At 37.1% G+C, this 1153433-nt stretch overlaps 7 protein-coding genes, 4 long non-coding RNA genes and 1 pseudogene across 17 annotated transcripts; 7 read left to right on the top strand and 5 right to left on the bottom strand.

The window, feature by feature from the left end:
- The first annotated feature begins 43930 nt into the window (after positions 1–43930).
- On the top strand, positions 43931–166594 carry LOC144614901 (uncharacterized). Its single transcript, XR_013553198.2, has 5 exons — positions 43931–44315; positions 50304–50386; positions 156809–156924; positions 160055–160206; positions 164150–166594. It is a non-coding gene; the product is annotated as an uncharacterized LOC144614901 (long non-coding RNA).
- Positions 166595–189245: 22651 nt separating this feature from the next.
- LOC144614830 (uncharacterized) lies at positions 189246–196941 on the top strand. The gene is made up of 3 exons (XR_013553056.2): positions 189246–193511; positions 193897–194049; positions 194867–196941. It is a non-coding gene; the product is annotated as an uncharacterized LOC144614830 (long non-coding RNA).
- A 1829-nt stretch (positions 196942–198770) lies between these two features.
- Positions 198771–669646, top strand: HMCN1 (hemicentin 1). Of its 3 annotated transcripts, XM_060643679.3 has the most exons (107): positions 198771–199504; positions 299583–299653; positions 316669–316827; positions 318554–318676; positions 366626–366797; positions 368594–368700; positions 380532–380652; positions 381555–381818; positions 383508–383652; positions 387083–387204; positions 392783–393058; positions 419841–419982; positions 421087–421214; positions 423434–423547; positions 429162–429320; positions 436329–436523; positions 439117–439212; positions 440736–440863; positions 442172–442316; positions 445379–445491; positions 447198–447357; positions 447961–448129; positions 451683–451810; positions 453980–454252; positions 456796–456891; positions 459118–459312; positions 460572–460702; positions 460868–461015; positions 463465–463591; positions 467117–467271; positions 474825–475103; positions 475612–475893; positions 476614–476722; positions 477946–478115; positions 479329–479483; positions 491951–492074; positions 506839–506940; positions 507729–507905; positions 510261–510412; positions 512455–512578; positions 517184–517359; positions 521872–521968; positions 525864–525986; positions 527064–527225; positions 528617–528898; positions 532225–532392; positions 536827–536940; positions 537518–537604; positions 549264–549455; positions 552562–552735; positions 554039–554152; positions 555320–555465; positions 559304–559454; positions 561272–561466; positions 562975–563088; positions 567261–567448; positions 568638–568734; positions 574865–575026; positions 576169–576282; positions 576405–576607; positions 577156–577237; positions 577345–577476; positions 577815–577964; positions 580359–580518; positions 582815–582939; positions 583168–583351; positions 583946–584043; positions 584941–585219; positions 590798–590994; positions 594482–594563; positions 596132–596268; positions 600251–600392; positions 601406–601550; positions 601942–602069; positions 602383–602539; positions 604600–604721; positions 604920–605084; positions 606684–606791; positions 607448–607585; positions 607720–607854; positions 611153–611422; positions 614085–614275; positions 618302–618515; positions 620413–620547; positions 620939–621129; positions 622820–622901; positions 627118–627387; positions 627956–628126; positions 628231–628401; positions 631668–631838; positions 632608–632778; positions 633659–633829; positions 634001–634171; positions 637374–637523; positions 637798–637935; positions 638973–639094; positions 639774–640011; positions 644812–644874; positions 645909–646028; positions 647195–647329; positions 649796–649909; positions 650416–650541; positions 653613–653741; positions 655607–655957; positions 659794–659913; positions 666337–666463; positions 668208–669646. In XM_060643679.3, exons 1-107 carry the CDS (start codon positions 199237–199239, stop codon positions 668572–668574), a joined length of 16908 nt encoding a protein of 5635 aa, XP_060499662.1. In that variant the 5' UTR covers positions 198771–199236; the 3' UTR covers positions 668575–669646. The 3 variants fall into 3 exon arrangements, with proteins under 3 accessions (XP_060499662.1, XP_060499668.1, XP_060499670.1); XM_060643685.3 differs by lacking the exon at positions 655607–655957 and having other exon boundaries at positions 198772–199504; XM_060643687.2 differs by lacking the exons at positions 198771–199504; positions 299583–299653; positions 316669–316827; ... (6 more) ...; positions 387083–387204; positions 392783–393058 and having other exon boundaries at positions 419850–419989.
- On the bottom strand, positions 258738–258868 carry LOC132686998 (U4 spliceosomal RNA; annotated as a pseudogene).
- Positions 669647–783213: 113567 nt separating the features above from the next.
- PRG4 (proteoglycan 4) lies at positions 783214–800715 on the top strand. Its single transcript, XM_081791865.1, has 14 exons — positions 783214–783330; positions 783907–784005; positions 786575–786697; positions 787949–788068; positions 790629–790775; positions 791296–791418; positions 792903–793611; positions 794275–796445; positions 797122–797199; positions 798027–798163; positions 798442–798598; positions 799067–799264; positions 799726–799851; positions 800604–800715. Exons 2-14 carry the CDS (start codon positions 783933–783935, stop codon positions 800699–800701), a joined length of 4260 nt encoding a protein of 1419 aa, XP_081647991.1. The 5' UTR covers positions 783214–783330; positions 783907–783932; the 3' UTR covers positions 800702–800715.
- A 39-nt stretch (positions 800716–800754) lies between these two features.
- Positions 800755–870422, bottom strand: TPR (translocated promoter region, nuclear basket protein). 2 transcript variants are annotated; one of them, XM_060643688.3, is made up of 52 exons: positions 870327–870422; positions 869634–869942; positions 867807–867911; positions 865588–865661; positions 863981–864077; positions 862326–862429; positions 861799–861963; positions 861226–861318; positions 860500–860580; positions 860333–860420; positions 859468–859608; positions 858943–859034; positions 858473–858670; positions 856273–856380; positions 854902–855128; positions 854055–854218; positions 853270–853403; positions 853035–853183; positions 851860–852022; positions 850089–850223; positions 849472–849612; positions 848389–848554; positions 847232–847398; positions 846315–846467; positions 845742–845858; positions 840280–840483; positions 839776–839960; positions 838949–839096; positions 829298–829435; positions 829072–829203; positions 827901–828031; positions 826755–826965; positions 825490–825633; positions 824961–825159; positions 823853–824058; positions 823585–823646; positions 820723–820931; positions 819662–819934; positions 818657–818805; positions 817940–818023; positions 815326–815526; positions 814108–814239; positions 813822–813912; positions 811300–811484; positions 810034–810102; positions 809826–809920; positions 807805–807911; positions 806535–806630; positions 806252–806408; positions 804207–804325; positions 801567–801662; positions 800755–800956 (listed from the first exon to the last, which is right to left on the bottom strand). In XM_060643688.3, exons 1-52 carry the CDS (start codon positions 870394–870396, stop codon positions 800901–800903), a joined length of 7320 nt encoding a protein of 2439 aa, XP_060499671.2. In that variant the 5' UTR covers positions 870397–870422; the 3' UTR covers positions 800755–800900. The 2 variants fall into 2 exon arrangements, with proteins under 2 accessions (XP_060499671.2, XP_060499672.2); XM_060643689.3 differs by lacking the exon at positions 870327–870422 and having other exon boundaries at positions 809826–809917; positions 869634–870120.
- ODR4 (odr-4 GPCR localization factor homolog) lies at positions 870341–904956 on the top strand. The gene is made up of 14 exons (XM_081791864.1): positions 870341–870744; positions 873196–873316; positions 876154–876291; positions 879937–880032; positions 882113–882219; positions 883285–883321; positions 884128–884268; positions 885257–885352; positions 886449–886517; positions 889105–889233; positions 890134–890224; positions 893477–893662; positions 900065–900175; positions 902945–904956. Exons 2-14 carry the CDS (start codon positions 873218–873220, stop codon positions 903010–903012), a joined length of 1368 nt encoding a protein of 455 aa, XP_081647990.1. The 5' UTR covers positions 870341–870744; positions 873196–873217; the 3' UTR covers positions 903013–904956.
- A 14913-nt stretch (positions 904957–919869) lies between these two features.
- On the bottom strand, positions 919870–937085 carry PDC (phosducin). 2 transcript variants are annotated; one of them, XM_060643675.3, is made up of 4 exons: positions 936979–937085; positions 926495–926579; positions 922228–922379; positions 919870–920782 (listed from the first exon to the last, which is right to left on the bottom strand). In XM_060643675.3, exons 2-4 carry the CDS (start codon positions 926553–926555, stop codon positions 920258–920260), a joined length of 738 nt encoding a protein of 245 aa, XP_060499658.2. In that variant the 5' UTR covers positions 926556–926579; positions 936979–937085; the 3' UTR covers positions 919870–920257. The 2 variants fall into 2 exon arrangements, with proteins under 2 accessions (XP_060499658.2, XP_060499661.2); XM_060643678.3 differs by having other exon boundaries at positions 936991–937070.
- Positions 937086–997398: 60313 nt separating this feature from the next.
- LOC144614942 (uncharacterized) lies at positions 997399–1036106 on the bottom strand. Of its 2 annotated transcripts, XR_013553264.1 has the most exons (4): positions 1036037–1036106; positions 1035829–1035947; positions 1033219–1033313; positions 997399–997474 (listed from the first exon to the last, which is right to left on the bottom strand). It is a non-coding gene; the product is annotated as an uncharacterized LOC144614942 (long non-coding RNA). The 2 variants fall into 2 exon arrangements; XR_013553263.1 differs by having other exon boundaries at positions 1035829–1036071.
- A 6676-nt stretch (positions 1036107–1042782) lies between these two features.
- LOC132686118 (uncharacterized) lies at positions 1042783–1060185 on the top strand. Its single transcript, XR_009613452.3, has 3 exons — positions 1042783–1042930; positions 1045427–1045577; positions 1054621–1060185. It is a non-coding gene; the product is annotated as an uncharacterized LOC132686118 (long non-coding RNA).
- A 55485-nt stretch (positions 1060186–1115670) lies between these two features.
- Positions 1115671–1121742, bottom strand: PTGS2 (prostaglandin-endoperoxide synthase 2). Its single transcript, XM_060643674.3, has 10 exons — positions 1121484–1121742; positions 1120652–1120768; positions 1120386–1120529; positions 1119347–1119490; positions 1118687–1118868; positions 1117928–1118011; positions 1117574–1117820; positions 1117003–1117289; positions 1116284–1116431; positions 1115671–1116139 (listed from the first exon to the last, which is right to left on the bottom strand). Exons 1-10 carry the CDS (start codon positions 1121533–1121535, stop codon positions 1115730–1115732), a joined length of 1815 nt encoding a protein of 604 aa, XP_060499657.1. The 5' UTR covers positions 1121536–1121742; the 3' UTR covers positions 1115671–1115729.
- Positions 1120153–1150170, top strand: LOC132686119 (uncharacterized). Of its 2 annotated transcripts, none has more exons than XR_014136420.1 (3): positions 1120153–1120462; positions 1147176–1147238; positions 1149466–1150170. XR_014136420.1 is itself a non-coding variant. In XM_078441103.1 (3 exons), exon 1 carries the CDS (start codon positions 1127448–1127450, stop codon positions 1128102–1128104), a length of 657 nt encoding a protein of 218 aa, XP_078297229.1. In that variant the 5' UTR covers positions 1127311–1127447; the 3' UTR covers positions 1128105–1128509; positions 1147176–1147238; positions 1149466–1150170. The 2 variants fall into 2 exon arrangements, 1 of the variants encoding a protein (XP_078297229.1); XM_078441103.1 differs by lacking the exon at positions 1120153–1120462 and adding an exon at positions 1127311–1128509.
- The last annotated feature ends 3263 nt before the right edge of the window (positions 1150171–1153433 follow it).

The following is a 1153433-nucleotide window of genomic DNA, read 5'->3' as shown; positions in this document are numbered from 1 at the left end:
CTCTCTCCCTCTCTCCCTCTGTCCCTTTGAGGTTTCTAGAGAAGCAAAGTCCATTTAGGTGTGGACTTGGACTTCTCTCTTCAGCTGCAGGCTGGGGTGGTTTCTCTTGAAGCCACATGAACCCTCCAGGCAGTTAGCTGTCTCTGGATTTTGCCCTTGGACCTTGCCAGGCTCACTTTTTCTTTGCTATTCTTGGTTGAGCCTCCTTTGTCTGCAAAGCCTTGGCTTTCTCCTGTACCTGTCTCTGTTGAACCTCATTTCTCTTTACAAGACTTTACTACCTAGCCTTCCAGATACAGCTTGGCATGGCCCTTCCTGTCATCTTTTACATCTCAAGCCCTGGGACCTGATACATGTGAAATGAGCTTGCTCTTGTGTTAAATCCCAGGGCCTTGATGCAGTACATTTTATAACTTTAGTAGATTCTGAAAATGCAACTCAGTCATTTTGTAAAGGTCATATCTGTGGAGTTTTATTAATCAGATTTCTTTTTAAAGTTTTCTAAAAGTTACTATTTTTAATCTCAAATTTTTTACACTCCACATACAATTTTCTAAGTATCTGAATCCCCAAAATTATTTGTATCTCTCTTTATTTTTTTAATGTTTATTCATTTTTTGAGAGAGATGTAGACGGAGTGTGAATGGGGGAGGGGCAGGGAGAGAGGGAGACACAGAATCCGAAGCAGGTTCCAGGCTCTGAGCTGTCACCACAGAGCCCAACACGGGGATTGAACCCACAAACTGCGAGATCATGACCTGAGATAAAGTCGGATGCTTAACAGACTGAGCCACCCAGGTGCCCCTTAGTATCTCTCCTTAAATTTTTTTTTTTTTTTACGTTTTTATTCATTTTTGAGAGACACAGAGCACGAGTTGGGGAGGGGCAGAGACAGAATAAGACACAGAATCCGAAGCAGGCGCCAGGCTCCGAGCTGTCAGCACAGAGCCCAATGCTGGCTCGAACTCACAAACTGCGAGATCATGACCTGAGCCGAAGTCGGACACTTAACCGACTGAGCCCCTTTAGTATCTCTCTTTAAATGTCTACTGTTTTTTTTTCAAGAATATTGTGTGCTCTCTCTCTTTCTCTCTCCCTCTCTCTCTATATATATCTAAAGTTAAATGGTTTTTATAAAAAGCACTCAGAATAATTTTAAATGTACATTATGAACTTTAAATTGAGATGTGTCAGGCCTTTTTACTTCAGTAATTACAGTTAAAAGTAGTTTTAGCTCAATTTTTAAAAGAAGTAAATCCTAATAATGATGTCTCTGAGTGCATTAGGAAAGATGGATATCGCTGTTATTGTAAAACAAAGGTTCGTTGGAGTTGCACTTGAGCCTGGTATTCTGGCTTGGTTATAAGTGCACAGAGGACCAAGGTGGTAGGGGAGAGCTGGTTTGGTAAGTGTTTCACAGATCCAGGCTTAATGGGCTGGGTAGGGGAAGAAACAGTTTGCCTTGAATCTTGCCTGAGTCAAGCTTTGGGAACTACACCGACTTTTTAGAACTTAGAGAGGACAACCCACTGACCATTCTTGGATCTATTTTTCCTAGTTATAAATTCTCTCGAGGCTTAATTATGTATGAAAATGTAAACATAGAAGGGTCATTAAGCAGCCTATCTAACAAGGCCAAAGTGCCTGTAGATTTTGCACCTGCCTTTTGTTGGATTACATATTAGTGTTTCCTGGTAATGCACAGTGAACTAATCATTCAGAACCTTTCAGGACTCAAACAGAAAAGTGTTTACAAAGAATACAGTATGATTGGCTTTGAAGTGGGCCCATATGGACATTTCCCTCCTTTTCTTCCCTAACTCGTGACTCAGAAAAACAGGTGACTTTACAGCGATCTTTGAGTCCTGGCAGAATTCCATGTCTGCGCTCTTTGCTTCACCTTGATCTGTGGCTTTTAATAATTTATGCATCAGTGGAGCTTATTATGGGTGTCTTTCCTTTTTAAAAAATTGAGAACAAAGGGAATACAGTTTAGATAATTTTTTCCTTCTTTCTATTCATATGCCTCCCACTTGTCACTGTTTCCATCAAGATGATTTTTTTTTTTAATTTATACAAGCACTCCATGTGCATTTTGGAAAAATTAGAAAAATACAGAATAGGTGAGGAAAAAAAAGGTTACCCCGAATTTCATCACACGGAGGTGACTGGTTTATAGCAATTTTGTCTTTGGGATCCACTGGTACTTCAGTTTCTGTGACCTCTTCATGGGATTGCTGACTACTGTGGGTCTATGTATAAAATTTACTGTTACTAGAACCACAGAGAGACAAACTGTTCCTGAAACTAAGTATAGCAGGATAATGAGAAAGCAGTAACACCACAGCGTAATGTGCAATTAGTGCCCAGGGAAGATGGCACCGGCTGTGTGTTCACCATCCTGTGGAACCACTTGGCTTTGTGAGAACAGAGAAGGCTCTTGTCAGAGCAGTGAACACTTTGGCTCAAACAGACTGAAATGCATGGCACACCAAATACTGTGGGACTCCTGTGGGCTTGCTTAGTGCTTTTTTTTTTTTTTCTTGAAAAAGTCTTTGAATTCTTTAAGTGGCCAGCCTGACTGATAATTCAGGAAATATTAACGGGAACAACTCTGAGTTCTACCACTGCTTCTTAATTAACAAGAAGTGAGTTGCAATGGCAAAATGCAATGCTAATGGAGGTGTGGGAGAACAGATCTATTCAAAGGGTGCTAGTGACTTTGAAATTGTTTCAGTGATTCTGGAGTGCATTTTGTCCAATTATAATAAGAGCAATAAAGCTGATTTTCTGCCCTTTTCCTCAGTTATCACTCACATTATGGGATATAGCTTGAGGAAATCATCTAAAAAAAAAGAAAGCATTTTACATAAAGATGGTTATAGTTTAAGTTATGGGTAATCAGGAAAACCATCGTCAAGAGATTCCCCTTGTATTTTACCATCCTCAGAAATGTGTTTTATCTACTTAGGAGAGCTTTTCTAAGTAATGAAGCTTTTGAATGCTGACTGAGACTGCAGAGGGGCAAAGCCTCCCTTGTTTAAGTGGAAGTATGTAGTTGGTGACTTTCTGCCCAGAATAAGCAGCTTGTGGATTTTCTTTAGTCCTACCAGATTTTCCCAATATATACATGACTGTTGATTTGGCAGATACAAGGATACAGAATTAACATAGAGGACATCTTATTTAACTCACTAGCTGAGATAGGTATGTTCTGTAATTATATAGGCAGATGTCTGGTCATTGCTTGATCAGCTTATTACTTCTTGGGGCAATTTGTTGCAAGCTCTATTATTTAGAAAGCTCTTCCTTATGTTAAAACAAAATTGACCTACTTGCAACTTCCACCTGTTAATTTCATTTCAGCCTTCTGGGGACATGTAGAATAAATCTGGCTTTTCCTAAGTCTTTTCTTTTTTTCTCCTCGGGCTGAAAAGACTTAGCTCTTCTAGACTGTCCTCAGATGTTCAACATATGTTCAACATATGGTTATTTCTTTTCTGGAGGCATACCAATTTGTTGATGTTCTCCTCAAAGAATTCAGAGGAAAATGACCGCAATACCCTGGGTGTAGTCTAAACATTGCAGAGAAGACCTGGTAGGATAGCTCATTCTTGACACCACAATTTTAAGAGTATTAAGACCTCATTAGCTTTTATCCATGCCATTTACCCCTATTGTGTGTGTATACAACTAAAACCTGCCAGTATTTTCATCTGTGTGGCTTGGGCTCTTCTCTACTCTGTAGAATTGCTTATTTGAATCTAATTGCAGTTCTTCACTTACTTATACACATGATCTTTTTGATGAGGAAAAATCCAGATACAGTAACAAGCACTAATCTGAATTTTTGGGTATATAAATACCCTTCTAACCACCACCCAGATCAACATATAGAATTTTTTCAGATTGCAGGAGGTTCTCTCATTTTCTTTCACAGCCAGCAGCTCCCCAAATGTAACCATTATTGTGACCTCTATTACTCTGAAGTAATTTTGCCTGGTTGAACTTCATGTAAATGGAATTGTGTGATTCCAATTCTCACATTGGTGTTTGTGAGTAAGGCAGAAGCTTACTCTTTTTATTGCTATGTAGCATTTCATAGTATAAATTATACCACACTTTAGTTATCTATTCGACTCAGGTTTTGTTTTTGTTTTTGTTTTAAATTGTTTTTTAATGTTTATTTATTTTTGAGAGACAGAGCGTGAGTGGGGGAGGGGCAGAGAGAGAGACACACACACACAGAATCTGAAGCAGGCTCCAGGCTCTGAGCTGTCAGCACAGAGCCCTATGTGGGGCTTGAACTCACAAACTGTGAGATCATGACCTGAGCTATAGTCGGATGCTTAACTGACTGAGCCACCCAGGTGCCCGTTTTTTGTTTTTAAATGTTTTTTTAATATTTATTTATTTTTGAGAGAGAGAGAGTGCAAGCAGGGGAGGAGCAGAGAGAAAGGGAGACATAGAATCCAAAGCAGGCTCCAGGCTCTGAGCTATCAGCACAGAGCCCAATGCTGGGCTCCAACTCACAAACTGTGAGATCTTGACCTGAGCCAAAGTCAGACCCCCAACAGACTGAGCCACCCAGGTGCCTCTCAGCTCAGGTTTTTTTTTTAATAAAGCTACCGTGACAATTCTAGTACATGTCTTTTGGAAGAGATAAGTAATCCTATCTGTTGGTTATACACTTAGGAGTAAAACTGACAGGTCATAGAGTATATACATGTATTGCCTAGTACATACTGCAAAACAATTTTCCAAAGTGATTGTACCAATTTATGCTCTCACTAGTAATGTACAGAGCTCCAGTTTTCCATATCTTCTCCAGGACTAGTTACTGTGAATCTTTTCATTTTTATCCATTTTAAAGAGGTATAAGTTGTTATCTCACTAATGCTTTGATTTGCATTTTTCTGATGACTGGTTATCCACATAATTTTCATATAAAATTGATAGTATTATTATTTAGCTCTATTGAATTCATTTTGGATTGCTGCTTGATTATCACATGAATTCACTATTCTATCTAGCTTCTTTCTACCTCACTTTGTGTATGTCATTTCTCTTCCAAGTCTCCGTGATACAGGGATATGGAAGAATGTGGTATCAAGCCCTTCTAAGTTGATATCAATGCTTAGATTGGTATCCTTGGGTAGGCCATTCAGCCAGTTCTGAAATCAAACCAACTGTATGATTATCAGCCCCCATTTCACCATGCTTTCAATAAAGTTATGTAGATGTACTGAAATTCACATCTTTGCATGCCTATAAGGTTCTTCTGACCTAGCAGTCTAGTTGGTGCTCCTGTCAAAAAATGCTTAAGTTGGTGTTCTTTGTAAATCCAAAATGGCCCCCATTAATCATTTACTCCCTCTCTATGAGCTCACAAATTGTCCTCTTGATTTCCTAATGGTATATATAAATGTAGGGCAGCATTTGCAACTTCCGTGTTTTTTTTTTTTGTAGTTTTATGGTTTTATTAACACAAATACAACATGCACATAAGCTGTCTGTCTATTCATTTTCTTCGCTGCACAGCCTGGCATTGGGATGGCCAGCTGGGCTGCTCTTTCCATAATGGCTTTGTGGTTCTTAGTGGAGACACTGTGAGGAATCTCCACACAGTAAGATATGTTACCCATCAGCAGCACTTCATGCTCCTTGACCCTGTGGACTAGGAACTTCCAGAAGCCACTGGGCAATTGTGCTTTGTTTTCTTGTTACTCCCATATGTAACCAATATTGGGCATCAAGATCTGGCCCTTGAATCTTCTGTGCACCCTATTTTCAATGCCTTTGGGCTTCCACCAGTTGCACTTAATTTTGACCTGTTGGTTGGACTGGTACCAAGTGAACTTCTTGGTCCTCTTTTTAAAAATGTTGGACTTTAAGGGCACTGAATGGCTCAGTTGGTTAAGCCTCATGGTTCGTGAGTTGGAGCCCCACATCGAGCTCTGTGCTGACAGCTCAGAGCCTGGAGCCTGCTTCAGATTCTGTGTCTCCCTCTCTCTCTGGTCCTCCCCCACTCACACTTTCTCCTTCTCTCTCTCTCAAAAATAAACATTAAAATAATTATAGAAAGAAATATTAAAAATCTTGGACTTTACCAGAGTTCTGAGAGCAGCCATGATGATGAGTAGGACATGGCTGCCACCTCCCCAGGCAGCATGGAGGAAGAGAGAGCATTTGCAACTTCTCACTTGAAACAGAAGTTTACAGTCTCCTTGTTTCATCTGACTGCTGTGTTTTAAATTGATTTTCTTTTTTATGAGCTGAATACTTCCTTAAAGATTTTAAGAGCTCATGAGTTGACAACTATATAATAAGTACTTTTTTGGGGAGGATGAGCATTAAGAAGTATTTTATAATGCAAATAGTCATTCATTGATTTATCTCTAAACTTGGATTTCTAATTATCTGACTTTCCTAATCACATGGACACTCATGTTTTATTTCCGCAAATGGGCAGAATTATGAAAGTGATGGACAGTGGTAAAGATTTATTTATTTTTTTACATTTATGTATTTTTGAGAAACAGAGTGAGACAAAGCATGAGTGGGGGAGGGGCAGAGAGAGAAGGAGACACGGAATCTGAAGCAGGCTCCAGGCTCTGAGCAAGCGGTCAGCATGGAGCCTGATGCAGGGTTCGAACTCACAAACTGTGAGATCATGACTTGAGCCGAAGTCGGACGCTCAACTGACTAAGCCACCCAGGTGCCCTGATAAAGATTTTTTTTTTTAAAAGAAGATAATTCAAAACTATGAACTGCTGGAGATCATTTAATTAAATTATCTTGGTATATTAAATAGGATATCAGTGGGCTTAAAGAGATAGTCAACTTTTAAAGTGTTGTAGGCATTAAGCAAATCTGGTTTAGCCTTGAGAGATCTAAAAGCAATGACAGAAATAACCAGTCTACATGATAGGACTAGGTGCTGGTTATATTTCTTTGTGATTTAAGCAGGAAAAGTAAAGTTTCGTGGAATGTATCCAAATTGGCTAGAATAGCTTCCCTAATCAACTGGAGATTTTTTGGCCACCCGTAAGCCCTAACTGGCCTTATCTTTCATGCTTCTCATTATATTATGTAAATAATAAAATATTTGAATTAAAGAGAAACTAAAGGTTACCTAGTTTAGTCTTTAAAATTTATCTATGAAGAAACTAAGACCCAAGGAAGTTAAATGATTTACTTAAGTTTTATCATCTGAGGACTGGTTGAAGAAGCAGATAGATAATGTTTCTGCTCTAATGAAGATCACATTTTAGTTGGAAGGGGACACAGAAGAAGCAAAGCACACATACTTGAAGAACAAAGTAGATGGTGGTAAGTGTTACAGAGACTGGGATACATTATACCAAGTGGCCAGATCTTTCCCAATTTAGTTCTCTTTCTGCTTTACCAAAATGCTTTCTGAATGACTGTTTGGAAGAAATAGAGGAGGTAAATGACACAGTACTTTGTGGGTATACTGAATGTCAAAAATAAAATTTCTTTTTTTTTCAGTCAACTTATCCCCATTTGTTCTTTAGGAAATCATAATTTAGACAGTATTTTAAGAATGAAGATCCTATATGTAAATGAAAAATATACTCAAGAACATCAGAAAGTCCAGCAGTGTAGCCTAGGACAAGTGAATCATATATTTTCATCTTCAAGATTATTTGTTCAGATATATTGATTAAAGAGAATCTTCTCTTCTCAACAGGTTTCGATGAAATGATACTAGAGTATATGACTAATCTAGAGAATATTTGTTTAATTTTTCTAAGATTGAAAAGATGTTCTTGGAGGCCTACTTCAATCCTTGTTTTTTTTATTATATTCTTTTTTTTTTTTTTTTTTTTTAATATATGAAATTTACTGTCAAATTGGTTTCCATACAACACCCAGTGCTCATCCCAAAAGGTGCCCTCCTCAATACCCATCACCCACCCTGCCCTCCCTCCCACCCCCCATCCACCCTCAGTTTGTTCTCAGTTTTTAACAGTCTCTAATGCTTTGGCTCTCTCCCACTCTAACCTCTTTTTTTTTTTTTTTTTTTTTTTCCTTCCCCTCCCCCATGGGTTTCTGTTATGTTTCTCAGGATCCACATAAGAGTGAAACCATATGGTATCTGTCTTTCTCTGTATGGCTTATTTCACTTAGCATCACACTCTCCAGTTCCATCCATGTTGCTACAAAAGGCCATATTTCATTTTTTCTCATTGCCACGTAGTATTCCATTGTGTATATAAACCACAATTTCTTTATCCATTCATCAGTTGATGGACATTTAGGCTCTTTCCATAATTTGGCTATTGTTGAGAGTGCCGCTATAAACATTGGGGTACAGGGGCCCCTATGCATCAGTACTCCTGTATCCCTTGGATAAATTCCTAGCAGTGCTATTGCTGGGTCATAGGGTAGGTCTATTTTTAATTTTCTGAGGAACCTCCACACTGCTTTCCAGAGCGGCTGCACCAATTTGCATTCCCACCAACAGTGCAAGAGGGTTCCTGTTTCTCCACATCCTCTCCAGCATCTATAGTCTCCTGATTTCTTCATTTTGGCCACTCTGACTGGCGTGAGGTGGTATCTGAGTGTGGTTTTGATTTGTATTTCCCTGATGAGGAGCGACGTTGAACATCTTTTCATGTGCCTGTTGGCCATCCGGATGTCTTCTTTAGAGAAGTGTCTATTCATGTTTTCTGCCCATTTCTTCACTGGGTTATTTGTTTTTCGGGTGTGGAGTTTGATGAGCTCTTTATAGATTTTGGATACTAGCCCTTTGTCCGATGTGTCATTTGCAAATATCTTTTCCCATTCCGTTGGTTGCCTTTTAGTTTTGTTGGTTGTTTCCTTTGCTGTGCAGAAGCTTTTTATCTTCATAAGGTCCCAGTAATTCACTTTTGCTTTTAATTCCCTTGCCTTTGGGGATGTGCCGAGTAAGAGATTGCTACGGCTGAGGTCAGAGAGGTCTTTTCCTGCTTTCTCCTCTAAGGTTTTGATGGTTTCCTGTCTCACATTCAGGTCCTTTATCCATTTTGAGTTTATTTTTGTGAATGGTGTGAGAAAGTGGTCTAGTTTCAACCTTCTGCCTGTTGCTGTCCAGTTCTCCCAGCACCATTTGTTAAAGAGACTGTCTTTTTTCCATTGGATGTTCTTTCCTGCTTTGTCAAAGATGAGTTGGCCATACGTTTGTGGGTCTAGTTCTGGGGTTTCTATTCTATTCCATTGGTCTATGTGTCTGTTTTTATGCCAATACCATGCTGTCTTGATGATGACAGCTTTGTAGTAGAGGCTAAAGTCTGGGATTGTGATGCCTCCTGCTTTGGTCTTCTTCTTCAAAATTACTTTGGCTATTCGGGGCCTTTTGTGGTTCCATATGAATTTTAGGATTGCTTGTCCTAGTTTCGAGAAGAATGCTGGTGCAATTTTGATTGGGATTGCATTGAATGTGTAGATAGCTTTGGGTAGTATTGACATTTTGACAATATTTATTCTTCCAATCCATGAGCAGGGAATGTCTTTCCATTTCTTTATATCTTCTTCAATTACCTGCATAAGCTTTCTATAGTTTTCAGCATACAGATCTTTTACATCTTTGGTTAGATTTATTCCTAGGTATTTTATGCTACTTGGTGCAATTGTGAATGGGATCAGTTTCTTCATTTGTCTTTCTGTTGCTTCATTGTTAGTGTATAAGAATGCAACTGATTTCTGCACATTGATTTTGTATCCTGCAACTTTGCTGAATTCATGTATCAGTTCTAGCAGACTTTTGGTGGAGTCTATCGGATTTTCCATGTATAATATCATGTCATCTGCAAAAAGCGAAAGCTTGACTTCATCTTTGCCAATTTTGATGCCTTTGATTTCCTTTTGTTGTCTGATTGCTGATGCTAGAACTTCCAGCACTATATTAAACAGCAGCGGTGACAGTGGGCATCCCTGTCGTGTTCCTGATCTCAGGGAAAAAGCTCTCAGTTTTTCCCCGTTGAGGATGATGTTAGCTGTGGGCTTTTCATAAATGGCCTTTATGATCTTTAAGTATGTTCCTTCTATCCCGACTTTCTCAAGAGTTTTTATTAAGAAAGGGTGCTGGATTTTGTCAAAGGCCTTTTCTGCATCGATTGACAGGATCATATGGTTCTTCTCTTTTTTTTTGTTAATGTGATGTATCACGTTGATCGATTTGCGAATGTTGAACCAGCCCTGCATCCCAGGAATGAATCCCACTTGATCATGGTGAATAATTCTTTTTATATGCCGTTGAATTCGATTTGCTAGTATCTTATTGAGAATTTTTGCATCCATATTCATCAGGGATATTGGCCTGTAGTTCTCTTTTTTTACTGGGTCTCTGGTTTAGGAATCAAAGTAATACTGGCTTCATAGAATGAGTCTGGAAGTTTTCCTTCCCTTTCTATTTCTTGGAATAGCTTGAGAAGGATAGGTATTATCTCTGCTTTAAATGTCTGGTAGAACTCCCCTGGGAAGCCATCTGGTCCTGGACTCTTATTTGTTGGGAGATTTTTGATAACCGATTCAATTTCTTCGCTGGTTATGGGTCTGTTCAAGCTTTCTATTTCCTCCTGATTGAGTTTTGGAAGAGTGTGGGTGTTTAGAAATTTGTCCATTTCTTCCAGGTTGTCCAATTTGCTGGCATATAATTTTTCATAGTATTCCCTGATAATTGTTTGTATCTCTGAGGGATTGGTTGTAATCATTCCATTTTCATTCATGATTTTATCTATTTGGGTCATCTCCCTTTTCTTTTTGAGAAGCCTGGCTAGAGGTTTGTCAATTTTGTTTATTTTTTCAAAAAACCAACTCTTGGTTTCGTTGATCTGCTCTACAGTTTTTTTAGATTCTATATTGTTTATTTCTGCTCTGATCTTTATTATTTCTCTTCTTCTGCTGGGTTTAGGCTGCCTTTGCTGTTCTGCTTCTATTTCCTTTAGGTGTGCTGTTAGATTTTGTATTTGGGATTTTTCTTGTTTCTTAAGATAGCCTGGATTGCAATGTATTTTCCTCTCAGGACTGCCTTCGCTGCATCCCAGAGCGTTTGGATTGTTGTATTTTCATTTTCGTTTGTTTCCATATATGTTTTAATTTCTTCTCTAATTGCCTGGTTGACCCACTCATTCGTTAGTAGGGTGTTCTTTAACCTCCATGCTTTTGGAGGTTTTCCAGACTTTTTCCTGTGGTTGATTTCAAGCTTCATAGCATTGTGGTCTGAAAGTATGCATGGTATAATTTCAATTCTTGTAAACTTATGAAGGGCTGTTTTGTGACCCAGTATATGATCTATCTTGGAGAATGTTCCATGTGCACTCGAGAAGAAAGTATATTCTGTTGCTTTGGGATGCAGAGTTCTAAATATATCTGTCAAGTCCATCTGATCCAATGTATCATTCAGGGCCCTTGTTTCTTTATTGACCGTGTGTCTAGATGATCTATCCATTTCTGTAAGTGGGGTGTTAAAGTCCCCTGCAATGACCACATTCTTATCAATAAGGTTGCTTATGTTTATGAGTAATTGTTTTATATATCTGGGGGCTCGGGTATTTGGCGCATAGACATTTATAATAGTTAGCTCTTCCTGGTGGATAGACCCTGTGATTATTATATAATGCCCTTCTTCATCTCTTGTTACAGCCTTTAATTTAAAGTCTAGTTTGTCTGATATAAGTATGGCTACTCCAGCTTTCTTTTGGCTTCCAGGAGCATGATAAATAGTTCTCCATCCCCTCACTCTCAATCTAAAGGTGTCCTCAGATCTAAAATGAGTCTCTTGTAGACAGCAAATAGATGGGTCTTGTTTTTTTATCCATTCTGATACCCTATGTCTTTTAGTTGGCGCATTTAATCCATTTCCATTCAGTGTTATTATAGAAAGATATGGGTTTAGAGTCATTGTGATGTCTGTATGTTTTATGCTTGTAGTGATGTCTCTGGTACTTTGTCTCACAGGATCCCCCTTAGGATCTCTTGTAGGGCTGGTTTCGTGGTGACAAATTCCTTCAGTTTTTGTTTGTTTGGGAAGACCTTTGTCTCTCCTTCTATTCTAAATAACAGACTTGCTGGAAAAAGGATTCTCGGCTGCATATTTTTTCTGTTTAGCACACTGTAGATATCGTGCCAAGCCTTTCTGGCCTGCCAAGTTTCAAAGGAGAGATCAGTCACGAGTCTTATAGGTCTCCCTTTATATGTGAGGGCACGTTTATCCCTTGCTGCTTTCAGAATTTTCTCTTTATCCTTGTATTTTGCCAGTTTCACTATGATATGTCGTGCAGAAGATCGATTCAAGTTACGTCTGAAGGGAGTTCTCTGTGCCTCTTGGATTTCAATGCCTTTTTCCTTCCCCAGTTCAGGGAAGTTCTCAGCTATAATTTGTTCAAGTACCCCTTCAGCACCCTTCCCTCTCTCTTCCTCCTCTGGGATACCAATTATGCGTATATTATTTTTTTTTAGTGTATCACTTAGTTCTCTAATTTTCCCCTCATACTCCTGGATTTTTTTATCTCTCTCTTTCAGCTTCCTCTTTCTCCATAACTTTATCTTCTAGTTCACCTATTCTCTCCTCTGCCTCTTCAAGCCGAGCCATCGTGGATTCCATTTTGTTTTGCAATTCTTTTAAAGCGTTTTTCAACTCCTCGTGACTGTTCCTTAGTCCCTCGATCTTTGTGGCAAGAGATTCTCTGCTGTCCTGTATACTGTTTTCAAGCCCAGCGATTAATTTTATGACTATTATTCTAAATTCACTTTCTGTTATATTATTTAAATCCTTTTTGATCAGTTCATTAGCTGTTGTTATTTCCTGGAGATTCTTCTGAGGGGAATTCTTCCGTTTGGTCATTTTGGAGAGTCCCTGGCGTGGTGAGGACCTGCAGTGCACTTCCCCTGTGCTGTGGTGTATAACTGGAGTTAGTGGGCGGGGCCGCAGTCCGACCCGATGTCTGCCCCCAGCCCACTGCTGGGGCCACAGTCAGACTGGTGTGTGCCTTCTCTTCCCCTCTCCTAGGGGCGGGATTCACTGTGGGGTGGCGTGTCCCGTCTGGGCTACTTGCACACTGCCAGGCTTGTGTTGCTGGGGATCTGGCGTATTAGCTGGGGTGGGTAGGCAAGGTGCACGGGGGCTGGAGGGGCAGGCTTAGCTCGCTTCTCCTTAGGTGATCCACTTCAGGAGGAGCCCTGTGGCAGCGGGAGGGAGTCAGATCCGCTGCCGGAGGTTTGGCTCCGCAGAAGCACAGAGTTGGGTGTTTGCGCGGAGCGAGCAAGTTCCCTGGCAGGAACTGGTTCCCTTTGGGATTTTGGCTGGGGGATGGGCGGGGGAGATGGCGCTGGCGCCTTTGTTCCCCGCCAAGCTGAGCTCTGCCGTCTGGGGGCTCAGCAGCTCTCCCTCCCTTTGTCCTCCAGCCTTCCCGCTTTCCGAGCAGAGCTGTTAATTTATGACCTCCCAGACGCTAAGTCGCACTTGCTGTCGGAACTCAGTCTGTCCGGTCCCTCCGCTTTTGCCAGCCAGACTCGGGGGCTCTGCTTGGCCGGCGAGCCGCCCCTCCGCCCCGGCTCCCTCCCGCCAGTCCGTGGAGCGCGCACCGCCTCGCCGCCCTTCCTACCCTCTTCCGTGGGCCTCTAGTCTGCGCTTGACTCCGGAGACTCCCTTCTGCTAATCCTCTGGCGATTTTCTGGGTTCTTTAGGCAGGTGTAGGTGGAATCTAAGTGATCGGCAGGACGCGCTGTGAGCCCCGCGTCCTCCTACGCCTCCATCTTCCGGAACGACCTATATTATTATAATCCTTGTTTTTTTAATTGAAGTTGTCTCAGTGTATACTTCATCTAATTTGGCTGTCCTTCAACTTTCTTGCCAACAAATAGGGAAAACATTTAGCACCAAGAAATGTATAAGACTTGAGGGAGATTAAAAAAAAATGTTGAAATAGGACCCTGGCCCTCAGGAATGCCATACTCTAATTAAAGAGAAAAGATAACAGTACCAGGCAGTAAGAGTGTTGAGCAATTGTTAGAGATAAGAGGCTTGATAGAGAAAGAAATGTCTTTCTGTGGGTGGAAGGTTTCTTTGGAGGAGTTATAAGTTGGTCTGGACTCTGCAGAATGTATGCTCTGAAAAAGAAAGCTGTAATTATAGCAGTACTTGAGGAAGATTTTCCAAATTAAGCTTTTGCAGGGAGCAGGAGACCAGGTTATTACAGTTCCCCAATGACATAGATATAAAGTCTATTGATGACTGACAAAGCTGGTGGCTAGATGAGGTGAATGGGGTGAGGCAGAGCAAATCAGGAGGTGGAAGATGACCTTGCAGTCCGAGTCTGGGTAATAGATACCTTCATTCATAGGATTAAGGATGTCTGAAGGGAGAGCTGGTTTGGGGTAAGGCGGTATTTGATAGTGGCATACCAAGATGTTGGCAGCAAATCTGATTGAAAATCTCTATCAGAGAGTAGCAGTGAAGGACCAGGGGCTAAGACTGAGTAATGGTAGAGTTAAAGACTCACATGTGTGAGCCCTGGTAAGGGGGAGGGGAGGATGTGGGAACTCTAAAGGGAAATACTGACCAAAAGCCACTGATTCTTTTCATGGGGGGGGGGGGGGGGGGATTTCTAATTGATCTCTGAGAGTTAAATGATTCCTTGGCAGCTGAAGGGAGCTGACAGTTATTGAACCAATACAGATCTCACTCAATGTTTGATGTTAATGACAATAAGTAGGATAATCTATATTCCCATTCCTGCTTATTGATTGGATAAAATATATATACTATATGCTATCTCTACCTTTATCTATATTATACAGATATTTATACAGACATATGTCTATACACCTATCTGTGTATCTATCTGTGTCATGTAGTTTGTCATCCAAAGCAGGATATATTTGTGGGTGAAAGGAGGGCACAATTAAATCATGCTAGGGCAACATGTGTAAACCAGGACTGCCCCAGGCAAAGCACTAAGTAAGGGCATCCTATATATATATCAAGAAAGTATAACATAATGGCAAAGAATATAAGGGAAAAACAGAATAGCCTCTAATGTTTTATTAGCTACATGATCCTGAACAAACAACTCAACCTGTCTAAGCCTTGGTTTTCTCAACTGTAAAATTTAACATAATATCTTTTTTCCTCTGCAGTTCTTTTTAACATAGCAGCCAGAGTGATCCCTCCAGCATCACATGAGTTCTGATCACATGGGTGAAAGCAGGGGGACCAGTCAGGAAAGTGTTGCAATAATCCAGACCGGAGGTGATTTTAGTTTGCACCAAAATGGTAGTAATAAACATTATGAGGAAAGGTTAGATTCTGGATATAATTTAAAGGTAGAGCCTATAAGATTTTTTGGTGAGACAATGAGATGTTAAGGATGACTTTAAGGGTTTTTGGGGCTGAAAGAATGAAACTGCTGTTGCTCAGGTTGGGAAAACTATGAGTGGAACAGAATTTGGAGGAAGATCAGGGGTTCCACTTTGGAAATGTTAAGTTTGAGGTGTCTATTAAACATTCAAAAAGAGGTATTGAGTAAGATGTTGAAGTCTGTAGTTTAGGAGAGAGTTTTAACTGGAGATGGGCACTTGGAAGTCATCAGATGAAAGACATGGGACCATATAATATCACCAAGAGAGTGGTAGTAAATGAGAAGAGGAGAGAGATCCAAGGGCTGAGCCCTGCCCATTACAGCTAAAAGAGAAGGTAAAGAGAAGGAAGGAAGCAGCAAAGGACATTGAGAAGGAGCACCTGGAGTGGTAAAAGGAAAACAGAAGTACCTTGGGAGAAAACAGATTGATATTTATTAATATGAAGAGGATGATCAACTATCTCATATACTGCTGATCAAGTCAGATGAGGACTTGGAATTGATCATTGGGTTTAGCAACATGGAGGTCATTCGGGAGTAGTGGGTGCACAAGTCTGAAGTAGAAGGGTTTAAAAGAAGATGGGAGGAGAGAAATAGTGACAGCAAGCCTAGATAACTCTTTGAAGAAGATTTTCTCCAACAGGGAGAAAAGAAATGAAGTGATAGCTGGAAAGGAAAATGGATCTAAGAGCATTTTTTCCCCCAAGGTGGACGATGATCAAGTAGAAAAGGAAAAAAAAAATGGAAAATATAACAGTGAGAAATGAGATTTGTGGAGTAATGTCAAAAAGGAATAGAACTAGCACACAAATTGCTTATAACTCAGGTAGTTCATCTATGATAACAAAAGCACATGTCAGTAAGTAGGTGGGGGGGGGGGCGGTTAATGTGAAGAGAAGTGACAGTCCCTAGTTTGTTCTGAGTGAGCCTGAGTGAGCTAATGTCTGCCCAGTGGTATTGTGGCAGAGAGCTGTCCACTATGGACCTTTTAACAAGGCTTGCTAAAGTCTGATATATTACTGTGAGTTTCATGCTTTCAGTGTGCTTTCATTTGGTGCTTTCATTGAACATCTGGGATTTTCTCTCACTTCCATGTAAACTTCCCAAAGTCAAGACATTTCTTGAAACTTTAGTTACTTCATCTGCTGAGGAAAGAAAGAGAAAGACAGGGAGAGCGAGAGAAAATACTTACCTCAGTCTCACTGCTCTCCCTAGGAGTGACTATTGTTATCAGCTTGGTATGTGTCTCTCCCTTTTAAAAAGTGGCCTCTGGTGTTGTTTTTATCAGGGTAAAAAAAATAATATGTTGTCATTGTGAAAGGAAAAAGAAAAAAGAAAAATCAACCATTTATTATCTTACTACAAAGGCATAGATATTTTAGTGTATCTTCTACTAGTCCTTTATGCATATGTTATAATAAACATATTTTACATAATTGTAATTTTAGTGCATATACAGTTTCTTGTCTTCAAAAAATTTTGACATTATATCATAGACAATTTCCCATGATACTAACATTTTTTTTAGAAACATTTTTAATGGCAGCATATTTCTGTAGTGAGACATGGTCCCATAATTTAGTTAACCATTTACTATAATATTGGAAATTTCCAATGTTTCTGCAATTATAATGTTGGGGTAAATTGCCTACTTTATAAGATGAGAATATTCCTTTCTCTCTTGAATAGTATGTATCTTCCTTTGTTGACCCCACTGAGTGTTTTTGTAGGAAGAGAGACTAGGTACCATGTTAATTATTGAATCTCATTATCTGGGTAAGTGCCTCACCTCTACTGAGCCATTTATATCAAAGGAATAATGGTGGGGACAATAATAATGAGCATGTATCTTTGGTTACTTATTTAATGCCATCTGCTCAGTAAAACATTAATGAGATTTTGACCCTTTAAAAGTGCTTTTAATTATAGTTCTTTTCTTTGACTTTTTGCTGTTTGATTCTGCCAGACTGCTGGATCCTTTGAACATATTGTCCATTGTTTGGAGTGCCAAATGAGCTCTTTGGTTTTGGACTGACTTAAACATGACGATAGAAAAACAATGATTAAAAGTGAATATCTCTCTAACCTTTGGACATTGCACTGAATACAGGATGATTGTTATAGGGGTTAAGAATTCCCACAGTCTATTTTGTTAATTAAAAAAATCATGGGGCATCTGGGTAGTTCAGTCGGTTAAGTGGCTGACTTTGGCTCAGGTCATGATCTCGTGGTTTGTGGATTCCAGCCCCACGTCGGGGTCCGTGCTGACAGCTTGGAGTCTGGAGTCTGCTTTTGTTTCTGTCTCCCTCTCCCTCTGCCCCTCGCCCACTCATGTGCCCCCCTCTTAAAAATGAATAAACATTAAAAAAAAATTTTTTAAATCAAAACTTTTTTTAAGTTTATTTATTTGTTTTGGGGGAGAGAGAGAGCGCGGGAGCGAGCAGGAGCATGGGAGGGGCAGAGAGATAGGAAGAGAGAAAGAATCCCAAGCAGGCTCACCACTGTCAGTGAGGAGCTAGAACTCACAAACCACGAGATCATTATGTGAGCCAAAAACAAGAGTCAGAAACTTAACCCACTGAACCACCCAGGCACCCCTCCCCACCAAAAATCACAGAACTTTTGAGTAGTAGACAATCACTCAGGATTACAAATGAAAACAAATCGTAAAAATGATCACCTAAATAGTAATCAAATAAATAAAAATAACTACTAAAATTAACCTCTCAAACCTATGAAATTAAGATTGTTAAAAATGAAATATTCAGTTTTATCAAGGATATAGAGAAATAAGTATTCATAAAAAGTTTATTGGCCAGTGAGGATGTAAATTGATTCCATTTGGTCAATTTGGAAGTAAACATTAATGCCTTAAAATCTGCCTTTTCTTTGAGCCAGTATTTATACTTAGAAAAATATATCCTAAATAAATAATTATTATGGTAGGACTCCGGTAGAGGTTAGCAACAAAAATGTTCATTCAGCACTTTTTATACTAAGAAATAAAGAGACATAGTCTCAATATTAATTTATTCAGTAAATACATGTTTATCCAGTCCTGTTATATGCCAAATTCCATCATTCCTCAGAATCTTTGGGTACAGTGGTGAACAAGGTATGGTTTTCCTATCAAATACCTGTAGCCCAGATCATACATCCATTCAGTGGAATTCTAAGGCCCTCATTAAGAATGATGCTGTAGACTTCTGCTTCAGCCAGGATGGAGTTACAGAGTTTGGATTACCAACTACATCAACTGGAAAGTACCCAAGAAATTCTACAAAATAATGTTTTTCAGGCATTGGACAACAAACAGTGTAGGTCTGAAAGAAAGGAAATTAACAAGATGAGTACTATCTACAGTCACTATCTAGAGGAAATGTGACTGGGGCCGGGGGATGTCTCTGCTAGTCTTGCTGAATTGAAGAGATGAAGATCAGACATTGGGGAATGTCAAGGCTGCTGGATTTTTCAGAGTGGAGTACTGAGGAGACAGAACTCCATAAAGAGAGAACTCCAGAGATCTCTAGGGGGATCCCCTTGAGTCTTTGGCTAAAAAGTGATCTGCGCACATGTGAGAAACTGTCTGAGGCCAGGGAAGTGACTGCTAGAAGGATGGGCAGAACAATATTTGGAGCACACAGGACTGGCAAATATTCATGTTGTTACCAGCTAGGGCACAAAGATTTCATAGAGCAGAATACTTGGAAAGTTACCACTTTAATTATGGAGATAAATTGGACTTGAGTAAAGGCTTCTCTCTGGAGCTGCCCTAGTAAAGCTTGAAGGCAAGACTCAAAAGGATGTGACTGATGAAAATAACTGTACATCAGAAAAAAAAAAAAATCTAACAACCAGTGATGTAAAGTTCACTCTCCCTGGCAATTAATCAATAGTCAGTTATTCACAGGCCACTCTCCAGAATCCTGAGTATGAGCTGAAGAGGGCCAGCATTAGGTCAGACGTAGGCATGCTGCATGAACCACTTGCTTATGCAATTTATGCTTTTAGAATGTATTTGTGCTTTGAAACCTATAGAAAAACACTTCAACTTGATGATAATATGCTCCAGGGTGTACTCAATTTGTGGTGAGGCAGATGAGATAACCCAGTCACAGTGGTCATCTGGTGTCCCGTGATTTGACAATTAGTCTCTGTCAGAGTTCAGCAGCAAGGTGTTTCTCTCAAGGGAAATAATGACTTGCTGAAAAGGGCATAGCCTTCAGCCAAACCCCTAAGGGCTGCCACATGACTCTTGCATCAGGATTTGCCATGGACTCTATTCAGCATCTGTATTCGCCTCATTTGATATTTTAAACACTTTGGATCTGATGACTCATAAAAGCCATGTAGTGGAGCTGCTTGAACAATGGTTCATACCAGATAGAAAACTCTCTATTGATTTGTGCCACTGCTCAAAGTGAGCAGCTTTTTAGGTCCGATCAGTGGGTCAAAAAAATATGCTTATGGGAATGTTGCCTTCCAATTCCAGAAGAGAGCCATGAAAATCTTTTGCTTTTTTTTTTTTTTTTTTAGGTGAGGAGGGATACAAGGCTAGTAACTTTACCTGCACTTTGGGCATACTATTTCAACTTGTCCAAATCAGTGAACTCCCAGAAACTTTATTGAAGTTTCAGATCCTGACATCATCTTGGATTTTCTTCTTTCTTTTTATATACACTGTCTTAGCAAGGTATCTGTTAAAACATACTTCTTTTTGTCATATGGAGGTGACATGGTGTTATTAAGGGATCCAATGACTAGATTTTAGCACAGATCCAGGAAATTGACATGAGTAAAGAAACATGAAGATAGGGATTTTGGTGTCTGCATAACAAAGAAAAGAAGAAAAAGAAAAGAAAAAGAAAAGAAGAAAAGAAGAAAAAACATTTTCTTGATTAATAGCTATATACTAGGTTCTAAGGACCATGTTGATTTGCTTAAGCAACATACTACCTCTAGAAGAGAGGTACAGTAAGAGATGCTATTTGGTTAAGTTTATAATAATCCACTGTTATTCTGTAAGATCTGTCTTTCTGCTACAGTGATGAAAAGGTAAGGTAAATGGGGGCACCTGGGTGGCTCAGTTGGTTGAGCTTCCGACTCTTAATTTTGGGTCAGGCCATGATGCCAGGATGGTGGGATTAAGCCCTGTGTTGGGCTCCATGCTGAGTGTGGAGCCTGCTTAAGATTCTTTCTCTCTCTCCCTCTTCCATGTGCATGCGCGCTCTCTCTCTCTCAAATAACATTTAAAAATTTTTTTCAGGGGCACCTGGGTGGCTCAGTCGGTTAAGCGTCCGACTTCAGCTCAGGTCATGATCTCATGGTCCGTGAGTTCAAGCCCTGCGTTGGGCTCTGTGCTGACAGCTCAGAGCCTGGAGCCTGTTTCAGATTCTGTGTCTCCCTCTCTCTCTCTGCCCCTCCCCTGTTTATGCTCTGTCTCTCTGTCTCAAAAATAAATAAACGTTAAAAAAAATTTTTTTTTTTAAATTTTTTTTTCAAAAAGATAAGGTAAATGGAAATGTGGTAAGAATCACCACCCCTCCATCTTTCATCTTTGCTGGTGGAACTAGTCTTTGTATTATTAGCAGTTGGGTGGTCAAAGAGCTTTTACTTATCCATTTCTATCACTCCACAGTTCAGGGAACGAATGGTAAATTCTGCCTACTTTTGGGTCTACATATTCCAACTATACACTCGACTTGGAATATAATCACATGATGGGTTTATGGTTACATTGGGCCTATGAGTAGGTGGGCGTCTCTGATATTATAATCCCTAACCATGAATGGTATACCACAGGATGGGTCTCTAGGAATTAGCATATTTTAGAGCCAATGTCAATCAAAGTACTGGATATTTTCCTTTCTCCAGTGCATGGTTAATCTTGTCAAATGGCCATACTTCCTGTATTTTCCATAAGAAAAGCTAGAAGGAGGATAAGCAATACTTTTATGTGGTTGCAAGTTTTTCCCTCAAAGGTGCCTTTCTGTACTTTCCAGGTCTGTGATTTCAGATCAGAGAATTGGATTAGGAGAGTACCTTTCTTATAGTGCCTCAAATCAGCCTTTTATTTGCCACACCATTAATACCAAGTGGCTTTTTATTGTATTCAGCCACAAGCAGGCAAGGAAATGGATTATTCTCTAGAGCCTCCAGAAAGGAATGCAACCCTATTGATACCCTGATGTTAAGGCTTTTGACTTCCAGAACTATAACAGAATAATTCTGAGTTGTCTTAAGCCACAATATTTGTGTTAGCCTATTATAGCAGCTAAACACTAAAGCTGATTCCTAGTTTTTTTTTTTTTTTTTTTTTTAAATTTTTTTTAATGTTTATTTATTTTTGAGACAGAGAGAGACAGAGCATGAACGGGGGAGGGGCAGAGAGAGAGGGAGACACAGAATCGGAAACAGGCTCCAGGCTCTGAGCCATCAGCCCAGAGCCTGATGCGGGGCTCGAACTCACGGACCGCGAGATCGTGACCTGGCTGAAGTCGGACGCTTAACCGACTGCGCCACCCAGGCGCCCCCCTAGTTTTTTTTTTTTAAGTTTATTTATTTTGAGAGAGAGAGAGAGAGAGGAAGGGAGGGAGAGAGAGACAGAGGGAGAATGAACAGGGGGGAGGGCAGAGAGAAAGGGGGACAGAGGATCTGAAGCTCACTCTGTGCGGACAGCAGACAGCTCGATGTGGAGCTCGAACCCACCGAACTGTGAGATCATGACCTGAGAGGAAGTCAGACACTTAACCGACTGAGCCACCCAGGTGCCCCTGATTCCTAGTTTTAAGCACAAGAAACTAAATGGTTATTTTAAGTAGTAAAGGCTTATTAAAAGAGATTTATCAAGTAGCTCACAGAACCTCCAGGAGGACTGCAAGGCAAGCCCCAGAGGCTCCCTATCAGAAGCTATAACCCAGTCTTCCTGCAGACAAGCTTCACTGACCTGCGGTGGGCCCCTTGGGGACATTATATTGTTGACAGCAACACTGGACCCTAGGCCTCAAACACTGTTGCTACAATTGCAACCTCTTAGGAAATTGGATGTAGATGCTGTCATGTATTATCCTCTCTAGAAATAGATTGTGTCCAGTCTCCACTTCTTTAGGTCATTAACTTCTAATCAAAAGCTGGAGTCTAGGGGCATCTGGGTGGCTCAGTCAGTTGATCATCCAAATCTTGGTTTGGGCTCAGGTCATGATCTCACAGTTATGAGATCGAGCCCCATGTCAGGCTCCATGAAGCCTGCTTAAGATTCTCTCTCCCTCCCTCTCTCCCTATGCCCTTATCCCTCCCTCTAAAAAAAATAAATAAATAAACAAACAAAACAAAACAAAAAATCTGGAGACTATATTTCTGATTACCCTGGCTTGGCATTTATGCTGACACCATAGTTGCAAGGGAGGTTAAAAAAGTGAGTATCTGGTATATTTGGCTTCTCTGATCTGCTTTCAAGATGGTGGAGTCCTCATGTAAGAAAGCGATGCATATGTTGGTTACTAAAAAGAATGAGTAACATCTACCATGGCACCTATAATCCCAGAAGAGGAGAGATTGTTTCTGTCTCCCAGGGTCTGTTTCAGTTTCTGAGAAGGATTTTAATTGGCCTGGCTTGGGCCCTTTGCTGTACTCTTTATGGTGAGTAGAGAGGTTCACTGATCAGCTGGTTTGGGTGAGGATCCTTGACAGACACAGCCTCTTGTGGAAAGGTGCAGGTACCCAAAGGAAAAGTGGTTCTGTTATCAGAAGAAGGGGAAAAGGAAAAAAAGCAGTAGTGTGGTGAACAGAGCTTATGATTGTAGCTAGGTCATCTTGAATCCCAGCTGTACTGCTTGCTAATTTGCAAAGTCGAATTTGCTCAGAAGTACTGCAGTTTACCAAAGGAGTGAAGAGTCCTGATTCTGGTGCCAGTTGCCTGGTGTGAGTTCAGGTCCTGTCACTTAATAGCTGTGTGATTTTGTGTTCCAATTTTCTCATTTGTAGAATGGGTATAAGAATAGTACCTACTTCATAGAATAGTTGTCATTAACACATGAGTTAACAGTTGTAGTGAGCTTAGTGCCTGGTATATAATAATAGCCATCATTATTATTATTTTAATGTAACTCAGGCATACAAAGAAAGGAACTTAAAATTATTTTTTATATAACTGATCTAGTTTTTAAACTCTTATTTCTGCTGATGGTGGTAGGGGTGTGGGTTGTGGGAGGGCAACTAAAAATTACTAGTAAGAGGGAATTTAAATAGTGTCTTTTAAATATAAAAGCAATCGGTTTAAAATTGAAACTCCTTGGGGCGCCTGGGTGGCTCAGTCGGTTAAGCGGCCGACTTTGGCTCAGGTCATGATCTCACAGTCTGTGAGTTTGAGCCCCGCATCGGGCTCTGTGCTGACAGCTCAGAGACTGGAGCCTGCTTCAGATTCTGTGTCTCCCTCTCTCTCTGACCCTCCCTCATTCATGCTCTGTCTCTCTCTGTCTCAAAAATAAATAAACATTAAAAAAAATTTTTTTAAATTGAAACTCCTTATGAAGCTGTCTCCTCTCTGTCATGGGGTCTCACTGCCCCCCCCCCCTTTTCCTTCCCCAATATGACTGGTTACAAGGACAATTAGATTATCATGGTGGCAGGATGGCACTTGGGCTGTCTCCTTGTCTTCTCTGATGCCTAACGGGTGTGACTGGTCACATCTTGTGCCTAGGTGTCACTGAGGTATGGCTGATCCTGCCTGCTTTGGGACATCAACTGTTATCTTCCCCTGAAGAATGGGAGTCCTATCACAGCCTCTAGACATGGAGTCCCTGCTCACTGTGGCCCTTCATCCTAACCCCAGGCTGCTTGGCTTCAGTTTTCCTGGGATGCCCAGGAATTCCATCTTTTTGCTTTCTATATATTATGGTGTGAGATGCCATCCTACACTGTTCCTACACTATTAACCCAGCATCATGTTGAATTGGCATGTAAAATGCTAGTCTTCTTTAAGGAGTTGGCATTTTAAAAAAGTTATTCTATTTTTTAAAAAAAATTTTTAATGTTCATTTATTCTGAGAGAGAGAGACAGAACATGAGCAGGGGATGGGGCAGAGAGAGAAAGGGAGACAGAATCCGAAGCAGGCTCCAGGCTCCAAGCTGTCAGCACAGAGCCTGACACGGGGTTCGAACCCATGAGTGAGGTTATGACCTGAGCTGAAGCTGGACATTCACCTGAGTGAGCCACCGAGGCTCCCCTAAAAAGTTTTTATTTTGAGAAATGAGGAATGAGTCCCCCCATACTTGGATTCCTCTAGGTCTATTTGGGTGTTTCTATTCCCATTTGCATCCCCACCCAGGGTTTTGACCCTTGGAGGACAGTCCGGATACCTGAGTCTGAACTCCTTCATTTTTTCCTCACTGTCTCCTGTCATCTCTAGCTCCCTCAGTGACTAAAAGGTATTTTTTTCTCCTTCCTTTGAGTTGAGAGTTTTATCATGTCCTGAGTTCTTTCTAGCTTCATTTCTCTGCATTCTTTCAGGCTCTGGTTCTTAGTATTTTAAGAAAAGCCTTTTGAGTTTCCTTTCTTTTCTTTTCTTTCCTTTCTTTCTTTCTCTTTCCAGAAGTTTATTGAGTGCAACAAACATGTGTCTAGCACCTATATGCTGTGCTGGCTGCTTATCATATGATTTTTAGTTAGTTAGTTAGTTAGTTTTATTCTTTTTCTTTTCTTTTTTAAATTTATATCGAAGTTAGTTAGCATATAGTGCAACAATGATTTCAGGAGTAGATTCCTTAATGCTCCTTACCCATTTAGCCCATCCCCCTTCCCACACTCCCTCCAGTAACCCTCTGTTCTCCATACTTGAGTCACTTATGCTTTGTCCCCTTCCCTGTTTTTATATTATTTTTGCTTCCCTTCCCTTGTGTTCATCTATTCTGTGTATTAAAGTCCTCATATGAGTGAAGTCATATGATATTTGTCTTTCTCTAATTTTGGTTAGCATAATACCTTCTAGTTCCATCCACGTAGTTGCAAATGGCAAGATTTCATTCTTTTTGATTGCCGAGTAATACTCCATTGTGTGTGTGTGTGTATACACACACACACACACACACACACACACACACACAACATCTTCTTTATCCATTCATCCATTGATGGACATTTGAGCTTTTTCCATACTTTGGGTATTGTTGATAGTGCTGCTATAAACATGGGGGTGCATGTACCTGAACGGCATACCTGTATCCCTTGGCATACCTGTATCCCTTGAATACAGGCATACCTGTATCCCTTGAAATGGCATACCTGTATCCCTTGGATAAATACCTAGTAGTGCAATTGCTGGGTCACAGGATAGTTCTATTTTTAATTTTTTGAGGAACCTTAATATTGTTTTCCAGAGTGGCTGCAGCAGTTTGCATTCCCACCAGCAGTGCAAAAGAGATCCTCTTTCTCCACATCCTCGCCAACATCTGTTGTTGCCTCAGTTGTTAATGTTAGCCATTCTGACAGGTGTGAGGTGGTATCTCACTGTGGTTTTGATTTGTATTTCCCTGATGATGAGTAATGTCGAGCATTTTTCATGTGTCGGTTGACCATCTGGATGTGTTCTTTGGAGAAGTGTCTATTCATGTATTTTGCCCATTTCTTCACTGGATTATTTGTTTTTTGGGGTGTTGAGTTTGATAAGTTCTTTATAGGTATTGGATATCTTTATCTGATATGTCGTTTGCAAATATCTTCTCCCATTCTGTTGGTTGCCTTTTAGTTTTGCTGATTGTTTCCTTCACTGTGCAGAAGCTTTTTATTTTGATGAGGTCCCAGTAGTTCATTTTTGCTTTTGTTTCCCTTGCCTCCAGAGACGTGTTGAGTAAGAAGTTGCTGCAGCCAAGGTCAAAGAGGTTTTTGCCTGCTTTCTCCTCAAGAATTTTGATGGCTTCCTGTCTTATATTTAGGTCTTTCATCCATTTTGAGTTTATTTTTGTGTCTGGTGTAAGAAAGTGGTCCAAGTTCACTTTCCTGCATGTTGCTGTCCAGTTTTCCCAGCACCACTTGCTGAAGAGACTGTCTTTTTTTCCATTGGATATTCTTTCCTGCTTCGTCAAAGATTAGTTGGCCATACGTTTGTGGGTCCATTTCTGGGTTCTCTATTCTGTTCCATTGATCTGAGTGTCTGTTTTTGTGCCACAATTTCCATTATTTCTTAACAAAACCTGCAGATCAAAACTAAAAATGGAACTAACAAATACAATTTGCAAGTTAAAGTTGAACAATAACTTCTTTGTTCTTTATCCCTTCTCTGAAAGTGTTAAAGTCTCTTGGTTTTACTGGGTGAGGAGCCACAAGTCCAGTATACCAGTATAGTATTTTCAAAATAGTATCCCTGCTCTACCAGCTCTGCAGTGGATACTTGATTACAAGCTATTCTTATTATTTTATATAACTATACCTATTCAAATGAAGCCAATAAGTAATGCTTAACTTTATGCATAAATATTAGAGTTGCTCAATAGTATACTAGAGCCCCATACCATTCATTCATTCATTCAACAAATACATTTTAAGCCCACTATATTCTAGGATGTTCTAAAGAAATTCTATAACTTTTTTTTAGAGTTTAAGCAAAATAGGCAAGATTGCTTTTAATAGTGACATTTTCTACAAAGCATCTCCAAGTTCTTTAATAACTAAGTTGGATATGGCCCCAAATGGACCAAGAATATACCAAATGTATCCATTAACAAATAGTATAATTTTTCAATGTAGTGTCCCGGTTCAATGAGATTAAACTACTACCTCTGTCACCCAGTTAGTATTAGCTAAGTATGGAGCGAAAGATCAAGTTGTTGCTGAGAGAAGCAGCACGAATCTTTCTGCTTGACCAAACCCGGCCCATTGAGACCAGCACATTCTTGGATCTGTTGGGTTTTTTTTTCCTTTTTGCCCAACCCTGGCCACAAGGTCTGACATCAGCCATGGCAGTGATAAGTTATACTGATTCTAAGAAAGAGATCCTTTTAGTTCACTGATTTGTGGAATGGAAAGCCACTGGTAGGATCGAACTGGTGTCTGTTACCAAGGAGAAAAGGCATTATCCCAAGTAGCACAGTCCTGACTACGTTTTTGACCCTCTGTTTTCTATTTTCATGTAAATTATGATATGATTAGACTTTACATGGTGAGGCCATTGAGAAAGCAAGTGATTGGAAACATCTTGGTTATACTATTTATCATGTGTAGGTCATATTACCAATAGCTAGTTAATAAGATAGTATGTAAGGCTTGTATAAACTATGTAACTTAATTTTAACCAGTTCTCAGTAATGATAAAAATATAACCAGTTTTTCAGAGACATATGACTTTTTTGTACGTGTGAGGGAGATTTTAAGTGTTTTGCTATATGTGAAATGGCAATTTTTCATGTGCAAAATCAGCTTTTAAGAAGATAGCAGTAGATATGTCAAGATGAAACTGAAGATGCTTGCCCATGCAGGAAAATGTCATACGTAGCTAGATTGACTTGTGAATGCAAAAGCTTCTTACAGCTTTTTTAATTCTCTGAAACCTGTGTTTTCCTTGTGCGCTAAGAGCACTCACATAGGTGGCTCACCTATAATAAGGACTATTTCCTTGGAAAATGATCTCAAGTTACCTATGCTTCTGAGACTATTGGGTCCAATGCCTGTGAGATTCTTTGGAACCAAGATGGCTACGACATTTTCTAATTTTTGAGCTGAGTTCTATGCAGCATCTATGTTCCTAAAAATCTATTTTAAACTATATATTTGTACACCTCATCATTTTCAGTGTAATAAAGGATCTTATTATCTAGAGGACCTCTCAAACAAGTGTCCAGAGTGAAAATCATTTTGCACTCTGACTAATCACAACACAATTTAGCTGTTTTTTTTTTCTTAAAAACAGGACATACCCACCTTACAGTTAACATAGATTCAGGTATTTGAAAATGCTGGATTTTTATTTGTTAATGTATAAAGTGCACAGATCTTAATGATACATTTTGATAGGTTTGACAAATGGTTGTACCTATGTGACCAACATCCTAATAAATATGGAGAACATTTCCACAATTTGTGAGATTGCTTTATGTACCTTTGGACTGAGCCCCCTTCCTCTGATCCTCCCCAGACCAACTGTTGTTCTGATCTCTGTTACCATAGTTCAGTCTATTCTTGAGCCTTCTACAAATAGAATAAATGTCCTCTTGCATCTAGATTCTTTTACTCAGCAAAATGTTTTTGAAATTTGAGATTCATGTTGATATGGGTATCAGTAGCTCTTTTTTTTTTAATATTACTGTGCAGCTTTCCATTTTACGATTATATCACAATTTGACCATTCTTTCATTGATAGACATTTTAGTTTCCAGTTTTGGGCTATTATGAATAAAACTGCTATGAATGTTCTTGTAAAAGTCTTCGTGTAGACATGTTTTCACTTTTCCTGGGTAAGTGCCTTGGAGCAGGTAATTTGAGTCATAGAGTAGGGATATGTATAACTTATAAAGAAACAAAAAAGTGATTGTCTGAAATGGTTGCTGCATTTTTTCTCTCCCACCAGAAATAGGAGAGTTCCAATTTGTTTCCTATCTGTCCCAATATTTATATTGTAAGTTTTTAAACTTTAGCAATTTGAGTCGTATGTGGTAGTATCTTGTGGTTCTAATTTGAATTTCCCTGATGATTAATGCTGTCGAGCACTTTTCATGTGCTTCTTTTTTAAAATATATTTTCAAGTTTTGCCTATTTAAAAAATTGGGTTGTCTTTATTATTAATTTATAATAGTAGTTTATATAGTCTGGATACCAGTCCTTTATCAGGTGTAACAAATATTTCTCAGTTTCTGGATTGTTTATTCATTATCGTAATGTGTTTTTGATGAACAAAAGTTTTTAATTTTGATGAAGTCAGCTTGATTATTTTTCATTTATGATTAACACTTTTTATCAAACTTGTCTAAAAAATCTTTGCCTATCCCAAGGTCATAAAGATAGTCTCTGAGATTTTCTTTTAGCAGCTTTATAGTTTTAAGTTTTATGGTAAATTTCTAAATTTTTGTATGGTGTAAGAAGTTCAGACTGTTCTTTTTCTTTTTTTTTTTAATGTTTTTATTTTTGAGACAGAGCAAGACAGAGTGTGAGCAGGGGAGGGACAGAGGGAGAGGGAGACACAGAATCTGAAGCAGGCTCCAGACTCTGAGCTGTCAGCACAGAGCTGGACGCAGGGCTCGAACTCACAAACTGTGAGATCATGACCTGAGCTGAAGTTGGACACTTGACTGAGCCACCCAAGTGCCCCAGACTGCTCTTTTTCATATGGATACACATGTTTTTGTTGACACCATATGTTGAAAAGACATTTTTTCCCCATTCACTTGCATTGACACCTTTGTCAACTATCAATTTTCCATCTAGCATGGAAATTTTGAGGTCTATTTTATTCCTCTGATCTATTTGAATATCTATACACTAATATTAAACCATCTTAGTTACTGTGGCTTATACTAAACCTTGAAATCAGATAGTATAAGTACTTTAATTTTGCTATATGAATCTTATAACCTGAAACCTTGCAAAATCATCTATTCTATTTGTTTCTTTATAGATTTCTTAGGATTTTCTATGTACAAAATGAAGCCATCTACAAATAAAGACAAATATTTTCTAACATTTATGTGTGTGTGTGTGTTTTTGTTTTTGTTTTTGTTTGTTTGTTTGTTTGTTTGTTTTTGCTTCATTGCACTGGCCAAGATTTCCAGTTTAAACTTAAATAGAAGAGCCATTCTTAGCAGAAATTGTTTCTAATCTTAGGAGAAATAGGTTAGTCTTTCACCGCTAAGTATATTGTTAGCTGTGTTTTATATAGACGCTCTGGTAAGTAATAAGATATATTATTATTATATAATCTGCTACCAAATCCTCTCATAGAGCTTTTAAAATCGTTGTAATCTCCTGAGTGATAGGGATGCTAAGAGCTTCTTGTGTTCTATATTTTGTCTTTGACCCCAGTTCCTAATGCTGAGTTCCTAAATCCCTTGGAATTTCCTGGGTGATAGTCTTTTGTTCTAAAGAAGTGATGCTTGGTGGGATAATTATCCAGATAACTTTAGGATGGGGTCTGTTTACCAGAAAGACCAACCCATGATTAGTAGCTCGGAAGTTTTAAGCCTCCTCTCCCATCCTCCAAGGAAAGGACAGTGGTTAGGGATTCAATTAATACTCCATCGTGCCTATATGATGAAGCCTCTGCAAAAATCTCTAGAATACAATGTTTGGAGGCTCTCTGGATTAGTGAGCACATCCATGTGCTGAGAGGATGGTATATCTTAACTCCACAGGGAAAGAAGCTCCTTAAACTGAGGACACTTCTAGACCTCACCTTGTGTACCTCATCATCTGGCTGTTCATCTGTATCCTTTATCATATCCTTTATTATATGAACTGGTAAATGTAAATGTTTCTCTGAGTTCTGTGAGCCATTCCAGAAAATTATTGATTGTGAGGAGAGGGTCATGGGAACTTCTAACTTATAGCTGCTCAGTTACAGATACAGGAGGTCCAGAGTTGCATCTGGCATCTGAACTTGGTAAAATCTGTGAGTCTGAACCCTTAACTTGTGTGATTTAACACTAAGTCCAGGTAGATAGTGTCAGAATTGAATTGTAGGACACCTGGCTGGTAGCAGATCATTGGTGGTGTGGGGAAAAAACCTACACAATTGGTGTTAAAAGTGTTGGTGAGAGCAAAGGGAAGAAAACCATAGTTTACTTTTATGATTTTTATCAGATTTAAGATGTTCCCTTTCTATTCCCAGTTTTCCCAATTTATGGGTTTGAATTTTGTCATACTTTATGCTTTAAATGAGATACTGTTATAATAAATTGCACTGAATGACTAATCTTGCATTAACAGGAAAGAGCCTATTATTGGTCATGATGCATTATACTTTTTATATATTACTAGATTTAATTTACTAATATTTTATTAAGAGTTTTTACATTTATATTCTTTTCTTGAAATGTTCTTGTCAGGTTTTGGTATCAGGCTTATCCTGGTCTCATATAACACTTTAGGAAGTTTCTTCCTCCTTTATTTTCTGAGTTTGCATAGAACTGTTATTAGTTCTTCCTTAAATGTTTGAGAGAAATCACTAATGAAATTATCTAAGCCTTGAGGTTTCTTGATGGAAAAGTTTAAATGTTCCCATAAAGTTAAATATCTTTAGCAGTTATAGGAATGTCCAGATTTTTAAATTATTTCTACTGTCACTTTTCATAATTTGTGTTTTTAATGGACTTTTCCCATTTCATCTAAGTTGGAAAATTTATTGACATAAAGTTTTTTATGATATTCCCTTATCCTCTTAAGGTCTATAAGGTCTATAGTGATGTCTTTATTCCATTCTGATATTGGTAACTTGTAGCTTTTCTTTCTTCCCTTTTTTTTTTTTTTTATCTTGATCAGTCTTGACAGAGTTAATCACTTAAAAAAATCTTTTTAAAGATCTAGGTTTTGGCTTTTCAATTTTATCTATTTCCTATTTATCATTTCATTGTTTTCCATTCTTTTATGTTTTCTTTAATTAATTTAAGTTTAATTAGCTCATCTTTTTCCATCTTCTTTATATGGAAGTTTAGGTCATTATTTTAAAATTTGTTTCTTCTTTTTTAACATAAACACTCAAGGCTAGAAATTGCCCTCCAAACACAATTTTAGCTACATCCCACAAATTTTGACTTCATTAGCATTTTGTTTGAGGTATTTTCTAATTTAAATTTAAATTGTTGCTTTGACTTATGGATTATTTAGAAGTAGGTTTAATTACCAATATCTATTGGTAACTGATTTCTAACTTAATTCTGTTGTAGTCAAAGAAGTACTGTGTATAATTAAGTTCTCTGAAAAAATTTTGAAATTTGATTTATGCCCTATCATATGGCCCATCTAGATGTTTATTCCATGCACATTTGAAGAAAGAGTATTTTATGCAGTTGTTGGTTGTGTTTTATAAAAATCAAGTGTATCAAGTTGGTTTTTAGTATTGTTAAATCTTCACTATCCTTATTGATTTTTCTCTGTTTGATACATTAATATCATGACTGAAAGGAAAATATATATTCTGTCTCTGCCTATGGATTTGTCTCTTTTCCCCTTCAGTCATGTCAGTTTTTGCTTCATGTATCTTGAAGCTCTGTTATTAGGTGCTTATGCATTTATGGTTATCATATGTTGTTAATGAATTGAACTTTTTAACAATATGGAATATCCCTCTTTATCTCTAGTAATATTCCTTATCTTGAAGTCTACTTTGTCTGATGTTAACATAATCAATAAGAGAATAAGAGACTTTAAAATGCTTAATGTTTATTTTTCTTATCTGCCAACCTCCTATTCCTCCTGCTGTCCTTTGCTGGGCAGTGTTAGCATGCTGGTGGAGTACAGATGGGGTCACTATAGTTTTCTTAAAATTGGGCTGTGTGGAGATCAGTGCAGGGAGACAGCGCAAGTAGTTTGTTGGTCTCAGGCTATATAAATAGGATGACTTGGCTTTCTCTACTTTTGGAAATATTTTTGATTTGTGCTACCATTAAGCTACTAGAGGCATTATTTTGCCTGAGAGATCAAAACTGAAAAGTATCTTCAGGTGGTGTCAGCTTGCTAAGAATTGTAGAGTTTCTTTTCTTTAATTGTCTTCATTTTCAATATTTTTAGATAATAAAAGAATTCTATGGCATTTTTATTTGAAAAGTTTGAGATTCATGCACTGAAAGTTCCAGTCTGGGAGCCAAGAGAATGGTATTTTTGCTTGTTTAAAATTCCAAACATATGACTTAAGGCAAGTCGTTTAAAAGTTATCCCAAGAAAACGCAAAGATAGTGATGTTTATCCTAACCTACCACTTACGGAATTTTATAATTGGATATGACCTTAGAGATTATCTGCTTCTACCTGGTAATTTTATGTGTACAGAGACTGAGGTTTTGAGAAGCTCAATGATTTGCCTAAAGACATTCAGTGTGTTCATAGCAGACTGGAATTTTACATATATATATGTAAAATTTACTGTCAAATTGGTTTTCATACAACACCCAGTGCTCATCCCAACAGGTGCCCTCCTCAATGCCCATCACCCACTTTTCCCTCTCCTCCACCCCCATCAACCCTCAGTTTGTTCTCAGTATTTAAGAGTCTCTTATGGTTTGCCTCCTTCCCTCTCTGTAACTTTTTCCCCCCTCCCCTCCCCCATGGTCTTCTGTTAAGTTTCTCAGGATCCGCATATGAGTGAAAACATATGGTATCTGTCTTTCTCTGCCTGACTTATTTCACTTAGCATAATACTCTCCAGTTCCATCCACATTGCTACAAATGGCCAGATTTCATTCTTTCTCATTGCCAAGTAGTATTCCATTGTATATATAAATCACAGCTTCTTTATCCATTTGTCAGTTGATGGACATTTAGGCTCTTTCCATAATTTGGCTATTGTTGAAAGTGCTGCTATAAATATTGGGGTACAAGTGCCTCTATGCATCAGTACTCCTGTATCCCTTGGGTAAATAAATTCCTAGCAGGGCTAATGCTGGGTCATAGGGTAGATTCTATTTTTAATTTTTTGAGGAACCTCCACACTGTTTTCCAGAACAGCTGCACCAGTTTGCATTCCCACCAACAGTGCAAGAGGGTTCCCGTTTCTCCACATCCTCTCCAGCATTTAGTCTCCTGATTTGCTCATTTTAGCCACTCTGACCAGTGTGAGATGGTATCTCAGTGTGGTTTTGATTTGTATTTCCCTGACGAGGAGTGACATTGAGCATCTTTTCGTGTGCCTGTTGGCCATCTGTATGTCTTCTTTAGAAAGGTGTCTATTTATGTCTTCTGCCCATTTCTTCACAGGATTATTTGTTCTTAGGGTATGGAGTTTGGTGAGTTCTTTATAGATTTGGATACTAGCCCTTTGTCCGATATGTCATTTGCAAATATCTTTTCCCATTCCGTCGGTTGCCTTTTAGTTTTGTTGATTGTTTCCTTTGCAGTGCAGAAGCTTTTTATCTTCATGAGGTCCCAATAGTTCATTTTTGCTTTTAATTCCCTTGCCTTTGGAGATATGTCGAGTAAGAAATTGCTGCAGCTGAGGTCAGAGAGGTTTTTTTCTTGCTTTCTCCTCTAGGGTTTTGATCGAACCCTGGGTTCTTGTTACTAATCTAATGTGATTTGTTTTTTAACTCAAATATGATGAATTTAGAGAGCATTTAGAAAGATTTCAAGATTCCAAAATAATGAGTCTATACAAACCATGACTAATATAATGTGTTATGTGATATAAAACATTAAAAAATGCTGTTACATGAATTTCAAAAAGCAGTATTTATTTTTATAGCTGAGTTTAAACTCAAATATCTTAGAAGAGCCCCATAATTTCTTGTCAAGTATCAAATAATCTGATTTAAAGAAGATATTATTTTCTTCTTTATTATCGACATAAAATATCAATTTATATAGCTTTCAAAGATTAAAAATGTTTCATTTGATCCTCACAAACAGCACTGTAAAAGTAATTGCTAATTATTATTGAATGTTTACTATGAACCAGGAACTCTTCTAAGTGCTTTCTACCTATTAACTGCACCCTCAAAACAACCCTAGTTAACTATTATTGTCCTCATTTTATAGATGAGGAAACCCAGGCACAGAGAAGTAACTTGTTCTGCCTTGAGGCTGAGTGAGGACTGGCTCTAGAAAGGATGCCTTTAGCTACTTTGCCACAGAGCTTATGTGGGCAGGACAAAGGTACAGATTGTTCTTTATCTTTTTCCCATGGCTTTTTGTTTTGTTGTATTCTTCCAACACTGCTATTTACACAGAACACTTTACCTAAGTACCCCTTCCAAAGCCATATGATGCATTATACAATTTGGCACTGGCCATGTCTAGGGCATTAGGGAGAATGTTTCTCAAGGTATTAAAAAAATTATGATAATTTTTCTTATAACTAAAATGAAATAAAATCTTTAGTTTTTTTACTTTTCTATAGTTGAGGCTTCAAATTACAGCAGTTAAACCCTTAGACAATATATCTTGTTTTATACTTCAACTTTTATTACAAATAGGTCTTTCCTCTGTTACACTGTTCAATTTGCAAACTTTATTTCAGGAAAAAATTGTAATTTCATATAATTATTTTTCTATATTATACAAAAAGAAGAAAATCAAGAGAATGACAAGACAAGTCACAGACAGGGAGAAAATATTTGCAAAAGACACATTTGATAAAGAACTGTTACCCCAAATGTACAAAGAACTCTTAAGACTGAACATTGAGAAAACAAACAACCCATTAAAAAATGGGCCATAGACCTTAAATGACACCTCAAAGAAGATATACAGATAGGAAATAAGCATATGAAAAGATGTTCCATGTCACTTGTCATCAGGGAAATGCAAATTAAGGCAGCAAAGAGATACCAGTACACATCTATCAGAATGGCCAAAATTTGAAACACTGACAATCCCCATTGCTAAGGAGGATATGGAGAAGCAGGAACTCTCCTTCGTTGCTGGTAGGGATACAAAATGGTGTAGACACTTTGGAAGACAATTTGGCAGTTTCTTATAAATATAAACATACTCTTCCCATATGATCTACCAGTCACATTCATTGGTATTTACCCAAAGGAGATGAAAACATGTCCACACAGAAACCTGCACATGGATGTTTATAGCACCATTCATTAATTGCTAAAACTTGAAAGTAACCAAGATGTCCTTCAGTGAGTGAATGGATAAATAAACTGTGGTACATCCAGACAGTGGAATATTATTTAGTGTGAAAAAGAAATGAGCTATTAATCCATGAAAAAACATGAAGGAAGTTTAAATGTATATTGCTAAGTGAAAGTAGACAATCTGAAAAGGCTACATACTGTATGGTTCCAACTTACGGCATTCTGGAAAAGACAAAACTGAGACAGTAAAAAGATCAATGGTTCCTAGGGGCAGGGATGAATAGGTGAAGCACAGAGCACTTTTAGGGCAGTGAAAATATTCTATACTGTAATGATAGATACATGTCTTTATTCATTTGCCCAAACACATAGAATGTACAGAAACAAGAGTGAACCCTGGTGTAAACTATGGACTTGAGTGATTATGTCATGTCAGTATAGGTTCACCAGTGGTAACAAATGTACCATTTTGGGGATGTTGATAATGGGGCATGCTGTGCATGTGTAAGGTCAGGGAGTATATGGGAAATCTCTGTACCTGCCTCTCAATTTTGCTGTGAATCTAAATTGATATAGACAAAGTATTTAAAAGAGAAGATAGAAGAACAGAAATGAATGGAACTAAGTGACCCATAGGAATAATAGAGATGGAGAGAATGAATTTAGGAGGATGAGACTGAGTGAAAGACACAGATTTATAGGTGGAGATGATGAGTTCAGTTTTATATTTTATGATGTTTATTTGTGGAGCACTTACCGTGAACCAGGTACTGTGTGAATATTTTGTAAATTAATCCTCAGAACCACCTAATGAAGTAGATACTCCCTATACATGTGGGAATAGAAGCTTAGAGAGGAGTTAGCAACTGAAGTTTCATTACAAGCAATAGACAGAGCTGGGACCCAAATCCCAACGGATCTGGCTGTCTAGGGGATGTGCCCCCAATCACCCTGCTATATTCTTCTGAGATGCTTGTGGAACTGCCGTGTAGAGATGTGCACCTAGACAGTTTTAAATAAAAGTCTGAGATCCAAGATTAGCCATGAATGCATAGGTGACTAGAATGGGAGTGGCCACTTAGGTGGAGATTAACTGAAAAGAAGACAAAGGATGACTTGCCCCTTTGCACGGGTTTAGGTGAGAAATAACTTCATGACAGCGAAGGCAGGGAAATGCTGGTCATGTCATTGGTGCACTGGCCTAGGGACATGCTTGTCATCTGTTATGGGTGAGTTTATTGCAGTCAGGTCTACAGTCGGGATTGATTAGATTGATGAGATTCACAATTTAGGACTTTTAGGAAAATCAGTATTAGGCAAATTATCAGCATCAATCATCAGTTAGGATTTATGACAGGAAGTAATAATAATCAGAATACCCTTAACAAACAACCCCATTGAAGGAAGCCAACTTTGAAAAAGACTTCTCTTACGTTCTAATCAGGTATTTATGACAACTGTCACAGCAGAAGAAATGGCTTTATTTAGGGTGATTTCATCATACCCAGTAAACTTGGACTGTACCTACACAGCTATTCGTCTCCAATCAGATGGCCCACTTTAAAACAAGTATAACAGATGGGATTGTTTTTCTTTTCTATTTACGGTTGTCCATACTTTGCAGAATGAACCTTTAGTGATCCTCTAAGCCATCTTCTGTCCTTTGGGAATAATGCTGTGGCAAAATACTGTGGACCCTGTAGTTTGAAATGGACAGACACTCATGTGTGCCAATGCTGTGTAGAAGATGTAACATCACGGTCAATCCGGCTGAAAGCTCCAACCCTGTTTTCAGCTGGGATCAGGACTCTGTAGCCTTGATTTTAAGATGGATAAAAGTGAAATGTGAAAATAAAAAATGCATCACTTACCTGGTTATGCTACTTTAAAACTGTTTAGTCTTGAAATTCTGTGAAGCCCCATATGGTTTTTCAGATTCCTACCCCCCCAGTAAACTAATCTATCTAGTTTTCTTCATTTTTCTTTTCTGTTGGCTGCTTATACAGAGATTCGAGACGCTAATCAAAAGCAGTATCCACATCACATTTTTTCATCTATTCTGTTTTTTACTCTCAAGAAATGTTTACATACAAAAGTATGTAAATTTTCTGTTTCCAAGAAACAACCTTAAATGAAGACTTTGACCTTCTTCCTTTCCACTTTTCTTCTTGGAAACAGCTGCCTTGGATCAGAGATTTCTAGATTTCATCGTAGTTCCATCAGGGATGAGCCCTGAGGCAATGGGCAAATTATTCAGACACATTGGTCCTCAGTTTCCTTATCTGTGAAATGAGAATAACACCTAATGCTTTAGAATGTGAAGATGCAATGAGACGTATTTTCTGTATCTAGCAAGTTTCTTGGTCTACGGTAGGCATCCAATACATACTTGGGTCTCTCTTGTCCTCTCCCCCTCTCTTTCTAACTTACACTCCTTTCTTATCCTCCTGCTGGAAGGGAGAGGACTGAAGACAATAATTTTGTGTCTAGATAGGTCTTCAGTAACACATGGGAAAGATTTCCCTCTGATTCTACCTTTATACACTTTCTTTGCCCCCCTTTGCAGCCAGCCCTGGCTAAGCCTCCTGGCTTGAGGTTGTACTCTGCCATTTGCGTATTTCTCTCAAAATCTCCTTTCTCTTGCTTTCCCCATTTCTCTACTTTTTGCAGCAGGCTCAGGGATTGCTACCTGGAAGAGACGAAATATAATATATACAGACCACTCAAAGGGTGGGGTAAAATTGCCCTTAAAACCCTCTGCTGCAATTCTGTGTGTGCCTAGAAACTGGGAAGTGCACAAGTGTATCACACAATCTTTACCTGGCGAAGTAGCTCCATAGGATGGAGGTCTTTAACCTTCTTTGTACTGGGCTACACATCTGAATGACATTCTCATGCTCCACATACTTCCTTGGAGGCAGAGATTTGATGGGTTATGGGTTGTGGACGACTACAGCCTCTAGCTATAGCCATACCTTCTCCCTCCACCTTCTCTCCTAGGAAGGAAGTGCAAGCGAATTTGGGTGAGATTATTATGGGCACAGCCTTTAATCTATCCTTGTATATAAGAAAAGTGAATAATGTTTACTGCTTAGTGCTTTTTATTAATAACAGTTTACTGCCTCAAACTTCACAACTGGATTGTACCCTGGGTCTGAAAATTACAGTTGGTTGTAAATTGCTGCTTTAGAAAGATGTTAATCATCTGGGGTGCCTGGGTGGTTCAGTCAGTTAAGCATCCGACTTTGGCTCAGGTCATGATCTTACGGTCTGTGGGTTCAAGCCCTGTGTCGGGCTCTGTGCTGACAACTCAGAGCCTGGAGCCTGCTTCAGATTCTGTGTCTCCCTCTCTCTCTGCCCCTCCCTCACTTGTGCTCTGTCTCTCTCTCTCTCTCTCTCTCAAAAATAAAAACGTTTAAAAAAAAAGGAAGATGTTAATCATCTATAAAGTAAGATAGTTGGGTTTGGTGATTTTGAAGGTTGCTTTGAGCTTTTAAACATACTAATTCTTTACATTGTGCCACAAGGTCCCAGACCATATTGGTAATAGATGGCCAGGTTGCTTCTGAAAGACCTGGTGACGTGGGCTGAGTTGTGTCTCTTAAAAACGTATGTTCAAGTCCTTACCCCCAGTATCTGTGAATGTAATATTTAGAAAGGGTTTTTTCAGATGTAATCAAGTTAAGATGAGGTCATACTTTATTAGAATGGAACCTAATTCAGTGATTGGTGTCCTTCTAAGAAGAGGGAAATTTGGACGCAGATGGGGAGAGAACACCATGTGACAGTAGGGGCAGAGATTGGAGTGATACATCTCCAGTCCTAGGAACACCAAAGACTATTGAAACCTCTAGGGGCTAAGAGGGAAACAGAACAGATTCTCCCTCAGAACGTCTAGAAGAAACCAACCCTGATGACATTTTAATTTCAGACTTATGTCTTTCAGAGCTGTTATGTAATGCATTTATCCTATTTTAAACCTGTTTGTGGTAATTTGTTATGTCAGTTCTAGGAAACTAATACACCTGGCAAACTTGGGCTTTAGTTAATCCTGACCTATGTTTAAAGTTTTGTGTTCAGTCATTCCTTTCACGTGCTCTGCAACAGGATGTGTCTCTTCAGCAGGCATGTGCATGAGAACCTGTTCTGTGGGGCTTCTTCATCTGGCCTCTTCCCATGAAAACCCTGCTATCTGGTCTTTCTAAGGTACTTACTTTTTAGTTTCCTGGGAAGTTGATTCCTATGAATTCTCTTGACCAGTTTCTACTGGGATCCTTCTGTGGGAGTGACTTCAAACCTAGATTGGAACTGAGAAGAGGTTTTAGAAAACCATTCTTGACCTCCTTTTACTGGTGTGATTTTAATGTATAATTTTCATGTCAAGGTGACCACCAGGAATTTAAAAAATTTTTTAAATGTTTATCTATTAAAACAATTTTTAATGTTTATTTATTTTTGAGACAGAGACAGAGTGTGAGTGGGGGAGGGGCAGAGAAAGAGGGAGACACAGAATCCGAAGCAGGCTCCAGGCTCTGAGCTGTCAGCACAGAGCCTGATGTGGAGCTCGAACTCACGAGCCATGAGATCATGACCTGAGCTGAAGTTGGGCACTTAACCAACTGAACCACCCAGGTGCCCCAGAATTTTTTTTTTTAAAGACATTATCCAACAGTCTCACAAGAGTGTCATTTTATGCTGATGGGGTAATTTGTCCCCTTAGAAAGAGCTATTTCTTGAGTAATTACTTTGGGTACTAAGTGACAGGCTCAGACTATTTTAGGTCTCCAGGGCCTTGTCTCATGACATGCATTTACCTTGAGGATAATGCATGTGGCAGGTATTGCCTGTGACTCATTGCTCTTCCAGGAGCTCACCTCACTGTTCAGGTCTTTAGCAGACAGCAGCATATGATGGGTTGGAAGATTTGCTGCCAGTTGGCTTCTCATGTAAGATTGGCATAGAAGGTTGTCCTTGTTCCTGACTAAGCATCTTTACACTCAGAGTAGATGTGTGACAGCCCAAGAAATTCACTAGACGTGAGAGAATTTGTCATAGCCAAATATTACATTTGATAGTTTTATGTAAGTCTTCCAATTTGAAGCAGCCTCACTTAAACTAATATGGGTTTACATAAAGTTATTTTTCTTTGTGCTCCCTAAAATACAGACTTAATAAGCTATATGTTGATTTGTACTAAAAGGTGTAAAGAGACATGAACTATTTAAATTAATTTAAAAATATTTAGAAAAACCCTTCCAAAATTTATAAAACACAAAGTATTTTCAGAGTGATAATATGTATTAAAATAACATTCACATCTTTCAACTTCCATTTTGTCCCCATTTTCCTTAATGTGATTAACATTGAGTCTGTTGTAAGTCCCGTCTTATCTTTTCATGGCCTGGGTTGTAATTAGATTTTACACAGATTCTCTGTTTCAAATCCATAGCTAAAGTCTGAGTGCCAAAGTTGTTCAGTGCTATCCTAGTAATACTGCCTTTTGAATTTCCCAAACTCCATGCAGACGGGGATAAAATGTTCATTGCCTACTGTGTCCAACAAGGGTGTGAATGTTCAGATTTCTAAGATAATTCTTATTATTTCCATTTTATATATGAGGAAATATAGGTTCAATTACTTGCTCTCAAATATATAAAACAGCAGCAAAATAGGAAGATTGTTCTGTTCCAAAGGCCCACTGATTTCATATCAAGGGTTTGAGAATCCGCTCTCACAAAAATATTCAGACAAAATCATACAGTGTAATGTAATCTCATTACTGGATTTTATTTATTTTTTCCCACACACAGTTTAATTACTAGCCTTTAGTAACAAACTTTTTGGCTCCTTAGTGGTTTTAAAATAGGAGGCAGACCTCAAGTCAAAGACCCAAAGCAAAACATACAATTTTTTTTCTGATGATGACATTTTTCAGACATGGTTTTTCCTGCTGTCAGATATGATAAAAGGCTTGGTTTATAACTTGACCTAAGCCTTACCTGGGTCTTGCCTGGCAGAAATATGTGTTTCACTAAATTAACAACAGATCCCAAAGTAGAAAGAAAACTCAAGCTAATCCCCAGAGTCAGTATTTTGTCCCTATAACCTGCAGGTGTATGAGAACCACAGAAATCAGTTTAACATAGTTTTCCATTTTTTTCCTTTCAACTTCTAAGATGGCAACTGTTGGTTTCAATTTGTCTGGAGATTTCACGTTACAGAGCTGTCAAGAATTCTAGGAGCTACAAGGAGAGAGCCCTGAAGATAAAGTTCATTGATTCATGACTACACTCATATAAAACATGAATGGAATTTTCAATGGCCAGAAACATAAGGATGTGTCTTACATTTAAAAAAATCAGAATTTGTGTATAATGAAAAAAATAACACCTAATATTACTATGGTACTTTTCAGTTCATAACATGCTTTCATTTAATTCCTGTAATGATCCTATTAAGTAGTGGAGTTGTTGAGTTACAGTAGTACCCAGAACACACACACACACACACACACACACACACACACACACACACACACATACACATACAGGCATACATATATGTTCAGTTTTCTCTCATATAAAAAAATACCCCAAACACCACCATCTCCTCAAACATTATTAATCTCACACTTTATTAATTTCTAAAATTCTTGAAAGGTAAAAGTGTTCCTACAGCTGCCTTCAAGTCTTTACTACTACTCCATGAAATCACATTTAATCTTTACCATTATAGAAAAGCTCTCTGCTATTAGTGAGTTTCTTGTTGCCAAATCTAGTGGATTTTCTTTTTTTAAAAATGATTATTTATTTTGAGAGAGAGAGAGAGAGAAGCAGACAGAGAGGGAGAGAGAGAATCCCAAGCAGGCCCCATGCTGTCAGCACAGAGCCCAACTCAGGGCTCAATATCACTAACTGTGGGATCATGACCTGAGCCAAAACCAAGAGTCAGATGCTTAACCATCCAGTTGGACTGAGCCAGCCAGGCGCCCCATAGCTCTTTTTTTTATTTATCATCCAAAGCTGTTTGTAGTTTTGGATTCCATTGATCAACTTCATCTTTTCCTGTTTGGTCTTTCTTTTAAGGGCTCCTTACCATGGCTTCTACAGCAATGTAGTTTTCCTCCCACTACTCTGTCCATTATGTCTCAGATGTCTTTGCTGGGGCCTCCTCCCTTTCTTCTGGAAAATGTGTACATTCCCTAGGATTGTGCTTGTGATTCTTTTTTCTTTCTGGTTCTCTCCTGTCAATCAGGGGACTCAGGAGCCCACCCCTTCCTCCCCAGCAGTAATTTTACCTGTTTCTGTTCATCCCCCTCATCTACTTTCTACTACTGCTATCCAGGTTCCACCCTGGCCCCTTCCCTCTCTCCCGATGACTGTGTCCTTCCTGTACTGAGAAAGCAGATCTGGAGGCTGTGAGCCTTAGCTTTTTTGTTTCACAAAAAGTTGACCTCTAAATGAACTCACTGTGACCTCCTGACTTTCAGTTTATGAGGGAAAAGTGTGCCTTTGTCTGTTCAAGACCAGTCCTTGTTCATGATCCTATCTCATTCTGTCCTTTCTGGGAATAGAACCTTGTTCTAGTAATCATTTCCTCTCTACATGATATTTTCAACTTATCCCTGTTTATTGTTTGGAGCCTACACACATGCTCAGGTCTCTCCAATCCTTAAAAACGTCTGCCTCTGTTCAGTGTTCTCTCTAGCTACCATCATCCTATCTTGCTCTTTCCCTGCAAGGCCAGGCTTCAGTAAGGAAGAGTCTATAGATGCTCTTTCTATTTCCTCTCTTTTAACTCTTCAGTTCAGGTTCTAATGTCAGCTTTCTGCCCCTACTCACGTCTCCAGGGACATTGAATGGCCTCACATCACCCGTGTTACTTAATTTCTCAGCAGCAATTGACACTGCCCACCACACCCCCTTTTTGAGACTTTGCTCCCTTGGTTTCCTGATCATTCTTCCTTTGTCCTGGGGGCCCTCCTCCTTTCTCATTCCTCAAGTTGTTGTTTTTCTTCCCATCCTTCCCACTGCCCTCAATCCCCCTCTATATTCTCCTCCTCCTTTTTTCTCTTTCCCCATTGATTCTCTCCCTTTGTCTACAAGTTTAAAACCCATTTTTACAGCATGGTACAGATAAATGGCAGATGTTGTTCACAAGCCGAACACCTCCTATGGGAGTGTCCACGTTGCTGGCCTTAATGTCTTCTTTCTTCAACATATTAAAAGGCAGGTGAGTGGGATGGTTATTATAGAGATAACCTTCAATCAGTTTTAATTTCTGAAAAAAGTAAATAATTTGCAAGCTTTAGTACTTTAACCTTTATTAGTGACAGATTACTGGAGACACACCTCATGATGGATTGGAACGCAATAATGCTATGATAACACGATTGGGAAAGGCTGATGTTAGGTGTTTACATGACTATTGAATTGAATTTAATGTTAGTAACTATAGAGTTACTTCTTGGAAAATTTTGAACAGAAAATTTCATTTTGAATCTTCTAAGAGACTCATTAAGTTACCTGTTTATCCTACAAATAGGTAAAGGTCTTATTCAGTAAATATATGGGATTGGGGGGCCCCTAGTCTCCAATACTTGGAATTGAGCAGTGTGCAGATCGTTTGCCTGGGTCTGGTTGTAGGTACCCAAGAGTCCTATATTATGATAAACAGCCTCTGAGGGAACTATAATGTTAACATTCAGGTTTTAGAAAGAACTTTCAAGGATAAGGTCCTTGGAGAAGGAAGTTCCTGGGAGCTGGAAAGGATGAACTGAATGGAATACCACATATTCACTTGAATTGCTCTGTTAAATTACAATATCTTGAAACCTGGATAGGAATAGTTTAGAGATTTATGTGAATCACGGCAGCTTAAGTCCTGAAATATTGTATATATTCTCACGGTGGCTTTTAGAATAACTTTAAATTTTACGACCTCAGTGAGTATAAAGTTTGCATGGAAAGATAATGTTTATAGCAAGCACATTTCCTCCTTTATTCTTACAACCGTTTGAAGTAAATACTTCCGTCATGATGAACTATTAAATACGCTTTTCCCTTAATATTTAAGTCTTCAAAGGCCAAAATTTAACCTAAAATTTACATTGACCCAGTTCATGTTTACTAATAATACCTTTTTCCCCTCTAGCTGTCCCTGTCTACTTCTGTTTTTAGCCTATTTCAGTAACTATATACAACAGCCCTCTGACAGCAGACACAACCGATTTACCTCAGCAACGTTAGGTTAGAAGCTTTTTAAAAGGCAGGAACCATGTCTTATTTTTTCATTCCTGAAGTGCTTTGTACACAATCTATGTGTAATAAATAATTTTTAGAAGTTTTTGTTCCATCAGCAAGTAAAACCTTTCTAGGAAATATAGATTATTTTTTAAAGAAAAAATAGTTCATTTTCCTGTTAACCAGAGATAATTACTATAAGCAGCTTAGCATAAACCAGAGGTGGCCAACTTTTTCTGTAAACAGACAAATAGTAAATATTTGAGGCCCTTCTGGCCTTACAGTCTGTGTCGTAACCACTGGATTCTGCATTTGTGGAGTGAAAGTAGTCATAGTCAAAGAAGACAAGACAATCTGTAAATGATGCATGTGGCTGTGTTCCAATAAAACTTATAAAAATAGGCAGGTTAGATTTGGCCTATAGGCTATAGTTTGCTGACCCCTGTACAAACTATCGTTTAAGCTCATATATATATAATATGTATGATAATGTATGTGTATAATAATATATACGTGTAGCAGCTGTGTTTCATATAGTGGTTTTACAAAATGGCATCCCAAAGAGATTGCTTGATATCCTTTCAGGAATACTGGACCTCTGGGGATTGTCTGTCCTATAAGGCAAGGGCTCTCAATTGCCCCAACAAGGCAAAAATTGGTTCTTTATGGATGGAAAAAATTCCTAGTTATTAGAATGGTTTGTGGCTTTCAAAAGTTCGGTTTTCCTCAACAAAATCTTATTCTTTGATATTTAGTTTGGTAGTAGGGAGAGGATGAGGTAAAAATGTCTGAAAAGTCTGCTTTGGAAAGTAATAACAAAAAACTGAGAAATACTACTTTAGGGAAATGAGCTTTTGTCTTTGATTAGGGCTGTTTTTCCACTCTACTTTGTGGATAATGGACAAATTAATTATGCAAATAATCCTTGTCTATAGACTTGCAAATGACCTGTGCACGCTGGAAAGATACCCACCCCAGACGCCCATCACCAGGAAAAAGCCAGTCTTGTGTCCATTTGTAATTTATTTCAGTATTCATTTATTCCATGTAAATTTGTGGCTCCTTAATGTCTTCTTTGAATTGGTTGAGACATTTGCCTGCTTCCCTCATTTAATGATTGATAACAAATTGAATAAAAATCTTTAACAAGTGTTTATTTCATAGTCATTTTACCTTTTGAAAAATACGTAATTTAATATTTTTCATCAGTTTGTACAGTTTTTGACATTATATTAAAAACTTTCTATGTCATTATGTCTTTTAAATATTGTAAATATTCTGTAAAATGAATATACCAGGTTTTTTTTTTAATATTGTTAAGAACCAATTTTTCATGAATAAGCATAGATTTCTTTCTTAAAAATATGTCAAATGTGTAAAGTCATGAAGTGTGTCAAAAGTCTGTTACTTAATTTTTTTTGGCACAGTGCTTGTTTGCTTTTAGTTCTCGTTGATTTTTTTTGAGGACATGGCCAGTGGACATGAAGGCCAATGCTATTTTCATGGCTCTGTTGACGGAAGGTTGCATGTGTTGCTGCTATGAATCTAAGATCATTTTGGGGAGAGCCCTGTGCTCTGGCCTCATCAGAGGTACACAGAAAGTATAGGACACTGAGTATGCTTTGATGCTTGCCTTGGCTCAATGTGCCTGGTCAAGACTCTGGGTTGGCTTGTGTTTTATTTATTTCAGGAACATGGAAGGGCCGCTGTTTGTTTAAGCTTTACATTTTCTTTGCCAACTTCTCTTGCCTTTCTCTTTACCCTCTTAACGCACTGAATCTAACTTCTAGCTCCTGCATAAGTGTTTTATAGTCTTTAAAACTGCAAAACTAGGGGTGCCTGGGTGGCTCAGTCAGTTAAGCCTCTGACTTCAGCTTGGTCTTGATCTCCTTGGTTCATGGGTTTGAGCCCTGTGTTGAGGTCTGTGTTGACAGCTCAGAGCCTAGAGCCTGCTTCAGATTCTGTGTTTCCCTCTCTCTCTACCCATCCCCTGCTCACACTGTCTCTGTCTCCATCTCTGTCTGTCTCTCTCTCAAAAATAAACATTAAAATTTTTTAAAAAACCCTGCAGAACCAAAGCCAGAAGTTTAGAAATGGATTTTCTCAGTTTATTTTGAAAATTGTGTTTAACTCTTTTGTTAAGCCTTCCTTCCTTTGTTTCTTCCTCTTGCCTTCTTCCTGAGCTTCTCTCTTTGCAGTTGGTAAATGAATGACTTTGGGCAGCAAGTGCCAATTCTCAGAATAATGTTCTTAACTTTCAGGAAACCAAATAAATAAATGTTTCATGCACAGAGGGGAAGACAAAAGATAAAGTGGATTTTTCAAAGTGGATACTCGTTTTAGGATCAGAGTAATGAGATGGAAGTCACCTCACCTGATGTCCTATAAGGCAAGCCCATTGTTATAAATCTATGTATATCTGATCTGTTAGTATTTTTCTCATTCTGCTACAAGAAATATAAAAAGTAACACTTTTGAGGTCAGCCAGTATGTTATAAAGCATGCCAAATTAAATCCAGAGGCAAGAAGATAATCTAGATCTTTGATTTTTAAACTGAAGAACATTGTAAGTTTGAACTTGTGGTAAAATCTATTTAACATTTGGGGAAGCAATCTTTGGTAAGTGTCTGCAATTCTTAAGTAATCTTTCTGCCTACATCAGTGTCTAAATTAAGCAATTGCTTTTTTAAAAAAATATGATAATGGATTTTATCTTTGTTACATACATACATTTGAAAATTAATACCCAAATGACGATCCAATGTTAAAAATGAGCAAAGAAACTAACCTGGCATTCAAAATGCAACCCAGTAGTCAGTATTACAAGCATAACCATTCTCACTAATAAAACAATTGCCGTCTGAAGTATGTGTGTATTTTAACATCTTAACCATTTTTTAGGTTACAGATCAGTGACAAAAAATACTTACACTTTGTTGTACAAAGTCACCACCATCCATCTCCAGATCTCTTTTCAGCTTCTCTCCATTCCCTGGCAACGAATGTTCTGTCTCCATGAATTTGACTACTCGAGATACCTCATATAAGTGAACTCACACAGTATTTGTGTTTTTGTGATTGGCTTATTTCACTTAGCATAATTTCCTCAAGGTCCATCCATGAAGTAGCATGTGTCAGAATTTCCCTACTTTTTAAAGCTGAAAATATTCCATTGTATGCATATGTCATATTTTGCTTATCTATTCATTTGTTGATGGTTAGGAGTTGCTTCCACCTTTTAGCTCTTTCGAATAATGCTGCCATATGGGTATACAAATACCAATTTCCTGACTTTAATTATTTTGGGTAACCTGTAAGTGGAATTGCTGGATTATATGGTAATTCTGTTTTTAATTTTTTGAGAAACCGCTACACTGTTTTCTATAGTGGCTGCACTAGTTTGTATTCCCATTAAGGGCACACACAGATTCCAGTTTCTCTATGTCCTTGTCAATCTAGTTATTTCCTGTTTGTTGCTGTTTTTTCTCTGGTTTTGGTTTTGTTTTGTTTTGTTTTTGACATCCAAAGCATTTCCCTAATGATTAATGATGTTGAACATCTTTCCACCTGCTTAGTGGCCATTTGTATCTCTTTTTTTAATTTAGCTTTTTAAAATTTTAACTTGTTTTATTTTTTATTTTTTAAAATTTACATCCAAATTAGTTAGTATATAGTGCAACAATGATTTCAGGAGTAGATTCCTTAGTGCCCCTTACCCATTTAGCCCATCCCCCCTCCCACAACCCCTCCTGTAACTCTCAGTTTGTTCTCCATATTTATGAGTCTCTTCTGTTTTGTCCCCCTCCCTGGTTTTATATTATTTTTGTTTCCCTTCCCTTATGTTCATCTGTTTTGTCTCATAAAGTCCTTATATGAGTGAAATATGATTTTTGTCTTTCTCTGACTAATTTCACTTAGCGTAATACCCTCCAGTTACATCGACGTAGTTGCACATGGCAAGATTTCATTCTTTTTGATTGCCGAGTAATACTCCATTGTATATATATATACCACATCTTCTTTATCCATTCATCCATCGATGGACATTTGGGCTCTTTCCATACTTTGGCTGTTGTTGATAGTGCTGCTATAAACATGGGGGTGCATGTGTCCCTTTGAAACAGCACACCTATATCCCTTGGATAAATGCCTAGTAGTGCAGTTGCTGGGTCGTAGGGTAGTTTTATTTTTAGTTTTTTGAGGAACCTCCATACTGTTTTCCAGAGTGGCTGCACCAGCTTGCATTCCCAATTTGTATCTTTTTTGGAAGAATGTCTATTCAGGACCTTTGCCCCTTTTTAAATCAGATTGATTTTTTTTTTAAGGTAAGTACTGGCATTTGTATGTAGATTTTGGAAAATTAAGTTTAACAAACTAACGACCATAGGAATTTTTTTCAGACGATATTCAGATAAATCTTTGGGTTTACCCAAACCCAGCTAATGATATTGGGAGAACTCCCTTGAAGATATAAAAACAATGCATGTTTTGTTTGAAGATGAGACTCATTTATTTCCAACCAATAAGATCACCAATACTTAAAATTCATCTGACATCAACCAAAAGAACATCAGCCACTTAAAAATATAGAGGCTAATTTATAACTAACTTTTGTGACTATGGATAGGTAATAGTTGACTAAAATAATTCTATAACACATCAGGTAAGTATTACCAGGTGTTAAATGAAGGGCAAGTTCTTGGATGGTAAAGAGATGAAACCTCTCAGTTTACATTTCAGCAAAGGGTCAAGGATTTGTTAGTGTCCTAGTGAAGTATGCTAAAAGTGCTAGCTTGTCCTTAAGTTGTGGAAAGAAAGGTTGAGAAATGGGTACTAGAAATCTGGGCAGGCTTCAGGGTGATCCTACAGGCCAGATAGCTTTGGCTTTAAGCACAGGAGCTTAAAACCTAAGCATCAAAGTCTGTCATATTCTGGTCTCATCTTGTTTACCCGCCCTAATTTCTCATTCTCTTCTCAGATTATTCTTCCCAGCCAGGCCAGCCTCCTCTTCATTCCAAGAGCACATTATATTCCTGTAGCAGGTGCATCTCAGATCATGAGGTATGCAATTCATGTGACTATTTTTCTAATAGTTCCACTTCCGTTTCAAGCCATGATTCTGAGGGGTTATGGAAACTCAATCTCAGTAAAAACAGCATTTCCCTGTATCCAGGCCCTAGAGGTGTAAGGTGAGCCAAGGCATTAAGTGAAAAGCCCATAATGCCTTGGAATCTTCTCTCCACTCTGTCCTCACCTGTCTCTTTCCCCCAAGTCTGGAGGATAATTCTCTAGCTCCAGAATGGAGACAGTTTGCTTTCACTCACCCTAGTCCTTTTCTCCATGGCATGACTCCTTCCCCTTCTATTAAGAGCCTAAACTTGTGAAAGTCAAAAAACAAGAGACTTTTTTCTTTCTCTTGCTACATACCTTTCCCAAGTCAAGGCATGCATACCAGAGGGCTGACTGCCTGAAGGAAATGGTGAAGCAGGGGTGGGGGTGGGGTGTGGAGGATGGGGATGCAACATTTCTGGAAAAACAATCAGTTAATATTAAAAAATGTAACTTCAACCCTGTTACATTTGATCAGTTTGTGCTTCCTCCTCTTTTTCACCTATTTTGCTCTACTTTCCCTTCAAGCTTTGGTTTAATTCCTTCCCTCCTCAATGTACTTGCTCATATTCCTTTACTATAGGCCTTATAATTCATACCACACAGTCTTCTGTTGAACGTGTTATAACTGCTGCAGGACTGAAGGAAAAGTCACCTCGCCCAAACTCTTCTGCCAGGTTAGAATTGCTAAGGCATCCCTCCCAAGTGTTTTGTTTAATCCAGTGGTTCTCAAAGTGGTTCTCTGGACCAGTAGCATCAAGTGGGAACTTGTTACAAAATGCAAATTCTCAAGTCTCTCTCTAGATCTCCTGAGTCAGAAACTGTGAGGGCGGGTCTAGAATCTGTGCTTCCAGATTCAGAAGCCACCCAGGGGATACTGATGCACACTGTTTGAGAACCACTGGTTTTAACCAGCATTAGCCACTTGAAGGAGAAGTTAGCTTAATAGTAGTGATCTTAGTGTTTAAATGCCTGTTGTCTGTGCTTGAATACTTCTACATGATAGGGCACTCATAACCTTAGACAGCAGCCCTGTCAACTTTGGAAAACTTTGGCCTATATTGGTCTGATCTCGTAACCATTGGTTCATATTTAGCTTCCTAGAGCCATAGGGAAGAAGTCAAATCTCCTATCCACATGACGGGCTAAAATATCTCAAAATTACCATCGTTTGCCTCTCCCAGCTCTTCTTATCCAGGCTCCAAGTGGCATGAGTTTTGAGTCCCTCAAACTGTCTTTTTTGCACACTGCTGAACGCAATCCCATTTGTTTATAATTCTCTTTAATGAGCTCTGCACAGAATTGAAAGCTGTAGTTTAGGGTCTGACAAGCTACAGTGAAGTGATTATCAATTCCTGGCTTGTGATACTGTACTCCTAGGAACATAGACTAATGTGGTCTTATTTGGGTTTTGGGTGTTTTTTTGTTTGTTCGTTTTGTTGTTGTTGTTTTTTTTTGGTGGCCACATCGTTAATTCATACAAAGCATATTGTCAGCTGAAATTCTTTGCTATTTTCTTGGTCTTTTTTTTTTTTTTTACCTTTATCTTGGTCTTTTTTACAGATACTAATGCTATATCATATAGCCTCTATTTTATACCTGTAGGGGAAGTTCTTTGATATAAGTGTGTAGTTATGCCTATTATATGTTTTGTGATTAGTTCTTTGATGATTAACTGATACAATTAGCTTTTGGGGGAAATATGTATCTCTTATCCCTTTAAGTATATCCCAGATGGTATAAGAAGTACTAATAGATACTTTAGAAATTTGTAATTGATGTACTGATAGAAATCTCCAATGCAAAAGAAGGTCATCTTTTTCTTGAGTTTTATAAAAGGTATTCATTTGACACTAGGTTTATTGCTTTACGACCTACAAGTTGTGACTGAATATAAAGTAAAAACACCACTTGCTTTTCATAGCGAACATCTAGAATTTATATATAGTGCTTTTCAAAGTTGTCCTATTGGATGATTATATTATCAGCCTGTAATCTATCAAAATAATTTTATAGTTTCATCTTGTATTTAGAATTCCTTCCAGGAGCTGTTTTATGAATCACATAAGAAAAGTTTTCTCATTTTATAATGAATTTTTTTTAAATCAAGTTGGATTTCTTCATATTGACACCCATCTGAGCCTCTAGTATTATATTCCAAAAGCCATGTGTGTGTGTCTATATAAAGGTAGTACTTGGCAGAAATTCTGTTAAAAACTTTTCAAAAAGATTTCCAACAATGGCAATATCCTTGTGAGGTGCAACTAATGTATAATTAGATACATACCTTTATGTGTTTTCCTCTTATGGTGACTTTGCCTCACACATTTGTTGCATCAAATGTCTCCACCCTAACAGAAGAAACAACAGAAAATATATATTTGACCTCATAAAACAGAATTCAAACATTTGTGGATCAAAGTAACCACACCCCCTAAAATAGTAGAAAATAAAAATATATTCAGTAAATATTGTAAAATGTACCCAACTTGATAAGACTAAGAACTCAATCATCAAATGAGAAGAGGCATGAGCTTGCTTATGCTACAAAAGGAATTGTGCTCCTTATATATAACGTGTGGGAAAAGAGCTAATATTTACTAGGTTCTTGAGATATGCCAGTCATTTTTTTTTTTTTAATTTTTTTTTTTTCAACGTTTTTATTTATTTTTGGGACAGAGAGAGACAGAGCATGAACGGGGGAGGGGCAGAGAGAGAGGGAGACACAGAATCGGAAACAGGCCCCAGGCTCCGAGCCATCAGCCCAGAGCCCGACGCGGGGCTCGAACTCACGGACCGCGAGATCGTGACCTGGCTGAAGTCGGACGCTTAACCGACTGCGCCACCCAGGCGCCCCTATGCCAGTCATTTTACATTGAGTCCACATGAAGTAGATCTGATTATTCTGTTTCACAGTAGAGAAAACTGAGGCTCTGAGAGGATAAGTTGCCCAAGGTCACGTATCAAATAAGTAGCCAAATAGGTACTTGGACCCAGGCCTGTAAGGCTCCAAATTCTGTTCCCTTTCTGCTATTTTCTATGAGGAATACTAAGAACTGAAAGATACAGTTTCTGTGCCCATGGAGCTCAGAGAACTTTGTAGAAAAATATATAAAGATATGGATTTTTTTTCATTCTCTGTGCAAGTCAAAGAAAGCCAAGTTAAAATTAAAAATGAACTGATTGAATAAAAATAATTTTAAAATGACAAAGTTTAATTTTTATAAGAATTGATTAAAATCAAGACTTTTTCTAAAAAATGGCTATTTTGAAAGATATTTAGCATATAGATCAATATTTATACCCTTTTGTATATTCTTTATCATTAATTGATTTTTGTAACCTCAGCCTATGACAACATTCTAAATTCATAAAAATGGAGTGAAAGTATTACCGGCTGAATTGGTAAAAACCCTCCTGTGTTTCTCCTTTATGCCCACACTATTATTGCTGCACTCACAACACTTCGATTCTGATACCAGATCTGTGGGTTTTCCACACATCAAGCAATTCTGTGTTAGACCAGCTGGATGTCCTATGACTCAATTCAATTCTGACACTGTTTACCTGGAGTTAGTGTCAAATTCGACAAGGGCTCAGTGCCACAAGACTGCCTCCACTTCAGATGTGAATCACAAGCTCCAGGTTGTCCCCTGTGTTCCTGAGCAAGCATTTACAAATCACTGTTCTTAACAACCCTGGGTATGGATAGAGAACCAGATGAAAACATATATAGGACAAGGTTTCAATGGGTCCCAAGATGAAGAGCTCTGTCCCCATGGAGTTGACTTACATTACCCTCCTGGCATGTACATGTGTTCACCAACCTAGAAGTTCTCCAAACCCATACTTTTGGGATTTTTATGGAAGCTTCATCATGCAGGTGTGATGATCATTAACTCAATCTCCAGCCCCTCTCCTATTATTTGGAGAGGGTGTGGGACTAAAAGTTCCAAGCTTCTAATCATGGCTTGGTCTTTCTAGTGACCAGCCTCCATCTTGAAGCTCTCCAGGAGACTACCAAAAGTCATCTCATTAGAACAGAAGATACTCTTATCACCAGGAAATTCCAAGGGATTTAGGAGCTCTGTGTCAAGAAGGGTCAAAAACCAACTATTAAAATACCAAGATTCTTCTAGTGCTCTTATCACTTGGACCTTTACAAGGGTTTTAAGAGTTCTGTGCCAGGAACTGGGGGCAGAGACCAATACATAAGTATTTTCTATTATTTTATGCTAATGCTAGCAGTATTAATTAAAAAACAGGAAAGAATTAGGAACAGCTCGTATATCCAATTTATTACCTGAATGGTAGGTAAACCAGTTTGGTCGGTCTGTGGGATATTATGCAACCATTAAAATAATAATTATAAGACTGTAACATTATAAAAATGTTTTCATTATAATAGAAAGTCACATTTGAATATATAACAAATCAATTACTTATGATTTATGTTGTAAGAAACAGAACTATTGCATAAAATTGATGTAAATATATGAAATACTGATGTATTATGGTGATGGGATACTTTTAGAAATAGCATTCTTTTTTCAAATTTTTATGAATCTCTATTAATTTCATAATAAAGGGAAAAATCTGCAAACTTTCCTGGTATTCTTTGCTATTGCAAGACAAACCACACTCTGTTTTCTAAACTTATGCCTTAGCTCCAATAAAACTAGGTTTTTGTAAACCAGTTTTGATTATGGGATAAATTTAATCAAATATTGGTAGCTCAGTCTTCAATACTTGTCAGTAAGGGAAAAACAACATATTTGACAGTTAAATATAACTGTCACAGCCTCTCTATTCATTGTGAATGTGTACAATTAAAATTTTGAAGTCACTATGACTTCTAGGATTAGTGGTTGAGATTGGGATGCATGTTCAGTGTCTAGGTTTCCAAAGAAAGTACTTCCTTTCATTGGGCCCTGGGTGTGTGTACATTGTGGGATAGAGAATAGGCGTTTAGAGAGCTTGCTATTGAGATGCAAATTCTCTTTGGCTCTGGTCAAGGCTGTTGGGACTTCCTTACGTATTTTTGAAAGAAGTATTTTGAAAGAGGAATGGTTTCTTAGTTCTACTGGGACCTCAGCTCGGGAGTTGGTGACTCTCTGGTGTCACATAATGAGGTGGGTTGCTGAGCCTGCATGGATGACTGGACAGGAACAAGGACCTCACGTTAGATGTGGGCAGGCATGAACTCAAGGCCTGGGGAAGGAATAAGTGGGATGTGGGTTTGGTGAGAGGTGGGTGGGCTGGGGAGGGTTGGGTGCTGGGGGGGGGGACAGGGTAGAGCTCCATCAGGGATGGAGCTGGCTCAAAATAAAAGACATGCTCATGGAACCAAAGGGTGGGCACAGACTTAAGCATTAAGCCTCATCAAAGAAAGCAAAGGCAAGAAACAGGAGCCAGGGATGATGCTGGGCTGCAGCCCAGGGGAAGTATGGTGCTGCACATAGGAGCAAGGGAAGAGCAGTGCCCAGGTAGAATCTGGGGGGGAATTCTTTCCACATCCAGCTGTCTGTTATTACTACTCATACTCTCCAGGTGCAGAGGATTCTGAGCCCAGAGTTCCCCAAAGGAACTCAATAGCTTCTGACTAAATGCCAGATGGGGTTTTTTTCTAGTGTGGATAGAATCTAGTCTCTTAGCAAGTTTGATGATTATAATACAATAATGTCTATATTCCGTATACTGTATATTAGATCTCTAGAACTCATTTATCTACTAATTGCAAGTTTGTACACTTACACGTCTCTTCTCCCACCCCCCACCCCCAGCATCTGGCAACTACCATTCTACTCTGATTTTTATGAGTTCAGCTTGTTTAAATTCCATATATAAGTGATATATCATAGAGTATTTGTCTTTCTCTGATTTATCTCACTAAGCATAACATCCTCTGGATCCGTCCATGTTGTTGCAAATGGTAGGATTTCCTTCTTTCTCATGGCTGAATAATATTCCATTACGTATAGATAGATATTAGATGGAGGTATATAGAGAAGTATATCCCCATTGCACCTCAATTATCTTATTTGAAAAATGGACATAACAATACTGACCTATTAAGATTATGAGGAATAAGTAAAGAAACTTGCAAAAATGCTCAGGATGTTACAGTAACATAAGAAATAATATTATCATTTTGATGGAGTTACCCAATGAGAAGAAATGTTGGAATATTTTACAAGATTAACTGCTATTTAAAAGTATGTTTCTAGTGTTAGAGATATATGGTCAGCATGGACCAGATCTTTTTCTGAGAAGAACCACTTGTTGACTCTTCTCAGAGATATGAATATTTGTATGGTAAAACCATACCTGTTTATGTAGCAAGATGGAAATGCTTACATTGCAATCAACAAAAAGAAAAACAGATGAATAGACAATAGAGTCAAGTATTTATGATTCATGTTATAAGATACAGTATAAAGATGAAGAAAATACATGAAATACAGATATATTATGGCAGTGGAATAGGATTTTATTTGGCTGAACAATACCAATACTATTCTTGGTATACAATGGTTGCTGGTTGGAGAGTGAAAGCATATTTCCACAAGATGCCATGAAACTTTTAAGAATAAAAAGATGAAATCTTCATTCTTCCCTTTTGGGGTTCAATAATGTTAGAACATCTCTGACCTCTGGGCTGAGGTAGTTCCATCTGAAGTCATCAGTCAGGGGAGACCAGATTTCTCCCACCCAGGAAGGACATCCCTATGAGAAGGGGAAGGGTCTAGGCTTTTACGCATGTTACATACAAGGGCCTAAATCGTGATAGGGGAAGACTGGTTCATAGTTGCTCATTGAACCCTCACAAAAACTGTATAAAGTAGGACCTAGTGTCACCCTATTTTTCTCACTACAAAATTTAGGCTTAGAGAGGTTAAGAAATTTGCCCCAAGTGAGAGTTCTAGTTGGGGCTTGAGCTTCATCTGTCTCTAGGGTCCTTGGATCTCACTGCTGTACTCTCCCTGCTATTAAGATCTTTTCATGGCTTTTCTCCTCCATAGCTGACAAAATAAAGAAATGCAAGTCGGGGTTAAGGATTAGGACAAATACTGCAGTGAGGAAGGTACTGGTAATTACAGGAAGAGAACCTAAAAGGGCTTTGAGGTTTCCTGGCCGCCTGCAGGAGGGTGATAATTATGTGATGTAATCCACATTCTTCCCTGACTTTTGGAAAGAAAACCCAAGAATTTTCAAGATGATTGCCGAAGATTAAAGGTCATTCTGTGGCCATGTAGAGATTTTTCTTTTTTTCTATGCAAACTTGATCTTTTGGAACCTTAATGATCTCATCTGTAAAATAAGAGGGTTGTACTAAGTCATTGTTAAGGTTCTTTTCCTGCTCTGATGTTTGTGAGTCCAGGAATTTATAAGCTTTTTCTGGTGTTTAACTTTTGCCCTTAGCCTCTTTAGCACTATGATCAAAACTAGTGGACTCAGTTTAAAGTTTATGTGGCAGGTAAGGAAGCCAGGACAAAGGATTTAAGGAAGGTTCTGAAGCAGGGAATATGGCAGCAAAAGGTTTTACAGCTATGTATTAAATGGAATTGCAAGGATAGAATTCAGGATCTCAGAAATCATTAGGTAAAGCATAAAAAGGCTGAAGCTCAGACAAGTCTTTCAGAGGATTGATTACATGGAGAAATGGGTAAGATTTGGTCTTGCCCTGATGGTAGCAGGTTGTAATTCGATTGGTCAATTTGGGTTAGAGAAAAGGATGAACCATCACAGGGGCACACTGGCTGTCTGGCTCCCCATCTCATGGCCCAACTCCATCTCTCTGGAGCCGCTGTTCTGACACCATCACCAATAATTCTACTCCCAACTGTGCAAAGCTTTCTTAGTTTTCATTCAGGTGAACCAAAGAATGGATATTAATTAAGTAAAAGAAGAAACACAAAAACTTAGAAAGGAGCAAATTTTACAGAATATAAATTTCTGATTCTTTTTTGAGAGTAACCATTTTCTTGTCCTCTCCTTCCTCCTTTCTTCTCATTTTCCTTCTCTCTGGTTCCTTTTCTTCACCTCTTCATTCTTTTCTTCCCCTCCCCTGGCACTTATTGAACTCCATGTTTAAACGTCTGTGCCGGGCACTGTGACCAAGATAAGACAAACACAGTTCCAGAGTTGCTCCCAAGCAACAAGGAAGACAGACAGAGACAAGACAGGTGATAAACCACATTTATAAGAATCTACTCCCAGGTTTCTTTTCCTCACCTCCACCCTGTTCATGCAGCCCTGTCCCCACATCAGCTGGTGTTGTCTCCTCCTCACCTCTCCTATTGTCTGCTCTAAGGATTAGCTGCCTATTAGCTAAAGGTTTTCCCTCAACTGGGGAGAACAATCTCTAAAATTTCACTGTGGCTTATCAAGCACATTCCGGATGTATGTTCACTCAGCTGCTGGGGCATCCTCCTCTTTTTATTAAGATAGTTTCACAGAGTGTTTTCAAAAATAAGTTTTAGCATTTATTCTTTTTAATTGGTATTTTCAGGACTTTTATGGAGTGCTCTCATGTGTTCAGTACTTGTATGTTATTTCTAATTCTTATATTATTACTCCTATCAATTCATAGATGAGATAACTCAGGAAGGTTGAGTGACTAGTCGAAGGTGAAACAACTGGAGATGGAAGTTGAACAAGTCTAACTAAAAAACCCAAGCTCTTCTCACTACCTCTGTGCTTCAGTTACAAAGGGCAGGTTCCATACCATTCTTTTTATTTCTCTCCAGAGGAGTTCTACTTCCAGGGTTTTTTTGTTTGTTTCGGCTGTTGTTTGGTTTCTTAAACCTACTCACAAGGTAGAGTGTATGTTTAAAGCTAGGCTATTAGCTTTGAGATACAAATTGGACCCCTTTGTAGGTTATACAATGAGTATAGGACCTGTTTTTGCCATCAGTTGTAATCTCTACTATGATATCTCAGTAAAAATTTAACAATTAGGAAAATTCCCTGAGTGGGATAGTTTTTTAAAGTTAAGACCTTTTCCTCTTCAAAATGAATTCATGCTTAATTTCTAAAAACACATGTAGTCTTATTTGTGTAAAACACACATGGACTTATAGGCATTAACAAAAGCAAAAGGCAATTAGAAGTGCTTTTACTGGTTGGTGTTATATACAAGTTCAGTGTACATTTACTAGATTTATAGAAGCTTCCAGGAAAAAAAATCTCACTTTAATATTGTAAAGCTTAAAAGTAACATTGTGAATTTTATAGCCAATTTGGTTCAAAAGACTATAAGAGAAACCTAATGGATTATTAATGTTTTGTATCTCGGCATTGATCGCATTCTTGCTGCATTAATATTAATTTGCCATAAGCATATTATGCCAATATATTTCTGTTGTTACGAAATAATGATCAATAGGGGAAAATTTAGCATTGAATTGAGATGAATTTTAATAGACTGTGACATAAATTTGTGCTCATTCTGTCATAATGAAATTTTTATTGAACTGGTGAGCCAATGCCTGTTGTGTCCTTATTACAGTAGCCTCTTCATCATGTCTACATGGTGCATGGATATTAGCAGCAGTGTTCAAACATAAGGGGTTCCTGTAACCTCCCTGGGTGTCAACTTTTTCATCTGTCCAAATCATATTACATCCAAAGAGAGCCTGGCACATAACTAACATTTAGTGTGGGTTTACTATTATAATTTATGAATCCTATTTTAAGAGCAGGTAAATTATTAATAGTGTTGCCTGTAGCACCTGTGATTGAAGCTAAACCCACCAGGGTCAGAGATATTAAACCTGCTTAAATGCGGACCTCTGGTTTCTTACCTAATATAGCTTCCAATCCATGAGGGAGATTTGGAGAGGACCTTAACAACATTTGAGGGGAGAGGTTGGAACAACATTTCAGATATTGGTCATCAATTAAACTCTTAATTTTCAAGTTTTTCTATACGGTGATTCCAGTGCAGGCTCATGGAGAAGCATCATTCCTTCATCCAAACGAGCTTTTCAATCACTGTATAATATAACTTTCATCTTGGAAAGTCACATTTACACATTTATACTTTGTAAAGGCCTAGAGATACCATACACAAAAAAAGAAGCCTGTTTTAACTTCAATTCACCCACCTGTTCTCAAACTAACTTAACAATGGAACCCTTTTAAAATATACCACCCCCAAATAACCTGTATGATTAGTGTTCCATGGAATACATGTAGAGAAATGCTGATTTAGAGAATACTTAAAACTCAGCTACTTTTCCCTTTTTAAAACTCATGGCTTTGAAACCAATTGTGTTGATAAGTGGCCTCCCACATTTACTTTTTCATACATATTTAGGTGTAACAAAAGCTTATCAAACATGTGGTAGGTAGTGAATTCATAACACCCAGGTAAGGAGCTCAAAAGGCATGTATATGCCAGATATGTCTCTATTTAATCGATTTCTAAAACACATTTTAAGACTATATAATTGTGTTAATATTCCCATCCCAATCTTCTGTGGACAACAAAGATAATTTGGGGGGAAATTACCATAGGGAAAAAATCACATGTTATATCAGGATAAATTTGCATCGAATGATCCAGGCTTTGATGTTACTAAGTCTTAATCAAATACTATTTAGTGCTTTGTGCAAACAGTGCTTCGTTTGCTCTAGAAATACTTGATAGTCATGTACTTTATAATTTATGCTTTAAAGCTAATTCATTTTCTGTATTTTATTAGGTGTCTAGTTCTACATAACAAATTACTCCTAAATTTAGCCTCTTAAATAACAAATATTTATTATCCAACATTTTTGGAGCCAGGCTGCCACAAGGTGTTGACCAGGGCAGCACTTATCTAGTTACCTGGAGGCTGGATGAGGGGACAGTCTGCTTCCAAGCTCAGCAATGTGATTGTTGGCAAGATTTAGCTCCTCGTGAGCTGTTGGACTGAGGACCTCAATTGTTCACTGATGTTGGCTGGAGATCTCCCTCAGTTCCTTGCCATGTGCACCTTCACAGGGTGGTGTTTGGCACGGCCGCTGGCTTTCATCAGAGTAAGCAAGTGAGAGAACAAGGTGGAAGCCAGAGTCTTTTTGTAACTCCATCTCAGAAGTGGCATCCCATCATATTTGTCACATTCTGTTCCTCCCTGGGCCCAGCCCACACTCAGAGGGAGGGGATTATACAAGGGCATGAATACCAGATTGTGGGGATCACTGGGGGCCACTTTAGAAGCTGCCTATCACATACAATAAAAATTGGTGGCATGGGGATATTGTTCCATTAAATGGGTCTGGTACTTTGGGATATGTTGATATTAATCTGATTCACAGGTTATGAATCTATGCATTAAAATCCAACACAATATTGAATGATGAGATGGAGAAAGTTATATTTACCTTCAATGCCTACTAAAGAGAACACTGTATTTATTTGAAAGGATGCCTTGATAATCCCCGGTTAGGGGGAAGCAGAGGTCTAGAAGGCAAGGGTCAGTTCTTTGTGTCCAGGGTGATACTGTGGAAGTGACAGGGCTCTGAGTAGAGTCCAGTATATCTAGATGTTAGAAAGATAGGGCCTGCCACTGATACGTGAGTACAATTGTTTGCCATACAGAAAATTAAAAATAACCTTGGAACTTTAGATTTTTATTTAGACCCCAGTGATGAAAGTACACACTGGTATTGGTTACCTATTGCCAAGAAACAGATTACCCCCAAACTTAGCAGCTTAAAACAACAAAAGAAGTTTTTAGCTTATTGTTTTCTATGGGTCTGAATTTGGGAATGGCTTAGCTAGATGGTTCTGGCTTAGGGCGTCTCTCAAGGTTTGACTCAGATATTAGCAAGGGCTCCCGTCATCTGAAGGTACGACTGGACTTCAGGATCTGCTTCCAAGATGGAAGCACATGGTTGTTGACAGATGTTCCTCACTCCTGGTGAGGACTAGGACCTCTCTGTAGGATTGCTTGGGTATCCTCATGATGTCATCTGGCTTCTCCCAGAGTGAATGATCCAAGATAAAGAAGCAAGGAGGAGGAAGCCACAAGGTCTTTCATGATTCAATCTGGGAAGATATACATGATCACTTTTGCCAAGTGCTTTTCATTAGAAGGTAGTCACTAAGTTCAGCCCACACTCAACAGTAGGGGAATTAAGCTTCACTTTTTTGTTTGTTTACTTATTTATTTTGAGAGAGAGCACATGAGCAGGGGAGGGGCAGAGAGAGAGGGAAAGAGAACCCCAGCTGGCTCTATGCTTCAGCGCAGAGCCTGGCACGGGGCTAGAACCCATGAACCATAGGATCATGACCTGAGCCAATACCAAGAGTTAGACACTCAGCCGACTGAGCCACCCAGGCACCCCTAAGTTTCACTTCTTTTTTTGTCAAAAAAAATCTGTGGACATATTTTAAAACCATTACAACACTTTAGATGCTTTTCTTAGGAAAATAAACCATCAAAAACAAAACAAAACAAACAAGCAAAAAAGCAAATGAACTTCCTAAATGTAAATAGTCTTTGTCATTCATTAGAATACATTTAAGAGCAAATTTATCTATATCTCCTCTCATTGACAAACAAATTATTCACAAATATTCAAAATAAATACATGCCTGAGAGTTTGAGTTTCAGGATATTGTATTTGAAAGTTAAGTATCAAAAAGCAAACTTAGCTTACTGACTCTGGAAAAATTGAGAGGACACAGCAGTATTTATAATAAATAGTTCTTAATAATTAAACGAATCAATGTGACTTACTATATAGTATTTTAAAGGTCTAGGTCCTAAAACTTTTACTTCATTTCCAAAGCACCATTCTGTTACACTGTTTTGCCATGGAGCACATAAGAATCACTGTAAAATAAACAGAGGTAGCAAACAGGCAAATACCAATACCAAACAGAATTTGAACTAATCTGCCATTTCACTACCTTTCAGGAGTTCCTAGCCTGGAAGTTAGTCTTTTTGCCCTTTCCTCTCAATTCTTGGGATGAAACACAAAGGCAGAATGAATAAGAAATGATAATAAATGCTGGATAACTTTGTTTTTAAAATCCTTCCTTTCTTTTAGGGTCAACCTCTATTAGGACTGCTTCTGAAGTCTTAGGTAGTCTTGAATTTGGAACACCCTCCCAGATGGGGGAATTCATATCTTGCACAGAAAGCTTCTTTTCTTCATCTAAGCACTTTGAAGACATATCCTATCCACAAAGAGGTTTGGAGATGTAGGGAGATGTTTTTGGTTGCCATCGTTGACTAGGAGTTGTCCTTGGCTTTTAGTGGTAGTGTGCAGGATGGTCTCACCCCATAAATAATTGGTTCAAATGTCAATAGTGCCTCCTGTTAAGAAATCTTCCCCCTCCTCTCTTAGGTCCTGCCTCTGGTTTAGGTTGTAAACTCTGGGAGAGAAGGAATATGGTGGACCCTATTTTGTACCCTAATCTCAGTGCCTAGAAGAACATCTTGTAAATAGTGATTGCTCAGTAAATATTTGTTGAATGTAGTGCCACTTGTAAAGACAATGACTGTTTGGTGGACAATTAGATATAATAAAAGCCTGCTGACCAAATTGCAATTTCCTCAGGCCTTAAATAGAATTTTCTGATGTTGGCATCCTAGATACAAGTGCTCTTCAAATAAAGTCTCTGTTAGATTTTGTATATGTCAACTTTGAGTTTATCATTTTGAGGGGTACTTGCTCTGTGTGCCATAGTTCACCGTGAATATGGAATGTGAATGTAATCTCAGAGAGCTGTGAAGAATCATGGGCTTAATTTTATTTTGCATATTTGTATTTAGGGGAACTTAAAGTATAATATATTCTATTTGAGTAACAGTTTAACACTAAATTTATAAAGATATTAATTTGAAAATATGGTTCCCTCGATTCCTGGAAAAGTTTCAAAATCTTATAATTAAGCTCTTGAAGTCATGGAGTCTGTTTTTTAAGTTTGTAAAGTACAATATTCAAGGTTAAAAGGGGGTAAAAACAGGTTGTAAGGCTTTGGGTAGATGTGATTCTTCTTTCTGTAAGACTTTCCGAAAAGCAAATAAATATGTGACTGTGTTTCCTAACCCAGAAGCTACATTAAAAGACTTTTTCCTCAGTATTTCTAAGAAAAATTTTCATGTTTACCTCATTTGTCCTTTCTCTTCTTTCTTCTCAATGTTAATTTTATTATCATTAAGCATATTCTATGAAAATCACTCTCTTGATTAGCATTTTAAAAGTCTGTTCTCTGGGGATGTCTTTGTTTTGCATTTCTACTTATTTATACTGTCCAAGAACAACTTTGAAAAACATTAGTTTTATCACAAAACAAATATTTACAAATTATTTTTCTTTTGGCATCAAGTACGCATTTCACCTTCTCACCTCCTTCTGCATTTATAGTATATTCACACATCGATCATTTAACACTTTCTTTGATTCCACAACTGAGCATCTCCCCATCCCCCCAGACATCTAATTAGTGTTTTTGTCACAACAACAATTTTTTTGTGACATAAAATTGCACGCTTTTTTTTTTTTTTTTTTTTTTTTTTTTTTTTTGTACTGGAAGGGGGTGTTTTAACCAAGGGAATGGACTGACTCTGTGGACCTGTCTTCTAGGCTGGGTTCAGAGCAACTATTTCCATCATGGCCCCTGATTATTTCTAGCCTTCAATTTCTTTTTTAAATGTAGTACCAAGTCTCTTGAAAAATAATGGTAACCAAATAAAGAAAACCAATTCTCCTACGGAAGTACCACTTTCCTGGGAGTAATTGCCATTACTTATAGGCTCTTATTTGTCTGGTTAAGTTGCTTTTACGAGTGTAAGCAACAGAAAATCTCATCAGAATCTGTTCTTCTAGGCATTTCTTCTCCCCCTCAACCTGCAGAATCATTTCCTTTTAGTAAATATTTGGATGTTCTGAAGCAAGCTCAGTCAACCGTGCTTTATTTTTGAATTGGAAATGGTTGAGCAGTGTTGTGTATCTGTGTATGGTTAGGGTGTTCTGCCCTTTTCTTTCCTCTGAAACCACCTTTTTGAAAAAATGGTGAAAAAAACCCTTAAACAGGGAGATTATTTGGAGGAGGAAAGTATATTCAGAGTGTCATTTCGGTTTTAACAGGGAAACATATTTCAAGGCAGAGCCTGTAGTGGGAAAATAGAAAATGATTCCAAGAAATGGCCATGGAAAGACCTTGAGTTGGAAGATGTTTTTGCTGAGATGGCCATGGATGTATCTATACAACACTCGATACAGGATTTTTCTGATTTTATAGGAAAGAAATAGCACTGACCAAAATTAAACATCTAGATTCTTGTCCTTTTGTATCACAAAGGCCTGAGAAATGGGAAATATGAGATTAGTTCTACTTTTCTTTTTTTCTTAGCTAGAGTTATCTCAGAAACAAAAGATTAAAATGGAAACATCTCTACTGCTCTGAGTCTCTAGGTGTGGGAGGAGGCAATCCTCTGTCTAAATGGCTTCCTTAAGCCCCTCTGCCCCCATCTGTTTCTTTGCCTCTGGTCCTATTGCTTTAGGATCAGAGTGCTGCTTTATCAGGGGTTGAGGAGTGCTCATGGCCAGAGAATCAGGAGCCTCTAGTCCTCAGGGATTGGTCTAAGGGGCAAACCTTCTTTATTAGAAAGATCAAAATAAGTGCTTCTTGGCTTAAATCAACCAGCCTAAGGGTGAAGGAAACAAGTTGAGGGGCTAGGAATAAACTGATAAAACAGAAGAACAGTAAGTCATTAAAGGTCTTTTATCTGATTTCCGCTCATAAGTTCATTTCAGTTTCTTGACATTCCAGCAGCACTGAGACGTGAAGTTCCTGCAACCATCGTGCTGCCTTTCATCTCTTTGGGTAGGAAGGAACAGAGCCTTAAATCTCCCATAGTATTGCATAAAAATGGAAGTTACCTCGATCATATTAGTGTGCCTACCAGTTACTAAAAGCCCTACTGACTTTTGGGTGTCTTTGAATGAGGGTTCTCTTTGCCCTGCACTGAGGAAGACATGCTTCTGTGTAGAAGTTTGGATCAAAGCTCTGTTTTTCAAACCATGGCTTCCAGACAGGTGTTTCAGGAGTTCTGTAAACACTTGATTCAAATATTATTTCCATGGGGCACCTGGGTGGCTTAGTTGGTTAAGCATCTGGCTCTTGATTTCGGCTCAGGTCACGATCCCAGGGTCATGGGATCAAGTCCTGCATTAGGCTCCGTGTGTGCTTGATCTCTCTCTCTCTCTCTCTCTCTCTCTCTCTCTCGCTGTCTCAAAATAAATAAACATTTAAAAATATTATTTCCATATTTACTTTAACCATTCTATTAATAAGAGGAAATAATGTTAGCTGTAATGGCAGATTCCCAACCTATGTTGCTACACACAGTAAACATTTTCTTCTTGCCATTCCAAATCTATGAAGGATATTCCTGGTCTACAAGTGGCCTTCTACATGGACCTTTGGGAATACAGGCCTCTTCCATCTCGTGGCCCTGTCTTGTCTGGATCCTCAGAGCACTTTCCACAGACAGCGAGCTGTTGAGGAAAGGGTTGATGCAGTGCCTATGAGGGGTTTCCAGGTGCCAGGTCTGTTCCCATTTCATTGGCTAGATCTCAGATAGATGGCTGCAAAGAAAGCTGGTAAATGTGGTTGAGCTGTATACTAAGGTGGAAAAGGAAAAAGAGCTAATTTTTGCTGAGAACACAGCTGTCTTTACCAGAATTAAAAAAAAAAAAAAGATCTTTTAATTCTTTGGAAATCACAGCTTCTTAATATGTTGCCAGTGTTGACTTGCTTTAGTGCAGATTTTGGAATTAAACTTATTTTGCTATATTTAATTAAAGAATATCCTAAAGTCGCAAGAAAAGCTGTTAAAAAAAACCTCTTTGATGATGTGCAGGGATTTATCTGTGGGAATCACTGTCATCACCCTCAAAAGTAGTTGCAAAGAAAATACTAAAATAAATTAGATCCTAAGACTGATGTAAGTCCGCAAATCATCTATAAATTCTGATCTCATTCATCCAAAAAGGCTTCCTTGTTCTCAGTGACTGACTTTATAGCCTTTAGCAGAAATGTGAACTTCTAAAAAAAATTTATATCGAGAAGATGTTTCTTTCATCTGTTTTCGATCTATTGAAGTTGCATAAGATTTATCTCTTTAAAAAGATTTTTATTGCTTAACAAATTAAAGAACAGTGATGTCTACAGTCTCTTCCAGCTCTAACATGTATAATGCTTTCTATTTTTATGTATTAGTGAAAGAAAGAGTAACTCTTGATTGCATATAAATCGTGTAGTGCAAATTACTCAAGTTGTTTTCCTTAGTTGAAAAGTTAAGTTGCACTTTGCAAACTATTGCACAATGTGCTTCCCCAAATTGTCTTTAATCAATTATTTAAAAAATTCCTAGAGGCTTGAAATCTCCAGAGGTTTTTACTAGCTGATAATTGATGCTAATAGTTTCCAGTTTATTTGATGTTTTGCAATTGAAACATGCTTTTCCTTGTCCATAATCAAGCTCATCTTTCTTGTAGTAACTATAATGTCAAGTCAGGGGTCTGTTTAATTAAAAAACCACAGGCCTGCATTGATTCTCTTCTCCCTTGGATTTCTTCTTGATTAGGTTTGGACATTTGCTTTGGGACTTATGGGCTCCCCTGCTGTCCCTTTAATGGAGTAGCCCGTTGCCCACCTCACTCCAGGGCTGCCTCAAGCCTGAAATATATAGCCAAGCAACTCAGCCATAAATTAGATGTTGCTGAGGCTGGAGGTGCTGTGGCTTTTGTTTTCAAGGCTTGCAGTTTGAGGGGAAGGTCATAATTCCTGTTCCCATGACTGCTGGCAGCGGCTGCAGGGTTGCTAAGGGAGCAGCCACAGAACTGAGCGGATGTGAGAAATGAACTCAGGTGACCCTGCCTGCCTTGCATAGATGAAGCCATTTTGAGCTGTGCCTCCAATGGGGAGTCCTTGCCTAGGGCCAGGCTCCTAGATCTATCACTGCCCTCTGCTGGATCAGTGTAGGTGTCCTAGTGGGGACTTGTGATGAACAATGTTAGCCTTACAGAACTGAGCTCTGAGGAAGTGGAGACCACAAAACTTAGTCCTAATTCTGCCTGCATGCAATCAGCCAGTGACTATGGCTTGCTTGGTTTTGACATCTGCTGGTACTGAAACTAGTCATATCTGTAAGATCTGCTCAATGTAGATTCTACTTGATCTGGTACACTTGCAAAAAAGTTCTGCATTGGGGTTTGAAAACAGATATATTTAGATGAGACACAAGAAAAGACAAAATGGCTTCAGAATGCTGAAGAGGGCCCTGGCAACCCTGAAATAGTGTTTTAATTCAGGGCTGATTGTGTATGCCACAGCAGACCCGAGGAAGTCCCTTAAAAAATTCCCTTATGAATTACTATTATTTCTATTACTCTTAATCTTTAATACCCAGAGCAGTATGGAGCCTATTTTCTTCAGCCCCCACGTGTGTCCTATATATGGGAATATATGAGGGGCCAATCAGTCTTCATGATAGTCTTTCTGTAATGTCTCATTTTCTCATTTTTCTGTTTCTTTCAATCTTTTTTTTTTTTTTTTTTTTTTTGACTCACACCCTGTTTTACTTTTTATCCAACCCACTGCAGAGACTGAAAAAAATGGAACACCACAGGGGGAGAAATTAAAGCTATGAAATGCATGTTTGTTCAATGTGCTTCTTTTTGAAAAAACAAAAAAAAAAAACCCAAATTCAGATAAGAAAAAAAAGGAAAGTGAAATAATGCTGTTTGTTCCTCTAGATACCATCCTCCTCTAGCCTGTTGAGGGCCTGGGAGGCTGACCTGTACCCAAACGCTGCTTTGCCTTCTGACTTCCCCCTGAGTGTTGCCAACGTGCATGAAGTCAGGCTGTTTATTTCCCCAGGTTCCTCCCTGTGAGGCTGCCAACCAGTAGTGGGTTTGGATACAGGACACAGCTCTTGTCTAGCAGCACTTCAACCCAGTTTTCCCTCTACAGCTTCAGGAAACCACCCCCCCACCGCCTTGGCAGATAATGGGGTTTACCCAGGCAACCTGTAACATCCTTCTCCCCCATCTTACAAATAGTCGCTTGATATACTCTCCTCAAATTACTTGGTGCAAGAGTTCATCTCTTGCTGAAAACCCAGGTAGTACAGTTATCTTCACTACACAGAGATAAGCACTGATGAGCATTTGGGTGTATTTTGTATTTCTTCACCTGCCTTTGTTTATGATCTTATGTAGAGGCAACAGATTTAGCATATTTGGTGTATACATCTTTATATATTTTCCCCACTTATAATTACTTATGAAAGTGATACCCCATTCTTAAAATCTTCCATACCCCAAATCATGATTTTTATTGGGTACACTTTGTTCCACTGCATGGCTATAACTTAAATTTATTTTAGGATTCATGAGCAGTCTTGTCATCTACCTTCTCTTCATTTCCTCAAATGTAGTTGCTCCCTATTTCTCACGTGTATTTATTTCACAGTTCTGCTTCTCAAGATAGAAGATTGGACCGGTCAGTGTGTCACTACTCATTTGGGAAGGCCCGTAGTGGGCACAGTCTTAAGCCATGTTTCCTTATGGACGATCACCTTTTTTAATGTTCAGTCTTTCCTCATGTCAGTGGTTGGTTGGTTTCTCCAAGGTTCATCCTAGTAACTTGGAGAGGTGAAACTTGAACCTAAGCTTACCTGCTCCAATAGGTTGTACTTACAGATTTGTAAAACTCAAACTCTACCTCTAATCATGGAAACCACTGTTTTAAGTTAAGGAAAAATGTTAATTAAAAAAAATGTATGGTTCCGGGGCACCTGGGTGACTCAGTCAGTTAAGCATCTGACTTAGGCTCAGGTCATGATCTCATGGTTCAGTTAATGAGTTCACCCCTTGTTGGGCTCTTTGCTGTCAATGCAGAGCCCATCCACTTCAGATCCTCTGTTCCCCTCCCTCTATTGCTCATGTGCTCTCTCTTTTTTTCTCTCTCTGTGTCTCAAAAATAAACGTTTTAAAAAATAAAATAACTTTAGATATCTTATATAAAATGAGTAGATGTTCATTGTACAACATATAAATAAAATTTAAATATGTATGGTTCTAGGTGTGCTTGGGTGCCTCAGTCTGTTACGTGCCGGACTTTGGCTCAGGTCATGATCTCACAGTCAGTGAGTTCAAGGCCCACATCGGGCTCTGCACTGATAGCTCAGAGCCTGGAGCTGCTCTGGAATCTGTATCTCCCTCTTTCTCTGCCCCTCGCCTGCTCATGCTCTGTCTCTCTCTCTCTCTCAAAAATAAATAAACATAAAAAATTTTTTTAAAAATAAACAAAAAAATGTATGGTTCTAAATAAATGAGCTATCAAGCCATGAAAAGACATGGAGGAAACTTAAATGCATATTATAAAATGAAAGAAGCCAGTCTAAAAAGTCTACTATATGAAATTTCAACTATGTGACATTGTGGGAAAAGACAAAACTGCAGAAACACTAAGAGAATCAGTGGTTGCCAGGGGTTGGGAGGGACAAATAGGCAGAGGATGGGGAACTTTTCCTGATGCTATTTCAATGGTTGGATACATGTCATTGTACATTTGTCCAATCTATAGAATGTACAACAGCAAGAATGAACCACAATGTAAACTCTGAACTTTGGGTGATATTGATATGTCAATGTAGGTTCATCAGTGGTAACCAGTGTATCATTCTGGTGTGAGATGGTAGGAGAGATTAAACCTGTGTGGAGGCAGAAGGTATATGGGAACTTCCTCTTGTCTTGTTCTTTGAAAACTTAAATCTACTCTAAAAAATCAAGTCTATTTTAGAAAATACAAGGTTCCTTTTAAATAGGTATAGTATCAGGGTGCCTGGGTGGCTCAGTCAGTTAAGCGTCTGACTTTGGCTCAGGTCATGATCTCACAGCTTGTGGGTTTGAGCCCCACGTCGGGCTCTGTGCTGACAGCTCAGAGCCTGGAGCCTGCTTCAGATTCTGTGTCTCCCTCGCTCTCTGCCCCTCCCCTGCTCACACTCTGTCTCTGTCTCTCTCTCTCTCAAAAAATAAATAAACATTAAAAAAATTAAAAAAAAATAGGTATAGTATCAGTTTTCAGTGCCAACAGATTTGCTGTGTCTGGCTGATTTTCCTTTAACAAAAATGACCAATTTTCCTCTTGTTTCACAAATACCTGCAATAAATTGACATTCCCATCCCTGGGGATTTCTCCGTGGAAATCGGTTTCCCTATTGTTATTTTAAAGCAGCATCAGCCTTTGTCTCCCATATTCAGATAGTGTAGGCACATAATCAATTATAAGATATATCTAGCTCTGAGGATGTTTTCCTGCTGGAGAGTTTTATACCCAAGTCTTACAGAGAAGATATAAGAAATCATTTTTATTTAAAGTCATGGAGATTTAGAGGAATAAACTAGAAGCTTAATTTGAGACTTTCGAAATTCTAAAATCTATCCACGCATCCATCATATAGGACAGAATGATTATACTACCTCCAGAATTAGATGCACAACTGTATGTATGCTCCGTTGAGTTAATCTGACTCTCAATTCTAATGGACACTCTATATATCTTTTCTTCAATACACCAACGAGTACAGAAACTTAAAGGTCAGCGCTTTGAAATGCTGATGCATTCATTTCTTTTTATTTAAACAGTATAAGGAAATATTCTTTATTAGAAAGGACCATAATGAACATATGTGGAGAAGTTGCTCCGTTGGTTGCTCAAAAACTAACAACTGAGCCCAGAATGTAAACAAGAGTCTGCGTACACACATTTTCTGAGATTGGGGGATTTGAGAAATGCGTGAAGGATCAGTGACTAATTAGTGTTGTGTGAGTCATTTTATGTGTACTGACCATTCATGCTTCTAGAGTCTCCTTCCCGTTGAGCAGGAGTTATGGCAGTGATGTCTTGGAAATTTGGTCACCTCCTGGTTTGTAAAATCGGGATGCCCTGAACAGAGAGTTTTGTTTTTCCCTTTGTCTTCCGAGATAGATTCATAGGCAGCTTTTGTTATTTACGCTGAACAGGGAGGAGAGAGCTGTAGATGTGATCAAATTGGATCATCCTAAAATTACTTTTATTTGGGTTTAGAATTCATTGTTTGTTTTTAGACAGCAGATATACTTTCTCAATCTCATTTTCTTTGGGCCAATCTTAAAAATTCTATCTGAGCATACAGTGATAAAAGACAGCAGAGGCATTTCTGAGACATGAAAGGTGCCAGGGGAAGGGAATGAGATTTAAATTTTGCTATGGGTATTGCCATATGGCTCATACACACTTAGATAAAGTAGTTCTGTGATATTTGCTCACAATGCTGTCTCTTTAAAAAGTCATATAGTAATTAAGGAATAAAATTAAGATTGTGATTCTGCCTTCACTTTGCTGTGAGTGGAGTGACCACCCATCCCTGTTTGCCTGGGGCTGAGGCGTTTCTAGGGATGTGAGATTTTCAGTTTTAAAATGAGGATGAGTTGTTCACTTTAGCTCAGGGGAGTAGCTGTGGCCAGGGGAAGGGTGGGTTCTCCTGGCAACTTGGTTGCCAAGTATACAGCCCTGGGGACAGTGAACACAAATAGTGGATCAAGGAAAGGGCCAGAGCGGAGTTAGGTAGAGAGGCTGAAGGTAATGGCCAAGTCAGAGTGTTAGACAGTGAGCGTGGGTCCTTGTGTGGAGCCATAGGAAATTAGAACAATCTGGGTCCATTCTAGGTGGATAATAAGGAGTGGTTCCTCCAAGAATTCCAGAAGAATTCTTGCTGTACGGTTTCTAATAGGGTCTTCCATTTAGTTTCTTCTGCTACAAGGACAGGCCTGTCTAGGCACTTACAAAGCTCATAGAGGAAGCCGGTACTGTCCTTCAGGGGAGTAGGCTGTTTCTATCTTATACAAGAGATAAGTAAACTTTTCTTTCTAGTAATGAACTCTAGTTTCTTATTTACATTGAAAAAAAGTACTGAGTATTTTATTTTATGAATGTATAGGAGAATTGGGTGATATTATATGATACTCCAGAATGCACTCCCTAAAAGTTACATGCCCCAACCTTCACTCCATGGATAAGGTGGTCTGACAGGTGGTGGTGGTCTGATTTTAGTGTACTTTTTCTCTACAAGGAGAAATTTCTTCCTGGATCTAAATGGGTAGGATTTTTGTCCAGCCTTAGTTTGATATACTTGCTTCTCTCCAGCTATGAGCAGGAGAGGTGCTGCCCTGAACTCATCGTACTTTTACTCAGGGAACAATATACTAACTATTCCAAAAATTTTTTTTTAAATGGGAATATTTGAATGCACAGAAAAATAGAGGTAGGGAAATAAAGAATCCAGGATTATTTTCACAAAATGCATACTGAGAAGTTCTTTGATGGATGGACGGACAAAGGCCATAAATTGGCTCTGTGCTCAGAGAGAAACATGTTTGGTTACATGAGTCAGTGTCCATAAAATAAGAAGCCAGTGACAGAAGAGAAGCACAATGCTTTTTTGTAACAAGGTAAGAGGGCAGTTTTTCAGCGGGTCTACATAAGGATTCTTTGAAATATAATGAGCAACATTCTCAATAGTACCTTGATAGTTTCAGAGAAGTGTTTCCTATGTTTCTCAAAGCCTAACATTGTAGCTTCATAGCTCAATTCAACAAAAAGTTCTATCTTAAAATTTTTTATGTTTATTTATTTATTTGGGGGGGGGAGAGAGAGAGAGAGAGGGAGACCATGAGTAGGGGAGGGTCAGAGAGAGAGAGGGAGAGAGAGAGAATCCCAAGCAGGCTCCATGCCCAGCATAGAGCCCAAGGCAGGGCTCCATCTCACGACTGTGAGATCATGACCTGAGCTGAAATCAAGAGTCAGACGCTTAACCAACTGAGCCACCCAGGCACCCATCTATCTTAAATTTTTTACAAAACAAAATGAAGTGTAGATGTATATATTTTAAAAGAAAAATAAATAAAAGTTATCAGAAGATGGGAAGAACTAAATGAGGCATGCTAGATATGAAGATCTCTCCTGGCTTGGATCATTCCAACAATAGATTATAAAGTATGCAAAGGAATGTCTGGATTTTCTATCCTTCAGACAATTCTGCATAATGATGGTTCCCAATAAGCATCTGAAGTATTGAAAGCAAGCAGTTTGATGAGATTCGGCCTGACAAATACCTCCTGGAATTCACTCTGCTATGTGGCCTATTATGTCTAGAACTCATGGGATAGAATTCTTCAGGAATATGTCGAGAATTCAAACATGGATGCCACCTGCATAGAGGCCCTTTATTTGCGGGTGAGCCAAGGAGTGTTAGTGGCCATGCCAAAGCCCTCCTTACAATTCTGATTCTGTTCCAACACATGGATAAATGGAAGAACCCCAACATTCTCTACCTTTCGAACAGTATAAGAATCCAAGTATGCAAAAAAAGTTAAGCTCTTCTTGAATTCTCTGGGTCCATGGGGAATTGCGGTCCTTTTATGACTAGGCTTCAGGTACCTCTCTTTGGCTTCATTTTGACACTGTTCTGAAATTCACCTCGGAATGGTAACTGGGATCTCTGCTTAACTTACTTTTTGACTTTTGCTTTGGTTCTTAGAATACTGTTGAATGTTCCCAATACTGAGCAGCTTGGCCTATGTTTTGACCAGATCTCTCTATTGTCTGTCTCTCTTTCTTCTCTCCCTCCACCTTTCTGTCCATCCATCCTTTTCTTCCTTCCTACCTACCTTCCTGCCACCACCACCCCCCACCTTAGTTCTAAATTCACAGACTCTTAGAGCTTTTAAGTAAAACTCTGTCTTCACCTGCTGCTCAATCAGTCTGGGTGACCTAGAACTCCAATTCCTTATAGAGTTTCTGTTACTTTCCTTAATGAAATATCTAGGCCCATATTTTTGCACAATTGTTTCTTAATAAACACACATGAACACAAATGTGATTGTTTACGTCATTTATTTCAGTCCAATTACTCTGTTATCAGCCAGTCTGAATACATCCCCAAATTAGTAATGTTTTTCTTTGGGGGGGTGATAAAACTCATTTTTATTATACTATGTTCTAAAATTGTATAATCCCATTAGTAATTTTATCTTGGGTTGCTAATCACATTGTGCACAATGTCCTCTTGAGATTTCTAGTGTTCTTTTTTTAATATGAAATTTATTGTCAAATTGGTTCCCATACAACACCCAGTGCTCATCCCAACAGGTGCCCTCCTCAATGCCCATTACCCACTCCCTCCCCCCCCATCAATCTAGTGTTTTTATAATCCATGCAAGCTGTATATTGCCATGTTATTCGTGAAAAATTGATACTTGGGAAAATATTTTTATTTGACAGGTTTTCAGAGATAGAGATCCTTTGAGTCCTATCAGCCATGAGACATTTCCTTTACCGTTGCAATTTTTCAGGAACCATTTTATTGATACTCCACACTTTGTGTCTAATTTTGTCCACAGCCATATTCTTAGGAGCACTTTCGACCAAATTTCTGTTGTTCTATTGATAACCATGAAACGGACCTCTTTCCTATTCTGGAATTAGCGTTTGGCACCTATTAAAACCAAAATGCCACTTTCTATGTTAAGCAATATTTTTCACTTCTTTGGCATTTCTAGCTACTCTTTTTTTTTTTTTTTAATTCTGTCCTTGGGGTAGTCATTTATTTTGGATCTTAAATATCAAGCCTTCAACATTTGTCCTTTTAAAGACTATGTCACGAGGCTGAACTCTAATATTTGAAAATGATTAGTGTTTAACTCTTTACACCTGTTTGCACCATTTATCACCTGCTCTGCTTCCTGCTTCTAGCTTGTTCTACAAATTCAGGTGTTTAGTACCTGAATGCATCAACATGTTTTCAAGTATTTTAGCAACTAAACAATCCAGGCAATGAGGAAGAAGTTCAAACAACTTGCTTGTGGTTATGGTTGTCAAGGAAACCATTTCCTTATATAATGTTTGACAGTAGCTCTTTTGGTTTTTTTAATACCATAAAAACAAAGCTTGTCTGGTACCATGGAGAAGAAAGTACACAATAAAATGAACCACAACCCAGCTGAAAGTTATAAGCCTGCACTGGATGAAAAATGCTATGTATTAATTGATGTATTATTGTATAATATAGAGGGATAATATGTTGAGAGGTACGGCAGAAGTAGGAGTAAAATTTCCTTTTTGAAGCAAATCCAGGCTAACACTGTATTCTCAAAATATGCTATATGCATTGGGGAGGGGGAGTGTTTCATTAAACAGACAGACAATCTCATCTTTGCTATATACAAACTCATGGATGGAATTTTAAACAGATTTGAAAACATAATCAGTCAGAGGTTTGCATATATTGCCCAGTGATCGACACCACTGCTACAGACTACGGGGGCTGCAGGAAATGAAAACCCTGTCTTTTGGGTTTGTCCAATTTACGCTAGGTTTTGCTTTAGGAGAGAAGGAATGAGTTGTGGTGCATGGTAATGCTAAAGCTCCCTATTAGAAAAAAAGATCCTAAAATGTTAATGAATGAAGTCTTTTAAAATTCTTTTTAGCTCTTTCCCAATGTGTATACATATAGAAGAGGACTTCAAGGCAGGAAAGATGATGTTGGTTTGGACACTATTGCTTTTGATTCTGAAATTCGGGGTTTCCATTTATAAAATGTGAACATAAAGTTTCTACTTATGAATGTGAGAAGATGCAGTGAAAGTTGCATTGCAAGGTGAATGATATTACAGAGAAAAGGGGGGAAATTGAACCTCGTTCAAAGCTATCCAACCTATGAAAAAGGAATATGTTATTTAAGAGATATGTGACTTGAAATGTTGGAAGTCAGATGAAAGTCCAGTTGGAAGACATAATTTCTAAATAGATCCTAATGTTTAGAAGAAATTGTTTCTTCCTTGATTGAGCAGTTTCTTTCCTTATTTTGTAAACCATGAGACTAACTACTTATGTAACAAAAAAATAAGTTTTACCTCTTCCTTCCTTTACCTTCAGTGTATACCAATAACTGTAGTCATATGACATAGTATAATGTTCACATTTTTTTTCTTTACAATTTGCTACAAAGGAAATGTTTGGATGGCTTAAGATGTCCAAAGATAGAGCCAGCTCATCATTGCCTGTGGCCTCACATTTAAGTATATTTTATTTCTAAAAGACTATGAAACACTTATCTCATCCCATTGCCATTACACATTATTTTAATAAATATTTTAGTACAAAAGAAAAGGAAAAGCAAAAGAGAATTAATGTATTTTAATGACAAGATGACTGACCTCACAAAAGGGAATGCTATAAGAAAGTAAACGCGAAATGAACTGGAAGAGGAGAATAAGGCACCATAGAATTAAGTGCAGATCCCTGTGGCATTTAAGTTTATATAAAAAGGGCCTGATTTAGTTCTTAACATGTAGGTGATTAATTTTTCCTTTTCCATTACCCATGCCCCCCCCCACCCATTCCTGCCAACCGTATTTTTTAGATTTCTTATATTTTAGGTTCTCTTAGAGTTTCCATTTTTCAGTCAGTCAATCTAAAAGCATGACAATGACAAAAGTAGTGAAAAGTCTGGAAATCATATATGAACCTTGGTTAAAAGAAAAGGAGGGCATGCATTGGAAGGGCTGTCATATGGAAGAGGAATTAACCTGTTCGGCATGGTTTTCATAGATGGAACTAGGGTCAGTGGTAAGCAGGTATATCAAAGTAGATAAGTCAGTTTCTCAGAGTTGCCAAGAATGGAGTAGGCTGCTTTAAGATGCAGAAAACTCACCATTATTGGGGGTGCACTTAGCTTATTACCTACCCTGTCTTGTACCTTAGGTCTCATTTTGGAGGGAAAGGGGCCTTCTAGGGTTTTCACTGTATCAGCTATCCCCTTTCTTTCAAATGACTTTTGCTCTTAGACTAGATTTTCTCAGATCTCTCCTAATCTGAGTTCTTCTCCTCCTAATTTCCTTATAATCCATTTAGTCCATCTAAGTGATGAACGGCACCAAGATCTATGGATTTGATCTCCCCACTGTCTTTCGAGCCTGCCCTCTTCTTTCCACCCATCATTCCATCATAGTTCTTGTCTCCCCCTTGAGAGGTAAGGTTTTGAGGACCTGGGTTGCTTTTTATTTATTTATGTAATCCCTAGTTAGTTAGCACAAGAGGTGAGCACTCAGAAAATTTATTTAAGAATGAATACGTGACCATCAATAATTTACTGTAAGGCACCTTCTTCTTTAAGTTGCAGGTTGATCTATTCATTCAGTATATATTTTTTGAGTATCTACTATGTGCATTTGGGATATATGAATGAGTAAGACCGCAGTAGTTTTTCCCCAAAAGATCATAACCTAGTTCAGAGGAAAATATAATATGTAAACAGAATTTGACTTTGCTCAGGCAATGTTATAAAAAGAAATATATACTTGACCAACTTAACTGGACTTCTGGAATATCACATTCCCACCACTTTGCAGGAGCCCTGCAACCAACTCAGGCAAGTGTTCTTTGAGAAGCCACTGGCAGGGTTTGCATTTCACAGAGCCAAAGGCAGGTCCTCTCAGAGGTAACAAAGGACACCAGTATCTGACTGGGTGAACTAGCAAGTTCAGGAGGACAAGCCATAGGTCTGGCTCTGACTACCGGTCTCTCCTTGCTAGAAGCTATCCTCCCCAAGTCTAGAGATTCTAACATTTTCATTTTTCTACTTGGGCCTCATCTGTTTCCATAGCACATTCTGTTCCATGCTGGTTCACTGACAAACTGGTCACTGCATAGAATGAGAGTGTTCATAGTGCCCCAGAGCTTTAGATTTTTCCGTCTGCAAGTGTTTAAAGCTCAGACTTTCTGCTTGGCTTCACAAACATAGTTAGCTATTTTATGATCACCCTAGTTATTTATTCTCCTGTTTTCACTTTTATGGATCCAAGAAAATGCATAAAAATGTTAGACATGCAAAGCCCCTCCAATTTTATATATTCGGTTAACCAGTTCATTGGAAGTGCTTGTAATTCTCTGTTCCTTCCCTCTTTAGTTAAAGTGTCTTCTGCAGCTTCAGTGAGAGTGGTTTTATAGACCATGTGGAGTAGGAAGGAAAGAAAAAATTCTTGGCTGAGTGTGGCCTGGGAGACTTTCCCTCATTACTCAGAGAAATGCATCTGAGTCTGGTCTCCAACTAATAAATGTCCCCAGGCTATATTCTTCCTGCAACAAAATGTGATTTTGTTACTTTATCTGTTTCATGCTCTTCCTACATAAGCAAAAATAGTTTTATAAATTCAATAAAAGAAGAAAATAAGTACAAGAATGTGTATGGATATGTATAGATATAAATAAGTATACATATGTGGGCTTATGTATACAAGAAGCAGAAGAGTCAAGGGAGAAAGATCAAAAGAGGCAAGAAAGCAAATAAGTTTTGTACAATAAATAAAATTTGGTGTTCTGTATTTGTGACCTCAAACTTTCCTTTCCTTTTTTTCAAATTCAAATTTCCTTCCATCTAATCTCTAAGTGTTCTGACATTCAGAATGCCAGACATTTGAAATGAGCTTTGTCTCAGGAACTCTGATTCCAAGCTCTGTAGTCTGAGTGGCCAACCCCATTTTGCAACCTGTGACATATCTAAGCCTCGTGATGCCATCACATCACAGTCAAGTGAGGAACAGGTGAAGTGTAAAGCATGCAAGTGGAATCAGGAAAGATACCCTCAGGTTACTTTCCAAAAGCATTTGGCTTTTTAAAATGCCTGCATTCTGATTTTATTATCTAGCCAGTTACTCACTAACCAAAAATGCATTGTATGCCAGTGATGTAAAACTTATTTACTTAATCAAGTTATTTCATTGCTGCCTTGTAATGATTGGGGCAGGGTGGGGTGGTATAAGAAAACCAAAAATGACATGTTCAATTCTTTCCAACTCATTTAAGTTCCAATTAGTTTGACAGGAATTTTTTTTGGTTATTACTTTCTAACTCTTGAAATCTTCTATCCAAGTGCCTATACTATTTTGTGTTTCTCTTTCATCTTTTTTCCTTTCAATCAGAATTAAAGAATTAAATTCTGCTGTTATTTATTGCTCATTCTCTGCATATCAAACTCAGTATCTCTGGTGGTTTCTGGATTCACAGGAACAGAAGTCCCCTTGAAAAAAAAATCACCTTGAAACATTTTGTTCATGGAAGTCTTAAATCCACAACTTACTTAGACCTCTTGGGCTCAAGATAACATAGACTTTTCCTCAGTAGTTCATTCCAGAATCAGATAATAAAGAATTACATGTGTTAGACAATAATGTAGCCAATTCCAGATTAAGAAAGAAAAAGATTTTGGCATGAATAATCTCAACCTTAAAATATGTCAACTCTATAATGAAAATTAGGCAGAACATTTAAGTCAAGCACGAACTAATCATCTTTCTAAAGTTATCCAATGCTCTCTGCCAACTCCTGATTATGTGGGAGTTGCTGATCTGTTTTTCAGATTCTCTAGGGTCTTCTGAGGTCATATTCTGTCCTAGGATTCAGGTTTCTATGCTTAGAGTCCCACATTCTAGGCTGCTACTTCTACAAAGGGGAGGGAAGAAATCCCCCAGTCCTCTGAATATTGAGAGCCTGGTGTAGGGCCAGCTGTACTTGGGATCATGTTAAGTGGCAGCTAAACTGCCTTGACTTTGGACGTCTTCCCGAAAGTACCACCATACCTTGGTCTGAAAATCTCCTTTAGTGTATTCCAGGTGGAGACCATTGTTTCCAGAAAACCATTGTTAAAACAGTTGAGGCAGGACCAGAGCTGGTCATCCCTCTGTAGTATATATTGAGAAATTGACTCCTGGCTTGTATCATTTGTCCAATGAATGGACATTTTTTGTGGGCAAAGAGAAGTCCTGATTTAGTTGATTGGATCAGCTAAATTGATTAATATGAATAGACAAAGGTTGTGACCAGAGAGAATATGGCTGGAGGAAAACACTCATGAGAGGCAGATGGTAATGGGAGCTATGCTGCACACCTGAGTACAGATGCTGAGAACCCCTCTAGAAATACTGAATCAGATCTTTGGAGAGTTGGGCCCAGGAATTTGTATTCCCCTCCACCCACCCAAAAAACAAAAACTGCAGGAAATTTAGACAGAGCCATGGTTGGGAATTATTCCAACAAAAGAAAGTTTCCTAGAATGGGTTTGAATGTAGTGTTTTCTGGATACATGGAGAAACAATAGATGCTTATGAAATGCCTGATTGATTGAATGAATAAATCAGGGATTGTGTGGAAGCTGAGTCCTTAATGACACGTATAGCCTTGCTACCCTTATTGCATCCAAGCTCCACCTTTTTCCTGGCACTTCCAGTTCCTCAGCTGTAATCAGAGCATACAAAGAATACAGGAAGAGCAATGAGGAGACAAGCAAAAGATGTTTTGGGGTACATTTGGCCTCCCTTGCTCCCCCAAAAAGAGGAAGATTGACATCCCATCTCCTCCAGCCAGCTTACGGCATGTGCATGATTGAAAGTAATTTATGACTCCTTTTCAGGCTCAGCCTCCAAGCAGGAAAGCTGACATTAAAATGGTGCATGTGACAGAAATGTGGCCTTGTGGGAGCCCCAGAGGAGCTCCAAATCAGATCAGCTGTCCTTCATCAATCAAAAGTTGGCTGTAACTCACTCCTCTATTTGGAACAAGTCTAGTCTTCCATCATTATGGCAGAATGGCGGGCTCATGAATAACGTTTTAGCATGAAACTTGGTACACACTTGTTATCATAATCTCAGCTTGTAAAATGAAATGTCTCAAGGGTGAATCAGCCTCATCATCTGCAGTACCACATTTAGGATGTCTTTGTACATTCTTTCTTATTCTTGGATTTCTCCCTCCTTCTTCCAATGCAGTTGTGTGGCCAGTGCTCAGTGAATGTGTCTTTATGCACTCAGCTGGACTTGCCCACCATAGGTCAGGACTGGGGGCAGTCTGCAAGGAAGAAGCACTGGATTAGGGGAAAATTTGATCCATGTGCCATTTGACTAAGCACTGTAATAATTACTCTGCAGCACAAATTCATTGAGACATGATATTAGTATCTCCACTCTGTGGATGAGGAAACAGAGATTCCACGATGTTGAGAAATTTGCCTAAACATACACTTGCAATAATGTAGGCTGATAGTCAGGAATAGAGGGTGGGGCTAGAGAAATGGAGGGGAAGGCACAAAAAGACAGGGCATGAAAATCTCAGTCATAAAGCAAGAGGGAGAGACCAGGTGGAAAGGAATGAGAAGAGGGGTTAAATGGGTGCACTGGTTTTTGCCGTACCCTACTTACCTGGAGTTCAGTTATAAATAATTTGAAATATAAGCAGTTATCTGTATACTCACTATTGGTTTAGTCTCTTCTCTAATAGCATAGACACAGAAGCCCAGTAGGGGAAATGCTTTGGGCAGAGCTGACTTAAAGGTCAAGCACACTGGGAATTAGATCTGACCAGTGGGCCAGACATTCTCTTCTGCTGGTATCAAGTAAATGTGACCCAGTCAGAGCTCTTACCTGTTCCAGCTGTCCTCTCACATGGCCAACAGGCACGAAGCATGCATGCTCCAGGAAACAAGTGGTCTGTGTCCTCAGCTGGTCATTGCTCTGTGCTTCTCACTTCTCAATGGCAGCAGGTTGTACCCTGAGTCCTGTCACATCACATGATGCAGTCAGGAAAATAAGCTCTCTGATAAATGTTCATGTAACACTCAGCATTCTCACCTACAGATAAATAAATGTGGCAAAAAAAGTAGTTGAATATTAATGATATTTTTCTTCTTGGTGTTTTCTTGTACTCTTTGGACATTAAAGGCAACTTTAAAATAGCTGTGTTTCTTATACTCCTGGACTGAGAGTCACTGCCTGTTAAATAATGCTTAGCCCTTGAGCAGAACTTGGTGCTACATGCTGTGAAACTTTTAAAATGAACAAGTCTAATAATTCCAGAAGCCTGATAGTTATGCAAAGATTAGAGGGGATTGTAGTTTTTTTGTGGTACCTTTACAACTCCCTGGAAAGTAAATATTAAATGCATGTTTTCCATTAAGGGCCTTGCTTAAAGAGATCATCAGGGAGCTCACTGTACACTTAATACAAGTTTGGGAATTGCCACCGCTTGTACTTCTACAGAAATTTTTGTCGTTTGGGAGCACAATCGTGACAAGAGACTAATATATGTTCTTAAGAACAAGACACTTAAATCTAACTGCATTATGATTATTTATTTATTTATTTATTTATTTATTTATTTTTGGTGTCAGGGAAGAAAGACTCAGAAATAGCTCTTCTTAAATTTTTTTAATGTTTATTTATTTTTGCGAGAGAGACAGAGACAGAGAGCAAGGGAGGGGCAGAGAGAGAGGGAGACACAGAATCCGAAGCAGGCTCCAGGCTCTGAGCTGTCAGCACAGAGCCTGACACGGGACTCGAACTCACAAACTGTGAGATTATGACTTGAGCTGAAGTCAGCCACTTAATCAATTGAGCCCCCCAGGCTCCCCAGAAATAGCTCTTCTAAGAATGGGAGTTTGTATTGTACTTTTCTTTCTTTTCTCTTTTTTAAGTGATTACACTGTTGATCACAACAATGCTCTCTGCAGATCTCTTCCATCAATCCTGGTAACTCTCTGCTTTGATGAGAGCCAGTTTAGGGACAAACTGAGTCAGACTTCTGGGGACTATGAAAAGCACAGCAAAAGCTGTGTAATTTAATACACCCTAAATAAAATCAATCTTCTATAAATAATAGCATGCTGGTATGCCTGGTACTGAATTAGTATAGCTACTCTATGGGAGCATTTGAAATACATTTTATGTTTCTGGTCCCTAGACTTTTATCTTTCTGAATTTTTCATGTCACTTGAAACATCACTAGAATATCTATACATGCTTGCTTCAAGGATCAGTTCTCCAAAATAATCCAATAAACTCTCTTAACTAAAACAAGCTGGCTAACCATTCTATGGATAGAACACTGTAGCCAAAAGACAGAATGCCCCTCTGTCCCCCAATGCCTGGCACTAATAGGTTTCTGCCTTTTGACTATGGTTTCCTGTCTATAAATGGAATAATCCAGCTTATTTTATTTAAGAGAGTTTGTATGGTTATTTTGGGGAAGCTCTTCCAAGTACTATGATCTACCCATCTGTCCATCCATCCAATAAATATTTACTAAGCATTTAGTGTATACAAGCTATTGGACATATAATGGTGAAAACCAGATAGATAGGTGCTTGACCCCAGAGAGCTTACAATAGATCAGCAAAGAACCATGGGATACACAGTAAAACACATGATGTGGTAGTGAGGTGGGGGGAAGGTGTCGGAGAAGCTCTCATAGAAGAAGTGATGTGTGAGCTGGAACCTGAAGGCAGAGTGAGAAGAAGTCAGCCAAAGAGCAGGTGGAGTAGTTTCCTGGGCAGGAGAAATAGCCAAGAAGGAAAGAGGGCAATGGGGTCTCAGGTGAACTGAAATATTGGTCAGGGAAAAGAGTAACAGGAAGATGGGCTTGGAGAGGTAGAGAGGTGTCTTACCAACCTCTTCTGAGGAGCTTTGAAGGAAATGTTAGTGAGACTGGACTTGTTCCTGTTGTGGGGTTTGGAGTGGGGAAGCCACATGATTAGATTTCTCCTTCACAGGATTATCTTGGCTGCAGCCTAGAGAATGGAGGCAAGGCTGGAGGACCACTTTGCCATAGTAGTCTTGACAAAGGACAGAGGTAGCCTGGGCTGGTGTAGCGGTAGTGAGAATGAAGATACACAGGAGACAAAATAACATGGAATTTAGTGGCAGACTCCATGTAGTAGATAAGGTGACATGATGAATCCTTATTGATGATGAGCATGGATTCTCAAGGGAAAATATGTGAGGAGAATGAAGTGGGGAATTTTTCTGGATCTTGGAACCAACTGTTACTCTGTGCATTTGATCTTTTCCTTCCTAGATGAGAAACTCCATGAGGATAGAATCATGCAGTCTAGTTTCTCTCTACCTATTTGGTATCATGAAAGAACTCACAGAACAACTGGGGTTTAACCCTTGCCCTGCAACTTAGTAACTTTGAGGTATTAGGCAAAATACTTAATGTCTAATCAGAGCCCGCTTCAGGCCCCAGGAAGCTACAGTGAACAAGAGTGGAAAATCTCTACCTTTATCAAGCTCTAGCTGAGGATACAAACAATAAGCAAATAAATAAAAAACTAGATAACAAAATTGTGCTGAGTGTTATGAAGGAAATAAAAGTTGATGAGATGGACCTAAAGAATAAGAATTGATCAACCACTTGAGAGTTGGGGGAAGAACATTACAGGCAGAAGGGACAGCAGTGCAAACAAAGCCTGCCCATGGGAAAGGGTTTGGTAGGTCAGGTAACAGGTGCTCCATGGAATTAGACCTTGAAGGCTCTAAGGAGACTTAATTTTATTCTAAGAGCAACAGAAGCCATAAATGAATTTTAAGAAAGGAAATCAACATGCCCAGATTTACATTTTTACAATGTCATTCTAGCTACCGAATGAAGAAAGAATTGGAGACGGAGAAAGTGAAGACAGATTAGCTAAGAGACTATGACAGTTGTCCGGGAAGGATAAAAGTGGCTCAAATAATAATGCATCTATAGCACTTATACTCTTCTAAGCATTTTTAAATTATATATTTTGGGTAAGTTTTAGACAAAAAAAACCCACTGAAAATATATTACTCAATTTATAATTTTATATCATTTTGTTATAAAAATACAGAAAGCTTTAAAAAGTTTTACACCAAATTCCCACCACCAAGATTCTAGACTTAACCTTTTACTATTCTTGCTTTGTTGTATATACATCCCTCTAATCATTCCCCTATCAGGCCATCTTATTTTTTTTATGCATTTCAAAGTAAGGACAGGCATCAGCATGCTTCACTCCTAAACATTGCAGCATGAATATAATTAACTAGGAATCTGTATTTTTTTAATGCCTTTTTTCTTTTGTCATAAAAACATACATATTTGAAATGCATAAACTTAAATGACTAATTGATAGGTTTTCAGTCTTTTTCTCCTCTCCTTTTGAGACACTTTATGAGACTTATTGATATTATCCCACAAGTCTCTAAGTCTCTGTAAACTTTTTTCAACTTTTTTCTGTTATTCGGGTTGGATAACCTATTGATCTCTCTTCAAATTCATTTTCTGCTGTCATCTCCAGTCTGTTAATCCCATCTAGTGAATTTTTAAAATTTTTGGTTTGTATTTTTTTAGTTCTATAATTTCTTTTGGTTGTTTGTTATAGTTTATGTTTCTCTGCCAAATTTTCTTTCTGTTTTTCATTATGTATATATTTTTATTTATAATATTGTGCATAGCTATATCTGCTCTGTTGAAGTCTTTGTCTGCTAATTTGAACATCTGAATCATTTTTAGGGTTAGTCTCCACTGATTGTCTTTTCTTTTGAATTTGGTTCATATTTTTGCTGTTTCTTTGTGTATAAAGTAATTATGGGGGGGGGGGTTGTATCCTGGACATGTGGACAATATTCTTTGTAGACTCTGCATTCTGTCAGGTTCTTTAGAAGAGTGTTGATTTTTTTCAACTTAAACTAAAATAGGAGTTCCGATCATAACCTAAAAACTCCAGTTTCTGTTGTTAGCCATTTACATATGTTGACTGATTACTTTTCACAACCATATCAATCTTATAAGATAGACCATTTTATAGATGAGGAAACTGAAGCACAGAGAAGTAACTTGCCCAAGGTCATGCAGCTAGTAAGGGGAGAATCTTCATAGTCTGACCTTCAAACACACTTCTTGAAGTGGAGTGCTAGCAGTAAATACAGAATAGGTGGACAAATCTAGAAAGTACTAAGGAGTTATTAAGGAGTTAGAATTTCTCCAAGACTTGGAGAGACTAGGTATGAGAGGGTGATGGAAAGAGAAGAATCCAGTAGCATTCTGGGGGTTTGGCTTGAGCAATGGGATGAGCAATGGGATAAAATTTACTGGTGTAAGAAAAACTAGAGGAATACTTAGATTTTGCTGTTGTTGTTGTTGTTAGTATTATTTTAGATATGTTGAATTTGAAATTCTATTATGCATTCCAATGGAGTTGTCCAGGAGGCAGTTGAAAATGAGTCTGGATCTCAAGGGGTGGTTTGGCTAGGGCTGGAGACACAACTTTGGTAGTCATCAGAGTGTGGGTATCTTTTAAAACCATAGGATTAGATGAGGTAACTAAGGCAAAAGTATAGGGAGGAGCTGATGGTCAGAAAAAAATCCCAATGCACATAAATACTAAGAAAAATGGGTAGAATTTAGCAAAAGAAAGTAAGAAAAAGCAGTTAGCAATGGTAAAGGAAATCTAGGAGAAATAGTGCCATGGAAGCCAAGAGAAGTCAAAGGTTTCAGGAGGTAGTAGCATGTATGAAATGCTGTTGGAAGGTTTAGAAAGATGGGGACAGAAGAGTCTCTACTGGATAGAGCAAAGTGGAGGCCAATAGAATAAGGTTGGAATATATACTGGAACGAAGAGTCAATCAGTGTTTGGATGAAGAAGTGGAGACAGCAGTTCTGAATCACTGGTTAATAAGTTTTGTTGTGACTGAAGAGCAGAGGAATGAAGCAAAAATTTTTATGTAGGTAGAGGTGATACAGTAGAATGGGAGACATTTGTCAACATTAATCAGTATTCAAGTAGCTGATTTAGCTAATTGGATTGTTTTGAAAAATCACATGGTTTCTGCAGAACTGCTCTGTACACTATTAAATCACTTTAAGAATATTTTCAAGACTTTATTATTTCTGGACTTTGTAATTTCTGTTGGTTTTTCTGTTTACAGTAAGTTCCTATTGATCTAGGCCCACATTGGTTTTAAGTTCTTTTGTGTTGTGTTACATAAAAAATGATGTTTAGTGAATGCTTTTTTTAAATCCTCTCTTTTGGAGTTTTGACTAGTTGTTTTACTCCCCTGGACCTCAATACTCCTATTTTGAAAATGTATGATAAATGATGAAGAACTACATTTATTGTTAGGGAAGTCCAAACATATTGCTCAGTGGAAAAAGGGTTTTAAAAACAACAATTATATAGTGTATAATTTCATTTTTACAAAAATATATACATATGTCAATTCCATCCAATTATTTTCAATATATTTATTCCATTCATTTATTTCATATATTGACGTCTAAAGTATTTTTAACAGAATATCAAAATGAAACTCTTTATAAAAATTTAACAACATTGAATAATAAAACTAAATAAGATAAAGAAAACAAAACCAAACAAAAATAGATATTTTCTTTCCCAAGGTATGCCAATTTTATCATTTGCAAAGGGATAGGTATCAAAACCCTGGTGGGTTACAAGGAGAGAAATCCAGCTCGATCTATTTGAGCATGAGCCCATAAAAGGATCATGTTAATGTTGAACTTCCTACTATGCCTAAGTGAAGTAAAAAAATCAGCCTGAATCCAGGTGTCTTTTGCTCCTTCCAGTTTCCCATTTTTCTATAAGCCATTCCTTCAACATAACTTGCCTCTGTCTATGCTTTGCTAATAGTACCAGCTCCACTTCCTGACCCATTTCTGTAAGTGACTTCTTTGGGTTCTGGCTTTGAAGATTTTATTAGTTGAATCCTGCATCCTTCCTTTTATTCTTGGCTTTATCCAGAGAATACTGGGTTCCAGCTCAGTGTCAGTTTTGGAACCCAGATTTCCTGCCTGGCTCTGTAGCACCAATGCTACTCTGCCAGTGTGTGTGTGTGTGTGTGTGTGTGTGTGTGTGTGTGTGTGTGTGTGGCTTTGTTCCAGTATATCTGCAGTGGCCAATAGTAGGCATCATGTTCTGGTGCCCTCTGACGCAGTCTGCCACTTGCCCAACTACACCTTGGCTTACATCCCTGTGTTCCAGTGTTCTTTCTGATTGCCCTTTTTGAATTAGATGTGTTTTATAAGAAATTGGTAACTCTGCTTAGTTTTGACTGCTGGGAAATGAGTCTTAAAAGCCTTGATCCTAAAAAAAAATACATCTTATAATTTTTCCAATAGTTTTTTTTTTTTTTTTTTTTGCTTTGAAAGATTATCTGAAGGTGAAGGAGTTGAAGGACATTTTCTTGGGCTGTTTACTCTGCCTTAGAGGCCCTTCTTTCTACTTATCTAGTACAGCCTTACCTTCAAGGTCCTGCTGAAATCCCAGGCACTCTGTGAAACATTCATCATCTCCGCTTTGGGGATCTGCCCTTTGTGTTCTGGTATCCCAGAATATCTGCGCTGTTTTGTTTTGTGTTGCTTTTCCAACTCAACTTGTGCTGCCTCTCTGTTAATTATAAGCTTTGTCTTTCCAATTAAGCAATCAGCTTTGTACTTTTGCTCACTCATTTATTCCAGGTACAGGCTCTGGAATAAGAGTGCCTGGAGTTCTGGCTCTGTCATTGGTTGGCTATATTACTTTGTTCGAGCCACTTGCCATTTCTAGACCTTGGGTGGCTTCTCTGTTTGGTATGATAATAGTATCCATATTTTGAGGCTGTTGGGATGGCTAAATGAAATAGTACATGAAATGTGTTTAATACGGTGTCTGTAGCTGGTGTCCAATAATTTGTATCTTTTGTATTCTTATTGTTATTTAACTCCTCTGCAATTAGAAGAACTGGAGAAATAGTTACAAAAACAGGCAATATTCTACAGAAATGGTTTCTGCCTTAATAGAATTTACATTCTAGTCCTTAATAACTCATTACTCAATTATTTATTTAAATTCTACTCTTTTAAGAAGTGCAGGGTCCTGTGAGCATGTCTGACTTCCTCTGGAGGGTTTGGGAAGGTCCTCCTGAGGAAGTGATAATTTAAATTAGAAAAAGGGATAGATATGAATCAGGTTAATGTCACAAGGAGATTCAGGAATGAGAGAGTCAGGAAGGCAAAGGGAGCAGCGTGTGTGGGGACTCTTAGCTGGAGAACAACCTGAAGCATCTGAGAAACTGAAAGAAGGCCAGTGTAGCTGGAGCTCAGTGGTCGAATGAGGAGATAGTTCCCAGACAGCCACACCTGGATTATAGGTCTCATCATTTTCCTAATATTTTGTGCCTACATATTAAGGGACCCAATTAATATTTGCTAATGATTAAATCTATGTGGATAAAGCTAGTTCAACTGATTCTTTTAGACACCCAAAGAAAATTTCTCTGGGTAACTGGTGTATAAGTAAGGGTCCAGCCAGGAAAACAGAAACTGTGTTGGGCATTTCAACACTGAGAATTTAACATGAGGAATTGGTTACATTGGCATCCACCCTTACTCTCTGAAAAACCAAAGGGTGACATTGAAGTAACAAAGAAGGAGTAATTACAAGAAGCCACTACCTCACCAGACTAGAATCTTAAGCTTGTCTTGATTGTATCCTACCCCTACATCCAGTCTCTCATGAAGTCCTATCTTTATAGCCCAGAGGAGCTGGAGCTCAGGACTGGAGAGAGTTTGGCGGAGGTAACAGAGGGAAGGGGAAGGGGTCTGTCTGGCTGCTTCCCAGCAGGTGCCGGGAGGACTTTCCAGTTAGTGCTGGTATCTGCATCTCTAAGAGTGAACCATTCAGGTTAGTTCTAAGAATACTGAAATGAAACAGGAGACCAAGCCCAATTGTCCATCCCAGCCTGGAGGGTCATTGCTAAGACAACAGTGATAGGAAGAGAAAGAAAGCAGGAAGAAGCCTGACTCCTAGTCTTTTCTCTATAGCCATGATTGGTGGAAACCGATAGAGAATCAGAAGGTAAAGCAGACACATGATTTGCAGCCCCAGCCTTAGTGTCACATAGCAGATTATAGAAGGATACATGGAAGTTTTTATTTTTATAATGGGTTTATAGAAAAAGTACAGGGGATAGAAAGATAAGAACAAAGGAGAAGATAAGCATTGTTCATTGGATATCAAGGGTGATATAGTCTTGCTTTGGATAGCATCTGATTTTCTGATTTCTGACTTTCAACATATAATAAGTTACTTTAAAAGACTTTGCAGAAAAAATATTTCATTAACTCTTTCTTTGGTAGCATTAAGATGAATTCTACTAATGCAGAGCCATAGTGAAAACCTCTTTGTAAGTTTATGCCACTCTCGTCTGAGTTGGAAATGTATGTGCGTATGTATATATGTATATATGCACATATATGTAAAATATACAATACATATATATACATACATATGTATACATCCATATTTAAGTATACAGTATTTATTTACGTATACATTTTAAATTACCGAAAAAGAACAAACTTTGCAAACTCTCATTCTTGGGCTTAAAGCTGTTGAAAACTAGCATACATATTCATTCAAAGGAGACTACAGGTGGTTACCTAGGTCACTTTTACCTCCTAAAGGTCTTGCACATACCAGATCTCTTGCCTGGTCAGATCAGGTCTTAAGTTCCTTTATTTCAACTCTCATGTTTCCCCAGAGAATTAGCGAAATAAGTACTTTGGTGTGGAAGGAACTGACGCTACAAAAATTTTCATATAAGAGGAGGATTGAAATGTTATTAATCATTCAAATTGACTCATCTGTCTGAAACATTCATTTCCTAGAAATAATCTTTTGTTATTGTCTGTAATAATTGAGACCTTCTTATTGTATTTCACATGTTTTTCTTGTTCTGATTTTCAGCATTAGAAAGCAATAGTAACCTTGGTAAAGATAATTCCTGTGGATCATTATACCCTGGCTAGTCCTTGCTGGCCATTAATCCCTCAGTAGTGCCACATTGATTCTGTTAAGTCTACACAACCCAGAATTACTGATAGTCACAAACCAAGGTCTGGTAATTCAGTGTTCAAATGTAAAACAAAATGAAGTTTTTATCAGAAATACAATAAACAGATAAATGTATTTTTCAAAAATATTGGTTTGTTACAGAGACCTAAGTAATTACCCAGATATCAATTTTTTAAAATAAACTATGCATTATTTATGTGTTTGTTTTCCTGCTGGTAACAATATTTATGTGAGAAACAGGGAAAAATTCACAGCGCAGGCATAACATAAATCTTTGATGGGGTTTAGAATTCTTACCACTTTTAATCTGCATGACATTTGCTGCCTCTTCACAGGATCCATTATGGGTTTGAAAGACCAGTCATCAAAACTTAGCTCATTTATTCTGGATGCTTTGCTTTTCATTAGAATATGTTAGCACAAAGTGCTGGGTAGTGCCTGGATTACATTGTAGAGTTGCATACTTTAACATTAATGCATAAAAATGTAATCTCACTAACATAGTAAAGCATAAGCATTGGACAGAATTATGAAACACTATTATTATTTTAAAAGTAAGTGACAAATTAAAAACAAGATTAAACCTAAAGACCTAGGTCCATTTCTATACCTTTGTTAATGATCCTTAGCTGTTGTCAATCAAACCTCAGCTCTAGTCTCTTTATAATTCTGAAAGAAACTGCTCATCCTCAAGTTGGCCAAAGACCTTTTGGGGGCTTTTCCACTGTACTGAGATTTTTTGTAACTTCACCAGGTAGTCATTTACTAGTACTATGAAGTTAACTTCCTCATTGATGCAGTCTTCTGATTGTCTTCAGCTGCTTCACTTACTACTACTTAGTTCTCTCACCATCCAAGTTCCGTGTACCCAGTCCCTTCCTTTCTCCTAAATAGGGCAGAAAATTGTCCTTCTGATTCACAAGGCTGCTCTTGATGGAGAGAAATTACAGATATGATGTGCTTCTCCCAGGCAACAGCACACCTAATTTAACAATCACATTTTCCCCTCAACTGTACAAAGACTTATTAGCTTCATTTGTCCTTTTTTTAAGGAAAACTGCTCTGAGCTTCTTTTCTCCTTTCTTGGCAAATTGCTTGGTTGAGTCCCTTTAAAATATCCCTAAATTGCTTAGTTAAGTCCCTAAAAAATATCACATCAATTCCATAGCAACCCTCATATGCAATATCTAATATGTTTTCTTTCTGGTCTTAAGGAAACCATATACTCTAAGTTAAGAATGTAGGTAATATCAGAGTGTAGCTTTGCAAACCACATTGAAGTTCTTCCAGAGAGCAAACAAAAGGTACAAAGTAATTTTAGGACAAGTTCAAATATTGGGGAAAATAGCAACTATGTGTAATGATAGCTTTTGTGGCTAGATTAAAGCAGCTCCCCCACAATAGCCGTGGTAGGCAGAGCCCATCTTTGGGGAGGAGGTAGGAAATTTCGCTTAGGAGCCAAGGAGATTTCTGAGACTGAAGAATCAAGAACCTGACCCCATCCCTTTTGTTTCAGTGTTATTAGAGTATCGTCAATAGAGGGAGTTGATGCTAACTGAAATATGCTGGCAGGAAGAACTCCAAACACTCCTAAGAAATGTGCAAAACTTTGGGGCACCTGGGTGGCTCAGCTGGTTAAGTGCCCGACTTTGACTCAGGTCATGAGCTTGCAGTTGGTGAGTTTGAGCCCCGCATTGGGCTCTGTGCTGATAGCTCATAGCCTGGAGCCTCCTTTGGATTCTGTGTCTCCCTCCCTCTCTGTTCCTCCCCGGCTTGCAGTCTGTCTCTCTGTCTCTGTCTCTGTGTCTCTCTCTCACTTTGTCAAAAATAAGTAAAGATTAAAAAAATTAAAAAAAAAAAGAAATGTGCAAAACTGGTATCTCAGTTTTGATACCAAGGTTTGCATGTTAGGGGCATATATCCATAAAATACAGATATGATAGAAACTACTCTTGGCCAAGCCAGAAGTCTGCTTGGGCATGTTTTGGATACAGCGACTGAATATTCGATCATCACTTAAAAGAAGTGCAGCAAGCACCAGCAAAGAAATCACTATAAGTGGACAAACATCCATTGGGCATCTAATGCACAGTAGCTATGTGATGTGGCTACTATAGAGCAGTTACACTAATGGTCTCGTTAGACTTCCTGGTTCTCTTTACGTGGAATCAGAAAGTAGGACTGACCACTTTGGGCTGAGTAAACCTAAAGAAACTTGTATAGTTCAAAGCAAGTAGTGTTTCCTAAAGGCAAATATAGGACTTCTGGCTAATGAAGTAATTAGTTGGTATTATAAAGGAGGTGTAATCATCTTTGTGTTCTAAGCTGGATTTAAAAAGGTAGTATCCGTAAAGTATGTTTGAAAATGTTAAGAGAGTCAAAATTTATTCTGAGCTTTCAAAGAATTTGTCTTACACCATGTTTGTTATGTTAAAAATATTTTTGCAAAGGCGTTATCTCTCTCTCCAAATTTTATTGAAGGCCATGACTTTAATTTAACTCTGGCTTTACCTCCCATGGAGTACAGCAAAGTGCTTTATGGAAAATAGGTGTTAAATTGCCTAAATCACTATTAAATTATGGAATGAAAGCATAGATTTGGAACACCCAGACTATTTCAAATACAGAGAGATTACACACATTTTTAATGGGTAATATTTATTTTATTTGAGAAAATGATTTTTTTTTCAACTAATGTTTGAAATAATGGCTATGGCGTTATTCACAGAGAAGTGGTTTGCAAAGATGAGTTTAGGTGAAAAGAAGAATTAGCTCTCTGCTAATTCTGATTTCTATTTGGAGTTTGCTGTTGGATATTTTTGGAAAGTCCTTTGGTCTCAATTTTCTAATTTCTTTGTCAATTTGATTTGTCATTAAATATTTTATATACTGTATTAAAGTGTGTTCCAGTGGATTTATTCTCAGTATTTTATTTTTAAAAGTTTACATCCTACTCTCTTAAAAAGTCTGTTTCTTGTTTGTAATGGTGGTTTATGTGTCAGCTTGGCTGGTCCACGGTACATAGATATGTGCTCAGACATTATCCTAGATATTCCTGTGAGGGTGTTTTTGGATAAGATTGATATGTAAATTGGTGGACTTTGAGTAAAGTAGACTGCCCTCCATAATATGTCTGGGCCTCATCCAATCAGTTGAAGGCCTGAATAGAACAAAAGACTGACCTCCCACAAGGAAGAGGAAATTCTGCCAGCAGATGGCTTTCAGACTTGAATTGCCACGTCAGCTCTTCCTGGGTCTCTAGCTTGCTGGCCTACCCTTGCCAGTTTCCATAATCATGTGAACCAATTTCTTAAAATCTATCTCTATCTATCTATCTATCTATCACCTATCTATCTATTTATCTACCTATCTGCCTTCTATTGATTCTGTTTCTTTGGAGAACCTTAACTAATACAAAGTTAATGAAAGAAACAAACACATAAACCCTAGTAGAGCAGGATCATCATATACAACAGTTTCATTGCAGAAATGGATTGTCTGGTATTCTTTTTAATTTTGATGAAATATAGAAAAAAGAATGTGTTCAGTGACAGATATGGGGAACAGAATAAGACATTAGGGTGTGATACTGTCACTAATCATACTTTCATATCAATTCTTCTTTTAGTAACAGGATCCCATTTCACATCTTCATTTACAGCTGTGTGTGGTCTTATGTCTAAGCTCTGTCTGATGGTGTATGCAATAGACTGAATGTTGGCTGCCCACCAAAATTCATATGTTGAAATTCCTAGCCCCAGTGTGATGGTATTTGAAGATAGGACCTTTTGGAGATGACTAGGAATTAGTGCTCTTATAAAAGACCCTGGACATCTCCCTTGATCCTTCTGTCCTGTGAGTGTTCAGAGAGATGACCATCTATAAACCATGAAGCAGACTCTCATCAGACACTGAATTTGCTGGTGCTTTGATCTTGGACTTCCCAGTGAGAAATAAATATCTGTTGTTGATAAACAACCCAGTCAATGGTAGTTTGCTATAGAAGCCTGAATGGACTATGATAGAATGTAAATGAAAATTTGCAACTTTCTGCAAGTATACCTAAAAAGAGGGGTCAGGTCCTTCTTCCATTCTTTTTGTAACAACAGTTGGAACCATCTTGGACAAAGAACTAAATTTAGGAATAGAAGCCTAGTTTTGGCACTGCAGGGTTCCAAACCAGCCCTAGACTATCTACTTCTAGATCTTTACATGAAGAAGAAATAAACTCTTAATTTGTTTTAGGTACTATTATATCAGGTAGTCTTATTTCTTCTAGCAGAATGTACTCTCAATTAGTATATATAGTTATTAGAGATTTGGAGGTTGATGCTCATGTTTTCTCAAAATGATACTCTTAATTTTGTAATTTGGGATTCTCTTTTGAAGATCTCAACCTCCAGATTGGGATATGGTGTTCTAGTTGATGGAACTGAAACCTAATGCATAGTTTGGGTAAATTTCTAATCTTGTTACTTAAGATTCTTCATCCACACTATAAGAAAAAAAGTAACAAATATAAAAGTGATAATTATTTGACTTCTCATTTCTGAACAGAAGTATCTTTTCAAATTATATCTGTACCCCATTCCATTTCAAATTGAAGAATTTCTCAAGTTAATTTAGATTTTGTATTTTCTGTACCTTAAAAAGATACTGGTTTTGCTTGGATTTACTTAGAATTAAATTTAAATTTACTCTACCTAACATATTGCTTTGGGACCATTCCTTTTTTTTTTTTTTTTTTTTTAATAATTTCTACCTCAAACATCCATGAGCCTAGTAAGCAACCAATAAAGACTAGCTGTGCTGATGAATGGATAAGGAAGATGTGGTTTATATATACAATGGAATACTACTTGGCAATGAGAAAAAATGAAATCCTGCCATTTGCAACAATGTGGATGGGACTGGAGGGTATTATGCAAAGTGAAATAAGTCAGTCAGGGAAAGACAGATATCTTATATTTCCACTCATATGTGGAATATGAAAAACTTAACAGAGGACCATGGGGGAAGGGGAGGGGCAAAATAGTTTGAAACAGAAAGGGAGGCAAACCCATAAGAGACTCTTAAATACAGAGAACAAACTGAGGGAGGGGGAGAGGGGAAAATGGGTGATGGGCATTGAGGAGGGCACTTGTTGGGATGAACACTGGGTGCTGTATGTAAGCAATGAATCACGGGACTCTACCCCTGAAACCAAGTGCACACTGTATACATTGTATGTTACTCAACTTGACAATAAATTATATTTTTTAAAAAGCAGCCATTAAACCTTTAAAAAGAAAAAAAAAAAGACTAGCTGTGGATGTCCCAAAGTTTCTTGAGCTAATTGCTTCAGACTTTTTACTTGTTAACAGCATGCTGTGTTATTGATTGAACTCAAGTGTTGTTTTATGGCTTCAACTTTAGCATTGCTATTGGCCCTTTGGAGTGGGTATTCATAATTGGTTTTCATGGCATCTTATCATTGATTTACTCTAAATGATATTTAGCTTGTTTCTACTTTCTATCATTTACATCCTGAGTGGCTTAACCAAAGTTTTCCCTCTGTATCCTGGTTGTTGACGAGGCAGGAATAGTCATTCTGGGAAGTGGGGAAGGAGTTGGAAATATGGGGAAACTTGGCCATTTTGTCACAAGACTCACTTTTTCTTTTGAGAGAAGATTCATAGCTTTCATCAGATGGGGACAGTAATAGATTTTAGGTAAGGAGTGGTTTGATCAGATATATATCTTAAAATATGATTTTGGTGGCCATACGGAGGCTGGTGTCAGGGAGGTGGTATCTGGAGAGTGATAATGGTTAGTGGTGATTATAACAGTCTGGATAAGAGATAGTAAAGCCTAAATTTAAGAACTTAGCAATGATTATGAATAAAAGAGAAATTTAAAGAACTATTTAGGGCATAGAGATTAAAGGACATAAAAATCAGATGTGTTATGAAGGGGAAGTCAAAAAATCTAGAATAATCCTTGTTTACTCACTTGAGAAACGACTGAGATTGATCTGTTCCCAGAAATGGCAAAAAAAAGGTAAAAATATAATTTAGGAGGAAGATAAGAAATTCGGCTTGGGTTATTCTCAGCTTGAGAGCCTCTGAACTATTCATATGGGGCTAGTAGGCATTTGAAAATACAAATAAGCAAGTCAGAAGAGAAGTGTGGAGTGGAAATCCCCAGCAATTGAAGTCAGGGAAATGAACCAGATTACTAAGGGAGAACACAAGCTAAGAAGAGATGAGTTCTTGATTAAGGATAGAGTCACAGAGAATACCAAATCATGAGGTAAAAGAAGAGAACCCTCAAAACAGTGAGAGAGTAGTAAGAAAAATTATGAAGGAAAAAAGAACTATGTTGAAAAATACCTTCATTTCAGGAAAATAGTTTAAGCAGCTGTGGCAGACATACTGCTCTGTGTTCAGTCCTCTCTGTTTTTCTCTGGGACCAGGAAGACTGCATTTTTCAGTTCCTCAGTGCACGTCAGTGGGACTATGGGACTGACCACTGGCCAATGGAAAGGAGGCCAGAGGTGGAAGTAACATAGTCTGCCTCCAAGCATTGTCCCTAAAACATTGCAGGTGACCATGTGCATGCTCTGTTTTTCCCATCCATGGGACTGGATGGAGACCCATACAAGAGAGCCTCCTGATCAGAAATATCTATATCAGACTTTGCCTGACTGAGAAATAGACCTTTACTGTGTTAACCTACTAAAATGTTGAGGTTACTTATTATAGCAGTTAACACACCTTGATGGATACAAGAATTAAAAAAAATATTTTTAAATGGAGATAGGCAAAATAAGTGAAAGGAGATTAAGAGGTACAAAGTTCCAGTTTTAAAATAAATAACTCATGGGAGTGAAAAGTACAGCATAGGGAATGTAGTCAATAATACTGGAAAAAAATGGGGATATGTCATTTTAAGTTGTAATTTTGGTATTGCTGACACACTTTAAAAGCACAGCCCTCTTAACAATATGCATCTTTCAAGATACCTTATTTGCTATCTTTGGAAGCAAGGATGTAAGTTTCAGGGTCATTGGAATGGCATCAAACCTTAAATTTATGTTTAAAACAGACTAATAATAGATAGAAGAACAAAAGGTTAGCACACACATATACACTTAATGATCGTGTCCTGATTATGTTGTAGCCTGTCAAGGGCACAAGTAAGACTTTTCTCAACTGCTTTCCTTGGGGTCATCAAACCCTTACAGGGCAAGGTCTAACAACTAAAATTCCTAGTGTCAAAGGGCCATGACATTTGCATGTAATTTCCTTGAGTAGAATGTCTAAGCAATGGTTTACTACCACTTTGGAAACATCCTGGTCCCTGAATTATGAATCAAATATAACATGTACCTGAGTGTAGAAAGCAACAAGGACACAGGAGGAAACCCTTCCAAGTTAGTCTTTAAGGCTAATAGAAAAGGTTTCAAAGACAGCTTGAGGAGTTTTGAGTTCCTCAGAGGGGTATGTTCAAGAAAATAAATTCAACCACACAAAGGAATTTAGGCAACAAAATTTATAACCTTGGGACTATAACCCAAAATATAAAATGGGTCCAATACCAATTTAAATGACTAAAATGGGAGAGAAAAGCCAAATCTCCCATAAAAAAAAATCCAAGTAATTTATGTAGAGACTACCCCTTCCAAGAGGTGGAATAGAATTTTTCACCCCTTATGTGTGGACTACTACACTTAGTAGCTTGCTTCCAAAGAGTACAGAAAAAAAAGGGGGGGAGGGATAACTGTATAGTGGAGAAACCTGGTAAGCACTGCCTCAGCCAGACCATCAAAGATAACACCATCAGCAGTAAGTCATATTGATAGCGTGTACCCTTGACATGATAAGAACAACACTTCACCTCTATGGTCTTCCTCCCCAAACCCATAATCCCAGTGAAATCATGAGAACAACAACGGACAAAACCCAAAAAACCGAAGTGGGGGACATTCTACAAAACACCTGGCCAATACTCCTCAAAGCTGTCAAGGTCATCAAAAACAAGGGAGGTCTGAGAAACTATCACAGCCAAAAGGAGTTTAAAGAGACGTGACAACAAAGTGCAACGTGTCCTGCATGGGATCCTGGAACAGGTGAAAACTCTTTGGAAAAACTAGTGAAATTTTAATAAAGCATTACTTAATTATAATGTATCAATATTGGTCATTCATTGTAACAAATATCATAGCAATCTAAGATGTTAACAGGGGAAACTGGGTGTGGGGTACGTGCCAACTTTCTGTACAATTTTTGTAACTGTTCTAAAAATCTAAAGCTATTCTAACATGAAAAAAGTTTGTTTTTAAGAAAAAAGAATTTAGAAATAAAGCATTTGCTTTTTTATTTTTTTAATGTTTATATTTATTTTTGAGACAGAAAGAAACAGAGCATGAGCGGGGGAGGAGCAGACAGAGGGAGACACAGAATCCGAAGCAGGCTCCAGGCTCTGACTGTCAGCACAGAGCCCGATGCAGGGCTCGAACCACGAACCATGAGATCATGACCTGAGCTGAAGTCGGATGCTCAACTGACTGAGCCACCCAGGTTCCCCAGCATTTGCTTTTTTCTTAAAGAAGAAATCTAAGCATCTAGTTCACAGCAAATCCTCCTTCTTTCTTCTCTAATTCTCCAGCTCTCTGAAACTCTCTGGTGGACTCTCCCTCTCCCCAAATCCACATTGATTCCTCATCTTAGTCTGTCTCCGTGGTTGCCTTCTTGTTTATACTCTTCCCTAAACCTATCAGATATAGCCCAGTAGAAGTTTAGTTGGTCCTCTGTTTTTACTGTTTTTCTTAGTGACCAGGCTCTTGTCCTCTGCACCCTTTCTTTTCTTTGTTTCAGTTCTGGCACAGGACTGGAGTAAAATGGACATGTTGATCATTCTCAGTCCCATTACATGCACAGATGACAATAAATTAGCAAATTAAGGGGAAAAAAGCAAACCTCTTTGTTTTAGAAAAGCTACTGCTAAATTAGCATAAGAGGAAGTAAAGGTAGGCCTTAAGTACACGCTTTTATATTTATCCCCAAATATCACACATTTAATTAAAATCACTGACTACAAAATTTGAAGGGATTTCAATGAATATCTAATTCTGCATTCCCAAGTTACATATTAGGAAAATAAGGGCCAGATGGCTTTTATGACCAGCCTGACATAATGCAGTTAGTGACCCGAAGATCCATGACTATTCTCCCCCTCCTCTTCATTTTTCTTGTTCTTCAAACACTGAGTTCAAATTTTTGTCACAATTCAGGAGAGTTACAGGTGTTGATGTGGTAATTCTTTCCTGTCAAGCAGGAAACATGGAAGGAAATAAAATAGCAAAGGAATACAGTAAAAGGATGAGACTGACCAAATACTATGTTACATTTCCTTTGACTTAAAGACCTATCTAGAGATTTGTGTTCAATGAGAAGGCTTGAATAAGCAGCTTGACAACCTGCTTGGTGATCTAGCCTCTACTGCCTTACCAGTGCTTGGTCTCCAGAACTATTTCCAGTAGATTCCTCATTAAATAACCTGCAACAATTGTTTTTATTTAAGCCTTCGATAGCTTAGAAAGTGCACATTTTGTTTAATTACTCCTGTCTTTGTCACTTCATTCAGGTAGTCATTCACTCGTTCATTCAGGCATCCATTCCGCATCCATCTAATGTGCCAGACTCTGAGTTTGGTGCTGGAAACACACACCTGTGTAGGCATCATCCTTAATGTCAGGTGCATGCTCTCTAGTTGGTGAAGAAAGCCTAACAATGTTTCATGTAAAATCTCTATGGAATTTCTGACTTACTATACTCATTAAATATTTGTGAGAAATAAGCCCACCGACCCCATCAAAGGAGGGACATGGAGACTCAGAGCAGAGTGAACCAAGGCTTAAATCAACAATCTTGCAAGAGTGGATGTCTCATGGGCAGTCTCACTTGGGGCAGTTACCGCAGGCAACTTATCTCCTAGCATGCAAGTCCCTGCCCTGATTCCTCATTGCCTGAGTACTCCAGAGATTATAGCCTTACCTGGATGTCGCCTATGCCCATGTAAGGCAAAAAATAGTCTGATTTAAATAAGTGTACGTTCCTTGAGGTGACGCAGAGACTTCAATTTTTTGGCGCATGCTCATTGCAAAACCCACGAAAATAAGCCTGTGAAATGAAGAGGGGAAGCAGGAAATGAAGTGTCTAAGGGCTTGGGATGCCATTGTGTATGTGTTGGGGGTGGGGTGGGGTTCGTGCATTTTCCAATAGGTTGTAAACCTATTGTTAATTAGACAGCATAGCTTTTATTTATTTGGTACTTCTGAAAATGAATCATCTCCCTTACTTCTCACAATATTGAACACTATTTCATGACCTATTAAAGACTTAGATGGTGTCTGAGTGAAACAAGTGAAGAATTCTTAAAAACTAAAGAATTCAAGAAAAGAAATTTAAATTGCACATTGTTTCTTTTCTCTCTTTAAGTGTATTTTTCACAAATACATACACGAAACAATTTCAATATGTTAATCAAAAATTCAATATTGGAAACATGTTGACACATTATCCTACCAATAAGTATTTTATAAAATTGTATAAATTTATCAAGTCTTCTGTTTCCCTAGTTCTTGGTGACTTCTGGGTTATCCAGTGATGATTTCAGTGTTTGAATGTCCTTTGTGCAACCATGGGATACCAGGGCTATCTCAAGGGTGAAATCAAGCCCAAACACTTTAGCTTCCATTTATAACAGAAATCAAGAAGTATTTTCTCACTCAGTTACACACAAAGTAAGGGATTGAATACACAGCCCAGGTTGAAGAAGGAGTTATTAAAGAATGAAGTTATTTTATTAACTTTATAACAAAGTATAACTAACTATAATGTTTGGCACATTCTTGCAACACTTATTTCTTTCGTTCACCACATACTGATGTTTATCTATAAAGCTCAGTGTTATAAAGAATTTTATTGTCCCACCAAAGAAGAAATATTTCAAAATTATATAATGCCCACACTAATCAGTCTGTTCCCATACCATGCTCTGGTCACAGTTGCTTTAGAAAATTGCAATTTCTTGCATAGTCTTCGGTGTTAGCCATGTTATTCAGTCAAGGTGTAATGAAAACAAATTCGTTTATTGTCAGTTACTGTTCAGAGTCAGAGACAGAAAAAAAAATTGCTGCAGAAATGTTCCAAACCAGCTAACTGCCTAAGTTCTAGGAGACATTCTATGAGAAACTCTTCATGAGAATAAAAATAGCAATAGTAAAAGTAGCTAGCATTGTGACATTTACTTTGCATGCATCATCTTATTTAAACCTCAAAAAAAAAAAAAAACCCTATGAAGCAAGTGTAATTACTACCCTCATTTTATAGATGAGGCTATTGAAGGTTTGAGAGATAACTTGAAGATCACACACCCTGTAAATGGTGGAGTTGAAATTAAAATTCAGAGTCTGTTGCCCTTGTAATCATTCGTTTTTAAGGAATTTATATTTCAAAGAGAATTATTTAAACTTTTTAAAAAGCTACTGTTTAGTTTTAGAGCAAGCTCTAGATCGGTCATAGGAGAGTTACAAATAAGAGCGACTCATTGGACTATGCCCTGAGTTTTGTTTTCATTGCTGCTGTTGATCATGATGTAAGTCACTTATATTTGTCTACACACATACATATACATATCATTTACCAGGCTCCTATCTTATCATTTTAAATTTCAGGCTTGAGTACGCTAAGCTTTCTTGTTTTCCTGGTTTTGTTCATGATCTTCTCTTTATTTGGAATATTCTTTCTCCCTTCTTTACCTAGTTAATGCCTTCTAAAACCTCCAGGTTTGATCAGTTACGTATAATCCTCATAAGCAGTATTTTAAACTTTCACCACCTTCTACTGAACCCTCGTCTTATATTAGTTTTCTATTTCTGCTCTAACAAATTGCCACAAACTCAGTGACTCAAAACAATATGAATGCAGGGAACCTGAGTGGTTCAGTTGGTTAAGCACCTGACTCTTGATTTTGGCTCAAGTCATGATCTCGTGGTTCATGGGTTCGAGCCTGCTTGGGGCTCTGCTGACAATGCTTGGGATTCTCTCTCTCCCTCTCTTTCTGTTCGCTTGTGCTCTCTCTCTCCCGCAAAATAAACAAATAAACTTCAAAAAAACCCCACAAATACATTATCTTGCGATTGTGGATGTCAGGAGTCTGCAACACTGGGCTAAACACTGTGGATGTCCGGAGTCTGTCTCACTGGGCTAAAATCAAGGTGTCAACAGGGATATATTCTTTCTAGAAGCTCTAGGGGAGAATATGCTTTGTCACATTTTCCAACTTTTAGAGACCTGCTACATTCCTTGGCTTGTAGGCCCTTCCTTCATCTTCAAAGCTAAGAGTAGAGCATCTTCAGATCTCTCTGTGATTCTGACCCTCCTGCCTCCCTCTTTTACTTACAAGGACCCTTATGACTTCATTGAGCCTACCTAGGTCATCCAGGATAATCCTTTCTATCTCAAGGTCAGCTAATTAGCAACCTTAATTCTATATGCTACCTTAATTCCTCTTTGCCATGTATAATAACATATTCACAGGTTTGGGGGATTAGGGCATACACATAGAGATATCTATATTCCCATGTTCATAGCAGCATTATTCACAATAGCCAAAGTATGGAAATAACCTAAGTGTCCATAATGCATACATACACACACATACACAAACTGGAATATTATCCAACCTTAACAAAGAAGGAAATCCTGTCATTTGTGACAACATGGATAAACCTGGAGGACATTAGTTAAGTGAAATAAGCCAGAAAGTGAAAGATAAAGATAGATATAGATACTTTTTGAATACTTATAGATACAGAGAGGAGAAAAGAGTGTTTGCCAGGATCTGGGGAGTGGAGAAATAGAAGTTGGTAAAAGTATGTAAACCTTCAGTTATAAAATGAGTAAGATAAAGTCTGAAAATCTAATGTATAACATGATGACTGTAGTTTATAACACTGTTTTGTGTAATTGAAATTTGCTAAGAGAGTAGAATTTAAATGTTTGAAACAAACAAACAAGTAAGGCAGATATCTTGAGGTGATGGATGTGTCAGTTAACTCAGTGGAAGTAATCCTTTCACAATGTATGCATATATCAGATCATCACATTGTATACTTTAAACATCTTGCAATTGTATTAGTCATTTGTGCCTCAGTAAAGCTGGAGGGAAAAAAGAAAGAAAAGAAACCTTCCTTGATTCTATGGCCTTCTCCAGTCACTATTCTGTCAATCCCTTCTTTTTTTTTCTTCAAGTTTTTATTTAAATTCCATTCCGTTAACATATATGGTAAAATTGGTTTCAGGTGTAGAATTTAATGATTCATCACTTGCATACAACACCCAGTGCTCATCCCAACAAGTGCCCTCCTTAATAACCATCGCCCATTTAGTCCATTCCCGCCCTCTTCCCTCCATCAATCCTCAGTTTTTCTCTATTGTTAAGAGTCTCTTATGGTTTGCTTCCCTCTCTCTTTTTTTCCTTCCCCTATGTACATCTGTTTTGTTTCTTAAATTCCACAGATGAGTGAAATCATATGGTATTTATCTTTCTCTGACTGACTTACTTCATTTAGCATAAATACACTCTAGCTCCATCCACATCATTGCAAATGGCAAGATCTTGTTCTTTTTGTTCACTAAATAATATTCAATTGCATAGATATACCACATCTTTATCCATTCATCAGTCAATGTTGATGGACATCTTTCCATAGTTTCAGTATTGTTGATAGTGCTGCTATAAACTGTCATTCCCTTTTTGAAATACAGTTAATATATAGGCTTTGTTTAGTTCTATATAGTCTATTTTATGAGTCTCAATTCTGTTCCAACAATGTCTATGTATATTCTTAACACCAGTGTCATACTATCTTTATTATTATAGCTTTAGAGTAAGTCCTGAAGATAGGTAGTATAAATCTCCTAATTTTTTTTTTTTCTGTGCAAAATTGCTTTGGCTAGAAAAAGAATACAGTAAACCTGAGAATGTAGAATATAGAAATAATAAAAATAAGAGCAGATAATAACTAAGAGAAAACTAGATCCATAAGTGAAAAATAACAAATCAGAAGTTGGTTCTTTAAAAAGGCTAATAAAATTAATAAGCCTTTGAAGGTCCTGATCAAGAAAAGAAGAGAAAAGAAAAATAAGCACTATTAGGAACAAAAATAGGGACCTACATACAATGTAAGTTATAAGAATAATAGAGAATATTATTAATAACCATATGGAAAAAATTAAATTGAAAAGTTATTTGAAATAGACTGTTTCTTGGATAAAAATAAAACTTACCAAAACTAATTTAAGAAGAAATTAAAAACTTGAATGGTTCAATAAATATCAAAGAAATGAAATTACACAGATGAATAAGTTTAGATCATTTAAAAAATGAATTCTTCCAAACATTCAAAGAATTTCATAGTAAATTTTGAGTAAAAACATCCTAAAGGGCAAAAAGGTATATTTTGGTAAGGGGAACAATAGACTAAGAAAATATTGAACCAATAGGGATACAGACCAAACTACATGAACTTAAAACAAGGAAAACATATCAGCAACAGTGGCTTGAAGTAAGTAAATTACCAACAGTAATGAGAGATTTTATTATACTTACCTCAGAAATTGAAAATAAAGCACATAGAAGTAAGCAAAATGCAGAAAATATGACTGATGTGACCAAACATTTCAAACCAGTTGATAATATGAACCGTCTGTTGTGGTCCTGGATAGTGTATTAAGACAAAATAAAAGAAATGAATGTATAAGGATTAAATGGAAGAGTTGAAACTGCCATTGATTGTAGATGATACACTCATCAATAGAGAATACTTAATACAATCAGTAGGTAAACTATTAAGACAATTATAAGAGTTCTGCAAGTTTGTACAAGGTCAAATTTAAAATTAAAATGTTCCTCTACAATAGAAATAATCAACTAAGTAATTTAATAGCAAATAAGATATATCAGCAAAATATTTATGAAGTATCTAGCAATTGATAAATAGAGAATGCACAAAGTCTTAATGGAGAATATTTTAAAACTATTTAAACATACAAAAGAAGACATTGCTAAATAGTAGAATACATCATACTCATGTATGGGGAGATGTAAGATTTTAAAGATGCCTTTAAATTAGGTATGTACTCAATGCATTTTTAATAAATTGAGGATTTTTAAAGAGCTTTTGACAAATTGATTAAAAAACTATATGGAAAAATAAAGGTACATGAAAATATAAATTTATTAAAAAAGAGAAAAGGGGGATATTTTATCATCTATAAGTAATCTATAATAAAAAATAAGGTCTGAAAAAAAAAAAGGTCTGTCACAGAAATATACACTATGCCAATAAAAGAGAAAGAGAACTCAGAACATCTCATCTGTGAATGGGAAATTGGTATGATAGAGGTGATATCTCAGAAACATGGAGAAGAGAAAGGATTATTAGTAGATGGTATTAGGAAAAACAGTCTCATTAAGTGGAGAAAAATAAATTTGTATTCCTAACTCATACTATATATAAAAATAAAGTTTGAATGGACTGAAGACCCAAAAAGTGAAAGGTAATGCTCTAAAGCTTATAAAGAAAAGATGGAAAGATATATTTGGGTTTGAATATCTTATTTCAACAAGATAAAAAGAGAAAAACACAAATTTGCCTGTAGCACAATTAGGATTTCTGTTCCATAAAATTGGGATAGATGGCTGGGGACAATGGCAGCATCTAACAATGATGAGGGATCACTATCTAGATTATATAAAAAAATTTTGAAAACCAATGAGAAAAAGAACACATGATAGAAAAATGGGAGCAGGCTCTGAATTAGTCACAGGAGAGGAAACTCCAATGGTTAACATGTATAAGAAGTGATGTCAATGTCAGTAGTAATTAGATAAATGAGAATTACTGTTAAAAACCTCCTAATTATACATCAGATTGGCAAAAAGTATGGTACCAAATGCTGGCAAGAATAGAGACTCTTAATACTCTCCAAGGAAGTGCATACTACACAGCCATTTGAAAAAGCAATCTAACAGCATGAAGGGAAATTTGATCTGTGTGTACTATTTGAGCCAAAATGTATATGTCTTTGTGTTTATATAAACCTATTAGGGGTCATGTATTAGAATATTGAACCCATCCTGTTTGTGGTAGCAGCAACCAAAAGTCTGTTACTAGAAAATAGATAAAGGATACATTGGAAGCATATATTGGACTCCACTTTAGTCAGAAGTAGTGACTTAGATATACATACAGCCACATGGATACATCTATAAACTCAGTGTTGAGTGAAAAACGAAAGAAACAATTTAAGCAGTGGTATAGTGCCATTTATATAAATTAAAATGTGTAGGGACACAAAATAATATTATGTCTGTATTTGTCAACTCAGACTGCCATAACAAAAAACCACAACCTGGATGGCTTAAACAACCAGAATGTATTTTCGCACAGTTCTGGAGACTGGAAGTCCAAGATCAGGGTGGCAGCATGGTAGGGTTCTGGTGAGAGCCCTCTTCCTGGCTCCAGATGGCTGCCTCCTTGCATGGGACAGACAGAGATAGAGATTCTTCTTCTTATAAGACAATGGTCCTATTGGATTAGGGCCCTACCCTTATGACCTCATTTAATGTTCATTACCTCTTAAAGACCCTATCTCTAGGTACAATCTGGGGATTAAGGCTTTAACATATGAATTTGGGAGGGACAAAATTCAGTTCATAGCATTCTACCCCAAGATCCCCAACCCAAATTCATGTCCTTATTATGTAAAAAATACATTTATTCCATCCCAATAGCTCCTCAAATCTAATTCATCTCAGCATCATCTCTAAAGTCCAAAGTCTTATCTAAATATCATCTAAATAAGATATGGTTGAGACTTGAAGTATGATTCATCCTGAGGAAAAATTGCTCTCCAACTGTGAACTGTGAAACCAGACATGATATGTGCTTCCAAAATTTAGTGGTAGACAGGCATAGGATAAACATTTCCATTCCAAAAAGGAGAAATCAAAAGGGAGGAAGGAATGACAGATTCTAAGCAAGTCTAAAACCTAGCAAGGGAAATGCCATTCGATCTTAAGGCTCAAACATAATCCTCTTTGATTCAATACTTGGTAAGACCCCCCACACCCAAGGCACTGGGCAGAGTCATGTTGGCCCCCTGAAATTGGAGAGATGACTCCACTCTTTAAAATGGAGGAGAAAACATCTTTGCCCCTGGACCTGTGGTGGGTGTGAACGTGACACAATTTGGTATTGGCAGTGATCTTGTAGAGATATATACATATCTGAGACATACTAAACAAAATAGAGTGAGTACCTCCAGGAATGAGGAAAATGGGAATGTGAATAAAGGATGAAGAGAGGAAAAATATTAAACAAGGATGAGACCTTTCGCGAAGCTGTGATCACGGTGTGCAATAAACAGAAATGTAGGATTAATTCACTAACTGCACTGAAGAAAAAGAAAAATGAAGAAAAGAAGAAAAAAATGAATCTAGCTTCCCTCTCTTTAACCTTGTACCTGAATAATTAGTTACAGCTCATAACAATTCTGTTTGGATGACGTTTTGCCATGGAGATTGAGAAAACAACTCCTATGTTATGTTGAACCCTTGGCTAGATTTTTACTTTTCCAGATGAGCCTTAAGAAATAAGTAAATTTATTTATGGTAAAACAAATTTGTTTTGTGTGTGTTGTAAATACACACACACACACACACACACACACACACACACACACACAAATGTTAATTAGCCCAAAAGGAAAAAGAGGTTAAGAGAAGATTCTGTCTACAGCTGAACTCATTTGGTTATCTGGCAGGAACTGGGAACGGCAGTGGGGAAAGGAGAGTAGGATTTCCATTTGGTGACTGGTTCCTCAGGGTTCACCTTGCTCTGCATTGTCTTATGGGAGGCGTGTTTAAGTTCTAGTTTGACACCCACGCCAGAGATGTCTATCCTGCGTTACAGTCCTGATCTGCGGGATGTCCTTGAGTACCTTACTGAGCACTTGGCTAGGACTGAGCAGTTTTCCAGGAAGCCTTGGCTGTACCTGAAATTACTATAGGAGCAGCATCTGAGTGAGTGTGGGTGGCCTCTAGAACGTCAAAGATGAGTTAAATGCTCTATATTCATAAAAAAGTACCATCTTAGTTGAATTCCAGCCTAGTATCTAGAGCGTATACATTTTTCTAAAAACAAAGAAGGATGTCTGTGTCTCTATTGGCTCCTAACACACTAGCAAAAACTTTTCATATAAGGTTCTAATCTTTTATTAATGTTTAGACTCTTTAATTTCATTTTTGTAGTGTAAGCTCACCATATTTGGGGAGTCAGTTTTTTTCATGGCTCTCTTTCAACTTGAAATCCCTGCTTTGTTTGGTCTGAGGAAGAAGTATCTTTGTTTCTTATTCTGAGATTAAGACATACTGATTTATTTCTGTGGCTCATGAGGGAATTGGGATTTATTTCTTTCTTAATTGCATACACTGTTCATTAACTTCTAACAAGAAACATAAGGAAGGGGCATTAAACAAGAAATTTAATGGCATAATATTATTTAGCAACCGTGCTTATTTGTGTTTAGAGGCATATAAACGAATGTAAACATTATTTGCTAAGAAATAAAGAGTGGTACAGAAAAAAAATAATGAAATTTCTGCAATAGGTTCAGGACAAGCCACCTTTTTTTCTCCAGACATTCAGTTATAAGTTTTCCATGCAGTTTTATTTGCAGAGAATTATGTGCCAGGATTTTATATCTGTGATCTAACTCTCTAATCTTCTTACTTCTGAATGGGAACTAGAAAATTATGTGGCAATAAACAAAAGTTGGGGCTACAGGTTGAAATTCTAATTTTCTTGGATTTTAGAATTATAGCATATTCAGAAAGTAAAGAAATGGACACAAGAGAATCTGTTTTCGGTAAGAATATCAGAAGTTTGATTTGAGGGCATATGGAGCTTAAGGTGTCTCTGGAATCTTTGAGTGTCCCTATGGTTAAGCTATAGCAATTGGCTCAACAGGACAGAAATCTGGAATAGAATTTCTATTTTGGGAGTCATTGGTATGGTTTATTGAGCTATTATTATATGCCAAACAGTATTAACACATATATTAATTCATTTTACAGATGAGGAGACTAAGGCACAGAAAGGTTGAATAATTAGCCTGAGATTCAGAGCTAGTAAAAGGCAAGCTGGGAATCAAACCCAAATAGTTACTGAGAAGCTGTGTAGTTATCCATGAACTTGCTGGAACAAAAGAAATCCTAGAGGGACAAAACACAGAGGATTGAATTGGATGTTCTTTATTTTATTTTATTTATTATTATTATTTTTTTAAATATATGAAATTTATTGTCAAATTGGTTTCCATACAACACCCAGTGCTCATCCCAAAAGATGCCCTCTTCAATACCCATCACCCACCCTCCCCTCCCTCCCACCCCCCATCAGCCCTCAGTTTGTTCTCAGTTTTTAAGAGTCTCTTATGCTTTGGCTTTCTCCTACTCTAACCTCTCTCTCTTTTTTTTAGAGTCTACCAACCTGTGCTTTGAATTTTGTTCAATATTTAAAATGGGAGCAGTTTCAGCACCTGGGTGGCTCAGTTGGTTGAGCATCTGACTTCAGCTCAGGTCATGATCTCACGGTTCGTGGGTTCCAGCCCCGCACTGGGCTCTGTGCTGACAGCTCAGAGCCTGGAGCCTGCTTTGGATTCTGTGTCTCCCTGTCTCTCTTTCCCTCTCTTGCTCTCACTCTGTCTCTCTCTCTCTCTCTCTCTCTCTCTCTCTTTTTCTCTCTCTCACATACACACACTCTCAAAAATAAACATTAAAAAAAATTAAAATGGGTGCAGTTTCTTAAGCTCTGTGCCATGTGGTGACAGTTTGAATGAGAATGTATTTTATTGAGCTACTGAAAGGACAAGTGAAATTTAGTTAGGAAGTAAAAGGGCTCCAATATGAACTCCATACAGTAGTATGTAATCTTGACATACATCATCAGAGAAATTTCCTAAATCAGATTGCTGAAATAAATAAGGTAATTCTGCAACTTGAACAATAATGCTTTCTCCATGCTGTTGATGTTTGTAAGGTGGTATTGGTGAAAAATTCACCTTTGACGGTTGCATGAGTTCATCAAGTTTGTAAGATTTAGGTGAATCGGCTTTGGGGCCATATCAGCCCTTTGAATGTACCTTGGATCATTCTGTGTCAGATCAACAAATGTAACTTTTCCCTTTTCTAAACTTTTGGAAGAAATATTCTAAATACCTTGGAGCCTCGTATCTCACTTCTACCTCTGTCTTAAAGACCTCCTTTAGCCTACACTAGGGATAGGAAGCAAGCCTCTTTGCTCCTCAGACTTTTGTTATTGTGGTTGTTTTATTTGTCTCTTTTTTGGCATGCACACCAATGCATTACCAGGAAGGGCTGTACAATGTCATTGAGAAACTGATAAGGGCCTGTAGTGAACCAATAGATTCTCAAGAGCACTACAGTCACTATTCAGGATTCTGCATTCTACTTGTTTTAAGATGAGGTATCTCTCAACATATCAATGCTAGGCCGCAGGCTGGGGAATACTGGGCATTTCTGTTCTGGGCTAAACAGATGAAAGATCTATTTGGATACTAAATCTGTTTCAATTTTAGGAGGAGTTGCTACCAATTGCTCTTCAGTGGATTTTTATAGTTCTATTGCTGGCAATTATTACTTTCTGTTTATGAAAATCTTAATCACTTTTGCCAAGAATTTGAGAATGAATAGGTCTTCTAGATAATATTTTTTAATAACACTTATAAGTAAAAGCCCAGTTTAAATCACTGACATGTATAGTAAAAGAAACTAAGAGCATCAAGATAATAACAGAAATCAAAAGGCACAAAAGCCTCTGGCCTACATAATGGTACTAAAATAAATCCAGCTTAGTGATTTTTACCAGATTCACAGTTGTTCAGCTTTATGATTTCCAATATTTCATTTTTTAGAGAATCTAATAATAAATATCTTAACAGAAGAAAATATAATTTTTCTCTTTTTTTAAAAATTGTTTTAATGTTTATTTAGTTTTGAGAGAGACAGAGACAGAGCATGAGCAGGGGAGGGGTAGGGAGAGAGAGGGAGACACAGAATCTGAAGCAGGCTCCAGGCTCTGAGCTGTCAGCACAGAGCCCCATGTGGGGCTCGAATTCATAAACTGCACGATCATGACTTGAGCTGAAGTTGGTCACTCAACCGACTGAGCCACCCAGGCGCCCCAATATAATATTTCTCTTAAAGGATCTTTAGGCTTTACAGAAAACTTTGTACTTCTGGAATCTCCATTAGTAGTTTTGGATAGTGCAGGAATATGATTTAAATAACAGTAGCAATATGGAACACCTGGGTGGCTCAGTCGGTTGAGCATCCGACTTAGGCTCAGGTCATGATCTCACAGTCAGTGGGTTCGAGCCCGGCGTAGGGCTCTGTGTTGACAGCTCAGAGCCTGGAGCCTGCTTCAGATTCTGTGTCTCCCTCTCTGTCTTCCCCTCCCCCACTTGTGCTCTGTCTCTCTCTGTCTCTGAAAAATAAATAAATGTGAAAAAAAATTTTAAATAACAGTAGCAATAGCATTTTTAATATCTCCTAGATTCTATCTTTCCAGAGAAGTATACCTTTCCCCCACATTCTCTTCTTTGTTAGTAATTCTATTCTCCATTCCAGATTTGTAGCTGTGATGTTTTCCCTCTGCACCATTTAATTTAATTTTAACTTCAGAAGTTAATAAAAGAAGAGAAAAATAAAATGTTTATTATTGCTAAAATGGACTTAGTGCTGGGGTGGGTGACATGGTTAAGACATGTAATCTAATTGGAGAGAAGAGATGAACCTGTCCATATTAGTTAAGGTGGCTTGTCACAAATAGATCAGAGTGTTATGTCTCAAAAACGACAGAAGTTTCTTTCTTCCTCAAGTAACTGCTCACTGTTGGTTGCTCTGTGAGGGTGGAAGACCAGTTTGCTCCATGCAGTCATTCAGAAAGCTAAGCTGATAGACGCTCTGCCATCTTCAACATATTGTTCTGGTCATCTTTGCCACCATTCAGCCTTTGGGAAGGGGGGATAGCATTGAAAAGCTAAGGAGGTTTTCCCAGTCTAGCCCATCATTTCCACCCTTTTTCCATTGGAAAGAACATAATCCTTTAGCTACCTATCTGCAAAGGAGTATAGGAATCATGGAGGAAAGGGAGAATGGATTTTGAGGGGCAATCAGTTTCTGACATGAAATCTGGGAAAGGCAAAATAATGATAAAATAGCAGATGAGTACATACCATGTGGAGGGTGGAAATAATTTTTGTTAAATGTATTTAGGAGTTCAGAGAAGGTAGACATCAGTATGGGACAAAGTCATTGGGAAGAGTTTGATTCAAAAGATGGAACAGAAGATAAATTGGTTAAATGAAGATGAAAGGTGACAAGAGGGGAAGGGATGTCTTTTCCTTTGTTTTCCCAATCTTCCTCCTTTTTAAGGAGAATCTTTTCCTTTACAGTGTCTTTAATGACAATATCATAAATCCTGTGACTATCAGGATTAGTCACTCATCCCACTCAGACTTTCCTAATTTCCTCCTCTTTGTTTTTCTTCTCCACAAATTATTACACACACACACACACACACACACACACACACACACACACATTTACCTTGCAAACCTTGTCTTTTGTTTTGTGCACTCTTGTGATCTCTTCTTGAGTATCTATTGCCTAATGATTAAAACAACTTCCATTAACTTTTACATGCCAAGTGGGCACTGTATTAGGAACTTTGGGTACAAAGATGAGTAAAACAGAGTTCTTGCCCTTGAGAAACATGCAGCAAGGAAGCTAATTACCTAATTCTTAAACATCATCTAATTTGGATCCTTAACTGTAATTTGTGTGTCTAATAAGGTACATATTATTATTCTCATTTTATTAATAAGGAATTTGGATACCATAGTTTAACTGATTTCCCCAAAGTTAGGCAACTATACAGATGATGATAGAACCTGTTTCCCCTACTGGATCCTACCCTGCTACTGTTCCAAGTGGGTTGGAACTTCCTCTTTACGTTGTCTGTGTTAGTTCCTTACTTATTTCTACCTATAATATATAAAGTAATTAAAAACTATGTATTTCTTAAAGTCAGTCCTTATTTCTATAAATTCACTCTATCCTTACATTTTCTTATATTCTCAGGTAAAGTATTTCTACTTTAGTTTTTAATTAAAGCAGAAGAATACATGTAAAATAATCATATTTAAAAAGTAAAATATGAAAAGATGACTTCTGAAATAGAAACAATATTTATCAATTGAGAGCTTTGTGAAAAATTTACGAGTTGGGAATTCAGTAGAGAAATGTATTCTTGCCAAAATTATGAAGTAGTGAAATTGACTCACTTATGTTCCCTCTCTGTTCTTAAAGACAGGCATCTATCCATTTTTTCAACAACACAGTTCTTGTGGGCCCTACTATATGCAGTTACTATTTGAGTGTTGAGAATACAAAAACAAAGATTCTGCCCTGGAAGGGGAAGGCAACTGAACCAAAAATTACAGAACAGTATCCTTCTGCTGTTCAGAGTCTCTTGTTTCAAGGTCAGATCTAAGTCTGATACCCCAGGACGGTCAGTAAGCCAGGCCCCAGATCTTTCCTTTCCCTGCTTATTTATCTGTTAAAGAGAAATGATTTTTCTCTTATATGAAACATAGAACTCATTATCTCAAAAGGTGTCATAAGTTAAAACTAGAAACAGCCTACCAAAAAAGGGTTAAGATAAATTCATGTATGACATCTACAGTTGGCTCCAAATGGAGACTAAGACACCTCTAACTTCTAAAGTGATGCCAAGAACAACCATGTCCTTCCATGTTCCTGTGGAATCACTGCCACCAGGAAAATATTGTGTGGTATGGAGAGGGACAAGAGAAAGAAATACATGAAGAGTTTTGACTACAGTTCAGCCTGTTGGGCTTCCATATTGGGAAACTTAGCTGACTTTTTTTCCCCCTGGTTGTGATCTGGGGACACTTTGAAATGACCATGGAGAGAAAATTATGAAAAAAAGAAAAGAATCCTTTTGAAAAAAATGGCAAGATTGCTTAATTATCTGAAGTATGCATAGACTTGAATAGTCTCTATTATTGTCTTTGAGAAGGGAAATAAAATCTAAACCAAAGGATGAAAAAAGGGATGTAACTGGACAGATAAATCTTGAATGCGAAATGATGACACAACATAGCCTTAAAAAGATTGCTTCCTCGTAAAGCCGTAAGTTTTTATAGTTAGTTGAATATCCTGTTAGTGTACTCTCAGCTCTTCTTTTCCAGACACCTGGACCTCCCAGTGCCTGTGTGTACATTCCACTTGACTAGATTTAAAATGCTAATGGATAAAGCTTTTGGATTCTGGACTGGGCAGGCTATTTTTCATCTTTCCTGATAAAACATTGAAAAACACCTCCAAGGTCTTCCAAAATAGGACACACGTAGATGCATTCCATTATCTGCCACATTGCAACAGCAATGAATGACTAACCATAGCATAGATCAGTTTTACCATCCTGGACTCTATCCAATGTTGTTGTTGTTGTTGTTGTTGTTGTTAAAACAACTTTATGTCCAAAGAACTGTAAAACTCATGTCATGAGACCTGTGGCTATGATAGTGAGGTCCTAGTGAATCAGAAGTCACCGTGTAAGTTCTAGGATTTGAAGAGGTAGCTCTTCATAGTTAGCTAGGGAATATAACAGTATACTACACTATTTAGGGATATGGACAAACTAATGGGTTTGGCAGTTCTCATTTTCCCCCTTGGTCAAGTTCTAAATGCAAATAAGAGGCCTTGAAGCAGTCTTGAGACCTGAAACACTGCATGTGGAAGCTTCCTAGCCAGCATAATGGCATATGTGTAGCATAATAGTGGAACAAACCATCCTGTTTCCAAATTCTATCTGGGTTGCTCAGAATTTGACCCCAAATGCTGTTTGTTTGGTTTTGATTCTCTCTGTACCAGGTATATCAGGGAGAATGGGAGATTCAGAATGAAACAAACTTGCATTTCTGCCAAATAATGAATCAATAACTTTTTTGGAAGCAAATTTTGAAGGCCATTGATTATAAGAGGAGAAGAATGATATGCCAGTCGTTATGCAGATATTTTACCAAACTCCTAACGGGGCTTTCTCAGCCCTGGTTGGTTTTTTTTTTTTTTTTTTTTTTTCCTTTCATGCAAAGCCACCATTTGAGCTTCATTACCCAGTGTTTAATCTCTGTCCTTGAAGTTCACAAATTAACTTGCTCTGTGATTTCCTCCTTGTGACAGCCTCTGGCTGTGTTTTTACTGCCTTAACGGCTACCGGCAGGCAGCTTGTCTCCCACATTCACAACAAAGTAAACAGGAATTTGGTCCCAGGGTAATTGGCTGCTCTCCAGCATAAGAATGCAAGTTATTCATGAGCATTGTGGACTGGCTTCTGCTTCCACCCAGACTGTTTTCACTAGAGAGCACAAGGACAAAAAGAGTTGTGGAGGTTTTGAATCTTGAGGATTATTCCTTTCAAATACATGATAACCTGTGATTCTTCTCCCCAACTATTTGCTAATTTTCCCCCACCTCCTCTACCATCTTTCATTTCATGATGACTACCGGAAATTTACCAAGGAAGCTGCCATGAAGTTCTGTACTTTTTTCAGAAATGTAACTGATTTAATAAACACATATGGGTACACTGTATTTTGGAGAAAGAATGTGTTTGCAAAGCTTTCAAAATTAAATCTTCATGGGAATATGGGGATAAATGCCAAATGAATTTGTGAGCACCTAGTTTAATGATAATCCAAAACAAACTTTAAGAAAACAATGAAGAAAAAGACTTGTGGTTTCAAGGATAAGAGTAAATATACTTTAAAATTTGAGTTGGTGAATACTAGATTCAGAGTTCATAAAAAATTAAGAGATTTAAGCAAAATCAGAAAAGGCAAAAAGAGTCCCCCCATTCATCATGGTTGGGAGAAAGTAAAAGTAAGAATTGTAGGCCCCTCTAAGGTAGGATACATAAAACACTTTTGTGTTTTATCTTACCTGAAAGTTGATATTTTACACTGAATACCGTGCTTTCTAAATTCTGCCATGAAAGACACGAACTACAAGACTCCAATATTTGATATTATATTTGTAAATTCTGTTCAGCAGAGACACTAGCAAGTGTTTGAGATTTGAGAAAAAGAAAAATTTGCTAATTCCTTTAGTTCACCCAAAGCCATACAATGAATAGCAAAGGACAAAATATTTAATACATTATGCACCTTGAATTATTCAAATATTCATTATTATTTGCTGGAAACTTGAATAGAAAAGTTTTGCTTTTTTTGAAATATAATTTGTAAGTGGATCAATTCTTTAATTTTTTCAGTTCCCAATCAGTGTACGGTATAATATCTCTTTCCTTGATTATGTGTCAACCTTTGGATTGGCACCTGCTAGTTGTGTTGTGTGTTGAACTTTCTGAAATAGACACATGGAGATCTGGAAAGGTCTGTATTTATTAGATATGTGGAGTATTATATTAGTTAACTTCAGTTTGCCACCTGCAGCTTTGAAACCCAGTATATTTCATAGATCAAATACTTGCATTACAGATATTGGAGCTCTAAAGTTGAATGCCATATGATTTTTGCCCTCAAGGAGTCCTCAGTCCAGTGGAGAATGTAGACACACAAACAAGCATTGAAGATAAGAGTGATAAAGAGGAATGTGGTAAACTGCCATTGAAATACCAATGAAAAAGCAATTTATTCTGAAAGGGAGATTGGTGAAGGCCAGTCCTGGAGAGAAGGTGATACCTGAGCAAGATCTCGAAGCATGTGTTGGAAGAAGGTTGGAGGAAGAAGGTGCAGGGGCAGTGTGGATTAGTATAAACCAATTATTCCTTAGAGATTGAGAAAGTTCTTAGTAACTGATAACCTTTTGCCATGCAGTATTTGAAGAGCAGGATTAAACTAACCAGGTTTAGGAGTACCTGGGTGGTTCAGTTGGTTAAGCGTCTGACTTCAGCTCACTCATGATCTTGCAGTTCATGGGTTTGAGCCCCACGTCGGGCTCCGTGCTGACAGCTCAGAGCTTAGAGTCTGCTTCCTATTCTGTATCTTCCTCTCTCTCTGCCCTTCCCTCCCTGTCTCTCTCTCAAAGATAAATGAACATGAAAATTTTTTTTTTTTGAATTGCTGGGCAACTGACAAGAGCTCATCAATACATGGTAATCGCAGAATTACTAAGCTAAAGTTTATCAGTGTTGCTTTTCACTGTCAGAACTAGGAATCTAGAGATGGAAATAGAAAATGTGATCCTTTGCCCTTTATTCCATCTAAGAAGAGCTATTATTGTTGACTACAAATATAAAATGCTATGGGTTTTTGTTTTCAAAATATGACTCAAGGAAGAATTTAATATAGAAGTCATTTTTTCAGGGAGGCGAAATCATACAATCTTTCAAATTATGTTTTCTGTATTTTGTCCTTTAAAGATAACATTGCTCAGGGATAAGGGAACACAGAAAACCTGGAATGCTTGTTCCTAGTTCCCTTCTCCAATATCTAAAGCTTAATCTTCCTTTCAAGAGTGAGTAAAGAGAGGATCGTTTGTCTCCTTCAGATCCATGAGATACTGAAGAAACTAAAAAAGTACACCTGTTTGTCCACCATGTTGCTGAGCATTCAAAGACATTATTTAGATTGAGTTGAGTTATTGCTTTAGTAGTGTTGAAGCTTTAAAAAGGGGTGGAATACAATTAGTTACATATTAGATATAGATATATTAAAAACCCTGTCTTGGTTTATTCACTGGGTTAAATTGAATCCAGTATCTGTTATTTGTTGATGCAAGTCTTGTTACATCTCCTAGGGATTATCTCAATGGCTTCTATCTCATCTTTCTCTAAATGGCTGTTGATGCTCTAGCAGTGACCCAAGGGGGCCGGAACAGATGTAGGTCTCAACCAGCCATGGTTTCTTGCTTGCTAAGCAGTAGATGGCAGAATTGAGCTTGACTTTTGTGATTCTTCTCACCTGTCTTCATTGGTGACGTTCAAGTATTCTCAAGCAACTCCATAAAATAGCTTTGTTTTTTAATCAAAAGTAATTTGATTTTTTCTTTATTCTACTGGAATCTCATATACTGCTTACTGTATAATGCTTTAAAAAAAACTTGTAGTAACCCTAGTGCATTTCCGCCTTTCACTTTGAAGTTTTCTACTCTAAAAAGGGCACCATCCCCACTTCTGTATTTTTTCTCCAATTTCATTAAACTTTTGTTTACATTCTCCTTCATGTAGTAAATCCAAAGATCAAACCAGATTATTTTATTTCTGTCCTTCAAATCACTCAAAGAGGTCTACAAGTCATAATAATGAAAACTGCTTCCACAATATGTGAATATTCCACAATATTTGAGAACTAAAGTATACTATGTTGAAGGAGGAAGGACCCTTTTGATATAAATGTGGTTTTGAGAAAGCTAGTGTTTGAAAGGACCTACAACATAAAGCCAAGGAGAGACCCTCAGGACAAGCTACAGGAGTTGAGTGAGGAAGAATAAATAGAACCTTGCTGAAACAGGAATCTGAAAGCTGGATATTTTGGTCAAGGGTAAGAGTACCATGAAAAAGCCAGAAGCCAATTGATTCCATTTTGTTAGAAAAGGCTAAAAAGCAGAAAATTGATCATTTAGAAAATCTTCCACTGGAGTGTAAAGGGCAATGACTGGGGGTTGTGTGTCCCCAAAAAGCAAGAGCCAACCGAACCAGTTCGCCAAGAGAACTTCTTGAGATCACAAAGGCTTAAAAATCAATGTATATTCTAGAGAGACTGTTTAACTGAACACTTTATTACTTTAGCAATTAGTAGAACTAACTGAAACTTTTAAATTGGTTTAGGGGTAGAATAATGGATAGAAATAAATTGCAAAAGATCAACCCTGAGTTAAACTGAAAAAAATTGTCAGTTGGTTTACTTGTCTATGTAATACATACCCTGTATTTCTTCATGCCAGTAGAAAATATGTGCTTTGCAACTTATCTGACTGATGAAATATTTTATGAAAAACCCCAGGTAGGAAGGGTATTTGAGGAAACAAAAAGGTGGAAGGCACAGTTATCAAGGTGGGGAAAGCCAAAGGACTAGAGAGCCTTTGCTATGAGACTGCCCAAGATACATATTTCTTCAAAAGAATTTACATGAAAAATCCAAAATTAACAAATTATTCCACTGCTTTCCTTCCTTCCTTCCTACCTTGCTTCCTTCCTTGCTTTTTTCCCCTTCCTTCCTTCCTTCCTTCCTTCCTTCCTTCCTTCCTTCCTTCCTCTCTCTGTCTCTCCTTCCCTTCATAAATGTGTGTATATTTGCCAATAGAGACACATGGAATATTAAAACTTAGTATATACTCTTCACATTTCCCTTTCCAACATGAAAAGTTATTGTTCATCAATCAAGCACGCTGCATGTCTATACTAAATTATAGTTGAGAGAGACCCTTCATAGATGCTGCCTCATCTATCTTTCCCTCCATCCTGTTGAGGCAGGCAGTTGTTGGTTCTAGTTTTTCACATAAGGAAACTGAGGCTCAGAATTACAAGATGACTCATCCAAAGTTTCACAACTGATAAATGACTTGACTTCTGCTTGAGCTTTAGGCTCACATACCTAATGGCCGGCTGGTATTTCTATTTGAATGCCTGTTCACATCACAATGTGATGTGCAAAACAGAAGCTTTCATCTTTCTTTGTCTCCTTCTGCAGTTTCTTCCTGCTCCAGTTTTTATCACTCAGTAAATCCCACTTCATTATCCAGTTGCCCAAGCCATAAACCTGGGAGCATTCCCTGACTCTGCCTTTCTTTTCTCTGACCTCCCATACCTAACCTATCACCAAGTCCTCTGGATTCTACTTTAATATATATCGCTAATCCATTTCTACTGCATCCACTCTAGTTTGACACTAGGTCCTCCTGCAGTTTTGTTTTGTTTTTTTTTTTTTTTTTAGCCATATATCTTTCATCCTATTTCTGTATTCCCACCAGAGTAAGCATTCATAAAAATAAATTTTATCATTGTACTTAGAATCCTTTACTGCCTCAGTAATTTACTTTCTAACATGCCCACAAGTGTCTGTTCTATCTGAACCTGTTTATATCTCTAACCTCCACCCTCCTTTTTGTCTACCATGTTCTAGCCCCATGAACCTCTCTGTTGTTCAGTCATGCCAAGCTTGTTCCTGCTTTAAAGCCTTCACCATATTGTTTCCTTGATCAAAATATTCTCCACACCCCACCCCCAGCTCTTTGTTACTCAGGTGCCTGGCTAACTCATGCATAACCTTCAGTTTAAATGTCACTTCCTCAAGAAAGCTTTCCCTAAACCCTCCAATTTGGTGTACATCCCTCCTGCATTTTTATTTATTTATATATATTTTAGGCTTTATTTTTGAGAGAGAGAGAGAGAGAGAGAGAGAGCAAACACAAGTGGGGGAGGGGCAACGAGAGGAAGACAGAGGATCTGAAGCAGGTTCTGTGCTGACAGCAGCGACCCTGATGTGGGGTTCAAACTCATGAATGTGAGATCATGACCTGAGCCAAAGTGCACACTCAACTGACTGAGCCACCCAGGTGCCCCTCCTGCATTTTAAAATTATACCTTGTTCTTTTCCCTATGGTACTTATTATAATTGCAATTAAATATGTGATTTTTTTAATGTCTTACTAGCTCCAAGAAAGCAATTAGTCTGTTTTGCCCACAACTATATCCATCCAACTGTAGAGATGGAAAAGAGTTTGGCATAAGAAAGCATTCAATACGTGTTTTTTGAAAGAAAGAAAGAAAATAAACCAAATCCCAGAACCAAAGCTTCTAATTCTGAGTTCAGGGACTTTTCCCTGATGTTACCCTGTCCTGGGGAGCCATCTTCACATTTTTACTGTTTCTGAGTTTCACTTTTATAAATTTAATTTTTTATTACCCAGATAAAACATGATTAACTCTTTTATCATTAATATTCTCAAGTGTTGCATAAAAGATTTGAAAATGACTTTACCCTAAAGGGTGGTTAAGTCAGTGAAGGCAATTTGAGGCTCTTATTCATTTAAAAAAATATTTTTAAATGTTTATTAATTTTTTTGAGAGACAGAGACAGAGCATGAGCAGAGGAAAGGCAGAGAGAGAGGAGACACAGAATCTGAAGCAGCCCCCAGGCTCTGTGCTGATGGCTCAGAACCTACTCAGATGTGGGGCTTGGACCCATGAACTGTGAGATCATGACCTGAGCCAAAGTTGGGCACTTAACTGACTGAAGCACCCAGACGCCCAGAAGCTCTTATTCTTAAGGCAATAAAACCTAGTCCATATTAGACATTTTCATTCTAATATCACAAATTGGTGCCATAAAATAGAACCAGGTATTTTTCATACTCATAGACTGCACTACTAAACTTGGCCATTCATTTAACAATGGCCTACATTTGTTCTGAAGAAATGCCTGATTAGATCATTAATATAGTAGAAAATCATTAGCAAAAATTCAGGGAGCACAACCTAAGAGTAGGGGCTATGACATGTATGAAAGACATCTAATTATTACTGCAGAATCATAGGAAGGTTGATGCAGCTTCTTCTACCCAGATAAATGCTGTTGCAGAGGAGAAAAATTTTCTCTGCTGTTTAGATTCTTAGGCTGGGAAATTGAAATAAGACAGAATAGCAGGAGAAAAACAAATTTAATTCTGTACATATGGGAGTCTCATAAGAATGTGATATCCATAGGCAGCCAAGCAATTGAGGTGTATATGCCATCCTGAGCTAAGGAGAAGGTGGTAGAGGTCTGAAACTTCAAAGTGGAGGAAGCCAATCTATAGGAAGATGGGAAGAACAAAAGTTTGGGACACAAGTGTTTGTCATGTCTCACAGAGACAATGGGAAACTGAGGGGAATTTGATCTCTAGGCCCTGCCAAGCTTTCCTTCAGCTTACCACACTTAGCCCACACTCTGGTGATAGCTCTCTTCCTCGACCAGACCCTCTTCTAAAGTCTTTTAAGCAGTTCAGGGGAAAGTAAAAGGCCCTTCCCGAGTCTTTTGGATCTTGATTGACTTTGGCTGAAAGTAATCCCCATGCCAATGTGGCACATTTTGGGGAGGCTCAGTCTGACCCCTTCAATGGCAAATTTAGTTTGCCATTTAGTCAGTGTTATTTACCCAAGTATTCAAGTATATTTCACAGATTCCTGTTTGGTTGAGAAATAAGTCTCCTAGGCCTAAGATTATTTCTTTTATTTCTACTTTCTTCTGTTCAATCTTTGAGTACGGTCCATTGTGCGTATTCTGTACCCCAGTTTTTGGGAAAGCTAACAAAGGAAAGTCACTCTCAGTTAATTCATTCTTGCCTTTTAAAAAATCTTTGTTAGATTTGCTCAGGTAGACAAAAAGTTGATTTAAAAACTTTTTGGTACTGAGGTACAGGAAATGGCAGGAAGCCTAATCTCCACCCCTTTTCTGCCCCTAATTTCTGTCCTTTTGCCACTACTCCCAGAGGTTCTGGAAGGGGTGAGCTGCCAAGCTCTTCTTCCCGGAAGTATTTATGGCTTGAACTTCAAATATTAAAATACTTTAGATCCAAATGGTAAAGGTTATTCTTCATAAAGCTAGTCCATAGCTGCAGATTTATGCCTGGCTATAGAAGGACTTGCTGGAATAAAATAGACATGGCATTGTTTGATGTCAACTAGATGGTCACTGATTCTCATGTACATCTGGGCATCTTGTTGTTCTTCGGATTCTGGGGATGAGAATCCCAATAGGTCAGCATTTTTATTTCACACAATTTCTCCTAACTCTTTTTTAGAACAAAAATGACAAAAAAAGGAAGATTCCATTTTTAGGATGAATAATATTCTTCTCTACAAACAAAAATGTTTGAAAAAATATGCTATTTGGAATGTGTGGATTCTGAAGCTTCTTTGAATTTATTACAGGTCTCAGAATATAACTCATTCCCCATGAAACTTGGAGAACAGCTTGGCCCTCATAATAACCCTTCAAAGGTACCCTCTCAATGTCAAACTGCAAAGAAACTGCTCTTATCAGATACACTGAATGGTTTCTAGATTATAGAAATAGAAGAAAGGGCAAGAATTTCATGCTAATCTTCTATTTAAATCTCATCTGGAAGAGATAGCTTATGTGTAAGTGAAAAGAAAATTAGTGCCTTTTTCCGATAAGTGCCAAGGTACACGAGCCCTTTGTTAGCAGTAAAGACCAGAGAAACAAGAGAACCACAGCCAGCTTGATGGCAGGTAACAAGCCCTGTGTAATTTGGCTTTCTTTGAATTTTCCTTTCACATAACTGCTTTTAAAAACCACCCCAGCAACTGTGCAACTAAATTGCCACTGCCTTTCTTTCTTGGACAAGAATGACTTCTGGTTCGTGTGACAGTCATGAATAATAAGGGAACACATTAGGCATACTTAACTCCCATGAGGACAGTTTATCACATAGCTTTACAGATCATGATCAAGTTGGGCCAAAGAACATCTTTCCTTTCTTTGCTCAGTGACACATTCAGCGGTGTATGAGATATAGTTAGCTGATGGGCAGTGGAGTTTGTGTAATTCTCAGTGTTGGCCCTAATATAATTGATATCACCAAAAGTCCAGAACTACTCTAGTGACCAGAGTTCTTAAAAGCCATAAGTCACACGGGAAAAACTGCAATGTCTGATCTATCCATCTAGAAGGTATTACTATATGTCTGTGAGATATGAGAAATACAAGTATTGCATTAACATAATATTTATATCCCTCACTGAAATTACCCTAATGGAATTAAAGAATTTTAAAACAGGAAGGGACTTTGGATATACAGCCAAACATGGTCATGTTTATGAATAGATAATCTGATTAATACCAGAGTATTTAGGTGAGACTGTCAGTCTGCTAATTAGTTGTGGAGCCCAGTTGAGACTCCACAGGATTTTTAGTTATGGGTACAGAAGTGAACTTTGGATGATTTAGGCAGAAAAGAGATTTATTTAGAAGATACTGGTTAGCTCACAACATCTCCAGGAAGGCTGGAGAACCAGGATCAGAAAGGGGTGAGTGGCTGGTGACACTGGGCATTAGACATCATCACGCTTCCCAACTAGTTCTGTGAGGTGGCTGCTGCAGCATTGCTAATGCCTGGACTCTGTGGGGTATGCGAGGCTAGTGGCACCACTTGCCTTGGAAACTGGGTTTCAATCTGGCCTCCCTCTGTTACCAACATGGTAGAACCTCCAGGTTCTCTGCTTGTCAGTGTCATAGTGTCCTAATTTGAAATGTGATTGGAGAAACTGAGGCTACCAGGGGGTTGGGGAAATATCTAGCTTTATACAAAGGGACATTCTTTTGAGGTGCCTGGGTGGCTCAGTTGGTTAAGCATCTGACTCTTGATCTCAGCTCAGGTCATGATCTCACAATGGTGAGATCGAGCCCCATGTTGGGCTCGGCACTGGGCATGGAGCCTGCTTGGGATTCTCTCTCTCTTTCCCTCTGCCCCTCTCCCCTGCTCATGCTCTCTCTGTCTCTCTCTCTCTAAAACAAAAAAATTAAAAAAATTAAAAAATATATACAAAGGAACATTCTTTAATTACACAAAGGGTTTAGATGATTGGAGACCAAAACATTGACCAATGTCCACCGTATCAGGTGTCTTGTGTTATAGTTTGCCAGAGCATACTAAAGTCAACTTCATACTTTTATGAGTTTATTCAACAAAATTTAGTGAGCCACTAGAGGGTCTTGAGCATAAAACCATGACTTTGGTAATCTGTATTCTGCAGGATTTCACAGGTTATCAATTCTGTATAGATGTAAATTATAATAAAATAGGAAGAACATAGTAACTTAGTCCATTTGGGCTGATATAAAAGAATATCACAGACACTTTTAACACTTATTTCCCACAGTTCTGAAGGCTGGGATGTCTAAGATCAAGGTGACTGCAGATTTAGTGTCTGGTGAGAGCCCACTTTCAGGTTCATAGATGGCATCTTTTCTTCATCTTTTGTCCTCACAAGGCAGAAGAGGCCCAGGAGCTCTCTGGGGGTCTCTTTTTTAAGGGCATTAATCCCATTCATGAATGGTCCATCCTCATGACCATTGGGTCATCTCTCAAAGACCCCATTCTCTAATGTCATCAAATTGGGGGTTAGGATTTAACATATGATTTGGGGGTGGGAGCACAACATTTGGTCTATAGCACACTGGTATGAGCAAATGTCTCAAGAAATTTGCCCCTAGTCTAGTCAATAGACTATATTCTTCCTCCTACCCAGGAAATTAAATAATTCTAGAATAATTTAATGGGTTAAAGTATATTATGTAGTTATTTGTCTGCTTGATGGTGGTTTAGAAGTTTTTCTAACAAAAAGAAAATAAAACTAGAGGGACAGATTATGTTGTATCCTTATTGGAAATAAACTCATTTTTGTCTCCAGTAGAATGAACTTCACTACATTTTTTCTTCTTCTTCTTGCCTAGTGAACATTTAAAAAGCCAACCTACTGTTGTACTGAATTTAACTCGGTTTAGAAATAGTACAAATTTGGACTTAGTTAATTCTCATTATGAAGTTCAATAATAAAAGTTGAAAGCCACTTTTATTTTTTTTTTCTGTACAAAAGATATATGCATAATAAAGTTTTCACCAGTTGTGGTCTTTGCCCAGACATACTTATCAGGAACAATTTAGAAATAAGATCAGGTATGTTTTTAATACAGTGAAATAAAAAACATTTTATTTACTCAAGACTGACCCATGGGAAAATTGTGAAGAGAAGTTTGCTTTTAGTGCCACTGCCCACCCACCTACCCCCACTTTTAGAAGCTTTCTTTCCCACCAGGCTCCATTCCCTGGTGCTCTGTGTGCTAGGCCTGACCACAGTAGCTCCAGGGGTCTCTCTCTTAGGCAGTGTTTGCTACTCTTACTACCACTATTTTTATTTAACCAATTCCATACTTTCTCCCCTGAGTTGGGCTTAAGGTGGCATTTAGCTGAACTGATAAACATATTAATTTTGTAATAAATAAAAAGGGAGGGGCCACAGGGGAGCTTCTTAAAGTAATTATGCTCAGTGCTCTTTCTTCTGTCTTCTGATAATAATACAATTTCCTAAATGTTTCGACAACTTGCAAAACCCTTTATGATTCTTACCAACCTCTATGGAAAAGAATTATAGTCAGTGTTCCCACTGTACAGATTCATGAACATTACATGGCTTTTTAAAAATCATACAGATGGTTCTGAGTTTTAAATCTAGATCAGTAGGAGTGGAGGAGTTAAGATCGCAGAGAAGTAGGAGGACTGGAATTTCCCTTGTCCCTCAAACACAGCTGTATTGAGGTCAGAACACTTGGAATACCCAGGAATACATGCTGCAGAGTGACAGAAAAATCTCCACAGGTGAAAAGAGACAGCTTGGTGGGAAGTAGATACATGTACGTGAATTGGGAGAGATAAAATGGGTGGCATAGCCGGGGGGCGGGGGGGGGGTATGGGGAGCCCCTTCAGTGAAGAGACAAAAGGAAGAGAAAGGGAGGCTGTTAGATTGTATTTGAACAAGAGAAAAACCTCTCTGGGCCACAGACTGGGGAATGAGAAATAGAGAGAGAGCCAGTTTCTACTTTGCAGTCTTAGGAGCTAAAGATTGGAATTTTCAGGGGTGCGTGACTTTCTCTGGACCAGAGCCTCTGCTGTGTGTACTGGGGACAGGGAGCTGGGCCCAGTGCAAGGTAGCAATCTTAAGGGTGCACTGGAAGAGAACAGTCCCTTCCCTTGAGTACTGTGGGAAAAGGGTGTATTGCCCTCCCCTCCAAGGACAAAAGACCCCGCAGGTGCCAGCCAGAGGCCCTTTGTCAACTGGGCAGAGTGGTGCTACCCCATAACCAGGTCCATGCAGAGCGGAATCCTTTAAGATAGTGGATTTTGAGCACACCTAAAGGAACTAGAAGCAGAACAGCAAACACACCCCAAACCCTGAAGAAGAAGAGAAATAATAAAGATCAGAGCAGAAATAAACAATATAGAATCCAAAAAACAGTAGAACAAATCAAACCAACAGTTGGTTTTTTGAAAAAATAAACCAAATTGATAAACCTCTAGCCAGGCTTCTCAAAAAGAAAAGAGAGATGACCCAAATAGATAAAATCATGAATGAAAATGGAATTATTACAACAAATCCCTCAGAAATACAAGCAATTATCAGGGAATGCTATGAAAAATTATATGCCAACAAACTGGACAACCTGGAAGAAATGGACAAATTCCTAAACATCCATACACTACCAAAACTCAAATGGAAAGAAATAGAAAATTTGAACAGACCCATAACTAGTGAAGAAATTGAATCAGTTATCCAAAATACCCCAACAAATAAGAGTCCTGGACCAGATGGCTTCCCTGGGGAATTCTACCAGACATTTAAAGCAGAGTTAATACCTATCCTTCTCAAGCTGTTCCAAAAAATAGAAAGGGAAGGAAATCTTCTGGGCTCATTCTATGAAGCCAGCATTACTTTGATTCCCAAAGCAGACAGAGACCCAGCAAAAAAAAGAGAACTACAGGCCAATATTCCTGATGAATATGGATGCAAAAATTCTCAACAAGATACTAGCAAATCGAATTCAACAGCATATAAAAAGAATTATTCACCATGATCAAGTGGGATTCATTCCTGGGCTGCAGGGCTGGTTCAATGTTTGCAAATCAATCAGTGTGATACAACACATTAATAAAAGATAAGAATCATATGATCCTGTCAATACATGCAGAAAAAGCACTTGACAAAATACAGCATCCTTTCTTAATAAAAACCCTCCAGAAAGTCAGGATAGAAGGAATATACCTTAACATCATAAAAGCCATATATGAAAGGCCCACCTCAGGTGGGGGAGAGGGAAAATGGGTGATGGGCATTGAGGAGGGCACTTGTTGGGATGAGCGCTGGGTGTTGTATGTAAGCCAATTTGACAACAAATTATATTTTTAAAAAAAGGCCCACCATTAATATCAGAAAAAATGAGAGCTTTCCCTCTGAGATCAGGAACCCGACAGGGATGTCCACTCTCACCACTGTTGTTTAATATAGGGTTGGAAGTCCTAGCCTCAGCAATAAGACAACAAAATGAAATAAAAGACACCCAAATTAGCAAAGGAGAAGTCAGACTTTCACTTTTTGCAGATGACATGATACTTTGCATGGATAACCTGAAAGACTCCACCAAAAACCTGCTAGAACTGACACATGAGTTCAGCAAAGTCACAGGATATAAAATCAATGTACAGAAACTGGTTGCATTTTATACACCAATAATGAAGCAACAGAAAGAGATATCAAGGAATCAGTCCCATTTACAATTACACCAAGAACCGTAAAATACCTAGCAATAAACCTGACCAAAGAGGTAAAAGAGTATGCTGAAAACTATAGAAAGCTTATGAAAGAAATTGAAGAAGACACAAAGAAATGGAAAAACATTCCATGCTCATAGATCAGAAAAACAAATATTATTAAAATGATATACTACCCAAAGAAATCTACACATTCAATGCAATCTCAATCAAAATAACACAAGCATTCTTCACAGGGCTAGAACAAAGAATCCTAAAATTTGTATGGAACCACAGAAGACCCTGAATAGCCAAGGTAATGTTGAAAAAGAAAACCAAAGCTGGAGGCATCACAATTCTGAACTTTAGTCTCTACTACAAAGTTGTAATCATGAAGACAGTATGGTATTGGCACAAAAACAGACACATAGACCAATGGAATAGAATAGAGAACCCAGAAATGGGCCCAAGAATGTATGGCTAACTAAACTTCGACAAAGCAGGAAAGAGTATTCAATGGAAAAAAGTCTCTTTAGCAAACGGTGCTGAGAGAACTGGAAAACAACATGCAGAAGAATGAAACTGGACCACTTTCTTATATCATACACAAAAATAAATTCAAAATGGATGAAAGACCTAAATGTGAGACAGGAAACCATCAAAATCCTACAGGGGAAAACAGGCAACAACCTCTTTGACCTTGGCTGCAGCAACTTCTTACTTGATACATCTCTGAAGGCAAGGGAAATAAAAGCAAAAAACGAACTGTTGGGACCTCATCAAGGTAAAAAGCTTCTGCACTGCAAAGGAAACAATCAACAAAACAATGAACAAAACTAAAATACAACCAACAGACTAGGAGAAGATATTTGCAAATGACATATCGGATAAAGGGTTAGTATCCAAAATCTATAAAGAATTTACCAAATTCAACACCCAAAAAACAAATAAATAATCCAGTGAAGAAATGGGCAGAAGACATGAATAGACACTTTTCCAAAGAATACATCCAGATGGCTAACAGACTCATGAAAAGATACTTAACATTGTTCATCATCAGGGAAATACAAATCAATACCACATTCAGGGGCACCTGGGTGGCTCAGTCCCTTAAGCATCCAACTTTGGCTCAGGTCATGATCTCATGGTTTGTGGGTTCAAGCCCTGTGTTGAGCTCTGTGCTAACATCTCAGAGCCTGGAATCTGCTTTGGATTCTGTCTCCCTCTCTTTCTGTACCTCCCTTGCTTGAGCTCTGTCTCTCTGTCAAAAATAAATAAACATTAAAAAAAATTTTTAAAACCACATTGAGATACCACCTCACACTGGTCAGAGTAGCTAAAATTAACAACTCAGGAAACAACAGACGTTGGTGAGGATGTAAAGGGGAACCCTCTTGAACTGTTGGTGGGAATGCAAACTGGTACAGCCACTCTGGAAAACACTGTGGAGATTCCTCAAAAAATTAAAAATAGATTACCCTCTGACCCAACAATAGCACTACTAGGAATTTATCCAAAGGATACAGGAGTGCTGATTCACAGGGAAACGTGTACCCCAACGTTGATAGCTGCACTATCAACAATAGCCAAATTATGGAAAGAATCCAAATGTCCATCAACTGATGAATGGATAAAGAAGAGTGGTGTATATATATATACAATGTAATACTACATGATGAAAAAGTAGTGATGAAAAAGAATGAAATCTTGCCATTTGCAACAACGTGGATGGAACTGGAGGGTATTATGCTAAGTAAAATAAGTCAGAAAGACAGATAGATGTTTTCACTCCTGTGTGGAATTTGAGATACTTAATAGAAGACCATAGTGGAAGGGAAGGAAAAATAAGTTACGAACAAAGAGGGAGGCAAACCATAGGAGACTCTTAAATACAGAGAACAAACTGAGGGTTGATGGGGGTAGGGGTTTGAGGGGGCAGGAAAAATGGAGCACTGGGTGTTGTGTGTAAGCAATGAATCATGGGAATCTACTACTGCAACCAAGACTACCCTGTATCCACTGTATATTAGCTAACTTGACAATAAATTATTTTTAAAAATCTAGATCAATAGGATCACAGAGTGGTGTATTTCTGCTAAGGGATAATTTCATTTCTGAGAACTTGAGAACTTTGGTGCTTTTCCTCAAATGTAAGATTATTCATAATAAACTATGAGTGTATATTCTTTTTTCTTTCCTTGATTTTTAAGTCTCCTTCATTTCTTGCTCAGTAGATCTCTTTCCATTCACTTGTGTCTTCTCTTATTTTATAATTCCTTTTCTTGGCATATATAATAGTAAATGATAAACCAAATTTGAAGTAGCCACTGGCAAATCAATTTAGGTTTTATAAAGAAGCAGTGCCTGTATGTTCTGGATGCAAATCAATCAAACAAACAAACAAACAAAAAACCGACAGACAATAAATAAATAAATAAATAAATTAATTAATTAAAATAAAACTACCCACAAAAAACCAAACAAAACAACAAAACAACAACACACAACAAAAACTCCTGGCCTATGCAATAAGTACTGAGGAATGTTTATCAGTTTCCTAGGGCTGCTTCAACCCATTACTACAAACCGGGAGGCTTAAAAACAACAGAAATTGATTCTCAAAGTTTTGGAAGCTAGAGGTTTGAAATCAAGGTGACCGCAGGGCCATGCTCCTCTTGAAGGCTCTAGAGAGGAGTCTTTCCTTGCCTCTTCCCAGCATCTGGTGGTGGCTGGCCGTCCTGGCCATTCCTTGACTTGTAGATGCATCACTGCAGTCAGTCTCTGCCTCCATTGCCAGGTGGCCCTGTGTGCGTGTCAGTTCTGTGTCTCTTCTGTTCTTGTGAGGACACCACTCGTTTTGGATTAAGGGCTCACCCTACTCCAGGAGAACCTCGTTTTAACATAATTAATTATATCTGCAATTACATCCCGTTTCAAATAAGTTCTGGGGTTCTACAGGTTAGGACTTATACCATGTCTTTTGGGGGGGACACAATTTAACCCATAACAGGCTGCTAACGTGTAAGTTAACATTAATTTTCTTTCTTATTCTTTAGGGGTTTGAGTTTGTGCTGCCATTACTTTTTTAAAAAAAATACACATGAAAAATAGCCATAAAATACAATTATCTTTATAGTGGAAAAAAATAAGTGGGTTCTTGAAAATTTATTTAATTAGTATCTACTAATGCCTGGAGCTAGGTATTGTGGAGGAAAATACAAAAGGAATAAAATTGCATCAACATCACCAGGCAACTCATTAGAAATGCAGATTCTCAGGACCCACCTAAAGAATCAGAATCTGCATTTTGGCAAGCACTCCAGGCTGCAACAAAGATGAAAATCCCCAGGGCAGGATTCTTAACTGTTACATATTAGAATCACCTGGAGATCTTTGAGAAAATCTCAATGCTCAGGATGTACCCATGAAAATTAAATAGAAATTTCTGGAACTAGGATCTGGGCAACAGCATTAAAAACCAAAACAAACCCATGTGATTCCGATGTACAGCCATAACATTGCTTCTTGAAATTTAAAGCACATACATATTGCCTGGGGCTCTTGCTAAACTGCAGATTCTGATTCATTAGGTCTGGGGTAGAGCCTGAGAATCTGCATTTCCCCAGTTCCTAGATGTTATAGATGCAATTTTACATCTTGTTTCCTCAGCAGTGCTTAGCTCCAGGTACAAGTATATGCTAATTAAATAAGTTAAATAATTTTTAAAGGCAAAATTGTCTAATTACAGAATTAGTAAATATTTCAGACATGAAGGAAGAAATAGTCTCTAGCAATGTTTAATTTGTAAGTACTTCAAAGAGATTTTTTTCCCCCTTCAAACTTGAAGAAGGCAAAAACACTTCAAACAAGATGTCTTTTGTTTTCTCAGGATTCTCTATGAGAAAATAGACTCAATAAGAGATAACAGCCTGGCTGTTTTCCTGTTCCTCTCACACAGTTGCTTCAAGTTTCTTTATTAGGTTCCCTGGGTACAACACTCGGGGATTGTTCCCAGAGTGTATTAAGTTCCTGTGGAGTGATTATTTCATTATGACCCATGTACACAGACCGATGTTTTGAAAAACAATAGATCACCCCAAATTCTTGATTAAGGTTCATGGCACTAAAGCATTGTTTTCTGTTTCACTGGTAACACATTCCAGATTTGTGTGAGAGATGCTATTTGGGATAAGTGCTATATATGATTTCTCAGTTCCTGATCAAACTTTAAAGCATTTGTTGATTAAAAACAATACGTCTTAGAAACAGAATCCGTTGCAGGCAATCACAGACTTTGGTGTGGTGTATTTGATTTTAGACATTCTAGAAGTGAGAGTGTAAAACTATAAAACTCTCTATGGCTGTGATTCATTCTTCCCTCACCCTCACTGCTCCAAAACTTCATGTCTCTTCTTGTTTCTTTTTTCCTTCTCATTTTAAAGGCACTTCTGCCTAAAATCTGCCTTAAATCAAGGATTGTGTGATTCATATAGTTTTATAAGAGATTGAAACTAGATCTAATAATAATCTACGCAGCTCTATGTATTCAAATAAAGTTCATGCTTTGCACTGAAGGATTCTTCATCCTTCCCTCTCTCCTCTGATTCTCCTTCCATCCCTCAAGGCATTTCTCCAAATTATTCTGTTTGTCTAGGTACCAACATCTGGTATTCTGTCTGTTCTAGGTACTGAGTACAGAGCTTAAGTACACTGTGATGAATAAAACACACCGTTCCCTGAAACCTTTCTGAGTTTTCCTTTTTGCTGAACTCCACATGTACTTTTAGTGAGTACAATGTCACGTAGGATTAAATTGCTGTCTAATTTTTCCCTGTGAGTTATTTTTGAATTGCTAAGTAGATCAAAGGCTTGTTGAAGATTTTGCATTGATGTTCACAAAGAAAATGCATACCTGGACTGCTGAAGAGGCTCTGGAAAATGACAGGGGGTGCCTGTCCTAACTTTCAGGGTCATGGAAGGCTCATTGGAGAAGACATTTAAACTGAGTAGGGTGAGTGGGAGTAGTCAGGTGAAGAGTGGAAGTGGGGAAAGTGTGGCAGAATGTCAAGCCCTGTTTCATATTCAAGAAGTGGTATCTACAAAGGGAAGAGAAGGTATGGCATATCCAAAAAGTTGCACGGATGATTCAGAATCACCAAATATTAACTGCAAGAGGGTAGAAGTGAAAAGGAAGTATACCGTAAAAACATACAGGGGACAATACAAACATAGCTTAGGTGTCAAATTGTGCTATAGACACAAACTTCCATAACAAGTAAGAGTTTAAGAGTTGCTGGTTTTCCACCGACTTTACACAGCTAACAAAATGCCATGAGAGAGACCAGAAACCAGTGAGAGTCAGGGTGGTGTTCATAACAGACAGAAAATTTGGGGCTGATTTAGATAGCCAGAGAGGAGGGGGACAGCACTTCTGGCCAGAAGACAGCCCAAACAAAGGCCCAGTGGTTTGTAGTTATGTTTTAGGGGCCTGCCTAGTACAGGGATTTCTGCTTAATGGTAAATGACATACAAATTTTCCTAATGATACATTGTCATGGCTGAAACAGGAACACAAAACCAGTGACTGCCCATTTAATTACCCATTTCCTAGAACACAAAGTTATTTATTATGCCTGGAGGTCCATTTTCTTGAGTCACCGAATACATACATTTTCTTCACCTTTTTATTATTTTTCACGAATAATCATGTAGCACTGACATCATATATATCCAAGTTTGTACCTATGTAGACCGAGGACATTATACAAAGAACAGTGAGTTATTATTGAAATAACAATGATCTTATCTTCCTTTATGTCATCATATCTATTTGAGTCTCAGAAATATTATCATCATGATCATTATTATTACTCTTAGGACTTCTTTTAGATACTATTTTTAAAGTTCTTTTTATGCTCACAACACTCTGGTAAGTGCTTTCCAAGTTGTAAGAGATGCAAAGCATTTCTATATGTCTAGCATCCCTTCCTTCTTCAGAAATGATTTCACTACTTGAGTGTGTGTGTGTGTGTGTGTGTGTGACAGAGAGAGAGAGAGAGAGTTTGGGGGATCAGCCACTATTCATTTTGACTTTATACAGTCCACTCTGTGCATCCACACCACTGCCCCTTTCTCCCTGTAGGCTTTGTGGTGGTGGTAGCCATGGCCTGGATGAGTCCACAGTGACTGGTGGGCACACATCCCAAGATGGACTGAGCCATGCCAGGGCCGAGACTCTCTCTGGAGTGTTTGGAAAAGAAGTGATCTCCTTTTGGTGGGGTCCTTGTGTGTAAGAACCATTGAAATCTGAAGCTGGGGGCGCCTGGGTGGCTCAGTCAGTTGAGCGTCCGACTTCGGCTCAGGTCATGATCTCACCGTCAGTGGGTTCGAGCCCCGCGTCGCGCTCTGTGCTGACAGCTCGGAGGCTGGAGCCTGTTTCGGATTCTGTGTCTCCTTCTCTCTGTGACCCTCCCCCATTCATGCTCTGTCTCAAAAATAAATAAACGTTAAAAAAAAAATTAAAAAAAAAAAAAAAAAGAAATCTGAAGCTGACCAGACCAACTGGCTACCATGAGATAAAGACCTACCTAACAGTGAAGTCAACACACAGGGAAGCAGAACCAAGAGGAGTGGGAGCAACAGCATCCTCAAGACATTAAATTCTGAAGCCAGCCATTTCTATAGGGAACATTCTTCTGGGCCTTTTGGTTATGTGGCCCAAGAAATTCCTGCTTGTCCTTGTTAAGCTAGTTTGATTTAGGCTTTTGTTCCTGGTCACTGAAGCAGGCACAGAATTAAAAATACCAAACAAACAAACTAAAAAGCTCCTGTTTTTAACCACCAATATTTCCAAGGATGTGTGCTGGTGAAATGCTGTGAATAAATTTAAAATAGAACCACTCTCCCCCTGCCCCCTCCTCCCTTCTGCCAGAATTCTTCCAGGCCTGGCAGGCGGGATCAAGGGTTTGAGGCACTCTCTGAACCCAAACTTCAACCAATACAGGGTCCAGCCTCTTTTTGTTTGAAACTGGTGAGCAAACGTTTCCAACACCAGGTGAGAAGCCTGCTGGTACCAAAAATAGTTTCGCCTATTTCTATTCAGGGCTGAAATTGACGAAATGGCCCCCTCCGGTGGTTAGAGCAGCTGCTATGTTCTCCTTGAAGAAGCTTCCTTATGTAGGAGACCTAAAATGAACCTAGCAGACTCAGAGTCTACGGTCTCCTAACACTTACCGTGTTCTTAAAAACTGTACAGACTAGGGACGCCTGGGTGGCGCAGTCGGTTAAGCGTCCGACTTCAGCCAGGTCACGATCTCGCGGTCCGTGAGTTCGAGCCCCGCGTCAGGCTCTGGGCTGATGGCTCAGAGCCTGGAGCCTGTTTCCGATTCTGTGTCTCCCTCTCTCTCTGCCCCTCCCCCGTTCATGCTCTGTCTCTCTCTGTCCCAAAAATAAATTTAAAAATGTTAAAAAAAAAAAAAAAAAAAACTGTACAGACTAGAATGCAATGACAATGGTATGGCTAAGGTGGCATCACTCAAGAAACCCCGAGTTTGAATGATTTCTAAATACTAGGGTGGAGTTCCTTATATCCTGAGTGTTAATTTCACACTCCTTCACAAGGCAAAGCTCATCAAGCAAGTTTTTGGCAGCATACATGAAATAAAACAACCGTAACCCAGTAACTAGCTAACCTATGGTCAGTCCCTGTCCTGAAGAAGGGCGAGATTAAAATGAAGGTACTATATCAGAAAATCAAAAAATGTAGGCTCCTTCAAAGCCCTGCACATTTGGCCTAAATGCTTCTTGGCTTGTTGTTCGATCAGCTGATGGCGAATGACAAGTTATAAATAATCAGACAACCAACATGCTTTGCACTAGAGAGAGATGACCTTTATGTTCAGTACTTCTATTCTAGTGTTCTCCAGGGAAGCTACCTGGAATTAGAAGAGAATTTACCATGGATGTTAAAAATAACTCTCTTTCTTTTCTGTCTTAAATTTAATGACACTTAGTGATCCTACAGTTGTTGAAATAATTTTTTAAAACTATTTTCAAAAATATTTTAACTTTCCATTTTGTTGCCAGATTGGCAGGGCCCAACTCCTATAAAATTATTTACTTAGTTTGAAAAGGCGAGTTTGTAGCTGTCACTGCAGTGCTGAGTTCTTGATCTTTTAATCCTGTTCTGGTTCTAAAATTTTGATAGACATGTATTGTTAATGGGAGAGATACAACTCACACCAAATAGGTAGCTTTAATCTCTCTCTTTTGGAAATGGTCCTCTGGCTTTGAGACACTGGATTCTCCTGGTATTTCTGTCTGCCCTCTGCTGGCCCTTTATCTTCAGCAAGCAGCTTCAACATTGCTCACCCCAGTGCCCTGTCCTTGGCTCTCTCCTCAATACACACCCTCCCCCTGGGCGATTCCATCCAACCTCATGGCTCTAGTGAACCATTTGTGTACTGTGATTTCCTAAATTAGCATTGCTATCAAAAATTTTGAGCTGAGTTCTGACCTCCAGACCTATCCATAAAACTGACTTCCAGACATCTACCTCAATGTCCCATAGAGACTCTAATAGAGTAAAACTGAACTTAGTATGTTTTCTCCTACAACCTAGCTCCAGTTTATTTCATGTTATCAAAACCTGGGAAACATACCAGAATCTTTCCTTTCCCCCTCTTTTTTCAACCAGCCCGTCTCTGTATGCTACATTAGCCACTCCTCTGATGTCTCTGGTATTTGTCTTCTTACTGTCCTCCATGATGTTGCCTTCATTAAGGTATTTGCCATCTCTTACCTGAGCTACTTCGAGAAATTCCACTTTGAACTCAACCTACATGTTACAGCCAGAGTGACTTCTCCAAAATGCAAATCAAATCAAATCATGTTCCTCTCCTCTTGACACCCTTCAAGGGTTTCCATTTCATACATATACATTTAAATTCCTTGGCGTATCATAAAAGACCCTTCACGTCTGGCTAATGAGTCTGTATTAGTTGTCTATTGCCACAATAATGCTGGGTAACAACCACAAAATCGCAGACATACTTAAGAAACATTTATTGCTCTCATTTATAGCAGTGGTCTGCTGGGTCACTTTCTTTGTCTTGGCTGGCCTTGGCCGGTCTAGGGTGTACTTAGCTGGAATAACTGGGGTAGCCTGGCTGTGGTCCCTGTGTCCCTCGTCCTCCAAGCAGGCTAGCCTGGGCATGATTTATGGGGATGACAGAGGTGCAAGAGACAGCACAAGCAGAAACATGCAAGGTTTCTTGAGGCCTAAACCCAGATTTGGCACACTATCATGTCTGCTGAATTTTATTTGGCAAAGAATGCAATAAGACTGGCCCAGATTCAGAGTTCAGAAAACAGATTCTGCATATTTAATGAGAGGAACTGAAGGTGGGGGTGGGGAACTGGAGCCTTCACTCTTCATCTGAACTCTTCATCTGAACTCTGAACTGAACTCTTCATCTTTGTCTTCACTATTCTACACCTCTATTCTGGCTGTACACATGGATGGCAGTCTCCTGACAATGTCCAGCTCTTTGTACTTCTGTTTTATTTAGCTCTGCTATACCATCTACCCAGGATCCCCCTCTTCCGGCTCCCAGGACTGGCCCCAGTACACACCAGCTTGTCTTTCATGATCTGGCTCTTTCCTGACCTCACTCTGCCTCTTTTGTGAACTCTGTGTAGCCCTTACTAAGACCTTAACTGTTTTTTTGTCCTTAATTTTTTGCATGCTGTTTTTCCCCTAGAGATGACAAATCTATACAAAGCAGAGACCTTTCTTAATTACTTTTTTACCCTTACAGACTAGCATAGTCCTTATTAAATATTAAGCACTTCATAACTCTTGGGTTGTCTAGAAGTTTGGAAATGTGGCAAGTATTGGAAATGTGAGTTATAAAATCTATTCACTTGTGTTTGGATTCACTGAATTGCTTTAAAAAAAAGTAGCTTATAAAGATGATTGGTTTGGGAAATAGTTTGGAGGTAAACATTTAAGAGAAAACTTTTTTGAGGGGACTAGTATATTTTTAACATGGAGAGGTGAACCTGAGAGGGCAGAGACGTTTCCAGCCCCTTTTCTCTTAAAAATCACCCCAAATAGGGAAAATAAGAAATAAAAACACTCATACCATTGTGATGAAATGAGATGACATTTATGACCCAGGGATAGATAGTGGTTGGAGCAATGACAAATAACTCATTATAGAGGAGGAAGGTGAACCTAAGTATCCAGAGTACATGTGTGTGTGTAAGCACATGAAAGTTATTACAGGAATTATGGGCTACAAGAGAGCATGGAAGGTAAAGGCTGGAAGATGAAGGGGAGATTGTTGAAAAGTCTGGACAAAGAGTATTAAGGAATCCTGGCTTCCTGTACTCACCCATCACTGTCAGATGATCACGTATCCCTCACTCCCTCAGGAGAGGTTTGTTGTCTGGAGAAACTGAGCCCGAGAGGTTTAGGGCTTGGGGCCCAGCAGAAGAAGGGTGGAATACTAAGCTGAAAACAAGAGAGTGTTGATCTGCCTGAGGAATGGTGAGCCTCAGCCCCTTTCCCCCAGGACAGCTCCAGAGTGGCAGTCAGGCTCATTTTTCCTTAGACAGGCTGAGGATCCTTCCCTAGAGAACCTAAACTTCTCCAGATACGGACATTTGGTGCCCATGAAGCACAACTGATTGAGTCCCCTACAACTCCCCCACACTCTACACCCCTCCAAGCCCCACTCATGCATATGGAGCTTCCAGTAAGTTGAACCTCCGGAAAGCCCAGAGTGGGACACCTAAGGAAGCACTGACTCTCCTCGTAATGTGCACATATCGCACTTGTGCAACTTGGAGTGTATGTGCGCTGCCTTAAATTTTGTGTCCCAGGCATTTTGCTTGCTTACTCCAAGCTCTGGCTTCCAGCCAGCTTTATAATGCCCCAATATTAAATATGCATAGACAATCAAGGATCGCCAGATATTTAAAGGAAGCTTCTAATATCCAAGAGAGACCCCACGATAAAGAAAAAAAAAAAAACCCTCAGGAAATGGAGATAATGCAAGGAGAATGAAAAAACTTCAAGGGAACTATAATTTGAACATCCTTGCAACTATAATTTGAACATCCTTGCAGACAGAGAAAAGAAATGTTGCATTTTTTAAAGGAAAAGGAAGTGGCACAATGAATAAAGGAAAATGAAGAGAATATAAACTTGATCTTGGATATTAAAAATATGATGGCAAAATGAAAATTACAGGAAAAGTTGGGCGTGCCTGGGTGGCTCAGTCAGTTAAGCATCTGACTCTTGATTTTGGCTCAGGTGATGATCTCACAGTTTGTGAGTTTGAGCCCTGCACTGGGCTCTGCATTGATGCACAGCTTGGAGCCTGCCTGTGATTCTCTTTTTCTCCATCTCTCTCTGCCCCTTTCCCGCTCATTCTCTCTCTTTCTCTGTCTCTCAAATAAATAAACTTAAAAAAAATTACCGGGAAAAGTTGGTAGATAAAATTGAAACATATCCTGAAAAGGAGAACAAAAAGAAAGAAAGAAAAAAGGGATGATAGGAAAGAAATGATAAGAAAACCAGAGTCAATCTGGAATATTCAATATCTGATTAATAAGGGTTCCAAATAAGGAAAGGAAATTATCAAAAGTATAAGAAAATGTAAATGCTCAGGGTTTATCACTGAAGAGTTCTGATTCAGGAGGTCAGTAGGGTTGAATTAATGGATTAATTTTATACCTTTCCAGCTTCTTTGGAGCACACAGTATGAAGTATAGACAAGGCAGAATTCCAGAACTGATGAACCATTATTGGAAGCTGTTTGATTTGAAATGTAGAGGTTGCTTGTGGGAAGAGGGTGTGAGGATGGGGATAACTATGCTTTAAACTTATTCTGAAAGTGGAAAACGGCTACACGTTAGTGTTCAGTGATTACAGGAAGTGGAGACAATGCAGCCGCTAAATGAGTCCCTTAAATATTGACATGACTGATGCTAAACAAGTGTGACTTGTGTAGTAGGAAGTGGGAGAGAAAGCAAAAATAGACCAAAGCAAACATTTGCTCAAGATAAATGAAGAGAAATACATCCGCTCTGTGTTCCTCTTCCCCCTGTGAGAACATGGCCATGAGCTCCTGACAAGTTGTTTTTTTTTTCCTCCTCACGTTTCTATTGTTATGTCCATGGTTGTGATTTAGCACATTCTAACGACTTTTATTTGTGCCTGTCTGTCTGACTAAATGCTGGATAAATATTTGATGTTTACATTGTCACAACCCTTCAGGGATGACGCTTAGTGCTCTCCTTCATCAGAGACTAGAAAGATGTACTCAGCGGTAGAGTCTCCTTAAGATTACCTTTGAAATGCAGTCTCAAGTGAGGGGTTCCATTCTAAAGGTTATGGAACTAGGTATAGATTACTACAGAGCTCATGGGAGAAATAGAGGCTACCACTTAGATAATTGAAAAAGATAATTTTTCTGAAGTTTCCGATAATTGAGGCAAAAGTCAGTAAAGTCTGAAGTAGCTAGGTGATTGCTTAGTTCTCTACTGTGCCTTTTATGTGGGCAGCTGGGGAGTTTAAAAATTGCTGCAGAGAATTCTCAAAGGAATGGAGAGCACATAAAAGAAGTTTCTTTTGTCTCTTTTAATAAGTGAGGAAAATGTGCCATAACAATGAATTCACCCAAGCTATATGGAATGTTAGGTAAAAGATTTTTCTCTCTAAAGTAACATAATTTGTGATATCCCATCTCTACTGATTGAGGAAATATTTCTAGAGACATGTTAGGTAGAATTGGTGGAAACACATTGAGAAAGGTCCATTCTTATTGTTTTTGTCTATCTTCACCGTGCTAAATAGATGTATTTAGAATTAGATTGAATTTTTATTTTGTTTTATTTTTATTTTTTAATTTTTTAAATGTTTATTTTTGAGAGAGAGAGAGAGACAGAGAGTGAGTCAGGAGGGGCAGAGAGATGGAGACACAGAATTCGAAGTAGGCTCCAGGCTCTGAACTGTCAACGTAAAGCCCAACGGGGGGCTTGAACTCATGACCCGTGCCATCATGACCTGAACCGAAGTCGGACACATAACTGGCGGAGCCACCCAGGAGCCCCTAGATTGAATTTTTAAGAAAAAATTTTTTTAAATTTTTTTTTCAACGTTTTTTATTTATTTTTGGGACAGAGAGACAGAGCATGAACTGGGGAGGGGCAGAGAGAGAGGGAGACACAGAATCGGAAACAGGCTCCAGGCTCCAAGCCATCAGCCCAGAGCCTGACGCGGGGCTCAAACTCACGGACCGCGAGATCGTGACCTGGCTGAAGTCGGACGCTTAACCGACTGCGCCACCCAGGCGCCCCAAGAAAATTAAAACTATAGGCGCTCACTCAATGAAATGATAAAAATTCATATTCTCTATTTGACTTTCTACTAATTTTTATTTAGACTACACTCTCCTTTAAGATTGTGTACCTAAAAATGAACAATGTATTGGTGGTGTTGTTAATACTTCTTTGGAAATACACAGTGGTAAGCAGAAATATTCTGTAATAAATACTATCAGTAATAAATACATTCAGTAATAAATATATTGGAAATACTGTCCTAATATGAAATCATGAAACTTAAGCAAATTTTCAAGCCAGCAATTGCTGTAGTAAAGCAAAATATTACAGTTGGCCCTTGAACAACAGGGGGTTAAGGACGTGTAGTTGACCCCATGCAGTCAGAAATCCATGTATAACTTGTGTATAAATCCCTGAAACTTAACTACTAACAGAGGCAGTTGGTCAACACGTATTTTGTATGTTGTATGTATTATATACTACCTTCTTACAATAAAGTAAGCTAGAAAATAGAAAATGTTATTAAGAAAATCTTAAGGAAGAGAAAATACATTTACAGTACTGTACTATATTTATCAAAATAAATCCACATGTAAATAGACGTGCACAGTTCAAACAGGTGTTGTTCAAGGGTTAACTGTAATTGCCTATGGCATAAAGTCAGGAACCCTCGGTCATCTGAAAACTTCTTCAGGTAGGATTATTCAGCAGCCTCCTACATAGAGCTTGCACCAGAATGTAAATCTGCAAGATACTTTCTCAAGAAGTTCTTGCTTTGAAAACAAATGCCAGCTGAACCCATAATAGCATGCTAGTGAGATAATTGATTTGCTTTCTGGAACAAGCCCCTTTTCACAGACTCATTACAAATAGTTCGGGGAATGGCAGGGGTCCTCGGACCACACTTTGAGTAGCACTAGACTCAAGGAAGAGGTAGTAATGACGGTGAACTAGTGGGGTCACCATTAGCCAATGCAGAGTTCTGAGCCTCCATGGAACTAGAATGAGTTCGGTTGCATCCTGTGTTTATCTGCTTAACTTACGGCATCATTATCTATCTATTACATAAATCAAAGTGCCTCCTCTAAAGAAGCTCAATATTTCCCACATAAGGTGAGAGAAATGGTTCTGAAATAGAGAATCCTGGCTTACATCCTGGCACTTTCTGGAACTCTGGTATGAAAAGAAAAAGCAGGCTTATGTTTGAATTATGGGAGCTTTGGTAATTAGGATGGACTGGGGAAGGAGTGCCATAGTGAGGTGAGTAGCATAGGCCTGAAAATTAGACCATTTTGATTTGAGTGATAAAAGGGCTGTACTTAGAGGGCTGTTGTGAACAATGGAAGTACTTAGCACAGCCTGGCACACAGTGCTCAGTAGATGGCACCTCTATTATTAGGATCAGCTTTACAAGGAAGCAGATACATATGTGAAGTCATTGGATGTTAACTGGAAGAGTATCTATTCACAATACATGAAATGCCATCTTAAAGTATAGTTTCTTCACGTCTTAAATCCTGTATAGTCTTCCAAAAGCCAATTTTAAAATGCAGATACTCTGATATCTTCTTACCTTTGGCTAGCATAAATAGAGGTCAGTCTAATTTTCTATTATGTCATTTGCAAATTTTCAAAATAATCATTTCATTCATAACTGTCAAAGAAGTATCTATATTTCTGAAAAAGACACATCTGAGCGAAGCTCATTAGGAATTAGCTTATGTCACGGTGTTTCCCATATTATGTTTCATTTTGTCATAGTGTCTTTGACATATGCTGTTTCAAAAACGAAGAAAAAAATCATACCAAATAAAGTTGGGATACACACATCCAAAGGTTCATGAAGCACATCGATGTTTTAAAGGCCTGAAACAGTTTTACACAGGAGAAACCTTTGTCTATCCTAGCGTTACCCAAACCAGTTTGATCAGAGACAACTTTTGTTAGGGAGCATCTATTCATATGCCATGGATGACGGCATAATTGAAAGACCACATGTTGCTTAAGGGATTAGTTCCCAAACTTAATAGTTAACTGAGAAATTCAGACTCTTTCGGAATAACACATAGATTAGGTACTTGGAACAAGAGGATAGGAAGAGAGGATCTTACAAGTGGAGGCACAGGAATGATTGTGAACTCTGTCCTGCATGGAAAGAACAGAGCAGAGAGACCTTCCACCTAGTTCCAGTGTATTTACATATGAGCCACTGAGCCACTGAGGCCATATGAGCCTCTATACGCTTCACCTAGTTAGACCTCAGTTTTCCCTCTATCATTTGGGGGGGTAAGGCAAGAAACTTTTTAGGGTGTCATCTAGATCAGTTCTCCTAGACTTCAGTTTAATTTTGTTTTGGAAAAAATGCATGCAGGATGTTTCTTCATTGATTGAAATACTGGTGGTATGAATTTGTTTTACCTGCTTAGAGGTTTTAATTTTCTTTCAAGGATTCTAGACTGCTCCAGAGGTCAATAAAAATGTTTGACAGAAAGCATGTCAGTAAGTTTTTGTACTTTGAAAATCGTTACTTGTTACAGCTCAAAGTCTCCATCCAGATATGACATATTAAATAAAAAATTGAGTTAATATTAAGTTTTTAAAAAAATGATGGGGGTTATTTTAGTGGCTAGATCAACTCATGATTTCATTGCCTCATCTTTTATGTCCACTCAGCTTAATGACAAATTGAATGAATCTTTAAACAATGGAAGAACTAGGAGATGCCTCATGCTCAGTGGCTAACTGGAATAATTCCATAAACCAGCAATTGTATTTCACTAATGTGTTCACTGTTGACTCAGGTTATCATTGTCTTAGGGTGGGATTAATGTATTTTCACAAAACCAGGCCTGCATGTCAGGTGGTCAACTTTTGTTATGAGATGAGCTGGAGAGGATTCAGAAGCTTTGTGGACTTAATAGCCATAAAGTGAGTTGGCTGACAAAGGTAGAGAATAAAAAGAGAGATCTAGATCTCTAAAAAGAGATTACTAGCCTCTGTATAATAGCGATGCATATCACTGGGGTTTTAGAAGTAGCAGGTGGTCATGAGTCACTGTTTTTAAACTTGCTCAATTTTCTGTTGCATAAGGAAGGTATTTTGGTAAAATACATGGTTATATTGCAAAATAATTATTCATCCATTATAGCAATTCCAATGATACTGCCTTCTTTGGACATAAAACATGTATCAATATTGCTTATAGCCAAATTGAACACTGATTACTACAGCAATTATTTTTGCACTCAACAACTTGGGTTTTCCCCTCCTTTTAATTCCTGTAGAAGAAAAATACTTTCTGTCAACTCAAAGATTTTTTTTATTATTCTTATGACAGCATGATTATACAGAACATGAAGTGTCTTCTTTTACCAAGTAGGAAGTACTTTGAACTTGTTGGATAAATGACATGTCAGTAGTTATTTTTGATGGACTCCTCAAGAACACTAAATAGATTTGAATTAAAATTCTTTACTAATTTTCATTTAATATTCATTCTTTAGAACTGCAGTCAGCCTGGAGAAATAAAATCTTCACTCTAATAATCTTTCATCTTTCTAATTTAATTGATATATGTCTGTTATCTTCAAATCTCCAAGGGGATAACCATACCTGACCTTAGACAAAGGACACTGGGATTTGATACCTTGATGGTAGCACTTAGAGGAGGTGGTGCTTTTATTTTTAATTTTTTTTAATGTTTATTTATTTTTGACAGAGAGAGAGACAGAGCGTGAGCGGGGGAAGGGCAGAGAGAGAGGGAGACACAGAATCCGAAGCAGGCTCCAGGCTCCGAGCTGTCAGCACAGAGCCCGATGTGGGGCTCAAACTCACAGACTGCGAGATCATGACCTGAGCCGAAATCAGACGCTCAACCAACTGAGCCACCCAGGTGCCCCAAGAAGGTGGTGCTTATTATTCAGTGCTAACATGTGTACAGCTCACAGAGAATTCATTTCTCTATGATCTTCTAAGAAATACTGCTTAATTTAGCAAAACTGTCATTTTTCCAATTGTACCTCTTTTTTTGCTACATGTTAAATTGTATTTGGACTTTTGTGACTAAATAAGACAAGGATTTCAAATAATGACTAAATAAGACAAGTGGCAAGGAGGTAAGTGATAAGCACACTTTTTTAGAAAATGAAGCGCACATTTTTCATTAAACGAAAATAAAGGAGTTTAAAAAAGGAAAATCAAACTAGCTAAGATGAAGAAATAAGGTCTGAGGAAGCTCTAAGGTCTAAGACACAAAGGAAATCTCCATCTTTAAAAAAAAATGCCAAAGACTTGCTTTTATGTAAGCTTTTGAATTAAGAATAGAGTCCAAATGCAATGCAAAAACAAAAAAAAATCCGTTTGGAAATGTTTGAGGAAATACGTGGAGACATAGCCTTCAATTTTCATAGTAGTTTGGAATTTTAATACAAAACATGTATTCTTAAATGTGCAGTTCGGAGCAGGAGAATGTGCAGAGGATTAAAATTTTCTATAGCACAGCCTTGGACCACGGGGAATAGAAGACCTGTATTTTGCCATTTCTCCACCCCTGAGTTTTGTCACCATGTACAAATCGTGTCATCTGAGTGGCCTTAGCTTCCCCTCAGCTGCAAAGTGACAGGAGTGTAATGACTATTTCATTGATCTTTAAGGCCATTTTCACCCTATTATTTCAAAACTTTATGATTTCTATGGCTAGTTTTTTCTTTTAGACACCATTTTTCTGATCATAGCTCATTTGAGATCTAGTATTTTGGCACTTAACATATGGTATCCTTTCAATTGTCTGAAGAAATATAGAAAGGCTTACTACAACTTTAGGAAGGCTCATTTTTAATATCCTCAACATTTGAGGAATTGAATATTACCAGACACAGGCTAGATCTTGCACTAAGCCTTTGTAACATTTTGCCATTTGGAAAGTTTTATCATTGAAGCCTTTTTGTGTGGGTTTCAGGAAATGGGGTTAAAATCCTTGGAGAATAGCAGAACCACAAAGGGGCAAAATAACTTCAAACCACCACCATCAATCCTGATAAACACCTTATACTTCCAGAAATTTCTCACAAACTGCTTCACAGACACAGGCCTTGATCTCATCATCATTCCAGGAAAAAACAAATGCAACGTGCATGTTTGAAATAAGTTTGCGACTTAATCACGACTCCTTAGATAGTGCTTACGTTAGGGAAGCTCAAGTGTGAAAGACAAAGAGGATTTCCTTTGATTTGGCAGGACAAATCAGTTTATAGAGTAAATCCATTGATGAGGAAGAGAAAACAAGCCTCCTTGACCCTGGCTGAACTTCCTCATGCCATTCCCCCCAGCAGTGAGGAGAATCTAGCTGACAGATTCCCAGCAACACAGCCAATGACAGTGGCAGCCGTTCCAGGAGCCCAGTGGAAGTGGCTCCGGGAAGGACCACGTGCACACACCCACGTTGGCAAGGCAATGAGTGGGAAGACAATACGTGCTGCAAAGCATCAAGTGGCCTTGCTGTCCCTGTAGGCTTCTTCCTCTATTACATAATATCCTATCAAGGCTTCAACAGGAACGCAAATAGCATTTATTCAGTTGTGAACTGTAAGCCACTTGGGTACTTTCTGCACTGGCAACATGGAAGGAGGGCTAGTGAATTTTAGCTATGACCATGATACAGATGGCAGGATTACATAGCCAAATGAAAATCACAAACAATGAGTGTTTCTGCATCAAGTCTTTTGCTGTGACTTCCTCCAAAGTATCCGACTTGATTGCTCAGCTTCACCCCCTTTCTCTTCATTGGTTTATAAGATTCAAAACTCTCTTTATGTTCAGGGAGAGTCAGAAAAGACAGGAGGCAGAAAAAGGTCCTAGAAAGAAGAAAAGGAGCTAGATTATCTCTAAACTGGACAGCCGGGACAGAAGTTTACAAGAATTATTTGTTTAAAAAAGTACTCTTTATGAGTCAGACTAATTTAAATCAATTTTAAAAGCAGGACAGTCATGTTCATTAAGTTACTCAACAAATATTTATTAACTGCTCCAGTGCTTGCTACAGCCTGAAGAGGAACTTGCATCTAAGACCCCTTCTCTCTCATTTCTGAACAAGTTCAACACCTCACTGGCCTTCCCTTTGGGTTCAGCGACCACAAGGAACCCTACCCTTCAAACCTCCCCACCCCATATGCTGTTACCTCTGCACATCTTCCCAGGCTGCTGTCCTCAACTTCCCTGGCTCTTATTGTTTCACAGACTCTTTGCTTCTGACCCTGGTTTGGGTCTCATTCTTATCTCCTACCATTTCCTTAAAGTTGATGACTAGGTTAGCAACCCATGAAATACATTCTCCTTAAAACTTTGGTAATCAGGTGATGAGGCTAGGAGAAAGGGAGAGTCCAAAAGAAAGTTCAAGCCAGGTTTCTGGTGCCAGCTGGAAGGGTCTGGTGTCAGACAGTATGGGTGTGTCTGCCATACTGGAGAACATTGAAACTCAGGAATAGGTAGGCATTTCACTTGGTTGAATAAAATCTTTCTTTGTAGATAATGAACTCACTACTGTAAATACGTTCTCCTCAAAAACCTCTGAATTAGAGGGCACCTGGGTGACTTAGTCGGTTGAACGTCTGACTTTGGCTCAGGTCATGATCTCATGGTTCATGGGTTTGAGCCCTGTGTCGGGCTCTGTGCTGACAGCTCAGAGCCTGGAGCCTGTTTTGGATTCTGTGTATCCCTCTTGCTCTGCCCCTCCCCTATTCATGCTCTGTCTGTCTCTCAAAAATAAATAAACATTAAAAATAAATAAAAACAACCTCTGAGTTTTTCCTCTCTGCAACATTCTGCTGCTTGCACTTGTAAAGGATCTGCTCCACCGTAAACATCAAAGCACTCAGGCTGCCATGGACTGAATTGTGTTTCCACAACTCACATGTTGAAGCCCCAACTCCCAACGTGATGGTAGTTGGAGATGGGAGCTTTGGGAGATAAATGGGTTTAGATGAGGTCAAAGGATGGGGCCCTCATGATGGAATTAGTGCCCGTATGAAAAGCCAGCATAGAGAGCTTGCTTTCACTCTCTCCACCTGCACACACTGGGGAGAGGCCCTGTGAAGATACAGTAAGAAGGTGGACATTTGCCATCCAGGGAGAAAGCTCTCACCAGACATCAACCCTGCTGTACTTTGATCTTGGACTTCTGGTCTCCAGAACTGGGAGAAATAAATTCCTGTTGCTTAAGCTACCCCATCTATCGTATTTTGTTGTGGCAGCTCGAGTTGACTAAGACACTGACACAGAACTTGGCACACAATAGGCACTGAATGTATATTTACTGAATAAACGGATGAGTGCTTGGTAGTCTCCTTGACTTTTTCTACCCTTTTCTTGGGTCCTGAGCCATAGATTCAGTTGCCTTCTACTCTCACCCTATAACAACCAGCTCACCCCCAGACTCTTTCACATCCTCCAGCTTTGGAATCTCAGCTGAACCGAAGCCCTGGTTTCCACTTAACCTGGGAGAGGAATTTAGACCACTGCACTCTCAATAGCTTACCATTCATCTGGCACATAAATGGAACATTCCTGATGATTGCTTTGACTTGGTTCTGTTAGACAGCTTAGTATTCCCCATATACCAAAACTCTCTCAGGTAAATGACATCCTCTGACCCACCAATGTATGTGGCAATCTTTCTGGACCCTCTTCCTTTTACTAACCTGTTCTTAATTCTGTCCTCTCCTTCCTACATCTTAGCTTTGTCTTCCAGGTACTATTTTAACCTGATCCCTTGATTCTAGGGCTAATTTCTGATCTCTGAGTCCTGATTTATGGCTCCCTCTTGTGGATATTGGTTTGCCCCATCTGTCTTACCTAGCCTGAATTGGCTGTGATCCATCCCATTGGGAAGGGAGGTTGGGTTCCAATAATAAGATTAAGAATATACTGTAATAGAAATATGACTGAGGATTATAAGAGATGTTAGGAATATCTAAATCTGCCTGAGGAAGTCAGGTTAGACTCTACAGAATTGTGAATTGTGAGGGAAAGTGGGACTTTCTCAGGCAGACAAGAGGAAAAACTAGATCATAGGCACAGTGCACTTTGGTAATCAGGTGGATGAGACTAGCAGAAAGGGAGAGTCCAAAAGAGAGTTCAAACCAGGTTTCTGGAGTCAGCAACTGGGTGCTATCTCCCATACTAGAGAACATTGAAAGTGAGGAATAGGTAGGAATTTCACTTGGTTTAATAAAATTGTTCTTTACAGATAATGAAACTTACTACTATAAGTTACTATGCTTAAATATTTTAAACACATACTTGAATATTTTCAAATATTATTTATATTCAGATGCTTGGTCAAAATAATATTTTGGTTATTAGTAAAGGAGTTTCTCCAAAATCTTTTGTCAAGATATAATTTTTAGCTTTAGTATATTCTTAGAATAATAAATATATATGTATATTCCTCTATAACATAGACTTTTAATATATGACACTGCCTCATTACTCCAAACCAATGAGATTCATTCACTTGTTCATTCAAATAAAATGTGGTCAGTTTCTTTAGGTGCATGCCCTGTGTGATCCTATGATGGTGAAGATCATGATAGTTGGCCCTACTTAGTACTGGTGTATTAGAGAATTTGCAGTAGTGACTGGTTTCTGTTTTGTAACATTTTGTTTGTTACAAGAGCATTGTTAATAGTTCTTTCAAGTATATTTCATCTTGGAATTGATGGAATTAATTGTATTAAGGATATCTTTGGCTGTCAGACTGTGCCATCATTGAGCAAGATTATCACAGATTTTGAAATATTTTTTAATGTTTATTCATTTTGAGAGAGACAGAGAGCATGAGCAGGGGAGGGGCAGAGAGTGAGAAAGAGAGAATCCCAAGCCAGCTCCATGCTGTCAGCACTGATGCCTAACCGACTGGGCCACCTAGGTGCCCCAGGTTTTGAAATGTTGACACATGTCAAGCACTTAACAAAGTTAAGTACAAAGATATAGTAAAAGAGTAAAGTGAGTTAGTTAAATGTATACTCTTTGAAAGTACTCTATTGCATGTGAATTTTTCTTGGCAGATGATGTAGTTTTACTCCAAATGAGGCAAGTAATCTCTCTAGAAGAGAGGAATATCTTAAAACTAGTGTATTATCCATCTTACCTTATCGTGACATTGATTTTATTATTTGTACTTAATTTGGAGTTGGGAGAGGTTGGGTATCAGAGATTCGTATCACTCACTACTTACTGAAACCTGTAGGACTTAGCAAATTTCATATTATTAGTAGGATAAATAATTTGCATATGTATTTTGTCTTTTAATTATTTTAGGAAGAAAATAAACCTCAGAGGAAAAGCCAAAGTTGTTTTTATTTTCAGCTAACTTAATTTTTATTAAGGAGAGCTAGCTATCATTTCATTTTATTTTTAACTTTTATTTATTTTTTAGAGAGGGAGACAGAGAGACAGAGCACAATGGGGGAGAGGCAGAGAGAGAGGGAGACACAGAATCCGAAGCAGGCTCCAGGCTCTGAGCTATCAGCACAGAGCACGATGTGGAGCTTGAACCCACAAACTGTGATATGATGACCTAAGCCAAAATCTGATGCTTAACTGAGCCACCCAGGCGCACCATCTTTTTTTTTTTTTTTGACAATTAAAAAAAAAAACTACCATTAAAAAATATTTTTTAATGCTTATTTATTTTTGAGAGAGAGAGAGACAGAGTGCAAGTGAGGGAGGGACAGAGAGAGAAGGAGACACAGAATCTGAAGCAGGCTCCAGGCTCTGAGCCATCAGCACAGAGCTTGATGCGGGGCTTGAGCCCATGAACCACGAGATGATGACCTGAACTAAAGTCGGACACTTAACCGACTGAGCCACCCAGGTGCCCCTAATGGCTACCATTTTAAATGACAAGGAATTTTATTTGCTCATCAAAACAGTACATAAAGCAAATGAACAGAGATGCTAGGTGCTGCTACAGAGATACTAACTTTGTTTGTTAGCCTCAACTAGATACTGAAGGGACCAACAATGAGAAAATAACTGTGTGTGTGTGTGTGTGTGTGTGTGTGTGCACGCACATGTGCACGGGCACCCCTGCATCTTCCCCCAGTCTTTCATGGATACTCCAAGGAAGGAAGACAATTGTTAATAGGGAGTTTATGGTCCCCAGCACAGGATCTTTTACACATAGGAGGACTCAGTAAATACGTGTTGAGTGAATAAGATTGCATTTGCCAGATCATTTTCTATAGTACAGAAAACAAGTTTCTGTTCCCTTAAAACCAATGCCACCTTCATTAAAATCTGATTATTATAGTCTTGGCTTTTCATTTGCAGAGATGATGCCTAGTGTCTATTTTTCTGCCAGGCATTATAGCTGGAGCTGATGAAAGAATGGTTAAAAAGACATAGACGATCCCTGCCTTCAAGTGGCTAACAGTCTCATGGGAATGATACATGAAGTGACAGTCATGAAATGCTGTGAAGATAAGGGGAGCCAAATGGCTATGAGAGCAAGAGCAGCCCTTGGCTTTCAGGCAGTAGAGTTGGGATTGGAGCCCCTGGGAAGACTTGTAGGGGGCAGGAAGCCGAATACATCTTTACTTTGGTTTCTTCCTTTTTTAAAACTTCGTATGATAGAAATTTTCAAGCATATACAAACGTAGAGGGATGATTTAACAATTATTTACAAAAGACAGTTTTGTTTCATCTGCACTCTCCTCACTACCCCCAACCCCTCAATGGACTATTTTGAATCTAATTCCAGACCTTATATTATTGTGTCTGTAAATATTTTAGTGTGTTATCTCTAAAAGATAAAGACTCTTGTTTTATTTAAAAACCATGACTATAATAGTATTATCTCACCTAAAAGTCAATAATAATTTCTTAATATTTTCAAATATCCAGTCAGATTCAAATTTCAGGTGTCTTGTGATTTTTTTTAAAGATTCAAACAAAGTCCACACACTGCATTTTGTCGATATCGGAGGATGTTTTGAATGGCATGAGATCACCCAAGGGAATATGCAACCCATGTAGGTAGCAGCTTTTTGTGTGGTTTGTTCATTGCTTTGTTGTTGTTGTTGTTGTTGTTGTTGTTGTTCACTGTTTTGGTCACTCAGTACCTAGAATGGTACTTAACACATAATAGGTGCTCAACAAATACTTGGTGGATAGGTGGATGACTGGGACATGAATGTGTTTCAAGCTGAGGGAGCAAAAGTGAGTGTGAAGGTCTGAAGACCTATGAGATCACAATGTGTGTGTGTGTGTTTTCACCAAGTGATCCTCTGACACCAGCTGGGTGTCCTACAATTCAACTCAGTTCTGCCACTATCTACCCGGAGATAGCATCAGATCCCATAGGCTAAGGACTTAGTCCCAAAGACTGCCTCATCACTTTAGACACCAGTGACAAAGTCAGGTTGTTACCTGTGCTTCTAACCAACTGGCTAAAGATCGGAGGCTCCTATAAGCCCTCTTAGGGTTTGATTAATATACTAAAGTGGCTCCCGGAACTCAGAGAAACATTCTACTTACTAGACCACTGATTTATAATAAAAGGATACACATGAGGAACAGCCAAATGGAAGAGATGCCTCACATGGGGCAAGGTAGGTGGGAAAGCATGCAGAGCTTCTGTAATCTCTAAGCAAGCAACTCTCCCCACATCTCCAAGTGATCACCAACCCAGAAGCTTCTGACATCCATCCTTTTGGATTTTTATGGAGGCATCATTACATAGGCACGACTGATTAAATCATTGGCTGTTGGTGATTGGCTCAACCTTTAGCTCCTCTTCTCTCCTCAAAGGAGGAACTGAAAATTCCAGCCTTCTGTTCACAGGGTTGGTTCCCCTGGGAACCAGCCCCAATCCTTAGGGTAATAAAAGTCATCTCATTAACATAATATGAGACATCTTTTTCTCTCTCAACATTTAAGAAACTTTAATGGCTTTAGGAGCTTTGTGCTAGGAATGCAAGACCAAATATATATTTCTTATTATAAGGCACAGTATTACAGCAGTACATTTTGGGATTGATCCATTTCATATGTGGCTGGAGTATAGATTTTGGTTGATGGCAGGAGATGTGACTGAACCAAGGTAGGGGCCAGATCATGCAGTGCTAAGCACAGTGATTAGGAACTTTTAGAGGACTTTCAGGAGTCATGTTGACATGATCAGATCCTCATCTTGGAAAGGGTGACTTCCAATTATGCCTGAGGGACTAATAGATCCCTGGCAGATGGTGCCACATTCAAAAAAATATCAATCATGCAATGAAAGTTAATTAAAGAGAAACTAAATGCTTATTGCAGTGTTATCCCCATAGCTTCTCGACCTTTTGGCTAAGATCAAGTGTATTGCAATGTCCCCCAAAAAGTTCTGGAAGAGATCTCATCCTTAGCATAGTGAAAGTCTTCAGATTTTTCCCCTAAATCTCTCTCCTGCTAAAATCTGTCCCATGAACTCGGTTCACTCAGGCTGTCTTGAATCCTTCCTTTTATCTGTTCCTCATCTGTTTTGCTTTCCTGTCCTCTACTATAAATCCAGATAGGCTTCCCAGTTTTCTTGAGCCTAGCAGGCCAGCTAGAAGTCCCCTTAGCAATATGGGAGACAGTTCTATAGGGACATCTATTCTCCATCACTCTTATAGGACACAGACTTCTCTAGGTCCTGCAGTATGTGAGTGACAGTGACGTTCTGACTAATGCTTTTTCCCCAAAAGAGTGAAAATCCTAATTATTACACTTGAAATCAGTCTCTTTCTTTTTCCATCAGAACACAACTCTGCCACATACTTGAAAATTCCATCATCACTGCCTTGACAATGTGAACAGTTAATTGGAATGTCACTGCTCAAGTCTCAGAATCTTGCCTGGGTGCCTCCGCATGTGGTAAGCAGCGCCCTGGGGCTCCTTTGTGAACACAGGAGGATGATGCTAGGTGGGAGGGGAGCCAGGCTGGGGAGATGTCAGGCAGAAAGCCACAAGGAGAGTCCCAAGACGCCGGTTTCTGGCAGAATTCAGATGTTAGAAATGCATAAAAATGTATCTTCTTGGGATTAAACTTGATTTCTGGGACTGGATTGTTTGGGATGAAATTTACAGAAGTTTGTGGTAAAATAGTGATTACATATCTTGGGCCAGTCACTTTATATTTGTGTATTTTATAGTCTACTAATTTGTATTATTGTATTAAAACCTTAATACTTATTTAAAAATATTATTTAAGCAGTGTGGGCTTCTTAAAAGAAATCTTTATAGACCAATTATGAGGGGTTTTTTTTTCTTTTTCTTTTCTAAGCAGCTGCCACCATACTATCTTTGCTTTTATTGGATTCTTTGAAAAGCCTATTTAGAAACTATTTATTTTGAAAAACCTCTGGGAGAACTCTCATACTAAAAAATTCTTAATATCGCTATGAAAGACACCAAAAATGTGAAAATATCCCCTGATGAATGGCTACCAGGAGGGTTTCATTAGATTTAGAATTAGTGCGAACTTGAATTGCTTCAGTATGATATATTACCAAAACAATCTTTTTGCAACTCATTGAAATTTAAAGGATCATTCTCAAAGGAGTGTTAAAGGAAACAGATGGGCCAAGTACTAAATTTGGAGTTTAAAAAAACGTGTACATTTCAATAAAATAAATAAAAGCATGAGTTTCATGCTTGCCTTTCACTACCAGAAGGTCCTTTTAACACTTTAAAAGGATATCAGTGTTCAAACGATTAGCAATTGCTTCTTAAGTTTATGTTAATCCATGACACAGTTCATAAAGAAAGAATAAGATGTGAAACAGACCAGTCATAGGCCTCGTGGCATGCTTCGCAATGCTGATGGTAAAGTAGAAATTCTAAGCGAATTGATAAACTGTTAGACCACTGCTCATTTCAGCTGTCACCTGGCCTCTCCCACAGTTTCACAGATGACAAAAAGGAACTTGAACACAGTTGGCGGCAAAGTGGACACTAGAGCATCACCTCTGCCCTCTCTCGAAGCGGTGTTTTTCTTTTTTATATTGTGCCTCCACACGCTTTTCTTTGCTTTGGAAATGACTACTCAAAATAGATACTGATTTGTTAGTTTTCAAAGAGTAACATCAGGAAGGGACTTGCAGGACATGTAAAGAAACTTCTGTTTTATCCTAAAGGTGATGAGGAGTTACGGATGACATTGGTATTGTAGAATTTTCTCTCTTCCAAACCTCACTATTCTTTACTTAGGTAACTTATGTCATCTCTCAATCTCTACATCTCCTCATTTCGATATTATCTCATAGTATAAATTATAGAATTGCTAATAATATCATGTGGAAGTTGGTTCAGAGGTCCCTACATTTAGATTTTAGACATACTTGTAGCATATGTGTATACTTATGGCTTTGAAGTCCTTTCTTCCACTAAAAAGGAAATAAATTTCAGAATGGTATATGGCTTCTGGCAAGAATACCATTTCAACCGTGTTTTTTCTGCAAGGATCTTTTTTTCTGGGTCTGGTATGAATTATGATTCCTAACACTGGATTTATTTTTATAGAAAGCTCAATTTATCTTAGAAACTACCATTAACAGCAGTGAAAGCTAAGGCCAAATATTGGTACACTCTATTTTCCCAACTTTCAGAACAATTCTGTATAAGCCATTGAATACTCTAATGTTGTTACTGAAGGCAACAAGATGATGAATTGTGGTCTAACAGATACTGGACTTTGGACTTTTTTAAAAAAAGATATTATTTTTAAATAATCTCTACACCCAAGATGGGGCTCAAACTCATGACCCTGAGATCAAGAGTCATGTGTTCCTCCAACTGAGCCAGCCAGGTGCCCCGATACTGGATTTTCTTGGGGTAACCAAAAGATTTGACACAGACCTTGTAAGTTAACAATAGATTATATCAGCCTCCTTCCTTTTTTTTTTAAACTCTGAATTGTGTTCAAGTCAGCAAGCCCAAAGGAAAGTCAATCTGATTAATTAATCCTCAACCACTCATTTTCATTGATCAAATAATAAAAGTCTGAAACTCCTAGAACTACCTATAATAAAACAAGCACGGTGCTGAGAATTTTATATATACTGTTCAACAACATAGAAATATATACACTCTATTCAATGTATAGCATGAAGGGAGGCTTCTATGGCAAGTATCAAACACATGCATTCAGCATCATAGGGGAGTCAAAGCTGAAGGATTCTCAACCTGGGGTATTGTTGGCTCAATTCTTTGCTGTGTGGGAGGGCTACTAAAGGCAAGGTGTGTAGCATCTTTGGCCCTTGAACACCAAGTGCCTGTAGCACCCACCAGTCAACAATGTGCCCTCCCCACCTACATTTTCAAATGCCTACTAGAAGGATGTTCCATCTATGTGGAGATGAGATGATAACCATCCTCCCTTTACTCCAACCTCTCTCTAAAAATAATTTCAGAGGAAAATCTCAACCTTTTTGAGGCAAAATTCCTGACCAATCTACTTGATTGACCTAATAAATAAAGCTGTTTAGGCCACTGCATGGGTGTGAAAAGCTGAGGTTCCTTCCCGCTAACTTGGGACACAGTAGAGCATCCATATAGGGCTGTAATGCAGCTGCCATAGAATAGTAGTTCCTAAACCCCAGTGTACTGGGAATCACTTGGAGTGTTTTTGACAAGGTAGATTTTGATTTAGTAGGTTTGAGCCAGGGTTCAGGACCTGCATTTTGCAGAACCACTCCAGATAAATGTGATTTGTGTTGCTACCTATGCAACCTTTCAATATACATTCCCTTAGAAGATTTAAACTCCAGGAAAATTCTTTCAGACCAATTGGTAACAGAACTTCCTTTAATAACAGTGTGCAGGATATGGAAAAGGTTCTAGTATAAGTTGAGAGCAATATTAGAGGAAGAGAAAAGCAGTGGTCTTGTCTTAGGAATGTCTTTGCTCAGAGGGTCAGGGCTTGGACCTATTTGAAAGAAGAGGAAATAAATAGCCTGGCCCTTAGGAATGGCCACAGTTTATGAGATTTCTGTACCTTCCCCAGAGAGGAGCCATGTAGAAAAATATGGGAATGACTTCAGCACAAAAATGGATGGGAATGGAGAAGTGGTGGCTTCCTGAGCTGCGATGGATAGGAAGTCCATGTTCACAGACACATCTCTCTGCCTTTACTGGGATCACTTCCAAAAATGAAGGGTATGGTTAAGAAAATGTGGGCTGGAATTTATCAAATTTATCCTCATTCTTGGTTGATACTCTGTGCAGGTAGGGTATTGTGTAAAACCAATTTGAAATGGTAGCCCACTTTCTGTAATGACCTGCCATAGCTCCTCATTTATAGGGTTGGCCCCAGCAAACTCGAGGAAGGAGGTGAAGTTTCTCTTTAGTGTCCTATCCCCTCTTTGTCCACTCTGCTTCAACACTCTTTCCTCTTCTGTCATCTCCTAAAGCCTACTAAGGAAGCCCTTCAGCCCTATTTTTCCAAAAGCTCATTCTCAACTAATTTGTATCTACTCCTTACTGGGGGCTTAACCAGAACACAAATTAAATTTTTCCTCTTGGAGGCCTTTATTGCAAGGAGTCCCTGAAAAATTATAAGCCTTTGCCACACTGAAGATGAAATGCAAATGGTGAGTTCAAGCACCTAGGTGAAGAGTTTGGGGAAGTCTACATTCAAGAACTCTGAAACAAAACAAAATGTCACTCATAAAGCTGGTCATGTAAAAGTATGAGTTAGAACTTCATCTAAGACATGTCACAGTATCAGAGGGGACTTAGAATGATCATGTGGTCTGTCTGTAGGCTTTCAGCCCATCTCTACTTGGACTTCGTGGAGAAATGGCATTCTTTTTTCTCCTTTGAACAAATTTCCACTAAAGACAGTTGCAGTGAATAACTAAACTATTTTATTACCACAAAGCCCAATCTGCCATCTTTTCTTTCTTACTTGGACTGTAACAGTAGTGCCCCAAACTGCACTGACTCTTGCCACTACTCCTCCTTTTCCACTGAGTCCCCCTCCTCAGCCCCATCACTGCACACTTGGTAACCTGTTTGGCACACTGAAGTCCAAGTGACATTCTACAAATGCTAATTAGATTTTGGTAATTCCTGGGGCACCTGGGTGGCTCAGTCGGTTAAGCATCCAACTCTTGATTTCGGCTTAGGCCATGACCTCATGGTCCATGAGTTTGAGCCCTGCATCAGGTCCTGTGCTGACAATGGGATTCTCTCTCTCTCTCTCTCTCTCTCTCTCTCTCTCTCTCTCCTTTCTGCCTTTCCCCTGCTCTCTCTCTCTCTCTCAAAATAAACAAATACACTTAAAAAAAAAGATTATGCCAATTCCTCGATTAAAACTATTTTGTGGCTTCCCACTCTTCGTAGGATGAAGAACTACTTGCCTGGCCAGAAAGCCCTTCACGATTCTCCTCCTTACTCTCACCTCCAGCCTCCCCAGTCTCCTTTCATACCTCCAGATGTGCCATCATGCTCCTGTTACTTTGTGACTTTGCACAGACTGTGATAGCTCCTGCAGGCTTTCTTCTGTGCTGCCCCAAACCCATCATCACCATATTGTTTAGACCCTATTTTTGGTCCATTGCACCAGTCATATCACTGCTTCTCTTTTTTATGTATTTGTGTGCTTATTTGATTAATGTTTGTTTTCCCAACTAGTCTACAACTTCTGTGAGGTGAGGACTTGGGTGTCTTTTACTCATAAGTATATTCCAAGTGTCATAGAGAGAGGCCAGACCATAGTAAGTTCGCTATGAATATATGCCTAAAAAATGCATGAACCGTTCCTTTTATTTAACTTTGGTTTGAGCTCATTTTTAGTCATTGAAAGCAGGGAACTTCCGGCCACTTCCCTATAGCTCTTCCTTTGCTTTTGGATGTGATACCCTATCACCTTGATGGAAGGGCACAGATGCCTCATTAACATGGAAACTGGGCAGTATAAATTAATTTTAATGTCACTAGATTAGTTTATTAACATATGTTGTTAATTTTCTTCAATTTTTAAACTTTCCCCTTGTGCTCAGACTCTGATTTGGTAACTGGAGAGGGTTAACTTCATTACATAGGAGTTTACATCCCCTAGAATTTTTCCATATTAGAAAAAAAATTTTTTCTTTCTTTCTTTCTCTTTCTTTCTTCCTTCCTTCCTTTCTTTCTTTCTTTCTTTCTTTCTTTCTTTCTTTCTTTCTTTCTTTCTTTCTCTTCCCTCTCCTCCTTCCCTCCCCTTTCCTTCTTCCTTCTTCCCTCCCTCCCTTCTTCCCTCTTCCCCTTCTTCTCTTCTCTTCTCTTCTCTTCTCTTCTCTTCTCTTCTCTTCTCTTTCTATATTAACAGCAAAGTAGAGAAATATAGCAAAAATATAGTAAGAGATAGAAAAAGAAGGAATTGTTAGAATGAGCTATTTGAGGGGCACCTGGGTGGCTCAGTCAGTTAAGTGTCTTACTTTGGCTCAGATCAAGATTTCACGGCTTTTGAGCTTGAGCCCCACATCTAGCTCAAAACCTGAAGCCTGCTTCAGATTCTGTCTCCCTCTCTCTCTGCCCCTTCCCCACTGGCTCTCTCTCTCTCTCTTTCTAAAAAACAAATAAATGTTACAAAAAAAATTTTTTTAAAAGAATGAGCTGTAAGATGGCAATAAAGAAATGGGAATTAATGATAGTTTACAAAAAAAGAACCAGGGACCTTATGAGAAATTTTTATTAAAAAATTTTTTAATGTTTATCTATTTTTGAGACAGAGAGAGACAGAGCATGAGTGGGGGAGAGGCAGAGAGAGAGGGAGACACAGAATCAGAAGCAGGCTCCAGGCTCCAAGCTGGCAGCACAGAGCCCAAGGCGGGGCTCGAACCCATCAACTGCCAGATCATGACCTGAGCTGAAGTTGGACGCTCAACAGACTGAGCCACCCAGGCACCCCATGAGAGAGGTTTTTATTTCAAAGGAACAAGATTGTTCTTTAAACTGTACTGGTTTCTTTTTATTGAATCTGAATCCAATATCTGAATCCAGGATCCAAGTGCATCCTGACCAAAGTTTCTCCTGTGTCTGGATCTCAGGGATTATTGCCTACATATGAATGCATTTGCTTGTTTGTTTATTAATAGTGCCTGTGATTTTTATTGTTTTTAATTTTTTTAATGTTTATTTATTTTTGAGAGAGAAAGAAAGAGACAGAGTGTGAGTGGGGGAGGGGAAGAGAGCGAAGGAGACACAGAATCTGAAACAGGCTCCAGGCTCTGAACGGTCAGTACAGAGCCCAACGTGGGGCCCGAACTCACAAACCATGAGATCATGACCTGAGCCAAAGTCAGATGCTTAACTGACTGAGCCACCCAGGCGCCTCAGTAGTGCCTGTGATTTTTAAAATAAAAATTACCACTTACAGGATACCATGTGCCAGACACCTGACATACAGTATCTCATTTGGTTCTCAGAGACAGGTTATGATTATTTCCCTCCCATTTTACCAATAAGGAAAGTATGGTTCAGAGTTAAGCAATTTTCCAGGACTCACAACTTTGAACAGATCCGGATTCAAATCCCAAGTATGGCTAATTCTAAGCCCTGTGCTCCTGTCGCACTTCCTCTTTAAAATGCACTCCTCCCCCAAAATAAATAAAATGAAACCCTAATATTTGATAGGGTTTAAAAATTTCCCCATTTTCACAGATAAAATCACTTAAAGCAGTGGTTTTCTAAGTGTGATGCTCAGATCAACAGAATCAGCATCACCTGGTAACTTGTTAGTAATGCAAATTCTCTGACTATACCCCAGACTTAGTGAATCAGAAATCGTGGTCTGGGTGGGATGGACCCAGTAATTTGTGTTTTAACCAGACCTCCATGCCATTTGCGCACATCCTATTGACTTTCCAGATGCCACTCCTGGAGAATGTTTCTCCCTCTTTTTCAGGATCCCAGAAAAGCAACCAGTGCATGGTGACCTGAAAACCTTCTGGGGGCTTTGCTTTGCTTGGTTTGAAATGGTGACACATAAGCTTACACTGGTTAAGTAAACAGGCAAGATTGAACAACATTTAACCTGGATGTTGTGGTGGATTGCAAAAGGTCACTGTATTTTTTAGTTAACATTTGTAGTGTCTCCACGTCTGCTTTCTTCCAGAACAGGAAGCGGAAGTTCTAAACTACCGCCAGCTCTTGGTATTTCCGGCCTTGCTGAGACCAGAAAGCAGCGGAAGAGACAAATCTTTCTTGTGAGAGTTCCCATTTGATTTTCAAATCAAGGTGCACAGGATCAAAGGTCTCTTGAGTACAGATCAGCATCCCAAACTTTGATGCTTATCTAAATAAACAGCTGGGAACTCTGCTCTACTAGTTGTAACACAGGCAGGTGACTGAGATAAAGAGGTAAATCAGCTGCTAAGGAATGAGGGGAAATTCCCACCTAATAGCCAAAAGCAACAATATTTGAGCATGTGATTGCCTCTTTTTTTAATTTTCTAACGAATGGTGATCAACACCTTTAATTAATTGAAGATGGAGGGTCTTAGACCTCGAGTAAATTGGAGGAAAAATCGTTTCCACAAATGGATTCTTTCATTATGATAAAAAATTGCTGAAGATCTTTAGGGAGTTACCCTGCCAAGAATTTTGGCTGCAGTTGAACTAGTTAATATACTTTTGTTATATGATCTCTAAAATAACTTAAAGCATATGGACATAGAAGAAACAGAAAAGATCATACCATGTTTTCTGTGTATTATTTAGCTTAGATTTTCTCTTGCAATGATATGTGATTTTTTTCTACAGGGAAAAATAATTATTCACACTACAAGAAATCAACAGAAATTTAGATTATTTTTAAAATAGTGAAACTTCTAGATGGAAACCTTGGAAGATAATTTGTGAATAAAAAAAGTGCATTTGGTGTGTCATTGGGCAAACTGATAAAACACATTCATCTTAAAAGGAGGTGAGGAATTTCCACTGTCCCCAGAGCTTCCCTTGGTAAGTTAGTCCTACCACTGTGAACAAATGAAATGAAACTAGAGGAGTATTTTAGTTATACTCATGGTTTAGCATCTTCAGAAACACTAGTCTGATACTTCTGTCTGTTGAGTTTTTAAGGGAATTAGTTTTCAATACCAGCCTTAAAATATCTGGACTAAAACAATCACATTAGCCCTTGTTAAATGTACTCATAATCAAGTAACAAAACAATAGTGTTCTCCCTACTTTATACCTAAAGCTTGAAATTTCTAATCAGTGTTTCCACTTTGTTGTGTGACATTGCATTGCTTAGAGCTTCCTGAAATACTTGCATGCCATATGCATTTCTAATCTGTATAAAAGAACACTGATACATAAGCGATGTCTTTTCTTTTAGCTTAAAATAATAAGTCCGTTTCTGCACAATCTGAGAACACAGACAACTTGAATCTCGAATAAGAAGCTCTGGATTCTAAGTTGAGTCCTGCTGTGAAATTAATCTTTGCTTTAGATCTCCACCTTGTGGTTAAACGTTTAAAATGTAAATTCCTTTGGATTTTATGCTCCTGGTTTATAGATTCTTTTAAGAAGGAAGTCAGGATGGACATTGTCTGAAAATACCTTAGTTGACATGATGTGTGAAAATAACTGAGGCTTAGAATTGGGTACTTAAAAATTTATAATTCAGATTTAGCTTATTTCAGGATGATTTTTCCCACTGAGGCACTTGTTTGCCACTTTTTGTTCAGCTACCTTAAGAAGTTAGTTTTGGGTTTCTTAAGGATTGAAGAGGCTTTCAGGGGCCATCTTTTAAATTAGTTCTGGAATAGAAGGAGCCAATAAGGGGAACCGCATTAGTAGTATCTTCCCACACCTTCAGTAGCCTCCAATGAGTGGATTAGATTAGAGATTACAACCTCAGAACGTTGGGGAGAAACATAAGTACTCTAACGTGTGGTTTAACTTGGTCCAAGAAAGCAGACAGGTGACAACTTGAACATCCTGTGATTTCATTTTCTAAGTTTCCTCATCACAGCATAGAAAAACTGTAAGGCATCCGCTGGGTGTATGGCAGCTCTCTATGCAGCTTGTAGACCACATCGGTCCAGCACAAAGTCCCACCAGGGGGAAGCCTGATGTACTCCGACTAGAGCTCTTTGGGTTTACATAAGGTTTGGTTTACAGAATTGGGCTAACAAAGTACAATTTTTATTATACTGACTTGTTTACATGTTATGCTTGACTCCTGTCTTTTTGTTTCACACTCCAAAGCAAATGGTGACTCTACCTCAAAATCACACCCAGGATCTGACAACTCCCCTTCACGTGCATTGTTCATAGGATTCAGACTGAACCTGTTAGGATGTAAGTCAGATTGCCACTGCTCCTCTGGATAAAAACCTTCCATGACTCCCCTTTCATGCAGATTATTGAAGTGCCTTCCTGAGAACTCTCAACTTATAGAGCATGTAAACATGGAGTGATTGGGGTGCCTGAGTGGCTCAGTGCATTAAGCATCTGATTCTTGATTTCAGCTCAGGTCATGATCTCATGGTTTGTGGGATCAAGCTCCGTGTCAGGCTCTGCACTGACAGTGTGGAGCCTGCTTGGGATTCTTTCTCTCCCTCTTTCTCTCTCTCTGCCCCTCCCCTGCTTATGCACTCTCTCTCTCTCTCTCTCAAAATAAATAAACTTAAAGAAAACATGCAAAAATTCCATTTTTTTCTTATTTCTGATTTCCAAACTTCCCTATTGAACTGCCCTTAAAAACATCTTGGGCCACATTTTGGTGCACCTGGGTGGTTCAGTCAGTTAAGCCTCTGACTCTTGATTTCAGCTCAGGTCATGATCTCATGGTTTGTGGGATCAAGCTCCATGTCAGGCTCTGCACTGAGAGTCTGGAGCCTGCTTGGGATTCTCTCTCTCCCTCTCTCTCCCTGCCCTTCCGCTGCTTGCTCGCATGCATGCATATGTGTTCTTTCTCTCTCTCAAATATAAGTAAATAAAACTTTATAAAAAAATCTTGGCCACATTTCCTATTATTTGTGTGCATTTGATTATCGGGACACTCTTATCTGAATATTTAAGACAGTTCATTCTAAAACTTCAAAAGCTTTTCTCCTTTTTCTCTGACACTGTCTACCTGGTGACCTGAAAATTGAGTGTCTGTGGACTTTCTTATCACATTCTTTCTTTTTTTTTTTCCTTTTGTAACCTGATTCTCACCTCTCCTTGGTCTCCAGCCTCCCACAGGTTCTCTAAGTGCTCACTGCAGATATGTCAGTGGGATGGGAGAGGAAGCTCTTCTCCCCTGACTGGTGACAGAGTCATGGTTTACGGCACTGTTTCTCAGACTCTTATGCACATGTGAATCTCCTACTGGGCTTGATAAAAAGCAGATTGTGATTCAGGAGGTTGAGGGTGGGGCCTGAGACTCTGCATTGCTAATAACTCCCAGGTGATGCTGACACTGCCTGTCAGAAGGTCACAGCTGAGTAGCAAGTGATAGAGGAGTCCTCTGCTCATTCTTTAGCCTATTTCTGTCTGATGCTGGCGGCCTCTGTTGATATGGTGGTCTCTGCGTAGGGATTATTGGTAGCTTGTAAGGGTCATAATTTAGCTTCATTTTGGGTCCTTTGTTGCTGCCAGGAGTAAAAGTTTGAAACATTTCTCCAGGTTGGGCTGCCTGGGCAGCTCCCGGGGCTCCTGTCCCTTGGCTAATCTCTGTGTGACCCTCGTGTGGAGCCAAGTTATAAGAGGGATGATAGTACATATCCTCTAAGGACCATGGAGAACTGGGATTGGGAAGGGGTTGCCCCCATCCTTCTACACACATTACAGAACAGTCTCATCAAACCTTGCAGATGTGGAGGCACCTGGGTGGCTCAGTCGGTTGAGCGACCGACTTCGGTTCAGGTCATGATCTCATGGTTTGTGAGTTCGAGCCCCGCGTCGGGCTCTGTGCTGACAGCTCAGAGCCTGGAGCCTGCTTCGGATTGTGTGTCTCCCTCTCTCTCTGCCCCTCTGCCACTCATGCTCTGTCTCTCTCTGTCTCAGAAATAAATAAACATTAAAAAAAAATTAAAACCTTGCAGATGTGGAATCTCCTATCATGGAAACAGATGTTAGGCAACACTTTATTCTTCCCCAGATTAGGGAAGAGACTATAAAGGCAAATATGCCACAGGCCTCTTCTCTGGTAATGGCCTGTCTCACCAAGCTTGTCCTCTGTATTGGGATGAATGTAGGCCTGTGGGCTCTGCAGCCCAGTGTGGATATATCCAGGAAATAATGCCTGCTCTCCTATAGGGATTTTCTTATAGCTTTCCTTTTGGAAGGAAAACCTCCCTGACCTCCTTCCCAAGAAGGTGGGGGACTGTCCCCCTTCTCACTAGACCCTCAAACCATGAATGATGACCTCTTCTGTCATCTTCTTATAGAATCTGGTAGTGCCTCCATCCTGCGGACTTTGCCTCCATTTTTGGATCTTCCTTTTCTCCTTGTTTCTCCCTGGCTTCAGCATAGACTCAAAATTTAAAACTTTGATGGAGGGTGGAAGTCTCTTCCTAAGCATGGAGCCAGGGATGGGTAGGGAATGATGGTCCATCTTCCTTGGTCCCTGCCCCAAAGACAAAACAACAGCTCTCTCATATACTGGTCTTTTCCTCCTCTTTCTCCATATCTGAGAGTTGAGCTCTGCCCTTCTTTCACTAACTCAGTCTCCACTGACATAGTGCCAACACCTGCCTTGGCTCAAACTCAAATATCTCTATCACCACTTCCACCACATATCCATCACTTCTGCATCACCTCCTGCCCGACTCTCCATCTGCAGTCTTACCCTCAAGATTTTGCACAGGTTACGGCCAGTTACATTCTGCCCTGAAACCTTTAATAGCTTCTCCCCTTACCCAAATCTAAAACAAAGCCTAGACTTTAAACCTATTCCTAAAGCTCTGCACATCCTTGTCCTACCCTGCCCTCTCTCCCTTCAGGGCTTTCATGCCATTCTATCAGGAGAAAGTGCTACACTTGAGAAAGTTGAAGACATGGGATTTAAAAATGATGACCACAGGGGCACCCGGGTGGCTCAGTCAGTTAAGCGTCTGACTTTGGCTCAGGTCATGATCTCACTGCTCATGAGTTCGAGCCCCGCGCTGGGCTCTGTGCTGACAGCTGAGCCTGGAACCTGCTTCACATACTGTGTCTCCCTCTCTCTCTACCCCTCTTCTGCTCACACTCTCTTTCCTTCAAAAGTAAATAAACGTTAAAAATTTTTTTTTGTAAATGATGACAACAGCCTTGTCTGAGGTTTGGTGGTAGCACGGCTGACCTCAAATGCTGGTACTTCTGGGAACTTGCAATGTGCAAAGTGCCTTTTACTCTCAGCTCTGGACTTAAGACTTAAGCAGTTTTGTGGGATGGGAGAGGCAGCTCTGCCAGGATATGGAATGTGAGCCCACATTCCATATCCTGGCACACTTGAATGAGTGAACTGAAACAACCCAGTTCTCTGCCTTTTCATTTCCTCCTCCTTTCCCAGGAGTGAGCCAGTAGAGATGGTTTGTGGTAGATAAGAAGGTAGGGTGGATATGAAAATGAGAGGCTCCAGAGCGTTATGTAATCTGTTAATGACACTGCAAAGAGCACAGACTCTAGGTAAAAATACTCACAGCCCTGTTATTTCAAAGCTCTGTAACTCTGGGCAAGTTCATGAACTTCCTTGGCCTTTTTTCCTTATCTGATAAATGGGACAAGTGGTGTTTATCTTTTATGGTTGTTAAACCACATATGTAAATATTAAATTAAATGCTCATGTACTAATTATGGAAGTATCCCAAGTGTGCATTGATAGAAGGATGGATAAAGAAGATGTGGTACACATATATACAGTGGAATATTACTCAGCCATAAAAAGGAATGAAATCTCTCCATTTGCAATGACATGGATGGAGCTAGAGGGTATTATGCTAAGTGAAATGGGTAAGTCAGAAAAAGACAAATATTATATGATTTCACACATATGTGGAATTTAAGAAACAAAACAAATGAACAAAGACAAAGACAAACCAAAAAATAGATCCTTAACTATGGAGAAAAAACTGATGGTTACCAGAGAGTAAGTGGTGGGGAGTGGAATGGGTGAAATAGGTGAAGGTGATTAAGAGTACACGTACCACGATAAGCACTGAGTAATGTATAGAATTGTTGAATCTCTATATTGTACACCTGAAACTAACATAACGCTGCGTGTTAATCATACTGGAATTAACTTTTAAAAAATGTTCATGTACTTAATACTGTCAGACCCATAGTGAGTACTCCATGAAAGGTAGACATTTAATAAAGTATAGTAGTATTATTCTTACTGCCATTTTTATGACTTTGAAGGTTATGTTTTATCCTTAAAATCTAAGTGTCCATTAGACAGAATGCATTGAAGAGAGATCCCCTCTCCAAACAAAACAAAACAAAACAAAACAAAACAAAACAGTGATAAGTTCTATAATAGCTAGAGTTAAGCATTAGAGTGATAAATTAGAGAGGGTATGCTGTTGTATGGAAATAACCATATAGTAGCTAAAGCTGAAATGTTACTAATGTTAAGCTTAGACTTATTTACCACTTTGGATGATAGTCACAACAAACTTATAAATAAACGTGTAAAATTAGCAATAAAATAAAATGAATTTCATGTCTTTTTTCTAGATCTTGGGTATGATGCTTAACTTTTAAAAACTGGAACAAAAGTTGACTTCTGAGAGTCCATATGACCCATAGTTTTCAGCACCAATAAGCATTTGAATTAATACTAATACTGCCATTATAAAAACATTTTAGAGGCTATTTCAGATGAAGAGACTTTACAATTTGCTCAGGAAATGTTTTTAACAACTATAAAAAGTTCCATCTTGATTTTCTCTAATTGGCATCCTTTCTTATTGTTAATGCAAATATTTTAACTTTTATAAAATATAATAAAAAGCCTCAAACAGGTGTGTAGTGTTTTCCATTTAGAGGGTAATAAAGGATTGCAAATATTAGACTGTTAATCTTCATATGCTCATGAGAGAATTATTGTGAAATCCGAAACTTAATTTCAGTTCTAGGCAGGATATCTTGAAGTTACAAGTGAATTGCACTGGGTCAAAATGAGCATACACAGCCTTGAAGTAGGTTAAAAAAAACTATTGAGGCTCCTGGGTGGTTCAGTCAGTTGAGCATCCAACTCTTGATTTGGGCTCAGGTCATGATCTCACAGTTCGTGGGTTTGAGCCCTGCACTGGGCTCCTTGCTGTCAGCAGATTGGGATTATCTCTGTCCCCTCTCTTTGCCTCTCCCTCTCTCCCTCTCTCTCACTCTCTCAAAATAAATAAATAAACTTAAAAAAATATATTATGCAAAATTTTTCCTTGAACTCCTACGTCTTACCAAAGCATGGCTATAACAATAAAAACAACTGCTACTTATTGAGTAAAACGACATACTAGTTACTATATCAGGCATTTCAAATATACTTATCCATTTTACCTTCAAAATATATGCCATAAAGTAGCATCTCTGTCCCCATTTTATAGATAAGGACACTAAGGCTTTATAAGTTTCAGTAACTTGCCCAAAGTCACACAGCTTGTGAGTATCAACCTAAGATTCACACTACTGTTTGCAGTCTCAGTAAATGGAAAATATGGGCTTGATCTAGCTATGCCTGCAACTAGCTAAATATCTGTAAGTTAGGCAGATAATGATAATTAGTGCTGGAAGAAAGATCTGGTCTGAGTCCTCACCTTATACAGGGAAAGTGATAAACTCAAGGCCAGACAACTAATTTTTGGTAAAGCTTTTGATTGGAACACTGAAGACTTGCTTCATTTGGTGCTCTTTTCCACTGTTTCCTTAGACAAAACAAGTCAGCAGCATGAGTAGGTCCATCACAGGACATGGCCTTTTCTTAAGTCAAGTGAGCCAAAACTATGGATGTTCCCTGGCAATTACTTTCCCCCAGGACTTTAGGAATGTCTTATGTAATGTGTCCTCCTGAAAGTGGTCTGTAAGTCATGGAATGGAGTTGGATGGAATATTAGAATTCTACCGGATTCACTCATTCATTCTTGGGTAAGGAAATTCTATCCAATTCTATCCAAATAGTTTTCTCTAAGGTCACACACCACTTGGCAGTAACAAGGCCTTGCCCATTCTACCACATTGCTTAAACGTTTGTATTGAGAGAGAGGGGGGAGAAAAGGAAGAAAAAGGATGGTTTATAGTTCCAGGGAATTTTTTCTTCTAAAGATATTATTATGAATTATTTTTTACAGTGGAAAATCCTTCTCTGAAGGGAATAATCCACCCCATTTGTATCTTTTTTGTTTTCCCTATTTTGAACCTAATGGATTCATCCTATACCTCAATATTTGTTCATGGAGACATGGATCATTATCCTGTAAATAATCCATGAAATTTTACATTCAAATCTTAATTGTCCAAACCTTTCTTTCTTCAAAAACTTGAGTATGTAAACCTGTGATAATAATAATTCACATGAATTAAGCAGAAATTTGCCAAATGGTTTCTGAGTCAATGAGCATTACATATTAACAAGGTGCAAATGAGGTTAAACCAACAAGTCCACTTCTCCAGAGTCCAGCTTTGTTTACGCTTCCCTGTTGGCAAGAAAAGTGGAACAAAGCTGTGTTTCATATGTGTGAAGTAGCCAGACATTGTGAGTATGTGGTAACATGAGCCTTATCTCTCAGACCATTAGAGATTGGAATAAGCAAAGAAAAGGAAGCTGATAGAAATTGTTACAGTGATTTTGAATTCATTGTGAATACAGTTGTATAAGAGATCTTAGAACTTCTGCCAACTTATCTTGAGGCCACAAGTGGCAGCTGTAATTGATCATGCCAGTGGCCTGAACACATGAATGCCCAGCTATAAGAAAACACAGGAAAACTCTGATTTAACAGAAGTAGAAAGTGATAATTCACATTGCCAAATAATTTTTCATTTTGTAAAAGATTATGATAATTGATTCCTAATAAGCTTTCTCAGGGTGGCTACTATATAATTTTTAGAAAATTAAAATTGTGCCTCACATGCAAGTATAAAATGAACACCTTTTGAAGATTTCATTCACTCATTTATTAGCGAGGGAATTGGGAAGATGTTAAGACTGGGTCAAAGACGGGCGCCTGGGTGGCTCAGTCGATTGAAGGTCCAACTCTTGATTTCAGTCCAGGTCATTATCTCACAGTTTTAAAAGTATGAGTCCTGCCTGGGCTGTGCACTGACAGTACAGAGCCTTCTTGAGATTCTCCCCTTTTCTGTGCCCCTCCCTCGCTCACACTTTCTGTCTCTCTCAAAACAAACAAACAAACAAACAAACCTAAAAGAAAAAAGAAAAGACTGGTCAAAGAGCATTTGAAGACTTAAGATACTTATAGGCAATTTAATAAATACATGTTAGGAAAGCATTACTGAACTAGATACAAAAAACTGGCTAATATCCTACAGGGAAATAACCATCACCTTTGGGATTATCAGTTTTGCAAAACACATTATTTGCATCTTTACTGGACAAAAGCCTATGCATTTTATGATAACATCACAGGTCTGGGACCTGTAATCAGCAGTAAACAGTAAATTAAACAATGACATCTCCTACATAATCCTCGGATGAGCTTTCAACTGTATGATACTGACAGAACTTGCCATCTACATTTTTTTTTCCTTTTTCCAGTTTTGGATACTTTTCGTTAAGAAGGCATTTAATTTTTAAAAATTAATTGTATGATATTTTTAGTAATCTAGACATGACATAAACATGTATATAATGATATGGGGAACTGAAATTATTAGATAAAATAAGAATGTGTACAGAAGAATGGAAAGTATTTAGAGGAACCCTTTGAGATGAGACAACGTGGACTGAAGACCCCCTTGGATTTACTACTACTATTTATCAAATGCTCGCTGTGTGTCAGTCATAACTTTAGATGTTTTATAAGTACTGTACCTAATACTCCTATAATGACCCTGAAAATAACTCGTATGGTAAGACAACTGATGATAAGAGAGCTGGACAACTTATCTGAGGTCATATGGCTAACTGGGTAGAAGAGCCCTGGTCTAAACCATCCATTTTTGTGTTCCAAGCTTCTGCTTTATAGAGGTTACTCTGTACTCTGCCACTTGTCAGCATTTCATTATGGGGGTAAAGATCTTAGCATTTTCCACATTTAATTTTAAGCACAAATATTGACTCTCAATACTTGTCTTGGTATGATACCTGGAGCTGATATTTAATGGAGATTTACTGATGGCCACTGGGCAAGTGCCTTGTTCTTGCTTATTTAATCAACACAACAACTCCATGAGGGAGATTAAAAAGCACCTGTAGGGGGCATCTGGGTGGCTCAGTCGGTTGAGCATCCAACTTTGGCCCAGGTCATGATCTCATGGTTTATGAGTTTAAGCCTTGCATCGGGCTCACTACTTACTATCAGTGAAAAGCCTGCTTCTGATTCTCTTTCTCCCCCTCTGTCTTTGGCCCTCCCCTGCTTGCTATCTTGCTGTCTCTCTCTCTCTCAAAAATAAATAAACATTAAAAAAAAAAGAGCGTAGGGTCTCCTGGGTGGCTTAGTCGGTAAAGCATCTGACTTCAGCTCAGGTTATGATCTCACAGTTCAGGGGTTAGAGCCCCAGGTAGGGCTCTGTGCTGACAGCTCAGAGCCTGGAGCTTGCTTCAGATTCCATGTCTCCCACTCTCTCTGCCCCTCCCCCACTTGTGTGTGCGCGCGCGCGCTCTCTCTCAAAAATAAACATTTAAAAAAAGATTTAAAAAAAAGAGCTCAGTCTTTTGAGCTAACTTATTAAACAAAAAAAGCACCCTTAGTTTACAGACAAAACACTATGATAACGAAATCACTATTTGTTCTAATTTAGGAATGTCCAAATGTCTGGTGGCATAGTGTATCTGCAAAATAGAGTGTCTTCCCCTTTCAGAGTTTATAATCCATGAGAAACTATGTAAATGTAAGAACATATTGACATTTATAAAACTACGCAAATATTGAACAGAAACTTAGATTAAACAGAGATGTGAATCATGTACCATTAATAGCTTTCCTAAAGCACTGTGAACATATCATTGAGATAAATGTATCATTGGCAACTTCTAATTTTTTGAAAATCATTTTCTTGCTTTATTATTATGATAGTGCAGAGATTAGTTCAATAATTGGGACTTTCTGACTCCTGGCCCTCAATTCAGGAAGTGGTGTTATATATCCTAAAGTCCTTCCTTCCTTCTTTCTCCTTCTCCTTCTCCTTCTCCTCCTCCTCCTCCTCCTCCTTAATCCCTTAGGCAAGAAATTTCTTGGCAGGACAAAATACTTGAGAAACACAAATTTTTCAAATTCATATTTTGTTTTCTACTTTTTCTGTAGCTAATTATCCCTAATAGTTACCACAGAGTTAATCTATTACTGTCCCCTTCCTGCATCTTGCCAGAAGAGAATGTTGGAACTCATGGATACAGATACATAGACACCTATGTTATCGTGGGAAGCTGAGCACATCTGACTGAAGATTTGTGGGGTTTAAATGAATGCATGCATGAGTCACCTTGTCTGGCCTTTCTAACCCATTAACTGCAATCTACCTATCTATTCTACGTGTCTATTGGTGTGAGAATCTTACTGGATCAGTGCATTGGAGAATCACAGAATCAGGAAGGACCTTTAGGGATCATCATGTCCAAATTCTCTTTCAGTGAAGTTATCTCTTTTACAGCATCCCTGCCTTACAACTGTATAACCATAGGGAATTGTCTATGCCTCCTTAGATGCTTAATAACTAAGTGTGTTATTTTCTTGGGCTGCCACGACAAATTATCACAAACTGGGTGGCTTAAAACAACAGAAATTTCTTCTCCCATAGTTCTGGAGACTAGAATACTGAAATGAAGGTGTTGGCAAAGCCACACTTCCTGTGAAGTCTCTAGAGGAGGATCCCTCCTTGTTAACTTCAGTTTTTGGTCACTCCAGATATTCTTTAATTTGTGCAGCCTAACTCCAATCTCTGCTTCTGTTGGGGTCTCTCTTCTCATGGCTGTCTTCCCCTCTTATAAGGATACCAGTTATATTGGATTAAAGGCCAAACCTAAGGCCTCATCTTAATTTGGTTATATCTGCAAAGAGTCTGTTTCCAGATAGGGTCACACTATAGGTACCAGGGGTTAGGACTTTAGCGTATCTTTTTTTTTTTTTTTTGAGGGGAGTGGGGTCATGATTCAATCCATAACACAGTATAACTGAAAGAGGTAAATGATTTGCCTGGGTATGTCTCCTTACTCATGCTTCTGTTCTTGGCTTTTTGGCTAAGAATCCTTCACATCTATTCAGTCCTGAAGCCTAGCCCGTCATTCTTTCATTGTGACCCTCTCCACACACCTGCCTGACCTGGTATTGTAGGGAGATCCCAAACCCAGTCTTAACTCAACCATTCCAAGAAGCTTGTTCTATTGTTGGGTAGGTTAAATTGCTAAAAGTTCTTTTTTATCTTTGGTACAAAATCTGAGTTAGTGTAGCTTCCAGCCTTTGGTTTTAATTTTTTTCCTGCAGTAACACACGAAACCAATACATCTATTCTTACAAATAATGCCATATTTTTATCACTGCAATTTATAAAGAGATTTCATATTGCCAAATGAAATCTCAGTAGAAATTCTTGTAGATTAACAAAATGAATTGTCTATGGTCATGTGACCTTTGAGCTGCAAAACTTGGATTCCTCGAAAGTCATCTGGCTCTAGGGCTGGCTCTTTATATTATGCCTTAATTGTAATTGTCTTCCTTACCACACTTTTAAAAATATTTGACCAAACATTTACATATCTTGCTTTCTAGTAGTGTCCTTCTTACTTTTATTCCCAAGATAAACTTTTGTATAAATACTCCAGGAGGTATATATGAGAATGTTCCTGGCAGCACTATTCACGCTAGCAAAAACCTAGGAAAACCTAACATCCCATTGACAGGAGAGTGGACACTAGAGTATATTTATTCAATGGAATATTATTTAGCAGTCAAAATTATTGAACAATTGCAATAAGGATGGATAATATGAATGTAATATTAAATGAAAAAATAAGTTCTAAAAGCATACATTAAATATGATACCCTTTTATAAAGTAAAAAATAAAATTAAAACTATACTTTTAAGCTTACTTGAAGATGAGATCTAATTATAAAGGATGAAATGAAAGAATAGATAAACACAACATACAAGATGGTGGTTTAAGTTGAGTGCAACAGGGAAATGCTTGGTGATGACCACATACTGGTACCCAGTTACTACTTCTGTGTAACCAACCACCCAAAACTTAGTGTCATAAAACAACCATTTAATGATGTTCACAGAGTCTATGCATCAGAGATTGGGACAAGAAATGATGTGGATATTTTGGGTTTGCTCTGTGATGTCTGAGCCTCAATTGAGAAGACTGGAAAAATGGGCTGAGATTTTGGCAGTTGGGAACTGAAATAATCTGGGGATGTCTAGCTGTTGATGTTGGCTAATGGCTGGAACACCTAAATGTAGCCTCTCCACATGGATTCTCAGTGTGGGCTAATGTGCACTTCTTCACAGCATGATGGCTGCATCCCAAGAGCAAGCATCCTAAGGGAGAAAAGCAGACGTGTGTTATCACCTTTATGATCTAGTGTAGCTGCATAGTCCCTTTGGCCAAACATTATTGGTCAAGGCAGTTACATTGCTCTAGTTTCAAGAGGAGGATACCACTTTCACTGGCAGAATTTCAATACCATACTGTAAGAATGGGAGCTATCTTTGTGGCCGCCTGCCAGAGCCACCTTGTGGCCACTGACAGAAGTGGAAGTAAATTGTTGCCAAGTTCTTATTTTCTTTTAGGCTGGTGTGTTCATGGGATTTTGCTACATCATTAAAAACAGACAAGCAAATAATCAAACATAAAAATAAACAATTAAGAACATTTGTGGATCAATAAGAGAATGTGTCTTAAACCAAGTATTATGATCACTATATTTTTGTGCCTTTAAGTCAAATAAATACATAAAAACAAACCTGATGGTTAATATTCATCTCCCTCATCTTGAATGCCCCAGATTTCTCACCATCTTGGTCATGCTCTTCTCAATCGTCTCCATTCAGTCAGCATTTCTGTTAAAGTGTCACATCAGAGGGCAAAGATGGATTCTATCTACAGCAAAATACAGTGGACTGTTTGCTCTTATGATCTGTATAGAATATTTCTATTAATACTATAATTTACCTTAACTTTTTTAGGAGCCATCTCACATCATTGGCTCATACTGACCTGAAGTCATTGAAACCTTTGCATTGAAACCTTGCATTTTTTTCATGTCATGCCATACTGTACCATACCCTACCATACCATATTTTCACATCATTGAATCCAGATTCTCTCATCTTGAATTTTAAATTATTTTCATGAATGTGAAGACATTTACATTTCTCTTTGTTAAAGTTTAAATATAGTGCTGCCAATCTGTTTGTTATACTTTTGAAATAAAGTAGAAACCCCATTGTATCATCTAGTGTCCTCACCAATTTTGTAACATTTACAAATTTGATGAGTATGCTGATTGTGTTTTGATCCAAGTTGATCAGAGCAGAGCAGAGAGTACAATCGTGATGGGTTTAGCATGACATGATTTGTTTTCAGTGAATCCAGGCTCTCTTTCTTTTTAAAGGGTAAATAACTCATTGACATATTTCTCATTTCAAGAAAAGATAGATGTTATATTTGCCAGTCTATGGTTTTCAGAATCTGTTTGAATGGATTTCTTCATTCATTTGTTTACTCATTCATTCATGTTACAGACACTATACTATGTACTGGCAATAAAAAAAGTAAGATGTAGCCTTTGGTTTAAAGACCTCATATTTTGTTTCTCCTGCTCCCCACTCCTTTGAAAATCAGGGCTTCACATATCGTTTGGTCTTCTGGCATAACTCCATCGTTTCCCTTAAAGTACTTAAAATGGGTTCAGATTTATGAATGTTATATTGAGAAGACAAGGATAGGGTAAGAGGGCAGGAAATTGCTACCTTACTGAGGCAAGTCTTTGTGGAGGAGATGGAATTTCAGGAAGTCTTAAAACATTTGATGAATGTTGTTTAAGTCTTGACTGAATTTTGTTAGATTTGACATAATACAGAAATATCGTAGAACTTTGAACTAATTATTAAATTTTCCTGAACCACATAGTAAGTGTAAACATTTTTACCATTGTTGGGATAAATCATAGATCTTGAGGACTGGCATGCATCTCACACTAAAACCAGTTTTCTTTTAAAAAGAATGAACCTTATTAAATTTCCCACTTAAAGTTTTATTTTGATATTCTGTATGTGCACATAATACTAGGCTAAAAAAGCTTCTGGAAACAATGCCTCAGGCATTGAAGAAACAAAGTTTATACATTTTATTGTAGAACCCACTTTTTTCTTCAAGGCAGTAACTTTTTACTGCCTGGTTGTGCTCCATTCTTGTGCTAATAAACCTATAGGGATAAGAAATTGAGATTTTTACTAGAAGTGAGCCAAGTATAACTCTTTCCCCAAACTTAGGTGTTAGCATTGTCATTTCACTACTAACATGGAATTCATTTTACCATTCAATTATTCTTTCAACCCTAAATTTGCCTATCGTGCAAGGTGTGTACATGTGTACATTTTGCTTCCATTTTCTTGCTTATCTGGCCCTTTCCCATTATCTGTCTAACAGTTTCTTCTTTCAGAGAGGACCAGGGAAGAAAAAAAGGTGGTCATGGTTCCCTTTCCTTATTTTTGTTGTTTCTCTTCTCAAAGGTAGTATTGGCCAAATTGAAGGTAGTAAGAAGCATTAGGTTTGTGACAAAGTGGTTTTTCTTAGGGCTTCTTAAAAGCAGTTAGTCATTGAGGGATTCTTAAAGAGAAAGGAAATGGGGTAGGATAAAGAAAGTGGAAATGGTGAGGCTCTAGAAATTGTTGCCACAAATCCGAGAACATTTCTTCAATTACTATGCTATTGAATAAAGTCCTGGACTAACTTCTCTACCTCTGAAGAGAGTCTGCTCTTCATGTTATTTTTTTTCTGTTGTTGTGGGGAAAGAGGGTGAGGGGACGTGGGGAGCAGAGGCAAGGCCAGGAGGAATGTTGGAGAAGGAAAGGATAAAATGGAGGTAGGGATAGGAAGAGGTGGAGGTAGGATGCTGTGTATATCTGTGGGAATTAAAATGAGATTTCTCATTAAATTCCAAACTTGAAGGCAATTTGGGGGAATATATTGATGAATCTGGCCAATACCATGCCACATTTTGGTGTTGAGTATTATAAGGCAACTTTAGAACTTCTGAAATTCTTTACTATGATCGAGAAGGAAGATGGACAATGACTTTGAAATGGCTAGTTTATTTGGTCAGTGGAAAGATGAGCAGAGAAAAGTAGGTCATACTGGCAAATTATGATCCATTGATTAATACATTATCATTTACTAAAATTAAATATGTATTTTCTTTTTGGACATAGCATGAGCTTAAAAACTTGAAAGACGACATTTGCCTTTTAGAAAGCCTCTTCTAGAAGTCGATACATACATTGACTGTTAATATACTAACTAAGGTAAAATTATGGTGGTGAAGTTTCTTTTTTATAACTTATTCTTTTCAAGAGATTCCTCATCTGTTGCCTTTTAGCATATGCATTATTTGTGGTTAACTTTCCTATCCCATGTTTTTATCCTTACTTTATTTAGTCTCTAACTTACCCTCAGAAGCCTCCCATTGTTGACTGAGGTTTTTAAGACAAGAAACAATTATTTTGTTTCCAAAGAAAATTAATATAAAGGGGTCTCCTATCTTACCAATCTACTTTAGCCCTTTTCCAGATAATGAATCATTTGAGAATCTGTTCAAAGTACCAGCCTTCCCCTCTGTATATATATATATATATATATATATATATATATATATATACACACACACACACACACATACATACATACACTCAATTTTGCATACAATTCCCGGGTGATAAAATTTCCTTAAAGGTACAGCGATCCCAGCTTAATACACTTTATTTGGGATGCGGGGCAGCAAGGGTAAGAGTGAATTATATTGTTTGGGACTAGACATGGAGATAGGTCTGGTACAGGAACAGCAGCAGACAGGTGTTGTACATCTTTGCACAGAATATCTCTTGATAGTGTGGGAGCTTCTTTAATTAAAATATCATGAGAACAGCTGGCCACCAGCTAGCACTGGCAACACAACAAGAATGTCAATAAATGCATCACAGAAGAAAACTTACAGGCACAGCTGTTTCTAATGGAGACTTTGAGTCTGTAGCCCTACAGACAAGAACTTCAACTTTTCCATTCTGCTCACACTTGCTGTAGCATCTTTAATGTTGAAAATAAACTGAGAACTTCCCCAGAATTGTTAAAAATACCACCGAGGGCATTCAGGCTTTGTAAGACGCTGGAAAAGTAGTTAATTCCAGACAACTCTTCACATGTCTCATTGTGAGTCACTGAGAAAACAAAAAAATGAGCCCCAGGACTCATGACTTGGTTGTCTCCTTTAACTAGTAGACCGCAATCCCATTGGCAACATGAGAGGGCTTGGTTCCAGGATGCAATGCCCAAAGTGGAGGGCAGGGAGCACTGGTGAGCATGTAATGGTAGCTCCTGAGGCGAACACACAATACAATGCATCCAGATGGGTCAGGAATGAGCTCTGGACAAGTCAGAACACGGGACTTCTGGTTTTATTTCCCACATTTGGCTGTCCCCTTTCTCTCCTCTCAATCTCCTTCGCTTTAAAATGGGACTAATGTCAGAGTGAAGGAAGAGAGTACAGATTAAAGCATTTTGAAACCTGCAAATCCTTAATCTCATGGAAGGCGTTATAAGAAAGTTATAACTCCACTTTCACATAAGTGGAAAATGCTGGTAAGTAACATAAATCCTGCTAGTACCTTTTCTACCATTGGTAGCCTACTTTAAAGTCAGAAGAAGCTCTAAAGCAGGCAAAATATGGGAGCTTATATACAGCAGTCCCTCCATATCCTTGGTTTTGAAACTGCTTTCTGCAGTTTCAGTTACGAATAGTCACCTGTGGTTTGGAATCAGGTAATCTTCCTTCTGAGGAATCCTTAGGTCAATAGCAGCCTTGTGCTAGGTGACAATGCCTGCTGTCATTTCTCTCACTTCATCTTATCACGTAGACATTTTATCATCGTACATCTTCAAAAGAAGGGTGAGTACAGTACGGTAACAGATTTTGAGAGAGAGACCACATTCACATAACTTTTACTGCAACAAATTATTATGCTTGTTCTGTTTTGTTATTACTTATTATTGTTAATCTCTTACTGTGCCTCATTTATAAATTCAACTTTATCATAGGTAGCTAGGTATAGGAAAAAACATAGTATATATTGGGCTTGATACTGTCGATGATTTCAGGCATTCACTGGGGGTCTTGGAGCACATTCCAAGGAGGGACCACTGTATACATATTCGTATTCCTGGTGGGAAAACAAAGGTTTGGAAATTTAAATGAATAGTGTAATTACAACACATTTCCTTGATTTTCTTCTCAAAATGGATGTTCTACATATGTAGAACATAATTTGTTCTACAGTCCCGATTAAAAAGATGGGGCAACTGGGTGGCTCAGTAGGTTAAGCTTCTGACTTCAGCTCAGGTCATGGTCTTGCAGTTCATGGGTTTTGAGTCTGGGACAGGCTGTGTGCCGACATCTTGGAGCCTGTAGACTGCTTTGGATTTCGTATCTCCCTCGCTCTCTGTCCCTCCTCTGCTCTTGCTCTGTCTCTCACTCTAGCAAAAAAAAAAAAAAAAAAAAAAAAAAAAAAAAAAAGTAAGCATTAAAAAAGAAGTTAGCAATTTACCTAAACAGAAAAGGAAAAAAGGAAGAGAATGAAATTTTTGAAAGCTCTTTATGTGCCAGACACTTCAGATATTTTATCTCATATAATCCCTTACAACAACACAGGAAGAAAGTAGAGTGTTTCTTATTTTACAGATGAGAAAACTGCAGCTTGGTGACATCAGGTGGCTTTCTTACCACTCAGCTGGGTATCAAATCTAGGATTTAAGTCCAAGTCTGTCCAACTCCAAAGCATATGTTCTCCTACATACTGTACATTCCACCTTGAGCATTTTATTGTGAAATAAGGATTTATTTCATTAAACATAGTAAAGGAAATAGGCCAATTCGTTTACCCATTCAACAAGCCTTTCTTAAATATGTATTATATATACAACACTGAGCTAAGTGCTAGAGATACAAAGATGCAATAAGAGAGCACTTGTTCACAACAAAACCTTCTTTTTTAAAGATGTTTATTTATTTTTGCAAGAGACAGAAAGAGAGAGAGAGAGAGAGAGAGAGAGAGAGAGAGAGGGCACAAGCAGGGGAGGGGCGGAGAGAGAGGGAGACACAGAATCTGAAGAAGGCTCCAGGCCCCGAAGTGTTAGCCCAGAGCCCAAAGTGGAGCTTGTACTCGTGAGCCAAAGTCAGATGCTTAACCAACTGAGCTACCCAGGCGCCCAACAAAATCTTCTTGAATTCATCTACATTTATCAAAAAAGAGAAACTCATTTAAAAAAATGGAAGCAAATCCCAAGCAGATTCAAATCTAACAAAGAGCTTTATTTTATTAAGCCTCTCAGTATATTAACATAGGATCATCTAAAACTAAGAGTGTCTACAAAGATCTTGAGATCCCCATCTCCAAACCTCATGCCACATCTGAAGTTTTAACTGGAACAAGTTCATACACCTCAATGGTCAAAAGAGAGGCATAGTTGTCTATTCTGTGAGCTACTCAACTTTCAGAGCTACCTAGTTAGCAGAAGCCAAGAGAGTCTTGGATGATTAGATTCAGGGTCAATAAAGTAAGATTAAGATGTCCCTGAATTTTGAACCACTAGGCTGTGAGACAATGTCTTATCATGTCGGTAGAGTTATAGTTTAAAAAGTATTTATTTTGGTGTTGATAGTGATTACCATCACTGCCTAGACACTTTGGACTTTGTTTCAGAAGGAATTCCAAATATTACTTATAAGAAGCAAGCCCCAATCTCTTAATGACAAAATGTATCCCCAGCGACTGTGAATAGGGTAAAATGGCAAAACAAATACAATGCTTTTTACTTGAGGGATCTGCCAGCAGAGGGCAATATTAGTTCTCACACTTTTCCTAATACCTCTTCTGATCCTAAACTATTAAGAATAAAATACCTATTTAGTAGAAATCTCGGGTTGTAATTTGTTGTTGTTGTTCCACGCAAATAAGACTAGTCACATAGTAGAAGCAAAGATAAGACATAATGTTGATTATTAAAACTCCAACATCTCTGATAAGAATTAATGAAAACTCTAGAACACTCACAAAAGCTCTACATTTTTGTTGCTTATAATGTGAATGGGAGGTTACCATCTCTTCATGGTATTTTCCTAGTGTCTAACATAGAGAAGGTTCTCTGCGACTGTCCATTGAATGACTTACAAGTAATAAATGCTGATCAAATATACACACACAGGTTGGGGCGGAAGCTGAGGGTAGGGATGAAAACTTCTCATGCTTCCCTCCCATTTAGAATGCAATCATTTTTTGCACATGGTTTCTCTGAATGCTTCTGTTACCACCTTGGAAACTAGTTTCTGGCCTTTCTGCAAGTTTTAGGGCAGCCTTAAATCGATGAGCTTAGTCTTCATAGCTTTGCATTAGTGGAAGACAAACGCTATTCCTGAATTTTCCGTAGGAGAGTTCTGAGGCTTACTTAAGTTGGTAAAGATACTGGATTTGTGAAAAGTAAGATTAGGAAAATTAAAGTATTATTGATTAATTGCTGGTTGGGTGAAATGAGCCACTTGAGAGAACTAAAGTCACAAACACCGAGACTATGATTTTCTTTAGGCTGTACTCAGTTGAAAGATATAACACAAATTGTGACTCAGTGTGCATGTGTTACACACTGGATATCTCCGAATTTTATTTTGTCAATGTTGGTGTGTAGTTATTTCATCACTGATTATTTGGTGCTTACGTAGGATGATAGCAGCAATGTTAGGAGTTTGAATTAGTTGGCACAATGCCATTTTTTTCAACATCTGTTAAATATGGTTCTAATTTTATACTGTTTCAGCATATAGCTAAATATTTAGCATTAAAAAATACCCTTTGGGGATGACTGAATGAGTTTTCATGTTTCCAATAATTCATTGTGCATTTGTGTTTAGAAAAATCAACTTTAAGGCATAAACTACAAGTCCAGTGGGAAGAAACCTTTTTCTGTGCACTCTTGATGTTTAGCTTTTGGCCAGCCTATAAGTCACAGCAAAAGAAATTTACAGAGATGCTTTCAATGCAGTACAGAAAATCCTCTACTGAGGGACTTGGGATTAGCCGCAGTGTGAGTGGAAGAATTTGGCTAAGATTTTGTCCATCAAGTCTCAGCAAAGTTTGCCCACCAGGGTCATTTACAGGCTAATGCAGCTCAAGTTCTGTAAGAAAATAACACACCTGATCTGTCATCAATAAGGTGTTCTGTTTAAGCAGTTTTTCCAGGGAAGGTTTAGGTTTATGCTCTCTTGGCACACTCTCGTACCACATTGACTAGTGGCTACAAGTCCACAAGCTGGTATTGGGCTGGATTTGGTCACCAACACCATAGTCAAACTAAGTGGTACACATGCTAATTACTCTGGTTTCATTAGCATGCTGTTCTGATGGAGGTAGTAGTTACAATTTATTATAGAATTTTTCTTTTTTCAATAATCATGGATCTCTTCCATCCTCAGTGTTTCAGTAGTAACACCGTACTTTCTAAGCTTTGCTTAAGCAGCAATGCCTCATTTGCCATATGGCAGTGAGCGACAGTAGCGTTATTGCTTTAGGGTACATTTTCAATGTTTATTTATGCTATATAATGCCTTTAGTCTGATTTCCAATAGGCCCAATAGAATTTCTTTCAGATGTTCAGTCTTTTAAGTTTAAGACATGACTCTGCTGGTAAAATACACTCACGAATTACCATGAATTATTTAATTCATTTTATTTTGTGAATGCAAATGACTAATAAAAATTAGTTGGATTTCTTGATGCTATCATAGTCATGCCTCATTAAAAATGGTTTGGGGGCTACTTTTGCTATTTGTTTTATAAATAGCCTTTTTATTTTACAATGGTTTTAGATTTATGGAAAAATTGTGCAGATAGTACAGAAAGTTCCCTTATGCTCTTTAGCCATTTTCCCCTAGTATTAACATCTTTCATTGTTCTGATAGATTCGTTACAACTAGTGAACCAATATTAACTAAATATTAACTGAATTCCACCACACTTGGTTCATGTTTGCTCAGCTTTTGCCGAATACTCCTTTCCTGTTCCAGAATCCCATCCAGGATAGCATATCGCACATTAGGATTCTCTAGACCATGACAAGAAGTCTTGAGGCTATTCTTGGAAGGAAGACGACAGATGCTTTTCTCATCACATCATATCCAGAGTATGTGCTATCAACTAACTTCTCATTGTTGATGTTAACCTTGATCACGTGGTGGAGTTAGCACTGGCCGGGTTTCTCCCCTGTAAAGTTATTACCCCCCTTTCTTTACTGTATTCTTGAGGGGTAGTCACTATGTGCAGCCCACGTTTGAGGGGTAGGTTTTTATCTTCCATCTTTTTGACATGGGGTTATGTACCTATATTATTTAGAACTCTTCTGCATAGAAGAGTCATTTACTTGTTTATTTGTTCAGTATTTGTATCCTAATGGGCTCTGCGATATTTATTTCACACTGTGGATTATAATCAATGTTTTTTTTTTTTTAACGTTTATTCATTTTTGAGAGACAGAGACACAGCATGAGTGCGGAAGAGGCAGAGAGAGGGAGACACAGAATCCGAAACAGGCTCCAGGCTCTGAGCTGTCAGCACAGAGCCTGACTCGAGGCTCGAACTCACAAACTGTGAGATCCTGACCTGAGCCGAAATCAGACGCTCAACCGACTAAGCCACCCAGGCGCCCCTTGATGTTTTGTTATTTTGTTGCTCATAAATTGTTCCAGATTTGACCACTGGGAGTTCTTTCAGTTGGCTTCTACTGGATCTCACAAACTGTGGGATCATGACCTGAGCTGTGATCAAGGGTCGGATGCTTAACCAACTAAGCCACCCAGGTGCCCCAACATTGGCTTCCTTTTTACTTACATTAAAAAAAACCCCACAAAACTGGATTTTTAACTGAGTGTAGGCTGAAAATAAATAGGAAACAAAGAAAGAAAATTGGTTTTCATGATATATTCCCTTACATCCTTAGAGGAACCTGGAATTAGTTATTTTATTTTGATTAATGTTTTTTTGAATAAGACTAAGATATTTAAATTAAAAAGTGAAGGCAAAAAGTTGAATCCAGTTTATTGTTATTGAAATCAACACTTTTCCTCTTTCTTTAATTGGTGTAAAAAAAAAAATATGTGGAAGGTTGTGACCAGCTGTAGTTCTTCTGAAAACGGAAAAAGAAGAGAGTCTTAAATTATATTAGAAGAAATATAAGGGGGAAATATTCTGATAAAGAGAGTTGGTCAATGTTGGAATGTAAGATAAGAAGTTAGAATTCTTCCTCTGTTTTTAAAAATTAGGACAGATTCCCAGCTGTCTGGAATAGTAGGTGTTTTCTGATTTTCAAAGCTCTTTCCCCTCCCTGAATTCGGACACTCTTTACATCTGTAATCAAAGCCTTAGCCTAGGAAAGCCCGTACTTTGAAGATATGGGAGGAAGGTGTATAAAAAGAGAAGAAAGATTTCACCCTTAAAAAAAAAAATCAGACTTAGAATAAAGGTGAAAATAGAAAATGGGTTATATCTACCACCCGAACTACACTTTCATACTTTTCATATTTTTCACTATCAAGTAAATCCATATTGGAACATCAATCTTCCCCTTCTTCATAGCCCCTGATGGTTAATAGGGACTGATCACAGGCACTAATGGATGTTTCCTTTTAATCAACAGGTGAGTGACTAGATAAGTCACAGCTTTATGCCATTCCCTTTTTGGAAAACGTTTTTTAAAGCTACTTACTGCTAAATTGTCCTTACTTCTACAACTTTTTAATTATCTCTCTGGAGGTAAGTAAAGATAATTTTTGCATAAATAAGATGGTTTAAAATAAGATGGTTTGGGGGCACCTGGGTGTCTCAGTCGGTTAAGCGGCTGACTTCGGCTCAGGTCATGATCTCGCGGTCCGTGAGTTCGAGCCCGATGTCGGGCTCCGTGCTGACAGCTCAGAGCCTGGAGCCTGTTTCAGATTCTGTGTCTCCCTCTCTCTGACCCTCCCCCATTCATGCTCTGTCTCTCTCTGTCTCAAAGATAAATAAACGTTAAAAAAATTAAAAAAAAAAATAAGATGGTTTAGGGGTGCCTGGGTGGCTCAGTCATTTAAGCGTCTGACTTTGGCTCAGGTCATGATCTCACGGTTTGTGAGTTTGAGCTCCACATTAGGCTCTTTGCTGTCAGCACAGAGCCTGCTTTGGATCCTCTGTCCCCCTTTCTCTTGGCCCCTTCCCCACTGGTGCGTTTGCATGTGTGTGTGTGTGTGTGTGTGTGTGTGTGTGTGTGCGTGCACGCACTTTTTCAAAAATAAACATGTAAAAGATAAAATAAGATTCTAACCAATTATTTTAGCCTTATAAATATGATTAATTTTCCCTGCAGAATATTTTCATAAGAATGTCATATTCAGGCTAGTAATAAAATTATTTTGCATGGTGGCAATGGAGTGTATTGAAAAGAGGGCTCAAAGACCTAGGGTTTACTCCTGGCTGTACCATATACTACTGATGTGATCTGGGGCAAGTTACTTGATGTTCTGAGTTATTTTGCTTGTCTCTTAAATAGTTAAGTAATATTATCTTACAAGGTTATTGTGACTATTCATGCATATGAGTTCATATATTCAGGTATATGTTAAAGTACTCATTAGATGGCTGTTACTATTATTATCATTATTATTAATCATTATACATTCAGCAGTCCATTATGTATTATTGAATTCCTACAGTATGTTGGGCACTATGGGCTTATAAAAGTGAATCAACAGCCCTTATTCTCAAGGAATTCATAGCATTGTGGGGAAAATATAAAATTAGTTTGAACTGATAAATAATGAGGGAGAGAGCTCAGAAATAGGCTTACATGCAGGGAAAACTCATTCAAGGCCGAAGAATGCTTCATGGACAATTCACAAAGCAAAATAAGTCAAGACTATAGTATCATTTCTTTTTTCCTGGAAAGGCCTATATGGTGTGGGTATTATTATATTAATGACAAGACTCTGAAGTACACTATAAAGCAGTGATATATTTCAAAGCCTCATTATTCGAATTTTCACTTTTATTGTAAAATAATAGGGACAATGTGGATAGGAGACAAAGGGAGGAGAATAAAAGTGAAGAGGTCAAGAAGATGTGAGGATCATGACAGATGATCTAACTTCTTTGTGTGAACTTCATCTTCAATCTCCTCTTCCGTGAAACAGGGATCATTCTATTAGCAACCTCATGGTTTTTAGAGTAAGAATTAAAGGTAATTAAATGTGTTCGTACATGGACAGCACTTAACAGTGCCTCGGACGTGGTAAGTACTCAATGATCACTAGCTAGTTCATCTGGTGACGTGCAAGAGTAATGGTTTCAGTCTGAAGCCGACTGCCAGCACTACTGCAAAAGTTTATGAGATCTTGGACAAGTCATTCTCTGGGCCTCAGTTTCTCTCTGTAAAATGAAGGCCCTAGGGTGGAAAAATGATGTCTAAAATCCTTTCTAGCTTTTGAATTGGGATGAGGTGGCAGAAGAGACTGGATGTATGGATATGCCAAGGCCCTGACTTTGTGGGGACAGAAGCTACCTGTAAGAGAGGATGGACATGTGGGAGGACATCTGGAGAGGGGTCATTAAGGATACATTTTAATTTCTTCAACATTTTTTTTCAGGAAGTGAGGAAAAGGGATTCTTGGTTCAGGCTCTTTCAATTAAGTGTTCACTTAGACTTTTAACGATCTTTCTCAAGCAGCATGAGGACAGCTTGTAGGTCTCTTGGTCTTTATTTTGGGAAAGGGTGGATAGCTGAGGTCCTTATAGAGAAGATCACAACTGAAACACAAACCAGAATCACAAGTCCTAGAGAACTAGGACACTGGCTGAGCCAAAAGGGAGGCTCCCTTTGGACAAGCTACCAGACACATGTTGCCTGTGTCTTCTCCCCCTCTGGGAGCCAGTTTTCTTTTCCTTAGACAGCTTACTCCCCATTCCATTACAGACTATGGGAATTTTGACTGTGTAAGGAGTCAGAGACTAGGCCCTTGGTGCTTTTCCTCCTTCTGGGGCTGTCCCCCTTGCTGACCACAGGCTTTGTGGCTTTATTACAAAAAGTAAAAGCAGAGCATTACATTCCCCAAAGCAAGCCATGACATAGTTATTCTGTGCTTTCTTCTCTTGACATTAGTACCAAAAGAGAATAAGCATGTAAACATCTGTTTTATATAAGCTAATTCTAGACTTTTAACTTGATTAGTATAAGAGAATATTTGATGTGATTAATTTTCCAGTTACAACACAATGGCTTTCCATTCTTTTATTGCCTTCTTAAGGGAGACAAGAGAAGAAAAAATAACCTAACTTTAATTTTTTTTTTTTAGTTTCATAGCAGTACCAAATATAACCATTAGAGTTGGTACAAAAGTATTCTGCTTTTAATTCAGTTGTAGTAACAAGTTACCTATCCTGTAGAAATGTGCTAAAATAAACATAAAATAATCCTGAGCCTCATTACATACAGAACCAGATATTCTGGGAAAGATCATTCATTGAGGACAACATCACACCATCTAGTGATTTGCAGGAGACAGTTTATTAGAAAGCGGTGTATGTACCCACTGCTTTATGGCAATCTTCTGCAGCACTCATTCTTTTAAGCCAATGTTTTTCTGAGCTACGCTTTATTAGGCCTAGTGTGACAAATGCTTCCAACTAGGTGATCACTTGAAATACTTAGCCAGCAAGCAGGATCTTATCCTGTCTAGGGCAGGAAGAAGAATTTCAAGAGAGAAAACTGAATCAGAGAGAGGATTTTAAAACTTTTTTCTTTTTTTATGTTTATTTATTTTTGAGAAAGAGACAGAGAGAGGGTGAGTGGGGGAGGGGAAGAGAGAGAGGGAGACACAGAATCCAAAGCAGGCTCCAGGCTCTGAGCTGTCAGCACATACCTTGATGCAGGGCTCAAACTCATGAACCTTGACATCACGACCTGAGCTGAAGTCTGGTGCTTAACCGACTGAGCCACCCAGGTGCCCCCAGAGAGAAGATTTTAGTATTGACTTCGCTATAAATGAGCCACATTACTTTTTAAAAAAATGTCACCTTTTCTTGGGCGCCTGGGTGGCTCAGTAGGTTAAGTGTCCAACTGTGGCTCAGGTCGTGATCTCATGGTTCGTGGGTTCGAGCCACGTTGGGCTCTGTGCTGACATTTCAGAGCCTGGAGCCTGTTTTGGATTCTGTGTCTCCCTCTCTGTCTCTCTCTCTCTGCCCCTCCCTGGCTCTCAAAAATAAATAAACACTAAAAAAAAAAGATGTCACCTTTTTGTATTTCCCCCTTCCTCCAAGGTTAACAGTGATGAGAACCGGTGAGGTAAAGAGATTTTTGATCGTTAGCATGACACTGGAGATGTTCTACAATCTGCTATATGGTACCACAAAGTCTGCCATCGTATATGAATCTGCAGGAGGAGCTAATCTCTTCTCCACTGCCAAGTCCTATCTCCTGGATCTTCTAGGGCTTCCTGGAGGAATTTGGGAGTGGGAGGATGGTCTAGGATAGATCTATGATAGGATAGATAAACCAAACCAGCTCCCAGTAAATAAAAAAAATTATTTCACTTTTTCCTCTTGTCCCTGTCTCTGTCCCCAGAGCCTTTAAAGAGCATTTTTTTGACTTGTGCCTCTTTGGTGCTACTATGCAGATCTCTTCATAAAAAGCAACTGAATGATAATAATAATTTTGATATTGTTCTCCCAGTCTCTCCTCGTCTTATCTGTGGCTATTATTTTTAGTTCATGAGCCCTCAAAATTTACAGGCTGAGGGCAGCATTGGGAAGCAGTGGAGAGCACTGGCGTGGCAATCAGTTTGCCAGGGTTCAAGTTCTGGTTCTACTGTTCATTAACATCGGCCTTAGGCAAATTGCTTCAACTCTCCACGTTTCAGTTTCCTTAGGTGAAGAATGTTGTTAATAATATTATTACTGCAGCCTACTCCTATTTTTGTCCTTTCCCCCAATTTGCCTCTTTTATTCCATTTCTCACTCATTGTCTGAGTGACTTTGCTGAAATATAACTATTTTTTTTTTTCTCTTTAGCTTCAATTCCTCTAGTATCTTTATATGACCTCAGGATATGATCCAAACTCCCACCAGTTTCAGGCAGGTACAACCTGATAGCGTCTTCCCTCAGGCATCTCCTACACGTTTCCTGTCTCTTGTCCAGGGCTTTTGTACTGATGTTTTGGGGCACGATGCCAAGGAAATCAGATTAGCATCCATGTATGTGGGACCCAAAAATGTGGGGTTGTTTGGGCCCCATGAGGTAAGTCATCGACCAATGAGAAGGGGAGCTAATGAGCAAGTACTTCCCCCTTTTATCATACCCGCTCCCTTTTCTCCTTCACAACAGTCTTGAGACAACTAACATCAGGGCTTTCAACTTCCATGGGACCCAGTAACCAGTGGCTTATAGCAGAGGCCATCTTCGTAATGTACTCTTACACTGGCTCTCCTTTCTTCCCTCATTCCTCTTATCCTTCATGCCTGCAGCCTGAGAATCATGCCCTTACCTTCATCTCAGGCTCTGCATTCCGGGGAACTTCCGCCAAGACTGTCACAGAATTTTAGAGCTGAAGTTAATTTTCCAAATTGTTTAGTATGATGTGTTTGTGATAATTAGTGGCTAAAGCAAGACTGGATTCACAGACTAGTGCTCCTTCCAACCTCATAGAGACTGTTTTTAATAACAAAAGCAAGAAATGAGCTCGGATATATTGTTATTTCTGGGCAATACTCTGACTTAAGCAGGACTGTCTTTTTTGCCCAACCCTTCCTACCCCCACCCTGGGCCATGCCCTCTTCCTAGCCTAACCACTTTCTCCCAATGTGTATTCTTGGTATTCTCTGCTGACTGCCTGCCAAAATCTGCTTTCAGGGACTTGTTTATTTTAAAGTGTAAATAAGATTTCTGCCCACAGGCTACCTTGTCTCCAGAGGCCTGCATTTCAACAGAGATCAAACTTTATTGAGAAGGAGTAGAAGAGCCCAGGTGTGTTTCTCCAGTGTCACAAATCATGTTGTCATCAATTACATGAGACTAAAGTGGAGACATGCATCTGGGATTATGGAAGATAAATGTATGTATTCTACATATATACATATCAAAGCACAAATGCTTTTTGAGACACTGAATATTCCTTTTCTTTCTTAACCCTCTTTCCCTACCACCATGCCCAGTGGACCTAAGTAAGTCCCTCAGTGCTACCACTCACTTAGATATCAGGGTGTTAGTGAAGCTATAAAAGACCTTCTATAAACAAACAAATAAAAAAAAGCTCTCTACTTATCTGTTTCTTTCAAAGCATTGTGTCCCCGGTGCATATGTACCTAGGTTCAAACTTCCAAACAGTATCCTCAAATACATGCAAGGGTAGTAATAATACTTCACTTTTACTGAGAGCTTGCTGCATTGCTAGGCACTGGGCTAAATGAAGAATAATCATTCTTTCATTTTATTCTCAGGCTAAGAAAGACCATGATTCCAGAGAGATGGGAAACAAATGAGGCATGTTTTATAATTGGTCCAGTTTCCCACTTTCAGAGAGTTTCCAGGTCATGATGTACAGAGGCAGAAGCAAGGTGGAACCCAGCAGGCTGAGAGTTGAGGAGATACAGGTGAGAGTCCAAGGACACTAAGAAGCTAGAGTTTGCAGGAGAGAGAACCTGAAGGAGCTATGTACATAGAAAACTCCAGAGATCTGAATGGAGTCCCTCTTAAATATTCAGCTGAGTACTGACCAGCATATGCATGTGAGAAAATTGGCTAAGGCCCAGGAAAGAACCACTTGAAAGGAATAAAGGTAACTAACTGTGCCCACACTCACAAGGGGATGGGAACAGGTCTGTCCCCACCAGCCGGACTGGAAAACCTCATGATTCACAGAGTACTGGTACAGTGACAGATGGGCCTTTGTCAGTAACGGGGAATAACTAGTTCTAAAATGAATACTGCTTTGGTCTGACCTAACAAATTTTAAAAGTAAGTCCCAAAAGGATCAAACTATTTCCAAATAATTTAGGAAAGAGCTCAAGAATATTTATAGGAATACAAAAATACCTGTACCCCAAAGGTGAAATTCACAGTGTCTGACATCCAGTCAAAGAATATGAGGCCCGAAAGGCAGCAAAAAAAAAAAAAAAAAAAAAAAAAAAAAAAAAGCAACCTGTAACAAGCAGACAAAAATCAGTTGAAAGTGATGCAGAACTGATACAGATGTTAAAATTACCAATTAAGGACCTTCAAGCAGTTACTCTAAGTGTATTCCGTATATTCATACACTAAAAATGAGATATGGAGGATATAAATAAATCCAAATCCAATCTAGAGATGAAAACTACAACGTCTGAGATGGAAAACACACTGAATGGGGGGTGGGGGGTGGTGCCTGGGTGGCTCATTTGGTTAAGCATCCGACTGTTGGTTTCTGCCCAGGTCATGATGTTGCAGTTTGTGGGTTTGAGCCCCATATCAGGTTCTGCGAGGACCATGTGGAGCCTGCTTGGGATTTCTCTTTCCCTCTCTCTCTGCCCCTCCCTGGTTTGCTGTCTCTCCCTCTATGTCAAAAAGAAAATAAATAAATAAACATTAAAAAATTACACTGAACATGACAGTATAGAATAGACAGTGGAGAAGAAAAGACCTTGAAGAAATAGCTATGGAAACTGTCAAAAAATGAAACCCAATGAGAAAAGAAAATAGCAATTAAAAAGAATGAACTTTTTTTTTGTGAGCTGTGCAACAACTTCAGATGGCCTCATATATGTGAATTGATATTTGAAGAAATGAAGACCAAAATTTCCAGTTTTGATGAAAAACATATACTTACAGGTACGAGAAGCTTGATAATCCCTAGGTGCACGAGGGGAGAAACCAAGAAACATGAGGGGAGCCACACCAAGGCACATCATATTCAAACTGATTAAACACAGTGGTAATAACAAAACTCTTGAATGCATTAAAGAAAAAAAGATACAGATCATATAAAGTAACAAATGTAAATACGATAGAGATTTCTTACTGGGAACAAGGCAAGCAAGAAGATAGTGAAGTAATATCTTTAAAGTACTGAAAGAAAAATAAAAACCTATCCATGTAGAATATACTACCCGGCAAAAAAATGTATATATATACATAGCTTTCAAAAACAAAGGTGAAATAAAGACTTTCAAATGCACAAAAGTGAAAGATTTTTTCCACCAGTAGAACTTCACTACAGGAACCATAAAAGCAGGTCCTTCAGGCAGAAGAAAAATGGTATCACATGTAAATCTGGATCTATACAGAGAAGTATATATATACTTCAGGAATGGTGAGCACCAGGAATGGTGAGTACATCGGTAAATATACTTTTTTCTTATTGTTTAGATCACTTTAAAAGGTAATTGACTATTTAAATAACAAAACAACATCAGTGTAGTGTGAGGTTTAAAATACAGTGATGTAGGGGCCCCTGGGTGGCTTAGTCGGCTGAGCATCTGACTTCAGCTCAGGTCATGATCTCATGGTTCATGGATTTGAGCCTTGTGTCAGGCTGTGTGCTGACAGCAAGGAGCCTGGAGCCTCCTTCAGATTCTGTGTCTCCCTCTCTCTCTGCCCCTCTCCCGCTCACACTCTGCCTCTTTCTCTCTCACTCTCTCTCTCTCTCAAAAATAAACATTTAAAATAAAAGAAAATAAAATATAGTAATGTAAAATAAAATGGATGACAACAACAAAAAGGTCATGAGAGGAGTAATGGAAATATACAATTCTAAGGTTATTTTATTATACGTGAAGTAGTGCTATTCCTAGAAGGAAGATTGTGATTAAGTAAAGATATATACTGTAAACCCTGAATAAGCTAGCAATGAAGATATAATGTAATCATAAAAAGTATTCAATACATCCAATAGAAAGCATAAAAAAAGGAAGAAAAGAGCAAAGAATCAAGAGAATAGGAAAGAAATACCAAGATGATCGATTTAAATCCTACCACATCCATAATCACATTGAATGTAAACGGTCTAAACAGCCCAATTAAAAGGCAGAGATTATTCGATTACATAAAAAAAAGCACAACTGAATTGTATGGTGACTACAGGAAACACACTTTTAATGTAAAGACACAAATAGGGTAAAAGTGACAGGATAGAAAATGATAAATCATGCTAATACAAATTGAAAAAGCTAGAGTGGCTACATTATTATCGCCAGATATATTTCAGAGCAAATAATATTACCAGGGATAATGAAGATAACTGCATAATGATAAAGGTGTCAATTAGTTAAGAGGATATGACTCTAAATGTTTATGCATCTAATTATAGGGCTTCAAAATGCATAAAGCAAAAACTCACAGAACTGCACTAAGAAATAGACAAGTCCACAATTATAGTCAGCAATTTCAATACCACTGTCCAAAACTGACAGAATAGGCAGAAACCAGTAAAGTTATGAAAGACTGGGATAATGCTATTGAACAACTTGACCTAATTGACATTTATAGAACATTCTACCCAATAACAAACATTCTTTTCAAGTGTTCCTGGAACATTTACCAAGATAGATCATTTAATCCTGATTAGGTAGGTACTATCATTCTTTTCTTTTTTTTTTAAGTTTATTTTTGAGAGAGAGAGAGAGAGACTGAGCATGAGTGGGGAAGGAGCAGAGAGAGAGGGAGACAAAGAATCCAAAGCAGGTTCCAGGTTCCTTGCTGTCAGCACAGAGCCTGACATGGGGCTCGAACCCACGAACTGCGAGATCATGACCTGAGCCAAAGTCAGATGCTCAACCAAGGTGCCCCATCATTTTTAGTCTTTATGGTGGAATAAATGAAGGTATGGAGTTAGGTAATTTACTATAGATACAGTTATTGTCACAGCTGGGCTTTTAACCCAGGGTATCTGACCCAGAACTCTTAATCACAGGCTCTATGACCTTCCTTGAACACCTGGAACAGCTCAGCTCTCAGTGAAAACTCTAGGACTTATAATGCAATCCTTTTTAAATAAACAAAGGAGGAGGCTACTCAAATAGCATTCTGTAAATACTACTTGGAAAGGAAGTACTTTCCCCATCTCCTCTCATATTCCCACTCAGCCCAAATGGCCTGTCTGCTTCCTTGAAGTGACATGACTTATAGGTATCATAAACTCACGTCCCACTGCTGTTGGGTCTAAAAAAGAAGACAGTTGCAGACTGCAAAATACTGGTGAGAGCTGGCTCTTCCTCAGGCGGCCTCTGGGTGAGATGGGTGGTCTAATGCACAAACCAACGACGATCAAGATGCACGTTTGCCCCTCTTTAGAATGTCAGGATCCAAACAACTCCTTTTCCACAAGGGAAGCACGTTTTCATTAAAATGAAGAAAGGAATCCCTAGCTTATGGTTGATTTTCTTTGTCTACCTTCTTATCTCTGTTATTAGTTCTAAAATGTATATAACAATTACAACACGGAAAGCCTTTGTAATGTTTTCCAGGGCGAGGTTTCCTTACTTATCAGCAAGAAAATGCCATGGAGGGGGAACACCTTTGTAATTCATCTTTGGCTAAGACTTGGCACCTGGTTGTTCTATGGGAGGAAATGTGAAATGGGGATATTATTCGGCCTCACCGTGCGAAGGAGAGGATTCAGACTGCTCAGGAGCATGACCCTTGCTGATGAAACTTTAAAAATCAGTTTTCTCTTCAGTATGCAGCCTTTCTCTCTCCTCATCCACTCCCCTGAACTTCCATCCCGTCTTCACATCCAGCTTTCTTCCCTTCTCCTGCCTTTCCTAACTACAGTCGGTGGCTCCCCAGTTCCTGCTGTGTCTCTCATTTCCCTCAACAAGCCCCTTTCCTTTTCCTCCCGCGTCTGGCCCATCCAGCTCTCCCCTCCCTCCCTCCGCAGTCCCTGAGGAGATCAAAGAGTGACAGTGAGGCTGCTGCCGGGAGAGACGTTTCCAGCTCCCCCTCCTGGCTGGGCTGAGCCGTGGGGCTGAGAGACTGGAGGCTGGGCCGGGGCGTCTTGGCTTCTGTGGAGGGGGAGATTAGGAAAGAAGACTCTGCAGCCGCGTTGCACACAGTAGAAAAGTAAAATTCCCTTTGTGCTAGTTAGTGCGGCGTCCCCTCAGTTTGGGATTTTGCCACACATTCTTGAAAGCCATTGTTTGCACTGGGGTCCCGTAGGTTAGGAGCAGCGCGGGCGGGAGCGGAGCCGACCCTGGGAGAGCTTCCCCCGTCCCGCACTGACCCTACAGTCGGCGGAGAGAGCAGTCGCTCTCCGGGAGTGGGGCGGTGGGGGGCTCCAGCGCCGAGGGGGGGGGGGGGCCGCCGCCGGCCAATCAGGAGGCGAGGCCGCTCCGGGCTTGCCCTCCTTGCTCCCGAGCGAGCGGCGCACAGTGGAAAGTTGGGAGCCCGAGTGGCTGGCCCCGGCGGAGTGCGGCGCGGCGGCGGCGGCGGCGGCGGCGGCGGCGAGGGCGGCCGGACTGGGCGCGGCGCCGTAGGGCTCGGGCGGCCCCCGGGGCATGGGCCGGGCGCGCTGCCCTCTCTCCGCTACACGCCGCGCGCGGCCCGCGGGCACCTAGCCGTCCCGGAGGAAGCTGCGTCCAGACAAAAGCTGCGGCATCTCCGCCCGCTCAGCCCCTGCAGGGCTTCGGGGTTGGTGCCGGTCCGTATCGGACTGTCGCCTCCACACTGTTTTGCTAGGTCAGAGAGCTTTCGAGAGCCTAATGAGTTACTCTGAGAGGAACCCCTCTGCGTGTTGTTGAGGAAGGCTAAGCACAGTGCTTAGGCGCCCAGGAAAAAAGGAAAAAAAAAAAAAAAAAAAGGAACAGACAATGATTTTCTGGGACATCGTCCACACCGTATTCCTGTTGGCTCTTCTTTATTCTTCCCTAGCTCAAGATGCAAGCCCCCAGGCAGACACCAGGGCTGAGGAAATTCCCGAGGGGGCCTCTACCTTGGCTTTTGTGTTTGATGTGACTGGTTCCATGTATGATGATCTAGTTCAGGTTATCGAAGGGGCTTCCAAAATTTTGGAGACGTCTTTGAAAAGACCTAAGAGACCACTTTTCAACTTTGCTTTGGTGCCTTTCCATGATCCAGGTAAGGGGAATATTTATTCTTTGTGTTTGTTGTTTCTCATGATTACATGTCTTATGCTATGAAATCGTTAAAGTGTTAGGAAGTTTCAAAACTTTTTTTTTTTTTTTAATGTGTAGCTGAAAACCATTGTAACAAAGAATTACTCTCTGGCATCTGGGTTTGCTCCCTGACCCCTACTCAGGTCTTGTAGGTGCTGGTACCCTGGTCCCCAAACCTGGAAGTGTGGAATTACAGTCAATACCAGAACCCAGGGTCTTGAGCAAGGACATCGAAATCGGAGTTCAGTGACTTTTTAATTTTAGAGCTAAGGAATGCTTAATTAGGAAGGCAGATTTGGACATGGGTATCCAGCAGCATTACCCTAAGAGCTAACATCCTGGTTGAGAGCACGCTCAGGATAGCTCTCACACAAGAGGGGGAAAACCTGTTGTGTGAGACAGAAGGAAGCTTGTGAGTAATTTGCTAGTGGAACTGAAGAGATGAAAACAGGAGAGAAGCCATTCATTTCTTAACTGAATCTATTCATCTTTGCACCAAGTCCTCATTACTTAGGTTCACAGATGGGCATAAACATCATGTCCCTGCCTCATCCAGTAGAAATGTATGTGATTTGGTTGTCGGTGCTCTTTTAAAGGTAGCTGAAGCAAAATAACTGTATTTTTCCCCCGAAAGCCATGGGCTTCAGCTGCTCCACGGTAATATGATCCGATATACTTTTTTTTTTTTTCAGTTTCTATTTAAAGTGGCACCTTTCTGTGAGGCTCAGAGGAGCCCTCATTGTCATTGCTGAGGGTAGCATTGCAGGGGGAACCCTGGGGCTTGCTGTCTGACATCCACCTGAGTTTCATTAGCGCAAGTCCTTGCCCAGTTTCTTAAAAGTCCTCTCCCACTGTTCTCCCACATTTTCCCTGCTTTGAAAGTCTCTTCACTCAGAAGACCTTGACACAACCTCTTCACAATGGGAGGTTCATATTGGGAATCTCAGATTCTTTCTTTGTGCATTTTGACAAGCACATGAGTTCAAACTATGTCTAGGTGTTAAAGAGGGCAGGTTTTAGCTGTCTAAAAGAAAATGGCACCGGGAGAAGTTTAGAGGGAAATAGAACTTTCTGGTTTTTTTTTTTTTTTTTTTTTTTTCCTTCAAATGATGAAAATGAGAACCTATCCTACTTTCCTGGGACATGTGGAGGAGTAGGGTAGGTTTTTCTACATTTCTACCTTGATGAAACACAAAATGTTCTTTATATTTGAATAAAAAATTAAGTGGTCATTTACTGCTTTTACTGTCTTAGTAAGGCACCTCATGTGTTATGTTTCAATTTATTAAATGTCAAGATGCCAATTATGATGCAGCACAAGACTTGTTGTTTTGGAATAGCCTAAATATGTTTCTTCTATGGGGATATAGCTGAAGTTGGCTGAAAAACAAAGTCAAAATTGTTTTCTCCAATTAACATCACAATTTCCTCTTCCCCAAAAGACTCTTATGAGATGATGTTGCTGCAAACAATACACAAATTGCCTCAAGACATAAATGGAAACTGGATCGTCATGATATTTTGATGTGATATGAAAAATTATTGGAATAAATTGTATTCTGGTGTGCCTCTTTCCAATTGTTACCAAATGGGAAAGGGTGCTGTGGTTGACTTTCCTATAGTTTAGCAATCTCGTTGCAAAGTGGGGGAAACTTGGCATGCTAATAACAAATGACTAGTAAAGTAGAGCTTTTTTGAAATAATATGAGAAAATGATTCCATTGGTTCATAAAATTAATTGCATGTGTAATTCAGCAAAATTATTAATTTTATTGTAATTCAAAGTAGAAGTGGCCAAGTATTTATGTTATCTAAGACTATTGAAAGTATTTCTGAAGATAAAGAGGGAGATAGAAGTTAAAACATACTAATAACCTTTAATTTAGTTTGCTAATTCACTTTACTGAATTATAATATTATCTTTGTGTGACATTTGTGTAGTGTGTGTGTGTGTGTGTGTGTATGTTGTGTATAGTTATTAAGAGTTTTTGATTCTCTTATACTTTTGATTGATCAGTGTGGGATGACAGAAGGGGCCTTGAATGGGGATTGGCTGTTTCAGTCTGTGACATTAGAAAAGTCAGTTTACCTATTTCCTCATCTATAAAATGAGAGAATTGAGTTTGAACATCTCTTTTTTTTTTTTTTTAGGGTTTCTTCTCCTTTTTTCTTTTAGATTTGAGCATCTCTAAGTTCGCTTCTGACTATGACATTTTATGGCTGTCTGTTTTACATGTGGTTGTTTTCATAGCTCCTAACACATATTCCTATGATTGGGTGCTACAACTGACAGGGAGAGAAATAATGTGTGGAATTTAATACAAATAATTATAACTTTGACCACCGACAGCTTTTCAAAACCCTTTGACATCTGCTGTCTCATGTAGCCAGATGAAATAATGGACAGGATCTGAGATACACTCTGAGGCATTTGACAAAAACCCTTAGGCCTTTTCACATGATTGCTTTGGACTTCTGCATTAGGGGGCACCTGGGTGGCTCAGTTGGTTAAGTGTCTGACTTCGGCTCAGGTCATGATCTCATGGTTCGTGAGTTCAAGCCCTGCGTTGGGCTCTGTGCTGACAGCTCAGAACCTGGAGTCTGTTTTGGATTCTGTGAATCCCTCTCTCTCTGCCCCTTCCCCACTCGTACTCTGTCTCTCTCTCTCTCTCTCTCAAAAACAAAAAACATTTTAAAAAATTTAAAAAAAATTAAAATATGTAGAATACACAGACATACATGAGGTGGAAGTCTAACAAGTTAACAAGGAGGTGATAAAATCCTTCAGAAAATGTGTGCATAGGGAAGCTGGTGTTGAAGGACCAAAAATCCACCCATGGTTGGAGGAAGTACCAGAGAGGACGAGGACCATGAAAAGTCAAGCCAATCTTGTGAGGCTAACTGTGCCTAAGATGGGCTTTTCACTTCTGTGATTACATTTAATGTATTAATTTCTAACAGCTTTATTGAGATATAATTCCCTTGCCATATAATTATTCATTTAAAATGTATAATTCAGTGGGGTGCCTGGGTGGCTCAGTCGGTTGATCGTCTGACTTCAGCTCAGGTCATGATCTCCCAGTCTGTGAGTTTGAGCCCTGCGTCGGGCTCTGGGCTGACAGCTCAGAGCCTGGAGCCTGTTTCTGATTCTGTGTCTCCCTCTCTCTCTGCCCCTCCCCCGCTCATGCTCTGTCTCTCTCACTCTCAAAAATGAGTAAATGCTAAAAAAAAAAAAAAAAAAAAATTTAAATGTATAATTCACTGAGTGGTTTTTAGTGTATTCACAGGTACATGCAACCATCACCACAGTCAGTTTTGGAACATCTTCATCACCTCCAAGAGAAACCCTGTGCCTTTTACTTATCAGTCCCTTAGCTCCCTTACCATCCTCCTCCCAGGGCGAAGCAAGCACTAATTTCCTTTCTGTCCATTGATTTTCTTGCTCTGGCCTTTCATCTGAATGCAGTCATATAATATGTGGTCTTTTTTGACTGGCTTCTTTCACTTTAGCATGTTTACAAGGTTCATCCATGTTATAGCATGTGTCAGTACTTTATTCCTTTTAATGGCTAAGTAATATTCAATGTGTGGATATACCACATTTTGTTTAACTGTTAATCCCTAATGGATATTTAGGGTTTCGGCTATTATGAATAATGGTTCTGTAAACATTTATGTACAAGTTTCTGTGTGGATGTATGCGATGTTATAATTTATATGAGAAATATATGTTGGGGCTTCATTCCCATTTCTTACTTAGAGCTCCTGAAACCCTTATAGTATCCTAAGTGATGAGAACTATAAAATTGTGTTTTGTTATGTTAATGGAGTGACTTTTGGATCCCACCTAAGGATGGAGGCTGGTTTCCAGGAGATTCAACCATATGATTAAAGGGTTGGAACTTTCAGTCCCACTCCTGACTTCTTTCTGGGAAGGGGAGGGGGTTGGGGGTTGGATCAACTGCCGGTGGCCAGTGGCCAAAGATTTAATCAGTTAGGCCTATGTAATGAAGCCTCTGAAAACACATATGAGGACAGGGTTTGTATTGCTTTCGGGCTGGAAATTTTGGGAAAATGGCATGCTCAAAGGGGGCATGGGGGCTTTGCAACCCTTTCTGCATACCCTATGCATCTGGCCGTCCCTAAGTTATAGGCTTTTATAAAAAATAGTAATCTAGTGAGTAAGTGGGTTTCCTGAGTTTTTTGAGTCACTCTGGCAAATGAATCGAACTTAAGGAGGGGGTCGTGGGGACCTCTGATTTATAGCCAGTTGGTTGGAAGTACAGGTAACAACTGGATGTGCAGCTGGTCTCTGCAGAGGGTGGCAGTGGGGGTGGGCAGTCTTGTAGAACTGAACCCTTCACCTGTGGAATCTGGTGGTATCTGAGAATAGCTTGTTGTGATATGAGGAAACCCCTCATTCCCACATCGAAATTGGGTGCTCACAACACCAAAGAATGTATATTTTCATTTCTTTTGGGTAGGTACCTAGGAGTGGAATTGCTGGGTCACAATAACTCTATGTTTAATTGTTTGAGGAACTGCCAGACTGTTTTCCAAAGCATTTGTACCATTTTACATTCCCACCAGCAGTGTTGAGGGTTCTAATGCCTTCACATCCTCACCAACACCGGTTCATTATTGAACTTGTTGATTCTTACATATTAGTTTTTACTGTGCTTTTTACAATACTCAAAATGCATTTCTGTCTTCTCAGAACACAACTTTGAGGAGAGCTGATGGTCTTCCCTTAACTACAGCTCCTTTTATCACTCAGTCTTCCAATTCCCCTGTCTGTAAGACAGGTACCAGAGACAGAGGAAAGAGAATAGGGCAGTGTATTTTAATGAGTCACTTTATATAAAGAAGAATTCTCTTCACCATGTCTCTGGTTTTTTTCCCCAGGATATATTTTACCTGTCTACATTCATTCATTCATTCATTCACTCACCTATTCTGTTTCAAGCGTTGCTTCAGACACTGGGCCTACAACAGGGAACAAAACTGACAAAAGCTTCTGCACTAATAGAGCTTACATTCTACCAGGGAGGCAGGGGCAATAAAGAAAATCATTAAAATACATATGGTGTGTTTGTTGGCGCTGATTGGTCTGGAGAAAATAAAAAGCAGAAAAAGAGCATGAGGAGTCTGAAGTGTGTTGAGTGTGTTGACATTTAAAATATGGTGGTCAGGGAAGCTCCCAATTGAAGAGGTCACAGTTGAACAAAGACCTGAAGGAGATGAGGGAGGGAGTAATGAGAATGTCTGAGGAAAGGCTTTTACAGGCAGAGGAACAATACATGAAATGTTCTTGAACATGCAAGAGCATCCTGACATGTCCAAGGAAACTTGAAAAGACCAAAACACACTGGGGGAGAGGGAGCAGTTATGAGGTGAGATTAGAAAGTCGATAGGCTACATCATGAAAGGGCTCATAGGCCACCGTGACTTTGGCTTTTCTCTAAATGAGACGTGGAGCCATTTTAGGGTTTTGAGCGGAGTAGTGACATGATCTGACTTACGCATCCACATAATCATTCTGACTATTGTTTGAAAATACTCTAAAGTAAAGCAAGGGCAGAAACAGGAGGACAGGAGACCATTGTATCATTTGGGCACAAAAGGGTGGTATATCTTGGGTGAAGTTGGTAGCCGTGGATGTTTGGAAAGAGAGTTGGATTCTATTTTGAAGATGAGATCAAAAGGATTTAATGATATGTGAGGAAAGAAGAGAAAGCAGATGCTGAGGATTTGTCTTGAGTGAATGGAAGCATAAGATAGCCATTTATGGAGAAGAATGAGCAAGACGCAGGTTTGGGAGTTTGGAAGAATGAGGCTTTTATTTTTTGATATGGTTAAGTTTGAGACGTTTTTTGGTACCCAAGTGGGGATATTAAGAAGGCAGTTGGATGTATGAAATTAAGGTTCAAGGCAGGAGGCCTTGGTCAGAGATAAAAATTTGGGATCCAAAGGTATACATAGAGACGGTAGTTAGGGTTGTGAGTCTCAATGAGTCCCTAAGGGACCAGTTACTTGAAGAATAGCAAGGGTCTGAGGACACAGGCCTGGGCCATCAGTCGTTAGCAGTCAGAGAGGTGAGGATAATCTAGCAAAGTAGCCTGAGAAATTGAAGTCAGAGAGGGAAGAGAAGAGTATATTCAACTAGAAGTCAAGAGAGGAAAGTGTTTTCAGGAAGAAGCACTAATTGGTTAATTAAGAGGAGGACCGAGAATTGGCTAGTCAATTTAGGGATGTGAGTGTCATTGGTGACTCAACAACCATAGTGGAGTGTAGCGATGGGAGTGAAAGCCTGTTTGGAGAGAATTCAAAAGAGAATGGGAGAAACATAATTGGAAACCTTTGGAATTATATTGTCGTTTCCAACTACTGGAATGGTTGCTTTGTTCATGAAGCTAAAATTCAAATTAGTTTTGATAAATGATTCAACCAGTATTTTACAAAGTGCAAATTCAATGTATTAGGAAGAACATCCAACTTGGAACAGAAGATTTGTGTTCTTTTCCTTATTCTGTCATTCGAGCAAATTATTTAACTTTGCCAGACTTCTTTTTCTCTACCTATAAAATTAGTGCCTTGCGATGTGATTACCAGTTTGTGATTTTAATGACTATAATATAGTGAAAGATAAGTGACTGGAAAGAGATTCAAAGTAGCAAGGACTTGATCCATTGGTAGACATATCAGCATTACACATCTCTGCACTTGAAGAATTTCATTGTAATAAAACCTGGGAGCCCTCAGTGACTTTGTATGATTCTTTCTGCAGGACTTACACGGTGTTAAGAAAGCACTCTAGGACTTTTATGAAAAGATTCTCTTAGAAAATTTTTCTCAGCAATAGTAAAATCACCTGAAGTCATCATGAATGGAAAGATTTTTACAAGGAAAATATTGCACATTTAGACTTCGAAAACCTTTACAAATTTATATGAACCAGACTTCAAATTGAAATGTTTGGGTTTCAATATGTGTCAGAAAAAGAGTTACAAAGCTATCAGTCTCTTTTTGCTTCTAGCATATTCAACAGGAAGAAGGGTTTTCATGAGGAAAAGGATTGGTCTTCAAAGTCCCGAGAGAAATCCAACCAAAGGCAATGAACTAACATTAAAGAATGAGAGAATTTGGGTGGACAATGATAACTTTGTTTCCTAGGATAATAGAATATTTTAACCTGGGAGAGTGGATACTATGTCACTGGATGTTTTCTGAGAATATGTAGAGGTTTTTTTTTTATGGACAATGAAAACTTTCTCTCAAAGTGTAAGGACCAAATTTTGATAAATATGTTAAATATGTTAGGGATATTTCTTTTTTAAAAAATCAGTTTATTTTAAGAGAGAGCACAAGGGGAGGGGCAGAGAGAGAGAGAATCCCAGCAGTCTCCATGCTCTGTACTGAGCCCTGATGAAGGGCTTGACTTGGGGCTCGATCTCATGCCCATGAGATCATGACCTGAGCGGAAATCAAGAGTCTGATGCTTAACTGACTGAGCCAGACTGATGCCCCAGGGATGTTTCTATTTAACCATATCTTCTCTGACTTCCACAGAATGGTGAGCTTTTTTTGTTTTTGTTGTTGCTGTTGAGGAGCAGCCTTCTAATTGATTGTTGGAAAATCAGAATTTGGTTTTGCTTATGGTTTGTCTCTGGTCAAACAAATAATAACCATTCTCAGCGGTCTTTTTTTTTAAAAAAATATTTATTTATTTTGAGAGAGAGAGAGAGAGGGAGCGGGGGAGGGGCAGAGAAGAGAGAGAGACTTCTGAGCAGCTCTGCGCTATTAGTGCAGAGCCTGACACAGGGCTTGAACCCATGAACCATGAGATCATGAGATCTCATGAGATCTTACGACCGTGAGATCATGACCTGATCTGAAATCGAGAGTCGGATGCTTAACCAACTTAATCATCCAGGCAGCCCTCCCAGTGGTCTTTATAATTCTGCTCACCTATCTTTCTCTCTGACTAGACATTAACAGGGACTGCTCTGTTAATCTCACAGGCCTGGAACACAGTAGACAGGAAGTGTTTCATGGAATGAATGCTGGGAACAAGAACCAGTGATTTCTCTGGGTATTTTAATCTTGCCTTTCATGTCTGTGACTTTGCTTTTTAAATCCTACCAATCAGGAGAACAAAGCTAAACAACATAATAAGTTATTAATTAAGCCTTTTTGGTGATGCATATGTCCCGTCTAAGATTGAGTATGATTTGGAAATATCATTATGATCCAGGTAATGTCTGAGTCTTAGATAGTCATTGAATGTTTGTATAGCAGGTGAATTTCAGAAAGGGTGGATTTCTACGCAGTCTGGAATGTCACAGCTGAACTACCTTTAATTTTTATCTAAACTGGCCAAAAGAGTGTGACAACAAATAAATTAATTTTTAAGTAGCACTGTAAACAAAAGATCCACATTATAGTTGGCTTTCACAAGTCTACAGGGATTCTCAACCCTGGTTTTATCTTTTTTTCTGGTAAATTTCTGTGAGGATTCCCATATCTATGGAGAATAGGAAAAATTTAAAAATAGACTTATGCCAAGTGTAAGGTGTAATGAAAAATCAGCTTTCCCTACTTGAGTCATGTTATGGTTAAGTAAGACAATATACATGAAAGTCCTTTACAAGCGGTGTAGAATCAATGGGGTTGCTCTTGATTATTGAATAGCTCATATTTGTCGATAAAGATTGAATAGGTGCTAGAGTGAAGCTGGTGATGAAAAAAATAGTAGAACATTTATACAATAAGACTAAAAAATAAAATAGAAAAAAAATGTACTTGATAGTGTGGCTCTTACCGTATGGGCAAAGGACAATTCAAATAAGCTCAAATCTAGTCCTATTCTAATAACAATGTTTGAGAAACATGTATTTTTCGCTTCATTGGCCCCTTGAGCCCTTAACCACTGCTTCATAATTGGGAAACCAGCAAGAGAATTAAAAAATCCAAAGATAAGCCATCATATTCATTGATTCATTTATTCACTCATTCATCAGTCAATAATAGGCTTCTTACTATTTGTCAAGGATTGTGGTAGGTGCTTTTGATTAAAAAATAACGAGGCATAGCTTACAAGAAGTTAACAGTCTATGGGGAGAAGAGCAAGAGAAACAGCAACATTATATACCAATATCTAATACCAACATTAGCTACATTTTATAGTAGAAAGAAGCACAGGGAGCTGTGTGAGCCCAGAGCAGTGACCCTGATACACAATTCAAAAGGTGATGGTCCCCGAAGAGTTTCTGGAAGTGTAGTCTGGGCTGAAACTTGAACAAAGTGAGGAGTAAAAGCAGTTTAATCAAAATATTAAGGAGTTTGGATTTCATCCTGGAAGCTATCAGGAGCCTAGAAGGATTATATGTGAGGAGTGACATAATTGGGTTTTCATTTTAGATCTCAATCTCTTGGATGGATTGGAGCAAGGCAGTCCTGAGAGCTGGGATGATCCATCACAGTAATTCAGGGGGGAGATATTGAGGTAACTTGGGTATAGGAAGAAGGTTATAGATTTGTGAGCTATTAAGAAAGTCCAGTGGACTGGACTTGGCCCTAAGAACATGGAGAGAAAGGAAATAGGGATTCCCTGCTTAGGTTAAAACATGAAATTGGCATTCAGTGGAAGAGAAAATATATGTAAAGTTAGCTTTAAGAGATACCATTACTCTCAGGCCTCTCAGGCTGATAGCCTTGAATATAATAAGCTCCTTAATACCTTAACCTGCCTAAAATAAAATACCAACCAAAAGTATGGGGGGGTCAACGATGAAAATGAGAGCCACAGAAACAGCTTAGGCATGGTGCAACCCAGTTCTTTTTTTAATTGAGGTATAATTGACATATAACATTATGTTAACTTCAGATGCACCGCATAATGATTCATTATTCGTATCTTGTGAAATTATCACCATAATAAGACTAGTTAACATCTGTCACCATACATAGTTATAAACATTTTTGTCTTGTGATGCGAACTTTTAAGATTTACTCTCTTAGCAACTTTTAAATATGCAATAGTGTTTACTGCAGTCACCATTCTGTACACTATATCCTCATGACTGACTTATTTTATTATTGGAAGTTTGTTACTTTTTGACCCCTTCACCTATTTGACACCCTCCCCAACCTCTGTTTGGCAACCACCAGTCTGTCTTCTGTATCTGTGAACTTCGTTTTGTTTTTAGATTCCACAGATAAGAGAGATCTTATGGTATTTGTCTTTATACGTCTGACTGGTTTCACTCAGCATTATACCCTCTGGGTTTATCCATGTTGTCACAACTGTCAAGATTTCCTTCTTTCTTATGGCTGAATAATATTTCATTATAGATACACCACGTTTTCTTTATCTACTCATCCACTGATGGATACTTTGGTTGTTTACATATCTTTAAAAAAATTTTTTTTGAATCCTTATTTATTTTTGAGAGAGAGAGAGAGAGAGAGAGAGAGCATGAGAAGGGGAGGGACAGAGAGAGAGGGAGATACAGAATCTGAAGCAGGCTCCAGGCTCTGAGCTGTCAACACAGAGCCGGACGCGGGGCTCGAACTCATGGACCGCAAGATCATGACCTGAGCCAAAGTTGGACACTTAACCCACTGAGCCACCCAGGCACCCTAGGTTGTTTACATATCTTGACTATTACAAATAATGCTGCAGTGAACATGGGGTCCATATATCTTTTTGAGGTAGTGTTTTTGTTTTCATCATACAGATTTCCTAATAGAATTACTGGATATTATGGTTGCTGAATTTTTAATTTTTAAAATTAAAAAATTTTTATTTTAAAAATTTTATTTTTAAAATTTAAAAATTTTAAATTTTTAAAAAATTTTTAACTTTTCCATACTATTGTCCACAGGGGCTGCACCAATTTACATTCCCATCAACAGTGCACAAGGGTTCCCTTTTCTCCACATTTTTGCCAACACTTGTTATTTTTTGTCTTTTTGATAATAGCCATTTTAACAGGTGTGAGATGATATCTCATGTTGGTTTTGAGTTGCATTTCCTTGATGACTAGTGATGTTGAGCATATGTTCATGTACCTGTTGGTCATCTGTATGTCTTCTTTGGAAAGATATCTATTCAGATTCTCTTCCCGGCTTTTAATTGGATTGTTTGGGTGTGTTTGTTTTTTTTTTTTTTTTTTTTTTTTTTTGCCAAGTTGTATCTAGGGTTCAGAATGTTAGTTCATCCTACACTTAAATAGCCAGTCCACCCATCAGTCACATTCTAACCATGGCGATAGACTGTTTATAAATATGTAATGACGTCATTATATATTTGGATCGTACTATTAACTCTCCTTGTTTTGGTTGCATGCTCACCGAACAGCCTCCTGGTAGTTTAACCTCATGTGCTTTCCTTATGGGGAGAATACTGCTCTGGTCAGACTGGCACATACATCAGGTTCACTAGACAGTTATATTCCTCATTGGTAACTCGTATTTTGGCATACCAGTTTTATGCGTCAGTCTCTATTGTTTAAAATGTTCTGAAAGTGTCACATTCAGGTTTTTGAGTTTGCAAGTCTGAGAGCCAGACCTTGGTTGCTGGTGAATTTAACAAAGTAAACATCTCCCTGTGTGGGTCTGTTTGGGTGGCCTGTCTCCAGGTATCATTCCTCAGCATCTCCTACTGTCAGCGTTAGTATGAATAGTGCCAAGTAGCTGTTCTGTCCACTTGAAACTTACATAGATGACAGTTGAAGCCATTGGAATAAATGAGATCATCCAAGCAGAGTATGTACCCTGAGAAAAGAAGGAAGACAGGGTAGAACTATGGAGAACAATGGAGAACACAAGCATTTAAAAGACAGGAGAAGAAGGGAAGTACATAAAGGATTCTGGAAAGGAGAGTCCAGGAAAATATGAAGAGAAACTTGAATAAGCAGCATTTGGAAATCTAAAAAGTTAATAGTTTTAAGCAGGAGAAGTTGTTAGTCTGTCCATTTATAAGGTTACTGAAAATAAAGGCTAAACTCACAGGCTAAAGTGGACAGTTCATTGGGGGTAGGGAGCCAGGAGGTTAAAATGGTGGGTAAGAAAATAGAGCTAGCAAATGCAGTCTGTTTATTTCGTGAAATGTAACACTGTGGTTAATAGCATGAGCTCTGGAGTCAGATGCTTAGGTGGGAAGCCTGGCTCCATCAATTACTTGTTGTATGATCTAATTTCTTTGTGTTTCAGGTTTAGTAACTGGGAATAATATTATCTACTCTATAAGGCTAATGTGAGGATTGATGTCCGAAACTTAGTACAACCCTTTGCACGTAGTAAACTCTCAATAAACATTAGTTATTGGGACTTAGATTTGAGAAAGAACATTTTTTTAAGATGGGAGAGAGGGGCAAGAGGAGAGATTGTTTAAGTGCTGCTGGAAAAGAGTCAATCGAATAGAAGACATAGAATAGAAGAGATAGAAAATGCCAGAGAGAACAGATAATTTATGAAACTAGGACTCTGAGGAAGCAAGAGGAGATGGGATTTGAAGTAGAAGTATTGGTTGATGGAAGGAGAAGACCTTCAGTTTTTTAGTGTGATAGAAGAGAAACAGATCACAGACAGGCATGGTCATGGATGAGCTGGTAGGTGGGGATATACGATGCTGGGTGACTTCCTGTCTGATGGATTCTTTTTTCTCAAAGAGACAGAACAGAGAGTCATTTGATGAGAGGAGGGAAGTGGTAGAGGATAAATAAGGGACTTTAGAAGAATAATGGAATTTTGGAAGTAGAAGGTGACTAGAGACACACAGATTGTTTCTCAGGATGAGTTGTGGTTTAGAAGATGAATTTATAATGCTTGAACACTGCCTAGGTCTGTGATTTCTTTATCAGCTCTCAGCAGCTTGGGCATAACTTCTGAGATTGACCATTGGTTTGATCCATGACTGGGATTTTGTTGAACAGATGTGACTAAAGAAATAGGCTATGGTTGAGAGGGATACTGATAAGAGAGAGGCTGAAGTGACAGGTCGTAGAGTCAGAACTGGATATATCAGATTGACAGGAGTTGAGATTATGCTGGTGAAGGACAATATGGCAAGGAAGCTGAGGTCATTGGTAAGAATAGCTAGAGTGATTGACCATGGACGTTAGCTTTCATAGAAAAGGAAGTTTAACCAGAGTGAAGATCATGGAATAGAGATCAGAGAACTTGAGTCTGCAGAGTTGAACATGGTTGTTAAAGTAACACAGATAATAACAGCTTAAAATGGTGAGGAAGATAGTGAGTCAGGCATTGAGTCTTTATTCAGTAAGAATTATTGAGCTGTCTCCAGGTGGCAGCTAACAATGAAGAGGGTTAGAGGGCGTCATGAACCTCAAAATGGCAGGTGTTTTCTCTGAAAGTAAACACATATGGACTGGGAATGGGTAAAATGCTGACCCGCCTTCTGCCCCTGGTGTATCTGGAGTGTTGGAGAATGAGCTGACCCCACAAGGGAGGACTATGGGGGCGGTGGTCCCATCCATGGACAAACCTGTTTCAGCTAAAGTGGGAGGTAGATGGACAGTTCTGTGGCAAAATGGGTTGGAAGTTCATGGGATTTGCAAGGACATAGGATGGGGAATGAATGGGTCAAGAGAGGAAACAGAGTAAGTGAGAGGAGGAATGATTTGCATTGGGAGCAGTGACCAAAGACGATGGTAACATAAAGCAGGGTGGATTGCTAGTTGCAAAGTCTAACTTGGATAGGGTTGGATATAAATTCAGATACCACGTCAGGCCCTGGGAGAGTCAGAGCCCAATGAAGTTAGCTGTTGGCAACTCTGAGGACAGCGTGGCAGGTAGGGACTCCTGAGGAAACATCTCATCTCACATGTCATACTGACACAGGTGAGGTAGCATAATTTTTATTTCTAATAAGACCAGTCACCATTTTATTTATTTATTTGTCATTACTATGGACCAGACACTGAACTAGATATATTCCATGCTTTATCTCATTTAAGCCTCACAAAAACTCTTAAGTGGTAGATGTTATCTTTATTTAATATATGAGACACCTGAGGCTTATATTATCTGAACTCCCACAAAATGGAAAGCATCTCCTGAAAAAGAATAGCTTTCTGTAAGTTATTTTTTTTGCCACCTTTTGTTTTGAGAAATGTGTAAGATTGAGAGAATGTACACAAGAAGTCATGGCAGAGAGACCACTGTGTTGTTTTGCTAAGGCTGCCCTAACAATGTACTACAGACTGGGGGGTTTAAACAGCAGAAATGTATTGTCTCACTGTTCTGGAGGCTAGAAGTCTGAAATCAAGGTGTTGGCAGGGTTGTTTCCTTCCAAGGACTGCGAGAGAGAATCTGTTCCCTGCCTCCCTCCTAGTGTCTGGTGCTTTGCTGGCAATCTTTGGTGTTCCTTGGCCTGTAGATGCACTGATCTCTGCCTTCATGTTCACAGGGTGGTCTCCCTGTGTGTTATGTCAAATTTCCCTTTTTTATAAGGATACCAGTCATATTGGATTATTGGCCCACTCTACTCCTGTATGACCTCATCTTAACTAACTACATCTTCTACAACCCTATTTCCAAATAAGGCCGAATTCTGAGGTACTAGGGGATAGGACTTTAATATGAATTTTGCTGGAACACAATTCACCCCATACTGAGACCACTCAGTAATTAACATTAAGAAAACAAAAGTATTTATTTACTCTTTTACTAGAGAGTCAGTTTGTTCTAGAAGTTTCTGATAAAAATGTTTGTGTCAGGCAGGGAGTATCATGGACTCTAAGCTCTGACCTCTTTTTAGATAGGAATGGGGTTCTTGATGGGAATTATTGAGAGGGGCATTAATATTTTGGGTTGCTGTTTAAGTCCTCAAAATAATTTGAAATTTTAAAAAAAAGTCTGTGAATTTTACTCTTAAATCATTCGATACTTTAGATCCTTTACTCTTAAAACATCGACTTATGCTTTATTGATTTTTTTTGGAGTTGACACATTTACTTGTTTGAAATGGGGAAAATTATATAGGAGCTAGGAATTCTGAGAATTGCGTGTGGGTTCCAAAGTATTTTGAGTTTGTATACCTCTAGGTTTCTTTTCTTGGAAGCTTCTAACACACTAATTGGAGAAATTTTTCCACAGCACGAAATCTCTATGAGCTTACCTTTAAGCACTGTTTTATAGCAGGTGGGAGGAATTCCTTGAAGTTCCCTGGCTGGAAGGAACTCTGATTACCACTGAAAATGCCTCAGGGCAGTGGTAGCTGGTTTGTGCCAACATCTGACTGAGAGAGGCTGGTTAAAGGAGACCAGTGGGTGATGGAAAGAGATAAATGCATGAGATGGCTCTTGTTCTTAAATCCTTTTTTTTTTTTTTTTTTAAAGCGGGTAGAAGATCAAGACAATAGGTTATTTCATGGAGTAGAGAACAAAATTCTAAAAGATACTATAGTATCTGGAATATCAATTATTGAGATTCAAAGTGAAATCTGTTTTGTTTTTAGTTTAGTTCATTGTTTTCACTTCAAAGCCCTTTGCCAGAGCACACAGAAACCTCATTTCTATTGTTTCCTATTCCCCAGAGGGTTTTCCCTGCTCTTCTTAGGTGAACTTGTTCACCACCCCCTGGATCAGATGATCACACTTTAGCCTTTAAGTTTTCTCCTAAGCCACACCCTGTGTTGGAATGTCTCTCTGTGTGCCAGATATTTTTGCTTCTGTAATTAAGAGTTTCTTTAAAATTTCACCTCTTCCAAGGAATTTTCCTGGGTTATTGGAAAAGTGGCATTCAGTATTGATATTGCCCTTTACATTTAATGTACCTTTTATGGACTTAATTTGTGCCTTTGATAACTTCACTCCTTTTTCCCCCTTCTATATTATGAAAGAAATTAACAGTTGATTTATCTTGACAAAGTAGAATTTGATTGAATTGGACAGAATTGCATAGTGAATGGATTCTACTATCAAATAGACCAACGTTTGATTATTAGTAAGCTACTAAGTTCTCAAAGCCTTAGTCTCCTTACTATTAAAGTGAGAAAAACAATCATACTGCCTTGTTGAGTTGTGAGAATTAGAGGGGAAAACGCACTAAAACGTTTGGTGTGAAGCTTGACATAAAGTCAGGACTCAAGAGGATTCTGCAAGGGAAATAACACTTGACATAGAGTCAAAACACCTGGGTCCTGGCTCTGTACCCGGACAGGTCCCTTGACCTCTTAGAACCTGTTTCCTTCTGTCTGAAATACGGATATAATCAGTGTGTACTGTTAAATGGTAAGCCACTGGCCCTGGAGCTGGGGGTGGGGAGGGGTCTTTATTTGTAGCATTTGGCGGTTTCCATGGTGTAAATACTCCACCAGTGCCAATTTCAAACTACCACTGTGATGTCACTGGATGTGGAGCTGAGAATAGATGTGCACGATTGTCTCACCCACCCTTCGACAAAGGGGGATATTTATGTTTAAATGAGACGGTATTTGGGGAACCTGGGTGGCTCAGTAGAGTAAGCATCTGACTCGATTTCAGCTCAGGTCATGATCTCATGGTTTGTGGGTTCGAGCCCCATGTCAGGCTCAGCAGTGACAGTGTGGAGCCTACTTGGGATTCTGTCTCCCTCCCTCTCTCTCTGCCCCTTCCGTGCTTGTGTGCACACACACACTCTCTCTCCCAAAATAAATAAACTTTAAAAATAAAAATAAATGAGATGGTATTTGTGAAAGGACTTAGTGTAATAGGTATTCACTAAATGTTAGCTTAACTTTGCTTGGAAAAGTCCTTCAGATGGGTAGAATTATTGAGTGTAAAATTAATTCTATGTTGGAGGAAGCAGATTGAGCATTTCTTCTCCGTAACAATTTGAGAAATTTCAACAGTAAATACCCAGAGAGGCCAGGCAGACAACACCAGCACAGAAGTGGAACAGGAGGAGCCTGCCACTTTCTTAAATACCCACCGGGGCATCTATGGAGCATCTCACGTTTATTATCACCCGCCACTGCCCACACCACATGTATCTTTTCCTGTGTTCTCGGTCTCAGTGTGGGTGCTACCATTTTCTCAGCCGTTCCATACAACACCCTTGGAGTCATCCTGGACTCATCTCTTTTATACCCCACATCCAGTCACTGCAAATTCTTTTGGCTCTATCTTCAAGATTTAGTTTGACCACTACTTACTCTCTCTGCCTCTGTGTCTGTAGCCTGAGTCACTTTAACTGGCATCCCTGTTACTCTCTCCAGAGCTGCCAGAGGAGCTTTTAAAATGAAAGGCAGCTCCCATTATTCCCAACTCCCTTTTCTGACTTCCTTATTCATTTCACTTTTAGCATACTGGCTTCTTTATTCATTCTTACAAGCCAGGCACATATCCTCTCTGGAACCATTGCTCTTATTCCTTCTTTCCCCAGAATCTTGAATGGCTCATATCATGACTTCATAAATCTCTTGGCTCAAAGTTACCTCTTCAGAGAGGCCATCCCTGACCACCAGTCTAACATAGGTCCCCACACTACTCTGTCCTGTCAACTTGCTTTATTTTTCTTTTTATAGACTTAGCCCTGCTTGACCTTAGAGATGATGTGAATCCATTTATTTTAGGTCTGTTTCTTCCACCAATAGAAACTCCATGAGGGGAGAGACTTAACTTTCATGGCTGAAGTCCCAATTCCCCAGAGCCTCACAAAGAAGGCTTCCTGACATATAGAAGGCACATCATACATAGTTATTCAATGAAAGGATGAATGTTTGTGAATGTGTTCCATGTGTACTTGAAAAAAATTCTCCAATTGTTGAGTGCCAAGTTCTATATATGTGTATAAGATTAATCTTGTTAGTTATGTTATTAACATATTCAATCTCTTTATTAGTGATTGCCCAATTGATCTATCAGTTGGAACAAATTAAAGTTTTCCATTGTGATTGTGGTTTTGTTAATTTCTCCTTGTAACTCCAGTCAATTTTTGCTTTAAGGACATGTTGTTAGGTATATACTAACTTAGGATTATTCTATATTCTTAATGAATTGTTCATTTTATCATTATATGGCCATCTTTATCTCTAATACTTTTGCCTGTAAATACATTTTGCTTGGTATTGATAATGCTGTTCCATATTTGGTTGGTATTTTTGATATGTATCTTTTAAACTTCTCTTATTTTCAAACTAAAGATTTTTTTAATGTTTATTTATTTTTGAGAGAGAGAGAGAGAGAGAGAGAGAGAGAGAAAGGAGGGGGGAGGGGCAGAGCTAGGGAAGCACAGAATCTGAAGCAGTCTCCAGGCTCTGAGCTGTCAGCACAGAGCCTGACAGGGGGCTTGAACATACGAGCCATGAGATCATGACCTGAGCTGAAGTCGGACGCTTAACGGACTGAGCCACCCAGGTACTCCCAAACTATTTTTAATAGTAAAGTTTAATCCGGTTACTTTTGTTGTGATTATTTATATACTTGGACTAATTTTTATTATCTCATTTTGTTTTCTATTTACTGTGACTTTTTTTTGTTAATCCTTCCCCCTCTTTCTGCTGTTAAATTGAATTTTTATGCTATTAGTTTGGTAATTATAGGTTGCATTAAACTTTTTTCACCCCTACTCTTAACTTACTTGGCTTAATGAAGTTAATCAGTGTCTATGCTCCTGTGTAATGCAAAAGCCTTGGAATGCTTTACTCTGATCATCTTCCTCCTACTCTCCATAGTATTAACCGGTATATTAGATCCATCTTGTTTTCAGACCCCAATGAGTCATTTTGTTTATATAGTCAATGTTTGTATAGGTTTGACTTGTTTACTAATTTCTTTATTCCTTGTTATTTCTAGCTTCCCACACCTTCATTTTGGATTCTTCCATTTTTCCCCCCCATTCTTTCTTAAATTCTTTACATTCTTTAGTAGTTTTTTCAGGAATTGTATGTCAGTAGGTGTTGGTTTGCAATCTCAGTTTTGTTTCTCCCTGGGTGAAATTCTATACTAGCCCCCCAGTACACAGAGGGTAAGACCAAAGAAAGAGGTAGGCCACTCCAGATTGGTAGGTGGCAGGTTTAATAAGGGAACTTGCGATGCTTGTGTTGGGCAGCAGCAAGATGAGTAGATCTCCACATCCACCCCCCAGAATCTTAAGAGTTTATGTAGAGGCCTTAATGGGGTTCAGTCATGTATACAGTCCAGATGGTCTCAATAACACATGATTCTCTCAAGACTTCATCCTTGAGTAGCTCCTCGTGCCAGAGCAGTGGGCCAAATGTCCATTCCAAGAATGGGGAGAGGGTGAAAAGCCTCTGCCTTGTGTTTCAACCTGCAGTTACCTCCTTTCCATGACTTCCTCCAACAGTAGGAAATCCTTTTAGTCTTTTTTGTCTGTTTGTTTTAGAATCTATGTATATAGCATCTTAATTTTCGATTAGTAGTTTAGTTAGCATAGAATTTTGTATCTACCTTAGCCCACTAAAATTATTTTATTGTTTTCTGACTTCTTTTGTTTGTTATTGAGAAGTCTACTGTCAGTTTAATTATCATTCCTTTTTATGTAAGCTGTCTTTTCTGTCTGTTTATTTTAAGATGATCTCTTTGCTTTCCTGTTTCTGCAGTCCCTCATTTAGTGTCTAAGCATGGATTTGATTTTGTTTTTCCTGCTTGAAACCTAGTTTGCCTCCCCAACTAGAGGACTTAAGTTTGTATTCAGTTTACTTCCAGAAGCTTAGTTTTCTCTTTTAAATCTGCCTATTTTGTGTTGTATCATATACTCTTCAATAGTATAGTCTCTTTAATATTGTTGTAGAATTTCTACCTCTTAGAGTGGCGCAAATTTTCCCAAGTATTTGGTGTACTGACTCTCCCTCATTGTGGTTCGTTTCCTTGTGTGACTGCTAATTGTTGACTGTGAATACATCTTTAGCAGGGAGTCTAGTGTGCCCTGGATTGTGCACTACTGGTGTTTATAGAGAGGTTTTGCATTGACTTTTGTTGTTGGTGTCCTAAAATTAGTTTGTGGGCTAATTTTTTTGGCTTTGGATTCTTGCATCATAGAGTTAGTACAACTCCTACTTACTCTTATATGTTTCTGGCTTAGGGTTTCAGTTTCTCTCAGGAGATTTATTTCCCCAATTAGAGACCTGGATAGATGGCAAGTTTTCTTGCCAATTTTCTAGGTTAGTGGGAGGAATTTTTCCTGATGCCTGTTTCACTTATAGGGCTCAGCTTTAAGCAAGGTACTCTGTTGTAGTTCTCTGATCTAAAAGAGGCTGATACCAAGAAAACTGTACCTACATGGCATTAACATTTTAGCAGCCAAACCTTATATCAGGCCCTGATACCCTCTTTTGCTGACATGGTGACAATAGAAAATTACTTCTGGTTTGAGTTTCCTTTTTATTTTAGGTAACTGGAAGATTTCCCATTATTTTTGTCATTTGAGTTTGGCTGTTTATTAAAAGGGAAACTTTATAATTTATCCAGCTTTTCTGTTTTGTAGGGGGAGTGTCTTCCACGTCAACTTAGTCTGTCACTTCTCATGTCTTCCTGCTTTCATTGCCTGTATATATTTTCCCATGTTGAGTTTACTCCCATTAAAAAGCAAAAGGTTTTCTTCATAGTAAAATATTTGCCTACAAAGAAAACTCTAGGCCCAGATGGTTTCTCAGGAGAGCTTTACTAAGTATTCAAGGAAAAAATATCACAATTTTACAGAACTACTTCCTGACAATAGAAAAAAAGAGAACACTTTTCATGAGGCTGGCATGACTCTTATACCAAATGACTAAAATAAGGATAATACAAGAAAGAAAAATGATAGGTCAACTTCCCTCTTAAGTCTAGCTGCAAAAACTCCAAATGGATATTAACAAATCAATCTAACAGTATATAAAAAGAAACTTATGTAATGACCAGGTTGTTTTTATTGCAAGATAAAAAAGATAAGTTTAACACTAGAAAGGTAAAGTATTATAATTTATTATACTAGTAGGTAAAAGGAGAAGAATCATGTGGTCATCTCTACAGATGCATTTGATGTGTTTATATATTCATTTATTATCAAACAAGGCAACAAACAGCTCTTAGAAAACAGGGATATACAGTAAATTTTTCAATCTAAAACAAAAAAAACACATTAAAAAAACCCTCTAAAATTATCATATTTGATGGTGAAACTAAAATTGTTTTCCATTGAAATTGTAATCAAGATAAAGATGAAATATAGTATATCTATACCAATGACTCAGTTTTCATTTCCAGTATTATTTACTTATGCCTTCTCTTTTCCTTATGATCAGTTTAGATCAATTTGTCTATTTCCTTTTGTTTGTTTTTTAATGTTTACTTATTTTTGAGAGAAACAGAATGTGAGTGAGGGAGGGGCAGATAGAGAGGGAGACAAAATCTGACACAGGCTGCAGGCTCTGAGCTGTGAGCATAGAGCCCGATGCAGGGCTCGAACCCGTGAACCGCGTGATGATGACCTGACCGGAAGTTGGATGTTTGACTGAGCCACCCAGGCGTCCCTCAGTTTGTCTATTTCAAGGAAACAGCCTCTGGTTTTTTGATCATCTCCAATTTTTTTCTGTTTTTTCCTTTATTAATTCATGGCCCTACTTTAATTATTTCTTAGCTACTGATTTTCTTAGTTTTGTTCTGTTGTCCCTTTTTTTTTTTTAAGTTTATTTACTTATTTTGAGAGAGACAGAGAGAGATAGAGAGCAAGTGGGAGAGGGGCAGAGAGAGAGAGAGACAGAGAATCCCAAGCAGGCTCTGCACCATTAGCACAGAACCCCTGACACTGGGCTCGATCTTGCCATCTGTGAGATTGTAAACACCTAAGCCATCCAGACACCCCTCTGATGGCCCTTTTTAATTTCTAAACTTAAATGTTTATTTTTACCTTTTTTAGTTATGATACAGATATTTAAGGCTTTTAACTTTAATTCATACATTTTCTATATTTCATGACCCACTTTAGTTACATCTCAGAGATTTTTACCTGTTGTGTTTATATTGTCCAATACTAAATACTTTTTAAGTTCCATTGTAATTTCTACTTTAGCCTTTTTTTTTTCTTAATGGGATGTTGCAAAGAAATTTTTTTCTTAATTTTATTAAGTTTTTAAGTTTAATTCCAGTATAGTTAATGTTGATTATTAGTTTCAGGTGTGCAGTATGGTGACTGAATAGTTCTATACATTACTTAATTGTGATAAGTGTACTTTTAATCTCCTTCACCTATTTCACCCATCCCTCCACCTACCTCCCCTTCAGTTTGTTCTCCATAATTAAGAATGTTCTTGGTTTATCTCTCTCTTTTGTTCGTGTTTTAAATTCCACATATGAGTGAAATCACGTGGTATTTGACTTTCTCTGACTTATTTCACTTACCATTATACTCTGTAGGTCCATCCATGTTACTGAAAATGTCAAGATTTCATTCTTTTTATGGTTGAAAAATATTTCTGTGTGTGTGTGTGTATCATCTTATTTATTTATTCATCTATCAGTGGACATTTGGGCTGCTTCCGTAATTTGGCTATTGTAAATAATGCTTCAATAAACATAGCATATATCCTTTTGAATTGGTGTTTTTGTATTCTTTGTGTAAATACCCAGTAGTATGATTACTAGATCATAGGGTAGTTCTATTTTTATTTATTTATTTATTTTATTTATTTATAACAAATATTTTTTAAATGTTTATTTTTGAGACAGAGAGAGACAGAGCATGAACAGGGGAGGGGCAGAGAGCGAGGGAGACACAGAATCTGAAGCAGGCTCCAGGCTCCGAGCTGTCAGGCCAGAGCCTGACATGGTGCTCAAACTCACGGACTGTGAGATCATGACCTGAGCTGAAGTGGATGCCTAACCGACTGAGCCACCCAGGCACCCCAGGGTAGTTCTTTTTTAAATTTTTTGAGGAACCTCCATATGTCTTCCACAGTGATTGCACCAGTTTGCATTCCCATCAACAGTGCGTGAGGGTTCTTTTTTCTTCACATCTTTGTTGACACTTGTTGTTTCTGTTTTGATTTTAGCCATTCTGACAGGTATGAGGTGATATCTCACTGTGTTTTTGTGTTTTTTTTTTCCCCTAACTGTGGTTCTGATTTGTAATTCCCTGATGATGAGTGATGTTGAACATCTTTTCATTTGTTGGCCATCTGGATGTCTTCTTTGAAGAAATGTCTGTTCATGTCTTTGGCCCATTTTTTTAATTGAGTTATTTGTTTTTTGGGTATTGAGTTGTATAAATTCTTAATATATTTTGGGTGCTATTTATTTATTTATTTTTAAATTTTTATTTAATTTTGAGAGAGAGCATGAGCAGGGTAGGAGCAGAAGGAGAGGGCGGGGGGAGAGAATCTGAAGCAGACTCCATGCTGTCAGCACAAAACCCAGTGAGGGCATCCAACCCACGAACCATGAGGTCATGACATGAGCCCAAATCAAGAGTCGCTGCTTAACTAACTGAGCCACCCAGGTGCCCCTGAACGCTAACTCTTTATCAGATATGTCATTTGCAAATACCTTCTCCCATTCAGTAGGTTGTCTTTTTGTTTTGTTGATTGTTTCCTTTGCTGTACAGAAGCTTTTTATTTTGATAGTCCCAATAGTTTATTTTTTCTTTTATTTCCCTTGGTTCAGGAGACGTATCTAGAAAAATGTGGCTGTGTCCAATGTCAGAGAAATTACTGGCTGTGCTCTAATCTAGGATTTTTATGGTTTCAGGTCTGACACTTAGGTCCCTAATCCATTTGGAGTTTATTTTTGTGTGAAGTGGTCCAGTTTCATTCTTTTGCATGTGGCTGTCGAGTTTTCCCAACACCATTTGTTAAAGAGACTGTCTTTTTCCTATTGCATATTTTTGCCTTTTTTGTTGAAGATTAATTGACCATATAATCGTGGATTTGTTTCTCGGCTTCCTGTTGTGTTCTATTCATCTATGTGTCTGTTTTTGTACCAGTACTGCACTGTTTTGATTACTACAGCTTTGTAGTATAACTTGAAATCTGGAATTGTGATATATCTAGCTTTGTTTTTTGGTCAAGATTGTTTTGGCTATTTGGGGCCTTTTGTGGTTCCATGCAAATTTTAGGATTATTTTCACTAGCTCTGTGAAAAATGCTTTTGGTAATTTGATAGGGTTTGCATTAAACATATAGATTGCTTTGGGTACAATGGACGTTTTAACAATATTTGTTCTTCCAGTTCATGAGCATGGAATGAATATTGTTCCATTTGTTTGTGTCGTCTTTAATTTCTTTCATCAGTGTTTTATACTTTTCAGAGTACAGGTCTTTCATTTCCTTGGTTAAGTTTATTCCATAGGCATTTTGTTATTTTTGGTGCATGGCCATCTGTTATTTAAAAGTGTGGGTTTTTTAATTTTCAAACATGTTTTTTTCTTTTTCTTTCTTCTTTTTCTTTTTTTTTTTACTAAAAAAAAACTGTTGGAACTTCTTTTGTGAACCTGTCTCGTCAGTTATTATGTTCTAAATATTTGAGTGTGTTTAAAGATCGAGAGTATTCTCTGATTTTTGGATGTATGTTTTTTTTACGTGTATTTTAGTTAAACGTAATGTATGGCGGGGCAGTATAACATGGTGGTTAAGAACATAGGTTCTGGAATAAACTGCCTGGATTTCAGTCCTGGCTCTGCAGCTTACTAGCTCTGTGAGCCTGGGCTTAGATAATAATAGTACATTCTTATAGAGGTTTTGGATAGGGCTAAATTATTATATAATTATTAATATATATTCTATTATGTATTATACTTAATATATATTAATATGTTATATGTATTAATATCAGTGTCTGGCATATATTAAGTACTACAGAATATAACTAAGATGCTATTGTTAACATCTATATTTCTAATTACTTTTATGTGTTTGCCCTATCCATTTGAGATAGAGGTAGGTTGAAATCACTCATGTGGTCTGTGTTTTTCTCCTTGTACTTTGATCAGTCTTTGCTCTTTGTTGTGATGCTATAATGTGTGCTTATAAAATTATTATAATATTTACTTGCTGGATTTATTAACTTTTAGTATCCCTTTTAATCTCGGGCTTCTACCTAATCCAGGTGCCTTTGTGGAGGTTAGAAAAAGGCACATCCTGTGCGTCAGGCAGCTTGACATAGGGCCAACTCGGAGGTTGTTCAGGACGCCTTGAAGAATCCCTGCCAAACAGCATCACAACTGGCCAAAACCTGTCTAAGGCTGTATTTCATTGGTTTTCCACTGGAGAGTGCTGCCAAATCTCAGGGTACAATGCTGGGTAAGAGCTCTAGAACTCATCCTTAGCCACTGTGCGACCATCGTGTACGTCCTGGATGAGGTTAGGAAACCTGGGGTGTAAAGCCTCAGGTATTGCCTCATCAGCTGGCTGAGGAAATCACAGCTGCTCTGACAACCACACCTGGAATTCAGGAACAGTCTGAGGACTGTGACAGGCCAGGGTAGCCATCCTGATGAGAACTGGAGGAGATTGGGAACTCCATGATTCTCTGGGACTGGTGGGGCTCCAGGGAGACGGGCATGGGAGTGAAGGGGCTACCCATGAGTGCAGCATCCGCAGCAACCTCAGAAAGCATGGGCACTTCTAGGATATCAGGTCTATCGGAGGGACAGAAAGTGCTGTCCAAATGAAAGTTTGTCAGTGGAAGTTAATAAGACAGTGTTAATGGGTTTGGGAGGAGGAGCCTGGAGAGATACTTTAAGCCAGGATTTTTGTAGAGCCTCCATGGTGAAAATCTGAATGAGGTAGTTGTTAAGGGCTGTAGCCATTTCAGTTTCTTGCTGTTCCCCTTTAAACATTCATTCTCTAGTCAGAGACTTCAGTTGCCTGTGCACTCCTTTTCTGCCATTGTGTCTTTACCTCTCGCCTTTCTCATAACCCAGTGGAGGTATATATCATAAAGGACACTTTTCTGTCTCAGGAAAAAAAAAAAGGAGGGTGTGATGATATCTATTTCTGCAGTTGTTGTGAGGTTTAAATTAAAAACAACAACAACAATAAAGTACCGAGATGTAGTAGAGGACCAATACATGTGAATTTCTTTCCACTTTTCTCTCTTTTTGATTGCCCCTTTTTGCTGCCAGTATTCTCAGTGGTTAGGTGGAACAGTTTTACACATAACCACCCAACATGTTTTGTTTCAGTTCCAAAATACAGTCTGGATCTGCCCACCCTAGTCGCCACCACTGGCATCCTCTCTCTTAACTTCTTCAGTAGCTTTTCCAGCTGGTCTCCATGCTGCCCATCTTGCATCTGTCCACACAATAGCCATGGTAATCTTTTTATTTTTAAATGTTTATTTATTTCAAGAGAGAGAAATTGGGGGGAGCATGCACATGCGTGGCGGGGAGGGGTAGAGAGAGAGAGAGGGAGAAAGAGAATCCTAAGTAGGTTCCATGCTGTCCGCACAGAACTCATCTCAGGGCCCCATCTCACTAACAGTAAGATCATGACCTGAGCTGAAACCAAGAGTTGGACACTTAACTGACTGAGCCACCCGGATGCCCCTGGTAATCTTTTTTAAAAATGGAAATAAATAACATTAGAAACCTTTCAACAGGGGCATCCGGGTGGCTCAGTTGATTAAGCATCAACTTCAACTTGGGCCATGATCTGGTGGTTTGACAGCTCAGAGACTGCTTCAGATTCTGTGTCTCCCTCTCTCTCTGCTCTGCCCCACCCCCTCCACTGCCCACACACTCTGTCACTCAAAAATAAAGAAGCACTAAAACAAAACAAAACAAAACAAAAAACACCTTTCAATAGTTTCCCCTAGATTTTATTTTATTTTCCTTTTGTTCCCCATAGATTTTCAACAAAATGTAAATTTCTTCCTGTCAACTGTGAGGCCCTATGTGATCTGGCCCTGGACTATTTCCTGTTGCATTCTTCTCATACCCTTCCCCTTTTGCATTTATTCCAGCTTTTTATGAACGTTCTATTATCCTCAGCTCGTTGTCATTTCAAGGCTTTTGTGCTTCCTAATCTCTATGCCAAGAATGTTTTTGGTTCTCAGCTCAAATGCTAGAACCAGAGGAATCCTTTTTGGCCACTTTCTCTTAAGTTGCCTCCTTTGGTCCCAAATTGTTCCCCATCAGATTACCCTATTTTAATTTATTTGAAACCAGTTGCCATTATCTGAAATTATTATATATGTATACATGTAAATGCTTACTTGTTGTTTTCTTCTAGAGTGTAAGTTTCATCTGTCTTGATCATGGATCTGTTTGAGTCCTTAAGTAATATGTAGTATAAGGTAAAATGCCAAAATATATTTGCTTAATGTATGAGTGAATGAACCAATATTATTTTCTTCATGAAGTCTTTTCGGAGAACTGCCACCGAAGGTAATTCTTTCCTCCATGGAGTCCCTGTTGTATTTCATTTGCACTTCTTACTCTATTTGTCACATTATTCCCTGCATTTGGTTATTTATGTGTATTATCATGTATCCTTTACTAGACTGTAGAGTGCTGGAAGGCAGAATTGGAGGGCAATGGTTTAATACATATTAGTTGAACTGATGAATTAGTTACAAACAATAAAGTCATCCTTATTTAAAACACTGATAAGAAGAGGCAGTCCTGGCCTTACCACCACTTCTCAGCACACTTTGACAGTTGTGGCATTTGGACTGTAACTAGGTTTGTTGGGATGCTCTCCACATGCCATGCCCCTTCTCAGCCCTGTTAGGTTTGTACAATTAATTCATTCTTTATTCATTTATACACAGCATTTGAAGCAAATTACCAGCTCCTAGCTTGATTTCTTTTTATTCTTTGAATGTTCATAGCTGTTCTGATTTTGCAGCCAGAGGGTTATAATTTCCATGCTTGACAACATTCATGATTTAAAAAACCTTTCTATTGCATTCCTCTTCTTCCTTCTGCTTTTTCAAAAATTAATTTTTGAGTCAGTAGAGAACAGAATTTGTTAGGCGCCTTTTTAAAAATCCTTACATGAGATCTGTGAAGTAGCTGTTATTTCTGCCATTCTATAGACGAAGATCAGAGAGGTTATTATACAGCTTGTCTAAGACCTCCACAGGTGGTGGAGGTAGGATTCAAACTCAGGTTTCCTGCTTCTAAAGCCGCAACTCCAGACTAACTCAGCAGTGTTCCTTGGCACTGTATCAATAGACAAAACAGCAGAGACATTACTGAAGGCCCTGGTTGGAGATTTAGTAGCACAAATTACATCCATTCCTGACAGGCTACATACAGCTATATTGGAAGAAAAATGTGGACGTGTAAACATAGCGTGACCAGAACCTGTTTTTTGTACTGTCTATGATTGTAAACACTTGAGAATGTTGTCCTTTCCCATGTTTCCTTCTTGCTGCATGAACACATTTTCACTGTTTTAACCATAGCTGTAATGTGAGTGCACTGTACAGAAGAGGAGAATTGCGCAGGGATCAATTCTCTGGATGTTGCACTTTGCTTCCCTTCCTGCTTTTCCTGGGATGTTTCCTGGAATGTTAAGACCAGTTATTATAATGAATTGGTTATTCTATTAGACTGTATTCTGACCTAAAAATGAAGGGTGATTAGGAGAGAAAGTTCTTTTGATTATGTTGCGTGTGTGTGTGTATATATATATATATATATATATATATAGAGAGAGAGAGAGAGAGAGAGAGGAAGATTTAATAGAAACAGTATACTTTAAAAGAGATGATTTGAGCAGCCATCTTTCATGGTCATGATAGCACCATTTTTCTGGTGAAGAGCAAAATTGGAAAACAATGCTTTTATTTCAAATGCTTAAGTATTACTTTTACTGAAATTTAAATCTACTAAATTGTGACCTTTTAAAAGCATGAAATATGATTTATTCATCTTTATATATTTATCCTTTATTTTATTTAAAATTTTTTAAAAGTTTATTTATTTATTTTGAGAGAGAATGTGCATGAGCATGAGTGGGGAGAGGCAGAGAGAGAGGGAGAGAGAGAATCCCAAGCAGGCTCCATGCTGAGCCCAACATGGGGCTCAATCTCACAACTGTGAGATCATGACTTGAGCTGAAATTAAGAGTTGGACGCCTGACTGAGCCACCCAGGCACCCCGTCATTTATTTTAATACATGGCAATATAGTAGGAATTCAGTGCATGTTTTTCAATGACCAGATGAAATAACATTGTTTTAGTACCCTTGATGGGGACTTGTATATAACCCATCAGTATAATCCCATGATTTTGTTAATATGAAAAATTTTCTGTTGTATTTCATGGGGTTATGAACATGGAAGCTTCTTAAACATTACAACTAATAAAACACAAAAGGGTAAAGTGATACAGACCGTCTCCAGTTAAAGCGTTATTAACAATACCACTTGTCACTGTACCATGATAATATGTAAGTAACAAATAATATAATTCTAGTTGATATTCAGAACAGATACTTCTTTTCTTTAGAGCTACTTTGGTGAACAGTCATATTTTGGGGTGTTGTCAATTGTCAATTTCCTCAGTTACAGGTGGGAACAGGAGGATATAGACTAAATGTGAGGAAATAGTTGTCCAGGTGGTTACCGACAGCAGGTATTTCTTATGTACAGCTAGAATACGAAGTCCGATAAATAGTCCAGGAAACAAGAAAGTCCAGACACTCATCAAATATAAGAATTAAGTAGTTTAGTCCAGGAGCCAGATCATCAAGTTAGGTGGAATATTCCAACAGCCAACTCAAGTCCAGAATCTGGAAGGTAATACACAGTGGAACTGAGTGTGAGGGAAGCCAAAGAGTAATTCCAGAGCAGGCAAACCCCTGTAGTTGTTAGCGGAGGACTTCGGCTTGTAGGGGTACAGTGACAGTCCCCTAAAATGGAAGATGGAGTTCATGGCTTGGAGGCAGATTCATTTTCTGACAACAATTCACTTATTCATTGATTCATTAAATGCTTATTGAGTGAGTATTCTATGCCTTATACAATATGTGGTGCTTAGGATGCAACAGCTAACAAGCCAGACAAGATCCTTTTCCTTACAGAGCTTGGAGAGTGTCATGTTAAGAAAATAAGAATCATAGTACAATAATAATATAATATATCATGTAGTTTGTGGGAAATCCAGATTTTGTGAAAATACTACTAATAGTTAATGCCTATTGAATAGTTACTGTGCATAAGGCATTATTCGTAGTGCTTTATGTGCATCAACAGATTTAATCCTCACAACTCTACAAAATAAGCATTAATGTTATTTATATTTGATGTATGAGGAAATGGAGCTTCTGGAAGGTAACATTTTCCTTCTCAGGAGCTCACAGCTGGTCAGTGGTAGATTTAATATTTGAAATCTGTGATTCATTTCCAGAATCCAAGGTCCTAGTCATTACATTCTCCTGCCACCCTGTTGCCTGTTAATTTCTGGGGTCTTCAGTGGAAGGTGGGTGTGGGACTGAGAAAGAGCCAGGAAACATTTCCCCAATCAGGGACATTGCAGTATGACTTGGGGGAAGGGATGGAGGTATGGTTGGGGAGAAAGGTAGGTGGCACAGGGGACCAGGGAAGGGGAAGAGAGAAGGTGTGTGCCAAGACTCAAAGGCAAAAAGGAGATAGTGAAATTGGGGAGCACTCAGTCAAGGTGGGGTGGTCAAGCTGTTTTTGTTGGCTGATATGTGAGCTTCAACATGAAGTTAGTAGGTTCATGGAGAGAGGCTTTTGACTGTAGACACATAAAAACTAAAGAACGTGATTAGGAGAATGAGGTGGGCAGGTAGTGTCTTAGGAGAGAAATGCTTGAGCGTTAATGAGATTATAAACCCTATATAATTAATCTCAAAAAAAAAGAATGCTCAATATAAATGTTTTAGCATAGGAGAAAGAGTAGCGATAAATATGAAGGCATGTGTTCAAATGGTACCCGCCCTTAAAATTATGTTCAAAGGATAATTTCCCAGCTCGTTAAGCTATATAAACAGGCATTTCAGCTTTACCAGCTGTGGGGGACCAGAATTTCCATGTAGAATACTTTGTGTGATTTGCACCCTAGGGAAAACAGAGGGGAGGGGTATCTTACAATGATTGCCTCTGTTTTTTAGGGGAAAACTTAAACTCTACCCAGAGTTTCAATTCTGTCTGGAAAGGCATAACTGTCACTATTATTATTTTTAAAAGGAGTTTCTTCCTGAGAAGTTTAGATGTCTCCAGACTTAATAAAAAACTGCAATGGTTTATTTTAATGATGTTCTAGTTTTAGCAGGAGAAGATTTACAGATGTTATGTAGGACTTGCATTTACAGACGCCTGAGTGTGCATGGCATCTTTTGAGTGCACATCATCTGGGTACTTGTAACTTGTGGCTAGGTGCTCAGGTTTTGCTTGGACATTGGTGTAATTATCATGAATGAAATTTGTGCTTGTGTTTTTTTATCCTACAACTTCAGTTGTCATAGTTATGGTTCCAAATAAACAAGAAAAGTAGGGAAACTAGAAGCTGCCATGCTATCAGTCTATCAGTAACTAATCAGAGGAAAAGGAAATTGTAGCCCTCCAAGTGATGAATTCAAACAGAGGGGCTAACAAGACAAGACAAATGGATTTCAGCAGTACTGACCTATAAGCATAAAACATGTCATTAAGTGAATCCGTCTTAACACTGGTCTGGATAATAAAAGTGTCAACAATATTCTAGAGGAAAAATACACCAGGAGCTTGAATTGAAAGCTTTTAGTGTAGAAGAGATTTAGATGTTGGCTAAGACCACAAGATCCCAGATGTTCTAATACTGAGGATGTTTACGCAAAATGCTTTAGACTTTTGAAGTAATTTTTGTTCTTTCCTCTAATATTATTGTCTACCTCTGTCTTATCTTCCTCAAATGATAGAAATTTCTCCCTTGGTTAACTTATTTATCCCTTTTTTTTGCACTCACAGCTATTATAGCCGAAAGGTTAAGAAACAGGGTTAGGGGATTGAGAAGAACAGAGGAGATCTGTCCTCTGGGGGAGGTTGTTTGGAAAAGGGCAGCATTGAGTGAGGAGTACCTAGGCCCCCAAACCCAGGGACACTGGTAAATTGATCATGCCTGGAGAGATTCCATTTTCTACAACAAAATGTGAGAGAGAGTTGATACCAGATGTGGTATCAGACACCTGAGAACTAGCACTGGGACAGCCAGAGATAGACTGACAACCACAGAGATGAATTTAGGCCTGCGGGAAAATTCCAAGGGTGAAGTGTGGGGTCAAGAGCTGGCAGGAATTACAGAGAAACAAAGGCAGATTCCAAAAATGAGGAATTAATTGCTGAGAGAGAGACAGAGGGAGAGAGAAGAAAAAATAAGTTAGTAATAGGGGCAAAACTGGACATACACAAAAAGCAAGAAGGAGAATAGATACTGAAATATGATTTATGTAAAATAGGTGAGTGACAATAATAATAGCTGATATTTCCAAGCATTTGCTAAATACTGGCACTGTTCTAAGCATTTTACATCTTTTATTTCATTTTATTTGCTCAATAAGCTCTTGGAGACAGGTACTACCAGTTTACCTATTTTACAGGTGAGGAATCTGAGTCACTGAACCAGGAAAGTGAGGTATGGAGAGGTAAGAGAGCATGTCTAAGTTCACACGTGTAGTAGATAGGGAGCCAGGATTGAGATCTCAGCAGTGAAACTCCAGAGCCTTCATTCTTCAACAATGATGCCATAGAGCAGTGGTTCTCAAAGGGTGGTCCGAGGAACAGCAGCACCAGCATCACCTGGGAATTTAGTAGAAATGCAAATTCACAGGTCCTACTATAGAAACTGCTGGTGGGACCCCGCAATCCATGTTTCAGCAGACCTCTAGGAAAATCTGATTCTGTCTGTAGTTTGAGAACCCCTTAGGTTGAGCATAGGCCCGCAGTCTCCTATGGTTTCCAGCTCTTCCTGTCTGTATATGGCCCATCATAAAAAGCTTCTTTTCTCTCTATGGTTTGGATTGTTTAATTGCTTCAGGGGTCCTATGCACCCATACCCTTATAACTTCTCTCAATTATTTGAATTAGCTCAAAACTTGTTTGTTCCTTGCAATTAAAAGGTATAATTAAAGCAGACACTTCACACACCTGGAACATGTTTGCTTTAATGAGACTTATTAAAGCTGGATTAGGTTCTCTTTCTGGAAACATAGAGGGTTAGGATATTCAGACCAATCCTGTCACTGGAACAGCTTTAAAAAAAAAGCCTAGATAAACACATATATAACCTTAAAAGCATCCGAAAGTTAAAGAAATAATAATAAGGCATCCCCTGGCCAAAATCTCAGAGGAAAATGAGAATACAGAAAGGTCACTGGAGCACTGAAGGCATTCTGCTAGAAGACATTGGCCAGGTATTATTCTGTGTTGCAGAATCTGGTCTCCTTGAGCTCAGGGTCCACCCACAGTTGGGAGTCTAAGAGGAGACATTCTCTTTGCATAAAGCTGAGACCCCCAAGGACTGTACCCTCAGGATAAGGATGAACACTCCCTATCCTCCCATCCCAGGGGGACTGCAAGACGAGTCACTTTAGTGCTGAGTAGAAGAGGGCACAAAACCCAAACCAAAATGAAATAAACAAATCATTGAGAAGTTATAGCCAAACACTGATGTTCTCAAGGAAGTGCTGCTTAAATACACCTCAGCTAGGCAGTTCAAGTGTGAGTTTGCTTTAAGGTGGTCATGAACTGGTAGTACCCCTGTGTGTTCTTCGTAAAAGTAAATGCAAATCCTAGGCCTCCAGGACTGCTCACAAATAGGTCCACAAGTAAAATGGGTTAATCATAGTCAAATTTACCAGGCATGTAAGGAAGCCAGGCACCAAGGACGAGAACCAGCAGAAACAACCAACTGCCAAAACAGACCCATAAAAAATGTAAGGTTTTAGAATTGTCAGATTATAAAGCACAATCCTTTATTTCAAGAAATAAGATGAGCTTGAAAATATTTTTTAAGGGAATAGAAAAATCTAGCAGTTTAGAGGAAAAAAAATATTTTAAAGAAAGGAAAAAAATTAAACCAAGGGACTGATAATAAAACATTAATGTACACTATTTTCTACTCTGAATAACCTTACATATTTTTATTAAGAGTAGGTTTTGTGAGATATTTTATGTAATTAACTTACAATTTAAATTTATTTGAAAATGAATACATTGCATGCTTAGGCTAATATTTAAATTCTAAATTATCAGTATATGAAGATAATATAAGGTGCATTAAACTTACATTAAACCTGTCTTTTTTTTCCACATGCAACTGAGATAGATATTGAATAGATATATGAGCAAGCTCTCCAGAAGGTTAAGCAATGGCCTAATTATTGGTTTTGATTATCTGAATATATCACAAACACTTGTGGATTTTGAGACTATTTCAGTTAAATGGTGTCAGTTCTCCATTTTATTATCAAATTTAATTAAAGTGTTTTAAGGAGTATAAATAACTTTGGAAGAAATGCAGAGATATTACCACAAGGTCAATTTTACAAACATGCAAGTGGAAAGTTTCTGGGCTCCACTACTAGTGTGCAGCTCAGTCAGCAGTAACACAATCTGTGTTCCCCAGAGAATAATTTCAATTTTCAGGACTGGTAAAACTTACAGCTTGAAGCTTACTGTGTGGAAAGGATCACTGTTTTCTAACTGTGAATAAATGTATCTGCAAATGTTGGATATGTAATATCTAATTCATCCCTAGAGATGCTAATTATTCTTTAAGAATGTGGTAATGAGATGAAACATACTGTTGCCAGCAGGCAGAAGAGATCATATTTCATATCATTCATTTAAATCAGGGCATTCATTTTCATTACAAGATAGAGTCAGTGATAGAAACAGAGGCAAACTATGGGGAAAGTAAAGTTTTAGCAAGTACGGACAATAAGACACACAATAGTTGGCTCTTGAAGTGCTGATCTCATTTACTTGCAGCCAGACTTGTTGAAAGATGGCTATCAGAAGAAAAACAAAAATCCCCTCTGTGGTGCGATATTAATGTTAATAGCTGTTAGCAAGGAGAAACCCAAAGTTGAAGTTAAATGCCATAAAAGTTAATTCTTTTGAATGCAGAATAAACCCAGGGTGAGGGGGTGCGATATGACTTCGACTTTTGTATTACTATTCTTCAACATTCATTTATTGAACACCCATCATTTCAAAATATAAAGGAAGAAGCAGACCTTTTCCAGAAAGTTTGCAATATGTGTAACCAAGAGCCGGGGATGAATCCCAGGCAAAAGGGCATTGGCATCTTACCTTTAATGGATGTTTTCATGTCTTGATTTGCATTCCATCTTTCTTCTCCTCTACTTACTTCAGTCAAATATTCAAAGGCAGGCTGGAAAAAGTAAGGACTTTTAGAGAAGATGGCTGATTTGTTCCATAGGAAAGCACACATAGAAATGAGTAGTTGAGAGGGGCTTAGCCTGTCATCACAACCTCTGAGAAGTGGGAAAAGCAGGAAGGTGCACAGGTAAACCCTGAGGTTTCGTGCTCAAGAGTCTGGTGGAGTCTGGGAGTGTGTATTTTTATGTTGCATCTGCCACTTGAATGAATGAGTAAACAAACTTAAGGATTTTGGTTTAAGTTGGTGTGTACAAATTTTAGTATATCTAAGTCTTTTAAGAAATTAGCATGTTAGTCAATACTCTCAAAGTGAAAATACCCAGTATGATTTGATGGGAGAAGCATAGGCTCTGGAATAAGAAAGACATGAAGAAATGAATCAACTTTTTTTTCTCATAGAAAAGATGAAAGGAGGGGCACCTGGCTAGCTCAGTGGGTGAAGCATGTGACTCTTGATCTCGGGGTTGTGAATTTAAACCCCCGTGTTGGGCAGGGAGCCTACCTGAAAAAAGAAAAAAAGAAAAAAAAAGATGAAAGGAGATATAATCTGGTACATAGCAGATTATAATCCTAAAAGGAATAGGAGAAGATTTGTTTCTGTATTACACGAGAATTGTATGAATTAATATAATTTAAATGCTTGAATTTATTGGTTTTACTAGTGCTTGATTAATGCTTGATATTAAATGCCTGAGAGAAATTTTACATAATACCTCCTTTGATATCACTATGGTAAGAACACCCTTGCCAGATACTTTGGGAATGAGGAGAATTTTTGCATTGAACTTTAAGAATTTATAGTATGTGCTTAGGTGAAAGAATAGTCTAACTGATTGGAAATATTTAACTTATCATATAAAAAGAAAAGTAGCAGGGTAGAGAAGAGGCTTGATTGTTAAGGAATGTGTATGAGCAGCCATATTAGTTAACTTTTGCTGTATAACAAATTATCCCAAAACTTAGTGGTATAAAATAACCATTTACTAAAGTTCACTGTTCTCTGGGTCAGCAATTTTAGTTGAGCTGGGTTGGTAGTTCTATTGGTCTCGGCTGGCCTCGCGGGTGCTTCTGTGGGCCTGGCTGTTCTCAGATCACCTCAGCTGGGATGGCTTGCAGTGCTAATTGTGGTATCCCATCATCCAGCATCTAGCTTAAGGCTTCATCCAAGAGATATGAGGGCTTCCAAGAGAGTGAAGAGAAGTGTGCAAATCGCCTTGGAAATGGTACACTTTTGCTTCTCGCATGTACTGTTGGCCAAAGCAACTAGTAGCACCAGTTCAGATTCAACATGGGGGAGATAGATTCTACTTCTTAGTGGGAGGCAAAATCATATTGCAATTTTGCTCTTTTTGCAAACTGCTGTAGCAGGGAAGTGAGTTCTAGTGGACTTTATGATGAGACAAAAGAATTTGAGAAAGAATAAGAGACTGATTCCCAAACCCAGCAATTTTCTGAACAGAGGTGGTTAGAAAGGCCTGAAAGGGTGATAGGGAGCTTGAGAGGAGCTGCATTTGCAAAGACTACTGAAGAGAGGAGCAAGCAGGGATTTCAATTTTTTTCAGAGAGATTATATGTTAGAGTTATTTCACAGAAAGAAGAAATTTAATTTTAAAAGAAAGGCCAAATTATTTAGCTTTAAACTATAAATTAGAGAAAAATAAATTATTTAGCTTTAAAGTTTAGGTTAGATAAAAATTAGTCAAGTGGACTGTATAAATCTTGAAAAGAAAAGAGAGAGAGAGAAGAACCACGTAAAGAAAAATAAATTCACATTCTGTCCAAAAACGCAAATATGACATATAGCTATCTCTCTTTTTTTATTTCCTGTAGAAATGTAACACTTTTGTTTTTGAAGGCATTAAGCCTATTTTAGCTTACCTAAATGCAAGCAGGACTTTCCGAGAAGTCTGATCTTCTTGCACTTGTAAATAGGATGGTATGTGGGGAGTAGAAGTAGTGTCTTTCAGCCCTCCAGACCACCTCCAGTTCTGCAGTGTGGGAATATGCTTTACCCTTTTACAGAATTTATACTCTTTCTGTGCCCATAACTAATATTCAGTTGCTTCCACTATAGAGCAGTCACTGAGCACCAACTCTCATTCTGTTCCAGCTGATGGAGCAGGAAATGAACATAAAAGGGACATTTAAGTGCATGACCTGATGAAGGCAATATTTGTGTTCACCAGACTGTTAGTTAAAGGCAATAGAGTCATGCCACACCCAGCTCATCTTAGGCCCTCTGGTTGCCTCTTGCCCCTTTTCTTGGTGCATGTAGCAGTTTCGTGTCATTACAGATGAGAGCTAGATCCTGGGCTGTTCCTAGCAAATGGGGCTAAATAGAAATCTAAGGGACAGGGAGGACAAGGGCCATATTATATAGCATTTTTATACAAATTTCACTGTGGATATTAGATTTAGTAATGTGTTATTGGTGCACTAATTGAATCTCTTTAAATTTTAGAGATTGATTTTATGTGTGCACAAAAAGAGGAAGCCCTTGGAACAGCAACATTCCAGAAAGGGGTCACTACCCCTTTGCACGATGGCCGATAATAGTCTAATGCTGTTAAGGTCCTTTATAAAAGACAGGAGGGGTCAGCAATGTTTGGCAGGTAAACCACAGGTGCTTCTTCACCCTGACCAGACAAGGTAAATGTCCAGACTGAGGCTTGCTGTGGGGTGCCAGAAGCAGCGAATTATAGATTTTTTCCTGAATGAGACTTCATAAACTACTCTTAGCTAATCCATATCCTTTTGGACAATGCTGATGAAGCTTATGACTGCAGTTCTGAGTTGAATTCCAAGCTCCTAGTACTTTCTAAGAAGTAAGATCAGACTGGACCCATGCCTCCCACAGCCTGTGTAGACTTTCCTCGGTGTCAATCCATCCAAACATTGGCCTTTCCTGAAGATGGGTGCTTTGTGCTGCCTGTGCCTGAAGGCACATAAATGGATGATATTGTGACTTAGCCTTTATGGTGCTCTTGCTGACATGAAGTGAAAAAGTAATATAAGCACAGTATAGAAAGTTTGGAAGATAATGAAATCATGAAGTTTACAGACTGCTTATACTCTGGCATAGCCATTATCTTTTGTGGTGTATTTAGATAGAGCATTTCCACATCTGATTTTTTTATTAATATAATTGTGACTAGAACATAGGTATCAGGTGTCATAAACATCTCCATGCTTTCAGATAGGTATCACATGGTCTTCAGAGATAGTTTCATTGAATGAACGTAAAAAGATGTAATCAGTATTTTATGATGGGTCTGTATGTCACTTCCATTTTGTTTTTCTTGTTTATAAAGAAGGGTATAGACACATCTTTGTGCTTACAGACTTCCTTCTGAGTTTTTGATTATTTGTCTGGCAAAGATTACCAAAGTAGGGCCTCTGTGACAGAGAACACACTTCTTTATGACTCAACATATATTGTCACATAGCTTTTCCAATTAACAGGTCTTTATAAATTCTATACTTCATATTTATTTTCTATTCAGGCATCCTGTCTGGTAAGGAATACAGCATACTAAAAGCAATTATGCCTGTTGGTGACTCTCCCCAGCTCGTCTTCATTTACCCTGACTTCTTTGCTTTGTACTCAGTTTCTACTTTGGTTTGACTTAAAAAACAACACCATAACACAACGCAAAACAAAACTTTCTTCTTGCCTTCTAGAAATGTGGTTTTTGCTTAATTTCTCAGACCTGGTTGCTTGTCTAGTGTGGCATCTCTTGGGATCTAAGGATACCCCACCCTAGCCCCTTTTCTCAGAGACCCCGTCCATATTCTGTTCATCATCATTGGGTGTGAGGTTGAGGAGGGGTTTGGATGGTCTCCAGGAATGCACATGTGTAATGGCCTCTCTGAATCACGCAGAGACTTGGAAACTACTATCCCTCTTAACATTGTCATGATTTTATAGGTGATGTTGCATTTTTATTTGTCACGCTGATTTTCACTTTTTTTTTTACTTATTTGACTATTAAGCAAACGTTTATTAACATTTCATATGGTATATAAATTTTTCAGATAATTTACCATTATTAAAGATAAGTAGTGTTAAATAACAAAATTTAGCCAACTAAATTTGAAGATCTAATTGCTTTATTAAAGGGTTTGTGAATAAGGAAACATCCCATCTAGCCAGTAGAGAGACACACGAGCCACCGAGGAGTTCTATGGAATGGAAAGTTTTTGTAGATGGAGGGAGGGGGCAAGAAATTTACTAGCAAAACAAAAAGATTGTTCCAGACAAGGCTGTTTGCTAGAGGAAAAAGCAACTGTCTTTATCATACAGAGGGGGAATGGAGAAAAGCCAGGTAATGGATTCATTGATGCTGATGGAAAAAAAAAAAAATCCTGATTAACTGGTTAAGGCCAAATTTCTGGGCAAGGTTGAAACTGCAATTAGATTGGGTATTAAGCCCCAGCTTAGGAACTCATTCTGAAGGACACCATTTTGAGCCTGTGGTTTTATTTTTTTTAACAATACTTTTAACTGACTGGTTAGAATTAGTCCCTGAGACTTATTATAGTTTGGGGTACATACATTCAAATCAGTTCAATTCAATTCCTTCATTTTAACAGCCCTTCATTTAGAGCTGTCCTGTTATGTTCTAAGAAATGTGCTGGAAACTGTTGATAAAGATAGAGATAATACCTCATCTTGGTATTAGCCCATGATCTAGCTGGCAGACTGAATAAAGCTGTAATATGATGCATTAAGGGCCTCAGTGAGAATTACATTTCTTTTTCTTAGTGCTTTTTTTTCCCTCTTATGCTGTGTATTCCCATAGAGATTCAGTTGTTAGAGTAATTGATTTTCTCATGAGGAGAATAGAAGTCACTAAGAAAGAAATAATACCTGAGAAGTGGAAGGACTAAAAGTGACTGGTGTATATCTGGTGTGAGGAATAGTAAATACTCTGTGGAGTAGCTAAATAATAAGATAAGTGAAGTGGCTGGAATGAGATTGCAGCAGTGTGCAAGGGATACATCACTAAGGACCTTGTATGATAGGTTGAAGCTTTTCAATTGAGTTGTGTGGGTGATGAGGTATTAAGCTGGAAATCGAATTGATCAGATTTGTTCTTTAAAAGATAACTCTCCAATTGTAGGAAAGCCAATGAGGCAGGACACAGAGTGAGGAGGTGACCACTGAGATATTTAGGTCATGGTGGAAATGAGAGAAGAGAACAGAGCCACAAGATACTTCATTATCAATATCGATAGGAACTGTCGATTGGGCATCGACAATAAGGGTGGTGTCAACATGACTCCAAGATTCTTGGTTGGGGCCACTGAGTACCTAGACCATGATATGTTAATCAATAATGGGAATTTAAGAGAGGAAATATATTTTGGAGGTAGAGAGTAGAAAACAAGTTTTGTTTTGGACATTGTTTTGGTTACTACTGATTGCCTAGTCAACATTTATTTCCTACCTTCTTTCTTAAGAGAAGATGGCCCTTATTTGTGTTTTAAGGATATATCATGGTTTGTCTAACTCAGCAGTTCTCAAACAGGGGTGATTTTCCCCCCCACGGGGGACATTTGACAATGTCTGGAGACGACATTTTTGGTTGTCACAAGTGGGGAATGCTGCTGACATGTAGTAGGTGGAGGCCAAGAATACTGCTAAACTTTTTGTAGTGCATAGAGCAGCCCTTACTATACAGAATTATCTGACCCTGAATCTGAATAGTTCCAAGGCTTAGAAAACCTTGTTAAGTTAAATATGGTAATCTCGTTCCATTTGCTAGTGTTTGGTTTAGGAATAAGCATGGACCTCATTCAGTGGGACTTCTAAATAAAATTTTCCTCTTAAGGAAGTGAAACATTTCTTTTTACGGATGATCTTATGTTTGAATATGAATTGCTGCATCTACCAGCTGCCAGCCTGAGGATGAAGCCCACACGCAGAAGAGGGCAGAGCCAAGAAAAATGCACAAAAGAAGATCCAGAGTCTTGATGCACATCTAACAGTTGTCTGTAGCCTGCTGTCTCTCGTTACATGGGGCTGTGAATTTACTTATGATTTCAGATAGGATAAGTAGAAGTTTCCCATTACTTGCAATGAAAAACGTTGTGATATGGCCATGTTGAATTGCTTATGAATGATTCCAAATGGTAGTGTTAAGTAAAGTGTTGAAAATGTGATACTGGAGCTTTGCAAAAAGGTTAGGTCTGGAGTTAGAGCTGTCGGAGAGTTCATATAGAGGGACAGGGCCAGTTGTGGAACTGATGATCTAAACCAAGTAGGGCTTAGAGAGCAAGAAGAAAGGCAATTAAAGTAGAATCTTAGAACACAGCTCTTCAGTTGTGAGTCTGAGAAGAGGAAGATTTAGTAAGTCTTGCTGAAAGGAGTCCGAAAAGCTAAGTGCTGAACCTAGTGAGAAATGATGTGTGATAGAGATGACATGCTGTCTACTGAAAAGTTGTGCTTTTTGTTCTATGCTGTGGAATCATCACTGGGATGCAGATGCTCAACTAGAAACTACATTTATTTCCCATACTTCCTCTAAATTAAATAAGTCTAATGGAAGAGAATTTGTTTGTTATTTGAACTTTGGATGAGTTTTGAGCACAGATTGCTAGCAGAAGGGGAAAAAAAGGCTCTGGAGTGGAAGAGAAACATTGATAAAAGGAAGGTGTGATTGATAGATGGTTTTGGAAGCTATGTGGAGAGCTGCATTTGAATTCATGGAAGGATGGCATCAGTTTGGAAAAGAAGCAACACTCATAGTTTGTCTGCTACAGTAGGGCAAATGGAAATAATACAAATGAAGAGGAGGGCAGTGGAAGGAGTTCTTGGCTAGAGTCTTCTATTTTTTTCTGACAACTGTCTGCTGAGAATGAGGAAGAAGCAGGGAGTATAGTGCTTGATGTGAGTGATAAAGGTTTGGAATAAGTACTTTTGGGCAATGAAAAGGGGAACAGAGGAGAAATGAATTAATGGATTGCTGAGCAGCTGGGGTTGAATCTCGTAAATTTGTGATGGAGCCATTAGCATATTTATGTGATTCCCCAGGCAATGCTCAATGACTTTTGAGAAAAAATAGTTACGCTAATCCAAGCTTGGGGATTGGAAAGAGGAATGGAATAAAAAGTAAACTGACAAAGGAATAATTGAAAATGCTGGAAGAAATGCTGCTGAAATTATTGAGCATCACATTGTCAGATAAATTCTGAAAGTTAGGGTATTGAAGAAAACATTAGGAATTATGAATGGTTAGAATGGATCATTAGCCATCAGTCTTTCAGGGATGAGGATTATGGGGCGGTGTTGGGGCTTGAACACTTTTAAGTAAGCGTGGGATGAAGAGTAATTGAAAGTGAACAGATCGCCTCTTGGACGTCCTCTGTTTCACAAATTAACAACGTTTTGAAACATTATTCCATTTCAAAATTCACTCAATTTGTAGGTGAAGAATCAAAGCCTCAGAGGTGCCAAGGGCTGATACCCAAGGCAAGGTAGCTGTTAATGACTTAACTGAGATTATAACCTGGATACCTCTTCTCAGCCTAATGCGCTCTTCTTCCTGGAGCAGCTCTGGACTATATGAAAGAAAGAGACACGGCACGACTTCATGAAAAATACAAGAAAAGGAACAAGTGAGCTTTCTTCAATTAAATATTACAGATTCCTCATTTTCCCTGGGGAATTATTTTAAAAACATTATTTTAAATCTACCATATGATGTAGAAACTCTAGCTCCAGTAGGCTACTCACATCTGTATGGGCTGGCTCTATATGGGCTGGGAGGGGCATGCTTGGCAGGGAATCTGGATGAAAGCCAGGTGAGGCATTTGTTTAGGAGTCAAATAACAGGGTGGCAAAAAGTCACTGGAGGGAAACAAAAGGGGATTTGATGTAACTAATTGATTGTGAATGTGGCCTGAAGCGTGCGAATTGGGTGGGGGGGACCTTCACAGTCCACTGGCTAAGTATGTGCTTTCTAATCAAGAGGTTAGTGTTCATGAATCCTGTTTCTCTTTTGAAAGGGGCTTATTCATTGGGGGAGTTATTGGGAACATGTGTTTATTAGGCGGGTTGGTGAAAGCTTTAACATTGTTGAAAGAGGTCAGCTGTGTTACTCAACTGCTGCTGTATACTGTAGTAATTGACAGTGCTAATAGCAGTGGGCTGTATAGAGAAGTTGTTTTTCCCTTCGGGTTTATTGACTCTTCTATATGTTGAAATGTAATGCTGTGAAGTCTGTGTTTGTTTTTCTATTTGACCCAAATCATGGCTCAAAGCATACGGTTTACTAGGTGATAAGCCGTTGGTATTTCCTGTTTGTATTTATTAGTAGGTCTAGTTTATTGTTTTCATATTTAAATCCTTTGTAAGCTCACTCTAGTTTTCTTCTTAGGGTTGTTTATGAACCTTTAAATTGTCTCTTGTGTATTTGATAGTTGGAGAGCAGAGCTGTCTTTCTGCATTCTAATTAGATTGTTTTCAGGAGCCATTCGCTTTCTTCACTCAGGGAGGAATGTCAATTGCTGTCATTGAATTTTCCTGCACATGGGCAAGTGATGAACATGCCCTTCAGGTGGGGATTAACTTTCAGTATCTATAATTGTATAGTTTTTTTTTTTCTTTTTTTAGTCTTCACTCAGTAAAAATAGCCAGACTGTCATGTGGAGTAAATACAAGAAATAAACATCTCTCTCTCTCACTCTCTCTTCTTTTTTTTTTTTTTTTTTAGCAATTACATTCTTGTGTCTTCCTTCTTCTGTAATTAAAAAAAAAAAAATCTCCGTAAGAATGCAGCTTGATGCATTAGAGCTCTGCTGGAGGTAAATTGTTTTGGAAGCTTGGTAAAATAAATAGGGTCATTATGAGAGTGGAAAAATATATATAAGCTTTTAGCATCAACAGATGCCTTACTTATTGTAGAATAACATAGCGTGAGTACATAAAAATTGCATAATATAAATGGCACATATTCTGGTTGCCTGTTTAGGATGCTTGTTTTTCTTTTATCTCCTTCCTGGCAGAATACTCACTTTTTATAAGAATACAGATTTTCTTTCAATAATTGCTGCTTTTATTTGGTGAACTCCACTTTTTTGTATTATTGTTTATTGTTAAAAATAGGGTCTGCATTGCCTTTGAAAGTATGTTTTCTCATAGCCAATTAAAAATTCATGTAAGAATGCAGTCATGCATCATGTCTTACTCTTTAGACTTACTCTTATACCACAATTTGCTTATCCATTATTCTGTTGATGGACATTTGAATTGCTTATTGTTTTTGGGTATTCTAAATATTTAAAAATTTTTTTAAGTTTATTTATTTATTTTGAGAGAGACAGAGACAGCACAATTGGAGGAGGGGTAGAGAGAGAGGGAGAGAGAGAATCCTAAGCAGGCTCTGTGTTGTCAGTACAGAGCCAGATGTGGGGCTTGAACTCATGAAACCATGAGTTCATGACCTGAGCTCAAACCAAGAGTCGGATGCTTAACTGACTGAGCCACCCAGGAGTTCCTAAATATTCTTATGCAAGTCCTTTTGTGGACGCATATTTTCATTTCTTTTGAATAAATATCTGGAATTGCTTGGTCATAGAATCAATATATATTGCACAGCCTGCTTCTTTAAAACATAATTGGAAATATTAGTGGAAAACTTGGGAATGTTGTCTACTCACCTCTCTTCCTCACTGTTCTGGTGTACACAGGATGTGTTTTGGGATGACTGAGCCACTTTCTAGAATCTTCACTTTCTCTCTCCTCTGGCCGCGTTTCTTGAAAAGAAAGTGGCATTAAGATTGTGCCTCCTACTTCATTTGATATATTTCTTGGTTAGTTTTAATGAATTCTTTTCTTTTTTTTCTTCATTTGTTAGGTTTTTAGGAAGGAAGATTCTGGGACCTGGCTTTAAATTACTAGTTTTCCTTTAAAGCCAATTTATAGTAGAGAAAATACTGAAAATTACTCAACTAATTCAGAGTCTTTCTCCCTTTCGTGTTATATATATATATATATATATATATATATATATATATATATGTATTTGTATGTATATATATGTATGTATATATTTGTAAATATGTATATATATTTCTCATTTTTTATATTTTTAAATATATATGTATATATATATATTTCACCATTGTCACCATTGTGGGAACAAAGAGTCCAGAAAATCATATATATATATATATTTCTCAAAGCAGATAAATGTTTTAAAACCAAATTTGGCTTTATTCTGCCATCTTGCCCCAGAAGTCCAATAGTTCTGTTTTGAAAGCCAAATATGGAGAATTTTTCTGCAGCATGACAAATACCATCATGTCTGTGGCTAATAGGAGACTCCCTGTCCTTAAAAATCAAATACTTTATTAACATGAACAAATCCTAGGAGAGTTCTGAAAAAGATTCATCTTCTTTAGTGGGATGTTTTAAAAACACATATATTCTCCTCACTTATGGTATTTTAACTAATTCTACTGTGAATATACTTGACTTTAAAACAGCATTGGCTGGGCACCTGGCTGGCTCAGTGGGTAGAACATGGGACTCTTAATCTCAGGGTTGTGAGTTTAAGTGTCATGTGGGGTATACAGATAAATAAAATAAAGTAAAATAAAATAAAATAAAACAAAACAGCATTGCCTACTGGATAGAAATCTGTTACATAAATTGGGTGACCTGGTGCCTAATCCTGTCTTCGCTTATCAGCTATTGTTGGCAAGTCATTACTTTTTCTGTAATTGAAATCCTCAATCAGTAAAATGCTGCATGTGCATGTCAGGGAAGCCCATGTAGATTAACACAAAGATGTCTGGAAGACATTTTGAGGTATTTTAGAAAAAGAATGCATTGTGATTTTATAACATCATGATGATGTTGTTATTTATCTGGCTCCAAAGAGGCCTCTTTTAGTTTCCAAATTGAAGGCCCAGAAATCATTTTCCCTAACATGAGGTTTTCCATGGAAATGCAGAAAATAGTATTTGGAACTTGTGTTTATGCATATTCTTCTGTGTTTTCTCTTCATGCCCATTATTTTGTATTTAGCCTTATTTTTTCCCCCGTTAACAATTACTCCTTTCTCTTGTCACTTATTTCTTTGTAGAGGGCTATTTGGCTAGTAAGAAAACAATCTTAAATTTTGTTTCAGTATGAAACGCACATGGGCAAAGGGAGGCTGGGCTTTGTATTAAAAATGGCGTCTTGGCTCTCTTTGCCTCATCTGGGGTTCTCTTGCATCTTGGCTTTCTTTGACTTCCTTGGAAATCTGTTCTATGGCTCAGTCTGGTTCCAGCAGTTGCAATGTATCATTGTGCAAACCTTTGCTAGCTGCAAATACCCTCTTAAAAATGTATTTAACCACAGATTTCAATCTGCAAATTATTAATGTTAAAACTATTTGAAGAAGGACACATTTCCAGATACCAAGCCAGCATGAAGCTTTTACATAAATCAAATATGGCAGAACCAAATTAATACTATTGAATTTTTCCCAGCATCTAGGTTTGGGCCATAGCGATGGCCTAATTACCCATTTGTGGTTAGCATCATCATATCGTATACCATGTGTCACCCTAATGCTATATTTGCCAGCATTGCATATGGAACCTTTCCCCCTTCAGGCTTGTTAAAAGTTAAATGGAATGAAGGGACATGCTTTTTTGACTTGCCTCTGGCAACATGAGATGACTTTTTGTTTTTCAATGTTTTGTTTTTCTCGTCCTCAGTTTCAGTATAATGTCACCAGCTAAAATATGTCCCTTTAAATTTGAACCTATGAGGTATATGTGTGCATGTGTGTGGTAGAGTAGGAGAGAGAAAAGGTCATGGAGCACCATGTTAAATGTAAGTTTTATGGATGAAAAATTGGCCTAAAAGACAGATGGAAAAGATGTACCTTCTGGGGTACTCCCTTTATCCCATATGAGAAGAATTAGGTTAAGATTGGGCTTGGATGGTAGTACAGAATGCCCTTCTGAGAAGGTGCTTTAAATTCTAGCTTGGCTCGGTCTCTTACTGTGGGCTGGGAGACTGGGGATCAGTAGGTGCGTGCCACACTGACTTAGAGTCCGGAGAGATTGGCAGGAGCGCACCCAGCGCCCAGGGTTGCCCACTTGACCAAAGCACGTGGTATGCTAACATTGCAAAATCAACTGCCGTGATTTTGAGAGCTCACAGGGAAGTATGTTGGGGAGAGTGTCACCATTGTGGGAACAAAGAGTACAGAAAATCATAAGAATCCTCAGCATGGCCGTTGTCATTTTTCAGTTCTCCTTGGCAAGTCCTTATTCTCTCTTTGACCAAAATCCTCCATTAGCAAAATGCTAGAATATATTTTACCTGTGTTTCTTGGGGTAGAAGGAGCAAATGTTTGGAAAGAGAGAAGGAGGGAAACTAAACTTCATTGTGCTTACATGCATTTTCTCTTTTAATCCTGTGAGGTAGTCTTTGTTTGTTTATACCATATATCATATTACAGATAATAAGGTTAAGCTCTGAGAGGTCTAGTAACTTACTGAAGGCCAAATAGCAGCAAAGTGGAAGCTGGAGTTCTGGCCCAAGCATTTGGATTTAGAATATATGTTTGGATTAGTATATACTAAACCTTTCTCTCCCACTCACCCTCAAATACTGTTATCCAGAGTAGAAGTCTGTCTATATTAAAAATCACCTTAGCTTGTTCTCTTCTGTAAGCCATTACTCAGTGAATTAAATTTAATTGATTTTAGCCTATTGGTTTCATGAGTTTGAAATGTATGATATTGCCTTCTATTTTGATTTTTGTTTTTAAAAGAGTTCGAGGATTATTGCAAAGTTTTGACATTTCTCTAATGCCAACACAGCGGACCTAAAGAGGACATAGTTTCGTCTATGCATTTATTTGAGTGACATTATAAAATACTCAATTCAGCATATCTGTACACACATATGTGAGACATTGTGCCCAGCCTTCCCTCCTCCTCACTTCTCAACCCCCCCCAGAGAGAGAGAGAGAGAGAGGTAGTGAAAATTAATATTACATTAGAATACATGATGGTTTTCTTTTATTTTTGTGGAATATGTAAAACATGTGGAACCTGAAATAGAATTTACTATTGACAGATAAACACACAAACCAGCTTTTAAGTAATAGATGCTTTAATCTATATTAGAGGTTTGGTTGGAGTTTTGCCATATTGTTTAAATTAGCCCCATAGTTTAGAGTGGGCTTTTGTAGGGAGCCATTGTAATTTTCATCCCTTAGACACTGGTATTTTCATGAGCTGAAGTTAAATGTCTCAAGGGATAGTGGAATATCATTAAAACATTTCCTGAGCTTGCTTGGGCTGTAGATTGGTATGCCCAAGTCTGCTCTTAGAAGAACAGAGCTTTTGTTTTGTTTTGTGAGGAAATGATCTTGCCCCCAAATGCAATTTTTCTTTTTAATGGAGATTTAAAAAAATATTTTTCAGAAAAAAAATCGTTCAAGTAATTCACTAAAAATGTTTCATACTTAGCTTGAAGAAATCATGGGGATTTTATTATTTTTATTTGCCTTTTAATACCTATGTAATCAACAAATTCAAAATATTTGGTTAACCCAAGATTTTCTGAAAAATTATGAAATAAAGCTTCTTAGACATGTTGAGACAGAGAAATAAAAACATTTAACACTTGTTTTCATTAGAAATTCAAAGAATTCTAAATTATTTTAATAAAATTAAAATTCACCTATAGTATTTGTTACGACTTTTCCACCACTGATATCTATAAAGCAATAAAAAGCAGTAAAGAGCAGGGTACCTTATTAATGTAACTTGACAGACATATTTTATGTTCTAGCTTTGGCAGCTGGGTGAATGGGTTTTCTGTGAGTTAAGGGAAGGAACAAGGGTGTGTGAGAACACAGTGAGCTGTTGGGGTCTTAGTAATTTGGTAGTTTTTGTAATCACACAAGCTAGTAATCACAGAGACACTGGCAAAAACTCCAGGGAGGTTTAGCATGACATGGTATTCGGACCTCAGTATGCTTAAGTAACATTTTGAAATCATCATAATCTCACTATGGTATAATAAAGAATGATTGATTACACTAATTATAAAGCATGTCATACACCTTGATTACTTTGTGATGTTGTAAAATAATACTGTAATTCTTAGACAATAGGAATATCGTCGTAGCTTTTAACTGAGTTATGCCACCAGTTGTAGCAATTGAATGACATATGACATAGATATTTTCTCTACCACGTTTCTAAGTGGTTATTTCTGTGACTGTGGCCCTGTGATTACACTAGAGGTACCTTGTGATGACCTTTTAATAATTTCAGTGACTCTGCCCTGGTTGTTGGCAGAGGCAATTTTATATGGTACCTCTTAGCTCCTGTGGGCTCAGGCAAGACACCTGTGGTCCAGAGTTAGAGACAATCTCTGAATTTACTTCTTACCAGTGTAGTCATTAACTCTATGCTTTTCTTTCTTTCTTTCTTGCTTTCTTTCTTTCTTTCTTCTTTTTTCTTTTTCCTTCTTTTTTCTGTCCTTCTCTGGGCTTTACCTGCTAAGAACTATGGGATCTGCAACATTAAACAGTCTTTCTGTTTTAAAGACCTTTGGTACTTGAGTATTTGTCAGATCCTTCCTTCTTCAAAAATATCTGTTCTGGTTCCATTCCTCTGAGACACTCTTCAGTCCTTTTCGATTGGTCCCTGCAGACAGTTCCTCCTATCATTCATGAAATACACACACACACACCCACACCCTAAGAAGTCTCCTGATCAAAACAAAAACAGTAAGAACAAAAACTTGCTGTTCCAACCTAACAACTCCTTCAAACTGCTACTTTAATATCATGCATTCCTTCGTTGTCAAATTTATTGAAAGCACATTTTAAACCTACTCGAAATTTCCACTTCCTAATCACCCCTTCCTGTATTCTTTGTAATAAAGCTACTATTCTCCAGTGGTCGCCAACAACATACTTGTTGCCAAAGCAAACAGTAATTTGGTCAGTCTCATTCTCCTTCCCTTTTTTGTAGACTGTGATGCTACTGACTCTTTCCAGAACACTGTCTTTATGCTTGATTTTCATACCACTGCTTTATCCTTCTTGTGGAGCTTTGTGATAAGACAAATTTGGTGGGAATCTCAGACTCTCAGTGTGATTCTTAATAACTGCATATGGGCACCTTATTTAACTGGTAGGCCTCCATATCCGGAGGCGTAGAAGAGAAGAGAGGAAGGGCTGTTTGATGACTTGATGAAGGCCTAGAGGAGTGCTTTTTCAATGGGGCCCCATCAGCATTTAGGGTTGGACAATTTTTCCTAGTGAAGGACTCTTCCAGGCATTGCAGGATATTTGGCATTCCTGACCTCCAGGCACTAATTGCTGGTTGCACTCCCCACTGTGCTAACCAAAAAATGCCCCACACATTCCCAAATGCCCTCTGCTGAGGTGATACTCTGCTGGGTGAGGTGAAGTCATGGTTAACTTTTTTCCTCTGAAAGTCCTTGGCATCACATAGAAGCCCTTTCTCACTTACTTCTTTTGAGAGGCTAGGGTGGTGTGTAAGGTCCAGCATCATTTATTTCTATTACCTGTATCATAAAATGTGCACCTCCCATATTATCCTATTCAGACTTTTCCAAACATACTTTTCCAGTTCCAAGTATCTATCTTTATGGATGTGGTAATGTCATGCTTGAGAAGTACCTGCTCATATTTGCTCATATTTTGGATTTCACTTAGACCTAAATGCCTTGACCCCCAGATATGGGAGCTGCTCCTGTGAGCTCCTTTACCACATGCAGAGCGTTTATCATGTTGGAATCCACAGCTCCTTTTCATATCTGTCTCTCTCGGCACGCTGCAGGACAGACTCCATCTTGTTCATGCCTGTTGTAGTGTTTGGCGCATGGTAGGCCTTCAATAAATATTTGCTATTATGTGAATACAACAAAAAGGAAGGAAAGTATGGTAAGAATCAGAAAAATGTTTAGGTAGAAAAGAAGTGGAAAGAGCTCATGTTAACTGGCCACACACATTGGGGTGATGTGCATTGTGTTAAGAAGTTCAAGTGTAAGAGGGAGGTTTCGCTGCTCTGTTATCTGGACAGAGCCAACAAGGAAAAAATGGGCGATGAAGTAGCACATGCTCCCATTTGCACTTAGAAGAGATGTCTTTGTGGTAAACTTAACTTTTTATGGAAGTAATTTTCAAAAACCCCAGAACAGGATTGAAGAAAATGTAAAGTTGAAATCAGAAACATGGGGGATTGTGATTATTTAGAAAGATTTGCAAAGATCAGGCTTGGGAAAGGAGGGAGAGTTAAGATTTCTTGTAACAAAAGTAAATTTAAAAAAAAAGCAGTGTGCTGTATGTCTTTAATGCAGAGATTTAAATGGATTTTGAGAATTTCATTTTTCATAATCTCTGAACTCCTTATCTTTATCATTGAAGATATTTTTAAAATAAACCCTTATTTTAAAATTCAGCCTTTTCTGGTTGCCAGATTACATTCGCAAAATTATTCTATATTCTCTTATGAGCATGTCTTCAATTCTCTATCCATTTACTTTTTGTAGCTATTATTAGTTGGCACAGCTGGTTTGCATAGAAGCCTTTTTCCCCTTAGCCCATAGATAGATATTAAGTGCTACTCAGTGGACACAAACACATCTGGCCTTAAATCTTAACTTTATTGATGCTGTTGCAGGATTTTTTACCTCAATACCTGGATTTGTTGTCTCGCTGCTTCGAAGAATGAAGAGGTGAACACAGAATGAGCAGCAGGCAAAAGTTTATTAGAGTGTAAGATCAGAGAAGTATGAAAGCTCTCTTTGCAGAGAAGGGGACATTGGAAAGTGAATGCCCATGGACCATAGTCAAGGATCCTTGTTTTATATGTGTTTTTCCCCACCTGGGGACCTCAGGTCCTATCCTTTCCCTCTCTATTTTATCCTATCTTTTCCTTTCATAATGCTGTGTAAGCTTTTATGTGGTTCAAGAGACAGGATACCAGTTTGCTTTCCTACTAATGTTCTAATTTTGTCAGTACAAACTGTGTTCTGTAGCTACTAAACCAAATCATTGGCCAAGGGTCTTTGCAGTTTTCTTACGCTGTAGTCAAGAAAGCTAGAAAAGAGACTTAGGACATTACAGTTAACTGTTGTTACACCTCTTGTTTGGAAACAAAAATTTAATTAATGCTTAAAACCAGATGAATTCACTTTTTTTCAAAATACTTTTTTTGCTGATTTTATTCAGTAATTTTTGAACCATTAGCTTCCTGAGTATATTTATGTCTTTGTATAAGAAAAAACAACAAAACTGGAGTACTCAGAGGGACTAAATTAGCCATGATTGGTTCATATATTCAGATTGAGTGTTGTAATTTTTAATACATCATAAATGTAGAGGACAATCCTAAATAGTTCAAGCAAACCCATGTAAATCCTGAGCTTGGAATAGGTGATTTAGTCTCTTTTGCTCTGGGATATGCTTCACCCAAGGATAAGCCCAGATGAGAGTGAAGAGTGCTGATGGGTTGATGGATTGACTAATTGAATAAACATTTATAAAATGCATTGTATAAAATGGAATGTGTGTTCCAGGCAGTGAAGGTATAAAAATGAGTAAATAGATATGAAAAAATAGCAGTAACAACAATTCAAAACATATACAATAGAAGTTATTTTATTTTTTAATGTTTATTTATTTTTGAGAGGTTGTGAGGGAAGGGGAGGAGAGAGAGGGAGACAGAAGATCCAAAGTGGGCTCCATACTGATAGCAGAGAGCCCTATTCGGGGCTCAAACTCTTGAACTCTGAGATCATGACTTGAGCTGAAGTCAGATACTCAAGCTCAACCGGCTCAGCCATCCAGGGACCCCTAGAAGTTATTTTAGAAGGACAGTTCAGAAGATAGTGATAACATTGGTTGGCTCTCTTGGTAAAGGGCCATCACCATGCTAATAACGAGCAATTATTTGTGCTTGAATGGACCGTATAGTCTAAATCTTTAAGAATTGCTTAAACTAACATTTTAAGTGCTGATTGATGTCAAAAGAATAGTGATAGCAAATATTGAAATTAGTAATTTTTTATACAGGGGAAAGGGTGGGGCACCTGGGTGGCTCAGTCAGTTAAGTGTCTGACTCGTGGTTTCAGCTCAGGTCATGATCTCACATTTTGTGAGTTCGAGTCCTGCATTGAGCTCTGCACTGCCTGCTTAGGATTCTCTCTCTCTCCCTCTCTCTTTGCCCCCCACCCCCCACACACTCACTCTCTCTCAAAAAATAAATAAATAAACTTAAAAAAATAAACAGGGGAAAGGAAAGCATTTAAAAAATCATCCAGGTTTTAGAGGGACATTTTTCAAATAATATGTACATCCAGGAAGATTCTGGTGCACTCCACCTGAGGGTTAAGCATTACGTTTTCTTTCTCTCCATCATTTGAGAATCACTGCATGTAATGTGAGATATTTACTGATTGGAGTGTCTCGTGCAGATGGTCTATGTGCAGACCTAAAAGTTGGTTCAGAACCAGTATGTTAAGTTTTTGTTGAGAACTATCAAAAGGTTGAGCCACAAAAAAAAAAAAAAAAAAAAAAAAAAAAGTTGAGCCATTAACTGTGTTTAATTAGAAAAGTAAAACCTATGCATTCCAAATGCTAATAATTTCTGACTCTAATGACATTAATTTACCACCACCAATGCCATTTCTTGATATCTGTGAGACTTCTTTATAACTCAGCAGCTCTGGGAAGTGTTATTATTTGCTTCAATGATCCAGTGTTTTGTCTTTATTTGATACATATTCTTGTCATTTTTGTTTTCTCCCTCTGAAAGGAGGGTGCTATAGCATGGACACTCTAACAAGTTTGCCATATTCCCAGACCCAGATGATGTATTTAGTCATGCTTTATTGAATGTATATGCAGGACACTGATTAAAAAAAAAAAAAAGTGTTGTAATAATATGGCCAAAATATGACTTTTGTAAGGAAAATGAAAGCAATACCACTATATTTAGAATTCTTAGATTAGAACCTTAGCAGGAATTTTTAGATTAGAACCTTAACGTTTGGAAGATTTATATTGGTCTGAAATTGTTTCCATTTCCCATTAGAATCCACTCTCTATTTCTGGGGAGCAGCTAGAAATCTTGGCTTTCTGGTGAAGGAATAATGTGTGTGTACGTTGCATTAGAAAGAAGTAAGCATACCTTAATAAGCGTGCTCCATACTGAACTTTATACAAAATGGTCCCACGACTGAATGTCAAATAAATAGACTTTGAAAGGTAGGAGTGGTCATAATTGAGATTGTGAAGTTTCTTTCCCATAGTAATTGGCCACTATCTGACAGAAGCTATAGTGCCTTTGACTTACTTATAACTTTCTGTTGCCAATCCAAATATTTCAGTTTCCTGGCTGTCCAAGAAATGTGCATTTTTATCTTGTTACTTCATATAATCACAGAATCCTAAAAAAATAAATTAAAGAATCATTTTAGAATCTTTTCCCAAGAGAAACCCTTTTTCCCCCCAAGGAGCTGCACGTTGAGTTGGTTGTATTACAAATCATCAATTTCTGACTGTTGAAATGACCTTGTAGTAACATACTGCATTTGGTGCCCTCATGCCAAGGACGCAACTCAAGAAGTCATGATGAGCATTTGGGTGCCAAATTCTACTTTACAGCTCCTCATAGGAATGTCTTGAGTGTGGGGATCCCTCCTCATTGCCTAAAGTTCTCAGAAAAAGATGTGATCTCTGTTTATATTGATAGGTCATAAAGAGGAACATGTCCAGCATATGAAAAATAAGAATTTTCTCACCTCTTCAATCCTAGAAAAAGAACTAAGAACTACTTAGGAAAAGAACTACTTAAAGAACTGAGGTTTTGGGGTTTCCCTTCTATTTTATTTATTTTATTTATTTTTTGGTGGGGGAGAGAGAGTGAGAGTGTGAGCAGAGGAGGGGCAGAGGAAGAGGGAGAGAGGAGAGGGAGAATCTCAAGTGGGCTCCACACCCAGAGTGGAGCCTAACTCAGGAGATCTCAGGACCTTCAGATCAGGACCTGAGCTGAAATCGAGAGTCAAAAGACTGAGCCACTCAGATGCCCTGGGGTGGGGGGGTTCCCTTTTAAATTGCAACACTGATTTCTTCCTCTTACAGGTTTTAAAAGATACATTACTGGAGGGGTTGTGGGAGGGGGGATGGGCTAAATGGGTAAGGGGCATTAAGGAATCCACTCCTGAAATCATTGTTGCACTATATGCTAATTTGGATGTAAATTTAAAAACATATAATAAAAAAAAAGATACATTAAGTAACTTCAATGAAGGTGAAGGACTGTGTCTGTTTTGTTCCCTATTGTATCCCAAGGTCTATCATATAATAAACATTCACTAAATATTTGTTGACTGACTAAATGAATAATAATGAATAATGTTAGTGATGCCTGCCATAGTTATGGCGCCTTATTTTTAACTATGTGTTAGATATCATCCTCATCTGTATAGACTTTAACAGTTCTAAGCTTTGATTTTTCCTTCTGTAAGTATGACTAATTTATATTATATTTGTTATAATATTAGTTGTTTTAAAGATTAGTGATAAGCACCTATTACATAGTAGGTACTTGTTAAATTGTTGGAAATCTTATGAATAATTATAAATGGAATAATGACCACTTTAGTTATTTCATGTTTCTGTTGTTTTGCAAATGAATTAGAGCTTGTAGTAAAAATTTCCGTGTGTCAAAGTATTTGAATTAACCGTATCCAATTTTATGAAATGTTCTACTCTTTATGAATGGTTTATGTTAAAGAGAAAGTAAGTGTCACCTACTGAAAATACGTTAGGCCATGAGTGAGACATGAATATTTGATAACCTCTCTTTCTATTTTATTTTTGTGGAAAATACAGCAGATTTGTATGGCTGCTAGGAGAATAAACTACATTGCACAAAGCAAAAGATGAACTGGTTTGGAAACATTTAAAAATAAAACAATCGCTGCAACAAAACAAATAGGCACAGAGGCATAGCATCTGGTGAATACTTGGTAGACAGGAGACGGTATTTGTTTTCAGTTGAATTGAGTAGGACAACTCCTTACTGAATGGAAATCATGTACCGCTACTATGAAAGGCTTGCCTGGTTAGAGTTTGGTCAGTAATTCAGAATGATTCGTGTTAGTGATGAGTGCCGAAATAGAAAAAGCCAGTTGGCTAAGATATTATCACTTGCGTGCTAAGAAAAAAGAAATGTTTTGGAAAAAAAACAGCCAAATGACTGGATACACTTTTCTTCCCATTTTTTTTTCTTGAATTTTCCAGAAACTTCAGGTTGTTCTGATAGTTCAGTGCTCTGAGTTTCTAGTTTGGTCATTTACTCTTTTATTCAACAAATATTGCTTCCATAACGTGCTAGGCCCTCACTTGGCATGGGGATGGTTGATAAGCAAAAACAGATGAAGTCCCTCTCCCTTTGGCTAACAGTCTTGTGGAGTGACCAAAATTGATTAAATAGTCAAACAGTTGAAAATGTATAATGTAACTTAGAGAGTATGATATAGTTGAGGCATTCAGGCAAGACTTTCTCAAGGTAGTGAAGGCAGAATTCAATGCCAAGGAGGAATAGGACTTAACCAGAAAAGAGGGTAGAAGGAAGAACCCTCTAGAGTAAGGACACAAAGGAAAGGTCCTATTGAATAAAGGTGTGTAAGAGAAGCTGAAAGATATGGAAATAATTAGGAATTGCTGGAGGAGTAGGTAGAAGCCGGATCATGCAGGGACATTGTATTTAGTCAGTGCTTTAAGAGCTTCAACTTTATCCTAAAAACAGTAGGAAATTGCTAGAAGGTTTAATTGGTAGATGATGTAACCAGATTTATGTTTTAGAAAAATAGCCTTGGCTCCCTGGGGGGGAGTGTAGTTGAGAAGAGCTCATAGTAATTGATGGAAGAACTGTTAGGAACTGTTGCCATAGCCTAGGTCCTCTAAGACATAAAAGATGGTAGAGATAGCTGCTAGGACTAAGGTGGTTGATGAGATAAGGAAAAGTGGAAAGATTCAAGAGTTGTTTCGTGGGCAAAATGGATAGGGTTTGGCGATGGTTTAGGTGATGGAGGAATGAGGCTGGAGGGGCTAAAAAATAACTCCTAAATTTTTGTATTGTACAGCTGGATGAATGTAGGTACTTTATGAGATGAGGGACAGTGGAAGAGAACTAGATTGAGGGGCGAGGTAAATCATAAATATTTCTTTTACATATTGAACCGTGTGTAACATAGAGACATTTTAGTAAATGTGTAGACTAGAGATGTACATTTCTGGGTCACCATTGCATAAGTTTGAACTGAACTCATTGGCAGGGATGAGATCAGCTAGGGAAACTATAAATAAGGTGGCCTAGAGATGAGTCTTTAAGAACCGCAGAATCTTTACTGGCCAAGTAAGGAAGAATGAACATGTAATGGAGACACCCAGAAACAATGATAAAAGAGGAGGGAAAAAATCAGGACAATATTTTGTCAAGGTCACTAGGGACAGAGAGAGTGCTTCGAGATAGAGGGAGTCATGCCAAATGCTGTTGAGAGATCTTTCAAGATGTGGACTGAAAAGCGCTTATTTGATTGAGTGTGTGATGAAAGTCACTGGTGACTTGACCCAGAGCTCTTTTGGTGAAGTGTTGGGAGGAAGAAGCCAAATTTGGCTAAAATTTGAGGCTTCAAGGGGAGATGAGGGAATGGTGAGCATAGACAAATATTTTGACAAGTTTGTGTATAGAGGAGAAGAGAAAATAGGTGGTGAAGGAGAATAAGGGGCACAGGGAGGTGGTTTTTCTATTTGTTTAAATTTGAGAAATTTGAAAGATTTAAGAGCTAATGGCCACTTTGGTTAATAATACTGTATTACATGTTTGAAAGTTGCTAGGAGAGTAGATCTTGCAAGTTCTCATCACAAGAAAAAAAAGTCTGTAGCTATGTACGGGGATGGCTCTTAACTAGACTTATTGTGGTGATCATTTCACAATGTATACTAATATTGAATCACTATGTTGTATCCCTGAAACTAATATAATGTTGCATGTCAATTATACCTCAATTTTTTAAAAAAAAAGCGGCAGGAAAAAAAAATCTAATGGGAAAGAGAGAGGAGATCAATCTTAAATATATATAGTAGAGAGAGTGAATAATCCAGAAAATAAGGCTCCTACTGCATGTTTGGAATTCATTTTTTCTTTTTGTTTCCTAGAATTTGATTGCGTATTTGCACCAAACTTTAGGAAGAGGAATGTCAGAATTTTCTGTGAACTTCTTAGCACCCCCAAAGTGACCTTTACACAAAAGAAATGCCCTTTTTATTAAGTGCCTTCACTAAAATTAGCAGAACCAAGGAAATGAGGAGGAAATGATTTAGGAGAGTAAAAATGATGAGATAAGAAATAAAAAGAAAGCTAAATTCCTGTACACATACTTTAACTTTCATAATCCTCTTCAAGTGTGTGTGTGTGTGTATGTGTGTGTGTGTGTAGATAGATAGAAAGACAGACATTTTTATAACTATAAAGGAATTTCATTATAAACACTTATTCTTGTAACTCAAGTCTATAGAAACAAAGATGAATATTTTATCTGTGGAATGGAGGCAACATCTGGTCATTTAAACTGAAAGATCCATTATTTTTGTTTTTGGTAACATTTTTTTCCAGTCAGTTTTACCTTCCAAAAGAATTTGGGGTGGGAAAAAGAAAAGGAGTTGAAATACAGATTTCTAGCAGCAATGTTCTTCCAACATTTAAAGAATGAGATAGACATACGGCACAGGGAATATAGTCGACGGTACTGTAATAGCGTTGTATGGCGGCATGTGGTAGCTACACTTGAGAGCACAGCAAAACGTACCGAGGTGTCGAATCACTATGTTTACACCTGAAACTAATATAACATTGTATGTCAACTCTACTCAAAAACATTGGGAAAAGTTTTCAACTAGCAATAATCGCACCTCGGATAAACCTCGTTGGCTACGATACTGCCACTGCGTAAAGCTCAAATAAAAACATTTAAAAATAAATTAAAATATATAAATAAAAAGAATGAGACGGAGAAAGGATGAGGCAGAAAAGGTACTTTTGAATAGTCCATCCATACCTACTTAGAGAGAGGAAAGTAGAATTAAGTAGAATTCCAGTTGTTTTAAAATTTTCTTATACTACAGACACTGCTTTTTATGCCCATCTTTTTCATTTATGTTAAAGCATTCTGACCCTCTCCTGTGATGCCCACTAGTTGTGAAAAGTTGGGTAAATCCACCCTTCAGCTTTGTCATCTATAAAACGGAGATGGAAGAGATGACATCCAAGTTTCCTTCTGATCCAAGGTTCTGGGAGTCAGCAAACTTTAGTCATTGCTTCTTGGCTATCACTTAGTAGTTGTCCTCAGAATAAGTCTTCTTGGATTCTTAAGTTATCTGTCAACAGAAGTAAATTCTTTCTCTTTATTTTTGAAATATCTCTGTTGGAGCCCCAGATACATGAATGGATACAGAAAAAAGACATAATTTTTATTTATCTCTTCCCACACTTCCTGAACCAGGTGGGTCACAAGAGTTTGCAAGTCAGTGTGTGTGTGTGTTTTTAATACTTAGTTATTTTTGGGAGAGGGAGAGAGAGTGCAGGGAGGGGCAGAGAGAGAGGGAGAGGGAGGATCTGTAGTGGGCTCTGTGCTGACAGCAGAGAGCCAGATGCAGGGCTTGAACTCAGGAACAGTGAGATTATGACCTGAGCCCAAGTGGGATGTTCAACCAACTGAGCCACCCAGGTGCCCCAAAGCCAATGTATTTTTTATGTTCATTTGAAAATTGAGATTGCTAAAGAATGCACACCATATACTCTATGCTTTCAAAGTAAATTTTTAGTAATGAAAGTATGATATTGTACATTATATAATTCCAAAAGTGAGTAACACTAATAATTAGCCATTGAGTATCACAAAAATCATGCTAACACACCCTCAGTTGGTCTAATATCTGCTTACTGAAACTTTGACTGCTTTTCACATTATAAGTGAAGTCACCGTGATTCTGATGTTTACTGAGTTGTTGTCTGTTTGACAGTCTTCCAGAATGCTTATTACCTAAATTAAAATATCTAGATCTTTTTCTTGTGAATATCATAAGAGTGCTTCACTGACTAAAGAAAAAGAAAGGCTGATTGATCTCACATTCATAGTACATCTTCACCTCCTGGAAGATTTCAGGAGTGGCCATGGAACCCCACAACCCAAAGTCCTTAGGAAATTTGGTTGTAAATGTTTAAAAACACTTTTATGACTTTCAACTCAAAGCTTTCATGTGCTTGAAAATGGGTTATTTTATCATCAAATACATTTCCTACTCTCATTTTCACCCATTACTTCATTATTCATCAGTTAGTCTCACCTTTAGGGCATTTCTTAAATGTGTCCTAACTTTGACCTGATTCTGCCAAAATTCTTATTTATGCCTTAATTGTTTCCTGTCCTGACTGTAGCAGTTCTTTCTTTTTTTTTTTTTTTTTAATAGTCTTCCTAAGTCCCGGCTCTCTAAACTTCAGAGGGGTCTTAGAGTGTTATGGTGAGTCTACAGATTCCTGCTTTTGGAAAGAATGTGCATCGTATTGAAGTAATGTCTATTGACCTAGTGTTTTGTTTTTTTAACTATACTATTTCCCTATTGACTTGTTATGATTGGTTAGAAATGCATGAGCCTAGCATCTGGAAGGAATAGTACATCTGATAGATTCTATTGGAAAGTGTACCCTGAATCATTTCGATTAAATTTTCAGTGGGGAAAAATTATTATGGTGGTAGATGTTCCTTAAATTTATGGTAGACTGTTGAGTTTCCCTTACCTAGCTTTAGATTAGGGTATGAGAAAAGTGTGTGAGATATAATTACATCTTTCTTATTCTAAAGACATTAAAATGCTTTTCACAGTTACAATTATAGTAGAATTTATAATATTTTGTATCATATTTTCAAAGTATTTTTTAATTAGTAATCCAATCCCCCAAATATACTTATGAAGTGAACAGCTGACAGTTTTGCACTCCCCATTCCACAATTATCAAGTGGAGAGGTTGAAGGTCAAATATTTTACCTTAGGAAATAGTAAAAATGTCATTGTTACCTAATAACATTTAGGTAGAACTGTCATTTTTTTTATGTGTGAACTGAAAGTAACTGATTATCAGATAAAATTTGGTGGACACTTCCAAACTTTATGGGATGCATTGTTGATTTTTGTCATACCTCATTATTAATAAAGAACAAAAAAGGAACGTGTATTTTGTCTCCTTCAAAAAAATCCTTAGGGAAATATCTTATTTTTGTGAAAAAAATTTAATCATTTGTTCTTTTTGAGAATTTATTCTGGGAAAACGGGATTTTGCTGTAGCATACATGTTATTTCTCTCTCCATCTCAATCTTTGTCTCTGTCTTTTACCCCCTATGTCTAAGTCTGACCCATTGTTAGAAGTACAAAAGGCATTCCTGAAGATTGTGTGGGTAGTACAGCATGTCAGGTGTGTGTTCTCCCTGAAATGCTCATGTGTTGGTAGAGCCAATAGTTGAGTTGATGCTGGTGCAGGCAAAATATGTACATTAACCATTACTATTTAGTGCCATATTCATGATTGTGGCATGGCTCATTTTCTATTAACAAAATGGGCTAATGAGAATCCTGTCGTTTTTATTCTTGGGAAAAAATTCCCCATTGTAGAAAAGTCATTCTAGCTGAAGGAAGTAAGAGGTGACTGTGGAGTGAATCCAAGCACAACAAACTTATCATCATCATCATCATCATCATCATCATCATCATCATCTTTTACTGAGAGCTTATTACATACCATTTATCACTGTTTTAACTCATTTAAATGCACAATAACTCTACAGTGTGGTTCTATTATTTTGTAGGTGAGGAAACTGGCAGTACAAGGTTAGATGCTTGGACAGAGAGATAAAGAGGATTTAAATGTGGTCTAACTCTAGAGCCCACATTCTTAGCCAGTACGCTTTCTGCTTCTGCTGTCTGGGGAGTGCTTTTCTCAGATTTACGTTATATAGCAGGTCCAACAGGAGAAGTTTCATTCAGCAGTATTTACCAAGCATCTCTCACGTACATTGTCATTGTTTCTTGCTTCATTTCTCTTCTGCGAATTGTCTTCTTAGAAAGGGTCTTTTTATGTTTCAGAGTTTGAAAATTAAATGTAACCCATTCTGAAGATTTGTATTGCCGTAATATTGTGAGTACATAAGTAAAATGTCCACTGTGTTTTGGTTATGTGTACTTTATTTGATGTGGCTTGATGCAGGCAATATATTGAGAGGGTTGACTTATTAGCCTTGTTAGGAAAGGCTTCCCATTCTCATTTCCTGTGTTACAATTTTTTTTCTTAACATTTCGTCTGTGAAACAATTGGGTTTTTTCCTCACTGGTTGAAAATACTTAAAATCATGCACTTGATTACAATAGTAACTCGTAAAAAGAGGCATGGTTTGAGCTACTTGGATGTTGAAGATTGTAAGAGAAGCTAAAACAGGTTTTCTGTTAGAAGAAAGTCTTTATCTAAATGACTTAGGAACATTCAAAAACCTTGAATGATATGGAAATTTTTCCGTGTGACTTCAGTTTGACTGTTTCCTGTTGCAGATTAAATCGTCCTTGTAAAATAAAGGATTATATTTTGGTACCAAAGAGTGAATATTCAGACTTTATCATCCTGCCACTCCTCTACCCAATAGTTGCATGTAATACTTTGACTCTATTTAGCTGTTATATATTCTACATAGTTCACAAATAAGATTGCTTCTCAGAACATGAAGAATAAATCTAATTGAGGAAAGTGAACTAGCACACTCACATGTGTACCCACATGTACACACGCACAAGCACATCATAAACATGTGTGTCCATGTACACTTACATACATATACACAGATTCACACAAGTACTCATGCACACTCACACACTAACCTACAAATACATGTGTGTACACACTGTTTATGTTTACACTTGCTCATATACATACACAGTCAAAACCAGATATACACATGTGCACACAGATACGTACACCCATATGCACACATGCTTTTACACACGCATATTTGAGAGTAAGACAAGTTTTAGCCAAAAGGCTACTCTTGGGTGACTTTATTTTGGTGTTAGGATTCAAAAAATCTCCTTTAAATAAGCTTCCAACATTATTTATAATTTGTGAGAATGAACTTTGCATTCCTGTCTTTAGTATCACTTCCTTCATGTTTATGAATTTTATATCTTTACTTTGGATCCTTTCTTCAAAAATTATTTTATAACAAGACTTTTTTTCCCCTTGAAATCTGAAAGATAAGAGATAACGAATTAAGTGGTATAACTTTACTAGTTTTCTAAAATATCTTGGAAACATTAGTATGCTCAAATGTTCAAGTGACAGATATTCTGCTTTAAAACATTTAAGGCATGGAGCTTTCTGATCCAATTTTTGGATGTTTAGAGACAGTTCTGTTTTGAAATTTCCAAATAATTATAAAAATAATTATTGAAAGATCACTTAAAAACTGACAATTTATTTCTGTTTTTGTTATTACTTGTGTAATGGAAACTTATTAAAGTTTTGAATGGGTTGTGGTGCTTCCTACAAAATTATTTTTTGTGGGAATAAACGTACATCTGTATTTCATATTATAGTTCAGTCTGACTTGACAAACAATATGAAATAAGGGAATCCTTCAACATTTGACCTTCTCTACTCTTCAGGCATCTGAATGACATGAGAGGTTAACTGTTCCATTTTTCTTGGCAGATCAATATTTCTTTCTTTGACCCTTAATAATGTGATGGCATCCAACATGGATCTTTTGGGCAACTCTTACAAAAGTCAAAAGTATTCACAAGGGAAATAGCAATAGGCAGTACGTAATGGATTAGCTCTTTGGAATGGATAGTTATTAATTTATACCAGATACTTGTTCAAGGTTACATACCCACCCTCCTTTCCTATGATCCGGAGCCAAAGGATTCAAATGGGTAATTACCTTTTCTCAAATTATATTTGACTTACCTTATGATACCACATGGTATAGAATTTTTCCCCCAAAGGACATATAAGCACTTTACTAACATCTTTTTCATTCCTAACATATGTCTAAGAATAAGAAAGAGCCAAGCATTTTCCTTCACCATAGTAAAAACCCCATTTTACAGACAGGGTTGGAGACTAAGGACATTTTCTGGGAAACAGATTTTGGCAGTTTTCCCCAAGAATTTTAATTTTGAAAGTCTCTTTTATTAAGCTTTATTAGTAAGAATCTTTAAGGTACTCATGATTAATGAAATGTGTTTTCTTCTTCTTTACTCCATTAACAATTATGTATATATGTATATATGATTATATACATACATGTATATATATATATACACACATGTGATTATATATATACATCACTGGAAATTCATAGGCATTATATATACATATATGTAATAGTTTCAGGCATTCCTGAAGTCCCTATTATGCATTTTGTATTCGGTTGGGTTATGAAGATAGGAAAATAATGTTGCTAAAAAAAGGTGATCCTTACCCTTGCACAGTTCGCATTTCTGGAAGTAATAGTAAGTAGAATTTTAACATATTTTCTGATAAATGGATGTTGGGATTAGCCAGGTATGAAGTACTCCAAAAGTATTTAGATCTTGTCTGCATTTAAAAGATTTATAGTAAATTACTTTCAGTCACTACTCACCACTCTGAAAGGTTTAAGATACTTTTTGAAGTACTTCAAACTCCTACCACTACCCAGTAGAAACTTCAAAATATTTGTTGGGGAAATTAGGTCATCCTTATGGTATTATTTTTCTCCTTGGTACCAATTCTTATTCTGTAATCTGAAATTCCTTTGGCCTTACTTATTGTAAGTCTTATCTAGTGAGGAGATTACAGGTGAGGAAATAAACTCTTGGAAAGATAAGCTCATCATTGAAGCTCTTTTCAAGGATTATTGATAATTGAGAAATAATCTTTTGATACTTTGGTTTTAGCACTGAAACACAAGAGTCTTTGTCAACCTGTTTAATGGAATGAGGAGAGAGACATAGTCTGCAGTTAAATTATTCAACCTGGGTCCTCTTTCATCTGTCAGTGTTTCCATTGATCCATGAATTCTTAGTATTTTGATAGGGCTGCTGTGTTATAACTGCATTTAGAAAGTTGTCCTACTGATTGAACAATTTTGTATTCTGCAAACAGAGTATGGGAAGAGATGGAAGTGAAACTTATCAAATATAATCAATGAACATTTTTAGTTTAAAAGGGAAAAAAATATTTAGTCCAATAAAAAGATTCGGAGGTATCACAGTAATGACTGAAAATGGAACTTAAATATACTTGCATCAGTGTTTTTCTTGTTGCATATTTTTTCTGATTTGACAGTGAATACTTACACATGGGTAGTTCTGTACATTGCATGAAGATGGGTCCAAACTGCTGTATGGAGTAAAATGAAATATTTCATCCCATAATCTGTTTATGAACAACTTTCAATATGTTCCTAAAGAGTGACAGTTGAACAAATACCAACTTAGTGTGTGTTTGTGTGTGTGTATATGTGTGTACAACATGGCAAGACCATGAATTCCTCCCATAATTATTTAAATTTATAAAGGCATGGAAAATAAGTTAAAAGTTATACAAAGAAATATTGGTCAGAAAATATTAAATGTGTAAGCTCATTAACAGTAAATTGGTAAATTCTCGTTTTCAGAGTTCAGCTGGGTGGTGGTTTAAGAAAAAAAATATTCAGACATTTCAACACTGTTTGCTTATGGAAAACATTTGCAATTTTGTTAGCAAAGAACAGTGTCAAAAAACTAAATATTTTTCCCTCAACATCTGCATTTGCTTATTAAAAAACACCCCACACCCCCAGTCTCTCAAACAAGTTAAGTTTGTCACGAAATGTTTTTCAAGTGTCATGAAATTCAATCTCAATTTTTTTGTGTGTATCCATGAGTTTTAGTCTATTTGTTGATTTCATTTCCACATGTCCTTACATTTAGGACTTAAGATAGGAATAGTTTTATAGAATTTTGAAAAAAAATGCTTTAAAAAAAGTCATTTGGGGTTCTCAATCTGAGCAGGGGTTGTTAAGGGACAGAGTAGTTTCTCTTATTCAGGCTCCTCAAAGAAATCTGTGTGTCCTGCCCTCAGTGGGTGCTTCTATTAAAATGCACGTATCTATTTAGGGCTATGATGTGTGGCATTCTCCATTTATCAGGCTACTTGAAACAGAAAAAAGTGTGAGGGTCTGTTGGTGTAACCTGTTTCTCCCATAGATCTTTCCCATGGAAAGAAAAGGCAGTGTGATCTCTCTCTCTCTCTCTCTCTCTCTCTCTCACTCTCACTCTCACTCTCACTCTTGCTCTGAAAAGGTAAATGTACGTATAAACACAGAAGCACAAGCCTTCACTGGATTGTTTAACAAAAAGATTGAAAGAAAATGCTGAACGTACTGAATTAACTACAAGACCTTCCTTCTTGGAATTATTTTTGCACATTTTTCTTCCTAACACTTGTTAGATATTTTAAGATTGTCTCAGTTAATGAGATGAACTAATTTCTAGGGCATTTCTGTACAAATGGTGATGTTACAGAAAACTGGAGACAGATTTAATAATGTTTATGAAGGTCAGTTGTTTTCTATTTAAAGCAGATCCTGTTAGAGTAAGAGTAGTCATCTTTTAGTAACCCCATCAGCTAATCTCTAAGTAGTACATAGTTGTTTCAGATGGTCAACTTTATAAAAAATTTACATCTGCTTAGTAATATATTGTTATTTTTAGGGCAATATTACAAGTGATGATAATAAGGAAGGAAAGGAATAAGTGTTTGGTGAATGGGCTCATTGCTATGTCCTGTCTAAATTATTTGGCCAATTTCCTCTCAATACATTTTTAAAAGATTTTTAAATTAAATTAAACTAAAAATTTTAATTTCCATCCAAGTTAGTTAGCATACAGTACAATAATGATTTCAAGAGTAGAATCCAATGATTCATCCCCTACATATAACACCCAGTGCTCATCCCAACAAGTGCCCTCCTCAATGCCCCTTGTCCACTTAGCCCATCTCCCCACCCAAAACCCTTCCAGTAACCCTCAGTATGTTCTCTGTATTTAGGAGTCTCTTATGGTTTGCCCCCTCCATGTTTTTATATTATTTTTGCTTCCCTTTCCTTATGTTCATCTGTTTTGTATCTTAAATTCCACATATGAGTGAAGTCATATGATATTTGTCTTTCTCTGACTAATTTCGCTTAGCATAATACACTCTAGTTTCATCCACGTTGTTGCAAATGGCAAGCCTCTTAATATATTTCTACTGAAATAATTTTACTATTATATTTGATATGTTTGAAAAGCATACCTATACTCAAACCCGTGGAAAACACATATAGAAGAGACTGGACCATTTTAAGAGCTGCCATGAAAAAATAAATATAATTTTGACTTACTGGGATTGTTTCTTAAAAAAAAAAAGATGTCTTGCCACATGCAGTTCCAAGAAAAATTAAAGTGATCTTATTTGAAATGTCTTTTAGCTTTTTCACATTCTCTTCTTATCTATTGGTTATAAAACCCATAATATTTGAGATATTAGAAGTTAGGTCTCTATATATGATCTGTTTCCCATTACTGAGCCCACTTTGTGAATTAAATTAAAAAAATTTTTTTATATTTATTTATTTTTAAGAGAGAGAGAGGCAGACTGCAAGTGTGGCAGAGGCAGAGAGAGAAGGAGATACAGAATCCAAAGCAGGCTCCAGGCTCTGAGCTGTCAGCACAGAGCCTGACTCAGGGCTCAAACTTACAAACCGCGAGATCATGACCTGAGCTGAAGTTGGACGCTTAACTGACTAAGCCACATAGGCGCCCCTAAAAATTTTTTTTAATGTTTATTTATTTTTTTGAACGAGAGAGACAGAGTGTGAGCAGAAGAGGGGCAGAGAAAGAGGGAGACACAGAATTGGAAGCAGGCTCCAGGCTCTGAGTTTTCAGTACGAAGCCCGACATGGGGCTCGAACTCACGAGCTGATCATGACCTGAGCTGAAGTCGGACGCTTAACCAACTGAGCCAATGCTTAACTGACTGAGCCCCTCACATTATGAATTTCTAAAGGTAAATGTTTAGTGCAGATATTAGGCTTTTCAAACAGTTCATATATTTGTACATGAAATAAGAATAATTGAATAAATTAAGGGAAAGTATTGAAAATGTTTTTGGCAATTTAGTTATCCGCTAGCTGTTAATTAGCCCAATATTGTCACTTGCTTGTAATATATTTACGTATATTCACAAACCCACACACACTTATTCCTTCATTGATATGCATCGTGCTCAGTGAGTTGGAAATGAGTGCTAACTCCTTTTTTATGTAAGAGAGAAAATACATAGCATAAAATTTCCAAATACACAATACTGTAGTTTCATAGAGATAACTAGTGTGAGTTTTCTCTAACCCAGTGTACATGGGCACACTTTCACATGCTTTCCTCATGAAAGCATTTCCTGATGATATCCTTACTGCATCTGATTGAAATGATAGTGATATCTGAATAAGGATTTGTTTAATTATGGTGCCTCAACTATACTGTAAGTCCATTTCTACTTTGCTCAATTGTGTTTCCTAGAACCTAACATGGGACATGGTCTGTAAAAGGTAGGTGCTTAATAATATTCGTGAATGAATGAATCACATATATGTAAATGTATATATACTTAATTATTTAAATCTTGTTCATTTATTAAAATTGAAATGGGGGTGCATAGGAACAGGGTAAATTACTGAGACTTTATTTGACTGCCTAGTTAAAATATAAATAAGCCAGAATAGAAACAGTGTACTAGAAAAATTACTTCTATTTAATTTTATTTTGGGACACATTTTAAGCAAAATCAAATTCTAATTACTCTTGTAAGGATACATAGCTTTGGGTCAGCTTTGATGAAAATAAATTTAGTTAAGTCTAGCATATAGAAGATGGATCTACAATTACCAGTAGGTGGCGCTGTATTCCAGTGCTGAATAACAAATGGTTTTCCAGAGGATTGACTCCTGTGGGAGGACCAAAATCCTGGGGAATAATTTTATAAGGAATTTTATATATTATGGTATGAAGCATAAATTTTACCAGCCTATATGTAATAAAACCATAATTTACAGTTTAATAGAAATTTTTTTTATACTTTTGCATTATTTTTGGATTTGAACCCTGAGATTGCTCTTCTGTAAATTGTTATAATTTTGCTATACTGCATTTGATTTACCTTGAATGTATACCGAGGAAATGCACACAGTGGGAAATGAAACAGAAATGGCTGCAAAACCAAGCTTAGATACATCCTGGGGAAGTAGTGAAGAATTGATGAGTAGATGTATAAGATATGGAGTTTACTCAAAGTCACAGAGAAGCCAGTAGTGGAGTTTAAGATGTTGTTAGTTCATGTGAGCATGTCTGGCTCACATATGACTTCTACATTTGTGGCACTTTTTGATTCGCTGCTGAAGATACTGCATATTATTCTGAATGATAAGCTGTAATTCCAAAAAAGCAGAAGAAGAAATTTTAGATATGAATCATCAAGTTTAACCTCTAATTTGAAGAGAGATAGATGCACAACCTGACAATTTCAAAATAGAAGAGGCTTTCAAATTTGTGTCTTGTATTCTTCCCTTAAACCAATAATTGATAGGGTACTCTTCTGAAACAATCGTTGATGACCATAGTCTCTGACTTAACTGTTGTATTCTCTTGCCTTTTAAATGGATTATGTTTCTCTGAACATGTTTCGTATACAGCTGAAAATTAGTGCTAGAGACAGGGGTGGGGGGAAACTTCCCAATGTATACTGGTTTTCACAGTACAATAAATGCTACTAATAGATAAACAATTAAAGCTGAGTTCTTTGGGGAAATCACTCCCAGTCCTACCTAGATATAGTGGAAGCTCATGCTTCTTATTTAACAATAATGTAATCTGATTAATAGAAGACAAATTTTGTGTTTGGTGAAGTCATTTAGCCACTGAGGACTCACTTGGCAACGAATGCATCTATTTTATCTTTCCTACTTATTATATCTTAGGAGGTTGTCTTTTAATTAGTGTTGCACTTAGTATTTATTAAATATTATTATAAAACTAGAATAATTTAGGGGTTGTAGAGGGTAAAAATATGAGGCTTTCTTGCTAAAAAAAAAAAAGTGAACAATCTTTTTGGTTAGACAAGAAAAAAACATGCTTGACACCAATGGCAAATTAAAGAGCTTTGTACCTCAATAATTTTGCACTTATAATCATTGATGGATCACTCAAAAACACTCACTAGATAATTTTGAAGGAGGGTATCACAAGAATGATCTAATTAGCAATTAACATATTGTTTGACATAGACCATGAGGAAATGGGGGCAAGTTATTAAGTGGGATGAGAAATGACCTGTCAAGTTCTCGAATTTAGGTTCTTTTATATAAAAAACAGGCATATCAATTGTTTGCAAATTGAACAAGTTATTATTTTTCATTATGGGATTGTAAGTGCCTATAGTTACTTTGGATTCTTGAAAGTAGATGCTATGTTTTATCATCCACACTGCCTAGAACTGTACTCACACGTACAAGGCACTCCAGGGAGTATGTAGATGAAAGAGTGAATTTATTTTGAATAGGAATTTCAAATCTCTACTTCCATTATTTAGAGTATTTGCTGTGGGGGTGATTTTGCTAGTGTTAAAAGCATTTTTAAAAGCAAGAGGTATAGATCTTACTGCCAACTTTATTATTTTAGGTATGTAACTTAGGGGAAAAACCGACCTTAGTGTGCTCCGTACAAGTTAGTGACCATATTATCTAATTATTTGTTTTCTCTAACTTTAAAAATGCACATATGCTAATCCATGAAGTGTAACTAACAGTAATGCCATTAGCTTTACCAACCTGTTTATCTGTGAAAACAACCCTTCAGTTTTGAGGCTGTTGCTATTCTTACAGATTGTCACTTCTTGCAGCTTGGCCACCTAAGACTTGCAGATGTCTGGAATTCCTGGCGAAATTATTTATTTATTTATTTATATTGCAGAATACCACTTTGATTTGTTTATTATTATTAATTTCACATACTAGTGTGTATTCCATAACTTTGTGATAATGCTGTTTTTCTTTAGCAATATTGAGCCCATGAGACTGTGTAATGAATGTATCCAGGAGTCAGAATCCAGACATGAATTAATGGACTAAGTTTGACATAAGGGAAAATTGGGACCAGTTGAGTAAGGAAGTCTTTTGCCTTGACCAGAAAAATTCCATTTTGTTTCCTGCTTAAGGAAGGGCGTCTAGCATGATCATGGAATGTGTCACTATCTGGACAGAATGGAAAGTTGAGAGACCCAAAAGAAGAACTGATTATAGGCAGTTACTAACACAGATTTGTCAATCTATATGCTAAGCTGACTTTGTAAAGTGGTCAGTGACGTCTTCTTCTACCATGTTAATGCTTGAAAAGTAGTCACCATATATTGAAGGATGCTTGTAATATTTTAAATGGGGAGGAGGTTCCCAGAATTTTATACCAGTAGCCTGATAATAGCTTTCAAATCTCTTATATAGTGCTCATCCTATTGTGACTCCCAAATATATATTCAATTTATTGTCAATAGGAAAAGAGATTAAAACAATTTCCTTATTTACACGTTGCTGTTAACAGGATACATTTTAGATAATGTTAGATGACATTTATATGCTAATGTCAGCTGTATCTGATTAGCAATAAAGGCAAATTGGAACATAATATGGAAAAACCAGTGGTCAGTATTGGGTAACATCCTAGCAGCGAGAATGACTCAATACGGATGCTGCAATGTGAGGGTCGAGGCATTAAGTATATCTTGTCTTAGGATTGTGTGAATTTGGAAACTCCCTTAGGGTAAGCCTCTGGAATTGAATACATCCATGGATCTCACTGAGCAGAAGCTAGGAGACAGAAAGAAGTGGAAAGTGACAGGGGCTTCACTGTTGACTCCCATATGGTTTGATGGCTGATTACAGGACTTTCTTGATGCTGTGGCCTGGACTTCTTTCTCATCTATGTTTAGACCTCCCTCCACTCTCCATTGGAAACTCCATGAGGGCAGAGATTGCTGGAGTTTTTTTTTTTTCCCACCTGTGTATCTTCAGTGTCTAGAACAGTTCCCAGCACATAGTAGGATCTCAGTAAATATTTATGAATAAATTGAAGGAATGAGTTTGCTGAGAGATGTTGTACGCAAGGTACTTTCCTAGGTGTGACAGAAGAAACAAAGATAAGTAAAAATTCCTTTCTTCAGCCAATCCAGAGCTGAGCAGGGAAGACAGGTTATGTACACAAAAGACAATGCAGAGCATCCTTGAGAGTGCACAGTGGCAAATGTAGGCGCTCTGCCTAGGAGACAGGGGTGGGACTAGAGAGCTCCTCATGGTAAGGGACATTCAGCTTGGTCCTCAAGGATGAGTGGGCAGCAACAGGCAGTGGTGAGACACAGGCTAATGGGACACTTGGAACAAAAATAAAAGTGGAAATTCCAAGGAGATATGTGGAGAGGTTGGGCCCCAGTTAGGGAATGCAAGGGGACAAAGTTGGCGAGAAGGCTGGCTGTGAAGGCTGGGGCCAGATTATAGAGGGCTGGCGAAACCATGATAAAGCAGTTCATGTTTTAGGCAGTGAAGACTTTACTTACAGTTAAAGGTTTGTACATGTTTGAGAGTCATGAATAACACTCAGTTCTAAAATCCCAAAGGTCATAGGCCACAGTTTGTGCTTCTTAATATATTACATAGTTTCAGAGAATTGTTGTTAGACTGTTCCAGCCTTAAATTCACTAAAGCCTATGCAATATATCTAATATATTTATCATAAGGTGACCCAGGAAAGGCCCAGCCTTCCGTTAGACTGTCTACATCCTGGTTTTGAAACATAGGAAAGGAAGACAGAGAAGCCTGAAAGTCATCATTGTATGTGGAGCACAAAAAGCTGTTTTGGCTCATGGAAGCATGGGAGTTGGAAGCCAATTGAATCAGGCTTACATACTTTTGGTCTCTTACAGCTACTGTTTTCTCTCTGATGCTCGTGGTTTACCTGTATCATTTTCCCCCCCATGCGTCTCCTGCATTTGGCTAAGTCCAACTCTTCCTCAAAACTCTGATTGTTTCTGTTTTTTCTGGGCTTCTCTAGAAAGCTTCCTTCAGCTTCCCCACCTCTGTGAGGTAGGGCGTACCCTCATCTGCACATGTGTACATCCTCTCTTCGTATTTCTTTCACTGCACAGTAGTTATCTTTAATTTCAAGAATGGATTAGTCAATCCAGCATTCCAGGCCTTGAAGTTGATCATTTAAACTGCCCTTAAAATACTTTGAGTGACAGAATATGTCTCATATTAGCTTTAATTATTAGAAAAAAATCTTCATGATGCTGTTTCTTTTAATGATCATTTTAAGTTCTTTTCTTTCCTTCTAAATGACACGAATATAAGTGTTTGAAGATGGTTATCCTGTTTCTAAATATCCCAATGAAATGTTTTCCAGATTAAGATACCTTGCAGTCTGATAGCCCTTCTCTGGATACATTAGCTGGTCACTTTCTTCTCTTAGGATGGGTAATTGTATACAGTTGTCCAGATATGAATCCAATTGAACTGAAAATACTGAATTCTTACCTTCCTTGCTATAATACAGTACTTTTTTTTAACCCTAAGATTTTTAGCTTTTTTTTGTTGTTGTTAGTGATCTCACATTATTGACTGATACTTAGGTTGCAATTGGCTAAAGTCTGAATATATTTTTCATAAGAATTGAAATGGTATGTGCTGCCCAATAACTATGGTTTGAGGTGAGTGAATGGTAGTAGTTTAACACCATTTTGTACTTCTAAAAACATACATGTAGAATGTAAAATTTACCCTAACTAAATCCCATTTTAAAAAACCTTTCCCTTGGGCTAAAATTTCCATCTCATTGAATATGAGTAATTTAAGAAATTCTGCCAAATTTTTTTTTGAAATCAAGACATGTTATGCAGTGCCTTGATCAATTTATCACCATAGAAGCCATGTTTAAAAAAGGAACTGCTGCTAGTTTGATACATTTTGATTTTTATTCATGTGTAACTACATCTTTTTCTAGATGTTCATGGCCACTTTAGACATTTCCTTGAATTTAAAATGAAGTTTACCAGTTTATATATTCTTTCTAATACTTGCCACTTCTCCCTTCTGTTTTGAAAATTATGGGTTTTTTTATTTGTCATTATCTATGACATTTTCTCACTGTGAGTTATCAGATATTACATAAATCTGTATCCTTGTGTATGTTCTTTTAGAAACTAAAACAGTTCAGTCAGAAATTGGAGAAAAATGTCTCATTTAAATTGTTGGATTGTTCTCCCTGTATTTCCAATGATTTTGCACCAGCTTCTCTGATTATAATTTTTTATAACTCCTTATAATATTTCTTCTTAAATATTTTACTTTAAAAGATAGTCTTCTTGGGGGGGCTGGGTGGCTCAGTCGGTTAAGCCTCTGACTTTTGGTTTTGGCTCAGGTCATGATCTCATGGTTCATGGGTTTGAGCCCCGCGTCGGGCACTGTGCTGTCAGCGCAGAGCCTGCTTGAGATTCTGTCTCTCTCCCTCTGTCTCTGGCCCTCTCCTGCTTATATTGTCTCTCTCTTCCAAAATAAATAAATAAACTTAAAAAAGATAGTCTTTTTTTTTGTTTGGGAAGAATTGGGAGAAAAACACAGTCATAAAAAATTGCCCCAAATATTTAAAAACAAGGGAAATCCAAAACAAATGAAAGAGTTCTGTTGAAACACTGGGTGTTTTCACAGTGGAAATAGTCAATAAGACAATTCAATGATATAAGCCCCAACCAAGACTCTGAAATGTAGTTTAATTTTATTTTTATTAACAATGTGTCAGGCCATACAGCCTGTTTAGCATGACCTCCTAAAGGTGTCACAAGACACAGTAGAAGAAAATAAAAACCCAGAGAAGGAGCAGGAAGTAGATAAAGGAAGTAGCAGAAAAGGGTTGGTGGGGGGGAGCACAATGAAGTGTGATAAAGGGGCTGAGAGGTTACTGGCACCACAGCCAATGGACTGACAAATGTGTGCATGGTGTTTGCTTTTGATTTCCCCCCGTCAGCATGGGAAGTGTTGATGTAATCTCTGAGGTTACTTTGTTTTTATACTCCAAGAAACAATTCTCTTGGGGCATGGATCCCAGGTGAGATTAGCCTTCTGTTTCATTTCACCTGGGCCACCTCACTAGACGGTAACTCCATTTTTATTACACAAGGGTGATTAAAGTTATTGAGCTATGCAAGTAAGTATTTGGGATTGAATTTTGCTCCATTCATTTTATTACCCAAGGCATTCTTCATTCACGTCCTTTGAACTGGAATTTAAATTATGAAGTTGTGGGGTGGCTAGGTGACTCAGTCGGTTGAGCATCCAACTTCGGCTCAGGTCATGATCTCACAGTTAGTGAGTTTGAGCCCCATATTGGGCTCTCTACTGTCAGCACAGAGCCCGCTTTGTATCCTCTGTCTCCCTCTCTCTCTGCCCCTCCCTTGCTCACACTGTCTCTCTCTCAAAGATAAATAAAACGTTAAAAAATTATTTTAAAAAAATTATGGAGCTGAGACAGCCTCCCAAAATAGATACACCTCATTGGTAGAATGGAGCATCAACACATCTAGATCAAACTAGTTAGAAGAAAAATCTAGATCAAATTCAAATGGAGTTGAATTTCAGAGTAATTTCTCACTCACTGAAATTGAAATTCTTTTCTTTAATCCAAATAAGGCTACAAATAGTATAATTTAAAACATAGTCTGTAAATATATATTTGATTTGTGGTGCATGTTGTTCTTTGCTGCTTTGGGATTTAGGGGATTCGTACGATTAAAATCAAGCTGAAGGCCATTAGCCAAAAGCATCTGAATGGTCAGAGAATATGGGAAATAGTATTGATAGAATATGTAATATTTTCTGGCTATGAAATGCTTATAATAAACTACATGTGAAATGGCTCATCTGCCTTCAGCTGGATAAAGTTACATGCTCGAATAGGTATCAACACACTGGATTTTAGATATACAACATTTATATAGACGTTTTTCTTTGTCAGTTCTGATCATCAGATTTCAAACTTAAAAATTTTTTTTTAATGTTTATTTTGAGAGAGAGAGAACGTGAGCAGGGGAGGGGCAGAGAGAGAGAGGGAGACACAGAATCCAAAGTAGGCTCCAGGCTCTGAGCTGTCACAGACAGACAGTCTGACGCAGCGTTCAAAGCCACGAACCACGAGAGCATGACCCGAGCTGAAGTCGGATGCGTAACTGACTGAGCCACCCAGGCACCCCTTCAACTTTTAAAATCAAACACTTATTGAGATATTAACTTACAGATCATATGCATACATTACATATTTTTGTAATAAATTGTGTTAACTATAAAACACAAAGAATTTAGAAACGATTAAGACAAATATGAACAGAAATTTCTTACATATGCATATTTTTGTGCACACTTTGGAATATATTACCTTACTATAGAGATTAACAATATAAAGGATTGTATTCTCTGACATAATTTCACTAAAGGTACATACCTTGAGAGGAATTCTGAAGAAGTTAGCTTCAAGTTTTGTTTTCTCTCTCTCTCTTTTTAAATGTTTATTTATTTTTGAGAGAGAGCACGAGTGCGGGAGGGACAGAGAGAGAGGGAGACAGAGGATCTGAACCGGGGTCTGAACTCATATTCACGAAGCACGAGATCATGACCTGAGCTGAAGTTGGAAGCTTAACTGACTGACCGACCCACCCAGGTGCCCCGGTTTTCTCTCTTTTTAAATTCATAGTAACTGTATGTCATTAGGTATTTGTCATATGTTTGGTTTAATGAATTATCTTATTAATAGGCTTAGGAAACTCATATTCTGTCATGTGTTAGGAAAAACTAACAGATTATAACCAAGCTTGAAGGGTAGCATATTGGAATCCCTGCTGAGTTGCAGACAGCAATAGACCTTGTTTCCCCAGAATTGATACATCTAACTCTTGCAACAAACCAGCTTTCTAGAATGCAGTCCATTTATAAGATGTATGGGAGTTTGCTGACAGTTATATTCTGTGTGTATGTATGTGACAACTAGGTTCCAGCCCTCATTGGCCTCAGTATTTTCAGCCTTGCTGAGAGCTGTGGGGTCAGTCTGATCGTATGTTACTTTTTGAGCTGAGGAAGATGCTTAACAGAAGAGTCTGTCTGTGTCCCCCCTCTGCTTGACCAGCTTCAGGAGGGCTCAGAAAAGCCAAGGAGAAGACCTGGCATTGGGGGAAGTGCTGGGCAGCGTTGAGTCTGTAGGGAGGAGAGTGTGTCCTGTCCTGGGATGTGAAGCTATTCCCTGTTAATTGTTTTGCTGTCTATCAAGCTTTCTGTTCTCCGTAATGCCGGGAGCCCCAAGCATATAAAAGCTGGGCGCTCTGGCTCCTGCCTGCCTGGTCAATATTCTCTTATTAACCTGAAGGATTTGATAACATGTTCAGTGTAAATTAAATCAAATCCTTCCTTGCACAGCTATGTTTAGGTACTTAATTTCCACTAGAATATCCAGGAATAGAGTTTTAAACTAAAGAGTCAAATTAAAAAAAAGAAATTTACTTTCGGCTAGCATTAGGGATTATTCTGTTGTTGAATCTGTTTCAGTGAGATTCAGCGGCCCATTGGTTGCTTGACAGGAGTTAATGTGTCCAAAATAAATAATATTTTAGCTGAAGATACGGGCTTCCTCATTTATGATTTCATAGTTTTAAAAATGGGTTGTGTTTTTCTTGATGGAAAACATCCGTGTAGTGGGCAGGAAGTATCCTGTCTGACAAAGAATACTTCAGATTCAGATTTTTTGTTTGTTTGCTTATGAAAGCAACTCATGTATCTTGTATAAAACTTGGAAAAAAGATATAAAGAACAACAAAATCAGTAGAATTCTAACAATCTCACTGGTAAAATTTGGTATATTTCATTTGTCAATTCTCTCCCCCCTCCTTCTAGGCTTCTCTTTTCATTCCAAATGGAGATTGTATGAAATATTTTATTTTATATTTTTACTTTATATTTTACTCCCCCCCAGCATTACATTATAATTTTTCCACAAGGAATATTAACATTATTATAAAACATTTTTTTAATTTTCTTTCTTTCTTTCTTTCTTTTTCTTTCTTTCTTTCTTTCTTTTTTTTTTTTTTTTTTTTTTGAGAGAGAGTGTGTGCATATGCGTGTAAGCAGGAAAGGGGCAGAGAAGGGAGGGAGAGAGACAGAATCCCAAGTAGGCTCCATGCTGACACAGGGGCTCAAACTGTGAGATCAGGACCTGAGCCAAAATCAAGAGTCTGATGTGTTAGTTAACTGAACTACCCAGGTGCTCCACTAAAACGTTATTTAAAATATTGTATACAGACCATCTTTTATTTCATTGTCACCTATTGGACGTTAGTGAGTATTTCTCCCTCCAAAAGAGAATATTTGATTAGATGTGATCATTTCTTCAGAACAGTGTGTTCTTGAAGCATATTATTTCATGGAAGAGGTTCTTCATTATTTTCCCCTTACAACACAATTTAAAATCTTAATGCTGACATTTTCACAAACTTCCTGTCATATCCAAGGCACACGGAAAATGGGCATGAAAGGATGGGCAACATATAAAACAATTGCTTTTTTGGAATTTAAAGTGCAATTGATATTTAATGTTCATTTCGTAGCTATAAATATCAATAGGTGTTTTTTGTTTTTCTTGTTGCCTCGATTGACTACAAGTTTGATGTTGCCTCAAGTAACTACAGAGTTTTGGCAAAGATGCTTATTTTTGTGATGGAAGTTAGTCATGGGCTTCCCAGGCGCCATCTCTTGCCTTTGTGGTTTCAGCGAAATCCAAGTCAGGTCCGTGGAGCAGGTCACATGACTGAATGCCAGAAAATAGGACCGAAGTAAAATACCCTATTGTGGAAAAATAAACCACCCAGAGGACCTGCTTGTCTTTCCTTATTTCCTTTTATTTCTAAATTAAGAACTAAAATTGAAACAAGAAGCATTTTCAACTTAGAATTAAAACAATCCAGACTTATAGAAACAAGAACTTAAATTTCCTAGGTTCATAGTGCAGTCAAGATATTTATATTGCTTTACTAAAATGCTATTTTTTCCATTTTTTTCTTCGAAACATATCTAAGCACTTTGGAACTAATAACAAGTAGCTGCTTGTTTGTTTGATCACCATCATAAACATTCTGTGGTAGAACTTACAGCATGTGTTTGATAGAGATGGGGGTACATGTCAAAGTATACTCACTGTGAGACTTAGGTAGTAGCAATATTATAATTAGCTCACATATCCTGGGTGCTGGGCTTTATACTTCAGTTTGTTGAATTCTCTTGACAACCCTGGGAAGATCTGTTTTAAAGATGAGGCATCTGAGGCTAAAAGAATTTTTTTTTTTTTCGACGTTTTTTTATTTATTTTTGGGACAGAGAGAGACAGAGCATGAACGGGTGAGGGGCAGAGAGAGAAGGAGACACAGAATCGGAAAGAGGCTCCAGGCTCCGAGCTGTCAGCCCAGAGCCTGACGCGGGGCTCGAACTCACGGACCGCGAGATCGTGACCTGGCTGAAGTCGGACGCTTAACCGACTGCGCCACCCAGGCGCCCCAAGGCTAAAAGAATTTTTAAGTAGGTTGCCCAAAGTCAAGTGGCAAACAGTTGAATAGGACTGGAGCCCACATGGTCACTTTCAAAATCTGTGTGTGTAACCACTGGGCGTATTGTCCCAGGTGAAAGAAATATTGTCTCTTCTTCAGTGGCTTTGTTTACACCACACTTACTTCAGACAGTCTTGTTTGCAACTTACTTGGTTCATTTTTACCTCCATACTAAATTGTATGCTTTATGGGATCAGGGATTGAAAAAATTGGGAATTCTCAAAGTTGTAACCCAATAAAATACACCTTGTCTGCAAGCTATGCAATGTCTTCTAATAGCAAAATGATAAACACTTACATATTAACACCTACAGTGGGCTGAGCTCTGACTAGATCCCAGGGATAAATGGGAACATACTTTGGGTATAAGCATAATTGAACTGTAAAGACTTCTGGAATTTTCATGAAGCTCACCTTTATTGAATGTCTATTGCTTACATTTTTTACATGCCTTGTCCCATTCATTTCTAACCAATCTGTCAGAATCTTACAGAAAGGAAACTGAGACTGGGATGTTAAATAGCTTGCTATAGCTAGTAAGCCGCAAAGCCAGAATTGGTATTCATTTTTATTTTATTCCACAGCCTACATTAAAAAAAAATTTTTTTTTAATCCATCAGAGCAATAGATCTATTTTCTAAAAAAAGCAGTACAGAAAACTTTGAGTCCATACCAAAGATAAGTCTTGCTTCTACATTGTGGCCCAAGAAAGAGGAGGAATTAAGTGGAACATTAGTATCTATTTAAAGCTAATTATTGTTGAAAAAAATTGAGAGGGAGAGAGAGAGAGAATGAGCAGGGGAGGAGCAGAGAGAGAGAGGGAGACACAGAGTCCAAAGCAGGCTCCAGGCTCTGAGCTGTCAGCACAGAGCCCGATGCGGGGCTCAAACCCACGGACCACGAGATCATGACCTGAGCCAAAGTTGGGCGCTTAACCAACTGCCATCCAGGCTCCTCAATTTAAAGCTAATTATAACAGCTGATATATCTTTGAGAAAAACTGAGTAGAATTTTATTGCTATGATTATAGTAGCTCTAAATGTCACAGGAAGGAGAAGCAAGAAATGTATCATAATGTTACTCAGATTCCATAAATGCTTACTGAGGATCTTCTGTGTGTTAGGAACCATGCTAGCTGTTTACATGGGTATTAACCACACAGAAAAACTGAGGAAAGGTTATTTCCAAGGCTATTTTATGCGCAAAGGCACTGAACCTAGAGAATTAAATAACTTGTCCAAATTCACACCATTATAACATAAGAACTAGTACAGAAATACAGGTCTTGACTTAAAATACTGTGTCTATTATTGTGTCTCTCTTTAATGCTATCTTTGGAGGATATCCATTGAAAAGTTTTAATAAAACTTTATTTTGAAAGAACAGAAGTTTTGTGTTGTGCCTTGTTTTAAATGGCAAAAAAAGTATGGTAACAATTGTTAATTTCTGTCTGTAACTCTGTATGAAATATTGGGCCACGTAGGAAGTTTAAAACATTTATGAAATAATTATGTCAGTTCTGTCCAAAGTGAAATATTTGTAATCTTACTCTCAAATTGTTTGTCACTGAAATGTTCTTCTGTTTGTTATTTATGTTGTGTTTATTCAAAGTTAATTTTTTAGGTAGGAGGTGTATCAACATTCTTGATCTTTGTCAAATATATTGGCAGGCACATTGTTAGTAGTGTTTGGTCAGTTGCTTAGGGGACAAAACCAAACAGCATATTGGTTGTGTTATGTTGGGCTTTGTGGTTTTACAGTTTAGGAAGTCCAGTTCTCAATCAACAACGCACAACCCTCCTATATGTAGCCAGTGGTTTAAAAAAAGTATTTGGAGGAGACTAAAGAAATTTAGATTCCAAAACGAGAAATAATGCCACACTCTAATCAAGCAGGGATTATTTGGTTTCCACAACAATTAAACATTTTAAAATTATCCTGGGAGAATAGGAACTAATTTTGAGTGTGGTTTGGAGTAAAGACTGTAAGCTTTCGCACCAGACAGATCCAGGTTGAAATCTGGGCTCTGCTTTTCATTTGCAAAAGGAGATAATACCTAACTTGCAGGGCTGTTTTGAGGAGTACACAAGAAAATAGATGGATGTGTATGGCCAGTGCCAGACATAAAGCAGATGGCTATTATTATTTCTGAGTACTTCCAACTCAATTCCTAAACATATAAAACATGTGGATTTTGCGAATGTTCAACTTCTAAGACTAAAAACTGAAGAATTTAGGATAGGACCTTTGATTTGAATGTGGTAGCTTAAAGTCACGTTATCTTACCCTCTTCCCAGAAATTATGCAAAACAAAGCGAATGAGAAACAAACATGTGAACAACCTTTTTTTGCTAAAACTAGGAGACTGCTAAATACCGCCCTCTCCCCCCATAAAGGAATTTCTGCCCAAAGCTGTGGACACTGTACAGTAGGAGGTAGAAATAGACAAGAGTGGAGACAGGATGCAGCTACTGCACTAAAAGAGGGCTGTCTTTGAAGATGAGAGACACATTCGGAGGTGCAATGTCAGAGCCCAGTTTGTGTTCCAGGGTGCACCGGTGCATTGAGTGCAGCAGAAGAGGGCAGGGGCTGTCTCAGACCCAGTTGGGTTCTCAGCGGTGAGGTGGCTGGGCGAAGCACATGAAAACACAGCTGTATTTCAGCAAATAGCTGGTCTCTATTGCAACAGAGAAGGGGACCCTTAAGAAAACTGCCACAGCTGCTCTGTTTATTGGCTGAGGAAATGTAAAGGGCAAATAAACATACAAACTAAATCCTTTATCATGAGAAAAAGTGCTGTTATCCTGGATCTTGTCCCTGGACCCTTCCCCACGTGAACCTCCGGTAAACAGTGGTACAGAAAAAAAACCAAAAAACAAAACAAAAACAAAAAAAAAAACCCCGAGTTTCAATACTACAGTGTAAAAATAGAACCAGCCCAAGATCTTTTTTAAAAAAAGAAATCACAAGGAAAACATGAGGAAATGAGGGGAAAACTGAAAGCCAGGTAAGAAAAGTTTATGAAAAAAATAAAACAATGTGGCCATGAAAGAGACAAAAGTTATTGAACATTGTACCATAAATTTGAAAATAAAACAAAACCTTAAAGAAATAAATGTCTCTATGAAGGATTAGTGCAAATCAAAAATAGAAGAACTTAGAAAAGAGAAATACTAATGTAACATTGGAGAGGCTTGAGAAAGAAATGGAAGAGAAAAATAAAACCATCACAGAAATAAAGGTTAGGTTGGCAGGAAAATTAAAAAAAAAAAACAACATTGCTGAAACAGCAAAGGTCCAGAGGATGGATGTGAGAAAAGTGAGCAACATGAAACACATTTTAAAAGTTTAAAAGGATTAGAGGGGCGCCTGGGTGGCTTAGTCAGTTAAGCATCTGGCTTCAGCTCAGGTCACAATCTCATGGTTTGTGGTTTCGAGCCCTGCATCGGGCTCTATGCTCACAGCTCAGAGCCTGGAGCCTGCTTCGGATTCTGTGTCTCCCTCTCTCTCTGCCCCTTCTCTGCTTGCTCTCTCTCTCAAAAATAAACAAACATTAAAACAATTTTTTTTTAAAGAATTAGAGATTGGTAGCTATAGAAGACAGGCAAAGAAAATCAAGCACACGCATTATTGGACTCACTAAAAATGAAAACAGAAGTTCTGTGATGAAGTAAGTACTTAAAAATACAAATTAAATGCATTTCAATAAATTAAAGAAGACTTTAGTTTACATGTTGAAAATCAAACATAGCAAGCCCAATGGAAACTGCCCCAAAGCTGTCAACATAAAAACATATCCAAGTTAACTTGCTTAACATCAGAGGTAGTGAAAGAATCCTTTGGGTGGTGAAAAAGAAGTTACATGTAGAAGAAAAAGATCAATGTGACCTTAAACTACCTGTAACATATTCAGTGTTAGAAGATAGTGGAACAACGTGTGTAAAATCTTGAGGAAGAGTGTGACGTAAGAATTTTACAACCAGCAAAAATGTTAAAGTACAAAAGCAATAGGAAACAATTTTGAACATGCACAACTCGGAATATTGTTCCTGGGAAATGTCTTAAAGAATTTTTTAGATGAGCCACAGTCCTTCAAGAGATGTCTGAAAAAACTACAAGAGTAGTAGCTATGAGCGCTCGATCCATGTAACTCTTTGACTAAGAGTGAACCAAATGTGGCCACTAGGGCAACAGTAGAGACTATACTGTTAGTTGTTCTCACAGTAGAAATAATAAAGCTTACAAAAATGGAACAATACAGGGAAAGAGAATGGCAGTGAAAGTAAGTACATTTATTTCAAATGCAACTTAAAAGCAAGCTAGGGGTGCCTGGGTGGCTCAGTCGGTTGGGCATCCTGACTTCGGCTCAGGTCATGATCTAGGAGTCTGTGAGTTCAAGCCCCACATCGGGCTCTGCGCTGACAGCTCAGAGCCTGGAGCCTGCCTCAGATTCTGTCTCCGTCTCTCTCTCTGCCCCTCTCCTGCTCTCACTCTCTCAAAACTAAAATAAAAGCATAATTTTTTTTTTTAAATTTATAAAAGCAAGCTAAAGTCATGATCTTGATGATACAAGGCAGGGTTCAGTATAAGTCACACTGAGTTGAAATGAGTCAAAAAGAACACTTTATAATGTTAAGTGAAACAAAATAACACTTTATAAAGGATTGAAACATTCACAATGAAAATATAACAGAGAAATATATCTCTGTACCATTGATTGAACAAAACAGTATTAATAGAAGCAACTTAATTTTCTTCCATAGTTCATAACAGATCAAATAAACAAAATTATGTAAATATGTAAGATGTAGCCAACATAATTTATAAGATGGATCTGATTGACATTTAAAACTGTTTCCTGAAAACAGAGAATACGTCTTCTCAAGTGACCATGGAATGTTGACAGAAACCGAACATTTGCAGTACCACAAGGAAAATTGCACTAATCACAATGTAATAAAACTAGAAAGCATTAAGAGGAGAAAAAATTTAAAATGACACTTGATCAGATTTACAAATCTTTCTTTTAAAGTCGTATCAAAGAGGAAATATAAACTAAAATGGTTAAAATCTAGAAAATAAATACAATAGAAACACAGCATACTAGAATCTGTAGTTCAGATAAAACAAATTTCAGAAGAAAAAGTATAGATTTACTACTTTGAGTAGTCAATTAGAAAGTTTGAAGAAAATGGCAAAGTCAGTCTATAGCAAACAAAATGAAATTAATATACATTAAAGCAGAAATAAATGAATTAGATAAGAGATGAATAGAAGTACTTACTCGGGAAAAGTAAAATGTTAGCTAGTGAAATAACAAATGTAGAGTGCACAAATATATAATGTAAGAAAGGATAATAGGAAAATAACTTCAAAATCCTGCAAATTTAAGTCACAAGAGATTTTGTTTTCCAAACTCTAGGTGAGTAATTTGAAAAAATGAAGAAAGTGTTAAATTTCTAGAGAGAGAATTATCTAAAAGTTTCTAAAACACATAGAAAATAAAAACATACAAATTACCTGGGAATGGGGAGTGGGGCAGAGAAATCTATGCCCCACACCCATTATCATCAATAGCACTAGGCCCTGATGGTTTCACAAAAGAATTCTACCAGACCCTTAAAAACCCAAAAAGTATTCCAGAGAACAGGAAAAAAAAATTAACAGTGTTTAGAATGATGCTAGCATGGAATTGACATCAAAATTTAACAAAGACTGTATTTATTTATTTATTTATTTATTTATTTATTTATTTATTTGACTTACATACTTTATTTTATTTATTTATTTATTTATTTATTTATTTATTTTATTTATTTTTAATATATGAAATTTACTGTCAAATTGGTTTCCATACAACACCCAGTGCTCATCCCAAAAGGTGCCCTCCTCAATACCCATCACCCACCCTCCCCTCCCTCCCACCCCCCATCAACCCTCAGTTTGTTCTCAGTTTTTAACAGTCTCTTATGCTTTGGCTCTCTCCCACTCTAACCTCTTTTTTTTTTTTTTCCTTCCCCTCCCCCATGGGTTTCTGTTAAGTTTCTCAGGATCCACATAAGAGTGAAACCATATGGTATCTGTCTTTCTCTGTATGGCTTATTTCACTTAGCATCACACTCTCCAGTTCCATCCACGTTGCTACAAAAGGCCATGTTTCATTTTTTCTCATTGCCACGTAGTATTCCATTGTGTATGTAAACCACAATTTCTTTATCCATTCATCAGTTGATGGACATTTAGGCTCTTTCCATAATTTGGCTATTGTTGAGAGTGCTGCTATAAACATTGGGGTACAAGTGCCCTTATGCATCAGTACTCCTGTATCCCTTGGATAAATTCCTAGCAGTGCTATTGCTGGGTCATAGGGTAGGTCTATTTTTAATTTTCTGAGGAACCTCCACACTGCTTTCCAGAGCGGCTGCACCAATTTGTATTCCCACCAACAGTGCAAGAGGTTTCCCGTTTCTCCACATCCTCGCCAGCATCTATAGTCTCCTGATTTGTTCATTTTGGCCACTCTGACTGGCGTGAGGTGATATCTGAGTGTGGTTTTGATTTGTATTTCCCTGATAAGGAGCGACATTGAACATCTTTTCATGTGCCTGTTGGCCATCCGGATGTCTTCTTTAGAGAAGTGTCTATTCATGTTTTCTGCCCATTTCTTCACTGGGTTATTTGTTTTTCGGGTGTGGAGTTTGGTGAGCTCTTTATAGATTTTGGATACTAGCCCTTTGTCTGATATGTCATTTGCAAATATCTTTTCCCATTCTGTTGGTTGCCTTTTAGTTTTGTTGGTTGTTTCCTTTGCTGTGCAGAAGCTTTTTATCTTCATAAGGTCCCAGTAATTCACTTTTGCTTTTAATTCCCTTGCCAACAAAGACTGTATTTAAAAGAAAACTTTAGATCATTCATGTTTATGTTCATGCAAGAAACTATGTAAACATCCTAAATAAAATGTTGACAAACAGAATCTAGCAGATATTAAAAGAATAAAACATCCTGATTAAAGGGGTTTATTTCAGGGAGGTAGATAATAATGGTTCAATAAATAAAAAGAAATCTATTAACATTACATTTAAGGAAGAAAGCACATGATTATATTCATACTTGTGAAAAGGCAACAAAATTTAATGTTCAGACTTAACAAAAAGAAAAACCTCTAGTACAATTGGAAATAGGTATTTTCTTTACCTGGTAAAATAGGTCTATTTCAGTCCCAAATCCAGTGCCATTCTTAGTGGGGAAACACTAGAAGCATTCTTGATAATTTTGGCAACAGAGAATGTCCATTATTGGGTCACTGGTGGATCACTAGTGGATGTATAACTAGTGGATAATAGATCACTACTATTATTTAACATTGTTCTGGAGTACTAACCAACACAATTAGACAAGGGACATAAACTAGGGATATAAAAATAGGAAAACATTTGCAGCTTAAATCATATGATTATGTACTTGAAAAACCAAAAGAATCAGCTGACAATTATTACACAGAGTAAAAAAATTCCAAACAGCAGTGAGAGAAAAAAAATTAACATACAAAATCAGTGGCTTTCATATATATAAATTTACAAGCATTAGGAGACATAATGGAAGAAAGATCCCCAATGTTCATCAAAAAAAATGTATACATATATAAAATATTAACAAGAAGTGCGCAACCTTCTATATGGAAAAAGGAAAAAAAAACTTTTTTAAAAGGCTTCTAATGTTCCTGGAAGAATACTTTGATATTTAGAATAATACACCATGGAAAGTCTCAGCATCTTGTCAGTATCTCCCGATTCATTTTGTAAGTTTATGTGACAATCACAAAAATACTTTCAGGATATTTTGGGGATTTAGATAGGCTGATCTAAAGTTGATAATGGAAAAAAATATACAAGCACAAATAGCCAATAAAATTTAACAAAAGGAGGGCAATGATGTGGAATTAGCCCCGCCATAGATTAAAATTTAGTAGACCTCAATTATTAAGACAGTTTGGTTCTGGGCATGGAGGGAAAAATTAATGGAAAAGAATATAGAATACATATGTGAATTGTAGTACATGTAATATCAATGGGGAAAAATGGATTTTTCAATAAATAATAATGAGTCAACAGGGTAGCCATCTGGAAACAAAAATGGATCCATACCTCATAGCTTATACCAGAAGAAACTTCAAATAGATCATTGATGTAAATGTAGAACATAAACCATAAAAGTAATAGAAGATATCATGGGAGAGAGAATTCTATATAACTTCAACATGAAAAAGCTTTCCCAACTATGATAAAAATCAGGAACCATAAGAAAAAGAGTAATAAATTTTACTTACTTCATAAAAGAAAACTTTCTGCATGGTCAAAATTGCTTATAAGAAACATCAAAGTAGAGAAAACTTTTTGCAATTCATATAACAGACAAAACATTATTTAGTGTATAAAGAATTCTACAAATTGACACAAAAAATACCAACAGCCCAATATAAAAATGGGTGGAGATTATGAGCATTCATTTTGGTTTTTTAATGGTAATTTATTTTTGAAAGAGAGAGAGAGAGAGAGTGAGCGCACACGAGTGGGGGAGGGCAGAGAGAAAGAGGATCCAAAGTGGGCTCTGGTGGCAGCAAAGAGCCCGACGTGGGGCTTGGACTTACCAACAGTGAGATCATGACCTGAGCTGAACTTGGACACTTGACTGAGCCCCCATGCGCCTCTGTGGACATTCATTTTATACGAAGAAAATGAAAGAGAGGTCTTCCCTTGGTAATGTAATATTAAGCAGCTACTCTCCCCATTTGGTCTGTAGTCATTTCATGGCTTGACAGGAGAAGGGTCCACTTAGTTACCAACATGGTTGTTGGCAGGATTGAGTTCCTCATGAGCTGTTGGATGGAGAAAGCTTCAGGTCCTGGATGGCTTGGCCAGAGGCTGCCCTCAGTTCCTTCCATGTGGGCCTCTCTATAGGAAAATAGGGGAGCACAAGGGGTAATTTTAATTAAAGAGCAGGAGAGGGTATGAAGACAGAAGCCATAGTCTCTTTGTAACCTAATCTTGGTAGTGATAGCCCATCACTTTTGCACTATTCTCTTCATTAGAAGTCATTAGGTTTCAGCCCATACTCAAGGAGAGGGGATTGATTACACAGGGTGTGAATATCAGCCAGTGGGGATCATTGGAGGCCATTTTAGAAAATGCCTATCACATCTGGTAAATACCAAACAAGCAGTTAAGACATGTCATTAAAATAATTCAGAAGAATGATCTCTAAGAGTTGAAACATTCGGGAAGGTATTCTAAAAAGTTGAGACCGAAGTGAAGTCTTGAAGAAAAGTTTGGTTTGATAAGGGGGAACCTGAACTCTTAACCAAAGCAGTAGACTGCCTCTTCAGTCCAACATTCAGTAAACATGGACCATGTGAATAAACAATTCCAAAACAAATGACACTTTCATCTAGTCTATGAAGATTTTCTGGTGGGATCTGGACCAGCACCAATCTAAGCACTATTAATCAGTGTGGTTGGGAACTTTACTTGGACAAATCTCCCTTGCAGTGTCTCTGCTAATTGTTATTAATGGATGGCTATAAAATATATGTTAGTTATTACATTTTGGTTTGAGTACAGACCGTACAACAAAGAAACAACCCCTGCCTTTTGGAGTTCAGGTTTTAAAGAGAAGGCTTGATGTAATCAGTTAACAGGAATGCTCTTCAAAATGAAGTAGAGAAGCATGGGAACTTGGAGCAGAGATACTGAAACCCTGTGGTGATAAGAAACTGATCACTGTGATACCAGAAAAACGCAACAGAATGTCTCTTGTTCCTTACCTATAGTGTTTGGCAAGTATTGGACATGTGCCACAACCTGTTGGTATCTGTGGGGACACACATGCCTGGCCTTGCAATTGAAGCAGTGTGTTGGTGACCTGAGAAGAGAGGAAGTGGGACGGCTGCTATGTAGATGCCTTCCCAGTACCAACTATGGGCACCAGGTGCAGATTTGTCTTGGGTTGAAAATACCTTTGGAAAATATTCACACTGAAACAAAGTAATTAACTTCATCGACCTTAATGAGACTGTGGTAACTTCCAACTCAGTGATACTTTCAGCCACCAACTAATACTAATAAGTAATACTTTAACTAATAACTAATACTAATAACTAATACTTTGAATTTCTTCGTATTTAGGAGAGGTATTTAAATTTAAAATGGATGCTCTCATTGATGATTCAGTTTCATGTTCAGTCTTTATAATTACACTGAATATTTTGTGTTTTCAGTATTTTTCCTCTGAAGAGAAAAAAACAAGACTAGAGACACATGTGTATATGAATAGGCACACATCATTGCCAGAGTGTGGAGAGAAAATAAAAATAACAATAATAGAACCAAAATATGATTGAGGTTGAATTTCAGGGTTACAAGTTTTGCAGAGTGTTTTATTTCATTCCATCAGAAGGAATTCTTTGTATATTCAATAAAGACTAACAGTAGGAAGATGACATTGCCAAGAGTTGTGGACTTAAAAGAAAGATGAAAGCTTGAAGTGAGAGGACTGAAAAAGAATACTCTGTCCAGACAATGACTGTTTTGATTAAATTCTAAGTATTTCACCTTCTTCAAATATTTCACCTCACAACAGTAATAGATAATGTCCCAGATCAGTGCTTTCCTTGTGATTTACCCAATGCTGAGAGATATTTATGTGCCTTTTTCTAGAGACCATTATAAACCAATTAAGAGCTGCAAATTCATGAATACAGCCAAAATTCATGAGTACAACCTCAAGCTTATACGTGCTCAAGTGAAATTTTTCCTTCCTTAATTTATGGGTCCACTAATTTGAAAGTTTTTTGATGAAAAAAAAAAAGTATGCATTGTTCTACCTCTTCCAAACATCAATTTTTACTCTGGTGTGACCTTTCAGAATTTGTCCTTATGCATATTTGTCTCTGTTGTTGGAATCAAAGTGTATATACAATTTATGTTTTCCCTTTTTATTTAATGTTCTACAATAAATGTTTACTTGTGTTTCAACACAGAACAATGGTTTAATTGCTGCCCAATATTATTTAGAGATTTATATTTCTAAACATTTCTCTTTTTGACATTATTTGTTGATACCTTAGTCATGTCATTGTCTTTTTTATTTCCACTGAATTACAACAAAAAGGAAAATAACTTTATCAGAAGAGACTTTTAAGACTTACCATACCAGGGTGCCTGAGTGGCTCAGTCAGTTAAGCGTCCGACTTCAGCTCAGGTCATGATCTCACGGTTCGTGAGTTTGAGCCCCGTGTCGGGCTCTGGGCTGACAGTTTGGAGCCTGGAGCCCGCTTCAGATTCTGTGTCTCCCTCTGTCTGCCCTTCCGCTGCTTGCACTCTGTCTCTTGCATTGTCTCAAAAAATAAATACTAAAAAAAAATTTTTAAAAAAGACTTACCATACCTAAAATACATATAACTATAGTAAATTTCACTGAAGTGGTAACCACTTATAATCTTACCGACAGTACACATATTCCAGGTTGTGTTACAGTTTGAGTGATACTCTTAAAAAAGATTCTTCTCTTTCTTACAAGGTACTTAAAAGTGACTGAAGTTTACATCTCTTTCACTATAACTAAATACAGACATTTGCTTCTGGTCTTATTTCTTTGGTTTCCTTCTTTTAATGAATTTTCTTTTTATGTAGTGATTGGTACTTTATTATTTTGTTTGTACAAATTTGAATGATCTCTTCAGGTAGTGTAGATTTTAATTTATTTTAATTGATGACGTAAGTGTTGCCAAATCTGGCTTTATTTTATTTTAGAATTTAATTTTCATTTGATATTTTTAAATTGAAGTATAGTTGACACACAGTGCATGTTAGTTTTGGGTGTACAGATAGTGATTCGACTACTCTGTATGTTATGCTGTACTCACCCTGAGTGTAATCAATTTTCATTTGATTTCTATATATTCATATTTGTCAGTATTTTTCCTAGTGATTTATTCTATTGCTTTGAAAAGAAGAATGTTATTCTTTTATATATCTGATTTATATTCTAATTTGGATTCAGGTAAAATTATAATAATGGTTATATTGAACCATGTAAGCCTTTTAGAGTTTATTTTGCTATATACTATAAAATATGAATTAAAGTTAAATATTTTTTAAATAATCTTATTTTATGTACCTTATCTTCAGATAGTAGTTTGTATGTAGATTAATTTTTTTCTAGTTACTATATATTCATTTGTATACCAGCAGTACTGTCCTCTTAGTTATTGATGCTTGTGATGTCCTTTATTACCTTGTCAATTTTCATTAATATAAAACGACCATGTGCTGTTTAAAATAAACACAGCACACACAAGCAAAAAAACTTTTCTGAGATTCTTAATGTATTAAATCCATAAATTGACTTGTCAGAATACATACATTTTAATATTTAGCTTTCTTTTATATAACCGTGGGTTTTTTTTTTTTCATTAAAAAATCTTTTCTATTCTTCAATAAGGAGTATTACTTAATTCAGTGTCATGATAAATTTGGAACACGTACACTGCTGCTGGGATTATAAATGAATGGTTCCTCCTTCAATCTTCCTAAGTCTGGCCTGTGTGTGTCTCTTCTAGCCAGTTGGAGGCACCATCTGGCATCAACACAAAATACAGATTGTATAATTTGGTTGAATCCATGCAGGAGTTAAATGCTCTGATATTTGCATTTAAAACTGGCATTGTACAGGGGCGCCTGGGTGGCTCAGTTGATTGGGCGTCTGACTTTGGCTTAGGTCATGATCTCACGGCTTGTGAGTTCGAGCCCCGTGTCGGGCTCTGGGCTGACAGCTGAGATCCTGGAGCCTGCTTTGGATTCTGTGTCCCTCTGTCACTCTGCCCCTCCCCTGCTCATGCTCTGTCTCTGTCTCTCTCTCTCAAATCCCTGGCATTGTACAAAATAAAGATGGATAGTAAAATCCATGCTAATGGTTGAAGACAGACTTCAGAGAGCTGCAAGGAGGAAAAGAAGAGCCTTTAGATATGGTGCCTAGAGGGAGCACCCCTGGGCACCAGAATATCTGTGAGCCAAGTACAGACCCGTGCTTGCCCTTGGGGTCCTGACTTGCACTGTGGGCTGAGCTCGGCATCGGGCCAGATGGGCTGTGGGGTTGCACCCCCCTGCCAGGCGTGGGACAAGCACTGTGCGTCAGCCTGGGGCAAGGTCTGGTCATCTGAGCCACACATCTCTTTCTGTAGCTCCAACCCTTGGCAGACAGGCGACTCCCAGGGATCTTTAAATCATGGCATTGATATGTGCTTGGTACCTGGGTGGAGAGTGTGTGGAAGGTTTGCCCTGGCTGAGACATGGCTTCTGGTGGCCGGAGCTCCCACCCCTCCCTATCCTCACATCCAGGTCCCTGCTTGGGTGGATGATAGATGGTGACAGCCTACTGAGGCAGCAACAGGGCTGCTTGGTAGAGCGTGGGGCATGTGTGAGTGGGAGAAGAGGTGGCTGAGAACTTGTCCTCAGAAGTGGTGGCAGACAGGACCCACCATGAGCTAAGGCTCCAAGCTCAGACTGTATGTTCCATTGTCCCATTGAACTTGACTTATAAAACACAAATTCAAAGATAAAATTATTTCAAGACAGTTGACTGCAAAGTATTCTCAACAGAGCAGAGGCCTCTGAGAGCAGGACCTCATACAAATGCACCGGTCTTAAGTCCCTGAAGTCAGCCCTTTAATTTGTAGGACACACCCAGACATGTCTGATTCTGCTAACTCTTTAAATGTATTTGCTTGTTTGTGCTTTTTCCTGCCAATTGGAACTAACTGTAAGGATATAGTGTCTGTTGGTTGAGTAAATGAATGCAATTTGGGGGGGAAACCATATACATACTATCACATATATAGAGACACATAAATCCATCTATCATATTTTTAGCAATGTCTGTGATTCCCATATTTTTTTGCAAATAAAGTGTTACTTCATAAATATGATTTTGGATCTCTGCATTATAGTTTCCCTGAAAACATGATCAAAGGACTCCATATATTTGTTTAGTTGTGGAAACAATCAGGGCTGAAATTAAGTCTATTCTCCTAACGTGGAAATTTTAACAACACTAACAATTCATTTCTAAGGACTTGTAAATGTACTTTTTCTTCAACAGCATTTTACTCCTTTTATAATTTTTCTTTGTCCCTCACTGATGTCTAGATTTATTTGAAAGGCCATTAATGCTAAAGAATTGTCTAAGAGAACAATTAAAACTTTGAAATGAATTTTAATACTTTTATCTTAAAATTAAAAACACATTTACTTAGAATATCCCTGTTTAAATTTTAAAATGTTCTTGTACATAGTATTCATTTTCTTGTTTGTTTTCAAAGTACCTTAATCACACTGGAAAGCTTATTAATTAAATTTTATTAAATAGCATGAGAAAATATTTTATGTTTTCCTATCTGAGTATACCTTATCAATGCATAGATATGTTTTGGTGCTAAAATGCCATTTTTTATTTAGGATTTCATGTAAAACCTTGAATTTGAATTTTGTTGCCCATTAAAAATCCCACGGCTGTTTTTGCAAGAGTGCTTTCTCCAGCTATGGCTAAGGTCCAGTGTAAGCAATAACATCCTTCCTACTCAATATACCTCAAAATCCTGTGTCAATTATTAAGACATTCTTCTTTGCTTCCTGTTCTAAACAGCTGTGTAACATTGGTAAATTCATGTTCACGATTTTTTCTATATCTTGTTTAACAGTCCAAGTGAAATGACCCTTGCATTTTACATATATTAGCTGCAATTTTGTTAAGTGCATATATTTAAGGTTATCATATAACATCATTAAATGAATAATCTCTTTGGATAGTAGAGCAGAGTGCCATTTAATCAATACTAGATAACATGCTATGCATGAATTCATCATTGGCCTGGATTTTATAAAACACACCAAATACATCACTTCATGTCAAAACAATCATTAAGGGCCTTTAAGGGTCTTGAAAATTACCTATTCTATTGTGAGTAGGAATGTACGCAAATAAGTGCTGAAATATACTTGTCCTTAGCTTAGTTCAAAGTCAGGAGACAGTTCTGTTTTTGTGGATTAGATGTAGATCATTTAAAAATGGTGCTGGACAGCAACATTATAATTGAGTGAGAATAGAGAAATCTAGAAAGAGTGCATTGTGGATTAAATCGAAAACAGTAAAAGTAAATATAGTTATTAATCTGATTTTCTGTAGCATCCCCAAACAAGGAAACAGAATTTATTAATTTTCCTTTAGACAACTTGAATGCTTTGAATATGTCTATTTACAAGTAGGTTTGCACATAGAAGACATTCTAATTGATTTGTGTTTAATTGCCCAGGAGTAGAATTTTTAGAGAGAGTAACAGTTGAGATTCAGTTCATGGAAGCAGTTTTGAACCACCCGTGTCCCAATGCCTGGAATTTCTTTGTTCTAATACCACCCTCTGTTAATGTGGTGCTTTCTCCCCTGTTGGGATAAGCACTGGGTGTTGTATGGAAACCAATTTGACAATAAATTTCGTATATTTAATAAACAAACAAACAAACAAACATTAAAATTAAAAAAAAAATCTGGTGCTTTCCTCAAGTCCCAAAGGCATTCCTCATCTCCTCCTGATGCCTTCACTGTGTTTCCCTAGACTCAGGGGTCTCTATTTTCTCTGGGCACTGAGAAAGTTTGCCATCTTTTTTGTATCACTTAGCTCTTTTCAGCTGCTAAATTAGACTTTCTAAGTTTCCATGGCTTATGTATAAATTTTCAACTATGTAGTTTTCAACTATCTTTAAATTTCCGTTATGATAGGCCTTATGATTTATAGTTATTTTTGATTTTTCTATAATGCTTTGAAAATACTGATTAGTTTATAATGTAGCTTAGGGGTCTCATTTTAACTTTTCACATATTTATGTGTCACTATAAATATAAAGCCGTGAACTATGTATTTTTGAAAACCAAAACAATTGTGCATAGTGTTATCAAATCATGCACAGGCAGTGTTTAAACCCCAGCAAGCAGCAGTAACTATTTCTCTTATTATCAAGAAGCACTTTGAGTAAAGAAAAACTGTAAGGAGCAGAAATCTGTTAGTGGAAAGGAAAAAGGAAGTGAGAAACTGGATATTGATCTTGCCAAGTGAAGCAGTGAAAGAAAATATTACATTGTGAACTTCTTTCCATTATTTTCTTAAATACAATCTAGCAACTCAGATTAAGAGAACAATGGCTGAGATGCTGGAAATAAATCCAACCTATCTGATAAGTCCCTAGGAAATGAGATACAACAAAATTAATGGAAAGGGGAGATTGCCTTGGAGTTTTGGACCCTGTTGTGTGTGTGTGTGTTTTTTTTTTTAATAAAAAGTGGTCTTCTGAAGCATGACGTATTTCTTACATTTGTAATAATGCATGTTGCTGTAATGATTCTTTTGTTTTGTAAGACAAAGTGTATATGGAAAATTGTGTCTATTGATTATGTATTAGTAACTTGATTAAAAAACAAAACATTTAGTTAATAGGGAAAACTGAAAACTTTCTTAGTTGACTTATTACTGTCATCATATCGATCATGTCTCATGGTCTTTAGCTATAGCATGGAGTCTCCATGATGTAAGGAAATGAGCAAGAAATAAAGGATCTGAAGGCCTGGGCTTGACCTTTAACCTTTATTTTTTTCTTTATTGTTCTTTGGTCTATTAAAGACAATATCCAGGCCTGCAACAATTAAGAATCCTGGATGTTGTACACATCAGTTTAGGCACTTGATCATGGCCTGTCTTGCCTGTGGTCCAGAGGAAAGGAGGAGAAAGTTAGTGGTACTTTAGTCATCAACAGAATGGAGATCTTGGAAAAGAAGAAATAGTGAGCCATACAGGTTGCTCTGTATAGAAAATATATTCAGAAATCTTAACCTTTTTTTTTTTTAAACCACCCAAGTTTTCAATTTCATCTTTGCTGGACCTCAAGTTTTCTTCTGTAGAAAAAGAGATTGAATGAAATGATCTTTGATGTCCCTTCTAGCTCAGTGCTTTTGTTTGGAGATTGATGGTTGATTGATTGAGTGATTTTTGGTGTGTTTTATTTGTAAATCGCTACATAAAGTTAACTGAATAAAGTGGAGGTGATCTCTGCATTCTCTTGAATGCTGTGCATCTTCATTATTCCCATGTGTTTACTGTACAAATATTATCAAAACAACATTAAAGCAAATTGGAGAAAAGTCAAAACATTCAAGGAGTAGGACTTAAGTCAGGCTTTTTAGAATGAGCAGTATATGGACAGATGAAAGACAGTGGGGATGGCCATGGGATGGTGAGGAAGCACAGTGGCCTCATGCTAAGGGGTGTTGACAAAGGTAGAAAATTGGATTAATAGGAGAGAGGCCTGGAATGCCTTGGAGAGTTCTCATTTAATTCTATATGCAATAGAGGGCCGTGTTCGGGCAGGAAGAGAGGACAAAGTTGTACCTACTGGATGTCATCAAAGCCTTGGCAGGGGATGAAACTAACATGAGCCAAAAGGAAGAGAAGAGGAAATTGCTCATAACACACTGGCACAGGGCTCTATTAAGTGAAGAGTAAGAGTGGAATGGAAGCAGGTCCTGAAAGGGAGGAGGGCTGATTTTGCCAAATAGTCATATCATTCTATTCAAAAGAGTTGGAAAGGATGCTTACAGCTGGAGGGATATGGCAGCTCAGCAAGCCCTCACCTCTCCTGAGTATTTCTCACAACTGATAAAAGATTTATCTCAGCTGTCCAGTATAGTTTGCAAAAATGCTTATTAATGAAATTCAGGAGGGATTTCCTATCTTCATTGGAAACAAATGGATATTTGAGTCTATGGATACAAATGAAACCTAATCAGTCCTCTTACTTCAATACCAGTCCTTGATCTCCTGTGTTGAAGAACAGGCATATATCCAGGACTATTTTTTATATTATTATTATGGGGAATGTTCTCTTTGTATTCTTATGTAATTGCCTTTTTCCAGTATTCTTTGTATTTCTTTCTAATTCTTGAGCTTTGAATTCTAGAATTATTTCAGTATTATGCCATGTAGGAACATAGAAGTTTGGCCTGACAGTGCTACTGACAATTTATGTCAGGGTGCAACTGCCTGGCATATTCTTTGCTATTATGCATTCCTTTGCAAAGTATGCCTTTGTTTAGTCTTGAGGGAATAGGCTTCTCTGATTTTCCATACACTTGGGACAAGACTTTTACATAACTAATAACTGTTCTGCTTGGTATGGAATGCACATGTTTGCATTTTCACACAATTTCTCCAATTGCCTCTCCACTCCTTTTGTATACTGCTAGGTGGCTGATCTGTGATCTGTATGATGAAGGTTGGAGGCATTTTTTTCATGTCATTTCTAAGAAAAATTACATGGGTTATGGCAGACAAATTGTGCTTCCTTTCCAATTTACCTCATTTATTTCTAAAACCCTACAGTCTATTTTTGTATTACATTTAGCACATTATAGAAGGCCTGACTAATTAATTATTATCCTTTGAAGTCATAAAGTCTTCTTCTAGCAGTGTGCCTTTGAAGCTAGAAAATGTCTTGTTAAAAATTATATGTTAAATATTTTTATAATTTGGTGTTGTAGTTGCACATTATCATTTTGAATGCAACCTGTATCTTCATTAGATAAAATGGAAAACTTTCCATCCACCCTAGGAATTTAGTGTCAGTGCACATGATACTCATGAATTTTAATACTCTATTACTAAATGTATGGGTGTTTCTTAAGGAAGTAATTGATACTCGTAAAGGCACTTTGTCTATTTTTTTAAAAATTTTTTGAGAGAGAGAGAGCAAGCAAGCGAGTGAGCCAGGGCAGAGAGAGAGGGAGAGAGAGAGAATCCTAAGCAGGCTCTGCACTCTCAGTGCAGAGCCCAATGTGGGGCTCAAACTCACAAACCCTGAGATCATGACCTGAGCCAAAACCAAGAGTAGGATGCTCAACCGAGCCATGCACGTGCCCCATCCACTTGCTCTTTTAAAGGTTGATTGTTATTTTTAAGAAAATTATCTTTGTGGATGAAAATGTTTACTATAGACATGCTGCATCCTACAAAAAAAAATATTGCCAAATTAACCACCCCTGGTGTCTGGGCCCTTTCTTTTCACCTACCTTAGGTCCTGGTTTTCCAAGGAATGCAGTGGCCCACTTGTTCCCATTTGGAATAGTGGTTTGTGCAATATATCAGGGTAGTTGTGAGGGTGGCAGTGACCACAAAGTGGTCAGAGCTGGCTCAAGCAAATGGTGATAGTGATGGACAGCAGCCCCAGCCCGGGGAAGGAAGTGATGGGGACTATTTCTTCAACTTTTAATGTTTTCATATCAATGCTTCTGCAAGTTCTTGAATACTCTGTGGCATTGAAGGTCATTTTTATTGTTGTTTAATATTAAACTTCTTATTTTTAACTAATTTGGACTTACAGAAAAGTTGCAAACAAATTTACAATTTATAGTTGAGAAAACAGAATTATAGGATGGATGGGTAATTAATTTAGAGTCCAGCAATGAAGTAGGTGTTCAATAAATATTCATTGACTGATGGGAGTAAAAAGGGACTGAACCTGGGGTATCCTGGCTCTTGGTCTTACAACATTTTTGACTGCCCCTTTGCATTTCCCAAGGCTAAAAAGTCACTCTGAATATACATAATTTCCAGCAAATTTTAAGTTATTCTTTGGTAGCTATAAACTGAGAAACAGTCTGTTGTTTTGCTGGCTATATATCTCTTACTAATAAATAACCATGTAGTGTACAATGAGAAGACATTTGCAAACATGATAAACTCTTTAATGCTATTGATTACAATTTACTTACCTCTGTCATTTTTATCCTCATAGAAATTGGCCCAGTGACAATTACCACAGATCCCAAGAAATTTCAATATGAACTCAGAGAATTGTATGTTCAGGTAAGTGCTTGCTTTCAATTTTATTTGTTTCAGGGGAAAGGAAAATCATGAACTTTTGTCTGATTTCCCTTATTTTTAAACCTGAAAGAAATAATTTTGGGTTAAAATTTTTTTTAATGTTTATTTATTTTTGAGAGAGAGGGAGTGAGCAGGGGAGGAAGTAGAGAGAGAGGGAGACAGAGGATCTGAAACGGGCTACTAACTGGAAGGGGAGAACCCGATGCGGTTCTCGAACTCATGAACCATGAGATCATGTCCTCAGCTGAAGTCCGATGCTTAACTGACTGAACCACCCACGTGTTCCAGAAATAATTATTAGTTTTTAATTCCACTTCCTTTTCTCACTTGAGTTCTGAATGAATTGAACAATAGATATGTAAATTGGGCAGATTGAGTTCACCTTCATTTATACATTATCTATGGCTGCTTTCATACAACAATAGCAGAATTAAGTAGCTTTGACAGACTGGCCCACATACCCTAAGATATTTACTCCATGACCTTCTACAACAAAGTTTACTGAAGCCTGCTCTAGGTGAGTCCCTTCACTGAGAATCATAAACAACAGTTAATTCTTCCCCCACAACAGAAATGGTATAATTAAAAATAATTTTGATGTTCTCTGGTCTAAGTCAACTGTATAAAATTTTTGACAGTAAGTATAATTAGGTGATTAGAGAAGAAGAATAACATTGCTTTAGCTGATATTCTGACAACAGGACTTGGAGATAGGGTTAGTATGTACTTTCCCCTCAGGGCTGCTTTGAGATCATTATTGCTAAATCCATTCATGAAAACAAAAAAAAACTTGCTCTTTGAGGCTGCTTCACTATACTCTTCTCCATAGATGGTCTTTGCTGTAGTCATTTCCAGACCTTTTGACCACTCCCCACCATTCATCTAAGCTACTGGTACCTAGATCATTGGCTACGTTTCCCCTTCAGGGCTGCCATCATTCCAGGGACTTCAGCATTTATGGGAAAGACCTGTCAGAGCCTTCTCTCCTCAGTTCCTTGACCTGCTAGTCATCTGCAATAACCTGTTCTTTACTCCATCTCAGTCTTCCACTCCCTCAGGACCTTATCATCAATAATCCTTTCTACCTCTCAAAGCACTGGTTCAAGCATCTTAACCTCCAGCAGCAACCATCTGTCCACCAAGCTTGTTGGCACAACTGTTTACAACTCCTCCTTCACCCTCATTAACCTCTAGCCTGTCTCCCAGGCCATCAGATCTCTCCTTTTTTTCCTTTCCTCCAGTTGAGCTCAGAGTCCTATCATTTCAAAAACACCTCTTTTTCTTCCTTGTCCATTGCTTTTTTCTTCAAAAGGCAAAACCTTATTCCTCAATAACTCCAATTATCTGCATTATTCATGCCTGTCCATCAGGGCGAAGTGCTGTTAAAGTCTTACAACAGAGCAGGTTGATTCCATTGTGGATACACAACACTGGACTTTCAGTACTCCCATGATCTTACTATGTTTTTCTGGTTGATTAAATTTCCCATTTGTCCCAATGATAATTACAGATCTTGTCTACTCTGTTTAAACCTCCATCCCCTCACCCTTTTACTACTGGTTGTTTCAGTGAGCGATCTACCCTGAGCAAGTGACCTCACTTACTGTTTCAAACATAGGCATGTACAAATGGCCCCTAAGACTTCTCCTCTGACATACAGACCCTTATGTCAGTCCCCTAGATGTCACAATGGGCCTCTACAATGAAACTCACAAATGTGCCCTTTCCATTGCTCTACACTTGGTCCTAAATTCTTGTTCTTTGTTCTCTATTTTTTGTCTTTGTGAATGTTGACCACAATATTCTGGTTATACTACCAAAAACTGTGAATTATCTTTAATATGATGATTTTCCCCCAACATCCAAACCGTCAAGTCGTGGTTTTTAACTTTCTAAATATTTTTTATGTCTATTGATTTCTCACTATTTCTATTGGTACTACCCTAATCCCAATTACTATATCTTTAGTCTAAGCAAATGCGAAAAAAGTTTCTAAGTGATTTTCCTGCATTTGCTCTTGCTTTTATTTGCCAGACTATTCTCCATTCTACAAACAAAATAATCTCAAAATACATCTCTGAACATTTCCCCTAATACCCTCTGCAGTCATCCCTTACCCCCACCTCATTAAATTCTTCCTAAGATTTTGAGTGACCTGAGACCTGTCTCTCTGTCAGCCCTGTGTAGAACCACTCTCTCCTTTGGGGTCTGTGCTCTGTCTTAGGGGCCTTGCATAGACTCTCTGCAAATCTTTATCCTCCACTCATCTCCCAGTGGCATTTTCGCACATGTTCTTTTCCTTGCACAGGAATTTCCTGTCCTTCATCCTGCCCTCACTTCCATGCTCCCTTAACCTAGTTTAAAATCTTGTATTCAGGATTCAAGTCTAATCTTGAACACCACTTGCTCAGAGATCCTCCCTGTCCTTAAGGTTTGGCCATATATTACTGCTTTTCTCCATCACAAAGTAGTGGGGATTTCACACTGAAGAATCATGTCTGATTTAGCTCATCATTACCTCAGCAAAATGTATGGCATATTGAACATGCTCACTTTTTGATGAAAGAAAGGAAGGATGAATGAATATATCATTGTGTACAAATCAACACAGTCCAAATTAGAGTTTGGAGTTTTAATACTTTGGTTTCACTGTTGGGTGAATGATTTGATTTGCAACTGTGTATTGTATGAGCATAATTGGGGCATAGGGTGAAAAAGCCAAAGTTTGGCATTCCAAATATGTATTCAATCATGATTATTTTATTGTGCCTGTCTCTATAATTTTTAATCATATACTAAAATAAATCATATTTCATAAGTACCTAAATGGATTTATATATCCCTTGGCTAGTTTTCTCTTTTACTAAATTTATTCTGATGGTCTTTCCCACTAAAAATCCCTCATTTCCTTTCTCTTACACTGTGTCATTCTTTCCCAGTCATTATCTTCATACTTACTTAGAATTTACTTTTCTGCCCTTCAATATAGCAAATTCTTTGCCACTTTGGATGTCCAGATCCTTTGAAAAAAATATTTACATAAAAATTTCTAGCCTTTATATGGACCATGGGAATTAGAAATTGTGTTCCCCTGTTTGTTAAAATTTTTATGTTGCCTTAGTCTACCATGAGCTACTAAGAGCAAGGGCCTTGTACCTCTCATTGAGCCTCTGATCCACCTGTGGGATGAACCAGTATCTGCATGAAAGTGGACTTAAATAGGGATTATATGAGGGTAGCCTCTTTTAAAAATATATATTTAGCAGTAAAACTATATCAAATATAATTTAAGCTTTGATGAGGCAAAAGATAACTTAAAAACCTAATTATCAGCTTGCATTACACAGAGATTCAGAAGGGCCAAGTAATGGAGATTTCTAGCTGATAGAACGTTAAGAAAGGATTTACTGTATTCATTTCTTTTTTCTCTGCAAAAATACAGCAGAGCTGTATTCTTGAATATCTGGCTAGAATGAAAATCCCTACATTCTCAATGAGACCTGGCACTGGCACTTCCTGATTTCCTGCCTCTCCCTTTCTTTTGTTCTGAGGAATCTTCAAGGAGTGTGCTTATCCTCTGTGCTCAATTTGTCTCCAGGGCAAAGGGTCATAATTCCTGACTCATATTCCATTGATTCCCTTCCCAGAGCCCTCCTGCATCACCTTTTGGACTTGAGACTGTTACAGGCAGTCCGTGGGGTTATATTCTTTCTTTTCTTTTCTCCTGGAATGAAAGCGGGTGTACATTTCTCTGGAGGTTTTCTCTGGACTGGCTACATCTTATGGGGTTTATTTTTGCATTGTCTTGGGATCCAAAAGGATGCTTAAGTAGAACAACCAGTTGGGGAAGAAATCAAATGTTTACTTTTTCCCTTCATTCAACATAAATATGAAAAACCTTTCATATTTATGAAAACATTTCATAAATATGAAAAAGCCCTAGGCTACATCATCACTTAACACCTAATCTAAAGAATATATTCTTTCTCCTCAGTGTTTGCTTAAAGAATATTTTATTATTTCATAAATCAGCCTAGAAACTAAATTTCACATATTTCATAAAATTTTAGTATAAAATACTAAATTTTGTTTTGTATATAATTTCCAGACTCCTCTTCTGTTCCCCTTCTACCATTTTTGGTGACTCCTTGCAAATCACTGTTATCATGAGCAACAAGAATTGCTGTCCTATTAAAGCTTACTTAGATTTAAACAAATTAAAAAAATTTTTTTTAATGTTTATTTATTTTTGAGAGAGAAAGAGACAATGCACGAGCGGGGGAGGGGCAGAGAGAAAGGGAGACAGAATCCGAAGCAGGCTCCAGACTCTGAGCTGTCAGCACAGAGGCTAATGTGGGTCTCAAACCCATAAAACATGAGATCATGACCTGAGCCGAAGTCCAGATTCTCAACTGACTGAGCCTCCCAGGAGCCCCTAAACAAATTTTTTTAAGTTAATAATTTTCTTACATTTGTAATAGTTTTGAAAACAAGAAAAGTAAATTTAGTTTGAAGTAAATTAAATAATTGCTCATTAAGATTACACTAAGCTTAGCTATTTTTTTACAGAGATATGGATAACTTGAAACATAGTTTAAAATTTTCCAAGAAAAACTTAGAAAAAAGTCAGTCACCTTAAATCATTACATTTATAACATTAATTTTATTTTCCTTTATTATCTTTCATCTGGAATACATGGAAGCAACTTGGAAAGCATCTGAGCTTTCTCTCTGGGAAAAAGAACGGAAGACAAATGATAATAAATGGTATTCAAACCACAGAGCTTTGAGACCTAGTATCTCTGTAAATATGCAGTCCAAAGTCTTGTCTCAGGTCACAGTCTTTATAAGAAACTGGAAAGCTGGGGTGCCTACGTGGCTCAGTTGGTTAAACATCTGACTTTGGCTCAGGTCATGATCTCCTGGTCATAGGTTTGAGCCCCACCTCAGGTTCTCTGCTATCAGCATGGAGCCAGTTTCAGATCCTTTGTCTCTCTCTCTCTATCTATCTATCCCTTGCTTGTGCTCTCTCTCTCTCTCTCTCTCAAAAAATAAGTAAACATTAAAAAAAAGAAACTAGAAAGCTTTTGATTTTTAGAAATCAAAAAATGGTGTTGGCAGTAATATGCTTTCAAGCCTTTTATCCAAATGTTCTAAAGAACAAAAAGCAATTAGTCAGACACTTGAAATGTAAAAAAAGAAGGAACATATTTTTACAATAATGGAATTACAATTTTTTCATATAGATAGTTGGTCCCTAAAACTGAAAATCCTCACACATAATTTAATTTTCCTTTGTGAAGTCTTTTAGCAACATTGACCCCCCAAAAAAAGCAGGAATAAGAGTAAAAATATGTAGAACAGCATTGTCACATAGGAACAGGATGGAGTTATGAAGAAGATGAGGTTAAGGTCCAATTATTATAATTCTTTAACAGGAATAGAAGGGTAAATAGACAAAATGCAGCAGGCTAAGGCTAAGGTGACAAATGTTTTGCTGTCATGTAAAAACAATTGATGTTAGAATTAACTGCCAAAGGAGAGTATGAAAAATCATCGCTAGATAGGCCAAGACTATTAAAAAGAAGAAGACAAGATAGTGCTGAGTATAGAAGAGAAATTTATGATGACAGTTTGGTATACACTTTATCTAATTTCTGGTATTGTATATATATATTTTTTAATTTTTTTTGAAAGAGAGAAAGAATGCAAATGGGGTGGGGTTGAGAGAGAGGGAGACTGAGAATCCCAAGCAGGCTCTGCGCTGTCAGTACAGAGCCCAACATGGGGCCTGAACTCATGAACTCTGAGAGCATGACCTGAGCCAAAATCAAGACACCTAACCTCCTAGGTGCCTCTAATTTCTGATATTCTAAATCATGCTACTATGTAAAAGTATGTTCTTTATTTCTCAATTTATAGGAAAGTTTTCTTAATGAATTTTAAAAATCAAACTAATATGTGACAAAGAAATTAAGAAAAGCAAAAAAAGACATGACTAGATAAAAATAACAAGAAGGGATTTTATGTCAGTGTAGATATAGACTTATTGAAAAACTATGGGAGATGTGATTTACGTTTTTGGTATTGGACATGATTCAACTGAAGACAGCAGCTTTTATTTCTATTTAAGTATTCTTTTGTACAAATTGTGTGTGTGTGTGTGTGTGTGTGTGTGTGTATTCACTTTTACAGGAAGAATGGCATGTGTTTAATTTAGGTAAGATGAGATGAGTCCAACACATGTAACTCATAATACATGCAAAAGCTTCAAGAATAATAGAACCAGTGTCTGGCCCAAAGTAAAGGCTTGATAAATGTTAGCTATCATTACTTCTATTGTGTTACTACCTCCAGTACCCTGAAGGTTTTTTTAAGGGAAATAATCACCAAACATACCGTAAACGAGCAGCAATTGTGGAATATGTGCCTTGTGATTTTGCAAGTGTCTCTCTCAATTCAGACCCACACAAATATTAATATTACCTTTTACAAAAGAGGATACTCAAGCTTTGAGATAGTAGGTAACAATCAGGTCACCAAACTGGCAAATAGCAAAGCTGGTCACATAACGGGAGGTATTTAATGCTTAAGACAGTGTCCTTTATGACTCTGTTACTTTCCTTCTAAATACTGATTTAAGTAACCTTATTAGTCCAATCAAGTTAACATTTGTTTATAGCATTTGTTTTGCATTTTACTTCAAGATAGTGCTGTAGAGAATTAAAGAAGATGGTAGGTCTAGGGCTGGTCTCGTCCTCAATGAAATGAATTCATTCCTTGAAGATTTTGACTTTCACTGCTACCTCTCATCAGTTTGCGTAGTTGGCTGACCTGAAATTACTGAGCAGCAAATGACAAAGTTAATTATAAACAAAATTGCTCTTTTTGCTCAGTATGTGTTCTCACTACTTACTGTGGTAAACTTATTTAAGTATGACCTCATAAACACGTAGGAGAGACACGAGGATAAGATGCCTTTTAAGAGATTGATAGTGTTCATACTACCATACAACCTAGTTGTATTTGTAGGTGATGTTTTGATTATTTTCATTGTTAGAGTTGAAACTTCTTGGGGCTTGAATGAAACATCTACTACAACTTTCATGTGCTGCTAGAGTTCCCTGCTAGACCATATGAATTCTCTGAGGGACAAGTAATTCTTAATCCTCAGGGAGGGAAGAGAATGGAGGGCACTGAGTGGGAATGCTTGGCTCTTTTCTAACTATCCACCTTGGTACCCTATCCAGAAGCAAATAGCTAGATGATTTCTTAATGATCTTTTATGAGCACTTCAAAGGACAGAGAGTATAGAAGAGTATTCTGACTATTGGATTACTTTTTCAAAGCAGAATATAGACATAATGACATAGGTATGGATTATGATGATAAAAGTTTTGATTTTCTTTTCAAAGGGTGCATGCATGGGAATGTTACAAAAGGTAAATACACGAGTCATTGCAGAGTAAATACTATAGTTACATGTCACAGAATGGCATCACTGACCCATGATGCCTGGATTCACCCCATACATGCTACTTATGTAACCAAAGGATTACCCTATTCCCCATAATAAGTACTGCATCTGATTTTGTCCATTTTTAGGTGATGGTAAAGATGGAGGTCAAAATGTTTTCCTGGGGAGAATGTTTCTTGACCTAAAGCCAGATTTCCTAGAGAAAACTATCAACCTCACTTTGAGCAAAATGAATGTAGAGTTTTTTTCTCAATTCAGATCAAGAGCAGTTCTCAAGAAGCTGTCTTTATTCTTAGGCCTTGAAAAAATGTCAAGAAGAATTGTGGAATCTTGGTATGAGTACTCACTTTGACTATTATTTGTCCAGTTACCCCATCAGATGTCTGAATCCCTTCCAGAAACCTATCAATACATCAGAAATGAACTAATACCAGTTAGAGATTTAATAGCACTGATCTTCATCACCAGATGATACCTGGGGTCCTCCTCTGGAGCTATGTCTGAGAAGCTCTTTCATGTTTGAAGCCAATATAAGATTTCTTTGGTGATGGTATCAGATTATTGAATTCAGGTGCAGTTACCAGCTCAGTCCCTCAGATTTTTTCATATAAACTTTAAACCAGGTCTCATACTTCTATATTCATGTTGATTTTTGAAAGTCCTCCTTTATCTGGTCTGTTTATATATATGGAATCTCCTCCTGTGAGATGATCTAGATCTTAGTTCACCAGTTTTGTTTAATGACTGTTAGCTCTAAAATAGCCCATACAATTTGTCTGTCTCAAACTTCCCTATATATTATAATGTTCATAAATTATAATGATTTTATTAGTAAAAAATGCATTGTGTTGATAATCTTTTTGCCAAGACCTAAAGTAACATAAGCAGTATAAATATATTTTTTACGCATAAAATAAAACACACATTACACAATCACATTATAATCTCCATTAACTACCCAATAACCCAGATAATACCAAATGTGCTGGGAAGCATATAAGATCCATATGTGAGTGTTGGAGTAGAAAGCAAGACAGAGATTTTAGTGGGCAGGCTGAATCTGAAGAGTGCTAAGTAAAACAGAGAAGGGTCATAACCCAGGGAAAACAGGGAGAAAGAAAGCCTGCCTGATCCTTGAATAGGCAGATAATGACTGGCTGCAAGGGCCACCTTAGACCCAGAACCCTGCCCTCTTCTGGCTCATTCTCTCTGGGCAAACAAGGCCATATAGTAGGAGAGATCAGGAATCCCAACTAGGGATCAGGATAATGTCTTAATTTTGTGGGAAAAGAAAATAAAAAGGTATGGAATCCTTGATGGGCAAGGGAAGGAATTCTCTTTTTTTATTTAAAAAAATTTTTTAATGTTTATTTATTATTTTTGAGAGAGAGAGAGAGACAGGGTACAAGCAGGGGAAGGGCAGAGAGAGAGAGGGAGACACAGAATCTGAAGCAGGCTCCAGGCTCTGAGCTGTGAGCACAGAGCCCGACTTGGGGCTGGAACTCATGAGCCATGAGATCATGACCTGAGCTGAAGTCAGAGGCTCAACTGACTGAGCCACCCAGGTGCCCCGGGAAGGAATTCTCTTAAGTAGTATGAAGGTATATCAATTTCTGATTTATTAATGAAGATATTGAATGCACGGTACATAGTGTATCCTTTATTTAAACTGAAGTGAACTGAATCTTCTCCTAGGCCAAACAGGAAGGTAGTTCCAACAAACTGAAAGATCAATTGCTGAAGAGTTACTACTGGCAGGTAATAACCTGAAAGGCAGGAAATGGTTGTAATTGTTAACTTTTAATGCATCTGAAAGAAAGGTCAACAGTTTTTTGATGCCTTGATTTGGATTCCACCTTCTCTAAACTCGTAAAGGGCAGCATGGTGGACTGCCTGGACTTTTATTTTGATTATAGAGATTTGAAGTTTGGGCTCTGAAATACTCCAATTATCTTTCAGTACATCCCCACCATAGTTTCTACAAGTGATGAAGACCAAATGTCACTGATGCATTAGGGTTCTGTAGTCATTCTAATTTATTTTATACTTGCTTGAATGAAATTTTATGTTAGGTTCAATGCAATGTAATGGTTTCCACATGTACCTTTTGTTTCTTGCTCATAGAATCACATAACTGTGTTTTAAGAAGAACTGAGGGTTGTAAACTCTCGTTTAACTTGAGACTGAGTTTCATTCCTGAATTTTATAGGTAAAGGGAAAATTACAGAAATAAGACATTTCAAGCAGTGAGTATTCCGTGGGAAGGAAAAATACAGTCTGACTTTGAAACAAGGCTTAGTAGGTTGTAGTTGTGTTAGAATAAGGGCAAGTACTATAATGCCAATAATACTTATTTTGGACTTAGGCATGAGCCTACCAAAAAAGTTTTATTTTTTCATTGCTTAGAGTTAGACATACCTGGAAAACAACTGGTATAAGCACCATTTCAGTGAAACTGGATGAAGAAAATAGAATTGAATTGGGTTGACTAGAAGAGACATAATAAGGCATGGGTGAGGGCCTGCTCTGAGATTTCCAGTACTCTGATCGCTTGTTTGACGAACATTTTCCCATTGGGGTTTGGACAGGGACCTCATTTTTCTCCAACTCTTCTCAGGGTTTAAAGGTTCAGTTTAGTTCATTGCCACTCCCACATTGTCTTATATTTAGAAAAGACAGCATGATAATCTCTATTTTATTACTCCCTTGACTGATAAGATTTCTGTTTATTCCTATTTTATCTTGCTTTCTAGGAATTTATTTTTTAACATAATTATCACTGTAACTCTGAGGTTACAGTTTTTTTCTTTAATTCCAGGAGCAACATTTACTATGAAGGGTCACATGCTTCTGTTTTTCCAGTACACATTTTTTTTTCTATCTGAAGTGTCTTTGGCAACTTAGTAAGTTGTAGCTATCAGTAGAATTCTGAAGATAAAATGAATATCAAAATACTGAGCAAGAATATGCCCACTGATACAGATAAGTTCTATCTCAGAGTTCAAATAAAAACACAGTTAACAAAAGCAGTTTGCATTGTCATGTATGTGTGCAGGTTTATGTGGTTTTAGGGGATGCATTTCCATTGCCATGTTTGTTTTCTTTTGTTAAATATTAAACCTGACACCATGCCATGATTGAGAGGGAGAGACAGAGAGACAGAGAGATACAGAGATATGAGAGCTTGAGGGAGTTAGTTTTGTATACCACTTAGAGTATGTATATATAAGCACTTGTACTTCAGGAGACCTAGCTCTGGAATTATATTACTTGAAATGAGATGGGCTAGGCTTGAGTAAAGCTCAGGTTGAACACAGAAAGCACGCCTAGATTGTGTCAAGATTGTTTTGCACAGTCTCATTCATTCATATACTCACTATTCATTCATTTATCCCTTCATTCATCCAACCACAATGGACCACTTACTAAGGTCTTCAAGGAATAAAGATGTAGTGGGAGGAAACATAAAAATTACAATCCAACTCAGCAGATGCCACAATAGAAGAACGTACAATATTCTGTGGGCATCTGGAAGAATGAGAATCTTTTCCCCTTTGCTTTTATAGTTTTCTCTTACAAGCTACTTGCTTGCAGTCACAGAGGTTGATGAAAGTAATAAAATGCCTCACTGGAGTTTGCATGAAAGCTCAGACCAGGCAGAATTGAATTCCAGTCTCTGTTCTTTCACTTAAAAGTCATGTGACCTTAGGAAGAGATTTTAAAGATTCAGTCCTCTGGCAATATATTGTGCTAAAAATGATACCTACGTCATCAATTGAGATAAAGAGTAAATACCATAGTGTATGTGACAGTACTCTCTTAGTGTTTGGCTTAGAGTAGATATCCATTGAGTCAATACAAGTAGGGTATCTTACTACCAGTAAAAGTGTCAATTAAATTAATGAGACTTTTCATAGATTCAAGTTCATCAATTCTAAATGTCTCCATTATAGATGTTTTATGGGATATTATCTTACTGTTTTTTCCCATTTGGTATTCATATCAAAACATAAAGTGTTAAGACTTTTTAAAGGACTACTTTTTTAAAGTGTGGAACTAAAATGTAAAATGGTTTGTTTTTAGTGTTTCAGTAATAATCCCATTGCCCCTGATTCTAAAATCTGTACATGAGTTTGATATAGATCAACCTGAAGTATCTGACGTTGTGAGGTTTATTTATAAACATGGACATTTTGACAATGGTTCTCTTTAGTCCTGTTCTGCCAGAACTGAGTTTAAGAATCAGAAGATCAAATAATGATTTGAGAAATATTATTAGCAAACCTGTAGATAAGCTTCATATATATCAATGTGCAAAAACTTTGTTTATAAACTTTATGTATACTTAAAGTCAATAATTTATAGATTTTTGGAGTAGATTGTCACTTGATTCCTGAGCCTTAGTAAATTAAAATTACTTAAATTTTGTTTTTAATAACTTCTGACAGAAAGCAAAGTTCATGGAAGACTTTTAGTGCAAAGCAACAACCTTATAATGAAGCCTGCATAACAAAACCAAGTATCATTCTAAAGCAGTGCTGTCCAACAAAAATAGGATGTGAGCCACATGTGTAATTTTAAAAACAGTTTAAATTAATTTTTATAATCTATTTATTTAACTCAGTATATCCAATTTTTTCATCGATATGAAAAATTAATACTTTTTTAAATTTTAATTAATTAGAAAAAAATATTTGATTCCTCAGCCTCATGAGCCATTATTTCAGATGCTCAATAGCTCCCAAGGCTTGTTAGTGGTCATTGTACTGGACAGCACATATCTAAAATATTCCTTTTCTGCATAATTTTAGTGATTATTTATGATTTAAAATGATTAGAAAATCAAACTCAGGTATCAGATAGGGAGTTTTTAATATAAATTATATGTAATCTTCTTTTGGAAAAAAACACTTATTTTTCCTTTTAAAAACCTACATCCATAATGAGATAGATAAATAGTTTCACTGAGATATAAATTATCATTTAACAATTATTTTTAATTTTCAGTTATCCACTAATCTAGTATAGACAGAAAGATAATAATTTTAAGATATTGTACTATTTTGGTAAGAGAAGAGTTTTATTCTTGAGAACAATTTCTAATCGGTATGGAATCAATATGATTATAATATAATCTGTGTCTGCAAACGTGAAATTCAGGGCAGCATAATTATTTTTATTGTAAAGAATACACTGATTTCCACAGCAGGAAAACCACTAAGCTACACAGATCACTCCTAAGGGATATTAAGTACATCTAGTATGGGTTTCTGATATACGTAGGTCAAAATGTTTCCGCTAGACTTGACATTCCTCAAATTTCTGGCTGCTTGGAGACTTTATATTAGTTTGTCCATAATAGTCAAATTCTTTGTTTTGAGAGTGTGATATATATAAAAGAGTCAAGAAATAAAAGGAATGCCTTTCATTTGCAATTATATTTGTGAAATTCTCTGTGGAGTTATAGTTGTGTGAATTCATCACACTCTTTCCTTTGGGTATTAACCAATATTAAACTTACTATATATGAAGTTCAGTGTTTCACAGAGGGGCTTTTTTTTTTTCAGGAGAATAAGGTGTTCCAATAACAGAAAATGTTATTGACCATATAGGTTTTATTAAGACGTGGTTTTAAACTGCTCTATTCAAATTTATAGGGTAAAAAACAATAATTAAAGGCTTAGAGGTTCCACCTCAACACATGTGTTTTTTTAGGGCTACATTCAAGTTTTAGTATGAATCTCATACTAGAGAGATCTCAATGAGATGAATTCATTTAGAGTAACTTCCAAGGATTCTAATGATCTCTAGAGTCTACTCCTGGGTAATGTTGTAGGATGAACTAAGGCATCCCTGGGTCCTCTTAGAATAAATTTGAATACAAGTCAAGTGGCTCAAAGATTGTCCTTTACTGACTGGACAAGATTTATCTTTTCTGTCATTCCTAGTATGCATCCCTGGAGATTTCTTAGCTGTTCTGACTTTTGGTTCATAGAAGATTTCTTCTAATCCCTTGATATTAGGTGATATTAATTAGCAAGAGACAATCTTTCCTTAGAATTATACTACCACGGAGCTAGGTGTATTGTGTACTTGGCCATTCAACAAATGCTTGTGGAATGGGTAATTTTTATATTGTGATTCACACTCAGGTGCATGATGTCAAGCACAGTTGAGGAATGTTTTTGTTTAAGCTTTTGAAAATTCAATATGAATCTAGTTTTTTGAGCAGTCCATCCAGCAGTTATGGATTTGCAAAGTTGGCTTCGAGTAAAAATTATTCCTATGCAATATATTAAAGTTATTAATGTTCCCAGAAGCTATTTCACACTTTCCTAGCAACAAATGCTCACTTAAGGACATTTATTGCAGATGATAATCCTCCCGCCTCTTATGCAGAGGAAAATATGCTATATCATTGAAATGTAAAGCATATCAAAGTACATCTGGAGAGTGAAGAAGTGTATTTGAGGAGTGTTAATAGTGGAGATGGAACAACAGAAAGATGAATGAAAGCACTGACGGCATTACAGTGTGAAGCGAGAGGCATATTTAAAGAACAGGAAGTAGTCCTAGCTTAAAGGAAGCAATTTATGAAGAGGGGCAGGAGGAGAGATAGGAAACTAGAAAGAGAATTTGATCCAACACAAGTAGTGAAGGATTTTTTTTTTAACGTTCATTTATTTTTGAGAGACAGAGAGAGAGCACTAGTGGCGGGGGGCAGAGAGCGAGGGAGACACAGAATCCGAAGCAGGCTCCAGGCTCTGAGTTGTCAGCACAGAGCCTGACATGGAACTCCAACCCACGAACTATGAGATCATGACCTGAGCTGAAGTCAGACACTCAACCGAGTGAGCCATCCAGGCGCCCCAAGTAGTGAAGGATTTTAAGTTGGAACATGATAAAGATAGCTCTTTACTGCAGGCAAAATAAAGTTTGGTGGCAGGCAGAGCAGAAGATTAGATTGGAGGCTATATGAGTAACAAAATCAATGATAAGAAGAGTGAATTGTAGGAAGTAAAGAGGAAGGGAGGGGACAAATTCATGATGGAAGTAGAAGGAAAATGGTTTGACTACTGATTAGGTGAAGGAAGAGGGAGGAGTCCAGATGACTCAGGTTTGAACCTGAATAGGGAGGCAGGTGGTTTGATTAACAAAAATAGGGAAGACGTAATTAGGGAAAATACAATGAGTTCTACTTTAGACACACGGAAATGTGAAGACCCATAGAACATCTAGGAGTAGATGTTTAATAAGTGGTTGAAGATGTAAAGTTGGAATCTGGGAGATAAGTACAGTCTGAAGATACAAGTGTACGAGTTTTTGAGAACAGTATTATCTGCTAAACTAAATGCCATGAAAATGCACATAAGTAATAATGCACAGCTGATAAGTCCTGCAAAAATAGAAAGGACATTAACTGAGTAAAATTTCTGGGAGTCTATAGCCAACTTCTTCTCAGAAGTTAAGATCAGGTTATCGCAGCTTTCAACCCCCTACCATTATGACATATTTGATGAGTGTTTTAATTTTAGAATCATTTTATAATAGTTGGGGCTCTGTTCCAACTCATTTAATATAATGGTACTCACAGTCTGTAAGTTTTGAGTGGGATTCTAAGCAAGAAAAGATTCTCTGGTTTGTCCAAGCTGCAGTGTAAATAGTTCGAAGCCTGGCTCTTTTGACCCTGATTAGAACTATGGTTCTCAGGATATTGTATCACAGTCTAAGACTGTTTGGAGCCTGGGAAAAGCCCCAATAAGAGAATCAAGTAGAATCTCCAGAGTTTAAAGAAAAAACCATATCACTTTCATCAAGTAATTAATTTCTTTTTAAGAAAGAACTCTTACTGTATTCTGGTGGACTGTAGAACCATAAGGCACCCCCCTATAACCCTAAATTGTCTTGTTTTTTATTTATGCTTTCTAGACTACGAGTTCCTTAAGGACAAGATACTTTACCTCATTATTCATCTTTTTATGTTTAAATCCTAGTGGGGTGTTAAGCAGTTTATTGGTTGCTCAAAACATATTGGTTGAAAGTCCATTCCCATGGCCCTGTAGTTATTGACATCTATGCTAAGGAAGTAATCAGACATTTTATGTATATAATAAAATAAAATAGATTTGTATTTCCAAATTTATAGTAGAGGAAAATTTGGAAGAGCATTAATGTTCAACAGTAGAGAAATGGTTGACTAAATTATGGGATGTAGACATAATGGAATATTATGCAATCATTTAAGCCTGTGATATTTTTTAAACTTTTTTTAATGTCTATTTTGGGAGACAGAAACAGATCATGGGCGGGTGAGGGGCAGAACGAGCAGGAGACACAGAATCTGAAGCAAACTCCAGGCTCTGAGCTCTCAGCACAGAGCCTGATGCAGGGCTCGATCTCACAAACTGCGAGATCATGATCTGAGCCAAAGTTAGATGCTTAATCAACTGAGCCACCCAGGTGCCCCCAAAACCTGTGATTTTGAAGAACATTGATAACATGGAACATAAGAATAATAATCATAAATGTAAAATATATAAAATTGTAAATACAGCATACTTACAGTTTTATCTATAAACCCCTATAATTTTGAATGAAATAAATGTGACAAGAATTCTTCTTAGGATGAGGACTATTTTTGTTTAGGAAAATATATGGAGCCTATGCAAGTAGAAAATAAAACAGAGATCATGTGTTCGTAGGAAAAATGAAGCAGAGTGAAAAGAGTGACAAAGGGTGTATTTTATATAAGGTGGACATGGATGGTTTCTCTGAAAGGTAACATTTGAGCAAAAACTCAAGTGGGAGTTCTATATATGGTATATATATATGGTATATATATATATATGGTATATATGGTTATATATACGGTATATGGGAGATATACCAGTATGTTTGTTTGCTGGTGGGAATGATCCAGTAAAGGAGGAATTTTTGGCAGTGGAGTAGAGAGAAGGGACAGCCAGAGAGGGGACACACAGGAGCTATGTCTTTGATTAGGCACACGTGAGTAGTTAGCCTTAGCTATGTCTAGATGATTCCTTCACCGTGAAGGCAAGGCGGGTGGCTGCTATTACAGGTAGGTTCATAGACACCATGGTGGGAGTTCATGAAAGTTCTCTTCTGATTGCTAATCTTTTCCCAGTACAGTAGAAACAAGGTCATCAAATGAGGGATAAGAAAAGAGGCATGTCATGAAATAGTCATGTAAGGGAATGAGAAAGTGAGTCAACATTTAATTAGATAAAAAGTATATAACAATTTCTATTATTTTGTGTATTTTGGGTGAGTTTTTAATTTATCCATAAATACAGGTTTGTTTTTTTTTTCTATCTCTACATAACTCTATATCTTTTCCATCTCCGGGCAACTAAAGTAATTAATACAGTGGCAAACTGATAGAAAATAAATGTGAAGAGAACTTGTTCAGTTCTGGAGCTTCTAGAGCAACTTATCGTAACTAAAATATTTTCTTTTTTGTTGTTAAATAATTGCACTTTTTTTCTCTGCTCCTCAACAGGGTGGTGGTGATTGTCCAGAAATGAGTATTGGAGCTATAAAAATTGCCTTGGAAATTTCTCTTCCGGGGTCTTTCATCTATGTTTTCACTGATGCACGGTCCAAGGATTATCGGCTCACTCATGAGGTGCTACAGCTTATCCAACAGAAACAGTCACAAGTGAGTAGGAATCAGCCCCCCAAATTTTCAGTCTGAATACAGCTGGAAGGAATTCAGGCATACCTTGGAGATATTGTGGGTTCAGTTCTGACTACCACAATAAAGCAGATATCACAATAAAGTCAAATGAATTTTTTAGCTTCCCAGTGTACATAAAAGTTTTGTTTACATTGTAGTCTACTCTCTTAAGTGTGAAATATTATCATGTCTAGAAAAACAATATATATACTTTAATTTAAAAATGCTTCATTACCAGACAGTGCTAACCATCATCTGAGCAAGTCATACTCACTGATCACAAATCACCATAGCAAACATACTAATAATGAAAAAGTTTGAAATACTGTGAGAATTACCAGAATGTGACACAGAGACATGAAGCGAGCAAATGCCATTGGAAAAGTCGTGCTGATAGATTTGCTCAATGCGGGGTTGCCACAAACCTCCAATTTGTAAAAAACAAATAAACAAACAAAAAAAAACACAGTATCTGTGAAGCACAATAAAGCAAAGCACAATAAAACAAGGTATATACCTGTATGGCACGTGAGAGGTTGCCTCTCCTCTTTGTCTATACTTTTTGTGGCAAAAATCAATAATTACAACTATTGATCTGTATATATGTTCTCCAATATACATGTGCCATTTAATTTAAACATAAGTGGATATGTAGTATTTGTGCATATTAATACCTTGTTTTTTAATATAGAGAGGAAATGATGGGGGATTAATGAACGTTCTTTCTTTTTTTTTTAATGTTTTTATTTACTTTTGAAAGACAGAGAGAGAGAGAGAGAGAGCCAGTAGGGGAGGGGCAGAGAGAGAGGGAGACACAGAATCCCAAGCAGGCTCCAGGCTCTGAGCCGTCAGCACAGAGCCTGACACAGGGCTCGAACCCACAGACTGTGAGATCATGACCTGAGCAGAAGTTGGACACTCAACCAATTGAGCCACCCAGGCACCCCGAAAGTTCTTCTTTCTGTCTTATCCCTAGAATTGACAAGAGCATAGACCTACAAAGAAGGCCTGTGTCTCAAATATTACCTCCTATGTGGAATCTTGTCTGAGTCAGACTTACTCATTGTATCAGTTAGCTATTCCTGTGTAACAAACTGTTCTACTCTCACTGGCTTAAAACATATTTGCAGGGCTCCATTGGTCTAGGAAAGGCTTGCTCACTTGTGTGTCTGGGGATAGTTTGGGTTTAACTTACCTAGGCTGATCTTTGGGGTGACTTGGCTCTGTCTCACGAGTTTCTCACTTCTTTTTTTTTTTTGAGACCAGTAGGTTTGTTTAGGCATGTTCTTTTCATAAGGCAGAAGCACCAGAGACCAAGGGGAAATATACAAGGCCTCTTGCATGTAGGCTCAGAACTGATAGAATGTCCCTTTTGTCTTGGGCTGCTGCCCAAAGCAAATCACATGTCCATGCTTTGATTTGGAGATAACAAATTAAGCTCCACCTCTTAAGTAAGAGGGACTTCAAACACTTTTTCAAAATGCATATAGAGTGGAATATATATATTATATATTATATATTAATTATACATGTATGGTATTATTATAGACATATGTATGTATATGTATATTATACATGTAAGATGTATATATAATATATATGTATTCCAGTTTAATAGTAATATGTTAACACATAATAGGTAGTCAATAAATACATATTGATTTATGAAAACCCTTTAAACTGTCTTCTTTTTTTAAAAAAATTATAGGTTGTATTTGTGCTCACTGGAGACTGTGATGACAGGGGCCATATTGGATATAAAGTCTATGAAGAAATTGCCTCTACAAGTTCTGGTCAAGTGTTTCATCTGGACAAAAAACAAGTTAATGAGGTCAGTTTAATCAAGTGGGTCTGCTTTATTATTAACTACATTACCATAATTAGTTAGGCTGACCTAATTGTGACAGATACGATTTCAAAAACAGTTTGCAAAGAGATTTTTGTTCCCCGCCCTAGTCCACAGGTCAATAAAAGTATTAAACCAATGTGGAGAAGCATAGATTTGTATAGTATTAGTTTATACATTGTATTCTATAGTGATGTATTATTTAGATTTAAGCATAAATGTATTTAAAATTTATTCAACAGGAATTGAAAATTTTTGTAGATCTTGTTTAGTAAAGTCAATTTGTATTTCTGATGCACAGCTTTTGAATAATTGGTAAAATAAGGGGTGATGGTTTACTGAAGTCGAATATGAAAAAGTTATCGAGCAAAATTCTAATGATGTTAATCTCTAAGATTAAAAGTAAAAAAAAACTATAAGTAAGTAACTTATGTAGTAACTAAAATTTTTTATGGTAATAAAATCTATAACTTACATACTAAGAAAATCTTGGTATTTTCTAAAAAAGCGTTTGAGATACGTCTGTCACAATTCTTTCTCCTTTCTGTTACCTTGTTGTGGCCTCACTATGGTAAGAATTTATTTATTTATTTATTTATTTATTTATTTATTTATTTATTTATTTATCTATCCATCCATCTATCTATCTATCTATCTTCCATTTAAGTTTCTAGGAGCATGCCAGTACTAAGATAAGGTTTTATGTAGGCACAATTCACATTTGATTGATGTGGTTACTGTTATCCAAACAAGTTCTATTAATTTCATAACAGATTCCTTTGAGTCTTGAATGAAATGGTTCAGTAATTCTTCTTATACCTAAAGAATTCTTATTACATCATGGTGGAAATAATAGGGCATTGCAAATTTCTAGAATAATATCTAGCAAAAATATTTTTATCAGCATATGGTATACAAACTTGGAAGGTTATTTTAGTGTAAAAAGTCTTTTGTTGGAAGAAACAGCCTTAAGAAGGTTATGGCTTGAGTCCATATTGTGTCCATGATAGAGATTCTGAAATGCCTGGGCAGGGTCTGACAACTACAGGGGAATCCTTTAGCAGTTATTTGTATGAACATTTGCATGAGAATTTGGGAACCTAGAAAGAAAAGAATTGGGGAAGAGTACAAGACTTTCACAGGACCTGGGTTTCTTTAATTTTTTTTTAATGTTTATTTATTTTTGAGAAAGAGACACACACAGAGTGTGAGTGGGGAAGGGTCAGAGAGAGAGGGACACACAGAATCCGAAGCAGGCTCCAGGCTCAGAGCAGTCAGCACATAGCCCACCTGACCCAGGGCTCCAACTCACAAACTGTGAGATCCTGACCTGAACCGAAGTCGGCCACTTAACCAACTGAGCCACCCAGGAACCCCCAGGACCTGGATTTCTTGTCCCATCCCATCGGCTATGTTTGACCTTAATGTGAAGGAAAGCCCTCTTGTAGTTGTTTTTAATCTGGAATTGTATAACACTCTGGGGTACAGTCAATATCATGAGCACAAAGTAGAGGGTATAAGTAAGGAGAGTATTGCTTTCTCTTGCATCAGTGAGGACACCACCTGCTTTGGGTGTTGTGAAGTTCCAGATTAAAAGTGACAGTGGTCTTCTGCAGAAAAATGGGGCAGAAGATGCCATTCCCAGTGGACATGGTGGTTCTGGCAGAAAGTGCTAGAGAAGAGAATAGGCGAGAAGAGACATGGCTGGCACTTCGGGCATTTGAAAGAATAGTTGTTCAAACCTGTGAGTAGTCAGGCACAACTTGGAGCTTCCCAAAACGAATTGGATGAACTTTTAGGGAGAACCATAGGACTTTATTAGGAGTTGGGCCCCAGAGCTAGAAAATAACATGGTGGGTCTCATAAATGTAACTCCCATTTATATCCACATACCCAGGGAAAATGGACTAACACAAAATTGAAAATATTGTTGTCTTAAATGGAAAAAATAAGCCCTACAAAGATACACACTTTAGTTATTAAATAAATGGTGTGATGCATAATTTTTGTAGTCCTAATACTTTTTAACAATTCTGACAATTACCAAGTAATTTACAAGAATAACAATTTATGAAAACTTGATATAAATTGCTGAAAATTATAGATACAGGTATATAACAGAAATTTAGCCCGCTGATATTTTGACCTTGAAATTTAGCTAGGCAGAATAGGACTAAAGAGAAGCATTGCTAAAATTGTCCATTTTTATAAATTGAAGTTTGAAGCCAACAGGGTGAGACTTAATTTAGCTGTCCATCATGGGAATCCCAACCCCCTCACCATCTGGTTCAAGAAAGATCATCTCATCTACTTTGGGCCACTTAAGACTCAAGAGGAATTTAACTGGAGTCATCTTGAAAAAATTCTCTTCTAGATATTATCCTGTATGGATGTGAATACCAGACCTGATGCAGGCATCTTCATATAATTCTGGGAATTAAACAAATGTAAGGGAGAGTAAGAAGCTAAGAAAATCCAAAGCCTGTGGGTTAAGTCAACACTCAATCCCATCCTACTGCTAAGCCTCCAGAGTTAAGGAAATGACCGTTTTGCTTAAGCCAATTGGAAGCGAGTATTCAGTTACCTAAAGATAAATGTATCCCAAATGAAAAGAATTCTATATTCCTTCATGACATGGTCTCTTTAAACTTCACTTTCCTAATTTGTAAAACAGGGAGAACAGACTTATCCATTTTGGAAAGTTATTATAAGATTAGATAAGATAATGCGTGTAAAATGTTTCAAACAAGTTCTGGTACAGGGTAAGTGCCCAATAAATGTTAACTAGTATTTTTATAATCCTCACAATGTTATTTTGCTTTCAAAGTGGAGAAATTGTGCCCCTATGTTTTTTAGAAACCAGATGGCTAGCTATTGCTAGGAAATACATTCCAAATGGGAAAAGGCTGGAGAGATGTTTTTTTTTTTTTTTTATTTCCTGTGTGAGGAAAGATACTGTGAAGGGGTTACTGGAAACTGTATATGCCAATGCTTTCCTTAAAGAAAGCCACCAAGGTAGAAGATTTTGTTAACAAAAAGCAGAGTGACAGAGTTAAAATTGGATTTGCAGAATTTTTAGCATATAATTTAGCCATTTTTCTTTTCTCATTGCTCCAAATTCTATTATATAAACATAAACAACTCTGGGAAAAATTGATGATACAGTGATAGCTGCACATTTAACATACGTGAGAACTGCAGGAGGGCCACACGTGTGCTTAGTCCTTACATTTTACTCAAAAGCGATTTTTCATCTCTTATTTCTAATGAAAATTGTGAAATATTATGCTTTATCCTCTATAGTTCATCAATTTCCTAACCTAGTGGGATATTTTTTGTATCAACTTTCTCTTGAGATAACTTGAAGTTTCTGCTTTCTTCTTCTTTTTTTTTAAATAATAATTAAGTAGAGTATCTTTCATCTTTATTTAACATAAAAGAAACCAAAGTGAAGAAATTATTTGCCAAGCATCAGTCTATAAATCATCATACGGTATTACATTTTGGAAACACAAGTTAAGACACATCTCAAGGATGTACTTAATTCACCTTTGAAGTTGAAAAAGGAACTAAATAGTCTTACTCGTCCATTTCTTTGTAAACTGGGTTATTATCAATGGATCTAATTAATGCTTCCTTAGGTATAAGAAACGTCCAAGTTTGAAATCTCAAAGTTACCCACAGATGTTATATTCTTGCGTCAAAGAAGCTAATGTGAAAGATCCATTGTTAATTGGATGATTTACTTGTTCTGAATTTCCCCATTCTTTTTCCTTACCTCTCCCAATTCACGTCTCCAAACACTCTCCTCCTCTCTCTCCCTATCCTCCTACAAAAAACCTTCCACCTGGACATCCTGGCCCTATGGATTGGTGTAACTCCCTACTTGAAAGTAATGCTGGCTGTATTATATCAGAAGGGAGTTTTATTAAATAAAGGAATCATTGTCAACTAATTTATATTTTTTGAAGGACATAAATGATGATATTTGGAAGTCTCTCAGTAAACCTTAATGACTATCTTATCATGTAACATGCAGGTCTTTGGTATAAGATGTATTAATTCCAGTGGTCCTTCCAGCACTTAATGCTTTCTTTGGGAGAGGCTCCTGTGCTGCTCTGTTTGGAACGGGCAGACTTTTCCTCATTCTCTATTAGACATGAAAGGCTCCCATGATTCTTTCCTTTTCTCAGGCTAAGAAAATAATAATAGTATCAATTTAGATGGTCGAGTGCTTGATATGGCCATTCAATAAGAGTTTAATTTTATTTCATTTAATCTTTACCATGTAAGGAAGACAGCATGATCATAAACCTCAATTCATGAGTGAGGGAACTGAAGCATAGGGAAGCAGAGCATCTTGCTCAAGGTTAAATTGAACTTAGGGGACATACTTAGTCTTTCTCCTCAGATGATACCCTTGACCACCATAAGTCCCTGCCTGTGATTTCCACTTTTGTTTTTTTATCGGAGGATGCATTTCTTTAAGTAAAATTAGCACACAATGTTATATTAGTTTCAGGTGTATAATATAGTGGTTGGAAAATTCTATGCATTATTCATTGCTCACCACGATAAGTGTGGTCATCTATAACCATACAGCATTATTACAATATTATTGACTATATTCCCTATGTTGTACTTTTAATCTCTGTGACTTATTTATTTTATAACTGGAAGCTTTTGCTTCTTAAGTCCCTTTATCTGTTTCACCTACTCCCCTACCCACCTCCCATTTGGCAACTACCAGTTTGCTGTCTGTGTTTAAGAGTCTGTTTTTGCTTGTTTGTTCATTGGTTTTGCTTTTTAGATTTTACATATAAGTGAATGCCTTCTTTCACTTAACATTATACCTGCAAGGTCCATCTATGTTGTTGCAATTGACAAGACATCATTCTTTTTTTATGGCTCAGTAGTATTCCAGTGTGTGTGTGCGTGCACATGCGTGCAAACGTGTGTATATGTGTGTCAAATCTTCTTTATTCATCTATTGATGGACACTTGGGTTGTTTCCTTATCTTGGCTATTGTAAATAATGCTTCAATAAGCATAGGGGTTTATTTGAGTTAGTGTTTTCATTTTCTTTGGGTCCAGTAGTGGGATTACTGGACTATATGGTATTTCTATTTTTAACTTTTTGAGGAACACCCATATTGCTTTCCACAGTGCCTACACCAATTTACATTCCTACAAAGAGTGCATGATGGTTCTTTTTTCTCCTCGCCAACCCTTGTTATTTCTTGTCTTTTGGGTACTAGCCATTCTGACTGCTATGGAGTGATAACTCATTGTGGTTTTGATTTGCATTTCCCTAATGATTTGTGATGTTGAGACTTTTTCATGTACCTGTTGGCCATCTATATGTCTTCTTTGGAAAAATTTCCAAATGAAGCTGTATAAACGTTCATGTACAAGTGTTTGCATGGACATATGCTTTCATTTCTTTTGTATAAATACCAAAGTGGAGAATGACTGAATCAGATGATAGTATGTGAAGTGACAGTCTTACGCTTAATCTATGAAAAATCCTAACATCCTGGCAACAAAAAAGCCTCATAGATGAGAGATTACTGGATATATTTCTCTTGCTAGTTTTATGCTTATTTTCACTGGTTCATGCTGATATTAGAAAGACTGTTAACTTTGCTGGAGTGTGAATTCAGCAAAACCCCTTCCTGCCACTTTGGCCAAAGATGCCTTGTGACTACAATTCAGACCAAGAGCTTTTTGCATAAAGCTTAATGATGAGACTCTGAAACCCAGAGTTTTTTTTTTGGTTTTTTTTTTTGAAACCCAGAGTTTTGAACAATTAATACTCTGGAGTGAGGTGTCTGCCATTTTATTTTCCCTTATTCTGAGTTTCATTCCACACGTTATTTCAGAAACATAACCTTACTGCTGACCTTGAAAATAAGTAGAAACGGGTGTTTCCTCTGAAATTTGAAAATGTATCAGAGACAATTATAACATTCTAGAAAACTACAGGAAATGTTAGAAAACAATGCGTAAATGTTTCCACTTATTCATTCTTTGACTTCACCTAATTAAATGTTGAAAATGAAGTGTAGAACTCAGAGCTCATACTTTAAAATGATATGAAGTCTTTACATCCAAAAATACACCAGAAAGGAATATTTATCCTAGTTCCAGTAGAATACTTTCTTTTTCTATTATGCTAAGATTGACATGTTATCCTCATGAATGTGTGTGGGGAACCTCTCATACTCCTGTCACATTGTTACCTTATCCCTCCAAGGTACCTAGGAGTCATTAATTAATTAAATTACTGATATGGCTATACGAAGTCATGTGTACTTTTTGTTTCTATTTGCTTAGAAAAAATAAAACATAAAATACTTAGTTTATTATTTAAAAATTATTTATTACAGACCTCTGAGCATGTGAACGGTGTTTAAAAATGACATTGATATTGTGCATAGGACATAATATTCTTTGCAAGTGGAAAAAAGAAAAAGATGACTTTTCTCAGTAGAATCTTACTTAGGCAGAAAATACCAAGAGTCAAGTGGAGCCCTCCTGTCATGTGGAACAGTGGGGAATGGGAAGTGGGGAATGCATTGTTTAAAAGGATGAGCCTGTAAAAAATGAAATTTTTTTAATATGAAATTTTTTTTAATATGAAATTTTTTTTAATATGAAATTTATTGTCAAATTGGTCTCTGTACAACACCCAGTGCTCATCCCAACAGGTGCCCTCCCCAATGCCCATCACCCACTTTCCCCTCCCTCCCACCCCCATCAACCCTCAGTTTATTCTCCGTTTTTAAGCGTCCCTTATGGTTTGCCTCCTTCCCTCTCTGTAACCTTTTTTTCCCCCTTCACCTCCCCCATGGTCTTCTGTTAAGTTTCTCAGGATCCACATAAGAGTAAAAACACATGGTATCTATCTTTCTCTCTATGATTTATTTCACTTAGCATAACACTCTCCAGTTCCATCCACATTGCTACAAAAGGCCATATTTCATTCTTTCTTATTGCCAAGTAGTATTCCATTGTATATATAAACCACAACTTCTTTATCCATTCATCAGTTGTTGACTCTATTTTGATTAGAAGCTGAAATAAAATGTCGATTTCAACCGTGAGATGTGAGCTTTAATGGTGCCAATCACTTGCATAGCTAACTCTGGGTTTGCAAGAGTCTTAACTATCAAAACATTATGGTGTCAATCTCAAAGTCATTAAAAATTTTATTCAGTCCAAACTGGCTTGAAAGAAATGATCTATTCTGCCATTTTGGGATTTATTTTTATTGGAGTTATGGTGGAGATTAAAGATTTGAATTGAAAGGAAAATGTCCCAAGTGTTTGATATTCAAAACTGAAACAACTTAATCATCACTGAAGTCACTGACTATAGTCTCTTCAAGAGTTCACCTGTTGGGATCCACAAAGGAACACAAGGGAGTGAAATACATCTGTAGTGTTAAAAGCAAATAAAATTCCATTGGGTCATTTTCACAGAGCCTCAACAATTTGGATATTTCCTTTTATATTTTATCAATTTAAATTTTAAAGGTTTCTTTTGAAACTTTTTGTGTAGAGAGGCATGTGTCTATGGTGAAAGGTATGCCTTTCTTTCTTTGTACACACACACACATACACATGTGCGCCTATGCACACACGCATGCACACACACACACACATACATACACACACCAGAGTACATATTATCTTATGGGAATTTAGAAAGAATAAGAGAACTAATACAGTTAAGAGGTTATATACCTGTTGTTTCAAAACAATATTGTATTTGTGTGTTTGTATTTGTAAAGATTTTAAATCATTAAGAAAGCAATTATGTTTCAGTCATCTAAACCAGGGATTATTAAAGACATATGTAACAAGAATTCTTTGTTATATATGTAAAAATCAAGTGAGGTCTTTTGTTGAAAGCATTTTGAAAGGGACCTAATTTTGAATCTTGGGGAAAAGGAATTTTAGAATCATAGCCTCTCCTTTACACAAAGGTGCCTGAATATCTAGGCCAGTTGGCCTAGCTGACCAAGAGATTTGTGTGCCCAGAAGACCAAAGGTCAGTCTTTATCTATCAAAGAAGGGGAAAAATAAAAAGGTCTGACTACTACATCTTTTCTCCAGATTAAGAGGTACCTACTGCTAGTATTTTCCTTTAATTATGATAATTAAATAATCTGGCTCAAGGTAATTGGTTGTTGTTAATTTCTAGACATAGAAGAGCTTATAGTTTTTTAATTTTCTTTTCTCAGTTGACTATCCAGGAGTCCTACTATTATGATTACTGTTCTCCTGAAAGAAAAAGTTATAACTTTTGTACTAAACACAGTAGATCAATATTATTTTACCATTGCAAGAAAAGTCTTGGTTAATACCTTTGACAAAGTAATTATATCAATTAAAAGTAGCTTACTACCTTTGGAGAACACATATGAATTTGTTTTTTGAAAAGCAGTTTAAGGATTTTCACATACAAAGAATGAAGAAAAGACTGTATTTTAAATACTTCTGTATACTACAAATCCATAGGCAACTTTGAAAACAGTAGGCATATCTAATAAAGTGGTAAGCAGTTCCCTGAAGGTATTAGGTTGTAAATGCTAAATACATCTCATGATTTATCCTTATTTGTACTTTGCTCAGCATAAATAAAAACATTCATCAGGGACAATCTAATTTTTATTTTATATTCTGCAGTAGCAAAGAGGAAATGGAAGAGTTAAGAGTCAAAGTAAGGCAAGTTTTATTTAAGAAATTTATGACCTACGGTAAATAAATGGAAATAGGAGTCCATGCTTCATATATTTTCCAGGTTTCCTTATGCATTCCTAGAATGAACCAACTGTAATAGGGTTATAAATGTAAAGTCTTTTGAGAGATGGTATGAGCTACTTTTGAGACCTCCCTTGTAACATTTTGGTTATGATTTGGCTTTGTGACAAAAATTATAAATGGTTTTTCTCTTCTTGCTAAAGGCCCTGAGGTTAGGGGGAAGTACGTTAAGGTCATTTACCATGTAATTTAAGCAGCTTGGTGTGAGTGAATGAGTAAATAAAATGGAAAAAAAAACCTTTCAAAATAGGTGCTAATAATTTATTTACTTTAAAAGTATCATCATTGGGTTATTTTATCAACTTTTAAATTATGAACTTAGAAAAAAGATACATGGTATGGTTAAACCATTTAAAATTTTAAAATTAGTTTCTGTGATTAAGAAGAGAGTTTCCAGGAATTAGTGAAACTGTTTATGAAAATGTGGCCATTGTTCATTCAAATAATATTTATGAAATTAATAAATTAATTCAATATGATAAAGTTTAAATAATTAATAAAAAGCAAGTAAAATTATTATTGAAAATGATGTTGTTAAAATTATATGTCTGGTAAGATATTTATTTACATATATATGCATATTTCTAGAATAAAATGGAAAAGCCATACCCAAAATGTTGATGGCAATCACTGGATAGTATAACTATAGGTAATTTTAATATTTTTTTCTTTAATGTGCCTTATTTTTAAAATAATGAATATATTATGTTTTTAAATAAAGGAAAAGAGTGAAGGCATTGTCACTTAAAAAAAACAAAATTTCATTTGTTTTGTTTCTCAAATTCCATATATGAGTGAAATCATATGGTATTTATCTTTTTTGACTGACTTATTTTACCATAATCTTATCAGTATCTTAGCATAATCCTGTCTAGCTCCATCCATGTCATCGCAAATGGCAAGATTTCATTCATTTTTTTTGGCTGAGTAATATTCCATTGTGTATATATGTGTGTGTGTGTGTGTGTGTGTGTGTGTGTGTGTGTGTGTGTGTGTGATCTAAACACAGTAGATTGGGGGCGCCTGGGTGGCTCAGTCGGTTGAGCGTCCGACTTCGGCTCAGGTCACGATCTCACGGTTCGTGAGTTCGAGCCCCGCGTCGGGCTCTGGGCTGATGGCTCAGAGCCTGGAGCCTGCTTCCGATCCTGTGTCTCCCTCTCTCTCTGCCCCTCCCCCATTCATACTCTGTCTCTCTCTGTCTCAAAAATGAATAAACATTAAAAAAAAATAAAATAAACACAGTAGATCAATATTATTTTATCATTGCAAGAAATGATAAACACATAGATCACACACACACACACACACACACACACACGCCCCACACCCCTCATCCTCTTTATCCATTCGTGAATCGATGGCCACTTGGGCTGTTTCTGTGATTTGGCTGTTGTAGCATAAGCTGTTATAAACAAATGAGCAAAAGTGAAAAAAGAGAGAGGCAAACCAAGACACAGATGCTTAACTATGGAGAACAAACTGATGGTTACCAGAGGGGACATAGGTGGGCAGATGGGTTAAATGGATGATGGGGTTTGAAGAGGGCACTTGTGATGCGCACTGGGTGTTGTGTGGAAATGCTGAATCACTGAATTGTACACCTAAAAGTAATGTTATACTGTATGTTAACTCACTGGAAGTTAAATAAAAACTTAAAAAAAAAGAAAGGAAAATTTCAAATACACTCCACATACTTCCAGAACAGATTCATAAGCAAGGCTCTGTGTTGTGTGTTCTGGGGACGCTAGGATGAATCACGCATAGGTCTGGTGTCTGCAGATGTCAGATTCTGGAATCTAGGAGGAGAGAGATCAAGTCTTTCCTAGGCAAAAGTGAAGTGAAGAGCCACACTCCTCTTTCTAAATTTTGCTTCTTCCTCAAGAGTAGACCTTTTCTTCTTTATCTTCTTGAGTGACATTTATTTCCTTTTTTCCCCTCATATTTATTTATTCTGTAGTCTTTAACTTTCACTATCTCCACCCAGTTAGAATTGTTCTCTTCGTGTCATCCAATGACTGTTGCCTCCATCCTCATTCTTTGTAAAATGTGACACTGTTGAGCATTTTGAACTTTTTTCAAACTCTTTCGCCCCAAGGACCCATGATATGATGTTGTTCCCAACAGATCTCCATTCCTTTTCTGCTTACGTTGCTGGTGCTTCTTCCTCCTCTTATTCTAAATGTTTGTGTTTCTCAACCTTGGCCAGCCTCTTTATTTTTATATCATAATTCGGTCTTTTCTTCCTTTCTCTGCATGGCTTCTTTTCTCAGTTCACTAAGACCTCTACTTCATTGTTTCTTCTTCCTGATAGCATTATTTAAAATAACACTCCTCATTTTATGTTATACTTCCCATTACCTTCATTTATGATAACATTACTGTTTACCTACTATTATGTTACCTATCAATTGTTCATGCCTAAAACAGTGTTTGACACACAGTATGTGCTCAATTAATAGTTATTATATAAATGTTTGAATGAATGAATCTCACTAATTTTCTTTTACTCTGCGCAGATAATGTCCAAACCTCCAATCCTGACTGCCTCCTCAACTTTCGTCTTGTATTCCAGCTCTCTTTGGTCCTCTTAACCTTACCACATGGCCCATTCTAAGTTAGAATCTCCCCATTAGACATGTTCATCATTAGAGTTACCCTTTGCTCTTGATGTTACCACTTTTCTTACAGTCACCTCAGCATAAGTGACCTGAGTCAGTCATCCTTGATACCTTCTCTTTTTCTGCTGTTTACATTCAGTTGGCTATTAAAATATTTTCCGTTCTATTTTCATACTAGCCTTCTCAGTCAACCCATCCTTTCCTCACCTAATGTCTCATTTATCTTTGGCCATATGACATTTTCAATTATTTCTCTACCATTCTCTCATTTATTTATATCTTCATTTGTTGCTTTACCCATTTGTGCATTCAACAAAAATTATTGAGGCGTACTTACTATGTATTAGGCTTTAAGAATTCAATATTGATCAAAAAATAGATATAATACATGTTTTCATGATGCAGAAGGGTTATAGAGGGAGCAACTTAGTAAGGACTAGAGGACTTGGAGATTATGGTAAGAAAATGAGATGTCTAGAACAGCCCTCATTGAGGACAGGTTCCATAGTGTGGCCATGGAAGTTTGTGACTGAAATGAAACAATAATCAGGGTTACAGGAGGTGAGTAGCTCAGAGTATTCAGGGTTTGGCAAACTGGATCGGTTGTCTGTGTGAATGTAGAAAGCACTGAGGTGACAGTGAGACATGGGATGGAGAAAGACAGTGGGCTCGGTGTCATAGTCTTCAGTAAATGAGGAACAGCAGCAACATAACAATAAAGATGGATGGCACAAGTCTCAGTGGAGCAGGATTTTCCTCAGGGTGGGGCAAGTTGGAGTGAGGAAAGAGAAGGCTGTTCCAGGTCCAATCTCTAAGATATATGGGGTTAGAAGAATGGGCAGCCTTCATTAAAGAGAGCTGTTGGAGAAGAGACTAGTTCAGATGAGAGACTTTTTTTTTTTGAGGATAGGAATTTGAATTTTTCATGAAGACTGGGAATAAGAGGGTCCAACAATGGAATGGAGTTTTTAGAAATCACAGCGAAGAACTTTGGGTTAGAAAGACAGTAAAGAATTAGGTTAATGGAGAGAAAACACAGAACAGAATCTGGAAGAAAGTATAAAAAAGTGACTGATAGGGGCGCCTGGGTGGCGCAGTCGGTTAAGCGTCCGACTTCAGCCAGGTCACGATCTCGCGGTCCGTGAGTTCGAGCCCCGCGTCAGGCTCTGGGCTGATGGCTCGGAGCCTGGAGCCTGTTTCCGATTCTGTGTCTCCCTCTCTCTCTGCCCCTCCCCTGTTCATGCTCTGTCTCTCTCTGTCCCAAAAATAAATAAAAAAGGTTGAAAAAAAAATTAAAAAAAAAAAAAAAAAAAGTGACTGATAGTTGTGGGTACTTTCATCCTGGAGGATCATCCTAGAGTTTAATGTAGATGTGAGTCACGGTGAGTTCAGTTTTAATGTACTTTTCTTAGTTCCCCTGGTTCATTGTGTTTTCTCCTCTGAGACTTTGGATTGGCTGTTCCTTCTTCCCAGAAAACTTTCCAGGCTGTGCACCAATAACCAACCACCAACCCCTCGTCTTCATTTATCTGGCTAATTTCCTCTCATCCTTCAAAATCATGTTGGATCTGATTTCCCTCAAGGCCCTCTCTGAATTCTCAAATCTGTGCCTCTCCTTTGTTCTTCTCTCATCTTATAATCATGTTGTATTATGGTAACAGTGGATCTACCACAATAAGCTGTAAACTTCACCTGAGCAAGAACTGCTTTTGTTTTTATATCTCTGCTGCCTATCAGAGTGCCAAGCATATAATAAATTAGTAGATACTTAATATCTGTTTACTGAATACATGAAAATTGAAAAGTAGAACAAAGTTGAGATTTGGACTAGGAGAAATCCACACTGATTTCCACATTCACATAAAATCTCAGGTCTGCTATTAATTATGATAATCATAGAAAATTGAGGAAGAAAGGAATTGTCTTGCTAATAGTTTTACTGTGCACAGGGAGGCCCTATATCAGAATTTATTGATGTCCCATGTAAGCTGGGATGCTGATTCTAAATCAGAGCATGACCAAGGATTCAGGTACCCTGACTCAGGGTTGAGGGTTCCTTCTCTTATTTCTTTCTGTCAAGAGCATGGAACTTTCTTTAATGGAATCTTGGAAGTGTGGGGAGGGAAAAAGATTTTTTTCTTCTACCCTTATAAGACTCAGCTTGCAACAGGCAGATTAATAAGAGAAAAACAAGCAGAAAAATTTTAACTTGTATACCTTATGTACACATGAGGGATACCCAGGGAAAAATTAGTAACTTTACAAGATGGTTTAAAATTCAGGCTTAAATGCCACCTTTACTTTAAGAAAAAGAAAGAAAGAGGTAGGGGAGGCCAGTTTTGGAAAGGTGACCAGGAAAAGCAAGGTTACCCAGGGTAAAGTTCGTTATGCAGATTTAAGTGGATACTTCTACATTAAAAAGAGTCTCTTGTGACTTAGAGACATCCTCTTCTTGGAACAGGGAAGGGAGATACCCTCACAAATGGAAATTTCCTTTGTAAATGTAAATTTCCCTTATTAAAAAAGGTAACTTCCACTCTGTTTTCAGAGCCTCTCTTGTGTCTGCTGTTTCACAAAATAATCAGGGCAAAATAATCCTTATGGCAAAGGGGCATATTTGAATTAGCGTGTTCATTGCCTGACATTGTCTTCTTTTTACATATATAGATTTAGTTGTTCATGTTGTTTTTGCCACAGAATATCCTTTTCCTCTGTTTTGGTATTCTTTATTTTCCTAAAGACTAGTTTTTAAAAACTAAATATGCAGATATATCATAAAACTATTAGAAACCTATTAAACAGATTTACTTTATATGTAGTTAATTGATATGTAACAAGGATGGACTTTTTGTAGTAATATCTACATTAACATAGCCTGTTGGAGTGGAGGAAGTCAGTGGATCAATTAGGAATATCTAATACTTACACTTTTCTGAAATAATGCTGTCTTACAGAATATATTTAAGTAAGCAAATCATGAATAGGACCAATTTGATTTGCTAATAAATTTAATTCACTTTCATATTTTCCTTAGGAACAAGTAACTTCCCTTGAATTTCAATTATTTTGTGGTAATATAAATGTCACATGAATAGGTATCCTAACCCTGGCTTCCTGGATTTTTGACTTTTTGTTTTTGTTTGTTTTACAATGTTCTCCATTTTTATTAGAAATGGAGAATAGGACATAATGCTCCATAAATGAATTTAGACAAGTGTCATTTGTGAATTCAACCTACAGTATCAAACAGAATGAAGTTTATTTGCAGATGAGGTTTCCAAAGTAAACACAGTAGGAATAGCCAGTTTTTATAAAATAAAAACCAATTTGTACTTTTCCCCAAAATTACCCTGAATATTTTTGCAGCTTCAAAAATATTTGGATAAGTCCCTTAGTATTTTTTCATTTCACTCACTCCTTATACTTCCTCTTTTAGCTGGGGTCTGGAAGTTAAATTCAGAATTTCACAAGAGAACTGTTCTTTTAGAAATTTCTAGCCTAAACAGATGTAGAAAAGTCTAGGATCCTAATGGAAAACCATTTATTACATATTTAAAGGTTTGTTAGACTCCATGACTTTTTTGGGGGAAGTTTAAACTTATTTTTGTTTTAGAAGATTAGTTTTTAACTGTTATTTTAAGGGTCACATAAATTTACTTGGCTAGCTGTATTGACCATAGAAGACTTTCCAAATATATGTTGATTTATGTAACTGTGGAATGAAGGAAGCAAAGTTTACTCCCATCTGGAGAGAGACCCTCTGAGCCTAGCTTCATTGAATAAACTCTAGTAACATTTACAGTTTATCATTCCCTACCTAAAAGAACAATAAGCAAACGAATGTATTGTCCTTGTGCCAATATCAAAGAAAGGAATCAGTTGTGTTTTGGTTATAATGTTATTTTTTGATTATGCAGCTAAATAGTTTTAAACGGTGCCTCATGGAGCTTGTTTGGGGTAGGTCTTGGGGACTCTGAGGTGGACTCCCCTCCTACTGCTTCCTGTTGTCTATGTTTATTTCTGCCTAAGATTTGATTTGACGAATGTGTCCAGTTAAAAAAAAGAAATTTGAAGAGCATTGATACGGGTTGTTTTCTTTTTATGGTCTTATTGAGATATAATTGACCTCTAATGTATTAGTTTATGGTATATGATGTAATTGTTGTCTATCTTGTAAAATGATCACCACAATAAGTTTATTTAACATCTGTCACTTCATGTAGTCACACATCTTTTCGTGTGATGAGAACTTTCCAGATCCCCTTTCTTAAGAGCTTTCAAATATATAATACAGTATTATTAACTATAATCAACATGCTGTACATTATATCCCTAGTACTTATTTAACGATGTAGGCTGTTGATTGCCACAAAAAAATGACATTGTTTGGTATTTATTTATGTAAAACCACCAGTCAGGAAGTCACTACTTTTCCGCTTCAGAAATTAGAACATAAAGAATGATAACAATAACATTTAGTTTTGGGGATTGAAATATTAACTAAGTTTATTTTATGAAATTTTTTTTCTGATGCCAACACTAGCATCAGCGTGAGTCTTCAGCCATAAGAAATAATTATTTATAATGTCAATTCTTAAGAGGTTATCAGGAGAAAATCTGTGCCCATATTTGGCAAAAGTCAGGGCTAAAAAAAGTATGTGCTATTTTTAACTTGTGAGAGAGAGCATTTACAAAGATGGCAAAAGGTTGTGTCCTCCTTCTGCTTAGCTGCCGCTTGAATCCTTGGGCCCACCTGAATTAATCTTTCCTTCCTTGAAACTCTCTTGCTTCTCTGATCTCTATTATAGGTGTTGCTGTGAGTTCTTGGGGGCAGGGGTTTTATCTTAAACACTTTTAGCATCTTATCCTACTGTGGTGTTCAGTTACTATTCTTTTTGAACAATGAATGAATGAATGAATCACAGTGTGTGTATATGTGTATATATATATTTTTATATATACATACATATATATGTGTGTGTATACACATGCATACATTTATATACATATATACATATATTTACAACTTTACCCATATGAACACAAAAAAGCATACTTATGACATATTTATCTTTGTATTCTTATGATACTAATCGTATTTCTATACATATTATATATTCACATAATACTTTATAACCAGTATTGCTGATGTGGAGTTTGCATGAAGTACATTTTGATGAATTTTGATGAATTTATACACCTGTGTAACCACCTCCATAATCATAATATAGAACGTTTCCATGCCCCTTGGACCTTCCCTCATGCCTTATTCCAGTCAATTCTTTTCCTTGCCGTTTAGCCTGTCAACTTTCTGTCACTTGATCAGTTTATTTTTTCCAAAATTTCACATAAATGGAAACTTTGGTGTCTAGCTTTTTTCACTCAGCTTGATATTTTTGAAATTCATCCAAATTGTTATGCGTATCATTCTTTTTTGTTTAGTACGTTTGATTTTATGGATATACCACCATTTATTTAACCATTTCCCAGTTGTCAGACAATTGAATGTTTTCCAGGGTTTGTTTTCTTTGGTTAGGGTTGTGTTGAACATTGCAATATGGTTCTTTGTGCAAACATATGTTTTTGTTTCTCTTGGATGAATGATTAAGAGTAACCAGGTCATATGCAAGTACATATTTTAGTTTATAAAAAAACTACCAGGCTGTTTTCCAAATGATTGTACCATTTGATATTTACACTAGTGATGAATGAGTGCCAGTTGATCCCCATTGTTGCTAATAGTTGGTAATATGAATCTCTTTAATTTTAGCCATTTTAGTATTTGTTACTTTTTAAATTTTTTTTGAATATTTATTTATTTTTGAGAGAGAGAGAGAGACAGAGACAGAGACAGAGCATGAGCGGGGGAGGGGCAGAGAGAGAGGGAGACACAGAATCCAAAGCAGGCTCCAGGCTCTGAGCTGTCAGCACAGAGCCCGACACGGAGTCGAACTCACGAACTGTGAAATCATGACCTGAGCCGAAGTCGGACACTCAACCGACTGAGCCACCCAGGCGCCCCTTAATAGTTGTTATTTTTAAAAATTTATTTTTTTTAGAGAGAGAGAGAGAGAGAGAGTCTAAGCAGGGGAGAGGGGCAGAGAGAGAGAGAGAATCTTGAGCAGGCTCCAAGCTCAGCACAGAGGCTGACGTGGGCCTTGATCCCCTGACCCTCACATTATGATCTGAGCCAAAATCAAGAGTTGGATGCTCAACTGACTGAACCACCTAAGTGCCCCATTAAAAAAATCTTTTTAAAATTTATTTATTTTAGAGAGAGAGAGCAGGGGAGAGGGCAGAGGGAGAGTTAATAGTTGTTTATTTTTATCTCATTGTGGTTTTAATTTACATTCCTCTTGTAATTAATGATGTTGAACATGTTTTTTTCATGAGATTATTAGCCATTTGTGTATGTTCTTTTGTGAAGTGTCTGTTCAAACTTGTTGCCTATAATTTATCAGGCTGCCTTCGTTATTGATTTTCTAAAATTTTGTTAAGGATGTTTTCTACTTCATAAGGGATATTATTCTTGTAATGTTTTTGCTGACTTTGAAATTAGAGTTTTGAAAAATGAATTAAGAAATGCTTCCACTCCTATTTTTTTTGTTGTTTTTAAAGATTTTATTTTTAAGCAATTGCTACACCCAGTGTGAGGCTTGAACTTACAACCCTGAGATCAAGAGTTTCACACTCCATTGACTGAGCCAGCCAGGTTTCCCTCCACTCCTGTTTTCTAAGATGTTTGTATAAGATTGATATATAGTTTTTTCATTACTGCCCATTTCATCTTAGTTACTAAATTTATTGACAAAGTTTTTTGTAATATTTCCATATTATCCTTTTAATGTCTGGAGAATCAGTAGGGATGCTACTTCTTTTATTTTTGATATTGGTTATGTTTGTCTTCTTTTTTGTCTGATCAGTCTGGCCAAAAGGCTATCAAATTTTAAAATTTATTTTAAGGAAACAGCTTTGAGTTTTATTGATATCTTTCTTTTTGTCTGTTTTATTGTTTTCTGTTCTTTCTTACTTTGTGTTTAGCTTACTATTCAATTTTCTGAAGGTAGGAGTGTAGATTATTATTTTGTTCTGAGACTTGTTTTTTGGTATAAGTATTTAATGCTATAAATTTTCCTGTAAGCATTGCTTTAGCTGCACTACAGGAATTAGAATCTATTGTGTATATTTTTATTCAGTTTGAAATATTTTCTAATTTTTTTGTTCTTTCTTTTTTGATCCATGAGTTAATTAATTTATTTTTAAAGTTTATTTATTTATTTTGAGAGAAAGAGAATCCCAGGCAAGCTTTGCCCTCCACATTGAGCCTGGCACAGGACTCAATCTCGCTACCATGAGATCATGACCTAAGCCGAAATCAAGAGTTGGATGTTTAACCGACTGAGCCACCCAGATGCCCCTGATCCATGGATTATTTAGTAGCATATTATTTCATTTCCAAATATTTGGAAATTTTCCAAATCCCTTTCTCTTAAAGATATCTAATATGATTCCACTGTAGTCAAAAACCATGCTTTGCATGACTTTATTTTGAAATCGCTAAGGCTTGTTTTACAGTGAGGCATAGATCCACACGCGCTTGAAAATGTGTGTTTTTCTTTTGTTGATTGAAGTGTTCTATAATGTCAATTAGATCTAATTGTCTGGTAGTATTTTCCAGATTTATATGCTTACTTATTTGGTGTCTACTTGTTCTAACCATAAGAAATGCCAAAATTTAATTGTATATGTGTTTACTATCTTTTAGTTATGTTATATCTTGCCTCATGTATTTGAGTTTCTGTTATTGCGTACATACATGTATAGAATTATTATATGTTCTTGTTGAATTGACCCTTTCTCATTTTGAACTCTCTTTTTTTGTTGCTGGTAATATTTCTTTTTCTGAAATCTAGTTTTTCTTATGTTAATAAAACAATTCCAGTTTGCTTATGTTTAATGTTTACATAATAAATCTTTTTTTCGTCATTCTTTTGCCCATAGTCCATCAGTGTCTTTATATTTAAAGTGTGTTTCTGGTAGACAGCATATGATTGGATCTTGCTTTTTGTATCCTGAATGATACTCTCTTTTTTAACATTGGAGTATTTAGACCATGATATTTAATATAATTATCAATGCATATAGGCTTAAATATATCATCTTACTGTCTGTTTTTGTTCCATGTGTTCTTTGTTACGCTTTTTTCTTTTTTTTTCTGTTCACTTTTTCATTAATTGAGCATATTTTGTGTCTTTCCACTTATTAACTATAGCTCAGTGTTTTATGTTTATAGTTCTTAATTTAAACTTTAATATCAATTTTAACTTATCACAATGTACCTTCAGTAATATAACCTTCCATATTATAAAAATAACTTTTACGACAGTATATTTTCATTTCCCTCCTTTCATCCATTTGTGCATTGTCATGATTAATTTTTTCTGCATATATTATGAAACAGTACATTGCTATTCACATATAATGTTTTAGATGGTCAGTTGTCTTTTAAATAAATTTTTAAAATAGCATTTTATAATTATCCTTACATATGCCATTTTTGACTTTATTACTTTGAGAAGATCTGAGTTTCAACTTGGTATTTTTTTTTCTTGGTGCCTGAGGTGCTTCCTTTAATATTTCTTGTGATGCAGGTTTGCTGGTGACAAAATATTTCAGCTTTTCTTTTTCATTTTTCCTTTCCTTTCCTTTCCTTCCTTCCTTCCTTCCTCCCTTCCATCCTTCCTTCCTCAAGAAGTGTTATTTTGCCTTTGCTGTACATGGAATTCTAAGTCGACTTTTCTTTTTTCTAACACTGATTGCTTAGTTTTTGTGAGAAGTCTGCAGTTATTCTTAGATTTGTTCATTTGTGGGTAATATGCCTCTTCTTTGATTGCTAAGATTTTCTCTTTGTCATCTGTTTTTCTCTGCTTTATTATGGAGTTCTTTTGGTGTTTATCTTACTTGGTTTTTGTTGACCTTTTGGATCTCTGGATTTATAGCTTTTATCAAATTTGAAAATATTTTGGCCATTATATCTTAATATATTTTTTCTGTTCTTGTTCTCCTTTGGGATATCAATTACATATATTTTATACCATTTGATATCAACCCACAGATTATTGAGGTTTTGTTCATATTATTTAATAATTTTTATCTCTGTGCATCATCTTAAATGGTTTCTATTGCTATTTCTTCAGATCATTAATCTTCACTTCTACAGTGTTTAATCTTTTGTTAATGCTATATAGTATATTTTTTATTTTAGATATTGTATTTCTGTTTTTAGAAGTTCGTTTTTAAGTTTCTCTTCCCATTATGTTCATGTTTTCCTTTATATCCCTCAGCATGTGGAGCGTATTTATGGCAGGTGTTTTAACATTGTTGTCCGCTAGTTCTATGATTTCTGTCATTTCTTTGTCTATTTCAGTTGACTAGTTATGGTTTATGTTTTCCTGCTTCTTTGTACGTCTAGTGATTTTGGATAATAGGCTAGACATTATTAACTTTATACTGTTGAGGGTTGGATTTTGTTGAATAAATTTTAAGATTATGAGACTATATATGACAGGGAGTTGAGTTACTTCTGGATTTGGTTGATCCTTGTGGCTGGTTTTTAAGCCACAAGAGTGAGTAAAAATATGCTTTTAGTCCAGTGATAATTTAGTCTTACTTATAAAGGATGGCCCTTCTGTGGTCTCCACTAATTTCCCCATCAATTCAATAAGGCCTCTCTGCTCTGGCTAGAAAGAACTCATGCAATCACTGGTCCTGTGTGATCTCTAGGAATTTTTATCTTATTTATCCCAAGTACTTTTCCTTCTGTGGGAAGTAGTTGTCTCTTGTCCTCATGGGGTTTATCTTATACGTGGTGCAGATTGTTACTCAGACAAAAACTAAAGAGATCTCCTGTGGAAATATCTGGCTCTTTTTGTCTTCATAGCTCTTTCTTCTCTATAATTCTTTTCTTAAGAATTGCTTCAGCATCTCCAAATTCAGATATCTGTCTCCTCAGCTCAATTTGATTTCCAGGCTGGAACTTGCCACCAGCTAGAAATCTTAGGCTCATCTCATTTGTTTGTAACCTCTTAAGGATCATAATCCTTTGTTATCATTGGATTACATATTTTAAGAAGCTGTTTTCTCTATTGCCAAGTGTTTTAGTTGTTTTGGGGAGGATAATTCCTATCTCAGTACTCCCTCATGAAGCAAAATTGATAAGAAAGTGTCTGAAACAGGTTACTAAGCCAATCAATTAAACATTGTGTCTGTTTTGGAAAGCAGGTAGTGCTTTGCAAAAAATGTTTTATAGAGGACCCATGGGAGACCAAATGGAGGAAACTGCCAAGAGCATGATATCTCAGAATCAGAGCTGTTTTACTTTATCATGTCATATAATGGTCATTCTGCAATGAATAAAATTTGTTATTTTAAATGACTCAATAGTACTGACTTGGGGGAGACAATGCAAATTATTAGGTATAAAGTGACAAAATAGGCCAGTTATAAATAACAGAAACCCTAAAATCTTAAAATGGTATAAAGCTGAATATTAATGGTTAAGAACTGATATTATACTAATATATTATTAGAAATGATTTATAATAATCAATGGAAAAATACTGTCCTTGGACAAGCCTTTATTTTATATTTGTCTGGTAGTCATCCTTGTTTGACACAAGAACTGAAAAACTTGAGGAATTCTAGAAGAGCAAAAGTTAATTAAGGGAATTACAAATTCAGTATATTAGAAAAGAATATTCATTCTTAAGAGTGAAGATATTTTACTAAGTGAATTTGTAAATATAAAGATAATATACAGAAAGGATACCAAACTTACACTGGGAAGAACAAGAATTACTATAGTTTGCTTACATGATGACGTGCAGACCTAAAGACCATGATTGTATAATTTTTGAAAATCATTTAACAGCATTTACCACCATCTCTGTTGAGTTATCGACATCACTGAAGCAGAGAACTGGGTGATCTGATTCCATCATTTTCTGAAATTATTATGTTCGATAGGTAAATAGTAAATCTTTCATTGTTAGCTGTGTTAAAAACCACCTTTTTACTTTTAAGTTGTGACCAAAGTTTTTCTTTTTTCTAAACTATCTGCATGATTACACCACATGTCACTACATTAAAGGACTTTGTTCTTATACTCAGTCCTCTAAATTAAGTCTCTTAAGTTATGGGTTTAACTTCTATTGCTCCATTACTAAGATTTATAAACACAAGTGTATGTCTATAACTAAATGGATCAGAACACTTTGAATGAGTATCACCTTAGCCCCTTTAATTATATCTATGCTGAGCACAGGAAGGGCAGCAGCCAGTCTCCTACCCTGCAATCCATTTTTCCAAGAAAAAAATTGACTCTAGTTTTCTCTTTTGCTATGCCAATGATACTGTGCTTTTATGGCTCAAGAGAATGATCCTATGTCATGTGTACGATACCAAATTTAATTCAAAAATAGTCTCTTTGCAGTTGTGTAGTCATCAAGAAAGGATTCACCAATTGGAAGTCTACCTTCTTGAGTTAAAAAAAAAAAAAAAAGAAGTGCCTAAATGCTTATTGCATACTTGAGATTCTGTCTAAAGACATAAGCATTTGCATAACACAGATCTTGCCCTATTTCGTTGAGCAAAACACTTTAGTAAACATTCTAGGACTTAATATTAATATAAAGATTGCAAATACTTGAGGTGCTGTATTCTGCATGTTCTTTTGGGGGAAAAAAACTAGCTAGAGGAGAAAAAGGGATATAAAAATAGACAGATAGATAGACTGACCCAGTTGTTCCATGCTCCGTACCTTATAATCATTCATGATCTAAATGAAGTAAACACCCAACATACATAGTTAAGTAGGTAAATACCCAAGAGATTTTTTAGTTGGGTGTTTAGAAACTTTTAATAGGTCTTAAAAAGGTAAAGCTTAAATGTATCTACTTTGAAAAGGTTGAGGATATTTATTTCTCATTATAACGCTTTTTTATTCATCTATATTACTTGCACAAAATATGTTTATAGATCGGTCTCATGTTCAAGTTTCCAATCTTAAGTCAAATGTTTCATAATAAAGAAAAGCATGGAGTTTCTTTTTAGGTAGTTATGCTTACTGTAATATCAAATTTAGTTTTACATATGGAATGCATCATAAAGTTATACTGTGGAAATTTTTATTTGATGCACGTTGTAATGTCAGCACTCTAGCCCAAGTCTTCATCACCTCACACCTGTATTACTGCAATGATTTCTTCTTTCTCTATTTCTGCTTTCCCCAATCTAGTCCAGTAAGATAAGCTTCCCAAAACATCACTGCAATCACATCTGGCCCATGTTCTAAAACCCAACCCTTGCTGCCAATTGAATGGTATCCAGATTGTTTTTGTTGGAATCCGAATCCCTCTATAATCTGGTCTCACCTTGCCATCCAAATATGTCTCCACATATTTCCTAATACTTCATTCCCCACTCTAATTAGACTATCTCCACCTCCACACAGTGTGGCATACTTTGCTGTCTCAGCATTTATGCTCTTAAAACTTCTTTAACTTAAAATAACCTCACCTTCTAGCTTTTAACTTCTTGTCATTTCACTTTTGAAGAGCCCTCTTCTATCCCACCTAATACATGAATCCTTCCTGGAGTGTACCTACTATGTGGATGCTTTCCTGGTCTGACCATCTGCAGTACTTACTTTCTGTTTTGGCACATTTCTTATCCATTATAATATATTTTAAATGGAATTTATTTAGCAATAAGTGGCATGTCATAGATTCATTACAAGTGGTTTTTTTCCTAACTAGCACATAAGATAATAGTGCATCTTACAATTTATGGTATCCTAAGAGTTGAAAAAAATCAGTGTATATATTATTATTTATTGATACTAGTGGTTTCCTTTGTGTCTGGTGTGTTGCCCACATTATTATAAATTTTGCTACCATGGAAGTCTTTGTTTCTTTCTTCCCATCTTATGTCTTTTGAATACCCTATAATTCTAGGTATATAGTTGGGCTTCTTGAATTTAATTAGTGAAATTTTATTTCAGTTAAATTATGCTTAAAAATACAATGAATATGCTTGGTTATAAAAGTGCTTTTATGAATAATTGTTAACTTTTCTATTTTAAACTTTCCATTGAAGCATTATTTATGTGCAGAAAAGTGCACATAAGCGTGCATTTTCACAAACTCAACATACCCTGGGTCACCAACATCCAGATTGAGAAACAAAACATTACCAGGACCCTAGAAACCCTTTTTCAGCTCACCTTCTAGTTACAAGGGTTACTCTTATCCTGTCCTCCAAAAGCATAGATTAGTTTGGCAAATTTTGTCCTTTACATAAATGCGGTCAGACGGCATGTGCACTTTAGCATGTGGCTTCTTTTGTTCAACAGTGTATACATGAGGTTCTGCCACATCGCTGCCTGTAGTTGTAGATCGTTCATTCTCATTCATTTATTGAATTCCGTTTTATGAATACACCACAATCTATTTATCCCTTCCATTGTTTATACATATTTGGATAATGTCCAGTCTTGATCTAATGTACATGGCACTGCTCTGAACATTCTAGGTGTATCATTTGTTGTACATATGTATTAATTTCTCTTGGTTAACTATCTAGAGTGAGAAGGCTGGTCACAGAATATAGGGTCACCTTCAGTAGATGACACCTGTTTTCCAAAATTGATTCAGTTTACACCAAGAGTACTAGTATATAAGAAAACACTTGGTGTTTTCTGTCTTTTTCATTTTAGCCATTCTGGTAGAAGTGTATGGCATTATTATTATTTTTTGTACAAATAAAAAAAATGCTTCCAGCAAAACTGTTGGATTTTTCTTCAGAAATATATTCAGACAGTTATTGAATATAAGCACTTTGATGTTGAAATATAAGGATTCATATGAAAATAATTACTGAAGCTATAAAGATTACTCATTTTGGATATTCACTTGACTATAGTTCAATGTCTGTAAGACTAATAAACATCATTTGGGGCTGTTCTGGTGATATATTTCTGGTGATATTTAACTATAATCCTTTTTGTCTTTGTGGAAGTTTCTTGAACATCTCATTTAGTCTCTAGAATTATTCATTTGGTTCTCCTAACTTCTGAGTCAAGAATTAGTTACTCTCATTCCTGGGTATTGGGGTCAACTTAATTAGCATTTTGTTGATTACTTCTTTGGATTAATATCATTTGTTATTTTTTTGCTTACAAATATGTCTGATTCTAATCAGACCAGGATTATTGGGGTGTCTGGGTGGCTCAGTCCGTTAAGCGTCCAACTTTGGCTCAGGTCATGATTTCACGGTTCATGGGTTCAAGCCCCATGTCGGGCTCTCTGCTAACAGCTTAGACTGTGGAATCTGCTTCGGATTCTGTGTCTCCCTCACTCTCTGCCCTCCGTGCTCACACTCTGTCTCTCTCTCGCTCAAAAATAAACATTAAAAAAATTTTAAAAACACAAAAATTAAAAAAATACCAGCATTATTAATTGCGTAAAGTTAGAAATAAAATGTTTGAGCTCCACTGATGCTATAACTATTATTTATTATGAGTATATGTTGCAAATGAAAACTGTGATTTGAAATCTATGCATTAAATTTCTAATTAATTAATATTTATCACTGATTTTTTATCTGTTCCAGTGTATTTTATGTGCTTAAAGTATTAGATAATTAGCCTGTAATTCCATTTCCCTACCCTATGATTGCTGAGAGAAACACTGTGGCCATTTTTGTTGCCAATATTCTTTCCTGTTTACGTTCAGGCCAAGACATTTGGTTTCTTACTGAATCATAAAACTATGTTTTTTTAATTGCACTAAAATCAAAGATGCTGACTTCAGTATATTTATCTCCAGAGGTTTGTACAGGTTGTGTGGCTAATTACCATAAAAATTAATTATGACTTAGGAATGAGATAGGTGAACTCCCTCTATCACAATGTTCCATTTAGAAACTAAGGCCTTAGAAAATAACCAAGGTATCAATGCAGTAGGTTTTTTTTTAATTTTTTATTTTTTAATGTTTTTATTTTTGAGAGAGAGAGAGAGAGACAGAGCATGAGCTGGGGAGGAGCAGAGAGAGATAGGGAGACACAGAATCCGAAACAGGCTCCAGGCTCTGAGCTGTCAGCACAGATCGTGACACAGGGCTCGAACGCACAAGCCGTGAGATCATGACCTGAGCCGAAGCCAGATGCTCAACCGACTGAGCCACCCAGGCGCCCCATGAATGCAGTAGTTTTATGAAACCATGATAAATTTACAAGTACTGTATTTCTTTTTTGTGATGTGGAAACTCAAAGTTCTCAGTTCAACTAGTCCATGATGGATTGCATGTTACGAGCCTTTTACTAAATGAGAACCTGTAAGGCATTTCTTGCATTGTCACTGAGTAACAAATATCTAGTCTTAGGATTTGCCTCTTTTCCTGGTAGGCTGGACACTGATTAGCTCATTACCTATAAATTGCTGCATTTAAGTTTTTGCCTCCTAACCTCAACCTTAAGTATCTTATTACAATCTCATTTAATAATAAAAAAAATTCTGCTTCAGGCATGGGGTCTAATTTCTTTTGTATTTTAATTGTCTATTAGATTCATGAGTATATAGTAAGTTCTTAGAATAATATGTATTGAAATAAGAAGTGTATAAAACTGTATGTGGAGGGTGCCTGGGTGGTTCAGTAAGTTAAGCTTCTGACTTCTGACTTTGGCTCAGGTCACAGTCTAGCACTTCATGGGTTCAAGCCCCACATCGGGCTCTGTACTGACAGCTCAGAGCCTGGAGTCTGCTTCAGATTCTGTCTCCCTCTGTCTCTGCCCTTCCCCCACTTGTGCTCTGTCTGTCTCACTGTCTCAAAAATAAATATTAAAAAAAACTATATGTGGAGTAAAATCCTAATTATGTAAATAGGTCTACAGATAAGCCCAGGTACACACACACATGCACAAATTTGGAAAGAAATACCAAAATATTGATTATTTGCAGGTAGTACAATAGTGTTATTTATTTTCTTCTTATATGATTGTCTCTTTTCCAGTTTTTTTACATAGCATATGTTACTGTTTTGATAAGAAACAGTTTCAATATAAAATTTGAAAACAAGAATGTAATATGAAGTTATTTATGTTAGATGTAGAAGCAGGATTTTTAGAACTGATCCCTCAAAACTTTTGGTCAAACTGAATCCCAGTCTTATGCAATTGATAAGAGAAACCAGATTTCTTCTAATTGTTTCAGTATATAAATCAGTTTAATAGTCATGAACAGTTTTATAGTCATTCTGTTGTAGTATAGGAATCCAAAACTAATTAGCTTACCTAGTCTTTGAAATGATAGGTACACTATAACTTAAGAGTTTTTTTTTCTCATTCTTTATTAAAGGTAGTCATTTTTAATTGGTATAACATTTTGTGTTTATAGCAAATTTTAAATATACTCTCATGTTGTTTTAGTTCTCCTTTTTCCTCTTAGTAGTTGAAGTATTCGCCTTTTAATGTGATGCCTCTTGAACCATACTTTCCTTTCACATTTCTGGTCAGAGTTAAGCAGTATCATCAATCTTATTTCTCATGCCAGAAATCTGAGTCATTCTAGACTTTCCTTCTTTTTCACGTCTCACATTAAATTGTCACCTAAGGAGGGGCGCCTGGGTGGCGCAGTCGGTTAAGCGTCCGACTTCAGCCAGGTCACGATCTCGCGGTCCGTGAGTTCGAGCCCCGTGTCAGGCTCTGGGCTGATGGCTCGGAGCCTGGAGCCTGTTTCCGATTCTGTGTCTCCCTCTCTCTCTGCCCTTCCCCCGTTCATGCTCTGTCTCTCTCTGTCCCAAAAATAAATAAAAAACGTTGAAAAAAAAATTTAAAAAAAAAAAAATTGTCACCTAAGGAGGGCATCTGGGTGGCTCATTCGGTTAAGCGTCCGACTTCGGCTCAGGTCATGATCTCACAGTTCTTGAGTTCAAGCCCCGTGTCAGGCTCTTTGCTGACAGCTCAGAGCCTGGAGCCTGCTTCGGATTCTGTGTCTCCCTCTCTCTCTTCCCCTCCCCCACTCGCACTCTGTCTCTCTCTCAAAAATAATAAATGAACATTAAAAAAAATTAAAAAAAAATTGTCACGTAGGTAATGTTGGACCTAAAGTATCTTTGTATCTATTTCGTCTTCTTCCTTCCTGCTGTCTATTGGTTTTCATTATCTTTTGCCTGGTCTATTTTAACTGCCACATTGCTGATCTCTCTACTTCCAGTCTTTCCCTGACCCTCCCAATTCATCCTGTATATTTGTCCAGTATGATCCATCTAATATATATAAACTTAATTGTGATACTGTGTTTCTAATTTCCTTCATGACTTCCACGGATCTTCAGGGTAAGGTCTGGCATCTAGCATGGCATGGAAGGACTTTTGTTTTCTTCCAAGTCGTCCCCCACTTTTATTTCTTACCACTTTGTATGCACACCACACACTTTTGAACCTCTCAGATATGCTGTGTTGTATCCTTCCTCCATGCCTTCGAACTTGCTATTCCTTCTGTCCCAAATGCTCCCCTTCTGCTTGTCCCATTTGCTTCCTGCTCGTCCTTCAAAACCCGTCTCAAGTACGGATGGCTACCTTTCCCAGATAAACCCAGAGTCAGTCTGTGCATCATACCTGATATACACTTTTATTATTGTACCTCTTAGTGTCCTGTCATTGTTTATTTACATGTTTGTTTTCTCCACTAGACTATGAATTCTCCCCACCCAAGAGTATATCTATTCTTTACCCCTTGGTGTCTCTCTGTAGCATGGGATCCTGCTGCTGTTTTCTTCCTGGCTTTTAAAAGATAAGGTCCCCATTTTGATATTTAACTCATTTCCTCTCCTCCAGAGTATATGTATTCACTTTTCCTTTTTATACATGCTGAAGATTTCAGGATAATACTCATTCACCCACCCTACCTACTCCTCAGTTAATTCTGTAAAATGGGAGAAATGCACAGTTGTTGTTCAATAAGGATTGTGATAGTATTATTTATGGGAAAACTGAATGGGAAAAGAGAGAAAGGCCTTCTGTCTCTTATCTCGTATTTACCCCACACCCAGTCATAGACCCACTATTGAGTGGTCTTTAAGAAGCAGAAAAAAGTCTGACATTGATGGTGCCATTTGACTGGTGTGATAAGTTGGCAGGGACATTGTAATAAATGGGTTCTTTGAAGAATGGGAGTGGAGGCAAGATTACAGTGAAGGTAACAGAACTTAAGTCTAAGGGACTTTGTTTTGTGTGAACCCCTTCCAAGGCTCTGGGAAATGATTTGAAATGTGTTCACAGAATTAAAAAGGTGTGAGGAACAGATATGCAAAAGTAAGACATTTAAACTGTGATTGGTTAAGACTGCTGTCTTCTTCAACTCCAACTTCCCCCCTCAACCCATGTGCCCTTGTGTCCAGTGAAATTGGGGTGGTCTTGACTATTTTTTAGTAGTATAAAACTACTAAAGTTCTAGCAATACTATAGGCACCAAATGTGTCAATATATGAAGTTGAAAGTGTTAAAGCATCCCAGATAAGAATTTAAAAGTGCTTTTTGATAAACAGTATTAGAGAAAAGACTAAATTATCTTTCTATTCTCTTTATAGAAAATATTATGCATTTTTTATTATGGGAATAAGACAAAGAATATCAGTCAAAATGCAGTGAAAAAGTATCATAGACTCTTGTTCGTTAACAATAACAAAATTGTTATTAATTTCTAGATTTGTCAGGCTTTAATAATTTGAAATGTATGTGTCTGATTTTTTATCACAGGTAACTATTTTTGTTTCAACTTTTATAGTTGTGATTTTATATATTTTTTTCCTTAAGTAGGGCTCCCAAACTGAACAAGCTTTGGCCCCAGAGGATTTGAGTCTGTCTCTAAACAGGAAGTTTGGGGAAACATCGATGTTCTGTTATCGTCTGCTGAAGCAGCTTTTCATTGCTTTTCAGAGACCCAGAACTTTCTCCCCTGCTCAAAACATGAATTTATTAGTGGTGAAACAGAATATATTACCCTAGTTTTTTTGTTTATTAAATTTTATTAATTTATTTTGAGAGAGAAAGAGCATGAGAGGGGGAGGGGCAGAGAGAGCAGGGGCCAGAGATCCCAAGCAGGCTCTGTGCTGTCAGCCCGGCGCCTGATGTGGGGCTCAAACTCATGAACCATGAGATCATGACATGAGCCAAAACCAAGAGTTCGACACTTAACTGAGCCACCCAGACATCCCAACCCTAGTTTATGGTAGCAAATGCCAAATGCAGGGGTTCTCTAGTTGCTTAAAATCTGGCCTTGTTAAACTATCATAGGCAGGGAACATACTCTTTCACCCTTGTGTATCTAGTATAGAACTGCTATTTGGTAAAATGACTGTACTTAAATGTTTATTGACTTAATATAAAATCCATTTTCAGACCATAAATCAGTTTTATTCTTCCATCAGCTGTTAAAATGCTGTGATAATTAGTTTTAACATAAATAGAGATACTATTTAGCCCAAAGACCCTAATAGGCTATGGATTGGATGGCTCTTCCCATTATTTCCTCCTCCCGTCCCCCAGGGTTGAAATATGTTCTCCTGCCTCTGTTTCACTTTTACTTTGTTATCTATTCTTTTTCGGACTAGATTACCTGTTGATACATGTTGGTGTGCTGATGGGTCTTTCTCTGACTTAATCCATTACTTTCATTAACTTCCCAAATTTGAGTCTTGCTTTACTTTCCCCTTTTACCCTTGGGACCTCCTAAGATTTGCACAGTTGTTTCCAACTACCATCTCTGGAGGGATGATTTAGTTGTAGGAGCTAATAAAGTTTTACTGTAATTTGAAAGGAAGATGTTTGGCAAGAGCTGAGTATTCACCTATTGCTAACATTATTATTATTGCTAATGTTACCAGTAAAATCCAGGCTGTTATATAAATTGAAGGGTCCTTACTAAAGATTAGAGGGAATCTGGAAAGAGTTAGTGTTACTGAGGTTTTTGTGTATGGTGCCAGGTTTTAAAAGCTGTATAATGTTGAAGTTTTACCACCTCTATAAAGCTTTTCCCAATAATTTTAGTCCATGTTGATGGCTCCTCTTCCTGACTCCCTAAAGCACATCGTTATTAGCATTTATGCCTTGTGGAACCTTTGAATGACTGGACCTTTAAAATCCTCCAGTTTCTCTCCTCATTGAATGTACTTAAAGCTGTACTGAATGACATTTGAATGTATACTTCCTAAAGCTTCGTTTTTGAGTTTGTTATTAATTCTTAGGAGGCTGTTTGGAAATATGGAAAATATGATGAAATCTTGAGTACTCTATAATCAACACTTGTTAGAGCAGATATATACAAACGGCTCCTTTTAGTGGTATATGGCCTGGGGTCAATGAAGCTTGCCTATAACTTGACTGAATGTTAAAATGTCTAAATAATGTGTAAATCAGGAATGGTGCAAATCAACATATCAGCGTGGAGACAGTTAAGTCATTAAGGGAAATGTTTGCAGTGCCCACCCAAGTTCTTACAGTGGTTCATAGCATGAGATTTATAATTTGAGGGATCCTCAACCAGCTGTGTTAGGATCTATTTGTTCCAATATGGTTATGATTAAGGAAGAAAAGAATGGTAGTGTATAGGCTATAAGATTTTCCCATCTCAATGAGAAGAGCACTTGTATTAACTTAATCAGCCAACTGCTGTTAAGTATTTAATGCATTTAAATCAACTCTCTTGTGTTTTTCCCAAACTCAACAAACACCTGACAGTGCAGTGTATTTACGTTTTAAGTGTATGTGGAGGGATGTCGTTTTAAACTAAGGCATAATTTGGAAGTTGCGTACAGTCAAAATTATGCTTAAAACCCATTGAATCATTTCTAAATTATTAGGACATAGGTCCTTAGGAGCTCAAAATCTGATTTGTTTTCCTCTCTCCCCTTCTCCCACCTTTCCTCTCCTTCTTTCCCTCCCTCCCTCCCTTCTTTCTTCTCCCACTTCTTCCTGCCCCCTCTCTTTTCTTCCTTGGGTCAGTTGGAATCTAAGATTTCTTTCAAAGGTAGGAATGTTAGGAGTGATGGGAACCTAAAGAATGTCACCCTATATTATAATCTTTACCATGATTAACAGCATGAGATTTAGGGTTCTTTGCCTTTTTTTGGAATCTTATATCTTATCCTTACTGACAATGTGTTACATACAATAAAATGTAAATATTTACAGGATATGGAAAAAATTTAATGAAGTAAAATTTGTGAAGTTCTTAGTACAAGGCTTAGCATGTAAGTGCTTCTTAAATGGCATCCATCATTAGATAGATAGATAGATAGATAGATAGATAAAATGGTAGCCATCAAAACAATTATACAGTTATAATTTGAAGCCCAGAATAAGTCTGCTTCTAGAAGCCAATAGAGAAATCACGTGGTCATTAAGTGTCCTTGTAAATATATGATTGATGTACATTTGGCAAATGTATGTCTGCCCCAAAGAAATAAGTTCCCTACCCTAATTTTATTCAATCTCAGCTGAAATTAGGTTACTGAACCAGATCTTAGACCCTAGTAAATTCTTCTTGGGAATGAATTCTGTATTTTGAGGGTCTTTTGAAAGAAATCTTGCTAATTTTCATTAGGTGTTTGTTGTAAGGAACCAATAGGATTTTTACATGTCAAGTAGAAACCAGACAATCTTGTGTTTTAGCTTCTTCCAGTAAAATGGGATTGGGGGTAGATCAGGGCACATAAGTACATACTATTCTTAATTGTTATGAATTAAGGTGTTCTCTAGAACTTGGAGGCATCTCAGCTCATAGTCTCTTCTTCTCTTAGTTATTTAATGACTATTTTAAAAAAACACTTGAAAAGAGCCTGTAGCCCATTTATGAAATGCAGAATTTCTTTGCAGTGTGAATTATTTCATTCTCTAATTTATCTTTTTTAAGTAAGATGTTCACATACTTCAAAATATTTGTTTGTTTAGTAATGCAAAAGACTGTTCTACAGAAGAGACCGTACCTCTCTGGAGTTTTTTTTTTAAGTTTATTTATTTATTTTGAGAGAGCACCAGTTGGAGAGGGGCAGAGAGAGAGAAGGAGAGAGAGAATCCCAAGTAGGCACCGCACTGCCAGTGCAGAGCCCAATGCGGGACTCAAACTCACAAACCATGAGGTCATGGCCTGAACTGAAGTCAGACATTTAACCAACTGGGCCACCCAGGCACCTCTGTAAAGTTGTTTCAAAAAACCCTTCTCTAAGCTGCCAGAACTGATACATGAATTCAGCAAAGTTTCAGGATACAAAATCATTGTACAGAAATCGGTTGCATTTGTATACACCAATAATGAAGCAACAGAAAGAGAAATGAAGACACTGATCCCATTTACAATTGCACCAAGAACCATAAAATACCTAGGAATAAATTTAACCAAAGATATAAAAGATCTGTGTGCTGAAAACTGTAGAAAACTTATGAAGGAAATTGAAGAAGATACAAAGAAATGGAAATAATTCCATGCTCATAGATTGGAAAAATAAATATTGTTAAAATGTCAGTACTATCCAAAGCAATCTATATATTCAATGCAATCCCAATCAAAATTTTACCAGCATTCTTCTCAAAGCTAGAACAAAACAATTCTAAAATTTGTATGGAACCATAAAAGACCCCAAATAGCCAAAGTAATCTTGAAAAAGAAAACCAAAGCAGGAGGCATCACAATCCCAGACTTTAGCCTCTACTACAAAGCTGTAATCATCAAGACAGTATGGTATTGGCACAAAAACAGACACACAGACCACTGGAATAGAATAGAGAACCCAGAATTGGACCCACAAATGTATGACCAACTAATCTGACAAAGCAGGAAAGAATATCCAATGGAAAAAAGACAGTCTCTTTAGCAAATGGTGCTGGGAGAACTGGACAGCACCATGCAAAAGAATGAAACTAGACCACTTTCTTACACCATACACACACACACACACACACACAAAACTCAAAATGGATAAAGGACCTAAATGTGAGACAGGAAACCATCAAAACTCCAGAGGAGAAAATGGAAAAACCTCTTTGACCTCAGCTGCAGCAATTTCTTGCTCAACATGCCTCCAAAGGCAAGGGAAATAAAAGCAAAAATGAACGATTGGAACCTCATCAAGATAAAAAGCTTCTGCACTGCAAAGGAAACAGTCCACAACTAAAAGGCAACTGGCAGAATGGGAAAAGATATTTTCAAATGACATATCGGATAAAGGGTTAGTATCCAAAATCTATAAAGAAATTACCAAACTCAACACATGAAAAACAAATAATCCAGTGAAGAAATGGGCCGAAGATATGAATAGACGCTTTTCCAAAGAAGACATCCAGATGGTGAACAGACACATGAAAAGATGCTCAACATCACTCATCATCAGGGAAATACAAATCAAAACCACATTGTGGGGTGCCTGGGTGGTTCGGTCAGTTAAGTGTCCAACTTCAGCTTAGGTCATGATCTCAGAGTTCATGGGTTCAAGCCCCATGTCAGGCTCTGTGCTGACAGCTCAGAGCCTGGAGCCTACTTCAGATTCTGTCTCCTTCTCTCTCTGCCTCTCCCTTGTTTGCGCTCTCTCTCTCAAAAATAAATATTAAAAAAAATTTTTTTAAACCACATTGAAATACCACCTCACACTGGTCAGAGTAACTAAAATTAACAATTCAGGAAGCAACAGATGTTGGTGAGGATGTAGAGAACTGTTGGTGGGAATGAAAACTGATGCAGCCACTCTGGAAAACAATATGGAGGTTCCTAAAAAAATTAAAAATAGAACTACTCTATGACTTAGCAATAGCACTATTAGGAATTTATCCAGAGGATAAATTTGGGAGTGATGATGTGTTTCATTTTTTTCCCTCCACTAAATACCTGTCTATTTTAGACTGGCAAAAATGGAAAAAATCTCAGTGAAGTCAATTCTCTCATTAAAACTCTTCCTAGTGCTGATTCATAGGGGCACATGTACCCCAATGTTTGTAGCAGCGCTTTCAACAATAGCCAAATAATGGAAAGAGTCTAAATGTCCATCAACTGATGAATGGATAAAGAAGATGTGGTTTATATACACGATGGAATACTACTTGGCAATGAGAAAGAATAAAATCCTGCCATTTGCAGCAACATAAATGGAACTGGAGGATATTATGCTAAGTGAAATAAGTCAGCCAGAGAAAGACAGATTTCGTATGTTTTCACTCATATGTGGGACTTGAGAAACTTTACAGAAAACCATGGGGGAAGGGAAGGGGAAAAAAATAGTTACCAACAGAGAAGAAGGGAGGTAAACCATAAGAGACTCTTAAATACAGAGAACAAACTGAGGGTTAATGGGGGCGGCAAGGGAGAGGGGAAAACGGGTGATGGGTTTTGAGGAGGGCACTTGTTGGGATGAGCACTGGGTGTTGTACGTAAGCGATGAATCATGGGAATGTACCCCAAACAAGAGCACATGGATACACTGTATGTTAGCTGACTTGACAATAAATTATATTAAAACAAAACAAAACAACCTTCTCTTATCTCGCTTTGAAAATCTGGCTGAACTATGAATCCTCCTTTCGTGTATTGTTTCCACATACTTATATAACTCTGCATATCTGTTCAGCTAAAAGGCTAACTTTAGGGGTGCCTCGGTGGTGCCCAGGTAATGATCTTGCAGTTTGTGAGTTCAAGCCCCAGGGTGGGCTCTGTGCTGACAGCTGGGAGCCTGGGGCCTGCTTCAGATTCTGTGTCTCCTTCTATCTCTGCCCCTCCCCCACTCACACTCCATCTCTCTCTCTCTCTCTCTCAAAAATAAAAATAAACATTAAAAAAAACTAAAAAGCTAACTTTAATAGTACTTAAGTATTTCTATAACTAGGGGTGTTTTTGTTACCCATAAAGAGCCTGCAGTAAGTTTGGACTTTTTCCTGCTTTGGTATAGCCAGGAGTGAGACCACGACTAGTTTATGTATAGGCATGCATGCAGTTATGCGTGTATGTACAGATACACGTATCATGTGTATACATGAAGACGCTTACTTATGTTCTTGTGTGTTTTTACAATTTCATTTCCTTTAATAACTAGGAAGTGTTTTAATGAGAGAATTTACTTCACTGAGATTTTTTCCATTCTAAAATAGACAGGTATTTAGTAGAGGGGAAAAAAATGAAGCACGTCAACACTCCTAAAAACCTAAGCAAGCATAAAAGGATTCAAATGGGAAACATAAATGAAAAAAATCAAGCTTTTATTTTTTTCTCAGCCTTATTGGGGTATAATTGAGAAATAAAACTGTAAGATATTTAAAGTATACGTTGTGATATGATATACTTAAACATTGTGAAAAGATTCCTCCCATTTAATTATCACATCCATCACCTCACATATTTATTGTTTTAAAAATTGTTATTTGGTGAGAACATTTAAGTCCTACTCTTTAATAAATTTCATTAATTTAATACAGTGTGATCAGCATGGTATCACTCATATGTGGAATCTAAAGAATATGTCAAACTCAGAAATAGAGAGTAGAAGAGTGGGGGAAATAAGGAGAGGTTGGTAAATGGATACAAACTTTCAGCTGTAAGATGAGTAAGGTCTGTGGATCTTATGTATGAAAGTCAGTCTTTCATATTTTTATTATTTTAAAGTGTATTTTCTGGCAAACCAAATTTCCTCAGTCATTTGTAACACATCGAAGTTGTGACACATAAGAATTTTATGAATATACATTAATGAAATATACTTGGACACTTTAAAGTAGCCAGCAGGAATGATTTTACCCTTCAAAAATGTTGAATGTGTGCTTTTATTTTTTCGGCTGTTGCACATTAGAGAATTCCCATCGTGTTAAACGTGTGGTACACATATTTTACACACATTTTAGGAGCTCACAGAATTGAAGGTTGAGGGTACTTTTGTCATCAGTCCTCCGTAGTCTCCCCATTGAACCCAAATTTCCTAGTGCTGTCCCCATTTCTAACCCTTCCCCCAGCCCATGTTCTCCGAATGACTTGGGTAAAATGTTCGTTCCACCAGAAAGCCTTTAAAAAAATAACCTATAACACAAATTATTTCTTATTTTGCATACCCTTAACACAAGCATTGCACAGACTTGTACAATGAATCACAAACCACACTTGTTTTTGAACACTCACTGTTGGAAAAGCTCCGCGTACAGTTTTCCAAATCAGGCAGGTATTAGATACACAAAACGTAATACAAATGGATACTATTAGCAGAAGACCTTCTCAAGAGATCTCAAAGTGTGACATTTCTGTGGTGGATTTGCTAAAATTTGCTAACTGTGAAGTTGGGTTTGTCAGCACTCTGTGAATGGGCCCATCCTCAGGAAGAGACTGTCATTAACCAAACTCATAGCAGTGTTGTATAAAATCAGAATGCCAACTCATTCATCTGTGGTGAGAAATCTAACTGCCATAAGTCTAGAACACTTGTATTGACATGGTTAGTGCATTCGCTCCCTGCAGGCACATATACAGGGTGGGCAGATTGTCATCTGAAGGTTTCCTGGAATGAGAACAAGGGAAAACTTGTTCCAAGACTCCATTTCAAGCCATTATGTGTGAGCATCTAAGCTTCTTGTCACAGGATGATATATTTCTTCCTTTGTGTAAGTTCTTAGAGGGGAGGAGCTGCAAGGGAAACTTCATGACTTTAAATTCCATGATATCTCCTGTCTGGATCTCTCAACTGAACTGGTCCAGTCCCATATATCTGAACATCTCCTTTGTACTTCTACTTGGATGTCTAATAAATAGATATCTTAAATTCAGAATGCCCAAGCTGAGAGCCTCCCTCTCATTCTCATGCGTCCACCCCTTTAAATCAACCCCTCCCACAGTCTTCTCAATCTCAGTTAATGGCAACAGAGGTCAGAGGTTTCATCTTCAGACCGACCCCCCCCCCCCCCCACATCCAGTCTTCGGGAAACCTTGTCAAGCCTGACTTCAGCAAACTTCCAGAACTGGTCACTTCTCTTTGCCCCACTGCCACAGGCCTTTTCTGGGTCACCCTGGGTCATCTCCCACCCAGATTATTGCAACAGCTTCATATCTGATCTCCTTGCTTCTGCCCTGGCACCCCCCTAGAGTCTAATTTCAACACAGAAGCTGGAGCGATCTTTTTACCACATGTCCTAACATGGAACTCCTGAGCTATCAAGGCTTAACTCCCATCTGTCCAAACACAGGAATACATAGGATCACAGTACTATCTACTTACTCTTGAAATGAAAATGAGCAGTGTAGTTTGCATGACTACATATCTGATGTACGTGGGAGCTCTCTGAATTAGTGTCTGTGTAGAATACAACATTTCTTAAAGGGAAAGTAATGAAAATGTGCTAACTTGAAGCTTACATGTTTTATTAATATTCCACAGTAAGAGCAATTGTTTAGATTTCAGAACAACAAAGATGTTTTTTTTTCAAGGAGGAATCTCTGACATTGTTTAGCATTACTATCACATGGAGATATTAAAAAACAGACCAACTTTTAGTAAGTTTTATTATTATTATTTTTTGTTTTCCCACAGACAGTGTACCTTTTTATTGCCTGCATCCAGGGTGGATGGCCGACATTGCCAGCACTTTAGTATTCTCTTGGCTTGGACTTTATCCTGGATATGACTGGGAATCATTAAAATTTTTTGAGTAGAAAAGTGCATCACAGTTTAGGACTATACACTGAACATTTGTATTCTTCTTTTTAGTGTTGGTTTTTATTGTTGAGACACAAAGAGGAGTGGGTTGGGGAGGGGCAGAGAGAGGGGGAGACACAGAATCTAAAGCAGGCTCTGAGCTGTCAGCACAGAGCCCGACATGGGGCTGGAACCCACAAACCATGAGATCATGACCTGAGCTGAAGTCAGAGAGGCTTAACTGACTGAGCCCCCCAGGTGCCCCTGAGCATTTGTATTCTTATCTTGCTTATTTATTACTTGAAAGTAAGAGCTAGTTAATTTGTTTTTAATGTCTACCCCATTTCTCCATCTAGATTGTCATATTATAAGGCAGGAAATATATTTGTATTTCTTTGGTATTCTTTATAATATCCTATATTATCTTTTATATTCAGTAGATGCCCAGTTACTACTTGGTGACTTCCAAGAATATTCTGTATTATGGGCTGTATGGTGGAATGCGGAGTAGAAATGAATTTGAACCTGGGGGGAAAGGCTCTCCTGGCTATCCAGAGGGTCAGAGTGAAGGCTGCCTCTGCTATTATGTAAGGTTTACCACAAAAAGATGGTCTTGGACATGTAGCAAGTCTTTCTCACATCAAATACAATCTAGATTTAAAGGCTTTAATATTTTTATACAATTTAATTCTTGATAATTTTTTGCCCAATAGTGATAAAAATATGTAGCTAATCAGATCATTGTTTTGCATGCCACTTCTCATTAAAAACCCTTGCACTGGTTTTTGTTCTTCGCTAGCTTTATTTCTGATTTATTCTTGAAAACTGCCATTTTTCTTTATGATACTTCAGAAAATGTGCAAGGTAACTGGGATCAAAAGGCCAGCCCTGCTTCTTTCTAGTTGTGTGACTTACAAACTTTGCAATCTAGGCCTCAGTTTTGTTTTTGTTTTTGTTTCTTCATCCATAAGATGGAGATAATCGTACTGTATCAAAGAATTGTTGCAGAGTGTTGTAAAGCTTCTAACGGTACCTAGCATGTAACAGCACTATAAAAGTACGTACCATTATTAGGATTAATATTACACAAATCTTTTTCAGAACAGGTTCTGATTATTAGATGGGTGCATTTAAACCTAACTCTGCCTTTTCCATTGCTCTTGCTTTATTGAGTTCATTTTCTGACATTCTTCCATTACTGAACTTGAAAATCTGCACCCAGGGCTACTGTGAGGCATACATTTTGGCATTAAAAAAAAAAAAATTACTGACTTAACTTTAGAGATTTCTCCATTGCATTTTGAAACCCTAAGCTAACTAACCAAATAAAGAAATAAAAACTAAACAGAGCCTGGTGCTCACATTTGAGACCACAAATGCAAGTTTTGGGGCACCTGAGTGGCTCAGTCAGTTAAGCGTCCAGCTTCGGCTCAGGTCATGATCTTTCAGTCTGTGAGTTCGAGCCCCGCATCATGCTCTGTGTTGACAGCTCAGAGCCTGGGGACCACTTCAGATTCTGTGTCTCCCTCTCTGTCTGTCCCTCCCCTGCTCATGCTCGCTCTCTCTCTCTCTCCCTCTCTCTCTCTCTCAAAAATAAATAAAGACTAAAAAAAAAATTTAAAGACCACATATGCAAGTTTGTACACTCTTCAGCTCCATATTGAAAATTCGGTGCTGAGAGAGGGCTTGTCACAAATGAATACAGAGCCCAAATGCTACCTTTTCACATACTCTTAACTCTAAGGCTAAGGATCTGGCATACAGTTTCTCCTTTACTCTCTACCTCCCTCTTTCCCCCTTTTCCTTTTTCTTGCAAATATTTATTGGGAATTTACTAGATCCTATGCACTATATTAGCTTCAAGAGACATAGTAGTGAATATGTCTCTGTGCTCTCTGTCATGGGACCCAGAGTTTAGTAGGGAAGACAAATGATAAACAACAACAAAAATACAACTATATGCACAATTTAATTAAAATTGTGCATAATACCATATTTCTGTTCTTCCAATGAATGGACAAAAGATGTTCTGGGGATGTTCTTTGGATGTAATTAATTGCATTAAAAATGTCCTTCAAATTGCATCAAAAAGAATAAAATACCTAGGAATAAATTTAACTGTGGAGGTGAAAGACCTGTACACTAAAAACTATAAGACTTTGATGAAATTACAAAGAAATGGAAAGCTACTCCCTGCTTGTAGATTGGAATAATTAATATTGTTAAAATGTCCATATTTCCCAAAGCAATCTGCAGATTCAAAACATGCCTGTCAGAGTTCCAATGGTATTTTTCACAGAACTAGAACAGTCCTAAGATTTGTATAGAACTACAAAAGACCCCAAATAGCCAAAGTAAACTTGAGAAAAGAAGAACAAAGCTGAAGACCTCACACTTCCTGGTTTCAAACTATTATTACAAAGCTATAATAATCAAAGCATATAGTATTGGCACAAAACAGACACTTAGATCAATGGAACAGAATAGAGAGCCCAGAAATAAACCCATATATGTATATAGTCCATTAATTTACAGCAAAGGAGCCAAGAATAGACAATACAGAAAAGACAAACTTTTCAATAATGATGTTAAGAAAACTGAACAGTCAGATGTAAAAGAATGAAACTAGACCACTATCTGAACACCATACACAAAAACTAACTCAAAATGCAGTAAAAACTTAGATATGCAACCTGAAACCATAAGACTCCTAGAAGAAAACATTGGCAGTAAGCTCCTTGACACTGACCTTGGTGATGATTTTTTGGATTTGCCACCAAAAACCAAGGCAGCAAAAGCAAAAAATAAACTGCTGGGACTACATCAAACTAAAAAGCTTCTGCACAGCAAAGGAAACCATAAGCAAAATGAAAAGGCAGTCTATGGAATGGGAGTGGATAGTTGCAAAGCATATATCTGATAAGGGGCTAATATCCAAAATACATAAATAATTCATGCAATTCAATTTCAGAAAACCAAACAACTTATCAAAAATGGGCACAGGATCTAAATAGACATTTTCCAGAGAAGACATACAGATTATCATCAGGTACATACAAAGATGCTCAACATCACTAATCATCAGGAAAATGCAAATCAAAACTACTATGAGATACTACCTCACACCTGTTACAATGGCTGTTTCCAAAATGACAAATAATAATTGTTGGCGAAGATGTGGAGAAAAAGGAATCCTTGTGCACTATTGCGGGGGGGGGGGGGGAATGTAAATTGTTGCAGCCACAATGGAAAAACAATATGGAGGTTCCTCAAAAAAGGAAAAATAGAACTATTATCCATCGATTTCATTTCTGAGTTTTTATCCAAAGAAAATGAAAACAATAACTTGAAAAGATATATGCACTCCCATGTTCATTGCAGTATTATATGCAGTAGCCAAGACATGGAAGCAACCTGAGTTTTTACTGACAGATGAATGAATAAAGAAGATGTGGTATATATGCACACAGGAATGTTATTCAGCCATAAAAAGAAGGAAATCTTGCCATTTGTGACAACATGGATGGACCTTGGGGGCTCAATTTTATTATGCTAAGTGGAATAAGTCAGACGGAAAAAGACAAATAGTGCATGATCTCACTTGTATGAGGAACCTAAAACAAAAACAAAACCCAAACCAAAACTGAGTTCATAGATAACGGAGAACAGACTGGTGGTTGTCAGATGTGGAGAGTGGTAGAGGAATTAGAGAAATGGGTGAAGGGGATCAAAAGGTACAGTCTTTTAGTTATAGAATAAGTCAGTCTTGGGGATGTGATGTACCACATGGTAGCTATAGTTAATAATACTGTAGTGTATGTTTGAGAGTTGCTAAGAGAGTAAATCTTAAAAGTTCTCATCATAAGAGAAAAAAATTGTAACTATGTATGATGATGGATATTAACCAGACTTATTGTGATTATTTTGCCATGTATACAAATAATGAATAAAACTCATATAACCTTATATGTCAATTATATCTCAGTGCAGGGGAAAAAAAAGATGTCCTTCCAAGCAGCTAAACAAAGCTCTTCTTCGTGTTTTGTTCTTGAAGGGTATAAAAAAAATGATTTTGCTTCCATTTCTGCTTAGCACTGTTATATTTCATAATGTGTAACAATGTATCCTGATTTTGTGCTTTGAAATAATACTTGCATTTCATTCCCATGTAAAATAGACATATGACCTTAATTTTATTTTGTTATGTTTTTAAATTTACATCCAAGTTAGGTAGCATATAGTGCAACAATGATTTCAGGAGTAGATTCCTTAATGTCCCGTACCCATTTAGCCCATCCCCCTCCCACAACCCCTCCAGCAACCCTCTGCTTCTCTATATTTAATAGTCTCTTATGTTTTGTCCCCCTCCATGTTTTTATATTATTTTTGCTTCTCTTCCCTTATGTTCATCTGTTTTGTGTCTTAAATTCCTCATATGAGTGAAGTCATATGATATTTGTCTCTCTTTGACTAATTTCGCTTAGCATAATACCCTCTAGTTCCATCCATGTAGTTGCAAATGGCATGGATTCTTTCTGAGTGCCGAGTAATACTCCATTGTATATATATACCACATCTTCTTTATCCACTCATCCGTGGATGGACATTTGGGCTCTTTCCATACTTTGGCTGTTGTTGATAGTGCTGCTATAAACATTGGGGTGCATGTGTCCCTTCGAAACAGCATCCCTGTACCCTTGGATAAATACCTAGTAGCGCAATTCCTGGGTTTTAGGGTAGTGCTATTTTTTAATTTTTTGAGGAACCTCCACACTGTTTTCCAGAGTGGTTGCACCAGCTTGCATTCCCACCAGCAATGCAAAAGAGATCCACTTTTTCCACATCCTTCCCAACATCTGTTGTTGCCTGAGTTGTTAATATAAGCCATTCTGACAGGTATGAGGTGGTATCTCATTGTGGTTTTGATGTGTATTTCCCTGATGATGAGTGATGTTGAGCATTTTTTCATGTGTTGGTTGGCCATCTGTATGTCTTCTTTGGAGAAGTGTCTATTCATGTCTTTTTCCCATTTCTTCACTGGATTATTTGTTTTTGGGTGTTGAGTTTGATAAGTTATTTATAGATTTTGGATTCTAACCCTTTATCTGATATGTATATGACCTTTTAAATATTGATCATTACATATGATATAAAATATATAAACTAAGAAAGTATCTTCAAGAACACAGGAGTCTTATATAAAACAATTATTGAGCTAGAATAAGTCTAGTTAGGTATTTAAGAGGTACAAGAACTCTTTGAAATATGTTTCCTATCTGTAAAATAAAGGAGCTGTATTAGATGCTCTCAAAGCCCCTTGGAGATATAAACTGATAGGAATTATTAGAGAAACATTTTTAATTAAAATTTTAATGTATAATTAATGGTTACCTAGTGGTTTGAAACAGTTTTTACATTAGTAAAAATGTACCAATCCAAAGATTCTCAGATTATTGTAATTCTATTCCATTTGTCATTAAACAGAAGATTATTTCCAATCTCATGAGAACATTTCTCATGGTTAGACAATTAAAGATTTCTTTCTTATATGTAGTAACATAGGAGGCCATAAATCTCACTAATGGTAATTCTGTAGCCTGCAGTGATCTTCATTAATGTATGCACTGGTAAAATCTATATTTTTTAACAAAATGGATTGCATCTGTTTTGATTTGATTTTTTTATAAGTGGATAAAAAAGTGACTTTTCAGAAGTCTAAACTGTATCTTTCACAAGTAATATTATGATACATAGTAATCCTTTGTGAAAGCTTCATAAATGTTGGTGATTTGCAAACAGTATTGAGTAAACTCAAAAGCTCTCATATTCCATACCATTTGAACACACTTGCCTTATGAAAATGCAACTAAAGTAGAAACTCTTCCATTTTTATAAGAATGCCTAGGACTTAGTGATTTCTCTGCATACGTAATAGACAATGAATAGATTCCCAGTGATCTATCATAACCTCTGCATTGGGTTTGAAGGAAAGATATATTTGAGGAGCCATCCAGAGATATATATTCATTTAAAGAGGGATGTATAAAAAATTTCTCTTCCATTTCTGTTGCATTTCATTGTTAAACTTGAGGTGGGATGCACTTCTTGTTTACTAATTCTTTTTCTTCTTTTCGACTAATCATTTACAGCCACATTATGTGTCTTACCATTAAAACAAATGTTCTCATTTATCTAGTTCTTTTGTCCTTTGCCTTCTTGCATCTCCTCACTGGACATTATCCTCAAAGTCGTTTGTTATCAGTCACATTTCTCATTTGCTTTCTCAGACAGTAAGCCAGTATTTCCATTTCCTTCAGTTAGACAGCCATATTCTATGTATAAGAAATAAAAATGTCAACACTCAGATTATTAAAATGTGTTTTACTTAGTCCAATAGTAGTTACAACCAGTCTGATTTCTATAGCCATATGGACAGATTTATTGAGCAGATGATACATACATTTCTATTCAAGTGTGATCACTGAGAGAACCCATTTTTCAAATATGGCATCTGCTTCTTTAGACAATTGTTTTGATATATACTTCATTTTGTATATAAAATCCAGGTGCCTTCTAAGGTTAAAACTTGAGGAAATATGTAATTTCCTTTTAGGGGTAATTAACTATAATGGATTTGGTCTTTCTGTTCAATTTGTCTATGACACCACTATAAGGTTTGTGGGTTGTTGTTTTTTTTTGTAAAATAACGTTTGTACTGTATTAGTCCTCTGCTTAAAGCCTTTCACGTAATTTTCCAGTGACATATTTAGGATAAAATCCAAATGTCACAGCCTGACTGGGTGATCATACATAGTTTGCCCCTGATGCTTCTGCCCTCATCTTCTACGTCCCCTTCTTCTGAACACTTCACCGTAGCAACATGGTTTCACTCATGTTCCCAACATATCTGGAGTACTTCTGTCTTCAACTATTTTCTCAGGTCATCTCTTCTTCCTGGAATGACGTCGCCCCCTCTTTTCTCATTGACAGAAATACTGTCTGACTTTCATGAATGAATTTTTTCACTTTGCGCATAAAGCCACTGGTGAAATATTCATTGAGGGGAAAGAAGGGGATTGAGATATAGAGGCAAGGAAACCTTTGTCTATTATGTGGCAACTATTATGATGGACACTTTACATACATTACTTCAGCAAGGGCTCTCTGTTTCATAAATCGCCATAACGTTTTTTATTTCAGAAGAAGTCATTATTATCCTCATTATGACCAACTTCATGGACATTAGTGCATATCCCACCTCTGTCTTGTGCACAGCATGCCATGTGGTTTCCGGTGTACAAAGATGAAAGAGATGTGGGCTGTTCTTGACCCTGGAGAAAAGACAGGAAGATTCATTAAAACTAAATAATGTATAAAGCTTGTGAAAAATTTAGTAAACACTAGTTCAGAGAGGAAGAGTGGTTGCTAAATATTGACTAAAATACTTAGTACCTGGAAGAGTAGCTTGAACCATAAACGTGTTTTATAGATGAACATAATTGCCTAACCATTGTTACTTATGTGATGTGTTAGCTACTTTCCTCATCCTTGTGGACAAAAATCAAGGGGTGGTTTTTATAGAGAATGAAGTTATTACACAGTACTTGTTGTCGGATTGATTTGTGACTGCCACTATTGTAATTAAAAAGAAAGTTTTATTTTGGGATGAGCACTGGGTGTTGAATGGAAACCAATTTGACAATAAATTTCATAATAATATAAAATAAAATAAAATAAAAAGAAAGTTTTATTTATTTCAAACATTTAGGCTGTAGCTTCATATTCAGCTCTGTTTAGTATTTTACGCATAATTACAAGGGAAATTATTCATGATAGGATATAATCTTGAAAGATATATGAACCAGAGGAAGATCAGAGGTAGATTAAAGATTATCATGATTTAGAATCAATTGTAGTAAGTTCAAATAAGCAGTTCCTACCCAGACATGCACTATTTGTTTAATGAGAACTTGTATTTGCTGTTGCAGAACACTTCTGAGAACTGGAAGTCTTTCTTGTTTACAGTGAAGCATTAACACCTTTTTATAACCTAATTTCTTAATATTTTCCCCAAGACAGTGTTTGCAACATACACTACTTTCATTCATTCTAACCTGAAATATTTTTCTATTTTTCAAAAAATACAGTGGTTAGTTTCTTCCATTATTTTTGGTACTTTCTTATTTTATCATAAAAAATGAATATTTTGCTGGCATTGCAATTATTTTGCAACATTTGATATACTGCAATATATATTACGATATTCTATATATAATTACCATATGCTATATTTCAACAATTCATAGACCCAACATATTGAAATTGGATTAGATAATTTGCTAGTTATCTTTTAAAAATTGTATCTTAAAAGAAATCCAGAAAGAGAGAATGGAGGGAAATGGGATCTCACAATATTGGCAATCCCATGTTTTTTATAGGTTCTTTTTTATTTCTCTTGAAAAATATAAAGCTGTCCGTAATATCTCTGCCTATTTCACTTTACTGGCTTTCAGACATCATAATCTCATTTTTAATATATTATTCCAAATAGAAAACTTGAAATCTGAGCATGGATTACACTAGTTACTTTATTCTGAAGCTACTACAATAACTGGATGTAGGAAAAAGTTTCTCTTCACCGTGATGGAACTAAACCCCATACTAGTACAGGAAGTGCCAATTCATGTGATTAACCAAAGAAAAATACTGTATCTGAAGTCATGGATGTATAATACTGTAAATGTTTCTGACATCACTCATGCTTCTTCTTTTCTTTTATAGGTGCTAAAATGGGTAGAGGAAGCAGTGCAGTCCTCTAAAGTTCACCTGTTATCAACAGATCATTTGGAACAAGCTGTAAACACTTGGAAAATTCCTTTTGATCCTAGCCTAAAAGAGGTTACTGTGTCTCTGAGTGGCCCTTCTCCAGGGATTGAAATTCGCAATCCTTTAGGTGAGATATATCATACATCATATCTTAAAATACGAAAACCACTTTCGTATTTTTTTGCACACTTATTTATGTCAAGTTAATGCTAACTTTACGAATAAATTCAGTGAATTCAAAAATGACTAGGAAGGATTTTTTTAAAAATAAAACTTTTTAGTCGTAAGTATTGTTGAATTAACATGAGATTCAAAAAACTGAAACTCCTAATAATTTATATAGATCAGATTTGGTAACTTAATTGTAGCTAAACTACTCAAAAGAAAAAAAATATTGAAATTGAGCCTGAAATTATATTTTCCTAATTTATGTATGAGGAAATATTTCATGTAACATATTCTATAAAATTTCGTATTTTGTGTTATTTTTAATGAATCACATGAAAAACCTCCTTTTAAAACTAACTGCCTATTTTTTTTTTTTAACCATATTGTCTTCTTGATAGGGTTGACTTTTACAGAAGAGAGTTAAAAACCACATTCTTATTCTTAATAGAATAATGTTTTAATTTACTTTGCTTCCTCAGTTATATGTCATAACCCTAGGAATTGACCTGCTTCCTTGGCTAATTGAATATTCTAATAAGACTTACATTGAAAAGGAATCTAGTAAAGATAGAAACCTCATTTTCCCTATTATTTGCATTTAGAATTTATTTATTTATTTGTTTGATTATTTATTTATTTACCTACCTATTGATGTTTGTAACATATTATCATTTCCATTGTGGCTTTAGTGTGCTGCTTTTTTTAAACCTATTTGTGAGTATTTGTAAATGGAAAGAGAGTAACTAGCTTATTCAATTTAAGTCTTAAGAAATAACTAATGCCTAAAAGAAAACAGCATAGGAAATTGTCCCCAAAGACCACATTCATGCTACCAATCAAAGAGGAGATTTACCAAACAAATAAGACCTATTTTTCAAGACTCCTATGGGTTTAGCTGAATACATGAATTTGTCTGTTGAGGTAGCATTCCATTCTAACCTTCCATGTTCCCCAGGAAAGATTTGTAGTTTTCACTACCTGGATAATTAAAAATATGTTATTCACTGTATTATGTTTCTACTACTTTAAAAAGCCATCGACATTGATATTTTTAAAGTTGTTTACAATAATTGTAAAACTTCTGATGCAAACATAGATTCTTATAATTGATTTGTTTATATAACTGCAGAAGGAGTCTATAGGAGAGCCACGAGTGAATAACTAAACTATGGCTTAATTCCTAATTTGCTTTTCTTCTTCTCTATGTCCCAACTATTAGATACTTTAGGTAAATCTCAGGTCATAGGAGATAGTATCATGCTACTTTATTTCACTGCCTCCTTTAAATGTGACAATAAAAGCTTTCTCCTGTGCTTCATGGAATACAGGTTAATGTTTTGGGCTTCGTGCACAAATATGCCCAAGGCTCTCATGTTAGTAATACCTTGAGTGATCTCCAAAATGACATTTATTCTGGTTTACTGTTCTTGCCATCTGTTAAATCTAAATGTCTCTAGTGACTGCACGTAACTTCTCAGTAGCCATAATAATTGTTACCTAGGCTGGCTTTGGAAATATGATTGCAGTCTGCCAGTTGTTATTTTTGTTTTAAGACCAAATCCTCATAGCAAATGGGAATCTGATACTTCAGTTTCAATGTCCAGAAACCATAAAATTAAACATATTTTAGAAATAAATAATGTTTTGAGCTATAGGCACACATGTCCATCAGGTAATTTGTACTGGAAATGTATACAGCTAGTACACATAGCTGAAGGAAAGCTTATGCTTGTTACCTTTATGTCTGTCTTTCAGGGAAGCTGATAAAAAAAGGATTTGGCCTGAATGAGCTATTAAATATCCATAACTCTGCCAAGGTGGTGAATGTTAAAGAGCCAGAGGCTGGAATGTGGACAGTGAAGGTATGGTTATTTTACAAAGTCTGTTTATTTTGTTTTGATGTTGGCATGTTTTATAAAGTATATACAATATTTATATCTTCTCTTGCAATCACGGAGAATGCTTTTACTAAAAAGCAGTATACGTAATGCATTTGTAAAGGTGTCTTGATCACGTGAATTTGGTAGTGTTAAGTTTTGATGACCATGAACGGCATTGATATCACCACAGAATACACTTAAATTCTCAGATAGTTTCCCAATAATCAAACCTGTAGATTGACTTTTTTATGCACCTCCTTTTTCCAAAACAATCAGAGATGGAGCTAGTCGAGAATAATGGTTAGGGACATAGGCTCTAGTACGGGGATGCCTGGGTGGGAATCTCCATGCTGCTACTTAAAAGCTTTATTTCCTTGGGACTGTAGAGTTCTCTGTGCCTTGCTCTCCTCCTCCTAATGTCGGAATAAAAAAATAATACTCTTTTACTTCATAAAATTGTGCTGAGAATAAAATTAATATGATACAAATGAAATACCTAGCATAGTTCCTGTTACAAAGTAAGCACTCAGGTTCTGTTGGCTCTTGTTATTTGGATAGATCTACATTCATTGTTTACTTGAACCCAATATGGTGTTTGGATCCTAGAATTACACGAAGTAGTATATATTCACTCTAAGCATTGTATTATGGTAATATGGAGGAGAGAACATACACCCCGAATTCAGAATACCATAAATTGAAATCCAGTTCTGCAGTAGATTATGTGTGTGACTCATTGTCGTGGATATTCTGAGGGACTTGCCCATGTTTCTCAGGCTTTTCAATGTGCTCTGGCCTAATTCCAACTCCAGTATCTGCATTTCTGTGCCTAAGAGGTTTTTTTTTTTCCAAAACAGAAGAAGGCTGTTCTGCCAGAGAATTAAACCCCTCAGGAGCAGCTTTCAGTCTCTGGCAGGAATAAACTCCAGTTGTCCACATGGGAGCAGGACTGAAAGCACGCCCTTCTGGGGCTACATTCCTTTTCCTGTATCACTTCCCTCTTCCTATGAGCATCCTTTGTACCTCCCAGCTTGCTCTAGAATCCTTCTGGGATAACTCAAATTGAAGATACCCCTTGCATCATTTACTCTTGCTATCTCAGCTTCCCTACATTAAAAAAAAAAAAAAAAGATTCATGGGCTCATGATTGAAATGTTGGAGCTGCTGTGAATGTGCATGGAAGTGTTCATACCCCAGGCATCTGAGGTGCCATTTCTTGCATGCCAGTTTTCTTTTTTGTTTGCTTTTTCCTTTTTAAAAGAATACCTATATTAACTTTCCCAGCTTAAAAAAACGAAAGCTTCCATTGTAACTTCATTCAAGCCCTAGAATATTCTCAGAACTCTCAGCCTTATAGGGAAAGAAGAAACGGTCGTATGGATTTTTTGGGGGGGTGGGGGGGAGTGGATAATATGGGATAAGGGTTTGGGTGAAAAGGCAGTGTGAAATGTAATGGCCCCATCTGCCTGTTTTATTCACCTCCTTCCATGCGCTTACTAGGTGCTCAATATTTACTGAGGGCATTCAGTTGTAACGATGCAATGTTTTACTGCTATATTTTAAACAAGTGTAGCCAAATTGGATGGTATAGTTAGTTATTTTAACCAACTCCCCCAATGTATGACTAGTGTTGAGTCTGACCTTCTGTGACCACAGTAAGTATAGGAGGTTTAGAGTCTTTTTTTTCCCTCAAATACTTTAAGTGTGACCTAAACCAACAATGTGTTGACTAGCAAGGTCAGTGAGGCAATTTCTTCTTGCTTTCTGAATAAGCATCAAGTTACTGATTGTGAAATATGTACAAATGATGACATTTCTTTTGTATTATTGGCAACTTATTGCAAAGTATATGAACCTCTTTTGCAGGTGATTTGGATTGCTACCTGTAGTATTTCCTCTAGTAAAACTCTTGCCCAGAAGAAGAGAAATATTGCATGGCTGTTGCTTTATCTTGTGCCTAACACATCTACCCATTCAGTCATCCATCCAATAAACATTTATGGAGTTTTGCCCTTGGCCATGTTCCCTGATACTTAATGGGCACTAAGCACATTTTAATTGATAATTAGAACAGAAAAGCACTGAGGATTACTTTGTGAGTGAGGAGGGAGACGATAAGGGGATGAGGTGAAGGGGACTCTGTTTAGACAAGTCTGTAAGTTCAGACTCTTAAGGAAACAATGAAAAGACACAGTAAATAGATAAGAGTTCTCACAAAAAAACCTCTGGTTCTGATGTCACACCATTTATAGAGTACAATTAGTGGTAGCTAAACAAAGGATATACATTACAATGCAATCTGAAGATAATAAACTTATTTTGCTCCTATATGAAATACCAAAATAATATATCAGGTTGATGCAAAGGAAATTGAGCTGAACCTAGAGACATAAATATCACTGCTGACTTTGGATCTCCCTTTTTGATGGCTAATGAGTGATAATGTTTTACATGTGCACTTTCTCAAGAAGAGAAATGTCTGAGATTAGATAGTATTATCTCTGGTGCTATCTCTCATGCACTCAGCTATCTGGAAAATGTCTGCTCTATCAGTAGAATTCATAATGGCTTGTTGAATATTTCACATAGCAGTTTTTATCCCAAGTATGGAAAACTATTATTTCACTTTAGCATGGTATTCCAGGGCCACCCAACTGAGCCTCAACCAATCCTTCTAACTCTTGTCTGTCACTTTCCTTTACACTCTAGTCAAATATAACTTTGTACTTTCTCTCATCCTATCTCCTACCACATTCTCTTGACCTGTGTTTTCTCTTAAGTTGTTCCTTCTCCTAGAATGCCCTTCCTTTCCATCTGACTTCTGATTTTTATGGCAAATGACAACACTTTTATCAAGCCTTTTCTGACTTTTTTTTCCATTTAAAGGCTCTCTTTTCCCTGTGGCCTTCTACTGCAGTTTTTCTGCACCTCCCTTTTTGATGATTTCTCTACAGATTTTATATTTATTTCTGTACAGGTTTTCTCTTCCTATTTTACTCTAGACCAGATTTTGTTGATGGTATATGCCACAGATGTCTGGGAAAGAACTACATGAATATTCATGAATAAAAATGAATGCATTTATTTTGATAATATCCAAGGAAGCAAGTTGAAGAGTTGATTTAGTTATGTGCTGGCATGGAACTCTTTAATTTGTCCATGATTTAAAATACTGTGAGAGTGGCAATTTCTTTTCTTCTGTGGTTTTCCTCTAAAACCTTGGTAATTACTTTTCTGTAACTTATTAGGACACTGTTACCAAATAGACAATGAGTTTACTCATCTGTATAGTTCACATAAATGACTCAAATGCTTTAGGTTGCCTCTGATGCAGGTAAAAACATGTTAGAAATAGATGAGTAAGAAGAATGTAAAGGTTTACTAAAAACACAAGATAATGTTGTTTTATGTCCCTAAATTTCCATTGTAGAGAAATTACAAATCCTGAATCTCGTTTCTGTGCAATACGGATTTTCCATTCAGGCAGCTATATCTATATATAGAATGTTTGAACATAATCACAAAAACTCTCAGGCCAAATTTTGTTCCTTAAGTGAAGCTTCCTACAAAGACATTAAATAATTGTCAGCACCCTTCGGGTTTAGGTGGCACAAACTGTTTCTATTAGTCTAGGATTATCAGTGTGATCAATGTAATCCAACACATCCCTTGGGGCATATTTCCATTAAGTAAATTTGGATAAACTGTCCTTAGATAATCTTCCAAGTAGAGAAAGAAGTGTACCCAACCACATGATTATATTGAGATTCTGAGACTAGTAGAAATGTTTTGGTTTTAGATAGCTATGCTGGTTGCCAGAGACTACTAATGGATTTTCTAAAGATAAGAATATTTTGGAAACCATACTCAAGTGGCATAAGCTTGTTTAGGAATCATAATTAAATAAATCTCAAGTCAACCAAGGACCACACAAGAAGATTATTACACTGGCTTCCAATTATTCTCACCTGGTGACTCTTTTTTTTTTTTTTTTTTAATTTTTTTTTTTTTAACGTTTATTTATTTTTGAGACAGAGAGAGACAGAGCATGAACGGGGGAGGAGCAGAGAGAGAGGGAGACACAGAATCGGAAGCAGGCTCCAGGCTCTGGGCCATCAGCCCAGACCCCGACGCGGGGCTCGAACTCACGGACCGTGAGATCGTGACCTGAGCTGAAGTCGGACACTCAACCGACTGAGCCACCCAGGCGCCCCACCTGGTGACTCTTTTGAAAAAGCCTGAAGATGACACCAGGTGTGTTATTTAAATGGATTAGGTGCAGCATTAATTCAGATGTTTTAGGTCAATGGAATGCTTTATACTAGAGATTTTCTGGAAAATTTCCCAGTTTTTTTACTCTGCTGATACCAGATTATCAACCAAATAGAATGTTTCCTTTAAAAAAAAAATCTGTACATTTATATGTCTATGTGTATGTGTATGTATGTGTATGTCTATGTGTATGTTATGTGTAGTGTGTTATATATGTGTGCGTATGTATGTGTGTGTGTATGTATGTATATATATGTGTGTATATATGTATATATATATATATATATAAAATTTATTCTATGCTTTGGATACATTTCTTTCCTTATATCCACATTTCTCTAAACATACAATGCCTAATAGAATGAGAGTATTTAAATCTAGCTGGCATTATTATATCTTTGTGCCTGGCACAATGCCCAGCCCATAGTAGGTTTTCAATAAATATTTGAAACTGCCATATTTCTTTAATTTCTAAAGAACAGTATGTCACTTAAGAACAAATACTTTGAGAAGAGTTTGCACCCATTTTCATCCAAGATCCACTACTTAATAGCTCTTTGACCTTGAAGAAATTCCTAATTTCCCAAGTCTGAGAAAAATGGAGGAAATAATGCCTACTTACTGACACATTAATGGTAAAATTAGTTGTACTCTTGAATATGTGTAAATTGAAGATTGTATCTATACTATTTCTATTAATGCGGATACACATGATTTTTTCTTTGGGCTTTGTTTTTTTGTGTGTGTTTTTTTTTTTTTTTTTTTTTTTAGAGAGAGAGCATACAAGCGGGGAGAAGGAGGAGGAGGAGAAGAGAGAGAGAGAGAGAGAGAGAGAGAGAGAGAGAGAGAGAGAGAGAGAGAAAGAATGTTAAGCAGGCACCATACTCAGCACAGAGCCTGACTCAGGGGCTCGATCTCACAACTGTGAGATCATGACCTGAGCTAAAATCCAGAGTCAGACGCACAACTGACTGAGCCACCCAGGTACCCTGGGCTTATATATTTTCATAAAGCATTGAAACTCTTTAGGAAAGAGAATTAAAGCCAGTTCTATCAATCACATTTTAATTCAACATATAAAAGGGCAGGCTTCACATTTAGTAGGAGGAAGAATTCTTACTGGCGTAATGTAAGAAAGGTAATTCCTTACTAATGTTACATGTTCTTTGGGTGTTGACAAGATGTTCTACTTTACACAGTCACTCACGAACCCAAGCTGATGGAGGCTCCACCATAATTTAGAACATTCGGCCTCTTCAGTTATTTCAGTGGGAGAAAAGACTGCAGAATGTGCATTGAATTTTTTTAAAAAAGGAATTTGTGTCACTCCTGGAATGACCAGATATCTCCGTGAGTGACAGACACACTTTAGTCCCTATTATCATGGCCTAGTGGTATACTGGATCTGGCTCATAATGGCTCATGGAGAGGAAATTATGCACTTTTTCTTCCCACCTCTGTGTTCAGTAACGTCATGTTGGGAGCTTGAAATCAGCCATGGTGGTAGTATTTACACCACAGAAATTGGCAAGTGCCCAGAATTAAGGCTTTTTATTCAGAAAGCAGTTTACCAACTCTCCACTAACCAACTTGACCTCTCCTAATGGAAGTGTATTTAGAAATGTAGAATGGCAAATGAATAATTAGATGGCATCATTATCTTCTATTGCCACAGTGTGCAAATCATCCCAGAGATGATGTTATCCTAAAATGCTATGCATCGACTTGGGTACTATAGAAAAAGCACTGAACTTGGAACAGTTGCCATTTAACTTGCTATCTAAACCTAGGCAAGCAATCATTTCTTTGAACATCAGTTTCTTTGTAGTGTTATAAAGTCATCTTTGGATGCAATAGGATTACATCAAATAATGTGTGAAGAAACTTAGCATAATGCTTCTGGAAAAATTCACAAATTCTTGATGAATCTGGCATTTGCTGGTTCTTAAGGAGTCTAAGGAAAAGCACCAACATTAGTTAGGCATTTGGAGGGCTTTAGTATCATTTTTTAAACCTACACTTACAAAATGCCTATGGTAAATAAGAGACCGTTATCACCCTATGGGACTTTCAATATAGAGAGGTATTTAATAGGCCTTTATGTTTAAACTAAGAAGTAGATCCATCCACAGATATCAGAGGATAACTAATTTTTCCTGGAGCTCTCCATGGTATTTTAGCCTGTCCTCCTTCACTCCTCACAGAGTCACTTCAATTCAGAAACCTAGACTTGGTCTACTCTGTTCTTTCTTTTCTGTTACTCCTTTGAGGATCAAGGTTACCTATTTACAATTTTAGGATGTCGGTAGGTATCTAGTATAACTTTATCTTTGCCTCAGCTCTGCTCACACTGCAGCAGCCTGTGTGTTCTTGACTCAGACCCTTCCACAACTTGACCAACATGACATTGTAATTCAGAGTTGTAATGAATTCAGAGTCATTTTGAGTTCATGACATTGAATTCAGAGAGTAATTCAGTGTAATTCAGAATAAAGTTCATAATAGATCGTTGTGAACTTTAAAAAATTGTATGAATAAATACACTGTGTGAAATACAATTCTCAAGAGTTCTTAGCCCATTCAAACACTGTTTAGTGCCTAGTGTCTAGAAATTTGCCTGTTATTGTTGGAGCTATCATGCTGCTGCTAGGTTTCCCTCTTCTTAACTATAGAAGCCATGAGATTAGAGTGGCTTTGTGCAGAAATGGTACTTCAAGACATTCTATGGTGGAGAGATGTTTTTTGGAGCCAAATTCAAATAATCCACGTGATAAACAGACCAAATATAAAAACATTAAGTCAGTAATGTGGTCTTACTAATATTATTATATATAAAGAAAAATGATATTAAAATTGCTAGAATAATTTGGAGGAGAAAAGAGAGGGAAGGAATATGCAGCTGGACTGCCTCTCTTTTTCTCTGACTCAATTACAGAAATAGCTGAATATTATTTGTCCCACTAGGACCTTCACATCATTAATTCTCCTCCAACACCACTATGTCCATAATATGTGAGAATCCAGAGCCTTCTCCCAACGTTTATGGAGTTTGCTGAAAGCTTACTTTCTTAGGTCTCCTTGCCTCCTGATTATTTGTGTATTGATTATCACCTTCTGTACTTTGATACAAGACAAAGCTCAGCCTCATCAAAAATATCACAGGAAATCCACTAATAACAGGACTTGTGAGTTTAGTAGATTTAACTGAAGATTTGGAGTTATGTCTTGAAGCACCTTATCCCCTTCTGCTCTCTCCTTGGCCCCATTCCTCTTTTCTTCTTATTATGCCTCTACTTCTCTCCTCTGAATAATCTCATGAGCTCCACATTACTCTCCTACTATGTAGATCAGTTCAGCATTTTCCAGTGTTTTCCTTGAAACCAGCATAATCAAATTCAGTGAGATAAGCATGAGAAACATATAGGGTGGCTATAGAGGTTGGTTTCTGGAGCTTTACTGAGTGTATACCACTGCTCTTCCACCTGATATATCTGTGAAATTAGGATAATATACTCCCACAGAGGGGCTTTTGTAAAGATCAAAAGTGATCATTTATAAAATGAAAGATTTAGTCTGTTGTACAGTTTGCATTTTGTATATGTTAATATTTCTTCTCCTTTACCATTTACTGGTTTATTTACCATCATTATACATAGAACCCTTTTGTTATTTTTCTAAAGTTCATTTATTTTTGACACAGAGAGAGTGTGAGTCAGGGAGGAACAGAAAGAGAGAGAGAGAGAGAGAGAGAGAGAGAGAGAGAGAGAGAGAGAGAACCCCAAGCAGGCTTTGTCCTGTCAGCACAGAACCCGACACGGGGCTCAGTCTCACAAACTGTGAGATCATGACCTGAGCTGAAATCAAGAGTTGGATGCTTAACTGACTGAGCCACCCAGGCCTCCCCCGCTTTTTGTTCTTATTAACACTAATATTTGAAAAAGGGAGCTGAGTTAAGAAGCAGACTAAAAAAATAATTTACCTTAAGATAACAGACAAAAATTATAAACTATTGGCAGTTTCTTAAAAAGACATTTTAATATGATGTTTTGTATTCCCCAAATATTATCCAAATATTGTTGTAATTATTTTCAGAGAATGATTAGAGAATGATAAATGCATGCATGAGTGTCAGAGGTCATTTTAAACTAAATTAGTTTAATTTTTAAATTTTTATTCTATTTTTAAACCACAATTTTGGTTTATTTGTGATGCCCTTCATTCCTATTACCCTGGTTGATACAGAGTTGGATGTAGTTTTACATGAAAACGGACTCACTTGGAAATATTTTTGCTTACAAACCCTTTCAAATTCTATACCAACTGTTTAAAATACAATATAGAAACACAAAGTTAAAAAACTTGGTTAACCTATTATCCTTCATATTTTTGGCATTGCTCAGAGAACAGGAAACCTACATCCTTATTTCCATATACTTCATTAATTAGTGTGGTATTTTAAGGATCAAAATTAATTTATTTTACAATAATTTTATAGAGGTTAAAAGGAGCTCCTTATTCATTAGCTCTGCTCTATTTTTAATATATTGGTTAGTAATAAAATGCCATATTTTCAAACACAGGTAATTTCTAATTTTGTCACTTTGATATTAAGCACTACTCTTAAAATGGATCTTTGTCAGTTGATTTGTACACAGCACATATGCAAGATAATTAACACCTGATGGCAGTCATTTGGCAAATTATGGGTCATGTGTAGCCTTGGTAACCTCAATCATAGGAGACTTTCTGAGTAGCAATTAATGATAATATATCATGTCAGTGAATAAATATAAATCAAGTCATCATAATATTGACCCTTTTGATTGTCCTTACATGAAATCAGGAGGCAATAGTGTCTTCAGTAAGGCACTGTGTGATCTAAACCAGTTGAAATAGACTTAACGAGGTTTTGTATAACCCCTAGGAAATCCCAATGTAAAATTGGATCATAGCCCATATGCACCACCACTCCCCCCTTTTCTTTGCTCTACTGTATGGAATTCATGACACATCTTCCTTTAGATATAATGGAATAAATGGTGGTACTGAGACCCCCACACTTACACAGTCCTTTGTAAACCTTAGGAAAATGAGCTGGAGTAATTAGCAGCAGCATTTACACTAAAAATACAACAAACCTGTTTTTATGGCCATGTGTTTTTTCTTTTTTTTTCACCTTCATTTTCCTTTATTTGTTGTTTTTTTTTTTTTTAGTTTTTGCAGGTTTTGCTCAATGAGAAAAAAATATGGTAGTAAAAGGGACATATCTACTTCTCTTTCCTCTCCTGGTTGCTAAATAACAAGGAATCGCAGTGATTTCAGGAAGGCTGTGTAGTTTGCGGAGCTCTGGAAGTGGCATGTTTTTTTTTTTTTCAATATATGAAGTTTATTGTCAAATTGGTTTCCATACAACACCCAGTGCTCATCCCAAAAGGTGCCCTCCTCAATACCCATCACCCACCCTGCCCTCCCTCCCACCCCTCATCAGCCCTCAGTTTGTTCTCAGTTTTTAAGAGTCTCTTATGCTTTGGCTCTCTTCCACTCTAACCTCTTTTTTTTTTTTCCTTCCCCTCCCCCATGGGTTTCTGTTAAGTGTCTCAGGATCCACATAAGAGTGAAACCATATGGTATCTGTCTTTCTCTGTATGGCTTATTTCACTTAGCATAACACTCTCCAGTTCCATCTACGTTGCTACAAAGGGCCATATTTCATTCCTTCTCATTGCCACGTAGTACTCCATTGTGTATATGAACCACAATTTCTTTATCTATTCATCAGTTGATGGACATTTAGGTTCTTTCCATAATTTGGCTATTGTTGAGAGTGCTGCTATAAACATTGGGGTACAAGTGCCCCTATGCATCAGTACTCCTGTATCCCTTGGGTAAATTCCTAGCAGGGAAGTGGCATGTTTTTAATCATGGTCTGCCTTAATATGGCTGTTTATCAGATTACAGTTTTATATATAATTATATATAATATAGGCACGCATATTTCTAGTGCATTCTATCAATGTTGCTATCATGTGGTCATTTTACTTTGAGAGAGAATCTTGGTGATCAATGTAATAAAATATGGTGAACTCTTTTTCTTTCTTTTTTTAATGTTTATTTTTTATTTTGGGGGGTGGGGAAGAGAGAGAGAACACACAGAGGATCCCAAGCGGGCTCCGTTCTGACAGCAGAGAGCCCAGTGTGGAGCTCTAACTCATGAACCATGAGATCACGACCTGAGCCGAAGTCAGAAGCTTAACTGACTGAGGCACCCAGGCACCCCTGGTGAACTCTTATTCATAAATGTTAGGTGGGTTTTTGAAATGTCGATTCCTAGACTCCACTCACCATACATTCTGATTCAGTAAATCTGGGTTGGAGTCTGCATTTTTGAGAAACAACCTGAGTGATTTTGTATAGCTGTAGATGAAGGTGCTCCTCGGCTCTTATTTTGAAAGACATTGAGATAGAGGCTAACTCTGACTTACCTTGCTCTTGGGAGACAATGTAGCACTCTGGTGAAGACCTGGGAGCCTGACCTTACCGTTAAAACCCCACCTCTGCAGTTAAGAAGCCTTGTGAACTTAGAAAGCTACTTAATGACTTAGTGCCCCATCTGTTTATCAGTGCAGTGGTGATGATGATATATATCTGATAGAATTGTAACGAGAATTAAATTAGCCAATGTATTTAAAGAGTCTGGACATAGAGGGAGCACTCAGTAAACATTAGTGTTACCATTTTATCCTGTGGCCTTCATCCAAATTATTTATTATTTATCCACATATGAGTCATTTCAGTGCAGAGCTATTCAATATTTAGTCCAGCCATCATCCCCTTTAGGAGGTTTTAGCCAAACTACAGGCTAGTCTATGTTGCTTTTATGTATTTTTGCATACCATTTATGTATTTCTAATACTGCATCATATTAAAGCTTTCTATTTCTCCATCTGTCTCCCTCATTAGCCATGAGTACTTAGAGGATGGGGACCATGTTTTATGCACATTTGTGTCTCAAGCACCCAGTGCTTTTGCTAGGATGCTGCTGAGCTGAGGATGCTGGTTGGCCAAAATCTGGATAGTGGTCAGCTCTCAGTGCTCGTCCTGGCTGTATCTTCCCAGATGCAAAGGAGGAGACCTTTTCCAGAGTCAAACTTGGATAGTGTTTAGGGGAGAAGATTTAGTCATTCATTCATTTCATCGATATTTGTTGAACGTCTACCATGTAAAACCACAATGATCCATGTCCTTATGGAGCTTTTACAGATTAACTTCAGGGGTATTCACTAGTGACTCAACATCTATATCTTATATCATTGGGCCAGTGTATTACTGAATTTTATTTTAGAACAATCCCTTGGGATATGTGTTATAAAACTTGCATTTAAGGTGTAGAGTCATAGTTAAGTTTAGAACACCCAGATCAGAGCCTCAATTATTGGACATCAGTCCTAATTAAACACTTTGTAGTTTCCCATACCAGGTAGTGTTTATTGTGACCAGCAACCTGGATCAACTCACGGGGTTTGTCGTTAAACATTTTTCAGACTTCTAGCAGTGGAAGGCACTCTGTTCGCATCACCGGCCTTAGTACGATTGATTTCAGAGCTGGTTTTTCCCGAAAGCCCACCCTGGATTTCAAAAAAACAGTCAGCAGACCAGTGCAAGGTTTGTATGTGCATATTACCAAAGTTGACATAGTAGATATCCAAGTGCAAAACATTGCTCAGATTGTCTGTGATTTTATAATTTTGTGGAATTCAACAGAATTGGGAGTTATATTCTTGGCCTCATCACTTTTTTCTCGAAGTGTAAGACCAGTGATATTAAAATTACTCAGCTTGTTAAAAATTAAGATTCCTGGGCCTCACCCCAGATCTCCTGAATTAGAACCAAATTAGGTTGGACCCAGGAATATGCACTATATCAAGCACCCCAGATGATTCCTAAACTTACTGAACTTTTAAAACTACTGACGTATATCTTGAGATTTTTACTAACATCTATAAATTACCTTGTTGTCAAGGTGAAAAAAGAGGGTTTTATGTGTGTAGATGGCTAAAAAATTAAAGACATTATGTGCCATTGTATGTTCAAAGATAAACTTATTGCTGCTTTTTAAACCTTGTTCTTATTTTATTCATGCAAGATTATAGGTTTATAGATAAAAAGATGTTTAATCATACCGTGACTCCTTAAATTTATTTTTTTCTGATCATTCTTTTATTACTACAACTACTGGAAGGATACACATAGTGAATCCTTAAAAATTAAATATTTATGTAATTAAACATTAAGTAATACAGTATTCACAATTCTGATTTTTCTATGTATGATATTATTAAAATACCATAAAAATAATTAATTAGGATTTCCTAAGTTTCTCTGGTCATGAATAACTGTCTTTAACGTAGTAGAAAAGATTCTATAATTAGGCCACAATTTGTTCGACAGTTTGTAGTACTCATATTTATGATACTTCTCTGTTATTATAGTTCAAAGATTTATCTGATAAATAACTCAATTGTACATTACTTATTAATAATAATAATAAAGTCTTTCTCCTCTAGGAATTCCTACTTATGTGCTGCTGAATACTTCTGGAATTTCCATCCCAGCCAGAGTAGATCGTCTTGAACTTCTGAGTATCTCAGGCAGTTCTCTGAAGACTATCCCTGTTAAATATTACCCTGACCGAAAACCTTATGGCTTGTGGAATATTTCTGACTTTATACCACCAAATGAAGCTTTCTTTCTCAGAGTCACAGGCTATGATAAGGATGATTATCTCTTCCAGAGGGTTTCAAGTGTTTCCTTCTCTAGTATCATCCCAGGTGAGACATCATTTTATTAGACCCTGGAGTATTGATAGTTTAAGGGAGTACTGTGGTCCTATAGTAAAGAATGGACTATAAAATAAAGAATAATATCTTCACATTATTACTGGGTTGTCAAATTGATGGACATTTACACTTAGGTAACACAATTTTTCTTAATCATAAAAAGCACATCCAGAGTTTCATGTGAAGTCTCACTGACTGCAGATCTGAAAATTCTGATTGGTGCAATCAGTGTAACAACTGGGAAATTCTGGTACTCTTACTCCCCCTAAAAAAAAAAAAAAAAAAAAAGCCTGGCACACACGCTCAGTGTTTGATCAAGCTACCCAAATTGGCCAAATGCTTATCAATGATTGTCAGAAACCTACTTTGTGAATAGTAATTCATTGTAAACATCTGGTGATGATTCTGCCTTTATGTGATAAGTTGGCAGTTAATCAGTAAGCTAGTTACTCATATATTTGCTGTTGTATAGAGATGAGAACGTAGATTAAGGATTCTTTGGAAGCATGAGGTAGCATTTCAGTTTGTCTCTACTCTTGCTATTTCTCAAGGCTAATGACAACTGTGATAAAAACTTTGGCACTGTAGCCAAAACTGTGGATATGCAAATCTGTAGAAGGATTATTTCTAATATTGTACTATTGGATGGAGGGACAACAATTTATCATTTATACATAAGGTTGTAATTTGAGAAATTCAGAAACAACTGTACAGCTATTCTTTAATGGTTGTCGAATCGCAAGATTAGAACCAACCTCAGTATTTCCTCATAGTTAGTTGTCTTACCCCTAAATTGAATACTGCAAAATCTGTTGGATTCTTAAAAATCAAGTTTTTTTCCCATTATTTTTGGGAAAACAATTACTGTATGACTTCAATTCTTTTTTTTTTAAGTTTACTTATTTTTGAGAGAGAGAGAGAGAGAGAGAGAGAGAGAGAGAGACATAGCATGAGCAAGGGAGGGGCAGAGAGAAAGGGAGACATAGAATCTGAAACAGGGTCCAGGCTCCAGGCTCCAGGCTCCAAGCTGGCAGCACAGAGCCCGATGTGGGGCTCGAACTCACGAACCGTGAGATTATGACTTGAGCTGAAGTCAGATGCTTAACCCATTGAACCACCCAAGCTCCCCAAGAGGCCTTGTCTTTTTGTAGAACCCGTGGGCAATGTAGCAAGATGGTGCCGGGGGGCACAGCAAGGAATTTACATTCAGTACCCAGACTTTTTTGGTCCAGGTGAGGTGACTTGCTAATGGCAGGGCTTCCCCCTACCATCTGCTAGCTAAGGTGTATGACTTCAATTCTAAGCCATGTAGGTCCTTTTCATATATTTACATTTTTTAAATAACAATAGATTCTACAGAGGAGGAGGTATTGTAACTTATTTGGTAGCCTTTGTTTTTTGTTTTTTGTTTTTTTTTTTCCTATATTGGTGGCACAAAAAATAGTGTCTTAAAAAATAGAGTCTCAGGTTTAATGAATACATTAGTAAGGGGTCCATGGAGAGATCCAGAAATTAATGGGGTTTGAACAAAGAAAGATAATTAAAGTGATTTTTAGTGATTTAGATTAATTGGAATGCAGAGGGTTTACTAGAATAATTAAGGTTTGAAGATTTTGAATGGATTAACAGGAAGTACCCAATATTATTGTGACCTTGTTGCCCATGTTCTATTTTTCCTAGATGCTCCCAAAGTTACAATGCCCATGAAAACCCCCGGATACTACTTGCAGCCAGGCCACATTTCCTGCTCTGTTGAGAGTCTTTTACCCTTTACCTTGAGCTTTGTCAGAAATGGAGTTACACTTGGAGTAGACCAGTATTTAAGGTGTGTACATGTTTTATTAGCAGTTATAGAAAGCATTAAACATCTAAATACAAACAGATACTTATTTTAATGTGCTTTTTCATTGGAAATTCTCATTTATTTGTTCCATAGTCTTGGAATATAGCAGTGAACAAAATAGGCGCAGGTCTGTGCCCTTATGGAGATTTTATTACAATGGAGAAAGAAAACAGATATATGTTTTATGATATGTTAATTTCTCATTTATAATATGTTAAATATGTTAATTTAATAAGTGCTAGAATTCATTCAAGGGTTGATTCAGGTTTTATAGAATCTGGATGTTATATAACTTGAGGGTCTCTTGTTAAGCCCAAGAATACAAAATTATGAATATAAAGTTAGGTACTAAACTTTGGAAGGGTCCTCGCAAAAGAGAAGAGTTTAAGCTTTGTTCCCTTTGGGGCAAAAAAATCTCTGAATATAATTGAGAGATGGGGTGCATGTGGTTTTGGCCAACTTGCAGTTTTAAAATTCAGGATAAGGGACATTTGAGCAAAGACCTAAACATGGTGAGAGATGATCATGCAGATAGATATCTAGGAAAAAGGATTTGCATGCCAGGAACAGTTAGTGCAAATGCACGAGGCTGGAGCTGACTGGGCATGGGGGAAAGAAAGACAGGAAGGAAGCCAGTGTGGCTGGAGTGCAGTGAGCCAGGAGAAGGGTAGAGGATGGGGTTAGGGAAGTGAAGTGTGCTGGGACAGCAGGTGGAGGGAGAGCATGTGTGGCTACTGCACGTAACAATCAGTGGGAGTGGGTGAGGAAGCACTGATCTTCCTTGTGAAGATGGATGGCTTTTTTAGATAAATATAAATAATCAATGAGAAAATTGAGTAGATCTTGAAATCTAGAGGATGATTTCTGGAATTTTTTTTTTAATCTTACTAATGAAACAAACTACATTTGGAGAAAAACTCTAGAAATTATTTTACAAAATTTCTATGCTGTTGATTCAATAGTAATATAAATAACTTCCATAAAATGCTAAATATTTGACAGTATTAGCCTATTTAATCTCTTTAGGGGGTCATTTTAAGCAAAAACTATGGCAGGAATATTCAGTATAACTTTAGAAAAAAATTCCACTATTTGAAGATTGAACTGTATTACTTCCTGCTACTTTTTTTATATTGTGTATCTTAATGATTCCCTAAGCTCCATGTTTAATAACCAGCAACATAACTGACCAGGATATTAAATGATGAAGCTACATAACTGCCTGATGAAATCAAATAATTCTGTTTCATGTTTAAATAGTAACATGTTTCAAAGACACTTGAGATTCTTTATAAATATTAATTCATTAATTCCACACAATTCCTGGGAGGTAAGCCACAAGAATTCTTTCATTTTTCCAGCTCTGTGGCCCAGAGATGTGACATGCCTTGCTGACATATATTAAGCTCTTTGTGTGTAAGAGGCTAAAGACAGAATTTGGCATGGGTGGTGATGGATTGATACTCTAACCCTGATTCACTCGCAAGTCCCTGCCCTAGATTTCCTAATAACTTGAGACATGTGACTTAATCTTTGTTATGTGAGTCGCTATGGTCACTAGGGGATGTAAGAGAGAATTAGTTTGCATTAGCAGCAGGACACATTTCTATTTGACATGTTCTTTCCTTATTCCAAAGGTCATACCTTCAAAACTTCTTAGAGTTTTAATGTTAACTGAGAAGACTACATGAAAAAAAGAGAATTATTTTCACGTAATATTTCATAAATGAGAGGAGCAAGTATCACTGTCAAGAATATTCTTTACGTAATCTCACCCTGTTTACGTGCCTTTGAACTAATTACTTACCCTTCTTCCTGAATCTCGACTTACTTGTTTTTAAAACGAGGGACTAGAAGAATTGTCACTATCTGTTTCTAAAATATCCATGTGTCTAAGTTTTGTTGAATCCTAATGTTGTGTGCTTGGGTCCGAACTAGGCATTGCAGAAAACATGACACACTGTATGTATTTCAAACTTCTGCCTCCCTGGAACTTACCAGTACCTCTTAGACGATGACAGTTATAAACTTGGACTTTGCTTACTGCTCTTAGGCATTAAAGATATAGCTTAGGTGATGACTGTGGCTTAGAGTACACTCATACTCCTTTTTCTTCTGAATGGGACAGAAAGGACTACTGACACCTCGTGTGTATATGGTTGAAAGGAAACATGAACTAAAGTGAATATTCTGTTACTAAAATATATGGAACAGTGACCTTGCTTATTTTGTCCCTTTTCTGATGAACAGGAACCTGTGCCTTCACTTTCTCTTACAAAGTCTAGATTAGTGATAAATACACATTAAGAGCTCAGTAAGTTCTTCATGGCTTTTTGATGACGGGTATTTTTTTTTTTTTTTTTTTTTTTTTTGGACAGCAAGAGATCTGGTGTTATAACTGAGCTATTATATCTCATACCACTTTCAGACTTCAGTGTAAGGTGTCTTTTGCCTCTGCAATGGGCTTTTCATCTCATCTATGTCTTGAATGTTAAAGAAGGTTAAAAATAGCTATGGATGAGTGTAAGAAGAAAATTAAGAAAATAGTTATGATTTTCAATTCTATTTTAAAATAAGATAATGGCTATTTTGTAGATTATTGGAATCCTTTAAAGTATCTATTAATATCTATTAACTAATTAGATATGAAATATCTATCAGAATTAAATATCTATTACTAAAACACTTCCAAAAAATAGAAAGCAATTTGAACAGTGTTAAAGGCCAAAGAATAAGTATTTGTTAAATGAATGGATACATATTATAGCAAATGGTTTTTTTTAACCTAACTGACAGGTTTGATAATAAAACTGGTAATTTTTTTCTTTTGTCAACTTATACATAGATTGAACCAGATATGTTCCATAGCCTTATATGGAACTTATATACAAGAAAATTAAAGAGAACTTTTTGGGATCAAAAAGTCAATTTTCTACCTTCAAACTCATGAATTACCTTGTTGAATTGCTTTGGTTGAGAACCTCTACTGAACAAGACCCAAAACTGGAAATAATATGGAAGGAGAGAGGATTTAAGGAGTGTTGCTCTATTAAATCTTTATCTTATATTTTCACATAGCCAGAAAATGTTTCCCTAAAGAAATTCACAAACTCTGTGTCTTATTGCCTTTGGTGTGCCTTTTGCTCAGAGAGCTTAACTTTCTTCTTCTTTTTTTAATATGAAATTTATTGTCAAATTGGTTTCCATACAACATCCAGTGCTCATCCCAATAGGTGCCTTCCTCAATGCCTTTCTAATTAAAAGGTGTATAATTTTAAGCTATGAGGAACTCTGTAGTTTCATCTGCTTATTTTTACATTGTTCTTTTGAATGAATACTTCCAAAAAATCACTGCTTTCAACTTTGTCTTGCTTTTGTCGTAACTAAAATGGTTTCTGTTTTCTTGCCCCAGGGAATCTGCCAGTGTGAACTGGGAGATTGAAAAGGTCACTTTGTCTGATGAAGGTGCCTATGAGTGCATCGCTGTCAGCAGTGCAGGGACTGGACGGGCACAGACATTTTTTGATGTGTCAGGTAAGTAATTGTCACTAATTGCTTTGCAGTTGCCTGGAAATTAGTGCAGCTATGGAAATGGGATGTTTGATAATCCTGGCTTCACTACATATTAGCTGTGTGACCTTCCTTGGGACAAGCATTTAAGGACTCAGTGCCTTGGTTTCCCCAAACTATGGTAGGAAGATAATTATCAGTAACAGTCTCTTATCTCATTGAGAAATGTGAGGTTACATGAGATAGTATAAACTCACATAGAAGAGAGCCTGGCACATGGAAACACTTAATAGACCCTAGCCATCATTGTTATTGTTCTTGTACTATTATCATTATTATTGTAGGCTCTCTTAATAAATGTTTTTTGAAAAGATCACCTAGAATTTTTATTAAAATTGAAAGAAATTTAAAGAAAGGAAGGGATAAAATTTAAGAAAAGGGAGAGATCTGTTCTGGGAATAACAAGGTTAAATTTCCCGTTTTCTTTCCCATATTCATAATAACCAGACTGCTTTTATGAATGCATTCTGACATTAAATTCAAGACAGTGAAAGTGATCATGTTCAAGAAACACAGGACCTCAGTGGCTACAGTATTGGTATTAAGAAGAGTGGAAGAAATGCTAATTATTTCACAGTAGATAGTATGTTTCCTACAAATAAATGGGAGGCAAAACTCATTGCTTTTTATTTATTTTTGAGAGAGAGAGAGAGAACCTGAGCTGGGGAGGGGCAGAGAGAGAGAGGGAGACACAGAATCCGAAGCAGGTTCCAGGCTCTGAGCTGTCAGCACAAAGCCTGACACGGGGCCCGAACTCACAACTGTGAGATCATGACCTGAGCTGAAGTCAGATGCTTAACCGACTGAGCCACCCAGGCACCCCAAAACTCATTGCTCTAAGGTACAATATATTTTAGCGAAAAAGTCATTTTTCCTTTAATCTCCCAGGATTCTTAGGACACAAAAAGATTATCATTTTTAACCAATGATCAGGATTTAAGCCACTTACTCAGAACATATCTAGAATTTATTAGAAAGTTTGTTTTGATTGAATTATTTTCTACCTGTCTTATAGACTAGTGTTGCTGTGTGTTTAATAGTAACCCTATTCTGACCTAAATGTAGCTGCTGAGTTTATAACATTGTCTATACCTACTTTTAGTGTGGATGTGCATTTTCTTTAGGCAATTTAACAGGAAAGCAACTGTATAACTGTAGGACTGTTTAGAAGTCTAGGATTTATGTTTGTTATCAATAAGTCCAAGCTGAACTTTAAAACAGAGGCATGCAAGCATGTTCTTCTTGGCGTGAATTTATTTGTATTCTCTTATTCTTAGAAAAATAAAGCTTGTCTCCTGAAACAATTCAGTTGACATGCATTATAAACTATTCATTTTTTTTTTTCATCGCCAGTAATTATGAAAAGCATTGGAATTGTGTCAACGTTCTTTAGCTTCTGGGAAAACAAACACTTGAGCACTTGACTATTTTTTCCCAACAATATTAATTGAGAGAAAGACAACAGGGAAAGAAGTTTGAGTGAGTTGATTTAGACATCTTGCATAAACAACTAGGAAGTGCCAGTAAGAATTTGTGAACTGACTCTTAAGAATTTGACTCTGTAGTGTCAGTAACTTCCATATGTGTGTTGTACACATGCCTCATTAGTTTAATTTGTGCCAGCCAAGCAGTGGTATCACTAGGAAATTATAACGTGCCCAAGCCAGTGTTCAGGAATTATGTCCCACTCAGTCAATTATGAAAGAAGGAACAGAAGCACTGATGGTAACAGCAGTGACTGTAATGGCAGAAATAACAAGCAAGTGCCCCTTTGGACTTGGAAGAATAGACATTTCTTGCCAGGCTCACTGTTGCCTCAAACCTCCACCCACTTCTGAATCCCCCGTAGCCTGGGCTGAGATCCCAGCAGTTAGATAAAGGCATGCTGGAATCAAGTGCAAATTCATAGGACAGTTAGGTCTTATATTTTGGAAAGGAGTGTTGGAAAACAAGACATTTTGAGATAGTGATGTTCTGGTGTCACTATGGACACGAATTTATTTTGTAAAGTCAAAGGACACCCAAGCACAGTTTGAAGAAAAGCTAAAGTTCTACCAATATGTTACCCTAATTTTTTATTCCAGCATTTTCTTCTAGCTGACATGTGTAAGGATTTTTAGTTCATGAAAAATGTTGATTATTGAATGTTTTAGATGCAAAATGGGTATAAAAAGCATTGTACTTCTTTTATTACATATAAACATACAGAAACAAACGAGTAGAGTTGCAGAAACATGAAAAACTCTTTTCAAGGAATAATTGCTAATTTAGTACGGTTACAAAGTTACATTAATTTTATTTACTGAATTTCTTTCTTAACACAATGCCCTCCCCTGAGGGAGTACACACACAGAGTACTAAAATTCTGGGTTTACATAAAATACCGGGAATACAGAAAACTTGTCAGGGGCATGTCAGTGACAGACAATCTTAATTTATAATTACAGGATATTGTATTAGAACAGGATAAGGGCTTGGAAATAATCTTGTGCCACCTTGTCATTCTGTAGCTAAAGAAACTTAGGCCTGGAGCAGGCAATGACCCATTATGATTATAGGGATGAGAAGAAGGTTCCTGGCCTCCTGACTCCCTGTTCAGTGATCTTTACCTAATGTCATAAGGCCTATACTTGTCATTCTTCTCTCAGTTATGAGGTTCTGAGGTTTCATCTCTGGTTCCCTAATTCTAGCCTTAGTCATTCTTTTACTTAGGAAGGGCTGTCCCTCAAACTTCTAGGACCAGGCTATTTCTGGCAGTCTATTATCTTGGCCTCCTTTGCACACTGTTGTCATTCTCCCTCATCATTTCCCCCAACCCCACAAATTTATTTATGCGTACATAAATATTTAAGTATATACACTATTTATTATCTCTAGTTATTTAGGCAGCAATGATATTGTATGTCATTCTTTCAAACCTTATCTGTTCCCATATATTATTAGAAAGTTAGCATTTTACATATTTCAATTTATGCTTGAAAAGGGATTAGACTCTGAGGTGGGGTTTGTATACAAGAAGGTTATTTCTAGGAAAATGCACTGGTAAGGGAGTAACAGAAGTGGAAGAATTTAAATTGTGATATAGTCACTGCTAGGGCCTTACTGGATCCCACAGGGAATTCTGGAGCTGTCATGGCCCTGAATCAAGGCAAGAGAGCCTCGATTTGTTTCCTCATTAAGTGGTCCTGAATGATGGGTGCCCTGGAAAGGGGGGATTTACCGTGAGCATGTTAGCTCCCTTGGCTATGAGCTGTATATAACCAAGAAGCATAGCAGCCAGGGAAATGAGTACCTATATCCTTAAGAGGACTCTGGGCATGTGCCCAGCATTCCCTAGATGCCTAATGTACAATTTTCCATTTTCTAAAAATCTCAAAAAATACCTAGTTTAGTTGAGTAAGTTTGTGTCAAAAGAACAAAAAAGAAAACCATACAAACATTATGTGGCCTTCATAAAGATCTCGATAGACATGTATTTATGATGACTTTCAGGTCTTTGATGGTCTATACCATCTTGGATATGAGAGTCATAGAACATTAGAACTAGAAAGGGTCTTTGAGATAACCTAATTTGATTATCTCATTTTTCAGACAGGGAAGCAAACCCTGTGGATAAATTGACTTATCTAAGGTCACATACCTAGAGAGAGAACTAGGCAGCCTATGGTTGACAGATTCAGTATGTAAAAACATAGAGTGCCCAATTAAATTTGAATCTCATATAAGTATGTCTGAAATATTTCATGAGACATATGTACACGAGAATATTATTTGATGTTTATCTGAAATTCACATTTAACAAAGTTTCTTGTATATTCTGTCGAGCCTAGCCAGACTCCAGAGCTTTCTAACTTTGTCGTGTCCTCTTTCCACATGATTCATCAACCATTTTCTTAAGAGATTTTAAGAACATAGCAGAATGATAAAATTTTGTTTTTTAAAAGATAATTTAAAATAGGATCTACTCTTCTAAATGTTTGGAAAGCAGGATAAATATAAAGGAAAATATGAAAAATATACACATTTCTGTCCCTCAGAGATTACCACTATGGTTTTGGCATATTATTTCCAGGTTTTTTTTTCCAGGCTTATGATTCATCTGCACTTATATATGGTTTTAAATAAATAAGAATAAAATTTGATCTTGAATATCTAATACTCTTTCATATTTAAACTAAACAGGCACATGGGTTTCCAGCTGGAATAGCTCACTGCAGTTTTATTGCTGTATTATTGCTGAATAACAGCTTGTTACAGCAGATCGTTTTAAAGCATTTGGGCAGAACATGTTTTAGGGGGGCATTTGTATTTATTCTCAAACCTAACTAGAGTAATATAATTCTCTCTAGAATGTTGGCTAAATATCTAATTAGTAAGTTATTTTTGACGGCATTTGAAATGTGCATGACTTATTCAATACCTTTTGTGTGCATGGTTTCATGTGTACAATTTTATTAAAGGCCTATGCCTACTCTTAACTTGTCCTGTAGTCAAAACATCCCTTGTTCCTTTGGGGGAACATTTGTCATACTCTGCTGTTGCACTGTCTTCTTAATGAGATTGTAGCCCTTTGAACCCAATATTATCATATTTAGTATACTATCATCTACCATACTTTGTGTCCTCTTTTCTCTAAAACACCAAATGAGCATTTTTAAATTTAAAAAAAATCCATAAATGCTACCTTCTTCAAAACTCAAAAATTTGCCTCATTCCCCAATCCCTAAATTAGTCTAGTGATATCCTTTTGCCAAGGCTTTTTGATTCTCACATCTATAATTTACAAATTTAAACTTGGGTATGCTTTGGTGTGTGAACAAGCACTACTTTTCTTTTCTTTTCTTTTCTTTTTTCTTTCTTTTCTTTCTTTTCTTTTCTTTTCTTTTCTTTTTCTTTTTTTTTTTACATTGAGGATTAAAGGCACTAAAAGCATATCCTGTGCATGGTGTCTTCAGGCTACAAGTGCCTGTGCTATTATTCACTTTTACACTACGGTGTTTTCAATTAGAGAACATTCAAATCTTCCCATTGAAGACATAACATCTAAAACCACAGTGTTTGGCAAATGTGATAAAAATCAGGTGGTCGATTTTTTTTTTTTTAGAACATGTACTACTTTTTTTTTTTTTAAATTTTTTTTTTCAACGTTTTTTATTTATTTTTGGGACAGAGAGAGACATAGCATGAACGGGGGAGGGGCAGAGAGAGAGGGAGACACAGAATCAGAAACAGGCTCCAGGCTCTGAGCCATCAGCCCAGAGCCCGACGCGGGGCTCGAACTCATGGACCGTGAGATCGTGACCTGGCTGAAGTCGGACGCTTAACCGACTGCGCCACCCAGGCGCCCCATACTACTTTTTTAAAGTATCTTTTAACTAGATAATTTTCTTGGGGTCAAAGACATATATACTAATTAATAAGCTGTCTTCTGCATCTTCCCTACCAGGTTCTCAATATACACTCATTACATTTTTAAACTACATCTATAAGGGAGCAAACTGGCTATTAGGTCTCTTGATTTGAATCTTTTCGTTTCACCCAGAGCCCCCTCCAGTCATCCAAGTGCCTGATAATGTCACAGTCACTCCTGGAGAAAGAGCAGTTTTGACATGTCTCGTCATCAGCGCGGTGGATTACAATGTAACCTGGCAGAGGAATGACAGAGATGTCAGCCTGGCAGACCCAGCAAGGATGAGGATCCTGGCCAACCTCTCATTGGAGCTAAGGAGTGTGAAGTTCAGTGATGCTGGGGAGTATCATTGTGTAGTCTCCAATGAAGGAGGATCATCAGCTGCTTCGGTTTTCCTCACGGTGCAAGGTATGTGTATATGATAACTTCAGAGTTACAGTGCCTTTCTCTCTTCTTCATTTGATCTCTATTCCCTTAAGTTTGGTTTCTCTATTCCCTTAGGTTGGCTATGACAATAACAATATCTACCCAAACAATTACTATTTTGAATGATAGAGCCCTTATGGATCTTATGTGGCCTAAAGCTGACCAAACTGGAAACTAAAACATCACTAACAAATAGGTGATGTTTTAAGACAAACACAACCAACCAGTCCTAGAGTTGGAGACCTTTATTTTAAGAAAATGTAAATAGAAATTGTCTCTGGATGATTTAATAGTTTTAAATTCCCAAGTCTATCATGTGGACTTAAAAATTCTAATTGTTGTAATGATTGGTTAAAAGTCTTGGGGCGCCTGGGTGGCTTGGTCGGTGAAGCGTCCGACTTCGGCTCAGGTCATGATCTCACGGTCTGTGAGTTCGAGCCCCGCATCAGGCTCTGTGTTGACAGCTCAGAGCCTGGAGCCTGTTTCAGATTCTGTGTCTCCCTCTCTCTCTGCTCCTCCCCTGTTCATGCTCTGTCTCTCTCTCAAAAATAAATGAACGTTAAAAAAAAATTAAAAAAAAAAAAAAAAGTCTTTCCCGAGTTGAGTATTACATTATTTCCGATGTAACTAATTTGCTTATATCTTTTTAAAGTAAGATTTAAGATGTTTCTCATCTTGGTGAAATTTTATTAAATATTAGCAGAGTTGTTTTTATCTTATTTATCTTATACACACAAGATAATAAACTAAGGGTAAGCCAATCTTTAATTATGCCTTTAGAGACGAAATGTTAGGTAGCTGAAAACAGTGTGTTAACAATGTGGTTTAATGGCTACCGACTATATATATATATATCATTCAGGACAATCAAATGAAGGTCAGAATCTGTTCCAATGAATCTGTTTCAATAGAATCATATTTAGCTTCTAAACGTCTGTACCAGCTGAGAGCCTTAATGTAATGAGCAAATTACTATTGCCAGTTTTACACTGTTAAGCTGAAAGATTTAGTTACCACCTCAACAGAATATTTCATTTCAAATCCTCGATGTGGGAGACTGATTGCATCAGGATTGTGTCTGGCTATCTGGTTATGACATCAGAAACAACTTTTTGACATGCCTGAAGTAACACTCTCAGATGATGTTTTTAACAAGATTATCTAAGAAAATGACCATTGAGACTCAAGGCTAGCGCTTAGAGTGTTATTAGAAGCAGAAAAGTAAAACTACTATGAGAATTAGCAAATTGGTCATCTGATTCTAGTTTTCTCGCTGGTATTTAAGACCTGTTCTATAGTCTGAATGTACATCTCTTTTGTTAGTGGATCTGGTGAAACCTCTAGGGAAACATTGCTTTTGTAGATGGTTCACTGCATTTCTACATGGTAGACAGCCTAGATCATTTGAGTCAATCCAAGTGGTAACCTGAGTAACCAGAATTTTGAAACTGTTCTTTACTAAACTGATTGTTTCAGATAGACCAAAACGCTAATGGACTTTGGAAAATTTGATCTTGGTTCTTCACTTGAAGTCCCTTAGAATAGGATTGTAAACTAAAATCAGAACCTTCCTAGTTTCCTCAGGTTAACTTTTCAATGTATTAGCATCCTATTTAGTTGATTACACCAGTGATTCTCAAACTTCCATGGATAAAGAATTGTCCCAGGCACAAATTTTCTGGTTTAAAATCGCATATCTGTGGCTGCAGCAATCTCTCCTCATGTAACAGTAAAATATCAATAAGGACCTCAAAAAGACAAAACTAAAGAATACCAAAACCCAGTGGCAATTAACAGTAGTAAAAATTTGGGGATGAATTTTATGTATATGTCTGTGTGTGTGTGTGTATACACAGTTTATATATATATATATATATATATATATATATATATATATATATACACACACATACCACACAGACATATATATACACACACATACATAATAAAGATTTATTTATAATAAATATATATTTATAAATATATGTAATAAAGATTTTTATTTATATACATATGTATATGTAAGTATGCATATGTAATCATTATATTTTAAGGTCAGTATAATGAAAATCTCAATCAATGGTGCATCTTTTTTATGTTCACATGAAAGCTGAGTGGATGCATCTTTGTCCTTCTGTTTCATACTTTCTGAAAAAGAGAATGTTACTCTTTAGGAAGCCATATGGTATTGCCTCACACATATTGATAGCGATAACCATCCAGTAAGGAAAACAGTAGAACTGGAAGTAGACAAGCAACCTGGACTCTCGTAGAGAACTGTAACCTAGGATATATGTTTCTCTCCAAATGAAAATATTTGGAAATGAGAAACATTGATAGGGGTGTCAACTAGCAATTTTAGAGACAGATGGTAGCAGAGGGCAGCATCCCAGTCTCAGCCAGGAAAGCATCATAGATGAGAATCGGGCAAGGAGCTGTGCACATCAGACTAACTCAGTTAGTTAGTTAGACATCAGACTAACTCAGTTAGTTAGTCTGAACTGCAAAGGCAGTTCAACTAGAACAACAGTAGCCAAATAAGCTAGGTCCATCCAAACACTTTCCAAAACTCTTTGGAACTGAAATACCTGAATGTGTACACACTATTCTGACACTTTGGTCATTATATTTCTGTCTTATTGATACAAATGGCAAATCATTACCTTAACTTTTACAAAGAATATTATTTATATATTATAGAAGATAATTAGAGTATGATCTGGCAAGAAAAATTACCTATTTTTATACTGCTACTAATATAATTTGGATACACTATTCAGAAAAATAAGAAGTTTGTAGCAGTGTGAGGCATCATCACTGGGCAATATTATTTTCAGCTTTCCTCTATGTAAAAAAGAGTTATACACTATTTTTAAGTATTTGATGTGTATCTTAGGTAGAAATAGTTGTGTGTTTTGGTAATAAAATAATCTACCAAAATTAGCACTTACATTAAATGTATGGAAACTACTTTTGGGGTATTTGGTATTGCTTATAAAATGTGATCTCAATATCTTAATGTATACCATTTTCTGCTATTTTTCTAGGATAAGTTGCAACACAGCCCTCCCTTCCTGTTTTGATGTCTTTTAAGTGATTTTTAAGTGATTTTTGTACAGGATGATATTTTTAATGCCTAAATAAACATCAATACATCCCCCCCCCCCCAAAAAAAAACACTTTGTTGACAGACACTGGGTCTGGATTTGATGTCACCTGATTTGAGTGTGAATAAACAGAAAATTATCGAAACAAAATAGGAAAAAAAATAAAGCACTGGACCTAAGGAAAAAATACTGAGGAACACAACAAGGGGGGATAGCCTTGAAAGAAATGGATGCTTTTGAAAGCAGTTCATTCTAGAGACTGGGAAAAAAATGTTTAGTGTCACCAATGTCTTTATAAAAGACCTATCCTCCTTTGAGCAGTAGTATAGAATGATAGAAGAAGAAGTAGCTGATGTGAAAGATCAACAACAAGTGTGATGGAAGAAATAAGAAAGGATTTGATGTTAAAATGCAATATTATAATGCAAATTTGAATCAGAGGCACTAAAAAACAGAATTTACACTACATAAAAATAAAATCAGGGATGTGGTGCACAAACTTGAGAAGTTCTTTCAGAATGTTGAGGAAAAAAACTATGAGTGAGTAATATGTTGTTGTTTTTCAAGTAGAAATAAAAAACAGAGACTGGAACTTGGAACTTAAAGCTATGTAGGTATATAGCATATATATTTATATAACAAAGACAAGTGACACTAAAGAAATAGAAAAAGATATAATTGAAGAAAATTATCCTAGAGAAGAAAAAAAAATTGTCCTGGGTAAGCAAATCAAGCGAGGTCAATGAGGAGAGAATTTCATCTAGACACATCCTGGCTGAAATTTGAAATTATTAGTACAAGGGAAAAAACTCCACAAGCATACATTCAGACTGACCCAATATGTTGTAAATGGAGGGATAAAATCAGACTGGTGTCAGACTTCTCAGATGTGCTAAAGGCTAGAAAATAATTGCAATGACTGTTTGTCATAGTTTGGTTCTTAGGGTCTGAATATGTTCTCTCATTTGGGAAGATATTCTTTACTCTCTAAGGGAGAAGCAGAAAAGCAGATAAAATCAGATTATTCTTTTCCCCATCCTAGAATAAGCCATTCCAATGTTCCCAGTGGGACTTTAACTCTTCCTTAGACCATGGACACTTCAAAGACCTCAGTTTTGGCAGTATCGTGGAATTTTGAGTCCAGCCTTGGCAGAAGCAAGTGTCCTAGTGGCTCTTTTCCATCATTCTCATTTCCCTTAGTGACATTAGGCTCATTATCATTCTACCAGAAGAGCCTTGAGAAGAAACACTGATCGTAGAAACTGTGGTTGTTTGAATCAGTCACATAATGAGCATGAGAGAATGTGAATAGGTTGATATGCTTCCTTCATTATGAGAATTCCTCACTGTGGGGAAAATGGTATAATTAGATACAGGAAATTCTTCCAAAAGGGGATTTCCTCAAGCAGGGCTTATAAGACTCAGAAATCCGGCTAGTCAAACATATAAACAAACAAATTGAAGCCACCCACAGTTATGACGGGAAAGGGTCGGGGGGAAACCCAGTTAGATTGATATAGACAAAAATGTGAATATGAGATTGACCATTGCTTGTTTGGGGACAGTGGAACTATAAGTGACCTTCTTATTTATACTTTTATGTACTTAAAAAAAAGTGTTTAATAGGAATGCATTATTTAAAAACTTTGTGTAAATAGGCTTTAAATTTTTTTGAAAGTGCTCATATTAATTTTATTGGGAGATTGAATTATGTATGGGTAATGTGTTTTCTTTCTTTGCTAAATATTCCATAAATTTGTGTTATCACTTTTATATTTAAAATAATTAAGGTATAATTAAGAAAGTTAATAAGAGGTAATGTAAAAATAAGGAATAAATAAGAAAATAAATTAAGAAATAGTGCCTCTCAAAAGTGTCAGATTAGAACTTTTATCAGTACAAAAATTCATACTTGAAAGCTTAAGGATCTGGAATTTTTTAGGACTATATTATAGAATAAGCATTTTAAATCCTTTCTGCAACAAAGTAAGGTCAAGCAAAAAGAATAAATGCAGAATTTCAGTTGATAAGTTAGGTTTTCTTATACTGAATAACCCAGTAACAGAGCCATGACAATCTCTTCAATTTTTCCCTTTGCAAGATTTTCACAGAAATAAATTGTGATTTATAGAATGCGATATCCATGATTGAATGATGAAAACTGCTTTTTATTTGCTTTTCTCTTTTCTTAGACATTTTGATACACTAAAGTCTTGCTAGTTAAGCCTTCTGTTGTTGGAAGTTGATCTGAGACATGTATATGTATGTTTTAAATACTAGTGCATCTTTGTGGATTTCATTTAGATAAGATGAAACCACACACTTAAAATGAAAACCTCAAATCATTACTTGCTGTCAAAAGTTAATTGTATTCATTTCCTTGGTTGTTTGATGTCCCAGTATGAATCAGCACAAACGAATAACATGCTCTGTTAAGATACTGGCTTTTGTTGCCTTCTGTACTATGGATCTAATAAGGAGTAAGTTGGAGGCCTTTAGGTTTGAAGGAAAATAATCTAGTGAAGTTTTGATTCAGATATTCACTGCACTGATATCCAAGGAAAATGCAGTTTCCCATAGAAATATTTGCTTTCCTGGTTCTTTCTATGGTGACTGTAAACTTTATGAAGAGAAAAGTTTAATGTTCACTTTCTTTATCTGATGAATGTATTCTAATGACTCCATGGTTTCAGGCAAGCTTCTGTTTATAACAAAATGCAATTCTACTCAATAAAATTATACATCTTCCTTGACTTAGGATGGGGTTATGTAATCCCTAGTGGCTTGCCCTAGGTTACAAAGCCAGCAAGTGACACAGCCCAGATCTAAACTGGGTCTTTCCATTGTTCTGCATTGAATACAGAAATGCCTACACAGGCTATTAGCAGGCCTTAAGTTCCGGCAGGTAGAGGAAAGTGTAAAAAGATAATATAAATAAATGGTTCTTGGGTATGGACAGAAAAGTGAGAGCAGTGAATTTTTTTAAAAGTAGGCTCCATGCTCAATGTGGAGCCCCACATGGGGCTTAAACTCATTACCCTGAGATCAACACCTGAGCTGAGATCAAGAGTGGGATGCTTAACCAACTAAGCTACCCATGTACCCCCCTAAATTTTTTTCAATAGGAAAGTTACAGATGTCCTCAGGTTTCTGTGGCATAGGTTAAGAATCTCTGGAAATCTCCAGCATTGTGTGTAACGATGATTTAGAGAAATCACTGCTTGATTTTAATTCCCTATCCCTCCGTTGTTCCTTCCTTCTCTGGTGCCTTATACAGTAGGCCAGGTAGATCACAACAGTTTGGTAAATCTTTTGACCCAAGTTCTGGTAGAGTAGCTAAGGAGCAGGTCAGGGGAGAGAAAAAACCATAAATATGCTCCAAAACAAGCACACAGAGAGAATGTAAGACGATTAAACCGTAAGTTCCATGATGGCAGGGTCCAATTTTCTTCAGTTTGGTGTCTTTAGTGCCTGACACAATATTTAGTGCATAGTGTTGCATCCTGGCTGTGGGAAGTCTGAATGAGAAGTAGAGTTCATATTTCCTTTTTTTAAATTTTTATTTATCTTTTAGTCCAAGAGAAATTTTTCAGGGGCCCAGAGACCGTGAAGAGAAATGTTAGGATAATGTTAGATGGTATTGGACAGTAAAGAAAATGAGCTAGAGTATATTCATTTAGTACAGTGCCTGGGATGTAGAGAGTGGTTAATAAATGTTAATTGGGGAATTAAAAAAAAAAACAGAATAGAGTGTTTAGGTAAGGCAAGTCCGAAAAATATTTCCATCATAAGATGTACTAAAAAATTATTTGAGTTATATTCTTTCTGAACATTGATTAATGTTTATTATTTTATAAATTCATTATCCAATTAAAAATAAATTCTGTTCCTACAGATTAGATATTTGTAATACAGGAAAAAACATAGTAACTTACTATTTTTATTTATGAGGAAAGGGATATGATATTTGACTATTATGAATAAAAGTTGAATTAATTCTTAGTACTTATTGCTGGATCTGCAGAAAGGTATACATTAGGAGCATTTGGTTATTGATAGTGCTAAACTGATAATCATTTTAAATGATATTTAAATGATAAATGATAGAATCTTCATTTATGCTGTTTCCTACAGCACTATCTGAATAATACTGTTATCAGTATACTTTTTCATAGTACTAAAACAAATACTGAAACACATGAAGTGTCTTGACTAAAAACACAGGTCTGCCAAAGATCAGGGCTGGTGTCTTATTTGTTTATATATTCATTATTCCTTCCTTCCTTCCTTCCTTCCTTCCTTCCTTCCTTCCTTCCTTCCTTCCTTCATGTATTCACCAAAACTTTAAGTGTCAGATATTGTGCTCTTTGCTGAGGGTATAAATGAAGATAGGACAGCATCCTTCCCCTCAATAAGTTTATAATATAAGAAAGGGAATAAGTAAATTAAATGAATATTTATAACACAGTGTGGTAAGAATTTCACCAGGGTATTATACCTAGGAGTCTTTAATTCTTAGTGATGAGTGAATGTTGAGAAAGGCTTCACACAGGAGATGGTACCTGAGGTATCCACTGGAATATAAGTCAGCATTACCCAGGTAGAAATCAGGAAAGCCTTTCTAGATGGAGAAAATTACATGCGTAAAGTCACAGAAGAATGAAGACACAGCAGTGTGGGCATGCTGAGAGTAGAGGGTCCAGCTGAAAAGGGAGATCTGTCCCTAGGATGGTGTGATTTTCTTTTTCCTGCCGTTTTCAGGATCCTTTTCATATACAAGTGGAAAAATCATTCAGGTTTGTGACTTTGTGATGTTGGCTCAGCAAACAATAAAAACAAGGTACCCGGGGGAGAAAAAGTGGTTGCAGTGATAGCTCTGTGGAGTTTAGGCTGCATAAAGAAAGAAGAGAAGGTTAAAGGCATCGTCTGATAGGTTGGAATAAATCAGAAGAGTCAGAGGAGTTTGGGTCATGATGAAGTTGGGGAAGGAGAGTGTGGGAGTCAGGAAGTGACAACTGGAAGGATGGGAGGTTCTGAACCTCAGATTGGACTGCAAGGCTAAGTGTTTTTGCAATCACATTGTGGGTCACTTCCCTGATAAGATAACGAAGGTAACAAATGAATTTGTCTAGCAACATAAAGTAACTGCCAGATTTTTAAGTCTTTCCTGCTAGAAGTGCTATGTAGATCTACTTTTATGTACTTTTGATCCTATAAGTGTTGCATACTTTATAAAATTATCCTTTTTTGAGTACCATAACCCTTTTTTTGAAAAAAAAAAAAAACCCTATTATTTTAGAGTAGTTTTAGGTTCACAGCAAAACTGAGAGGAAGTTACAGAGATGGTTCATATACTCTCTGCCCTCTGCCATTATCACCATCCCCCACCAGAGTGGTACATTTGTTAGGATTGATGAACTTGCACTGACACTTCATAATCACCCAGAGTCTGTAGTTTACATTAGGGTTTACTCTTGACATTGTACATTCCGTGGGTCTGGACCAATTTATAATGGTATTTATCCATCATTATAGTACCATGCAGAGTGTTTATTGGCACTGCTGTTAAAAACCTCTGTGCTCTATTCATCTCTCCTTTTCACCCTCCCAACCACTAGAAAACCACTTATCTTTTTATTGTCTCCATAGTTTGGCCTTTTCAAAAATGTCTTACAGTTTGACACATACAGTACGTATCCTTTTCAGATCGGCTTGTTTCACTTAGTAATATGCATTTAAGGTTCCTCCATGTCTTTTTCATAGCTTGATAGCTCATTTCTTTTTAGCACTGAATAATATTACATTGTCAACTTTTGATAGTCAAAAGATATCCTTGCCATAATTGTGTCTGGATCAGAAGATACATGTACATATATGTAAAGTTTTAATAGTATTTTTCTACTATGCTATGAAGTAATAATGCTAATTATGATTGACCCTTTTTTCCCCAAGTCAAATGAGAATGGACTTTCTTCTATTTGGAAATTCTGTGATTTTGGAAAATTGTTATAAAGAGAGCCCAGTAAAGAAAAGGTAATGCAATAGTCAATGCTGGTCATCATTTAATTGAAGATTTTCTAAGTAAGAAAGAATAGACTTTAAAAATTCTAACCTTCTTATCAATCATATTTATTGTCTTAATCTGTTTTGACTAATCACCCAAAGAAGCTCCTGAAATGTTAAGGAAAGAAAAAATATAGTATTATATGGAAACAATGTTAATGCATAAATAATTTTATACTAGGAATTAGTATAATTTTATATGAGGAATTTTATACTAGGAATTCAAATAGATACCAAAGGAGCAAACATTTGCTACATATATATATCCTTATATTTTACATTGGGAAATAAAAATTGTAAATTTTTAATAAATCTTCAAGTGTTTTGCCATTAGTATTTTTTTACTAAATAGAATTTAGCCTAAATTTATCACTGCCTATCTCTGAAATTATTGCCCTTCTCTTATTAACTGTATTTCCTAACCATATTGGTGTTTGGGTATGGGATTTTTTGCAAATCCAGCTATAACTGTCAAGATTTAGTCCTTGCCTATGTGTTTTATTGCTAATGCACCACCTACTGGTAAATCAATGAATAAATGACCTCTCAGATTTAACAGACCTTCTCTCTAGTCCAGCACTAATAGAACTTTCTACAATGATAGAAGTGTATCTGTGATGCTCTGTGTGGTAGCTACTAACTGTATGTGGCACTTGAGCATTTGAAATATGGCTAATGCTCCTTAAGGAACTTGTTCTGAAATTTGATCTAGTTTTAGATAATTTAAATGTGAATTTAAATAGACATTTGGCTAGTGGCTACCGATTTGGATAGCATAACTGTAGTATTTTCCAGAGAAAAAAGAAAAGCAGAAATAGCAAGAGCAGAAGTCTTTGGAAATTTATTGCAGCTGCTGTGTATATTAAGGACTCTCATAATTCATTGGAATTATTGCCATTCAGGAATAATTCTGCCATTTTGGAAAAGTTATAGCCAGGTCTTCATATTTACATTGATGAGATATCATTTGGAAATATGCACTTGATTCCATTATCTTTGGGATTTCAGTGGCCTTTGCCTCTTTGTTCAGGCAGTTGATTTCTGTTTTTGTTTGGCTGATTCGTTGGCTTTTAGTTTTCATCCTGTGCTCTCGCTCTTTGGAAGGAATCCCTGGCCATTTTTTTTTTTTTTTTTTTTTTTTTTTTTTAATTCTAGACAACACCATGTTTTTTATTAAAACCTAACCTTACAAGTAACACTGGACTATTCTTAGGGATGGATGGGCATTCATCACCCTCCTCTTTGATGGAAGGTGTTGATACATTTTTGGTGGTAGCTTAGCTACATCCTTCTTTAACTTCTTCAGAAGTTTTAGATGAAGACCATTTGAACTTAGTGATTTATGGCCACTTAATTTCTCATATTTTTTCAATCAGTTCTTTGTTTTGATTTCTCTGACAGTTGTTCACCTTCCTTGTCTGTACAGAGTAGCTCTGGGGTAGACACTTCTTTATCATCCTGGAGGAAAGGCCTGGCACAAAGCACCCATTCAATCCCTTTGCATTCTTTGCAGCCTCTTTGGATTGTTTCATTCCCAACAAAGGGTTCTAATAGATCAAATCAATCTCCAATGGATTTTGCATTTCTTTTTTTTTTTTTTTTTAATATATGAAATTTCCTGTCAAATTGGTTTCCATACAACACCCAGTGCTCATCCCAAAAGGTGCCCTCCTCAATACCCATCACCCACCCTGCCCTCCCTCCCACCCCCCATCAACCCTCAGTTTGTTCTCAGTTTTTAACAGTCTCTTATGCTTTGGCTCTCTCCCACTCTAGCCTCTTTTTTTTTTTTTTTTTTTTTTTTTTCTCCTTCCCCTCCCCCATGGGTTTCTGTTATGTTTCTCAGGATCCACATAAGAGTGAAACCATATGGTATCTGTCTTTCTCTGTATGGCTTATTTCACTTAGCATCACACTCTCCAGTTCCATCCATGTTGCTACAAAAGGCCATATTTCATTTTTTCTCATTGCCACGTAGTATTCCATTGTGTATATAAACCACAATTTCTTTATCCATTCATCAGTTGATGGACATTTAGGCTCTTTCCATAATTTGGCTATTGTTGAGAGTGCCGCTATAAACATTGGGGTACAGGTGCCCCTATGCATCAGTACTCCTGTATCCCTTGGGTAAATTCCTAGCAGTGCTATTGCTGGGTCATAGGGTAGGTCTATTTTTAATTTTCTGAGGAACCTCCACACTGCTTTCCAGAGCGGCTGCACCAATTTGCATTTCCACCAACAGTGCAAGAGGGTTCCCGTTTCTCCACATCCTCTCCAGCATCTATAGTCTCCTGATTTCTTCATTTTGGCCACTCTGACTGGCGTGAGGTGATATCTGAGTGTGGTTTTGATTTGTATTTCCCTGATAAGGAGCGACATTGAACATCTTTTCATGTGCCTGTTGGCCATCCGGATGTCTTCTTTAGAGAAGTGTCTATTCATGTTTTCTGCCCATTTCTTCACTGGGTTATTTGTTTTTCGGGTGTGGAGTTTGATGAGCTCTTTATAGATTTTGGATACTAGCCCTTTGTCCGTTGTGTCATTTGCAAATATCTTTTCCCATTCCGTTGGTTGCCTTTTAGTTTTGTTGGTTGTTTCCTTTGCTGTGCAGAAGCTTTTTATCTTCATAAGGTCCCAGTAATTCACTTTTGCTTTTAACTCCCTTGCCTTTGGGGATGTGCCGAGTAAGAGATTGCTACGGCTGAGGTCAGAGAGGTCTTTTCCTGCTTTCTCCTCTAAGGTTTTGATGGTTTCCTGTCTCACATTCAGGTCCTTTATCCATTTTGAGTTAATTTTTGTGAATGGTGTGAGAAAGTGGTCTAGTTTCAACCTTCTGCATGTTGCTGTCCAGTTCTCCCAGCACCATTTGTTAAAGAGACTGTCTTTTTTCCATTGGATGTTCTTTCCTGCTTTGTCAAAGATGAGTTGGCCATACGTTTGTGGGTCTAGTTCTGGGGTTTCTATTCTATTCCATTGGTCTATGTGTCTGTTTTTATGCCAATACCATGCTGACTTGATGATGACAGCTTTGTAGTAGAGGCTAAAGTCTGGGATTGTGATGCCTCCTGCTTTGGTCTTCTTCTTCAAAATTACTTTGGCTATTCGGGGCCTTTTGTGGTTCCATATGAATTTTAGGATTGCTTGTTCTAGTTTCGAGAAGAATGCTGGTGCAATTTTGATTGGGATTGCATTGAATGTGTAGATAGCTTTGGGTAGTATTGACATTTTGACAATATTTATTCTTCCGATCCATGAGCAGGGAATGTCTTTCCATTTCTTTATATCTTCTTCAATTACCTGCATAAGCTTTCTATAGTTTTCAGCATACAGATCTTTTACATCTTTGGTTAGATTTATTCCTAGGTATTTTATGCTTCTTGGTGCAATTGTGAATGGGATCAGTTTCTTCATTTGTCTTTCTGTTGCTTCATTGTTAGTGTATAAGAATGCAACTGATTTCTGCACATTGATTTTGTATCCTGCAACTTTGCTGAATTCATGGATCAGTTCTAGCAGACTTTTGGTGGAGTCTATCGGATTTTCCATGTATAATATCATGTCATCTGCAAAAAGCGAAAGCTTGACTTCATCTTTGCCAATTTTGATGCCTTTGATTTCCTTTTGTTGTCTGATTGCTGATGCTAGAACTTCCAGCACTATGTTAAACAAGAGCGGTGACAGTGGGCATCCCTGTCGTGTTCCTGATCTCAGGGAAAAAGCTCTCAGTTTTTCCCCGTTGAGGATGATGTTAGCTGTGGGCTTTTCATAAATGGCCTTTATGATCTTTAAGTATGTTCCTTCTATCCCGACTTTCTCAAGGGTTTTTATTAAGAAAGGGTGCTGGATTTTGTCAAAGGCCTTTTCTGCATCGATTGACAGGATCATATGGTTCTTCTCTTTTTTTTTGTTAATGTGATGTATCACGTTGATCGATTTGCGAATGTTGAACCAGCCCTGCATCCCAGGAATGAATCCCACTTGATCATGGTGAATAATTCTTTTTATATGCTGTTGAATTCGATTTGCTAGTATCTTATTAAGAATTTTTGCATCCATATTCATCAGGGATATTGGCCTGTAGTTCTCTTTTTTTACTGGGTCTCTGTCTGGTTTAGGAATCAAAGTAATACTGGCTTCATAGAATGAGTCTGGAAGTTTTCCTTCCCTTTCTATTTCTTGGAATAGCTTGAGAAGGATAGGTATTATCTCTGCTTTAAACGTCTGGTAGAACTCCCCTGGGAAGCCATCTGGTCCTGGACTCTTATTTGTTGGGAGATTTTTGATAACCGATTCAATTTCTTCGCTGGTTATGGGTCTGTTCAAGCTTTCTATTTCCTCCTGATTGAGTTTTGGAAGAGTGTGGGTGTTTAGGAATTTGTCCATTTCTTCCAGGTTGTCCAATTTGCTGGCATATAATTTTTCATAGTATTCCCTGATAATTGTTTGTATCTCTGAGGGATTGGTTGTAATCATTCCATTTTCATTCATGATTTTATCTATTTGGGTCATCTCCCTTTTCTTTTTGAGAAGCCTGGCTAGAGGTTTGTCAATTTTGTTTATTTTTTCAAAAAACCAACTCTTGGTTTCGTTGATCTGCTCTACAGTTTTTTTAGATTCTATATTGTTTATTTCTGCTCTGATCTTTATTATTTCTCTTCTTCTGCTGGGTTTAGGCTGCCTTTGCTGTTCTGCTTCTAGTTCCTTTAGGTGTGCTGTTAGATTTTGTATTTGGGATTTTTCTTGTTTCCTGAGATAGGCCTGGATTGCAATGTATTTTCCTCTCAGGACTGCCTTCGCTGCATCCCAAAGCGTTTGGATTGTTGTATTTTCATTTTCGTTTGTTTCCATGTATATTTTAATTTCTTCTCTAATTGCCTGGTTGACCCACTCATTCGTTAGTAGGGTGTTCTTTAACCTCCATGCTTTTGGAGGTTTTCCAGACTTTTTCCTGTGGTTGATTTCAAGCTTCATAGCATTGTGGTCTGAAAGTATGCATGGTATAATTTCAATTCTTGTAAACTTATGAAGGGCTGTTTTGTGACCCAGTATATGATCTATCTTGGAGAATGTTCCATGTGCACTCGAGAAGAAAGTATATTCTGTTGCTTTGGGATGCAGAGTTCTAAATATATCTGTCAAGTCCATCTGATCCAGTGTATCATTCAGGGCCCTTGTTTCTTTATTGACTGTGTGTCTAGATGATCTATCCATTTCTGTAAGTGGGGTGTTAAAGTCCCCTGCAATGACCACATTCTTATCAATAAGGTTGCTTATGTTTATGAGTAATTGTTTTATATATCTGGGGGCTCGGGTATTTGGCGCATAGACATTTATAATAGTTAGCTCTTCCTGGTGGATAGACCCTGTGATTATTATATAATGCCCTTCTTCATCTCTTGTTACAGCCTTTAATTTAAAGTCTAGTTTGTCTGATATAAGTATGGCTACTCCAGCTTTCTTTTGGCTTCCAGGAGCATGATAAATAGTTCTCCATCCCCTCACTCTCAATCTAAAGGTGTCCTCAGATCTAAAATGAGTCTCTTGTAGACAGCAAATAGATGGGTCTTGCTTTTTTATCCATTCTGATACCCTATGTCTTTTAGTTGGCGCATTTAATCCATTTACATTCAGTGTTATTATAGAAAGATATGGGTTTAGAGTCATTGTGATGTCTGTATGTTTTATGCTTGTAGTGATGTCTCTGGTACTTTGTCTCACAGGATCCCCCTTAGGATCTCTTGTAGGGCTGGTTTCGTGGTGACAAATTCCTTCAGTTTTTGTTTGTTTGGGAAGACCTTTATCTCTCCTTCTATTCTAAATGACAGACTTGCTGGATAAAGGATTCTCGGCTGCATATTTTTTCTGTTTAGCACACTGTAGATATCGTGCCAAGCCTTTCTGGCCTGCCAAGTTTCAAAGGAGAGATCAGTCACGAGTCTTATAGGTCTCCCTTTATATGTGAGGGCACGTTTATCCCTTGCTGCTTTCAGAATTTTCTCTTTATCCTTGTATTTTGCCAGTTTCACTATGATATGTCGTGCAGAAGATCGATTCAAGTTACGTCTGAAGGGAGTTCTCTGTGCCTCTTGGATTTCAATGCCTTTTTCCTTCCCCAGTTCAGGGAAGTTCTCAGCTATAATTTGTTCAAGTACCCCTTCAGCACCTTTCCCTCTCTCTTCCTCCTCTGGGATACCAATTATGCGTATATTATTTTTTTTTAGTGTATCACTTAGTTCTCTAATTTTCCCCTCATACTCCTGGATTTTTTTATCTCTCTTTCTTTCAGCTTCCTCTTTCTCCATAACTTTATCTTCTAGTTCACCTATTCTCTCCTCTGCCTCTTCAAGCCGAGCCATCGTGGATTCCATTTTGTTTTGCATTTCGTTTAAAGCGTTTTTCAACTCCTCGTGACTGTTCCTTAGTCCCTCGATCTTTGTGGCAAGAGATTCTCTGCTGTCCTGTATACTGTTTTCAAGCCCAGCGATTAATTTTATGACTATTATTCTAAATTCACTTTCTGTTATATTATTTAAATCCTTTTTGATCAGTTCATTAGCTGTTGTTATTTCCTGGAGATTCTTCTGAGGGGAATTCTTCCGTTTGGTCATTTTGGAGAGTCCCTTGCGTGGTGAGGACCTGCAGTGCACTTCCCCTGTGCTGTGGTGTATAACTGGAGTTATTGGGCGGGGCCGCAGTCCGACCCGCTGTCTGCCCCCAGCCCACTGCTGGGGCCACAGTCAGACTGGTGTGTGCCTTCTCTTCCCCTCTCCTAGGGGCGGGATTCACTGTGGGGTGGCGTGTCCCGTCTGGGCTACTTGCACACTGCCAGGCTTGTGTTGCTGGGGATCTGGCGTATTAGCTGGGGTGGGTAGGCAAGGTGCACGGGGGGTGGAGGGGCAGGCTTAGCTCGCTTCTCCTTAGGTGATCCACTTCAGGAGGAGCCCTGTGGCAGCGGGAGGGAGTCAGATCCGCTGCCGGAGGTTTGGCTCCGCAGAAGCACAGAGTTGGGTGTTTGCGCGGAGCGAGCAAGTTCCCTGGCAGGAACTGGTTCCCTTTGGGATTTTGGCTGGGGGATGGGCGGGGGAGATGGCGCTGGCGCCTTTGTTCCCCGCCAAGCTGAGCTCTGCCGTCCGGGGGCTCAGCAGCTCTCCCTCCCTTTGTCCTCCAGCCTTCCCGCTTTCCGAGCAGAGCTGTTAACTTCTGACCTCCCAGACGCTAAGTGGCGCTTGCTGTCGGAACACAGTCTGTCCGGCCCCTCCGCTTTTGCCAGCCAGACTCGGGGGCTCTGCTTGGCCGGCGAGCCGCCCCTCCGCCCCGGCTCCCTCCCGCCAGTCCGTGGAGCGCGCACCGCCTCGCCGCCTTTCCTACCCTCTTCCGTGGGCCTCTAGTCTGCGCTTGACTCCGGAGACTCCCTTCTGCTAATCCTCTGGCGGTTTTCTGGGTTCTTTAGGCAGGTGTAGGTGGAATCTAAGTGATCGGCAGGACGCGCTGTGAGCCCCGCGTCCTCCTACGCCGCCATCTTCGGATCTCCCTGGCCATTTTTATGGGAACTTTCTAGTAGGCATGGAAAAACTTAAAAGATGTGAAAATGTATTCCATTAACATTTCTACTCATTTGAAAATTAAGGAAAATTTAAATGAACAAGCACATCTGTCTATTGTAAATCACTCTTAGTGAAATTCTGTTACTCATTGTGCAAGCTTCATACTTAAAAGTTGGTTACCACTAGAACTAGCTGGAGTTACCTCCCTAATCAGAAGCGGAAGTAATGCATTTTCAAACAATGTCAGTATGTTTTAAATACACTGATTGAGCTAAATCACTAGGTACACATCTGTTGGGATAGGACATAACTACTAATTACAATTCTCAGCAGGCTCAATGACAGTCATTATGTAACTTTTTGAAGTTAGCTTTTTCAACAGGAAACACAGATATTTAGAAGAGTCAGAGACTCTGTAAAATACATTTTACAGTCTGTACAATTCAATAGAAATTACGTTCAGTAATTAAATACTAATTATTTTCCAATTTCTCATCTAGCATTGCTTGATGTTAGATCATTCAACGTATCATCCACAATGAAGAAAAGTATTTGGGGAGCAGTTATAAATATGTTCTATTATGTTTTCAAATATACGAATCAATTAAGTGGTTAGGCTGAATGTAGGTTTTTAACTATCTCCAAAATAAGGATATTTATTTAGATTTTATTGTGAGAACTCAAGTAAAAAACAGAAACTTAATACTGAAAACTACTTAATGGAGTATCTTCTCATCAGAGTCTTAATTCCTCATTACATGAAATTATCACTAGGAACGCTTAAAAGCTTGGAAATCTTCCATCACAGGGATTAATTGACAGCCCTGAAAATACATTTTTTTTTTTACCAAAATGTAATTCAATGCCTTTTTAAACAACAATTTACAATTGGTTGCTTCACTAGGTGACTTTTGGACACATACCCTTTGGAGGAGGCTAAGGAAAGCTTCTAGAACTTTATAACCCTGCTTCTTAAACTGAAAGTTGCCGAGATAAAAATCCTTTCTTGCCTGATTCTGTGAATCTCATTGCTTCCTGGAGTAATGAAAGCACTAGACCAGGAGTCCGGGCACTTGGGATCTATTTCAAGGAATCATGCCCTCCTCTTTCTCGCTTTCACTTTGTGTGCTCCTTCCTCAGACCACACAAACACAGTGTATCAATTTTTAAAATTGAATTTCCAATTCTCTTTTTATTTATGGATGTATTGGGACATATTTTCTGTGGGCCAATGCTGGAATCAGTGGATGCTTGGCAATGCTAATAGGGATCAGTGTGAATGAGCTAATGTGAAATTTAGAGTTCAGATGGAATTATCCCAGGTATAATGATATGTTTAGGCCCAGGTGCTTCCCACTTTCCCTACGCATAGTTAGTTCAGTTTGTCAGTGTCTCTCAAATCACTCCCTTCCTTATTTCCCTGGTAACTTTGCATGTCATCCCCTTTGGATGTCACAAACCTAAACTACTAAAATCCTCTTTTCTTGGACTTCCTTCAAATTTTGTTCCCTCACTTTAATTCATAGTATAATTAGGTGGATTTTCCCCAAGATTGCTTTAAAATTTTTTTTAATGTTTATTTTTGAGAGGGAAAGAGACAGAGCACAAACAGGGGAGGGGCAGAGAGAGAGAGGGAAACACAGAATTCAAAGCAGGCTCCAGGCTTCCAGCTGTTAGCACAGAACCTTGAACCCACGAACTGGGTTCAAGGGTTCTTGAACCCATGAACTGTGGTGCTTGAACCCACGAACTGTGAGATCATGAACTGAGTAAGGTGGGATGCTCAACAGACTGAGCCACTCAGGTGCCCCTCCCTTAAATGCCCATGCATTCAGAACCTTTTTGTGGTTTCCTAATTACCTCAGAATAAAATTGACAATCGTTAGCCCTCCACACACTGACTCTTCCATAATACTTTTAATTTTTTTATGTTTATTTATTTTTGAGAGAGAGAGACAGAGAGAGAGAGAGAGACAGAGACAGAGACAGAGAGACAGAGTGCGAGAGGGGGAGGGGCAGAGAGAGAGAGGGAGACAGAATCTGAAGCAGGCTCCAGGCTCTGAACTGTCAGCACAGAGCCCGATGGCGGGGCTCAAACATTAGCAGCTAGATCATGACCTGAGCCTAAGTGGGATGCTTAAATGACTGAGCTCCCTCAGGCATCCCATCTTCCATAATACTTTTAACATTTTATCTTCAACCTTTATTCTCCTAAAACAATGTATGGAGAAAAAAAAAGAAAAATGTTTCAATATATGGATACTATTCACTTTAAATGAATCAGATATTCTTATGTCTTTTCCTTTATGCCTGTTTCTTTAACATGGGTAACTAAATATTTGAATTTGTTCTTAAAACTTCACCTCTAATTATGAATTCAAAGTAGAGAAACTATCAGATTATTTTCTGCCATGAAATATTACTCATGCTGCTAAATGTTATCTCTTAGAGCAGTATCAGGCAGACAGTTTGTAGTGTCTGTAGGAGTTTTGAATTTTCTTGGTATCGAATTTCTCCAAAGGGTGGCTAGGTACTACGCCTGTCTTCATCTTCAGTCTCCAGAACTGATTTTCTGGTGGCCAGTGAATGTTTCCTCTACCAGGCTCCATGTCCATTATACTTTCAGTGGATTCCTGTTTTCTGCTGCTTTGGCTCTACCTCTGCTCTGTTACTTCTATCTTTCCACGATTTGCCCAATTCCACGCCCATTGCTTGAGTCACAGAAGCATCCCGACTACCTCCAGATTACATGGTTCTCACTCAGATTCTATGACCTAGCTCAAAGAGCTATTTTGACTTTAATGTTTCCTATCTAAATCCTACCTTTGATGTGAACTTCCTCTCATAAACCACCTTCTTTCTCCCATCCAAGTACTAACCAGGCATGACCCTGCTTAGCTTCTAAGATCAGAGGAGATTCAGGTGGTATGGCCATCAACTAAACCATCTTTCTGAATAGTCAGGCTTCTGTAGAACTTTTTGCTTTCTTTCTCTTTCTTTCTTTCTTTTTGTGACACACAATTTTGTACTTAATTACCATCATTTTTCCCCAATCATATTATATGTACTGAGGTACTTTTTTACTGCCCCCCCCCTCCGCCTTTTAACCACAGCTCCCTGCACAAAGAGAAAAACACAATTGCACCCAATAGGTGTGTGTTCCTTAATTGCTGAATGGACCTCAAAGTAATAGTAACAGACTATAGGGAAGATTTGGGTCACTAACTTTATCTTTCATGTTTCCATGTGAATTTCAATGGCTTATCTGGGTCACATCAACAATGTTCGATTTCATTACATAAGTACTTTCTTTTCCCCTCCCAGCACATGCCAGCAAATCACTGCTTACATTTAAAACCTATTTTGTAACAAAGTCTGATAGTTATCTTATGAAAAATTTATAAAGATTTTTTTAAGTATTGTTTAGTTTACCATAATTAAAAATTATATCATGTGAGTAAGTTTGGCAAAATTTTTTGAAAGAGGCTAAAGCAGTTTATCCATTTTAAGGTGACAGTGGCTGCTATATTTCCAAATGCTTGTACTGAACAGGCTGAGGAGTGAAAGTTAGAATAAATGGTGTGGTATGTATTACACAGTATGAATTTAAAGTTTTGTTTAAAACACACTATCATCCTGTTTCTCTGGGGACAAGAAATAAGTCTACTGATTTTATTAGTTGCTCCTTTATGAGGAGGATTTTTAAAGCTGACAATGAACAAGGGAATCCTGGTTAAATTGTTGAGTATATTCCATGGAGAGCTGACGTTTCTTCCATAATCACATGCTGCCACATGGAAGTCAAAGGGCCAGACAAGGCTTCCTTTTTTTTTGCCATGTTATGTCTGTATGAACATTAGAAGTATTAATTTTTTTTCTATGGTGTCAGGAAAGGGTGGATGTCTGTCACTAATTAGTTCACGTCACCAGAGAGAATGTTGCAGTAAAAAAAGGAAATATTTCTCAAGATGATGGATGAAGTTAAACCCTAATGACCAGAATTACTTCACTCAGTATGAAATTGATATTATCATAACCATATGCTCATTACATCATCACATCCCCTTTTTAACAAGTGCCAGGTGACGTAGGTATTAGCGTGGGTCTTTTTAAATCAGCAAAATGTGGAAAAACTAGATTTATCTATTTTTATTGAAATGTCTAACAAATTTTGAGTATCTAGAACTTGTTACATTTCAGAAGAATCAAACAAGGTATATTTCATATTATTTATTAGTGGGATTTGTGATCTAAATAGAACATGCAAGCATGAGAATTGTGATCAAGTTTCATATGTAAATGCCTAGATAATATATATAGACACACCTATTTTATTTTATTTATTTTTATTTTTATTTTTATTTTTTTTAATATATGAAATTTACTGTCAAATTGGTTTCCATGCAACACCCAGTGCTCATCCCAAAATGTGCCCTCCTCAATACCCATCACCCACCCTGCCCTCCCTCCCACCCTGCCCTCCCTCTCACCCCCCATCAACCCTCAGTTTGTTCTCAGTTTTTAACAGTCTCTTATGCTTTGGCTCTCTCCCACTCTAACCTCTTTTTTTTTTTTTTTTTCCTTCCCCTCCCCCATGGGTTTCTGTTATGTTTCTCAGGATCCACATAAGAGTGAAACCATATGGTATCTGTCTTTCTCTGTATGGCTTATTTCACTTAGCATCACACTCTCCAGTTCCATCCATGTTGCTACAAAAGGCCATATTTCATTTTTTCTCATTGCCACGTAGTATTCCATTGTAGACACACCTATTTTAAATGCTATGTCACTTATTTGATCACTCTCCGTCATACTTTACTGTATAATGGAATATTGATAATAGCAAAAATTACATAGTGCCTACTGTGCACCAGCAATTGCTTTAAGTGTTTTATGTATGTTAATTTAACTAATCTGCAATAACACTGTGCCTTATTATCCCCACTAAGGCATAGACCAGACACGTAGATTACTTAACCATGTTGAGGCTTGTTAGGTGCTTTATCTGTAGAATGGCTGTGACACTTCATAGAGTTATTGTGGAAAATAAATGATAGGCCTAGAGTTAGATACCTACCATGTAACAGGCACTCAATAATTTTGCTAACCTTCCTATTTGAAGAGCTGACTACCAGAAGGAGATTTAGTACCTCATTGTACATAATTTGGATTTGTATCCAGTATTCTGTGAGTTCTGTGTGGTTATAAAGTGTCTAAATTATAGGTACTCAATAAATGTTTGTTGTGTGGAAGGATGAAACACAAAGAAATTTGCCCAGGTAATCTACACATGCCAGTGGTGAAAATATTTTAAATTGTTGCTTAGATAATTCAAAGCATTTCCATCATCTGATTAATTTATTGGTGATAATTAAATCACCTTGAAAAGAAAGTCTTTTAGATCTTTTCTTTGAGAATGTCCTATCAGAGGCAAAACAGCAACAAGTCAGATCCAGCTGACCACCAACAGGAAATATGTCTTGAGAGTGTGAGGTTGACATTGGAGATTTGCAAGAGTTAGGCAAGATTTTATCTTCCACAGCCTTTGCAGGCAGAACAATAGCTATTTTCAATTCATTTTGCTAGCCTTACCATTTAGAGTGTGCTAAGACACCTAAGTCTTAAAACAGTATTTATTTTTTTATTTTTAGTATCATAATCTATGTGTATCTCTTTAAATCACTGGTGAGAAATTGTAAAAACTCATCTATTTTGCTTTTTTTATGACTAAAATATAAAGAATGGATTAATGCCTTAATACTAATAGAGCGCCATGTTTCCATTGTTTTGGCTAATGAAAAGCAAGTTGTTATTTATGGTGATGATGTTGATGGTTGATGGTGGTGGTGGTGATGATGATGGTGATAATGGTGATGATAATGGTGATTATTGTGGTGGTGAAATAAGATTGAAAACCAACTAAGAATGGATTACTTCCCCCCCAAAGCCTAAAATTTGACTCTAGACTTTGATAGAGTTGAACTAAGGCTTTTAAGCTTGTTCTGCTCCATTAAAACCACTTTATTAAAACAAGAGGAGCTGTTTTTCTGGAAAATTAAAAATTCTAACAGTTGAAATAATTATAGTGAGGTCTATTACAGCCTTATTTAACCTAATCAAGTGAAGGCTGAATCATTCTGACCATCTTTATTCAACTGTTATTTGGCAGAAATCTAATTTTGCTTCCATGTTTGTTCATTTCCTTTCTGATTTTCTTATTGTCAGCAGAAATATTCTTTCCAGGACAATGGCAAATTTCTCACCTTCTGTGAGATGATGTCATCCCATCTGTATGTATGCACACAGACTGATTTCATGACCCTGAGCAGCACCCTATGTCCAGGCTTTATTTGAGAAATGACCTCTTAGACCTCTGCATCCTGGTTTGAGTAACTGACATTTATTTTTACTTTGATACCTGAACTACAGAGCCTACCAGTGGAATTCTTGCTGGGAGAGATGCCAGGCCAATTCTGTTAGACTTTATCGGGAGGCACCATGTTTAGACATAAATCCCAAGAGCTGCTGAATCTTTGCAGCAATCCTAGGTCAACATGAGCTAAGCATAAGAAACATTTTATTTTCAGAAAGTGGGACTGAATAAATGTGGGTATTCAATAAATTCCAAAGAGAAAGTAGTGTTCCTTTTTCCCCTCATCCCCTAAAGATTATCTGAAACACTCCCACAGCATGTGTAGTCCTCTGGCATTTCAGAATTGATGGATTCCAGATGGAATCACAACTTGAACTTACTGGCCAAGGGCAGTCTGCCCTTGACCTCCTGTATTTCTGTAGCCATATGTTCACCAAGAAGAATCCATGGAATAATAAGACTATCAACCAATTCCACAGGCAGGAAAAACCCTTTAAACATTAACTTCAAAGACAATCATAATTTGAAGAACACAATGTAAACAGGAAAAAAAGGCGGGTGATTGTAAGCTGCTTGCAATTAGGCACTAATTAGTTTTATCCAGTTGTGTAGCCTACTGGTCTAGTGTTACCACTTGTATCTCCTTCAAATGTATCAGGATTTCTCAGACTAATTTTTCTTAGTGAAATTAAGCCACAATTTGCAGGCTAACTTATAGTAAAGATATATCATAAATATATAAAGATCTAACTAATTGAATTTCTCTATCTCATTTATATTAAAAATGCAGTTAACTGAAAAGTTGGCACCATGTCTGTTTGGCTCATCATTGTCTCCCTACAGGTTAGCACAGAGCCTGGAACATAATAATTGTGCAAAAACCACATGTTATTAAATTTATTTATTTTTGTTAATACCTATAACTTCTATTTCAAGCACTGTGGAAGTGAATTTATTTTCATTTATCTTACTGAGTGGGAAATATTTACACTAAGAAAATTATTATTTCTTTGATGGTACTTTCTTTGAAGATTAATTCGCATTCTGTAGTAATATAGATGTAAAATGTGGAATTGATTAGGCCAGATATATCAACATTCCAGTTACCCCAGGGAATTTTTGTATCCTTTTTGACAATAACTTCCTGATTCATTACTTTACTTTCAAAAGTCTGTTTTCTGCCGCAGAAGTGGAATGTATGCAATGGAAACTTTGAATAATTGCTATTTCCTGTTAAGTTGTGTCCTGTGAATCCATGGGCATGAGATAAATGATCAATATAGCAGGACCTTGAGCAGTGGCAGGCATAAAAATTCTCAGAGCCAAGTTACAATTTAGGAAGGGACTGTATTCCCTCAACAGTTTTAAATGCCTGTTATTTACAAGTCACTGTATAGCATGAAAGGGATATTAAATACTGTAGAAAGCAATGTAATATGGAATAATATGAAAGAGATGGTCTTCACCTCAACAAATTACAATCTAATAAATAAAGAGCAGCAGCCAGGACAAGTGGTGGCTCCAAACCTGTGTTCACTAAATGGAAAAAGGCAAAAGGCACTATGTAGAGACCTTTCCTGAGAATAGGTTTATACTGAAGTTCCAACTTAGCAGACAGAAGCCAGTGGTCAGCTGGTGGGAGCAAAGTAGGAAGGGACCACCTGGTAAACACTGGAGTACAGAAACATGACATTGGAACCAAAGGCATTTTACTCTCAAAGAGTATTTACTTCCTCTGCTTTAAAATTCCTTTGGTCCCTTCCCTGTACAGATTGGGATAGACCTCTGATGGGGGTCATATAAAGAGCTCTTTCTGGGTTGGAGTCCAAGGAGGGGGCTCAAGGCCAGCACAATTGGGTCCACAGGGCACTCCTGCAGGTGAGTGGTCCCAGTGATGCCCTGGTCATGGAGCTCTTGCCGTGGCTGACCACCAGCCTCCTGCTGCTGCTGCTGCTGCTGCTGCTGCTGCTGCTGCTGCTCATACAGCTGAGCCACATGGCCAAGTTCTAAACCAAGATCCCCTTGTACTGTGTGCTCTGCCTCGCGGTCTCCAGTATGGCCAGGGTCATCTGCTTATTACACCACAGCAGTCACATGGTGGAGAACATGAATATCATCAGTTGCTTTGTCCAGCTCTTCAAGTACATATAGAACCCTTCACTTTGAGATAGAGGGCCACTAGAAGGTGGAAGTGGGCCAACTCTGAGTCATCATTTTTTAACCACCAGAGTGTCCTGAACATGATAGGCCTCTTGGAGGCTCTCCACAAGTGTTGCATGTAGATCACCAAGCAGGAATTCTCTTCATGGGGCCCATAGGCCTGATCATGTGTCTTGGGGACATCTTCATCAACTGGCAATGCTCCAGGACAAGCCATGACTCTGATGTCTGACATAGGCCAGCCCATGGTCATAGAGTACCTCAGAATGTGGATCCACCCTGAGGACATGCAGAAGGACAATCTTTCAAGAAAGATGCCTTTTACCTGGCAATTCAGGTCTACGTGCCCATCATTTCTGTGGTATACTCCACCTTCTCCTCCTTCTGTGACCCCAAAAGGAAGCTCTTAATTTTTTTTTACATTTATTTATTTTTGAGAGACAGAGAGACAGAGCACAAGTTGGGGAGGGGCAGAGAGAGAAGGAGACACAGAATCCGAAGCAGGCTCCAGTCTCTGAGCTGATAGCATAGAGCCTGACACGGGGCTCAAACTCACAAACCGTGAGATCATGACCTGAGCTGAAGTCAGACACTTAACCGACTGAGCCACCCAGGCACCCTAAAAGGAAGCTCTTTATCTCAGGGACATTCAAGGTGGAGATATTAGATGCCATCCCCACCAGTGACCTCACCATGACTGATGTCCCCAGGCAATGAGGACTACTTTCTTTTACCTAAGACACCTCACGAGAATGGACCACATCTGCCCCTAGGCCATGAGGACCACCTTCTTCCACATGTTCAAGACACTCCAGGAGAATGGAGTTACTGCAAGGCCAGCCCAGTAAGCAAGGCCACGGAGCAGAGTAGGACTGGGGGGCAGGACCTGGCGAGAGAGTGGACAGAGGGACCCTTCCCAATTCCCTGGCCTGCTCCAGCTGCCAAATATCACTGTATCTTGCTCCTGCAGCTCCCATGGCTTTCATTCAGGCCCTTCCTGTCACTGGCCTCCAATCCAGGTCCCTAAAGTCCCCCAGAGGAGAGTTAGCAGGACCTTTCCCAAGTTCTGAGGGCAAGGCCTCATCTACTCTCATGCTGTGGGATCTGGAAGTAGCAGTAGGCCTGACAGGGTTGGGCTGAGGTGCAAGGTCTCAGGACAAATGGCCAGAAGTAAGGCCCTCTGCCCTGGAACTGCAGAGTAGTGGCAGGCTCCAGAGTCCCAGCCACAGCATCAGGCTTTCAGGGAGAAGAGGGGCTCTGTAGGGACCAAGAACCCCAGTCTCATGCAACCTGGGCCACAGAGAGCAAGGGTGCAGAGTCTGCAACTCCTGTCAACTTTGGGGAAGATCTCCCAAATACCTGCTGCAACTTGGTTGTTACTTTTATAAACGAATTCTCGAAAGTGCAAATAAAAATAAAGGTGTGGTAAGAAGCCTACAAATCTGCTAAGATAGGAAGCTCTTAACATCAGGATAAGTTGCCATTTCGCCATATATGTTTCTTTCTATTTGCAGAACCACCCAAAGTCACTGTGATGCCCAAGAATCAATCATTCACAGGGGGATCTGAAGTCTCCATCATGTGTTCTGCAACAGGTTTTCCCAAACCAAAGATCACCTGGACCATTAATGATATGTTTATCATGGGTTCACACAGGTACTGGGTTTGTATCACATTCTTTGTTTTTACTGAGTGAAATATTAATTAGAATGAATCAAAAGCCAGACGAAACTAATGTGACTAAGTCCCTACAGTTGAGGGAGCTTTGACCAAAATCCACAGCATTCGATTTTCTAAATAGGCCAGGAAATGTCCATAAAATAATAAATGATGACTTGACAGAGTTGGATGTTCTGCAGTCTTGAATTTAATGGCCAGGACTAAGAGCTTCATGATACTTTGCATTGGAAACATGACACCATAACCCTTGGCTTACCTTGAATAATTGAAATGGGGAAAATAAATGTTCTAGGGGGCAATATGTAGTTTCCACTGATCTATTAAAGATATGGTCATGGGATTTAATAGGAGAGAAGGAGATCTCACGGATGGAACAGTAGCTCTAATTAAAATGTGTGCAGACATTCTTTGTAATTCCTAGTCACTTTTGCCATACTGCATTGAGATATATTTTATCTGATGGATGCCTTTTAAAGACATTGACTCTTCTCACGCTCAGAGTGCAATGACCATGGGGAACAGAAACAAGGAAGCTTCCAGCTATTGAGCTTCCATTACTCTGGGTTTTGTCTGAGGAGGAGGGCTTAGGTATGAGCCAGATTCTATTTCTAGACTCATCACTGACTTGCTGTGTGACAGGAGGCATTGTATCTCTCAGGTTTTCATTGTGAGGAATCATTTAGCATAACAGTTTACAGAGTGTGATTGCCTGTTTGCAAATTCCACTTCTTCCATTTACTAACTGCCTTTGGGTGAGTTATATATTCCCTTTACTCATCTGTAAAACAGAGATAATAATCGTATCTAACTCACTGGGTAATTGTGAAGATTTAAAACATTAATAAACGTAAAACTTCTGGAGCACTTTCTGGCACATAGCAAGTACTGAATACTGGCATCTATTATGATTATTGTTATTATTATTACTACTACGTCTACTATATTTCTTATAAAATGATGACATTAATGGTTTTTGTAAACAGCATCAAAAATATAAGTCTAAAATATTTGTAAGGAGGTACTATAGTTTCTTCATACTGTTACTAGGGTATTTTCAATTTTATTTTCTTTTGTCCATAGGTATAGGATGACCTCAGAAGGTACCTTATTTATCAAAAATGCAGTTCCCAAAGATTCAGGGATTTATGGTTGCCTGGCAAGTAATGCAGCTGGAACAGACAAACAGACTTCTACCCTTAGATATATTGGCAAGTATAATCAGTTTAAAAAGCAATTAAAATAGGATGCATATCATATCAAGCAATGTAAAAGTACTTTCCTGAAAATTAATATTAGGAATCAGTTATAACCAGTCTTATAATTGATTGTTTATTTCACACATTCATTAAAGCAAATATTGTAACATTTAAGTTAAAAGTTCAGGGAGTGGATAGCTTCATCATTCAGTAGAAATCTAGGAGGCTTACATCTTGTGGTAGAGTCCCAGATTGTCTACAAAGTCTGTATTTCCATGGCTTTTCTGTTCTTTGCAATATTTTGCTTACATATTAATAAATTCTATATCCTTTCTAGCTTACCTCAACTTCCATTTTATATTTTTAACTTATATTTAAAGCTTTATAGTATTTCTATAAGAATGACATATTTATAACATTTCTGTCATTTATCCTGTCTAGCTGTTATTTCACTTTGCATCTTCAGTTTTTCCCCTCCAAACTCAAGCATTTATTGAGGATGCATTTTGTGATAATTATAATAAATATTCCATAATAAAATGTATAATAACATATAATATATAATCTAATATATTTTAATATAATCATATACTCTAATAATATATAACAGAATAGAGTATTTCTTTTAATTTGGTCTTTCTTAAACAAATAAAGGACAAGGACATGACATGTTCAGTGTTAGTTTGTAATTGTGAATAATTAATGGCTAGCAGTCTACCCTGCCATTTATGGTAAGGTAGTGAAACTGGCAGTGGAGAGTAAGAAAGCTACAATAAAAATTAAGAATTGTAATTTGGTGTGTATAGATGAGGGAGGTAGCAAAAGTATTGTAAATATCAAAGCTGAAAGCATAGAAAGAAGTGGTCTTCATTGATAGAAATGAGGAAGGCACATGGTAAGTTTGGAAGATTGGAGAAGAAAGAGACAGTGGGACTGTAGAAAGCAGGTTGAAATAGATTCTGAATCATAGACACAAATTTCAGTTCATTCACAAAGAAGCTAAAATAGTTGACCCACTTATTCACCTTATTAATTGCCCAGAGTATCTAAAATTGTGGAATGTGAAATAAAAGATGTATGTTATGAAGTCCTTACTTTTTGAGAGCCTGCATAATGGGAATGGCTATACATAGAGATATAGAAGAAAGCAGACAGACTAGTACTATAGCAGAGGACTGGTGGAGAGGAAGATTAATTCTGACTGGGAATTTGTAAAGATTTCTCAAAGGAGACAGGACTTAAGCTCAGTCTGGAGGAACAAGTGGGATTAGAAGAGTTGTGGCAAAGGGCATTTCAGGCAGAGGAAACAGCTTTGCAAAAACAGGAGGATAGGAGAGGGTAGGGGGTGCTTTGGGCTACCATTTTGCTCTGTACCTTGTGATGAGTAAGAAAGTGTTATGGAAGGTAAGTTACAAGAGAAAGCTCTGTACCAGTGTATGATTTTTGAAAGCCAAACTAGAGAATTGTGGAATGAATTCACTGAAAGCTTTCTTTCTAGGAGAGGGATAACATGATCTTTGAGAAGTTAATTCAATTTCTTTTAAACTACTTCAGTTGAAATTAGAAAGTCCTAACATGCCCAGCTAAGAGAAAAATGTATGAGTGAACTCTAAAGAATTAGGCAAAGAAACTTAGAGAATGTATGTATTTAGCATCAAAGGCAAAAAGAGAATGGAGACTCTACTTTTTATAGATGGAACATTTACCCTTAGACTACAACCCTCTCTCTGTAGTGAAACATGAATATCCTTAAAATCACATAGAAAATATTACAACAAATTCATCTACAATTATATTATCCTCATAATTTAGCCAAGTCAGCCTTATCGTAGCTCTTTTGATATTTTTATTACTATTACTCTTCTCTCTGTTCCTTCAGTATTACTTACTATTTCTATAAGATGTTCAGATTTCTAAGATTTGTCTTTCCTTATATATCTCTTTTTTTTTCATAAAGACCTTTCAATTAATTTCCTAATTTTTTGTACTCTTTTATCAGAATTATTTTTGCCTAATATATATTTTTGGCCTTAATAAATAATCTTTTCATCACACACATCTATCTATGAACACTTGCATTATAAGAGTTTCATTCTGTTTATAAACATTGAAATAACCAAGCTCATAAATACTGGTAGATTTTGCTAAATTGGTTCATTTAGTGTAATCATGAACAAGGTCCACGTGGCACTGGGCCAGATGTTGACGATTTGCATGTTTGTTTTTTTCAGAAGCCCCGAAGTTGATCGTAGTTCAGAGCGAGCTCTTGGTTGCTCTTGGGGATACAACAGTTATGGAATGTAAAACTTCTGGTATTCCTCCACCTCGAGTTAAGTGGTTCAAAGGTACATTTCTTAAATATGTTCATGTCTGGTTCACTTGGTTTTGTTTTCTCTTTTAAAAAAATGATTTGTTAAAATTTTGTTTTGGTGTGTGACTTAGCAGCCCCATAAAATGTGTTTATGATCTCACTAGAGACAATAGTTCAAAATTCTGAACTCTAAATTTCAAGATTTGACATCTGGTGTGGATTATAGGACCGTGAAAATCAAAGCAGGAAAAGTTCGCCTTTGCTAATCCAGCTGAACATTCTCTTTGTTAGTTTAGGATTGTTTCCTGTAGAAAATTGTCCAAGAATACTCTGTTAACGTTTAAAATGGCTTTCCTGATTTCAATTCACTTAGAGATAATAGCTGTCACTATTAGAAAGTTTTCTAGATTCCCAAGGACACTTTCTATAAAGTGCTCAAAAAAAGACATAACATTAAAGCTTACAGGTAGTTGAAAGACAGTGTGATGGGCATCATCATGCATAGTAGATGCTTATATCAAGCATGGAAATTATCTCCCTACATTCGTAACATAAAGATTACACCTTTGTGATTCTATAATAAAATAACAGTAATGTGTTGTTTGTCTTAGTAAGAATACTCTCGGGTCCTGGTCCAGGCTCAGATGCTGACAGTAGATATCTGTGTAAAATGTCCTGCTTCTGTTTCTGTCTCAGTTCTTCCAATATATGAGAAAGAAAAATTCCCGCGAACACTCTAACAGGGAGGTTGCTAGGATTATTGAGATGCTGTTTGCAAAATACTTTTTAATCTTCAGATGAAAAATGCTAAACAGTACAAAGAACTATTGTTGTGATTCTGTTTGTTAAATCACAGACATTCCCATAGCAACGGGTTGATGTCATAATCACAAAATTATGAATTCACCTCGGGTTCAAACTCTTGGGGAACATGAGGTGAAAAAGAAAGGCTTTATGTAGAAAACAAACACATTTAAATAATACAAATCAAAAACAGAAAAACTAGGAGGTAATGCTATTTTCATGGTTTTCTATGTTAAATGATTTTTTGTCTTCATGTTTTCTCTGATAAGAAAGTGTTTCTGGATTTGCTTCTTAATTAGGTTTATTTCAGTTACCATAAGCTGTAATTTTAGTTATTTAAAAATCTTAAGTCTTTGAATTACAGATAAAATAGATAATCAGTGTCAAAGTCACATCATAATTAAATAAATCCAGAAAAAAATGTGTTATAGAAGCAGTAGTTCTCTTTTTTAAAAGTCAATGTGACCTGCTGACTTCTCTGCCTGTAGATAGCAGAGTCACACAGAAAGTCTTTTATTTTCCCAAATTGAGGCTACTTTTCTGAGTAAACTTAGTCTTCATGTTAACCTGGGTCCTATAAATGGCTTGGAAGGTAAGGAGGAGTTAGGGAGCCATGCAGTGACCACATGGAAGATTCTAGAATTGATTGCCTTTTAACTTTCTAAATCAAAGATGTTGGAGTTCAATGGGCCCAGTTAAATCTATTCCATTTCTCTCAGTTATGAAACAACAGAGATACAATGTGGACATTAAACACTGACAGACCAAATTAGAAGACATCCTCCAGTGTTCATCAACAGTATGCACAGTAGGCATAAACCCCAGAAATAGGCCAACCTACTGTCCTATCTGTACCAGGCAAGCATTTATTGCATATGCAGAGTCTGGATCACCAAGAACAAAATTAGAGGATAAACTCTGATGCAGACTGGTTCCAGAAAGAAAGGGGGAAGAGGCAGCTGGGCTCTCCTTTTCCACCTCTGCTAGGGATGAGACAATGGGAGGTTAGGGAAATCCTACCTTATGGAAACCAAGGGGTGAAGAAGAGTCCTTACCTTAACCAGAAGAATAACTTTTTCTTCATACCCCTTTTTCTAGCAATTCTGATTGAATATAGGTAGTGATTAATTGATTGTAAGAACACATGGAATCTGTCCTCTTAACAAATTTTGAACTGTGCGATACAGCATGGTTAACTATGGGCACTTTGTTGCACAGTAGATCTCTAGAACTTACTCCTCTTGGATAATTGAAACTTCATACCTGTTGAAGAATATCTCATTTCCTTTGTCCCCAAACCCCTGGCACCTACCATTCATTAATAAATTAATAAATTAATAAATCATATTCTATTCAGGCCATCAGAGAAAAGGAATTGCATAAGTACAAATACCCATAAAAATTTTGGATTTTTCATTTTAGAAATAAGCAACATATAGTGGGTTCAAAAAAGAATAGAGACACTATTAAAATGTTTTATAGAGGATATTTCTGGTGAAACATTAAAGAAAGTAGGTTTTTCAATTTAGATTGGTGGTTCTTAAGAGTAGTTGGGGGTTCCCCGTCATTTTTTCAGAGAATCTCTGAGACTAAAATTACTTTCCTAATTATACTAACATATTATTTTTCTTTTTCATACTCATTGTCTCACAAGTGTATAGTGGAGTTTTTGGAGGGTACATGAAGTGTGATATCCAACAGAATGAATGCAGAAGCAAGTATGAGCACTCAGCTGTCTTCTATTAAGCTAGACATTCTAGAAATTTGCAAAATGTGAAACACCACTCTTCTCACTAAATTTATCTTATTTTTGGAAAAATAATTAATTTCTCATAAAATATGTTCATTATGTTAAAATGTCATGAGTTTATTATAGAATAAATACATACATTTAAATTTTTTCAATTTCTAAAGTACTAAATACAAATAAATATAATCTATACAAAAAAAACCTCATTAAAGTCCCCAATAATTTATAAGAGTGTAAAAGGGGTTTGAAGGAAACATTTTTGAGAACCACTAATTCCCATCAACTATTCGAAAGGATCTTATGCCAGGGATAATGATTTCTCTGTTGTTAGCCTTTACATCCATAGAAACCAGAATTGAATTTAAATTACAGCATAAAGAGAACCCTCTGCAGTGGTAATGATTGTTAAATCCTAGCATGGGTTGTCAGGAAAGTTTGTATATTTCACTCTGTAAAAATTCTAATCTTACCTAATATTAAAACTAAATAATCCCTATTCCATTACCATCTCAAAGTTCCATATTTCTCAATGGCTTCCCAATAATTTGATGACTAATTTAGTAGATGACTTGACTAAACTGGTGTTTCCCAATTTACATTTTCATTATTGCTATTCTTTTAGCTTTTTTTTTGAAAAAAAAACCTACTAGCTAAACGTCTTGATTTTATCCTTCGACATAAACAAAAGAAATAAGGGAGAAGTAAATTCCAAAATTCTAAATGCATTTTAGTCCAAACATTCTAATACTTGATGAACAGCTAGGTCATATTGCATTCTCCCTTAGTGGGAGGAAAGTTTATGTCAACATCATCTGCTTTTATTTATGAAAATTTCCCAGAGGCACATAGACACAGCTTTGGTTGCTTCTCTTATTCTCGTGTGGTATGTAGTAGCAAGCTTAAAAGGATGATTTGGGTTTTAAATATTGGAATGCTGAAAAATACTTTATTTTTGGCACTGATGGTCGCTATTGCAATTTTTTTGTTTTCAAATTTATGGCTCCTTTGACCCCTTCTGTTCTCAAAATTATAAAAACAAAAACAAAGATAATTGTCTGCTTGTTGCCCTGAGTCTGTTGATTGGTGATTTTTATAGTATTCTAGAGGATTACTTGTTCTGGGTTTCTCTCTCTCTCTCTCTCTTTTTTTTTTTTTTTTTTTTTTTTTTTGTTAGAAGCTAAGTGAGATACTATGGTGGTCTTCAAAGCACATAGCTAGGGTAGTACATGACCTTTTGGAGAGCAGTTTTTTAGACTTGACATCTGGGCATGCTGTGCACCCCTAAGAGCAATGGCCTTCCAACCTCCAGGAAGATTTTAGGATCCCCACAGGAAGTTTGATATTACTCTTTACAAAAAGGATGTGGACACTAAGATAGTATTAAAGATCCAGTAGTAGGTATTTTTTTTTTATGAAACTGGCCATCCAGGTAATTACATTCTTGGGAGAGGAGTCACCCTGAAGGAGGAGATACATAAGGAGAGACTAACCTAACTTACAGATTAGTTAAGGCATTGTTTTCCTTCATAGAGAAATGGTTCTCAGGGGATTGGAGGGGCTGAAGGGACACATAACATCAGAGACACACAGATAACTCAGACATAACTAATTTTTCTGCTGTCATTCTAGCCTCACACTGAGGTCAAACTCAATGCATGTGTTTCATTTTCCACACATTTATTCCCTACCTGCCTCTTCGAGAAACCTGTAACTCCAACTTCAAGAACTTGATGAAAAATACAGATTTAGTAGCGGTATTATGGGAGATTTCTATAAAACACTTCTCTCTGGCCATTGTTAGAAATTTCTCATCCAGGGGTGCCTGGGTGGCTCTGTCAGTTAAGCGGCCAACTCTTGGTTTCGGCTCAGGTCATGACCTCACGGTTTCGTGAGTTTGAGCCCCTCCTTGGGCTCTGCACTTACAGTGTGGAGGCTGCTTGGGATTCTTTCTCTCCCCCTCTCTTTCTTCGCCCCCCCCCCCCCACTCGTGCTCTCTCTCAAAAAAAAATTATCATCCCGTTTTTCCTCTTCTACCAACAAGCTCTTCCCTATGATCTCCAGATAGCTGTGGTCCCTTCTTCTCCAGAAATCCTCAGAATGCTCTCAGGCAGCCTATACCTCTCACAAGACACTAACTGTGACAGCATTCAGCAAACCAAAAACCCGGTCCATTGACCAAACAAAGAACACCTGTAGTCTCCTAAGCACTTTCTTTTCTTTTTTTTTTTAACTAACAACAAAAAAAAAAGATTTATTTGGACCTGACAATATGTATACCAAAGAAATAATTATAATCAAAATGCATTAAACATTCCTATTTTATTTTATTTTTATTTTTTAATATGAAATTTATTGTCAAATTGGTTTCCATACAACACCCAGTGCTCATCCCAACAGGTGCCCTCCTCAATACCCATCACCCACCGTCCCCACCCCCCCATCAACCCTCGGTTTGTTCTCAGTTTTTAAGACCTAAATAAGAACGAACTCTTCAAAGCTGTACTGGGGAGGACGAGGTTGGGGAGTGGGGTGTGGGAAAGGATGGCAGCTGTCACTGTGGCTGTGTTGGGTAAGAAGGGAATGGGAAGATGAAGGTTGAAAAAAGGTTTCTACCAGCTTTGTGGCAGGATGAATTTCAGTTATTTAGAAAGTGCTTAGGGGATCCTAAGCTGGTCCACAAAGCTGGTAGAAACCTTTTTTCAACCTTCATCTTCCCATTCCCTTCTTACCCAACACAGCCACAGTGACAGCTGCCGTCCTTTCCCACACCCCACTCCCCAACCTCGTCCTCCCCAGTACAGCTTTGAAGAGTTCTTTCTTATTTAGGTACATTCACAGTAGGAAATATCTGGAGCCAGATTTTTGGCTCTTGGTTAGCACACAGAATCATACAGACTAATAAATCAGCTTAGTGCCAACAAACCCTTTGTCCTTTCTTTGCGTAAACATTGTTTAAGTGTCTGTGTTGTGCCAGACAACGGTATTGTAAAAACTTGACAGTTGATTTTCTTCAGCAGTCTTGAAATCAACCCAAGAGCAGAGTAAACTATGTAAATACTTTAGGGTTTAATGTTCTCTCTTTGTTTTAACCTAGGGGATCTTGAGCTGAGGCCCTCAACATTCCTCATTATTGACCCTCTTTTGGGACTTTTGAAGATTCAAGAAACTCAAGACCTGGATGCTGGTGATTATATGTGTGTAGCTGTCAATGATGCTGGAAGAGCAGCTGGCAAGATAACTCTGGATGTTGGCTGTAAGCATCCAGCTCTGATAGACACATTTGGTTTTTTTCCATGCTAATAACTCTGAAACATTTGGGTGGAAATGTTTGTCAGAAAGGACAAATGAGAGTTAACGTCTCAGATTATTAATATAATCATGGTGGTAAACATTTACCAAGTGCTTTCTATATACCATGCATTGTGCTAAGAACTTTTATATGCATTAGCTCATTTAACTCTCATAGCAATCCTAAGACGAAGATACTATAAATATCTCCATTATATAGATAAGAAAAAGGAGTCGTAACAAAGCTAAGGAACTTGACCAGTATCACAGAACTATGGAGGGGCAGAGTCTGGATATTTGAACCCAGGTAATCTGACATCAGAGACTATAAGCTTCACTGGAATATCATGTATTGCCAGACATTTTCATAATAGGAGTCATCCGTTCCGACACAAAATTGCTAAGTATTAACATCTGGAGGCCAGAAATTAGACTTTGGCTCTAGACCATAATTTGGAGATGTTGATGATAGCAAAGGTAGCACATTGTGCTTTTATTTAAAAAATTTTTTTTACTAGCAATTACTCCTCAAGTACTAACAACAAATAAATGTCAGTCACAATGTGAAGGATACAGCATGTGTATGACCACTGTCATCAGATTACTCAAGAAGTTTAGTTCTTTCTCCTTCTTTGTCTCTCTATGTCATGTTTCTTAAAAAATAATTGATACACAGTGTAGGAACACATGAAATAAAACAGAGCTTGCTTTGTATGAAAAGGAACCTGGCAGCTTAATTCTAACAAATAATTCAAACATTGACATTAAACTTATAAAATATGACATTTTCTTAAATTGTATTTTCATTTATGTATGATGATTTTCATGCCTCAACTGTTTTTTTTTTTTAAACAAAAGTTGGGAACTATAAAGAAAATGCAGATTTTTTTTTTTTAGGATAAAGTAATACAAACCATTCCAGTTCTATCTTAATTCTCTAAATGAATATCCTGGCCCTCCAAGCTTAATATGTTGTTTCATATAAACTAATTTCTTTCCTCCTGGGATCTTTTATGATCCCCTTGCCCCTGGGCTGTCTGGTGAACACTCTGTACTCTTGGTGATTATGCTCTTGGGGTAGAATCAACAGAGCTGGAAATGGCCATAAAGACCACTGTAGAATCTAAGGCACAGCAAAATGTGTTTGACTGTGACTAAAAGCTGAGGTTATTGAGAGAAGTGCCTTGGAAATAAGAGCTGGAAATGGCCATAAAGACCACTGTAGAATCTAAGGCACAGCAAAATGTGTTTGACTGTGACTAAAAGCTGAGGTTATTGAGAGAAGTGCCTTGGAAATAAGATTGGAATCTCCGGGTGGAGGATATCTGAAGTTAAAGCACAAGGAATGCTTTTAGAAATGTGAGGCCCAAATGAAGAGGGTCACTTGGTGCAGAATTCTTGTTTCTAAGAAATATATAAAGTATCGTGTTTCAAATTCCCAACATTTTCTAGTTCTGCCTCTTCCTCTTTCCTGCTCAGGTATTTTATATTGACCCAACATCCTTCTAGAGTTGTCTGGCTTTAAGGAAGAATGAATTAGCCTGAGTAATTGTTCCCAGCAAAAGGGGAATGACACTCTCACCCCTCTCCAAGATTATGGAAAATATAAACAACATACACATTTCCTTGCTTACTTACTGCCTTCTTGATGATATTTTTAGTTTCTGAAGTTTCCAGGTTCTCGCTGTTGACTAGTGAAAATCCATGTAGCCTTAGGGCTATCTGTGCTGGAGTGATTTGCATTGGATTAGGAAACATCCTAACCAATATTTTGTATTTATCCTCATTCCTTGAACTGAATTTTGTTTTATCTTCACTCATATTCAAGATCTTCACTCTCTATGACCTTTTCTTTTTTTTTTTTTTTTTTAATTTTTCTTAACATTTATTTATTTTTGAGACAGAGACAGAGCATGAACGGGGGAGGGTCGGAGAGAGAGGGAGACACAGAATCTGAAACAGGCTCCATGCTCTGAGCAGTCAGCACAGAGCCCGATGCGGGGCTTGAACTCACGGACCGCGAGATCATGACCTGAGCCAAAGTTGGACGCTTAACTGAGCCACCCAGGCGCCCCACTATGACCTTTTCTAAAACAATGGCTTCTCAACTTTTATTCCAGTAATTGTTCTGTTGGAGCTATTAACATGAACTAAATTGTGTCCTTACTGTAACCATGATCATTAACAGTTGCCAGATAACTTCATTCTAACACCATCGCCATACATGCATCCATTATGCCTTAATAACTATCTCCTTACCCACCATTAGAATTCTGATCACTGTGGCTCACAAAGTTTGGTTAGACCTTTTCTGTCCACATAAAACTATGGTCCCATATCCTAGCAGACACAGGGTGTAACTGCTAAGGCCTGTGCAAATCACAGTTGCAGTGATGGTTGTGGTTATCACTGTTAGGTTTAGAAGCAAACAAACAAAAAACCAAACTTTTCCTCAGAATTTATATAGTGGCTAAGAGAATGGGCTTTGGAGAGAGGCTGGGTTTTCTGCCTGACTTTTAAGAGTACCTACCTGATACGTTGGTTATAAATTTGAAATGTAGCATCATCACCCATGTGCATTCAGCATGTCCATTGGTTACTGCTGTTCATCTAAAGCTGCTTAATGGCACATGTATCAAAAAAATGAACTCCACAAATTGAATTACCATTCTGATTCTCTGCGTCTTAAAAAGTAATATAGCAATGCATATATAATAGTGGCATAGTATTTAAGATTAAGCATTGGGCTTTTAATATGAAAGTCACTGTTTCCAACTGATTTTCTTTAAAGGCTTGAGACAATTCAAGCCTTTACTACTACTATTAGTAGTAGTGCATAAAATTCATTTGAGTTCCAAAACTATCGGGCATAAATTTAAGTAGCTTATGACCTAAAAAGAAAAACATACCTTTATCCCTATCATGTAGCTGTTGGACTTTCAGATTGTTTTTGTGGGCCTATTACTTTGCATCAATAGTAGATCAAAAAACCAATAGTAATAAAGCTGTTCAATATTATTGTTGAGTTATAGCTTCTTGTAGTGAGTCTCCTTTTTCCTGCTTCTCATTACCAGGGCTCTGAGTTATGGACATTTCAGGTCAAGAGGGAAAGTTACCAGTGCTTTCCATCCTTTTTTTAAAAAGAGGTAGTGAATTGTGAAGTCATTTGGAAGAGAAGAAGATTGGCTACATCAAACAAAATGTTGGCCTGGCAGCGATTTTATTTGCAACATTCCACACCACTCAGGGTTTGAGTCCTAGACTGTGGTTTTGTGTTTTGTGGTTTGCTAGAACCAAAACAGTGTGTTCAGCCATTTTAGGAAAGAAAATCTTTGACTAGTGCAATGCTAGAGTTGCCCAAGTGGGTATACATTTAATTATCACCAAAGGAACCAGAATAATTTTATGCAATAGATTTTAGAGCAACATGGTCAATCTGTTTGTGACTTTCTATTTTCAAAATGATGTATGTACACAGCCATATCTATCAGTGAGCGACAACAAAGCTGTACCATGCATTAATTTTACAGTTCTCAAGGGGTTTGCATGTAAATACTTAAGGGATCACAGTGATCAAGCATAATCCTGACAGGCTGTATGCAGAAGCTGATATTGAAATTAATAATAGTTTTATTAAGTTCTGGAGCTAATATTTAAAAAAAATTTTTTTTAATGTTTATTTATTTCTGAGACAGAGACAGAGCATGAGTGGGGGAGGGGCAGAGAGAGAGGGAGACACAGAATCCCAAGCAGGCTCCAGGCTCTGAGCTGTCAGCCCAGAGCCTGACGCGGGGCTTGAACTCAAAAACTGTGAGATCATGACCTGAGCTGAAGTCAGTGGCTCAACCGACTGAGCCACCCAGGCGCCCCTGGAGCTAAGATTTAATGCATGAATTCAACACTGTTTATAACTAGTGATAGTTAATATTTGGGTGATTACTACATGCTAAATGATTAATAAAGACCAGGTCTTTTAACAACATGAGATAGGAAACGTTATTATCTCCTATTGTTCATAGATTTAGACTGAGGGAAGTAAAAGAATTTTCCAATTTTGCAGACTAAGAAATAATGGAGCTGCCATTTAAAACCACCTAACGGACTGTAACATCTCTACGCAACACAGCCTCCTCTGAACAAACCCGTGTTTTGTACTACAGTCACCACTGCCCCTTCCGTAGCCCTGTTAATCTGTTTACCATCCACCCAATATAACTCACTTGGAGTTCGAATTGGCCACAATCAAGAGTAGGAAGTATTTAGAAGGCTTCTTGGCTTGAGTTAGGAGTTGCTTCATTTTTGAGGTTTCCTTGTCACTGATGCTCTCTTGGCTCCTTACCTAGTGCCTGGTACTCTCATTTGCCTTGTTTTCTGGTACCAGGATGTATATTCCCTAACCTTTTGCTTGTCTTGTACCTGACACTGTTCCCAAAGCTTCTTCACCACAGATGACTTCTCCTGTCTTAACCGAGTTTTATGGGCACAACTTGAGCTCTGCTTATCCTTTTCTAGTCCAGTTCGTTCTTGGCTTTTTTACTTCTGAAAATTCTGATTTGTTTCCATTTTGACTGATGGCTATGTTCTGCTGTGTCAGTAAGCTTGGTTTCCTCTCAAATGTCTGGTCAACCCCAGGCTTCTGCATATCTTTTTGTTCTTCTGAAATTGATTTTCTGCCCCATTTCCACATCTACCTGCCCATACTCTGCATCTAAAACATCCTGAGACTTTTATAACCTCTATTTCTCCAAAAAGCAACTGGCTCTGGGATAAATGACTACTGTCAATGCAGAGAAAAGTAACTAGTCCTTTACACCTAGGATAGAAAAACAATGAGCTACTTTATGAATTGTTTTTAAAATGTTTATTTTGCCTATGAATTTTATATGTCAGTTTCCCACATAGGTGGAATAAGAGAAATCTAAACACAGCTACTCTCCTTCTTGTTAAAAACATATTACATTGTGGATTTAATTTAACTTTATTTTATTTAGGCTCAATAAACCAACAGTAGGCTTCTGAAATTGCCATGTTTTTTTCAAAAGATCAAGGTTGTTAACACCACATACACTTACATATATATACAAATGCACATACTACATTATTATTGAAGCATTTTAATATTGATTCACTCATTCACAGATATTGAGCAACCATGTATAATGCACAAAGTACTAGGTTAGCTGCTATAAAAGATAAAATATGGTTGCAAACATAAACTCTCTAGGGAAAATCAAACACACAGTCTAATTAAAGGCTGGATAAGGCCATTACCATGGAAGTGGTACAGAGTGAGTTTTGTACCTCACAGAGGGAGGAAGTCATGTCCATCTGGGAGGATGAGAGATGGCCTCAAAGAGGGACCTTTTGAACTGGACTAAAGAATTGTCAATATTTCAATAGCCAGAGATCAGTTACCAACATTGCATTTGAGAGGGATGACTGTAACACAGGTACTGGTATGAAAATGGTTAATCCTTATTTAGAGAAGAGTAAAGAGTTCTGATGGTCCCTTGAATAAGATTTCTGTAGGTGAATAATGGGAGATGAGGCTGCAAAGTTAGAGGATATCCTTTAGCCTAGGTTAATAAAGCATTAATGCTGCTCAGGAGACAACTGTGCGTCCGAGTCTCAAAATTCCCAATGAGAAAGAAAGAAGTGATCTCCGCACCCATTTTTATTAGCTTGCTAAACACCTTGACTTTGAGCAGTTGTAGGAACTCATAGAAAAGGGGAGGCTGATAAAATGACAAAAAACTGTTACCAGTATCAACCTGGTTTTCAATCCTACCTCCAGTCTTCAATTCCATGTAATACTTAGCAAATCTGTGTGTCAATTTCTTCAACTATAAAATTCGAGTAATAATAATACTTACCCGACAGCGTTATTGTGAAGATCAAATGAGAAAATTAATGGAAAGCACCTATAACAGTCCTTGCTTTGTAAGTGATAGTTGAATTCCTAAGCAATATTTAACCTTGACGTTACCAAGGATCCCTCTCTTGGGCTCCTCCTCTTAGAATCCAACATGAGCAGGTTTCATGAATTACTTCATGAATGCTTTAAAGCATTCTACCTCCTTGTCTGATGCCTCATACATCATTACTTATAAGTTCTGGGGAACTTATTTGGGCTGGCTGATAGCTTTCTCCTGTATTTCCTTCCCATGTTTTTCAAGTTGTGCCAACAACACATTTCTAATTCTTCCTCCTGGCTTCTGTGTTTACCTAAATTATGTGGATAACTGTAGCCTTTTAATCTATAATTTTATAGTTTCTGAATCAGATTTTAACGCTAAGATATTAAGCTCTCATCATTCTCTTTTTATCAAATACTATATTCTGTTGTTATTATTGATTCTCAAACTTAAAATCCTTTAATTAAAAAATGTAAAAAAAAACCAAAAAACAAAAAACAAACCAAAGGTGAAAGATACTGAGAAGTAAGAATGTGATATAGAGCAAAGATTTAATTTAGGATTAAATATTTTAGCTGGAGATACAGTGATCTGTTAAAGAATGTGCTCTAGTATAAATTAAGTTCTTTAAACCAGTAGGAATTAAGTTTTGGAAAGTGTCAAAAATATTTCATTATAAGGCAAATTTATTTATAAGAAAGTTCAAAGATTTGAGCAGTATGACATTAACTAAAATTGAAAAGAAATTTCTAAAATGAAAGGTTCTCTTTATTTAAAGTAGTCTTGATTTAAATTCCCACTCTTGAATTCCACTCTCTTTGTCATTTGTCACTTTAAGGAAGTAGTTGAACTTCTTTGTGCCTCTTTTCATTTATAAAGCAAAAAAGAAATATCTGCTATTTCAATAGCATACAGGAGTAAAGGGTAAATTTATAATATTATGTGAACAATGCCTGATTCAGATTCGATCTGTTGACATTTTAATAATTAAGTTTATATTTAATGTGCCTTTACACTGTCCCAACGACCTTTTTTTGTTTGTTTTAAATATCTTCCAGCACCTCCAGTTTTCATACAAGAACCTGCTGATGTGTCTATGGAAATTGGCTCAAATGTGACACTACCTTGCTATGTCCAGGGTTATCCAGAACCAAAGATTAAATGGCGGAGGTCAGACAACATGCCAATCTTCTCAAGACCCTTTTCAGTGAGTTCCATCAGCCAACTAAGAACAGGAGCTCTCTTTATTTCAAGTAGGTTAAAGGAAATATATTTTGTACAAGTATGCACATTTATTATACATTCATGTTTTATACACAGGGATTACTATGTGTAAAATTGTGAATTAATCGTAACACATTTTGTGTTTGTTGGATTTCACTTTAAAATGGTGTTAAACTCTTATATTTTGGAATTGTCATAAATTATATTTTATTCAAATGTATGTGATATCATAAAGGCTTGTGAAGCAATGTGACTTCTTCATATCTCACTGGTTCTTATTACAAATAGAGTTACCTGGGCCTCTAGGTGAATAAGTGATCACATTTTATTGACTCTTATACCAACTGCTGTATAGAAAGGTAAAATATTAAAATAGTAGTTAGTTAACTTTAATGAATTATTTTTGACCAACAGTATATAACCATAGGGACTCTATACTCTATGGAAGCTCCTTGATTAAAAATTATATCCACCTGGAGTGTAAGATTTTTAAAAAAGTACTCTATCATCCAAGAATTTTGCCTATAAGCTATTAAGCATTCAAATATTTGTAAATACTTTGTACTTTTTCAAATAATATTCAGAATGTTTGAATAGTGGCACTAGAGGAATAAAAACATTTAGTCAAGTAACTGATTTTTAAAGGGTAATTGTATCTTTGGGGTTATTTTGTAGAAAGCCTTCAGTAAGTGATTTCCATGTTTATTAACAATATTAAATGTACATTAGCCACTTAAACTTCCAAATATGAATTAAACTAATTGGAAGTGCTTAAGTAATTAGCTCTGGGCTAGGCTCTGTGGTTAAGACAGAAGTCTTATATGGGGTCCCCCACTTAGGCATTTTACAACCCACCATCTAAGGGGATGGCCACAAAAGTACCTACTGGGTCAGATCATGCAGGACCTGGAATGTGCAGGTGAAGAAATGCTTTTGATGAGGTAGAAAACAGCCCTCCAAGCTTCACTGCAGGACAACCCCTCTGCAGGATAAAAGATATGAAAATGGGGGAGGCTTACAGGGTTATACATGTGGGGTAATAATAGTGATGAGAAAAGCCTGGGTAACAAATTAGACCTGAAACAAATCAGTTAGAGGTGATGTAAAAAAGGAAGAATGAAAGAGGGCAACATATTGACCAGTGGTTGCCTAACTGTCCACCTTAAACTATCTAGAAGGAAAGTAGAGATTAGAAACCATTTTCTGCAGTCTTATGTATTCCTATACAAATTAATCCAAGAGTTGATAATATGAAAAATATCTTGGGTAAAAACAATGTGACTTATTAACCAGATGATTTGGTGAATTTTCCTTTGCAAATGAATGTTTGCTGTTGTTGAGAGTGGATACTGCCTGAACTTACCAGATGTAATTCTGAAGTTATATGCCTATGGTTAATAAAGAAGTAGGAGCTTTGTCACTGCTCTTTATTTGAGATAAATGGAACTGTTCATAATGGAAAGCTACATTTTTCTCTGTCAAATCTTATCAGTAGATTAAACTGTGCTTATTTAGTGAAGATATTTGCAAGGATTATAATCATTTCCCTATTTAAAATCTGTTGACTCCCTTGTTGCTCACAAGACAAACCACACTCTTTACAAGGCACCACACTCTGTCTTTAGCTTGACCCCTGACTATGTCCACACAACCTAGTAGTGTTCATCCTGATCCCTTTAACACCCTCCTTAATTAAAAAATATTTTGTAATATCCTTCTTATTATCCTGAAACAAAGTCTATCTTTTTGACCTATCTACATAATAAAAACTCTTTTAATATCCAAAATGTAGTACAAAGGAAAATAAAGTAATTTTTACTGAAATAATAGACATTTCAATAGATAAATACTCCAGAAATGTCTACACAATATGCATACATGTGTATGTGCATCACCATAAATTTGACAGCTCAAATGTAGACTGATACATGTAATTATTATATAATTATAAACAAAGCCATCAAACCCATGAATTTCCAGTAGGATCTTCAGAAGTCTTGCTGGATTTGGGATAATTGTTCCTTCCATGAATCTGCCCTCTGCATGGCCTACCTACTTCTTGCCCAGTAAATGCCAGTATGCTTCCCCAATCATTGGGCCAACTAAAAAAAAAAAAAAAAAACAAAAAACAAAAAATTCCCTTTCTCCCTTGCAAACCTTCAAAATACCCCCAAGGTGGTGCTGCAGCATCCATTGGTGGTGCAGCTTTACATTATTTGCACAGACCTTGATTTTTCAAGTCATGCTTTTGTCTTTGCAGCCCATTGGGCTTAGACTGCCCTTCCTTCTACCTGCTGTTTACAGTACAGCTTGTATATTACCTACTACGTGCATCCCTCCCTAATTCCTCTGCATGCCATCAGTCTCTCATGTCTCTGTGTCTCTGTGCTCCCATAGCTCATTGTTTGAAACTTGTATATAGCATTTATCACACTGTGGTGTGATTGTTGGTTCTTATGTATGTCTCCTCCTGTAGAATGGGAAGTAACAAAAGGCAGTACACACACATTTTCCACCCACAAATTTGAGCATTGTGTCTGGCATGATTATGCTTCATAGATGGTGTTGAATGAGTAAACGATCTCTCTCTCTCTCTTTTTTTTTTTTTTTTTTTTTTTTTAGATTTATGGGCAAATGATAAAGGAACCTATATTTGTGAGGCAGAAAACCAGTTTGGAAAGATCCAGTCCCAGACAACAGTAACAGTGACAGGACTTGGTAAGATCAATTATGTGCTTAGATATCACGCTCTTCCAAGTCATCAGACTTCTTTTATTACATCATCTCTTGTCTGTGCCACTTTAAACAAAGAAACAACAGGTAAATATTTGATTACTAGATTAGCCTCCTCTCCCACCCTATTTCATATTTCATGGGATGTTAGAACTGGAAGTAACCTTACAGATCATCCTCTCCAAGTTCCTTATCTTTCATTTAAATAAATCAACTTGAATAAATTGATTTAAGCCTAAATACAAATACACACACACACACACACACACACACACACACACGCACACACACACACATGTTAGAGCCATGGCATTCCTTTCTGTTTACCACTGTTTTACACTTTTCATTTTAGTCCACATGAAATTATTTGGGGATATAATATGAAGTAAGAATGCGATATTGTTTAGTGGTAAGACATTTGTTTCATTATCTTTTTTTGTTTACATTTTTTAAATTTATTTTGAGAGCAAGAGAGCACAAAAGCAGGAGAGAGGAGCAGAGGGAGAGAGAGAGAGAGAGAGAGAGAGAGAGAGAGAGAGAAAGAGAATGAGAGAATCTCAAGCAGGGTCTACACTCAGTGCTCAGCAAGGAGCCAGATGCAGGGCTTGATCCTACCATGCTGGGATCATGACCTGAGCCGAAATCAAGAATCAGACCTTAACCGACTGAGCCACCCAGGTGCCCCATTATAGTTTAAAAACTTTTTTTTTCATTTCAGAGTCTTGTATTGAATATTCTCTTTCCACTGATTAAAATACCCATTTGGTTACATGCTAAATTTATATTCCTGTGTCTATTCCTTGGAATTCTATTTATGCACTGGTACTACATTGTCTAAATTATTATAGTATTTAATATGATTTTTAAATCTCTCAGTGCCTGTTTCTCATTAATATGCATTTATAACATTTTCTTTCTAGATCTCCCTTTATTCATCAACATATACTTGAAATTTCCAAATAGAATATCTAGGGATTTTGCTTTGATTTATGTTTAATTTATTAATTAATTTCTACAAAAGAACATCTCTCCATCTAAGAGAGTCCACCTCATTTTATTTGCTTGAGCTGTTATGATAGCCTCCTCATTGATCTTATCCATTCTGATTTTTCCCTTCTCCAATAAGTTAGTCACAGTTTTCAGATTAGTATTTCCTGAGAATGGTTCTGATGATCCCACGTTTTTTAGATGTAAATGATTTCAGTTCCTCTCCATTTGTCCATCAAACAGTGCAAATTTCTTGGCTTGACATTTCTGGCCTTGCATGCCATAGACGAATTCTCTTTTAGTGTCTACTTCTCTATTACTACCTACCCCCTTTGCCATTCCTTCTGCTTTGAAGGGTCTTTTATGTCTCTCTTCCAGTTCAGACCTATTTACATTTAAAAATCTTATTCTTGAAAATTCATTTTTTAAAATAGTGGAATTAGTAGTCATCGGCCTAGAAGAAGATTTGCCTTTCTTTTGGGTGAGATAGAGGTGATAATACCTGTTTCTCTACGACTTAGTTGCTCCACTCATTGGAATCAGCCCTTCGGTGACCAGCGTCATTGAAGGACAGCAGCTTACTTTGCCTTGTGCTCTGTTGGCTGGAAATCCCATTCCAGAACGTCGGTGGATTAAGAATTCAGCCATGGTAAGAACATTCTAAATCCATGCATTCACATTTGTAATTTTCTTGAGTAAGAGGCAATTTATTTCAAACATTGAAATATCAATTTAATAAATATACAAACATATACTTTGTAAATATAACACCAAAACTTTTTTTCCATATTGACATGGTTCAGTTCACATTTTTTGGGATTAATAAAACGGAGAAATAGTCAATGGTGTGATTTCTATTGTTTTGAATTCAATTCAGTGCAACTAATAAACTCTTCAGAGTATGTTAGAACTCGAAATACAAAATTATTTTTATAGTATTTAAATATTTTTATGTTCTTCTTCACAGGATGTAATAAATGTTAACACTCTCATAAAATTTTTCCATTTACTAACCTTTATTATTAACTCCAAATATTATATACTTTATCATGAACTTTTTAAAAATGTGAATCTATTTTGTGTCATTGTCTTTCAGGGTATAACTTTTGATTATGAAAGAATATGAAAATTTTTCACAGTTCTATGGATTTTTTTGTAAATATACTACCTATGATAAATTTTCATCTAGTTCAGAGCATTTTTCCTTCCATTTTCCAGAGTAGTTAAACTCACTTTTTGAAGTACCAATTAGAAGTGAATTGCCCCCATGGAATAAGATGTAAACTTGTTCATCTTTGCTTGAAATCCTGAGAAAAATTAGTATACCTCACTCAACAATTTAATGCCCTTATGGCATAGGATGATACTGCTTGAACACTCAGGTGTCCTGTGATTGAACAGAATGCATATATGGTATAGTTAGCGTGATCATTTTTAATAGAAAATACTGCCAGCCTTCTCTGACACAGTTCCTGTATCATACGTTGCCTCTGATATTTGCGTCTGTCACTGAAAAAGGCAAGTGTTGAGAATAGTCACATTCTCTCAGCTTGAATGAATTCCTATTTGCCAAAATAAAAAATATCAAATAGTTTACAAGTGGTAATAGTCTCCTTGAAAAAGAACAAATTAAGCCAAAAGTAAAAATGACTAGTGAAATTTGGGTCCTGAGTGATAACAAAATTCACAGAAACATGAAATAAGTGATGCTTCTGTTTCTTTCCTTTTTCCATCGTTTGCATAACTCCAACAGATGTTAGGAGGTATACTTTTTGGTGCTACATTAGGTAGACATACAATTGATTCTACATTTGGTAACATGCTCATCATTTTTCACTTAAAGGTGTTAAAATATTTTGTTATAAGATATTTAATAACCCAGTTGGAGAAAAACAAATCTGGTTTTGACTTAGGGAACATTATCTTTTAAATTAAATATGACTTCTTTTTCTTTAAGTTGGTCCAAAATCCTTACATCACTGTACGCAGTGATGGGAGTCTCCACATTGAGAGAGTTCGCCTTCAGGATGGAGGCAGATATACTTGTGTGGCCAGTAATGTTGCTGGAACCATTAATAAAACCACCACCGTGGATGTGCATGGTAAGAGACGCACCCATTGTAATTCTTTCCAAACCGTGTTCAAAGCTAGGTTTGTGTCTTTAAACCAACTAACTCTGTCTTCTGGTTGTGAGAAGCAGATTTTTTTCCTAATTGTTATTTTTAACAAAAAGCCTTATTTCTTGAACACTATGTACATTGTTAAGGGTGTTTCCAGAATTCCTTTTTCTACATACACAACAAGGCTTTATTGGGAGTCACCAGCTGAGTCTGGCCAAGGGCTTTTGTAAGTGATTTCTTAATTGATAAAAGTGAACTCAGTTCTCAAAAAGTTATGTTTAAAAATACATTTTAATTTCAGGCAAGCCGAACTTATTATTCCATCCAAATTGCATTTTCTTTTTGGATTGTGCAATAACCATGTCCTTACTAATGACCCCTTTGTGTGTTAGCTAGAAATGACCTAAACTTTTCTAAAGGCCACCTCATGTGCTCCAAACAATCTTTTTGCGTGTTAGATAACTTAAAAGTTCACAAATAAGAAAATCCAAAAGCCATCTTTTTCCATTCATAACTAACAGTCACGGACTTTTTACATGTCAATAAATAACTGACAACTTCATAGTTTAAGAAATTTTCATAAATTTTTTTGTGTATTGCAACGTTGTTTTTTTAAAGTATGGTATTAAAAAATAGTTCCATATATAGAAATGAAAGTAGCGTAGAACATTTATTTTTAGCAAATTCATCCCTTTATAAGGACATGAGTTGGAGAATCCGGTAATTTCCACATTTTGTTTGGTCTATTGAAATTGTCAGTGGATATAGACCATCTTTTTTTTTTTTTTTTTTTTTTTTTTTAATGTCTGCTTCTCATTGTAAATAGCCTCTTCTGTGGCGCCTGGATGGCTCAGTCAGTAAAGCATGCGACTCTTGGTCTCAGGATTGTGAATTCAAGCCCCATGTTGGGTGTGGAGATTACATAAAAATAAAAAAAATCTTTTAAAAAAATAGCCTCTTCTGCCTCTTATACCAGCCAGTCTTATACCAGCCTCTACCAACATCACATGAGATATTCTTGAAGAAGTATTATTTTAAAGAAATATTAAAGTAACACTAAATTATAGTCTAAAAGAGTAAACACATAATGCCAGATTGAATATATTTTTAGTTGTACTTAACGATTTTTAGAGAAAATCAGCCCACAGATTTCCTGGAGGGTGCTTATGGACTGGTTTGAGAATTTAGTATAGAGATATAATCATGTCACCTCCATTCAATACTGTATTGAGAAGGATTCTGAGGCAAATTTCTACTTGAGTAAAAGAGTAACATGATTAGCTGTGATGTCTGCCAAATCGGAGGAGTGAGGAGATAGACAAACCAATGATGTGGTTTATTGTGATGCAATAAATGTTTGACAATTAAAAGTTAAAAACATCACTTTGCAACATCGTTTCATCTATCTTAGTCCAAAATGAGTAACTGATTTAGTTACTAAGGTTAAAAGGAAAAAACAACCCAGACATCTGACAGGAACCCAGTAACCATTTATCTGACAGATTAGTTTTTGAGTTGGATGTGATGCAATATGCCAGGTTCTCCTTACGTCCGTATTTATTTATGTCCATATTCTTTCATTACTAGACCTCTCCACTTTGAAGAATAGTCGTTAGAAGCTCTCAGTGACCACTTCTTATGAGGATGAATTAATGCATGCAAATATAAATACAAATTAAAATGGCAAGCCATTTAACTGTCATCTTGATTTATATAGGTTGACAATCTGGAAAGAAATAGCTCTTCCATGGTCAAATGTCATCAGATTTGAAAATGCCTAAATTTATCACTTTCCTTTATAGCTGTCCAAGTCAATATGCATGTAAGAAAATGGCTTATTCCATGTTGCCACAAAATTACAGTATAGTTTAGATTTGACTCTTCCATGATGATTCTGGAAATTAAATGTCTTGCTTTAGAGAGTAACCTGACATAGAGAGTATCTGGTAATTTGTTGCCATTTTTTCTTAAGAAGAAATTATTTTAAGAATAAGCCCAGCCTTAGAAAATATGAGTATGTAGCAAAGCTAATCTCAGCCTTTCAGGGAAGTTTTTGTACTGAGGTCTCTGGTATCTCTTGTTCTGTCAAACTCCTCCAGGGTACCTGTGATAATTCTAGAGAAATTTGACTCAAAGGCAAGAGACACGGTGAGTGCTTGAGCTCTAGGGAGCAGTTCCAGTCACATCTTTCCAGGGGAAGGAAAGGAAATGCCTGGTGTATATAGGGAGTTTATTGTGTTCCTTACTCTATGTTAAGAACTTTCATGTGTGGGAGCTTCTTTAATCAAATTCATTATTTTGAGAACATTGAGTATTGGTCTTTTTTCATATGCTAGTTGCTTGTGATTAATTGAGATATACACAGAATGGAATAATTAACAGTCTTCCTTTTCCTTTTGCTTCTGCTCATATAATGTTAATTCTTCAGTTGCTTTCTAAAGTCAAAAGGTATGTTTTTCCTCTTAGTGAAAACTATTGACTTAGAATCCTGTATTTTAGCCTTAAATGTAAACTCCTAAGGCCTTGCAAGTTTTATTGTTGAATTTCTTTTAAGAAAACAAATCCTTTTTTTCTAGGTTAAATTTAGTAGCTCGCTAAGTAGCTCTTGTAAACAGACATTTAATGTATAGTGGCTAAAACAGTCTACTTTTCTGGCAGTGGGCTTAAGTCAGCTCACTGCAGCTTAATGGGTGATGGACAATAATGAAAGGTATGTGTTAAATATGTAAGTCTTAGGATGTAATTCAACCTTGAGTTTCCAGGAAAGCATGGATTTTATTCAGTCTTATTTTTGTTAGGAAAGTCAACTTACTAAGCATAATTTACTACTTGATTTTAAGTTTTCATTAAATTCTTCAGATTATAGCTACTATATTTACTTTATTACACTGCCTTACAAGGTACCCTACATTTCTATCAGAAAATGTTGAGTCTCAGCTAGTTTTTACAAATATGCAGTGTATCCTGAAAATGTACAACTTGAAACAAATGAGGCTACATGGAAAGACAGATGCTCACATTCTAAATATTGCTTCCTTTTTCAGTTCTGCCAACCATTCAGCATGGGCGGCAGGTACTCAGCACAATTGAAGGCATTCCAGTAACTTTGCCGTGCAAAGCAAGTGGAAATCCCAAGCCATCCATCATTTGGTCCAAGGTAAATGGCCCATCTGGTGGTGTTTGCCAATGTCATGGGTTATAACATTATTTGAATATTTTTGGTCATACGTGGGACTTGACTGTACCACAGAACTTTATAAAAAGGAAAACCCATGCACTCCTACCACTTGGAAGGGACCTCAAAATGTCCTTAGTGTAATCACCTACCTGAGGCTTGAGTAACGTTAAGAACACAACGGTGGACTGTAATATAGCACCAGGAGCTTTTCTTAGCACTTTACATGTTGTAGCAGATCCTTTCTTACCCCTTGCCACATCCCTTCAGCTCTTTTGAATTCAGCGCAGCTCTGGTGGACAGCTCCGTGCATTCTGCCAGAGTCCCACTTCATGTGTACCCCTCTCTGGTTTCTGGACTCGGGGCTTTCTCCAAAGCCCCACAAGGCCACTTAGCCTGCTATCAGGTGGCCAGGAAGCATAGGGACATTAACACCTGTGGGGGGCAGGTGTCCTATACGAATGTCCTGCTTCTCATCCATCAGAAGAATACTTCTGGCCTGCTTCTATATAGCTTCTCAGAGGATCCCTGGCACCAGAAGCTTATCAACCTAACCACAGAGGAAACCAGAGCACTGAAACCCTTTTTAGCTTTCCTTCCTTCTATGCCTCACTCTCCCACTCACCTGCTCAAGCATCTGGGGACTACTTTCCAAGTAAACTTCTTGCCCCCATATCTTTGTCTCAGACTCTCTTCTTTTAGGAAGCCAAGATAAGACCTCTACGAAGTCATTTATTCCCCTCTACATCCCTATCATGAAGTTGTCCAGCTTTTACTTGTACTCTTGCAGTGAGGAAAAAACCACTCCCTGAGGAGGTCCTTTTCATCTTTGAACAGTCATGAGGATAGCATATTTCCTGTAAATTAATTTAAATCTGGCAGATATAAGTAGTATAAAATGACTGTATAATAACAAAATGAGACCTTTGTATAATTGTTTGTGCTACAACCAAAGTATTTTACCATACTATCTAACTTTATATATCTAAAAAGCTCTGAAATATAAAGAAGTTGGTGTTGACATCTGTAAATTAATTAAAAAGGTGAAGATTTCTGCTTTCTGGACACAAAAATACAGTGGTGAAGCTTATCCCCAAACTGCACAGTGTCTAGGACTGAGTATGAGTTTAATGCATTTTAGGAAAACATAAGAATGAAACTTTCCAGGGTGGCCTTTGTGTTGTGAGAAAGCACAGAGGTTAAGAGTTGGGCTCCAGATCCTGACTGCTGGAGTTCAAGTCCCAGCTCTACCACTGAGAGACTGTGACATTGGGCAAGTTACTCCACTTCATCCCCAAGCTTTAATACTTTCAGCTGTAAAATGGGACTTGTGGTAGTTCCTACTCATATGACCCTTTTGAGCTTTAAGATAGCTAATTCATTTGAAGTACTCAGAACAGTGTGTGACTTTGCATAAGCACTGCCCCATCCGTTAGTATTACCATTATTCCCTCCAGTTTTAAGAAGCTCTGGAACAAAGGAGACATGGTTCAGTATGAAGAAATATCACCTTTGCTTTATTTGCTTAATTTTTCTTAAAATTACCTTTCTTCAAATTAGCATTTTTTTTTAATCTAGGATTTTCCCCCTTGGAGATTTTTTTCCCCTTCCTCTCTTCCTTTTCCAGACATTAAGTCACTCCTTTATTACCTTAAAGAAAACACTTTGCTCTTTGTTGTGTTTTGCAGAAAGGCGAGTTGATTTCCACCAGCAGCGCTAAGTTTTCCGCAGGGGCTGATGGAAGTTTGTATGTGGTGTCCCCCGGGGGTGAAGAGAGTGGGGAGTATATCTGCACCGCTACCAATGCAGCTGGCTATGCCAAGAGGAAAGTGCAGCTGACCGTCTATGGTGAGAGCCCCTGGGGGAATGTTTTTCTTTGACACTCTCTACCGGTGCCAAAACTCACATTTCTCTCCCAAATCATATTACCGGGGGCTGTACTCCTAAAGTGAACCGCATTGACAAAAACGCATTTTTACTGCCAATGAACATCTTCTCTATTTAGATTCTGATTTAAAGGGAGAGTAATTGTACAGCCATTCGGGATAATGTTATGGTGTTTTCCCAAGGAGTATGCTTATCGTATGTACCCAGTCTGCTTTAGAAACACCAGTTAGTTCCAACTCCTGGCAAAGCCAAACCTCAGCTGTGTCTCAGTTTGCACTTCTGCCTTGAGGGTTTACTTTCATAGATGGCAGACTCTAAAAGGGCATTTCAGCTGACCTCGTCACAATGTTCTGAAAGGAAGGGTGAAGAAGGGAAACTTTCTGGTCCTTTTCCTTTCAGCTCTCACCGTAAATGTGTTGACGGAAAGTTTTAGATAGGTACCAAAGCTTCGGCATAGACAGCATCTTCTTGTAAATTTGTAAAGAGTATTAGTAGTACACATTTGAATGTAAGTGAAATGTTTTCAACGTACTATTTCCCTTCCAAAATGTGCGTTTATTTTAGTAAGGCCCAGAGTGATTGGAGACCAACGAGGACTGTCCCAGGATGAGCCTGCTGAGATTTCCGCCCTTGCAGGAGAAGACGTGACACTTCCATGTGAAGTGAAGAGCTTACCCCCACCCATCATCACCTGGGCCAAAGAGACGCAGCTCATCTCCCCATTCTCTCCAAGGTAGGGGATCTGGGATGAACCAGACACAAGCAAACACAATCTCTTGGGACAGAAGGTTGTGCCTATTCAGGTTTTCAAATGTATCAAGAAATAACATTTAAATTTGAGATAATTTACACATACATCTGAGACTACAGAAAATATTTTTACCTTCTAAGTCTATCCTTCTTCCTTCCTCCCTCCCTCCCTCCCTCCCTCCCTCCCTTCCTTCCTTCCTTTCTCTCTTTCTTTTAATGTTTATTTTATTTTTGAGAGAGATAGAGAGCAAATGGGGGAAGGGCAGAAAGAGAGAGGGGGACAGAGGATCCAAAGCAGGCTCTGTGCTGACAGCAGAGAGCCCAATACGGGGCTTAAACTCACGAACCATGAAATCATGACCTGAGCCGAAGTCAGATGCTTAACCAACAGAGCCACCCAGGTGCCCCTAAATCATTCTTTAATATCAGGAATGCTAACACCCAGCTTTGACATAATTGCCCGTGGCTGCATATACAAGGTAGTTATTAAAACAGAACATATTTGTATATAGACCTGTTAGCACAAGTGCATAGGGCACACAGAATCTCATTAATCCCTTAGGAGCAGTAAAACACAATAAGTACTCTCATGTTTAAAATTTGACTCTCATTAGATGCTTTTGTAAAAATCTTCGTGATTAAAGCCTTGTACATATAAAGGCCTGCTGAGACAATATATCTGATATATTCCATTGACATGGAAAGCAGAATGCCAGAGCCTTTGAGAGTACTACCTTTGTCGCCATGCAGGTATGAGTTTAAATTTGCCTCCACCACTTAAAGCTTGCCTGAAACGTTTGGCGCCTTTCTCAATGGCCCTCTGAACCTTAGATTTCTTATTTATAAAATGGACATAATACTTACCTGAAAGGCATATATAAGATAATGTATATTCCACATCTCCTGTCTCTAGTTCTCAAGGAATAGTAGCAATTACTATTTTAACTCAATGTCATGCCAGAAGTTACTGGTGGAATAAGAATTATAGTTTCCAGCTATGTTGGTTGGACTTACTGGTGTATAGTTATGAAGCTGTAAATGGTGCTCTTGTCATTTCCCTATCCACTGGTGAGGAGATAAAAAATAATTTAAGAACTACTTTACATAATGTTACTATTTTTTTGAAAAATATGTGTTTGGGATATTTTTGAATGAAAGGAATACCATGTTATAGATAAACTTGAAGTTTCATTGTTTTCCTCCCCAGTCGCTTTTCTCCCTCCCCAGGGGGCAAATACTGCACAGATCTCGTGTGCATCCTATGCACCCATTCTTAAACAGTATGGAATCGTGTTTCCTGTAGTTTTCATTTCATTTTATGTGTCTGTTTTTAATTTGCCATGTAACATATTATATATTATTATTCTACTGCTTGCTTTATTAAGTCGATATTTACTCATTTTTATACATAGAGATTTGCTTTATTCATTTTTAAAATTTTCTTCTTAATGTTTATTTTTCAGAGAGAGACAGAGCGCAAGCAGGGGAGGGGCAAAGAGAGAGGGAGACCCAGAATCTGAAGCAGGCTCCAGGCTCTGAGCTGGCAGCACAGAGCCCGATGCAGGGCTTGAACTCATGAGCCATGAGATCATGACCTGAGCTGAAGTCGGACGCTCAACTGACTGAGCCACCCAGGCGCCCTGCTTTATTCATTTTTAACTACCGTATACATATTCTGCATTTTGTTTGTACATTTCCTAGTGTACAGACATTCAGGGTTTTGCTTGTTTTGGTTTGGTTTGGTTTTAGTTTTTTTATTTTATAAACAAGGCTCTTGAGTGAATATCTTTATATATGTCTCTTCATATACACATGCATGAGTTTCTTTAGGGTTGGCCCAGAACTATAGTTTCTGGTCAGAATGAATTCCTACTTTCAGCTTTGTAGACAGTGCTAAATTGCTGTCCAAAGAGGCAGTAATGATTTACCTTTCTACCATGAGCATATAGGTGCACCTATTTCCCCATTATAATCAATGCATGGTGTTTATGGACTTAAACATGTTTGTTGGTTAGATGGGTGTGAAATGGTATCTTGCAACTCTTAGTTTTCATGTGACCGACTGCCAGGGAACCAAAACTGATTTTACTTTTTTGTCGGCCATCTGTTTCATCTGTGACTTGCCTTTTCAGACCTGCTGCACAGATTTATGATGACTGGTTTATCTTTTTCTTGTTGAATGTAGAAATTTGGTCTGTATTCTTAATAACAATCCTTTGTCTGTTGTATGTGTTGAAAATATATTTTCTCAGACCACTGTGAGACTTTTAATGTATGATGTCTGCATAGAATTTTACATTTTTTATGTAACTCAGTGTATTAATCTATTGTTTTTAAGATTTGTACTTTCTGGGGTGCCTGGGTGGCTCAGTCACTTAAGCATCTGACTCGACTTCAATTTAAAATTTTTCCAACACCATGGTCTAGTGGTTCTTTGCATTAAATTAGTCTACTCCCTCTAGGGCACTTGGGTGGCTCAGTCAGGTAAGCGTCTGACTTCAGCCCCAGTCATGATCTCATGGTTCATGAGTTCGAGCCCCGCATCAAGCTCTGTGCTGACAGTGAGGAGCCTGCTTGGGGTTTTCTCTCTCTCTCCCCTCTCTGTCTGTCTCTCCCACTCTCTCTCTCTCTCTCAAAGCTAATAAATAAACTTAAAAAAAGATTTGTACTTTATGAAGAATATGTACATATCTTCCAGAGTTTTATTCTAATATTTTAAGTTTGTTTTTTCACATTTTTGACTTTAATACATCTGAATTTTTATGTTGTGTCTAGTGTTAGGTAGTGCTCTATTTTTTTTTAATTTATTTTTCCCATGTGGAGAACGAGTTGCCCGTCATTTTTGAATTATCAGTCCTTTCCTTGATCTTTGTGATATCAGCTCTATTATTATATGTTACATGTTGGATTCTCCTATGTGCTTATTTCTTTGGGGGAGAATTCTGTCCTTAACTATTTATTCATTTTTCTGTCTCTGGGCCAGTAGAACACTTTGAGTAGGTCTATCTGGCCTTCTCCCCTTAAAGCTATTTCAATACAATAAACATAATAACATTTTTATATGTAGATTTAGTTCGCCCAACTACATTATTGTTCTGTAGGAAAAATATATTCAATATATTTTTGAGAATTACATATGTACCTTCTTTTGCCTTTAACACACTAAATTTTTTAATGAAGCATTGCAGAAAAAATAATAAAATTCAAAATATAGCTGAAATTTACTAAAATATATATTGGCTTTTTATAATTGCAAGTTAATAAAGCAGAGAGATATACAGTTTGGGGATGATTTGAGACCATTAGGTTAGATCTAATGGTAAAAAAAAAATCACATTTTGTGTTTGCAAGAATATCATACAAAATCCATAATAAAATTGTGAAAATCCCTGAGTTTTAAAGTATATAGAAATATAGGTGGGAGAATGGTTTCAAAAACTGCTTGCAGAGTAATGATTTCATACTGAGGGGCAGCTGCAAGGCAGATATTTAAATTCTCATGTTCTATGGTCTACCATGTGGTTTCTTTCTTTCAGGCACACATTCCTTCCTTCTGGTTCAATGAAGATCATTGAGACCCGTGTTTCAGATAGTGGGATGTATCTTTGCGTTGCCACAAATATTGCTGGGAACGTGACTCAGTCTGTTAAATTAAATGTCCATGGTGAGTTTTGAAATGAGGGCATGTAATATCTTTGTACAGGCCACAGGGAAACTCATCATACCAGTTTCTTTGATAGTTAATCTCCAGATTGTTTATAGAGTAATTAGAGAAAATTTTTCTAAAATTGGAGACTTGTCATTTTCTTTCATTTACTCTGGAAAGTTTATCTGCCACTTGTAAACAACTTTCCCCCGTTTCCTCAAATGAACAGTATTAAAGGTTAGGTTCTCAATTTTACTGAATGTCCACAGTCACTTATGGCGACTATTAATACACAGTAAAAAAAAAAATGTGTTTAGACTTATGGCTTTTTAGAAGTGAATGTGAGTTATCAAAGAAGAATTTACTAGTATTTATATGGTCATTTTCAATATTCAAAGAACTCAGCAACTGAAAACATTCTGCTTCCTGGGACTCTAACTTTTTAAAAACTTTCTAGTTAATCTGTTTGATTACCTCAATTTACCATGGTCTGTCCAAATATTTGTTTATTCAACACATGCTTACTGCGTATATACTCTATCACGCATTTGTATAGGTAGGTCAGGTATTCAAATATCAGAAAAATATTTTCTTACATGGTATTGATCTGATTTCATTGTCAGATCAATCACTGTAATAGCATCCTGTTAACCATGGGATTTGAGATAGAATTCTGTAATTCACAAACTCTAGGTTATCTTGGGCATATTACGTAACCTCTCTTACCTTTAGTTTTCTCTATCATAAAATGATGATAACAATCCTAACAAAATTATAAGGTTATCATAAGTGACAACCTTTACAATGTATTGGTTAAATATTAAGTTAACAAAAAAAGGACAGAGGAATGGGGCTTTTGAGGGATGTAAATTCTAATTGTATAACTAGAACATTTATTGTATAATGTAAGTCAACTTGATTCTACAGTGTGTAACGCATGTACATGGAAGCCAGTTGTTACAGGGGAGTGGGAGACACGCTGGTCCTTGTCTCACGGAGTCAAAGAATGAATCTCGGGGACAACAGAGAGTGAACAAAGTGATAGAGTTTATGGAGGGCAAATATAAAGCTCTCAAGAGTGAGAGGGGTCCTGACCAGGTAGCTGCTGAAGATTTCTGTCCGTGACTTTTATTGGGACCTTATCAGAATGTTTGTGAGACTTCATGCTTGGCACCTAGCTCAGGGAGGTCTGGAACAGGTTCGTCTCATCCTCTTTTTTCCCAAACTGCTGCTGCTGTCGCTTTCTCAGCCTCCCGGCTGAAGCTATACAGCCTGTCTCCCTGAGGGTCCTTATCTCTCCCTGCTTAAAGTCAACTGTTTCCCTATTTGCATGAATATTGGCAATGTTTCTGATAAATTATCTCATTTAAATTTCTAAAGGAAGGCACTGTAAAGACAAGAAATAGAGACTCGGTTTTGATGTTCTTCTCTGAAATTAGCAAAGGCTTTTATGAGAAACTTTTTTTGTTTTTTAAATGAGAAACTTTTCTTCCTATCTGGCTAAACCTTCCACAAAGAGAACAAAAAGTAGGAGTACCTGAAGAGAAATGCTTTTTCTTTTACTTTCTTAAATTATAGAAATCATCTAGATTGCCTTTTGAGGGAGTTTTAAACTTCAAGTTATTTATAAATTAAAGGAAACCTAACATTTTTAAATACTTGCTTTTTCCTCAAGTCTGGCATGAGGGGTTTCAGATTTATTATTTCCCATAATCCTTGCAGTGTACTGGTATTGATTAGGTTATTTGGCCTGGATTATTAAGGAAACAAGCCTCAGGAAATTTACTGACTTGCTCTAGATCACACAGCTAGTAAGTGGCCTGAGCCTGGGTCCAAATCCTGAGATCGTTCCACTTTTTCATTCTGCCTCTTGGTAAAGAGTTCTCATTTAAAGTGAGAAAAGGAAAGAATTTGTTTAAAATTGGATTATAGGGGCGCCTGGGTGGCTCAGTCAGTTGAGCGTCAGACTTGGGCTCGAGTCATGATCAGGTCATGGTCTCGGGGTTCATGGGTTCGGGCCACATGTCGAGCTGTGCTGATAGCTTGGAGCCTGGAGCCTGCTTCAGGTTCTGTGTCTCCCTCTCTCTGCTCTTCCCCTTCTCTCTCTCTCTCTCTCTCTCTCTCTCTCTCAAAAAATAAACATTAAAAACATTTTTAATTGGATTATTAATCCTCATTTGTTTCTAGTTCCTCCAAAGATACAGCGTGGCCCTAAACTAATCAAAGTCCAAGTTGGTCAAAGAGTGGACATTCCGTGCAATGCTCAAGGGACACCTCTTCCTGTAATCACCTGGTTTAAAGGTGGAAGTGCCATGCTGGTTGATGGAGGGCAGCATATTAGCAGTTCAGATGGAACTTTAAGCATCAACCAAGCCATGCTCTCTGACGCCGGCATATACACATGTGTTGCTACTAACATAGCAGGCAGTGATGAATCGGAAATAACCCTACATGTCCAAGGTGATTTGGGGCATAAGAAAATATAAGTATGGTGGGGGTGGGGAGTGGGGAAAAACCCCTGGAGTCTATACAAAATATATAATCTTGGAGAGTCGTGGATCACTTTTGGAAGATTTCTATACCTTTTATGACTCGAGTTAACTTTGAAAGGAGAACCATTCTAGAAAGAAGTGAAACCATACTGTTACTAAACCTGCATCCATTTTTGTATGTTTATTTTTGAAAATGAAGTTGCCATGGATGATGTCAATAATGGAAACAATCCTAGATAAGTACCCCACCCACTATTTTTGGTTTGGGAGAAATTGTGAAGAGTGAGTTGGAGTAGGATTTCACCTCATCCTGTTAGCATGCACTCAATGTTGATCCCTAAAAATCTAGATCTGCTGTTTCCCCTAATGATGTTGGCTTTGTGTTGAGGCTTTAAAGATAAATATTTATTCCTTCAAACAACAAATATTTATCAAGCTCCTGCCAGGTGTCTGTCATATCGTAGGCAATGAGGAGAAAGTAGTGAGAAAAGCAAAGCACCAGCTGTCATAAGCTGTTCTGTGCATCGGCAGAAAGCAAGCAAATAAGCAAGACATACAGATAGTGAGAAGTGCTAAGTAGAAAATTAGAATAGGGTGATGCTCCCAGCAATTGACTACTTTAGATGCATTGTCAGGTAGAACTTCTCTGAAGAGTGAGATCTGTTGACTAGGGAGAACCAGCCATATGGAAATTAAGGGGAAGAGCATTCCTGGCAGAGAGAATGATAGTGGAAAGGCAAGAAGGAAAGATAAGGAGGTATTGTATTTAGCATAGTACTTAGTACTTCATAACTGCCCCATTGCAATTTGGGATGGATGGCTAGCACACTGGTGGAGAGCTTATCCAGTTCGCCCATTGATTCAGCAGACTTTATTGAGTGCTTATGTTTATGGTTCAATGGGAAAGATAGACATTTAAAAGATAATCTCATGCACAAAAATTGGTTAATGCTGTCATGAAATGGTAGATCTATAAGAGTTTTTAAAGAAAGACAAATCAAAGAAGGCTTTCAAGGATTGGGGCATGCAAGTTGAGATTTGAAGAAGGAGTAGAAGCTTATTAGGTGATGGGCAAAGATACAGTGGGGTGGGGTGGAGTGGTGAGAGCCTTCTAGGAGAAGGATGTCGAATGTGAAGAAGAGGAAATACGACATTTTGGATATACTGTCATAAATCAATACATCAATCAGTAAAGGCCAGATGGCCCATTTCAGACTGAGTGTTGAGTGATATGTGGTAAAGCTGGACACACAGTCATGGGCCAGATTATCCAAGATCTAGGAACCTAGATTATGGAGTTTAGACTTTATTTTGTATGCAGTGAAAAGATTCAGAGGGGTTGTTACTGGGAAATGATGTGTCGGGTGTGGATTTTATTTTTTTTTTTATTTTTTATTTTTATTTTTTAAAAAAAAATTTTTTTTAATGTTTATTTATTTTTGAGACAGAGAGAGACAGAGCATGAATGGGGGAGGGTCAGAGAGAGGGAGACACAGAATCTGAAACAGGCTCCAGGCTCTGAGCTGTCAGCACAGAGCCCGACGCGGGGCTCGAACCCACGGACTGCGAGATCATGACCTGAGCCGAAGTCGGCCGCTTAACCGACAGAGCCACCCAGGCGCCCCTCGGGTGTGGATTTTAAAAGATCACTCCTTGGGGGAGAGAATGGTTTGTCTAGAGAAGGTGACGAGAAGCAGCTGGGGGCTACAGAAGTAGCTCAGGCAAAAGATGATGGTAGCTGGACTGGGGGAAAGAAGCCAGTGGACTCAATAATTAGAAGAGGAAATCATCAGGGATGGTGACTGATTGGATATAGGGAGCGAAGGAGATAGAGGACTCAAGAAAGACTCCCAAATTTCTTCATGGATAGTGAGGGTGTTCAGGGAGATTGGATTCACTGATACGGTGTACTGAAGGAAGAACAGGTGTGAAACTTTATCCTGCAGGTAAAATGAATACAAGTAATGATTTTCATCAGGGAAGCCCCAAATGAGATTTGCGGTTCAGAGAGAGTATTCTGAGGACTCTGTAGATTATGAATCCAAAGGGGAACACATTTGAAAAAAAAGGATTCCTGTAAGAAGTCTATTGAAGTAATTTTGGCAAGAGAAGTGAGGGTTTGAAATCAGCAGTGACCTTAAGGATAGAGGAAGATACAGATATGTGATGAACATATGGCACTATATGATTGATTGGATGTGGAGGTCAAGAGTAAGGGAGGGAAACATAAGAAAAATGGATGAAGCATGACACCTTAACTGAGGGAATAAAGGAAACACCAGAGAATTGTGGGAAGCACAAAATGATACATTTGGACAGTGGGGACATTTTGAGTTTTAGATCCCTAGGTCACATTGAGGTAGAAATGTCTGGCAGCTAGAAATTTGTGTCCTATTTAAAAGAGGAATCCGGAAAGATAGCAGTTCACCAATGTAGTTGGTTGATGATGCCTCAGGAGAGTTTGATATTGCTTAAGGAAAGCCTGTGATAATGCATTTATGTTTCTAATAGAACCACCTACACTGGAAGATCTAGAACCTCCATATAACACTCCATTCCAAGAAAGAGTGGCCAACCAACGCATTGCATTTCCATGTCCTGCAAAAGGTATGTAGTACTTGGACATATGGGCACTGGCATAAAGTTATATTATATCAGATTTCTCTATTGAACCCAAAACATCATTATAAAAAGATGCATTTGTTGGCCCTTGCTATAACATTTGGGCATAATGACAATCCCTCTTTTGTTTTATTTTTTTAATCTCTCTTTTAAATAACAGCTCATTGAATAGGTATTTTTCCCCAACATACACTTTATTTGCTTCAGTGGAAGGACCTGTTATTCCAAACTTGTCTTATCTAGTATCTTTCCCATTTAGTTCATGCTACTTCCTGTTACTTCTGACAGGATTTGTCTTTAAAATGTGGGAGCCAGAGGAGTGTCTTGGTGGCTCAGTTGGTTAAGTGTCCAACTTTGGCTCAGGTCATGATCTCATGGTTCATGGGTTCAAGCCCCACATTGGACTCTGTGCTGACAGCTCAGAGCCTGAAGCCTGCTTTGGATTCTGTGTCTCACTCTTTCTCTGCCCCTCCCTTGCTTGCACTCTGTCTCTCTCTGTTTCAAAAATAAAAATAAACATTAAAAATTTTTAAAAATAATAAAGTAGCTAGATACCATATCATTATCTTTTACAACAAATTTCATCTTGGCCATGATTGTTCTACCATTTACCATTTAGAAGTTAAAGATAATACTTCTTTTGCTTGTTCATTTAGTTTTTCATTTATTAGCTTCACAAATATCCACTAAGTCTGAAACCCATAAAGGAATGAGCGGGATGTAAAGAAATGAGGAAATGATTATACTCCTTTTTTCTTTGGCAACATAGACAACTGCAGACCATCAGTTCACCTTCTCTTTCTCATCAGTCAGCCTTTTACTATCAGCACAACAAAATAGGCCAATCTTTTTGTTTTATTTTTTCTCATAAATATAACTTTCACAGTTACACAGTTACTTTTGTAAGTCCTTTAGCATTAATGGCACATTTTATAGATTCTGCCATTTTTTTGTTCTTGTCTTGGATTATATGCCATTATTTTAATATTTTTATTACCCATTAATGTAAGATTATTAATAATGTGTAATCATATTAATTTAATGTTCTTTTTTATATTTTTATAGATATTAAGTAAATTTTAAAAGTACTTAGAATAGTACCTGATACCTTGTTTGTTAAATAAATATATTCTTAATACAAAATTAATGTTTGTCTATTACCAATATGTGCTTTGGGCTCAATTATGTACTTCAGAATGGTTTTATCAGTTTTACTCATGAGCACATCACTTCCATTTACCCTTTTGTCATAAATAAATCTAGGAAATCAGTCCTCTCTGCTTTCCCAACTTTCTTTTCAATATAAGAAGTCAAGAATTGTTCTACTGTCCTATGTTTAGCAGCATGAGATCATCAGATATGTGTAGATAGTAGATTGCTCATCTCTACTATGTCAGGCCTATTTAAAATGTGAATTATAGGGGCACCTGGGTGGCTCAGTTGGTTAAGCATCCGACTTCAGTTCAGGTCATGAATTCATGTTTCATGAGTTTGAGCCCCGTGTTGGGCTCTGTGCTGACAGCTTGGAGCCTGGAGCCTGTTTTGGATTCCGTGCCTTCCTCTTTCTCTGTTCCTCCTCCACTTGAGCTCGCTCGCACTCTCTCTCTCTCTCTTTCTCTCTCTCTTTCTAAAAAAATAAAGATCAAAAAAAATTTTTAGGGGTGCCTGGGTGGCTCAGTTGGTTAAGCGTCCGACTTCAGCTCAGGTCATGATCTCATGGTTCGTGGGTTAAATTTTTTTTAATGTGAAATTATAAAGCATCGCTTCTGCATATCATCTATGCATTCTATTTGGTTGGGCAATTTTTATGTCGTATTCCTGTGATAGTCTCTTGCTTTCTGTTCTTCATTTGTTTTCATCCCTGAACTCTCCCATTTGATTAATATAGTTTTTTCCCCCACTAATGATCATGAACTTACTCAAGAAAGTGTTTTGGTTTGCTTACTGTCTTCTGAATATCTTGATATAAACAACTTGCTCAAACTCTACACTAGAGACCATAGGTCTCTTAAGACTGATCAGGAATTAGAGGCCTTAAATACCAATCTCTTTGCTATTTCATGCCAGGAGAAATATCTTGAAAGTAGCATAGTGCCTTAGTGTACAAATTATAGTCATAACAAAATTTTTATTTCTCCTAAATATATTTGATATGTTGTAATGATTCCTAATTTTATTTAAAATGTCACAAAGCTTTTTTTTCTTATTTAGGTACCCCCAAACCAACCATCAAATGGATATGGAATGGTAGAGAGCTGACAGGCAGAGAGCCTGGGATTTCTATCTTGGAAGATGGTGCATTGTTGGTCATTGCTTCTGTTACACCCTTTGACAGTGGGGAGTACATCTGTGTGGCAGTCAATGAAGCTGGAACCACAGAAAAAAAATATAACCTCAAAGTCCATGGTAAACATAGAAAAATCATACAATTGAATATGTGACATTTTCAAATTCTTATATATGTTATTCTCTTAATGTATTATTATTTAATATTAATGTGAATAGAATGTTATCAAACAGAAAACTGAAAATCTGATTGCACTGATTAATTGATTGATGGATTGATTTAAAATTTCATGAAATTTTTTTATTGTGACTTTATTCAAAATTCAAATGGTAGAATAGTCAGAAGCCTCATGGCCTAAGCTATCTACTTATCCTCCCTAGGGGCAAAGAAATTTATTAGCTTTGTATACATGTATGAGTGTTTGTGTGTGTGTGTATTTTCCCAGAGATATTTTATGCATAACAAGAAAATATGAATATATATTTTATCCTCTGGGTTTTTTTTGTATAAAAAGGTAAACATATAGGAGAATACTGTATACATGGCTCTACACTTGTCTATTTTACTAACATATCTATCTTGGGGACTTTTCAATATTCCTAACCCTTATTTATATCTACATAGCATCCCACCATATGACTGTGCCATGATTTCCTTAACCTTCATCTATTAATGATGAACATATAGGTGCAACCAATTGTTTGTTAGTATAAGTAGCACTTCACTGAAATACTTGTACATTTGTCATTTTGCAGCAGTCACAAGTTATGTTCATTTTAAAATTTCATTGACGCATCTGAGTGGCTCAGTCAGTTGAGTGTCTAACTCTTGATTTCCACTCTGATCATGATACCAGGGTCATGGGATCAAGCCTTGCATTAGGCTCCACATGGAAACTGCTTGAGATTCATTCTCTCTCTCTCTCTCTCTCCGCCCCCCCCCCCCCCCCGGCCTCTCTCCCCTGCTCACACACTGTCTCTAGAATACATACATACATAGCAATTTCATGGATATTGGCTTTCATAGACACGGGGCAGTATACACTTCCATCAGCGAAGTAGTGAGTCCCACATGACTTCATTAAGACCCTAGCAGTTTGCATTTTCAGTGGTATGTGGACTAACTAGGTTTTCCCTAAATGTATCCTAAGTTTTATCTTCACTATAAAACTCTGAACTGACAGAGTAAAAATTTAATAAGGGTTACTATATATTGGTTGAGATATTTCACTTTATGTTAAGGCATGTGCTTAAATTATGACCAGCCTTTCTTAGCTATCACGTATCTCAGAATTTGCTTTCTAAAGGCCTGTGTAAAGAAACTTTATAAGTAATATTTGTTATAAAATTGTCTAGCCATGGCTTCTCTCTTTTTGCAGTTCCTCCAGTAATTAAAGATAAAGAACAAGTAACAAATGTATCTGTGTTCGTCAATCACCTGGCCAATCTCTTTTGTGAAGTTGAAGGTACTCCTTCTCCTGTCATTATGTGGTACAAAGATGACGTCCAGGTAAATGAAGACATCAAAATATGCATAACTCATTGCATCCGTCTCTGAAATAAACCATTCAGATGTGACTTTCTCATTAATAGTGATATAAAACTTTTACATCAATTCTTAATTATGCATTTGTATTAGGATTGGAAATAACACTGACCATTTTGGCCTTTGAAGGTGACTGAAAGCAGCAGTATTCAGATCACGAACAATGGAAAGATATTAAAGCTCTTTAGAGCCACTCCAGAGGATGCAGGAAGATATTCCTGCAAAGCAGTTAATATTGCAGGCACTTCTCAGAAGTATTTTAACATCGATGTGCTAGGTAAGGGAAATGGTCTTTTTTTTTTTTTTTTTTTTTTTAATTTATTTTTGGGACAGAGAGAGACAGAACATGAACGGGGGAGGGACAGAGAAAGAGGGAGACACAGAATCGGAAACAGGCTCCAGGCTCTGAGCCATCAGCCCAGAGCCCGACGCGGGGCTCGAACTCACGGACCGTGAGATCGTGACCTGGCTGAAGTCGGACGCTCAACCGACTGCGCCACCCAGGCGCCCCAGAAATGGTCTTTTTAAAAAACTACAGTTTTCAGGAACACCTGGGTGGCTCAGTGGGTTAAGAGTCTGACTCTTGCTTTTGGCTCAGGTCATGATCTCACGGTTCATGAGTTCGAGTTGTGCACTGGGCTCTGCGCTGATAGTGCCAAGCCAGCTTAAGATTCTCTCTTTCCTTCTCTCTCTGCCCCTCCCCTGCTTGTGCTCGCTGTCTCTCGCTCAAAATAAATAAATAAACTTAAAAAAAATACTACAGTTTTCAGATGCATTTCTTATAATTGGATGGAGCTGACAGTGTGAAAGAGCAAAGAGATTAGAAAGAAATTGATAAGAGAAATGTAATTTGTTTTGGTCTGCCATTATTTTGTCTTTGATCTGGTTAACCAGAGTCATATGCTATAGAATGTTTTAAGCTATTGATTATCATACAGAGATGTCTGTGGATGTCTGGTACTGTATTACACATAAAATAGTAAATTACTGCTCTTGTCAATTTCTCCTGCTAGGCAGGCAGGAAATTCTCTGGGAAATAACTATACAGGACGATGCAGAGTAAAACTCATTAATGTCGTCGACATCCGAAGCTGCTAGGTTGTAACTGGAACTGGAGGAGATAGCAAATGCTCCTTTCCCTGCATTCTAATTAACTCATAACTAAATCACCTCTGCCCTGATTCTAATTGAGAGGGGAAAATTCTGAGTGCGGGTAGAGGAATTGGGATATAAATTGGGTTATGAGGCATTTATAAAATTTTAATGGTAATCATAAATTTAAAGTTTTGTAATTTTAGCTTGTGAAATTGTATTTTCCAATTAAAGTTTACTTTGTGATAAAATGAATTCCTCCCTTTTCAGTGTTTTGTTCATCAAAATGGGCATATGTTTGTCAGTCTGGGGTGGAAATGAAGTCTGGGAATGATGCTGCATTCAAATTGCCATTTTTAAACTGCTTTAGCATGAAAATAATCCCTCTCATTAGTCTTCTCAGAGCCTGAAGTACTTTGCATTTCCTCTACCAAATTTATCCTTATATGTAAGCACAGACTATAACAAACACACTAAGTAATCTTTCCTATCATTAGTCTCATTGCTGTTATTTCTCTCAGCACTCATTTACTTTAAATTCTATGTGCTGATGACTCCCCAAATTTTTATTTCCAGCTCAGACTTCTCTGGATCTTAGAATATATATCTTATCTTCTCCACAGTGTCTTGAATGTCTTAGTGGCATATCAAACAGAAAGGTCAATGAGTATCTGTTCTGCTCATCTTCAGCAATGCCCATCACAGCACCCCATCCACCAGCTTGCCTCTGCTAGAACCTGGCACTCATCCTTTCTCCCTCCTCCTCCCCAACTTAATAAATCTACCTACACCCTGTTAAGTCTACTTCCTAATCCAATGTTAAACTATCTACTTCCTTTCATTTTTAACTGTGAAAGTATCATCATTTATAAGCCGAATTAAAGTAGCCTCTGAACTGCTCCGCTTCCTCCACTCTTTGCCGCTGAAATCCAGTCTTCATTCCCTAGCCAATGTGATCTCCGAACACAAATCTGATCACACCCCTTCTCTATCGAGAGAGCTACTTTGGTGGCTGGTCATTGCTCTGAAGATGAAGACCAAACATCTTAACATGATATGAAGGGAGAGGATTTCAAAGTCCAGGAAGTGTACAGGAATTCTTCAATATTTTGATAATTCTGAGAATAAAAACTAGCATAGTCTTTTTCATAGTATGTCCCCTATCCAGGCGTAGCCTAGGGGCCCTTTAAAAGAAACAAGGGTAATATACATTAAATAGCACTATGTTGTAATATGTCAGTTTTGAACCTTATAAGATTAATATTCATTATGTCATTCATTTTCTAAAATGTACAGCAGTAGTAAATTGCATTTTATGAGCTTCACGGCTCACTTATATTCCAAACTCTTTTTGCATATGGGTTTACTTCTCCTCAAAATGAATTAGTTCTAATCAACCATAATTCTTGCAGGTAATTGTCCTGCTAGAAATTTTTTTATGAATGTGTTCCAATATTTAAATTTAACATTTGGGTGGGTCTACAGATGCAATATGAAGGTATTTTATGTGATATTTTATTTGTAATATTAAAATCTTACTGAAATACTATAGAAATCATTAATAATCTGCTCTCCCTCCCCCCATTCGTTTTTGCTAAATCATAGATTTTCATGATAAAATGTCTTTGTTCAAGTTCCTCCCACCATAATAGGTGCCAGCTCCCCAAATGAAGTCTCTGTTGTCCTCAACCATGACACCACTCTCGAATGCCAAGTCAAAGGCACTCCCTTCCCCGTTATTCACTGGTTCAAAGATGGCAAGTGAGTACCATGTCTCTATTTGTTGCAAGGGTCCAGTTGATAGAAAATAGATGTGGAAATCCATGTGGATTTTCTCCCTTTTAATTATTTTAACCACATAAATATTATTAAATGAACATGAAGGAAAACAATATTGTTGAACGATGTTCTCAGAGTCTTGTAATACCTTTCATTCTTGTGATTTATAAGACTATAAATGCTGGGAATTTATTTTAGAAACATAGAGGAACTCAAGTTTATTGGACACTAAATATTCTGCCCATAGGCTCAGAATAAAAAATGAAAAATGCAAGATCCAAATGCAGAGAAAACTTTGCTTTTACATGAGATTGTTTGAATTATGAGAAAAGAAAATTTATGACAATAAGATGAATACTCAAGCTAGCTCTATAAATGGACAAAAGGAAGCAATCACAAAAGAGCAATTAGATATTTCCCAGACTTCAAGTTCAAGGGCTACTGAGGTTTGCTTACACTGATATGGCAGTATTGATTCATATTGTTCGTGAGAGCTTATTTCTCACAGCCTAGTCTCAATTTGAGTATCATTATGGTTTCTGAGAGCAGGTGTCTAAGGCTTAAGTAGCAAAGAGTAAAGATTTGCATTGAATAAAATAAAGGGTTGTATGCAAACTTTTAATAAATCAGTAAAATTGGCAACATAGAAAAATGTATGGAGGATATAACCAGGCAATTTAAAAATATTCAGTTAAGCAATAGCTGTATTAAACGATACTCTAGAGAGTATGCTGAGTGAAATAAGTCGGGGAAAGACTATACCATATGATTTCATGCATATGTGGAACTTAAGAAACAAAACAAATGAGGGGTGCTTGGGTGGCTCAGGCCATTAAACGTCCGACTTCAGCTCAGGTCATGATCTCATAGCTCGTGAGTTTGAGCCCTGCGTTGGGCTCTATGCTGACAGCTCAGAGTCAGGAGCCTGCTTTGGATTTTGTGTCTTCCTCTCTCTTTGTCCCTCCCCCACTCACAGTCTGTCTCTCTCTCAAAAATTAATAAACATTAAAAAAAAAGAAACAAAACAGGTGAGCAGAGCGGGGAGAAAGAGAGGCAAACCATAAGGCAGACTCTTAACAATAGAGAACAAACTGAAGGTTGCTGGAGGGGAGATGGGCAGGAGGATGGGTTAAATGGTGATGGGTATGGAGGAGGGCACTTTTGATGAGCACTGGGTGTTGTATGTAAGTGCTGAATCCATAAATCCTACACATGAAACAAATATTACACTGTATATTAACTAACTAGAGTTTAAATTAAAACTTGGAAGAAAAAAAGATGCTCACTATCAATAATTTGGAGAATGTAAACAAGAAAACATGAATTTTGCTTTTCACAGGTCAGATTGGCAAAACAAATAAATAAAGGTTCAAACAATGCCAAATGTTGGCGAGAGTGTGGTAAATAGATTAGTACTCTGAAAGGCAATTTGTTGATATCTATTCAAGTTTGAAGGCCCATATGCTGTAATGTAGCAAATACACTTTCAGGTTCTAGGAGAGGGAAACATTCATGCACATCCACATGAGAGCAGGTACGACAATAGGTAATATTCCCTGCAACACTGTGGTGGCAGAAAAGTGGAAACTGCTTAATATTTAATATTAGGAGATGAGTAGATAACTTACAGCATAGTCATATTTTGAAACACTGTGCAGCAATTAAAAAGAGTAAGATCAAGCTATAGATATCAAAAATATCTCTACAGCTATTGTCAGGTAAAAAGAGAAAGTAGAAAGAACAAAGCAATACCATTTACATGTAAGAACTAGATTCTTTTGGGAAGACATTTAAGCGTGAAAATGTTTAGAAAAAAAAAAACGTGAAAAAATGCAAACCAAACTTACAAAGGTGAGATGTCTAGAGAGAAGACTCACATTAGGGGTAATAAATCAAGCAGACCTTTTCTTATTATAATACTTCCTTTTTTGTTTATTTAAATTTTCATATTCCTTGCATAATTAATCAATAAAAGTTTTAAAGTTACTTAAATTTGAGTAACATTATCAAGTATTCACTTTTTAAAAACAGTTAAAATGCATTAAACTAAGGTACTTTATTCTCTCAGCTTTTGAGAGCTTCCTACAAAGTGACATGCCAAGAAATCGTAAAGGATGCTACCACAGAACATTAAATGTGTTTCCATTTAATTCTGTAGTCTGATGAGGCTTCTAATCCAGCAGTGCATCTAGTTATTTATCATGGGCTAAATCACTGCAGATTTTTTAAAAACTAGCTATGGGTCTTCCTGAAAGAAGATCAGTGGATTTTAAAGGTATGAATTTTAGGGGGTGCCTGGGTGGCTCAGTTGTTTAAGCATCCGACTTTGACTCAGGTCGTGATCTCCTGGTTTGTGGGTTCAAACCCTGCATTGGGCTCTGTTCTGACAGCTCAGAGCCTGGAGCCTGCTTCAGATTCTGTCTCTACCTGTCTCTCTGCCCCTCCCCCACTCTCTCTCTCTCTTTCTCTCTCTCTCTCTCTCTTTCTGTCTCTCTCAAAAATAAATATACATTAAAAAAAAGGTATGAATCTTAGGATATTATAGACTTTACGTGATGTTTCAATTACATAAAGCTGCTGCCAGTTATGTAAAGTGAGCATTGTATAGTATTCAATAAATGACTGTATAGTAGGAAAAGACTTCCTTAACAACTATATATGAGTTGCTTTTGACATAAATATATTTAAGTACTTGTGATTATAAAAACGTTCATATTTACTACAGTATCTACTTTTTTTTTTTTTTTAATTTTTTTTTCAACGTTTATTTATTTTTGGGACAGAGAGACAGAGCATGAACGGGGGAGGGACAGAGAGAGAGGGAGACACAGAATCGGAAACAGGCTCCAGGCTCTGAGCCATCAGCCCAGAGCCTGACGCGGGGCTCGAACTCACGGACCGTGAGATCGTGACCTGGCTGAAGTCGGACGCTTAACCGACTGCGCCACCCAGGCACCCCTACAGTATCTACTTTTTAGAAAAGCTGGCAGGATCATTGCCTTTAATAAGTAATAACCATTCTATTGTGAATACTTTTCCAGGTATTATAATGATATTGGTTTAAAACTAATATTCCTTGGCCTCAAGCTCCTATACTCTTAGTTTTACTTTACTAAATGATGATAGAAATTTTGGCTATGAAAACAAATAAAAAAGGTGAAGAAGAAAAAGGAGGAGGAGAAGGAGGGGGAAGAATGGAAGAAACAATGAAACACTACCAGGTTTCTATTAATACTTAACAAATAAGTTTGAAATGAGGGAACTTTTCATCTCAAAGTAATCATTATCTAACTTTCATTAATGAAAATAATGAATAATAATGCTTTAATTCCATTTTTCTGAATAAGAGTACTAATATCATTGTTTATTTTTTTTAGATTCATAGAGAAAAAAACTTTGTTTCATATTTTTAATCTCCTAGGACTTAATGATTTTTGTTGTTATTAATAAGAGAGGAAACATAGGAAAATAAAAATGGACCCATGGAATGAAATTTATTTTTTCTAGGCCTTTATTTTTGGGAGATCCTAATATTGAACTTCTAGACAGAGGACAAGTTTTACATTTAAAGAATGCACGAAGAAGTGACAAGGGTCGCTACCAGTGTGCTGTATCTAATGCAGCTGGCAAACAAGCCAAGGACATAAAACTGACGGTCTATAGTAAGTGTGATTTTCGTATGCTTGTTTTGTTATTATCAATTCCCACTATTATTGAAAATCAGGGTTTAATGTTAACTGTTCTTTTATTCAATGCTGAATAATTTGGACTGCAACTTACATTAGAGGAAAGATCCTAGTTTCTGTGTTCTAGACTAGAACATTGCATCCAATTTTAATGTATTTTGTCATTACATCTGGATTTCTTTGAGAGGTCTAGTGATTTTCCAATGATGTCACTCAAGACATCTGTCGTTTCCTGATTGATTAATATATAATAAGTCAAATGTCTAAATCCTTAAAAGACTTTAAAAAGAAAACCCAGAAACCTCTAAAAAGAACTGAGATACATGAATGAAGCCAATGGTATGCAAACCATTCAGTTGTTCTGTTTTCAAACCATCTTGGTCTTTATTCTGACCACAGGGTAATATTTTAAATGCCTTATGTTTGTGCCACCATTTTCTTCCAGCTAAGTCCCTACCAGAGGATTCAGCCCTCATTTCACTAAAAATCTCAATATTCCCTGAGGCAAGTGAATTCCAAGGTCATTTAATATTTTTTACACACATAAACATTAGGTTGCAGGCACAGCAAATTACCCAGTAATTCAATAGGCCAGTCATGCTTATTACTGTACTGATTTCTGTCTCTCCACAGTGTATGACACTCAAAAGTGTAGATACTTCAGGAATATCACCTCTTTGCAGGATCTTCCCAAGCCAGTCAGTCATGCAGTCACTATTATATTGTCCAAGTTTATTTTCTTCATAATACATATCACTGTCTGATAGGTTATTGCTTAATTATGGATTTATTTACCTATCTGCTACACTTCGTAAGAGGAAAGCTACACTTCGTAAGAGCATGGCCTAGTTTTGCATGTTCCCTATTTTAATGTCTGATACGTGGTAGCTCTCAAGAAATGTTTGCTAATAAATGAATGAATGGTCTAGTGATATACTGTCCAATATGGTAACCATTAGCCACATGAAGCTGTTGAGCACTGGAAATATGGCTAGTTCAAAATGAGATAAGCTGTTAAGTATAAAATATAGGTCAGATAGCAAAGACTTAATTTGAAAATATAATGTAAGATATCTGATAATTTTACATTGATTATATCTAAAATGATTATATATATAATATATTATATATAATATTAAGTATATATATATAAATAGCTAAATTATATATTATATATATTATATTTAATATATAAATAATATATAAATATTTTTATATATTTTAGTATATTATTTGTGTATATTTTAATATTATCAATATTTATATATATTTAATATATAAATAATATAAATATTTATATATTATATATATAATAGTTTAATATATTATTAAAACTAATTTCCTCTGTTTTTAATTCTTTTGGTGTGGCTACTAGAAAAATTTTTATTATGTAGATGGTTAGCATTATATTTCTATTGGACAGCACTGATCTAATCATTGCTAAGAACTTGGGCTTCTGGGACAGGCGGACTTGGGTTGAGATCCAATTTCCGTCACTCACTAGCATTATGACTTTGGACAAATTGCCTACCCTCTGATCTTCAGTTTCCTCATCTGTAAAATGGGGATAATAATAGCACCTATTTAATAGTGTTATTGTGAGGATCAAAAGCTAGATACCTTACTGGGTCACCTGGCTTATACTGAGAGTTTAATAATGTTATTCATTTTTCATTATTTCCTTAGTGATTGTATTGGCTTACTAGCTTGACTTCTATATAACTTCACTGGATTGCAAATTTCCCTTTTTCAATGTTAGTGTCTTTATATAAAGTTTGAGTAGCTCTCTTGAATCAAAGAGATTTTATTTAATGCATGCTTTTAAATCATTTCTACCTATAAATAGAAGCCTTGGAAGAATCTAATCATGAAAAGACATGTCCTCCAAAAAAAAAAAAAGAGTAACATTACTGAAAGATTGCCGGTCATGAATCCAAGTTAAACATAAGTATTATTGCCACCATTGGCCTCTTACCAGAACCAGACATTCAAATAATAGGTGCAAAATTTCCCCTAAGCTTTTGAGTGGTCTTCTCTACATTGTTGTATCGTTGCCAGTGTCTATGATGCATACATTTTGGTGATTCTGTAAGACACCTATTTCCCAAGGACTTGGGTTCTTTTATTTCAGATCGTCTTGTGCAGCCTATATAATGCCTTCAGGCACCCAGAAGAGAGGGATCTATAATGATTAAAATTTCTAGGATTGTCTGAGATTAAAGGTATTATGACATTGTGAAGTTTTGATTATTATAACTCAGGAAATAATGCATCTCCTTTCTAGTATGCTTGGCTGCACCTCCAAGTGGGTAACCTTAAGCTTATTTTATTTCACTTATGAAAATGCTTTTTATTCCTAAGAATGAATGAAACAGATGCCATAGTTGGGCTAACTGTCAGGAAAATTTATGTAGATTTCAGATTGAGAATGTGTTTTGTATGACATTTGATTCATTTGTTTTCCTTATTTACATACCAACATGAGGACAAAACAGCTGATGCACTTGAAAGGCAGAAATGCACATTGTGCCCGAATAAGGAAAGAAATAGAGGCAGAATAAGAGTGAAAAATAAAAGATGGAGCGGGGGGGGGGGGGGGGGGGGGTGGCAGAGAGGGAGGGGAAAGATGTGAAAAAAGGAAGGAAATAAAAGAGCTTTTAATGTCCCAGGGGGAGATTGTGCAAATTCATAGCTATTAATTCTGAGGCAAAGATTTTTTTTTTTTTTTTTTTTAAATTTTTTCCCAACGTTTTTTATTTATTTTTGGGACAGGGAGAGACAGAGCATGAACGGGGGAGGGGCAGAGAGAGAGGGAGACACAGAATCGGAAACAGGCTCCAGGCTCCGAGCCATCAGCCCAGAGCCTGACGCGGGGCTCGAACTCACGGACCGCGAGATCGTGACCTGGCTGAAGTCGGACGCTTAACCGACTGCGCCACCCAGGCGCCCCTGAGGCAAAGATTTTTAACTTGAGGTCCATGTTTGAGTTTAAGAAGTCTAAGTGCTTCCCCAAAGTGTGTGTAAGTCTTTGAATGTATATGTGCAGTGCATTTTAATGTGCAGTGTGTTTATTACCTTTATCTGTAACAACCTTCGTCAAACAGAAATAAGGTCCCAGAAAAGTATATATAAATTAAATTGAAATAGGAAGTGACATTTATTTGGCAAATTTAAGCAGTAGATGGTGTGTTGTTCTGATGTCAATTAGAAATGTTCTTTGAGTAATTTTTCTCAACTTCAAAAATGCAGATATTTTCCCATACAAATGATATTCCTTTGTAAAACATTCATGGTGGATAGGGACTTATTTGAACATATGTTCTTTCATTAATGTGTCATCCAACTAATTAGGCTAGCCAGCTGATTTAGGCACTTTGAACCAAAAGTTTGATATATGTTTACAGATTAACATATGACATAAGTAGTCTCAAAGCAAAATTAAAATTTTAAATCTGAATAAAATGCTCTTCCTTAAGGTTTCAAAATGGTGGCTTGAATTTGTATTCATTAATTATCTATAGCAAGACTTGGCAAACCTTTTTTATAAAGGGCAAGATAGTAAATATTTTAGGTTTTGCAGACCATGAGACAAAGTCAAAGATACTATGTAGGTATTTATATATCAAGATAGAAATAAATTTCTACTAATTATCTATTGATAAAATTCTTTTTTTGAATAATTTTTAAAATTATAAAATTTTTTGTCATACAAGTCTACAGATTGGATTAATGGAATTCTTTGGAGGGAAGGGGTAATATTTTAAGTGGAGGTCAAAATTAGTGATCCCTCTCACTAAAATTGATTGCAAATGTTCATGTTAATGTCAATGTTGTTCTATAATGAGATTTTATGTATTTCCTCTTGGAAAATGTTTTTGCATGTAGACATACTGTCAAATACTGACATCAGTTCACAAACATATTATTTTAAATGACCATACTCATTGTTTGGAAAGCATTTATAGAATTCTCTTATATTCTTTTGATAATTGACTTCTAGCATGCTGTATCGCAGACTGAATAATTAAAGGTTCATTCTCAGAGATAAATGAAGTTTGAACATGGAAATTTCCTTTGTATTTTTATCAAGGTCTAACAGACATTGCTGAAACTGAAATTTGAGCTCAGAAAATATATCCAGGGCAAATTTGTAGGGCAATGGAGATCTCAGTTTTGTTTGACAGCATGGGAAATGTATAAATGTCGCTTGACATAATTGTGATTCAGACAGAATGACTACCATAGTATAAGTTTTGCACTTAAGTGCTGTTTTGATCTGGTAATTTTAGGTTGAATTCATTAAGAAACATTAGCAAATTTGTAGCAAAAACCAATTTCCAAAATCAGTCAACAGTATTCAGTAATAGTGTTCGAGGACAGTTCTTTTCATTCAGAAAAAATAGTCTCAGCACTGAGCTCAAAAAATTAAAATATAAGTTTAGCACCATTAAGGCGCTGAACTGCTCAATGGTAGACAAGTCTTTATATTCAGCTTCTACTTATAACAAAAAATTCATGGAACTGATGATGTTTAAGTCCATAAGAGCAAATAAAATATACCATTGACACTTCTGATTCCAGAACATATGAATATTTTACACAGAGTGCTTGCTGGTAAGTAACACAAGGAATACAGACTTTTAAAACCTTGTATTTTAATAAGCTTTATAAATTTGTCTAAGCCTTTTCCTGCTACCATCAGTTGTACCATATCTTAGCAGATTCCACTTCAGGTTGGAGTTAGTGGGGTTTTTTGGTTTTTTTTTTAAGACTTCTTTGAAAATATTTTTTGTCTGTAGTTGTTCCATGCAGACTATTCTTAGAGACTAATTCTTAGTTTCTTCAGACTTGGCATTGACTCCTCAAACCAAAAGCAGTATCAGTAACATCTGTAAGTTTGCCAAGAGCCAAGAATACTGTTCAGAAAAGTTGCGTTTAAAAAAGAATTAACTATCAATGTTGCTCCCAGTGGTCTCATGTCTTCCAGCAATTATTGTCATGCAAAGGCTAATAATCTCAAACAGCGATTTAAGATTTCTGTGGACACATTTCTGTGACTACTGACTGTGATCATCCCTGATTTTAATTAAATCACTGTTGGTAAATGGCTTTTCTTGCTTGGCTAACATATGAACCACTCAGAAACTTTTTTTTTTGGTTGTAGCCTCATTTTGACTTTTTATTTTTGAGAAGAAATTCTGTTATTATGAGTCAGTCCATTTTACATTTTATGATTTATCCAACTGTTGTTTTCCTTTGAATTGGAAATAACATGATGAGTCTAGTGTGTTAGTGTGTATTGTAATCTTTCAAAACAGCAATAGTATTATTACAAAATAAATGATGCTTTGCCATTCATTTATAACAAAATAATCCTGTGTTGTGCTTTAAAAAGGTGTTTTAAAATCCACTTTTCTCTTTCTTGTTTTGACATGAGAAGTATGCACTGAGAATAAAAATAAAATAAAATATCATGCCATGGTGATATGCATGGCAATTTGAAATGCTGTTGAGTTATAACTGTGTCACTTAAATTGATGGTAAGCTCAGCAGGAGTGAGAAACAATGAGAACACCGTATTTGCTATTTTTTGCAACTACCTGACTCAGTTATTAGAGGGAGAAAGTAACCATAGACAATATGTAAACAAATCAGTGGGACTATATACCAATAAAACTTTATTTACGGACACTGAAGTTTGAATTTCATATAATTTTTACATGTCACAAAGTAATATTAGTATTATTTTGATTTTTTCCCAACCATTTAAAAATCTAAAAATGTATTCTTAGCTTAGCATCTCCATGCCTCACCTATGAACCATAGTTGGCTTCCTTGAGCTGTATATTAAACTACGTTATAGGAAAATTATCCTACCACCAGGTTTACTTCACACTGTAGTAGATATTTCCTTAAATTATGTGTGACAAAAAAGAAATGTGTATATGAATGTTTGTCACTGTGAGCTAGTTCTGAGAACGGTTATCAGAAAATATTATGGTACTCTATTCACATCCAGCTCTTGTTTTCTAATATCTTTTTCCACTTAAAGGAACCAAGGCTTCTCAGAAAAATGGTTAATTCTAGGGCTGGGGCAGGGAATATACAAGATGAGCCTACAGCATGTAGTAGAGCCAGAAGGTAAAAAAGTACTAAAATAGTAGCATGGTGTGAATATGCCAAAGGAACATAGGAGCCAAATGAAATGGTTCCCAGTGGTCAAAACTGGATTGATCTGAACAACAAATTAAACCATGTAGTATTTAGATCATAACCCAAAGTATAAAATAAGTTTCCATGAATCATGTTGATATAAATAAATTGTTGAATAAGTGAATAAATTGGGGACGAGAAACAAAATTATATAGGATAACTCCAAAAAAATTACGTAGGTGTTCTCCTCTCAAGAAAATAGAACCTAACTCCCCACCCCATATGTATGGGCTGAAAAGAGTGATCCCTTTCCCCAAAAAGGGGGAAAGGAGAGTAACTTTATAAAGGAGAAACCTAGCAAAAGCTACCACAACCAGATTATTAAGGTTAACATCATCAGTGATAAGTCATGCTGATGATTTGTACCTTTGATATGATCTGATGAGGAGGGTGTTTTACCTCCATGATCTTCCTCCTGAAACCTATAACCTTAGTCCAACTGTAAGAAAAGCATTCTAGAATATACCCTATTCTAAAATAAAAGTTTCATAAAATAATATTAAGGTACTCCCAGTTCAGGCACATGCCATTTGATTTCTTTTAACTTGTTGCAGTTTGTAGCACAAGCCTGGAATGACCAGAGTCAAAAGATGTAGCAGGATTGAGCCACTTGAGTAGTTTTTCCAACTCACACAGAGTTCTCATGTGGTGTGAGGCCAGGAATGTGGTTGCTAAATTACGGAAGATGTACATGTAGCTGGTTAGATGAGTATAGTTGAGTGAATCAACTCTTGGCAGCTAAAAAAAAAAAAAAGGCAACAACAACAAAACAAAAACCTGTAAGAAGCAAAAGTTGGAAGATTCCGCAGCTCTTCCCAGTAACTGGTTCTGAAGGCACTTAGACCTTTAGTATTTTGCGGGGAGAAGGCATGCAGTTGTACAGGATGTGACATTTCCTGGTCCCTTGGCTTCATTTCAAATGTATCATATCCACTTTAAGTGGGGTTTTATTTTGTTTCCCTTTGTTTGTTCAACATAACTTTCTTAGTTATGTAATGAAGGAGACAGACATGTATATCATTTCTATGGTCAAACTAGTTATGTAACGATCTATTGGACTTAAATGAACCCCTGAAACGAACCCTGTGACTTTCTGCTCTTACTGAAATCAAAACCCAAGAGGAAGGTGATAAAGATTGAGAAGACAGGCAGTTGACTATCAGTAGATAGATAAATCATTGAGTTCCTAATTGTCTTTAATTCACATCTACTTTAAATGCATTCTTTAAACACCTACAGCATTTAAGAGTCTGGTACAGATGCTAAAGCTAAAGCTAAAGCTAAAAGACTTGTTTCTTTTCTGCAATCCTTTGTAGTACCACCTAGTATTAAAGGAGGGAATGTCACCACAGAAATATCAGCACTGATCAACAGCATAATTAAACTGGAATGTGAAACTCGGGGACTTCCAATGCCTGCTATTACTTGGTATAAGGACGGCCAGCCAGTCATATCCAGCTCACAAGCCCTTTATATTGATAAAGGACGATTTCTTCATATCCCTCGAGCACAGGTTTCTGATTCAGCAACATACACATGTCATGTCACCAATGTTGCTGGAACTGCTGAAAAATCATTCCATGTGGATGTCTATGGTAAGGAAAAAATATGTGCTGTAATCATATGCCTTTCTGTCTATACTTTCAAATATGCCAACATCGAATTCATTCACTAATAAAGTCCTGGTGGGTTTGGTCATTTTCAATATGCATGGATAGAAATGGGAAGAATTTGTCCCATGACTTGGAAAAAATATTTTAAAAAGATACAGTTAACAAGAGGCAGTCCATTCATTTGCCCAACCATTTGTCCATGGCACATGGAGCATCTAGACCATTTGGTTTTTATGGACGAGGTAAAGTTGTTTTCAGGACTAAGAACATTCTCTGCTGCTATCTACCCTTTGTAAGCGAGACGTAGTACAGAGTATCCCACAATATTGACAGTAGTTGCAGATCAGCTAACCCAAGAAATTCTTTCCTTAACAGCTTAGAAGGAGACAGACATGTATATCGTTTCTATGGTCAAACTACATGAAAACAAAATCTCCTGTATTCAACTGGGATTTCGAAGATGCCTGAAATGTTACTTTTTTCTACCTAGTTCCTCCAACGATTGAAGGTGACTTGGCTGTGCCTCTGAGTAAGCAAGTGATTATTGCTCATTCACTGACACTAGAGTGTAAAGCTACTGGCAACCCTCCTCCAGTTCTCACCTGGTTAAAAGATGGCGTACCTGTGAAAACCAGTGACAACATCCGTACAGAAGCTGGTGGGAAGAAACTAGAAATCTTGAGTACCCTAGAAGCCGACCGGGGACAGTATGTATGTGTGGCTACCAGTGTGGCAGGAGAAAAGGAAATCAAATACGAAGTTGATGTCTTAGGTAAATAAGGATGCCACAATCTGGATTCCAGATTCATAGCAAAACCTGACCATGTTATTAAATGTTTTTTGGTCATGGAATCATAAAATGATGTTACAGAAGGTTCAGTTATCTGTTCAACTCTGGACCTGCACATTATTGAGTGGTGGATTTATCACCAGACCCAAGATCTAAGAACCCACGCAAATCTTCCACTGATTTTGACAGGCACACTTTGTATTTGTAAGTGCATTGATGCATTTTACATCTATGACAATATCTGATTGCAGTGAGTGATAACGTGGTCCCCTGTCATGAGCGCTATGCTAGACAACAGGAAACTTTGTCTCTGGGCTTTGGGAAGTCACCTTGCAACCTTTTTAGTCTCTGTTTTTTTATAAATTAAAGACTTTTGAACAGAGGCCCAATATTTGAGGTTCATTTCTCTTATTATTATGAAAATAAGCAAAATAAACTATGAACTAGCTTTATATTCAGATGGCATCAGCAGCACCTACGTGGTAGATTAATTGAGAAAAATCCACAGTATGCCAAAAATACATTCCCTGATCCTGGCAAGTATGTATGGTAAAATTTATTTTATATTTCAAATCCCCTTGGTGTATCAAATCCCTATGATACTTGTCAACCTTCTAAACTGCAACTTAGTACTGCTTAAAAGGATAGTATATTTTTTCTTGTGTACGTTTCTTTGTATGCTACATCTCTGTTGTTTTCTAGTGCCACCAGCTATAGACGGAGGAGATGAGACATCTTACTTCATTGTGATGGTTAATAACTTACTGGAGCTAGATTGTCAAGTGACAGGCTCTCCCACACCAACTATCATGTAAGGGTTTTGGTATGTCTTCTAAATACCTCCCACTTCTTTACTTGCGTGTTTTAGAGCTATCTTGAAAGAAGTCCTGTGTCATTAAAAGGCGGCCATATAAAATTATATTCATTATGCTCCTCTTTTAAAAGACATACTCTGTATACAAAGGCGGCTTTTGCTTTATAATAACAGGGCCCCTAAATCTGCTCAATTAGACGAATTCCATTTATGCTCTGAGAAATTACATTTTCAGTTTATAGAGAGACTAGTAAGCAGTATCTGTCAGATCTTCCTGAGGAACTGAAATGTTTAATGAATGATTAAATAAAAAGTAATGTACTGGACATATTAGGGAAATAGAGGAAGTTACCATGCATATGTGTTTACCAATTTTTTTTCTTATTTCTTCATTCACAAAGCATTTGTGAATACCTAACCTTTCATTTCCAAGGTGCAGGATATGCAAAGGAGCAGTTAGTCAACTAAGAGAATAACATATGTTCACATATGATTATAAAGTAAAATGGAAAGTGATAACTCATAAGAAATGAAAAAATACATAATGCTATGTGGTTTCAGTCTTTTATTTTACAGATGCTTTAGGAATGTATTCACATTGCTGGTTAATATTATTTAAACATCTGAAGTGAATAATATTTAGGGGCATTTGCCTCTTTCTGTTCCTTAACATTAATAGAAAAATGAAGAAAACACATAGCTACTGGGGCTCCAACAATATGCCAACTTCTGTGTTAGGCCAGCTTTACTTTTTTCTTTTCCCCATTATAGTTCACTTTATAGAATGGGCAAATAGAGAATTCGGCAAATACAGTTGAGAATTTATATATCTATGTATGTACAGAGACATTTTAATATATAAATGGTACGGGGCACCTGGGTGGCTCAGTCGGTTAAGCGTCCGACTTCGGCTCAGGTCACGATCTCGCGGTATGTGAGTTCGAGCCCCGCGTCGGGCTCTGTGCTGACTGCTCAGAGCCTGGGGCCTGTTTCAGATTCTGTGTCTCCCTCTCTCTCTGACCCTCCCCCGTTCATGCTCTGTCTCTCTCTGTCTCAAAAATAAATAAACGTTAAAAAAAATTTTTTTAATATATAAATGGTTCTAGTTCCTCCGAGATACACACACACACACACACACACACACACACACACACACACACACCTCTAGAACTTAGTTTTTAAAATATATCTCCAGACTTCTTTTTGCCTTGTTTCTATAGGTGGCTAAAGGATGGCCAGCTAATTGATGAAAGGGATGGATTCAGGATTTTGCTAAATGGACGCAAATTGGTTATTGCCCAGGCTCAGGTGTCAGATACGGGCCTTTATCGCTGCGTGGCAACAAACATTGCTGGCGACCACAAGAAGGAATTTGAAGTTACTGTTCATGGTACGCTGAAGAAGAGACCAGAGCATTACATTTAAAATTAGCTTATGCACTGGGTCATTATTTAATTCAGATGGTAGCTCAGTAATCTGGATAAATCTTGAGTTGTGGAAAGTAATATGAAGTATGTGAATTTGAGTTAAGTTGTATGGCAGATTGGAAGGCACTTTACTAACACAGAGACTTAACCAAGAGACCTGTGTAAATGAATATACAGAATTCAAATGTTAGTGTGATTCTGCATAGAATGCCAGGGTCTGAGGAATGAGGCCAAATAAGATAGAATAGGCAGGCAGCAAGTTCTAAGTAAAGGGATTGTGTCCGCTCTCCAGAGTTTAGTCAAAACAGGAGGGAGTGTGAATAAAGTCATTTCCAAAATAGAAGGTAAGGGTGTTCTGCAGGATCCAGGGTACGTAAAATATTCACAGAACTAGCACAGAAGGATCAGAACCATTAGTGTAATGATGAGGCAACCCTCTGCCAGGGTATTATATGTCTCACTTGTCTGCAGATGTTGGGAAAGGAGAGACTGCAATGGGAGACTGGAGAGCCATTTGGAACCCTCAGTAGAGGTTTCTATGAACATCAACATTTTTCCCTCTGTCCATGCAGACGTTTTTACTGCCTTTCCAATCCTGGGATGAAATATAGCTAACTCTGTTTCTCAGTCTCAGTTCCAATTCTGGCAGCTTAAATCAAGTTACCATTCTGTATTCAATAGTCTTACTGGGGTCAGAGTCTTGCGGTAATAAATACAGGTACGGGAAACCCACCCTGATTTAATGAGGTAGTTCTAGAGAAAGGGAGGATCGTAATAGATTGGGAAAACACACCAAAAGGTGTAAGCCAAACATACATGCCGATTACAGTTGCTGTAAATATATTTTACTTATTCTTTGAAGAATAGAAATCCACAGTTAAGAAATAGGTCATCTAAAATTGCTGAAGACTAAATTAAATGCATGAGATAAAATTATTTCATTGTTTGTTAAAATAGGAATTTCCCCTTTTCTAAATTTTAAAGTTTCAGGTTCTTACATCTGGATTTTTAAGTATTTGACTCCACTGATTATGGTTTTTGTTCCCTCCCTCTCTCCCGCTGTCCTTCCTTCCATCCATCCTTCCCTCCCTCACTTCCTCCCTTCCCCTGTTCTTCCTTTCCTTTCCTTTCCTTTCCTTTCCTTTCCTTTCCTTTCCTTTCCTTCCTTGAATCTAGTACCTCCAACGATCAAATCCCCAGATCTTTCTGAGAGAGCCATAGTGAAATACAAGCCTATCACTTTGCAGTGCATTGCCAATGGCATTCCAAATCCATCTATTACGTGGTTAAAAGATGGCCAACCTGTGAACACTGCCCAGGGAAATCTCAAAGTAAGTATCAATATTGCTTAGCCCAAAATGTGAAACCTACCTAGATCTTCTCAGAGCTATCACATTCTTCTTTCCTAATTGTAGATTTTCCTGTTGGACAGACTATAGAAAATTTACTAAAACAGTATGTGTTTTCCTTATAGTTTTTAGAATTTAACTTAATATTTTGATTTGAAGAATGAAATTAATTAAAGACTAATAATCATAATGATACTGATTTTAACTTATTGGTTGGTATTTTTATTGTTTTGATGCATGCCTCTTTTAAGTATTGAAAAAATGATGTTTCATGGATGAATGAACAGTGTTCATCCATATTGACTCAGAGTATCCCCAATGTGTTTATCATATACTAAGATTGAGGTAAAATCATATTTACATAAACCTAAGTGAAATAAGTCTTGAAAAAAAATACTTTAGTTTATAAGCTTCCAGAGGACAGAGACGCTGTCTGAATAAATTCATTTCTGTATGCTTCACTCTGAATATAATCTCTGACATAAAACTTTACCTCATTACATATTTTTAAATAAATAAATATATTTCAAACTTAGATAATCTAAACAGTGCATTTAAAAATCTGAATTAATAGATTTTGCTCCTAGGACCAAGTTAATTGACTAATGTGGGCTTGAACTTTGCTTGTAGTGAGTTTGCAGTAATGAGCGATGTGCTGAGTTCTCTTCCGAATAAGAAGTGATGGGTATCTGCTCACTTATTATTCCTATTCCAAGTCCTATGGAATTAATTGTATACATTTGTGCTAGTGAGAGATTCATTATGAAGCCTTAAAGCATACTGCTAGTAAGCAACTGTTTCTCTGGGAGATAGGTGTTTATAACATACATATATAAAACTTTAATTAGAAACTATAAAGAGTAATTTTAAGAGAAAATATGGAGAAGTATGAGAACTGATATTGTGGAAAGGCTTTAGACATGAGGGTAATTCATAGAGAAAGTCTTTGAGCAGAGATCTGAAGAATACATAGGAACTGAATGGGTGACTTAATGGAAGAGAACTGAGTAGGGTGTTTCAGAGAAGATGTGTATGGGCAAGCAACTTAAAATAAAGGAGAGCATGACACCCCCTGAGGACCTGACAGCAAGCCAGGGGACTGAAGAGAGCAAGATGAGGTGGTATGAGAGGAGACCAAAGAGTGGGTAGAAGGCATTTAAGTAATATTAATGGTTTTATTTGTACTTAAATCCATGAGAGATCTTTGAAGAGTTTTAAGAGAGGAGTGACATAATCAAATCTTCACTTTAAATAGTTACCAGACCCCTATAAGATAATGAGTTGAAGGAGTTAAAAGTAGACATGTGGGCAAGGGTGGTCCAAGACAGCAGTACAGGAAGATCCTGAACTCACCTCTTCCTACAGACACCAAATCTCCTGCCACGTATGGAACGCTTGCTCTGAAAAAGATCTGAAAACTAGCTGAACAGTTCTTCTATGACAAAGGGTAAAAGGGCAACATCAAGATGGGCAGGAGAGGCAGAGGTGCAGTCTTGCCAAAAACCACACCCCTGGCATGGTGACCCTCAACGGGGAGGGATCTCACAAGTCTGGAGCTTCTCCCTGAGGAGATGGGACTCCTGCCCTATGTCAGGCATTTAAGCCCTTGGGACCTGTACTGGAGAGATGAGCCATAACACATCTGGCTTTGAAAACCATTGGACCTTACATCCGAGAGACCCCAAGGACTATAGGGATCTGAGATACCTCATGACTCACATGCACACTTACCTGCCCTGGGACCTAGTGTAAAAGTTTAAAAAGTACCTAGACTCTATGTGAAGGATATTCATTTGCTAATTTCTTTTTAAACGTTTATTTTATTTTGAGGCAAGGGGAGGGGCAGATAGAGAGATAGAGACAGAGAATCTCAAGCAGGCTCCACGCTGTCAGAGCAGAGCCTGATGCAGGGCTCTGTCTCGTGAACCATGGGATCATGACCTGAGCGGAAATGAAGAGTCAGATGCTTAACCCACTGAGCCCCCCAGGCGCCCCTTTATTTGCTAATTTTAAAGCATCTGCCAGAGGGGCAGGGACCAGTAGGGACTTTCTCCAGGGACAGAGGTCCTGGGAGGCACCAGTTTTGCATTCTTCCTCTACCTTGCTAGCAAAAGCAGATGTGCACAGACACAGCAATCTCCCACTGCCTTGCTGCAGTGGAACCTGTGCTCTGCCCCCAGCACTCTTTCCATGCCTTGCTAAAGCTGCAGGCATGCCCCACCTCAAGTACTCTCCCACTGCCTCACTAAAGTTGACAGGCAAGCACAGTCCACACAGGAGATACCCCTTGAATGCCTGGACCTAGTGGCCAGAGGAGCTTGTGTGCCAGGGCCTATGGGACTGTAACAATAATCAGAAAAACAGTTCTTGGCAGGCTACCCCACCCAAGGCATTGCACAGACAGTAAACTGGAATATACTCCTAGTCTGCTGGTGAAAAAGGCCCACCACTGGTCCTCAAGCTTCAGCCTGAGGGATGGGCTTCAGGTTTGCCATCCATATAGAGACTCTGAAGGCATTCCCAGGGAACATAGGCAGGGAGACACCACCTATGTGTCCTCCCTTGGCCTTGCTATATATAGCTCACTCCCAGAAAGAAGCATATACTCACATCTGAAGCCCCAAATTTTGCAATTTGTCACCCGGGGCCACCTCCAGATCCCCTGGTCTTAAGGCCAGCAGGGATTACAATTGCAGTGCCGTTTGTATACTTTAAAAGCTGCTGCCTGAGGATCTGGCTTCCAGTCAGCCTGAAGCCAGGTACTGACTAAGATCTCTCTCTCTCTGGAGCACTGACAGGTCTTGAAACACTCTTAACAACTGAGACCTATCAAGAGTAAATCAGGCTACTTAGTCACAAAGTGTGAGAGACAACCAAGAGCTAAGGCAAGGTTGAATGATGAGGTTAATCTAGACAAGGCCACTCTTTTAACAGTGGGAAGATAGCCATTTTGCCTAATACATAGAAATTAACACAGAGACTCAAGCAAAATGAGGAAATGGAAGAGTATGTCTCAAAAGGAAGAACAAAACAAAACCTCAGGAAAAAAAAAAAAGATCTTAATGAAATGGAGGTATGTAATCTACCTGATAAAGAGTTCAAAGTAATGGTCACAAAGATGCTTACTGACCTCAGGAGAAGAATGGATGAACACAGTGAGAACTTCAACAAAACATAGGAAATATAAGAAAGTACCAAATAGAATCACAGAGCTGAAAAATAATAATTGAACTGAAAAATACACTAGGGGGGTTCAACAGCTGCTTAGATGAAGCAGAGGGACAAAGCAGTGAGCTGGAAGACAGGGCAGTGGGATTCACCCAAACAGAAAAGCAAAAAGAAAAAAGAATTTCTAAGAAATGAAGATAGCTAAAGGGACTATGGGGCAACATCGAATGGAATAGCGTTCACATTACATGGGCTTCAGAAGGGGAAAAGAGAGAGAAAGGGGGCACATTTCAAGAAGTAATGGATGAAAACCTCTCTAAGCTGGGGAAGAATACAGACATCCAGGTCCAGGAAGCACAGAGAGTTCTAAATAAGATGAATTGAAAGAAATCCACATGAAGAGACATTATAATTAAAATGTAAAAAGTTAAAGATAAAAAGAAAACCTTAAAAATAGCAAGAAAAAAGCAATTTGTTAGGTACAATGGACCTGCCCCACCTGCCCCCCCCCCCCCTTCCCCTATAAGACTGTGATTTTTCAGCAGAAACCTTGCAGGCTATAAGGGAGTGGTGTGATATATTCAAAGTGCTGAAAGGAAAAAAACTTGCCCTCAAGAATACCCTACCCAGTATATTATTATTCAGCATTGAAGGAGAGTAAAGAGATTTTTAGACAAGCAAGAGGTAAAAGAATTTATCACACTAAAGTGGCCCTTCCAAAAAAGAAAAAAAATGTTAAAGGGACTTTAAGCTGGAAAGAAAAAGCACTAACTAGTAACAAGGAAACATGCAAAAGTAAAAATGCCACTGGTAATCTAAATATATAGTAAAGGTAGTGGGTTAATTACTTATAGGGCCAGTATTAAGATTAAAAAGCAAAAGTAAAATTAACTGTAACCACAACAAACAGTTAAGGGAGACACAAAATAAAAGAATGTAAAATGTGACATCAAAAACATAAAACACTTGGAGGGGGGGGATGTAGATACGTAAAATTTTAGAATGCATTCAAACTTAAGTTGCCATCAATTTATTTTTTTTTTAAATGTTTACTTATTTATTTTGAGAAAGATAGAAACAGCACAAACTGGGGAGGGGCAGAGAGAGAGGGAGACAAAATCCCAAGCAGCCTTTGTGCTGTCAGCACAGAGACCAACACAGGGCTCAGTCTCAAAAAGTGTGAGATCGTGACCTAAACCGAAACCAAGAGTCAGATGCTTAACTGTCTGAGCCACCCAGGTGCCCCAGCTATCAATTTAAAATAGACTATTGTATAATAGGTTGTTATACGTGAGCCTCATGGTAATTACAAAGCAAAAACTTATAGTAGGTACACAAAAGATAATGAGAAAGTAATCTAAACATAACACTAAACAAAGTCATCAAACCACAAGGGAAGAAAGCAAGAGAAGAGGAAAGAACAGAGAGGAACTACAAAAACAGCCAGGAAGCAATTAACAACTTGGCAATAAGTACATTCCTATCAACAATTTATTGGGTGGGGGTGGGGAAGGGACAGGTCGTTTCCTTGTTTTAAAAAATTAAATTAAAATTAATTTTTTGCTGAAGATATAAAATGTTACATTAGTTTCAGAGGTACAACATAGTTGAACACTGTAGTGATTAAAAAATTCTGTACATTATACTATGTTCACCACAAGTGTAGCAATCATCTGTCACCATACAATGCTATTATAATGCCATTGGCTATATTCCCTATTCAATAATTACTTTAAATGTAAATGGACTAAATTCTCCAATCAAAAATATACAGTGTCTAAATGGATTAAAAAAAAACAACAAGATTCATCTATATGCTGCCTACAAAAGACTTAGTTCAGATGTAAGGACACAAACAAACTGAAAGTGAAGAGATGGTAAAACATATTCCATGCAAATGGAAATGATAACTAGGCTTGTAAAGTTATACTTGTATCAGACAAAATAGACTTTAAAGCAAAAACTATTAAAAAAAGAGACAAAGGACATTACATAATGATAAAGGCCATTACATAATCATTTCATAATGATCCATCAAGAAGGTGTAACATTTATATATATATATATATATATATATATATATATATATATATGTACACCCAACATAGAAGCACAAAAGTATACAAAGAAAATATTAAGAGACCTACACGGAGAGATTAACAGCAATACAATAATAACAAGGGACTTTAATATCCCACTTAAATCAATGAATAGATCATCCAGAAAAAAGACAATAAAGTATAAATCAGTATAAATAAAGCAGTATTAAGCAACACATTAGATCAGGTTCACTTAATAAATATGTACAGAATATTCTATCCTAAAGCAGCAGAATACACATTCTTCTTAAATGCATATGAAACATTCTCCAGGATAGATCACCTGTTAGGCCACAAAACATGTGTCAATAAATTTAAGAAGATTGAAATCATATCAAGAATAGTTTCTGACCACAATGGTATGAAGCTAGAAAAATAATTCCGAGAAAAATACAGGAAAAATAACAAATATGTGGATATTAAGCAACATGAACAATAATTTCATCAACAAAATATCAAAGGGGAAATTAAAAAATAAAATACCTAAGACAAATGAAAATCGAAATACAATGTACCAAAATCAATAGGCTGCAGCAAAAGCCATTCTAAGAGGGGAGTTTATAGAGATACAGACTTACCTCAATAAACAAGAAAAATCTCAAATAAGAAATCTAACTTTTCACTTAAAGGAACTAGAAAAAGAACAAACAAAGCCTAACGTTAGTTGAAGGAAGGAAATAATAGAGCAGAAATAAGTGAAATGGGGACAAAAAAGAAAAAAAGAGACTAATGAAATTAAGAGTTCTTTGAGAAGACAAAGCTGACCAAATTAGCTAGATTCACCAAAAACAGTACAGAAATGGTTCAAATAAATAAAATCAGAGGTAAAAAAGGAGAGTGTACAACTGATACCACAGAAATACAAAGGATCATAACAGGCTACTATGAACAGTTACATGACCAACAAATTGGACAACCTAGAAGGAAGAATAAATTCCTAGAATACAGTCTTTGAAGACTAAATCAAGAATACGAAATCTGAATAGACCAATCACTAGTAAAGAGACTGAGTCAGTAATCAAAAAAACTATCAGGTCACCTGGGTGGCTCCGTTGGTTAAAGTCCGACTCTTGATTTCAGCTTAGGTCATGCTCTCATGGTTTGTGGGTTCGAGTCCTGCATTAGACTCTGCTCGCAGTGCAGAGCCTGCTTGGGATTCTAGGTCTCTTTCTCTCTCTGTCTCTCCCCAGCTCTCCCCCTGCTCAAAAATAAATAAATAAGCATTAAAAACAAAAAAAGAAAAACTATGAACAAACAAAATTCCAGGACCCAATTGCTTCACTGGTGAATTCTAGAAAACATTCAAAGAAGATTTTGTACTTATCCTTCTCTAACTCTTCCAAAAACTTGAAGAAAAGGGAACACTTCCAAATTTATTTTTTGAGGGCAGCTTTACCCTGATACTAAAACTAGACAAGGACACCATAAAAACAAAATAAAACAAACAACAAAAAACCCCGATCAACAACAACAAAATTATAGGCCTATGTCCCTGATGAACATAGATGCAAAAATCCTCAACAAAATATTAGCAAACTAAATTCAACAATACATTACAAGGATCATAAACCATAATTAAGTGGAATTTACTCCAGGATGCAAGGATGTTTCCAACACTCACAAATTAACCAGTGAAATGCACCACATTAACAGATGAAGGATAAAAATCATATGATCATCTCAATAGAAAAAATCATTTGACAAAAGTCAACTTCCATTTATGATGAAAACACTCAACAGAATGGGAATAGAGGAAACATACCTGAACATAATTAAGGCCATATATGATAAGCCCACAGCTTATCATGTTCAGTGGTGAAAAACTGAAAATTTTTTCTCTAAGATCAAGAGCAAGACAAGTATTCCCAGTCTCACCACTTTTATTCAATATAGCATTGGAAGTCCTAGCCAGAACAATTAGTCAAGAAAAAAAAAAAATAAAAGTCATCCAGATTGAAAAGAAAGAAGTAAAACTGTCACTATTTGCAGACAATATGATTTTATATATATAAAAAATCCTATAGACTTCACCCAAAAACTGTTAGAACTAATAAATGAAGTCAGTAAAGTTGCAGAATACAAAATCAATATACAAAAATTGGTTGCATTTCTATACACTAACATACTATCAGAAAGATAAATCAAGAAAACAATCCCATTTAAAATTGCATAAAAAAAGAAAAAAAGAAATTTTAACAAGGAGGTGACAGTCCTGTGCACTAGAAAATTATAAGACATTGATGAAAAAAATTGAAGACACAAATAAATGGAAAGGTATCCCATGCCCATGAATTGGAATAATTAATCTTGTTATAATGTTCATAATACCCAAAGCAACCTATAGATTCAATGCAATTTCTATCAAAAATTCAATAGCATTTTCCACATAAGTAGAACAAACCTAAAATTTGTATGTAACCACAAAAGATCCCAAGTAGCCAAAATGATCTTGAGAAAGAAAAACAAATCTTGAAGCCTCATACTGTTTTCAAACTATACTACAAAACTATAATAATCAAAAACAGTTTGGTATTGGCATAAAGACAGACACATAAATCAATGGAACAGAATAGAGAGCCTAGAAATAAACCTACACATATATAATTAATTAATTTATGACAAAGGAGGCATAAGAATATACAATGGGGAAAGCATGTTCTCTTCAATAAAGGGCATTGGAAGAACTGGATAGTCACATGCAAAAGAATGAAACCAAAACACTGTCTTACACCATACATAAAAATTAACTCAAAATTGATTAAAAACTTGAATGTAGGTCAAAATGGATGAAGGACCTAAATGTGAGACAGGAAACCATCAAAACCCTAGAGGAGAAAGCAGGAAAAAACCTCTTTGACCTCAGCCACAGCAATTTCTTACTTGACGCATCTCCAAAGGTAAGGGAATTAAAAAAAAAAAAGAACTGTTGGGACCTTATCAAGATAAAAAGATTCTGCACTGCAAAGGAAACAATCAACAAAACTAAAAGGCAACCTATGGAATGGGAAAAGATATTTGCAAATGACATATTGGATAAAGGGCTAGTATCCAAAATCTACAAAGAACTCACCAAACTCCACACTTGAAAAACAAATAATCCAGTGAAGAAATGGGCAGAAGACATGAATAGACACTTTTCTAAAGAAGACATCCAGATGGCCAACAGATACATGAAAAGATACTCAACATCACTCCTCATCAGGAAAATACAAATCAAAACCATACTGAGATACCACCTTACACCAGTCAGATTGGCTAAAATGAACAAATCAGAGGAGGCTATAGATGCTGGAGAGGATGTGGAGAAATGGGAACCCTCTTGCACTGTTGGTGGGAATGCAAACTGGTGCAGCTTCTTTGGAAAACAATGTGGAGGTTCCTCAAAAAATTAAAAATAGATCTACCCAATGACCCAGGAATAGCACTGCTAGGAATTTACCCAAGGGATACAGGGGTACTGATGCATAGGGGCACTTGTATCCCAATGTTTATAGCAGCACTCTTAACAATAGCTAAATTATGGAAAGAGCCTAAATGTCCATCAACTGACGAATGGATAAAGAAGCTGTAGTTTGTATATGCAATGGAATACTACTTGGCAATGAGAAAGAATGAAATCTGGCCATTTGTGGATGGAACTGGAGGGTATTATACTACGTGAAGTAAGTCAGGCAGAGAAAGACAGATATTATGTTTTCACTCATATGTGGACCCTGAGAAACTTAACAGAAGACCATGGGGGAAGGAAAGGGGAGAAAAAAGAGAGAAGGAGGCAAACCATAAGAGACTCTTAAATACTGAGAACAAACTGAGGGTTGATGGGGGGTGGGGGAGAAGGGAAAGTGGGTGATGGGCATTGTTGAGGGCACTTGTTGGGATGAGCACTGGGTGTTGTATGGAAACCAATTTGACAATAAGTTATATTTAATATAAAAAAAAAACTTGAATGTAGGACCTGAAACCACAAAACTCCTAGAAGAAAACGTAAGTAATAAGCTTCCTGACAAGAGTCTTGGCATTGAATTTTTAGATATGACTCCAAAATCAAAGACAGCAAAAGCAAAACTAAACAAGTGGGATCAATTCTAGATCAATCTAAAAAGCTTCTTCACAGGAAAGGAAACCACCAACAAAATTAAAAGGCAGCCTATTAAATGAGAGAAAAAAATGTAAATCATATATCTGGTAAGGGATTAATTTCCAATGTATATAAAGAAGTCAATATAATAGTAAAAAAAAGCAATCTGTTTTAAAAATGGGCATAAGATATAAATAGACATTTTTCCAAAGACATATAGATGTCCAACAGGCACATGACAAAATGTTTAACATCAGTGATTATCAGGGAAATTCAAATCAAAACCATGAGATATCACCTCACACCTGTTTGAAGGCTATTATCAAAACCACGAGATATCACCTCACACCTGTTTGAAGGCTATCAACAAGTGTTGGTGAGGATGTGGAGAAAAGGGAACCCTTTTGCATTGTTAGTGGGAATGTATACTAGTGCAGCCACTATGAAAACAGTAGGGAGAGTCCTCAAAAAATCAAAAATAGAGTTACCACACGATTCAGCAATTCCACTTCTGGGTATTTATCCAGAAAATACAAAAACACTAACTCAAAAAGATATATGCACCCATGTGTTCATTGCAGCAGCATCTACAATAATCAGGACATGGAAACAACTAAAGTGTTCATCAGTAGATGAATGGATAAAGAGGATGTGATAGAGATAGAGATAGAGATAGAGATAGAGATAGAGATAGAGATAGATACACAATGGAATACTACTCAATCATAAAAAAAAAAAATGAAGTCTTGCCATTTGTGTCAACCCAGATGGACCTTGAGGGCATTATATGTGGAATCTAAAAAACGAAAGAGACAAAACAAAGCTCATAGATACACATAGAACAGATTGGTGGTTGCCATAGAGGAAGGAGGTTGAGAGGTGGACAAAATAGGTAAAGGTGGTCAAGGGGAAGGTGGTACAAAGTCCCAGATATTAAGTAAATAATTCATGGGGAAGTGATTACAGCATAGTGACTATACTCAATAATATTGTATTGCATTGTGAAAAGTTAACAAGAGAGTAAATCTTAAAATTCTCATCACAAGAAAAGCAATTTGTAACTTTGTATGATGACAAGACTTGTGGTGATCACTTTACGATGTATACAGATATATGAATTATTATGTTGTACATGTGAAACTACAATTACATGCCAATTTTACTGCAAAAAATAAATTTAAAAAGATAAAGAGTAGATGTGTGGATATCAATTAGGACTTTCTCATCTAGGAGAGAGAGAAGATTGAAATTTGAACTCACATTCTGACCATGAAGAAGATGTTATTATGACTCAGTGAAAAATTGCACATGAAAGTTGAGGTAGTGGAAAATATCAAGGAAAACATGGAGAATCTAACTACACAAATACATACATAGATTATGATGCATCCAGTATGATAGACTTTGGAGGACATCCCATTTCGGGAAAAAAACTGTATTTCAGTTTTAGACTTTTGGAGGTTAAGTTGACTTTGAAATAAAGTGGAGATCAGGTAGACCACGGAATGTATGCTCCTGGAGCTCATAGGAGAGCTCTAGCTGGAGATATTGACAAATAATGATATTTGAAACCATGGACGTGAATGAGTTTATCTAAGGGGAGAGTAAAGAGTCAGAAAAAATAGAAGAGAACTGACCTAGTTCAGACTCTTAAAAAATTATGACATTTAAAGGCCATGTGCAGAAGTCTAGAAGTGACTATTAATGTATGAATGTGCTGCTTAATGTGTTTAGTACAGTATGGTTGGAGAAAGGGTCAAGTGGGAGTTTACATGGGAGTCTATGGAGAGCAGATCATTTGGGTTCAAAATGTGGGAAGCCTGGAAGGCTATGTATGCCAAGTTCGGATTTCATGCTAGGCAAAGTGGGGAGCTGTGAGTGAGCTTTGAAGGGGAACTGGTAAAAGGATCAAATTTGCATTTTAGGCAAATTATTCTGGCAGTGATATATAAGATAGATTAACAGTTTGGGAGGTTGGAGACACTGGAATATAAATTAAGAAACTATTATAATCCCACAGTGGTTGTGAGAATGGAAAATAGGGGATCTGAAAAATATAGAGTAGTATACTTAATAGGAGAGTCAAATTGGGCTCTGAAATCAAGATGACTTGGAGAATAGTGGTGCTATTAAACAAGATTGGAAACATGCAATGAAAAGTAGGTCTGGAGATACAAGGAGACAGTTATTGGATATGTTAAATTTCATGTGCTAACCCATCCAGCAGATAGCTGGAACAGGGAGTGTGGAGCTCAGGAGAGAAATTGAGGCCAGTACTATAAATTTAAGAGTCTGCACAAGATTCTTTGCTGAAGACATGAATTTGGATGAAAACTATCAGAAAGCTGAGCTTTATTTTTATGGGGCAGGAGGAGGAAGTAGACAGATTGAGAACTGAGGACATTTTGTATCTTCAACAACCAGAGAGTAGAGTGATTCAGGAGTAGGTGGTCAATAATGCCAAATGCCGTAGATGGGGGAAGAGAAAATGAGCTTACTACGTATGCTGTTGGATCTTGTGCTTAAAAGTTACTGATAACCTTTGAATAATCAGTTTCAAAGAATAACCCTTAAACTATCAGTTCCAAAATGGTGGAGGCTAGTCGCAATAGGTTTAAGAGAGAAATGAGGAAAAACAGTCAGGAAGAAATGTATCTGCATTTCCATTACTCATATTTTGTAATTTTTATTGTTTTTCTGGCCCCGGTGACCATTTAATCAAAAAAGATTGTTGTTTTAAAACTATTTATGAAGTGTTATATAAATGTGACTGTGTTTTTTTTAAGTAGCTTAAATTTTTATCACATACCTCATAGTTCAGTGCTAAAGTCTTTTGTTCAGTGAAGTTTTATGACTATACCAGCAGGCTGGTCTTAGGTTATTTTATTTTGTGTTTTCTAAAGAATAAAAAAAGTTTTCAATCGCATCAGTCTATTTTTTGTATGACGAAGCGATCTGGCTCTAATCTATCTAGAGATAATTAAGATATTGGCATAAAACTATAATTAGCTAGTATAAATTTAAATGAGTTTGTCTACCTAAGCAAATGTTTTACAGTCCAATGTAAAGTACAAAGTGCTGCCATGCTTTCTGTTCCCAATTAGATACAGTCTTCCGGTCGAGTTTTACAAATTGCCAGAGCCCTGATGGAAGATGCTGGCAGATACACATGTGTGGCCACCAATGCGGCCGGAGAAGCACAACAGCACCTTCAGCTACATGTGCATGGTAATGTCATTCCCATGTCTTAACAAAAGAATATTTCTATGACTTTTTCTTTTAACACGATGACTCATTTTTACTGAATTACAGTATAAAAGAAACAAGTGTTTACTTTAGTCTATATTAAAAAACTAGTTTTTTTTTTACATTATTGTAATTATAATTGCTCATATTAAGATACTCAGTTTGTCAGGTATCAATTAAAAAAAAATTTTAACATTTATTCATTTTGGAGAGACAGACAGAGCATGAGTGGGGCAGGGGCAGAGAAAGAGGGAGACAGAATCCGAAGCAGGCTCCAGGCTCTGAGCTGTCAGCATGGAGCCCGACACGTGGCTTGAACTCATGAACTGTGAGATCATGACCTGAGCCAAAGTCAGATGCTTAACCAACTGAGCCCCCAGGCACCCCTGTCACGGTATCGGTTAAGATATTCAGGTTGTCAAATAGGATGTGCTAGAGTTCATAAATAAATATCCTACTGTGTGCTTTTAATTATTTGAACTCTGTTAACTAATAACGTTGTACACATAACTTTTATCGTAAAGACAGAGATGCAGGATTGTGCCTTAGTATTTTCTGTGATTTTCTTTCCTGCCTATAAGAGGGATTTTGTAAGTAGAAGCTAGCCTTGACTGAGGATCTTCTCTCATGTTTTTGAAAAAGTCTGGGTGGCCATGGAATACCCTCTGAATATTATAGCTTCACAATAAACTTGAAAGAATAGTTGACCTTGAATGTGAGACTTCAGATCTCTGGAGTCTCATCAGAAAAGGTCAAGAATTGTAGTTTTGGACTTTCCTAACTCAGCTAAATATATTTGCAGAGAGCTATCCAAGATCTCCATTTATACTTTATTCACTTTCTCTAGTCTGTGTGATTGTTTGTTAAATCCTTTATTCATTCATTTCATTTATTCTTCATTCATTCATTCATATATTCACTCTGCATTTACTGAGCAATTTAACTGAGAAGGATGCCCTAGCATCTAGCTTGATTCCAGGTACATTTTTAGTAGGCAGTCAATAAATACTTAAGAAATGAAAAAGTAAATAGTAAGTGAATGAAAAAAATTTAAATTGGACACTGAATTCTTCTAATCTGCTTTACATATTTTATTTAAATCAATCAGTTAAAAGATTCAGATCATCAATTCCCTAAATGTTTCTAATAAACCCATTTATTTTCCCCCTTTCCCTAAATACGATCACCTAACTTATGGATGTCATACGCACAGACTATGTTCCTTAACAAGGCCTTTATTTCTTCATTTAACAATTAACTTACAGACCAATATCTAACTATAACAGTCTTGGAATTGGTTTGCCATGCTTAAGGGTTTGGGAACAGGCTGACCCTGCTCTCCCTTAAGTTGCCTCGCATTTACCTCATTCCCCACAAGGGCTTTGTCTCTTCCTAGTGCTCTACATCAGCTGTCTCCAGCACATGCTGAAACTTCCACCTCCATCTAAGAGTGTGGTGTGGGCGGCCTTGCTCTCCTTTCCCCATTTTCGTACCCTCAGACTCCCCCTCTCCTCTTCCTACAAGCTGTTTATCTTCTCCGTTCCAGCAGTTTCTGTCTTTGTCTCCATTGTTGCCTAAAAGGAAACAGTTAGGTGGGCTAGCATGATGTGTTGGCAATTATCTCAGGCACTGGAGTCAGGCCAATTGTGGTTTAAAGTCTATGCCAACCATGATCTATGTAACCTTGAGCAAACCATTTAATTTCTCAGGGTATCTGACTTGCAGAGTGCGTTTGAGGTTTTGAGGTATTAGATGTAAAATACCTCCCACTTTTACTCTCTCGGGTGTTATCAAAAAGAAAGATGTTTTTGTTCTCTAGACTAGATTAAAATACTTAAATGAAGAATAGAATGTATGTCTCGAGAGCTGGGAAAAACAAAACTTCAGCATTCGGGGCTCCCAAACTTTAGTGTTTGTAAAAATCATATGTATTGCGTGTTAAAAATACAGCTTCCTGGGCCCAGTTTCAGATGTCCCCAAACAACATCTCTGATGCAAGTGGTCTGTATGCCATTACCCAGAGAAACATTGGCCCAGACTCTAAAAACTTGCTTAGAGATTTACTAATGTAGTCAAGAATGATTGAAAACCAGAGTTCATGAAAGAAATCAAGGATTCCATAAAATATAAAGCAACAACAGAAGGAAAAACATCAATACCTAAGAAAACATAAGTATATAAACCTACAGTCTGAATATGTTAACAAAATATATGTTAGCAAGGATTGCAATTAGGATACATGCATGCATGGAAAATCATCAGGCAGAGCGGCAGCAAGCTGGAAGACATCTGAGTTAATGTGAGAAGAAAAAGAAACAGAAGGTTAGTCATTGTAAGTATGTATTAAAAGCTACCAAGCTGGATGGAGCATACAAAACGATCTTTTTGATACAAATCACAAATGGAATAGAGGTAAGGTACAGTTCATCAATCTGAAAAGGAGAATAAATGATGAAGTAGACTTCTAATCTAATATTGATTGTGATCCACCTGGCAGGAAGTAGTTGGTTACTGTCCAGAAATCAGGACAGAAAGCTGACATATCATCTTGGTACTCTCGACAGCGATGTCCCATTGGATGCAAAGGACTCCAAACTTGATTCTGTCCTCTTCAATACTTGTATTAATAACTTCAGTGAGGGTGGGAGATGTTAACAAAAAGTGTAGGAATTTCTAAAGGATTAGTTGGCCATAGATTTGAAAAATATCTCAGAAGTTAAAATAGCAAGTTAATCTGATGTGAAAAACTACATACAAATAGGGTGGGAGAAGAGTGGCTTACAGACTCCACACATTGAAATACTGGAGATATCAATGGCTTTCCATAATTAATGTAGACATGTGCATTCAATTTCATAATAAAGTTAATAATCTTAGAAGTCAGTACTAGAAACAGTATGAACAAGAAAGGAAATCGCCCTATTATACTCTTGCTCTCTGAATGCTTCTGAAGTATTATATCTAATCTTGGTGCTATATATTAAGAGGGACATTGAAAAATCTATAGAGAAACAACTATCATTTAATTTAGTATTTTAATTGATTGATTTAACCAGTCTTATAGTTGCTTTCTAAGTGAGCATTTGTTTTAGTCCTAATCTTTATTTATGGGGTAACACATTCAGTGAATGAGCATTTACTGTGATTGTCATCCAAAACTACTCAACCCTAAGAACCTCAGCTTTCCAACTGTTTAATATTTTCCTTTCTTATAAAAAAGATTGTAGATTCCTTCATTCTCCTCAAGCATGGGAAAACATGTTTTCAAAAGGTGAAGTAAGGGTGGATGCTCTCCTGGACTAGAAGATTATGTCATGATCATGAGGAACATTCTTGTGATCCCCTAGGTTTCTTAGGGGGAGTTATGTCTTTTATAGAAGGCAGAGACTCTCAGTAGGTGGTCCTTTTTGATCATCAAAGTTTCATAATTCTGAAAGTTCTAATTCTCTAGACCAAACTATGAAATTTTATCTAAACCTCAGATATTTGCCAAGTGAGACAGATGTTTCCACAAACAGATGATTTCTTGGGGTCTGATGGCTCAGGCATTCATTACATCTGTACTTAATTATATCCTAGGAAAGATTAACCAAGGTGAAGCACCCAGAAGTGGCATGTTATGGTTAACAGCATGGATTTTTAATTTGTGTCCCTCTACTGCCAAGTAATATCATGAGGACAGTAGGCTTAGATGTTAAGTTTTTAGATCTGTTTTCTCATCTGTAAAATGGAAAGAATAATGATAGTGTAATTGGGGAGGTTGTTACGAGGATTAAATGAAAGCCTGCATGTGCTTACAACTACAAGCTTACCCTGGTGCCTGATTTCTAATTATTATCTGTAAATAGCAACTTACCAACTGTTTTGGCCAAATGCATATTTGGCTTTTGGCCCTTCTCACAGCACCAACATTTCAACAAATATATCTGAAGTTCCACTGCCTTTACTGTTGGCCAGGAACCATCCTGGGTCTGTATTAGCTGTCTGGTGAAAACATTAGTAGAGCACCCATTAATTTAATTTTATTATTTTAAAGTATTTGCTTGGCTAACATCTGCTAACACCCACTTAAAAAAGGTTCCTCTATCATTTCTGTGTTTTGGTTAATAGCTCACTTGTGACCTAAAGGAGACTTGGGAATGTTGTGAGGAACTTTTTTTTTTCTTTTTTAATGGATAACTTGAGTTTAGCACTCTAGTATTTTCTCAGTATAAATAAATTTATTACTCACTATATCATAATTCTGGCGATTAGGTGGGATTAACTCAGTTTTTTATTAGTTATGTATTAAATTGAATTTAACCAGGATTTGAAAAAGTCAATTCATGCCTGTAATTAAAGTCATAAGTAAAATCTAGCCCATGATATATTCAGAAGAAGGTATTGTGGGTTTGGCATGATAATGCACACGCAGCTTTTGGAGGAAGGAGAATAGAGAAAAAGTCAACAAGTTGAATGGAATTCAACCTCCTGTTTAGAGTATGCAGACATCTTACCTCCTGCTTGGAGTATACAGACGTCTTACTGTTAACATAACATACTATTTATCTTATGAATTTCTTTTTATTCTTCTAATTTTTTTTAATGTTCATTTATTTTTGAGAGAAAGACCAAGACAGAATGCGAGCGGGGGAGGGGCAGAGAGAGAGGGAGACACAGAATCCCAAGCAGGCTCCAGGCTCTGAGCTGTTAGCACAGAGTCTAACATGGGGCATGAACCCACGAGCTGTGAGATCATGACCTGAGCCCAAGTCGGATCCTCTAACCCACTGAGCCACCCAGGTGCCCCATGAATGTTTCTGTCTAAAACAGTGTTCACCTAAATTCAAAATTGTAAGATGATTCCTTAAATGCTAGAAGGGAATTATGCGTATATCACATCTTCTTTATCCATTTATCTGTTGTTGGACACTTAAGATTGTTTCCGTGTCTTGCCTATTGTGAATAATGCTGTAGTGAGCATGAAAGTGCAGATATCTCTTTGAGATACTATTTCATTTCCTTCAAATATATACCCAGAAGTGGGATTGCTCAATCATATGGTAGTTCTATTTGTAATTTTTTGAGGACCATCCATGCTGGTCTCCAATTGGCTATACCAATTTCCATTCCCACCAATAGTGTACAAGGGTTTCTTTTTCTCCACATCTTCAACAACACTTATTATCTCTTGATTTTTTATAATAATCATTCTAACACACATGAGGTGATATCTCATTGTGGATTTGATTTGCATTTCCCTGATGATAAGTGATGTTGAGCACATTTTCATGTACCTATTGGTCACTTCTTAGTCTTCCTTGGAAAAAATGTCTTATTTAGGTCCTTTGCCCATTATTTAATTATTTTGGATTTTTTGCTATTGAGTTGTATAAGTTTCTTGCTTGCTGGATAGCTGGCTGGCTTGCTCCCTTCCCTTCCCTTCCCTTCCCTTCCCTTCCCTTCCCTTCCCTTCCCTTCCCTTCCCTTCCCTTTCCAGAGCTAGAGGGAAAGAGAGTGAGCAGGGAAGAGGGAGAGGGGGAAGGAGAATCCTTAGCAGACTCTATGCCCAGCATGGAGCCCAGTACATGGCTCGATTTCATGACTGCTGAGATTGTGACCTGAGCTAAAATCAAGAGACAGACGCTTAACCAACGGAGCCACCCAGGCACCCCATATCAGTTTCTTATGTATTTCAGATATTACTCCCTTTTCAGATATATGGTTTCCAAAAGTTTTCTTGCATTTAGTGCATTGCCTTTTCATTTCATATAGCCTCCCTGGTTTTTGTTTGTCTACTGTTTGCATCATTTTTCTTTGCTATGCAGAAGATTTTTAGTTGCTGTAGTCCCACTTGTTTATTTTGCTTTTGTTGTTTGTACCTTTGGTGTCATATCCAAGAAATCATTGCTAAAGCAAATGTTAAGTACACTTTACCCTATGTTTTCTTCTAGGAGTTTTGTGGTTTCAGGTCTTACATTTATGGCTTTAATCCATTTCAAGTTAATTTTTGAGTACCACACTGTCTTGATTACATTGATTGATTTTCATATGTCAAACCAACCCTGCCTTCCTAGTATTAGTCCCTCTTGGTTATGGTGCTTAATCGGTTTTATATGTTGCTGGATTCACCTTACTAGTATTTTGTTGATTATTTTTATGTCTTTATTCATAAAGGATGTTGGTCTGTAGTGTCCTTTTATTCACTTTCTCTGTCTGGTTTTGTTATCATGGTACAACTGGCCTCTTAGAGTGATTTGAGATGTGTTCCCTCTCTGCTCTATTTTGAAAGAGTTTGTGAAGTAATTTTCCTTAAATGTTTGGTTGCAGGACTTTATTACTAATGTAATTTTTAAGTTTTGCACATCTATTCAGATTTTCTACTTTTTCTTGAGCCAGTTTTAGTAATTTGTGACTTTGTATAAACTGTATATTTCATCTAGATTATCTAATTTGTTGGCACACACTGGTTTATAATATTCCCTTATAGTCCTCTTTAATTCTGTATGGTTGATCCTCTTTCATTTCTAATTGTAGTAATTTCATCTTCTCTCTTTATGTTTTGTCATGGTCAGCCTATCTAAAATTTTGTCCATATTGTTGATCTTTTCAAAATACCAGGTTTTAGTTTTGTTGATATCTCTTTCATCTTTTTATTGTCTATTTAATTTATTTGTACCCTAATCTTTATTTTTTTTTCCTTCCTTCTGCTTGTTTGGATTACTTTACTCTCTTTTTTCTGGTTTCTTAAGATGGAATATTAAGTTATTGGTTTGAGATCTGTTTGTAATGCAGTTGTTTATGGCTACACATTTTACTCCAAGCATTGCTTTATGTGTATCCCATAAGTTTTGGTATGTTATCATTTTATTTTCATGTTTTCAGAGTTTTATCAAGTACCCCATATTATTTTTTAATATAATTTATTGACAAATTGGTTTCCATACAACACTCAGTGCTCATCCCAACACGTGCCCTCCTCAATCCCATATGATTTTTTTGATCACTTAGCTACTTAAGAGTGTGTTGCTTAATTTCCACATATCTGTGAATTTCTTAAGTCTTCTCTTATCATTGATACTTAATTTTGTTCCACTGTGGTTGCAGAACATACTTTGTATGATTTTTTGTCTTCCAAGATTTTATTTAATCCAAATTAGTTAAAATATAGTGTAGTATTGGTTTCAGGGTACTTTATATGATGTTAAGCCTTTTGAATGTATTGAGACTTGTTTTAAAGTCTAACATGGTCCATCCTTGAGAATGTTACAAATGCATTTAAGAAGAATGTGTATTCTTCTGTTATTGCATGGACTGTTCCATGTGTGTTTGTGGTTTATACTGTTGTTCAGGTCTTCCATTAGTTGTTAATTTCCTGTTCAGTTGTTCTATCCGTTATTGAAACTGAAATAATGATGCCTTCAATTATTTATTATTGAATTACCTGTTTCTCCTTTTGATTCTAAAAATTTTTGTTCCATGTGTCTTGAGATTCTGTTGTTATGTAAATGTATAGTTATAATTGTTATATTTTTTTAATGTGTTAAGACTCAGTATCATTTAAAATTACCCTACTTTGTTGCTAGTAATGATTTTTGTTTTAAAGTCCATTTTGTTTGATATTGATATAGCCTCCCTGGTTTTTGTTTGTCTACTGTTTGCATCGTTTATCTTTTTATGTCCTTTCACTTTCAACCTATTTGTATCTTTGACTCAAAAGTGTGTCTCTTGTAGACAACATACAGTTGGGTCATATTTTTGTTTTTTTTTGTTTTAAATCCATTCTGCTAGTCTGTGCCTTTTGAGTAGTATTTAATCCATTTACATTTAATGTAATTACTGACATGATAGAGTGTATAGTCTACCATGCTATGTGTTTTTTATATGTATTATGTTATTTTGGTTTTTATGTTTCTCCATTACTGCCTTTTTTATTAAATAGATATTTCCTTATGTACCATTTTATTTCTCTTGTTTCTTTCACTGTATTTTTTTGAGTTTATTTTTAGTGATTACCTTGGGGATTACAATTAGCTTCTTAATTAACAATATTATACTTTGGATTAAAACCAATTTAATTTCAATAGTATAAAGAGTTTTGCTGCTTTATAACTCTCTTCCCTTTTCCCTCTTTTGTGCTATTCGTGCCACACAAATTACACCTTTATTCCTCATGACCCCATCAATACAGACTTATAATTATTGACTTATGCTGTTGTCTTTTATTTTTTATTAAAAAAAATTTTGGGGCGCCTGGGTGGCTCAGTCGGTTAAGCGTCCGACTTCGGCTCAGGTCACGATCTTGCGGTATGTGAGTTCGAGCCCCGCATCGGGCTCTGTGCTGACAGCTCAGAGCCTGGAGCCCGTTTCAGATTCTGTGTCTCCCTCTCTCTCTGACCCTCCCCCGTTCATGCTCTGTCTCTCTCTGTCTCAAAAATAAATAAATGTTAAAAAAAAAAAAAATTTTTTTTTAAATTTTTTTAATGTTTGTATATTTTTGAGAGACAGCAAGAGATAGAGTGTGAGCAAGGGAGGGGAAGAGAGAAGGAGACACAGAATTCAAAGCAGGCTCCAGGCTCTGAGCTGTCAGCACAAAACCTGACATGGGGCTCGAACTCATGAACTGTGAGATATGACCTGAGCTGAAGTCAGACACCTAACCAACTGAGCCACCCAGGCACCCCTATGCTGTTGTCTTTTAAATCAGAGAGGAGAAAAAATAGTTTTGCTCAAAATACACAGTTTTACTGTTTTTATTATTAGTTACTTCTACTAGTGCTCTTTTATTTTTTCATGTGTATTAGAGTTACTATTTATTTGTAGCCTGAAGGACTCTCTGCAGTATTTCTTGTGAGGCTGGAGACTAGCAATGAATGCTCTGGTTGTTTTTTTTTTTTTTATTTCCATGAATGTTTTAATTTCTCCTTCTGAAGGATAGTTTTGCTTAAGATAGAATTCTTTGTTGATAGTCTTTTTCTTTCCTCACTCTTAATAAGTCGCCCAGTGCTTTGTGGCCTCCATTTTTTTAAATGAAAAATCAACTATTGGATTTATTGAGAATTCCTGTATATGATAAATCACTTCTCCATTTTGCTGCTCTTAAGATTGTCTCTTTTTTTTATGATATATCCAAGTTGGAATTTGTTAAACTTCTTTAAAGTTGAAGTTTGTTGAACTTCTTAAATGTGTACATTAATGTTTTCCCTCAAATTTGGGAAGGTTTCAACCACCTTCATTTCTTCAAATGTTCTTTCTACACTTTCTCTCCTCTCCTTTGGGACTTACATTATGCATAATACTTGATGGTGGCCCATAACCCTCAGGCTCTGTTCTGTTGATTTTTCTTTGTTCTTTTTTTCTTTCTGCTTCTAAACTTGGATAATCTCAATTGATCTCTCTTTAAGTTACTGACTCTTTCTTCTTCCAGCTCAAATATTGCACTTTAAAATTTCAGACTTTCTATTTGGTTCTTTCTACAATTTCCAGTTCTTAGTTGATACTCCCGGTTTAGTGAAACATCATTCTCCTACTTTCCTTTAGATCTTTAAACGTGGTTTCTTTTAGCTCTTGGAATGTACTTAAAATAGCTGAGTTAAAGTCTTTGTCTAGGGGTGCCTGTTAAGTGTCGTACTCTTGATTTCAGCTTAGGTCATGATCTCACAATTTGTGGGATCGAGCCCTGCATCAGGCTCTGTGCTGACAGCATGAGCCTGCTTGGAAGTCTCTCTTTCCCTCTCTCTCTGCCATCCCCTGCTCATATTCCCTCTCCCTCTCTCTATCTTAAAATAAATAAATAAACATTAAAAAAAATAAAGTCTTTGTCTAAGAAGTTCAACACCTGGGCCTCCTCATGGACATTTTCTCTTGACTGCTTCTTTTCTTGTGCATGGACCATGCTGTCTTATTTCTTTGCATGTTCCATAATTTTGTGTTGAAAAGTAGACATTTTAAATAATATAATGTGGCATAAAAAGATGCAGAGCATCACTAATCATAAGGGAAAAGCAAATCAAAACTACAATGAGATGGGATGCCTGAGTGGCTTAGGTAGTTAAGTGTCTGCCTCTTGGTTTCAGCTCAGGTGATGATCTTGCAGTTTGTGAGTTTGAGCCCTGCATCAGGCTCTGCACTCTGGATGCAGATCCTGCTTTGGATCCTCTGTATCCCATTCTCTCTGCCCATCCCTCACTTGTTCTCTCTCTCTCTCTCTCTCTCTCTCTCTCTGTCTCTCTCAAAAATTAATAAACATTTTAAAAAACTTCAATGAGATATCACCTCACACCTGTCAGAATGGCTAAAGTAAAAAAGACAAGCAAGTGTTGGTAAAGATGTGGAGAGAAAGGAACACTCATGCACTGTTGGTGGGAATGCAAACTAGTGCAACCACTGTGGAAAACAGTATGGAGGTTCCTCAAAAACTTAAAAATAGAATTATCTTCTGACCCAGTAATTCTACTATTGGGTATTTACCCAAAGAATACCAAAACACTAAATCAAAAAGATATATGCACTCCTATGTTTACTGCAGCATTACTTATAATAGCCAAATTATGAAAGCAACCTAAGTGTCCACTGATAGATGAATGAATAAAGAAGAGGTTTTATACACACACACACACACACACATACGTACACATATGTGTGTATGTGTGTACCCACATATATATATAATGGAATATTAGCCATAAAAAAGAATGAAATCTGGCCATTTGCAACAATATGGGTGGATCTAGAGAGTATAACGCTAAGTGAAATAGTCAGAGAAAGACAAATACCATATGATTTCACTCATATGTGGAATTTAAGAAACAAAACAAATTAACAGAAAAAAGAGATAAGCAAAGAAAACAAACAAAAACAAAGCAGACTTAATAGAGAACAAACTGATGGTTACCAGAGGGTAGGGGGATGGGTGAAGGGGATTAAGAGAATACTTACCATGATGAGCAATGAGTAATGTATAGAAGTATTGAATTACCATATTGTACACTTGAAACTAATATAACACTAAACATTAAATATACTAGAATTAAAAAATTTAGAAAAATAATATAATGTGGCAATTTTGGAAGTCATATTCTCTTCTTTCCATAATTAGTGTTATTGTTGTCACTGTTGTTGCTGGGTTTTTTTGTTTGCATCTTCTGTTTTTTTTATTTAGTGAATAGGTAGAATACTGGTACCCCCCAAAATGTTCACATCCTACTCCTAGAACCTGTGAATATGTTAGGTAACATGCAAAGAGGAATTAAGAATACAAATGGAATTAAAGTTGTTAATCAACTGACCTCAAAATAGGGAGATTACCCTGGATTATCCAGGGTACCCAGTGTGATCAGAAGGACATTAAAAGTGGAAGAGGGAGGCAGGTCTTCACAGTGATAGGATGAGAGGGTCTTATGAGTCTGCCCCACATCTCCATTGCTGATTTTGAAGATGGAAGGCAGGAGGGTGAAAACCAAAGAATGTAAGTGTCCTCTCTAAATGGGAAAAGACAAGGAAATAGATTCTCCTCTGCAGCTTACAGAAAGGAATTGCGCCCTTTTGAGACATTTGTTTTAACCTGGTGAGACTGTGTTGTACTTCTCACCCATAGAACTGTAAGATAATAAATTTGTATTGTTAAACTATCAAGTTTGAGGCAATTTGTTGTGAAAGCAAAAGGAAACTAATATGGTAAGTTTTCTCAACAATTCCTGTGAAATCTGTTTTTACAGACTTTAACATGCCCCTGGGGAAAAGGCTGCACTGAGCAAACTGAACCTGCTGAATAAAGACAAGTCCTTTGAGTGTGGATTTCCAGGGAAGGGCCAAATAGGTCAAACAGTGCCAGTTTTCTAGGAATGGTGCCCTTAGGTAGTTCCAAACCCATTCTGCTTCTTTCAGTATCTGCTGCTTTTTTCACCGTGTTTGCTAGGTTATTTGTTTTCAAGATTACTGCTGAGCTGGGGAGAGAGTGTTGGGAATAGAGGGAGATAAAATGCCATGAAACTCACTGTTCTTAATGAGATTTAGCTTTTTTTCTTGAATAAACACTTCTTGGATTGTTGCAAGTCTTTGGTTAATTTCCAGAGTTCTGAAAAAGTTGATTTTGACAAATTTTCCAGTGTTCTTGTTTCTTTTATGGAGGAGTGGATTTTCAGAGTTCTTTGCCATTCTTGCTGACGTCTAATCTTTTTCCTTTAAGTTCTCTAGGGGAGTGAAAAATAGCCAACCCACTCCATAGCTCTTGCATTTCTTATTCTTACCATAATGTTTTATTGCAGCAGCTACATAGTCTGTCAAAGCCTTCAGTGATCACTTCAGTCCAGAAGGCTTCAAGTGAGTATTTAAATAACTGTTTTGAAGGAATATGCCATGGACTAACTATTTTTCCTTTTGTTGGAAAAGTCAGATAGCCCTATTTAAAGGTTTTTGTCCTTAAATACAGTATCATTCTTCTGAATTCAGTGCAGAGAACAGAAACATTCTAGGCTTTCAAACAGGAAGGGTTAACGCATTAAATTAAGTGGATACAGATATAAAGGAAGAGTGGGTTGTAGGCTTTCCCTTTAGGAACAACCTCCAGAAATACAGAGATCTGACCCACCAAGACATTTACCCCTTGAGGACAGATTTTATTTTAAATTTGTTGAAAATCAGCTTTTGTTGTTTTTGCTTATTTTCTTTGGTGCTCTCTTCTGCTTTCATTTTTATTGTTTCTCTCTCCCTGACTTCTTTTGGTTTATTGGATTCCCGGTTGAATGTGCTTACAACATTTATTTTTATTATTTCTTAGTTTTTAAATATATTCATTGGAGGCTTTAGGATTTCCTTTGAGTACTATACTCTACAGCTAGGTGACATCCTATATGTTTTAATTATAATCAATCTCATATTTTATTTTTTTGTAATCATATACTTTTATCTTGATTTCTTCTTTAATGAAGTTATCCTCCTGTAAAGAGCTTTATATTTTTGTTTTTGACCTCTACTTATTTTTATTATAGTTTATTAAATTGTAGTTATAAATGCCTTATTGAGATTCTGTGGCCTAATATACAGTCAGTTTTGAAAATATTCTATTGGCATTTGAGAAATGTATATTTCTTGTTAACTATAAATGCACCTACACACACATATGCACATACAATCTGGATGGGTAATATTATTTTTCAAACTCTTTAAAACTTAATTTTTATTTCACTATAGTCAATTCCTAAGAAAGTACACTAAAATATGCTCCTTTTAGATTTTTCAAAATTGTCCTGCTTTTTAACAAATTTTGCTTTGTTATTCAATGCATATAGCATTGCCATTAAAATGGACTCTTTGTTTCTTGTGACCTGTCAAGCAAAAGAAAGCAGGTGGCTTTATTATATTTGACGCTTTTTTGCTTAGGATACCAGTTTGTTAGAAACTGATATGATCCTGTTTTCCTAGTACACCTTTGCCCAACTCTTTACTGTTAGCATTTTTGTGGGTTTTTTATTTATGTTCTTTATCCACTTGGACTTTTTTTATTAAAGAAAATAGCATTAACCCACAAATGTGTTAACTCTTTGTCTATTGTACAAAGAAAATGAGTTCATTCACATTTATGCTCTTGATTCACATATTTGATTTTATTTCTTCCATCTTATTTAGTTCTAATAATTTTTCTTGTTTTCCTTTCTCCTTTTCCTCTTCTGTTTTTAATAGATTAATGAATAGATGGAGTGGGGTTGAAGGGTTCCAGTGCACTGAATAAGTTTAGCAAATCTTTAAAATGTAGTTTTTATATAAACTTCAGATACTAACTTACATTTACAGCATCTTCTCACAATAAGATAAGACCTCTAGTTTACTTGTGAGTTTTTCATCCTGGCGTCATTCCTATATTACTTGAGATCATGTAGGAAACATAGGGCATTGCTATTCTATGTTGTTATTCCTTTTATACTATGCCTCTTGGACTTTCCAAATTCCTACTTTATTATATGCACACTGAATCGTAAAGTAGCATTATCTGTGATGCTTAAAATTTAAAATAGGTGTGCCTGGGTGGCTCAGTCATTTAAACATTGGACTTTGGATTTCACCTCAGGTCTTGATCTCACGGTTTGTGAGATCGAGTCCCGTGTTCGGCTCTGTGCTGACAGTGTGGAGTCAGCTTGGGATTCTCTCTCTCTCTCTCTCTCTCTCTCTCTCTCTCTCTCTGCTTCTCCCTCACTTATGCATGCTCACTCTCTCTCAAAATAAACATTTTTTAAAAGTTAAAATTAAAAATATAGTTTTCTATTTTATTTTACTAACAATTTAATTATAACTTTTATATCAAAAGAAAAAACTGTGATACACCAAAAAAATACTCTTAATTTTTCTGAAATGCTTTAAGATTATACTCTACAAAGATAAAGTCAGATATTTTGAGAAATAGATTTCCCTTTCACTGGAAGAGTTCAAATGGGATAGCTTACTTCTTGTTAAAGGCAATTCATCATCAGACTAATCAGGTTAATTGGAATAGAAAAATAGTCCTTTAGCTTTCTTTGCTACCCTGCTAATCTATAATTCTGAGGATTTTCCTATTTGCGCACAGAGGAATGGATGATCCTAAAAACTTATTGAGATCTTTTTTTTTTTAATCCTGTTCTCCAGTTCTACTTAATAGTATACTTGACTTTTATTCCAAGTATATCAGTATATGTATGTGAAAGGAAGAAAGGAATGATAATTTCCACTGAACAAATAGTTTTTGTTTAAATAGCCTACTTATGTGAATTAATTATGTTTGGGCATCTTGCAGAACCTCCTAGCCTGGAGGATGCAGGGAAGATGCTGAATGAGACGGTGGTGCTGAACAACCCCATTCAGTTGGAGTGTAAGGCAGCTGGCAACCCCTTGCCTGGTAGGTTTACCTGTGGAGTCTCTGACATTTTAAGATTTCTGGGAAAAGCTAAACCTGTTTATGAGCACCATATAGCAATTACTAATAAAGGAAAGATTATAGGATACATTCTAAGGGTAAAGCATTGATAAGGATATCAGGAGGTGGATGATATTTTTGAATTTTCATTGCTTCTAACTCTATGAAATAATTTACCCATTTGAACAAGGTAGTAATATGGGAATAATTAATCCTCTTATTGCCCTTACTGTGGCCACAAAACTCACAATGGTATTTTTTATACATTTATGTTGGAAAATATTTGTTTTCTCTAGTTCAAATTGATTATCTTTATAATAATCAGTCATTTGATGAGACTATTATTTTGTTGATTCTCGTCACTAGTAAGTTATCAATATGAATCAAGAATAATATAATTTTTAGGTTGATGGTATATAGTCTTTGGTTTTGATAAAATGCATAGACAAAATTTTTTATTGATAAGAGAAGTATAAACAAAAAGAAATAGAACTGGTTAAAAGCTTGCTATCAAACAATACTGATATATTAGACATAATAAAAAGGGTATTTGCTTTATAATTTCATTTTCAGGACTCTTATATTAGTTTGGCTATTCATGTTTTTCTTAGGGTTACCTCCTCCTCAAAACCAATCCTAAAGAGATTCTTAAACTGTTTAAATTTGAATGACAAGCAAAAGACTAAAGCAATTATTAGTATTTTGGTTAAGCTCCAATTTAGTGGTATCAAGCTTTTAAAAGAAAGCTTTCTCTCTTTTTCCTCTTACAGCTATTACATGGTATAAAGATAATCGTCCACTCTCGGGGTCCACCAGTGTGACTTTCTTGAACAGAGGACAGATCATTGATATTGAAAGTGCCCAGATTGCTGATGCTGGTATATATAAATGTGTGGCCATCAACTCAGCTGGAGCTACAGAGTTATTTTACAGTCTACAGGTCCATGGTTAGTGCCACTTCCTCTAGATTCACTGGAGTAAAAACGCATTCAAAATGATTAAGTGCTTCTATAAAACTTTAGCATAAATATTTAACATAGTGTGTTTTGTTATCTTTCTAAAGGTGCAGTGTTCTAAAACTGATGAATGTTTTCATTTCCTGATTCCTATTAAAATTCTCTAGTTTCACATGCTGTTGAGCTTAAGATTGCTTCTATATATTCAATGTAATCCCAATCAAAATAGCACCAGCATTCTTCTCTGAGCTAAAACAAACAATCCTAAAGTTTAAATGGAACCACAGAAGACCTTGAATAGCCAAAGTCATGTTGAAAAAGGAAACCAAAGCTGGAGGCATCATAATCCCAGACTTTAGCCTGTACTACAAAGCTGTAATCATCAAGACAGTATGGTATTGGCCCAAAAACAGACACATAGACCAATGGAATAGAATAGAGAACCCAAATTGGACCCACAAATGTATAGCCAACTAATCTTTGACCAACCAGCAAAGAGTATCCAATGGAAACAGTCTCCTGAGCAAATGGTGCTGGGAGAGCTGGACAGCAACATGCAGAAGAATGAAACTGGACCACTTTCTTAACACCATACACAAAAATAAATTAAAATGGATGAAAGACCTAAATGTGAGACAGGAAACCATCAAAATCCTAGAGGAGAAAACAGGCAACAATCTCTCTGACCTCAGCCACAGCAACTTCTTAATTGACATGTCTCCGAAGGCAAGGGAAATAAGGGCAAAAAATGAACTATGGGGCCTCATCAAGATAAAAAGCTTCTGCACAGCAGGGAAACAATCAACAAAACTAAAAGGCAACCGATGGAATGGGAGAAGCTGTTTGTAAAAGACATATTGGATAAAGGGTTAGTATCAAAAATCTATAAAGAACTTACCAAACTCAACACCTGAAAAACAAATAATCCAGTGAAGAAATAGACAGAAGGCATGAATAGACACTTTTCCAAAGAAGACATCTGGATGGCTAATACACATATGAGAAAATGTTCAACATCACTCATCATTAGGGAAATACAAATCAAAACCACACTGAGATACCACCTCACACCAGTCCAAGTGGCTAAAATGAACAACTCAGGAAACAACAGGTATTGGCTAGGATGTGGAAAAAGGGGAGCCCTCTTTCACTGTTGGCGGGAATGCAAACTGGTGCAACCACTCTGGAAAACAGTGTGGAGATTCCTCAAAAAATTAAGAATAGAACTACCCTATAACCCAGGAGTAGCACTACTAGAAATTTATACAAAGGATACAGGAGTGCTGATTCATAGGGGCACATGTACCCCAATGTTAATAGCACTATCAACAATAGACAAACTATGGAAAGAGCCCAAATGTCCATCAACTAATGAATGGCTAAAGAAGATGTAGCATATAGAGACAATGGAATACTACTCAGCGATGAAAAAGAGTGGAATCTTGCCATTTGCAACAATGTGGATGGAACTGGAGGGTATTATGCTCAGTGAAATAAGTCAGTCGGAGAAAGACAGATACCATATGTTTTCACTCATATGTGGAATTTGAAAAACTCAACAGAAGACCATAATGGAAGGGAAGGAAAAATAAGTTATAAACAAAGAGGGAGGCAAACCATAAGAGACTCTTAAATACAGAGAACGAACTGAGGGCTGATGGGGGTTGGGAGTATGGGGTTGGGGAAAATGGGAGATGGGCATTTAGAAGGGCATGTGTTGGGATGAGCAATGGGTGTTGAATGTAAGGGATGAATCATGGGAATCTACTCCTGAAGCCATGACTACACTGTATACACTGTATATTTAGCTAACTTGACAATAAATTATTAAAATTAAAAAAATTAGATGAACTGTTGAAATAGTCATCAATGATCTTATCAACTTATGGCAATAACCTTATTTGTAAATATTGTCTATCAAAATCATGGGTTTTGGCCAAAGAAAGATTTCAAATTATTATCTCTAATAATGCTTTTAAGACAACGAGGTAGTCATAGATACAGTGGAGGAAGACACACACACACACACACACACACACACACACACACACGGAAATCAAGAAATAAAAACACTCTGCTGTTAAAAACTGGATTTCCTAAGCAAAGTAGCTTTCCTCAATTATAAATATTGATAATTGCACTACTTACCTCAAAGGATAGCTATAAATAGAATCTCAAAATAATGTGAAAGAACTCACCAAAACAAAACAAAACAAAACAAAGCCACCAAAAACCCACAAGTGAAAATACAACTATAGACATTATATATACTTTTAATTATTTTGAGGTGAAATATTCTGTAATGTTAACATAACTTCCTTTTATTTATTTTTTATTTCTTTTCAGTGCCCCCATCGATTTCTGGCAGCAGTAACATGGTGGCAGTGGTGGTTAATAACCTGGTGAGGTTAGAATGTGAAGCCAGAGGTATCCCTGCCCCAAGTCTGACCTGGTTGAAAGATGGCAGCCCTGTCTCTAGTTTCACTAATGGGATACAGGTACTCTTTGTTATTTCTTAAGGGCAATCTACCACCTGATTATTAAATACAGTACAAACAGGTAAAGCTATTAACCAGATTTGGAAAATACAAATTAACAATTGTTATCCAAAAACATACACATATATATACATCCATAAATACCATAGCCACACTTGGGATTTCTAAACAATTCTTTAAAACCCACTACATATAAGAATTCTTTTATTTCATATGTAGGTACTATATATTGACCATTTGTTTTAGCCTCTTTCTTTCTTTCTTTCTTTCTTTCTTTCTTTCTTTCTTTCTTCCTTTCTTTCTTTCTTAAGTTCATTTATTTATTTTGGGAGAGAGAGTGCACAAGTATGGGAGGGGCAGAGAGAGAGATGGAGAATCCCAAGCAGGCTCCATGCTGTCTGCTTGGAGCCCAGCACAGAACGCAAACTCATGAACCATGAGATCATGACCTGAGCCAAAACTAAGAGTCAGGTGCTTAACCGATTGAGCCACCCAGGCACCCCCATCTGTTTTACTTGCTTCCTACCTCCCCATCTCTATTCCCTGCCACCACCACAAAAGATACCTCGCACAAAGAAATGTTAATCAACAGGGGTGCCTGGGTGGTTTAGTCAGTTAAGCATCCAACTCTTGGTTTCAGCTCAAGTCATGATCTCACAGTTCATGGGTTTGAGCCCCGTGTCAGGCTCTGTACTGACAATGCAGAGCCTGCTTGAGACTCTCTCTCTTTCCCTCACTCTCTCTGCTCCTCCCCTTCTCTCTTTCTCTCTCAAAAAGAAAAATGTTGATCAACAGTAAAAACAGGAATTTCCTCATAAAATTTATATTTAAATGTTTGGAAATATTAATGAATTAGAGAGAGAACCATATAGACTGTATTTAATTTTACAAAAACATAAAATAATTAAGAAATACTAGAAAGGCAACATTGTAAGAAATGAAATTTGAGTCTGAGAAAGCATTTAAGTGCTTTACATTGACTCAAAATTAAAAATATAGAAGCATAAAATATAAAAATAAAAATATAAAGCCTGGGTGGCTCACTTGGTTAAGTGTCTGACTCTTGATTTCAGACCAAGTCATGATCTCACAGTCATTAGATTGAGCCCCATGTTGAGCTCTGCACTGACAGTGAGGAGCCTGCGTGGGATATTCTTTCTCTCTCTCTCTCTCTCTCTCTCTCTCTCTGCCCCTCTCCGCCCCTCTCCCACTCTTGTGGGCATTCTCTTTCTCTCTCTCAAAATAAATAAATGGACATTAAAAAATATATAGAAGCACATATATCTCATTTAAAGTATACTTTAGTTTTATTTTGCTTAGCAGGGAATTTAGTTCTCCCACCAATCTACTTCTTTAGCTTTTCTCAAAAATCCAATGCTTGCAGAATTTGGGACCATAAAAGACCCAGACTTGATGTCAATATTTTAGAAGTACCACTAGACTAATGGGTTAAAAAGCTATGAATATGACTAATTTATTTGGCTGCTATTTTGCTATTCATCGTAACTTCTTATTTATTCTACCCAAGAAAATTAGAAGGGAAATTAGCTCCTCTTGTTCTCACTTATTCTCATCTTTCTCCCCTGGTGGCTTTCTCTCTCTCTGTAGTGAGTATAGATGGGATTGGACTATCACTTGATCTTGTTTTCAGTGATTGCTAAGTTTGGTTCTAGCTTTTTTTTCACAGTCTTCTTTCAAAGATAGGATGGGAAGTAGATTTTACGATGGTTGCCCACTAAAAATAAAATAAAATAAAATAAAATAAAATAAAATAAAATAAAATAAAATAAAATAAAATAAAAAAATAAAATAAAATAAAATAAAATAAAATAAAATAAAATAAAATAAAATAAAATAAAATAAAAATAAATCTGACAGGAAATAAAATAAAATAAAATAAATAAAATAAAAAATATCCAAGTGGAACTCTTTCCGGAGGCAAATGTCAATTGATCAACCTCAGAAAATAGGAGAATAAGGCTGTTTATGCATATGTTTCTCAGAGGGGCATGTTAGTTATTTATCTTTCTTATCATTGATAGGTTCTGTCTGGAGGCCGCATCCTAGCACTGACCAGCGCACAAATCAGTGATACCGGGAGATATACCTGCGTGGCAGTGAATGCTGCTGGGGAGAAACACAGGGACATTGACCTTAGAGTATATGGTGAGATATTTTAATAATTACTCCTGCTCTGATATAGATGTGTTTACTTCCTAAGATCATTGAGGAAGTTAAGGAAAGTTGTTGATAAAGAACTATGAGCAATAGAAATGATATCACAGTATCAACTCAAATCAAATTCTACCTTTCTGCCTTGTATTTCACTTTGACTGATTTTCCTTTCTTAAAGTTCTGAGAAATTAAGATAAGCATACATCCAGCATGCCGGGTATTGGTTTCACAGAATACTCTGAAGAACAGATGGCTATGGAAAGCAGCTTTGCAATTTGAAAGATGAAATCTCACTAAAGAAAGCGTCTGTTCAAGTAGCTCTCTTGATCCATTCTACTCAGCGCCTAGATTTTATTACTTTTAAGTTACAATCAGCATATTTTGTAGTCCATGCTATGTCTATGAATTAAAGGCTATTTGAAAAGCAAAAGTTAAACTAAGCATAAATTTAGATAAAATTCAAGTTTTTTCTACTTACGATGCAGCCATAAGGTACAAAAGGAAATGTCTAATTCTATCACAGCAAAAGTCCTCCTGCACAAAGTTTGGTCCTAATTGGGCTCCATCCATAAAATGTGCTTTTCATTCCACAATTTAGTTTACCTTTCCATTTAGAGCTGTTTTAGACTTTTTTCAGCATCTTATTTGAATTATATTCCTTAGTCATGGAATAATGGAATTGTTTCTCTGTGCCCCCTCAAAGAGTATCTGGATTTTTTTTTCTATTTTAATTCCAGTATAATTCACGTAGTATTATATTAGTTTCAGGTGTACAATCCTAAGTCCTCCCTCACTTCCAAATAGTTCATTCCTATTCCAAATATATCACTTTTTTTTTTTTTTTACCTTCAAACCATGTGGGTTGACTGCTCTTTATACATTTGCCAAAAGCAAATGTAATGATCACAAATAACTTATAAGTCATAGTTTTTTGATAGAAAAAAAAAAAAGCCTTGTTACAGAATGGCTAACTTGTATGACAAATTGAGCTGGAAAGTCCCAGTTGGCCTTAGTAAACTATGTTCTCTCTTTTCTGTTGCTTCTGCAGTCGACGTGAGTCCACATTCCGCCTCCAGCTTTGCTGGTGCTGTGTGTTTGACATAACAGATGTGTCTAAAATGCCCAGGCCCAGGGAATCTACTTCTTCCTTAAATCTAACTGGGTCATTTTTATGTATTATGAAGAATTGGAATGCTGTCAATCTGAAACATCCTTAGAGAGTGATTCATTAATCAATCTAAGTATATGATCCAAAAGCTCCTGCAATCATTAGCGAGCAAGTGGAGGGATGACAAGAGTATTCTCTGAGTTTTAGTCAGCAGTGAAAATCTGGGAATGGCTCCTTCCGTTTCTACATTGGTTAATGTCAAAAGTGCTGGAGAGATGATAGAGAATTGGTATTTTCCAGGAGTCATAAAGACATGCATCACTATTTTTTACCATTTGCCAAGACATTTCCATGCCACCCTTTTGGTCTGAAAACTGGGACTTTTCCTCCGTTATAAAATTCAGATGGCTAGCTAATATGTTTGAAAATGTGGACATGTATTCAGCATTTAAAATGTAGATGCAGGGGCACCTGGGTGGCTCAGTCGGTTGAGCGTCCGACTTCGGCTCAGGTCGTGATCTCGCGGTATGTGAGTTCGAGCCCCGCGTCGGGCTCTGTGCTAACAGCTCAGAGCCTGGAGCCTGCTTCCAATTCTGTGTCTCCCTCTCTTTCTGCCCCTCCCCCACTCATGCTCTGTCTCTCTCTCTCTCTGTGTGTCAAAAATAAACATTAAAAAAAGTGTAAAAAAATAATAAAAATTTTTTTAAAATGTAGATGCCTAGCAAGCAAATAAAGAAATAAAGCCAGCAAGAAAGAATAAAACTGAAATTAGTTTCCAATCTGTCCTCCATTCTTAGCATTATCTCTATATATCGTATTCCTATAGTAGTATATATAGTAGTAACGTTGACAATCTCACGTCTCATTGGAGCCTAATGAAGGTCTATCCCCAGCAGTAAACCCCTTCAGATTTACATTGTAGATTGTGGGGGTGATAAGAAGAGTAGACAGTGGGTAAAAGAGCTTTCCCCACTCTTGTAACTACAAGAGTAGTTCATTAAAAAATTTTTCTCTAGTATAAAACCAGAATGGCGCTAAAACAAGAGAATTGGGTTTTTAAATGATTACGATTCCTGTAGTACCTTTTCTTTAAACCTAAGCTCAGAGAACTTTGATAGACATCACTTGTGCTCCAGCACCTGAACAAGTATAACCCTATAGCAGTGCTGATTTTGATAATTAAATGTAACAAGTTTAATGCATAGGATGAGAAACAGACATAATACACCCCTTCCTAAGCAGCACAACCACAAAGCTAAATAGGGATAACATCTAAGGAAGCTGAGGTCTAAAGGGCAGAAGCTTGTTCTCTTCTCAGACTAAACAAAAAGTTGGGAATGAAAAGACAGAAAATATAGATGAGTTTCAGTAATAGATACCCTCAGCTGTAATTAGATTTGCTTTATTTTATGTTCCTTAGGAAACAAATACGCTGTTGTTTTTGCATTTTTCCTCTCAATTTAAAAAAAATCTGGTTTCTTTTTGAACTTGATCCAACTCATTTAGCTATAAAGAAAAATAATTGGAAGAAAATATTTGGGAATAAATTACCATTCTGCTTTTGTGAATTATTTCTGACTTTTACTTCCACCAGCAGTCATAAAGAATTCACGTTCTTTTGTAAATTCTATAAATACTCTAAGATAAACATATTTTTATACGGTCATGGTACTTTTTTATGCACCGAGACCAGACTTTACCTGAAATGATTTCCAACCTGTTAAATTGGCTACTTTTTAAAGGGCTGTTTGTGCTAAGACTGATGAGCACATCTGTTTTCATAATACCTTAGAAAATGGCCAACTGTGCTGCTTTTGCTAATATGATAGCAGTTTTAATCTCAGACTGGTTGTATATCTTTTATCTAATGTGTCACATATTAAAAACAATCCCACTGTTTTCCATTCCCCATAGAATAAGCTTATCGAGAGCCAGATGTCTGTGTGTGCTTGAATTTAGCAAAGGTGCATCGAGAATCTCTGCACAAATGCTCTGTTACTCTACTCCAACTATTGCATGTGGCATTTCTTTGCATCATGGCATCAGTACCTTTGGGTTTAGCACAGGTCCTGCATCCAGAAATAGTACGAAAAAGTGGCCTTTAGTTTATATGCCTTTCCCTCTGTAGGAGACATGGTAGCAAAGAAACCTCCTGGTTGCAGAATCGCAGTGTTACTAGTCAAAACCTATCACGTTTGTTGTCGTTTTGCCACATGCCACAGTATCCAGCCCGAGATGATGGCACATGGACTATAGAGTAACGATCCTTACCACAAAAAACTTACTTCAATCAAAGCATTTGTTAAATCCCTCAGGATTCATTTCACTGCAGCTTAACCTTTCTTGTGAAAAAAAAAAAAAAAAAAATACTACAAATATGGTACGTTTCCTACAGTCCTGAATAATTAGGGGATTTAGTGAGAAATGGCCAAGGAAATTCCTCTGTGTGTTTTTTCAGAGTGACCCCTTTGTAACGGGCCTGATTTCATCATTAGTTTGTGTTTTTTTGAAGTATTATAAATACAGGCCTGAAAGAGCCCTCACGAGGTTTTGGAGCCCACCCTCTCCTTCTTGGCAGGGCTGTACCTAAACCATCTGAGACAAATGATTGTTTACTCTATTTTTTAATACACCCAAGGGAAGGAGGTTCCTTAGACTTCTCCAAGAGCACACTGCAGTGTCTGACAAGCTCAATAGCCAGGGGATTCTAATTTTAATCTCATTAAAATTTCAACTCATTTCCTCCTTTTATGTAATTGTATGTTGTACAGCTGGTCACTGCTTTCGTTTTGTTCTTTATTGTGTCATTTATCCCACATGGTCTTTATTTTATAGAAAGCTGACAAGGCATCGTGGAAAACCAAAAAGAGCTCTAAACTGCAAGTCAGAAGACTCCTAGCTTTGCCACAAATTAGTTACATAATTTCTTTGTTATCCAAATTTTTATTTAAATTCTAAGTCACATTATTTCAAATCGGTCATTGTCTGTCACTCACCTCACGTTTTATATACCGTGAGGTGGGACTGGATGATCTCTTTCAACTCTATTTTTTAATTTTGCCTCTGTGTCTATAAAGTTTATTTTCCTTTGCAAAAAAAGATATAAATAAATATCAAAAGTATATATATGCTTTTAATTATTGCTATTTCCAAAATGTTTCACGAGTGACTTACCACTTTGGAAATCTTAAGCAGGAACATCTAGTTCAAAAAGTTTCTGAAATAGGCAGTTGGGGAGAATTTCCAGTTCTAAAACTTCTTAAAGTGAAAGGTTAGCAAAAAGTATTTCTGTTCAATAGGAACATGTTAATCAGTGATTTATTAATACTTGACTCTGAACCAAATGAAGCAGAGGGTATGCTGGAATTATAGTGATCCTACATCTTAAAAGAACAAATAAAGCTATTCTGTGTATGTCCTGATGATTAATAAAGATAAGCAGTGTACTGGCCTGTTTTATCCTGAGGGAAACCCCATCTTTCACTTAGTTCCACCAAATATTATGGGAGAAGAACAGAACATCTCTGTCCTCATTAGTCAAGCCGTGGAGCTGCTATGTCAAAGTGATGCTATCCCCCCACCTACTTTGACTTGGTTAAAGGACGGCCGCCCCTTGCTGAAGAAACCAGGCCTCAGTATCTCTGAAAATGGAAGTGTGTTAAAGGTAAGGCTATGGGTTCATATACTTCTTATAATATTCCTAAGCTCATGGCTTTGGTATTAAAGTTGCCTGTCTAGGGGCACCTGGGTGGCTCAGTCAGTTAAGCGTCCGACTTTGGCTCAGGTCATGACCTCACAATTCATGAGTTCAAGCCCCGTGTCGAGCTCTGTACCGACACTCAGAGTCTGGAGCCTGCTTGAGATTCTGTGTCTCCCTATCTCTCTGCCCCTCCCCTGCTCGCTTTCTTGTGTCTCTCTCCCTCTCAAAAATAAATAAACATTAAAAATTTTTTTAAAAATTGCCTATCTATAAGTGTTCTACTATCTTAATCTTATAAAATTCTAGCTACCCTTTCTTTTAATGGGGTTTTGTAATATTTTTAAATTTTATGCTTAGTAGGATTTAGATATTTGTCTACCCATATTTATAGCCAGAAGCCATCCAAAAATGTTTCTAGGGAAATACTACAGAGATATTCTAATGAGCGCTTCATTTTTAGCCATTCAACCAGTCAGCAAATAAACACTCATTCTAGGTATTCTGCATAGGACCTGAAAAGGTAGACACATTTCCTACCCTCAGTGTCTTCCAATTTTGCATAAAATATGAAAATTAACCGTTCAGTTGAAAATGCAGTAAGATAAGTCTGAGTTAATCGCTATTTGGATGGCACAGACAATACATTTTAGGATGATAGCAAAAGGTGAGGCTGTGGTTGCCTGAAGGTCTTGGAAAACTTCTTGACTTTTTATAGGTAGATGGGACAAAAGGCCTGACTAAGGAAAGCAAATAAGCTAGTGTGGCTGAAACAGAATTAACAAAGTGAATATGTGGAAATAATGTTGACAGTGTTGATTTGAGTGAAGTGAGAGCTAACGTGAAAACTAGTTTAAGGAATTAGGATTCAGAAAGTCAATAAGCCATTGGAATGTTTGTTTATAAAGTCTTCATAATAACCTTATTGAGAAATTGAAAGAATGGCTAAGTAATCTGCCACCATTACTAAGTGTCAGAAATGGAATTTGAATACAGGGTGTATAGTTTCAAAACTCATTCTAGTAACCACCACACCACATAGCCTCTTGGTAAAGGAAGGTTATCACTGGCAAACAAAGGGAGTCGAGAAATGGATGATGGTGTCAGCACATAGGAAGCTGAGAAGCACACACAACGAGAGCAGAAGCATGGGAAAGAATGGGAAGGAGTGTGAAGTTGTGTCTGAGAGGCAACCCAGCAGAGACGTTAGGAATTATGATCTGTAATAATGGAGGTGGGTGAAGGAGAAGTGAGAATAACTGATGGAGGAAAGTAGGATAGTCCTTTGAGCTATATAGCGGGGAGTGGGGGGAAGGCAAAAAAACAATGGCCATCCTCAGAGGTAGACCAAAAGCTCTAGAAGGCAACTGGTAGAATTCTCAAACCCCAACTCTGGCCAAATGGGAGAGAAGAAGACAATTGTAGAAACACAAGTCCTAGCACTGGTAGGGGAGAGCTATGTGTGATTAGAAATGTCTTAGCAAATTTCAGAGTATATAAGTTGATTTCTCCAGAGCACAGATATTAATAGGGCTGGGAAGCCAGAAGAAAGGAGATGGTGAAGAAATCCTGGCATCTACTGAATTCCTACCACGGAGGCTGACCGAGGTGCCCTGAAGGGTACAGGTCCCATTGAGGGGTGTTGGGAGACAACTTCATGGAAATGAAAACTTCTACAGAACTTAAAACACTGAATTGATCAGTTAAAACTATCTCACCTGTGCATTACCCAAAACAATTCATGCACATCTTTAACCAGGTAGAGTAATAGATTCTTACTGCTTTAATTTGCCTAGAACACACTAGGCAATGAATAAATCTTTTTTATTAAGTTTTTATTTTAATTCCAGTATGGTTAACATGCAGCGTTATATTAGTTTTAGGTGTACAATATAGTGATTCAACGATTCCATACATCACCTAATGTTCATCCCGACAAACGCACCCCTCAATCCCCATCACCTATTGCACCCATCCCTCCACCCACCTCTCCTCTGGTGACCATCCGTGTATTCTGTACAGTTAAGAATCTATGTCTTGGTTTGTTTCTCTGTCTCTTTTTTTTTTTACTTTGTTCATTTATTTCTTAAACTCCACATGGAGTGAAATCATATGGTATTTGTCTTTCTCTGACTGGCTTATCTTGTTTAGTGTTATACTCTCTAGCTTCATGCATGTTGTTGAAAATGGCAAGATTCCATTTTTGTTTATGGCTGAATAATATTCTGTTGGATACGTACAGCACATCTTCTTTATCCATTCATCTATCAATGGACATGGGCTGCTTCCCTAATTTGACCATTATAAATAATGCTGCTGTAAACACAGGGGTGCCAGTATCCCTTTGAATTAGTGTTTTTGTATTTTTTGGGTGGGTACCCAGTAGTGTACCTACCTATTTTTAACTTTTTGAGGAAACTCCATACTGTTTTCTACAGTGGCTGCCCAGTTTGCATTCTCACCAAAAGTGCAAGAGCATTCCTTTTTCTCCACATCCTTGCCAACACTCGTTGGTTTTTGTTTTAGATTTTAGCCATTCTGACAGGTGTGAGATAATATCTCATTGTAGTTTGGGTTTGCATTTCCTTGATGATGAATGATGTTGAACATCTCTTCATGTGTCTATCGGCCATTTGTGTGTCTTGTTTGGGGAAATATCTGTTCATTTTTAATTTTTAATTTTTATTTTTAATTGAATTATTTGTTTTGGGCTGTTAAGTTGATAAGTTCTTTATATATTTTGGATACTAAACCTTTATCAGATATGTCATTTCCAAATATGATCTCCCATTTCGTAGGTTGCCTTTTAGTTTTGTTTATTGTTTCCTTTGCTGTGCAGAGCTTTTTATTTTTATGTAGTCCCAATAGGTTATTTTTGCTTTTACCCCTTACCTCAGGAGACATATCTAGAAAAATGTTACAATGGCCAATGTCAGAGAAATTACTGCCTGTGCTCTCTTCTAGTATTTTTATGGTTTCAGGTCTCACATTTATGTCTTTAATCCATTTTAATTTATTTTTCTGTATGGTGTAAGAAAGTGGTCCAGTTTCATTCTGCTGTCCAGTTTTCCCAGCACCATTTGGCAATCAGTAAATCTTCATCCCTCCTCTCTATGAATTCTTTATGAGATGATTTTAAGGACCTGGAACCCCAGGTTTGCATATGTTTATCAACAATTATGTGACTTTGGGCAATTTATTTTTTTAATCTTTAAATTTCTTTTCAAACATTTTTTTAAGTTTATTTTTAAGACAGAGAGAGTGGAGTGGGGCAGGGGCAGAGAGAGGGGGGGACAGAGGATCTGAAGCAGGCTCTGAACTGATAGCAGAGAGCCCAATGCGGGACTTGAATTCACAAACCATGAGATCAAGACCTGAGCTGAAGGCAGCCGCTCAACCAACTGTGCCACCCAGGCTCACCAAGGCAGTTTAAGTCTCTGAAGTGTTCCTCGTTTTTCTTAGTAAAATAAGGAGGTTAGATTTTAAGTACTCTTTCAGGTCTAATATTCTTGGGTTCTCCATCTGTGCTTTGATAAATTCCAGCTCTCTTTGTTCACATCAATCCATTAATAAGTGTTATTCAGTGCTTACTGTGCACCCCTAGTACACTAAATACCTTCAAAGATCAGTCCGGCTCTAATGATTCTCTCTTTTGAATGTTTAAGCAATTGATTGCAAACTTATTTAGCAATCAATCACCTACTGTTTGTTGTACCTCTTATGTTATCTTGTGTTATGTATTCCTTGTTTATTATTGAACACTTTTTAAAAAATATTCATGTACTTTATATTCTTAACTAGATTGTAAAATCACAAACTATATGTTACACTATACTTCTTGGTATCTTCTAGCTATAATATCTGGTACAAGGTTCTTAATAACTGCTAAATGGTCAATGAATAAATGATGAAGAGTGTTGATGCATGTTGCAGATAAATATATGGAAAATGTTTACTGATACTCAGTTATCTATCAGGCACCAAACTAGCTGCCAGGAGATTGAGACTAACTGCATATAATGCTTGGCTTAAAGAAGTTTACAGAACCAGTATGGGGAGAAGACATGTAATAAATCAAAATAAAGGTGTTATTTTACTGAATGATATCCTAGAAATATACAGATTATCTATTTTAAAGCCTTAAATAACTTACTCAGAAATTAATTGTGACTTTTGTTGCTATTTTATGTGAACTTTATTTAATTATATGTAAAAGGCCTTTCTAGACCTTCAGCCACTAATATTAATTACATTAAAATAAAGTATGATACATGTAGATAAAAATTATTGAATCTTGATTCAAGTGTTGGAAGTAGGTGATGGGCATGTAGCCATACATATTACTATTCCCTTTCCTTTTCATATGTTTGAAAATATCTAGAATACACATGAAAAATAAGTCACAAATAACATTAATAGAAAAATTCCAATTACTTATGAAATAGAAACTGAGGTTTCAAAATATGGTTTTGTTTTTAGATTGAAGATGTTCAAGTTCAAGACACTGGTCGTTACACTTGTGAGGCAACAAATGTTGCTGGAAAAACTGAGAAAAACTATAATGTAAACATTTGGGGTAAGTGTGATTATATGTAATTCCTTCAAAATCAATCATAGGTAGATTTCCTGAACCTAAGGATATTGGTTATTAGAACTTTGACATGGGACACTTCTCCTCTCCTGCCTGAACTTATACCTTTAGTTCTTGCAACCAGGATCTTCTAACGATCGAGCTTTCTCCATGAACTGATGATGGCTGGATCAATTGAAAGAGGTCAGAAGGCCAAATCATGCACATGGATTTTGTGTGTGACAGAGAGAACACCTGTGCTTGCTTGGTGGTGGGATTACTCTGCTGACCAGTGAGAAAAGCTGTCCTCACTTGAAATTCTACCATTTGTTACCAACTAAGATGATTCCTAGGAATTATCACAACTGTACTTGGCTATGACTATCTGCTAATTGTTAAAAAGTGCTCCAATTTCCAGTATATTCACCTTTATTTTAGTTACTTGTTTAAATTCACTTATAACGTATCATGCCACATTTCTTTGATTGTATTTGTTTAAACTTTTTAACTGTTGAGATCATGAGCTGAAATTTATCTTTGATTTATAAAAGTTTATTCGAAACCACATTTTTAAAATCCAAATAGGTAGAAGAAGTAATTTGATTCCAGTGGAGAGCACATATCTTTTAAAACTTCAAAACCCTGAATTTATATGTAGAAAATAATTAATTATAAATCATTATCATTGAGGAAGGTTATGAGAAGTGCTATTATTCACCCTGTGAAATGACTAATTTACCTTTAAAGAGTAAAATTTACTAAATAGTAAATTTATTTACTACATATTAGTTATATATCATTAACATCTATCCCTACCTCCTTCCATCCTTTTTCTTCCTCCATTGCTCCTTCCCTTTCTTTCTCATTTCTTTCAAATGGGAAAAATATTCTTGTAACTCCCAGTCTGGACAAGACACTGAACTAAGTGTTTTCAAGTAAAGAAAGTGTTGTCAAGTGTTGAAAAAAAAGAGAAAAATTAGAGCTGATGATCAGTTAGAAAGTGAGGTGAGAAATTCATTTTTGCAATGGTATATTGAAGATGTGTATAGAGTGTCCCTGTGAAGCTGTCCTCTGTGCAGTCGGGAATACAGGCCTATAATTTAGGAGAGAGAGAAAAAAGAGTTAAAATGTAAAGGTGGAGACATGAGTATATATGTGGCAGTCAAGATCCCATAGAGAATAAGAAGAATGTGCACAGAAGAACACTGTAGACTCTCACACATACAATATAAAAAAAAGAGACAGAAAAAGAAACACAAAGTGAGAAACTGAGAAGGAGCAGTCAAAGAGGTAGGGGAAAACTTGTGTCATGGAAACTGAGGACAATGGTGTTCCCAAAAGAAAAACATGGACAACAAACGAGTTGGACATATGGATGGGTAGGTGCATGAATGAATAATGTCACATATTGCAGAGAAATTAGACATGAACTACAAAGTGTAGTTTACAGAAGAGAACAATGCCCCTTTAAAGGAAAGCAATTTAATAGGGGAAAGCAGAATGCAGTAAATATAAGAATAAATGATTGAGGGGAGAAAGTTGAGACATCAAGGATAAATTCACTCAAAAAAATATTTATCATGTGCCTCTGTGTTCTAGGCACTATGCCTCATGTAGTCACAGAGAAGTTAATGAGAAAGACAAAGCCACTGGTCACACAGAACATGTAGCCTGCTGCTACATAAATATCTTTAAATAGACATTTAAAATTAAACCTCCTAAGAGATCATAGGAGTATTTGTGGGAAGACATATCAGGGCTCATGACATCTAATTGAGATTTTAAGGATAAGTAGGCATTAGCTCTCTGAAGAGGATGGAAGCATTACAAAGACCTGGAGAATACTGTCTGTGTTCACTGAGACAAACATCATTCACTATGGAGCCTGGTATGGAGCTGAGGAGAATGAGAAGATCTTGGGTAGAAAAGGTTAAAGAGGGAATATTGAAAAGAATGTCTAAAACCAATTTTTAAAGTAGGTATTTGATTCTTAAAGTGATAGGATACCATTTGAAAGGATTTATAGAAGGACTGGGGTATTCAGATCTGTATTTTGGGAATAAAACATATAAACTCTATTAGTATTTAAGAAATTGAATTAACAGAATTAATTTATCACGTGGAGAGGTGTGAAAACAAGAAGAGTAAAGGATGGATGTCACTGTGGGTTGGCCTTCTGGGCCATGTGGACAGTAGTGCCCTTTTCTCAGAGAAGGAAGGTGACTGAATTCAGTTGTGGGCAAGATGAGTTTGAAAGTGCCTCTGAGGCATCCAGATAGAGACGTTTAGTAGTCCGATAAAAAAGTCTAGATCTCAGAGGGGGTCTACATTATAGATACAGATTTGCAAGTATTTATGTCAGTGGAAGCCACAGGAGTAGAGAAGGGTAGCATTTAGGTTGGAGAGGGTATACTTATAGTAGTGGCAATCTGTGTAATTGTCATTTTCTTCTGTAGAACTTTCTATCTGTGGTATAGGTGATGCAGAGTAAACTATACGATTCATCCAGAGAAAGAGAGTTGTCAAATAGGAAGGGCAATAGTGCAAGGCAGTTGAGAATATTGACAAAGGAGTAGTTGAAATTATTGATCATGAAATCTAAGCTAGATAGAGAAGTCAGTAAATAAGAGTAGGCAGCTGGATTGGGAGGTTCCTGAGAGGTGAAAAGACTTGAGATTCAATTAAGTCAATGAAATGAGAATTGGGAATAATAGAGTGAAAGAGCTACAAGGATGGAGCAGTAGGAGAAACGTAGAAGAGGAACATGAGGGAGAAAGGGATCAGCAAATCAAGGAAGTGGCGTCACGGTGGTTTGACTGGATATACATGTAGATGTTGAGTTCATACAGAATAATGGCAGATCTCCATGTGAAGAAGGATAGAAACAAGTGTCAAATTCTTCAATGAATACAAAAACAATGCTTAAGGGTGCCTGGGTGCTCAGTTGGTTAAGCATCTGCCTCCTGATTTCAGCTCAGTCATGATTTCATGGTCATGAGATTGAGCCCCACCCACATTGGGCTCCATGCTGAGCGTGGAGCCTGCTTAAGATTCTCTCTCCTCCTCCCTCCCAACTTCCCTCGAAAAGAAAAGAAAAGAAAGAGAAGAGAAAAGAAAAGAAGAAGAATGGTGGGTTCACAGATGATGGTGAGGGAGAAAGAGAAGTAAATTGATGGCATGAGCCTCAAAGGAATAGGCTTTCACGTGGGGGTGGTTGAAGTTGAACGGTGACTGGAAGCTGGATTGAGGGGTGAGGAGGATTCTCCCACTCCTCAGCTCCCAGGAGCTTGGAAAGCAAGCATCTGTCACCTGATAATACTGCAGCCAGAGAAGGATCTTGAGAGCAGAGTTCAGCCAGCAAATGCGGACTCAGCCTCCTTGAGAGAACCATGGGTAGTCAGGGTTCACTTGAAAGGTTCCAAAGAGAAACTAGAGGACAGTGGGGAGGAAGGCTATGCATTCTAGACCAGGTAACATAGCCATTTCTTAGATCCAACCCCTTGTGTCTGTTCTTTACTACAACGTAAGCGTGATATTTTCCAGTTCTCTTCAGCATCTGAGACATCAGAACTGGCTTGGCACAAATGACAGTTAAGTTTAAATTTGGTAGGTGCTTTAGATTTTGATGCAAGAAGTCTACTTATCTGTAATACATTTGCTTCTTTTTAGCCGCTCTGGATATTTTGTTAATTAAGTTTCTATCAGTGAAAACGGGAAGTCTGCTAATAGGTATTTAGTCTACATCTTACAGTTGACTTTTAATGTGGTATTGATATGTCAGCATCAAGTGCTAATTACTTCCTTGTGTCATTTGAGTGAGAACCTTTTTTTTTTTTAATGTAAAGTATTACGGAAGTTTTATGTTAAGTTAATGTAAAAATTGTCTTTTTTCATCTTTCAGTACCACCAAATATTTATGGTTCTGATGAACTTGCTCAACTTACAGTCATTGAAGGGCATCTCATTAGTTTACTGTGTGAATCAAGTGGTATTCCACCCCCAAATCTCATTTGGAAGAAAAAAGGTCAGTTTTCACCCTTAACATTTATAAAATTAAATATAAATGTTAAATGAATTTATATTTTATATGACAAACATGTCACTTTATTAACAATTTCCCTGGGGTCTGCATACTAAAATACTAGATAGCAGGATTGCTTTATTTTAAATGTGTAGCATGTGATACTTTTAGTATCTAGCTGAAATCTTTAGTTTTGAATCTGTTCTCCAGAAAAAAAAATAATTTTCTGTAATAGTTGATTGCTTTTTAATCAAACGCATTATAGAGTGGTTCTAATGATCAAGAGTCCACCATTCAAAGAAGTCTTTTTTCTTCTTCAGAATAGCTTTAAAAAATATTTTCTATAACAAGCAACTTTGCTGTATTTGTGACAATTTTGCAGTGTTAGGATTGAATTCTGCAGTTGAACAAACTTTCAACTTACTCATCAACAAATATTTATATGTATCCATTACCTATCAGAGAGATCATGTATATTTTTAGTTGACTTTTAAAATCATTTTTGTGGGGCACCTGGGTGGCTCAGTGGATAAGCGTCCAACTTCAGCTCAGGTCATGAGCTCATAGTTCATGAGTTCGAGCCCCACATGGGGCTCTGTGCTGACAGCTCAGAGCCTGGAGCCTGCTTCAGATTCTGTATCTCCCTCTCTGTCTGCCCCTCCCTTTCTTGCTCTGTCTCTCTCTGTCTCTCTCTGTCTCTCTCTCAAAAATAAACATTAAAAAAATTAAATTAAAATCATTTTTACTGTTTTAATATTTTACTTTATTTTTCTGTTTTCTTTCAAATGCAATATTGATTGAAAGAAAAATTTGCAGAAGATAATCTGATAAATATCTTCTCTTCTTTCTCTTCCTCATGCTCCTTCTTGTCTTGTTTTTCTTCTCCTCGTTCTCCTTTTCCTTCTTCTGTTTTCCCTCTCCTTCCTTCTCCTCCTCCTTCTTTTTGCATAGGATTGTTTTGCAGTGTCATCTGCCTTTTAGGTACTTGAACTAGGACGTAAATAAATATACTTATCAGAGTATATACACAAAATGTTGTATGTTTTTGCTTCATATTCTGCCATTTTGTTTTCTTTTCAGGCTCCCCAGTGCTGGCTGATTCTGCAGGGCGAGTCAGAACTTTATCTGGAGGCAGACAGTTACAGATCTCAATTGCTGAAAAATCTGATGCAGGGCTATATTCATGTGTGGCATCGAATGTTGCTGGAACTGCAAAGAAAGACTACAGTCTGCAAGTTTACAGTAAGTTATTGACTAACCAGACTTTGGCACAATTTTCTTTTAACCTTTCTGTCTTTCCTATTTACTTTTTCTTTATATCTTTAAGATACATTCAAGGCAGTGTGATTATAATATACCTATCATGAGACCCACAAATTTAAATTGTGCTGACATAAACAAAAAACAGTTGCTTACTTCTGTTATTTATTTAGCAATACAGCTGTCTACTCTGCATCAGCTTGCCAATGGCAGACGTATCGATCTGGTTGTATTGTGTTGTGGGCAGGATAGTGGATGTGTGGAATGGGGAGAGATAGCATTGTATCATAGGGTATATTTGCAGTATGTAAAACTACCTTATTTTAAAGGTTAACTTATATATGATTTGAATGTTTTAAATATTTAAATTATCTCATTTAACTTTTACATGAGCTATGATAGGAAGCAAAATTAATGCCTCCATTTAAAAGTGTGGAAACCATAGAGGTTTCCATGACTGGCCAAGGTCACACAGCTCGATTGTGGTAAAAGTGGCACTAGAACACAAGGTTACTAACACTGGCCCATTTTTCTTCCCCCCCACACATATTTATTAGTAATGGTCTAATTTTTTTTCTTAGAATCAGTATCAGGTAAATTTAGCTGCAAAACTACAGAATAACTGGCGGTCAGTGGCTTAACCAATTAGAGACTTATTTTCTCATATAATGAGAAGCCCGAGGTTGGCAGTCACTGAGGTTGGTCAGAACCTTAACTCATATCAGGACAGGAGGGCGAGGATTCTCCTGGCCCTTCCTTTGTGGTATCAACATCATTGCTGCAACTGTGGTATCAAGTCCACATTGAAGGCAAAAATAAAGGTAAGGAGTGGTATTTTTTCCTTTCATCAGGAGAGCAAAAGTATTCCAGACCCATTCCCCTCACCCCCTATGCCTACCCAGCCGATCTTTATTTAGATTTTATAGGCCTGAATTGATTCATGTGACCACCTCAAGTTTTAGCAATAGTCTCAGCTTTTCCAGCTCCCATAGTGGAAGTTAGAAGGAAGAAAGGAATTCATTGTGAGCGAGGCTCCTGTATCTATTTTAATGTTAGTCCTAGGAAGACTTCTGTAAATTAGGGCTATGAATGACAGGTTCAAATATTTGTGTAACTTGTCAAAAAGCAGGGAAAGTAGCAAACACAGAATTCTTTTTTTACTGTGTTGATAGTTTATTCTAAGCATGAAACCATTTAGAAACATTGGAGAAGAATTCAACATCTCAATATAGCAGTGCTGTCTGTTAGCTTTGGGTCTCTTCTTTAGTAGTTAATATTCGACATCAAAAATGAATTTAACTTTGATAATAATTCCTATGCAAGACTTGAAGCAGACATTTCCTACTTTATTATTTTTTTTCTTTTTTCTTTAGTTCGACCAACAATATCTAATAGTGGCAGCCACCCTACTGAAATTATTGTGACTCGAGGGAAGAGTGTTTCCTTGGAGTGTGAGGTGCAGGGTATTCCTCAACCAAAAGTGACCTGGATGAAAGATGGCCGCCCCTTGACCAAGGGAAGGGGAATGGAAATATTGGATGAAGGTCGCATCCTTCAGCTGAAGAACATTCATGTATCTGATACAGGCCGTTATATGTGTGTTGCTGTGAATGTAGCAGGAATGGCCGACAGAAAATACGACTTAAGTGTACATAGTAAGTATAAAGAAGCTCAATAAGTCTATTCACTGGCTCTTATAGTCTATAGCATCCTGGATAGGAGATTTAAACCTTCTGTGTTGAGTCTTTTATTTATAGCCTATGATTTTCTACATATGTACCTCTTTTCTGGATCAGTCCCGTCATTTATCCTTCTATACCTGACCTCCCATTTCTTAGCTTGCTGAAACAGGCATATATTGGATAATCTATTAGAAAAGCACATAGTGAAGTAGATATGATTGTCTAATTATCTTCTTCAAGTACTTTTGGTCCAGTGCTATCCCAAGTAATATTCCTTAAGTCTGTTTTCCAAATTTGCTGTCTTGGTTTGAACAAGCCTAGGTTCCTTAGAGCTTACGGACTCAGTATCAGTTGTTCACGAGTTTTACCAAAGTCAGCTTTAGTATTTTAATTATTGAATCATGAATGTCAATACGAATACACCAAACATACATGTACTCAGGGACAGTTTTTTGTATGCATATAATTTGAATTGCAATTTTAATTTTTTCTTTGTTTTTTTTTAATTCAGTTTATTTAAACAAAAATAATTTGCCACCCCACCCCCACACACACACACCACACACACACCTTTGACAACCATCAGTCTATTCTCTGTGTCTATAAACTTGGTTGTATTTATTTGTTTGTTTTTAGATTCCACATCTAAGAGCTATCATACAGAATTCGTCGTTCTCTGTCTGACTTATTTCACTTAGCATAATGCCCTTGAGGTAGTTTTGTTCTTTTTTTATGGCTGAACAATAATCCATTGTATATAAATCCTTTAATTTCTTTATCTATTCATCCATCAATGGACACAGGTTGTTTCCATTGCTTGGCTATGGTAAATAATGCTGCAATGAACATGTGGGGCATATATTTTTTCAAGATAGTATTTTCATTTTCTTCATATAAATACCTAGAAGTAAATTGCTGAATCACATGGTGGTTCTATTTTTAATTTTTTAAGGAACTTCAGAAAACCTGTTTCTCATCATGGCTGCACCAGTTTACATTCCCACCAACAGTGCACAAGCATTCTCTTTTCTCTTCATCCCCCCTCATTGTTATTTTTTGTCTTTTTGATAATAACCTTTCTAACAGGTGTGAGGTGATATTGCATTGTGCTTTTGATTTGTATTCCCTATTGATTAATAATGTTGAGTACCTTTTCATGTACCTATTGGCCATCTGTATGTCTTTTTTTTTTTTTTTTTTTTTTTGATGTTTATTTTTGAAGGAGAGAGAGACAGAGCGTGAGGGGGAAGGGGCAGAGAGAGAGGGAGACACAAAATCTGAAGCAGGCTCCAGGCTCTGAACTGTCAGCACAGAGCCCAACACAGGGCTCAAACCCATAAACCACGAGATCATGACCTGAGCCAAAGTCGGAGGCTTAACCAACTGAGCCACTCAGGCGCCCCTGTATGTCTTTTTTTTGGAAAAATGTCTATTCATATACTTTTCCCATTTTTAATTGGATTGTCTGTTTTGGGCTATTGAATTGTATGAGTTCTTTATATATTTTGTATATTAACACCCTATCATATATATGATTTACAAGTAATTTTTCCTGTTTGGTAGGTTGCCTTTTCATTCTGTTGATTATTTCCTTTGCTGTGCAGAAGCTTTTTACTTTGATGTAGTCCCAATAGTTCATTTCTGCTTTTGTTGCTTTTGTTTTTGGTGTCACATTCAAAAAATCATCTTAATATCCTATGTCAAGGGGCTTACTGTCTATGTTGCCTTCTAGGAGTTTTATGTTTTCATGTCTTGCATTCAAGTCTTTAATTCATTTGAGTTAGTTTTCATGTATGGTGTCAGATAGTGGTCTAAAATCATTAGTTTGCATTTGGCTATCCAATTTTCCTAGCACCATTCATTGAAGAGACTGTCTTTTCCCCATTGGATATTCCTGGCTCCTTTGTCATGAATTAATTGACCATATATGAGTGGGTTTGTTTCTGGGGTCTCTATTCTGTACCATTGATTTTTTTGTCTGTTTTTATGCCAATACCATGCTGTTTTAATTGCTATAGCTTTGTAGAATAGTTTGAAATTAAGTAGCGTGATGCCTCCAGCTTTGTTCTTTCTCAAGATTGCTTTGGCTATTTGGGTTTTTTTGTGGTTCCATATAAATTTTCGGATTGTTGATTCTATTTCTGTGGAAAATACCATTGGAATTTTGATAGGGATTGCATTGAATCTGTAGATTAGTTAGTATGGACATTTTGATAATATTAATTCCTCAATCCTTTTATTTGTGCCTTCTTCAGTTTCTTTCATTATTGTCTTATAGTCTTCAACATACAGGTCTTTCACTTCAGTGGTTAATTTATTCCTATGTATTTTATTCTTTCTGATACAATTGTAAGTGGGATTGTTTCTTTGTTTCACTCTCTGATACTTAATTATTAATGTATAGAAATGCGATAGATTTTGTGTATTGACTTTGTATCCTGCAACTTTAATGAATTCATTTATTAGTTTTAACAGGTTTTGGATGGAATCTTTAGGAATTGCAATTTTTTTTTTTTTTAATTTTTTTTTTTTTCAACGTTTTTTTATTTATTTGTGGGACAGAGAGAGACAGAGCATGAACGGGGGAGGGACAGAGAGAGAGGGAGACACAGAATCGGAAACAGGCTCCAGGCTCTGAGCCATCAGCCCAGAGCCTGACGCGGGGCTCGAACTCACGGACCGTGAGATCGTGACCTGGCTGAAGTCGGACGCTTAACCGACTGCGCCACCCAGGCGCCCCAGGAATTGCAATTTTTAAATCTATAGAAACAACGATAAATTTAATAGACACAATCTTATAAGTTGAATCCAATTAGGACATGCACAACATCCAGTATTAATAACCTGTGGTTTGCAGCCAGTGTATGAGCCAAAGTTAACAGAATCAGAATGTAAAAGAAAAGAGGTTTCAATATAAAGCATCTTTTTCTGTTAGATTACTTTTAATTTTTAGGATTAGAATTATTTGTTAGAAAATTCTGCCCATAAGGAGGTCATAAATCCATATTAGAGATTTACCAGACAAGATGAATGACTCAGAAAATCATTCACCACCAAGAGAATAATGGCGTGAAAGTCATTTACTGCTATGAGTGGGGAAAAAGTGACATTTTTTACCTCCAGCAAAGTCACACTAAAAATACTGCTGCTACTGATAAGCTCATTGTTGTGGTTGCTTATTTTGCTTACTGTTCACCAGAAAATGGAAGTCTAATTATTAGCCATAGGCTGTTGAGGATTTGGTTTTTGATATATATTAGCTACTTTATCTTCCTTTTCTTGTTTGTTTTATCTTACAGCCCCTCCAAGCATCATAGGAAACCATGGGAAACCTGAAAATATCAGTGTCGTGGAAAAGAACTCAGTGTCCCTGACTTGTGAAGCTTCCGGAATTCCCCTGCCTTCGATTACCTGGCTTAAAGATGGGTGGCCTGTCAGCCTTAGCAGTTCTGTGAGAATTCTCTCAGGTATTAGGAATTTTCATAGCCTGATAATCTGGATGGCTTCCTATGGCTACAGTTTCTCCTTAATTTCTCTCTTTTATTTTTTCTTTTTGATCTAATTGCTTACTATATTGCTGGTCATATTAAGAAAAAATATTTAGAAGGACATCAGAAGCTCTATGAAAAGGGGGAAAAAATCTGTAAATATCTCTAGATCCTTTTAAAAAAGAAATCACGGCCCTTTCTTATTACTTAAATCATGGGGATGTCAGAACATTCATGCTACAGTAAGTACCAATCAATTTGAAAAGTGAGGAGTGAAGAGAAATACTGAAAATGAAGCCAGAGTCTAGAATGAATCATATTTTATAACAAATCTCCATAACCAAGGATTTCATTTGAGTGAGTTTTATATTTTCAGGATGGGTTAGTTTCCTATAAGCTAGGACTTTATCATTAATGTAAAAGGGATATTCAGCTTCTCCCTCATCTGATTATGTAAAAAAATCTATTAGTTTGTCCTTTATAAACCAGGGTAAGCATGCAGAGAGGTGTCTCAAGGCCATGCCACAGGAGTCTGCGCTTAGCTCTTTTAGGAATGAGTCTGTGCTTCACTCTTTAGGTCTTACACAGACCAAGAAAACAATCTTGCCAAGCTGTGGTTAATAAAGGGCTTGGATACTGAGAAGAATACATAATATGCTGAATGAAGGCATCTGAATTCAAACACACCTCACCCTGAAACTTTTGAGTTAAGCCTAACAAAATGAAGTCAAACTTCTGCACTTACATTAAAAGCATGATGATGGGGGCATCTGGATGAGTCAGTTGGTTAAACTCCCAACTCTTGGTTTTAGCTCAGGTCATGATTTCACGGTTTTGTGAGTTAGAGCCCTGAATCGGGCTCTGAGCTGCTAGCACAGAGCCTCCTTAGGATTCTCCCTCTTTCCCTCCCTCCCTCTCTCTCTCTCTCTGTCTCTCTCTGCCCCTCCCCCACTTGCGCTGTCTCTCTCTCTCTCTCTCAAAATAAATAAACTTAAAAAATTTTTTTAAATGATGAAAATTAGGGTGAAATATAGCTTCAGAATTTTTCAAGAAGAGCTCTGAATTGTGTTTGTGATTCAGTATACATTAACAGTGTAATGTGGTCATCAAGAAAATAAATCCAGTATTTTGCCACATTAATAAAAGATATTTTCATTAATTAAAAAAAAGAAAGAGACCAATTGTATTCTAGACTTAACTTACTCACTAGGAAGACTGGAAGGACCTATTGATAATATTTTTTAAAAAAGGTAACCATGATAGTACATTATTGCAAAATAATTTACATTTCTGATTGTATTTAAGGTGGAAAAATAAACCGTATGTAACGTTATGGTTACATAGTGAAAATTAAATTTAAAGACTTGAAGAACCATGGTGCAGAAAAGAATTATGTTGGTTGTGTCTAGTTCCAGAGGCTAAAAGTAATGCCAGTTTATGGAAGATTCTAGGGACAGATTTGGGTCTGAATATAAACAACTTAAAAAATAGTTATATTGTTAAAAGTTAAGATGAACTATTCTTAAGAGTAAGTGACCTCTTGCCTCTAAATTTGTTCAAAGTTTCAATTCCCACTTTTGAAGACTTTTTCAGATAAGATCCTTTCCTAGTTTTGAATTAGTTCTAAATATCCTAAGGTCCCTCTGTTTTTTTAAGGTGTTGGTCTATAAATGATAGGACCTTGATGAAGAATTTATATTGCTATAATTATTGTATTTATTGCCTATAATACTCACTAAATTTACAATTCCAAAAAAGTTACTTTGTTAACTTCTATTTCTTCACCTATAAAGTGAAGATATTAATAATATTTGCCTCTTAGGGCTTTTGTAAAGTTGAAATGAGTTCATATATGTAAATCAGTTAACACAAGCATCCAATACATGTTCAGTATTGCCATAGACAGTCAAGTAAAAGGTTTGGGTGTCCCTGTCCTGGGAAATTTTCCTATTTCCTTACTATATTACTTTCCTCTGCACAGGAGTCCTAGTCTCTATTGATCTTAGGAAATGCATACGAATGACAAAGGCTTTATTACAATTTGGCTACCAAAAACCTGAACACATTATCTTCTTGTCTTGAAATTATCCTCATAGTTTTGGCTTCTTTTTTTTTTTTAATTCTCAATTGCTGAAAAAGTAGGAACTCTTTTTAAATATAATAGCTACACCAGGGCTCCTGAAATGAAAAAGGCAAGATAGTAGTGATGTACTGCTATCACAAAGAGTGATATGCTCTGGCTTATTCTAGATTTACAGGAGTGGTGTTTTGGTTTTATTTAGTCTTGTTTTGCTTGACAAGCAGCTGGAGATCCCCGAGTGAACACATTAAAAGTATTTGACCTCGTGGTGTTGCCAAAAGAGTCATTCAGTTTTACAGTCTGAACATGTGTATTGTGCAATAGATGAATGAGAATCAGATGAATGGCATATGACTTGCTTGGTCCTTGGTCTGCTGCACACTTCTGTTTCATTAAGATTAGTTCTCCTGAGACTAAGTACAGATTTTCTGAAAGCAATATGTTTGTGAAGGTCATTGTTTTGAAGTTATCTGCCAAGAACAGATAGCTGCTATAAAAATTTAATAGGTACAAGAAACATCTCCATTTAAGTATAACTTATCATCAGATCTTTTGTTTCTCACTGGATTAAGTGAGAGGACCAGGAAACAAAAGAAAGATCATGAGATTTAGGAGGTTAAGGTTTGCAGAGCTAGAAATAACTCATAAAAGTTGTATTGTGTTAATATCTCTCAGCTGGAATCATATTATGGTCTCACTAACTTGGCGGTGAGTACCTGAATCCCTGCCGAATTAACACAAGTTTTTTTGACATGTTTACATAATTTCTGTATTTAACTTTCTTTATTTAAATTCAGTTCAGAAAAAAAAAAAAAGATTGAATTCAGGTTACCAACTTTGTCTAAATAAGTTACTACCTAGCTCGCCTTTCAACGGGTTGAAGATAGGAAGGTTGCTTACAGGAAAAGCTCAGTGACATCTTGTGTTTATAAAAACAAAGCAGATGGACTCTCCTGAGAAATCCAGAGCCAGGTGAATATTTACATGAAAATTCCATGTTTAACCATTTCCATTTTTTTAGTTCAAATTCAGAGTACTAAGCAAAAATGTACCAGGTAGAAAAGTATTACAAAATCTAAGACATGAGTTACTTTTTTTTCCTTAGAATGTACTTCTCAAATGGTTTCAAGGACTCTCCTCTCAGTGTGCCTTAGTTTTCTTCAAGCTTTGCTTCAGCCCATTTACTGGCTCCTCTTCCTTTGTCCTTCAGGGTGTGACTAGACCCTTCAGCATATCAGAGCTTCCCTCTCAGTCTACAAGCATTTCATAGATGCAGAATCTTTTGTCCCTACATAGAAGTACAAAACATAAAATGTAACAAAAGCAGAGTTGTGCTAGTCAGTCAAGTGACGCCCACAGACTTTGATCGAAATGATTCTAGGACTCCATGATACTCAGGTGAAGACCAGTAGTTGGTCTTCATGGTTTCCCCCATTCCTTATAGAGTGATGTCACCATAGTCTGGGTTACTTGTGTAGTTCTCTTTCTCACATTCCCATTTCATATGCCCAGTGGCAAACTGGGAATCTTTTCCTAAATGTCCTCTCACAGTTGTCTTTCTAAAGCACAGATCACATCATGACGTTTTTTTGTTTACACACTTCCATAGCTTTTAGTGAGCACGATAAAGTCCCAATTCCATAGCAAAGCATTCAAGGGGCCAAAGCGTCTGGCCCTACTCCAACTAGTCTTATCTCTTAATATTGGCTTCACCTGCTCTGATTCTTTTTTTTTTTTTTTTTTTAGAGAGACAAAGAGGGAGTGAGTGGGGAGGAGGGACAGAGAGAGAGAGAGAGAGAGAGAGAGAGAGAGAGAATCTCAAGCCGTCTCCACCCTCAGCTCGGAGCCCAATGCAAGACTCAGTCTCATAACCCTTGGATCATGACCTAAGCTGAAATCAAGAGTCGGACACTCAACCTACTGAGTCACCCAGGCTTCCCTCACCTTTAAGTACCACAACCCACATCTGTTTTCTCCTGTACTACCTCATTCATAGTCTACTTAACAGTGGTTTCTCTCAACTCCTCTATGTGTTAGCGTATACTTGCCTTTTAAGATTATGTTCAAACATCGCCTCTCTGAAACTCGGTTTCTTGCCTGCTGTCACCTAGCATTGTATTTATGTTTTTATCCATTCAACCAAAAAATTATTCTGAATTACCTTTTCTGTTTTATATAGACTTAAAACATGATTTAAAAAAGATACTTGACTTAAATGAATGTTTAAGGCCTTTGAAGCATATTGACTGAATTTTATCTAAATTGAGCATTAGTTGGCCAACTTGTAAAGTTATCGATTTCTTTTTGAGTCATCTGGTGGTTTGCTTCTCTAGGAGGCAGGACTCTGCGGTTGATGCAGACCAGAATAGAAGATGCGGGACAGTATACTTGTGTTGTAAGAAATGCAGCTGGTGAAGAAAGAAGAATCTTTGGGCTTTCAGTACTAGGTATTTTTATAATTTTCAGTTGTCTTAATGCATTCTGTATATACATTTAAAATTTATCTACAGCTTGATCTCACATTCATATATTCTTTGGCCCCTGGGCTGATACTTTTGGCAATAATTCAGTGTTAGAATAATTTTGGATGTAATTAGTTGGATTAAAATGCCTGAAATGCCATGTCTTTTCAGTTCACAATTGTTCAACAATATTTTAAGACTCTGATAACTTGTTTCATGTGAATATTTATCAGAGTTACAGTGGGAGAAATAAATGTCTAATAAATGTTCTTATCAACTTGTTGGCATTTTTATCCAGACTTTATAACTTATGTTACAATAAAATTCATTGTAAGTGAATTCATGGCATATAACTTTATACTATATCTAAAAATTGGAATTGATCAAAATAATGTTATGACATTATTCTAGTAAACAAATAATGAGAATTTAGGGATTTGTTTTAAAGGTTATAGCTTATAAAAATATAAACAAAGATGCTTATAAAATAATAATCCTGCTGTTAGAATAGTTGCTTACTTTCTGTTTTTTTCTGCATTTAACTTTTTTTTTTTTTTTTTAGTGCCACCTCGCATTGTGGGCGAAAATACATTGGAAGACATGAAGGTCAAAGAGAAACAGAGTGTTACACTGACTTGTGAAGTGACAGGTAAGGGACTTAGCTCTTGTATTCCTGCTGTTCCTCCACTCACTGATTATTTATTGCCTCCACTATGTATCTTAATTAGTTGAGAAAAAAGTCAAACTACTATCATAAGCATTTGAAATTGAATTCTAGTTGAGTAGAGCCAATAGAAGTATAGGAGGAAATTTCTAAGATTCTCTGGAGATGAGAATATTCCAGGGTGCCTGGGTAGCTCAGTCGGTTAAGCATCTGACTCTTGATTTCAGCTCAGGTCATGATCTCACCGTTTGTGAGATCCAGCCCTGTATCAGGCTCTGCACTGGCAGCGCGGAGCCTACTTAGGATTCTCTCTCTCCTTCTGTCTACCCCTCCCCCTCTCAAAATAAATAAATAAGCTTTAAAAAAACAAAAGAATACCCCTACACTGAGGAAAGGAAGGAAGAAGGGGTGGGTGGGGGAGAAAAGAAAGACAAATAGGTCTTTTCTTTCAATTCAATGAATTATTGTCTTTTTAAAAATTCTGCTTCTCCTTGTATATAGAGAAACAGAAAAGATGTATACAATATATGTATATACATATATACACACACATACATAGATAAAGAAAGTGTGATGTACACACACACACATTTTCTTTATCCATTCACCTGTCAATAGACACTTAAGTTGTTTTCATATTTTACCTATTGTGAATAATAGTGCAGTAAACATGGGAGTACAGATATCTTTTTAAGACAGTGGCTTTGGTTTTTTTTAAATACATCCTCAGAAGGAGAATTGCTGGATCATGTGGTATTACTATTTTTAATTTTTTGAGATCTCCACAATGTTTTCCAAAGTGGCTATGCCAATTTACATTCCCACCAACAGTGCACAATTGTTCCCTTTTCTCACATCCTCCTCAATACTTGTTATCTCTTGTCCTTTTGATAACAGTCATTCTAACAAGTGTGATGTAATATCTCACAGTGGTTTTGATTTGCATTTCCCAATGATTAGTGATGTTGAACATCTTTTCATGTACCTATTTGTCATCTGTATGTCTTCTTTGGAAAAAAATGTCTATTCTGGTCCCTTGCCGATTATTAAATTTTATTATTTGTTGTTATTTGCTATTAAGGTCTTTATATATTCTGGATATTAATCCCTCATCAGATATGTGGTATGCAAATGTTTTCCCCCATTCCATAGGTTGCCTTTTTATTTTGCCAATGATTTCTTTTGCTGGGCAGAAGCTTTTTAGTTTAGGACTCCCATGTCATAGACTCTGGGTCTGGAGTTCTCTCTTGTCCAGCAAGAGAGTGGATGCAGGATTGAAATGCCAGAGAGGGTAATGTCCAAGAGGAGACAAGAGCCCTGAATAAGGGTCCTTGCTCTGTTTTTATTAGGATCAGAAATCTTACCAGCGTGATGGGCATGCACAAAGAGACAATGAAACTGTGAACATTAATTCATGGGCGTGGGGGAAAGTGGGTTTGAAGATATGCAGTGTTAGGGGTTTGGGTCAATACAAAATAAAATTCTGGTGCTGGGTGGAAGGTTGTTTACAGCAGATGTGAGGCACCGCCTCTGTTTACCTAAACTGGCCTAGGGACAAGAAAGAGCATGCTACTTCAGGGTTAATAAAACACCGTTCTTTTGCTAATTAGCTCCACTCTAGGCAACTTGCCCTGCTGTGGTCTATAGCCTTGTTTATCTGTTTTTGTCCTTCCTTCCAGTGAAAGCAGCTTTCTGCTATTGTACTAAATTGGAGGGTGTTTCTGCTCTGAAACCTAATCTTGTTTACCTCATCTTGGATGTTTTCATCCTGAGATTTCCTGTTCCTATACCTTTGTCCTATTCTGAGGGCCTTTGCCCTGTTCACCTAATCTTGTTTACCCAAACTTGGGTGTGTTCATCTTGTGGCTTTCTAATTCTTTATGCCTTGTTAACCCATCAGTGCAAGCTCAGGGAATTCCTAAGCTTATTCCCTACAGTTCCCCCTTTTTTTGTTTTTCTTGGTTCTTCTAGTTTAGTGTTTGAGGACCGTCATAATGAGCTCCTGGTCCTTTTGCTTTTGGATGCTTTGGAGGGTGATTCTGCAAATACGTAAAAAGAGACACAGGAAAAGCATTCCACTTCCCAGAGTTATCCACAGTTTAAGATGAGTGCTGGCTGTAAGTGAGAAAGGATTTAGGTCACGCCACATTGCCCAGGAATCAGCCCACTCATTTTTAAGTTAGTCTTCTGCATATTGTAGCCTGTTGATACAAGTTATATCTAAGTTTTCTATATTGTTAGAGAGGTAGGAAGAAAAAACACTGTGAAGGTGTGTCTGGACAGCATCCCAAGCTTGGGAGTGATTATAAGGAATGCCAGTCATGCAAATATGCTGGTAGTTAGAGTCGCAGGACAGTTTAGAGTGAAGGAACAAGGCCTCCTGTCTTTTTCCAATAAATTCCACTGCAGCCTCAAGAGCTTTGAGGCAGGCCAAAACTTGTCTATCAATAGAAGTTTGACTTATAAATTCTTTGGTAGTGTTGACCATAAACTTATTAAGGACATGGGCTGTTTGGATAGTATGATGCAGGAGATTCCAATAACAGTGGCAGAGACCATAGCGCCTACTGCTGCTAGGATGCCCATGATTAACAGGGCAACAAATCTTTTTTGCCTTACCAGTGTTGAACAAACTTGGAAAGTGTGCCTAGTCCTGATGGATGCATATAGGGCTCAGAGCTATTACAGGAACCCAGGCCGAGATGTGCTAAGTACTGATAAAGAGGAGATATTTAATTGGGTAATGTTATAATTATTTATGCAGGACATAAACCAGCCCTGGGAGGTAGAGATACTGTAATTATTTTCTAGTTGTTTGATCTGTAAAGTGGAGGTAGCAAAGAGAACATAGGGAGAAGGGACACAAGTAGTGGTCCATGCAAATTAATGGTTGTTCAAGAAAGCCCAAGTTATGTTAATATGTCGATTTACATAAATTTCACCATGGCTAACAGTACAAGTGAAGAAGGGAAGGCCTAGCTTACAAAGATTAATAAGCCGGTCCTTTTAATTTCTCTTTATGTGCATTAATTAAAGGGCCTGACAAGCTCTGTCTTTCCAGAAAATATTGTCCCTACTAGACTGGTCATAGGATATGGTCTTATTTGAATATTTTGTTTCAAGGTGTCCTCTAGGACCCCTTCAATAATATAGTCCAATTGCCCCAGCGAAGATTATGCTCAATCTCTCCATAACAGGTTGTCCAAGGAATATTATTCCAGGGGTGGTCTGAATATTTGAGACTAGAGCAAGTTATAACATTAGGAGTGTGAGATATGTTTGTTTTTTGAGGTAAATCAAAGCTTGTGGCTGACAAAAAGGTAAAATTCTCTGGCCTTGTAGAGGTTTTGGGCTGTACACATAAAAGCCAGTTAATTTTTAGTTTGCGACAAACAGATAAATTGCTAAATTTAGTAACACACACAGGAGGTGCTGGAAGAAGCCACCATTGAGGCCTTGGCATATAAAGCCAATACTCTTGTTCAGTTTGGAAGGGCCGGTTAAGATTGGCTCCTTCCATGAACTCTGCCATTATTGCTAATAGAAATATCCCAGGCTACGAGTGTTAAGCTATCAAATATAGGTAGGTTAAGGAGATGAGCCCAATATGAATATTGAGCTCAGCCTGGACAAATGAGGTCAAGGAGAAGAATCAGGGTTACATATATCAAATTCTTGTTAATGATGGAGATCATGGCCATCAGATGCGAATTAGGGGCATATGCAATATCATTGTGTTGTAAGAGGATGACAGCCTGGTTAGACAGGCGTTTAAGGCTTCCCCATGTTATATCAGGGGCAAAAAACTTGTGTTTGTGGCTTCAGGATGAGGAGTCCATGAAGAGGCTTCTTCCATCTTGAAAAAGGGGGGCAGTGGTTGCTCATTCAGAGTCATTCTCTGGATGTCCTAGTTCACTGGAAGATATCCTGGGGGTCTCCACTATGGCATGGTACAGCTTCACCAACCAAGAGGGAATCCACAGAGGTCCAGAATCTGAAAGAACACAAGCATATCCTCGACCCCAGGTGAGAAGTTCAGTGGGCCCAGTCCGTGTGAGCCCCCCTTTGGGGATTTTGGATAGCACCACCATAGGGTGAGAGGGTTTATCTGATTTTGAAGAATGTCATTCAGCTGCAGTTAGTACTTGAGGATTAAGATTTTAAAAGTTAAGAGTAATCACAGCACTATCAAGAAGGAGCTGAGGTTATAATGCAGACAGCCAGGGGTATCTCCCCCCTTTTTGTTTGTTTGTTTGTTCTTTTACATATTTTTGAGCATAATACGTGTTCATTTTATAATTGCTTGGCCTTGTGGATTATAAAGAATGGGTAATTCCAACCAAGGCTTAAATAAAAAAAATTAAAAGGATGTGTTGTCCTGTTGTTTTACCCTTTTTGTTAAAATTATATTTATTTATTTACTTATTTTACTTATTACCATTAACAAAAATGTATTTTCATTTTTTAGATCTTACATATCTCTTACTTTTTTTATATATGAAGTTACTTATTTCCATTAGCCTTAATTACATACAGCAGAATTTTAACTCTTAGAAACCTTAGTCTCCAGTGAAAACTAGGTAGTAACCAATTGTGAACTGTTATATCAGAAATTTTTTAGGTGGCAGACTTATGAATCCATTAGGCATAAAGTATGTTTTTTTAATGGATTTAAATATTCTTAGTTTGGGTTTTTTTTTTTTTTGCCATAAGACATCAGAAGCATAAACCTATGTTTAGTAAGCAATGCTTCAGCAGTCCATTTGATTTGGAAGAACCCTAAATGTCTGATGAACTTAATTTGATTTAACATTTAAGCAAAATGTTCAAGTTTTAGGTTACCAAAGACCCTGAAAGCTATTTTAACAATTATTCATGAAAACTATGAGACAAAGTTAACCATTTACTCTAAGTCATCCTCTTGCTAACAAATTGGAACAGAAATAACAGGAGCTTATTTGACCTTCAGTAAACCTTAGTAGAATTAAGTTTTATTATTTAATTCCCTGAGCTTGCACCGATGGGTTAACAAGGCATAAAGAATTAGAAAGCCATAGGATGGGGCACTTGGGTGGCTCAGTCGGTTGAGTGTCCAACTTCAGCTCAGATCATGATCTCATGGTTTGTGGGTTCGAGCCCCGCGTTGGGTTTTGGGCTGACAGCTCAGATCCTGCAGCCTGCTTCAGATTCTGTCTCTGACTCTTTCTGCCCCTCCCCTACTTGTGCTCTGTCTCTCTGTCTCTAAAATAGATATTGACCTGTAGTTTTCTTTTCTTTGGTATCCTTACCTGGCTTTGGTATCAGGGTAATGCTGGCCTCCTCTTCAATTTTTGAAAGAGTTTCAGAAGAACTGTTGTTAATTCTTCTTTAAGTGTTTGGTAAAATTCACCAGTGAAACCATCTGGTCTCTGCTTTTCTTTATTGCAAGGTTTTTGATTATTGATTCAGTCTCCTTACTCATTGGTCTGTTCAGATTTTCTGTTTCTACATGATTCAGTCTTGGCAACTTATATGTTTTCAGGAATTTGTCTTATTTATTCTAGGTGGTCAAGTTTGTTGGCAATAGTATTAATAGTACTCTCTTATAATCCTTTGTATTTCTATAGTATCAGTTGTAATGTCTCCTCTTTCATTTATAATTTATTTATTTGGGTCTTCTGTCTGTCTTTCTTAGGACAGCTAAACATTTTTATTTATCTTTCCAAAGAACCAGTTCTTAGTTTTGTTAATCTTTTCTATTGTTGTCCTATTCTCCATTTATTTCTGCTTTAGTCTTTATTATTTCCTTCCTTCTGCTAACTTTGGTCTTAGTTCTTTTTTTTCCCCTAGTTCCATGATGTGTATAGTTAGGTTGTTTATTTGAGATTTTTCTATTTTTCTATGTATGAGTTTTTCAATATAAGCTTCTGTCTTAAAACTGCATTTGCTGCATACTAAAAATTTTGATATGTTGTGTTTCCATTTTCGTTTGTCCTAAGATACTTTTTCATTTCCCTTTTGATTCTCTCTTTTATCCATTGGTTATTCTAAAGTGTACTGTTTAATTTCCATGTATTTGTGAATTTTCCAGCTTTCCTTCTGTTAATGGTTTGTACTTTTATACCATTGTGATAAGAAATGATACTCTGTATGATTTTTCTTTTTTTCTTTTTTTTTTTGACTTGTTTTATTTTTATTTTTTAAAATTTACATCCAAATTAGTTACCTTATAGTGCAACAATGATTTCAGGAGTAGATTCCTTAGTGCCCTTTACCCATTTAGCCCATCTGCCCTCCCACAACCCCTCCAGTAACCCTCAGTTTGTTCTCCATATTTACGAGTCTCTCTGTTTTGTCCCCTTGCCTGTTTTTATTTTATTTTTGTTTTCCTTCCCTTACGTTCCTCTGTTTTGTCTCTTAAAGTCCTCATATGAGTGAAGTCATATGATTTTTGTCTTTCTCTGACTAATTTCACTTAGCATAATACCCTCCAGTTCCATCCACATAGTTGCAAATGGCAAGATTTCATTCTTTTTGATTGCCGAGTAATACTCCATTATGTATGTATGTGTATATATATATATATATATATATATATATATATATATATACCACATCTTCTTTATCCATTCATCCATCGATGGACATTTGGGCTCTTTCCATACTTTGGCTATTATTGATAGTGCTGCTATAAACATGGGGGTGCATGTGTCCCTTCAAAACAGCACACCTGTATCCTGTGGATAAATGCCTAGTAGTGCAAATGCTGGGTCGTAGGGTAGTTTTATTTTTAGTTTTTTGAGAAACTTCCATACTGTTCTCCAGAATGGCTGCACCAGCTTGCATTGCCACCAACAATGCAAGAGATCCTCTTTCTCCGCATCCTCGCCAACATCTGTTGTTGCCTGAGTTGTTAATATTAGCCATTCTGACAGGTGTCAGGTGGTATCTCATTGTGGTTTTGATTTGTATTTCCCTGATGATGAGTGATGTGGAGCATTTTTTCATGTGTCAGTTGGCCATCTGGATGTCTTCTTTGGAGAATAGTCTATTCATGCCTTTTGCCCATATCTTCACTGGATTATTTGTTTTTGGGTGTTGAGTTTGATAAGTTCTTTATAGATTTTGGCTACTAACCCTTTATCTGATACATCGTTTGCAAATATCTTCTCCCATTCTGTCGGTTGCCTTTCAGTTTTGCTGATTGTTTCCTTCGCTGTGCAGAAGCTTTTTATTTTGACGAGGTCCCAGTAGTTCATTTTTGCTTTTGTTTCCCTTGCCTCCAGAGACGAGTTGAGTAAGAACTTGCTGTGGCCAAGATCAAAGAGGTTTTTGCCTGCTTTCTCCTCGAGGATTTTGATGGCTTCCTGCCTTACATTGAGGTCTTTCATCCATTTTGAGTTTATTTTTGTGTCTGGTGTAAGAAAGTGGTCCAGATTCATTCTTATGCATGTCGCTGTCCAGTTTTCCCAGCACCACTTGCTGAAGAGACTGTCTTTATTCCATTGGATATTCTTTCCTGCTTTGTCAAAGATTAGTTGGCCATACATTTGTGGGTCCATTTCTGGGTTCTCTATTCTGTTCCATTGATCTGAGTGTCTGTTCTTGTGCCAGTACCATACTGTCTTGATGACTGCAGCTTTGTAATATAGCTTGAAGTCTGGTATTGTGATGCCTCCTGCTTTGGTTTTCTTTTTCAAGATTGCTTTGGCTATTCGGGGTCTTTTCTGGTTCCATACAAATTTTAGGATTATTTGTTCTAGCTCTGTGAAGAATGCTCATGTTATTTTGATAGGAATTGTATTGAACATGTAGATTGCTTTGGGTAGTATTGACATTTTAACAATATTTGTTCTTCCTATCCAGAAGCATGGAATGTTTTTCCATTTTTTGGAAATGGAAATTATCCATTGGTTAATTTTGGTGTCGTCTTCAATTTCTTTCATAAGCTTTTTATAGTTTTCAGTGTATAGATTTTCCACATCTTTGGTTAGATTTATTCCTAGGTATTTTGTGGTTTTTAGTGCAATTGTAAATGGAATTGACTCCTTGATTTCTCTTTCTGTTGCTTTATTGTTGGTGTATAGGAATGCAACCAATTTCTGTGCATTGATTTTATATCCTGCAACTTTGCTGAATTCATGAATCAGTTCTAGCAGGTTTTTCATGGAACCTTTTGGATTTTCCATATAGAGTATCATGTCATCTGCGAAGAGTGACAGTTTAACCTCCTCCTAGCTGATTTGGATGCCTTTTATTTCTTTGTGTTGTCTGATTGATACTCTGTATGATTTTAATCATCTTAAATTTGTTAAGACTTGGTCTGTGGTCTAACATATAATATATTCTAATTAATGTACTATGTGTGCTGAAAATAATGTGTATTCTGCTATTGTTGGCTAGAATGTTCTGTATAATTCTGTTTGGTCTAGAGTGTTGTCCAAATCCTATTTGTTTTTTTGTTTTTTGTTTTGTAGTTGTTCTTGTTGTTTTATCGATTCTCTGTATGTATGATCTTTTCATTGTCGACAGTGGGTATTAAGTTCCCTAAATACTATTGTATTGCTGTTTAGTTCTCTTTTTAGTTCTATTAGTATTTGTTTATATACTTAGTTGATCCAATGTTGGGTGCACAAATATTTACATTTATTATATCTTCTTGAGGATTGATCCATTTATCATTTCATAATGATCTTCTTTGTCTCCCTTGTAGGCAACATATTACTAAATCTTGTTTTTTAATTCATTCAGTCATTCTCTGTTTCTTGATTGGAGAATTTAATCCATTTATGTTAAAGTAATTATTGATAAGTAAGGACTTACTATTGCCATTTGTTTTCTTATTATTTTGTAAACCCTTTATTCCTTGCTTCTTGCTGCCTTCTTTTGTGAGTTGATGGTTTTTTTGTAGCAGTAAGCTTTGACTCCTTTATCCTAATCTTTTGTAGAACTAGTGTAGATTTTTCTTCACCATGAGACTTACATAAAATATCTTACATGTTTTTTTAGCCTGATAGCAACTTTAATTTGATAGTATACATAAACGTTACATTTTTACTTCTCTCCCCCTCACATTTTAGATTATTGATGTGGCAGTTTTTCTACTTTTTACATGTCCAAATTATTGCAGTTATGGTTATTTTAAATACATTTACTTTTTAAGTTTTAAATTTTTTTTTAACATTTATTTATTTTTTAGAGACAGAGAAAGAGCATGAGCAGGGGAGGGGCAGAGAGAGAGGGAGACACAGAATCCAAAGCAGGCTCCAGGCTCCAAAGCATCAGCACAGAGCCTGACACTGGGCTCAAACTCATGAACCGTGAAATCATGACCTGAGGTGAAGTCAGACACTTAACCGACTGAGCCACCCAGGCACCCCTACTTTTTAACTTTTAAACTAGAGTTGTAAGTGAATTACATACTACCATTACAATTGAAGAGACTATGACTTTGGCTGTATATTTTCTGTTACTGGTGAGTTTTGTGCATCCTCTTGTTTCCACTTGAGAATGTCCTTAGCATTCTTGTAAGGCAGGTCTAGTGATAATGAACTCCCTCAGCTTTTGTTTGTTCAGGAAAATCTTTATCTTTCCTTTGCCAGCTGTAGTATTCTTTGTTGACAGATTTTTTTTCTGTTAACATTTTGAATAAATTATCCTATTCTTTCCTGGCATACAAAGTAGACCTTATTTTTTTTTTTTAATTTTTAAATGTTTATTTATTTTTGAGAAAGAGGAAGACAGAGCACAAGCAGGGGAGGAGCAGAGAGTGAAGGAGACAAAGAATCCAAAGCAGGCTCTGGGTTCTGAGCTGTCAGCACAGAGCCCGATGCGGGGCTCAAACTCACAAACTGCCAGATCGTGACCTGAGCCAAAGTCAGGCACTTAACCGACTGAGCCACCCAGGCACCCCCAAAGTAGAACTTATTTTTTTTTAAACCAGCCTAAAGTCTTATGGAAGTTCCTTAGTATGTGATATGCTTTTCTCTTGCTGCTTTCAAACTCTTTAACTTTTAAAAACATAATTATAATGTGTTTCAGTGTAGCCCTTTTCATGTTCAACCCATTTGGGGTCCTTTGGGCCTCATCAATCTGGATGTCCATTTCTCTCCCCATGTCTGGGAACTTTTCAGCCATAATTGCTATAAATATACTTTTTGTCCTTTATCTCTTTCCTTCTTGGATTCCCATAAGGTATATATTGTTTCTGTTGATGGTATTCCATAAGTCCTATAGGCTTATGTTCTTTCTTTCTTTCGTTCTTTCCTTTTCTGACTGGTTACTTAATGACCTATCTTATAGTTCACTAATTCTTTCTTCTTGGTTGAGTCTGGTGTTGAAGCTCTCTATTGAATTCTTTGGGTCAGTCACTATGTTATTCAGCTCAAGGAATTCTGTTTGTTTTTGATAGTTTCTATTTCTTTGTTCATGCACTGTTTTCTTAATTTTGTTTAGGGCCTGTGTTCTTGTGGTTCCCTAAACTTCTTTGAGAGGATTATTCTGAATTCTTGGTCAGACAGTCCATAGATCTCCATTCGTTTAAAGTCATTATTAGAGTTATCTTTTTTTACCTGATTCCTTGCATTACTATCTGCACATTTGAGTAAGGGGCCTCCTCTTCCAGACTTTATAGGTTTACTTTGGCAACAGTAATCATCCATCAGTCAACTCAGCTTGGTGTTCTGCATAGGTAATCTGGTAGTGTCCTTGCAGGTGGGGCTTGCTATTAGGGTCTCTATTTGGTTAAGGCCACACTGCTTGAGCTCTGAGGTTAGTGGAGAGGGGTTACTGTTGGCTGGAAACAGTCAGATAGTACTACTCGCTTGATTTCTTGACTGAGTGCAGTAGGATAGGCTCTGTGGTTGCCTGAATGTTCTGGTTAGGCTTCCTAGTCAGGTGGGACTGGGTGCTGTAACTCAGCAGTTGGGCAGGCCTGTAAATTTGCTTCCCCGTCTGGGTGGGGCTATAGAACAGGTTCCATGGTTGGTGTGGTCAAGCCTTCCAATTTTAATATATTATTCTAGCCCTTTTCCTAAGTAAACTTGCTTTTATGGTTTTAAATTTTTTTTAATTATTTGAGAAACTTAAAAATTAATATTTAACATAAGTTTCATGTTAAAACAGTAAGATATTTCCCCATAGGCTATAAATATTACAGGACTAATTACTATATTTATATTTATATCCACCAATCTATATATTTATGCTAGAATCCTGGTATAAACTGAAAATATCTATGAAATTGTTTAATTCAAGGCTTTTCCTTTTTTATAGCTTTCTGTCAAAAATATAAAAACTTAAAAAAATTTTAATGCATGTGAAAGTATTTGTGAAAAATAATTTTAATAAAAATGCATATCCCATTTTTTTAAAAGTATGTTTTGCTATTTAAGGACAAAGACTAAGTTGGAATGATTTCACTTATAGATCAAAACAATTTTCATTTGAAAATGGTTTGTGATACACAAATTTAAAAAAATTATAGCATGATTGTTATAAATTATGTTTACAAATTTAATTTAACATGAATGGCTAATGCATTGTTTTATTAGTATAATATGATACTAATGTGATATTTAAATGTCAAATAGGTGAAAATGCTTTCAGTTATCATTTATAGGCATATAATTATTAGCCATCTCTCAGAAATGGCTTTTGGTTACAGGGAACCCAGTGCCAGAAATTACATGGCACAAAGATGGACAGCTCCTCCAGGAAGATGACACCCATCACATTATGTCTGGTGGCCGCTTTCTTAAAATTACTAAGGCTCAAGTATCACACACTGGAAGATATGCATGTTTGGCTTCTAACACGGCTGGCGACAAGAGCAAAAGTTTCAGTCTTAATGTGTTGGGTAGGTACAATCAGTGCTTCAAATCTTGAAGAATCAAACATGAAGGTCTGCTGACTTACCTTCTTTTCTTTTTCTGCTTAATGTTTCTACCATAGAATTTCATTATTTAAGGGGGACTAGTGGTTGTGTACATTTGTTGTTTTTCTTTAATTCATTCATTCATTCATAGATTTATTCATCACATTAAAAATACCACCTATGTTCCAGGCACTGTGTTTTGTGCTAGGGACACAACTGTGGAAAAGACAGATGCTAAAAACATAGTGGTAAAAGATAAAATATATGCTGGTCAAAGAGAAATAGGTCAACAGTACAAGGGGCTCAATCTGATATATTTTATCCTTTCTTTATGAGACTCTGCCATTATTGGTAATTGTCTATCTTATAGTCTTTGTGGACTAGGAATTATGAGAAACTATACATTCAAAGTTATGCTTATGTCTCAGGCATGACATTAAAATAGATTCTTAATTTCTGTTCATGTCTTGAAATTTAAAATACAGCACCTAAATGTATTATATTTGATTGCTTATATCAAAATACTTTTTATTGTACTAGAATCAACTGACCTACATTTGAGTATGGAAAGTTTTGCAATTTTTGTTTGTTTTTGTAGTTATTGCCTAGACTCTTTTGGGAAACATAGTCTCGTACATAGGAAACTCCCATACAGGATACTACCCTCTTGTAGCTTACAGCCTAATTAAGTAGAAGAGATATGTGTGCAAGAAAAATTAAATCAAAATAGTGGATAATGTATAAGTGTCAAATGAATAGTATATATAGATAATACATAAAAAATAAACTCCAAAATGTAGAACCCCTTTTACCTTGTAAAGGATTTAGCCCCAGCCCCTGACAGAGCATTGAATAACAGATACACGGATAAGTATGAATGGGAGTTCATGAGCCAGTTGCCTGTTAACGCACCTGTTCTTCCTCACACCCATAAGTGTATGAAAGGCAAATGTTCATCCCTGGATTTCCTCTCCTGCAGTACATTCACTGCTTCTCTCAGAGCTTTAAGTTCCTGGTGCCTCCCTCCTTTTACCACTGATTCATTTCCCAGGATAACTCATGTCCAAATTCTATACTGTGTCCTCTCTGGAAACCCAATTTAATATTCTCCCCAGTTCCTTGCTGTAACTGAAATCTGACTCTTCCCAAGAGACACTAGCTCCCTGGAGATTCTGTCCAATCTCCACTGTCTCCAAGTATCCCAAGTCATACTATCTGATTGTGCCCTCCAATCCTCACTTCCTAGTTACTTACCAGTTTCTTGTCATTCTCCCTCATTCATTGAGGGCTAAGGGATCTGAATCAAAGACTTCTTTTCCACCATCTTCATAAAGTTGAGGCTGTTTAGTGTGTGCATTTCAACTTCCAGTCTACTCAGCTATAATTCAGTGTCCTTATCCTTTCTTTTCCCAGAGGATGAGGTATCTTCTTGTTCACAGTTACTGCCTACACTTATGCCCTTAACTCTGTATCTTCCACCTTACTTGATAAGTTAGTCATTCCCATCACCCACCTTACCTACAGCTTCACCTCCTACTGCCTCCATCACTTCATATTGTAACTATTCCGTGTCTACTGCTTGTCCCATTTTCCCCATGCCATGCTTCATGCTGTTGTGGCAAAGATTATCCTGTTGCTAGATCCAAAAAATATTTTTCAGTCCTTTCTTAATGTCTTAGACATTAGTTACCACTTTTTCCTTGGCAGTGTTCTTCCCTAGTTATCCTTGTACACTTTCTGTTGCTCCTTTTCTTTCTCTTTTATGGACTTTTACATAATCCATCTCTCAAAAATTAGGTCCCTTAGCATTTTGTCTTTCTTCACTGCTTATTTCACTCTAATATTGTCTTCAAATAATAAGCTTAATTCCCATGAGCTTATTTATCATCTCCTATAGACTGGTGTCTTTTTTTAAAAAAAAATTAATGTTTATTTTTGAGAGACAGAGACAGAACTCAGTGGGGGAGGGATAGAGAGAGGGGGAAAACTCAGAATCTGAAGCAGGCTCCAGGCTCTGAACTGTCAGCACAGAGCTCAACTCAGAGCTTGAACTCACCACAAGATCATGACCTGAGCCGAAGTCAGATGCTTAACCTACTGAGCCACCCAGGCGCCCCAGACTGGTGTCTTTCTTAACCCATACCTGCAACCCAGATCTTTCTTCCAAGTTTGGATTTCTATATGCAATTACTTGTTGGACAAGTCTACCTGGAATCCTCATGGGCACTTAAAATTCAAGATATTCAGAACTGAACAAACTGTCTTCCCCTCCTAAATGAGCACACCTTTCCATATTTTATATTTATGTTGCTTCACTGCAGTTTACCTACATTCCCAAGCAAGAAAACTAGAAGTCATCTTTGATTCAGCTTAGTCACCAAATTCTGTCATCAAAGCACACCAGTTAACTTTCTAAATTTTTTCTTTAGTCACTCCTTCCTCTTTATGCCTTCCTTTCATTCAGTCTCTCATTATCTTTTACAGAACAAATGTACCTATCTCCATTAGCCTTGCTTCCAACATTGACCCCCTTGAATCCATCTTCTATATATTCCCTTCTTGCTCCTCACTATGCTCCCAATATCCTCCTCCTTTCTACTAGTCTCCTTCTTTCTCTTACTAACCACCACTAATCCTTGAAGACTCACTTTGAAATCTCCTTCAGGAAGGCTTCCCTGATGAGAGTCATACCACATACCTCATACCACACACTTGAGATTGGATTAAATGCAATGCTTCCAAGTATCCTGCAACAGAATTCCCATTCTTGCCTTACTACATTGCATTACGATTTCTTTTTGTGTGTCATCTCCATTATGCCATTTTGAAGTTCTCATTCTTTTCATGTAGAATAGCAAAAATAATCAATTATTTCTCTGTTAATAAATGGAATTACACAAATAAGTACAGTGAAATTTAGAAATTCACAAATAAGGGTCTACGGCCATACCACCCTGAACAAGCCCGATGTTGTCTGATCTCGATAGCTAAGCAGGGTCGGGCCTGGATAGTACTTGGATGGGAGAAAATTCACAAATAAGGACATTTCTAAACATATTTCTTTCATCACATTTTAAATCTTTTTCAGTATCCCCTACAATTGCTGGTATTGACAGTGATGGTGGCCCTGAAGATGTCACCGTTATCCTTAACAGCCCCACATCTTTGGTCTGTGAAGCTTATTCATATCCTCCAGCCACCATCACCTGGTTTAAGGATGGAACACCTTTAGAATCCAACCGAAATATTCGTATTCTTCCAGGTAATTAGTTTACTTTAGATGCCCAAGATACACTTATGCCATCTGCTATTGTAGAAAAAGAATCATTGGTTAATTTTAATAAAAGTGATTATGACTTAGTTATGCTATTCTATTGCTATTTTAATTTTTAAATTATTTGTATATATCTTGTAGCCTAAAGCAAAATTACTTTTTGAAAGGCCAGTAAAATATGTAAATAAGGGCAAATCAATAAATACCACGATGCTATTAATTGCTAAAATATAATGTGAAATACCAAAAAGAGTAGAAATTCACTTCTTGCTGAATTGAACTTTGAAAGAGAATTAATATTTAGATTGAGAGAGTTTGTTTATTTCTCTTTAATACCTGCCAAAATGTATGAAAATACAAAGAATGGAAAAGTATTATCACTGGTTTTAAGAAATTTAGTTTTATGTGGAAGGGAGATAAGATGTATAAAAGTTAATTAACAACATGAATTCATGAATAATAATGGATCATGAATAGTCATGGAGATTGATAAATGAGATAGTGACAGATTTTATAAAAATTTAAAAGATAGAATGGCCACTGTGGGCCAAAGTGGTCAGGAAATGCTTTGTTGCATTTGGAACTTGAACTAACCCTTAAGGAAAAATATAGAATTGTGTTGGTTGGAAATAAGAGATTTCAGATCCATCTGGATGACTAGTGTGGAAATGGTACAAAGTGAGAATGACACATAGATATACAAAAGGCCTATATATGCGCAAGTAATAATCTGTAGACTCCCCACCTCCCACTTGAGTGGAGGGGTGTGTGTGTGTGTGTGTGGCAGGGAGGGAGGTGGATAGGAGAAAAGGTCAGGAAGGAACATTGGGGTCATGTTTTGAATGCCTGGACTAGTGTTTTAACTTTATACTTTAGTCAATTGAGAACCAATGAAGATTTTTAAGGAGAATGGTACCATAATACAAACTGAGTTTTAGCAAGATCAGTCTCTACTGATAGGCCAAGTAGGTGAGAGGAAGATGACTAAAGCAGAAGACCTATTTATGAAGAGAGTGAAACAAAGACCTTAGCCAGAGTGTGTACAGGGCATGGGAGGGTCAGGATGAGCATGAGAGTCATTACCACAGAGGATCACCGAGGACTTACTGACTCCTCACCCACTAGGCAGTGCCCATGTATATTGTAGTTTGTCCTGGTCACATGTCTATTACAGAATTGGCATATAGAAAAAGAAATATGTTAATAGTGAGAACTAAAACCCCTGATAGTTTGTGCATATTCTGTTGCCACTGTGACTTCAGAGGTTCTTTGGTGTTCCATGCTTTTTCAGGAGGTAGGACTCTGCAGATCCTAAATGCACAGGAGGACAATGCTGGAAGATACTCTTGTATAGCCACTAATGAAGCAGGGGAAGTGATAAAGCACTATGAAGTGAAGGTCTACAGTAAGTCCTGAAAAAACACTACATTTCATATTTTCCTCAAGTTTTGTAACTTTTTCGATACTGTTTTTTATTATGGGTTCATAATTATTTATACTCCTCATTAAAGCTTGTTGTCTATTCAGTTTCCTTCATTAAGATGGAAGTTGAATTAACATTGTAACCATGACCTCAATTGCTTAAAGATGTGAAGAGCCCATTCAGTCTGCTCACTAACCTCTTGTTGGAGAACTTTTCAGTGATACTTCCTTATGTTTCTGTTTTTCCTTCTGAAAACCCTCTGGGCTGAGTTATAGTACTTTCATACATAAAATTGTCATTTAAATATATATATATATATATATATATATATATATATATATATATATATACACACACATACACACACACACACACACACACACACACACACACATTCTAATCAATAGCTTAAGATGAGTTTATCAATGACTTTGGGCTGATCCACTGTACTTAGACCTGTACATAAAAAGCAAATCAAATCCTGGGCACCTGGGTGGCTCAGTCGGTTAAGCATCTGACTTTGGCTCAGGTCATGATCTCATGGTTTGTGAGTTCAAGCCCCGCATTGGGCTCTGTGCTGACAGCTCAGAGCCTGCTTTAGGTTCTCTGTCTCCTTATCTCTCTGCTCCCTCCCCAGATTGGACTCTGTCTCTGTCTCTCTCTCAAAAACAAATAAACACTAAGGAAAAAAAAAAAAAAAAGACAGCAAATCCTACCATTAACAGGGCCTACATTTCAGGATTTTGGTTTTGTTTTTGTTTTTAAAAAGGAGGAGAATCTTTCTGATTGTCTTTTATTCTTTGAATCAGCTCCTTTAATGACTGACAAAATACATTTTATGGGTCATGCTTGGACTGTGTCTGGGGACCTGGAAAAATGAAAGTAATGGTTCTGTGAAGCAATGGTTCTAATTAGACTCATTGGCAGTATTCAAATGAAGGGAAGAAGATATTTGCCTTCACATTTCCTTCACATCTGAATGCTACCATTTCATAAGATGCACTCTTGGGTCCATGGGGGAAGAAGAGCATAGCAAATGCCTCAGTTATTTCCTTGTTTTCTTAAGTAATTGTCGGTATGATTTCCATGATAGTCCATGTATATAAAAGAACCAGTGCTTACTCTAAGAATATTCATTTTTTTATGCAGTTCCACCCATCATCAATAAAGGGGACCTACTGGGGCCAGGTCTTTCCCCTAAAGAAGTGAAGATCAAAGTAAACAATACGCTGACTTTGGAATGTGAAGCTTACGCGATTCCGTCTGCCTCTCTCAGCTGGTACAAGGATGGACAGGCCAGTCACACATTTTTTTTTCCTTTGCAAATAGTTTCTTAAAAACAAAAATGACCAATTAAATTTAAAAAAAAAAAAAAAGGAAAAAAACAGGCACCAGTAACTCAGAGAATCAATGTCACCTTATAACCAGCACAATCCCATGCTCCCAGAATATAAAACTTAAGAAATTGAACCATTTCAACAATCTTAGCACTATTCCATCACAGGAAAGTTTGAAGGATTGTTTTTGTGGACATTAGCAGTCATCTATAAAACTCTAGCCACTTTCCCACTGAGGAACAGTTTTTGTGTTCTGTGGCTTTACAGCGTAAGCAAACTTTGTAGAGAAGAAACAGAACAGTGCTAAGCCAAATTAAAGTGATATAACAAGGGTACTAAGTTTTTTCAGTTTTCTCTGAAGACCTTTAATTCTTTTACAAAACGTAACCTGTTTTACATTATAAGAGGAAGAAAAATAGCTAAGTGTGATGATTAAGTGCCCAATTCAGTTAACTAGGGGCAATGAGAAACTATAAATAACGACACTTCCTTCCATTATGTGATCTGACTTTCAGACTATACATCCTCATTTCTCATTCAACTTCTTTTCTTCCATGCATGTTTTAAAGATAAATGTGCTAGTGTTTTGACACCAAAATAGACTCTTTTTTTGGCTGCTGTTAACACTGTGCTTCATAGAGATGTGGCATAACTAAGCTGCTGTTTGTCCTGTTATACACATAATCAACCAAATGGTCAGTTAAATGCCAGCTGTAGAAGTTCAAGTCAGAGTTATGATTTAAGATGCAGACAGATATAGCTTTTTTTTTTTTCAGATCACAGAGATTTTGCAATACTGGCAGCTAGAAAAAAAAATTGTCTCTTATAAAGTAAGCAGCTTCATCTGGAAGCCGTTGGAGAGGAAAAATATGGAATTCCCACCATGTTCTGTTTATAGTGTCTTTTCTGACTGCAAGTACACTTCATGGTCCAATGTCAATTCTAGATGAGTTTGCTTGGAAACAATTCCTTTCTCCTTTGAAATCTTATTATTTTGTTTTTAATTTTATCTAGAACCTTTTTATTTGTTTTAGTTACAATGCATGCACACACATACACACACAAACACATACCCATGTAAACATTGACTAAAAACTAGAATCGTGCCAGGAATGAGGCATTTTCGTTTCTTTAAATATCATAATGAATGGTTAATTTACAGTTCCAAATCCAGACTCTGAAATTGATCCAGTTATGATCCTTTAGTTAAACTGCTAAATTTTTCAGGGTTTACCATTGGTTCTCTAAAATGTGTGCCCCCCAAAATACCAGTTTTTGTGTTCCATATCCTTTCTTCTTTCATTCTTCAGATAAGCAGCCCTACTTCAGTAAAACAGCACTTTTGAGAAAATACACCAAACACATTGGTCATGTTAGCCACAATAAGTTTTAATAGATTCTTTGAGTTATTTATTCATGCCTTAAAGGGTTTTTTAGCATAGAAAATTTAAATTATATTATTTTTATTTAAGTGATATAATGTTAATAATGATTTAGTTCCCAAATTATTTATTGAGCACATACTATTTCCTGGGCACGATTTAGATTCAGGGGATACAGCTATGAAGGAAACAGACAAAAGTCTCTCCTGGTGTGAAGTTTGGGGAGACAAACACTAAATAAACAAACCAGTGCAGCATATAATGTGCCAGAGGGGGTAAATGTTATGGAGAAAATTCAGTCAGGAAGAAGAATAGTAAATATGCTCTCTTATTTATGTAGGGAAGACCTCACTGATAAGGTGATATTTGAGCAGAAACTCAAAGAAAATGCAGGAAGCAGACATAAAATACCTGAGGGGAAGATATTCTAAAGTAGATAGAATAGCAAGGACAAACATCCTGAGGCATTTTGGCTGAAGTGCAGTGATCCATGGGAGCACAGCAGTTGTGAGCAAAAGATTAATGGGGAGACAGATCATACTGCCTTGTAGACCAGTTGGCCTTTATTCTGGTAGGAAGTTACTAGAAAATTTTAAACACAAGAGCAATATGATCTGACTTAAGGTTTTAAAAGGGTTACATTGGCTTCCATATTGAGAGAAGATAGAAAGAGTGGTCCAGAAGAGAGATGGTGATTACTTGGACAAAGGTGGTAGCAGGATGTGAGGGAAAACTGTAAGACAAAGATGAGTCCAAGATTTTGCATAAGATCAATAGGAGAGTGAGTTTAGATAGGTAAGAGGTCCGAGGATTAAGCCTCAGGGACTCCAACATTTAGAGGTTGTGGGGCAGAGTGAAGTCCCCCAAAAGATGGGGGGGGGGATGTTTTTCAAAATGAACACAAATTAAATAAAAACTGAGAGAATTGATCAGTAAATTTAGCAACACGGATGTCATTGGTGATTCTGACAATGTCATTTTGGTCAAGTGGAGATTGTAAAAGTCTTATTGGAATAGATTCAAGAAAAGATGCATAGAAATGGAGACAGCATATGTAGAAAACATTTTAAAGTCATTGGCTATAAAGGGGAGTAGAAAAATGTGGAGTTAGGCTACATTCTAAAGACATTTTTTTTTAATGGGGAAAATTCTAGTATGTTGTATGCAGATTGAAATCATCCAGTGGAAAGAAATCATTTGATGATGATTCAGGTGACAGAGGACATAGTTGTTGGAGAGGTGTCTTTGAATAGACCACAGGATGCTCAGAATGGACAGACCAGTGTTAACCAAGGTTAGACTTTTACCAGGGAAATAAAATAAAGGGAAAGAAGGCAAAAGGAGTTGAGGGCTTATGCAAGGAGCGATTGTCATAATAGACCTTCACCGGGTCAGGAAAAGAGTGAGTGGCAGTGAAAAGAGGTCTGTGGAGTGTGAGTCTTCCCTTGGGACCAAGAATTTATTGGAGTTGGGATGCTAGAGGAAGTAAGTTAGGAAGTTAGGAGGTAGTGGTCAGAGAGTGAGAACTTGAAAGTGAGATTATAAAGAGATGTGGTTACTGGTAATTACAAGGGCAAGTATGACTGGCTGAGTGGCTGAGAGAGGATTGGGGACAAAAAATTAAAGGAGAAGAGGTCAGGGAGCTGAGAGCACACAGCATTGGATAACTGTCTATGTGGGTGTTGAAATCACCAACAATTACGAGAAAAGTATCATTAGAAAGAATGACAGTGAGCCAGGAGCTAAAGCCTTGAAGGAATAAGAGGGAACTTAGTGTAAATGGAAATGTTTAGAAGGCAAGAAGTGTTCTATTAAGTGTAGGTGATGTTATTAATAAAACATTGTAATATAAATATCTGTAAGTTAGTGTGCCATGTAAGTATAGTAATACTTTGAATCAAACACTGTAACATAAATATCTCTAGGTTACAAATTTCCATTTATGAAGTAATAATGTTTCTGAATGACCAATAAGTGATATTTAGATCAAATGAGAATATTCATGCCCCCAATCTTTCATTTAAAAACTCTGAAATTTTCTACAGAATTATAGTAAAAGATATGCTTTTTTAGTACAATGTGGAATCAGCTGATAAATAATTTTTTCCAACATGGATAAATAGATATGGTATGTAAGAATGTTTTTTTATCATACAATAGATTTGATATATAAATGTACCACCCGGAAATAACCGGGCACAGATGTAAAGTATATGAGCAATATTTTCAACAAATAAAAATGTGATTACTCAAAAAGTTTGATTAAAGTAAATTAATTAAATTATTGTTATCTCGAGTATTTCAAATGTAATTTATTTTTATTTATTAAAGAATCCTAAAAAGTATCAGCTGTATGGTCTCTTAGAGGATTTATTAGAATACTTCATGGTAACATTATTATAATTGAATCACAGCCTCTTAAATCAGATGATCATGTTACTATTGCTGCAAATGGACACACACTTCGAATAAAGGAGGCTCAAATATCAGACACTGGACGCTATACTTGTGTAGCATCTAACATTGCAGGTGAAGATGAACTGGATTTTGATGTGAATATACAAGGTAATGATAAGATGCTTATTGTGTGTAATTTAACTTATATGATCTATCAAAGCAATGAAAAAGAGATTCGACTTATTTTATTTTACTTTTTTTAATATAATTTATTGTCAAATTGGCTTACAGATAACACCCAGTGCTCACTGGTTTATTTTAAATACCTATCTTTCTGTTGACAATAAAAAAAATTCGTTATTGAACACTGGAACTTGAGAAATTGAGGAAGAAATAACACATTATTCAGGGTTACTTCTATTATTTTTATGTTTCCTTCTGGTATCTTTTTGTAAGGTATACTTCATTTATAAATTAGGGTCACATGATACAGACTTTTCTATTACATGAGCTTTCCCCTAATATTTTTTTTCATGAAGGTTTTGTTTGATAGCACTTACATGGAAGGCAAGAAAGTAGTAAAGTATGGAATTTTAAATGGTCAGACTTGAAATTGAATGATGATTTAGGCTCTTACAAACTTTTTGACTTGGGCAAGTTACATAAATATTTTAAGCCTCGGTTTCCATGTTTTGAAATTAATGCCTTAATTTAAAAGGGCTCCTGGGTGGCTCAGTCATTTTAGAGTTCAACTCTTGACTTTGGCTCAGATCATGATCTCACAGTTGGTGGGTTCGAGCCCTGTGTCAGGCTCCACACAGTCCTAAATAACATAAAATATGTAAAAGTTTCAGGCACTAGGGTGGCTCAGTCAGTTAAGCAACCAACCCTTGATTTCGGCTCAGGTGATGATCCCACTGTCCTGGGATCGAGCCCCATGTTGGCTCCACACTGAGCATGGATCCTACTTGAGATTCTCTCTCTCTCTCTCTCTCTCTCTCTCTCTCTCTCTCTCTCTCTCTCTCTCTCCCCTCTTCCTCTCCCTCTCTTCCTCTGCCCCTCCCCTGCTTGCGTGCGAGCGTACACACTCTTTCTCTCTCTAAAATAAAATAATAAAATAATAAAATAAAAAAGTATGTAAAACTCTTAGAAAAACATTTAAGAAGTGGTACCTGCTATAGTTGTTGATATTGTTACTTTTGTGCTTTTATATATGCTTTTTATAACATGCTCTTTAATAATGTACCCGTTTTATCAGTTAAGTATTAAAATATGTATTTAACTACACTTCTATTGTTGAATGTCTAGGTTGTTTCCAAGTTTTCACTACTCATGTGATGCTTCACTGAACATCTTTATACATAAAACTTTTGGACATCTGTGGTTTTTCATAAGTTACTAATAGTGGAAATTTTAGGTCAAGTGTTGTACACTTTTTTAATACTTTTGATGTGCAGGAAAATTGCCTTCTAGAAAGTTCATGCTTGTCCCTCAGAAATGTTCGAGAATGTCCTATTATTTTTGCTAATGCAGTTATCAATCCTGATTGCATAACTTCTTTAGTCTTCTTAGTAAGACAAATCATTGGCAAATGATCTCTGTTGAGCTGGAATTTTTTTAATGGTTCCTCAAAATTTAGTTTTTCCCACTATGATCATATTCCTAGCCATGCATATTATGGCATATCTTCCCTGAAAATAGGCCTCTTCATCTTCTAAGACCTTTAACAGGGAGAGCAAAGCATGAGCATGGCATTTTGAGCCCCATATTTCTTGTTCTTCCACATGAAAACCAACTCTGACTCCTGTCTACTACATTTTTTGGCTCAGGACTTGAGTTGGTAGGTGTGTAAGTACTGGAAAATATTTTCTCATTGTCTAATTTATTACATTTACAAGTCATTCTTGTGAAAATACAGCCAAGATCTTTGTTTAATTAACCCGAGCATTCACATGTGTCTAACATGTCGTGTCTTTCCTCCATAGTTCCTCCAAGTTTTCAGAAACTCTGGGAAATAGGAAACATGCTGGATGCTGGCAGGAGTGGTGAAGCCAAGGATGTGATCATCAACAATCCCATTTCCCTTTACTGTGAAACAAATGCTGCTCCTCCCCCAACACTGACATGGTACAAAGATGGCCGCCCTCTGACCTCCAACAATAGAGTGTTGATTCTACCAGGTAATGATGGCTATGAACCGAGTGAAACGTGGGGTCTTTGCCAAGTGTGTTTCTCCTTATTTATTAGTTCAGTTGAGTTGATCAGCTTTCTGGCCATGTAATTTAACTGGCACAAGCTGCCAAATGCCCCTAGTATCTGTGAACCTTCAAGCTAAAAGAGTGTAGGCTGAGAATTTGACAATGGGCTGGCATACCTTAGGTTATTTTCAGATCTGCTACAGGATCATTCTATCAACTTAAGAAGTTCTTTGGCTTCCTTCACACTCCATGTCTCTAATAGTGTGATGAGATCATCAGTTTAGTTTCTACACATTATTAATGATAAATTCCAAAATCTGCTTGCAAATAGTTGCTATTCACTTTATTAAATGCATTTATCATAAATCAATAGTTATGATTATTAATTTCAAATATTTTAGTTATTGCATGGTTTATTGATGGAAAAGAAGATGTTTAAATTGTTGTGGAATTAATAACCTTTTCAAGGCTTCTCTTTTAACAAACATTCAAAGAAGCTTGTCAAAATTTACCAAATTGTACACTTAAGGTCAGTGTAGTCCATGGCCTGTAAACTTGATTTCAATGAAATAAAAGACTGTCTTGAAAAAATTTTTAAAAAGGTGACTAAATACAAGTGTTAGCTAAATGTTGTGATACATGATCTGAAATTGGATGTAGGCTTGGAGGAAAATTTTTATAAAAGATTGTAACAATAATGAAATTTGAATATGAACTGTGAGTTCAATAGTAGTTTTGTGTTGATTTTAAATCTCCTTATTTTGATCACTGTACTATGATTATATAAGGGATCATCCTTGTTCTTATGAAATACAGATTTATGAATATTTAGGGGGAAAAGAGCACCATGTTTCCAACTTACTCTCAAATGGTTCAGAAAAAAGATTGTATAAATAAATAAATAAATAAATAAATAAATAAATAAAGTATATATAGAGAGAACTAAAATAAGTGGAATGAAATATAAATGGTAAACATAGGTAAAAATTTGTTACACAATTATTGAAACTTTGAGTTTGAAAATATATCTGTGAAATGTTTTAAAAATATGCACTTATTCTTTTAAATCTGTATGTATTATAATATACTTTATAACTTTTGCATCTCTGGCTCTTACTGTCTCAAACCTGTACCTGCCTCAAACATTGTAAACTTCTTTTACATATGTTCAAAACTGTAAAATTAAGAAGTCACTACATAATAACATTTCACATGGAATATGATGAGACAGAGCAACATTACCCTCTTGGGAAGAAATAACATGAGCTATTTGTCTCTCAGGAGATGTGATTCGTATATTGGATCACTTATCAATAATGCAGTGTTTGTTATAAAAATGGTATGTCAGATTAAAACTGAACCATTAGATGAAATAAGAACCTTGAAAGAAAATGTAAGGAAGTCATTAGACCTGAAAAACCGCATCTCTGTTTATGACCAGCGTTCACTCTAGGATTTAGAGAAGTAAATATATTGGGATCTGTTTTCAGGTGGGCGAGTGTTGCAGATTCCTCGAGCTAAAGTAGAAGATGCAGGGAGATATACATGTGTGGCTGTGAATGAGGCTGGAGAAGATTCCCTTCAGTATGACGTTCGTGTACTCTGTGAGTCTTTGTTGTGCATTCTTTCACTCAAAAAAATTTTTGGAGGAACTAATGTTTGCACGATGTTGCACTGAGCACTTTAAAGACTGTAAAGATAATCAGAAAGTGATAGTGCTACTGAGGAATTAATTATCTTATACAAATTGAGAACACATTAGTTAGGACTCCTGAAGTGTCAGGTAACAAACTGGCTTCAACTAAAAAAAAGAGAATTCATTGACTCAGAAGGCGAAAGAGTCCCAGGGTAGATCTGACTTACATCATAACTGATTTCTGTGGCTCAAAAGAGGTCAAGCAGATTTAACCTTCCTCTTTCTCTTGCTTTTGTTTTTTTCTACTAGCATCACTCTCCAGGGGGGAGGGGATCCCCCAGATTGACAAGTTGGCCCCCAGGAGCTCTACTCTTACAACTTTCTAATTTCACATCCAAATGAAAGCCTTTTGTAGTATTTACAACTGAAGTCCTAGAATTGGATTTTCATGGCTTTAATTGGCCAAGCATGAATCACATTTCTACCTGTGAACCAATCATAGCAGCTAAGCGGGCTGTTTAAGGCCTAGTTTATGTGCCTATCTTTAGACTGCAGTGATCTCCATCTGAATGAATGAACTGAGAATGAAAGAAGTATTGTACCTTGAAGAGTAAAGAAAGGTGATGTCACTAGAAGCAGAAACAAGTAGTTGCTTCCATTAGAAGAGACTGATCTAGAGAGGTGGCAGTGGGAATGTACAGGACGCCATCAGCATGAAAGAGTTTAGATTTTATTCTGAGTGATTAAGAAAATGGTGGCAAGAATAACAAAAATAAAAGATGTAGGAAAACAACATTATTTGGGAAGAAGGAAGTCAATTTTGTTTTGGACATGTTGAATTTGGCATGTTACAAGATAAAGATACCTAGGTATAATATTGAAAGGGTCGTTGGAAATAAGAAACTTCAGCACAGAGAGAGACTGAACTAAGAATGTAGATTTGATAGTTATCCACAAACAGGTGACATTCAAGGGCATGAGATTTCCAACAGCAAGGCTTATAGATAGAGTAGGAGAAGATGAAAAGAAGTTTGTGGTGGGATTGTTAACAAGTAGGGAAAAGGAAAACAGAGTTAGAGAAGAAACAATCTGAGAAGTTCATGAAAAGCAGTAAACTACATACTATTCTATCACAGAATCCAAGGCATGGAAACGGTTATCAAGAAATGGATCTAGTATTGACCGCTAAAGCAAATTTAAGAAAAGTAAAACTGAAAAAGTCCATTTGGCTTTAAAACTAAGAAAGCATTGATATGATTCAAAAGATTGATTTAGATACTGTGGTATGGTACAAAGAAAGCCACAGGACAAAAGGATTAATCTTGAGCAACTAATCAGAAAGAAAACAAATATAGAGTACTGTTAAGACATTTTGCAGAGGATGGAAGAAATGGAGTAGAATTTTAGGACAAACAGCTTGTTTGAGGAAACATATTTAAGAAAGATTTGAGCTTGCTTATAGACCACAGAAGGTGATCCAACAGAACGGGACAAATTAAAATTTCAAGTGTGTGTGTGGATGGGGGAGGGTGGTGTGCAGGAATTGATGGACCAAGACCCTAGAACAGGTGAAAAATTCAATCTAGGAACCAAGACGGGTTAATTAGCCTTTCGTGGTAATGAATTGCCATTCATTGGAATGGCTAGGAGAGAAATGGGGAAATGCATATCAAATGTCTTTAGTCCTCTTCATTAACTATGAGAGCAAGAAAAACAGGGGCAGGGGTGTTTGGGTCTGCAGAAAACAGAGAAGTTTAGTGATTACCACCATAGAGGATGTGATGGACATCAACTGTTGAAATTAGAGCCATGTGGCTCAGTTATTCCTTTCTTCAGCCACCCTTCCTTCCACAGCATCCCCAGTAACCTGGAGGTAGAGGTAAAGTAATAATAATAATAATAATAATAATAATAATAATAATAATAATTAGTGTGCTCTATCTGGGTGGGGCGGGGTTGTGCCACAAGGTAAACAGGTATATATTGTGGAAGCACTGGAGGGCGGAAACTAGCGAGACAGAGCATGACCAAAATGACCCCTATGAGGTCTGGGCAGGGCAAGAGGGAAAATGATGGAATTTAGCTGATGGGTTGATTATAAGTGAGGAAAGATTAGAAAGGCTAGAGTTTTCAGTGCAAACAAAGAGCAGCTTAGGAAGGAAGCCTGAAAAGAGGTGGAAGAAAGAACACTAGAGTTCCAAATTCATATATTTGACAAGTATCTGTTGATTGCTCAATTATGTGCCAGGCACTAAGGACATAGTAGTGAATATCCTAGACATTGGTCCTTCTTCAGGGAGCTTATAACTTGCAAAGGGAAGAGGTGTTAATATTGAGTGGTCCAAGGTATGGCTGTCTAGGACTGGCTGACGTGGAGTAGAGATGAACTAATTAGGGTTGGATGGGTCATCAAGATAGGTCTTAAAGTCTATGAGATAGTGGTAAGAAAAAAAAGAAAATCAGTACTAACATCACCAAGAAGAGTGAAGGAGTATCCTAGACCACATGACTTAATTTGACCTAAGTTTGGAAAGAGTTTAGGGCACAGTGGAAGAATCTGATAAAGAAGCAAGATAATGTGGTATTGGGAAGGACTGGGAGTCAGTTAAATTGAAATGGAACCTGGGGGGTGAGTACTCAAAGGTAGATGTTCATCCCTTCAGGCTATTTTAATTAAGAGGAAGTTGCACAGCATGATGGAGATAAGTTTAGAGAGCTGGAACAAAACGAAAAATAGAAACTGTACCCAAAATTCTGTCTAAATTAGGGATGTTTCACAGTGTTTGAGGCTCACCTTCTATGTGCTACTCCAAGGTTCTCTACTGAGAATGATTCTGAATGGTGTAAGCCAGCTGATGGGTCAACACAGCTGGAGGAGCAGGTCAAAGAAAGAGCTCTGGACCTCCGGGACCTCCGGGACCTCCTGATCGTTCAGCCCCAGGCAGAAGTTGAGGAAAACATAGAATCTTTATGTCCCAACATCCCATTTGTTTAGTTTTCCTGGTATTGGGGTTAGTGACAGGCGCATTTAATCTGAAGTTCAAGTTTAGTTTTTACTAATCTGCAGTTCAAGTTATATTTTATGTTATCTAGAGTATAGTAAAAATCATAACTTTGAATGTGAAAATTTGCATTTAAAGTAACATTGAAATTCTAATATGTACCTTGTAGCCTTGGTTATTTTCTTTACAGACTTTCAGTGTAGTTTTTGAAAGACCCAAATACCACAGGACTGTATCTACATTAAATATATAGTCTTTACTGATTGCTAAAGTTATGGTACATTGTAAGAGAATGAAACAAAATAGCTAAGCTTTCCAAATAAAATAAAATGATTATTCACTTTGAAGATAAATTTTCTACATTTACAACAGCAAGCCAATACATGTGTTTCTAGTTTATGAAACATTTCCATTTTTTGAAATTTTATGGGTAATGTGATTTTTCATAATGGATTAGTCTAACATAAGATAGCTATGCACCTGGATTCTGTGGTATTTTTTTAAATGCAAATTAATATATGTAGGAAAATCTAGAATGTGACTCCTCAAACTTTAGTGTACATCAAGATCACCTGAACAAATTTCTTGGCCTCTCTAAAGATCCCCATTGAAGAGGTCTGAGTGGGCCCCCCAAATTTGTCTCTAACCACGCTCCCAGATGATGCTGATACCATGGACACTGAGGCTGCAGAAACACACTTTAAGAAGCCCAGATAATTCCCTTGCAAAATGAAACCAAATCTGTACATTCCAAATACACTTTAAAGATGTAATTGATCTGGTTTGTCTAGGTGACCAGACTTAAATATTCATTCATGCAGATTCTACTTATATGTATGCTTGAAAACCCAGAAGGCATAGTGGAAGGGGCTGAGAGAGAAACAAGGTCAGATAATTTGGAGAAGGATTGGGATTGAGCTAAATGGGAATGAAAATCGTGGAAGAGGTTAGTCCAGGATAGGTAAACCCAAATTCACACCATTTTTATCATCACCCTAAGTTATTGGTGTAAAATGTTTCTTCTTCAACTTTGCTCTTCTGTTATCATGCCATACTTTTGAAAACTGCCACAAGATTAGAATAACTGAGAAAAGACCTTATCTCCTGTCATTATCTTTTTGTTGCAATCATTTATTAGTGCCACCGATTATTAAGGGAGCAAGTAGTGACCTTCCGGAAGAGGTCACCGTGCTGGTGAATAAGAAGACATTGATGGAGTGTTTATCCAGTGGCAGCCCCACACCAAAGAATTCCTGGCAAAAAGATGGACAGCCCTTGCTAGAAAATGGGCATCATAAATTTCTATCTAATGGAAGAATTCTTCAGGTAAAAGTAAAAAAATCTTATTTTTAAAAAGCTGTTTCACTTTGTATTTTATAAGAAGTCTTTTTCACTTTTAAAAGATACTTTTGTTGGTTTGTAAATATTATGTTTATAAAAATAACTAACCATAAGAAGAATGTAAAATAAAATTCTTTATTCTATACTCCCTACCAGAGGGGACCACTATTTTCTTTAAGTTTTTATTTAAATTCCAGTTAGTTAACATACAGGGTGATATTAGTTTCAAATATATGATTTAGTGATTCAACACTTGTGTACAACACCCAGTGCTCTTCACAACAAGTTCCCTCCTTAATTTGCATCCTCTGTTTAACCCCTCCCCCTACCCCTCTCCCCTCTGGTAACTATCAGTTTGTTCTCTAGAGTTGAGTCTGTTTCTTGGTTTGCCTCTTTCTGTTTTCCCTATGATCATTTGTTTTGTTTCTTCAGTTCCACACGAGTGAAATCATATGGTATTTGTCTTTCAGAGGTGGCCACTATTACACTTTTGTGTGAATTCTTACAAAAATTGTCTGTACTTTTGACACATGCACACCCCTAAATTTACTACAACATGGACCTTGTGATAAAAACCACATTATAAGTAAATTATTATAATCCTTTCTGTAGTCTATTTCTGATGATAAAATCCCAGGTGGTGTAAGGTTCCCTGTAGATCAACACTTCCCCTGTATTAGTAAAGAATTGGTAATAAATAATGAAAACCACATAAATATCCCAAATTGCTGTTCACTAATGGCCATGTGTATATTTTTCTTGGGTGCCTTGGTGGCTCAGTTGGTTAAGCATCCAACTTAGGCTCAGGTCATGATCTCGCGGTTCATGGGCTCAAGCCCTGTGTCCGGCTCTATGCTGACAGCTTGGAACCTGGAGCCTGTTTCAGATTCTGTGTCTTCCTCTCTCTCTGCCCCTCCACACCCCCACCTCTCAAAATAAATAAACATTAATTCTTTTAATTTGCCTTTTCTGATTGGAAATCTTTGGAAATAAATATTTGATTGACCTAATAAAAGCTGGCATCAGCACTATTATGCACAAAAATTTCTTTTTCTTGTGCTCATCTGGTATTAATCAGAAAAGGTATGTGATATTTATTCTGAAACATAATGATGAATATGAAAAGTTGCTTTATTAAAAGTTTCAGTTGAAATGTCTTCATCTTTTTCCTTAGATTCTGAACACTCAAATAACAGATATCGGCAGGTATGTGTGTATTGCTGAGAACAGAGCTGGGAGTGCCAAACAATATTTTAACCTCAATGTTCACGGTAAGAGCTCAGTTCCAATAACGTTTCTTAGCATACGCTGGAAAAAGCATGAAAACTGTCTTTTGGATTATGTGGACTTCTTTTGTATTTTTCACTTGAACAATGTGTGGAGTCTGCAATTTATTCAATCTCCTATGTTCTTCCCATCACAACCAGTAGGATTATAAAGTACAAATCTTCTAGGAAGCCTGTTATTATATTTTTTCAGTCCCTTAGGATAAACTAGTTACTTTGAAAGTGAAAAAAGAATCAAAATTTGAAATTCCCCCAAATTTTATGTTTTTATGAAGTTAGACCCAAATATAGCTCTTCTACTTATAAAAATTTACCCACTAACCCTGATTGGAACCAGTTTCTGTCCTCAAAAGTAGTGGGGCGCCTGGGTGGCTCAGTCGGTTGGGCGGCCGACTTCATCTCGGGTCACGATCTCGCGGTCCGTGAGTTCGAGCCCCACATCGGGCTCTGGGTTGATGGCTCAGAGCCCGGAGCCTGCTTCCAATTCTGTGTCTCCTTCTCTCTCTGCCCCTCCCCCGTTCATGCTCTGTCTCTCTCTGTCTCAAAAATAAATTAAAATGTTAAAAAAAATTTAAAAAAAAAAAGTAGAATTCATGTTGAGTTATATCCTCTAGTACCATTAGGTATACTCCCTGGAAAAGAAAAAGTCATTTGGGTAGTTAAATAATTCTCAAAATCCATCAGTACACCTATATGCTAGACACTGCATAAATACTAATATTTTGGTAAAAAGCTATTGGGATACTATTTAGGCAAGTGTGGAAAAAAAGAAAGCAGTTGGATGTCAACTGAAAATGATTAATCCTATTTTCATGACCCACATCTGTTTGGGAATATTAAATTGGAAATGGTGAACAATCATCGTAAAAGATTTCCTTTGCATGTGGGATGCACACACACAGAATTCTAGCCCATGTTGGAAATAGCTGAAATTTGACATTTCATGAAAAATTTATTCCTCCAAAATACTTTTATTTAGCATCATGGATATTCTTCCTTGGTGTGATTTGTAGGGAATATTGGCGTCCAGCCTCGTTTGGTGTTTCTGTAACAAATATTTGAAACATTTTTATCTTTGTATTCCCAGTACCTAGCACATTGGGTAAAACACAGTAGGTGCTTAATAAATATCTTCACGATTTTTTTTAATTAGTACATCTAAGCAACACACAAAACAATGTGCTGTGAATTCTCAGGAGTAATTAAATAAATACGATCATTGTGAAAGCAGACATTCTAATCTGTAAAGGGCAGTAGAGTAAATGTTGAAAATAAAAATGTTGATTATTTTTTGATTCCCAAAGCAGAATTAATTTTTCCTCCTCTATGTGATCAAAACCCCCATTATAGCAATTACATATATTGCCTTGTGTTAGTTATCTTTATGTCTGTATCTTCACCCCCAATCCTACAACTTTATTATAGATGTTATAGGCAAATAGTCATTTCTTACAGATCTTGGTCTTCCTGAACCTATCTATAGTTGTTGTAGTTGCTAAATAAATAGTTGGTGTTTTTTCATATCCATTGCCTCTTCTTTTTTTAAGTCATTTTTTTAATGTTTATTTTTGAGAGAGAGAGAGAGAGTGCAGGCAGGAGAGGGGCAGAGAGAGAGGGAGACACAGGATCCAAAGCAGGCTCCAGGCTCTGAGCTGTCAGCACAGCTCTAACTCAGGAACTGCAAGATCATGACCTGAGCCAAAGTCTGATGGTTAACACCCCCATTGCTTCTTCCTAATGCATAGCAAAAACACCTGAAGTGGGAACCTTGCTACCTGGAGAGGCGGCAGCCACTAGAGTTTACCCTTAAGGACTGGAGTTTGGGAGGGTGTTTCCTCATTCACCAGTTAATGATACTTTGAACCCCAATTACAGTCAGGAACCCATACTTACAATTAGAAAACTCATTTTGGAGAGACATAATTTAAATTATCTTCACTTAAAACCATACCACTTGTTATATCCCACTACAGCAATGCTTGCTTCTTTTGGACTCTGTCTGCGGGCCCTTGGGTTTTCAGCTCTCTGTGTTCACTCTCCTTCATGTCCAGCTTAACTGTTAATGGAAGAGCATTTCAGCCACCTCTCTTGGTCTTTTTATTGCTCTTGTTCAGTAAAAGCTCAGCTCTGCATCTAACAACACAACATATCTTCCGCTTGATACCTACCAGGTGCTGTGCCACGTTTTTACGTATGCTGTTTCACTTATCTCAATAATCCCGGGTGGTTGGTACCATTTTATACTCTTTTACAGATGAAAAGGCTGAGGTCTAGTGAGATTAAGTTATGTGCCCAAAGTTACAGAACTGGCAAATACAGTGCCAGGATTTTAACTTAGGTAGTCTCATTCTAGAGGTTTTAAACTTAGCTATTTTGCTGTGTTACCTCTCAGTAAATTCCACAGCTGACCATACCTACACCTCTGACCATACTTGCACCTAGGTGGCTAACCATGACTGGAGGAACTCTTGGAGTCAGGAACATCAGTGCCTATAAATTGATAGGTATCATCTTGAACTGGGCTCTCCATACTGCCTGGGCTCCTCCTCTCATGTCTGCTCCCTAGTGACTCTCTCTCGCCTTCATCCCTCTCTTCAGATGACCCCTGGCTTAGCAGGCTCAGGCTGCCATAACAAAATGCCAGAAACTGTGTGACCTAAACAAGGGAAATTAATTTTCTCACTGTCTTGAGGCTGGAAAGTACAAAATCAAGGTTCCATCAGGGTTTGCTTTCTGGTAAAGGTTCTTGCTGGCTTGCTTTGGCCACTTTGTCCCCACAAGGCCTTTTCACTGAGCACACATGGCCAGAAAAGCAAGGAAACTCTCTGATGTCACTTCTTATAGGGACAACAATCCTTAATATCAGGGCCTCACCCTTACAACCCCATTAAGCTTAATTATTTCCTTACAGGTACCATTTCTAAATACAGCCACAGTGAGGGTCAGGGCTTCAGTATACGAATTGGGAGTGGAAGGGCAAGGCTGGGTATGTAAACATTCAGTCCATAAACAGCCCCCTCTCGCTTTCTGTCAGTAAATGCCCTCACCTCCTGTTTTACAGAGAAAAGAGAAGGCAGAGCCCAGAAACCACCTCAAATTCCTACCATCAAATGGAGCATACTACCACCATCTGTTATTGCCACTTCTTTCCCCATTACCACAGAAGATCGAAGCATCCCTCTACCTTCCAAAGGCCAAAGACTAACTTGACTCTAGATCCCTGTCCACTGCCTCCTCCAAAATCTCATAATCTCCTCTCTTTCTCTTGAATATTGAAATTCTCCCTCTTTTTGGCTCCTTCCCAACAGCACTTAAATTTACTTATATCTTCCTTTTTTTTTTTTTTTTGATGTTTATTTATTTTTGAGACAGAGGGAGACAGAGCATGAACAGGGGAGGAGCAGAGAGAGAGGGAGACACAGAATTTGAAACAGGCTCCAGGCTCTGAGCTGTCAGCACAGAGCCCAACGCGGGGCTCGAACTCACGGACCGCGAGATCATGACCTGAGCCAAAGTCGGATGCTTAACCGACCAAGCCACCCAGGCGCCCCTATCTTCCATTTTTAAACAACAACAAAATATTCCCCTTGGACTTAAACTTTCCCTTCAGCTGCCTCCCTCGCTTTCTCCCCAATTTCAAAACAAGCCTTTCTAATAACTGTATATATTTAATGTCTCCATTTCCTCGCTCCCACTCACTCATTCCACCACTGGATTCCAAATTTCACCTTCACATCACCAATGAAACTGCTCACTGAATTCATCAAATGACATCCTTATGTCCAAGAGGCACTTCCTGGATTTATCGTTTTTATTTCTGTGCATTTGACATTCTTGCCACTATCATTTTCAAATATACTCTTCTCTTTGGCTTTTGTGACACCTATACCCCTTATTTATATCCTGCCTTTTGGGTGTCATCCCTGACTCCTTCTCCTCTTCCTTAAATTTTATCCTCAAAACATCAAGTCCTAAAAATTCTATGAAATGTCCGTAAGTCCATTCACTTTTCTTAATCCTTTTTGACACCATCCCAGGCATAGCTACCAACATCTGTCACACATTTTACAGCACTGGTCTCCTCACTGGCCTTTCTGAATCCCTTCTAGCCTCATAATTAGTTCTCTCCACGGTGGCCAGATTGATATCTTAATTTCTGATTAAAACACTCTTCAGCTCCCGATTCTTGAGGCTGTATTTCAGCATTCTTAATGAATGGGTCCTAGAGACCTTATAAGATCTTACCTTTGGGAGCGCCTGGGTGGCTCAGTCAGTTAAGTGTCTGACTTCGGCTCAGGTCTTGATCTCACAGTCCGTGAGTTCGAGCCCCACGGCGGGCTCTGTGCTACAGCTCAGAGCCTGGAGCCTGCTTCAGATTCTGTGTCTCCCTCTCTCTCTGCCCCTCCCCTGCTCATGCTCTATCTCTGTCTCTCAAAAATAAATAAACCTTAAAAAAAATTTTTAAAAAAAAGATCTTACCTTTCCTTAGTCCTTTAATTCTCTGTGCGTCTCCCCTAACTTTGTTCTTCAAACTCTGGTCACGCTAGTCTTCTAGGTGCTGTGTTCTTTTCTCCACTTGGACCTTTGTATATGCTGTGCCTTCTTTCTGGAAGTACACCCATTTTCTGTCTTTCACTTAACTTATTCTTGTTCGTATTTCAGTATGTTCTTCAATGTCACTTCCTCCTCCTGATCCCCAGATTAGGATAGTTCCCTGTTGTTACCCACTCTTCTGATTGACTCTCATCACATTTGTAATTACGAGGCAGTATAAAACAGTGGCTAAGAATAAGGGCTCTTGAGCCAGACAACAGTCTTTAGGTCTCTTCCAGTAACTAGTTGTGAAGCCTTAGGCAAGATGCCAACTTTTCTGTCTCCACTTCCTTATCTCTAATATGAGGATAAGAACTGTATTTAACACATAAGGTTGTGTGGGGAGTCAATAGTATATGTGAAATGTATGTGTGATGGTATTTGTGCAGTGTTTAGAACAGTGCCGAGCACAGCATATCCATTCAAAAAAATGTTAGCTGTTATTTTTAGTTCAATGTCTGTCTTTAATGTCAAACTATTAACTCTATGTGGGCATTATCTATTACATTTTCACACTGCATCAGCACTTAGCACAATGTCTGCAATACAGTAAATATTTAATAAATGTCAAATAAATGAATGATGAATGAATATTAAAATTAATTGGTGAAAAATAAACAACGATGTGATAGTAAAAGAAATTTTGCCTTTTTGATGTTTTGCTTTTGTTTTGATGTTGTTTTAAGACCTTCATCTTAATATAATGAGTGTTCTGTTAATTGCATTCATGTCTCTCACCATTGGCCTGAACAAGACCCATTTTTACTTTTATTTATTAATCAGTTCATTCATTTTTATGCCCATTTCTTGCTCCTGTTTACCCTCTCCTTTCATAGAAAACCATTCGAATGTGTAAGATGTTATACCATCTATGTCTGTGTATTCTTATAAAACTCTATTCCATATACATATGTTTTAATATGCATAAATAGCATTGCATTATTAATCCTATTCTTTTTTATTCCACTTTTTCTTTGCACTGCTTTTGCTTTTGGAAATCTTTTTTTGTTTTGAACAATAAACCATAACATTGTTTATTTCTTAAATTTTCTGCTCATCTTGAAAGTCACTTATTTACATCGTCAAAATAACCTGTATGATTTGTTGATAGACACCCTAAAATTAAATTTCTACTTTACTGTTGCTATACGCACTAAGATAAAACCTTAAATAAAAATGTAATATTAAATACAAGAATATTCAAATGTACTGAATAAAAAGTGCTGTTAGGGCTTTCTTTGTACATTAACAAAACCATATTAGGAATTGCCTGCTACATTTTACACATAAAATGCACAATAATTCTGTCTTTGAAAATTCTAGTATCCTCTTTCAATTGAGAAAAACAAAACTGATGGAAATTAGTTTGATGAGGGCATTAGGGAATTAGAAGAGACAGCAAAATAACAGTATCACTAAGTCAGTGTGTTAGGAGACTATGGCGATCAGGCTTATATTAACAAATTGGAATATGTATTGCTGATAATATCAGATTTCACTTTTAATATGTTTACTTTTATAGTTCCTCCAAGTGTCATCGGTCCTAACCCTGAAAATCTCACTGTTGTGGTGAACAATTTCATCTCTTTGACCTGTGAGGTCTCTGGTTTTCCACCTCCTGATCTCAGCTGGCTCAAGAATGAACAGCCTATCAAGCTAAATACAAATGCTCTCATTGTGCCTGGTAAGGAAGTTATTACTCTTAAAAGGTGGGCAAAACCTTCTCACTTTTCTCAATACAAATGGCATCAACTTAGTCTTTTCCCAAACTTTTGTCTTGTTCCTTTTTTTTTTTTTTTTAATGTTTATTTATTTTTGACAGAGGAGGAGAGAGTGTGCAAGCAGGGCAGGGGCAAAGAGAGAGGGGGACGGAGAATCCGAAGCAGGTTCCAGGCTCCATGCTGACAGCAGAGAGCCCCACATGGGGCTTAAATTCATGAACTGTGAGATCATGACCTAAGCCGAAGTCAGATGTTTAACTGACTGAGCCACCCAGGCCCCCCTATCTTGTTCCTTTTATTTTTTCACATTAAATGCCTCTCTTTACCCATTTGGGGCCATTAGGATAACATTGTACAGATTTATGGTTTTAGTGAGAATGTATAGTAACAAGGTCTACTTTCAAGAAATTGTGACATTTAGGAACAACCTGTGGGTGATAGACTCCTTGTGGGTGATAGACTAGTAAAAGGGTGATTTCATTGGATAAAATCAGTGGTTGTTTTTAATCAATCCTAAAGCTCCTTGAGGATAGATAAATAGACCAACAGACAATCACTTCTACACTGTGGGAGATTTAACATATCTTGACTATAGTGTAATTACTGTGTGCTCGCTAGAACCTGTATCAAACAGTTCTACTCCCTATGGTTACTGGAGAGAAAAAATTTCTGAATTTCTTCCTTTATAAGGAAGTAGAATAAATACTGAAATCAAAGGGAAAAGAAGGATTGAAGACAATTCAATTTAGTTCTTTGCTTTTGAATAGGAAATCTCACTGTTAGAAAAAGGATATATTTTGCTGTTTATCTTACTGACAGAAATAGTTATTAAAACAACTGCTAGAGGCACCTGGGTGGCTCAGTGGGTTATGCGTCCAACTCTTGATTTTTGCTCAGGTCATAATCTCATGGTTCGTGGGTTCGATCTCCACATCAGGCTCTGTGCTGACAGTGTGGAGTCTGCTTAAAATTCTCTATTTCTCTCGGCCCCTCTGCATACTCTTTCTCTCTCTCAAAAATAAATAAAACATGTAAAACTAAGTAAATAAAATAAAATAAAACAGCCTCTATGCCGCTCTTCAGTTTGCATTGTATTTGCCCACAGGTGGTCGAACTCTGCAAATTATTCGGGCCAAGGTATCTGATGGTGGTGAATACACTTGTATTGCTATCAACCAAGCTGGTGAAAGCAAGAAAAAAGTTTCCTTGACTGTCTATGGTTTGTCTTTATTCTCCTCATAAAATTCTTTCATTTTTAAACTAGTATTAGAGATTTTCTATCTGAGCATCTTAATGAAACAACAAAAAAAAAATCCTTCTGCTCTTGTTTCCCTCCCTCAGTGCCCCCAAGCATTAAAGATCATGGCGGTGAATCTCTTTCTGTAGTTAACGTAAGAGAGGGGACCTCAGTGTCACTGGAGTGTGAGTCGAACGCCGTGCCCCCTCCAGTCATCACCTGGTATAAGAATGGGCAGATGATAACAGAATCCACTCGCTTGGAGATTTTAGCAGATGGACAAATGCTGCAGATCAAGGAAGCTGAGGTGCATCTTTTATTCTTGTTCGTGTGTCATGACTCCTTGGTGGGATTGTGGAAGAAAGCATTGACAGTTGCATTCCCTTTACTGCAGTGACAATTCTTATTTAAAAACAGCATCATCAATGCTATTGACCTTATTTTTCTTTCTTTCTTTACCTTTTAAATTTTATTTGTTTATTTATTTTTTAAAAGCAGGATTGTAGAAGGCAATTAATTGGGACATTGGAGGGGTGCCTGGGTGGCTCAGTCGGTTAAGCATCCAACTCTTGGTTTTGGTTCAGGTCATGATCTCATGGTCCCTGGGATGGAGCTTTGCATCAGGCTCTGCGCTGATGGTGCAGACCTCCTTGGGATTCTCTATCTCTCCCTCTCTCTCTCCCCCTCCCCCATTCATGGTGTCTCTCTCAAAATAAATAAATAAAACTAAAAAAAAGAAAAAAGAACTGGGGCATTGGAGCATAAAGATGACTTATGATTTAATCTACACGCGAACAGTGTGATTGGTCATCTGTAACTTAATGGAGCACATACAATAGTATCTTTTTCTTTTAGGTATCTGACACAGGCCAGTATGTATGTAGAGCTATAAATGTAGCAGGACGGGATGATAAAAATTTCCACCTCAATGTATATGGTGAGCATCTGCCTCTAATACAGCTCTTTTTCCCCCAGATGTGCCAATGCAAAAGTGTCCTGAATTAGCTTAATGAGGACACAACATTTTCTTCTGTCTTTTCACAGTGCCACCCAGTATCGAAGGGCCTGAAAATGAAGTGGTTGTTGAGACGATCAGCAATCCTGTGACCTTAACATGTGATGCCACTGGAATCCCGCCTCCCACGATAGCCTGGTTGAAGAACCACAAGCCCATCGGTAATATAGCTGTGCTTTTTTTGTTTTGTTTTCTTTTGCCCTTAATTTACTAATGAAGAAACTAGTACATTTTCAGTACTATGCTTATAGCTGTGTTTACTTCAGAAAGTCTAATTACTAGTAACTAATAATGATAACTAATAATAACTAATAGTATTCATTACGTAGAGATTTTTCTTTCTTGTTTTTTCAAAGAGGTATCCCATTTAAAATGAAAGTACAAAGGAAGAACACTTAAGAACTATAGTTGCCACATAAAATAAGGTATATATGGTGAATTGCAGAGACGTTAAAATAAGAGCTTTTTATGTTTTGTTTTGCTTTGTTTTCACCTCTAGAAAATTCTGACTCACTTGAAGTACATATTTTGTCTGGAGGTAGCAAACTCCAAATCGCCCGGTCTCAACATTCAGATAGTGGAAACTATACATGCATTGCATCAAATATGGAGGGAAAAGCACAGAAAAATTACATTCTTTCAATTCAAGGTATGTGGGGTATGGGTGGCTCCTGTCTGGCTAAGTCAGTAGAGCATGTGACTTTGTGAGTTCAGCCACACATTGGGCATAAAGCTTACTTAAAAAAAATTTTTAAAAGGTATGTGGGGTACACTCTGATTCACCTTCAGTTTCTTTATTATATTCTACCTATAAAACAAATAAGACTACATCTAAAGAGATCATTTATAATTGATTGAAAATACCTTTCTTTGTAATTTTTTGGATATTTTCTTTTCTCCAGTTTTGTTGAGATATAAGCACTGTCTAATGATGTGACTTACAAAATAACTTTAGATATACAAAAAATATTGTCAATTTTCTATCCTATATTTATCAGTAGAGTTGTACTTTCATGAAAATGGTCATAACTGGAAAAAAAGAATAATAGATGTGTCATAATCTCTATATTTTTTCATTTTTACTGAAATGATTTTCCAATAGTATATATTCTATTGACTTACTTATTTATTTTAATCTGGTATAACTTGTTTTGAGCCAAGCCTATAGATCTGTTTTTATTTATATAGATAAGATAAGTAAGATTAACTTATGAAGAGATTGTACTGTGTTCTAACTGCAAGTCAGGGATTGGTTAAATTTCAAGTAAGCATGGATTTTTTACTATTTTGGGGTGAGCATAGGAGCATTAATTCATTCTGCACTTAACCAACTTAATTAACACCTACTATGTTTCAACATAATGCTGACCACTAGATGGATGGAGAACTTTCATACTTTCCATTTTCAGTAAACCTCTGATTATTACCTTGGCCTAGTGTTTAAATTGGAGTAGAAGTCTAACTTGAAACTAAGTTGAATGCTGGCTTTTTCTGATTTTATTACAGTTACTATAAAAAGAATTTCTCATAAATTATAAAAGTAATTGAATATTTTCTACCTATTTTGTGCTTTGCTAAAGCTAACTTCAAAAATATTTATTTTAGTTTTATTGAGATATAATTGACATATGACATTGTATAAGTTTAAGTTGCACAGTGTAATGATTTCATAAATGTATATATTGCAAAGATTAAGAATCAACTAAAAATTAAAACTAGGAAAAATTGAAATAAATTTATGACTATCGATGGTTTCTCTGATTAGGGATGCTTTGAGATTTCAGAAGCAAGATGAGAAAAATAACTATTCAGAGATTCAGGGTCAGGGATTATGTCTAATTTAGTTTAATGCATTAACAATAATAAGTGGTAATCATGGGTAATGTGGTATGACCAAACATTTCATCAGATACTTTATGTATGTAATCATATCTCAGGACTACAAATACATGTATAGGGCCTAGTCCAGTGATTGTCATATATTAGCTACTCATTTTAGGAGTCTCATTAAAACTCCTATTGATTTGACTAATTTAGTAACTGTAAATTCTTCAAATTTACGTAGGGATGTGCTGTTAAATATTTAACAACTGACTCTGCAGACAAAAAGGTCCTGATTTGTAGCCAATCATTTGCCAGCTTCTATGGTGTAATTATTCCCATTGTGACCCATTTCAAGCTCCCAATATGACGTCACTGAACATGGAGTAGGGAAGATGTATAAAATTGGCTCTTGCGAGCTGGTGTGCACTACCTCCAGCATACCACCATAATTATTTAGAAGAGGAATTCAGATGTGTTTCTGCTTGATACCATTGTCAATATTTTTGTTAGACATTATTTCTCAATCAAATCATTAACGTGAAAAGCAAAGCTGGCTAGAAAGAGTATAGAAGAAATAATTGGATCTTGAAACCTACAAGTCTATCCATTGTTCAGAATGAATAATATTTAAATTGCATTATGAAGAGAGAAATAACCAACCTAGATACTCTTCTCAGACATTGATGCCAAGATTTCATAAAACACACTCCTGAGCTGTTCTAATTCTGAACTATATTGAGGATTTAATCTAAAAGTGATTCATTTGGCCAGGAAGGGTGCCCATGAGGTAGATTTGTCACTAGCTTGTGTGACTAAATAATTGTATCAACTTACAAATATAACAGGATTATTGAACTGTTTCCTCTAATCATTCCTCATTTAAAAGTAATTTATGGGGGCCCGTGGGTAGCTCAGCAGGGTAAGCATCCAACTCTTGATCTCAACTCAGGTCTTGATCTCAGGGTTGTGAATTCAAGCCCCATGTTGGGCCCTGTGCTGGACGTGAAGCCTACTTAAAAATAAAAAAAAAAATAAACATTAAAAATAAATAAGTGTAAAAACAAATAAAATAATTTATGAGGATAACAATAGTTGGATCTTTAACCACAACCTAGGAAAAATATGAAATAAAGATGGCATTTTGTTCTATGATTCTATTATTCATTGGAATTTATAATCTTGTGTTTTGTTAATGAGAATCTTAATCATTTTCCCAAAGTTCCTCCAAGTATTGCTGGTGCTGAAATTGCAAGTGAAGTCAGTGTTCTTCTAGGGGAAAATGTTGAGCTGACCTGCATGGCAAGTGGCATTCCCACCCCACTTATTCAATGGCTTAGAGATGGAAAGCCCATAAATAGCAGTGAAACAGAAAGAATCCGGTATGTTTTAAAAGAATCTTTACATCATTAATTGTAAGATATTCTTCAATGCCTTTATTCTTCAAATTTCACATGAATAATACCAAATTCAGTGCCATGGGAATTTGGCAATCATTGTATTTAGAAAGAGAAAAGATAACATTTTGAAGAATTGGACACAGAAACCCTCCTTAGAGAACTGCTTAAAAGTGTGTGTGTGTGTGTGTGTGTGTGTGTGTGTGTGTGTGTGCGCGCGCATTTCCCTCATCCATCAGCATCAATGAGTGCTTGGCTCATTTTGCAAAAAGAGACAATATCATCATAACCTAGTTCATTCCTTGTAGTGATTTGTCTAAATCCCATTTTCTGCTGGTACTTGTTACCCATGCAACAAACTATACAGAGATGAGATAATTACATGGTAAGGGCTTCCTGCTCCCACTTCCTTCTCCAGGGCTTCCTGCTCCTGTTACTTTCAAAAACAAATACCTTTAGAAGAACAGTCCAGAATTCTAATCTCTACTAGATTACTTCATCACAAAAGCCCCATTGTATACACATATTTGAAGAATCAGATGCATAAATAAGCATTAATTAAATGTATTATACACTTTATAATTTTAAATCAATATTTTAGATTTAGGGTTTGGACTGTTTTCTAGTCAATGAATTGAATATACATGATTTAAAAAATGATAAGTAAATGTTGGGGCGCCTCGGTGGCTCAGTCGGTTAGGCGGCCGACTTCAGCTCAGGTCATGATCTCACGGTCCGTGAGTTCGAGCCCCGCGTCGGGCTGTGTGCTGACAGCTCAGAGCCTGGAGCCTGTTTCAGATTCTGTGTCTCCCTCTCTCTGACCCTCCCCCATTCATGCTCTGTCTCTCTCTGTCTCAAAAATAAATAAACGTTAAAAAAAAATTTAAAAATAATGATAAGTAAATGTTATTTTCTTTGAAGTCATTTTATATTAAAATTTAGATATTTGTTCCCTTTAGAAGATTGAGTACATTACCAAATAATATTTTAGAGATACATTTTAAGTTTTATTTCTTTGGTGTGGACATATCTCAATAGTTAACAAGTATTTAATTATTTTTATTAAATCAACTGATATCAACCGTATTGCAAGCCAAGCACCAGAAAGGTGGTAGGACCTAAGATCTTATGTAATATTTGCACCTAAGAATTTATGATCAGTCACTCGTCTCTTACAATAAGATCCCAAATGCACTTGTTCTTATATCTAACTTACTGAATATTTGTTAACAGCTCTGCAAATAAGTATATATGGTTTGTAAGTGGAACAATTTGCCAATCAAATAAAGTAATTTTTTCAAGGTCAGCTTCCATTTCCCTTTGCTTATGGCAACTTGCTTTTTGTTTATTCATATGATTAAACTCATTTAATTTTAAAATTGATATTTTGAAAATGAAAAATACATTAGACTCAGATAATATTGTAATTTTTGGCAATCATATGACATAACATGATAGGGTAGAAGTGGAGCATTTACTTTTGACATTGGAGGATTCTAATAAAATCACTATTGTAGGAATAACTTTAGAAAGCCATTTAATCTCTTTCTAAAACACAGGAAGTTTTATATCAAAGTTTTATTTGATAATTAATGGTGTGTGAAGGGGATAAATAATGCAATAATCTTAACTTAAATATCTTTGACAATCTAACAGTATAGTTATTTACTATTATGTAATTCAAAGAAAAAGCTCTAGCAATATGTAGAAAAATTTTTGCAAAATATACCTCTACAAAATAGTTGTCACAGTTTAATAAGCTATCCTATTCTCCTTCCCATTAAAAATATTACTAAGTCATATATAGTTACTTTTTGATATTTTTTTAGTTTCTTGTAACATTCTTCAAATTTCATACCAGAATTTTAAAAAAATTTTTTGTTTAATAAATTTTGTTTAATAATTTTTGTTTAATTTTATATGGGTAAGAAAAAAGTATATTAACTTTGAGAAAAACATGTCTTTGATTGGGATAGAGAAATTCCCAATCTGATTTCACTCGTTCCCAGTTTTTCTCATAAGGAGGTGGCAGATATAGGACGTGAATTTTAGTTGGTTCTGTAGAATTTCAGTTGGTTGCCTGAAATCTCCAGTTTTACTAGCTCTGAGTTTAACAGACCTCCGTATACTTAGTGAAAAAGATATGAACCATTATATATCTAAGATGAAGGTGCATTTTATGGTGGTATTTCTTTAAAGAATACAATAACCCAGAGTGAGTTTTCAAGCTCTAAGCTTCACATGAATCATCTCAGTGCCTTTATTGTGGCATTTTCTATAGGGTGACTGCAGATGGCAGCACATTAAACATTTACGGAGCTCTCCCATCCAATGTGGGGAAATACACATGCGTCGCTACTAATCCTGCTGGAGAAGAAGACCGAATTTTTAACTTGAATGTCTACGGTAAATGTGAAATTTCACTCTCTTTTGACTATCCCACCTTAGGAATCTATCAGGAGAAATAAAAATTCTAGCAGTAGGTGTCTGGAGCATTTAGTTTTAAAATCTGATGTCACTGCTGTTTCCTTTTGGGATAAGCAGCAGTATGGACAATTGTAGTTGAAATGGTTTGAACTAGTAATGCACACCCCACCCATTCTCTCTCTCATTCTCATTTTCTGCGGAACATAGTTCCACCCGCAATTAGGGGTAATAAAGAAGAAGCAGAGAAACTAATGGCTTTGGTGGATACTTCAATAAATATTGAATGTAGAGCCACAGGGACACCCCTACCACAGATCAACTGGCTAAAGAATGGACTTCCTCTGCCTCTCTCCTCCCATATCCGGTTGCTCTCAGGAGGGCAGGTTATCAGGTAAGCTTTGATTTTGTGTGATTTGCTAGACAGATAAAGTCACTGTGACTGTAGGCTTTAACCTCATCTAAATGGTGTTTAAGAAATGTTTTTTTCATAAGGTTTCGCTGTTGTTTATTTTTCCCTTTCACTATCTTTTTAGAAGAGAGAGGATAACAACAATAAAATTGAAATGGTTTTTTATTCTTATTTAAATGCTCACATTTTAGTAAATTTGTATCAAACAGGTCTTGCATAGACAGATGTATGTATTGCATATGTATTTGCAAGAACTACTATTTTAGATAAAACTTTCTATGGAAAGGTAATACGAAGATGCCTACCACAATCATGTGATTTTCACGTTAGCATCATTCTTTATTAATGTATATTTGAAAAATATTCACTCTTAAATTATATTATATTTTTAATAGCATACTGTCAGTGCCTGATTAACTTTGTGGAACAAATTGCATTTGAGGCATCTGTATTTTGTAACCCTCATAACTAAAATTTCCCAGCATAACTCATAATCTGTGTATAAATCAGAAATATTTTCTTTGTATATGTTGAATGGGATTAAATTATGAAATATGGGGTCAAATTGTTTTTCAGGATTGTGAGAGCTCAGGTGTCTGATGTTGCTGAGTACACTTGTGTGGCCTCCAACAGAGCTGGGGTGGATAATAAACATTATAGTCTTCAAGTTTTTGGTATGTCACGAAGATGCCCCTAGTGTTTTACTATGTGTCCAATATTAAGCAAAAGGCTTATATTTAGATATTGACATATCAGAAGAACTGGTAAAATACGATTTTAGTAACTAGGAAAGAATGTGTTTTCTCCCAAAGGGTCCATATTGGAACATACTATCTGTCAAAATACTCTTCTAACCTGGAATCTTGCATTAAGTCAAATCTAAATTTTTAAAAATTGCATTTCAATCCTAACACAAGGACCAGTCTTTTCATACAAAGAGAAAGTTCAGAATGTTTTCTAATAATATTAGTGGTACATTCAGAGTATTTAAAATATAAATGAATATGCATATATATATGTCTTTGTGTGTGTATGTGTGTAGATGGAGAGACAACCTAAAACATTCCATTTCTGAAATATTAAGGTTTACTGGTCCAAATTTCTACATCCCAAAGAACATCTGAGAATAGTTAAGGAACAATTTACTACAGCCTACAAATGAATTTTGATGGGTTATATAAAACTTACTCTAGAAATTGGTATTATTTTATTTATTCCACATGCAGCAGTTGAAAGTATACTTCTGTAATTATAATATGCATTATAACAAATTAAAGAGACAAACCTAAAAAGTTCAAAAATGGCCAAAACTTAAAACAGTTTAATTTTGTATGTTCTGCAAGAAAACAGTCCTGAGGTTTCATTGCTAATATTTTGGGAGATTACTATTTAGCCTATCCAATACTTTTTTTTATAATAGGCAGTAATTATTTATATGCTATTTTAAATTCTATATTTTAGTAGATCACAGAAATACTATAGAACTAACTGAACCATAAAAATTTTTTTTAATCTAAGTTGGTCTCAATTTATAATAGATATGTAAGTTTTACCTGTTGTTTTCTATATAGTGCCACCAAATCTGGACAATGCGATGGGAACAGAGGAGATCACAGTTGTCAAGGGTAGTTCCGCCTCCATGGCGTGCTTTACAGATGGAACTCCAACTCCCAGGATGTCTTGGCTTAGAGATGGCCAGCCTCTGGGTCTTAATACCCGTCTGACAGTAAGCACTCAAGGAATGGTTCTTCAGCTTATCAAAGCAGAGACTGAAGATTCAGGAAGGTACATCTGCATTGCCTCAAATGAAGCTGGAGAAGTCAGCAAACACTTTAACCTGAAGGTCCTGGGTAGGTAAACATTCAATAATTGGGAAACAAGTGACAATAGAGATTTAGTAAATAAATGTAATTCTTAGAATCACTTACTACAGCGACAAAATTTATAAATATTCATTGCATTTCACATTTCTGTTTTGTAATTTACCTAGGTTTACTCTTTGTGTGTGTGTGTGTGTGTGTGTGTTTATTTTATTTTTGAGAAAGAGCATGAGCAAGGGAGGGGCAGAGAGAGAGGGAGACATAGAAGCCGAAGCAGGCTCCAGGCTCTGTGCTGACAGCTCAGAGCCTGACACGGGGCTCAAACCCACAAACTGTGAGACATGACCTGAGCCAAAGTTGGACGCTTAACCAACTGAGCCTCCCAGGCATCCCTACTCTTTTTTTTTTTGTAATTTTTAATGTTTATTTTTAAGAGAGAGAGAAACAGAGTGTGAGCAGGGGAGGGGCAGAGAGAGAGGAAGAGGCATACAGTCCAAAGCAGGCTCCAGGCTCTGAGCTGTCAGCACAGAGCCTGACACAGGGCTTGAACCCACAAACCATGAGTTCATGCCCTGACCCGAAGTTGGATGCTTAACCGACTGAGCCACCCAGGTGCCCCTATCTAGGTTTACTCTTACCTGAAGCATGTTAAATTTAAATTATTTTGTTTCCCCTCTGTTTAAAAGATGAAAACTTCTACTTGTAAAACATTATTCATTAACAAAGTCATACAACCAATCGCTAAGTAGATTTTTAAATTTTTTCATGAACAAAACGCTCTTGATAAATTGCAGTTTGATGGAAAAGCATAGTATGTATACTATTTTATGTTCTTTCACACAATCTTTCCAAGTGATCCAATTATAGATGATAGTTATCATAGTCATTTCAAAGAGTCTACTTCCATTTACTCTTGTGTGCATTAAAATGAATGTTTGAAATGAGTATTACAATGTTCTACACACAAACAATTACTATAAAGAGAAAACACCCCATTTACTTGAAATAAAAAATTTTGACTTTGGAAGAGAAATGAGGATGAATGAGATAAACTATTTTAATAATTAATTATTTTTGGAGTTTAGTTTGTTTTTTCACTACAATGTCCGTAAAACATCAGCCTCCTCAGCAAACAAAATGTACCTCACAAGGAACAATAAGAATAATTTTGGCAAGAGGCTAGCCTATGTTTTCAGGATGCCCTGTAATCTTTCTCTTAGTACCTATACCAATTTAATCATTTGGATAACGTTAAAAGTCTGCTACATCCTTAGTTAAGCTCTGTGATGGGCAGTACCCATCTTTCTTATTGCTGTATTCCCAAGATTTAGCTTGGCATTTGACACGTGAGGTTTATTCGTTGGATTGAATCGAATGGAATTAGATACTTGCTAGCTTCATTAAAGGGGGTTTTAACTGGGGCAGCCTGGGTGGCTCAGTTGGTTAAGCGTCCGACTTCGGCTCAGGTCATGATCTCGCGGTCCGTGAGTTCAAGCCCCACGTCGGGCTCTGTGCTGACAGCTCAGAGCCTGGAGCCTGTTTCAGATTCTGTGTCTCCCTCTTTCTCTGACCCTCCTCTGTTCATGCTGTCTCTCTCTGTCTCAAAAATAAATAAACATTAAAAAAATTTAAAAAATAAATAAAAGGGGTTTTAACTGTAGAGGGAGGCATAATACTATCTAAACAAACAAAGAGGAGACTGCGGTGTAGACAGGTGTTCCATAGAATGAAGGGTGGTAGTGGAGGTGCTACTCCAGGGTATTTAGAGACAAAAGACACAAGAAAGTGTGCATCTGTAAGGAGGGGTGGAGTAACAAATTCCGGTACACCAATTCACAGAGTATCAGGAATAACAAGAGATGACAGAAATGGGATCTTGTACATTGACTATACATTATGTGCCAGGCATGTTTCTAGTCATCATGCAACAAAGAAGTGCTGAACACCTACCATGTATGCAACATATGGCCCGGTCCAACACGTGGCAGTGTGGTAAGAGAGAAAGCATACTCCTCTAGGAATTCAAGAACCCAGCAGCAGAATCACAACCCAGAGCATTTCTCGACGTAGAAAACTAAGGAAGAAAATATCAGTGATACTGTTAGCATAGTGTACAAAGAACAACCTTTTTAGCTGCAGGTTTATAAGGATAATATTTTCTTAAAACAGATTTGAAAACTGGCTCAGCAGAAAGATGAGAAGTTTCAGCATTTCAACATCTGTTGAAAGCTAATTCCATTAAAAACCTGAAAAACTCTTTACTTGGATCAGCGCTACACTCCAAATCTGAAAGTAACCATCTTAACCTGGGGAACGGCTATTCTTAGCTTAATGCTCTCCACATGGTGGGAGGTGTCATGGTGGATTAGTGGTTCTGAAAAGTCCAGTGTAAGAAGAATAATGAAAACAAGGGAAAATGCTCATACAAAGTAAAGCTAAGGAGTTTCGACAGGGTTCAGGCTGTGAAGGGGTTTGTTGACCACATTAAGAGTTTGGTTTTTATCATAGAACAATGGGAAGCCATTAAAAGTTCTAGTAAGTGGAATGCCATGAGTAGAGTTGCAGTTTGAAAAGACCACTCTGAGTGCAAAGTGGAGAGCTACTTGGAGCAGGACAAGAGTGGATTCTGAGAGACCCATGTATTGTTAGGAATTGTGTTTGGCTGTGAATAGCAGAGGCTAAGTATGGCAGCTTGAACAAGTAACTTTTGTTTTTCTTGCTGAGTGAGATGTCTAGAGGTAGGCAGTAGCTGTGTTGGTTAACCAGTTTAGATATTTACAGTTCTCTTGACCTTTACATCATGGTTGTCAGTGATCATGCATTGTGCGCTCACCACCAGCATCAGTAGATTCAACAACAGAACAGGAAAAATAGGCAGGGTGAAGAGTTGCTCCTCTAGAGATTTTCTTAGAAGTCCCACAAAACCACTTCCATTTATATCTCATTGTTCAGAATCGTCACATATCACTCCGTCTACTATCTACTACAGAGGCTAGGAAATGTAGTTTTTACTGATAGCCCCAACAAAACTGGCTCTGATAATGTGAAAGAAACAAAGAGGTAGATAATATTGGGTGGGTGCCTAGATCCAGAAAAGAGGCGATGTTAGTCCAAGTAAATAGTATTGTAACTCAGATTAGTAATGGAGGTGAGAGGAAAAATGTATTTAGAAATGATTTCAGGTAGAAGTAGTAGGACTTACATGAGGATTTGGACACAGGAGAGTGATGAAGAAGAAGATAATCAAAAATGACTCCTAGTTTCGGGCTTATGTGACTGAATGATTGATAGATCCATCACATAAATGCAGGAAATGCTGGAAAAGGACCAGGTTTGGAGGGATAAGATAACAGGTTCAGTCTGAATACATGTTGAGAGTGAAGTAGTGTCCAAACATTTCACTGGAGATGTTTATCTGATAATTAGGTGTATGGGTCTTGAGCTCGGAAGAGAGATCTAAGCTAAAAGCATAAGTTCTGGAGTCATCAGAGTATGTGCACCTCCTATTCTGTCCAAAGTATAAGACGTATGAACAAGTCCCAGAATAAAATTGTTCACAATCACTTAACATCTGTAAGACCTGGTGACCGGGGTTTGAATCAGGTGGGAGCATGTTGTTTCTATTACGCTGCTGTTATTTTCAATCTAGTGACTGTAAGCTTTTGAGGCTAAAGGCTATGCCTGATTAGTCTTTGCATCCACAGCGATTGGCACATGGTAAATAACCAATAAGTAAAAGGAATAAAGAATTGACTGTAAGTCAAATGGAAAATCAGATAAGTGCTTTTGAGTGATACGGGATAGAAATTTTATTGTCGATGTGGAGAGAATCAAGAGAGGATTTATAGTTTCTACAGATAAATTTAATGACCTTAATGTGACCTTGATAGTATTTGAACATGCTCAATTAGGGGATGGGGCTATTGGAGAACGTTCCAGTAGAAGGAATAACATTAGTAAAGTCACAGAGCAAGAAAAGGCTGGACTTGTTGAGGGAAAAGAAGTAGTCTAATTTGAAGCCTAGGTTACATATAAGTATATTAAAAGTACATAATGTTATAAAGATAAATAAAGGCCTTATTGATGAAGCTTTGGAAGCCATGATAAGGAGTTTTTCTTTAATTCAGCAAGCAACATGGAGACACTGAAATACTTTAAATAAGAAATTTTGGATCATTCTAAAATGCACTTAATAAAATGGATTTTGACAGCAATACATAAGATGGAAGAAAGTAAAAAAGAACGGGTCAGTGGTTAAGAAACTCTGACTTCTTAATTACAATCTGAAAAGGAGTATAGATTTAATGTATTATCTTTCTCCAGAAAGGAAAATGAAAACCATGGGTGGATTTTTTTTCTTTAAGTAAGCAGGTTTTAATAATAATACCAATAGCTGGGTGGTGAGTAATGAGGAGGGCTCTTGTATTGAGCACTGGATATTGTATGTAAGTGATGAATCACTAGATTCTACTCCTGAAAACAATATTACACCATATGCTAACTAACCAGAATTTAATAAAAATTTGAAAGAAAAAAAATACCAAGAGCTGTGGTAGACATTGAAATAGTAATAACTTTTTTAAAACCTTTAATTATAAAATAAAACATATTCAGAAACACAAGAGAACTGTGTAGTTTATACATTATCTCATCGAATGCTCACCATGATCCTATTAGTTAAATAATAGTGCTGTCCTTATTTTAGAGGTTTGCCCAAATGCACTAACCTAATAATTGTTGGAGCCAGGACTCCAAACTCAGGCTCTTTGACTCCAGATGTTCTGCTGTAAACCTCTGTTTTAAACTGTGTGCCTTATTTAAAAAAAAAAAAAAAAAAAAAGTCTAATCCTTGGAGCTGTCCAACAACTATTTTGGCTGCCTTGTGAAATAGTAAGCTGGAAATGTTCATAGAAAACTTGAATGATCATTGTATGGAAAGACTGTTTTAAAGGGATTCCTAAACTTGAGAGTAGTTGGACTAAGGAACGTTAATGTTTCTTCCAAGTGTTTAGATTCTTTAACATCCTCTTGAGAAAGGTAATTTAGAAATATAAATAACAAAAAAGGAAATTATTTCTGCCCAGACATAACAAATGTGTTTTATGCAGAAATAGTCTCCAAATGTAACCGTTTTTTCTTCTGCTTAGTCATTGTTTCCTCTTACAGTTCTGCACGGAAAAGATGATAGCAAAATTCCACAACATTTGCCTGTTGCTTTAAACAATAGATATCTAGAAGGTACAAAAACACACTGCTATGTTTAAGTATGTCTCCTTAAACAATGATACAAGATGGCTTTAGTTTTTATTGTTTTCAAATCTTTGCAGTTAGGTAAGACTCCTCTAATTATCTGAATCCCAAATGCTGAGCTATAATTACCTTTCCATTTACTTCATGATCTATGATAGGCATGATCTGTCCCTCTTAAAATACTGCCAGTGACAACGGGTAATAGCGTGTAGGAATTATTTTGGTATCTTTGTTTTAACCAATTTATATTATATGAACATACATTTGAGTTGAATTTTCTTTTAAAGTTTTTCTAATCAGCAGTATTTTATCAAACAGCAAGTTTATTTTGTTGTTGTTTTTAATTCCCTTTAAATAGAACCACCTCATATCAATGGATCTGAAGAACCTGTAGAGATATCAGTGATTGTTAATAATCCACTTGAACTTAACTGCTTTGCTTCTGGAATTCCAACTCCTAAAATTACCTGGATGAAGGATGGAAGGCCCCTCCCACAGACAGAACAGATACAAACTCTTGGAGGTGGAGAGGTCCTTCAAATATCTAGTGCCCAGGTAAGTGTCAAAGTCAAAAAGTTATTTAATCCTGGGTTAAACCTCTCACTTGCTAATGGAGAAATTATGTTTTAGAATCCAAATCTCAGATACAAATCAAGTCCAAAGACACAGATCTCTCTCTGTAACCTTAAAAATGGGTAAATTGGTTCTATGGTATGCCTGATTGGGTAGACTCAAGGTAACATGACTAAAAGAGCAGTAGGAGTATCATATTAAACTCAGAAGAAAGCAAGATGCTTTAATTTCTGCAAATTTTTCTCAGTGCTATAAGTGATAATATATTTCCTGAAGCTCTTAATTTGTACCATGCAGCCCTTTACAAAAGTGGCAAAAAACAATCCAACATATATACATATGAGGTCTCAAAGAGCATTTCTGGTCTCCAAAATGAACTAGGAGACATACGAATCTGAACAGATACAATTTTTCAATCAATTCAGTAAAATTGACTGTTCTTTTAGTTTGTGTTTAAGGAAATTCATCTTAAATTAAAAGTATTAAAGAGAAGCATGTCTGGGATGTCTTATTATAACAATCTTCTGTTTTACTAACAAAGACAAACCTTATATTACAGATATTCTCCATCTGTGCCCTAATACCCTCATCTGTAACTTTGGGATAAAAATAGTAATAATACCTAACTCCTACACTTGAGAATTTCAGAGATCATCTAACATGATGTGCCTAGACTGGTGCCATAGGCATGTAGTAATGTTAAATAGAGTTAGATGGAATTGTTGTTTTTCCTGCTGCTGTTGTCATTATCATAATCATTGTTCCTTTAAACCTGGAATAACAAATTATTTAATTATATTCTGTGTGCTTTTTCACTGAGAAAAGAGGAAGGAAAGGGAGCCGGAAAAAGAGAGCTAAGGGTTATAAAGTGTCTACTGTGTCAGTCCTATGTTCAACTCTGGGCTCTATCACACCAGTGACTCTCATGACAACTCTTTGAGGCAATGTCTTTATCTCCACTCTACACAGCCAGAAACAGGCACAGAGAGATTAGTACTTGCATGACAAGTTTGGTGATAGAGCTGGGTCTTGATCCTACATTGGGTTCAAAAGCCTTACCAGTGGAACTCAGCACATTTCTGGTTTCAGTATCAAGGAGAACACGCCTTCCATTCCCCTCTTTTCTCTCCAACAAACATTGCAGTAACTCAGAGGAAACTCGAGTTAAATTGTTAAACCACTTACTGAATGAAAATCCTTGAATGTTATAATTTCAACAGATAACAGATCCAGAAGAATTTTGTAACATAAAGGGAAAGGAAACTGTGTGGAATCGAATTATAAAAACAAAGAAATGATGGTAAATAAACCCTAAATGAAGATTAAGGCCACATCACAGTAGGTCTTAAATGGAAACATTATATAGTTGGGTTGTAACAAAAGGAGACAAAGATCCCACAGAGTATTAGTTGGTGACCCACATGCACTAGCTATTGTGGAGAATACAAACATAATACATAAAACATGTCTCAGCCTTCCAGAAGTTTCCAGTTGTCTAGAGTACATAAAACTACACACATGATAAAATTAGGAAAAGAAACAGTTAAAAAAAAAAAAAACATTCGGGGCACCTGGGTGGTTCAGTTGGTTAAGCATCCGACTTCGGCTCAGGTCACGATCTCACGGTCCGCGGGTTCGAGCCCCGCGTCGGGCTCTGGGCTGATGGCTCAGAGCCTGGAGCCTGCTTCCGATTCTGTGTTTCCCTCTCTCTCTGCCCCTCCCCCGTTCATGCTGTGTCTCTCTCTGTCTGAAAAATAAATAAACGTTAAAAAAAAAAAATTTAAAAAAAAAAAATTCAAGATATTTTCAAAGTAGAAAATTAAATATTATTAACTCCCAAGACTGATCTTGGTTCCTCTGCTCCTCTGTATTTTCATAACGTTTTGTACATATCTCTATTATAGCACTTACTACATTAAATTTCACTTATCTGAACTTTGTCTTTTCGTGTATGCAACTATAGTATATAGTTATGACTGGCACATAGTGGATGCTTTGCAAATTCCAAATTGTGTGCTAGAGACAAGAGTTTCCTAAAATATCTTCCATCAAACGCTAGTTCTGTGAGTTATTCCACTGGGGGAAATTCTGTGACCAAATACAGTTGGAAAACCTTACATACTATACCTTCCTCTTCTTTGTGAACCATAGTGCATGTCAACAATTCCACAAAATACTGCTCTAGAGAAATCTGATTAACTGTACCTTTTCAAACCCTCTATAAACAGAACACAGTTTAGAAAATGTAGCTAAATATAATGACTGTAGGCATGCAGAAGGGCACAGGTTGTCAGGAAATATTTAGTGGAGGAGGTAAAGACTTAAGAGTAAACTTGAATGATAGTTCAAGTTTGGTTAAGTCAAAACAATTGGGGGGAGGGGGGAGCAATATTAACTGGGAATAAAATTAGTTGATAGAGAAAAGTTGATTTTTAAGGGTTTTAGACATTGATGGTAAATTCATAAATTATTCTCCAGGCAGTGGTCCATCATTTTGAATTCTTAATTGAAGGACTATGTGAGTGTCGTGCTTCTTAAAGTTGCATTTAAGTATTTTTGCAAACATACCAGTCTTAAATTTTTTCAAAGGAGTTTTTGCAACCTACAAAACAGTTTTTCCATAACTTATAAAGTCAATTTTGAATGCAAGAATTCAAAAACTCACAATACTCTAGTAATGTTCAAGTAGTAAAAATAAATGAAAACGGGATTTTTCTGCTTTTCCAAAATACACTTTTCACAGAAGTAAGATCATCTGTTTCCCAGAGTATATTTTATGGGTACGTAAGCATGGGCTGTGTCTACACAATGTCAAACATATGAAGGAAGGCTCATACTTTCAGTGGAAAGTATGCACAGGGTTTTTAAAGAAATGTTTCTGGTTTTAGTCAGATACGAGTAGATTATTCTGTCAGTCTGACACTGTTTACAGCCGGGTTACATAATATAGCTCTTTTGTTTCACCATGTGTACCAAAGTTAGATTCAAAATATGGTATTAATGTACTTTATTTAAATAACCTGATATTTTATTTGTTTACTTAAATTGCATTTTATTTTCTTCAGGAAGATGCCAGTTGAACTTTTAAATGGAAGATACCATTTAAATCGATAAATACTAATGGGTTCAATAAACATTGTATATCTAGTCTGTCATGTATGGTGTGGGGTCCTACATACATCTGCCTTTTCTGTGATCATTAAATATACCTAACATGCAAATGTTCTGAAATCAAATATTGAAACCCTCTTAAAACATCGTTTTATATATGATAGAGATGCCAAGCAGTGCTCACTACCAGGGTGCTAATCACAAATGTTAAAATAGTTTATTAAATTTTAATTGTTGTGCTATCCTAAATGATACCTTGCTTTGTGTGAGACTTTTACATTCATTCTAGTAAATACTTATTCTCGTCACTGAAACTGACAAGTTAACATTGTGTAATTCACCTATTTGGATTTTGCAGGTGGAGGATACAGGAAGGTACACATGTCTGGCATCCAGTACTGCAGGAGATGATGATAAAGAATATTTAGTGAGAGTGCATGGTAAATTTGGCAAAATTTCCTACCATCTATCATATACCTAATTAGAAGCCATAATTTATGGAGCATGAGCAACTCCATCATATGTTTCTACATAAGGAAATATATATTTTGCAAATCTGGTTCTTATATTTGGCTGACCAAGTCCTTCTTGAAAAACTTCCGTGGACTTTTTGACTTATTTATTTTGTTCCTGCACAAATAATTCATGGTTATTGATTTCCAATCATAGAATATAAATTACAATAAAGAAGAAAATATGTCACCCGGTCTTACCACACAAAGGCCTTTTTGCATACAGATGTCACAGAAATGTATCATACGACGCGTAGTATTTAACTTCATTTTCATCTCTCTTAATGGCATTATGAACATGTTTTCATGTCAAAAATCATATTTTTATAATAATTTTTAGTGATGGCCTAGTGCCCCATTTTATGAATATGCCATCATTTATTTAATCCATTCCCTATTTTCAGATATTTAAACTGCTCTGTTTTCACGAGTATACACAATACTGTTATAGACATCTTTGTGTAAATATATTGTCCTGTTTCCTTAATTAGTTTTTTTTGATAAATTTCTGTAAGTACACTTGCTTGATTACATACACACACATACACACACACACACACACACACACACACACACACACACACACACATTTAAGACTTTGAAATTTATTCCCAAATTACCTTCTAGAAAAGTTGGGCCAATTAAACTCTGGCCAATATTATTTCAACATAGAGATGGGAATTACTCTTTATGGAAAGGAACATTTAACAAACGAAAAGGAAATATTTATTTCATTCTTGTAGCCTAGATGACTCGGCAATGCAAATTATCTGTTATTTAGGTACCCCCCCTGTCACCAGCCCTACACACACATTAAGCCTGCCACTAATTGACAAGTCACATTAAAAGATACATTTCTGGGGTGCCTGGGTGGCTCAGTTGATTAGGAGTCTGACATCGGCTCAGGTCATGATCTCCCGGTTCGTGAGTTTGAGCCCCGCGTTGGGCTCTCTACTGTCAGTGTTTCAGATCCTCTGTCCCCCTCTGTCTCTGCCCCTCCCCTGATCGCACTCTCTCTCTCTCTCTCTCAAAAATAAATGAAAACATTTTAATAAAAAGATACATTTCTGAATATTAAGAAAGTGTATACATTTCTGTAGGTTATGATGGGCAGACCCTCATTTATTAGTTTTCAAATCTGATGTTCAGAGAAAATCATTACCAAGTGTGGAACCTGGACAAGAAATCCTTTCTTTGTGCCTTAGTTTCTTTACCTGTTAAATGGTGATAGTAATGTGATTATATTACTTATCCTGTCATTCATGTGGCTCTTGGAAGAATTTCATTACTCTATGTGTCTGAAAGTACAGAGTAAGGCTTAAAAAAAAAGTCCACTATTTGTAGTCATCCATATCATAAATTGAATGCGTAATGTTTTAAGTTTATGCCTCTTATTTTACATAACAGGAGTAACATTTGTTGAAAACCTAAGATAATACAGATCATTTTACATCTTGTTTATTGCAAGCCTCTGATATGTTTGTTCTTATACCCAGTACCCCCTAATATTGCTGGAACTGATGAGTCCCAGGATTTCACTGTGTTACGGAACAGACAAGTGACATTGGAATGCAAATCAGATGCAGTGCCCCCACCTATAATCACTTGGCTTAAAAATGGAGATCGGTTACAGGTAAATTCTCGTAAATTCCGCAAATCCATTTTGAGGAAAAAAATCAGCTGAGGAGTCTTTGCTAGGTAGACAAAACCAAACATCAGGCTACTGTTATTCAACATTTCGTGTGGGGGGGGGGGGCACAGGATCTTTTAATCAGCCTTATTTTCTCAACCTTCACTCAGGTAGTTAATACCTAACTATGGGTCAAAAGACAGGTATTTTGATTCAGACACTCCGTAAATTGGCCCAAGTATGTATCTCCTGGAGCCCATGGATTAAAGTTGGATTTGAAATACTCAGCTATTTCTTTACTTGGGAGGGAATAAACCATCTGAGTCTCAAAAGAACTGACCTGTCCTACTAAGTGTCTTGGACAAACCTTTTACTGAATTTTTCTAGAATAAACCAGGACCTCAGGAGGGACCCCCAGAATCTAGGTGATACCCTTGGATGCCAAGAATATAAGACAGGAATCCTTGAAGAACACACTTACTGGCTTTCTAAAGCTTCCCATTCTCATGTGATATCTGTCTGCTGTCACTGAGTGTCACAGCCCAGGATCCTAAATTGCCTTTTAGTGTTGGTTCAAAGCCTTGACTTTGAATGCTCTGATTGTTCCTATCCTAGTCATTACTTATGCTTTTTTCCCCTTTTGTCCCTCCTCATCCTTAGTATAACTTACTGTGCTAATTGTCTCTAATTATAAAAGAAGATTAAGTCCCCTAACCCCTAAGGCAGAAGAACTTCCCCCACCACCAAATCACGCCAAGCGACCAAAAACAGACTGGATGCTAACTGGGGGTTACTTGCATGCGAAATTATCATGGGTATCACTTAACGTTCATGTGCCTCAGTTTCTCTATTTATTGTGCCTCTACTGTAATGATAGGCACTATAATTGCTACTGAGAGTAGTCTTGACCTTCAAGGAGCTCACAGACTACTTGAAAAGATATAGAAGTAAATCAAAGATTATAGCATGGATACAACTCATATGTTAGTGCAAGGTATAGCATTTTATGAAAACAGAAGAGAAGCTAGTAACTCAGACTCCAGGGTAAGGGACAGTTCAGGGGAGCTTCTTGAAAAGGGTAAAATCGGTTTTAAATGATGAGTAGATGTTAGGTGAGAAAGAAGAGGGAAATTCTAATGATAGATAATGGCATCTACAAAGCCATTTCAGGGAAAGGAATGCTGTTCTTCCAGGAACTGCAAGTAGCTTGGTGTGGCTGAAGTAGACTGTGATTAAAATCCCTTGATTATTCCCTGTAGATTTCAGGATTCATGTTAAACTACCCCGCTTAGCTCACAAGACCTTTCACGCTCTGACATTTTTTCCATAGTTTTATCTCCCATATGTGCATTTTACTCAAAAGTATTAGGTGTTCAGACAGAGACTGAGTGAATGTTGATGATGGAGAAGTTTAGAATAATTCCAGCTATGAACAAGTGATGTTAGTCCTGGGACAGGGTAAGTTCACTGGTTATGAAAAGGAGATGAATTCAGTTTCAGATATTTTGAGTTTGAATTACTGATATATTATCCAAGTGGAGATTCTAAAAAGCACTAAGAAATATAGGTCCCTATTTCATCAAAAACGTCTTTGACTTGGTAGTCTTCAGTCGTATGACCAGTTGTTGAAGCCATAGGTTTGTATGAAGTTGACCAGAAAGCATACATAAGAATGCTTGAGATGTACATACATAAGAAATGCATAAGAAAGCATACATAAGAATGTGTGAGAAAATCTGTAAATGAGAATAAAGCATAAGGCAACACTGATAATTACAAGGCGAGCAAAGGAAGAAGAGAAGAAGAACAGAACTGAGAAAGAGGACTCAGAGAGAAAGGATTAAATACAGGAGACACTGGTGTACTTAAAGCCAAGGAAAAGAGAAGGAGTGGTAAACAGAGACCACGCTAAGATACAATTAAGTTGTGTCCATGACTTTGGCAATACACAGAAATAGTAAAAGATCCGAACAATCATTCTTCAACAGAGTAATCAAAGGAAAGGGTAGGCTACCATTGTTGGGAGAATTAAGGAAGAAGAGGGAATGGAAATAATTGTGGGCTATTCTTTAAATATGTAGAAGACTTGCATACATAAGAGACTGAAGATATAAGAAAGAGAAATAAGTTTAGAGAATAACATGTGTTAGAGAAGTAATGGGACCCTGGTCACAAGTGAGGAAATCACCCTTGGACAGAAGGGCTGACCTTTTCCACAGAGATGGAAAGATAGAAAGGAAGGTTGCATTCATTAAGTAAGGTAGGAGGAGGAGAGAACTGCAGGCACAGGGCTTTGATTTTCTCCATGGAATAGGAAGCAAGATCATCAACTGACAATAAGATTCTATCTGATGAAAGAAGTTAAATTTGGAAGAATCATTGGTGGCCAATGGAAAGAGACCAGAGAAAATTATATGAGACTTGATGAGTTAGCAGAATTTACTGATATTCATGGAACAAAAACATTATTAAGAATCAACTCTGACCTTTTTTATTAGCCTGAAACCCTGCTATACCCATATAAAAAAATTAAAAATAGATATTTTATAGAACTTGCCATATGTTTAAGAAATCACTTATTCTCATCAGAGGTAATAAAATTTTATCACTAGGAGCCCCTATAGCAATTAAAGGCCTAAAGAAAATACATGACTTTGTAAAATAAGGAGCTGAACTGCATATTTGAATATGAACAACTCTTTTCATTAGAAATATACAGTTAGCCCTTGAACAACATGGAGACAAGAGGCACTAACCCTTCCATGTAGTCAGAAATCTGCGTATGACTTTTGACTCCCCCAAAAACTTTACTAATACTCTATTGTTGACCCAAAGCCTTACCAATAATATAAATAGTTGATCAACATATATTTTTATTGTTATATATGTTATGTATTCTATTTTTACATAAATAAGCTAGAGAAAAGAAAACATTATTAATAAGATCATAAGGAAGAGACAATACATTTATAGTACTGAATTATATTTATCAAAAAAAAAAATCCACATGTAAGTGGACCCATGCAATTAGAAGGTCAGTGGTATATCTAATTGGGACAGATCCCATATGGCAAAAAAAACCTTATTTAGGCTACCCCTGAAGTAGTTCCTTCTTTGATGCAACCAGAAAATATTAGTCTTTGATGCTACCTGGAAATTTTTAGTGATTATGAACATCATGCATCGTTATACAAAATTAATTGTTTACATCTATTTTCCCAGTTGGACTTAATAGCAGAGATTAGGGTTCATTGTTGCTATATTTTCATAATTCTTGTTTCTACATCTGGGTACAAAATAAACACTTAACAATATTCATAGACTAAAATCATTTATTTACTTCTTTTTAAGTGTTAAAGGACCATTGTTTGTTATAAGTTAAGCAAAGTTAATTTAAGTCATGAAGCTTTCAGTTGTAAATGGCAGAATTAAACTCAAACCAACTTAAAAATTATTTAAAGATATTTATTACCTACAGTGATTGGTGATCTTATGTTTTAGGTCTTAGGTATTACTAGATCCAGAGATTCTTCTCACATAAGCAAGCATCTATGATATTTTTTCTCTGAATCTCAATTCTGCTTGCTTTGTTTTAGATTCAGAACAGGCTGTCCACACAAGGTGGTAAGACCACTACCAGGCTATGTCATCCTCACTACCAGATACCAATAAAAAGAACACTTCTTATTCCCCAACACTTCCAACACAGTCCTGCAGAGGGCTCTCTGGGGCCCAGCTGCCCATCCTTGAGTGGATCATTGTGGCCAGGAGAACTGGGAACATCGATTGTGCCCTTGCCTTAAGCACACTCATAGAAATAGTTCCCAAGGGGTTTGGATCCCAGGATAACAGTAGGGGGAGCAGACAAAGCATACTGGAAGACAGGCAATCCACAGTTCACTATAATTACTTTTTGCTGTTATAAAGTAATATTTTATTCTCTTTTCCTGACATTTTAATGGTAAATCTTACTTGCTGAATCCAGGCAAGCCCTCGGGTACGAATCCTCTCTGGAGGGAGATACTTGCAAATTAATAATGCAGATCTAAGTGATACAGCCAATTATACTTGTGTGGCCAGCAACGTTGCAGGAAAGACTACAAGAGAATTTATTCTCACTGTAAATGGTAAGAAAGTTAACCATTGTTTCACAATTTAAAAATTTAGCCAAGGGCATTCAAAGAAATGATAACATTTTTGTTTCTTATGGGCACGCTAAATAAATTCTTGTGGTTATCTTATTTTTTGAAGACAACATGTATTTGTATTATGGCTATATTCAAATGATATTTCAAAAAAATTAATTAAAGGTACATTATCTTAGAGGATAATATATGTCCAGTCATTATCAGCATATCCTGATACTCTGTGTCATTCAGATAAGAGGCATTGAGAAAGTTACACTAAATCTCTGGATGACAGGTGGTCCATTATTTAGTTCTTTATTCATGTTGGTGTTGGGTGTATATGTGTTACAGAGACTGCCACAGGACTGTATTTTCTCAAATATAAAATCTAAACATTAAAATGTGCCAATATTAGGGGAGATAATACAGGCTTTTCCCCATGATAGTGTCTTTGGTTACTATATGAAGCTTTACAGAATATTGAGTGACCTACACAACTAATATCTCTAATACTAAAGTTAAAATTCAAGTTTTCTATTCCCATATGAACTCAACGATTAATAAAATACATACTCTGAGACTTGCATGATTAATCACAGATGTGCTTTTCATTAGACCGGCCCACTGTCTGTTCTTTATTTAAAGTGAAGCTGTTCCAGTGCTAACATTCCCTGACCATTATTTGGCCAAAGAGAAATAAGAAATATCATCTTTAATTTGCATCAGACCAGAGCTAATTTTTATTCAAGCGTCTCTCCAGGAAAGCCAGATTTCACACACCGTATCAGGGATTTAAAACCTCCTTCCCCCAACCTGTGCTTTATTTTTCAACATGGAGTTTCTTGAGTAAGACTTTAGGAATTAAACCCCAATTCTGTTAATACTAACCTAAATTAGCCGCAGGCAAAGCTGTACCTTTGACTCAAAGCTAACCTTGTATTACCTCTTCAGAGTCTTAGTTCAGGCTGTGTTATTAATGTGAATGAAGTTTTCCACATACCTCTCTTGCGCAGTTCCTCCAAACATAAAGAGCGGCCCCCAGAGCCTTGTCGTTCACGTAAATAGGTCGACTGTATTGGAGTGCCTTGCTGGGGGTGTGCCGACCCCAAGGGTAACATGGAGAAAGGATGGAGCTGTTCTATCTGCAGGTCACGCAAGGTAACAGTTCTGGAGAAGGATGAAAAATACTGTACTAACTGAAATATAAATTCTTGAATCTTTTTTTCCAATGTATTGTTTTGGTCTTGTTATATTTAATACTAGTATCCTCATCTTTATATGAGAATCAACACATACTATTTTAAAAGCATAATCGTAAGGCTTATGTCCAAAAACATAATGATTATATTTCCTCCAAGAGCACAAGTCCATCTGCTATGCATCTTTGCAGAATATCCCCCTTTTCCACCCAGGGTATTGTGAATTTCTAAAGCAGGAAAAGACCAAAAAAAACGGATTTAACTATAAGTCTTGTAAAATACTCTCAGTCAAAATGTGAATAATCAGAAAAGGCTGATTCCGGGGACTTCACTTGTGATCTTTCTTGTAGATACTCCATCTTGGAAAATGGATTCCTTCACATCCAGTCAGCACATGTCACAGACACTGGACGATATTTGTGTATGGCTACCAATGCTGCTGGAACAGACCGCAGGCGAATAGATTTACAGGTCCATGGTAAATATACTTCTGTGAATGACATCTAATCTTTGGGTTAAATGTTCTTTGATAGCCTAAACCAGTGAGATCATAAAGACCTTGATATCCGGGGCTACGCGAGTGTACCACACTGTATTGCGAACAGTCAAGATCCATGTTTTCTCCTCACTGTGGCTAGCACCATCACAACACTATTTAAATTCACAGAGCCTGATCAAGTTCATGATTAGGGGGCAAGTTACCAGTGATTAATTTCAGTCTGGCAGAAATACTTCAGGTGGCATACTATTTGCTGAATGTGTTACCCTCCTATTTGTTGACTTTGTTTTAGTTCCTCCATCCATTGCTCTGGGTCCTACCAACATAACTGTAACAGTAAATGTTCAAACTACTCTGGCTTGTGAGGCTACTGGGATACCAAAACCATCAATCAAATGGAAGAAAAATGGGCATCTTCTTAATGTAGATCAAAATCAGAATTCATACAGGTAAGGAATAATTTTTTTTAACTTTTTAATATTTGTTTATTTTTGAGAGAGACAGGGGTGCAAGCAGGGGAGGGGCAGAAAGAGAGAGAGAGAGAGAGAGACAGAATCTGAAGCAGGCTCCAGGCTCCGAGCTGTCAGCACAGAGCCTGAAGCAGGGTTTGAACTCATGGACGGTGAGATCATGACCTGAGCCAAAATCAGACGCTTAACTGACTGAGCCACCCAGACGCCCCAGTAAGGAATAATTTATTTTTTTATTTTTTTTTTTTTTAGTAAGGAATAATTTAATTGAAAACCCCTACCTACTATTTAGAAACATTATTTTTTTTTAATTTTTTTAACGTTTATTTATTTTTGAGACAGAGAGAGACAGAGCATGAACGGGGGAGGGCCAGAGAGAGAGAGGGTGACACAGAATCCGAATCAGGCTCCAGGCTCTGAGCTGTCAGCACAGAGCCCGATGCGGGGCTGGAACTCACAGAGCGCAAGATCATGACCTGAGCCAAAGTTGGACGCTCAACCAACTGAGACACCTAGGCACCCCTAGAAACATTATTTTAAAAAGAATTAATATTTCATCTCTCTCAATGGGGACAGCATATATATACATACAATGGGGACAGCCTTTACATACATGTTTGAAGCCTATACATGTTTGAGGAATTAGCTAGTATATAGAGTATATATTTTTTCTTAATGTGAAATTAGTTTTTCAACCTAAAAGCTTTTTTTGAATTATAGGTTCAACTTCTCCATTCATAAACCTTATGAATGAAGGTCAGAGAGATCTGCAAGATTAGATTCCTATTCTGCTTTACTTTTTAGCACCTTTTAGATTTTTATAAAGACAAAAAGTTAAAGCATCATTTGGTATAAAAGAAAAACTATTCTGTAAAATTAATACTAGCTGTAGCCGTAGAATAAAAAATAAAATTCTGAACCTTGAAATACACCTTAGGTATTTGATAGCATGAGGGAATAGACCATTTTCTCCAATTTTTTGCATTCTCCCAGCTTTACTTCCAGTAGCTCATAATATGACAGTGTATGGTTTTTAAAAGCTAACCTCTAAATCACTAGGAATTTCTGATATTTAAGATGAGCATCATTTATTGTATCTCAATTAAGTTAATGGATAGATACCTCGTCAAAGGATTTGCCAAATGTTCTCATAGGTCTACTTTGACAATAATTCTGATAATCAGGAAATATGAAAACAGGAGTGTTTCACTTGGAATTCTGTTGTTTCTCTCTCTTTCTCACCCTTTTATTCTTTGGGTAGCGGGAGTCTAGTGACTTGAAGATATACACTATATGGAAAATATACAATACATTGAATAAAAAAGCATGTCAAATGTATTCCCATTAAATCAAATCATTTTTATTCCATCAGCACACACTTTGCAGTAAGAAAGTAGATATTTTATTTAGATTTACTTAGAATAATATATGTATATTTATTAAAGCTCTTAAATATTTGAAATGATCTAGATCACTTTAGTTTTTAATTGATTAGACATTAGGAAAAGGACTTATTGATGTATGTACTATGCATCTCTAAGATGTCCAGCACATGTAAGGAGACATGTGAAGGAGGGAAACATGCAAGACAGACAGAGTTGTAATTACCTGTCCATCAATGGACATAATCAAGTACCAATCTACAAAGCTATTGTGAAATTTAGAGATAGTTTATATGAAACAGTTGAGATGGTGCCAGAATGTATCCAATGCTCAATCAACAATAGCTATCATCAGTGTGCCCATTTTACTGTATTTCACTTAGAAGAGCATGGTTGATCATGATAGAAGCATTCAGAAAATGCAGGATGCCCCCTTTGAACAATCCACCCAGCTGCTTCCCATAAATCTCAAGGTTAGGGCTCTGTTAACCCATTGTCCATATAAAAAAGTCTGATATATGAAGTATCAGAGAGACTCCTCATTTTAACATGAGGAAAGAATTCCATTTCCCTCAATTCACAACATGCTACCATGTTGAACCAACATTTATGAAAAATGATATATAGTACATCATTTCTTTGAAATATTTCTTCTAGGCTCCTTTCTTCAGGTTCACTAGTAATTATTTCCCCTTCTGTGGATGACACTGCAACCTATGAGTGCACTGTGACAAATGATGCCGGAGAGGATAAAAGAACTGTGGATCTCACTGTCCAAGGTAGAACTGGCTTCCTGTATGGATTGATACTTACTATCATCACACATTTCATCATTCCACTACCTTACAACAGGGCTTCTTTTTCCACTTACCTAACATTCACTTTCAGTGTAGGAAAAGAAAGATGTATGATAAGAGTTTGGAAATCTGGAAGAGTTGCAAATGTGTACTTTCTTCTTCTTGTTATTGTTGTTTTAGTTCCACCTTCCATAGCTGATGAGCCTACAGACTTCCTGGTAACCAAACACGCCCCAACGGTGATTACTTGCACTGCTTCGGGAGTTCCATTTCCCTCAATCCACTGGACAAAAAATGGGATAAGACTACTTCCCAGGGGAGACGGTTATAGAATTCTGTCATCAGGTAAGGCCAAGTTCAGTGATTACACGTCTATGATTAGATTAATCATGAATAGATGGCTTCACCTGGCCTTTTTTTGGTACCCAAATAAAAGAATAAAATACATTTTCATTCCTAGACTTAGGCACCTGGGGGGAAAGGCAGTTAGAGTGGGAAGGGGAATTAGAGAACAGGAGAGAAAAAAAATCTGGAAACAAAATAACAATAACTGAATATAATCATGATCATTGGAATTTTATATCCATATTTACTGATGCTAAGGTTTTACAAGTTCATGGGTTGCTTTTGAGTGAGCAATACTCCCTCCATTGGCCAAAAAGAATCTCCATTCATTTAACAAACATTTAATGCCTAAAATAAGTTAGAGACTCCACCGAGTTTCTGAGGTTATAAAACTAAGAGGGTTCTTGTTTTCAAGGTTTTTATAATTGAGTAGGTAGGGAAGGTTGGGTGATAAGTGCTAGGATGGGTAATTTTTGAGAGTGGTAGCAGCCATCATTTATAAAGTTTATGTATTGAAAGAGAAAAAAAAATTCACCTCAATGAAAATATAGGTAATTCACACTGGTGTTTCTGAAAGCTGATCCCCTAAGTTGGGAGGGTGCATTAGAGATAAACTAAAGTAGCAACTAACATCCTGGGGTTTATGCATCTGTGCATATTATTCTAAGGGAATTTATTTTCTCAATAGAAGGGAAATAATGGAAGATCATTCGCGGAGTAGAACTTGGCTTTTAAAGCAAAGTATTTTGGCTGTCTCAGAAACCTATATAGATTGGTAGCAATTAAAATTATAAAATAGAAATGAAGTACCCTTCAGCACAAGGTATTGTGTTAAGAGAACAGTTTGGAACTTTCTCAAAATATTAAACAGAGTTACCATGTGACCCAGCAGCTCCATTCCTAGGAAATGAAAACATATGTCCACACAAAGACTTGTATGCAAATGTTCATACAGCATTATGCACAGTACACAAAGGAGAAACAATCCAAATGTCCACCAACTGGTGAATGAATAAACAAAATATGGATAATCCACACAATGAAATTCTATTTATCAATAAAATAGAGCAAAAAAAATAGGGCAAAAATTGGCACATGCTACAACAGATGAAACTCACAAACTCTGCTCACAGCAAAGGTAATCGGACTCAAGCCATCTGTATGATTGCAAATGCATGAAATGTTCGGAAAGGGCAAATATACGGAGAATGTGAAGAGATTATCGATTGCCTGGGGCTGGGGTTGGGAGTGAGACGTGACTGTAAATAGGATGAGATTTCTTTTTAGGGTAATAGGAATGTTCTAAAAATTAGATTATGATAGTTGTGCCATGTAGCTGTAATTAAGCTAAAAATCATTGAAGTGTACATTTAATTGGGTGAATTTTATGGTTGTAAATTTTGCCTAAATGAAGTCATTAATAATAACCAAAAGGCACTGTGTTAGGCACTTCAGGGGATGCAAGTATGCATATAAGCCAAGCACCACTGTGCTATAGGGACAAAAACACTAAATCAGAGAAACCTAGTTTATTGAACCAGAAAAATGGTTGCAGAAAAAACGGACACACTGTGCATAAAAACTTTTTTTTCTTTTTAGGAGCAATTGAAATGTCTGCCACTCAGTTCAACCATGCTGGAAGATACACTTGTGTTGCCAGGAATGCAGCTGGTTCTGCACATCGACACGTGACCCTTCGTGTCCACGGTATGAAGGTTACTTTTCATTAAAAGCTTGTTGTTTTTTCTTCAAGTCATGTTTATTCTTGAAGGGATGGATGTACTCTCTAGAGTTATGAAACCTGGTAATATCTTGGGAATATGAAAGATTGATAGGTACTAGTCAAAAGACTAAAAAAAAAAAAAAAAACACAAAACCTACAGATGACAAACCACACAAAACAACCCCTATGTTATTTTTTTCTTGAATTGCTGTAATCTATTCCTGCTTCTAGTCTTTTTGTTTTTTAATGTTTTTTTTATTTTTAAAAGAGACAGAGAGAGTGAGAGCAAGTGGGGAGGTGCAGAGAGGGAGGGAACAGGGGATCTGAAGCAGTCTCCATACTGACAGCAGAGAGCCCGATGTGGGGCTCAAACACAAACCATGAGATAATTACCTGAGATCATGACCTGGCTCAACCAACTGAGCCACCCAGGCACCCCTGCTTCTAGTCTTCTAATGGAAACTGCCTACAGTTGCAAGACTCAAAAAAATGTAATACGGTCAATATTTTCTTCTCCCTAGCACAAGCAGATCACTAAAAATTTGGAAATATGAATCTGGGCATGTTTAACCCATGGCTACTTTAGATGTTCCTGCCACTAACTGGTGCCATTGCTTTCTCTGTTGATTGGTTCTTACAGAGCCTCCAGTCATTCAGCCTCAGCCAAGTGAACTAGACGTCATTGTAAACAATCCAATTTTATTACCATGTGAGGCAACAGGGACACCCAGTCCTTTCATTACTTGGCAAAAAGAAGGCATCAATGTCATCGCTTCAGGTACCTACCAGTGTTTATATCAAGAAAATCACAAAAAAAACAGTGTTTTATAATTCAGAAGTCAGTATTATCTTTTAATGAAAAGAATTTTTAATAAAAATTATTTTTACCCTGCTTTCACAATTGCAATGCAGGCAAAAGTCATGCAGTTCTCCCTAGTGGCGGCTTGCAGATCTCCAGAGCCGTCAGAGAAGATGCTGGCACTTACATGTGTGTGGCTCAGAATCCAGCTGGTACAGCCTTAGGCAAAATCAAATTAAATGTTCAAGGTACCTAAATAATTCATCTCTATGTCTTCATTGCAAAGATGCTTGTAACGATGGATGCCACATTTCATTTATCTAAAATAATGATGCTGCCATAGTTGTCAACATTCTGAGTTTACATTATACAATGCGTTTTTCTATCACTCTTATGAAGGAGAAAAGTTAATGTTTGGGGATTTGGGGGGAGGGTCATTGTTTGTGTAAGAAAACTGAGGCATCTCAGAGTAATTTTGGACTTCTACAAACTTCCATGTGGTACTCTATTTCATTGTGGCACATAATTAAAGTGATTTTTAAAACCATTCTCCAAAATACTGCATTGGGTACATTATGAAACACTACATTGTAATACCCACTCCAAAAACAAATCATAATTTTTCAAGTCATAAATAAAAAATCATGAAACAAAAAAATCATAATTACAGTTAAGCAATTTGACAGGCAAAAATTATTCTGTAGACAAAGCAGGGTTTTTTTTCACATTTAACTGTTATTTTCTGAACACAATATTCATATTTGCATACATTGTTTTTGTGAGTGAAGAAGACACCTGGAGGCAGGTTCTGAGCTACTGAATTTGCATTAGCTGATTTTGAATTTCCTTATAGTATGATTTTCCTATGATGAATTAATGACTACAGTAAAGCTCACCTAACTGCACATCATAAATCTAATTTCTTTATATTTTTCAACATTTTCTCAATAAATATTTATTGGAATAATAAGTGGAAATACATTAAACATTACAGACATGATGCTTCCTTTATAGTGTGGAAAAGGGAAAAAAACTAAACTACCAAATAAATGAAATAATTATAAGTTCTAACGTGTTAAGCAGAAAAAAAAAAGGCTGAGATGGAATCATGGGGAAACGTAGGGACCACCTTACCTTAGTGGCTAAAGTGGGCTTTAAGAAGCAGCCTTCTCTGAAGGGGTACCATTTAAGCTGAGACCTGAATGATGAGCTAGGATGAGCCGTGCAAAAGTGGCAGAGTGTCCCCAGGAGAGAGGGCAGCATGTGCAATGGCCCCAAAGGAGGAAAGAGTAAGAAAAGAAGCATGCCAGTGTGGTGGAGAGCGGTGAAGAAGGAGAAGGCTGGCAAAATGGAAAGGAAGTCCGAAAAGAAGGCGGGCCAATGCATGGAAGGTCAGAGGGACCACACAAAGGTTGTACTTTCTTCTCTATGCAGTGGGAAGCCTTCTAAGGGTTTAACCATGTTGCTTATCTGGCTTTAGGAAGATCTCTTTTGATGTCGTGTAGGTATTGGTTTAGAGAAGGGGCAAGGCTAGAGCTGGAGGAACTCTTTGGGTCCTCCAAGCACCGTGTTACAGGCTGGGAGTGGGAGCGGCTCTGTAAATTGCAGGGGTAAATGAAAAAAGTGATGGATAAGATACTTTTGGAGATGTAACTGCCAGAATGGCTGATGAATCAGATTTTGGAGGTTAGGAAAAGAGAAGAATTAATGATGTTTCCTGGACTTTGGGCTTGAGCTAGTGAGTGGATGATAGTGCCATGGGGAGGTGCAAGGGGAGGAAAATGTTTTAGAGGAAGGAAGACATGATTCCTGATTGATCCTGTTAGAGGTGGGAAACTATTAGAAATCCAAGTGGAGATATCAAATGGAATTGAATATTTATGGATCCAGAGCTCGAGAAGTATAGTATAAGATATAAATTTGGAAGTAATCAGTGTATTTCAGCCCACAAGACTGGATCGGAATTTGGACCGAAAAGAACTAAAAACAAAGACCCAGTACTGTGCATTGTTTAAGAAACAGTCTGAGGAAAGAGAGGATGCTAGAAAAGAATACAAAGGTGCAGGCAGAGATGTTGGAGGAAAGCCGTATGAAAACTAGGAGAGGAGATCATTTCAAGAAGGGAGTGGACAATTTGTTGAATGTGAGTGAGAGGTCAGTTGGGATAAGGACCAATAAATATTCATTGGTTTTGGCAACATGGAGATCATGGAAAGAACAGTTCCATATAGGAGGGTTTTTTTCCTTCACTAATTGATTAAAATTGATTAAAATCTGAGCAGTTATGGGACAAAGAAACACAGTAGGTGATTAATAGCATTTCAACATTTCAAAAGCAACCAGAAATAACTGCATGCTTTAGAGGCATGAAAATTCTGAACCAAATCTCTCTTCTTGCAGAAACAGTATATAATAGCAAATACAAGCCCAACCAAATAATGATTTTAATATGGTTATTTGTATTTTTTCACAACTTGCTGATTTTATTTTACTCACCACCAGTAGTGTATCTTAAAATTTGTTCTCTGTGTGGTTGACCACATCTCCATATCCTCTGGAGATACAGCAGATAGTTCTAGGTCTCCGGGACTTGCCATGCACAGAGTGTTGCTTGGATCAGTGGATCTCTGAGATCTCATTTGTGATTCCACTACACATTCTGAATATGGTAACAGTGAATACTGTTGGCTTTGCTTCTCTCTTCAACTTTCTTGAATGGGTAGTAGTTTTTGTTGTTTGTGGGTTTTGTCTGCACATGCTTAAAAGGATATTTTTACTGTCATTGTCCTCGGCACTTTGTCACTTCTCTGGACTTTCAGTGACACGGGTGGGTCATCCTCTCCTTTCTCTCCTGTGTACTTGTGACTAGTTTTTCCTCCTTTGTGTTTGATTGCTCTCTCACAATTATTTAATATTTCTTTGAGGCTCAACAAAAGATCCAGGCCAATCCCTAAATGGTAATCAACCTACTCTAATCACTAGGAAGAGAATTCCTTATCATAAGCTCTTCCATAGCTTTCTGAAAAAGTGGGAATAGTTTTATCTGTATAATTCTTTTCCATGATCTATTCATTTATTTATTCAGTCATTCAAACAGTACTTTGTTAAATGTGGCCACTGTATTTGAGACACTAACCACTGTAGGAAATATTTGAGTAAAAGTATCTCTCAGCAGTGGAATGATTTTTAAACCTTGAAGGGGTCTATTCTGAAAGTTTAGATAGCTGAAGTGAATCACATAATACAGTATGTTAAAAGAAAATGCCTCTGTTGACACAACCTAAATTTTCTATTTTCTAGGCATGTAGTATCAGGAACATATAGTTATGCCCTCATTTAAAATTGCTTATCATTTACATTTATTAACTATGTAGAGAATAATTTTCTGAAAGTGGCTCAAAGAATTTTCTTTGCCAATGAAAACAGTGTAGTGATCCTTCAATGATAATACGGTAAAGTCGGGATTTTGTTTCTTTTCAGTGTGACTTCACTTTGCTGGAGTAATACCCTAGTGTATGCTTTTAAGATAAACTTTGTATCTTTTAGTTCCTCCCGTCATTAGCCCTCATCCAAAGGAATATACCACTGCTGTGGATAAACCCATCTCCCTACCATGTGAGGCAGATGGCCTCCCACCACCTGATATTACCTGGCATAAAGATGGGCATGCAGTTATGGAATCAGTCCGCCAACGCATCCTCAGCTCTGGGGCCCTGCAGATAGCATTTGCTCAGCCTGATGATGCTGGCCAGTACACGTGCATGGCAGCTAACGTGGCAGGATCAAGCAGCACGAGCGCCAAGCTCACTGTCCATGGTAGGTTGTTTGACATTATTTCAATCTGCTACATTGCCGTGGCAAAGAGAAAAGACCACCAAGAAAAGATAGGGTGAAAGTCAAAGCCATGCAAAACCCGTAATCCAAAGTGGTGTGTGTGTGTGTGTGTGTGTGTGTGTGTGTGTGGTTGTGTAGGTACACTTACCTTTCTAATATGTAGGCTCTGGTTATTTGTGTGGGCAAAAGAAAAGCTGTGATTATATGTGTGTGAGAAAGATTTCCTTAAGATAGCCAAAATAATTAATGTGTTGCCAGTAATCCCCTCATCTTATGCTTATTGGGATTTATACTTTGGCTACTGATCCTATTTATGGGATCCATTTGTGTTTTGTGATTATTCTGCTTTACTTCTCAAGTTGCAAATGATATTGACTCAAAACTAACCACCACGTGAGATACATTATAAATATAGTATGAACCTAATGAGAGTTGGAAATCTATTTGATTCATTATTTTAAAGTAGCAAAATATTTACAAGTATATTTTTATAATAGAAAAAAAATCTTTCTTTGTATTCAGACAACTAACAAAATATCTAAGGATCAGCATTGAAATATTTTAGTTGTTAATGTATTTTAAACTAAAGATAGACCACCTATTGATATCAATGTTAGGAAACAAACTCTTTTCAACTGCTGTTTTTAGAGGTAATTCTTATAATGGTGAGTTTCTGCTTTTTTCTTTTTTAAAAAAAATTTGTGAAAGCTGTTTTTTATCTTTCAGGTGTATTTGAATTTTCTACAACTTCAGCATTAAAGTAGTGATTTCAAATAGACACATTTTTAATTGAATAAATAAATAAATAATAGCCGCAATTTTTAAATCAGCATTTCTGAGTTTTCTAAATACTCCCCCTGGTTTATACCTGCTTTCAGTTAATATAACTGAACTAATCAACACACATTAGTTCTTTAGCTTCAAATAAATAATAGTTCTCCTTCTTAAATATTTGTAGAAAATTTACCAAAATTGACTATATACTAAACAATAAAACAGTCATTAATATGATTTAAAAATAAGGCCACAATTCCTGCCCACAATGCAATAAAGATAGAAACATGTAAAAATCTTTTAATGCCAAAACCTCAACCCCAGGCAAATTTAAAATACCATTCCAGTTAACAAGCAGGTCAAAGAATATGTTTTTATTTTCATATTATTTAGAAAATAATAAACATAAGGAGTCTATATATCAAAATGTATGGTGTGTAGGCCAGGGTTAAAATCAAATATAAAATCATAGCCTTAACATTTTCATTTTGAAAAAGAATGAATTGAAGTAAATATACTAATGTTGCAACTTTGTAACCACAAGCAAACTTGAAATATCAACCCCTAGGAAACCAGGATAAAGGAGCTAATAAAAATACAGTATAAATTAATTAAAAATGAATCGAATATTTACGATGTTCCATTCAGCAAAATGCATTTTTGTTTTCCCTATTATCTATGTTTGTGCATATAATCATTCATATAAGATTTATATATTTACTCATATAATCAAAAAATAATTTTTGCTGAATACAACTTTTGTCCTGTCACTTTTTAAAATGCCATTAAAATTAATCTATTTCTGATATGTTGGAATAATTCCAAAATTCATTCGGGGGGTGTATTTTTACTTTTTAAAGCCAAGTATTCTTAATGCTTTTATTTATTTATTTTTAAATATATGAAATTTATTGTCAAATTGGTTTCCATACAACACCCAGTGCTCATCCCAAAATATGCCTTCTTCGATACTCATCACCCATCCCCCCTCCACCCCCCCATCAGCCCTGAGTTTGTTCTCATTTTTTAAGAGTCTCTTATGCTTTGGCTCTCTCCCACTCTAACCTCTTTTTTTTTTTTTTTTTCCTTCCCCTCCCCCATGGGTTCCTGTTAAGTTTCTCAGGATCCACATACTTTTAAAGCCTTTTCTTTAGAAGTAAATGTCATAGTTCCAAGTCCCCTAAGGTATTTGTTAGTACACAAAATAGTCAATTGATCTTTCTGTATTGCCTAAATTCCAGTTCAAAGTAATTTGAGGAATAGGAAGTATTTGCACAGAATTCTGAAATCACTATAAAAATTTCCTCTGTGACAGTATAAAAGCTGAATTGTTTTGACCTGGGTTTACTTGCAATTGTTGAAACACATGTGAAATACTGCAATAAATTTTTTTTCTGTAGCACTTCGTGACATTCAATATGGGGGGAGTGTTTTATGGTGTTTTCAACTGGTGACTTTTATTAGTGTGTTCTCACGATATGTCTGTGATACAAATCCAGTAATTATCCAATCATGGATGCATTTTGAGGTTTTGTTGCTCTAGTTTGTTTGTTTTACTTCACTGCAATAAGAATAAGAAACTTAAGAAAAACTTCAGAAGCCAAATAAAAGCTAAAGATTCCTAATCTAGTTCTATGTCACTTGTTCAGAAACTGATTTCGAATATATTCAACAAATTCAAATCCCTTAAAGTTTTTGCTATAGGCATCTTTCATGATAACAAACAAATCAATGTCTTAATAGACTTTATTTTACTACTTGGCGGCAAAATGATCCCCAAAAGAGTCTTTTGTGTGCTGATTTTCAGTGTGAATGAGGATACTGTTGAATTCGACATCATGAATGACTATCTTTTTTAAACTCTTCATAGTACCACCTAGAATCCGAAGCACAGAAGTACACTATACGGTCAATGAGAATTCAGAAGCCATTCTTCCTTGCGTGGCTGATGGAATCCCCACACCAGCAATCAACTGGAAAAAAGACGATGTTCGTTTAACTAACTTATTAGGAAAGTATACTCTTGAGCCCTATGGAGAACTTATTCTGGAAAATGTTGTGGTAAGTTTAATAGATGTGAATGGATACATTAAACCAGATTAGTAATTCACCTTTTTTCTTTTCGTAGCTTAGCTTGGAAATATACTCTTTAATAACAAAAGAAAAATACTCTTACATATTCAGGCCAAAAACTGAATTTTATGCATGTTTCATTTTGTGGCCCAGGTTTAAGAATAATATTTAACAGATAGTAGGAACTCATAAATGACCTCCTTCTAAAATGGTTTTATTTTTGTGGAAATCTATTTATCAGGAAAAATTCTAAGTGCCTCTGTTATATTCTGTGTTTGTAACCATGAATGGGAATGATTAGAAGAACAGAGATGTAAGAATGTCTGATGTGTTATTAAGCAAATAATAAAAAGTAGTTTTTCTGTTCTTTTCAGGATTTTCAATAACCCTTTCTTATCATTGACAAGGAAACTAAAGTCTTAGAGATCCATCTATGCAAGCTGAGATGTTTGAATATTGTTAGGTGGCACTTAGCCAGTCTACAGAATAGTAGCTATGAGAAGTATCTTAGTTTTACAGTGGTAGCCCACTGGAAGAATATTCTGTATATATGCATACTACATGACTTTTTAAAACATTTACTGTGTGGTTTGAGAGTATCAATACTTGGCACCAAATACGAAACAAATGTGAATCATTTTCAGAGCTTCTGTATATACCTTTTTATTCCTATTCATTACCTTTCAAAATGCCTAAGCCCCATTATAAAATCTTTGTGGAATTAAATTTGAACAGATTAAAATGACAAAATTGATCACATTAACTTTATAGTATAATTTCAACCATTACTCAGACTCCTGGGATTACCACATAAATAATCCCAGTAATAGGCTGTGTCACTAAGTCCTAACTCAACCACATGTGCCAGCAAAAGTTGTATTTATTCAGATTTAAATTTCCATTATTACAAGATGTACCATTATTTTATGTACCACTAAGAAAGAAAAAAATTCAGTTAAATAAACTAGAGAAGATCATCAATTTTTATGTATTTTTAATACCCTAGCTTCTGAGGTATTAAGAGTTAAAAATGTGAATTTTAGAATTAATAAAATAAGGATAAATTTGTTAATGTAAACTAGTGAATATCTTTAATGGGGATTACCTCTAAGCTCAAGAATGTTGAATTTGGGCCTTCAATTGCATTTATAGACCTGAAGGAATTAAATGAGAAAGAAAAGTTTAGACTTTTAGTGGGATAATGACTCAGACATGTTAAAAAAAATAACAATAAGGTAGTTTCTAAATACCAGATGAAAGACACAAATAATAACTAGAAATCTATTTGTGAATAGTATGTACACTCGATTTTTAAGTGCTTCACTTTTATAAATTCCTTGATTTTAAACTTGTCATAACCTGGGAATTTAAGGACAGTTAAATGATATGGAGGTGGAAAGACTTTTACAGGGAATATGACTTATTCCAGTTTGCCCTTTAAAAAAAAACAACAGTATGCAGCCAACCAAATTTAGATTGTACCTACAGTTAGTGATTACAGTTTTTATGCTACATTTCCAATCAATTCTTTAATGTTTCAGTGCAAAACAATATATACCCTTAAATATTTTAAAAATATTTTCAGGGGCGCCTGGATGGCTCAGTTGGTTAAGCGTCTGACTTCAGCTCAGGTCATGATCTCACGGTTGGTGGGTTTGAGCCCTGCGTCGAGCTCTGTACTGACAGCTCAGAGTCTGGAGCCTGCTTCAGAGTCTATGTCTCCCTCTCTCTCTCTGCCCCTCCCCTACTCGCACTCTGTCTCTCTCTTTCAAAAATAAATTAACATTAAAAAATTTTTTTAATATTTTTAAATGTTTATTTTTGAGTGCACACATGTACGTGCAAGTGGGAGAAGGGCAGAGAGAGAATTCCAAGCAGAGAGAGAGAGGGAGGCAGAATCCGAAGCAGGCTCTGTGCTGTCAGTGCAGAGCCCAACAAAGGGCTCGATCTCACGAACCATGAGATCATGACCTTAGCTGAAATCAAGAGTGGGGCACTTAACCGACGGAGCCACCAGAGTGCCCCTCTTAAACGTTTTAAAAGATAAGGAAAAAGTCTACCATGGGCCTTAATGCACTCAGAAGCATTCAATCATTAATTCGACAAATATTTACTGAATAGCTTCTCTGTTTAGGCACTGGTAATACATCAGGAAACAAAAGACTAAAAGATCCTTGCCTTCATGCAGTTTATGTCTAGAGAAGGGAGATAGACAATTAAAATAATAAACAATATACATAGAAGAAAATAAGTATTATGAAAAATAGAAGAACAAGGTATAAGGGATCAGAGTTTGGAGGGGTACTAGTTATAGTTTTAAATAGGAGAGTCAGAGTGAATCTCCTTTGGGAAGGGAACATTTGAAAAAACTTGAAGTGAGTTAGCCAAGCCAATATCTGGGGGAAGAGCATCACAAGCAGATAAAACTGGGATGTTCCTCCCTCAAATATCTGGAAGAAACATAAGGTGGGAACATGCCTGATACATTGGAGGAACAGGAGACCAGTAAAAGCAAAGAAGAACAAAAGAAGAAAGATATGAAAAAAAAAAAATGGAGGCCAGATAATATAGTGTCTCGTAGATTATAACAATTTTGTGTTTTACTTTGAATAAAGTAGAATCCATTGCAGGTTTTGAGACTGAGAGCAATGTTATTAAATGCCTCATGTTTTTGCAATACTACATTGGCGACTATAATAAGAATACACGGTAGGGAGGCAAGAGTGGAAGCAGAAACACCTGTTGGGAAGATGGTTTGGAGTCAGATGAGATGGTTTAGACTCAGATGAGAAATTCTGTTAGCCTACAAGAGGTGGGAAGTGGTTGGATTCTGCATATATTCTAGGATATCCTAGGTAGATTGCGAGTAGAGTGTGAAAAAGAAGAGTACAAGTGACTCAAATGTCTGAGAACAAAAGGCATTAGCAACTGGAAGGACAAAATAGCCATCAGCTGAGATGGTGAAAGGCTACAGGTGAAACAGGATGGTAAAAGGGAAATTGGGAGTCCAGTTTCGGACATGACTTTGAGATGCCTTTGGGACATACAAGCAGAGAGGTGAAATGGGAACTTCAGTGTAATTGGACTTTGGAAGAAAGACGTGGGCTGCAAATACTCGTATACATCAGCATATGGGTGGCACTTAAAACCATGAGACTGGATGCACTAAGGAACCAAGTGCAAATAAGAAAGGAGGACCAGACTGAGCTCTCCCACATACCAACATAACAACATTAATGTTAAAGGAAAGCCATGAAAAGGAGCTGAAAATGGAGCCACCAGTGAGGTGGGAAGGAAACTAGGAGAACAGGGTAGCCTGGTAGCCAAGTGAGGACATGGTTTAGAAGAAAAGGGGGTCAAAATTGTGTCAGATGTTGCCAGGACATCTAGTAAGATGAGTGCCAAGACCAGCCGGTGGATTTAGCAAGTGAAACTTCTATTTCCTGTGATAATTTTGGGGGTCTTTGGTGCCACATTACCAAGAGAGCAGCTATGCTGTCAAGATGCTACCAGCCTTTGAAATTATTTGTTCTGGGTGATGGACATTGAGGAGGGCACTTACTGGGATGAGCACTAGGTGTTGTATATAAGTGATGAATCACAGGAATCTACCCCTAAAACCAAGAGCACACTGTATATACTATATGTTAGCCGACTTGACAATAAATTATATTAAAAAAGAAAGAATGAAATTATTTGTTCTTTATCTGTAGTTTGCGGAGTGTCAGTACTCTTGATGTTTAGTAAACTTTAGAACTTTTGTACAGTCTTCTGAGATCTTATTACTGTAAAATGCTGTAGTTCTGTAAGGTATGGGCTTTTGTTTAAACTCTTACACATTTTAAATTATGTTGTGCAAAAGCTAGCCAGATGGTTCAGACTACAAGATGGAAATTTAAACTGCCTTTAAATAAGAGTGCTCCTTTGGGAACCAAGCTATGCAATTTTATGTCCTTTATGTAATATGATGTAAGATTATGTAATCTTAAACACTATGATTTTTCTTTATTTAAGCCGGAGGATTCTGGCACCTATACCTGTGTTGCTAACAATGCTGCAGGTGAAGATACACACATGGTCAGTGTGACGGTGCACGTTCTCCCCACTTTTACTGAACTTCCTGGAGATGTGTCTTTAAATAAAGGAGAACAGCTACGATTAAGCTGTAAAGCCACTGGGATTCCATTGCCCAAGTTAACATGGACCTTCAATAACAATATTATCCCAGGTTGGTAATTTAATTCTTAAGAAGTAAATAAATGCACCCATAAAGAACTCTGAAGCAATCTCCATTTCCTTTAGCTGTGGGAATTGATTGAAAAGTTACATGAAAAATTGATTGCTTTAAGTTCTGCAAAATATGTACCTTTGCCTGGATTTTATCCTATACCCAGTATATATGTTCTTTTTTCATTCTTTTGAAAGGATAAGGTAATCACAGGACCATATATTTTAGAATATTAGTAGATGTTTTTACCTAAAAATAATCTCCTTCCTCCCTGAGAAGACAATATGGTATACACAGGTACCTAAATTTGCCCTCACTGGACCTCCTTCATCACTGATAAATGGATTAAGGTGGCACTGGTAGAGTGCTGAAGATTCACCTAATTTTACAGAGGAGAACTCTGCTTCTTGCTGTATGAATTAACATCTGTTAGCCTCTCTTATAATGTAGATCAGCTATGCAGAAATCCTTTAGTCACTATGTGCACTACATGTTAAGGTAGTGCCTGGAACCCCGGAGCACTCCTCTCTGGGAGGACAAGTGTTTCCTTATTTGTTAGACTTTGTCATCAGCACAAAGACATCATCAGTAATAAGAAGTGGTCATTTCCCAAAATTGAATTCTAAAATACTGCACTATTGGCATTTAATAAATGTCTTGCTAGAAAAGAAATAACAAGCTTGAGTTTTTCTGTTATAAAAGATTGATCTTAATGACTGAAATTCATCAACTATATTACCTTAATAATAATAGTATACCTCACTTAGGAAAAATAGAGTCTAAAAAAATAGTTTCAAACAGAGAGGGAGGCAAACCATAAAAGACTCTTAAATACAGAGAACAAACTGAGGGTTGATGGGGGTACTGCGGGAAAGGAGAAAATGGGTGATGGGCATTGAGGAGGGCACTTGTTGGGATGAGCACTGGGTGTTATATGTAAGCAATGAATCATGGGAATCTACTCCCGAAGCCAAGAGCACACTGTATGCACTGTATGTTAACTAACTTGACACTAAATTATATTTAAAACTTAAATAAATTTATTTTTAAAAATAAATGCAATTTATCACTTAAAAAAACCCCACAACCTAATCAGTGCTGTTTTCTGACGGTATAATACTAATTTAGCTATTTAAATTTTTAAAGCTTAATTTTCCACTTAATATTCAGCAGAATGAAATCTTTTGAAATAATTTGGGGGAAAGCATGCAAGGTAAACATACCTAAATAATTAGACATTGGCTGGTCTAATCAGAATCTTATTTAGTATCAGTTGTTTTAGGATTAGCATGTTTACCTTATACTCTATTCCAAATATTATAACTACCTTCATAAATATTTATATCATCACCATTTATGGAGAAGTTTAAATTATCACAAATTTAATCATGTTGTCATTATTACCTAACCAACATATGTTTTTCATGATTTCCCCTCTGACCTGCCAAGTCAGTTGAATTACAACTGAAAACATTTTCATGTTTTGATATAAAGTGTTTGGGAGGAAAAGTGGTGGTGAGATAAATGAAATGGAAAATGTCATATGTCTGAATGAAAGATTTTGAAACCTGGAGAGACGGTGAGCCAGATTTAGGCAATGCTTTGAGATGAAAAGGTACTTTAAATCTAAAATAATTTTAAAGGATGTTTGTTTTCATTCTCTTTTCCTGTTCCTTCTGCTGTTTTTTTCATTCTTCAAACAAGTGTCTATAGACCTAGCCAATAGCTCAGAGGAATAAATCTGTGGAAAAGGCTTTCTTCTCCAATGTCATGATGAGATCTCTGGTTCAACTGCTGACCAGCTCATAAATCCAACCTGCAAAATATTGAGCTGTTGTGATTCTTTTCCTAGGTTACTTAGAGGCATTTATGTCGTTTCCTAACTTGTTTCTCTCAGCCCACTTTGACAGTGTTAATGGACACAGTGAACTTGTTATTGAAAGAGTGTCAAAAGAGGATTCGGGTACTTACGTGTGCACCGCAGAGAACAGTGTTGGTTTTGTGAAGGCAATAGGATTTGTTTATGTGAAAGGTAGGTAAGCATGCTCTATTTTTAGTTTATCACTTATTTACAATGAATAGTTTGCATTTTGCTTGCTTATATAACTTCAGTTCATTAAATCCATCTAGTCCTATTTCACAGATGTGCACATTCCTAAGAAATAAAAAATTATCAACGTTCAATTCAAAAGTAGGTAAGCAAAGAGATCATTTGGTACAAAATGGAATCATCTGCTTAGATTATTGAAACTAACAAAATTATCTGGTTGATTAGCATGAGCAGTTGATTCTGGAAAATTCATGGTGTTCAAAAGTGGCTTTTCCCTTCTTCACTAAGTTATCTTTCTAAATAGGTCAAAATCACAAATAAATTATCAGAGCTTCCTTTTACTTATAATTAATTATCTGTTGTTATTTCCCAGAACCTCCAGTCTTCAAAGGTGATTACCCTTCTAATTGGATTGAGCCACTTGGTGGTAATGCAGTCTTGAATTGTGAAGTGAAAGGAGATCCTGCCCCTACCATCCAATGGAGCAGAAAAGGAGTGGATATTGAAATTAACCACAGAATCCGTCAACTTCTCAATGGCTCCTTGGCCATTTATGGCACTGTAGTAAGTCACGCTGAAATCGTTGATGTGCACTTTAACTGCCACAATTAATCCCTCTCTGTAGGTGCCATGAAAGGAAAAAGTTCCTCTTGCATTCCTATTTAAATCATAAAATCTGAATCAATGGGTTTTTATAGAAAACTGAAACATGGTTCAAATTGATTATTTTTAGACTTTTCACAGAAATATAAGCAATAAAATAATTTTCCTTTGTTCCCAATCATTGAGCCATTATTATTTAGCATCATTAGATAACTTCCTCAAATCTGTTTCAGAACACAGAAATTGAAGAATTGCAAACATAACTACAACTAAAATATAGGATAACTTTCATCTCTAAGGCCAATAACTATATCAAGCCTTCCAAAAGCTTCAGTAATTCAGAAAATGAGTGTTGCTTTAAGTTATTCTAATTTGAGGGCCAAGTGAATGAGATATTTTATCTAAAAATTTCTCAACTAGATTACATATGAGTGATTTTTAATGCATTGTAGAATTAATTGAAATAATAATTAAAATACAATATTTAATCACCTAATCCAATGAATCACTCTTAGTCTTTCATTCTCCTGGGTTTCATTTCAATGTGATGTTGTTCATTGTCCCTTCAATTTTGAGATGATTTCTACTTTTAACTGCTGTAACACATTTCTTCATTACCACATTCCCCCTTCTGTATCTAAGTATTGCTACTTCTGAAGCCATTGGTAATTCTTCTAATACCAATATTAATGCTAATACTAATTTTTTTCACCACACAGTTTCAGATACTTAGATATCTATCTCCAACCCTGAAATGTTCCCATTTACCATTTCTTATTGAAAATTTCTATTTGGATATTATATAACACCCCCAATTAAACATGTCTTCCTTTTCCCACCCTCCTCTACTTCCTGCAATTTAGTTCTCCTTTATTTACTTAGTGTTTCTGTTAACAAATTCTATTCACAAGACTTTAGCAAAATCTGTGATGAATTAGTCACCAAATCTAAACTCATATAGTACTATTTTTGTAGGTTTTTTAAAAATTTATTTTGAGAGAGAGTGAGTGGGGAAGGGGCAGAGAGAGAAGGGGAGAGAAAGATTCCCAAGCAGGTTCCGTGCTGTCAATGCAGAGCTTGACACAGGGCTCAATCTCACGACCCTGAGATCATGACCCGAGTTGAAATCAAGAGCCAGACACTTAACTGACTGAGCCACCCAGGCACCCCTTATACCACATATTTATAATATTGTGACTTATATTCTATGATTCACCATTATCAGTAAATTAGTTTACCTTGTTCATCCTTAATTTATTTTAATAACCCCCATTAGGAAGTCTCAATATTTGTTAATTTGTCCTCAATATTTTAATGCTTTTTAAGATATCTAGAAGAAGAAAGTAGGCATTTTTCTTTAGTGAGCTAATTTTGGATAGAAGGTTATAAAAAATGTTAGTTTTGCTTTGGTTTCCTAGCAATTATTATTCCCAGAGAGCAAGAATAGCTGTTTTGAAAACTTAGAATGGGATTTTTTTTCTTCTTTTTCTTTTCTCTTAAACCCCTTTATGATATAAAATAATGTAGGTTTTTCTATTTCCATTCCAACCCCTTCTCAAAAATTAAATTTTATATTAGCATCCTGGTGGAAAAAGTTATTTGCCCCATTCTGTAGGCTCACATTTTTATAAAACACTGCTTATTTCCATAGAATGAAGATGCCGGTGATTATACGTGCGTAGCTACCAATGATGCTGGGGCAGTGGAGCGCAGCATGAGCCTGACCCTGCAGAGTAAGTGGCTTCATTAAACTCTGTGTGAACACCTGACTTAAGAAACGTTGCCTAATCAACAGTGTTCATTTTCTTTAACTTTATAGCAGGTATATTAATGGTAGCTTGCAGGGTGTGTATAATTTGGTCTTCTGCTGATAGAGTAATTTGTTATCAAGCGTAAGACTGGTAGATACAGTTTTGCACAGAGATTTTTTTCTATTTTGTCTAACACATGGAGTTCAAGATCACAGTTGCTTGGTGGCAGAGCTTTCTTTCGTTTTGCAATATAGTCAGTCAAATACCCTTCATATAGTCTATCACAGTTTTTGTGACGTGCTTACAAAAATGTCATTTTGTGGCACTTTAAAAATACATATTAAAAGTAAAGACTAATATAAGTGAACTCAAAAGTGTTCTAGGTTGATGGCTGTCAATCTTCCATGAAATAAATGTGTGTACTGGGCAGGACTATCATGCTCATGATGAAACCCCTCAGTTGTACAGAAGACAGATCTTTCAGAATTAGAAAAACATGAAAAACTCCAGGGCATAGAACCTCAGAACCCACTGGATAGTCTCCAGAATGACTTTAGAACTGACCTGAGGATAGCATCACTGGGTTGAGAATTTCAGTGAATAAACTTATTTTGTGAGTAGGCTCAGTATTTAATGGTATAAACTTATATTTTCTTCATTCACTATCAAGAGACGCTATATACTAGCATTTACTAGCAGCTATTGCTAAACTATTATCTAAGACTTTAACTTTTTAAAATCTTTTTCAGACTTTAGCATTTAATATTTAGTAAATATCTAAGACAGTGTTTTCCCCCAGCTTTATTGGCATCTAATTGATAAATAAAATTGTACATATTTAAAATGTACAATGTCAAAATTTGATATACATATACACTGTGAAATGATTGCCCCAGTCGAGCTAATTAACACATCCGTGACTTCAGTTACCATTTTTTGGTTTTGCTTGTTTTGATGAGAACACTTAAGATCTCCTCACTTTATAAATTTCAAGTATAGAGTACAGTATTATTAACTATAGTCACCATGCTGTATATTAGATCCTCAGAAGCTATTTGTCTTATAACTGAACATTTGTATCCTTAGATCAATATCACCCATTTCCCCCAATTGACTCTGTTTCTATGGATTTTTTTTTTTTTTTAGATTTCACATCCAAGTGATACCATATACTATTTTTCTGTCTCTGTCTGGCTTAGTTTATCATAATGCCCTCAAAGTCCATCCATGTTGTTGCAAATAGTAGTATCTCCTTCTTCTTATTGCTAGATAACATTCCATTAAACATATATAGACTCATTTTCTTTATCCATTTATCCATCACTAGACAGGTTGTTTCCATTTCTTGCTAAGACAGTGTTTTATTAAAGTACTTATTTATCAAACAATAGCCTTGTGAGATGTTATTAGGAAAAAACTAGAGTTCCATGGTCAAACAAGTCTGGGAAAAAATAGATTAAACGAAGTTCATTCATTTATCAAACATATAAAGAGAACCTGCTATATGCCAAGCCCTGCTTAATCACCAGATTTCTTTACTGCAGATCATTCCTGAAATGTTAATATATTGATGTGTTACAACTCAGCAAGAGGAGGATATAACATGCCATGTTTCCCAAATAAATGTTATTTGTTATTTAAATGTTATTTAAACCTTCCTTCCCTCCTTGTTGAGTGAATGTAAGTAGGGCATCACATCGATTAATCTTTCCTGGAAGAGTGTTCCACTGATTGGTTTAAGAAAGTCTGCATTAGATTAGCTCATCTACACCTACAGACAATAAGTTGATTTAAATAAATGAGGCATATTAAAAAACCAAAATATAATTTGTTTAAAATTAAGATTAAAGCACCAGAAGCAATGTTTTCATTTAGATAAAGTACTTGTATTTAACTGATCATTATGTGACTGGTAGAATTAATTCACCCTTGAAAGATGTACATATGGAATTTTATTGTTGATTTAACTTATAGCCTTATGGGCAATTGGAAATGCTCAAATATGGTATTAAAATTAAGATTCCAAGTTTTATTCGACACTTTCTTTGACCATAATCGAGGGAGCAGATGAGCTCATTTAATCATTATGTTATCATTTAGTGTTGAGTGATTAATCTGAGGCATTTAATGTATTCAGCAACAGTTTACTGAACACATAATGTAATTTGAACACTAAGAGAAAAATAAAAGCCCCAGCCCTGAAAGTTCCTAAAGTTAATATAAATATCAAATAAGAAGGTAATTGAGTAGGACGATGTGGGCATATATATGAATAATGCACTAATGATACTGAGAGATTCAAACCTCATATGAAATAACTACTTTTGTAAAAGACAGCATGTCAATAACATCTTTACATAAAATGGTGGTATGGTCATAATAAAACACATTTTACTTCTCTTTTGCTTTATGTTCTCTTATTCCAGATACATTTCTCCATCTAAAACAGAACCATCACCCTGAATTATCTGATATTCATTACCTCTCATTGAGCAAATTATTCTACCATTCATTTCAATCCCACAAAAACACAGCTTTCATCCTTCAAGAATACACAGGCTCCTCTCTGCTAACCTGTATTCAGATGTGAGCCCTGATTAACTAAATGCTTAAAACCTTGTATGTTGCTGCTTTCGAGGGTGAATCATCCTTTCAAAGCTAAATCCATCTCCATGCTATTTCCTTGTCTCCAAGTAGACTCCCTTCTCCTATATATAATCTTACCATTTCTGAAAATCCACTTCAAGCTTCTTCTTCTCCACGAAATTTTTCATATTCTATCTTGCTTGATACTGTAGAAGTATAAACATCATACCAGCAGCTATATATAGCTCCTTTTACATTTTTTCCTGACTTCACTTGAGCAGCTCTGATCTACTCTGATCTACTAGTATTAACCTCTCCCTCCTTCTTGAAACTCCTTCCTTTGGTTACCAGGATACCATTCTCTCTTGATTTTCTTCCTACTTCAGTGATCTGTTCTTAGTATCATTTTATGGCTTGCCTTCTGTTCAGCTCTTAAATAATGATGCTGTCATAGTTTATGTCTTTGGTCTTCTTTCTCTCCTTTTAGAATCACTTCTAAAGCCATCTTATCCACTCATGAAAGACTCATAGATCTGTATTTCTAACCTATATCTCTATTCTGAGCTGCAGATATTAACATTCTCTTACCATCTAGACATCTCTACATGAATGTCCCACAGACACCACAAACTCAATAGTTCAAAATGGATACAAATTATCATTCCTTACAATGTCCAAACAAATTTGTTCTTCCTCCTATGTTCTTCTATATTGTCCAAGTCAAAATCCTGTAGTTATCAGTTCCTCTCAAGTCAATGACAAAGTTCTGTTATTTCTACTTTCCTAATGATTCTTGAATGTCTTCCTTTTCTTCTCCATTTTCAGTGATTGCCTCTGTTTGTTCTATTAAGTCACTATTGTTTATGCATCCATATTACCACACATTTACCTACTCTATACTAAATATTATTCTACCTATTCCATTACAAAATCCTACAATGATTATAGAACAGCTAAATAATTATAGTTACTTACTTGTCTCATCCGTGGACTGTGAATTCCTTGAGGCTAGAAGTTATATCTATTATCTCTGTATCCTCAGCATCTAACACAATGCCTGGCAAATAGTAGGCTCTCGATACATGTTTATTGAATAAATGAATGATGACCAGTTATGAAAGGATAAGTTAATAATGACTCATTACCTCAGAAGTGATGTAAGGGAAAGAAGTGAGAGTTTGCCATGTAAAACACAGACAAAAACAATGATAACAATAGTACTAATAATATTATGTACTTACCCTGTCAAAGAGCTAGGCTTATCTCATCTTAGAGGAATCTAACAAGAATTCTCTGAAGGATACAAAGGCTCAGAGAGGTCCTAAGGAACAGAAGCAGAATTTGAATTTAAGTATACAGCAAGTATGACTGCAGAACCCGTGATATAGGCTAATCTGCTTAGGGATTTAAAATTTTGGACATTTCATAAATAAAACAGAGCTATGATACTGAAAAATCTGTCAATGGCAACCACATCCTTAGTAGTTGAGAAGCTACAGTGTTTTATAAACAAATCAGCCTAATTTTTTAAAAAATGTTACTATATATATTGATAAAAATGTTAATATAGCTTCACAAAAACTAAGAAAACACTATGTGCTTTTTTCTGTAGGTCCTCCTATTATTACTCTTGAACCAGTAGAAACTGTTATTCATGCTGGTGGCAAAGTCATATTGAATTGTCAGGCAACTGGAGAGCCTCATCCAACCATTACATGGTCCCGTCAAGGGCACTCTATTCCCTGGGATGACCGAGTTAACATGTTGTCCAACAACTCCTTACATATTGCTGCTGCTCAAAAAGAAGATACATCTGAATATGAATGTGTTGCTCGAAACTTGATGGGTTCTGTCCTTGTCAGGGTGCCAGTCACAGTCCAGGGTGAGTGTGATCAGAGGGACATTCATATTAAGTATTACCTGGGGCGACCCAAATCGTAAAAACTCTTAAGCATCTTAGTCCAAGTCTCCTGGACCCTGAAGATACTTCTAGATTGTGGAGCTAGAACAAAAATCACACTACAATTTACCAACTGAAGGGACTGAAACAATATTCAGTTAGAGCAGTAAAATATCAAGCCAATAATTCAAAATCCCAAACTGAAGTTTTGATTCAAAACTAAGTCACATTTATTCTCAGAAATCATGCATTTATTTGTCTTTAAAGAATGGTATATCCAAAAGGTAAACAGTATTTAAACTTCTTGATCTCTAACTCTTCTGGCAGCCATATCCACATGAGTCAGTATTGGAACTGGGAAGAAACTCCAGTTAATTATCTGAAATTTTTCTCTCCTGCATGGATTTTAATTTTACCAAGGAGGAGAGCATCCATAAGCAATTTCTCAGCAATCATAGATCCAACTCTAGACCCAGCATGTAAATAAAATTCAATTTATAGCTTTTTTTTTTTTTTTTTACCATCACAAAGTACAATGTTTTATTTGCAGTTCATGGTGGGTATTCCCAGTGGTCTACATGGAGATCCTGCAGTGTCACCTGTGGCAAAGGCGTCCAGAAGAGGAGTCGTCTGTGCAACAACCCCTTTCCGGCCAATGGTGGGAAGCCTTGCCAAGGGTCAGATTCAGAAATGCGAAACTGTCAACGTAAGCTGTGTCCAGGTACATCTCTATATTCAGTGGATAGGCACATGTTTGATAGATATTCATTTCTGTTAGCTAACTATGGATTGTCTTCGTGTTGACGATGTTTTACCTGTGTGTAGTGGATGGTAGCTGGTCAGAATGGAGCCCTTGGGAAGAATGCACACGGAGTTGTGGACGTGGCAACAGAACCAGGACCAGAACTTGCAGTAACCCATCAGCTCAATATGGTGGGCGGCCATGTGAAGGGAATGCAGTAGAAATAATCATGTGCAACATTAGGCCCTGCCCAGGTGAGAATCCACTGATGAGCAAAACTATTCTATTTTTAACTCCTATAAAGGGGTTATACTTACCTTTTTTTCTTTGTTATAAAAATATGTTATGGCCTCTACCCTGGAATATATCCATTCCCTGTGTTCTTAATTATGTCTCACTGATACAAGCTTATGAAAGATATGGTATTAATCAATGTTAAGTAAAATCCCTGACTTAATTGACCATTTATTGGTTCCACAAACTGTGGTGTATTTTTAATCATGTAGAGGAAACGTTAAGTATTTACCGTCATAGAATTTTAGAAGTAATAAGGACCTTAAAATCTAATGTAGCCATTCATTTTCAGGCAAGAAAAATGAAGTCTAGGATATTTAAAGACTTTCCCAAAAACACACAATGAGTGAGGGCTAAGATGATAATAGCAGCCATTCACTAAATACCTGTCGTGTTCTGGGAACCGTGGTAGGTGCTTTAAGTACACGTTGTTTTTGACTTTGTAAAACAACCCCTCACCATAGGTATTTTAGGGCTCTTTCAGCTTAAAGTGACAGAAACCAAACTTAAATGAGCTTAAGTAGAAAATTGTACTTTCAGGTATGACTGAATTCAAGGATTTGGCCAGTGTTTTTACTAGCATGTTTTCCATCTCTCATCTCTGCTCACCTCTCTTTGGCTTTATTGTCCATTAAACTCTTTCCATGCAGTGGAAAAAATGACTGCTGGCAGCTAGTAGCTCACAGGAGCCTTGTAACCCAAGGCCTAAGAAACAAAGAGTCTTGCTCTCTCTCCCTCAGATTTCCTATCAACCTCTGAAAAAGAGCCCTGTTTGATTTTTTTTGGGACTCATGCTCACCTCTGAACTCAACTAAGTCCAGATACTTGGATAACCAGCTTGAGTGACTTACCCGCATTGTAACAGGCAGGGCTCCTTGTTTGACAGCCTAAAACAAGTTATATGGAGTAGAAGAGTATCTGGTCATTCATTCATTCATCACTTATCCATTCATTTCTCCAACAGATATTTATTGAGCACCCATTCTGTGCTCAAGGCATTTTTTCATTGTTCAAGATAGAATGATAAACAGATGTAATATAGTTCAGATATTGATAAGCACACTGAACAAACTCAGAGTTGAACTCACAGAGTTTAACTGGGAGAGATACCTAGCTGAGTTGGTTTTAAAAAAAGGGGGGAGGATGCGGAAAAACCAAAATGAAACAGTTATCCACTACATTGGGTATTGCATCCTGTTGTACAAATGAGGAAACCAAGATTCAGGAAATATATGATATGATAATTATGATAATTAATTCCCTGATGTTACATGGCTAGTAAAACGTGAATCAAGGATTTGAATCCAGGTCTGTCTGATTCCTAAGCCTATTTGCTTAGATCCTAGGTATCTTGATTTGCAGTTCAGAACTTACATTACATTACAAAAGTAAAATACTGTCATGAAATCTTAAATAAACCAAAGCTAAAACTATTTTTTTAATCTTTAAGAATTAGAAAGCTAATTATAGGGACACCTGGGTGGCTCAGTCAGTTAAGCATCTGACTTGATTTCAGCTCAGGTCATGATCTCACGGTTGTGAGATCGAGCCCTATGTCGGGCTCTGTGCTGACAGTGTGGAGCCTGCTTGGGATCCTCTCTCCCTCTCTCTCTGCCCCTCCCCCACTCATTTTCTCTCTTTCTCTCTCTCAAAATAAATAAACATTTTTTAAAAAGAGAAAAAAAGAAATTACACAGACAGTATATGAATAAACATCAACCAATCACCAAACATTATCTCCAATAAAAGAATGCATCTGTGCTATAAGGCTTTATAAGAGGTGTGGGCTTTTGTTATCCCCAGCCTTTAAAATAGGACATATTAAAATAATTGGAATAGCAGACTTTTTTCAATGACATAGTCCATATATGAGGACTATGAGCATCAGCAATCTGAATTAATAAAGAAGTAGTTTTAAGTAATATCTGCCTTATATTTAAAGGCTTTCTTCTTTCTTTTTAGGTTCAGCCAATACTTTTTAGTCCAAATTTTTGTCAGCTAAAATAAATGTGTATGACAGTGTTCGCCTGTGTCTACAAAGTACAAAGGATATGTAGTAAACTCAACTAGAAAATAGTTAATTGAAAGAAAATCCTAGGTGTGTTTTAAAGTACTTTGTAAACAAAGCAGTCAAATTATATTTTCATTTCTTGGTTTTCAATTTGTTCTTTTGGTGTCTTACAGAGTTTGTTAATAGAATCTTTAGACCCTAACCTTAAGGCCCTATTTTGGTTCATATCTTGGTTAAACTGGATGACCCCAAAAACATACTTTATGAGCTCCATATCTAGAAAGTACCCTTAAAACAAAAATATGACTTGATACTGACTTATATGTAAGAGAAACAATAATGTTGATTCTTAGCCCATGCACCTGGTAGGAAACATAAGGTTGTTTCAGTCTTGTGGGTAGATGCTGTCATCTGTTAGTAACCAAAAGGAAGGTTTTAGTATCACTTCTTGGAAACTACTGGTCAATTTTTTGTTGTTGTTTAGGAAGCAGGTGAGTGTGTTATTCAGAACTTTTAATTCATGAACATTATGTAATGGAGACAATTTTTAAAGAGCTACAACTGTGCAAATCATCATGTTGTTGAAAGATCCAAGTGTATTTTTAAACATGAAGCTGAATCAGGCTTAAAGATGTGGTCTTGAGTCTAGAGTCCAAGTTATCGGGGCGCCAGGGTGACTCAGTCAGTTAAGCATCCAGCTCTCGATCACAGGTCAGGTCTTGAACTCAGGGTCGTGAGTTTCAGCCCACACCCAGTGCGGAGCCTAGAGTCCAAGTTACCCTTGTGGAAACATTCATATTGTCTATAATTGCATCTAGACCTGTCATACAGCCTTGCTTCTAAGCTTCTGGTTCCTTCCACTTTCCCCAGAGCATAAAGCACAAACAAATACTTATCTAGGATTTTTAAACTTAGATTATGTTTACGTATAGTAGTTTGATTACATTCTATTTTAATAAAATAGTCCCTTTGGATAATTGTAAGCATTCATTTTGGCATTAGGTAGCCTTCTGAATTTTCCTATAAACACTATTTCCCATGAAAATCTAACCAGAAGTAGAAAGGAAGAACATTATTTATGTTTCCTTTGGTTCAATTTCAGTCGTTTTAGATTCCAGGCTAATTTAACTCATTACTGAGTTAATTTACTTGTATAATTTTGTTTAACAAACATGGCTCTGTGACTTGCAACTCTGTCTCTTGGGATATTTGTAGTTCACGGAGCATGGGGCACTTGGCAGCCTTGGAGTGCATGCAGCGAGAGTTGCGGTAAAGGTGCCCAGATAAGAACAAGACTGTGTAATAACCCACCACCATCATTTGATGGGTCCTACTGTGATGGAGCAGAAACACAGATGCAGATTTGCAATGAAAGACCCTGTCCAGGTAAGAGACATACAGTGTTTATACCCTTAATAAATTATCTGGGTAACATGTCAGTAAGAATCAATGTCAATAGGAACATCACCCCCAGCGGTTGTGATAGTAGGTATTTACCCAAAGGATACATAAACACTGATTTAAAGGATCACATGCACCCCAATGTTTATAACAGCATTATCAACAATAGCCAAATTATGGAAAGAGCCCAAATGTCCATCGACTGATGAATGGATATATACACACACATACACACACACCATGGAATATTACTCAGCCATTCAAAAGAATGAAATCTTGCCATTTGCAACAGCATAGATGGAGCTAGAGAGTATTATGTTAACTGAAATCGGTCAGTCAGAGAAAGACAAATATCATATGATTTCACTCACGTGGAATTTAAAAAACAAAACAAATGAGCAAAGGGTAAAAAAGAAAAAAGAGAGACAAATCAAGAAACAGACTCTTAACTGCAGAGAACAAACTGATTGTTTCCAGAGGGGAGGTGGGTGAGTGGGGGGAATGGGTTAAATAGGTCATGAGGATTAAGGAGGGCACTTGTTGTGATGAGCACCGGGTGATGTATGTAAGTGATGAATCGCTAAATTCTATACCTGAAACTAATATTGCATTGTATATTAACTAGCTGGAATTCAAATTAAAATTAGAGGAAAAAATAAAAATAAATAAACCTTCAAAAGAAATAAGAACATCACCCAACCTAACAATGCCCAGAGTATTAGTAACAGAGCACATATGTTTTTCCTTAATCCAGTGGATGGCAAGTGGACCACTTGGGCCAGTTGGAGTGCCTGTACTGTGTCCTGTGGAGGAGGTGCCAGACAGAGAACAAGGGAGTGCTCTGATCCTGTCCCACAGCATGGAGGGAGCAGATGTGAAGGGAGTGATGTCCAGAGCGATTTTTGCAATAATGACCCTTGTCCAAGTGAGTGTTGGAAATAGTGAGTCAACATTATACTTTCTTAAAGGTTTATTATGGCCTCGGGGCGCCTGGGTGGCTCAGTCGGTTAAGCATCCGACTTCGGCTCGGGTCACAATCTCACGGTCCGTGAGTTCGAGCCCCGCGTCGGGCTCTGTGCTGACAGCTCAGAGCCTGGAGCCTGCTTTGGATTCTGTGTCTCCCTCTCTCTCTCTGCTCCTCCCCCATTCATGCTCTGTCTCTCTCTGTCTCAAAAATAAATAAACATTAAAAAAAAAAGGTTTATTATGGCCTCAAGTCCTTAAAGTTATAATATACTGTTACTTGATTCCTCTAACTTTGGTTTAGAATAACAAAGTGTCGTACAGTTTAGCTATTGTGTCTGTGTAATGCCATAGATGTAATTGATCTATATAGGCAAGGACTGTGTCCCTATTTCATTTGCTCTCTAGGACCAGCTGAAGAGTGCAAGGACAAGGGCACCCTTACACGCCCACTGTTATTGATGTTGATATCTTTACAGAGGCAAGCAGGTGGCTCTTTGCCTTAATTCAGTCGCCAAGCTAGATTTTAAGACCCTGGTAGCATCTGAATCCACTGTATCTGGATTGTATGGTCTTGACTCATCAACAGCAGAGATCTTGTCTCATTCATATCCTTCAGCTCCTGAAACACTGTAAGACTGGACAGATACATACTAAATGGAATTTCACAGTCACTGGAATGTACACCCAGTTTCTAGTCAACACAACAGCTAAACAATCCGCCTTTGGAAGTTTCCTATTTATAGATTTGTATATTTCTTTTCAGTTCCTGGGGAAAGTCTTACCATACTTTTTGGATGAGTGTCATTGTTTAACACCTCTCCGATGGTTCTCTGTTGCAGCTCATGGTAACTGGAGTCCTTGGAGTGGCTGGGGAATATGCAGCCGGACATGCAATGGAGGACAGATGCGGCGGTACCGCACATGTGATAACCCTCCTCCCTCCAACGGAGGAAGAGCTTGTGGGGGGCCAGACTCCCAGATCCAGAGATGCAACACTGACATGTGTCCTGGTGAGCCCCTCAACTCCTGACCAGTAGAATAAGTAAAGCATTTTATTTGGTGCTTATTGCAGCAGCCCCATAATTTCAGATCTGACAATGAGAGTTGTATAGGCAGGGTTACCCTATGTGTAGATTTTAAAACTGGTTGGTTAATATTGACCATTCCATTCTTGTTCACAGTGGATGGAGGTTGGGGAAGCTGGCATAGTTGGGGCCAGTGCTCTGCCTCTTGTGGAGGAGGTGAAAAGACTCGAAAGCGGCTGTGCAACAATCCAGTGCCATCTAAAGGTGGTCGCCCCTGTCCAGGAGACACTACACAGGTATCCAGATGCAATATGCAAACATGTCCAGGTAAGCAACTAAGTTAGACTTTGGTGGAACCATTGCTTGCTTATTTACAGCCTTTCTGCAGATTAAAAAAAGGATACCACTCTGAGCCTACAAATTATAAAACAGTGCCAACTCTGGGAGGGAGAATTAGGAAAAATGTACATTTTCCCTTCAAGTTGGTCTGCACCAAAGCTTGTGGCTGGATTTTAGCTTCTCCTTGCCCCCTTCCAGGCCCCTCTGTAAAAGAATATGGCCTGCAAAACCATAAATAGTAGTCCTAGGCTTGAAGGACAAAAGAGTTTAGAAGAGTGGGGAAAGCAAGGGCTGAGATTTCAAACTGAAAAGTGAGAGTTGGAAAGAAACTGAATGTTTAACAGAAACACACAATTAGAGGCTATTCTTTCATGGATGGAAATATGGAGAACATGAATCTAGAAAGTCACATAGGGGCCAGTTCAGTTGTAGATAAAAGATAGGGGAAGTTCAATTACAATAACCCAAGTCATACAACATGGCTGGATTTGTAAGTGATGTAAAAATTCAGAAGGAACAAAGCCAGAATTCTAGAACCAATGGACCTTAGAAAGACTTTGCTGGAGTCCCAAGAAATGGTGGATAATATTAACGTTGCTTGTGTCAGAGGATAGACTTTCTAAAGTCTATAAGAAGATCCAAAAGAACAGTTTCACATTGTTGAAGGGGGAAGATACCACTGAACTTTCCAAAGCTTGAAGGTTGCTTTAGAGATAAAATGTCCCCGGGCGCCTGGGTGACTCAGTCAGTTGAGTGTCTGACTCTTGATTTTGACTCAGGTCATGATCCCAGGGTCATGGGATTGAGCCCCACATTGGACTCCATGCTGAGTGTGGAGCCTGCTTAAGATATTCTCTTTCTCTCTCTGTCTCTCAAATAAATTTAAAAAAGGAAAGAAAATGTCCTTGAAAATCAAGAAGGCTCATTTGGCAGAGTGAGAAAGAGGAGTTACGTGAGGAGGTTTATAGGATCTAGACAAGCTAAAAGGACAAGTGTTTATTGGTCAACTGTTCAACATGTCTTCTCAACATAATCAACTTATTACCAAGGATGTTGAGGCTCTAGCATGTAGGCATGGTGATAGTTCTAGCTTTAACTGGGGCATTTTGTAGCTCCTGAGCCTTGTTACAACTCACAGTCAAGGGGTATTATTCATCTAAGGGGTAGTATTCCATCTTGGATACAAGGGCCCCAGTAGCAGAAGTCCAAATTAAGCAGACAATTTGGATTACAGACTCTGGCAGAGAGTTCCAAAGATCCCAATTAGGTACCCAGAACTGAATGTCTGTTGGTGCTGGGACTCAAGCTCCTCTGGAGACTAGAGAACCAAGGTCAAAATGGTCAAACGACCCAGGTTAAATGGCCCAGAGAACTAAGTGAATGAGTAATCCTTCTACCCGTCTCTCCTCCTGCTTAGGACTAAAGATAAGAACCAAAAAGTCCTACTATGTCCTTATCTGCTTTCCTGCACCATCTTACACCAAGGTTTCCATGAATTCTCCCATCGCTCTCTGTCCTTTGCTCCTTCTGGTTTCTCAGATATGGCAAGCCACCACCTCTCAAAAGGGTGACACATGGTATTTCCTCTACCCAGAAGGCCCTTGTCCTGCCTTCTCTGGTTTAGTTAAGACCTAAACTTTCCTCAGACTCCACTATGTTTTTACTTTCTTCTCAGACTTCCCTAGGCAGTAGATACTTACACATTAGTACATTTCAATTTTTACATTTATTTGTGAAATTCTAATTAATGTCTCTCTCCTTTCAGATATAAGGTCTATGAAGGTAGGCCTGGGTCTTTTTTTTTTTTTTCTTTCTTATTATTGTATCTTCAACACTTGATGAACAAGTAAATGTAGTCCAGAACATGAAGGCTGAACCAACATGAAAAAAGTGTATTCTCTCATGAATAATCAAAGTAATACAAATTAAATTGGTGAAATACTATATTTACTGATTTTTCTGAGAATGAATACAATTGTACTTCTCCCTGGTATATAATATATAATGGTATCTGAAACAGTGAGTTTTTAAAAAACACATTAGAGTAAGTGGCTCAGTGGGTTAAGTATCCAACTCTTGATTTCACTCAGGTCATGGTCTCACAGTTTATGGGATCAAGTCCCACATTGGGCTCTATGCTGACAGTGCAGAGCCTGCTTGAGATTCTCTCTCCGTTCCCTTTCTCTCTCATCAAATAATGAATATTTATGAATTTCACTATCAGCTTCTTCCCATTGTGTTTCCTTCTCTTGCCAAAGCGTGCAGTTCATTTAAAAAGCATTCATTAACCACCTATTCTAGTGTCAGTAACTAATAATTTTGTTGAACAATTGGAAGAAGGCATAAAATTACCGTAGAGATGCTTTTTAAAACATATGTGATTGGGGGAAAAAATGTATGATTGTTTTCAACCAAATTGTGTACGTATGAATTTTGTAATACTGTTAAGTAAAATACCCGTCTCAAATTTTTCTCAAGTTAACTATTTTCCTGTATAGGAAAATATAACTGTTTTATTTAATTGGTAAGCTTTCCGTCTGAAACCCAAAACTGAACAATACCTGTTAGATACGCCACACCTGTGTCGACAGTGACCTGTAACAAGCTCAGGAGCTGTTTTGAAGTGATCCTTTCTTTCCTTCTGTGTTCTCACAAAGGAGGCAGTAGATAAAAGAACATGAGTTTTGATGCCAAGCACATCTGTGTTCAGATCTTCATTCTACTATTTATGTCTCTGACCTTTATTTTCTAGTCTGCCAACTATGACCATTCAAAATGACTTTATAGGATTTCTGACAGGATTAAAAGAGTTAACACTTATGAAGTGCTTAGTATAGTGCATGACAGGCTCGATAAACTCTCCTTATTATCATCATTTTATTACGATCAACAGACACGTTCTTTATTTTGGCTTTGGGACTGGGTGCTGATTGTATTCTTTGGATTGTGAAATAGTGCCATGATATACACAGATTGGAAGCACCCTAGATTTATGTGGGATGATGAGTGTTACATGAAAGTAGAATGTTCTGAAAGCTTATTTATTTCACTCTTAAATTCAGATGTCATATGATATTTTAAATGTTTGTGAGAAGATTTGTAGCATCTTTGAATACTGGCCTTCTTTTCTCCCATGTAACGTTGATGAAATTGTTTCCTTCTCCAAGAATGTTTTTTCTTTCCCCAATAGGTGGGCCCCAGCGAGCCAGAGGAAGTGTTATTGGAAATATTAATGATGTTGAATTTGGAATTGCTTTCCTTAACGCCACAGTAACAGATAATCCTACCTCTGATACTAGAGTAATACATGCCAAAATTACCAATGTACCTCGCAGTCTTGGTAAGTCTCTTTGCTAATAAAAGTTGCCAATAGCCTCTTTCTTTAAAATTCATATATTATTCTTCATCTTCTGATTTCTGCTTGAAATTTCTAGAGGATGCTACTATTACATGATCTGTATGATAGCGCTTAGCTCGATGGTAAACTCTTAAAGACATGTGAGATACTGATACTTATTTTGTTGTTATTCGAGATTATTTAGGATTCATCCTTATGAATAACCCGGCTCTGTAAATATTTTTCTCTGTTACCTTATTTATCCTTTTTTCTTTAGGTCCAGCAATGAGAAAAATAGTTTCTATTCTAAATCCCATTTATTGGACAACAGCCAAGGAGATAGGAGAAGCAGTCAATGGCTTCACCCTCACCAATGCAGTCTTCAAGAGAGAAACCCAGGTGGAATTTGCAACTGGTTAGTGCCAACTAAACTTAATATTTAAGTCTAATATTTAACTATAAAAAACAGGATTGCCTAAAAGTTGCTGGTTAAGAAAAATACACTTACATATTCCCCCAGAGAATAATTTTAAAGTTTTTGATGCAGTCTTATCATAAATGATATAAAAGCAATTTCATATTTCCCTGTAAACTTTTACTGACATGGCTCTGTAAGAGGCCATATGTTTTCAGACAATATCGTGATTTTTTATACCCCAAAAGTGTTTTCTCATCGTTTCTCTATTTTTTCTCTTTAAATCCTCAGAGAGGGTTTTAAAGGCCAAACCAGAGCAGGAAAATGAGTCCTTGCTGTTAAATAAAGACTTTTGTCTATGAACCTGAGATTCAATCAGGACACCTTACAGAGATCTTTTTATAAAAAAGACGGAAGTAAAAATAAGCAAAGCTAAGGGTTTTTCTCTTTACCCTTAGTCTTAATGAATATGTATTAGCTATTCATGGCCCTTTCCAAGTACATACAGATTTTTATAGGCCTCCATTACAAATCTTTTCAAAGGTGAACAGCCGCAGTGGCAGTGCTCTTTAAGGAAGAAAGACTGAGGAAGGGGCTTTATGCAGCCCAGAAGCCCATGAGGGTTTTTCATGGCCATCCACTTACTAAGATGCCCCTCTGCTGTTTCTTGAAGCATCGTAAAAAACAAAGCCCTATGTGGTTATTGCCAATCTACCTGGTGAAGCTGTCTGTCCCTTCTCTTAGACCATCCATTTTTGTAGAATTGCCTTGCTATTGCTTGTGAGTTTAAAGCATGGAATCCTTTGCATAATCATACACCTCGTTTTTGCCACAGAAAAAGAAATTTTAGAACATACCATTCAATTACCCTAAATCTTTAATTCGGGGACTGAGTGCTAATTTAATCTTTTATTGCCTTTGTTTATGAAGTTTGAACTAAAATAACATAGCTGAACTGACACTTAAGGTAAGTCTGCTGTGTGCTTACACAAACCATATATTTTTTGCTGTTAAAATGAATGAATTGTAATTCCCAGGAGAAATCTTGCGGATGACTCATATTGCCCGGGGTTTGGATTCTGATGGTGCTTTGCTCCTAGATATTTTTGTGAGCGGTTATGTCCTGCAGCTTCAGTCACCTGCTGAAGTCACTGTAAAGGTAAAAATGTCAGGATAACCTCTCTTCACTGTTTATTGGAGTAATGGTAAGATTAGGAATCAAAGATCTATAGAAAAAAAAAAAAACATGGATACCATATGTAGTTTCCCTTGTTTGCTATAGGGAATAAATATCTAAACCACTAAGGTTAAAAATGGCTAGTTTGTCTTTGTATAAAAATCTTTAGGAATAAGTCTTTACACAGTCTTACTGGTTTCCTGAACATGACTGTACAAGTAGTATTTTATTTAGAGCTACAGTTGACCCTTGAACAACATGGGGGTATATAGGGTGCCAACTCCCTGGACAGTCAAAAATCACGTATGACTTTTGACTCTAAAAACTTAACTACTAATAGCCTACTGTTGACTAGAAGCCTCACCCATATCATAACCAGTCAATTACACATATTTTTGTGTTATATGTATTATATACTGTATTCTTACAATAAAGTAAGTTAGAGAACAGAAAATGTTATTAAATTGCAAGGAGAGAAAATACACTTATAGTACCGTACTGCATTTATTTTTAAAAGATCATATAAATTGACCCATGCAGCTCAAATCATGCTGTTCAAGCTATATTTTTAGCCTCTTAGCCTTTATTTTTCTAATTGTGCATCTCCTAATACCCTCAAGAAAAAAAAATCTGATCATCAAATCTATACTGTCTTCCTTAGGATTACACAGAGGACTACATTCAGACAGGTCCTGGGCAGCTGTATGCCTACTCAACCCGGCTGTTCACCATTGATGGCATCAGCGTCCCATATACATGGAACCACACTGTTTTCTATGATGAGGCACAGGGAAGAATGCCTTTCTTGGTAGAAACACTTCACGCTTCCTCTGTAGAATCTGACTACAACCAATTAGAAGAGACACTGGGTTTTAAAATCCATGCTTCAATTTCCAAAGGTACCTTGGTCAAAGATCATTTTTCCATCCAGTCCTTTCTAAAAGAATAAAATGGGGGCAACTGGCTGGCTCCGTAGGTATAGCCTGCAGCTCTTGATCTTGGGGTTGTGAGTTTGAGCCCCACGTTGGGTATAGAGATTACTTTTTAAAAATCTTAGGAAAAAAATGTATTTAATAACTTAAAAAAGGGTAAAAGAATTGCATCGATGCCATTCACAATAAAGATATTAGGGCACAGACCAAACCTAATGATAGAAGATTTTCATGTATGTCGTCTATGTTTTGTGGTAGGTAAAGCCATTTTAAAGCCAATCCCACTGGAGTTCTAATTTGGATTACTAATCTGCAGAAAGGTTTAAAAATATATCCTCTGGCAGAATGAGGTTTTCTTTGGGTGCTCCAGGCCATTGTTCTTATTCTGACTCTTGTATTTGTCAAGGAATGTTTTTAATTGCTGAAACAATGTAAAAGTGTATGTTGACCTACCATAGCCAAAGTGGAATGAGCCCAAATTTCCATAAACTGATGAATGGATATAGAATATGTGGTATGATATACATACACACACACACACACACACACACACACACACACACACACACAATGGAATATTACTTGGGGATTAAAAAGAATGAAATCTTGCCATTTGCAACAATGTGGATAGAACTAGAGTGTATTATGCTAAGCAAAATCAGTCAGAAAAAGACAAATATCATATGATCTTAGATGTGGAATTTAAGAAACAAAACAGATGAACACAGGAGAAGGGAAGCAAAAATAAGATAAAAACAGAGAGGGAGACAAACCATAAGAGAATCTTAAATACAGAGAACAAACTGAGGGTTGCTGGTGGGGTGTTGGGTGAGGGGATGTGCTAAATGGGTGATGGTCATTAAGGAGGACACTTGTTGGGATGAGCACTGGGTGTTGTGTGTAAGTGATGAATCAGTAAATTCTATTCCTGAAATCATTATTACACTATATGTTAACTAACTTGGATTTAAATTTTTTTAAAAAGTGTATGTCAACCTAAACTAATAAGAAAAAGTTTCCATATTTTAAAAGCAGTTTTTAAAAATTGTGCAGCAATAATCAGGATTCCAACTGTCATTTCTTATTCCTGGACATTATAATGTTTCAACTGCTTTTCATTTTCTAAGCATAATTCTACAACCCTTGATCTCAGTGGTCTCGCTATGCTGTGTAGTTCTTTGATGTGTCTTTACCCTGAGATCCCTGTTTAGTTATAAGAGACACCCAAACAATCAGCATTCTGTGTTCCATGAAGCTTTGATGCTAAGAGATAACTTGCATGTGGTTTTATTATGGACACTAAGTGTTTGAATGGCTTTAACTTTGAACTTTAGGCTCCTATGAGTACACTTAATATAATTCATATTGGCCTTCGCTATGTACTGGCTTTCTTAAGTAGATCCAATTAGATTTTAAGTAGCATCATTTTGTCTTATCATGCTCCATACACTAAAAATTCATTTTTTGCAATTTACTCTTGCTTTCACCACTTGTGTATATGACTATTTTCTTCATTAACAGCTATCAGAACTGTCATTGAATTTGAGATCATAGTAATCTAGGCGAACATGTTCACATTTTTTGAGATAATCATAGATTCATGAGCCTTATAGCGAGTGGAGCTCCACACCACCCACATGTCGCCATCACCACCTCATTTTACTATGGTTGTGCATGTTCAGGTCACAGAGACAAAAGAAAAGAGCCATTGGAATGAAGATTTCTGTTTCTTTTCCTCAATGCCCACTTTTCAAGTCTAATCTCTGTTTTTACTTTTTCCAGTACTTAGTATAATTAAAAGAAGACAACTTGATGTAAGACTTTCGTTAAAAATGAACTTACACCATCCAGGACAAAGGGAATTAAAATGATTTTTTAAAGTCGTGTACATTTGTTGCCCAATCATGTAAATTCTCTAAGCCTGAACTGCTTGAAGGTCTTTGTGGTATCTATAACATTGTAGTTGGGGGATCTGGATTCCACAATTGGAGAAGACACACTATAGGACATTTATAACCCCTTACTATTCTTAGCTACTCTGAGTCTATGAATTACATCTGGTATCTGTGCACATTTGTTGAGGTTCCTGTGAAATACAAGAATTATGTGCTTGCAATTTCTTTATAAGTGACCACCAGGGGGCAAGCTTGCATTCTTGGTTGCTTAACCACCAAGTTCTTTCTCTTCTATATTGGGTCTAGACAAGAGCTCTAGCTACAATGCAGTTAGAATTACCTAGAGAGCTTCATGAAAGTTCAGATCTCAAGGCACAGAGACTTTGGTTTAGCTAGTCTAAGGTAGGGCCTGGAAGTCTGTATTTTTAACGCAGCATTAAATGATTCTAATGTATCTGGTCTGCACATCAGTATTTGGAAACTGCTGGTCAAGTCAACTCACAAATATAAATCAATACATTTTAAAAAATTGTTATATCTTTAAAATAAAAAATTTGTTTTTAAAATATAATTATAAAATATATTTATATTTTACAAATTCATTAGCAAAAGACATCAGAAAAAATAAAGGAAAGATCAGTTTAACTACAAGTAAATTTTTAAACACTTCTTCATGGGAGAAAAAAACAAAATTGAGAAGGTGAAATATATATCAAGAAAGAATATTTGCATTGTGTATTATAGATAACTATGATTAATCTTATACAAGGCTCTTAAAAATCAGTAAGAAGGGGTGCCTGGCTGACTCAATGGGTAGAGCATGCGACTCTTGATCTTAGGGTCGTGAGTTCAAGCCCCATGTGGGCATAGAGCTGGCTTAAAAAAATAAATAAAAATAGCAGCGCCTGGGTGGCTCAGTCAGTTAAGTGTCCAACTCTTGGTTTTGGCTCAGGTCGTGATCTCACAGTTTCGTGAGTTTGAGCCCCATGCCAGGTTCTACACTGGCAGCATGGAGCCTGCTTGGGATTCTCTCTTCCTCTCTCTCTGCCCCTTCCCCACTTGTGCTGTCTCTGTCTCTCTCAAAAAAAAAATGATAAACCTTTAAAAAATTTTTAAAAATTAAAATTAAAAAAAATTAAAAGCATTGTTAAAAAATCAATTAAAAGAAAGCAACACCCCAACAAAAAATACGTAAAAAGCTATGAACAGCAAATTCACAAAGGAAGAAATAATAATGACAAAATGAATGTGAAAAACTGTCTAACCTCACTAATAAGCAAAGAAATATAACCTAAAACAATGAGGTACCATTTTCCAATTATCATTGTCAGAGATTTAAAAATATGATAACCACTCAGTATCAGAGAGGTATGGGGAAATGAACACCCTTGTACATACTGCCATCAGTGGTTGTTAATTCATGTGATGTTTCTGGAAAGCAGTATGTATCAGTAACCTTTCAAACATTCAGATCTTTGTAGTTATCTCATTCTGGGGGTCTGCCCTAAGAAAATCACAGAAATGGCCAATAATAAATATCCTGGAAGCAAGAGGTAAATATGTAAATGATGGCACAGCTATATGATAAACTCTCAGTCATTAAAATAATTTTAAAGGAATATTAGCTCATTTATTCAAAATACTTGTTCAGTGCTTTCTGTGTACCACCTACTGTTTTGGGGATTGACAATAAAACAAAGAAGAGTATGCATGGCCTAATAATAATTGAAAAGCAGCATACAATATGATCTAAACCTGGGTTGCCCACACCACAGTGATTATAAGGAAACTTTTATACTGATTGAAAACAGAGATTCCTAGGCTGACTGGGATAGGACCAAGGATCTATATTTTTAATAAGCTCTATTTTATGATCAATAAACTTTGACAATTATTAATCTCTAGAGTGCAAGATCCTGACTTTTTGAAGTGTATACTTGTAGAAGAAAAAACATCAAAATGTTGGCAGCAGTTTGTTTCAAGTGACAAATTTACAGGGAAATCTATACTTTTCAAAGTTTCTGTAATTATTATACATTGCAATAACACAAATATTTGTATTGCCCCCCACTCTGTCTAAAGGAAATCTTAACTAATATAATTCAAAACAGCATACTTTAACTATAACATAAAGAATAAAAAAAAGGAATACTTTGGTAACTCGAAAGGTGTTTTAAGTTTCTTTATGTCAATAATGTTTGAAAAATATTTGCTAAATTGCTTAAACCAGTGAAGGCAGAGTTACTTTCTAAGGAAAGATTCCCTAACTAGCTTATTTGTTCTTGTTACTATGTTTGTTTCTATCATAATATGCCTGTCTCCCCTTGCTTTGACTGCATGGGAAACAATTGGTCACGCATAGGGGACTCTGACCCAGATGCTTTACACTGCAAATGAAAGAGATCTACAAAAGGAGAGGAGTTCTTCATTGGAGTTTCTGGTTGTCACTGGCATAAGTTATTTTTAAGTGGCTTGAAAATAGTGTTCCTGCTTCTAGAACAGGCAGCATAAGTAAAGGCTAGAAGAATAAATAGGACTTTGTCTATGGTTATACCTTATGTACACATTGATTCTGGATCCTTTTGCATGATCACAGAATGGTTTGGCTTCATTTTCTTTTGATTAATGTAAATAAATTTAAACAGAAAATCTATTTCCAATGGATGCTTGCCAATCATCTCTGGACTATGATTCATTTAGTTCTCAGTTGGGAACAGGAAAAGTCTTCCATTCCTGCTTGTTTTCACCTATTGCATTTGTTGCACAATGTGTTCCATCTTTGGCATATCTTCCCAGGGAAGATTGTACCGGAAAGAAACAAGGTACTGACATTCTAACAAGCCAATTAATTTTCCTTTTCTCTCTGTGATAGGAGATCGCAGTAATCAGTGCCCATCTGGGTTTGCCTTAGACTCAGTTGGACCCTTTTGTGCTGGTAAGAACAGGAATAATGAATTTTTGTTTTTATAAAAAATATTAGTAATGGAATCTGTTTAATGGACATTTATTGCCATTTTGCTAGATATGTAATTTTCACAACAGTCTTACAAGTGTTCCATTTTACAAGTGAGGAAATCGAGATGGAAAGAAGTGGGGGTGCCTAAGACCACTCAGCTATCAAGTGTCAGAGCTAGATTGGAATTTAAGGCAGCTGCAAAGCCTGTACTCTTTCAATCTGACCACAATCAAGTGTGTCAGGGATCGTGATCAAGTACAGAGATGAAGTGAGCACGGGAACAAAACACTGGACTCTTGTCATTTGATGGCCATGGATGTGAAACATAATAATAATCCAACTCTAAGCCACCTAACCCTAGAATTGCTTAGAGGATAAGGGCAGGACTGTGGGCCGAGGACTAATGACTAAGCCAGCCCCATATCATCCAAGTGCCAGTACAAGAGAGCCACAGATAACTAAATAGCTAAGGAAACAGCTGGAGGAGCTCAAGTTTGCATACACAGTGCCTTTCTTTCACTGGTAGGCAATTTAATGTAGTATCGTGGTAGATAAGTGGTCTTTAGAAACTATACTGTCCAGGTTCAAATTTCAGCTCTGCCAATAATGACCTGTGTGACCTTGGGCAATTTATTTAACCTCTTTGTTCCTCAATTTTATCCTGCAAAATGAGGATAGTAATAAAAGCATGTCTCCTAGGCATGTTGTGAGGAATGCGTTAAGGTAGGTAAAAAAGCATTTAGATCCCAGGATATGGTCATTATATCTTAGCTATCATCCCTGTTGTTTTAGAATTAATCTAAACATCTTCACTATCAAAGATTATCTGGGGACCCAAAATTAATTTATTTCGTGCTTCTATTCTACGGCACCTAGAGCATTTTCTGTTAGGTTTGATTCAACTCACTGTGCTCTGTAAGCAACTATTTTACAAACTACCTTCATGGACTTTACTAACTTCTAGTAAGTAGGGGGTTGACAGACCAATCGGGCCTTTCTGTTCCTTGTTTCAGATGAAGATGAATGTGCGGCCGGGAACCCCTGCTCCCATATCTGCCACAACACCATGGGAACCTATCATTGCTCCTGCTCAAAAGGCCTCACCATAGCTGCAGACGGAAGGACTTGTCAAGGTATTCAAAAAGCTAAGTCTAATAGATACAGCCAAGCAATGGTCACAGAGAGCTCTGACCTAGGAAAAGTGTGGTAGGCCAGTGTTCTTTCCTACTCTTTCCTCCTCCATGTTGGCAATAAACACAGAAGATCTTCTCTCAGGTTGAGAGAGGAACAGACAGAATACTGCTCACACACTGCCTTGATGTGGGGCACTGTACAAGCAGGGAAGCCGGTAGTGACTCACTTAATCCCCACAACACCTTGTGGAGATACTCATTTTACAATGACGAAACTAAGAAATAAGGAAGTTACATAAGGAATTTAAGCAAATTGCACAATTCTAGTAGCACGTTAAGAACGTTGAAAAAAAAAAACTTTGTTTTTCAGTATTGTTGACACACAATGTTACATTATCTACAGGTATATAACTTAGCGATTTGACAAATTTATACACTGTGCTATGTTCACCACAAGTACAGCTAGCATCTGTCCCAGTGCATCACTATTACAATATCATCGATTGTGTTTCTCATGCTGTGCCTTTTAGTCCCATGACTTATCCCGTAACTGAAAGCCTGTGTCTCCCACTCCCTTCACCCATTTTGCCCATCCCCTCACCCCAGAAAATACTTTTCTATCAGACTCTAAATATACTTCAAAGTTAGAATTGTATAAGAAGCTTATTTATAAATAAAATGTTAAATGATGAAAAGAGAAAAGGATTACTCCCTTTGTGTCCAAGGAGATGCCCTTCTAAATGCCAAAGAGACAGAGAGAAAGGGTGTAGGATGGGATAAAAATAACTTTTATGGAAACGTCCGGTGTGGATTGAGTACCTATATACATTATTTCCTTTAATTTTCAAAGCAACACTGAGAGACAGATATTATCCTCATTTTATAAATGAGAAAACTGAAATGTCAGAAAGGAGAAGTAATGTTTTTAAAGCCACCTAATTTGTCAGTGGTCTAATAGATGGGTTAGTCTGCACAGATATCACACTAAACTCCTATGAACTCATCATCAATTTAATCCACCTGAAAGGACTCAACCAAGTTATTCAGCATTCTTGCTCTTGTACATTTTCAAGTATCATTTATGGCTTTTCTTAACCCCATTTTATATAGGCTTTTGGGTTGGTTTTCTTCAACTCATCTTAGTTGAATGACTCACTTCATTGCAGATATCGATGAGTGTGCTTTAGGTGGACATGCCTGCCATGCTGGTCAGGACTGTGACAATACCATTGGATCCTATCGCTGTGTGGTCCGTTGTGGAATTGGCTTTCGAAGAACTTCTGATGGGCTGAGTTGCCAAGGTATAACAATGGAATCCCTTGCTTTATCTTCATTATACTAAGAATTAAGACTCTCTGCCTTTTGAATCATTTAAAGGATACTCTGCTTTATAGATTGTGCTTCTTGATAAGATTTTAGATGTAATATTCCATCTATTTTAAATATTTGTAGCACAATAGTTTTAAATAATAACATTTGCCTATTATATTTGAGAGAAGAGATTATGTAGCATGATCTAAGAGGCTCTATTTCATAAGACCCCACCACATAAGACTATCAGATATTTATTGCAGGATGTTTTTAATAGACTTTATTTTTTAGAGAAGTTTTAGATTTACAGAAAAATGGAGTGTAAGGTAGATTTCGCATATACTCCCCACCCCAACTCATGCATAGTACCCCCCACTATCAACATCCTACCCTAGAGTAGCAAAATTTTTACCAAGGATGAACCCACATCAACACATCATTATGACCCAAAGTTCTTTATTTACATTAGATTTCACTCTTGGTGTTGTATACTCTATGAATTTTGACAAATAATAACATGTATCCTATCTCATAGTATCATAAGGAATAGTTTGCCCTAAAAATCCTCAATGCTTTGCCTATTCATCCCTCACTTCCCCCCAAGCCTCTGGCAAGCCACTGATCTTTTTATTATCTCCACAGTATTATGTTTTCCAGAATATCATATGGTTGGAATCACATAGCATATAGCCTTTCCAAATTAACCTTTTTCACTTAATAATATGCATTTTAGTTTTCTTTATGTCTTTTCATGATTTGATAGTTCTTTTCTTTTTAGTGTTGAATAATATTCCATTTTATTAATGTACTATAGTTTATTTATCCATTCAGCTACTGAAGGACATCCTGGTGCTTCCAAGGTTAACAATTATGAATAAAGCTGCTGTCAGGGTCTTTTCATAGAGACAGAAATAGCGGATACAAAACTGAATGCCTAACAATACTACAAAAGTGATTGAATTATGGTATGTCCATACCAGGAACCATTGTACGGCCATTATAGAGTGGAATGCAGTTCAACTATTAGGCTTAGAGGAATTTTCATGAGGTATTGTCGAGTGAAAACACCAAGATGTAGAAAACTACACATAACTTGTGTAGAAACAAAGCAATAACCAAAGATAAAGGAAATGGATTTTTTATATTTTTAGATAGAGATATGCATTTGTATGTACAAGAGACATGTTATTATTTATACTAGATTGTTAATGCAGGTTGACTTTGGTAGGCAAGGAAGGTAAAAAAGGATAAAGGAAGCCAAGCAGAAAAAAGAAGAAAAAAACTACACTAAGAAAGCATTTTTAAAGTATATGATCACTTTGTGTGTTTATAGTAACATGCAGATTTTGAAAGATTAAAAGAGCTCATACACCTGAAACTAATATTACACAATATGTTAAGTAACTAAAACTTAAAAACTTTAAGAAGAAATTTCAAAATAAAAAATATAAATAAAAGAGTTCAAATGGAAGACAAGTACACAATAAAACATAGGCAATCTTGAGTTTGGGAATGTAAGGTTGGGATATGAAAAGCCTAAGTATGGTGATTGTTCCTTTGAAGGGTTTGGAATAGAACAACAGAGAAGTAGAAAGAAATTGAGATGCGGACAGACCTGAGAGAGGGATTATGGTAGGAGAGACTGGGTTATGTCCATAGGGGTATGGGAAAGATGACAGTAAGGAGGAAGAACTTTAAAAATGCACACAAGGAGGGAATGATGGATGGACCACAATCCTTATCTTGGTGAGGACGGAGGAGATGGCCTCAGAGCTCGAACACTCAAGCAGAGAAACTTTTCTTACATGGGAGAAGAGGTCTCTTTTCCTCTGGGACTAGAAGGAAGGAGAGGGGAGAAGGTACATAAAAGTGGCAAATGCACACAAATTTGGGGGATTTGTGCCTGCACATTTTTTTTTTTATTCTACTATGCCCCAGATGGCATTTGGGAAGATTAATTTGGTGATGACTGTGGACACTGACAAATGCCAAAGTTGCTGCTTTTAGTGGTAAAGACCTGCATCAGGCTGACAGCAGCAAAACTGGGGAAGGAAAGTCAATTGCAAAAGATACTGCAGAAGACTTTGACTTTTCCACCCCCCCCCCCCCCCCATCTTCAGTGTTCTAGTCTGTCAGCAACATTCCTAGAAACAGAAATGGGAGCCATCTGGTAAAATAAAGTAAGGAAGTGTTGCATCCACATAGTTTGGAGTCACTAGCAAATGTCTACCTTTGAGGAGTATTGAGAGTTATGTTCTCCAGCAGTTAATCCCGTCAATTATCTATCTAGCAGATCATATGAGAGCAATTGTATTAGATTTGAGAGCAATTGTATTGGATTCGTTTCAGGGAAGATCTTAAACATGATAATGATATCATTAAAATGTTTAACATTTGAAATAAATTAACCCAAGTTTCCTAATAGCATATAATGAAAGTTTTGTTTTATTTAACAGATATTAATGAATGTCAAGAATCCAGCCCCTGTCACCACCGCTGTTTCAATGCCATTGGAAGTTTTCACTGTGGATGTGAACCTGGGTATCAGCTCAAAGGCAGAAAATGTATAGGTAAGAAAAGGGCTTTAAATTCAAAGCAATGACATCTTTGTAATTTCTAAAGATATTTGATCTAATCCCTTTGCTGTGTCCTGGGCTGAATTCATACGTAAGATACCTCCATCCATCAGGTACGCAATGCATGCATAATCAAAATGAAAGCAAATGCTATTTTTTACAGGTTTCATTTTCTAGCTACATAACCATTTTTTAACAGTTCCCTATTGTGTTTACTAATTTTTTTCACAGAAGCATAATATTTATGGTTACATACATAAAGATATTTATTTGTTTGTTTGTTTTTCTAAAAGGAGGAACTCGTTGGTATGGCTACTAGCTATGTGAATTAATTTTTTTTAATCATTGTTTTAAAATAGTGTTATTTACCTTCATGGATTTAAACACTTTAATCTTACACAGTGATTATGTAATCAACATCTTTCGCCTTAAAATCCAAAGGTATGATTTCTGTGGAAAAGGAATTTCTCAATCTTCATTACCTTTGTTCTTTTATCAAGATGTGAATGAATGCAGACAAAATGTATGCAGACCAGATCAACACTGCAAGAACACCCGTGGGGGCTATAAGTGCATTGATCTTTGTCCAAACGGAATGACCAAGGCAGAAAATGGAACCTGCATTGGTGAGTGTATGGCTGTTTCGATGACTGAGATATGTTTGCCACTGACCAGCCAAATAAGGCATCCGTTTTTTAACTAATGATTAAGTAGGGGTGCCTCGGTGGCTCAGTTGGTTAAGCGTCTGACTCTTGGTTTAGGCTCAGGCCATGATATGTCATGATCTCACAATTCGTGAGTTCAAGCCCCGCTTCAGGTTCTTTGCTGACAGAGTGGAGCCTGCTTGGGATCCTCTCTGTCCCTCTCTTGCTGCCCCTCCCTTGCTCATGCTCACTTTTTCTCACAGATTTTTTACTCTCAACTTCTAGTATGGTTGAGCTCTGGGGTCCCAGGCTCATAACTATACCAAGAAACAGAAGCTCCCCGTGGAGACTCATTACCATTTTGAGCTCCCATCAATTACACATTTGGCTTACACAGTTTAATAGCCACATAAATTCATATTATCTCACATGTCTACTATGAAATTTAGTATATATGTTTAGAATTTCACAGGTGGTTAAGAAAAGCTTATACAGATTTGTTAAAAGTTCAAAACATTTTATCTTAGAACTGAATATTCTTCAGTGTCAAGTCAATGACTAGACAATAAAATAAATTATGTTCTCTATTCTTTCTGCCTTAATTTGTAGAACTATAAGCGGCATCACTTACAAAAATGAAACATTGCGTTCCTGTTCTCATGTCCTTACAGTCTACTTAAATAGAGTGACCAATTCCACTTTCCTCACCAAAAGAAAAAAAAAAAATACTACAAGAGGGAATGAAATGCCATAAAAGAGGTACAAATAAAATTGTAGAAGAAGAGTTGGAAGAGTGATCATATCTGATATGAGATGTCATGGAAATGATCACATTTAAAGAGAGCCTTGAATGGAATGGTAATAGGTGGAGGTTGTGCAAAAAGGAAAGACAGTCCCTTATGAGGGAGAGAGAGCTGGACTTAAAGTAAACAGTTTAAAAATCATCCTTCCTTCCTATCTGACTTTGCACAAGTCTTAAGATTGCAAAGAAATTTGAGTGTAAGTTTCTCATTTTAAAAGTGAGACTTTAAAAAAATGTTCATGGCTCAGTCAGTTAAGCATCTGACTCTTGGTTTCAGCTCAGGTCATGATCTCACAGTTTCATGGGTTTGGGCCCCATGTCAGGCTCTGCGCTGACAGTGTAGAGCCTGCTTGGGATTCTCTCTCTCCCCCTCTCTCTCTCAAAATAAATAAATAAAACTTTAAAAAAATAAAATAAAAGTTCAGGGGCACCTGGTCGGCTTAGTTGACTAAGTGTCCAACTCTTGATTTCAACTCAGGTCATGATCTAATAGTCCTGAGGTGGAGCCCCCATGTGGGGCTCCACACTGGGCATGGAGCCTGCTTAAGATTCTCTCTCCCTTGCCTTCTGCCCCTCCCCCACACGCTCTCTCTCTCGCAAAAAAAAAAGACTTTAAAAGACTTGTTAAGGGGCACCCAGATATCTCAGTCAGTTAAGCATCCGACTTTGGCTCCAGGTCATTATCTCATGGTTTGTGAGGTCAAGCCCCACATCTGGTTCTCTACTGTCAGTGCAGAACCCTCTTCGAATCCCCTGTCCCTCTCTCTCTCTCTCTCTGCCCCTCACCCGCTCACACTTGATCTCTCTCTCTCTCTCAAAAATAAATAAACATTTAAAAATAAAATAAATAAAAAGAATTGTTAAAAAAGTTTTCACTCTGAAATATTTATTTAAAAAGTTACAATATATCCTGATTTTTCTCAAAATAACAGTGAGAGGAGGGTATAGATATAAATGAGGGAATACTGACCACTTGTTACTTGTTGAGGTACATGGGGGCTTAGTATACTTAAAAAAAAACTGGGGGTGGGGGTGGGCTATCAGATTTCAAACTTTCCAGCAGTATGGCTATAGGTAAATATTTTTTAACTCCTAAGAATAGTAGCCAACTCAGAGCATCATGTGCAGTTATGTGTGATTATAAGTATTTTTAAGAGTATTGACTCTTGGGGTGCCTGGGTGGCTCAGTCGGTTATGTGTCCAACTTCAGCTCAGGTCATGATCTCACAGTTTGTGGGTTCGAGCCCCTCATCAGGCTCTGTGCTGACAGCTCAGAGCCTGGAGCCTGCTTTGGATTCTGTGTCTCCCTCTCTCTCTGCCCCTCCCCAACTCACACTCTGTTTCTCTCTCAAAAATAAATAAACATTTCAAAAATTAATAAAAAAAGACTATTGACTCTAATTATGTATAAGAGTAATCGGAGATGAGCTGAGCCAAAAGATCAGAAGATTATTTAAGAACCTACAGCAAAGGGGTGCCTAGGTGGCTCAGTCAATAAGCATCTGGCTCTTGATTTCAGCTCAGGTCATGATCTCATGGTTTCATGGGTTTGAGCCCCTTGTCAGGCTCTGCACTGGCAGTGCAGAGCCTGCTTGGGATTCTCTGTCTCCCCCTATCTCTGCCCCTCCCTGACTCACACTGTCTCTGTCTCTCTCAAAATAAATTAATAAACTTAAAAAAAACAAAGCTACAGCAAAAATATAGCTAAGTGGAAATGGAAATGGAGATTTAAGGGGTTGACTGAAGGAAGTAGAATTACCCAATCTTGGAAACTGAGGGAGTTAGTTATAGATTAGTCTGGTTGACTGAGGAAAGAAGAATGCTGTTATAAAGAAGAGAGGGATGATAAGACACTGAGGACGTGTGGAGTTTGAAGTACTGGTAAAGGATGGACATGGAGAGGACCAGCCAGCAGCTAGAAACGTGGGTCTGTAGATAAGAAACAACATAGTACTATTGCTGTAAGTCTACATCCATGAGCTTACTAGAGTCACTAGTATCAATAAGACAGTCAAAGGTGGAGAACATAGAGAGAAAAGGGATAAAAAGCTGAAAGTAAAATTCTTGCCATAGTAGGGAGCAAGAGAAGGAAAAGGAACAACAAGGGGCAGAGTAGAACTTGAATCCCGGTCTCAGCTACATGGTGAGAAATGCAACCTTTGATAGTTCTAAAGAATGTTCATTTCAAATATAATGACGTTAGGTTTTGAAAGAGGATATGTTATTACTTTTTATTGTCTTGTGTCTGTAGATATTGATGAATGTAAAGATGGGACCCATCAGTGCAGATATAACCAGATATGTGAGAATACAAGAGGCAGCTATCGCTGTGTGTGTCCCAGAGGTTTCCGGTCTCAAGGAGTTGGGAGACCCTGTATGGGTAAGTTAACAGGAACTCTTACTGAGTAATAAAGCTGCTAACAGAATCACTTAGCCTTACCAACTGGATCAGGATCACTCTCTACCCTCAAAAGCTTTCTTGGGACAATTAGAAAATTTGTAAATTGGTTTAAGTAATTAAAAACATTTTTAATTACTTCTTAAAGATTCCATTTTGAATGCAATTTACACTGACATTTAAAGTGATAATAATGGCCATTTACAGAGTGCTTACTATATGCTACACATATCAGAGTGAGGTTCCTTTGTAGTTACTGCGGCAACTTCACCATGAAGATTGTCTCATTGGTTATCTCTATATACATTTTTTGCACAGATACGTTCTATTTGAATATGAAGCGTACTTGAATGCAATATGAAGGTTTAGGCATGAGGAATTAAGATGTGAATATGCAATTTAAGTGAGTTGATAACTATTACTTTACCAGATATTTAGTGCCTACTATGTGCCCCTATGCTAAGAATCTCACTCAGTTCTCCCAGTGGCCTGTTTGTTTCCATCTTAGTTATGATTGAATATAAATAAGGCAGGTAACAGACAATAGAAGATATCTGTAAGAAGGTAACCATATGATTCTTTTTAATTAATGTACTTATAATCAAGAAACTGACCTATGAAATTATGTTCCTCTTGGAATGTTTAAGTGCAAAAAAATTGTGTGGGCTTTAACTACTGGCTTCCGGTGTGCCATACTACACTTTTAAAATTGGTTGCCTTGGTTGTCTACGTAACAATTATTTATAGCAAATTCTCCCATAAAGACTTTGTCCTGTCTTTATGCAGTCACTAGCATAGTACTTTGCACAGAGCAAATGTTGAAAGTAATACAATTACTAGAAACGTTTTTAAAATAAATGCTTGTTAATAGCAGAAGTACATAACATATCATTTTAGTCTTCTGTTTAGATATTGTAATTTAACATCTTGGATAGTCATAACAGTGACCTAGCAGAATGAAATATGTTTATTTGTTCATTAATTTGATCTGAAGTCGAATGTCAGGCATTGGATTGGGGAATAAACCAATGAAGAAGGTAGGGCCATTCCCTTAAAGAGTTTAAAAATGGTAATTTTAACTTTTGCCTACTAAAATAATTTTTAAAGTAAAATATACTACTTTTATTCTGCTTATTCGTGTTACTTTCTTTCATGCCACTGTGGTAATGAATTAAAGAAGTTGGTTTTGTTCTCTGGTTTTCATTTGCTTTTCCAATTTACAGGAAAGTTGGGAGGGTTTACTATGTGTTGACCCAAGAATAGGAAGAAAAATAACTTTTTAAAAATTTTTTATGGACTTTGTGAATTTATATCTTATTAAGAAATAATTCTGTCTTAATCTCCTTTTTAAATTTTTATTAAAAAAATGTGCTTGGCTTGATTATTAAATAATAATTATTGATTCAAAAGAAACAAAAATGTTAGTAGTTATATCAATATTACCACATCTGAAACTCGTAATTGTATGAAAGATTAAAGAATGTTACAACAAAATGCAAACTAGAAATGTGATTGAGTCCTTTCCTCCACCAACAGAATTAAGATCTGCGTTAACTTTGAACTCTAGTTTTTCTGGAAAGACCACATTTTCCCATATGATCCTTTAGGTTTCTACTGTATATGTGAAGCAATCTTTAGGAAGAGGCTTAGAACCTTTCTGTATATTCCTAAATAAATGATTAACGCTTTCTCTAAAGTTCTCAACAATTGAGAAATTACTATATTTGTAGCTTTGGAGGGTAACGTAATGTCTTCAGTTTGTTTCAGAGACTGATTCTTTATTCCTGTGTTGTGTATGTATATGTGTTTTTTTTTTCTCTTTTTTATGTATCATGGCACACGAGCAGACATTAATGAATGTGAACAAGTGCCTAAGCCTTGTGCATATCAGTGCTCCAACACCCCCGGCAGCTTCAAGTGTATCTGTCCACCAGGTCAACATTTATTAGGGGACGGGAAATCTTGCGCCGGATTGGAGAGGCTGCCTAACTATGGCACCCAATACAATAGCTATAACCTTGCACGGTTCTCCCCTGTGAGAAACAACTATCAACCTCAACAGCATTACAGACAGTACTCACATCTCTACAGCTCCTACTCGGAGTATAGAAACAGCAGAACATCTCTCTCCAGGACTAGAAGGACTATTAGGAAAACTTGTCCTGAAGGCTCTGAGGCGAGCCGTGACACATGTGTAGGTAAATGTCAGCCATATTGCATTTCCTTTCTGTGGGCTCACGTATGGACCAGAGTCTAAGCATATGCACAGCACCTGTGGTATTTTGGGTGCAGTGAACTACATCTGATCTCAAATCTGGGATGACTCAAAGTTCCAACTATTACAACTATTACAAAATTTATTCAAGTAAATGATGCATTTACATGTGTGCATTCTGATAATTGTTTTATATTGGCAGTTTCTCTCTTTTGATCAACTCCTGAAAGTGTTGCTAAATTTAACGCTGTGTAGAAATAAATTTCAGTGACACCTAGAATATATTTTTTAAAAGAGAATATGCATATTGCCACATAATACAATACCATCAGTTTATGGCTATATCTGGTTGATGCCAAAGCAGTGGGTTAAAAGTGAAACTTTCAGCTACTCAGTCAACTGCTCGTTCTATGTGACAACCAACACTGTGTTGACTGTTGTCCCACACCCACCCCCATCCACCCCCGTGGAATTTCTCAGTTTGATTATTTTGTATACATGGAAGTCACTGAAAAGATAATGTGAGCCAGGATAAAACTACGTTGCTTTCATTGCTCTAAAATATGTGCTTTCAATATCTTTATCTAAACTCGCAAGTCTACAGTTTAATTTGTTTGCAAAAGTAAAGTGTAATTTCCAACTCAAGAATTGAGACTTTGTTTTCAGTTAATTTGCAAACATTACCATCTGTCATTCATTTAATTCAATTATCTGTGAGTGTCCACAGTTTGCATGCCATTGAACTATGTGCCAAGAGAAATTAGCAAACGCAAATTAGCCCCACTATTTGTTAGATGACAAAAGAAAGCTAGGAAGAAAGGGAGGAGGGCGGTAAGAAAGAAATTTTGTTTCAATTTAAAGACCCCACAGGCCAACTTCATTTTCTTGCACATTTCTTAGTATTCTACACTTCACTTATTCTCTCCTAAATATACTTTCTGTTACACAGTTCTTAAAACATTAAAAAATTGACTTCAATTTTTGCCATTTCTTTTTCTACTCTCCAAGCTCTGTTCCTACATCATTGTCTTCTCAGATGTGCTTTCTCAGTCACTCTTCTGTGGACCCACCTGGACCCTATGACCCTCTTGGATATTTAAACTTTAAACTTTTCTCTTTAAGTCCGGTTCTCTCCAGAACTTTTGTCTAGATGTCCTGATGTATCTGAAAGTTAATACGATGCACATGGAATCTTCTCCCTATGATCAGTGTCCTAGAAAAAAGTAAAACTAAGGGCAGTGCTAGTGTCTTTTATTCCTTGAACTTCAACCATTAATGCATTCATTACCAATTCTCAACATTTAGTTTATATGCTCAAACACTACGTAATTACTGACCTGTGGACTCCACAATCCTTGCAAGGATATCAAATACCACTCTCAACTTGCTCCAAACCATTCTGAGTATTGGTAGTGTTTCATGCCCACAATTTTGACTCTTTGTTGGTGAGAACTTTTCACCATTTTTTTTTTGATTGACAGAATTAAAATTTGACATGTTGTCTTTCAAAGTTTCTTCCAAATAGTCATTCCCACTAAAGGGTTTCATCTCCAATTGTCATCCCACTCTCTGACTTCACCTTAGAGAAGCTCTTCTTCTCTTCTACCTTTACCTTCCTGTCCAACACCCTTGTTTATGGTGTGCCACATGAATTAAACTACACCCCCCACACCATACTCCGTCTAGTTGATTTCTTTTAAGTCATCTGAAGGTCCCAGTCATTTTAAGAAAGCATCTCTGATTACATCCTCCATTTCTTCATCATTATCTAAGCCCTACAGTTTCATAGTAGAGTCTCATGAATGTTTTCTTTCTTTTTCTTTTTTTTAAATGTTTTTATTTATTTTTGAGACAGAGACAGAGCATGAGCAGGGGAGGTGCAGAGAGAGAAGGAGACACAGAATCCAAAGCAGGCTCCAGGCTCTGAGCTGGCAGCACAGAGCCCGACATGGGGCTCAACTCACGGACTGTGAGATCATGACCTGAGCTGAAGTCAGACGCTTAACCGACTGAGCCACCCAGGCGCCCCTCATAAATGTTTTCTGTGTCTTTGTGTTTATATTACACTAATATTATATTTGTAAGAATTATCTTCCCCAAACCATTGGCTGTTTGAGGCAGCTACTATTTCAGAGAACCATTCATGGAGAATTTGAAGTAAACTTCCAAAACTCATCAATTACTGGATGTTTGAGTTTTGTTTTGGGGCAGTTAATAGACATTTAGAACTATTTCTTAAAATATGATGAGTATTTTATAGTGTTCATACTAATAAAGAAATTTACACTAAGATTGCAGACAGCTTTGGAATTACGTTACGAGCAAGTTGCAATTAACACCAAATGCCTTTAATTAACCATCTGGGATATGTCTATCTTACAAAAGATTCAAATTAACACTATGCAATCTTGTTTGACTTGGGCTAAAAGTTAGCTTTTTGAGGGAATGATTCCAAAGCTTAACAGGAGAAATGAACACTGCGCTGCCTCTGAATGCAGAAATTACACTTGGGGCCACTTTAAAATTCATACTCTGGCAAGAGCGATATTGACTTCTTGGATTTCCTCATCGTTTACATTTCTGTGATTATTTTAGGTTGAAGCAGATTATAAAGGGAAAAAGTAAAAATAACTCACACAAGTTGTGGAATAAATGCTTTGGTTAACTAAAATGGGGCAAAACCATTAACAACTATTTGATGAGTGTTTATCGTTAACAGATTTTGAATCATTGCAGTTACATTCTGAGCATATGAGAAACATGTCTAACCCTTTGCTCTGTGTCACCTCCCAGTTTTCATCTCCTCTTCACTTCCACCCGACAGCACTCCTGCTGCCATTTCACATCATGTTCTCTCTTCATTCTTCCACTGGTTGGTGCAACTATGAACAAATTCTAACATTAAGCAAAACACAGTTGTGATAAGGAATCTGAGGCCTCCCAAATCACATCTCCTATCCTGAAACCAAATAGCAATTAATTTTTATCACCCGTTCTCACTCTCCTTTTTATTGCTGCTTTCTTGGCTTTGTTTAATAATAGCAGATAAATAGTCGTTTACTATAAAATGCTTTCCCTTTATTGTGGTATATGAACCTTCCAACAAATCTGCATCAGTGATTACTTTTGACAAAAGAATTGACTGAAGTTTTGAGGAGTAAAGTGGGCTCAAGGTGTCATAGCAACTATAGATATGTAGTTGCCATTAGTACTTTATAATTGCATGAAGTGTGATGAATATGCTTATCACAAAATTAAAAACACTTCTACTTGCTATCTCTGTATGGGAAAGTGACGCACGGATGTAGGGGGCAGGTGTGAGGAGAGACAGGAGACTAAAGTTTAAATAAAAACGAACATTCCTTGTTCTAGTTAACACCAATAGAAAATTCACCTTTTAAGTAAACCCTAGTATAAAGGGTATAAAGGGTATACTTTATGTACTTTATAAAGAGTATAAAGGGTATAAAGACCTAGTATAAAGTCAAGACTTTAGTACTTTGGTGGTTTAGGATCTTGTACAGATCTGTTTCATCTGCCATTCCTAATACAGAAATATAGAAATTGGCCAGTTTGGAGCTTCGGCTCATATATACTTACACACAGAAGAGATGTTCATATTTTATGAAATAGTACAATTGATATTGGACTCCATTAAAAACAGATCCTGATATAAAACAGCTCTGAGCATGTTAAATCCCATGAGTTGTAAAAAATAGAAGTTTTTCTATTGTATATCCACAACTTGTGTATAATTGGTTCTGTCAAGTTTCTGCCTTTGTTTTGCATGGTTGTACACCCTGCTTTCTTTCTGCGTAGATATTGATGAATGTGAAAACCGAGACACTTGCCAGCACGAATGTAAAAACACCTTTGGAAGCTATCAGTGTATCTGTCCACCTGGCTATCAGCTTACGCTCAATGGAAAGACCTGTCAAGGTAAGAAAAAGTTGGGATGTTCATTGCTGCGACTTGACTTAGAGCCAGTGTAGGAGAGTGTGAGAAAATAATGTTTTCTTTCTTTTTTTTTTAAATCATTATTCTCCTAGTTGCTTCCTCTTCCTTCTCATTCCCCTTGGTCATATTTATTTTTAAACATTGCCTTTGCAAGTAGGAGAACCAGTAAGAGAGCAAGTAGGCAAAGGAAAATTGTTGAGAATCAGTACTGGTTCAGTCTTATAGGAGCAAGAATGCCTAAACCAGTTCATGTTATATATTTTTAAAAATAAGTGGAAATAAACCTCTTCAAATGTCTTTTCAAAGTTCAGCCAAGATGGAAGAGGAAATAGGAAGAGACCTTGGTAAATCTTACTCCAGTATTAGGCACTATTTTATTTTTTGTCTTGGCAAACAGTGGGTGGTCAACTAAGCAATCTATTCTTTGAGTCTACAAATGATGTGGCACAATCATGAACTGGCAGTGCAGAATGCAAAAGGTGCATCTGCAAATGAATAAAATAATCTCTTCCCTTTAATATCTTAGTCCAATGGAAACAGACATGTTAATAAAAACATAATATACAGGGCTATAGGTACTATAACGGAGTTTGGGACAATGTGTAGTGATGGTAGAAAGGGAAAAAAAACTATCAATCTCAATATTACCCTCTTTACACAAAAATATGTAAAGCATTTTGCTTTAATGAGATATATTATGTTGCAATGCAAACTTAAATCAAAAAGAAAGAAGAACCTACGTCAAGAGACCCCCTCAATTTTGTGGACAAAATCAGAAGTAGTATATAGGTCTTAACAAGCCTCTGAATTATATTAATTTCTGTTATATACAAACTGTATCCTTTGCTAAAGTACAACAAATAATATCTCCAAAGGAGTGCTTATCAGTACCAGTCAAATTTAGATTACATTTTCCCTCTGTGTGAGATTCACAAGACTTGCTAGGATTTCAAGTCACGGAAAGTGTGTTCCAGGAAACAAGAGCTGGATGTATGATGGGGCCACCTCAGTTCCATAAGCTCTAACCCCTCCCTCACCCATTCACCCATTCCCTCCCTGATATCCCCCACTGGATCATGTAGACTGGAAAAGGAAAGTGAACACCGTAATAACCTTCGCTCCCAGCCATCTGTCACAAACATTTATTTAAAACCCTATGCAGAACTTTCTACTGAGGTTTGAAGTACGAGAATAATATATTACATTATAGTCATGTTTTTCCAAAGCAAGTATTAACTCATTTTAATCAACAGTACAGATATGTCAAGGGCAATAATTTGTACCCATTCCACAGATAATAAATTCTCAGAGTGATTACATGAGCATTAATATCCTAGAATAATCAAGAACAAGGGTAGGACTTGATCACAGATCTCATAATGTCTAGAATGGGCCTTTGTCTCTCCTATAATGCTTTGAATACCAGGGTCATTGTACCGTAGCATCAGGGTAAGGTGAGAGCATTTACAACTGTCCTTGTTTTATAACCCTCCCCAGGTTGTCACCCCAAGAACCCTCTGAAGAAGTGGCAATGCCCAACATTAACACTGCACTTCCTGTGAGTGTGCCAGGCACCAAGGAAGGAAGCAGAGTAGATACGAAAGCATTTGGAATAACCAACCGAATTACAAAACCTGTTAGCCAGATTTTTAAGTGCTATATTGTATCATATTCTCATGAGAGAATTTTTCTTTTTTTCTAAATTATGGCAGTTTGTTCTTTAAATGCCCTCACCACTCATTCAGTTCAAAACATTTTTCAACTTTCAGTTGTGCTTCAGAGAGTGGAAAATAATGGGAACAAATCAGAAACAGGTGTCACTTGAAATGTTTGTGATTTAAATGGGTTACATATTTTTGTGGTTTTAAAAAAGACTTGAGAGAAAACAATTACATCTTTTAAAGCAGTCTTTAATCTGAAGAATAACTTAGAGTCTTGTTATAGCTTTAGAAAGTGTTTCAGGCATTTGTGAGAGAAAAAAGGTTGATAGTCACATGTGCATTCTTGAAGCTTTATACATTAGTGATAAAACTGTGAGTGATAAAAAGGAAATTAAAGTGAATCTGACATTACACAAGGACAGAGACGCTAGTCAAAAGTGGAAGTCACCAGACTACAAAATGAAAAACAAAAAACATGACTGATAATGATTTGCCCAAGAAGCGGAGAGGAGAAACTAAAAGATCTTTCTGCTAATTTTAAGCCCCACTAATCTAATTTTAAACGTTTAGAAACACTTTATTGGCATTGCATTTGAAATTAGTGTTCTAATTTATCCAAGTTTTTTAAAAAATTTTTTTAATGTTTATTTATTTTTGAGAGAGAGACAGAGTGTGAGTGAGGGAGGAGCAGAGAGAGAGGGAGACCCAGAATCTGAAGCAGGCTCCAGGCCCTGAGCTGTCAGCAGAGAGCCTGATGCGGGGCTTGAACTCATGACCCCGCGAGATCATGACCTGAGCTGAAGTCAGACGCTTACTGAATGAGCCACCCAGGCGCCCCTAATTTATCCAAGTTTTTAAAAAGGAATCCGTAATATTATCAAGAATCTAAATTATTCTTTCTATAAGACAAATGTTTCAAGTATGTTTATCTTAAATTATTGTTTGATGTATCCAGAAGCACTTGGTTAAATGCATTCATATGTCCTAAAGCTATTAATATTAAAGTTTTTCAGTTCATCCTGTATTCTTTTCTTGCAGAATATTTATGTTATAAAATCCCTATCCTTTCATTTCTATCATAGTAATTTTCTTGTAATATTTAATAAAAACCAGACATCATCACATTGTCAGCTAACAGAAGACAGCACGATTTCTCCATCTTTTCTGGCTTCTCTTTTTAAGACCAGGCAGTAGAATAAATGAACAGAGCAAGCAGAGTGAATGCCTGTAGGGTGTTTAAGCCTGAGGAGATGGTTGTAGACAAAAGACAAAGAAGAGCCACCTGCCCAGAAGCCAAAATACTAAAGAAAGCTTGTCAATGGGAAGTGTGCACTCTGGAGCTAAGGGTGAACACTTTGAATATTAGATTTTGTTTATTTTTATAAACTCACATTCAGCCATTGGAAATCTGTGATAAGATAACTGCTCTTATTATGCATACAGACATGTAACCAGATTCTGGACTCCAGGCTGCCATTTCCATGGGCCCCTGTAGCCCACTGGCCTCCATATGTCTGCAAGAATTCACCATAAAAATTAGAGCTAAAATTAAATTTGGTGGTTGAGTGTGAAGTGAATGTTTTTTGTGAGAAAAAAGAAGATAAGGCTAATTGAATTTCTTTCACATTTTCCTAAAGGGCCTTTTACTTCATTCTTAGATAATCTCATTTTGCCAAGGAGATAACACCCTTCTGATAGATAAAATCATAATTAGAAATTGGTTCAGAGACAACAGGCAAGATTTCAGTGTAATAAAAATTTGTTTCATTCTGCCTTCTATTCCTGTAGGAAAACTAGTCCTAGAAAGCACATTATGTTTAATATCAGCACATCTAAGTAACTACAAAGTCAAGTAAGTGATTTACTCCATATCACTATAGCTCAACATCTTTTTACTTTGTGAAAACTATTAGCAAGTTTAAAGGAAATAATTATACTGTCATTTCCTATAAAACAGAATATACTTGAAACCAAATCTAAAGTGCTCATTTTTGAGACAGAAATACAAATAGTAAATAATTCAGAAATAAAATTTAACATTTATTGTCCATGGTTAAAATACTATCTCTTGGGGTGCCTGGGTGGCTGAGTCGGTTAAGCGTCCGACTTCGGCTCAGGTCACAATCTCGCGGTATGTGGGTTCGAGCCCCATGTCGGGCTCTGTGCTGACTGCTCAGAGCCCGGAGCCTGTTTCAGATTCTGTGTCTCCCTCTCTCTCTGACCCTCCCCCATTCATGCTCTGTCTCTCTCTGTCTCAAAAATAAATAAACGTTAAAAAAAAAAAAATTTTTTTTTTAAATAATAAAATACTATCTCTTGGAATTTCTTCTCTCCTTTCTCTTTTTTTATAGCAGTATTTCAAGTTATTTGAGGGTTCACAAAAGAACTTACAACTTTAAGCCAAGTCCCACATACATACCATTATGCAGATACCAAGTCACTTACTACCATGAAATGATATAATAGTTTCACATGCACATTGGTGTTGGCACCAATTCCATGATAGAAGTGGTTTTAACCTTTAGGTCCTACCTCTGCAGAGAACTGATTTGGTTCCAATTAATTGTAATTGTTTCCTCTGTACATCAAGATCTAGGTTTATTCAAATACTAAAGAAGGAGGCGTGTTCCAGGTGCCTATATACAGCCAATTGACTTAAGACTTTATCTAAAATAAGTAGTCTTCAAATTTTTTGCTTGCCTGCTGCAAAAAGAAATTTGAAAACCTTATACGTGTGTCATTCATAATTTTTAAAACTGACCTCCAAAGTTTCATATCATATTTAAATTGTTATAAAGGGTGTGAATTCTGGCTTTGTTGTTTGATGTACATGTGCCTTAAATATATTTTCCTCAGTACTTTGGAGCTGTTGATTTAACCCAGTTAATGGGGAATGACCACTATATAATTTAGAAGTCTATAGTCATTGTTAAACCAACCAACTTGACTGTCAGAAAAAATCTAAGGTCATTTTTGCTGTTCAAGTAAAAGTGTTAAGTAGGTGTTCCCATGACAACCAGCTCACTTCTGAAATCTGACTTAAAATAGAGAGCTAAGACCATTGGTTTATAGCAATGGTGAAATAAGGCCTGCCACCATCAATATGAATAACCAGTTTTTCTCACCCTGAATATGTGCTTTGAATCATCTTACACTTGGGTATCATAAAAAGACTAAGGATTAGTGAAAACCTTTCTTTTGTAAAGCAGAAGAAGGATATTAAATGGGAATGGGGACAGGAGAACTCCAGGCCACAGGAAGTTCTTGGGCAGAGTGCTTTTAGGAAAGAGAACATAAGGGAAATGTGTTTCTGGATGGAAACTGATTCCCCGAAGTATTTGCCTGCTGTCCCGCTGCTGAAGAGCTTCCGCCCACCACCAGGGGAATGCAGGTACCACAGCTGGAGACGAGTGCCCTAAAATATGTTTCTTGAGGACCTCAAAATCCCTAAAAAACTTTGTAGAACTCTATGGACGCTCCTTCCAGAAAATCCATCAATCTCAATGTTGCACTCACTGTCTGTCTGACTCTGTCCATCTGTCTGTTTCTCTCTCACACAGATACACACACTCACACAGGCACACACAAAAAGATTTTCATTCATAAATCCCCTGATGCTTGAATATGGACCCTAAGTTAAAAATCATGGCTCAAAAACATTTATTTTCAGAAAGCTCAAAAAAGGTTTCCTTTAGCTCCATCTTGATATTTTTTTTTTTTAATTTTTTAATGTGTAGTTTTGAGAGAGAGAGAAAGAAAGAGCATGAGCAGGGGAGAGCAGACAGAGAGGGAAACAGAATCTGAAGCAGGCTGGAGGCTCTGAGTGGCCTGCATGGAGCCTGACGTGGGGCTCAAACTCACAAACCATGAGATCATGACCTGAGCCAAAGTCGGATGCTTAACCAACTAAGCCACCCAGGCACCCCTTGATCTCTCTTAATTATAGTGATTTAAGGGTTTTTATTTACCAACTTGGTATAGAAAGCAACAAAATAAACGGCATTTCGTTTGCATGTTTTCCCATTACCCTAGGGAGAGCTATTACCATAGAGAGTGCACCCCACCCCCATAACACCTGAGGATGGATTCTCCACAGTTCAGATTTGATTAAACTTGGATTATGGTTCTTGGGTCATTCATTTGATCCTGGTTTTGGTTTTTTTTCTAAATTCTCTCTCTCTCCACAAGATCTGACTAACCTGTACAATCTCCCCTGAATTTATCTCTTGACTACTTTAATGTCCACTACCCTACCTCCCACTCAACATTTTGAACTTCTAAAACAAAATACCAGGAAGGATCACTCACATTATAAAGAGATTCTTCACTTCACAGGAAGGTTCACAAGTGTCCTTTAAATTTTTAGCTTGTTTTTCATGAATTTAAAGTATTAGTTGCTTTAAAAAACTCAAATGCAGTCTGTTTCCCAAATGATAGCTTAATAGCGTCCCTTCTACTTTTATAGCTTTTATTTTTCAATGGCCTTTCACATATGTTACAAAAAATATGTATGTCCCCAAAGCAGTATGGGTAATAGCACAGCCAGTATCAGGATTCCCCACTTTATGGTTGAAAAAGCCTAGGTATTCCCCACTATGTGGTTGAAAAAACTTAGGGATGAATTCATTCATGGGGAGAAGGAGGTTAGCCCTCACCATTTCGGTCACATAGCCACAACCCCTGCTCTGATGGCCAGCTCTGACCCAAGTTGCTGATGCTGTGTGTTCCTTGTGATGTTTGCTAGATGTTGATGAGTGTCTGGAGCAGAGTGTGCGCTGTGGGCCAAATCGCATGTGCTTCAACATGAGAGGAAGCTACCAGTGCATCGATACCCCCTGTCCACCCAACTACCAACGGGATCCTGTTTCAGGGTACGTCTTGCCTCCTCTTCACAGAAATACTTTTCTTTGAAGTTTGTTTACTTACTTTGAGAGAGAGAACACAAGCCGGGGAGGAACAGAGAGAGAGGGAGAGAGAGACAATCTCAAGCAGGCTCTGCACTGTCAGCGCAGAGCCCAAAGCGGGGCTCGAACTCACGAACCGTGAGATCATGACCTGAGCCGAAATCAAGAGTCGGACGCTCAACTGACTGATCCACCCAGGCTCCCCAGTCCCAGGAATACTTTTGAAAAGCTTTCTCTCCTCAACCAACAAGCCCTGTCTGTAGGCATATGTAATTCACACCAAGTCAATAAGCCCAAGGGTATATGGAGTTACAGTGAATGGGTATGAAATGAGCTCATCCTGCAGCAGCCACTGTAGCCTAAACTATCACTTTTGTCTGCCAAGGTTTTCCCGGACTGTCTCCACAGTATGTAATCCACCATGCCACATCTAGAATTCTGCCTCAGCAGTGAGAGTTTTATGGGGTGATAGAACCTGACTTTGAAATTTTCTAGTTTCCGTTCGTGTTGCCTCAGGGTTTTAAGGGCTCTCAGCACTTAAAGCATTCCAAGAAGTACCTTGGCTGTAATTATGTTGACTCACTGTGACTCCATGAGAGAATGCTGATGAGCAAGGATGAGTCAATAGTCTGCCCATTCATATATCATCTTGCTTACATTTCCTGCTGTCTGAAACGGTATCTTTTCTGAGTTCCAAAAAAACTACTCTTCTGTTTTCTCCCACCTTTTACAGAAATGTCATACTCTGTTCAGGTACCAAGTCAATGGGGTGCTTGAAAACAGAGATAGTGGTAGTCATGAATAAGACCCATTAAGAAGGCGGTTCTGAAACCAAATGCTGGTTGGAGCTCACATTTTGTTTTTCCTCTCAACAGTGACTACCAAGTTACTGTAACAGGACCAAGTGTGGACTGCCCACAATCCACTGAAAACCTATTCATAATTGTTTGGGTGGGGGGGCGGTGAGGAATAGGAAAGTGAGGGAGAAAATTAAAAATATTGACTTGGGAACCATCTAAAAATACTATGACTGAAGAATCCATATCTTCAGAAAATAGTCCTTTGTGCATTGTTTTTAAATTTTACTCTCCATTACCAGTGATTTCTGGCAGACAACTTAAAAGTCATGATGCCTCAAAAACAGCCAGTGTGGGCTCTGAAAAAAGAAAACGTAGTATTTGTAATCTAAAATAATGTGGAAAACAAATACAAAAGGAAGCGCTTCCCCCCCCAACCACGAATCTTAGTTGACCTTTCATTATTTTTAGAAAAATAAACCAAATATTACTATATTCTATTTCAGCTTTCAATCTTGGGATAGATGTTACAATTTAAAAATAGCTTGTGTTCCTTTCATTAAAAAGTACTTGTTTCCAGTATATGTACATAAGATGCTTCTATTTCCAAAATTGACTTTCCATTTTAAAGACACTGTTGTGGTACTCATACTTACTTCAGTGGTTCAAAAACTTCTGATTTTAATGAAACTGAGAGATAGATATTTGACTCTAGACCAGCATGCTCTCACAGACATCTGGCATCTGGTTTGAGTTAGTGACCGAGAACGTGGGGTGGCCTATTGCTCTTGCAGTCAGACTGTCTACTCCCTTTAATGCCTAAAAGTTGTCATGGATCCTGGTCAGCTGCCTCATGCCCTCTCCTGCTTCCAAGCCAGATAACTATATGCATTTCATGCATTTGTCGTCCTTAGGTTCTGCCTCAAGAACTGTCCACCCAATGATTTGGAATGTGCCTTGAGCCCATATGCCTTGGAATACAAACTTGTCTCACTCCCATTTGGAATAGCTGCCAATCAAGATTTAATCCGGCTGGTTGCATACACGCAGGATGGAGTGATGCATCCCAGGACAACTTTCCTCATGGTAGATGTGGAACAGACTGTTCCTTTTGCCTTAAGGGACGAAAACCTGAAAGGAGTGGTGTATACAACACGACCTTTGCGAGAACCAGAGACCTACCGCATGAGGGTTCGAGCCTCATCCTACAGTGCCAATGGGACCATTGAATATCAGACCACATTCATAGTATATATAGCTGTGTCCGCCTATCCATACTAAGAAGTCCTCCAGAGCCTAATCCAATATTTAAACTGCATTAATCATGGGTATCAAGTCCCCTTCCAGATTACCATCTCCTGAACAGTTGCAATCTTGGCAACTTGAAAATGGTGCTATGCTCTGTTTTGTGTGCCTTCCTTGGTGCCGCTGAGGTATTTTCATGAACCCACCATGGTCATTTCTTTTGGTAAAGTCTAGAAAAGTCCCTTATTATTTTCTTTATTTATTACACTGGAACAGTTACTTTCCAAAGATTATTCTGAACATCTTAGAAGGACATATCAGTGATGTTTTATTGTAGTATAAGAGCTAAGATAGTTTTCCTTAAAAAAAAAAATGAAAACAAAAATAACTCATTCAAAGCCAATGGATTTTTGAGCATTTTAGAATAATAAAACTGGCTGCTATGTGTTTGATCAAAGCTTATTAAGTAACTTATGAAGATGCTTTTTTTAAGTATTCATACTTTATAATGGGATTTATACGCCTATTTACACTTTAAGGGAAAAAGAAGCACCACTCATTTGAGAAATATAGTACAGCTTCTAGAATGTTTTTTTGATACCAAATGGTGTTCACGTAGATTGAACATCCAAAAGAAGGATATTATTTTGAGTGGTTTTGTGAAATGAGATGGACCACTTATGATAATAGAAAAAATATTATTTTGTCCTCAGATGATTGTTCATGGCATGGATCTTTGCCCTAGCCTTTTGATATAACCTTCCTTTCAGTTAGCTCTATAGCTTTTACATTCCAGTATTTTATTTTCCTGTCAATTGGAAACAATTTTTACAAATACCAATGGGACAGTTTCCTTTGTTTTTCTTGAAAATCTTGTATGTTCAAATTAGCATAAATGTTGAACGTCAATACACTGTACATGGTGGTAACAGACTCTGGAAGCAATTCTCAAGATGTATTCTATTTTTATGAAATGTATATATATATTACCTTGGTGTATTTTCTATATAATATCTTGATGGACTCTTTTATAAAATTATTTTATAAAGCAAAAAACAATGTTACAGTAAAACCAGCCTAAATAAAATTTTCACATCCCTTTTCTTAACCTTTTTGAAAACTTAGTTTGTTTCCTTACAGCTATATAAGCTGTTAAAGTTTATAGTCACATATGCACACACCTCTGTGTGTGTGTCAGACATAGCCAGACTGAAACAGACTTTAAATGGATTCTCTGAATTGGATATGCATTAACTTTAATTCTGTGATATCATCAGACTTAATGGTATTAATAACCCATCTCAAGTGGTAAAGTGGACTCTGGTTGTTAATGGGATATGGTGCCAAAATTGTGCGTAACTCATCGCCAATAGACACTTCTAACCAAGGGACTATGGAAGACATGGCCTTGAACAATCAAATATTTACTCCTATAAATCGTTCAGTGAAAATGGAGACTAGTTGATGGGTTGGTTACTTGTAAGTGCACTGGAAAACATGGAGAAAGAAAATAATGGGTTTAGGGCTTTAAATTCTCAACTAAAGTTCTGCAAAAAGTATATAAAGTTGAATGATGATCTGAAAGAAACCCTTATCTCTTAGAACTGCAGAGCCAAGTTTTCTAAAAACCAGACCAAAGGTCCAATTCTGGCAGTAGCTGGATTACAATACAAATTTAATTCCTACTCTCACACTTTCTCTTGTGTTAAAGCAGTGATTAAAAAGGAACTGTGACCCCCAAATTTGACAGCGAGTCAAATGAGCAGATTTTGATGAAGCTGGAATCCCTGAATTCCAAATCTGATGTGTTTTCCATGCCAACAGAAACATCTCTTCCTCTCTGTCTAGGAAGTTAGTCTTCTTTGTCTAAACAACCTATAACAGTCTCTCCTGAAACCCTTGCAAAAGACTCTAAGCCTTCTCAGGACCAACGCTTATCACCTTTCATTGCTTGTAGACCTACAACCATTTATGTCTTTACAATTCAATAACAAAACCAAAAAAAAAAAAAAAATGAAGCTTGTATTTTGAGTGGGTTTTTTTTTTTTGTAATTCATATTTACTATATTTTTTAAAGTAACCACTTTAACAGATTTTTTTTAAACCTGGTCCTTCCCACGATCAGTGTTTCTTCTATTTTCACTTATTGGCATGCTGTCCTTTCCAACTCCACGTACTCTACTCTAACCCAGCTGCCAAGCTCTGTTTGATGCCAAATCATCCATCCAGTCTTCCCCGATCCTTTAAACAAAAGACCCAAAAGACCCCTCTTCTGCACCTAAACTCACATACTTTCTATGTACCTCTATTATGTCACTTGTAACCTTGTATTTCGTATTATGGTTGCTTAGCATGTGCGTTCTCTTGCCTACTAGACAGCAGTAGGAGGCAACCTTCAGAATGGGAGAAGATATTTCCAAATGACATATAAGATAAAGGGTTAGTATCCAATATATATATATATATATATATATATATATATATACACACACACACACACACACACACACACACTTATCAAACTCAACACCCCAAAATAGAAATAATCCAGTTAAGAAATGGGCAAAAGACATGAATGCACATTTTTCCAAAGAAGACATCCAGATGGCTAACATACATGAAAATATGCTCAACATCAGTCATTATCAGGGAAACACAAATCAAAACTACAGTGAAATATCACCTCATACCTGTCAGAATGGCTAAAATTAACAACACAGGAAATAACAGATGTTGGTGAGGATATGGAGAAAGAGGAACCCTCTTACACTGTGGTTGGGAATACAAATTGGTGCTGCCACTCTGGAAAACAGTATGGAGATTCCTCAAAAAGTTAAAAATAGAGCTACCCTTATTCCAGCAATTGCATTACTAGATATTTACCCAAAGGATACAAAAATATTGATTCAAAAGGATACACGTACCCTGATGTTTATAGCATTATCAACAATAGCCACATTATGGAAAGAGTCCAAATGTCCGTCAACTGATGAGTAGATAAAGAGGTTGTGGTATATATATATATATATATATATATATATATATATATATAAAACGGACTATTAGCCATAAAAAAAGAATGAAATCTTGCCATTTGCAGCAACATAAATGGAGCTATAGTATTTTATGCTAAGTGAAATAAGTCAGTCAGTTAGAGATAGACAAATACCATATGATTGCATGCATGTGAAATTTAAGAAACAAAACATGAACACTGGGTGGGAGGGGAAAGAAACAGAGGCAAACCATAAAACAGATTCTTAACTATAGAGAACAAACTAAGAGTTGCTGGAGGGGAAGTGAGGGAGGGGAATGGGTTAAATGGGTGATGAGTATTAAGGAGGGCACTTCTTTTGATAAGTACTAGGTATTTTATGTAAGTGATGAATCACTAGATTCTACTCTTCCAACTAATATTACACTATATGCTGACCAACTAGAATTTAAAACTTGAAAAAATAATTTAAAATACCAAAAAAATAGAAAAAATATCACAAGAGGGGGAGAAGCCAAGATGATGGAACAGCATGGTAGTTTTTTGTGTGTCTCACATCCTTGAAATACAGCCAGACCAACACTAAACCATCCTACACACCTAGCAAACTGATTGGAGGATTAACACAACAATCTGCACAACCTGAACCACAGAATTCAGCAGATATGCGGTGTGGAGAGGTGAATTTGGGGAGTGAGAAACCCCAGAGGATAGGGAACCAATTTTGTGGGCGGAGAGAGTACAAAGACTGGGGAGGGGGAAAGAATACGGGAAAAGCACCCCTCCCCAAAAGCAGCTAGTGAGAAAGTGGACAATTGGAAACAGCCGCAGGCACTAAACTAAAAAGGGAGAAAGGAGAAAGGAGACAGTTTAAATCCCATTAAGACGGTAAACAAGGGGAGCACAAAGGCTGCAACTCCGCAGCTCCTTACCTGGCGATGCTCTGGTGGGAAGGGTGAATCCCCAGGAACAGAGTGGGGTCCGGGAGGTTCTCAGGCCACACGGGGAAAAGCGGTTCCACTGCTGGAAGGACATTTGGTAGAGACTGTTGAAGCCCCCCTGGTCCCAGCAGACCCCGGAAGGCGGCCACATTTGCTGGTGCTGGGGCAAGGTCCTTAAGGGTGAAGCCTGGTGCCAGATGTGTGTTGTGATTTTCCAGAATCCCTAAAACGCTGCTGCTCACTGTCTCACAAACTTTTTCGAGGTGGGGGGGGGGGGGGGCTGGCACGTGGCCGCAGTCTCGGGGCACCGGCAGCAGCAGAGTCCAGCAAGCGTTCCTGGGTGCCGCAGACATTCGGCCTTGCTCGGCAAGACCCTCCCACAGAGAGGCAGAACGGGTCAAAGCCGCAGTCTGTCAGAAGTAAGGGGCCAGGGGCGCCTGGGTGGCTCAGTCGGTTAAGCGGCCGACTTTGGCTCAGGTCATGATCTCGTGGTCCGTGAGTTCGAGCCCCGCATCGCGCTCTGTGCTGACAGCTCGGAGCCTGGAGCCTGTTTCAGATTCTGTGTCTCCCTCTCTCTGACCCTCCCCCATTCATGCTTTGTCTCTCTCTGTCTCAAAAATAAATAAACGTTTAAAAAAAAAAAAAAAAAAAAAAAAAAGTAAGGGGCCGGGGAAAACAGCTGCGTCTGAGACAGAACTCGGGAGAGAGGTGCTGCCTGGGGCCTGGTCACGGAGAGTGAAGAAGCGGGAGTGGACAAGAGCTGAAGACAGAGGACGGGTGTGCGATTGATCTGGGAGAACAGACTGAGTAACTGGGAGGCGCCATTTTCACTCTTCCTGCACATGCGCATTAGCACCTATGAGCACTGCAACAATCCACCCCAGTAGGCCAGCAGCGCCATCTAGTGGACAGCGGAGCTGTTACACTGAGCCCCGCCCAACTAGGCAACTTCGCTGTTCAAGAACACAACTCTCACCGCCGGCTTGGTTTATGGACTAAAGAGCTACAAAGACTGACTTCTAGGGGAAAATGAAGCAATTTCAGTCCTACTTCAATCTGTTAGTAGGTTCATCTATTCAATTTTCTTTCTTATTTTTTTTTTCTTTTTGTCTTTTACATTCTTTTTTTCTTGAATACAGAAAAAGAAAAAATTCATTTTTATTTTCAATTTTTATTAAAAATATTTTTCTTTAATTTTTATTACTATATTTTTTACTTTTGTGTAAATGTTTTCTAATTCTATTTTACTTTCATCATTTTATTTTAGACTACTACAGTGTATTCACCTTTTCAAATTTTCAAACAATTTCCTTTTTTTCTTTTTCTTTTTTTCTTTTTTGTTTCTTTTCTTTTTCTTGAATGCAGAAAGAGAAAAACTTCACTTTTACTTTCAATTTCTATTAAAAATATTTTTATTTAATATTTATTACTATATGTTTTGCTTTTATGTAAATTTTTTCAAATTCTATTTTACTTCCATCATTTTATCATAGTCTACTACAGTTTATTCACTTTTTCAAATTTTCAAATGATGTCCTTTCTCTTTTTTTCTTATTTTTCCTTTTTATCTTTTCTCTTTTTTCATTTCTTTTCTTTTTTCTTGAATACAGAAAAAGACAAATTTATATTTATTTTTAATTTTTATTAAAAATATTTTTCTTTAATTTATTTCTACTATATTCTTTACTTTTGTGTATATTTTTTCAAATTCTATTTTACCCCCATCATCTACTTCAGTGTACTTCATTTCTACTTCAGGCTACTTCAGTGTACTTCAGTCTACTTCAGTGTATTCATTTCTTCAAATTCTCAAATGATTTTTTTTCTTGTTCTTTCTTTTTTTTCCTCTCCCCCCTTTTTTTCTCTAACCTGTCAAACCACTTTCAACACCCAGACCAAAACACACCTAGGATCTAGCATCATCTATTCAATTTGTGTGTGTGTGTGTTATTAATTTTTAATTTTAATATTTTTTAATTTTAATTTTTTTTAATTTCAATTTTCTACCTCATTAATTCCTTTTCTCCCTTCAAACTGACAAAATGAAGGAATTCACCCCAAAAGAACACGAAGAAACAACAGCCAGGGATTTAACCAACACAGATACAAGCAAGATGTCTGAACCAGAATTTAGAATCACGATAATAAGAATACTACCTGGAGTCGAAAATAGGCTAGAATCCCTTTCTGCAGAGATAAAAGAAGTAAAAAATAGCCTGAATGAAATGAAAAATGCTATAACTGAGCTGCAATCATGGATGGATGCAGTGGCAGCAAGGATGGACGAGGCAGAACAGAGAATCAGTGATATAGAGGACAAACTTATAAAGAATAACGAAGCAGACAAAAAGAGGGAGATTAAGGCAAAAGAGCTCGATTTAAGAATTAGAGAAATCAGCGACTCATTAAAAAGGAACATCAGAATCATAGGGGTCCCAGAAGAGGAGGACAGAGAAATAGTGGTGGAAGGGTTATGTGAGCAAATCATAGGGGAAAACTTTCCTAACCTGGAGGAAGACACAGACATCAAAATCCAGGAAGCACAGAGGATCCCCATTAGATTCAACAAAAACTGACCATCAGCAAGGCATATCATAGTCAAATTCACAAAATACTCAGGCCAGGAGAGAATCATGAAAGCAGCAAGGGAGAAAAAGTCCCTAACATACAAGGGAAGACAGATCAGATTTGCAGCAGACCTATCCACAGAAACTTGGCAGGCCAGAAGGGAGTGGCGGGATATATTCAGTGTGCTGAATCAGAAAAATATGCAGCCAAGAATTCTTTACCCAGCAAGGCTGTCATTCAAAATAGAAGGAGAGATAAAAAGTTTCCCAGACAAACAAACATTAGAGGAGTTTGGGACCACTACACCAGCCCTGAAAGAAATTTGAAGGGGCACTCTGAGGGGAGAAAAGATGAAAATATACATATATAAATAAATAAATGCCAAAAGCAACAAAGATTAGAAAGGACCAGAGAACATCACCAGAAACTCCAACTCTACAAGCATCATAATGACAATAAATTCATATCTTTCAGTACTCACTCTAAACATCAATGGACGCAATGCTCCAATCAAAAGACATAGGGTAACAGAATGGGTAAGAAAACAAGATCCATCTATATGCTGTTTACAAGAGACCCACTTTAGACCTAAAGCCACCTCCAGATTGAAAGTAAGGGGATGGAGAACCATCTATCATGCTAATGGTGAACAAAAGAAAGCCGGAGTAGCCATACTTATATCAGACAATCTAGACTTTAAAATAAAGACTGTATCAAGAGATGCAGAAGGACATTATATTATAATCAAGGGGTCTAGCCACCAAGAAGACCTAACAGTTGTAAACATTTATGCGCCAAATGTGGCAGCACCCAAATATATAAATCAACTAATCACAAACATAAAGAAACTCATCGATAGTAATACCATAATAGTAGGAGACTTCAACACCCCACTCACAGCAATGGCCTGATCATCTAATCAAAAAATCAACAAGGATTGGGGCTCCTGGGTGGCTCAGTCAGTTAAGTATCTGACTTCAGCTCAGTCATGATCTCACAGTTCGTGAGTTCAAGCCCCATGTCGGGCTCTGTGCTGACAGTGTGGAACCTGGAGCCTACTTTGGATTCTGTGTCTCCTTCTCTCTCTGACCCTACACCATTCCTTCTGTCTCTCAAAAATAAAATAAACGTGAAAGAAAATTAAACAAAAAATCAACAAGGAAACAATGGCTTTGAACTGGACCAGATGGCCTTAACAGATATATTCAGAACATTTCATCCTAAAGCAGCAGAATATATATTCTTCTCCAGTGCACATGGAACATTCTCCAGAATAGACCATATACTGGGACACAAAGCAGCCCTAAATAAGTACAAAAAGATCAAGATCATACCGTGCATATTTTCAGACCATAACGCTATGAAACTCGAAATCAACCACAAGAAAAAAATTGGAAAGGTCACAAAAACTTGGAGAGTGAAGAACATCCTACTAAAGAATGAATGGGGTAACCAAACAGTTAAAGAGGAAATTAAAAAGTATATGAAAGTCAGTGAAAATGATAATACCACAACCCAAAATCTCTGTGATACAGCAAAGGTGGTCATAAGAGGAAAGTTTATAGCAGTCCAGGCCTTCCTAAAGAAGGAAGAAAGATCTCAGATCTTTCAGGTTGTGTAACCTAACCTTCTGCCTTAAGGATCTGGAAAAAGAACAGCAAACAAAACCCAAAGCCAGCAGAAGACAGGAAATAACAAAGATTAGAACAGATATGAATGCTATTGAAACCAAAAAAACAGTAGTACAGATCAACAAAACCAGGAGCTTGTTCTTTGAAATTAACAAAATTGATAAACCACTAGCCAGTTTGATCAAAAAGAAAAAGGAAAGACCCAAATAAATAAAATCAAGAATGAAAGAGGAGAGATCACAACCAACACAACAGAAATAAAAACAATAATAAGAAAATATTATGAGCAATTATATGCCAATAAAATGTGTAATCTGGAAGAAATGGACAAATTCCTAGAAACATATACACTACCAAAACTGAAACAGGAAGAAATAGAAAATTTGAGCAGACCCATTACCAGCAAGGAAATCGAATTAGTAATCAAAAATCTGCCAAAAAACAAGAATCCAGGGCCAGATGGCTTTCCAGGGGAATTCTATCAAACATTTAAGGAAGAGTTAACACCTATTCTCTTGAAACTGTTCCAAAAAATAGAAATGGAAGGAAAACTTCCAAACTCTTTCAATGAAGCCAGCATTACCTTGATTCCAAAACCAGACAGAGACCGCACTAAAAAGGAGAACTATAGACCAATTTCCCTGATGGACATGGATGCAAAAATCCTCAACAAGATATTACCCAACCCGATCCAACAATACATTAAAAACATTATTCACCACGACCAAGCGGGATTATACCTGGGATGCAGGGCATCCGCAAAACAATCAATGTGATTCATCACATCAATAAAAGAAAGGACAAGAACCATATGATTCTCTCAATAGATGCAGAGAAAGCATTTGACAAAATACAGCATCGTTTCTTGATAAAAACCCTCAAAATAGTAGGGATAGAAGGAGCATACCTCGAAAGTATAAAAGCCATATGTGAATGACCCAATGCTAATATCATCCTCAATGGGGAAAAACTGAGAGCTTTACCCCTAAGGTCAGGAACAAGACAGGGATGTCCATTCTCGCCACTGTTATTCAACATAGTATTGGAAGTCTTAGCCTCTGCAATCAGGCAACACAAAGAAATAAAAGGCATCCAAATCGGCCAGGAGGAGGTCAAACTTTCACTCTGCAGATGACATGATACTCTATATGGAAAACCCAAAAGATTCCACCAAAAAACTTCTAGAATTGATTCATGAATTCAGCAAAGTTGCAGGATATAAAATCAATGCACAAAAATTGGTTGCATTCCTATACACCAACAATGAAGCGACAGACATCAAGGAATCAATCCCATTTACAGTTGCACAAAAAACCATAAAATACCTAGGAGTAAATCTAGCCAAAGAGGTGAAAAATCTATACACTGAAAACTATAGAAAGCTTTTAAAGAAATTGAAGACGATACCAAAAAATGGAAAAAAGATTCCAAGCTCCTGGGTAGGAAGAACAAATATTGTTAAAATGTCGATACTACCGAAAGCAATCTACATATTCTATGCAATCCCTATCAAAGTAACATCAGCATTCTTCACAGAGCTAGAACAAATAATCCTAAAATTGGTATGGAACCAGAAAAGACCCCAAATAGCCAAAGAAAACTTGAAAAAGAAAACCAAAGCAGGAGGCATCACAATCCCAGACTTCAAGCTATACTACAAAGCTGCAATCATCAAGACAGTATGGTACTGGCACAAGAACAGACACTCAGATCAATGGAACAGAATAGAGAACCCAGAAATGGACCCACAAACGTATGGCCAGCTAATCTTTGACAAAGCAGGAAAGAATATCCAATGGAATAAAGACAGTCTCTTCAGCAAGTGGTGCTGGGAAAACTGGACAGTGACATGCAGAAGAATGAACCTGGACCACTTTCTTACACCATACACAAAAATAAACTCAAAATGGATGAAAGACTCAATGTAAGACAGGAAGCCATCAAAATCCTCGAGGAGAAAGCAGGCAAAAACCTCTTTGATCTTGGCCACAGCAACTTCTTACTCAACACGTCTCTGGAGCCAAGGGAAACAAAAACAAAACGAACTACTGGGACCTCATCAAAATAAAAAGCTTCTGCACAGCGAAGGAAACAATCAGCAAAACTGAAAGGCAACCGATTTGCAAATGACATATCAGATAAAGGGTTAGTAGCCAAAATGTATAAAGACCTTATCAAACTCAACACCCCCCAAAAAACAAATAATCCAGTGAAGATATGGGCAAAAGACATGAATAGACACTTCTCCAAAGAAGACATCCAGATGGCCAACTGGAAAAAATGCTCCACATCACTCATCATCAGGGAAATACAAATCAAAACCACAATGAGATATCACCTTACACCTTCAGAATGGCTAACATTAACAACTCAGGCAACAACAGATGTTGGCGAGGATGCGGAAATAGAGGATCTCTTTTGCATTGTTGGTGGCAATGCAAGCTGGTGCAGCCAGTCTGGAAAACAGTATGGAGGTTCCTCAAAAAACTAAAGATGGAACTACCCTACGACCCAACAATTGCACTATTAGGCATTTATCCAAGGGATACAGGTGTGCTCTTTTGAAGGGACACATGCACCCCCATGTTTATAGCAGCACTATCAACAATAGCCAAAGTGTGGAAAGAGCCCAAATGTCCATCGATGGATGAATGGATAAAGAAGATGTGATATATATATACACACACACACACACACACACACACACACACACACACACACAATGGAGTATTAACTCGGCAATTGAAAAGAATGAAATCTTGCCATTTGCAACTATGTGGATGGACCTGGAGGGTATTATGCTAAGTGAAATTAGTCAGAGAAAGACAAAAATCATATGACTTCACTCATATGAGGACTTTAAGAGACAAAACAGAGGAACATAAGGGAAGGGAAACAAAAATAATATAAAAACAGGAAGGGGGAGAAAACAGAAGAGACTAATAAATGTGGAGAACAAACTGAGGGTTACATGAGGGGGTATGGGAAGGGGGATGGGCTAAATGTGTAAGGGGCACTAAGGAATCTACTCCTGAAATCATTGTTCCACTATATGCTAACTAATTTGGATGTAAATTTTAAAAAATAAAAATAAAATTTAAAAAATACCAAAAAAATAAAGTAATAAAAACTTAAAAAAAATTTTTTTTAATGTTTATTTAGTTTTGAGAGAGACAGAGACAGAGCATGAGTGGAAGAGGGGCAGAGAGAGAGAGGGGAGACACAGAATCTGAAACAGGCTCCAGGTTCTGAGCTGTCAGCATACATGGGCTCAAACTCACAAACCGTGAGATCATGACCTGAGCTGAAGTTGGACACCCAACCGACTGAGCCACCCAGGCTCCCCTAAAAAAGCCTTTTTAAAATAGAAGTCAGCAGTAGCTTTGGATCTGTGTCATCTCTTATACTGTACTGCTCTTAGCATGGCATTATAACTAATATATGTCCCACACACCAATATTGTATTTTAAAGTTATCCATAGAAATCATTCATATATTTATTCATTCAATAAGTTATATATCAATAAGCATTTGATATATAACTGGGATTACTGATAAACATGAGGAATACAAAAAACTAACTGATACATACAGCCCAGTGAAAATTCATATGTAAAAATGAACTATAATTCATTATTAAATTATAAGTCTGTTCAAAGAGCAATGGGCCCTAGACAACCAGTCATTTATTTTCTGTCTCTATAAATTTGCCTTTTCCAGACCTTTATATAAATGGAATTATATAATAATATGTGTATACATTATATAAGGTACGTAATCTTCTTGAGCTTGATCCATATTATGGGTATTTCATTCCTTTTCATTGCTGAATAGTATTCCTTTGTGTGACTAAACCACTTTTGTTTATTCCTCAGTTTCCAGTTTGGGGCTATTATGAACCATAATGGTATTAAAATTTATGTGTACATCTCTGTGTGGACACAGGTTTTCATTTTCCTTGCTTTTACGTACCTTGGATTCCCCAAAACCTAGCAATTTTACCCCTAGGTATCTATCTATTCAAGAGATGTCCATATAAAGACTTGGATGTAGGGGCACCTGGGTGGCCCAGTTGGTTAACTTCCCATCTCTTGATTTCAGCTCAGGTCATGATCTTGCCATTGTGAGATCAATATGGAGTCCTGCATTGGGTTCCATGCTGGGCGTGGATCCTGCCTGGGATTATCTCTCTGCCTCTCTCTCTGCCTCTCCCCTGACTCTCTCTCTCAAATTAACTAAGAGTTAGTTAAATAAACTTAAAAAAAGAATTCAACATAAATTTATGTTTAAATTTGAAAGAAATTGCCAGACTATTCTTCAAAACAGTTGTACCATTTATATTCTCATTAGTGATATGTGAGGATTCTAGTTTCTTCGTACCTTCAACACGTTATTATCTATTCTAGAGAGTGTTTTAATTTACATTTCTCTACTAATAATGTTGAGAATTTTTTTATCATGGGTTAAGTGGCCATTTGGATATCTTCTTTGGCAAGATATCTATTCAAATATGTTACCCCCTTTGAATTGGGTTATTTGCCTTTTTATTATTGTGTTGTAAGAGTTTTTTAATATGTTCTAAATATAAATTCTTTACCAGATATCTGATTTGCAAATATTTTTCCCAGTCTGTGGCTTATCCTTTCTTTTTTTACTAGTTTATTTTGAAATGCAAAAATTTTGATTTTTATTAAGTCCAATTTATCATTTTTAAATGGATTATGCATTTCGTGTTGTAGCTAAGAAGGCTTTGTCTACCTTAAGGTCACAAAGATTTTCTCCTATATTTTTCTAAAAGCTTTAGAGTTCTAGCTCTTCTATTTAGATTTATGATACATTGATTTAATTTTTGTGTACAAGAGAAGATAAAGATCTAAATTTGTTGTGTTGCCTATGGATATAAAGTGGTCATAGCACCATTTTTGAAAAGGCTAACCTTTTGCATTGAATTGTCTTGCCATCATTGTCAAAAATCAATTGACTAAAAAATAATAACTGTAGTTTTATAGTGAGTTTTGTGAACAAAGACTAGAAGTCTTCTAATTTTTTTTTCCTTTTCAAGAATATTTTGGCAATATTGGGTCCCTTACATTTCCACATAAATTTCAAGATCTGCTTGTCAATTCCTGCAAAAGAGTCTGGAGATTTTGATAGAGATTATATTGAATCTGTAGATCAATTTGGGGACATAAAAAGTATTCCTGAATCATAGAAAAATGGTTGCAAACATAGATTCTGGAGTCAGATGAACAACCCACTCCATTTCCTACAGCATTATATTGGGCAAATTAATCTCTCTCAACCTGTTTCCTCACCTTTAAAATGGGGGTGTTAACAATACCTGTTTCCATATATTCAGAATCAAAAGATGCATTCTCTATTAAGCCCTTAGCACAGTGCTTCTTGTTAGCTATTATTACCATATTGTCATTTCTTATTCTGTGAGGAACTGTGTAGGCACTAGAGATAAAAATCGTTACAAGTTGAAGAAATCTCTGAGACAGTGAGATTGCCCTAGGTTCTGTATTTTTGTTGCTTTGGGTGGGTAGGGGATAAGAAGGTAGATTTGGTGTTGATGGGGTGCAAGAAGGATTAATCTTAATAGGAAGACATGTGAAAGGGAAAAAATGTTAGCTCTACCAGCAGCATTTAAAAAATAAAAAATAAAAACTTCCCATGATTTTCCCATGATTCATTCAATCAACACACATACCCCTTCTCACTATCCACTAGGAAAAATTGGTAAAGAAAGCCTTATTCTTTTCTCTTACTCTCCTGTTGGGACCTATTTTTCTCTTCCAAGCCTATGTCCATTTTTAATTGAATTCAAAAAGTCATGTGTCCAGTGTGTGTGTGTGTGTGTGTGTGTGTGTGTGTGTGTGTGTGTGTGTGTGTTAGAGGCACAAGTATTACGTGACTCAAGCCCAAGGAGAAGACCTGCATTCTAGCTACCCTAAGAACATTCCTAATGACAATAATACACTTCGACCCAATGGGAAAAACAGAAAGTCTTTAGCTGCTACATGATTTTTCTGGTGCTAAGAGGCTGCCCTTGTGCGCTGAGCCAGATTGTTGTCCTACTAGTTTTCAGGTTCCCAGCATGTCTGATTGTCAGTGTTGTAATCCACATCGTCCTGATGTTTCCAGTTTCCTCCACCTCCGAGTCAGACAGCAGGATAGAGACGAGCTCATCGTGCTCTGGCCCAGGCTCCCAAATAAAGTGATTCCATGTGTGGATGCAGTGCCTGACACGTCCCATTGGCCACAGGTTGTTCCAGCTCCATAGGGACACTGAAAGAATGTATCAAAAGACTTGCCCAGGTATCTAAAACACATTTTCAAAATATCAAGTGACCCTTGATGACCAGTCTGCTGATTAACTGCAGCGTCCCAGGGGTCCTTGGAGGGGACAGCTGAGGCCAAGTTTTCAGTATGTAATCACTTCTCTCTGCACTGAGTCAGAAAGCTCACCGCCAAGCTGGAGCTGCAGTAGAACATGTAACTGGTCACAATGATTGTAGTTTCCCAATCATCATGTGCTGCCAACATTCTGTTTCAAATTCCCTATTCTCAGAGGAACTGCCTGGGAATTTGGAAGTTCTTCACAGTGGTTTCTGGATGAGCTCCTCCCTCCCCATTTGCACCACCTCAACCCTCACGCTGTCCATGTTACATCTTCCATCTTTGTCACTTCTCCCTCATTTCATGTCAGCCTGCACTTAGTGGCAGAAGTACGTTCTATTAGGATTTGTCTGTATCTTGGGACCTGCAATAATATTGGGAGTGATCTAGACATGATATTAAGCTAGCAACCAAGATCCTCAACCAACTGTTTGCATCCAATCACAATTGGTTTACAGAGAGATGAACGAAGTTAAGACAGCAAGATGGGCTGCTCTTGAGCTTGGACACCTTCTGTTTTCACTATGAGTAGGGCCAAGGACCTGACCAAAATCAGACTAAGGGATATGGTTGGCTTCTTTTTCCTGGGGCGTCCATAGTTGCATGAGAGATGGATTATAGAATTCAAGAGAGGTTGTGAAACTCAAGGGAGAAAGCTCAAAGAAAGAAAGAGAACACACTAAATAGATTCCCAAGCTTCTAACCTTTCTGTTCATTCCATTAAGTGCTCTGCTCCTTAGCACCAACATGGAGGTTCAGAATAATCACTGGCAGTAAGACTTCTGTTTGCCATCAGACAGAAGAATCATCTTGACAACAAAGAACTTCCACAATGACAAATGAGATATTGTACGTTAAACAACTTTAATAAACATTCTGTAAAAAAAAAAATGAAATATTTACATGGACACCTGTGCCTCTTAATGTAGGTATCTTGGCCAGCTTCTCCACAAGCTTACCTAATTGTTTATACACTTTATACTTAATAAAGTACACATTTTTTAATGTTAAAAAAATTAACACCCTAGCTTCTCCATATGGTCCCCCTTCTGTGCACACATGCCCCTGGCATCTCTTCGTGTTTCCAAAATTCCTCTCCCTTTTTTGTTTTTTTAATGTTTATTTTTGAGAGAACATGGGAGGGGCAGAGAGAGGGAGACACAGAATCTGAAGCAGGCTCCAGGCTCCACGCTGTCTGCACAGGGCCCCACGTGGGGCTCTCGCCCATGAACCGCAAGATTATGACCTGAACTGAAGTCAGACACTTAACCAACGGAGTTACCCAGGCGCCCTCGAGATTCCTCTTCTTACAAGAATACCAGTCAGATTGGATTCAGGCCTGCCCTAATGATCTCATTTTAACTTTAACACCTTTTTAAAGGCCCTTTCTCCAAACACAGTCATGTTCTGAGGTATTGGGGTATTAGTGCTTCAATGGATGGGCTATAGGAGAGGACACAATTTATCCATAATAGTATGTAAAATGATCTGTTTACATGAGTCTCCTTTTAGGTCCATACCAGTGCATTTGTCAATATATCTTCTGCACTTAGCACAGAATCTGGCATACGTTAGCATTGAATGAATGTTTGCGCATACACATATGCGTAACATAGTTGTGTTAGTGGGGAGAATTATATGGCTGTGCCTTGCTTTAGGTGGAAGGAAAAAGCCTTCTATATTGAGTATTAACTCAAAGACACTTGAAAGTTTCTCAGAAGTTCTTCTTCATGGCATCTTTGTCTCCAAAATAAAGATCCCTGAAGTTATGAGTAATGGGATTAAAACTGCCAATTTTCTGTCATGCTGTGTGATCTTCAGGCAATGCTTCATGCTCACTTGCTCAGGGACTGCAGTGTCAGAACTGTTAAAAGGGTTAACAGTTAAGTAGAACAAGGCAAAAGCTTGGGAGTGCAGAGTAAGACCACATGAAAAATTTACTGAGAAGCAGAGAAGAGTGGTTACTAAGTGGATCAGCTGTTTTGATGTCAAGGAGACAAAATGAGATTAAAGAAATTGGGGACAATACATAGAAGCATCTGGATGGCAAATGAAAAATTCAATTTTCCCAGATGTTTGGTCTATGCAAAACTTCATTCCCTGGTATCTGAAAGCATTCAGAAGACTGGCTAGATGCTTCATCTTTCTCCTGAGTTTCTCTTATGTGTTCAGGTGGTCAAGCTTCTCATATTCTTGACTCCCAGTAAGTTCAGGGCCTCAAACACAGTGATTTGCTAGTGCCAAATGGTCATAGATGGGCAAGATTTTGTGTGTATCCTATGGCATTTCCAGGATGTAGACAATAGTATTAGAAGCAGTAGTAAAAAATGTGTGATGAGACATGTGTGCCTGTCTGTGCACTGCATACATCTGAATAATTATCACCACGTGTGAGGCAGAACTGGAAATAGACCTGCGACAGAGGTAGAACTCCATCATAATGAACTCCACAAGGCATCCTCCTTCAGTAGAGAGAGTACATGGTAGAAAGAATGTGTGATGGGCCAAAGGAAGGAAACAGCTCCCCGGACTCACCATCCTGAATTAGCTTGTGAAAAGAAGTTCTGTGGGCCCAGTAGGGAGAGAAGGGGTAGTTCGCAGACATGGTTTTCATCTTATCTTCGTTTGAAAACTGAACTTTTTAATGTGGTATCCTTGAGGGTTAGTGGCTTGGGAATTTAAGGGTCTTTCTTTGAATGACTTGAATATTCAATACAGGAGACAGTGAAAAGAGAAGAAGTCTAATGACTCTGTGGTGACACCATGAAATACCTATAAACAGGACTGCGGTGGCTCATCTCGGCATAGACTCATTTCCCGTGTTACAACACTGCATTGTAAGTGTTGTGATAAAAGCAAGCACAAGGTACAACTAAGGCACAGACAGGGTCCCTAAACCAGGACCAAGAGGTCCCCAAGGAATGTCACAGCTAAACTAAAATCTGAATCAGGGGCACCTGGGTGGCTCAGTTGGTTAAGCAACTCTTGACTTCCATTCAGGTCATGATCTCATGGTTTGTGAGATCGAGCCCCACGTCAGGGTCCATGCTGATAGTGCAGGATTCTTTCTCTCTCCCTCTCTCACTGTCCTTCCCCTACTCACTTACTCTCTCAAAAAAAAAAAAAAAAAAAATCTGAATAACACTATTAGCTAACCCTTATTGAGCCAGACACAGTTTTACATGCTCTGTATATATTACCTACATTAGTTAACAATCCCCTGAGGGAGGCACTGTAATTTATCTCTAGCTTATAGTGAAGAAACAGAGGCATAAAAAGTGAGGTAACCTGCCCAAACCAAATATCGTTAGTAAGTGGCAGAGCCAGGATGTAAAACCAGGTTACCTTTAGCTTCTCTGTGCTTCACTGTGCAATGGATGACCAAGAGTTACCCAGACAGCAATAAGGGAAAAGGACAGGGACAAAGAATCAGTAGGTACAGGCCATTCTCTACAGAGATCATCGGTTTTGTAGAAGCTTGGGGTGAGTTAGTAGTTCAGTGTGGCTAAGAGGCTGGAGAAATAAGCAGATGCCAAAATATGAAGGGTCCTATAAATCTTTTTAAGGAGTTTTGACTTTATGTCCAGAGTAATGGGAAATAATTTGTTTTGAGGGACCCAGAAGAGCTAGACTTCATGAAAACAACCCTGGGAAGTTGGCCCTCATCCCAAACGGAGGAATGTGATAGGAAATTTAGGAATGGATTGCTTTGTAGTTGGCTAATGTTCATTTATTTTTTTATAAAGCAAAATGAGTAAATGCTCTTATCCTAGGTGGCGAAGTTGAATGAGTTTTAGTCTCACCCCTTGTAAATAAGATTGTACCAGGGGGCACCTGGGTGGCTCAGTCAGTTAAGCGACAGACTCTTGATTTCAGCTCAGGTCATGATCTCACAGTTCATGGGTTTGAGCCCCGCATTGAGCTCTGCATTCATAGCATGGAGCCGGCTTTGGAATTTCTGTCTCCCTCTCTATGCCCCTCCCCCCATCTCTCAAAAATAAATAAAGCTAAAAATTCAGAAGAAAAGAAAAAAAAGAATGTACCAGACACTTGACAGAGTCTGGGAATTTAGAAGTGGACTTATTGGCATCAGAAAACCAGGACTGATTTTTCTGTCTCAGAAATGTGATTGCCTCAAAAATTTGAGGTTGCCACCCATTGCTTCCCTGGCAAAGCCTGAATCTTGCCACTAAAAGGCAAGCAGTGCCCTTGTTTGCCACTCATACATGGGGTATTTTGTCTTCATGCTAATTTCCATTCCAGGTGTGAGGTCAAAGTTACCAGCTGTAGAAGAATTACAGAAGGGAAATAGAGGACATAGCAGCATTTGGAAAGCCATTACAATAGGTGACAAAACTTTTACAATAGGTGACAAAACTTGTTATCAAGCAAGATTAAATGCAAGGATAAAATTTACTAAACTGACATCATCAAGCCATCTTGTTTGCAATTTTTTATTTCACTTTGAAATAAACCCCACCATTCAAGTTATCTGATTGCACTCTAGGAAAATGTTTCTTTAAAAAAGAAATATATATATTAATATGTGATATGTAAAGGAAATACACACACACACACACACACACACACACACACACAGAACAAGCATGTGCTTTTCCCTAGGTAGCAGAAAAACTTGCTTTCTTTCATTCAAAGTAGATGAGAATGAATAAGAAGTAATGCTTCCTGTCTTCAGAGTATTATTCCACAGACTAAAGGTAAAAAAAAAAAATTCAGACACTTCACTCGTCCTCACATCTCAGGAGCTTCATTCCCATAAACTGAATTTCGAGTACCCGTTGCTACATCTGGATTCTGAACAAATGAAACGAAGCTCCCTCAGTCTCCAGTTAGAACAGACATATGCATCTGTCCTCAATTGACACACACCCAGCTAAAGTGTTGCAGCATTGGCTGGCCTTTTGTCATTGCTCTCTTGACAGTAAAATAACTATCATCTGGTTCAGCTGGATCAAAGAAGGACATGCGTTTGATGTAGGGCTGTTCCTTCACAGCATAACACTTCGTCATGATTACCTCTTTGGCAACATGGTATGGAGATGAAAAATAGGCATCCTTTGATATGCAGTAGAAACAATGATCAGACCTACAGATTGCACTTGACCGTTTGCCTGGTAGCCTCTTTCAAACTGCCGCTTCCACTGTTCCTCTGTTCTTTAGAGGTTGCTTCAGCTGTTGGGTTTGAGGAAGCCTTGAAGTGTGAGCCAAAAGCAATGAGAGAGAGAGAGAGAGAGAAAGAGAGAGAGAGAAATTGTTGATATGTCTGCTCCAATAGAGAACTGACAATGCACCACAGTTTATCTGGAGACCCCTGTGTGCCAAACAGTAGGGTTGTTTTAGGCTGTCTTAATGTCCGCCCCTAATCAAAGACCTCTGTTTCAGAAGTGTTGGCTACCCTAGTTTGTTCACACACATATTATTACTTTTCAAGCTGAGAAGTTTAAGGTCATTTTGCACGTGAGGAAGCTGAGGTCCAGAAAGGATGAATGTTATGGGTAAGGTCAAACCAGGTGTTTAGGTCCCACCTTCGGTTGGATGCCACTCAACAGAACATTTCACAATCTTTTGATTTCTGGTTATACTTAAAAATTTCAAATTTTATGTTGGTCACCTGTGTATGGATAATGTAAATAATCCTAACGAAAATAAATAGGAAAGAGTTTGGAGGTGGTGAGGGTTGTGGGTATGAACATATGGTGCAGAGTAGAATAAGGAACAGATTATAGAATATGGAACAGAATAAGATAATGACAGGATAAAGAAAAAGAAGAAAGAGGGTATTTGTTACAGGTTGAATCTTGTCTCCCAAAAGATGTGTTGAAGTCCTAGTCCCTAGTCCTTGTGAAAATGACCTTATTTGAAAATAGGATCTTTGCAGACGCAACGAAGTTAAGATGAGGTCTTACAGTGGGTCAGTTTTTTGCCTGATATACACGAACTCTCTCCCTATATGGTGGGGTATCGGGGTATACCGTGTGTAGTATTTGCTGGTCCACACAGTGCCTTACCTAGTCATCCCACATACACAGGTCAGAGTAAAGAGCACTCGCCTTTTACCATCCTCCTGTCTGTGACACTGCATACGGCACAAGTGATACAAAGCAACCCGAAGGGGAAATGAGGGTTGAATTACTCTAAGTAACTGTATGCTCTGTCAATGGCTACACCCTGGCCACATTGTTCTGCTAAGGGTGCTTACTTTATTCTTTCTTACCTTATTTTTCTTCAAGTAAGTAGTTGTTTCTTGTACATACTTTTACAATACATCTCTGTCACTTAAGAATGATTTCTAGGGGGCGCCTGGATGGCTCAGTTGGTTAAGCGCCCAACTTTGGCTCAGGTCATGATCTCACAATTTGTGGGCTTGAGCCCCGCATCAGGCTCTGTGCTGACAGCTCGGAGCCTGGAGCCTGCTTCAGATTCTGTGTCTCCTCCTCTCTCTGCCCCTCCCCTGCTCACACTCTGTCTCTCTTTCTCTCTCTCTCTCTCAAAAATAAACATTAAAAAATTTTTAAAAAATAAAAGAATGATTTACAGAAGTGGAATTCCTGGATCAAAAATTGTGATAACTCCTGAGGTTTCTCAGACATATCTCCAATTTGCTCTGAGAACAGGTTATATCAATTTGCACTCCCATGTACATAACACTGGATTTTTTTCAACTTCATACTACATTGTACTCATAAAATTACAGAATACGCACATTTTATTTTTAGCTCACCTATTTGTAAATCTATCTATAAACTATAAGCCAATCAAGGATCATTTTGAAGGTGCCATATTTCTTTAATCTTTAAGTGTATTTGTTTATTTTGAGAAAGAGAGAGAGAGAGAGAGCAGGAGGGGCAGAGAGAGAGAGGGAGAGAGAGAATCCCAAGCAGGCTCCACACTGTCAGCCCAGAGCCCAACACAGGGCTCAAACCCACAAACTGCAAGATCATGACTTGAGCAGACACCAAAAGTTAGATGCTTAACCGACTGAGCCACCCAGGTGCTCCTGTTTCTTTAATCTTATTAGAATTCTCTTCTAAAAACTTACAGGTTTTTTTTTTATTTACCAGTGCACCTCAGCACCTATGTAACAAATATGCACATAGGTATGTGCATAATAAAATTTTAAATAAATGAATATGAATTAATGTCTGAATGAGAGATCAATTTGAATGAAAATCAATAATGTTGCAGAGAACATTATCAGTGTTTTTTTTTCAAAATAGAAATTTCCTTAGTCAGTAATAGGACAAACAATTTAAACAAGAAAGAGTACAGTACCAAGATTTTGCCAAATATTATTATTCTGTAATCTTTATTAACAAAGTACAAACAAAATCACTACCATCAGATACAAAAGTGAAAAATAAATCTCTTTCCCATTTCTGTGCCTGACTCGCCTACTTTCCTTCCAAGAGGCAACTACATTACAGCCAAACAACATTCTTAAATGATATTAATTCACTAAGAGGCAATTCCCCAAATCCCATCAATCAATGAACACCATTCCTATAGATAAAAGCATGCTTTGCAGAACATTCCACAATTCCTCTTTCTACCCTTGGATGAAGATACAGCATGGAGGGCTCCATGATGATGGGTGACATCTGGAGACCAGCATCACTTCCCACAGCCTGGAGAAAGAAACAAACATCTGTGGAGCGTCTGCCTTGCCTTTCCAAAGAGCTTCTGAGAGCACATTTGTGTGTTTGAAGAGTGACATCCACTGGTGTACAATCAAAACTGCATGTGTCAGGCCTTCTAAGACGCGCAAAGGAAAAATCCTTAACTTAAAACATTATACCAGACATAGTGATTGTCAGACATTCACCCATGCACTACTCCTGAATTGCTAAACATAATGGCCAGTCTTACCTACTTGGAATCTCAGAAAAGAAGATGTGATAAAAACCGGGTCTGGATATGCAACATGCACAAAAAGCTGTGCCTCTGGACACATTCATTTGTAGCACAAATAAGACTGAGCATGAACTACATGCCAGTTACTGAGTGCCTCACACAGTACTAGGAACAATGATGAAAAAGACACAGCCATGCCTCGGGGGCATTTTCAAATAAAGAGATGAGGCATGTGCACTGATAACAACAGGACACTGAGCACTTGTTTGGTATTGATATATTGTTTCACTTAGCCCTCAGCCACAATTCCAGGAGAAGCAGAATCTAACATACAGCAAACCCAAGGCTCTGAGAGGTTAAGTGACCAGCCCAGTAACACAACAATGGATGCCTGCATACAATTTGGCTTGATTCCAAAGTCCAAGCTTCCAGCACCATCTAATGCACTCCATCAGCTTCACTCATAGATCAGAGGTGACGTATATTGTTTTCTAGCCTCCACTTCAAAAGGATATACCTATCATGGATTCAGGAAAGAATTTCCATCCCTGTAGAATTATTCCTCCATGCAACTACTATCAGACATAGTAAGATTATGAATATATAGGAGAAGAGATCTTGAAAGGCATCAAAATTGGTAAACCATTTTCTTCTTTACATTCAGATTCTGATTAAATTTCCTGCCAGCTCACCTATTAGTAGACTTGTTGCAACAATGTAGTTTCTTAGTTTGTAACTCCTTGGGACCTCAACTCTCCTAGGAAAAGAAATTCTGGCTTACACACTCTTGGTCACCATAACAAACCCAACCGTCTGGTGGTTTGATCGCAGAAGCAAAACCACTAGGCAATTACATATGTAATAGGAAATTATTGTAGAGATTTGACCTCACACAACTGTGGGCGCTGATTCTGCTGTTATTCCACAGTTCTTCCTGGGCCTGTGGTCAGCAGCGCAGACAGACAGGAAGGAAAGATAGTAGTAAAGTGAAAAAATCAGAACCCATAGGAAAAGCTGGAGCCTGTGTAGGTCTTTTACAGATGCTTAGCTCCACAGTGAGGAGTGCCAGCTCCTCCTTTATGTTACCTACACTTGGTCCAGAAGTAGAAGCTGAAGGATGAGTCTAAGGATGAGACTGGCAGGAGCTGGAGATGTCCAGCTGTGGTCCCATGCAGAGAAGATGAGCCAGGAGATCCAGAAACATAGGTGGAAGCTGCACCAATCATCTGAGTATAAAAATAACATGGCTGTTGCTTATTTCTATCTCCCAAATCATGTGCACAATGTCTCTGTGACCCACACTAGCCTGGAATATGCAGTGAAGGAAATTCTGGCAAGCACAATGCCAGCTTAGATAAGTTGGCATAAGATAAAGCAAAACATAATACATGAGCAGAATTACTTTGCTTAACATTTTATTTAAATATGAATTATTTCTTATTTTTTATTTGAGAGAGAGAGCATGCACACATATGAGGGAGACAAACAGAAGGGGAGAGAGAGAGAGAGAAAGAGAGAGTAAGAGAGAGGGAGGGTGAGAGAGAGAGAGAGAGAGAGAGAGAGAAACTTAGGTAGGCTCTATGCTCAGCATGAAGCTCAATGTGGCACTAAATCCCACAACCCTGGGATCATGACCTGAGTCGCAATCATCAAGAGTTGGATGCTCAGCCAACTGAGCCACCAAGGTACCCCTAAATATTGGTTATTTCTATCTCTAAATCGTTGCTAAGGCCAATCTTTGGCTCATTTAGCTAAATTAATATGTTAATTCCAATCTAATGCCAGATAATAACTAAGAAAATAGGCTCCCAGTCATGAGGAATTACAGAATGAACACTTTGTTTTACCTAGTGAAGGTATCTTGTAGGGAATAAGGGAAATGGGAAGTGAACACAAAGCCCTATGTCTTCTGAGAAAACCCAAATCTCTCCAATAATCTCAAATCTACCTGACTTCCTTCTATGTTATTGTCCCAGCAAGCATGTGTCATTTAAGTTAGGCCTGCTGGAGGCCTAGACTTTTTGTTTTTTGTTTTAAATGTTTATTTATTTTTTTGAGAGAGAGAGAGCACATGGGGAAGGGGTGGGGGGGGGGGACAGAGGATGTGAAGCAACTTCCATGCTGACAGTAGAGAGCCCAATGCGATGCTTGAACCCACGAACAGGGAGATCATGATCTGAGCTAAAGTCGGATGCTCACCTGACTGAGCCACCCAGGCGCCCTGGCCTAGGCTTTTTGAATACAACCGTTTGCATATTGAGATTCCATCTGCTCCTGACTTTATGAAACTGGAATCTGAGGCCACACCGTCCAATTCTGCATAGCATGGCTCTGCACACACAATGGCCACCCACAGGGTTTTCCACCCACCCCTCTTTGGCATTACTGAGGTAACAACCAGAGCAAGTGATCCTGAAAATTTCAGAGGTTCTTCGAGGCGACGCTCCTCCAGAGTTTCATTTAGGACAGGACTCCAACAGCAATGGAATGTGTCTCTGGTTGTTACAATGCATTCTTTCACCTTCAACGGTTTCCAAAATCTCTTCACAGATTTCATGGATCGAACAGCAATACTTGATTGATTAATCAAAAGCAGCTTAATTCTTATAAAAATAATCCCTGTACAACCTGAATGCAGTGCTAGCATAGAATTAAGTACCGATTATAGTTTTCTGGTCTTTCAATAGACTTTTAAAATCTGAGTTTACCTCATTCTATTCTATGCTTTCAATTATATTCCATTTGTAATGTCACCTTTCAGAATAAAGCACATGACAGAACAAAAAATACTGTCTCCATGTGACTATTTAAGGTAGCCAGATATCATACTTTTCAGTAGTCTATACTTTAGTGGATAGGAGACCTATGGGTAGCCAAGGAAAAGCTCTACTAAATTTCATCATATACATTGAAACTTGCCATAAATACAAATCAAAACTGCATTGAGATACTGCCTCATGTTGGTCAGAGTGGCTAAAATGAACAAATCAGGAGACCATAGTTGCTGGCGAGGATGTGGAGAAACGGGAACCCTCTTGCACTGTTAGTGGGAATGCAAACTGGTGCAGCCGCTCTGGAAAACAGTGTGGAGGTTCCTCAAAAAATGAAAAATAGACCTACCCTATGACCCAGCAATAGCAATGCTAGGAATTTACCCAAGGGATACAGGAGTGCTGATGCATAGGGGCACTTGTACACCAATGTTTATAGCACCACTATCAACAATAGCCAAATTATGGGAAGAGCCTAAATGTCATCAACTAATGAACGGATAAAGAAGATGTGGTTTATATATACAATGGAATACTACTTGGGAATGAGAAAGAATGAAATCCTGCCATTTGCAGCAGCATGGATGGAAGTGGAAGGTATTATGCTGAGTGAAATAAGTCATACAGAGAAAGACAGATACCATATGTTTTCACTCATATGTGGATCCTGAGAAACTTAACAGAAGACCATGAGGGAGGGGAAGGAAAAAAAAAGAAGGAGGGAGCCAAACCATAAGAGACTCTTAAAAACTGAGAATAAACTGAGGGTTGTTGGGGGGTGGGAGGGAGGGGCAAGTGGGTGATGGGCATTGAGGAGGGCACCTGTTGTGATGAGCACTGGGTGTTGTATGGAAACCAATTTGACAATAAATTATATTCAATAAAAAAAAATAAAATAGAAATAAGTACAAAAAAAAAAAAAAAGAAACTTGCCATATGTTGGTGAATCACCATGATTTAATTAGGCTGAGGGCATAGTTGCCTTTTGCATACTCCAAGTTGAGACACTCTGGACATTCACTACTTATGAGCTAATTATGATTATTTTGGGATCTGATCTGAGTATTGAGTTTAAATTAATTTTAGACTACAAGTGTAGGACATATATACAATATAGAAGACTAAATAAGTCAATATTTGCATTTCATAGTGAAAACCACTACTGGCAGAAAATGAATTCTTAAAAGTAAAATCATTATATAGCATAAGAAGTTGAGTATGAAGGGATTATTAAATACCAAAATGCTGATCATGAAACTAAAAGGCCTTGCTGCATTTGGCCAACAGAAATTTCTGTGCAGCAAGTCCGTGCTTGCATGACAAACAGAGTAGCCTTCCAATTGAAGTTGAGATAAAAAGAAACCATATTGCATGAATAATGCTAAAGCACCACTCAAAACTTATGTTTCCATGTCTAAAAGACATTAAAAATTCAGGGACTCAAAGAATCATAAAGGCCTAACACAAATGGGCATATAATCCCAAACACTAGGGGATTAGAGAAAGAAGCTGTGAGAGATTCCACATCAAGTGGAATGTCAATGCATGTATGTTGCAGGTTCCTTGTGGATTCATTTGACTGGTGGGTACCTTAGTCTCCACGTGGGAGATTGAGTGCAAAATTGTTCACAAATGGCACAGATCTAAGAGGACCTTATTGCTTATCTCTGCTGAAAAAGATTTGCACCAACAGCACTTTCCTCTGACATGCTCAGTGGAACACAGCTATGTTCACATTCATTTAAACCATATTTCATATTCTCGAGAGAGGAAGGGAAATTCATATGTATTATGTGCCTAGTCTACGCCACACACTACGTTGTGTATTTTTCTCACAAATCTCTTCTAAGAGAGTTACTTTCTCATTTTTAACCATTATTTCTATTTACTTGTAAGCAAGTTGAAGTTGGTAGAGGTAAAATAGTATCTTAGAGGGATGAGTGGAAAAGCTGCCCTGGAATCCACCTCATTCAGACTCCACATCCATATACTCCAGGCAGGGCACCATTTTGTTGAATACTGTACTGCCCACTGGCCTCGACTTTGCTCAGGGGATTTTGGAATCCCTGGACCTCTGTCACCTTTTCCAGAGTCTTCTATTATTTTTTTACTTTGTCCGAGGTGAGAGTGGGAGGGAACTCCTCACCAGCTTTTCCTCATAGACATTCCCTCAGTCCTCAAAGATGCCAGAATATGTCACAGAATCTCTTCTACGGGAGTTTGGAAAATAGAACTACATGGAGCCATGCCACAAACCTCTCCTGAAGCAAAGCAACCCAGAGCTACCTCCTTATCCAAATGGAGAAAAGGAAAAATACTAAAAATCTAAATATACTCCCAAAAAGTGTACTGCCACAAAAGTACTGAACATAGTGCAGTGACCTGCTTGGATTTGCTGTTTGGGACAGTTGCCCCAGGTGCTGTATGGAGAACAGAGTAGGGCAAAAATAAGTCTGAGGAGATCAGCGAGCAGGTCAGTGCATAATCCAGGCACTGGATAACGCCAGCACGTAGATGGCAATCAGTTATAAGGAGCAGTGGAGATGAAGAATAGCAAATATACCCAAAAAGTAAAATCAAGGACTAATTATGGCTCAGAGAAGGAAAGTGTCAGTAATACTCCTCTATATATGTGTGCCTAGATCTTGAGTTGTCACGGCAACCCTATTAAAGTAACTAGAGAATCTAGAGCATGTATCAGAGCGGTGTCCTAACAAGGCACCACATTGTGTGAGCTAATTCGTGTTTGACCAAAGCCCTTCCCCCCTTTTATTCTTTATTAAATAATGACACATCCAGACTCAGTAAGAAGAGACTTCAGACTCAGGAGAGAATTTATTTGAAAAGGATTATTGCAAGGGGGAGGGAGGAGGGACTACTGCAAGGGGAAAGGAAGAATATTGCGAGAAGGAGCAAGCTGTGGCCACGAGGTCTGTAGACGTCTCAGGAGCTAGGCAGAGGGGGGCTTTCTTTTAGAGAGAGTCATAAACAGGGCTGGAAAGAACCAAGCGTGGGAACATGGAATGAAAGGGTGGCATGACCCAATAGCAGATCGGAGAAAGGTTTCCCCAGAGCCCAGCTTATTCTTGGGAGGATACTAGGAGGGGCAAAGTTCAGGCACTTGGGGGAAGGAGAGGAGCGCAAAATCAGTTAGACTAACAAGCATTTTGTTTCTATTGATCAGTGGGAAAAAGTGACTCAGCTAATTATTTATGACGCAAAGAATGGGAATTTGGAGGTACTGTGACTGGCCTTATCACAGGTAAATAGGGGACATCCATGAGTCTTATCTAAGTCAAATGAGAGAGGCTGGTTTTTGCCCTAAGCTGTTTTCCAGAACACAAAGGATAGGGGGCATTTCTCAACCTTCACTGTTTTCCAGGATCAGTTAAAATTCAACATTGTCATCTTGTGTTGTGTTTAGTGTTGACACATCTGAGCCATTAGCCAGTGTGCAAAGACAAGGGTTAATATCCCTGCTCAAAACACATCTATTAGACACAGGCTCTGAACTGCTGGCCTTTGACAGTCATTCTACCGGGTTATGACATTTGCATTGCCTCTTAACGCCCCCTTTCAAGTGCACATATGCTTGGAAAACTATTGAATTAAAAACTCTTGGTACTCTTTAATGGGACAGCAGAAAGGAAAGAGCTAATATTTTCACAAGATCTCCTTGGAGCTAAGCACATTCATTGTATTCATTCATTTGTTCATTCATGCAACAATTTTTAATGACATCCCCCGTGTGCCAGGTGCTGTCCTCTGCCAGGGGGATTCAGCCATGAAAAACAACAGCAGCAAAAAAAAAACACCCTGCCCTTGGAGATTCCAGCTAATGGGAGAACTAGTCAAGTAATTATATGAATATATAAACTATGTAATTTATTTTCATGATGACAATTATGAAGAAAATGAAATTAGGCTAAAGAAAGAGGCAGAGGTGAGTGAATGATCCCTATTTTATATAGTAAAGTCCAAGCAGGCAATTCCAAGGGGAAATTTTAACAAGAACTGCATGGTGGGGAAAAGGAAGCCATGCAAAGATGTGGAGAAGAATGCTCCAAACAAAGTAGCAGGCATGTGTAAAGGCCCTGTGGCATCAATGGGTTGAGCAGTTTGAGGAAGAGCAGGAAGATCAGTGTGGGCCAGAGCAGAGAGAGAGGGAAATGGGGAAAGAGGGGGTAGATAAAACAAAAGTGTTTCTCTTTTCTTTTATTTCTGCTTTATTTTTCTGTTAATCCTCATAATTATCTACTGTATGTTGGGGGAGAAACCTGAACAGACCTGATCCTTACCCTCTGGGTATCCAAACGTCCAATTCCCACATGTTAATTCTCTATTCAGCTACTGCAGAGGTTTTATCATACTTACTTGTCAACTCAAGCGTTTGCTAAATTGTGAAAGAAAATTTAAGATATACCATACTGGCGGGGCACCTGGATGGCTCAGTAGATTAAGTGTCTGACTCTTGATTTTGGTTCAGGTCATGATCCCAGGGTTGTGAGATCAAGCCCTGCATCTGGCTCATTGCTGGGCATAGAGCCTGCTTAAGATCCTCTCCTTCTCCCTCTGCCCCTCCCTCACTCGTTCTCTTTGTCTAAGATAAACAAACAAACAAACAAACCAAATACATAAATTAATAAAATAAACATTTCTAATTAAAAAAATTTTTTTAAAGAAAAAAAAATACCATACTGGCATTGACCTTCCAAAAGGGAACTCATAAAGACAGAAAATCCAACATAGTGTTTCACTATCCTGTCTCTAAAATAAAGTCCTTTAGGAATAATTGACTGCAATCTGACCAATTTCTCCACCAAGAAGATTTATACAGAATACATGTTAGTAGTAACCACTCTTGCACCATTATTTCCCACTACTCACTAGCTGTTCTGGTACAAACCTGGGCGTGAGTCCCAGATTTGCCAATTTATTGCTGTGTAACTTATGGGTAAGTTGCTCGATGTGTTAGCCCAGGTCCCCTGAGAAGATGATGTTAACATAGGACTAAATAATCAAAGATTATATCAGGGAAACATCTGTGAAAGAAAATGGGGGAGGGGAAGGTGCCTGGGTGTCTCAGTCGGTTAAACATCCAACTTAGCTCAGGTCATGATCTCACAGTTTGTGGGTTTGAGCCCCGCATCGGGCTCTGTTTTGACAGTTCTGAGCCTGGAGCCTGCTTCAGACTCTATGTCTCCCACTCTCTCTCTCCCTCCCCTGCTTTCTCTCTCTCTCTCTCTCTCTCTCCCTCTCTCTCTCTCTCTCTCTCTCTCTCTCTCAAACATGAATAAACATTTAAAAAAATTTTAAGAGAAAGAAAATGGAGAAGACTGGAAGAGCCATTAAGACCATGAGGCAAATCTGACCCTCACCAAACCTGACCAATAGAGGGAAGGGAGTGACAGAGAGTCTAAGGAAAGTTCAGCAAGGCCACCAAGCATCCTCAAGCCAAAGCTGCTGTCAGCAGAGCCCTGTGTCTTCCAGGAATGGGTGCATCTCCCTGAATATCCCTGCTGCACTCAGTCACAGCTGGGAGCAGCCGCTGACAAGCTCAGCCTCAGGGCAAGCAAGCACAGAAGCGGGTTTTAAAGCAAAGATGGAATTGGCTGGAGTTCTACAGCCACATCCTGATGGCTTCCACACTGAACCTCACTTGATCTCAGTTTCCTCATCCTTAATGGGGGCAATGTAATACTGAAATCACAGGCCAGTGAAATGCCAAGATATCTGCATTGCCTGTTAAAGATAATTCTACTATAATCACCATTTAGTTTTTACTTGTATAATGTTGCAAGAAAAAACATATTCTTCCTAAACCCAAGAGAATATGACAGACTTTTACACAGTTTAAGTACAAGACAATCGGTTGTTATTACAAAATTCAATAAGTAAATTCAGTGTTCTCTAACAAACAAACGATGAATGTAATTTCTTAATTAAAACAAGTATCATAGGGGTGTCTGGGTGACTCAGTCAGTTAAGCATATGGTTCTTGATTTCGGCTCAGGTCATGATCTCACGGTTCGTGGGACTGAGCCCCACATTGGACTCTGTGTGCTGATAGCATGGAGACTGCTTGGGATTCTCTATCTCCCTCTGTCTCTCTGCCCCTCCCCCACTCATGCTGTGCATGCTCTCTCTCTCAAAATAAATATAATAAACTTAAAAACAAAAGTATCATAGACTCAAAGGTGAGGGTTATTATAATAAGAGATGATTCCCACATGGAGCTTCTTATAAACAAACCACCCAATTTTATGTCAAGACACAGAATTAGTATAGATTTGATAAGAAATTTTCTTCATCTCTTCAGGCCCTGTGTTTACATATTTAAACTACCTGACTGGTCAATATTCTTGTCTTCTTTTTTAATAGTTATTATATGAAAATAAAAGAAGGTAAGATTACTTAGTGCTCTGTAATCTTCAAGCACCGTGTTAATAGCCCCAACATTCTAACACACTGGTCCCAGGTTCCTTCTGTTGCAGCCTGTGCTCTCTGGGTGTGTATTAATTTCAAACATGGCTGAAACAAAGATATTTTGAGCCTATAAAAATTTATTGCCACAGTTTGTTTTCCTAATTACATGAAGTCATATATGTAATGTGCTTAGGGTAGTGCTCTATCTGACATAATACAGGCTAGGTTGCTAGTTCTTATGTTATTGTGAATATATGGGTTACCCTTTTCATCCAGCATTTTGCTTTTTTGCTGGTTCCCTTCCTGGATGCCATTAGGCTTCTTTTCTGCAAATTCAAGTCCCACTTAAGACCAGCACAAACATGGCGGGCCACACGAAGCCCCTCCCTCTCTCTCGCACTGTACTTTAGCAGATTCTTACATTACATGGCTTTTTTCCTCCCTTACATTACAGCCCAGTCTTATATCTTTTCTTGAGCAGTAAGCAGTAAATTATTTGAGAGGAAGAACTTCACTTTGCTTGTTTTTAAATGTTTATTTATTTTTGAGAGAGAGACATCACGCACGATCAGGGAGAGGCAGAGAGAAAGGGAGAGAGAAGGAATCCCAAGCAGGCTCTACACTGTCAGAGTGGAGCCCAATCAGGGCTTGAACCCACAAACTGTGAGATTGTGACCTTAGCTGCAATCGAGAGCCAGATGCTTAACTGACTGAGCCTCCCAAGCTCATCTTATTTATTTTTATATTCTCCACAACACCTAGCTGAATGGTGGGGACAAAGGAGGACAATGAAAGTTTGTTAATTCCTTATGATTGAAAGGCAAACCATCTGGTGGGTAGCAAACAGGATCAGCATGTGAAAAGCAAGGAAGAGCAAGTGAAGAATTCAGTGATCGCTCACAAGGGAGAAGGCACTTTGAGAAAAAGAAAGAAGGTTCCGAGGAGCACCCGGGTGGCTCAGTCAGTTGGCGTCCAGCTCAGGTCATGATCTCACAGTTTGCAGGTCAAATCCCACCAAGCCCCACATCTGGCTATGCACTGACAGCGTGGGGCCTGCTTGGGATTCTCTCTCTCTCCCTCTCTCTCTGCCCCTCCCCCACTCTTGCTCTCTTTCTCAAACTAAATAAATAAGCTTAAAAAAAAAGGAACTTCTGTGACTTTAGACATTGTCTTCCTTCTTCCCTTCTTTCCTTCCTTCTCTCCAAAAAAAAAAAAAAAAAAAAAGAAATCTGATTTAAGGAGGCTTCCTGCCCAGTGCAGGGCTTGAACTCACAACCCTGAAATCAAGACCTGAGCTGAGATCTAGAGTTGGATGCTTAACTAAGTGAGCCACCCGGGAGCCCCCCAAATTGACTGAAAGCCTACTACATCCAAGGTGCTAAAGAGGAAAAAAGAAAAAAATAATAGTAGCTACTGTTTATTGGGGTATGTTGTGCATACCAGGCACCTTATGTATCCTCATATTAGCATCCCAAGAAGAGTATTATTAAGCTGCAATTAAGAAATTGGAAAAGGGGCACCTGGGTGGCTCAGTCGGTTAAGCGTCCGACTTCAGCTTAGGTCATGATCTCACAGTTCGTTGAGTTCAAGCCCCATGTCGGGCTCTGTGATGACAGCTCAGAGCCTGGAGCCTGCTTCAGATTCTGTGTCTCTCTCTCTCTCTGACCCTCCCCTGCTCATGTTCTGTCTCTCTCTGTCTCAAAAATAAATAAAACATTTAAAAAAATTAAAAAAAAAAAAGAAATTGGAAGATTTGTGAAGGCCAATCATTTATCTGAGCTGACACTGCTAGGGAGGGACAGAGCTGGGACTGAATCCCGTCGTGCCTGGCCTCCGCCTGGTGCTATTTCCATGGTGACAGGATGCTGAAGTTCAACCTGCAGTCCCTCCTTGCCAGCAGATGATGCAGCTTCTTAGAAAAGAAAACTGCAAGGCAAGAATGGAAAAGAAATCACTGAGTTTGTTTAAAAAACTCCACGCTGTTTCTGTTAAGTCATTTACATCTAAAGGATCCTCGCGTGTGCCAAGCTAGGAAATCAGTGCGCCTGGTTCTCTTTCTCTGGATTCTTCAACAGAAACCAGTGATTTTGAAACCTTCAACAAATGAAATATCCAACAATGATTTTGACACCTGTTGCCTCTTGATATTCTGTTATGAGGAGAAACATTGTCCCCAGGAGTCGTCTCTGGGAATCTAGGCTGGGTTCATTTCTCTATAATAGCTTGTTTTTTTGTTTTTTTGGGTTTTTTTTTTTTTTTTTTTTTTTTTGACAAAGCGGATGTTAGGGAGCCCAGAGAAGATGAAAATCTTTGGGAGTTGGGTGTGTTCAGAAAAACATATTTGCAGCAGAGCGAGATTGTCTCAGTTTATGTCATTGGGTTGGGTCTGACCAAGGGCCAACGCCTCTCATGGCTCACTAGCATTTGGGATTTCCAATCCCTGAATGCCTCAGGACAGTGAAATCCTGGTGGGGGAAAAAAAAGAGAAAAGAAAAGAAAAGAAAAGAAAAGAAAAGAAAAGAAAAGAAAAGAAAAGAAAAGAAGAAAAGAAAAGAAGGGAAAAAAAGCTTCCTTGGAGCTTCCTATACAAAGAACAAAAGAAGAACATTAAGGAGAGCCAGAAATTCATGTCTCCTCCAGAGAAAACCAACATATGCCTCAACATTCAGAATGTATTACTTCAGTACAATCTTCTTCTGAAACAGGTATTAAGCTACGTGGGGAAGGAGAAGATGGACCACAAAGAGAATGGAAGACAAGGTGCTGTACTCTTCTAGAAAGGGACATAATGATCTTTGTTAAGTAAATACTATGTGGCTGTTTTCATGCAGCTGAAAGAAATTTGTAAGTGACCACCGGGACTTTCTCCCGTGGAGGAGCAAAGAACAATTAAAACACCTCTAACTGGTGTTTCTTCGCTCCTTTTTATAGCTCTTAAGACAATATATGACAACATACCAGAAACATGGCACAGTAGGTAAAAGTGGCTTGGGCTAAGAAGAAATCAGCAGCTAAATCTGACTCTAAGTTTGTTGCAGCCTGGAGAAGCAGGCTAATCTCTCTGCTGCTCAATTTCTGCTCATGTAAACTGGTGAATGTAACACCTTCCTTGAAAAATAGGAGGACTGGGGCACCTGGGTGGCTCGGTCAGTTAAGCGTCCGACTTCAACTCAGGTCACGATCTCACGGTCTGTGAGTTCGAGCCCCGCGTCGGGCTCTGGGCTGACGGCTAGGAGCCTGGAACCTGCTTCCGATTCTGTGTCTCCCTCTCTCTCAGCCCCTCCCCCATTCATGCTCTGCCTCTCTCTGTCTCAAAAATAAATAAACGTTAAAAAAAATTAAAAAAAAAATAGGAGGACTAAAGAAAATAATGTCGGTAAAATTATCTAGCATAATACCTATGATATAGCAACTATCTAATAGAACTATATGTGGTCATAATCAATGATAAGGCAAAAGCAAATAACTATGTTTTTCTTTTTCTGACATCAAATGATATTTGACGTATTTTCAACCAGCTGGGGAAATTGGTCCAGTTGACTGAAGTGATCAGATTGCTCAGTTGCTTTGGCACCATTCTGCCCCAGCTGCTATGGTCTGGATGTCTGGGTCCCACCCCAACCACCAAATTCTTACATTGAAATCTTAGTCCCCAGTGTGATGGTGTTAGGAAGAGGGGCCTTTGGGACGTTGTGAGGGTGGAGCCCTTGTGAAGAGGAAGGGCCCTGGCCCCTTACACCATGTGAGGACACAGTGAGAAGTCTGAGACCCAGAAGAGGGCCCTCACTCATTCATGGTGACACCCTGATCTTGGGCTTGCAGACTCCTGAACGGTGAGAAATAAATAAATGTCTGTTGATTAGAAGCCACTCAGTCTGTGGTAGTTTGTTACAGAAGCCCATATGGACTAAGTCACCAGCTAGTTTTAGTCACTTTATCCACATTCTTCTTTAAAGAAAAGGTTAAGCAAAAATAGGAGGCTTACTCTTCAAATTTCCTTCCAGTCACATCCCTCTGCCTTCTAATGTCATAGCTTTGGCAACATCCAAAAGGGAGCTTCAGGGCATCTTTAAAATTATGTGTTCTCTATCATTCCTTCTCCCATCTCATCCCATCCATTGCCCCCATTATAACTCAAGACACCCCTGTACCCTAGGAGACTTGGATTTCCTCACACTCAGCCCATGAGGATATGTTACTGCTGTACTAATACAGCTACTTTATAGAATCCTATCCTAGGGCTGGCAGACACAACTAAGGGAAAATCTTGGAAAACTGGACATGACATATCACACAGGTTACAAAAAGCTAGCCTGGGGTTGCCTGGGTGGCTCAGTCAGTTAAGCATCCAACTCTTGATGTCATGATCTCACAGTTTGTGGATTCGAGTCCTATGTCTGGTTCTGCGCTGGCAGTGTGGGGCTGCTTGGGATTCTTTCTCCCTTTCTCTCTGTCCCTCACCTACTTGTGCTCTCTCAAAATAAATAAATAAACTTTAAAAAAAAAAGCCTATTGTAGCCTTGACATCCATGAGTCTAGCATTATTGGAAAGCTGCTGTGGTAGGCAGGATAGTGGCCACAAACATGCCTATGTCTTAATCCCTAGAATTTGTGAATATATTGCCTAATATGGCAAAAGGAACTTCGCATCTGTGATTAATTTAAGGATCACAAAATGGGGAGATTATCCTGTATTATCCAGGTGAGTTCACTATAAATACAGAGTCTTCATAAGAGGAAGGCAGAAGAGTCTGAACTGGTTAGAGATGGGAACCTTGATGACTTTGAAGGTGGAGCGAGTGCCTGAAAGCAAAGGAAAGTAGGAAGCTTCTAGAAGCTGAAAAAGACAAGGGAATGAATTCTCCCCTAGCCTCCAGAATCAGCATAGGCCTGAGAACACCTTGATTTTAGCCCAGTGAAACCCATTTCATAATTCTGACCTCCAGAACTATAAGATAATAAATCCATGTTTTTTTTAATGTTTATTTGTTCTTGAGAGAGAAAGAGAGAGAGAGAGAGAGACAGAGCATGAGTGGGGGAGGGGCAAAGAGAGAGGGAGACATGGAATCTGAAGCAGGCTCCAGGCTTTGAACTGTCAGCACCGAACCTGACATGGGGCTCGAACTTACAAACTGTGAGATCGTGACCTGAGCTGAAGTTGGATGCTCAACCAACTGAGCCACTCAGGTGCCCTAAATCTGTGTTGTTTTAAGCACAACATTTGTGGTAATTTGTTACGGCACCGATAGGAAACTAATACAACTACTAGATTTTGTATTTTCATCACAAAACGAATACTTCTATAGGGCTGTCAAATGTAGCAAATAAAAATATAGAGCACACAGTTAAATTTAAATTTCAGTTGAAAAACATGTAATTTTTTAGTGTAAGTATGTCCCATGCAATATTTGGGACATACTAAAAACTTCCATTTTTTAAAATCTGAAATCACGTAACATCCTGCATTTTACCTATGCAACCCTAGGTCTATAAACTGACTATCTTTGAGGGCAAGATACTTTATTCTTTTCATCTAAAGCCTATTTTTGCAATTTTTGAGATCTCAGCTCCCTAGAATTGTAATATGGAATTTTGATTAAAAAGTCAAAAGTCACCTTATCTAGTTTCATTAAAATATTATAGGTTTGGGCTGTTTTTCCACATTCTCATGATAAAGTTCCAATTGTATTTCCGTGGGAGATTCCAGGTACCTAACACCTGATCTTGACCTCCTCAGAAAATCACATTTTTTGGTGTGAGGTGCATATGGGAGAAGACAACTAGAATTGAACTATGCCAAGTATGGCTGTAGTTTTGTAACAGATGGGAATATATGCTCTCTTAGGTTTTTGTTACAGGGGCTGTCTCCCCTTAGAAGTCTCCCAGACACCTCAAATATGTCTACACGTGAGTTCATCATCTCTGCTTCCTACCTCTCTCTGATCTACCTCCTTTTCTCTCTATTTTGGGGGAACGGCATCACCACCCGCTTACCCGAACTATTCTGGAGCCTTCCCTATCTCGCCATTTCATCAGCACATGTTGGTCACACTGTCTCCTTCATATTCTTCAAATAAGTACCTTCCATTCCATTCCCGTCACTGCCCTGGGCTAGGCCCTCGTGCATCATTTCCCAACTGGGCCTTTTATCTACAGTCCCCCTCTAGAGGGAGAGGTCTAGCCTGACCCAATAGCCACAGTCTTTCTTGAGTGACCTTTCTGAAACCAGATCTGATCACTTCACTCTCTGCCATAAAGCTTTAAATGGCTCCGCAGTACTTTCATTATAAGTTCATTATAAATTCCAAACCCTAAGCATGGAAGGGAAGATATTTCTTGCTCTGACCCCTTCCCTCTCTCCTCCTGCTCTCTCCCCCATCTTATTTGCACATGTTTGAGTTAAACAGAACTACCTTACTGAAGCCCACAGGCTCCCTTCACCACATCTCCATTTCTCCACATATTCTATTGCCCCTGCGGAGAATGACTTTGCTCTAGGTACATATTTAGCTAACTGCTTTTCATCCTTAACATTCAATTTGGATTTCATTCCTTCCTAGTAGACTTTTTGGACTGCCTCTCAAATTTGAATTTAGAGCTTCTAAAGAAGCTCAAAAATCATGATTTCTAAATCACCCTTGATAATCCCTAGTTTGTGTTCATGATCTCTAGGAAGGGAAGGAGAAGTTAACTTCCTGAATTGTAGCAACTGCTACACTGTATCATAAAACAGCAAGGTTTGCTTTCTTGGGAGAGAGGGTGAGGGGAACACTATCAAGAAAAAGGAACAGACAAAAAAAAAATGTTCAGTGAATTCTCCTCCCTCACTGACATAAACCTCATCATCCAGATTAACCCTGTCATATCTTTTCCTTCAAACCTAAGTAAAACAGAGACTTGGCAGTTTTCCTTTAAAATATAATGCAGGGCAGGGGTGCCTGGGTGGCTCAATCGGTTAGGCCTCCAACTTCGGCTCAGGTTATGATCTTGCAGTTCATGAGTTCAAGCCCTGTGTCAGGCTCTGTGCTGACAGCTCAGAGCCTGGAGCCTGCTTTGGATTCTTTGTCTCCCTCTCTCTCTGCCCCTCCCCTGCGCGCTCTCTCTCTCTCAAAAATAAATAAAAACATTAAAAAATTTTAAATATAATGCAGGGCAAACCCCGAATCCCTTCCCTGAGTCGAGTAACTTACTTTCACTAATCTGAAATAGACATCTTCATTTTTCTCATACTGCATCATTTTGAGTTTTGTCCACATTAATTCCATTTCCTACTTTTTATTTAATTATCTGTCTGTAGCATCTTCCTACAGCTGTCTCTACCAACTCAGTACTTAGGAATGTGCAAAAAAAAAAGAGAGAAACACCTTGGTTTAGCTAAGAATCTGACTGCGAAAAATCTGTTCTAAGATGGCCAACAGGATTGATAGGAGAATTCCAGTCCCTGCCCAAAGACTCCCCTTCCGGGTTTTTCTTCCCACCCCGGCTGCCCTGCCGAACTTATGCTGGGGCCTCAGACCTCTGGAGAGCTATCTCCTCTGAGCCCACCAGTGTAAAATAAACCTCCTGCCTTCCAAGATCTCTGAGTGACGCTTGGTTCTTCCGCTGGGTGATCCAGACCAGGTTCTGTAACAAATCTACAGATTTCACATTACACACACTGATTAGCAATATATACAAATCTCATATATGCCACAGTACTGTGCAACCTAATCTACCTACTCTGTGCAACCTCCAGAAATGTTCTTGTTTACCTGGACATTTTGTCTCATTTCATTTCTATGTTCAAAGAACAGCTATGTCTAATATCATGGCAACTCAATGACGTTTTCTATCCTTTGGCATGACACTTATAAGAATCCACAAGGTTGCATATATTGTATAAGTGCCTCACAACAAGCTTTTGGATTACAGTTGTAAATGCCTGACATTTAAGTTTTGGATTGTAATATAAGTGCCTGACATTAAGCTTTTGATTGCCAAGGCGCCCATTTCAAAGACATCCGTCTGGAATAAACATATGGACCAGCTGTTTGACATAGCTGTTAGGAAAACAATGAAATAAAGAGCCAGGCTGCTCCCACCCATGAAGTCCCCCTGTTGGAAAGGGTGACCTAGGTAATTGACCACTTCAGTGACCCTATTCTTCCCTTCCCACACCCTAATTCCTGCTCTTATGCTTTAAATTCCCCCCAAAAGGGTGAACCCGTGAGACCCTACGTATCCCACCCTCAACTCTAGTAAAGGCAGAGCCTCAAATCAATGTTCCCTCTTCTTTCTATCCTTTGATGTGCCCTGTACCCTCCAGGACTTGTGAGTAATAAATCCTGTTGTCAAAGTTCCCTGATGATTTTGCTGAGGTACATCCTGCAACCATAATTAAGAACCACAGAGACCAGTCCATGGGGCGCCCGAGTGGCTCAGTCAGTTGAGCGTCAGACCTCAGCTCAGGTCATGATCTCACCATTCGTGGGTTGGAGCCCCACATTGGACTCTGTGCTGACAGCTCAGAGGCTGGAGCCTGCTTTGGATTCTGTGTCTCCCTCTCTCTCTGCCCCTCCCCCCTCTCACACTATTTTTTCCTCTCTCTTTCAAAATAAATAAACATTAAAAAAATTTTTAAAAATTTAAAAAAAAAAAAAAAAAAAAAAGAACCACAGGAACCAGTCCAGCCACAACACTGGCCCGGGTGAGTACCTCAGTCATTCTCAGCTGAGGACATCATTAACAGTGGGCTGGTACCCATATAACAATCCACTGTTTTTTAAAAAATAAATATTTGTTTTCACAATGCCATATACATATATAGGTTTTTTAAAGCATCAAAAGGATTATAATAAGAAACAGTTGTCCCCATTCCTACCTTCCCTATACTCTTGTACATCTCCCATTTGAAATACTTTTAACTCTTTTTTAAAAAAAAAAATATTTATTTATTTATTTTGAGAGAAAGAGGGAGAATGTGCATGTGCAAGTGGAGGAGGGGCAGAGAGAGAGAGGGAGAGAGAGAATCCCAAGCAGGCTCCACACTGTCAGTACAAAGCCTAATGTGAAACTTGATCTCATGAACCATGAGATCATGAGTTGAGCTGAAATCAAGAGTTGGACACTTAACCAACTGAGCCACCCAGGTGCCCCTGCAATACTTTGAACTCTTGACTAAATTGCATAGTAACTAATTCATATAGCTAACTAATATGCCTATACTGATTTATCTTGATTAATCAATTTTAGGGGTTATCTATATACCTTCTGTTATGATAAGATGAGGATATGACCCTTTTTACATCAAGCCCAACCTTCTTTTGCCACTTGTTACTAATGTAATTTCATCATTGGTATTTATATTAGTATAGTTATATATGTGTGGTTCACCTAAGAACCAAGAAGCATGTTATGATTACATTTACTTTTTATACAGTCTTTTTTTTTTTGAGATTTTCATTGTCTTATTTTTCTTATAATATGTTCCAAATAGTAATCCTCAATTTTTTCAAAAGTTCCATCATGTTTGATATTTTATTCTGATCCCTTTTCTGAGACACATCTCCCCAGGAGCATTCCATCTTCCTGTTCTGGTCTGGGTTGAAGGACTAAAGTGTGCCCAACTGCTGAAAACTGCCACACACATCCCAAGAAGAGGCTCCTAAACAGGCTCCCTGACCTTCCTGATGCAGAACCCTGGACAAGTGGAAAGCAACATTACTCTGGACTTTCTCCCTGCCAAGCACTGGATCAGAACTCTACTTCTGCCTCATACAGACTGAGTGCTCCCTGATTGTTTAAAAAGTCATTTCTTGAGGCACCTGGGTAGCTCAGTTGGTTAACTGTCCAACTCTTAATTTTGGCTCAGGTCATGATCTCACAGTTTGGTTCCTGAGATAAAGTTCCACCTTGGACTCTGCACTAATAGTGTGGAGACTGTTTGGGATTCTCTCTCCCCCTCCCCTCTCTGCCCCTCCACCCCTCTCAAAATAAATAAACTTAAAAAAAATTATTTCTGATGGGGAAGATTCAAGAAAAGAAACAAAAATAAACAGTTAGGGGTACCTGGGTGGCTCAGTTGGTTAAGCCTCTGACTCTAGATTTCAGCTCAGGTCATGATCTCGTGGTTCTTCAGATCAAGCCCCACATCAGGCTCTGTGCTGACAAGTGGGAGCCTACTTGGGATTCTCTCTCTCTCCCTCTCTCTCTGTCCCTCACCTATTTGTGCTCTCTCTCTCTCTCTCTCTCTCTCAAAAATAAATAAATAGGCAAACTTAAAAAAAAAAGAAATAAAAATAAACAGTTAAATGGCAATAAAGAGAATTCTTAAGATCATCCCAGCAAATATTTAAAGGAATGGTCAGAGAAAAAATTCTTTGGTGGAAATATATTGTACATTACCAAATCACTGGCTGGGATCTATACATAGACTTACATATTCACCACAATACTACGTGTGTGCTGACATCCCAGACACTCTAGCTGATCACTCAATAAGGTCTTTCTAGAAACACAGATAGACTACATTTCCCAGTTGCCCTTGTAGTTAAGTATTGCCCCATGACTGACTCTTGCCAATGGGAGGAGAGCAGAAAATAGGTATGTCACTTCTAGAACTGGCTCACAAAACCTCCCACGATATCTTTCATGCCCTTTTTTATTCTGGCTGGATGGGAATGGACAGAGCTCTCAGGGAAACCTTGGAAGTCAGGTCATAAAGATGTGGAAGCCACAAAATAGAAGAAGCCCAGGTATCCTGATCACCTCTTTCAAGAAGAGCTATTTCATCCGTAGGGTGACCAACCTGTTCTGATTTGTCCAGAACTTTTTCAGTTTTAAGGCTGAAAATCTCACATTTCCGGGTCCTTCTCCATTCCAGGCAAATCATGACAGCAGGTCACTGTTTTCAATCAGGAGCATCTGTATTAGTATGTTATGTAAGCGAGATATAAGCTTTTATTATGATAAGCCGCTGAAATTTGGGGATTTGTTAAAGCAGCATAAGTGTTACTCTGACTGGTACCAACATGTCAGTATGGTTGGTGGTGTTCCATATTTAGTAATTTGGGAGAAAGTCAGGGCAGAGACATATAAAATCCTTATAACTGCCTGGTATGTCTGAAATTTTGCTCCATTTGTTTTGTTTCTGTTTTCTTACTAAATGATGGTACTGATGCTGTGTGTATCAGGATGATTTATGAATTATAGTTTGACTAATAGTTTGAATTTATCTGTAGGACTAATAGCCATTCTGTTCTAGAAAAGAAATCACATATACACTTTTTAACTTCAGCCTAGTATTTATTTTTCCAGTGATATATATTATTAGTTGAGGTACACTTTCTCCTTTCCTCCCCCGCCTCTTGCATACAACATTGTGACTGTAAACATATGATATCTGAGGTATCTGTTCACACTAGCTGCTCCCTATATATTTCCAAAATGCAAACACCAGGGCCTGTACCTGAAGCAATAACAAGCTATCTAGAAATCAAGACCATAATCCTCCAGGAAAGTGTCTGGAAGACAGAGAGATCATTTCATCTTAGTCCTCTCTTGATAGATGCAGTTATGGCAGATAGTCACTGCTTCTGATTAGAAATTAGCCTTGATGAATCATGTCTTGAAGTTTAGAAAATTATACACAAGCTCCAATCCTGATAAAAGCCACAGCCAGCCAAACCCCATAGTTCTCTACAAAAGCCAATCTATTTATGGTAAGCTACCCACACCCCAGTGCTTTGCTCAGTGGAGGACCTCCCAGCCACAACAGCCCAGGTCCTATTGATGGAAGTTCTTTTAATTCCCAGTTTCCCTGCAGGTGTGATGCTATGGAAATTTGGGCTGTGGTAGAACCAGGCCATATGACAGTAGAGAGGTCACTTTGGCAGAAGACACAAAGTAATCCAAAATGAGTCTCAGGATGGAAGATGCTGGGGAAAAAAAACGTTATACATGCCCTGAAGGCCATTCACACATGTTGGATCTAGATCTTAGGGGAAAGAACAGAATCCTCTGCTCCAGCTGCTCCTATGGCTACCAACAATACTTTGGGAAAATACAATCTCTAGTATCATAGACTATCTCTCTATACTGGATCTGAATACTAACTATTTTTTTAATGTTTATTTATTTTTGAGAGAGAAAGAGAGAGAGAACACGAGTAGGGAAGGGGCAGAGAGAGAGGGAGACAGAGGATCTGAAGTAGGCTCTATACTGACAGTAGAGAGCCCGATGTGGGGATTGATCTCACAACTGTGAGATCATGACCTGAGCCGAAGTCAGTTGCTTAACCAACTGAGTCACCCAGATGCCCCTGAATACTAACTATCAATATAGCTCTTTTCAATAAGTTCACTTATCGAACTATAGACAGTTCACCTACACAGCCATCTTCCCAAACACTTCACCCGAAGAGAGCTACTGGGCATTACATCTACTGTTTGCTATCTCCAGTGTTGAACTACAAAATTTTTAAGCCCTCACAATACAACAGGTTTAATTCCTCTCCTCAGAATGAAGAGGGCTATCCTCAGCTATTCCAAGGTGAGTTCTGCCCTGCCCTATTCTAGTGGTGGAGACCTCTCTGGTGCCTAACACCTGCCCCACACTTAGAGAAATAGAAACAGGGACACAGATCTGTGTGGCCGAAAGTGTGTGGTAAGTACATGGATAATCCATGACGATTATAAGGAAAGGCATTGTTTTGCTGTGTATGTGTGTTATTGGTTTGTATGAAGTACCTCAGCACTTTATGGAAGGGAATTAAAGAAAATCCAAGGCAGCCAAATGGCTCTATTGGGACAAGACAGTCACCCATTTTTGAGTCGGGTTGAAAGGACAACAGAGCTGAGTCACTCCTCGTGGAGAAACAGGGTTGACGATGTGGGGGCAGAAGCAGGACAAGAGGAGGCCAGGGGGAGAGGAGTGTGTGACTCACTGGGGAGGTGTCACATCTCTGATCTCTGACACACTCTCACTTCAGGGCCATTCTTAATGAGGAGATACACAGGCAACTCATAGAAGGAGCCTCAGTGAAACCACCCCTTAGGCCAAAGGTGCACACAAGAGCATCAGAACATGTGGGTGGTTATTGCCGGCAGGAAGCAAGGCCCTCATTAAGGGACTCTGGTGACCTGCAAATGATCTTGAGGATTTCCCAAGAAGGGCAGACAGAAAAGGCAGAAATGGAAGCTGCCAGAAATAGTCGGTAACTTTTGATATTGAAATACTGTAGTTATTTGAGAAAAGTACCTGTAAGTGAAAGTCAAGTAATTCAAAGGAATTCAAAGGACCCACATAGCCTTGCTTACCTCCAGTGTGGTGCAGGGCAAGTGACTCAATTCCCTGATGTGTAAAATAAGAATAATCGTAGTTCCTAAGGTTATAAAACCAATAGTGAGATTTAAACATTAGTATATCTAAATCACTTCACAGAATGCCCGACACAAAGTCCTCATCAGCTATCAGTTAGTTATTATTATTATTATTATCATCCTCATTATTGAGCATCTATGTGCAATGGTAATCTGTTTCCCAGGTCTGGGTCAGGGAGCCCACATGGCTTAAGAAGAAATGAGAGGAACGGATTAATCCCCGGAAGGCAGCTCACACACTCAGTCCTCTTTAACACAGACTGTACAATCACAGCCTTCCAAGGATGTGGACACTCGATGAATGACCAACAACAATGCAACACTGATCACATTGAAAAGCTCAGGTGGGTAAAATATGTGTGATGGATCTGAACAATAAGTTGCCATCCACATGGAGAAGGAGAAAAGGAAGCAGGCAAGAAGTAGAGAAGAAGACACATAGAAAATCAGTCGGGCTCTTGACTGAACTATGACATCCCACTTAAATTTTTAACGCCTCCTCCTTTGAATCCTGCACCTGCCCTCTCCACATCCCTTCCTACGGTCCTATGTTCATAATTACTTGGTTGCACACTTATCCTAAATACAGTTAATAACTCTGCTCACTCCTTGTGCAGTATATGCATTTTAACAGGGAATTCTGTTAAAGGAATGAATTCCTCCAGGAGCCAGGCACTTCCCTAGCACCCCTTAATTACACCACATTCTGTGGGCTCCTGTAGGTGCCCTGCTGTTTGGCAAAAGACATCACAGCATACAATTTCATGTGTATTTTTTAAATTATCTTCCTCCTCAGTAATAAAGTACAGGATGTTCCTCGGTGTGCTAAAATCTGCTCAATGACTCTAGAGATTAGGGAGGGAGTAGAAGGCGGGAGCCTGAATTTTCATAAAACAAGTCTGAAATTCAAATCCTTAAACTAAGAAACCATATATGAAAAAGAAAAGCCTTGGTGATCAAAGTCCCCATCCCAAATCGTCAATAAAATCCTGACTTTATATTCCCTATGCTTCATAAAAGAAAACGAAGAAGAAGATGACGACGACGACAACGACGACGACGACAACGACGACGACGACGAAGAAGAAGGAGGAGGAGGAGGAGGAGGAGAAGGAGGAGGAGGAGGAGGAAAAGAATCATACATTTTCAAGAATGGGTCAGTAAGGGGCACCTGGGTGGCTCAGTCGGTTGAACGTCCCATTTAGGCTTAGGTTGTGCTCTCACAGTTCCTGACTTCAAGCCTGGCATCAGGCTCTCTGCTGTCAGCACAGAGCCCACTTTGGATCCTTTGTCCCCCTCTCTCTCTGCCCCTCCCTGACTCATGATCTCTCCTTCCCCCCTCCCCCCGCAAAAAAACATTCAAAGAAAAAAGAATGGGTCAGTAAAGCAACCAAGTATGGACCGAGGGAATGGCCCTTTCCTTCATGTTCACTTCACCTCCACAAGTAGGTGGCTACATGTTTTTTTATCGTCATCCTTTAACAAATTAATTATACACGTCTCTGAGATGTTGCCCTAAAAGAAAAGCAACCTGTAAATGTAAGACCAAAGACACTATCTATTTTCACCACTATCCAGCCACTAATTTATTTAATATAGTAAAGGCTTCAATTATCCCAGAAGAACCAGAGAATATTTGCTTTCCTCTAAAAGGTTTCTCTGTGACCTCAAAAGGTCCACTGGGCCCCCCAGAAATATGTCTCCTCTCCATGTCAAATATTTCAGCACGTGTTTTTGTTATGATTAGCTGAGGATGTGGTGACCACTATTTAATTAGGGCAAGATTTAATCTCCTAAAGATGTGGTTCATGTTTTCAAAATCTGGCCACCAGAGAATACCCTTCCAAACATGAACTAGTGAAGCCATGGTTCTTCTAGTGAAACAGATTTCCATTTGTGTAGGGAAAGAATGATTTTAATATTCTCAAGTGATACACGGCACAAAGAAGTTTCAAAACCTCAGGACATCGTTTTTAAAGAAAAATGCACGTGTCTCTATTATAATATATTTCTGTGTGTTTGCAGCTGACAAGATTTCCTCATGAGTATATTTAGCTGTGACTTCTAATTCAGGACATTTGATTAAAATATGTCAAATTAAATTACTCACCATAATTTTCAAACTAATGTGAATTCCCTCCAGGCACATTTTTATAATTGCCTACATTTGGTTCACTTTTCCCCTCAGAATTATTTGCTCTGCACTTTCTCCTTATTTTATATTTCTTCATAAGTGAGGAAGGTATAGTTTAGTCCCCCTCTATAATTTTGTGTCCTATGTAGCAGAATTATGACATCAAGACTATCATCTCCAGGAATGTGAGTCTCATCAAGACTGGCACTAAAGTTCAAGTCTTTTTTAAAAAAATTTTTAATGTTTATTCAATTTTGAGTGAGAGAGAGAGAGAGACAGAGCACGAGTGGGGGAAGGACAGAGAGAGAGGAAGACATAGAATCCAAATCAGGCTCCAGGCTCTGAGCTGTCAGCACAGAGCCTGACGCGGGGCTCGAACCCATGGACTGTGAGATCGTGACCTGAGCTGAAGTCAGACACTTAACCGACTGAGCCACCCAGGCACCCCCAAAGTTCAAGTATTTTTATGCCATAAAGTAAGTGAATAATCAGAGTAAATTATTATATTTTATATAAAATATAGTGCTTACCTTAGTATCCAGCGTTACACGGTGTTGACTCTGAAATAGGCACTATGAGAGCTTTACATTTATTAGCTCATTTAATCCTGAAAACGGCCCTGTGAAAATGGTACTATAATCATCTCCACTTTACAGACGAGAGATGTGAGGCAGAGAGAGGCTGGATAACCTGCCCCTTCACCAGCTCATGAGCAGCTGAGCTGGTCCCCAAGTGCAAAAATTGTTCAGCCTTCAGAGATCCCTTTTCTTCCCCACCATGCCAGGCTGCCTCTCTAAACTTGTATCATTTTTTTTTAATGTTTCTTTATTTATTTTAGGGAGAGAGAGAAACAGTGGAAGCAGGTAAGGGGCAGAGAGGGGAGGAGAGAGAGAGAATCCCAAGCAGTCTCCAGCACAGAGCCTGATGCGGGGCTCAATCTCACAACTCTGGGGTCATGACCTGAGCTGAAATCAAGAGTCAGATACTTAACTGGCTGAGCCACACAGGCGCCCCAAGCTAGTATCACTTTATACCACTATCACAAAGATGTTTCAAACATACAGGGATGGTTTTGTCATTTCCCTATTGACAAACCTCAGATGCCTTCCCACTGACCCAAATGTCTGTGCTTTATACATTTTACACATTCAACTTACAAGCATTTATGCTTGTATAACTCTCCCTTAAGAATCACAAATTCTCAGGGTGCCTGGGTGGCTCAGTCGGTTGAGCGTCCAGTTTCGGCTCAGGTCATGATCTCACAGCTCGTGAGTTCGAGCCACACGTCAGGCTCTGTGCTGACAGCTCGGAGCCCTGGAGCCTGCTTCAGATTCTGTGCCTCCCTCTCTCTCTGCCCCAGCCCACTTGCATTCTGTCTCTATCTCTCTCAAAAATAAATAAACATTAAAAAAAAATTAAAAAAAAAAAAGAATCACAAATTCTCAAGGACAAAAACCACAGTTTATTACTGTTTGTTAAATTTCTTGCCTCCTTTCCTGAACTATAATAGGACTCGTGAAATGTACATGCAGTGGAAGAAGAGGAGGCCCTGGGGAGCCAGTCAGACGTGCCCGCTGAGCCCCATGGTGCGGTGAGCAGCTCAGTGTGAACGATCTTAAGAGCATAGGGAGTTCAGTTAGGTTCCAATGTGAAGCAAGTACATTTGTTCCAACAGCCAAAGGGATTATATGGTTGGAAAGAAAAACCATTAAGAAAATGCAATAATGGTATGAGACTGGGCCTATCAATATACTCGACCTCACTCCACAAAAGCTGGAAGGAATGCCAGAAATTAAAAAACCTAAGCTCTCCTTTTACAGATGTAGAAACCTTGGCCCATAGAAATGACTGGTCTAGTTTTGCCCAACTGGCTAGTGATAAAACCAGGTCTAGAAACCAACTCCTCTGATCTCCCCCCAGATGCCTCCTGTTATATCACACCTTTCAATACCAGTTCCTGGTTTCCTGTTTAGACTGAAGATTCTATTTTGTCACTGATATACTGCCACCCAGATCGCTGAAATTGGAATCTGGAGTGGGACCAAGGCATCAGTATTTGTTTTTATACATTTTTAAAGAGCATGTCAAGCATATACAAAAATAAAGTACTGTTCAATAGAAGAAAATCACCAAGTTTCATTAATTATCCATCTTGCTTCATCAATATATGAGCTCATTTCTTCCATCACCTCCAACTGGTTTTAAGGCAAATTTCAAGCATCATGTTATTTCATTGGTAAATATTTCAGGATTTATCTAAGGACTCTTAAAAAACTAAACCATAATATCATTATTGTACCTAAAAATACTAACCCTAATTCCTCAATACTGGCAGATATCCAGTCAGTGTTCAAATTTCCCTGATTATGTCACTAATGTTTTAAATAGGATCCAGATAAAATCTATACCTTGCAATCAGTGGACATAATTTCTTAGTGAATCCTAATTTACCGGTTGTTACTCCATCAATCTCTTTTAATTCTTTATTTGAAGAATAAAGGTTGTTTTTCTGTAGATTTTCCCATAGTCGATATTTTGCTGACTTTATCCCTGTAACAGCCTTTAACATGTCTCTCTGTCCTCTGTATTTCCTATTCATCAGAAATTAGGTAAATAACTTTACATAACTCTGGCTTCAATTTTTTGCAAGGATACGTCATAGATAGTGGTGCATATGTTAATGTTTGGATGTCTCTTATTATGATGCTAGCTACTACCAACCATCGCTCAGACCCACTGATTCAGTTGGGGTTGCAAAATGGTGGTCTGCTAATCGTATCATTCCTTTCATGATCATAGCAGGAGTACTTGAATAAAGAGAAGTTTCCCTTCATTAGCTCTTAAGTTACTTTGAGGAATGTTTCATACAGGGAAAGCAAGAAAAATGCTTCTTTCCCTTTATTTGCCTCCTTCAAAATAAAGGGTTGTGTCACTAACAACTTCCAAAGGTGACCATTATGAGTTTTGTTTTGGGGTGCCTGGGTAGCTCAGTCTGACTCTTGATTTCTGCTCACGTCATGATCTCACAGTTCATGAGATCAAGCCCCACATCAGGCTTTGTGCCAACAGCTCAGAGCCCGGAGTCTGCTTCGGATTCTGTTTCCCTCTCTCTCTGCCCCTCCCCAACTCGTGCATGCCCGCACACGCACTCTCTCTCTCTCTCTCTTTTTCAAAAATAAATATTCAAAAAAAATTTTAAAGAGTTTTGTTTTGTTTTGTCTTTTGGCGTCATTATTAGCCTGCGGTGCCAACATATTTCATGTGCTTGAATACATTGCAGCTATTATTGACTGCACCATCTATAGGTTAGCTCATGCTTTTTTTTTGATACGGCCCTAGTAGTATTTGTTAGTAGTGCTACCTTGCTTTTCACAGTAAGAATAGGACAGTCTCATTTTGTACATTTTCTGCCCAGGATTTAGAACCAGCCATTTTTTTTCTTCCCCCCAAGAAGTCCAGTAACTTTTAAAGAGACAGGGTACTGAGAACACTTGTGTCACTATGTGTATTAGATATTATTGGGTTTGCCTTTGTTTCAGGACCTTTCAGTGAACAAAACCAGATAACACTTCTTTTTAAGATAAAATACATGATGAATTCATACTTCTAATTTCAGTTCAAATTAGAACTATATGATGTTTATTTAACCTCATCAATCTCAATGTATATCTTCTTTCACTTATGAACAAAATTCTTATTCTAAGCAACACTAGCACAAATAACCCATTAAATTTACCCCACAATTACATGCAACTGCATCTACAGCAATACCAACACAGCCAATAACAGTATGATTATTGAATACATTTTTAAATGTATATTTATTTTTGAGAGAGAGAAAGGAGAAGAGGGGAGGAAGAGAGAGACAGAATTCCAAGCAAAATCCAAAGATTTTAATTCTTTTTTAATGGCTGAATAATACTCCATTGTGTATGTATTTCTTTATCCATTCATCCATTAATGGACACTTAGGTAGTTTCCATGCCTAAGCTATTATAAATAATGCTGCAATGAACATAGGGGCGCATATATCTTTTTGAGTTAATGTTTTCATTTTCTTTGGATAAATACCCAGAAGTGGAATTGTTGGATCATATCGTAGTTCTAGTTTTAATTTTTTGAAGAACCGCCATAGTGTTTCCCACAGTGTCTACACCATTACATTCCCACCAACAGTGCACAAGTGTTCCCTTTTCTCCACACCCTCACCAATACTTGTTATTTCTAGTCTTTTTGATAATAGCCATTCTCACAGGTTTGAATTGATATCTCTATATGGTTTTGATTTGCATTTCCCTGATGATTAATGATGTAGAGGATCTTTTAATGTATCTATTGGCCTTCTGTATGTCTTCTTTGGAAAAATGTATTCAGATCTGCGAATTTTTTAACTAGAATTTTGGGGGGCTTTCCTTTTGAATTGTATGAATTCTTTATATGTTTTGGATATTAGCCCCTTATCAGATATATGATTCACAGATATTTTCTCTCATTCAGTAGGTTGCCTTTTCATTTTGTTGATGATTTTCTTTGCTGTCCAGAAGCTTTTTAGTTTGTTGTACTCCCAGACTTATTTTTACTTCTGTTGCTTTAGCTTTTAGTGTCAGATTAAAAAAATCATTGCCAAGACCTAATACTTTCTTCTGATTTTTTTTTAAAGAAGGGAGTATTTTATTTTATTTTATTAGCGAGAGAGAGAGAGAGAGTGCAAGCAAGGGTGAGGGGCAAAGAGAGAGAGAGAGAGAGAGAGAGGGAGAGAGAGAGAGAGAGAGAGAATCTTAAGCAGGTTCCACACTCAGTGCAGAGCCAAGGTGGGGCTTGATCCCATGACCCTGGGATATGACCTGAGCTAAAATCAAGAGTCAGACACTCAAGTGACTACGCCACCCAGGTTCCTCACTTTTCTCTGGTGTTTTAGTTCATCTTTTAGGCATCTATTGTAAAGTGACTGAAAATATTTACTCTTAGATTCTTGGAGGGAATATGTTTGAATATTAATACTGATTATCTCTGGATACAAAATTACAAGGGCTCCTATTTTATTCTTTACACTCTTCTGTACCTTTCAAAAAATCTTACCCAAGAGAATATATATCTTTGCCAAAAATGTTATTAATGTTTTTATTAATTCACCCAATAAATATGCATTTAATATCTGCTCTGTCTAGACACTGACGATTTGTTTATGAACAGGACTGACACTACCCCTAATGCCTCAGAGCTTACATTCAAGGAGAGGAGACAGAAAATAAACACAAGCAAAAGCTCTGCTGGTTTGGATGTGGGGTGGGACTGAAAGAGAGAGGTCAAGATGGTCTGAGCAGCTGAGACTACAGTGTCATTTACTGAGAAAGGAAGAAAGTGTTTCAAGTGTGTCAAATCATTGAGAGATTATTGATGAAAAATACATGTAAAATACACACAAGAAAGACAAGTGTTAAAAACAATAAAGAGAAGGGTCATTGGGATTGACACTTAACTGAGCACATTAAAATATTATTTAATTTCCTATTTCTCTCCACATCATGAAAAAAAAATATTTTTATTGTAAAAATGTCAGTCTAATGTGTTAAGCACTATTTATCAGAGGAAAAAAAATTGAAAAGCAGAGGATTTCTAAGTTCCATAGTTCTTTGTAGCTTCTGATTTACATTTTTTTAATGTTTATTTATTTTTGAAGGAAAGAGACAGAGTGTGAATGGGGGAGGGGCAGAGAGAGAGGGAGGCACAGAATCCAAAGCAGGCTCCAGGCTCTGAGCTGTCAGTGCAGAGCCCGACGTGGGGCTTGAACCTACTAACCTCAAGATCATGACCTGAGCCACAGTCAGTTGCTTAACTAACTGAGCCACACACGCACCCCAGGATTTAAACTTTTTAACTTGCCTGAGATGCTGAGAGAATTGGGTGTGAAATATTTAGAAGGCATTTTATAGGGACGCTTAATCAAAGTCATTTTACTCTCTACCTAAATGTTTACAAAAGTTCAAGCTTCCTCTAGTTTCAATTATTCTCTGCACCTCAGTGATGCAGATTAATCAATCTCCTTTTTATTTCCAAGGCAAAAAAGTACTTCAACTTAAGAATTATGAGGATTCATCTCTAAATGTTTTAATATCACACACACACCTCATACTTTTCTTTGTCAATTACTAGTAGATTCATATGACATTATAAAATGGTAACATAAGTGTCTGTGGCTTAGCAAGCATCAAATAATCAAATTATTTTTACACACTGTCATACCTGAGGAAATAACCTGCACTTCTTAAATTTGAATAGAGAAAAACTTCAACATCATTTTATGTCATAACCAAAGTCATAGGAGTATCTACAGTTTCATCTGCATCATGGTTTCCCTTGTAATGCCCTTTCTCCATCCCTCTTTGGTCCACGGTTGTTATTCTTTCTCTTGTTATTCTACTTTCACACATGTCTTAGGGGATCCCTTCACCTAATGGCCTTCATTGACCCCTGTCCTCCCTGATTGAGTTAGGTACTACCATATCCATAGGCGCTCTCCTTGTGCTTAATCTGTCCTAGCTACATTGAATTTGTTTACCTAACTGCCTCAATTACTGATTGCCAAAGTCCAAGCCACTGCTAGGGGCTGGAGATACTGTGGTAAAGAAAACAGTCCCTATCTGAAAACTTCTTAAGGAAGTAGAGCTTTTATAGTTCATACTCACTTTTTTAAAATGTTACTTATTTATTCTGAGAGACAGAGAGAGAGAGTGCATGTGCGCACATACAAACGAGTCGGGGAGGAACAGAAAAAGAGAGAGAATCCCAACCAGGCTCCATGAGGTCAGTGCAGACACAACATGGAGCTCAATCTCATGAACCCTGAGATATACCCTGAGCCAAAATCAAGAGTCAGACACTTAACTGAGCCAGTACTCACTGTTTTTAAATTATGTGAATAAATAAATTTGGAAACCAGATAGGATCATTGTTATCACAGAGGTGGTCATAAAAAATTAACTTTGGTGAGTGTAATTATCCTCCATGATTAATTCAGCAAAGCATAAAGAAGCCTCCAAAAGTTGAGAAAAGTTCCATGTATCCATCGACCTAGAATCCTGAAGAAATTAAAACAGTACTTTTTATTAAAAGAAACAAAAAGCAATCAAAATATGAGAATATGAACTTTTCATAAAAATTGAACATCCTTTTCAAAGCACTTAAGCAGATTATAAATATGTTTTGTTTTCACCTTTTTAAAATGTTTTTAAAGTTTTATTTATTTATTTTCAGAGAGAGAGAGAGCATGAACAGAAGAGGGGTAGAGAGAGGGAGAGAGAATCCCAAGAAGGCTCTGTACTGCCAGCGCAGAGCCCAATGTGGGGCTTGAACCCACGAACTGTGAGATCATGACTCAAGCTGAAATCAAGAGTTGGGCACTCAACTGACTGAGCCACCCAGGCACCCCTGTTTTCACCTTTTCATGTTTATGCATGTGTGCAATGCTTTATTTAATTTATTTATTTTGTGTGTGTGTGCAATGCTTTTAAAGTCAGTGCCATTTAGTATAAAAAAACTTGTAACTAAGAAATCAAAAATAGGTTTTAGTGCAGCCACTATCATTTCAGACCTTTGGGTGAAGTTTTTAATGTCTCATGGCTTAAGTGCCCTTATGTAGCAAATGGGTTCAAGATATTTGTCCTTCTGTCTCAAAAGAATGTGATGAAGTTTGGTTGACCAACCATAGATGTAGAAGTCCATCAACACTTAAAACTGACTAGAGAAACATACTTTGCTGGAGATAGAGTTCTATCATTGTGATCTGTGGTGGGCACAATAATGGGCCCCCAAAGATGTTACAAATCCTAATTTCCAGAACCTGTGAATATGTTATCTTATATGGCAAAAGGACTTTTTGCAGATTTGATTAAGTTAAGAATCGAGATAGAGAGGGGTGCCTAGGGGGCTCAGTCAGTTGGGTGTCTGACTTCGGCTCAGGTCATGATTTGCGGTGGATGGGTTCAAGCCCCAGGTCAGGCATTGTGCTGACGGCTCAGAACCTGGAGCCTGTTTTGGATTCTGTGTCTCCCTCTCTCTCTTCCCCTCTCCTGTTTGTGCTCTATCTCTCTCTGTCTCTCAAAAATAAATTAAAATTAAAAAAAAAAAAAAAAGAAGAATCTTGGGATAGAAAGATTATCCAGGTGGTTACAAGGATTTTCTCCTTGTTCAAACTCTAGCTAGGCTTCTCTGCGCCCTCTTCTTATAGACCTTAACCATGACCTATAAAAACTTGAACACGGGCGCCTGGGTGGCTCAGTCAGTTAAGAGTCCGACTCTTGGTTTCGGCTCAGGTCATGGTCTCACAGTGTGTGGGTTTGAGCCCCACATGGGCTCCATGCTGACAGTGCGGAGCCTGCTTGGGATTCTCTCTCTCTCCCTCTCTCTCTCTGCCCCTCCCCCACTGCTCTCTCTGTCTCTCTCTCAAAAATAAAACTTAAAAAAAAACGAAACTTGAACAAATGCTAGCATAGTTTCTAACAGCTTGAGGGCACATTCCTAGGATGATTCTAGTCCCCATTTAAAGTGCCTCCCTGAGAAAACTCAAGCCTGCCCAAAGAATTTATGGTTTGTTCCAGCCAACTCCTGAAGGTGGGGCCCCCTACCCCGGATCTCTGTGAGAGGGGAGGAGCCTAACTTTGCTGAGTGCCAGTTAACAAACCCAGATGGATTCATATGGACCACCCCCACTTCCTGCTGCTTATAATTCTCCTTTCTCCGACTGTGCTGTCACCATTCCCTCTCTTTCCTCCTTCATTCTCCCTTTAAAACCCCCATCACCTCTGCACAGATTGGAATGGAGCTCACTCAGCTCTTTCTCCTACCATCAGTAGTCATGGAATAAGATCTGTTTTCACTGCTTCAACTAATGTCTGACTGCATATATCTTTGACAATGGGCCCAATATAAAATCACAAAGGTCCTCATAAGAGGCAGGTGGGAAGATCAGAAGATGCGCCAACCTGAGCAGAGGTGGTGATGCAGCCATGAACCAAGGTATATAGTCAGCCTCTACAAACTGGAAAAGGCAGGAAAGATCCTTCCCTAGGCTTTGAGAAGGAATGCAACCTTGCTGATGCCTCGATTTTAGCCCCCTAAGACCCTTCTCAGATCTCTGACCTCCAAAACTGTAAGATAACAAATTTATATTATTGTAAGACACTAAGTTTGTGGGGATTTGTTACATAACAGAAATAGGAAATTAAACCATCCGTATTATAAGATCAGCCCAATGAAAGTGTGTTAATATCATCTAACCACCTGAGATAGTATTAAATCAGTCATCTGGATGGATTTTTGTGACCGTGGAAGATCATGAACTTGTAGCAGGCTGGCATCAACACATTTCTAAAGAATATATCTTCAAGTAGGTCCGTGATTCAAAATTAAATATCTTCCTTTGGGAACAGCAATACATACTGAATACCAGAGCCCTTGCATAAGACTGAGTAGAACTTCTCACCAAACACTTACGTGTCAAATCATGATCATTTTCCTCAGCACTTTTAACAAGGCTGAGTCATCTTGACTGAAATTGATTCACTTCACAACTTCTAAGGAAAATTCTAACATGCTATAAAGCTCTTAGTTATCTCTGCTCATGGGCACTATAAGGCAATGATATACCGTAGTCCCAACACCAGACTTCTTATAAAACCTTTAAAGAATTGCTTGTGTTTGCTTGGTGTGCTTGCCTATAGGAGAGAGAGAACAATGGACTCTTCACCCAGAAACAGCATAGACAGACCAGGCAGGTGACAACCAGCAATTCATGTCACCTCTGTGCTGGAGGCCAGATGTGATATCTATCAGATAATTCATTTTCTTTCTCTGGAGTTTAAAGTGACTAAAGATACTTGTATTTTGAGGGGTTTGGGGTTGTGGCTAACCCTGAGAGGCATATTATCAAATGCCAATATCAGTTCCTTTCCTGTTTTCCACCCACTGATCTGATACATTTCCATAGTTGATAGTATTCAGAATAAGCTTCTGGCCCAAGTTTGCCCAGTCATTAAGATGTTCGTTAACATTCCCATTGATCCCATATTTCTCTAATACTCTTAAATGTACACCTTACAATCTCTAGTACTTCTAGCAATTTTCCCAAGATTCACTTAATACAGATTGTGCCCATTTCTATCCAGCCCCACTCTTGCCTGCCACATCTGGGGGAAAATAACTGGAAAATCATTTATTTTCAGGACTCTGCCTGATGTTAGTCTAAGTTCAGGGATATTAACAATTCAAACTGGAAGAACACTTGCAGCAAGGGAAATGGAAATTATATTTTTTCTGGGAACTTCTATGTTGTCACCATTAAATCATACCATGACATGGTTTCAGATCGGAAAGATTCCATTGCTGCTACATTGGCCCTGTGTCTCCAGCTGGGCATTTTCCTTCAAACTATAAACTTTCTTTAGCTTGTTTTAAATTTAAATTAACTTCACCAGGAAAGAGGGTAAAGAAAAATATTATGTTTCAGCTGTAAGTTTGGAAAGGATTCTGTTGTTGTGCCCCTTTGAGGATTTTGTAATGGCAAAATTGCATTGACTGCAAACAACCGTTCTTTTGACAGATGTGCATGATACACATGGTTTGGGAAAAGGAAGCCAATTATGGTCTGCAATCCATTTGTAATGAAGTAATGTCTCTAAAATTACCATTAGCATCCTACCTTCTTTGGTGGCAAGTTTTGCAAAAGCAACAGTTAAATGCATAAATTGGTTACTTCAACTTGTACAAGGTTTATTACAGGTACTTTCCCTAATGAGTGCCTTAATGTTTCATTACTAATCAATAATTAATTACTGCATTCTAAATTAATTAAAGAGGACCCAGTAGGAGAAACATAGAGCTGGCTAACTTAATTATGAAGCCTTAGGATGTAACAAGTCTCTAAAAGTTAAATTTTGTAAGACTGGCTCTGCCTTTAAATAAATGCATACTACTCTTCTAGAAAGTCCAATTAATTTGGTTACCAACCATTTGGGGAGAGTGAAGCACTGGATAACAACTTATTCTTGCTAAGAATGAGTTTGTAAATATGTCAGAGGTAGTTTGCTAATTTTATGAAATAACTTTAAGGATAATAAAATTAATTAAAAAAAATATATGCTATGGACTCAGGCTTCTAGAAGTGGCAGACCAAGCCCTCCACTGAAGATAATTAGAAAATCTGGGTGCTCCTGGGTGGCTCAGTTGGTCAAGCTTCCGACTTTGGCTTAGGTCATGATCTCACATTTTGTGAGTTGGAGCCCTGCATCGGGCTTTGTGCTGACAGCTCAGAGCCCGGAGCCTGCTTCAGATTCTGTGTCTTTGTCTCTCTCTGCCCCTTCCCTACTCGTGCTCTGTCTCTCCCTGTCTCTCAAAAAATAAATAGACATTAAAAAAAAAAGACAGAAAGAAAGAAAATCCAGACAGAATCTTTTTAGTAAAAGTTGTTTGATGGAATCTCAGTTAATAAAATAGTGAAGACATACTGAGCCAGAAACCAGTAAAGGGCAGGCCTGAGAACGGAGCTGGAGATTGGGGTCATTTTTCCCCTTAAGATGTTTGTCATTCCTGGAGAGGAGCTGAGGTTGAATGGTACCTTTCACAGCCTCACAGGGCTAGGGAAACAGAGAATGTGTTCCAGGATCTACCATGTGTGTTCCATGAACTTCTTTCTTCATTTTCAGGATGAGAAAGTTGCACCCTAGGGTCAGGGTGAACCAGAAGTAAGTGGCCCTCACAGAAACTGAAGTTCAGCTTCAAGTTATTTCAATGCCCAAAACTGGAATAATATGAAGGAACCAGCCAGAAGCAAATGTAAACCCATCCTGGAGGAAAATCACATCTTCCCGGGACTCTTATTACTTCAAGAACTTTGCAGATGCAAAGTCTGGCATAATTTAAAATAACCAGGCACATGAAGGAACTTCATGACCTGAATAAAACTAGATGCAAAAAACAAACCAATTGGACCTCCACATAGTGGAATTATCAGATGTGGACTCCTAAATGCTGAAAAAAAAAAAAAAGAAAGAAAAAAGAAAGAAAGATTTTGATCTCCGGGATATTCAGGTGAGAAAGGGAAAGGATTTCTGAAATACCAAATTTTGAAGCACCTCTGCTTCCAGATTAGCCAATCCAGAACGTGTCCCCTAAACCCTCATCCCTCCTCAGAACCACTCAACACAAGCCCAAACCTTATGGGAAGCCCCTCTCTACCCCTCCCTGCTGACACACCCCATGATTTCTTCCAAGTGGTTCTCCTTGCTGCAGTGAACTAAATAAATAAATCTAACTTTCAAAGTGTATTTCTTGACATCTTTGGTTGGTGGCTTTGACCCAATTCAACGGAAGCATTAGGGTCATTTCCCTCCATATATGATGAGAAAGCTGATAGGCTTTCCAGCAACTGTAGACACAATAACTTAAAAGTAAGAACATGACATCTGATTTTTTTTTTTTTTTGAGAAGTGTGGCTCATCTGAATGAAGCAGGAAAGTCCTGGAAATTTAGTGCCTACTTATATATCTGAATAAACTAATAATAACAGCTGTATAATTCAGGGATTCTTGGAGCTATATATAGCAATCAGATCCTGGGAAGAAAAAAAATAATATGAAATACACATCATGATCTTAGTACACCTAATGCAGATCATGAGGTCCTTCAAATTATATATAAATATTTTTAACTTCATCTTTTTTAAGCTGTAATTTATAAACTGTAGGTTAACATAAGCTTTGTCTTGGTCACCAGGTTATATTTATTTACTTATATGAATGCTGAAAGGTAATATTATTTGATTTCCATTTATTTTACTTTTTGAAGTTTATTTATTTTGAGAGAGACAGAGAGAGTGTGAGTGGGGGAGGGGCAAGAGAAAGGAGGAGAGAGAATCCCAAGCAGGCTCTGTGCACGGTCAGAGTGCAGAGCCCAATGTGGGGCTTGAACTCACAAAACCATGAGATCACCACCTAAAACAAAATCAAGAGTCAGTTGCTTAACCTAATGAGCCACCCAAAAACCCTTCCATTTATTTTACTTTTGGGGCCTTGTGCAGTTGAATGCCAGAGATAACATTCTCATCCATGCCTGCACCAATGAAATCAAAATCTCTGGGGAGGGGTCTCAGACACTGAAATATTTTAAAGCTCCAGGTGATTTTAAGAGGATTCATCTAGGATCAAGAATCACTAGTTTAGATGTCTATATCTTAAAACAAAAATAGACAGAAAACCTTGTTTAGGAAATGAAGAACATTTTTTCAGGTTAACTTATCCTGTTGGGTGAATTAACCAAGTGTTAAGTTACAATGACAATAAAAGTCCTTTTCATAACCAAGAGAAAGGCGCCATGTATATCAGACTTTCCACTATATTTTTTCATTCTACAAAGTCTTATTGTGTGCCTACTGTAAGCCAGGCCTTGTACCCTGGAAATAAGAGCAAACAAAATAGACATGTTCTCTCAAGGACCTTATGGTCTAGAGGAAGAGCCAGACATTACCCAAATAGTCATACACATAAGCATTTAAGAATGATCTGTGACAAATGCTGTGAAGAAACAGTACAGAGTGCTTTGAGAAAACACATGGTTGGGCGGGTGGGGGGAGCAGTTCCAGGCTGAAATGTCAGAGAAGCTTGAGTTTGAGTTGAAAATTTTGAGTTGTAAAATTAATAAGGTGGGCAAGAGTGTCCCAGAAAAAAGAAAAAGCATGTGCAATGTCCCTAAGAAGAGTGTAGGATAATGCTTCTCAAACTTTACTGTAGGAGTTGTCTGGGGTTCTTGTTGAAAGGCAATAGGCCTGAAGTGGAACCTAGCAATTGGTTTGTTTGTTTGTTTGTTTGTTTATTGGAGAGAGAGAGAGAGAGAGAGAGCACACATGAGCAGGAGAGGGGCAGAGACAGAGGGAGAGAGAATCCCAGGCAGGCTCTGCACTGTCAGTGTAGAGCCCAATGTGGGGCCCTATCCCAGGAACCAGGAGATCATGACCGGAACCAAAATCAAGAGTCCCATGTTTAACTGTCTGAGCCACCCAGGCACCCTGGAACCTGGAATTTTTATTCTTAAAAGGCTCACAGGTGATGATACTAATCTACTGGTCTACAGTCCACACTTTGAGTATCAAGAGATGGGCATTTAAGAATGTGAATAACTTTTGGTGTGACTGGACCACAGAGAGTCCGGGAGAGGAGAGGCAAATGCCACATCATACTGTAAGGCTACAAATCTCATTGAATTCTAACAGTTTGCCACTCGATTCCCTTTGTTTTTCTATTGATGATCACTGTCATCTAGAATTAACAGGCGTTTTTCTCTTCTTTTCCAATCTTTGTAATTCACTTTATTGTATTTCTTAGAATCTCCAGTACAATGTTAAATAATTGAAGAAAGAGTGCTATTCTTTTCTTCTCCTGATTTTAATGGGGATGCTTCTAAAATGTCACCAATATATTTGCTTCAGGACTTATTTTTTTTTAATGTTTGTTTATTTTTGTGAGAGAGAGACAGAGTGCAAGCAGGGAGGGGCAGAGAGAGACACACAGAATCCAAAGCAGGCTCCAGGCTCTGAGCTGTCAGCACAGAGCCTTACGCAGGGCTTGAACTCATGAACCATGAGATGACCTGAGCTGAAGTTGGACATTTAACTGACTGAACCACCCAGGCATCCTGCTTCATTCCTTATTATATACATGTTTTCAAGGTAAAGCAAATTCCTCCTTTTCCTTGTCTGTTAAGAGTGTGTGTGTTTACTTGTGAATAGGTGTTGGATTTTATCAAATGATTTTCAACATCTATTAAGATATCAAATGGCCTTCCGGTCTTGGTCTAATTTAAAAAATTAGAATGATAACTTTTCTAGAACCATCCTTACATTTCTGAGAAAAACATAGGCCATAAAGTATTATTCTTTTAACTCACTGCAGTATGCAAATTATTCATGTTTTACTTGCAATCGTGTTTATAAATAAAATTGGCTTAAAGTTTTCTTGTGCCATTCTTGTTTAGTTTGGGACTAAGTTTATCTTAGCTTCATAAAATGAATTGAGTAGCTTCCTGTCTTTATCTAGATTCTGGTGCATTCATATAAATGGGAATTATTTATTTCTTGAAGATGGGAAAAACTTGCCTATAGTACTGTAGGGATCAGGGCCTTTTAGAGTTATATCTTTTACTACCCTAGAAATTTATTACATAAATCTTGGTCTATTCTGGGTTTGGGTTTGTTTGTTTTTTTTTTTTTACTACTTAATGAGCTGATGTTAGTAATTTATATTTTATAAAATTGTTGGCATAATGTTATTTATAGTATTCTCATATTTTTATAAACTGTTTGGTATCCAAGGTAAGTCCCATTTGTCTTTCTTGATGTTACTTATTTGTGGCTTTATTTGATTTTATTATCTTGACACTATTTTCAACTTTCCTGGTCTTAACACTAGATTTGATTTTATTGAGCAACTTTTCTTTCTTTTTTTTTTTTTAAACATTTATTTATTTTTGAGACAGAGAGAGACAGAGCATGAACGGGGAAGGGTCAGAGAGAGAGGGAGACACAGAATCTGAAACAGGCTCCAGGCTCTGAGCTGTCAGCACAGAGCCTGACTCGGGGCTCGAACTCACGGACCGCGAGATCATGACCTGAGCTGAAGTCGGCCACCTAACCGACTGAGCCACCCAGGTGCCCCTTGAGCAACTTTTCTTATTTCTTTAGGTTTTTTTCTGCTTTCTTTGGATTTGATTGTTTTACTTTAGTTTCTTGAATTGAGATATTTTGGTCTTCACTGTTTTCAAATAAATGCTTTATATTAAATATTTCTTCTAAACACTACTTTAGTCACATTCTACAGGTGTTATTATGTAATGCTTTCTTTTGCTTATTTATTTAACAGATATTTATTGAGCACCTAGAGTGTCCCAAGGACTGTTCTAACTGCTAGGAATACGACAATGAAAGAAGTGGATAGATAGTTCTCTCTCTCCTGGAACTTACATTCAACTCTTTTTTGAGATGAGCTGAATGGCTAACACCTCCTTCTCGGGAGGAAAAGTTGAACAAGAATGTTATATTTTTGTTTTTAATCTGGAAGTAAATCACAGAAAGCAAAGAGAACAGCCTTGAGGTAAAATCTTGCTTGCCTTGCTTACAGCAAAGAGGCTAGTGCTGAATCAGCACAGTGAGCAAAAAGAAAGAGGTAGGAGAGAAAATAGCTAGATGGGACCTGGAAGGCCATGGTTAACATTTTTATGTTGTATTCTAATTGTGCCATGAAGCCAGTGGAAGATTTGAACAGAGAAGTGACATGATCTGACCCATATTTTTAAAGTTTCTCTCTGGTTACTCTATCGATAATGGACTATAGTAAACGAGAGTCTTTTAGTCCTGAATATACCTCATATCTGAACCAGTTTCTTTATGTTATGGAGGTTGAGACCCAATTCATGTTCAAATTGTTTAATCAAATTTCATAACCTTTTTACTCAAATCAACAGTATCTTTTGTATGTTTTGTCTACTTGACTTGTCAATTTCGGTGAAAAGTGTGCAAAATTCTCTGTGTGACTTGTCAATATTTTGTTGTATTTCTCTTAGTTATTATTGAACATATTTTGAGGTGATGTTGTGACATATAACAATTTGTGGCCTTCCTTTTGGTAGATTATTCCATTTCCCATTAAGATTTCCTCCCCTAATTCCTTTCTTTGCTGTGCGTGTTTTGTTTCCACTGTTAATCTGCCATCTTGTGGCTATTATTTTCCTTGTATGCTCTCACTCATTCTCCCTCACCCTTGCTCTCTCTTCTCTTTTTTCAACCTTCTGTCATTTTTCTTAAGGAGGCAGACTACATATAGAACATTCATTTCTTTACTTCTGATTGCCACATTTTAGCACACTGGATATTTGAAGAATGCCAAGGGAAAGACAATAAGGATTGCAAAGCAACAAATACTCCATCCTGGCCAAATGTGAAAGTCCCACTACTATTTTGTTTTAGGAGCATCTTCATTTAGCAAATAAAGGGATTTGGTTTGTTTTTGTTTTTGTTTTTTGACAATCATCTGAGAATCTGTTTTATAATGGGTGAATGAATCTAATCCATTTATAGCCACTGTTTTTATTGAAGAATTTGGATTTAGTCTTGACATTTTCATTTTTGGCTCTCTATTCACTATATTTTTCCCATTTATTTCTCTATTTTTATATTTTCTGTCATGTGTTGAATTGTTCAAACTTTCCTTGTTCTATTTTTTTCTTAAATAGTTTAGAAATTGTACATTCTATTCTGATTCTTCCATGAGTCACCACTAAAGTCTAACACAAATATTTAAAGCTCTTGTATTAGTTTCATATTGTAACCAATTACCAAAAAAAAAGCTTACTTGCTTAAAACAACACAAAATTATTATCTCACAGTTCTGTAAGTCAGAACTCCAAAATGGGTTGGCAGAGACATCCTACTTACAGAGGCTTTGGGGAAGAATTTGTTTCGTCACATTTTCCAGCTTCCTAGAGGCTTCCCATAGTTCTTGGTTCATGGCCCACATCACTCTAAACTCTGCTTTTGTTGGCACATCCCCTCTCTTCCTGATCCTCCTCAGTCCCTCTTAAGTGGACCCTTGTGATTACATTGTGCCCACCTGGATAATCTGAAATAATCTCTCTATGTTAAGATTCTCAATTTAATCACATCCGCAAAATTCTTTTTGCCATGGAAGGTAACATATTCACAGATCTGGGGGATTTAGATGTGGACATATTTGATGGGCCATTATTCAGCTGAAAGTTAATTTCTAAAGTTAACTATATTCACACCTTGCCCTTAAGCAATATAAAGAACCTTAATAGTTTCCTTCATTCACTCCCACTTCAAAGCCACAAGCATCCCATATTGATATTTCCATTTCCCCCATATTCTCATTTAAATTTTTACTTAGGGATGCCCTGGTGGCTCAGTTGGTTAAACATCCTACTACTGATTTTGGCTCAGGTTGTGATCTCAGGGTTGGGTTCTTGAGATCCAATTGAGCCTCATGTAGGGCTCTGAGCTGATAGTGCAGAGCCTGCTTGGGATTCTCCCTCTCCCTCTCTCTCTGCCCCTCTCTCAAATGCTCCCTCTCTCTCTCTTAAAATAAATATACATTTAAAAACATAATTTTTTACTTACAGAATTTGTTTAGAACTAATATTATGCTTACTGATTTCTTTGCTTACATTGTTCTTAATATCTAACATATTCTTCTGGGATTGGAATTTTTTTATTACTGCATATCCAGTATAATTGATTAAGAGAGAGTCTCTGAGATATAAAATTTCTAAGTTTTAGCTTAAATGAAAACTTCTTTTATTTTGCATCATGGTTGCTGGATAATTGGCTGAGGTATAGAATCTTATGTTCAAAGATATTTTTCTACAAAATCTTGAGATTACCTATTGTGATCTTAGATATTGCTAATTTAATCTTCTCCATTTTTTAATTGATGATGCAGGTTGGCTGGGTCCAAGGACCCAGGGAGGTCCTGCAGGACCAGCCAAGAGGGTCCTTGGATTAATGCTGGATAGAAATCAAATGCGAGCCAAGAGGAAATGAGAGCACAATTAAAGACAAAGAGAGTGTAGGCACAGAGCATCCAGAAGACTCAGAAAGGAGAGTGAGTCTTGTCTTTGCTTGGGGCCTGGGGTCTTTATTGAGGACAGTGTTCTGGTTGTACTGTCTTCTCAGTAATCCAGGAACAAAGATAAGGTTTAGGTGTCCTCCATAAATCACTTCTGCCCTGGAGCCAGGAGTCTTGATAAATCAGTGGTCTTGGAAAACCATTGCCCAGCCACTCCTCAGGCATTATTTATTATGCTGGAAGACTCCAAAGAAATCATTAATTCCTTGACCTTTGCGAGGAGGACATGTATTATCTGTTCTATAAGGCCAGTGTAAGGCAGGGGTGTGGATCCTGGCAAGAACAAAGGCAGGAAAAGGAGGGGGAAAAAAAAAGGTTTTTCATGGGATCCCTTTAGTTTCCCTGTCTCATTGGGAAATTCAAAAACTTTTAGTAAACTTTTTTCCCATGTTGTTATGTAAGGGGTTTAATTAATGGATTCTGCTTAGCAATTGGTGGGTCCTTTTGATGAGATAAATCATGTTTTCCTTAAATTCTGGTAATGTTTTTTCAATTATCTAAGAATTATGTCTACTTCATTGTATCTTTTATTCCCTGTATATCTTTTCTGCCTGTATAGCCCATGGAAATTTTGTCTTCCATTGTCTTTTTTTCATATTATCTATATATTGTCCTGTAGTTTAGAGAAATCCTTGATATGAATTATAAACAGGACATTTTTTTTTCTCTACTGGGTCCAAAAATGCCACCAAATTGACTTTTAGTTTCATCAATCAGATCTTTTATTTTTATAAACTCAGACTGATTCTTTTTTAGAAATATCTTACATAACTCTAAAGACAATATTAATTGTATTTGTTCTAAATTCCACCTAATTGCCCTATTAACTTATTTATTCAAGTATACTCTCTGCCATTTTTTTCATAGTGTGATTTTTTTCTAAGCAGAAAGAGTTAGGGGTCCCCTGATTAGGCCCCCAGTTGTTTTTGTGATCTATGCCCAAGGACACTACTTGCAGAACTTCCTAAGTGGTGTTGGAATTACAAAGGAATGCAAAAACCTCAGTACATAAGGATTTCAAGGAAACAAAATGCAAAAACTACCAGTCTATAGGCCAGGAGATAGCCTCACTGCATTAGACTTTAAGTTGGTGGTAAAATTTCCAGTGTTTTTTCAAAAGTGAAGTTGACCTAACACAGTCTGGAATCATTTTTATAGGATTTGAATCCCTGTGAGTATTTAAACACTGGACTAACTGGAGCCAGAGAATTGATGATACTGACCTTTGCTGGCCCTTGTGACTTCCATCAACCAGGATCTGGACTCTATCAATTTAGAATAACGTTTGCCCCAATTCTATACTGAGGTCTCTTTGTTAAGACCCTTTGTGAATATGCATGAACGCTTAGTTTAAAACCTCCCCAATTTTGTTGCCTGTGGAGTCACAACTTTGGAAATTATTCCCTGTGATCTCCATATTTGCTGCAAATAAAAACTACATTGTGTGGGGTGCCTGCGTAGCTCAGTCGGTTGAGCAGCTGACTTCAGATGTCATGATCTCATGGTTCATGAGTTCAAGCCCCTGCATTGGGCTCTTGGCTGTCACCATGGACCCCACTTAGGATCCTCTGTCCATCCCCCCCCCCTCTCTGCCCCTCCCCAGTTGCTCTTGCTCTCAAAAATAAATAAAGATTTAAAAAAATTATTTTGTGTGACAACTCCCCTTGAGATAGTCTACCTGTAACTCATCAAGTAGCAAACTCACATTAGTTTGGTTACATTTTCTCAGCTATTTAATAATATGCTTTGGTGTGCACTTAGCATTTGAGAATCTCTCCTAGATGATTTGTATCTCCATGGGCAGCTTGCTTAGGAAGAAGGGTGGTTTGTGCTCTTTCCTGACAGTCCCAATAGTCCTACAATCACAGAGGGGTGGATTTATAATGAAATTCCAGATTTTTCCTTTTTTGGTCATTTTTCAGTTTCTGAATCACCATATTTCTGATCCCCCTTTTCATTTTTGAGTTTAGTTATCTATTAATAATTAATCTCTCATTTTCAGAGATTTTGATAATCTCTGGGAGATTATCTAAGGGAGACATAGCATGCATTCACTTTATGATCTCTAAACAATTTCATAATCAATCATTTGACATTAAAATTTTATTTTTGTGTTTCTTAAACAGAATGCAGAGTGTAACAAAGGTAGTGATTCACCATGTGGTACAGGGATAAGGATAGATGTACAGACCAATGGAATGGAATTGAGGATCCAGAAATAAACATAAACATTTATGAACAATTTATTTTTGACAAGGTTTCCAAGATCATTTAATAGGGAAAGAATAGTGCAACATATAGTGCTAAGCAACTGGTTAACCACATGAAAAAAAAATGAAGTTAAGGCCCTACTTTACACAATATATAAAAATTAACTCAAAGTGGATCAGTGACCTAAATATAAGAGATAAAATCATAAAACTCTTGGGAAAAAATAGGAGTAAATCTTAATTAACTTGGATTTAACTACCTGTAGTAGATTATGACACCTAAAGCCTGATCAACAAAATAAGAAACAGATAAATTAGACTTCACCAAAATGGAAGACTTTTGTGCACCAGAAGTCATCATCAAGAAAGTGAAAAGACAATCTTGCACAATGGGAATAATATTTGCAAATCATTTATCTGGTAAGAATCTGTTATTCAGATGTTACAAAGAATTCCTATAACTCAACAACAAAAAGATAAATAACTCAATTTAAAAATGGGCAAAGGACTTCACTAGATATTTCTCCATAGAAGATGTACAAATTGTGGGGCAACCTGGTCAGGTGGGGGCTGAAGGCACAGGTGGTGAAACAATTCACTCAAGGCAGAACAAAGGAGATAGAAGTTTACTGAATACGTTGCAAAGAATCAGCAGGGGCAAGACAGCAAACGAGAGACTGTCTGCCACAAAGCAGTCAGTGGTGAAGGGGATACTGTTAAGGAGGGATTGAGGAGGTATGGAAACATATGGAATTTTATTTTTTGATGCCTGTGCCCAGTTGTAAGTAGCCCATTGGTCAGCTAAGGCCTATGGATATTTTGAGGTGGGTCACCTAATAAGCCTGTTTGCATTCAGCCCAGTGGTCACTGTGGTCCCTTTTATCCTAGTCAGGTTTCCACTGCTCAAGCCTGTTGACCTCTATACAAATGGCCAACAATCACATAAAAAGATGCTCAACATCTTTAGTCATTAGGAAAATGCAAATCAAAACCACAATGAGATGCCACTTCACGTCCACTAGGATGACTATAATTTAAAAATGGGGGCGCCTGGGTGGCTCAGTCAGTTAAGCATCCTACTTCAGCCCAGGTCATGATCTCACCATTCCTGAATTTGAGCCCTGCATCAGGTTCTGTGCTGACAGCTCAGAGCCTGGACCTTGCCTCAAGTTCTGTTTCTCTCTCTCTCTGGCCCTCCCTTGCTCATGCTCAGTCTCTCTGTCTCTCAAAAATAAGTGAACATTAAAAAAATAATAATGGAAGGGCACATGATGACTCAGTTGGTTGAGGATGTGACTCTTGGTTTTGGCTCAGGTCATAATCTTACAGTTCATGAGATCAAGCCCCTCATCTGGCTCTGCAGTGACCACATGGAGTTTGCTTGGATTCTCTCTCTCCCCCTCTCTCTGCCCCTCCTTCCCCCCAAATAAATAAACTTAAAACAAATAATGGAAAATCCCAGGTGTTGGTGAAGACATGGAGAAATTGGAACTTTTATATTTTGCTGCAGGGAATGTAAAATAATTTAGCCTCTGTGGAAGACAGTCAGTTCTTCAAAAGGTAAACATACAATTACCACATGTACCCTTCAATTCTACTCCTAGGTACATATCCAAAAGAATTGAAAACAAGTACTTGAACAAGTGCACCCATATGCATGTTCATAACAGCACTATTCATAATAGCTAAAAGGTGAAATCTTGCCCAAAGTTCTCTCAACAGATAAATGTATAAACAAATCATGATATATACACACAGTGGAGGATTATTCAAGAATGAAGTAATGATACATGCTACAACATGAATGAACCTCAAAAACATTATGCTAAGTAAAAGAAGTCAGACACAAAAGGTCGCATATTGTATCATTTCTTTTATGTGAAATATATATAGAATCGATAAATCCATAGAAAGAATGCAGGTTGATAGGAATCAGAGGCTGGGGACAGTGGGGAGTAAGGAGGAACTGCTTAATAGATATGAGGGGTGTTTTTTTTTACTAATGGGAATATTTTCAAACTATATAAAAATGGTAGTTAGAGAACATTGTGACTATGTTAAATGTCATTGAGTTGTTTACTTTAAAATGGGTGATTTAAGTTAAGTGAAATTCACCTCAATAAATAACTTTTTTAAAGTGGTGACTAGTTTCCACTTCCATTTCTGGACTAGATGGAGTAGATATACATTCTCCATTCCTTCCACTAAATGCAGTTAAAATACATAAAACAAATACAATGAGACTCTGAAAGGTAGAGAGAAAAATGCCAGACCATCTAGTGACCTCTAGATTTCAGAAGCAACATGGCAGTATGGTCTTTGAGTTTTCTTTTTGCTTTGTATCTCAAACTAGGTAATGGAAAAGCCAGAAACCTGGAAACCCCAAAGGTACAGACCAAAAAACAAAACAAAACAAAAGAGCTCTCTCTTTCCAGCCAAAGGACCGGGAAAGGGGAGCTTAAATTTCCACCTCCAGCAGCAGTTGAGACAAATCCCTTCTCTCCCTCTTAAGGTGGTGCCAGGGTCAAGCCTTTCACTACTGTGTGGTCATAACAAAATCACCTCCTACAATGTCAGCAGGCCATGTGGGCAACAGGAATTAGACACTTCTGCCCTTCCCAGGAAGTCTAGAGTAGCAAGAACACCCATCCACACCCAGCTGTAAAGAGGAGCCCTTCCTCACCCTGTATATCAGTGAAACCTCAACTTCCACCTCCACTTAGCAGTAATGAAGCAGCGCCCTCTCCCCACACCAGTGCAGTGTCAAAGAAAAACCTGCTGAAACAGAAGACTTATTAAGATTCAGAGTCTCATGACAGAATATCAAAATGTCCAGGTTTAAACAAAAATCCCTAGCCATACTAAGAACCAGAAAAATCTCAACTTGAATCCAGAGATGTTAGACTTATCTGACAAGGCTACTAAGGGAGCCAAATGAAACAAATTAAAATTTTAGGACTGAAAAATACAGAAATTTCAATAAAAATCTTACTGGATAAGCTCAACAACAGAATGGAAGGGGCAGAGGAAAGAATCAGCAAACGTGAAGATAGAACAATAGAAATGATCCAATATGACAAGAGAGAAAATAGACCAACAAAAAGGGAACAGAGCCTGTGGGGATATATAATAAAAGATCTATTCATGTCATCACAGTCCCAGAAGGAAATGACAAAAAGAAAAATCTAAAAAGGTATTCAAAGAAATAATGGCTGTAAATTCCCCAAATTTGGCAAAAAACATAAACCTACAGGTTCAAGAAACTGAGTGGACCCCAGACAAGATCAAAGAAAACATAGTAGAATATCTTCAGGGTACAGGGCTTGGTAAAGAGTTATTATACATAATGCTAAAAGCATGATCTATAAAAGAAATCATTGATAAATTAGATTTAATCAAAATTTAAAATATTTGCTCAGTGACAGATCCTGTTAAGAGGATAAAAAGACAAGCTAAAGACTGGAAGAAGATATTTGCAAACCACATACACCACAAAAGGCTTATATCTAGAATGCATAAAAAACTCTCAAAATACAACAGCAAAAAAAACAAAAACAAAATTAAAAAACCAATCCATTAGAAAATGGACAAACGATGTGATATAGGAGTGCTGACAATATTGACTCCATCTTTGACCCCTGCTCATGCTCTCTCTCTCTCTCTCTCTCTCAAAAATAAACATTATGGCACAAAAACAGACACATAGACCAATGGAATAGAATAGAAACCCCAGAACTAGACCCACAAACGTATGGCCAACTAATCTTTGACAAAGCAGGAAAGAACATCCAATGGAAAAAAGACAGTCTCTTTAACAAATGGTGCTTGGAGAACTGGACAGCAACATGCAGAAGATTGAAACTAGACCACTTTCTCACACCATTCACAAAAATAAACTCAAAATGGATAAAGGATCTGAATGTGAGACAGGAAACCATCAAAACCCTAGAGGAGAAAGCAGGAAAAGACCTCTCTGACCTCAGCCATAGCAATTTCTTACTTGACACATCCCCAAAGGCAAGGAATTAAAAGCAAAAATGAACTACTGGGACCTTATGAAGATAAAAAGCTTCTGCACAGCAAAGGAAACAACCAACAAAACTAAAAGGCAACCAACGGAATGGGAAAAGATATTTGCAAATAACATATCAGACAAAAGGCTAGTATCCAAAATCTATAAAGAGCTCACCAAACTCCACACCCGAAAAACAAATAACCCAGTGAAGAAATGGGCAGAAAACATGAATAGACACTTCTCTAAAGAAGACATCCAGATGGCCAACAGGCACATGAAAAGATGCTCAACGTCGCTCCTCATCAGGGAAATGCAAATCAGAACCACACTCAGATATCACCTCACGCCAGTCAGAGTGGCCAAAATGAACAAATCAGGAGACTACAGATGCTGGCGAGGATGTGGAGAAAGGGGAACCCTTTTGCACTGTTGGTGGGAATGCAAACTGGTGCAGTGTGGAGGTTCCTCAAAAAATTAAAAATAGACCTACCCTATGACCCAGCAATAGCACTGCTAGGAATTTACCCAAGGGATACAGGAGTACTGATGCATAGGGGCACTTGTACCACAATGTTTCTAGCAGCACTCTCAACAATAGCCAAATTATGGAAAGAGCCTAAATGTCCATCAACTGATGAATGGATAAAGAAATTGTGGTTTATATACACAATGGAGTACTACATGGCAATGAGAAAGAATGAAATATGGCCCTTTGTAGCAACATGGATGGAACTGGAGAGTGTGATGCTAAGTGAAATAAGCCATACAGAGAAAGACAGATACCATATGGTTTCACTCTTATGTGGATCCTGAGACACTTAACAGAAACCCATGGGGGAGGGGAAGGAAAAAAAAAAAAAGGAGGTTAGAGTGGAAGAGAGCCAAAGCATAAGAGACTCTTAAAAACTGAGAACAAACTGAGGGTTGATGGGGGGTGGGAGGGAGGGGAGGGTGGGTGATGGGTATCGAGGAAGGCACCTTTTGGGATGAGCACTGGGTGTTGTACGGAAACCAATTTGACAATAAACTTCATATATTGAAAAAAAAAATAAAAATAAACATTAAATTTTTTTTTAGTAGTTTGGCAGTTTCTTAGAAACCTGGACATATACCCACCATATGACCCAGCAATCATGCTTCTGGATATTTTTCCAGATAAATGGTAAAAAAATCACAAAAAACCTTCACATTTATTTGTAATAGCCAAAAACTGAAACAACTCAGCTGTACTTCAACAGATGAATCATCAAATAAAATGTGGTACAACCATACCATGGATCTACTCAACCATGAAAAAGAATGAACTATTGATATGTACAACTTTTGTGAATCTCCAGAGAATTATGGAAAAAAGTCAATCTCAAAGAATCACATATTATATGATTTCATTTATATAATATTCTTGAATTGACAAAAGTATAGAAATAGAAAACAGATTAGTGGTTTGCAGAGGTTAGGGATGGTAGGGAAGAGAGGACGGAGTATGACTATAAAAGAGAAGTATGGGATGGGGTGCCTGGGTGGTTCAGTCAGTTAAGTGTCTGACTCTGGCTCGGGTCATGATATCACCGCTCTTGAGTTTGAGCCCCACGTTGAGCTGTCTGCTGTCAGCACAGAGCCCGTTTCAGATCCTCTGTCTCCCTCTCTCTCTGCCCCTCCCCTGCTCACGCTCTCTCTTGCTTGCTCTCTCACTCACAAAAATAAATAAACTTAAAAAAAAAGAGAGAAGCATGGGGAAGATATTTGGGATGATGATGATCTTGATTGTGTTGGGGGTTACACAAATCTACACATGTGATAAAATGACATAGAATACACATTGTGCCAATGTCAATTTCCTAGTTTTGCTATTGTACCATATATACAATATGATATGCCGTAATATAAGATAATTTATAAAAGTAGCATTGTACTATAGTCGTATAAAATGTAACCATGAGGTAACTAGAGGTGGGGTACAACTAATCTTTGCAACTTCCTCTGAATCTATAATTATTTTTTAAAAATGGTTATAATTTGATGGCCATTTAATTTGGGGGAGCTTAGCACACATAAATTGCTGTGCTAACAATTTAGCACAGCCCTCTGGGACATTTGGTTGAAATGTCAATGAATTACCACTAGATGACAGCATAGATTGCATAACCAAAACATCAGAATATTCCCTAAGGAACTGACATTTAGTTAAGACTATTGTCTTTAAATACATGATGTTTTTTAAAATTTAAAAGATGGGATTTATTTATTTTTTTAATGTTTATTTATTTATTTTGAGAAAGAAAGAGAGAGTGGGGAGAGGGGCAAAGAGAGATTGGGGGAGACAGAAAGAGAGAGAATCTTGAGCAGGTTCCATGCTGTCAGCACAGAGCCCAACACAGGGCTCAATCTCACAAACCATAAGATCCTGACCTGAGCCAAAATCAAGAGTTGGATGCTTAATGGACTGAGCCATCTAAGTGCCCCAAAAGACGGAATTTATAATCAGACAAAATTTTACTCTTCATTGATCTTATGTATTAAATTATGTATTAAACCTTACAGATGTTTTTTGTTTTTAAATTTTTGGTCCAACTATAAAACATTTTTAGCAATAATGATAAAACTTAGCAATAATGATAAAACTTTAGCAATAATAATAAAACTTCTGTGTACCTCCTTGGAGATGCTAAAGTTACTCTGTGGCTATAACTGAAGATGAAAGTTGGCAAAAATATCACTGAAGAACTCTGACAGATGTGAATCCTGTGAGTTAAATACCAAACCTGTGAGTTAAGTTACAAAACAACTTTATTTTTTATTTTTATATTTAGCTTTTTCTTGAGAAAGAGAGAGAGCAGAGGAGGGACAGAAGGAGAGAGAGGATATTATGCAGCTTCCACGCCCAGCGAAGAGCCCAACACAGGGCTCGATCTCACTACTGTGAAATCATGACCTAAGCCGAAATAAAGAATCTGACGCTTAACTGACTGAGCCACTCAGGCGCCCCCAAATCAACTTTAGATCAAAAGGTATCTGCATGGGCCTTTTCTATTTGCTGTAAGAGTCTAGAAGTGCTGTCAGGCCAAGTAACCCCACACTCACTTTTTTCTTGAAGGCACATCTGTTTTCCCTGAGGTTATATAAGGTGACAAATACATTCCAACCTCAGAACTTTGTTCTTGTTACCTTTTTTCCAGAATAATCTCTTATCAGATGTCCATTTAGCTCCTTCACTGTATACAAGTCCCCAAGATGTTACCTACTTAGAGATGTCTTCAGGGAGGCACCCTATCATATATAGCACGCCCCCCCAAAACACACACACACACACACACACGCACACACACCGTATTTCTCCATCCATGCTATCTGATTTTTTTAGTTCCTAGTATTGACATTTTGGCACACTTTTTTCCCAAGGTAGGAATTTGGTCTATTTTATTCACTACTCCCATCTACCTAGATCAGTATAAGTACACATTAAGGAGATAAAAGATCAATTAAGGGAGATGTATATGATACGTGTATATAGTACATACCAAACAAATACTAGTTAATAGGGGTCCTGACTCTTCTATGTTGCCAGCAAGCCTGTTCTGGCATCTTCTTTTGGCATCTAAAAATATCAGCAAGACATGGCTTTTTGCAATTCTTAACAGCTTAGTATTTAAAACCTGATGGCTTTTCAGTGAATATAATTAAGCCATATTTTTAAAAATCTTATTTTTTTAAAGGGCACAGAGTATCCAAACAGAGTAATTAGGTGTCAGTGAAACTTATAAATTTATAGAAGAGTTACAACTTTAATTAAATTTTTATATTGGCTTTACTTTCTGCCAGCAAAAACCAAAACAGCTGGGTTTGGCTTGTTCTTATGAAAAACTAACAAGTCTTCCTTAATATCAAATAAGTATAAATCAGCACTAAAATTATTTTTTCTTCTCATGCAGGTAATCTTATAGCAATGGCCCTCCATAATATCAACATAAAAATTTAATACTCATGCTTAATCACCACCTCTTCATCAATACTTTCTTACTGTATGTTAAGAAAATTATATTTTCAGTCCAATAACTTTGTTATCTCTTAGTCAAGTCATATGTATACCAAAAAAGTGAATTAGCTAAAAAAGAGGAGTATGATTTATAGTCTTAGGCAATTCTTCTCAAGTCTTCACAATTCTACAATTCAAGAAAGCTCTGAAGAATGAGTTTTCTTTTTAAAAATTTTTTTTCATGTTTATTTATTTTTTAGAGAGAGAGAGGGAATCTGCAAGCAGGGGGGGAGCAGAGAGAGAGGGAGAGACAAAATTGGAAACAGGCTCCAGGCTCTGAGCTGTCAGCACAGAGCCTGACGTGGGGCTCAAACTCACAAACTTTGAGATCATGACCTGAGCCGAAGTCGGATGCTTAACAGACTGAGCCACCCAGGTGCCTAAAAATGAAGTTTTCTATAGCCTTTAAAATATGACCTGAGAAGTACTTCTGGAATGCAGAATAAGAAGCTCTGAAAATTAGCTCCTTCAGAAAAACAATGAGAATATTGGCAAAAATTGTCAAATCAACTTTTTCAGAACTCTGAAAATTAACCAAAAGCTTGCAGTAATTATAAGGAGAATTTATGAAGAGCTATTAAAACTCAACAATAAAAAGACAAATAACCTAATTTAAAAATGAACAAAGGATTGAATAAATATTTCTCCAAAGAAGATATATAAATGACCCATAAGTACACTGCTGTTTGACATTATCAGCTGCCAGAGAAATAAAAATCAAGACCATAATGAAATACCACTTCATAGCCACTGGGATGGCTATAAATCAAAAATACTGACAATAACAAGTATTGGTAAGGCTGAGAAAGAATTGGAACCATCATTCATTGCAGGTGAGAATTTCAAATGTTGCTGCCATTTTGGAAAAAAAATTTTCAGTTTCTCCAAACAGTTACAAAGACATATGTTCACACAAAAACTTGTTTATGATTGTTCATATCAGCCTTATTCATAATAACCAAAAGGTAGAGAACCCAAATGTCCATCAACTGATGATTGGATAAGCAAAATGTGACATAATCATACAGTGGAATAATATTCAGCAATGAAAAGGAATGAAGCACTGTTACATGCTACATGGATAAACCTTGAAACTACAACTGAAGAAAGCAGACACAAAAGGTCACATGTTGTATAATTGCAATTACATAAAATGTCCAGAAAAGACAAATCCATAGAGATAGAAAGTAGATTTATGGTTGCCTGGGGCAGGGGAAGGGAGAATAAAGGGGAATAAAGAATAAATTCTAAAATCAGATAGTGGTGATAGCTGTACAATACAGTTGATCCTTGAACAACACAGGTCCGAACAGCATGGTCCACTTACATGCAGATTTTTTGCAGTGAATACAGTACAGTAAATATATTTTCTCTTCCTTCTGACTTCAATAACATTTTCTCTTCTCTAGTTTACTTTATTGTAAGAATACAGTATATAATGCATATGCAAAGTATGTGTTAATTGTTTACGTTATCAGTATGTCTTCCAGGCAATAGTAGGCTATTCATAGTTAAGTTTTGGGGGAGTCAAAAGTTATGTGCAGATTTTCAACTGTGTGGGGTCATGTTGTTCAAGGGCTAACTATAAATTGTACACTTTAAAATGGTGGATTTTATGGTATTTGAATTATTATCTTGATAAAGCTGTTTTTAAATGTAAAAGAAAAAATAGGACTTGAACTCACAGTAAACTGAGTCGCTGTTATAAAATTTTTCATCTTTATTTTTGCCACTGAGCACAACTATTCACATATTTTCCTGCAGAAATATTAATGCATTTCTTCAGCGGGTGCTGTCCTGGACCCTGCTACAGGTGTTACAAATTACAAAATGTGTTCACTGTTTATCATTCTAAAGTGCTAGAAATTCCAAATTCTTAATTCTGAAATGCATCAGTTTCCAGGGGTTTTGAATAACAACATGAACCTGGATTATTACTGACAATCGTTCACATAATAATAAATACTGAACCTCAAATTTGGTTCCTTTCTTGCAGCTCAGGACGGGGGCAAAGTGATGCATGTTTAATAAGGGGCTAAGTATGATGTTACCTGGCCTGAGAGCATTGCTAGACAGCCAAGAGCAAAAAGGGACTAATCTGTGATTAACGCAGGTACCTTTATCTCAAGCTGGTTTGTAAAACTAGGTTTGGTACTTTGAATCACAGCTCTGAGTTCTTGGTCGACACATCCGATCTTTAATCATGACCACAGAGAAACCTTAGCACCTCCAACAAGTGCTTAGAGGTGCTTCCCCCCACCCCCAACCACTTTTTTAATGGGACAAAATTTAAAAGAAAAACAAAAATAAACAAACCCAAGCAAACACGCACACACTTGTGCAATGAATACTTCCTGATGCAAAGATCTCCATCATCTCATGTAAAAAGACTAAAGTTTCTCTTAATGAGAAACTGGTAGGATGAAACCTCAAACCATGGGATATCATCATTAAGTCCATGTTTTCTTTCTGTTAGAAACCAGACATTGTCATATTATTCACATCAATGCTGTCCATAAAACAACCTGTGGGTCTCTGGAGACTCTTGATAGGTTATTAGTAGTTCTTGGTCTTCACTTTTGAAAATACTAGATTGAGGTGTAATGAAAATAACAAAAATTTCCACTAGGTAAGAGCTATGTTTTCGTTTGCCTCTTATTGGGAGTTGAAAGATATAAAGGACCCCTGAAAATATATTTAAGCCAAAATGGTCTGAGGCCAGTGGTCCCCCAAATGGTCCCTAGACCAGAAGCACCAGCACCACCTGCATACTTGTTAGAAATGCAACTTCTTGGGCCCCACCACAGACTTACTGAATCAGAAACTCCACTCAGGGTGGGAGAGCATTATGTTTAAACAAGCCTTTTAGGCAACTCCACTTTTTTAAGAAGTTTTTAGTTTATTTATTTTGAAAGAGAGAGCGCAAACTTGAGCAGGGGAGGGATAGAGAGAGAAGGAGAGAAAGAGTCCCAAGCAGGCTCCGTGTTGTCAGCACAAAGCCTCATGTGGGGCTCGAATTCATGAGCAATGAGATCATGACCTGAGCTGAAATCAAGAGTTGGACACTTAACCTACTGAGCCACCCAGGCACCCCCAGGCAATTTTGAGATGTGCTGAAGTTTGAAAACTATTGGCCTATGCAAATGTCCACACATATTCCAAGATACATTGGGAAAATGCTTTTTATAACATTCCCGTTTAGGAAATCATGCTGCACATTACCTGCATATTAAAGGTACTACTCGGAAGTAGGCCCGCAGTAAAGGAAACAGGAAAGCAAAGCATAGGAATCTGGGAGGACTAAAGCAAGGCATTACAGTGCCCTCGAGGGTAGTTCATTGCTTTCCTGATACAACTTCAGTGTGCGGAGACCAAATCTGTTTTTCCTTTAAGCATTGCAGTAAAAATTATTTTTAATGATAATTTGTGTTCTGTTATTGCCTTGCTAGGCAGCTATTGGTCTTTATGTAGGGCACATCTGCCTGCCCGTAATGGGGTATGGTAAACTGCTCTGGTCCCTGGAGCGACCCCACGTGGCTTGGCAACCTCTCCCTATGGAAGGCTTGGTTTTAGACTGCTATTTTCCATAAAAGAAAAGCAGGGACATGAGTCCAAGTAAAGACAAGTTGCAAAGACTCAGAAGCTGGTACAGATGGGGTTCATTAGCGATATTCTAAAAAAAACAAAGAAAGCCAGAGTGGAATATTCTCCCTCTTGTTCTCTCTCATTCTTTGTATGATATTCTTTTTTTTTTTTTGTGGCATATCAAATTCACCCATTGCCCTTTAAACATCTGTTTACAATTAAGGAAGCAATTTATTATTTTATTCTATTTTATTCTATTTTATTTTATTTTATTTTAGAGTGAGAGCGCACACAGGGCAGACGGGCAGAAGGAGAGAGAATATTTCAAGCAGACTCCACACTCAGCATGGAGCCGGATATGGGGCTCGATCCTATGACCCTGGGATTATGGCCTGAGCCAAAATCAAGCGTCAGATGCTCAACTGACTGAGCCACTCAGGCATGCCAGAAGCAATTTATTATTGAAGGATCTCATAATCATACTGCTGTCTTTAAACAAACACAACCCCATACAACTTCATGCTTAGGCTTGAAACCTCAGTCTCAAACTGATCTTAAAGAAGTAAACTATGCTGGCTTCATAAATGTAACCGTAATTGTGCTCTATGAAGCAAAAAAATTACTTTCTATTCTTAGCAAATGTAGAGATCAAGTTACACATTTGTATCTTAGCCTTGCTCTTATCTATAGTGTTTACTCCTACCTTCAGCTATTTCTTTGCACCAATATTGTCTCTTACTTCTAATTTACATTATACTTATGGGTTTTTACCATGCCATGTGTTTTAAATTTCTAGAAATAATCCACAAATAAAGGTGAATGTGTATTCTCTTCTTCATTCTTATAAAGAATAACCAGGTTCTGTTTTTTCTTTTAGCATCCTTTATACCTTAGCAAATATGTTTTTAAAGTTTAATTATTTTGAGAGAGAGAGAGAGCATGGGAGGGGAAGAGAGAGAGGGGGGGAGAGAGAGCAAGAATCTGAGGCAGGCCCCACACTGCCAGCATGGAGCCTAATCCAGGTCTTGAACCCATGAACCGTGAGATCATGACCTGAGCCAAAATCAAGAGTCAGATGCTGCACTAACTGAGCCACACAGGTGCCCCTTCCTTAGCAAATATTTCTGATAATTCACTGCATCTGTCTTGTGGCAGGCATCAGAGATATACAAAATTATATCACTTTTATCCAAAGTACTCATAGAATGATTAGGCAAATAAACTATGCAGTTATGGAACAATTGAAGTAACTAAGACCATGGTGGTGTAAGGAAAGGAATGTGATGACCAATATCATCAAAATGATTTGCAATCAGATTTCATAGACAAAGACAAAGCTTTCATAGAAATCTGCTTATGTTGTTTCTTCTAGACTTAAGATGTAAACTGGAAGATGAAAGATGGAGTAGAGCACCTGGGTGGATCAGTCGGTTGAGCATCCAACTCTTAATCTCAGATCAGGTCTTGATCTCACAACTCAGGGTTGTGAGATCAAGCCCTGTGTTGGGCTCTGTCCTGGGTATGAAACCCACTTAAAAAAAAAAAAATGATGGAGAGATGCTGTGTTTAAATTTAATTATTTTAGTGGTTCAAAATTAGTGCCATCCATATGAATATGTAATATCTATAATATATAAATAGCATTTTAAAAATCAAGGAGAAAAGAAAAAAAATCTTAAAAAAAATTTTAAAGGGCACCTGGGTGGCTCAGGGGGGTTAAGCGTTTGACTCTTGATTTTGGGTCAGGTCATGATGTCACAGTGGTGAGATTGAGCCCTGCATCTGGCTCTGTGCTGGGTATAGGGCCTGCTTAATATTCTCTCTCCCTCTGACCCTCCTCTGCACACACGTGTGCTCACATGCTCTGTCTCTCTCTCAAAAAAAATTTGTTTTAAATACATGAACAAAGGGGGGAGCCAAGGTGGCAGAACAGCATGGAAGTTTTTTGTGTGTCTCGCGTCCTTGAAATACAGCCAGACCAACACTAAACCATCCTACACACCTAGAAAACTGATTGGAGGATTAACACAACAATCTGCACAACCTGAACCACAGAATTCAGCAGATATGCGGCGAGGAGAAGTGAATTTGGGAAGCCAGAAACCGCAGAGGGTAGGGAACTACTTTTGCGGGCAGAGAGAGGGCAGAGACTGGGAAGAGGGGCAAAATACGGGAAAAGCACCCCTCCCCAAAAGCAGCTGGAGAGAAAGTGGAAAACTGGAAACAGCCGCAGGGACTAAACTAAAAGGGAGAAAGGAGACGGTTTAAATCCCATTAAGACTGTAAACAAGGGGAGCGCAAAGGCTGCAACTCTGCAGCTCGATACCTGGTGGTGCTCTGGTGGGAAGGGCGAATCCACAGGAACAGAGTGGGGTCCGGGAGGTTCTCAGGCCACACGGGGAAAAGTGGTTCCACTGCTGGAAGGACATTTGGTAGAGACTGTCGAAGCTCCCTGGTTCCAGCAGACCCCAGAAGGCGGCCACATTTGCTGGTGCTGGGGCACCCTTCACTTAAGGGTGAAGCCTGGTGCCAGATGTGTGTTGTGATTTTCCAGAATCCCTAAAACACTGCTGCTCACTGTCTCACAAACTTTTTCAGGGGGGTTGGCATGTGGCCGTAGTCTCGGGGCGCCGGCAGCAGCAGGGTCCAGGAGCGTTCCTGGGTGCCGCAGACAGTCGGCCATTGCTCATTCGGCCATTGCTCGGTGAGACCCTCCCGCAGAGGGGCAGAACGGGTCAAGGCCATAGTCCGTCAGAAGTAAGGGGCCGGAGAAAACAGCCGCGTCTGAGACACAACTCAGGAGAGAGGTGCTGCCTGGGGCCTGGTCACGGAGAGTGAAGAAGTGGGGAGTGGACGAGAGCTGAAGACAGACTATGGGTGCGTGACTGCTGATCCAGGAGAACAGACTGGGTGACTGGGTGACTGGGGGGCACCATTTTCACTGTTCCTGCGCATGCCCATACGCACCTACCAGCACGGCAACAATCCACCCCAGTAGGCTAGCAGCGCCATCTAGTGGAGAGCGGAGCTGTTACACTGAGCCGCGCCCAGCTGGGCCAACTTCGCTCTTCAAGAACACAAGGCCTACCGCTGGCTTGGTTTGTGGACTATGAAGAGCTACATAGACTGATTCTAGGGGAAAACGAAGCAATTTCAGTCCTACTTAAACCTGTTAGTAGGTTCATCTATTCAATTTTCTTTATTTTTTTTCTTTTTTCTTTTTCTCTTATTACGATTCTTTTCTATTTCTTGAATACGGAAAGAGAAAAAATTTTTACTTTCAAATTTTATTAAAAATATTTTTCTTTCATTTTTATTACTATATGCTTTACTTTTGAGTAAATGTTTTCAAATTCTATTTTACTTCCATCATTTTATTTTAGACTACTACAGTGTATTCACCTTTTCAAATTTTCAAACAATTTCCTTTTTTTCTTTCTTTTTCTTTTTTCTATTTTTCACTTCTTTTATTTTTCTTGAATGCAGAAAGAGAAAAACTTCATTTTTACTTTCAATTTCTATTAAAAATATTTTTATTTAATATTTATTACTATATGTTTTGCTTTTATGTAAATTTTTTCAAATTCTATTTTACTTCCATCATTTTATCATAGTCTACTACAGTTTATTCACTTTTTCAAATTTTCAAATGATGTCCTTTCTTTTTCTTTTTTCTTTTTTTCTTTTTTGTTTCTTTTCTTTTTTCTTGAATACACAAAAAGAAAAATTCATATTTATTTTTATTAAAAATATTTTTCTTTAATTTTTTTCTACTATATTCTTTACTTTTGTATATATTTTATCAAATTCTATGTTACCTCATCATCTCATTTTAGTCTACTTCAGTGTATTCATTTTCTCAAATTCTCAAACGATTTCCTTTCTTTTCTCCCTCCCCCACCTTTTTTTTTTCTCTAATCTGTCAAACCACTTTCAACACCCAGACCAAAACACACCTAGGATCTAGCATCATCTATTCAATTTGTGTGTGTGTGTTATTAATTTTTAATTTTAATTTTTTTTTAATTTCAATTTTCTACCTCATTAATTCCTTTTCTCCCTTCAAACTGACAAAATGAAGGAATTCACCCCAAAAGAGCACGAAGAAACGACATCCAGGGATTTAACCAACACAGATACAAGCAAGATGTCTGAACCAGAATTTAGAATCACGATAATAAGAATACTACCTGGGGTCGAAAATAGGCTAGAATACCTTTCTGCAGAGATAAAAGAAGTAAAAAATAGCCTGAATGAAATGAAAAATGCTATAACTGAGCTGCAATCATGGATGGATGCAGTGGCAGCAAGGATGGACGAGGCAGAACAGAGAATCAGTGATATAGAGGACAAACTTATAGAGAATAACGAAGCAGAGAAAAAGAGGGAGATTAAGGCAAAAGAGCTCAATTTAAGAATTAGAGAAAGCAGTGACTCATTAAAAAGGAACATCAGGATCATAGGGGTCCCAGAAGAGGAAGACAGAAAAATAGGAGTGGAAGGGTTATGTGAGCAAATCATAGGGGAAAACTTTCCTAACCTGGAGGAAGACACAGACATCAAAATCCAGGAAGCACAGAGGATCCCCATTAGATTCAACAAAAACTGGCCATCAGCAAGGCATATCATAGTCAAATTCACAAAATACTCAGGCCAGGAGAGAATCATGAAAGCAGCAAGGGAGAAAAAGTCCCTAACATACAAGGGAAGACAGATCAGATTTGCAGCAGACCTATCCACAGAAACTTGGCAGGCCAGAAGGGAGTGGCGGGATATATTCAGTGTGCTGAATCAGAAAAATATGCAGCCAAGAATTCTTTACCCAGCAAGGCTGTCATTCAAAATAGAAAGAGAGATAAAAAGTTTCCCAGACAAACAAACATTAAAGGAGTTTGGGACCACTAAACCAGCCCTGAAAGAAATTTGAAGGGGCACTCTGAGGGGAGAAAAGATGAAAATATACATATATAAATAAATAAATGCCAAAAGCAACAAAGATTAGAAAGGACCAGAGAACATCACCAGAAACTCCAACTCTACAAGCATCATAATGACAATAAATTCATATCTTTCAGTACTCACTCTAAACATCAATGGACTCAATGCTCCAATCAAAAGACATAGGGTAACAGAATGGGTAAGAAAACAAGATCCATCTATATGCTGTTTACAAGAGACCCACTTTAGACCTAAAGCCACCTCCAGATTGAAAGTAAGGGGATGGAGAACCATCTATCATGCTAATGGTGAACAAAAGAAAGCCGGAGTAGCCATACTTCTATCAGACAATCTAGACTTTAAAATAAAGACTGTATCAAGAGATGCAGAAGGGCATTATATCATAATCAAGGGGTCTAGCCACCAAGAAGATCTAACAGTTGTAAACCTTTATGCGCCAAATGTGGCAGCACCCAAATATATAAATCAACTAATCACAAACATAAAGAAACTCATCGATAGTAATACCATAATAGTAGGAGACTTCAACACCCCACTCACAACAATGGACAGATCATCTAATCAAAAAATCAACAAGGAAACAATGGCTTTGAATGACACACTGGACCAGATGGCCTTAACAGATATATTCAGAACATTTCATCCTAAAGCAGCAGAATATACATTCTTCTCCGGTGCACATGGAACATTCTCCAGAATAGACCATACACTGGGACACAAAGCAGCCCTAACTAAGTACAAAAAGATCAAGATCATACCGTGCATATTTTCAGACCATAACGCTATGAAACTCGAAATCAACCACAAGAAAAAATTTGAAAGGTAACAAAGACTTGGAGACTGAAGAACATCCTACTAAAGAATGAATGGGGTAACCAAGCAGTTAAAGAGGAAATTAAAAAGTATATGGAAGTCAGTGAAAATGATAATACCACAACCCAAAATCTCTGTGATACAGCAAAGGTGGTCATAAGAGGAAAGTTTATAGCAGTCCAGGCCTTCCTAAAGAAGGAAGAAAGATCTCAGATCTTTCAGGTTGTGTAACCTAACCTTCTGCCTTAAGGATCTGGAAAAAGAACAGCAAACAAAACCCAAAGCCAGCAGAAGACAGGAAATAACAAAGATTAGAACAGATATGAATGCTATTGAAACCAAAAAAACAGTAGTACAGATCAACAAAACCAGGAGCTTGTTCTTTGAAAGAATTAACTAAATTGATAAACCACTAGCCAGTTTGATCAAAAAGAAAAAGGAAAGACCCAAATAAATAAAATCAAGAATGAAAGAGGAGAGATCACAACCAACACAACAGAAATAAAAACAATAATAAGAAAATATTATGAGCAATTATATGCCAATAAAATGTGTAATCTGGAAGAAATGGACAAATTCCTAGAAACATATACACTACCAAAACTGAAACAGGAAGAAATAGAAAATTTGAGCAGACCCATTACCAGCAAGGAAATCGAATTAGTAATCAAAAATCTGCCAAAAAACAAGAATCCAGGGCCAGATGGCTTTCCAGGGGAATTCTATCAAACATTTAAGGAAGAGTTAACACCTATTCTCTTGAAACTGTTCCAAAAAATAGAAATGGAAGGAAAACTTCCAAACTCTTTCAATGAAGCCAGCATTACCTTGATTCCAAAACCAGACAGAGACCGCACTAAAAAGGAGAACTATAGACCAATTTCCCTGATGGACATGGATGCAAAAATCCTCAACAAGATATTACCCAACCCGATCCAACAATACATTAAAAACATTATTCACCATGACCAAGTGGGATTTATACCTGGGATGCAGGGCCGGTTTATATGCACAAAACAATCAATGTGATTCATCACATCATTAAAAGAAAGGACAAGAACCATATGATCCTCTCAATAGATGCAGAGAAAGCATTTGACAAAGTACAGCATCATTTATTGATAAAAACCCTCAAGAAAGTAGGGATAGAAGGAGTATACCTTGAGATCATAAAAGCCATATATGAACAACCCAACGCTAATGTCATCCTCAATGGGGAAAAACTGAGAGCTTTACCCCTAAGGTCAGGAACAAGACAGGGATGTCCACTTTCGCCACTGGTATTCAACATAGTATTGGAAATATTAGCCTCTGCAATCAGGCAACACTAAGAAATAAAAGGCATCCAAATCGGCCAGGAGGAGGTCAAACTTTCACTCTTTGCAGATGACATGATACTCTATATGGAAAACCCAAAAGATTCCACCAAAAAACTTCTAGAATTGATTCATGAATTCAGCAAAATTGCAGGATATAAAATCAACGCACAGAAATCGGTTGCATTCCTATACACCAACAATGAAACGACAGAAAGAGAAATCAAGGAATTGATCCCATTTACAGTTGCACAAAAAAACCATAAAATACCTAGGAGTAAATCTAACCAAAGAGGTGAAAAATCTATACATTGAAAACTATAAAAAGCTTATGAAAGAAATTGAAGATGACACCAAAAAATTGAAAAAGATTCCAAGTTCCTGGATAGGAAGAACAAATACTGTTAAAATGTTGATACTACCCAAAGCAATCTACATATTCAATACAATCTCTATCAAAGTAACATGAGCATTCTTCACAGAGCTAGAACAAATAATCCTAAAATTGGTATGGAACCAGAAAAGACCCCAAATAGCCAAAGCAATCTTGAAAAAAAAACACCAAAGCAGGAAGCATCACAATCCCAGACTTCAAGCTATACTACAAAGCAGTAATCATCAAGTAATCATCTTGTGCCAATATGGTATTGGCACAAGAACAGACACTCAGATCAATGGAACAGAATAGAGAACCCAGAAATGGACCCAAAAACGTATGGCCAGCTAATCTTTGACAAAGCAGGAAAGAATATCCAATGGAATAAAGACAGTCTCTTCAGCAAGTGGTGCTGGGGAAACTGGACAGTGACATGCAGAAGAATGAACCTGGACCACTTTCTTACACCATGCACGAAAATAATCTCAAAATGGATGAAAGACCAAAATGTAAGACAGGAAGCCATCAAAATCCTCGAGGAGAAAGCAGGCAAAAACTTCTTTGATCTTGGCCACAGCAACTTCTTACTCAACACATCTCTGGAGGCAAGGGAAACAAAAGCAAAAATGAGCTACTGGGACCTCATCAAAGTAAAAAGGAAACAATCTTCTGTACAGCAAAGGAAACAATCAGCAACACTAAAAGGCAACTGACAGAATGGGAGAAGATATTTGCAAACGACATATCAGATAAAGGGTTAGTATCCAAAATCTATAAAGACCTTATCAAACTTAACACCCAAAAAACAAATAATCCAGTGAAGAAATGGGCAAAAGACATGAATAGACGCTTCCTCAAGGAAGACATCCAGATGGCCAACTGACACATAAAAAAATGCTCCACATCACTCATCATCAGGGAAATACAAATCAAAACCACAATGAGGTATCACCTTACACCTGTCAGAATGGCTAACATTAACAACTCAGGCAACAACAGATGTTGGCGAGGATGCGGAGAAAGAGGATCTCTTTTGCGTTGTTGGTGGCAATGTAAGCTAGTGCAGCCAGTCTGGAAAACAGTATGGAGGTTCCTCAAAAAACTAAAGATAGAACTACCCTACGCCCCTGCAACTGCACTACTAGGCATTTATCCAAGGGATACAGGTGTGCTTTTTTGAAGAGGCACATGCACCCCCATGTTTATAGCAGCACTATCAACAATAGCCAAAGTGTGGAAAGAGCCCAAATGTCCACTGATGGATGAGCGGATAAAGAAGTGGTATATATATACAATGGAGTATTACTCGGCAATCCAAAAGAATGAAATCTTGCCATTTGCAACTACGTGGATGGAACTGAAGGGTATTATGCTAAGTGAAATTAGTCAGTCAGAGAAAGATGAAAATCATATGACTTCATTCATATGAGGACTTTAAGAGACAAAACAGATGAACATAAGGGAAGGGAAACAAAAATAATATAAAAACAGGGAGGGGGACAAAACAGAAGAGACTAATAAATGTGGAGAACAAACTGAGGACTACTGGAGGGGTTGTGGGAGGGGGGATGGGCTAAATGGGTAAGGGGCATTAAGAAATCTACTCCTGAAATCATTGTTGCACTATATGCTATCTAATTTGGATGTAATTTTAAAAAATAAAAAATAAAGTTAGAACAAAAGAAGAATAAAAGTGAGATTACAAAAAAATAAATAAATAGCTCCCGGATTTGAAAAAAAATAAATACATGAACAGATAATTCACACTCACACACATACACACACACACACACATACACACACATACACACACAGATATAATAATGGCTTTATACATAGGGAATTAGAGGAATGCAAATTAAAACTTCTTTTTTTTTTTTTTAAATTTTTTTTTCAACGTTTTTTATTTATTTTTGGGACAAAGAGAGACAGAGCATGAACAGGGGAGGGGCAGAGAGAGAGGGAGACACAGAATCGGAAACAGGCCCCAGGCTCCGAGCCATCAGCCCAGAGCCTGACGTGGGGCTCGAACTCACAGACCGCGAGATCGTGACCTGGCTGAAGTCGGACGCTTAACCGACTGCGCCACCCAGGCGCCCCAAAACTTCTATGTCTTCTATGTAATGGCAAAAAATTCAAAAGAATGGCAATGTATTCTGGTAGCGGGCTGTGAGATAATAAGTTTTCATGTATTGTTAATGGAATGTTTTGAGGGAAATTTAGCATATTCTAACAAAACAACATAAGCACTTAATTTACTAATTTTTTAATTAATAAATTAATTAATTTATTTATTTTAAGTAGGCTCCACACCCAACATGTGGCTTGCACTCATAATCCTGAGATCAAGATTCACATACTCTACCATTGAGCCAGCCAGGTGCTCCAAGCACTTAATTTTTTATCTAGTAATTTATCTAGTAATCCTAATTCTGGCAATTTATTCTGAAGATACACCTCCAACAATACCAAAGTATTATGCACAAGGTTATTCACTGTGGTATTGCGCATAATTGAAAAAATATTTGAGGCACTCTAAATGCTTATATAAAGAAAAGCGGCTTGGGGCGCCTGGGTGGCGCAGTCGGTTAAGCGTCCGACTTCAGCCAGGTCATGATCTTGCGGTCCGTGAGTTCGAGCCCCGCGTCAGGCTCTGGGCTGATGGCTCGGAGCCTGGAGCCTGTTTCCGATTCTGTGTCTCCCTCTCTCTCTGCCCTTCCCCCATTCATGCTCTGTCTCTCTCTGTCCCAAAAATAAATTAAAAAAAAAAAAAAAAAAGAAAAGCGGCTGGATAAGTGATGGTACATCCACACAATGTAGCATTTTTACACAACTAAAAATAACAAGATGTCTATGAAGTTTCTAGAATACTTTCCAAAATAATTGTTACATAAAAAATAAAGGTGCAAACAACTGTTTGTAATATGAAGGGAGGAGAAATAAGAAAATACACGTTTCTTCCGCGTTGTGTAAATAAACAAACAAAAACATAGGAGGGATAACTCCAAAGCTCCTAATATTGGTTACCTAGAAGGAACAGGGATAAACGTGGTGGGGAAATGGGGGAAAAGGTAAGGGATGAGGGAAATGACATGAGGAAAAGCATAGCCCCACTGAAGCGGGATGGGGAACAAACCAAACTAATCTAAGTAACTGGATAATAGTATATTTAAAGTATATACCCCAAAGTTAAAGACAAAAAGAACTACACAGACACACAGCATTCAGTTAGGAGATTTTGTTTTTACAGGGATATGGAGTAGCTTTTGAAACTGTATGTATTGTAGGACTAAGCAAATAAGCAAATACGTTGTGGAAAATGAGAGCCAGGTTTCTCACTATTGGAGTAAGGGGTTACAAATAAAGAAAGGGTAAAGAATAGAATGAACACTGGTGTTGGATGGAAGTTGGAGGTCTCGGCATGATCTCATGGTTTTAATATCATGCAGATGGACAGCGCTAGAAAGAGGTAGAGTGAGTGTGAACATGCTTTTTTCTGGCTCTGTCCTAGAAGCAAGGACATCCCAGCACCAAGGGGCACACCTAGTGCTCAGATTTTGTTTTCTAAACAACATTCTCAAAAAACAAACAAACAAACAAACAAAAAACAGGAGGAAAAAAGAAAAGGAAAGAAGAAAGAAAAGAAACTAAATGAAACCAAGGCTCCTTGAAGAAGTGGTTGATTCCAGGGCTGTAGGAAAAATACAATACTGAAATATTATGTAATGCCAGAAAGTAGGACGTGCTCAAAGAAATGAATATGTCTAAAGGACATAGGAATCAACTTGGAAGGACCCAAATTTGGAACAATTTGAACAATTAAATAATGATGTGATGGATTTTAACCCATTTAATAAAATAAGAATCCATTCTGAATAAATAGGAAAATTCTTCCTTTCAGTAGAGTTCCAATTCATAAATATAGGAGGAATGAAGAAATTGAACATTACTATTTGCCAAGCACCACTATAATAATTGTTTTAGACAGAGATCACCCATGGATGCTAATATAGGTGAATGCAAGTCTAATCAGAAATAGAATATGTGGTGTTATATTATTTCCTCACAAGATGTTTATCAATTACAAAGGCTAAAAAAGAAAAGTAACCTTACACTGGAGAAGTCTGGCCTTAACCAAATATATACCACTTAGTGTGATTTATAGAGAAAAATATATTACTTCCGTTGTATTCTTGACAAAAATGCATAATCTGGATATAACCAAGAGGAAAAATCAAACTAACCAAATCTAGAGGAATTCAACAAGATAACTGACCAGCACTCTTCAAAACTGTCAGTGTCACTAAAGAAGTACAAATTGAGGAACTTTTCCAAAGTAAAGGAGACTATGGATACATGACATCTAAATGCAATGTATGACTCTGGACTGGATCCTGGGCCGGAAAAAGGACACTAGTGGGAACAATGAAGTAAACAGAAATAAAGTCTCTAAGTGAGATAACAGTATTATAATAGTAATATTTCTTAATTTTGAAATTGTGATGTGTAAGATGTTTACATTTAAGAAATCTGGGCACTGGGGCGCCTAGGTGGCTCAGTCGGCTAAGCGTCTGGCTCCTGGTTATGCTCAGGTCATGATCTCATGGTTCGTGGGATCGAGCCCCACATCAGGCTCTGTGTTGACAGCTCGGAGTCTGCTTGGGATTCTCTCTCCCTCTCGCTCTGCTCCTCCCCTTGCTCTCATGCACACGTGTGCCTGCTCTCTCTCTCCTTCAAAATAAATAAATAAACTTAAAAAAGAAAAGAAAAATAAATTGGAGTGAAAGACATGTGGGAACTATTTGCATCATTTTGTACTTTTTTATAAGTCTGAAATTATTTCAAATGAGAAGTTAAAAATATTTTTAAAGCAGTGCTTTTTATTGATAATTCTCTTTCAGTAATATGTTGGAGTTATATGAATACGCATTTTTTTCTTCAACAAAGCTTTTTTTTTCTAATTCAAAAATGCAAATTGGGGCACCTGGATGGCTCAGTCAAGTGTCGGACTCTTGATTTCGGCTCAGGTCATGATTTCACACTTCGTGGGTTCCAGCCCCGCATCAGGCTCTGAGCTGACAGCTTGGAGCTTGCTTGTGATTCTGTCTGCCTGTCTGTCGGCCCCTCTACTGCTTGCTCTCTCTCTCTCTCTCTCTCTCAAAATAAATAAATAAACACTGAAAAATGCAATTCATAACCAGTTTAATTTTTTTTCTGAATTGCCCACATTAAAAAACATAGAGAAAGAAAAGAAAGAAAAAAAAGTTTGCATTGTTAAAGTCAATGAGTAATAAGTGCAGTGTCCCACAGGTCAGAGCAGAACTCTGTGGATAAAACACAGTATATATTTCTTTTTCCTCATGCAATTTAATACAGAAGATAGAAATTTTAAGTGACTGTCAATGGCAGCTTCAAAGAGAAAAGAAGTCACAAAAATAGTGACGAACATGTAGCCTGGTGCAGGAAAAGTAGAAGGGTGGGACCATTTCACCTATTTATTTCAGTGACAGTGGTAGGTGCATTCACTTAATCATTCAACACATTTCTAGGTGCTGAGGCCTGAGGCCTAAGAGAAAACCCAGAGAGATAAGATGTGAGCACTGTTTTCAAGAAGCTCACATTTCTGTGCGCACGGGTGTGCTGGGGTGCTGGGTCCACTGAGGAGTAAAGTGCAGACACTAAAATATGTCGGCATACACAGGGTTATTGGAGGACATAGATGAAGCAACTCACCAAATGTCTTACAGGTGGAAAGGACATGCACAGTAGAAACTCTAAGTGTCAGAATTACTAACCCTATTTGGATCCTCCCAGCCTGCCATTTCCTTCATGGCAACCGCTTGCCTCCCTGAATCTCTGTGTAACTTACCAGTCATGGTGAAAGTAGGGAAAAATCTTTACCAGCCCTGAGAAAGGAAACAACATATCCAAGGAAAAGTGGAATTGAGTGAGAACGCCGACAATCGCAGAAACCAGAAAAGGCTCAGTATGGCCAGTGCAGATTGAGAGGAGTGAGTGGAAAGAGATGAAGTTGTAAAGGTAAACAAATGCCAGAGCACGAAGGACCTTGTACTCCATACTGAGTTCTTGGACATTATTCTGAGGACAAAGGAGCATGGCTCTTTACAGAGAATTGTTTTGTTTCAGCATGCAAATCTTCAGTAGTTTGCAGTTTTGTTTTGGGACCCTATGTCAGAGCAACTTCCTTCTGACTAATGCTGCCCCCAAAATAACAACAATCCTCCCAATTTGCTGGGCCTATGGAACATTCTGACAATTAGATGATATATTTAAACATGAAGACCAAAGGAGATTGCCTTAGGGAAGATTCTTCTGTGTAGAACATCAGCACTCAGAGACTGTCCCCAAGCTTTTTCCCTTTTGTGTTGGAAACTGGCTTTGCCAGGGTGCCTGGGTGGCTCAGTCAGTTGAGCCTCTGACTCTTGATTTCAGCTCAGGTCATGATCCCACAGTCTGTGAGATAGAGCCTTTCCTTGGGCTCTGCACTGCCAGCACAGAGCCTGCTTGGGATTCTCCCTCTCCCTCTCTCTCTCTGTGCCTCTCCTGCTCAAACACACTTTCTTTCTCAAAATAAATCAATAAACATTTTTAAAAATGAAGAAAAAGAAGAAGGAGGAGGAGGAGGAGCAGGAGAAGAAGAAACTGGCTTTGCCTCTGAATCCAGGGATTTATGGTAGGTAAATATCCTTCACATCCTCACAAACATAATGGTGATTAATAATAATAATAATAATAATAATAATAATAAAGGTAACATAATGGGATTTCCAGTTTCTACTTCTAAATGTTAGGGACTTAGAAATCACTCCATCCTAACAATAGGTAAAAAGCTAAATAGACTAAAAAATCAACAACTCTTATTGGATTTGTAAGAGAAGTAAGGTCACAGGGCAAACCACTACCCTCCAAAATGGAAAAATCTATAAATGAACACAGAATTTCAATTTACCGGAGAAGAAACCCTTAGCTGAAACCTTGTAGCAGGATTCTCACACAGAGTCGTGACACCAAGGCTTTTTTTTTTTCTTCCAGGAAGCAACTTTATTCATGCCAGCACAACTCAGATGGGTTAGTACCCGAAGAACTGAGCCCCGAATGCCACGTGGCATCGTTTTTTATACATTTTTTTACTTCTTTGTCTCCCATATATGTAACACACAAACGTGCAATCTGATTAAGTGGTCTCATGTTACAAGGTCGTGAGGGATGTTGTCACATATGTGTATAGCCTGGTTGCCTTGAGGTTTTTGGTTTTTTTTTTTTCTTTCCTTCGGGAGGGGACCCTACCACAACCTCTGTGGGAAATAATACCAGTGCAGAAAAACCAGAACAGTGATTGACAAATCCTGGAGGCTCAGATTGGACACTCTGACAATTACAAACTTGAGGGGGACCAAATCATGGGGGAGGGGTCACCATCCTGTGAGTTTTACTTTAAGGACCTTGACCAGGTTCTCACAGTAAATATCAGAGAAAAGTCTTGTGCTAGCACCAGTGCAGGGGAAAAGAAACCATTCTGAAATACATTAGAACACTCTGTTCTTAACAACACCTGCTCTCTGGAGAAACTATTTTAACCAGGGGGGTTTTTATCAGAGGCTTACTGACACAGGGGAAGGGAAACACCATCTCCAGCCCACTCCCACCATCTTGTTCCACATAATTGTGTGTGTTTTGGGAGGTTGGGGGAGCATCAGAGAATCCCGTGTGAAGTTCACAGTCCAGAAGCAAAGGTTCACCAAAAGACTGAGCCCTAATCATAAGACTATACAGCCCCTCCCCTTCCCTGACACCTCATCATCATATTACTAAAAACTTATTTATAGCAGTTTCTTTAACCAAGTACATGCTTTCTTGCTATAAGTAAAATTACAAGATATAACAAAAAGCAAAAATACAGGCTAAAGATACAGAGCAAGGAGAACCAGATATAGCAGGGATGTTGGAATTATCAGACAAGGAATTTAAAGCAACTATGATTAAGTGGTGCCTGGGTAGCTCAGTTGGTTAGGTATCCAACTCTTGATTTCTACTCAGGTCCTGAGCTTGCAGATGGTGGGTTCGACCCTGTTTGGAATGCTCTCTCCCTCTCTGCCCCTCCCCCCTCAAAATAAATAAATAAACATTAAAAAACAAGTATGATTAATATGCTAAGGGCTCTAATGGATAACGTAGATAACAAAGTAAGCAGAGAAATGGAAATCTAAGAAAGAACCAAAAAGAAATACTAGAGATCAAAAAACAATGTAACAGACATGAAGAATGTTTTTGATGGGCTTATTAGCAGAGTGGACATGGCTAAGGAAAGAATCTTTGAGCTTGATATATCAATATATCTGTTTATCTATATCTCTATATTAGATATATCAATAGAAACCTTCAAAATTGAAAAGCAAAGAGAAGAAAGACTGAAAAAAAACCCCAGAAAATCCAGAAGTGTGGAGCAACCACAAAAGATAGGATGTCCCCATAAGAGGAACAGAAGGAGAAGAGAGAGAGAGATAGGAACAGAAAAAATATTTGAAATTATAATGTTTGAGAATTATCCCCCAAATTAATGCCAGACACCAAATTGTAGATTCAGGAAGCTCAGAGAATACCGAGGAGGATAAATGCCAAAACAAAACAAAACAAAACAAGCAAACAAAAACACTACACCTGAGCATACTGTATTTTAAAAAATCCTAAAAGAAGCCAGAGAGGGAGAAAACCTTACCTAGAGAGGAACAAAGACTTAAATCTGACTTCTCAGAAGCCATGCAAAGGAGAGAGTGGAGTGTGGGTGTTTTCAGGAGTTGAGATAACACAATGTAACGCACAGTGGAATGTTGTCATTTAAACTGCTCATCATAATATTTTGAGGTTTCCAAAACGGTGAAGTTCAGAGTCAATGCTGAGTGGCCAAACTGAAAAGGCATAACACTTCTCACAGTTCGCTGCAAGGGGATTTTTCCATTCAGTCTCTTTTTACCAGTTGCCACAGACACTTCATAAAATTACTCACCAGAGGTGGGAGTGTTTTTCAATTTTATCTCAAGGGTGTGCTCTACTTCACTGGAAGAAAAATCCGTTTACATTTTACCTACCAGTTGTGTAAGATTAGTCTGGCTATGCTAACCTGCTATTAAGATAACAACCACCACCTCCCCAAACTCTATAACACAAAGGTTTTTTTCTTTGGTAGACAAGAAAATGAATAAAATGTTTTGAAAAACTAAAACTAAAACCTTTCAAAGATATCTCCTATGTCTTCTTTATTTATTTCCTTATTTATTATTTATTTTAAATTTTTTAAACTATTTTATTTATTTTTGAGAGAGAGAGAGTGCTAGTGGGGAGAGGGGAAGAAAGAGAGGGAGACACAGAATCCGAAGCCGGTTCCAGGCTCTGAGCTGTCAGCATAGAGCCCACGATATGGGGCTTGAATTCACAAACCATGAGATCATGACCTGAGCTGAAGTCGGACGCTTATAGACAGAGCCACCCAGGCACTCTTGCCTTTTCTGTTTCTTAACAAAGAATTGATTGTATTGATTTATTGAAGTGTTTGAGTTATGTGTACTTTATAGAAATACTTATGTGACTCAAAAGACCATTGATATACTTAAGCCATAAATTTAGCCTTAAACTTTCTAGCAACCAATATGAATAGTTAAGTGTTATTGGATCATATATAGATCCTAATAATTTATATTCTTTCTATTCGTGAGACAGATAGAAAGAGAGAATGGGAAAGAGAGGTAGAGGGAGAAAGAGAATCTTAAGCAGGCTCCAAGCTCAGCAGGAGCCTGATGCAAGGCTCAATCCCACAACCCTGAAGTCATGACATGAGGCAAAATCAAGAGTTGGACGCTCAACTGACTGAGCCATCCAGCTGCCCCTATAGATCCTAATTATTTACCATCAAAATCATTTTGTAAAATATTTTGGAAGGCTACGGAGAATGGAGGAGAAAACTAGTGAGCTGGCAGGAGTCACTGAACACAAAATAATCTCTTTTCTACTTCTTGTGTAATTGTCACAAAAGTTCACAAACTTAATACAAATGCTGTATGTACAGATTAAATTTTTTTGTAAAAAAAAAAAAAAAAACCTGAAGGAGAAGAACTTCATATTAAAGTTTGACCCAGGTGGATGATAGGGGTTGGGATGAATGGGACTCAGGAGTCAGGAGAATCCAGGTGAGATTCTGTGACAGAGCTGTACAAAGTACCAGTAAACCCTTCTGAACTGCATTTTCCTTCTCTACATTAAACCCATTTTCTATTGGAAAATGCCATTCTCTTTCATATGATCATCTGTTAAATCTCTGAAGATAGACTTTTTACTATGGAATTTGGTGTCACATCAAGTAACTTAAAATTCGTGCAGGAAAAAAACAGTGATAACGGAAGGTAACTTTCATCAAATGTTCACCATGTGCCTGGTGTTATTCTAATGCTCCACATGCATTAACCCATGTGGATCACTAGACATCCTTTTAAAATAGGTACTATTGCCACAGAGAGGTTAAATAATTTACCTAAGTTCACACAGTGAGTGATTGGCAGAGCCTAGATTTGAGTTACTTTATTACAGGAATTTTCATACGATTTTCTTCCTATCCACAGGGGAAGTTTTCATCAGCTTTTCAAAAGTTTGCTATAGAGCACCAAATAGATCACAAATTCAGATTTCCCTGTTAGTTCACAGGATAACAGAGTACGAAGCTTATGTGGAATAAAACAAGCACCTTATCTATTTTACCTTATCTATGTGTTATCATTTTGTTTACTCAATTCCCACCAAATATGCCTACATATTAGGTACAATGTAGTATATTTAAATTAATTTAAATTTACAAGGTGTTCTATTATATCTGGATTTGCCTGCAAACTTATATTCCTGTGCCCTATTTTATGATTACACAAGTTAACATTCCTAATAGAAACTTTATTCATGTCTGCTCCTAATTTCCTGCTTGATGTTGAATTGGTCACAAACTAGCCAATGGTTCCTATTCCCAAAGTGTAAAATCAAGGTGTGATACCTGGCTTATTAAATCACACAGGCAAAGACTGATGTTGTAACTTAACTTTTTAAAAATATGGGTTTCTCTTCTTGAATTGGACATTTCTTAAAGTCTGAAAAAGCATGTCAAGGAAAACTCCAAAAAAAATATATATATATGTATATCTATATATATAGATATATATAGATATATATATCTATATATATCCAGGTTAAAATATGAGAAAGAAAATAGTCCTAGTCCTGAGCTGGGCAGAAGTTTATGATCTAATGTGATTAGCTACTCCTTTGGAGAAAAAAATTAGAATTGTACTTGATAAATCTTAACGAGTTTAAGAGCCACTTCTGTGAACCCCACCCCTTGTCTCTCAGTCCTGGGAAAAACCTCAGAACCTGTGATCTTTGAGTTCCTCAAAGAGTCTAAAGAGCTTAGACCACAGTCCTTTATTCTCTCTTCTAATCTATGAGTTGAAGCTCTTTGCTTTCCTATTAAATATCTCTAGCAGGAGATGCATCATTCAATTGTTCTCTCAGGGAACATTTTCCTGGCAGCAGGTTTGAAATAAAATTTTGACTCTTTAAAATGTTTTTGCCTGAGAAATTGCTTTGGAGATATTTTAATGGGACTTTGTGACTTTTATTAAAATTCAAGTTGAAGTGAGGGAGGTGACACTTAGATCTTTATTAGCTGCACTGTTGAATTTACTCATTTCCTTTTCAAAGTCGAGCTTTTGATAGGATGGCTTTGATAGGAGACCAGAACCTCAGCACATTGATACCTGAGGGGGAGGAGAGAGGAGAGTAGCCTAAGGGAAGATAGTATTTGATTCAAAAGTCAGCACTGTTGGAGAACAAGAGGCCAGAGGCACCGAGGCACCGTGGCTCGGCACTGTGAGAATGTCCTGAAGGAAAGGGACGGAGCAGCAAGGAACTGAAAGCTGTTTCATTCCCAGGACGCCGGAAGGACGCCGGGACTGCTCGTTCTCTCCAGAAGGACATCGTACGGGCGCCAGGCCTGGGAAAAGAATGTTTCGTCCGGCGCCAGATGTACTCATGACCCGGTATGGAATACACTGCAGGTGGATGGCCTGTCCAGATGTCAAATACCATGTCGTATGTGCTTGCTGCTGTCAGACAGTGTGCAAAAATGAAAGAGGCTTGAGCCAGGGGACCGATGCTTGCGCTCCGGGAGAGTCTTAGCCCCTGCTTTGTAGTTCTTTCGTCACCACACCTTTAGGACCCGTCCCTCTACAAGTGTAATTAGAAAACCTAGAGAGAGACAGGGAACAACGGTTTGATACGAAGTAGCTCTCCAACTCTTTGACTGCAAACCCTCAAGTCAAGGGTGAGTTATGGAAGGTTCCAGTTTATGAAAGATTACTTATTTAACTCAACTTTTTATTTTATTTTTAAAAGTTTTGACTTATTTTGAGAGAGAAAGAGAGGGTGGGGGAGGGGCAGAGAGAGAGAGAGAGAGAATCCCAAGTAGGCTTCCCACTGTCAGCACAGAGCCCCAGGAAGGGCTCAAACCCATGAACTGGGAGATTGTGACCTGAGAGAAAACCAAGTGTCGGATGCCTAACTGACTAAGCCACCCAGGCGCCCCTTGATGCAACTTAACTTTTTAAAAAAAATTCTAGATTTTCCTGTGCATCATTTATTTCAGGATATTATTTGCTAACTCCCTATGGCCATACAAGAACTGACTAAGAAGAATAATTTAACTCTAACATCTGCTCTCTGAATGATCAAAATAGCCCTAGTCTATCTTGACATGAACTATAAAATTTGTATTTTTGAAAATACATAGATGTTTTTAAAATATAAGAAAACTCATTAATGTCACAAAAATCTATTAATTATAAATTATAATTATTTTATTATAAATTATAATATTTATTATAATTACAATTATACACTATAATTAAATTATTAATTATAACATGATCCTTTGAGGCACTGTTCAGTCAAATAGCCTTGCCTCAAAAAGTACAAAGTAAAAAAAGACACCTCTTCTGACTTCCTGGTTTTCCAAACACAACCATTTTGTCTGTTGAAAAGGCTGTGATCAGTATTTCCAGAGGGGTGTGGTCAAATGTCCACCAGATGGCACTCCACCTAGTCAAGGCTACAAGTGTCCTTACCTCCTTCCCTTGCTCAGCTCTGTCTCAACGTTGCCACCAGATCTAAAATCTTCACTCGCTACTCTTGTTCATGGACTATCCAAGGGGCTGGGTTGCCCCCCACCTCCAACCTGCCACCATGGAGAGATCCAAGTCTCAGAGTGGTGACTCATTCTTTCCTTCCTTATCCCCCAGCATTGATCATTACTTTTTATTGCAGTCTGCAATTCCCTGCTGGCATTTTCTCACTTACTCTAGCAGTTCTGGAGTTGGCTGCTGTTAGGCAATATATAGTTTCTATTGAGATATTTTTTTGAGATTTCTCTTAGGATTCCCCCATATAAATTTTATATTCCACCTGCCTTTGGGTTTCATAAGATTCAGTCAATAACTCCATATGTGCTGCTCTGTCTTGTTGGACTGTTAGGGTGAGCCCATCAGTTGTCACAGAAAGTTCAGCAACAGCTGCAAATAATTACCTCTAGCAGCTTCTAAAATGAAATCTGAAGGAGTGAATGATTTGGTGCGTTGCCAATGGCAGGAAGCCTGTATTAGTGATTAAGTCACTCCATTGAGCCTTTGATTCACAGGCTTGCTTTCTGTTAGAGCCTTTAAAAAATGAGAGTTATATTTTATGAGGCCAACACTACCCTATACTAAAGCCAAAGAATCCCCTCAAAAAGAAAGTTACATGAATATTAATGGGAAAAAAACCTCAACAAAATATTAGCAAACTAAATTCACCAATACATTAAAAGGATCATATATCATGATCAAGTGGAACTTACTCCAGGGATGCAAGGATGGTTCAACATTGGCAAATCAATTAACATGATATACCACATTAACAAAATAAAGAATAAAAATCATATGATTATCTCAATAAATACAGAAGAAGCATTGGGCACAATTTAACATCCATTTATGATAAAAACTGTCAAAAAGTGGGTATAAAGGGAATGTACCTAACCAAATAAAGTCTGCATATGACAAACCCATAGTTAGTATCATTCTTGATGTTAAAAAGCTTGAAGCTTTTCCTCTAAGACCAGGAACAAGACAAGGATGCTCACTTTTACCACTTATATTCACATACCGCCAGAAGTTCTAGTCAGAGCAATTAAGCAGCAAACAAACAAATAAACAAAAAGGACATCTAAGTAGGAAAGGAAGAAGTAAACTGTCCCTATTGGCAGATGACATGATACTATATACAGAAAACCCACAAACTCCACTAAAAAAAACTGTTGCAACTAATACGTGAAATCAGTCAGCAAAGTAGTAGGATACAAAATCAATATATAGAAATCCATGGAATTTCTTTACACTAATAATGAACTATCAGAAAGAGAAATTAAGAAAACAACCCCATTTATAATTGAATCAAAAAGAATAAAATATCTAGGAATAAATTTAACCAAGGAGGTGAAAGACCTGGGTATTGAAATCTAAGACACAGATGAAAGAAATTGAAGGAGACATAAATAAATGGAAAGATATTCCATACTCATGAATTGAAAGAATTAATATTGTTAAAATGTTCATACCACCCAAAGTAATCTACAGACTCAATGCAATCCTTATCAAAATTCTACTGGCATTTTTGATACAACTAGAACAAATAGTTCTAAAGTTTGTATGGAACCTACAAAAGATCCTGAATAGTCAGAGCAATTGTGAGAAAGAACAAAACTGGAAGTGTCACACTCCCTGATTTCAAATTATACTACAAACCTATGATAATCAAACCAGTATGGTATTGGCATAAAAAACAGATGCACAGATCAATGGAACAGAATTGAGAGCCCAGAATTAAACCCACATATATATGGACAGTAAATTTACAACAAAAAGCAAAGAACATACAATGTGAAAAAGACAATCTCTTCAATAAGTGCTGTAGGGAAAACTGGACAACGACATGCAAAAGAATGAAACTAGATTACTATCTTACACCTACACAAAAATTAACTCAAAATGGATTAAAGACTTGAATATAAGACCTGAAACCATAAAATTCCTAGAAGAAAACATAGGTAGTAAGCTCCTTGATATTAGTCTTAAGGATATTTTTGTCAATCCAACTCCAAGGGCAAGGGAAACAAAAGCAAAAATAAATAAAAAGCTCTTGCTTTTTACCAAACTAAAAAGCTCTTACACAGTGAAAAAAAAAAAAACCCATTATCAAAACAAAAAGGCAACCTACTGAATGGGAGAAGATTTTCACAAATCATATCTCCAACAAAGGATTAATATCCAAAAAATATAATGAACTCCTACAATTCAACAACAATAAAAACAACCCAATAAGAAAATGGACAGAAGATCTGAATTGATAATTTTCCAAAGAAGACATACAAATGAGCAACAGGCACATGAAAAGTTGTTCAACATCACAAAAAATTAGGGAAATGTAAATTAAACCACGGTGAGATATCACCCCAAATCAATTAGAATGGCTATTATCAAAAAGACAAGAAATAGCAAGTGTTGGAGAGAATGTGGAGAAAAGGGAACTCTTGTGTAGTATTGGTGAGAATGTAAATTAGTACAGCTGCTATGGAAAGCAGCATGGAGATTCCTCAAAAAACTGAGACTAGAACAACAATATGATTCAGCAATTCCACTTCTGGCTATTTATCTGAAGAATACAAAAACACTGATTTATAAAGAATATGCAGCCCTGTGTACATTGCAGCAATATGTATAATAGCCAAAAAATGAGACAACTTAAATGGCCATCAGTGGATGAGTAGATAAAAAAGATGTGGTATATATGATGGAATACTACTCAGCCACACAAAGGAATGAAATCTTACCATTTGCAACAAAATAGATGGACCTTAAAGGTGTTATGCTAAGTGAAAAGTCAGATAGAGACAAATACTAAAGGACTTCACTCATAAAAAACAAAACAATTTAAAAACACAACAAAACAATCAAATAAAACAAAACACATAGATACAGAGAACAGATTGGTGGTTACCAAGCAGGAGGAGGGCAAAATGGGTGAAGGGGTTCAATTGTATGGTGATGGGCAGTAACTAGACTTTTAGTGGTGATCACTTTGTAGTGCATACAGATGCCAAATTATAATGCTGTACACCTGAAACTTATATAATGTCGTATATCAATTGTATCATAATAAAAAATATTACAGTTGAACCCAATTTTCCTTGATGGACTAAAACAGAAAAGGGATGTTCAGGTGAAATTCCAAGAGTGAAAGAAGGGGAAGAGTAATTTAAGCCAGACGATATAAGCCAGATGACCTATTACCCAAAAGTTGCTGTAGTTTGCTGACCAATTTCCCATTATCCCTTCAGTGAGTCACTCAGACTGTCCGACTTCATTCCGGTTTATAACAGTGCATCACTTAGAAGAATCACCATCAAGGAAGAAGGAACTGGCCATAATCCATGAACAACAAACACCCATTCTTACATTTTCCCTTTTATTATTTCAAATTTTTCACTTGTTAGAGTTGTTTTCTTTATATCATGATTACCTGTTGTTTGTTCAATGATAAAATAAAGTATAAAGGAACAAACCAACAAAACCCACACAGTTATCTCTCCACCCACGCTGTTATGTCTCCAGTCCTTAGATACCTCAACCCAGAGTCTAGGACTCTAGAATTGCCACGTGGGACAGACCAACAATCAACCCAGCCAGGACTCTGACAGACCTGACTGAAGCTCCAAGGGAGGTGGCAGGGACCTGCGCTTCCATGTCTCTAGAGCAGAGATGTTTTCTCAAACATCTCTTTGATTACCTCTAACTATTCCTTAATTTATTGGAGTTATTCGTGCTATCAGTCCGTGCTCAATCCTCTCATGACTATAAGACTCTGAAGCTCCTGAAAACAGCTGTGATGAGGATGTGTCTTCTTCTAACATTTAACCTATTAAATACCATCTCATTATTCAGTTTCCTTAGAAGTAAAGTATTAGAGTAGTCCACATGTACCTTCTGGTTTTGCCCAGGGCCAACCATGACAACATATATACACAGCTGACCTTCGAATAACATGAGGGTTTAGGATACTGATGCCTGTGCAGTCGAAATCAATGCATAAATATGTATACTTAATATATATCATTCTTTAAAAACTTTATATGTAAATTTTAAATATATATTATATATTTATATATATATTTAAAATATGTCATTGTTTAAAAACTTTATATATATATATATGTATATACATATATATGTATATACATATATATATGAACAATTACTTAACAAACTCATTGATATCAAAAGTTTTTGTGGGGGCACCTGAGTGGCTCAATTGGTTGAGTGTCACACTCTTGATTTTGACTCAGGTCATGATCCCAGGGTCGTGGTATAGAGCTCCACACCAGACTCTGCACTGAGTGTGGAGCCTGCTTGGGATTCTTTCTTTCTCCTTCTCTCTGCCCCTCCCCCATCACACTCTCTTTCTCTCAAAATAACTAAATAAACATTAAAAAAAAAAGCTTTTGTGGACATAGCGGGATTTATTACAGTTTACACAAGGGGCAGGGAAGGGAGGAGTTGCATTGCACACGCATAGCACCTGACTTAATAAATCTCCATTAGCCATTTGCTGTTTATCTAATTCCTCCTTCAACCCCCTTGTCATCCCATCAGAGATCACTTCTCACTCCCTCTTCCCTCCAAAACAGCACTCACTCCCTCTGCTTCCTTCTACCTTTTTTTTTTATTATGCAGGGTATCTGAGAGCTGGCCAGCTTTTACTCGGCTAAGGGCCTATGAAATCTTATTTCAACAAACCAGTCTCTCTCAGGAAGGCAAGATGGGGGATGCAAAATGAGTCGTTGCCTAAAAATTAGTAATTTTTCTAGATCATTACATTGCACACAAGTTTGTCTACTTTCCCATGTGAAGCTAATTTTGTAGATCCCCAAACAGAACCATAAAAGAGTTCAATTAGCTTTGCAAAGCTTTACACAACTCCAATTTTAGTTTTACTGGCATTCATATAAATTACTGGGCTCTTTTCCCCTCTGGTGTGCCTACCTGCCTTCCACCAAATGTCAGATAGACGATTCTGTGCAAGGCTATGTCATCTATTTACACCAAGACTTATCTTCTTTTGGCTTTCACTTCTTTTCTCTGTAAGTCTCCCACATTCCTCTTCTACAAGAAGCATGGAAGAGATAAAGGGTGGCGGGAAAGAAACTGGTTTTGGGCTGCTTGCCTCAACCTGACCTTCTGTGTCCACCTGCTAACTTATACTCTGCGATAAGAAAAAGAAAAGGCGAAGAAGAAGAACCAAAGCTGACAGCAGTGTCATTTTCAATGCCAGGAAGAGCTGACTGTAAGTTTTTTGAGTTCTGGGATCATTCAGTGAAAGTTTCCCTCAGAAGTCACCCGTTTCCCGGCACTGTTCCTTACCTTACTGGGTTTTTACAACTGTTTTCCAAGGCCAGGGATCACATCCATCAGTTAAGTCTCATCTCTACAAATACATACTGTCAGATGGGAGAATAAACAAAGAGTGTGTATCTAAGCACTAACTTATTTCCAATGTTGGGATGGGAAAAAAAAAAAGAACTTTAAAAATTCTTGCCCATCATATTAAGGACAATTTTACATTTAAATTCAACTTGATATTTTATCAAACACTTCTTGTGTGGAAGTTCTTTGCTAGGTCTGGGGCTACCAATGCATATGAGACCATTTCTTTACCTTTGATGAATCTGTGATATAGACAGCAAGATAATTTGACAATTGTTATCAAGAGTCATAAGGATATTCTCACTGCCATTTATTTTAAAGGTACAGATCAATATAAACTGCATGAAAAAAGGACTTTATTGTAGCATTAATCATAAGGAAAAGAACTGGAAACAACTTGTGTAGAGGTCATAGTAGAGTATAATTAAGATTGAAATGAAATATTATCATTTAAAATAATAATTGTGAAGACAAAATAGAAATATTAACTCTAAGGATATTAAAATGATATTTACTAAATTCAATTTTATTATGAAGATATGCTCAATCTCATTTGTATAGTTAACCAGACAGATTTAAGGACAAATACGTTCTAAGAAGTATAGTATATAGGGTCAGGAAATGTATAGAAATTAGGACAAGGAGAAACTATTTCTTTTAAATAGACTGGACTTGTATGCTGGCCACTGGAAAAGGAGACTCCCTAATATATTACACAAAGTTTTGGGGGAATAGTTAATTACAGGCTGCATGATATAAAAAATGTCTTTGGAACCCAAAGTTTAAGTTTATATACCTGAAGCTCAGACTGTTTTTGTGACTGCCTCTTCTAACCTCCAAAAATACACAAAAAGTACAAGTTACTTGTATTTTCTGCAGAGAGCTCCCGAGTTTTCTTTAATAGAGAAAAAAAGCTAAATGCATATTTTTTGTTAAACAATAGCCAAAAAATAGTCTGACAATATACCTGAATGAAATTAAATTATGGTCCCTCAAGTACATGGAATATTATATAAGAATTAACATGACAACTTTGAAGAAATATAAACATGTTTGTTAATTCAATAAGTAAAAATTAAAAATATAAATTATTGGTCTTGAACCTATTTATAAAATTTTAATTTCATAGGGACAAGTTCTAGAAGAGCATATATAGGAATGTAAATAGTTGTGTTAGGGTAGTAAAATTTTAGAGGAAGTCTTTTCTTCGATCAGTTAAACTATTTTTATATTTAAATAAAAAGAGAAAACTAGAGGCTTAGAGTTACTTGTCATATTCTGCTGAATTCAGCCCATCTATGAAGGAAGAAGGCACATTTATCTTATAGAGTAATTCAGTGTTAGAACTTGGAATGTAGTGTAAAAGAAATTTACTTCTGTAATTTTTAGACAACAAAAGGCCAGAATCCTGCTCCTGCCATTTTCACAGGAAAAGCTAGTGAACTGTCCTTATTTGTAAAGAGAATAATCATAAAACCTACTTTGCTATTTTGTCTTGTTTTGTTTTTGTTTATGTTTGTTTAGCTTTAATGAGAATAAGTGCCTGGTACCTAGTTGGTACTCAGTAAATGTGCACGGTTGGTGGGAGTGTTGTCCAAAGCCTGATAAGAGTCTGCGGGTCACAACCATGACCTTCAGTTCACCTCCATAAATGGCACAGCTCTTTGCTACTCTACTTCAAGGAGGACTTGGGGGAACAGAAGACCTGGCCTCCATCAATGCCCCTGCCATAAATGTTTCCTTTGGGGATAGAGCAGAGTACAAATGAAAGGTAAATAAATAACCATTTGTTTCATCTCCTTTTTCCATCCCTTTACTCTTTTTTTTTTTTTTTTTTTTTTTTGTGAAGAGTTTATTTTGGGGGCACTTGGGTGGCTCAGTCAGTTAAGCATCCAACTTTGACTCAGGTCATGATTTCACGGTGTGTGAGTTCGAGCCCCACGTCAGGCTCTGTGCTGACAGCTCGGAGCCTGGAGTCTGCTTGGGGTTCTGTGTCTCCCTCTCTGTCTGCTGCTCCCCCATTCACACTCTGTTTCCCTCTCCTTTGAAAATAAATAAACACTTTAAAAATAATTTAAAAACCGTTAAAAATTAAAAATAAAAAAAAAGATTTTATTTGTAAGTAATCTCCACACCCAACGTGGAACTCAAACTCACAACCCTGAGATCAAGAGCTGTACCTTGCACTGACTGAGCCAGCCAGGTGCGCCTCCACCCCTTTACTCTTGGGATCCAATTGATAAACAAAGAACCCACGGGTTTGTAAACACCAAAGCCCTCTTTCTTAGTCCATGGGAAAGCTAGAGCAAGGATCAACATTAGCAATAACATTTATTCATTAATTCATTCAACCAACATCTTTGGAGCCCCCAGAGATGAAAAAAATCCTCTGGTGTCAAATTTCATGAGACATCAGCAAAAAGGATGGAGAGAAGGGAGAAATGTTGAGTTTTATTTTAAGCTTCTGATTGGGTTTTCCGTATCAGGCTTAATAAAAGCTTCATAGGAGCAAGTCATTGCAAATATCTTGCTTCTTAATCCTTTTGACAGAAATTAGCTACCATTGCAGGGAAGGGGGTTTTACAAGGATGATTATGCAATGTCGTACAATCAGCCAAAACGACATGATATTCAAAACCTTTGAAGAGCCTGGCGTTCCTGCTTTGGAATGACTCAATGAAATGTCTTCCACACTGTCTCTTGGGAGACTTCCCTCCTGTCCCACCTATCTGTGGTTCTTCAACCACACCCAGGCTTTGCTCCCACTCTCCGAATTTCCCATTTCCCAAGTATTTGTCACCCTGAGTTATTATAGCACCCCAATTCACTTTCATACACTTAGTTATGTGGAAGTTAGTCATGTTGTTAGCTACTGGAAAATAAATTTGTAATGATTTTGTCTGAACTGTCACACAGTATGCTTTCTTGACATCTGGAATCCAGGTAAGGTAGACTGGAATGAGCACAATGCTACAGCGAGAAGTGCCAGAAAACAGAGATATGACGGCAAAGGGGCCATTAGGAGAAGGACAGTAAACTTAACGTTGATTCGAATGCACAGAATATCAATACCGATGATGTACAAAAAGAACCTATGCCAGCTATTAAAAAAAAGGGGGGGGCGCCACAAAATGAATAAGATATAAGCATTCTGGAACCTTAAGAAGTTTCTGACCTAGTGAGAAAGATGGATATTAAGTGTGAAATCCCATTGAGAAATACAAATATAGTTACATAGGAGCACAAAGAAAATACTTATTAACCCTGCATATTATAGCACATGGGTCATGGAACTGGTTAAAATCATGGGCTTTGTAGACAAGCCTGGGTTAAAATACTTACTTTACCATCTATTGGCTGTCTAGTTTTGTGTTCTTTTTTTAAATTTTTTTAATGCTTTTATTTATTTTTTTGAGACAGAGAGAGACAGAGCATGAGCAGGGGAGGGGCAGAGAGAGGGGGAGACACAGAATCTGAAGCAGGGTCCAGGCTCTGAACTGGCAGCATAGAGTCCGACGCGGGGCTTGAACCCATGGACCCGAGATCATGACCTGAGCTGAAGTCGGACGCTTAACCGACTGAGCCACCCAGGCGCCCCTAGTTTTGTGTTCTTAAGCAAGTTACTGTCCCAAAGGTAAAATGGGTTTAATACTAATAATTATCTCATAAAATCACGTGTGAGGCTCAATGAACTTCATACACATGTGCCATGTAAGTGGTCAACACATTTCCTATTATTATTAGGTCACTAAAATGGTCTGCTAGAAAAAGCCTGTATTAGAATGATTATAAGGTCATTTTCTGTCTTCTACACTTCAGTTCCATGCAAAAAGAAGTCAGATTTTCCAGGGCTAAAAAACAAAATAGGCAAGAAGAATGAAAAGGAGGAGCTATATCGTTTTGCCAACTATCACGGTCTTTGTCTTATTGCCCCTGTTACTGGCTGTAGGAGACTTCAGATCCCAGATTACATGCCATCAACCTTCTGTGAAGAATTCCTTGAGTGCAGCTGGCACTTCCTCATCCAGGGTTCCATAGCAGTTTGTCTACAGTTCTTGAATGGCAACCATACCATAATCATAATACCTACAATTTATTGAGCACATGTCACTATTATTCAACATAATTCGGTCTCATCTCTGATGCATCTCTGCAATGCCAAATAATAGTGGGAATTACTGCTCCCACTCTGCAGGTAAGGAAACTGAGGACTAGATAAGTCAAGAGAATTGGATAAGGTAGAAAATCTTGAGGCTAAGATTTGAACAATGGTCTGACTGATGCCAAAGCCCTATTTCAGTGGTTCACCACATTGCTTCCTCTTTTCCACATATGATTTGAACTATTGATTTAAATGTCTGACTCCCAGAGCAAAAACTCTTAGAGACCAGAGGCTCTTTCTTGCACGTACATGTATCTCCAGCAATTCATACTAGAGCTGGCATATAGTGAGCACTTTTTGCTCACCAAAAGAATTGTATGACTAAATAAATAAATTAACATTTATTCTTAGACATTCAAAAGAGGCAGCACATCTCAGTTCATGGATTAAAGGCCTCAACATGGATTTTGTTATTGATCTTGTGATTTTGCTCAATTCATTAGTTTTTACAGTTTTTTGCAGATTCCTTAGGATTTTCTACATACATAATTATGTCATCTACGAGTGAAAATAGTTTACTTCTCCCTTTCCAATGTCAATAGTTTATTACCAAGAGTTCATTCATTACATTGCTGTACAGAATAGAAATCAAATTTTAGAATACAGCCCTTTAAATAGTTGGGAATTTCAGGGGCGCCTGGTGGTTCAGTTGGTTGAACATCTGACTTCGGCTAAGGTCATGATTTCGTGGTTGACAAGTTCGAGTTAGAGCCCCACGTCAGGCTCTGTGCTGACAGCCTGGAGCCTGCTTTGGATTCTGTGTCTCCCTCGCTCTCTACCCCTCCCCTGCTCATTTTCTGTCTCTGTCTCAAAAATAAATAAACATTAAAAAAATTTTTAAATAGTTGGGAATTTCCTAAGATTTCTATGTTAAGGTAATATCTAAGTTGCTGTAATGAAAAGACCCCAAATTAGAGCTGTCCAAATAAAATGAAGTTTTATTTGCTTTTATACAACTCTCTTGACTAGTCCAGAGAAAGGGAGTGCCTGTGAATTCCATAAACGGTGCTATTCCCAGGCTGCCATCCTTGTCTGCATGATGAAGGCTGGTCTCTGAAGCCTGCCCTCCCTTCTGCAAGAACAGAGGAAAACAGGAAGTCCAGATGAAGTGATTTTCTGTTGGGAAAGTAGAGTGGATGCTGTGCATATCTCTTCTATTCACATTTTGTAGGAGGAAATGCTGTCATCTGACCACACATGACTGAAGAGGAAGCTGGGCAATATAATGTCTCGCTGGGCAGCTAGAAAAAGGTACAAAAGGTGGGGAGCAATTATGCGACTGCCACACCCTTCCAAAGCAAATGCAATAATACTTTTCTTACCTAATGGTCAGACTTTGGATCAACATTCAGAGAAAAAGCCACAGCCCTTTCCAGTATGTGAAAATGCCATGAACAGAACATACAGAGGTAGTCCCCAAATCCTGGTCACTGTTCCCCGTGAGAGGAGAGGAGTTATTCCACTTCTAGAGTGCTCTAACAGCATTGTGAGCAAAATGAGGGCAATAAAGAGCAAGACTGCATCTGTGGTTTTCCCCTGGCATGCTTCAATTTTTCCTAGGCTGCTGCTGGAAGAAAATGAAGCACATCAAAGATGTGGAAAGATGGAGAGAAGCCACTAGGTACAGACACAGTGGTTACAGGGCAAAGTGACGACTAATGGCAGGGATGGAGACAGCACACCAAGGAGAAAGCACAGTCTGGGATAATTTAATGCAGAGCAAATATCCCCAAGCACATTTGAGTGTTCTCTGAAGGCATCACTGTGTTGCTGCCAACCACAGAAATTGATGCTTGTGAGGAGGAACTGTGTGAAGGTCGTCTCTAGAAGATGAATATCGGCCCCAGTATTATTTACGTCCTCCCCATCTCTCTTCACTCTCCTCTCCCCATCTCCCCCTACTAAAAACCAATCCTAGGATAATTTTCATCCCAATTAAATGAGATTTAGGTGACCATTAAAAAAATACCTTTAATGAGAAAAGAGATCTCAACAAGGGTACCTATCACCTAATGGAATGATTGCTGTGTGATCAATAAGGAAGGTTAAATGGCCCAATAGTCACAAAATGATGCATTTAGTCTACATGATAAAGCTATATTTAGTAGACAAAATTAAAATGCTTCCGTGGCTTAAAGGCAAACTTTACTTACCCAAATAGTCTCACTACCCATAGAATTATGCAAATCAGGTATTTGTAAGTTGAACTTCATGAACTTGACATTTAATGAAGGATTTCATTCTTTTCCATACTTCGTTATGCAGACAAAATATATTTGATGAAAATGAGAATGCATTAATGGATATGTTTAAAGTTATTATTGGTCACGTGTGTGTGTGTGTGTGTGTGTGTGTGTGTGTGTGTTTTGCTTTGTCAGTTTTCCAACTTTAGAATAGAACCTGGACTTCAGAGCAAGTGTTACAAGAGCGGATTTTTTAATCATTTTAAGAATGTCATTTGCATCATTGTAAGATTTGTCCAAAGAAGAAAAGTGGTAGAATAGATAACTCTAAAATGCAATAATCAGAAAGCAATCTATATTTGTTTTAAGAATATGTGTCTGTGTGTATATGTATGTCTAATATTCTTGGTATTCCCAGAATTTTGAACAACTAACAAGGGAACTGACTTGGTCTGACTTGAAACTAACAAGGTCTGACTTGAAAAAGTTACAAAGCTTCTAGCTCCTTTACCCTCTTGACCTCAGTAAAGCTAAGCAGAGAATTTGGTTCAGTTCCAGCCAACAGGATCTTTTATACATCCACTCTGTAATGATTAGTGATTTTAAGGAGCAGAAAGTATCTTTAGCCAGCTTCAGCCCCAGAGGGGGAGTCTGCCATAAAGATACAAACAAGGAGGCATGTGGGAGTCAGGAACAAGGAATGACCAAGACTAGAAAGCTATCAGAGCTCTCTCATTTGCACCTCTTGATTCATAAGGATTTTTTCTGCTTCTTTAGCCCATGGACAGAAGTTTACATATTACAGGCCTACATGGACAGACTTGTCATCTCCGAATTACAGTTCCAAATTTCCAGCATAGGAAACCATATTGGCCAAATTTATTTCAGGTTTCTTCCCCTCATCCTACCAGCTATAGTTGCTGTGGCAAAATCACATGTGTGAAAGTGGCTAAAAGGGAAATATCCCTACAGATGGAGAGGTAATTCCCAGAGGAAGGAGATTACTTAGAGGTGAACTGATAGTCTCTAAATTATCTTTTTATATTATGTGTTTAGCCCAGAATAAGCATTGTGGGAACCAAAGGGATGCTTATAACCCCTGTCTTAATAAAGGTCACAATCTCATAAACCCACCTCTACAAATGAAGGAGTAAATGTTAGTGCTATGATTAAGTACTGAGTGATGGCGTTGATCCAAAGGGGCTGATTACAGTAGAAGCAAGAGGGAATTTAAATGAAGAGACACGGGTTCAGATCTTGGCTCTGGCTTCTACTCCTTATGTATCCTCCATGGGTCACAGATTTTTCTTTGTGGTCTTCATTTTATTCGTAAAATGTGGAGGATTATATTTAACTCAAAAGCATCTTGTGTTGCTTCAATGCAGTCCCCAGCTAGTTTACATGTACCTAGCACACAGCAGAATACAACAGTTTGGTTCCATGAGCTCGTGTTAAACACACAACCTCAGTGAAGCACTGGACTACGTGTTGGCAACAGAGGTAAGGCACGGGCGTTGGTTGTCCTTCGGGAAACCGCAGTCTGTGGGAGTGAGATTGTAGGGGGTGGGGGGGTGGTTGGGAAGGAGACAAATGAACAGATTATTGCAGTGAAAGGTAGTACATTTGTTGACTATGATTCTTGATGTGGTTGGGGTCAATCTGGGCCAGTTTCAGGGAGGTACGAAGACACAAGCTCAGCCTTATGTAGCTAGATAGGATTTTAGCAGGAACATTTCATATCAAACTGAGGTAAGACCTTGAGTGGAGCTGACTTAGCTTCACAAGATGATGGTTCACATTTTCTGTGGTAAGGAATCTAAATTAATAATTTAAAACACCTTTTCCCAAATGCTGCTGTGCTTAAATAAAGGGGCGAAGGGAGATAGCTACGGTGTTTTTTGTTTTGTTTTGTTTTTAATATAATTTATTGTCAAGTTAGCTAACATACAGTGTATACAGTGTGCTCTTGGTTTGGGGGGTAGATTCCCGTGATTCATCGCTTACATTCCACACCCAGTGCTCATCCCAACAAATGCCCTCCTCGATGCCCATCACCCATTTTTCCCTATCCCCCCTACCCCACCCACCAACCCTCAGTTTGTTCTCTGTATTTAAGAGTCTGTTATGCTACAGTTTTGAAGAAGGTTTTTACATGGTAAGGGAAGCTAGAAAATCCACACTTGCAGACCACCCACCTTGAGGCAATTAAGAGCCTATTTTCTGTGCTCGGTGAAAATGAAAATACTCAAGAAAGGAAATGTACATTTGATTTAATAGCATAAGTTAAGAAAAGTTGGACCACAATCTAACAGTAGATAAATTTCAAAATCACTCTTTGCTGGACTTAACTGGGGGGGGGGGGGGGTGGAGGAAGAAGTGATACCCACACTTGACTATTTTGAAGCTGCTGATTTGATACACTAGTCAGATGTTGCCAGAGCTATTTACCATCTCAGAACAATTTGTTCACTTCACTCAGAAATTAGAAGTGTGTTTTGGCCAATAATCCTAAATTTATTTTGTAGTAGTCATTTTTCTTAATGGAAGTGTTTTCCAGATGTTGCCTAAGTCTAGTTGTCTGGGCCCTCTTCCAACAAATGAGGAAAGTTTGATTTCATAGTGTTGTCACTGTTGATTCTGTCTAACCTTTGGACTAATTGGTTCATCCCAATATATTTGCACTGATATATAAGACTTCCAGAACATTGGAAAAACTCACTATTTCTTTTACGGGTAAGTGTCAAAGTTAACTCGCTTCGTGGAATTAAATGTGTTTTCAATTCAATAGGGCTATGCTTTATTAAAGAAGTTTGAGAACAGTTTTTAAGGACAGGAGTAGGAAAGTTTTGAAAAGGATCACAGCTACACAATACACCTGTTGGAAGCTTACAAATTTATATGGAGAGTTAAGGGAAAGTTGGAATGATCACTCCTGTGTTTGTTAAATTGAATTTTGCTGAAGCTGGTTATTTTTTCCCTGTAAGCTGGGATTTCAACCTTGCACTGTAAGTATATACTATAATTTAAATGGAGTTTGAGATAGGGCTGTTTTTCATTTGGGAGAATTCTAAAGTATTAACATGGACCATAACATGATTGAGATGGTGACTCATGATTTCTTCTGCATAAGATGGTGAAATATTTACAGTAGAATTAAAGCTCGTTATCTTTAAAAGTCTTGTTTCAAGAGTGGGATGGTTTTATCATTAACCCACATTTTAAAAGTTACCGAAACACCGTAAGTAACATGGGCATAAATTAGTGGTGAGATTTAAGAGCAGTATTCTGATGCTTTTCTTTTCTTTTCAGTGAGGTCTCGGTACCTGGAAACAGACATGGAGTGGAAAATACTTCCCATGTACTTGCTGCTGCTTTCTGTTTTCTTGATTCAGCAAGTTTCTTCTCAAGGTAGCTTAACCACCAAAAAGACTTATTTAACAACTGTTGCTAATCATTCTGTTTCGACTATTATGACCACAAAAGAAACAGATTTCTGAAAACGTACATTTGTTTGAATTTAATGTATAGTATAGTGTTAAAATTATGTAAAAGCGTATGCAACATTTCTAAGCATTTTGGAATTCTTACTTTTGCTCATGTCTTATGAAACCTTTCAAGTTTGGAGCTTTTCTATAGACTAATTTTTGTACTCATTTTTGCGGTGACTCCAAAAGCTAAAAAAGAAACCACGGGCACATGATAAAACTGTGCTATTGTGATACAGTATCATCAGATGAACTGAAAAGAATGACGTTTAAATGGCATGTAATTTTTGCTCACATGTTTCCAGTAAATTTAATGAGTATTTTACATCAAATAAATTATTGCTAGCTTCTTTCAGGATCTTCAGAACTAGGCACCGTGGTACAGTGAGCATTGACAATGTTTCAAATGGCCTTGGATTAATCTTGAAAGTGCTCTGTTTCTTACAAGAACTAGTCATCCAGGAATGGACTCTACTTGTGTGAATGTCATCTTATATTATAATATTGAACTATTCACAGTACTCTAAAAACTGTCCTGGATGAACAGTTCTTGTCATTGACATTTAGAGAATGTTAAGATATATCCAGTGCAATCACCTTAGCAAATGTCTCTAGCATGCGATCAAAGTTGATTAATGGCAATAATACTGAACATCGGATTTTCATATCCTTGTTTTTCTTTGATAAGCAAAACCTGAGAGAAGAAAAATCAAGGTGCATGCTTGTTATGGTGAAATTGCATTTATAAAATAGGCATTTCCAGGAAAATAGTTAAAATTCCCATAAATCTAAGCATGAGAGATAATCTCCTGACATGGACATAGTTTCCGAATCACTAAGATAAGATGGAAAAACACATGGAAGCACATGTGAACGTTTAATAAGGAATCATGGCCTCTACACTATCTTTAGACTCCTCTGCTGTCTTACGATAGCATTACAAGGCTCACAACACTGAGAGCATTTCCTAATCTACCTTTCCTCTGGAATAAGATCAATTGTTCTCCAAAATGGTTTTACTCTCCTTTAAATGAATGAATGTAAAATTATCTTTAAAATTAACAGTGGTAAAAGTAGGACAATCACTTAGTCTATGAAAATAAACTTTTCCTATAAAGATAATTGATTTCTTCATTCAGAAATCTGCTAATTAGGAAAGAATAGATTTTAATGTTGTGTTGTCTGCTTTTCTCGCCTTCTCAATTTCTCATTCTCTTTTTCCTTTATATATAATATATGTATTTATATACATACACTATATATGCGTTTTTGTATGTATTGTGCACATATGTACGCAAAAGGTTGTGGAAGTTGTCCTAATATCTACTATTTTCTTTGCATGTGAAGACTTTCAGTTTCCCAGACTCATTATTCTGAGATTTTTTCAGTGTGTTTCAACGTCCCTCTATGGATTTAGGACATTGCACCTGCCAATTTCTATTCCAGAGACGGATTCGATTGTTACATTTCTGTGGTTTTATCTCTCAGGAAGGTGTTTTCCAAATGACTTTCAGAAATATATTTGAGGATAGCTATGCTTTTGTTCATATTGTTGTTTTTTTCACCCAGAATAACTCTGACCTTTATATTCATGCCCAGATGCTATTTGAACAGTTATTTATTTTGTCTTCTCTGTATCTGTGGTTGTAAACATCTCACTTCCTCAACATTTAAAGAAGCGGTTATCCTCACCAGTAAAAAGAGGAGGAAGCCTAGGGAAGTTTTTGCTGGCCTAACCAGCTTGTTTTAAACTCAACATGAGGGATGAGAGGCAATGTGATTGGGTGGGAATAGTGTTGGCTTTAGAATCAGATATATCAGAGTTCAAGTTCTAGGTGACCATGTAACTTGTTATCCAAATCAGGACACTTCAGAGAGTGAAAGAGGTCAGTATGAATAATTTATAGGTAACACATATTTATTATAGGTATTATAGGTAACACAATTTATCTGTAATACATATATCCTGGAACCATTAACTAACCAGGTATTCTTGAGCTAGTTATTAAAATCTCTGTGTTTCAGCTGCCTTATCTCTCAAAGGGGGCTACTAATACCCTCCTGGTAACATTTTCATAAACATTAGAGATAACATATGACTGAGTGTCCAGCACAGAGATACAGAGATGCTCAATAAATGTCACCTAGCCATCATTTTAGCTGCAGCCTCAGTTGAGCTGTGGCCGCTCTCCGCACCACAACTCCCCAACCCCACTACTGCTGGAATATCACCCTCTTTATGCAAAGCCATTACCTTTGCCTCATTTTCAAAAGTGTATTTATCTTCTCAGTCTGGTGAAGAATGAAGTGGCATGATCAAGGTCACATCAGAGATCAGGCAAAGATCACCTGGACCCATTGCTAACCATCATCCCCAACCTTTTCCAATTGATAAAATTCTCCCTGACCAAATGGCTTTGTCCTCCTCATTAGACCCCTTCCTTTCTGTAAAGTGGTTTGGCCATGTTTACCCTAGTATTGTATAATTTTAGATTTACCAAGCTGTGCAGGGAGATGTGGGGAAGGGTATTCTAGAGATGCCACCTGCAACTGTGATTATAACTGTCAACACTACATGGAGTGCTGCCCTGATTTCAAGAAAGTCTGCACTGTGGGTAAGTCCTGACAGCTAGTGTCTCCCCTGCCAAGCAGCACTGTTCTGTGAGTCCCCTTGCAGCCCCTTCCAGTGCTGTTTCCATACTACTGCGCTTCTTTTTGCTTAAATGCCTTTCCCTTCCTTGCATAAATGTTGCAGCGTGCTGTACCTAAGGATGGTGTCAAAGCTCGTGACTCTTGGGGGAGGGAAAAGGAGGGGAGCCTGGAACTCTGACAGGTGCACAAGGTTATTGACTAGTCCAAGTAAAATATCTTGTTTGAAATAGAGAATGCTGTGACTCAGGAGTCATCAAGTAAATAGTAATGAGTACTATTCACTTACCAATCAGAGATATAACTGCTTAGTGATGGGGTTCTTCCATAGCTTCATCAAAAGAATCCATGGATATAAAATAATCTTATCTACTGTTTGTTTGATATAAACATGTTTCTAAATTGTCTGAAAAAAGTCACTTTAAGTACGAAGCATTAGTGTCTTATGAGGAATTTCAGTTAAAACCCAAAGGGTAGGAATTTTAAATGATGGGTGGTATTTCACCTGAACGCATTTTTAGATCATTTTGTTAACACGGGCATTTCATATCCAATTTATGAAAATTATCATTAAAAGTGGTTCAAAGTTATGTTTACTTCAGAATTTGTATGTGAAGTTGATAAATATACTGCTGTACAATTATGTGTCGTTGAAGGTGATAATTTCAAACAGGCTTTGGTAAAGTTATTGTGTCTCTAACCAAAGCTTATTTTGAAATGAGCAAGTATAATCTATGCCACGGGATTAGGCTGAAATCTTTCAACGCCACATGTTGCCCAGTTCATCATAATAAAAGTCTCTGCGTTATAAATGATTTCTGAGCCTAAACAGTGACCCATCTATATTATGCCAGCTCTTTGGAATATTGTAGGATCTGACCATTCACTTAATAAGCATCTATTACAAAGCAGTGGTGTGACATGGAGAGGATGGGGGGATTTCATATGAAGGGTTCCCACTTTTCCATTGTCCGTATGTGAAATGACTCAGCACTGGGGTGTCTCTTAGAGTCTTGAAAGGCAAGAGAAGCTTCCCTAAGGCACCATATTTCCTTCCTGACTTCTCCACTTAGAAAACCGTGTATTTTCCAAATTTCAAATAAAAGACTCAGAAATGTACTTTTGGAACTCTAGGCAGCTATAAGGTGGGAAATGGCTATCAGTACATGGGTGTGGCTGCATAATCAGTAATCTATGTTTTGTTTTGCTCTGGATAGAGCTTTCCTGTAAAGGCCGCTGCTTCGAGTCCTTTGCAAGAGGGAGGGAGTGCGACTGTGACTCGGAATGTAAGAAGTATGGCAAGTGCTGTTCCGATTATGAGAATTTTTGTGGAAAAGGTAAGCATCGTGGTATCAGTCAGCGCCTCTCAGTACAGCCCCATCTATGCACCTACCTTAGCTTTGCTGATAATGTCCAATACGCACTCCACCCAAGGACTTGATTTTACTAGCACAAGCCATTTCATATTAATTTTGCTTCACCAAGATGAATTGATGAAGGAAAGCCTCTTCCAACAGCACTGCCTGGTTCTGCCAGTCTCCAGGAGCTCCAGAGATCGCTGGTTGAGGAATAGAGAGAATAGGGGCTGAGTGCACATACTTTTTCCTCAGGTGTGGTTCAATTTCAGGTGCAATTAACAGTAACCAGCTCATTCCAGGATTTCTTGTTTCACCCTAACGGTGCTGACCCCACAAAGTCAGCAGTCCTTTGAGTTAGCTGTGCTTTTGGCTTCAGAGTTTTTGAGTGTATATTGAAGGACAGAATGACACAGCTTCTCTAAAGTAGTAAATTTAGGAGTTTGATTAAAGACACTGAAGTTATAGGCAAACCTACCGAGAAGTTGTCAACCGTCTGTTGTATGTCCCTTCTCATCTCTGGAGCCCATGGCCATCTCTATCTAAATCCCTGTGTGTGATAGAGTCAATAAAAAGGGATATTGCTCCATTTTAAAATCCTCCTCTCTGGTTATAGGTCCTGGAGAACTAATCTGAGAGTATAATAAAACTTCAGATTTTCCAAAACAGTTTAAAAAGACTTAAATAATGAATTCTTTTCTTTACCAAATGTTTATTCTTAAATTATACTTTGTTGAAACAATATTTGTGAAGGTAAAAGTGAAAATAAGCATTGCTTGCATAATCTTATTCTATTTAAACAAGACTGTACGTCCTGCTTCTTTTGAACAGTGGAGAAATAGGGTAAAAAACTGTTTATCAGCATAGTTGAGGGATATTTCTTAACTGTTCAATGTTTTCATTGGAAAGCAGTCCAAAAATAATGGAGACAACACCCTCATAATCAAAAACTGAGTGTGGAGTTCCTGCAGCTTTCAGAAGGACCCATGATGAAGGATACATATTTATTCATTGCCCTGATAATGGTTTTGGCTGTGAAACAAAAAAGAATTTATTTTGGATGGAAGATGAGTGGGAAGGAAGGTTGGGTAGAGAGTGATGAAGCATTGAAAGAACGTGTTAAAGACCATGCTACCGGGTGCTGGGTCAGATTACTTGAGGTTTAAGTAGGACTCAACAACAACAAATTTGATGAAGGTCATGCTTCATTTACAGAATTCACAAAGATAGTCAGGGTCTCAAGTGAAAATAATGGAACCACCCAGAGCTTCAATACTTCATTTTTTACAAATAACAACTGAACCATCTTATGACACACCTCTTAGTTGTTTCGGGATTGCTATAGACACGGCTGGTAGGCATCTATACATTTCAAAATCATAGTGTTTCAAGAGCTGAAAAAATGTGGGTGAGAAAACAGTCCAAGAAGTTGTTGATTATGAGCTAGTACATGGCAGAACTGAGCTGTTTGGGGGAAGACAGAGGAAGGTGTGGGGTGGTCAGCTCACAGAGACTGCATGGGCAGGGGTTTCTGGGATGTTTGGTCAGAGCAGCAGGATTTATCACAATTCCCTCTACCCAGAGCATCTCATTGTCCTCCGCTTTCTTATCCTCTAGAAGTCCCTCTCCTTTTCTTCTGGTTCCTAATGATCAAAACACATCCCTTGTCTTGTCTTCTAGACACAGAAAAGGTAGGAGGACGGGTGAGAAAAGGTTTCAAAGATACACACCAAACCATTAACAGTTGTTTAACTTGGGGAAGGGCAACACATTTTGAGAAAAGCATAATGTGAAGGTGTGAACTGTTTACAAGGCTAAATATTCATGTACAGCTTTTGTAATTAGAAAGAAGAAAGGTGGATTGGCATCATTTTATTTAAATGAATATGAAAACAGGACAAATGTACTTATTATATTTCTCTTTGTGAGAGCACACATACCTGTCATTCACATGCAGTAATTATTTTTACCATCATAGAAGATTGGCATAAGGTATGGAGTTGAGTTGAGGGTTTTTTTGTTTGTTTGTTTGTTTTTTGTTTTAGGAGAGAGAGAGCGAGAAAGATTGGGAGAATCTTAAGCAGGCTCTATGCTTAGCGTGGAGCCTGATGCAGGGCTCGATCCTATGACCCTGGGATCATGCCCTGAGCTGAAATCAAGAGTCGGACGCTCAACTGACTGAGTCACCCAGGTGCCCCTAGAGTCAGGTATTTTTTAGGCAGAGAAACACCTTCAGAAATCATCTAGAATAAATATCTCAATATGCAGATCTGAAAACAAAACTCAAGAAGGGTTAGTTCATTTGCCCAAGGTCACAAGGGTAGAGACTTGCAGGGCTAGGGCTGGAATTCAGGTTTATATTTTATAGCAATGCTCCTCAGAATTAATCACTTTGCGGTAATTAGTGTTAGGCTAAGGGCCTGCCTACACTGGTTTTCACCAGCCTCTATTCTTGAAGCCAGATGCATCCATGCCTTTTACAGTTAAGAGTTGCTGATGAATGTCAACAAGATGTTAACTGACTTGTCTCGCTTGGCCTCAGTGCATAATCCCCCATCACCATCTTCAAAGACTGTACCTCCAGCTCCAGGAGCATCTCAAACCATCAAATCAACAACCAAACGTTCACCCAAATCACCAAACAAGAAGAAGACTAAGAAAGTTATAGAATCAGAGGAAATAACAGAAGGTAGGAAGATGACAGATGTAAAAAAAGGTTTTGAGATGGACTAAGCTGTAGGTAAACTACTTTTAAAAGACTCTTCATAGAAAAAGGGAATCATATGAGTCATGAAAGGCTTATTACACTTTTTAAAAAAGTGTGTTTTAAGTCAAAGTTTAAGCCACATTATAAACCCTCAGATATTTATTTTTCTTACAACTGAACCCAGCATGGGTGTAGGTTACAGTAATCAGAAGACAAATCTCATTGGGAAAAAAAAGCCCAGATCTTCTGCAGAATAATTAGATTCTGTGAGACATGGGGAATTTGAGAGAAAGTAATATATATTGCTGGTATCTGTGATAAGCTTAGCTACCTGGCTTTTAACTGACAAATTTAAAGAGCAGTTGATCATATTACTGATAAATTAAAAAAGCAGAACATGGACATTTGCAGAGCAGTCAACAACATTTCTCATTGTATTTGGACTGGCGTTTTTTGCTTTCAATTGCAGTTGGTGTGATCAACCTTTTTATTTGATTTATAGAACATTCTGTTTCTGAAAATCAAGAGTCTTCTTCCTCCTCTTCCTCTTCCTCTTCAACTATTCGGAAAGTCAAGTCTTCCAAAAATTCAGCTGCTAATAAAGAATTAAAGAAGAAACCCAAAGGTTTGAGCATTGATAAAGATCAAAGACTATATCAATGCCATATTAAAAATAATTCTCTAAAAGCAATGCGTGTTGGTAGAATGGTTTGAGGACATTTCAATACTTGGGGCATGTATAGATTTGTAAAAATAATTTGTGAAAATTATTTTAGAAGATACTAATGAGAACTTCCTATAGGAAACTAGTGCAGAGCAGCTAAGAAAGCACTCTTAAAACCAAGGATAAGAAGATGCTATAGCAGCAGCTCTGGAAACACAGGATGGCACCGGAGATGATTATTTATGGTTTTTTATTTTCATTCCTGTCTACCTGATATCATTTTTCTTTCTTCTCCTTCTTCCTCTGTATTCCTTGTGGTTTTTGCTTTCCCTTTTATTTTTCCTTATTTTATTTTGCACACATTTATATGCTGCTTTAAGTGTTTTAAAACGTTAATCCATTAAAATCTCATACACATCTCTGGGAAAGGCAATATTATCCACGTTTTACAGATCTTTTTTATTATTTTTCTAATAAATTATGTCATATCTGGCTGATTTTCTTTTTTTGTAGTAGAGACTGTCCCACGGAGTAGGCTATTACCTCCTAAAAAAAGATTCCTTTTGTTCTATTTTTTTTTTTTTTAATTTCCTGAAATTCTAAAATACATTCTCTTTCTCCAAGGAAATACTGAATTTTGGATACTGGAGTTTCAAAGAACTCTATTTCCTGGGTGGTTGTTATTTCCCCTGAAGCCTTTACTCTGGCAGAATAGCCAAATAGTCTTTGAATCATCCAGAGTCTTGCATACAATGCAAGTGCAATACAGGTTTGTTAAATGGAACGCATCTCAGGGATGAGCTCTTGATGTGCTCTTTGGGTAGCTGCTAGGAGAAATCCTGTTCAACAAGGTCTTCGGCTGCCATGGCATCCTAATCCCCTCTCTGTATCCCCTGGGCTGCTGAGTTTAGGTGGGCAGAGGAAAGGGAAGAGCTAACAGCTGTGTGTATGGAAACAGATTAGTAGGCACCGCTGGAGTGACTGGAACAGATTCCTGAGGTGTAGTTGTAGAGGCTTCCGAGGCCAATTGGTACAGTTAATCTTGAAGATGTTGGAACTAGGTTTCCAGAAGGAAGAGTGCAGCACTCAACAGTGTGAAGTAAAAGGAGTGGAGGAAGTGAGAGGCAAAGAACATTAATATAAAGAGATGAATTCGTGTAGTTGATCATGTTGGTAATTTCAAAGTTGCCACTTGTTTCTATACATTAATAGTATAGACTTTTACTTGTGCTTTTTCATCCCTTCTCATCAATTCCCTAAAATAGCCCAATCAGATGAGTTAATCATTTCCCATTTTACAACAAATTAATGAATTACAGGTTAGCAATTTGCCTACAGATAAAGCAGTTCGATCAGCTATCAACACAGCTAGCTGGTAAGGACGAGCTCTTTAGGTCACTATGGAAACTATTCAAAAGTAAAAAATGTGCATATTTTTTTTCTAGTAAAAGATAACAAGAAGGAAAAAACTCCTAAAAAGAAACCTAACCCTGAACCACCAGTTGTAGATGAAGATGGAAGTGGACTGGACAATGGTGACGTCAAGCTCACCCCGACTCCTGACATTCCTACCACCCAACGCAATAAAGCTACCACATCTCCCAAGGTTACAACAGTCAAACCGACAAATCCAAAACCCAGTCTTCCACCTAATTCTGATACACCCAAAGAGACATCTTCAACAACCAGTGAGGAGACAGCAGTTGAAACTAAAGAGACTTCTATAACGAATAAACAGACTTCAAATAGAGAAAAAGAGAAGACTACTTCACCTAAAGAGAAAAAAAGTGCAGAGAAAACACCTGCTAAAGATTTTAAACCAACATCCAAAGCTCCTACTACATCTACACCAAAAGCTGAAACTACAACCAAATCTTCTGCTCCCACCACCACCAAGAAACCTGTTTCCACTACCCCCAAGAAGCCTGCTCCCACCACCAAAGAGCCTGCACCCACCACTCCCAAGAAGCCTGCACCCACCACCAAAGAGCCTGCACCCACCACCCCCAAGAAGCCTGCACCCACCACCAAAGAGCCTGCACCCACCACCCCCAAGCAGCCTGCACCCACCACCAAAGAGCCTGCACCCACCACCCCCAAGCAGCCTGCACCCACCACCAAAGAGCCTGCACCCACCACCAAAGAGCCTGCACCTACCAAGGAGTCTGCACCCATGGCCCCCACGGAGCCTGCACCCACCACCCCCAAGAAGCCTGCACCCACCACCAAAGAGCCTGCACCCACCACCCCCAAGCAGCCTGCACCCACCACCAAAGAGCCTGCACCCACCACCAAAGAGCCTACACCTACCAAGGAGTCTGCACCCATGGCCCCCACGGAGCCTGCACCCACCACCCCCAAGCAGCCTGCACCCACCACCAAAGAGCCTACACCTACCAAGGAGTCTGCACCCATGGCCCCCACGGAGCCTGCACCCACCACCCCCAAGAAGTCTGCTCCCACCACCAAAGAGCCTGCACCCACCACCAAAGAGCCTGCACCTACCAAGGAGTCTGCACCCATGGCCCCCACGGAGCCTGCACCCACCACCCCCAAGAAGTCTGCTCCCACCACCAAAGAGCCTGCACCCACCACCCCCAAGCAGCCTGCACCCACCACCAAAGAGCCTGCACCCACCACCCCCAAGCAGCCTGCACCCACCACCAAAGAGCCTACACCTACCAAGGAGTCTGCACCCATGGCCCCCACGGAGCCTGCACCCACCACCCCCAAGAAGTCTGCTCCCACCACTCCTAAGGAGCCTGCATCCACTACCACCAAAGAACCTCCACCCACAGCCCCCACGGAGCCTGCACTCACCACTCCAAAGGAGCCTACACCCACTGCCCCCAAGGAGGCTGCACCCACCACCCCCAACAAGCCCGCTCCTATTACCCCCAAGGAACCTGCACCCACAGCCCCCAAGGAGCCTGCACCTACCACCCCCAAGGAACCTGCACCCACAGCCCCCAAGGAGGCTGCACCCACCACCCCCAACAAGCCCGCTCCTATTACCCCCAAGGAACCTGCACCCACAGCCCCCAAGGAGCCTGCACCTACCACCCCCAAGGAACCTGCACCCACAGCCCCCAAGGAGGCTGCACCCACCACCCCCAACAAGCCTGCTCCTATTACCACCAAGGAACCTGCACCCACGGCCCCCAAGGAGCCTGCACCTACCACCCCCAAGGAACCTGCACCCATGGCCCCCACGGAGCCTGCACCCACCACTCCCAAGGAGCCTGTACCCACAGCCCCCAAGGAACCTTCTCCCAGCATTCCCAAGGAGCCTGCACCCATGGCCCCCACAGAGCCTGCACCCACCACTCCCAAGGAGCCTGCACCCACAGCCCCCAAGGAACCTGCTCCCAGCATTCCCAAGGAGCCTGCACCCATGGCCCCCACGGAGCCTACACCCACCACTCCCAAGGAGCCTGCACCCACAGCCCCCAAGGAACCTGCTCCCAGCATTCCCAAAGAACCTGCACCCACAACCCCCAAGGAACCTGCTCCAAGCATTCCCAAGGAGCCTGCACCCATGGCCCCCAACAAGCCTGCTCCTATTACCACCAAGGAACCTGCACCCATGGCCCCCACAGAGCCTACACCTACCACCCCCAAGGAGCCTGCACCCACCGCCCCCAAGGAGCCTGCACCCACCGCCCCCAAGGAGCCTGCACCCACCGCCCCCAAGGAGACTGCACCCACCGCCCCCAAGGAGACTGCACCCACCGCCCCCAAGGAGCCTGCACCCACCGCTCCCAAGGAGACTGCACCCACCGCCCCCAAGGAGACTGCACCCACTGCTCCCAAGGAGCCTGCACCCACAGTCCCCAAAGAACCTGCTCCCAGCATTCCCAAGGAGCCTGCACCCACAGCCCCCAAAGAACCTGCTCCCAGCATTCCCAAGGAGCCTGCACCCACAGCCCCCAAAGAACCTGCTCCCAGCATTCCCAAGGAGCCTGCACCCACAGCCCCCAAAGAACCTGCTCCCAGCATTCCCAAGGAGCCTGCACCCACAGTCCCCAAAGAACCTGCTCCCAGCATTCCCAAGGAGCCTGCACCCACGGTCCCCAAGGAGACTGCTCCCACCACCACCAAGGAGCCCATCCCCAAACTTCTCAAGGAGCCCACTCCAGCTTCTCTTGAGACACCTGCTCCAACCAACTCAGAGGGCTCTACTACAACCACCATGGAGCCTCCCACTACTCCCAAAAACCCTGCTGAATCAACTCCTGAGTTTCCCAAAGAACCCACACCAAAGGCTCTTGAAAACAGTCCCAAAGAACCTGTTATACCTGTAACTAAGGCTCCTGGAGTGACCACACCTGAAATCACTACAACAGCTAAAGACAAAACAACAGAAAAAGACATACACATGACACCTGGAATTATGGCCGCTGTACCTACATCAACTCCGACAGAAGAAAAGACCACTGATTCCAAAACAAGAACAACCACACAAGTAACATCAGCCACATCATCCAAAAATACTCCTCAAGCCACAACTCTTGCACCCAAAGTAATGACTACAACAAAAAAGGCAACTACATCTGAAGAGACTATGAATAAACCCGAAGAAACCACAGCTGCACCAAAAGACAGAGCTAATCCTAAAGTGTCAACTCCTAAATCCCAAAAGCCAACCAAAGCACCAAAAAAGCCCACTTCTACCAAAAAGCCAAACACGATACCTAAAAGGAGAAAACCAAAGACTACACCAACTCCCCCAAGGATGACTACATCAACAGTGCCCAAATTACACCCCACCTCTTCCACAAAAGCCATTCTCCAAACTACCACCAGCCCCAACCAAACACCTAACTCAGAAATAGTTGAAGTAAATCCAAATAAGGATGGAGATGCTGCAGGAGAAAAACCTCACACGATCCCCAGGCCCCCTGTGTTAACTCCTATATTTATCCCAGGCACAGATATCTTAGTGAGAGGATCCAATCAAGACATTGCCATCAACTCCATGCTTTCAGGTAACAAGCATCAGTTACTTTGTTTTAAAATTGGTGATGTTAACTTAAATTTATTTGGACCAGAATGCCAAGTTAGTATCACTCTATTGAAGTACATTATCTAGAATCCTGAACTTGTTAACTTGTGGAGTTTTACAGCTTCTCCATAGGTAAGCAGAGGAGTAATTGTAGTAAGGTTATTTGGTCTTTGGAAAATCATGTAATAACCTAGTGTGCTAGGAACTTAGTGCATCTGTGTCTATATGCAGACACAGTGTATAGAATGTCAAAAATACTTAAGTGGAAGTCTATCCTTAAAAGAGTATAACGCAAAGCAAAAACCTGCAATATTCTTTACCAAACCAAGTCTCAGAGGCAATCCGAACTGAAAAATGGAATTTTGTGTTGGGATCAAACATCCTATAATTATCTAATACATGTAGATAATGGGTAACCTGGCCTATTCCAATTCGTAACTTATTTTTATATATTACTTTTTGAATAATGATCACTTTTAAGTAAAACAATTATGAAATCTCTCTCTTCTTTTTCATTTTTGAAATACACACACCTCCCACTAGTCCCTTCAAAGGCTCAGGAAAAGGTGAACAGAGGAAAACAACACTGTGGGAGGATTTGAAAAGAATGTGAACACTTTTCGCATTTTCTTTTATCTTGGCTTAATTTTTTGTTTTAGATGAGACTAATTTATGCAATGGTAAGCCAGTAGATGGGCTGACTGCTTTGCGCAATGGAACACTAGTTGCATTTCGAGGTGAGCTATGCACGTATTTCTTTTTCTGCTCTTCATTTTGTTCTTGGCATTTGGGAGAACCAAAGAAAAGTGGAAGTTTGGGTTAAGCTTTCTGGAGGGAAACTGATTGATGAACGTACCTCACACAGTATTATGAGAACCTGAGAGTAATAACCAAAACATAAGATTAACAAAATTGGACATATTGGGAGAGACAAACAAAACAAAGAACTTGAAGAGATACTACTAAGATTTTTCGTTCCATTAGAATGAAAAGGTAGTTCATAGTTTGATTTCGTATCAAATGAAATATCAGGATTTGTATTACCTGCTCTATTTTATTTGAAAGTAACATCTTGATTGCGATGTTTTCTACAGTGCTACATTGTGTGTGAGTGTAACAGAGCAGCAGTTACTTCCTGTTAATTCTCTGCTGTGCCTTCTGCTGGTCCAGTCCTCTTATATTTTAATTAAATCTGACCAGAAACAAATCATAGACTAGCACAGTAGAGGCTAAAGAGATTTTGGCAGTCATTGAATTATAACTCCTTGGTTATAAAAGGTAAAGAAATGGAGAGAGAAGTAACTTTCTGTTAAGTCACAAAGCCAGAAGTTTCTAGGGAAACTGGAAAATTAAAATATTTCAAAGGCTTGAACTTCAGACTTGAGAAATCTCTACTCAGAAATGTTCAAATACTAACTATACTAGTCCTCATGGTATTGACTAAACTTGTCATGTAATGCTTATTTATTCAATCTGTTCTTACGATAAACTAAATTTTTTTCATTTTGATTTCTTTATTGGGATTCATTCAGCTTATAGGCTGATAGATCACTTTCAATTTTAGGTCATTATTTCTGGATGCTAAGTCCATTCAGTCCACCATCTCCAGCTCGTAAAATTACTGAAGTTTGGGGTATTCCCTCCCCCGTTGATACTGTTTTTACTAGGTGCAACTGTGAAGGAAAAACTTTCTTCTTTAAGGTAAGAAAAATATCTTTTTTCAGAGAAATCAGCAACAAGCCATTCTTTATTATAACAGCATAAATCAGCTTAACCTCTACTTCAGAAGGGTCTCCATATTTTATTAAGCTATTCTATCATCAAAATTTAATCTGAAAAGTTAACAACTTGGTAACATTACAAGCTAATTTATTCACTTAATGAAGTTAAAACTTTCTCCCTATATTTAAGTCTAAGAATGAATCCCTAACCTTTTTATTCCGAAGCTGTTAACATCATTTCCTCTGTTGAATTATCAGGATTCTCAGTACTGGCGTTTCACCAATGACATAAAAGATGCAGGGTATCCCAAACAAATTGTAAAAGGATTTGGAGGACTAAATGGAAAAATAGTGGCAGCTCTCTCCATAGCTAAATACAAGGAAAGACCTGAATCTGTGTATTTTTTCAAGAGAGGTATGTGTTACATAATTGACAAGATTACAAAACTTTTAAGAGTTGATTTGTCTGGGAAATTTTATTCAATATTTTCATTTATTACTGGGTTTACTGTCAAAAGATCTTTAATGGCTGGAATCAGATATTTTCAATGAAAAAACTGAGGACAGGAAAGAGTATTTAGAGCTCTCAGCATACAAATTACAATTTCATTTGAATGTTCAGGTCCTTAATGTAAGTGTCATCATTTACTTTCAAACAAAGTTAAATATACAAATATACAATTTGTTGGTTTTGTTCATTCAGGAAGGATTTCAGGACTCAGTAATTATTTTATAATACCCTTGGACTAATGGTCATTAATGTCAGGACATACTTTATGAAAGACCTTGATCATTTCCTCTATCTTGTAAAAGCTCTTTTCTACCTTTTTGGAGGATTAAGCTTAATTTTCATTATTATATGTGATTTTCTAATACATAATAGGTGGTGGCATTCAGCAGTATATTTATAAACAGGAACCTGTCAGAAAGTGCACTGGTAGAAGGCCTGCTATCAATTATTCAGTGTATGGAGAAACAACACAGGTTAGGAGACGTCGCTTTGAACGCGCCATAGGACCTTCTCAAACACACACCATCAGAATTCGCTATTCACCCATCAGAGTCTCTTATCAAGACAAAGGTAATGTTTCTCACTGTGTTAAAAATTCTTGCACATGAAATAGATGTTAATACAGTTTCTTACAGAATAAAGCTTATTGAATGCAGTGACTAAATAGCTCTAATAATTTAAAGCGTATTGATGTAAAACATCAATCCAACTCAGTGGAGGACCAGATCAATACTTTCTTTGTGTGTGTGAGTAAAGAAATGTTTATTCAGGTTTGTTCATTGTAATTAATACCACTTATCAGGTACCTCTTACCAAGAACATTACATACAAATCTGTAAACCTCAGAAGAGTCCTGTAAGGTAGGTATTTGTACCCTGTCAGAGAGAGCAAAAACTAAGGCACTTAAGTTAAATAACTCGCCCAAAGTAATGCTACTAAGTCACCAAACTGCGATTCAAACCCAGCTCTGCCTAATGGCTGCTCTTTCCTATAGTACATTGCTTTTCAGTCTGATATCTTTAAATCTACAGGTTTCCTCCATAATGAAGTTAAAATGAGTTTATACTGGAGAGGATTTCCAAATGTGGTTACTTCAGCTATAGCACTGCCCAACACCAGAAAACCTGATGGCTATGATTATTATGCCTTTTCTAAAGGTAAGCTATTAAGTAAAATCTTCATAGGTTCTTACAGATGTGCTCTAATCTCTGAAATAATATAATTAAAGCAAAACCACGAGTGTTCAATGGTGACTAAAGATAAGAAGTTAAACTATACTTATTCTAATTGCTCTGAAAAAGAGAAAGTTTAGATTTTCACTTTATTTTCAATTGAACTGAATGTGCTACAATTCAATTCTGTACTATCCTTCATGAGATTAAAGCCTAGTATAATAAAACATATTACTTGAGTAAAACTGCTACTAAAAACAGTATTTTACTTCTACTGCCTGTGGCATTTATAGGAGGTCTTGTGCCACAAAATATTACTGATTTGCATCACTACACAGTCATGAAGATCACAAAGAAGTTGAGAAACTACCTTTATTAATTCAATTATATTACCTGGGGCACTTTTCTTAGAAAAATTCAGAAATCTAAGTTATTCTACCTATATAAATGTCAAAAATATTTTTAAAGGATAAAACAAGTGAATAATTTTTTAGACTTAGTTTTTCTCAAATTCTTACCGTGAAAAAGGAGAGATGAACCTAATTTTATGGAAAGATGGTGAAAGGTCAGTATGGGAAAGCAATTTTCTTTTTGTAAATTCAAATTAATTAATCTAAACATTTCTGATATGAAATTGACAAACACTATCTTTGAGTGTAATAATAAAAAAAACCCCTATTTTTAGTTCAGGTGTTTTGTTTTCTTTTAAATTAAAAAAGGATTTCTCTTTTATTTAGATCAATACTATAACATCGATGAACCAAGTAGAACAGCAAGAGTCATTACTACTCGTTCTGGGCGGACCTTGTCCAATGTCTGGTACAACTGTCCTTAGACCCACGGGCAAAGGAAGAATCAACTAATTAAAATGAAGAAAAAAATGAAAAATTTTGACACTGAAACAAATTTTATTAATAAAGAATGTTGAGAGAAGCATACCGATTTAAATACAAAAAGGTTTTTAATCTTGACAACCATTACACTAAAACAGGCTTGGACAATCTTATTCACAATTATTACAGTTTACAGGATATTTAATTAATATTTCCTCTATTTATTCCTCCTCTCCCTCCCATTGCATGGCTCACACCTATAAGAGAAAAAAATAACCAAACTGAATGCATCTTTTAAGAAGTTAGCTCAAAACTGGAGTATTCACTTACCCTAGGTCATTATAAAAATTGTTTTCAATATCAAATATCTAGGTATATAAATATAAAACTGTGTTAGACATTTGACATCTTCAGTGAAAATTAGTACAATTAGATTATTATTTTCATGACATGAATACAATCTTTAATGTTTACCGTAGAAGACATATTAAAAATTTTAATTTTTTTAACTAAACAAAGTCACAAAGCTTTATTCTGTAGTGTAAGAAGTATAACAATAGGCAGAGATGTAACAAATGACTATCTAGTACTAGAACACTTCAGCTTCTCAAAATCTTTACTTTTAATTCAAGGAAGAAATGAATAAATATGAATTCTAAGTACATATTCATTATATACCTATAGTTACAAATCTTTCTGCAAGAAGCTTACAGGTTAGTAAACATCACATACTCAATGTGTAATAATTTAATCAACCCTTGAACATTAAAAAAACCTAGATACAGTTGGAAGTTTAAGGATTAGAAAACTTGTTCCGTGTATTACTATCATACATCCTATCATGTAATCAATATGTCAGAAATTTACCTCTCTGTCTGTTAAACTGACGACCACGGACACCTTGTCTCAATGTTGTCTGAAGTCTTACTCGTCTGAAAGGCTTTGGTTGACTACTGCTAGTATCTAAGGAAAAAAAAAAACACATTAAAATATAAGAAAGCAGGTTAAAAAATAAGAAAAGCATTTACAATGACAAAATCTAGTTACTAAATGCATGGATAAATGCAGAGGTGTCCATTTGTTTCAGTATTTAAAAGTTGTTTCATTTTTAACGAGGGACATTTAACAAACAAAAGAGTAAAATGTAAAAAAAAAATTTCCTTATTAAAAAGAGTGCTTGAGGTTTTTCATTCATTCACTCCACTCATTTGATAAATATTCACTTGGTGCCTATCCAGATCACTGTGCTAGAAGGTGAGGACTACAATAAAATACCACATATCACCTCCCTCAGGAAATAACAGTCCCCTACGCTATAATGTGATCATTATCTGAATCCTCTCGTTTCCAGACATGCCAAATCCAATCATTAGCAAATCTTGCCAGCTCAAATTTATCCCCAGATCTGACCTCTTCTCACAAATTAAACTCTACCAGCCTGTCTAAACATCACTGTCTTAACCCTGAATCAGTACGATATCCTCCAAACTTTCTCCTTCTTTCTGCCCATTACACATTTTCAAATCTCTTATTTACACAGCAGCGAAACTGATACTGTTAAGTCCTTATTACTACTCTGTTTGAAGCCCTCTAAAAAAGCTTCCTAAATCCAGGGCACCCGGGTGGCTCAGACAGGTTAAGCATCTGACTCTTGATCTCACCTCAGGTCATCTCACGATTCGTGAGATTGAGCCCCATGTTGGGCTGCACACTGACAGCACAGAGCCTGCTTGGGATTCTCCCTCTCCCTCTCTCTTTGCCCCTCCCCCACTTATGTGCGTACACACACACACTCTCTCTCTCTCTCTCAAAATAAATAAACGAACTTAAAAAAAAATAAAAGCTTCCTAAATCCATGAAAGCCAAAGCAATTATGATGATCTACTGGGCCTCTCCCCCGGTGCCTCTCTGGTCTTCCTGTGCTCTAACCACACTGGCCTCCTGGCTGACCTTGAATACACCACACTGCTGTCTTAGGGACTCTGCATCTGCTAGATCTCTCACCTGGAACACTCTTTTTCCTCAAAACTGCACAGCTTTTCTACCTTACCCTTTCCAGGTCTTTACTGAAATGTCATTTTCCTAGTAATGCTTTCTTTTGCCTGGCACATGGTGGGCACTGAAATATTTACTGACCAAATGAACAACTGCTCAGATGAGGCAGCTTAGTGTTTTATATTACCAAAAAATGCAGACATCCTAATTTCATAGTATACTATATAAGGGAACAAAAACCCTATCTTCTTATGCAAGCCCTGGTAAGATATAACTAGTGCCCATTCTACAGTTGAAAAGAATTCTCATGGGACATTAGAATATAATTGGAGAAAGAGCACTTCAGTAATTCTATTATTAATAGTTCTGATAATTATGATACTTGAGCCCTGTTGACTGTAATGCATTGAGTTATATAGTTTATATACATTTCTAATTTGACTACAAGATTAATTATGACCATCCATACTTCATAATAAAATAAATGTGCAGGCATTTAAAGTTACTAGCTGTTAAAAGGGATCTGAGCCTTGGGATGTTGGCTCATCGGTTGATGTGTCAGAGAAAAACAGCTGATAGGCAAAAAAGATCTTGAGATAGTAAAGTCCCATGACTGAAAAAAGTTAATAACTGAGCAGATCTTCCACAGAACATGAAGGTTCCATGGCAGAATTTGAGAATTACTGCTATAAACAATTCAAAATAAAAATAATCAGAGTGGATGATGGGTACTATATTTCTTCAATAATAAAAGTAATTCCGTTCCTAAAAACTGTAAGACAGATAAGTTAGTACAGCGTATTATTTTAAAAGTGGAGTCCCTGAAGCCAAACTTCTTGAGTTTGCATCCTGGCTTGCCCATTATTTATTAGCTATGTACTATGGCAAAGTTATTCAACATTTCTGTGCCTCAGTTTCCGTATGAGTGATTACCATGTTGGTTTCATGTAGGAATTAAATAAATATATGTAAAGAGCTTAAACATGGTCTGATACACAATAAGTGCTCAATAAATGTTAATTACTTTTTTAAGAATACCAGATAAATAGTTTCTATTGTAGGAAAGATACATAAAATAGCCTTTTTCAAAGTTAATGTCATGTACTTGAAAAGAAAGCCAAACTTTGAAATTATTTACATCAGTAAATTTCAAATATTTTTTGAGCAACAGACCTCCTACCCTTCAACTCTTCAAATCCAATCTCATGTCAGAACCCCCAAATGTAGAACAAATAACATGAAGCTGCTTTGTTTTCAAGAGGCAGGAGATGTGAAGTATTGCTCCCTAGCTTCCTTCCCAGTGACCAATCCCTCACAGCCCTGCTGCACCTCCAGGACAACCACGTCTTTAATATACCTGATGTCTCCTTTAATGAAATACAATTTCCATTTTAAATAAGGCATTTTAAACTCAGGGAAAAAAGAGAATTATCAATTTGTTACCGATAAATTTGTCTTTTGCAAACAAGCTTGATGTATCGAAGTTGTGCTGTATTCAAGAGCAGGACTTACCTACAGAAGAACTGGAAGGAGGATCCTGACTGGTGGAAGGAAGATCTGACTCATCAGATGCCTGAACAGGTTCTTCTTCCTGCTGGCTATCAATTTCTAGGCCTGCTTCTGAACTAATACTAAGAAAAGAAAATAAAAATTGATTGGTAGAAAATACAAGCTGGTCTTTGAGGTATCCAAAATTGTTCCCAACCTCTTTTTGATATAGTTTATCACTTAAATAACCCCAAGTTCCCCCTAACTCAAGATTGTAGACTCTGACATTGATAATGGTTTATTTATTTTTTTTAAGGGGGCAGGGGAAAAGAGAGCTCAAGTTGCTTTTTCCTTATTCCTCTCTCACCAGGACATGTTCCAATTTTAGTTTCTGCTTCCTTTCTTTGTCGTTTTTTTTCTTTGACAAAGGATGTGCACATTCTTGACATTCATAAGAGATATTACTGAGATCTTGAAATCTCAAAACAACTTTCTAGGAAAGCAGAGCACTAAAATAATTTACAAGTCACAACTATAAACAACTAATTCACCAGGGGCTCTAGCCCAGATGAGACATGCTGTGGGTATGTGATTTCCTGGCTCAATGGCTATAACTTCACCACTCTCTCTCCCACTCAAAAAAGCACATCAAAACGCAAGGAAGGGAGGTAACAATCCAAAAGCACTTTGAATCTGCTCCAGTATTATCATCTGCAAATTTTCGTACAGTCATTAGTAATAATGTATCTGAAAGATGTCTTTCATAACTATGTGTTGAAGTTGAGAAGTGCTAATGAAGTGTAAAGTGCATGGGGCTGAAGTCAAGGGTCAAATCCAGTCTAAGCCAGTTACCAGTGGCCTAAGCAAGTTATTTTAACATGCTCTGAGTCTGGGCTTCCTCATTGTAAATTGGAGATAATACTTTGTAGAGATTTTGTGTGGGTCAGAAACAACATATATAAAGCAACTTGTATACATGGTATGAAATTAATGACAGCTAGTATTCCCAGCAGGGTGTATAACCTCAAAATTAGCAGCACTGTGTTACAGAATTATAGTAAGTCTGCTTTTTCTCTCATATGCTAGAAGTGGCCTATAGTTATGCTAAGAAAATACTGCTAAATAAAACACAATCTTTGAGCTCTACCTAGGAAATCTGGGTGCTAGTTCTAGCTATGCTTCTATGAAGTAGTTCAACTTTTTTATTTTATAAAGAATTAGGTTCTGCCTTGAAAGTTAAAACTTTTCCAAGACCATGGTCTAGTGCTTCTTTGCATTAAATTACTCTACTCCCTCTGGGGTGCCTGGGTGGTTCAGTTGATTAAGTGTCCAATTTCAGCTCAGCTCATGATCTTATGGTTCTTGAGTTCAGCCCCGCATTGAGCTCTGACAGCTCAGAGCCTAGAGCCTGCTTTGGATTCTATGTCTCCATCTCTTCTCTCTCTGCCCATCTCCCGCTCACACTCTCTCCCTCAAATAAACGTTAAAAAAATTTTTTTAAATAAATTACTCTACTCCCTTGACTTAAAAAATACAGATGATGTGTCATGAAATACTTTTGTTAAACTTTGTTTATAACTGATGTATTAAAAAAATGTTGTCAGGTCTTAAAAACTACTAGAAGTTTCTAATTTTTAAGAAGTCACTATTTCAGACATCAAGTTCTAAACGCACATAAAGAATGAATAAATGAGGTTCACTTAAGAGCCCACTACAAAATGGAAAGTGAGTCATTTCCAAATTTTCACAGAAAGACTTCTTACTTAGAGAAAAGTTCAAGCAGCTACATTAATGCAAGGGTACCAGTGACTTTAAAGAAAAGACTGTTCTAGAATACATCATGTAATTTTCAGGGAGATAAACATTTTAAAAATTACTTGTCTGCTGCAGTAACATCCAAGTCCTAAAATATATTACTATATGAAAAAATCAGTCTTCCAAAATGTATAGCTTGGTTTATTTTTGTAATGGGATGCTACTGAAAATACAGCCAAACCCACTGTTTCCTGGCTAAAGGAAAACAAGTGTAAAAGTCTAAAGCAAGCAAAAATTATAAAGTAAACCTTTACCCTTCAGATTCTGCCTCCACAAATACTTCATCTCCATCATCACCTGTTGCTGTTTCATTTGTTGTGGATAAAGTACCAGTGGACGTTGTCACCATTGGAACCGACTGAGAGGCGTGCTCTGAAGCATCAGAGGTGGTACTCTCAGTAAATACGGTCACTTTAAAATGAAAAGAAACGACAACTTTAACTTGGTGGCTTACCAAATCTTTAGCCAGAAGATGTCTCACAGGTTCCCCTTTTACCAAGAATGCACGTAATCTACCAATCTGCCTGTGATACTTACCAGGGGCTGCCACTTGTAGAGGTGTGGTGGGAACACTTCGGCCACCTGACTCTTCTTCATGAGCTAGGAAGAGGGGTGTTTCATACATTCCTAAACCTAAAGACAATTCTAAATATTAATGAATGATTGAAAGAACATAAAACTGTCAATATGCTAGGTATCTGAAAGAAAAAAAATGAATCAGTGGAGACACACAAGTTTGCTGTAGCCCACTTATTTTGCACATCAGGCAAAAATCAGTCTCTCAAAATGTAAATGTAATCGAAACATATCCTTTAAGTTCACAGACACTCAGAAGCCTTTAAAAAAGTACCTAAGATGCTAGTCCTGTGATTTCATATAAGCTAACTTTATGGAATACCCAACTAAATCAGGTCCTATGTTAGAATCTACTCACCAAAACTACAAGATATGACTCTTCCCCTTTTTGTTAAAGAAACTGAATTTCAAGGAGGCTAATCAACTTTCCCCAAGTTGCAAAACTAGTAGGTGGTAGCATTCCAATTTAAGCCTAGACCTGACTTCCAAGCCTAGGAATTGTCCTATAAAATAAAAAATCATATAAGATTTGAATTTATATAAAAGATACAGTATATGGCTTATATGAGGGTTGTAGATTAATCCTTTATTTTGGGCTTATAAAAGTAGTATGCTTTCCTTATTCACTTACAAAATGCCATACAGCTTCCCACAAATATAGTTGGTTATATGGATGCCGACTGAGGATTAAAAGGTAATTAATTCCACAAAAAGCATAATTCATGTTTAACAGCCAACTAGTATTACTTAACTTAGGAGTCATTTTATGCCACATATTTTACACATTTTATCTTTCTTACTTTCAATGTCAGTAAACAATATCTAATTAATTTTATACCTTTAACTAGAAATGTAAAGTACCAAACTAAACATAAAACATGCTGCATTCCTTCCAACAACTTTAAAATGGCTCATTGTACCTATGTTCAACAAATATTCCTGAATAGTTTGTACACGTATGACATATAGGAGCCAGAAGAAATAAAAATGTAAAATCTGGTCCTTATGCTCAAAGATCTGAGAACTTTGTTGGAAAGGTAAGATTTATATGTAAGGCAATGTTTAACAAGTAGTAAATACAGCTTTTCCCAAAAATCTGCAGAGGAATTACTTAGATATCAATTTTTAAAAAAAGTTTGTATTTGCTCACTTAAAAAAAATCACATCAGAATAGCTTATTACTTGAATATGTGCAAATCCAGGTGATCTAAGCATTTATTTATCTATTTACCTCCTTGAGAAGCAAGCTGGCCAAGATCAGAGTGACTTGAACTTGTCTGTGGCATATCTTCAGGTGGCCCAAACCGGAATCTAGGAACACCAGCAACCTGTGGGGAGCTAAATAGACAAAAATGAATTTAAGATAAAACTTAAAGTTACTTTGTTTAAATCACAATGATGGGAAACAATATAGAAGGAAGAATAAGCACAAAGTAGGAAGAAAACAGATTAGAAATAAAATTGATTACAGAAATCCTTATAAAAATATTTTCAAAATATCAGTTGTCAATGAATTTAGTAGTAAGATTACATGTGATTTATATATATTTAATTTATCGGTAACTTTCAGCTCTCCTGAACTATGCCTCACATTTCCTGAATCTACTGGATCTCTATCTCCACGTAGATACACTGAAAACAACACAAATCTAAAATGAGAAGTACCAAAAAAGAGTTAGAATGAAGTCATGAGACAAAGTCTTGTCTTGGTTTTCACTGTTGAGTCATAGATAAGTCAGCTCTAGCCCACTTCCTCTCCGAAAGAGCTCATCACACGGCTCCCAAGGTCTAGAACAAGTCTAGACCCTGTTAGATGGCTAGAAACTTGTCTTCCCCTTGTCCTAATAACATTATCATCCATCTGCCTGCCCATAATCCAGGGTATACAACAGCATTATCTCTTTGCCCACGCCTCACCCTACCCTTCCACCTTCTTTCACTAGCCAGCCACTAATGTTTATGGATTATTCCTCTGTGTTACTCTTAAATCTATTTTCTTTTCCATGTCAACACTATTGCTTTAGTTAAGGATGCTCTCTTTCAGGTGGATTGTTAAACTTATCTTCATAAAATTATTAGAACCTTGCATTCTGACCTATGCAAGAATCTGCTGACTGGCTGTCACTCAGAACCAGCTTACTGGAGTCTCTTTCTGATAGGCTGACTTCCAGAAGGGAAGGGCAGACACTGATCAGTTGGCTTGGAAAAGTGTGTTAACCAAGATGAGTTATGGTTAATTGAGCAAGTTTAAAATAGGCTTTGATGGGCATATATTATATGGGCATATATTTTCCCAAGTCTCTGGAACTTTTTCATTCTGGTATTCAAGTACATCCTATTATGCACCTAATACTTTAGCTACAATTAAACGAGTACTTTCACATGGAAAGCTTTTTTATCCTTTAAGAGAAGTGGTTTGGCCCAAGTTAACACAGGTTCTAGAGCCAGAATGACTGGTTCGAAATAATAAACTGCCATTTTCTTGCTGTCTGTTAATATCTCTGTGCTTCCTTATATGTAAAACAGCAACAATAATGGTGTCTAGCTATAGCTATAAAGATTAAATAAACAGATTCATGGAAATGCTCAAAAGTGGTAGGTAATTCTTTTCCAAGACTCAATTCAGTGTTGTCCCCATTAAGTCTCATATTCTTTTCCCCTAACTTCTTTGTATTAAAAAGCCTATTGCTTATCCTTTTATTCTCCTAGACTGAGTAGGTGACAATTAGTTTCCTCATATGCTTGGCTTTTGAAATAATGCCATCCTTCACGATCACTGCCATTACCAACACTTTATCAACATCTGCAAGGCATTTACTACATACCAGGTAATATTCTAACCATGTTAGTATAAATCAGTTCATTTAATTCCCACAACTTCTATGGTACTAACTACCGTATTATGCCCATTAGTAAAATGAGAATAGAGAATAGAATAGAGAACCTAAATAACCTGACACAGCTGGCAAGCAGTACAGCTAAGTTTCAAACCCAGGCATTCTGACTCCAGAGGCTGTGTTCTTAACCACTGTTATAATGCCTTTAAATTTCAAATTCCTAATGGAAGCAACTATATTTCATTCACCTTTATATCATTTTCCCCAACACTACATCCTCAGCCCTCCTACCCCAGTGCTCAGGACACAATTAGAAGACTCAATAAGTAATGAATCACTCAAATATAAACAAACTGACAGGGAAAAAGGAAGAATATGATTAGTTACAAAATATGTTTCTCGTTCATTAACTTACTGAATTGCTTCAGCAAATCCATCAGTGCGATGTGGTACCACAAGAGTTGGAGTACTGGGAACTGTTCTGTCCTCATCATCAAAAAAGTGCTGCTGCTGAAATGAAGGCAGAAAATGGGAATCAACAGGCACGACAGAAACACATGTATGGACTACGTAAGTATGTGCTGAACAAATGAGTCACTTTCACATAATGGGTAGATAGTTACCATGCCACCTATTCCCGGAGTCAACTGAAGCCCACGTCCTACAGACTGCCTCCGAGTCATCTGAATTCTCTGTGTCAAGAAGGGAATTACATTTGTTTTAAGGAATCAGGCAATGAAACAAGAACCAAATACCAATAGATACAGCTTACTACACTGATCATAACAGCACTGAAATGTTAGCATATAATGTAACCATCAGGGTATCTTTTCAGGAAAAATTGCTTATATTTGCACTGAAGAAATCAGTTTTAAATAGCGATAAATTTTTAAATGTACAGACTGTAATATTAACCAACAAATACTTTATTAACCAAAAGACAAAATATTAACCAATATTTAAAACCAATCTCTGATCCTATTTTATTTGTATGTAGCTAATTTACTTTCTATTTCCTTAATTTAAGACATTAGGGAATGTGCCTTTGGATCTTAAAGCTTAATTATTCTTTGTAGCTCAAACAGCAATATGGTATTCACATAAACTGTTGCCCAATTTAGGCAATTCTGAATTGGTAGATTTGGTATATATTGCAGGATCCATACACAATCCATTAAGGCTATATTTTTACCTAATGAGGTTATCTTCATCTGTGGTATTTTAGAAGAATCTACACCTGACAGTTTTCAGTACACTATAATGCAGGGTAAGAGTCAAGCTAGATTAGTAACAGCCTTTGTAGTTTTCCTGCTGTTTCTGTAAGTTTCTGATTAAGAGATGTTCAACCCTATTACAAAGAGTGCTACATGCTAAAGGGTCATGAACGCTTTCATTAATTAGGAAAATGAAAATTAGTATGTATGAATGAAACAAAAGGAGAGAAAAAAATGTTCTGTTAAGCAGAATAGCAATTTCCTTTTGAAGAAAAAACATGCGCACCATAGAAAAGGAAACCTTCCAAATACATGGTGGTCTACTGCTAAAATAAAATTTACTTTAATTAAAATCCCAGAAACCCTTTTCCTTTTTTTAACCTTTAGAAAAAGTGACCAGACCTTTATTTGTTATGACTGTAACCATTTCAATTTATACACAACTTTTAGTAAGCCTTGCCTTTCTAAAACTTGCTTCACTTATGAAGTAAATTACTGCCATATTTTAAGGAAAAGAAGTAAGAGATTAGTTTCAGTTCAAAAAACTTTATAAAAATATGCTAAAATGTTAAAAAGTTCATTTAACTTCTGGAAAAAATTGTATCTAACAGAAAGGAGGAGAGATAAAGCCAAGATTTTTAGTTTATTTTTCAGATTGACCAGTACTTTTAATACCTGAACTGGTGGTCCCAATTCTTGAGGTGGAGCATGAATGGTCAGGCGTGGGGGCAGAGGGTGTGGAGGGCGTCTCGGAGACTGAGGTGCTCGAGGAGTCTGTCTTTCAGATGCTGATGATGGCTGTTGTTCTCTAGAAATGTCCTGGGAAAAAGATGGCTCTGCAGTACCTGCATTGCCTTCACCTAGAGGAAAAGAGAAGCTTATTTTGAACTATTAAATTTATCACAGAATAATTTGGACAATCCCCTAGAAGTATAAATTTTGCCACTAGGAATGTTCACCTCACTAATACTTTCAGAAGGAAAGCAGTGAGGTGTGGACAATGGGAGTGCAATTATCAGCTGTGCAGCCTTAGGCAAGTCCCTTAACCTCTCTGAGTCTATTTCTCTGGTCGGTTAATGGAACCAGCTAAAAAATACTTCTGTATTTTCGGTTTCTTAAACTTGTAATTTCAATGTCTTGATCTTCAGATGTCTAGGTCTTCTACATACATGGTAAAAACAACAGAAGCTGTTTCCCACTGGGAAAGTAAATAGGCTATCACAGAATTTAGCAGTTTTAAAAGTCTGAGGTCTGGAATCAGATTCTAGCTATAACATTTAATAGCTATGTGATCTTTTTTTTTTCCTCTTCTTTTTTAAGTAATCTCTATGCCCAATGTGGGGCTCAAACTCACAACCCCGAGATCAAGAGCTGCATGTTCTACCGACTGCATGTCCTGAGCCAGCCAGGTGCCCCTCTCAGATTCTTAATTGGTACCTAAACTGATAAGCTCATTGTAAGAATATAGTTGACTATTGAACAACACGGGTTTGAACTGCACAGGTCCATATATGCAGATTTTTTACAGTGCAGTACAATAATTATATTTTCTCCTCATGATTGTCTTAATAATGTTTTCTTTTCTCTAGCTTACTTTATTAAAAGAATACAGTATATGATACAATATATAAAAACATGTTAATTGTTTTATGATATCACTAAGGCTTCTAGGTCAACAGTTAGCCATTAGTAGTCAAATTCTGCGGGGGGTCAGAAGTTATACTTGAATATTTGACTATACAGGGGGTTTGGCATCCTTAACCTTGGCACTGTTCAATTTAATATTAAGTACAGTTGCTCAGGAAAAGCATTCTTTTTGTAACTTTTTGGCAACATACCAAATACATCCACTAACTTAATTTTATCCAGATTACTAGGCCTATTTTTGTTTGATTGTAAAAAAGAAAGTCTCCAGTAAGTATTCAATGAACATCTATTATATGCTTTGTATCTAGAAAAAAAATGGCTACCAACATTGGCCCTGAAAAGACTTAACTTTCAGTGATAATACTTAAAAGGGCAAAACATATTTCTTCCTGTATCCCAACTATGTGACACATAAGATGTTTCTTAAATCTATGAAATGTTTTATAAAATGTAAATTATGACCCCAAATTATCATTAATCTCTCTCCTTATGCCCCTTAAAAAGTAATACTATGTTTTAGTATATGGTTTAATATTCATTAGTTTATTTTTTTTCCTAAAAAATTTAAAAGCTGAAAGGTTGCCTATGCCCTTGCTTTATCTTAATTCACATGAGCACATACCATGCATTTATTTTTTAAGTTCATTTATTCATTTTGAAAGAGAGAGAGAAAGTAAGGGAGAGAAAGGTAGGGAAAGAGCGAATCCCAAGCAGGCTCCGCACTATCGGCACAGAGCCGACGTGGGGCTTGAACTCACAAACTGCAAGATCATGACCTGGGCCAAAGTCAAGAGTTGGATATTTAACCCACCAAGCCACCCACAAGCCCCATACCTTGCATTTTTAAATGTGCAGGTTTATACAGAAATTCAGACACAGTTTTCCCAATAGTCCACATATATAAGGCTTTATTACATTACCCTTTATGATTTTGGCTCAGTATTATTTATAAAACCAGGATATTAGACCAGATGATCACCAATTCTTTAAAACACATTTAAAAATGTTCTAAAATAAATTTTTCTATGATTTCCAGAATCCTTTAATACCTACAACATTTCAGTGAGGTCTGGACTCATCCTCTCAAACATTTAACAAAAAGCATGTTACGATGACCACAGTATCTTTTATTCAACGGAAAACCAGTAAACATTGCAAAGCTCCAACACCCACAAATCCTAAATGTACAGCTTGATTTAGATGACCTCTTCTGGCTGTGAACTGCTATTACCACTGTTAGAGGCCCCTGACTGAAGTTTTTCCACTTAATAAAAACAGCAGCAACACGTTACATTTACAATACTTTACAGACTTCGGAATGTTTGAATCTTACAAAAGTCTGATGTGGCAGCAAAGACAGTATAATGACTTTAGTGATAAATATAGTGGACTTTACATGAGAGAATAACAAACCTAGAATAAGCTAATCTCTTGCTTGCTAATTTACTAACCAAGTTTCATTCCTTACATGATAATCAAATGCTATCCTCGTTTAGAAGATATTACCAGAAATATTCAATTAAAAAAGGTCTCCTTAAAAAAAGTCTCACCACTGTTCTGAGAATCAGCAGCTCTCTGATTACTTTCACCTCCACCCATACTTTCTTCTGTTTCTGTACCTGGATCAGTTCCATCACCACCCTAAAAACAAAATATGAGGAGTAAGTGTAAATATATTAGTTACCTTAAAAACATCATAACCAAACTAAACCACAATAACAACAAACAAAAAAACAAATCCAAAGGTCTAAGAAGTGTTAGTGTTCTGACAACACAGGCCTCTGTATACCCTTGGAAAACAGTTTTTCTAGCAAGTTCTTAATTCTAGCCACTTACCTCAGCATCATCAGCTTCATATCCATCATTGCCATCTGCGCTACCAGTGCCTTCGTTACTATCTTCACCCTCATCTCCCATCCCTGTGTCATCCTCATCATCATCCTCGTCTTCCTCATCTTCTTCATAATCCTAGCAGAAAAATTCCCAAGGAAAAACAAAGATCTTTGATGTAGCACACATATTCTGCACATCCTAACGGCGTGTTTAAAAATTTCAATAGGGGCGCCTGGGTGGCTCAGTCGGTTGAGGGACCGACTTCGGCTCAGGTCACGATCTCACAGCTCATGAATTTGAGCCCCGCGTCGGGCTCTACGCTGACAGCTCAGAGCCTGGTGCCTGCTTCTGATTCTGTGTCTCCCTCTCTCTCTTCCCCTAACCCCCTTGTATTCTGTCTCTGTCTCTCTCAAAAATAAATACACATTAAAAAAAAAATTTCAGTGACACACCATTGATCAGGATACAGGAGTTGTCCTGAGAGTTATATGGAATTATGTCAGTGGCAGCAAATAGCACAACTGTGAGGTTTACTGGAATGAGTACTATAATAATCAGTTCTGTATCCTAACTGTTGACATGAGATCAGTTCAAAGATCAAAGCTCCGAGATGTCCAAAAAGTGTTAGGTGGTCCACTTGATTCTCAATTTAAAAAGTGGCACTGAAGAAAAAACATGATGGAATTATACTAAACTATGAGCCTTTAAAAACCACTGTTTGATTAATGAAAGAATCTCAAATGAATGGTTATCAATAAGGATTAATTCCCAAAATAAAAAATAAAGTTTCACTTAAAATATGCTTCAATTAGCAAAAAACCAAACACACACAAAAGACACAAAAAAACCTTCCATTATTTTTGAAAAAAATTATGTGACTAAACAAGAAAAAAAAACCCTTTTTTTATCTCCAGAAATGATAGAGCTTACAATTAAATCCAGTTAGTTGTCAGTATCAGTAATATTTAAAACTAAGTTCAATTAATTTAACAAATTTAGCAAATCCTAAAAGGGCTTAGCAATTAAAAAAAAAGATGGACTTTTCATCACTTGTTCTATGCTCAATTCCATTATAAAATGTTAATTTCAGAACTATTGGGATAAAAAAAGCAAAATAACCTATTTAAACTGACAGGGAAGCAGATGTTACTGGTTGATGAATTAGCAGTCTTAAGGATTGGAGCATTTCATCCAGCAGTTTAAAAATAATGAATGATTTACCTCATGTTCTCCATCATTTTCATCATCATCCTCTTCTTCATCGTCACTGTCAATTACAATGACATCATCTCCTTTGCCTTGACCATCTTGGGATGAAGTTGTCGTTTGCTGATCTGACTGAAGGGGTCCAAGGTCTATTTGTAGAGACTGAGAGGTTTCTTCACTGTCTTCCATCGGAGTATAATCTCCCTGGGTAACTCCCTTATAAGAGTGAAAAAAAAAATACAAAGAAAAACAATTTTTTTTAAAGTAAAATATACTTAAAACTATCAGTGAGATACTGTATATCTAAGACAAAAAAACACTTGTGGACTAGTAGCATTTTGTTTTTAAAACGTGATTTTTAGGGGCGCCTGGGTGGCTCAGTCAGTTAAGTGTCCGACTTCGGCTCAAGTCATGATCTCACGGTCCGTGAGTTCGAGCCCCGCATCGGGCTCTGGGCGGACAGCTCAGAGCCTGGAGCCTGCTTCAGATTCTGTGTCTCCCTCTCTCTCTGACCCTCCCCCGTTCATGTCTGTCTCTCTCTGTCTCAAAAATAAATAAACATTAAAAAAATAAATAAAAATAAAATAAAATGTGATTTTTATTAAAAGAAGAATTAATTTGAAACACATGCTAAAGAAAATAAATCGGGTTTCTTTACCGTCTTCTTGTAGAGGAAGCATTATAAACCCATTGAGTAATACTCCAATACAAAAAAATGCATATATACAGATATATGTGTATGCAAACCGGCATGATAGTGTACATCAGTGTTGTCCAACAGAAACACAATGTGATCCACGATGTGATTCACACATGTAATTTTCAATTTTCTAGTAGTCATTTAAAAAATGAAAACAAGTGAAATCAGTTTATATTCTTAATATATACAAAATATTATTTCAATATGTAATCAAACTAAGAATTTTTAAGTAGATATTCCACCTTTTAAAATTTATAATTAAGTCCTTTATTATCCAATGTAGATTTTTTATACTCACAGTCTATCTCAATTCAGACTAGCTCTATTTCAAGTGTTCAACAGCCAATGTGGTTAGTTGACAGTGTAGTTGCAGACCAAAGTCAAAAAAAAAAAATATTCACAGGCTTGCAACTTATTATTATCAAAAAAGAATTTATTCCCCAAACCAGAAATAGCTTGGAAAACACACTAAACAAAATAAGCTATTATTATTGTCTTTTTTTAAAACAGCTGCCTTTTTAAGACAATGTTTACTTATTTTTGAGGGAGAGAGAGAGAGACAGAGGGAGAGAATGAGTGGGGGAGGGGCAGAGAGAGAGGGAGGCACAGAATCCGAAGCAGGCTCCAGGCCTCGAGCTGTCAGCACACAGCCTGACGCAGCGCATGAACTCATGATCCACAAGATCATGATGGGAGCCAAAGTCGGATGCTTAACTGAATGAGGCACCCAGGTACCCCTATTATTATGGTCTTTTTTACAAAGGTGCTGCTATCCCTAATAACTCAGTATACTGTTCTCAAACCATGTTAAAGACATTAGACGTGAATATAATTCTTTGCTTAATTCACCCTCACAGTTCTATCTTGTTAGTCTCTGAAATCAACTGTAATTTAAGCTTTATTTTTGTTATTTACTATAAAAAATTAAATAACTATTTTTTGGTTAAGCACTCAGCAAAATCTATTTTTTATACAAGCCCAAAGCAATGTCTTGTGAATTCCTTCACAAAGATTATATTTGCTGTAATGGGAAAAAATGAGTAATTTATGGTATAATTAAAAATGTGCTTCAAAGTGACAGGCTTATTTCAAGAAAAGCAATGCTTACAAAGAACATCTGCTTCAATGTCAGAAAACCAGAAAAATGAACTGTTACACATTAGTAGATAATGCTAAAAGTGGAATGGAATGCCAAATGGTACTTCTGAGTCACAGGCAATTTTGCCAATCTCAAGAAAAAACTTTGTACAGAAGACTTTAGTATAATTTGACCAAGTGTGGCAAGAAATTAGAAATTCAAGTATTATTTCAAAACTGTTATTATGCTTTTCAGATATGACACTCTGAAAGACACGTGAAATGGAGGTCATTTAGAGTACTATGCACTCATCTTTAAGGTTTAGTTTTCTGCTTTAATTAAGGAAAATAGGGAAAATTAACTTAAAAATTAATACATCTAAGAAACCAAAATTCACTTGCAATCTATGGTTGCTTATGATCTGCTTGAAACAATCCCTTAATTTTATATAGATAATTTTAGAATAAATGATCCTAAAAATTTATCCAGACAGAACATACTATTTCAAGCTGAGGAGTATAACTAGAAACTAGACAGCCTAAGTTTAAGTCCCAGCTCCAGTGCTATCAGAAGTTGAGTATGTTACTTACCTGAGCATCATATAATAGGGCTGCTGAGGATTAAATTGGCTATTAACTGCTAATTTCTTAGAACACTTGGGATGCACAGTAAGGAATTATATTAATTATCAGTTGTTAAACTATTAATATTACTTTATTATGAATTCTCAATTATTGTGGCAGAGGGATGAAAGAAAAGTAATAGTACCTAAAACAGTATCTGTTACAGTTTGTCAAAGCTGATTTCATTCATGAAATGCAACAATTTATTACTTTAAATGTTTTACTTACTTCTCCAATGGAATCTTGAGAATCTTGGTTGTATACTTGAGTCTCTACCTCTCCATCAGTACTTTCTTCTGCCATAACTTCTTCCTGAATAATAATACAAAGTGTGTTAACCAGATCAATTCACTAGATGAAGAGTCACCTGCTCAGCTAGTTTTCCCAAAATAAAAACTTAAATCTATAATTTTATGAAGCTGCTCTTACATTACATACATACAGCAGAAATGCTCTTACATTTATATGATATAACCAACCACAGTTCTCTTCAGTATAAACAAGTTTATAAACGCTAATTAAATACATGCTAATGAAATTAACTTAGTAGTTTTAATGTTTCATGGTAAAACTTAATTCATTACAATTTTAGCTTCAACAAAAGAAAATAAAGGAACACAGTTTTGGTTAATCTGAGAAAAAGATGGCAGGTAACAGTTTAAAATGTCCATGAGATGATAAACTCCTTATTCTTTGATTAGAAAAAATAACCATTCATTCCATTGAAATGGAATACAACTTAAGTTTTTATAACTGTCTTTTTTTAATTGAAATGGGAAATAATTCAGTCAAAACATATGCCAAGAATTATAAACAAATGTTGGCAAAGCAACAATACCTGAGCTGCCAGTTGAAGCTTTGCAGTAAGTTCAACAAGAGTTTTCCAAGTAATGGATTTTGGCTCCAACAGGTCCATGCACCTAATAATGTGACTGAAAGACTTACCTCAGTTCCTACAGGGGTAACACTTTTCAACTTCTTTGGAAGAGGCATTTCCACGGTATCATCAGAGACTTGGTCTGATGCTTCTATGGTGCTATCCTCTTCCTCTTCACGTGTCCGTTTAGGCAAAGAAGAACTTGGGGTAGCCGAAACTTTGAAATTACATAATTAAAATCTTGAATTAGAGGATAACAAACTCAATGAAACAAAGTTAGTTTTTGAAACATTTTGGTCGTTTAACTGAAGAAAGATACAGTAAACACTTAACTGAACAGTTCAACGTAATTTATTCCTGCTAATATATGTGTAAGCAAAGAGTAACTGGGGTGCCTGTGTGGCTCAGTTGGCTAAGCGTCTGACTCTTGATTTCAGCTCAGGTCATGATCTCATGGTTGTGAGATGAGCCCAGAGTTGCACTCCAAACTCTGTTTAAGATTCTCTCTCCCTCTCCCTCTTACTCTCCTCCACACACCTGCTCTCAATCAATGGTCTTATACTATCAATCTTAAATGTGGTTAATAAACCCCATCAACTTTTACAGCAATGCATTTGATTCACGGTGTACTGATGCATAACTGCTATTCACAAAGTTTACATAGGGCCTTCTATTGCTATAAAATCCAAGACTCCTTGGATAAAAAAATTTACACTGTTTGTTTAGATTTGAAAATCCTTATATGGTCTCCTACATGTTTTTTTCCTCTCAGGACCTGTATTAAGTTACATATAATGTTATGGGGTTGTATCACCTTTAAAACCAGTCAAAATAACTGGAAGAGAAGAAAGATCTTAATGACAAAAATGAGTGATCTAGTAGTAAACACGAAATGAAGTGTTAGGAATCCATTCATCCTTCTTAACCCCATTTAGAAAACAAGTATGTACAAAGAATACTCAAGATGTGTATCATATCCAAGAAAATATAATGCACAGGTCTACTCTAACTTGCTTTTAAAATTATCAAAAAAAAATTAAAAATTAAAACAAAATAAATGAAATTAAGCTTACCAGTGCCAAATACTGCTGTGGAAGTAGAAGGCCGCTCAACTGGCGAACTCTGTACAACTTCTACTATGTTGGGGGACAGCTCTTGATTTGCAGGCTCTATCTGAGGATGACTCTGCTGGGTGGGTTGCACAAAAGCTGTAGCCTGCGTTTGTTGCTGAACGGTTAAAATGGGTTGAGGGATCGAAGGCTGGACATTAGGACTAGTAGAACGAACAGAACCACTTGCACTTCCAAACACTGGAACATGTTCCACAGGCCCTTCTGACTGCATCGCTGAAAAATAATTATAATATTTAATATATGAAGTTTCCTATTCTTAGCAAACTTGGATTTTTCCCTCCCTACTATGTTACAGGTAACATTTTACAGTTATTTGTGTATGTATCTCTCACCACTCACTAGGCAAAAACAGTGTGGGTAAAGGTAATTAATGTATTCTGAATTTTTGTGTTGCCTATGTGACTGACATGGTAGTGTGCAGTTTGGTGGTTGAATTAAATTAGTCTCTGAAACTCTTTGCATCTATGATTTTATTTAAATCATAACCAAATAAGATAAATTAAGAAGATCAAAGACAAATTACACAGTTTTATTATTAGTAATGAGTAAGAAACTAGCCATGGGAACAAAGTGAAGAAAATACTGAAATGGTCAGACAGTTTCAGTGAAAGAGTGGTGTCTGCGTTGAACCAGTGGTTTAGTATGCTTTCCAAGGTGGCTTTCATATCATCTTCCTAAGCCATTAGAAGTAAATATGTTGGCCTTAGAAAAACATGCTATGTACTTATAGGTGTGTTATTTTCCTCCTCCTTCAGCTTAAAAACAATAACAACAACAACCAAACAAACAAAGCAGAAAGAAAGGGAAGGAAGGAGGAAGGAAATTCACTGCATTAACAAGTATCCTGGGAGGCACACACTTGAAAATATTAACTGCCCACTTTTACTATATGTTTGTCTTTAGCTTTAGTGGAAGCCTCATTTATCCTTGAACTTACTGTTATCTTCTCATAACAAATTTAAATGAGTAGTCAGTATGATCAGATTTATTATTTTACTTACCTTCCTGTGATTCCACTTGTGTAGTGGGCATCACTGTAGCTGTTGGGGTTGTAGTAGGATTTGTAACAGTTGCAGGTGTGACCATTGGGCGGATACTAGCCCTGGGTGTTGACTTATTCCCAGCCATAGCTGCAGCTGTCACTTTACTTGGAGTAGACACAACAGGAGTTGGCTTGATATTGGCTGTTGGTGGGTCTGATGTGCTGGCACTTACAGAGGGGAAAATGGAAGAATAATGATTCATATAAAGTTACTATAAATACTTCTTATAAAGTACATATATTCTATCAAAACAAAAAGTGCCACATAAAGTAATCTGGATAAAGAACAAAACTGGAGGTACCACAATCCCAGATTTCAAGATACACTGTAGCAGGTACACCTGGGGTGGCTTAGCTGGTTAGGCATCCGACTCTTGACTTTGGTTCAGGTCATGATCCCAGGGATGTGGGATCAAGGCCTGAGTCAGGTTCTATGGGGCTGACAGGATGGAGCGTGCTTGGGATTCTCTCTCCCTCTCTTCGCCCCTCCCTGCTCACATGCACATGCTCTCTCTCATATAACTCTTAAAAAAAAAAAAAAAAAAAAGGATATACTGCAGTACTCAAAACAGTATGGTACTAGAACATGAACAGACACAAGATCAATGGAACAGAATAGAAAGCCCAGAAATAAACTCATGATTATATGATCAATTAATCCATAACAAAGGAAGCATGAATACACACAGAGAAAAAGACAGTCTCTTTAACAAATGGTTGAGAAAACTGGACAGCTATATGCAAAATAATGAATTTCTTATACCACACACAAAAATAAACTCAAAATGGAATAAAGACCTAAATATGAGACTTGAAACCATAAAAATCCTGGAAGAGAGCACAGGTAGTAATTTCTCTGACATTGGACATAGCAGCATTTTTCTAGGTATGTCTCCTGAAGCAAGAAAAGCAAAAGCCAAAAAGTTAAACTATCAGGACTACATAGAAATTAAAAAAAAACAACCCTCTACACAGCAAAGGAAACAATCGACAAAACCAAGACACTGTACTGAATGGAGACGATATTAGTAAATGATACATCTGATAATGAGTTAATCTCCAAATCACATAAACAAATAATTCAATTAAAAAATGGGCAGAAGACAAGAACAGACATTTCTCCAAAGAAAACATACAAATGGCAACAGACACATGAAAAAGTGCTTAACACGACTAATCATCAGGGAAATAGAAATCAAAATCAAAATGAGATATCACCTCATACAAATCTGAGTGCTAGTATTAAAAAGACAAAAAATTACAAGAGTTGGCAAGGATGTGGAGAAAAGAGAGCACTCATGCACTGTCAATAGGACTGTGAACTGGGGTGCCTGGGTGGGTCAGTCAGTTAAGTGTCCGACAATGGCTCAGGTCATGAATTCGCAGTTTGTGAATTCGAGCCCCGTGTCGGGCTCTGTGCTGACAGCTTGGAGCCTGGAGCCTGCTTTGGATTCTGTGTCTCCCTTTCTCTCTGCCCCTCCCCGACTATGCTCTGTCTCTCAAAAATAAAAAAATGTTAAAAAGAAAAAAAAAAAAAGAATGTCAATTGGTGTAGCCACTCTGGAAAACAATATGGAGGGCCCTCAAAAAATTAAAAATAGAATTACCATATGATCCAGTAATTCCACTAGTGGGTATTTACACCCACTGAATATGAGAACACTAATTGGAAAAGATATATGCACCCTTGTGTTTACTGCATTATTTACATTAGCCAAACTATGAAAGCACCCCAAGTATCCATCAACAGATGAATGAATAAAGGAAATATGGTATATATACACAGTGGAATATTACTCAGCCATAAAGAAGACTGAAATCTTGCCATTTGTAACAACATGGATGGATTTAGAGTGAAATAAGTCAGCTAGAGAGAGATAAATACCATATAATTTCACTCCTATGTGGAATTTAAGAAATAAAATAAATGAACAAAGGAAAATAGAGACAAAAAACAGACTCTTAAATATAGAGAACCAGAGGGGAGGTGGCAGGGTAGGAGGGTAAAACAGATGAAGGGGATGAAGAGTACACTTATGTAGTGATGAATAACTAAGGTAGAGAATTGTTGAATCACTATATTGTATCCCTGAAACTAATACAATCCTGTATATTAATTACACTGGAATTAAAAAGAATAAAAACAAAAAACACCAAGTTGTACACTGAAGTAGCTGAATTGTGGGGTTTAATTTTATCTCAATAAAGCTGTTATTAAAATAAATAATAATAATAATAAAGAGCACTATGTGTTTCCTCAAGGGAGTGTTTAGTAGGTACAATTGTGTATGAGCTCAGACCCTGTATTCAGTTTTTCCTAACACTGCTTTGGGTACTTTTGGCAACCTTGAAAAAAAAAAAAGTTATAGAGTGCAATTCTGTATTTTTTGTTCACTAAGTGTTTCAAAAGTCTTAGTGAAAAAGTTTTGAATTTAAGCATTAAAAACTACAGTAAATGCTCTACGATCGTGCATCCTGATAGTGTTCTGTTTGTCACTGAACTCAGGTCTTAGCCTAGCCTCTGAAATTTGTTATCATAGAACATCACAGAGAATATCAGTAGCCTTGCTGAAGTCTAAAAGATAAAAGATAATCTTGTTTCTTTTGTCACAAAGGTCTACCTGAGAGGACTGAAAGGATGCTGAAAACAAGAGTCCTGGAAAAAAGAGTTGCAACTACACGATGCAGTTTTGTACAGATAAACAGCTCTTTAGTACATAATTTTATAATATAGATTTGTTTTCTCCTCCAAGATCACTAACTCTTGCCTGAACTTTAAAAGAAATAAAAACAGATAAACTGTGACAGAACTAAAACTCACATTCCTCTTTCACCAGAAGCTGGAGTTGTTTTCAATGTGATCTGCCTCTGCTGTTCTGGGACCTATAAAAAGAAAATTATGGATTATTTTGTCTACGCTACAAGAGTTCACTAAACAATGCCATCAAAATATTTTACTTTTATTAATTCTCTCTGTATACTTCGTTTAGCCAAAATTTACTGATAAAGGCCTCTAAATCATCAGACACCTTCAAGCACAATGTACAAGGACAAAATGATTTGTCATTTACACAGAATTAGCTAACTACCTTAGTAGTAGGTTCTTGAGGCTCATCTCTCTGCTCAAGGTGTCTCTCTTGATGCTCCCGGAGTTCTCTTTCCAAGCGACTAATTCGACCTTCATACTGGGACTTAAGAGCAGTCATTCGAACATCCAATTCATCTTTCTGCTGATCTAAGGCTCCATTCCTTTGTTTAAGCTCCTCATTTTCTTTAGTTAGCTGATCTTTTACACCTAAAGAAGAAATCACATGATTCTATTATTATAATCAAGCAATGGAAGTAAAGAACCTTTATGCATTTCATAGGTACACAAAGGTTGTATCAGATTCTATTCCTTAGCTTTAACATCTACAATTAATTCTAATACACAATACATCTGAATAAATAAACATCTACATAGATCTATATTTACTACGCCAATATAAAAAATACTGTACCATAAAAATGTGTAACTATCTCTAAGATCTCATAAAGATAAAGGATACAGCATAAACTGTAGTCAGTGTAAGTCCTTTTATAAATATAGCTTTTAATATTTCAATACATTACTAAAATACAAGGTTATAAATTCCAAAATTTTCATTTCATACAACCTATAACATACTTAAAAATAATCAGGTAACTTTACTTTTTTTTAATGAAATAAGTTGCTGGGACACTATATTACAGATCATTAAAAAAATTGCTTACAATAAAACCCAGATGATTGGGCATTTTATTTACCCACTAAGCAGAACAGCAAGCAAAGTGCAATTAGTTCCCAAGCATTCCAGCACTGGGTCCTTCACAAATCGGACATGATATTCTCCACAAAGGGCTGGAGGAGCCCCCAGAAAAGTAAGGCACAGAAAAATCAGTGGGCTAGTAAGAGCCAATGCTATCTACGAATTTACAGAAGGCCTCTTGACAAAGCACACAGCGGAACCAAAGGATCTCCCAACAGATGGCAGAAACAGACACACAATAAAGGAGAAGAACCACAGTACTTCCTATTACCAGCCAAAAATTAGGAAAAACTTCATAAATAGATCAGGGACATCCTCATCATTTGAAAATTAAGACTGTTCTAATTTTGTGTCTAAGAGAAATCAACCTAATATTTAAGTACAAACTCTAGCATATACAGAAATTTACCAGCTAAATGCGCAATTTTTGATTTTGCTGCTACTATGGCCTTTCTTGTTTTTTCTTCCTTTTCAGTTATCTGCTGTCGGAGTTGCTCCTCTTGTGTGGTTCTATCTTGAAGATCCTGGCGGAGTCGTGAAAGCTCAGACTGAAGCTGCACAGTCTGTTCCTGCAGATTTCTTGCTTCTGTCTCTTTTTCAGATAATGTCTTTTAAAGGAAAGCAAAGTATTCATGTAATTCAATTATACCAATATAAACTGTACACCCTGCAGACTTAACATGTAAAACTTATTAATTTGCTTATTTAAATGGAAATATAAATGTAAAATGTGGTCAAACCATTCAAGTGGATACCTGAAGACGATTAGATACTATTTACACACACGTCATTCACGTATAAAAGATAAATATCCATAAAAAAGATAATAAAAATGCTTCCATATGACAAGAGAAACTGTCAGTGTTTAACACATATTTCAAGTATTTAACAAGGAAACAATTAGGGACACATACACTCTTCACTACTCTCAGTCATACCTTCTGCAGATTCTCTACTTGACTCTCCAGTGATTTTGACTTTGTTTCAGCTTGATTGAGGGTTTCTTTGAGCTCCTGCATTTCCTGGACTGAGACATGCTGTTCCTGGTGGTCTCCAGAAGATTGAGCCGAGGTCTCCATGGCCTAAGATGACAAACAGTAATAATATACTTCCACATTTATACTCAATAATTCCACTTCCAAAAGTTCATCTAAGGTAATAATCACAACTATGCAAAGAAATTTACCTTAAAAGGTATTCATAAGTGAATTTTCTATGGAATAACTCTAATGTCTGAAAGGAAGATGTATTAGTTAAGCAAGTTAGAGTCTTCTATACAACTGGATAATAGCCATCTAATCAAAATGATGCTGCACTATCGATGGATCTCTGACATACAAATATATTTTCACAATAACCCATTAAGTGAAATAGCACTCAAGTGCTAATGCAGTCAATACTAAGGGGTAATAATTTTGGACATTTTTACATTTTATTTATTTTTTTATTTGAGAGAGAGAAAGAGTACACATGTGCAAGTCTAGGTCAGGGAGAGGGATAGAGGGACAGGGAGGGGGTTGAGGGAGAGAGAGAATGAATGAATGAATCAGTGAATGAATGAATATCTTAAGCATGGCGTGTGACATGGGGCTCAATCCCATGACCCTGGAATCATGACCTGAGATGAAATCGAGAGAGGGACGCTCAACCGACTGGGCCACCCAGGCATCCTGCATTTTGGATTTTCAAAATACATTTTCTAATCTAACAGGTGCTAAATATATACTTAAGTTAACATACGTTTGTTTTTACTTCTGGGAATTAATTCAGATTCAAAATGTTACAAGAACTAAACAATTCCTTTTGATAGGTGGCTAATATACATTACCTATGTAAAACTGTAATAAAGTCTGATTAATTATAAAGAACTACCATTTTTTATATACACAATTTTAGTCAGCAATAAGTTACAAGAACAGGTCTGAAAAAGGAAAATATTTGAAGTTGGAACACTGAACTAAAATAACAAAGCATTTACTAAAATTTCTTCATGAATTTATAGTGTAACTTGAGGCAAATTAAAGAGATATCTTAAACCAAATAATCATATATAAACTTATAGTTATGTTCAGAATCTAAAAACCAATAAATAAAAATTATAAAGAAAACTTATTACATGAGTAAAAGTGTATAAAACAAAGTTGTGTATATCAAAAATTATATATACAAACATACAAACATAAAGAAAATTACTTCAAAATACCTTATCCTGTTGTGCTTTAAGTTCTTCATACTGAGTCTTGTATCTACGCCCAATCTTCTTGACTTGAGTAATAGTTTTGACTTTTTCCTGGATGTCAATTATTTTGGCATCTAAGTCCTTTTGGATGGTTTCCTTTTCAGTTCTTACTTTATTTAAATCTTCCTTTAGACTCTGGATTAAGTTCTGGTTGTTCGTCAAAGATGCATTTGATCTAAACAAACAAAAAAATAAAGGAGAAAATAATCAAATGTTAGTACACAGATTTTAATCCACTTCTGCCTGACACTAAAATATATAATTTCTACTATATTGGGTGTTGAGTAAATACGTTAGGCTTTGTAGTCCACATGTAGTCTTTGTCACATGTCCTTCCTTTTTTACAGTACTTTAAAAATGTGAAAATCTCTCAGTTTACAGGCCATGCAAACACAGGCATGTAGGTTATAGTCTGCAAACCCCTGTACTTTATCAAACTGAATCTGAAATCACATGACCTGAATTAAGAGTATGGGTTTAACAACTACTACCTGTGATCTTGGGTACCTTTCTAAAACTCAGTTTCCCCATTAAGTACTCTCTCCTACTTAAAATGCCAGACTGCTATAAAACAAAAGAATATACATGAGAAAAATCTGTAAGCTGTCAAGTATTACAGAAGTAGGAGCTAACATAAATAAATAACACTAAAATTTAAACTTAAAAAAGATGTCAGAAACATTAATTTTAATTTTAAATTTCTTAACTTTAAAAAGGCACCAGTTCATTGTAAGTTCATTTTTAAAAATTTCTTATTTAAAAACTTTCTTTATTAAACACTTTCAAAATACTCATAAATAAATGCTAACCAAAAGAAGAAAAACCTGCTTACAAAAGTTATCAACTGTTAAGAAAATAAATACGTTTAGGTTTAGACTCATACCAAAAATGTAGATTTTTAAAAAGTAATAATCATATACATAAAGGCATAAAATTAAATTACTGCTTGCTTGGCTCCATAAAGTAATAAAGGGAAAGCCACATGTAAAGGCTGCACCACTTTTCATTCTTTCTAACTCAGGAAGCACTTGGGTAGTCAATATATAAAGAGTAGAAATAAACTCAAGATTTCATATATTAATATACAATTTAAGATTTCTCTCCATATACCTTGCAATTTCCGCTTTAAGTCTCCCAATTTCTTCAGTCAACTGCTGGATACGCTTAGTATGAACTTCCTTTTCAGAAAGGAGCTTCCGATATTCTTCTGTATCTGGATCTTTCTGTTGACTTACTAGATGCTAGAATAGCAAAAACGCATAATATGGTTATATAGGTTTTATGAAACTAATGTACTATAATAAAATAGCAGCATATCTAATTATGCTTGCTGTCTTATACATGGTGATCAAGTACCAAACTATAAAATAAGATTGAAGGTTTAGTTTATTTACCTAAAATCCCTAGCCAAAATGGGAAAGGGAAATAAATGTCATTATGCATTATTTTTTTATAACTGCAAACAAATACTTCAAAATAGTTACAAACAAGTCAAATAAATGAATCTAAAGAAATGATAAGCTTTTAATATTAAATATCCACTTTCATTAAAGTGACATTTACAAGAAAAAGATGTCTATAAATCATTACAACTTAAAAATATGAAATTATAAGCTTTTAATATTAAATATCCACTTTCATTAAAATGACATTTACAAGGAAAAAATGTCTATAAATCATTACAACTGCATAAAAATAAACTAAATTTAACTGATTCCATTGAGTCAGGAAAGAGTGCAGTGAAGTTTACCAGTAACATATCTAGATTTGGGAAGATCACCCTCCTTTCTTACTTTTCAGATTGCTTGTGTGATAAAAACAGGAAAAAATGGGCTCTAAAATTCTATAACCCTATTCAGATCACAACAATTACTATTCTAGACCATTTTCTAGGAGCCAGATGCTAAGTGAACTGCTTTACATTTATTAAACTTTTTGTAAAATGAAAAGTGGCTGGGAAATATTAAGGAACTCTCACAAATTGCATAACTACTATCTGGCAAGGCAGATTTCCAATCTTTTGTTTAAATATGGAGCTGGAGTTTCTAACCCTCTAATCAAAATTATACAGTTTTGTCCCCCCAAAAAGTTTTCAGTGAACAAGTCTTTTTAAAGTGTTTCAATCAGCTAGATAAATTCATTTTTTTCATGTACAAAAATATTTTAGATACAGGAAAAGCGTAAATTTGGAATTAAAAGAAATAAATTAGCCATTTCTCATCCTCTTAAATGTTGTCCTATTATTTAAAAAATCAACACCTCCATGTTTAATTGCATTTACCTGGTTACGTGCTTTCCAACGTTTGACATCTTCTTCTAGTAACTTCTTCTCTGCTTGCAACATACCGCTTTTCTCACTCAGCTCAGCATTTGCTTCTTGTAAGGGTAAAATATCTAACTCCAGTTTCCTTACCTGAAAATAGTGTCAGTATTTTTTTGAACATCTGATGTAAAAACTCTAACATTAAAAATGACACGTGTTTACTCTTGATTAGGAAGTTCCAAACCTTTGCTTGCATCTGCTGTAAATCCTGTTCTAGCCTCTCTTTTTCTTCTCTTAGCATCTTATTGGTCTCCATCACTACATTCATTGTTTCGGTTTTCTTCATCAGTTCTTCATGCTGAGCCATTGTTTTTGCAGTTACCTAAAGATTTCAAACACACGTGTATAACAACATCCAACGGTAGGTGAAGACTTATCTTTTCCTACCAGTTCTAATGAAAGTTGTACATGTTTATTTTTCTGTGATGCACGCTAACTACAAGTTTAAAATTATAGGGATGAAAACAAAAAGATAAAAATCCCACTAATAAATAATCAGTTCTAACACTGGGTAAAAACATTAATTCAGATCTCTATTATCTATTAATCTTTCTCTATTCTTTTTCTTGGTATACTGAATTTATTAATAGTTCTAAAATGATATTATTCCCCCTCCACCATGTTCCCCACTGTTTAGAAATTCTTCATTTCATTCAGTTGTTTCATCACTTTGGTTTTGAGCAATTCTACTGAATATTTCTTCAACGGTGACGAACTTCTCTGTTCTGTTCTCATTGGGTGTAATTATCCATCTTTTACATGTTACTTTATTTCCTCACCATTTTTAAAGCTATGGCTCGGGTCAAAGGATAGTGTTATAGCAGTCAATCAAAAAGAAAAACCATAGGCCTTCCTCCTCCTCGCCCTGCCGCCTTGATTTCAGCAGTCTTCGTTTTTCACAGTAGTTAATTTTCTAGATATGTCTTGTAGATCTCAAAGTACTAAAAGGGAAACTCCCATTCAAAAGCAATTTATCTTAAGATACTGTAAGCAATTCTAATTTTTTTGTCCATTTGAAATATATGTTATGCTCTAACAAATCCTGTCAAACATAACCACCGTCCACATAGTTGAACTTCTGGGATCAAGAAAGTATACTTTGATTCCAATCGTAACCGGTGGGGCCCATCTAACTCAACTGTGAAAAGACATATCACAGAATAACCTTCTGCTGATTACATGGCCTGCAACAGCCCTCCTGCTAGAGGAGTGGGGGTTTCAGGTCGGAGCCTGTGGGACTACTGGTATGTGCGGTGGTGGGGGAGGGGGCTCTAGCTGCATCTCTGGTTTCTTTTTTAAAATCTTAGATGATGCCCCCCCCCCCTTCCAATCCATTGTCCTTTCTTCACTTTCTACTACCACCTTTGACTGAAGCATAGACAGCACCCCCTCTAATCCCCTCTGAAAATGGCCTTTGGGGACAAATTCAGGGTTTTCCCATATCTTCTCCCCAACCTTAACTGAGGACTGTGTTTTCCTTCCTCTTCCTCAAGTGCATTTTTACACTATCACCACTGAACACCTTCCATGACACTTCCTTGCTTTGGCTAGAAGCCATCAGGTAAGGTTGGAGAGAATTTCAGACTTCCCTTGTGTAGTACTGGAACCACATTTACTCTCTCTCCACCAGCTTGATAATGAATATTGGATCCTCAGCCCTGCCGTACTTGGCTTTCATTATTAAATGATGTGGGATTTTTTTTTTTTTAATATTTATTTTTGGGAGAGCGCAAGTGGGTGAGGGGCAGAGAGAGGGGGACAGAGGATCTGAAGTGGGCTCTGCTCTGACAGGCTGACAGCAGCAAGCCCAATGCAGGGCTCGAACTCATGACCACGAGATCATGACCTCAGCTGAAGTCAGATGTTCAACCGACTAAGCCACCCAGGTACCCCAAATGATGTGGATTTTTTTTAGTTCAGGTTTTGACAAAGTGAAAGTAACAGTCACCAGGGGTACTCAAACCTGCCAGCCCTCACTCTTGTTGGTGGCTAAACTTGGAGAAAGGCCACAGAAGACACTTACAAGCACACACAATCCCCCTGAATGAGTAGTTTTCTTTTCCTAGAATTGCATTAGCTTTTAAAAATTGATCCTTGCAATCCATCTGGGTCTCGTTTGCAATCTGACAAATGGAACAAAAAGAACCCTGAATTCGGTGCATACTTTGCTTTTGGTGCTGCTGCTTCTCATGGTTCTCAGCAGAGATTAAGAAAGAACGTGCACACAGCAGATCCCTGATATTGGTGGGCCTGATTTCCTGGCAAATTGCTGTCGTTTTCCACTTTTCTGTTCAGGACCACTGATTGCTGAGATGTGGATGCATACTGAAATTAAAGCAATTCATTGTGTTCTAAAGTTTGTTTCTTTTAATTCAGTGTTCGTGTAAAACCACCTTTTGAAGCAGCAACTCTCAAATCTGAAGAGCAATTGATGTTTCCATTAATTTAATTAAATCCTTACTTCTAAGGATTTAACATCCTGTAAGTAAAGTTTAATATAACAGTATTTCATAAGCAGCCTTTTTATTGTCAGACTATTGCCTTTTAATATAGTAAAAAAAAAAGTGTGCATAAAAAAAAAGCTATGGAGATTCGTCCGGAAGATGGCGGCGTAGGAGGACGCGGGGCTCACAGCGCGTCCTGCCGATCACTTAGATTCCACCTACACCTGCCTAAAGAACCCAGAAAACCGCCAGAGGATTAGCAGAAGGGAGTCTCCGGAGTCAAGCGCAGACTAGAGGCCCACGGAAGAGGGTAGGAAGGGCGGCGAGGCGGTGCGCGCTCCACGGACTGGCGGGAGGGAGCCGGGGCGGAGGGGCGGCTCGCCGGCCAAGCAGAGCCCCCGAGTCTGGCTGGCAAAAGCGGAGGGGCCGGACAGACTGTGTTCCGACAGCAAGCGCCACTTAGCGTCTGGGAGGTCATAAGTTAACAGCTCTGCTCGGAAAGCGGGAAGGCTGGAGGACAAAGGGAGGGAGAGCTGCTAAGCCCCCGGACGGCAGAGCTCAGCTTGGCGGGGAACAAAGGCGCCAACGCCATCTCCCCCGCCCATCCCCCAGCCAAAATCCCAAAGGGAACCAGTTCCTGCCAGGGAACTTGCTCGCTCCGCGCAAACACCCAACTCTGTGCTTCTGCGGAGCCAAACCTCCGGCAGCGGATCTGACTCCCTCCCGCTGCCACAGGGCTCTTCCTGAAGTGGATCACCTAAGGAGAAGCGAGCTAAGCCTGCCCCTCCAGCCCCCGTGCACCTTGCCTACCCACCCCAGCTAATACGCCAGATCCCCAGCAACACAAGCCTGGCAGTGTGCAAGTAGCCCAGACGGGACACGCCACCCCACAGTGAATCCCGCCCCTAGGAGAGGGGAAGAGAAGGCACACACCAGTCTGACTGTGGCCCCAGCAGTGGGCTGGGGGCAGACATCGGGTCGGACTGCGGCCCCGCCCACTAACTCCAGTTATACACCACAGCACAGGGGAAGTGCACTGCAGGTCCTCACCACGCCAGGGACTCTCCAAAATGACCAAACGGAAGAATTCCCCTCAGAAGAATCTCCAGGAAATAACAACAGCTAATGAACTGATCAAAAAGGATTTAAATAATATAACAGAAAGTGAATTTAGAATAATAGTCATAAAATTAATCGCTGGGCTTGAAAACAGTATACAGGACAGCAGAGAATCTCTTGCCACAAAGATCGAGGGACTAAGGAACAGTCACGAGGAGTTGAAAAACGCTTTAAACGAAATGCAAAACAAAATGGAATCCACGATGGCTCGGCTTGAAGAGGCAGAGGAGAGAATAGGTGAACTAGAAGATAAAGTTATGGAGAAAGAGGAAGCTGAAAGAGAGAGAGATAAAAAAATCCAGGAGTATGAGGGGAAAATTAGAGAACTAAGTGATACACTAAAAAAAAATAATATACGCATAATTGGTATCCCAGAGGAGGAAGAGAGAGGGAAAGGTGCTGAAGGGGTACTTGAACAAATTATAGCTGAGAACTTCCCTGAACTGGGGAAGGAAAAAGGCATTGAAATCCAAGAGGCACAGAGAACTCCCTTCAGACGTAACTTGAATCGATCTTCTGCACGACATATCATAGTGAAACTGGCAAAATACAAGGATAAAGAGAAAATTCTGAAAGCAGCAAGGGATAAACGTGCCCTCACATATAAAGGGAGACCTATAAGACTCGTGACTGATCTCTCCTTTGAAACTTGGCAGGCCAGAAAGGCTTGGCACGATATCTACAGTGTGCTAAACAGAAAAAATATGCAGCCGAGAATCCTTTATCCAGCAAGTCTGTCATTTAGAATAGAAGGAGAGATAAAGGTCTTCCCAAACAAACAAAAACTGAAGGAATTTGTCACCACGAAACCAGCCCTACAAGAGATCCTAAGGGGGATCCTGTGAGACAAAGTACCAGAGACATCACTACAAGCATAAAACATACAGACATCACAATGACTCTAAATCCATATCTTTCTATAATAACACTGAATGTAAATGGATTAAATGCGCCAACTAAAAGACATAGGGTATCAGAATGGATAAAAAAACAAGACCCATCTATTTGCTGTCTACAAGAGACTCATTTTAGATCTGAGGACACCTTTAGATTGAGAGTGAGGGGATGGAGAACTATTTATCATGCTCCTGGAAGCCAAAAGAAAGCTGGAGTAGCCATACTTATATCAGACAAACTAGACTTTAAATTAAAGGCTGTAACAAGAGATGAAGAAGGGCATTATATAATAATCACAGGGTCTATCCACCAGGAAGAGCTAACTATTATAAATGTCTATGCGCCAAATACCCGAGCCCCCAGATATATAAAACAATTACTCATAAACATAAGCAACCTTATTGATAAGAATGTGGTCATTGCAGGGGACTTTAACACCCCACTTACAGAAATGGATAGATCATCTAGACACACAGTCAATAAAGAAACAAGGGCCCTGAATGATACATTGGATCAGATGGACTTGACAGATATATTTAGAACTCTGCATCCCAAAGCAACAGAATATACTTTCTTCTCGAGTGCACATGGAACATTCTCCAAGATAGATCATATACTGGGTCACAAAACAGCCCTTCATAAGTTTACAAGAATTGAAATTATACCATGCATACTTTCAGACCACAATGCTATGAAGCTTGAAATCAACCACAGGAAAAAGTCTGGAAAACCTCCAAAAGCATGGAGGTTAAAGAACACCCTACTAACGAATGAGTGGGTCAACCAGGCAATTAGAGAAGAAATTAAAACATATATGGAAACAAACGAAAATGAAAATACAACAATCCAAACGCTTTGGGATGCAGCGAAGGCAGTCCTGAGAGGAAAATACATTGCAATCCAGGCCTATCTCAAGAAACAAGAAAAATCCCAAATACAAAATCTAACAGCACACCTAAAGGAAATAGAAGCAGAACAGCAAAGGCAGCCTAAACCCAGCAGAAGAAGAGAAATAATAAAGATCAGAGCAGAAATAAACAATATAGAATCTAAAAAAACTGTAGAGCAGATCAACGAAACCAAGAGTTGGTTTTTTGAAAAAATAAACAAAATTGACAAACCTCTAGCCAGGCTTCTCAAAAAGAAAAGGGAGATGACCCAAATAGATAAAATCATGAATGAAAATGGAATGATTACAACCAATCCCTCAGAGATACAAACAATTATCAGGGAATACTATGAAAAATTATATGCCAGCAAATTGGACAACCTGGAAGAAATGGACAAATTTCTAAACACCCACACTCTTCCAAAACTCAATCAGGAGGAAACAGAAAGCTTGAACAGACCCATAACCAGCGAAGAAATTGAATCGGTTATCAAAAATCTCCCAACAAATAAGAGTCCAGGACCAGATGGCTTCCCAGGGGAGTTCTACCAGACATTTAAAGCAGAGATAATACCTATCCTTCTCAAGCTATTCCAAGAAATAGAAAGGGAAGGAAAACTTCCAGACTCATTCTATGAAGCCAGTATTACTTTGATTCCTAAACCAGACAGAGACCCAGTAAAAAAAGAGAACTACAGGCCAATATCCCTGATGAATATGGATGCAAAAATTCTTAATAAGATACTAGCAAATCGAATTCAACAGCATATAAAAAGAATTATTCACCATGATCAAGTGGGATTCATTCCTGGGATGCAGGGCTGGTTCAACATTCGCAAATCGATCAACGTGATACATCACATTAACAAAAAAAAAGAGAAGAACCATATGATCCTGTCAATCGATGCAGAAAAGGCCTTTGACAAAATCCAGCACCCTTTCTTAATAAAAACCCTTGAGAAAGTCGGGATAGAAGGAACATACTTAAAGATCATAAAGGCCATTTATGAAAAGCCCACAGCTAACATCATCCTCAACGGGGAAAAACTGAGAGCTTTTTCCCTGAGATCAGGAACACGACAGGGATGCCCACTGTCACCGCTGTTGTTTAATATAGTGCTGGAAGTTCTAGCATCAGCAATCAGACAACAAAAGGAAATCAAAGGCATCAAAATTGGCAAAGATGAAGTCAAGCTTTCGCTTTTTGCAGATGACATGATATTATACATGGAAAATCCGATAGACTCCACCAAAAGTCTGCTAGAACTGATACATGAATTCAGCAAAGTTGCAGGATACAAAATCAATGTGCAGAAATCAGTTGCATTCTTATACACTAACAATGAAGCAACAGAAAGACAAATGAAGAAACTGATCCCATTCACAATTGCACCAAGAAGCATAAAATACCTAGGAATAAATCTAACCAAAGATGTAAAAGATCTGTATGCTGAAAACTATAGAAAGCTTATGCAGGTAATTGAAGAAGATATAAAGAAATGGAAAGACATTCCCTGCTCATGGATTGGAAGAATAAATATTGTCAAAATGTCAATACTACCCAAAGCTATCTACACATTCAATGCAATCCCAATCAAAATTGCACCAGCATTCTTCTCGAAACTAGAACAAGCAATCCTAAAATTCATATGGAACCGCAAAAGGCCCCGAATAGCCAAAGTAATTTTGAAGAAGAAGACCAAAGCAGGAGGTATCACAATCCCAGACTTTAGCCTCTACTACAAAGCTGTCATCATCAAGTCAGCATGGTATTGGCATAAAAACAGACACATAGACCAATGGAATAGAATAGAAACCCCAGAACTAGACCCACAAACGTATAGCCAACTCATCTTTGACAAAGCAGGAAAGAACATCCAATGGAAAAAAGACAGTCTCTTTAACAAATGGTGCTGGGAGAACTGGACAGCAACATGCAGAACGTTGAAACTAGACCACTTTCTCACACCATTCACAAAAATAAACTCAAAATGGATAAAGGACCTGAATGTGAGACAGGAAACCATCAAAACCTTAGAGGAGAAAGCAGGAAAAGACCTCTCTGACCTCAGCCATAGCAATCTCTTACTCGGCACATCCCCAAAGGCAAGGGAATTAAAAGCAAAAGTGAATTACTGGGACCTTATGAAGATAAAAAGCTTCTGCACAGCAAAGGAAACAACCAACAAAACTAAAAGGCAACCAACGGAATGGGAAAAGATATTTGCAAATGACACATCGGACAAAGGGCTAGTATCCAAAATCTATAAAGAGCTCATCAAACTCCACACCCGAAAAACAAATAACCCAGTGAAGAAATGGGCAGAAAACATGAATAGACACTTCTCTAAAGAAGACATCCGGATGGCCAACAGGCACATGAAAAGATGTTCAACGTCGCTCCTTATCAGGGAAATACAAATCAAAACCACACTCAGATATCACCTCACACCAGTCAGAGTGGCCAAAATGAACAAATCAGGAGACTATAGATGCTGGAGAGGATGTGGAGAAACAGGAATCCTCTTGCACTGTTGGTGGGAATGCAAATTGGTGCAGCCGCTCTGGAAAGCAGTGTGGAGGTTCCTCAGAAAATTAAAAATAGACCTACCCTATGACCCAGCAATAGCATTGCTAGGAATTTATCCAAGGGATACAGGAGTACTGATGCATAGGGGCACCTGTACCCCAATGTTTATAGCGGCACTCTCAACAATAGCCAAATTATGGAAAGAGCCTAAATGTCCATCAACTGATGAATGGATAAAGAAATTGTGGTTTATATACACAATGGAATACTACGTGGCAATGAGAAAAAATGAAATATGGCCTTTTGTAGCAACATGGATGGAACTGGAGAGTGTGATGCTAAGTGAAATAAGCCATACAGAGAAAGACAGATACCATATGGTTTCACTCTTATGTGGATCCTGAGAAACATAACAGAAACCCATGGGGGAGGGGAAGGAAAAAAAAAAGAAAAAAAGAGGTTAGAGTGGGAGAGAGCCAAAGCATAAGAGACTGTTAAAAACTGAGAACAAACTGAGGGTTGATGGGGGGTGGGAGGGAGGGCAGGGTCGGTGATGGGTATTGAGGAGGGCACCTTTTGGGATGAGCACTGGGTGTTGTATGGAAACCAATTTGACAGTAAATTTCATATATTAAAAAATAAAAAAAAAATAAAAAAAAAGAGAAAAAAAAAAAAAAAAGCTATGATACAGGGTTACCATCCTACACTGTTCATGTTTGGGTATTATTTTTTATATAACGTGTGATATTTCTTGACTCTTTCGATTGTATGTAAAAGCTGGTTCTCCCATCTAACTTTGTTGGTTGGGCATTTTCTAGTATTATTTGCCGGAAGGAACACTGAGAGAATATGCCATCTTTTTAAAAATCCTGATTCTGCTTTTTTTTCCTCCAAATGTTAATGCCACTGATTGGAGGGTTTCATATATTATGAGATATATTTGAATGGGTTTTTGTCAAGATATAATTCTGAAACTTTTCATTTCTGTATGAAAATATAAACCCCATAAATCTACTCACTTTCCCCTGGGGTTGGATGGCTTTTGTCTAACAGCCATTCCAACTATCATTTAAAAGAAGATAAATGAGTAAAGGTCATAATTTCCTTCCTCCAGATGTGAAGTTCTATTATTGAATCTCCTTAGAATGAGCACATGCAATTGTAAGCTTCTGGGTGGTAGCGTGGGTTAAGGAGTTGAGCTTTTGCTGTGACCATCCATTCACCTCAGCAACTTCTTTTCCTTTCTTGGTTGACAGTTTTGACTATTTTTTGCTCCCTTGCTGAGGAAAAAATGTTCTGTAGCAGTTTCTACCCACAATTTTATCCCAGAATAATTACTGACATACAAATGACAACTATAATAATAAAAAAGAGAACTGAAATTTACTTAAGCACTCACCATGCACCAGACATGTTTCTAAATGCTTCCCGTACTTGAACTCACTTAATCCTTATTATTATCATCCCAATATTACAGATGAGAAAATTTAAGAGCAGGGAAAATAATATACCCAAGACACACATCTAACGGTATGAAGCTAGAATTTAAAACCAGGCAGTCTAGGGGCGCCTGGGTGGCTCAGTCAGTTGAGCGACCGACTTCGGCTCAGGTCATGATCTCACGGTTTATGAGTTCGAGCACCGCTTCAGGCTCTGTGCAGACAGCTCAGAGCCTGGAGCCTGCTTCGGATTCTGTGTCTCCCTCACTCTCTGCCCCTCCCCCACTCATGCTCTGTCTCTCTGTGTCTCAGAAATAAACATCAAAAAAATTTTTTTTAAACGAGGCAGTCTGATTGCCACTAGTCTTTTACCATTACACTGTATCACTAGTTAATAACGTTTAATAATCTGTGAGTGTAGGAAAAACGCTTATTTCAGATTAAATTTTACGTTTCAAGAAACTGAAATGTGCTCTCTTGATTTAAAAACTGCTTTCTTAAAGCTTGGGATACATACCTGGACTTTCTCTCTTTCAGCATTGAGACTATCCTGCAGTTCCTGCAGCTCTCTTTCTAAAAGTTCAACTCTTTGACGATAACGCAGACTCTCAACCTGAGCCACCTCAAACCTGGTTTCAGCAATTTCTTTTTCTCGTCGTATAAATCTACAGGAATATATAAAATTTTATTTGAGTAAAAAAAAATGCCACCAAAACAACATTTTAAAACTTGGATAATCTTTAAGATGACAAATCTATTCACGTTAGTAACTATTTTTACATGTTTTCATTAATAAGTAACGAGAGATGCTTTTTATTATAGACAATGGCTTCAGAAATGTGTATCTTTAAAAAAATAATTGAGGGGCATCTGCTGGCTCAGTTGGTTAAGCAGCTGACTTCAGCTCAGGTCATGATCTCACAGGTTGTGAGTTTGAGCCCCGGGTTGGGCTCTGTGCTGACCGCTAGGAACCTGGAGCCTGCTTTGGATTCTGTGTCTTTCTCTCTGACCCTCCCCCACTCTCATTCTGTGTCTGCCTCTCTCTCAAAAATAAACATAAAAAAAAAAAAAAAAAAATTGAAAGGCATTTAGTTTTTCAAAGAACTCGCTCAAGTTCTTACTATCAGATTCAACTTAAAGTCATATCTTTAGCGTGGCCTATGTCTAAATGTCAAAAGTGACTGCTGATAGGGTAGAAGTGGGTTTGTTGGCCAACAGGAATGGAATGAGCTTTATAAATAAATAGCAGATAACCCCCACTTCCCTAATTTATGCATTTATAGTTACATTACACAGTGCTTGGTATACCACAAAATAAAGCATTAAGAATATTATTGGATTTACCTGAGAATTTCTAAAATTTGTTCTTGAGATTTTCCTTCTTCACTTAGAGAGACATTTAAGGGACCCTGTACACCTTCCTTCACAGAGGCAACAATCTTGTCACTTAATTTTTCAATTTGATCATGAAGTAATCGGTTTTGTTTCTCTAGATCTTCACAGCGAGACACACACTTGGAAACTTCATCCTGTAAACAAGAGTCTATCATAATAGCAGATTTTCTGGAGTACCTGGGTGGCTCAGTCGGTTAAATATCCGACTTCAGCTCAGGTCATGATCTCATGGTTCATGAGTTTGAGCCCCACATCAGGCTTTCTGCTGTCAGCAAGTAGTCTGCTTTGGACCCTCTGTCCCCTTTTCTCTCTGCCCCTCCCCAGCTTATTCTCTTTCTCTCTCAAAATAAATAAACAAAAAACAATAACAGCAGATTTTCCAATCACTGTATATTTAAAAACCCCCGTACCTTTAAATTCTCCAGAATACTCTATCATGATGTATAATAATACCTTTAACATTCTTTCTCTTTCTTCCCAAGATGCTTTGCACTCCAATAACTGTGATTCTGCTTTCTGGGTTGTTTCTTCCAAATGCTGACGGACTGATGCCATTTTGGAAACCTGTTCCTTGGCAGCTTGTAGAGCTTCAACATCAGCAGCATGGAGCATCAATTCTCTCTCATATTTATTCTGAGCTTCCACAGCTATTTTAGCCTGTAAGAAATTATTTCCCCATTGACACAAGATTAAAAACTCATAAGGCTAGTCAGTATTTTCTGAAAAGATGCACATTACATTCTTTAAAAATCTAAATGTACCAAAATAAAATACTTAGAAGTTACGCTGTATCTATTTAATGAAATATGCTGCCTATAAGAAATTCATGTTAGACCTAAAGACACTTGCAGATTGAAAGGTAAGGGGATGGAGAAACATTTATCATGAAAATGGAAGTCAAAAGAAAGTCGGAATAGCAATACTTCTATCAGTATCAGTTAAAACCAAACTTTAAACCAAAGACTGTAACAAGAAATGAAGAAGGGCACTATATCAAAATAAAGGAGACTATCCAACAAGAAAATCTAACAATTGTAAATATTTATGCCCCCAACATGGAAGCATACAAATATATAAAACAGTTAATAAAAAACATAAGCAAACTCATTGATAATAATATAATAACCATAGAGAACTTTAACTACTTACATCAATGGACAGGTCATCTAAGCAAAAAGCAACATGCAAACAATGACACACTGGACCAGATGGACTTAACAGATATATTCAGAACATTTTATCCTAAAGCAGAATACACGTTCTTTTCTAGTGCACATGGAGCATTCTCCAGAACAGATCACACACTGGATCACAAATCAGGGTTCAACAAGTATAAAACGACTGAGATCACACCACCACACACCATGCGTATTTTCCAACCACAACACCATGCAACTTGAAGTCAACCATAAGAAAAAATTGTGGAAAGGCCACAAATACATGGAATTTAAAGAACATCCTACTAAACAATGAATGGGTCCACCAGGAAATTAAAGAAGAAATAAAAAATACATGGATGCAAATGAAAATGAAAACATGATGATCTAAAATCTTTGGGATGCAGCAAAAGCAATCATAAAAGTGAAGTACACAGCAATATAGACCTATCTTAAGAAGAAAGAAAAATCCCCAAAATGCAACCTAACCTTATCCCTAAAGGAGCCAGAAGAAGAACAAATGAAGCCCAAAGCCAGAAGGGAAATTAATAAAGAGCAGAAATAAATAACAGAGAAACAAACAAACAAACAAATATCAGAGCAGATCAATGAAACTAGGAGCTAGTTCTCTGAAAAAATTAGTAAAATTGATAAACCCTTAGCCAGACTTATCAAAAAGAGGACCCAAATAAAATCATGAATGAAAGAAATCACAACCAACACAATAGAAATACAAACAATTTTAAGAGATTATAAAAAATTATATGCCAACAAAATGGGCAACCTGGAAGAAATGGATAATTCCTAGAAAGATTAAATTCCCAAAAGTGAAACAGAAAGAAACAGAAAACCTGAACAGATTGATAACCAGCAAAGAAATTCAATCAGTAATAAAAAATCTCCCAATACAGAAAAGTCCAGGGCCAGATGGCTTCCCAGGGGAATTCTACCAAACATTTAAAGAGTTAATAACGGGGTGCCTGGGTGGCTCAGTTGGTTAAGTGTCTGACTTCGGCTTAGGTCACGATCTCATGTTTTGTAGGTTTGGGCCCGCGATGGGCTCTGTGCTGACACCTTGCTTGGAGCCTGGAGACTGCTTTGGATTCTGTGACTCCTTCTCTCTCTGCCCCTCCCCTGCTCACACTGTCTCTCTGACTCTCAAAAATACATAAATGTAAAAAAAAAATTTTTTTTAAAGAAGAGTTAATAATACCTATTCTTCTCAAACTGCCCCCAAAAATAGAAATGGAAGGAAAACTTCAAATCTCATTCTATGATGCCACCATTACCCTCTGATTCCAAAACCGGACAAAGACTTCACTAAAAAAGGCAAATACCCCTGATGAACATGGATGCAAAATTCTCAACAAAATACTAGCAAATCAAATCCAACAGTACATTAAAAGAATCATTCACTGTGATCAAATAGGATTTATTCCTGGGCTGCAGGGGTGGCTCAGCGTTCGCAAATCAATCAATGTGATACACACATTAATAAAAGGGTAAAAACCATATGCTCCTTTCAACAGATGCAGAAAAAGCATATGATGAAGTGTAACATCCATTCATGATAAAAACCCTCCACAAAGTAAGGACAGAGAGAACATACTTCAACGTAATAAAGGCCATATACAAAAACCACAGCTAATATCATCCTCAATGGGGAAAAACAGAGCTTTTCCTCTATGGTCAGGAACAAGACATGGATGTCCATTCTCACCACTGTTACTTAACATATAGTATTGGAAGTCCCAGCCACAGCAATCAGACAACAAAAAGAAATAAAAAGCATCCAAATTGGCAAGGAGTAAGTCAAACTTTCACTATTTGCAGATGACATGATACTTTATATAGAAAACCCAAAAGACTCCACCCAAAAATTGCTAGAACTGGTACACAAATTCAGTAAAGTTTCAGGATACAAAATCAATGTACAGAAATCTGCTGTATTTTTATACACCAATAATGAAGCAACAGAAAGAGCAATCAAGGAATCATTCTCATTTACAACTATACCAAAAATCTTGAGATATCTAGTAATAAGCCTAACCAAAGAGGTAAAAGATCTGTACTGTGAAAACAAGAAAATCACACAACACTGATGAAAGAAACAGAAGTCAACAAAAAGAAAAAACATTCCACACTCACGGATTAGAAAACCAAATATTGTTAAAAAGTCTATACTATCCAAAGTAACCTATCCATTTAATGCAATCCCTATCAAAATACCAGCAGCATTTTTCACAGATCTAGAACAAATAACCCCAAAATTTGTATGGAACTAAAAAAGAGCCCAAACAGCCAAGGCAATCTTGAAAAAGAAAAGCAAAGCTGGAGGCATCACGTTTCTGGATTTCAAGCTATAGTCATCAAGACATAATGGTACTGGCACAAAAACAGACACATAGGTCAACAGAACTGAATAAAACCCAGACGTATGTAAGACAGAATATCCTAAGGAAAAAAGTCTCTTCAACAAATGGTGTTGGGAAAACTGGACAGCAACACGCAAAAGAATGAAACTGGACCATTTTCTTAATGCCAAACACAAAAATAAACTGGATTAAAGGCCTAAATGTGAGACCAGAAACCATCAAAATCCTAGAGGAACAGGCAGGAACCTCTTCTGACATTGGCTGTAGCAATTTCTTACTAGATATGTCTCCTGAGGCAAAGGAGACAGAAACAAAAATAAACTTTTCAGATTTCATCAAAATACAAAGCTGCACGATGAAGTAAACAATAAACAAAACTAAAAGGTAACCTACAAAATGAGAGAAGATACTTGCAAAGAACGTATCTGATAAAGTGTTAGTATCCAAAACATATAAAGAACAAACTCAACATCCAAAAAAACCAAATAATCCAGTGAAGAAATGGGCATGAATTGACACTTTCCAAAGAAGACAGCCAGATGGCTAACAGACATATGAAAAGATGCTCAATGTCACCCGTCATCAAGGAAATACAAATCAAAACTACAATGATGGGGAGCCTGGGTCGCTCAGTAGGTTAAGTGCTTGATTTCAGCTTTGGTCCAGATTTCACAGTCCTGAGATTGACCCCTGCCGTCCAGCTTTGTCCTGGGTGTGGAGCCTGCTTAGGATTCTCTCTCTTCCCCAATGCCCCTCTCCCTGGCTTGCGTGCTCTCTCTCGCTCTCAAAAACAAAACAAAACAAAACAAAACAAAACAAAACAAAACAAAACACCCCAATCTACAATGAGTTATCACCTCACACCAGTCAGAATGGCTAGAATTAACACCATAGGAAACAACAGGTGTTGGCGAGGATGAGGAGAAAGGGGAACCCTTTTACACTGCTGATGGAAAAGTACAACCATTCTGCCATTCTGGAAAAATGTACAGGTTCCTTAAAAGTTAAAAAAGAACAACCCTATGACCTAGTAATTACACCACTACAAGATATTTATAAATACCTTTTGTATCTACAGATATAAAAATACTGATCTGAAGGGACACATACACCCCAATATTTATAGCAGCATTTTCAATGATAGCCAAATTACGGAAAGGGCCCAAATGTCCATTGACTGATGAATGGATAAAGAAAAGGTGGTGTGCGTATGCGCGCGTGCGTGGTGGAGTATTAACCACAAAAAAGAATGAAGTCTTGCCATTTGCAATGATGTGGGTGGAGCTAGAAATTATCATGCGAAGTGAAATAGTCAGAAGAAGACAGATACCATATGATTTCACTCATATGTGGAATTTAAGAATCATACCATAAGAATTTGGAATCATACCATATGATACCATATGATTTCACTCATATGTGGAATTTAAGAAACAAAACAAATGAACACAGGAGGCAAAAAAGGAGGAAAACCAAGAAACAGACTCTTAACTATAGGGAATAAACTGAGGGTTGATGGAAGGAGGTAGGGGTGGGGGATGGGCTAGATGGGTAATGCTCTAAAGAGAGCACTTGTTGGGATGAGCACTGGGTGTTGTATGTAAGTGACGAATCACTAAATTCTACACCTGAAATTAATATTACACTATATGTTAATAATTGAATTTAAATAAAAATTTGGAGAAAAAACAACCACCATAACAAAAAAAAACTCAAAACAAGGAAGAAATATGAAAGAACTGTTCAAAATGAAACTTATGAAGATGATACAACAATTTGCAACAGGCTTTATAAAATAAAAGCTAAGAACAACTCCGATATGTAACATACATGTGCATACACATACATAAACACAAACTTAAAGTAAACAAAAGGAAATAATAATTTATTTGAATATTGAATTATTGATACATTCTTTTATTTTAATTTGCAATGTTACACTGTTTGGCAATAAGCCAAGGATAATTTTTGTCTAATTTACCTTTGAAGTATTTTCCCCTGTATTCCACTTCTGAAGTAATCTTCATACATGTACGTACCATAATATATATAAGCAATAAAGAACTGTAATCAAATGACTATTCATATACCACTCAAAGATGAGAACATTACACGTCTTCCCATTCTATTTCAGTTTTACTATTACTCGTACTTTTATATTTTTCCCCATTTGTCAAGATTGCTTTGTTAATGGTTATTGCACTATTTGCTTTTAGTCTTCACATACACTTTTCAGCTGATCTTAGTGCAAGTTCCACAATGGTGAAAATAACTGTGTTTCTGTATGGTTTACCAATCCTCAAGATGCAGTAAGATACTCCAAGAACTGCTCCCTAGGATCAAACCTCATTTCTCAATAACTGGCTACATGATCAACACTTACTTGTTCCTGACAGTCACGTCTGGCTTGCTGTTCATTACTCAAAGCTGTGCTTGCTCTCTGAAGAGCTTCTTGTACTTCATTCTGAACGCTGTTAAGTGTTTTCTTTAACTCAGATAACTAAATCAGAAGAACATTAAAACCAGGGTTAACTGCAAGACAATTATTGTAATAATTAATAAAATAACCAGGGTTATTTTAAAGACAAATTTTTAAAATCCTACTGGCCCAAACAGACTTACTAAATTTAAAAGATAACTTGAGGTAATACTGCACAAATTTCACAAGCTTATGTTCACTCCTTACTAACATCTGCAAAAGTTAATGCTCAGGCAGAGAGGCTTGTAAAAAACAGCACTGACATCTACTACCATAAAGTAGTCTAGAATACTCAAAAGGAAACACATACGGACCTACAAAGCAGTGTAAAACATACAACTAAAATTGTTAAATATGTGTCCATTCAGTATCAGTTGAAATGAACTGGATGGTAACTAATAAGCTACTTAATTCAAATCCTTACACACACACACACACACACACACAAAGACTGATATGGCTAATAATCTAATTTACCTGTTGTTCCATACTTTCTATGGCTTTTCTCTTATCATCCTGAAGTTCCTGTTTTTCCTTCTCTACTTCCATCAACTTCTTTTCCAACTGTGTCTGAAACTCAGCTGACTCTTTTAAACGAACTTCAATATTCTTACGTACTTCTTCTGTCACCTTTACCACCATCCAGGTAATAGAATACAAAAATTATACACATCTAAAATTATACAATTAGTTTCTCTAAATCTAAACTTCACAAGTACTAAAATTAACATTTGTTTTGTATTAAAAAAAAAAATCTATCAGGGTGCCTGGTGGCTCAGTCAGTTAAGCATCCGACTTCAGCTCAGGTCATGATCTCACAGTTCATGGGTTCGAGCCCCATGTCAGGCTCTGTGCTGACAGCTTGGAGCCTGGAGCCTGCTTCTGATTCTGTGTCTCCCTCTCTCTGCCCCTCCTTGCTCTCTCTCTTTCTTCTCTCTCAAAAATAAACAAACATTAAAAAAAAAAACTTAAAAAAAATATCTATCAATGCTAATCAGTTTTGAATTTTGTGTGTTTTGTTTTATCTGGCTTATTAGACTGAAGTACTTTTTAGATTTAAAAGGTAAACACAATGATATCCGTCAAACTCATATTTACTATAGTACTTACACACAGCAGGCTTTTATTTAAAAAAAAAAAAAGTTAAGAGGCATCTGGGTGGCTCAGTTGGTTAAGTGTTCAACTTGGGCTCAGGTCATGATCTCATGGTTTGTGAGTTCGAGCTCCATGTTGGGCTCTGTGCTGACAGCTCAGGGCCTGGAGCCTGCTTCAGATTCTGTGTCTCCCCTCCGCCTCTCTCTCCCTTCCCTGCTCATACTCTTATCTCCCTCTCAAAAATAAACAAACATTAAAAAAAAAAAGTGCATTCAAATTAAATTTAAAATTGAATATACCTGTTTTTCCTTGTTAAGAGATTCTTCTAAACTAGTAACCATTGCTCGATACTGTTCCACATTACTAGTACTTGTTTTGAGTCTCTCCTTCAAATCATTCACCTGCTCTTCCGCTTGCCTTAGCTGACTCAGAAGATCATCCACATCTTCTTTGTTGTTAGGCTGACCTAAAAGATTTAAGAGCTCTCTTAAAACTAACATTTTAAATGGCTGTTATCAGAGAGTTTGTGAAATTAGGATTAAGGCTCAAATGTAAAAGTACTTATCTTGAAAGTATATTTCAACACACACTAAATACCAAAATAAAAACAGGTATTTCTCCAGAATATTATTTCTTCTTCAAAAAATCAAATATTTGAAATCTGCCATTACAAATATTACAATGAAGATATTTAAAAGAGAAGAATAAACATTTGAGCTAAATTGAGAAAGCTACTTGAAGATATTACCAGGTTACTTATTTACTTTTTTAACATTGTTTACTCTAAAACACTAAATCTTAAATTATTTAGTCCAATTTTCATTCTAAAATCCATGGAAAAGGAAAAAACTACAGATTAAAAAGGATGTTTTCTTATCATGTGATGTATCAATATGGACTATTATTGGATAATTACACATCCACTTATGTATCATATATTTACACATGTACATATATTATGTTTTTCTTAAGATTACCTGGACCAAAGGCTTTGCATTTGAAATGGTACATTCACAAAAAGCAGCAAAATCTAATAAAACAAATCTTTTACCTAAGGCTATCAATGAGCAATGATTATGAATACTACTCTAAAAGAGACCAAACAAATGAATTATTTCTGCAAGTGACCCTTATTACAGATTCAACACGGGAGAGTTAAAGATTTAAGTATTAATCCTCCTCAAAAGAAACATTTTACAAGTAACAATAAATGGTTTCAACAACTGGAAAACTGGTCAGGTGCCATGCAGAACTATTTCCAGTCTTCTGAGTCTGCAAATTTATTAATTTAAGCCTAAAACAGCTTTTCTATATGAAGAGTAAAAGGTTGTTTTTTTTTTTTTTTTTCCCTCTTTTGCTATTATCCAAAAAGAACATAGGTTATTTATTTACAGGGTATGTTATGAGCCTAAAAAAGTACTTTGTTATCACTTTACTTATTTATTAGTGTATTTACCTTTGCCAGTTCTCTGTGAGGACTGAGAAGCAAGCTGAACTTCCATATTACTGAGGTGCTGTTTTAATGTAGCAATTTCCTTTTGAGCATTTTTTAATAGTTCTTTTGTGTTATGATGAAGATTTGTCTCAGTATCCAGTTGTCTTTTTGTATCCAAAAGTTGAACCTAAGAAGAAAAGATACATTAACCCTACAAACACTATCTTTCAGGTAAGCAACTAGAGGTTCACTTTATCATTTTAAAACACTTTAAACTCTGGCCAAGATAGAGTAACAGAAATCAGATACATCCTCCCATCTGAAATAACTGAAAAAAAGAACTGTGATACCTGAGACAGGAAACAAAAGAAGCCCTGTAATTTTCCTAGCTTCCTGTGTGTTCAGGCTTTGACAGAGGGAAAGGGAAATAAGGCAGAAGCAAGCAGACTCCTTGAACTAAGAACACATTACTGAGAGTACAGGAAGACTAAATTAGCTCCTAATTCCTAAGATAGACTATCACAGAGAGCTGCACTGATAGAGTACCCAAGAGATTTGCAGAGGATCCCTGTTGAATATTCAACAAAATAGTCATCAGTACATACATGTGAAATTACCCCAGACAGGCTTAAGAATCATCCAAAGAGACTGAGTGAAGAGTGTCTGGTGTTCACAGAGAGTCAGGAATAATGCCAATTACCAGCAGCCAGAATGAAAAAACTCATAATTCACTGGACACTGGGACTAGTATACAGGAAAATCTTGTCTCAATAGTGGGGAATAATTAGTTACAGACTGAGCACTGCTTTGGACCTGCCTAAAAAATCATAAAAAGCAACACTCAAGAGAATCAAATTATTTTCAATTGCTGCATTCCAGAAAAAAACACGGGATTTATAGGAATATAAAAATATCCAGCACCCAATAGGATAAAACTCACAATATATAGCACCCAACCAAAAATTATTAGGCACACAAGGAGGCAAGGAAAACTAACAGCTTCTTCAAAACCATGCTTCAACAGGAAATGGCAGTGTACCTACATACCAGCTTCATTTCCAGAAATAAACAATCTATAGAAATTCATAACACTAACAGACTCACATCCAGATTTCTAGTAAGTGTATGCCTTTGTTCCACCTCATTTTCCAACTTCTTCTTTAGATGAGATATCTCATGTTCCAGTTTTTCTATCTGGCCACTAAGCCTTTGTTTGGTTTCCGTTTCAGATCGCTCTAATATTCCCTAAGGTAAAAAAAGATTTTTTGGTTATGCTTAAGAAAGAAATTAAAAAAGTAATACAGAGAAAATGAAAGGCTATAGAGCATTACAACCCATTTCTACATGAAGAAATTAAAATCTAGAACATTTACCAAAAAAATCTTCTGACATTTTTCGTATTAAAATATCTACTTAATAAAGGAAAAGAGACATATTGCAATAGTCATTCAGACCTCCTGAAGTTTTAAAATAAAAAATAAAAACAAAAATTTAATCTTGTAAACAACTCAACTGCACAGGACTCTGTAAATATAGATTTGAGGGTGAAAACTGCTAAATACACGGTTTCAATCAGTTCTCTTTCAAGGTTTTATTTATATAATGCATGACAAAAGTGACAGAAAAATGTTCTAATTAAGAACCTGAGAGGATGCAATGTTAAAACTACTTATTTAACTAGAACATTTTTTTCTACAGGTTTTTTTTTTTTTTTTGGTTACCTGAATTGTTTGCAGGTTAGTCAGCAGCAAGTTTTGCCCTCTTTGTTCGGCTAACAAAGACTCTCTTTGTTGAGAAAGGCGGACTTCGGACAATTTAAGCATCTCCTTTTCCTTTTTCAAGTTTTCTGCTCTTACCTTGAGGCAAATACAAGTAAAAGAAAAAATTTAAAAGATCCCTCATTGTTATTTCTTTTTTTTTTAATTTTTTTTTTTAAACGTTTATTTATTTTTGAGACAGAGAGAGACAGAGCATGAACAGGGGAGGGTCAGAGAGAGGGAGACAGAATCTGAAACAGGCTCCAGGCTCTGAGCTGTCAGCACAGAGTCTGACGCGGGGCTTGAACCCACGGACCGTGAGATCATGACCCGAGCCGAAGTTGGCTGCTCAACCGACTGAGCCACTCAGGCACCCCCCTCATTGTTATTTCTTAATGCTAATTAGAGACGAGGACATTTCTTCATTACATAAGAATTTATAACTCTTAATTTTCAGGTGTTAAAATATGAAGCAAAAATTATGGGAATATCAATAGACCAAAGGAAAAAAATCTTGCAATTACCACAAATACTTAATGATTTCTCTGCTCTTAACAAATCAGACTTTGAAACAGCCAACAAAAAAACCTAAAACATCAGAGTAAAACAAAATTGCAAAATTTTGCTACATTCATACCTATATATTATTAAATTATGCAAGTTTTAGAACCAAAGCTTGGTTTCTAAGTATCTGGTTTGAGAATGATGACGGATTTATTTCCATTTTTTCTGCCTCATGAAGAGTACACTCTGAGTCTCAGGAGATTTGGAAGGGTGCTCTGAAAACAAATATCCTCAAAGTATTCATAACTACACCATAAATCATAAATGAGCAATCATAAAACTTACTCTCCCAGTTTGAAAAAATGATGCTGTCCATTCCCCACAAATGAGTGGAAACATATAAAAATGAAGGGATGTAGCCAACAGAATTAGAAAACCTAGGTATAAGTCCCAACCAACCCATCTCTCACGACTATCTCAAACAGGAAATCATTTAAGTTTTGAATCTGTTTCTCAACCGGTAAAATGGGGGACAAGTGCACCTAGCTCACAATGATCAGAAAGTTGTGAGACAACTTTACAGAACAGTAAAACATTAAATAGAAATTCATCATCAAGAATCCAGTATAGTTGAAAGTACTGCCAATTTCTAGTAGATATTTGTATTCATGTTGAAATTCAGAAATATAATTTATAAGATTTTTATATTTTTATCACAAATGAGCAAGAATGAATGAAATATTCATTTGTCTGTTACAGAAACAGTGATTTACAAATTTAGTATGAAATGGAAGACCTGTAAAGAAATCTTAGTCCAGAAAAGCAAATTTCTTTCCCCATTTAGTTTTGATAGAAACAATCACTAAACTGATGCACAACTAGGTATTTAGAAACTATGCTAATAAGGATTTGAAATCAGGGAGCCGGGATGTCAGTCAGTTGGGCGTGTGACTCTTGGTTTCAGCTTGAGTCATAATCTCAGTTTGTGGGTTCGAGCCCCATACGGGGCTCTATGCTGGCAGCATGGTGCCTGCTCGGGATTCTCTTTCTCCCTCTCTCTGCCCCTCCCCTGAGCGCACATGCACTCTCTTTCTAACAAATAAGTAGACTTGAAATCCATAAACCTCTCAAACACCTGTATCATATCAACCAGCGGAATCAAAGTAATAACTAAAAAACACATGCCAAATGCAATTTACAATGCAAATCAGATGAGGGAAATTGGTCTCACTTCTGCAACAGCCAGCTTTTCATTTGCTCCTCTCAAATCTTGCGTCATTGTATTGATAATCTGTTCCTGCTTTTGAGTTGTTGCAGTAAGTTTCTGATTTCTCTCATGTAGGGATGTTATTTCTCGACGATATCCTTCAACATTATCTTGTAACATTTCATAACTTATGTGAGAGAAAAGAATTCCATTAGCAACTGAAATACTGAATCCTAGCTTATTCCTTGAAGAACTTTACAACAGACTAATTTCACACGATTAACAATATGAAAAAAAGTACCTTGTGTAATAATGTAAAACCTTCAACTCCAAATTTAACAGTTAAATTCAAATTCTAAGTAAACTTTAAGTTCTCATTTCATGCTGAATTAACTTTTTAAGCTAGATTTTGATTCTTTTTAAGCTAAGAATTTTGATCACATTCAAAATAGCACCAATATAATGTTGATACATGAAACACCCACCACGATACAGAATGCAATTTATTTATGCATGGTTAGAGTTTTGCAGATCCTTTTTTCCTCTATAATTCTTTCTATTATGTGCTTGAAAGCCTACAAATGGCTGGCTACAGTTATTAACATAGGGGAAAAAAGGTGCTTATATCTGGGGTATCAAACTGTTGGGACTGTATGGAGGAAACAACCTGCCATATGCTTACAAAAACCTAGTTTTATCATGCAGTATACAGAAATACATTTCATTCTAACTTACTAAACTAACAAGTATTTGATAGACCTACTAAAACTATAAAATGAGGTTTACTATTACTTTTATAAATGACCAAGAAAGTGAATTTTCTCAAAATTAACTGTCTAGTGCTTGCTTCTCTTCTACCTAGAAAAGGCTGAATGAAATTTGCTCACATTTTTCTCATCCTCTTATGCATTTATGAAATAATTTCGTCCTATAGAAACAGTAGATTGTTCAATCTCAGGAAGGAAAACCAGCAACATTCTTCACATCAATTTCAACTTATTAAAAAACTACCTGGCCTACTTAGGAAATGCCCAAGAGAATCATTAATCAATATTCAAAAATGAACCCCCACAGCCCTGGATTATAGTCCACATATGAGTAAACTTTTGCAAACTAATCCTTGAACTGGATTCAACTGAATATTAAAGTTCAGACTATTTTTACTAAGACTATTAACTTATGAATAAAAGAAAACTTACCGTTTAGAAGCAAAATCTAGTTGTGTAGATATTTTGGTGTTTTGTGATCGCAAATCTGTAATTTGATCCTGAAGTTTCTCAAGCTGCTCATTTTGTATTTTTTCATTATCTGCCTTTTCTTTCTTGTAATTCTCAAAAATTTCCTGCAACTAAATATTGATGAAATTATTAAAAGATGACCACCTGTGTTCTCAAAGAATCTAACCAAGATAAAAGTGTCATGGTGTGTTCTTACCTGTTTAAGAGCAGCCTTTGCTTCTATAGCCTCTGCTGACTCAATTACAGGTACTGGAGCAGGAGTGGAAGCAGACTGTGATGTACTTGAACGTTTCGGAGTTGATGCAAGAGAAATATCATCTAAACTTGAAGCTTCAGAAATGTAAAAGTAATAATGTAACATCTCTTTGTACATATGGCATTGCCAAAATAAACAAGCTCGACTTATTTAAACGAAACAGTAAGATTACAGAGATTATGAAAGAAGGAATCTAATGAACAATCTACCATGATCACTTTCAGTTTCTGGTTAGAGACAATATTTGCAAATGAAATGGTGAAACAAGACATAACTAAAAGGTCATGGAGATGTAATGTATAGTATGGGAATATGGTCAGTGATAGTGAGTTAACTCTGTATGGTGACAGAAGGTAACTAGACTTATAGAATGTGGGAGTCATTTCATGTTGTATGCAAATGTCAAATCGTTATGAGGTACACCTGAAATTAATAGTATATTGTATGTCAACTATACTTAAAAATAAACAAATATAGTAATTCATGGATTCTAAGATGCACACTTGTCAACAATGGTCAGAATTTCTTCTTTCTTAGTCATACCTAAAATGATTATATGTTTTAGGATTGGTGATGTCATGATTGATCAATCACATATAGTAGATAAATTTGAAGCTACCATCAGTAAACACTGCTTATGTTGCAAAATCTATTCTATAATATACATTTAAAAAATATTTCCCAAAATTACTTGGAATTTTTTAGGATAATATGTAAAAACCTACCTTGTAAAGGAATGGCAACTCCTGTTGTTTGTGACAACAAAATACGGTACATATCACGCTGACGAACTATAGAATCAACAAGCTGCATTTGATGTTGTCGTGACTCCCGGAGTTGTTCTAATTCAGTGAGGGCATTCTCAAGTTTTAGCTGCAGCTCAGTGATTCTGTAGGAAAAGAAATCAGTCTATTTCACATGACTGAGACTGAGTTATAATATCTACTATAAATTCTACTGTATTTCAATAAACTATAAATTAATAAACATTTTACCATCTATCATTAAGCATAATGTTTTGTCTCTCTTATCTTTTCCTTCTTCTGCTGGTATTTTAAGAACCACTTTAAAAACCTCCACCATACAGGACTCAGGTACTCACCAATGTCACCTGAAAAATCTGTTTGCAAAAATCAAACCAATTCCACTCAGTCCAAATCTCCGTCTTGTTAGCCACTGCTCTTTCTCTGGCACCAAACACATTTTTGGAAAAAATTCGTTACTCTGCTTGAGTAATTCCTACATTACCTTCTCCATGAAGCCTGGTCTGTTTCCTTAAACCTAGGCTAGGTCCTCCACCTCTACACTCTCAAAGACAGACTTCTAGCCATTACAGAACTGAACACACGGGACTAAAATTATCCTACTTATTTATATACCTTATTCTATCTTACCATCAATCTCATCCACAAATTGAGATCCCTAAGAGTAAAAAAAAATTTTTTTTGTATTGTTGCTCAATTCTTTTTTCCGTTAAGTCATCATATTCCCAGTTTACAACACTATTAGGGACACGTAAGAACTTTTTAATAAATATTTTTGCTAAACAAACTGAGGTAATCAGTTGCTTACTTGGATGAAGTTGTTTCTTGTTCCTCTCTTTCTCTGGTTTCCCCAAGTTCCCTAAGGGCCACTAAGAGACGTTGATTTTGCTGTTGAAGTTCTTCAATATTTCTATAAGATACTAGATGCTGTGATATTACTTCAGATGAACTACTTATATCAGCGGAGCTCACTTCCTCATCACGAATTACATGATTACCCCTTGCTTCCTCAAGTTCCATCAAAAGCACTCTAATCTAAAAACAAAATTTTAATATATTATCAAATAGCATTGACTTTGATTCTGGAAATGTTTAGAATAAAAATTTTCAAATGAAAATATTACTTTATGAAAGCCATCAATATTAAATTATCTTAATATCAAGATTGTTTTAGATATTAAAACTTAAATTTTAATGGGAAAAACTATTTTTCATTTCTATAAAAGTGTCAATGAAAGCTGTTGTTTTTTTTTAAATCACCAATTCACAATTCTAGAAGGATGGTCCCATTTTTGTAAAACAGTGGCCAAATAAAACACAAAGAAATATATACCTGTGTGTGTGTATGCTTGCACTTGCATGCTTATGTATATATTGTATGGTGCGGAAGAAGGACAGCATGAAAAATAGATTTTAATTCCATTCATGAGGTTTTCATGTATGTGCGTAAACCTACACATAAAATTGAGGATAAAATATATGAACAAGATAGATCTACATTCTTGACTTACTCAGTTGGAAAAAAAAAGTCCCAGAGTAATGCATATAGCATGGTTTTATTTCAATAAAAACAAGAGGTTGGGGGGGGGGTGGGGGGGAAACGCACCTGGGTGGCTCAGTCAGTTAAGCATCCAACTTCTGATTCTGACTCAGACTCAGGTCCTAGTCTCACAGTTCACTGAGTTCAAGCCCCGCACTGACAATGCGGAGCCTGCTTGGGATTCTCTCTCTCCCTCTCTCTCTACCCCTCCCATGCTCATACATGTGCTCTCTCAAAATAAATAAAAAAAACCAAAAACCAAAAAACAAGGAATGCTTATACATGTTCATGAATGTTCACCTGTGTCTGCATATATATGAAAAAAGACATGAAAAAATGTTAGCACTGGTTATATTCTGGGACTTGAGTAGGAGGCAGAAACTTTTACTTATCCCTGAATTATATCATTTATTACAATCGGTACTTGCAATTTGAAAATTTATCAAGTACTTAAAATATAAATGGGAAGGGTGATGAAAAAACAAAAAAACAATGACTAGCCTATAATTCTGTTAGAGTAGTATCCCTAACTGATGAGAACTTCAGATGCAGTAGTTCTATCTTAGATACCTGCAGATTCGATCACCACTGGGCAGTCTATACAGAAAAAAAAAGAGAAAAGAAACAAAAAATTCTAACCTGTTGTGAAAGATCTTTTATTTGTATTTCCATTCTTTGATTGTCTCTTTCAAGCACAGATGAATGTTTGTTAGCTTTATCAGTGTCCTCCTGCAATCGTTGAATCTCCTTTAAAACATAAATTCTAATGAAAATTCTGTATTCCCTTCTAAGATCTATACCAATAAAGTAGTTATATGAACAATAAAAATACACAGTGCTCAACTACTTCTGTATAAAATAGTAGTTTCTAAAGAGTTACTTCTCTACAAATATGAACACATACACTTCTTAATATCTCAAGTACTGCTTATCATTATGCTAATGCAAACAATGGAGAATTTGCCACTCCGAATTAACTGCAAATTACAATTATACAACCACATGAAATTAATAGTGTATATCAAATAACATCACACAAATACTCTCAAAAGCTGTGTTACTGAGATGAAAACAAAGGACTGTATTTTAATGCTAATCATTAATACGTTGCTTATCTGCAAATACATATCAAAAGTAAAAAATGTTGGGTAAGGGATGCATAAAACTTGTATAAAAAAGGCATCAGGAATTAATTCTAAAGAAGCAATAGCCAATGTTTCAAGGCTGTTAAAAAAAATAGCATAAGCAGTGCCTTGCTAAGTTTCGCATCACAATATCACTAGGGATTTAGGGGCATACTTTTAAGGAGCCTGAAAAAAGCACAAAGTTTGTTGAAATCTTATACTTTATCTCAAATCCATACAAATTTTGCCTCTTGATGAGTTTTTTTTTTACATAATAATGTTTTAAATACTATCCAAGTGAAAGATGGCTCATATCTATCCTGTGGTTTCAAGTACCTGAATGCACTGCCCTAAAGGTATGCATAAACCATTTTCTGTAGAAACAAGTATGTAACAAAATGAAGAAGGCAAATACTCATGAGAGATGGCAATGATACAAATCTGCTGAGTTTAAAATGGGATTAACTACGATGCCAAGGAAGAAGCAATTTGGTTATAAAACTCTTAAGTATCTAACAAATGAACATCACAGAATCTAGACTGGAGGACACATGATATTGGTTATGGACAAAAGATTCTACTATAAAGAAAATACAGAAATTATCTATAAATTCTTTACTAGTTTTAAAAAAGTATGTAAAGGATTTTTATTGTTATACCTGCACATTAGTGAAAAACAAATAGGTTTTTTCCACAATGACCATCTGCCCCTCTACTTCACTATCCTCTTCAGACAATAAGCTCCAGGCAAAACACTCTCAACAGTGAGAAACTCAAGATGATGTAATTATATCCAAGGGACTTCTTTTCGAACAATGGGGTTGGGGGTGTGTGTGTGTGCAGATTTTAAATGCCAATATTCTGTCAAGGCAAGACTGACAGATGTCATATAACCCAGGAGAAAGAGACCATTAAATATAATATACCCTGATTTAAACTGACAAGTAAACAACAAAATAGCAACAGCAACAAAATTTTAAGTTTGAATTAAGGACCCTATTTATTTATACTAATCTCCAGGAAAAAAAAAAAAAAAAGAAACTGATCAGTTTAGAACAGCAGATACAAATGGATTTAACTGAATTTTCTCAATAAAATTTGTTTAATAAACTTTGACTACTTCTCAGTAATATTAATAGTTGTACCCTAAAAGCAAAATTATCAGAAAGTTTTTTAATCATTATCTAATAAAAAGGAACCTTAAAAGGGAAGATATTTGTGAATTTCCTTGGTACTTCCAATTGGCAAAGAACAGTTAACAAAATAATGTACATAAATATTTGCCAAATTATGAAATGTTATAAAAAAGGAGTTCTTCTCTATGGTCAAACAATGTTACCATTTCTAGATAGAATATCAGAACCTGACTGACAAGGAATGACTGTGACAAATTTAAAAGAGTTTTATTACAAAGAGACTGTTATTTTAATTTGAAGAGAAGCCCAGCGAGATTTGGCTATTCATCATCCACTAGAGAATCCTACAGAAAACATCTCTAATGTCTTAAAAAATATAAAAGGCTCCCATAATTTTAGCAGAGTAAGAATAGAACATTTCATTATTACAGGTGTTTAATAAAGTAGAATTACCCTATTGCTGAAAAAGCACGATTAGCCTTTCCCAACTCAAACACTTTAATTCTAGGAAAGAATTACCTAGTAAATCATGTGTCATCTAGATTTTTCCCACAGCTAAAATTTAAGAATGGAACCAACCTTCATAGCTTGTTCAAGCTTAACAGATAAACTTGCCACAGCTTTCTGAGCACGTTCATACTCCTCACGCTGGCGTTTCAAAATTGGTGCTTTAGCTTCAACTTCTTTCACTATTTCATCTAGATATTTATTAATTCTTTTATTCTCTAGTTTCTCCAAAAGCAACTGATCCTGAGTTTCCACATAAGCATTATACAGCTGAAAGGAGAAGAGGGATTGTTTCAAATCTGAGCATAACAACAAAAGTATATACCTGTAATTGATACAGCCTCATAATAAATATGTGTTAGCACTTACATAAGACATTAATGTTTATTTACTATGTTGTAAGAACCAGAAACCAAGAAAGCTTTTCTTGGAATGTTCCAAGAAATCATCAGATGATTTTAAGAATAATTTTTCTCAGCATTAAATTTCAGCAAATTTCCTTTTGCTGAAGGAAAACAGTAAGATTTAAATACCATTCGTACCTCAGTTAATTTCATGCCAGGCTTCACTATCTTAGCTACAGCTGCTGCAGTAGGAGACATGGCTGCAAGTTCCTCTTCAGATAATATGGCTCCTGTGCCAAGACATAGGAATCTAGTGTATTTCTGTAATATTTCAAACTAAAGCCACTAACAGTTTTTTCAAGACGAGTAAAATGTGACACCTATGAAGCATTACATACAAATTCCTATGTGGATTTTACAATGGGGTATCAAATTGTCAGGTAACATAATCCAATTCTAAAAATCATGCAGTTAAGTATAGTTAAAGATATTCTGGAAGTTGACACATAAATTATGTGTGATCAAATGATAATTATACTTGACAATATAGTAAAGATACAGATAGATATTAATTTTAAAGTAAAAAATTCTAATTCTATAAATTAATGGAGTTTCCTTTATCACAACTTGATAAAGAAATACTATTAGCGGAAATTAGTAAGAACTATGTAGGAAGTTCTAGTACTTCATTCAAACCATTATTAAGTACCTATTAATCCATACCTTTACGTTTTGTGGCAGAAAGCAGGTCATTTGCATTCTCTAATTCCTTCTCCAACTTTCCTATTTTCTCAAGCATTTCTTTTTCCATTTGATCTTTAGATTCCTCCACTTCTAGAAGATGATCTTGAATTGCTTTATTGGCTAAAAACATTTTTAAAGACAATATCCAAACATACAATTAAAATCTTGGAAGTTTATAAAACGTAACAGAATAGTCATTATTTTTCCCTTCAGTAGACAACATTAAATTGTAGACAGGCTATGGTTTATGGCTGACAGTCACCCTCTGAAAGTTCTTGCTCTACATTCCTTAAATGTCCTAGCCTGGTGAATCTACTTCTCCTTTGGATGTCTCCAATCTAAGGGGAAAATAAGGGAATTCAGATTGTAAAGAAGTGGCTCTACGTAAATTCAGATTGTAAAGAAGTGGCTTTATTCTGATCTTTAGAACACAGAAAATGACTGGAAAAAGATCATACGAAAATGAAGAATATAAGAAAATCAAAGACCCTAAAAGACACAATTTACAAACTGAAATGTTAGGCTTATTTATGGAGTAAGAGAATACCCAAACTACTCATCAAGTAAGTGTCTCATAAATGGAAGAAAAATTTCCTTTAGAAATCAGACCATATATAGGATTATAAGATGAAAAAAACAGAAAACTAGTAGCTAACTCTATTTTCAAAATAGAAAATATCTGCTGAAAATAGAATTCAAAGTTTCTTACTCCAAGAATCTTTCTTCTATACCAAATTTTGTCTCTAATAAGATTGCCTTCCAAATCCAACAACCTACACAAATGTGAAGAAAAAAAACACCTTTTATCTAAAACCAAAAATAATCCCCATAATTTAAATCTTACCTTCTCCAGCTTCTTTCAAAAGTTTGTGCAGTTCATCTACTGCTCGGGTCAGTTCATTGCTCTTTGCCTCGGAGTCATCAGCAGCACTCTAAAATTTAATCTTACAAAGTTATTTGACATCCAAAAATGCAACAGTAGGACACTAAAATGTGAGGCTGGGCATTTACCTTGTATAGATTAGAGAGTTTTATGTGAGCATTTAATTCATTGTGGAATTTCTCTTCCATACTGGCCTGCTGTTCCTTGGCCTGCAAAAAAGACCCAATTACAGCAGTCTCATCTGAACTGAATTTAGAATGCTTATCAAAGACTAAGATAAAAAATACAATTTACAAAGAGATAAAAATTAACATCAATTTTCATGATAAAGGTGAATTACCTTAAAAACAAAAATATGTTTTTATCTTAAAGTGTAATACATAAATACTAAAATTAACCATACTCATTTTCAAACAATATATTGGATATTGGATAAACTACGTGATTGCCTTTTCTGGGTCTAGCTATTTTAACCTAGCTACATCATATCAGTATCCTGGCCATTTTATGGTGCCAGAAATAGTTCACAACATGAAATCATTTTAAAAATAATAGCGTCATAAATGCTTTTTTTTTTAAATTTTTTTTAATGTTTTTTTATTTTATTTTTGAGACAGAGAGAGACAGAGCATGAGCTGGGGAGGGTTAGAGAGAGAGGGAGACACAGAATCCGAAGAAGGCTCCAGGCTCTGAGCTGTCAGCACAGAGCCCGACGCGGGGCTCGAACTCACAGACGGTGAGATCGTGACCTGGGCCGAAGTCAGAAGCTCAACCGACTGAGCCACCCAGGCGCCCCGCCTTATAAATGCTTTGACGATTTTATAAAAGAGAAATTTTAAAGTGGTCTTCTATACCTCTTTTAGTTTGGTCAACAGCTCTTCTACATGTTTTTGAAGATTCTCATTTGACATCTTCAAGCCATTCATCTGTTCTTCCATTCTGGAAACCTAGGAACAAGAGAGTTGGGTAGAGGGAAGATGTTGTATTAGCTGAAATTAATTTTCAATTACATAACATAAACGTATGTTTCGATAAATATGCATAAAATTTAGCTGCCAAGTGAAAGCAAAATAATCCCCAAACCCAAAAAAGGATTTCATATAAAATATGTATATGTAAGAGAATGAAAAATAACAGCTCACAGAACAATACACTTGGATTTAGTTGACAAAATTTATCACCACTTCTTAAACAAGTCTTAAAGATATATAAAAAAATAGAGAGTATCAAAATTCATCAAAGAAGATCTTAAAATATTTAATTATATGCAACTGGTTCATTTCCTAGGCCAAATGTTTGAGTTATGTCCTCCACATTTCTAACATTATAATACATTTCATTTGGTATACCCATGGAATATTTTTGTAATAACCTGGCACATAAATGTAAGTTTTAACCAAAATGAAAAAAAAGTTTTACTAACTTACCTCTTCTTTTTTGTTTTCAAGATTACATTTAAGCTCTAGAATCTCATTTCCTTTTTCTCTGCCAAGAGCCAGAAGTTCATCAGTTTTAGTTTTCAACTCTGTATTCAGCCATGTATTCTGATTATGTAATAACTCCTTTTCTTGCTCCAAACGTTTTTCTCGATACTAAAAATATCCAAGAAAATCATGTTTACAATTAAAGACAATATAGGGCTAATAAAAGATTTTGTCTGTAGCTAAAGAACACAAGCAGAACCTTATTTTAACGGAAATAAGTATTTGCATGCATTCTTAACAGAAAATAGGTAATCAGGTAAGATAATCATATCAAGAACTATAAGAAACAAACATCACATAAACACTTCAATTAAAATGGCCATAATATTTAATTAATTCCCTGATATTAAACAAAAACAAAAACACAGATTTTAATCACTTTATAGATAACCTGCCCACATTTAAAATTTAATTTAGGGAGTTTTAAGCAAACATTGTATTTTGTGCATTAGAAATTATTTGTTACTTGCTTTAACAGAAACATCAGAAGCTTGAAGTTCATCCAGTTTTAACTGAAGATCACCCTTTGTGGCATTGCTTTCTTTAAGTTTTTCATTTAGACGTTTAAAATCCTCTAGAAAGGTCAGAAGAGAATTTGAAAATAATGACTAATTAATGTTCAGAGAAACCAAACATCAAAGATACATCTCTAGAAATACAAGCAATTAATACAAAGTAGTTCTCGACTTCTTTATTTTGTTTCTGTCATACTTAGTTATAAATTTAATTTAAACATGCAGATGATAAACCAAATTTGTGCACCCAAGCCAACATATAACTTACACTGGTTATTTTAAATGCAGTATCTTAAGCTAAATATGCAAATTAGCATTAATTTTCCTGATATATACTTACAGATCTATTAAAATTTCATAAATAGCCATTTAAGTTAAAAAGCAGTGATAACAAAAACCTACTCAACAGAGCCAGAACATGTACATGCTTAGTTTTCTATATACTCCTTACAGCAAAGTTTTATTAAATTTTTTTTTTTAATGTTTATTTTTGAGAGAGAGTGAGCATAAGTGGGGGAGGGGAAGAGAGGGGGACAGAGGATCCAAAGCAGGCTCTGCAGTGACAGCAGTAAGCCCTATGTGGGGCTCAAAGTCACAAACTGTGAGGTAAGGACATGAGCCATAGTTGGATGCTCAACTGATTGAGCCAACCAGGTTCACCTACATGAAAGTTTTTATTAAAAAAAATTCCGGGGCACCTGCGTGGCTCAGTTGGTTAAAGTGTCCAACTCTTGATTTTGGATCAGGCCATAATCTCATGGTTCCTGCGTTCAAGTCCTGCATCAGGCTCTACACTGATGATTGAGATTCTCTCTTCTTCTCTGCCACTCCCCTGCTTGTGTGTATACCCTCTCTCTCTCAAAATAAACAAACAAAAAAAAATGTTTCAATTTTATCTACCTATTAGTTGATCAACTTCATCAACAAATACTCTGAAGTAACTTTTCTGAGACTGGAAAAGTATAGTTACCTAACTGAATAGTACTGTATAGCAACATAAATAATTGAAAATTCTTCCATTAATAAAACTTCAAAAATTTTTAAAAAGTAACCAAAGGGAATTTGATACATTAAACTGCTTAAGAGTCATGTTTACCTTAAAACATCAACTGTTTCACATACTATCTACTATCTATCTTACGTACGTGTGTTACTTAGCTTATGTTCCTGCCTCGTAACTCCTTCAGTCTGTAGTTTTAAATATAAGCTCTCCTTTCAGGTTCTTCTACATATTGAATGTTTATGGACAGTTTATTCCAGCAAGTGTGTCTGTATAAAATGAAGGAGTTTAGCCTCTACAACTAAACACTTAAACTGCTTCCAATCTGATGTTATAAATAACGCTGTAGTGTTAGCATGTAAATCTCGGTTCAAATTACAACTTCTTAGCGATGTTTTTCATTTATGCATACTTATCTAGACACTGCTTTAAAACCTTGGTAATGATCTACAGACAAACGAGTGGCAGACACAATAGGATATTACATTGAATTATATTCTGCGCTATGACAAAGAAACACCAGCAACAGAAATGGACTGAGGATTAATTCCTAGCACTGTAAGAAGAGACAGGAAAGAGTGAAGTTAGAGCCTAAAGTATTTTCTCATACCTGTTAAATATTCAAGTTCTTGAGATAGTCTCTCATTGGTTCTAACTAAGTCTCTTTTCTCAGCTTCTAATTCTTCTTTTGTCCTTGTAAACTGGCTCTATCATGTAAAGGAGAAGCATAATACATTTAAATTAAAAAATAAAGTTGATTAATCATTATAGGAACTTGAACACAGAACTTTAACATTAGCTGTGGTTTAAGAATGGTTGGTTTTTCCTTATAACTTAATACATTTAAAAGTTTAAAAATTACCCATAATCTCAACACTTCTATTTATATTTTGCAGTTTTAAAAATTATTTTTCATAGCTTATGAAAAAATTTCCCATATCATTATTTATCACTTGGAAATGTCCTAGTTACTTAAACATGACTTTATAGACAGGACATTTTATTTCTAATTTTTTGCTGCCATAAAATACAATTATGATGACTGTCACTGTATTTACACCTTGGTTCAAATTATTTTTTTAAGAAAGAGCCCTAGAAATGGAATGTCTTAAAACCTTTAATATATTTTGTCAACTGTTTTACAGCAAGATAATGGCAATTAACATGCTTTGATTCATAAGCACCAATCTCAAGCCACTCATGCCAGAACTGAAGATTAAAAAAAAAAAAAAAAAAAAAAAAAAAAGAAATCAATGTTCACAGGAGGAGGTAAAAAATAATTACCTGATTGTTTTATCTGCATTTTTCCTTAAAATTTTTTTTTTTATTTTTTTGCATTTTTCTGATTACAAGTAAAGCAGAGCAACCTTTCACATTGCCATAGACCATTTGTGCAGCTTCCTGTTGTTTTTTTTTTTAATTCCTTTGCCCATTTCCCCCTTGAATGATTTTTCTTTAAGGATGAAAGCAGTCATGTATTAAGGATCCAAACAGTCATATTTTAAATGAAAAATACTTAATAGCTTCCTTGTGTTTTAGTTCTATGCAGAAAATTTTAAATTTCTATTGGATTAAGTCTAGCACTCTTTCCCATTGTAAGTACCTTTAATATACCAAGTACATTTTAATTTCAAATCAAACACAAGTTTTAAAAAAGCAATAGCAAGAGGCTGACACTCCATCTAGTTTCTCACGGACTATGACCACTTTATTAAACCAATGGGTGACCAATCCTCATGATCATATTCTATCTGTTATTCTTCTTACTACTCTAAAATGATTATTATATGGATTCACCCATATCCCCAACCAGATCACAATAGTTGAAATACTGCCTGAGCAATAGTAAACATTAGAGAATTTCTAGGTAGGTTAAGTAGGTGGACAGATAAATCTGTGAATGTCTATCCTACCTACAGTTCTATGGCACTTTATTTACAACGTGAATTTCTGGAAAAAAATCACAACCTTAAGAACTACAGAGTTAAAAGCAAGTTCCCTTTTATATTAAGCACTAATACATTCTGATGAGTAAAAAAAATGCTCAATCAATAAAACACATAAAGGACCAATTAAGGAATATATATTTATGCATTTTTGTTTAGTGATAGAACACGCTTCATTTTCCCATTAAGTAATGAGTAAACACAACCAGAATAGAATACTTCCTCAAGTATCATGTTTATAGTTAGCTTTATTCACAAAAATAACTTTTACCTGAATGGCAATATTGCGATCCTGAGCAACTTCAAGTTCTTTATTTTTCTCAGTTAGTGCCTTCAGTTGATTGTCTGAATAAAAGGAATTTTATGAACTTAAAAACTGCAATGACGGTTTTCATCCAATTGCCACCCATATGTATTTCAAAATGAAGAAACTGAGACTCAAAAAGACCGAGTTGTACATTCCAAATTCATGAATATTCCAAGTTTACTTGTAGACCAAATTTTTAATTGTGCTATCCTGTCTCCAAAATCACATTTTTGATCATTCTAACCAACATTTACAGGAAAACGCATATGTAGTTCTCACGTTTATCATTTTTCCAGGACATCTCTGAGTCAATCATAAAGAGTAAATTATATTTACAAATAAGAAAATTGAGTAAAAAAAGACAAAACCAAGAAAGTAAATAACAACATTTAAAGTATAGAAAATGTATACAGAGCAAATAACAATAATGGATAATTTTAATTCAGCTTGTTTATCACTTTAAAAAGAGCCTTTACCATGGAGGGAAAAAGTTATGCTTGATACTGAATTATCAAACCCACAATCTCCACTCATAATGGTCTATCTTCCCTTGTACAGTCTCTCCCTTAAATGCACACAAGTAACTAGGAAAAATATACTTCCTGAAACTTTCCTCCATTAAAATACATCTATATTATTTACGTGCTAGCAATTTAATGACTAAATACGTTATCACTATTTCCGATCTTAAGTTCTATTTAAACAGTTGGCTTATTATACAGAAAAATCTTGTTAAATTAGTGTAAATTTTCTATTTTGCACTTGTATTATTTGCTGCTTTCCAAAAGCACAGATTTAGAAAGATAAACTAAAAAAACACAAACATAATTGTATACTCCTAGAAGGCATACTAGATGCTTATTATACAGAAAAATCTTGTTAAATTAGTCTAAATTTTCTATTTCACACTTGTATCATTTGCTGCCTTCCAAAAGCGCAGATTTAGAATGACAAACTAAAAAAACACAAATATAATTGTATACTCCTAGAAGCCATCTAGATGCCTTGTGTAAATAGACTCATACACCTGAAAGTATAAAATAACCAAACTTATGCAAAACTGTGCTAACTTCACACAGGAAGGACTGCATGTGTACTGTTCAGCACAGTATCAAGTACATAGAAGACAAATGATAGGTTACCCTCATCTTTTCCAGATCTCATAAAAGGAGCAATAATCCAGTAATTTTCCTGAAATTCTTAAGTACCACAGCTCTACAGACCTAGTTATCATGCCAAAACAGAACTAAATACAGATGGATGAACCAGATGTAGCTACTCGAGAAATTACTTACACCTTCATTACACGTGTATATATATCATCGTACATATATGTCATATTTTTAAAAAAATTAAGTGCTTCAAAATGAGCTGAAAAAAACTATGACCTAAATACTCGATGGCCACAGACCTGGTTAAATAAAAAGGTTGAAGTGTTAACCATTCTCTTGATTATTAGCTTCTGTGTTCCCAATCAAATTAAAAACCCAGCTATCCCTAATAATACCATGTCCCTACTCTAGAAAGCTCTTGCCTGACATTTGCTTTCTTCTATCATAAGCAAAACATATAATACACATCATTTTCCTAAGAAATGCCACGACCTTTAACTAAGATCTTGTGTACCTTCTAGAACTTAATGATAGAAGGAAACTAATTAAAAAGGAAATTACTCAGCTTTCACAAGAAATGGGCCTTAAAGAGGAAATATCCTGGGATTCATACACATTTGTAAAAATTGTGACAGTTAAAATTATAATAATAGAACGAATAGGCTTTAATCTTCAACATGCAAATAATAAAGTCACTCTCCTTAATCACACTTTCCGTTGCATAATCCTTTATGACTTTTTATTTTTTTTTTTATTTTTTTTTCCTATAAATTTTAGGTTCTTTTATTCTATTGATTGCTTTATGACTTTTTAAAATGCTTTCAAACATCTCTCATTTGATCTGTACAGTTGTGTAAGCAGACGGACAGGTGGTTCTAGCCATTTTATATGTTACGATTTACATGTGGCAAAAGAACTTTTTAACAGCAGAATTGGAACTCAGATCTCCTGACCATTAAGCCCTATGACAATCAGTATTTTCATAAATAGTAATGTTTCCAGGGCACACAAAAAAGTATCTAAAAATCTCCATTCTCCAAGAATAAAATAAGGACACAATTAGATACTTACTGAGCTTCTCGAGCTCAAGCCTCAAGCTTTGGCACTCTCGGGTTTCATTCACAAGCCTCTCCTGACTGTGGGACAGCCTCTTCTCTATCTCAAAGTATTGTTGTTCTTCAGAAGAGCAGAGAAAAAAAAAATCAAACACACATGTGCACATACTGTCAATACTGCTACTTATTTTTAATAACATTGATTTTAATAGTTAAGACACAGTATTTGACTCTCACTCCAAATAAGAGAATTTAAGTAAAGGTACACAGAGCACTGAAAGGACTTTAACATTTCCTTATATACTTATCTATATATGTATATATGAACATATACACGTATATGAAAGAAAACAAGAACTAAAGAGAGTTTTACAAATTACTTCTCTGTCTATTCACAAGACTGAAATTCTTCAAGGTAGGCAAAATCTCTTATCTTAGTATTTTCCCCACACATTACTTTTTAGCATAAAGCTGACACACGTACAAAAAACCTTACTAAATGGAGAAAGAATAATTAAAAACTGCTTTGTTTTAAAAGGTCGTGTAAACAGACTCATACACCTGAAAGTATAAAATAACCAAACTTACGCAAAACTGTGCTAACTTCACACAGGAAGGACTGCATGTGTATTGTTCAGCACAGTATCAAGTACATAGAAGACAAATGATAGTTATGTGTAAATTAATGAAAAGAATGCTGTATACAACCTTCAGTGCTGGGATTCAGGGAATTATTAAAAAAATTTTTTTTAACGTTTATTCATTTTTTGGGAGAGAGAAGAGAGAGAGACAGAGACAGCATGAGCGGGGGAGGGGCAGAGAGAGAAGGAGACACAGAATCCGAAGCAGGCTCCAGGCTCCGAGCTGACAGCACAGAGCCCTGTACGGGGCTCGAACTGATAAACCGAACTGATAAACCGTGAGATCACCACCTGAGCCTAAGACGCTTAACCGACTGGGCCACCCAGGCGCCCCCAGGGAATTACTTTTTAACACCAATTCTGCTCGATAATTACATTTTTTTGAAGTGATAATGTATTCAGAATTTTCAATCAATTTAGCAAAAACAGCACCATAACCTCCCCCCCTCCCTCAAACCAAGAAACTTACAGAGTTTCTATTTCTAACCATAATCACGGTGGTCTTAATCTCTCTCCAAGGATGTTCAAGTCACTGTCGCCGGTAACTTTACTTGAGGGTCTGCTAGAGGTATCTATAAACAGGTCTTGACATACTTCCTATTAAACTCCAGCTTTTACAGAGAAATCCAAGGTATCAAACTTACTTAACCTATTTACGATCGCTGCGTTTCCAGCGCTGTTATGCACCTACTCATTTTTGTGAATATCGACATCGTTACTGGATCCGCTCGAAGGGCTAAAAAACAGAACTAGGTGCACGAAGTGGTCAGCTCGACAAAGGCCTTTGAAGGCAGGTGACCGGAAAACTGAGCGGCAATCGCGAGCATTTTACGCGCCACGTAAAGACACGGTACTCTAAGCTTAGAGGGAGAGGGGTCGCGCGGACTCTGGCTAGTCCGGGGTAAAGAAACCCAGATCTTCACAATTTGTGTGCCGACCAACGTTAAGTGTCCCTATGTGAGACTACTCTAACTACAAAGAAAACGGAGCTAAATGTAAATTCAGTTTCAAACAAAAGGGCTCCTTCCTTTCAAACTGTGAGGGAAGCAGGTAAGAGAAGGCCTACAGGAGGGCGAGGCAGCACAGGGAAGCGATGCCATCAGCGAAGTCGTACGCAGAAAGCGAGCTTGCAAGGGGAGAAGACCAGCCATGGCTACGGAGTCGGGCCCAGAACCACGGGCGGGAAGAGCGTCGCCACTTACCACTCTCCACCTTAAATTTCTCATGCCGCCCCTTCAGGCCATCGATCTCGGATTGCTGGTCGGCAAGGAACTTTTCAAGTTTGTTCTGGACGGACTTAGGCAGCTTGTTCAGTTCCGTGCGCTCCAGGACTTGCTGCAGCACCGCCGCCATGTCGATGTGGCCGGGGGCCGCGGGGCCAGCGGCCGGCGGAGCAGAACCGGAGAAGAAAGGCGAAGACCAAGAGGACCCAGAAGACTGGGCGCCCGCCTCGACCACCTCGCTCCGGGGCTCGCGCGCGCCTGCCCGCCGGAGACTCCCGCGGCGGGACCCTGGGAAATCGAGTCCTGCGTTAGGCACCGCCGAACGCGCCACAGCGCCCGCGCCCGAAGTGCGCGCGCAGCCGCCGGAAGGCGGGCACCCTGGGTATCCGAGTTCAGAGGCGGCCTCTGACCCGGCCGGGCACTCCGATTTCCGGCTCCCCAGTCCACCCGCTTCAAGCCCCACAGACCTGTGGGAAATGTAGTGTTGTTTTTTTTTTTTTTTTTTTTTTTTCCTCAATCCCTTCGGCGAGCCTGATTGCGCACCGCCCATTCCGCTTCCTCTTTTCTCCCCGCCCCCCGGCTCTCCTCAGGCCGTACGACTACTGTCCGCGAGATGGCGTCACGGAGTATTCGTCAACTCACGTCCCTCCCTGAAGAGTCAGGCGACCTTACCGTCAAAGCTCCGGGATGCCATGGGTCGTCCTCTTTGGCGGCTTCTAGACACTGAGCCACTAGAGGGCATCGGTCCGAACACGGTTGAACGGCAGGCGCCGGGCTACCGCCACGCTCTCAATGGCGCCCGGAAGGGGGCGGGGTGGCGACCGCAGTCCCTTTGGCTGAAGTGCTGCGATGAAGGAAGGGGGGCAGCGTGCGTCATCAGTATGCGCCACTTGACTCCCGAGACCCTGGGTTTGGAGTGGGAAGTGAGGTGTGGGAAGTCTGTCGCTTTCTGATGAATTCATTGGCTGTGGAATTTGGACCCGAGGGGAATCTGGCCCCTGGAGGCTGGTTCTTGCACCTTAAACCCCTTTCTCGGGAGGACGGACGGTTCGACAGGTTTGCCTGTCATGCGTGCAGAATCTGACTGCAGGTGAGTCGGCCTACGGGTGTAATACGTGAGTGTGAGGGTTGAGTGTGTGCACTCGGGCTCAGAGAACCTCCTTTTGAAGGAAGGAAGTAAGGAACAGACCGAGTGTAAGAAACATATGGGCAGACATTCCGGCACGAGATTCAAGTCCAGCTTTGACAAAACTTAACTTTGTTTAAAAAGGCATACTTAGAGCCTGTGTGTGTGTGTGTGTGTGTGTGTGTGTGTGTAGCGGAGTAACAGTGAGCCAACAGGAATTTAAGGCGCTCGTTTCATTTTTCTTTGTTTTAAGGTGATACTGCAGAAAGTGTTACCATATGTTTCTACTTCTTGAATGGAGAAACTATATACAAAAGTTTTGTGTTGTAACAAAAGTTTTAAAACACACTGTTAAAAACCGCTTATGACCCTGCCTCTATAACAGAACTACTTGTTTCCAGATCGTAATTCTGTGATTTTTAAGCCGAACCTGTAGATTATTTCATATTTAAATATGCCTCTGAAAGAATTTATTAGGTCCTTTATTGCAAATAAAGTATTCCTAATGTCATTCTCCTGCAGTTCCCACAGTAGCAGCCCTTTTGTGAATATCAGTAAGGAAAGATTTGATTTTTCTCCAAAGTATTTTATGTAAGCATGTTAACTAAGGTTGCTGGTATGGGTAGCACTGTCTTAGGTCCCTAGCCCACTATTCGTGATTTGGAAAATGCAGATATTCTGTGTTTGGACCCACAGAGTCCTAAAATTAGATGGGTTTTCAGACTTGCCTGATCCAAATTCTTTATTTTGTAGACTAGGAAATCTCTTTTGTAGAGATTGAGCTGTCTCAAGTCACAGTGCTTGGACAATTTGCATAGCTTATGCTGTCACACAATATTTCAGGATAAATTGAACTGTATTAGACAAGATGTACATTTTTAGTAGGGTTTTTGTAAAGTATGGTCAGCTATAAAAAGTTTTGAAGAAGCACTAAAGTAATATGGTTACTAGGTGATAGTTTGGAAAAAATAGGATTGCAAAGTTACATTTCATTACTTTGGAGTCATTGTCACTGCTTTTTCTTGAAGAATTAAGGATTATTAAGACAGAAGGAAAAGTAGAATAGCACAATGAAGAAGAGGAAAGTTTAATATGTTAAGGCACTATTAAAAATGGAAAGACTTTAAATTTATAGCAGCGTTACTGATTTAGATAGGCAGTTCTAGACTTAGTCTAAAGAGAAATTTTGTGCAAACCCCATTTACTTGCACACTTGTTGGAAAAGAGCTAGGAAGAAATGTGATGCATTTTGAGACAAAACTGAACAGGCTTTTTTGAAAAAACAACACCCTGTAGACAGTTTCAAACTGGAACCAATTTGCTGGGCTTTACTTTTGGAGTAATGGAAAAATCATTGTGACTGGTGATTTTCTTTACGGGTGTCAGATATGCCACTGCAGCATACTTATAGTTGCCTTGGCTTTATTGTGCCAAAAGTTTGAAATCTTTTCCAGAACTCAAATGACTCTTATTCCTATTCAAAATGCTGCAGCTGTCATCCATAAACTGGAAAGAGAGAGCAGAACAGGAGTTACCCTTAGTAAAGGGTTAATTGAAACACCAACTATGATTCCTCAGTATGAACATAGCATTTAAGGACATGGATTCTACAGCTAGACTGCCTAAGTTGAAATTCCACTTTTGCCACTTACCAGCTTTGCTGCTTGAGCAAGTTCCTTTTTTTTTCTTCATCTATAAAACAAGGGTTATTAAAAAGGGGGGGTTATAGTAATAGTACCTACCTCATGGAGTTTTTGTGAATATTAGGTATTACCACATGTACAGTACTTAGAACAAGGCTTTATACAAAGTAGAAACCACGTAAATGTTCATTATTCTTGCATTGCTATTTATCAAATTTCATAATTCTAATTAGACTGTGAGTTACTCAAGGGTAGAGGTCAAGTATTATTCATCTTTGTGCCATCCGACCTGGCTCAATTTCTAGCACATAGTAGTTCTTCATAGTATGTTTATTGAGTAAATGAATTTGATTCTATCTCCCAATGAGCAGCTCAGAAATTGTCTTCTTTCCTGTTTTTGAAATGAGTACAATGAGGCTCAGCTTAGACTATCAAAGATGTTACAACTAAGGAGTAGCAAATTAAATAAAAAAAATAGGTGTGTTGACTGCTAGGTTGGTTTCCTCTCCCTTATCTTGGCTATAGAAGTGGGTTTTATCTTTTATGTCAACTCTAGTTGATTGGTAATCATTTCCAGCAACACTGTATTGAGGACTCTGAAGCTACATTTAAACTTTGCGGGAAAGAATTCCCTATTTAATAAGCAATCTCTGCAAGGCATGGGATAGAATCAGGGTAGTACCACTTCTGTCTGTATACAACCTCCATGACAAAAACATTGCAAGTTATACTTTTACTTAAGAATGCCGTATATTTTTTTCTCATAATTTAGGAGATAGAATTAGTTCTCAGTAATGGGAAGAACCTACATCGTAGAAGAGGCTGTTGGCCAGTATCTTTCAAACATAAATCTTCAAGGAAAGGCTTTTGTCTCTGGTCTTTTAATTGGACAGGTATGTATCTTTTAGTGCATTTATTGATAAAACAAATTACTTGTTTATTTAAAATTAAAATATGCTGTTTAACAATAAGCATAAGGTTAGGGAATGGAAGAATGGAATGTAAAAGAAGAACTTAATATGGATCTTTGAGGAAAAATATAGAGAAGCAGGACAGACCCCAAGTTTGCTTAAGTGAGAACACATTTCCTTTTGATAATGTAAAAGTAAATTATAATGTAAAAGAAACCCCAAAATTAGAATTTTACTGACCAGATTATACGTATCTTAATGTCTTTCCAAGTGTTTTATACTCTCATCTAATCTTTATTAATTCCTGGTTGTCTAATTCTTTGCAAAAGTAGCTTTTGACAACTTTATTTCCCATTGTTTATCTTATCTCAACCTTGGTGGCGATAGTGGGCATGTCTTTGTTACATGCTATGGTATCCATTTTACTGATTTTTTTTTTTAATGTTGATTCAGTGGAAAGGGAGGAAAAGGGAATAGGAGAAATTTGAAAATTAGACAAATTTTATTTCCCTTTTAGAGTTAAGCCTTAAAAATCAACACAAAATGGAACAGAGATTTAGACAGTTATGTTAAAAAGCATAAGCACCTGCTGATTTATCGTATAATCAGCAGGTAGGACTGGTCAGCAGTATAAAGCGACAACAAAAGGAGAGTCACAGACACACTGGCCTACCTCCATCTAAACACTAGTTAGAGAAGAGTGCACTGTGGCCCAAGGGCTTGATTTTGATGCCTAGGAGCAAAAAGTTCTATTGTAATAATTTTCTTTCTGAGTATTTTATCATGATGCTTTAGAATCTTCTAATTGTGTAATTAATTTTTTTGTTTTGATTCTATCCAGATTTTCAAGCTGTTTCCTTTTATAATTTGGTGCCCTCTGTTACCTACTTATAAAGAATGTACTGTCCAGAAGAGTCATGTGTTCACACCCGTTCATGATATTCTTGTTTTCAACATCATTCTGAATGAGCCTAGTTAATGTCAGTCTAGCCCTGAGAGACCGGTTCATTTTCAGGATTTTCATACAGCTGATTTCCTAACTTGTAACGCAGAGGGTAGACCCTGTACTATTCACACAGATAATACCACCCTATGAGGCCTCACATTAGGTAGCCAAAGTACCTCTTGGCAATAATCTGAACTACTTTGTGATTCAGGTTACTTGTATCCAATATGGGGCTCTTTTTGCTAGGAGTTTTTTTTTTTTTTTAAATTTATGTGTTTATTTGAGAGAGAGAGAGAGCGAGCGAGCCCACCTGGGGAAGGAACAGAGGGAGAGAGAGAGAATCCCAGGCAGGCTGTGCACTGTGTCAGCACAGAGCCCAATGCGGGGCTTGAACTCAAGAATCATGAAATCATGACCTGAGCTAAAGTCAGATGCTTAACTACCTGAGCCACCCAGGTGCCTTAGGAACTTTTCATTTAAGGTTTTCGACTACCCTTTATTTAAGAAAGTTTAAGGGAATGAGAGTCTCAGAAAAAGACGTAGTCAGTAAAGATAAAAGGTCAGGGAGAAATACCCTTTTCCAAACTTGCCTCACTCGTATAGGCTTCTAGAGCTTGGCAAAACCACCATCTTACAAATAAGCCTCTCACGTTTTAAGATCTTCCTTCTAGTCTTTCCTTCTATTGCCTTTTCATCCCTTCTGGTATGTTTCTTCTTAAACTCATCACTTTCTCCTTCTTCAAGCTTGCCTGTTTCCTACTCTCTGGGTCAGTTTTTTCTTTTCTTTTTTTTTTTTTTAAAGTTCTGCTTTCTTAATCAGCATCTACCTTTTCCTGTGTGTATATGAATATAACTTTCTGGCAAAATTACTTTTGTAGAAATAATTTCTCTTCCTTTGCATTCTATTCCAGGATGACACTCAATAGGAGTTTCAGGTCATGTATGAGAATGACACCATGCTAACTGGGTTTATCTGCCTTGTTTTTACTTTTTCTTTATAGTGTACTTTCACTGTAAGGAGGTTGAGCTATTAAAAGTTCCCTAAATTTATCTTTACTTTTTTTAAATGTTTTTTTTTAATGTTTATTTGTTTTTGAGACAGAGAGAGACAGAGCATGAACGGGGGAGGGTCAGAGAGAGGGAGACACAGAATCTGAAACAGGCTCCAGGCTCTGAGCTGTCGGCACAGAGCCTGATGCGGGGCTTGAACTCATGGACTGCGAGATCATGACCTGAGCCGAAGTCGGCTGCTTAACCGACTGAGCCACCCAGGCGCCCCCCTAAATTTATCTTTAGATAGCTCACCTTTGGTTACCATTTAACAGTTATTAAAACTGAGGAACATAAATCTGATATCACTTCAATTATGTGTCCCAAATCCCGTTTGTTTTTCTGTGGACAAACATGTACAAATTCGCTCTATCATTGTTTCAGTGAAACTAAGACACACAAGATAATTTGTTGCTTTATTTTACTGAGTTTTTATATTTGCTGAGCCATCCAATCTGTTCAGATTATTTAGAAAATAAATATGATAACTAGAAAATTGACAAAGCGTTTTATCTTTTAGTTAAAATGCAGTACATTCACTCATTCAGTAAACTGTTTTTAAGAACCACTAAAGGACCACTATATGATTCACATTCAGGATGTCCAAGCAAATGAGGATCTGATATTAAGTATATCATGTATATAAATGACACGTGAGGGAAACATTGCAAGGTTATCCATGATAATTGGTTTCCCTGTTAATTCCGTTGTAATGCAAGTATTAGCAATTTATGCTGTACGTATATTATTTTTGCATGTCGTAAGAGCTTTATGTTCTTCGATCGGATAACACTCTAATAAGCTCTCCTAATTTGTTTTTAAGTGTTCTTCACAAAAGGATTATGTCATTCTTGCCACTAGAACGCCACCCAAAGAGGAACAAAATGAGAACCTCAAACATCAACAAAAAGCTAAGTTGGATAACTTGGATGAAGAATGGGCCACAGAACATGCCAACCAGGTCATCATATTTGTTTTTTTATAGAGTTAAGTTGTGCTTATTGACTGACAAAATAAAAGCACTTCAGTCTCAGACTACTAGACTAGGATTTCAGAGTACTCGTTTTTAATAGTACATCAAAGATAGAAATATCTTGTGTTTCATTTAAAAATGCATTTTCTTACTTGAGGTTAAGTCACCCAATATTACCTAATAAGTGATGGAACTGGGATTTGAACCCAGGCTGATTTGATATATGTGCTGCCGAAGGCAGCACCAGGCAGTCTCATTTGAAAGCCTTTGATTTTATATGCTCTGCTTTTCTATTGCTAATATTTATCCATTGTAGGGTTTTTTTTTAATGCTTATTTATTTTTGAGAGAGAGAGTGTGCACACAAGTGGGGGAGGGACAGAAAGAGAGAGACACAGAATGTGAAGGAGGCTCCAGGGCTCTGAGTTGTCAGTGCAGAGCCCAATGTGGGGCTTGAACCTGTGAACCATGAGATCATGACCTGAGCCGAAGTCCAATGTTCAACCAACTGAGCCACCCAGGCGCCCCTATCCATTGTAGTTTTTAACCTGTCTTTGTTATTTGTCCTTTAGCTTATTTCTGAGTTTTCTTTAAAATAATATAATACTACTAATAAAACAATAATAATATAATACTAAAATAATACTAGTTATTGATAATATAGTTGCTGGTCAGATTGTTTTAAAGACTTCATGTAGAATAAAATGATAGGTTTTTTTTTATGTCCTTAGAATGTATGTTGTAATCAAAGTTACCACAAACCAATTGTAAGAGAAATGAGATAAAAGTAGAAAAGTACAGTAAGAATATAGAATGGTGGATGATTAAATATCTGCCAATGGCTAGATTCAAACAGGTTCACAAAAGGTTCTAAACTTGCAACATGAATAGTACTGCCAGCAGAAGTCAGAGAACACACTGAAGACACAAAGGATAGTATGAATAAATGACCCAAAGGCATGAATGTTAAAGGCATGTTAGGGGAAGAGCAAGCAATTGGTTACAATCGAAAGACCGGATATGTAAAAGAATGTAGTTTTAGACATAAGGCTGTGAGGATGTTTATGGATGGTTTTGGAGCGCTATCCTAAGAAGTGGGGAGTTTGTTTGGTGGATAGTAGCTCTGTGGTAGACTTTCAGAGCTTCCTTTAGAGAAGGAGTTAATATGATTGATCAATAATTGAGGAAATAATTTCAATACCTTGGTACAGTATAAATGGAGGGTAGAGAGACTGAATATCAGTTACTGTAATAGTTAAAAAAAAGATGATGTGAGCCCGTCCTAGACTCTAAGCTTTGTGAGGACACGGGTCATGTCTGTTTTGTTTATGGGTATATCCTCAGTGCCAAGTGTAGTATTTCCATGGTTTACAAGAAGAACTCCAAAATGTTGGATAAATGAATGCATGAATTAACTAATGCAGTGAGCTAAAACTTCACTGCCAAAACGCTCCAGTCACAGAGCCAATAGCAAGATGATTTAGTGACCAAGTAGACTGGGAGTGAAGAGCTATTGAGAAAGTAGCTAAACATGACAGATTTCTAGCCCAGATGTTTGGGAAGATGGTGTTGCCTTTATATAAGGAGGAAAAAGATTTGGGAGTGGGTGAGAGGGAATTCACTTAAAAGTAGTTATTGAATGGATTATATCAACTAATAGGAAATGTTAGAGTAATGTAAAACAATGATTTCCATCTCCCATCAACTTTAAATTTTTCAGAGTTGCACGTGTTTATCTGTATGTTTGTATGTGTAATAGGAGTGGTGTGTAGTAAATACAAGAAATTTTTAATATCTTCTAATGAAAATAATAAATATTTCAAACTTAAATTCACAATGGTTTCTAAAGTAACTTTGGACTCTAATTTTTCTTCTGGTTTCTTATGCAGTGTATACTATATATGCATATATATATATATATATATGCATAGAGAGGTATATATTGTATATGTTTACACATACACACACACACACACACACACACACACACACACACACGGACATAAAATTTTTATAGCAAAATAAGTTAACCGTTTTGCCTCTAGAAAGAAATCGCTAATTTTATGTGTTATGGTGATTTTGAAAACATACAGATTTTCTGTGCTAAATATGAAAACTTTGTTCTTTATTTATATGTCAAGCATATGTTACTATAGTGAATAGAATTTATGAAATCTGAGAGAACCACCAGCAGACACAATGTAAATATATTAAGGAATAGACTGGTATGTAAGAAGACTTAACTTTGTGATCAGTTTTCTTGTGCACTGAGCACACAAAAAAATAACCAAAGCATTTTGATCTCTGAATTTAGATGATAGAAAGAAATCCATATGGTATTAAGAACTAGCCACAGTCATGTGAAGGGAAATAACATATTGTGGAGAACAAACTAGTAGTTTGGATCAAAAATATGCATAACTTCATAATCTACAAGTCCACCTCAGGAAATTTATTCTAAGCAAATAATGCCATGAACATAGAAAGCCTTGCTAGAAGTTTTACAATATTATTTTAGAGTAAAGGGGTGCCTGGGTAACTTGGTTAAGTGTCTGACTTCGGCTCGGATCACAATCTCACAGTTCATGAGTTATAGCCCTGCATCGGGCTCTGTGCTGATAGCTTGGAGCCTGGAGCCTGCTTCAGATTCTGTGTCTGAAATAAAAAACATTTATTTTAGAGTAAAGAAAAATTGGAAAGAACATTCATACCCAATGTAATAAATAGGTACAAAAATTGAAGTAAACATAAAAAGTAGGAAACAATGGATTTTCAAGTCAGACGCCCTCTATTCAAATCCTAGGCTTTTAACATTCTTCTGAATATTATAAGAATAGAGAGTTAGTTGAGAATCACTTCTTCTCTTAAAGAACTTCCAGACCATCGCATACAAATGATTATAGCACGGGCTCATGTGATAAGCTCCATGGGAAAACAACACCAGAGTCTTGTAGAGTTGGGAGATCAAAGTATCAGGGAAGGCAGCTTCCTCAAGCTGACTTTCACGTACAGTAGAGTTCAGTCATGTAGAAGGATAAAGGAAAACCAGTTCAGGCTGAGGGAGCAGCTGGAATGAAGGTTTAGAATTAGAAAGCTGGATACATGTATGGGAAACAGAACTTTTTGAATGATACTTGAATATTTCAGGGAAAAGTAGCATTAAGTGAGGCTCTGAATATCTGATTAGCTAGATTTTGGAGACTCTGAAATACTAGTAGTAGATAAAATTTATGTATTATTTAGGTGACCGACAGTGGAAGTCATTGAAAAATTTTAGAAGATATCTCACAAGATACTTTGATCTTGTGAGAAAGGGGTTTTGTTTATTGATGTAACTAAAGGGTATCATTATTAAATGGTTTAAGTTATAAAGTATTTTTAAGACAAAAATTAAGGACACTTTAGAAAGATTGTGTACATACTGACACCCCATTCATCATGGTTATCAACTGTTTCGTAGTATCTTAACCAGTTTTTCAAAGCGCCTGTATACCTGTATATGTATACCTGTAGGATATACATATAGTTAGTACTCAGTAAGTATTTGTGGATTTAGTATTTAGCTTCTCAAACACCAAACATTGCATATAATGCGAAATGCTTATGTTAGCTAATACTATATTTCTATTTTTAGGTGTCCAGAATGCTACCAGGGGGACTTTTAGTTCTTGGAGTATTTATCATTACAACTTTAGAAATGGGAAATGATTTTCAAAATGCCCTGCGTAGAGTAAGTCTGAAATATCAAAAATTCTTAAGATGATCAAGGTTTACATCTTATTTGAATTGATTATACATATATGCAATGATCCTAGGCATATTTTAGATTAGCATTTCATAATCCTTTATGCTGGGATTATGTTAAAACAGCTTTTTTCATCTGATTGCATAGTATTTTGAGTGTAACAAAAGGTCAGTATTTCTATTTTCAATCAAAGCTATTTTAAAATAGCTTTAACTTAATTTTATTTTTTTAAACATAATTTATTAGCTAACATACAGTGTATACAGTGTGCTCTTGGCTTTGGGAGTAGAGTCCCGTGATTCATCGCTTACCTCTAACACCCAGTGCTCATCCCAACAAGTGCCCTCCTCAATCACTTGGAACTAAATGGAAGTTCTAGCAGAGTACTACTATTGGACAGTACTTGTTAAACCACTATGACTTGTCTCATGATAGTAAAAAATTATCTTTAAAATTAAACCTATTAGCTTAACTTCCTTTTAGTTCCAAGTGATTGCTATAATGTGAAATTAATAGGTTTTGTGATTCTTCATGTGTTAATTTTCTCAAGATTCTGAGAGTAAAACATAATCAGATACTTATTCTGGACTATCAGATACTTAATCAGGACTATCATTAGTCCCCTCCTTTTTGTTTTATTCCTATATCAGTGAGTTGGGTAACATAGTCCATAATTAATTATGAAGGTCCACAAGCTGTTTTCCCTTAAGCCCAAATCTAAAGCAAACTCTGTACAGGCACCTTTCATCTCTTTTAGCACTCAGGATCCAAATGAGTCTTCATAAAGTTCTTTCCCACCCCAAGAGAGAAGGGGACCCTATAATCTTGATAAATGCAAAACCCCACAGAATCTCCAAAAAACGTTTCCTAGTAAAAAAGTGTGTAGCCAATAAGAATCACAGATGCTACAGACTCTTCAGTTTTGTAATCTTCTCTCCTCTCAAATGTCCGGTATTAAATCTTTGTACCTAAAGGAAAAAGGGAAGAAAATGGAGATATTCCCCTCCCCTGGCAAGTTACTCAACTTTCTGCTGTTTTTTCCATTTAAAATAAATGTACCTTTCACAGTTGTTTATCCTTTTTGACATTTTGAAGTATAAGTCTAGACATTTTTAATTGCATTTGTTGTGCATCCTTTTGTGGTTGGCACTGGATTGAATAAGGTGAACTTGGGCTCAGAGCTAGAGAGATAGTGGTGGTCCTCTTTCCTTTTACTTTTGTATTATTTTTGTTCTTAAGAAGGAAGTAAGACTTTAGAAATGCTGTATTTCAGAAATGATGGAGTATCAGTTTCCTAACTTTGTTTCTATTGCCCTTATTGAGGCAATTTGTAAGAAATAACCTTATAAAACTTGTGTCTTCCATAAGGTCTTTGTTGAGATCTTTGTTATATTACATACTATCATCTTTGAAGAAATTTCTTCATTATCAAGAAAGTTGTGCCTCTTCTCAACAGTTGTGTTCAGTTTATGGACCATGTGAATTAGGTAACAGATTAGATTGGTCTGTGCACATTACTGTTAGGAAGCTTTGAGTCACATTTATGCCCCTCTCATATCAAGTATGTATTTTTAAAATTCTTATTTTGGCATAAATACATGTCACTGTTTCTAATTTTTTTTTTTTTACTTTTATGTTATTAGTATATTTTATGTGTACTTATGTAGTGCCTTACATCTTTTGTGACATTTAAATAAGAAATCCCAAATGGGTGACATGCTTCATTTTTATAGGTTAAAAATCACTTGCCATTTCTGATTCTAATTAAAATGAAGTATTTATTCTATACTTAAATGTTAATTGCCCCAAATTAATTTCTCATGTCCAGTTGATTAATGACAGTGAATTGTATGTTTATATTTAAAACCCAAATTTTATACATCCCTAAAAATGGAATCCAAAAGGTTAATATTCAGTCACTTTTTTGAAGACAAAAAAATTTAACGATAGAATCATGGAATTTTAAAGCTAATTGGGAGCCTAGGGACATTATAATTATCTTTTTCTGCACTCATTTTTGTTCTCTTATTTTGCATTCAGTTGATGTTGTTTTCCTCTCTTTCAGCTAGTATTTGCTATGGAAAAATCTATGAATAAAAGGAGACTGTGGAATTTCACAGAAGAGGAAGTCTCAGAACGAGTGACACTTCACGTTTGCTCTTCTACAAAAAAGTATCTTTTGTATAGGTGTTTGTATTTTAAAATATATGAGACCAAAATAATGTTCCTGCAAGTAGTTTCCCATTGATTTAAATCATTTAAAAAACAGGCATAACTTGTAAGCTTTTCCTGTATATAACACATAATTAGGACTGCCGATAGTAATTATGGTAGTAATTGTTGTTAATCATGTCTTGGATTATTAAAGACTTTGAGAAAGGTGGGAAGAACTGGGGATTCTGAGCTCATTAACTGCTAACTACCCCTGTACATTGAAGCTCAGTAGGTCCCATACAGAGAGGTAGAAGCCCAACTTACAGCTGAGGCAAAGTAATTCTTTTATCATGGTAAATTTTCACCCCCAGTTCAGAATGGTCAGTTCAAAGCACAGATACACTGATTTGGACAGTGTAGAACATCCAAGTAATTATTATGTCTTTAGCCAACATCAAGTGACACTAAAAGCCACTTTAGGGGCTCCTTAGCTTCTTTTTCTCTACATCTTGTCAGAGCAAGGGTACCTCCCAAGCAAGAGGCAGCCACACCAAGGGAGCTAAGCAGCGCAAGGGCCTAGTGAATTAGGACGTGGAAAAGGCAAAATTCAAGAAGTGATCATTCCTGCCGAAGCTGAGTTTACAATGCCTTTGGTAATTAAAAGTTTCATGCACAGGACCTTTGACTCAGTAAACATTTTCAGACTGGGGTCCATTTAAAGCAGCACTCCTATTATAGAGGGTGTGTATTTAAGGAAAATTCTGCAAGTGCTTGCATTCTGTTCATTGTGATTGGCAGGATTTTAAGCAATAGGAAATAGTTTACAGCATCATAGGTATCATAATCAGAACGATTTTTGTGTTTATATAAATTTATACAAAATATGGATATTTTTATATGTTTAGTTACAAGATGTATATGTGCAAACATATATGTGTATATATTTCAGTATATAAAGTAGTCTGATTTTGTTAAAAACTCTTGGATGCATGCACTTTATTTTTATTTTTTGATGGTTTATTTTCTTTTGATTAATAAGAATGAATTATCTTTTTTGGTCATTTCTACCCTTAACCAGTAAAGAATATTTTGTAGAACTTATGATATCCATGATCCAAAGGTAAGAAAAATACCTCTTTAAAGATTTTTGTATTGCAAATTATTTTAAAAATAATACTAAATATTTAGTTTTAATAATTTTCCATGATTTCACTTCCTATTGATGTTCACAGCCAACTACAGTTGTTTATTTTGAAATGTGATTAATTTCATTACAAATAAGGAAAATTTAGTTTTTTTCCATTGTTAAAATATTTTTCTTAAGCTTCCCCTACCTACTTATATATTTAGTATTCTATTTGAGTGGCTGGTAGTAAAAGTATCTGGGCTTTTGGTAGCTACCTATATTGCCTAGTAAGCAAGCTACCTACTAGCAGAATCCAGACTGACATTTTGCTAAGATGTCTAAAAGCAGTGTGAAAAAGTAACTTTGCAGTTTTCTGTTAGCAAGGTATAGGACAGAAAGGAGAACATCTGACACCTAATAGTCAGTTGCTCAGTGATTATTTGCTCTGCATCATAAGCTTCAGAATTGATACTATTGAAGCTACAGGTGAGAAGAACCAGAGGACTTGTCAGAATTCTACCCATGAACTATCTGATTCTTTTTCAACCCACCACTGGGGGATGGAGCTGCCAAGTCTGTCTGGAATGTGCTGAAGAATAGTGAACTTAATGCATGCTTCATTTCCGTTTAGTTTAACCTATTGCCCTTTGATGAAAGAAGTTGGCCAATATGTTAGATGGCAGTTTGTGTGAGTTATTATGTTGTACGTTTTATGATGTTTTATTGTTTGATATATTTTACCTAAATCACATATTTTATGTTTTGTTTTGTTTTGTTTTTTACTTTCCCCACTGCTAAAGAGTTCAGCAAAACCAGCAGATTGGAAGTATCAAAATGGACTATCAACTTCATGGCTTTCTTTAGAGTGTACAGTTCATATTAATATTCACATCCCGCTGTCTACTACTTCAGTCAGCTATACTTTGGAGAAAAATACAAAGGTATTAAGGCAAATGAATTTTCTTTAGTGATTGCTGAATAGATAATCTGCTGTTTTTCTGGTTGTCTGAGCCATTCATTTTATGATCCTCATAAATTGCATACTAATTATAATGATATTATGAGTGACTAATTTATTTCCCCAGCCAGATTAGAAATTTAGAGATAGGACAGCATCATAACGGTAACACATTTAGCATAATAGGTGCTCCGTAAATATTTGTTAATTAATATGTAGTTAAGTACATTGTAAAATACAGTTACATAAAATACAATTATTTAAAAGGTATATTGTTTGGTCTTTAGTTTTGTTTTCTCCTTTCCAGTCCTTTTTTGTATTTCTGTACCATTCTTTTGTTCATGTCTCATTTCTCTTCTTTCTGTTGAAGGAAGCAGATGGACCTTGCTTATTTTTTCCCCTTTTATACTCCCTTATATATTTGTTCTTGAGGTTCTTTCTCTTTTCTCACTTTTTTAAGATAATGAGCATTACTGAATTTTATTTGACTGTGGTCATGTAATTATTAAGCCTTCTAAGTCTGTGATATGAATGTTAGTTTGGGATAAAGTTTAGAAAAACTATTATTAAATAGGAGTAAGGTGCTAAAAATTGGGGGATATACTTTTTTTGTTGTTTATGAGACTGAATAAAGACACAGCACAGGGATATAGTCAGTGATACTGTAATAGTGTTGTATGGTGACAGATGGTAGCTACACTTGTAGGCATAGCATAACATATAAAGAAGTTGGGTCACTATGTTGTATGCCTGAAACTAGTGTAATGTTTTGTGTCAGCTATACTGAAAAACAATTTTTTTAATATACAAAGCAAAAATGGCAAAATGTTAACTCAAGAAATAAATAAATACCACACTACTGATTACCACATTAACATTTCAGTGTATCAGGTGGGAAAAAAGTAGACTCTAGGGAGTTTAATTGAGATGGCATTATATCTGAAAGATATCCATGTTATATTTTTTTTAAGAATGGACTTGTACGCTGGGCCAAGCAAATAGAAAATGGTGTTTATTTGATTAATGGACAAGTTAAAGATGAAGATTGTGACCTGTTAGAAGGGCAGGTGAGTTGAGAGAAAATCATCTTATGAAATTATTTGTACTTAAGGAAAAATTAAAAATGACATCTTTAGTTCTTGCCTTCATGAAAACAGTTTCCATCTACTTCTTATTTCTAAGGTCTTTTGGTTGTTTTTTTTTTTTTCATTTTTTTTAATGTTTGTTTATTTTTGAGAGCAAGAGAGACAGAGCACGAACAGGGGAGGGGCAGAGAGAGAAAGGGAGACACAGAATTGGAAGTAGGCTCCAGGTTCTGAGCTGTCGGCACAGAGCCTGATGCAGGGCTCGAACTCACAAACTGAGATTATGACCTGAGCCGAAGTTGGACAGGCAACCAACTGAGCCACCCAGGTGCCCTCTAAGGTTTTTTAAAGTAAAGCAAATAAATGTTTTTTCAGAAAATTATGGGAGATTATTTCTGAATTAATTGGATCCTGAAATCTGAAGAAGTACATGTCATCTAAATTCTGATTTCCAAATTGTAAACTGCTTGCTTAAAACTAAAGGTACATTAAAAAAAAAAAAAAAAAAGACAAGAAACTGAAGGTACATGTTCTACTTTGATAGCAGTTTAAAGACTAAGTTTGGTCATTTTGTAGAAGGAATCTGTACAAACTTCTAAAATAGCTTTGATCTGAGGAGAAACTGGTAATTTCCCCCTTTAGTGCAAGGGTCAGTGAACTTTTTGTAAAAAACCAAATAGTAGATATATTAGACATTGTCGGCGACATGGTCTCTGGCAGCTATTCACCTCTGCTGTTGTAGCATGAAAGCAGCCATGGATAACATGTAAATGAATGATCTTGATTGTATTCTGTATTTACAAAGACGAGAGGGAGTCTAGACTTGACCCATAGGCCATAGTTTGCCAATTGTTGCTTTAGAGAAACAAAAGTAGGGAATTAGTGGTTTTTAAGAATATACATTGATTGATAGAGAATACACAAAGTAACATATCTATAGAAAAAGCTAATATGAAACAAATAATAAGACTTTCTTTTCCTCTAAATTACTTAGAATATGTAGGATGGCTCCTAAATTATCTTTTATATTCCACTCAGATCTCAATAATCAAGTTTTTTAACTTTTGTGTTTTTTCAGAAAAAATCTTCTAGAGGAAATGTTCAAGCGACTAGTCATTGTTTTGATGTCAAAGTGCTAACACATTTGGTAAATATTTTAAAATACTACTTATCTAATCAAAATACATTATTTCTTAGAATAATCATAATGAAATTGTTCTGGTTTTTATAATTAGAGAATTAAAGAACTTTAGAAACATAAGGTGTACAAAATGTCCAGTTCTAGGAAATTTATTTACCAGAAACATTATTTTAATGAAACCTATTTTGGTGTTTTGCCTCAAGGCTGTTAAAATTTTAGCATCAAGTAGATAGCAATTTATGTATGTATTATATATATATATACGTATATATATATATACATATACATACGTATAGTATACGTATACGTATAGTACATATACATGTATAACATATACGTACATACACATACGTACATGTGTGTGATATTTTGGGTTATAGGTTTTATAAGCAAAGTTGTAGTTCTTAACAACTTAAAATGATGTGTGCAGAGATGTTCCAAGAGTTGTCATATACTTCATTTTGAAGTATATTTATACTGCCTCTGATTTGTTAAAAATCACACAGCATTAGCAATTTTTATATTTTTATATGGTTGTTTTAAATTACACACCTCTTCTTTTCAGAAGTTGAGAATTGGATATCTTGAAGAATAAAAAGTTAAAGCCATTAATTATTCCTAAAAGTATGCATGCAGAACAGGATATTTTTTTTATTGTATGTTATTTTACCTAAGTAAAATAGACTTAAAAGTAATTTTCATAGGAGGCTGTTTTCCTTTCTTTTCCTTCTCTGTGTTTAGCAATAGAGCATTTACTAGATTGTCATTGGACTTAATGCCAATCAACATAGTTCTCAATTTCTCTTGTTAGTACCTTTGAGGTTAGAAGTGTCCCTTGTTTTAAAGCTATTCCTGTACCTGTATGCTTTTTACTAGATATGTAAAACATATACATTAGATATTAAATATATAAAATAAGGCATTGTGTTCCTAAATGGAATAGTTGTATCTAAAGTCTTACTTGTTAGGTTTTTTTTTCACAAAATATTTGTTGAATGTATATAAGGGTTAGGCACTGATTGTGTTAATAATCTCCTTGTTTTAAATTCCTTCATTGCTCTATACTGACTAGTTAGAAAAGTTTCAGAGGTTTGCTTTCTGTGCCTTTAAAATTCTGTTTATTTTCTGAGCCATGTGTCTTGGCCAGTACAGTCGTTTCTCTGTCATTCAGGCAGTCAGAATCCTATCCATACTTTAAGATCTACCCCAAATGCTACCACCACTTCTGTAAAGTTCTTGGTCACCATAACCAGATGGATCTTTTTCTTTTCCAAAATACCATATCAGTGTCACAAAAATTCCTCCAGTTATGACCAAGTTAGGTTCCCAGAGTCTCTTTTTAAGCTAGTTTGTTCCTGAGTCCAAAGAAACCAAAAGTCGTTGATCTTTGTAGCATACAGGTACATTTCCACCAAAAAGGAGTAAGTTAGTCCTTATATCTTTTGAAAACTCTCCTCCATCTGTGTATGTGTGTGTGTGTGTAGTCTTTTATATATAGTCTAGTACTTTGTGGAAAACAGTGCCCTAATTTATACATGTATATGTTAAGAATGTGTTGTATAGGGGCGCCTGGGTGGCTCAGTCGGTTGGGTGGCCGACTTCGGCTCAGGTCATGATCTCGCAGTCTGTGAGTTCGAGCCCCGCGTCGGGCTCTGTGCTGACAGCTCAGAGCCTGGAGCCTGTTTTAGATTCTGTGTCTCCCTCTCTCTGACCCTCCCCTGTTCATACTCTGTCTCTCTCTGTCTCAAAAATAAATAAACGTTAAAAAAAATTTTTTTTAATAAAAATGTGTTGTATATTGTAAGACATATAAATTAGATATTAAATACATAAAAAAGGGCATTATGTTCCAAAATGGAATAGTTTCATTTGTAGTAAAGTTCTGTGTAGTGGATAAAGGAAGCCCAGTATTCCTCCTCCACCCTCACCTTATTGATATATCAATGATCTCTACAAGTATCATAGGATTATTCCAGGTACAGTATGAGCATTATCACCCTGCTGCTTGGTTTGAGGATAAACTTTGTTTTAACCAGTCCTGGAACATTTTGAATTTTTTGGTTTATGACAGATTTTTTACCAATAAGACCTTGACTGTATTAACTTTAAATTCTTTAAAAAACACACGCAAAAAAACCCCAAACTAACTTTGCCTGAATTACATTAGACATTAACTATTCATGTGCTCTCAGTAGCTACATAGTCATGTCTTTCAGTTTCTTCACCATTTTTCCTCCTTTTTTCCTGATTATTATTATTATTATTATTATTGCAGAGGCGCATAGCACTATTCACAAGTTACATGATTTGTGTTTGTTCTTCAGAATTGCCCCTATTTATTCCAGGTATACTTAGAATTTTCATTTTTACTGTGTCCCATTTTGGGGGTTGTGTTTTACTTCAGAGTACATTTAAAATACTCAGAAAATAATATATAATTTAATAAGGAATGTGAAGGCCTTTTAGTAATTTATGGAAGATATTTTCAAACACTTGGTTCAGTCACTTCATGAAATGGCTTATATAATGTTTAAATGTTTCATATAATTAATAATTATTGGCTCTTAGAACTTAAATAGATTTTGTCTTTCAGCTTCTGAATTCAGACCGCAGATCCACAGCCACAGTCCAGATCTGCAGTGGCTCGGTAAACCTTAAGGGTGCCGTGAAATGCAGAGCTTATATTCATAGCAGTAAACCCAAGGTTAAAGATGCTGTGCAGGTACAGAAGGAATAACTGCTGTATGAAAAACAGAAGCATGTTAACATAACTATTCAAAAATCCTAAAATCTTATTTCAGTCTCCGATTTCATAATTATTAATTTGATTTTAACTGATAAAGGTCAAATCTCTTAGCTAATCCAAATGTACCATGTCGTTGGTCCCAAGATTTTCATCTGTAGGATATCTGGTCTATGCCTTTTTTTAAAGTGATGATTATACATATTTATTCAGTGATCCACAGTTTTAATCTAGTAGTACATTTGAAATTATCTCTTCAGAAGGAAGTTAAACTTTATAAATAACAGGAAAAGTATTCATTGGAAATACTATTACCTAGTATTCTATAATCTGGATAATTCAGAAATTTAAAAAATGATGACTGGCACTTTTGTTATAATTATACATTTCCTAATTTGGAACACTAGCTTTATTTGTTTAGACACAAAATTTCATTCATTTATTTGGTTTTAATTAATTATTTAAATGAAGGCTAGGCAAATGTGCTGTTAAACTGTTAATGTGTTAATCATGTTAAAGCAATGGATATTAAAAAAATGGAATGATGTGGGGCGCCTGGGTGACTCAGTCACTTAAGTGACTTGATTTGGGCTCAGGTCATGATTTCATTGTTTGTGGCATGGAGCCAGCCCCACATCAGACTCCACACTATCAGCGATTGGGATTCTCTCTCTGCCCCTCCCCTGAGCTTGCTCTCTATCTCTCTCTCTCTCACTCAAATGCATAAACTTTAACAAAAATGAGATGATGTACCACCAATTATTGTAGTGAACATGATTATACAGGGAGGACAACTATGTTGGGGGGGGGGAGTGGTAATAAAATAATGCAAATCTAAAGTCACGGATTTCATTTCTTATTGTGATTTTTTTTTTATAGGCAATGAAGAGAGATATATTGAATACAGTTGCAGATCGTTGTGAAATACTATTTGAGGATCTGCTTTTGAATGAAGTTCCAGAAAAAAAAGTTATGAGTATAAAATTAAGAACTTTTTATGTGTGTGTTATCAATACAGTAATAGGATGTCAAAATGTAATAGATATGTTATCTTTTGTAACTACTTATATCTGTCTTTTACAACGATATGGCATCTTTTACTTTTTTTAGCAAATGACAATTTTTCAGTTGCCACCCCCCAAAAAAATGTTTGACACACCTTATAATAGCAAATCTGTCAACATTTTTAAAATCTGAGGGAGGATTTTTTTGTAAACTCTGCATGAATTTCTGCCAGAATGGGTAAACTGTATTAACATTTTAAAGCTAATATTATTAAATTAATATCTGGTGTTTAAAAAAAAATTATCCAAAACAAAATATTTATTAGTGTTAAGTATTATATGATAAATTTTTAGTAGGTATTAATTTGTAGTATATATGCAGTTGATCTAAGTTTTTTTGTATACTAATTTATATACTTCTCATTATTACTATAACAAACTTTATTAGATTTGAAAAAGACTGGGTCATTCTGTCTTAACCTTTTATAATTATTCCATCTTTTGAGAAATATAAACTATACCATTTATGTAATTTGTGTTAATAATATATTTTTTTTTACTCAAAAGGAGAATTATAATATTGAGTATGCTTTTTGAAGTTGCACACTTTTCTCTATCTTCCAACCATTCAGGTGTGAGTGCATTTGCAATTCACAGTTGAATATGTATCTAAATGAAACATGTACATTAGCTTGTTAAGGGAATATTTTTATGTTTATAGGAAAATCTTCTCTGTATAACTAACTTCTTTTAGGACTACTGATAGCTAGTATATTAGGTTTGGTGGACTAATTATCTCTTTTATATCCGTAGTATGATAGATTGGTGGAATTGCCAGATTTAATTTAACATTTGTCCTTTCTGTACTTCACAAGTAACCCTGAAGCTCCATTTAGTAATAATGTATAGTTTTGCTGAGACATGAATTTGAATTTTATATGCAGCAGTTGGATTGAGATTTTTGTTTTGTAAAGTATGTAAAACCTGGTCAATTAGTCACCCAGCCTACCAGCCTATCAGCCTCATGTCAGTGTGGCCTTGTGTGTGTGTGTGTGTGTGTGTGTGTGTGTGTGTGTGTGTGTGTGTTTTAATTCATTTACTGTTTTTGAGAGAGAGAGCAAAGGAGGGGCAGAGAGGGAGAGAGAATCCCAAGCAGGCTCTGCACTGTCAGTGCAGAACCCACTGCAGGGCTCAATCTCATGAACTGCTGAGATTATGACCTGAGCCAAAATCTAGAGTCAAATGCAGGGTGCCTGGGTGGCTCAGTCAGTTAAGTATCCAACTCTTGGTTTTGGCTCAGGTCATGATCTCATGATTCATGAGATCGAACCTCCCGTTGGGCTCTGACCTAACAGTGTGGAGGCTGCTTGGATCCTCTCTCTCTCTCTCTCTCTCTCTCTCTCTCTCTCTTTCTCTCTCTCTTTCTCTTTCTCTCTCTCTCCCCCCTTCTCCCTCCCCCACTCATGCACTCTGTCTGGCTCAGACAGAAATAAACTTTAAACTTAAAAAAAAAAAAAGAGAGAGAGAGACTTTTAATAACCTACTGAGCCACCCAGGTGCCCCAGTGTGACCTTGTTTATACTACTTAACTTTGTGTATGTAATAACTCTCCTGGTGCTAAACATTACTTCACTTTCTAAGCAACAGACTGTGCTATAATTGAACTGTGAATTTTAGGATTTTTGGGGACATAGGGATACATTCACCATTAATGCCAAAGACCTACCCTATCACACACTTTAGTTAAATACTCTATTTAGAGCATTTAAAAATGCATTGATATTGTTTTATATTAAGTGAGCTAGTGTTTTGAAATTTTTGGTGATGTTCAAGTAGTAAAATTACTTCTCATAGCAGTTGTGATATGTATACGTTAAGTTTGATATATTAGAAGGTAATGTTACAATCTAATATTATTCCTAAATTTTCAATAAAAATAAAAGTTTTCACTGGTAATTGAGTGGCCTTTGAGACCTTAACTAATTACATTAGCCTGTTATAAGAAACTGTAGCCCAGAATAAAATAATACATTCCTAATTTCAATGTGTGGACAATATACATGCTACAGTAAAAATTGCAGTAATATAATATTACAGCTAGGAGGCAGCCTGGTCAAATAGTAAAATTTTTCTCCCAGTTCTCATATGAAAACAAGATAATAAGCAGAATCTGGTAAGAACACATAATTTTTAAGTCATAGCATTTCCTGTGACACTTAAGGCCACCTTCATCATCTTCTGTTTATAGTTTTATAAAGCTACTACTAGTTTCCTGACAAGGAAATGTAGATTGCTACTAAAGTGAGCCCTAGTTTTCTATTTGATCTGTATATTGGTAGCTTATTTAATCACATCCATTGCTAAAAGAGGTCATTCTTTACACAATATCTCTATCTTTGTTAATAGTTCATTAGAATCATGGTGTTGAGCTAAACAATTATTATGTGTTTATGTAGACCAGTGACTGTATTAAAAATTAGGGGAAGTATTATATTTTACTTTGTGAGTATTCAAAGAATGAAATACTGTTTATTTATATCCAGATTTTTTTTCTATTGATAATTTAAGGCTGTTTGCAAAAAGGTATTACAGTTAACAAGATAACAAGATAAATACTAGCGGTAAGAATGAGGTAAAGGGAAAATGAAAAAGAAAGCAGGATGAAGTTACAGTAAGATTCGTATATAAAACATGTAATCAGCCTAGATCTAGTAAGATGAAGTCAGTGGTAAGATTAGTGTGAAATGTACTATCATGTCCTATACACTTGGTGTAAGTGGGCCACTAATTTGGCTCCAAACTTACATGAAGAAGAGAAATACTATTTTTATAAAATCCATTGCTTGTAAGAAGTACAATAAGAAAGTAAGAAATAAGAAAAACAACTATTTCTGAGACCAGGGACAAAATTCTCTATTGGGTGTTCTTTCATAGGACAGTGGATATTACAAGAATGTATAACTAACAGTATCTTCACACTGAAGGCAGTGGGTAAGTTTACATTTCATAGGAGCATCATGGAGTCCCTTGCAGAGGCCAGGGGTGTTAAGGTAAAGCAGAATTCAATAAGAGCAATTTTGTGTAAGATCAATTAGAAAATGAAAAGACCTTTTAGGTTTTGTTTTTATTAGTGTATATTTTCATATACTTATCAAAATATATCACTGATCCTAGTGACAGACCCATCTAAATATTGATAATGTTCCTTCTCCATTTAGATTCTGAAAAAGAGTTTCACATCCTCCCTCACCGAGTTTTTGTCCCCATTCCGGGATCCACTATAATGTTATGTGATTATAAATTTGGTGATGAGTCAGCTGAAGAAATGAGAGACCATTTTATAGAGATGTTAGATCATATGATTCAAATAGAAGATTTGGAAATTGCAGAGGAAATAAACACAGGTAATTATATAATGTTACTTAAGAACATCATTAAACTTTTTCTAAGATTACCTATGAGGCATCTAGCTTAAATATGTCTTTAGATTTCTTTGATACTAGTTCTGTTTGATATTTTCAAGGCATTTAAAAATGTGTCTGTTTAATTTCTACATATGATGAACATGTAGTCAGTGTTTTCTTGGAAAATTCTACCAAAATTTAAGATACTTAAAATTTTTCTAAGCCTAGCAAGTAGATCTTCATTAAAAAAATTCATCCTTAAATAAGTGGAAATATATAGCTCTTAAGGTATTTGTTTTATTATATGGAAAGTTTTCTTAAAATTCATTATCTTAATATTTGGTTAAGCATAATGTCGCAGTGTTTTTTGAACACTTTATTAAACATCTTTTTCATATATTGGCCTCTATTTTCTTGTCTCTTTCTTATAATTGGGATACTAAGCTGAAAAAGGCAGTTCCAAACATTGGATCAACCTTATTTTTATAGAGCACAGATTTGCCATAGCATCTAATTATGTAACATAATTTCTTCCCCTGTCACTTTCACATTTGACCTTACATTTTAGAAGGCTGTTTTTGTTTTGTTTTGCTTTGCTTTGTTTTTGTTTTGTTTCTAGTGAAGGCAGGATATGAAAACATATCTATAAATAAGTATATAAGAGTGTATAGCAGGCTTCCTGAAACATTTAAAAATATGTGATGAAACATATTAAACATATTTAAACATGTTATTTAAACATATTAAACATGTTTAAACATATTAAACAGACGAACATTTAAAAATATGTGATTTTCTTTTTATGCTGGTAATCTAGTATAGAGATGGATTAACTTGAGTAGGAAGAGTTTAACATTACAAACACAAAGGAACAAAACAGCAACTTGGAAAGTTTAGCTGTGTATACTTAAATGTATCCTGTGTCAAACTCATGATTTCTAGATTAAATGTTTTTCTAGTATTATATGATGTATTGAAGATACTACTTCATTATGGGAAATGTGCTTGTTTACGGAGTCTGCACTGTTTTTGAAATGTACATAAATCCCAAATTAGTGTTTGAATGATTACTTTAAAAAATTTTCTTTTAATTTATTTATCTTGAGAGAGAAAGAGAGAACATGATCAGGGAAGGGGCAGTGGGAGAGGGAGATAATTCCAAGCAGGCTCTGCACTGTGGAGCCTGATGCTGGACTCAGTCTCACAAACTGTGGGATCGTGACCTGAGCCAAAATCAAAAGTCAGACGCTCAACCGTCTGAGCCACCCAGGCACCCCTGATTGATTATTTTTGATTGCCTATTATGTGTTAAGCATGAGGGTTCTAGAGATCAAATATATAGTCCTGACTATTAGAAGCTCATGGTATAGTGGGAAATAGAGAAAAATGAGTTATTCTAAAACAAGGTGACTAGTTCTATAATAGAGGGATGAACAGAATTATCAGAACATTCAGCACAGGCATTATCCTTGTCTGGGATTAGAAAAAATCTGAGAGCATTTGTGTTCATTCTGTGACATTTGAGTTCATTTTGAATGATGAATGCACTAAAAGTAAATCTAGGTTTTTTTTAGGAATTGAACACTAGCATCAGATGTATTGTGGCCAAGAATATGACTTGTCTAGAATTATATTAGTTTTGCTTCATCAAGTTTTTGTTGAATTAGAAGGAATGATTTGGTAATTAGCATATTTAATAACAAAATAACATATTCCCAAATTATGGGACAGGGTAAAAACAAACATTTTAGTAGAAAAATCAAGTGCTTTTTCATTAGTATTCTATTGGTTTAGAACTATATTCACTTATTCACTTCTTTATTTCTCAATTTATTTGTCACTCATTTATTCATTTATTAGTTTACTAAAAAATATTAGATGCATAATTTTATGGAGATAATATTTTAACTGAGTCCAGGTGTGCCACTTACATCTGTGTGACTTTAAACAATTCACCTCTGAACCCCAGATTCTCTTGGGGTTGATATGAGAATTTAATATAAATGTTAGGGAAAATACTTTCTAAACAAAAAGAGATACATAACTGTAAGATGATATTAACTAGCATTATTATAAAACTTTTAAAAAATGAACCTTCTGAATTATAATGAAAAATGTTAACATAAAGTATAAAAGTAGTATTTTATGGTATACATAGATTTTCCTAAATATTTGAAATTAGGGTTTTTGTGTAAAATCATAAAAAGTGGAGTTCAGTTGTTCAAGTTCAAAAATTAAAATCAATTACTGTACATTTAGGGGTGTTAAACTTGTTATAAGTTTCTGGCTTAATTTTCTAAGTATTTGGTGTTGTTATTTGCTGATTATTATTATTTCTATACTATAATATACTTGCCAAGTAGTTGCTATGTTTGAAATACATATTTTGCCAGGTAAGTACCTTAAAATAACATACTTTTAAATGACTTAAGGGATGAAGAACAATTTGTTTGTAAAAATGACTCACTTAAGGTGAGGGATAACTGTGGCTTTAGAATTTCTTAGGTGTGTTAGTCATCTCCTACTAGATATTAATAACTCAGATGTATTTTATCTACAGTATCAGCTAAAAATTTGGAGACCTACCTTTAAAATCTGGTGAAACTCATCTTTGCCAATTGTGTCTTTTTATTAGAGCTAATTAATTGTTGTTTGGTTAAACATTGATAATTATGAAGGAAAGAGAAGTACTAATGAACATGTATTTTTACGACTACATCACTGGTTATAGTGAAACCTCATTACTTTAGTATTCAGGGATGGGGAAGAAGACCACTAAGGAGTTCAAGTCCTAACATTTTATTTTAAGCATCTAAACAGTCCTAACTATCAATAGCTTGGAATAAAATTGATCACATTGATAACTTAGCATGCATTCATTATGGCTCTTGTTTTTTCTTGTTTGTTGACAGTTGCTCTACTTTCTCACATGATTAATTTGGGGCTTGTCTGAAGTTAAAATTACCTGGTTTTAAGGAATGATTAAGATCTAACTTCCTATCGAATCATGTTATTTGCATTTAAATTTCAGATACTAGGAAAATGACATAATGTCTGAGATTTGAATTAAAGTCCTAAAAGTCCCCACCAAAAACAAGCACAAATAAGTTGTTATGGCTCTGCTTCTGTAAATGATCTCAGATTTGTATCGAAGCAATATGATTTTGTATGACAGATTCAAAATGGAAATAGAGCAATGAAATATCTTTTTTTAGAGAAGTAACTTATTTGTGCAGAGGATTTGACATTACTAGAGCATGACTTTTGCAGGTAACAATTCAATGTTAAATGCATAAGCAACATCATGACAAAACCATTTTTGTGCTCTTTAAATACAAGTACTCAAGTAAAAAAAAATCCTTTAGCAAATAAGTTTAATTTCTGCTTCATCCATTATTTTTATTTGTTATCAGATACAAGGATTTTAGTGGCCCCCCAAAAAAAGTTTTTTTTTATTTTATTTACTAATAGAAATTATTTATTTTATTTACTGACAGAAAAGCCAGAGTTGTGTGTGTGTGCTACCATGAATAAAAGTGTGCTGTGCATTCAACCTTTTGATCTATAGGTGAAGTTAGGGGAAATATAAAGTTAGGGGTGGGCTAATGTAATCTAGAACTAAAGTGTTAGAGCCCTTGAGAAAACTAGAAAACTGGAAATATAGAAGACTGAATGGTTCTAGAGATAATTCATGATAAGAGTTTGTTAGCCTTTGCAACCAATGTGATATGGGAGAAAAAAAAAGAGAAGGGGGTTTTGTGTTAGTCTTTAAAGTACTTTCATCATATGCTTGAAGAGGGAAAAAAGAAACCGTGATAGCCTAGATTGTAATGAAGTAGTTGCTAAAGATGATTTCTGAAAATGACAGTAAACTTATCTTCATGGGAAATTGGTAAAAATAGGCATTTTTTTCTTTCTCTTTCATCCATTTTGGTACCACAAATAACTGTTTCCATAAGTTTATGTATCATACTTGTGAGCCTGTGCGGTTATATTGAGATATAAAGATGTCTGTAAAGACATTTTAAATCCAGGAAATTATCTATTTTACCTTGAATTTATTTTTTTTTCAATATATGAAGTTTATTGTCAAATTGGTTTCCATACAACACCCAGTGCTCATCCCAAAAGGTGCCCTCCTCAATACCCATCACCCACCCTCCCTTCCCTCCCTCCCCCCATCAACCCTCAATTTGTTCTCAGTTTTTAAGAGTCTTTTATGCTTTGGCTCTCTCCCACCCTAACCTTTTTTTTTTTTTTTCCCCTTCCCCTCCCCCATGGGTTTCTGTTAAGTTTCTCAGGATCCACCTAAGAGTGAAAACATATGGTATCTGTCTTTCTCTGTATGGCTTATTTCACTTAGCATAACACTCTCCAGTTCCATCCATGTTGCTACAAAGGGCCATATTTCATTCTTTCTCATTGCCACGTAGTACTCCATTGTCATTTTACCTTGAATTTAAACAGTAGTTACTGTCTCTCTGTGTTCTCTTTGTAAACAAAGGTATCAACATGGAGCAGATGCTTTCAGATAGTTCCCTAGAGCTCTATAGAACAGCATTTGATTACCACCTCTGAGGGAAGGAAGGGAGTCTGGCTTCAGGATCCCTCCATTCTTGTTTTAGCTGCGTAATTCTATTTTCATCTATTTTACATGCTGGGATTTTCTGTCAGATTCTTTAGCACTAGGAAAAAACATGAAAACCACTGGTCTATGTGATCTCTAAGGATGTTCTTAGTTCAGACACTTTTTTTTTTTTAAGTTTATTTACTTTGAGAGATATGCACTCTGGTTAGAGGTGGGAGGAGGGGCAGAGAGGAGAAAGAGAATCCTAGGCAGGCTCTGTGCCAGTGCGGGGCTCAGTGCCACGAACTGTGAGATCATGACCTGAGCTGAAGTCAGGATTCGGATGCTTAACTGATTGAACCACCCAGGCGGCCCTTTAGTTGAAACACTTTTTTTAATCAATGTTAAATAAATTCAGCTAAACCAACCTACATAAATTATTGCTAGTATAATGAAATAGAGAACTTGTATTTGAATCCTCAGTCTGCTATCCATTACCCTCAAATATGCACTTAACTTCCCAGGTCCTATTTTCCATCTGTAAAATGGGATAAAGAGTTGCCTTGCTTAACATTGAGTTGTTTTAAGGTCAAATTTATGATCATATTTTGCTTGAATACAGTAGTCCCTTCTTATTTGCAGAGGATAAGTTCTAAGACCCCCAATAGAAGCCTGAAACTGCAGATAGTACCAAACTCTCTATACTGTGTTTTTCCCTATGTATATGTACTTGTGATAAAGTTTAGTTTATAAATTAGGCACAGTAAGAGTTTACAATGATAACTAACAATAAAATAGAACAGTCATAACAGTATACTATTAAAGAAGTTATGTGCATGTGTTCTTTCTTTTTCTCCAAATATCTTCTTGTATTTATACTCCCCCCTTGTGATGATATGAGATGATAAAATGTCTCATGAGATAAAGTGAGGTGAATGACGCAGGCATTGTGACCAAGGATTAGGCTACTGTTGACTTTTGATGCTGTGTCAGAAGATCATCTGCTGTTGGACTGCAGTTGACTGCAAGTATCTGAAAGATACTTATCTGCAGATAAGAGGGTACTACTATATGTCAGGGCACCCCGGTGGCTCAGTCAGTTAAGCATCCAACTCTGGATTTCAGCTCAGGTCATAATCTCACGGTTTGTGAGTTGAAGCCCCTTTCGGGCTCTGCGCTGACAGTGTGGAAGCCTGTTTGGAGTTCTCTTTCTCCCTCACTCTCTGCTCCTCTCGCAAAATAAACGTGAAAAAATTTAAAGGGTACAACTACATATCAAATTTCAGGTTAGATCCAGTCAGCAAACTTTTTCTTTATAGGTCCAAATAGTAAATATTTTAGGCTTTGTGGGGCACATAAAGTCTGGCCCATGGGCTGCAATTTGCAAATCCCTGCTTTTATTATTAATATCTAATTATTTGAAGTTCTTAATTGTCAAACCATCAATAAGAACGATAGAAATTAATCCCAATTAAGAGTGAAGGTTACCCTGCTCCTATCTGGTTTGATTTTTGGTATCAGTTTATTTCTACTACCATATAGTCAATGAATTATAATTTGTGGGAGTCACTCAGAACTAGCTCTATGGCTGTTTGATTTCAGTCAGTTATAAAATTACATACAGGATTTTAAAAATTGTCATCTTAACATACATTCCATGAGATTGAATTGGCCTGCATTTGATAATGAGCAAATACATTGTGTTATTAAAAAAAGTCAAGTTGAAGGAAAATGGAGCTTGTTGTATATGCTCTTTATAGTATTCTTTAAAATTAATTTTAAAATGGTAATTCTCATTTAGGAATTATTATTAAATTATTATTATCCTCTTGCAGCTTGTATGAGGTACTCTGTGAATACTGAAGCTTCATTGGACAGCACAGATGATGAACATCCTGAAAAACCAATTAAAACTAGAATAATACTGAAAATTCAGCAAAACATAGGTATTTAATTTCTTTTATAACATTGAAAAAATATTTTGAATTTTGAGTTTTCTTATTATTTTAAAATTATTTCCATTCCATTTTTGCTTTCTTAGAAGTACTGGTTTAAGGAGTATTTGAGTATTATGGAAAGTGCTAGATCCTGGAGATGGAAAGATTTATAAATAATGCATTATCTCAAGTGCCCTCGAACATGATACTTTCTGTTAATTTTTTTGGTGTTTTTAGAAGAAAAACATGTTGAGTTTTGGGACTCAGTTAGTATAGTTGGGCCAGTGCTTTGCAAACTGGTGTTCTTTGCAAAACTGTTACCGTAGAAGATTTTGGTATGTATTCTATGAAATAGGTCAAATGCAAGTCTGGAAATTTATAATGAATTTCAAAATTTTATTTATTTATTCATTTATTCATTTATTTATTTATTTATTTATTAAATATATGAAATTTATTGTCAAATTGGTTTCCGTACAACACCCAGTGCTCATCCCAACAGGTGCCCTGCTCAATACCCATCACCCACCCTCCCTTCCCTCCCACCCCCTCATCAACCCTCAGTTTGTTCTCAGTTTTTAAGAGTCTCTTATCCTTTGGCTCTCTCCCACTCTAACCTCTTTTTTTTTTTTTTTCCTTCCCCTCCCCCATGGGTTCCTGTTAAGTTTCTCAGGATCCACATAAGAGTGAACACGTATAGTATCTGTCTTTCTCTGTATGGCTTATTTCACTTAGCATCACACTCTCCAGTTCCATCCACGTTGCTACAAAGGGCCATATTTCATTCTTTCTTATTGCCATGTAGTACTCCATTGTGTATATAAACCACAATTTCTTTATCCATTCATCAGTTGATGGACATTTAGGCTCTTTCCATACTTTGGCTATTGTTGAGAGTGCTGCTATAAACATTGGGGTACAGGTGCCCCTATGCATCAGTACTCCTGTATCCCTTGGGTAAATTCCTAGCAGTGCTACTGCTGGGTCATAGGGTAGGTCTATTTTTAATTTTTTGAGGAACCTCCACACTGTTTTCCAGAGTGGCTGCACCAGTTTGCATTCCCACCAACAGTGCAAGAGGGTTCCGCTTTCTCCACATCCTCACCAGCATCTGTAGTCTCCTGATTTGTTCATTTTGGCCACTCTGACTGGCGTGAGGTGATATCTGAGTGGTTTTGATTTGTATTTCCCTGATGAAGAGCGACGTTGAGCATCTTTTCATGTGCCTGTTGGCCATCCGGATATCTTCTTTCGAGAAGTGTCTATTCATGTTTTCTGCCCATTTCTTCACTGGGTTATTTGTTTTTCGGGTGTGGAGTTTGGTGAGCTTTTTATAGATTTTAGATACTAGCCCTTTGTCCGATATGTCATTTGAATTTCAAAATTTTAAAGGCTCCAAGAAGTGTGGCAGTCACTTTAACATTGTTCAGACTTACTAATGGAAGAACATGTAGACTGTTAAGTGGAATGCCAATTTGAAAAATGCTTTGTAAGCATTAAGACTTTTGACTGAGAGAAGTTAGGAAATTTAGTTGTTTTTGTTGTCACTTACTCATTAGCTGATTACCCAAATTCTTTGTACCAAAGGGTGTGTATATGTGTGGGTCTGTGTCTGGACTTCTCTGGTCAGTTTGTTTTGGTTAACTTACAATTATCAGAAAAAAAATGAATAAAAATAAAAGTTACCAGCACAGGCTTACTAATTCTTAGATTTTATAACGGTGGAATCTGAGTTTTTGTAGTTTTAATAGCTACACAATTGACTTTGCCTTGTAACGTTTGAGACACACTGCTCATTGGAGCTCTCTTATGGTTTAAGCTAGTTACCATGAGATGGCTTGGATGTCATTGTACATATTTATTTTATTTAATTAATTTATTTTTTAAAACTTTATTTAAATCCAACCAATTAATATATAGTGTAATAATGGTTTCAGGAATAAAATTCAGTGATTCATCACTTACATATAAAACCCAGTACTCATCTCAACAAGTACCCTCTTTAGTACCCATCACCCATTTAGCCCACCCCCTCTACCACCCCTCCAGCAACCCTCAGTTTGTTCTCTGTATTTAAGAATCTCTTATGGTTTGTCTCCTGCTCTGTTTTTATCTTATTTTTCTTTTCCTTCCCCTATGTTCATCTGTTGTGTTTCTTAAATTCCACATATGAGTGAAATCATATGGTATTTGTCTTTTCTCTGACTGACTTATTCAGTGTACATATTTATAGAAGGCTTTTTGGGGCACGTGGGTGGCTCAGTCAGCTAAGCATCCGATTTCAGCTCAGGTCATGATCTGATGGTTCGTGGGTCAAGCCCCACATCAGGCTCTGTGCTGACAGCATAGATTCTGTCTCTCTCTGCTCCTCTCCCACTCATACTATGTCTCCCTTTCTCTCAAAAATAAATAAACATTAAAAAATTAAAAATAAAAAAAAGAAAGAAACCTTTTCAAGTATGTGTGAGTCTTTCTCTTAGGTGTGTACATATGTGTTAAAGAGACATGCTTTTTTTTTTTTTAGGGTTTTGTTTGCTAAGTGGTGAAGTACATGGTTACCAGTTCAACCTTGGCAAGCTGTTCAACTTACAGCTGTATTTTCCTCCTCAGACTTTGCTGGCTTTTAGTACATATATATGTGTGTGTGGAAGTATATGTGTTTGTGCATGTGTGTCTCGTTGAGGCGCATCAGTCACCTGCATTTCAGAGCTGAGGATCAGTTAAGCCTTTCTTTGGCTCATCCCATTTCCACGTGTTTTGTGTTTGTTTTACTTGTAGGTGTGATTGCAGCGGTTGCAGTTGCAGTCCTTGCTGCGGGGATCTCCTTTCACTACTTCAGTGATTAGGGTGAGACACAAAGAGCTTCCTGATCATCCAGAGAACACTGACCAACAATTATGAATCATAAAGATGCAGACCATCCATCTACATTTCAGACAGTAGCAGCCAGATCTGCTGCCAATAATGCCTACTAGGTGTGTTTCTGACTAAATGGAAATCACTAGCTGCCTCATTTAGCCCTGCTTATATTATAGATGGCTCAGGCTTGCAAAAATAAAGTTGTGCATATAGATGGAAGTTGCATGTCACAAATCCTTATTATCTATTTTTAAAAATGTTCAAAATGATGGCTTACTTTCATAGATTTTAGTCCTCTTGATCTGGATTGCATATTGATCAGGATATTGAAAACTTGAATAGTCAGGGTTGACTGTATATCTTAGTAATAGAATAACTGGAGAAATTTCTAAGAAGTGGGGCAACTACCTATTAGGTGAACGCATACTCTAGGACCTTTCTAAGGCATACTCAGTTACAAAATACTGATTGAGTTCTGGTCAAGGGATAAGGCAACCTTTTCAGAGAGGTTTGAGTTGGTAAGGATTGCCATAAATCATGTGCTTTCTCAGGTTAGCATATCATACATGTTTTAATATATTAGACATTTACTTCTAGTGGTACATTAGACTAGGTACTACAAAACTAAATCCTGAATGAAACCTACTTTTGAATGCATTAATCAGCTCAAAGACAGTAGGGAAGTTTCTGAGAATCATACCTCTATTTTGACTCCCCCACAAAAATGAACACATTTTGAGTTGGGAATTGTGAATATTAAACATGCAAGTGGGCAGTGGTTACTCAGATGGCAAATACTAGTTGCAACACTGCCAATATGCAATTTGCCTTTAACTAGAAACAAGGAGATGAATCTGAATCTGACATGCTGTCCTAGCCAGTACAGTTGAAGTTGCTACCCAGTTTATAGTATCCTATAAATACTTCTGGCAGAAGCAAGATACAGCCTCAAGATTTCCATAGATTATGATAAAGCAGTATAGATTACCAGTGCAAATCGAAACCAGCTAGCATGAGAAAGCTCCCATAGAAATAATAAGCTTTGGATTCAGTTCTCCAAGGTCTCATCACCAACTTCTATGGAAGATGGAACCACAGGCACAAATGAGAACTAAAGAACTGCTAAAAATGAAAAAAATGTTACTTGAAATTAAAAAAAACCCAAAACCTCAAGCATGTTGAATATCATGTTAGACTCAACTGAAGACACAATAAATAAACTGTAAGTGAGTTCTAAAGAAATTATCCAGTGCTCAGCAAGGAGAAACAAGGAACGAGGAAATAAAAATATTAAAGAGAAGTTAAGAGATATGGAGAGAAGAATTACAAAGACTAGAAGTATTACGAGGAAAGAATAGAGAGGGGTGGAGGAGTGGCAATATTTGAAGATAACTATTTTCCAGATTTGTTGGAAAAATATGACTTCATGATTTCAGGAAACGTATTATATCTCAGGCATATCTGGATCAAATCCATGCCTAACCCAAAGTATTAGAACAAAAAGGTAACCAAATACAAGATTTTAAAAGCAATCAAAGGGACAAAAAGATCACCAATGAAGGCAAGACAGTCACATACTTAGTAGGCTTCTCAATAGCAACAATGTACCCAAAAGATGATGGATTCAAAATTATGAGAAAAACTAATTATCAACTTAGAATTTATATGAAGCAAAACTGAAATGTTCTGATGAAAAACAGATTTTTGCCATCAACAGACTTTCGCTAAAGAAACTGCAAAAGGATGATCTTCAAGAAGGAAAATGATTCCGTAAGGATGATCTGAAATTGAAGCACTAGTGAACAAATAAAGTGATAAACATGTAAATCAAGTGTTGTTAATATAAAACAATTGTAATGAAAAAAGTGTTTTTAAGAAGTAAAACTGTAAAAAAAAATGTAAAACTAAATAAACATTTTATGCAACATGAATGTGGACTTCTAAAATAGGATATAATTGAAAAACTGGATAGTAGCTTATAAGATGGAAGGAGGGTGGTTAGAATTAAAGTGTTCTGAGGTGCCTTTATTATTCAGAAAGTGGTTGAAGATACTGTTTAAAGCATGTTGAATATATATGGTAAAATTTCAAGTGTAACTGCTAAAAATAGTAGATAGGGAATGAATCATTGCAAAGGATAAGAAGTTTAAAATAATGGAATAGGAATACAGTAACAGTACAAAAGGAAGAAATTAGGGGTGGAGAAGGGCAAAATAGATAAAATCATAGTAACAAGTTAAGTAATACTATTAAACTTGAATAGACTAAACCCAGTTCAACAACAGACTGATTAAGTTTTTAAAATCCAGCTGTAGGCTAGGTTTTTTAAAAGATGAAAACACAGACAAATAAAATTTGTCTAGCTTTGGTGATATTAAATCCAAATTAGATTTTATGGTAGTATTATTAAAGATGGAGAAAGCCACCAAATGATAAAAGGATCAATTCACTAGAAATAAATAACAATTTTAAATTTGCATATACTTTATAAAATGACCTCAAAATACATAAATTATAGGGCTAGACCAACAACTTGAACAACAGAGTGGGAAATTTCACCAGCTCTCAATTATTGGTAAATAAACCAAGCCAAAAATGAATGGAAAACCAAACTTGAATAATACAATCAACATACTGATTCAACACATTTAAAATAATCAGCAATTAGAGAATATTCTTATGCATTTTATATTAGCGAAAGTTGACCATGTATTGGCCATGAAATAAATTACAGTAGTTTTAAAAGTCAGTATTAAATGGGTAATCAGAAATAAGTTTGAGATCAGTAAGAAATGTTAAGTTTTTTAAAAAGCATACATTTACATGTTTTAAAAACAAATACTTAGAACTTAGTTATAAGTACCGCGTTTGGAGAAATTGGGTGGTACAGCAGAAACTGCACTGAAGGAAATGACTTTAAATGCTTAAATTTTTTAAAAAGCTTGAGTATGTAACTTAAGAAAAGAACAACAGAATAAACAATGTTGAAGCAAAGAGATACAGGCAAGGGAAGAAATCAATGAATTAAAACAAAATAATCACAAAGTCAAAGTTGTCTTCATGACAATAAAATTGGTGTAATTGAACAAGAAGAAAACAGGGCCCAAGTAGACCAACATAAAGATTGAAAAGGATTCTTGGGGCACCTGGGTGGTTCAGTCAGTTGAGCTTCAGACTTCAGTGCAGGTCATGACCTCACAGTTGGTGAGTTTGAGCCCTGCATCGGGCTTGCTGCTCAGTGCAGAGCTTGCTTCAGATCCTCTGTCCCCTTCTTTCTCTGCCCTTCCCCTACTTGTGCGCTCTCTCAAAAAACATAAAAAAAAAGGATTCCATAGATATAGCAGAGATGAAAATGCTGAGACTGACAGAAGCATCTTCATATATTTGAAAACTTAGACAAAATTGATTAAGGTCTAGAAAAATACAATTTCCTTAAATTGTCTAAAGAAGAAATAGACAAGCTAGATAGACTTATTCCATAGTGTTGACAAGTAAGTAATGAAAATTTTTTTGACAGACTAGCCCACATCTACAGATGTTTCTTTTTCAAGGACAACACTATTTAAACATCTCATACAAACTCTTCCAAAGAATCTTCAGCTCATTTTGTGGATCCAGTATAACTACTGATAGTAGAATTAGATTATTCCTACATTCAGTAGGAGAAAAGAAAATTCCAGATTCATCCCACACATTAACAGATATTAAAACCAAAAGCACTATTGATCAGCTGAATTCAACATTATATAAAAAAGGATAGTGCAGTATGACTAAGTTGTATTTATACATTTAAAATCAGGAACTCAATAAGGATGCTTTTATCACCACTTCTATTCATCACTGTACTGTAGACATAATGAGCAAAGGACAAATCAGACATTTTAAGAGGTTGTGACTGAGCACATGAAAAGATGTTTAATCTCATAAGTCATCAACTAAGACCATGGTGAATATCATTTTACATCCAGTAAAATGAAAAGTTAAGAAATACGACAATATTAATGAAGAAGATTTGCATCAAGAAGACATTTACAGGTGGGGTTGTAAATCAACACACAGTTTGCCCTGGAAGGCAATTTGGCAGTATCTTTTAAAGTAAACCATATACATACTCTAATACCTGACCATTCTACTTCTACATATATACCTTAGAGAAATTCTTTCCATATGTATACAAGAGTACATCTGTGAGAATGTTCAAGGCAGCCTTATTTGTAATCACCCAAATGTTTATTGACAAGAAATGAAAAATAAATTATGGGTTTTGTAATTTAATTTAATAGGGAGAATGACCTGAGAAAGCAAGTCTCAGAAGCCTGCAGTATGATAGATAGCTTTTATAAAGTTTAAAAACAAGCAAATCTCATCTATATTACACAGGAACACATGATATATTTTTTTTTTTAATGTAGCAGAGTGATACAAAAAATTCAGGATGTTGATTACCATTTCAAGGTGGGACTAATGGCAGAGCAGGAAGACAAGAAGGAACATATGAATAGATGAAACATTATTGGTGATTTTTTAGTTCTTGAGTTGAAATGGGTTACTTGATACTCACTTTATGTACCTGATGGTATTAACATATATATTTTTTTTCTTGGTTGTCTACTACTAACAAATGACCCCCAAACTTAATTGGCTTAAAACAATGACTGTTTCATTTTTTTTTTCCCCCACAATTTTGAATTGACAGGAATCAGGTTGCTCTTCACATGGTGTAGGCTAGAACTACAATTTTCTAGGAGCTTGATTAGGTTTGAAACATCCAAAATAGCTCATTCATATGGTTGGCAGTTGATACTGGCCATCAGCTGGGAACTCACCTATCACACCTCAGTTTTCTTCTGTGTGGCCTGTGTGGCTTGGGGTTCTTCCATCATGGTGACTGGGCTTCTTCCTATCGTAATGACTAGGATTCAAGAAGTAACACCCCAATTGTGAGCATTCCAAGAGGAAAGAAGTAGGACCTGTGCGTCTTTTTGAGGCCCTGGCTTAGAAACCTCAGAACATCACTACATTGTGTAGGTCAAAGTAATCTACAGGACCAGCCTAGATTAAAGATGAAGGGGAAAAAACCTTTACCTCTCAATGGGTATGCATATATGAGAAGGAAAGGATTTGATGGCAACCATTTTTGGAGATGATTATCATAATATACCCTGTGGACTCTGGACATAGCAGTTCATGTTCCTGATGTGGAAAATGAATTCACCACCTCTCAAGACACCTTAAAAGTTTCATCTTTAGATTCAGGCTCAAGGCCCATAATCTCATCATTTGAATCAGTTTCAGGTACATGATGAGCCACCTTTACTTCAGCTCTTCTCAATATGAAGATGCATGAACTAAGAAACAAGTTTTCTTCCCCATATATCCATATGGTAAGACCGGCAATAGATTCTTGTCTGAAAGGAGGGAAAATGAGAGGTACAAAGCAGGAAATGGTTCATAGCAATTCTGTGGGCACATGTCTCTAAAATCATCATGATTCTAGGCACAGGGAGTATATGTTAATTAGGGCCTAATTCTCAGCTCTGGCCCTTCCCTGTGAGATTTTGACTGTAATCTGAGTTGTCCTTTTCCATGACAGTGGCTTGTTTGAAGTTGAATAGCTTTCTCAACTTGCTTCCTTGTCTTTGAAGGTTGAAGGCCCAGAAGCCTCTTTTTATTTTGAACTGCCTCTTCCTTTTAGACCAAACTGATGTAATTCCTTTAAAAATATTGTGTATTTTCTATGAATCAAATTATAATCCACTCCATTCAGCAAAAGGCACACCCACAAATCTGTTCAAGATAGGCCTCTCCCTCTACTTTGAACTAAGTGTCAGGATGCTGAAAGACAACATCCTTAAGAATCAGGTACCAATTGCCTTGCTGAGTGGACTAAAATAAAATACATGCTTATAAGATTCTTAGAAGTCTTTTTGTCTAGCTAAGAGATCTATGAGGCACTGGATTAAATATTTCTGAAGTCTTAAAGGTTATTCTAGCTGTACTCTCGATCCTAACTTAACTTGTGCTTTGTTTTACTTGCAATTCCCTAGAGTTGAGCATTGCCCAGAGGTCATTTCCTCCTCTAGAATTTCTTGCTGGCTGGAAATAGGTGTTCAGGGCCTTTATATTTCCTATAAAGTTTGCTCCAAAACTGAACAGTTTCTTACTTAGTTCATCTCTCTTTCCATCTCTGATCAAAGCCAGTAAAAGTCAGTTGGAATTTTCAGTATTCTGTCTGGAAATCTCCTTGGCCAGATCCACAAGATTATTCAGTTATTTCTTCCAGTTTGTGATTTCCACAAGTTCATTAGTTCTACCTTTCACATTACTGCATGTGAAAGTGCCTTTCATAACAAAGGTTGCCTTTCAGTAACAATTTTTTCATTGTTCTTGCCATCATTGTTTCCTGAAGGCCTTAAAGCTTTTGTCTCCTTCTAAGTTCCCATGTTAAGGCTACATGTTTTGGCTTTGGCCCAGTACTACTTTATTTCTAGGCACCAGTTTCTATTTTGGTTATCTCTTCATAATCATCTCAAAACTTACTGGCACTAGCCATTTTATTAATGGTTTTATTAATCATTTATTTATGATTCTATGGATTGACTGGGTTCAGCTGGCTCAGCTGAAAGGTTCTGCTCCACATGATGTTAGCTTGGGCTTCAGTTATCTAAGGGCTGTGACATCCAAGATAGCTCATCCACATATTTGACAATTTATCTGCTGCTTTTCCACATAACCTCTCCACGTGGCTTAGTCTTCTCAAATCATGGTGGTTGGATTCCAAAAGGAAGAGCCCCAAACATCAGTGTTCAAAAAGCAAGGAAGTGGGAATTGTTACCTCTTAAAGGACTGGGCTTAGAAATCCCAGAATGTCATTCCTCTATATTCTATTGGTCAAAGCAAACAGGGCCAGTATAGTTCCTAGAGGAGAGGGAAAAGAAGTTCACCTCTCAATGGAAGAGTAGCACATGCATACGGGGTGGGAAAGAATTAATGACATTCATCACAGGAGACTTATTATACATATATTCTTTAGTATATGTAAAATATTAAAAATGATAAAAAATACAAGAGAAAGGAGAGAATTCAAGAAGTTACTTAGGGAAATAATTACTATTATTACTCTAAAAACATAATCCATATATTATCCTTACCACAAATTTTCTATTTCTTCCTGTTTCAGTTTTGGTAGTGTATATGTTTCTAGGAATTTGTCCATTTCTTCCAGATTACCCATTTTATTGCCATATAATTGCTCATAATATTCTCTTATTATTTTTTTTATTTCTGTTGTGTTGGTTGTGATCTCTCCTCTTTCATTCTTTATTTTATTTATTTGGGTCCTTTCCTTTTTCTTTTCGATCAAACTGGCTAGTGGTTTATCAATTTTGTTAATTCTTTCGAAGAACCAGCTTCTAAGTCAGCCAGGAGGAGGTCAAACTTTCACTCTTCGCAGATGACGTGATACGTTATATGGAAGACCCAAAAGATTCCTCAGTGGGGAAAACTGAAAGCTTTCCCCCAAGGTCAGGAACAAGACCGGGATGTTCACTCTCGCCACCCAGGCTTCCCAAACAAATAATTTTTTTAAAGCAAGTATAACTAAATTAATATCAGGCAAACAAATTTACAGTCATTTGTAAGTGGTCATTACATAATGATAAAATGGAATCTTTTGCCAGGAATATCTATCAATTTTAAACATATATACCTAATAAAATGTCATAAAATATCACGGCACAAATTGATAGAATACAGGGAGAAAGTGACTAATGTACCATCAGAGATTTTAGTACAGTGCTTGCAATCCTTAATATATCAAGATATCAACAAAAAATTAATATCAATGTAGATATTAACCACATGATCAACAAGCTTGATCTAAGGGAAATATATAAAATACTGCAATCAGTAATTAGCCAACTAATCATTCTTCCCCCTCTAGCACACAGAGATTTTCAAAAGTTAATAAATTAGGATATTGTAAGACAGATTACATTTAGGAACACAATGCAATTAAGTAGAAATTAATAACAAATATATATTTGTTACCAAAACAAGTGTGTGTGTGTGTGTATACAACTAACTCCTGTGTCAAGTAATAGAATTATACTGTAAATTTCAAATTATTAAACTTTCACTCTTTGCAGATGACGTGATACTTTATATGGAAGACCCAAAAGATTCCATGAGAGAAGGGAAGGGGAAAAAATAGTTTCAAACAGAGAGGGAGGCAAACCATAAGAGAATCTTAAATACAGAGAACAAACTGAGGGTTGATGGAGGGGCAGGGAGAGGGGAAAATGGGTACTAAGGAGGGCATTTGTTGGGATGAGCACTAGGTGTTGCATGTAAGTGATGAATCATGGGAATCTACTCCTGAAGCCAAGAGCACACTATATACACTGTATGTTAGCTAACATGACAATAAATTAAAAATAAAAGTTCTCTCCAGTCCACCACCAAAATGAAAACAAAAAAATAAATTTTTAAAATCTCTTAAATGTGCAAAGTAGTCTGATTGCAGAGGCTAAGACTTCCAATACTATGTTGAATAACAGTGGAAAAGGCAGATTGAGGATGATATTACCATTGGGTTGTTCATATATGGCTTTTATGATCTTGAGGTATACTCCTTCGATCCCTACTTTCCTGAGGGTTTTTATCAAGAAACGATGCTGTATTTTGTCAAATGCTTTCTCTGCATCTATTGAGAGGATCATATGGTTCTTGTCCTTTCTTTTATTGATGTGATGAATCACATTAATTGTTTTGCGGATATTGAACCAGCCCTGCATCCCAGGCATAAATCCTGCTTGGTCGTGGTGAATAATGTTTTTAATGTATTGTTGGATCCAGTTGGCTAATATCTTGTTGAGGATTTTTGCATCCATGTTCATCAGGGAAATTTGTCTATAGTTCTCCTTTTTAGTGGGGTCTCTGTCTGGTTTTGGAATCAAGGTAATGCTGGCTTCATTGAAAGAGTTTGGAAGTTTTCCTTCCATTTCTATTTTTTGGAACAGTTTCAAGAGAATAGGTGTTAACTCTTCCTTAAATGTTTGGTAGAATTCCCCTGGAAAGCCATCTGGCCCTGGACTCTTGTTTTTTGGCAGATTTTTGATTACTAATTCAATTTCCACCAAAAAACTTCTAGAATTGATTCATGAATTCAGCAAAGTTGCAGGATATAAAATCAATGCACAGAAATTGGTTGCATTCCTATACACCACCAATGAAGCGACAGAAAGAAATCAAGGAATTGATTCCATTTACAGTTGCACAAAAAACCATAAAATACCTAGGAATAAATCTAACCAAAGAGGTGAAAAATCTATACACTGAAAACTGTAAAAAGCTTATGAAAGAAATTGAAGAAGACACCAAAAAATGGAAAAAGATTCCATGCTCCTGGATAGGAAGAACAAATATTGTTAAAATGTCGATACTACCCAAAGCAATCTACATATTCAATGCAATCCCTATCAAAGTAACATGAGCATTCTTCACAGAGCTAGAACAAATAATCTAAAATTTGTGTGGAACCAGAAAAGACCCCCGACTGGCCAAAGTGATCTTGAAAAAGAAAACCAAAGCAGGAGGCATCACAATACCAGACTTCAAGCTATACTACAAAGCTGTAACCATCGAAACAGTATGGTACTGGCACAAGAGCAGACACTCAGATCAATGGAACAGAACAGAGAACCCAGAAATGGACTCACAAACGTATGGCCAACTAATCTTTAATGAAGCAGGAAAGAATATCCAATGGCATAAAGACAGTCTTTTCAGCAAGTGGTGCTGGGAAAACTGGACAGCGACATGCAGAAGAATGAACCTGGGCCACTTTCTTACACCAGACACAAAAATAAACTCAGAATGGATGAAAGACCTCAGTGTAAGACAGGAAGCCATCAAAATCCTTGAGGGGAAAGCAGGCAAAAACCTCTTTGATCTTGGCCACAGCAACTTCTTACTCAACTCGTCTCCAGAGGCAAGGGAAACAAAAGCAAAATGAACTACTGGGACCTCATCAAAATAAAAAGCTTCTGCACAGTGAAGGAAACAATCAGCGAAACTAAAAGGCAACCGACAGAATGGGAGAAGATATTTGCAAATGACATATTAGATAGAGGGTTAGTATCCAAAATCTATAAAGAACTTATCAAACTCAACACCCCCCAAAAAAATAATCCGGTGAAGAAATGGGCAAAAGACATGAATAGACACTTCTCCAAAGAAGACATCCAGATGGCCAACTGACACATGAAAAAATGCTCCACATCGCTCATCATCAGGGAAATACAAATCAAAACCACAATGAGATACCACCCTGCACCTGTCAGAATGGCTAACATTAACAACTCAGGCAACAACAGATGTTGGTGAGGATGCGGGGAAAGAGGATCTCTTTTGCATTGTTGGTGGCAATGCAAGCTGGTGCAGCCACTCTGGAAAACAGTATGGAGGTTCCTCAAAAAATTAAAAATAGAACTACCCTACAACCGAGCAATTGCACTACTAGGCATTTATCCAAGGGATACAGGTGTGCTGTTTTGAAGGGACACATGCGCCCCCAAGTTTATAGCAGCACTATCAACAATGGCCAAAGTATGGAAAGAGCCCAAATGTCCACTGATGGATGAACGGATAAAAAAGATGTGGTATATGTATACAATGGAGTATTACTCAGCAATCCAAAAGAATGAAATCTTGCCATTTGCAACTACGTGGATGGAACTGGAGGGTATTACGCTAAGTCAAATTAGTCAGTCAGAGAAAGACAAAAATCATATGACTTCACTGATTTGAGGACTTTAAGAGACAAAACAGATGAACAAAGGGAAGGGAAACAAAAATAATATAAAAACAGGGAGGGGGACAAAACAGAAGAGACTCATAAATATGGAGAGCAAACTGAGGGTTGCTGGAGGAGTTGTGGGAGGGGGGATGGGCTAAATGGGTAAAGGGCATTAAGGAATGTACTCCTGAAATCATTGTTGCACTATATGCTAACTAATTTGGATGTAAATTTTTAAAAATAAAAAATAAAATTAAAAAAAGTATTACAAAAAAATAAAAAAATAAATGTGCAAAGTGGAAAAAATGATGGGAAAATCACATCTGTATTTATTTTCAATGAATGTGAATGTAATGTACAGCCATGGTCTTATGCTTCTAAATTTCTGTGGGACTAACACACTTTATTAGTATTAAGTCTCTGAAATTCAAGTTCAATTTCATGTGTGATAATCATTGCGTGTTGAAAGTGCATTAATTTGTTAGAACAGGAACCCTGTAGAGGAGATAATCATGCCATGTCAGCAATGAATAAATGTCAGCCTTAAAAATGAATTACTGTTTTTGAGATAACATGATTAAATCAAGCTAGTATGTGCTCAGGGATTGGGAGTAGGGAGTGGACATTTTGAAAAATAAAATAGCCTAGGGTGAAACACCTGGTTTTATGAAAATGATTTTTTAGAAGCATTATCTTTATACTATGAAAAAAAAGCTCTGAAAGATAAAAAAGACTTTGATACTTGTTATAGATGAGAGCCTCAAGTAAAGATATTTATTTTATGTTTATGATATCAATTTATGTTTCCTCTGAATGCTATTGCCCAAATAAGGAAAATCCATAAGTGAAAACTGAGATTATGTGCTATATACTTAAGACTTGTTCTGTCTACCAGGGCCATGGCCACCACGGTAATTTTGGAGTTGTGCGACCTACCGAAGCTTTATCTGGATTCCAGGTAACTTTCTTTTTTCCCTGAAGAATTGACATGGACATGAAATATATTAAGACAGACTTTCTAATCTTAGGGAATCCCAAATTTTGTTGATAATGTATGCTTTGTATTGGTGACTGGTAAACAAAGAGTATAATGTATCTTAGAGCATAGGCACTAGGATTGGGAGACCAAGGTTAGGTTTAGACTCTACATCTTACTAGGTGTATAAACCTGGACAAGTAAACTAACCATAAACTTCAATTTCTCCATCATCTGTATTAATTAACTCATTTAGTGTATGTGTGTGTGGGCAGACCCTTTCTCAATGTATATGTATACCAAGTCATGGTGTTGTATCCTTTAGACAACTTACAATGTCAGTTACACCTCAATAAAGCTGAAAAAGTTTTGTCTCCATCCTTGAACAGGACATATTAAAACCTTTGCTGTGCCCTCCTCTTAGGGCAATTGTGAGAATCAAATGAGATAATGTATGTTATGTATAACATTATATTATATATAATATAAACCATGAAATGGAGAAAGTGTTAAAGAGGTAGGGTTGAAAAATTGGAGGTCTTGAAGAACATATACTTTGAGAGTGAAAGTAAGAGGAAGAACAGAATAGAGATGACTGTATTTAGCTAATCAGAGGGGCATGAATGGATACTGATTTCTTCACTGAAATCCAATATCAGCTGGGTTCCAGAATATAGGATCTCAAACAGTAATACATAAACAAAATAAAAATAAATCCCCATGTCTTTTAATTTTAGGAATGTGTGCTCTCCTAGATTGCAAATCTTTGAGAAGAAAGAATGACTATATCTTACCCATTTTTATCACCTACTTCCTATATCTAACATAATTACTTGTATGTATTAGACACTCAAAACTTGTGGAAAACCAGTGTAGATAAAGAAAACAAAGAAAATCAAAATTTTATCGTGAGGTAATAGTTTACAAGATATATTTGAACAACTAAGTATATGATCATGATTATATTGTACAAAAAAAAATTCAGTATAATAGTCCTCAAAACTCTGTAGATTTCTTTCTCGTGTGTGTTAATATTTATTTCACACTTTTGTTTTTAGAAATAATTTAACTTATATTTATCATGGTATCCTCAGTCAACTTGAAATGACAATTTTTGGGGAGATCTCTCATTCAATTCAAATATTTAGAATTTTTAATAAGGTCCTTATATGCAGGAATGTGTGTGAGGTGTTTGGGATAGATGAATTGCATCCCACCATCTTCGTAAATTAGCTTCTATTTACATGAGCATATCTTTCAGAGGTTGTATCTATGTACTGTATGTACCATTATACTTCATAAGTATCTGTTAGTAATAGTAATAATGATAATAATAATAATAATAATAATAACACTTGAGTAATACCTATGTAACAGGCACTGTTCTAAGTAGTTTGTTTACATGATTTATTCACTTTTTCCTCACAGTCCAGTGAGGATGTGCTATGATTATCCTTATTTGACAGATGAGGAAATAGGTACAGAGAGGTTAACTAACTTACTCAAGATCACTGAATTAACCAGGTAGTCTGGCACCAGTGCTCAGGCTATTAACCACCATTACTAATATATACATGGATATAGATGCAGGCATTACCTATTGCTTGTTTAAATGTCTCCTTTCTCTACTGTAAGCTCCTTAAGGTCAGGAACACTACATGGCACATTGCAGCTCATCCATAAATATTTCATGAACGAATGAATGAATAAGCTTCTCACTAAGATAATTTTGCTGTTCCCTAAAATATTTCTCTTATTTTAATATTACTTTGCAACTGACACTCTTGGTTCTTCCAAGGCTATTCCTCTTATTATTTGGGTGGTTTGTTATGAGGCATGTTACAGCATTTTAGACCTTTACATTTAAACTTCATTCTTTTGCTGAGACAAAAATGATCTCTTCTCCTGCCAAACATAATAGCGGAATGAGTGTTTACATGAGGGGAGTTTGTAATCCAGGATTTCTGCAGCAGCGGGTTTCAGATATTCTAGTCAAATCCTGCCTTTTGTCCGACTTTTTCTGATGAGTGTTACCATCAAAGCTGCATTCTGGCATCCATTAGTCACCAAGTGCTTATTTTGAGAATGGTTGCTATCATCACTTACTCCCTACAAAGGTGCCACCTAGTTACTTTTGTTTTGGCAATTATGGGTTAAATACATTCCTGGGTTCAGTCCTGCTTAAGCTTGCTAGTTCTCTATTTTAAATGCACAGTTGATACAAGAGTAAAGCTTTCATTGAAGGAATCTTTCAAAGCACTCCTTTTTATTCTTCTTTTTAATAGATGAGACTTTTTTCACTGCTTAGCTATGCTTTTCTACCCCTGCCCTACAAAGCTGTATCACATTGTAGTTAAAGACTAGCGATTGAGAACTTACATTCTTAAAATATTGTTCTCTTTAAAGATATCCATTTGACTATCATTCCTTACTGCCTTGTCATCATCTTTTTAAGTATTTACTTCCAGCTCATGGAATTAATGTCAATCTAAAGAGACATTCCACTAAGGAGTTTTTTCATTATTAATATCTCATATGAAGATCCTGTTTGTTTGTTTGTTTCTATGGCTTTTTGAGTCCATTAATTCCCTAGCAGAGAACTCCATGAAGGATTAACAAATTTGTTAGCAATTGTTTGATAGGAGAAAACAGTTGGACTATTTTTTTTTTGTTTCTTATTTTATATGTAATTGCCCTGCATGTATCTCTCCTAGAACTTTTCCTCCTTGTGATATGTCTAGAATTCACCACCAACTTAGAAACAGGCCAGAGGATATTTAAAATGCCTTTCCCAATTTACAAAGAGGAATAGAAGATGGAATTTTAGGTTCATTAAAAGAAACTACCAATTGCAATGACTATATGTTAAGGACTTGTCAATGTATGCTGGCCGTAGCTAGGAATTCTATATTACCCATATTTGTATCACCAATATCTACAACAATTACAGGCCTTCTTTTTCTTTCCCATTCTTTTTCTCCTTTATTCTCTTTCTCCAGTTGAGACACAGGGTTTCGTAGTCTAGGAGAGAGGTGAAAGTAGAAATGTGAATTTGAAAGTGATCTGAATGTAAGGTGATATTTAAGACTATGGACAGAAGGGGGCTACCTTGGATAAGTGTTTGGCAAAGAAGACTATTCATACTTAAATGAAATAGTCAGTAGGATAGAAAGCAAACAAACAGTGTATTTTGAAAGAAGCCGAAAGAAGTGACTCAAAAAGAGGGGAGGTGAGCAGCTCTGACATATGCTTATTAAGAGATAGAATAAAATAGGGAATAAGAATTGCCCACTAAGTTTGACAATATGACTTCAACTGTAATTAGAGTGTTTGAGACAAAGGCTGGATGGGAGTGGGATGAAAAAAAATGGAAATGAAGACAAAGATAGTGGCTGTAGATAGTTCTTTTGAGAGATATGACTGTATAGGAAAGCAGGGAACTGAGGAATAGCTGGAAATTTTAAATTATAGTTAGGTATATTTTACATAGTGGACAATTTTAAAATTTATTTACAAGCCAATATGAATAGTATGACAAAGAGAAAGGGTGAAACATGATGAAATGAGAGGGAAAACACTTGCAGGAGAAAAATGGGTGAGAAGGTTGGCTCTACTGCTCAGTTTAGTCATGAGTCTCAGCTGCATGGACACTTGCGTTATAACGTCAGTGGAAACAGTGTTTACATGCAGGTGCACATTGTAGATTGGTGATGGAAAGGTGAAGTAGGGCTCGTCTGATAAATTCTATTTTCTCAGTGAAATATGAGGAAGGTGAAGTGCTTGAAGTAGGAAGAAAATCTATAAAAGGCTTAAGGAATGAGAATCTATAAAGTCTTCATTTAGGAAACTGGAGACTAGAACTTGTGACAAAGTCTGATTTGAACATTGGTCCACCAGGGGAAAATAGGCAAAACTGTTTTAAGCACACTTCCTACAGGGAGCCAATTTTTGATGATTTATCAAGCACTATGTCTTCATATATGGGCCTTAGTGCTTCAGCTCTCACTCACCATTATTTCCTACAGTGATTCAGACCCCTAGAAGTTTCTTTTATCTTCTTGCTCAGTTCATTCATGCATTTAAAAACATTTTTCAAATTATATTTTATTTTGCATTTCCATTTGTTTGTGTAGGAGGAGAGTTTTGCAAGTGTTTTCAAGAGAAATAGATCTCTGAACTTCAGTTTCATCATTTTTAAAGTTGAATAATACTATCTACTTGTGGAATTGTGGTTAAGAATTAGACATTATAGGGGCTCCTAGGTGGCTCAGTTGGATAAGAATCTGACTCTTGATTTCGATTCAGGTCATGATCTCCCGGTTTATGGGATCAAGCCCTGCATTGGGCTCCTCGCTGACAGCATGGAGACTGCTTGGGATTCTTTCTCTCTATCTTTCTCTCTCTCCTCCCCTCCCCTGCTCACACACATGCACGTGTTCTCTCTCTCAAAATAAATGAACAAATAAACGTTTAAAAAAAGAATTAGGGGATGCCTAGGTGGCTCATTCGGTTAAACTCAGGTCATGATCTCACAGTTCGTGGGTTTGGGCCTCGCAACTGGCTCTGTGCTGACAGCTTAGAGCCTGGAGCCGGCTTGGGATTCTGTCCCTCTCTCTCTGCCCCTCCTCCACTCATGCTCTGTCTCTCTCTCTCTCTCTCTCTCTCTCTCTCTCTCAAAATTAAATAAACATTAAAAAATTTAAAAAGGATTAGATGTTATACGTATAAAATGCTGGCCCATAAAAATAAAAATTAAAAAATGATATCTGTATAGTTGTAATTATTATCACTACTAGATAATTTTTTGTCTGTAGAATAAAAAGACTTTGCTACTACTCTGCCTTTTTTCCTAAATAAGGTTAGCTTCTGCAATTGTATTTAAAAGAAATACTACTTTTTTTTGCAACTTTAATGTGACACAATGTTTCTAAGTTTATGTGTGTGTGTGTGTGTGTGTGTGTGTGTGTGTGTGTGTATCTTAATGATTTTTTTTTTGTATTTTGGGTTATATAATGTTTTTAGGACCTTGATAATGTAATACTCAAGAAAGAAAAGACTTCAAAAAGAAACTTATTTCCTTGTGAGACTTTATTCTTATCACACTAGAAAAATTATAATTGATAGTGTAATTTGAAAACCCAAATAATAACACTGAGGAAAAAACAAGGAGTAAAAAAGCCAACACATAATTTGAAAGGGATTTTGAAAACTGTCACATTATTCATATTCTCTTTGTCTACAAGCATGTGGCTGAACACTACAATGTTTTATAGTAAAGACTTCTATGCATTTAAGTAACTAAGAAATGCTAAGTAAATACTTTTAGTGTACATGTTTTTTTTCCCACAAATTAAAATAGCCATGGCCATACTTGGTGTTCTCTAAAGGAATATGGATACTATGAAAATCAATGCTCAACTTGTAAAGGAGAAATATGAGATGTTGACATAGTGACTCTTTATTCAATATCTTCCTCCATGTTGGTCTGATCTAGGGCATGCATCTCTCTTTCAGGTAGTAACCCATATTCATTTAGGAAAGACTCCACATCCCCAGCAAAAAATTCTTCTGCAAACTGTTCAGAAACACTAATAAAATTGCTTATGAGTTCCCCACCTTTGTAGACAAGCAGTGTGGGGAGTACATCTGAGGAAAAGCGGTCCCTAGCACCTGTATTAGAAGCTTTTATTTTACAAAACTTGACCATAGGGTATTCAACTGCAAGGCATGTAAAGCTACTGTTTAGAGCATCACAGCCCTTAATGCCATCTTCATAAATGTGAACAACAATTGTGGTGATTTTCTGCTCCTTTTCAATAGTTTCCAGGAATTGCTCCCCAGTTTCCAGCTCATACACAAACCCATATCTAGGCCCAAAACTCAGCTTCTGGTGCATATCCTGCATACACTGTCTCCGGTATTTACGAAGGCAATTTTCATCTTCTTTGTCCCGGTGGATTAGTTCATATTCTTGAATGCTCATCTAGGAATAAACACAAGAAATGACAGAGATCATTCAGTCAGAATTTATATGTTTTAGACACAAAAGCATATAGACTCAAAGTTTGCATGTGCATTTTCTCCCCCTCATCCTACCTCACTCGTGGTGTGAAGGCCTTCTCCTTGCCCACTTTTAGTCTTTGTTCAAATGTCACCTTCTTTGACTACACCACCTAACAGAATGCCCACCCTATGCTCTCTATTTATTATATTGGTTTATTTTTCTTCATAGCAATAAACACTACCTGAGATTGTGTTGTTTATTTATTTATTTAATAATAGTTTTTATAACTGATAGGTCCCATGGGGCAGGAATTTTGTCTCATTCATCACTCTTCACTATCTGCTGTAGTATCTGGCATATAATAGGAGCTCATAACTATTTCATGATTAGAGCATGCCTAAATATTGCTGTGGAGCCACGAGATGATCACCAGTAAGAAATGTGCCGCTGAACTACCCATCACTTTGGGTAAAAAAATCCCAGCAAGTTCTACCCTGGAGTGGCTTTCATAAAAAATAAAAAGGTATAGACACACAATCTAAATGTGTCACTCAAAAATGCCTTTATGTTTCTGATGCAGTCTGTTGAGAATTAATATATAATGAATGGTATACACTGGTTTAGAGATAATAATCCATAAGGTGATTTATTCCACAATGGAAATCACTTTATGGGTTTTTAATTAATATGATTATTATTGTTATTGTTATATAGATAATGCATGCTAATTATAAGGATTCAAAAATGGCCTAAAAGCTAAAGGAAGGAAGGAAGAAATAGTGAAATTTCCTCACTCTAATATTCTGAGTTTATCTCCATTAACATTTTAGAGATCATCTTTTAACATATCACATGGAAATACACATTATATGACAAGTAAATTACTGTGATTTTTTGTTAATGCTGCTTTAAAAAAATCATGATACCTTAAAAAAAAAGTGGTTTATTCTGCTTATCTTCTTTCTCCTACTTGGAAAAAGGAAGTTGAGATCTCTCAACCAATCCCATCCTTCCAACTAACCAATATCGTCAAGTTGGTGAGTGTCTTTCCCTACTTTTTTACACACATGTTCATATAATCATATAAGCATAAAAATATATGCAGTGATGTGGTTTTTTTTCCCCATTGCTCTAGAGAATGGGATTGTATAATTTACCATACTCTGTATCTTGCTTTCTCATATTATAGAACTGCCTGTAAGTCAGCTCATGTATTTATAACTAATTCTTTTAATAGCTGCTATACATTTTTAAATATGGGATATCTTCACAGGCATTCACTTCATTTCCTGTTTTTTTGCCAATAATAAATACTATAATATATATTTTTGAAATATATCTATTTTATAATATCTCTAAAGTGATTCTTTCAAGTAATTTTGACTAAAAACATTGTAAGTTATTTATTATTGATTTCTCCTTACCTTTCTGCTGAATCTTTCTTTTGAGTCTTTGTTATCTCTACTCTGAGGAGAAGACATTTGTCTGAGAATCTCCTTCTTGCTTGGTGGAACTGAATCACTGTCTTCACTCTCTAATTTAAACTTTCTCCAATCATTTATTACTCCTTTGGGTCCTGAAATCAAATAAAAAACAAATTGTTTTCCTTTTTATTTTCAAAACGACTATTTATACAACTTAAATTTGGATTAAATATTGCCATGGGAATAGACTTGTCATCTTCTGCATCGGAAACGAACATCTTGTTTTGGCTAGAAATTTTTGACTGCCCCGCTCATAAAAATGTTTTCCCAAATTAATCTTGTTAAATGGGTTATGGCTAAGAATTTTTCTGAAACATCTACATCAATGAAAATACAAATTATACACTTTGAACTATTGGCAAAATTTGAGGGTAAATTTGTTAGAAATTAGAATGTAGAGAGAAACTAGAAAAATGGCACTTTTATTAATAAGAAGGAAGCTTCAGCAATAAACTAAAATTGGCACCCACTATTAACAAAGGATACTCGGATTATTAGGGAAATAAATTGAAATGATATAAAGATCCAGGAAACAACAATAATAATAGCACATACAAGACAACCAGTGAGAGTAGCCTGATCTCAATTAACATAACCAAAAAGGCTTTAAGAAAATTATTACATAATCATCCAGTTCCTTTTAAGATTTTAAGAACCTTTTACAAATGTAGAAAAGCTGGGATTTGTAGATTTAGGAAAAATTAATAAAATCAAGGATGATCCAACTGGAATTCAGATGTTTAGTAGCCGTGATAAATAATAACAGTGTTTGGAAGATCTAAATTCTTGAAAATATGGAGTTTTAAATATCCTTAACTAAAGATTAGCCCTATCTATACTTTTAATATTGTATTATATATGTGGATATACTCGCTTTCTCCCCCATATTTCTAATAATTTTTAAATTTATATAATATATTGGGATGTCTGGGTGGCTCAGTCAGTTGAGTGTCTGTCTCTTGATTTCAGTTCAGGTCTCTTTCTACCTCCCCCTCTGCCCCTCCCCTGCTTTCTCTCTCTCTCTCTCTCTCTCTCTCTCTCTCTCTCTCTCTCCCCTTCTCTCTCTCTCTCAAAAAATAATAAAATAAATATACATATACATAATATACAATATGTACTTTTAATATAAAGTTACTTATATTAAAAATTATATTCAGTCAATCACTGTGTTCTGTTTACTTGTATAGTCTTCATCTTCTAGATATGTTTTCTGTCTATGCAAAATATGCATGTGTATAGCATGTGTTTATATGTGCAGAAAAGGGCATCTTTTTCTCTCGTTATTTTTACAGGTGGTAGTATATTATACATACTTTTTCTCACCTTGCTTTTTTAAATTCATAATATATCTCAGAAATTTTTTCATATACATACATAAAGAGGATCTTCTCTTTTTTAAAAAAACGGGGGCATGGCATTCCATTGTGTAGATGTTAAATTGCTTAAGTAGTTTCTTATTGATGTATATTGTTGCTTCCACATTTTTTCTATGATATATGATTCTGAATGAAGAAACTTGCACATACATTTTTTTTTCTATCCATGCAATTCTGTCTATAGGTTATTGTAGTAAAATTGCTTGGTCAAAAGGCATATACATTTCTCTCTTTTTTTAATGTTTTTAAATGTTTTTATTTATTTTTGAAGGAGACAGAGAGACAGAGCATGAGTGGGGGAGGAGCAGAGAGAGAGGGAGACACAGAATTGGAAGCAGGCTCCAGGCTCTAAGCTGTCAGCACAGAGCCTGATGTGGGGCTCGAACTCACAAACTGTGAGATCATAACCTGAGCTGAAGCCAGATGCTCAACCAACTGAGCCACCCAGGCGCCCCTAAAAGCATATACATTTCTAATTTTGATACTGCTATACTACTTTTAAGGAAGTTGTGCCAATTTACACTCCTACCAGTAATATATGAGTATGCCTCTTTCCAAAGTGTGTTATTAAACTTTTTACTTTTACAAACTGTATGAAAAAAAATGTATCTCACAATAGTACTAATTTCATAAGTGCTATTTAAATTGTTTTTAAACATTTATTTATTTTTGACAGACAGAGAGAGACAGAGTTTGAGCAGGGAAGGGACAGAGAGAGAAGGAGACACAGAATCTGAAGCAGATTCTGACGAGCCTGATGCAGGCTCGAACCCACGAACCGTGAGATCATGACCTGAGCGGAAACCAAGAGCTTAATGAACTGCACCACCCAGGTGCCCCATAAGTGCTATTTTTAAAATGTTTACTTTTTAAGTTTTGAGACAGAGAGGTAGAGAGCAAGCAGGGGAGGGGCAAGGGACAAGGACATAGAATCCCAAGCAGGCTCTATGCTGTTAGCACAAAGCCCATGTGGGGCTTGAACTCACAAACTGTGAGATCATGACCTGAGCGGAAACCAAGAGACAGGTGTTTAACCAACTGAGCCACCCAGGTGCCCCAGTGCTGTTGTCGTTGTTGTTGTTGTTTTAATTGACCTATCTTTTGCTCATTTCTCCATTTGATTGTTGCTTTTTTTTCTTACTGATTTGTAAGAGCTTTCAGTATATATTAGGAGATTAACTCTTTGTCAATTGAATTACAGCTGGTTTCCCCCAATTTGTTAAATGCTTTTTGGAATTTGCTACTAATGACTTATCAGACAGCAGACATTCTTTCTTCCCTTTCTCCCTTCCTCTCCTCCCTCCCTCTGTTTGTTCATTGGTGCCTTCTTTCCTTCCTCCCTCCCTCCCTCCCTTCCTTCTTCCTTCCTTCCTTCCTTCCTTCCTTCCTTCCTTCCTTCCTTCCATCTTCCCTCTCTCCCTCTCTCCCTTCTCATTTTTATAGCTGAATTTATCAATCTTCTTTTATGGTTTCTTGGTTCTGTGCCATAATTAGAAAGGTATTCTTCACAGTGCCATTATAAAATGAATTCCCATGCATTTTGTTAAGTACTCATGTGAATTTGGGGCTCCTGGGTGGCTAAGTCGGTTAAACATCCGACTCTTGATTTCGGCTCAGATCATGATCTCACTGTTAGTAAGTTGGAGCGCTGCATCAGGCGCTGATGGTGTGGAGCCCGCTTGGGATTCTGTCTCTCCTTTTCTCTGCCCCTCCCCACTTGTGCTCTCTCTCTCTCTCTCTCTCTCAAAATAAATAAAAATTTTTTTAAAGTACTCATGTGAATTCATTCAACCTTCTTTCTAAATTTAAAGGCTCCATTTCATATTATTAAAAGACAGAGGAAAGTATTAATTTAATAAGAGTCAAAAGAGTTTTTAAAAAACCCTAAACTCTTATTTTTACTTATTTTTAAGATGTTATTTATTTTTTTAATTGACAGTATATTTATATTATATTTAATATAATTTATAATTTGTTATATATATTTATATATGTACATATATTAATATAATTTATAATATAATTTAATATTATATTTAACTGAAGTATAGTTGACAATAATATTATATTACTTTAGGGTTTACAAAATAAGTGAAGAGGCTTAAGAGGTACAAACATCTTTTTTTTTCTGAGAGGGAGAGAGAAAATCCTAAACAGGCCACACACTCAACGCAGAGCCCGACACAGGGCATGACCATGAGATCATGACCTGACCAGAAATCAAGAGTTGGATACTTAACTGACTGAACCACCCAGATGCCCCTACAAACCGAACTTTTAAACTTGAACCACGCTATTTGACTTTTAAACTCTTAGTAGAGGCATATACACAGTCGTGTACAATTTAACAGATTAGGAAAACAGGCTCTGGGTGAAATGAATTGAAGTCTTAATGTTTTCTGGAGGAATACTGAAATGCATTTAATTTAAGAATGTTTTATCATTTCTTTATATTTTCAGATTCAAAAAATTAAAATTAAAAACTCTACCTTTTGGTCTACTATTTTTTGCAATTGCAAAGAAAGTTCATAGTGAGAGAAATTAGAGAGGAAGGAGCTTAATTATACTGTGCATAGAAAGGTCTTATAATAGTTGGGCAGTAAGAAATTCTCAATAATAAATGTTTTTCTCATTCTTTGACATCTAAATAAAACTGCTTAAGAGTATTTGACTTCACATTCATTTTTCCACTCAAATATTTTTAGATGATTCCATGAAACCATTCAAATATACTACTTAAATTTCATACTGAATAGTGGCAATAAGAACATTAGAGATCTCCAGATTTAACTTTAATTTAATAATTATTATTTTCTTCTAGATTTGCTTACCTGTATGGGTAGCCTGTCCTTCAAAGTCTTCCTCCAAACTTTGGCTTTTGGCTTCTTCCATTTTAGGGATTAGATTTGATATAATCTATAGTATGAACAAAGAAGTAATGATTATATATGTATACATATACCTTTCTATGTACAGTATAATTAAGCTCCTTCCTAACTTCTCCCACTATGAACTTTCTTTGCAGTTGTAAACAATAGTAGACCAAAGGTAGAGTTTTTAATTTTAATTTTTTGAATCTGAAAAAAAAAAAATATATATATATATATGAGATTCTATTATTCTCCTGCTGCCAAGTTCCACAGTAGGCTAAGAGTTATCACTAAGTGATAAAGTGTTCAGTATGTTTCTGTCTGCCTTGTAAAAGGACATCAATGTAATGTTTATGTTATTAAAGATATTTTGACCTAAATATTTTACATAATTCATAGTTTGTTTTTACTTAAAGAGCCTTCAGTTTAAATCTATGTACTTAGTGAACATTATTTATTACATAGTTTTTTATTTTGTTACCAAATATCATACAATTATATCCCAACATTTTATATAACAACACTTTTAAAATTAATAATAATTATAAACTTACTATGAATACTATGTGCAGACATTGTTCCAATTACTTTATGTGTCAAAAATCATTTAATTCTCACATAGCCATATGTGGCGGAGATAATTGTTAATGTCATTTTACAACTGAGGAAGCTGAAGGACAGGGAGTTTAAGTTACTTGTCCATGATTGCATAGTAAGTGGTAGAGCAAAAATTTGAACGTAGATTCAATTGTAGAGCTAAATTTTAAGTCATTACACTCTTATGGAAGTTAACGTACGGAAGTAGAGTCATTTTGTCAATATGGTTTGACAAATCCAACTTCTGAACTGGCATTAACGAATAATGATCTACGAAACAGTGCTGTTCAAAAACTAATTCCATAACATCTCTCCAGACCATCAAGCAAGTTTTGGTGAAATCACCCAACAAGCAGATAACAATTAGTCACTATGCCTATAGAATTTTGACTAAATAAAATATGTCACAATATCTACCAAAAGTACATGAAGTTTTATTCATGGGAAACTCTTTGATGTCATTATATAGAACCTATTTATTCTTTGTTCACATCAAATCCAACTTATGTACTTAGTTATCTTTCCAACATCTGGAAAACTCTATTATACATACTAACACATTCCCTGCGGGTCCGTATAGATGTGACTTTTTTGAAATTTCTAAGTGAGGGAGGATTTACTGACAGTGGGTATACCATCTTTTGTACTTTTTCTTCCTCTACCTTCTCCTGTTTGCCTCTTTCTTTCAAAGCCATTTCTAAGCAGTGATATCATCCAACTTATGCTTTTATTCCTACCTTACTTTTTTATTGATTTTATTGATTATGCTTGGATTTGATTTGTTTGGTGCTTTCCTAAGTCATGGAATGGTAAACCAGAACTCTTTGTCTGGATTCCTTATTTGGTTTGACTTCTGCTCCTAACATAATTTTGTGGTCTCATAATTTTATTGTTTCTTTTTTTTTTTTTAATTTTTTTTAACGTTTATTTATTTTTGAGAAGAGAGAGACAGAGCATGAGCTGGGGAGGAGAGAGAAAGAGGGAGACACAGAATCCGAAACAGGCTCCAGGCTCCAAGCTGTCAGCACAGAGCCAGATGTGGGGCTTGAACTCAGGACCCTGAGACCATGACCCGAGCAGAAGTCAGACGCTTAACTGACTGAGCCATCCAGGCGCCCCATAATTTTATTGTTTCTATCATTGTAGTCCTTACTGAGAATCACTGGATGTCAAAGGTCTTTGCCAATTTGATTTTATCCATTTGAACAAGAAAAGCCTTTTAAGCAAAGGCTGTCAAGAGCTCTTGGAGACTGTAGATATGGATTTTAAATCGTGTGTCTTTCTCATGTTCATGTAAAAGGGGGAATATAAGCAAAATAAATGGTTTGAGTCACTAAAAAAAAAGCTATCAAGGGAACACCAATTTATTACACAATATTTATGTAACTATAGATGTAATCAAAATATTAAAATTTGATGGATTTAGTAATTAAAAAGAATAAAGGAAAATGGAAATAAATAAATGTTAGTTAAAACAAGCTACTTAAGGGACACCTGGCTGGCTCAGTCAGTAGAGCATACAACTCTTGATCTCAGGGTGGTGAATTCGAGCCCCACATTGGGTGTACAGCTTACTTTAAAGTAAACAAACAAACAAATAAGCATTATATTTAAAAAGCTACTTAAGGGTGTCTGGTTGGCTCAATTGGTTAAGCGTCTGACTTCTACTCAGATCATGATCTCACAGTTTGTGAGTTTAAGCCCTGTGTTGGGCTCTGTACTGACAGCTCAGAGCCTGGAGCCTGCTTCAGATTCTGTCTCTCTCTGCCCCTTCCCTGCTTGCTCTCTCTCTCTCTCTCTCTCTCTCTCTCTCAAATATAAATAAACATTAAAGCTACATAAACACTAAGCTACTTAATTACTTATTGCAATTACTTAAAAATAATTTTTGCATTTAAAAAATGAATATTTATTAGTTTGCTTCAAAAGAACACTTCACAACAAAGTAATAGAAACTTTTTGATAACTTCAATAGTTCTTTAGTCCCTAGAGAAGAAGACACTCAACCAGACTTCCCCCCACCGCCCGCAGAAGTATAGAGCTAATTGGGTTAACTACGATTCACGGTAAATACAATAAATACACAATAAGTACATTAAGACTATCTAAAGATAATTTTTATTTCAAATGTTGAAGAAAAAGAAGCATAACTTGCTTCTTGGCTTGCCTCTTGCCAACCTAGTTAGAAATCCAGTAAACAAAAAAAAAAAATTCATTTTCCAAAAAGACTTTTGCCAATTTGTTTACTGAAAAGATAATCCCATTACTTGGGGAAAACTTGATTCATTGATTCAATTAGTATATTTTAAGAATAGACTATGTGGCTGGCATTTCCATAGGCTCTGAATTACATGAAGAACAAAACTCTTCCAATATGACACTTACAAACACTAAGACCTAAGTCAGCTAGGTTGTCTATTTAGTAAAAATCAGAGCCCATCTTTACCTAATGCCTTCATTTGAGTTAGAGCACAAAGATTGATAAAATTTACTACTATTTACTACTAGGGAAACCAGTCAACAGATACAAATTGAAAGAAACATATTGAAACATATTTGCTGACACTGCTTGAAGATTCTGTAGAGGAGACACAAGTCCAGTATAATTAACTTATTGATGTTTTTGATCTATACTCCTATTAATAATATTCCCTGTCATCACCTCACTCTGGGGTTTTCTGATTTCCTCAAATAACTTATCTTTTTCAAAATTAGCATTAGTATCCTAAAATTAATTGAATTAGTATTTGGAAGGTGCTTAGATCCAGACACATAGTGAGTGTTATGTGAGTCTGTAAAATAAAATAAAAATATGTATTTTATGTTTGTAATACAAACATTTAAAACAACAATCATTTAAAACATATGATCAGCATTTGGTTTGCAGTGGTATTCTTAGTGGTTAAAAAATTCCATGAATGCTCTGGGTTAAAGGTTTTAAAATAACAATAGGATTTTACAAGACTTTGGGTATTAATCAGCTCATCTGTGTGTGATTGCAAATTGGTGATAAAATAGGGCGAGAAGACAGAAAAGTGCTTCCATCCCCAAATTTGCTGTGGTTCAGCAGTTACTGTATTTTCCATCTTATGTATTATAAAAATCTGTAATGTTGTTCCCTTTTGATTTTAGACATATATACATGTTAATGAGACCTATAGTTTAAAATATAATTTTACCAATTTTGGGTTTTATTTTCCTCTTAGTGTAGGATTTTAACAGTAATTTAAAATAATGGCTGATAGGGAATAACATTTCTCACACTTTGCTCTTAAAACTCTAACACCTCCCATAGTGATGATCTAGAATAGAAAGGAAGTGAGTAAAATTCTTAGACATTAGTTTAAAAAACTCTTTAAAAACCCCAAATCTACCCCTAAACTATTTCATTATTATCATTATCCTTGTTCACATGATACTGTGATGATGACATCTGTTAATCATTTTAAATATATTGACCTGATCTAATCAGACTATCTAGTTTACAATTGACTTGTACATTCTCAATGTTCTGAAGAAGAGCTTTGCCTTCAATACTAACTATTGTAGTTTGCTGGTAGATTTGCAAAAACTAGAGTCATCTCCCCACTATGCTCTAGATTGACTTCTCTCCTAGCATCCACAACAATTTTTTTAGGACTTATTTTTACATTCCTTTTCCTCCACTGCTGTAAGCTTTTTTGAGGACAGGAACAAGTTTTTTACTTGTTCTTGTCTTCTTATAATTGTTTCACATGTTATAAATACTCCATAAGTTACAGCAGCCATTTAAAAAAATTTTTTTAATGTTGTTTATTTTTGAGAGAGACAGAGGCAGAGGCAGAGAGTGGAGGGGGGTGAGGGCAGAGAGAGAAGGAGACACGGAATCTGAAGGAGGCTCCAGGCTCTGAGCTGTCAGCACAGAGCCCAATGCAGGGCTTGAACTCACAGACTGAAAGATCATGACCTGAGCCGAAGTCAGACACTCAACCCACTGAGCCACCCAGGTGCCCCTACAGCAGTCATTTAAAAAAGAAACCACTATGTGCTAGATACTTTATAGATACTCTTTTTAATTTTCAAAAAATTATTATCTTCATTTTTCAGACACGGATTCTCAGGTTTCAGGAGATTCCGTGACTTGCCAAAGCTCACAGAGCTCGTAGCAGTAGATAGAGCCAGGGTTCAATCCGAATTTGTCTGACTCTCAAACCTCAAAAATCCTCATTTTTTTCTGTTCTTTCATTACCTCAATAAAATGCTAAAAGGAATGAATGAATTAACCAAATAAATCAGCCTAATTTTTTATAGAAGCATTAAAACCAAGATGAGAATATGAAAAATAATCGATCAATAAGCTCCCATGTCCCTAAATTCCTTGAGATAGTAGTTACTTGAATGATAAATGTCTCTGTTTTGCATTAAACCTCACTGATTTATGCTGAGTGTAACAGCATAAATAAATAAATAGTATAAGTAAATAAAAGCAAGTGTAATATGCAATAATATGTCAGTTCTGTATCAAACTGAAACTAGAAAATGCAAAGTTATGGAAACATTATACTTAGCTTTGTATGGAGATTTGGGCAGCCAAGTGATATTTCACTCATGGGATTCGTATCAACCACTTAAGAATTAACTGTATACTCCAAAGAATGGTATTTGAATTTTTAAATGTAATTGAAACAACAGTCTTTAAGATCAATTTCTAAAATTAAGTCTGTTTGCTTCTTAGTGCTATTATTATGTAGCTCCCCAAATCTTCTCAATGTGTGGCATATATTTGAAAACTAACACTTCAGTCTTTCAAACTGTCTGCCTCTTTTCAATTTGTCAGAAATCACATAAACATAACTTCCTGGTATCTTAGTCTGCTCAGGCTATTTTAACAAAATACTATAGTCTTCTGGGGCAGAAATTTATTTTCTCACAGTTTTGTAGGCCAGGAGTCCCAGATCAAGGTTTGGCAGGGCTTTCTGGTGAAGCTTCTCTTCCTGGCTTGCAAACAGCCACCTTTACTCTGTGTTCTTGCATGGTGTAGAGATTGAGTTCTCTGGTGTCCCCTCTTGTAAAGACACTAAATCTATGGATCAAGGGCCTACCCTTGTGCCCTCATTTAACCATTACTTCCTTCCTTACTAATTAGTATCTCAAAATACCATCACAGTTAGAGTTAGGTCATCAACATGAATTGTGGGGGGGCACAATTCAGTCCATAGCCCCTGGTTCTGTTTTGTGACAAATTATCTAAATTATGTAGATGCTGGCTGTTATTTCTGAGTCTGCCTAACCTGCCTTTTCCTTAATTTCTGAAGCCTTGCAACCTCTGGATTTCTCAGGATTCACCATCTATCGTCTAAGAATTACAATTAGTGCAATGAGGCATACCTAGGATTAACTTGTCCATTTTTTTGGATTCTTCACTAGTTCTTTCCCTGCTTCTAGACCCATATTCCTGAGATAACATAGAAGGCTCTATAAAAATATAGGGCAGGAAGCCCCTGCATGCCAAATAATATAAATGCCAGTTATTTCCTTGGCCAGTTTCTGGGGTGCACTGATGCTCTAAGGAAAGTATTGGTGTCTGTACTAACTACAATAGAATGTAGAATATTCAGGCATAACAAAGAATGAAATCTTGCCATTTGTAACAACATAGATGGAACTAGAGAGTATCATGCTATGTGAAAGAAGTCAGTCAGAGAAAGACAAATACAAAATGATTTCACTCACATGTAGAATTTAAGAAATAAAACAAACAGAGGCACCTGGGTGGCTCAGTTGGTTAAGCTTCCGACTTCGGCTCAGGTCATGATCTCCCAGTTCGTGAGCTTGAGCCCCGCACTGAGATCTGCCCTGACAGCTCAGAACCTGGAGCCTGCTTCAGATTCTGTGTCTCCCTCTCTCTCTCTGTCCCTCTCCCACTCGTGCTCTCTCTCCCTCTCTCAAAAATAAATAAATGTGAAAAAAAATTTTTTTAATTGCTAGGTGGAGAAAAATCTATAGAAATTCTGCTTCACCTTCACTTCTTTTTTGTTTAGTTTTTATTTAAATTCCAGTTAGTTAACATACAGTGTAATATCAGCTTCAGGTGTTCAATTTAGTGATTCAACACTTGCATACAACCCCGGTGCTCATCACAACTGCCCTCCTTAATCCTCATCACCTATTTAACCCCTTCCCCCCTCCTCTCCTCTGGTAACCATCAGTTTGTTCTCTATAGTTAAGAGTCTGTTTCTTGGTTTGCCTCTCTTCTCCCCCACCCCCGATCCATGATAGTTTGTTTTGTTTCTTAAATTCCACATGAATGGAATCATGAAGTATTTGTATTTCTCTGACTGACTTATTTTTGATAGAAACCCTGATTTTGTGCCTTGATCTGTGCTTTATTAAGGGTGTCACTCTTACAGGGCTTCACATCCTACCCTTTTCTACCTCTAACCGTACATCTCCTTAGGTCTGTGCTCTCCTGTTTTCCAAGGTGACTGTGAACTAATCTGATCAACTAAGCCAGGCTAATGTTCTCACCAATGCTAATATATTAATGTCAGATGTTTTAACCCTTGCCATGACTATCTTTCCCAATGTCATATTGGACTCCTATAGCAAACAGTTCTGTTTTTCCTTTATTAGTAAAAAAGTGCTGGGAATTTCACATCAGATAGGTCTAATAGCACCATGTCATATCATAGGAGTTATTACTGGGTTTGTGGAGACCTCCATTACCTCTCAAATCATAAAGATAGCTATAATGATTTCACATAAGACATAATTTCTTCTTTCTCTATCCCACCTCTCTATTTTATTTACTGACATTGAGAACTGGAGGTTTCTAGTAAGAGTAATGTTATGTTAGGTCCAGTATCAATGTAGAGGGAATTTTATGCCTCATAATATGTCAGTTAATTTCTTGAATAATTCTCCAATTGATTAATTATATATGTCTTCTCTGAGGAGTAGCTAAGCTTCTTGTGGGTAAGAACCATGCATTACAATACTTCGAGTGACAGTATAACATAGTAATACATAAACACTTGGGTTCAAATATATAGCCCTGCCAATTATTGACTGGGTGACCTTGAACAAATCACAAAATCTCTCTGTGTTTTAGTTTTCTTATTTGTAAAATTGGAGTAATAATAGGGCCACTTCAAAAGGCTGTGTGAGTATTAAATGATATGCAATGTATCGTGTAAAATGTGTAATATTTAGTTGTAGGAACTTAATAGATGTTGAGCAAAAGTGATAATTAGTAAATAATTACAAATTTTAAATACTAAAATAAAATATTTAAAATTAATAATAGATGTTGTCAAATCAATATAAATTTTGTTTTGGAATCAATGTATTTATGCACTGCTTATGTCTAATTATCTCTCCCACCCAAGAATATCTGTGTGTATGTGTGTGTGTGTGTGTGTGTGTACATGTGTGTGTACACAGTCACACATATATTATACATTTATCTCAGAATTGTTTTCTATTCTATTTTATTAACTAAAGTTTATCCTAATACTTTGATTTATGCTAATACTTTGGTTATCTTTATCCTAATACTTTGATATACTTCTAGTAAGGTCTGTTTGCCATAAAACATTTAAGACATTTAAGAATGTGAAACCTGAGGGGAAATTCATTTGGTGAATTACAGGCTAATTCAGGTTGATTAATACAGGTAATACAGGCTAATTAGCCTGAAATACAGACTAATAAAATGTACATGAAAATGCCTGGAAAACAATAGTAAGATTTTCTGAAAAGTGCATAAGTGGAAAATGAGGGGTGGTGATTTAAATTTGATTTTCCATTTTTGTCATAGTGGTTTATATATTTTTTCTGAATTCCGGTTATTTAATGGAGGAGGACTTTGCAGAGATAGTTACAATACTCAGGATTTATGTTGCTGCCTTTAGTCATTCTAGTTGTTAATTTTGGAGTAGGTCAACTTTCACATTGTTTTTTTTCGTAATGAAAGTTTTTTTTTTAATAAATCCGCAGAATCATGAATGGATTATAGCACACACTATCCTCAAAATGGCTGTCACAAATAGATGCTGAGCAAATGGTTGACACCAAGCAAACGTTACTTTTCTTTCTCTTACGTATAAAACACACACCTTGATGCCATCGAAAACATCCCTTTATCACTTTCACTCTCCCTGGTATCTAAAGTTCATAACAACTTAGATAGAAGAATTGTGATAGAAACTTTAATAAGAGACACTGCAGAGTATATATAATGGTTAGTGGTTCCTATTCTTCTCAAATTGTTTTGAGTCTCATTTTGTTATAAATGAGACTGGACAGGTGGAAGATGTAAGGAGTCTTTTAAACAATTTGTATGTCAGGAATGCATAGCAAATGGCAGTCTTCTATTTGTCAGCCAGTATCATCAGTTACAAATATCCTGGGAAAATATAAGCTTCCAAATTATAACTGAGTTTTTGCTCCTATGAAAGAAAAAGACACTAACCTATTCAAGTTTGCTCTTACTACAAACAGACATTTCCTTAGTTGTTCTGAAGCAAATAGAAATGTTGGAATCTTGCTGGAAATTCAGAGCAGATACCTTGTTTTGAATATCTGTATATCTCGTAACTATACTTACTTTAGCACTTACTGTTATAATTACAGTAGACGCATTATCATGAATGGTTCATATATATTTTGACAACTTCTGTAATTCAAATGCATTTTATAAACATAATATTTACTCAAAAAATTGCCATGATGAGTTAGATGACCTCTAAAATTTTTTCTAGCTTTAATGTTAGGATATATATACGTATAGGATATATATATAAATGGATGCTATAGTTGAAAGCTATTTTTGAAGTTAATAAAAAAACTCAATGACAAAACAATGGGAAAATTTTACTTCATTTTCATGAGGCAAACTGTAAAGATTATTATTAATCATAATTACCTCCACAATGAGGCAAAATAGAAGAAAATATAATCAATCAAAAGAAAAATTGCACCTAATTTAACAAATATCCACAAACTCCCTGTATTCTTTTCTTTTATTTATTTTTATTTTTTTAACATTTATTTCTTTTTGAGACAGAGAGAGACAGAGCATGAACAGGGGAGGGGCAGAGACAGAGGGAGACACAGAATCCGACACAGGCTCCAGACTCCGAGCTGTCAGCACAGAGCCTGATGTGGGGCTCGAACTCACGGACCATGAGATCATGACCTGAGCCAAAGTCGGCCACTTAACCGACTGAGCCACCCAGAAGCCCCTATTCTTTTCTTCTTTTCTTTTAAAACATTACTTCTGTGTCATTAAATTTTTGAAGTAACCTTCTGAAACAGCTATTATTATCCCCACTTAAATAGACAACCCCTCCCTGTAAAAACCTCAAAAATGTAATACAAAAAAAAAAAAAAAAAACCCCACAAAAATTAAGAACACACAACTGGTTAAGTGCCTGGTTCTAAGCCTGAGAATGCTTTCTCACTGAGCGTAATACTCCCTTTCACAGCTCAGGAGTCATATCTTTAAATGCAAAGTGCAAGGAATCATCCCTTCTTTCCTTCAATTCTCTCTTCACTCAAAGGGAGGACTGAAGAATTTTAAATTTCAAAATTAATTCGCTATTCATGGTTTTATTTAACTATCTGAAATAACTATCTTTGAGTCTGGAATATCAGACTCAAAATTATGTGTTTATTCTGAATTTACATTAGTGAAGATGAGTAGTGCCAATCTCTTTAAGAGGGAAAGATCCGCAGAATTTGTTTTACAGTTAGATAAGTCATTACTGAATGTTACTTTGAAATATTTTAAAAGAACACCCATGAGCATTAAAATCAGTATTCTTTCCCCCAAGGTAAAATTTTAAAAATTGTATGAAGAAGATTACCTGCAGACTCACAGTTTGATTCTATGTGCCTCGTATCCTTGGTTATGTTCAGTAGATGAGAAGGCCTGTTTACTGAACTCCACTTGAACTTGGACAGGTTTAAGCTCAGATTTAAGATCCCTGAATACTGATGACCCTCGCAGAAATAGCTCTGAACAGGTAATAGGATTAACATAAGAGATTTACAAAGCCTGTTCATTAACAGTAAGGCAAAGACAAACTAAAACAATGAAGAACTTCAAGTTCTGTGGTAAATACAATCTTTGTCCACCTATTTTATGTTATTTGAAGAAAAAAATTATCTCTTTCCAGCATGGAAATTTCACTCAGAAATTCACTTGCCATTTTCAGAAAGAAAAAATTAGTTTTTCTGGTCAAGAAATTTTCTTGGTCCAACTGTAAGAACTATCCTTCTTGACAATTGCATTTGGCATGGTCCATTTTCCTCCTAAATTCACCAAACAACTATTTTCTTCTAACTTTTTAGTGCCCTGAAATGCCTTGCATATTAAAATCTTTTATTTTTTATAAATAAAAGATTTATTTTTTTGTTTGTAAAAAAAATACTGGAAATGTTTGAATACAGTCTTTGTTATTATTTTTTTTAAAAATTATTTATTTTTGAGAGAGAGAGATATACACAGAGTGTGAGCAGGGGAAGGGCAGAGAGAGGAAGACACAGAATCCAAAGCACGCTCCAGGCTCTGAGCTGTCAGCACAGAACCCAATGCAGGGCTTGAACTCATGAATCATGAGATCATGACCTCAGCCCAAGTTGAATGCTCAACTGACTGAGCCACCCAGGTGCCCCTTGAATAGTCTTTATAATGTTAATGAGTTCAACCTTTCTATCTTGCCCCTACTTTATTGTATCTTTCCTAGTTCTTGTTTGTTTTATTATGTTGGTCATTTCATTTTCCTTCCATTGGCATTCAAAACAAAGAACTTTCATTCAACAACAACTTATAGACTGCCTACCCTTTGATAGGGAATGCTCAACAGAAGTGTTTTTGCAGTCTTTGAAAATTAAACTTCTGAAATGAAACTATTGGTTCAAAGCACCTCATAGAATGTATATTCTGTAATCTAAGAGTAGTTACCTTATAGTTTACAGAATGCATTTAATGGGCAAAAGATAGCAATTACATGAATATTTATTTATTACAATAAAATGAGTATGTATTTATTAGTTCCATAAATATGAGCACCTACTTTGTGTAAACCAGCAGTGACTAGGTACTGAGGATACAAAGAAAATTAAACTATATGCCCTATGTCATGGGGATCACAGTTCAGTAAAGGAGATAAGAAAGTAAAAATCACAATGAAATGTTATAATTACTACAAAATTGGGACTATGTAAGAAATATTTTATGACACAAATAGAGTTAGTTTTCAACTTTTTCTGTAAGTTTTTTTTGGGGGGGGTACAAGTGAGCGAGGGGCAGAGAGAGAATCCTATGAGGGGTTAGAGAGAGAGAGAGAGAAGTGGGGCTCATGTTTTACCTGAATTGGGGCTTGAGCTCACCCCAGTGTGGGACTCACTAACCATGAGATCATGACCTAAGCCAAAGTCAGATGCTTAACGATTGAGCTACCCAGGCACCCTAAAACGTTTTTTGTTTTTGTTTTTTAAAATTCAAGTTAGTTAACATGTAGTGTAATAATGACTTCAGGAATAGAATTTAGTAATTCATCACTTACATAACACCCAGTGCTCATCCCAACAAGAGCCCTCCTAATGCCCATTGCCCATTTAGCCCACCCTGCTCACCCAACACCCTCCAGCAACCCTGTTTGTTCTCTGTATTTAAAAGTCTCTTATGGTTTGTCTCCCTCTCTGTTTTTATCTTATTTTTGCTTCCCTTCCCCTATGTTCATCTGTTGTTTTCTTAAATTCCACATATGAGTGAAATCATATCTTTCTCTGACTTATTTTGCTTAGCATAATACTTTCTAGTTCTATCCACGTTGCTGCAAATGGCAAGATTTCGTTCTTTTTGATCAAGTACTATTCCACTATATATATATATATATATCTATATATATATATCTATATATATATATAGATATATGTATATCTATCTATCTATATATATATATGTATATCTATATATATATATACATATATACATATGCGTATATGTACACACACACACACACACACACACACACACATACATACACACAAGCACACATATCATTTCTTCTTTATCAATTCATTGGTTGATGGACATTTGGGCTCTTTCCATGCTTTGGCTATTGTCAATAGTGCTGCTATAAATATTGGGGTGCATGTGCCCTTCGAATCAGCATTTTTTCTCTTTTGGGTAAATACCTACTACTGCAATTGCTGGGTTATAGGGTAGTTCTATTTTTAATTTGTTGAGGAACCTCCATACTGTTTACCAGAGTGGCTGCACCAGTTTGCATTCCTACCAGCAGTACAAAGGGTTTCTCTTTCTCCACATCCTCGCCAACATCTGTTGTTGCCTGAGTTGTTAATTTTAGCCATTCTGACAGGTGTGAGGTGGTATCTCATTGTGGTTTTGATTTGTATTTCCCTGATAATGAGATGTTGAGCATCTTTTCATGTGTCTGTTAGCCATATGAATATCTTTTTTGGAAAACTGTCTATTCATGCCTTTTGCCCATTTCTTCACTGGATTATTTGTTTTTTCAGTGTTGGGTTTGATATGTTCTTTATAGATTTTGGATTCTAACTCTTCATCTGATATGTCATTTGCAAATATCTTCTTCTATTCCATCAGTTGCCTTTTAGTTTTGCTGATTATTTCCTTTGCTGTGCAGAAGTTTTGTATCTTGATAAGGTCCCAATAGTTCATTTTTGCTTTTGTTTCCCCTTGCCTCTGGAGATGTGTTGAGTAAGAAGTTGCTGAGGCCAACGTCAAAGAGGTTGTTGCCTGTTTTCTAGACTAGGATTTCGATGGCTTCCTGTTTTATGGTTAGGTCTTTCGTCCATTTTGAGTTTATGTTTGTGTATGGTAAAAGAAAGTGGTCCAGGTTCATTCTTCTCCATGTCACTGTCCAGTTTTCCCAACATCATTTGCTGAAGAGACTCTCTTTTCTCCATTGTATATTCTTTCCTGCTTTGTCAAAGATTAGTTGGCCATACATTTGTGGGTCCATTTCTGGGTTTTCTATTCTGTTCCATTGATCTGAGTGTCCGTTTTTGTGCCAGTACCATACTTTCTTGATGCTTACAGCTTTGTAATACAGCTTGGAGTCCGGAATTGTTATGCCTCCAGCACTGGTTTTCTTTTTCAACATTACTTTGGCTATTCAGGGTCTTTTCTGTTTTCACAAAAATTTTAGAATTGTTTGTTCTAGTTCTGTGAATAATGCTGGCATTATTTTGATAAGGATTACATTGAATCTGTAGATTGCTTTGGGTAGTATCAACATTTTAACAATATTTGTTCTTCCAATCTATGTGCATGGCATGTTTTCCCATTTTTGTGTCTTTTTCAATTTCTTTCATAAGCTTTCTATAGTTTTCAGTATTTAGATTTTTCACCTCTTTGGTTAGGTTTATTCCTAGGTATTTTATGGTTTTTGGTGCAATTGTAAATGGAATTGATTCCTTGATTTCTCTTTCTGTTGCTTCATTATTGGTGTATAGAAATGTAACCCATTTCTGTACATTGATTTTATATCCTGCAACTTTGCTGAATTCATTTATCAGTTATAGCAGTTTTTTGGTGGAGTCTTTTGGGTTTTCCACATAGAGTATCATGTCATCTGCAAAGAATGAAAGTTTGACTTCCTCCTTGATGATTTGGATGCCTTTTATTTCTTTTTGTTGTCTGATTGCTGACACTAGGACTTCCAACAATATGTCGAATAACTGTGGTGAGAGTGCACATCTATGTCATGTTCCTGACATTAGGGGGAAAACTCTCAGGTTTTCCCCATTGAAGATGATATGAGCTGTGGATCTTTAGTATATGGCCTTTATAATCTTGAAGTATGTTCTTTTTTCCCTACTTTCTTGAGAGTTTTTATCAAGAAAGGATGCTATATTTTGTCAAATGATTTTACTGCATCTATTGAGAGGATCATGTGCTTCTTATCCTTTCTTTTATTAATGTTATGTATCACATTGATTGATTTGCAGATATTAAACTAGCCCTGCATCCCAGGTAAATATCTCACTTGTTCATGTTGAATAATTCTTTAATGTATTGTTGGATCCGGTTTGCTAGTATCTTGTTGAGAATTTTTGCATCCAAGATCATCAGGGAAGTTGGTCTGTAGTTCTCCTTTTTAGTGGGGTCTTTGTCTGGTTTTGGAATCAAGGTAATGCTGGCCTTGTAGAATAAGTTTGCAAGTTTTCTTTCCATTTCTATTTTTTGGGGCAGCTTCAAAATAATAGGTGTTAACTCTTCTTTAAATGTTTGGGAGAATTCCTCTCTAAAGGCATCCAGCCCTTGACTCTTTTTTGTTGGGAGATTTTTGATTACTGATTCAATTTCTTTACTGGTTATGGGTCTGTTCAAATTTTCTATTTCTTCCTGTTTCAGTTTTGGTAGTTTATATGTTTCTAAGAATTTGTCCATTTCTTCCAGATTGCCCAATTTGTTGGCATATAATTTCTCATAATATTCTCTTATTATTGTTTGTATTTCTGTTGCATTGGTTGTGATCTCTTCTCTTTCATTCATGATTTTAGGTTAGGGGTTTTGTTAATTCTTTCAAGGAACCAGCTCCTGGTTTCACTGATCTGTTCTACTGTTTTGTTTTGTTTTGTTTCATTTCTATATCATTGATTTCTGCTCTAATCTTTATTATTTCCCCTCTTTTGCTGGTTTTGGGCTTTACATTCTGTTCTTCTTTCAGGTCTTTTAGGTGTAAGGTTAGGTTTTGTATTTGAGACCTTTCTTCTTTCTTTAGGAAGGCCTGGATTGCTATATACTTCCCTTTTATGACTACCTTTGCTGTATCCCAGAGGTTTTAGACTGTCGTGTTTTCATTTGTATTGGCTAAAATGTACTTTTTGATTTCTTGGTTAACCCTTTCATTCTTTAGTAGGATGTTCTTTAATCTCCAAGTCTTCATGGTCTTCCCAAATTTTTTCTTTTGGTTGACTTCGAGTTTCATAGCGTTGTGGTCTGAAAATATGCAAAGTATGAACTCGATCTTTTTGTACTTGTTGAGGGTTGATTTGTGACCCAGTATGTGATCTATTCTGGAGAATGTTCCATGTGCATTCGAGAAGAATGTATAATTTTGCTGCTTTAGGATGAAAGGTTCTGAATTTATCTGTTAAGTTCATCCTGGCCAGTGTGTCATTCAAAGCCATTGTTTCCTTGTTGGTATTTTGCTTTCATGATCTGTGCATTGTTGTAAGTGGGGTGTTGAAATCCCTTACTATTATGGTATTAATATCAATGGGTTTCTTTATGTTTCTGATTAATTTATTTGTATATTTGGGTGCTTTCACATTGGGGCATAAATATTTACAATTGTTAGCTAATCTTGGTAGATAACCCCTTAATTATAATATAATGCCCTTCTTCATCTCTTGCTACAGTCTTTATTTTAAAATCTAGTTTGTCTGATATAAGTATGGCTACTCCCACTTTCTTTTGATGACCATTAGCATGATAGATGGTTCTCCATCCCCTTACTTTCAATCTGCAGGTGTCTTTAGGTCTAAAATGAGTCTCTGGTAAGCAGCATATAGATGGTCTTGTTTTCTTATCCATTCTGATACCTTATGTCTTTTAATTGGAGCATTTAGTCCATTGACATTTAGAGTGAATACTGAAAGATATGAATTTAGTGCCAATGTATTGCTTGTAGAGTTGGTGTTTCTGGTAATGTTCTCTGGTCCTTTCTAGTCTTTGTTGCTTTTTATCATTTTTGTTTTGTTTTGTCTTTTCTCCACTGAAGACTTTCCCTTAAAATTACTTGCAGGATTGGTTTAGTGGTCACGAGCTCCTTTAATTTTTGTTCATTTGGGAAACTCTTTATCTTTCCTCCTATTTTGAATGACAGCCTTCCTAGATAAAGAATTCTTGGCTGCATATTTTTCCAATTCAGCATGTTGAATCTATCCTGTCACTCCTTTCTGGCCTGCCAAATTTCTGTGGATAAGTCCTCTGAGAACTTGATCTCTTTTCCTTTATATGTTAAGGACTTTTTTCCCCCTTGCTGCTTTCATAATTCTTTCCTTGTCTGTGTATTTTGTGAATTTGACTATGATATGCCTTGATGATGGTCACTTTTTGTTTAATATAATGTGAGTTCTCTGTGCTTCTTGGATTTTGATATCTGTATCCTTCCCAAGATTAGTAATGTTTACTGCTATAATTTGCTCACATAAATCTTCTGCCCTTTTTCTCTCTTTTCATCTTCTGGGACTCCTATGACTCAGATGTTATTCCTTTTTAGTAAGTCACTGAGTTCTCTAAGTCTTGTATCATGATCTTTTGCCTATGTTTCCTTCTTTTTTTCTGCTTCATTATTCTCCATAATTTTATCCTCTATATCACTGATTCACTGCTCTGCTTCATCCATCCTTGCCATCATGGTATCCATTCAAGATTGTATCTCAGTTATAGCATTTTTAATTTTGGCCTGACTAGATTTTATTTCTTTTATCTCCACAGAAAGGATTCTCTGGCATCTTCTATGCTTTTTCAACCCCAGCTGGTATTCTTATTATTGTGGTTCTAAATTCTAGTTCAGACATCTTACATATATATGTGTTGGTTAAGTCCCTGGCTGTCATTTCTTCCTATTCTTTATTTTGGGGTGAATTCCTTCATTTTATCATTTTGGAAGAAGAAAAAAAATTATAAAATAAAAAATTAAAGTTAAAAAATTAAGAAGAAAACAAAAAAATCAAATAAAAGAAGCTAGGTCCTAGGTGTTTTTCAGTCTGCATGCTGAAAGAAGCTTGATTCAGTATAGAAAAAAGGGAAAGGAAAGAAAAAATAAAGCTAAAAATTTCTATAGTTAAAACTTTATATAATAAAATAGAATAAAATAAAATGAAATAGAAGAAAACATTTTTAAATAAAATATGTTGTAAAAAAATAAAAATAAAATTTTCCTCTTTCTGTATCCAAGAAACAGAAAGAAAAGAGAGAAAAAAAGAAAACAATTAAAGCAAAACAGAAACAAAGAAAATGCACAAATAAATGAACCAGCAAATAGAATAAAACCTGAATGAAGTTACATCCAGTTTCCTCTAGAACTGAAATTATGAATCACTCTATAGTCTGTACACTAAGCAGGCAGAGTGTTGGTCTTCTGGGGAATGTGCTTGGAGGGCACAGTTGGGCAGGACTGGGTGTAACAGCTTCAGTCTCCACAAGGTGGTGCAGCTTAGCTTACTGGGATGGGTCTGTGTGTACAAGGGAGAGCTAGCATCCTAGTCTCTGGTGCAAGAACTTTGTTCTCTCATTGACCAGCAATCAAGCACCCCTCCTTTGTCTCAGGCCCCTGTCCACTCCCTACCTCTACCCTGTCCATGTCCAAGCTGTTCACCTGCCAGAGGGCACCTCCCTCCAGAGTTTTGTCTCAGATGGGGTTGTGTTCCAAAACCCCACACTTCAGAGACCCCTGTAGCTTGGACACACACTGACTCTCTGGGGGAGGTTCTCACTGAGCAATACCTGGGTGCCAGCTTGCCCCAGAAAATGTTCATGCGATCAGGCAGTGGCAGAGGTTCAGAGATTAAGGCAAATCATAATACATAGCCACTGCCAGGTTTCCCCACACTGGCATCCTTGTCCCAATCAATACCAGCAAATGTAGATGCTTTCTGGGGTCCGCTGAGACCTTTGCCTATGGGGTAGCTGTATGGCCTCTACCAAATGCTCTCCAAACAGGGGAACTGCTTCTCCCTGTGTGGCACCCCTTGACCCCATGGCCTGCTCCTGGGGATTCACCCTACTTTCTCACCAGATCACTGCCAGGTACTGAGCTCCAAAACTTCAGACTCTGCACTCTGCTGTTTATAGAATCCTCATGGTATTAAAACCCTCTCCTTTCTCCCTGTCAGTAGTTGGGGGAACAAATTTCTTGTTCAGTCCCTGTGAGTGTTCTTACTCTTTCTCTCTTTCTTTCCAGCCACTTTCAGGAAAAGTGCTGTTCTTGCACAATCCTGATACACAGCATCTCCACTTTTCTTTTTCTCTCTCTGTCCTTTCTGCAAGAAAACAGCTCCCTACCCTCCACAGCTTTTCTCTCCCCAGTTCACCTCTCTGCAACATGACCCGTGGCTCCAGTTATGCAGATTGTTGCATTTATCCTCAGATCAATAGATGCAAAAATACTCAACAAGATATTAGCCAACCAGATCCAACAATACATTAAAAACATTATTCACCAGGACCAAGTGGGATTTATGCCTGGGATGCAGGGCTGGTTCAATATCCACAAAACAATTAACTTGATTCATCACATCGATAAAAGAAAGGACAAGAACCATATGATCCTCTCAATAGATGCAGAGAAAGCATTTGACAAAATACAGCATCCTTTCTTGATAAAAACCCGCAAGAAAGTAGGTATAGAAGGAACATACCTTGAAATCATAAACGCCATATATGAAAGACCCAACGCTAATATGATCCTCAATGGGGAAAAACTGGGAGCTTTCTCCCTAAGGTCAGGAACAAGACAGGGATGTCTACTCTCACCACTGTTATTCAACATCGTATTGGAAGTCTTAGCCTCTGCAATCAGACAACACAAAGAAATAAAAGGCATCCAAATCGGCCAGGAGGAGGTCAAACTTTCACTCTTCGCAGATGACATGATACTCTATAGGAAAACCCAAAAGATTCCACCAAAAAACTGCTAGAATTGATTCATGAATTCAGCAAATTTGCAGGATATAAAATCAATGCACAGAAATCAGTTGCATTCCCGTACACCACCAAGGAAGTGACAGAAAGAGAAATCAAAGAATCGATCCCATTTACAGTTGCACAAAAAACCATAAAATACCTAGGAATAAATCTAACCAAAGAAGTGAAAAATCTATACACTGAAAACTCTAGAAAGCTTATGAAAGAAATTGAAGATGACGCCAAACAATGGAAAAAGATTCCATGCCCCTAGATAGGAAGAATAAATATTGTTAAAATGTCGATACTACCCAAAGCAATCTACATATTCTATGCAATCCCTATCAAAGTAACATCAGCATTCTTCACAGAGCTAGAACAAATAATCTAAAATTTGTATGGAACCAGAAAAGACCCCCGATTGGCCAAAGTGATCTTGAAAAAGAAAACCAAAGCAGAAGGCATCACAATACCAGACTTCAAGCTATACACAGAGCTGTAACCATCGAAACAGTATGGTACTGGCACAAGAACAGACACTCAGATCAATGGAACAGAATAGAGAACCCAGAAATAGACCCACAAATGTATGGCCAGCTAATATTTGACAAAGCAGGAAAGAATATCCAATGGAATAAAGACAGTCTTTTCAGCAAGTGGTGCTGGGAAAACTGGACAGCGACATGTAAAAGAATGAACCTGGACCACTTTCTTACACCATACCCCAAAATAAACTCAGAATGGATGAAAGACCTCAATGTAAGACAGGAAGTCATCAAAATCCTCAAGGAGAAAGCAGGCAAAAGCCTCTTTGATCTTGGCCACGGCAACTTCTTACTCAACACCTCTCAGGAGGCAAGGGAAACAAAAGCAAAAATGAACTACTGGGACCTCATCAAAATAAAAACTTCTGCACAGCGAAGGAAACAATCAGCAAAACTAAAAGGCAACTGACAGAATGGGAGAAGATATTTGCAAACGACATATCAGATAAAGGGTTAGTATCCAAAATCTATAAAGAACTTATCAAAATCAACACCCAAAAAACAAATAATCCAGTGAAGAAATGGGCAAAAGACTTTAGACACTTCTCCAAAGAAGACATCCAGATGGCCAACTGACACATGAAAAAATGCTCAATATCCACAGATCAGTTTCCTAGGTGTTCAAAATGGTTTGGTTCTGATCTGGCTGCATTTCAGGAATGAGACAAGTTCAGTGTCTCTATGCTGCTCTTCCATTTTAACTCCTCCCTCCGACAAGTTTTAATAAAACTTCTTCAGGTTGGCTAAGTCATTTCTGGGTCTATTTGCTTTCTGTACTTGAAAGTTTGATTGGTGTTTTTCCCTTTTAATTTTCCCCATTGTTATTGTTTTTTACCATTGGAAATTTCTTTCCTGCAGGGTGCCTGGGTGATTCATTAAGTTAAGTGTCCGACTTTGGCTCAGGTCATGATCTTACGGGTCGTGAGTTCGAACCTTACATCTGTATCTGCACTAACAGCTCAGAGACTGGAGCCTGCCTTGGATCTGTGTCTCCCTCTCTCTCTGCCCCTCCCCTGTTCACACTCTGTCTCTCTCTGTCTCTCTCTCTCTCTCTCTCAAAAATAAATAAACAATAAAAATTTTAAAACAAAGGAATTTATTTCCTTCTGTTTTTAGTGGTATGTAAAGGTGGGAAAGTAGACAGATGTGTTCAATTTGCCATCTTTTCCTAGCGCCTTTCATCCTCATGGACAAATTTCTCAACCAACTTTGTCAGAGTAGGGAATTTAACTTATTCTAAGCTTAAAACTAGAAATTTGCAATTAGCAAGAGGACAAATATATAAGAGGCAATTAAGATGAAAACATCTAAGTTCATGAAGTATAAGGTTTAATCATATGTAGCTTTATCTAAAAAATTTAAGTGGATATTTGTGCAATTTTAACAGTGATAGTGTCTAGACAAACTTGAATATTTGTACCTTATTATTCTAAATTAATTTATCTGTGGAATGCCTACTATATGATAAACACTCTTCTGTGGACACTGTACACATTAGTAAAGAAAACAAAGTTTTTGCATTTAAAACATTGACAGTTTGTGAAGAATCCAGGTTTGGAATTCAGGTTTGATTTAATTCCAGGGCTCACACTATTTGCTAACCAGTAAACTCTCTTGCCTGGGGTAGATTAAAAAGAGGAAAATATGGAATTCTCTTTAAATCCTAAGCAGTCTCCATCAAAGATTTTCTGGTTCCCAGAGCCACCATATATATCTACCTTTCCCATTTTTTTTTTGAAAATGAGGTTTATTAAAAGAAATAAAAAAGCTAGCATCATACTTAATGGGGAAAAACTGAGAGCTTTTCCCTTAAGGTCAGGCATAAGGTAAGGATGTCCACTCTCACCACTTTTATTCAACATAATAGTGGAAGTTATAGCCACAGCAAAGAGACAACAAAAAGAAATAATAGGCATCCAAATTGGTAAGGAAAAAGTAAAACTTTCACTATTTGCAGATGACATGATAATATATTTAGAAAACCCTAAAGACTCTGCCAAAAAAATACTAGACCTGATAAATGAATTGAGTAGGGTTGAAAGATACAACACCAGTGTACAGAAATCTGTTGCATTTCTACACACTAATAATGAAGTAGCAGAAAGAGAAAGTAAGAAAGCAATCCCATTTACAATTGCACCAAAAACCATAAGATACCTAGGAATAAACCTAACCAAAGAGGTAAAATATCTGTCCTCTGAAAACTATAAAACATTGATGAAGGCAATTGAAAATGACACAAAAGAATGGAAAGACATCCCATTCTCATCGATGGGAAGAACAAAAATTGTGAAAATATCTATACTACCTAAAACAATCTACACATTTAATACAATCTCTATCAAAATGCCTGTAACATTTTTTACAGAGGTAGAACAAACAATTAAAAAAATTATATGAAGCCATAAAAGACCCCAAATAGGCAAAGCAATCTTGACAAAGAAAAACAAAGGTGGACGTATCACAATTCTAGATTTCAAGTTATACTAAACAGCTGTAGTAATCAAAACACTGTGGTGCTGGCACAAAAATAGACACATAGATCAATGGAACATAATAGAAAGCCTAGAAATAAACCCAAATTAAATGGTTGATTAATTTTTGACAATGAAGAAAAGGATATGCAATGGGAAAAAGTCTCTTCAACAAATGGTGTTGGGAAAACTGGACAGCTACATGCAAAAGAATGCAATTGGACAACATTCTTACACCATACACAAAAATAAACTCAAAATGGATTAAGGACCTAAATGTGAGACTTGAAACCATAAAAATTCTAGAAGAGAGCACTGGCAGTAGTTTCTCTGACATTGGTTATAGCAACATCTTTCTAGATATGTCTTCTGAGGCAAGGGAAATGAAAGCGAAGATAAATTATTAGGACTACATGAAAATATGGAAGGAAACAATCAACAAAACCAAAAAATTATTAGGACTACATGAAAATATGGAAGGAAACAAAAAAAAAATCAAAAAATGGGAGAAAATATTTGCAAATGGTACAAAGAACTTATACAACTCATTGCTCAACACACACACACACACACACACACACACACACACACAATCCAATTAGAAAATGAGCAGAAGACATCAACAGACATTTATCCAAAGAGAACATAGAGATGGCCAACAACACATGAAAAGATGCTCAACATCACTCATCATCAGGGAAGTACAGATCAGAAAACCATGAGATATCATCTCACACCTGTCAGAATGACTAAAATAAAAAACAGAGACAATTGTTGGTCAGGATGTAGAAAAAAAGAAATGGTTTTACAATGTTGGTGAGAATACAGACTGGTGCAGCAAATGTGGAAAACAGAATGAAGGTGCCTCAAAAAATTAAAAATAGAACTACTCTACAATCCAGTAATTGCATCACTTGGTATTTACCCAAAAGATAAGAAAACATTAATTTGAAGGTATACATGCACATCACAGTGTATTTAAAAAAAACTTCATTGATTTGATTGTAAAATCTCCAAAAAAACACTTTTTGAGATCTTATGGATATACTCTTGTCTCAGAAAAAGACAGCCCAGTGAGAGAGAATGAGAAAAATCTCATTCTGGAAGATTTGTAGTGTAGCCAGCCCTTTACTTATGGTATTTTGTCTTTTTCATCTTATGTTATGGCCTTTAATTGAAAGAAGAAAATATAAATACCATTTGGACCTTGAAGTTTCTTAGTGATCCACCAACATTGCCTGGAGATCATTTTTCATTCTCAACTGAGGATAGCAGTCACTTTCTACAAAAATCTGCATAATGGGAAGTCTTTGTTGCATTCTGTATACATTTCCTATGAAGATCGAAACTTATCTGAGTAAAATTGAAGCATATAGTCAGATATTTTTTTAAAGAGTATATGGTTTTTAAAATAGCCACAACTTAATTTTTTTAATAATAGCTAAAATATTGTTTCTATCACTGATGTTTCAAAGTTCAGTGTAGATTGAATTAACACTATTTAAGGCTTCTGTCATATCAAAGCAACTGGTTACTTTATATTACATATACAATGCCAAAACATTTAGAGGAAATTTAAGTCATAAATAGCACAGAAATTTAAGAAGCAATTTAAGTACATAAACAAGACGGTGAGTCCTTTCACAGTTTTAATGTCTATGATAATATGAGTCTTAGAAGAATTAAAATAGAGGTTGTTTTCACTAAATTTACCTTTTAATTTTTATTAATTCAAGCATCACATAGACAACTCAGTGAATATTTCTCTGTTATTTAAAATCTCAGAATTATTGGGATCCTGGAAGATGGTGGCGTAGGAGGACGCTGGGCTTACTGCGCGTCCTGCTGATCACTTAGATTCCACCTATACCTGCCTAAATAACCCAGAAAACCACCAGAAGACTAGCAGAATGGAGTGTCCAGAGCCAAGCGCAGATGAGAGGCCCACGGAAGAGGGTAGGAAGGGCGGCAAGGCGGTGCGTGCTCCACGGACTGGCGGGAGGGAGCTGGGGCGGAGGGGCGGCCTGCCGGCCAAGCAGAGCCCCCGAGTCTGGCTGGCGAAAGCTGAGGGGCTGGATGGAGTGTGTTCCGACAGCAAGCGGGACTTGACATCTGGAAGGTTATAAGCTAACAGCTCTGCTCGGAGAACGGGAAGGCTGGAGGACGACGGGAGGGAGAGTTGTTGAGCCCCGCATGACAGAGCTCAGCTTGGCGGGCAACAAAGGCGCTCCCCAGCACCATCTCCCTCGCCCATCCCCCAGCCAAAATCCCAAAGGGAACCAGCTCCTGCCAGGGAACTTGCTTGCACCACGCAAACACCCAACGCAGTGCTTCTGCGGATCCATCCCTCCGGCGGGTCTGACTCCCTCCTGGTGCCGCAGGGCCCCTCCCGAAGCAGATCTCCAAAGGAAAAGCGAGCTGAGCCTGCTCCTCCCGCCCCCATGCACCTTGCTGATCCACACCAGCTAATACGCCAGATTCCAAGCACCACAAGCCTGGCAGTGTGCAAGTAGCCCAGACCAGCCACGCCACCCCACAGTGAATCCCGCCCCTAGGAGAGGGGAAGAGAAGGCACACACCAGTCTGACTGTGGCCCCAGTGGTGGGCTGGGGGCAGACATCAGGTCTGACTGTGGCCCCACCCACCAACGCAAGTTATTCAAGACAGCACAGGGGAAGTGCCCCACAGTCCTGCACCACTCCAGGGACTATCCAAAATGATGAAATGGAAGAATTCCCCTCAGAAAAACGTCCAGGAAAGAACAACAGCTAACAAACTGATCAAAATGATTTAAACAATATAACAGAAAGTGAATTTAGAATAATAGTCATAAAATTAATCTCTGGGCTTGAAAACAGTATAAAGGACAGCAGAGAATCTCTTGCTACAGAGATCAAGGGACTAAGGAACAGCCAGGAGGAGCTAAAAAATGGTATCAATGAACTGCAAAATAAAATGGAGACAACTACGGCTCGGATTGAAGAGGTAGAGGAGAGAATAGGTGAACTAGAAGATAAAATTATGGAAAAAGAAGAAGCTGAGAAAAAGAGAGATAAAAAAATCCAGGAGTATGAGGGGAAAATTAGAGAACTAAGTGATGCACTAAAGAGAAATAATATACGCATAATTGGTATTCCAGAGGAGGAAGAGAGAGGGAAAGGTGCTGAAGGTGTACTTGAAGAAATCATAGCTAAGAACTTCCCTGATTTGGGGAAGGAAAAAGGCATTGAAATCCAAGAGGCAGAGAACTCCCTTCAGACATAACTTGAATCGATCTTCTGCATGACATATCATAGTGAAACTGGCAAAATACAAGGATAAAGAGAAAATTCTGAAAGCAGCTAGAGATAAACGTGCTGTAACATATAAAGGGAGACCTATAAGACTCGTGACTGATCTCTCTACTGAAACTTGGCAGGCCAGAAAGGAATGGCAGGAGATCTTCCATGTGATGAACAGAAAAAAATATGCAGCCGAGAATCCTTTATCCAGCAAGTCTGTCATTTAGAATAGAAGGAGAGATAAAGGTCTTTCCAAACAAACAAAAACTGAAGGAATTCATCACCACCAAACCAGCCCTACAAGAGATCCTAAGAAGGATCCTGTGAGACAAAGTACCAGAGACATCGCTACAAGCATGAAACCTACAGACATCACAATGACTCTAAGCCCATATCTGTCTATAATAACTCTGAATGTAAATGGACTAAATGCGCCAACCAAAAGGCACAGGGTATCAGAATGGATAAAAAAAACAAGACCCATCTATTTGCTGTCTACAAGAGACTCATTTTAGACCTGAGGACACCTTCAGATTGAGAGTGAGGGGATGGAGAACTATTTATCATGCTACTGGAAGTCAAAAGAAAGCTGGAGTAGCCATACTTACATCAGACAAACTAGACTTTAAATTAAAGCCTGTAACAAGAGATGAAGAAGGGAATTATATAATAATTACAGGTCTATCCATCAGGAAGAGCTAACAAATACAGGAGCCCCCAAATATATAAAACAATTACTCACAAACATAAGCAACCTTATTGATAAGAATGTGGTAATTGCAGGGGACTTTAACACCCCACTTACAGAAATGGATAGATCATCTAGACACACGGTCAATAAAGAAACAAGGGCCCTGAATGATACATTGGATCAGATGGACTTGACAGATATATTTAGAACTCTGTATCCCAAAGCAACAGAATATACTTTCTTCTCGAGTGCACATGGAACATTCTCCAAGATAGATCATATTTTGGGTCACAAAACAGCCCTTCATAAGTTTACAAGAATTGAAATTATACCATGCATACTTTCAGACCACAATGCTATGAAGCTTGAAATCAACCACAGGAAAAAGTCTGGAAAACCTCCAAAAGCATGGAGGTTAAAGAACACCCTACTAAAGAATGAATGGGTCAACCAGGCAATTAGAGAAGAAATTAAAAAATATATGGAAACAAACGAAAATGAAAATACAACAATCCAAATGCTTTGGGATGCAGCGAAGGCAGTCCTGAGAGGAAAATACATTGCAATCCAGGCCTATCTCAAGAAACAAGAAAAATCCCAAATACAAAATCTAACAGCACACCTAAAGGAAATAGAAGCAGAGCAACAAAGACACCCGAAACCCAGCAGAAGAAGAGAAATAATAAAGATCAGAGCATAAATAAACAATATAGAATCTAAAAAAACTGTAGAGCAGATCAATGAGACCAAGAGTTGGTTTTTTGAAAAAATGAACAAAATTGATAAACCTCTAGCCAGGCTTCTTAAAAATAAAAGGGAGATGACCCAAATAGATACAATCATGAATGAAAATGGAATTATTACAACTAATCCCTCAGAGATACAAGCAATTATCAGGGAATACTATGAAAAATTATATGCCAACAAACTGGACTACTTGGAAGAAATGGACAAATTCCTAAACACCCACACGCTTCCAAAACTCAATCAGGAGGAAATAGAAAGCTTGAACAGACCCATAACCAGTGAAGAAATTGAATCAGTCATCAAAAATCTCCCAACAAATAAGAGTCCAGGACCAGATGGCTTCCCAGGGGAGTTCTACCAGATGTTTAAAACAGAGATAATACCTATCCTTCTCAAGCTATTCCAAGAAATAGAAAGGGAAGGAAAACTTCCAGACTCATTCTATGAAGCCAGTATAACTTTGATTCCTAAACCAGACAGAGACCCAGTAAAAAAAGAGAACTACAGGCCAATATCCCTGATGAATATGGATGCAAAAATTCTCAATAAGATACTAGCAAATTGAATTCAACAGCGTATAAAAAGAATTATTCAGCATGATCAAGTGGGATTCATTCCTGGGATGCAGGGCTGGTTCAACTTTCGCAAATCAATCAACGTGATACATCACATTAATAAAAGAAAAGATAAGAATCATATGATCCTGTCAATCGATGCAGAAAAGGCCTTTGACAAAATTCAGCAAACTTTCTTAATAAAAACCCTCGAGAAAGTCGGGATAGAAGAAACATACTTAAAGGTCATAAAAGCCATTTATGAAAAGCCCACAGCTAATATCATCCTCAATGGGGAAGAACTGAGAGCTTTTTCCCTGAGATCAGGAACACGACAGGGATGTCCACTCTCACCGCTGTTGTTTAACATAGTGTTGGAAGTTCTAGCATCAGCAATCAGACAACAAAAGGAAATCAAAGGCATCAAAATTGGCAAAGATGAAGTCAAGCTTTCCCTTTTTGCAGATGACATGATATTATACATGGAAAATCCGATAGACTCCACCAGAAATCTGCTAGAACTGATACATGAATTTAGGAAAGTTGCAGGATACAAAACCAATGTACAGAAATCAGTTGCATTCTTATACACTAATAATGAAGCAACAGAAAGACAAATAAAGAAACGGATCCCATTCACAATTGCACCAAGAAGCATAAAATACCTAGGAATAAATCTAACCAAAGATGTAAAAGATTTGTATGCTGAAAACTATAGAAAGCTTATGAAGGAAATTGAAGAAGATATAAAGAAATGGAAAAACATTCTGTGCTCATGGATTGGAAGAACAAATATTGCCAAAATGTCAATACTACCCAAAGCTATCTACACATTCAATGCAATCCCAATCAAAATGGCACCAGTATTCTTCTCGAAGCTAGAATAAGCAATCCTAAAATTCATATGGAACCACAAAAGGCCCAGAATAGCCAAAGTAATATTGAAGAAGACCAAAGCAGGAGGTATCACAATCCCAGACTTTAGCCTCTAGCACAAAGCTGTAATCATCAAGACAGCATGGTATTGGCACAAAAACAGATACATAGACCAATGGAATAGAATAGAAACCCCAGAACTAGACCCACAAACGTATGGCCAACTCATCTTTGACAAAGCAGGAAAGAACATCCAATGGAAAAAAGACAGTCTCTTTAACAAATGGTGCTGGGAGAACTGGCCAGCAACATGCAGAAGGTTGAAACTAGACCACTTTCTCACACCATTCACAAAAATAAACTCAAAATGGATAAAGGACCTGAATGTGAGGCAGGAAACCATCAAAACCCTAGAGGAGAAAGCAGGAAAAGACCTCTCTGACCTCAGCTGTAGCAATTTCTTACTTGATGCATCCCCAAAGGCAAGAGAATTAAAAGCAAAAATGAACTACTGGGACCTCATGAAGATAAAAAGCTTCTGCATAGCAAAGGACACAATCAACAAAACTCAAAGGCAACCGAGGGAATGGGAAAAGATATTTGCAAATGACATATCGGACAAAGGGCTAGTATCCAAAATCTATAAAGAGCTCACCAAACTCCACACCCGAAAAACAAATAACCCAGTGAAGAAATGGGCAGAAAACATGAATAGACACTTCTCTAAAGAAGACATCCGGATGGCCAACAGGCACATGAAAAGATGTTCAATGTCGCTCCTTATCAGGGAAATACAAATCAAAACCACACTCAGATATCACCTCACACCAGTCAAAGTGGCCAAAATGAACCAATCAGGAGACTATAGATGCTGGAAAGGATGTGGAGGAACAGAACCCTCTTGCACTGTTGGTGGGAATGCAAATTGGTGCAGCCACTCTGGAAAACAGTGTGGAGGTTCCTCAAAAAATTAAAAATAGACCTACCCTATGACCCAGCAGTAGCACTGCTAGGCATTTACCCAAGGGATACAGGAGTACTGATGCATAGGGGCACTTGTACCCCAATGTTTACAGCAGCACTCTCAACAATAGCCAAGTTATGGAAAGAGCCTAAATGTCCATCAACTGATGAATAGATAAAGAAATTGTGGTTTATATACACAATGGAGTACTACGTGGCAATGAGAAAGAATGAAATATGGCCCTTTGTAGCAACGTGGATGGAACTGGAGAGCGTGATGCTAAGTGAAATAAGCCATAAAGAGATAGACAGATACCATATGGTTCCACTCTTATGTGGATCCTGAGAAACTTAACAGAAACCCATGGGGAGGGGAAGGAAAAAAAAAAGAGGTTAGAGTGGAAGAGAGCTAAAGGATAAGAGACTCTTAAAAACTGAGAATAAACAGGGTTGATGGGGGGTGGGAAGGAGGGGAGGGTGGGTGATGGGTATTGAGGAGGGCACCTTTTGGGATGAGCACTGGGTGTTGTATGGAAACCAATTTGACAATAAACTTCATATATTGAAAAAAAAATCTCAGAATTAGTATCTTGAGTTATGTGCAATGCATCACTCAAACCATAAAATTGTGTCAATGTCTTGAAGGCAGTTTAAGGAAATGCTTAATTTTCCATTGTTTAAGTTCTTTTACTAGTTTACAATTTCTACTTCTATTGTTTTGAGAGTTGATTAAAAACTTACTTTTACTTAGTTTACAGTTTCTACTTTTTATTGTTTTAACAGAGATGATTAAAAACTCTCAACATAATGTATTTCAACAAATAAAGGCCATATATTACAAGCCCTAGCTAACATTATACTCAATGGTGAAAGGTTGATAGCTTTTCCTCTAAGATCAGAATCATGGCAAGGGTGCCCACTCTCACCACTCCTATTCAACATAGTAGTAAAGCCCTAGCCAGAGCAATCAAGCAAGAAAAATAAACAAGAGGCATCAGAATTGGAAGGGAAGAAGTAAAATTATCTGTATTTGCAGATGTATGATTTTATATATAGAAAATCCTCAAGACCAGTAAAATTTAGTAAAGTTGTAGGGTACAAAATCAACATGCAGAAGTCAGTAGCATTTCTATACACCAACAACAAATTATCTGAAAAAGGAATAAAGAAAACAACTCAATTTACAATACCATTAAAAATAATAAAATACTTAGGAATAAATTGAATCAAGAGGTGAAATTTCTCTACACTGAAAACAGATAAAAACATTGAAGAAAGAAATTGAAGGCACAAGTAAATGGAAATATATCCATTGTTCATGTGTTGGAAGAATTAATATTGTTAAAATGTCCATACTACCCAAAGCCATCTATAGATTCTATGCGTTCTTCTCAAGACTCCAAAGACATGTTTTACAAAAATAGAACAAATTTAACATTGTATAGAACCACAAAAGACACTGAATAGCCAAAGTAATCTTGAAAATAAAAGAACAAAACTGGAGGCATCACATCTCCTGATTTCAAACTATGTACAAAGCTATAGTAATCAAAACAGTATGTTAATGGCATAAAAATATACATAAATCAATGGAACAGAATTGAGAGCCCAGAAATAAACTCACGCATACATAGTCAATTACTAATTGACAAAGTAGCAAAGCATACTCTATGGAGAAAAGACAATATCTTAAAAAAAATAGTGCTTGGAAAATTGGATATTCACCTGCAAAAGAAGGAAACTAGGCCCTTATCTTACATCACTCACAAAAAATTAATTCAAAACAGATTAAAGACTTCTATGTAAGACCCCAAACCATAAAACTCCTAGAAGAAAACATAGGGAAAAAACCTCTCGATATGGGTCTTGGCAATGATTTTTTGGATATGGCATCTAAAGTACAAGTAACAAAATAAAAAATAAACTGGGACTGCATCAAACTAAAAATATTCTGCAAAGCAAATGATCAATAAAATGAAAAGGCAACCTAAGGACTAGGAGAAAATATTTAAAACCACATATCTGATAAGAGGTTAATATCCAAAATATGTGAAGAATTATATAACTCAATAGCAAAACAACCAAATGATCTGATTTAAAAATTGGACATAGGACCTGAATAGACATTTTTCCTAAGACATACAGAAGGCCAAAAGACACATGAAAAGATGATCAGCATCAGTAATCATCAGGGAAATGCAAGTCAAAACCACAGTGAATTATCACCTCCTAAAAAGTCAGAGTGCTGGTATTAAAAAGACAAGAGGGGCGCCTGGGTGGCTCAGTCAGTTAAGCATCTGACTTCGGCTCAGGTCATGATCTCACAGTTGGTGTGTTTTAGCCCTGCATCGGGCTCTGTGCTGATAGCTCAGAGCCTGGAGCCTCCTTTGGATTCTGTGTCTCCCCCTCTATCCCTCCCCTGCACACACTCTGTCTCTCAATAATAAATAAAAATGTTTAAAATTTTTTTTTTAAAAACACAAGAAATACGAAGTGTTGGCAAGGATATGGAGAAAAGGGAGTCATTGTGCACTGTTGGTAGAAGAGTAAATTTGTACAGCTGCTCTGGAAAACAGTATGGAGTTTCCTCAAAAAAAATTAAAGACAGAAATAGCATACAATCTCATAACTTCATTTCTGGGTATTTACCCAAGGAAAATAAAAGCACTAATTTGAGAAGATATATGCACTCCTATGTTTATTGTAGCATTATTTACAATAGTCAAGATATGGAAGCAACCTAAGTGTCCACTGATAGATGAATGGATAAAGAAGATGTGGCATACCTACATAATGGAACATTACTCACCTCTATGAGAATGAAATCTTGTCATTTGTGTCTACATGGATGGACCTAGAGGGTACTATGCTAAGTGAAATAAGCCAGAGGATTACAAATACCATGTCATTTCACTTATATGTGGAATCTAAAAAAAATGGACAAACAAAACAAAAAGAAAATAACTACAGAAAACAAATTGGTCATTGCTAGAGGGGAGAGAGTGGAGAAGATAGGTGAAATGGGAGAAGGGGATTAATAAGCACAAACTTCCATTTATAAAATAATAAGTGATAAGGATGAAAAGCACAGCATACAGTCAATAATAAATATTGTGGTAGCTTTGTATGGTGACAGATGGTAACTATACAACATGGTATTTGTAGTGTATAATTTTTGAGTCACTATGCTGTATACCTGAAACTAATATATGTCAACTATACTTCAATTTTAAAAACCCAGAAAACAAAAACACACAAGCAAACAAAAAGTATGGTGCTGCTAAAAGACAGGTATATAGACCAATGAAACAGAATGGAGAGTCTAGAAATAAACCCATGTGTATATGGTCAACTAATCTTCAACAAGGGTGCCATGTATACATAACAGGGAAAGTATAGTCTCATCAACAAATAATGCTGGGAAAACCGAATGTTCATATGCAAAAGAATGATATTAGAACTTTATGTTACACCATACACAAAAATGAACTCTAAATTGATTAAAGACTTAAAATGTTATATCTGACACTGTAAAACTCCTAGAAGAAAATATAGGAGAAAATCTTCATCACATTGTCCTGGCAGTGATTTCATGGCTATGCCATCAAAAGCATTGGCAACAAAAGCAGATATAGACAAGAGGGACTATATCAAACTAAAACATTTCACACAGCAAAGGAAAAAATTAATAGAGTTAAAAGACAACATATGAAATGGGGGAAGTATTTGCAATCCATGTATCTAATAAAGGGTTAATATCTAAGACAGAAGGAATTCCTTCAACTTAATAGCAAAAAGCAGATTAACCTGATTTTAAAATGGGCAAATAGATATTTCTCCACAGAAGACATAGAAATGGTCAACAGGTGTATGAAAAGATGTTAATATCAATAATCAAGAGAGAAATACAAATCAAAACCATAATGAGATATTACTTCACACTTGTCAGGATGGCTTTATTTAAAAAAATGAGAAAAGGTAAGTATTATGGAGGATGCATAGAAATTGGAACCCTAGTACACTGTTGGTGGGGATATTGAATGGTGCAGCTGCTATGGAACACAGTATGGATTTTCCTCAAAATATTAAAAATAGAAATACCCAGAAATCCCACTTCTGGGTATTTACACAAAAGAATTGAAGTCAGGATCTCAAAGAACAATTTTTACTCCCATGATCATTACAGCATTATTTGCCATAGCAAAGATGTGAAAACAATCTAAAAGTCTATCAGTGGATGAATGGATAAAGAAAATGTGGTATGTACAGAGTGGAATATCAGCCTTATAAAAAGGAGATCCTTTCATATGTGACAACATGAATGAACCATGAAGACTTCTGCTAAATGAAATTAGCCAGCAACAGAAGTACAAATATTTCATCATTCCACTTATATGAGGTATCAAAATAGTCAAAAGCATAGAAGCATAAAGAATGGTGGTTGTCAGGGGCTTGGAGAAGGGAGGAATAGGGAGCTGCTATTCAGTGGATATAAAGTTTCAGTTATGCAAGATGATTAAGTTCTGGAGATCTGTTGTATAGCATTGTGCCTATGGTTAACAATACTGTATTATACACCTAAACATTTGTTAAGAGAAATAGATCTCATGTTACGTGTTCTTACCATATTAATAATAATTTTAAAAGAATGTCAATGAATCAAAGGATAAGACATGATCACCTAAAGACTACTTTTTCTCCTAAAGCTTGTATTCAGTCATGTTAAGGAAAGTCATCTGTTTGTCCTCTCAGGTATAAAAAATAAAAATCAGGAGCAAAGGGGAGAAAAATTAATGACAAACTTTTTTCTCACTGTAATTTCTCACTGTTGTTCTTGCTTTATTCTGTTTGCTTGTTTCTGGTCAAAATCTACATTAATTCTCTTAGGGGGTACCAATAAAAGTGATTCCTGAATATTTTTTAGAGAGTAACTTGAAATGACCACTTTTTGTGGTCTCATTCCTGAGATAGGCCATAATATTTTTAATGGTAACTTTAAAATTTTATCTGAAGTTATATAATATTCTATTTACTTTTCTGTAGAAGTATTCTAAAATATCTTTTTGGTAGTACTCAACCCTTGTTGTGCATCAGAATTATCTGTGGAGATTTTGGAAATACACATTGCTGGCCCCTGGAGATTCTGATTCAGTGATTCCTGGGTAGGCCCCAGACACCTGCATTTATAGAAGAATTTCCCAGGTGATTCTAATATACTTCAAGTTTAAGAACCACCATTATAATACACTATAGAGGCTATTTTTGCACCTATTCATCCCTAATATTAGTAAAATAGAAAGTTTGGTTGAACTGGCCAACAGATATTGAAGTAGAGAGCCAATGACAGTCTCTTGTCTTGATCTTGATCAGATTATATGGAATATATATTTTCTACATTATTTTAGCCAAAATGTATCAAAATGAATTTTATTTTTTTTAAAAAGCTTTTGCGAAAGGGACTTTAATTGTTTCGGATTTTTTTTTTTCTTTATTTGATCTGTTCGAGAGAATATGACATTCTCAATCTGGTCATCTAAATGTGCATCTCAGTTCTAATGATGCCATCTGCTTAATCCCTTGGGCCATATCTCAATTTGTACTGAGATACTGTAGCTTTATGGTATCTATAGATCAATCTTTTTCATTTTCAGACATAGGGGATTTTTAAAAAGTTTTCTCTGGATTGCTTTGAGTCAGATGATGTAGTCTTTATGATAAAATTTAAAGTTTGTTGAGACTTGGCTTATGACCTAGTAAATGATTTGTCTATGCTTGAAAAAACTATTTTCTGTAACTGTTGATTGCTATATTTCATATATGAGATCAAGTTTGCTTGTTTTTGCTAGATGTTCATATTTCCTATATACTTTTTGTCAGTTTAATCTGTTATTATCACAACTATAATTATGAACTTAACATTTTATCTTCATTCTTCAGTCAATATTATTTCAAATCTTCATGTTTTAGGTGTCCATAAATTTAATATTGCTAAGTCTTCCTATTCAATTGTCATTTATCATATGTAGTAACAATCTTTAGATACAATAATTCTTTTCTGTCTTAACATCTATTGGTAGTTTTTGCTCATGATGTCTTTTCTAGTATTTTTACTGTTAATAAACAGCATAGAAGTAAATACTATCTTTTATCCAATTTACTAATGGGTCTCTTTTTTAATTAGAGAATTTAATTCATGCACATTTATTGTGATTACTGATATATTTAATACTTATCATATTAGTGCTTTTCATGTGTTTCCTTCTTAATGACATTTTTATAGTTTTATTTTTGCGCACTTCCAAACTTTCTTCGAGTTAATTATGTTTTCTCTAAACACTTCTAATTCCTTCTCCATATATATATATATATATATATATATATATATATGTATGTATACATATGACACTCATTATTAAAAATATCTTTTATCGGGGAACCTGGGTGGCTCAATTGGTTAAGCATCCAACTCTTGGTTTTGGCTTAGGTAATGATCTCACAGTTCATGAGTCTGAGCCCCATGTCAGGCTCCATGCTGACAGCACAGAGCCTACTTGGGATTCTCTCTCCTTGTCTCTCTGCCCCTCCCCTGCTCACTCAGTCTCTCTCTCTCAAAATAAATAAATATACTTAAAAAGTAAATAAAAATATCTTTACTAAAATATATTTAAAAGGCACACATATCATAAGCTCAGTGAATTTTTACATTTTGCCGCCAGTCACCAATTGCCCTTCTCAAAGAGTAACCAGGATCCTGACTTCTAACACCAGAGATTTTATATTTATAATATATATGTATGTTATATATATAAAGGATATACATACATAAATGACTCAAACATAAAAAGAATGTTCAACTTTACCCATAATATGAGAAACTAAAATTACACTAAGATACCATTTCTCACTTACCAGATAAGCAGAAATTTTAAAAGCTTGGCAACATATTCTATGTGGGATAACAGGCACTTTTATACATTACTGATAGGAATGCAAATTGGTACCAAACTTACGGAGGCATATTTGGCATACATAACAAAACTACATAAATTCTTAACTTTTTATTTAGAAATTCTACTTCTAGGCCTTTACCCTGAATATGTATCTCTAACTTTATGAAAATTAATATGCAAAAATGTATTCATTGCAGCATTTTTTTCAGCTGCACAATATTGGAAACAATATATGTCCATCTATGGAGATTGGTTAAATCTCCAATCTATGGAGATTGGTTAAATCTCCAATCTATGGAGATTGGTTACAGTGAGGTATTTTGGAAATTTATGAGAAAAAAGACCTCTGAGGCTGCTATGGAATGATTTGTAGGATACATTGTTTAGTGAGAAAAGTAAATTTAAAATTTTATGTAGCATATAGTATGCTATTTTTTGTGTAAGAAAGGAGATATAAAAAATGTAATAGCGTCTGTTTATTTTTGCAAAAAAGAAACATAGGAAGGAAAAGCTGAGAAAGATTGGCTATCTACTGGGAATTAGTAGAAATGAAGATTTGGATATGAGGGAATGAATCTTCTTGAAGTATAATTTTTCATGCAGTTTTGACCTTCCTAATCATGCTAATATTTTACATTTTCAAATTAAACCCACAGAGTTAGGTATAAGAATGAGGGGAACCTAAAATGGAATACGAATATAAATAAGTGAAGCTAAGTATTTCAAATGAAAAAAATACAGCCATGTTGAAGGTGTGGGGCAATGTGGCCAAGTAACTTTTAGATACAATATTTTGAAATTTTAACCTTGGACTAAAGACTGAAAGAACTGTACGCAAATGTTGAGCTCTAGTCAGTAAGAGTGTTTACTGCACTGTTGCAGGTTAGCAATCTCTTAACTACTTTATGTAATTTTAAGGACTAGGCAAATAAGTACAGATCTTTCTTGATTTACTATGGGGTTATGTCCTGATAAACCTATTGTAATTTGAAAATACTTAAGTCAAAAATGTATTTAATACACTTAACCTACACAACATCATAGGTTAGCGTAGCCTAACTCAAACATGCTCAGAACACTTATTATTAGCTGACCATTGGGCAAAATCATCTAACACAAAGCCTATTTTATAATAAAGTGTTGAATACCTTATGTAACTTAATTGAATAGTGTACTGAAAGTGAAAAAGCAGAATGGTTGTAGAGGTACGGATTCGTTGTTTACCCTTGTGATTATGTGGCTGGCTGGCAACTGTAGCTCACTGCCATTGCCAAGCATCTTGAGAGAGTATCACATATCATATATGACAGCCCAGGAAAAGATCAAAATTTAAAGTATGGTTTCTATTGAATGCATATTGCTTTTGGACCACAATTAAGTAAAAAAATTGTTAAGTTGAACCATCACAAGTTGGGTAGTATCTGTATATATGTTGAGGGTAATAGAAGTCTAGTTTCTCACCATTGTTGATATGAGTATAGCTATGCAATGGGGGAAGATTAGCGTAAAGCCAGTGATATTGGATTGGCACTGGAGGTGTTCGTATGAATTCATGGCTTTTTCTATATGTATGTATGTATGTATGTACATATATATGTATGTATCTATTTGTATATGTGTATATAGAAATACACATACATACATTTCCTAGCTCTGTGTACTAAAGGCATAGAAATGACACTCTAGTAGCAGTGAGTACACTTAGCACCCAAATCTTACTTTCTAAATAACATTTTCACTAAAGGAACCAGTGCTCCAAGGAAAAGAAACGAGCTGGACCAGAGAAACTATAAAATGAGCCTGGGATATCATCTTATGCCAAAAATTATGAATGCTCAAAAATCATGGGGACATGTCAAAAGGATACAAGAACAAGCTTGAAAGGGGCCCGTTGATCAAATTTGGGGTAATTTAAATATCAAAATAAATAATTATAATAATAAATTATAATTTATAGAATAAAATAAGGTTCTATGAGTATATTCTGATATAAATGAATACTGAATAATAATGGAGAAGGAAAAATCCCCTCCTTACAGTAAAGTGCCATTCAACATTCCTTCAAAGAAGGAGTTAAAAATCACTATTTGGTAATCATCATGGTAATTTTTTTTAACTGCTGTAAAATGACCAACATTTATTATTCTCACAATTCTGTAGTGAGAAATTCAGACAAAGTACAACAGGGATGGTTCATTTCTACTCTACCATGTCTGGGGCCTCAGCTGAGATTGCTCAAAAGGCTGAAGATGGCCAGTGTGGCTTGATTGGGGATATGTCTATGACCTTGGTTCTTATGTAAGTGGCATCTGCTGAGACTATAATTCCCAAAATTGCAGCTTCACTCACATGTCACATGTTTCCTGGGCTAGAATAGCCAGGGGTCGATGAAATCTTCCTCTTTCTGCACATGCCATTCTCAGGACAGTCAGATTTCATACAGATTTTCCTTACAGTCAGATTTTCTTCTAGAGCCAGAGTTGCAATAAAAAGTTGCAAAAAACCCAGAGGAAGCTGTAGAGCCTCTTACAGCATAGTCTCAGAATACCCAGAATCACTTCTGCCACATTTTATTGGTCAAGAAAGTCATTAACACTAGCTCAGATTCAAGGACAGGGCAGGCATAGACTCAGCTTCTTGATGGGGAATGGCATGGGAGGGAAGGAATTGAAGGTGCCATTTTGAAGGCAAGTGACCACAGTGAATAGTACTCTTTAGATTTTTTTTCACTCAGCAATAAGCCTTGGAGAGCTCTGTAAATTAGTCCATACAGATCTACCTCATTTTTTCTTATTGTTGCATAACATCTACTAAGATTATACTACAAGTTATTTAGACATTTGTTCCTTTAGGGACATATATAGGTAGTTTCCTTTTTTTTTTTTTTTTCTATTTTAAAGTCATTCTTAAATATGCTTATCTTTGTTTATATGCTAGTATTTCTAAGGTTAATACTAAGAAGTGAAATTTTTAGCGTCATAGGATATAAACATATTTAATAGACATTATTAACTTGCCCTCTAAACTGACTCATCTAGTATAGTTATAGTTACAGTTATAGTTATATAGTTATAGTTATATTTTCTCCATGAATGCATTAGAGTGCCAATTTTCCTGAACATTACTTGATACTATCAAACTTTTTAAATGTGTGCCAATTTTGTGAAAACTTGTACCTTACTCTTATTAGTTTTTATTCCACTGATAAATGAATGCTTACTCACCCTTGGATTTGTTCTTCTGTGAATTGCCTGTTCCTAGTCATTGCCCATTTTTCCATTGTAATTATGTTTCTGTTTATTTGTAGAACTTGTTGTTCTGTTCTGGATTCTAATCCTCTTTCTTTTAACTATTCAGAGCAGATTTTGATGAAATCCAGGATCCTGGCTACATGACTGGAGGTCAAATGAAGAGAGAGGTTCAGAGCTGTGAAGCTCGGGGTCTGGAGTCGCTGCACCTACCTCATTGTACTTCAGCATGAACCAGAGTCCCAAAAATTCCTCAGGTAAAACCCTGTCCTTGAGGTTGCCAATTATACCCTTGACAGTGTTTCAAAAATTGTGATTCTCAATCAGTGGCCTCAGAATAACCTGGGTGCTTATAAAAAATACTGGTTCCTGAGCAGCTTCCCAGGTCTACTGCATCAGAATTTTATGGGTAGGTCTAGAAATCTACATTTTTAACTATTTATGACTTACCACTGAAATATGAAAATGGCTACCTTAGCACAGACCAGAAATGTATATTAAAAGTAGAGGAGAATGAAAGTTTGAATAATATACCACCTCTCTGGTCTTCTAGGGAAAGGAGACATAGAACCACATAATCATAGAACCAGAGCTCAAGGTGTCCCAGAGATCACCTAATCTATTGGCTTTACTTTACAGAAAAGGAAACTGAGGCCAAGTGAGTTTACATCATTTGTCTGGGGTCTCACAAATTCTGCTGGCCAAGAACTTAGTTGTCCTGACCAAATGTCCAGTGCTCCTAATATTGTTTAACAATTCCTCTAGAAGGGTTGGTTTGGTTTGGAAAGCTGGAAATACTTTGAGAGTAAATTGTTTTCATAATATTATGAATATACTGATGTTGAACATCAGTATTTCTTAAGAGCTATGAGGAAAAAGCTGCCAGACCTCTGACTATAGCAGAATTGCTGTCAGGAAGTACAGCTATAATTACACATCTTCCCATTAACTATTTTTTCCTCAAGTGGTTTTAAAAACCAACCATTACACATCTCCACATGAGTAATCAATCAAGACCTGAATATTTGTATTTTTTTTACAGTGTCAAACTAGTATGTTCTTAGAACCATCATAGTAATATTTCATTCAAGTAAAATTATCAATGGATGCCAAGACTATGGTGTGACACTTTGGTGAGGATCAGGTTTTTTACACAGTCTCAATGTATCTTCCCACAAAGTACTTACTAATTACAAAGGGAAAAAAATAAACGACAGTGGAGAAACCTGATCAAAACCACGTAAAGAAGTGACCAGTCACCATCACCAGCAATGAGACAAACTGACATCATGTGCTTTCTCATGCTGAACAGCATCAACTCTTGTGGAATTCTAACCAAAAATGCATAGTCTGAATACAATCATGAGGAAATATCAGACAAAAGCAAAATTGAGGGACATTTTACAACGGGCTTGTGATGAGAAGGTTATGAAAGACAAAGAATGAAGAACTGTTTCAGATTGAAGGAGATGAGAGGTGTGGCAGCTAAATCCATTATGTGATCCTGGATTCTAGAATCCTAGATTACAATACTTCTTGCCTCTATTCTTGGACATTAGACAACTGGTGAAGTTTGAATAAGTTCTGTAAATTTGATAATAGTATTATATCCGTATTAGTTCTCTGATTTCAACAACTATACTGTGATTATAAAAGAGAATGCTCTTGTTCTTAGGAAAAACACACTGAAGTATTTTTTAATGTTTATTTATTTATTTGTTTATTTATTTATTTATTTATTGAGAGAGAGAGAGAGAGAGAGAGAGAGAGAGAATAGTAAGCAAGCTTTGCACTGTCAGTGCAGAGCCTGATGTGGGGCTTGAACTCACAAACTGTGAGATCATGACCTGAGCAGAAATCCAGAGTCAGAAGCTTATTTTTTTTTTTTTTTTTTTTTTTTCAACATTTATTTATTTTTTGGGACAGAGAGAGACAGAGCATGAACGGGGGAGGGGCAGAGAGAGAGGGAGACACAGAATCGGAAACAGGCTCCAGGCTCTGAGCCATCAGCCCAGAGCCTGACGCGGGGCTCGAACTCACGGACCGCGAGATCGTGACCTGGCTGAAGTTGGACGCCCAACCGACTGCGCCACCCAGGCGCCCCAGAGTCAGAAGCTTAAATGACTGAGCCACCCAGGTGCCCCTGCACACTGAAGTATTTTGAGGTAACAAGACATCATGTCTGTAAACTTACTCCTAATGACTCTGATTAAAGGAAAAATACGTGTAAAAATATATGCTCTTTCAATTTTTTGTGACTTTTAAATTTGAAAACATTCCAAACATATCTAAAAGTTGCAAATATAGTGCAAAGAACTCTAGGATATTCTCCCAGACTTTCAGGTTTTCAACTATTTTTCTTCCTCCAAGTTTTTATTTAAATTGCAGTTAGCTATCATACAGTATAATATTAGTTTCAGGTATGAAATTTAGTGATTCCATACTTACATACAACACCTGGTTCTCATCACAAGTGCCTCCTTAATCCCCATTACCTATTTAACCCATCCCCCTACCCACCTCCCTTCTGGTAACCATTAGTTTGTTCTCTATAGATAAGAGTCTGTTTCTTGGTTTGCCTCTCTTTTTCCCCTGCTATGTTCATTTGTTTTATTTTTCAAATTCCATGTTTTAGTGAAATCATATGGTATTTGTCATTCTCTGACTGACTTATTTTGCTTAGCAACATTAGTCCCTAACTCCACCCACATCATTACAAATGACAAAATTTCATTCTGTTTTATGGCTGAATAATATTCCATTGTATATTATATACCACATCTTCTTTATCCATTCATCCATTGATGAACATTTGGGCTCTTTCCATAATTTGGGTATTGTTGATAATGCGGCTCTAAACATCAGGGTACATGTATCCTTTTGAACGAGTGTTTTTGTATTTTGGGGGGTAAGAATCTAGTAGTGTCATTGCTGGAGCATAGGGTAGTTCTATTTTTAACTTTTTGTGTAACCACCATACTGTTTTCTAGACTGGCTGCACCAGTTTGCATTCCCATTAACAGTGTAAGAGGATTCCTCTTCTCTGCATCCTCACCAACATCTGTTGTGTCCTGTGTTGTTAATTTTATCCGTTCTGACAGGTGTGAGGTGGTATCTCATGGTGGTTTTGATTTCCCTGATAATGAGTATTGTTGAGCCAGTTGTTAAGGTTTTACCACATTTGTATAATTATTCTTTCTTGTACTATTCTTGCAAATCTAGGTATGTTAAAAATTATTTCAAAATAAAAAGGCAAATGATTGAAAGAGTGACTATTTCTTCTTGCTTGCTAAATAGGTAGCTTAAGGTAGTGGTTAAGAACCTTGTTTTTAGTAAGAAATGCCCAAGTTCAAGTCCTAGCCCTTTTGTTTACTATTGTGACATTCTCCCCTGAGCTTCAGTCTTCTGTAAAATGATAAGAATACTGACCTTAGGGCATTAATGTGAGAATTTAATGTATGTTAATTACTTGGCATCATTAACTAGTACACAATGAGCAGAAAATACTATTATTTTTGCTTCTTCTCTTTTCTCGTTTCTGTTTCCTTCTTCTTGATGTAATTAAAATAATTTCAGAGCTTACTTTAAAATTTGTATCCTTTCCTTTTACTCCAGGATACTCCAGTCTCATTTCTTTTGTGGAAAACTAATTTAGCATTCTAAATTAGTATCTATATATCTAAATTAGCCAGTGATCTATATATCTGGCTTTTGAGGACTAGAAATACATACCTTTCTAGTGAAGTATTCATATTATTTCTCTGTGGAAGGGGTTTATCTGATTTTTCACTTTGCATTTTGAGTCTGTAGTCTGGAACCTATTAGTAAAATTTACATTATTTTACATTACCCGCATATTGTTAAAAGTCAAATGTTGAAAAATAAGTAGGAAATATTTATTTTATTGGGGTGGATTACATTTCTTTTAGCTATTTGTTTCTCCTTATTCTGGCTTACATATGTGACCAATATAAAAATAAAATTGGAGAGTTATTTTATTGAATAAGGTGAATATTTGCTTGTTATTACCATTATAATACATTGTGAGCTTACCAGGACTTAGAATTTATTAAACCTCAAATTGCTGCTGGGAAAACCTGTGGGAAAAGGGCCATTACACATATTGTATTACGTGAAACACTTCACGTGGCAAAGGGGAATCTTCTGTATTAGTAAAAATATTACTCATGAAGTAAGAAGTACTTTGTGGTTCAACTCTCTGGAACTGAGCGGACATTAAATATAGTTGTTAGTCTATAATTCAGCTACTTTACCACAGTAATTTATTCATTGAACTAATAATAGTAAAACCATTATTAGCCCTTAGATCACATTGCTCAGTGGTGTTTCTCCTTCATACCTTTCTCCTTCTCCTCTTTCTTCTTTTAAGCTAAATTATGTAATAGTTGTTTGAGTGAAACAATTATTGGTAGTAGGCAATTGATAAAGAAAATGTTAGGTAAGAAAATAGGGGTTTATTTTTGACCCACACCAAGAATGATAAAACTTAGGAAAACAAATACATTTGATGTTGTTTTATGATACCAAAACTCAGTGAGTAAAGAAAGCATTTACTTGGAAATGATTTATTTGACATTCTCTTTGTTACACTTATTCATGCTGTTTATTCACTAGATTATTGGCTGTTCTGTGGCCAACTCTACTTCAATAATGTCTTGTACATAGCAGGATCTTCATATGTATTCGGTGAATCAATACATATTAGAGAAAATAATCTTAATTTTGTTTTATTATAATGAAGAACTTGGAACTGATGATTATTTCTGCAATCATTAACCAATGGATTGCTTATAATCCTCAGAACCAATAAATTATTGTATAATGTCAGGAATGGTTTCAGAAATAAAACAAACGACTTTATTTTGCTGTTGTATAATACTATAGTATACCCATATTGGAAGACTGAATTAAGTTAAAAAAATAATAAAGCTGGAAAAATTCCAGAAAAATAATAATTACTATCAAAGTGACTGGAAGTATTCATATAAAAATATTTTGAATAGAATCTTAAGATTTGGGAAAGTAGTACCTTAGAATAGATATATTTGTCGTTTATAAGATCTTGAAGCCTGCAGGACTTATGAATATGGATTTATTCAACTTAAGAAACACCCTTGAAAGGTTGAAAGAAATAAATTTAAGCAAATCAATGCAAGGAATTTTCTTTACATTGAAGTTAGAAATTTTGTGGGATTCAACCTCAAGAGATGATAAAGTGGAAAATTATCTGGTTTAAAGACTTTCAAATTAAATCATTTTTTTTGGAAAAATCATAACAAATTTGGATTAGAGGTGTTTAAAAGGTATAATTTTATCTTTTGTAAGCCTATATAATGATAGTCATTTGAATTGGTACTTCAAACTGGTTAGCTCAGAAAACAGCCAATTTATATGTCCTAGGGAGGAAAACAATGCAGTTCCTTTTTAGAGTTCATTAAGGATAGCCTAGTGCTTAGGAGTACAGACTCTGGAGCCAGGCTGTCTGGGTTCACTACTTGTGTGAGAGAGCGAGTTTCAAAAGCACAAAGGTTTTATAGGGGTCTAGGGGCAGTTGGTGAGGTAACGGCTGTGGCCTCAGCCGATTGGCTGGGGAAGGGTCGTGGCCTCGGCCGATTGTCTGGGGAAGGGTCAGAGTCCTGTTACGCAGGTCGCTGGGAGCGTTTTGATCAGGAAGTTTGAACGGGTAAGTGGGAGGTTACTCAAGGGGAGGAGGCACGGTCTGAGGTTTCTGCGATTTTCCTGGAAAAGGGGTCATGTCGGGGACATAGTCACTCAAGGTGGAGGACACAGAACAAGATGGAGTCGGCCGGTGTAGGCCCGCCCTTTCACAAGCTGACACCCTGCAAACCAGCTCCCCTCCAAGTGGGATGTGTGACATTCCACAGGTACTCCTGACTGCCCAAGAACAAAGGAAAGGAAAAAACCAATGGTTAACTGATAGAGATCACTGTCATGCAGGACTTGAGTCTCCATTACTTTACAAATGTCTTAGTAAATTACAAGAAAAAGGCAATCTTATCAGTAGCCTGATCTCCAGAAACCTATAGACTCAGTTTCCTGGAGCCCCAACATCACCCTTCCCTCCATAGTGATGTGGGGGAACAAAGGCAAAAGGAAATGGTAAATAAAATTAAATTTCTTTATAACCTGCAGCCCATTGACAAATGCTTGAGACAGGCAGAGTAAAACATTTCTCTAGGAACTCCCTACCGTCTTAATGTTAATGCCTTACTAGAGGGAAAATAACTTTAGCTCAACAATAACAAGGCCTCTGGTGATCCCTCTTTAGCATATGAAAGTCCTTTGGAGGCTTCCTTTTGCCTTTACCTACCCTAACTCCATGGTATATAGCCAGTCACTCCTCACAACCCCAGTGCATCTCTTCTGCCCACTGGTCCTGTACCTGTGTTTTAATAAAACCACCTTTATGCACCAAAGACATCTCAAGAATTCTCTCTTGGCCATCAGCTCTGGAGCCCCGCCAGCACTCCAGAACCTCATCAATTTCCATATTCCTGCCTTATCTAAGGCTAGTTCTGATGCTTATGTTGTCTCTTTAAACTGTGTTTTTCCATTTAGAATGCATGTAGTTTTTCTTTCTATCTTTTTTTTTTTTTTTTTTTTGAAAGCTAGATATGATGTACTGGGGGGAAGTAATTCTCACTAAACAGGCTTTTTATGTGATGTTCTGATAAGGTGTGGGGTAAGGGAAATGTACTATAATCTACAATTAGGGCTCAGTTTTTCCATGAATCTATGTCTCTGAACTGTGAACTTCACAAGTGCTTCTCAGTCATCCATTCCCACATTTTAGGTGGGTCAGATGGGGGCAGGGGGAATGGAGTTGAATATTTCCCTTCCCCTACATGGAAGACCAGAGCAGGTCAGGCCCTGATAAAACCCTAATGGGTTAGGCTCTTGCAAAATAGTTTTACTTGAGTAAGGGCCTTGTTTAGAAGAATGGAATGCTTTGGTATATTTCAAAAATGTTTACTTCCCCCCCCCCCACCCCCATCTCTCCCTGCTAGAAGTCCAAAGGAATTTTTTTTCTGATATTCACTGGGAGAACCTGGTAGAGAGCTCCAAAAGTAGGGGGCCACCCTGGAATTTCTATTCTCAAATTTGTCTACATTGAACCTTCAGCAACTTGCCAAATGAAGTTCACATTTTCCTGTTGTGGCACTGGTTCCTGAGGGTTTCTACTGGTAGTTTTCTGCTCTGGTAAACTTTGATTTTCTGTGTTCACCTGTCTGTCTCTCCAATTTTGGGGACAGTGGTTTACCTTATGACCTCACTTCTCCTGTTTATAAAATGCATTCATGGATGTACTATGTTGTCTTAGTTTCCTATTGCTGCCATAACAAATTACCACAAACTTTCTGGCTTAAAACAACAGAAATTTATTCTCTTACAGATGTGGGGACGAGAAGTCTGAAGTAAGTCTCATGGGGCTGAAAGGTGTCAATGGGGTTGGTTCCTTCTAGAGGCTCCTGGGAAGATTACATTTCTTGCCTCTTCTGGTTTCTAGAGGCTGCTGACATGCCTCGGTTTCTGGCCACATCACTCCAATCTTTTCTTCAGTAATTACACGGTCTTCTTCCTATCTGTAGTCAAGTCTTCCTCTGCCTTCTTCTTAAAAGGATACTTGTAATTTCATTTAGGGCCTGCTTGGATTATCCAGGAAAATCTTCCCATCTCAAAATTCTTAACTATATCTTCAAAATTCCTATTGCCATATGTGGTAATATTCCCAGGTTCCAGGGATTAGGACTTGGATATCTTTAATGGCCCTTATTCCATCTACCACCAATATGTTTAGAAATGTATTATCTCCTCTTCTGATTATTAAATGTACCTTGAACAATTTTTATGAATTGATGACACTGGATTTCATTGTAGAACAGAATAAATATTATTGAAGAATTATGCAAGAATAACTTTACAGGTGCTACATAATTTGAGCAAGTGATGGTTTAAATTAAACTTAAGGTTCAATCCTAACAGCAACAACAAAATTAATTGATATGCACAGATTTTGATAGACATTTGTTTAGGAGAAATTTTTATTTCTCCACCTGATTAAAAAAAAAACATTGGTGAAGAGCTCCTATGCATATAACCAGAATGCAACATGTCTTATTTTTCAACAAGAGGATTGCTCCTTTTCTCTTCTGTACACATCCATCTGGACTGTGTTGCCATTTTGGAATTTTCTAATTTAAATTTAAATTTAAATTTATATATCTCATCCAAATAAAGTCTTTTAGGGCAGAGATGTGAGATGTGAAAGGAGGACGTAGAGTGATTTGCTCAGGATCTTAAATCCCTTTGGAATAGCTTTAGACCTTAGTGACTCTGGTTCTGGCCAGAGAATCAGAAATACAAAGCTGGAAGTGATGAAAGGGTAGTGGCACAAAAAAATACTTCAAAGTATTTAAAGAGAAAAGTATCTTTTAGTGGGTACCTCTGGAATGTCAGGATAATCACTGAGACGTAGCATTTGAGATGTCTGACAAAACAATGAAAATAACTTCAAACTTTATGAATCGTTGAAAGTTAGGTTTAAATGAAAGCTTTGTCTCAACTTCAAAATATTGAATTTGGCAAGAGGAGTCTGTAATTACTACCATCAGATGCTGGGGCCCCCAAGCCACCATCATGTTAAATTAAACTCTCTGAATTCTGTATTCATCTTTCTGCTTCTTTATGTGGTGGAGAAAGGAGAGCTCAGATAGTTATGGCAAAGCCTGGCCAATTGTCTCCATTGTTCACATTTTTATTTCAATGAGCAGGTCCAACATGAATATTTAAAACATATTCTCCTAAGAGATGGAATTTTCAAATGAATGATTTTTTTTTACAGGAGCATTTTTTAAAGTGAGAGACTGCCTAGACCATGACTGGAAGGCAGTGGTAGGTATCAAATTAGAAAAAAGAGAATCACCATGAAAATAGCAATGAAAATATATAGATGTAAAGCCTGGCCAGTATTGCTTACTTGGAAAAAGCTGAATTTTTAAAAATACCTCTTTTGATGTATTACCCATATGACCTTTGAAAAAAGCAAGATAAAATCGTACTCAGAACACATCACCATATAGTCATATGGTATGAAGTTAGTCTACCCCCCAGTGATGTCATTGCTGGTTTCAGACCATTCTAGGAAAAGAGTATGTGGATAGATAAATGTACATTGTGCCTTCTGGTTTTATGGTATTGGAATTCAGACTACATTAATTATAATTTGTTTATGTCTGCTCTTTGTGTTAAATTAAAAGAAGTTGGATTGCTTAGACAATGAGTGTTTGGCTTGAATGAGTTTTTAAATGAAGCTAGTATTTATAATGTAATGAATCACACCAAAAATTTCCCTTTATAAAAGAAAAAATCCAAAGCAACAGTAGATTACAGGTTGAGTAAAAACAGACTGAGTGATTAAGAGGTTGGGTTCCAGAGTCAGACAGACCCATACTTAAATTCTGGCTATGTCACTTACAGCACTGTAATTTGGGGTAAGATACTTAAACTCTTCACACTCCAGTTTCCTCATTTGTATAATAACAGTAATAATAATAGCAGCACTGATTTCAAAGGTGTTTTGTGAAAAGTTTTGATACATATGAACTGCATAATTGCTTAGTGAATTGTAGTAATTGGTACGATTATGTTGTTGGATGAACTTCATTGTCCAATGCTCTATTTGCAGCCAAAGAATGAGGGCAATGTATTGTGGGATGCCATCAGCTTCAAAAGCTAAGTAGATCTCTTTCTGATGTCATGCAAGAAACCATCATTCATAGTTTTTGCCAAACTATTGTTAATATATATATATATATATATATATATATATATATATATATAGCAGATACATTTAAAACAACATTTCTTTTTATCTGACGTTCAGCCATTATGAATGTAAAGCATGTCTCCTTGCTCTAGTATTTTATGATTTGGGGAATAAGTTTGAGTATACTTTCTATACTATTCACAACGGAAAAAAAAAACTTGTTTGATCTCTTACTGTGTTTAGGTACTATGGTAGGCATTTTGTATACTTGATTTAATCTTCAAAATAGTCTTATGAGATAAGGAATGTTATTCTTTAAACAAAGAGTTTAAATTTGTGGATTCTAATCATATTACTTTTTAGGCACCAATGTTCTCAATGTTTTCAATCAATATTCATTTAATAGCCTTTTTATCTACTGTAGTTTTTTGTGGTTAACTGTTCATCAAAGGCTGGGTAGCAAGTTGGTTGAGGGCACAAGCTGTGAATTATGAAAGATCTCGGTTCCAGTCCTTACTCCAGACTAGTGTACATTTTGGGTAGCTGCTTAACTTTTTTGGGTATTTGTAACTTCACTTATAAAACGGGCCTAATGTTACCTGTTTCATAGATTTATTTTGAGGATTAAATGACATATTTAATATAGTGAAAAATGTTGGAGATAGAGTCTAAATGTAATAAGCCCCCATTTAATGATAGTCATTATTGTTATTTTTTATTGAAGCATAGTTGACACACAATGTTATATTAGTTTTGGGGTACAACATTATGATTTGACAACACTGTACATTATGCTATGCTCATAACTATAGCTATCACTACATCATGCACACTATTATAATGATAGTCATTATTTTTGATAAACATTCAATGAGCTACTGATGCTCAGTAGCATGCAGACACACACACACACACACACACACGCATGCAGACACACACACACACACACACACACACACACACACACACACACAGACTGCTAGAGACCATAGGAAATACTAAGCTAAAAATGACATGCTTACGGTATTTGGATCTGTGATTTGGTGAGAAAACATGTATGTGTGAAAGAAGTGTTTTTTTGTTTGTTTGTTTTAGAAATGAAACAGGGCTTTATAAGAGTGTAGGAAATAGTGATAGATTCTTAGTATTGGGGTATAGCTCAAATGAGAGGAGGTGGAGAAAACAGTTTTGAAAAATAAATGTTACTATTTGCAGAAGGGAGGAAAGAACGTTCTAGATGCAGGGAACAGCATGACTAAAAGCCCTGGACAATGGAATACAGTACTCAAGGAACAGTAACTATTAGCTGTGTGATGTGACTAGAGAATAGTTTATGGAGACATCAATTTAAAAATAAGTCTGAAAGAAGATATGAACTAGATTGTAAGGACTTTTAATCTCACTGCCTTATTGTTTAGAAGACTCTTCCATTAGGAATGTGGGAAGTACATTTGGAAAGGTGAGGTAGTCAGTAAAAATAGTTATGACATTGTGCAGATGATTTTGTTGAAATTTGATGAATCCCTGGATAAGGGCAGTGACAATAGGAATAGAGCAGAGGAATGAATAAATATAAAAGACATTTTAGAGATAGAAGCTAAAGATATTCATTAATTAATGGCTGTGGTGAGAGTGGGGATGAGGAAGGGATAAAAGATGATGTAAAGTTTTAACCAGGTAGCTAGAATGATAGTGATAATATTCACTGAGCCAAACCCTCACAAAAGAGGTTTGGGTAAAGACTGTAGAAAGTACCTTTGGGTAGGTAGTCCAGGTAGATTTTTCCTGAATACACATGGGAATTTGGACCTGGATGTTAAGTAAAGAGTCCAAGTTTGGATGTAGAATAATATTGTTATAACTGGCAAAGAAATATAATTTGCTTTGAGATACCCTTGAAAATACCAGGCAGTCTTTTGAATTCTTAGTATAATTTCCAAAATCTGAGTGTATAAAACATACATATTCTCTGCATAATCTACAGTGATTTTAGGTGCAATACATCTATTTAATACCAGACTCTTATTTTTTTGTTCTTAGCTGGAGGATATAATTTTTTGGATTAAGAAGGATAGGGTGTGAGAGGGTCAGTAATTCTGGAATTCACTTCTACAAGTGCTTTGACAGAACCTGTTTTATCAGCTCACATAAACCCTACCTGCTGGGGCTTTTGTTTGATTGGCAGTCATGTAATCCTCTTCTGAGAATTAACTGGGTGGCTTTAACTATAAATAGCATTCATTTTCAAGTGTAAGTTGCAAAGGTGTTGTCATGGTGAGGAAAGATTGTCTAGCCTATTGCTTTTTTTAAACCCAGGGTTAGTCCCTAGAACATTTGTGAAACTTTTACATTCTTGTCACATTTGTAATATCTTAAGGCTTTGTTCATGAAGAAAGCAACTTTTCTTTGGAAGAAATATGAATCTTAGGATTTAGCTTATTATTGTTATTATTATTAATATCATTATTCTAATGCTTAATTAGGTAACCTTGAATCACTTTTTAAAAAATGTTTTATTTTTTCTTGAGAGAGAGAGACAGAGACAGAGCATGAGCAGGGGAGGGGCAGAGCAAGGGAAGGACACAGAATCCGAAGCAGACTTCAGGCTCTGAGCTGTCAGCACAGAGCCCAATGCAGGGCTCGAACTCACAGTCTGTGAGATCATGACCTGAGCTGAAGTCGGACACTCAACCGACTGAGCCACCCAGCTATCCTTGAATCACTTTTAATAATTTACAAAACACTTTCACTAACATGGTTTCATTCTGAACTTCTCAATAATCCAAATGGAAGGAGAGTTGTTACTATTTAATAGATGAAGAAACAGAACTAAGAGAGGTCGAATATCTTGCTCAAGATCCCAGAGCCAATAAGAGTTGGAACGAGGACATGGGACAGTAACTTGACTCCAGATGGGTTTTAATTCCTGTTACACATATACCTCTGCTTTTTCTAGTAATATTTATAATCTGATATTTAGTATTCCTCCTATTATAGTCATTTCAGGTGAATAGACTACAAATATCTTGCTTTTTACCTTAAAAAGTCTTAACATATCTTTCAGAATGGTAAATGTGCTATTAAAATGTGATTAGCACCTTGGGAAGAAATGTGTGCATTTACTCACCAGGTTGTTAGTGTCAAGGTTATAGATTCTTGGTTGTCTTTCTCTCTGTCTCCTCTCCTCTCCTTTCCTTCCCTCCTTCCTTCTTTCCTTCCTTCCTTCCTTCCTTCCTTCCTTCCTTCCTTCCTTCCTTCCTTCATTCCTTCCTTCCTCTCTCTTTCTTCCCTTTTCTTTCTTTCTTTCTTTTTCTTTCTTTCTTTCTTTCTTTCTTTCTTTCTTTCTTTCTTTCTTTTCTTTCTTTCTTTCTTTCTTTCTTTCTTTCTTTCTTTCTTTCTTTCTTCTGTTTTATGTAGCTGTATGACTATGTTAAATTTAACTAAGTTACAAGTAATTTTTTGGATGTAATTGTAAACTTCACATATTTTGGCTTTATTTTCAAAACATAGATGTTACTTGAAATAATTATATTTAAATTGGATTAAAATTGAAAACTTTAGAATGAAATATGGAATTGAGATTGAATAAGAGGTATAGGAAACAGTAAGGTAGCCAAATACCTGTTGCATACATCCAAAAACTGTCCTGACTGGCCAGTGTGCCACCTTCCCTTTTTAAAGAAAATTTTTTGAATATCATCCTTAGGGATTAGAAATAAAAATTTGACCTTTACCTAAAGTATGTTGTCTTTTATTTTTAATTTTTTTAGAATGTTTATTTATTTTGACAGAGAGAGAGAGAGAGAGCGCATGGGCACATGAGCACATGAGTGGGGGAGGGGCAGAGAAAGAGGGAGAGAGAGAAACCCAAGCAGTCTCCCCATTGCCAGTGTAGAGTCCAATCTTGCAACTCTCACAACTACAAGATCATGGCCTAAGCCAATATCAAGAATTGGATGCTTAACCAACTGAGCCATCCAGACCCCCAAGTATGTTGTCTTTTAAGTAAAGAGAAAGGCAGAAACTAAAAGACAACCCAGTTTAGGACACTGTGCTGCCCTTTATTGGAGAGCGCAGCAGTGCTGGATGGGGATGTTTTCTTTGCTGTGGTTCAGATGCTAGAGCCACACTTGACCACATGAGTACAGATATTGTATCAATATTTCCTGTGGAAAGAACTATTATTTTGCAAGTAAGTTTGTGTAACCTGGACAAGGAGATCACCAGAAAAGGACCAACTAACCATTGCTTTCCAAGATATAAAGATAAATAAAACTTATGTACATTATCACTTATTTGGCTGATTTTCTGGTGCCCATTTTTAGAGTTTGAGAGGATTAAAATTAGATTTTGAGAGTTTTGACAAATTTACTTGGCAGTACATTATTTTGATTATATGTTTCTTTTCCTTTTTTTTTTTTTACATTTATTTAGTTTATTCTAAACATGTCAAGACATAAAGCAAATAGGATCTTCAGAAAATATTATGTCCTTTCCTTTTCCTGGCTGAGAAGAGATGGAACAATCTGTTCAATATTCAGCCGAGGCTTTAGCATTTCAATATCATTTGGTATTTCTAAATGCAGAATGTTTTATCTTAAGAAAGTGAGAGTTTATTTGTGGTAAAGTCATCAATTTTAAAGTCCTTTAAAACACATGTGCTCATTCTACCCTTTGTTTCTTTTTGTTGTTGTTTCCTCTATAGTAGTATATACCTTTCTGATAAACTCTGATAAAAATTTCCCTTCTTATTGGCTAATCTCTCCATTTTAGTTTTGGCCAAGAAGGCCAGTCCCACATAAAATTCTCAAGTGGTCCAAGTTTTGTGTTCAGCCTCTTCCCCCTTTTCCTTTCAGTATTTTGCTGCTTTTGCTTGAGTGATCTTCCTTTGCCCCCACTTCTACAATTCTCACTGCTGCCTCTCCTCCCAAGACTGATGCTTTGGGGCAGCCCTCTATCCTTCTGCCCATTTAACACCACCCTGCATCTTCATCTCTTCCCTCAAGGTCTTATTTACTGTTTTCCTTTTGACAGTAAGTACTCTGATAAACTGACCCATACTAAAGAAAGTTGTGATTTATAGTGTATAATGTCTGTAGGTAATGTTGTATTTTCATATTTTAAAAACAGACTACCAGAGAAACTACCAAAGACATCATGTTGTAAGTAGGAAAAAATGTATCAATGGCAGGGATCCTAGGCTCTGGGGCAGACCAGTTGAGAAATAATTTGGAGGCCTTTTGCTGACCCCAGATTTACATTTCCTAGGGAGTTGTCTACATCATCTGGGGTGGAATTTTGAGGCTCTGTTTCTAGTTTTTAATTCCATATTAATGTGAAAGTATGACCAATGAGGAATTTTAGCCACTGCCTTTGCAAGCCAACAGATTGTTTATCAAGGAGAGAAAGAGAACGCTTTTGGAGATCCATGTTGGGTGTTGTTGAGGAAGTAGACCGTACCTTTCTAGTTAATCGACACAGAAAGTTTCCATACTTATAAATATACAATTTAAGTTTAATGTTCTAAGTTACGTGTTCCAAAATTAATATTAAGAAGATTTAAAAATGGCAAGCCTACAGGTTGTATAATTAAATGAGTAAATTACATACACCCCTGCAGAAATTTCAAGAATTTTCCAGTTTTTTTAAAAATTATGTTCAATGTAACATACCGACTTCCTCTATTAGTATGTTGAGTTCACAGGGAGAACATTTTTTATATTTCCTACCATCAAATTATAAATGTATGTAATACCTATATAATACATAGAGTTATAAATACTTTCACTAACTGAATAGTCTCCCACTTGGTATATTTCTTCTGTGAAGTAAACTAAGGACATGTGAAAACTTCATAGGCTTTTCAGGGTTACAGGTAAAGTGGCTTGAAAGTGGTCAGTGAACTCTTGGGTAGAAAGTGGCCAGTGAGTTGGGACTTCATGGTCTCTGCTAGGAGTCCATTCTACTTGCAGTACACAATTTCTGTCAGGTGAGGGCAGCATAATCACACACAGGGCAGCTGTCTATGTTGACCTTAAATCTGAAAACTGCTTACCAACAGCCCAAGAAACCACATAGCACAAGAACTTGAAAATAGAGTCAATTTTTTTTTCATTACACACTGCTCGAATTTTGAAACACAAGGTAAAAATATTAAAGAGAATAAATATACTTAAAAATACTTGTCTACGATTGAAAATCCTTATCAAAACAATATGTGATTTACATTAGGAAAATAATTTGTAATTATGAATTTAAAACTTAGAATTTATGTATATATGTATGTATGTATGTTTAAGTAGGCTTCTCGGCTTCCTGCCCAATGCAGGGGTTGCATTCACAACCCTGAAATCAAGACCTGAGCTGAAATCAAGAATTGGGTGCTTAGCCGACTGAGCCAATCAGGCACCCCTAAAACTTAGATTTTAAAAAAGAATACTAGAGATGGAGAGAGACAGAGAACAATGTCTTTCCTATTTGTAGATGGAACCAAACATAGTAGTTAAGCCATTTGGTTGTAGTGTCAGACTACTTTGTCTTAACCCACCACAAATTTTGGGAAAGTTACTTAACTTTTCTGTGCCTTAGTTTCCTCAAATACAAAAGGGGAGGAATCATAGTATGCATTCACAGAGTTATTTGGGATTAAATGAGAGAATATAGATAAGCCAATTTGAATGTACTGTACACATAAATGCTGTCTGCATTTATGTAAATGTTAGTTTGCATTATATTCATGAAGTAAATGCTGAATTTTTCAAGTTAAAAGACTTTCAAGTGTCAGAGTCCAATGCATAAGAAAGAATTTGAGTGAGATGCTTACCCTGTATTTTGTGGTATTTGGTCACAGGGATGCTGGGAAGAAATATGTTTAAAGGAGCTATTTAAGACAGGGGGAAAATATTAAAGACAGAGAGTTTAAGATTCTTTTAAGAATTAGGGGAGAGGTGTCATATATGCTTATACGAAGGGGAAATTTTTCTTCTCAAAAATTTGAATCATTGCTTTTTAGTTGGTAACAGAGTAGTGACTCTTTCCTACCTAGAAATGTATCCACATCTATGAAAGCAATATCATAGTAAATAAGACTCTGAAAAGTTCTTTTGAAAAACAGACAATTCAGATTGAAGAAAGTCAATCTTGTTGAGTTGTTGTTGTTGTTGTTGTTGCTTAAAGTAGGCTTTGTACCCAATGTGGACCTTGAACTCACAACCCTGAGATTAAGAGTTGCATGTTCTACCAATTGAGCTAGGCAGATGCCCCAATCTTGTTGAGTTTTAAATCCATATTCAGTAAACACCAACAACTTAGTTTAAAAGAGTTTGAACTTTCTGGAGATAGATATACACCCAGGAAGGTAAAACCATACAAGTGCCAAAGTGAATAAAGTCAGAGCTTAGAGGAAGAGAGGGACTTAATTGTAATGATTAGGTGGTAGGACTGGAAATAGAATTTGAATGTAACTTTAAATATTGATTGTGATTTGGAGAGGGGGAGGAGGAAGAAAACTTAGACGGACAGGTGTTATGGACTGAATTGTATCCCTCCAAATTCATTAAAGTCCTAACCCCCAGTACCTCACAATGTGACTATGCTTGAAGAGAGGGACTTTAAAGAGATAAGGTTAAAATCAGTCATTTGGTGGGCCCTAATTCAATATGACTGATGTCCTTATAAGAATCGGAGATGCTAGCCTCTAGAAATGCAAGAAAATACATTTTGTTGTTTAAACCACCCATTTTGTGTGACTTTGTTGTGGTAGTCCTGGCAAACAAACATGCGGTCGGGGGGGGGGGGGGGGGAGGATTATGAACAAAGGTATGGAAGCAGAAATATGTATTTTCTTGGAGGAGGCCTAATAAGAAAATAGTGGTTTGGTACTGAGTTTAGTTGACTTTGTAGAGAAGCAACATGATATGGTACTGCCCTAACAAAGGTGGAACTTAACCCAGCAAGGTCTGGTCAGAGATTTGGAGCAGAGGTAGAATTATGAACGTCCTGTCTTCAGAAACTGAACCTGGAGGTGGTATGAGAGCTTCCATCAAACAAAGACTGAAAGCAAATCCATGTATGTGGTGAAAGGGATCTGACCTTCGCAAGTGAGGGATGGGGTTACATTAATAAGTCATAATTTAAAGTATGAGTGGACAGTGCTTGATGGCAAAGAAGGGAACACCTGGATACACTAAGGTGGTTTTGAACCAGGTTGACCAGTGTGACAGTGGTACCACTGATAATGCAAATGTGCTGAAACCAGACCCTGTCCTACAGGAGGTAATGAGACAAGCTGGAATTCAAGCTAAGACTGTATAACATGTCAATGCTGGAGCTAAAAGAATGGAGGAAATCTATGGAAGTGTGTTTAAAAGGGCAGAGGACCTAACAGAATGGCTAAGGGACTTTTAAAAACAATAATGTGTACTCTATAATTTTACAGAGATGCCTACTATATAATTTTCAGTCATTTGCATTCCTGTACTGTAAGCATCCTCTGTTGCCCCCCAAACTACAATAAAGTTTGATACAACCAAAAATGCCTTATGTGATTGGTTTTGGGAAAATGTAGGACAAAGATCTGTTTCATGTTTGAGTTAGTGCTGAAGACAGAAGAGAAAGAGAACATCCACAGGTGATAGTTAAGTAAAACTGAATATTTACTGAAAACATAAGCTCTGAGCCAGAGATAACCAAGAGAAAGAGTCTTCAACTTCTCTGTATTTAGAAATCCCTGAAGACAGCTAGAGGAGACACGATTCAAAATATAGGAATTGGAGTCAGGTCCAGGCAAATTATATTTAGATCTTAAAAGACAGACTGCTCACACTTGGGTTATACTCAGGTGTTAGCATCATACAGTGTTGGCTATCTGAATTTTCCCTGTGTTAGGATAGATATTTTATGTGTCAAAACGTGTTCAAAGAGAATATTTGGGAAGAACAGGGCAGCTATCTTTAAGTGTCTGAAGGAATTTTCTGTTGAAGACAGATTGGATTGGGTTTGTGTTGCTTCAGAAGGAAAGCTCTATGGAAGTAACAGAAAGAGCACTTTGAGTTCAGTATTAAAACTAAGATCTAGCTGGCTTCTGCTAGTGACTTCTTTACCACATAATCATCCCCCTTTTTCTTAGGCAAAAATTCAAAATTCAGATCTTTCTGTCATGACCATTCCTTTCTTAAAATGTACCACCAAGTAACCTGGCTATCTATCTAGCTTTTTTTTTAATGAAAAAATAATGAAAATAATTCTTTTGCAAGCCTTCATATCACTTTGTATAACAATTTATATCCTTGGCAAACTCTTCCACATGTGCTCACTGTTTCAATGTTTGTACGTGACAAACATACTAAAGGACCCTCAAGAATCAGGAAAAAAAATGACAATATGGCAGTGACCTATTAAAATTCCTTTCTTTTCCAAGGAAATCACTTGTTTCATAAGACTATTGCTAATGAATTCTGTTCAACAGTTGTCTTTAATTCAAAATTGTTCCTCCCCGCCCCCCCATCTCCTATTCCTACCACTCCTGGCTCATGGGGGTGTGAATTCCTGGAATTAGAAATAACAAGCCAAATCTTCAAACTTTAAATAGAAGGAGAATTACATGATTGATCCAAGGCCAAAAATCATAGCCTCTTTGTTTTTATTCTAAGTAAAATGGCCAAACAATGGATGTTGGAAATATGGGTTACTAGAAATATTACCCAAAGAGTTTAGCTGGAAAAACAATGGGATAATTAGTTATTCTTTCCCACTTCAGAAATTATTATCTATGAAAGCAGTATTACAATAGATATCCTGGAAAAGTTTTAAAAAAGAGCTAATTTAGAAAGAGAAAGTAACTTAAGTAGTGAGTCTTTTGATTTATAAAGCTCCCTAACAGTTTTGTCACAGAACAAATTTGTCAAATTACAAGAAGAAGAAGAAGAAGAAGAAGAAGAAGAAGAAGAAGAAGAAAGTATCAGTAGTGAATAGGAACATGATTCCTCAAAAATTCTTTGAGATAGGACACCATCAAATGAAACCTAAATTATGGAAAATCCAATCTGTGAAGATGTCATTGTGGGTTAATCCAAGAAAATCTCATCAAAGGGGTGGTAGCTTCATTGTGCCTCAACTTTCTCTGAAAGTTTTACACATTCTACCATTTAGCAGAGGGTGGATGCTTTTAACCGTAGCATTAGAATGCTTTTAACCGTAACATTATTGGTGGTTTGGATTAGATAATTCTTTATTGTGGGGGCCTATCCTGTGTATTATGGAATGTTTAGCAGCATCCCGGGCCCCTATCAACTAGATGCTAGTGGCAACCCTCCTTTTCACCCTAAATTGTGACAACCAAAAATGTCTTCAGACCTTGCCAGTGTCCCCTGGGGGGCAAAATTGCCTCTGGTTGAGTATCACTGATTTCGCATATAAAGGATAGTAATACATAATTAGAGAAATTGTCTTCATTTTGGTATTTCATGAGCAAGCAAAGGAATGATAGTGCAGTGTTAGCATATTTAAAGAAAGTTGAGAAGTTCTTTGAAACGCTGGCTTGGTTCACTCTCCAGGTGATGTTGATCCATCCTAAAAGAGTAACACCAGAAAATGCTGACAGTGGGGGTACTTTGGCTCTCACAGAAGAGGTATCATAAAATCTTGTACCTGTTTTCCTGTGGGCCCAGTGATGACTGTACTTTCCCTGAGATTCCCTGAATAGTACATACAGACACAATAATTTCTGATGATTCATTAAAATTACAGTTTAGGAAATATGAGGCACATTAAAAATACACTTTAAAGCCTACTCATATTTTACTTTCCCACTTCAAATACCAACTGGATTTATACTTTTTCCATTTTCATAGATTTCAATAAACTTGTTAGACACAACTTTAGTCATATGCTTAGCTGAATATTAGTGGCTCTGACTGTCTTAGATTGACTAGGCGGCTCTGGATAGCTTTTAAAATTTATATTCAAAGGATTATGAGGGGATAAATGGAGACTTAAATAAAGGCAAATACTTACCTTGAGAGAATTAAAATAACAACATGGAAGGAAGGTCAGGACAGCATAAATGTTTGAAGATATGCACAATATGCATAGTATATGTCCCTACCTCTATATCTGACTACACAGACACTATCGGAATTTCATAAAGGAAACCACTTCTGGCTTCTTTCTTTGAATTATGTCATTCACAATTAGGGTGAATTTTACCAATTTTAGCTAAAATAACATGTATCAAACAGGAACTTGGGTTCTTATCAATTTGTTTGCCGATCATCTCTTAGGTTCTTACCATGAGTCACGCACCGTGATGGAAACTAGACACTGTGAGAACAGGGATTAGTCAAACTGGGTGTCTATCCTCAAAAACCTTGTAAGCCAGATAGAGGGAGAATTACACATGAAGAATATGAGAAATATGAAATGTTGTAGGTAGTATACAGTGAGGCCGCAAAGGAAGGGGAGATCAGTTACAGCAGGAACATAAAGGGAAAAATGGGGAATTATGTCATATTCTTGCCAGTAGTACGTGCTGTCTCACTGCACCCTGGCCAGCATAGGAGGTTATTTTGTAGAATATTTTGTTCACGTGGTCAGCAAACCTGCTATCTGATTTTAACTTGCATTATTAATATGTTAGAGAGGTCAGTTTCTTTTTTTTTTCTTCAATATATGAAATTTATTGTCAAATTGGTTTCCATACAACACCCAGTGCTCCCAAAAGGTGCCCTCCTCATTACCCATCACCGACCCTCCCCTCCCTCCCACCCTCCATCAACCCTCAGTTTGTTCTCAGTTTTTAAGAGTCTCTTATGGGGGCGCCTGGGTGGCTCAGTCGGTTAAGCGTCCCACCTCAGCTCAGGTCATGATCTCACGGTCTGTGAGTTTGAGCCCCGTGTCGGGCTCTGTGCTGACAGCTCAGAGCCTAGAGCCTGTTTCAGATTCTGTGTCTCCCTCTCTCTCTGCCCCTTCCCTGTTCATGCTCTATCTCTCTCTGTCTCAAAAATAAATAAACGTTAAAAAAAAAAAAGAGTCTTATGCTTTGGCTCTCTCCCACTCTAACCTCCTTTTTTTTTTTTTTCCTTCCCCTCCCCCATGGGTTTCTGTTAAGTTTCTCAGGATCCACATAAGAGTGAAAACATATGGTATCTGTCTTTCTCTGTATGGCTTATTTCACTTAGCATCACACTCTCCAGTTCCATCCATGTTGCTACAAAGGGCCATATTTCATTCTTTCTCCTTGCCACGTAGTACTCCATTGTGTATATAAACCACAATTTCTTTATCCATTCATCAGTTGATGGACATTTAGGCTCTTTCCATACTTTGGCTATTGTTGAGAGTGCTGCTATAAACATTGGGGTAGAAGTGCCCCTATGCATCAGTACTCCTGTATCCCTTGGATAAATTCCTAGCAGTGCTACTGCTGGGTCATAGGGTAGGTCTATTTTTAATTTTCTGAGGAACCTCCACACTGTTTTCCAGAGTGTCTGCACCAGTGTGCATTCCCGCCAACAGTGCAAGAGGGTTCCCGTTTCTCCCCATCCTCTCCAGCATCTATAGTCTCCTGATTTGTTCATTTTGGCCACTCTGACTGGCATGAGGTGATATCTGAGTGTGGTTTTGATTTGTATTTCCCTGATGAGGAGCGACGTTGAGCATCTTTTCATGTGCCTGTTGGCCATTAGAGAGGTCAGTTTCTATACATAGCATGTTTTCCATCAGTATTTTCTTTCTATGAATTGAATGTTTATCCTCATTCGTTTTTAAATTTAGTGCCCTCAGCCTCTACCTTCTCACCCCCACAACAATACATGCACACGTACTCACAGAGATATACACTGAAACTGCTGAGAAAAATGTCACCCAAAAGAACCTTGCCTCTGTATCCAATGAATTAATTTTTTGTCTTAGCTTACTGGAGACATCTAGTGCCATTGACCCCTTTCCTTCTTTAAACCATATGTTTTCACTCTTATGTGGATCCTGAGAAACTTAACAGAAGACCATGGGGGAGGGGAAGGGGGAAAAAAAGTTAGAGAGGGAGGGAGGGAGGAAACCATAGGAGACTCTTAAAAACTGAGAATAAACTGAGGGTTGATGGAGGGTGGGAGGGAAGAGAGGGTGGGTGATGTGTATTGAGGAGGGCACCTGTTGGGATGAGCACTGGGTGTTGTATGGAAACCAATTTGACAATAAATTTCATATTAAAAAAAAATAAAAACTCCATCCAAAGCTTCCTCTTCAGCTGTTTTGTTCTTTATTTTGCATCTCTAGTCATTTCTCTTCAGCCTTTATTCATGGACCCCTCTTGCTTTCTACATCCCTTAACTAATGTTTTTGAGGGTATTGTCTTTTTTGCTGTTTCTGGATCATATTCCTGCTTTTTTCTTCATGACCACTTTTACCCACTTCATGCATTCTCATGGCTTTAACTATCACCTATGTGTTGGTGGTGCTCAAATTCTCATCTCCATCCCAGAACTCTTTCTTGCTCTCTACTCTCATGTATCCCACTGATTACTGGACAGTTCCATAAGAATATTTCACATGCATCACACTTAACGGGTGTGAAATCAAAGCCATTCTTACTCATGTGTCAAAATTCAGCTGATGTACCCCTAATCTAAGAAAAAGAGTTGACTGTGCTCAACTGTGCCTCTATAGTATCTTGTATACTCTTTAAGAATATTCATCATACTTTTTCTCTGTCCTCTACCGGACTGTAGATTCCTTAAGGAAAATTCTGTCCTCAGTGAATGGCACAGAGTAGGTGCTCAATAAATGCTCAATAATAATTGCATCTTTGGTTTTCTAAAGAGTGATCAGATCACAGTATATGGTCGTCCTGTTGTATTAAAATGCACATGTAATATTATGTTCAATTAGGGGCTCCAAAACTCAATAATTTTAAAAGAACATGAGTGAACAGGAGTATATCAGAAGGAGAATGACCATGGATGATAGAAATCAGGGCATGTGTAATACCATCTGTAATGCACCCAGAGAGGTACCACTGTGCACCTTCAGAAATTTTGTTCCAATACTCTTTTCTATGCACACATTTTTCATAGAATCTGTTGTTTTGTGTCCTGCTTTTTTTTTAACTTAGCATATCATTACTATTTCCCATGTTATTTATTCTTTGAAAATGAATTTTAGTGACTACATAGTGTTCATAAGGTTCAATTACATGAATTTGTTTAGAATCCATTTTTATCTCTCAGAAGTTAGTACCAACTTGTCTTGGTACATCTTTACACTTTTTTTCTGAGGTTTTCATACACAAGAACATGTATTATAATCTGTAACGGTTAATAGATATTGAAGGCTTCATATATAGTTGTTATGGTACTAATTGCATTACAACTATTGTTTCATTTAGTCTCCATAAAAACCCTAGAACGTAGATATGATTCATCCCCATTTACAAAGGGAGAAACTGAGGCTTAGAGAGATTATGTAACTTGTCCAAAGTGATAACAACTGTCAAGCTACAGAATAAGGTTATAAACAAGGGCTTTATCCCTCTGAGGTGTTATTTTGTCGACCACATCATGCTCCACCATCTTACTAACTCTCTGCTCCCGTATCAGCTCTGTGATGTCTATGAAGTTAAATCAAGTTAACAAACCTCTCACAAAACATATACTCTTTTACTTCTATGTTCTCTCTGAAATGGGGTTCTAATACAGTATTTTCTATGAATAATTATATTCTCTTCTGATTTTGTTTATCCCCTCAAATTAAAACCTATTCTTTTTCTGGAAGAAGTGAGGCTTGGCTTTCAGTAGCCAATTAAAACTTAGAATTTGTAAATTTTAAGATCTTCCTAACTTTGGCAAAATGTACTCTCATAAATTGAAGTGACCTTTCCAAATGTTTTCATGGGAAGATTTTGTAAACTTAAATGCTCATTATGTTTAATTTGTACCCAAGAGTTTTGTTACAGAAAGTGCTTTAAAGGTGAAATTGCGTTTTCTGTTTAAAGGGAATTTTAGAATCTTATCCTAATTTTTAAAAAAGTCCTTAGAAGATAAATTAAGGCAGGCATGAAAGGTAACTAACATACATGATAATTTGACTCTCAAAACCTAAAAGACAGGTAAGTAGATAAATCAAATCCTTTGATTTGGAATTTGTGTTAATTCAGATAGGATTTGGACCTGGTCTATTTGTAGAAAGTATTTACAAAAAACTTAACTTACAAAAAGTATAATATTAATTATTTTACTCTATCTAAAAAGGTTATGTATGCTCACTATTAGTATTTCACACTTAAAATTAGATGTCATATCTATTATTGGAAATAATATTTTATAAAGGCCTTAATGATTAATCTTTTTATCAATTTGGATTAGCTTTCCCTCAATTAGCCTAATTTAGCCAGGTTTTTACTATTCTATATTTTCATTATGCTGTAATTAAATCTTTGGCATGTACTTAAGAAGAATTATAGTGGGACAAATGGTGAGGTTCTAGAATCCTCACATTTGCAGTTGTTATTATAAATCATAGGACAGATGGTAAAGTGGTAGTGGTTTGTTAATACAACCAAATAGTTAATATTTTTATAGTAAAATGGAGGTAAGTAACATAATTCCCTTGCATTTCTTTTTTTTTTTTTAATTTTTTTTAACGTTTATTCATTTTTGAGACAGAGAGAGACAGAGCATGAATGGGGGAGGGTCAGAGAGAGGGAGACACAGAATCTGAAACAGGCTCCAGGCTCTGAGCTGTCAGCACAGAGCCTGACGCAGGGCTCGAACTCACGGACCGCGAGCTCATGACCTGAGCTGAAGTCGGCCGCTTTAACCGACTGAGCCACCCAGGCGCCCCTCCCTTGCATTTCTTAAATTGTATTCTGTGGTTTAGGTTGTAAATGTGATCTGAATACTGTATTCTTTTCCAACATCAAATAGAAATGAAAAAGGCTAAAGTATTTATACATTTGAGTCTTAACCAGACACTGCTGATAACTGAGGCCTTATTCACTCAATGTTCTTTGTTGAGAAAGATTACTGTTAGTGACTGTAATGCCCATCAAAATAAAAATTGCCTCTTATAAAGAAAAGGTCAAGGAACGTTTTACATGCAATAAGTTTACTTTCCAAAGGTGGTTGGATGCTTAAAATTGTTTGAGATGCTTGTAAGCTTAACTCACTCCTTAAGGAACAGATGACTATATAACTGCAGTCATAACTGTAAATAGGCCTTACTGATCTGCCTTTTCAGTAGGAATGTTAAGGATTAGGGCAGTGGTTTACAAATTATAGTATTGTATCAGTCACTTGGAAAGCTTGTTAAATAAGTAGATTTCTGGGATTCACTTGTAAAGATTCTTCAGTAGGTCTAAAGTGGGACCTAGAAATCTAAAAGTTTGGTAAATACTCCAGATACTGTAATATATATGCCCCCAGAGTCAAACTTTGTGAAATGCTAGGCAGTGCCATGAATCCCTGGCTGTAACTCATTGGTGGTATAAAGCAGAATTTTTTACCTCTACTGAAGACTGCATAATAAAGGAGATTATTCATACGGAAAGCTCTCAGCTAGAGCTACGGAATCTTGAAATCAAAGTGAGAAGGGACCTTAAAAATTCATTTGACTCTTCTAAATTTTTGCCTAGTCCATTTTTAGACATTTCCAGTAATGAAGATTTATTCAGTCCCGTGGCTGTGCAACCTCACTTTGTTCTAAGCATTACAGTATTTATTCATATCGTAAGGTGAAATTTGTACTTCTGGTATAACCATTTGTTTTTTCCAAAACATACAACATAAATATTTGTTAGATTTTAAAGTTACTATTAAAAAAGAAGAGAGAAAAGTAAAATATTTTAAATCAAAAGGCAAAGTCCAGGCATTTCTCCCAAATTAAGGTTGTGTCAATGCTATAAGTTTAATGACATTTATGAGTTTAGACTTACAGGTTGCCAATGCTGATTTCATTTAAAATCTGGAATTCATAACCAAAACTACTACTCGGAATCAAAATTCTGCATTTTACTTTGCCATCAAATCAAACCGGTGTATACATAAATAAACATACCTTTCCAGAACTCGTTTTATTCTAAAACTGTTATATGCCTGTCAAAAATATAAAAATTAAGATTGCCTAAAACTTAAGGAATTCTGTCTCCATGTCTCCTTGTCCATTCCATTTCCTTTACCTTGAATGCATGTTCTTTCCTCCAGGAAGCTTTCTCATATTCATTTCATACCATTTTGGTTATTCTTTTAACCCCTTCCCCACAGCACTTTTTATCCAACACAATGTTATCATTTCTTGTTTCTCTAATTATCCTTGGGCTCTTTCATATTATATGTATGGTTTTCTCCTCTATATGTAGGATCCTCAGGGATGAAAGTCAAATCTTCAGTTTCTTTTGTTCTATTTATTCAGGGAGAACAATATCATTTTATTGAGTAGGCAGCAGGGCGTCTCTGTTTCTTTTCCTCCAGCGTCAGATTTCCAACAATGAATGCATGCTCATTCATATAGAACTGTGTGCTGTGATGGGAACCCGTGGAATCAGAAGGGAAAGGATCTACTTGAATAGGTCCTCATGTTCTGAAACTTGTAGAGATAAAATCAAGTACTGCTAGCCTACTTGCCAAAGAGGCAACTGATTTTCAGGGAGGCAGTGTTGGCCATGTGATCTGGGATCTAGGATCATGATGACCACAGAAAGGGGAGCTGTGAGAGCAGGTTTGGGGTTGGAACGCCTGCATGTTGAGACAGACTGGTTCAGAGAATACTCATTTCTGTCCTCCCTGAACTCAAGGTGGTTGTTTTCTCAATATTTGCAGAACCCAAGCAGGGGTCCACAGGTTTCTTTGATGGCTACTTCCCTTGTTAATTTCGTAGGTGTGTGCATGTTCCTGGCAGAGATTTTTTTTAAAGCAGTCTCCAAAGCCATGAGTTAAGTATGTTGGAATGTCTAGCTTTAGTGAAACTTTGTGAACCAAGGTTTCATAGGGCTGCTACCAAAATTGGAATTTCTACATCCCAGAAAATGTTTTGAACTCCGTAAAGCCTTACTCCCTTATACTAATTTTCTTTTTCTCACAGACGTTGGCATATAGTACATGCTAAATACTTGTCGAGTTAAAGTTTGCCTCTTTTGAATTTGTTAGACTTCAAATTAATCAAATTCATTTTTGTAAAATATCCCCTTAATAGTCTGAATTGAAAATGAGATGATTAATGCAATAATCAGACTCATAATCTGGGCATTGTAGTACAATACTAGTATTATGCATTTTTCTTTGTACTGCTTCCAAAACATTGTAGCGTTATCCAGATCAAGGGTATTTTCTTGGACTTTGTCCATTCTCTCTTTTCCTGAGTCTAATCTTTTGGTCTGTGAGTGATATTTGCAAAGCTTAAAAGATCTTTGTGAAGTAATAATCTTAGATAATAAGTGCTTTGGAGAAACACATGATGCTGTTTTTAAGAATTCTTTAGAGTCAAACCTTTCAGTTTTGTACTTGATCAATTTAACACTTTATGTATCAAGCTTCCTTAATTAAAAGGAACATATACAACTGAGAAAAATTGAAAGCTGTGTGAAAGAGCACAAAACAAAACAAAACAACAACTGGTAAAGCAGTTAAACTGGTAAATCTCATCAGGTTTCATGTACTGTGAGGAACCAGTGCATCAGCTTCCAGAAGCCACAGGCCGAGGGAGAGGATGTAAAACTCATTAGTTACCTGGAGCAGGAGCAACTTTTCCCCTTAGGGCAGCCAACATGTGATGGAAAGGAGGGGAGGGAAAGAGGAAGTAAAGAAATGGCAAGGAGAAGGTGAAAGAAGGAAGATGGACTTGGTTCAGATACAGTCTGTTTCCCATCTGTAAGGGAGAGACTCAATTCTGCAACTGCCTTGTATGTCCACGGGAGACCTTAGCACAGCACTAGACCTACAGTAATGGGAAAATGAGGCATAAGCCTTCTCCTCTTTGGAATCTCATTCATATCATGACTGGAAAAAATAACCTCACACATACCAAGTTAAGACAGCACTTAGACCTACAGTAATAAGATGATAAAGTCTAAGGTTTATTTGTAATATTGTAAATATCATGACTAGAAAATTTGACCTGACACACACCTATATCTAAACCTACACTTTTTAAAAATTTATTTATTTGGGAAAGAGACAGAGAGAGTGAGTGGGAGGGGCACAGTGAGATGATAGAGAGAATCCAACCAGGCTCCGTGTTGTCAGCATGGTAAACCTACACTTATACACACATACACATGCATACATAGCTACCCATGAACACGTGCCCACACATAATACACTTACACACATAAACACACATACCCCTACATACACACTCACAAAACACACCTGTACACGTACATGTACATATACATGTGCATGTATGCTTCTTCCCAACCCCTAATCCTTGCCCACAGAGTCTAGTCCTTGCTTAGCTAAAACAACTTTCCACTTGCAAGAGAAAGAGTTCTTTCTATTGCACGAGTGTGTGTGATATGTATTGTACTTTGCATCAGCACCATTTTTACTAGCTGTTCTGTTGATCTCAAGGCCCTGATTTTATAATTTTGAATTGTCAGTAGTAACATTTTCAAGTCTGCTTCCCTTTCAGAACTAACAACTATATTTCTTTGGATTTAGAATGGTGATATAATAACTTATAGGACAGGGTTTGCCTGTCTACTGATGGTACCTTGGCTTCACCTTGACTCTTAGCACTTTTGCCATTTTTGTAGGTTAAAAGTGGTCAAATAATAACAATTTCTTACAATTAAATGTAAATATTACATTAATTTTCATTTAATGATATTATTTTGATCACTTATCAAATTCCTCAGATATTCTGTTTCTTTTCTTTAGCCATTTTTCCCCAGATAAAGGCTTGGGTTTTGGGAGATCATCTATTGTTAATGAAGCCACTATGTACAGATGAAACAGGAAATTTATTTCCTACTTTCTTCTTTCGTGGTCAGAGTCTGGATAATCTTTCCCTTCTTGGTCTGTAGCTGCTCTTCATTGCAGTACAGACAGCCTCAGCATGGCCATTCAAAAAAAAATTTTTTTAATGTTTATTATTTTTGAGAGAGAGACAGAGAGAAAGCAGGGAAGGGGCAGAGAGAAACAGAGAAGAATTGGAAGCAGGCTCCATGCTCTGAGCTGTCAGCACAGAGCCCGACATGGGGCTCGAACTCACAGACTGCGAGATCATGACCTGAGGTGAAGTCAGACGCTTAACTCACTGAGCCACCCAGGCTCCCATTCAAAAGACTCTTGTGTGCTCTGTCTGCCTTCAGCCTACCTTGAGGCTGTGTTTCATGAGAATCTTGATTCTCAACATTTATTCATCTCTAGGTATGTGCCATGTTACATATAGCCATTAGTCTTCTTGCATTCAATCTATCTTCTGAGAAGTCTTTGCAGAAATCTTATCTTTATCATCTATGTCATCCTCATGCTTTTGAATTTTGGAAGTAAACACTTTGCTTATCTGTGTCCACATGCTTGCCCTATAGTGGGGCAAAGTACTATTCTGGCATTGTTCCAGGAGTGGACAGTCACAAGCTTGCAGATGATCAGCTCATTCTTGATCAGGTTCAAGAGTTGCTGTAGGAGTTGGTGTTGGTGAAGGTTATCATTGAGGGGAGAAAGGGGTCTGCAGAGGACTGTGCCCTAAGGATGAGCCTCTTCTAAAGCTTGAGTACTTACCCTCTGGGATCTATTGTTTAATGGCCCACATCTGCCATCCCCACCATTGCTATATGCCCAGTCTCAGACATCCCTTGCTCAACTGGTTTTAAAAGCCTTAAAAAAATATTGTACTGAATGCAGAGAAAGAAGGAAGACTATTTTCCTGAATTATAGCATCTCTCATGGTATGATGGTTAATTTTTATATGCCAACCTGGCTGTACCTCTGTGCTCGTATATATACGGTCATACATTATCCTGGATGTTTATGTGAAGATGTTTTTGGATGAGATTAACATTTAAATTAGTGGACTTTGAGTAAAACAGATTGCTCTCCATAATGTGGGTAGGCCTCCCCCAGTCAGTTGAAGGCCTGAATAGAACAAAAAACTGACCTCCTCAGAGCAAAAGTCTCTGACCTCGTCAGATACTGCAGTATCGGCTCTTCTCTGGGTTTCCAGCATGCTAGCCCACCATGAAGATTTTGGACGTACCAGCCTCCATAAGTGCATCTTCCTTAAAATAATTACCAATTTCTTAAAATAATTCTCTCTCTCTCTCTCTCTACACACACACACACACACACACACACACACACACACACACACACATCCTTATTGGTCCTTTTCTCTGAAGACACAGGGGGTGGAAACTAATGTTTGTTTAGTGCAGGGTGTGTATCAAGTCTTCCATATATATTCACTCAGAATCCTCAGGCAACTGTAGGATGTAACAGAGATTCAAAGAAATTAAGGAACTTCCCCCCCAAATATCCAGTAAACGACAGACCATGGTTTGAATTAAGGTTTGTATTATTCCAAAGTGCCTTCAGCTACATGATCCTGCAAGGAAAAAAATGCATTTGGTAAGTGAAGACTTCCTGAGTTCCTATAGTAACCTAGTAACACAGTGAAGCCATAAAACTTTCTTTTATTAAGGACCATATTATTCTCTCCTTTTCCCACTTCTCTCATGGACAGCTATCTTTTTTGGTATTGTTGTTGCCTAGCATCCATTCTCCTCCCTAGTAGAACCTGATTTCTTGGGGGATTTGCCTCCTCCCAACGTGTGTAACCATGGTGGGAAGGATTTCAAGCCTATGCCTCTAACAATGAAACTTGAAAGGCCAGACCACTCCTCTCCCACTCCCTGGAACTGCTGGTGGGTGAGCTTGTGATATAAGTTCTTCTAATTGAAAATTTTCTTCCAAGATTTGAATTCTGGACAAGTGGTGTAAGGACAGAGAGAATAACCAGACATCTATCAGGGCAGCAACAGCTATGCCAGCTTTAGGATAATTGCTTCCACCTGATTCTTCATTCCTTGTTTTCTAGACCTCCCTTGGTTTCTTTCCCATGCCAAGTCTGGTCCCCTAACTTCCTATCTTATCTGCATGACCCCAATAGCCTTCCAATAAACTTCCTTTTTACAGGTTAGCCAGAGTCAGCATCTTCTGCTTTCAACCAAGAAATTTAAGTGATGAGGAATCTCATGTCATAGATCATCAGTGAAGAATGAGATATCAAGTATGGTACCCTTTGATAAAACAGTTTAGTTATGACCTATGGTCATCTGGAAAAACAAATCTCAATAAAAGATAAAGTGTGAAGGCTTGGAACAATTTCTTGCATGGAACAATATAGAGTGTGAGGAATTCAAGGATGGCAGGGTAGGGAGGCTCTTGATGGCATTGGGTGAATAATGACAACGGAATTGGTAGACTCAAAATATTAAAGTACTAGTTTGGAAAAGTGGATGTAAACTCAAGGAATTTAGGGGCGCCTGGGTGGCTCAGTTGGTTAAGTGACCGACTTCGGCTCAGGTCATGATCTCGCAGTTTGTGAGTTTGAGCCCTGCGTCGGGGGTGAGTTTGAGCCTACTTCAGATTCTGTGTTCCCCCTCTCTCTACCCCTCCCCTGCTCAAGCTCTTTCTCTCTGTCTCTCAATAATAAATAAACGTTAAAAAAATTAAACTCAAGGAATTTATATGAAAATGTTGAAAGAATCTCCTCTATTTTGTACCTATTGGATTGTTATCAGAGTTGTATCAGTCAGGATAGGCCAGGTTATAATAACAAAGCAACTCCACAGTCTAACTGGTTTAAAGCAATAAGCATCACTCATACTGCAAATCCATTGCAGGTTGGTTGGCTGCTGTGTTCTGCACTCCCCTCACTTCAGGACACAGGCTAATGTAGGAGCCATTATATGGATCGTTGCTGGTGACTGTAGCAGAGGGAAGGAAAGAAATTGGGGCAAATTGTGAAGTGGCTCTTAAAGCTTTTGGAAGGAAAGTGGGAGACATCACTTCTATTCAAATATATTTGGCCAAAGGAAGTCATACGGCCTTTCATAACTTTGAGGTGGCAAAGAAGTACAATTTTTCCCAGAATGAGAACTGGAAATAATTGGTGGAGAGCACTAATTACTAGTACCAGAACTTTGCTAGATTTCTTGTAGTGCCTGGGTGACTCAGTCAGTTAAGCCTCTGACTCTTGGTTTCAGCTCAAGTCATGATCTCACTGTTCATAGGATCAAGCCCTGCATCTGCCTTTGCACTGACAGCATGGAGCCTGCTTGGGACTCTCTCTCCCTCTCTCTTTGCCCCTCTTATGTGCGTGCCCATGCACACCCTCCCTCTCTTCCTCAAAATAAATAAACATTAAAAAAAAAGAACTTTGCTAGATTTCTTATGTGAAAGTTAAGGCATCCATTAGGAAAAAAATGATCTAGAGGCATCAGAGTAATTTGAAGCTCCAAAGTTTTTCTTGACAGAGAAGTGACTCTTCTTTCTCTCCTGTCTGAAAACTGTTTTCTTTCATGCTTGTAGGTACCTATATACCTTCATCTGAAGATAGTTCACATTGAGAAAGAAGTCAACAGTCTTTCTCATGCCCCACATCTTTTCGCTCTTAGACCATTAATTAGAATTATACCCTGGCATGCCCCAAAGTCCAAAATCAATATTGGAAAGTAAAATTTTATATAACAAAAGAATGGCAGTCAGGAACATGCCAATGTATATTAACTCTAAAGTAGGAAATATACATGAGACTAGATTTTCTAGATGCTTGACTAAGGAGAAAGCGTGATTTTAGTTTTACTGAATCTGTCAGTATGGTCCACATACCCGAGATTCTATATGAAATAGACTAGCTGGGTTGATTCTAACATTTTTGGTTAACACACATACACAAACACACTTAAAAATGCATTCAACAGAGAAAGGTGGATGTTAAGTGTTAGAATATCTTATTTTAGAAATTATAAAAATGGGCAAATCTAGAGGGTCTAGATCATAGTCTCTTCAACAAACATCTGAAATATATGTTGAAGGAAGTATGAATATCTTTAAAAGATCTGTTTTTAAACATCTGTTTAAAATAGCTGTAGGCCAGGGGCGCCTGGGTGGCGCAGTCGGTTAAGCGTCCGACTTCAGCCAGGTCACGATCTCACGGTCCATGAGTTCGAGCCCCGCGTCAGGCTCTGGGCTGATGGCTCGGAGCCTGGAGCCTGTTTCTGATTCTGTGTCTCCCTCTCTCTCTGCCCCTCCCCCGTTCATGCTATGTCTCTCTCTGTCCCAAAAATAAAATAAAAAAAAAAACGTTGAAAAAAAATTTAAAAAAAAAAAAAAAAAAAAAAGAAAAAAAAAAATAGCTGTAGGCCAGAAATACTGCCATGAAATATTGCATTAGAAATGAGAAGCACCATGGGGGTGGCAGAGATAAGGCAAGACCATAATAGGCAGTGGGCCTGGCACTATCATCAGACTGGCCTGTCTGGCTATGACTACTAGATTATGAATGAGTTCCCTAGGAAAAAATTGAGAGTGGAACAATCACATAATATAAAACAAAGCAAAAAACTCCTGGTTCAATAAACAGAGGTCTTACTTAAGCCTTGAAAAGAAAAAGTCATGATCATATCCCTTAGCCAATTCCCTAATCTGATTGTTTACACTATCAGATCCCCTTGAAAAAGGAAAGACCAGACAACCTTGATGTCAGATCCTGCTGTAACATTAAAGTGCATTTGGGAAATGCCAAGATATCTCCACCAAAGAGAAAAACAACTTGCTGTGCTTTTGGCCCTGTACCACTAAGAAAGAGACCTAATAATTGGCATGCCTTGAAAGAAACATATATCTACCCTGTGTATCCTGCTTTGACCATTTACTGGAGGATCTGAAAAGATACAGCTTTGATTGGGGCCCACAGCAAGAGAAGATGCCCTAAGCAAAAAATGTAAAATGCTACTGAGCTATTACTAACCTATGTTCATTGCTGAAACAGAGCTGAAAGTGAAAGGAGGGAATGATTGGAAACTTAAGGCAGTCTGAGCAATTACACAGGCATATAATTTTTCTGGAAACATTGGCAGAAGGCTCCTATTTTGGAGTACATGTTATCTAACTTAAGAATTCATAAAAATAGGGGCGACTGGGTGGCTCAGTTAAGCGTCTGACCTTGGCTCAGATCCTGATCTCACTGTTTGTGAGTTTGAGCCCCGCATCTGGCACTGTGCCAATAGCTCAGAGCCTGGAGCCTGCACTGGATTCTGTGTCTCCCTTTCTCTGCCCCTCCCCTACTCATGCTCTGTGTCTCTCTCTCTCTCTCTCAAAAATAAATAAACATTAAAAAATTTTTGAAATAAGAATTCATACAAATAGTTATTTTAATTCCTGAAATTTTTCTGATGAATGGAGAATAAGAGCCATTTGTTTACAATATAGAAATAGCCATTAAAAGCAGAGTCTGAATATCCTGGTTTGAATCCTTTGATAGTCTCACAGTGGTATGAAACTTTCATATAGAAATGGAAGTCCCAGAATTGTTCCGGCTTGACAGCTAGTCTTTTTCCAGATGCCTTTTATTACTAAATGTGAATTTTCAGGAACACACATTAATTCATCTTGGGGCATTATAGTCTCAACATCAGATTAGGTTACCAGTGTTTTTGTATAAATGCCTCTGGCTTAATGTTTCACTATTTTTAACTGCCCATTTTATTTATAGCTTTAGTCATATTTGAGATTTTATTAAGCTTATTTGTATTTTTCTGATGCATCATTGTTGATTTAGGGGTCTTGAAAGTAGGGGTGCCTAGGTGGCTCAGTTGGTTAAGCGTCCGATTCTTGATTTTGGCTAGGGGCATGATCTCATGGTTTGTGAGTTCAAGCCCCACATCAGGCTCTGCACCGAGCCTGGAGCCTACTTGGGATTTTCTCTTTCCCTTCCTCTCTGTGCCCCTTCCCCACTTGGGACTCTCTAAATAAACAAATAAATAAACTTAAAAAAATTTTTTAAAAATGTTTATTCATTTTTTGAGAGAGAAAGAGAGACAGAGCACAAGTGGGAGAAGCACAGAGAGGGAGACGCAGGATGTGAAGCAGGCTCCAGGCTCTGAGCTGTCAGCACAGAGCCCGACACAGGACTCAAACTCATGAACTAGGAGATCATGACCTGAGCTGGGGTTGGACACTCAACCGACTGAGCCACCCAAGAGCCCCAATAAATAAATAAACTTTTAAAAAAAGTTTTATTTATTGAGTCATAGAATATAGCTTTGGCTCATTTGTCTTCGTTTTTGAAAATTGAATTATTCTTGTTATATTTTGAGAAGTTATTTATGATATCCTATTACCTAGGATAATTATATATATTTTTTCCTTACTCAGTATTCATTATACTTATATTAAGACAAAAACTTAAAGATTTTTTTGGCCTCAAAGTATAGTTAGTGGTGCTCTTTTCTCCATAGTATGAATGATAACATGGAGTTTCATCATGCTCTATAACAGAAATACTTGCGAGAAAAAAATGATAGGGTCTCTAAGACATATAATTTCAAGAAAAGCTGATCTGGATTCTTCATTTTGCTTTTAAGTGACAATGACAGAATAATAGCCTATTGGTGGGTGTTGTGAACATGCTTCACTTGAATTCTCTGTGTTTCACTTCTTAGAATTCTTCTATTCATGTATGTGAAGAATGAATTTCTAAGGGCTATTTTGAGAAGGGCAGTGTAAGAGTGGGGAATGAACCAAGGGTAGTGTGACATGCATGCCATATATAATCTCAGTGGCTTTTTTATTAGGATAGACATCTTAACTGAAAAGAAGAGAGTCTGAAGATGTTGGACCTGTTACATTAACTTGTAGAAAAAGAAACTTTTTGAACCTGCGTGAAGTTCCACCACTGCTCTGATGATCTATTCCAAATAATATTTCTTATTTTACAGCCTATTTCATCTCTTATTAACATGACTAACTCAGTTTTCTTGTGATTAACATTTGCCCCGTACATCGTTTTTTATCCTTTTACTTTCACTTTCTTTCTTATATACAGCACAGAACTATATTTTGGTTTTATTTTTGTTGTTAATCCAATCTTTCCATGTCTTTCTTTTAACTGATGATATTCATGTAAGTTCCTTTATGTTTATTTTGATTGTCATATAGTTGGGTCTAATTCTACTACCTTATTTATTTTTAAAAATTTTATTTGTCTTTTTTCCCCCTCTGCTTATTTCTTTAGCATTCTTATCTTTTTGTTTGTTTTTCTTTTTCTAGGACCATTTTTTACCCTCTGAACTGACTTGGCTTTTTTTGCATTAATTTCTATTCTTTTGTGGTTATACTCAAAACTTTACTACCCATTCTTAAAGCCTACCTTGTATAGTATTTTCTTAAACTCAATTTGAAGGTATGAAGTATAACACATATAGAAATGTGTAAAAAGCATAGTTACTATTTAATAGTTACAAAACAAATACCTGTGCACAACTCAGATTAAAAACCATAAAAAGCACCTCCAGAAACTTCTTGTCTATTTCATCCCAATTATAAATTTCTCCCTTTTATTTAGAAGTAACCCTTATCCTTAATTTATGATAAGTTTCCTTGCTTTACCAGTTGTATATACATCCAAAATGAATATATTTTAGTTTTACTCTCTTTTTAAAAAATTTTTGTTTATTTATTTATTTTTTGAGAAAGAGGGAGCAGGAGAGGGGCAGAGAGAGAGGGAGAAAGAGTGAATCCCAAGCAGGCTCCGCCCTGTCAGTGCAGAGCCCAATGTGGGGCTTGAACTCACAAACTGTGAGATCATGACTGAGCCAAAACTAACTGTGTCGGATGCTTAACCAACTAAGCCACCCAGAGCCCCTAGATTTACTCTTTTTGAATTTTATATAAATGCAACCATACTGCATGTTTTTCTTTTCTGGCTTGCTTTTTTCCCTCAACTTTGTTTCTAAAATCCATTCATTTTTTTCGTATGAAGTTCCAACTATGGTTGGTTGGTTTATTTTCTTTCTTGCATAATATTCCATTGTATGACTATATCACAACTTGTTTATTCACTCAACTATTTATGGCCATTTGGGCTAGTTCTGATTTTTGAAAATTGTGAATAATGTGATGAAGGACATTATTGCATGTATATGCTGATGCACCATATCCTTGAACTTTTAAGAATGGAATTAGTGTACCCAAGGCCACTGTAATGGGTAATGGAAAACAATTTTCCAAACTAGTCGATGCAATTTATACTCCTGTCTGCCGTGAATAAAAGTTCCTGTGACTCAACATCTTTAACATAGTATTATTGGTAGCTTAAAATTTTTGCCAATCTGGAGATTGTATAGTGGTATTATCACTGTGGTTTTAAAATGCTGATTGTTATAAAAAGATTAAGCATGTTTTCCTATTGTGTTGGCCATTTAAATTTCCTCTTTAGCTAAGTGTTTATTCTGTTCTTTTACCTATTTTACTGTTGGTTTGTCTACCTTATTCTCATTGATTTCTAGGAGTAGTTTGTATATATTTTGGAAGTAAGCATTTTGATGATAAAATGTTTTAATGCTGATGAAAGTTATAGCTACTTAAAATTTAATTTTATAGTAGCTGGTTCCTGCTGCATAAAAGCTCAACTGATTTTTATGTATAGATTTGTATCTAGTTGCCTTACTAGATTCTCTTATTCTCATGATTTTCCTGAAAATTCTTTTAGATGTCCTACATGAGCAACAATATCTGTGAATAATAACAGTTTTCTTTCTTTTTTTTTCTTTTAACCCTTTATACCTTTCATTTCTTTTTCATGTTTATGAATGATCATGACTTACAGTACAATGTTGAATAGACATGGTGGTAATGGCTATCCTTGTCTTGTTTAAGATTACAAGAATAAATCTTTAAACTTTTATCATTGGTTATAGATTGTCTTAATCAGTCATTGGACCAGTAATGCTAACAATTAGAAACAAGATTAGCAAATTAAACTCTACGGTGGTAAAAGGAAGGTTAGTAAACCTTAGTTAGTAAAAAATTAATGAAATAGAAAACAAATATACAATTGTGATTAACCAAAGCAGTAGTTAGTCCCTTGAAAAGACTAATAAATTGGCAAACATCTCTCAGAATTGATTTTATAAAAAAGTAAAATCCCCCAAAAGGATTGTTAAGAATGAAAAAGAGGTTATCACTATAAATGTTGCAGGTATCAACAGATAATAAAATTATGGAGAAATTGGATTATTAGTCAAAACACTTGGCCACAAAGAAAATTCTAGGCCCAGATGACTCTTTTGGTGAGTTTTACCTCTGCTAACCACGCAAGGAAGAAACAGTGCCAGTTACACAAACTTTGTAAGAAAATACAAAAAGTGGGTCTATTTTCCAACTCATGTTAGGATATGTAAAAGAAAAATTGCAACAGACCAGTTAAACAGACAGGGAAGAAGACTTTATTCAAGTCTTGGCTGATGATATTTTCCGCATTACTTTTGAAATAAATGAGATCTATTCTTACTTTCATTGTTGCTGATGGGAAGTCAGCTTCAGAGTAGCTGTGGCTCCTTTGATTTTTGAAAACTCTTTATTGTTTTTGGGTTTTGATATTTCATTATGATGCATGTAAGTGTATATTTAACAAAATTATCTTTTGGAATTTGTTGGACTTCTTGAATTTGTGGTTTGTTATCTCTCCTCAGATCAGTAACATTCTTAGCCTTTATCTTTTCAAATTTTAAACCGGTTCCATTTTTGCTTTCCTCTTCTGATGGTTCTCTAATCAAACATAAGGACATTTTCATGGTCTCCTTCACACCTATTATCTTCACTTCTGCTTTATTCCATTTTATTTTTCATTTCTCTGTCCTGTGTTGTGGATTATTTCTTCTAATTTCTCTTGTAGTTCACCAGCTGGCTATTTCTTACATTATATCCAATCATTGCCAGCTATGTCCATTGTTTTTGTTTGTTTGTTTGGTTGGTTTTGTTTTGTTTTTTTACATAGAGAAAAAGTTCATTGTTCCTTTCGTTCCTTCCTTCAAATCCACATTGAGGTAATCAACGTTAAGTGTGTATCCTTTCATACCTTTTTCTGTGCCAGGCAAATATATAGAGATACACAGGGTCTTTTTTTTTTTTTTTTAAATAAAGAATTTTTTAGAGCAGTTTTAGCTTCACAATAAAATTGAAAGGCAGGCAGGTTCAGAGATTTTCCATATATTCCCTGCTCACACTCATTCATAACCTCCCCCACTATGAACATCACTCAGGAATGGTATATATATATGTATACTACATTGACACATCATAATTACCCAAAGTCTATAGTTTACCTTAAGGTTCACTCTTGGTGATTCTACGGGTTTGGAAAAATTCATAAGGACATGTATCCATCATTACCACATTATACAGAGTATGTTCACTGCCCTAAAAATCCTCTGCTTTGCCTATTCATCTTTCCCTCCTTATCCCTCTCCGCCAGCCACCACACCTAGCAACCATTGATCTTTTTATTGAATCCATAGTTTTGCCTTTCCTATGATGTCATATAGTTGGAATCATACAGTATGTAGCTTTGTTGGATTGGCTTCTTTCACTTACTAGTATGCATTTAAGATTTCTCCATGTCTTTTCATAATTTGATAGCTCGTTTTTTGTTGTGTTTTTTTTTTTTTTTGCACTGAATAATATCCTATTCTTTGGATGTACCATAGTTTATTTATCCATTCACCTACTGAAGGGCATTTTGGTTACTTTCAAATTTGGGATATTATAAATAAAGCTGCTATACAAGCTTCTTGCAACTCCTTTGGGTAAATAACAAGGAACATTATTGCTGGATAATATGGTAAAAGTTTAGTTTTGTAAGAAACTGCCAATTCGTCTTCAAAAGTAGCAGTACTAATTTGCATTCCAACCAGCAGGTTTATGAGAGTCCCTGTTGCTCTAGATCTTTGTCAGTATTTGGTATTATTGCTCTATATTTTGGACATTCTCACAGATGTGTAGTAGTATCTCATTGCTTCAATTTATATTTTCCTGATGATATATGACGTGGAGAATCTTTTCATGTGCCTATTTGCCATCTTGATTGCTTTTTAAAATTTCTCTCACTTTATTTTTCACTCTTAGATATTCTGTTTAGTTGTTTCTCTCATCAGCTATGTCACTTTTCATGATTTCCTGTTTCCCATACATATTTGTATGTTTGTGAGTTATTTCCTTAAACATGTCAAGTATACTTGTTTTTAAAAACTGTGTGATTCATTTTACCAGTATCTGAAGGTTTTGCATATCTGTTCTATTCTCTTTTGTTTCTGCAACTCCTAGAATAGTGCCTAGCACCTAGAGTGGGTACTCATAGTAGCTGCATGATAAATATTTATTGAATGAGAAAATTAATGCCCATTTCTTGCCTTTGTATCTTGTTTTCTTGTCTACCACTCTTGTTTTGTTTTTGTTTCTTTTGCTACATACCAGTTATAGGTTTTGCAGCTCTGGGGCTCTAAGGTTTCTTTACTTCTCCAAATGGAGGCTTTCTTCCAAAACTTGGCCAGTGAACTCCCTTCTGTCTTTTAAGATATTCAATGCTTAAAAAAGTGTTGTTTTATTTATAATGTGTTTGGTAATTTTCATTATTTCTTAGTAGGAATGCTGTATGAACTAGAAAATCATTAACAGAAATTTCAATGAATTAGGGGTGCCTGGGTGGCTTAGTTGGTTAAGCATTCGACTCTTGATTTTGGCTCAGGTCATGATCTCATGGTTCGTGGGTTCCAGCCCCACGTCAGGCTCTCTCTCTCTCTCTCTCTCTCTCTCTCTCTGCCCCTCCCCTACTTCTGCTCTCTCTGTGTCTGTCAAAAAGAAATAAACTTTAAAAAAAAGAAATCGGAATTAATTAATATCTTAACCCCTCCCCAAATATAAAAGCCTCATAACACTTTAACTCTATTCCTTCCCACTCTGATAATTTTGTCTAGGCTTTCCTTTTTTCAAAAAAACATGTTTATTTATTTTTGAGAGAAAGAGAGAGAGTGGGAGGGGCAGAGAGAGAGAGAGAGAGAGAGAGAGACAGAGGATCCAAAGCAGGGTCCATGCTATAAGTGCAGAGTCCAGTGTAGGGCTTGAACCCGCAAACCATGAAATCATGACCTGAACCGAAGTCGGTTGCTTAACCAACTGCACCACCCAGCTGCCCCTAGGATTTTATTCTTGTCTTTTCTTTAGCTCCATAAATTCAACATTGCTCTTTCTAAATTACATAGTCGATATTTGCTTTGATTTACACACACACACATTTACTGCTTTATTTGCTTTAGTGTAGATTTCTTAATAATAAAGCCTTTCAGTTTTGGTAAATCTAAGCATGTCTTTATTTTACACATTCTTGAAAGATAGTTTTGTCTCTCAACAATTTGAAGAAATTATCCTATCTCTCTGATTTCCTTTATTTCTGTTGCTGTCATTCCAACAGTCATTCCTTTGTGTGTAATCTCATGGTTGCAGGATTTTATTGGAATATATTGAGATTCTATAGAGACTTATGTTTTTATTATATCTAAAGAATTACAACCACTATGTGCTCACATTTTGCCTCTATTTTCTATCTATTCTCTTATTCTGGAACTCTGGGTCTGTGTTAACCTTCTCTTTCTATCCTCCACATCTCTTTCATATTTCCCATATCATTGTCTCTTTATGATGCATTCTGTGTAATTTCTCAAAATATATCATCAATTCTCTCTGCTGATGTGCTTACTGCCTAACTATTGATTGAGCTTTTAATTTCAACAGTTATATTTTCATTTTTAGACGTTTGACTTACCCTCAGATATATGGGTTCATAGCTTTTAATTGATTATCTTGTGATGAAATCCTTTATTTCTTTAAACATTTCATACATGTTTGCCCAAAATTTATAAGTCTATCTTCTTATACTCTATACAGAAAATCTTAGGGATCTGAATCTGTTCTTTATTGTTTTTCTGACTTTAATAACATTAACTGCTGTTTTCTATGTAACCTTTATTTGTGATCAGATTGCCTTATCTTACTATGTGGCATTTCAGTGGGTCTATATTAGGCAACAGTTCCAGCAGAGAGGATTTGATCTGTGCTTCTGCCAGTACCCATGGGGTTATAAAAGCTAAGGATCATTTTAGTTTCTTCTAAGGATCTTGATCACCTCTAAGGCTCAACTCAGTACTTCAGTGCTGGCCTAAGCCTCAGTATCCCAATAGCAGTACAGCATTTGCCCTCAGAGTCTCAGGGCAAGCCAGCTCTTCTTGGCTGCCCACTACTCCTAGCTCCCAGCTCTGGCCACAGTAACTCTATCCAACCACTCCTCCTGCCAGAAAGACACTAAGAGAACTTCTAAAACTTCTGTAAGACTCACAGTGCCTCAAGCACCTGTCCTATCTATAGGTTGGAATTCTGTAGGAGGAAGATCCCACAAAACACTTATTCTACATGAGAACTAGAAACAAAAATTGTAAAATCAATGCTTAGACTCGATTCTGTAGGCAGAGAGGTATCAGCACTAAGGACTGTCAATATCCTTTTCTATCAGGAACATTGGGATAAAACTACTCTGAAAAGTTGCTTCGTTCACTCAGAAAATCAACCTGTATTTTTGGGATGCCTCCTAAGTGCCGAGATCTGTGCTTGTTAGGCACTCAGTAAATACCAGGTAATTTGACAACACTTTATAAATAACATTTAATATTTCCATTTTCCAATTTTTCTAGTTCTTATTGCCATTTCTGATTTCTCTACCTTGGACCATGGTTTTATTCTATATTCCTAATCAATTAGCAAATATAGGAAATTTAGAAATAGTCATTAGTGAAGAAAGGAAGAGATGATTATGTAAAAATACATTCTGTTTCTAAATAAACAAATGGGAAAAATGGGTCAAAATGCCAAATTATTAACAAACTATTCCGTAAATTTGAAAGCTTAGCTTTCAAATAGATCCATGGAAACCTATTTAACTTGTAATGTAACAGATTACTCATGTGCTCATTCATTCAATAAATGATTACCAAGTGCCTATTATTTGCAAGGCACTGTAATAGGTGCTAGGGACACAATAGTAATAAAAGTAAAATAGTTCCTCTTCCTGCATAGCTTACAGTTTAGCCAGAGATATAAACTATACAAACAATAGCAAAGAAAATGCAACCAGCCATGAAAACAATGAGGAAGTACCAGGAGATACAGACACACACGAAAACATGGATACGCTAGTATGACAAAGGAAAAGGGACAGTGAGAGGGGTGGGAGAAAAGATGTGCAAACACCAGTAGGCAAGAAAAAAGATACTACTTTAGCAAAACAAGGAGAAGTTACAAGTGATAGAATGGAAGAGAATGTAGGGCTATGTTTGGGACAGATGATGAAAGATGAGTCTGGAAAGATAAATGAAGGCCAGGTCATTGAAAGCTATGTTGGAAATCTTTTATTTATTCAAAGAGCAATGGGGAGTCGTTGAAGGATTTTTAGCATGGGAATAAATTGAGTAAGTTTGCTCTTTACAAATATTCTTTAGCTAGAGTGTGAAAAGTGAAATGGCATGGCAGAGGCAGGGAAGTCTAGGAGACCAGGTAACACATTTTCAGTAATTCAGGTGAGAGATAATTTTGCCTTTATAAGATTAATGAGGATGGACATGGAGAGCAATGGATAGATTCAACAACAATTTAAATATGCTGCTTGTATGGGAGTGAGAAGGTTAAGGAGAAAAACAGTGTTAAGAGATGACTCTAGATTTGGCTTAATCATCTCTCTCTAAGGGGACAATAGTTGCAGCTGGGAAATTTGGATCATAGGAACACATGGTTCTTGCTGCCAACCAAACTTCCATAAGATACTTGTGTGGAGAAGGAGGATTCTTTCTGTTTCTTGTTTCTGATTCAGTGAAGAGAGAAGATTCTTTATTTGCTCATCCCCAGTTGAAGAAGGAATGTTATCTCCAATATGGGCAGTAAGTAGAAGCAAAAAATCAAGTTATCTATTGGACGTGATGGAGATGAAGGAAGGACAAAGGAAGATCTGTGGGTGGCTGTTACCTAGGGGTTGGGAAAAGTAGGGATCCCAGCTTGAACTTAAGTTGGGGCCACTGCTATCCAGCTACATCTGTCATGACTTGTAGACTGATAGGATGTGTCCATGAGGAGCCTAGAAGCCCTCCAGAAAAGAGCACATCCAATGCTGTGTTAAATATTGCAGAAAAAAGGTGAATCAGAATACAGCAGAATGTTTGTAAAATAGAGGTTAAAAGTATGGGCTCTAGAGTTAGAGTGTGGTGGTTAATAGCAAAGTTTCAAGTTAGGACTTTACCACTATATAACCCAGTTTTCTTGTTTGTAAAAAGGATAACCTACCTACTTCTCTAATAGGGTGGTTGTAAGAGTTAAATGAATTGGTATGTACAAAGCATTTAGAACGTCCTCTGACCCATAATGACTTAATAAATATTAGCTATTATTATTGTTGCTTTACTTCGGCAATTCATAGACTTCAGACTTGAGTCTTGAGGTGGAGATGAGGGTGACAGGGAGTAGGTGAGAATATAATAATGAAATAATGGTCTTGACTAAAATCTTGCTAATGTATTAGGGCATAAAAATTACCAAAAAAGGAGTATTTGTCACACTGTCAGACATGCCATGGTACCCACTGGACCAGGCTGGATCTGGAAGGTGATGGCTTACCCTGGATACCAGATACAGGTTCCACGTAGATCCCAGGCAGTGGGCCTCACTGAAGGAGACCAGGTCCCCAAAATGTAGGGCAAAGTCATCCCTAGATAATGTTCCTTTGCTATTTTAAGTTTCACTGTTTGTCATATGATATTTGGTCTTGGAGAAGCGTATTACTAATAAAAAAATAGTATGACTTATTTTTGAATAGCAAATAAGGTATTTGGAAGCCATGTGAGTAAATTCTCAGTTGTGTTCCTGCTAAAGTACGTGAAGTACATGCCACTTGCTCAGTAGGAAAGACTATTGGCAGACTCACAAGATGAATCATTGCTGAAATGTATTCAAATAAAATTAGAGAGCAGAACCAGGGATAGAGTCTAACAGGAAACAGGCCCCGTGGGTCATTCTGAGTTATAACTTTTTCAGCGTGTCTGTATGAGTTTAAGTTTATTTGGATAATACTAGGATGTACTGTATTGAGTAAGGGGAAGACTTTTCTGTAACATACGGGAAAGTTTTCTTTTATCAGTCAGGTTTTATCATCTGGATTTTCACTTTTTATGCAAGTTTTTCCCCCTTCATTTTAGAATAATTTTGGTCAATGTTTTTTCAAGATATGACTAACTTATATTTTATTGTTTTTAGAAAAAGCTAAGGAGTCACAAGGACATTTTTTTTTATCAGACTAAAACAAGTCTGCACAAAATTTGAAATTCATCCTTGGTTTTTATCTGAAACTTGATAGAATAATCCAAATTGATACTTTCTAGTCTTCAGCTTCCAAAGCACTTTTTGCAATCCCTTTTTCACTCTGCATGAAGAGTTTTGTTTTTTGTCTGTCTGTTTTTTAAACTCCAATATGGGCATGTAATTTCCCTGCTCAAGACTCTTTAAGTTTTATTGACCACACCAGGCCTGCTCCAATCAGGCTTCCAATCTGATTTCTCTTTGTGTCTGTGCTCCAGATATTCAGGACTTACTTCTGTTCTTCAGTGTATAGCCTTCATTCTAAATCAGATATCAGAAACCCAAATATAGGCAGAGGCAGATTAATGTAAAGTAAAACAGGTTGGTTGTAAGGCAGTAGGCAGTGGTAGCATCGATGGCAAATTGAATGAAAGTAGTTGCTCCTTGGTTCAGCTGGTTGCTACCATGTGTTAGAGCCTCTCGTTTTTTTCAATAAATCTGGAAATTTCTTTATTTTTTTTCTGTAATCTTCAAGTGTATATGGGCCCTCAAAGATGTCCATGGCCTAATTCCCTAAACTTGTGAATATAATACAAAGATGTCCATGCCCTAATTCCCTAACTTGTGAATATAATACCTTGTAGGACAAAATAGATGTCACAAAATCCACTCCCCCGCCGCCCCAAAAAAAGCAAAAAACAAAACCCAAAGCAAAATAGACTTCAGAGGTGTGATTAATCTAAGGATCCTAAGACAGGAAGCTTATCCTGGATTATTTGGATGGACCTAATATAATCATAAGGGTTAGAAGAGGGAGACAGGAAGGTCTTAGTCATAAAAGGAAATGAAAGAGGAGGGAGAGGAAAGAGGGAGAGAAAGAGACAGAGACAGAGGGACAAAGAGAGAGAGAAAGCAGCAGAGATAGAGATGGGAAGTTATTTGAAGACGCCATACTTACTGGCCTTGACGATGGAAAGAGGAACAAAAGCAAAGAATGCAGGTGGCCTCCAGAAAATATAAAAAGTTCTTTTCTAGAGCCTCCAAAGGGAATGTATCCCTGCTGGCCTGCAGACTTCTTGATTATAAGACTTCTGATCTGAAAACTGTAAGATAATAAGTTTGTATTGTTTTAAGCTGCTCAATTTGTGGTAATTTGTTACAGCACTAATATGAAGCTATTAGAAACCCAGGAGTTATTTTCTGGTAAGAGACTAGAGTTATTGATTAATTCTAGATTTTTAATACATTTTTTATTGATTTTTTAAATCATGCACAAAAATCTCACTCATATAGAAATAATAGTTTGGTAAATTCATTAGTACTGATCCAGCAATTAACATTTTAGCAATTTTCCTTCATCTGTCCCACACCTTTTCCTCCTCTGTGCTGGAGTAAACAGTATTTTATAGCTAATCTTAGACATTATGTAATTTTACTTATAAATACTTCAATACGTATCGTTAATGATAAAGACCTTCTTTTAAAACTTAACCCTTTGTGACTATCATATCTAAAAAATTTAATAATTCCTTAATAACATCTAATGCCCAGTTCATATTCATATTTTCCAGATTATTCTCCAAATGAACTTTTACAGTTGTTTATTAGAGTCAGAATCCAAACAAAGCCCACACATTACATTTGGTTTTGTCTTTTAGTTGCTTTTATTCTGTAACTGTGTCCTTCACCCACCTACCCCCACCAAAGTCCTACTTTTCCCTTCCATTGAATTGTGAAGAAACTGGGTATTTGTTGTATCAAAGTTGCGTGAATACTACTTACATTTTTCTCTTTTTTTTTCTCCATATTTCCTGTAAACTAGCAGTTGGACCTAGTGGCTTGACTAGGTTGACTAGATCTATTCTTAGTCTGCTTGGGCTACCATAACAAAATACCATAGACTGGGTAGCTTAAACAATAAACATTTATTTTTCTCACAATTCTGGGGGCCTGAAAGCTCAAGAAGTTGATGGAAAGATAGGTTTCATTCTCAGACTTCTCTTGGTTTGTAGGCGGCCACCATCTCTCTGCGTGTTCACATGACCTCTCCTTTGTGGACACACGGAGAGAGGTAGAACAAGTTGTCTGGTGTCTCATTAAAACAGCACTAATCCCTTTATAAGCATCTTCCCTTCATTTAACTGAAGTTACCTCCCAAAGGCTCCACCTCCAAATATCACACTGGGGATGAGGGCTTCATCATGTGACTTTGGGGAGTGGAGTGAGACACAGTTCAAACTATAGCAATACAATTCAGTGGCTTTGTTTATTGGTAACAATATTGCATAGGTGAGAGAGACCCTGTTCTTCACATTTCATCACACCATAAGAATATGTCTGGTTGACTTTCATTTAGTGAGGCTAAGGTCGGATGACGCCCACTTCATCTGTAAGGTTTGCCATGAGCATTTTTATTCATTGATTCAATATATTATTTTATTAGGAGACATATACAAGTGTCAGACGCTCAACTGACTGAGCCATCCAGGCGCCCTGGTCTTGGTGATTAAGACATGGACGTCTTTGGGAGCCACAGTATTGCCTACCACAGATGCAAAAATATGTTTTATTCACTTTTAGGTGAATTATATTTCAAAATAAAATATCGAGAAAGAGAGAGAAAAAAAGAAGCAGAAAAAGGAGGAGGGGAAAGAACAGCAACAGGAGCTCAATATTAAAAAAATTTTTTTAGCATTTATTCATTTTTGAGAGACAGAGACAGAGTGCGAGCAGGGCAGGGACACAGAATTCGAAGCAGGCTCCAGGCTCTAAGCTGGCAGCACATAGCCTGATGCAGGGCTCGAACCCACAAACTGTGAGATCATGACCTGAGCCAAAGTCAGAAGCCTAACCGACTGAGCCACGCCGGTGCCCCAGAGCTCAATATTTTAAAAACTGAAATATGAAATATGTGGTAACTTAGTAGACCCAAGAGATCTGAATCTGAAACAAACAATGAAAGATTCAGGAGGAATTTTTTTTTTCCCACTGTAGATCCCTAGAAGCTCAGAAGTTATTGGCACCAGGTACCTGTGAAAGTAGGGTGAAAGCGAGGCAGAAAACAGGATGACTGATTGACATTTTGTGTAAGTAGTCAGACTACTTCCCTCACTTTCTGCAGCTAAACCTTGGCAGAAAGCTAGGGACTTATATAGAGAGGATAGAATGAGGATCCGTGAACCAGAGAACAACAGGTAAAGTTGAAGACATAAGTACCTTACCAAAGTCAGAAGCTTTGTAGTGTTTTATACTGAAGTGTATATACTGAACTTGTTATATACTGTATGTTGTGACACTTGGTTTTCCCATATATAAAATAGGGACCCAAAAAAGTCATTTAATAGGTCTTCTTAGGGGATAATGAACTTAAGTGTTTGGCACTGGTGTCTGAAACATATATAAGTGGCCCCCAAGGATGATCTTTAAAATAATCAGTATGCCCATGCATTGAGAGAAACCCGAGGTAAGCTGGATCCTTTCCATTTGCCTGGTCTTGACCCATCCACCCATCTATATCTGTAATGAGCTGAAGATGAGCCTGAGAAAAGATATTGAAATTGAAGAACAGGTAGAATAGGAAATATAAGAAAAAGCAGAATGAACATGGTAGTGGTCTACTCTTTTTTTTTTTAAATAAATAAAAGAACGACGTGTGAGTAGACAGTATCTGTATCTTTATAAATATAGTATAGATAACACAATTTTAAGTTACTTTAAGTACCTAAAAGCAATAAACTAATTGGTAAATTTAGGCTCCAAATAGATTTCTTGCTAGAATAGTTTACTGAGTACATATTATTGCAAATATTATTTTAAATTATAAGTTTAATATAATCATGAAGCAACCTTATAGAGAGTTTGGGAAATAAAGACAGGGAGAGAAATTATCTCCATAAATTCATAAATTAAACACCACCATCACTGACATTTTGGAATCTCTTCCTTAAAGTTTCCAATAATCCACGTTTAGATAATTTTTTTTATATATTTGTATTCATAATAAACATACAACTTTATATTCTGCTTTTACAAATTTAATTCACACAAGCATTTTTATATTGCTACAGAGTCTTTCAAACTCTGTCATTAGATTCAGTCTAATATTTTATAATATTGACTTTATTTTTAGAAATTGAAGTCATATTAAACTTTGTGGTACATAGAATTATTGTGATGAACAACTTTGCATGGTTTGGGATGGTTTTCTTGTAATCAATCATAGACTTTTTTTCATAGACTTTTTTAAAGATTTTGGACAATGTAATTATATAATCAGATACTTCAAATTACAAATGACTCTAATTAGAAGTGTTAGGTGGCAAGGAAACCATTAAGTTAATTTTCAGCCAGAGTTAAACAATCAAAAATACTAAGTTATTGAAAATAATATTTCTCTTAAATTTATACCAAAGAAACTGAAAAGCCCTAAGCCCACTTGGGAGTCATTTTAAAGTATTTTAATCTTAAAAAAGATTAAAATCTGTCAATTTTAGATAAAGTTCATAAAAGAATAGAATTTACCTAGCTTTACATTATTAAAAAACTCTGATAGGATTTTATTCAGATTGTTTAAATTGGTATAAACTATGGTAATGTTGCAAACTCTAAAATGGTGAGGATAGCTACGTTTTCTACTTTATTTCTGATTATCATATAACTAGTGATTTACACTGTAACTTTAAATGAGAGCTATTTCAATTTGTTGTGTCAACTCTGTGATATTCATCCACTCATGCATCATCTTGGAAAAAATTTTCCAAATCATTAACATATTCAAATCACATTCCAAGTAGACTGAGCGATGACCACGTAAAAATTACATCAAGTTTCGGTATTTTCACACAAAAATAATAAAAACTTTAGTTCAGGAAACTAACTTTGAGGTAAAGGTAGTTTGTTTAGTGTAAGATTATTATTTAATTCAATATGAATCTTTTGGATGCCTCACCTCTAGGAATTTACTGTCTTTCTATTGGGCAGACTAGGCTTGAGCACATTACACAATTGGAAGAAAATATAAGTACATGAAATCCAATGTTAAAACATTGATAAAGGTTAGTAATCAGGGTTTTTTATTTAAAAGGGACTATATAATAAAAATATACATATGTACTAAACACTCACCATGTCTCAAAGGTAAGTCCAACTGAATGGATAATAAATGAAACTAAGTTGCTGCCTTCAGTGAACTCATAGTCTACAGAACTCAGAAGATCAAGAGTTGGTTTTTCCTTTCGCCTTTCCACTCTATGTTATTTATCTATCTCTATCATAGTGATTTTCTAACCGTATTGAATTAATATTCTATAAGTTCTATAGAGAGCTGCAAGCAAAGGGGAGTAGATGGTTAGTTCTGAAGAAAATCAAATTGTATAGGAATTGATATTTCCAGTGCATTTGAAGAATCAGAAGATATATGTAGAGAAGAAGAACAAATTTCCAGGCCAAGTGAATTGAATACTCAAAAGTACTTGGTTGTGAAAGAGCATAGGATATTCAGGTGAGGATGTATTTATGGGGGGTAGGAGCATAGAGGTGAGCCATGTGAGGCTCAGGATATCAATGGGGAACAGTTATGAATTGCAATGCCAATAAGTTCCAATTTTGTTTTGCCCGCAACAGGGAGGATCCAATGGAGGATTAAAATAAGAAAGTTATCAGATATGGCAGTGTGGATATTAGATAAGAATGCGAAAATTCTGTTTAGTAGGAGACCAGTTAAAGGCTATTTTTATGATCTTGGTGACAGATTATGAGAGGGCTAAAGTAAGGTAGTGGGCTAGAAGGTACAGCACATAAAATCTTTCCAGGTTATAAACAATAGGATTCTCTTCCTTATTTCTTGCTTTTTGGAAGAATGGAGTGAAGAAGAGATTGTTTTTGAGGCCTAAATCTTGGGTAAGAAAAAAGATTGGAAATGGAATTTAGAATCACTTCTTAGAATGAGAGTTGTAGTGTGATGATTAAGAATGTGAGGTGTGACTGGAGACAAGGAAGAACCTAATAAATCAGGGCACGTAGAAAAGAAGAAACACCACTATATTTTTGTAAACAATATTCAGATTTTAAATAAACATTGACTATATTTTTAGATTTTTTAAAAATTTTTTTTTTCAACATTTATTTATTTTTGGGACAGAGAGAGACAGAGCATGAACGGGGGAGGGACAGAGAGAGGGAGACACAGAATCGGAAACAGGCTCCAGGCTCCGAGCCATCAGCCCAGAGCCTGACGCGGGGCTCGAACTCACGGACCGCGAGATCGTGACCTGGCTGAAGTCGGACGCTTAACCGACTGCGCCACCCAGGCGCCCCTTTTTTAAAATTTTTAAGCAATCTCTACCCCCACCATGGTGCTTGAACCCACAACCCCAAGATCAAGAGTTGCATGCTCTACTGACTGAGCCAGCCAGGCAGCCCATGACTGTATTTTTAAATGGCCAACTATTCTGGTACATTTATATGCCAACTATGAGCCATTCTTAGATGATGTGTTAACATCAATATTGCCTTTAAACTGGTGTTCTAAAATAATTTTGTGACAAGATGGGAAAATACTTTCATTACAAGTGCAGACAAAAACAGATACATTTTAAGGGGAAATTTGTACTAACTACTCACAAATGTTTTCTTTGTGAATGGCTTTTCTAACCTTCCTAAATATTAGCACCAGCAGTCCTTAGCTTCTTGGCTCTGTGCCTACATTCTTAGAAGTAAAAAGATGTTTTGAATAAGTTGGTTATTTTTAAGATGATTTTGAAACAGATTCTCTGCATTAAGACACTTTCACTGCTACACACTATTGTATATAAACAAGATGTAGTGTTTATAGGTGATTCCCTCTAATCAGATATCTTATGTCCTTATGATCAGAGTAATAGTAGTTATGAATATTCTTGACTTGTTCTTTTGAAAATTTAATGTTTTAAATAGAAGTGGTAAGAGAAATTCTTTCTCTAGGTTTAATTATGACAAGGCAGAACTCACTTAGAAATCTGTGAATAGCATGAAATTTGAGAGGCTATATCTATGGCATCTTGAAGTTCATAATGAATGGAGAATTTCAAATGATGTTAAATAATTTTTTTTCTTTTTTTATCCCTTGCCTCCCTCCTCCCCTCCTCCTCCTTTCTTCTCTTTTCTCTTTCCTCCCTCCCTTCTTTCCTTCCTTCCTTCCTTCCTTCCTTCCTTCCTTCCTTCTTTTCTTCCTTCCTAGATTTTCAAAATAATAATAATTAGGCAATGAGGCCTACTATTTAGGAATGGGGAACTAAAATTAACAGTCACAGAAAGAAAACTTATTTTTTTCTTTCCTAACCTATAACTAATAACTTTAAACTGTGTTCAAACTACAGGTCCAGTTGAATTACCACCTGGTTTCTGAAAGTACTTTGATAGTGAACATAAAGCTCTCCATGGTAGTCTTTGAAAAATTGTAGGAAGATGGCAGAAGTCCAAAAAAGAACTGTTCTGATACTTTTAAAAAGAAGAAAATGATAGAGCTTGGGGATTTCTTTTTTTTTTTTTTAATTTTTTTAAATGTTTATTTATTTTTGAGACAGGGAGAGACAGAGCATGAACAGGGGAGGGTCAGAGAGAGGGAGTCACAGAATATGAAGCAGGCTCCAGGCTCTGAGCTGTCAGCACAGAGCCCGACACGGGGCTAGAACTCACGGACCACAAGATCATGACCTGAGCTGAAGTCGGCTGCCTAACCGACTGAGCCACACAGGCACCCCGAGCTTGGGGATTTCTAACTAGTAAACCTCACATCAATCCTTAGGAAAAATTTCTAGAATATATTATTAAATGGATAGCTTAGGGAAACTTGAGTAAAGTAGTTTCCAGTGAGAATCCAGCATGAGTTCCAAAAGAACCAGTCATGCTAAGTGAATCAGTTTTATTTCTGCTAGTGTTACTAGGTTGGTAGATAAGGGGATGCTATAAACACCATGAGGCTCCAGTGGCCTAGGTATTTGACTAGGTAAGCGACTGCTCGTGACCAACGATTATTGTGAGAGTAGGCTTCACCCCAACCTGATCATCCATTCTTTACTTCTTTATGGATTTTGTTTGTAATGGATGTTTTTTAAAGGTAAGTCCAGGCCACTACATCCATCCTTATAATAATTTCATCTTGTTGATTTGGGGTCTGTTCTTCCAGCTTGTTAAGTAAGTTCATTTGAAGTTTTATTAGCTTTCACCTCCAGCTTTGTGCCTGCCACCTACATATTCAATAATAAGGCTCCTCTTTTAGTGGAACACAAAGCCCCAGATGATTCCTTCTGGCTTATGAATCTATTTGATGGATGAGGTACTGATTGCCTTTCTTCACAGAAAGAACATGATTTGTTTCTTGCAAGTTATGTGACTTTGTGTAAGCTGCTGACTTCTCCAAACTCAGTTATCTCATCTGTAGAATAGGAATAATAGTATTATCTCAGAGTTCTTTTGGGGAGAGAGTAAATTATTGGCATAATATATGCATGCTAGTATATTATAGGAATTTAGTCGATAGGATGGTTATTATTAGATAGGATGTAAAGGTAGAGACAAGTGCCTTCACATGCATTAGGATGTGGGAGCAGAATAGTGAGAAATTATTATATCAGTTAATATTTTGGCTCTGTTAACTATTCAAAATATTCATAGAAATCTAGGAAAATAAAAAAAAAAAACAGACTTAGTATCTATCCCCAAGCTAATCTAAAGAATATTACCATCTACAAAGCAAATAATAAAAATGCCCATTACAGTCTTCTATTCCAGGTTCCAGGGACATTCTTTTATGGTCATGATTTAATTTTTAATGTAAACATCTCTTTTCTATAGAGGGAATGTAATTTTTTAATGTTTCTTTATATATATATTTTTTTTGAGGGGGGGGAGAGAGAGAGAGAGAGAGGAGGAGGGGCAGAGAGAGAGGGAGACACAGAATCTGAGCAGGATCCAGGCTCTGAGCTGTCAGCACAGAGCTGGATGCAGGGCTTGAACTCGTGAACCACGAGATCATGACCTGAGCCGAAGTTGGACACTTAACTGACTGAGCCACCCAGGCGCCCCATATAGAGAGAATATAGACATTCCATCCATGGGTAGATCAGTTGTTAAAATTATATTGTTTCCTGGCGTATCTGAGGAAATTAACCATACCATACACAATTATCATTCTTAATCATATCAATGGCCTTAATTATTAACATTGTATACACTTATTATGGTTTTCATTAATTTCCTTGTTCTTGGAATCAAGACTTCTAGTTGAAGTCTTGTAACTTTTAAATATACATATGAAAATTAATATTAAAACTACATTTAGATTCAAAGGCAAACATTGTTTCGCTTCAACCTAAGAGATGGAGAAAAAGAAAAGTCAAAATGGATGATTATAAGTTATAGATCTCACCTTCAGAAATTAATTTTCACATTTACCAAAATGATATATTCAAGGAGTGACTTGAATACATAAAAGTACATACATACATAATTTTATGTACAATACATACATAAAAGTATGTTTGGACATAAAGATAGGGACTGTAGATTATTATGTCAGATCATAGTGAAGTGCATTCACTTTGCCCCATTTCTCTGAATTCTTCATGTATTAGAGAACACTTAATCATCCAAACAGGGTTTTTGGCTTGGCTCACTCAGTTCTACAGCTTCCGTTTTCATCATCCTGTCTGTTAGAGAAGGCGTTTCAGACAGAAGTGCTTGCCCCGAGGCCAAGGAGGTTGTGTGGGCTCAAGTACCTGCACGTTCACTCTCAGTGAAAACACCTTGCTTCTGAAGAAGTTTATAATTAGTAACAGTTTGAAAGCTCTCACTCTAAATGGAGAGAAACCATTTAGGGATTAGTTTGGGTATGTGTAAGAAACAAGGAGGTGATGAAAGATGTTTAGTGCCAAGTTCTGTTACAGGCACCTAATCTGATATTCCTTACATATAAGAAATTGTCTTCTCTTTTTGGTCCTTCCTTTTTCAGTGATGAAACTGACCCATCCCTTTGGAATGGGAAGTTTCTGGAGGGGGATCGGCTTATGAGAAAAGCAGGTTTGGTGTGTGAGATCATATCCTGTACCCAGTAAAGGAGGAGTTTACCCTCACACTGCTTTATTACAAACCAAACCAGTAGTTTTGCATGAAAACAATTTACTTTGCCCTTTGTGGGATTATTAGCCCTTTCTGTCTGTATTTAAGGATGGATACAATATTATCCTGTAAGGATGTTTGTAATAAAATTTGTGCTCTCAGTCATTAGGTAAATAGTTTTCAAATTGTACAATTTTACCTCCAAGGCAATATGTGGCAATTCCTAAACACATTTTATTATCACACATGGTGGGGAGGGGTTATGTTACTGGCATCTAATGAGTAGAGGCCACAGATGCTACTAAATATTATAGGTTGCATAAGATAGCCCTCTATAGCAAAGATGTATCTGGTCCAAAATATCAATAGTGCGGAGGTTGAGAAATTGCATTAAATAAAAGTGTTTTGGGGATGGATGGTGGGCTATTTATGAGCACAGTCTGATAACAAACTCATAGAGCAGCAAATAACATGAAATCCTTTCCACTTCAGGTGTTTGGTCTCCTGGGGAAGCAAACTAATAGTTTAAGCAATGTACTACAGGCTTTGATAGAGGTATACAAAAGAAACTTTTACTGAGGAAAAAAAAATATTTAGCTTCAACTGAGAAGTTAGGAAGGCCTATCGTTAGTGACATTTTATGATAAAATGTGTGTAATATTTAGCTGCTTTCAGTTGCAAGTAGCAGAAAAATCTGTCAATAAAGGAGATTCACATAACTGGAAAGTCTAGCGGTAAAGTTAGCTTCAGTGTTGGTTTGTTTCAGCAGCTTAGTAATGTCATTATGGAAAGATCTGGTGTAACCTTCTGCCTTCCTGAAGGTCAAACTTCAGTTTAAAACCCATTCTCCTTCATGTTCATAAAATGGCTTCCTAACTACACATCGGTTACAAGAGAAGACAGAATGTTACTTGTAGAATCCCCTGAGAAGAGTCGGGAAATATTTTTCACATAAATCTCACTTTATGTCCTACTGTCTCTAATTGCGTCACCTGAACTAGAAACTCCAACTAGGGTGTAAAATCATGCTGATTAGCTAGAGCTGGCCAAACTCATACCATGGCACCAGGGAAGTTGGATATTCGGGGTGGCTATTGAAAGAAACAAAAGAGATGGTAGCAAAGCAACTACAATGACTACTATATGCGGGATGAACTTTCAAGGCAGAATAAACAGCTTGGATAAAGACATATAGGAAAGAAAGAGTGCAGCCTGTTCAAACTGAATCTCAAAAGCAGTTGATATGTGGATGGAATCCAGGAGATATGGTGGGAAGTAGGAAGAAATAAGATTAGAAAGGAAGGCAGTGACAAGTTTATAAAAGCATCTCAGTGCCATGATAAGGACATTATTCTATAACCAATTCTGACCTGTTAAAGGATTTTAAGCAGAGGAAGGACATGATAGGAATTATGTTTTTAAAAAATTTCTTTGGTGGTATTGAGAAGAATGGAAAGAAATGAAAAGGAAGTTGAAAGTGGAAGCAAAGGGAACCATAATTTGAGACAACTGGCTTAAATCTCCTATTTTATTTGTAATATAATAACAGTTATATGTTCTTGTTATGATGATTAAATTAGATGTGGAAAATGTGTAACACTTAGCAGGTAATCAAAATGTTAGTGATCATTTGTTCACATACTTTTGAGCACTGATTTGGCGTTTCATCTGTACTACTTACTATGTGAAGTAAATTACTATGTGAAATTAATTATCTTAAATGAGCCCATTTCCTCTTTAGTCCACCTTACATGATTATTAGCAGGACTAAGTGACATTATGTTTATAAAAAGGACAGTGTAACTGAAGGAGACCATAATAGCACAAGTCACTATAACTGTAATAAAGGAGATGACGAGGGCGCCTGACTAGCTTAGTTGGTAGAACATGTGACTCTTGATCTTGGCATTGAAAATTTAAGCCCCATGTTGGTTAGAGATTACTTAAACATAAAAGGATGAAGAGAGGTAGGGAAAGCGAAGATATACCTTAGAGAAAGAATCAACAGGGTTTGCTGATTGATATAGCAAGAAACCAGTTATGGCTCCTAGAGTTTTTGGTGTGAGCAACTGGGTAGATTGTGAGAACCAAGTTTTATTTCATGTTTTGAACATTTTAAATTTTAAATGTTGGTAAGATATATAACTTGAGATATGTAAGTTGAGAAGTCAGGGAAGAAATTGGATACACAACTCTAGAGCTTAGTGATGTCTATACCAGGAATATAGATATGGGAGTTGACAACACGTCTGTAGTAGTTACACCAAGGGAGCTATGAGATAGGTTATGGAGAATGAGAGTACAGAAAGGGAAGGCACCAACAAGAGTGAAAAACCTGAAGAAGCCTACATTTAGGAGGTTGGTAAGAATGGTGGAATCAGCAAAAGAGACTGAGAAGTAAAAGCAATGAGTTAACAAAAAAATATCAAGAACATGTAAGTTCCTAAGAAGGAAGAAATGATCAGCTGTGTCAAGCTCTGATGAGAGGCTAAGTAAGGTAAACACCAAATTCATTCATTTTAGCAGTATCTGGCCTCTTAACCCTTAACAAAAGCAGTGCCAATGGACTTCTGGAGGTGAATTCTAGACATAAATGGTCTGAGAAGTGAATGAGAAGAAAGGAACTGGATACAATATAAGTATACAATTCCTTTTAAAAAAAATTCTGGAAAGATTGAGAAAGATATCTTTTTTCAAAAAAAAAAAAAAAATTACCACAAAGGAAAATTCTGAAATAGAGCTGAGAACTGAGATAGAATTTAGGGCAGAATGTAAATACCAGGAAGATTTTATTGTTGCTTTAGGGTAGGAATTCTAAAACATAATTGCCTTTGATGGAAATGATACAGCTGGAGGGAAAGGGGCTAACTGAAGGAGCAAAGACCATAAGCAGTTGTGAATTCTCAGACCAGGGTATAGTGAGAGATAAGTTTTTGAGACGGGGATGGTTGCATTCTCCTTCATAACAGGATGGGAAGAAGGAAAAGAGGGCACAGAGGCAGAAGGGTTTACAGGTTTAGAGAGGAAAATCAAGGAGTGCTGGTCTGATCAGTTTTAGGTATGGGTTTTTCTTCATTCACCTTGCCTGGCATTTGGGTCTTTTCCAATTGAAAACCTGTTTTCTTTTTAAAACATTTTTTTTAGAGCTGTTTTAAGTTTACAACAAAATCGAGAGGAAAGTAGAGATTTCCCATGTATCTCTTGCACACACACAGGTCTAGCCTTCCATTATCAACATCATTCACCACAATGGTACCTGTTTTGTTTTTTTGGTTTTTTTTAATCAAAGATGGACCTACATTGACACATCATAATCACTCAATGTCTATAGTTTACCTTAGGATTCACTGTTTGCGTTGTATATTCTATGGGTTTGGACAAAGTATATAATAACATATATCTGTCATTATATCATACAGGCTATTTTCACTACCCTAAAAATCCTCTGTGCTCTGCCTATTCATCTCTCCCTGCCATACATTGCCCTACTGCCACCCCTGGCAACCATTGATCTTTTTACTGTGTTCATAGTTTTGTCTTTTTCATAATATCACATAGTTGGAATTATGCAGTATGTAACCTTGTCATATTGGCTTCTTTCACTTACTAATATGCATTTAAGTTTCCTTCGTGACTTTCCATGGCTTGATAACTCATTTTTTTAATGCTGAATAATCTTCCATTGTCTGGATGTACCACAGTTGATTTAAGCATTCACCTACTGAAGGACATCTTAATTGCTTCCTAGTGTTGGCAATAATGAATAAAGTTGCTATAAATGTACACGTGCAGGCTTTGGTGTGGACATAAGTTCAGCTCCTGTGGGTGAATTCCAAGGAGCATGCTTGCTGGATCACACAGCAAAAGTATGGTTTGGTTTTGAAAGAAACTGCTAAACTGCCTTCAAAAGCAGCTGTACTGGGGCTCGGTTGGTTAGGTGTTTGAGTTTGGCTCAGGTCATCATCTCACAGTTCATGAGTTCGAGCCCCGCATTGGACTCTGTGCTGACAGCTTGGAGCCTGGAGCCTGCTTCAAATTCTGTGTGTCTCTCTCTGCTCCTCCCCCACTTGTGCTCTGTCTCTTTCCCTCTCTTTCTCTCAAAAATAAGTAAGCTCTAAAAAAAAATTAAAACACTTTTTTATTGTCTGTACCATTTTGCATTCCCATCGGCAATGTATGAGAATTCCTGTTGGTTCACATCCTCACTAGCATTTGCTATTGATATAATGTTCTAGATTTTGGCCATTCTAATAGGTACGTACTGCTATCTCATTGTTTTAATTTGTGTTTTTCTGATGACCTGTGATGTGGACCATCTTTTCATATGCTATATATTTTTTCATGTGCTAATAAATCCTTGTATTATATTATAATAAACTTCTGTTGCATCTCATTTCTAATTCCCTACACACACACACACACACACACACACACACACACACACACACAAATTGTACACATTGTATTTATATATCTGTTTTGGTGAGGTTTCTGTTCAAGTCTTTGGCCCATTTTTTAATTGGGCTATTTGTTTTCTTATTGTTGAGTTTTAAAAGATCTTTTCATATTTTGGTAAGAGTTCTTTATTAGATGTGTTTTGCAAATACTTTCTCCTAATCCATGGCTTATCTTCTAATTCTTTTCATATTGTCAGTTGCAGAGCAGAAGTTTTTAATTTTAATGAAGTCCAGCTTCATTATTCAAATATTTCTTTTCTGAATTATGTCTTTGGTGTTGCATATGGCAAGGCATCACCACACCCAAGTTCATAGGTTTTTTTCCTCTTATCTTCCAGGAATTTTATAGTTTTGTGTTTTACAGTTAGATATAGTCCATTTTGAGTTAATTTTTGTGAAGGGTATAAGGTCTGTATGTAGATTTGCTTTTTTTTTTTTTTTTTTAATGTGGATGACCACCATTTGTTGAAGGATCTATCCTTGTTCCATTGTATTGCCTTTGCTCCTTTTTCAAAGATCAGTTGACTTTATCTATGTGGATCTACTCTGGGCTTTCTATTCTGTTCTGTTGATGTATTTGGGTATTATTTTGCCAGTGCCACACTGTCATGATTATTGTAGCTTTATTTGTCTCATTTTCATACTGTTTGTTGTAGAAATGAAAAAAGGTAACAATTTTTCCTTCAGTGCTTCCTTCACTAGTGTTTTTGAAGTGAGAAAGTAAAACTTCCTAATTATTATAATTGTAACTGTATCTTCTTATAATGTTTTCTGTTTATAGTCCATTTTACCTAGAGGAGAACAGGTTTTTGTTAGTGCTTGTTTTTTCCATCTTTCCTTAAATATTATTGTATTTTTTACCTATTTCTCTTACCCAGACTAAATTCTCAGATATTGTTAAGTTTGTATGTGTGAGAGCTTTGGTTCATCTATTTCCAATAAAATTGATATGTCAGTCTAGAATATACTAAAGTCATGGATAAAAACAGCAAACCTGGATTAGATACATGGATTTAATTATTGGTTCTGCCCCTATCCAGCTGAAAGGATATTACATTATATTTTTCTATAGAACTTGTATGTTATTCTGAATTGGGTATGACCCTTGTTGCTAATAAATCCTTGTATTATTTTATAATAAACTTCTGTTGCATCCCATTTCTAATTCCCTTCTTTCTAGCTCAGTGACTTACCCCATTGAAAATAGAATCTAATATCTATTTTAACTGTTGTTTCCATTTAGAAAACATTCCTCATTATCTGGAGATTATTAGAACCAGGTTAATATTTCAAAAACTAAGGAAATGATGATCAAAAGCAGTACCATATTGGGTTTCTTGTAAATATTGTTACTTATTTTTACATAATAACACCACTTTCTGTACAACAGTTTGTCTTTCAAGAAACATTTTTTTTTAGAATGCTCATTTATTTATTTTGAGAGAGAGAAAGAGACATTAATGTTCTTTAGACATTAATTAATAAACATGTTCTTCAACACCAGTCTAGAACTTTGGAAGAAAATTTGCATAATTTTTGGAGTGAATTCTGCTTTAATCTAATCTGAAATACAAGGGATGCAAATAGGGCATTACTATTTTATAGCTATGAAAGCAGTTGGAGAGCTATCTAGAGAGAAATGATTTCGTCACAACCAGAACTAGGTAAGTTCCCTGGGTCCAAGCAGAACTGGTCTGGAATAGAGATCCAGAGAGACCAGGGCTGAGTTTTCACTCCACTGCTTTCTGTGTGATCTTGAGTGGCTCACTTAACATGTCTGAATTTGAATGGTATTTTCTGAAAAGCAGAGATCATAGTGTCTGTCTTGGTCAGTAATTGTAAGCATTAGCAATGAAACACTAGCCTGAGAAATTCATAGCAAACGCAGAATAAATAGTAACAATTATAACTAACACTCCTATTACTATTAATCCAACTGCTGCTCCTATTAATTGGCATTTCAGGATATTTTGGTTAAAATGCATATTAAAGAACTTTTCATGGGGCACCTGGGTGGCTCAGTTGGTTGAGTGTCCGACTCTTGATTTCATCTCAGGTCATGATCCTAGGGTCTTAGGATGAGCCCTGCTTCAGGTTCTGTGATGAACGAGGAGCCTGCTTAAGAGTCTCTCTCTCTCCCTCTGCCCTTTTCCCTTGCTTGTGTTCTCTCTCTCGCTCTCTCTCTCTAAAATAAAAAAAGGGGAGTCTTTCATGTTGATGATGACTGTAAGCATATTTCTAGATGTTACTTATCCATGAGAAAGACATGTCATTTTGTCTTCTAACTGATGCGATAAACTGTGAGCAAAAAGCTTAAAAAAACCTATCTTTGTAGCTAAAAACGGTCTTAAAAGCAGTGATTCTGTATTTGTACTTCCCAATTCCCCATAATTATTGTTATATACTATAGACATGTAATATTGTACAAAGCATGGGTCTTTATTCTTTTAAATGCGTCTCTGGTTCAAATGCTTTAAGCAAGAAACACTAAAAAACCAGTGCTGATTCTTATTCTAATATTTATATGTCACCGTTTGGAGTCAGTTTTGGTTGCCTAGTAGATTAGATCGCCATTTAATGTAAATGCATAAAATATGACTAATAAACTGACTAGACTCTAGTGAAAGCTAAAGTAGCAATTTGAGCTAGTTAAAACACTTTCCTCCCAGGATTCATAACAGTTATTATTTAAGCAATGAGCCTTTAATTTATTTTTCCTCCTATCTGGAAGGTTCTCTTCTGTACCCAGTTAACCTCTGTTTCTCTTCAAGATCCCAGCTCAGATGCCACTTCCTTAAGGAACACTTAGCTGACCCTCCTCAGGCTAAGACAGTTTCCTTGTTAGGCTTTCTCATAGTATCGCATGTCTTTTCTAAGACACCTGGTAACTATTTGATTACTTGGTTGATTCCTGCCTCTTTGCTAGAACAAAGCCTCCACCAAGGCAGAGATTATCTTTCTTGACAAACAGTACATGATAAATAATATTTTTAAATATATAAATGGCATTCGACCCTTACACTGAAGCCAGGTATCTCTAATAAAAACTGTAGCATTAATCTTGGCCTCCAGAAAGATCTTCTTACTAATGACGGTTCTTTATTTTAAAATGTGTCCCATTAGATTAGGGCTCACAGGACCAAGCCTTGGAAAGCAGAAATATAGGAATCGTCTTGGTGGTTGGGAATTATACTCTGAATTCAGAATCAGTGAATGTACGTCGCCCACCTCATTCCACACTAAATATATAACCTCTAAAGCCACACTAGGTATGAAGTAAGGGGGGAGAACACCTCAGAAAAAATATTTTTCTGACACACACATATAAAATACGTTCCAATATTTGGGTCATTAGTAATTTTTGTTGTCACTGTTGAGGTTGTGTTATTAGTCACTGTGATGCTTACTAAAAGAAATGTATTCCACCAACAAGGATTTGGCCCTTTGTTTTCTCTTATTTATTTATTTTAAGTTTATGTATTTATTTTGCATGCATGAGTGAGGGAGGGTCAGAGAGAGAGAGAGGGAGAGAGAGAATCTCAAGCAGGCTCCACTCTCAGAGTAGAGCCCGATGCGGGGCTCAGTTCCACAACTGTGAGATCATGACTTGAGCTGAAACCAAGAGTGAGCTGCTAAACCAACAGCTATCCAGGAGCCCTTGGTCCTGTGTCTTCTAATACACTGGGATAAATTTTAGGGGAGCCTGGGTGGCTCAATCTGTTAAGCATTCAACTCTTGATTTTGGCTCAGGTCATGATCTGCCAGTCTTCAAGTTTGAGCCCCACATAAGGCTCCATGCTGACAGAGTGGAGCCTTCTTGGGATTCTCTCTCTGTCCCTCTCCTGATGTCTCTCTCTCTTTGTCAAAAATAAATAAATAAACATTAAAAAAATAATATAGTCAGACACATTTTAAAATTAAAAAATTGCTATGAGAAACAATTTCTCATAAACCCCTTCTAGGTTAAAGAAGAAAACATAAATCAAGACAGATAAATGAGTAAGTGAATCATTGTATTACCAAAGAATAATTATTATGTACATATTAACATGGTGTTGTCAACGAATGTTCATTGACATGAAAAATATAATGTTAAATGAAAATAGTTAGGTTGAAGGTGGCTGGGTGACTCATTTGGTTAAATATCTGACTCTTGATTTTGGCTCAGGTCATGATCTCATGGTTTGTGAGTTCGAGTCTGTGTTGGGCTCTGTGCTGGCAGTATGGACCCTGCTTGGGATATTCTCTCTCTCCCCTCTTTATGCCTCTACCCCGCTTATGCTCACTCTCTCTCAAAATAAATAAATAAACTTAAAATAATAATAAAAATAATAATTAGGTTGTAAATTTAATATCCTATAAAATGTCAATCTTGTCAAATACATATTACCATGATTAAGAAAGACTGACAAGTAATGTTATTATTGGTTACTATTTTCTTCTTTATACCTTTCTATAGTTGCCAAATTTATTAAATTAGCAACTAATGCACTTTAAAGCATATATAAAATAATGAATATTATTAACCTCTATTTCAGAAAGTCTTTCTCAGTTCATCTCAACACAATAAAAATGAATTAACTTCTTAAACCTTTTCACATCCTTACCCCACAACTACTTCCCCCACATAGACTGCTCTTTATTCATGATCTATAAAATTCATCATTTCAAAAGTTACTATTAACTTTCCAAATGATATCCTTTAAAATAATAATGATACTTAACTTCATAACTAAGATCCCCTCATATTTTTAGCAATGGCATAGAGTATGGAAGATCAATGTTAGATTTTGTCATAGAAAAATCTTCCACAAAATAATGCATAATCTTTATAAGTGTTATCTGACATCTTAAAGTACTTATGATTTAGTTTCCTTAACCACTGAAGTCTAACCAGGAAGTTCAATAGTTTGCCACTGCATTTGCAATAAAATGCAAGTTCCTTATAATAACCTGTCTCTGCCTTCCTTGAAGACTCATTTCATACCCCTCTCCTTTTCGCTCCTGGTACTAGTTACCCTAGACTCTCTTCTGATCCTAAAATGGACTCAAATTATTTTGCTTCTTGAGGTCTTAGGATTTGCTGTTCCCGATAAACAGTACCCTTTTATGCAGGTTTTTTCACATAGCTGGAGCTGTGCTGATATTCAAACATCACCTCTTACAGAGATTGCCTGTAATACATATCTTATTTGTTTCTTTCTTAGCTATTAGTATTTTGCTTAAATTTGGTACTGGTTTACACATTTAGCTGCTTGGTCTCCTCAATGGAAAGTGAGCTCTGTGAGAAAAGGGAATTTGTCTCTCTTGTTCATCTCTTTTTCCATAGTGGCAAGAATATTTGTTTATATATATTTGAATATATAAATAAAGATAAATTGTTTTCCCATTCATTCCCCTACCCTCTAACACCAAGATTATAAAGAATTTGAATATAAAAAGTTGTTAGATTCAGATACAGATGAAGTTTAAATAGTTCCTGAAGTTTAGCCAAAGAATTTTCAGTTTCAAAAAGAATAAAACTGGATCAAAGTTCTCATAAAATAAATATAGGAGACAGATAAAATCTAACCATTAAAGCATATTTCCAAAGGTATTAGAAAGTCACCGGATTCCATAAGAACCCTAATAACTATTATAACAAATTTTTGCAAATAATTTTATACTCTTTTATTACAGAGCCACATGGATAGATTATAGCAATAATTTTTTTCTTTATTGATTGAAACTATATTCATATTTAGAAATACTTCCTCCTTGCATTCTACATGTGTTTCTTTGTCTTACAATATCTACATGGACATGATTTACACCTATGCTGATGACTTATTTATGGCTCCTGTTTGGATATATCCTTTATTTTTCAGCTACATGGGTTTTTTCCATCACAATGGAAGCATTTGGTATTTTCCAATCTTTAATCTTCAAACATTTCTCTTTAAATTTCTCACAATTGCATAATTACATTGTGGGATGGCCCCATGACTCCATTTTATTGACACAGTAGAAAACACCTGACAAGGAGTATTCTCCGGGTCACTAAGATCCTTCTCTATGCTCGGTGACTCACAAGTAACATTTCAGACCCAAATACCAGTAAAGGAGAAGCTACCCAACCTGACTATAAAATTGTATTGCAGCTGTCTGCAATTGTCTTGGCTAAATTCCATTTTCCTTTTTATGCAAAATACATTAATTCTTAGTTTCCTATGACACTGCAGGTTTTGTGTCAACATGCTTTATAACATGATGACTTAATATATGTTGAAATACCTGTATGCCTAACTCTTTAACAGAGATCACCTTCCATGTTAACTATTCAAAAAGTTAAAAACAACAACAATACCTTTTTAGCGTGTCAATATTGGAAATTCCCATCAGAATTGGGAGTCTAATGAGAAATCAAGATGTAGCAGATGATTCTGTTGCCCCTGCCTTGCCCTATAAAAAATAATTTATACCATGAATGTCTTTTTGTTCTTTAGCAGAAATCAACATAATAAAGGTTCAATAAAGTTTCAAAGTTTGGACAATAAAATCTTTGTCCAAAACAGAAGTGAACTTGGCATTCTTATAAATAAATCTACCAAGATACATTTTTAACCCTTAAGCCTGAAAACTAGTTTAATATTCTTTTGTTAAATTACATCACACTTCTCCAAAATCCCTAGTTGCCCCAGAAATAAGACAAAGATAGGAAAGTACCCAGAACTTTAAATAAGGTAGGATTTATTAAAGAGTCTGGCAACAAGTTGATTAAACATGATGACACTGACCTTGGCCTAGAGAAAACACATTAAACTTCCCAAGCCTGTTGGAAATTGCCTAGGGAACCCAAGCCTCTTACCCTAAATTTGAGGAATATCCAGAGATTGAAGAGCATAAAAGGACTTGTGCCTCAATAGAAATAATTATAAAGATAACATAAAATGGTAGCTGGAAAAACAGTGAGTTCAAATATCATTAGAAATGAATCAGTTTAGAATGTGAACAATTTCCTGGTGTTTATAGAGAAATATTTCTCTAAAGCCCTTGGAACATAAATATGTATTGTGACTCTCCAGGACAGGGCTGTAGTAAACTGATTTTTAGAAATGTGAATGACCATGGAACAATTTTGTCCCAGGACATTTCATGGGACTAATGCTTCAATGCATACCACTTAGTAAATCCTGCTGTACTATCAACTTTTGCTTATTCAGGTACTGATTGGCTAACTTTTAAGATAGACTCTCTTTGATTATTGTCTATTTTATGTTGCTAATCATGCCAATAAGTCATTTCAACTAAATTATAGTTAGGGAAAGGAAGAGATAAAATATAAAGCAGCATGTCTTGCTAATTATTTATAGCTCTAGGTTTTGGTTTTAACTTGGTGAATGGGACACTTATTTGAATGGCTGATTAGAAACTAGCCCTCCTCTTTCTAGCAATTTTTCTTTTTTTTCCTTCAAAATGGTTTATTTTTTATAAATATAACTTATTGTCAAATTGGCTTACATACAACACCCAGTGCTCACCCCAACAAATGCCCTCCTCAATGCCCATCACCTATTTTCCCCTCTCCCCTGCAAGCCTAGCAATTTTTCATTCTCTCTCTCTCTCTCTCTTTCCCTCTGTCTGTGTCTCTCCCTCTCTCTCTTTGTTTCTCTCTCTTTTTTAGAATTACCCCTCTCTTCTCCATTACAGCATGGGAGTTGTGCTCTTTCTACAGTAAGATCCTGCTTCCTGGCCATAGTTGTTAGATTGTAGGTGGCCACTTGACCCAACATGGGTCAAAAAGGTTTACATATACAATAGGCAGCCAGATGTATAGTAATAAATATTATCCTTGTTATAAAAATGATCAGGACAAGAAGTAGAGACATGGAAATTATCACTCTCAACTGAGAAAGAAAGCAGAAAGAAAATCAAGAGAGAATGACTTTGACAGAGATAAGGGAAAACAACATTTCAATGAGGTGGGGTCAAATATACAACAGTGAAGTCAAGCCAAATGAAAACTGAAATTCACAGTGGTTGGGAAAGACACAATAGACATGCAATGCTAGCATTAGAGCATTCTATAGATAATTTTCCCATTTCTTTGAAGCAAAAAATCTTAGTTTGTGGAGCCTATCTCCTGGCTTCTCCATAGGATTTCCAAAAATCCCATATTGGCTTGTCAGTAAGACGGGGTTGGAAATACCCAAGGAGTCTATTTACATTAGTGACTGTTAGACCATCAGGAACAGAATTCATTCTAAAAGAAGGATGAGTCAGTCCCAAGTCAGAGGGTCAGTGTTCCAATGGCAAGGTAATTCTGAGTAAAGCTGGGGATGTGTCGCTGAGCTTGTCCTTTTATTTAACCCCCGCCCCCAGAAACCTGTGTGAGAGCCCTAAAAGAAGAGATAATAAAAATAAGAGATATGTTTAAGAACTTGAGGGGACAAGGAAACAGTTCTTTGTATCCTGTGTAAAAGAGTGTAGCAAAGCTGTGGAATAAGGGAAATGTTCCCTTGTGGCTGCTTTTGGAGCAGGTTGAGTTACGACCAGGCACAATACCCGGAAAAGAGAAGATGCAGGAGAGAATATAAGCAACCAGAGACAACAGAAACCAAGAAGAGGAAGGAACAGCTTGTGGTATCTGTGCTAGCTATGAAGCACGAATGTGACAAACTCAAATGCTTCGAAGCATGAGTTAGGAAAATCTGGAGTTCCTGCATTTGTGGCTGAGAGACAGAGGCACAAAAATACTATTTCATTCCTATTTTTATGGTCTCTGTTTAATCTGGGAAAATGCTCCACTTGCTCTCTTTTAAAACTCTACGTGTATAATTATCATCATAGAATCAACTTAAATGACAAAAAAAGAAGAGAACTTTACCACTTCCACTTCACCCAAATCAAGACTCAGTTGATGTATTCTCTGAAAATTCTAAGGAAATTACACTCTGATAAAAAAAAAATTACTCACGTTGATGTACTTTATTTCAGTGTTGCACTGCTGCAAGTTTTATCTTCTCATTTAGCAGGTCCTTCAGAGCCTTTAGTGTTAAATCACATTGTCCCTTAGGTGTCCCAATGGCTAGTATTCTGGAAACAAATATTCAGTTCACATATTAAAGAATTTGTTATGTGTCAGTAACTTTTAAAGAGCTTTACACATATTGTCTGATTAATACCTTCAACAGCTCTGAAAAGAATGCATTGTTACATCCGTGTTAGAGATTGAGGATTAAAAAGTGAAAGTTTTACCCAGTGCCATGAAGTTAATAAATAGCAGAGCAGAAATTTAAGCCGAATTCATGTAGCCCTTCACTGCTTTGCTACGCTGCAAAGACGAGTCATTAAACGTGCCTCAGCTAAGTCAGAATTTCAATGTTGCTACACATTTTACTTTTTCACTGCTCTGAGATAAAATGCTTGATCATTCCCATTTATTGGAAGTATGAGATTCTCCACTTCATTCAAGGACACTACTTGGGAGATATTTCCACCGTTGAACCAGAACTGTGTCCCTTTCACTTTGTCCTATTTCATGATAGCCTGAAATTTATCCTGTAAAATCTGCATCTAAGCATTATTCACTGGGAGCTTTTTCTGAAGAAATCCTGAACTATGAATATTATTATGAGTTTTCTCATTTCCTCTCATGTTGCTTTTCAACAAGTTAGAGATAATATTATAATAATCAGTAATTGCAGGGCTTTGGATAAACCTCATGGCTATTATACCAACACCACTCTAATAATATGTTTACATAATATAATGCATTTTTATTTTTGTGTAAAGAGAATTTTACTCTTCACACTATTCTATTTCTTCTCATTTATGTGGACCTAGCAAAGGGCAAAGGTTTCAAAATAGCAAATTGTTAAACTTTAATAGTAGAGGCTACCCTTATTTACATGACTCAGTTGGGGAAATGTTTAGTATTACACCATACCCTGAAGGTTAATAAACTCGGGCTGGGTTAGACCAGGGAGGCAGGGGGAGGAGATGAATTCCAGAGTGAAGCAAGGAAATAGAGAAACAATGACATGAGAAATATTATCATCAGATTAGAAGATAATCTCTTTCCTTGCTTTCCAAAGAGGAAAAAGGAATGAAAGGAATATATGAATAACTGCAACCAGGAACAAAAAGCAGGGTGTGTAAATAGTATCTCAGAAGCCACGTTAACTTTGCAAAAGAGTAGGGAAAAATCAAGAAATAAGGAAATAGAGAAATTGGTGGGGGGGGGGGGTAGGAAGAAATCATAGCTGAACATACCAATTTTATTGTTAACAGATAATTTGATCTCCACATTTTATTTTATTTATTTTAAAAAGCATTTTATGTATTTATTTTATAATGCTACTGGATTTCTTAGCATTAGTTACAGAATTTCCTGAGTACTCTGAAAATAATGAGAACTACTGTATTCTTAGCATTTTTTAGATATGGTGAATAATCATTGTTCTTTGGCTGCCCAAAATCTTATCCTATTTCTAACAAGATATTTGCTTTTAGAGAATTAACCTTTTTCCCCTTAGATACAATATGACCGGACAGTAATCAGCTTTACTGTTTCTAACCAAAGGTTGAGAATCTTCTGAACATTGAGCAAGTTATTTGGAGAGACTTCATTGTTTGGGCTGTGTTCTAGGTGCTCGGATTTTTAGATTTAACCCTTAATAACAATTAGGCATTTCACACAAATTGTGCCCATTAGATGCTTACATTGTAATTTGATCTTAAAGTGACAGAGTTGGACTTTTTTCATTCTATTGCTGATAACTTAATGTTCTAAACCAGAATTTTCTGTATTTCCAAGCTTTAGCCCTCCGAGATTTGCTTTGGTTTCTGAGTTTCCTTATAGATTTTGTGGTCTCCCACTGGCTTTACAATACATTTCCATTGCTTAGTTTAAAAACCTGCTAATTATCCATAGGACTTTGACCCTCTTTCCTTATTTTAACCCCAGCGTCTTTATTCCTCACTGTCTCCTTAGAGATGGTTCTCATACTTATCAACAAAGAACTTCAGCTGATACATAGAGTATAGTTTACCTGAAATCATGGTGGTTAAAGTGGTGTGTTAACATTTTGGAAAGAATTAAACCAGTAATGTGAAAAAAAAATGCATGGAGAATGACAGAGTAGTCAAGACTCTGGGAATATAATAAAGAGGATAAAGATTGTATGGCACATTAGCAATTTTGTCTTAAAAAAAGAAGGAAAAGGGACACCTGGATGGCTTAGTTGGTTGAGCATCCGACTCTTGATTTCAGCTCAAGTCATGATCTCACTGTGAGATCAAGCCCTGTGTGGAGCTCAGAGCAGAGCACAGAGCCTGCTTGGGATTCTCTCCTCTTCCTCTGTCTCTCTCCTTCTTTCTCTCTCTCTCTCAAAATAAATAAACTCAATAAATAAATAAAAGAAATACTGTATATAGATTCTGATAAAAATAATTTTGTATTTATATATCTAAATTTTCCCCTAATGTGCTCCAACTTTTTGCTTCTGATATCATTGCCTTAATTTGACTTCTTATCACTAAATGCCTTATTTATAGCTTCCTCTAGTCCAATGACGCCGTTAATCTATAACCACTCCTCTCTCTACCACTCCTAGCTCAAGGCTCACACTACACTACTTCCAGGATTCTTTCTGTTGTATTGTTTGTATTAGTTCCCTGATCAAAAATTTTAAGTAACTCTCCATTGCCTTTGTAATAGATGTCTGGCTTACCAAAAAAAAAACCTTAATATGATATGTACTCGCTTATTCCAATTTCATGCCTTGATACTTTCCCTAACATGCTTTCATTCTATCCCTTCAAAATTAATTGAAGTTACTTGATTTCATCTCATTTTCTCTAGCTTCCTAGCTCTTCTCAACTCTTTATCTTTGGGTTGAAGTGAGATTCAGTTAATCTTATCATAACCATATTCATACCACAGACTGGTGGGATAAAGAAAAAAGGGAAGAAAGAGACAGAGAGAAAGAGAGAGAGAGAACAGAGTACCTAAATTCTACTACATCTGGGGCACCTGGGTGGCTGAGTCGGTTGAGCATCCAAGTCTTGATTTCAGATCAAGTCATGATCCCAGGTTCGTGAGATCGAACCCTGCATTGGGCTCCATGCTGAGCATGGAGCCTGCTCAAGATTCTCTTTCTCTCTTTCTCTCTCTCCCTCCCTCTTCCCCACTTGCATGCTCTCTCTCTAAAATAAAATTTAAAAAAAATTATACTACATGTAGGAGATAGAACTGCAAAGTAATATATGTAGATGTTGAATTTGCCCTCATCCAGTTTCAACAGTCAATTCTAGAATTAACCATTGTTATATTTATTATAGAGTTATAAATTTATATGTTAAGTTTTGTTTGAAACATGCTTCATTCAGTGTAGTTATCTATGTCATGACTCCAAATTCTGTAATAATTTTCATCACCATCTATTAAATATCATAGAAAATTTTATTAAATAAAATTATATTGAATGTCACTTTATTTTCAGATTACCAAGCTTCAAATCAAACTTAATAAGTATGCTCTTCGTCAATAGAAGAAAATTTGGTCAAATTTATTCGATTACTTTCCAATGTGCTACCAAACTAATCAAACAACTGAAAAGCCAATTAGTAAAAATTTCAACAGATACTACACTGTGGGCAATTAAAATTCTTAATAATTAATTGGCCAAAATAAATTTCCTAGAATTTCTTCACAGTATATAGTTTAGTGGTTATATGAATTTTACAGTAAGGCTAGTTGGACTTAAATTACATCCTAATCCTACTAAGAAATGACTTAGAACTTTGTGACTTGGTTTCCTCATTTTTAAAGTGGTAGAGTGCCTACCTGACATAATTATTATGAAGTTGAAATGAATGAATACACAGAGGATACTTGGAAAGGAGACTGGCACATAGTAAGCATTCAATAAATGGTATGTGTTTACTGTTACTTAAATGAACATAATAAATATTTAGAACTTCTGGATATTTTCATTAACAAGATACTACTTAAAAGGCAACAAATAAAATATCCAGTTAAACCAAAGAAATGGGAGAAATCAATAGTTATCACAAGATAAATGGATAAAAATTAATTTAAAGAAATACTGTCTTTTAGTCTCAAGACTGAATATCCATCAGAAGGCAAAGAATCTCATTAGGTATGCAAATATTAAAGCTTATTTTGTAACTTTATTTGAACCAAAGATGAAACAATTGCTAAATCAATACATTTGAATAAATTCAGACAGTGTTGGAATGACCATAGGTCATATTGTGAGTAAAACATAAGGTGCATATTCTTGATCTGTGATACCTTTGCCTGGCCTCCTAATCCAACCCAGCTCCTTGAATGAGATAACTCCTAAGATCCTATAGATCTCCCATTTCATTATGTCTTCTCATACTTTTCAGAAATTTCTTTTGTTTTTGGACTGTAGGATAATTTCTTGAGAATAATTTCTCTATCACATTAATTTTTGACACGGCAATCTATTATTCACTGCCTCTTGTATTAAATAACACATTTAAAAATATTTTGAGTGTAGTTGACAAACAATATTACATTTGTTTCAGTTTTCGACATAGGAATTCAACTTCTCTATATTAAATAACATGTTTTAGAAAAATACTTCCTTCTAATCTTCATTTTTAGCTCATTTCCATCTCTGGACTGCATACAGGCACTATCCTATCAAATCTTGCTGAGAATATAAATCAGAAATGTTTAGCAGTGTTTTCCTTTTTCTTCCAATAGGCCCATTTTAAAAGGTAGCTGTTCTGTCTTTTTCTGTGTTATCTCTTTCTAAACTGTGAATTTCAGTTGCTCTGTAATACCTGTGAAGGCTTGGAAGGAAAGTTGTTCTGTGACATGCCACAGCTTTCCCTCTCCAGCCTGTTTCTAACAAACATAGTTTAGCCTCTGTAAGTTTGGGATTTAATAAAAGTTATGTTGAGATGAAGTTCGTGATTCTTCACTGTGTTTTTGATAGTATTTCTGCCATATGCACCATTTATTTTTACTTATAACTTAATTGACATACAAAGAAAATAGTTGGTTTTGCCAAACTCCAAAAGAATTTGACCAGATTTTATACTTATTTTTTTTTGAGAGAGGGGGAGGGGGAGGGGGAGGGGGAGGGGGAGAGGGAGAGGGTTTCAAAAGCACAAAGGTTTTATACGGATCATGGCCTTAGCCGATTGGCTGGGGAAGGATAGAACAATGGCTGCCAAGGTGTGGTTCCCAGATCAGCAATTATCAGCGTCACCTGGAACTTGTTAAAAATGCAAATGTTGGGCCTGGTGGTCACAGACCTACTAAATCAGAAACTCTGGGGGTGGGGCTCAGCAATCTGTGTTTGAACAAGTCTTCCAGGAGATTCTGATGCACCTGAAGTTTAAGAACCACTGTGTCTGGGGATCTCTAACATGTTTGGCTTCAGTGTATACAGAACATTTCTCACTGGTCACCTATTAACCATTGGCTGTCAGCCTTGCTGTGCTATATAAATACCTAGCACCAAACACCATCCCCAGAGACTCTGATTAATTGGTTTGGGGAGGGGTAAAATGCTCCCACGTCATTCTAAGCCTGGACAGGATTGAGGGCTCCTGCCTCTGGCCCCTACCTGAGAGAAGCCCTCCCTCTTCTACTCACACGTTCCACGCCTCTCATACTCCCCTTCCTCCCACCTTAGACTTCAGAAGAATGCATCAATCAGTAGCCTGCTTTCTTAGAAAACATAAGTTACTCAAGGGGAGGAGGCGTGGTCTGAGGTTTAAGCGGGAACCTCTTTCTTCGGTCATGTCAGGGACATACTAGTCGGCCGGCCTAGGTCTGCTCTTTCAGTAACCGTCAGTTTGTTCTCTGTATTCATCCGTCTGATTCTTCTCCTTCTATATTCTAACCTCAATTTTAGCACTTAAGTTTCTTATGTCTTCTCAGAGACGTCAATTACCTCCTTACATTTTTTTATATGACCAGTCCCTTCATTTCTCTTTTATATACAATGAGACCTCTTTCTCTTATCCTTGGTATAAAACACTAGGTTAACCCCCATGTTATAGGCTCACATAGTATCCTTAACTTTTTCAGAGTGATTATTAAAATTATAATTCATGCATTTTTCTCAACATTTTCATTGAATGTCTATTATATGTGAAGCATTAATCTTGGTGGATTCAGCAAGGAATAAAACAGACATTATAGTGGGAAGGACAGACAATATGCTGGATAAATAAGCCAAGTGTACGGTATATTTCTCAATGAGAAGAATTAAGGAGAAAAGGTATGAAATAGAGATGATTATAATTAATTATTTCCATAATTATTTGATGGATGCTTATCTTCCCCATGAGACTCAAATGCTGTGTCAGTTATATTCAGAGCCGTATCTCCAGGACTTGGAAGGACATGACTTGTAGTATGTACTCAGTAAATATTCACTGGATAAAGTGAAATGCATAGAGAAAAACATTTTGAAAACACTTGGAATCATTAACAGCATGATTGATACTTATTGTTTTGTTCAGCCAGTCAAGAAGAGTATATTCCAAGGATAATCCTTGGAAGAGGTTCAGAAAGGGAGCAAGGAAAGGAATCAATATTAGTCGAGTCCTAGTAGGTGAAAGAGCAGACCTAGGCTGGCCGACTACATTTTGTTCTGTGTCTCCATCTTGTTCTGTATCCTCCTTCTTGAGTGACTATGTCCCCAACATGGCCACAGAAAGAAATTCCCACTCAAACCTCAGACCACGCCTCCTCCCCTTGAGTAACTTCCCACTCACCCGTTCAAACTTCCAGTTCAAACTTCCCGTTCAAACCACGCCTGGCGACCTGCGTAACGGGACTCTGACCCAATCGGCTAAGGCCACAACCATTACCCCACCAACCGCCCCTAGATCCCTATAAAACCTTTGTGCTTTTGAAACCCTCCTTCTCTCTCCGGCATCTCACTGCTGTGTCGGTGCAGGTAGGGGATTGAGATCGAGCTAGCTCGAATAAAGGCTCTTTGCTTTTGCATCAGACTCCGCTCCCTGGTGGCCTTTGGGGATCACAAATTCTGGGCATAACAGTAAGTTCTGGAACTGCCCTGGGTGCTACATATTTACTATCACATTTAGTCCTTTAACAGCTGGAGCTGTTCTTTCATTTTAAAATGAAGGACTGAAATTATTTTTTCAGTGGTTTATTAATGATTATCCTTTAACTAGATGAGCAATTTTAATTGTCATTTCCATCTTTACTGTCATTTCTTGCCAGATAAGTTTTTAGCTCTGAACTTTTCAGTTAAAATTATGACGCTCGATTTCCTCATATTTAGACTTCCCTATTTCCAGCCTGACAAATGTTTATATAACATTTGCTTTAATTAAAGTAGAAAATGTAGAGCTCAGTCAGAAGAGTGTGAAACACTTGATCTCAGTGTCATGGGTTCAAGCCCCACATTGGGTGTAGAGATTACTGAAACAAATAAAATGTAATACATAAAAATTAAAAAGTAAAGTGGAGGGGCGCCTGGGTGGCTCAGTCGGTTAAACGGCCGACTTGGGCTCAGGTCATGATCTCACGGTCTGTGAGTTCGAGCCTCGCGTCGGGCTCTGTGCTGACAGCTCAGAGCCTGGTGCCTATTTCAGATTCTGTGTCTCCCTCTCTCTGACCCTCCCCCGTTCATGCTCTGTCTCTCTCTGTCTCAAAAATAAATAAACGTTAAAAAAAAAAAGTAAAGTGGAAAGTGTAGTACTTGTAAATGTGAACACAAAGAAAATTCCCACTCTCTTCTAGAGATAAATAACGTTTATTATCTCTAGAGAGAGATAAATAAATAATGTTTATTTATTTTTGAGAGAGAGACAGACAGAGTGTGAGTGGGGGAGAGGGGCAGAGAGAGAAGGAGACAAAGAATCTGAAGCAAGTTTCACGCTCTAAGCTGTCAGCACAGCTCCACCTGGGGCTCAAACTCACAAACCATTAGATCATGACCTGAGCCGAAGTCAGAGGCTTAACTGACTGAGCCACCCAGGTACCCCTCATAACCAAATTTTAAGGACTATAGCCTGAAACCAACTTTTCCATTGTTCTGATTAAGCTATCCATCTTCATATCCAGATCAGGAAGCTAAATGATAGTTGAACATTATAATTATATCATAGTGTTGATGAAGGTAAAAAAAAAAAAAGTTGGCAAGATTAAGGAAATGCTCAGCCACAGATAGTATATGGGATTTCCCCTAATCTCACATCATTCTGGCTTTGTTAATGTATACAGAGTTCAAGGAGTTGATGTGTGAGGTCACTTCATGAAGCAATAGTTTATTATGAGTATTCTTGGAAGAATAAAGAAGGTTGGAGATGATACAGGGGATACTGGAATTTTTTGAAAGAAAGATGTTGGCATCTGACTGTAATGTGTGAAGAGGTCAGAGTTAGTAATCTATATGGGCGGTTTATCATGATGCTGGAAGTGATAAAGCAGTACAGGAAGTATGTGTATAAACATGTTTTATTGCCTTACATTTACTTGCATACCTGAGAACGTGCCATTTGTCTTTTTCTTCAGAGAGTAAGAACTCCCTAGTATGGTTTGGGGTTTTGACTTTTTGGCATACAAAATATTTTTGTTTGAGAAGGGAACTGTCTCCTCGGTGGTATCTTTAAAGGGCCAAGAGCCCTCCAGGGTAATATGCTCAAAACTGTGAGTTCTAAGAAAGCAAGGGGGGGTCATGTTCAATCATTTCTTTGTATTTCTACCTCATAGAACAGTGTTGACATAGGGTAACAACCTAATATATATTTGTTAAGTTAATGATTAACGTTCTGTGATTCAGTTGTTCTCAAAGTGTGGTCTGGGGAACCCTGGACATACATGTGATTAAAATCATGTATAGATAAAAGATTCATTAAAACTGCAAGACAAGGGGCGCCTGGGTGGCTCAGTCATTTAGGCCTTTGACTTCCGCTCAGGTCAAGATCTCATGGTTTGTGAGTTCAGAGCCCTGTGTCAGGCTCTGTGCTGACAGCTTAGAGCCCAGAGCCTGCTTCAGATTCTGTCTTCCTTTCTCACTCCTTCTCCCTCACTCATGCTCTGGATCTCTGTTTCTCTTTCTTTATTTCTCAAAATAAATAAATTTTTTTTTTTTTAAAAAGTGCAAGGCAAACCAATGGATTTTAATATAACACTAAGAAAAGTTCATTGATGTGGAGCATTGCAGCTCACCTTTCAGAAGCTACCGTTTATCAAGTTTTAGTGTAACATCGAATAATATCTGCAATTATCTGAAAAGGGTATTAAAATAACTCTCCCCTTCCTAACTGCATATCTAACTGTGAGACACTGTGAGACACTGTGAGAAACTGTGAGACACAGTTTTCTTCATGTACCACAACCAAACAATATATCACAATAAATTGAATGAAGAAGGTGATTTAAGAATATGACTGTCATTTATTAAGCCAGACCTTAATGAGATTTGAAAAATAGAAAATAATGCCTCTCTTCTCACCAAACATTTTTGTGGAGAATATTTTTCATAAAAATGTGGTATTATTTTTTAAAGTTTATTTATTTTTAGAGAGTGGGTGCAGAGAAAGAGGGAGATGGAGAGAGAACCTCAGGCAAGCTCCACACAGCCAGTGCAGAGCCTGATGCAGGGCTCGAACTCACAAATCACGAGATCATGACCTGAGCCAAAGTTGGACGCTTAACTGAGTGAGCCACCCAAGGTACCCCCAAATGTGGTATTTTTCATAAAGTATGTTATTTATGTCAATATGTCATGGACTTATTTCTATTTTAAATGAATTAGTAAGAAATATTTTAAATATTTGTTTTTATTTTAATGTAGTAAAAAGTAAATTTTTTTCATATACACATATGTATATAAGTATCCCACATAAACAAAAGCATTTTTTTAATTACCCAATAATTTTTAAAAATAGAAAATTGTCCGACCAAAAAGTTTGAGAATTGCTAATGGAGGGCCCAAATAAGCTAACTATTTGCTTAGGCCCCAACCTAGGAGTTATCTCTGATTCCTCACTTCTCATTCTCTACATATAATCAATCTGCAACATCTACAGGCTCTATCTTACATTCATTCTCTTTCACTGTTCACAGCATCCATTGCTAACATCTTGGTCCAAGTCAACAATATCTCTCTGTGAATGATTGTAATAGCCTCCAACTTTGCATAACCTGTCTGTACTCTTGACTCCAGAGAGTTTATGCTTTTTTTTTTTTTTTTTTACTTTTTTGTTTTTTAGAGGTATAGTTGACACATGATGTTATATTCATTTCAAGCATACAGCATAGTAATTTGAAGAATTTATTTTGTATACAACAGCCAAAGTGGCCTTTTGAAGACGTAAAGTAGGTTGTTTTACTTCTCTGTTTAAGACATTCCAGTGGAGGGGTGGGGGCTGGTTACCTCAGTCAGTTAAGCAACCGACTCTTGATTTCAGCTCAGATCATGATCTCAGTCATGAGAGTGAGTACCACATTGGGCTCCAAGCTGGGCGTGAAGCCTGCTTAAGATTCTCTCTCTCCCCCTCTCTCTTTCTCTCACTCTCTCTTTCTCTCACTCTCTCACTCCCTCTCTCTCTTTCTCTCACTCTCTCTTTTCCTCTCTCTCTCTCTCTCCCTCTGCCCCCCCCCACTCTGTCTCATTAAAAAAAAAGTGTTTAAATAAATTTTAAAAAAGACATTCCAATGGCTTCCCATCACCCTCACAATGATATCCAAACTTTCAATTACCTACGTATCCTTGCATCATATGCTGACTTCTCACCACATATCACTCTACTCCTTTGACACCATGATCCAGCCACAATGGATGTTTGTTGTCAACTCTTTCCCATCATTCGGATCTCTGTTCAAATGCCACCTCCTCAGTGAAGGCCTTCTTGATCTTGCTTACCCCAATTGTTCCCTATCCCTTGATTTATTTTTACTCTCTAATCTCTTAAACATTCATATTTTCTTCACAGCATTTACTATCTTGAATATTATATTTATTTTTATTATCTCAGTCTTTGCTCTGGACTGTAAACTCCATGAAGTAAGGACTTTATTAGTCTTGCTTACCACAATATTCCTAGTGTTTAAATTAATATGTGGTACACAGTAAGTTCTCAATGAATACTTATTAAATAATAAATGGAGAGCAGGACATACAAACAAAACCATAACTATTGAATACACTGGGTATGATTAAATTAAATTATAGTATATTCATCCATACCAGTCACAATCCAGTGAGAAGAGAAAAAGTACAACAGTACAGAAACCCATGGGGGAGGGGAAGGAAAAAAAAAAAAAAGAGGTTAGAGTGGGAGAGAGCCAAAGCATAAGAGACTGTTAAAAACTGAGAACAAACTGAGGGTTGATGGGGGGTGGGAGGGAGGAGAGGGTGGGTGATGGGTATTGAGGAGGGCACCTTTTGGGATGAGCACTGGGTGTTGTATGGAAACCAATTTGACAATAAATTTCATATATTAAAAAAAAAAATGAACAGAGAAAAATGGTTAACCAGTTAAAGGTGGTTAACTACTAGAAGAAGGAGAGAAAACTATAAGAAGTAGAGAAGTAGCAGATGCATGAAACATTTATTATTCTCTGGGCTGAAGAAGAGGGAAGAAGGAAAGAAGAATCTAAAAGAGCTCTCCTCCTTCTGCCCATGACTGAGATTCAGACCTCTAGAGGGTGAGGCTGCCACAGGAACATGCAGCATGCTGATGGCAAGAAACTTGCGGAGGGAACTACAACTGGTCCCTAGACCAAAACTTCAGGGTGGCAGAAAACCTTAACGGAGCATCCATGCTGATATGTGCAGCTCCCAGTGCTGATATGAGCACTACTAGGCCTTTTCCAGGTCCATTAACTGGCTGCCATGCCAAAAACAGCACTCAGGAAGCAGGAAGAAAAATTCCTTCTTCCAACTCTGGCTTTGAGGTGTCTCTCCAGCACCCTCTATTGACAGAGCCTAAAATTGAGCCAGGTGTTAAAGGAAAAGTTTTTATTTATTTATTAAAAAAAAAAAAAAAATATATATATATATATATATATTTTTTTTTTTTTTTTGAAGAGCACAAGCAGGAGAGAGGCAGAGACGGGGTTGAGGGGTACAGAGGACCTGAAGTGGGCTCTGCAGTGACAGGCTGATAGCAGCGAGCCTGATGTGGGGCTCAAACTCATGAACCACTAGACAATGACCTGAGCCAAAGTCAGATGCTCAACTGACTGAGCCACCCAGGTGCCCCAAAGGAGAAATGTTTATAGCATCCAGGATCATAAAACAGGGCAAAGACGAGTGGTCTTGGACCTGAAAGGCAATGAACTGATAACTGGCACAGTATACTATGGAAGGAATATGCACCTATTAGAAAGAAAATGTTCTAGAATATATATAGCATGTCTCAATTTTGGGGAGCCAACTCACCAACATGATCCTATTTTTGTATGAACAAATAAGAAACATACCAACTGTTCACTGTGTGTATACCACAGGATAAAATGAGGAGCCAAAAGGGGTGAATAGTAATTTTACTGTAAACACACAGATGTATTGAATTGCAACAATGAGCACATATTACTTTGGAAATAACTGCAAAATGTACAGACATCATTTTTTACCAGCACCCCTGCCTTCATACTGACAGGGTCCCAAAAGTTAGAAAGCATACTGTCCTCCTTTTGAAAGCATCTTGCTTGGTCCGTGAGAATTGAAGTGGTCTCACTGACCAGTTCTGACCAACGATATGTAGCAGTAATTGGCTTGGGAAAGGAAGGATCCTAAGAAAACTCTCTGTTCTTAAAAAGAGATCCATGGAAAAAGATATTCCTTTTTCCACCTCTAGGCCACTGGTATGTGAAGATGTATTGCTGGGAGCTTAATTAATCTCTTATGATGATGAACTAGCCCAGCCTCTGAGCATGACAAAACCAAAAGATGGCAGTACTCTGGATCCCTGAGTACTTATTTTAGCCACAGATTTAACCATCTCCTTATAGCCATGTGGCTTCTAGATGCCTTGCTATGTAAGATAAAAAGTGCTCTTAAGTTTAATTCACTTTTAGGTGGACTTTCTGTTACTTGAAAGTGAAAATATTTTCTCTTATGACAATCATGCATATGGGCCTTTTCTGTACATTGACTATACAGATAAAGCTTATTTCATGTTTCACTCTGTATGTGAAACAATAATACCAGTAGTGATAGCTAATATTTATCGTTTTGTATATCTATGTGATAAATGCTTTTTTATTGAGATATAATTGACATATACCACTATGTTAGTTTCAAGTGTCCAATATAAAGATTCAATGTTTTTGTGCAAAATGATCACCACGGTGTCTTAACATCATAACCATACCATTACAAAAATACTGTTTCTTATGATGAGGACTTTTAAGATTTATTCTCTTAACAACTTTTATATATAAAATACAGTATTATTAACTACAGTCACCATGCTACATATTATGTCCCCATAACCTATTTATTTTATATCTGGAAGTTTGTACCTTTTGACACCTCTCATTCATTTCTCCCACCTCATCCTGCCTAAGGCATCCACCAGTCCATTCTTTGTATCTATGGACTTGGTTCTTGTTTTGTCTGCTTTTGTTTTTTATTTAGTGTTTTTAGATTCCACATATAAGTGAGATCATATGGTATTTGTCTTTTTCTGTCTGATTTATTTCACTGAGCATAATCTCCTCAAAGTCCATCCATTTTGTTGTAAATGGCAAGATTTTATTCTTTCTTTATGGTTGGATAGTATTATAGGTGCTATAAATACATTATTTCATGAAGTTCTCACAAGAACACCGATATGAGTATACTTTGTAATTGGGTTACATAGTTGGAAACATAATCTATATCTTGAAAAGTCTCACAAATCAGTGAGCAGATAAACACACTATAATAATATAGTATGACAAGGGTTATAGTAGACTATGTACCCTTCTATGCCCATCACCTTTTGGATGGACTAATTTCTCTTAGTTCATATTTTAGAGGACGCTGATTCTATCCCATACCCCACCACCAAGAGTGGGTATGTGACCTACGCCTGGTCAGTCAGGTTATCTTTGTCCTAACCAGTGTGAGTGTTCAGTAAAATAGGCAAGTGGCTATAGCTAGTTCAATGAGAAACTATCCTAGGACTTTTCATGGAAATCTTAAGAAAGCAGCTGATGACCTTCTTTGCCACCATGCAGTGATAGCCTACTTGAGAGTACGGCCAACACAGAAAAATAAAGATGGAGAAAAATACATGGACTCCTGAGGATATTTGTTAAGCTGCTATATTCAGATATGCTTTAAAATTTATTTCTTGGGCTTTCCACTGACTTTAACTTAATGCATTCTCTTTAGTTCCCCCTTCCCTATTTTTAACTCTGTTTTGGGTTTAGTTTTGGAACTTGCAAACAAGAGATATGATGTGACAAATGTAGGCAAAGATCTATGGATTCCCACAGGAAGTTTGCCTTTTTTATTCTGGGTAATATGGTTAAGGAAGTTCTAATAAAATATATCTTGGTAGAAATGATACTGAGGTGTTTTCAAAGAAGAAATGATTAAGCTAAGAAGAAAGGAGAAAGAAAGTAATGGGACCGTGTGGAAAGAGAGAATATAGTATGTTCACAAAACTACAAGTTGTTGAGTATGACCAGATCTTAGGATGCCTGTGGCATTTAGAGAGAAGATAAGATTGGGAAGGTAGGCAGGGGCCAGATTTTGTGCAGCCTTAGGTTTGGGTTTTATCTCGGAGTTGATGGGGAGTTATTGATTTGTGTATTAGAAAGTTTTTTATGGTGTGCCTGAGTGGCTCAGTCAGTTAAGCCTCCAACTTGAGGTCATGATCTCACAGTTCGTGGGTTCAAGCCCTGTGTTGGGCTCTGTGCTGACAGCTCAGAGCCTGGAGCCTGCTTCAGATTCTGTGTCTCCCTCTCTCTCTGTCCTTACCCTGTTCACACTCTGTCTATCAAAAATAAATAAACATTAAACAAATTTTTTATAAGTTATGATGGAGTTGGGGAGGGTATGTTGGAAGAGATAAAACTAAAGGCAGATCCAATGAGATTATGATAGGAATCTAAATAAGAAGGGAAAAATCCCTAAAGTAATAGTTAGGAACCACTTAATGAATAAAATTGGCAGGGCTTAAAGATCAATGGATATGGGAAATGAGGTAGAGAGAAAAATTCTAGAAGGACTCCATGTTTTTTATTTTAGCAACTAGTAGTGCCATTTGCCAAAAGGGGAGAGCATAGAGGATAAGAGAGTTTGTGGAGTCTCATGATGAGTTAAAACTGGCATTCAGGGGACAAAGACCTGTTTAGAGTCAAAGGTTAGGATGCCAAAAGGTAGAGATATTAATTGAGGACTTGACCAAGGAAGAGATGATCAGGATAAGTGTATAGATCGAGAAGAGAGAGGAACTCAGGATGAAATTCTGTGGAGAATCAAGTTTAAATGGTGAGTTTCCAAAATACACAAAAAGGAATTGCAGATAAAAGGAGAACAGGAACAGTGTGGTTTCACAAAAGGCAAAGTAAAAGCTCCAAGCAAAGAGTGGGGAAAAGTGGCAAAATATATGCTGCCAAGAAATTCAGGCAAGATGCCTGAAAATCATCCCTTGGGTTAGTAAATGGATTCATTTGTGACTATCACTGAAACTTTCATTGGAGTGATTGGGGCCAAGCCCTAAGTGCTCTGGCTTGAAAAGAATGTGAAAGTGGGTAATTTAAGACACTAAGATTGCTTTATTTTATGTTTTTAATTTTTTAATGTTTATTTTTGAGAGAAGAGAGAGACAGGGTGCAAGTGGGGGAGGAGCAGAGAGAGAGGGAGACACAGAATCTGAAGCAGGCCCCAGGCTCTGAGCTGTCAGCACAGAGCCTGACATGGGGCTTGAACTCAGGAACTTGGAGATTATGACCTAAGCTGAAGTCAGAGGCTTAACTGACAGAGTCACCCAGGCACCCTGAGACTATGATTGTTTTAAAGTAGGAAGCAAATGATTGGTCAGAAACTAGAAGAAGATGTAGGGATCGAGGTCTTCTATATCTCTCTGTGTCTGTCTCTGTCTCTCTATCTTTCAACATTCTATGGAAGAGATTTGACTTATTTAAACACTGAGGGGCAAAAGCTGGGTGAAAAGAGGGGCTGATATTAATGATGAACAGATCTAAATGGTGGAACAAGTTTCTGAGAGAGGGTTGAGAGATTAATCTCAGACTAAAGGAAGTTTCCTCGTATTGAATGAAAGAGATGCAGATACATGTTGGAGGTGGGGAAGGAAGTGGCGAGTGTTGCTGTCTTGGGTTTCAACTTGAAGTAACAGCACTCTTAAGATCTGCTATTCATTGTGATGGTAATTATAGGCAAAAATAATAAAAGGTTATTTTCATTCCAATGCAAGAATACATTATAAATATGCAAAACACTTTATATTCAAAAGTTACTTGCAGAGATGAAATGACAGATGTACTGTTAAAAGAAGGTAGAAGAAAAATCTTCAGTGATAAGTAAGGCATTTATTTAGTAACTTCTAGGACTGATGAAATTATTGAAAAGTTTTAGAAATTTATTCCAATTGGCAGCTAACTAGAATAACTGAACCTGAGCAGTGAAATTTTGGTAAGTATGCAGATTTCTTCCCATAAAACATAATTAAACTTATTATTTTGAAATAAACTGTGGAAACATTTTGAGGTCTCTATATCCTATAAAAGGAATGAACGGTTACCCATAAAACATCCTTTAAAAGTTACAGTGCTTTGAATGAGAGAAAAGTCTGTGATGGTTTTGGCTAATATCGGCATTACCCAGGCTCATTAGCAATTTTATTCATCAGCCACGATGACAAATGCCACTGTCTAGTTAAAAAAAAAAAAAAATTCCCGAATTAGAAATCTATGCTTTCATTGGGGATATTTAGAAAAACACAATGTTGGTTTAGTTGGCCGTTCTTAAAAGTGTATATCAAAAATCTTTTTTTTTCAATTGTGATTGGAATAAGGAAAATATCTAGCCAAGGTTTTACTTTCATGAATATAATTTATTTAAATTGCCAGTTCTGCTATGCTTGTCAAAATCATTATTTGTTGATTGAGAGAGTAAAAAAAAAAAAAAAAAAAAAAAGAGTGGGGGAGGGGCAGCGGGAGAGGAAGAGAGAGACAATCCTAAGCAGGCTCCATCCCCAGCATGAAGCCCAGCATGGAGCTCAATCCCATGACTGTGAGAGATGGTGACCTGAACTGAAATCAAGAGTAAGACACTTAATGGACTGAGCCGCCCAGGCACCACCCCCCCCCAATTTATTTTTATATAGTCATTTTCTCCTACTTATTTTATTTTTAAATGCTCATTGAAAATTTTAAACTATGTAAATATATAAACACATGATTTGTAAAACTTCAAATTGTGCATGTGTGTGTATAGAGAGAGGGGAAGAATGAGAGCTATTATTTGTATATCTAATGCATAGTTTTAACATAGATGATCATGCTACATATTTTTTTCTGCAATTTGATTTTCCACTTAATATTATATAATGGATATAGTTTAATATTTTACCTCCTTATTTTTAAATGGCTACATAATTTGCTAGAAATTATTTTATCACTCTTTTGCATTATTAAAAAATTAATATATATTCACATTTAAAAGGGTGCCTGGCACATAGTAAGCATAAGCACTCTGTGTTGTGTTGTCAAAACTATTGTTATATTTTATTATTTTTATTAACATATTGCAGATGAGAAAGCACTGTTGGATTAGATGACAGGAATAATGTCACATGGTTAGTGGAGGAGGCAGAATTGGAACCCAGGACTTTAAACTTTTATAAGAGGCAATAGTAATACCTTGTGTCAAGTAAGAAGAAGAAAGAGGAAGAGGAGAAGGAGAAGAAGAAAGAGGAGGCCAGAGGAGGAAGAGGAGGGGGAGGAGGAGGAGAAGAAGAAGGAAGAGGGGAAGAAGAAAGAGGAGTGGAAGGAGAAATAGATGAAGAAATAAATGAAGAAAATGAAAGAAAAAGAAATCTAAACCATAGCATTGAGGGAAAAACAATTAACTGCCCAGTGGAGTCAGGAAAGGATTTCATGGGAGCTGGTGACTATTTCTCTGAGACTTAAAGGTTGACAAAGTACATGTACAGCCAGAGTGTTTTGAAGGAGGATAGAGGGCAATGGATGGGGGTTGTCAGGATGTGGTGAGAAGAGAGGGAGCTGATTTGATTGAGGGGCAAAAAGAAAGGTGGGGGAGAGTTTTGTGGGGAATTGACAGGGACTCCATAAGAGATGAGAGAAGATTCCAAACAGTGGGCAAGGTGGGGTTGGGCTTCACGGGTCCTGTGGAATTTGGGGCCAGCAGAATCCAACACAGGCCGAGAGACGGTCCAGAGCCAGGGCAGACAGGTGGTCTGCAGACACCAGTTTGGGAAAATACACTTGACCTAAAGCTGAATGTATTTTTAGAGAATTGTAGTTTCAGGATTTCAGACAAATTAATTTTCAGGACAGAGCCACTGTGAGTCTGTTAGAAGCAGACTCAGTGGCAAGTGTGATTCTGCAGCGTTTGGCCGATGAGACTCATGTTACAGACGAGACGCCTCTCCTGGAGCATGACGTGCTGTGGAGGAAACGTGGGCAGTCCATGGAAGGGGAAATGGTTAAGTGATCAAAAGCAGTTCACGACTTGTGCAATGCGAAGCCACTGTCACAGAAAACTCCAAATATGTTTTACTTTTTACACAGAGAATTGCACAAGGACGTCTCAGAAGGCTCCAACCGGACAACCGTAATCATCCTGACGTACCTGGATTCCTACCGCTTTTGCCTCCAACAGCACATTTGGAATATTTTATAAATCTGCCCCAGAGACAAAGAGGAAGCATTTTGTTGTGAAAATCTGGCTTTTTGTGATTGTACCAGGAACATGGCACACACATTTAATTCAAGAAACTAGTATCGTCTGGTAAAACATCTCTTATTTAGTAGAGATTCAGGGTTTTTAAAAAAAACATTTCTCTATGGGCTTAACTAATGATTCATTTGTTTATTTTTAGTGCATTTGTTTTTCCTCTAATTATTAATGATATACTCAGGTGTTGGCTCCTCACATCTCCTTTCTTTGTCAACAACAAAGGCAAGCCCAGCTTGCCTCAAGATGAGTTAAAATGTTCATTATTTGAGGGGCGCCTGGGTGGCTCAGTCGGTTAAGCGGCCGACTTCGGCTCAGGTCATGATCTCACTGTCCGTGAGTTCAAGCCCCGCGTCGGGTTCTGTGCTGCCAGCTCAGAGCCTGGAGCCTGTTTCGGATTCTGTGTCTCCCTCTCTCTGACCCTCCCCTGTTCATGCTCTGTGTCTCCCTGTCTCAAAAATAAATAAAATGTTAAAAAAAATTAAAAAAAAAATGTTCACTATTTGAGAGCCATTGATTTTGATGATTTTTCATCATAAAAGTTATACATGCAATATAAATGACATGTAAATTCCTTATACTTCACTGTGGCTTTTATACAACATAAAACCAAAATATTAAATCTATAAAAAGTAAATTCAAGCAAAATTTGAATCATTAATCAGGCAAACAATGTTGTGTTGTGCACAGTGGAAAATCGGTGCTGAGTGCTATGGTCCGACTCCTTTTGCATCTGACAGGCTTAGACTTCGTTAGGCCATCTTTAGACTCAATTCTGCGAGAACTTTTCTCACATTGTCTTACAGGGAGGTGACAGAGAATAATGGGTAAGGGCAGAGGCTCTAAAGCTGTATTGCCTGGGTAGTTTATTTTATTTTTAAAAGTTTGTGTGTTTGTGTGTTTGTGTGTTTGTTTAGAGAGTGTGAGCGGGAGAGGGGCAGAGAGAAAGGGAGAGAAAGAATCCCAAGCAGGCCCAGTGCTGTCAGCACAGAGCCTGACTCAGGACTTGATCCAGTGAACTCTGAGATCATGACCTGGACTGAAATCAAGAGTCAGATGCTTAACACTTAACAGACTGAGCCAACCGCCACCCAGGTGCCCCTCCTGGGTAGTTTAAATCCTGCTTTTGCTACCACTTACTGGCTCTATGACTTTAGGCAAGTTACTTAACCATTTTGTGATTTGGTTTACAAATCTGGAAAATGGGAACAATCACAGTCCCTACAGCACTGGGTTGTGATAATTCAGTGAGTTAGCACCCAAAGAACAGAACACAGAAAATATGCAATAAATACACTAGGCTGTGATGTCATTCGTCATACACATATAACTTATAACTTAATTTTCATAAGCCAGTGTGGTGACTTTGCAGTGTGTCAACTTGGCTAGCCTGAACTACATTTCCCAGAATGACCTTTCTTGAATATTTGTGGTTAGGTTAAGCCACAAAGGATAGTCTTGTGCAAGATTTGGAAGCCAGAAGTGAAGAAGCAATTATTTTGCAGCTCATATATGTTGTCATTTATAGGCTGGCTCACCCAACTTGTGTAAGCCAGGGGCTGGGCCTACAATTCTTCTACTTTTCCCCCTAGATCCTACTACAGTTTCTCTGACTCCTGGGACAGGCATGTTTATTTAGCTTCATGGTGAAGCCCCCTGACCACTCCAGGATTCCCAGACCACTAAGGGCAGAGGAACAAACACTGACATCAATTTCAGTCCATCCTTGCAAATTCCAGCTTGTGCCTGTGGTTCTAGCTAATTCTTGGCCTCCCTGACTTTGCATCCATCTTTTCTTCCTGACTGCCTGCCTCATAGATTTTATTTTATTTTATTTTTAGATTTATTTATTTTTAATAGACAGAGAGAGATAGAGCACAAGTGGGAAGGGGCAGAGAGAGAAGGAGACAGAATCCGAAGCAGGTTCCAGGGTCTGAGCTGTCAGCACAGAGCCTGACGTGGGGCTCGAACTCACAAACCTCGAGATCATGACCTGAGCCGAAGTCGGACACTTAACCGACTGAGTCACCCAGGCGCCCCTGCCTGCCTCATAGATTCTAAGCTCCAGCATCAATGGAAAGAAAACAGACTTATAGAGACTGCTTTTTTTTTTTTTTAATTTTTAATGTTTATTTATTTTTGAGACAGAGAGAGAGAGAGAGAGAGAGAGAGAGAGAGAGAGAGTGAGTGTGTGTGAGCAGGGGAGGGCCAGAGAGAGAGGGAGATACAGAATCTGAAGGAGGCTCCAGGCTCCGAACTGTCAGCACAGAGCCCGATGCAGTCTTGAACTCACGAGCTGTGAGATCATGACCTGAGCTGAAGTTGGAAGCTTAACCAACTGAGCCACCCAGGTGCCCTTAGAGACTGCTTTTTAACCAGCTCCCACAATTGTGTAAGGTCAAATCTCTATAACAAATTCAAAGATAGGTAGATAGACAGACATATAGATAGATCCCTAATGGCCTTGATTCTCTGATTGAACCCCTGTCTGATAAAGCCAGGAATAATTAAAATAGTTCCACTTTACAACAACATGATCATAAATACAAATGAAAACATGAACAATAAAAATACATGAACATCTGCTTATAAGATAATTTATAAAATTTGAATAAAATTATCTTTTAGATAATTTTAGTAAATAAAACTTGACAATTTAAAAAATTCTCAAAAGGTGTCCTAAATTGTATTTATTACCTTTGTAGAAGACATGTAGCCTTGAACTTTTCTTAAAAAGAATCATAAGATTCTTTGACTCTTTCTCAGTCTCCAAACTTACCTCCTGATTCAAAGGAATCCTACCTATCTCTCACTAACTTACTCATTCTTTATTCATTCAGTCATTTTAAAACATTTTTGAGTCTGAAATCCTGAAACTATGTATGTATGTGCTAGACATGGGGTTGTTGCTATGTATACAAAAACAAATAACTGTCTTTTGCCTAAAGGATCTGAGTAGTCTAAAGGAGAGAAAAGCAAGCAAACTAGCAATGACAGTATGGTGTGTTGAGTGCCATGATGGAGCTGTGCAAAGGACTCTCATGGAAGAGGCTGTCAACCCACAAAAGGAAACTGGAAAGAGCTTTCTAGAGAGAGAATATTTGAGTTGAATGTAAAAATATAAACAAGGGTTAGGCTGTAAAGGGGAAAGGTATTTCAGATAGAAGTACATGACTATGAAGTTCTGGAGGTTCATGGAAACATGGACGATTTGGGAAAATGCCTAGGATGGAATCATGAATTTCAAGGTCAGGAGCAGGATCAGGGTTAGAATCACAGCTGTGAAATTATTCTAACTCTGGAGATGGTTATAGTTATGAATGAGAAAATACATACTGAGCACAGAAGGAAGAAATTGTGGCCAAGGATGGCACTCAAGAGAGCCACCCCACTTTGCAAAATGAAAAGAATAAGAACGCTTGAAGTAAACAGAAAGGGCCAGAGAAGAGGCAGAAGAGAGTTAAGTTCTAAAATCCAAGGGAGGAGGGAAATATTTCAATCTAAAGAGAATGTGATCAACAATGTTAAATGCTGAAGAAAGCACAGGTTAACTATGGATTGTAAAGGGAAATCATGGGTTACAGGTGACCTTTCAGAGTGTACTTTCAGAAGAATAGAAAGCCATGAACAAGTGAGCCTGAATGGCCACCAAGAAAACCCAGAACTACTGATGTAGACAGGAGCTGGGAAAATATTTTATCTTGTCATGGAAGCATTCGTTTCCCTTCAAAATTTTCTGTGGTAGTCAATCTTTAACACAAATCTAAATCTGCTACAACCCTTATAAAAACCATTCAGTATCTCCCCAAAGCTTACAATATAAATTGTCTGTGTTTTCAATACCAGTTGCATACTTCCCTTTCTTGTAAAAGGATGATATAACCCACCATTGCCATGTGACTTACGGTGACTTCCATTGGATGAGTTTGTATCCCAGGCCATTATACTGGGCTTGTTCATATGACTTGCTTTGGCCAATGACATATAAGCAGATGAGATGTTTACTTCATCCAAGCAGAAGTTTTAAGGACCATTGTGTGTATCCAACTTCCTCCGAGAATTCCTGTCCCACATAAGGAATGCTCCTTAATCCTGGGTGATCTGAGGGGAAGACATGTGGAACAGAATCACGGCAGATGACCCACAGCCACTGATATGTAACATGAGGAAAATTTAATGTTTGTCATTAAGCCATTAATACGTTTTAGTTGCTTATCATTTCTGCAAAGCTAATTAATACATAATTTGGTAATGAATTTGGACCTAAATAAGAGAGTGGCTGATGCAGATTTATATCTAAGACTGATCACATTAGCAAGTTTTGAATATAAGATAATGCTTTTATGTAGGACGAAACATCTTTATAGCCCTCTGTGTCACTAGTTTTGGATCTTAAGTGTTTAGCTTTCATTACCATGTGGAATAAAAAGACAAGTTTATTCCCGTTTTTCTAGTGGGGTTTTACCCTCATACTCTTCTCTTGAGTAGTGACATTTCAACATGACCATTATTTAGTTATCATGGACATACAGATTTTTAAACCTATTTTGTAACTACAAAATTTAGGTATTTATCTTTTAAAATTACCATGTAATGTATGGGTGACTAGCAGAAAATTAATAATATATGACTGTTCTTAGGCTTTGCCCTTTTCATATACACTGGAGAAGGTTCTCACCTACTCTACATTTGGAGAGGGTTATGTAGAATCTGTAATTCCTCTTACTATTTGGGAAACAACATAAATGAAAATCAGAATTCTTATTATCCCACTCTTCTCGGAATATTGCAACTGTTCCCAACTGAACCATGTGGGTAATGGCTTCAATATGAATCAATATACATGTTAGCTTACTCCTTTGTGGCACTCAGCCCATCTCTGACATCCCTCATCCCTGAGCTTTACCTGAGCCACAGTTAGTCTCTCCTCCCATCTCCAAGCATAGCTTCACCTGCTCTCCTACCTATTCCTGACCCTATCTCCTTCCCAAATCTCACTCAATTTCACAAATTTAATCTATGTCTTAATGGTGAAATTCAAGAATGGGGTTTAGATGTGGGTAGAGATTAAGGTGTTTGTGGCATAAGTTATTGAATGATTTTTTTTAGTAGTGGGTTCCTTTTAAGGTTTTATCAAAATACAACATAAATTTCTTGTTACTATGTCAAAACTGTCATATCAAATACTTTTTTCTATTTCTTTCTGCTTTCCCATTTGTTACCATTTTTGATGAATCAGGGATACTTCTCTGTAATTTGAAATAAATCTTTAAAATAACATATGTGAGGTCTCTGTATTTTGTTCTTGGCCTCTTTGATGCCATTAATTGTGAGTTGGCCTGAGATGTAAAGCTTGGTAGAGAGCAGAGCCATTCAGATTGATCTCAGGACTGGTAAATCCCAACCAACAGTCTATAGATTTGTTTAAAAAAAAAAAAATATATATATATATATATATATATATTTTTTTTTAAGCAATAAAGTTCAAGGAATAGCCCAAGCAAATTATACTAAATATATGTACATATTTTCAGAGTCACACCATTTAAGACTCAGACTGAGAAAGGTTTTAGTTATCATTCTCCCTGAAACACCTATCTCTTGACGCCTTCTCCATCAAAACTGCCTCCCTTCTTTCCTTTCTTTCCTCTGTAGCCAAGCCAAGAATAAAATTCTAAGCAAGCTTCGTGTGAGTTAGAGTCTTTTTTTCCCAACAGAGCTTCTACAATTCTCTTGTCAGCTTGCCCAGCTTGGCATCGTTGTTCAGAAAAGTTGTGTTCCTTAGTTTGTCTATTTCTTAGTGACATAGAGGTATTAAAATCTAAACCCTAGGCTGGTGAACAATATTCATGCCTATTAAGTCCCAGTGCTGTGACTCCAGGTCTCTGAACTTGGCTGCAGTTAGTTTCAATCACTTGTCTGATTGTGAGCTCCCAGTTTATTACTCTTCCGCCACTGCTTATAAAATCATTTCAGAATCACTTTATAGATTCCTTGAGTGGTATCTCTCAGATTAAAAATGCTTCTTTCTCTGATTATAATATTTTATTGTTAACCCTCCCTAATTAGGGACATTTCATGTTATCTATCCTTTTTTGGGATATTCAGTAAAACTGGTATTGCCATTGCTATTTTAGGGCAGCCCCACTTTCAGTTGCTCCGCATGTTTATATGACCTACTTTATTTGTGCTTCATTAACAGAAGCCAGACCTGCTCGTATGCTCCTGAAGGAGATGCCAGGGCCCTTCTAGACTTGGTCTTAAGTTCATAGTCAAACAAACCTGGAGTTTTTCAGGGTAGACCATAATGACTCTTTCAGATTTTAAGTCCTTTTCTGAAATTCCATATCTATATGATACCAAAACAAACACTGATGCAGTGAATCAAGTAACTGGTTTATTCAGGAAAATTCCATTAGATTGCAGTTTTTACTTTCAAAATTATGGAAAAATTTTGACAAAATATTACACTGATCTTACTATGTATTTTGAGCATTTGGGGATCAAAATTACTGAAAATTCCCTGTCTAGTTTTCTGTCCATATAAACTAGATAAGAATGTTACTAAAGTTTTCCATGGAAATAGGAATTTCTCACTTTGATGCAATATGACTCAATGAATGTATTAGCTTTTCTTTCAGACCATCAATTTACTTTTTTTCTCCTGAGAAAGACTTGACTTTTTTCTTGATGGTAATTTTACTAATCAAACAATTTTTCTTTTTTTTCTTTTTTTTCTTTTTTTTCAATATATGAAATTTATTGTCAAATTGGTTTCCATACAGCACCCAGTGCTCATCACAAAAGGTGCCCTCCTCAATACCCATCGCCCAATCTCCCCTCCTTCCCACCCCTCCCAACCCTCAGTTTGTTCTCAGTTTTTAAGAGTCTCTTATGCTTTGGCTCTCTCCCACTCTAACCTCTTTTTTTTTTTTTCTTCCCCTCCCCCATGGGTTTCTGTTAAGTTTCTCAGGATCCACATAAGAGTGAAAACATATGGTATCTGCCTTTCTCTGTATGGCTTATTTCACTTAGCATCACACTCTCCAGTTCCATCCACGTTGCTACAAAGGGCCATATTTCATTCTTTCTCATTGCCACGTAGTATTCCATTGTGTATATAAACCACAATTTCTTTATCCATTCATCAGTTGATGGACATTTAGGCTCTTTCCATAATTTTGGCTATTGTTGAGAGTGCTGCTATAGACATTGGGGTACAAGTGCCCCTATGCATCAGTACTCCTGTATCCCTTGGATAAATTCCTAGCAGTGCTACTGCTGGGTCATAGGGTAGGTCTATTTTTAATTTTCTGAGGAACCTCCACACTGTTTTCCAGAGCGGCTGCACCAATTTGCATTCCCACCAACAGTGCAAGAGGGTTCTGTTTCTCCATATCCTCTCCAGCATCTATAGTCTCCTGATTTGTTCATTTTGGCCACTCTGACTGGCGTGAGGTGATATCTGAGTGTGGTTTTGATTTGTATTTCCCTGATGAGGAGCGACGTTGAGCATCTTTTCATGTGCCTGTTGGCCATCCGGATGTCTTCTTTAGAGAAGTGTCTCTTCATGTTTTCTGCCCATTTCTTCACTGGATTATTTGTTTTTCAGGTGTGGAGTTTGGTGAGCTCTTTATAGATTTTGGATACTAGCCCTTTGTCCGGTATGTCATTTGCAAATATCTTTTCCCATTCCGTTGGTTGCCTTTTAGTTTTGTTGTGTCCTTTGCTGTGCAGAAGCTTTTTATCTTCATGAGGTCCCAGTAGTTCATTTTTGCTTTTAATTCCCTTGCCTTTGGGAATGCATCAAGTAAGAAATTGCTACAGCTGAGGTCAGAGAGGTCTTTTCCTGCTTTCTCCTCTGGGTTTTGATGGTTTCCTGCCTCACATTCAGGTCCTTTATCCATTTTGAGTTTATTTTTGTGAATGGTGTGAGAAAGTGGTCTAGTTTCAACCTTCTGCATGTTGCTGGCCAGTTCTCCCAGCACGATTTGTTAAAGAGACTGTCTTTTTTTCATTGGATATTCTTTCCTGCTTTGTCAAAGATTAGTTGGCCATACGTTTGTGGGTCTAGTTCTGGGGTTTCTATTCTATTCCATTGGTCTATGTGTCTGTTTTTGTGCCAATACCATGCTGTCTTGATGATTACAGCTTTGTGCTAGAGGCTAAAGTCTGGGATTGTGATACCTCCTGCTTTGGTCTTCTTCAATATTACTTTGGCTATTCCAGGCCTTTTGTGGTTCCATATGAATTTTAGGATGGCTTGTTCTAGTTTCGAGAAGAATGCTGGTGCAATTTTGATTGGGATTGCATTGAATGTGTAGATAGCTTTGGGTAGTATTGACATTTTGACAATATTTATTCTTCCAATCCATGAGCACGGAATGTTTTTCCATTTCTTTATATCTTCTTTGATTTCCTTCATAAGCTTTCTATAGTTTTCAGCATACAGATCTTTTACATCTTTGGTTAGATTTATTCCTAGGTATTTTATGCTTCTTGGTGCAATTGTGAATGGGATCCGTTTCTTTATTTGTCTTTCTGTTGCTTCATTATTAGTGTATAAGAATGCAACTGATTTCTGTACATTGATTTTGTATCCTGCAACTTTGCTGAATTCATGTATCAGTTCTAGCAGACTTCTGGTGGAGTCTATCGGATTTTCCATGTATAATAACATGTCATCTGCAAAAAGGGAAAGCTTAACTTCATCTTTGACAATTTTGATGCCTTTGATTTCCTTTTGTTGTCTGATTGCTGATGCTAGAACTTCCAACACTATGTTAAACAACAGCGGTGAGAGTGGGCATCCCTGTCGTGTTCCTGATCTCAGGGAAAAAGCTCTCAGTTTTTCCCCACTGAGGATGATATTAGCTGTGGGCTTTTCATAAATGGCTTTTATGATCTTTAAGTATGTTCCTTCTATCCCGACTTTCTCGAGGGTTTTTATTAAGAAAGGTTGCTGAGGGGCGCCTGGGTGGCTCAGTCGGTTAAGCGTCCAACTTCAGCTCAGGTCACGATCTCGCGGTCTGTGAGTTCGAGCCCCGAGTTGGGCTCTGGGTTGATGGCTCAGAGCCTGGAGCCTGCTTCTGATTCTGTGTCTCCCTCTCTCTCTGCCCCTCCCCCGTTCATGCTCTGTCTCTCTCTGTCTCAAAAATAAATAAACGTTAAAAAAAAATTTAAAAAAAAAGAAAAGAAAGGTTGCTGAATTTTGTCAAAGGCCTTTTCTGCATCGATTGACAAGATCATATGGTTCTTCTCTTTTCTTTTATTAATGTGATGTATCACGTTGATTGATTCACGAATATTGAGCCAGCCCTGCATCCCAGGAATGAATCCCACTTGATCATGGTGAATAATTCTTTTTATATGCTGTTGAATTCGATTTGCTAGTATCTTATTGAGAATTTTTGCATCCATATTGATCAGGGATATTGGCCTGTAGTTCTCTTTTTTTACTGGGTCTCTGTCTGGTTTAGGAATCAAAGTTATACTGGCTTCATAGAATGAGTCTGGAAGTTTTCCTTCCCTTTCCATTTCTTGGAATAGCTTGAGAAGGATAGGTATTATCTCTGCTTTAAACGTCTGGTAGAACTCCCCTGGGAAGCCATCTGGTCCTGGACGCTTATTTGTTGGGAGATTTTTGATGACTGATTCAATTTCTTCGCTGGTTATGGGTCTGTTCAAGGTTTCTATTTCCTCCTGATTGAGGTTTGGAAGTGTGTGGGTGCTTAGGAATTTGTCCATTTCTTCCAGGTTGTCCAGTTTGTTGGCATATAATTTTTCATAGTATTCCCTGATAATTGCTTGTATCTCTGAGGGATTGGTTGTAATAATTCCATTTTCATTCATGAGTTTATCCATTTGGGTCATCTCCCTTTTCTTTTTGAGAAGCCTGGCTAGAGGTTTGTCAATTTTGTTTATTTTTTCAAAAAACCAACTCTTGGTTTCGTTGATCTGCTCTACCGTTTTTTTAGATTCTATATTGTTTATTTATGCTCTGATCTTTATTATTTCTCTTCTTCTGCTGGATTTAGACTGTCTTTGCTGCTCTGCTTCTATTTCCTTTAGGTGTGCTGTTAGATTTTGTATTTGGGATTTTTCTTGTTTCTTGAGATAGGCCTGGATTGCAATGTATTTTCCTCTCAGGACTGCCTTCGCTGCGTCCCAAAGCATTTGGATTGTTGTATTTTCATTTTTGTTTGTTTACAAATATTTTTTAATTTCTTCTCTAATTGCCTGGTTGACCCATTCATTCTTTAGTAGGGTGTTCTTTAACTTCCATGCTTTTGGAGGTTTTCCAGACTTTCTCCTGTGGTTGATTTCAAGCTTCATAGCATTGCAGTCTGAAAGTATGCATGGTATGATTTCAATTCTTGTATACTTATGAAGGGCTGTTTTGTGACCCAGTATGTGATCTATCTTGGAGAATGTTCCATGTGCACTCGAGAAGAAAGTATATTCTGTTGCTTTGGGATGCAGAGGTCTAAATATATCTGTCAATTCCATCTGATCCAATGTATCATTCAGGGCCCTTGTTTCTTTATTGACCGTGTGTCTAGATGATCTATCCATTTCTGTAAGTGGGGTGTTAAAGTCCCCTGCAATTGCCACATTCTTATCAATAAGGTTGCTTATGTTTGTGATTAATTGTTTTATATATTTGGGGGCTCCCGTATTCGGCGCATAGACATTTATAATTGTTAGCTCTTCCTGATGGATAGACCCTGTGATTATTATATAATGCCCTTCTTCATCTCTTGTTACAGCCTTCAATTTAAAGTCTAGTTTGTCTGATATAAGTATGGCTACTCCAGCTTTCTTCTGACTTCCAGTGGCATGATAAATAGTTCTCCATCCCCTCACTCTCAATCTGAAGGTGTCCTCAGGTCTAAAATGAGTCTCTTGTAGACAGCAAATAGATGGGTCTTGTTTTTTTATCCATTCTGATACCCTATGTCTTTTGGTTGGTGCATTTAGTCCATTTACATTCAGTGTTATTATAGAAAGATATGGGTTTAGAGTCATTGTGATGTCCATAGGTTTCATGCTTGCAGTGATGTCTCTGGTACTTTGTCTCACAGGATCCCCCTTAGGATCTCTTGTAGGGCTGGTTTAGTGGTGACGAATGCCTTCAGTTTTTGTTTGTTTGGGAAGACCTTTCTCTCTCCTTCTATTCTAAATGACAGACTTACTGGAAAAAGGATTCTCGGCTGCATATTTTTTTCTGTTCATCACATTGAAGATCTTCTGCCATTCCTTTCTGGCCTGCCAAGTTTCAGTAGAGAGATCAGTCACGAGTCTTATAGGTCTCCCTTTATATGTTACAGCACGTTTATCTCTAGCTGCTTTCAGAATTTTCTCTTTAACCTTGTATTTTGCCAGTTTCACTATGATATGTTGTGCAGAAGATCGATTCAAGTTACGTCTGAAGGGAGTTCTCTGTGCCTCTTGGATTTCAATGCCTTTTTCCTTCCCCAGATCAGGGAAGTTCTCAGCTATGATTTCTTCAAGTACACCTTTAGCACCCTTCCCTCTCTCTTCCTCCTCTGGAATACCAATTATGCGTATATTATTTCTCTTTAGTGCATCACTTAGTTCTCTAATTTTCCCCTCATACTCCTGGATTTTTTTATCTCTCTTTTTCTCAGCTTCCTCTTTTTCCATAATTTTATCTTCTAGTTCACCTATTCTCTCCTCTGCCTCTTCAATCTGAGCTGTGGTTGTCTCCATTTTATTTTGCAGTTCATTTATAGCATTTTTTAGCTCCTCCTGACTGTTCCTTAATCCCTTGATCTCTGTAGCAATAGATTCTCTGCTGTCCTCTATACTGTTTTGAAGCCCAGAGATTCATTTTATGACTATTATTCTAAATTCACTTTCTGTTTTATTGTTTAAATCCTTTTTGATCAGTTCGTTAGCTGTCCTTATTTCCTGGAGATTCTTTTGAGGGGAATTCTCCCATTTCATCATTTTGGATAGTCCCTGGAGTGGTGCGGAACTGTGGGGCACTTCCCCTGTGCTTTCTTGAATAACTTGCGTTGGTGGGCGGGGCTGCAGTCCGTCCTGATGTCTGCCCCCAGCCCACCGTTGGGGCCACAGTCAGACTGGTGTGTGCCTTCTCTTCCCCTCTCCTAGGGGCGGGATTCACTGTGGGGTGGCATGGCCGGTCTGGGCTACTTGCACACTGCCAGGCTTGTGGTGCTGGGGATCTGGTGTATTAGCTGGGGTGGATCGGCAAGGTGCACAGGGAGGGAGGGGCAGGCTCAACTCGCTTTTCCTTTGGAGGTCCGCTTTGGGAGGGGCCCTGTGGCACCAGGAGGGAGTCAGACCCGCCGGAGGGATGGGTCCGCAGAAGCACAGCGTTGGGTGTTTGCGTGGTGCAAGCAAGTTCCCTGGCAGGAGCTGGTTCCCTTTGGGATTTTGGCTGGGGGATGGGCGAGGGAGATGGCGCTGGCAAGCGCCTTTGTTCCCTGCCAAACTGAGCTCTGTCGTCCTGGGGCTCAGCAACTCTCCTTCCTGTTGTCCTCCAGCCTTCCCGCTCTCTGAGCAGAGCTATTAACTTATAACCCTCCAGATGTTAAGTCCCGCTTGCTGTCTGAACACACTCAGTCCGGCCCCTCCGCTTTTGCCAGCCAGACTCGGGGTCTCTGCTTGGCCGGTCGGCTGCCCCTCTGCCCCAGCTCCCTCCCGCCAGTCCGTGTAGCGCGCACCGCCTCTCCACCCTTCCTACCCTCTTCCGTGGGCTTCTCGTCTATGCTTGGCTCCGGAGAATCCGTTCTGCTAGACTTTTGGTGGTTTTCTGGGTTATTTTGGCAGGTGTGGGTGGAATCTAAGAGATCTGCAAGACGCGGTGAGCCCAGCGTCCTCCTATGCTGCCATCTTCCCTCCAAAATCAAAAAGCCCCATTTTCCCCCAAACAATTTTTTCTAATATAAAATCAGATAACTTGTTTAAACGAAGTTTTCGTAGAAGCTAACAGGAAAATATATACACCTTCAAGGAGTTTATTAGTTTTAAAATACTGGTTGAAGAGCATAAATTCAGTATAAAATATTACTGAGAATAAAGCTGAGGGTGGAAGCAAATTTTTCCCTATCAATCTAATGAAAAGTTAAATGTGTTCATAATGCAACTTAATAATTTAGCAGATTGCTATTTACTTCTTCATATCTTTCATTATCATATTATTTCTAAAGAAATATGTTAGAAAAATAAATGGACAGTGTAAAACAAAAACCTAAGTTGTAAACAGCTTTCCTAATTTTCCTCCATTTTTAAAAGAAAACTTGCTAAAAGTGTGACATTTCTTAGATCTATTCTCCTCTTGCTGGCCTCAGAGAAACTGTGGTATGTGTGACAGAACACCAGTTTCTATCAGGTAATGAGAAGTAATGATTCTATAATCTAAGATTGACACAAGACTAGTATGTGATTGTACTAAGATACATATTCAGGTCTTCTGACGGTCCCCAGGCTTTTCTCTCTACACCACATTCTTATCTCTGTACATTGTTTTGATTTTTGAGAACTAAGTGATTATCATGGCCCATATACAAAAGTAAGGCTCAGCCATAGACTTAGGCAATTATACCCTACAAACCCTCTAATCTACTTATATTGCAATCCTTTGGGTCAGTGCTGTAGAAACATGTTACAAGTGAAGCAGTGTCAAAGGAAGGCCATTCAAGAAATTTAGTTCAGATTCAAAAATGGACCTCTTACTCCTACAAACATCTATTTGTTGCTTATTATATCCCAGGCAGTAGACACTAGGGAACCCATGATGAACAGGACATTGTTTCAACTGCCTCAAGGAGATGTACTCTAATGAGGAAGATGGATAAGAATGTGAAACCACAAAACAAAACCCCAAAAAACAAAAAACAACAAACTGATATAGCAAATGAAATATCATATGGGATTGCACAAAAGTAGTAGGAGAGAACCTTAGGTGGTGGTGGGCAGTGGGGGAAGGGAGCCACTTCTAAATGAGTACTGAAGGAAGAGGAGTTTTTAAGATGATGTCAGCCGAGTCTGTAAATGGGGTGGGGCAGAGTATGGTAGGCAGGAGGAATTGCTAGGGGAAGGCCCTGGGTAATAGAAGACTATGCTACTGTAACAAAGGCTAAGGCAACAGTGACTTAAGCAGGTTTAATCCATTTCCTTCTTACCTAAAGTTCTGATGTAGGTGGTCCATGGCAAACAGGGCAACTTGTACCATGAAGTTCACCCAAAGATGCAGGTTCTTGGGCATGGCTTTTGTATTGTGTTCCAAGGTGATTATTTTACAGTTGACCAGCAGGAAATGGAGAAAAAGCAAGCTAGTTGTACTATGTTTTTAAAAACATGAATAGAAGCTTCATACCTGAATTCTGTTCACATCCCTTAGCTGAAACCTAGTTACATGAGCACAGATAGCTACAAAGAAAGCTAAGAAATCTTTAGCTCTGTGGCCACGTTCCTACCTGAAACTTCTATTACTACAGAAGAAGCAAAGAACAGATATCAAGGACACAAATGTCAGCCTCTGCCAAAATCTGGCACTTTGGTGGCCCAAAAATCAGAGTGTACTCCTAATTTTTTTACACACAGAACACGTTCACCCCTATTCTAGAAAGAGAATCTCTAAGTATTATTTGTTTACTGCATTAGCTCAAAGTCCAGGATTGCTAAGTGATGCAAAATCCAATCTCTGGGTGATATGTGTGCTTTCAATTAGGACTGAATGTGGATCTTTTGATCCAGTGATCTAAAAACCAAAAAAGAAAAAAAAAACAAAAAACATTTTCTCCTCTTCCAGGACCAGTATACCAAGATGGGATAGGAATCAAATAACTGCAATACAAACCCCTATTCAGAAAATGAAAGAATTGGAAATGCATGAGAATTGCTGATCTCTAGCAATTTTCAGATTCCACTGGAAGACATTAGAAAAACTCCCTACCCTGACAGTAAAAAGTAAGTTTGGTTACTCTTTCAATCCCTGAATCTGCTGTTAGGGAGGGATTCCCCCACCCTCTGTTTTCTGTGGTCATATTGCAAGTGGGTAGTAGGGCTATGTCCTCATTAGGAAGTTAAGCATCTTTCATATCTGCTTCCTGAGGGTACAGGTTTAGGGATCCAGATTTTGCTTTAGAGATTTAAAAAAAAAATGTTACAGGCTTTTGTTAGCCAGGTTTGCAAGTTATTTTTAGCAATAAATTTCCCTCAAAGAGTCGGTATGCATCTTGTGTTTCCAGGTAACCACAGCAAAGCATATCATCTGGGCTTAGGGTGATTGAAATCTCTGGTCTGCCCTTCATGCTCTGTCCATACCTGCCACTCACCCCCAAATTAAAGTTGTCTGAAAGAAAACCTTCAGTTGGAAGGCAGCTCTCTCAGTCTGAATTTTGTCAGTGAAAATTTTTACCAGGAGCAAGTTCCCATTATATGTCTGGTAAATCTTAAAGGGCATGCTTGAGAAAGGCTAGGCTACAGCTTGTTTTTCTCTTTGCCACTTCTTTAGAGCCAGAATCACCTCTTATAACTAGCACGCATTCATGACTGCCTTACGACTTTGGTAAGAGGTGAGAAGCAGCTGGTTCACACTGACAGGAGTTTTTCCAATTATTTCCACTTGAATTGTAGGCTCTGTCAGCATATGGTTGGTGTGCAAGTGTTGCAAGTGACAGTTTTACTGAAACTTTTTGCACCATAAAACAAGTATGCCTAAGTTTTCACTCTGTGATGTCTATTCTTTTGTCACCAACTACCCAGCCACCAAGCTAATACCACATATTTTCATTTTTGTTGCAATAATGCCCAGATTCTAGGATTCAAATTCTCTATCAATAAAGCTTTAATGCAAGAAGCAGAAACCATTTTAGTTGTTTTAGAAAAAAGGGGATTGAATCCACTTAGTTAGCTGAGACTCACGGAAATTAACAAATTAACAAATTGTTAGATTGACTAGCAAAATAGATTTGGAGCAGAATTGACCTTTTGGAGAAGTTCTTCATTCTGATAAAATCAGGAAGAAATTTTAAGGTTGTCCCTGGAGATATTGAGTCCGAGAACACACCCCTGTATCTGTAATCCAAAAATCAGAAAAACAAAACCAAGACGTTACCACTGGTGCTGTCACACTGCTCTTCATCCATGGAGGTGGAATGATGATGTGGAAAAGCCATGCTTCCACAGTGTTGCTTTGCCAGAAGAAACTGTCAAACCTGCAGAAAGATGGTCTTCACCCACTTCTGCCTTCCAAATCTCTTGCTAATGCATTTATTTGGTGAAATTTAATTCACATATAGAACTCAAGAAGCAAGGGAGTCTAGAAAATTATTTACCTTTCAGCCTCTGTGGTTCACTGATACTCACTGGAAAACTGGAGGGATAGATGCTGACTGAAAATTAATTACAATATGCAAAGTCTGATTGTAACTGCAGCCAAGGAGAAGATGTAATCAAGGGAAGGAGGGCAGTATAAAAAAAGTGTGGAGGACAGAAACAATCCAGATTTAAGGGATGAACAGAGGAAGAAAAACTCCCAGAGGAGGCTGGAACAGAGAGGTGGAAAGAAAACCAGGTGAGTGTGCTGTTGGTATCTATGAGAAGGGAGCATTAAAAGAAAAAGGTGACAACAGAGTTGAAGACTGCTAAGGTTGATGGGGGGTGGGAGGGAGGGGAGGGTGGGTGATGGGTATTGAGGAGGGCACCTTTTGGGATGAGCACTGGGTGTTGTATGGAAACCAATTTGACAATAAACTTCATATATTGGAAAAAAATTAAAAAAAAAAAAAAAAGAAAGGATCGGAAATGGTAGCTGGATTAAGTAAAAAGGCATAAACTCGGTGATGGTATTTCATTGAGTGACAGGAGTAGAAGACAGATTCAGTGAGCTGAAGAATCAGGAGTCAGGGAGTATAGACAACTGTAGCAGAAACTTTGGGCATAAGACTGTAGGATAGATGTAGATATTAGCTCAAAGTAGATTTGGGGGAAAGAAGAGAAATACTGTTTTTCTTGCTCTTTTTAAGGTAGGAGAGATTGAGAATATTTAAATATTCAGTAGAAAGGGTAAGAAGGAATTGAGAAGTTGAAATATAGAAGGAAAGGCAAAAACTAACAGAAGATGGTTCTTGAAGGCAGGAAGAGATGGAATCCAGGGCAGATATGGACAGAATGCTATGGGTGAGAAATAGGACATCTTTTCCATTGTAGCAGAAGAGATAGCAAAGGATGGGTCTAGATGCAGGTAAAATTGGATGGTGAGACATGAGACTGAAAGAAGCCCACTGATATTTTCTATTTTTTCATACATACAAGTAGAAAAGTTTGTTAAATTGAGGAGACACCTAGTGAGTTAAAATATTCATGAAGAGTTGAGAATATTTGATTCTATCTGTATATCACAGATCAATAACCTTCTGGTGAAATTGATTAAAGTTTTTCAGTTGCTAGTAGACTGAGAGAGAAGAGGTACTGAGAGTGTAAGTTAATTTCCTAGGGCTGCTGTAATAAAGTTCCACAAACTGGGTGGTTTTGAACAATAGAAACATTGTCTCATAGTTCTGGAAGACACAAGTCTAGAACTTTAGTGTTGGCAGATCTATGCTCCCTCTGAAGGAACTAGGAATAGATCTGTTCTAGATGTCTTCTAGTTCCTGGTAGGTTCTTGGTTTATAGCAGTGTAATTCCAAGCCTTATGTGGCATTCTCCCTGAGTGTATGTCTCTATCCAAATTTCCCTTTTTTATGAGGACACCAGATTAGGAGCTCACCCTACTCTAGTATGACCTCATCTTAACTAATTATATCTGCATGATCTTACATCTTTTTTTAAAATTTTTTTTAACGTTTATTTATTTTTGAGACAGAGAGAGACAGAGCATGAACAGGGGAGGGTCAGAGAGAGAGGGAGACACAGAATCTGAAACAGGCTCCAGGCTCTGAGCGGTCAGCACAGAGCCTGATGCGGGGCTCGAACTCACGGACCGCGAGATCATGACCTGAGCCGAAGTCGGACGCTCAACCGACTGAGCCACCCAGGCGCCCCATGATCTTATTTCAAAGTAAGGTCACATCCTGAGGTACTGGGGGGTTAGAACTTCAGTATATGAATGGGGCAGCACAATTCAACCCATAACAGAGTCACACTCCTAGAAACCAAGGGATAGAAAGTTGCTAATAGCAAACCCTCTAAATCAGGAAGGGATAAATACTGTTACATGCAGCTGAAAATAGAGTGGCAGAGATGGATAGTGGAGTCATCCCTTAAGAATAGTAATGCTGCGGCACGTGGGTGACTCAGTCTATTAAGCATCTGATTTTCTATTAAGCATCTTGATTTTGGCTCAAGTCATGATCTCACAGTTTGTGAGTTCTAGCCCTGCTTCAGGCTCTGTGCTGACAGCGTGTAGCCTGCTTGGGATTCTCCCTCTCCCTCTCTCTCTGCTCCTCTCCCACTCATGCTCTCTCTCTCTTTCTCTTTCAAAAATAAATAAAATTTAAAAAAAGAATAATAATGTCTATGCCCTAGGGTTATTATGAGGATTAAGGGAGATAATACATATAAAACATTTAGCACAAAACCCAGATTATGTGAAAAGCATTCAATAAACGGTTATAGATCCTGGCTTCCTTTCAATAAATAACAGTTACTACTATAAAAATGACACTAATAATAGTAACTGTATTCTTCAATTTATTTATTTATTTATAATATACAAACTCCCATCTGTGCTAGTCCCTGTTTTAAGAATAGGAATATAAAGTAGATTAAAATTAAATATTTGTTGAATGAAAGAATGAGTGAGTGATCTTACAGTGTAATGGGGCAGAAAGGTATTACAAACAGTTATGGGCCAGTGAAGCAAATGCTAAAGGCATACAGAGTTAAATTGGAGAGCTAGGGATAGCGTCAGCATGAGATGATAGTTGAATATTTACCTAAGCCTGAACACCTCTAGAGTGATAGAAAGTAGGACCACAACAATGACAATTTTTACATCATTGACTCAGTTACTTCATTGAAATTTACAGTAAGTGCGCTGTTGCTACCCAGACTATGTTAGCCTGTTTTTATAGTGGCAGTTCCATAAAGCTAAGGGATTGATTTTCTAATTTTGGAAGTTTTGAGTCAGAATATAGCTTCAAAGAATAATTGAAAGTATTAGAAGTAGAAATCATGCATAATTATAAATAATATTTGATGAGAATCTTTGAAACACATCAAGTTTTATTTATTTATTTTTAAATGTTTATTTTGAGAGAGAGAGAGAGAGAGAGAGAGAGAGTTTGTGAGTGAGGAAGAGGGAGAGAATTCCAAGCAGGCTCTCTGTTCTGTCAGCACTGAGCCCAATGCAGGACTCAATCTCATGAACCATGATCATCATGACTGGAGTCAAAATCAAGAGTCAGATGCTTTGCTGACCGAGCCACCCAGGCACCCCAAAACATATCGAGTTTTAAAAGTTTAAGGTCTTTGATTACAAAGAAACATGAGATGATCATGTTTATAAAAGCTAAAAAATAGTTAATAACACCTAGAACTAACTCTTAAAATAAAGATAATAGGAGTACTCATTATTTCTCATTTTCCTCTTTCCCTTCCTCACCTCTTAAAGTCAGACGTGGAGTATCCCTTACTTGACTGATGAAATCTGAGTAGAAAGGATACTTGTCAGTTCCACACTCATAAGTCAGTGTGTGATAAACCACACTGGCTTTATCTATCTCAATGATCAGATAACATTGCCTAGATAGTGGTGCCCCATCAGCCTGTGTGTCTGAGTGACAGCAATCACCAGGCATGTACAAACCTACATGGCACAGGTGAATGAAAAACTTCTGTTATGCCAAACCACTGAGATTTGGGTAGTGTTTGCAAATACAGCATAACCTAGCACTTTCTATTAATACAATAATTGAAATTTAAACCAGCATTTAATGCATCAGTATCTTTGAAGTTACAATTAGAAGCTGTTTTCTCTTCTTTCCTCTCACCATGAAATCTTTGTCAAATAATAGACAAATATCCCTTACAATAGAAAGGACCTCTTAATATCTTGCAAAGTGTTTCAGAAGGTTTGTCACCTCCTTAAACTATAAACTTTTTTTTTGAGTTTTTGGGGCCATACAATTTTTTTTTATGGAGAGAACTCTTCATACTTTTTATCTAGTTCTTCACGAAGTTCATAACCCATACATGATTGAGATCAACCACTATAGAAGCCTGTATTAATAAGTTCCTGCATCAGTGAATATAGGTGCATGACAACTTCACATTAACCAGTTAATGGTAGCTATAGTCAGGATGTGAGTTGGAGAGAACACTGTTTTGGAGAGTTTAATAAACAGTAACTAAGTACAGATCTCTAAATTAATTCATGCATCTGGTATTTTGACCTTTAAATTTGTTAAGTTTTTCCATCATTAATAGCTCTCCAGTATATCACAGCATTTTTTTAAGGGTGACATTGGATGGAGTATTGTTTTATCAAAGGATTCTGTTTACCAGTTTCTGAATTGGATTTATGGAAAACACATGTGAACACACATATATACACACACCCACATGCACATACACACATGCACATGCATACACATGTACCTTGTAGAAATTCAATCAAAAGAATAAGCTGAAAGACTCTTAGCTATTACTGTGGAGTTCATAGTGTATTCTGTGGAGCCCTAGGTGCATCATGGATAAGAGAGAGGTGGGTCTGGGGGCTCTCTGTGCTCCCATTCCTACTCCTACTTCAACTAGAGCAGCTCCTCTTGTGTGTTTTATATGATGTTTTCTGTCTCCCTCTTTCCCATCCTCAACAGAGCTCCTGCTTTAAAAATGTTCAAGAACCACTAATGGAAATTGTACATTTGAGCATAGTGAGCTATCTCCAAGAACCTGAAAATGAGGTTGACCTCTGAGAGCTAAACTGTGAAATCCAAACTAAGGAAAGAGATAAAAAAAAATAGGCAAAATCATTTTGAAGAAAGAGGATGGTTCTCAGGTCTGAATATTATTTGACTCAGAAAATAAGTAATATTTATATTTCTAAAGAAATAATGTACCCCTCAGAAAAGACTGAAGCAAGGGTGGGGTGATCAATAATAGACCATGGAGCAATGAAAGACAGAAAACTTCTCCATTTCCACTCCCAAACAGAAAAACTTAAACGCATGGATCCATCAGATTATGTTTGTTGAGCTCAGAATGCTCTCCTTATCTCTTGACATTCTACCTCAACCCAAAGAGAAGAAATTTTCTACCAAGGGAAGAAGGAATTGATAATCAGATTGGTTAAAGACATCTTTCACTGCACCCCATGCAGTGACCTGGGAATGCACCTTGGAGACAATTAGTGCTCACTGGCTCTGTACACATTTGTGACAAATGGAAATTAAGTTCTGAGAGATTAACTTGATTTACTAGTAAGTCCTGACTGACAAAGTTATGAGGTTAAACCATATGAAACTGTCGATATCCAGCCATTTTTAGCCTACAAAACTGGAGGATGCATATGGTTCCATATAGTGCTATTCACATGAACTGAGTTTAGATTGAATCTAGCTCCAATTCTAGGCTCTTTTCATTGTGTAGCATTGCCTTCTTTGCAAAATGTTTGAAATTTATTGATTGGCCATTTTTGAGAAGTGTATTTTCTTATTTTCTGTGATTAAATAAGGAAAATCTTGGATTGGCCCTTTGATATTTTGCTTTGCAGTCTACAGGACCATTGGAAAAGATGAAGAGGTGTTTATAAAGACTCATTTGGAAACAATGTGTTGGATGGATTGGAGGACAGTCTTATGTAAAAAGACAAGGTATGAGAGGAGCCAGTAGACCAGGCAGAAGCATTGAATCCAACAGGATAGAAAGGATGAGACGAATCCAAAGGGGAAAAAAAAATGACCAGGAAACTTAACTTTTCCACCCTTGCCAGAGGGGCACTAAAAGAGATCACACCTTACCTTTTGGGACAATCCAGCCCTGCCCAGGTCTTTCTAAAGTACAATCAGTAAGTAATCAGACCTGATATCCCATGTGATGACTCAGTTATTATGCAATGAGAGTGAGTCACTTCTCTTCTGTCTACATTTTCTCTCTGGGCTGTCTTTTCCAATTCCATACCCTAGACTGCCAACTGAGTGGCAATGATTTGCAAATCGTTATCTCTTGCCCAGACCTCTCTCTTGACTACAGACTCTACCTAAAGGACAATGGAATATCTTTACCTGGTTGTCCCAGAAACATATGAACTCAGCATATGAAAAGTTGAGCTAATAGATTTCCCCACTAATTGAATCTTTCTTATATTTCTATAATTTGTTAATATCAAACTAGGACTTTATCTTAGATTATTCCTTCTCCTCCATCCTCAACATCTAATCTATTCTTCTAACCTGTCTTTTTTAAAATCTCCTAAACATCTCCTCTCTATTTCCATAGCCAAAGTTCAGTTGCACATTAATTTTTACAATGGCCTCTTTACTAATCTTTCTTCCCTATTTTAAAATACAAAAATGCTGATTTAGGGTTGGCTTAGGGGGTTAGTTGGTTAAGCATCCAACTCTTGATCTTGGCTCAGGTTAGTTTCTCATAGTTTGGGAGTTCAACCCCCACATTGGGCTCTGCACATGTGGAGCCTGCCTGGGATTCTGTCTCCTCTCTCTCTGTCTCTACCCTGCTCACGTGCTCTCTCTCAAAATAAATAAATACACTTAAAAAATGTTTAAAAATGATGATTTAAAGGGGCACATGCACCCGGATGTTTATAGCAGCACTGTCAACAATAGCCAAATTATGGAAAGAGTCCAAATGTTCATCTACTGATGAATGAATAAAGAAGATGTGGTATATATCTATAATGGAATACTACTCAACGACGAAAAAGAATGAAATCTTGCCCTTTGCAACAACGTGGATGGAACCAGAGTGTGTTATGCCAAGAGAAATAAGTCAGAGAAAGACAAATATCATATGATTTCACTCATGTGAAATTTAAGAAACACAACAGATAAACATAGGGGAAGGAGAGGAAAAATAAGATAAAAACAGAGAGGGAGACAAACCATAAAAGGCTCTTAAATACAGACAACAAACTGAGGGTTGCTGGAGGGAGGTGGGGGGCAGATGGGCTAAATGGGTGATTGTCATTAAGGAGGGCATATGTAGGGATGAGTACTGCGTGTTAAATGTAAGTGATGAATCACTGAGTTCTACTCCTGAAACCAATACTATGTTGTACATTAACTAACTTGAGTTTCAATTAAAAACCATGCACACAAAAATAAAAACATGCACTAATATTTGTATTCCAATTTTTAATTGGAATCATAGACAATAATAAAACATAAGGGTGTAGGTGAGTATGGTGAAAGAAATAGACATTGTACCAGCTGTAATCAGGTCAAGTGAATCATAGTCTTGATCAAAATAAATGGTCAATGATGCTTGAGTTCATCACTGTCCTTCTGGGTGTTGTCTAAGAAGACTTGTCTCTGGAACTGAGGTCACAACCATGTAGGTCATGGCAGGCTTGTTTTTCATGGGCCAAACAGCATCAAGTTGTCTACTGAAAGTTTAGTTGGAATAAATGATAACATTACTAACAAAGTGGAAGAGGCAATTCATTGGGCTTCTTTGTTGTTTATTGATGTTTGCCTTGTGGACTGGTACTACGTTTTATATGTGTTTCCATCTTATTTTAATCACAGAGTTATGGGAAATTAATATTTTTTTCAATAAACGTATGAAAGGCTGTGGAAAAATAAACTAAAATACACTCTTCAAATAAACCACCACTAATTCCCCCTTCAGAAATCATCAGGGAATCAGTTTCAAACTCCTTATGTGCTTTATATTCACCACTTGTTTACTGTTTAATTTTCTAGCTTCACCTACCTGCATTCTTGCCCTTGCATTTTTTCCATTTCTTTTGTGATTTCTGGGCAAAAAAGATTGTATGCTCCCCAAACATTCTATATTTTGCAATGCCTCCAAGCATGTATACAGATTTTCCCTCCACCTAGAATGTCCTTTCCTCCACCTCTGCCACACCTCGTACCCTGCCTTGTCCACCTGGTTTTCTTAGTCATACTGAAAAACAGCTTTTCCATCTTCTCCTTGAATCTTTCCACACCTCCTTTCCCTTCCCCCAGACAGAGTGACTTGCTCCCTTTTCTCTACTCCCAAATACCTTCTTTTACATCTATATTGCACTAATTACCTCACTATATGATAACTCTCTGCCCCACAGATTATATCTTCTTGAGAGTTATATTTTGAGTGGTTGAATGAATGAGGGAGTCAGAGCCAATTTTATTTCCTTTTTAAGATATAAAAATAACTTAAAACTGAACTGTTGCAATGTAACTGATATTTTCAGGAATCTGTGAGACATTCACAAACTTGTGATTCAATCCTAAAAAGGACCAACTCAAAAATGGGCAGCAAGTTTCTTATTTTTTCTTCTTACTTTTTGTGATTAAATAAAGAAAATCTTGGATCAGTTTTTTGGTATTTTGTCTTGTAGTCTGTAGGACTTTTGAAAATGTATTCAGTGTTGAAACAAAAAAAAATTAGAATAAAATTACCAATTATGGGTATGTTTAAGAATCATTTGTGATATGGTATGATAATAAGGTAGTTGATTGATCAGAAGATTGCAAGAGCACAAGTGCCTTGGAGGATATTTTTCCACTTGGTTGTTTGTTTTCTGCATAGTCTTGTAGTTACTGTCAGGTATGATTTTATTTAAAAAAATTTGATTTTTGTCCTTTCTTTTGTATTTCATGCTGTCATAGGGGAAGTCTTCCATCTCTTTATATATGTAAATACTCATTGATGATTAATTACTGTATTTCATTGGTTAGTTGAGAACTAAACCAATAAACAATGTCTTTAAACAAAAATCTATTCATTTCTACTATCCCAAGTTCTTGTGTCCAGGAAGAGATCTAGCTTCAGAAATGTTGGGCCTTTCTAAATTTTTTAGCATGCTTAAAGGCAAGAACTCAAAATTTCATTATTATTTTTCAGACATTTTTGAGCAATTATTAATTCTTGACATGTTGTAGAGCTATATTCCATTTATTTTTATTTATAGGTTCAAAAGATTCTTGAACCATTATGGGGAAATAGAATAGAGAAGGATAATTTCTTCCTTTGTCTAGGAAAATACTAACCTTCCAAGGGGATATTAATCTGATTGGAGCCAAATCTTAAACATTGTTGGATCACATTTAACTGTAGATGAGCGTATGGTGTATAAAAGATCCTGAACTTAACTGTGAATATCCCTTCTTCCTCTTGCCCCATGAAGCAAGAGCCAGAGAATTTCGTGTCTTCTGCAAAAGTAATCCCTGTCATCCTTCTTTCTTTCTTTGCACTTCTTAGTATCTGCATTCTCATCTCTTTAGCCTTTTGTACCAAGTGGTCAACCTGAAGTTAGTAATACCTTGAAATATGGATTTATACTTAAACTAGTGAGAAAAGCACTGAAAGTAAAGTAAAGCACTTAAAGCAACTAGGTTACATTTATTAACACAGCTAACCAGAGATCTCTGCATTGGAATTTAAGTAGAGGACCAGCTAATAATAAACTAATAACTTTTTTGCCATATTCCCTGGATCCTTGTGCATATTTCTTCTTTGTGGAAATCACATAAGAAGAAACAACTGGACAAAGGCTACATTGAAGCATTCCTGGATTTCTTGTCTATAATACCATATGAAAATCCCCCAAACTCACATTATCATTCATAACAAGCTGATCATCATCATCATCATTTGGATATTACTTAGAGTCACCCTGGCTGAAATTACAGAATAATTACGAAAATATTGGAAGAAACTGGGATCTGAGATGGTTTTAAGTGTAAGGCTACCAGTTGAGGATAGTGACAGAATATGATGGTAAAGATTATTATCATAATAACATTAGCGGCTAACATTTGTTGGACATTTAGTGTATGTCAGACCCTGTGGTCATTGTCTTATACCTGTAATTTTACTAAATTCTCAAAACAACTCTATGAAGTAGGTACTATTATCGTTTGTATTACATAGATTAGAAAACTAAGGGCTTGGGGCACCTGGGTTGCTCAGTTGGTTGAGCATCCAACTCCTGATTTCAGCTCAAATCTTGATCTCATGATCTTAGGATCAAGACTGGCATCAGGCTCTGTGCTGAGTGTGGAGCTTGCTTGGGATTCTTTGTCTCCCTCTCTCTCCACTCCTCCCCATGCATGGGTGTGTACTCTCTCCCTCTCTCTCTTTCAAAATAAATAAATAAACTTAAAAAGAAAAAAGAAAGAAAACTGAGAGCTAGAAAAATTATGTAATTTTCCCAAGGTCCAAAATGACACTAGGTTTTAGTATTATGTTAATTTGAGCATTTGAAAGGAAAATAATGACTTAATAAATCTTGTTTCTAGATTTATATTCTCATCAGTAGTACAAGGAAAATTTGAAAAGGGGTTAAATGCAATTACAATTTTATGGAATTTTTTTAGGCAAGATATATTTATTAAAATAAAATACTGATGGGGTGCTTGGGTGGTTCAGTCTGTTGAGCTTCTGACTTCAGCTCAGGTCATGATCTCACATTTCATGGGTTCGAGCCCCACGTCAGGCTCTGTGCTGACAGCTCAGAGCCTGGAGCCTCTTCAGATTCTATGTCTCCCTCTCTTTCTGCCCCTCCCCAGCTCACTTCTGTGTCTCTCTGTCTCTCAAAAATGAATAAACATTAAAATTTTTTTTTCAAAAAAATATAATAAAATACTGACTCAGGCCTCTAACTTTGTATTCTTTTATTTAAACTTATATCCTAATCAAAATTATAAGTTGTTGAATTTCAATTTTGCTTCTAGCTCTGCTTACCATTAAAGCCTATGGGTCTCTTTCAATACACAGTATTAACAATCCGAACTCCAAGCATTTATTAATAGGCAAAAGCTTCATACTCTTCGCTATTCTAAACTTAGAAGTTTGGTAGAAAAATTTAGATTTCTGGACTATTTTCTTTCTTTTTTTTTTTATTTTTTTTTTAATGTTTATTTATCTTTGAGACAGAGAGAGACAGAGCATGAACAGGGGAGGGGCAGAGAGAGAGGGAAACACAGAATCTGAAACAGGCTCCAGGCTCTGAGCTGTCAGCACAGAGCCCGACGCAGGCCTCGAACTCACGGACTGTGAGATCATGACCTGATCCGAAGTCGGACACTTAACCGACCAAGCCACCCAGGCGCCCTGGACTATTTTCTTAAGAATATGTGGTCTGTACATTTTTATAGACTGTTTTTTTTCTTTGGGCAACACCATCCAGATTTACTGAGTTGATATTTGGAATTATACATTAGCCTACATTGAAATGTATTAACAAAGTGTCCCTTTCTTATTGCACTACATAGGGTTCATTTATGACCTTAAAACCAGAAATAGTTGGGCCTTTCTTGATTCGAGTTTTATAGCTGTTAGGCAGATTTATAGTGTCCCAGTGTTACTGTGTACTAGTAACAGGAGAAATGGAGTCATGGAATATGTTAGTACTCGGGAGTATGGTAGAACAGTTTCCTACAATTATTTCTTTCATGTTATCAAGATCTTGATCAGTAATGCTACCTACAATAAATTGGTAAAAAGGAGAGATTCTTGGAAGGTGGAATATAGTAGAACACAATTATAGAGATTATTTTTAAAGAAACATCCAGTTATGGGTTTCAAATTCTTCATCTTAGTAGCTTCCTACATACTCCAATGGCTCCATTGCTGTATATCATCCCATATTAACTGTTTTCATTCAGTAACGCACAGATCAACTGAATATTGTTAAGGTTCATTAAATATACTTTTTAAGAAATATAATAAATGAAAATGTGGAAGAAATAACTGAGAATTAGATATGAAAACCTATGCTTAACTGCAGTCTACTGGAGGATTTCATCAAGAGTCATTTTTCTTGTTAGCATGGTCATGAATATGAATAACATAACAGCCAGGGAAGTGTTTTTATGGTTACATTTTGTATTTCAACTTCCCTAATACCACTAATAGAAATTTTTATCTTGTTTCTTTCCAAAAGGATTTATCTGCATAAAAGACATGCAAAATAAGGTTAATAATATAGAAAATAGGAACAAAGGGAGAAAAGAAAATGAAAATATCCTAACTCTATAACAATTTATGTAGTTGAACTTCACATTTGTCTCAGAGCTTCCTGACATACAAGGAAAAAAAAGAAAAGAAAAATATAGTCAGTTACAACAGGGCTTTTTACTTATTATATAATAACTGACATTGTATTACAAACCAAACATTATAATTATTTTAAGGAACATGGTAAAAAGCAGAGGAGCCTGAATTATCTATCCTGGGATCCAGATAACCTGAGGGCTGAGAAGATCAATATTTGGGCACACCTATAAACACTCCAGGATATACTTGTGAGCCAAGCCATCATGGTTGGAAAATCTGTTACATAGTTTACATTATTAGAGAAAAGGGTGTCTCCCAGTTTCCGGTGGGAGGGTGGGGAGAAGGGGGATGCACTTTCCCTACATTTAAATTCTAAAATACTATATTTATCCCATTGAGAATAAATAAGAGTAGAATTTCTTAGAGTTACAGTTGATATCTGCATACTCATTTACTTTTGGTATTACTTAATGTAATGATTTGCCATTAATAAAGAGGATTTTGTTTACACGTTTGTTTGGCTTTCACTGTTTCTAGGCATGGTCTCATCCTATGTGGCAGGTAACAGCACCATCCAGTTCCCCAAAGGAATTTCTTAGAGTAGGAGATGTAGGGCTTCCCTCCCTGCTTTCTAATAGAAGACACATAATTTCCCTTGAAGAGTGTGAAGACCAGCCTGTTCTTCAGCTATGGCAATGATGTATGAGTATGTGTTCTGCCATTGCCCTACCCTCCCAAACCCTATGAATGGCGTGAAAGGGCAGGGCGCAGCAACTTGATGCCTGCAGGAAAAGGGAGACAGATTTTCGTGTAAGTGTAGACTTTTGCATAATGAACCGATATGCAAGCTTCCAGGTTGTGCAAGTTATAACGGGTAGTATTTTGGAAACCAACATACAAGTATAATCAGCTACTAAGATACATAAGCAGAATATGCGGAAAATGTTTTTCTCCCAGGGGGCCTTGTGAGGGGCGTGGAAAGGAGCTTTTAAAATGAGGGAGACACTAAATCCTGTTGCCATGCAGGGTTGTAAAAAGTAAACAGTATACACACTCCCAAGGGCTTTTCTTTAAAGAATCTGGATTGGAATGAGGACAGCAGATATCACATCCAACTATTGCCATGAAAAGCAGAGAAACTAACCCAAGCCCAGAAGCTTCATGTCAGCAGGTAGTTTGGCCAAAAGTTAAGGGAACACCGTTATAAGCGCTAATATTTATTAGGTAGATGATGTTTCTTCCCAGATATTTTTTAATAGTTTGAAGTAATGTGAATTTAAAAAAAAAAAAGTTTTTTTACCGGATTAGAAAAACTATCTTCATCCATGTGGAATATCCCTGCTCTTATGGATCATCTTAACTTGACTGTACAAATCACCACATTGTGTAGAATTGGTGTTCAGGGTATTATGGCCTAAAATTGTGTTGTCCCCAGATTCATATGTTGAAATCCTAACCCCCAGTAACTCCAAATGTGACTGTATTTAGAACTAGGACGTTATAGAGGTAATTAAGGTAAGATTAGGTCATAGTGGTGTGCCCTAATCCAATATGACTGGTGTTTTTATAAGAAAAGTAGACTAGGACACAGATGTGTACAGAGGAAAGATCAGGTAAGGACTCAGAGAGAAGGCAGACATCCGCAAGCCAAGGAGACAGGCCTCAGGAGAAACCAAATCTGCTGGCATCTTGATCTTGGAATTCTAATCTCCAGAACTGTAAAAAAATAAATTTGTTTTGTTTAAGCTACCTGGCATGTGGCATTATGTTATGGCAGCCCTAAAAATGAGTGCACAGAGTATGAAATAAAAAAAGACCTAGCAAGTATCTTATGATTTTTAACAGAATAATTTCTACTATGTATGCCTTAGAGAATAAGACTCACAACTTTCTTCTAAAATTGGCTGAAGATTCAGAGCTCCTTAATTTACATAAGGGTCACCCTGGCTAGCCTGTAAGTTCCTTCAGAAAAGGAGCTGAGCCATGTTCTTGTTTTCTGTGCATTCTCTGAGTGATAGCATATATTAAGGTACTCACTCTTTAACTTAATTCTTTGATTTTCCATAAAGGAGAAGAAAGTGAATTCTGCAAACTATAAACAAAGAATCTTACCCTCAGTTTGAATCAGGAATCTGGAAAGAAATTATACTAAGATTATTAAAATTAGGAACAAGGAGTATTAACCTAATTAATCCCTCGTTGGGTAATTTATTCAACGACATTGGGCATTACTGTCCAGCTCTTGAAACGCTCTCCATCTTTGACTTATACAACATTGTTTTGATCTTTTTTACTTCCTTGATAAGAGCTTCTCTGTCTCCTTCCCTTGCTTTTCCTTCTCCAGTCCCCCCTTCAAAGCTTTTGGAGTAACTATTACATTGAACAAGCATACTTCTTGACATAACCAAAATACAACTTTTGTTATTAAAAGAACCTCTAAAATTTATTTATAGGGCAACCTTCCCCTCCCCTGGATGGAAATTGCTGGTTCTTCCATCCCTTTTCTGCTACATCTTAGAATTTTAGGGACTTAGAAGCTGGGCAGTCCTAGTGCTGGGACTCACCCGTTCCTACTTGATTCATTCCACTATTATCTTTGGTCAGGCCTTTCCATGTGTTGCCTGCACTGTGAGATCAATCCTATGGCCCTAGAAGTTGAAAGGAAAAAGAAGTTCCTATTGATCTGGATTTACAAGCCAATTCCAGCTTAGGTCGTATGCCAGGTTTTTACCAACTCTAAACTTACATTCTGCTTTGTGGTACTTGGGCTAGGACTCAGCAGACGACGTTTCTCAGATTCTTTTGTCAGCTAGTTTCTTATCAGGGTCTATGAATGGGAGGCACTAGAGGAGAATTAGAAGGCAATAGGAAGGAAGAAAGGAATTTCTTCCCCTTTTCCCAGTTTCCATCTCACACTCCAGCAGCAGGGGAAAGTAGCTCCAGCTTCCAGTATCTTTCTGAACTCCCAGCACTCCCTTCAATATGTTCCTTAGAGGAACCAGCAGCTACCAGGATGTATTCCTTTAGTAGTTGGAGTTAACCATTGTTCTGCTTCATGTCACCTACTGGGCTGTACTGCCCAGGCTGTCCAAGGATCTGGCCAGCCAAATCTCAAAATTGGAGATCTTTCCCCTATAGCTTGGAGCACCCAGTCTACAGGGCTTCCTCCTGTGAACTCCTATGTCTCTACTCCTCACCTCTTTTTCTTCTGCAAACTTAACAGTTATTAATATCCTTTTTGCTCTTTCAACCTTTCTATGCTTATGGGAAGAGTTCTCTGGGTTAATTCATCTCTCTTTGAAATACTCAGTGTGGTTTCTGTTTTCTTTATTGGCTCCTGAGTTACACAGGTGATGGGCTCAATCACCAATTGTTGAGGCCAGAGAGTGACCACAATTGATCAAGCCTGGGACCTCTGTAGCTGAGAGCATAGTCTTTTGCTAGAAAAAGAATAGGTAGGGAGGATAGCACTAGTGAACAGCTATGGGGTGCAAACTATAATTATCATATTAAAAAATAGCTTTGTATTTTTTATGGTAAACTGGGTAGAAGAGGAAGGACAATATTAACTGAGAAATTGGAAGTGAGATTAAGGGAGGAGTTTTGTTCTGAGATGGACATGCATGTTCGGATGCTGATGGGAAGGACTAATATATATGCAGAGGTAAAAGGACCAGAAAAAGAAGAGATAATGGATGTGTTGGGACATTTTCTAGATATAATAGGAGGAACTTGTTGGAGCTTACCTATACTGACCCCTATATTCTCTGTTAGGATGAAGGCAGGTCATTTTCAGGGAGGAAGAGGAAGAATGGGCCTATGGCAGAAGTTTGAGGAGAGAGAAGGTGTGGAAAAGCCCTCTTGTAAAAGAGAGAGAAAGATGGTCAGAGAAACACAGTGGTGTTACCAGAAATACTGAGGGCACCTTTGAATTTAGTAATCATAAATGTGTAAGAGTACCAGCTTTCTCTCCTGTGTGGCTTTTTCATTTAAATTCTGGTGCATGAATATGGAGTAAGTATAGAGAAAACATGAAAAGAGTGTGGAGTTAGTGTGGAGAAAATGTGAAGAAAGTGTGCAGCAAGTGGACAGTTAGTTTCTTTCAAAAAAGGGGATGGAGAGGGCAAGAGAGCTTAAGGTTTTGGCAAAAGAACTATTGAGGTGGTTAACCATTATATTTATTCTGGAAAAGGGCAGAACAAAAGGCAGAAGGCAGCTGAAGAAAAGGATACACCAAAGATACAAAAGACTGAGAGCCTAAAGAGATCCAGGAGTGATCCCATAGCAAGTACTCAGATAAGCAGTCTGGAAGGATAGAAGGGATATGGTCACAGAGCACAAGGACTATATCTAAGGACTGCTAAGGGAGAGAAAAATTTATTTGAAGAAGAAAATGTCAAGGAACATTTCTTTTTAAAAAATATTTATTTATTTACTTTGAGAGAGAGAGAGAAAGAGAGAGAGAGAGAGAGAGAGAGAGATGCAGAGAGACAGGGAGAAAGAGAATCAATGTTGGGCTTGATCTCACGAACTGTGAGGTCATGGCCTGAGCCAAAATCAAATGTCAGACATGTAACTAACTGATCCACCCTGGTGACCCAAGAGATATTTATTTCTAATTGCTGGGTTAAGGCATTTGTATATACTCAATGCTTTATACATTCAACATTGTTTTCCTAGATTAAATTGTGAGCCTATTGAGAGCAGGGACTGTGTCTAAAATATGTTTTTGCTTACCTAGAGCCTCACAAAACCTCTCTCCCAAAGAATATTTTGAAAGAACAATATATTTTTTTTAATTTTTAAACTTTAATTTAAGTACAGTTAACATACAAATATATTAGCTTCAGATGTACAATATAGTGATTCAACAACTCTATACGTTACTCGGCGCTCATCATGATAAGTGTACTCTTAATCCCCATCACCTGTTCTACCCATCCCTTTACCCACCTCCCCTGTGGTACTGTCTGTTTGTTCTCTAGAGTTAGGAGTCTGTTTCTTTGTTTCTCTCTCTCTCTCTCTTTCTTTTTTTCTCCTTTGTTCATTTGTTTCTGAAATGCCACATATGAGTGAAATCATATGGTATTTGTCTTTCTTTGACTGGTTTATTTTGTTTACCATTATACTATTTAGATCCAGGCATGTTGTTGCAAATGGCAACATTTCATTCTTCTTTATGGCTGAATAATATATATATTATATTTATAAAATATATATTTTATAATATATATTAAATATATTTAAAAAATAAAATAAAATATATATTATATTTATATATATATAATATATTTATTATATATATATATATATATAGAGAGAGAGAGAGAGAGAGAGAGAGAGAGAGAGAGAGAGAGACTTGGGCTGCTTCCATATCTTGGCTATTGTAAATAATGCTGCAATAAACATAGGGGTTCATACATCCCTTCAAATTGATGTGTTTTTTTTATTCTTTGAGTAAATACCCGGCACTGTGGTTACTGGATCATAGTTCTATTTTTAGTTTTTTGAGGAACCTCCACAATGGCTGTCCCAGTTTTCATTCCCATCAACAGTGCAAGAAGGTGGCTTTTTCTCCACATCCTTGCCAATACTTATTGTTTCTTGTGTTTTTTGCTTTAGTCATTCTGACAGGTGTGAGATGATATCTCATTGTAGTTTTGACTTACATTTCCCTGGTGATTAGTTATGTTGAGCATCTTTTTATGTGTTTATTGATCATCTGTATGTCTTCTTTAGAGAAATTTCTGTTCATCTCTTCTGCCCAGTTTTAATTAGATTATTAGGGTTTTTTTGGTGTTGAGGTGTATGAGTTCTTTATATATTTTGGATATTAACTCTATCAGATGTTCCATTTGTAAATATCTTCTGCCATTTAGTAGGTTGTTCTTTTAGTCTTGTTGATTATTTCCTTCACTGTGCAGAAGGTTTTTATTTTGGTGTAGTTCCAATAGTTTATTTTTGCTTTTACTTCCCTTGCCTCAGGAGGCATATCTAGAAAAATGTGGCTACAGCCAATGTCAGATAAATTACTGCCTGTTCTCTCTTCTAGGATTTTTATTGCTTCAGATCTCACATTTAGGTCTTTAATTTATTTTGAGTTTATTTTTGTGTATGGTGTAAGAGAGTGGTCCAGTTTTATTCTTGTGCATGTAACTATCCAGTTTTCCCAACACCATTTGTTGAAGAGAGTGTCCTTTTCCCATTGCATTTCCTTTTTTCATTTGTTTGCTTTCTTTCCATATAAGGCTTTGTAAAATCAGTAATGAAATGGCTATTGCTGGGCATAAAATGCAGGCTCAAAGGGGTATGGCACTGAGGGGCAGTGACAGTCTATCCGCTGGTAACTTGAGGGAAATGAGAAGTATAAATGACTCCCATGTTGTCATATTTCCTGTTTCAGAACTACAGGAAAGGTGATGCTTTGCTCATGTGTACACATTCCCCCTGTCATCCCTCCTCCTTACTCCTATGTAACATTTCAATTGGACCAGCCCTCTTGGCCTCATGCCTACCATCCCTGGTCCACTCCCTGGACAGCCTCCTGAGACCTGACACCATTTAGGATTAGGCTATCAACTAGTGCTCACCCGTGTAAGGTCATATTTATTCAGAGTGACACCCCATGTGATGCTCCCACTTCTGAGTGCATTCATCTTGCTCAGAAACTCTTAATCAATGAACCTATCACTTCTGAGGTGGATTGAAAGTTCTTTACAAAAGCAAAAGACCCAAGGTTTGCAAATGACTTGCCTTTTAAAAAATACATTCGAAAGGAAACAACCAAGATGTCTTTCAGGGGGTGAATGGTTAAGCAAACCCTGGTATATCCATGAAGTGGGACACTGCTCAGCAAAACAAACGAATGCAACAACATGCAATACATGCAACAATTTGGATAGATCTCAAGGGCATCACACTTAATGGGAAAAGATAGTCTCAAAAGGCTATAGGGTTCCATTTATATAACATTCCCAAATAACAAAACTATGAAAGATTATTCCCAAATAACAAAACTATGGAGAATAATTAAAGGGCAGGGATAGGGTTGGGGAAGTATGACTATAACAGAGGAGCACAAAGAATTCCTACATGCCGTGGAACAGTTCTGTATCTTGTTATTTTTTGTTTTCATCACCACACATAGTTGTCAATTTTTTTCTTGTTATGCGAAATTTAAGAGCTTCTCTCTTAACAACTTTCAAATATACAATACAATAGTATTAACTACAGTCACTATGTTGTATGTTATATCCCCAGGACTTACTTTATAATTGGTAGTCTATACCTTTTGACTCTCTTCACCCATTTTGCCCATACTCTCTGGGCTACCTCTGGCAGCCACCTATCTGGTCTCTGTATCTGTGAGGTCTGTGGTGTTTTTCAGATTCCACATGTAAGTCAGATCACATGGTACTTGTCTTTCTCTGACTTACCTCACTTAGCACAATGCTTTCAAGGTCCATCAACGTTGTTGCAAATGGCAGGATTTTTTTTCTGTTTTTGGGTGAATAACATCCCTGTATGTGTGTGTGTGTGTGTGTGTGTGTGTGTGTGCGTGTGTGTGCGTGTGTGTGCGTGTGTGTGTGTGTGTGTCTGTCTGTCCCACATTTTCTTTATCCATTTATCCATCAGTAGATACTTAGGTTGTTTCCATGTCTTGGCCATTGTAAATACTGCTGCAATGAACATGGGGCTACAAATACCCTTTCAAGTTAGTATCTTTGTTTCCTTTGGATAAATATCCAGAAATGGAATTGCTGGATCATATGGTTAGTTCTATTTTTAATTTTTTAAGGAACCTCTATACTTTTTTTCCATTATGCTGCACCAATTATATTCCCACCAGCATTGCACAAGACTTCTTTTTCCTCCATTCTCACCAACATTTGTTATTTCTTATCTTTTTATAATAGCCATTCTAACAGGTGTGAGGTGGTCTCTCATTGTGCTTTTGATTTGCATTTCCATGATAAATAGTGATGTGGAGCACATTTTCATGTACTTATATGACAATGGTAATCTGTATGTCTTCTTTGGAAAAATATCTATTCAGATCCTCAGCACATTTTTAATCAGATTACTTTTAGATATTGAGTTGTATGAGTAGTTCTGTATGTTGATTTCAACATTAGCTACATGATTCTGTTTATGGTATCAAAATTACATAGAAGTAAACACACATACAAATATACACATATAAGCAAATGAGTACATATAAAAACTAATGAAAACTAAATAAGGTATGTAATCTAATTAGCATTTGTATTAGGATTCTCCAGAGAAACAGGGCCAGACTGTACATACACATATACACATGTACATACACATATACACATACATGTCTGGAAGTTGGAGACCCAGGAAAGCCAGTTGTGTAGTTTGAAAGCCTGAGAACCAAGGGAACCAATGCTGTCAATTCTAGTCCAAGTATGAAGGCCTGAGAACCAGGAACACAGGGAACAGGAGGACATCCTTGTCTCCATTCAACAGTCAGAAGGAGAAAGGATAAATTCAACTTTCTTCCACCTTTTTGTTTTATCCAGGTCTTCAAGGAATTAGATAATGCCCACTTACATTAGGGATGGCTATGTGTTTTACTCAGTCTGCTGATTCAAATGCTAATCTCCTCCAGAAATACTAACACAGACACAAGCAGCTATCTGGGCATCCTGTGGCCCAGTCAAGTTGACGCACAAAATTCACCATCACAGCAGTATTGTATCAATGTTCATTTCTGGTTTTGATATCGTGTATGTAAGATGTTAAAAGAAGACGTCACCATTAGGGGGTGTCAGGCAAAGCTTACACAGGACTGTATGTACTATTTATGCAACTTCCTGTTTCTAGAATTACTGAAAAAAATTGTAAGTCAATTTGAAAAGAGTTAAGATTACTTCTAAAATGATATCATCTTTACTTATTTGCATTCTGATTGAAAAGTACAGAAAGAGTCCCACTTTATTCTAAGAACAATTCTCTCTAAGATTTTAAGAAAACCCAGGGAAGAGCTCTTAGTAGAGCATCAAATGAATTGTGCTCTTGGTTAGACTCTGATCCTATTAGACTGATTCCCTTTTAATTGGATTCCCTCATATACTGAATTTTCTGCTCCTGAATTTCCATCTGCTAGAGACTGGGTATGACTGAACATTCCAGACCCTGACCACTTGTCTACCTGGCTCTCAGGTGATACTTCATTATTGTTCCATCTCTACTAAGCTGGATAATGGTCTTAGACAAAGTCTGTACTTTCTGATTATGTGATTTGCATACCATTGCCAGGTTAAATGACCTTTCCTTAGTTTACCATTTTAAATGTGACAGTTCTGCCCCATTATTCTCTTAGAGTATGAGTACAGGTGTTTTTCTATCATAATACCACCCTTTGTACTCATTTAGTATTTGTTTGTTTATGCATTTAATGCTCATCTCCCCACTAGACTATAAGCCCAATGAGGACAGAGACTATGTCTATTTCCTTCCTTAAGTGGGGGAGGAAGCCATGTGCAAGCATGGGCTTCGTGGTCTTGGCCAAAAGTGGGAAAAGCAAGGATAAAGAATCTGAGGAGAGATTTCTTGAAAGTTTGAAGAAGAGTAATGAAGCCAGTGTGGCTGTGTAAAGTGAGCACAGGGGAAACCATAGAAATGAGGGCAGAGAGGTAACAGATATTGGGGAGTGCAGAAGATGAATTCAGGGCCACATAGGTGATAGCTTTTACTCTAGGCGAGATGAGAAATCTCTGAAGGGTTTTATTTATTTATTTATTTATTTATTTATTTATTTATTTATTTATCTTTATTTATTTTTGAGAGAGAGAGAGAGAGAGAGAGAGGGAGTGTAAGTGGGGAGGAACAGAGACAGAGAGGGAGACACAGAATCAAAAGCAGGCTCCAGGCCCTGAGCTGTCAGCACAGAGCTCAACACGGGGCTTGAACTCACGAACCACAAGATCATGGCCTCAGCCGAAGTCGGATGCTTAACCCACTGAGCTACCCAGGTGCCCCTGAAGGGTATTAAACATAAAAAATTATTTGACATGTTTTAAAGGTATTTCCATTTTCTGATTCTCTAGTGTCTCTTTGAACCAGCTTTTAAAGAGAGAGAGTGGGGGAGGGACAGAGAGAGAAGGGGACAGAGTATCCAAAGTGGGCTCCTCACTTGACAGCAGCAAGCCCGATGTGGGGCTTGAACTTGTGAACTGTGAGATCATGACCTGAGCTGAAGTCTGATGCTCAACTGACTGGGCCGGCCAGGCACCCCTAAATTGAACAAACTTAAAAGAGGAAAAGAGGGATGATATTTATCAATTCCCTAAAATCTCACACCTGCTATCTAGGAGACCCATGCCAAGTGTTTTTCTTGCATCACTTCCTTTTGTCCACTTATTTACCACATTAAGCAAATTAAGAAACCAAGGCTTGAGGCACCTGGATGGCTCAGTTGGTTAAGCATCTGACTTTGGCTCAGGTCATGATCTCGCAGTCGGTGGGTTTGAGCCCCACGTCAGGCTCTGCGCTGGCAGCCTGCAGCCTGCTTCAGATTCTGTGTCTCCCTCTCTCTCTGCCCCTCCCCTGCTCACACTCTGTCTCTAAAAAATAAATAAACATTAAAAATTTTTTTAAAGAAATTAAGGCTTACGGAGATTACAAAAATTACCCAAAGTCATGTATAGTAAATTGCAAATTTCTGATGCAAACCTGGATCTGCTCATTTTAAAGCTCATTCCAGCTATTCTGCTGTACTTCCGGAGTATAATCTGATTTAAGGAGTGGAAGAAGATAAGGCCGTAGAGGTAAGCAGTCTTCAGATTGTCAAAGATTTTGTATACCATATATAGTAGATGCTTATATATTTTATCTGTCTGGTTTTCCCTCCCCTTCCTGCTCAACTATCGATCGTAGTATCTTCTCCCCAGGGCTGGGTTGGGTATCTGATTTTTACCTGGCCTGTCAGAGTGACTCATTCATTCCTCTGGCTACAGTGATTGAGCCAAAAATGAACATGTGATCCCAGCCAGGCCAACCAGAGGCTTTCATTTCGGAGTTTTTTATTGAAATTAGAGAAGAGGATTTCTCTTCTGGGTCTTGGAGATGGAAGTATATAATTAGGAAATACCCATTAACCATCTTTCTTGCCACATGGAAAAACTAGTCCACAATGGGAAAAAAATAATTTGTGCATAATACTCTTCATTGTCAGTCAACTCAGGAATGCTTTGTGATGTACCCCAGAGCAGGGGTGGGAAGACAGAATGCATGTTCTTTTTGTATATTTACATTAGGCATATTATTAATATTATGTATCTTAATATAAAGTCAAAGACTTGTAAATTGGTAGAATCTCTCAATCAAAAATAGGTTTCCTAAAAAATTCAATATCTCTATTCTAGGATGTTTGTACATTAAGACAGTCCTCCATCTGGACTGAAGACTTGCATCCACTATTCTTCCTCTCCTCCCAAACTCATCCCATTAAATCAACAGAGAGATCCTTCTTTTTACAAAGTCAGCAGAAACAGGACAGAAGAGATGTCAGATGCTGTGATTTATAAGAATTAAAAGAGTAGAAAGATCCACAATGTGTAATCAGTACTTGTCACACCTCTGTTCAAAGCTCCCAGAGACTCTCTATCACATTTAGGATAAATCCAAAGTCATCACCATGGCCTATGAGGTCCTAGATGACCAAGCCTATATCTTCCTTTCTGACCTCATCTTCTATCAGTTTCCTTCTTGCCCAACTCCACTCCAACTGGGCTCTTGCTCTTCCTCAAATACTCCAGGCACCCTTACTTCAGAATGTACATTCTGTTTCCTCTTTTTGAAACACCTTTCTCTCAAATACCCACATGGCACTCTCAACTTCTTTCAAGTCTGTGTTCAGATGTCACCAAATCATTGAGCCTTTACTGCCCTCCCTAACTAAAATAACCTACCCAAACTTGTGTGCTGCTTTCTTTATAGTACTCATCACTACCTATTTGTTTCTTTGTTAATTATGTGTCCACCCTCACTGAAATGTATGCTCCATAGAAGCAAGGAGTCAAATGCTTTGGCCACTGCAGTATCCCCCATACCCTCTGGCACATAGTAGTGAGTGCTTGGTTACTAGTCTTTGATTGGATAAATGAATGTAATTTGACATTTGTTGTGACAGTGTGCTAATAATTGTTTTGTAATGATTACCGAAGTATTCAGAGTTCCTTGAGTCTTTCTATTCTTTTTTTTTTTAAAATATTTATTTTGAGAGAGACAGAGAGGGAATGTGCACGCACATGTGCATGCACGCAAATGGGGGAGGCCAGAGAGAGAGGGAGAAAGAGAATCCCTAGCAGGATCCACACTATCAGTGCAGAGCCAGATACGGGGCTTGATATACATATACATACACATATGCACATACATCTATGGAAGTTGGAGACCCAGGAAAGCCAGTTGTGTAGTTTGAAAGCCTGAGAACCAAGGGAACCAATGCTGAGCCGAAATCAAGGGTCAGACATTCAATGGACTGAGCCACCCAGGCACCTTGAGTCTTTTTGTTCTTAAATTAATATCACTAAACATTTTCCTTTTCTAAAATTGGTCATGCACATACACATACAACAGGTTTAAGAACCACTGGTTTTGTAGAAGTGTAAACATAGTTAAGATCACTGGTGATTAAATGAAGGATAGAATTGAGGGAGATAACGTTATGAACAGACTGTTGTAACTCAGGCTTTGAATGAAGAAATATTGAATTAGACAAGTGAAAATGGGTAAAAGTACATATTAAAAAATTTTAGGTAGTAATATTAGCAGAACTTGGAAAATGTCTCTCACGAGTGAGTTAAAGGGAGTAGTTAAGGGTGACTCCATATTTCTAGGTTGGGTGAATGGTTGATGATAATGCTACCAAATGAGAGAGAGAATACAAGAGTGGTGATGTGGAGATAGTGATGATCATCAAGTTAGTTTTGATAAGGCTGACTTGAGATAATGGTGAAGAAGACATCCAAGGAAATATGGTCAGAAGACCATCGGACATATGAGGCTGAAGGTCAAAGGCATGGTCTGCAGATTTAGATTTTGGTGTCATGTCCAACAATTCCAGCCTGTGAACATGCCCCCAAATGAAACCATCATCATTCCTCCCAAATTACCCTTGCTTTTCCTTCTGTGTTACCTCTAGAAGATTATATTCAGTTTCCACCCTCTTATAAATGGAAAAATATGTGAAGTAACTTTTTTAAATGCATTTTTAAAAGTAATCTCTACACCCGACGTGAGACTCAAACTCATGACCCTGAGGTCAAGAGTCAGATGCTGTACTGACTGAGCCAGACAGGTGCCCCTAAAGTAGCTTATTTTTAAATTAACTATAATTTTACTGATATTACAAATGCACAAAATTTGCTTATCGAATAAGTCACAAAGAGAAGAACTGTCTCTATCTGAACCATTACTACTCCCCTGAAACAACCTGTTTTAGTTCTTAGTTTTTAATTTTAGGATTAATCTTTAAATTTCTAGATATACTGGGGTGCCTGGGTGGCTCAGTCATTTAAGCGGCTGACTCTTGATTTTGGCTCAGGTCACCATCTCACAGTTCATGAGTTCAAGCCCCACACCAGGCTGTGTGCAACAGTGAGGAACCTACTTGGGAGTCTCTCTCTCTCCCTCCCTCTTTGCCCCTACCCTGCTTGCGTTCTCTCTTAAAATAAATAAGTATTTTAAAAAATAAAAATAAATTTCTAGATATGATACCATTTCTTGGTTTATCAATTTAATACATTTTCGATTAATTTCTTATAGTGCAGATAAGTGTTTTGCTCTCTTATTTTCTGTTTATCTCTTCTCCCATCATCCTAATCTAACTTTATCACAATTTGTGGTCACATCAACAGAATGTTCACATTATTGTGACTATATAAAAACTCAGAACCAAGCAGTGTACTTATAGCTTAATCAGCTTTTCTTGTCTGGCCCAAATTTAGTTTTTCTTTCAAATTTACTTAGCTTTTTCAGTTGCTTAGTTTTTAGTTTTCTCGTTTTTAACATCTGTGCTTCGTTTTGGCAAATATTCTGTTTATCAAATTGCTGTCTCAAACATAACAGATAATCTCTCAATTCCATAGGTTTTCTGGAGACAACCCCCAAGCCCTTTGTCATCTTGTTCCAATTTAAGCAGTTGCTTCTAGACCTGCTGAATGTCTCATCCTGGCTCTTTAAGATTTATCATCAAAGTGGAACTGAATTTTGTCACTTTTCTATTTAGGCTACCTAGTTTAACAAGACTTACTATATTCCTCTTTCTTGTTTTATGCCCTTATTTTAACTGTAGCAATCATCCAATAATTCCTTATAAAGGAGTACTTAAGAGGTACATTTTTTTTTTCACTTTATTTTTTTGGTACTTGCATGTCTGAAAAAAAACCTCATTTAGCCTCACACTTAACTGGAATTTGGTGAGCTATAGAATTTCATCTTGAAAATAGCCTTCCCTCAGGATTTAACACGTATGTTTCCACTGATTCCTGGTGTCTACTGCTGCTGTTTCTGAGAAGTCCAATGCCATCTCTTTTTTTCTTTTCATTGTAACTTAACTTTCCCTTTTTCTCTGGATACTTTTAGGTTCTCTTCTTTCTCACTAGTGTTCCAAAATTTTGTAACACTATAGTTTGAGATTGTTTTCAGGCTGGTACTCTTTAACCTCTTTTCACTATAGGACATTTTATTTATAATTTAAAATTTATAAAGTAAAATTCTCCTATATTTTAAAATTTCTTTTATTTATTTATTTTAAGAGAGAGACAGAGGCAGGGAGGGGTAGAGAGAGACAGAAAGAGAGAGAAGGAGAATCTCAAGCAGGCTCCATGCTGCCAGCACAGAGTCCAATATGGGGCTCGAACTCATGAACTGTGAGACCATGACCTGAGCTGAAATCAAGAGTTGGATGCTCAACTGACTGAGCCACCTAGGCACCTTCCTATATTTTTCTTTTCTCTTTGCATACCTCCCATGTATTAGAAGTTGGATCTCTTGGACTTCTCTAATTCTTTTATCTTTTATCTCCCATTTCCCTCACATATCTTTTATTATCTTGAGTTTAGCTTTCTACATATAGTGAATTATTTACTATTAGCATCATGTGTTTAATTTCTACAAACTTTTTTATTTGATGATTGGTTCATTTTAGAGCATTATCTTTTAAGAAAGTCAGAGTTTCTTATCTGAACATATTAATTAAAGTAGGGGTTTTGCTAAGGGAGCGTTGGGAGTGAGCCAATTGATGTCCTGTTTATCTGTCTACCCTATGCCACCTGCCTTCCCTACTGCATCTTAGCTATTAGTTTGTAAAGAGTTTTCTGTCACTGAACTCCTGAGGCATTGAAGGCCCAGATGGGAAGTGCAAAGCTCTCCAATTAGTGGAATAGAATGTAGACCCTCACAGTGAGGGAGTTTTCATCGAAATTTAAAATTATAAGCAATAAAGGATTCATGGTTTTGAATTCATACAAAAAGAAACAAAATTTCTGTTCAAGTTACAATAATATTGCAATGTCCTTATATACCAAAGTATTAGGAATAGTTATCTCTGGGTGGTGAGAATGTATGATCAGAAAGAAAGGAAATTCAAAAGAAGATTGACTGACTGAAATAAAATCGAGGAATAAGGGTCTACATGAAGTAGGAATGTAATGAGGTATGAGTTAAGGTGGGAGAGAAGTACAGAAGTCAGTGGAAAGATCATGGGTTAAATTTTCTGAGCTAGTACAGAGCTAAATGATAATGGTTGCTTTGGAAAGTGGTGGATGGTGGCTGAAATGGAGTAATAATGAAAATCATAGATCACTGACTGGGTTATCTGCACAGTCCTTATAATCTTCAAGAGCTTTGATGGGCGAGAGGTGCAGATGTGCAAGACTCTGAGCCGTGTATCAAAATCCTTAAGGTCTAATTAAGGATTGTCCAAAGATAATGTGGATGAAGGAGTTGGCAGACCATACCTGTAGGATTTGCTACTTTATTCAAAGAAATAGCCCATCATACTTACCTGTGACTAAAACAGGCTATTTATAAACGGCAACTCTTAGGATCAAGCTAGGAAGAATCATATTTTAAACAAAGCATTATATTTCTCTTCTGTTTAGCTTCATGGTAGATGTTTTTTGCAGTGCTGAAAATCTCTACTTTCTTACTAAACTGCTCTTTAGTATTTCAAACTCTTGATTTGTGTGCATACCTAATTGTACCAATGAATTCAGGGTAAAGGAAGATGCAAAGGTGGGGAGGGACTTGGAGTCTAAGAAATATTATAAGTCCCCTATTGATTTACAGAAGTCTTTCAGTTGTTTACATACCAACTGATTGTCTTGTCTGCCCCAGGTCTGGCTGACCCACTTCCTGGTTTGATAAAGATTGCGTGGAAGCCAGGAAAACATTGGCAAGATTAGTCAGATTCATTCAGAGGAAGTTACTTAAGAACTCATTTTATTTATGTTCCTTTATAAATATTTCCACACCCACCCTTTACCTAAAGTGTTCACACTGCAACCCCTCAAAACAAAACAAAACAAAAACAAAAACAAAAACAAAAAACAAAAAAACCCTAGAGTTATAATGAAAACAAATTTATATTCTGGTTCTCCATGGGTGGTCCTGTGTTTGTGATCAGTGCCTACAATTAGTGCAGATTTTAGGACTGGCTTTTTTCCTCTCATAACATGCAGTACAAGTAATCCTGCTAGTATACCCCTCCCTTTAATCCTGAAGTTCAATTCTTCTTCTGATTCCATAGTCTTTTAATATTCCTTCAATGTTTTTATAATGCTTATTTATTTATTTTTGAGACAGAGAACGAGCACGTGCATGCACAAGCGGGGGATGGGCAGAGAGAGAGGGAGACACAGAATCTGAAATGGGCTCCAGGCTCTGAGCTGTCAGCCCAGAGCCTGACACAGGGCTCGAATCCACCAACTGTGAGAACATAACCTGAGCTGAAGTCAGAGACCTAACTGACTGAGCCACCCAGGCGTCCCTTCCCTCAATATTTTGTAAACACTAGGACTCTGCCTAATGGGATTCAGGAGCCCATATGGTTTGAATAGGGTGATTAATTGCTTTAAGTTACGAAAACATCCAGAGGAGATCATTTGCTACCAGAATTCTTTCAATTCCCCTGGCTTGTAGTCCCCTAAATTCATGGAAATACAGACTGATTTTCCTATGTAATACACACACGTACATACATGTATATGTACATATTTTTAAAAAGCAATTTTTAGCTCTGCAAATTAGAAACTTAATAGTCTGCTGATATCCCCTCAATATTACAACTATATTTTTCTCCTTGATAAAATAAAAGTTTGAGTTTCTTAATAGAATTGTAGATTCAGGGGATTTATATTCATACGGTGCCCTGGGGATGTAATTTCCCAGTGGGTCAGAGTTCTGTTTTACCTTAAAACTGTGTCAATAATGCTGCAGACACATTTTTGCTTGTCAGCTCACCCCTTTCTGAACTACACAGAGCACATCCCTTTGGTTGATATATTCTCTTTGGTAATTTAGAAGCATCAAATAGGACACAGGTGTCTTTCACATTTCATCATATTTAATGATATTTCTAGGCCCTTGCTTTCTTGTTTCTGAAAGTGATTTGTACAGGTAGCAAATTCCAACCAGTAAGCATGAATTTTGTAACAATATTTCATAGATTCTTAGATGCACACTTATGTTTGCATTTTACATGCTAGAAACTAGTATGTATTTTATGATTGACAGCATCTTACAATTAACCGGCACATTTTTCATTTTCTTGGTTATACATAAAATAATGGTTCATCATTGACTGCATAGCATCTTAGGTTCTATGAAATATGGTAGGTATTAGAAGGTAGTCTTTATTTCCAATACTTGGATCTCTTTTCAGTATCTCTGGTTCTTCAAAAATTTTGGATGTTACAGAGTGTGATAGTTAACATCTTATGTCAACTTGACTGGCCCTGATTAAATATTATTTCTGAGTGTGTATATGAAGGTGTTCCGAGATGAAATTAGCATTTGAATTGGTGGACTCAGTAGATTGCCCTCCCTCATGGGGGTGGAATCATCCAATCTGTTGAGGGCTTAAATAGAACAAAAAACCGAGGAAGGAGGTATTTGCCCCTTTATGTTTCTGCCTGCCTGCTTGAGTTGAGTAATCTCATCTCATCCTCTCTGGCCTTTAGACTGGAATTTACACCATCAGCTTCCCTGATATATATATTTATATATATATTTATATATATATATAAATATATTTATATATATATATAAATATATATTTATATATATATAAATATATATATATATAAAAATATATATATATATAATATATATATATATATATATATTATATATATATATATAATTTCCTATTGGTCTCTGTCTCTGGTCTCCTATATATATATATATATATATATATATATATATATATGTATACACACACATACATAATTCCTATTGGTCTCTGTCTCTGGCAAACCCTGACTAAAACAGAGAGGACATAAATTTGATTCACAAAAACTTGGATACATTATTATTGTTATAAGACTTGCTGTTTTGGGAGAATAAAGCCATTGGTACAATGTCTTGCCAAGCATCATCAGCATATGTACTTCTTAAAGATTTATATGTTACAGAATGTCCATATCTCATTACAACAATGCAGAATTCCTTTCTAGTTTGACTCCTTTCTCACATAATTGAGAAATAGGGTATCAATCTGTTCCTACTTTAGAAATGTTTATTCTCAGAGATCTATCTATGTAACGAGACTGTACAACCTCAGCTCTGGATAGAATTACTTTAACAGAAATAAATTATAATATTATATGGATAACTTTTGCTCAGAAGTTTTCTAAGCAACAATCATTTTTGGACAATCTCTGTCTTTTGTCAAACTGTTCCCTAGGCCATCACAAATTACGCTGTTCAAAACCACTTACTTAATGAAAAATATCCTGAAAAACTGCTGTCAAAGAATAGAGGTAGCTCAATTTTTTCTTTCCTTTTTCTTTTTTTGTTTTTTGCTTTAGTCTCCTATTATTAGTTTTCATCTGTTTATTATTAACTTTTTTCTATCATTTCTAATTGTTGTAAGCAGCATCAAATTATCTTTGGGAGGGGCGCCTGGGTGGCTCAGTCGGTTAAGCGTCTGACTTCAGCTCAGGTCATGAGCTCACAGTTTGTGGGTGCAAGCCCCACATCGGGCTCTGTGCTGACAGCTCAGAGCCCGGAGCCCGGAGCCCAGAGCCTGTTTCAGATTCTGTGTCTACCTCTCTCTATGCCCCTCCCCCACTCGTGCTCTGTCTCCCTCTGTGTCAAAAATAAATAAACATTAAAAAAAATTATCTTTGGGAACATGTTCAGTTTAAATCAATTAATATGACTACAAAAAATTTTACATAAAGCATATATAAATTTATATATCACCCAATTTATAATGAAACTTTTATAATAGGACAAAACAAAGTCAAATTATTTTTCTAACAAATTAAATTATATAAATATTGAGTAAAATTGTACACTTGGACACAGTTAACATTTTGTTAGTTTTTTTCAACAAACTTAAGAGGTGCTTTTTGCCTTTAGAACAGAGCAGTGTGGGGGCGCCTGGGTGGCTCAGTCGGTTAAGCATCCGACTTCAGCTCAGGTCATGATCTCGCGGTCTGTGAGTTCAAGCCCCGTGTCGGGCTCTGGGCTGACGGCTCAGAGCCTGGAGCCTGCTTCCGATTCTGTGTCTCCCTCTCTCTCTGCCCCTCCCCCGTTCATGCTCTGTCACTCTCTGTCTCAAAAATAAATAAACGTTAAAAAAAAAAAAAAAAAAAAAGAACAGAGCAGTGTGCCTTCTTTTACCTCTTTTACTTTTCCTTCTGTTATTTTTGTACGTAGTTACAATTTGAGTCAGGAACATTTGACATAATTTTTCTATTGATTCTTATGAATATGATTTTATAACTAGTGGTTTTATAATTTCCGTGTGAAATTATGTTCTTTTTCTATTTTATGTGAGAAAATAGACACTATAAAATTATCAGTATCTTGCCCTATGAAGATAATGGCAACCAAATGTTTTATTTATTTATTAAATTATTTTTTGGGAGAGCATAAGCAGGGGAGAGGCAGAGAAAAGGGGACAGAGGTTCCAAAGCAGGCTCTGCCTGATAGGCTGACAGCAGTGAACCCAATATGGTGCTTGAACCCACAAACCACAAGATCATGACCTGAGCCAAAGTTGGACATTCAACTGACTGAGCCACCCAGGTGTCCCCCCATATGTTTTATTTTGAGTGATATAGTGAATGTCCATGACATATAGATATTCTACAGGCTTACTACTTTATTCACGAAGTTTAACAATTTTTGTCATTGGATTGGAAATGTTTTTTTTAATAAAATTAAAGTTTATTTCTTTTTAAGAGAAAGAGAGTGTGAGCAAGGGAGGGACAGAGAAAGAGGGAGACAGAGAGTCCCAAGCAGGCTCCACACTGTCAGCCCAGAGCCTGATACAAGTTTCGATGTATGTGAGATCATAACCTGAGCTGAGATCCACAGTCAGATGCTTACCCAACTGAGCCACCCAGGCGCCCCTAGATTGGAAAATTTTTAATGAAAGTTTTCTACCTAAAATTAAAAAAAAAAATTTAGAGAGGTGAACATGTAATTGTTGAAACCATTTTACAACACAAAAGTTGTTGGCATGGTTCAAGGATGTGTTTTCAGTGATTTAAAAATCTTTTGTTTTTAGATTTATTGTCTCATAATGCAAAGGAAAAAAAAATATTTTAAGATAACTATCAAGTGACTGAAAGAGGAGGCACCTGATAGAATATTTGTTAAATGTGTTCATTTTATTGGTACATTTTCCGTAAAAATAATCTTTTTTTTCAAGTTATCATATTTTCCTTCATTTAAGACATTAGAATGTCCTAACCTAGCCATGACTGTGGATGCAAGAACAATCCTGTTCTTCAACTTTTTGATTACAAATGACAAGGAATAGAGGTGCCTGGGTGGCTCAGTTGGTTAAGTGACCAACTTCAGCTCAGGTCATGATCTCGCTGTTCCTGAGTTTGGGCCTCCTGACGGGCCCTCTGCTGACAGCTCTGTGTCTTCCTCTCTCTCTACCCCTCTCCCACTTGCGCTCTGTCTCTCTCTCAAAAATAAACATTAAAAAAATGTTTTTTAATTAAAAAAATGCCAAGGAAAGGTAGTGATTCACATTGCTATATTCAGACCACTGTGTTAAAGCGATACATTCAAAGGCATTTTAAATGATGCATCCTTCTTTCTAAATAATTAATCAATATGGCACACATTTTTTTTTCTCATTGGTAAAGGTATATTCAGAGACAGTAAAGTCTACCAAATATAGGAAACCTAATATGGGACACCCCAAGGAATAATTTTGCAAAAGATGCAAGGTATGCCCATCTATAGTTGCTTCTGGACCTAGATTTGACTAAGTAGAGATTCATTCCATTATGGAAATAGGAAAAATACTAAAATCTCAGGGTTTTTCCAACTGTATTAGTCAGCTTGGGCTGCCATAACAAAATACTACAGACTGAGTCTTTTAAACAACAGAAATTTATTTCTCACTGTTCAAGGTCAAAGTGCCAGCCAAGTCAGTTACTTATAAAGGTTCTCTTCCTGGTTTATAGAAGGCCACCTTCTCACTTAGCAATATGCATTGAAGGTTTGTCCATGTCTTTTGATGGCTTCATATCTCCTTTCTTTTTAGCACTGAATAATATTCCATTTCTGGATGTACCAACTAGAGCTAATCCTATTAGATCAGGACCTCAACTTCATGACTTTGTTTAACTTTAATGACTTCCTTAGAGGCACCATCTTCAACTATAGCCACACTTGGGGTTAGAACTTCAACATACAGATTTGGGGAAGATACATTCAGTGCATAACAGCACCCCCCCCCCCCCTTGCTTTATAAACCAGAAAAAGATCCATACAGAATGATGGGAAACTCAAGATTAAAAGAGACCTAAAAATTATGAAGATAAAGCTTTCCTTTGGTGTTTTCTATCAAAAACCTTTTAAATAACTTGTTAAGTAAATTCATGGGAAAACTTGATTCTCAGTTGAAAACATTTTCTGGGACATTACTACCTTCCCTCCTTGTATATGTCTCTTCAGTCTTTTCTAAGTTGTTACAGATTCCCTTCTACTACAGAATAATCCACTGCCCTAAGATTCTTAACTTGGGTCATGTTCAAGAGCTTAAAGAACTATTTGAAACTGTATGAAAATTTTTGTGTTGTTCCTATTTTTTTATTTTAGGTGCATAGCTTTTATCAGATTTAAAAACGGTCTATGACAGCACTATGACAGACTATGGTAAGACTCTATCTTACCAGAGTGATGCAGTTTTCTGGTTTGAAAGTCTCTTTTGAGGGTAGATGTGGCATATCCACTCAAAAAAAAGCTAGTAAGAGGTATTTTGGATGTTCAAAGTACTGAGCTTCATGCTAAGAATAGAAAAACGAATACCATAATTCTGTAATAAAGACTCAGTAAAATACAGAATAATAAGGAAGAGTTGAAGAGAGGTAAATTTATTGAACACACAATTTTTTCTGACTCTAAAAACTTTTTTTTTTAATTTCACTATGCCCAGTTTGACTTGCCTCCTTCTGAACCTTATTAAAGCTGCAGGATATTGGGCATGAAGTATCTAATCAGTTTTTTTCTCATTATGAGTTGACATTATGTTGGGGAAAGGATGAAATTTAGCAGTGTTGCACTTATTTTGCAAGTGGACAAGTGGAGGCTTTCATTTTCAATTTTTTTTTTAATGTTTATTTATTTTTGAGACAGAGAGAGACAGAGCATGAATGGGGGAGGGGCAGAGAGAGAGGGAGACACAGAATCTGAAGCAGGCTCCAGGCTCTGAGCCGTCAGCCCAGAGCCCGCCGCGGGGCTAGAACTCGCTGACCACGAGATCGTGACCTGAGCTGAAGTCGGACGCTTAACCGACTGAGCCACCCAGGCGCCCCTCAACTTTTTTTTAATTGAAGTATAGTTGACACATAATGTTACATTAGTTTCAGATATATAATAGTGATTCAACAACTCTGTACTATGCTATGCTCACCACAAGTATAGCTACCATCTGCTACCATGCAATGCTATTGACTATATTCCCTGTGCTGTGCCTTTTATCCCATGACTTATTCATTCCATAACTGGAAGGCTGTATCTCCTACTCCCCCCACTCCCCTTCACCCACATTGGCCATCCTCCCCTCTGGCAACCATCAGTTTGTTCTCTGTATTTATGGGTCTATTTCTGCTTTTGGTTGCTTTGGTTATTCATTTTGGTTTTTAGATTCCACATACAAGTAACATTGTATGATATTGTTCTTTGTCTGACTTATTTCACTTAGCACAATACCCTCTAGGTCCATCCATGTTGACACAAATGGCAAGATCTCTTTTTTATGGCTGAGTAATATTCCACCATGTATATATACATATCTTCTTTATCCATTCATCTATCGTTGGACACCTGAGTTGCTTCCATACCTTGGCTATTATAAATAATGCTACAATAAACATAGAATCTTTCATCTTCAATTTTAATTTCAAGAAAGAAATTCTACATTGTTCTTTAAAATCTCCTCCAATTCATACACATAGACTAGGATTGATCCGAAAGAGAAAAAGCAGAGAGTGAGCCTACAGGTAAGAAAGATAATCAACTCTACAGCCAGTTTTTGCAGCAAGAATCCAAAAAAAGGGGAAATCTCTGAAGAAATTCAATTCACTGATAATTATATGAGCTTAAAGGTTATACTTAAAGCAAATGTGTAAGACAAGACCTAAGACAAATAACAAGGGCCTTGAAGCAAGAAGCACATACCCTTCCAGTCTATGTGGGATACAAGAAGCAGGTCCAAAAGGGACCATAACATTAACATGTACTAGAAAGAGACTGAGTTCGACATGCAATATACAATTTGTTGTACAAATCCTTCTTGACTTATAATGTGATTACATCTGAGAGCTGTAGCTCACTGCTGCTGCCTAGCATCACAAGAGAGCATCGCTCAGGAAAATATCAAAATTCATAACTTGAAGTACAATTCCTAGTGAATGCACATCACTGTTGCACTATCATAAGGTTGAAAAATCATTAAGTTGAATCATTGTAAGTGGGGGACCATCTGCATGTATCTATGTTGAGTAATTTATATACATACTTCCCAGTATAGGAGGTGGGTCCCATTACTCCCCATCTATTCTTCTCTGTCCTCAGCAACTACTATGTTAGTTTCCTACAGCTGCTGTAACAATTCGAATTTATTATCTCACAGAGCTATAGTTTGGAAGTCCTAAATGGGTCGCATTGAGCTAAAATTGAGGTGTGCCTTCCTTTCTGGAGGCTCTAGGGGAGAAGAGGTTTTCTTGCCCTTTCCAGCTATCCAGGCTTCCCAAGTTCCTGCATCCTTGGGTCTCTTCCATCTTCAGTAATAGCTGGTCAAGTCTTATATTGCATCACTCTGACACTGACTCTTCTACCTCCTTCTTTCACATAAAAGGTCTCTTATGATTACATTAGGTAATCCAGGATGATCTCTATTTTAAGGTCAGATGATTAGCAACCTTCATTCCATCCACAGCCTTTGTTATGTAATATATGACAGATTCCGGTAATTAGTACTTGGACAACTTTGGGGAGGTGGGGGGCATGATTCTGTCTACCACAACTACCAAGGTAAAAAACACTTTAAGTAATGTTTCCTATAATAGTATGACAGGATAGACATTTCCTGAGCTGTAAACCTTCTTGTACCCAGTCTCTTATACCCATTAAAGTGACTGAGAAAGCAAGAAGTATATTGTTACTACAGGATGTGTAGTTATTAAGTTAACTTAGGACTCAGATGTGAGATGATGTAGCCTTCTCTAAACTGAAGAATATGAAACTCAGAGAGATTTCTGATTCTTCATGTCACAGAAAGTCAATGTTAAAACCTCAAATTACTTCCACTGTTTCTGATTTATTTTCTCAGTGCAATGCTATCATTAATATTATTTATTATATAATTGGAGAAATTTAAAAAAAAGAGGGGGCGCCTGTGTGGCTTAGTCAGTTGAGTATATGACTCGTGATTTTGGCTCAGGTCATGAGGGGTTGTGGGATCGAGCCCCACGTGCGGCTCCATGCTGAACGTGGAGCCTGCTTGGGACTATTTCTCTTTCTCTCTCTCTTTCAAAAAAAAAAAAAGAAAGAAAGAAAAAAGGAAATAAAAATAAAAAACAAATAACCAAAAACCAAAAAAAAAAAAAAAAGTCATTTGCCTAGAGTTACAGTAGGCATAACTGTCTCCATTTTACCTTTTTAAAGGTGAGGAACATGGGACTCTTTAGTAACCACACTGCTGACATTGGCAGAGCCCAGGTTTGCCTGACTGCAAAGTCCATGCCCTGGCGGTAAGCATCTAGCCAGTCCACCACCATGTTATTATCATCAGGAATGTGAAAAGTCATGTTCTTGACTTGTAAGATCTCAGTAATTTAGTCTAGAAATTCACAATTGTTTTATAATTCCCATGAATATCTCTGGCTATTTCAAGTGATGCCATAAATTTTTAAACATAAAATAGAAGTCACGTTCTGAGTTAATCTATTTATGCTAATTCATTTTATTAAGAATATTTTTGATACATATCACCTTTTAAATAAGTAAAGAGAATTAATACGAGATAAGGGGCAGCCACAGCAATCTATTTGATGTTCAATTCCCCAAAATTGGAGCTTTAATACAATTACACTGTTTCTGAGATTCAAAGGCTCTCTCATTCTCTGTCTTTGAAGCAGGCTTCTTCCAACTTAAACATCGTTTCCGTAGCCTGATGTTTAGCACATTACTCAATAGTGTTGTCAAGTCTATATAAAATACACCATGAGAATGTTACAGAAAATTTACATTTTAAGTGGTAGGTTTCAGGGTGTGGGTGAGAGAAACATTCTTGCCCTTTGCATCATCTCCAACTGTTTTTTGCTTACAGAGAAAGATTGTTTACCCAATTGGCCTTTCTTCTGGCTTATTTCTGAGTACTGTGTAAGTGGAAAACACTCCTTCAAGAGCATGTAAAATATACCCCACCCTGTGTTTTGTGAATGTTGTCATCATGCACAGGTATTGAGTAATAGCCAGGGAAAGTCACGCTATGATGCTTCCACATCACCTATTAGGAACAATCAGGAACATGAAAGAGCAAGTGAGTCTCTCTGGACAGGGTTCACTTGCAGGAAGACACAGAGGCAGGGGAAGTGGAAGCATTAGAGGCTGAGGCACAAGACCAACTCGAATCTTAAACTTCTTTCGTTTGGTTTCAGTGATGAGACATCTAGGAAACAAATTGGGAAGTAAACTGAAGATAACTGTTCCTGTGATCTTTATTTTATCAAATAACGATCTTTTCTCTGAAGTTTTTCCCTGGCTTCAGCTCAAAGGCAATTTGACCGTTTAGTTTTCTGAGTGAATTTACGTAGAATGCTGAAATAAATTTCGCTTAATTTAGGCATTTAAATTAATTATTATTATTATTTTTTAAACATGTATTTTTCTTAATGTTTATTTATTTATTTTGAGAGAGGGAGAGTGTGTGTACAAGTGGAGGAGGGGGAGAGAGAGAGGGAGACAGAGAATTCCAAGCAGGCTCCGTGCTGTCAGCATGGAGTCCCAGGAGGGGTTTGAACTCACCAACTGTGAGATCATGACCTAGCAGAAACCCAGGGTTGGAGGCTCAACCAGTGGTGGAGCCACACAGGCGCCCTGCATTTAAATTAGTTATTATAGTGAAAGCAATCTGATCGCTTTTGAATGCCAATTATTGAGAGTCCTTGAAGTAATGACTTATGTCTGAATTAAAAAGCAGTAAATGATTTATCAAACTGTTTACTGTTTATCTTAAACAACTCCCCTCTACTTCATAGCCAGACTGTGGCTAAGCTCTGTAAAGGTTTGAGTCCTTAATAGTACATTGGAATTGGAGATGGAATTGGGGAACAATTGTTATTTCTAATCTTTCTTTTTTTTAACCTCAGCTTTGTTGATAACTATAGGAAATAAAGCAGCTCTGGGTTTCCTAAGTCTGTGATATTAAGTTTTTGAAATACAATTATTAAATAAGTTCTAACACATGTCGAAGATATCTATGTCTATATACAGTAAAACTTTGGATTGTGAGTAACTTGTTCTGAGAGTGTTCCGCAAGAGAAGCAAACATTTCTAATAAATTTTAACTTGATAAACAAACGATGTCTTGCAATACAAGTACTATGTGAGAGAGAGTTTTACTTTCCCAGCTTGGTTGGGTGTCCACTCTAGGATAATCTGTTGTAGCAGTTTGGATAAGGGTTAAGAAAACTAAATGATACAAAAATGGCCTATAACCCTATTCTTGCCACCAAGAATAGCATCACATCTCTTCCTTTTTTCTTTTAACTTTTTATTTTGAAATAACTATAGATTCATACGCTGTTTCAAAGAAATGTACAGGGAGGTACCATGCAACCTTCCTATCACCTCCTCTAATTTTGACATCTTACATAATTATAGTCTAATATCAAAATCAGGAAATTTACCTTGGTATAATCCATGGATCTTATTCAGATTTCCCCATTCATACCTGTATTTGTGTGAGTGTGTGTGTATAGTTCTATGCCATTATGGCACATATGTAGCTTTGTGTAACTACCACCTCAATCAAGTTGCAAAAATATTCAATCAGCACAAGTCTCCCTCATGCTACCCTTTTATAACTATAGCTACCCTGAAATTTCTCATCTGGTAACCACAGATCTGTTTTCTTTCCTTATAGTTTTGTTATTTCAAGAATGTTATAGAGAGAGAGAATCATAGAATAGGTAACTTGAAAGACTGGCTTTGTTTTTTTTCATTCACATAACTCCTTTGAGTTCCATCCAACTTGTTTTATGTGTCAATAGTTGTATTTGTTTTGCTGCATAGTACTTCATGATATGGATATACCACCGTTTGCCCCGGTTTGTTTAACCATTAACCTTTTGAAAGATATCTGAATTATTTTGCCCAGGGCTATTATGGATAAAGTTGCTATGAACCTTCATGTAGAGACTTTTGCATGATTTTTTTCTGGGATAAATGTTCAAGAGCACAATTACTGGATTGTATAATGTGGTAGGTAAAATAATGGTCCTTCAAAGAGTTCCATGCACCAATCCCTAGAACTTGTGAATATGTTGCTTTACATGACACAAAGGACTTTGTATATGTGGAAAGAAATTATGGATCTTGAGGAAGGGAGATTTTCCTGGGTTACCTTCATGCGCCCAAAGTGATAAAAAGTGTTCTTATGGGAGGGAGGCAAGAGGATCAGGGTCAGAGATATTAAAAGATGATGCCCTTCTGGCTTTGAAGATAGAGAAAGGGAGCATGAGCCAAGTAATGTGGGTGGTTTCTGGAAGCTAGAAAAGGTGAGAGACAGATTCTCCCCTAACGATTCCAGAAGAAACACAGCCCTGATGACACCTTGATCTTAACTCATACAATCTATTTCTTACTTCTGACCTCCAGCACTATAGATAATAAATTTTTGTTGTTTTAATCCATGAAGTTTGTAGTAATTTGTCATAGCATGAATAGAATACTAACATATGTGGTAAGAGAATTTTTAGTTTTAGAAGAAACTGCCAAACTATTTTTCTAGAGTGGATATTTTGCTTTCTAAGATCTTACTCTTTCTTCAAGAATCAACACATATTCTGCTTCTTTCATGAAGCCTACTCTTATGCACTTATTGACTATTTTGTGATGTCTTTTAAGTATCAGACACTATTCTGAGAGCAGTGAATGATGCAAACCAGGTTGTTACTTTCTTGGACATGAAATTCTAGTGATGGGACACAGATAATAAGTAAGCATACAAATCAAGGTAATAACAGAAATAAATGCCAGAAAGAAGATGAAAGAGCTTTAGTTGCTTTAGTTGAGGTGGTTGGAGGAGGCCTTTCTAAGAGGGGAAATTTGAGCCAAGATTTGGGTGTTGAGAAGGATCCAACCATGTGGAAATATGAAGAAGGAATTTTCTAAACAGGGGCAACAGCTTGAGAACCTTTGGTGGTAAGCTAATCAGAAAAAAGTTGTGGTGGGAACACAGTGAACAAGGGTAGGAAATTATGGTAGATGAGATTGGGTAGTTAGGCAGGGGACTGATCACTGAGATTTTCTAGGATATAGTTAAGAGTTTGGATTTGTCCACTGTGTAATAGGAAGTCACTCCTTTTCAAATAGGAGGGGAACACGATCTGATGTATGTTTGAAAATGACCAGTCTCATTGCTATAAGGAAAATGGTTTGGAATGAGGCAAAGAATAAAGAAGGGAAACCAATTGAGAGATAATTGCATCAGCTAGGTTGGTAATATTGGAGTTAGAGAAAGGGTGACAGGTGTAGGATTTGTTTGTGGGTTAGAGTCAACAAGATTGCTGCTGGATTGGCTAAGGGCATTATGGAAAGAGAGGTTTTTGCTTGAGAACAAGAAGATGGTGGTATACTTAACTTTTGAAGATTATTATTTTGGGTATATGGTGCCAAGAGGGCAGAGATTGTAAAATAAGGTATTAAATTTATGTAGTTGAGTGGATAGGTTGTCATTGACAGTTGGGAGATTGGTTCTACAGCCATAAATTTGGGAGTTATAATTAATGTCTCAATTTATGAGTGTGTATGGGATTGACCCAGATAAGGGCAGATAAAGAGGGGGATCAAGACATTTCAATTTATACAGTGGAGGATGAAGAGATTTTTTTTAAAAAAATCTGAGTAATTGCACTCCATGAAGGTGGAGAAAGACCAGGAAGTATCAGACCATGAAACCAAGGAAAAAAAAAATCTTTCACTAAGGAAACTGCAGGCATTTGCGTTGAATGCTAGTAAGAAGTCAAATAAACCGATTAGGAGGATGGCTGAAATGAAGTTGCACCAGTAAAGTACAATAGAGGGAGAGAATGAAGGAGCGAATATAATGATGGGCAATGGAAACTGAGCTCGATGCCTACGGAAGGAAATGAGATAAGTGGGGTAATGAATAGTGATGAGGTCAATGGATCAGTAGGCTCAGTGAAGTTAGAGAGTTATATGTTAAAGTGTGAGTGTTGAAATAGGTGAGCTAGAAGGTGAGTCAAGGAAGATGCTTGAAACCAAGATTTTGGAAATGGTACAGCAATTGATGATAAGATCAAGGTATGGATAATCATAGGAAATGGTGGAAGAAGGTATCACAGGAATGAAGAAGGCTAAGGAAGAGAAAAGCCAGGCAGGATTAGGTAGGTGGTCCATGCAGATATTACCAAAATATCAACATTAGGAGTACAACAGAAGTCCATCAGCCAGGTATTAATGATTTGCCCAACTGAACATAACATCCCCCTCTTTGAACTTCCTTTTAATTTTGTACCTCCTTAACAATTTTGTCTTCTTTTTGCTTTTGGTGTACTTGGTTTTTTTCCCTTCTTCTAGATTAGGCAATGAAAACAAGTTTGGTGCTATCTCCTATAGCACAAAGCACACATTTTCCAATTCAGTGTTGCAATGAACAAGTCTCTCTCTGAGGGCAGAACCATTTCATTAAGGTTCAGTCTAGTTTGAAATAGATAGGAGAATGCAAGACAATGGTTTAAGTACGGCGCTTTAGAGAAATCATATGTCTTATGACAAAGATATATGGAAACAGTCAAAATTTATTGTAGAAGAGATTTTTCCATTCTTAAATAGTATAAAAATAAACAGGCATTTGTTTCAACAGTTACATTTGACATTAAGTTAATTTAAATACACATTTGTCTTAGGCACCAAAACCTTTGTATACTATATTCCAAATTCCTAGGTTTGGTCAGCAGGTTGATGTTAATAAAAGTTTTTTTTTTTTTAATCAATGAAGTTAACAGTTTTTAATACACGCCCTTCTAATATTGACCATTTCTTTATTAACTATAAAATTTTTAAACATAAAATCTTAAAAAATCCCCTGAGTTATTTCCTTTAATGAAATTTCAATTTCTCTACCTAAAAGACATGCTTTTGCAATTATTTACAAATACTGATGTCATCTGTAATCAGTGCTTGATTTAAAAATATTAAAACTCACAGTGCTTTGCACACATCTCCTCAGTAAGTTATAGCTGAATGAATTAATGAAGGATCCACAGGTCCTTCAAAAAATGTATAAAAGGTCAGTCTTGTGGTGTATCCAGGCTAATGAGACACAGTGTTCTCTGTGGGCTGGTGTATGGGTAAACCTTCCATATTTCATTACACCAGAGTTGGGTTGCTGAAAATTTATTCAGAAATTTTAATCTAATAATTTTTCTTGTAGTTTACATAGTAATTCAGAGTTAATCTCAAAGAAGATATACCGATTCTCACATAATGAAAAAAAAAATCAATGATTGCAGCCTAAATAAACCTAGTTTATAATAACGTCCTAACAAGACATAAATAATAATCCTCAATAAATTAAGTAGTATACAGTACCAGCAAATGTCAGCTGACAATGATATGTGGAAAAGAAGAAACGTGTTCTTCCTGGGAACTATTCAGGAATTGTTTGGCTTTGTTTTTCAAGAAGAAAGGACATTCATTAGAATAGAAATACAACTTTCTTCTATCAAGAACCCCCTGCAGTTCTCCGTAATGCATTCAAAGCCTACATGTAAGCCTACAAAGAGGCTTCTTCCATTACACTTAGTTAAAATTAACTATAAATAAATTTCTCTGCTTTTCACTTAAAATAAGTGTATGTCCTTTTGTAGAGGCTTTTTTAAGGGCTGTTTTTTTTTTTTTCTCTTTCATTTTTGTTAAGAGGAGCTAAGTTACTAGTAGTCCTGAGTTGAGGTTTTCCTGAAAACTTGCAAAAGTTCAGATACGAAAATATAAACAGAGGGAAAAGATAAGAAAGAAAATAGAGTCCACAGAAAGATGAACTCAGATCTTAAAATCAAGAAAACAAAATAGAAGGAGTAAACTGATCAGAAGAGAGTTTCTCCCAGTACAATGGCTAACAGAAGAAAAGAAAAGAACAGGTGCAGGTAGTTGCTTCTAATGCATCATGGAGGATACACTGGAAATCCCAGGGTATACACTGGAAAAAAAACTTGCAGCATTTTGCCATCTTGGACCAGCATTTAAATGTCCAAACAGCTTTGCTTTTGTTATTATAAATAATTTAAACTGAAATTCAAGTAAAAGGATGTCAAACTCATTTCCCATCAGTTTATAAAAAAGAATGAAAACTGTTTTCCCCTTTAACCTGAAGGAATGACATCTTTAAAGCAGTGACATGAAAATCTTCACAAGTATGACCCCTTTCTCCTTAACAGAAGATGTTAAGTAACATAAGGAGTTTAACATAAATATTAAATAATTAAGTTAAAGGGGCGCCTGGGTGGCGCAGTCGGTTAAGCGTCCGACTTCAGCCAGGTCACGATCTCGCGGCCCGTGAGTTCGAGCCCCGCGTCAGGCTCTGGGCTGATGGCTCGGAGCCTGGAGCCTGTTTCCGATTCTGTGTCTCCCTCTCTCTCTGCCCCTCCCCCATTCATGCTCTGTCTCTCTCTGTCCCAAAAATAAATTAAAAAACGTTGAAAAAAAAAAAATTAAAAAAAAAATAAATAATTAAGTTAAAAGAAATAGTCCATATAAATAAATAAATAGGATTAATACCCTTCTACAGTTCAGTTGAACGTTCTTTTAGCAGTACTGTGGGATTGATATCATCCAGTCCAGAGTGCGAAGAGCTTGCATTAATGGTGACTGTTTTGGTGAGCTGTGGATCTTGAACACTGAATGCAGTAAAAGGACAGCCCTTCACGTTATTGCAGATGAGAGACTGAATCGAGGCAGTGTTGATGATTTTAAAACCTACTTCTCCACCAAAAGTGCTAGGCTTCCAGTAGTCAGGAGAGCATATAGGATTACCCATAAGTCCTTTCAAGGAGAATGGTGCTCCCATTTCTACCATGGTCTCACCAAAGATGGCATCAGGGCGAGGCTTTTCTACCAGAAGGGCAGGATACAGCTCCATGGCATCAATATCACCATAAAGTGCTTCTAACCCCGCAGCCATTTCCTTCTCTCCTGTGAAGGTGACAAAGACAGATATACAACCAATGTAAAACTTTACCAAAAAAAAGTTTAAATCCTTTTAATCCTTTGCTCAATTTGCTTTCAACTTCTCTGTTGTTTCCATTTGACCCTTGATTCTTTTAAGAAGTTTCTCACCTGTGAGTTCTTCAAACGATGTATAGGGCTTCAGCCGAAAGCGTTTGCGATACTCATTAAGAGACTGGTACTTCATCTGTCTGCTCTGGTCGATTGAGGCCTTTGCTACTTGCTGCACTGCAGCTGGAACATTCCTACCACCAGCAACCTATGGAAAACGAATTAAGTTACAGGACAAAACTTTTAGGCATATTTATGGTGATTTCTGTCTTAAAAACATTCATTCCTTGGGTACAAAGTAGATAAGACTGATGTTCTCAGCTGAGACCTACACTATCCAATTTAGAAATTTTATTTCTAGGGGTGCCTGAGTGGCTCAGTGGGTTAAGTATACAGCTCCATCTCAGGTCGTGATCTCACAGTTCATGACTTCAAGCCCCACGTCGGGCTCTCTGCTTTGGATTCTCGTACTCTGCCTCTCTCTTTCTCAAAACTAAATACACATTAAAAAAAAATTAAGGAATATTTATTTCTATGATCTATAGATTGTATAATTATAGAAAGTTTTTGAAAATATATTTAAGGGATGACTGCATATTTCTATTTGATAACTGTAGACTACAAGTTCAGACTTTTCAAAAAAAAAGGTAGGCTTCTTTTTCAAGAAAAGAATTGACTAACAAAATAATTACTCTTTCAGTAAATTTAAGAAAAATCATTTCAGTGGCAGAAATTCTAGTTACTAATCCTTTGTTTCGTTTTTCAATAATAAGGCTTACCCTGCCAGCAATTTGCCTGCTGAATGATTCCACGAACTGGGTAAGCCCATGTTCCAGTAATATAGAGTTGTTGTAGACAAACTGCTGGAAATTGTACTCCTGGTCATCTATTTGCAAGGTGTCAGGCAGAAGGGGATGCCAGTGGTAGAGTGTGTTAAACTCAGCAGCAATACGGTTTTGGTATTGGAATTGTTGGTTGAAAAGCAGCTCTGGGTCAAACTTCAGTTTGAAGTGATAGCCACTCAAGTGTTGTACATAGTCTTCAATCACGATCTTAATGGTTTCTCCTATTTACACAAAACAAAAAAATTAGAGCATTAATCCTCTGGTTACCAACTTTCAAGCAGCTGAAATGCAATTCTGTTAATCCAGCATTCACTTGTATTTTTTCCTTTATACCATCCAAACAAAAGGTATTTCTATTACCAATCATGTTCAAGGATTGAATTCATCTGGAGCATGTGATTTTACATTGACTACAGTCTCCCAGAACTACTTAAAACATATCAAAGGTAACTAGTTGTCTCTGGGGAAGAGGGTTTTATTTAAATTCATTTCTCTTCTTGTTTACCTATCAGTATTAGCCTGCTCGTCTGGAACAACCGCTCATCATCCCACTCTGGATGCTCCTGTTTAAGCACATCACACACTCTGTTGTGTTCCCGCAGCCAAATTGTGGCGTACATCATCAGACCAGGCACCAGACCAAAGACCTCCTGGCCCACAGCAAACCGCAGGTGTTCAGGAACATGAGGTGGGTAGATCATCTCGACCTGAGTATCTTTGACTGTGGGAGGATACACCTCCCCATCGATTATCTAAAAAAATAACAGTAATAAAAATGTCAAATTTTAATCACTACAGATTTTAAAATATGGGTAAGTGGTGACTCATCATTAATTCTTAATACTCAAATGGCACACACCTGGTATTTCATCTTTCCATCCTTGAAAAGGCGCAGTTTATGCTGTCTATCCAAAGTTTCGCCATAAACATGACTTAAGTCCACCTGGAAGATTATGGAAAAATTTTATTTGTTACTGTTGAAGTTCTACAAAGTCTGTAATATCATTTATCATTAAATAGTTTGATAAAATACCTATTTTTCTCACAGCCACAAAATACTAAATTAATTCGTTTATCCACTGACACCACAAACCTAGATATGTCTCTTGTGTTTAAAGATATTTGTATCTCATATGGAGCCTATAAGTATATAATATGCTTTACTATAAGTGTATGGTATTTCTTTTAATAAGCATCAGAAAATGTATTATTGATATAAAATTCTTACTGATAAATTGAAACTGTGTCATTGAATTCCAAGGAATAATAATGCTGCAAAAATCTCCTAATAGCAGCGTAATCAGGGTACCAACAAAAGTTTGAAGAGACAAGTTTTTACAGTGCTAGTATTTTAAACTAAAAATATAAGAGCCAAATTACAAATAATAATAACATCTGTATGTATGTATGTGTGTGTGCATGTGTATATTTTTACTAAGCCAGTGAATTAAAATGTAAATTCCATTAATACACATTTCTGGAATAGAAATTCCATTTATAGACAGGGGATTTTTTAAAAAGAGGGGTAATTATTTGGCGTAGCAAATATATATATATGACCTTTAATATTAGCACTCAGTATGATTTTTGCTATAATTCCAATTTAATTCTGTCTTACCCCATGGCCCAGTCCTTTGGTGAAAGCTGGTCCTCGCTTATGATCTGTCTTGAAAAATTGATGGGTGAAGTGTTGGGCAAAAAATGCAAACATCATATTTGTGCCTTGGGGGTCAGGAATGAACTTTCTTCTTAGAAGAAATTTTTCCACAATCTCTTTTGAATCAGGAAGCTCTTTCTTGCCTGAAAAGTGAGAAAGCTAAGATAAGAATTCATCTACATATTAAGGAAGCAGATAGTAAATGGGGATTTGCGCGAGAAATACAATTGTGAACAGGGTTATAATGCAAATGGAAATTCTAAGATACAGGGAACACCTTATTGAATGATGTTATCTATTTTAACTAGTATTTTAACTAGTATTAATTCAGTATTAATGACAGAATTTGAAAACATGAAGACGTTACACCAAAATGCCCATTCACTTTCATAGGATAGTTTACAGAAAGTCACACTCTCAAAAAAAAAAAACAAAACAAACCAAAGAACAACAATAAACAAAACAAAAACCCTCCACAGATACCCAATAAGAAAGCAAAAAAAAAAAAAAAAAAAAAAAAAAGTGCTTTTATTAACAAATTACAGTTCAGTGTTGAATTTTTTAGGTAGCAATCTAGTCCCTATTGCAATGAACACCTCTCTACCCCCACTACACACTCACCTTTCACACCCATGGGTGTTGGGCAGTCATCAGCCACAGGGGGAAGAGCTCTGGTATAATAGGAGAGATTGGAAAAGGCTTCCCAGCTTTTATAGCCATAGTCCACATTGTAAGTTGGTGGGCTCTCAATCAAATGTGACCTGGCTGAAATTTTCAAGAAAACAAAAATTTTGTTTTAATTTTTCCCATACTCAAGACACACCAACGTTCATTTTTACTGTAAAATGGGCAAAGTGGCACTAAAGACTGAATTGAATTCCAACAACCAAAGATAACCCATTGTAAAACAGTTACACTTTAAAGTCTCACTGCTGCTTGTACTAAAAAATCAGAAAGAGTGATTCATTAAAATGCATTTTGGGACACCTGGGTGGCTCAGTGGGTTAAGCTTCGACTTTGGCTCAGGTCATGACCTCCCGGTTAGTGGGTCTGAGCCCATCAGGCTCCGAGCCTGGAGCCTGCTTCAGATTCTGTGTCTCCCTCTCTCTCTATCCCTTCCCTGCTCATGCTCTGTCTCTCTCAAAAATAAACATTAAAAAAATAAAATAAAATGCATCTTTAATAAAGTATATATACTTTACCCAAACATGATCTAGCCATCTTGAGTTTTCAAATAATCATCTACTTACTGCATAAGAGGCCTACAAAGGAATATCTGGGCATGAAACCCACTTTAGAAATAAAGTTATTTTCTTGCTCACCCAAATCCAGATTAACCATTTATTTTAATGGATGCAATGCTATGGCCCGTGGACATTTAGTAAACAAGTGGACCACACTTCCTTCACAAACTGGCAAGAGTAGTGAATTTAGAAGAGGTGTACAGGATTGTATGTAGAATTCGAAGTGAGACAGAACTTTCTAAACCAGATGAAACTGAGATGTCAATATTTTTGGCCATTAAGATAGAAGGAAAACTAAACTCATTTTATAACAAGAATGAAAATATATTTCAGGATTAGGTTTAATAACTTAAAGTTCTATAAAGTGCATTTTTCTTTGAGGAAGCTAAAAACCTTAGAAAGGGACTTGTACTTACATGTCAACACATATTTCATAATTATATTTTGCAGGAAGGGAATGTTATTGACAATGTTCCAGACTCCCTTGAAGTGGGTAAGTATGTAGTGCACTGTATTTGGAGTGGGTTTCAGGAATAACTTTATTCTTGTCAGAAATTCAGCTGCAAAAAAGAAGGAAAAAAAAAAAGGAGAGATTAACAGGACCCATTATAAGGTGCTAGTTTGTAAAGTGATAACTGGATACATTCCCAGTCCCAATGAGGGCACCCAAGGGCAAACTTACGTGTTGAACAGTTTTCACCATAGAATCCTGTTCGGGTACAGTCACACTTATACTGGTCAAATCCTATGCTCAGACATACACCTTGGTTTTGGCATGGGTTGGAACAGCAAGGATTTGCTACAATAAAAGTAAGGACAGTATATAAGTCATTCTTTAGTTTCTTAATTTTGACTTAAACATTTAGTTGTTTTACATACTATAGATCAACTTTATATTAATAAATTCAAGAAACATACATGTAGTCATGGGAAAACAGTTTTTTTTACCTGTCACATACAATGATCATAATGAAAATACCAACTCCCTTTTCTAAATAAGGGTAACAATATTCAACCACATTAGTCATGTTGCTAAGCTTTTTCTTAGTAACATTTTAGATGTTCAGCATTTTTAAGGAGCTCAAAAAAGTAGCACTTTCAAAATTAAAGGGTAAATTTAGGGTAAATTTCAATGTAAAAACAGCTTGTTTTTAAAATATTGATTCCTATTCTCTAATAGTAGGCACCACACACAAACATTTCACATACATTGATTGTTCCTGTCTTACCGTAATAACAATCTGCAAATTAGTATCACTATTCCTATTTAGCAAGATGAGAAACATGAGACCCACACCGGTTAAGTAACTGGCTCATGATGATCAGAGCTTGTGGCAAAAGGTGGGATATACACCCAGTTCCTTTGGACTCCAATGGTCCAACCTCTTTACCAAGTCAAACATCGTCTCCATTCCGGGACTGTTCACAGTACCGGGAGGACCCGGGAGGTCAGAGCGGAACCTCGTCCGGGGTTACGGTACCGAGGGTTCCCAGGTGCAGGGAGCCAGACCCACCTGCACGGCAGAGCGCCAGGGCGGCGCAGAGCAGCAGGGCGCGGGCAAGCATCTCGGCGGCGGGCGGAGCGCGGGCGGGCGGAGCGCGGGCGGGCGGAGGCGTTGCCGTATTTGGGCTCCCGCGGCGGAGCTGGAGGTGGCGCTGTGCGAAGTTCCCGAGTGTTTCCTGACGCTCGCTGCAAGTCGTTTGACAACTGGAAGCTAACGGAGAGAACCTTCCTTTTATGAGTGAAAACTAAGCCCACGTGACGACATGACTGTTTCTTTCCGCTTTTTTTTTTTTTTTTATCCCCCCAACTCTCCCCCTCCCCCTGTCTACTTAATTGCGTAAGACCCGAGTGGGGGCAGGAGTTTTACCCACGCAAATGAGAAAATCGGAAACCTGGGAAGCTGCCCTCGGCTTCCCCAAGGCGGGTGCAAAGCGAATTGCCCCCCTCCCTGCTCCGATCTCACGCTTCACCTTCTTCAGTCCCTCAGGTCCAGAATGCAATTTGCGCCAGATTCCCTTTCTCCCAGTCTTTGACCCGGAGCTTTCCGGACCCGGTGCCTCGGCGGATTCCCTTGGGTGGAGGGGAGACACTCGGCTTCCTCTCCCGGAATCCAAGCGGCTGGAGGTCCCAGAGCGCAGGGAATCCCCCGGCGCGGCCGCCCCCATGTCTCATCCTCAGGTCTTTGGGGGGCCGGAGGAGTCACAGTCTGGGCAGACGGGGCCAAGAAAGGCTGACATGTTTTACACGTCATGTACTTCAAACATGTCACCACTTTAGTGACGACCCTTAACCTGGTGTATATGCAGCACATACATACATATATACATTGTTTTTTGTTTTTGTTTTTTAATTTGGCAGGATGAAATGTAATAGCTATAGTCAGAGTACATATCCGTAACTTCAAAGCTAAGCTGTTCTTCACATAAATGTTGTTCTCCACACCCCCACCTCTTCCTTGCTTCTTGGAGACAGAAAAAAATGTTAATTCCTCTCCACAATACTGCTCCTAAGCAGTTATCCTGTAAATAGTCCATCTGAGCTTGAGGGATCACCACGATAACGTTTCCTCTCCTCTGATGAAAACAGGAAGGCAAGGCGCCCAGGGTCTGCGGGGATGCTAACTGTCCACAACATCTGCTTTAAAGCATTTCTTTCTTGGCCCCGCGGTTCACTTTGCTTAGCAGCCCTTCGCAGGAGATACACATAAAAGGAAAAAGATCCTTAAAATTTGATTTTTTGTCTTTTCTGCCCACTTTTCCAAGATGGTGAATGTGGCAATGGATCAAAGTACAACACTGCATTTATTTTTCAGTTGTCTGGGCTTATTAGTGCAAATTTTCTATTCTCATTTTTGGAACATGGTTTGATGAGGAATTGAGTGGAAAAGATGGATGGATGATTTTGACAATTCTGAATTTCTTTTTCCTTTGTTTTTATTTAATATCTTTTGGTGGTAGGAGGGTGAAATCCAAGCAAGAAGGAAGGAAGGAAGGAAGGAAGGAAAGAAGGAAGGAGAGAGAAAAAGAGAGAGAAAGATAGCAAAGTGGAGAATAAAAAGTTCAATTAAGCCATACATTCTTAGCACTAATGGAAAAAACAACATAAAACCTGAAGTAAATCTACACCAGATACCTCAATTTGTAGAAGTCTTGAAGAAAAAAAAAAAAAGACTCACTTGGAATTTTTTTTCTTGCCATTTGCTTAATGTACACAGTATCTAATTTTACATGAGACACAAATGACTAAAATTCCATCTCATCCAGGAAGCTTTTCTCCTCCTCTAGTCATATTTAATCATTCCATTTGTGACACTCCCACTTATTGTAGTAAGTCTTATATGAAATTTTAACTAAGAGCATAATTTTTTGAAATAATTCCACTTTTCTATTTCACTTTAAATAAGTAGGTTGTGTCTACTCAATTTTTAAACTGATATTTAGGACCACTAATTTGAGCTAGTTTAGGTGTCACTTAAGAATCCATACCCTGGCTCTGCTGGTGTATTGAAATTTTACATTATAATCCGGAATTTATGTTGAAGTCATCCTCATTGTTATCAGCACAGAGCCTGACACAGGGCCCGAACTCACGAACAGTGAGGTCATGATCTGAGCCAAAGTCAGACGCTTAACTGATTGAGCCACAAGGCGCCCCAAGAATGGGCCCAGTTTAGAAAGGAAATCCAAATATGGGCTTGAGGAAAAACCATCATGATATGATTTATTAAATAATTTTGACAAGTGTGAGAAAGTGAAGTCGAATGGATAGTACATATCAGGATGCTGGTCACGAGGGGATGTTAAATGTCCCAAACCAACTCCAGATGGCTACACATATTTTAGGTGGAAAAGTACTATGATTACTGTGCCATGATGTATCATACCATAAAAAATAAGGTTTTGATTATGCAAAACCATAGCTCTCACTTTTGTATATATTTAGTGTTTCTGTGTGTATTTTAGACGCACACACACATAAATATATATATAAATATATATACTATATATTTATATATAAATATATACTATATATAAATTTATACTATATATATTTATATATATAATATAAACTTTCTTAGTCTCTAAAATGTGTTGGGAAATTCTCTGCATGAAGGAAAATAAGAAAGCATATTGAAAATCTTCCAGAGCATTCTGTTGAGTTTTACTGCCCCCTTCTGCTGCTTGAATTTTTATCAACTTCTTTTTCTTTATGATACTGTGAAGATTGCTAGATAGGTTTTGTGTCTGATGTTACAATATTCATAAAAGTCTACATGTGCAGTGCTCATTTTAAATTTAACTCGTGAATATACTGAAAAAGAATGAAATATTTGTTCATTGAAGTGATAAGCCATTTATATGAGTTAAAAGAAAATGAAAAATGAAGCTCTTAATACCCCAAATTCCAAATGAGCTAACATTTTTGAGAGAGACATTTCTTATCGTTGAGTAGGGTTCCAGCACTCAGACATGCAAGAATGCTCTGATCCCACTCTCTCCAGCAAGGAGCTTCTTTCCATTTCCCTCCCTTCTACCTTAGTTGATTTAGTGATTCATTCAGAGGGAGTGGAGATTGCCCCATGTCTATTCATTCATGGCCTGCTGGCTAGAAGAAGAGTTTTGCCATCTTGCATCAGGGTTATTTATTTTTTTTAATTTTTAAGTTTATTTATTCACTCTGAGAGAGAGAGAGAGAGAGCACAAGCAGGGGAGGTGCAGAGAGAGAGGGAGAGAGAATCCCAAGCAGGCTCTGCACTGTCAGTGCAAAGCCCAATGTGGGGCTTTAGCTCACAAACCTTGAGATCATGACCTGAGCTGAAGTCAGACGCTTAACTGACTAAGCCACCCAGGCACCCATCATCAGGGTTATTTTTAAGAGATCTTTTAGCAAAGTTATACCACAGAGTATACAGAAATGCTACTTACAAAGGGCCTCTAGTTCAGTCCTTCAGTAAATCCTGGTTATGCACCCATTCCTGCCTATATAAGAGAAATTTCAAGGCTATAAAGCAGATTTTTTTTAATTAAAAAAATTATCAAATAAACCAATGAAGAAATACCAAATAATATCCATTTCTGAGTTTTATAAAAAGTTGATCTCCTTTCTTTTCTTTTTAAAAAACAATAATTTTAACAATTTATTCATTTTTTGAGAGACAGAGAGTGAGTGGGGGAGGGGCAGAGAGAGAGAGACAGACAGAGACAAAGAATCCAAAGCAGGCTCCAGGCAGGCTCTGAGCTGTCAGCACAGAGCCTGATTCGGGGCTCCAACCCACGGATGGGAGATCATGACCTGAGCTGAAGTCGGAAGCTTAACGGACTGAGCCACCCAGGTGACCCTCCTTTCTTTCAAACAACTCAAGTCTCTGATAGATTTTTTTTTTCTTCACTGTTCATGGTTGCATGTCGTAACTGCTCAGACGAGCCAAGGTAGATTGAACACAGTCCTTCTGTTAGAGTTAGGAATCTCAAATGGGAATAAGGAAGTCCAGTAGAGTGTGAACAGGGTGAACAGGGGTGTGCATGGTGAGAACACACTCACCAATTAAATATCAGGTTTAGGACTTTCAGTTTCTGTTCCAGCATGTAAGCAGCTTGAAAGTTGCCACTTCATCCTAACAACAAATAAAAACCTGAACAAACTGAAAGTTCTCTTAGGGTTGTGAGATGACAGGATAAAATCCTGTCCCCAAAATTTGAGAGACAGGCCATCCAGGGAAGCACAGCTTAGCAGAACAGAAACCAATGAGCAGAAACCTCCATGGAAACCAGTACCTGGACTGGAAAATGCAAAGTGTAATTGACGAATTCTGGATGCTCCATGTGGATAAGTCTGAGTTAAAAACTCCAGGAGAAGGGCATATGCTTTTGTGAGTTTCACTTCCTAAAGGTCTACTAGGTTCTCACAATGAATACCAGAAGAAGAAGAAGAAAAAAAAAACAAAAACAAAAAACCCTTAAGAACTCTTGAGAGATTGACAGGGAAAAGGGAAAAGTAACCATTTTGAAATATGCCAGAGCATTCTGTTCTTTTCAATAAGGCCTACATTCAAGAGAAACTATTTTAATAGAGCCTAAACTATTGGAATTTTTATCAGAGCAAAACTAACCTGGGGGGAAAGAAAATACCCAACTCCATCCCCCTCTTCCACACGTGACAGGGAATTACTCAACTCCAGCCCCTGTAGCCATCTGTCCCACCTGAAGTGTGGGACTGGGGTACTAAAAGGCACTTGTGGCATTCACAGTTCAAGGGCATAGGCTCACTAAAAGACCAAGCCCTGCTTATAGGACTATAGAACCCTTCTCCTCACTTCATACCTCACCACCACATTACTAAGGTCCTATATACTGTTAGGATGTCCTTGGAACCACAGTAGATGGGACGGCCATCTTGCCAGCGCAACCCAAGGAAAAGCCCCTAGTAGCTGCCAGAAGGAATTGGAGGTCAACTAATCACCAAGCAACAGCACCACCTGATGCGAAAAAGGGCCACCTGGACCTAAACCCGGAACCGCTGCAGCTTAAAAACCCCACCACACCTGGGCGCGACTTCCCTGAGTCACTGAACCTAGCCCGAGACCTTAGTTCCTGATAAAGCCTTTGACTGCTAAATTTTTTTAGCCTCTGACTCCTATCTTTACCCTGCCTTACGCCTGACCCTAACGTTTGGTGCCGAAACCCAGGGGGAGGTAGTAGCTCACCTCCCTTGGCTGAGCTCCCTCCTCGCCAAGCCAGACGCCAACCACCCTACTCTCAAGCGCCTACAGGAGCCGGTAAGTAGGACAGACCCCTCCTTCCCTCCTCCAACTATGGCTGACACCCATGAGAGACGTCTCGCAAGTCAGTCTTCTTTCCTTCTTTCCTGTAAGGCCCGAATGCCGAAAGGCCTGCACGCCAATAGGCCCCTTATTGCAGCTCGAGGGACGCCTCACCCTGCCATGCCAATGGGGAATAACGAGTCTAAACCACCTCGATCTCTTACCCCCCTCCAAAGTCTGTTAAAAAACTTCCGGCTCCTGGGCTTACAAACCGAACTTCGTCGTACCCGACTCATCCGCCTTTTCACTGTAGTCTGGCTTCAGTACAAATTAGATAATGATTCTCAATGGCCACCCAAGGGGTCTTTACAATACCAAATCTTAACCGATCTGGACAATTTCTGCCATTGGCTGGGAAAATGGGAAGAAATACCCTACGTCATGGCCTTTTGGGACCTCAGGTCTCGCCCCAACCTATGTTCCTCCTGCCCCCCTGCATGCATGCTCCTTGCCCTCCCACAACCCCCCAATGACCCCACCTCACCAACTTCCCCGATCTCCAACCGTTAGAGGATCTAGCCATGCCGCCCAAGGGCCCTTGCCCCCCTCCATACTCCCAACCCCCAGCCGTCCTGCCCTCGCCTCCCATATCATCCCAAACTCGAGATCAGGCCCCTCCCAGTGAACAGACCCCAGCGGCCATCTTACCTCTCCATGGTGGCAGGACCTGAAGGTCTGGTTCGCGTTCAAGTCCCCTTCTCCCTCCAAGACTTATCCGCCATTGAAAAGCGGCTAGGGTCATTCTCGGCTGACCCCACCCAATACATTAAAGAATTCCAATACCTTGCCCAAGCCTACAGTCTCACGTGGCATGACATCCATGTAATCCTCACCTCTACCCTCACCCCTGAGGAGAGGGAGTGCATCCAGGCCGCAGCCAGAGAACATGCAGACCAAACCCACATGACCAACCCTACTATGCCTGTAGGGGCCAATGCTGTCCCAGCAGCCGACCCCAATTGGAACTACCAACATGCAAGCAATGGTCACCGGCACTGGGACCAGATGATCCTGTGCCTACTAGTAGGCATGAGGGCAACCTCAAACAAATCAGTAAATTTTAACAAACTTCAAGAAATAATACAGGACCCCAATGAAAACCCCACAGCCTTCCTTAGCCGGCTCACAGAGGTACTTACCCAGTATACCAGACTAGAGCCTACCACCCCTGCCGGGGCCACAGTATTGGCCACCTATTTTATTTCCCAATCAGCCCCTGATATTCAAAAAAAACTAAAAAAGGCCGAAGATGGTCCTCAAACCCCTATGGCCGACCTGGTAAAGATGGCTTTTAAAGTTTTTAATGGCTAAAAGGAAGCTCAAGAAAAACGGCGACAGGCCCATCTCCAACAAAAGGTACAATTACAGACCCAAGCCTTGGTAGCTGCCCTGAGGCCAGTCACAATAAAGCCCTCTGGACCATGGCCCCCTCTGGGGCCTTGCTTTAAATGTGGCCAAGAAGGCCATTGGTCTCATCAGTGTCCCCATCCCAAAAGCCTACCAGTCCATGACCATTGTGCCAACAAATGGGCCATTGGAAATCCGATTGTTCTAACCCAAGGAATGACAGACTTGCGACGCCTCCATGTGGAGAGGCTTCACCCCGATTGGACTCTGCCTTCCAACTGCTGGAGATGGAGGATGACGACTGACGAGGCCAAGACTCAGTAACTCCAGTGACTCATGTTGAGCCCAGGGTAAAACTCCAGGTAGCAGGTAAGTCCATCTCCTTTCTGTTGGACATGGGGGCTACCTATTCCGTCCTGCCGAGCTACTCCGGCCCCACCACGCCGTCCTCCATTTCGGTCATGGGTATAAATGGCACCCCCTCCATTCCCCCATGCACACCGGTACTCACCTGCTGCCTGGATGGCTTCCACTTCTCCCACTCCTTCCTAGTCATCCCCACCTGCCCCACCCCCCTGTTGGGCCAAGACATCCTCAACAAATTAGGAGCCTCTATACACCCACCAGCTATCTGCCCCTCTCCCTCCCCCACTCATCTCCTACTGACTGTTATCACAGACAACACAGACCACAACCTTAACCCACTCCCAGACCTCCCAGTAAACCTAATTGTATGGGATACGTCCACCCCAACGATTGCCACCCACCGCCAACCTGTCCTCATTAGACTCAAAAATCCATCGCAATTCCCATCTAGACCCCAATACCCAATCTCCCACACCCACCGACTAGGCCTAAAGCCCATCATCAATCGCCTACTCAAGGAAGGCCTCCTAATCCCATGTCACTCCCCCAGCAACACCCCAATCTTGCCTGTACAAAAGCCTAATGGCTCATATAGACTAGTACAAGACCTCCAAATAATCAATGAAGTGGTAATCCCTATCCACCCAGTAGTGCCCAACCCATACACCCTCCTCTCCCAAATTCCCCCATCCACAACCCATTTTACAGTGCTTGAACTCAAAGATGCCTTTTTCACTATTCCCCTACATCCTGAATCCCAATTCCTCTTCGCCTTCACATGGCAAGATCCAGTCACCAATTTGGCCTGCCAACTCACATGGATGGTACTTCCCCAGGGGTTCCATGATAGTCCCCATCTCTCTGGGCAAGCCTTGGCCAGGGATCTCCTCAAATCCCCACTCTCTAGTCACTGTACTCTACTACAATACATAGATGACCTTCTAGTATGTGGAACCTCTTTCAACCACACCAAAAAGATACAATCCATATCCTAAACTTCCTGGCTAACCTGGGGTATCGAGTCTCCCCACACAAAGCCCAAATCTGTACTAGCACAGTCACATTCCTGGGAGTCTCACTCACACCTACCACCAAGGCCCTAACCCAAGACTGTCTCCAAGCCCTCCAGACCCTGTCCCCACCTACTAATGCAGACGAAATCCTCTCCTTCCTGGGTTTAGTGGGCTTCTTCTGGCACTGGATCCCTAACTTTGCTGTACACGCAGCCCCCCTATACAAAGCAGCTAAAGAAACCCCTCAAGGCCCACTCTCCAGCCTGGGATCGGTAGCAAGGGTCTTCCAACGGATGGTCACATGTCTAGTCACTCAACCGGTCCTTTCCCTCCCCAGTGTTTCAACGCCTTTCCTCTTATACACAGATGAAAGGGCTGGAATTACGACAGGGCTCCTAGCCCAACCATGTGGCCCCAAGTTACAAGCTATCGCCTACCTCTCTAAACAACTGGACCCTACTATCAAGGGGTGGCAACCCTGCCTCAGAGCACTTGCATCAGCTGCCACCCTAACCAAAGAGGCACTCAAACTTACCCTACACTGCCCCCTAACAGTACTCTCATTGCACCATCTATCTGATCTCCTTACACATAAGGCCCTGGTGCTCCTCTCCCCATCATGCACACAATTGTTCCACCTGCTCTTTATTGAAAATCCTGAAATATCTCTCCAACTCTCCCCCAGACCTGTATAATACTTATGCTCTTACCTTGTTTTCTCTGTTTCGTACAAAAACGAATTCATGAAGTTTCCCAGGTTGCATTTCACCAGATGGTGGTCCGGCCATATTCCCACCTTCCAACCTCAGACCCCACATACCATGACGTCACCCTTACACCCACAGGAAGCAGCCAGATCAGATTCGTTGCCCATTATCACCAAAAAGAGGTTGGAATGTTAGGATGTCCTTGGAACCACAGTAGACGGGATGGCCATCTTGCCAGCGCAACCCAACGAAAAGCCCCTAGTAGCTGCCAGAAGGAATTGGAGGTCAACCAATCACCGAGCGACAACACCACCTGATTCGGAAAAAGGGCCACCTGGACCTAAACCCGGAATCGCTGCAGCTTAAAAACCCCACCCCACCACACCTGGGCTCGACTTCCCTGACGTGTCTCTCTCTCTCTCTCTCTCTCTCTCTCTCTCTCTCTCTCTCTCTCTCTCTCTCTCTCTCTCGTCACAGAACCTCGCCTGAGACCCTAGTTCCCGATAAAGCCTTTGACTGCTAAAATTTTTTTTTAATGTTTATTTATTTTTGAGACAGAGACGGAGCATGAACAGGGGAGGATCAGAGAGAGGGAGACACAGAATCTGAAACAGCCTCCAGGCTCCAGGCTCTGAGCTGTCAGCACAGAGCCCGACACGGGGCTTGAGCACGAGATCATGACCTGAGCCAAAGTTGGCCGCTTAACCGACTGAGCCGCGCAGGCGCCCATAAAATCTTTTAGCCTCTGACTCTTATCTTTACCCCGCCTGACCCTGACATATACCAGAGTTCCTTTCACCTGGTACACACTATAAAGCCATTAACAAAAAATTATGAGGCATACTGAAACGCAAAAAACACAGTTTGAGGAGACAGAACAAGCATCTGAACCAGACTCAGATAACAGAGATGTTGGAAATATCAGACTCTTAATTTGAACAACTATGATGAATACACTAAGGTTGCTAATAAAAAAAGTAGGGGCGCCTGGGTGGCTCAGTTAGTTGAGCGTCCGACTTCAGCTCAGGTCGTGATCTCATGGTCTGTGAGTTCAAGCCCCACACTGGACTCTATGCTGACAGCTCAGAGCCTGGAGCCTGCTTTGGATTCTGTGTCTCCCTCTTTCTCTGCCCCTCCCCTGTTCATGCTCTGTCTCTCTTGCTCCCTCAAAAATAAATATTAAAAATTTTTTTTCTAAAAAGTAGACAATATGCAGAAATAGACAATATAAGCAGAGAGATGGAAATTCTAAGAAAGAATCAAAAAAATACTAGAGATTAAAAACACTGCAACAAAAATGAAGAATGCCTTTGATGGGCTTATTGGTAGACTGGACATGGCTGAGAAAGAATCTCTGAGCTTGAGGATATGTCATAGATGTTTTCAAAACTGAAAAGCAAAGAGAAAAAAATACTGAAAAAAACCCCAATATCCAAGAAGTGTGAGACAGCTGCAAAAATAAATGTAATATATGCAAAATTAGAATATATGAAGGAGCAGAAAGAAACAGAAACAATGTTTAAAGCAATATTGACTGAAGTTTTCCCCAAATTAATGTCAGACACTAAGTCACAGATCCAGGAAACTCAAAGAACACCCACCAAGTAGGAACGTGCTAATAAAACCACACCTAGGCATATTATATTCAAACTGCAGAAAATAAAAGAGAAAAAGCCTTGAAAGAAGCTAGAGGAAAAAATACCTTAATTTAGAGGAACAAAGATAAGAATTACTTTCTACTTCTCAGAAACCATGCAAGAAAGAAGAGAATGAAGTAAAATATTTAAAGTGTTGAAAACAAACAAACAGAAAATCACCAAACTAGAAATCTGTAACCTGGGAAATTATCCTTCAAAAGTGAAGAAGAATGGGGCACCTGAGTCACTCAAGTTGGTTAAGCATCCGACTTGGGCTCAGGTCATGATTTCATGGCTCTTGGGTTTGGCTCATGGGTTCAAGCCCCACATCGGGCTGTCTGCTGTCAGCGCAGAGCTGCTTCAGATCATCTGTCTCCCTCTGTCTCTGTCCCTCCCCTCTTTCTGTCTTTCAAAAATGAATATCATAAACATTTTTTAAAAAGTGAAGAGGAAAAAATTTCTCAAAAATTGAATGGAATTTGTGGCCAGTAGGTCTGCCTTGCAAGAAATGTTAAAAGATATTCATTCTCCAGAGAAAAGGAAAATAATGTAAGTCAGAAACTCAGATCTACGTAAAGAGCATTAGAGAAGGAATGAGGATAAAATAAAAACTTTTATTTTTCTTATTCTTAACTAATCTAACAGATAATAGTTTGTTCAAAATAATAACAAAAATGTATTTGAAGATTATAGCTTATGTATAAGTGAAATGAATGACAGCAATGATACAACGGATGAAAGGGAGAAATTAGGAATGTTTTGATATTATAAAGTAGTTGTACTACCCATGATGGTATACTGTTACTTAAAAATGGAGTTGGGGTGCCTGGGTAGCTCAGTCGGTTAAGTATCCAACTTCAGCCCAGGTCATGATCTCATGATTCGTGGGTTCGAGCCCCACATTAGGCTCCATGCTGACAGTGTGGAGCTTGCTTGGGATTCTCTCTCTCTGCTTCTCTCTCTGTCCCTCCCCCACTTGCACTTTCTGTTTCTCAAAAATAAATAACAAAAAAAGAAAATGGAGTTGGGTTAGTTGTAAATGTATATGGCAGATTCTAGGGCAACTACTAAAAAAATTTTTTTAAGAGCATAATTGATATGTTAAGAGGAAATAGAATCCTATAAAATTGTCACTTAAAATCATAATTAGTAGAAAAAACAGTGAAAGACAAATATAGGAATACAAAACAAAGGCAGCAAATAGAAAACAGTAACAAATATGGTAGATATTAATCCAGATACATCAATAATTAATGTATCTTTAAACAACAAAGATAGAGATTATCAGGATGGATCATAAAAGGAGACCAAACTATATAATTTTTACAAAACCCACCTTAAATATAAAGATACACATATAGATTGAAAGTAAAGGGATGGAGAAAACTATACCATACAAACTAATCTAATTAAAAGAAAGCTGTAGTAGGTATATTAATTTCAGACAAAGCAGACTTCGGAGCAAGGAAAATTATCATGGACAAAAAGGCACACTACATAATGTAAAGGAGTCCGTTCTACAACAAGGTATAACCATTTTTAACGTCTATGTACCTAACTACACAGCATCAAAATATATGAGGCAAAAACTGATAGAACTGCAAGGAGAAATAGATGAATCCACTATTACAGTTGGAAACTTTAACACTCTTCTATCAAAAATAGATAGAAAATCAGTAAGAACATTAACTGAACTCAGAAGTATCATCGATCAATTGGATATAACTGACATCTATAGACCTCTTCATCCAAAAATAGCAGGATATACATTCCTCTCATGGTCACATGAAAATACACAAAAATAGACTGCGTTCTGGGCCATAAAGAAACACTTTAACAAATTTAGAATAATAAAAATCATGCAATGGATGCTCTCAGACCACAATGGAATTAAACTAGAAATCAGTAATAGAAAGATAACTGGAAAATCCCCAAATACTTGAAGGTTACACAACATATTTCTAAATAACGCATGAGTCAAATTAGAAATACAAAGAGAAATATAAAAATACTTTGAACTAAATTATGATGAAAATACAATTTAAAATTTGTGAGATTCAGCAAAAGCTCATGGAAGCTATGGAAATATATAGCATTGAATGCATATATTACAATAGAAGGAAGATCTAAAATTAATAATCTAAGTTTCTACCTTAGGAAACTAAAAAGAAGAGTAAATTTAATCCAAAGTAAGCAGAAGTAAAGGAATAATGGATATTAGAGCAGAAATCAATGAAATTGAAAATTGGAAATCAACAGAGAAAGTCAATGAAACCAAAAGCTGGTTGTTTTAAAAATCAATAAAATCAGTGTTTCTAGCTAGGATGACTTAAGAACAAAGAAAGAAGATACAAATTACTAATTTTAGAAATGAAAAAGGGGACATTACTAGATATCCCATGGAAATTAAAAGGATAATAAAGGAATACTATGAACAACTCTCTGACCTGACCACAAATTTTAAAACCTAGATGAAATGGACCAATTCCTTGACAGACACACTACCAAAACTCACTCAAGAAGAGTGAGACAATATGAATAGGTCTATATCTACTAAAGAAATTGAATCAATAATTAATAACCTTCCAAAACAAAAAACACTAAGCCAAGATTGATTTACTCAATTTCTACCAAACATTTAAGAGAGAAATTATATTAATTCTCTACAATCTTTTCCACAAGACAGAAACAGAGGGAATACTTCCTAACTCAATCAATAAGGCCTGCTTTACCTTAATACCAAAACCACACAAGACATTACAACAAAGTAAAACTACAAAGCAATATCTGTCATGAATACCAATGCAGAAATTTGCAGCAAAATATTAGCAAATGAAGTCCAACAATATATAAAATAATTATATACCATGATCCAAGTAGAATTTATTCCAGATATGCAAAGCTAGGATCTAACAAAATATGTATACAATCAATATGAAGAAAACTATAAAACTTTGATGAAAGAAAATGAAAAACAATAAATGAAGGAATATTCTGTGTTCATGGATAAAAAGACTTATTATTGTCAAGTAGTCAGTTCTTCCCAACTTGATCCATAGATTCAATGCAATCCCAATCAAAATTCCAACAAGTTATTCTGTGGACATAGACAAACTGATTCTAAAAATTATATGGAAAGGGAAAAGATCCAGACTAGCCATCTCAATATAGAAAGAGAACAAAGTCACAAAACTAACACTACTGGACCTCCAAACTTACTATGTAGCAATAGTAATCAAGGCAGTGTGATATTGGGAAAATAATAGATAGATCAATAGACTAGAATACAGAGCCCAGAGTAGAGCCCCATAGAGTCAACTACTCATTAACAAGGGAGCGATGGCAATGTCACCAAATGATGCTGGAACAACTAAACATCCACATGCAAGAAAAAACAACAGAGTTTAGACACAGACTTAATTTCTAACAAAAACTAACTCAAAATAGAGGTAAAAAATGCAAAACTATAAAAGAAGACATAGGAGAAAATCTAGATGAGCTCTATTATGTTAATGACTTTTTATTTTTTTTAAAACCTTTAAAAAAAATTTTTTTAATATTTATTTATTTTTGAGACAGAGAGAGACAGAGCATGAACGGGGGAGGGGCAGAGAGAGAGGGAGACACGAGACTCTGAAGCAGGCTCCAGGCTCTGAGCTGTAAGCACAAAGCCCGATGCGGGGCTCGAACTCACGGACCGCGAGATCGTGACCTGAGCTGAAGTCGGACACTTAACCGACTGAGCCACCCAGGCGCCCCTGTTAATGACTTTTTAAATAACGACATGATCCATGAGCTCAGAAATAATTGATAATCTGGACTTTACTAAAATTAAACACTTCTCTGCAAAAGACACTGTGGGGAGAATGAGAAGAACAGCCACAGACTGGGAGAAAATAATTACTAAAAGACACATCTGATAAAGGACTGTTATCCAAAATACACAAAGAGCTCTTAAAAGTCAATAATAAGAAAACAAATAACCAGGTCACAATATGGATAAAAGACCTGAACAGATTCCTCACCAAAGAAGATATTCAGAGGGCCAATAAGCATGTGAAAAGATGTTCCACATCATATACATCAGAGAAATGCAAATTAAAGCAACAATGAGATTACCACTGAACACTTAACTAGAATGGCTAAAATCCACACCCCTGACAACACTGAACAGCTAGCAAGGATCTGGAACTACAGAAAATTTGTTATATTGCTGGTGGGAATGCAAACTGTTACAGCCACTCTGGAGGACAGTTTGACAGTTTCTATAAAACTAAACATACCCTTACCATATGATCCAGCAATCACACTCCTTGATATTTGCCAAATCGAGCTGAAAACTTATGTCCACCCACAACTACATGCAGATGTTTATGGCAGCTTTATCCATAATTGCCAAAACTTGGGAGGAACTAAGATTTCCTTCAGTAATTGGAAGGTACTTCCCTTCCAGTCAACAGAATATTATTCAGTGCTAAAAAGAAGTAAGCTATCAAGCCATGAAAAGACATGGAGAAAACTGAAATGCATATTAGTAAGTTAAACTCATCTAAAAAAGTTACATAACTTAGGATTCCAATTATATGATATTCTGAAAAGGCAAAAATTGGCAACAGTGAAAGAGTAGTGGTTGCCAGAGGTTAAGGGAGAGGTAGAGATGAGTAGAGCACAGAGGATTTTAAGGGCAGTGAAACTATTCTGTATAATACTACAAAGGTGGATACCTGTCATGTCATTCATTATATATTTATCAAAGCCCATAGAATGTTCAATCACCTAAAGTGAACTCTAATGTAAACTATGGACGTGGGTGATAAGGATGTCTTAATGTAGGTTCATCAGTTGTAACAAGGGTACAACATCTGGTGGGGGATGTTGGTGGTGGAGGAGGCTGTACGTGTGTGAGGAGAGGGGGTCTATGAGAACTCTGTGCTTTCTGCTCCAATTTTGCTGTGACCTTAAACTGTTCTCAAAATTAATTTTTTAAAAAATAACCTCAGCCTATAAACAAGGGCTTTTGATTTTAGCTGTTTTCCTTTTTTAATTTGTTAACATATTAATTCTACTCCCTTCACAGATGTTTCACTTCATTTTTAGTGATATAAGAAAACAACCTTCACCACAGGAGCCACAAGATGGGTTTGCTGGAGGCAATGCATATTTGTTTACTGACTATTCATTATCATTGGTAAACATCTTTAAGGTTGAATGTTGCAGGCTGAATAATGTCAGATGCTCATTTCTTAACTAAGATCTCTCTGTACCCTAGGGACAATGATTCTCTTGCAAACATCTGAAGAATTTATCCCTTCTCTCATCCCTTTCCTATCCAGAGATAGTATTCACACAAGGCCTCTTTCTCCCTTTGTTGAAACTGTATTCTCATGTCTCAGAGTATGCTTCCTTTCCAATTACTTCAAAGAGAGCCTCAGAGTTGCTTGCTTCTAAAGCTCTATCTCTACCTCGTAATCGAACCCAAATCTCAAACCCACTTTTCCAACAGGATCTCTTCATTTGACCATATTAAAAACCAAACTGCTCCTCCACACACACAAAAATTGTTTTCCTTTAATATCCTCCATGAGAGTTAACAGGCTTACAATGCACACAGGTGTATTGTTTATTAGCATTAATCGACATCTCATGCGGTACATAGTTTACTTGAATGTTTCTTTTACTATCTTTCTCCCCCACCACATATGTCAAGTTTGCAAAGATAGCTGTGTGTCTCCTTTTTTTCATGGTTATAGTGACTAGAACAGTGCTACTAGTGATCAATAAATCTTGTATTGAATAAATGGGTGAATCTATCTTTTGTGAAATCAACTTTAAAAATTAGATGATCTTTACTTCATCTTGTAGTCATTTCCTAAAGGTGGAATCTCCAAATAGAAGGTACCTACATTTTTAAGGCTCTTTTAAAAATGCAACGGTTATGGCAGACACTGCAGGAGTCACTAGCTGTGTGGTGCCTGGAACTGCTTGGGCCATCTTGTACAGATCAGTATATCTATGATATAAGCAAGGAACGTTAAGAAGAACCTGGGTCCTTGGGGAGCCTGGTTGGCTCAGTCAGTTAAGTGTCCGACTTCTGCCCTGGTCACGATCTCACAGCTCTCGTGAGTTTAAGCCCCACGCAGGGCTCTGTGCTGACAGCTCAGAGCCTGGGGCTGGATTGTGTATCTCTTTCTCATTCTCTCTCTCTCTCTCTCTCTCTTTCTCTCTCTCTGTCTCTCTCAAAAATAAGTAAACTTTAAAAAAAAAAAAAAAGGAGAAGAAGAACCTGGATTCTTGATGGCATGATTGAGAGAGTGTCCTGATCAGTTTCCCCTACAGTTTGCCCTACCTATGGAATTCTTGCTAAATGACCTCCAGTAGCTACATATACGCAGTTGGGCTGAACACACATCAATTTTACTATTCTTAGTTTTTAAACATATAGTCTTAAAAGCAGTGATAACCATCATGTCCCATCTGTCAAGTCTGAACAGCTTCTCATTGCTCTTGAAATAAAATCTAAACTCTTTACAATGGCCTATAAATTCTTTCTCACTATGATCAAGTCACACTGGTTTTGTGTGTCTGAACTGCATCTAACATTTTGCTGCCCAAAGGCCTTTGCATTTGCTGTTATTTATCCCGAGTGGTTTTCCTCTGTATGACTGAGTTTATTTTTTTATTCTCAGCTAGCAACTCAAAAATTGTACCCCAGTTACTTTCTCCATTATATATTCATGTTTTTTTCACTGTATTTTTTATAACCTAATTTTTAAAATTTACTTAGTTTCTTATTGTCTCTTCTTTCTCAAATATATTTGTCATGAGAGCACCATCTTTGTTCTGTTCACTGCTGTATCTCTAACACCAACTGGGTACATGTACCCAATTCATGGTCTGTGCTTAAAATATTTTTTGAACAAATGAATAAGAATATGTGATGAAGACAAAGGTTACATGAAAAAAATGTTTAACTAGATAAAATCATTTTGAATACATATTTTTAAACGCCCACAACAAAAATATTAAAAGAAAAATTATGCTAAGGAAATTTATTTGTCAAATAATTACAGTATTTATTAAGTAAAGAACATGTACAAATGAATAAAAAAATCTAAACATACCAATAGGCAAATGGGTAAAAGTATGATCAACTAATTCAATAAAGAATTGCTTAGTAATCATAAGAAAATATAGTTTGCACTAAGAAGCAAAAATAATGCAAATAAAATCAAGGAATCATTTTGTCTGAAAAATTAATAATAATTTAGTAATTAAATACTATTGGTAGTGTTCATGTATTGAGTTGCCACTATATTCTAAGAGCTCTTAACCTTTTTATATTTTTACATACATATGTGTAATGAAGAGAAAATGGTCACTGTTAGAAATGTTCAAGTAACAGCAAGAAGGCCAGGATGCCTGGTAGGCAGGGAGTCAAGGAGACCTTGGGAGATGAGGCTTGAGAGACAGTGTTATATACCTGGTAAATAGTGGGCACTTAATGTTTGTTTGAAGAGTAACTATCTTAGTCATGCTACTGAGGGTAATTTTAATTTTTATCTTTTTTGCTAATCTACCTTTCTATATTTTTGAAACAAAGGCATATTAATTTTATGGTAAGAAATAAGTAATTTAATAAAAATGTATTTAAAAATGGAGTATCATCAAAAGTAAGACACAGTAGATTGTGTTGTGTTAGATACTAAGAATGCCTAGTTTCTTCATAGATACGAAGCAATTCCTTTTCTTTTTCTTTTTTGAGTGGGGGCGGGAGGTGGCAATTGCATCTTTGTTGGTATGCAAGGATAATTTTTCAAGATAATGGACTTGAATGGTGGCACTCATTCGACATATATATATACACTGGAATTTTAAAAAATTCCTGTATAATTAACATACAGTGTTATATTCGTTTCAGGTGTACAATATTATGATTCAACAATTCTATACATTACTCAGTGCTCATTGCAATAGTGTTCTCTTTATCCCTCTCACCTGTTTTACCCATCTCCCTACCCACCTCCCCTCTGGTAACGATTTATTCTCTATGGTTAAGAGTCTTTTTTTTGGTTTGTCTATTTTTTTCTTACTTTGTTTTGTTTCTTAAATTCCACACATGGGTAAAGTCATATGATGTTTGTCTTTCTCTGACTGACTTATTTCACTTAGCATTATACCCTCTAGATCCATCCATGTTGTTGCAAATGGCAAGAGTTTTTATTCTTTTTTTTATGACTGATTAACACACACACACAAACACACACACACACAACACCTTATTCATCCATTCATCTATTGATGGACACTTGGGTTGCTTCCATATCTTGGCTCTTGTAAATAATGCTGCAATAAACAATGGAGTACCTCTGTATGTCTTCTTTGGAAAAATACCCATTCATATCTTCTGCCCGTTTTTAACTGGATTATTTGTTTTTTGGGGTGTTGGGTTTTATAAGTTCTTTAAATATTTTGGATACTAACCATTTATCAGATATGACATTTGCAATTATCTTCTCCCATTCAGTAGGTTAGCTTTTAGTTTTATCGATTGTTTGCTTCTCTGTGCAGAGGCTTTTTATTTGATAAAGTCCCACTAGTTTATTTTTGCTTTTGTTTCCCTTGTCAAAGAAGACATATCTAGAAAAATGTTTCACAGTTGATGTCAAGGAAATTACTGCCTATGCTTTCTTCTCGGATGTTTATGGTTTCAGGTCTCACATGTAGGGTTTAATTCATTTTGAGTTTATTTTTGTGTATGGGGTAAGAAAGTGGTCTCCTTTCTCTTTTGCATGTAGCCTTCCAGTTCCCAGCATCATTTGCTGAAGCGACTATTTTTTTCTCACTGCATATTCTTGCTTCCTTTGTTTTAGATTAACTGACCGTATAATTGTGGGTTTATTTCTGGGCTGTCTATTCTGTTCTATTCATCTATGTGTCTATTTTTGTGCCAGTACCATACTTGTTTTATGTTTATTTTTGACAGAGAGACTGAACATGAGCAGGGGAGGGGCAGGGAGAGAGGGAGACACAATCTGAAGCAGGCTCCAGGCTCTGAGCTGTCAGCACAGAACCCCAAATGGAGCTTAAACTCATGAACCATGAGATCATGACCTGAGCCGAGATCAAGAGTTAGTTGCTTGACTGACTGAGCCACCCAGTCACCCCAGTACCATACTATTTTGTTTACTACAGCTTTGTAGTGTATTTTGAAATCTGGGATTGTGATACCTCCAGCTTTGTTTTTCTTTTCCAAGATTGCTTTGGCTTTTCAGAGTCTACGAATTTTAGAATGGTTTGTTCTAGTTCTGTGAAAAGTGCTATTGGTATATTGTTAGGGATTGCATTAAATCTCTGGACTGCTTTGGGGAGTATGGACATTTTAACAGTATTTGTTCTCCCAATCCATGGGCATTGAATATGTTTCCATTTGTTTTTATCATCTTCAATTTCTTTCATCAGTGTTTTATAGTTTTTAGAGTACAGGCCTTTTCACCTTTTTGGTTAATTTTATTCTCAGGTATTTTATTGTTTTTGGTACAATTGTTAATGGGATTGTTTTCTTGATTTATCTTTCTGCTGCTTCAGATAGATAGATCTGCAACAGATTTCTGTACATTGATTTTGTATCCTGTGACTTTACTGAATTCATTTATCAGTTCTAGTCGTTTTTTTAGTGGAATCTTTAGGATTTTATATGTATAATAAACTTTCACCATTTCATCTGGAAATGGTGAAAGTTTTAATTCTTCTTTACAAATCTAGATGCATTTTATTCCTTTTTCTTGCCTGATTGCTGTGGCTAGGTCTTCCAGTACTATGTTAAATGAAAGTGCTTTGAGTGGACATCCTTTTCTTGTTCCTGACCTTAAAAGAATAGTTTCAGTTTTTCACCAGTGACTATGATGTTAGTTATAGGTTTTTCATCTATGGCCTTTATTATGGTGAAGTGTGTTCCCTCTAAATCTACTTTGTTGAGGGTTTTTATTGTGAATGGTGTTGTACTTCATCAAATGCTTTTTCTGCATTTCTATTAAAATGATGATAATGGCTTTTATTCTTTCTTTTGCTGATTTTGTGAATCAAATGAATATTGATTTGTGAATATTGAACCATCCTGGGACTAAGTCCCACCAGATTGTGGTGAATGATTTGTTTAAGATACTGTTGAATTCAGTTTGCTAATATTTTATTGGAGATTTTTGCATCAATGTTCCTCAGAGATATTGGCCTGTAGATTTTTTGTAGTGTGTTTATGAGGTTTTGGTCTCAGGGTAATGCTGGCCTCATGAAGTGAAACTGGAAGCTTTCCTTCCTCTTCAATTTTTTGGAATGGTTTGAGACTAGGTATTAACTCTTTAAATGTTCAGTAGAATTCACCTGTGAAGCTATCTGACCCTGAACTTTTGTTTTTTGGGAATTTTTTGATTACTGACTGAATTTCTGGTAATCAGTCTATTCACAGTTTCTATTTCTTCCTGATTTAGTTTTGAGAAGTTATGTTTCTAGGAATTTATCCATTTCTTCTAGGTTGTTCAATTTGTTGGCATATCATTTTTCAAAATATTGTCTTCTAATCCTTGATACAAGGCAGTTCTTTTCAGTATGTTTATATTTCTTCCTTTCATCTCCTTATCATGTGTCCCTTATTTTCATAGCCTAATTTGATGTGATCTAAAATACTGAAATCTCCTTTAAAATTTTTTTATTTTAATGTTTATTTATTTTGAGAGAGATAGAGAGCAAGCGGGTAGAAGGGCAAAGAGAGGGAGACAGAGAATCCCAAGAAGTCTGCTTACTGTCAGCACAGAGCCTGATTTGGGGCTTGAACTCACAAACTATGAGATCATGACCTGAACCAAAATCAAGATTCAGACACTTGACCAACTGAGCCACCCCGGTGCCCCTGAAATCTTTATACTAATGACCCTATCATTATATCCAACATAGTTTAATGAAACAAGCATTTAATTTTAGAGACTGTCCAACTTTGGACAAATATTATGTTAGTCCTTAGTTCTTCCTCTACTCAGAAGTTGGTAATGAAATTAAATGACTTCTTTGAATTATCAGAAGATATCTAAATGCAATACGTTTAGGCTTTCTGACATCCTTTACTTCAAATGCAATCTGATTATTATTGCGCCCAGCCACGGATACTTTACATGCCTTAGATTTCCACTGTTCCATTTTCATTTTTAAAATTTTATACTTTGAACTATTCTCAGATCCATCCTTGGGCTGATCACAGGCCAATATGGCATTCAACAGTTCAGAACATATCTCCTTTTTGTGGTTTAACCTGATTCCATTTTGGTATTATTTGAAGAGTTGCAAATGCTGTTTTTACATTCTTCATTTGGCATTTAAGCAAAATCTTACTCTGTAAATCAGCTGTTTTCACTTATAAGTGATGCATGTAAACTGTTTTAGAAGCGAATGGAAAAAAATCTATTTAAAGAAGATGCCCATCCCCAACTTCCTTACCAATTGTTGTTATGTAAAAAATAATTTAGAAAAAAAGAAACAAAAATGGTAAAGTGATATAATGGGTGCATTCAATATTTACTAGGCCATTTATTAGCCATTCCCAAAATTTAACTTCAAGGAAACCTAATACATTAAGCTAAATCTTGTATCTATTTTTTCTTTCTTCATTGTATTCAACATCTGTCCTTTTTTATTGCTGTGTATATTTTATGAAATACTTATACAAGTTGGTCAGAGAGGGTCTGTTTATGCAAATGATAGCACACCTTTGTCTCTGAACTGTATTATGAATAAATTAACCACTGAAACACACTATATGTGGCCACTTTAATACAAAGCTTTTGAGCTTTGCAGTAAGAAGCTATGTAGTAAGAAGGCAAAGAAAGCTGTATACTTACTTCATAAAACCTCATTCCTTCTTTTGTAGTGTTTAATAGAAGACACTTTAAACATTATTACCATGGATTTGTCACTCATCTCTATGCTAGTAATTGTTAATAGAGGAAAATATCCAGTATCAAATATTCATTGTGGTCCAGCAATTAAAAATAATTTAAAGAAGTTAGGATTATAGTGTTTTAATGAGCACTTGTGTGATTATAAATGTTCTTGTACCATTTACTGAATATCTATTTGAGGTGAGGCATAGGATAGAGTATAATTTCATGTTCACAATAGCTCTAACTGATGCATGTTTTAAAGTCTTCTGAGGGAGGGGTGGGTGGGTGATGGGTATTGAGGAGGGCACCTGTTGGGATGAGCACTGGGTGTTGTATGGAAACCAATTTGACAAGAAATTTCATATTTAAAAAATTTTTTTAAAAAGTCTATTCTATTGGCAATAACACGGGGCCTCAGGGAGGACTAAGGCCACACAGCAGTGAATTATTTACATATTTGTTTTTCCAACTATTCAAAATAAGCTATCTAGCAGCAGGACTCTGTATGGTTAAGAGTCTGGGTTCTGGATTTAGGTTCTGCTAATATCTTGTTGTCTAGCTTTTGAAAAAATACTAAACTTCTCTGTCCTCTGTAAGTGGGGATAAAAATACACTAATATCATAAAACACCTAGAACAGTGCTTAGCACATAATTAACACTCTGGAAATCTTAGGTGATTTTATATTTATGTATTTAGGTGTCATTAATATTCATCACAGAAGAAATCCATCTTACTCTTACTCCCATGGGTGAGGCACTCTATACGTGTGTTCTAATGTCCTTAGTGTTCAGCATCTCTGTGCATTCATGGGACTATGGGACAGGTGCAACTGCTCTAAGAAGTGGCTTCTAATACTTCCAGCTGGAGTCTTCCATGGAAGAGATTCAAGCAAATTCATACTATGTAATATTTTTTAAATTTCCTTCCTCCCTTCCTCCCTTCCTCCCTTCCTTCCTTCCTTCCTCCCTCCCTCCCTCTCTCCCTTCCTCCCTCTCTCCCTCTCTTTTCTTTCTTTCTTCTTTCTTTCTTTCTTTCTTTCTTTTTTCTTTCTTTCTTTCTCTTTATTTTATTTTATTGTCATTTTTTATTAAAAAATGTTTTAATATTTATTTTGAGAGACAGAATGTGTACGCAAGTGAGCAGGGGAGGGGCAGAGAGAGAAGGAGAGTGAGAGTCCCAAGCAGGCTCTGTGCTGTCAGTGTGGAGCCCAACATGGGGCTCCATCTCACATCTGTAAGATCATGACCTGAGCTGAAATCAAGAGTCGGATGCTTAACTGACTGAGCCACCCTGACGCCCCACATAATATGTAATATTGATTTGAGGATTACATCAGGCTTTTTTATAGGAAATCTCTTGCTGTATTAAATATCTAGTGTATATGATTCTCATTATTGGTAATGTCATGTAAATTTTCTAGAATTGTTATACAATATGGGAATATATCAAGTTTCTTTTGTAGTGAGTGGTGAGGTTTCTGAGAATGTCAAATTTTCTCATGTAGGTACTAATCGTAAATCTTTTGTGAGCAGACAATAGGCTGTACAAGTGTGGGCTTCTCTCAGTGTCTTTGGAGGAGCCTGTAGTGGTGAGGGGCACTGAAGCTTATAATGAAGCTTAAACTTTGTTATCTTCACAGTAAATCAACTTTGGAGTAAGGCCATATAAAATATATTTTAAATTTTAATCATTTATTTGTTTTTATTTTAGTATTTTAATTTCTGTGTTCTAAAATTGACTATGGGTAATAGGATCAAAAAGCATTTAAGATTGTGGAGTGAGAAATGTAGTGGTCATGGGTTTTGTTTTTCCTTGTTTAGGAACTACATGTCCAGTCCAAGCTTGCTATTTCTAAAATTCAGTCATGGGTGAGAAAGGAAATCAAGATAATGCCGAGCAATTTTATCACAAGCGTTTGAAAACTTAATTCAATCCATATAACTAAGTGTACTCAGTAAAGATAAAGAATGCAGATACTTTGGAGATAAGACTACAAAATTGGTTATCCTCACACAGAAATACATTTTTCCAAAGGTTGGCAAGTATATTGAAACAAATAGGTGCTCAATGAATCTTTAGTGAAGAGGAAGGATCTGGACCACTAGGGACCTCTCCAGTTATTACACAATTTCAGGAGCATGGCCACATCTCTGCACAGTAATAGCTAACCTTCACATAGGCTTACTGTCTAATGGGTCCTGTCATAAGCTTCCTCATATTAACTTATTTAATTTCTAAAACAACTCATAGAGAAAGGTAATATTACCCTATGCATTTTATGGATAAGGACACTGAGGCATAGAGCGACTGCCTCATTTGTCACACATACATTACGTGGCAGAACTGGGATTTTAACCAGAACCATGTGACACCCGAGTCTGCGCTCTTTATCATGTGCTAAGATAAAAGGGCAAAAGCTTCTTGTTGTTGATTATGAAATAACCCTGGTAAGTTTGTAGAGAAAGCTTTACAGATATATTTTTTTAAACATCCTATTTAAACAAAAATATAAACTCTTTTAGGGAAGAAAAGTAGAATATTCAAATAAGGATTTATTCAGGTGCCTGGTAGCTCAGTTGGTTAAGCACCCGACTTCAGCTTAGGTCATGATCTTGTGGTTCATAGGTTTGAGCCCCACGTTGGGCTCTGTGCTGACAGCTCGGAGCCTGAAGCCTGCTTCGGATTCTGTGTCTCCCTCTCTTTCTGACACTCCCCTACTGGTGTTTTCTCTCTCTCTCAAGAGCGTGCACACACACTCTCTCTCTCAGTAATAAATAAACATTAAACAAATTTTAAAAAATAATAATAATAAAATAAGGATTTATTTAGGGGTACCTAGGTGGCTCAGTCAAGCGTCTGACTTCGGCTCAGGTCGTGATCTCACAGTTTGTGGGTTCCAGCCCCGTGTCAAGCTCTGTGCTGACAGCGCAGAGCCTGAAGCCTGCTTTGGATTCTGTTTCTCCTTCTCTCTCTGTCCCTCCCCTGCTCATGCTCTGTCTCTCTCTCTCTCAAAAATAAATAAACATAAAAAAATTTAAAAATTTTTAAATAAGGATTTATTTAATGAACGCTTACTAGAAAAGTTTTGTTAATTTTTCTCAGGATGTTATATCATGACATAATAGTATTGTATTATATTGTATTGTATTATATTATATTTATTATATATTATATTATATTATATATATTATATATATTATATTATATTATATTATATTATATTATATTATATTATATTATATTATATTCACACTGGAAAAATCACCCTACTTAGCCCAGCTATAAACTATATGATGGGTGATTGCTTTGGCCATGTTATCTCTGAAAATAAATTTGTAGATGATTAATATTTGTCTTCGCATCAAATCATTATTTATTTTTAGGCAATTCATGCCAGATGAAAGGCTATTTTGTAGCAGAGACAACCCTTGTCTGCTTGCTGTGAGGTATGTGGCATTCTAGCAGCCTCTTGTACTAAGTAGTGCTAAATCTTTGGTAATGCTTTTAATCTCTATGGGCCAGAGTCCTCACATGGAAAATGCTTTGTACAGTTTATTTCAGCTTGAAAAATTCCTATGATGCCTCCAGAATAAATAAATAACCAAATTAGAAAATAAAAGAGTGAATTTAAAAATGCATGTAGATTAAGAAAAACTATATAGTTAGGGTGCCTGGTGGCTCAGTCAGTTAAGTCTGCCTCTTGGTTTTGACTCTGGTCATGATCTCCTGGTTTGTGAGTTCGAGCCCTGCATTGGGCTCTGTGCTGACAGTGTGGAGTCTGCTTGGGATTCTCTTTCCCTCTCTCTTTGCCCCTCCCCTGCTCTCGCTCTCTCTTTCTCTCAAAATAAATAAATAAATACAAGAAAAACTATATAGTTTATATTTAATAGGGAATTCTAAGACATTTATTTATTAATTTGTAAAGTTGAAATTAGAAAAGGGCTAAATTTAAAGAGTGCCTAAAATCAGCAATAATTATTACAAATATAGACTCTAAATAAATATAACTCTGGGAGCATTTGGGAGGGAAAAAGTTAGAAACATTTTTAAGAGATAAGATTAAACATATGACAAATACCTTTGATAGACCAACAGAAATTTACTTTACTTTTATTATACTCTTTACTTTTATTATACTTTACTTTTATTATACTCTTACCTGATTTTTTGAATACTTTTTATTTTTGTCAAACATGAGAACACTATGCCCACCGTTTTGCACCACACTTTTATCACTACAAAATATGCCTTGGAAATAATTCCTTAGCACATCCTACCACTTCCTTTAGACAGCTGAATGGTACTCCGTCCTATCAATCTGTAATCAGTTTTTTGTCGGTTCCATATTTATAAACTTGATATCGTTTCCAGTCTTTTAATATCATAAACAATGCTGCAAGTAATATACTATCACAAATATTTTCCTCATCTGTGTGAATATAACTGTAAGAAAAATTCCTATATCCAAAAGACAGAATACATAAAGATATTTTTTTGTTTGTATTTTAAGGAAATTGAAACGCAATTGTTTTATTTATTTATTTATTTAATACAATCATTCAGCCAATGTCATTTAACTAGTTATCTGTTGAAGCTAGGGATTGTTCTATATACACATCTATGTAGTATGTATATGTGTGTGTATGTATGTATGTATGTATGTATGTATGTATGTATGTATAAGGATACTTCCTCAACTGTTGGGAAGGTTAGTGGCTAACACCTTTGCTGTGAGTTTTCTGCAGTTCAATGACTCCCTTCTGCTCAATACTACTCCCTTTGCCACCTAAGGATTCTGTTCCCCAGAACATTCTTTGGTAAACTGCTTTTGTGAAACTCTCCATTTCAGTGAGTGTTTCCTGAGGAACCTGAGCTAAGACACTGCCTACTTGTCCCCAGCAGGGACCCTGGAGCTAGGGGTCAGACTTTCACAACCGGAGGGGAGGCTTTTGAATGGGACTTGGCTCTCCTTCAGCTCTTACTACCTCCTTCTCCTGTGTGATGGCTCATGGATAGTCCCCCATGTGGAGATACTGGAAAGAGAAGGAGGGAGAATAAGCTTTACCATCTTCCTTTCTACCTTCCCCAGGTGTAGTCATGAGTGGCCCAGGTTTTCTTAGGGGAAGCTCCTGCCAGACTTGCTCTCAATGAGTTTTTATCTCACATAGATATTGGCATTTATACATACATACTTTCATACAAACATATAAAATATACACATACATACTTATATTTGTAGTTATACTTTTGTGTATACATAGTTGTTATCATTGTTTAGAACTGTTTTTAATGCATCTGTACTCGTCAAACTTTTCTATGTCTTTTATGGTTTGAATATGAAGAAAAGCCTCTCCACTAAAATCCTTTCATACTTTCATAAGAAAATTTAGTTTTTCATTTTATCTGCATTAAATGTTTGATATATTTGGGATTTGTCAACATCCAAGGAATTAGGTAAGAATACAGTTGATTTTTTTTCTTTTTTAAATAGCAAAACAATTGTCAAAATAGATATCCACACTTTCTTATGTATTGGATAGTTTGCCATTTTCCTTTATTGCAAAGGCTGCCTTATTATATATAAATTTCTCTTTTTGGATCTATTTCTGAATGCCTCCATTTCATTGATCTTTTAAAAAATTATTTTTAACGTTTTATTTATTTTTGAGACAGAGAGAGACAGAGCATGAACAGGGGAGAGGCAGAGAGAGAGGGAGACACAGAATCGGAAGCAGGCTCCAGGCTCTGAGCCATCAGTCCAGAGCCCGACGCGGGGCTCGAACTCACGGACCGTGAGATCATGACCTGAGCTGAAGTCGGATGCTTAACCGACTGAGCCACCCAGGCGCCCCTTCATTGATCTTTTTTATTTGCTAATGTTGTACAGCTTTAATTACTGTAATTATGGAATTGATGTAAATATCTGATAAAGCTAGTCCTTTATTACTTGTATATTTACCTATTCCTGTCTTTATTTTTCTACACAAATTTTACAGTAAGCTTGTCTTATTCCCTCAAAAAAACATATTTGTATTTTTATTGGGATTACATTGCATTTATAAAATAACTGAAGAAAAGTAAACACAAAGGGGTGCCTGGGTGGCTCAGTTGGTTGAGCATCCAACTTAGGCTCAGGTTATGATCTCACATTTTGTGAATTCAAGCCCCGCATCAGGCTCTCTGCTGTCAGCACAGAGCCTGCTTTAGATCCTTGGTCCTCTCTCTCTCTCTGCCCCTCCCCTGCTCACGCTCTCTCTCTCAAAAATAAAAATAAAAACATTTTTAAAAATTTTAAAAAAGGGAAAGTAAACACTAAACCTTCTTTTCTGAAAAAAGATGTATACATTGCTATATTTATTCAACTTTATTTAAAGTCTCTTTGGCTATAGTTTTCATTATATAATTTACACATTTAAGTTTATTCCTAGATATTTTATTGTTGTTGCTGTTGTAAATCAAATCTTTTGTTTTACTACATATTTCTAATAGGTTATAAAGAAAGTCATTGTAGGAAAGCTATTGATGTTGATATTTGCAAATTAATCTGTATCTAGCCATCTTAATTATTATTTACAGCTGAATATCAGTTGATATCCTTGAGTTTACAGACATACAATTTTACCATCTGAAATAAATGACATTTTATCTCTTATTCTTCAATTTTTATGACTCTTCTTTTTCCAAATTACTTTGTCCAGTTCTTCAAGAGTTATGGTAATAACTTAAGGTAGTGGGCATGCTTTTCTTGTTCCTAATGTTAGTGAGAATATGAATATAGTTTCCCTGTTAGGTATGATGAATTTTGAGTTTGAAAAAATTTATTTTATTATGTTAAAAAATCTATCCTTCAAGTTTTATGAAGATTGTATTTTTAATCAGTAATGGATGTTTAATTTTATCACATGTCTTTTGGCATCTATAGTGATGATTAAATGGTTTATTTCCTTTGACCTTTTAGCTATATCAATTATAGTTGATTTCCTAACAATGAAAATTTTTTGGAAAAACCCCTCTGAGTCACAGTGAATTATTCCTTTTACAAGCTGCTAGATTCTGTTAAATAATCTTTACATTAACATCAATACTTGGGAGGGGGCCAACATGATGGAGAAGTAGGGGGATCTGAACTTCCCTCATCTCTCAAAGAAGTGTTGAAGCCAAAGGACTTTGAACTCTGAGAGTCTGGGAGGAAAACAGACAGTGGCTTCCAGCGACCCACCAGGACAACCTGACTGGCCAAAGGTACATGATTGCGATCTGGGAGAGATAAAATGAACGGAGGGGAGGGATCTCCTGCGGAGAGACAAAGGGAAGAGAAAGAAACGGTGCAGAAGCATAGGACTGTATCTGGACAAGAGAAAAACCTCAGACAAGAATGGAGAATGATCCAATCTCTAACTACAAGGCTTTTTCCAGACTGGGGCCAGCTGTCTGGATAGCAACCTGGGGAGGTGGGGTGCCAGCCCCTGGGTGGGTGGCTAGGTCAGGGGTGCAGTCCACAGTGGGAGAAAGTGATCCCCTCCCTAGAGAGCTGTGGAACAGGGCAAAGCCTGCCTGCCTGCACCTGCCAGCCAGGGACCACATACTGGGTGGCATGGAGTGGCACTCCCCCAGTACCAGGGTGCACAGAACAAGAGTTTGAATTCCAGCCAAATGCCAGACACAGGAGTCAGAGGAGCGAGACAAACTGCCTTGTTTGTGCCCATGGCACAGTGAGGACGGCTCAAATAGAGTGGTTTGGGACACTGGGTCTGTGGAGGAGAGACTGGGGGGGTTGTCATTTTTCTCCCCACCACCACCAAGTCAGGGCCTCAGGGATCAGACCTCAAGGCCCACAGTGGAGGTGGGACCTGCCTACACTAAACCGCACCCCTCCGTACCTGGTAACTGCTTATCTATTAGAGCTGGATAGACACTGAGGAACCAGGCAGCCCCTCCTCCAGACCAGTACTGTTGCATTGCCTGGTTTAATTCTCGGACAGTTCTTATTATATAGATACATTCTTCCTTCCTTTTCTCCTTCTTATCTCTTCCCTCCTCTAGTCTGGTTACTCTGGTTGTTGGTTTGTTTAAGCAGACATATTTAATCCATTCTCTTGATACAGGTCCCACACATCCTTCTTTATTCTCCATTCTCTCTTTCTGGATTAAGCTGTATAGTTTCTCTGGTCCATTTTTATTCTTTCTTTTTCCCTGCCCCTATCTGGGGAAGGAAACAAATATTGAAATCCAGCAGGCACAGAGAACTCCCTTCAGACGTAATTTGTATCAATCTTCTACATGACATATCATAGTGAAACTGGCAAAACACAAAGATAAAGAGAGAATTCTGAAATCAGCTAGGGATAAACGGGCCTTAACATATAAGGGTAGACACATAATGGTAGTAGCAAACCTGTCTACTGAAACTTGGCAGGCCAGAAAGGAGTAGCAAGAAATTTTGAATGTGATGAACAGGAAAAATATGCAGCCAAGAATTATTTATCCAGCAATCCTGTCATTCAGAATAGAAGGAGAGATAAAGGTTTTCCCAAACAAACAAAAACTGAAGGAATTCATCATCAATAAATGAGCCCCACAAGAGATCCAAGGGGGACTCTGTGAATGAAATGTTGCAAGGACCACAAAAGACAAAAGACATCACTACAAGTGTGAAACCTACAGATAACACAAAGACTCTAAACCCATATCTTTCAATAATAACACTGAATGTAAATGGACTAAATTCTCCAATCAAAAGACATAGGGTATCAGAATGGATAGGAAAATAAGACCCATCTATCTGCTGTCTACAAGAGACCCATTTTAGACCAGAGGACACCTTCAGATTGAAAGTGAGGGGATGGAGAACCATCTGTCATGCTACTGGAAGTCAAAAGAATGCTGAAGTAGCCATACTTATATCAGAAAAACGAGATTTTAAACTAAAGCCTGTAACAAGAGAGGAAGAAGGGCATTATATAATAATTATGGGATCTATCCATTATGGGATCTATAATTGTTAGAAGAGCTAACAATTATAAATGTCTATGCACCAAATACGGAAGCCCCCAAATATATAAAACAATTAATCATAAACATAAGCAATCTTATTGGTAAGAATGTGGTAATTGCAGGGACTTTAATACTCCACTTACGACAATGGACAGATCATCTAGACAGAAAATCAATAAGGAAACAATGGCCCTGAATGATATACTGGACCAGATGGACTTGACAGATATATTTAGGACTTTTCATCCTAAAGCAGCAGAATATACATTCTTCTCTAGTGCACATGGAACATTTTCCAAGATAGATCACATACTGGGTCACAAAACTACCCTCAATAAATATAAAAGAATTGAGATCATACCATGCATACGTTCAGATCACAATGCTATGAAACTTGAAATCAACCACAGGAAAAGGTTTAGAAAACCTCCAGATGCATGGAGGTTAAAGAATATCCTACTGAAGAACGAATGGGTCAACCAGGCAATTAAAGAAGAAATTAAAAAACATATGGAAACAAATAAAAATGAAAACACAATAATCCAAACCCTTTGGGATGCAGCAAAGGCAGTCCTAAGAGAAAATACATTGTAATCCAGGCCTATCTCAAGAAACAAGAAAAATCCCAAATACAAAATCTAACAGCA

Source organism: Panthera onca, chromosome F1, assembly GCF_046562875.1.
Source record: "Panthera onca isolate mPanOnc1 chromosome F1, mPanOnc1 haplotype 2, whole genome shotgun sequence".
In the NCBI taxonomy this organism is placed as follows: Eukaryota; Metazoa; Chordata; class Mammalia; order Carnivora; family Felidae; genus Panthera; species Panthera onca.
This window is presented reverse-complemented; position numbering and strand designations above follow the sequence as displayed.

What these genes read in the sequence shown, in the direction of transcription:
- HMCN1 (XM_060643679.3), top strand. Translation starts at nt 199,237, where the DNA reads ATGATTTTCTGGGACATCGTCCACACCGTATTCCTGTTGGCTCTTCTT. An exon ending in AGCTGGCAACCCCTTGCCTG is followed by an intron (nt 506,941 to 507,728) that starts GTAGGTTTACCT and finishes TTCCTCTTACAG; the next exon opens with CTATTACATGGTATAAAGAT. An exon ending in CTAATGGAAGAATTCTTCAG is followed by an intron (nt 567,449 to 568,637) that starts GTAAAAGTAAAA and finishes CTTTTTCCTTAG; the next exon opens with ATTCTGAACACTCAAATAAC.
- PRG4 (XM_081791865.1), top strand. Translation starts at nt 783,933, where the DNA reads ATGGAGTGGAAAATACTTCCCATGTACTTGCTGCTGCTTTCTGTTTTC. An exon ending in AACACTAGTTGCATTTCGAG is followed by an intron (nt 797,200 to 798,026) that starts GTGAGCTATGCA and finishes TTTCAATTTTAG; the next exon opens with GTCATTATTTCTGGATGCTA. An exon ending in TGTGTATTTTTTCAAGAGAG is followed by an intron (nt 798,599 to 799,066) that starts GTATGTGTTACA and finishes AATACATAATAG; the next exon opens with GTGGTGGCATTCAGCAGTAT.
- TPR (XM_060643688.3), bottom strand. Translation starts at nt 870,396, where the DNA reads ATGCCCTCTAGTGGCTCAGTGTCTAGAAGCCGCCAAAGAGGACGACCC. An exon ending in AGCTTGAACAAGCTATGAAG is followed by an intron (nt 856,381 to 858,472) that starts GTTGGTTCCATT and finishes TATGTTTTAAAG; the next exon opens with GAGATTCAACGATTGCAGGA. An exon ending in CACTTACTAGAAATCTGGAT is followed by an intron (nt 848,555 to 849,471) that starts GTGAGTCTGTTA and finishes TTTTCTTCTTAG; the next exon opens with GTTCAACTTTTGGATACAAA.
- ODR4 (XM_081791864.1), top strand. Translation starts at nt 873,218, where the DNA reads ATGGGAAGAACCTACATCGTAGAAGAGGCTGTTGGCCAGTATCTTTCA. An exon ending in CTGGTCTTTTAATTGGACAG is followed by an intron (nt 873,317 to 876,153) that starts GTATGTATCTTT and finishes TTTGTTTTTAAG; the next exon opens with TGTTCTTCACAAAAGGATTA. An exon ending in TGCAGAGGAAATAAACACAG is followed by an intron (nt 893,663 to 900,064) that starts GTAATTATATAA and finishes ATCCTCTTGCAG; the next exon opens with CTTGTATGAGGTACTCTGTG.
- PDC (XM_060643675.3), bottom strand. Translation starts at nt 926,555, where the DNA reads ATGGAAGAAGCCAAAAGCCAAAGTTTGGAGGAAGACTTTGAAGGACAG. An exon ending in AGGACAGGCTACCCATACAG is followed by an intron (nt 922,380 to 926,494) that starts GTAAGCAAATCT and finishes ATTTGATTTCAG; the next exon opens with GACCCAAAGGAGTAATAAAT. An exon ending in AAGAAAGATTCAGCAGAAAG is followed by an intron (nt 920,783 to 922,227) that starts GTAAGGAGAAAT and finishes GTTTATTCCTAG; the next exon opens with ATGAGCATTCAAGAATATGA.
- PTGS2 (XM_060643674.3), bottom strand. Translation starts at nt 1,121,535, where the DNA reads ATGCTTGCCCGCGCCCTGCTGCTCTGCGCCGCCCTGGCGCTCTGCCGT. An exon ending in TGGTGAAAACTGTTCAACAC is followed by an intron (nt 1,120,530 to 1,120,651) that starts GTAAGTTTGCCC and finishes TCTTTTTTGCAG; the next exon opens with CTGAATTTCTGACAAGAATA. An exon ending in AACACCCATGGGTGTGAAAG is followed by an intron (nt 1,118,869 to 1,119,346) that starts GTGAGTGTGTAG and finishes CTCACTTTTCAG; the next exon opens with GCAAGAAAGAGCTTCCTGAT.
- LOC132686119 (XM_078441103.1), top strand. Translation starts at nt 1,127,448, where the DNA reads ATGGTGGCAGGACCTGAAGGTCTGGTTCGCGTTCAAGTCCCCTTCTCC.